General features: G+C 45.3%; 12 protein-coding genes, 4 long non-coding RNA genes and 2 pseudogenes across 45 annotated transcripts; 8 read left to right on the top strand and 10 right to left on the bottom strand.

Moving 5' to 3' along the window:
* Window positions 1-2,449: 2,449 nt before the first annotated feature.
* Window positions 2,450-9,253, bottom strand: RITA1 (RBPJ interacting and tubulin associated 1). 4 transcript variants are annotated; one of them, XM_009248276.4, is made up of 4 exons: window positions 8,994-9,253; window positions 8,497-8,628; window positions 7,759-8,124; window positions 2,450-3,509 (listed from the first exon to the last, which is right to left on the bottom strand). In XM_009248276.4, the coding sequence occupies exons 3-4, from the start codon at window positions 8,058-8,060 to the stop codon at window positions 3,002-3,004; spliced, it is 810 nt and encodes a 269-aa protein (XP_009246551.3). In that variant the 5' UTR covers window positions 8,061-8,124; window positions 8,497-8,628; window positions 8,994-9,253; the 3' UTR covers window positions 2,450-3,001. The 4 variants fall into 4 exon arrangements, with proteins under 4 accessions (XP_009246551.3, XP_002823830.3, XP_009246552.3 ...); XM_002823784.6 differs by having other exon boundaries at window positions 8,792-9,065; XM_009248277.4 differs by lacking the exon at window positions 8,497-8,628 and having other exon boundaries at window positions 8,792-9,086.
* Window positions 9,072-35,946, top strand: DDX54 (DEAD-box helicase 54). The gene is made up of 20 exons (XM_002823782.5): window positions 9,072-9,531; window positions 13,766-13,895; window positions 14,821-14,891; window positions 15,491-15,679; window positions 15,796-15,845; window positions 17,718-17,759; window positions 17,876-17,971; window positions 19,642-19,763; window positions 19,864-19,925; window positions 20,029-20,160; window positions 22,226-22,436; window positions 24,889-25,023; window positions 28,776-29,006; window positions 29,091-29,164; window positions 30,528-30,752; window positions 31,546-31,688; window positions 31,775-31,888; window positions 32,558-32,662; window positions 33,053-33,165; window positions 35,330-35,946. The coding sequence occupies exons 1-20, from the start codon at window positions 9,358-9,360 to the stop codon at window positions 35,560-35,562; spliced, it is 2,652 nt and encodes an 883-aa protein (XP_002823828.2). The 5' UTR covers window positions 9,072-9,357; the 3' UTR covers window positions 35,563-35,946.
* On the bottom strand, window positions 35,849-44,765 carry CFAP73 (cilia and flagella associated protein 73). Its single transcript, XM_024256414.2, has 7 exons — window positions 44,576-44,765; window positions 42,431-42,536; window positions 41,567-41,671; window positions 41,047-41,247; window positions 39,818-40,039; window positions 39,036-39,194; window positions 35,849-36,831 (listed from the first exon to the last, which is right to left on the bottom strand). Exons 1-7 carry the CDS (start codon window positions 44,629-44,631, stop codon window positions 36,754-36,756), a joined length of 927 nt encoding a protein of 308 aa, XP_024112182.1. The 5' UTR covers window positions 44,632-44,765; the 3' UTR covers window positions 35,849-36,753.
* Window positions 44,766-58,722: 13,957 nt separating this feature from the next.
* RASAL1 (RAS protein activator like 1) lies at window positions 58,723-94,744 on the top strand. 2 transcript variants are annotated; one of them, XM_024257416.2, is made up of 21 exons: window positions 58,723-59,086; window positions 63,551-63,607; window positions 66,317-66,430; window positions 66,622-66,683; window positions 72,809-72,938; window positions 75,005-75,086; window positions 75,189-75,320; window positions 77,286-77,374; window positions 78,398-78,515; window positions 78,659-78,812; window positions 79,183-79,247; window positions 79,536-79,648; window positions 82,186-82,378; window positions 86,232-86,369; window positions 87,215-87,359; window positions 88,520-88,689; window positions 90,107-90,244; window positions 90,324-90,459; window positions 92,192-92,312; window positions 93,577-93,629; window positions 94,181-94,744. In XM_024257416.2, the coding sequence occupies exons 1-21, from the start codon at window positions 59,022-59,024 to the stop codon at window positions 94,318-94,320; spliced, it is 2,415 nt and encodes an 804-aa protein (XP_024113184.2). In that variant the 5' UTR covers window positions 58,723-59,021; the 3' UTR covers window positions 94,321-94,744. The 2 variants fall into 2 exon arrangements, with proteins under 2 accessions (XP_024113184.2, XP_024113183.2); XM_024257415.2 differs by having other exon boundaries at window positions 88,517-88,689.
* LOC112135859 (uncharacterized) lies at window positions 71,370-90,442 on the bottom strand. The gene is made up of 4 exons (XR_002917091.2): window positions 89,988-90,442; window positions 81,147-81,282; window positions 76,572-76,620; window positions 71,370-73,067 (listed from the first exon to the last, which is right to left on the bottom strand). It is a non-coding gene; the product is annotated as an uncharacterized LOC112135859 (long non-coding RNA).
* Window positions 94,745-96,229: 1,485 nt separating the features above from the next.
* DTX1 (deltex E3 ubiquitin ligase 1) lies at window positions 96,230-138,915 on the bottom strand. The gene is made up of 10 exons (XM_024257413.2): window positions 138,826-138,915; window positions 137,320-138,321; window positions 117,655-118,336; window positions 102,095-102,156; window positions 101,622-101,783; window positions 101,251-101,312; window positions 99,364-99,522; window positions 99,107-99,268; window positions 98,896-98,985; window positions 96,230-97,539 (listed from the first exon to the last, which is right to left on the bottom strand). The coding sequence occupies exons 2-10, from the start codon at window positions 137,576-137,578 to the stop codon at window positions 97,315-97,317; spliced, it is 1,863 nt and encodes a 620-aa protein (XP_024113181.2). The 5' UTR covers window positions 137,579-138,321; window positions 138,826-138,915; the 3' UTR covers window positions 96,230-97,314.
* A 44,921-nt stretch (window positions 138,916-183,836) lies between these two features.
* OAS2 (2'-5'-oligoadenylate synthetase 2) lies at window positions 183,837-217,045 on the bottom strand. Its single transcript, XM_024256696.3, has 11 exons — window positions 216,667-217,045; window positions 208,202-208,472; window positions 200,023-200,201; window positions 197,696-197,931; window positions 197,040-197,184; window positions 192,454-192,624; window positions 190,333-190,621; window positions 188,975-189,162; window positions 187,624-187,862; window positions 186,320-186,473; window positions 183,837-185,184 (listed from the first exon to the last, which is right to left on the bottom strand). The coding sequence occupies exons 1-11, from the start codon at window positions 216,841-216,843 to the stop codon at window positions 185,074-185,076; spliced, it is 2,160 nt and encodes a 719-aa protein (XP_024112464.2). The 5' UTR covers window positions 216,844-217,045; the 3' UTR covers window positions 183,837-185,073.
* Window positions 217,046-220,971: 3,926 nt separating this feature from the next.
* Window positions 220,972-255,902, bottom strand: OAS3 (2'-5'-oligoadenylate synthetase 3). 4 transcript variants are annotated; one of them, XM_024256693.3, is made up of 16 exons: window positions 255,488-255,902; window positions 252,320-252,602; window positions 249,502-249,677; window positions 247,169-247,407; window positions 246,060-246,213; window positions 244,973-245,317; window positions 243,194-243,476; window positions 232,997-233,172; window positions 231,323-231,573; window positions 230,768-230,912; window positions 229,823-229,996; window positions 228,192-228,477; window positions 226,603-226,778; window positions 226,016-226,260; window positions 224,442-224,589; window positions 220,972-224,235 (listed from the first exon to the last, which is right to left on the bottom strand). In XM_024256693.3, exons 1-16 carry the CDS (start codon window positions 255,662-255,664, stop codon window positions 224,224-224,226), a joined length of 3,270 nt encoding a protein of 1,089 aa, XP_024112461.1. In that variant the 5' UTR covers window positions 255,665-255,902; the 3' UTR covers window positions 220,972-224,223. The 4 variants fall into 4 exon arrangements, with proteins under 4 accessions (XP_024112461.1, XP_002823824.2, XP_063568324.1 ...); XM_002823778.6 differs by having other exon boundaries at window positions 226,022-226,260; XM_063712254.1 differs by lacking the exon at window positions 244,973-245,317.
* A 6,350-nt stretch (window positions 255,903-262,252) lies between these two features.
* On the bottom strand, window positions 262,253-288,619 carry OAS1 (2'-5'-oligoadenylate synthetase 1). 8 transcript variants are annotated; one of them, XM_054526428.2, is made up of 6 exons: window positions 288,082-288,475; window positions 286,456-286,744; window positions 284,050-284,234; window positions 278,705-278,934; window positions 277,746-277,899; window positions 262,253-263,609 (listed from the first exon to the last, which is right to left on the bottom strand). In XM_054526428.2, exons 1-6 carry the CDS (start codon window positions 288,430-288,432, stop codon window positions 263,565-263,567), a joined length of 1,254 nt encoding a protein of 417 aa, XP_054382403.1. In that variant the 5' UTR covers window positions 288,433-288,475; the 3' UTR covers window positions 262,253-263,564.
* Window positions 288,620-296,397: 7,778 nt separating this feature from the next.
* Window positions 296,398-640,413, bottom strand: RPH3A (rabphilin 3A). 3 transcript variants are annotated; one of them, XM_054526605.1, is made up of 22 exons: window positions 640,296-640,413; window positions 487,220-487,318; window positions 369,812-369,900; window positions 350,271-350,417; window positions 332,295-332,424; window positions 330,996-331,079; window positions 329,241-329,406; window positions 328,040-328,078; window positions 327,798-327,944; window positions 322,680-322,766; window positions 322,109-322,171; window positions 320,985-321,209; window positions 318,663-318,742; window positions 315,964-316,038; window positions 314,407-314,516; window positions 310,040-310,166; window positions 307,899-307,955; window positions 306,958-307,112; window positions 303,292-303,373; window positions 299,405-299,501; window positions 298,489-298,619; window positions 296,398-298,059 (listed from the first exon to the last, which is right to left on the bottom strand). In XM_054526605.1, exons 3-21 carry the CDS (start codon window positions 369,880-369,882, stop codon window positions 298,489-298,491), a joined length of 2,073 nt encoding a protein of 690 aa, XP_054382580.1. In that variant the 5' UTR covers window positions 369,883-369,900; window positions 487,220-487,318; window positions 640,296-640,413; the 3' UTR covers window positions 296,398-298,059.
* On the top strand, window positions 322,812-330,083 carry LOC129049222 (uncharacterized). Its single transcript, XR_008512138.1, has 2 exons — window positions 322,812-323,181; window positions 328,990-330,083. It is a non-coding gene; the product is annotated as an uncharacterized LOC129049222 (long non-coding RNA).
* An 87-nt stretch (window positions 640,414-640,500) lies between the features above and the next one.
* Window positions 640,501-669,505, top strand: LOC129049416 (uncharacterized). Its single transcript, XR_008512469.1, has 6 exons — window positions 640,501-640,762; window positions 642,088-642,170; window positions 657,437-657,519; window positions 658,467-659,844; window positions 660,570-660,685; window positions 669,381-669,505. It is a non-coding gene; the product is annotated as an uncharacterized LOC129049416 (long non-coding RNA).
* Window positions 669,506-691,933: 22,428 nt separating this feature from the next.
* Window positions 691,934-788,399, bottom strand: PTPN11 (protein tyrosine phosphatase non-receptor type 11). Of its 4 annotated transcripts, none has more exons than XM_009248272.4 (16): window positions 788,159-788,399; window positions 760,577-760,699; window positions 756,504-756,698; window positions 753,630-753,822; window positions 752,389-752,505; window positions 751,031-751,144; window positions 728,732-728,828; window positions 724,019-724,098; window positions 723,734-723,892; window positions 719,587-719,718; window positions 715,161-715,315; window positions 713,290-713,357; window positions 712,625-712,776; window positions 699,553-699,665; window positions 697,019-697,120; window positions 691,934-696,000 (listed from the first exon to the last, which is right to left on the bottom strand). In XM_009248272.4, the coding sequence occupies exons 1-15, from the start codon at window positions 788,170-788,172 to the stop codon at window positions 697,051-697,053; spliced, it is 1,782 nt and encodes a 593-aa protein (XP_009246547.2). In that variant the 5' UTR covers window positions 788,173-788,399; the 3' UTR covers window positions 691,934-696,000; window positions 697,019-697,050. The 4 variants fall into 4 exon arrangements, with proteins under 4 accessions (XP_009246547.2, XP_009246546.2, XP_024113032.1 ...); XM_009248271.4 differs by having other exon boundaries at window positions 715,161-715,327; window positions 788,159-788,386; XM_024257264.3 differs by having other exon boundaries at window positions 715,161-715,327; window positions 756,504-756,695; window positions 788,159-788,386.
* Window positions 731,536-735,415, top strand: LOC129049221 (uncharacterized). Its single transcript, XR_008512137.1, has 3 exons — window positions 731,536-731,660; window positions 733,077-733,173; window positions 733,329-735,415. It is a non-coding gene; the product is annotated as an uncharacterized LOC129049221 (long non-coding RNA).
* Window positions 788,400-797,254: 8,855 nt separating the features above from the next.
* RPL6 (ribosomal protein L6) lies at window positions 797,255-802,074 on the top strand. Of its 4 annotated transcripts, none has more exons than XM_009248266.2 (7): window positions 797,255-797,652; window positions 798,587-798,823; window positions 798,907-799,005; window positions 800,355-800,498; window positions 800,912-800,960; window positions 801,217-801,401; window positions 801,888-802,074. In XM_009248266.2, the coding sequence occupies exons 2-7, from the start codon at window positions 798,587-798,589 to the stop codon at window positions 802,038-802,040; spliced, it is 867 nt and encodes a 288-aa protein (XP_009246541.1). In that variant the 5' UTR covers window positions 797,255-797,652; the 3' UTR covers window positions 802,041-802,074. The 4 variants fall into 4 exon arrangements, with proteins under 4 accessions (XP_009246541.1, XP_009246543.1, XP_009246542.1 ...); XM_009248268.3 differs by having other exon boundaries at window positions 797,622-798,036; XM_009248267.3 differs by having other exon boundaries at window positions 797,625-797,828.
* A 26,973-nt stretch (window positions 802,075-829,047) lies between these two features.
* Window positions 829,048-1,052,130, top strand: HECTD4 (HECT domain E3 ubiquitin protein ligase 4). 8 transcript variants are annotated; one of them, XM_024256626.3, is made up of 76 exons: window positions 829,048-829,966; window positions 892,333-892,850; window positions 897,502-897,591; window positions 898,911-899,041; window positions 902,386-902,494; window positions 903,164-903,302; window positions 905,809-905,979; window positions 928,820-929,012; window positions 932,704-932,862; window positions 937,122-937,235; window positions 938,286-938,426; window positions 941,615-941,847; window positions 942,225-942,370; window positions 944,520-944,590; window positions 945,530-945,635; window positions 946,213-946,333; window positions 947,333-947,455; window positions 950,103-950,227; window positions 952,263-952,416; window positions 952,936-953,036; window positions 955,016-955,214; window positions 957,377-957,496; window positions 959,002-959,106; window positions 960,397-960,560; window positions 961,153-961,386; window positions 963,034-963,226; window positions 963,375-963,479; window positions 964,001-964,089; window positions 964,462-964,637; window positions 967,501-967,636; window positions 967,749-967,890; window positions 967,994-968,160; window positions 971,880-972,026; window positions 972,678-972,862; window positions 974,824-974,977; window positions 976,139-976,419; window positions 976,658-976,847; window positions 978,409-978,490; window positions 979,787-979,989; window positions 980,680-980,815; window positions 981,622-981,804; window positions 982,684-982,848; window positions 983,239-983,408; window positions 984,721-984,836; window positions 991,963-992,066; window positions 994,214-994,375; window positions 994,488-994,636; window positions 995,034-995,113; window positions 998,282-998,445; window positions 1,000,674-1,000,911; window positions 1,002,294-1,002,430; window positions 1,002,924-1,003,050; window positions 1,006,298-1,006,435; window positions 1,007,134-1,007,270; window positions 1,010,025-1,010,185; window positions 1,015,741-1,015,922; window positions 1,017,133-1,017,338; window positions 1,017,618-1,017,748; window positions 1,018,044-1,018,249; window positions 1,019,848-1,020,027; window positions 1,025,312-1,026,618; window positions 1,027,568-1,027,775; window positions 1,031,563-1,031,786; window positions 1,031,878-1,032,029; window positions 1,033,938-1,034,044; window positions 1,034,773-1,034,896; window positions 1,039,497-1,039,687; window positions 1,041,073-1,041,219; window positions 1,041,882-1,042,001; window positions 1,042,669-1,042,824; window positions 1,044,389-1,044,492; window positions 1,044,769-1,044,990; window positions 1,048,033-1,048,199; window positions 1,048,581-1,048,776; window positions 1,049,054-1,049,276; window positions 1,049,785-1,052,130. In XM_024256626.3, the coding sequence occupies exons 1-76, from the start codon at window positions 829,790-829,792 to the stop codon at window positions 1,049,919-1,049,921; spliced, it is 13,251 nt and encodes a 4,416-aa protein (XP_024112394.2). In that variant the 5' UTR covers window positions 829,048-829,789; the 3' UTR covers window positions 1,049,922-1,052,130. The 8 variants fall into 8 exon arrangements, 7 of the variants coding, with proteins under 7 accessions (XP_024112394.2, XP_054383602.1, XP_054383603.1 ...); XM_054527627.2 differs by having other exon boundaries at window positions 957,350-957,496; XM_054527628.2 differs by having other exon boundaries at window positions 947,333-947,461.
* Window positions 908,166-911,664, top strand: LOC129049220 (large ribosomal subunit protein eL8-like; annotated as a pseudogene).
* LOC112135941 (U6 spliceosomal RNA) lies at window positions 920,364-920,461 on the bottom strand (annotated as a pseudogene).
* Window positions 1,052,131-1,052,459: the final 329 nt, after the last annotated feature.

Genomic DNA, 1,052,459 nt, shown 5'->3' with positions numbered 1-1,052,459 from the left:
ATGGTGGCACACGCCGGTAGTCCCAGCTACTTGGGAGGCTGAGGTAGGAGGATCACTTGAGTCTGGGAGGGTCGAGATTGCAGCGAGCTGAGATTGTGCCATTGCACTCCTGCCTGAGTGACACAGCAAGACCCTGTCTCAAAAAAAAGAAAAAAAAAAAAGGTAGGTAGAGACAGGGTCTCACTATGTTGCCCAGGCTGGTCTTGAACTCCTGGCCTCAAGTGATCCTCCTGCCTGGGCCTCCCAAAGTGCTGGGATTACGGGCATGAGCCATCACACCCGGCCTGAACAATTATCTTTAAATTATTTTGTCGGCATTTAAAAAACTGAGGGCTACCATGTAGAAATCCAACACTCTCCCTTTTCTGGAAAAAAATCTAATCATCCAGATACCCCAGGTCTGCATATCTTCTAAGGCTCAGCAGCAGCAGCCCCCATTAGATGGTAAAGTAAGTTGCCCCCGTCCTCACCACCCCCAACTGCCTTACATACACCACAGCCTGGTGTCCGTTACCCTTTAGTGTCACCTTGGGCTATTGCCAGATTTTACTGTAGCTGGGAGGAAAGAGGTTTTTTTTTTTTTTTTTTTTTTTTTTTTTTTTTTTTTTTTAGACAGAGTCTTGCTCTGTTGCTCAGGCTGGAGTGCACTGGTTGGATCTCAGCTTACTACTGCCTCTGCCTCCTGGGTTCAAGCAATTCTCCTGCCTCAGCCTCCCGAGTAGCTGGGATTACAGGCATGCACCATCATGCCTGGCTAATTTTTGTATTTTTAGTAGAAACAGCGTTTTGCCATGTTTACCAGGCTAGTCTCAAGCTCCTGACCTCAAGTAATCCACCCACCTTGGCCTCCTAAAGTGCTGGGATTACAGGCGTGAGTCACCATGCCCAGCCAGGAAAGAGAGGTTATTTCTGGCCTATGTTTGTGGAAACAAAGGGGAAGATGGGAAGGCAAAAGAGAGATGGATGTTTCAGGAAAAACTGAGGTGGGCGTGAGTAACTAATTGTTTGTGAAAGTTCCAGGAAGCTTAAACATTCTATATGTTTAAAATACACGTTGCAGCTGGGCGAGGTGGCTCACACCTGTAATCTCAGCACTTTGGGAGGCTGAAGTGGCAGGATCACTTCAGGCCAGGAGTTTGAGACCAGCCTGGACAACACAGTGAGACTTGTGTCTCTTTTTTTTCCCTTTTTTCTTGTTTCTTACTGGAAGGAATGAAATCCCTCTCTACAAAATTTTTTTTTTTTTTCAGACGGAGTCTCGCTCTGTCGCCCAGGCTGGAGTGCAGTGGCGTGATCTCGGCTCACTGCAAGCTCCGCCTCCTGGGTTCACGCCATTCTCCTGCCTCAGCCTCCCATGTAGCTGGGACTACAGGTGCCCGCCACCACGCCCAGCTAATTTTTTGTATTTTTAGTAGAGACAGAGTTTCACTGTGTTAGCCAGGATGGTCTCGATCTCCTGACCTCGTGATCTGCTCGCCTCAGCCTCCTAAAGTGCTGGGATCACAGGCATGAGCCCCCGCGCCCGGTCCAAAAAAACTTTTAAAAGAAGTTAGCCAGGCATGGTGGCGCATGCATGTAGTCCCAGCCACTCAGGAGGCTGAGGGGGAGGATCGCTTGAGCCGGGAGGTCAAGTCAGCAGTGAGCTATGATCGCACCACTGCACTCCAGGCTGGGCAAGGAAACGAGGCCCCGTGTCTTAAAAAACAAAACAAAACAAAAAAAAAGAAACACCAAAAACAAACAAACAAAAAACAAAGCATGTTTGCATGAGAGCGCAGCTGACCTGCCTGACTCCACAGGCGTTTCTGTGTGTCACCGGTCCTGGGCACTGCAGGTCTCCCTCCCCAGCAGTGTCCACTCTTCCCTGCCCCAAGGCAGACGTACCAACCAGATGATGTGGCTTCCAACTGGACTCCCTAGAATCCTGGTGCCTCCTGGAGGTGCCTTACAGGAAGAGGGGGGCAAGGAGAGGCCCAGAGCCCAGCCCACACTGCCCAATCTGGGTGCAATTCCATCTGCGCAAAAGCTTTGCTGCTTTTCCTAAGTCCTGGGCTGCATCCTAAGTGCTCTGCAGACGCACGTGTCACTGTCTGGCTTTCTTGGACCCTCCACTTGGCAAAGTCCTAGCCATTGTGTTTTATTTCCCACCTTAACACATACACACACACACAAACAAACTTAAAAACAGAACTAAAAAAATACTATTGTCTGTATTCTGAGCTAAGGAAGAGTCAGCCAACCACAAGTTAGTGGCATTAGCCAGAAGTCGATGGGAGGAAGAGTCCAGCGCTTCCTGAAGCCCCAGGTTCCCAAACTTCAGTCACCCACTCACCACTGTCATGTTGTCTGCCACATCCTTGTACTATCTGTTGTATTTAACTTTGTTATTTAAATCAACTCAGTCCTAACAATGGCCTTTACCCTAAGGGGGAGAAAAAAGCGACATTCATGGCTTTGATGAGCTGATCTATTTAGTACATGAAAATAAATACAGAAGCATATTAAGATGAAACAGTGTTCACTCACAAATCTCCCAGTTGCCGTTGTGTTCCCCAGGCTTCACACACAGCCTGGGAAAACTCCTCTAGGGCTTGCAGACTCAGTTGGAAACTAATCCTGAGCAGGAAGCTTGGCTTGAACGGAGAAGAGGGGACCCTCCAGGTTGGCAATCACACTGTTTATTCGCACTTGGCAGCAAGACAATGGATGATGTGGGAGGTGCCAGGCCCCCGGGTTGGCACTAATTTGGAGTATGGTTGAGACAGGGCTGGAGAGAGGCATCTTAGAGGTGGCCCCCAAATCCGCAATTGGGAGAAAAAGGCAAGAATCAACTAGAGATTGTCAGGATAAAGGGAGGCACTGCCCACCCCTGCTATGTCTGTCTGCCCCCCACAGGGGCTTCTTTAATACCTGGGGTTCCCTGGGTGATGAATGTCCTCCTACCCTGGCAAGGGGCCATATCTGTTGCTGTGGCCCCATAGGCAACCCTGATGAAAGAGTATCATTTCCAAGGGGGCTTTGGTTTCTGGGTGGCCCCACCTCGTCGTGGGGTAGACGGCACTGAAATGCTAACTGAGCGAGCCCTGGAAGTCACCAGGGGGCTCCGGAAGGTCACCCCTGACGTGGAAGGCCTGAGATCCTGAGGCCCATTTGTGTGGGGGGCACTGGTGGCTGGATGACCAGTGCTGGGGACATTCAGGTGGGTGAGGGAATGGGAAAGTCCCCGTCTCGGGGGGTGTGAAGAGTGTAACCCGTCCATGGATAACTTCTGGGAGTCTGCCGCCGCCCCCGGCTCTGTCTTGGAGGAACCAGCTGGGTGAATGGCTCGCAGTGGGGCTTCCCTAGGGCGAGGCGAGTGGCTACCCCTGGGGGTAGCTGGTGGCGTCCACAAGAGAGCACGGAGCTTTGCGGCATCCCCCTTCGCCATCCGCGGGGCCCCGAAGCTGGCGCCTTCAGATCGGGAGCCAAACAGCGACTCATCACAGTAAGACGGGGTGTGGCTGATCTGTCTGGCAAAGGGAAGATAAACGCCATGAGCTGGGGGATGAACAACCCCTCAAAACTTTAACAGCTCTCCCACCCATCCCCAGACACTGGCAGCAGCAGAGGAGGGTTACCTGCAGATCCCAGGAGTCCCTGTCTCCCAGTCTGAAACCTACAGCGAGGCCACAGCCTTCTGAGGCACCACTGCCCCCGGTCTCCGCTGATTCTCCCTGGGAAACATCCACTGCCCCTGCATCCTGACCCCATTCCCAGACACGTGCCCCAGGCCTGGACAATTTGCATATTCCATCCTCCTGGACACATGGATTGGTTCAGGAATGGCCAGATGTCCCAAGCCTGTCCAATCAGAATCTGCCTTAGGTCCTTTACAGAAACTATTAGGAAAGAGATGTCTTTCTGCCACCTGACTTTACTTCTTGCTAAGCTGATAGGATGTCAGCCCAAAGCAGCTGTGGCCATCTCTTTCCTACTGGAGATTGAAGGGCATGCGGGAAAAAGCAGCACTAAGGTGGAGACAGACATTTCCAGCCACAGTTTGAGCCCCTGTTACAGGAGCCCCAAATGCCTTCTGCTGGGGAAGCCAGTTTGAATGAGTTTTCTGTCACTTGCAATCGAGAGTCACAATTAGTATAACCTTAGTCTTTATAGCCTCCACTTTTTCTTTTCTTTGCGAGACTTGGTCTCACTCTGTTGTTCAAGTGGAGTGTAGTGGCACAGTCACAGATCACGGCAGCCTCAAATTCCTGGGCCCAAGCAGTCCTCTCACCTCAGCCTCCCTAATAGCTGGGACTACGGGTACAGTGCCACCAAGCCCAGCTAATTTTTTTGTTTTTGATTTTTAGGAGAGATCAGATTTATGTTGCCCAGGCTGGTCTTGAATTCCTGAACTCAAGCAACCCCCTGCCTTAACCTCCCAAAGTGTTAGGATTACAGGAGTGAGCCACTGTGCCCATTTTCTTTTCTTTCTTTTTCTTTTTTTTTTTTCTGAGACGGAGTCTTGCCCTGTCACCCAGGCTGGAGTGCAGTGGTGCGATCTCAGCTCACTGCAACCTCTGCCTCCTGAGTTCAAGCGATTCTCCTGCCTCAGCCTCCTGAGTAGGCAGGATTACAGGCGTGTGCCACCATGCCCGGCTAATTTTTGTATTTTTAGTAGAGACGGGGTTTCACCATGTTGGCCAGGCTGGTCTTGAATTCCTGACCTCGTGATCCACCCACCTCAGCCTCCCAAAGTGCTGGGATTACAGGCAAGAGTCACTGCGCCTGGCCCTTTTTTTTTTTTTTTTTTTTTTTTTTTTTAAAGAGACAGGGTCTTGCTTTGTCACCTAGGCTGGAGTGCAGTGGCGCAATCATAGCTCACTGCAGCTGCGAACTCCTGAGCTCAAGTAATCCTCTCACTTCAGCCTCCAGAGTAGCTGTGACTACAGGTATGCACCACTATGCCCTGCTAATATTTTATTTTTTGTAGAGACAGGGATCTCACTATGTTGCCCAGGCTGGTCTCAAACTCCTGAGCTCAAGCGATCCTCCCACCTCAGCCTCCCAAAGTGCTGGGACTACAGGCCTGAGTTAGCCTGCCTGGCCTATTTTTTTTTTTTTTTATTCAACAGATATTCATGGCATACCTGCAAGATTCCACGCCCACAGTTTTGGCCAGGATTGAAAGTGCTTCTATCCCCAAACTGCAAGTCTTTGAAGGGGCAACCTTTTGCCACTTGGTTTAGCTGCTCAAACCACATTGGCTAATGCCTGCATATGTCTGGTGCCAAGGTTTTTGCTCAATAACTTCTCTACCTCTTATGCAACCCCTCACTTGACACCCTCTACCTGTTGGCATCCAGAAGAAAATTCCATCCTCCAGGTGAGCAGGGAGTTGTCACCTCCCTTTTCATGGACACCATACTTCCGTTAATGCAACCTATCTTTACCTCAGTGTTTTCAGCCATGTTGTAGGTATCAGTGTTGCTAATCTCCACCTGACCCTGCCTTGTCTACAGAACTGGCAATAACTGATTCTTGTTTTTATAATAGGCATCATTCCCATTCTCATTTCATTTCTCTCACTGAAATATGTCCCTGTGGCTCAGAATGAACCCTAAATTTAGTTGGCCAGTTCTTATGGACTGAATTGTGCCCACCCAAATTCATATGTTGAAGCCCTAACCCCAAATGTCTCTACACTTGGCCTTAATTATTTAGATTAATTAAAGGTAATTAAGGCTGGCCAGACATGGTGACTCACACCTGTAATTCCAGCACTTTGGAAAGCAGAGGTGGGAGAACCACTTGAGCTCAGGAGTTCGAGACCAGCCTGGCCAACACAGTGAAACCCTGTCTCTACTAAAAATACAAAAATTAGCCGGGCATGGTGGCACTCACCTGTAATGCCAGCTACTCGGGAGGCTGAGGCAGAAGAATTCCTTGAACCCAGGAGGTGGAGGCTGCAGTGATCTGAGATGGTGCCACTGCACTCCAGCCTGGGCGACAGAGCCAGACTCCGTCTCAAAAAAAAAAAAAAAAAAAAAAAGGTAACTAAGGCTAAATAACGTTATAAGGGCAGGGGATCCTAATCCAATAGAACTGGTGTCCTTATGAGAGGAAGAGACACCAGGGGTGTGTGTATATACAGAAAAGGCCCTTGCATGTAATTGAAGGATTAAAAAAAAATGAGAAAAGGCCCTATGATGACACTGTGAGAATGTGGCCAACTGCAAGCCAAGGAGAGAGAGGCCTCAGGAGAAACCAAACCTGCCAACACCTTGATCTTGGGCTTCCAGCCTCCAGACTGTGACAAAATAAACTTGTGTTGTGGCCAGGCGCAGTGGCTCATGCTTGTAATCCCAGCACTTCGGGAGGCCAAGGCAGGTGGATCACCTGGTCGGGAGTTCACGATCAGCCTGACCAACATGGAGAAACCCCGTCTCTACTAAAAATACAAAATTAGCCAGGCATGGTGGCGTAATCCCAGCTACCAGGGAAGGTGAGGCAGGAGAATCACTTGAACCTGGGAGGCAGAGGTTCGGGTTAGCTGAGATGGCTCCACTGCACTCCAGCCTGGGCAACAAGAGTGAAACTCCGTCTCAAAAAAAAAAAAAAAAAATTAGTCAGGCATGGTGGTGTGTGCCTGTAGTCCCAGCTACTCAGGAGACTGAGGCAGGAGAGTCGCTTGAACCCGGGAGGTGGAGGTTGTGGTGAGCCAAGATCATGCCACTGCACTCCAGCCTGGGCAACAGAGCGAGACTCCATCTCAAAAAAAAAAAATTGTGTTGTTTAAGCCACCCAGTCTGTAGTATTTTGTCATGGTGGCCCTAGCCAACTACTGTGCTAATCTTCTGTGTCTTTGTCCAAACCACTGATAACAATAAACAGGACAGAGCCCTGTGGCTCACCATTAGACACCTCCCTCCAGGCTGATATTAATCTGAAACAGTTCAAATAATCTAATTCTAATCTAATTAATTAACAACAATAACAATTTGCATTAGTTCCTATTTTTCTAACTTGTTCATAAAAATGCAGCAAGACCCATTTTCAATTTTTTTTTTTTTGAGACAGGGTCTCACTCTGTCACTCAGGCTGGAGTACAGTGGCGTGATCTCGCCTCATTGCAATCTCTGCCTCCTGGGCTCAAGCGATCCTCCCACCTCAGCCTCCTGGGTAGCTGGGAGTACAGGCGCACACCACCACACTTGGCTAATTTTTGCATTTTTTATAGAGACACAGTTTCACCATGCTGCCCAGGCTGGTCTCAAACTGCCGAGCTCAAGTGATCCCACCTCAACCTCCAAACGTTCTGGGATTACAGGCATGAGCTGCCCCACCTGGCCAAAACCCATTTTCAAAATGACTTCAGAAACACCACATCTATGTCATGTCAAGGATCGATCACATTAATATTAATAATCTTATGCAAATTTCTCTGTGATCTTATGCATCAGCTGACTCCTCTGGGCCTCAGATACCCAGTTTGTGACATTTGGGGATAGGGAGTTCACCATCACAACCATCAACACTACCATTTATTGACAGCTTTCTAAGTATTAGGTTACTGTGCGAAGCACTGCAGACCCCTCTCTCATTTAATCCATCAACAATCCCCCTAGGTAGGAATAATTGGTCCTATTTTCCACATGAGTAAACTGGCTCAGAGAGGTCAAGATGCTTGCCCAAGGTCACAGAGCAGGTGAACACCAGAGCTGTAACTGGAATCCAGGTGGCTGCACTGAGTACAGGATTTGCATCTCCCTACCCCATTACCTGTATTTGTTCTTCTTCCTTGGTGTGAGGGTCGGGGTGCTGCCCCTTGAGGGGGTGGTCTCACAGCCCCCCTTTGCCCCCAAGGCCTTCGATGCCTCCTTGCCCACGCCTCTGGTTCTGTTAGCCTTCTCCACCCAGGGTGGGTCGAAGTCTGGTGGGGTAGGCCGGGTGCCTGCTGGGCTGCCAAACAGAGTCTCATCCACATATGACGTCCTGGCCTTGACCCGGTAGCCACCTCGGCAGCGGTGCTGAAGGTGGAGGGTCTGCATCCCACTGACGGCCAGCTCCACGGGGGTCTTCATGCTGCCTGTGGTCCCTGGTGACAGCAGGTGTGCTCTGCCGGCCAGGCCCTATTTCCGAGGCTCCCTGTGAGAGGAGGTCAGAGTAGCACCCCTGAGCCACAGCAGTGCTAATGGAGGAAGACCGATAGTGTCTGAAGTTCTCATCCCAAGGGTTTAGTTCTCTCTCAACCAGTCTCTCAAAGGGGAGCTGTCAACTTCAGGGGGCATTTTGGAAATTTCTTTGGCTTTTTTTTAGTTGTCATAATGGTGGTGAAAGGGGGGCTACTGGCAATTATTTATAGAATGACTCTGGGAGTGAAGGAGAGATGACACCTGTGCCTATTTAGGCACCAACCAGAAAACACACTATGGTGATAGGGGAGACAGGCACTTTCCTATATCCTATGTGTACTGATGGGGTGGGGGCAATGACAGCCAGCGTGGATCCCATGCCTACCTCCTGCAAAGAGCTTTACAAGCATTGTTTCACTTAATCCTCTCAACAGCACTGTGAAGTAGCTTCTAATTTGTCCATTTTACGGATCACAAAACTGAGGTGAAGTCACATGTGTAGGTCACACCTATAAAGCTAAAACGGTGGAAGTGAAATCTGAGTCCAGAGCTTGTGTACTTGGCTACACTGCTATCGGGAGATCACCGCCGCCCCCACCGCCCCACATTCTGCGACTCCCAAATCAATGACCCGATTAAAAAGTGCTCGAGGTCCCTGCATTTTTGAGTTGTTCTCCTACCCGAGCATCTTGGCTCGTAGGCATCGGGATCCTCAGGGACCCCTCCCCGCACCTTCTTCCCACCAGGTCTGGACCCGTCGGTGAGGGCGCGGGGGCGCGCGGTGCATCCGGGATCCCCGTCAATCTGCAGCCCGGAATGCCTGGGGCCCCGGACCCCCGGCAGCCTAGGCCGTCCCGGGGCACCGCGCGCGGACGGACTCACCCGAGGAGCCAGCAGAGGCTACGTGTGAGCGGCCCGCGCATCCAGAAACCCAGAACCCAGCACCTAGCACCCAGCAATCAGGGCGCAGCCAGCAGCACTGCGAACGCGGCCTGGACCATTCGCGCCCTCGGATTGGGGGAGTCCGCCCAGGGGCGGGCGCCACGCTCCTGAGGCCCAGGAGGTTCCCAAACATAGAGAGGGGCCTCTGGTGCCACTCACTCAGGGGCGTGTGTACTAGGCCGCCGAGGGCCGCAGGCACTGGCGAAAGCGCAGCCGAGGTCACGTGGTCACCGCGCCTCCCCCCCACGCAGTTGGTGCGCTCCTCAGGCCACGCCCCCTTCTGCGTTCCCAGCACGCGGCCCGAATGGCGGCCGGCAAGCGCCCGGCGGCCGGACCTCGGTCGCGAGCTGCCATGGCCCAGTGGAGGAAGAAAAAAGGGCTCCGGAAGCGCCGAGGCGCGGCCTCCCAGGCCCGCGGCAGCGACTCAGAGGACGGCGAGTTTGAGATCCAGGCGGAAGATGACGCCCGGGCCCGGAAGGTAGGCGCGTGGGGCTGGGACGCATGTTGGGGCCCGAGACCCGGCTCCGGGCAGCGCCCCGAGGCCTCAGTTTCCCCAACTGGGGAGTGGGCTCCACAGAGGGCGGGGAGGGAGGCTGCCGGCCCGAGGACCGGTCTTGGGACCGCCGGCCTGAGCACGTGTCTCGGGGCTTGTCAGGCTCAGGGTTCCGCGGCCAGAGCCTTGGGATCCCGGGGCTGGGGCCTGCGGGCCTTCTTGCCGGGTTTTGGTCGCGCGTCTCTCATTGGCTGCCTCCTGCTCGTGGGGCGGATCCTGGCTCCCTTTCGCCCATTGAAAAGTGCGGGTGCAGAAGAGCTGACTTTGAGAGTTTGGAGCGTTCTTGGGAGATTGAATTAAGGGGAGTCCGGACTGCGTGGCTTGAGACAGTGTGACGCCCCCAAACCTCTGGGAAACTAATTAAAAAAATTTTTTTTGAGACAGAGTCTTGCTCTGTTGCTCATGCCGGAGTGCAGTTGTGTAGCTACGGCTTGCTACAGCCTCCGCCTCCTGGGCTCAAGCGATCCTCCCACGTCAGCCTCTCCGGTAGCTGGGACCACAGACACGTGCCACCACGCCCGGGTAATTTTTAAATTTTTTGTAGAGACGGGGGTCTCCCTATGTTGCCCAGGCTGGTCTCGAACTCCTGGCCTCAAGCAGTCCTCCCACTTCTGCTTCCCAAAGTGTTGGGATTAACAGGCGTTAACTGAGCCCGGCCAGTTTGTGTTTGTTGACCGTTTACTATGTGCCAGGCTCCATGCTAAGAGCTGTACGAACCTTATTATTTAATCCTCACACCAACGCTGTGCTACCACCACCAGCAACTGCCATCTTCATTTTTCCACAGGAGGAAACTGAGGCCTAGAGGGTTAAGAAATAGTCAAAGGCCTGGTGTAGTGGCTACACGCCTGTAAACCCAGCACTTAGGGAGGCTGAGGTGGGAGGATTGCTTGAGGTCAGGAGTTCAAGATCAGCCTGGGCAACATAGGGAGACCCCGTCTCTACAAAAAATTAAAAAATTAGGATGGCCGCGGTGGCTCACGCCTGTAATCCCAGCACTTTAGGAGGCTGAGGCAGGCGGATCACCTGAGGTCGGGAGTTCAAGACCAGCCTGGCCAACATGGTGAAACCCTGTCTTTACTAAAAATACAAAAATAGCCTGGTATGGTGGCATGTGCCTGTAATCCCAGCTACTCGGGAGGCTGAGGCAGGAGAATCGCTTGAAACTGGGAGGCAGAGGTTGCAGTGAGCCGATATTGCACCACTGCACTCCAGCCTGGGTGACAGAGCAAGACTCTGTCTCAAAAAAAAAAAATTAGCCTGGCTTGGTGGCGCCCACCTGTGGTCCCAGCTCCTGGAGAGGCGATGTGGGAGGATCACTTGAACCTGGGCGGCGGAGAGTACAGTGAGCTGTGGCTACACAACTGCACTCCATCATAAGCAACAGAGCAAGACTCTGTCTCCAAAAAAAGAAAAAAAAAAAAAAAAAAAAGGGAGATCCCGTCTTTACAAAAAAAGAGAGAAAGAAGCTTGACCAAGACCTCACAGCTTGTGAGTACAAGAGCCAGGAGATTCAAACTTGGGACTGTCTGATTCCAAGGCCTGTGCCGTTTCCATTACTGAATGCCATGTGTATGCACATGAGGGGATGGGTGTGAGCACCAATGGGGCAGAAGGGCTGTGCCCATTATTTTCCACAGTCTTGCTCCCAGCGGGTGCCTGGCACCAGGTAGGCTCAGGGCAAGGAGATGAGTAAGTGGGCATTTATATGAAGAGAAAGGATCACACTCCAAGGCAGGAACTAGAAGAGACCTCATCCCACCATCCCTCTCTCATCTTCCAGCCTAGCCAGTGCCTGGCACACAGTAGGTGCTCAACAAATGTAGAGAAACTTCTAAAGGTAATGAACAGCACAGGCGGGCAGAGGTGGTTATTACCAAAGAAGAGGAGTCTAAGTGTAGTTCAGACCAAGGGCTTCTCACGGCACTGCCCTGTGTTCAAATTTGGCCCAACCTTGCACTGGCTGTGGGACATTGGAGAGGTTGCTTAACCTCTCTGTGCCCGTTTCCACATCCGTAGAAGGCAAGTAAATGATTATATATGTTTAATAGATTGTTGGCCAGGTGCCGTGGCTCATGCCTGTAATCCCGGCACTTTGGGAGTCCGAGGAGTGAGGATCACTTGACGCCAGGAGTTCGAGACCAGCCTGGGCAACATGCATGGCGAGACTCTGCATCTACAAAAAATACAAAAATTAGCTGGGCATGGTGGTGTGTGCCTGTAGAGTCCCAGCTACTTGGGAGGCTGAGGTGGGAGGATCACCTGAGCTAGGTGAGCCGTGATTGCCCCACTGCACTCCAACCTGGGGGACTGAGTGAAACTCTGTCTCAAAAAAAAAAAAGTGTTGAAAAGACTAAAGGAGGCTGGGCGTGGTGGCTCATGCCTATAATCCGAGCACTTTGGGAGGCCAAGGTGAGCGGATCACTTGAGGTCAGGAGTTTGAGACCAGCCTGGCCAACATGGTGAAACCCTGTCTCTACTGAAAATACAAAAATTAGCCGGGCCTGGTGGCGCGTGCCTGTAGTCCCAGCTAGTTGGGAGGCTGAGGCAGGAGAATTGCTTGAACCCAGAAGGTGGAGGCTGCAGTGAGCCAAGATCCTGCCACTGCACTCCAGCCTGGGTGACTGAACGAGACTCTCAAAAAAAAAAAGAAGATGACTAAAGGACACGCTGTTCATACATTCAGTAGCTATTGCAGGCGTCTGTGTGTCCCAGGCACCTTGTTTTCATGTACCTAGAGCAGGGGTTGGCAGACCTATCAAAGGCCAGATGGTAAATCTTTTTTTTAGGTTTTGTTGGGCCATATAAGATCACTGTCTTTTTTGTTTGATTTCTTTTTCTTCTCTACAACCCTTTAAAAAGTAAAAACCGTTCTAAACTCACAGACTGTTCAAGACAGGCCATGGCTCTGCCCTAGAGGATTGTAGTCAATCTTAGAGGGTCACAGTGAAAAGAACACAGTCTCTGAAGCCAGGGTTCACATCCCCCACCCACCACCTGCTGGCTGTGTGACCTTGGGCACGTCACTTTATCTCTGTGCCTCAGTTTCCTTCTCTGTAAAATGGACAGAACAGTAGTACCCACTTCATCAGATTGTTGTGAGGATTAAGTGGGTTAATTTGTATAATTCTCAGAGCAGCACCTAGCTTATAGTAGATACCTTGTAAGTTTCAACCACTCTTATGAATTGCTGCTCTGTAAATGCTTTTTTTTTTTTCTTTTTTGGTAAAGATGGGGTTTCACCATGTTGCTCAGGCTAGTCTGGGAACTCCTGGGCTCAAATGATCCACCCATCTCAGCCTCCCAGTGCTGGGATTACAGGCGTGAGCCACCACGCTTGGCCATAAATGCTATTTTTAAGAGAAAGGGGACAGCCCTGTAGTCCAAGAAGGTTCCCCAGAGGAGGTGTCTGGATTGGATTTAGCTGTGCCAGGACAAGTGGGTCCTGGGTGAGCAGAAAGGAGGCCAGGCACGAGACAGACCAGAGATCAGAAAGGAGATTGGTTGGCAGCTGATGGGGTGGGGGTAGGGGGCGGGAGAGCTTGGAAAAGTCTAGTACTTCACACATAGTAGGCATTTCGATTGACTCTTTAAAGTATTTAGGAGCTGGGTGTGGTGATTCATGCCTGTAATCCCAACACTTTGGGGGGCCAAGAAGGGAGGAATACTTGAGGCCAGGAATTCAAGGCTAGCCTGGGCAATGTAGTAAGACCTCATCTCTACAAAAAAAATAAATAAATACAAAATAAAAAAATTAGCCAGGTGTGGTAGTATACGCCTGTAGTTCCAGCTACTCAGAAGTCTAAGGTGGGAGAATCACTTGAGCCTAGGAGTTCAAGGCTGCAGTGAGCCATGCCTGCACCGCTATACTCCAGCCTGGGTGACAGAGTAAGACCCTGTCTCTTAAAAAAAAAAAAAAAAGTGTATTTACTTTTGGGATTGGGATTCAAACCGAGACAGTCTATCTGCAGACCCCACTCTAAACTTCTGTCATGTCCTGGCCCAGCCAAAGGAGAACTTATTAGCAAAAAAGTGACGTGATCTGGCAGAAGCATCATTGGCTTGAATGGGGGAGAGAAGGCAACAGCACAGCCCCCTTCCCTGCCTGCTGTGGTCCCACTGTGCCTGGAGTGACACCGCCTCTGTTCTTCCCTCCCAGCTGGGACCTGGCAGACCCCTGCCCACCTTCCCCACCTCAGAATGCACCTCGGATGTGGAGCCGGACACCCGGGAGATGGTGCGTGCCCAGAACAAGAAGAAGAAGAAGTCTGGAGGCTTCCAGTCCATGGGTGGGTGCAACTTGGCATCGGGGACTTTGCGGGAGCGGCAGCGGGGGGTCAACCCCGCCTCTGCACTCCATCACTGATGTCCACTCTGGGCCCAGCGCTGTGGTTGGGTAGACTGGGGTAGCAGATCTGGTCTCCCAGTCATTCAGGGCCTTCTAGCGGGGCAGCGGGCCTGACACAGGAGAGGGCAGTTAGAACAGGCCTGGGGAAAGGCAATGCAGATGCAGGAACAGGCAAAGACAGTCGGGGACTTACTGCATGCAGAGGGGCATTTCAGAAGGAGGGAAAGGATGGAATGGGTGGGTGGTGTGGGGACACCTGGCTGGCCAGAAATAAAGCCTGACTCTCTTACTCTTTACAAATCAGTAGCAGCTGGAGCAAGGATTTAAATATCAAGATAAGTGCTGGGTGCGGTGGCTCATGCCTGTAATCTTAGCGTTTGGGGAGGCAGAGGTAGGATCACTTGAGGCCAGGAGTTCAAGTCCAGCTTGGGCAACAAAGTGAGCTCCCATCCACGCCCTCACCACCAAGAGGGACAAGAGTCCCTCCCCACCACCCAGGTGATTCTGAAGTTCATTCCAGACATCCTCATTGTGTCCACACACACTTACGAGAGGTGCAGGACCTTACCATGCCTAAAACGAAGGCACAGCTTCTTAGTGTCATCTAAGACCCCGTTAGTGTTCAGAGATCTCTGCTGTCTCATGACATCAAGAGTGGGTTCACATCAGAAAATCAGATAAGGTTCAGGTGCCCCAGTCAGATCTGTCTCCTAAGTCTCATTTCACCTTTCAGTTTCTGCTTGATTGCTTTTTTTTTTTCCCTTGCTGTTTATTGTTGATGAAGCTGTCATTTGTCCTGTAAAGTTCTCTGGGGTTGGTGCTGTGGGGACTCCCTCGGCCCCCTGACCGTTTCATGTCGCTCCCAGGCCTGAGCTACCCGGTGTTCAAAGGCATCATGAAGAAGGGGTACAAGGTGCCGACGCCCATCCAGAGGAAGGTGAGGGGTGGGGCGGTTGACGGGTGAGGGCCAGGGAGGAGTGACATGGCCCTCCTCTCTGGCCCCTTGACAGCCACCCCTTGTCCCACCTGTCACATCTGCCCCCTTTACTCTGCTGAAGCCCCAGCTAGTGTGCGCATTTCCTAGGTGGAGAAGGTTGGGCCGAGCTGAGCAGAGACTCTGGGCCTTTCTGCCAGTTGAGCCTCCTGGAGGCTGCCCACAGCTGAGCCTCAGCTCAGGCAGCTCCCAGCCACCTATTATCACCCGGGGCTTGTGATTATTGTTCTTAGACATTTCGCCCAGTGGAAGCCATTTCTCTGGGGTTCTGAGAAGGAGGACTAGACGGGAGGTAGAGTCTGGCTCCCCCGAAGAAGGGTGTTCCAGCAATGGAAAGAATTGGGGTAGTGAGCCGCTCATCCTTGGAGGCATGCTAACAGGCTTTTGAAAGAATGGGCAAGAATAGGCTCAGGGCTGGGTGACAGATGCCTGCCCATTCACTGAGATCTATAGCACGCCCACTCCTCAGGGCCTTGAAGCTCTGGATCACGTGGTGTTTGGGGAGGAGCTGACCTTGACCTTCCCTGCTTGTGCCTCTCCAGACCATCCCGGTGATCTTGGATGGCAAGGATGTGGTGGCCATGGCCCGGACGGGCAGTGGCAAGACAGCCTGCTTCCTCCTCCCAATGTTCGAGCGGCTCAAGACCCACAGTGCCCAGACTGGGGCCCGCGCCCTCATCCTCTCGCCCACCCGAGAGCTGGCCCTGCAGACCCTGAAGTTCACTAAGGAGGTGTGTCTGGGCTTGGGGAGAGGCAGGAGGCGAGGGCTGACTTGGGACCGGACACAGAGGCCACGAGTGTGCTGTCATCTCACCCCTGCCCTCTCTCAATCACTTTCTCTTCTCAGCTAGGCAAGTTCACTGGCCTCAAGACTGCCCTGATCCTGGGTGGAGACAGGTAAGGTCCCTGCACCCCATGCCAATGTCACCACCATGCAGGCACATCTCTGTGTCTCCAGGACATTAGTTTGATTTAAGCTGTGTTGCTTAATAATAGCAGCTTCTGTGCTCATTCAAAAAACCCAACAAGGCCGGGCCCAGTGGCTCATGCCTGTAATCCCAGCACTCTGGGAGGCCGCGGTGGGCAGATCCCCTGAGGTCAGGAGTTCGAGACCAGCCTGACCAACATAGCGGAACCCTGTCTCTACTAAAAATACAAAAATTAGCTGGGCGTGGTGGCGCATGCCCATAATCCCAGCTACAATGGAGGCTGAGAAAAGAGAATCACTTGAAACTGGGAGGTGGAGGTTGCAGTGGGCCGAGATGGCATTACTGCACTCCAACCTGGGCGACAGAGCGAGACTCCAATCTCAAAATAAAAAAAAAAGAAAAAAACAAAAACCCAACAAGGCTGGTCCAGTGGTAGCAGGTTATTAGAACTTACCAACATTAGTGTCATTAAAGTTGGTATACAACCCCCCTCACTGCTAAATTTGACTGGCTTAAGAAAAAAACCTACAAGGGAAATCATGCGATAAAATATTAAAATAAATTGCCCACAGAAGCACTGCCACTCAGAAGTTCTGATGCTCCTGAAATAGAATCGTCAGCTCACAGGACAGACAGGTGTATCTATTTTAATATGCATAATCATGGGCTTGGTTTTGTTTTTGAAAGTTTATTTGAGACAGGGTCTTGCTGTGTCACCCTGGCTGGGGTACAGTGGCGCAATCACAGCTCACAGCAGCCTCAGCCTCCTGGGCTCAAGTGATCCTCCCACGTCAGCCTCCCCAGTAGCTGGCACTACAGGTGTGCACCACCACGCCCAGCTAATTTTTTGTATTTTTTGTAGAGATGAGGTCTCACCATGTTACTCAGGCTGGTCTCGAACTCCTGGGCTCAAGTGATCTGCCACTTTGGCCTCCCAAAGTGTTGGGATTACAGGCGTAAGCCACCACGCCTGGCTGTGGGCTGTTTGAAAGCAGAAAGCATAGGAATTGAGGGATGTTTGTAATAGCTCAGATTCATAAGATGTAGTATCACCTGATGTTCATCTACCACCCTTCCTAGGTAGTAGGTGCCATGTCTGTTTTACAGATGAGCAAAATGAGGGAGTGACAGGTTAGAGTCAGGCAGTGATCCCATGGTAGAGCTGGGATCAGAATCCAGTCTCCTGCCTCGTTCCATGCCTTATCCCACAGTTTATCCCTTAAAGGGCAGCCCCTTTAAGGGAGAAAGTTTAAGGATGCCGCTATTAACACTCTTGATTCTCGGAGAGTTTGCTTTTCAGTGCTTTTGTCTCCATTGTCATTTATTCTTTCTAAAGTTTGTGATTGTCAGAAAGGCCTCCCTGGGCTAGTCCTGGCCCAGGACTATCCTGGCTCCTACAGGTATCCTAAGGGTGCTTCAGGGGAGGACTAAAATTAGGGATTTGTGCCCAGAGGGTTTAAGGACGGGAGCTGACAGAGATCCAGGGAACCTGGGTTCTAGTTGGAGCTGGTAGTTCCAGGGTTAGTTGCTGGGGGCGCTGTGGGTGGAAGGCAGCTTTGTTGCTATCTGGAACAACAGAAGGAGTGAATTGAGGTCTGTAGTTGAGCCCGTCTCTTCGGAGGAACTCTGTTGTAACCATTCTTTTGCATATTTCAGCTTGTATCTCTTGTCAGGGCAATGCCTTTGCCTCATACCTCAGCACTGGCCTTTCCTCAGTTCCAAGCCTCGGGTCTGTGTTCCTTGCCTGGATGGGGTGTGCAGCCTCACCTGTACATTTGGTTATGGGAAGGGAAACCAAAGAGACCTGTTCTATCAAGCTAACCCCTTCTCTCCTCTCTAGGATGGAAGACCAGTTTGCAGCCCTGCACGAAAATCCTGACATGTGAGTTTGTGGATTGGGGATGACTCCCTGAGGTCCCTTTGCAGTGGTGGGGGTGTAGGAGAACTGTGGTGGTGGCCCTGGCCCTGGGGTCACCTGGCCTGTGCACCCTTTTCCAGAATTATTGCCACGCCCGGACGGTTGGTGCATGTGGCTGTGGAAATGAACCTGAAGCTGCAGAGTGTGGAATACGTGGTGTTCGATGAAGCTGACCGGTAAGGCTGCAGGTCCAGCCCTGAGCACTTGTGTCTGAACTGGGAAGGCAGAGGCAGAGGGGTCAACCAGGGGAAGGCTCTGCCGGGAGAGCCCTGTGTGGCCGAGATCGAAGCAGTGTCTCCCCAGATGTGGGCTGCAGACCTCCTCATAAGTGGTGCTGGAGCTCATCTCTGGGGCTCTCTGACCAATATTTATAATTTTGCATTTCAGGAGTATTGAAATGAATAATAGGACATCTAACATGGGATTTATTCATTTATTTATTTATTTATTTATTTATGAGACGGAATCTCGCTCTGTCACCCAGGCTGCAGTGCAATGGCATGATCTTGGCTCATTGCAACCTCCGCCTCCCGGGTTCAAGTGATTCTCCTGCCTAAGCCTCCTGTGTAGCTGGGTTTACAAGCACGCGCTACCACGCCCAGCTAATTTTGTATTTTTAGTAGAGGTGGGATTTCACCATGTTGGCCAGGCTGGTCTTAAACTCCTGACCTCAGGTGATCCACCCACCTCGGCCTCCCAAAGTGCTGGGATTACAGGCGCGAGCCACAGCGCCCGGCCCCTAACATGGGATTTCAAAGAGGTTTTTTAAAAGCACAAAGTTGAGAGCATGGACTCAGGAGCCAGACAGGAATGGGATCAAGTCCTAGCTCTGCGACTTCAGCTCTGTGAATTTGGGCAAATCACTGGGCATCTCTGGGCCTTGGCTGCTTCAACTGCAAAATGGGGATAAAGTAGCATGTACCTCACAGGGGTGCTGTGAGGACCAGAAGACTTGATACTTGTAAAGCTTAGAACCCTCCCTGGCAGAGTTGGGGAGGGGGATGTGGGGGAAGGGGGGAGGGACTGCTATCATTGATTGATTGATGGTGACAGGGTCTTGCTCTGTCACCCAGTTTGGAGCACAGTGGTGTGATGATGGCTCACTGCAGCCTGGACCTCCCAGGCTCAAGGGATCCTCCCATGTCAGCCTTCTGAGTAGCTGGGAATATAGGCATGCGCCACCATGCCCAGCTAATTTTTTTTTTTTTTTTTTTGAGACGGAGTCTCACTCTGTTGCCCAGGCTGGAGTTCAGTGGCATGATGTCGGCTCACTGCAAGCTCCGCCTCCTGGGTTCATGCCATTCTCTTGCCTCAGCCTCCCGAGTAGCTGGGACTACAGGCGCCCGCCACCACGCCCGGCTAATTTTTTAGTATTTTTAGTAGAGACGGGGTTTCACCGTGTTAGCCAGGATGGTCTTGATCTCCTGACCTCGTGATCCGCCCGCCTTGGCCTCCCAAAGTGCTTGGGATTACAGGCGTGAGCCACTGCGCCTGGCCCCAGCTAATTTTTTATTTTTTGTAGAGGTGGGGTCTCGCCTAGGGTGTTCTCGAACTCCTCCCGCCTTGGCCTCTCAAAGTGCTGGGATTACAGGCGTGAGCCTCTGCAGCCGGCCTGGGTTGCTGTCATTTGTTTCAGCATGAGTTTGTAAGAACATAACCAAGACAGATTCCAGATTTCAAGGTTATTGTTGTTTAGGATGAAGTCATGTGATAAGTGTGAGTGGGCTGAGTTAGAGTGAGACAAGCCCTGGGACACCGCAGAAGTTGTGGGGACAAGGATGGCTGAGGTTGGAACTCCAGGGAGTGGAGGCTCCCTCTGACCCGGTCCTGCCCTCTACCCTTCCAGGCTTTTTGAAATGGGTTTCGCAGAGCAGCTGCAGGAGATCATCGCCCGCCTCCCCGGGGGCCACCAGACAGTGCTGTTCTCCGCCACGCTGCCCAAACTGCTGGTGGAATTTGCCCGGGCTGGTGCGTGAGCTGGGGGAGGAGATGGGGGCTGGGGGTCAGGCTGGGGCCTGGGGGTCCAGTCCCTCTGCGACTCTCCCACTTTCCCTCATGTCTCCTGCAGGCCTCACGGAGCCCGTGCTCATCCGGCTTGACGTGGACACCAAGCTCAACGAGCAGCTGAAGGTGAGGCTGCACCTGTCCCATCCCAGGAGGGTGTGTCCAGGTGGGCCCTGCAGGCCCTTGGCCAGGACCCTGTAAGCCAACCCGTGATGCCCTCTCCCTGCAGACCTCCTTCTTCCTCGTGCGGGAGGACACCAAGGCTGCCGTGCTGCTCCACCTGCTGCGCAACGTGGTGCGGCCCCAGGACCAGACCGTGGTGTTTGTGGCCACGAAGCACCACGCCGAGTACCTCACTGAGGTGAGCAGGGTCCTGAGTGGGATGGGCACCTCCTTCAGCTGGAGTTTGGAGCTGCAGTTCCCTGTGCAGTCACTAGAGGACAGCATGAGAGCGGACCGGGAGCCTGGGCCTGGGCTCAAGATGGTCATTTTTATTTTTATTTTTTATTTTTTTGAGACGGAGCCTCGCTCTGCCATCCAGGCTAGAGTGCAGTGGCACAATCGCAGCTCACTGCAGCCTTGACCTTCCAGGCTCAAACGATCCTCCCGCCTCAGCCTCCCGAGTACTTCGGACTTCTGGCGCATGTCACCATGCCCAACTAACTTGTTACTTATTTTTATATTTTGTAAAGATAGGTTCCCATTCGGTTCCCCAAGCTGGTCTTGAACTCCTAGGCTCAGGTGATCCTTCCACCTTGGCCTCCCATAGTACTGGGATTATGAAAACATTTCTTTTTTTTTTTTGGAAATAATGGTGTCTCACTCTGTCGCCCAGGCTGGAGTGCAGTGGCATGATCTCAGCTCACTGCAACCTCCACCTCCCAGGTTCAAGTGATTCTCCTGCCTCATCCTCCTGAGTAGCTGAGACTTCAGGCGCCACCATGCCTGTCTAATTTTTGTATTTCTTGTGGAGACGGGGTTTTGCCGTGTTGGCCAGGTAGGTCTTGAACTCCTGACCTCAAGTGATCTGCCCGTCTCAGCCTCCTAAAGTGCTGGGATTACAGGTGTAAGCCACAGCGCCTGGCCTAAACTTTTTATTGTGAGAAAATTTCAAACCAATTCTAAGATCAGAAAATAATATGATGAACCCCGGGTACTCGTTATCTAGGTACAACTGTTATCAGCTGATAGCTGGTCTTGACCTTCATCCGTTATTTCCCCTTACATCCGGGTTATTTTGAAGCCTGTCCCTGCCATCCTGTTATTTTCCTGTAGATTTTTAGTGTTTGGTTTCTTTGACTTCTTAAGATTGAGGCATGACTTGCATGTAGCAAGCTGTGTGAAGCGCTGTTAGCATGTATGAGTGGCTCAAAGATTTTTTTCATATGTGTTATGCCTGTGTGACCCCCACCTGGGTCAAAGCTTGGGGAGTTGCTGTGCCCTGGAAGGCAGCGGGGCCCCTTTCCGTCGGTGCCTGCCTCCCCATCAGCCACACCTGGATCTGTTATCTGAGGACATGGTTCACTGGGTTTCACTTACTCCACACACAGTTAACAACGCTCCCTCTGTGCAGCTGCTGGGGTCACCAGTGAATAAGAACAAAATAGTAATTTTTAAATAGTTGTTTTTTAGAGACAGAGTTTTGCTCCTTTGGCCAGGCTGGAGTGCAGTGGCATGATCATGGCTTACTGCAACCTCTGCCTCCTGGGCTCAAGTGATCCACCCATCTCAGCCTCCGAAGTACCTGGGACTATAGGCACAAGTCATGCCTGACCATGCCAGCTCATTTTTTATTTCTTTATATTTTTTTTTGTAGAGATGGTGTCGTGCTGTGTTACCCACGCTAGTCTCGAGTTTCTGGGCTCAAGTGATTTTCCAGCCTTGGTTTCTGGAAATGCTGGGATTACAGGCGTAAGCCACCATGCCCAGTTTAAATAGTAATCTGTAAAGAACAGCTAGCACTCTCATGAGTGTCCCATGTTGAGACTCTGTTCTCAGCACTGTGTATACTGACTCATGTGATCCTCATAATAAGGCACAAAGAAGGGGCAGTTATTCGTACAGATGAGGAAAATGAGGCATAGAAAGGTTTGATAACTTGCCCAAGGTCACACAGCTTGTTTGTAGCAGAATCAGGATAAGGCTTGTGCACTGAGGTGGCATTTGCAGCTTCCCTGAGAGGGCCCTCTGCACACATCATCTCTGATCCTCAGACAACCCTGCAGAGAGGTGGGAGGTGTTGTAAGCTCCATTCCTCCCCAAACTGGCGTCACCCAGCAAGCTGGGATTCAGACTGAGGGTGCCAGACTCCAGAACCTGTGGTCTTGTCTCTGCACCTCAGTACCTGTCCCCCGCCATGGTCTGGCTTCCTTTCCTTTCTCCTCCAAGTCTCCTTCTCACTTTGCTACCATCTTTGCTCTGAGCAGCTGCTGACGACCCAGCGGGTGAGCTGCGCCCACATCTACAGTGCCCTAGACCCGACAGCCCGCAAGATCAACCTCGCCAAATTCACGCTTGGCAAGTGCTCCACTCTCATTGTGACTGACCTGGCCGCCCGGGGCCTGGACATCCCGCTGCTGGACAATGTCATCAACTACAGCTTCCCCGCCAAGGGCAAGCTCTTCCTGCACCGCGTGGGTAAGCAGCCCATGGCTGGCCCTGGGGCAGGCAGGGGTGCTGGATCCTGGCAGAAGCCGAGGGTACAAGGCTTAACTCTTGACACTGCACATGGTGTGGCTGTGGGCTCTTTTTTAGAGACAGAGCCTTGCTATATTGCTTAAGCTGGTCTCAAACTCCCGATTGTGCCATTGCGCTCCAGCCTGGGTGACGGAGCAAGATCTTGTCTCAAAACAAACAAACAAACAAAAAAACAATTACTCAGCTTATGGTTTTTTTGACTTTACAGTAGCACCCATACAGCTGTTCTATTTTTTTCTTTCAGTACAGTATTCAATAAGTTACATGAGATATTCAGCACTTTATTTTAAAATCGGCTATGTGTGGGATGATTTTGCCCAAGGGTAGGCTAATGGAAGTATTTGGAGCATGTTCAAGGCAGGCTGGCTGAGCTGCGATGTTTAGTGGGTTAGGTGCCATGCATGTGTTTTTTGACGGCTGTTGGGTTTATTGAGACACAGCCCTTCGTAAGTCACGGAGCAGCTGTGGTCTCATTTCAGAGATCGCTGTCCCCCATTGCTCTCTGATGACATGGCCGTCATTTTGGTGTGTGTCCATTCTTCTGATGTTTCTATTTTAAGTTGTGGTAAAGTAGACATAGCATGCAATTCAGCATTTTGCCATTTCCCAGTGTGCAGTGGAGTGGCATTGAGTCTGTTCACATTGTGCAACCGTCACCACCATCTGTCCCCAAAACTTTTTTTTTTTTTGAGATGGAGTCTTGCTTTGTACCCCAGGCTGGAGTGCAGTGGCGTGATCTCGGCTCACTGCAACCTTCACCTCCCAGGTTCCAGCTATTCTCTTGCATCAGCCTCCCGAGTAGCTGGGATTACAGGTGCTCGCCACCAGGCCCAGCTAAGTTTTTGTGTTTTTAGTAGAGACAAGGGTTTCACCATGTTGGCCAAGGTGGTCTTGTACTCCTAACCTCAAGTGATGCGTCTGCCTCAGCCTCCCAAAGTGCTGGGATTACAGGCGTGAGCCACCGTGCTTGGCCCCAGAACTTTTTCATCTTGCAAAACTGAAGCTCTATCCATCAGACAAAATCTCCTTATTCCCCCCCCACAGCCCCTGGTAACTGTTATTGTACTTTCTTTGCGTTCTTTTAATTCATAAGTGTCATGTGGCAGGCACACTTCCCCCTTGTTGCTGTCTGCTGTCCCCTTGTTTTTCTTGCTGTGTGGAGAGCTGGTTCTGCATGTCCCTAGGGAGGTCCCCAGGACGCCCCCAAAGGGAACTTCTTGTGCCTCACAAGACCAACAGTGCCGGTCAGACAACCTCAAATGAAATCTCCAAATGTCATAACACCTTGTTTTCCCAAGATACAGAGACAAACCAAAATGTAATGCTATGTAGGGATTTATGTACTTCATGCAAAATTGCAATCATATTGGGTGTTCTTTTTTATAACTTGCTTTTTGTTTTTTTCTTTTTACATCACCATACATCACGAATGTTTTTCGTTTACTATGAAATGTCATTCTGTGATGGGTTGGCACATCTTTTCTGTAAGGGGCTAGACATGAAACGTTAGGCTTTGTGGACCATACTGTCTCTGTCATAACTGTTCATCTCTGCTGCTGTCATGCGAATGCCGCCTGTTCATTTACATAGATAATATGTAAACAAATGAGTGTGGCTGTGTTCCAATAAATCTTTATTTACACAGACAAGCAGGGGGCCAGGATCTCACTCTGTTGCTTGGGCTCTAGTGCAGTGGCATGATCATAGCTCACTGTAAGCTTGAACTCCCAGATTCAAGCAATCCTCCCAGCTCAGCCTCCCAAGTACTTAGGGCTACAGGCACACACCATCACATTTGGCTAATTTTCATTTTTTGTAGACATAGGGTCTTGCTATTTTGCCCAGACTGTTCTCGAACTCCTGGCCTCAAGTGATTCTCCCACCTCAGCCTCTCAAAGTGCTGTGATTACAGGCGTGAGCCACCAGCCTGGCCCTGTAGGCTGCAGTTTGCCCACTCTTTTCCTGAGCTGTTTAATTCCCACTGTGTAGCCATCAGCTAATTCACTTATCCAGTCCTCTATCCTTGAGCCTTTAGTTTCCAACTTGGGGCTGTCCTAGTCAGGGCCACACTAAACCTCCTTGTGTGTGAATCTTTGCATCTTTTGGGGGAATTCTCAAAAGTGGGGACACTGAAGAGTTTTGATCATGCTCATGAGCAGGGCCTTGCTGTATTTTTGCTAGTCTCCCAGAGCACTGTGTCAAGCTCGGGCACACTCTCACAGATCAATCCAGGGACCGGGATTGAACTTCCCTGTGCGTAGGTGGGGACAGCAGCTGTGTGAGGTTCGAGGCTTGGCCAGGCTCACCTGCTCAGGGTCTGGCCTGTGGAACTCAGGCTGGGTCCGGGTCCTTCTTCTTTGCTTAATTAAGCTTGAACATCTCCTTGCTGCAGGCCGTGTGGCTCGGGCTGGCCGAAGTGGCACAGCCTACTCCTTGGTGGCCCCTGATGAAATCCCCTACCTGCTGGATCTGCACCTGTTCCTGGGCCGCTCCCTCACCCTCGCTCGACCCCTCGAGGAGCCCTCAGGTGAGTGGAGGCTGGGTAGGGATAGGGGTCCCCATGGAGTTCATGGGCCCTGTTTTGGCTGTGGGAGGCGGCGGGGCTGGGTTTGACCCCAGCAGAAGATGATTCCTTTTATTTATTTTATTGTATTTTATTTGTTTTGTTTTATTTTTTGAGACAGAGTCTCGCTCTGTTGCCCAGGCTGGGGTGCAGTGGTGCGATCTTGGCTCACAGCAACCTCTGCCTCCCAGGTTCAAGCTATTCTCTTGCCTCAGCCTCCCGAGTAGCTGGGACTATAGACGCCCACCACCATGCCTGGCTAATTTTTTATTGTATTTTTAGTAGAGACAGGGTTTCACCACGTTGGCCAGGCTGGTCTCGAACTCCTGACCTCAAGTGATTTGCCCACCTCCCAAAGTGCTGGGATTACAGGTGTGAGTCACTGCGCCCGGCTGATTCCTTTTATTTTTTAACGAGACGGGGTCTTACTCTTGCTCAGGCTGGAGTGCAGTGGTGCGATCATGGCTCGCTACAACTTCCAACTCCTGGGCTCAAGCAAGCCACTGTCCCTGGCTAATCCCTCTATTTTAAACTCAGGATTTCCACAACAATCCAGATTTCTGGTATCTACTGGGAAATGGTTGGATCTGGGTGCTAAGCCGTGGCACCCCCTTTAGACAGGCTTCCTGGTCCCCTGCAGCCCCTGCCTGCCTCCCCTTCCTGTCAGTGTGGCCTGCCCAGCCCCTGCAGGCATCTAGTGTGTGACCCTATACTTGACTGAGTTTTCAGGGGAGCGCAGCGGAGGGAGAGAGAGGCTGAGGCTCATTCAGACCAAGCCCACAGGACATTTTTTATTTATTTATTTATTTATTTATTTATTTATTTATTGAGACAGAGTTTCGCTCTTGTTGCCCAGGCTGGAGGGCAATGGCGCGATCTTGGCTCACCACAACCTCCGCGTCCCGGGTTCAAGCGATTCTCCTGCCTCAGCCTCCCGAGTAGCTGGGACTGCAGGCACACACCACCACGCCCAGCTAATTTTGTATTTTTAGTAGAGACAGGGTTTCACCATGTTGGCCACGCTGGTCTTGAACTCCTGATCTCAGGTGATCTGCCCACCTCGGCCTCCCAAAGTGCTGGGATTACAGGCGTGAACCACTGTGCCAGGCCGCCCACAGGACATTTCTGTATACATCCTAGAGTGGGAATGCATGGGACAGACAATAGCAATCACCATGACCTCCATCTGTGGGCCTCCAACTATGGGCCTCCACCTGCAGTCCTCCTGGTTCCCGGGCCCTGGACACATCTTGTCTCATTTGTCCATCTGTGCTGGAGGGAGGGCTGTCATCACCTCTGCTTCACAGATGAGAGAACGGCTCTGACAGGCCTACCCGCATGCACACAGCAGGGAGGTGGGGAGCTGAGATTCAGGCCCCGCCCAGAGCCCTGAGACTCAAGCTCAGAGAGCTGAGGCGGCCTCCTTCGGACAGCCCAGCCAGCGGTCAGCAGAGAGCGCAGCCCTCAGAGCTCCGGGCCCCCTCCGCCTCGGCTGTTCACTCTTGGCTGCCAGTGGTGATCTCTGTCCAGGCCATGGCCCCCTCAGGTGACCGTGTGGCCCTGCAGTGTCCCAGCCCATGCCTGGAGGCAGCTGGAAAGCAGACACCACAGCGGAAAGTCTGGGGTCAGATGCGAGGGCATAGGAAAGGGCTGCGGGGCCTGGCCGGGTTGGGGGCAGCCTGTGCAGTCACGGGAGGTGGAGGCCTCAGTCGGGCACCATGCAGGGGTGAATTGGAAGGGGCACCTAAAGAGCATTTCAAAGCATTTTCCTGGGGGCAAAGCCGAGAGTGCAAGGGCCAAGGGAAGGAGGTGCCAGCACAGCCCCACCCGGCAGCCCCAGGGGCCCGGTGACAGGCAGGAGCAGGAGGAAATGGACCCTGCGCCCAGGTCCTGCTCAGGGCCAGAGGCAGCACGCAGCCCCGTACAGGCTTTACAGATCTGCAGCCTCTTGGGTTGAGAGCTGTGCATGGGCATGGGAGGGGCAGAGGGAGGGAAGGAGCCTCCCCCAATGTCCAGGCAGAAACCACCCCCGGTGCAGTTAGCTTTTAGGGAGAGACATCCTGCATTTGCTCCAGAGCTAGCCGGGGGTCACCAGGGCCCAGCACCTGCTTAATCTGGAGAGATGGGAAGAGGGCAGGCTCCTGACCCAGTGCAGGGTTTGGTTTCCGACCCTGACCCTTACCATGTGCCCCTTGGCAAATCTCTAAACCTCCAGGAGCCTCAGTTTCCTCATCTCTAAAATGGACTCATCAGGGCCTTTCTTGCAAGATTGGCCAAATGTTGGTAATTAACGCTGGGTGATGGGCCCATAAGGTCCATCACACTCTTCCCTCGGCTTTTTGTTTTTCTTTCGTTGTTTTGCTTTTTTATTTTATTTATTTATTTTTTTTTTGAGAGGGGCTCACTCTGTCACCCAGGCTGGAGTATAGTGGCATGATCACAGCTCACTGCACCCTTGACCTCATAGGCTCAAGCAATCCTTCCACCTCAGCCTCTTGAGGAGCTGGGAATACAGGCAGGTGCCACCATGCCTGGATAATTTTTTAATTTTTTGTAGAGATGGGGGTCTCACTAGGTTGCCCAGGCTGGTCTTGAACTCCTGCACTCAAGCGATCCTCCTGCCTTGGCTTCCAAAGTGCTGGGGTTACAGGTGTAAGCCACCATGCCTGGCTTACTGTTGTATATATTTTGTAGTAAAAAGTTAGAACATGACGACAAAAGAAAACAGGTACTTTCCTCATAGGTTCAGTGTGAGGTAAAGGAGATGATGATGATGGACTCAGCACAGTGCTTACACATAGGAAGCCTCTGTCCCCGGCATCCTCTGCTCTTAACTGTTGCTGTTACTTATTACCATAAGTATCGCTGTTGTTAGTACGGACTCTGCCTAGATTGAATCCTGTCTCTGCAACTGACTCATTTGACAGTCCTGGTAGTAATTGAACCTCGCTAAGCCTCAGTTTTCTTATCTATAGAACAGGGTTGCTGTGGAAATTGAATTTCTAATGCTGGAGTCAGCATAGTTGCTGTTTGTTTTTTGTTTTTAAGAGAGACAAAGTCTTGTTCTGTCACCCAGGCTGGAGTGCAGTGGCACTATCATGGCTCACTGCAGCTGTGAGCTCCCAGACTCAAGTGATCCTCCTGTCTCACCCCCTGAGTAGTTGAGAGACTACAGGGGCACACCACCATGCCCGGCTAATTTTAAAATTTATTGTAGACATGGAGTGTCACTACATTGCTCAGGCTGGTCTCCAATTCCTGGCCTCAAGTGATCCTCCTGCCTCAGCCTCCCAGAACTCTGAGATTACAGGCATGAGCCACTGCGCCCGGCCAACAAAGTTTTTTTTTTAGAGCCAGATAGTACATATTCTAGGCTGTGTGGGCCTTGTGGTCCAGGGTGGCTCTTCAACCCTGGCCTTGTAGTGCAAAAACAGCCAGAGACCATGCGTAAACGAGTAGTGAGCTGTGCTCCCGTAGAGCTATTTCCAGAAGCAGCAGGCAGCTGGCCGGCCGGCTGCAGTTTGTTGACCCCGGTCAGTGTATTCAAGTGTCTGGCTCTCTAGCTCCTCCGTAAGTGCTGGTGTTCTTTGCAGTGATTATTTTGTAGCCATTTACCTGTGATTCAGGGGCCAGGGTGAGGCCCAGGAGTGGTGGTCGGGCAGTGGACAGGCGGGTCAGGCTGAAAGACCTCTGAAAAGGTGCTGTGTGGGGTGCAGGTGTGGCCGGTGTGGACGGCATGCTGGGTCGGGTGCCACAGAGTGTGGTGGACGAGGAGGACAGTGGCCTGCAGAGCACCCTGGAGGCATCGTTGGAGCTACGGGGCCTGGCCCGCGTCGCCGACAACGCCCAGCAGCAGTATGTGCGCTCGCGCCCGGCGCCCTCGCCCGAGTCCATCAAGAGGGCCAAGGAGATGGACTTTGTGGGGCTGGGCCTGCACCCCCTCTTCAGTGAGTTCTTCTACAAGGCAGGGGGTGGCAGGTGGGCCTTACTGACCCCACCCACAGCCTCACACCTCGCTGCTTTCCTACCAGGCTCGCATTTTGAGGAGGAGGAGCTGCAGCGGCTGAGGCTGGTGGACAGCATAAAGAGCTACCGCTCCCGGGCGGTGAGTGGGGCTGGGTGGAGACCACGCTCTGAGTCCTGGCTCAGTGGAGCCCAGAGACAGATAGGCTGTGGCCTGGAGTCACACAGTGACAACAGTGGTGCCAGGACTCAGATTGCACTCCTGACCCCCAGCAGGAGCCCAGCAGAGATTTTCATCTGAGCTTATAGCTTCTTAACCTGCAGCCTTGGCTCTTACAGCCTCTCTTGAGCTACACCTTGTTCTGGAGCCATCCCTGCTGGCCCACAGCAGGTCCTATGGGGCAGCCATTCCCTAGCACTTACAGATGGCTCACAAGGGGAAGTGACATGCTCCTGGTCTGTTAGAGGCCTGAAGAGCTGGCTTTCCTGAGCTTCCTTCTCTCCTTCCCAACTGTTGACTCCCATTAGGCACCCCATCTTGTGCATATGGAAGGGGATGCACAAAAGGAAAGACCTACCCAGGAGTGAGTAAGCCTGCCAGTCAGCTAGGATCAAGAGGGGAGCTGGAGAGAGTGTCATGGTTAAGAGCACCGGTTTTGAAGTCAAATGGACTGGGGTTGACAAGCTATGGTTTTTCCTAGCATGTGACCATGGGCTGGTTACTCAGCCTCTCTGGGTTTTTGTTTGTAACAGGGTCTTGCTTTGTCACCCAGGCTGCAGTGCAGTGGTGCAATCATGGCTCACTGCAGCCTTGACCTCCTGGGCTCAAATCATCCTCCTATCTCAGCCTCCTGAGTAGCTGGGACTACAGGTGCATGCCACCACACCCAGATAATTTTTTAAATTTTTTGTAGAGATGAGGTCATGCCATGTTGCCTAGGCTGGTCTCAGACCCCTGGGCTCAGGTGATCCTCCTGCCTCAGCCTCCCAAATTGCTGAGATTACAGGCGTGAGCCACAGTGCCTGGCCTGGGTCTCTCTTTGTGTTTTTGTTTTGTTTTGTTTTTGAGATGGGGTCTCGCTCTGTTACCCAGGCTGGGTTGCAGTGGTGTAATCTCGGCTCACTGCAACCACTGCCTTCTGGGTTCAAGTGATTCTCCTGCCTCAGCCTTCTAAGTAGCTGGGACTACAGGTGCCCACCACCACACCTGGCTAATTTTTATATTTTTAGCAGAGATGGGGTTTTGCCGTGTTGGCCAGGCTAGTCTCGAACTCCTGACCTCAAGTGATCCGCCCGCCTTAGCCTCCCCAAGTGCTGGGATTACAGGCATGAGCCACTGCGCCTGGCCTGGGTCTGTCTAACTGTGAAGTGCAGATAATGAGAGTGCCCACCTTGGACATTGGGGAAGACTTGGGGAAGAACGCCCATAGGGAGCCCACCAAGTGGTAAGGGTGGGGTTGGGGGTAGGAGGCCAGTGGGCAAAGGACTGGGTGTCCCCTCTACAGACTATCTTTGAAATCAATGCCTCCAGCCGAGACCTGTGCCGCCAGGTGATGCGCGCCAAGCGGCAGAGGGACCTCAAGGCCATCGCCCGCTTCCAGCAGGAACAGCAGGGGCGGCAGGAGCAGCAGGAGGGCCCAGTGGGCCCAGCCCTGAGCCGCCCAGCACTGCAGGAGAAGCAGCCTGAGAAGGAGGAGGAGGAGAAAGAGGAGGCGGGAGAGAGTGTGGAGGTACAGGTTCCACCCGGGGGACCCTGGACCTGGGGTATGGGGAAGGAGTGGCTAAGTCCCAGCAGCCCATGAGGCTGTCCTAGGATCTTTGAGCAGTGGATGGAGGTGGATGCAGTCAGCTTCCCATCTGCAGAGTCGGGGCATGGTTCTTGTCCACCATCCCTCGTTTAAAACTCTGGGGCCAGATCTTTAGCCTGAAGAGCTGTGGTACGACATGACACCCTCAGTGGGGTCCGGGGCATCATCAGCCACCAAACACATCAGGGCTTCTGCAGTGAGACGTGCGGGTCTCCACTCAGAAGGAGGACCATAAAGTGTCCCATTCACCTGGTGGGTGGGTCCTGGGCCTGTGTGTCCCCCAGGATGTCCCTCTCTCATGTTTTGTTTGGACAGAGGGTTCAGTAGCCAAGAGGACCAGTTGGAGACCCCTGGCCTAGTCCGCGTTGTTCAGAGCAGGCCAGGCGCAGAGAGGGGCAGAGCCGGCTGTCACACAGCCTGGGGCGCGGAGCTGGAATGGGGAGTTGGGTCTCCCCCGGCCGGCACTCTCCTCCTCACCCAGCTGTCCTGCCTCTGCTGGTCCCTGAGGCAGGGGTTGCGCTGTGTGTGCAGATGAGGAAACTGAGGGTCCCACAGGAGACACTGTCACCCAGCTAAGAAATGGCAAAGTGAAGCTTTGAAAGTCCCCGAGAAGCCACTGGCCCCTCACTGTGGCCAGGCTGGTGGGTAGGGAGGCTGGGGGAACTCCCCAGGGGGCGGCAGGCATGACTCCGGGCCTTGGTCCGTGCTCTGCCAGGACATTTTCTCAGAGGTCGTGGGCCGGAAGCGACAGCGGTCAGGACCCAACAGGGGAGCCAAGAGGCGGAGGGAGGAGGCCCGGCAGCGGGACCAGGAATTCTACATCCCCTACCGGCCCAAGGACTTTGACAGCGAGCGGGGGTGAGTGGCTGGCTGGGTCCTGGGTGGGGCAGGCGGGTCTGCTGGGTCCCATCAATCCAATTATGTCTCCCACTCTCCCTCTGCAGCCTGAGCATCAGCGGGGAAGGGGGAGCCTTCGAGCAGCAGGCGGCTGGCGCTGTCCTGGACCTGATGGGGGATGAAGCCCAGAACCTGATGAGGGGCCAGCAGCAGCTCAAGTGGTGAGTGATCGAGTGAGCCGCCCCTCCATGCTTGGGGTGAGTGAGCAAGTGAGCCGCCCCTCCAGGCCCAGGGTGAGCAAGTGAGCCGCCCCTCCATGCCAGCAGGCAGGGTGAGCTCCCTGAGGTCCTCACTCCCATCTGATCCTGCACAGCCCGGATTATGGCCTGGCTGTCCCCCATGTGACCACTCACAGCGGGTGTGATGGCCCCTGGCTGTGCTGTCCTCTTGATTTGATCACACACCACAGAGATCTTGACCCCGTCTATTCTTTTTGCTGGCAAGTCTTTCTAGACAGGGCTCAGGACCCATTCGTTCAGGACTCTAGCATCTAGAGAATGTATGTGACTCAACCCAGGGTCACAGCTGGGAACCGGGAGGGGATTGGAAACCCTCCAGGAGGCCCTTGTCCCTGAGCCAGGCCCCAGTGCTGGCGGCAGTCCTCTGACCGCCACACTCCCTTTTGAGACCTGGACTGCAGGGAGAGGTGAGGAGGGATAGGGAAGAAGCCTTTATTGAGCGCCAACTGCATGCCAGACGTGGCTGCACTGCTTTCCTTTAATGCTCCAACAACCTGACAAGAGGGTCGGGTGAGGAGACAGGCCCCGAGCGGCAGCAGGCACTCCAAGCGTTTCCCTCCACGGCAGCCGTCCCAACTCCCTCTCCTGCAGGGACCGTAAGAAGAAGCGGTTTGTGGGACAGTCAGGACAGGAAGACAAGAAGAAGATTAAGACAGAGAGCGGCCGCTACATCAGCAGCTCCTACAAGCGAGACCTGTATCCTGACGGGCGTGGCTGGAGAGGGGCGGGGCCGAGCAGCTTCAGCAGCAGCAGCTTCAATTAAGTGGAACCTGGGGGCGGGGTCGAGGAGGAGGGGGCGGGGCTGAGCGGCTTCAGCAGCCGCATCTCCAATAGGTGGGACCTGGTGCTGGGGGCGGGGTCGAGCAGCTTCAGCAGCAGCATCTCCAACTAGTGGGACCTGTGCTGGGGGCGGGGCCCAGCGGCTTCAGCAGCAGCATCTCCAATAAGTGGGGCCTGTGCTGGGGGCGGGACCGAGCAGCTTCAGCTGCGGCTGAGAGGACGGATCTCTGTCTGCTGGGGCAGTGTGGGGAGGAGCCTTCTCCCATCCCAGGGGCTTCACGCAGCTTCCTTAACGAGGTTTCCCAGCTATCAGAAGTGGAAACAGAAACAGAAAATTGATGATCGTGACTCGGACGAAGAAGGGGCATCTGACCGGCGAGGCCCAGAGCGAAGAGGTGGGAAGCGAGGCCGTGGCCAAGGTGAGAGCCAGGGTGGGGAGTGTGGGTGCACAGGTAGGCAGAGCAGGTATGGTCAGATTAGGGTAACGCTGAGGCACAGGTGCAGGGGCTACTGCAGAGCCCCAGAGCTGGGTGTGTGGGGGTATGCTGCCAAAACCGTGGGTCCCTCCATGATCCCCCCACCCAACCCCCACCCCCACAGGTTCCCCCTTCCTACTGTCCCAGCCTCTGATGGTCACGAGCACCGCCTGACAGGTGCTGGGAAGCACCATGCCCCTCAGGTGCCTTGTCCCTGACCCCCTTCCACTTCACAGATGAAGCCACAGGGATAACTTCTGGTAGATGCCCTGTTCACCTAATTAAGCCGATTGTCTAAAATCCTAGAGAACTCGGGAGGTGGAACCTTGTGCGAATGCTGCTACGTGGGCCATTTTCACCTGCAAAAATGGCATTTGCATGTGGTTCAACCTGACAGAGTGAGCATGAATTGATTCCCTGTGGCATCCTCAGGAGTGACGTTCGTTTTAGCAATGCTATGGGGAAGTTCATGTCACCAAAGACGCAGTCAGAAGCAGCTTTGGTTCCGGGAGGAGGCGATCACAGGGGATGTTGAGGAAGATACTTCCTTGAAATGTGGGTTGGCAAGTGGTACATTTGGTCATCTGAGGACTTGGACCTCTTTGATCTGGCCTGGGTCCCTCAGCCAGTAACAGGCTAAGGTGGATTTGAAGCCGTCTCTGTCTGCCAGAGCCTGTGCTTAAGGGCTGTTGTCAGGGAGGGGCTCCCACTTGTGGGTGCAGGCAGGCTCTGTCCTGGAAGGCCACACGTGACCTGGGAGGCAAGGTGACTGCGAATACCCATTTTACAGGCCGGGAAACAGGTGCCTTATGAGGGCTATGACTGAACCTGGGTCACCCAGCTGCCCACGGCTCCCACCTGGAGCCTTCCCTGGGGAGAGGGGAGTTTGGGACCATGTCCTGGGTCTCTCTCAGATGGTCTTAGCACCTGCTTGTGTCCCTCCACCTCCTGGGGCTGTCACTGCCTCCCCGGGTGTCTCTGTGAGCCTGCGTGCATTTGCCTGGGCCTGTTCTCTGTGGCTCCTCCCTCTCCAGCTCTCCCATCTGTGGGAGTGTCTCCTTGTCAGCATGGCTGGGTGGGGACCACCCACACCTCACTTCTCAGCCTGTTTTTAACCTGGGTGAAACAGCAGCTTTTGCTGCGAGCAGTGCCGTGCAGTGGGCGTGCAGGGGCTGGGGAGACGGGGGCGACCTGTGGGCTTTGGGAGAAAGCAGCTGTTCTTCCTTTGCTGTCCTCATTGGAGGTGATAGGTCCTGCGAGGCACCCTGGCTCCACTGGAGACAGCTGGGACCACCCTAATGGTCATCCCTCTAGGAGCCCTGGGGAGGCTGCTGTTATGAATGGGGAGGAGGAGGACGAGGACACAGGGCTTAGTGGGAGCCAGGGAGGGTGGTGCTTGCCTCCTGGAGAACTAGAAGAATGGACTACATGATGCCCACCTGTCGGGCTGGGGCAGGGTTGCTGACCTCTGCTGCTGCTGCTTTGCTGTGTGATCTCAGATAAGTCCCTCTCCCTCTCTGGCCTTCTCTGATTCCTCTCCCACCTAAAGGAAGGTTTATCTACACTCTTTTTTCATCTAACAAGCCTAGAGCATGGTGTCCATGGAGACAGAGGCTGAGGTCTGTATCGGTTACTATGGGGGGCCTCAGAGCCTGGCATGCAATAGGTGTGCTGTGGAGACATACGCTCCTTGGTTGGAGAATTTTTAATAGTAACAGTCATGCCCAAAAGGCTCTCACTATGGGACAGGCCTTGAAATTCTGAGCACTTTGCACCATGGAAATGCATTTACTCTTCACCCATGAGGGAGGTGCTATGATTTATAATTCACAGATGGGGAAACTGAGGCACAGAGCCGTTAACTTCTTGCCCAGGGTCCAAGAGGTCACAGCTGGGATTTGAACCCCAGCCGTTCTGGCTCCATGTTATTGACCACTCCATGAGGCTGCCTAAAACTTTATTAGCCACCTACTGTGCACAGACACTGGGTCACAGCAATAAGCACAGAACAGGAGTAGGGACAGGGGAGGAGTCTGCGAGCTTCTGAGAGGAGGGGATCTTGGGAGTGATCCCAACAGCTGAGCTCCCTGAATCCCTGTCCCGGCAGGTGCATCCCGGCCCCACGCCCCAGGCACCCCTGCAGGCCGTGTCCGCCCGGAACTCAAGACCAAGCAGCAGATCCTGAAGCAGCGGCGCCGGGCCCAGAAGCTGCGCTTCCTGCAGCGTGGTGGCCTCAAGCAGCTCTCTGCCCGCAACCGCCGCCGCGTCCAGGAGCTGCAGCAGGGCGCCTTCGGCCGGGGTGCCCGCTCCAAGAAGGGCAAGATGCGGAAGAGGATGTGAGGACCAGGACCCAGCCCCTTGGCTCCTTGATTGGCCTTAGGGTGGGCATCAGAAGACGTTCCCGTGCACCACTGTGTGCCTGGCCCTGTGCTGGGCACTAGGGGCACTCCCTGCAGGAGCCATCATCCGTGAAAAGGAGCACTGTATGGCCACAGAAGGGCAGCAGCTGCGTCAGCCTAAGACAGAGACATTTGAGCAGGGCCTTGAAGGGTGTGGAGGAGTTCGCCAGCAAAGCCAGGCAGGCCAAGACCTGAGTTGGCAACTCAGCTGCTGCTGCTTCCATGTGTTCTGGGTTCAGAGGTCATGGCTGCACCGGTCAGAGCCCTGAGTGCCTCAGGGTTTGGCGATGGAATTTTTAATGTAATAAATCTTTATTGAGCACTGCTGGTGGCCAGGAGTGCAGTCTACTTGGGGAGTTGGAATGGAGAGACCCGGGTACTAAAATCCCAGCTAACGTAGCAGAGGAGTTGCGGGTCTCCCGAGGGCGAGTTCTCCTGCCTTGTCCATTTAGCGATGAGGAAAGTGAAGCTCAGAGCACAAGCCGGGTGCCAGAGGTGGGAGTTGGTCCCCCTTCCTCCCACTGGACATGGTCGCAGCTGGGAGTGGGCTGGGGGAGGGGAACAGGATGTGCAGCCCAGGGGGCAAGGGCACAGCTGCTCCCCTCTGGCTATGAAGAGGTTAACGCAGCCCCTCCACACCTGGAGGTCAGAACCTGGCCTGCCCTCTGTCTTCTCGACACCCACCCCGTTTGAGATTCTGAGACGGTCAAGGGCAGCCCCAGCAGCTGGATTCTCAGGCTGGGCCCCTCATCTGGCAGAGTCCATAGTGGAGGGGCCTTGGTGATCTCTCATCTAGCATGGACCCTGTTCTGAGACCTGACAAAGAGCTTTTTTCATGCCCCAACCACCCTGGCAGGGAGGGCCTGGTCTGATCTCATTTTAGAGGCAGTTGCCCCACACAGCCCCTTGACCTTCCCATCACCTCCTCATCAGGGCCTGCATTTATGGACTGCTTGCTATGTGCCCCTCATGGCAGGCCCACAGCACTCTGAACAGGCACAGCCCTCCCATCTTCTCAATGAAGAAACGGATTCAGGAAGAGTCACTCAGTTCACACCCCATTGGAAATGTGGGCCCTCCTATCTCAGGGTCTCTCGGGCGTCCCCTCTCCCGCTGCTCACCTGGGTCAGGGCTAGGAGGCAGGGGCCGCAGGCTCAGCCTGACCCAGGCCGGCCAGCATGGCGGAGAGGTCCTGCATGAACAGCTTCACCTGGGGGGGCCCAACACGAAGTCACATCCCAGCCCCAGAGTCACTGTCCAGCCCCCACCCCTCAACACTCGGGGAGGCCGAAAGGCAGGGCGGGGACTGGAGACCCTCTCATTAAAAGAACAGCAATGATGGTGGTTCCCAGAGGTGGTGACTGAGATCCTAAGCCGTTCTGGGTTTTGAAAGCCTTGGGCCAACCTTCCCAACTGCCGTGTGAGCAGACACCTTCACAGCTTCCTCGCTGCTGTCACCTGCACTATCCAGTTAGTATTTTCATTTACATCAATCAGCTTTATTTACTTGTAACTGGATCAGTCACATTCATTGGTTTGTGACCTACTCTTATCTCCGCGGGTGGCTCTCCTTTTGTTTTAATTAACTTCTTTATGAATATGAACTTAATAAATACCATGGATCCGTTGTAAAAACTAGAACTTGAGGGTGAACCATCTGTGGGCTCCGCCTCATATTCATCACCGTATCAACAGCTGAGATGGAAACTTTTTATCTCCACCAAAAATGGAAAAAAATAGTTACCCCTTGTCATAACTAGGGGGCAACTGGAAAAATAATGAAAATGCAATGAACAAATGAAGCTGTTACTGCATTCTGGCAGCCGCAGGACAGTGTGAGTCCCAGGCCTGGAGGCCAGGGAGTGTTAGGGGAGGTGGGAAAAGGCATAATGTCCCTCCATGGGGTCTTTCTCCTTGACAGGGATAGAGAGTTGATTTTGAAAAGAGATGGTCTGGTCCTAGTGCAGTGGTGTTTACAACTAATTAATTACAACCGGTTACAGATTTTGTTTCTTCTTAATTTCCACTACTCCAGTTGGACTAAAAGAAAAGGCACTGACTTTTGCCTGTTTACATCAAGCCTGTGTTTCTGCTAGTCTCATGTGCCACAAGGTAACCAGGTAACAGGCCAGGCTTGGAAGAACAGTGGCATTGATGCATCCAACCAATTAGGAGGGGCGAAGCGGATTCCCAGGACCCAGATCTTGGCATTCGGTTGGAATCCTGGCCATTGGGCAGAACAGGAATGGGAATCGGTTGGGGAAAAGGTGGGTTGCCTCCCTTTGTAGCAGGACGAGCTGAAGACAAAACTCCTCAGACACCAGATTAACACAAAACTCCTCAGACACCGGATTAAAGAAGGAAGAGGTTTTTATTCGGCTGGGAGCATTGGCAGACTCACGTCTTAAGAGCCGAGCTCCCGGCCGAATAAAAACCTCTTCCTTCTTTAATCCGGTGTCTGAGGAGTTTTGTCTGTGGCTCGTCCTGCTACACCTTTACTTTGCCTCCACTTCTCAAAGGGGCCATGCTTTGGGTATACCCACTAGAAACAAAAGAAGTGTTTGAAGTCTGAAATCTCCCTCCATTGTAAACCTATGTCACGCTGGGTGTGGTGGCTCACACCTGTAATCCTAGCACTTTGGGAGGCTGAGGCGGGAGGATAACTTGAGGTTGGGAGTTCGAGACCAGCCTGGCCAACATGGTGAAACCTTAGCTCTACTAAAAATACAAAATGAGCCGGGTGTCGTGGTGTGTGCCTGTAATCCTAACTACTTGAGAGGCTGAGGCAGGAGAATCGCCAGGAGGCAGAGGTTGCAGTGAGCCGAGATCGTGTCACTGCACTCCAGCCTAAGTGACAGAGCTAGACTCTGTCTCAAAAAAAAAAAAAAAAAAAAAAAAAGCCTATGTCACATTCTACACCGCACAACTCAGCCTAACCCCACCCTCACCCTCCCTGCGGAAGCTGAGGCTTCTCTGTGCAGGAAGCAGGGAGCCAGAGGGCCAGAGATTAATAAAGAGCGAGTCTGGACCTTATGATTTTTTACAGGTGTTGACACGTGTGGGCTGTTGGATCCTGCGAGAAAAGAGGGACTCAGCACAAACCCTGGCCTTCCTGGTAGAGGGAGGGCATTGAGACCAGCCACTTTTTGTTTTCTTTTTGAGATGGAGTCTAGCTTTGTCGCAGAGAGGGGCATGGCTTTCTTCTGGCCACTGTCAGAGCCAAGATGCACCGAGGAATCCATCCTAGACCAGGTGCCTGCCTGGCGATCGAGCCACGGCTGGGGCAAGGGCTCTGACCTTAGAGGGCCATGCTTAACCCAGAGAAGGTGTCACTAACTGTGGGGTTTTAGGTACCTCATTTTTCCAAAGAGGGAGTGTTTGGGGGCTGGAGGTGCCATAAAGAGGGGCTCTCACGTGCTCTAGCTGTCCCTCCGTGTCCTCAATGTCCAGGGTGGGAGGCTGCCCCTGATGCTGGCACACTAGCTGGAACAGGTTGAGCACGGCCATCCTGCTGCGTCCCAGGAGCAGAGTCTTCTCCGCTGCTGTGTTCTGAATCTGAATCCACTTGGATTCCTGGAGAACACCCGCCCCACTCCCAATTATGGCAACTGGCCCGAGGCGGGCTGCCCCCTCTTCCCAGCCACTTTTTTTTTTTTTCTTTTTGAGATGGAGTCTATCTTTGTCGCCCAGGCTGGAGTGCAGTGGCCTGATCTCAGCTCACTGCAACCGCCGGCTCCCAGAGCCTAGCGATTCTCCTCCTTCAGCCTCCCGAGTAGCTGGGACTACAGGCGCCCGCCAGTGGACCTGGCTAATTTTTGTATTTTTAGTAGAGACACGGTTTCACCATGTTGGCCAGGCCGGTCTCGAACTCATGATCAGAGGTGATCCGCCCCTCTCGGCCTCCCAAAGTGTTGGGATTACAGGCATGAGCCACCGCGCCCGGCATTCTTCCCATCCACCTCTGCCAGTCAGGCAGTCAGGTGCTCTCGGGAGAGGGGTGCAGGAGCCTCATGCCGGCGGATGGGGCAGGCCTCATGCCCGAAAGGGCTCGGTGATGCCTGAGATTCCTCTCCTTAGTGCAGCGGACCCTCTGGGGTAAGCATTGCCCCATCGGTCCTCATCAGCCCTGGCGCTCCTCCCCGCCCGGCTGTGGAAGCCTGGGGTCCGGAGCGCCCCCCACCTAGGGCGGGCCGTACCCACTGCAGCGTACGCTCCCTGGCAGCCTCCAGGCGCTCCTGCAGCTGTGCCCGCCGCTGGCCCTGTGAGAGCACCTCGTCCGGCCAGGCGTCCCGCAGCTGTTGCAGCCGCGCTCGCGCCGCCTCCAGCTCCGCGAGCCGCTCGCGCTCCCTGAGCCTCAGCGCCGCCTGCGTCTCAGCCAGGCCGTCGAAGCGCGCCACCAGCTCCGGGACCTCTTGGAACTAGAGTCGGGGGCGGGGAAGGGACTCACATGGGCCTGCAGTCCCTTACCCTCTCCATCCCACCTGGCCGCCGGCGTTCCTTATTATTGGAATAATCTTTCTGGAAAGTGACTTAAATGTCAACCTCCATTTGTTAGAGACAAGGTCTCGCTCTGTCACCTGGGCTGGAGTGCAGTGGCGCGATCATAGCTCACTATCATCTTGAACTCCTGGGCTCAAGCGATCCTCCCATCTCCGCTCCAAAGTAGCTGGGACTATAGTCACACGCCACCACGCCCGGCTAATTTTTTGTAGAGACAGGTGTCACTCTATGTTACCCAGATTGGTCTCCAACTCCTGGCTTCAAGCAATCCTCCCGCCTTGGCCTCCCAAAGTGTTGGGATTACAGGCGTGAGCCACCGCGCCCGGCCAGAGTTAGCTTTCTGAATCTTCAGTTCTCCTATCTGTAAAATGGGGTTGACAGTTGACAATAACAGGACTCACTTCACTGGACTTTGGGGAGGATTCAAGAACAAAACGTGGGCGGTGGCTCACACCTGTAATCCCAGCACTTTGGGAGCCGAGGTGGCAGGATCGCTTGAGCCCAGGAGTTCGAAACCAGCCTGGGCAACATAGCGAGACCACCGTCTCTACTAAAAATAATAATTAAAAAAAAATAGCTAGGGGTGGTGGCGTGCGCCTGTGGTCCCAGCTACTTGGGGGGCAGAGGCAGGAGGATCCCTTGAGCCCAGGAAGTCGAGGCTGCAGTGAGCCGTGATCGCGCCAATGCACTCCAGCCTGGTGACAAAGCGAGACACTGTCTCAAAAAAAACTCCAAAAGTAACAACCACAAAAACCAAAGCGTATTCCTGGCATACAGTGAGCGCTCCACAAGTGATAGTTCTCGGCATGCATGCCAAGAACTCCAGTAGCTCAGCGCGCCAGTAGTTCACCAGTCCGAAGCCGTCCCTGAGCCACTCAGCGCCACGCGGTGGCGCCGAGCTCCCAGCCTCCTGCCCGGGACTCACCCCGGGCAGCAGCTCCAGCGCTTGCTCCAGCAGGCGCGCGCAGGGCTCCAGGCGCTTAAGCCGGCGCTGCAGCCGCGCGCGTTCCCGTCGTAGCTCCTCGAGCTGGGTCCGCAGACGCAGCGCCTCCGCCTCCCGCCCGCCCGCCTGGTGCCGCTCCTCCGCCGCCCTCCGCAACGCGCGATTGCGCCGGGCCTCGGAGTCCTGGGGAGTACGGTGGGGGAGAAGGCGACCTTCAGGACTCAGGAGCTGGCGGGGAGTTCGGCACCTCCATCCTGCCCTGACATTCGCTCGCAAAACCAGGGGCGGACAGCAGGCCTGGCTCGGAAGCTGGCTCTTCACCCCACTCCCCCGCCCGCTTTTTTTTTTTTAATCGGTTGCTTCAGGCAGTGCGTGTGTGTTTCCTACCGTTTCCTTTTGCATGACGAAAACCACTACTTTTCTTTTTGTTACCTCCCGGGCCCCGGGAGGGTGTGAGCTGCTACCCATAGGCCCCGCCTCCCCCCCAGGAGGCTCCACCTACCTGCAAAAACTTGTCAAAGCGGATGAACGATCCCTTTAGCTCCCGCTCCTTTTGTTCCAGCTGTTCCCAACGCTGTTTCAGGGCTGCCATCTTGGTGCGGAACACCTGGGGGTAAGGAGTGGGTTGTCTGTGTGGGTTTGGGGGTCCGGGTCCTCCCATGCTCTCAGGTTCACACCTAACCCCTTCCACCTGTTGTCCCTGATCTGTGGCTGCTCCCTGCTCAACCCGTCCGTGGCTCCCATCACCCAGGGATGAAGCCCAAACACCCTCCTCCAGCCCTCGAATGCCAGTGTCCCTGCCCTTCCCTCAGGCCTCATCTTACCCTCTCTTCTCCCATACTCTGTGTTCCAGCCACTCAACCACCTGTGTTTGGTTCTTGCCTTCCATCCAGTCTTTGTGTATGGTTTTCCTCTGCCTGTTTTTCCTTCCTCATCTCTTTCGCCTTTGCTGGATAAGCCGACTTGCCCTTCAGCAATCCCCAAGACATCACTTCCTCCAGGAAGCCCTCCTTGACCACCCCCATGGGGAGGTAGGGACTTCTGGGCTTCCACAGCCCCTGCCCAGTGCTTCTTCCTTGTAGCAGTCACTACCTGAACACTTATCTGTTTTCCTCTCTAGACTGTGAGCCCCACAAGGGCAGGGACCATTGTAAGACCGCCAGGTCTTAATGCAGTGCCCAGCACATGCTCAATGCACACAAATTTATTTGCTCCAACAACTGGTCTCATTTGATCCCCATTTGACGATGAAGAAATCAAGGCTTGGAGTGGTAAAATGACTTGTCTCAGACCTTGTCACTAATAAATTGGCTCCATCACTTCCCATCCACCGGCTCACCACCTCATTACAGTAGTGGGGGCTCACCTCCTTCTGGGCCTGCAGGGCCTGGTCTGCATCTACCAGCTCTTGCCTCTTCTCCAGGAGACGCAGCACTGGTGGGACGTAATCCTCAGCCTGCTCTGGCAGCTTTCTGAAGAGGCTCAAGTAGGAGGTGGGGGTGAAGGAAGCATGTTTCAGGGCCCCACATCTCACCACTGTGTCTGGAGTGCCCCATTAGCCACCTGCTGGCTGTTTAATTTTTTTTTTTTTTTTGAGACTTGTTTTTGGGTCTAGCTTTGTCACCCAGGCTGGAGTGCAGTGGTATAATCATCATAGCTCACTCCTGGGCTTAAGCGATCCTCCCATCTTGTCTCTTGAGTAGCTGGGACTGCAGGCGTGTGCCACCACACCCGGCTAATTTTTATTTTTTTATTTTTGTAAAGATGAGGTCTTGCTTTATTGCCCAGGCTGGTCTTGAACTCGTGAACTCAAGCAATCCTCCCGCTTCAGCCTCCCAAAGTGTTGGGATTACAGGCATAAGCCACCACATCTGGTTGAATTATTATTATTATTATTATTATATATTTTTTGAGATGGAGTCTTGCTCTGTCATTCAGGCTGGAGTGCAGTGGCACGATCTTGGCTCACTGCAACCTCCCGCCTTCCAGGTTCAAGCAATTCTCCTGCCTCAGCCTCCCAAGTAGTTGGGATTACAGGCGCATGCCACCATGCCCAGCTAATTTTTGTATTTTTAGTAGAGACGGAGTTTCACCATGTTGGCCAGGCTGGTCTCGACCTCCTGACCTCATGTGATCTGCCCGCCTTGGCATCCCAAAGTACTGGGATTACAGGTGTAAGCCACCACACTGGGTTGAATTCTTTATTCATTGAACAAATTGTCCTGAGCACCTACTCTGGGCCAGACACCCTTGTAGGCACTGGGGGTGCAGCTGTGAACAGGACAGACAAAAATCCCTGTTCCCTCGTGAGCTTGCATTCTTCTGGGAGCCACAGAAAATCAAGCTAATAAATAATAATAATAATGATAATAATAATAATAATAATAATAAAAGAATGCCAGGACATGGTAGGCACTGAGATGAAAAATTAAGTGGACTAAAGGAATCTTTCAACAGGGAGGAGGTAGCATCTGAGCAGAGACCTGGAGGAGAAGAGGGAGCAAGCCACGTGGACATCTCCAGGGAACAGATTCTAGGACCCTGGTGTGGCTAGGGTGGCTGCAGAGGAGGGAGGGAGGAGGAAAAAGATAGGAATTGGGAGCAGGGAGGAGCTGAGAATCCAACTGCGGTGGGCCATGGTGAGTGGAGACTTTGGCCTTGACTCTAAGTGAAGTGGGAGCGGAGGGGGTGTTTTGGGCAGAGGAGGGGTCCTTCTGGCTGCTGTGAGGAGCAAGGACAGTGGGCAGCTGCAGGAGACCAGTGGTGGGGCCATGGGATATTCCAGAGATAGTGTGGTTCTGAGCAGGGCAGCAGTGGCGGGAGGTGAGAGCAGAACTGATGGAGTGGGGAGGGGAGTGAGAAAGGGGTCAGAGGTGACCCCAGGAGCCAGAAGGATGTTACTGCAAGGGCAGGCCGCAGGAGAGCAGACCGGGTGGGGGAGACCAGCTCCCTACTACGGCCAAGCCCGAGATGCCTGAGACCTCTGCAGGGAGAGGCCCAGGAGGCAGTGGGGTTCTGGAGTCCAGCACCCCGAGAGAAAGGGAGAGCAGAAAGAATGACTAATGTGTAATCAGCAAGGCTTTCCCAGCCGTGGTCCAGGAGAAAACCCCCCTCCCCATTTTACAGATGCTGATACTGAGGTTGGGACTTGAGGCCATGCTGCTGAACACGAAGGAGGCACAGAACAAGCTTCGTCTGTTCCTCCTGAAAATGCAGTTTTGGGGGTGGATTGGGGAGCAGGATTTCATAGAATAATTCCTTCCCAGCTTGGTCTGAATGATTTAATCTCAGCCCGATGTCAGCTAGGGGTGGGGGATCAGGAACGATCCCTGAGACCATGGTGATGCCTCGGTTTCTCCCTGAGCCTCAGTTTCCTCCTCTGTGAAGTGGGGACAATAACCCCACTATGATCTGCCCAAAGCCAGGACCCAGGAGGTGAGGAAGAAGGGATGGGCCAGCCCACGCATTCCCGCCCTCCTTCTAGCCCTCCCTCCCTCTACGTCCCACTCACGTAGACAGTTTCTCTTGCAAAGCCAGTCGGAAATATTCCTCCCAGGGCACCGCCATCCTTCTGGCAGTTGCCCCAGCTTTCTTTCCACCAGCTGGAGTTTTGCACAAGCCTAGGAGACCCTAGGGGTTCTGTGGAGCGTGGTGTGGAAGCCTGCTCAGCTCTCCTGAGAAGGCAGCCACCAGCAGGCTCTGGTTGCCTGGCAACCTACCACACAACATTCCATCGCCTGGCTGCCGCCTGGAGGGAGAGGGAGGGGGCTGCGAGGAAAGGAGCACCTCTGCCCCTCCTGGAGAGGCCTGTAACACCCCATCAAATCGGGGGTGCAATGGAGAGGATGGGGCTCCCTTGGCCAAGAAATTGCCTCTCTTAGTGCCCCATGTTTGGCCAAGCCTCTTCCTGGCTGGGTGGGATAGCCTCACTATCTGGGCCATGCTTGTGTGTACTCAGTTAATGGCTCGAAAGAATAATTACTGGGCATGCACTGCTAGCCAGGCCCTGGGTGGAGTCATTCACTCCCAGCCCTTTGAGGCGCCACTCCCTGTCCTGGTGATGGGGCTCCTCTGGCTGTTTCTCAGGGAGCCCCCAGCCTGGTTAGGGAGAGAAAGGGAGACCATCAGGACCTCCTAGTGGAGACCAGCTTAGAAGGGATGGTCTGGACTTGGGGGATGGGGAGATGGGAGAAGCTGAGATAGTTTGGGCATTTATTTATCTATTTACTTATTTATTTGACATGGAGTTTCGCTCTGTCACCCAGGCTGGAGTGCAGAGGCTCGATCTCGGCTCACTGCAACCTCTGCCTCCCAGGTTCAAGCAATTCTCATGCCTCAGCATCCCGAGTAGCTGGGATTACAGGTGAACTCCACCATGCCTGGCTAATTTTTGTATTTTTATTAGAGATGGGCTTTCACCATGTTGGCCAGGCTGGTCTTGAAATCCTGACCTCAAGTGAGCCACCTGCCTTGGCCTCCCAAAGTGCTGGGATTACAGACGTGAGCCACCACACCTGGCCAATAGTTTGGGCTTTACTTTGGGTTGGATGCTATGCTCAGCACTCTATAGTATCTAAATTAGTCCCTAAGACAGCCCTGTGGGGGGTGGGTGGTACCAGGGAAAAGTACCCAGAGTAATATAAAAAGTACCCTTGGGTTCTTCAATTCAAAACAACAAACACTAGCATCTTGTCCTCCCTGCTTCTGGTCATTTTATTTTCCATTTTAAATAATTTATTTTCCATTCAAAGAAATGTATTTTCTTAATGTAGAGCAATGCTGTTTCAAAAACCTATAGTTCCTTATAATCCTACATTGCTTAAAAAACTCCTAAGGATTTTGTTAGAGCATGTTTTAAAAAACAGAACTAGGGCCAGGTGCGGTGGCTGATGCCTGTAATCTCAGCACTCTGGGAGGCCAAGGTGGGAGGCTTGTTTGAGCCCAGGAGTTCCAGAGCAGCCTGTGTAACATTTTGTAGAGACCCCATCTCTACAAAAAATAATAAGATTAGCTGGGGGTAGTGGCATGTGTCTGTAGTTCCAGCTACTCCGGAAGCTGAGGCAGGAGGATTACTTGAGCCCAGGAGGTTGAGGTTGCAGTGAGCTATGATCACTCCACTGCACTCCAGCCTGGGCAACACAGCAAGACCCTGTCTCAATCAATCAATCAATCAATATCTAAGAAATTAAAAAGAACTAAAATAATGTACATTTTATCTTTGAGCATTTTTAAAAATTAAATTGGATATACTATCTGCACAAATTGATGTGAAGTTACAATAAGATATGATCTCATTTTTTTCTTTCTTTTTTTTTTTGAGATGGAGTCTTGCTCTGTGACCTAGGCTGGAGCGCAGTGGCACGATCTCCTCTGACTGCAACCTCCACCTCCTGGGTTCAAGCGAGTCTCCTGCCTCAGCCTCTGGAGTAGCTGGGATTGCAGGCGCGCACCACCGCATCCAGCTAGTTTTTTGTATCTTTAGTAGAGATGGGTTTTCGCCATGTTGGCCAGGCTGGTCTCGAACTCCTGACTTCAGGCGATCTGTCCGCTTCAGCCTCCCAAAGTGCTGGGATTACAGGTGTGAGCCACCTTGCCTGGCTTCATTTTTTTCTTAATTTTTTAAAAGATAAAGGTATCTTTTACAAAAAGTAAAAGTCACTTTTTCCATATACCATTCTATGGATTTTGGCAAATGCATAAAGTCATGTAATCACCCCCACAATCAATATACAGAACATTTCCATCACCCCAAAAAGCCCTTGTGCCCCTTTATAATCAACCCTTCCCTCCACCCCAGCCTCTGGTAACTTCTACATATTCTTTGTCCTTCGAGTTTTACCTTTTGCAGGATATCATACGTGAAATCGTGGTATACACTTTGTAGCCCTTTGAGTCTGTCTTCTTTCACTTAGTAATATTCATTTGAGATTCATTCATATTGATATGTGTATCAGTAGCTCATTCTTTTTCATTGCCAGGTACATTATATTATGAATACTATAGTTTGTTGATTCATTCCCCAGATGAAAGACAGGTGAGTTGCTTCTAGTTCTGGGCACTTGCAAATACAGGCTGTATTCATGTGCAGGTTTTTGTGCAAACGTAAGTTTTCATTTCACTTGTGTAAATATATCAGAGTGGTATTGCTGTGTCGTATGGTAAGTGTATGTTTAACTGTATAAAAAACTGCAAGCTGTTATTCAAGGTGGCTGTACTATTTTTATATTTACACTAGTAATGTATGAGAGTTCTAGTTGCTCCATTATGAGAGTTCTAGTTGCTCCATATCCTCACCAGCAGTTGGTATTGTCAGTTTTTTAAAAAGTCATTTTATGGCCGGGTGCGGTGGCTCATGCCTGTAATCCCAGCACTTTGGGAGGCTGAGGCAGGTGGATCACCTGAGGTCACCAAGACCAGCCTGGGCAACATGGTGAAACCCAGTTTCTACTAAAAATACAAAAATTAGCCAGGCATGGGGGTGTGTGCCTGTAATCCCAGCTACTCAGGAGGCTGAGGCAGGAGAATCGCTTGAACCTGGGAGGCAGAGGTTGCAGTAAGCTGAGATTGCACCACTGCACTCCAGCCTGGGTGATAAGAGTGAGACTCTGTCTCAAAAAAAAAGGTCATTTTAATAGTTGTGTTGTAGTATAGATTATGGTTTAATTTTTTTTTTTTTTTTTGAGACAAGGTTTGGCTCTACCACAAGGCTGGAATGCAGTGGCACGATCTTGGCTCACTGCAACCTCTACCTCCCAGACTCAAGCCATCCTCCCACCTCAGCCTCCCAAGAAACTGGGACCTCAGTCAGGTGCCACCACACCCAGCTAATTTTTGTATTTTTTGTAGGTGGGGTTTCACCATGTTGTCCAGGCTGGTCTTGAATTTGTGTGCTCAAGCTATCTGCCTGCCTCTGCCTCCCAAAGTGCTGAGATTATAGGCGTTAGCCACCACACCTGGCCTAGATTACATTTTAATTTTTGAGATAACTGTAGATTTACATGCAGTTTAAGGACCAATACAGAGAGATCCCATATCCCTTCCACCCAGTTACGCAAGTGGTAACATCTTGCGTAACTATAGTACAATATCACAATCAGAAAGTTGGCATTGATACAACCCACTGAACTCACTCAGATTTCACCATTCTAACTGCATTCATGGGTATGTGTGTGTGTGTGTATATTTAGTTCTATGCAGCCTTGCCGCAGGTATATTTATGTGACAACCACTGTAGTCAAAATACAGAACAGTTCATCACAAGGTTCACTAGAAGCATACCGGTCTCCCGCTTCTCCCCTCCCTAAGCCCTGACAACCATTCCTCTGTTCTTCATCTGTATAATTTTGACATGTCAAGGATGTTAGAGAAATGGAATTGGCCAGCCACGGTGGCCACGCCTGTAATTCCAACACTTTGAGAGGCCCAGGCAGGAGGATCGTTTGAGCCCAGGAGTTTGACACTAGCCTGGGCAACATGATGAAACCCTGTCTCTACAAAAAAATACAAAAGTTATCCAGGCGTGGTGGCGCATGCCTGTAGTCTCAGCTACTCTGTAGGTTGAAGTGGGAGGATCACTTAATCCTGGGAGACAGAGTCTGCAGTGAGCCATGATCCCGCCAGTGCACTCTAGCCTGGGTGACAGAGCAAGACCCTGTCTCAAAAGGAAGGAAGGGGAGGGTGGAGCAGGGGTGGGGGAAGGGAAGGGAGGGGAAGTGAGGGGAAGGGAAGGGAGGGGAGAGAAAGGGAATCTTTCAGTATGTAACCTTCTGAGATTGGCTTTTTTCACTACGCATAATTCTCTTGAGATCCATCCTGGTTGTTGTATGTATCAATAGTTTGTTGCTTTGGATTGCTGAGCAGCATGCCATGGTATGGGTGTACCACAGTTTGTTTAACCATTCAGGCTGAAGGACATTTGGGTCATTTCCAGTTTTTAAGAATAAAGCTATTAAGAGTAAAGCTGGGTCAGGTGCAGTGGCTCATGCCTGTAATCTTGGCACTTTGGTAGGCTGAAGCGGGAGGATCTCTTGAACCCAGGAGTTCAAAGTCAGCCTGGACAACATAGAGAGACTCTGTCTCTATGAAAAAAAAAAAGAAAAAAAAGAAAAAAGAAAAATTAGCTGGGTTTGGTGGCACAGGCCTGTGGTCCTAGCTACTTGGGAGGCTGAAGCAGGAGTCTGTGAGGTCAAGGCTGCAGTGAGCTGTGATCACATCACTGCACTGCAATCTGGGCGAAAGAGCGAGACCATGTCTCCAAAATATATACATACATATATAAAATATATATACATATAAATAAATTATATATATAAAGAATATACATATATATATATATGCCATGAAGATTCATGTGCTACTTTTTGTGTGAGCCTATGCCTTTATTTCTTTGGGATAAATGCCCAAGAGTGCAATTGTTGGGCTGTATGGTAAGTGACATTTCGTTTTTAAAGAAGCTGCCAGCCGGGCACGGTGGCTCATGCTGTTCTCCCAGCCACCCAGGCTGCAACAGAGCGAGCGGAGCACTTCTCCCAGCACTTTGGGAGGCTGAGGCGGGCAGATCACCTAAGGTCAGGAGGAGTTCGAGACCAGCCTGGCCAACATGGTGAAACTCCATCCCTACTAAAAATACAAAAATTAACCTGGTGTGGTGGTGCACACCTGCAATCCCAGCTACTCTACTTGGGAGACTGAGGCAGAAGAATTGCTTGAACCCAGGAGGTAGAAGTTGCAGTGAGCTGAGATCGCACCACTGCACTCCAGCCTGGGGGACAGAGTGAGACTCCATCTCAAAAAAAAAAAAAAAAAAATTAAATAAAAAAATTAAAAAAAAACTCTCATATTACTTTGCATAGGGGCTGCACATTTTACATTTCCACCAGCAAAAAATGAATGATCCAGTGTCTCTGAATCTTTGCTGTGATCACTATTTTTTTATTTTAGCCGTTCTGATAGGCATATAGTGATAGCACATTGTGTTTTTACTTTGCATTTCTTTAAAGGCTAATGAAGTTGAACATCTTTTCATGTGCTTGTTTGCCATCTGTATATCCTCCTCAGTAAAATATATGTTCAGTTCAGTGAAACGCCTCTTGCCTATGTCTTAACTGGATTGTTTTTAACTCTTGAGTTTTATTTATTTATTTATTTATTTTAGAGCCAGAGTCTCATTCTGTTGCCCAGGCTAAAGGGCTCAAGCAATCCTCCCACCTCAGCCTTCTCAGTAGCTGTGACTACAGGTGTGCACCACCGTGCTAGGCTAAGTTTAAAAAATTTTTTTGTAGAGATGGGGTCTTACTACATTGCCCGGGCTGGTCCTGATCTCCTGGCCTCAGGAGAGCTTCCTACCTCGGCCTCCTCCTACCTCGGTCCCCCAAAGTGTTGGGATTACAGGCGTTAGAGATGGGGTTTCACCACGTTGGCCAGACTGCTCTCAAACTCCTGACCTCAGGTGATCTGCCTGCCTTGGCCTCCCAAAGTGCTGGGATTACAGGCATGAGCCACCGCGTGTGGCCGTAATTATTAAAATTTCTTGTAGAGATGAGGTCTTGCTATGTTGCTCAGGCTGGTCTCCAACTCCTGGGTTCAAGTGATTCTCCTGCCTCAGCCTCCCAAAGTGTTGAGATTACAGGCGTGAGCCACTGCACCAGCAATTTCTATTCTTGTTTTTTTTTTTTTTTCTTTTTTTTTTTTTGAGACGGAGTTTCGCCCTTGTTGCCCAGGCCGGAGTGCAATGGCACAATCTTGGCTCACCGCAACCTCCATCTCCCAGGTTCAAGTGATTCTCCTGTCGCAGCCTCCCGAGTAGCTGGGATTACAGGCATGTGCCACCACGCCTGGCTAATTTTTTGTATTTTTAGTAGAGATGGGGTTTCTCCATGTTGGTCAGGCTGGTCTCAAACTCCCAACCTCAGGTAATCCACCCACCTCAGCCTCCCAAAGTGTTGGGATTATAGGCATGAGCCACCACACCCAGCCACCATTATGTTCTTTTAGAAGTGGTTTTTGCAAAATATTTATTGAGCATCTTACCCTATGCCAGACACTGTGCTCAATGCTAAGGATATAGCAGGGCACAAGACAAAACCTGACTTCCCGGGCTTACAGGCCAGTGGAGAAGTCAGAGGAATCAAATCACCCTACAGATATGTGATGAGTTAGGAGGAGAGGCCTAGAGAGCATGCACAGGGGCAGGGAGGCCTCCTTGAGGAAGGGATAAGCCCAGGAGGTTGCAGTGAGCCGAGATCATGCCACTGCACGCCAGGCTGGGTGACAGAGAGAGACTCCATCTCAAAAAAAAAAAAAAAATCATTCAACTTCCCTCTCCTGGAGCTGCTCATGGCTTAAGGGAGGCGAGAAAGTACTTGCACAAACCACTTCTCTTAGAAGGCTGGGGCTGTGGCTTCAGCTCTGCAGCCAGCCAATACCCCTGCCTACCTAGGCCTCAGCATTCCTCTCTGTTCAATGGGGTGCTGTTCCCAAGCCCTCCCGCCATGCTTCGGGGTGGGAGTCCCAGTTTCTTGCCAGCTCAGCCTCCTTCATGCCTCTGCCCCTACCTCCTGGAGGGTGGGGACGCAGAGTGACAGCAGGACACAGCTCAGCCGGCCTTGCCCTTGGCTGAAAACCTACAAGCTCTGGAAATATCCCCCAACCCGCCCATCTCACGCTTCCGTGCCTTCCCCATTTCTACTTCTCCATTCCAAGGTGGGGTGCGGGGAGAACTTTGGGGAGTGAGGCTGAGGCAGGAGGAAGTGGGGGTGCCGACTGAAAGACAGACACCTTGTTTGCAGGCCCTGGGAGGAGGGAACCTTGGCAGCCAGCCCGCAGGAGGGGGTTCGGGAATTCCTGCCCACTCCTGCCACCGCTGCCTCCTGTCCCACGTGGCTCCCTGCCCAGAATCGTGCCCAGCAATCACAAACGGGGCTTTGTGTTCCTGAGACGAAGAACAACTCGTCACCCCAGCCTAGGCCAGGGCCCTTGTCTGCTTTGCCCTGGTCTTGGCCTCAGAAGGGAAGGTGCCACTTCCCAGGAGGGGACACAGTCCTTCTGGTTTGAAGGTGTAGCTACACTGGGCAGGTGGTAAATTGGCAATGACGAAGCTGCCCTCCTAGGCACTGTAGGGAGGGAGGAAGTAAAAAATAATATGACTGTTATCACATGAAGAGAGGCCGGGTTCCAGCCCTCCAGGGGAACTGAATCTGTTTAACCCGGTGTGCATGTCGTGAGTCTTTCTTATGTGCCTAACTGTGTGGGAGGCTCAACATGAATCAGACACTGTCCCTGACATTTAGAAGGTAAGAGAAGCATGTAAATTGCCACGAAATAAGGGCACAAGAGACCAAGGTCACACAGCGGTGCCACTGGGGCCTGGGGTTGGGGGAGCATCTCTGCCTCCCCACTCCTCTATAAGGGCTTCTCAGAGACTGTGGAAATACAAATAAAGGACAACTATTCCATTTATTTATGTATGGAGACGGAGTCTCACTACATTGCCCAGGCTGGTCTCAAACTCCTGGGCTCAAGAGATCCTCCTGCCTTAGCCTCCGGGGTAGCTGAGGCTACAGGTGTGTGCCACCACACCCAGCGCATTTTTTATTTTTATTTTTTTGTAGAGATAGGGTCTTGCTATGTTGCCCAGGCTGGTCTCGAACTCCTGGGCTCAAGCAATCCTCCTGTCTCAGCCTCACAAAGTATCGGGATTACAGGTGAGAGCCACAGCACATGGCTTGGGACAGTGGTTCTTTTAGAAGCCAGAGGGACCACGAATCCTTTTCTGATGATACAAGAAGCACATGGGGTTGGGTGTGGTGACTCATGCCTGTAACCCCAGCACTTTGGGAGGCCGAAGCAGGAGGATCACCTGGGGTCAGGAGTTCAAGACCACCCTGGCCAACATGGTGAAACCCCGTCTGTACTAAAAATACAAAAATTACACTTTGGGAAGCCGAGGTGGGTGGATCACAAGGTCAGGAGATCGAGACCATCCTGGCTAACATGGTGAAACCCCGTCTCTACTAAAAATACAAAAAATTAGCCAGGCGTGGCAGTGGGCGTCTGTAGTCCCAGCTACTCAGGAGGTTGAGGCAGGAGAATAGTGTGAACCCAGGAGGCGGAGCTTGCAGTGAGCCGAGATCACGCCACTGCAGTCCAGCCTGGGCGACAGAGCGAGACTCGGTCTCAAAAAAAAAAAAAAAAAAAAACAAAAAATTAGCCAGGTGTGGTGGCGGACCTCTGTAATCCCAGCTATTTGGGAGGCTGAGTCAGGAGAATTGCTTGAACCCAGGAGGCAGAGGCTGCAGTGAGCCAAGATTGCCCCACTGCACTCTGGCCTGGGCGACAGAGTGAAAGTGTCTCAACAACAACAACAACATAAAAAATTAACTGGGCGTGGTGGCACATGCCTATAATCTTAGCTACTTGGAAAGGCTGAGGTGGGAGGATCACTTGAACCTGGAAGGCAGAGGTGCCACTCCACCTCCCAGTGAGCCAAGATCACTCCAGCCACCCAGGCTGCAACAGAGTGAGCCGAGATCCTGCCACTGCACTTTAGCCTGGGTGACAGAGCAAGACTTCACCTCCAAAAAAAAAAAAAAGTACATGCTATTTTGTGTAAGGAATCCCTCCGGCTCTAGCTGTAGCCCCCACGTCTGCTCCATCATCCTCGCATCGTTCTTTACTCTCTGGGAGTTTATTATTGAGCTGTGTTACTTTGTCTGCTTTCCTATTTTACTGAGAGCCCCAAGAGAGCAGCGCGGGGCCATCTTATCCCTCACGTGAACCTCGCTATATCCCTACCATCTAGTACATAGTAGGCACTCAATACAGGTTTGTTCAACAAAAGATCTTATATATTCATACATAGAATATTCTATGGCTTCAGACTCATACTGTGTATATGGTTGTATATACATATACAACCTCACCATTTATGCTTTTTTAGTATTTTCTTGTCATTAAATCTTCCTTGAGGACATTTTTGAAAGAGCCATACAGTATTCATTTACATTGATGCCTGTGCTTTACTTCTCCCCACCATCTCTTATAATCTTTATTAACCTATTGGGAGGACTTTTACTTATTTATTTATTTGTTTTTGAGACAGAGTCTCGCTCTGTCACCCAGGCTGGAGTGCATTGGTGCGATCTCGGCTCACTGCAACATACGTCTCCTAGGTTCAAGTAATTCTTGTGCCTTAGCCTTCCAAGTAGCTGGGATTACAGGCACATGCCACCACGCCTGGCTAATTTTTATATTTTTAGTAGAGACGGGGTTTCGCCATGTTGCCCAGGCTAGTCTCTAACTCCTGAGCTCAAGTGATCTGTCCCTCTCGGCCTCCCAAAATGCTGGGATTACAGGTGTGAGCCACCATGCCCAGCCTTATTTACTTATTTAATTAAAATTAATTCTATAATAGAGATGAGGCCTCACTATGCTGCCCAGGCTGGTCTCAAACTCCTGAGCTCAAGTGATCCTCCTGCCTCGGCCTCCCAAAATGCTAGGATTACAGGTGTGAGCCACCACACCCAGCCTATTTATTTATTTTTAAGATACGGTGTCTTGCTATGTTGCCCAGGCTGTAGTGCAGTGATGCTGTCATAGCTTACTGCAGCCTTGAACTCCTGGGCTCAAGCCATCCTCCTGCCTCAGCCTCCTGAGTGGCTGGGACTACAGGTGCAAGCCATCATACCTGGTTAATTTTAAAATTTTCTGTAGCAACGAGGTCTTGCTATGTTGCTCAGGCTGGTATCAAACTCCTTGCCTCAGTGATCCTCCCACCTTGGCCTCCCAAAGTGTTGGGATTACAGGGGTGAGCCACCATGCCTGGCCCGGTAAAGGCCTTCTTGAGGGAAATGACTGATCAAGCAAAGGCAGTCTGTGTTGGGGGAGCAGATTGGGAGGATACGAGAAAAGTCTTAAGGGTGTTGAATTCAGGAATGGTGTCTAGAGAGCTATGTGACTAGGGATTCCTGTGCCCAGTAGTGTATTGGTAAACTGACTCTCAAAAACAAATGTAGCATTTGCCAGTTTCCATACTGTAAATCTTACCCTAGTCAATTTCAAGTTCCCATGTGATGTGGCTAAACATGGAGTTGGAAAGTTATGTGCACAGTCGGCTCTCCAGTGCCGATGGGAGCGGGCTCCAGGACACTCCTACCATTCCCAGGCCCGATCCCTCTTCTGGGATGAGGAGCCCTCTCTCCTCCATGTCTGTGAGCCCTCCCTGGGCCACAGGCCCAGCATCTCAGATCAAGTGGAGACTCAGCCAGTCCTGGTCAGAGGGCCCAGCATCTCAGATCAAGCAAAGATTCAGCCTGTCCTGGACAGAGGGCCCACAGGGGAGGCCGGAGCCCTGATCTTGGAAGCTCTCTATCACATTTCTCAGCCAGGATGAAAATTCTCAGATTCCCCCAACTCAGCAATCTGGAACTGCCCAGGCTACTGAAGTGTGGGCCTTCATCCATGTCTGGAATCTGGGGCTGGGCCTGCATTCTACCTGGGCAATGTCCCCAGGACCCAGCCTCAGAGCTAAGCCACCAAATGGGGCTCAGTATCAGGCACAGGATGTCCAACAATGGCCGTGACATTTATTGAGTGCTTGTTGTATGCCAGGCTGTGCTAAACACCTGGCACTTATTTCTTTTCCAGCCTCATGCTCATCCTAGAGGTGGATTCTATTAGTATCCCCAGTTTACAGATGAGGAAACTGAGGCACTGAGAGAGTAACTCACTTGCCCAAGAACACCTGGCTTGGAAGTACAGGTGCCAGGGTTCAATCCTAGGTCAGCCTGATGCTAAACCCTCTTCTGGTAAACCCTGAACTCAGCATTTCTTCCCACTTAAGTCTTTATGAAACACCTGCTGTGTGTATCTCATGGGTGTTAGACTATGGAGGGAGATGGCAAGAAGATGATTATGAATTTACCTTTAAGGAGCTTGGGGTTGGGGTTTGGCCATTTCTTGAGCACCTACTATGTGTCAGGAATGATGCTAAGTGCCTTACGCTGCCCTTGAGATTAACTCTCATAATAACCCTGGGAGAATCACCAGCCTGCCCTCTCCCTGCCTAGCTGGATGGTCCCCTGCAGGCCACACACTCTCTCTGGTGTGCCTTTCCCACTTCAGTCCCTTGGCATGGACTGCCCTAGGCAACCTCCAACTCCCTGCTAGTTTCAGGTCAGAGATTTTCAGAACAACAGGAAATGGCCGGGCCATGTGGAAAGTTTGGGGACTGTGGCCATTGCCCCAGGCAAATTATGGGGTCACACTCCAGATATTGGACAGGTGACAGAGCTGGCTTGCTGGAGGCCCAGCTGGCACAGTCTATATCCTTGGTATTTCCCCCTGGGGAGCTGGGGAAGGGTGTTTGGGTATATGACTTCCTGCTTAGCTCTGGAAGATGGGCCAAGATGGCTGCGTGGCAGTTTGGCTGGCATCCCACAGGGGCTGGAGGAACAGGCCCCTTAGGTTCCATCATCAGGGGGTTCCAACAGGGGTCCTGGGGGTCTGGAGGCCTGTGTGAAGTCTTTGCAGGCTCACAGAAGAAAAAGGCTCAAACAGTAGCTTCCACTAAATGTGTGTGGTGGGGGGCAGCATGGGGCAGGGGGAAGGATTCCTGTCTTAAAGCTGCAGTTACATAGCAAATACCTTAAGTACCATTCCCCCCACCACCTTAGGTGGTATATTTTCTTTGGAGAGAATCTGGGGTAACTGATAAAGATCACAGTGGGCCAGGCATGGTGGCTCATGCCTATAATCCCAGCACTTTGGGAGGCTGAGGTGGGTGGATTGCTTGAGATCAGGAGTTCAAGACCAGCCTGGCCAACATGGTGATATAAAAATATAAACTACAAAAATCTACTAAAAATACAAAAATTAGCCGGGCATGGTAGTGGGTGCCTGTAGTCCCAGCTACTCAGGAGGCTGAAGCAGGAGAATCACTTGAACCCGGGAGTGGAAGTTACAGTGAGCCAAGATCGAGCCCCTGCCCTCCAGCTGGGCAGAAAAAAAAAAAAAAAATCACAGTGGGAGGGGGTCTTTAACGACTCCTTTGGGGCTATTACTGTTCTAGATCTAACCCTGGATTACCCCTCATGCCCTGCTGAGGATGTTGCAATACTTCTAAGCCTTGGAGCCTGTTCTGCTAGATCCATTTCCCAGATGGGGCTAACTGAGACCCCGTCTCTGGTGGGTCAGAGACTCACCAGGCAGCCACCAGCTGGGGAAGGAATTCCAGGGCTCTGAGTTCCTCATCAGCCTGTCTGGGGTGCTGGGTGGGGAGTCAAAGAGGGAGACTGGGAAGCAGACCATTGGGCTGCTGGTGGAGCCAGGCAGGGCACTCCTGGTCCCGCCGGTCTGGGCGTTGGCTCCCGCACTCAGTCTGCAGGGGCACTCCCATTGGTGCCTGGCCTTTCTAAGAGGTCTTGGGCAGGTCAACAATGAATTCACAGGGAGAAATAAGTGTGCGGACGGATCTGTCTTGGGACAGGCCCTGCCTGTTATATTATCTCATTTAAAATCAGAAAAATGTACAAACTTGGACCCACTGGAGCAGAGAGAAAGGAAAGAAAATCTCTGCCTGGAGTGGAAGGGCATCCTGGAAGCCTTCCCAGGAGAGGTGACGCGTGGGCCACGCCTCGAAAGACAACAATCAGAATATCAAACACTTTCTGGACGTGTATTAGGTACTTGTCACTGTCCTAAGACTTTTATCTTCATTAAATCATTTAATTCTTTCAAAATCCTGTGACTGAAATGCGATGTCATCCTCACTCAACAGATGAGAAAACCAAACCAAAGTACAGAGAGGTTGAATGGCTTACCCAAGTCCAGACAGCTACCAAATGGCAGAGCCAGGATTCGAACCCCTGGAAGGTAAATCAGTTACTGACTGTGAGACCTCCGCCAAGTTATTTAACCCCTCTGAACCTCAGTTTCTTTATCCATAAACTGCGGGTAATGGGGTAATAGTGCAGTAGTGTGTAGTGCACATCTGAAGACAAAAATGAGCTAATCCCAGTAAAGCGCTTAGAACAGTGCCTGGCACCCATGAAGTGTTCAAACAACTGTAGATGACTTTTTATCATCGCAGTAGTGGTTATCTTCAAGCCTTCCCCTCCCCCATCCGGCCGCGGCTTCCTCCCCCGCAGTGCCAGCCCGTGACGTTAGAGCAGAGTCTGGGTTCTGTGTTTAACTGGAAACTAGAACGAGATGGAAGGGGATGTTCAAGGCCCCTCCCTTGACTCTGAACGGACCCCCAGGGAACATGCGATCCTCTCTCTGGCGACGCCTCCCACCCACCACTAATACTTGCTCCTGGACCGGAGGCGCGGAGGTTGGAGAGAGGAGGCAGGTGTCTGCATGGTAGGCAAGTAGGGGTGGGGGCGAAGAGGTGTGAATATGTTGGATGAGGGACAGGCGGGGGCACAGACCATGTCTTTTAAGCCCAATGCCAACTCACCAGGAGCCAGCGGCCACGCCCATCAGGACCGGAGCCCCTCCCCACCTGGCGGTGCACCCTGGTCTCCGCCGCCCCTGCGCTCCGGCGCGCATGACTGGGGTGCCGGTAGAGGGCGCGCGAGGGGGGCCCGGGGTCAGGCGGGGGACCCCATTGGAGGCGGGATTGGGGGGAGGTCCCTGGGCCGCCCCTCCCGCCCCCTGCCCGCCCAGCCCGCTTGCCTGGAGTTCCAGACGCCTAGGCAAGAGCCCGCTGCGCCCCCTGCGCGCTCCTCCTGCTCGGAGCACGGCTCCTACCTGTAGAGTCCGGACGGGCGCTCCCTCCCCGGGCACCTACGCCTTCTCCTCTTTCGGAAATCTCCGGTCCAGCTACCTGGGTCTCGGACAGGCGGCACTGGGACCACGAGGCAGGGCGCCAGGCTTGAAGCAGGTGACATGTAGACGTCCCCTGGTCCAGCCTCGGAACCTGAGCGCCCTTCTGCCTGGAAAGTTTGTGGCTAGGCGCCATGGCCAAGAGCAGCTCCCTGAATGTTCGCGTGGTGGAGGGCCGCGCGCTGCCTGCCAAGGACGTGTGAGTACTCCTCGGGCGCTTCGGGGTGAGGGGCGCGCAAGGCCTGGGGTGGGGCCGACGTCGCCCTTTCCGCGTGCCAGGGCGGGTTGGCAGGAGGGCGAGGGGTTCTTGTCTAAGACTGGTCTTGGGGGCAGATCCGCTTTAAAGGGGCGAGAGGCCCCATGCCCATGGCTGTCCCGGTGGGAGGGGGGCGCCTAGACTTAGCAGATGCCCCGCCTCACCCCCGGGCAGGGAAGGGGGTGTCTTTGTTCCAGGGATGTACTAAAGGGGGTCTTCCAGAGCTGAAGAGGGGATTAGAGGGCCATATTCTGTCAGATCTGGGAGGGGACAAAGCGGGGGGTCTCTTCCTTAGTCCAGGCAGATGTTGGAGGTGGCTCCTCTAGGCCTGGGTGAGGGCCTAGCAAGGGAACCCTGGGGAGGACCCTTGGAGGGCCTGGGATCAGATGAGCCCCAACATCCTGTGTGGATCTGGTGCTTAGGTTTGCAGAGTGTCACCAGGTGGCCCTCCAGGGTCCTTTTGACCCCAAGCCCTGAGCTCCCCAGTCTTGTCGCTCCCAGCCTCGTGTGGGCCTTCCCCGGGTGCTGAGCTGCTTGAAGAGCCAATTCCTTGCTGCAACCCCCTCCCCAGCCAGGTGCAATGGGACTGGGGGACCCTACGGCTCCCTTCACTACCGATCCCAAGCTTTGCTTCCCCCAGGGCTGAGTCAGCAGCTGCTGAATCAGCAGAATGTGGGGGGCGGGTTCCCCCTCCTGCTTGGCCTAGTGCCCAGAAGGGGCTCTGAGGGCCTCAGCACCTGCGACAGGTGTGGGATCCTCCGGAGGACATTTGCTGTGTGACCTTGAACCTGCTTCTCTCTGGGCCTTGGTTTCCCATTTGGGCAATGAGAGCTCTGGACCGGAGTCCCGGTCTGGTTGCCTGGGGTCTCCCATCCAGCTGGGAGGGTGGAAGACCTGTTAGGAGTTCCCCTGTGGCCCAGGTGAGCAGGAGCATGGATTGGGAGCCTTCGCCTGTGTCGAGGTTCGGTCTTAGCTCTGTGCTGATTCCCCAAGGTGTGGGCTCCCAGAGAGGACTTTCCTGCCTGATTTTATGACACTCCCAACCCCCAAAACACTGCAGCTATGTCAAGGGGGCAGCTGTTGAGAGCAATTTTTGCCACCCTTCATCCTCACTGGCTACTCCAAATATACACACCCTGAATGAGAAGCAGAGTGTGTGCTGTGACAGTTCAGTGACTGGAGAAGCCCCCCCCACCAGCCTCTTTCTGAGATGTTCCCTCAGAGCCCCTTGGAATGAGACGGCCTACACTGTTAGGGCATTGAGGCCAGGCTGGGGGCCTGGCAGCTGCTAGGTGGTGAAAGGAGTCCTTTCCAGAAACGGGGTTCTCACTCACTGAGCTCTGGCCCTCCACCAGCCCTGGGTGAGAAGTCATGAGGGGGCAATGGGTGTCGCCCCTGCACCTGGACACTGGCTCACGGTAACCTGCTGCTTCTCTGGAGAAGGGACTTGAGTCATGCCTGGTTCCTGCAGCTCTTGGCCACCCTTCCTGCCCCCAATTCCTGGGCCAGTGAGCTACGAAATAGGTCATGCCCTAGAGCAAGGGTGGGGAGGAGTCACTTAGCCCCAGCTGGGGGGGGTCCAGCCACCCTGCCTCAGTTTCCCTAGCTGTCAGCACCCTTCTTCAAAGGGGCTCTTCTTGGAGGCTGCTGGGAGCTCCATGCCATAGGAGCCCTTAGGTGGGGTGTGTTCTTTCCCTCTTCTCCTAAGGGAAAGGGCCCAGACTCTGCCTAAAGCATTGCCAGGTTTGAGGGGGGTCCATTCTGGCCCAGGAGGAGGCCTCTTCAGGTAATTTTAGAGTTTTTACTGTTAGAAATAGTAGCAGTCAGTCACTGAGGGCTTAGTATGGACAGGCCCTGTGCTTAACACTTCATATAGTCCTATTGGCGTCTCTTATTTTACAAATGGGGAAACTGAGGACCAGAGAGGCAAAATCACTTGCCTAAGGTCACCCAGCTGTGATGTGAACTCTGACTACTCCATGCCCAAACCAGACTGGGCAGGCGATGGCTGAGGGGCCTGCTTTCCCAAGACTGAGCTGAGTCAGGGGCCGTGGGAGAGGCCACAAGTCTGGAGAGATCAGGGGTCTGGAAGCAGCCACCCCCTCTTGCCACCGTTGCCCTCCCTGATAGGAGTCTGATAAGGCCCTCATGCGTCAGAGCCCTGCAGCTGACTAGTGCTGAGCTCGGCTCCCAGGAGGGCCTGGAGGTCAGGCTGGGTCTGCAGGACGGGGTGTGTCTCCCAGCCCTCGGCTAGTGGGATCCCAGTCCATCTGACCCCACATCTGTAGTTGGGGAAACTGAGGGATGGGCGCCTGCATAAAGGAAGCTTGGGGTGGAGAACCCAGGGAGGGAAACTCAGACACAGGGCATTACCAGCCACAGGTGTCTGAGGGTGAAGCCCAGATGGGGAAACTGAGGCTCCTGGGGTTGCCCAGTCCAATGGATTTGGGATGGAGCCAGAAGGGGAAACTGAGGCCGGGGGCACTCCACAGAAGCGGATTCAGAGGTAGGACCCACAGAGGATCACGAAGACACGGTCTGTCACCCGTCTAAAGTGTTCAGAGATAGAAGCCAGGTAGGGAAATGGAGGCATTGGAGTGTCCAGTCAGAGCGGGATAAGGGAAGGAGTCCAGAGAGGGAAACTGAGGCACAGGGAAGGGCTTATCCAGCAAGATAGGTTCAGGTTGGAGGCAACTCTTAGCGCCAACGTCCCTCTTTCCTGGAATCTCGGAGGCATTTGTGGATCTATACAAACCGGACAGAGAGAAGGTGGCAGAGGTCAAGGGAGTGGTGCTGGGGCATTGAGGGAGAGGGCCATTTGGATAGGTAGAGGGGGCGTTGGTTTCAGAACGCAAGTGTGAGCCCACAAACCTGGGTCCCAGTCCTATCTCCACTGTTACTCCCTGCTCCAGAGAGAGCACTCCATAAACCCAGTCATTCAGAAATAGCTCTGGAGGGCCAAATGCATGCCAGATGTGGGGGCCAGGGGTGGGGAAGCGGGGGACACAGACTCTCCCCAGGGAGTTCATAGTTTGGAAGTGGCAGGGAGGTGGGGAGACAGATACTAAACGCATAGAGAGATAAGGGAGGCCGGGCGTGGTGGCTCACGCCTGTAATCCCAGCACTTTGGGAGGCCGAGGTGGGTGGATTACTGGAGGCCAGGAGTTGGAGTCCAGCCTGGCCAGCATGGTGAAACCCTGTCTCTACTAAAAATACAAAATATTAGCCAGGTGTGGTGGTGTGCGCCTGTAATCCCAACTACTCAGGAGGCTGAGGCAGGAGAATCGCTTGAACTTGGGAGGCAGAGATTGCAGTGAACCAAGATCGCGCCACTGCACTCCAGCCTGGGTGATACGGTGAGACTTCATCCCCCCCCCCAAAAAAAAAAAAGAAGAAGAAAGAAGATGATTTTAGGTGGAGGTCATTTTAGATAGGACAGTGGTGGCCAGGGACAGCCTCTCGAGGAGGTGAGTTTGGACTGAGACTTGAATGGCAGGAAGGAGCCAGCCATGGCAGTATCAGGGCTAAAATGTCTTAGGCAGCGGGAACAGCAGGTGCAAAGGCCCTGAGGCTGGCCTGGGGCCTGATGAAAGACAAAGGAGGCCTGTATGATGGGATGGAGGAGGAAGTGATGGGCCTGTTAGACAGCTTGGGATTTGCTGGTGACTGTTATTATGAAGGGGGGATGCAGCTGGCCTGAATTGGCAGATGACTCATAGCTACTTAAGGGCGTGCAGCACATCTTAAGAGATTTTGAGGGTTGATTTTGAAGCCTGGGTTCCCTGGTCTTTGCCTGTAGGGAGGGTCCGCTGAGTCTGTCCCCATGGAGGGCTGAGGAATGGGGAGTCCCCCACCCAGGGAAGCTCCCATTGAAATGAAAAGCTGGGGACACAGCATTAAAGCCCCTGCAGGGGAGAGCTGGGGGTCAGACCATGATCCAGCCCAGCATTTGAGTTCTTCCAGCCCCCTAGGAGGTGTGTGTGAGCATCACACCTGATTTATAGAGCAGAGAAACTGAGGCCCAGAGAGGGAAGGGGACTCGCTGGGATGGCACAGCCAGAGGGTGGTGAAGCCAGGCATTCAAGACCCCCCCGTCCCCACACGCACGCTCTGGGCCTCTGCGTTGGGCTTTTCGAGGCCAGGACTCTGAACCTGCTGGCCTCAGGCCTCCCTGTTCTATTTCTGTGGGTGGAAGCCCAGAGTGCACAGATGTGGTGGCCTGGGCAGCTGTGACATCTCCTGCTGGTCCCCTGAGGTTCTACTTCTGAGCTGGACTTGCTGTGTGACCCTGGGCAAGTCCCCTTCTCTGTCTGTGCCTCCGACTCCCCTGCCTGTGTCATGACTGGGACCCTCCACCCATGGCTGCCCTCTCAACCCACTTCCTCCCTGAACTCCGTCCTTCTGCAGGTCTGGGAGCAGCGACCCGTACTGCCTAGTGAAAGTGGACGACGAGGTGGTGGCCAGGTGAGGGGTGGCAACACCAGGCCTGGAGGGAGAGGAGGAAGGGAGGGGTCTCTTTCTAGACCTGGGGAATCTGGGACCAAGAATTCACATTTAAAGGAGTGCTTACCCTGAGGGGGACTCACGGGCCTGAAGGTGGGTGATCTGTGTCCAGCTGGGACTGCCAGCTTCTCTCCCCGACCAGCCCTGCCTTCCCCCTCTGGACCTAATGCTGTCCCTGCTGGCTCCCTGGGGCTGACTCAGTGCTGCCAGCCTGTACCTCCTACAGTGGCCTCCCTGGGGGCGGGCATCTCACGCTTGGCTGGACTGGCTGGTTCCGGGCCTGCCAGGTGCTGCAGGCACTGGGGATGTCTGTGCGTGTGGGCACGTGCATGTGTGTCTGTGTGTGCACCCGCCCAGCTGGGCCTGCTTGTGAGTTGCAGGGGGTGGGGGATGTTGCGGGGCTAGTGTGAGTGCCTGTGACCACGTGTGTATGTCCTCGTGGCTGTGCAGGGCACAGGCTCACGTGTGTGTACCAGTGTTGTGTGCACGTACATGCACGTGCACATGGCTGCCCTGCACACGCATGTGAACACCAATGCCAGCCGATTTGGTCACACAGGCGCCGGTGTGGACACATGTGAAGGTGTGAGGATGTTTGGGGTGTCAGTGAGTCTCGCAGGGGGATATCAGGCTGGGCCCCGCTTGGCTCCCACCCCCGCAGGCCGAGGGACAGCTCTCAGCCCCTGGAGGCCTGATGGGGGTGGGTGGGCTGGTGGGTGGCTGAGGCCTTGGTTCCTATGGAGACGGCAAGATTCAGGATGCTCCTATTCTGGTCCAGATGGGCTCAGAGCTGGGGGTGGGGAGCCTGCCTGGGGGAGGGGTCAGCTGCAGCTCCCCCCCTCCACTGACTCCCCTCCACTGTCCTCCCTGTGCTCATACTGGCCCCTTGATACATTCCCTGACACCACTCCAACCCCACAGATTGATTTTCTGTGTGACCCCAGGCTGCTGTCTCTCCCTCTCTGGGCTGTAAGAAGCCTTTCAGCTCAGGAGCTGGGGAATGTTCAGAAGACCTTTGGCTGGGAAAAGGTCAGGTTGTGGGAAGAGGGTATTTGGGAGGAAGCACTGGGGGTCCATCTGAGGTTTGTGCTGCTGGGCTGGAGGAAGAAGGCAGGGTGTGTGTGTGTGTGTGTGTGTGTGTGTGTGTGTGTGTGTGTGCGCGTGCGCTTGCTTATATGCACTCTTTCTTAGGGCACAGTGTGGTGAAAGGAGGGAGGAAGGGAGCAATAGGTATGAGAACCAAACTTTGCATCTACAAATGTGGGTGTGTCTTCACTGGGCAAAGTAGAATCTTTGTTCTCTGCTGGGTAAAGGGAAGTACCCCTGCAGGGGTGTCAGGGCAGAGATGCTGTGTGTGTGCACCTGTTTCTGGGCTTATCTTGGTCCCCATCCCTCCTGTGCCTCCCTCCTGCTCACTGTGTGCTTCAAAGCCCTAAGTGCTCTGTCCCCTGCTCACCTCCTGTCTCCTGGCCCCTCTCCCTCCCCCATTCCCACCAGGCACCTTCCTATTCCTTCAGCTCACCAAACTCATTCCTGCCACAGGGTCTTTGCCCCTGCTGTTCCAGCCTTCTGGAATACTTGTCCTTGTCCTCACTGCCTCTCCCCACTTTGCCTGACTAGCTCCTACAGGAAGCCTTCCCTGATCCCCTCCAACCCTACCCCCAAGACCTAACCAGGGGCCATTGAGCTAACCCCAATCCCAGGACTTCTCCCACCATGTCCTAATTGCTGGGAGAGAGTGCCTGCTTGTGGAAGGGGGTTCTGTGGGGTAAGCAGCCCTGACACCTCTTCCTCTGATTCCTGGAGCCCAGCACAGGCTGGGCCCATAGTCCAAGTGAATGTTTATGGAGTAAATGAGTGAACAAATGAATGAATGGAATTTTGTGTGTGTGTGTGTGTGTGTGTGTGTGTCAGTGACTGTGTGTTTGTATGGCTGTGTGTGTGTGTCTCTATGTGTACCTGCCTTGTATCATTGTAAGTGTGTGAGAGTGTGTCTCTGGATCTCCGAGTGTGTCTCTGTGTTCTTGACATATGTCTATTTTCATGAATGTGTCTGTTTTCTATGTGTCTATCTGCATGTGTCTGGTGTCTGGATTTCCAAACACAAAGGTACATGTTTTTAGGACTTTCTGAGGGTGCATATGTGTATCTGCTTATGTGTAAATGTGTCTCTGTCTCTGGCCTCCTTGATGTATCTGTGAGCAACTCTGTCTCAGTGTGAATCCGTGTGTGTGTATCTGCACATATGTTTCTGTGGGTCGCTATGCGTGTCTGTTGGTCTCTGTGTATCTGGGACCTTAGTTGTGTATTGGGGCCCTGTATGTGGGTGTGTAGGATCATGTGTGTGTTTTGTGTATGTGCCTCTGTGTGTGTGTGTGTTGAGATCTCTGGTATATGTCTGATACTCTGGGTATGTGAGTGTTGGGGTCTGTGTGTGTTTCTATGCCTGGATTCATACATGCTCCAGTGTCCCTGGGTGAGTACATATCTAGGATCTTGGAGTGGCTGTCCTTGGGTGTGTGTGTGTGTCTGGGCCTCTAACCGGGTTCATGTGGGGGGTCTCTGAGTGTGTGTGTGTCTGGATTCCCGTGTGTGTGTGTGTCTGGGTCTCCAGGTGTCTGCTTCCTCTGTGGCCCGAGGACCCCCAGCCCCCTGCACCTCCTTTTGCAGGACAGCTACTGTCTGGAGGAGCCTGGGCCCCTTCTGGGGGGAGGAGTACACGGTGCACCTGCCTCTGGATTTCCACCAGCTGGCCTTCTACGTGCTGGATGAGGACACCGTTGGGTTTGTGGCTGGGGAAAGTGGAATGTGTGGGTTAGGGACCCAAGCTTGGGCACCTGAGGGGAGAGGGGATGTGGGTCCACAACCCGCGAGGGTGTGCCCTCCCACCCAGACCTTGACACCTGCCCCCACTTCTCTTGGGGCGGGGCAAAGGGGCCCCTGACTCGGACCCTCACGTGCTCACCTTCCTGCAGGCACGACGACATCATCGGCAAGATCTCTCTGAGCAGGGAGGCAATTACAGCCGACCCCCGAGGTGGGCGAGGGGCATGGGCAGAGGGAGGAGGGGGCCATGCCCGGGGTGGGCATTTGCAGGGGCATAGCATGTGGCACGGTGAAGCACAGAGCCTTCAGTGGAAACTGATTTCTCTTGTTGCTTTTGTCTTTACTTTTTGTTTGCTTTTAATTGTTGTTAGAGATGAGGTCTTGCTCTGTCACCCAGGCTGGAGTGCAGTGGTGCTATCATAGCTCACTGCAATCTTGAACCTCTGGGCTCAAGTGATCCTCCCATCTCAGCTTCTGGAGTAGCTGGGATTACAGGCGCACGCCACAACACCCAGCTAATTTTTTCAGAAATATCCTGTAGACACGGAGTCTTGCTATGTTGCCCAAGCTGGTCTTGAACTCCTGGGCTCAAGCAATCCTCTCAACTTGGCCTCCCAAAGTGTTGGGAGTACAAGTGTGAGCCACTATGCCCAGCCTTGTTTTTAGTTTTTGAGCAGTTAATTTGTTTGCCTAGTTCAATATTCAGATTTTCTGATAAGCACCCCAGCTACTCTGTTCCCTTCCTGACATTGTCAGCTTCTTGTATGTCCTTCTAGAAATATTTTAAACATATATAAGCAAGTAACAGTAGTAATAGCAGGCTGGGCATGGTGCCTCACACCTGTAATCCCAGCACCTTGGGAGGCAGAGACAGAGGCAGGAGGATTTCTTGAGCCCAGGAGTCCATGAGCAGCCTGGACAACATAGGGAGACCCCATTGCTACTAAAAATAATTTAAACATAGTAACAGCAGCAAACATTTATATACTGTATATATAAATATAAACATATAACATATTTATATATAATAAATATATATATAAATATTATTCTGAACACTAATTCTTTACATTTATGGACTCAGTGATGTAGGTTCATCATAACCCTGAGAGGTAGGCGCTCTAATTATTAATGCCCACTTTATAGGTGAATAAACTGAGGCACAGAAGGTTAAATGACTTGCTCAAGATCACATTATTAAGTGAGGCAGCCAGGATTTGAACCAAAGTTGTCTAGTTCCAGAGTCTGTGCTTTTGTGTGTGTGTGTGTGTGTGTGTGAGAGAGAGACAGTGTCTCATTCTGTCACCCAGGCTGTCGTGAAGTGGTGCAATCTTGGCTCACTGCAGTCTCAACCTCCCGGGCTCAAGTGATTCTCCTACCTCAACCTCCCAAGTAGCTGGGATTACAGGCGTGCACCACCACACCTGGCTAATTTTTGTATTTTTTGTAGAGGCAGTGTTTCACCATGTGAAACCAGGCTGGTCTTGAACTCTTGGCCTCAAGTGATCCACCTGCCTCAGACTCCCAAAGTGCTGGGATAACAGGTGTGAGCCACTGCACCAAGCCGAGTCTGTGCTCTTAATACTGTGTTTTTCTGTGCTTATACAGATTGCAGCCTTTTACACTCTGCTCTGTATCTTGCCTTTAAAATTTTTTAAATTAATTAATTTATTTATTTTTGAGACGGAGTCTTGCTCTGTCGCCCAGGCTGGAGTGCAATGGCACAATCTCAACTCACTGCAACCTTTGCCTCCCGGGCTCAAGCAATTCTCCTGCCTCAGCCACCTGAGTAACTGGGATTACAGGGGTCTGCCACAACACCCGGCTAATTTTTGTATTTTTAGTAGAGACGGGGTTTCACCATGTTGGCCAGGCTGGTCTCAAACTCTTGACTTCGAGTGATCCATCTGCCTCAGCCTCCCAAAGTGCTGGGATTACAGGCATGAGCCACTGCACCCGGCCTGTACCTTACCTTTTTACTTCACTAAGTATCTCTGAGATCTTTCTATAACAGTGCTCTCAGAGTTTCCGCATTCTTCGTTTGGGATGGCATCGTGGTGCTCCATTGTGTGGCTTTACCATTGTTTATTTGGCTAGTTCCCTATTGATGGCATCTAGGGAGTTCCTAGTCTTTCCCTGGTTCAAGCAATGCTACAATAACTAGCCTGTACAAATAAAATTTCACACATATGTAAGTTATATCCATCAGTCAGATAAATTCCTAGAGGTGAATTAAAGAGTGCACACATTTGCATACTTGATAGTTGTTGCTAAATCACCCTCCATGGAAGAGGTAACAATTCACTCACCCCATACTCTCTCAAACAGTTATCAAACTTTTTGTGATCAATTAGTTGTAAACACCACCGCACTCAGACCAGCCAGTTATCAAATTTTTTGATCGTGTATCTGATAGGTGAAATATTGCGTTAGCATAGGTTTATTTTGCACTTCTCCGTGAGCCTTTTTTATATACAGTTTTGAACAATCACTTTATTTTCTCTTCCATTTATTGTCTACTCATATTATACATGAATTTCCCCCTGACTAGGTTGTTTGCCTTTTCTTATTGATTTGTAGGAGCTCTTTACATATTGGGGGAGTTAATTCTTTGTCAGATTAGCTGCAATATTTTTTCTCCGTTTGTCTCTTATGTTTTGACTTTGCCTATAATTTTTTCATGCATAAAATTTCTTTTTCTATATTTAATCTCATATTTTTCTTTTGGTTCTGAATTTTCTGTTAGACCTAAAAAGAACTTCTCAACTCTAAGATTAAGAGAAACATTTTAAAACATAATTCCTTCTAACATTAATGTATTACACACACACACACACACACACACACACATATATGTATTTTTTTTTTTTTTTTTGTAGAGACAAGTTCTCACTATGTTGGCCAGGCTGATCTTGAACTCCTGGCCTCAAGCAATCCTCCTGCCTTGGCCCTACAACGTACCGGGATTACAGGTGTGAGCCACCATGCCTGGCCATTTATTGCATTAAACAAAAAACACATTTAAATCTTTGATCTGTTTGGAATTTGCCTAGATACAAGGTATGTAGTAAGGATTAAACTGTATTACTTTTTGTCTACATGACTGTTAATTGTCTCAATACCATTTATTGAATAACGCATTATTTCCCTCAGTGGGAATTAGTTGAAAACCTACTATGTGCTGATCATCATTATAATCCTATTTCCTGAGGGCCTACTATATGCCAGGCATGGTGCTAAGCTTAACTTTACTTCTCAACACGCCAGTGAAGTGTCCACCAGAATGATCTCCAACATACAGAGGCATAGAGAGGGGAGGTGACTTCCCCCTTCTGGAAGGTTCAGAAATCGGAGTCCAACCCAAGTTGTGTTGGCCTCCAAAATCTGTGCTTTTAATCTGACCACTGAGCTGTACCCAGTGTACCTCAAACATCCTCCCAGGGGAGTGAAATTAAATGAGTGAAGTATGAGTCCTGGCTTGCAGGAACTTGTGGACTTAGGTAGGAAAACAGAACACATTCCCACAGAACAGGCAGCAAGAAAAGAAGGAACGTGTCCATGCGTCTGCAGGCATGTGGCAGAAATGTGGAGGCAGCAGTGGAGATAGAGAGATGTGAGATGAGACTTCTACTTTCAGCAGCTGGAGGGACTCAATCCTCAAAAGCACTCTCCTGCTACACAACAGCGAGATCCTGGATTAAATAGGATTCCTAATACATTGTTGGACTTGTGGTAACTTTTTTTTTTTTTTTTTTGAGACAGAGTCTTGCTCTATCACCCAGGCTGGAGTGTAGTGGCATGATCTCGGATCACTGCAACCTCCGCCTTCCAGTTTCAAGCAATTCTCATGCCTCAGCCTCTGGAGTAGCTGGGATTGCAGGCGTGCACCACCATGCCTAACTTTTTTTGTATTTTCATAGAGACAGGATTTTGCCATGTTGGCCAGGCTGGTCTCAAACTCCTGACCTCAGGTGATCAGCTCGCCTTGGCTTCCCAAAGTTTTGGGATTACAGGTGTGAGCCACCATGCCAGGCCAAACTTCTTTATAGAACGGGAAATCCCTCAGTATTCTTTCCATCTCAAATCATGAGACTGGGTGGGATGGCTCACGTGTGTAATCCCAGCATTTTGGGGAGCCGAGGCTGGCGGATCACTTGAGGTCAGGAGTTCGAGAACAGCCTGGCCAACATGGTGAAAACCCTCTCTACTGAAAATACAAAAATTAGGCGGGCATGGTGGCAGGTGCCTGTATTCCTTGCTATTCGAGAGGCTGAGACATGAGAATTGCTTGAACCTGGGAGGCGGAGTTTGCAGTGAGCCAAGATTGCACCATTGCACTCCAGCCTGGGTGACAGAGTGAGACTCCATCTCAAACAAAAACAAAAACAAAAACAAAAACCATTAGCTAAAACCTAACAGGGAATGGTAAACAAAAAGCAAGGAGACCATGAAGGATTTCCCTGAAAGCAAACGTCAGTATCAATTCTACACTCAACAAAGAGACTAAAACTTGGACTAGGGGCAGGGTGGATGTTACTCAACATGAGAATTCTCCATTAGGCTGAGACCCTCAAGGGGTCCCAGAATAACCAACTCCTGCTCCTCTCTAGGGATAAGCATGTTCACTTAGGTTTCCCAGAGTAAGATCAAACAAACACGACTTCACAATCAAAGATCAGCAAACACACAAGGAAATGAGACACCATGGGCAATAGTCAGCAGAAACAATAATCATCTGATTTAGACCCGCAATGACTTTAGATTCTGTAATTATAATATACAGGATTTTTAAAAAGAATCAGATTTAAAGAAATAAAAGATGCAATCACAAGAAAGGTCGGCAATAACAGCAATAAATTACAATTACGCAGACAGATTTTAAAAAAGAACCAAATAAAACTTTTAGAGGTAAGTATAATTGTCGAAATAAAAAATGGAGTGGTTGAGTGAAACATCAGATTATTCATAGTTAAAGGGAGATTTAGTGAACTGGAAGAAAGGTCTAGAGAAATTATTCAGAATTAGTTTCAGAGGAAAAGGAGAAAAAAATAAAATAGAAATTCAGAGACATGGAAAATAACTGTGGAGGTTTAACATTTATTTAATTTGAGTTTCAGAAGGATAGAATTTTAAAAATTAGAGACAGGCAAAAATTATAACAAAAATTGGGAAGAGGAAATAATTTTAAAAAATCAATCATCTAGAATTTTGCAGAACTAAAGGAAGGATATGATTCCATAAATAGAAGCAGCACAATCTCTACTAAGCAGGATTTAAAAAAATCTGTATCTAGACACATTGTGATGAAACTGCAGTGCATCAGAGACATAGTCCTTAGAATTATAATAGATAGAAAAGGCTGGGCTTGGTGGCTCCTGCCTGTAATCCCAGAACTTTGGGAGGCCAAGGCAGGCAGATGGCTTGAGTTCAGGAGTTCAAGACCAGCCTGGGCAACATGGCAAAACCTCGTCTCCACAAAAAACACAAAAAATAGCTGGCTGTGGTGATATACGTCTGTAGTCCAAGTTACTGGGGAGGCTGAGGCAGGAGGATCACTTAAGCCTGGGAGGCTGAGGCTGCAGTGAGCTGAAATTGTGCCACGGCACTCCAGCCTGGTGATGGAAAGCTAGAATTCAGTGGAACAATATCTTCAAAGTGTTGAGAGAAATACAGAGGGGAGAAATGTCCAAGATTTTTTTGAGGGGAGAGTATGTTGGGATTACATGATGAAGTTCTTTCTATACCAGGGTGAAGTGTGTAATGGCACATGGCTACGAGCATTGGCCCTAGAACTAACTATACTGCCTGCATTCAAATTCCAGCTCTGCCATTTGCTAGCTGTGAGACTACGGACAAAACTCTTCCTCCTTGTGCCTCATTTTCCTCATCTGAAAGTAGGGATAATTACAGCACCTATATCAGAAGCCAGGGTCTTAACACATGTTTAATTTTAATTGAGGCAGGACGTAGCGGCTCATGCCTGTAATCCCAGCACTTTGGGAGGCTGAGGTGTGTGGATTGCTTGATCTCAGGAGTTTGAGACCAGCCTGGGCAACATAAGAAACCCCATCTTTACAAAACAACACAAACATTATCCAGGCATGGTGGTGCACGCCTAAAGTCCCAGTTGGTCGGGAGGGTGAGGCAGGAGAATCGCTTGAGCCCAGGAGGCAGAGGTTGCAGTGAGCCAAAATCGTGCCACTGCACTCCAGCCTGGGCAACAGAACCAGACCCTGTCTCAAAAAAAATGAAAATAATGTTAATTGAATTTTTAAGTTAACACAATGCCCAGTACATGGTAGGCGCTTCATAAATGTCAGTGCCTGTGCCCTCCAGGGATTGACAGCTGGATTAACCTGAGCCGTGTGGACCCAGATGCAGAAGTGCAGGGTGAGATCTGCCTGTCAGTGCAGATGCTGGAGGATCGGCGGGGCCGCTGCCTTCGCTGCCATGTGCTTCAGGCCAGGTATGCTTAAGGTGGAGGTGGTGTGGAGGGTGGTCTGAGAATGAGCAGGAGTCCCCTGGGTCTCCCCTGCTGCCTGGCGTTTAGGATCTCCTCAGTCCTGGGGCACTTCTGGGCTGGCAGTCAGGTTCCCTGTGTGGACAAACAGTCCAAGCTGACTGGGTTGTAAGTTCCTGGGGGCAAAAATCCTGTTGAGTCCCCAGGGACTAGCAGCAACAGACCAGACACTCAGGATGACAGGTGACAGGTGAGTGTGGAGGTGTAGTCATTAAATTGTAACTGACAAATACCCAATTCATACTGGCTTAAGCAAAAGAGCTACTTTATTGGCTTATATGGCTGACATGTAGCTTCAGGCATGGCTGGGTCCAGGTGTTCAAACGATGCCATTAGGAATCTGTCTTTTAGCTCTGCTGGTCTCTGTGTTAGCTTCATTCTTAGGCAGCCTCTCCCCAGGTGAGAGATGGCCCTAGCAACTCCAGGCTAGCACCCTGCCAGCTTAGCCACTCCAACAGAAAAAAACACTTCTATTTCCTACTATTTCCAACCAATGTCCTGGGATTAATTTTTACTGGCTCAAGCTGGGGCACATGTCTATCGCTGAACCAATTACATTGAATAATGGGTCAGGCCTGAGTCACAAGCCCATTACTGGAGCGGAGGGAGGGATTGATCCCCACTAAGTCATGTGAGAGGGGGGTAGTGAGAAGGAGATAGGTCCTGTCCCAAAGAAAAATCAGATGGAAGATGGATGCAAGACCAGGAAAACCCACAAGCGGCCCTCTAGGGGCACCAGCTCCTGGGACACCCATCTTCCCTCTTGCCTACTTGTCATGGCCATCCCCTTTTCCCTTCCTCAGCTCTCTGTCATTTTGCTCCCTCAAATACCTCCACCCTTCCCCCACTCCTATCTCATCCTGTTTTTCTGCCTTTTTTCCGCCTCCCCAGCTCTCACTTTCAGGAAAATCCCTTCCCAGATTGGGGAGGACCTCCAATTTCTAGCTTGCTGTGTGACCATAAAGCCCTTCCTTGCCCTCTCTGAGCCTCTCCCGCCACCTCCAGATTTTTGCTTCCAGCCTTGGCCTCAGCTGGGCCTTCCTAGAGTCTGGTTGAGGGAGAACCAGGGAGGCAGGTGACAGGCTGAGGGACTCAGCAGGGGGCAGAGGCTCCTGTTCTTCCTTGAGCCCATGGCCCCTTCCTCAGTCACAAGGCTGTGCAGGATCCTTGCAGGCATGAGAGGGACTGATTGCTGTCGCTTAGCAACTGGGCCAGCTCCTAGGAAACCGAAGAAGGCTTTGGATGCTGAGCAGGGGTGGGAAGCGAGCAGGAGGAAGAAGGAAGCAGCCCCTGGTGTGGGGGTGGGGTGGTGGTGTGTTCCTGGGTTTGGGGAACGTCAAGAAGGAGGGATGGGGAAGCTGCCTGGAGTAAGACTTTTGTGTTGTCATGGCAACCAACGGCAAGGAGTCCCTGCCTCATGCCTTCTCTTGGGTCCTAGACAAGGTATGGGCATGGGTGTTTGTTGAATGAATAAATGAACCAAGCACCCATCACCTGCCAGGTGCTATGCTAGGCCCTTTACACACATCATCCAATCTAACCCTCGGCTCTATGAGGTTGGTCTGTTATTACTCCCATTTTCCAGGTGAGGAAATGAAGACTTAGAGAGGGGAAGTGACTTTCCCTAGTGTCCCCTAGCCAATGAGCACAAAGCCAGGTTTTGAACCTCTGCATCAAGTTTCCCATCTGGGGCCTCCAGAGAATTTGAGGCTCTCTCTCCCTGCTCCCCACTGCACTTCTACGTGCTGGGCTTTGTGATGTAGGATATGACCTTTTGGTGCCTCAGTTTCCTCATCTGAAAAATAGGGATATACAAGTGCCTCCCCATAGGGTGGTGACAGGAAGATACTGGGTTTGGACGGGCATGGTTAGGGGTGTCCCTAGCTGGACCCCTACATGGAACAGTTTGTTGCCTTGGAAACCAGCGACATTGGAACGATCTACTCTTAACAGCCTTTCCAAGGCCCAACTTGGTGCCGTGTTCCCTCACTCCTTTCCCCATCTGTTCCCAGGGACCTGGCTCCCAGAGACATCTCTGGCACATCTGACCCATTTGCACGTGTGTTTTGGGGCAGCCAGAGCTTGGAGACCTCAGTGAGTGATGGGGAATGAAACCAGGAAGGAGTGGGGCATTTGGTGGTGGGGCAGGGGTCCCCATCAGCTCTCCCACTCACAGACCACTTCCTTCGCCCTCAGACCATCAAGAAGACTCGCTTCCCACACTGGGATGAAGTGCTGGAGCTGCGGGAGATGCCAGGTGCCCCGTCCCCACTGCGGGTGGAGCTCTGGGACTGGGACATGGTGGGCAAGAACGACTTCTTGGGCATGGTGAGCCTCATTCCCTGCAACACCCTCCATAGCTCCCCAGTGCCTCCAAGGGGGAAGGAAGGTGAGATGGGCTGAGCCTCCTGGCTCTCAGAAGGGTGGATGTGCAGCTGCCTCATCAGGTTCCCTTGGTTAGGCCTGAGTGTTGCAGTTTCATTGCTCTGTTGTACAGGTGAGGAAACTGAGGCTGTCAAAGGTACAAGAACCTACCCAAGATCACAGGATGGGCCAGATTCTCATTCTGGGATGAGAGCATGACAGATGACTATGTGCTGGCCCTGTGCTGAGTGTCCCTCCCACAGAGCCTCATTACTTAACCTTCATGGCCACCCTATGAGGCTGGGACTATTGCTATCCCCATTTTACAGATGGGGACATTGAGGCTCAGAGAGGCTAAGTGGCTTTTTCAAGGTCATATGGCTAAGAAAGGGCAGAGCCAGGATTTGAGTTCAGATCTCTTTGACTCCAGACCTACACCCTTAACTCCTACTCCTGGAAGTCCTGGGCTCAGGTTCTTTCTCTTGGTTTCCCTGTCTTTGGAGACAGCCTGGCAGTTCCTCAAATAGTTAAAGACAGAGTTACTCTATGACCTAGCAATTCCACTCTTAGGTACATACCCCAAAGAAATGAAAACTTATGTTCACACAAAAACTCTGACATTACTGTTCATAGGAGCATTAGTCATAACAGCCCAAAATGGAAAAAACTCAAGTGTCCATTATAGATAAACAAAATGTGGTCTATCGATACAATGGAATATTATTCAGCCATAAAAAGGAATGAAGTACAGTAAGTCCTCATTTAATGTCATCCATAGGTTCTTGGAAACTGCAGCCTTAAGCAAAGTGACATACTGTATGCTATAGGAACTTAACTCTTGTTTATTTTTTTATTTTTATTTTTTAGAAGGAATCTCCCTCTATTGCCCAGGCTGGAGTGCAGTGGCACGAACTCAGCTCACTGCAACCTCCACCTCCTGGGTTCAAGCAACTATTTTGCCTCAGCCTCCCAAGTAGCTGGGATTACAGGTGCACACCACTACATCGGAGTAATTTTTGTATTTTTAATAGAGACGGGGTTTCATCATGTTGGTCAGGCTGGTCTTGAACTCCTGACCTCAAGTGATCTGCCCACCTCATCCTCCCAAAGTGCTGGGATTACAGGCATGAGCTAACCACCCAGCCTTCATTCTTGTTTATAGTAATTAGCTCATGGTACATTTGATTTCCTTATATGTTATGAGTCAGGACTTACCGTACTGGCACATGGATGAACCATTGCACTAAGTGGAAAAAGCCAGCCCCTGCAAAACACATATGATTCCATTTATACTAAATGTCTAGAATAGGCAAATCTACCGACACAGAAAATAGATTAGTGGTTGCCAGGGGCTGGCGGGCACGAAGTGACTGGTAATGAGTACAGGCTCTTTAGGGCTCATAGACAATGTTCTGAAATCAGCGGCACAATTAATTGCGGTAACTCTGTGAATATACTAAAAATCATTGAATTGTACACTTTTAAAAGGTGAATTGTTTAGGATGTAAATTACATCTCTATAAAGTTATTTAAAAAGAGAGAGAGGGTGGGGTTTGGGTCCCTCCAGGGCTGTCCTTATGCCTTTTGATAGATGAAATTTTTGTTCCTAAACAGCTGAAAATACACTCAGTCCAGACATGCTATCTCTAGCAGCTGTGTGACCTTGGGCAAATCACTCCACATCGCTGAGCCTCAGTTTCCTCAACTGTAAATTAAGTGTCCCTGGTAGGCCCTCAGAAACCCTTAGTGTCCTGGCAGGAGCTAATAATTTGGGACTTGTAGGAAAGAAGGAGGGGTCCCCTGGCAGGCCATTCTGCCGCTCTGTGGGTGGGCAGTCTGTTCTTCCAGGGCTAGGTGAGACCTGAGCCAGGCAGGGCAGGGCAGGGCAGGCCAGGGCCCTGCTGAGGGTCTGTGTGTCTCTCCCAAAAGGTGGAGTTCTCTCCGAAGACCCTCCAGCAGAAGCCACCTAATGGCTGGTTCCGCCTCCTGCCCTTTCCCAGAGCTGAGGAGGATTCTGGGTAAATGTGGGTGCAGAGGGAGGGGGCCAGGCTGGAGCCATGTCGGGCAGCATCCACAGCTTGTGGGCAGAGCACATGCCAGCCCACGCATTATCACTATGCCACTTCATTCATGCATTCATCCATTTAACAACTGTCTATGGAATGTCTCTCAAGGTGTTTACATAAGTCCACATGAGTTCACTTTACACCCGTTCACCTGTTCACGTGCAAACATGTTGGTTCACACTTGATGTATATTCAGAACTTGGGGTCCTTCCACACCTGTCCATACTATTCATTCTTGAACACACTTGTTTATACCATCTCCACTTGCCTGTCCTGTTTACACCCATCAATATCAGTTCACAACTGTTTATACTGGCCACACCTATTCACACCTGTCCATACTTGTTCACACTGTGGACAATCATCTACACTTGTCCACACATCCTGTACATATCTGTGTACACCGGCCACATCTATCCACTCTGGCCACACCTGTTTATGTTGTTTGTATACATTCCTATTTATGCCTGTTCACACCTGCCTACTCCTGTTTGCACCTGTCCACACTTGTCTATACCTGCCTACACCTGTCTTGTTTTGCAAACACCCACCCTCCTCCCATGTGTTCCCATTGGGCTCTCTTGGCTCTCCACAGCTGCCCATGCGCACTTGTGCGCTCCCATAAGGGCATCTTTCATTTTCTTTTCTTTCTTTCTTTTTTTTTTTTTAGACAGAGTATCGCTCTGTCACGCAGGCTGGAGTGCAGCAGCACAATCTTAACCTCTGCCTGCCAGGTTCAAGCAATTCTCCTGCCTCAGCCTCCTGAGTAGCTGGGACTACAGGCATGTGTCATCATGCCCGGCTAATTTTTGTATTTTTAGTAGAGACGGGGCTTCACCATGTTGGTCAGGCTGGTCACAAACTGCTGACCTCAAGTGATCTGCCCACCTCGGCCTCCCAAAATGCTGGGATTACAGGCGTGAGCCATCGCGTTCGGCCAGATCTTTCATTTTCTTATGATCTGATCCTGGACAGGGGGAACCTGGGTGCCCTGCGAGTGAAGGTACGCCTGATTGAGGACCGCGTCCTGCCCTCCCAGTGCTACCAGCCTCTCATGGAGCTGCTCATGGAGTCTGTGCAGGGGCCAGCAGAGGTGGGTGCGTCAGGCAAGCAATGCTATCGGGGGTGCCGGGGGTCTGGATCCTGGCCTCCCCCTGCCTCACGGAGCCCTATCTAGGCCCATCTGCTTTGGGGTCCCAGGGGCCGAGGTCATCTTTGTCTCCCGCCCCCACCCAGGAGGACACTGCTAGCCCCTTGGCTTTGCTGGAAGAGCTGACCTTGGGGGACTGCCGCCAGGACCTTGCCACCAAGCTGGTGAAACTCTTTCTTGGCCGGGGACTGGCTGGGCGCTTTCTGGACTATCTCACCCGGCGTGAGGTGGCTCGGACCAGTGAGTTGCCCGCACAACCCCCGACATCAGCGCCCTCAATGGTGGGCTTGCAGGAGGGTCCTGGGGGAGGAATGGAGAGGCCTCAGGCGGAGGGAAAAAGGGCCCCTTTTTCTGTGGGTCCCTGTGCTGTGCACCTCCAGACAGTTGGGGGCCCAACTGCAGGTTCAGGCCCTGGTTTTGCTACTTGTGAGCTGTGTGACCTCAGGCAATTCACTTAACCACTCCGGGCCTCTGTACTGTGAATGGGGTTGATGTTTTGGGTCTTCCTGATTCTTGGGGCTGGAAGAGTCATGACCCCCATCTTGGGTGAGTGGGGTGAGCTGGGTCCAGCTCCCTAAATCCCAGCAAACACTTCCTCCTGTCCTCCCAGTGGACCCCAACACCCTCTTCCGTTCTAACTCTCTGGCATCCAAGTCGATGGAACAGTTTATGAAGGTGAGTAGGTGAAGGCCTGGGGGACCGGGCGCAGCTTCCTCGGGTACCTCCTTCCCAGTGCCTACCTGGCTCCCTCACTTGGCTGGCTTCAGACAGCACCGAGCGGCTGAGCTGCAGTGCTGGTGGCAGGTGCCCGGCCTTGCCCTGAGTTGCACCCGGATGTGTCCCCCACCCCAGCCCTGGCCTCTCTCTGAACCTCTTCCTGCATGGTCCCCCCTGCGCCTAGCTCATGGGCATGCCCCGGCCTCGCCCTCAGCCCCACCCCGTGTGGTGCCCCCTGCCCCCCAGCTCGTGGGCATGCCCTACCTGCACGAGGTCCTGAAGCCTGTGATTAGCCGCGTCTTTGAGGAGAAGAAGTACATGGAGCTGGATCCCTGCAAGATGGACCTGGGCCGCACCCGGTGAGCAAAGCCTGAGGACCCTGACCTTCCGACGGCCCCCTTTGGCTACCTGCAACCTTGTCTGGGGGCTGGGTTCATGCTGACTGCCACCCACCCTAGGGCTACGGCTGCTCAGGAGCTCGGTGGCTGAGCTCAAAGCCTTACACACAAGCCCTTAAATCCTCAGGCTGTGTAGTATAGGGGTTGTGGTCAGGACTCTGATGCTAAGCTCCTCTGGGTTCAAATCTTAGCTCTGCCACTGCTGGTGGACAAAGTTGCCACAACTTCTGTTCCTCAGTGTGGTTAAGTTGTTTCTTTCTTTCTTTTTTTTTTTTTGAGGCAGGGTTTTACTCTGTCACCCAGGCTGGGGTGCAGTGGTGTGACCACGGCTCACTGCAGCGTCAACTTCCCGGGCTCAGGTAATTCTCCCACCTCAGCCTTCTGAGTAGCTGGGACTATAGGCGCACACCACCATGCCCAGCTAAGTTTTTACATTTTTAGCAGAGACAGGGTTTTGCCACATTGCCCAGGCTGGTCTCGAACTCCTGGGCTCAAGCAATCCTCCTGACTTGGTCTCCCGAAGTGTTGGGATTACAGGCATGAACAACCGCGCCTGGCATAATCAGATTTTTTAAAATTAAAAAACCCCAAATATTGATCCAATGTTCTTCTACTTAATGTGAACACTACTTCTAAAATGTCCCTTATCCAGCTGGTGAGAATATTATCACCTGAAACGTGGGGCTCATGACCTCTGCTCCATTAACTGAGTCATGCATGTGTTCCACAAGCATTAGTGATCTTTATTACTGTGCTGCTGGGGGTCCGCGACATTAGTGATATTTACTGCTGTGCTGCTGGGGGTCCCCAACATTAGTGGTCTTTATTACTGTGGTGTTGGTGGTCCCTGAGTGGGCCTGCCTGCAAGGGAGATCGTGGAGTGCTCAATGAGATTGGGAGGAAGCAGAGCAGTGGCTGGGGGTCGTTCCACCCCTCCGTGGACTCCTCCTCCTTTCTCTCCAGAACCTTCTCTTGTCTAACCCACAAGCCTGGAGCTGTGGAAAATGGTTGCTGGGGTATCCACTGGTTACCGTGGCAGAGACAGGAGAGGATCTTTCCTTGTGCTGTCCACACCTTCTGACTACCTTAGAGGCAGGCATCACGACCGCCTCTTACTGATGATGCAACTGAGCCTCAGAGAGGGAAGGTCACTTGCCTAAGGTCACACAGCCAGGAAGTTACAAAGCAAGGATTTGATCCCAGGCCCTGAGCAGAAGGGCACAGTCCATCTGTGAGACTCCAAGTCGAGGGCTTTTCCTAGCACACTTGATAACGATGGAGGAAACTCAGTGGGGACCCATGGAGACAGGGGCATCTAGGGACCTGGACAGGGCAGGGTGGCAGGCAGGCTGTGGAGTTGGCAGTCCTGAGTTCTATTCTCAGCTGTGCCAGCTCCCCAGTAACCTCTCTGAGCCTCAGTTTTCTTATCTGTTAAACGGGAACAAGTAAGGCTACTTACCCCATCAAGTTGCTGTTAGGATTAAAAGAGACCATGCCAGAGACAAGTCCAGGGCTCAGCACGTTGGGTCCAGGACACAGTGGGGCTGAGAACCCCCCAGCTCTCAGTCTAGGTGTGGGCAAGACAGACCCTCAATCTGTAAAGAAAGAAAGGAACACAATAATTGCAGATGGAAAAGTGCTGTTCTGTCATTCACAAAACAAAACAATGATTGAGTGCCAGGCTCTGGGCTGAACACTGAGGATACAGTAGGGAACAAATAGTCCCAAGTCCCTATTCTGGGGGGAGACAGACAATGAGCAACTGGAGGAAGAAGGTTTGTTTATTTATTTATTTATTTATTTATTTATTTATTTATTTATTTTTGAGATGGAGTCTCGCTCTCTCACCCAGGCTGGAGTGCAGTGGCACGATCTCGACTCACTGCAACCTCCACTTCCCATGTTGAAGCGATTCTCCTGCCTCAGCATCCTGAGTAGCTGAGATTATAGGCGTGCACCACCACGCTGGGCTAATTTTTGTATTTTTTGGTGGAGATGGAGTTTCACCATGTTGGCCAGGCTGGTCTTGAACTCCTGGTCTCAAGTGACCTGCCCCCTCGGCCTCCCAGAGTGCTGGGATTACAGGCATGAGCCACCGTGCCTGGTTGGAAAAAGGTTATTGAATGGGACCAGGGAATGGAAAAAACGAGGGAGGGGAGAGGCCTGCAATATTCCAGAGGGTGACGACAGGGGCAACCTCGCAGGGGAGGGGACATCTAAGCAAAGACTTGCAGGCGGTGAGGAAGGGAGTCTTGCGGAGATTTAACATTTAACGGGAGAGTGTTCTGGGGACGGAGATGAGCCAGTGCAAAGGCTGCAAGATGGGAATGAGCTCATCGTGTTTAAGCAACAGCAAGAAACCCGGTGGGAAGGGGCAGGAAGGAGGCTGCGGACATGGGGGGAAGATGAGTCCTCTCTGAGCTCAGCGGGGCCGGTGAAGGGTTTGGGGCAGGCAGATGTTGTGCCCCGAGGCTGAGCTGCTCCGCCGGCCCCTCCAGGAGGATCTCCTTCAAAGGCGCGCTCTCAGAGGAGCAGATGCGGGAGACCAGCCTGGGGCTGCTGACGGGCTACCTGGGGCCCATCGTGGACGCCATCGTGGGCTCCGTGGGGCGCTGCCCGCCCGCTATGCGCCTCGCCTTCAAGCAGCTGCACCGGCGCGTGGAGGAGCGCTTCCCCCAGGCAGAGCACCAGGTGCGCCGGGATGGGAGGCTGAGGCTGGGGACGGGCCGGAGCTTGTCCGGGGTCACTCGGGGCAGTCAGGACAGAACTGGGACCAGAACCCAGGCTGCCGGCACTAGAGCATTCTGTCCTGGCAGAAGTGGGGACAGCGTTCCTGGCAGGGTCCGGGTCCCAAGAATGATAGTAATAATAAAAATAGGCCGGGCGCAGTGGCTCACGCCTGTAATCCCAGCACTTTGGGAGGCCGAGGAGGGTGGATCACTTTCAAGTGAAGTCAGGAGTTCGAGACCAGCCTGGCCAACATGATGAAACCCTGTCTCTACTAAAAATACAAAAATTAGCTGAGCATGGTGGCACACACCTGTAATCCCAGCTACTCCAGAGGCTGAGTCAGGAGAATCGCTGGAAGCCAGGAGACAGAGGTTGCAGTGAGGCGAGATTGCACCACTGCACTTCAGACTGGGTAACAGAGATAGGCTCTGTCTCAAAATAAATAAATAAATAAATAAAATAACAATAATAAATATAATAATGGCAGCTAATATTCTGTGTAGCCTGACCATGGGCCAGATCTTGTTTTAGGTGATTTATGTATTTATTACCCTATCTAATCATCACATGCAGCCTGTGAGGTGGGTACCAGGATTATTCCCATTTTACAGAGGAGGAAACTGAGGCCCAGAGAGCTTAAGTCGCACTAGTAGAAAGGGGTGATATTGGGACTGGCACTCACCCAGGCAGGCTGACTCCTGAGTCTGTGCTCATAACCAGCAAATAATAGAGTCTGGCACAAAGTAAGTGCTTCTTAAAATTCCAGATGTAAGACAGACAGAGAGCGAGAGGAAGTAAGAGAGAAGAATGCAGATCTGGCAAACAGTAAGTGCTCAGAAACACCCAGAATAAAGTCTAAAAATAAATCCCTGCAGGTGTAGTGCTATACCAACATGGATAGAAAAGTTGAAAACTCAGATGCTGTGAGTTTCAGGCAGATGAGGCACAAGAACAAAGTAGGCAGCGCGTGGGGTGGTAGGGAGTCATGCAGACTGTGGCCAACTGAAGCCCCCAGAGCTTGTCTAAAGGGGGCAGCTCCAGGGGATCACTGCCATATAGGAATGGAAGCCCAGTACTGCCAGATCTTTAGAGATTCTGGATTTTATGTGAGGTTATTTATTTATTTATTTATCACTAACTTTTGAGATGGGGTCTTGCTCTGTTGCTCAGGCTGGAGTGCAGTGGCACAATCATAGCTCACTGCAGCCTCTATCCCAGGCTTGAGTGATCTTCCCACCTCAGCCTCCTGAGTTGCTGGGACTAGAGGGGTGCACCACCACACCCAGCTAATTATTTATTTTTGTAGAGACAGGGTCTCACTGTGTTGCCCAGGGGGTCTCGAACTCCTGGCCTCAAGCAGTCCCCCTGCCTCAGCCTCCCAAAGTGCTGGGACTACAGGTGTGAACCATCGCGCCCGGCCTGGTCTGTTATTTTTAAAATGTCAGCATGAATTCACCTGAAAACCAAACACACAAAAACATTTTGGGTCAAGCATTACAAAACATTTGTGGTTGGACTGGCCAGTTTGGGACCCCCTGGTTGAATGCTCAGCACACCTCCCAAGGTGGCTGTCATTGTCCTCACTCGCAGATAACATCAGGTGAGATTAACTCTTACATAGTACTGATGTATCAGACCAGGGTTCACTTTGCAGAAAGATCTAAGACCTGTTACATGTTGGCAATGTCGTAACCCATTTCCTACAGCCTCATTTGAGAGCTTTTGATTTATGCCACTCTCTCTCCACTTCCTGTTTACAGATGGGGAAACTGAGGCCCAGAGAGGCAAAACACCTTGGCCAAGGGTTTTCTAGACTCCCAGCTGGGGTCTCTCCCCTCCTCCCCCTCCTCCCCAGCTGAGGAGTAAGCTCTGGGCCTTGACACTGGGTTGTAGCTTGGCTTACACCTCACCTTGCTGGGCTCTCACCTGGGCTGCCAGCAGAGGTGTTAAGTGGGACACAGCTGTGGCAAGTAACAGGGAAGAAAGGGAGGAGGCCAGCTCCCCAGAAAGCCTAGACCTTGTGTGGTGAGCCAATATCAGTGGCACCCAAGTGTCCTCTAGTTCTCAGCCCCCAAGGTGGGCCTGGAGCAGGGACTTACTCAGGCTTGGGGAACCCAGGGAAGCCCCTTTCTCTGCTGCACTGACACCGGTTCTTTGCCTTCAAAAAGGAGGAAACAAATGAGCCGATGTGAAGACTAAAATTACCCTGGACTACAGATGGCGGTGGGGTAGTGGTGGCCTTGGGGACAGTTCAGGGCTCCAGATGGAGGGGGAGATGCTCCCTCTGGGCAGTTCCAGGTACCCAGCTCCTGCAGGGCTCACTGTCAAGGCCAAGATGCCCCAGGAAGGTGGCACACGCCCCGGGGAGGGCATTGTTTCATGTGTGACTACAACCTCTGAATAATCACAGGCGCAGACTCTCAGGCTAAATATAGCCTGGCAAGTGTGAGAGGTGGGTGGGGAGCTGGTTTGAGGGGAGCAAGATGCACCCAGGATGGAGGGGCACTCTTCCCTGAGTCACCTCTGCTGGTGCTGGGGAAACCAGCCTTACCTTTAGATGGGCCAGGCCCCGGATTCACATGGAGGGGAACCATACTCTACAGTTTGTAGAGGGCAGAGGTTGGAAGTGGGGAGGTGCACACAGGATGGACTCTGGAGCCCATCAGACTGGGTTCACTACTGAGCCTCAGTTTCCTCATCTGAAAAAATGGGATAATAGCACTTACCTACCCACATGGGGTTGTTTGAGGACTAAATGTGATAGTTCAGGCTTGGTTTCTAATACTTAGTGAGGGCTCCTTGGTAGCTGGTGTTGAATGGCAGGAGAGTGTGGTGAAGAACAGAGAGTTCAAATCCTTGGCTGGGCGAGGTGGCTTATGCCTGTAATCCTAGGACTTTGGGAGGTCAAGGTGGGTGGATCACTTGAGGTTAGGAGTTCAAGACCAGGCTGGCCGACATGGTAAAACCCCATCTCTACTAAAAAAAAAAAAACCCAAAAAACAAACAAAAAACCCCCAAAACTGGCCAAGTGTGGTGGCATATGCCTGTAATCCCAGCTACTTGGGAGGCTGAGGCACTAGAATCACTTGAAACTGGGAGGTGGAGGTTGCAGTAAGCAGAGATCGTGCCACTGCACTCCAGCCTGAGCAACAGAGCAAGACTCTGCCTCAAAAAAAAAAAAAAAAAAAGAAAAAAGAAAAGAAAGAAAGAAAAAAAGAAAAATAATCAAATCCTGCCTGAGTCCAACTCCTGGCTCTGCCGCTTATGGCTGTGCAGCCCTAGGCAAGGGACTTTCCCTCACTGGGCCTCAGTTGCCTCCTCTGTAAAATGGAGATATGATCCTTCCTGGGGTGAGTATTAAGTAAGCGAATGTATAGAGAGGTATCTGTCCTGCTGCTGTTATTATCATAAATCACAGATCTGGGTTTGAATCCTGACTGCCACTCATTAGCTGTGTGACCCTGGGCAAATCGCTTGATGTCTCTGAGCTTCTGCTTCCTTATCTGTAAAATTGGAATCATGATGGTGCCTCCCTTTTAGGGCTGTGCTCTTGGCATAGTGCTTGGCACAAAGCCAACTCTGAGGACATTTGGCCAAATCTGCTTTTGTAGGATTGGTTTTGTTATTCCATTTTCCAGGTGGGAAAACTGAGGCCCAGAGAGGAAAAACTTCCTCGGCCAGCCAGTGTGGCTTCCTGGTCAATTCCCCATCCCACTTCTCTTTGCACCACGAATTTCTAGTCCTTGCTGCCTCAGTTTACGCAGCTGGGAAGTGGGTTTGGGGGGCTCCTCTTACCTTCTGCTCCTCCCAGCAGGATGTGAAGTACCTGGCCATCAGCGGATTTCTCTTCTTGCGATTCTTCGCGCCTGCCATCCTTACCCCAAAGCTGTTTGACCTTCGGGACCAACACGCGGACCCCCAGACTAGCCGCTCACTGCTGTTGCTTGCCAAGGTGCCAGCCATGGGTTTCCCCCATCCTGGGTACTCTTAGCCAGGGAAAAAAGCATGGTAGGAGCAGAGCTGGGAGACCAGACCCTCAGAAGACCCAAAGAACACCCAAAGAAACCCAAGTCTGAAACACCACTATTAGCATTCCATCCCAAGGGTGAAGGCAGTCATCATGCACTCCAATTTCCCCTTTGGGAATGAAAACCCAACCCTTCTAGAAGGAAAGTGGAAAACAGGCTAGCAGTCATTCACACCTTAGTATGAATTAGATCATCCTTTGCAAAGGGCAACAACTTGAGATTCTGCATGACAGTATGCATGGTAGGACTGAGCAGTTCTTGGGGAGGTCCTGGGCTTGGGAGGGAATAGAATAAGGTCAGTGGGGAGTGCAGATTCCAAAAAGAGGAAGGGGAAACAGATATCACCCAAGGAAGGTGTTGAGTCTTCTTATTGATTTACTTTTTTCCTTGAGATGAGTCTCGCTCTGTCACCCAGGCTGGAGTGCAGTGGCACGATCTTGGCTTACTGCAGCCTCTGCCTCCTCAGTTCAAGCGATCTTCCCACCTCAGCTTCTGGAGTAGCTGGATTTACAGGCGTGAGCCACTACAACCGGCTAATTTTTGCATTTTTAGTAGAGATGGGGTATCACCATGTTGGCCAGGCTGGTCACAAACTCCTGACCTCAAGTGATCCGCTTACTTCGGCCTCCTAAAGTGCTGGGATTACAGGCATGAGCCACTGTGCCCGGCAATATGAGTCTTCTTTTATTGAGCACTGATTTGGGAGCCAGGTGGGGCCCTCCCCTCTGCTGTGACCTTGGCCCCGGCATCCCTCACTTCTTTGCTCCAGGCTGTGCAGAGCATCGGAAACCTGGGCCAGCAGCTGGGCCAAGGCAAGGAACTGTGGATGGCCCCCCTGCACCCCTTCCTGCTGCAGAGCATCTCTCGTGTGAGAGACTTCCTGGACCGGCTGGTGGATGTGGATGGGGATGAAGGTGAGTTCCTGTGGTCCTGCCACATCTGGCTTCTCAACCCAATTGAGACACCACTCAGAGACTTCCCTTTTCCCCCACCAGCTCCTCAGCACTAAGAATGTGAATCTGTGGGTCAGTCAACTAACATTTCCTGACACTTACTATGCTAGGCCCCAGAGATGAACAGAGCTCAGGTGCCGTCCTCCAGGCCCATCCCCAGCCAATGTGGTGTGGGCGGGATCGTGGCATGGTGTGCATGCAATTGACAAACATCTATTAAGCGCTTACTAAATAATAGGCACAGTTCTAAGTGCTGGGGATGCAGCAGTGAACAAGACAGAGAAAATCTGATCTCACAGAGGTTTTATTTTGCTGGGGACCACAGGCCATTAGCAAGATAAATAAGCAAGTTATGTGGTATGTTAGAGAGCTGTAAGTGCTAAGAAGGAAAAAAAAAAGGAGGAAAGAACAGAGATCTGAAAGGGAAAAGGTAGAGAGCCATGAGGATCCCGGGGAAGAGTGTGCCAGGCAGGGCACAGCACGTGCAAGGGCCCTGAGGTAGGACAGAGCAGCACTGAGGACACCCGTGAAGAGTGAACTGGGGCCAGATCCTGTGGGGTCTCATAGGCCTTGGGAAGAATTTTAGCTTTGACTTGGAGTGAGACAGAATCACAGGATGATTTGTAGCAGAAAAGTTGTGGTTGAGTCCATACCATAATGTGGGGCTCAGGTCATAACCTAGTTGGATCCCAGTCCCATTGGAGCAATCTGTCAGAATGTAGAAGCTGGCTGTGGCATGGTGGGGTCCCTATGGTGCTGGGGTGGGGCGGCGGGGCTGTGTCCTGGCTCCCTGAGCGTGGTTAAATGCAGGACATTGCCTGGATGGGACCCCATAGGGTGTGGCTGCCCCTGCTGGCTGCCTGCATACTGTCTGCAGATTTCTCTGGTTGGAGAGAGGTCTTCAAGGGCTACTCTGCCCACCCCCTCCTCCCAGCCTCCATGATTGCATCCCCTATTGAGGGAGTGGAGTCTGAAGTCATCGCGCTCATCCTCCTGCCTCTAGGGGAGCAGAGAACCATGCCCGTCCACTGAGGTCCTCCCTGGGCATGCTAGTGGAGCAAGGTGAGCCTGGATAGGGAGGGCTCACTGTCCACCGTCTCTCTTCTCCCATTTCCCAGAAGCTGGTGTTCCAGCCAGGGCCCTGTTCCCACCCTCGGCCATCGTTCGAGAAGGCTATCTGCTGAAGCGCAAGGAGGAGCCTGCCGGCCTGGCCACGCGCTTTGCCTTCAAGAAGCGCTACGTCTGGCTCAGCGGGGAGACCCTCTCCTTCTCCAAGAGTCCTGAGTGGCAGGTGGGGTTCCAGTCCACTATGGAGGGCTTTCCGGGGGTGACCTTTTTCAAGGTGCTGCCTCTTTGTACCCAGGGGGAAACTGAGGCTCACAGTGGGGCAAGGCCCCAAGGTGCCATAGCAACTTAACAATGACAAACTCTCAGGACAGGCTCTGCTCACAAGTTCAGGCCAATGTGGGCACAGGACACGGGCAGGCACCATCACACATCCTTCAGAATGTGCACATGCGGTGGCGGGGATATGCCTCCCAGATGTGGACGCACACAGGACAGGGATGATGCTGAACCGCTCTCGAATGCTCCCACCCGGATCTAGGGCGCATGCTAGACAGACTCATAACATTGAATGTGTTCACTAGGAAAGTGTGCAGATGTTCAGGCACATCCATCCAGGCATTCATTCACTCGTTCATTCATTCAGCAAACATTTATTGAGTGCTGATTATGTGCCAGTGTCCTAGGCACTGGAGATACAGAAGTGAACAAGACAGGTGAAAATCCTGCCCTCGTGGGGCTGGCGTTCGTGACTAGAATGCCCGGAGACACGTGCTGGAATCTTCCAAATGGGTAGCTGTGTGCACACCAGTAGATGACGATGGCTAATGCTGGGAAGGGAGCCCACGCTTACTGTTTCTATTTTATCAGAAGAATGGAGATTCTAGGGGTCAATTCTCTGGGTTCCAATTTTGGATCCACCCGATGAGTGACCTTGGAAGTGTCATCTATCCTCTTGTACCTCAGTTTTCTCATCTGCAGGTTGGAGAGAATAACAGAACCAACCCCAGAAGTCTGTTGTGATAATTAAATAAGTTGATCAATGTAAAGTGCTTGGAATCGCGTCCCAAGTACCATAGAAGTGGTAGCTATTATTAACAAGGAAATGGATGCCCAGAGAAGTTGTCACTTAGAGAGGTGGCTGGGCACGGTGGCTCATGCCTGTAATCCCAGCATTTTGGGAGGCCGAGGTGGGCAGATCACTTGAGGTCATGAGTTCGAGACCAGCCTGGCCAACAATGGTGAAACCCCCTCTCTACTAAAAATACACAAATTAGCCGGGCATGGTGGTGCACGCCTGTAATCCCACCTACTTGGGAGGCTGAGGCAGGAGAATCGCTTGAACCTGGGAGGCGGAGGTAGCAGTGAGGCCAGATCATGCAACTGCACCCCAGCCTGGGTGGCAGAGCGAGACTCTGTTAAAAAAATAAATAAATAAAAATTTAAAAAATAAAAGGGGATAGGGCAGGACTCATGGAACAGCTCACATGGATGGACGGACGAGCACGCAGATCACAGACTTACAGGGTTGAATGTCCCGCCGCTGGGAACTGACTCCACCTGCTGCACACAACCAGACGGAAGCTGTCCCCACCCCGGCCCTAGCCCCCAGCCCATCCTGCAGCGACAATCCTCTTCCCCAGATGCGCCACTCCATCCCCGTGTCGCACATCCGCGCCGTGGAGCGCGTAGACGAGGGCGCCTTCCAACTGCCCCACGTGATGCAGGTGGTGACGCAGGACGGCACGGGGGCGCTGCACACCACCTACCTCCAGTGCAAGGTGAGACCCCGCCGCGATGGGGAGCGGGGGGCGTCCCTCTGTTCCCACCCGCCCCCTGATCGCCTCCCACCCGCTGCAGAATGTGAATGAGCTCAACCAGTGGCTCTCGGCCTTGCGCAAGGCCAGCGCCCCCAACCCGGACAAGCTGGCCGCCTGCCACCCCGGTGCCTTCCGCAGCGCGCGCTGGACCTGCTGCCTCCAGGCTGAGCGCTCAGGTGAGGGGGCAGGGCGGACTGCGGGCTCCGCCCTCCCCACCCGTCAATCAGCGGGTGTCCCACTTCCGCCTGGGCTGGCTGTGCAACCTTGGGCAAGTTATTCAACCTCTTTATGCCTCAGTCTCCTCAACTGTAAAATGAGGTTGATAACAGTGCCTGTCTCATGGAGTTGGGATAATTAAATGACTTGATTTACACAAAGAGCATAGGACGCTGCGTGGCGCATGCGACGTGTTATTTCTAAAGTACTCACTAGGTGCCAGCATCCAATGGTGCCCAAACATCATGAGCTTGTTCTCAAGAAAGATGAGTGCATAACCCAATAATTTTTTTTTTTTTTTGAGACAGAGTCTCACTCTATTGCCCAGGCTGGAGTGCAGTGGCACAATCTCGGCTCACGACAACCTCTGCCTCCCGGGTTCAAGCGATTCTCCTGCCTCAGCCTTATGAGTAGCTGGGTTTATAGGTGCGTGCCACTGCACCCAGCTAATTTTTGTATTTTTAGTAGGGACGGGGTTTCACCATGTTGGCCAGGCTGGTCTCGAACTCCTGACCTCAGGTGATAAGCCCTCCTCGGCCTCCCAAAGTGTTGGGATTACAGGCGTGAGCCACCGTGCCCGGCCTTTTGTTAATACAATGTTATAAGTGCCAAGATGAGACTTTTGAGATTCCAGTGAATGCCTCAGACCCAGCCTCAGGATGGGGACTCAAGGAGGGCTTCCTGGAGGAGGTGCTGCTTAAATGTGACCTGAGTAGAGCAGAAGTTAAGCAGCGACATTGGAGACAGAACCGGGAGCTGGGGGTAAGGAAGTGTTGCAGGTGTCGTGAGCAAAGGCCTAGAGGTTGGGACAAGGTAGGCTGACGGATGGAAAAGGGTCTGTGTGACTGGAGCCTAGAATGAGGGAGGAGTACCGGGAGAGGCGAGGCTACTGCTAGAGTCTGGGGAGCAGAAGTGGGGCTGGATGAGAGTGGAGGATGTAAGATTCAAAGGAAGTAGTGGGTTTTTTTATTTTTGTTTTTGAGACAGAGTCTCTCTCTGTTGCCCAGGCTGGAGTGCAGTGGTGCAATCACGGCTCCCTGCGGCCTCAAACTCCCGGGCTCAAGCAGTCCTCTCACCTCAGCCTCCCAAGTAGCTGGGACCACACACACGTGCCACCATGTGAGGCTCATTTTTTTTTTTTTTTGAGACAGAGTCTCACCCTTTTGCCCAGGCTAGAATGCAGTGGTGCAATCTTAGCTCACTGCAATCTGTGCCTCTCAGGTTCAAGCGATTCTCCTGCCTCAGCCTCCCAAGTAGCTGAGATTACAGGCATGAGCCACCACGCCCGGCTAATTTTTGTATTTTTAGTAGAGATGGGGTTTCACCACGTTGGCCGGGCTGGTCTGAAACTTCTGACCTCAGGTGATCCACCCACCTTGGCCTCCCAAAGTTCTGGGATTACAGGCGTGAGCCACTGCTCCAGACCCAAGGGTAATTTTTAAATTATTTGTAGAGACGAGGTCTCACTATGTTGCCCAGGCTGGTCTTGAACTCTTGGGCTCGAGTGATCCTCCCATCTCAGCCTCCAAAAGTGCTTAAATTACAGGCATGAGCCACCGCGTGTGGCCTAGAAGTAGTAGGTTTGAGGAGGGATTTTAGAGAAAGACGGAGCATGGCTTGGTGACTGCCTGGCTGTGGAGGCTTCTGGAAGGGGAGGGGGAGTTACTGATGAATGAAGCTGTGTCCCCTCAGCCGCCGGCTGCAGCCGTACACACTCGGCTGTCACCCTGGGGGACTGGAGTGACCCACTGGATCCTGATGCTGAGGCCCAGACGGTGTATCGGCAGCTGCTCCTGGGGCGGGACCAGCTCAGGTGGGTGCCCCCACCCATCCCACTTCACCTCCTATGACCAACCGGGCCAGCCCCCCACCGTGGCCTTGCTGTGTTCATTTATTCATTCTTTCTGTGTGTGTTGGTGGATCTTTCCCGGGGGCCTGGCCCAGGGTGGGGACTGGGTGTCTACACAGTCAGGGCTTGGGAAGCATCCTCAGTGGGAGGGGTCCCTTATGCAGAACTGGGTCTTGGGATCTTTTAATACCTGGGGCTCCAGAGACCCTGGCACAATTCCCATAAAATCCTGGCCCCCTGCGCTTGCTAAATGAACTTGGATAGATCTCTTCCCTTTCCTGGCATGAGGATCACTGTCACTGTTATTTGGTGACAGAGATTTGTCCCAACTCATTATAGAGTGGGTTCTGAAGCTGACCTGCCTGGGTTCAAATCCTGACCTAGCCACTTACTAGCTGTGTGATCTTTTTTAAAACAATTTTATTTATTTATTTATTTAGACAGTCTTACTCTGTTGCCCAGGCTGGAGTGCAGTGGCATGATCTTGGCTCACTGCAACCTCCGCCTCCCGGATTCAAGCGATTCTCCTGCTTCAGCCTCCGACGTAACCAGGATTACAGGCACTTGCCACCATGCCTGACTAGTTTTTGTATTTTTAGTAAAGACGGGGTTTCACCATGTTGGCCAGGCCAGTCTCGAATTCCTGACTTCAAGTGATCCACCTGTCTTGCCTTTGCCCTCCCAAAGTGCAGGGATTACAGGCATGAGCCACTGCACCCAACCAGGCTGTGTGATCTTAAACAAGTTGCTTAACTTCTCTGTACTTCAGTTTCCTCATCTGGAAAAGGGGGATAATAATGGTGGTGACCTCGTGGGTTGTCCTGAGGATCAAATGAGCTGATACAGGTAGAGCACTTTGTAGGTGCCTGGCCACATAGTTAGCTTTCAATAAGTGGTAATGGTTCTGATGCTGATGCTGTGTGACCTTAGGCAAGTTACCTAACCTCTCTGTGTCTCAATGATCATCTGTATAATGGAGCTAATAGTAAATACCTACCTCATATGAGTTTGTCATGATAATTAAATGAGTTAATACATGTAAAAGGTTTAGAATAGCATCTGGCACTCTAGAAATGTTTGCTGTGTAGATGATGATGATGATGATGATGGTAGATGGTGATGGTGATGATGATGATTCAGGAAAACTAATTTCTCAGAGAATTTCTGGGGTAGGAAGCAGGATTGGGAATCAGGGACCAGACTTGTCTTTCTCCCTCTCACCTTCCAGGCTGAAATTACTGGAGGATTCTAACATGGATACAACTCTGGAGGCAGACACAGGTAAGGGCTCCTGTACCACAGAAGGTAAAGGCTGGGTGCAGTGGCTCACACCTGTAATCCCAGCACTTTGGGAGGCTGAGGTGGGTGGATCACTTGAGGTCGGGAGTTCGAGATCAGCCTGGCCAACATGGTGAAACCTTTCTCTACTAAAAATTGAAAAATTAGCCTGGCATGGTGGTGCACACCTGTAATCCCAGCTACTGGGGAGGCTGCGGGATGAGAATTGCTTGAACCCAGGAGGCGGAGGTTGCAATGAGCTAAGATCATGCCACTGCACTCCACCCTGGGCAATACAGCAAGACTCCATGCCCCCCTCTCCGCCAAAAAAAAAGAAGCTAAGGGGTTAAGGAGGTCCCTTTTTCCTCGCAGGCACTTCCCCACTGTCTCCTGTGTCCTCCTGTTTCCAGTCCATCATCAGGCCACAGGGCTGTGTGTGGGGATTCTCAAAGATTTTAGGGTTCTCAGGGCACAAGGCACATCTGCAGCATGAGAAACCATCGGGTCCTGCCCTGGACTGGCTGAGCCCCTGTGGCCTCTTGTCTCCCTCCTAGGGGCTTGTCCTGAGGTCCTGGCCCGGCAAAGAGCAGCAGCTGCCCGCCTGCTGGAGGTGCTCGCAGACCTGGATCGTGCCCACGAGGAGTTCCAGCAGCAAGAGCGAGGGAAGGCGGCCCTGGGCCCCCTTGGCCCCTAAGGAAATGCCAGAGCTAGCCCGGAAGGAGGAACAAGGAGCCAGGGGGCCCTCTTCAGCGCATCCTGCCTCAGGAGTCTCCTGTTTCCTTGTACCTCTTTGATCCTGTGGTTTCGAGGCTCCCAGAGACGTGCCTAGTCCTATATGCCTTGAGTCCAGAACTCAGGGCATGGAAGCCCTTTGGCAGGGGCCAGCCTTGCACTGAGTGAATCTCGCTCTCTGGGTTGATTCAGACTGGAGTGGATAGGATAAGGAACCTGACTTATTTGACTGAGACTGGGGTCTCTGCTTCACCAAACTGGCCTCTATCCATACCAAAGAGGCTAGCCTGGCCCTGAGCTGCTGGATACAGCTGGACCTGAATTCCTGATGCCCATGTGATGTTGTTGCCCCAGATAGGCACTAAATGGGCTCACCCCTTCCTGTTTTCATGTCTGCTAATCCCTATAACCTCATTGATTCTTCTGTACCCTGCCCTTGGCCTACGACCCCAACCACAAGCTTCCAGAATCAGGTACCCTCAGGAAGAACCAAGGCTGGGTGGGGGTCCAGTGTGCCACACTCAGACCCTTGGAGCCTGGGAGACCTTGGGCCAGGCTCTTTGTCTCTCTCTGGGTCTCAGATTACCCTGTATAAAAAGAGGAGGGAAAGTCTAGATGTGTGGTTTTCAAACTGGATTCCAACGAGGTAGTTCAAGAACCAGGGAGGAGTTTCTCTGACTGTGGGCCAAAGACCACCCGCTGGAATGTCTGCTAGAAATGCAGATTTCTGAGGCCCAGCCAGCTACTGACTCAGAATCTGAGGGTATATGAGGGCAAGAATCAGGGTTATTTAACAGATTCCGTAGGTCATTTGGATGAGTATCAGCTTTGAGGACCACAGGCCTGGGGAATGGGCAGTTTTATTTTATTTTGTTTTTAGAGTTGGGGGTCTCACTCTGTTGCCCAGGCTGCAGTACAGTGGCATGCTCATAGGTCAATGCAGCCTCAAACTTCTTGGCTTCAGTGATCCTCCCACGTTAGCCTCCAGAGCAGCTGCGACTACAGGTGCAAGCCATCACGCCGGGCTAATTTTTAAATTTTTGTAGCGATGGGGGGGGTCTCGCTATGTTGCCCAGGCTGGTCTCAAGCTCCTGGCGTCAAATGAGCCTCCTGCCTCGGCCTCCTTAGTTGCTGGGATTACAGGCGTGAGTCACAGTGCCTGGCTTGCAATTTTATATGCCAGAGTTTGGGTTGAGGTTTTGTCTGAGAATGAACCACGGAGTACAAATGTTTGGGAACATGTGACTGGCAGAACTGGAAGGGCCTCCAAGGACTCATTTCCGGTGTTGTGTCACTACGGGGTGGGACAGAAACCAAAGCCTACCTGGCAGGGGATCAAGTGGACCAGGAAAGACACGGCGCTATCCCGAGGGTGGCCAGCAGGGGTTGCCCGAAGCCGCAGCATCCACCAGAACTACAGGGGCGTCCTGGCATGTTGCAGAGGCTGATTTAAGGCTGGGGTCCATCCCTGTCTTTCCCTAGTTAGAACCTGACCCTCCTCCCCAAGGACAGGGTCCTGACAAGCTCTACGATCCTGATGAGCTGATCACAGTGTCTCCCAGCTCCTCCGTATTTCCCTTGAGGCTCCCAGCTCTCCGCCCGAGTTCCTTGTTTCTTGTCATTGTGCCAGGGAGCAGATGTGTGCATTGCCTTGTGCTTTTGTGAAAGAGAAGGGTACTTTCACCTCTGCATTCTTGGAGACTAGGACTAGGAGGGTCTGCCACTGCTTCACCGCCCCCAGCCCTTCCAGCCCGAGGCAATGACCCTGAAGTTGCCATTCTCTCGCAAGCCATCACTCCCCAACGGGGCTGACTGCAGCCCCCAGGAACAGAGCCACCCACCCCTCTCTTGGCAGGAAAAGACCAGGCGAGGAGGAGAAAGACCATTTATTTCTCCACCCACAGTGGGACTGGTAGGTTTTGAAAAGAGCAATTGCTGGCATCCCTTTAAATCTTGGCTGACTCCCACCGTGGCAGCCAATCAGCAGAGGCGGAGCTGGTGAGTTGCCTGGGCAACAGGCCCCTGGTTGGCCGGAGACGATTAGCCACCCCACTGCCCACGCCCAACGAAAGGGAAATTGACTCTCTGCTGTCCACTCTGCTTTAAAATACATGGGCCCAAACTAGGCCTCCTCCTCTTGCTCCTGAAGTCAGAAGCGCCAGCCTTTGGCTCTCAAAATTGGGAGCGATTTGGTGGAGAGGATGGGGTAGGGAGGATGGGAGAACAGTGCCTTTATCTGGGACAGACAGAAGGCCTGGAGATGGGAAGGGAGAAGGAGATCAGAGTCCAGAGGGATGAAGAGGCACAAACACAAAATTCAGGACCCTCTAGTCCCCGCTTGCGCTGGCCATTCTTTTGTAGAACTGCTCAGTCATCTGGGGGCTTCCACCCCATGGGCCCACAATTGCCCAATCAGTGGGTGGCAGACATGGGTGATGACACGGAATGGGTGAGGCATCGGGGGTACACTGAGTTTCCCAAGTCCCTCTTTGCCCCCCGAGCCCTGTCAGGCCCCTAAGGGCTTGCCCCGCATCCTCCAGTTCGCAGACAAGGCTGTACAGCTGCAACTGAGACACAGATGGGGATCCACATGGGGGGGTCATGGGGTCTTTCTGTCTCTTCTCTTCCAGCCTGGGGGCAAGTAGAGGCACGTGGGTGTGCGTGCATGAGTTCAACAGGACGTGTGTGTTTGTGTGTGAGGGGGCGGGTCTCTGTCTTTTTGGTAGGGAGGTTTCCAGTACTCTCTGTATGGCCCTCTCAGGGAGCTATGATTCGGGGCCAGCCTGACATGCCATCTCTCCATCCCAGCTGCCACCAGGCAGGTCCCCTGAATGGCTGCGGCCCCTTCCACAGGCTCCTCCCCAGCCCTGAACCTGGGCTACCAGGACACACCTGGCGAAGGAGGCATTTGCCGGACCAGGGGCAAAGCAGGAGGGAAGGTGGGTAGCCTTGGGCCTCAGGCCTTGGCTGCAGCCTCGGATACACCCTGGGCTGTGAGCTCAGCCAGCACGTTGTCTAGGTAGCTAGCGTCCGGGTACCCGTGGCCCGTGAGGTTGGATCCAAACTCGGTCTTGTGGTGGATCTCGTTCCACACCACGGTGTCCGACTCGCCAGTGGTGTTGGACGTGCCGATAGTGAAGATGAGTCTTCTCTCCCAGGCCGTGATGAGCAGCCGCAGCACCTGGGGGGACAGGGACACGGTGGGGCCGGGTGGAGGTCACAGGCAGCCTCCAGTCCACCAGCCTCAGCCTCCCTCCCTCCCCTGCCACATCATGGCTACCTTATGGCTTCGTCCATTGGCACCGACTACGTAATGCTGGCTTGGCCATTTCCTTTATATTTGTATTTCCTGAACTGCCAGTAAAAGCTCCTTCCAAGTTATTTATGTTTGTTTTTTCTTTTCTTTTCTTTCCTTTTCTTTTTCTTTTTTTTTTTTTTTTTTTGAGACAGCGTCTTGCTGTGTTGCCCAGGCTGGAGTGCAGCAGTGCAACCAGAGCTCACTGCAGCCTCGAACTCCTGGGCTCCAACAATTGTCCCACATCAGCCTCCCAAGTAGCTGGGACTACAGGTAGGCACCACCAAGCCCAGCTAAAATTACAAACTTTTTGGAGAGATAGGGTCTCACTATGTTGCCCAGATTGGTCTCAAACTTCTGGCCTCAAGTGATCCTCCCACCTCGGCCTCCCCAAGTGCAGGGATTACAGGTATGTGCCACTGCGCTTGGCCTGCCTGTTTCCTTTTTTTTTTGTGATGGAGTCTTGCTCTGTCACCCAGGCTGGAGTGCGGTGGGGTGATCTCGGCTCAGTGCAACCTCTGCCTCCTGAGTTCAAGCAATTCTCCTGCCTCAGCCTCCCAGGTAGCTGGGACTATAGGTGCACTCCACCACTCCAGATAATTTTTCTATTTTTAGTAGAGACGAGGTTTCACCATGTTGGCCAGGCTGGTCTCAAACTCCTGATCTCGTGATCCGCCCGCCTCAGCCTCCCAAAGTGCTGGGATTAGAGGCATGAGCCACCGCACCCGGCCCTGCCTGTTTTTTTCTGGGGTGAAGAAAGCATCTGGCAGCTGTCTGCTCTATTTAGTTTGGACTCCACACTGTATTAAAGAGCCACTTGTAAATTAGTTACTAACATTCAAAAGCCTAGAGATTTCCCATGAAAATCTGGATTTCTTGGTGCTCTTGAAAAGCAGAAAGTCAAATCAGACAAGCTGTAGGGTGGTGGTGACGGCTTGGACTGCCTGGGCTCAAATCCCAGCTCCGACACTTAGTTCCTCTGTGACAACAGTCAAGTGGCTTGCCCTTTCTGAAGCCTTGCGTCTTTGTCTATCAAATGGGGTCAGGACCTTGACCTCAGCAGCTCGGGAAAGGAGATAAGATGTGTGAAGGAGGTGGCTGTGGTCGTTGCTGTTCGGGTGCTGCTTTTGGGAGGAATGTGAGAGCAGGGATTGGGAATGATGGGGACCACAGGCCCAGGCCAGTGGTTGCTGGAGCCCCTGCCTGCGCCTATCTCCCGTGCCCTCACGGCTGGGCACCCACCTTCCGGCCTTTCTCGTTGTTGGGTAGATAGCAGTGGCGAGGGAATCCTCTTGCGGTGAACTTCTTCCCGGGGTTGGGGTGCTCAGGGCCCTGCAGGGAGGGACAGTACAGGGATTTAGACCATGAACAGGTGGTGGCAGGGTGGAGGAGCATCTGGAAGAGTCGGAGGGGAGTGGGGGCTGGAGGCCAGAGAGGCGGAAGGGGAGCCCACCTGGATGCCTGTGGGGATGTCATAGACGATGCGGATGGTCTGGGTATCAGGGAAGCCGGGCAGCGAGTGGGGAATGAGGTGGAACTCCATCTTCCCAGGCGGCTGCGTACCCGTCTTCTCCCCGTAGATGGCCTTGCAGGTGGGGCACTGCAGGCTGCCATCCTGGGCAGGGGAGGCTGGCAGTGAGTTCCCAGCGCCCCCCCCAAACCCCACTCAGTTCCCTGCCCACTCCTCAGCCATCGTCCCGCCCAACCCACCTTGTTGCCATTGGAGTACATGGCCACGAGGCACAGCAGGTGGTACATGTGGCCGCAGCGGCCCAGGCGGCCCACGAGCTCAGGCCGCACGCCCTTGTGCCGAAGCACGCCCTCGTAGCCTGACGCTGTGACCAGCCGCTCCATGCAGATTGTGCAGTCCTGCAGGTAGGCAGCAGGGGAGACTGAGGACTGGGGAGGACAGGGCACCTACTGGGTCAGCACTGCCCCTTGGCGGGTCACCATAGGCAGCAGACCACACTCTCTCAGGTACCCATTTGGCAAAGGGAGACAGTACACACCCTCTGCCCCATACATTGTTTTCTTTTCTTCTTCTTCGTTATTTTATTTATTTTATTTTTTTTAATTAAGAGACAGGCTCTGTTGGCCAGGCTGAAGTGCAGCAGTGCAATCATAGCTCACTGCAGAGTCAAACTCCTGGGCTCAAGAGATCCTCTTGCCTCAGCCTCCTACGTAGCTGGAACTACAGGCATGAGCCACTGCACCCAGCCCCTTCCCATATATTGAATTCTGATATATCACAGAGGAAGATGGCTCCCTCCCCACCCCCCAGGTGAATTAAGGGCTTAACTATCAAAAGCAAAACTTAAAAACATTTAGTGGAAAATATGGGTGAAAATGACACAAAAACTCAATCATCAAAAGATGGATAAATGTGAGTCTATTAAACGTAAGCATTTCTATTCATCAAAAAACCTCATAAAGTGAAGAAAGAAACAAATTAGAAGAGCTCTGTATCACCCAGAACCCAGGAGGAGGGGTGACGGTTCCTGCCCCCTCCATGCCAGGGGCCCTCCCCCGCCCCCATCCCCCCTCATCTCATCAGCCCCCCATCCCCCCCTCACCTCATCAGCCCCCCATCCCCCTCACCTCATCAGCCCCCCATCCCCCCTCACCTCATCAGCCCCCCATCCCCCTTCACCTCATCAGCCCCCCATCCCCCTTCACCTCATCAGCCCCCCATCCCCCCCTCACCTCATCAGCCCCCCATCCCCCTTCACCTCATCAGCCCCCCATCCCCCCTCACCTCATCAGCCCCCATCCCCCCTCACCTCATCAGCCCCCCATCCCCCCCTCACCTCATCAGCCCCCCATCCCCCCTCACCTCATCAGCCCCCCATCCCCCCTCACCTCATCAGCCCCCCATCCCCCCCTCACCTCATCAGCCCCCCATCCCCCTTCACCTCATCAGCCCCCATCCACTCCTCACCTCATCAGCCCCCCATCCCCCTTCACCTCATCAGCCCCCCATCCCCCCCTCACCTCATCAGCCCCCCATCCCCCCTCACCTCATCAGCCCCCCATCCCCCCCTCACCTCATCAGCCCCCCATCCCCCTTCACCTCATCAGCCCCCCATCCCCCCCTCACCTCATCAGCCCCCCATCCCCCTTCACCTCATCAGCCCCCCATCCCCCCCTCACCTCATCAGCCCCCCATCCCCCTTCACCTCATCAGCCCCCCATCCCCCCCTCACCTCATCAGCCCCCCATCCCCCTTCACCTCATCAGCCCCCATCCACTCCTCACCTCATCAGCCCCCCATCCCCCTCACCTCATCAGCCCCCCATCCCCCCCTCACCTCATCAGCCCCCCATCCTCCCCTCACCTCATCAGCCCCCATCCACTCCTCACCTCATCAGCCCCCCCATCCCCCCTCACCTCATCAGCCCCCCATCCCCCCCTCACCTCATCAGCCCCCATCGACCCCTCACCTCATCAGCCCCCCATCCCCCCGTCACCTCATCAGCCCGCATCCACCCCTCACCTCATCAGCCCCCATCCCCCCTCACCTCATCAGCCCCCCATCCCCCCCCACCTCATCAGCCCCCCATCCCCCCTCACCTCATCAGCCCCCCATCCCCCCCTCACCTCATCAGGTGGGTTCTTCACCTTCTGCATGTATCTTCGAACCACATCCTCGGGATTCTTACCTGCAGGGACACAGCGGGGTGGGTTTGAGGGTACCCAGAGTCTGTCCCTGAAGGCTTGGCTCAGAACTGGGTCAGGGGTCAGAGGGCAGGGGTCAGGGTGGCAAGGGTTGGCCAGGGTCAGAGGTCAGGGGTTGCTGGAGGTTAGCTGTAACAGGAGCTGGTGAAAGATGGGGCCAGGGCAAGGGGAGCTGAGATCAGGCAATGGAGGTGAGGTCGTAAATGCTAAGAATTAAGTTGGAGACTAGGGGTCACAGAGTTGTGGTCAAGGCTTAGTGGGGTTCATCTCGTGTAAGGGCGCGGAGGGCGTACTCTTTTTAAGGTGCTTCTTCTTGGTCTTGCGGCACACCCCGGGCACGCCGGGCACGGGCTTCACGTCACTCTTGCTCACGGGCGGCGGGTGCAGGATGGGCTTGGGGGCCCGCGTCAGGCACACGGGCAGCCCGGCCGCGCACAGCAGTATCCCGGTCATCCCTGGGGGTTAGGGGGCGCAGTCACAGGGCGGGGCGCCACCCCCGCCCAGACCCCCGACCACTGGCCCTGGGAATCCCGGGGCCCTCGGATGGGTGGGAGGGTTGCGCTCTTGGGCCCCACCCACTCAGCCCCTTGAAGGCCCCTGAAGGGCCTTCTGCGGGCCACGCCCACCCCGTGTCCTGGGCCCAGAGGAAGGGGGCGTTTCCTCCGGGCCACGCCCACAAGCCCATTTCGGGGGCGGGGTCACCGGGTGACAGGCGGGGCTGCCTCCTAGTCGGCCCCGCCCTTTCCCGCCCTGGGCCAGACCTCACCTGCCAGGGCCGGATGGACCGGCCCAGTACCATTCAAGTTCTTCACCGGGAGCGCGGGGACCCTGCGGGGAGAAGAGAAGAGGCCGCAGCTGGACTCCAGCCCCCAACACCACGTCAGTGGACCTGGCTTGCCTTCTGTCTCTGGCTCCTGGGCCACACACCCTGGCCTCTTTGTACCTCTCTCTGCCAACTGCAGTTACCTCCAGGAAACTCTCTTTCTATTCTGACATCCTAGTATGGGGCGGGGGTGGCCAGGACCTCGGCCCAGGTTCCAATGGGATGCACCCTTAGACTTTAGTGCAGACCCCTCCTTACCCTACAGCCGGCTCCTCCCTCGAGAGGGCGCTTTGGCTCTGAGGACTCCTTTCGTTGGCCGCTGTGCCTGAAACCCAACTACTAGTGGTGTAGCTATTTTAGCGTCTCTCAAAGCTTGTTAGATGTAGCATTATTAATTTCCATAAAACGTTCCAGGAAAGAAGGATTCAGGAATCAAGTAAGTTAGGAACACGTCGCTGTCTCCCTCTCTGAAATTCACAACATATCTGAGCATATTAAAGGCTCTGACAAGCCCTGCATAAGAACATATCATTAACAATGATAAGTCCAGGTTTTCAAAAGCATTTGGTGATGAATTTTTTTCTCTTCTGGAATATTTACTGATGTCAGTTTCTGTGACAAGGTCCTATCCTCTCTTCAAATGAAGAGCCCCTAGGAAAAGGCATCCTGACTCTCCTCTTCTCCTGGCCCTCAAAAGAGCTTTGGCTTTTGGAGTCAGCCAGAGCTGCTTTCATATCTCAGTTCAACCACTAATGAGCTGGGTGACACACAGCACATCATCTCATCTCTTGTAAGGGGTGGTCCGTAAAATGGGGATAATATGGTACTTTTTTTTTTTTTTTTTTTTTTTTGTCTGCTGTGAGGATTCCGTGAAATTATATGTGTCAAGGGCTAAGCACAGTTCCTGGTACCTAACAGATACTAAAAGCACAGCCATCGGTATCATCACTGTCAGCTGTGCAATCCTGGCCGAGTAATTTCACCTCTCTGCTTCTCAGGCACTAAGTCCCGGTGTAACTTCTCTCCATCTTAGAGAGGAAACCACAAAACTGCTGCAGTGACAACCTTGAACAAGTCACTTAACTTCTTGATCCTCAGTTACCTTATCTGTAAAACAGGCATATTAACACCTCACTTATAGTCGTTGGGAGGACTGAAGGGGAGCTTGCGGTGATGTGTACAGTGTGTCTGCCTGAGTCCTCCTGACTTCAGCACCTGCTTATGCAGGGGAACTGGTGTCTTGCTGTTGATGGGCATGGAACCCAGGCTGGATACGTTCTGATGAAGAGGGGTGTTCTGAAATCCAGGGGGCAGCCTGAAGGCCTTGGGGGATGTGCCAGGAGAGCGGGCAGGAAGGGCTGGGAGCAGTGACAGCTGGAGAAGGAGCCGCAGCAGCCCCCTTGGCTCTGGCCGTGCCTGTTCAGGTCACAGCCTGTCTAATGCTGTCTGGTCACCTGTCCTTGGCGGGCACAGTTGGCACCAGAAAGCATCTTCAAGCAAACGGTGCCCTTGGCAGGCTTGGGTACTGCTGCAGTGGGTGCAGACACACAGACATACACACTCAGGGCACACACCATCCACACAGATTCACAGATCCAAATATACACACATGCATGGAGAAGACCACACAGACTTATCATACTCCCCGGGACACATTACACAAACATGTTTAAGTACACAGACACACAAACACACACAACCCAGGGAGTACATCACAGATACATGCACACACAGACACACACATACCAGGGAGCCTCCCTCCCCATCCGTCTACTTGGAGAACACACCGCACACATTAGGGAATGCACACCCTGCACATATACATGGATACACACAGGCACACTTCAGGGCACACCCCCCACAAACATACATGGATTAAGATACACACACACTCACATATTCCAGGGAACGCCTCCCCACACCTACATACAGAGACTTGTGCACACACGGGGACACACACATACACACAGAAGCACACACAGCTCTCCCCTGGGAGGATACTCCATTGGACAAGAGACGGTGGCTCATGTAGACCAGTACCACACCTGCCACTGCTGCCCCTCTCCCTAGCTGCACAGAGCTGGGTAAAGTGGGCAGCAAACCCAGAGGAGCATGTGCTCAGCCCTCACAAGCACCCGGCGTGCTGCAGCCTGCAGAACGGCCTGCCATCCACACACGGACACGCGATTCCGCACTGCCTGTGGGGAAGTACTCATGCGTACTGATTCACATCATGCATGGGGGCACGGGAGGACACGCTGACTCACTGCATGCGAGGACACATGCGCACATGCTCTGACCCACACCTCCCGACACTGACACACAGACACTCAGCCTGGGAGGCCCACACCTGCACACATGCAGATGCACAATCACACATGCACACAGGTACAGCGCACACGCACCCACTTGGTGGCTGCTCAGCTATACAGGCTAGTATCACGTGGCCAGGACTCCCATCCCAGACCCCTCTGAGGGCTGTGGAGAGGTCTGGAGCAGACATCTGGATTGAGCCCCTTGAGGAGGCACTGGTGTGACTGAAGTCAATGAACACAGCTCCCGAGGGAGGCAGGATGGGATGGCAGGTACCCTGGGTCCCCCAGGACCCGGTCAGTGGAGGTGGGAAGAAAGCACTGTGCCTCAGTTTCCCCATCTGTAATGGGGATAGAGTCCTGTGAAGGTTAAATGTTAAAACATGTAAAGCTCGTCATTTGGCGCAGGGATGAGAGTGGAGGTGTCTTGATTTTCTTGTCGGGCACCCTGCGGGGGAACCCCAGGAAGAGGGGCACTGAGTATTCATTTGACCCTTCTCAGGGTCTGTCATAATCCCCCAGGGCCTTCCTGAGGGGGGCAGCTGTCACCACTCTAACTTCCTCCCTCTCTATACTTTTGTAGGAATGCATAGAGGCATTTCCCTCAAGCTTCTCCTCTTTCCTGCCCATTCTTCAAGCACCTCTAGTGCAGACACCCTGGTTAAGTCTAGGTCTCCCTCACCCCCCTTTCTTCCTTTCTGTCTCACAAGAAGAAAGTATCTCTTTTTTTCTCCAGGACTACCTATAAAATGGGTGGAAAGAAAAATATTTAGCATGCATACCACCACTGGTTGGTCTCCTACCTGTGGCAGACATCACTAATCCATCACAGCACTCTCTCAAGCTTAGCAGAGTCCTCAGTACAGCTCTCCAGGCAGCCTCTATCAATCAGTATAGCCAGTTTGCTACCCCAGGTCTATATAATGCCCAAAGTCTAGCCCAGTGGGTAACCCTGCTCTTGCTGAGTGTTTGGTCTAGGAGTTAGAGGGTACTCCAGGAAAGGAAGGATTTAGATCTCAGCTGCCCTAAAATTTCTGGAGCCCCTTAAACACCACATAGCCCTAGATTACAAAAGTCAGTCTTTTTTTTTTTTTTTTTTTTGAGACGGAGTCTTGCTCTGTCATCCAGGCTGGAGTGCGGTGGCCCAATCATGGCTCATTGCAACCTCCGCCTCCCAGGTTCACGCCATTTTCCTGCCTCAGCCTCCCGAGTAGCTGGGACTACAGGCGTCCACCACCACGCCCAGCTATTTTTTTTGTATTTTTAGTAGAGACGGAGTTTCACTGTGTTAGCCAGGATGGTCTCGATCTCCTGACCTCGTGATCCGCCAGCGTCGGCCTCCCAAAGTGCTGGGATTACAGGCGTGAGCCACCGCGCCCGGCTCAGAAGTCAGTCTTGCTCCTGGGAAGAGCACTGTGAGTGGGGTGTCACGGTGGGACTGTTATTTATTTACCCATCAGTGAGCTTGGGGGACAGTCCCGAGGTAGTCTCCAGCTTCTCTCTATCTGCAGGCCTCCTGCGAGAACCCAGGGTAGCAGAGTTCCCACGAACCCTGAGCGTGGGAGCCGCCCGGCCCCCTTTTGATGTGGGACACGCTGTTTCCTCCGAGTCAGTGAGAACATCCTCCTGCCTGGACAAGCGACCGCTGCCTGTGGGCCTCCCGGAAGGGGAGCCAGCCTTCACCCCTAGCTCTGCCTTCTTGCGGGCCCAGCCTGGCACAGGACCTGAGGAGTCCCTCAGGCCCTCCCCGAAATCTACTCTGACCAGAAGGCAGGCGTGGGCCCCACTGCCATGCAAGCCTCTCTGCCTTTCCCAGCCCCAAATCAGATCCCATCTGTCCTCTGCTCTCACTCCTCCTGCAGCTCCCACTTTGCTCACGGTTAACACCTGGCCTCCTGATCTGGCCCCCATCTACCCTCTGAACCTCATTTCCTGTGTGTTCACCCCTCTCCCACTCCACTCCAGCCACCCTGGTCTCTCTGCTCTTTCTCAAGCATGCCAGGCACACTCCCACCCCAGGGCCTTTGCACTTGCTGACCCTTTCCCAAGGTGCTCTTCCCAGATATCCTCATGGCACACTCCCTCACTTAGCACAGGTCTCTGCTCAAATGTCAGCTTATCTGAGACACCTTCCCGACCACTTTATTTAGTTATTTATTTATAGACAAGATCTTGCTCTGTTGTCCTGGCTAGAGTGCAGTGGCTTAACCATTGCTTACTGCAGTCTTGAACTCCTGGGCTCAAGCGATCTTCCTACCTCAGCCTCTTGAGTAGCTGGGACTACTGGCACACACCACCACATCCAGCTTAAACAACAACAACAACAACAACAAAACTTTTGAGGAGACAGGGCCTCGCTGTGTTGCCCAGGCTGGTATGGACTTGAACTCCTGGGCTCAAGTAGTCCTCCCTCCTCAACCTCCCAAAGTGCTGGGTTTACAGGCATAAGCCACTGTGCCTGGCCCCAACCACTTTATTTTTAAAAAGCCCATCTTTGTCCTTACCTTACTGAATTTTTTTTTTTCATAGCACTAATCACGACCTGACATTATAAAGTCTTTTTTTTTAAATTATACTTTAAGTTCTAGGGTACATGTGCACAACATGCAGTTTTGTTAAATATGTATACATGTGCCATGTTGGTGTGCTGCACCCATTAACTCGTCATTTTCATTAGATACATCTCCTAATGCTATCCCTCTTTAAGCGTGACCAGGCCCTGTGTGATCTGGTCCACCCCTGCCTCTTCTGCCAGACAAAGTTAGAGCAGGAATGTCATATATATGAGTGCATACCACTACTGTCCTCCTAGCACCCACAGCAGGCATTACTAATCAATTTTGGCATGCCTTACTGCTAAGCCAAGATGCAACTTCAGAATCCTCCTCAACACAGTGCTCCAGGAAGTCACTGCCCTGGAGCAGAGATGGCACATGAGATGAACTCTATTTGTCATTTATTTTGCAGATGATGGGACTGAAGCCCAGAGAAGGGAAATGACTTCACTAAGGTCACCCAGCTGGTTGGTGGTGCAGCTGGCACTGGGTCCTGGAGTTCCCGAGTCAGGGGCCAGGGCTGACCCTGCCAGGTTGGTCTGTGGAGCCATCTGGAGTTGAGCCAGCCTTGAGAGCTCTCTGTGTTCTACAGGTGGGCTGAAATCTTTGACCTGGATACTGGAGCTGGCTCAGGCCTGGGCAGGGTAGATCAGGGCTGTCTAACTGGATCCTTTGGCCTGCTTTGGCTACCTCTCTCTGTCCCCTAGAGGGGTCCAGGATCCCGAAACACTGACAACTGACCCTCCCTTTAGGGCAGCCAAGTCCCCTCCCTCCTCCAAAGTCTGGTCACCTTATCTCTCCCCTCCCACCCCCAGCAGGCCTAGACTTGTTACTTTCTCTGATGCTAGTTTCCAGGACCCCATTGGCCTTGGCCCCCTTCAGGATACCTCACACTTACCCAGCAGCCCCCAAAGAGCCCCAGGAGGCTCAGGACTCAGTCATTTGGGGCCAAGTGGGTGACGAGGGGGCAGAAGTGAGGATGTCACTTTATGGGGAGAAGGAAGTTGAACAGTGCTTTAGGGAACCCCACACTCTCCCTTTCTCCTTTCTAGGGGTGTGAGCCTGTCACCTTTCCCCACTTTCAGGGCTGTCTCTGCCTTGTAGCTGCCTTCTCCTCCTCCTCCCCCCACAGTCCTGGGGAACACAGCTTGGGGCCAAGTCCCCGCCGCCACCCCCACTGCAGAGACTTGAAGGACATCACTGCAAGCCCGGGAGACCAGGTGCCCATGGACTCCTCCTCAGCTGCTGTCTGGGGTCCTCACTTCCCCTTTCCTTACCCCAGCACCTCTGTCTGCCTAGACAAACCTCTGAGCTTCTCTGGGCTTCAGTGTCCCCTCTGTGAAATGGGACCCCTTACTTCTGTCTTCTAGACCCCTTACTTCCATGTTCAAGAGATTAAAGGATGTAAAAGTCCCCTCGGGAGACATTTTGAGGGGTGAGTGGTATCGGAGGCTCAGATTTATCTAGAGGTATGGGGGCTGCGGGGGTCACTCTTTTCAACCCTCCTGGTCCTCCAGCCCGCCCAGCTCTCTGCGGGGGAAGGAATGGGAGGAGATGGTTGGGGGCAGGGAGGACCGGTCAGGTAGGGGAGGGGAGGGCAGGACCGGCTGTTCCCACGGCCCGGGGCAGCCACGTGCAGACAGGAGTGTGTGTGGTTTGCTCTCCCAGGGAGCAGGGCAGGAAGTGCTTCAGGTCGGGGGGCAGGGTTGGGGGAGTGTTTGGTTTGACCTTGCAGCAGCGGTGAGGCGGGGTGACAGTCACTGCACACCAGTGGCTAGCGGGGCAGGAAAGTGGGGGAGGGTGGGCAGCCAGGGGCCTGGTGGGGTCCTTGACTTCACAGTGTACCTGTCAGTACTTTAACATTTTCAAACCCCTGAAATGTAATACTTATGGAAGATCTGGAGAAAAAAAAATGTGGATTCTTTTAAATAAAAGCATAAAATCACTGCAAGAAATTTAAAGAAAAAGGAAAAAAAAAAAGGAAGGAAAACCCTAAAACACACCCACCACAACAAAGTCCCTTTGCCCTTGGCCTCCTGCTTCAGCCCCGCTGCGGTCTATGCTCAACATTCAGAGTGAACCTGTTAAAACAGTCACACCCATCTCTCCCAACGCACAGCCCTGCTGGTTCCCTTCTCATGCAGAGCAAAAGCCAAAGTCCTCACTGCAACCTTCCAGGCCCTGTGTGACCTGGCACCTTTTCCTCTCTTACTTCTTTCCCACCGATTGCCCTGAGCCTCTTCAACCACACTGGCCTTCTTGGGCACCCCAGACCCACTCTGCCTCAGGGCCTTTGCACATGCTGTTCTGCTGTCTGGAATGTTGGAATGCTCTTCCCCCAGTTCTTTTTCTTTTTTTTCTTTTTTTTTTTTTTTTTTTGATACAAGGTTTTGCTCTGCCACCCAGCTTCCTGGGACAGAAGGAAGCTACAGTGCAGTGGCGCGATCTTGGCTTGCTGCAACCTGGGCTCAAGGGATCCTCCCACCTCAGCCTCCTGTGTAGCTGGGACTACAGGTACACCACACCCAGCTAATTTTAAAAAATTTTGTAAAGATGGAGTCTCACTATGTTGTCCAGGCTAGTCTCAAATTCCTGGGCTCAAGTGATCCTCCCACCTTAGCCTCCCAAAGTGCTGGGATTACAGGTGTGAGCCACTGTGCCTGGACCATGCCTTGCTTTTTAACCTCCTTCCACCTTTGCTCAAGAAGGTATTACCTTCTCCGTGAGGCCTTTCCTTCTCATCACTCCCTACATCCTTTCTCTCCTATATTTTTCCTCTGTAGCAGTTACTACTTTCTACCATATTCTACAATTAATTTATTCTGTTTTGTGTTTGTCTCCCACTAGAATGTGAGCTCCAAGAGAGCAAGGATTGTCTGTTTAGTTCACTGCTGTGTCCCCAGGGCCCCAAACAGTGCCTGGCACACAGAAATTATTCAATAAATATGAATTAATTAATTAAAAAACAGATAAACATATGCTATAAAGAAAGGAAAAAGAAACAGCAAACTACAGAAAAGATGGGAGACAAAGAGTTAATGCCCTTAATGCAGGAAGAACGCTTGCAAATTAATAAGGAAGCAATAAACAGCTCCAGAGAAGGATAAGCCAAAGAAATACACAAGTAATTGGCAAAAGAAGGAACCACTCATGGCCAGTAAACAGGAGAAATTCTCAGGTTCAACTAAGAACCAAAGGTATGGAAACTTAAATGACATCTCTTTAGGAATTATCAGCTTGGCAATGTACAAATCTGATAGAGATGGGAGGGACAAAGGTGGATTTAAAATGGGTGCAGGCCTGGCTGGGCACTGTGGCTCACGCCTGTAATCCCAGCACTTTGGGAGGCTAAAGTGAGTGGATTGCTTGAGGTCAGGAGTTGGAGACCAACCTGGCAAACATGGTGAAACCCCATCTCTACAAAAAATATAAAAAATTAGCTGGGTTGGTGGCGTGCGCCTGTAGTCCCAGATACTCAGGAGGCTGAGGTAGAAGTATTGCTTGAGCCTGGGAGGCGGAGGTTGCAGTGAGTGGAGATCTCGCCACTGCACTCCAGCCTGGACAACAGAGTGAGACTCCATCTAAAAAAAAAGGGTACAGGCCTGAGAAATCCAAGTGCTTTGACATCTGGCTTCATGATGGACTATGTGGGCCTGTGTTGCCAGTCCCATTTCACAGATGCAAAAACTGAAGACCAGAGAGGGAGATGAGCTCAGGCAGGATCACACAGGAATCAGGGCGGGTCTTCTGGGACCATGATCCAAAACAGCACAGGCTGGCTGGAGATGGGGCGTCCCCAATATGCTGGTCAACTTGGGTTTTTGAATCTGAGTCCTAATTGTGTTACCTTGTGCGAATGTCTTAGTCTTCTGGAGCCTCAGTTTCCTCATATGAAAAATGGGGATTATAGAACCTGCCACATTGAGTATCTGTGAGAATTAAGAGAGACATGCCTGTAAATGGCCAGGCACAGTGGTTCATGCCAGTAATCCCAGTGCTTTGGGAGGCCAAGGCGAGAGGATCACTTGAGCCCAGGAATTTGAGACCAGCCTGGGCAACATAGTGAGACGCCCATCTCTACAAAAATAAAAAATTAGCCAGGCATGGTGGTGCACGCCTTTAGTCTCAGCTACTTAGGAGGCTGAGGCAGGAGGATTGCTTGAGCCCAGGAGGTCGAGGTTGCAGTGAGCTATAATTGTGCCACTGTACTCCAGCCTGGGTGACGGAGTGAGACCCTGTCTCACACACACAAAACAAGCCATGAAATTGAGAGCCTGGGACATAGGGAGCGCTCGATAAATGGAAACAGGCCCGCAGCTATCACTGTCCTCCCACCCACCACGTGGGGTGGAAACTCTGAGTGTGGTTCCTCTGCTCCACAGCTGTGTTCCAACACACTGGACACTGACCCCTCATGGGACAGGGTGGATCTTCCCCACCCCCGCAGGTCCCCCAGGCCCAGGCTGCCAGCTGGCTCCCTGCCCTGTCTGTTACAGGGGCAAGTGGAAAAAACCCTGGCCAGGTGGATACTCTGCCCCCACTGGCTGGGTGACCCTAGATGAGCCAATCCCCCTCTCTGGGCCTCCTTCGCTGTTACCCATCCATGGCTGAGATGAGGATGGAGGTGAGAATGACATTGAAGATCTCTGCAGAGTTCACACCTCCCTTGCAAGCCGATCCTTGCTGAGTCTGCCCGTGTGAGAGGTGGTGGTTTTAGCTCTGTCTGACAGATGGGGAGACAGGCTAGAGAGGCCAAGCCTCAAGTGGGTCCGAGGTCACCCAACCTGTAAAGGGCTCTGGATCTGTTTGGGTCCAGGAGGGGAGAGAAGGAGGGTGAACAGAAGGAAGCCAGGGAAGGGAAGAGAGTGACTAAGAGGAAAAGGCAGAAGACAGAGACAGAGAGAGAGAGAGAGACAGAGCTACAAAGAGATATGGAAAGACTGAAAGAGAGCAAGACACACAGAGATATTGTTTGGTGCAAAAGAAATGGTGGTTTTCGCCATTAAAATTATTGGCAAATTGGCCGGGCACAGTGGCTCATGCCTGTAATCCCAGCATTTTGGGAGGCTGAGGTGGGTGGATCACTTGAGGTCAGGAGTTCGAGACCAGCCTGGCCAACATGCCAAAACTCCGTCTCTACTGAAAATACAAAAAATAGCCGGGCATGGTGGCAGGTGTCTGTAATTTCCACTACTCGGGAGGCTGAGGCAGGAGAATCACTTGAACCTGGGAGGTGGAGTTTGCAGTGAGCCGAGATTGCACCATTGCACTCCAGCCTGGGTAACAGAGCAAGACGGTCCCCAAAAAAAAAGTATTGGTAAATTATAAAAGGAGAGACACACAGATACATTGTTATGGGCTGAACTGTGTCCCACAGAAGTCATGTGTTGAAACCTTAAGCCTCAGGACCTCAGAATGTGACTGTATTTAGAGACAGGGTCTTTAAAGAGGTAATTAAGTTAAAATGAGGTCACTAGGATGGGCCCTAATCCAATAGGACTGATGTCCTTCTAAGAAGAGAAGATTAAGACACAGACAGGTACAGAGGGAAGACCACATGAGGACACAGGTAGAAGATGCAATCTACAAGCCCAGGAGAGAGGCCTCAGAAGGAACCAACCCTGCGACACCGTGATCTCGGACTTCTAGTCTCAAGAATGTGAAAGAGAGAATACATTTCTGTGGTTTAAGCTGTTACTTTGTTACCGCTGCCCCAGCAAACTAATACAGACTTAAAGTCATAGAGACAGGCCAGGCGCTGTGGCTCACACCTATAATTCCCAGCACTTTTGGAGGCTGAGGCGGGCGGATGCTTGAGGCCAGGAGTTCGAGACCAGCCTGGGCAACATAGTGAGATCCTGTCCCTACAAAAAATTTAAAAAAATTAGCTGGCTGTGGTGGTGCGTGCCTGTAGTCCCACCTACTTGGGAGGCTGAATCAGGAGGATTTTTTGAGCCCAGGAGTTTGAGGCTGCAGGGAGCTGTGATTGCACCACTGTACTCCAGCACGGGCAATAAGAGCGAGGCTCTGTCTCTAAAAACAAAAAACAAAGACACAGAAACAAAGAGACCAGGGTGGGGAGGGCTGGGAGGTGGTTTGGGGACACGGGTGACAGTGGGTAGACCTGTCTGCCTGGCTCCTCAGAGACCCCCCACCTCCATCCCTTTCCCCTCATAGGCTGCACTTGGGCCTCAGCTGTCTCGGCAATGGAAAGCTTTAGGCAGGAGAAGCCAGGGTCTGCCACCCCTATCTTCCTTCCTCCTTCTCCCCTTCCCCAGCAACAGGCTCCACGGGTCTTGAGAGCCAGAGGGATTTTCCCGGGGGGTTTCTTGGAGATGGAGGGTTGGGGACTTTGAGCCGGGCTTGTCTGGCTGAGGAGGATCAGTTAGAGGGGCTGGAGTGAGGCTGGGCAGAATCTGCGTGGGTGGGGAGGGATGAGGGAGTTCTTGAGAAGTTTCCCCCACTCCACATCTTCTGTTTTCCAGGCCAATGTCTGGGCTCAGGGAGGGTCAGAAACAGTCCCCAAGGGGAGAGGCAGGAGAAATGATGTCGGCTGTGGGGGAGCGGCATGTGGCTGGAGACAACAGAGCTCTGGCAGGTCAGAGGAGGACATGTTTAAGGATCCGCACCCCCACAGAGAAAACTTCCTTTTCACTACAGCCCTCTAGAGCTCAAGCACACTCTATAGCTCCCCACTGATGGCAGCACCAAGTCCAGGCTTCCCTGAGGCCACCCAACCTGGCCTTGTACCCCCATTTGGGTAAAAAATCTCAGCCCCCACTGTTCCAGAAGGGAGCCTCTATCCCCCGGTGGTCTCCAGAACCTTCTGGATTCATTCCTACCACTGCCCCTTTGCATCTGCAATGCCCTGCCTGGGGTGCCCTTCCCCTTCTTGCTGGCACCCTCACACTCCAGCCCTCCCCACACCTCTAGCCCTTCCCTGAACACAACACGCCCTTCGAGCCCCCTTGAAGTTGTTCATGCTGTTCCCTCTGCATGGATCAGCTGTTCTCCACATCTGGCCACCTCCTCAGAGGGATTTTCCCTGAACTCCCACATAGCCCTGTCCCACTACCTCCCCAGCACTTTTGTCTCACTCCAGAGATCGTCTTCATTTACTCTTTGCTTGCTGTAGGTCTGTCTCCCCATCTGTCTGTGTGCCCTGGGAGGACACAGGCCTTGTTTGTCTCATTCAGCTCTGTGAATACACACCGACAGCACATATTTGGAGAATTAACACTGGGCCATGAAAGCTGAGTAATTTTCAGCCTCCTCTAGAACAGTAGCTTTCAAATCTCTCTCTCTCTTTTTTTTTTTTTTGAGATGGAGTCTCACTCTGTCACCCAGGCTGGAGTGCAGTGGCGTGATCTCGGCTCACTGCAACCTCCACCTCCCGGGTTCACGCAATCCTCCCAGTAGCTGGGATTACAGGCGTGCACCACCATGTTCAGCTAATTTTTGTATTTTTAGTAGACATGGGGTTTCACCATGTTGGCCATGCTGGTCTCCAACTCCCGGCCTCAAGTGACCCACCTACTTTGGCCTCCCAAAGTGAGCCACTACGCCCGCTTCAAATATTTCATCAGTGACTAAGAAATTCATTTCACCTCGCAACCTATTAAACATATGCAGAAATGATGCAAAACATTCATGGAGCAATTTTTTTTTTTTTGAGACAGGGTCTTGCTCTGTCTCTCAGGCTGCAGTGCAGTGGTGTGATCATAGGTCACTGCAGCCTTGACCTACGGGGCTCAAGTGATCCTCTTGCCTCAGCCTTCCGAGTAACTGGGACTACAAGTACACCACACTGCCTGGCTAATTTTTTGTTATTGTTGTAGAGATGGTGTCTTGCTATGTTTCCCAGGCTAGTCTTGAACTCCTGGACTCAAGTGATCTGCCCACCTTGGTCTCCCAAAGTGCTGGGATTACAGGCATGAGACACTGTTCCCAGGCTACATGTAACAATTCTTATGTTTACTATGTATTACACATGCCAATCTATTCTAGTTCTATTCTGTCCTATTCTATTATTCTACTCTACTCTACTCTACTCTACCCTACCCTACCCTACCCTACCCTACCCTACCCTATGCCTATGCCTATGCCTATGCCTATGCCTATGCCTATTCCTATTCCTATTCCTATTCTATTTCTATTCTTTCTGTTCCAAGAAAATTCTGGCTACAAACTTCTGATTTCTTTTTTTTTTTTTTTTTTTAACTTTCTGATTTCCAGTCTTCTTGTGGGTTACAATAAATTTACCCAGAGAGAAGGTTCTCAAATTCTTACTGCAGAGGTCCCTGGAATTTTTCTGGTTCTGTCCCCTCCCACACTCCCTCTGGCTTGTCATTCTAGGACCCACTCTTCTTGTCATTCTGGGACCTCCAGCCCCTCTTTTTGTAAGGCAGCCAGAGCCCAGCTGCTGTCTATAAGGGGCCATAACTGATACTTCAGCCCGCTGAGATCTCCCTGAGATCTCGGTGAGTCTATCCTGCAGCTTTGGACAAGGCTTCCCCAAGTGGTCTTCTTTGACCCCCTCAAGTCTCCTCTCTGTTTGCACTGGGCCTGCCCTAGGCTGAGGTCACATGGGACACACCTCTGTTTGTCCCCATAGCCCTCTCCTCTGAGAGGAATTACCAGGAGGTAAAGGGGAAGGGAAGGGTGCGGCAGGCAGGTGGTAGTGGCTGCGATGCGTCCCTGGAAAATTACAGCTTCCCCGCCCTCCATGCCAACCCTCCTCCTGGAGAGCAGAAGTAGTCCTAACGGCCATGGCTGAACTACTGCCAGTGTAGATGCTGTGTTCAGGTACACAGCGTTTTCACATGGTGGGAAGATCTGCTCCCATTTGACAGATGATGAAACTGAGGCTCAAGGAAGGAGAGGGACTCGTCCCAGATCTCCCAGCTCAGAAGTGGTCAAGAAGGGGGCCGGGCATGGTGGCTCATGCCTGTAATCCTAGCACTTTGGGAGGCCAAGGCTGGCAGATCACATGAGGTCAGGAGTTCAAGGCAAGCCTGGGAAACATGGTGAAACCCCGTCTCCACTAACACACACACACACAGTAGCCGGGAATGGTGGCATGCACCTGTAGTCCCAGCTACTCAGAAGACTGAGGCAGAAGAATCACTTGAACCCTGGAGGCAGAAGTTGGAGTGAGTGGAGATTGTGCCACTGCACTCCAGCCTGGGCAACCGAGTGAAACTGTATCTCAAAAAAAAAGAAAAAAAAAAAATTGGCAAAGAGGGGATTTGAACCCAGGAAGTCAGACTCCCAAAGGGACAAAAGGTGAATAGGGCCACCTAGTTCAGGGTCCTGACCTTTCCTTTTCCCAGGCCTTGTTTGCCCATAATAAAAGGGGTGACCTGGATGCAGTGACCCCAAAGGTCACATCCAGATCTGAGCTTTGGTGATCTCGGACCATCATTATCAATTCCCCCAGCCATGCCATAGTGATTGAAGCACGGTTGGTTTTGGGTGCCCTCTCTTCCTCTTGGGGGCCACAGTCCAAACCCCCCTGGGGGTCTTTTCTCTTCTGGTCTGTCCCAAGTTCAAGGTCTTTGATCTTTCCTCTCACTGCCACCCCTCAGGGCTTGGTTCTTTGCTCAGATGACTGAATCTGGGGTCTAGGGTGGGCACCCAACAGCAGCTCACTGGGTCCCTATCCTGGGGCCTGGGACACCTTAACCCAATAATTTGCAAACTTGATACAAGCTGGGTGCCCATCCTTAATAAAATCATGCTGGGAAAGCCAGTTCATAAAAGTGTTTCCAAAAAGGGCTGCTCTGGTTAAAACAAGAGCAGAGAGACAGACTCTTGTTTGCCTGACTTTCTATTCCCCCATCCCCCACGATTCCAGGTCACCTCAGGAGTCCCTGGAGCCCAGTGTGCAAACTATAGTATTAACCCAGAGTAATTGTGGTATTTCAGGTGCAGCCTGTGGGGAAATACTTTGGACAAGCAGCTGATGCTTGCTCCAGCCACCATGTGAGGTGGGCATGGACTGGGACAAGGACAGATGGACTCTGAAGCCCTCTAAAAATCCTAAGATAACACAGCACAGACTTTGCAATCGGGCAGGTCTGGACTCCAATGTCTACCCTTCCCCGGCGACCCTGAGAAGGCACCATAGCTTTCCCAGTCTTGGCTTCCCCATCTGTAATATGCACATGGTAGACCTGTTTGGTGGAATAAATGAGAAGGCACCATAGCTCTCCCAGCCTCGGTTTCCCCATCTGTAATATGCACATGGTAGAACTGGCAGAATAAACGAGGTGATACATATAGCGGGCTTAGCAAATAATAAACATGGAACACGCACCATTGCTGATGTTGCTATTATGGCCCCATCACTTGTGAACTGTCTGATCTTGGGGGAGTTAGTTCTTCATCTGTGAACTGGAGGTGATGATGGTACCTACCTCATAGGGTCCTTATACATGGAGATAGATGCGTGGGAACATGTAAAGGTGCTTAGTTGATGCTTGGCACAAAATGAACATTTAGTGGATGCTGGATATTACTTATCGTCATTATTATTATTGTAATCTTTGCTCCTGCCCTAGTGGCCAACCACCCCTGGGCTTCGTCCTTGCCTGCGGACGACACAGAGGCCCCCTCCCCCTGGGCCCCGTCTTACCCCGGCGGGATGGAGGCGCGCGCGTTCACGCTGGTGGTGCGCTGGGGCCCGGGCCGGTTGAGGTTGTTCTGCCCCGGGGTGGGCGCGCCGCCGGGGGCGCCCGGGCTCCTTGGGGGCGCCCCGGGAGACGGCGCGGGCTCGGCGGGGCCGCCGGCGGGCGCTGCCCAGAGCGCGGCGCCTGTGAAGGTGGCGCTGGGGCGCACGGCAAGCGCGCCCGGAGGCCCTCCAGGTGGCGGCGGCGGCGGCAGCTGGGGCGCGGGGGGCGCCTTGCGGCGCTGCGAGGCCAGGATGGCGTTGGAGGCGGCGCGCGTGCTGTTGACCAGCAGGCACTGCTGGCAGGAGCAGGGCTGGCCCGAGCTGGCGCCCACGGGCCACGACTGAGACTTAGGGATGGAGCCCACGGTGAGCGGGTAGGCGAGGTCCAGGCGGCGGCGCAGGCGGCGGCGCCGGCGCGTCTGGCGGTTCATCTGCGACATGCTGTTGAAGTAGATGAGGTAGCAGAAGCCTAGCGACGAGAGGTCGAGCCACGGGTGCTGCTTCTCGTAGGCGTTCTGGATGGTGATGCAGATGTCCATATCGTAGGCCGTCCATGCGCCGCCGTCGTTCTCCCACTCCCACACGATACCCTTGCCCGGCGCTGACGACGGGTCGTAGAAGTTGCGCCGCACGGGCCGCATGGTGCCTGTACTCGAAATGCGGAGGGGGCGTCAGCACAGCGGGCGTTGGTCTGCGCGGCTGGAAGGGCGGGCCACAGCCAGGCAAGGGTGGGCGGGAGGTTGGGGGGTGAGCACAGGCCTCCAAGGGGTCCATCCAGACTTGGGGAGAGGGTCAACACATGCACGGAGAGGAAGGAGGTCAAGGCCCAGGCATGAGGTTCAGCACAGGCTAGAGGGTCAGGACAGGCGGGAGCCAGGGTGAGGGGGGCCGGGGCTAAAGGTTCAGCGCATAGCACTGGGGCGAGAGGTGGGCAGGGGCGCGTGGTCAATAGATTGGGGATAGGGGTGGGAGAGCCACCAAACGGGGTGGGGGTGCCAAGATAGCCTGGGGTAGGAAACCAGCAAGGTGTGGAGGGCTCCCCCACCCTCCACCTCTCCAGGGCCAAGACAGACACTGAAGTGGGGGTTATCACAGGCCCTGGATGGTGCAGGGGAGGGCAAAGGGGGCCTGGGGGTCTTCAGACCAGAGTCAGATAAGATGGGGCAGGCATAGACAGAGACCAAGGCCATGCACAGAGGCCCCATGCAGTCCTCTCCTTCATTATAGTTCGCTCACTCATTCAGTGATTCATTCGTCAGTCTGTTCATGCCTTAGTTCATTAATTCAAGCACTATTTCATTTAGTCATTCAACAATTCTTGCATTAGTTCGTTCACTTATCCATGCCCTAGTTCACATATTCATATATTCCTTCATTCAATGATTCATTCATTCATTGATTCTTTCGTTAGGTCATTCATTCGTGCCTGCAGTCATCCATTATGTTATTTTATTTTATTTATTTAGAGACGGGGGTCACCCTGTGTTGCCCAGGCTAAGTCTCGAACTCTTGGGCTCAAGCGATCCACCCGCCTTGGCCTCCCAAAGTGCTGGGATGACAGGTGTGAGCCACCATGCCCGGCCCCACTTTTTTTTTTTTTTTTTTTTCCAGGCAGAGTATTGCTCTGTCACCCAGGCTGGAATACAGTGGCACAATCTAGGCTCAATGCAATCTCCGCCACCCAGGTTCAAGCGATTCTCCTGCCTCAGCCTCCTGAGTAGCTGGGACTACAGGCATACACCCCCTTGCTGGGCTAATTTCTGTATATTTAGTAGAGATGGGGTTTTGCCATGTTGGCCAGGCTGGTCTCGAACTCCTGACCTCAGGTGATCCACCCAGCTCGGCCTCCCAAAGTGCTAGGATCACAGGTGTGAGCCACCGCCCCTGGGCCCCTTATGCTTTTTTTTAATTGATACCTTTATGTATTCTCCATCTTCAGCCCACTCCCGTATTCAGGCATTCAGACATTCCTTCATTTACCATCATCCTATTTAAAAATGTGCACCCCCACATACTTTCCCCTCTCTCCTTCCCCGCTCCATTTTCTCCCTCAGATATACTTCACATTCTACCCATTTATCTTGTTTTCTGTCTGTCTCCCCCTCGCTAGAATGTAATAGCCACAAGGTCAGGGATTTTGTTTTATTTACTGCTATATCCCCAGCACCTGCACACAGCAGGTGCTCGAGCGATATTTGTTGAATGAATGAATGAATTCATTAGGTCACAAATGGATTCTTTTTTTAAAAAATTCATTCACACTTTGTGCTCATCCCTGCATTCGTCCATTCCTTCATTTGCTTATTTGTTATTTTCATTCATCTGTTTGTTTCATTTGTTACTTCCTTCAACAAACAACTGCTGACTGCCAGGTGGGCTCCCATTCATAAAGGAGGGCACTGAGGCTTTACTCCCAACCACAGCTTCGTGTTTGCCAAAGCTCTGCGTGCTCCCCTGACAGCAAGGCTCCACGGGAAACTCTGGGCTAACCAGAGATAACCCAAGGTCCAGGCCGCAGGACTTCTCAGAGCCTTTAGCCTGCTCTGTGTCTTGGGGCTGATGAAGTGAGTCTTTTGCTGGGTTCATTTGGCACACCTGCAGAAAGGCTGCACACTTGACTTCTCCTCAACTGCGGGAAAGTCCCTTAAGCCTCTTCATGCCTTAGTGGCCCCATCTCAAAAAGAGGGGTGATCATCCATGACCCAGACCTTCCCTCTCACACAGGATTTAGGGGAGGAGTGAGTGAGAACAGCTGCAGAGGGTCTGGGTGGGACCCCAGGGCTGGGAGGCAGACAGCCCTCACTTCAAGTCCTGACTTTCTGACTTTCCAGCTCTGTGACTGTGCGTAGGCAACTCGACATCTCTGGGCCCCAGTTTTCTCATGTTGAAAATGGGCATAAGCAGACATGCAATAAAAGACTGCTGCGTTTGCCAGCTATAGCAACAGTTGCTTGTGGGGTTGCTAAGAGGATCAATTGAGATAAATACCGTGTCTACTCTGATGATTCCAAAATCTGCCATCTTTGGCCCCGTCTTCTCCCCTGGGAGCCAGGTTGATGACCCTTCCCTGGAGAGGTCTAACAGGCACCTTGAACTCAGCTCTGCTCTCCCCTGCCCCAAACCTGCTCCTCCTGAAGTCTTCACATCGCAATTCCTGGCAGCTCCCGCCCTTCCGGATGCTCTTCCTTGGACCCCCAAATCTTGATCTCATCCTTGACTTCCTACCTCATGTCCCACCTCCAATCTGTCAGTAAATCCAGTCATCTCCACCTTCAACCACATCCACATCTCACCACTGCTCCCCACTGCACTCATACCACCCAGTCCACACCATGTTATCTCTCCTGCCTGGACCACTGCAGTAGACTCATGACTGGCCTCTGTAATCCATTTCCCATACCGCAGCCAGAGGGATCCTGCTCAATGCAAGTCAGATCACATCTTTCCTCTGCTCAAAATCCTCCCTGGCTTCTGCTCACTTGGAGTAAAAGCCAAAGTCCTTGCCATGACCTACAATGAAATCTCACATTGTGGGGCCCTGTCCTCCTCTGACATTGCCTACCTCCCCCTTATCACTCACTCCATTCCAGTCACCCTGGCCTCCTTGCGTTCCTCAAATACACCAGGCACTGTCCAGCCTCAGGGCCTTCTCACTGGCTGTTCTCTCTGCCTGGAATATGACCTCACCATTCCCAGATGTTCTCATCATTTCCTTCCTTCTTTCTTACAGGTGTGTGTTCAAACATCTAAAAGTGCAGCCCTCCTATTGCTGTCCTCTGAGCTTGCTTTATTTTCCTCCCTGGCACTTGGCATTACCTGACTGACTATATATATATATATATATATATATATATATATATATATGAGAGAGAGAGAGTCTTTCTCTGTCACACAGCCTGGAGTGCAGTGGCGTGATCTTGGCTCACTGCAACCTCTGCCTCCCAGGTTCAAATGATTCTCCTGCCTCAGACTCCCGAGTAGCTGGCATTACAGGTATGTGTCACCCAGCTAATTTTTTTTGTATTTTTAGTAGAGACGGGGTTTCACCATGTTGGCCAGGCTGGTCTGGAACTCCTGACCTCAGGTGATCCACCTGCCTCAGCCTCCCAAAGTGCTGGGATTACAGGTGTGAGCCACCGCGCCAGGCTGTGACATGATGTATTAATCTGCATGCATTCTTTATGCTGCGTATCCTCACTCCAGGCTGTCAGCTGTGATGTCAGGGATCTTGTCTGCTTTGCTCACTGTTGTACTTCCAGCACCTGGCACAGTACCTGCACACAGTAGGCCCTCAAAACCTGGAAGGCGTTTCCACTGTTAGTTGGCATCTTCGTCGGATGCCTGGCCCAGGGAACTGCAACCGGATAGGGGAACTCAGACTGTTCCACACTGGTGTGTCCCTACTCAGGGCTGAAAGAGCTTGTCCTCTGCCCTCTCCTCTGTTAGAATCACAAGGGCTACAGACTAGCCCTGTGCCCTGCCAACTGGACAGGCCCCAACAGCTGGAGAAATTGAGGCACGGAGCTATGGCTTGATATGAGAGGGGCGGGGTTGAAGAGGTGGAGAGGTTGGACTGGCAGCCCAGCCCCAGGAAATAAGGTCTCTGGGCGCCTATCATGTTCCAGCCAATCAGACAAAAACTTCCCCTGCATCTCTGGGGCAGCCTCACTCTGATGCCTGATTTATCATTTTAATTGAGTGTGTGCAGATTGATTTCTTCCCTGGCGATGGGGCTTCCTCCACAGAAGGCCCGGGAGGAGATGAGTTAGAGAGAAAACCCTGGATCCTGCTCCCATCTGCTCTCATGTGCTGGTCTTCCCCTCTCAGGGCCTCAGTTTCCCCACCTGCAAAATGAGGGGTTGTGATGACTGATCTTCAAGGCCGATGTGGCTGAAGTACCACCATTCAGCTCCTGGTGAGGGGAAGGCAGTGTATTACCTGAAAAATGTGCAGGATAGGAAGGGACGCAATGGGAACCCGCCTTATTTAACTTCCCCTGTGTGCCAAATCCTGAGCTCGGCAGGGGAGGGGCCGGGATAGGAGGTGCAGAGTGAAGTGATTCAAACAACTCAGAAGTCTCTCAGGTCGAGCCAGGTGTGGTGGCTCACGCCTGTAATCCCAACACTTTGGGAAGCTGAGGCGGGTGGATCATCTGAGGTCAGGAATTCGGGACCAGCCTGGCCCACATGGTAAAACCCCCGATCTCTACTAAAAAATACAAACATTAGCCAGGTGTGGTGGTACGTGCCTGTAATCCCAGTTACTCAGGAGGCTGAGGCATGAGAATCACTTGAACCCAGGAGGCAGAGGTTGCAGTGAGCTGAGATCATGCCATTGCACTCCAGCCTGGGCGACAAGGCAAGACTCTGTCTCAAAAAAAAAAAAAAAAAAGATCTCTCAGGTCTTGTGCAAATCCTGGCTGGTACCACACAAAGCCTCAGTGCCCTTATCTATAAAATGGGGGTATTAATATCTACCCCAAAGAATTACTGGGGGAACAAAATGAGATAATGTATAGGCAAAGGTACTTAGCATTTAGTAAGCACTCAATGAATATAGCTACAATGGCTGATATTACATACGTTACCCACATTCATCCTCCCCCAGCCCTTGTTCACTTGGCGAACTCCTATTCATCCAACAAAGCCCTCCATGTGCTCATCTCCTCCAACATGGGCTTCTCTGTTCTGTTGCTATAGTTGGCAAACGCAGCAGTCTTTTATTGCATGTCTGTCCTCACACTGTCATTATTTGTTTTTGTTCTTAGTCATCCTCATTGGTAGATGACTTTTGGGAGGACAAAGACTACTAGGTCAGATGTGCAACTATGTTTGGAGCACCAGGCACAAAGCCTGGTGCAAAGAAGACATCTGCAACCAAGACGGGCAACCTACTTGGCACTCGGAGGAGTGGGAAAGAGGAAAATCTGGGCTTGATGAAGATGGAGTGGAGATTGGAGAGCAAGCAGCCCCCAGGGTGGAGGCCAAGCTTCGAGGGGTCCCTGGGGAGGACCCTCAGGCTGGGAGGAGGATTCCCAACGTCAGCGTTGGCCAGCTCTGCAGCAAAGGACTCCGGGAGCCCGTCAGGGCCAGCTAGCCCAGGCCTTCCTCTCTCCAGGGCTCTATTTACCAGGTATCGATTTTCCTGCCTGTTTACTGGTAGTTATTAAAGGCTGTGTCCCTGGAGTCCTTTTGAAACAAGATTGGAACCTGGAGAGCGGGAGTAATTAGGGCAGCTGCTGTCCTCCCCGCTGGGCCCTGCACCCTGCAGCGCCTGCCGCTGCCCGCCTGCCCATCCGTCAGCCTCTCCAGCCCAGGCTGGCCATGGACCAGGCCGAGGGGGTGGGCAGCTGGTTCCTTGGTGACCTGCCTGGACTTCGATCTCAAGATTTCTAAGGGAGCAGAGGTGGAAATGCTCCTTCTCCTCCGCACTGGCCGTGGCCTAGATTTTCAGCCAGAACAATGGGTCTAAGAAGGGGCTGGAGTTTCTTCAGCCTGGGAAAGAGGCTGGGCCTCAGGCTGGTGGCCCAGAGCAGACCACACCCCACTCTGGCCTTCAGGGCACCCTGCTGTGCTGGCCACAGGGTCTGCGTCCTCCAGGCAGTTAGGGGCCTGTGACAAACATGGGCTCCGTGCCTCTGCCTCGGCCTGTTTTTGTGTCTCTGCCTTTGTTGTCTTCCCCTTCCCTCTCCTCCCTAGTTGCTTAAAAATGTTTGGCAGAAAAATTCCAGGCTTCTTCCAGCTGAACCAGAGAAAGGGGCTTTGGTCAGTGTCAGCTGGAGGACTGCACAAGCTGGGCCCCTGAGACGGGGTGTGGGGGTGGCCACAGCCACAGCAGCCAGTGACTGCTTCATGCCTGGGGCAGAGACAGGGTGACAGCGGGATGGAGAGAGACAGAGAGAGACATACATGATTGAAGAGACTGTCAGAGACAGGCCAAGGCCAACATGGGAAACTGAGGCAGATACAAAGAGAGCTGGAGTCAGAGATAGAACGAGCTTGAGAGATGAAAAGAAAGGGAAGCTGGAAATCTAGAGGCTGAGACCATCATGGAGAATCAGGGAAACTAAGGCTAGCATTTATTGAGCACCTACTGTATGGCACATGCTGCGCTGAGCACTCTCCTTGCACTCACTTATTCCATCCTCACACCATTGCTTCCAGGGATGGACCGGGACTATTTCCATTTTACACATGAGGAAACTGAGGCCCGGAGAGATGAACTCTTGGGAGTGTGAGAGCAGAGGGCTGGGAATGATGCCACACTTGTGGAGTAAAGGCAGGCCCAGGTTGGACTGGTTCCATGGGGTTCAACCTCACCAAGTGGCAGCACAGCCTAGGATACTTCCAGCGATGGAGAGCTCACTACTTCAGCTTTACTTTCCGTTGTTTAGCCGTGTGAGGTTTCTGCCCTAGAGCATGGTCCCGATCTGAACCCACTGCCTAGAGGTGGGTATGTGGGTGCCTCAGCCCCCACCTCTTGGCCTTAAGAAGCAGCTGACTCCATGGAGAAGGGGGGGTGTTCTGAGCCCCCGAGCCTTCCTCCTGCTGGCCCCTCGGCCTCTAAACGGTTCCTCTCTGGGCTGGGCCAGCTTCAAGGCCCAACAGGGAACCCCTCCCTTTGGGGGTGGCTTCCCGGAGGGAAGTGATCTCAGTTTGGGGGCACCCAGACCCTGACGGGAAGGGGGCACGTGGGAGGCGGTCATGGGACATCCTGTCAGGCTGGGGGAGTCCCACCACAGGCTGAGGCCTGTGACCGGGGGTTGGGCAGTGGCTGGGCTCCAGTGAAGTCCAGAGACTTCACTGAATCCTTCACCAACCCAGAAGTCATAATACTAACAGCCGTCCACACTCAGAGAGCACACTTTTCTGCCCCAGGCTGTGTTTAGCTCATTCAAGCTAAAGGGTGTGTTTAGCACCCCCAGGAGGTGGGGGTGTTATTGCCCCATTTTAGAGGCGAGAAAACAGAGGCACGGAGCAGTTAGGAGCACATCAGATGCCATCTGTGAGCAGTCCAGCTGGAGCCTACACAAGGCCGCCTTGCTTCATTTGCTGTTCCCTCTGACTTAGTCTCATAAGCCCATGTTCTGGGGGTGGAAACTGAGGCACAGCGGTTGCACGGTAAGTAAGTGACATGGCTGAGGTTCCAACCCCGGATTGCTATGTGACCTTCTGGAATAGCCCCTTAGCTGGCATCTGCATGGCTGCTCACCTCTCTCCTACAACAAGGACAACAGCGGCACCCAACACCTTACCGAATGCTCCGCAGTGCCAGCAACTGTGCTAGGGGCTCATACACATCATCTCCCAGTCCTCACAGCAGCCCCAGGGGTGTGTGTGCTAATATTAGCCCCATCGGGCAGATGGGGAGACTGAGGCTCCCTGAGAAGAAGTGGAAGTCTGGCTGGGGGCACTGGCTGGGCTGGGATTCGAGCTGCAGCCTGTGGATCCAGGCTGCCTCACCGGCTCCTGCCCCACGATCAATAATCCCGCAGCGTTCTGTTTCCCTCCAAACTCTCCTCTGGGACTCATCGGGCTAAGCTGTGGCCCATTAGTGGTTTCCTTGTGGTTGAAGCTGGCCCAGGTTCTCCAGGGTCTGCTGGAAGCCAGGCCAGGGTGGTGGGGAGACGAGGGGAGGAGAGGGGGTCTGCAGCGCTGCCTAAGAAAGGCTGAAGGGCTTGCGTGGCACTCAGAGAGGCTACCACCTTGGAGGCTGCTGGCAGGTGGAGGCGGGCACTCATACGCCATGGGCTTATGCATGGAAGTGGAGGGGGAGGGGACAGAGGGCTGGACAGTCCTCCACAGCCTGAGCCCTCCAAACTGCTCCTTTCTCATCTGTGAAACGGCATAATTGTAATAATAATAAAATAATAATGATAATAAACACTCCCAGAGGGCCTACTATGTGCTAGGCACTGTTCTAAATGCTTCGTGTAAGTCAACTCTTCAGCCACAAAATGACTGGGGCAGGTTGTTATGATAATAATGATAATAAACATATGATAATGATATCATCAGTCTTGTACAAACACTGAGTGAGGCACAGAGAGGTGAAGCAATTTGCCTGAAGTCCAGAATCACATAGCTACTCTGGGCTACCAAGTGAAGATCGAATCTAGTCAGGATTTGAACTTCCCCTACTTCCACTGTCAGCCCTCTGGTCCATGTCACCAGAGTGCTAGCCTGGACTGTTGCAGGGGCCTCCTCCCCATGTCCCAGTGTCCACCCTTTGCAATGTGCAGTGCATTCTCACATGGCAGCCAGAGGGATTTTTCACAGACTCAAGGCTGGACTGTGTCGCTCCTCTGCTCAACAGCTATCAATAGCTCCCTAGTGCCCTTAGGAATCAGTCTAAGCTCCTTAGAGTGGCCTCTGAAGCCCATCACAAGCTGTCTGCACAGCCTCACACTCTAACCACACCAAAATTCCAGCTATTTTTTGAACATACCATGTGTGCGGTTATGCCTCTGTATTTGCATACGCTGTTCCATCTGTCTAGAGTGTCCTGCCCACCTCACCCCATTGGCCTCCCTGCTGAGTTCTTTCTCAGTCTTCTGGCTCAGCACAAGCACTCTGTCTTCTTGGAATCTTCTCTGCCATCCTTAGGGCAAACCACTCACTCCTTGGGGCCGCCATAGCACCTTGCTCCTGCAATGCTCCCATCAAAGCACATAGCTCACTAGGTGCGGAGGTGTCTGTGTTCCTTCCAGCCTGGCAGCCCCTCCAAGGCTGGGCTGGTTTACAGTCACCTTGGCACCCCTCTGTGGTCAGGAGTGCAGGGAGGTAGGTCCTTGCAAAATGTTGGATGAATGAATAAATGAATGAATAACCAAATACATCTGAATGAACCTAACTGAATGCTGCTCATGACTAGGCTGGAGACTGCAAGCTGGGCGGATATGGTTTTGTTCTGGTTCACGTGCTATTTACATTTAAAAAATAGTGACCTATATTTATTTATTTATTTATTTTTTGAGACAGGATCTCACTCTGTTGCCCAGGGTGGATTGCAGTGGTGCCATCATAACTCACTGCAGCCTGCACCTCCTGGTCTCAAGCAATCCTCCAGCCTCAGCCCCTGAGTAGCTGGGATCACAGGTGTGTGCCATCATGTCTAGCTAATTTTTTTCATTTGTATTTGGTGGAGATGGGGTCTCACTACGTTGCTCAGGCTGGTCTTAAACTCCTGTGCTCAAGTGATCCTCCTGCCTCACCTTCCCAAAGTGCTGGGATTCCAGGCATGAGCCACCTCAAATGGCCTCACATTTAAAAATTGGGGCAGACTCACACCAGTCCAGATTTCAGAAATCCCCAGATATCCAAGGGTGGGGCCACAACAATTGGCCTCCTTGGCAACAGTGAGCAGGAGCTGAGTTATGCTGGCCCCATTCATGCCTTCAAGTATTTATTGAGCACCTGCTGCATATCAGGCACTGGAGAGCAAGACAGTTAAAAAACCTCTGCCTTCCCAGACACTGCACGCACTTCTATTAGTTGCCCAGGCCCTGTAAGCATCTGAATTTGCAGCCTTTGTGTAGATGGGTAAGCTGAGCTGCGGAGAGAAACTTGGGCAAGATCACCTGGCAAATTAGAGACAGGTCTTGGACCCAGCCTCCCTGACTGTCATTTCCACAGGGCCAGGTGAGTAACACCTTGGAAGATGTGAAACTTCGCTCCCTAGAACAGAGGAAGCTGGGGAGGGCAAAGCTTACCCCAGCCAGGGGGAGGGCCCTGGGAAGGTGGTATTCCAGGTAAACTCTGTGCTTCCTCTTACCCTGCTCTGCTTGCAGTTGGAGGGGGAGGGGACAAAGGCCCAGTCGGTCATCTGGACAAGAGGTGGCTGTGCTGCAGCTGCTGGCAGGACTGTCCTGGCAGCCTCCTTTGATTGCCTCGTCCTTTGTTCTGCATCTCAGGGTACTCAGCTCCAGGGCCCAGTGCCAGACTCCCTCATGCACCCCGTCACCGGCCTGCCACTGCTGTCTGTGCAGGCAGCAGTAGCAGCCTGGAGCAGCTCCAGAGGGATGATGGAAGGAGCCCAGAGAGGGAGAGGCACTTGGCCAGGGTGGCCGAGCAAGGACACAACCATGTGGGACCTGGAGGAGACTCAGCTCCTAGCCCAGCAGCTCCTGGGCCCCAAGGTAGGGGACAGTCCTATATGCTGGGACTTCCTTGGTGCCTGGCCTCCTGTATCACACCCATCATCACCCCACCACTCACCCCCAGAACAGAAGCACCTTGAGGGCTTCTGTGTCTGTCCTGTTGATTGTGACATTCCTAGTGCCCGGACGGTGCCTGGCACACAGTAGGTGCTCATGAAATTCCTGATGAATGAATTAATAGTGACCACAATCACACGAGTTCAGTATGCATCTGATGATGGACTATCATCACGTGGAAATCACACGAGTTCAGTATCCATCCTGATGATGGACTATCATCAGGTCCATATTACAGGTGAGGAAACAGAGGCTCAGAGGCTCAGAAGCTCAGGGAGGGAGTGTGGTTTACATAAGGTCACAAGTCTCCCTACCCACTACGATTCTTTTTTTTTTTTTTTTTTTTTTTTTTTTTTTTTTTTTTTGAGATGGCTTCTCACTCTGTTACCCAGGCTGGAGTGCAATGGCTCAATCTCAGCTCACTGCTACCTCTACCTCCCAGGTTCAAGTGATTCTCTTGCCTTGGCCTCCCGAGTAGCTGGGATTACAGGCGCCCACCACCACGCCCACTAATTTTTGTATTTTTGGTAGAGACAGGGTTTTACCATGTTGGCCAGGCTGGTCTCGAACTCCTGACCTCAGGTGATCCACCCACCTTGGCTTCCCAAAGTGCTGGGATTATAGATGTGAGCCACCACACCCGGCCTACACACCCCATGATTCTTAGTAAGCAGCTGGGATGGGAACCCAGAGCCCGGCCCTTACCAACAGCATTCCCCGAGGCAGCTGTTTCCAGGTTCCAGGCCCCGTGTCCTCAGTTGATGTCAGCCAGAGGCAGCTAGGGGCTGCTGGGGGTGTCTATGTCAACGCAGAGGCTGGGTGGGCTCATAGGGGGTGACTATCTAAGGGCCTGGAGCTGTCCTGGGGACTGGCCACCACCGGTTGTGATTCCAGAGCTGGGTGGAAGGCTGGAGGCCCAGGGAGAGACGGAGGAGGCGGGCGGAGGCCTGGGAGCACCCCAGCACCCCCATGCCCCAAGAGCATCACCCTGGGGAGAGAGGGACCTCAACCCCATTGCCTACTGCCTGAATGGGCACTTGGAGCCACTGTGACCAGTCCTGCCCCAACCCCTTGTCCTCCCCGTGTCCTCCCCGTCCTGGCCCCTCCTCGTCACCCTCTCATCACACCCTCCATCATCTCCCCTCCCAACCCCTCACGCTTCACTCCTTATCACCTTCTTCACCATCCCCTCCACAGCCCCGCTACCTGTCACTTCCGCATCACCTCCCCCACTCTAGCCCCCACGCTTCCCATCACAGCTTCCATCTCCTCCTTCCTCTCCAGGTCAGACTCCGCAGCTCCTTTGGAAGAATGAGGCGGGGGATGGGAGGAAGCTGGAGAGGAGGAGGGAGGGAAGAAGGAGGAGAAAGGGGCCAGGGGAGGAGAAGGAGAGGGAGAGGGCTGCGAGGGGGGTCTGTCCCGGGCATCCCCACCCCCAGCCCAGAAGGCGCGGGCGGGTCACTGATGGTGCTGTCCAAGGTACTCGGTGGCCTGGGCAAGCCTGGGAAGGGCCCTGCGCACCCAGCTGCAGACGTGGATCTGATCTCCGACCCATCTCTTCTCAGCGTGGGCAGGCGGCTCCCCACCCTCTGAGCTTCAGCTTTACTATGTGTAAAATGGGGTGACGCCCGCTGGCTGGGTGAAGGGAATCCAGACAGACTGTAGGAAGTGCCTGAGGCTGCCCCTGCCCCACCTGCTCCAGCTCCAAGGGCCCGTGATTAATGAGGCTGGTCCTGCAGCGTGGCTGTGAGTCCCCCGGGGCCTGGCTGCTAAAGGGCAGCAGCTGGCAGCCCAGCCTGCCAGGCCCCAGTGGACCCCACGAGGCCTCCTCTACCCATCCCCTATCTCCCATCACAGCCTCCCTCTGCCACCCAGGCCTGAGACACTCCTCCATGACCCTGCTGAAGGACCCCTGCTGTTTCCTCCACCTGGAAGTGTTCCTCCTATCATTCTATTTACCCAAATCACACACTCTCAAAGGACTCCTCCTCCAGGAAGTCCTCCTCTCAGAGGCTCCAGGCATACACCGAGCACATCCCATGGCTGAAGGTACCCTGCATCTCCCTAGTGAGGCATTTAAATCTTTTTCTTCCTCGATCATGAGTGCTTACTACGTGCAAAGTAGTATCCTCCATGCTTTTATCTACATATCTCATTTATGTATCTCATTATGTCCTCATGACAACTCTCCCAGCTAGGGACTATTCTTATGCCCATTTTACAGAGGAGGAAATAAACTCAGAGAGGTTAAGGAATTTGCCCATTGTCACACAGCCAGCAAGGGGCCAAGCTGGGTTTTAGGTCTGTATCTGTTGTCCTTATGAGTCAGAGGGTTCAAAGGCTATTCCCATGATATGCATTTGCCTTCACCTTCACTAGACTCTGAAATTGATCTGAAATGGATAGATTAGACTCTGAAGTGGATTTTGCCCTTCTCTCTGAATCCCCAAGACCCAGCCCAGGGCCTGGTACTGAGAAGCCACCAATGACTACCAAATATGAGCGATGAATTTACAGTTTCAAAACAGGCTTCTGGAGTTAGCCAAGCAGCCAGAGACCATGGGTCTGCAATAGTAGAAATACAGACAGTTTGACTGGTGGTTGGGGAGCACCCACATATGGATTAACTGGACCTGCTGCTACCAGAGATAGACCGCTCCCTACCCCTACACATAGTCTTTCTTGCCCCTGGCATCAGGCCCAGCCCTAGTCTCCAGTGAGGAGGCTGGAGAGAGGGTCCCAAAGGGTCCTGTAACCAGGAGCTGAGCCCTGGAGGCCTCCAGGGTAATGCAGGCTGTCCCTGCCTTGGGCTAGACCCTGACAACAAGCCCCAAGAGCGCTCTCAAGGGAGAAGGGGGAGGGGGTTCTCTCAGCCCTGACATTAAATGTCACCTTGTTTTCTATCCCTAAGGCCTGTCTGGGGGGCCTGGGCTCTAGCTTAGGACTGGTAGGCTGTGTGACTTTGGGGAAGTCACTCACCCTCTCTGGGCCTCACTGTCCCCAGTTGGTGTCAATTCTGGAGGTGCTTTCTCCGGTGATGGGAAAAGTTCCTCCCATCTGGGTGGTAACAGCCTAAGGGTCTCCAGCCTAAGTGTCCTCAGATAGTGCTTCCTCTCAGGGCAGGGACCAGGGCTGAGTGAAGCCCAAGGTTTCCAGGGAAGGAGGCAGGATGGAAGATCCCGGAACAAGCCACCACCTGCCACTCCAGCCTGTTGGCTAGCTTGGGGGCACCAGAAAAGGCCAGTCTTGCAGCCTTGGGTATGGCATCTGTGGATGGTCCCCAGCTGGCCTCCCTTGGCCTCAGCTATCCCATCAGCAGAACGGGCAGGAGGCTGCCATGCACCCCTCCAGCAGCACATGGAGAGCGACATGGGAGATACCAGGCAGATAGGTGCCCCTGCCCAGCTCCGGTCATATGAGGGCAGGGAGCGAGCTGGGAGCTTCCGCGGAAGTGGCTGAGTCACACCTCTGTCCAGCTGTGTGAACTGGGTGGGAAATTCAGGGTCTGGGTGAGGCCCTCGGAGGCGGCTGTCCCAGTGGCAGGGGATGTAAATGACGCCCCAGGGAAGATGTGGCTTCTTCTCTGGGAGCAGAAAGCGATTCTCAAACCTTTCCCCCACTGCTGGTGGCAGCCAACCCCCTCACCCCAAGATGCTGATGGCTCCTGGGCCCAGCCCAGCCACCAGCTGAGCATACCCCTGGGCCATGGGCTTCCCATATGAGGCAATCTTTGTCTGTGGGAGAGACGGTTGGAGACAGAGGGAAATGAAGAAAGAAAGCTTTGAGGGAAACTGGGCACTTGGCTCAGTACTGCGAAGCGAGCAAGCGACCCATCCCTCGCCCAGCTCTGACCCTCCCTCCAACCCTCTGCCTGGGACACCACCGTGATTGATCTAACATCATCCAGCTCAGGGTCACAGCATTAGGCCTCCCCGTGGAGGGGCTCCAGTTTCCAGTCCAGACTCTGGGCTCTGGACCTGGAGGGCTTCAAAGGGAACCTCACCCCCTGCAGGGAGCAGTGAAAACAGCCCAGCAGGGGAAAGGTGAGGGGGCACCGGCTGAACAAACAGCAGCCCCTGTGGGGCCAGAGCCTGGCTTCTCCCCTGTGGCCCCAGCCTGACACCTGGGCTTTCTTCCGCTGGCTGCACTGCACGAGAGGCACATACACAGGGCATGTGTGTGTCAGCATTGTGCGAGCAGGCTGGTGCTGTGTGTATGCACACGCACGTGTACCTTGGTACACACCACGAGGCGTGGAGAAGCCATGCTGGGTGTCCTGTGGCACCAGCACGGTCTTACCCCATGCTCAGGTTAAGAGCATGTGGGGCAGGGGTCAGTGACCTGCGGCACACAGGCCAAATCCACCCACCATATGCTATTGTGCAGCTCAGGAAGTAAGAATGGCTTTTACATTTTTAAATGGTTGGGGGAAAAAAAAGAATATTTCATGACCCGTGAAAAAGATATGAAATTCAAATTTCTGTGTCCACAACTAGTTTGACTAGAACACAGCCACACTCGTTCACTTACATATTGTCTATGCTGCTTTTCTGCTCCAATAGAGTTGAATAGTTACAACAGAGACTGCGGGTCCCACAAAGTTTAAAAGATTTATTATCTGACGCTATCAGAAAAAAAATCAGCCAGCTCCTGCATTGGGAAACTAGCAAAGCTAGGGCAGTCTCCCCTCAAAATTAAAGTTCAGCTTCAATGAACATATCAATAATTTTACAATTAGAAAATCTAGACAGAAGCTTGTGTTGATTTCAGCCACATACACGTGAGTTTTGGGTTTTACAGCATTATGTTGGAGTGTGTGTGTGTGTGTGTGTATGAAATATGATATTTTCAAGATTCACGGCCAGGCACAGTGGCTCACGCCTGTAATCCCAGCACTTTGGGAGGCTGAGGCGGGCAGATCATTTGAGGCCAGGAGTTCAAGACCAGCTTGGCCAACATGATGAAACCCCATCTCTACTACAAATACAAAAATTAGCCGGGTGTGGTATGTGGTAGCTTGCCTGTAATGCCAGCTACTTGGGAGGCTGAGGCACGAGAATCACTTGAACCCAGAGAAAGAGGCTGCAGTGAGCCGAGATCGCACCACTGTACTCTAGCCTGGGTGACAGAGTGAGACACTGTCTCAAAAAAAGAAGAAAAAAAAAAGATTTAAGATCTCTTGCTTGTCTCTCTTGTACCCACAGTGGTGAGCACGTGCTAGATGCACAGTAGATAATTAGTTGATGTTTGTGGGATAAAATCAGCCAGATTCTCTCTGTTCAACCCGACAACCCTGCTGGAGAGGTGATGCTCTCACCCATTTCACGGATGTGGAAACAGATCTGGAGAGGCCTAAGGTCACACCGTTGGCACTCAGGTCTGCTCCCTGCCGGTTGAGGTTCTTTTCCAGTCCGTTACCAATGAGGACAAGACGTCCTTTCTTGACATTATTTTGCTCCTGGGTAAAGCGAGGGAAAAACCCTCACATATCTGGTGAGGAGGCCTCTTGCCCCACTCTCCAGCAGGTTCCCAGGCAGCCGAGGTCTCCTGCCAACCGCAATAGGTTTCCAGGCCTTCCTCCCTCTCTGGTTGGGGTGGGAGGGGGTTCCTGGCAGGCTCCCAGGAGTCCATTTAGGAATGAGTGTTTTTTTCCCTTTTCCGGCAAACAGGGGGCAGGTGTGGAGTGAACAGCTCTGGAGAGGGGGAGAGGGGAAGTGACCGGAGCTGAACTTCTGGGGGATCCAGTGAGGCTGAACCATAAAAGGGGTACTATTGAGAGAATGGGGCCTGATGAAAGGGGAGTGTGCAAGTCTGGGGACTCAGGAACATAAGGGGATGCTGTGAATAGAAATGGGGGTCCCCCCAAAGATAAGAGGATCAAAGGTAAAGTTGCCAAATTGGCAGCCTTGTGGGGAGTCTGTCCCTGCTTCTAAAGGACCCCGCCGCCCATCCCCAACCCAGCTAGGTCCCGGAAGATCTCTACACCCAGCATTAGCTCTGAACCTGCAGAACACCAGACCTCCTAGCAAGGAGTGACGGCCGCCCACTTCTGCTCTCACAGCCCTGCCCTCTACCCCAGGAGAAAACAGAATGGGGCAGGCAATGTGCAACACTTCCCATTCTTCCATCAGGTCCTTGGTGCCTCTCTGGAAGAATGGGCGCATGGAGCTAATGATGACTTCTACTCTCTGGATCAAATTCAAAGTTCTTTGCGTGGCTGTCCAGGCCTGTACATCCAGTCCTTGCTCAGCTGCATCTTGCACCATCTTCCCCTTGGTGGGAGATGCATCCCAAACAGAACGGACTTAAATGTCCTCTGCTCCTTCCCACCCCGGGGCCTTTGCACTGGCTGTGCCCTCTGCCTGGGACACCGGCACCCTCACTCATTCTTCAGATCTCTGTTCAAACATCACTTTCTCAGGCTAGCCTTCCCTGAGTACCTCTGGGCCAGGTTTAGTTCATGCTCTCAGATCTGCCACTGATTGTCTCTGCAGTGATATGTTTGCTTGTTCCCTGACCACACCGGGACCTTCAGTGTAGGTCCTCCAGCAGAAGACCTTGACTGATGACTTTGTTTTGCTCCCTGCTGTACTCCAGTGCTTAGCACAGAAATTGACATACAGCAGAGATCAATAAATAATCATATGATGGAATGCATGAACAATTGGCACCACCAGTGATGGTGGTCAATGCCTGGAGTTATGGAAACATAGATGTACTTATCTGTACCATCAATAAGCCATTTGTTGTGAATTCACCTGTGTTTCCAGACATGGTAAGCACTCTGTGGGTACCAAGCAATGTTCCGGACTATTGGAAAGTTCAATCATTGCAGAAACTTCTATTGGGCTGTGCTAGTTAGAAAGGCTGGCCTCCTTTCTAACTAGCACGGTCTAATAGAACTTTCTGCAACAATGCAATGTTCTGGATCTACGCTGGCCCACAAGGTACCACAAGACACATGTGGCTATGAGCACTTGAAGTGTGGCTAGTGAGACTGAAGAACTGGATTTTACATTTTACTTAGTTTTAATTAATGTAAATTTAAGTAGCCACATGTGGTTGGTGGCTACCATATTGGTTGGCACAGCTCTAGAGGGAAAGAGAGCATCCTACCAGCCTGGGGTTATTACGTGTGGTTCTGTCATCCAGGGATTCATAGGAACTTCCCCAAACCCCATCAGCTGGTCCTTGGGGGGTCAAACACGCCAAGGATTTCTAGGCTGCTTCTGCACGGCGGGACCCCACCACTCTCCACTGCCCATGGAGCTTGTCACAGATACCACCGGGCAATGACTCAGGGAGATCTCCCCAACAATGACAAATCTCCAGAACAAAAGAGAGTAGGCCTGAGAGTGGGACCTCATCGTTTTTATCACCATCATCACCTATCACATTACCACCAACACAACCATCAACATCACCATCATTACAACCACAATAGGATCACCAATACCACTAAGTAACATCCACACGCAGGGCTACCAGCCACACCACATGGCCACGAAGACTGCCACCAACATCATTTTCTCATTTTCTCCATCATCACCACCCCATCACACCACTTCCAGCAGCACCACCGACACAACTATCAATGTCACCAACACCAATGTATCCCATGGTTAACGCTATCACTGACATCACCACCAACACTGCCACGTCACCATCATCCATCCCTCCATTATCACCAAGACCCCACCACCATTAATACTATCACTGAGTCACCACCAACACAACCGCTAACACTGTTTCCTCCATCATTGCCACCTCACCCCACCATCAACACCACCAACGCCCCCCATCCCCAATTAATTACCACCAGCACGACTCCACCCCACAAACCAACACTTGGAGCCAGTATAGGATAACAGTTAAGAGCTTTGGTTCTGGAACTCAACTGCCTGGGTTTAAATTCCAGCTCTGAGTTTAAATCACTCAGCTTCTGGGAGACTCGGTTTCTTCATCTATAAAATGGGACTCATAATAATACAACAATACACAGACTTACTGCCTGTGATTCTTGGGAAAAATCAAATGAGGAAGTGCATGTAAAGCCCTTATTCTACAATCACATGCTACTGCTATTCTAGGTTCTGTGCTCAGTGAGCACAATTTTATTTAATCCTCACTCAGCTGTGAGAGATATTGATCTACCCATTTTGCAGATGAGGAAACTGAGGCTCAGAGAGATGATGCAACTTGCCCAAGGCCCTACAACTTGCTCAGAGGCTGCACTGGAATCCCAGTCTTAAACTGGACAAGGTTAGACTGCCCTGTTTTTCTGGAGGTGAGGCAGGGAGTTGGGGAAGGGATTTGGCATCAGCAGATTTACTGGGATTTTCAGCATCCCACGCTGCAAGGTAGTGGTGGCTCGGCGGGGCGGGTGGCATGGGGTGGGTGGGGAGTCTGCTCACCTGTGTCCTGGCGAAACTGGTGCATGGACTGCAGGTCGATGATGTAGGGCACAAGCTGGGCGTCCACCTGCCCCAGGACCACAGAACCGCGAGCGTCCTCCTTCAGCACGTTCTCAATGTGGTGGCACACGGTGGCCGTGTAGGGCCGCCAGCGGCTGTGCTCATTCAGCCACTCCCACACCACCACCCGGGCCACGTTCTGCGGCGGGAAGCCCAGACCATTCACAGGCATCAGCCCACCGTGGCCTGGCCGTGACATGGCCGCCACTGCCTCAGGGGCCAGGTCCCCCACTATTGCGGGCCCAGCTCCTCCTGGGCCTGGCAGCAGGCGGCAACTTCCTCTCTTCCCAGGGGGACAGCAAGGACCGTCTGGCCTCCTTTCTAACTCTGGGTTCTCTCTGAGGCCTAGAGGCCTCCGTTAAAGGAATGTGGGGTGGCCATCCAGGCTGCAAAGACCCCTTCCCTGTAGAGCCTTCTCGGATAAAGGGTACTGCCCTGGAAAGCAAGTGTCTCTCTTATGCCGGAGGAAACAGCTCTAAAGTCCTTGGCCCCCTCGGCTGGCTCAGGTAGGGAGTGAGGCAGCCGCCCCTGTTCGAGGTCCAGCCTCTTCCGTGTTGTCTCTGGTCCCTCTTCCCCGCCAGACAGGGCCTGTCACCCAGGAGGCCTGGGCCACAGCCTGCTGCTCCTGCGGCTCTCAGCCAGCCCTCTGCACTCCCAACTGCGTCCCAGACCCTGCACCTGGCTTCAGTGGGGCTTCTCGCCTCCCTCCGGTCTGGGCCCCCTTCTCCGACGGCTCCTGCCGAAGGGGGCGTCCCTGCCCCCTTGTTCCCTCTCCACGGTGTCCTGGAAGGCCTGGGTGGCCGCAGAACGCACGGGGGAGGGGTGCGGCGTGGACCCCCGGGCGGCGCGCCTGGACTGCGGCTCCGGAGCTGGGCTGGGGGACGAGGGGGACGAGGGGGGCGGGGGCCCGTGGGCACGCCCCACCCCACTCGTGCTCGCGACCTGCCAGGAGACAAGAGTGGAGAGGGCCCTTTAAGAGGAGAGCGCAGCACCCCCTCCCCCCTTCCCAGGAGAGCATTCGGCTGAGAACAATGGGGAACCGAAGGGGGACAGCAAGGGGGGCGTACGGGGTCGCCCCGCCCGCTTTCCCTTGGGGCAGGCCTGGAGGGAAGGCTGGGGCCGGGGGCGCGGTTTTCCGAGACTCTCCGCCTGGGGGGCGCCCTCCTTGGCTCCCGGAGCCTTCCCTTCCCCCGGGGCCCTCGCCTTGCCGGGGGGATGCCGGGTGCGCTGGGATGCGCCGGGAAGCACGGGGATGCGCGGCGCTGCAGGCGCGGCCCAGGGCCCCTCGGGGGTCGCGTCGCGGAGGGGGCGAAGCCAGGAGCTGGATCGTCTCTGCCTCCCGCCCTGGGGGTAACAGCCCCGCTTCCCCAGCCCAGACGTCCCCGAGCCGCTCGCGGGCCCCCAGCGGGAGCCGGGGGTGGGGTCCCTAAGCACCCGCGTTCTCACCGCCTCTCTTCGTCTCCGGCTCCGGCTCCGGCTCCGGCTCCGGCTCCGGCTCGCGCTCCAGCACCGCCGCCTCCTGGGCTCCCCCCGGAGTGGGAGGGAGCCGCGGTCCCGCCTCCGCGCCCGTTCCCTCCCAGGCCCCTCGGCCGCCGCGCCGAGCTTTCCGCGCGTGGACAGACTGCCCGGCCGACGGACGGACGCAGGAGCCGGCTGGCGGCCGCCGGGATCCCGCGGGTGGGAGGAGACCTCGGCCGTGCTCCGGGAGGGAGAGGGGAGGGGGCGGAGGAGGAGGAAGGGGAGGAGACAGATCGCGGCCCTGAGCGCCACCGGCGCTGACACGCGAGTCTCAGGGCGCCCCAAATCCTCGGCCAGGCCCTCCCGAGACCCCAAGGGGCCTTCTGACCCCACGCAGGGCGTGAGGCAGGGAGTGGGGTGTTTAGGAGTCACCGGCTTGAATCTTTGTCATCTTTATTTCCAGTCTCCCAGTCCAGGGCCTGGCACTGAGTAGGTGCTCAATAAATGCTTGAATGAATGAATAAGATCCAGAGACTGTCTAAAGAAAGATCTTGAAGCATTCAGAGCTAGCCTCCTTTCTTCCTCTAACTATTCCTGGGGGTGGGAGGGTGCTGACAAGGCCTGATTCAGACTCAGATGGAACCGTGGAATCTGAAGAGTACAGATGAGGAGACTGAAGCCAGAGAAAGTAAGACCCAGGCCCAGGATCACAGAAGCTTAGAGCGGTGCCCAGACACCAACCACGATCTGAATCTCCTGCCAGTACCCAGTTCCCAGCCCTGAGCCCACTTCCCCCAAAGCACCCACCTGCTCCAGGTGAGGGGGTGGGACCAGGGGAGGGGACCCTGGCCAGGAGGTGAGATCCCGGAGGAAGAGAAGGGCAGGCCCTTTGCCATGTCATTCACAGCCACCTGCAAACAACTGGTGCTCAATAAATGGTGGGCGAGCATTGGTTGGATGGAAGGGAAGGCTGGAAATGGCAGCGGCTCAAGTGTTAACGGGATGGCCAGTCCCTCTCTCCTCCAGCAAGCTGGATGCAGCTGAGACACACATTGGCTGGGAGGGGGGTGGACCACCTGGGGCCTGTGGGTGTTTAGATTGGGGAAGATGAAGGATGCGTCCGGGAACTCCAGCCTGGGTGGCTGACGGGGGTCAGTGGCCTGTTTGGGCGCCTGCCCAGAGCAGCCCACGCCTGCCTCCCCGGGGCAGATGGGGATACACTAGGCAGGGTCAGGGGCAGGCTGCTCAGGGGTGCTTTCCCAGAATCCAGCTCTGGCTCTCCAGCCAGCTGGAGGGACCTCCCCTCCCCAGGCCCCTGCTCTGACCTGCAGCCCAGTGTTGGATGGGCTTTTTCAGATTGGGTCAATGATTTCTGCTTGCTTTCACCTGCTGTAGACTAACGAGCGAGGCTTTGCATAGGGCAGGGCCAAGTCTGACAATACTCCCACAGGATCACTGAGTTCTGGGATTTTAGCCTAGGGTCCATGGATGGCCTTCTGGGGTCCATGAAGTCCCCCTCTCCCATTACAGGCAAACTTGTGTGTCTAGGCATTGTGTGTCTTGTATGTCTGGGAAGAAAGGCTCTGGCTGTCAGCAGATTCTTCTCACAGGAGACTGTGACTGAACAGATTCAGAGCAGCTGCTCAACCACCTTATGTTATGGAAGGATCTGGGGACCCCACAGTGGAGAAGAGAGTGGCTTAAGATCGCATGGTGATTTAGCAGCAAATTGGAAAGAAGAACTCGTGTCTCTGGACTTCCTGTCTAATGCTATTTAAGGTCTGATTAAATGTCACCTCCTCCAGGAAGCCTTTCCTGAATTCACCCTATCTTCCTCTGTGTTCCTTTGCCCATACCTTGACATGACACCCTGTATCACAATTAGCCTCTTAAATGAAATCTGTCCCTGCTAGAGTGAGATAGCCATCATATTCATCTTGGTGTGGTGTGGCTGGTGCCCCATTACATAAGGGTGTCATTTACTGAGTGCCTATTATGTGCCAGGCACTTAAATAATACTTACTACTCTTCATAACTGCCCCACAAGGAAGGTAATGTTGTCCTCATTTTACACATGGAAACAAAAAACCTCCTGAAGCTCAGAGAGGCTAAGTAGCTTACCCAAGTTCCCACAAGGAGTAAGTGGCAGAGCTAGGGTCTGAGTCCCAAATGCTTTTGCACCGCCCATAGCACCATGCTGCCTCTGTGTTTGTTGAGTGACTGATGGATGGCATCCAGCTGAGGATCTGGTGCAGCGTGGCCCTTAATGGCCCCTCTCAACTGGGTTTGGAACATCTGGGAATGCAAAACTCTGCTCCCAGGGAACTTGGGGAGAAAAGAATTCCAAGGAGAGGGAAGGAATTTGGCCACCAAGGAGCCCACAATTCGCGGGAGGGGTGGCTCAGATACCAATGGGGAAGTCAATAGGACAAAAGCAATCAATCATGAACTGTTTTTTTTTTTTTTTTGGTCCATTGAGGCATTTTATTCATATGAATTTATTACATCCCTAGAAAAACAATCCCAAGATTTTCCCTCCTGTGTGTTTTTGTCTTGCTTCCTTACAGTCCCTGATACCAGTTGAGGTTGTCAGGACAATGAAACCAAAGGGGATAGGGGTACCATTTTTCTAGATCTTTGAGTTGCACATCAAACTGGGGCTTGTCACTGTACACTTGTTTAACCTGCCTGTGTGCTCCACAGTGATTTTTCTAGCTCTGTGATTATTGATGATTTCAAATTCACTGATATAAACTAAACTTCATCATCACACTTAGAAGCTAGATGACGATTTTGGAACACAACCTAAAACAACCTGGTATTTGCTTCTCTTCTCAGCATGTTGATGCTATTGAGAGCACTGGCCAGGACATTCACATGAACCATTATAGCAGCTCAGAAAGATGGCAGAAGGAGACCAACTCGTTTTTTTTGTTCTGCCATCCATCATCCACTTATCCATCCACTCATCTATCCATTCGTCTATCCACCCATCCTCCATCCATCCATTCCACCCATCCATCCACCCACCCACCCACCCATCCATCCAGTCATTCATCCATCCACCCACTCATCCATCATCCATTCATCCATACACCCACCCACCCATCATCCATCCATCCATCCATCCATCTATCCATTTATTCATCCATTCATCTATACATTCATGTATGAAATTTCCCACCTTCCTTCCTTCCCTTCCTCCATCTCTCCCTTCCTTCCTTCCTTCCTCTTTTTATTTTTATTTTTTTTAAGATGGAGTCTTGCTCTGTCACCAGGCTGGAGCACAGTGGTGCAATCTCGGCTCACTGAAACCTCCGACTCCCTGGTTCAAGTGATTCTCCTGCCTCAGCCTCCCAAGGAGCTGCAATTAGAGGCATGTGCCACCAACGCCCAGCTAATTTTTGTATTTTTAGTAGAGACGGGGTTTCACCATGTTGGCCAGGATGGTCTTGATCTCCTGACCTCACAATCCCCTGCCTTGGCCTCCCGAAGTGCTGGGATTACAGGCATGAGTCACCACTCTTGGCCCCTTCCTTCCTCTTATCCATTTATTCATCCATCCATCCATCCATCCATCCATCCATCCATCTATCCATCCATCCAAAAAATACCAGATGCCCTCCTATGTGCCAGGCACTGGGCTATGTGCTGAGATACAGAGATGACCCAAGCATCATGGTCCCTGCCCTCCTGGGTCTCAGAGTCTAGTGAGAAAGTCAGACATGAATCAAAGAATCACACAAAGTGTAATTCCAAACTTTTGCAAAGACCATGAAGGAAAAGTTCAGGATATCGTGAGGACATCTAACAGGGGTCCTATCAGGTCTAAGGAATCAGGGAGGGCTTCTCAGAGGAGTTGATGTTTCAGCTATTCCCTGAAGGATTCATAGGTCTGAATGTGGCTGAGTGGGGTAGGAGGGGGAATGATTAAATCAGAGGAAACAGGGTTGTGCAAGGGCCCAGAGGTGGGAAAGAGCTTGGTGTGTTAAAGCAACAGAAAGGAGACCAAGTAACCATTGAGAAAGAAGAGGGGTGAGCCTGGGGCCAGAAGAGGCGGAGCTACCACGCAGGGCCTTGGAAGACCCAGTATGGGTTTGCAATTTTATCCTGAGTCATGGGGAATTACTAAAAATTTGATGTGATTTGATTTGTGTTGGAAAGAGCCTGGAATTAACTAATTAACTCAAGAGCCTTGAGTACCTACTGTATGTCCAGCCCTGGTCTAGGTACAGGAGAGTCTGGAAGGGGACACAAAACAAGATAAGTAACACTGAAGACCATATTAGGGGAATGTACATTAGGGTATGAGCCCTGGGAGACATATGCCACCCCTGTCCCCAGCCTGTGGAACTGAGTGAGTTAGGCTTTTTTGAGCCCTTCTCTCCAGCCCTCTACATTCTTCTGTGCAGACCAGCTGTGACCTCCCCTTCAGCAGTTGAGAAAAAGTTTAAGTGGAAAACAGGAAACAGAGTGAGAAGGACTGTTTGGGTGTCTCTGGGGACTGAAATGGGGCCCCTGGAAGTCAGAGTGTTCCTTGGGCCTGTAGGACACTGGTGGGGTGCAGGTGGTGAAAGGCCTTTTGCTGCCTGCTGAAAATGGGCGGTAGAAGTGGAGAAGCCTCAGAAGGGTGACATCCACAGCCAGCCTTGCTTAGCGAGGAGGGTCTGCAGGCCCAAGGTTAGGGTGGGCACTGCTCTTGTGGCCACGTGTCCAGGTCATGGCTCCTGGGAGCAGTGTCTCCCCATCACCAGGCAGAGGCTGGTTCCAGGTGAGCACAGATTCATTCCAGGGTCTTGCTCTGAAATTCACATATAGCCGGAGTTGAAAGCAGCTTGAGCCTGTATGGGCCAGATGGTGAGATGAACACCCTCCCCACCCCAGAGCGCTGGGTCCCACCCTGGACTCACGTGAGAATCTCCTGCAGAGTGCATACAAATTACCCACGTCCAAGCTCCACCCTCAGAAACTGATGTAGTTGGCTGGGGGGTCCAGGTATTCGTAGGCTTTGGCCAATGGTTCTTTCCCTGGATTTAAGGGATTAAAACTGAGAGATGGTTGTCAACCTGTCTCTAGGTAGTTGGGCTAATCATATGTGATACTGTGAGCTTTTAGGGCCCATTTAGAGCCATCCATTTATTCATCTAATCAGATGCTGTTTACTGAGCACCTACTGTGTGCCAGATACCATTCTAGGCACTGAAGATACAATGATGAATAAAAGACATAAAATGCTTGCTCTCCTAGAAGCTGGTCTTGTAGGTGGCAGGAGAGAAAAAGTAAATAAATGCATAAATATAGAGTGCATCTTGTAATGTTAGTGCAGTGGAGAAAAATTAAGCCCTCTTAGACATTACTGGTGGGGACGTGACTTGGTACAACCATGTTGGAAAACAGCCCGGCTTTATCTCTGATAGTTAAGCACATATACACCCCGTAGTCCAGCAATTCTACTCTGGAGTAGGGACCTTGGAGAAATTCTTGCACAATCACAGCAGGAGTCCCGTAGAAGGATGTTTATAGCAGCTCTGTTCACAGTGGCCAAAGCTGGGAAATAACCCAAATGCCCATCTGGAGAGAACAAATGAATAAACTATGGTTTAATTCCCAAGATGAAATATTACACAGCACTCAACACGAAGGAACTATACGGCCACACGCCGAAATATGGATGGATCTTTGAAATAGAGTATTCAATGAAAAATGTCCTGTTGCATAAACATGATTCTCTTTTTATAAAGTCAAAGGCAACTAAAATTATGGGCACCCATATGTGATAATAAACTGTATGAAAGGGAAATAAGGGAAGAATAAATACAGGATTTAGGATGAGGATTAAGAGGGGAATGTGGCGCCGTGGGTTGGGGGACCATATGGTAGGATGTAAGTCACTGTCAAGATCCTAGCTTTTGTTTGGGTAGTGGTTTCACAGGTGTTTATTTCATTCTTCTTCTTTTTTAAGAGACAGGGTCTCGCTCTATCGCTCAGGTTTCAGTGCGGTGGTGCGATCACAGCACTCTGCAGCCTCCAATTCCTGGGCTCAAGCAATTCTCCTGCCTCAGCTGGGGCTACGGACATGTATCACCATACCTAATTATTTTATTTTATTTTTGTAGAGACAGGGTCTCCCTTTGTTGCCCAGGCTGGTCTTGAACTCCTGGGCTCAAGTGATCCTCCTGCCTTGGCCTCCCAAAGTGCTGGGATTACAGTAGTGAGCCACTGTGCCCAGCCATTCTTAAAATTAACCAATTAATTAAAAGCTGATGAGAGTATTATTAACCCCCCTTTTTTGTGGACCAAGATTAAAGAAATAAGCAAGTAAGCAGGGAGGGGCTAGATCATCCAGATCGTGCTCAGGGTGGAGATATGATTGCCGTTTTTTCTTTTTTTGAGACAGGGTCTTGCTCTGTTGCCTAGGCTGGAGTGCAGAGGCACAATCACGACTCACTGCAGGCTCAACCTCACTTGCTCAATTGACCTTTCCATCTCAGCCTCCCGGGTAGCTAGGACTACAGGTGTGCACCTCTACATCTGGCTAATTTTTGTATATTTTGTAGAGACGGGGTTTGGCCATGTTGTCCAGACTGGGGTTGCAACTTTAATCAGCTGGTCAGGGAAGGTACTACCCAGGTGACATCTGAGCCATGACTTGAAGGAGAGAGTAGCGAATAAGGGGAGATCTGAGGAAGAGGGCACCGGGTAGAGGGCACAGCAGGTGCAAAGGCCGCTAGATGGGAGGGTCCTTGACATGCTGTAGGAATGGCAGGGAGGTCAGTGGGCTGGAGCAAGTGAGTGCAGCCACATGAGAAGCAGGCGTAGGGAGGGAGAGAGATGGAGACACTGGGGAGAAGAGAGGGAGAATGTTTCCTGCGTTTCCCAAGGGGTTCATATCCCGAATCTGTTCTTCCCAGCGACTGGCTATTCAACTTTTCTTTAGGTTCCATGAGGCACCCCAGTTTCCTTGAGGTGGTTTAATTGGGTTTCTATTACTTGTAAGCCAGTGAGTCCTACCTGGTGAAATCACTGGCCCTGTGGCCAGAAGATCATGGTGTGAGTTTCTTCAAGAAAGGTTTCTTAAGAGAAACTGCAAACTGGAGGGTAGGTGCTCGCACAGCAGAAGCCCCTGGGAGGTGGAAGGGGACCCAGGCCGGCATCAGCTAAGGGGCATGGAATAGTAGTTAGCCCATTCATGGAGTGATTTCTAGGTACAGGGATTTTATTACACTCTTTCTTTTCTTTTCTTTTGAGACAGGGTCTCGCTCTGTCACTCAGGCTGGAGTGCAGTGGCATGAGCTCAGCTCACTGCAACTTCCTCTGCCCAGGTTCAAGTGATTCTCTTGCCTCAGCCTCCCAAGTAGCTGGGATTACAGGCATGAGCCACCATGCCCGGCTAATTTTTGTATGTTTAGTAGAGACAGGGTTTCACCATGTTGGCCAGGCTGGTCTCAAACTCCTGACCTTAAATGATCCATCTCGGCATCCCAAAGTGCTGGGATTACAGCTGTGAACCACCTTATTATGCTCTTTTAATCCTCCCAACAACTCTGACAGGCATTATTACAGATTTTACAGGTGGGGAAACTGAGGCAGCAGAGGTTATGGCATACACAGTGAGTAGTTGAGCCTGAAAACCCCAGGTCTGGCTGACCTCGGAGCTCTTGCACCTGGGATATGAGGGGTCTGATCTATTTCTATTGCGGTGTCCCTTTGTCTTTGGGGACCACAGTTTCTCTCCTTTATAGTGTGGGTGGGTGGGTCCTTGCCTCCTCTCCTCTCTTCCCCAGCCCCTGGGCCATCGAGAAGGCCTATGGGCCGCCAGGCGAAGTGGGAGCACTCAATCTGGAACTCGCTGTGTCTCCAACATGGAGAGAAGGAACCCAGAGAAAGAACGGGGTTTAGAGTTAGTGTGGCCTGGGGTGTGGTGGAAGTTTGGTGTGGCTAGGGGACTATGAGAGGGAGTTGGGGGCAGGTGTGTGTGTGTGTGTGTGTGTGTGTGTGTGTGTGTGTGTGTGTGTGTGTGTTGCTTATGCAGAGCTGGTCCATCTGGGGAAGGGTGGGGGGAGCAGAAAGGAGAGAGGAACTCTAGTCCTTTTCCTCCCTGTACAAATCGACTGCCTGAGTCCAGCAGGCTGGGCTGAGAAATGAAATGGGAGCGTGTGTGTAGAACGCCCCCTAGTGGTCTATTTTGTTCCTTCGTTCTAATGCTGGAGACATTTCCAGATAACTTATTTTTAATTTTTTTATCGCAATAAACATGCATACCATAAAATTTACCATCTCAATTCTATCTAAGCTAAGTGTTCAGTATATACACATTGTCCTACAACCGATTTCAGTACTTTTTCATCTTGCAAAACTGAAACTGTACCCTTTAAACAAGAATTTTCCCATTTTTCCCTCCCTCCAGCCTGTAGCACCCACCGTTCTACTTTCTGTCTCTAAGAACTTGACTAGTCCAGTACCTCCTATAAGTGGAAGCATGCAGTGTTTGCCTTTTTGTGCCTGGCTTATTTCACTGAGCATAATGTCCTCAAGGTTTCCCCATGTTGTAGCTGTGTCAGGATTCTCTTCCTATTTAGGGCGAATCATATTCCACTGTACATATATACCACATTTTGTTATCTATTTGTTATCTGTTCATCCATCAGTGGACCCTTGAGTTGCTTCTACCTGTTGGTCATTGTGAATAGAGCTGTTATGAGTATGGGTGTACAAATATCTCTTCCAGACTTTGTTGTCACTTCTTTTGGGTATATCCCCAGAAGCGGGATTGCTGGATCATACGTGCTAGACTGAACTCCCCCCTCCCCAATTCATATGTTGAAGCCCTCACCTGAAATGTGACTGTATTTGGAGATAGGGCTTTTAGGAGGTAATTAAGATCATAAGGGGATGGGCGCTGTGGCTCACGCCTGTAATCTCAGCACTTTGGGAGGCCGAGGTGGGTGGATCACTTGAGGTCAGGAGTTAGAGACCAGCCTGGCCAACATGGTGAAACCTCGTCTCTACTAAAAATACAAAAATTAGCCAGGCGTGGTGGCACGGTCCTGTAGTCCCAGCTTCTAGGGAGGCTGAGGCAAGAGAATCCCTTGAACCCTGGAGGGAGAGGTTGCAGTGAGCCAAGATCGCGCCACTGCACTCTAGCCTGGGTGACAGAGTGAGACTCCGTTTCAAAAGAAAAAAATCAAAAGGGGTCATAAGGATGGAGTCCTAATCTGATAAAAATGGGTAGCCTTATAAGAAGAGGAGAGACAGGGATCTCTCTTTCTCCTTCCCTGTGCATACAGGCAATGAGGAATGGCTGTGTGAGGGAGTATAAAGAAGACAGCAGCCTGTAAGCCAGGGATGGGGGTCTCACAAGAACCAGACCTTGCTGGCACCCTGATCCCAAACTTCAGCCTCCAGAACTGTCGGAAGTAAATTTCTGTTGTTTAAGCCACCAGCCTATGATACTTTCTTTTTTCTTTTTTCTTTTCTTTTCTTTTCTTTTCCTTTCTTTCTTCCTTCCTTCCTCTTTCTTTCTTTCTTTCTTCTTTCTTTCTCCTTCTTTTCTTTCTTTCTTTCTCTCTCTTTCTCCTTCCTTCCTTCCTTCCTTCCTTCCTTCCTTCCTTCCTTCCTTCCTTCCTCCCTCCCTCCCTCCCTCCCTCCCTCCCTCCCTCCTTCCCTCCCTCCTTCCCTCTCTCTCTCTCTTTTCTTTCTTTTTTTTTTTTGACAGTCTTGCTTTGTCTCCCAGGCTGGAGTGAAGTGGTGCGACCTCGGCTCACTGCAACCTCCACCCCCCGGGTTCAAGCGATTCTCCTACCTCAGCCTATCAGGTAGCTGGGACTACAGGCACACGCCACCATGCCAGGCTAATTTTTTTGTATTTTTAGTAGAGATGTGGTTTTGCCATGTTGGCCATGCTGGTCTTGAACTCCTGACCTCGGGGGATCCACCTGCTTTGGCCCCCCAAAGTGCTGGGATTACAGGTGTGAGCCACCACACCCGGCCCGATATTTTCTTATGGCAGCCAGAGCGATTACAATATAGTAATTCTATTTTTAATTTTTGAGGAACTGTCATACTGTTCCCAGAGCATTTTACATGACCACCGAGAGTACACAGGGTTCCAATGTTTCTGCATCCTCACCAACACTTGTTATTTTCTTTCTTTTCTTTTATTAAAATAATAGTAGCCATCTGAATGGGTTTCCAGGTAGTTTTTCTCCCAGCCACCAATGAGGCCTCCTGTGTGCCCAACACCAGGCTGAATATGTCACATGCCCAGTGGTTAGTATCATTCCCATTTTACAGATAAGGACACTGTGGTTTGATGGGACAAGTAACTAACGCAGTGTCACCAATGAGTAAGTGCTACATGCATCACTGGCTCCAAGTTGGATTTCTTGACTCTAAAGTCAAGAATCCTAATGGAAATCCTATTAATCTTGGTGATGATGGTGGTGATGATGACAAGTAGCGATTACGGAGCATTACTCCTGTGACAGGCACTGTCCCCAGCTCTTTACATACATTTTAACAGATTTAATCCATAACAACCCTATGTGATGTCTACTATTATGATCTTCATTTTACAGATGAGGAACCGAGGCACAGAAAACTCAATTTGCTTGTTCAAAGTCATATGGCAACTAAATGGTACAACCAGAATTCTAACCCATTGTCCTGTTCTGCCTTCATATGGGCACTGATGGCTCCAAGAAAATCTCACCTACCAAAATCTAAATTCCCCCGAAGTAAAAATGAGGGAGACAGCCTTTGCTTCAATGAAAGCGTCACCACCATAACTCTCCTGGTTAGAGGACGTAATCCTCATGCCGTTTTTGTGGAGGATGTTTTAGTTGAGTTTGACAGAGCCTCAGATTGACCCTGAGATGAACTCTGGGACCCTAGGAGCCAGTGTGCAACCCTGGTCTCCTATGGAAAGCCCCAAATCAAGTTTGAATCCTGGCTCCTTTCCTTTTTTATTTGTTAAAATTTTTATTTTAAATTAATTTGGGAGCTTATAGAGAAGTTACAAAGAGTACAATAAATTCTTTATACCTTTCACCCAGATTCCTCAAATGTTAACCTTATATTTGATTTCTTCCTTTTCCTCCTCCCCCTTCTGCTCCTCTTCTTCCTTCTCCTCCTCCTGCTTCTTCTTCTCTCTCTCTCTCTATATATATACATACATATATACACACACATACATATATATACATACATATATACATACATATATATACTATATATATATATATATACACACACAGACACACAAACACAATACATGGATATGTATAATTTTCTGAAACATTTGAGGACAAATTGCATACACTATACCACTATACCCCCTAGTGCTTCAATATGTGTATTTCCTAATATAAGGAAATTCTTTTACCTGACCACAGTACAATGATGACAATCAGGTAATCAAAATACAATGACCTAATCTATAGCCCTTATTTGTATTTTGCCAGGTGTCCCAATAGTGTCCTCTACTGATAGCAAAATAAATAAATAAAAAATCCAGGATCATGCCTAGCATTTAGATGGTGCTAGACCATCCATCTCAACCAACCTGCCTGTCGAGGCAGAGGCATAAGTGAGCCCAGCTAAGACTGGCACACCTGCTTGGCTGACCTGTAGATTTATGAGAGATAATACCTGGTTGTTGCCTTTAGTCACTTAGTTTTGGGGTGGCTTTTCAAGCAGCAATAGAAATGATAGAGCAGGTGCACTAACCAGGATGTGTGGGCTGCAAATAACAGAAAACCCAACTAAGAGAGGCTTAGACCATGAGGACACTCTTATTCTTCATAAGGAGTCCTTAGGTCAGGAGCATCCCCCCGCCATCCCATCCCAAAGCCATTATATGGGTCAGGGTTTTCCAGAGAATCAGAACCAATAAAATGTGTATCTCTCTCTCTCTGTAGCTTCCTTCCTTCCATCCTTCCATCCTTCCTTCCTTCCTTCATTCCTTCTTCCTCTTTTCTTCTTTCCTTTCCCCTTCCCTTGTTTCCTCCCTTCTTTCCTTTCTTCCTCTTTCCCCTTCTTTCCTTCCTCCCTCCTTCCCCCACTCCCCCCCTCCTTCCTTTCTTCTTCCCCCCTCCCTCCTTCCCTCCCTTCCCTTCCCTTCCCTTTCCTTCTTTCCTTCCTTCCTTCCTCCCTCCCTCCTTCCCTCCTTCTTTCCTTCTTTCCTTTCTTTTTCCCACACTCCCTCCCTTCCCTTCCCTTTCCTTCCCTTACCCTTTCCTTCCCTTCCCTTCCCTCCCTTTCTTGCTTCCTTCCTTTCCCCCTCCCTCCCTCCCTCCCTCCTCTCTAGGAATTGAATTACATGATATCAGAGGCTGGCAAGTCCAAATCTGCAGGACAGGCTGGAGACCCAGGGAAGAGCTGATGCTTCAGCTTGAGTCATAAGCAGTCTGGAGAGATAATTTCTTCTCCCTGGGGGGACATTTGTCTTTTTCTCCTAAGGCTTTAACTCATTGGCTGAACCCACCCATGCTATGGAGGATAATCGCTTTACTCAAACTCTACTGTTTCACATCTAAAAATACCTTCACAGGAACGTCTAGACTGGTGATTACCAAACATCTGGGCACTACAGCCTATCCGAGTTGACTCTTAAAACTAACCATCCCAGCCATCAAAGTTATTCTGCTTTCCATCCCTGACATGTTGATATTTCAGAATTAGCATTGTCACCTCAAGGTCACAAGATGGCTGCTGAAGCTCCAGAAATCACAACCTTAAACAGCAGCATCCAGAGCAGAAGGGAAGAAGGAAGATTGAAAAGGTCTTTTCCTTTCCTGACCCATCTGTCTCTCTCTCTCTCTTTCTCTTTAGATACAGGGTTTCATTCTGTTGTCCATGCTGGAGTACAGTGGCATCATTATAGCTCACTACAGCCTCCAGTTCCTGGGTTCAAGCGATCCTCCTGCTTCAGCCTCCCAAGTAGCTGGGACCTACAAGAATGCACCGTCACATCCAGCTAATTAATTTTTTTGTTTGTTTGTAGGGATGGGGTGTTGCTATATTGCTCAGGCTGGTCTGGAACTTCTGGCCTCAAGCAATCCTCCTGCCTTGGCCTCCCAAAGCATTGGGATTATAGGTGTAAGCCTGGCTGCGTCTCTCTCTTAATAGAAAGACAGTCTTCCTAGAATCTCTTAGCAGAATTCCCTTTATGTTTAATTGGCCATACTGGGTCACATGTCCCTCCTGACCATGCACTGGCAAGGAGGCACGGGATGCCAGGATTGGCTTAGACCAAGCAAGATATCCCCTGGGACCAGGTGGAATATGGGGGGCAAGGTAAAAAGGAGGAATGACTGCTAGGTAGGCGACCAACAGTGTTGGTACATAATTAATGCTGTGTAAATATTTGAGGAGGGAGCAAATGGACGCCTGAACCTTAGTAGAGATGAAGGTCCCATAGAGGAAGTTATGCGTGGAGGGTTGACTTGGGTCTTCTTAGCATCAGACTAATGGTTGGCTTGCCCAGCGCCCTTGAAGATGAACAGGCTATCTGGGGGACTTCACCTTGTTAGGTAGGTGGGGTGACCCAGTGGCAGTGGAGGAAGTGGCCGTCACCAGCTGCTGTCCTCTGGGTTGTGACAATCTGATCCTGTCTCACGGCCTCCCAGCCTGGCCTCCAGCCAAGTGGCTGACACCTGGCCAGCCATCTGTCGTCCACCTAGAAGCTAAGTCTGCAGGGGGACACCACAGAGGACACACCAGGAGATTTCCCAGCACGGTGCGGGTGGGGGAAGAGAGGAAGAGGGGAGGCTCTTCGTCCCAAAGCTAACACCCAGAAAGAGGTCAAGGATACGCGGAAATGGACTTAAAAATTCAATTCTCTTTTATAGCACACTTTCCAAACTTTACATATTTATTAACTTGTTTAAGTCTCCCCACAGGCAAGGGAGGCAGAGACCACTCTCCTCATTTTTTTCTTTTTTCTTTTTTTTTTTTTTTTGAGACAGAGTTTTGCTCTGTCACCCAGGCTGGAGGGCAGTGGCGCAATTTCGGCTCACTGCAATCTCTGTCTCCCGAGTTCAAGCGATTCTCCTGCTTCAGCCTCCTGAGTAACTGGCGTTACAGGCACATGCCACCACGCCTGGCTAATTTTTGTATTTTTAGTAGAGACGGGGTTTCACCATGTTGGCCAGGCGGGTTTTGAACTCCTGGTCTTAAGTGATCCACCCGCCATGGCCTCCCAAAGTGCTGGGATTACAGGTTTGAGCCACCGCGCATGGCCAACTCTCCTCATTTTACAGCCAGGCAATGGAGGTGAGAAAGTCAAAAGGCCTTGCCCAAGGTCACCACATGAGTCTCATCTTGCCGATGGAACACATGACCAAACCTCGCAGCTTAAAACAGCACAGGTGTGTTATCCCACATTTCTGGAGGCCAGAAGCCCTAAAGTCAAGGTGCTGGGTTCATTCTGGAGGGTTCATGGGGGAATTGTTTTCCTTGCCTTTTTCCAGCTCCTAGAGGCTGCTCCAGTTCCCTTATTCCTTGGCGCAGGGCCCCACCTTCATCTTCACAGCCAGCAGCACCCTCCAGTCCTTTTCCCTGCTTCCGCTGTCACTTTTTTCTTCACTCTGATCTTCTGCTTCCTCTTAGAAGGACCCTCCCTCTTATAAAGACCCTTGTGATGACACTGGGCTTACTTGGATCATCCAGGATCATCTCCCATCTCAAGACCCTTAGTCACATCTGCAAGGCCCCTTTGCCGTATGTGTAGGTGTGGGGATGAGGATGTGCACATCTTTGGGGGCCCTTATTCAGCCTATCGTGGCTACCTGGCTGAGGACTGGCTGAGACCTTCTGAGCCTCTTCATTGCTCCTTTGCTCCCAAACCCCTCACCCACTTCACCAGGGCCGCAGTCATTGGCCAACTCTGTCTGAGGTTGCATGCCTCAGTGGCAGCGTTTTAGTGAATCCTGTACTTGCCTTTTTTTTTTTTTTTTTTTTTGGAGACAGAGTCTTGCTATGTCACCCAGGCTGGAGTGTAGTGGCGTGATCTCGGCTCACTGCAACCTCTGCCTCCCGGAGTCAAGCGATTCTCCCGCCTCAGCCTCCGGAATAGCTGGGATTACAGGCATACATCACCACACCCAGCTAATTTTTGTATTTTTAGTAGAGATGGGGTTTCACCATGTTGGCCATGATGGTCTCGATCTCCTGACCTTGTGATCCGCTCGCCTTGGCCTCCTAAACTGCTGGGATTACAGGCGTGAGCCATTATGCCCGGCCACCATTCTTAGTTAAGAAGTGAGCATGTGGGCCCCAGAGTCTGACTGTCTGGGTTGAAATCCTGGCTTCAATGCTTTGTGGCTGTGTGACCTTGGATAAGTTACTGCACCTCTCTGTGCCTCTGTTTTCTCATCTGTAAATGAGAGTGAGATAATAGGTACCAGTCCCATAGGTATAGGGTGTGAGGATTAAATGACTTCATGACTGTTGCTTTCTTAGAACAACACCTAATTCAGAATGACCTCAGTTAATGTCAGCTAGCTTAAAAAAAAATTAAACAAAAACATTATTGGCCGGGTGCTGTGGCTCACTCCTGTAATCCCAGCACTTTGGGAGGCCAAGGTGGGTGGATCACTTGAGGTCAGGAGTTCGAGACTAGCCTGAGCAACATGGTGAAACCCAGTCTCTACTAAAAATAAAAAAATTAGCCAGGCGTGGTGATGCACGTCTGTAGTCCCAGCTACACGGGAGGCTGAGGCATGAGAATTGCTCGATCCGGGGAGATGGAGTTTGCAGTGAGCCGAGATCTCACCGCTGCACTCTAGCCGGGTGACGGAGCGAGACTCTGTCTCAAAAAAAAATTATTAAAAGCAGAATATTTCATCTTTTACCATCTACCAGGTTGCTTCACTATCTTCAAGGCTTGGGCTTTGAGGTCTGAGTGTGCCAGGGCGTTTAATGCCAGCTGCCACAACAGACAAATGCTGGACTCGGAGTGGCGAAACACAATCAAGACTTGCTTCTCGCTCTTCTTTCTTTTTTTTTTTTTTTTAAGTAGGACTTAATAATTATTTATCCAAATTTTACCAGAGAACACTACTGTTACAAGAGGTTAAATCACTTTGGCTAAGTAGAATCCACATCTCATTCTTAATGCAGTACTCTTTTCTCACACATTTTGCCTCTCCTTAATCATTTATTTTTATTTATTTATTTTTCTTTTTTTTCTTTTATTATTATTATGCTTTAAGTTTTAGGGTGCATGTGCACAACGTGCAGGTTTGTTACATATGTATACACGTGCCATGTTGGTGTGCTGCACCCATTAACTCGTCATTTAGCATTAGGTATATCTCCTAATGCTATCCCTCCCCCCTCCCCTAACCCCACAACAGTCCCCGGTGTGTGATGTTCCCCTTCCTGTGTCCAAGTGTTCTCGTTGTTCAATTCCCACCTATGAGTGAGAACATGCGGTGTTAGGAGGAGGGCAGCCCTTCCCCAGAGAGAGCACGTGGCCTCAGGGTCACTGTGGCAGGGCAGGAGAGCGGTGGGGCTGCTCCATTTCGCAACACCAGCTCTCCATTGCCTTAACTCCCAAAGTCACATGTCAGTCTCACTCCAGTTCCAGCTCAGGAACTAGGTCAGTGGAGGCAGGGATGAGGTGGTCAGTGCTGGGTTGGGGAGGTGGAGCCTGGGACAGAGGAATCACTAATACAAACCATGGAGTCAGGGAGGCCTCAGGGAGGAGGTGATGATTAACTAGAAGCTTGAATAGGAACTTGCCTAGGACAATTCTGGGTGCGGTCCTGGGATAAACCCTGCAGGAGATTAAGGTTTCAACATTCAGGGTGAGAAATTAAATCTGGTTATCTAGAGACAGCTGCACTCCAATGCTCATTCCATCATTATTCACAATAGCCAAGATACGGAAACAACCCAGGTGTTCACGGCAGATGATGGATAATGAAACTGTGGTATATATACACAGATTATTCAGCCTTCCAAAAAGGGAAACTCTGCCATTTACAACAACCTCGATGAACTTGGGGGACATTATGCTAAGTGAAATAAGCCAAACACAAAAAGAAAAACACTGCAGGATCTCGCTAGTAAGCGAAATCTAAGAGTCGAATTCATAGATGCAGAGAGTAGAAGGGCTGTATCTGGATTATCTTGACATGGGAGATGACCCTTAAGAAAGAAGGATGGGGGCAGAACTGGGTGATTCATTGAGGATTTGGCGGACCCAGGAGACATTACCCCGACACATTCAGATCCCAAAGCCCTAGCCTAGAAGACAGCAAATAATCTCTTGGCTGGGGTTCTCAGCCTGGGGACCACAGACTCCTTTGAACTTGGATGGGGAAAGTGATATCTTTATTCTCATTAACTGTGAATTGAAAGATAGCATTTCCTTCTACTATGAACATAGGCAACAAACCGCAATGGTGTGAGTAGTGTCTGACTGTGTCATGAATAGAATCCTGTAGTTTCCTATTATATTTCACTTGTTGGTGCTGTCTCAAAATATATTGCTTTTACTCATCACTGCTTTGAAGTCATTACAGTAATTAGACTGGGATCTTCATTTTATTTTATTTTTTGAGATGGAGTCTCACTCTGTTGCCCGGTCCAGAGTGCAGTGGCGCAATCTCAGCTCACTGCAGTCTCTGCCTCCTGAGTCCAAGCCATTCTCCTGCCTCAGCCTCCCAAGTAGCTGGGATTAAAGGCGTGCACCATCACACTCGGCTAATTTTTGTATTTTTAGTAGAGATGGGGTTTCGCCATGTTGGCCAGGCTGGTCTTGAACTCCTGACCTCAGGTGATCCACCAGCCTCAGCCTCCCAAAGTGCTGAGATTACAGGAGTGAGCCACCTAGCCCAGGCTATTTTAACACAGCCTGAATTAATTGTAGCTCAAGGGGGGGTGCCCCTAACAACCTGCAGCTGAGGAGTGTTGATGAGCTCCGCTAGGCTTTGGGCAGCACTGGTGCAGTGGACTGAATGTCTATGTCTCCCCAATCCCTGAATTCATACGTTGAACTCCTAACCCACAATGTGATGGTGTGAGAAGGTGGTGTGAGAAGGTGATTGAGTCATGCAGGTGGGGACTTCATGAATGGGATTAGTGCCCTTATAAAAGGATCCCTGGAAAGCTTCCTTACCCCTTCAGCCATGTGAAGACACAGAGAGAAGGCAGCTGCCTATGAACTAGGAAGAAGGCCTTCATCAGACACCAAATCTGCAGACACCTTGATCTTGTATTTGCCAGTCTCCAGAACTATAAGCACCACATTTCTGTAGTTTCTAAGCCACCCAGTCTATGTGTTTTGTTATGGCAGTCCTGAAAGTAACCCCATGGGTGAGGGTCTTTCTCTGGGTCTTAAATCAACATGACTGCAATGGGAGGCACCCAGCCTGGGTTGGGGGGCTACACCCCAGCTTCAGGGCTCAGTGGGAAGACTTTGGGGGCTTCTTATCATTCAAGGGAGAACAGCTTTTTCTTTCTTTCTTTTTTTTTTCTTTTTGAGACAGAGTCACTCTGTCACTCAGGCTGGAGTGCGGTGGTGCAATCTCGGTTCACTGCAATCTCCGCCTCCCAGGTTCAAGTGATTCTCTTGCCTCAGTCTCCTGAGTAGCTGGGATTACAAATGTGCCCCACCACGCCCAGCTAATTTTTGTATTTTCAGTAGCGACAGGGTTTCATCATGTTGGCTAGGTTGGTCTCAAACTCCTGGCCTCAAGTGATTTGCCTGCCTCCTAAAGTACTGGGATTACAGGCATGAGCCACCGTGCCTGGTCAATACTTTTGTTTTTGATTACCCATGGCCATTATAAGCTTATCTCTGTGCGAAGTGACATCTTAGCTAGAGGGTGTCCTACCCAAAACCAGGTTTTTGGGAGTCCATAGAGTTAAAGAATTAAAAGCTGAGAATTTGGAGATTGAGGGGGCCCCAGGTAGAATTCTTCCAGGCTGCTTGTTTGTGCAAGCTCTTTGGGGAAGGGACTTAACTTCCCTGGGCCTCATTTTCCCTATTTGTAAAATGTGAATAATGGTCTTCAACTTAGAGGGCAGTTTGGAGGCATTCAGGGCTATGAGGCCCTTATCTCAGGTCTTGGCACAAGGGAAGTGAGTGCTCGGTAAATAGCGGCTGCTCTTGTCACCTTCGCCTGGGCCAGATCAGGGCCCACAGCAGGTTCCTTCTTTTCCCTGCCCATCCGTCTTCACTCAGCCTGCAGTGAGTAGCATTGCTGGCTTCCTGGAGGAGGCTGTCTCCGTCTTCTAAATCAAGCTGGACGGTCGGCATGCATTGCCCATCAGTAGGGACATCGGGACTCAGAGCAGCTTTGAAACAGCAGGGCCTGACAGTGCCCCTGAAATGCGGTTTGCTAATGAAGTTTCTGCCTTGGCTCTGGGCCTTCCTGAACTGTTTACTGCAGGAGACTTCGAGGACGTGGAGATGGGAGAAGGACTGGGAGCCTTTAGTTGCCTGCAGGAGGAGGCAGGTAGAACACAGTGAGGCTCCCTAGCGTCCAGCGGAGTTGAGGTCCCAGATCTCATACAGTGAGGATTCCAGGGTGTGAGCATGGGAATACTTCCTGATCAAGACCTGGGCAGTGACCTTGGGTGAGAGAGCTGCTCTGAGCCTCAGTTTCCCCCTCGGTCAGATGGAGATGAAAATATCTACCTCGTAGGCAAAGATCCAGTGAGGATGAATGAAAACTTTGAGCTGAGCACACAGAACACTATAAGAGTGAGCTGCTTTTGTTCTCTCTGCCTTGGACAGGATGCCCAGGGCTGAGCCTAGCTTGGCTTTGGATGAGTGAAGAATAAGACAGGGATGTAACCCAGTGTATTTAGTCCAACAGGATTTCCCAAGAGCCCTTAAGAAGAGTTATGGGCCAGGTGCGGTGGCTCACACCTGTAATGCCAGCACTTTGGGAGGCCGAGGTAGGCGGATCACCTGAGGTCAGGAGTTCGAGACCAGCCTGGCCAACATGGTGAAACCCCATTTCTACTAAAAATACAAAAAACTAGCCAGGCGTGATGGCGGGTGCCTGTAATCCCAGCTACTTGGGAGGCTGAAGCAGGAGAATTTCTTGAACCCAGAAGGCGGAGGTTGCAGTGAGCTGAGATTGCACCATTGCAATTGCACTCCAGCCTGGGCGACAGAGCAAGACTCTGTCTCAAAAAAAAAAAAAAAAAAAAAAAAGAAGAGTTATGAGCTAGCATTTAGCTGGAGCTTGACCCGGGCCTGGTAAGTTTGGTTGGGTAGGGGTGCAGGCTGGGGAGAAGTGTGGAGTGTGTGCCCCAAAGGAGGATGATAGTGTTAGGGTGGGGACAGGTGGGTTTGGTGGCAGTAGGAGACAGACCTGGAGGTGGGCAGGTGCTAGCTTTGTATGGGCTGCCCACCGTGTGATGGAGGACATATGCAGGTGCTTTTGCACTGCCACACTTAGTGTGTGGGGTCGCATGCACATCACCTTGTCCTTGTTAAATGGCTGTTGCAGCTACAGACTCAATATTGCATGAAGGGCAAGTAAGGGGAACCCAGGTGGTGGTGGCCAAGGCTGTTCCTTTGATCAGGAAAGTAAAAACTCTCTGAAGCTTCCTAGCAGATTTCCCCATCGGTCCCATCCGTCAGCATCGCAATCCAGCACAAGGCCCCCGTTAGCTATGAAAGACTCTGAGAAGAGACTCAGGTTTTAAGCCCCTGCAGTGAGAAGCAGCAGGGGAGAAGGCGTGGGGATGGGTCAGTTGATTGTGTCCTTCTCAGCTATGTGAACCCCACTGGTACCTGGGGGCCACTCACTCACCTCTTCTTTCTTCTGAACTTCTACCTGAACACTCTAGGTTCTTAGCTACTGCCAGGGACAGCTTCCTAGCTGTGTCACACAGAGCCCTTCACTCAGAAGTGCCCTTGGTTAAACACTCTGGTGGTATAGCCTTAACACTTTCTGTTTGTTTGTTTGTTTCGAGACAGAGTCTCGCTGTATCACCCAGGCTGGAGTGCAGCAGTACAGTCATGGCTCACTGCAGCCTTGATCTCCTGGACTCAAGCGAGCCTCCCTCCTCGACCTCCTAAATAGCTGGGACTACAGATTCACATCACCACAGCCACCTAAATTGTTAAATTTTTTATAGAGATGGGGTCTCACTATGTTGCCCAGGCTGGTCTCCAACTCTTGTCCTCAAGTGATCCTCCCACCTTGGCCTTCCAAAGTGCTGGGATTACAGGCGTGAGCCACCGTGCCCAGCCAGTCTTGAAACTCTTAAGACCTTTTCAACAAGGGGTCCTGCATTTTCACTTTGCACTGGACCTCACAAATCATGGAGTTGGCCTTATCTACTGCTCATGGTGCTATAGACACTTTTCCTATGAGGCCAGAGGCTTCTTGGTTTCCCGTATATTTATGACTTTAGGGAGACAAAAGCCCTCAAGATGCAAAATCATTCACCAGGGAGCAGACCATCATGGAACTAGACTGCATTCAAACATCCCTCCTGCCCCGATAGAGGTATGTGTGTGCTCAGCTTGGGTGTTTCTAAGTGAAGGATATGATTTTTTTTTGGGAGAAAAAAATGAAGACTTGATTTTTGTCTCTGTTTTTTTCTTTTTTTCTTTTTTTTTCTTTTTCGGTTATGTAGATGAGAGGTTTCTATGTTGCCTAGGCTGGCCTCGAACGCCTAGCCTTGCCTCCTTATGCGCCAGGACAATAGGCCTGAGCCACTGTGGCTCCTGATTTTGTCTCTGTTTTAAGAGTTACTAATTAATTGCAATGCAATGTAAAATATGCTAATTGAAACAATGTGAAATATGTTAAATGTCATAAAAATAAGCTTCTTTTCCTTCTTTTTTTTTTTTTTTGAGACAAGTTCTCACTGTGTCACCCAGGCTGGAGTGCAGTGACATGATCACCGCTCACTGCAGCCTCGACCTCCTGGGCTCAAGCAATGCTTCCACCTCAGCCTCCTGAGTAGTTGTGACTACAGGCATGACCCACCATGCCTAGCTAATTTTTGTAGGTTTTTGTTTTTGTTTGTAGAGATGGGGTTTCACCATGTTGCCCAGGCCAGTGTTGAACTCTGGGCTCAAGCAATCCTCCTGCCACAGCCTCCCAGAGTGCTGGGATTACAGGCATGAGCCACCATGCCCAGCCTGTTATTTTTTAAGATAGCTCCACAATCAAGCCTGTTCTCTTACTCCCATTTATTATGACATTTTCATTCTTGTGCGTTTAATTAAGTGGTCTTTCCCACTTCTATTTTTTTATTGTTTTTATGGTGGTAAAGTATATATAACATAAGATTTGTAATTTTAATTGGTTTTTAACATATAATTCAGTGGAATTAATCACATTCACAATGCCATGTAATCATTGCCTCTACCTATTTAGAAAACTTTTTCATTATCTCAAACATAAACTTCATACCCATTATGCAGTAATGCCTCATTATTCCTTCCCCTGGGCCCTGGTAACCACTTTTTGTCTGTATGATTTCTGAATTTGAAATTATGCAGTATTTTTTTGTGTCTGGCTTCTTTCAATTAGCACTTTTTCTTTCTTTTTTTTTTTTTTTTTTGAGACAGAGTCTTGCTTTGTTGCCCAGGCTGGAGTGCAGTGGCAGGATCATGGCTCACTCTAGCCTTGACTTTCTGAGCTCAGCCCATCCTCCTGCCTCAGCCTCCTGAGTAGCTGGGACTACAGGTGCTTGCCACCATACCCGGTTACTTTTTTTTTTTTTGGTCTATTTTTGGAGAGACAGGGTCTCACCATGTTGCCGAGGCTGGTCTTGTCCTCCTGGGCTCAAGGAATCCTCTTAAATTGCCTTGGCCTCCCAAAGTGCTGGGATCACAGGTGTGCGCCACCACACTCAGTCTTAGCACCGTTTCTTAGCACTGAGGTCCATCCATGTTGTAGCCTGTATCAGAATGTTATTATTTCTACAGTTAAATTATAGACCACTGTGTTATGTGCCACATTTTGTTTAGCCATTCATCTGTGAATGGACACTTAGGTTGTTTCCACCTTTAGGCTATTGTGAATAGCGTGCTATGAACATTTGTGTACAAACATCTGTTTAAGTCCTTGTTTTTAACTTTTTAGGGTCTATATCTAGGTGTGAATTTGCTGGATCACATGGAAATTCTGTGTTTAACTTTTTGAGGAATGGCCGGTCTGTGCCTACAGTGGCTGCACCATTTCCACTTCTCACCAACAACGTACAGTAGTTCCAGTTTCTTCTCATCTTCTCCAACAACTGTTATTTTTTCATTAAAAAATTATAGCTGGCTGGGCACAGAGGCTCATGCCTGTAATTCCAGCACTTTGGGAGGCTGAGGCAGGAAGATCACCTGAGGTCAGTAGTTCAAGACCAGCCTGGCCAACATGGTGAAACCCTGTATCTACTAAAAATACAAAAATTAGCCGGGTGTGGGGGCATATGCCTGTAATCTCAGCTACTCAGGAGGCTGAAGCAGGAGAATTGTTTGAACCTGGGAGACAGAGTTTGCAGTGAGCTGAGATCACACCACTGAACTCCAGCCTGGGTGACAGAGCGAGACTCCATCTCAAAAAAAAAAAAAAAAAGTCATCCTAATGCGTATGAAGTGGTATCTCATTATGGTTTTGATCTGAATTTCTCTAATGACTAATGACATTGGGCATCTTTTCATAAACTCATTAGCCATTGCATATTTTCTTTGGAGAAATGTCTATCCAAGTCTTTTGCCCATTTCTGAACTGCAGTTTTGTTTTTTTGTTGTTGAGTTACACTTCTTTATACATTCTAGATATTAAATCCTTATCAAATATATGATTTGCAAATATTTTTATTCCATTTTGTGGGTTGTCTTTTCCATGCTAATAGTGATGCAGGACAGTCAAGCCCCAAAACTGGGGCTTAGCCCGGGAGGGTTCTTGGCTTCGCCTGGTGTATTTGTCTGTTTTCACGCTGCTGATAGACATACCCAAGACTGGGCAATTTACAAAGGAAAGAGGTTTAATGGAGAATTCACAGTTCCACATGGCTGGGGAAGCCTCACAATCATGATGGAAGGCAAGGAGGAGCAAGTCATATCTTATGTGGATGGCGGCAGGCAAAGAGAGAGAGCTTGTGCAGGGGAGCTCCTTTTTTTTTTTTTGAGATGGAGCCTTGCTCTGTTGCCCAGGCTGCAGTGCAGTGGCGCGATCTCGGCTCACTGTAAGCTCTGCCTCCTGGGTTCATGCCATTCTCCTGCCTCAGCCTCCTGAGTAGCTGGGACTACAGGCATGCACTACCACACCCAGCTAATTTTTGTATTTTTTGTAGAGATGGGGTTTCACCATGTTGGCCAGGCTGATCTCGAACTCCTGACCTCAGGCAATCCACCCACCTCAGCCTCCCAAAGTGCTGGATTACAGGCGTGAGCCACTGTGCCCGGCCTGGGAGCTCCTCTTTTTAAAACCATCAGATATTGTGAGACTTGTTTACTACCATGAGAACAGCATGAGAAAGACCTGCCCCCATGATTCAATTACCACCCACTGGGTCCCTCCCATGACATGTGAGAATTGTGGAAGTTACAATTCAAGATGAGATTTAGGTAGGGACACAGCCAAACCATATCACCCAGGAAAGAATTCAAGTATGAGCTGGTGGTGTTAAACAGCAACTGTTACTGAAGCAGTGGTGTACAGTAGCTACAGAGGTACTGCTCCTTGCAGAGCAGGGATACCCCATAGGCAGTGTGCCCAGAGTAGCAGCTCAGAGGCAGTTCTTCAGTTAAACTTATACCCACTTCTAATTATATGAAAATTAAGGGGCGGTTTATGGAGCCATTTCTAGGATGAGGGTGGTAACTTCTGGGTTGTTGGGTCATTGCCATGGGAAGGGTCAGTAACATTGGAGTGTTACCATGGTAATGATAAACTGACATGGCACACTAGTGAGTGCGTCTTATGGAAAGCTGCTTCTGCCCTAGACCTGTTTTAGCTAGTTCTTAATTTGATCTGGTGTCTGAGCCCTGCTTCCAGAGTCAAGCCCCATCTCCTACCTCGCTAGTATCCTTTAATGTACAAAAGTTTGCAATCTTAATAATTTCTATTTTTTTGTTGTTGCCTGGGCTTTTAATGTCATATTAAGAAATCCAAGTTCATGTAGATTTTCGTCTGTGTTTTCTTCTAAGAATTTGATAGTTTTAGCTTTTAAAATTTAGGTCTTTGATTCGTTTTGAGTTAACTTTTGTATGTGGTGTATGATAAGGATCCAAATTCATTCTTTGGTGTGTGAATATTCAGTTTTCCCAGCACCGTTTGTTGAAGAGACCATTCTTTCCCATTGAATGGTCTTGGCACCCTTATTGAAAATCAACTGACTATAAATGTGAGGGCTTATTTCTGGCTTCTCTATTCTATTCTATTCTATTGATTCTCAATTCTATTCTATTGATACACACACACACACACACACACACACACACACACGTTCTTGTGTGAGTACCACATTGTTTTGATTACTGTACTGTAGCTCTGTATCAAGTCTTGATAGGGAATTTCAAGGAATCAGAACAGGCAACTTTTTTTTTTTTTTGAAGATTGTTCTGGCTATTCTGATTCCTTGAAATTCTGTATTTTAGGATGAGTTTTTCCATTTTGGCAAAAAATGCAATTGGGATTTTGATAGGGATTGCATTGACTCTGTGTTGCTTTGGGTAGTATTGCTGTCTTAGCAACATCAAGTCTTCCAATCTGTGAACAACATTGTTCCATTTATTTTTAAGGACCTTATTAACACCTTAGGAGGTAATTCTTAAAAATAGGACTGTCTTCAGAACTCCAAGATGTGAATCCATCCATAATGGTCAATAAGGAAGATCTGTCTTTCGAATACATAGCACAGAATGATCTCAAAAATACCATAGTGGGTTAATTTGGTAGAGCCCATCCAGTGTCTCTGAATTTGTAGGAAGCCAAATTAGAAGAATAAAGGTTGTTTCTGAGCCTTTGGCTAGCTCATCCTTCTCTACTCCTAGTGAGTAGTGAATGCATAGTATGTGGAAACACTCAAGTGCTTAAAGATGCCCTGGTTACATGGATCAAGATTCAGAACGGACCTCCCTTCCCTAATCACATTACAGTGGCTTTAACGGTACTTAACCATATTCTAGGACTTTTCTGTTTCCTGCTCAGGCTAATTTAATTCTCTCTAATACCACAAGATGGCAGCAAGAGCAGAGCAACCATGAGCCAAGAGTACAGGAGTAGAAGAAAAAAATCAGGCACAAAGAGAGAAAAGGAGGGAGATGGGGCGAGGAGAAGGAGAGAGAGAGGAGGATGAGGCATGAGCAAGACAGACGCCATCCTGCAGACTTGCACGCTTGGCGGGCCTGGGATACTGACCACGGGTGTGCAACCTCCCTGTGCAGGTGCGTTGTCATGCTCGAAGTAAGATGACACACAAAACTGTATGAAACCAGTATTTTCCTTTAATAGTGAGCATGGAGGAAGCAAGGGGAAATTAGGGACTGCAAAGAACTTCTCTGTCTTCCTCCCTATGTCCACTCATGGAAAGCTATTTTACATGACAACGTGCTCAACAATTGCAATCTCCCGCCAAAGAAACGCCCCCTGCCTTAGAAATGTTAGAATCTTAGAAACGTTCCCTGTGGAATGGACAAAAGTGTTCCATAGAGAGAGCTCTAGTGCACAGCAAGTATGTAACAACGAACCAGCAAAGCCCACTGGATCATTGAGATAAGTGGCCATGGAGATAGAGTAAAAGCCAAAAAAGAAGTGAATTCAAGGGTAGAGTGCGAGACCTGGGTTCAAGTCCTAGCTCAGCCACCGACTTGCTGACCTTGGCAAGTGGCTCCAAGTCTCTAGACATCAGTTTGCTTTTCTGTAAAATGAGGATTGGATCAGCCAGGCACAGTGCTCATGCCTGTAATCCCAACACTTTGGGAGGCCTAGGCAGGTGGATCACTTGAGGTCAGGAGTTTGAGACCAGCCTGGCCAAAATAGCAAAACCCTGTCTCTACTAAAAATACAAAAAATTAGCTGGATATGGTGGCAGGCACCTGTTATCCCAGCGACTTGGGAGGCCAAGGCATAAGAATTGCTCAAACCCAGGAGTTGGAGGCTGCAGTGAGCTGAGACCACACCACTGCACTCTAGCCTGGGCAGCAGAGTGAGACTGTCTCAAAAAAAAAAAAAAAAAAGTGAAGATTGGATTGAATGGTCTATCCTTCTTCAATCCCTCTAGAAGATCCAGCTTTAAGGACGAAGATATTAAAAGTGAGGAGTTTCAGCAAGTCCCACCGGTCACCAAGTAGGAAAGAACAGAAGGGGCCCCTGTAGAATGGGCGTGAGAATGTCTCACAGCCCGCAAACTCAGGTGTGCTGAACGTAACGCATGTCTTTATTTTCTTTGAATCAGCCTAGTTTTGTTTTCAGGCTCCCATCCATGTAGAGTGGAAAATTCCACCTTGGTGGTTTTTGGGGCTTTCTTCCCTGGTGAAGGGATCTCCAGCAGTGCCAAGGAGGGGCTGAGTCCCTAGTCACTGGCCATCTCTGAACTTGGGTTCCACTGAAATGTCCACTGTTCCAATCAAATGGCACCTGGGTGGTCTTCAGCTGTTTCTTTTTGCTGCCTGGGGCATGGACCTCTTTGTCCAGGCTGAAATCCCTTGTTTAGGGGCACATCTCTGTGGGGGTGCCAGGCTGTCAGTCCTTCCCAGAGCACTACCTCAGAGCACTGGTCCTATTATCTCAGGACCCCCAAACTCTGCCCACCCCCCTACCTATCTCAAGTCACTCTTGATACCCAGACAAGTTTTGCCAGCTACTCAGTGTTAAACATTACTAGGTGGAAGGATCTTTTATAATTTTTTTTTTTTTGAGACAGGGTCTCGCTCTGTCATCTGAGCTAGAGTATAGTGGTGTGATCATAGCTCAAGGCAGCCTTGACCTCCCAGGCTTGAACAATCCTCCCACCTCAGCCTCCCAAGTATCTGGGACTATAGCAGTGCACAACCATACTCAGCTAATTTTTCAATATTTTGTAGAGATGGGATCTTGCTCAGTTGCCCAGGCTGATCTTGAACTCCTGGCCTCAAGTGATCCTCCTACCTCGGCCTCCTAAAGTGCTGGCACTACAGGTGTGAGCCACTGTGCCTGGCCCCCTATTTTTTTTTTTTTTTAAATACATAGTAGCGCTGAAGCTTTCATGGTTGTAGGAAAGTAGTTTTTGGGAGGCAAGGAGGATGAGTGGTTTGCCCAAGTGGTTCAAAGCTCAGAAAGTTTAAGCCTTTGGCCCTGGGGCTCCTCTCACCTCTCTGAACCCCTGCACCATGATGGATGGAGCCACCGTTGTCTTCTCATTGTGATCAGAGAGAGCGCCTTTACCCTTCACCCCTTCTCACTGTGTTTGTTCTTCCTGCCCAGCAAGCCCAGAGCAGTTAATTTTGTTACATTCAGTGTTGTTTTCTTTTTAATTAGGCTATTACAATGAAAGACAGAATTACACTCATTTTCCTATTGCATCATTATTGTATAAAAGGAAATTTTAATAGTGGTTTAAAATACTTTTAGGGATTACTATATAATTCTCTTCTTCTGTACTTAATGTTTTAGCACTGGGAGGGAACTTAGGTATCCTGTTAATGTAACACTCTCATTTTAGAAACTAGAACGTGGAGGCCAAGAAGGTATAAGTTCAAGAGAACTATTGTCCAACATGGTGACCGCAGTTAATAACAATGTATTGTATACTTGAAAATTGCTCAGAGAGTAGATATTAAGTGTTCTCACCACACACACACACACACACAGATAAGTGTATTAGTCTGTTCTTACACTGCTGTAAAGAACTACTTGAGACTGGGTAATTTATGAAGAAAAGAGGTTTAATTGTCTCACAGTTCTGCAGGTTGTATAGGAAGCATGGCTGGGAGGCCTTGGGAAATTTACAATCATGGCAGAAGGTGAAGGGGAAGCAAGCATGTCTTTCCACGGTGGAGCAGGAGACAGAGAGTGAAGAGGGAAATGCTACACACTGTCAAACAACCAGACGTGAGAACTCATTCACTGTCATGAGAATAGCAAGGGTAAATCCTCCCCCATGACCCAATCCCCTTCCACCAGGTCCCTCCCCCAACGTTGGGAATTACAATTAGACATGAGATTTGGGTGGGGATACAGAGCCAAACCATATCAGTATGTATGGTAATGCTTATGTTAAATAGTTTGATTTAGTGTTCCACAATGTATGCATATTTAAAGACATCATGATGTACATCATAAATATATACAATTCGTCTTTGCCAGTTAAAAAAATGGAGGCCAAGATTCTTCATGGCAGGTTGGGGACAGAATTCCTGTCTGCACCCAATGACTTTCTTGATTATTGAGGCACATCAGATGAAAAGTTCTTCAGCTCCAACGATCATATTGGCTGTCCTGCTGAATTGTGTTAGTCTAAAGCTTGATTTTCTGGGAGGTGCTAATGTTCTCCCCCTCGGAAAGGAGAGGCTATGTGGCATTTGAGGACAGGCTCCTTATTTCCTTCTAAGGAATGCCCTTACGTGACGGCGAGAAGCAGTCTGGTTTTGGCTGGGTGTGGTGGGTCACACCTGTAATCCCAGCACTTTGGGAGGATGAGGTGGGCGGATCACTTGAGGTCAGGAGTTAGAGACCAGCCTGGCCAACATGGTGAAACCCTGTCTTTACTAAAAATACAAAAATTAATCAGGCATGGTGGTGCATGCCTGTAATTCCAGCTGCTCGGGAGGCTGAGGTGGGAGGATCGATTGAACCTGGGAGGTGGAGGTTGTGGTGAGCCGAGATCACACCACTGCAATCCAAACCTGGGCGACAGAGTAAGAATCCATTTCCAAAAAATAAAAAATAAAAAAATAAAGAAGTAATCTGGTTTCGTCAGATGCCTCGTTTCTCTTGGTAGTATTTTTGTGTATGAGTTGCCCAAACAGTGTGTTTAGGTTAACTGAGGATAAGACATCTTTGGGGGCTCCTGGCCAGAAATCAACCCCAGCTTTTGCAGTGGAATTGGTTATGTGGTGGACTCGAGCATTCCTGACAGAAACAAGCATGGTTGTGTCTAACTTGACTGGCCAAGATGAGACAGCCAGAGGTTCGGGCACTCTCTGGAGTCAGTAGTGAGGTAGGAAGTGGGACTAGTTGCTGGAGGCAGGCTCCGACTCTGGAGCAGACTGAAGGCTAGCTGAAACAGGGAAGAGGCAAAAGCACCTTTCCATAAGACACGCCCACCTGTGCCATTGCCACTGCAACACCTGGAAGTTACCACCCCTTTCTAAGGCAATGACCCAACAACCCAGAAGTTACCCCTCTTTTTCTAAAAATTTCTGCGTAATCTGCCCCTTAATTTGCATATAATTAAAAATGGGCATAAACATGACTGCAGAACTGCCCCTGAGTTGCTACTCTGGGTATACCGTCTGTGAGGTAGCCCTCTTCTGCAAGGAGCAGGACCTCTGCTGCTGCTGTACACTGCTGCTTCAATAAAAGTTGCTGTCTAACACCACCGGCTAGCCCTTGAATTCTTTACTGGGTGAAGCCAAGAACCCTCCTGGGCAAAGCCCCAGTTTTGGGGCTCACCTGTCCTGCATCAATAGGACATTAGCTTCATCTTTAGGAATGCCAAGGAACCAGGTGTTTAAGCCAGTGAATGTTTCCGTTCCTGTCTTCTGGTGATCCTTAAGAGACTTCCATGATAGGACATTTAGTTTTTTTATCTGGGCCCAGAATAATACCTGGAATCCATGTGCTAAGATTCCTTACTGGGAAGAGACAGACTTGGAAGGTGGCAGTGGGTTGGTGCTCTTCCCACTGTGTGCCACCTATCTGCTCCAAATAGGGATTAGGGGTCTCCTATTACAGGTGGGGAAGAAGGAAGGAAGGTAGCAGAGCAGAACAGTGTCCCTGGCATCAGACCGAACCGAGTTTGAGACCTAGTTCTCCTATTTTCTGGCTCTGTGGCCTTGGCAAGTTCCTTCTGCTCTGAGCTCAGCCTGCTCATCAGTAACGATAATAACGTTAGTGACTATTAGTGAACACTTACTAGGTGCTGGGCACTATGCCATGTGCTTTGCATATCTGTTAATTAACTCTCACAACAATCCCTGGAAGTAAGTTCTTATACTTTTTTTTTTTTTTAAAGATAGGATCTTGCTCTGTCACCCAGGCTGGAGTGCAGTGGCACAATCATAGCTCACTGCAGCCTTGAAGTCCTGGGCTCAAGCAATCCTCCTGAGTCAGCCTCCTGAGTAGCTGAGACTACAGGTGCATGCCACATGCCACCATATCCGGCTAATTTTTTGTAAAGACAAGGGAGTCTCATTATATTGCTCAGGCTGGTCTCGAACTCCTGGCCTCAAGCAATCCTCTGACCTCAGCTTGCCAAAGTGCTGGGATTACAGGTGCGAACCACAACGCCTGGCCAATCCTTATAATTCTTATCTTACTGTATTAGCTTGCTGGGGCTGCCATAACAAAATACCACAGACTGGGTGGCTTAAACAACAGAAATTTATTTTCTCAAAGTTCTGGAAGCTGGAAGTCCAAGGTCAAGGTGCCAGCAGGGGTGGTTTTTCCTGAGGCCTCTCTCCTTGGCTTGCAGACGGCCACCTTCTTCCTGCATCCTCACATAGTTGTCCTGTGCATGTGTAACCCTGGCATCTCTTCCTTTTCTTATAAGGACTCTGGTCCTATTGTACTGATGTCATGACCTCCCCTTTCTCATGACTTCCTTTACTGTCACTACTTAATAACCTTGTAAACCTTAATCGTCTTAATTGCTGTAATCTTAATTATCTCTTTAAAGGCCCTATCTCCAAAAAATAATCACTTTCTAAAAAGTACCGGGTTGGGCAGGGGTGGGCAGGTGCAGTGGCTTATGCCTGTAATCTCAGCACTTTGGGAGGCAGGTGGATCACCTGAGGCCAGGAGTTCAAGACCAGCCTGGCCAACATGGTGAAACCCTACCTCTCCTGAAAATACAAAAATTAACCGGGCATGGTGGTGCATGCCTGTAGTCCCAGCTACTTGGGAGGCTGAGGCAGGAGAATCGTGTGAACCCAAGAGGTTGCTATGAGCTGAGATCGTGCCACTGCACTCCAACCTGGGTGACAGAGCAAGACTCTGTCTCAAAAAAAAAAACAAAAAAAACCCCAGCAAAACACAAGTACTGGGGGTTAGGGCTTTTACATATGAATTTGGGGGGAGGGGACACAATTCAGTTTATAACATTTAACAGAAAGGAAAGCCAGGCTAGTGAGGTGCAGTACCTTGCCCATGCCCACTCAGTAAGTGACAGAGCTGGGATTTAGATTTGGAGGCCATTTAAGTTTAAATTAATTAAAATTAAATACAATTTAAAATTCATTTTCTCAGGCATGCATCTCATGTGCTCAGTAGCCAATGTGGCTGTTGGGTACGGAGTTGGACATTGTAGATCTGGAACATTCTCATCATTGCAGAAAGTCCTGTTGGACAGCCCTGCTTCAGAGTCTATGCCCGTGGCCCCTATGAGCTCTGCTCTGGGGGTATGAAACTCAGGGAGCTGTTGTGAGGACTAAAGGAACTAATATCTCCTAGGGGTCCGGTACACGCAGACAGCTTGGGAAATGGTAACTGCTCGCGGTACTATTATTGAGCATCAAACAGAGAGGGACTTCTGAATAGCTGGAACAGTGGGGATTATAGACACCGTTAAATTTCACCTAGTAAGACTCAACTTGGTCATTGTACTCAAAGAAACACATCACAACTAGGCATGTTTTGGATGAACGAACCTAGTCAAATATCTGGCGTTGTTTTTTTCAGTTAGCACTTTGAGACAGGAGGCAAATAGCATTATTATAGTTTACTGGATATTCCCAGTTCCTTCTGTTGACCAATCTCCGTGGATGTCAGTGACTAAATACATGAATACAAGGTCGTTCTGCAGTGGGCAGGTCTGTACAAACCTACCCCCAAAAGTTAGAGGAAGCTGAGAGGCCAAAGAAAGAGGCTGGTAAATCAAGTTTCTTAGGAAGAAATACTTAATGGGGTCTTACAAACCGAAGCCATGTCTGTGTCTTGGGCAGTGGGAAGACCAGATGGTGGATCCCTACGCTATTATGACTGCCCAATGGGTTCTTCCTGCCCACTGCCTAGATAGAGCCAATTTATCAAGACAGGGGAATGGCAATAAAGAGTTTAATACTCACAGAGGCAGTTAAATGGGAGACTGGAGTTTTATTGTTAACTTAAATCAGCTTCCCTGAATATTCAGAGGCTAGGGGTTTTAGGCCAAGCACGGTGGCTCATGCCTGTAATCCCAGCACTTTGGGAGGCTAAGGCGGGTGGATCATGAGGTCAGGAGTTCGCGACCAGCCTGATCAACATGGTGAAACCCCGTCTCTACTAAAAAATAAAAATAAAAAAATTAGCTGGGTGTGGTGGCACTTGCCTGTAATCCCAGCTACTCAGGAGGCTGAGGCAGGAGAATCGCTTGAACTTGGGAGGCGGAGGTTGCAGTGAGCTGAGATTGTGCCACTGCACTCCAGCCTGGGCAGCAGAGTGAGATTCTGTCTCAAAAAAAAAAAAAAAAAAAAAAAAAAGATGGTTTGGAAGACGGAGGGTAGGGAATGAGGAATGTTGATTGGTGGGTTCAGGGCCGAAATCATAGGGAGTTGAAGCTGTCTTCTTGTACCACGTCAATTCCTGGGTGGGGGACATAAGGCCAGATGAGCCAGTTTACTGGTCTGGGTGGGACCAACTGATCCATCAGGATTCAGTGGCTGAAAAATATCTCTAACACCAGTCCTAGGTCTTACAATAGTAACATTATCCATAGGAGTAACTGGCGAGGTTAGGAATCTTGTGGCCTCTGTCTGCATGACTCCTGAGCTATAATTTCTAATCTTGTGGTTAATGTGTTGGTTTTACAGAGGTGGTTTGAGCTCTAAGCAAGGAGGGGGTTTCTTTTGGGGAAGGAGTCTTATCACCTTTGTTTTAAAGCTAAACTCCAAACTAAATTCCTTCCCAAATTTAGTTCAGCCTATACCCAGGAGTGAACAAGGGAAGCTTGGAGGTTAAAGGCAAGATGGAGTTGGTTAGGTCAGATCTCTTTCACAGTCATAATTTTCTCAGTGTTAGAATTTTTGCAAAGGCAGTTTCACTATTACTCCCAGACCCAGGGCTTATATACCATAAGGAAAGGGTGATTCAGAAGGGATGCTTAGGGCAATAGACGTAGAAAACATCAAGGTGGTTTGACCTGGGAGCAAGATTTATAGCAAGTACCTGCTCTTCCACAAGGAACAATAGATAAACTGGAAATTTTAGGGGACTTCTTGGAACTGGGGTTAATCAGAAGCCCATATGGTGGATTAGCGTCTGAGATGGAGCTGCTTTGGCTTCCACAAAGACGTATTTCATTTCTACTCTCAAGAAACTTAAAACCTAGAGCAAATGCACCATGGCATATGAGATAGTTTGGATGTGTGTCCCCACCCAAATCTCACATTGAAATGTAATCTCCAATGTTGGAGGTGGGGCCTGGTGGGCAGTGATTGGATCATGGAGGTGGATTTCCCATGAATGGTTTGGCACCATCCCCCTTGGTACTGTCCTCACAATAGCGCATGAGTTCTCATGAGATCTGGTTCTTTAAAAGTTTGTAGCACCTCCCGCCCTCATTCTCTTACTCCTGCTTTCGCCATGTGATGTGTCTGTTCACCCTTTGCCTTCCATCATGATTGGAAGCTTCCTGAGGCCTCCACAGAAGCAGATGTTGCCATGCTTCCTGTACAGCTTGCAGAACTGTCAGCCAATTAAGCATCTTTTCTTTATAAACTACCCAGTCTCAAGTATTTATTTATAGCAATGTGAGAATGGACTAAAACACCATATCATACAATACTTTCATACTTTAGCAACCAGCAAAGTTATACAACTGTCAATTCTTGTTCTCATTCTAGCTCTATCTCAGCATGGGTTACCTGCAGACTGATGAACTCCCCTTCAATAACCATTGAGATGTCAGTTGATTTATTGGTAGATCCAAAACTCTCTTCCTACAGACCAATATAGTCTTTGGAAATAGTCATGGGAATAGGCTTTGGAAATATGTCCAAAGCCAAGATGCTAGATTTTGCTAGAGTGCACATCACTCAGAAGATTAAGAAAGACTTAGAGGAGGTGGTCTTTGCCATGATGCTTGAGATATGGGAGTGTGTCTGCTAAGATACGGGGTAAAGATATTCCAGGTAAAGAGGAAGCATGAGTCAGTCCCTGTGTATGTGTATGAAAGACACATTCCACAGCGGGATAACAGTTCAGTTGGCTGGAGTTTTCTTCCATGAAGACCCTTTTGCAGGAATGGGTGGTGGATGTATGAGTGACACAAAAGAAGGTTCAGAGCCGTGTGTAGTGGCCCACACCTGTAATTCCAGCATTTTGGGAGGCCAAGGCGGGTGGATCACCTGAGGTAAGGAGTTCGAGACCAGCCTGGCCAACATGATGAAACCCCGTCTCTACTAAAAATACAAAAATTAGCTGGGGGGTAGTGGCAGGCACCTTTAATCCCAGATACTTGGGAGGCTGAGACAGGAGAATCGCTTGATCCCGGGAGGCAGAGGTTGCAGTGAGCCAAGATTGCACCACTGCACTCTGGTGTGGGTGACAGAAAGAGACTCCATGGAAAAAAAAAAAAAAAAGAAGGTTAAAAAACATGCCCAATGCAGAGGGAATTGGGTGTATGATAAAGGTAGCACTACCTACCTATGAGAAAGTGGTAAGATGTTAAGGTAACTGGCCTTAACGATAAAATAAAGCTGAATTTCCATGTGATTTCTTACACTAAAAATTCTATACGAAACCATGAAAATCTCTGATAAAAAATGAAAATGTAAAAACAAAAACAAATGAAGTCCCAGAAGTGGAGAGCTTTCTAATGATGACATACAACTCAAAGGAAAAAAAATCACACAATTTAATGACTGGAATGTATAAACAAAGCACCGGAGGAAAATGCCTGCAGCACTAGTTAAAAAGCCTGGATTATTTAATATGGAAAGAGCTTGTACAAATCTAGGTAAAAGGAAACCAACCTAGAGAAGTGGACAAAGGACACGGGCAGGTGGTTATCAGAAAGATAAATGCAAATAGGCCGTGACTCTGAAAAGCATGCTAGACACAGATCTTGGAGATAATGAAGAAAATGTAAAATTTTAGCTTTTCTTGTGTGAAATATGGCAAACATACCTAAAAGTACAGAAACACAAATGGACAGATTAGCAAATACTAAAAATGTGCTTAAAAGAACCACCTCACCCCACCTACTCAGTGACCACTGTCCAGTAATCACCATCTGATTTCTATCACCAGAAAGTAGTTTGCTTGCTCTTGAACTTCATGTGAATGGAATCGTGCTGCCTGCACTCATTTGTATCTGGCTCCTTGTACTCAATGTTAAGCCTGCAAAACTCATTCATGCTGTTCCATGTTATTGGTATTTCTTCCTCCTCTTTTGCTAGGTAGTATTCCATTGCATATCTTTGCCACAATTTATTTCTCTGTTCCCCTGTTGTTGAAACATTTGGGTCGTTTCTAGTTTTTGGCTGTTACGAATAGAGTTCCTATGAACATGCGAGTGCAAATTTTTAAAAATATTATATTAATTACCCAGTCTCAGGTGTTCCTTCAGAGCAATACAAGAGTATTGCTGGGTAATTACTAAAGAAAAGAGGTTTAATTGGCTCATGGTTCTGCAGGCTGTACAGGAAACATAGTAGCTTTTGCTTCTGGGGAGACCTCAGGAAGCTTCCAATCATGGCGGGAGGCCAAGGGGAGTGAGGTATCTCACATGGTGGGAACAGGAGCAAGACAGGGGATGTGCTAAACACTCTTAAATAACCAGATCTCTGAAGAACTCACTCACTATCACGAGAAGAGCACCAAGGGGATGGTGCTAAACCATTCATGAGAAACACCTCCGTGATCTAATCACCTCCAACCGGGCCCTACCTCCAACATTGGGGATTCCAACTGGACATGAGATTTGGGTGGGGACACAGAGCCAAGCCATATCAGATATGTATTTTCATTGGGTATATACCTTAGGAATGGGTCCTTATAAGAGGGAGGCAGTGGGGCTGGGAGGTGAGGTGGTCAAAGCCAGAGGTATAAGGAGGAGAGAGCAATGAGACCATGGAGGCAGAGATTGTAGCAATTGCAGCTGTAAGCTGAGGAATGCAGGCGACCTCTAGAAGGTGGAAGAGGCAAAGAATTGATCTCCCCTAGAGCCTCTAGAAGGAAGCAGCTCTATTGATACCTTGCTTCACTGCAAATAGGCAGTGGATCTCTGAAAATCGTGCTAGTCACAAATCTTAGAGGTAATGAAGGCCAAGGAGGCCCATTTCAGACTTCTGACCTCCAGAACTGTAATGGAATATATATATTTTTGTTGTTTTAAGCCACTAAGTTTCCGGTAATTTGTTACAGCAACCATAGGAAAGAATCAAATTCCAGCTTGGATCAAATTCCAGGCTCTTACAAGCTCTGCAGCCTTGAATCAGTTCTGCAACTGCCAAGTCCCTTTCCCCCTCTGTAAAATGTGAATCTATCAAGAGTATGTCAGAAGCATCAAATGTCAGTGTTCAGAAGTTGGCGTTTAATCAGTAGGTGTTGAATGATGTAGTTCTGTCTCTTTTTTTTCTGACATGAGCATTGTGTTTGCAGGAGAAAAATTGCTCAGTGAAGGAAGAGGCAGGGCATGGAGGAACAAGAATGGGATGAATTTTATCTTACTCATTTCCTGGAGGAATTTTGACAAAGCAGAGACTAAGGCGAATCCTCATTCCTAATTCACCAGGAGGCTGTTAGCCCAGCAATTGGGCGTGACTGTTCCTGCCCAGTGTGCTGTGGGTGGCAGCTGTGTCCCGGGAGCCCCACATCCCCAGAGCTCCAGGTATATTGTGGCTTCATTTATATTTTTATTTTTTGTAAATTTTTTTCTTTTTGAGACGGAGTCTTGCTCTGTCATCCAGGCTGGAGGCTAGAGTGCAGTGGCACGATCTTGGCTCACTACAACCTCCACCTCTTGGGTTCAAGTGATTCTCCTGCCTCAGCCTCTGGAGTACCTGGGATTACAGGTGCCCACCACCATGCCTGGATAATTTTTGTATTTTTAGTAGAGACAGGGGTTGAACTGTCTCTACCTGCATGTTGGCCAGGCTGGTCTTGAACTCCTGACCTCAGGTGATTCGCCTGCCTCGGCCTCCCAAAGTGCTGAGATTACAGGCATGAGCCACCACGCCCAGCCAATTTTTTGTAAATTTTTTTCTAAGGTACTTTCGTTGTAGTATATCGTGGCTTCAGGCCTCCTGGCACTGGATTGTGGAGTGAGCTGCTATTTTCTTCCTCTTCCTCTCCAGGGAACAGAGACTGTCTGGATGGGGGAGGAAGAGAGGGGAGAGGAGAAACAGGTGGGACTTTGGAGGTCTTTGAAGAGAGTTTGACACAGCTTGGGGCAATTGAAACCCCAGGTCTCAGTCGTTGGAGCTGTTCTTTTCCTTTCTTTTTTAGAGATAGGGTCTTGCTCTGTTGCCCAGGCTAGAGTGCAGTGGGTTGATCAGAGCTCACTGCAGCCTTGAGCTCCTGACCTCAAGCAATCCTCCTGCCTCAGCCTCCCAAAGCACTGGGTTATAGGTGTAAGCCACTGCCCAGCCCAGGCCTGTTCTTCTCTGTTTACACTCACTTTCTAGGTTCTCTCTCTAGTGTCATGGTTTAAATACTGTTTGCCAATGCCCAGTGATAGGGTTTGGCTCTGTGTTGCCATCCAAATCTCACCTTGAACTGTAATAATCCGCACGTGTCAAAAGCTGGACCAGGTGGAGATAATGGAATCATGGGGCCGGGTTTCCCATGCTGTTCTCGTGAGAGTGAGTTCTCACGAGACCTGATGGTGTTTTTTTTTTTTTTTTGGGAATCTTGCTCTGTTGCCAGGCTGGAGTGCCGTGGTGCAATCTTGGCTCACTGCAACCTCCACCTCCTGGGTTCAAGTGATTCTCCTACCTCAGCCTCCTGAGTGGCTGGGATTACAGGTACACGCCACGACGCCCACCTAATTTTTGTATTTTTAGTAGAGACAGGGTTTCACCATGTTGGCCAGGATGGTCTCTATCTCTTGACCTTGTGATCTGCCTGCCTTGGACTTCCAAAGTGCTAGGATTACAGGCATGAGCTGCTGCACCTGGCCTGACCTGATGGTTTTATAAGGGGCTTCCTCCTCTGGTCAGCACTCATTCTCTCACCTGCCGCCCTGCGAAGAGGTGCCTTCTGCCATGGTTGCAAGTTTCCTGAGACCTCCCCAGCTATGCAGAACTGTGAGTCAATTAAACTGCTTTTCTTTATAAATTACCCAATCTCAGATATGTCTTTATTAGCAGCATGAGAACAGACTAATACACCCAGTGTGGTAGACTGAATAATAACCTCCTCAAAATGTCCATGTCCTAATCCCCAGAACCTGTGAATATGTTACCTTATATGGCATAAAGGACTCTGCAGATATGATTAAGTTAAGAATTTTGCAGGGGCAGATTATGCTGGTGGGTTTGATGTAATCCCAAGGGTCCTTATACGAGGGAGACAAGAGATAAGTGTCAGTAGTAGTAGATGTGATGAGGAAATCGAGAGGCTGGGGTGATGCCAGGAAGGGGTTGTAAACCAAGCAATGTGGGTGATTGCTCTGAGCCCCGCCAGGCTGGAATCAAGGTGACAGCTGGGCTGCCTTCCTTTCTGGAGGCTCTGGGGGGAATCCGCTTCCAGACTCACTCTTGTGGGCAGAATTCTGTTCTATGTGGTTGCAGGGTGGAGGGCCCTGTCTCCATGCTGAATGTTGGCTGGGGCTGTTCTTAGCTTCTGGAGGGTGCCATGTTTCCTGATCCATGGCTCCCTTCATCTTCAAACCAGTGACAGCAGCTCAGGTCTCTCTCCTGCCTCTTCTCCAATGAATCTCTCTACCTTCAGCTGGGAAAGGGTCTCTGTTTCTGAGGACTCATGTGATTAGTAGGTTGGTGCAAAAGTAATTGCAGTTTTTGCCATTGCTTTCAATTAGGATATGGACATCTTTGGGGGGCTATTCCTCTGCTCTCCTGTACCCCTTCTTGCCTCCCATGGGTTTAGTGGCATTTTCTCTCCTGCTGTCAGAAGGAATTGAGCTTCAAGCTCATAGTGGTCACCTGCTGGCCACCCCATTCTTCCATTATCCTAGCCATCATCCTGGCCAAATCCTCCTTTGAGACGGAGTCTCACTCTATCACCCCAGGCTGGAGTGCAGTGGCGCCATCTTGGCTCACTGCAACCTCTGCCTCCCAGGTTCAAGCAATTCTTGTGCCTCAGCCTCCCAGGTAGCTGGCATTACAGGCTGCCACTATGCCCGACTAATTTTTTTTGTATTTTTAGTAGAGACGGGGTTTCGCCATGTTGCCCAGGCTGGTCTTGAACTCCTGGCCTCAGGTGATCCACCCGCCTAAGCCTCCCAAAGTGCTGGGATTACAGGCATGAGCCACTGTGCCTTTTTTTGTTTTTCTGAATAGCAAATAGTTTATTGGTAAGTACATGGTTTTAATGGGAGTAATAAATTCACATGAATAGGAGACAATAATCAAGTCAAAAGAACACTTACCAATCATCAGAAAATCTGTGGCCATTAGGGCTGTGCACGTAAAAACTCAAAATCACTCAGAGGCCAAATCTTAAAGAAGATTTGTCCTCTTATTAGTCCATATGGAATAGGTCCATAGTGCCTGGAATCTGTAGAATTCTGTAGATTATCACCTTCTAACCAAACGTGACCCACTGGCACATAACTATGGCTTTTAAATAAATCTGATGGACTAGTGGCGAGGATTTTGTCTCCTTCCAATTACTCTTTTACAAATATTTGATTTTGGATCACTTGGGCTTTTTGTAATCACAATGTCACCTCTTTGGATACCATAAAAATGTACACCAAGATTTTCTGCAAAGAAATATCTGAATTTTGAATGGTAGGCTCCACTGGTGGTCCAGAACACATGACAATGCCACCAACGTATTCAAAAGCACAATACAGCCATACTGTGCATAGCCAACAAGTCGAAAGCTTTTCCCAGAACATCACAAAGCATAGTTCTAGGTAGACACTGCCACCATCGGCCTCGGGCCCTAAAGAATCCTGAAGACCCTCAACCAGGACACAGGTACGCCAAGGCCTTTTTATCTTGCTCTTTCAACTTTGGGATCTTTTCCCTTCTGGCCAGGGCTTCAGTTAAGCCCTTTGTAAGCCTTTTTCTCCTGGCTGAGCCTTGGCAAAGGATCTTATTTTGTAACCACCACTGCCCCCAAACTGAGCTTTTCCCCTTTTCCTGCCGATAACTCCCTGCCCTGCCAATTGGAGCCCCACATCCTCATTCCCTCAGGAACATGACAAGTTTCCCTCTGCAATTCCCAGCCTGGCCCTACAACCAAGGGACAGTGGCTTGGATACAGCACCTCTTTGAGGAACTCCATCTGAGATGAGCATGCGGGACACCGTTGCTTGGATGGGGCCCTCTTGGTTGGGCTGAGTTGCTGGGATCCTCATATCCTGCTCTCCTCACCAGATTCTTCCCTCCAGGTCTACACAACACTCCAGTGCACCCAGCCCAACTCACATAGGGCAGTACCAGGCAAAGGAGAGCTTCCTTCCTCACCTTTTCCCTGTCTGAGGTTTATCCCAGGCACTGGTGCCAGTGAATGGAACCGAGGAGTGATAGCGTCTTACCTGCTGCGATCTGACCAAGCTCAGCTGGAGGAGCCTCGGGTCAGAGCAGCCGAAGCCCTCCAGCATGCAGGCTCCTTTTATCCACAACCTCTCCTCACTGGAGACCTCATCCGTGGTCGGTCACTCAAACTCTTCCTAAACTGCCCCCTGGGCCATTGGCCACTCACCATGAGTGGTCCTGCGTCTAATCATTGTTTCCTTCCTTTGATGTAAGTGGGGATCTTGTTGCTAGGGTAACCAGGGTGGAACTATAGGTCTGGGGTCTTGACCTTGAATTCTGCTTAACTGGATTCTTGTTAGGTTCTTGGCTCGTTTCGCTTTTGTGGTTAGGAGAATGCACACCCTTCCACATTTCTGTCCTAGTTTCTCCATATTTTGTTCTCTTTCTTTGAAGTCTGTCTGGCCTATACATTTTCTCTGGAATTTGCTAACTCATTTGCTTTTGTTTCTCATAGCCAATGTTGGTGCCAAATTTAAAAAATTGATTTGGCAAGAACACATAATGGATTGTGCTGTGTGCTCTGTACTGTCTCATGCCTGGAGGCACACCATGTTTGGCTGTCCCTCCTGCTAACACTGAGATTAAACTGTGGATTTGGTACCAGAATGGTGGCTCATGCATGTAATACCAGCACTTTGGGAGGCTGAGGTGAGAGGACTGCATGAGATCAGGAGTTTGAGACCAGTCTGGCAACATGGTGAAACCCCGTCTCTACAAACAAATTTTAAAAATTAGCTAGGCGTCGTGGTGTGCAGTTGTGGTCCCAGCTACATAGGAGGCTGAGGTGGGAGGATTATTTGAGTCTGGGAGATTGAGCCTGCAGTGAGCTGTGATTGTGCCACTGTACTCCAGCCTGGGTAACAGAGTGAGACCCTGTCTCAAAATTAAAAATAAAAGAATAAAAATAAACTCTGTGGATTTGGGAGGTGACATCCCCCCAACCCATTATAGCCTTCCCCATCATTTCATCTAATGGTTTCACCCATTGATAATCTCTGCCTAAATCATTTATTTTATTGTGGGTTGCAAAATTAAAGCCATCCTCATAGGGTTAACATGAATTCTGGACAGAAATATTGTTGTAATTAAGCATTAATCATGCTGCACTTTGGTCCACTTCCTTGTAACTGAATGGCAGGAGGACTAGATACTGACCATTTACATTCCCATTGTTCCTATAGGATCTCTGACATTAGAATCATAAGGCTTTTGGCCAGGCACCATGGCTCACGCCTGTAATCCTAGCACTTTGGGAAGCTGATGCAGGCAGATCACCTGAGCTCAGGAGTTCAAGACCAGCGTGAGTAACATGGTGAAACCCAGTCTCTACAAAAAAATACAAAAATTAGGTGGGTGTGGTGGTGTGTGCCTGTAGTCCCAGCAACTCAGGAGGCTGAGGTAGGAGGATCACTTGAGCCTGGGAGATGGAGGTTGCAGTGAGCCGAGATCACACTGCTGCACTCCAGCCTGGGTGACACAGCTAGACCCTGCCTCAAAAAAAAAAAACAAAACAAAAACATAAGGCTTCTGTTTAAGAATCGCTTAAGATGTTCTTCTGATCCTGAGTTCCAGCAGAACAGCTGATGGCAACCAGTTTGAAGACCCCAACAGAGGCACTGAGTCGGCAGTACTATGAGAACACAGTTTCTTCCTCTCCCTGTCCCATGACTTCACGCTGCCTTCTTCAACCAATCAACGATCTCCACACTCTGGCCCACTCCCAAACCCTTAAAAACCCTAGCCCCCAACTCTTCAGGGAGGCAGATTTGAGGTTTCCTCCTATCTCTGCATTTGGGAGCCCTACAATTAAACCTCTTTGTCTGCTGCAACCTGGTGTCTCAGCCTATTGACTTGCTGTGTGCATTGGGCAAGAAACCTATTACGGTTACAAAATGATGTTTCTAATTTGTCATCTTTTAAACATTTATTAAATGGAATTCTTCCGTAAAAAAAAGAATAAAATTTCCTCGTCAGTTATGGCTGCTGTTTTAATCCTGAAATACAGTTTGTATAAGAGAGGCTGGGTTTAATTATTGCCTATTCAGGGCCATTTGTTGCCAATTTTCTGAGAAAGAATTGGTGCCCTAGCTACTTCCAGTAGTGATCCATGACTGCATGTTTCTTGATTACTGTGAACATTTTATTCTCTTTGCTCTTAATGAATTTAAATGTCTACTGAGTGCTGAGAAGACATTGATGAGAAAAACTGAAATGGTCCCGTTCTGCCTTTGTATGGCTTTGAGCAGCTCACCTTTTTCTTTATGGTCTTTCTCATCATATACATCTCACTTGGCACGTGTGGTAAACTGCCCTTCATTTTTCTTTTCTTTTCTTTTTTTTTTGAGATGGAGCCTCGCTTTGTTTCCCAGGCTGGAGTACAATGGTGCGATCTCGGCTCACTGCAACCTCCGCTTCCCAGGCTCAAGTAATTCTCCTGTCTCAGCCTCCTGGGTAGCTGGGATTACAGGTGTCTGCAACCATGCCCAGCTAATTTTTTGTAGTTTTAATAGAGGTGGAGTTTCATCATGTTGTCCAGGCTGGTCTCAAACTCCTAATCTCAAGTGATCCGCCTGCCTCGGCCTCCCAAAGTGCTGGGATTACCGGTGTGAGCCATCAAGCTCGGCCCTTCATTTTTCTTTAAGGGATTTAGGGCTATGTGTTCCAGTTCCTCCAGCCAAGCCCTGTGAGGATGGGGGCAGCGTCTCACAGTTTCCTCTTCCTTGTTTCCTGCCTATGTATCTAGTGCAAGTTTGGGCATCCAGAAGGCCCTGGTAACTAGTTGTAGATTGAGTAGATGTGTACTTAAAGTGGTCATTCTTTCATTAAATGTTTTTTATTATTTAAAAAAGTTTTTAAAAAGTATTTTTGCTTTTTCTTCTCATGCTTGTTTCCTGTATTCTTCCATTTTTCAACATCTTCATATATATTTCTTTTGCCTGCATCCTGGACAAGAGTAGTGGTGCATTCCAACACCTAATCTGTGACACCAGCTGACTGTCCTGCAATTTAAGTCAAATCTGGCACTGACTACCTGGAATTTGTGTAGATCCCACAATTTAAAGAGCAAGGTCCTCACCAAGTCCACCCTTCTTTCAGACTCCAGCCATACATGGGGTCCCCAGGCTACCCACACCTCTGTCCGACTGGGTTACAAACTTGGGAGTTTCCATGACTTTCCTTCAGTTTTGATAATTTGCAGAATGACTCATAGAACTCAGGAAAATGCTCTACTTAAAATCACCATTTTATTATAAAGAATACAAATGAAGAGCCAGACAAAGAGTATGTAGGGTGGCAAGCACTGAAACGGCCCAGAGCTCAGGAGCCTTTGTCCCTGTGGAATCAGGATGCACTACCTTCCTAGTATATTGGAATGTTCACCAACCAGGAAGCTCCCCAAGCCTCACTGTCCAGAGTTTTTATTGCGGTTTCTTTACATAGGCATCACTGCTTAAATCACTGGCCATGTTACAATTGAACTCAATTTCCAGCCCCATCACCTCCTTGGAGATTGGGGGTGGGATGGGGCTGAAAATTCCAATGCTTTAACCACATGCTTGGTCTTTCTGGCTTGGCCAACTCCTCCCTTGAAACTAAGGGCCCACCATGGGTAACCTTGTTACCATAAACCCAGGGATGGGTGAAAAGGACTTGTTATGAATACAAAAGACACTCCTACCAGGAAACTCTGGAATTTTTGAAGCTGTGTGCTAGGAACTAGGCACAGAAGCCAGATACATTCTTTATTGTATCACAACTGGTATATGCAACAGTGATAAAAGTTTAAGTGAGGGTATGTGAGGTTAAAGCACCTAGACCTTCAAGTATCTTTAAGGCTAAAGCCCAAGGAAAAAATCTTTTGATTTGGCAAGATGATACTCCTGGGTGGGGGGAGAAAGGCAGGCTCAGAAGGAAAAGACAACAGCCTCATATAAATATGGCAACAGTTATAATCTGAGCCTTTGGAGAGCTTGAAGTTCTAATGAAAGGGTTGGCTGGCTGCTGGCATAGAAGACGTCTGTGTCAGCAGGGGCAGGAAGGGTTTTGTATACAGAGGAAACAGACAGGACGTGGATGAGTTGGAAGCACCGAGAGCAAGATCACAGAGTTATGAGAACCAAGGGGCAAGTAAAGAGTTTCGCTTTGAAGACACAGAGGATTCCTTTTTTAGACTGGAAGGAAAAAGGAGGAGCTAATTGGAAAAATACAAGAAAAAAATACAAGTTGACAGAAATATGATGCACATAAAGTGGATGACAGCAACTATTTTTAAAGGCAGGCTGCCTGCAGAGAGGGAGTTCAGCAAGGCAAGACTTTATGAAAGGGTTTGCAGTCTTGATTGATTTCAAGGAGTCCAAGAAGCAAGGGAAGGAGGAATAGGGACCATCAAGGGAAGAATGGATGTGAGTGACTCTTTCTCATGGTGAGGAGAGTCTTTAAAAGCGATTGCCAGATGACCTCTAGAAGTTTCTTCTAGAATTATTATTCAGGATTCTATGGCTTCTGGATGAGAACATCTCATTGACAATAGGATGGATCCTAGCTCCACAACTTCCTGGTGTCTGCATTGCCTAAAAAGAAAAACATACGTGGGAGAGCAATGTCTCCTAATAGTTACAATCACTGCTTAAAAGAGTTAGGGGGAAAAAGGGGGGACCTGTATCTGGGAAGGTAACTATTGCCAGAGACAATTTTTTGGTACTTATTTATAATGCATATCTTAATAATTAGAGCTAACCCCACAGTTGGCTTGGCCACCTCTTCCCTACATTCCACCCAGGGTTGGGGTGTAGGGTTCCTCTACTGCAAGGGTTCTCACCTAGGGCAGAAGACACATGATAAAGTCTCAAGACACTTTTAATTGTCACAGCTGGGTAGCATCTAGTGGGTAGAGGCCAGAGATGCTGCTCAACATCCTACAATGCACAAGACAGCCTCCAAACAAAGAACTGTCTAGCCCCAAATGTGAGTAAGTATCAAAGTTGAGAAATCCTGCTTTAAAGAAAGAACCTGGTGGAGAGAACCAAGTATACCTGGAGGGAGGATATCCTGGTGGAATATACCAGGTATATCTTGATAGGTAGGGAGGGCTTTGGAGAGGCGTGGCAGACATCCTTGGGTGGCCAGTGCAACCCACGTCCACAGTCATCTTTGTAGCCACCTTCAAGTTATAGGTAACCACATGACATTTCTGAGCAATGAAATGGAAGAAAATTTGTTGGATGAAGCTTCTAATAAAATCACTGTGTTCTTGACCTTTGGGTATCTTTTCCTTCTTCCTGCTTGGATCGTGAACCTCCCATCTGGAGGTACTGTGGCCGCTTTCAGGGCCATGAGTACTGAAATCAACAGCTAAAGAGGGTGGAACCAAAAGCCAAAGGCAGAAAGATCTGTGAACCCAGGGGAACGTTTGACAATGTCTGAGGAGTTTTGGTTGTCACTGGGAGAGGAGGGCTAGTGGCATCTACTGAGTAGAGACTAGGGATGCTGCGCAGCACCCTACAGTGCATGAATCCGGGGTTACCTGCCTGAGGATCACTTGTAGTGGGGGCTTAGGGGGCTGACCAGTTGTTTAAGCTCCTGTGAGCTGGGTTTCCTGTTATTTGTGTCTGAGTTAATTTCAGGTTGCTACAGTAGGAGAAGTTCTTTGATTCAAGCCTGTTACAGGGCTATTTCCAGACAACGCCTCCTTTAGATGACTTTTACCGGCACTTTCCAGGGTGGTATTGGATTTCCAGTCCCATCCTTGAAGCAGAGAGAGGATAACCATTCCTTTGCTTCTTTTGCCAGAAGATGCCAACACCAACGGTCCCCTCCACCCAAGTCACCTGTGGGTTCGGCTGGGTCCAAGATCACAGGCCTGAATGAAAGGTTAGAAGGCATTAGGAGATTCCAAAAACCAGTGACTTCAGAATTTGGGGTCCATCCTATAATACTTTCAGCAATAAGACAATGCGTTCTTACAGCTTAGATGTCAGCAACTCAAATTTACTAGTAGGGTTCAAAGTAACTTTCTAGAGGCTGCACGCAGTGGCTCATGCCTGTAATCCCAGCACGTTGGGAGGCTGAAGTGGGAGGATCACTTGAGGGCCAGGAGTTCGAGAACATCCTGGCCAACATGGAGAAACCCCATCTCTACTAAAAATACAAAAATTAGCTGGGCGTGGTGGTGCGCACCTGTAGTCACAGCTACTTGGGAGGCCGAGGCAGGAGAATCAGCTTGAACCTGGGAGGCAGAGGTTGCAGTGAGCTGAGATTTTGCCACTGCACTCCAGCCTCGGTGACAGAGTGAGGCTCTGTCTCCAAAACCAAAACCAAAACCAAAACAAAAACCAAAGCAACTTCCTAGAATTAAATTGTATTTGCCAAAAGTGTTTTGAAAGCTGTTAATTGCTATACTCATGAAGGCATAATGAAGACATAATCTAAATATCTCCTCCTTGCTATGTCAGCTAAAATATGATACATAATTTAATCAAATACAATGTTGCCAAGAACCCAGGGTAGGCAACCCACCGGGGGTCTCCTTCTCTCTTACTTCTCCTCTATTCTTTTTCAATGCTCCTTTATTTTCTCTCTTTCCTTTCCTCTGGTTTCCATTGTTTTTGTCCCTTGCTGGTGGCCCTAAGCAGATGGATACGATTTCTTGCTATTCTTGAAGGTCTGAAAGAGTAGATAAACCCTAATCCAATAAAAACCCTGCAGGATAAATCGGCCCGTGAATGATAGCGTTAATTCTCAGGGACACGCTTCCAACTCTAACACCTCTTAGATGAAAGCAACTCAGGGACCTGGTATCTTGAAACTTCCTTCTCTATTTTTTCTGAACAGCGTTTTCTCCTGCTCCCGCTAGGTTTTAACCCTGGAGACTGTGACAGGTTCTGTTGGCTAGCACTTTCCCCCTGTTGTGCAAGGAATGAATCGTGACCCCAGCAGAGGAAAATCCAGGTTGCTGAGACAGTGTTCAAGGGAATCAGGTTAAGAAAAGGACGGGGCTAGGGTGAGGGCACCTGGTTTTCTGCAATTGGCTCAGCAGGAACTTCCTAATGGTCTCATCTTCAAAGTTGTAATTGACCTTCCAGAAGATGCAGAGCTGCTGATATTGTGTGACCAGCTCCAGGACTGTCCGGAAACCTTCTGCAGTGTCAAAATCCGGCACTCCACTCCCCTGCTCCCAGGCATAGATGGTGAGCAGCTCCAAGGCATACTTTGGTGGCAAAGACCCCTTTGGCTTCAGTTTCCTTTCACACTAGGGAGGAGTGGGAACATCAGATGAACTGGTTAGCGTAGGAGCTCAGTGAGAGCTGCACCGGGACCACAGCAAGGCAACTGAGTCACAGTGTCATGCTGGCGTGCTCACACTCTGCAGCTTGGATGTCCAAACTGTACAGCCTACAGGAGTCTACCTGGCAGCGGGTAGGCAGCACACTTGAGTTTCTTTGTTGTGCTTTTGACCATATATGCCTTCCTAGGACAATAATATAGCTACAGTTTACTAGAAACCCACTGCATGCCAGCTATGGGCCCAGGCATTTACCCACATCATTCCTAATCTTCCCCACAACCCAGGCAGCATGACCTGCATTTTAGCTGAAGATTTAGAGGCTGCAGGAAGTGGAGTGACTCACTCAAGGTCACACCACAGCCCCAAGTCTTCTGACGCGCCATGCCAGCTCTCTGATTTTCTGAGATGAAAACTACAGAGTTTGGTCTTGGTTTCACGTTTCAGGGAGCTGGACACAGAAAGGAGGCATCTCAGGAAGAGCTGATATTGTGCCTGATGTTTACTGTCATGAGGATATTCAGAAGCTACTTTGTGTGCAAGTGAGGGGAGACTGGGTAGAGACTAGCGATGCTGCTCAGCACCCTACAGTGCATGAATCCGGGGTTACCTGCCTGAGGATCACTTCTAGTAGGGGCTTAGGGGGCTGACCCGTTGTTCAAGCTCCTGTGAGCTGGGTATATAGAAAATGCAGCCCCAGTTCCACCTACAGCTTCAACTTGCCTTCTGAGAGACAGCGTGTGCACCAGGAAGCAGAAAAGTCCTATTGGCAATGTGTGGGCATGTAAATCCCAGCTTCCACCCACCCTCTGTAGGCAAGGTCACTTGGATTCCTGCAGATTCTTTGTCCAGTGTGAGGGCAAAGTAAACCACATGTAGCAGCTTTGATGGGCAGAAGCCATCAACGCCTGACCCAAATGAATAGGGTTAGTGATGGGAACGTCGTCAAGATACCCAGTGGGCAGATTCTCCAAAGTGGCTCAGCCCTCAGCATGGGAGATTGTGGGCAACAGGGCTTAATGTTCATGGCTTACTGGTAAAAATAATAACCCCATGGTCAGAACAAGGACTGTCCTTACCTCTTTGTACCAGTGCTTCACCAGGCGAATTAAATCCTTTAGTTTGGTGGGCCGGGAGCGAATGAAGTTTCGCTGCAGAACTGTGAAACAGGTAGAAAACTCTCCTCCCGGGAGGTCCGAGGATTTATACAGATCAATGAGCCCTGCATAAACCTCGGGGCTGGGTGTGGAGCCAGAACTCCGCTGACCTGGCATGAGGGAGAGATTGACATCCTGCTTTAATACACATAGTAAGTAACAGATTCCAAAACATTTTTGGCAAATATGATTTAATTCTTGGAAATTACTCTGAATAGTATTACCTTATTTGAAAGACTGATGTCTAAGACATAGGGAGCATCTCCAGAATAATGAGATATGTAAAAAATTATGTGGTCTACACGGGTGCAGCTGGTATTATTAAAGTATTATCTGGACTTAACACTAGCAGAGCAGCCACCAGCCAATGTGGCCATGTGCACTCACATTCAGTAAAGGGAATGAAAATTAAAAATTTAGTTCCTCAGTTGCTGTAGCCACATGTCAAGCTCTCAGTAGTTGTAGAACCCAGACATAGAACATTTTCATGATCACAGAAAGATCTCTGGGACAACACTGATCTGGACTTTGTGAACTATGGTCCCCTGGGCTAAATCTGGTGCACTGCTTCTTGTTGTTGTTGTTGTTTTTGTTTTTGTTTTTTTTGCTTTTTTGAGACAGAGTTTTGCTCTGTTGCCCCAGACTGGAGTGCAGTGGCATGATCACAGCTCACTGCAGCCTCCATCTCCTGGGCTCAAGCAATCCTCCCACCTCAGCCTCCTGGGTATCTGGGACTATACGCGTGTGCCACCATGCCTGGCTAATTTTGTTTATTTATTTATTTATTTATTTATTTATTTATTTTTGGGATGAAGTCTCACTATGTTGCCCAGGCTGGTCTCGAACTCCTGGATCAAGCAATCTTCCCGCCTCGGCCTCCCGAGATACTGGGATTACAGGTGTGAGCCTCTATGCCCAGCCCAACTGCTTGTTTTGTTTGTGTGTTTGTTTGTTTTCAGATGGAGTCTCACTCTGTTACCCAGGCTGGAGTGCAGTGGCACAATCTCGCACTGCAACGTCCACCTCCCGGGTTCAAGCAATTCTCCTGCCTCAGTCTCCCTGATTACTGGGATTACAGGCACACACCACCATGCTTGGAAATGAGAAATGGGACCAAAATCATATACAAGTGTAAAGTATTACTGCCATGACTAATGCCACTTACTGGGGCCAGGGACCCATGAGTGGCACATGTTTTCAGAGCCCGTAATCAAGTCACGTGGCTCTCCCTCCACCTTCTGTCCACCATCACTTCCAAGCTAAGGTCTGGGGAACCTTACCCAGTGCATTAAAGGCAGGAAGCACATCAAAGCTGACACTTTCGTTGAGGACTTTGGATTTCAGAGAGAAGCTCAGCACCCTGGGAGCCTTCCACTTGGGAGGCTCAAAGCTGACTTCAAGCTCCTCCTTATTCTCCCTCCAAAAGGCTTCCAGCTGTTCGTGGATTTCCTTGACGATTTTGTGCCGCTCATTTTTTTGGGAGGTGTAGCTTTTAAGCGAGTTATGGAACACGACGAGGTCGGCATCAGAGCCAGTCTTCAGAGCTGTGCCTTTGGCAGTTGATCCTCCCTAAGGAAGAAAGGAAGATTGAGATCCAGAATTTCCTTGACCGAGGAGTCCTGTGTCCCCATGGGCTGGCACCAGTTGGGCTAACTGACACTGTTTCCAAGGCCAAGTTCTGCGTTAGGGTCCAGTGAGGGCTGAGTCCAAAGCAAAGGGTTTTCTTTTACAAACTAATAGATAATGCAGTTATTAAATAATACAGTTCCAAAGGCAATTATTCTCCTGCCTTTTATACATGAACAACTGATGGGCTAGTTACAAGTTACCTGCTTCTCAGGTCAATTTCCTAAAGATTTTGCCTAAAGACATATTTAGCTTTATTTGGATTCCTGTAACGAAATAAATCGAGCGGAATGCAATCATTATGGTGAAGGTGCTCATCTGTTCTTTGATGTGTGTTTTCTCCTGCTGGTCTGGCGATCATTGGGTGAATATCCATAATTGAGGTACAGGGTTGGTAAACTTTCTGCAAAGGGCCAGATAGTAGATATTTTAGGCTTTGTGGGCTATTTATGTCTCTGCCATTAAGGCTTCTCCCTTCCCTCCCTCCTCCTCTTCCTCCTCCTTCTCCTCCATTTAGTTTCTGTAGAGAAAAATGTTTTATTTTATCCATGGGTATTAAATGCCTGATTACATGGGTTAAGGAGGTGAGGAAAGGGTGTGTTCTGTTTCCTGTATGCAGATCCTCAATTCATCCCTGTTCCAGCCCCCTTCATTCATGCAGCCCACCCTTGTCTTTAAGAGGTGGGCTTCGGTGGCTCCTCCCAGACTGTAGCCCCTTCCTTACAATCTCTAGGTGTCACCTTCCTCTGGCCTTAGCAGAGAAACCTTCAACCAACTTCAGGAAGATGGAAAGCAATGTCTTATCTGCCGATGGCTCTCTTTTCTTCTTTGATGTGTCATATACCTTTTCTTTTTCACTGACTATCATGTGAATGGGGTTTCAGGAAGGAGATGAGAAAGCACATGCTTTGACAATTCTAACACTGATCAGAAACTCAGTCCTGTTTTCACTCCAGTGACCTTCAATGAGACAGTTCATTCATTGCCCCGGGGCTATTGGTGCCATTTCCCAGGCCCCTCTTCTCTAGTTGCACAGATTTGTTCTGGCATCACTGCAGACGTTTACGCGTACATAATAACATTTTCCTCCCTCCCTTTTTGTGACCACGGGGACATGTTTATCTGGTCGTGTGACCAGTAAACAGAGAGAAACATGTCAGCCCCGTGGCCTTTGAGCCATGGACAAGAATGACTGAAGCCTCTGAATCTCTAGCTCAGCTGATGGGGCAAGCCAGGCTCCAGTCACTCAAAGGAGAAGGAGATTCTAAGCTCCTTAGAATCTGCAGTGGGTTCAATGGTGGACCCCTAAAAATACATGCTCTGGGGGCCTGTGGATGTGCCCTTATTTGGAAAAAGGGTCTTTGCAGATGTAACTGAGTTAAGGATCTGGAGATGAGATCATTCTGGATCAGGCTGGGTCCTAAATCCAATGACAAGTGTTCTTAGAAAAGAAGAGAAGGGGAGGACACAGAAGAAAAGGTGTGAGGACAGAGGCAGAGATGGGAGTGATGTGTCTCCAGGCCCAAGAGCCCCAAGGATGGCCAACAGTTCCAAGAAAAACAATACAGAATCAAAGTTGTGTTGTTAATGACCTAGGCAGTCTATCCACAGGCCCCCTGAAAACTAGTGTCCTAGTTCCCTTAACTCCTGGCTTCCCTTCCTCAAGTTTCTGAAGGTAGATGGATCCTGGAGAGCTACAATGCCCACTTACTTCCCTTCCAGGAATGCCCAATATTACATCATTCCAACAAGACATGAGAAAGGCCAGCGCTCACCCGGACAATCTGGATCTTGGCGGTTGATTGTCGGAAGCAGTTTTCTTTAAGGAATGTACGGATGATGTTAACAGCACTGTCGATCTGCTCTAGGAAGCATTTGTTGGGCTGGAGAAACTCCTTGATGAACTTATCCAGAAGGTGGCCTGGGGTCGTGAAGAGTGGTGCAGGCTGGGGAGGGAAGCAAGACCCCAAGTGTGAGTGGCCGCTGTAAGCCCACCTGAGGTTTCCTTTCCTGCCTGTACTGGGCCCCCTACCCTGCCTCTCCCAACTGCCCTCCCGCTCGCGGGCTGGCATCTTTTCCGTCTTTTGTCCTTGCACAAATACATCCCAAGAACACACCTGAGAGTTTGGTGTGGCACACAAGACACCCCACAGACACAAAAACTGTCCTAGTTGCCCCCTCCTTCCCCCTAGGAGAGATCTGGATCCTTGTCCAGACAGCTCTGTCGTGTTCCTGACTCCAAACTCCTTTTCCATGCCCAGTTGGAGCATCACCTCCTAATGACCTGTGGCTTTTTGCTTTACCTACACCTCTGGTCCTTCCCTGTTTTCCCATTTGCTGTAGGCATTGGAGATTGCTGATGACCACATCCATTCCTTTCTTAAGGTTGTATCAGCCTGCGTTAAACACGCCGTGTGCGGGTGTGTTGGTTTCCAAAGGCTGCCATAACAAGTGACAACTAGGTGGCTTAAAACAACAGAAGTTTATTCTCTCCCAGTTCTGGAGGCCAACAGTTCAAAGTCCAGGTTTTGGCACAGCCGTGCTCCCTCTGAAGCACACGTGGTTAAGGCTCTAGAGATGGGAGGATTATCCTGCATTACCTGGATTGGCCTGATGTCATCACAGGGGTCTTTTTCCTCTTAATTTTAATTTTTAATTGAATTAATTAATACATTTTTCTCCACTTTTACTTTAGGTTCAAGGAGGTACATGTGTGGGTTTTTACATGGATAAATTGCACGTCGCTGAGGCTTGGTGTATGAATGATCCCATCACCTAGGTAGTGAGCATAGAACCCAATAGGTAGCCTTCCAACCCATGATTCTAACCCATGTTTTTTCAGAAACAGTGTCTCGCTCTGTCACCCAAGCTGGAGGGCAGTGGTGCCATTATAGCTCACTGCAGTCTCCAATTCCTGGGCTCAAGGGATCCTCCAGCCTCAGTCTCCTGAGTAGCTGGGACCACAGGTTTGTGCCACCACGCCTAGCTATTTATTTATTTATTTTTTTGTAGAGATGGGAGTCTCACTAGGTTCCCCAGGCTGGTCTCAAACTCCTGGTCTCAAGCAATCCTCCCACCTCAGCCTCCCAAAGTGCTGTAATTACAGGCATGGGCCACTGTGTTTGTAAGGACAAGGGTACTTATAAGAGGGAGGCAGGAGGGTTAGAGTTGGAGGAGGTGGTGTGATGTTGGAAGTAGAGAGAGGGGCTGGAAGATGCTATGCTATTGGCTTTGAAGATGGAGGAAGGGGCCATGAGCCAAGAAATTTGGACAACCTCAAGGAGCTTGAAAAGGTGAGGAAACATATATATATTGTTTGGTTGGTGCAAAAGTAATTTTGAGACAGGGTCTTGCTCTGTCGCCCAGGCTGAATGCAGTGGCACAATCATGGCTCACTGCAACCTTGATCTCCCTTGCTCAAGTGATCCTCCTGCCTCAGCCTCCCAACTAGCTGGGACTACAGGTTTACACCACTGCAGCTGGCTAATTTATTTATTTATTTTTGTAGCGATGGGGTATTGTTATGTTGCTCAGGCTGGTCTCAAACTCCTGTTCTCAAGCGATCCTCCCGCCTCAGCCTCCCAAATTGTTGGGATTACAGGTGTGAGCCACTGTGCCTGGCTCAAATTCATGTGTTTTAAGCCACTAAGTTTAGGGCATTTTTTTTAAAACAGCAGTAAGAGGCAACTAATTACTGTTCTATACAAATGTTGTACTTTTGCTGGCAAAACAGACAAGATGAGCTAGCTCACCTGGAGATGGGGAAGGGCACTCAGCTTGAAAGATGAAGGCCAACCTTGGTTGTTCTCAGATGTTGTAAGTTGGCCTTATAGTTGCTGAGGACGGTGCCTATTGAAGGCATATTCATTGCCAACACTGCCCCTTCCACAGGGCAGAATATTTGTGGTGTGTGAGTGCATGTGTGTGTGGTATGAGTGCATGTGTGTGCATGTGCATGAGTGCATGTGTGTGCACGGTGTGCATGCATGTGTGTGCATGAGTGCATGTGTGTGAGTGCATGTGTGTGCATGGTGTGAGTTCACGTGTATGCATGTGTGCCTGTGTGTGAGTGCATGTGTGTGCATGGTGTGAGTACATGTGTGCATGTGTGTGAGTGTGTGTGTGCATGCATGTGTATGAATGTATGTGTGTGCATGTGTGCATGGTGTGCATACATATGTGTGCATACATGTGAGTGTGTGTGCATGTGTGTGAGTGCATGTGTGTGTGCATGTGTGTATGCATGTACGTGTGTGCATGTGTGCATGTGTGCATGTGTGTGTATGCATGTATGTGTGTGTATGTGTGCATGAGCCCTCCAATGTTTGGACCGCCTTATGCAGTGGTTCCTGGGCCTAAATTGTCTTCAACAACTGCAGAGACAGGGATGGTCTCACAGTTCTTAAAATAGAAGTTGATGGGATAGCAGAACAAAAACAGCCACAGTGAGTATCAAAAGATGGTTTAGGAGATGTTTGGAACTAAATGCCACATGCGCTTCTGAGTTGGAAAAGAATGTCCTGTAAAGGCCCTTCTTGGGATGATTGTCGAAATCATCCCAATGGGCTGTATTGGGACAATAATATATGACTCCTAATCTCCTGAATTTGATCATGGCATGGAGGTTATTGAAGAGAATATTCTTGTTTTCAGAGATCCCTATGAAAGTATTTAAGGGTAAAGAGATGTCTAGCAGTCTACTCTCAAAGGGCTCAGTATAAACAACAACTATAACAATGGGCCAGGTGAGGTGGCTCGCGCTTGTAATCCCAGAACTTTGGGAGGCCAGGTGGGAGGATCACTTGAGCCCAGGAGTTTGAGACCAGCCTGGCCAATGTAGCGAGATGTAGCCCCATCTCTTAAAAAAAGATTAAAAACAACTATAACAACAACAATAATAACGTGTGCACACACAAACTGTAACATAGCAAATGTTGCACATGGGTACTGCATCTATGTGAGGGGATCATAGGAGTTTATTGAATCATTTTTCTAACTTTTTAAATGTTTCAAAGCTTCAGAATAAGATGTCAGGTCGGGGGGATAATTTTTTGAAAAAATCTGTCTGAAGAAGCCGGGAAAATTGGGGTCAAAGAGCAAAGACCAGTGAAAGTACGGGTTAGGGTGGGCACAGGGGTGACTGCTCAGAGTGTCCTGATCCTTCTGGGTCCAGTTAGGGAAGTTCCCCATTCATAGACTCCCCAACCTCTGTGAAGTTTGCTAAACTCATTTACATCTTCATTTACATGCCAGATTGGTACTCAGTTAGCCTTCAAATTTTGGTGCAAATGGGATATAGATTCCGCCTCCCATAACTTGAATATAAATTAATCTGTCTGTGAAGTGTGGAATTTGGTTGGTCCCTTTGGCCTCAATTAATACAGTTGTCTCCAGTGCGGTTCCCAGGAAAGCTGAGAGGGCTCAGTGGTCTAACCTGGGAAGGTTCTTCTTGGATGGCTTTTCTCTAATAAGCACTGAGCATGCGGGGGAGTTTGTGTTGATAGATTTACTTCTCCTTTTGGGGATGGGAGGGGGAAGGCCAGTGCACCTGTTTCACAGCTGGTGCCTTAATTGGTTCTCTTGTTTTGGCCCTATTTCTTGCTCTTGCCCCCGGCACCTGCCTGAATGGAGCTCAGAGCCTGTCCTGGCATCCACAGGCTTGACTGCCACCCCCTTCTCTGAGCAATGCTCCATTTCATGTCTCCACCTGCTCACCAGCTTTCTCTCTTGCAAAAATTGAGATCTCACATCTGTGGGTACCTCCCTTTCTCTTTGTTCCATTTTGCACTTCACAATCATTGCCCTGATGGTGTGCAATGGGTTGAACTGTGTCCCCCTAAAAGATGCTGGGGTTCCAACCTACAGTATCGATGAAGGTGCATTACTTGGAAATAGTGTCTTTTCAAATGGGATCTAGTGAAGATTAGGTCATTATGGTGGGCCCTCATTCAGTATGACTGTTGTTCTTAGAAGAAGAGGAGATGATAAGACAGAAATGCACAGAGGGAAGATGATGTGAAGACACGTAGGGAGAAGGGCACATGACCACAGGGGCAGAGGCTGGAGCGATGCAGCCACAAGCCAAGGACTGCTGGCAATCACCAGAAGCTGCAGGAAGCCTGGAATAATTCTTCCCTAGGGCCTGCAGAGAGCATGGCTCTGCCAACACCCTGATTTTGAACTTGTAATAGCCAGAATGGTGAGAGAATAAATTTCTGTGGCTTTAAGCCATCTGTTTTGTGGAACTTTGTAACAGCAGTACAGGAAACTAATACAGAGTACTCGCAGATAAGACTTAGCCTGGGTGTCAGGAAGACCTTCCTGCAGCATGAAACACCCTGTATTTGGAAAACCCTCTTACCAGAACATTCCAAGATGGTGCAGGTAATTCATTATCCAGGTTGGGAGAAGTCAACCAAGTTTGAGCTTCTTTTTTCAGCCGTTGCCAGCATATTTTATCTCCACTCACATTATTAGTTGGGTCAGCTGGATCCAAGATTACCGGCCTGTGTATTCCATTAGATTAAAAAAAGTCAGTTGAGCTGCTTGTGGGAGGCAAAATCTGTTTTAGGGAAAGAGGCCTGGAGTGGGAATCTGGCAACTTGAATTTGGATTCCTGCGGCTCCTCCATGCTGCTGAGGGATTTTGTCTACAACATCAAGACCCTCTGGCCCTGGGTTTGCTGCTTTACAGAAACATTCTATTAATAAAATAACAAAGTGGTCTCCTCTTCCTGCCCCTGCCTCCCCTTTCTCTCTTAGCTCCTTCCTTCTATAAGAGGAAGTGTCTCTCCAGTGTTTGTTTAGGGGACAAAATGTGACTATGGTTTGGAATGTGAAAAGCACTGGCTGGACCTCCCCTCTTTCAGACAGACCCCTCTGCCTCCCCACCCATGGTGGCTGCCATTCTTCTGGTCCAGCACTGGCTTGATAGGGCAAGGCTGAGATCTCATTCCAAAGAAGTATGCCTGGCATGCGGATGATGAGGTACAGGGATAGGGCGTGAGAAGCTTGGCACCTCGCTGATTGGAGCTGGTGCAGCAGGATGTTCCTGATGGTCTCATCTTCAAAGTTGTAGTTGACCATCCAATAGATACACAGCTGCTCCTGGCGTTTGATCAGCTCCAGAACGGTTCTGACGCCTTCAGCAATGTCAAAGTTGTCTTTTCTGCACCCCTGTTCCCAGGCATACACCGTAAGCAGCTCCAGGGCGTACGGAGACAGCGAGGGTAAATCCTTGTTTTTTTTCTGGCACTGTGGGATAAGAAAAGGGTAGCAGCTCATTTGGGTATCCAGTTCTTACCATGTCAGGGATCTGAAATCAAGAAACAAGAGGTCTACAGGAAGTCATTCTCCTTTGCTAGAATGCCTACAGTTCAGTGGACTGACAATACCAAGTCTTGACAAAGATGTGGAACAACTGGGATGGAGCAGGGACTTCTCTTAGGCGCCTGCAGGCCACCCACTGCCTCCATCCCACAAGCATGAAAATAAAGGAAAATCTGGAGTTCTTTCGAGGGAAATTCCAGGCACCTTACTAGCCTTGAAAAGTCAATGAGCAACTTGATAAGCAAAAATATAGTAGTTCAGGGTCTACAGGAGCAATGAAAAAAAAAAACCAATAAAATAAAAACAACAACAAAAGGTAATAGTCACTTAAAACAATAGCCAAGGAAGTTAGAGTCAAAAGATTTTTGTTCCCTATAGAAACTAAAGATAACATCTTAACGTATGTCCCTGAGTTGATTTTCAGAAACTCAGGCCCCCCACCAAGCAAATCCACTGGCAGGTAGACCTCAGATAAGGGGAAACTGAGGATTGAACCCTGACCTCGTTCTTTGTTCTACATTTCTTCCTGAGGGTCTTGGAGGAGGTCACACCTACGAGCCAGAGCCAACGTTCCTTTCTGCTGATCTGAAATTTTTAGATAAAGCTTCGCCCATTTCACCCATCACAAATCGGAAAGTCTTTGAATCCTGTGACCTGCACCACCCATCCTCCTCCTCCCTCCTGCTTGGAGATGTCCCAACTTTTTAGGTCAAACCAATGTACAGCCTCCATGTGTTGATTTATGGCTTTGCCTGTAACCTCTGTCCCCTCATCTTTAAAACCCTTACCTGTAAGCCATTGGGGAGTTTGGCTTTTAAACATGAGCTGCCCAATTCTTCCTGCTTGGCTCCCTGCAATAAATGCCTCACTCTCTCGCTGCAATCCCAAAGTCTGTGTTTGGCTTTGCTGCGCTGGGTGGGCAGATCCCCAGTTGGGTTTGATAATATGCCTGAAACTCACATCTTGCTGATGGGAGTATAATTTGGTAAGATTTTGGAAATGATTTGGCAAGATTTGCTATGGTTAAACAAAAAAACAAACTATATATATATTTTATATATTTACACACATATATGTACACAACATTCATATATGTGTACACAACATTCTATGTTATAACATATATATGTACGCAACATTCATATATGTACACAACATTCTACTGCTACATATTTACCCAAGAGAAATGAATGCTTACATTCACAAAAAGACATGTAGGAAAATATCCATAGTAACCTAATTCATAATTGCCCCAATTTGAAAATGACCCAATCATCTATTTGAAAATTGCCCCAATTTGAAAATGACCCAAAACAGCAGAACAGATAAATGTGTGTTATATTAATACAATGGAATATGGCAAAACAATGAAAAAAAGTGCTACTACGGCTGGGTGCTGTGGCTCATGTCTGTAATCCCAGCACTTTGGGAGGCTGAGGTGGGCAGACAGCTTGAGCCCAGGAGTTCAAGACCAGCCTGGGCAACATGGCGAAACCTCGTCTCTACAAAAAATACAAAAATTAGCCAGGTGTGGTGGCACACTCCTGTAGTTCCAGCTACTTGGGAGGCTGAGATGGGAGGATTGCTTGAGCCCAGGAGACAGAGGTTGCAGTGAGCCAAGATCCCACCACTGCACTCCAGCCTGGGCAGCAGAGCAAGACCCTGCAACCATATGAATGAGTCTCTCAGACATCCTGTTGAGCCAAAGAAGGCAGACATGAAGTATGTACCATATAATCCCACTTACATTGTTTGTTTAAAATCAAGCAAAATTAATCTGCTGTGGTGATAGATGTTAGAATAGGGGTTTGTTTGGGAGGATTACTGGGGGGACAATGGGCTTGAGGCACCTTCTGGGGTGCACGAAATGTTCCCTATGTTGATTTGGGTGTTGCTGGTAAGACTGTAAAAAATGCGTTGAGCTGTATACCTAAGATTGTTGCACTTTACTGGATGTCAATTATCTTGATAAAAAGGAAATGAATGATAACCATATATAGACAGTTGGAAAATTACCTGTAGATGCCAGTGCTTTATCAAGAGGATCAAATCCTTTAGTTTTCTGGGACGGTTGTCAAAAAACTTCTGCTGGAGTTCAGTGAAGCAGACTGCAAACTCACCAGGACTGGCATTTGTCTTATCCAAGGATCTTTTGAGCTCTCGATAGATCCAGGGGCTGGGATTATCATTTAAGCCTGATGTGAAAGAGAAATTGGAACTTTGGTATTTGTGTAACCTGGTTTCAGAGAGCCAGGGTTGCTCTACAATGAAGGTCAGTTATAGTTTGATAGCACACAACTCTTGCTTAATCGGTCAGAGGACTGGTACCTTTACATAAAACATAATAGGGAAGGGTGACTTGGCCCATTAGATAATAAAGTGTAGTCTAAACTGACTATAATGAAAACAGTATGGTGTTAACCCAAGACAAGATCAGCAGAACCTAATGGAGGGACAAGAGATGGAATTATAAATGAGAAAGGGAATTATCCAAATTAGTAGGGAACAAGTGTGTTCTTTAAAAAATTGTTGGTGTTGGCATAATTAGTATACATCTGGAAGAAGGGAAAGTTTATATTTTACATGCAATGTATTCTGTCATTGAGTCCATCCAGTGAGTATTTTACTTCAGAGTGTCAGGGTACAGGGACTTTGAGGAGGCAGGCAAGGTGGCAGCAGGGCCCTGGAGGTCTGGGGACAGAGGCTGGTTTAATCAATGGGTTTCCATTCTTGCTAGCTGAGTTCCACTGTTTATAAACACATTTATTTAGCCAGGCACGGTGGCTAATGCCTGTAATCCCAGCACTTTGGGAGGCTGAGGCAGGCGGATCACCTGAGGCCAGGAGTTTGAGACCAGCCTGGCCAACATGATGAAACCCCATCTCTACTAAAAATACAAAAATTAGCTGCGCGTGGTGGCAGGTGCCTGTAATCCCAGCTACTCAGGAGGCTAAGGCATGCGAACTCCTTGAACCCGAGAGGTGGATGTTGCACTGGGCCATAATTGCACCACTGCACTCCAGCCTGGGTAACAGAGTGAGACTTTGTCTCAAAATAAAAATAAAAATAAAATAAACACATTTATTGATTGATTACTGTTACTTAAACACCAGGGGTTCAGTTTAGGTCCTGCTGCTCACCACATAGAAAGCCAATGGCTGAAACAACAAGTGTTGCCAAGAAGAAGGCTTTAATCAGGTGCTGCAGCTGAGGAGATGGGAGATCAGTCTCAAATCCGTCTCCCTGACAGATTAAAGTTAGGGTTCTATATAGCAGGGAAGTAATGTAACTATGTATGGGAAAATGGGAATTAGGGAGGGGTAAGGAGGTAATCATGAGGAATAAGGGATTTGACATCCCATTGTCTGGATGCAGTGACTGGTGAGTTTCAGTTCTTTGATACTTTTTGAGAGGTCTGAGGTTCCTTTTCTGAGGAAGGAACTTAGATAAAACAAATGTAAGTTTCAAGCTTTAAGATCAGAAGGGTCAATTTCTATGTTCATTAAAAAACAAAACAGCCCTCCTCCCCACAAAAAAAAACAACCAAACAAACAGAAACAAAAACAAACAAAAAGTGGTCTATGGGACTACTGGGTTTGTTTCATCATTATTCTTACTTTTAGAGACAGAGTCTTCTCTGTCACTCAAGCTGGACTGCAATGGCACAATCATAGCTCACTGTACCCTCAAATATATTTCAAGGCTCAAGTGATCCTCCTGCCTCAGCCTTCTGAGTACCTGGGACCACAGGCGTGTGCCAACATGTTTGGCTTTTTTTTTTGGAGACAGAATCTTACTATGTTGCCCAGGCTGGTCTTGAACTCCTGGCCTCAAGTGATCCTCCCACCTTGGCCTTCCAAAGTGTTGGAATTACAGATGTGAGCCAGCACCCTGGCCCATAAACACATTTAGATAAGAAACCAGGAGAAAGCAGCTAGCTTATTCCTTTCATACACCCAAGTGGATATTTAGTGACTCCCTAGGCATGGTTCTGGGCACTTGGCATGCAGGGAGGTTGACGGAAAGCGCATCCTATCTTCCCCTATAATGATAATAAATAGCTAACGTTTATGGTGTGTTTACTCTAAGCCTTTTATGTACAGTGAAACATACAAGCCTCACAAAACTCTTAGCTGGCAAGTGCAATTGCAATTACTAATTTACAGATGAGGATAATGGAAATACCAGCCAGTCAAGTAAATAGGTACTTCCTGCTTTGGGTCAAAGGCCCTAGGGGGAGAGTTGTAGTGGCACACAGCGGTGGAAAGAGATGCAGAATTGGAGAGAGCCAGCCTGGACCTGGTGTAAAAAATAGGCCAGATTAGTTAAGCTAATATTTAGTTTAAAACAAAAACAAAAACAAAAAAAAAGCAAGTTACCAATTCCCCTGTAGGTTGCTTTTCTCAGAAAGTGACCCTGTGTTTCCTTGCAGAAAAAGCTTATAATAATTTGGCATGTACAGCTCTACCACCATCTAGTGGCAGCTTCTGGGTAGCACATATGGGGAAGAGCTTATTTCTCATTCTCACACCATCCTTGCATGATGGGGTGAACCCAGTAGAGGGCGCTCTGGCCAGGTCTCCCAGCATGGCACTTGGAACAGGAAGAGAGGACTTTTCCTATGAGAATTACGATGCACCTGTCTCCCTCCTTGACTCCAGCCCTTGTTTGAAGCAGGCCCCCACCCCCAACCCTGAGCATCCTAATGGCCCTGGAATCTAGTTTCTAGTCTGACTGTACAGCTGGCAGGCATAAGTGAGTAGTAGGACCAGGATAAGAACTCAGAACTGCCAATCTCCCAAACTGGTACATGTTTCCCCAAGCCAGGCCACCTTTCTGTGGATGTGAGTTATCAGGATGTCTGTATGTCTCCTCCTTATCAGTGATGCCTGGGCTAATTGTTCTTCATGGTTCCTAGTAACCCAGAAATTCCTTAAAACTATAGGTGATGGAAGGTACTCTGGCTATGGGCTTAGAAGACCTGGGCTTTTCTGTTTCCCCACTTGTTTAATGATGGCTTAAGTTTCAGCTTGGGAATTTTCCCTTCCCCTCCCCTCCCCTTTTCTTTTCTTTCTTTCTTTTTTTTCTTTTGACAAGATCTTGCTCCATTGCCCAGGCTGGAGTATAGTGGTGTAATAATAGCTCACTGCAACCTTGAACTCCTGTGCTCAAGTGATCCTCCTGCCTCAGTCTCCCCAGTAGCTAGGAATACAGGTGCATGCCACCACATCTAATTTTTAATTCTTTTGTAGAGATGGGGTTTCACTATGTTGCCCAGGCTGGTCTTAAACTCCTGGCTTCAAGTAATCCTCTTGCCTCAGCCTCCCAAAGCGCTGGGATTATAGGCATGAACCACTGTGCCCAGCCTGGAATTGTTTAAGTTTGTGATTATATGTGCACCTGTACTTGAGACTATGCTTTGTGCTTGAGACTATCCATCTATCTACCTCATCCATAAATATATACATATATTTAATATCTATCTATCCATCCATCCATCTACGTTCATTTTTCTACCCATTTACCTTCCATCCATTTATCCATCATGATCCATCCATCCATCCATCCATCCATCCATCCATCCAACAACTATTATTAATAATGAACATTGTACTAGAGACCACAGAAGAACAAGATACTCATGATACCTGTCCTCATGGAGCTTATAGTCTAGGAGAGGAGAAAGCTAAATACATTATTTCCATATAAGTTGTGAAAGGAAAATAAATCTTGGGGCCCCAAAATCACTCGGTTAAAGGGAAAAGTCAAGCTGGGAACTTCTCGGGACAAACCTGCCTCCCGTTCTATTCAAAGTCATCCCTCTGCTCACTGAGATAAATGCGTATTTGATTGCCTCCTTTGGAAGAGGTTAATCAGAAACTCAGAGGAATGCAACCATTGGTCTCTTATCTACCTATGATCTGGAAGCCCTCTCCCCACTTTGAGTTGTCCCACTTTGCTTCGAGTTGTCCCACCTTTCCAGAGTGAACCATTGTTCATCTTACATATGTTGATTGATGTCTCGGGTTTCTCTAAAATATACAAAACCAAATTGTGCTCTGAGTGCCTTGGGCACATGTCATCAGGACCTCACAAGGCTGTGTTACGGGTACGCATCCTCAACCTTGGCAAAATAAACTTTCTAAACTAACTGAGACCTGTCTCAGATATTTGGGGTTTGCAAAGTAATAAATCTCATGATTCAGAAAGCACAAATTGCTACTGGAGCATGTGGAAAGTGGATCTAACCTAGACGTAGAGAGCCAGAGGACTTACAGGATGAGTTGGAGTTATCCAAAAATAAAAGGCTGGGGGAAGTATGTTCCAGGCAAAGGAACAGTATGGGCCAAAGTCTCAAGTTGAGCTAGCATCATGTGGGTTTGAGGAGCTCAGGGAAGGCCAGAGTGTCTGGAGCATAGAGAGTTAGTTGGTGGTGAGTGGTATAGCTGGAGAGGTAAGTAAGTAGGGGCTGCCAGATCATCAAAGTCCTGTCCTGCTGAGGAGTTTGATCCTTATCCTTGTAAATCAAAAATAAAATTCTAAGCCTTCCCAACCTACTGAATGAACCCCTTTCTTGGCCAAGGGGAACCCCCAAAGAAATCTGAAAAACTAGTTCAGGTCATGATGGGAAGGAGGAGCTCAGACACCTCATTATACCCTCCTCCCTTTGGAATTCAGGCACAATTGACAAACACTGACATTAAAATAGAGATCCCAAGACTGACAGAACAGACTCTTTGTAGCAGTATGACACCAAATTCCAACCTAACTCTGGCATCGCCTGACAGATAACAGGCCCTAAAGGAAATCAAAAGTATTTTACCCCAAAATATATTTCTTTGACATATTTTGGAATGGCCCTGCAAAGCTGTGTCCTGTGGAAAAATTCACATTCTGTGGAGAATCCCCTTCCCCTTCCAGAACTTTCCTGATTCAGGAGAGATTTTAACTAATCGTCTGACATCTTTAAGATCTGATAAGGGACATTTACCACCTATTCTCCTTGAAGCCTGCTACCTGGAGGCTTCATCTACATAATAAGAACCTTGTCTTCCACAACTCCTCTTTTCTTAAGCTGAACTCCTTCAACCAACTGCTAATCAGGAAATCTTTATAACCACCTATGACCTGGAAGACCCTGCTTTGAGACATTTTGCCTTTCCAGGCTGAACCAGTGCATACCTTATGTGTACTGATTTACGTTTCTGCCTGTAAATTCTGTCCCCCTAAAATGTACACAAATCAAGCTGTAACCTAATCACCTGGGGCACATGTTCTCAGGAACTCCTGAGATTGTGTTACAGGTCATGGTCCTCATATTTGGCTCAGAAAAAAACTCTTAAAATATTTTACAGAGTTTGGCCTTTTTGGTCAACTTCCTAAATGCAGTGAAAAGCCGTTAGAGGCAGAGTGTGTGACACAATATTTTTGCATGGAAAGAGAGCACCAGCTGCAGGGTGGAGTGAGACAGGAGGCAGGGAGACAATTAGGAAGCCATTGCTCCATCCCTGGTGCTGACGTTGACTAGGGAAGTAGCAGTGGAAAGGGAGAGAAATGATGCAGATTTAGGAGCAAGTTAGGCAGAACTGGCAGGACTTAGTGATGGGCTGTGAGTGAGGAGGTGGGGGAGTTGGAGATACAATCCTGGCTTAGGTGTATAAACCAAAAACAAAATTCTAAGGACCCCTAGTCATCTGAATGGATCCCTCCTCTCAGCAAAGGCATTCCAAAGTTGACCTGAAAAACCAGTTCAGGCCATGATGGGAAGGAGGAGCTGGACATGCCTCATGATACCTCCCTCTCTTTTGGATTTAGTGATAGAACAGGCTCTTGTCTGATAAGAAACATTTACAATCTATTCTCTCTGAAGTCTGCTACCTGGAGGTTTCAGCCACATGATAAAACTTTGGTCTCCACAACCCTTTATCATCATAACCCAGACATTCCTTTCTATTGATGATAACTCTTTCCATCAATTGCCAATCAGAAAATCTTTAAATCTACCAATGACCTGGAAGCCCCCACTTTGAGTTGTCCTGCCTTTCCAAACCAAACCAATGTACATCTTACATGCATTGACTGATGTCTCATGTCTCCCTAAAATGTATTGTATTAGTCTGTTCTCATGCTGTTAATAAAGACATACCCGAGACTGAGTAGTTTATAAAGGAAAGAGATTTGATTGACTCACAGTTCTGCATGGCTGAGGAGGCCTCACAATCATGTTGGAAGAACAAGGGACATGTTACATGGTGGGAGGCCAGAGAGAGCTTGTGCAGGGGAACTCCCCTTTATGATACCATCAGATCTCGTGAGATTTATTCATTATCATGAGAACAGCATGGGAAATACCTGCCTCCATGATTCAATTACCTCCCGCTGGGTCCCTCCCATGACATGTGGAAATTGTGGGAGCTACAATTCAAGATGAGATTTGGTGGGAACACAGCCAAACCATACCACGTATACAACCAAGCTGTACCCTGACCACCTTGGGTACATGTCATCAGAACTTCCTGAGGCTGTGTCATGGGCACATCCTTAACCTTGGCAGATATACTTTCTAAATAGATTGAGACCTGTCTCAGATACTTTTGGTTTACAGTTGATAGTGTTGCTGGAAAAGAGGGTCCTGATTCAGATCCCAAGAGAGGGTTCTTGGATCTCATGCAGGAAAGAATTCAAGGCAAGCACAGAGGATGGTGAAAGAAGCAAATTTATTAGAAACGACTTTGTTACAGGGTAGGGCGTCCTCAGAAAGGAGAAGGAGGAATGCGCCATTCTTTGTTAGTGTCTTTGTTGATAAGAAATTCTAAGGAGCTGTAATTAAAATTGGAATGTGTAGATGTGCTCACTAAAGGTAGGGGGTATTGGTGCTGTTAAATCAAGTTTAGCCTAAAGCTGCCTCCTTACATATTTTAAGTTTGGCCTAAAATTTCTCTGTACATGGTGAACAATAACCTAAAAGGATGTGTAAACAGATTGCAACCTACTCTTGTGCCAATCACTGAGTTTCGGCCAATCAAAGGTGGCCAACTCTTCAAATCTCGTTCAAATAAGGCCAATGCTGAGCTATAACCAGTCTGGCTGTTTCTGTATCTCACTTTCATTTTCAGTACATCACTTTCTTTTTCCTGTCCATAAATCTTCTTCCACAACATGGCTGTGTTCAAGACTCTCTGAACCTACTCTGGCTCGGAAGGCTTCTAGATTCGTGAATTGTCTGCTCAGTTAAACTCCATTAAATTCAATTTGGCCAAGAATTTTCTTCTTAACTGTGGTATTGATGACCATTAATCCTTCAACCTAAGCCTGCTCATTAGTGCTGCCTTTAAGTAGGCTGAACTTTTAGGACATCTAGACATTTTGTAGGCTTAGTTGGAGATGTTTCGTATGGCCTTAAATATTCTGCAATTATAATTGGTGGTCAGCTTAGACTGTGGCTATTTTCAGACCCAAGTATTAAGCCTGTAGGTTCCTTGTGAGTGCCTAGCTACTTGCTTTAAGATGGAGTCACTCTAGCCATCTTTTGTTAAACCAGAAGCCTGGTAAGCAGAGGTTACTTTAACAATAAGCAAGAGTGTGGGAATGTTTGCTGAGACAGGAGACACAAGAGGTGGGCAGGTCTTGGGGATTTAGGAGTTGGGTTTAAGGCACCCCCTCAAGCTTTGATAGTTATCTATGGAAGGTTGTTGCCTTGATTCTGACCTGGTAGGAAGGCAGACTTCAAATGCTTGCCCCAGCTGGACTTTTCCCAGATGTCTGCCTCATCCTGTCACTCTAACCAACACTGACTCTGGTCAAAACCTGCAAGCGTGATCTGAGGACCAGCAGCTCATCATGGAGCTGGCTAGAAATATGAAATCCTGGGCCCTGACTCTGACCTCCTGAGTCAGGATCTGCATTTTAACAAGGTTCCAGGTGATTTATGTATACAGTATGGCTTAAAAGGCTCTGCCTTAGATTCTAGAATCCAGAACATTTTCTCCAAAGACAATCAGGGTATGGGGGAGAAGTTAGTTCCAGAGAAGACAGCGAGTCCAGGGTAGAAGGGATTCTTCTCTCCTGAGGGTCTATGGTCTCCCATTTTTTAAAGCAGCAGTGGTATCTATCCCACCCATGGCCTAGAGGTTGCACAGGGCTGTCTGGCACCCCCTTCTTTGGCTTTTCTCACCCGACACCCAGCAATGCTTACTCAGAGCGTTGAAGGCAGCCAGCACCTCGAAAGAGATTCTCTGATTTCTTGTGAACACCTGGATAGTGAACCCATCATGGGACTTCTGGATCTCGAAATTGTTGTTCATCAACTTCGTGAACAGATAGAACTTCAGCTTATCCCCAGTTTTATCGAGGATGTCATGTTGGCTTCTCTTCTGATCCTGGAATTGTTTTAAGTCACTGAAGAAGAGGACGAGGGTGCCATCGGAGTTGCCTCTTAAGACTGTTTTCCGTCCATAGGAGCCACCCTGCCAGTGACAAAGAAGCAGATATGAGACTCTAGATTCTGGGGTTACAGGGATCTCTAGCAGGCAGTGGTATTTCTCAACTTAAGTAAAAGCCAAAAATGGTCTTAACATTGAGTGGCAGGCATCCATTTGCCCCACAAAGACCTGATTGGGATGCTCATAGTAACACTTTTCATACTAGCCCCAACCTGGAGGTGACTCAAATGGCCACTGACAATAGAAGCGGATTGAACTGCCCCACCTGCCACCACCAGCACCTGTGCTTACAGTCCCAGGGCCTGAGGATAGGATCGCCCCACCTGCCATTGTTGCTGGTGCCTGTGCGCATCTGAGGGTATGGGGGTCAAACTGTTCCACCTGCTGCCAGCACCTGCACACACCATTAGGGAGCCTGAGGACAGGCTCGCCCCACCTGCTGCCATCATCCACATGTGCTGCCCAGGGGCCAGGAGATTAACCCATCCTGTTTACCACCAGCAGCACAGGCACACACCATCCAGAGGCCTAAGGATGGGCCCACTCTGCCTGCCACTAGTGACCATATGTGTCTCCCGAGGGCCTGGGGACCAGCCTACCCAGCTTGCTGTCACTGATGCCTGTGTACACCACTTGAGGGCCTGAGGGTTGGCCTGCTGCTGCCGCTTCCACACAAGCCACCTGGGGGCCCAAGGACCTGCCTGTTCAGTCCACTGCTGCTACCACTGGCACCCGAACATGTCATCTTGAAGTCTGAAACCCTGCCCACCTGGACACACCAGCATTGGCACCCACATACACTGCCTGGGGGCCTGAGGACCAGCATGCCTGGCATACTGCTGTCACCACTGGTGCTTGAAGACCAGCCTGCCTGATGTCCCTGTTCCCAGCACAGCCTTTCCACAGACTCCATTAACAACTACACTGTCAGCCACTGAGGAGCTCACAGACAACATTGATGCTAATGAAATCATATGGAGGCTCCACTAACTGTGCCCACACAGAATCAAAGCCAAAGCGCTCCACCCAACCAACACTATAGACACATCTACAGGAAAACATCTTTTTATTTTATTTTTATTTAAGTTTTTAGAGACAGGGTCTTGCTCTGTCACCTAGGCTGGAGCATAGTGACACAATCATATCTCACTGGAACCTCAAACTCCTGCCAGAAGCAATCTTCCCACCTCAGCCTCCTGAGTCACTGGGATTATAGGCATGAGCCATCATGCCCAGCAAAGGAAAACGTCTTTCCCTATGAAAGTCAATAAATAAAATTAGAGAAGTGACTGTTACATTAGCTGTGCTGATATCAATGTAAGGACACAGAAACATGAAAAAGCAAGGGAAACATGGCACCTCCAAAGGAACACAATAATTCTTTAGTACAGATCCCAAAGAAAATGATATCTATGCAATGGCTAAGAAAAATTCAAAACAATGATATTAAAGAAATTCAGTAAGATACAAGAAAACACAGATAAACAATACAAATAAATCAGGAAAATAATTTATGCTCTGAATGAGAAACTCAACAAAGAGATGGATATTGCTAAAAAGAACCAAACAGAATTCCTGAAACTGAAGAAATCAATGAAAAAAATAAAAATACGACTCACTGCTTTAACAATAGACTAGGTCAAGGAGAAGAAAGAATTTCTAAACTGGAAGACAGTCCTTTTGAAATAATCCAGCCAGACAAAAGGAGAGAAAAATAAATAAAAATGAGTGAAGAAAGCCTATGTGTCATATTGGTAATCATAAAGCAACCAAATATTTAAATTTGGAAAGATCTAGGAGACGAGATGGGCAAAGGCATAGAAAATCTATTTAATGAAGTAATAGCTGAAAACTTCCCACGTCTTACAAGAGATTTAGACACCCAGATACAGGAAGCTCAAAGATTCTCAAATAGATTCAACCCCAAAATGTCTTCTCCAGGCATATTATAGTCAAACTGTCAAAAGTCAAAGACAAAGATATAATTCTGAAAATAGCAAGAGAAAAGTATAAAGTCACATATAAGGGAATCCTCCTCAGACTAATAACAGATTTCTGAGCAGAAAACTTACAGGTCAGAAGAGAATAGGATGATATGCTCAAAGTGCTAAAAAAAACCCTTTCAGCAAGAATACTATACCCAGCAAAACTATCCTTCAAAAATGAAGGAGAAATAAAGTCTTTCCTGGGCAAGCAAAAACAGATGGAATTCATCACCACTAGACTAGTTCTACAGAAAATGATTAAGAGAGTATTACATCTGGAAGCAAAGGGATGATGTCTACCATCATGAAAACACACAAAAGTATAAAACTCACTGGTAGAGCAGATACACAAACGACAAAAAGAAAGGAGTCAAATGTTATCATTACAAAACCCCCAACAATTGGAAAGGTAGGCAATAAAGAGAAAGAAAAGAACAAAGAAGGTACAAAACAATCAAAACAAATAACAAAATGACAGGAGTAAGTTGTTACCTATCAATAACAACCCTAAATTTAACAACAGTTTAAATTCTCCAGTTAAAAGATACAGACTAGCTGAATGGATAAAAAATAAGGTCTGACTATATGCTGCCTCCAATAAACTCACTGCATCTGTGAAGATACATATAGACTGAATGTGAAGGAATGGAAAAAATATTCCACACAAATGGAACCCAAAAGTGTGCAGGTGTAGCTATACTTACATCAGACAAAGTAGACTTTAAGTCAAAAACATAAAAAGAGACAAAAAAGGTCATTTTATAATTAATGATCAAGAGATCAATTCAGCCAGAGGATATAAGTATGTGTATATATGTATATAGACATATATATGTATATGTATATTTATACACATATGTATGAACACCCAACAGTGGAGCACTGAGATATGTAAAGCAAATATTAGAGCTAAACAGAGACAGAGAGACTGCCAATACAAAAATAGCTGGGAACTTCATTTCACTTTTGGTATTGGACAGATCACGTAGACAGAAAATCAACAAAGAAATACTGGACTTAGTCTGCATTATAGTCCAAATGGACCTAATGAATATTTGCAGATTATTTAATCAGCTACAAAATACACATTCTTATCAGCACAGGGAATGTTCTCCAGGATAGACCCTATGGTAGGTCATAAAACAAGGCTCAACAAATTATTAAAAATTGAAATACTGTCAAGTATCTTAATGATACTTACCACAATGGATACAGATCACAATGGAACAAGAGGAACTTTGGAAATTGTACAAATACATGAAAATTAAACAACATGCTTCTGGACAACCATTGGGCTGATGAAGAAATTTAAAAGGAAATCAAAAAATTTCTGGAAACAAATGAAAATGGAAACACAACATACCAAAACCTAAGGGATACAGCAAAGTTTGAAGCAATACATGCTTACATCAAAAAAAGTAGAACAATCTCAAATAAACAACCTAACGGTTCATCTCAAGGAATTAGAAAAGCAAGAAAGGCCAGGCATAGTGGCTCACACCTGAAATTCCAGCACTTTGGGAGGCTGAGGCGGGTGGATCACCTGAGGTCAGGAGTTTGAGACCAGGCTGACCAACATGGTGAAATCCTGTCTCTAGTAAAAATACAAAATTAGCCGGGCGTGGTGGTGCATGCCTGTGATCCCAACTACTCTGGAGGCTGAGGCAGGAGAATCACTTGAACCTAGGGGGCAGAGGTTGCAGTGAGCTGAGGCCACGTCATTGCACTCCAGCCTGGGCAACAAAAGCAAAAATCCATCTCAAAAACAAACAAACAAAAAAGCAAGAATAAACCAAACCTAAAATTAGTAGAAGGAAAGAAATAATAAAAATCAGAACAGAACTAAACGTAATAGAGGCTAAAAATTAACAAAATAAAAAGTTGGTTTCTTAAAAAGATAAAATCGATGAACCGCTGTTTAGACTAAATAGACTAAAAAAAGAGAGAAGACCCAAGTAAATAAAATCAGGGATAAAAAAGGAGACATTACAATTGATACCACAGAAATACAAGGGATCATTAGAGACTATCATGAACAACTATATGTGAACAAATTGGAAAGCCCAGAGGAAATGGATAAATTCCTGAACACATACAACCTACTAAGATTGATCCAGGAAGAAACAGAAAACCTGAACAGACCAATAATGAGTGAGGAGATTGAATCAGTAATAAAAAATTCCTCAACAAAGAATAGCCCAGGACCAGATGGCTTTACTGCTGAATTCTACCAAACTTATAAGGAAGAATCAACACCAATTCTTCTCAAACTATTCCAAAAAAATTGAAAAGGAGGGAATTACTCCTAACCCCTTCTATGAAGTCAGCATTACCCTGATACCAAAACCAGACCAAAGACACAACAAAAAAGAAAACTACAGGCCAATATCCCTGATGAACATGGATACAAAAACCTTCAACAAAATACTAGCAAACCAAATCCAATAATACATCAAAAAGATAACACATGATCAAGTGGGATTTATCCCAGGGATGCAAGGATGGTTCAACATGAGCAAGTCAACAAATGTTGAATATTTGCACATCACATCAACATAATGAAGGACAAATCATATGATTATCCTGGTAGATGTAGAAGAACATTTGGTAAAATTCAACATCCCTTTATGCTAAAAACCCTCAACAAATTAGTCATGTAAGGAACATACCTCAACATAATAAAGTCCATATATGACAAACCCACAGTTAACATCATACTGAATTGGGAAAGGCTTTCAGCCTGTATCCTGGAAGTCCTAGCCAAAGCAATCACACAAGACAAAGAAATAAAAGGCATCCAAATAGGAAAAGAAAAAGTCAAATTGCCCCTCTTTGCAGACCACATGATATTCTATACAGAGAAACCTAAAGACTCCACCAGGAAAACCTCTTAGAGCTGATAAATTTGGTAAAGTTGCAGGATACAAAATCAAAATACCAAAATCAACATACCATACCAACGTACCAAAATACCAACATATTCTACACATCAGTAATGAACTAGCTGAAAAAGAAATCAAGAAAGCAATCTTACAGTATTTAACAAAAATACCTAGGAATACATTTAACTAAGGAAGTGAAAGATCTCTACAATGAAAACTACAAAACACTGATAAAAGAAACTGAAGATGACACAAGCAAATGGAAAGACATCCCATGCTCATGGATTGGAAGAATTAATATTGTTAAAATAACCATACTACCCAAAGCAATCTACAGAATCAATGCAATCCTTATAAATACCAGTGACATTTTTTCACAGAAATAGCAAAAATAATCCTAAAATTTGTATGGAAACACAAAAGTTCTCAAATAGCCAAAAAAAAAAATACTGAGGAAAAAGAACAAAGCTAGAGGCATCACACTACGTGACTTCAAAATATACTACAAAGCTATAGTAACCAAAGCAGCATGGGATTGGTATAAAAACAGACATATAGACCAAAGAAACAGAATAGAGAACCCAGAAACAAATCCACAAATCTACAGCCAACTGATTGAGAAAGCACCATGAACACACATTAGGGAAAGGATACTCTCTTCAATAAATGGTGTTGGGAAAACTGGATATCCATATGCAGAAGAATGAAACTAGGCCCCCATCTCTCATCTTATAAAAAATTAACTAAACATGGATTAAAGAGTTAAATGTAAGGCCTGAAACGATAAAATTAATAGAATAAAGCAGAAGAGTAATGCTTCATGATATTAGTCTATGCAAGTATTTTGTGGCTAAGACTTCAAAAGCACAGGCAACAAAAACAAAAAATAGACAATTGGGACTATATTAAATGAAAAAGCTTCTGCACGTCAAAGGGAACAATCAAGAGTGAAAAGACAAGCTGTAGAATGGGAGAAAATATTTGGAAACTATTTTTCCAACAAGGGTTTAATATCCAGAATATACAAGGAACTTGAACAACTCAACAGCAAAGAAAACAACCCATCCCATTAAAAAGCAGGCAAAGGACCTAAATAGACATTTCTCAAAAGAAGACATACAAAATGGCCAATGGGTATATGAAAAAATGCTTGACATCACTAATCACTAGGGAAATGCAAATCAAAACCACGATGAGATACCATCTCACCCCAGTTAGAATAGCTATTATCAAAAAGACAAAAAATAACAAATGCTAGCAAAGATTTGGAGTAAAGGGAATCTTACACACTGTTGGTGGGAATGTAAGTTAGTACAGTCATTATGGAAAACAGTATGGAGGTTTCTAAAAAAAAATGAAAATGGCACTACCATTCGATCCAGCACTCCCACTACTAGGTATTTATCCAAAAAAGGGATAACTGTACCCTCATGTTTATCGCAGCACTATTCACAAAAGCCAAGATATGGAATCAACCAACGTGTCCATCAGCAGCTGAATGGATAAAGACAGTGTAATATATGTACACAATAGAATACTATTCAGACACAAAAAGAATGGAATTCTGTCATTTGCAGCAATGTGGATGGAACTAGAGGTCGTTATATTAAATGAAATAAGTCAGGCATAGAAAGACAATTATTGCATGTGTTTATGTGGAAGTTAAGAAAAGTTGATCTCATGGAGGTAGAGAGTAGGATCATAGTTACCAGAGGCTGGGAAGTAGAGGAGGAAATGAAGAGAAGTTGGTTAATGGATACAAACATACAGTTAGATAGAAGGGATAAATTCTAGTGTTTGATAGCACAATGGGGTGACTATAGTTAACAATAATTTATTCTATATTTCAAAATAGTTAGAAGAGAATATCTGAACTGTTCTCAACACAAATAAATGATAAATGTTTGAGGTGATGGATATCCTAACTACCCTGATCATTTCACATTGTATCCATGTGTCCAAATATCACATGTACCCCATATAAATATGCACAATGATGTAAAAATAAAAAAACAGTAGAATGGACAAATGTGGTATATTCACATAATGGAATTGACACAACAATGAAAAGATAAACAACTGCACCCCGCAACATAAATTTCATAAACATCATAGGTCAGAGAAACCACGCACTAAAGCACCCAGAGCCCATGACGCCATTTATACAGGGGTCACCCATGCATCCTGGGTTACATTCCCAGTTTTTGCACCAAAAGTCCTACATCCCAGGAAACACCCCAATCCCGGACGAACTGGGATAGTTGGTGACCCTATAATTGTAAAACGTTTAAAAACAGGCAAAACGTGTCTATGCTGTTAGAAGTCAGGAGATTGCCTACCTGGGTTTGGAGGTGCTGACTGGATTGGGGGCCCAGGGCTCTGGGGGGCTGAGAATGTTTTGTTTCTGGATCTGGGTGGGGGTTACACAGTTACATTGTTTGTGGCTACCTATCAAGCTGGACACTTTGATCTGGGCACTTTTTCTGTTTTACTTCCATGAGGAAAAAAAAATTGAGAGGCAGGATAGTGTAGTGGTTAAACATGCATGCGCTCAAGCCAATTACCCAGGCTTAAAATCCCAGTTCTGACAACAGCTATTAACCAAACTCGCCTTAGCTTCCTGACCTGGGCCAGGGCTGGGGACACCACGTGTCTAGATTTCTTTATTGCAGCACTAGCGGATGTGTGCAGGGAGGGGGTAGAGACCAAAAAGTGTGGCAGCAGCAGAGAAGGCACGTCAGCAGCGCAGGAGGGTAAGAGGGTAGTATTGGGCCATCAGGACCCCCACGCCCCCAATTCTAGGGTCCTGGCATCTCCCCAATCCCCCTTCCTCCCCAGAGGTCCAGAATTTTCAGCCTCAGTCCTGAGATTTGTGTCCACAAAACCAAATATTTCTAACTGATAAAAGCCACGCCTTCTTGCTGCGGAGAAACCACAAGGCAACCTGGGTAGTTTGAACACAGTGCTCTAGCCTCCCTAAGTTTACTCCTCTGTACTGTGGAGAGGATAGAAGAAAATCGCAGTGAGTAATCACAGTGAATTCACTGAGCACTATGTGCCAGTCTTTTGCTAAGAACATGATGTGCTCAAGCCTTACGATACTCTGAAGTGGGTATTATGCCTCTCCCCATTTTACAGATTCAGAGACTGAGGCACAGAGAGGTTAAGTAGCCTGCCCAGTGTCACACAGCTCTGGAGCAAGCGCCTGCTCCAGAGCGTGAGACTCCTACACCACATCCCACCCAAGTGTGGGCCTCGCACATAATAGGCGCCCAGCACCCAGTAGCTCCGCCTTGCTGCCGCCGTGGAATCTCCTGCCTCCCAGAGCCTCAACCTCAGCCCCGGACTCACTATGGCCACTCCCTGCACCAGGGGGAACTGTTCGGGTTCCTGCAGAACGTCACAGATGGTGTTCACCGTCTCGTCGATCAGTGTCTGACACTCTTTGTAGGGCTTCAGGTATTCCTGGATAAACCAACCCAGCTTCTGAGCAGGCACCGAGGACAGCTGGGACTCCCCATTTCCCATTGCTCTCAGCTGGCTGCCGGCAAGACAGTGAATGGTTGGATGGGAGGCAGAGGAGTTCTTGCTGCTGCCCAGAGCCAGGAAACTGAAACTGAAGTCTAGAGGCCTCTCTCCACCCACTGCAGCGAGCTTACCAACTCTTGTATCCGGGACGGGGAAACAAAACTAACTTAAGCTCAGAGGCTCTGCCCTGCCCCTTGCAGTGAGCTTACCAACTCCTGCATCCGGGGCAGGGAAACCAAAACTTAAGCTCAGAGGCTCTTCCCCGCCCCTTGCAGCAAGGTTTACTGACTCCTGCACCCCAGCAGGGAAACTAAAACTGACTCAAGCTCAGAGGCTTTCCCTGTCCCCGGCAGCGTGGTGACCAGCCCTTCAGGGGCTCCCCAAAACTTGAGGCTAACCAAACAGCCTCTAGAACCCCATTGTGAGGGCTTCATACCTGCTAGACATCTGTCCTTGAGCACATCACCTGCTCTCTTTGCGCCTCAATTCCCCCATCTGTAAGCTGGGGAAAAATGGCAGCTCTCTCATAGGATTAGCTTGATGATTAAATAATAACTGCAAAGTGCTTAGAAGCAGGGGGGCACAGGTCATCTTTTGAGGTTCTGTCCCTTTCCCCCTGTTCTCAGTGGCCAGGGAACTCAGATTCAGGGAAAGCAGCAGAGAGGAAAAAGAGACCCAGAGAGGGAACTGACTTGCTCTGGGACACACAGCAAAGCAGGGACCTAGCTGGACTCAGGTTTTCGTCTGCTTCTGGGTAAACACAGGCCCCGGGGTGGTCAGCGGGAGGGAACCTCTGTGTGTCCAGTTTCTCAGCACACTTGTGGACAGCCGAGGGACCGTATGAGGCACTTGTCCAGCCCCGCAAGGACAAGAAAACACGCCCCAAGTGCATGAGCCAGAAAGGAGACAGACATGCAACTCCTGCGCCCAGAGCTTTGAAAACAAAACTCGCAGAGGACTCCCGGCCAGCTGGCTTGGCCCAGCAAGAATAATTCACAGAGAAGGCAAAAATCTCCAAGATGTAGCGGGGGACCAGGGCCCTTCCATACTGGGATGGTTAATTTTATGTGTCAAGTTGGCTGAGCCCAGGTACCCAGATATTTGGTCAAACATTATCCTAGATCTTTTTGTGAAGGTATTTTTAAAGATGAGATTAACATTTACATTGGTAGACTTTTTTTTGAGTAAAGTGGATTACCATCTGTAAGGCAGTGGGCCTGATTCAATCAGTTGAAGGCCTTGATAGACTAAAGACTGAGCTCGCCCGAAGAAGGGGGAATTCAGCTGCAGACTGCCTTGGCCTCCACTTGCAGCAACAACTCCTTCCTGGGTCTCCCACCTGCCAGTCTACCCTGCCGATTTTGGATTTGCCAGCCTCCACAATCACGTGAGCCAGTTCCTTAAAATAAATACCTCAAAATAAATATACATACCCTGTTAGTTCTGGAAAAACCTCGATTTATGCACATGCTCATTAAGGGCCTTCCCTGCCCTTATCCAACTTTTACTGCAACACTGAGAGGTAGGCAGGCTGGGCAGGAGTCGTCTTAAGGTTCCTTTTTCAGATGAGGACATGGAGGCTCACAGAGGTGGAAACATTTGCCCGTGATCACACAGCTGGCAAGTTGTCAGGCTAGGTTCTAACACTAACACACTGCCTGACTCCAAAGCCTGTACTTCATTTGTTATTTAAAAAAACACTTTATTTTGAAGTAATTTGAAATGCTGAGAAAATTTACAAGATGCACACAAACAACTTCCTTAGCCTTTTTACCCATTATATTTTTTTACCACATTTGCCCCTCATTTTCTTGCTGTTTATACATTTTAGGAGGTTGTTTTGTTTTGTTTTTGAGACAGTCTTACTCTGTCACCCAGGCTGGAGTGCAGTGGTGTGATTATAGCTCACTGCAGCCTCACCCTCCCAAGCTCAAGCAATCTTCCCACTTCAGCCTCCTGAGTAGCTGGGACTATAGGCATGCGCCACCATGCCTGGCTAAATTTTTTAAATTTTTTGGTAGAAACGGGGGTCACGATGTCACCGTGTTTCCCAGGCTGGGCTCGAACTCCTGGCCTCAAGCGATCTTCCCACCTCAGTCACCCAAAGTGCTGGGATTACAGACCTGAGCCACCATGCCTAGCCCTTCATGAGTATTTTTATTCCTGAACCATTTGAATTCATGTTGCATGATTTATGTCCCTTTACTCCTAAATGCTTCAACCTATATCTCCTAAGAACAAGAATATTGTGCTACAGAAGCACAGAACAATGGTCCAATTCAGAATTTTAGCATTGATACAATGCTATCATCTCTTATAACATATATAATATAATTTTATATAATTTATATAATATATAATTTATATAACATATATAATAAATATACATTTATTATATAAATATTGTGTAAATATATATTTTGAGACAGAGTCTCACTGTCACCCGGGCTGGAGTGCAGTGGCACAATCTCAGCTCACTGTAGCCTTAACCTCTCAGGCTCAAGCGATTCTTCTGTCTCAGCTTCCTGAGTAGCTGGGACTACAGGCACACACCACCATGTCTGGCTAATTTTTGTATTTTTTGTACAGGTAGGGTCTCACCATGTTGCCCAGGCTGATCTCGAACTCCTGGGCTCAAGTGATCTGTCTGCCTCAGCCTCCCAAAGTGGTAGCATTACAGGTGTAAGCCACTATGTCCAGCCATAAATACATTGTTATACTGAAAAATTTACCAATTATTCCAATACTCTTCTTTATAGCATCCCCACCCCCGCCAATGTCTAGGTTCACACATGACATTTAGCTGACGTATGTGGCAGACGTGTTTCCTGGGAAGCCCACTAGGAAAGCAATGGTGATGTTTTTACTGGGGGAAGTTTCCTCGGCGTTCATTCTTGAGGTATTTTGATGGTGTAAGTTGAGTAGTTCCCTGCTTGTGGCCCATCTAGTCTGTCCCCATGAACAGTGGCATCAACCTGTATGTTCCCATTCTATGTGTCAGGGCCCTATTCTTTTTTACCATGTAGGGTTCTGACCACATTGAGCAGACCTGATTATTTTGACAGCATATCATCACTTTCTCATCTACCCACTAGGATGGCTATAATCAACATGATGGACAATGAGTGTTGGCAAGGATATGGAGAAACTGGAACTTTCATTCACTGCCAGGGGTGGGTGTGTATAAATGGTGCAGCCACTGTGGAAAACAGTCTGGCAGTTCTCAAATGGCTAAACATAGAGTTATCACGTGATACAGCAATTCCACTCCTAGGTATACATGAGGGTTAATTTTATGTGTCTACTGGACGGGGTTAAGGGACGCCCAGATGGCTGGTAAAATGTTATTTCTGGATGTGTCTGTGAGCATGTTCCTGGAAGAGATTAGTATTTGAATCTGTAGACTGAGTAGAGAAGACAGCCCTCACCAGGGTGAGTGTGCATCTTCCAATCCACTGGAGGCCTGAATAGAACAAAAAGAGGAACAGCAAATTTTCTCTCCCTGCGTGAGCTGAGGCATCTGTCTTCTCCTGCTCTCAGATATTGATGCTCCTGGTTCTTGGGCTTTCAGACTTGGATTGGGACTTATTCCAGCAATCTCCTGGTTCTCAGCCTTCTGAATTGGTCTGAAACTACAACCACTGGCCTTTCCGAGTCTCCAGCTTGCAGACGGTGGATCACAAAACTTCTCAGACTCCATAATCACACAAGTCAAACCCTCATAATAAATCTCTTTCTATATATGTCTCTCTATTCTAATGGTCTGGTTTCTCTGGAGAACTCTGATTAATACAGCACACAGATTCTCCTTGACTTATGATGGGGTCATCAATTGTGGATCACCTTTTATACGTAAGAAAAATGAAAACATATGTCTGCACAAAATCTCATACAAGAGTGTGCATAGCAGCTATTAGTCATAACAGCAAAAAATGCAGCAAAATAGCAAAAAAGTGGAGAATATCCAAATACCTATCAATGGGAGAATGGATAAACAAAATGTAGTCCATTTATGCAGTGGAAATGTCATTCGGAAATAAAAAGGAATGAAACCCCAACATATACTATAACATGAATGAATCTTGAAAACATGTTAAGTTAAAGAAGCCAGACACAAAAGGCCACATATTGCATGATGCCATTTATATGAAATGTTGGCAATAGATGAAATACACAGCAGATTGGCGGTTTCTAGGGATTAGGGAGAGAATGGGTTGGAGGAATGGGGAATGACTGCTAATGGGTTTCAGGGTTTCCTTTTAGGGTGATGAAAATGTCTGGAATTATTATGATGAGTGCATCTGTGATATGGCTCTAGTTATGAATATGCTGAATATAAGTCTTATGAATAGACACCAAGTATAAATCTTATGAATATACTCACACCACTGAATTGTACACTTTAAAAGGGTGAGAGCTTTATGGTATTGACTTATATCTCAGTAAAAAGTTTTTAAAAATTCACACACACACACACACACACACACACACACAAATTTCTTTGGAGTCCTGCATTTCTTAGGATTCAGTTCTGGACTTGGTCTTCACTTTCTCTGCCTTCTGGCTGCAAGAAATGCAACCCTCTTTTACCACCAAGGAGGCCCTCTGGCTCTCTCACTTAGCTTTCAATTGCTGATTGATTGCATTTAGCTTTTTATTACTTTTTTCCCCAGTCTTGGAAAGAGCCACCTAACTGCATTGGTCTATTTACGTACCAGTGCCATGCTGTTTAAATATCAGAGGCTTCATAGTATGTTTTAATATCAGCTAAGACTAGGCCCTGCTCAGAACTCTTCTTTCCCTGTGTTTTCCTAGCTATTGCGTGTGTATTTTTCCATAAGAACTTTAGCGTCAACTTATCTGGTTCCATTGAAAAGCATATGTGGGTGTTTTTAGGGTGACCATTAAGCCTATCAATCAACTCAGGGAGAAGTGACATCTTTATGCAGTCAAGTCTTCCTATCCAAGGGTGTGGCTAGACCGGGAAGCCCCCAAAAGTTACAGTGGGCCCAATATGCCAACACCAGGGTGGCCATTGCCAAAGACTGAGGGGCTGGAATGAAATACGCTCCTGTTCAGATGAGCAAGCCCTCCTCTCTGCCCTGCACAGATGACAACCACTCCTTGTATCACGCACCTGAGCTGCCCTGGTTCCCACCATCTCATAATTACCCTAATTCTGGAGCCATTTTGCGGGCAGGCCCAGAGTGTGTGTGGTGGGAATGGAAGGTACCCAACTGTGACCTGCCACCTGGTCTTCCCCGGAGCATCACTGGCTTGTGATGCTCAGGCCAGGGCCACTCTGCTGCTGGACAACTTGGCAGAGCAGGTCTCTGCTGCCCACCAGAACTGGCCCTGAGCTCTTGGATGTGTGTGTAGCAGCAGCCAGGGCCAATCCAAGAGGCGGAGTTTGGGGTCCTGAGAGTTCTAGCTTTGGATTACCAGGCAGTATCGATGAGATGAGTCTAAGAAGGTGCCCTTAGCGTTGGTTCAGCACCAAGACGGTGGGCAGGGATGGAGGCTGTCAATATGGCACAGGTATTAGAAGCCCTGTCCTCTGTGCCTTCACCTACTCTAGCCTCTGTAGGCTGAGCCAAAGAGTAGCAGAGAACAGGCTCTAGGTGAATCAGAGGAGCTGCCCTTGGTCGCTCACCTCTCTCCAAGAATGACAATAACGAGGGAAGGCTCTTCCCATCCCATTCAATCTAGCATTCCTTGCAGGTAAGTTTTAACAGTGGTTCGTGGAGAGTCAGGCTGTCTAAGACACTCCTGTGGGGCAGAGAAGGGATGTTCAGTGGCTTCCTTTCTTTGTTTCCTGTTCCTTCCTCTGAGATAGACCCACTCCCTCATCCACCCAACAGATGGCCAGGATGCATCTGCTGGGGGCTCCGCCCCTTGGCACTTGGCACCCATTCAATCATACATGTCTCAGACTCCTCTGCAGCCAGAGTTCTGGCTGTAATTTAGATTTTGCTAAGAAAGGGAGGTGGGATCTGTCTTCCCGCAGCTCTGGCAGCTGGCCATCCCTGATGGATATTTGTGGTTGCAGGAATCTAACCTAGGTCTCGACTCCAGTTTTGTGCATGTGAGGCAGTGATGGCAGGGGTAGTGGTGGCATTAGCAGTAGCAGTGGTGGCTCTCTGACCTCTGATTCGGCTACAGTGGTCTAATCTTGAAACCAATAGTCCAGTGGTGTCCTCTGCCTTCTGCTCCTCCAGCCTTTCCAGTGATTTAGATAAAATCCCTTTCTGCCTAAGATTCCTAGAGTGCTTTCTGTTTTCTGGGCTGAACCTTGATTAGTGTGGACACTGTTGTTGGACTTGAGGTCAGGAGAGCCTCCTGGATGGACGTGGTGGGCCTTGCTCTGGAAGGCAGAGAGAAACAGGCTGAGCACGGCTGTTTGGCCACTGGCTCAGGTTTAGGCTGTGGGGATACAGAATCTCAGCATGTTAGGAGAGAAAACAGGGACCCAATAAAAATTCAGGAAGGCAAACTGAGCCACAGCATGAAGATGTGTAAACTAGGGGAGGAGTGCAGCATAAAAGGTGAAGAAAAGGAGGCCTCCCATGAAGAGGCATCTAATTAGGTGTCCAACAAGAGGGTCCCCATAGCATGCATGTCCCAACTCCCTCTGTCTGTGCCTGTGGCAGACAAAGTAAGCCAATATGGGCATGCTCTCCTGCTAGCAACTGAGCTCAGAGGGCTCTTCAATAGCCGACACATACACTGTAAACCTGCGAGCACCTTCTTTTTTCTGCATCCAGTGCAGACATTGCTAATCAATCATGGCACTTGTACCACCACTTTCCTCTACTGCATCCATGGCAGACATCACTAATTGATTAGATAATTCTTCTCAGCTAATTGGCCATTCTTTAAAACCCTTCAGAAGATAAGGCTCCAGGTAGCCAGTACCAAATGACTGTGGCTGACAGATGAGATGGAAACTCTCTGCCATCCCTATATAAAGTATTTAGATTTGGCAAGAAGGAGAGGCCAATGGGAGGAAGGGATAGATTGCAGCAGAAGGAAGGATGTGAGCTAATTTGCATGGGCAGAGAGGAGTCAGGGAGGAGGGGGCATTCTCAGCTGGGTGGGAAGCAGCAGTAGTGGTACGAGGATAAGGTCATGGCAGTGATAGAGAAGCTGCAAACGCAGGCTGGTGTCAAACCATGGAGTCTGGATCCTAGTGTGTAAGCCATGGGAGGCAGGGCAGTGTGTGAGCTGGGAGAGCAGATTCACTAAAACACACACATGCACACATGTGTGCACACACACACACACAATCTCTCTCATCTGGTAGGGGACCCTGAATTTCCTCATGCTGAGGGCTGGTGTCCATCTTCTCTTCATCCAGTAGGACCGCTGATTTTCTCGACTTCACACAGCAGCCTGGGGAAGTATTATAGGAGTTATTGGTAACCCCATCCTTTCTGCAGAAGCTGAGACCACACAGCCGGATGGGAAAGTGGAAGCACAGGGGCATACCTGGGGCCATCACTGGGCCCTGCCCCTTTGGGAGGAGTCATGTCCCTCCCCTGACCATGCTCCCCCCTCAACCCCAAAGGGTACTTCCTTTGGTACCACAGATCTCTCACCTTCACTGGCCATGGCTGGATGGGGATGCCATTCCGTCCCATGCAGCACAGGGCAGACGTGCAGGCTGCAGCTTCCTTGGCCAGCAGGTCCCAGCGGGCATTGTGGCCCAGGTTGCCTGTCGGGTCAGCCGGATCCAGGATGATAGGCCTGCAATTCCCACCCAGGGTCAGTCTTATTCCTGGCAACATCTAGGTGTCCACCTGTGGCACTGGTTGGACTATTTTCCCTTTTTATCTAACACTTTGCAGGGGCTAGGGCCAGGGCTCAGAGATTCCTCAGTGCTCCAGGCACACACTATAGGGCAGGTATAGAAAATAAGACACACATGGCCGCTTTGCCATTCTGCATTCAGGCAAACATTACTAATCAACCACAGTGCTACCGCTCACCCCTTCCTTATTCAGGGGAGACATTGTTAATCAATCACAGCACTGGTTCCACAACTCTCCCTTCCTGCATCCATGATACAGGTTGAGTATTTCTTATCTAAAATGCTTGGGACCAGAAGTGTTTTGGATTTCAAATTTTTTCAGATTTTGGACCTTTGCCTTACTTACCAGTTAAGAATCCCTAATTTGAAAATCCAAAATGCTCCAATGAGCATTTTCCTTGAGCATTTTTTTGGTGGTCAAAAAGCTTCAAATTCTGGGCCATTTTCAGATTTTGAATTTTTGCATTTGGGATGCTCAACCTTTGGACACTACTAGCTGGTTAGCCTACTCTTTCCAGCTGAGTCAAATCACAACCTCAGAAGCTTTTTCAACACATCATTCTAAGTAGCCACTCCCCACTGACTGGAGATGCATCCTGAGTTTGCAAAAGCAGCTCTGTTATCTCTGTACCCATTTCAGAGGTAGGCAAAATCCCAAAGAATGAAACATGCTTATGGCACCTGGGTGGGTTCACAGGTAGGGTGGTTAGATTTAACAAATACAAATACAAGGCTGGGCACAGTGGCTCATGCCTGTAATCCCAGCACTTTGGGAGGCCTAGGTGGGCAGATCACTTGAGGCCAGGAGTTCGAGACCAGCCTGGCCAACATGGTGAAACCTGTCTCTACTAAAAATACAAAAATTAGCTGGACACGGTGGCGTGAGCCTGTGGTCCCAGCTACTCAGGAGGCTGAGGCAGAAGAATTGCTTGAACCCGGGAGGCGGAGGGTTGCAGTGAGCCAAGATCGCGCCATTGCACTCCAGCCTGGGCGACAAAAACAAACAAACAACAACGACAACAAAAAAAAACAGGATGCCCAGTTAAATTTGACTTTCAGATAAACAGTGAATAAATTTTTAAGCATAATTATGTCTCAAATATGGCATCAAGCATACTTATACTAAGAAGTTATTCATCATTTATCTGAAACTCAAATTTAACTTGGGGTCTTGCATTTTATCTGGCAACCCTATTCCTGGGTGACCAGAAAATTAACCGTTTGTCCCTCAGATGCTACGAATATAACTTCTAGGAAAGAATCGGTTCTAGGAAGAGTGTTTTCCCAACTCTGCTCTGCAATCTAGAAAGTGGGGAGAGTGAGTGATCCCAGGTCTGAAATTCTGGAACACTGGGGGTAGACCTGAACCTGGGCTTCTGAAGCTGCTGTTTCAGGAAGTCTCCAACAGTCTTGTCCTTGGCGTTGTAGTTGATGGTCCAGTAGATACAGAGCTGGCGGTACTGGGTGACCAGCTCCAGGACCGTGCGGAAGCCCTCAGCCATGTTGAACTGGAAGTCCTTCCCGCCCTGCTCCCAGGCATACACAGTCAGGAGTTCCAGCCCGTGCTGTGGGGGTAGGGAGCCTCTCCCCTTGGAGATCTTGGTACACTGGAGAATGAGGAGAAAGATATGTTGGTTCATATTGGCACTGATGAGGTACAGAAGGGATTATTCTGGACTTGGCAAAGCAACCCCAAAACTTTTATTGAGCACCTACATGTGCCAGATGCCTTGCCATGCATTATCCCATCACATCCTGTGACATAGTTTTATCACCCCCATCTTACAGATAAGAAAACTAAGGTCCCACAGCTGAGATATAGCACTCTTTCTGCTCTGCTCCACCAACCCAGGATCTTGGCCAGGGCTGGGCCCTGCTTCCTCCCAGGAAAGTGCTCCAGAGGCAGAGCCCAGGGCAACTGGGGAAGGTGGCCTATCCATGTGCCGAACCTGCTGGTACCAGTGCTTCACCAGCCGGATCAGGCTCTTCAGCTTGGTAGGGCGAGAGATGATGAAGTCCCGTTGTAGCTCTGTGAAGCAGGTGGAGTACTCGCCCGCATTGCTGTAGCTGTGGATGAGGTCGACGTAGACTTGAGAGCTGGGCCTGGAGCCAGAGACCAGCTGGCCTGGAGATGGGGAGATGGTTACCATCACTCCGGCTCCCACGGTGTCCCAGTGGGGCCAACTTAGAAAGGACTTCTGAGATCTCCTACCTCTTGGGTGTTTTCCTAAGGGTGGTCTGGGATTCACTGGGAGGCCACAGGGTGTTTTTAGGTGGAACACAGATGTGGCATGACCCACATTAAATCCCTGGTGACAGTCATACTCCCTTTTCTGCTCCCTTTCAAACCATCTGCTTACCTATCTTGGAAAAAGTCTCAGCTGGGAGCTAGCCTGTCTTTAACATCTCTCTAAGACTTGCTTATCTTTCTCTCTAACCAGGGGAGGGCAGGCCTCAGTCTTACAACCTCCTGCAGGTAACAGAGCTGTGTATGGAGTTGACATCACCATTCTGGTTACATTGCACTTAAAGGCACTCCTTAATATCCAAGTAAAGGCATTCCTTAATATCCCAATTCTTGCTCTCTGAACTGAAGAACTGAATAGACTCAGATAAATTTCTGGGCCGGGTGCAGTGGCTTACGTCTGTAATCCCAGCACTCTGCAAGGCCACTGCAGGAGGATCATATGAGGCTAGGAGTTTCAGACCAGCCTGGGCAACATAGTCATATCCCATCTCTACAAAAAATTCTATAAATTAGCCAGGTGTGGTGGTGTGCACCTGTAGTCCCAGCCTCTCAGGATGCTGGGGCAGGAGGATCACTTGAGCCCAGGAGTTCGAGGCTGCATTGAGTCACGATCGTGCCACTGCACTCCAGGCCAGGTGATAAAGAAAGACCCTGTCTCTTAAAAAAAAAATTCTTCATGAATCCCTCCCTTGGCCACCTGCTCCCTCAAACTCAGAAACCAAATAAATTCAAATACAAGGGATTTTCTCACTCTGAAAACTGCTAATCAAACTGAGAATTGAAGAGATATGAAGAGAGTTGTGTCTATTTTGTTCAAGGCTTTATTTTTGGTGCCAGGAAGAGCACTGGGCACAGAGTAGATGCATGTATTGAATGAACTGAATGAATGGATCTGCAGCAGAGTGGAGGAGGTGGGTGGCACACAAACCACTCAAAGCTGGGAATGTGCAAGAAACATCAGTGTCCTTACTGTCAGATGTGAGATAAAGACACTGGGGCTCAGGACGGGGAAGTCCCTTGTTCAAGGTCATCCAGCATGTTGGTGGAATTGCTGGGACTAGAACCCAGCTTGAGGCCACTGTTAGCCCACAGAGTGCCTGTGCAAATTAGAAAAAGGCACCCTCTTCTTTAGATACTTTGCAGGAAAGTTGTGATGAACATACACAACTACAATGCCTGCAATGATGAGAACAGATGTGGCCTGGTTGTGTACCGTGCTACCTCTACAACTGCCCATGGCGGCCCTGCCTCTGTATTTCCCCCTCTCAGGTCTATGCCAGGGCACCTCACCTAGGGCGTCAAAGGCTGGCAGCACATCAAAGTCCACACTCTGGTCCAGCATCGTCTGGGATGTCAGTGAGAAGCTCAGCACGCGGGGATTCTCCCATTTGGAGACTTCAAACTTGACCTCGAACTGCCGCTCCTGTTGACACGCCTCCAACTGGGCTCGGATCTCGGAGATGATCTCGGCCCGCTTGTTCCCCTGCTCAGTGAACTGGCTGAAGCAGCTGAGGAACACCACGAGGTCGGCGTCTGAGCGGCCTCGCAGAGCTGTGCCTTTGGCTGAAGAGCCACCCTGGAGAGGACATGGCAGGTGGCTCAACCCTTGAAGCATGGCTTGGCATCCTTTTGCCTGTGGGTTCTGGACTATGAGTTAGAAAACCTACGGTGTGACCTTGGACAAGTCATCTAACCTCTCTGTGTTAGATCTTTACTATGGTAAGAAAGATTGTATTTAAGATTGTAAGAAAAAGAAGCATGCAACAGGTAAGTTTAAACCCTTCAACAAATGCAAAATTTCTCATTTCATCATATTTTGTGACTGGAGAGGATTTGAGAAGTGTTTTGTTTGTTGGTTGGTTTTTTGGGCCTGCAGCTCCCAAGCGTGTCTGCACCTGGAAGTCTTTTACAAACGACCAGTGGCTGGCTCCCACCCCACAAGACTGTGATTTAAGTTTTCCTGGGTTGGGGCTTGGGCATCAGCATATTTTTAAAAAACTGCGATTCCAAGGTCAAGCCAGGGGAGCCAGGGTTGACAGCCAGTGAGCCAAGCCACTGTCCTCAACTGTTAGAAATCAGGAAGGTGAGGATCAGAGAGGGGAAGGTACATGCCTATGGTCACATAGCAAACCAGCATCCCTGGCACTGCTCACTGGCTGGCTTTATGCTAACACTGTTTCTGAGCTGATCTGGGTCTCACTTGTCTCTCCAACTGTGGACTGAGGCTGTATCCAGTGCTGTGGACAGTGTGACCTTTTGCACACCCCCAGCATCCTTTCCACCTGGGATCAGCATCCCGGTGTTCTTTGGAGGGACCACCCCTAACCCACACTCAGCCCATGAGGACTAGGCGGGGGCCACTTCACCATGTGACCCAGTCTTGGCCATCCAGAGCATAATGTCTCCCTAGCCCCAGTAACTAGTTTGGGGGTTGGCAGGTTACCCAAGCCAGGCCAATGAGACTCAATTCCAAGACTTTTATTTGAATTTTAAGAAAAAACAAGTGCCCCTTTCTGGAAGCTTAGAGCTGCCAAAGACCACCATATGTTAAGGGCCTATCCAAGACATTAAAAAGCAGAACCAAGAACTGGAGAGAAAACCTGAGTCCTGATGATGTTGCCTGGGCTCCTGGATCTAGCTATGCCTGTAAGCAGCCCTATCCGGGACTTTCCAGTTACATCAGTCAATACATTCCTTTGTTGCCTCTTTTGAGTTGGGTGTCACTAGCAACCAAAAGAGACTTGTTGGACATATCTGGGCCCTCTCTCTGCCATCCTCCCATAACCGTTTTCCGGCTTTTTCTCTATTCCTGGCTTTTTGCTGGTTGCTACGAGGGCGGAAGTGGGTCAAGCCTGGCCCTGGGCTGGGGGAGGTCGCCAGCTTGCGGGAGATTGTTTGCCCGCAGCTCTCTGAGGACTCACCTTGACCACCTTGATCACTTTGATGGGAGAATTCCGGAAGCAGTTTTCCTTCAAAAATGAACAGATGGTATCAACGGCCTTGTTCACCTGGGCTAGGAACTGGCGGTTGGGCTGGAGAAATTCACTGATGAACTTGTCAAGGTCCCCAGCTGGGGTTTGGTAAAGGAGGGCTGGCTGCAGAGAGAATCCAGGGGGGGCCAGCTTGAGACGGGACTCCCAGTGCTCACCCAAGACCTGCCCCTTGATGTCCTCTGAGGACAAGACTCCCCACTGTCTCCCATGTCCCTCTTTCCTTCTCAGCTGGTGGGTAGGTTCTGAGGTAGCATCAGAAGGACCTGAGATTGAATTTTGGTTCCAGCATCAATACACAGCCTCAGTTTCCCCATGTTTAAATGAGTGCAATAATGAAGCCCAGGTCTCAATGGATTGTCTTGAGTATTAAACGATGGTTATGAGAACCTACTGCAACATAGTAAATGTGATAAAATCATATCGTTTTGGGAGCTGCAAGTGGCTTATGTCTCAGTTTTCCTAGAAGCAGGGCCCATGGCAGGAATTCTTGCGCATATGATTAATTGGGGCAGTGCTTGGAGGAGAAGTGGAACAAGGACAGCAGCAGAGGGCAGAGAAGAGGCTCAGCAAAGCTGGGTGCTCAGCTGGAGACAAGTGTTTGCCTGATTCCACAGGGAGCGCTGGAACGTGAGTTGCATCACAGAGTCTGTTCCGCCTGGAGATAAAGTTGGGCCTTTTGTAACCCTGTGTCACTCAGGCACTGGCCGGGACGTAGCAATCTGTGCATTTCATGGAAGGCAAGTCTCCAGAGAAGGGGTGACTATGAGTTGTCAGCAACCAACACTCCTAGCAGCTGGGGACGGGTGCACCGGCAGGTTAAGGGAACCTGACTAGAAGGCAGGGCCCCCTGCCCCACAGGACCCTCCATCTTACCATCACATCCCAGGGCTGCACAGATGTCCCGTCTCTACTCAGAAAGCAGGCCTGCATCCCCAGCGCTGCTGCTTCCTGGGCCAACAGCTCCCAGCTACCCTGGCCCACGTTCCAGGTGGGATCAGCGGGGTCCAGGACCAGGGGTCTGGGGGCACAGCAGGAAGGTGGGTGGGGAAGGTGGGAGTCAGTGAAAGAGGAAGTGGGTGGAAGGGCTGAAAAGGGGCGTGAGGGCTGGGAAGAGTGTCAGGACCTCGGGGTTGGCTCAGTCTTGCCCATGAGCAGAAGCGGTCTCAATTGGCTGCCTTGGTTGGAAAGCTATTGGGTGGCCCCTTCAACTGAGAAATACTATTTTATCATGCTAATAAAACTGGCCCTGGTTTCTTTTGGGACTCCTTACGTCCACACTTCCTCAGCAAAGAGTCCAGAGGGAAGCAGAGTGAGGAGCGGGACTGCCACCCCAAACCCTACCTTGGACTCCTCCTGGATGACTGACTCCAGGGTGACAGTGGGGAGGAGGAGGAAAATGAAGCCAGGCAAAGGGAAGCAGGTCTTCACCTGGGTTTTCGAAGCTGGCCAAGAAGGTGCATTCTCATGGCTGGGTCCTCAGTGCTATAGTTGACCGTCCAGAAGACACAGAGCTGCTGATGCTGCTGCACGAGCCCCAGCACCGTCCGGAAGCCTTGGGCCATGTTGAAACAATCCTGCCTGCAGCCCTGCTCCCAGGCAAAGATGGTGAGGAGCTCCAGGGCATAGGCTGGGGGCAGAGAGGCAGGGGCTGGTCGTTTTCCTTTGTTCTGAGCTGCAACCTGTGTCACACAAGGCCAACCAAAGATGAGTGATTAGTGGATGTGAGCTGAGTGTGGCCATAAGCACTTGGGGCAGGAAGGGAATATAGAAAACAGAAGCGCAGAAAGAATAGAAACTTGCTGATGCTTCTTATTTTACAAGTGGGTAAACTGAGGTTCAGAGGAGGGTAGTGACTTGTCTAAGGTCATACAGTGAGACTGAGAGCTCAGACGTGGCTTTTGCCTAGTGTCTCCCCTCAAGGAATTTGGAAATTTGAAACATCTTGAGTGTGTAACTCTAATTGAAGACGGAAGCATTGACGAATCCATCCATCAGCAGCCTTTAGGAATATTTTAACATTAATCACATAACATGTGGTGGTTGTACAGGAATAGGGGCTGCAATGTATCCATCTTGGTATCCCAGTGTCCATCACAAGAGTTAGAAATAGCGGGTGCTCGATAGATGTTTGTTGAATATAGGGATGCATGAATACAAGTCAGAATTCAGAGAAGTATTTAGTAAGGGAGCTCCGAAGGATGCTCAGAATTTAGTGCAACTCAAAAGAGGCAACAAGGCTGGGGCGTGGTGGCTCATGCCTGTAATTCTAGCATTTTGGGAGGCCAAGGCAGGTGGATTACTTGAGCCCAGAAGTTCTAGACTAACCTGGGCAACGTGGTAAGACTCCTGTCTCTACAAAAAGTACGAAAATCAGCCAGGTGTAGTAGTGCATGCCTGTAGTCTTAGCTACTACGGGGGCTGTGGCAGGAGGATTACTTGAGCCCAGAAGGTCGAGGCTGCAGTGAGCTGTAATTGTGCCACTGCACTCCAGCCTGGGTGACAAAGTGAGACCCTTTCTCAAAAAAAAAAAAAAAAAAAAAAAAAAAAAGGCCATGAAAGAATGTATTGGCTGATGTAACCCCAAATCCTTGGAGTAGACTGCTTTCAGGCACAGCTTGATCCAGGAGCCCATAAGGAGTCATCAGCTTTTCTGTTCAGATCTTTTCTGTTCAAGTGCTCTGGTTTTTCTGTCTTGGACAGGCCCTTACCATATGGTGGTCATTGCCAGCTCTAGGCTTCCAGAAAGGGGAGTTTTCTTTTCTAAAAATTGACATGTGGTGGGGGTAATATCATAAACAAAGGCTTGGAGGTGGGGGAAAAACAGAGAAAACATTTGCAGTGTCAAAAGAGAGAAGTGGATGGGCTAAAGTGAACCCCAGGTACAAGAAATGAAGACTTTAGACTTGATGGAGAAAAGATTTTTTTCTAACAGTGGCTTCCAGATCTGGGCAGGAAATGGAGGATGGAGGAGGCCGGTCCTTCTGCTCTGGATGACCAATAAGAAGCAAAGGAGGGGAGATGTGGGTGTAGGGGAGGAGCTGATTGGCTGGGGTGGTTGCCATGACAGTGGTGGCTTTCTGGGAGGAGCCAGGGGCAACTCACCTGGCGATACCAGTGCTTCACCAGCAGAATCAGGTTCTTCAGCTTGGCAGGGCGAATGTTCACGAAGTTCCTCCGCAGCTCTGCGAAGCAGGCCTTATGCTCGCCCTCCTGGCAGCCACTGGTGAGGAGCCTCGAGTAGACCTGGGGATTTGGTTTGGTGCCAGAACTGAGCTGCCCTGTAGAAGTTTGAAACACCCTGAATGTGCAACTCCAATTGAAGATAGCAGCATTTACCAACCCATCCATTCACCAGCATTTATGAATATTCTAACATTAATCACCTAACATTGCAATCAATAATACACTATAACATTGAATAACAATCAGAGCTATCATTTTTTCAGTATCAATTCTGTACTGGGTGCTTTTCAATATTTTTTGCTAATCCATCCAGTAACTGCACGGTGGATAATCTTCTATTTATTTTTTGTTTTTTAAATTTTCCCTGAAAGCTGAAAGATGCATAATCTTGAGCCAGAAAAGCTGTGTCACATAATGGTTAAAGGAGTGAGTTTTGGAGACAGATAAGCCTGGGTTCAAATCCAAGCTGTGTGATTTTTACCTCTTCAGGTCTAGTTTCCTCACCTGTAAAACGGGGATCATAAATAGCACCTATCCTTCTAAGGCTATTGTAAGAATCAATTGAAATCTACATGTAAAGTGCTTAGAACAGTATGTAGAATATATCATGTGCTCAATAAGCAGTAATTATTGCTATTATTAACGTTATCTTCCAGAAAAAGAAAAACAAGACACAGAGAGGAAGCTACAATTGAGTCTTGTCCTTCACTTTCATAAGGCTGGCCTCTAAAATAAATGCCTTCTTCATGAAAAGTGACTGCAAAAGGTTATCCACTGGCAGAGAGGGGCTTCAAGGAAGCTTGCTGCTAGGGCTCTGGGTGGGGGAAAAAAGAAAATCCCCTGTGAGAAACTGGGACCCCGATCCTGTGCTAGATGTGGATGTGAAGTCCAAATTTACAGTATCTGCATGGTGAGGAAATCCCAGACTGTTAAATTAATGCATAATCTAGCCTAGGAGTTAGTGAAACTCTTGGAGTCCAGGTAGAAGCGAAGTGAAAACTTGGTCCCAAGGGGAATATTTCTCCAACCCAGGGCACAAGGAACTTCCACAGGAAAAGCAAAGACAACAAAACCTCCACAAACCCCAAAGGTGAGTTCACAATAAAAAATTACAAACCATATGAGGAAATGATTGACCATGAGGGACAGTCAGGTGACACAACAAATAGGAAAATTAGCACCTCAAGAATTTGAGTTAATAGGACAATCTGAGACACTAAAATAAGCATGTTGGAAATTATTGAAGACATCAAAGAAACTGGAACCACAGTGAAAGAATTGAAGCCTATGAACAAATAACAGATTGATTTAAGAAAGAGAGAAACATAACTTTTAGAGGTGAAAAAGTCACTGAAATTTAAAAAAATTAAGGATAAGCAGCAGAGTAGACATTATTTGAATAGAGTTTATAAACCAGAAGACAGGTCCAAGAAACTGAAACAGGCAGCCCTGATAGACAAAGAGATGGGAACAATGAGAGAGATGAAAAGCCATGGAGGACGAGATAAGAAACCATCTAAGAGGAGTTCCAGAAGTAGAGAATAGACAAAATAGGGGAGAGGCAGTATTCGAAGAGCTATTGGAAGACCTCTCCCTAAAACTAAAGGAATAATTGAGCTCTCAGATTCAGGAGGGACAGCACATTTCAAAGAGGACACATTAAAAAGAAATCCAGAGAGGAGGTTCCAAGATGGCTGAATAGGAACAGCTCCAGTCTACAGCTCCCAGCGTGAGTGACACAGAAGATGGGTGATTTCTGCATTTCTAACTGAGGTACTGGGTTCATCTCACTGGGGCTTGTTGGACCGTGGGTGCAGCCCACGGATCATGAGCCAAAGCAGGGTGGGGCATTACCTCACCCGGGAAGTGCAAGGAGTTGGGGAATTCCCCTCCCTAGCCAAGGGAAGCCATGACAGATGGTACCTGGAAAATTGAGACACTCCTATGCACTTTTCCAATGGTCTTAGCAAACGGCACACCAAGAGATTATATCCTGCACCTGGCACGGAGGGTCCCATGCCCACAGAGCCTCGCTCACTGTTAGCACAGCAGTCTGAGATCAAACTGCAAGGTGGCAGTGAGGCTAGGGGAGGGGTGTCCACCATTGCTGAGGCTTGACTGGGTATACAAAGTGGCTGGGAAGCTCAAACTGGGTGGAGCCCACCACAGCTCAAGGAGGCCTGCCTCTGTAGACTCCACCTCTGGGGGCAGGGCATAGCTGAACAAAAGGCAGCAGAAACTTCTGCAAACTTAAACGTCCCTGTCTGACAGCTTTGAAGAGAATCATGGTCCTCCCAGCATGGAGTTTGAGATCTGAGAACGCACAGACTGCCTCCTCAAGTGGGTCCCTGACCCCTGAGTAGCCTAACTGGGAGGCACTTCCCAGCAGGGGCCGACTGACACCTCATATGGCTGGGTGCCCCTCTGAGACGAAGCTTCCAGAGGAAGGATCAGGCAGCAACATTTTCAGTTCTGCAATATTTGCTGTTCTGCAGCCTCCACTGGTGATACCCAGGCAAACAGGGTCTGGAGTGGACCTCCAGCAAACTCCAACAGACCTGCAGCTGAGGGTCCTGACTGTTAGAAGGAAAACTAACAAACAGAAAGGACATCCACATCAAAACCCCATCTGTACGTCACCATCATCAAAGACCAAAGGTAGATAAAACCACAAAGATGGGGAGAAACCAAAGCAGAAAAGCTGAAAATTCTAAAAGTCAGAGCGCCTCTTCTCCTCCAAAGGAATGCAGCTCCTCGCCAGCAATGGAAGAAAGCTGGACGGAGAATGATTTTGACAAGTTGAGAGAAGAAGGCTTCAGACAATTGGTAATAACAAACTTCTCTGAGCTAAAGGAGGATGTTCGAACCCATTGCAAAGAACCTAAAAACCTTGAAAAAAGATTAGATTGAATGGCTAACTAGAATAAACAGCATAGAGAAGACCTTAAATGACCTGATGGAGCTGAAAACCATGGCACAAGAACTATGTGATGCATGCACAAGCTTCAGTAGACAATTCTATCAAGTGGAAGAAAGGGTATCAGTGATTGAAGATCAAATGAATGAAATGAATCAAGAAGAGAAGTTTAGAGAAAAAAGAGTAAAAAGAAATGAACAAAGCCTCCAAGAAATATGGGACTATGTGAAAAGACCAAATCTACATCTGATTGGTGTACTTGAAAGTGACGGGGCGAATGGAACCGAGTTGGAAAACACTCTGCAGGATATTATCCAGGAGAACTTCCCCAACCTAGCAAGGCAGGCCAACATTCAAATTCAGGAAATACAGAGAACTCCACAAAGATACTCCTCGAGAAGACCAACTCCAAGACACATAATTGTCAGATTCACCAAAGTTGAAATGAAGGAAAAAATGTTAAGGGCAGCCAGAGAGAAAGGTCAGGTTACCCACAAAGGGAAGCCCATAAGACTAATAGTGGATCTCTCGGCAGAAACTCTACAAGCCAGAAGAGAGTGGGGGACAATATTCAACGTTCTTAAAAAAAAGAATTTTCAACCCAGAATTTCATATCCAGCCAAACTAAGCTTCATAAGTGAAGGAGAAATAAAATCCTTTACAGACAAGCAAATGCTGAGAGATTTTTCACTACCAGGTCTGCCTTACAAGAGCTCCTGAAGGAAGCACTAAACGTGGAAAGGAACAACCGGTACCAGCCACTGCAAAAACATGCCTAATTGTAAAGACCATCAATGCTAGGAAGAAACTGCATCAACTAACGAGCAAAATAACTAGCTAACATCATAATGACAGGATCAAATTCACACATAACAATATTAACCTTAAATGTAAATGGACTAAGTGCTCCAATTAAAAGACACAGACTGGCAAATTGGATAAAGAATCAAGACCCATCAGTGTGCTGTATTCAGGAGACCCATCTCACATGCAGAGACACATATAGGCTGAAAATAAAGGGATGGAGGAAGATCTACCAAGCAAATGGAAAACAAAAAAAGGCAGGGGTTGCAATCCTAGTCTCTGATAAAACAGACTTTAAGCCAACAAAGATCAAAAGAGACAAAGAAGGCCATTACATAATGGTAAAGGGATCAATTCAACAAGAAGAGCTAACTATCCTAAATATATATGCACCCAATACAGGAGCATAAAGCAAGTCCTGAGTGACCTACAAAGAGACTTAGACTCACACAATAATAATGGGAAACTTTAACACCCCACCATCGACATTAGACAGATCAACGAGACAGAAAGTTAGCCAGGATATCCAAGAATTGAACTCAGCTCTGTACCAAGTGGACCTAATAGACATCTACAGAACTCTCCACCCCAAATCAACAGAATATACATTCTTCTCAGCACCACATTGCACTTATTCCAAAATTGACCATATATTTGGAAGTAAAGCACTCCTCAGCAAATGTAAAAGAACAGAAATTATAACAAGCTGTCTCTCAGACCACAGTGCAATCAAACTAGAACTCAGGATTAAGAAACTCACTCAAAACCGCTCAACTACATGGAAACTGAACAACCTGCTCTTGAGTGATTACTTGGTACATAACGAAATGAAGGCAGAAATAAAGATGTTCTTTGAAACCAACGAGAACAGAGACAAAACATACCAGAATCTCTGGGACACATTTAAAACAGTGTGTAGAGGGAAATTTATAGCCCTAAATGCCCACAAGAGAAAGCAGGAAAGATCTAAAATTGACACCCTAACATCACAATTAAAAGAACTGGAGAAGCAAGAGCAAACACATTCAAAAGCTAGCAGAAAGCAAGAAATAACTAAGATCAGAGCAGAACTGAAGGAGACAGAGACACAAAAAACCCTTCAAAAAATCAATGAATCCAGGAGCTGGTTTTTTGAAAAGATGAATAAAATTGATAGACCACTAGCAAGACTAACAAAGAAGAAAAGAGAGAAGGATCAAATAGACGCAGTAAAAAATGAAAAAGGGGATATCACCACTGATCACACAGAAATACAAACTACCATCAGAGAATACTATAAACACGTCTACACAAATAAACTAGAAAATCTAGACGAAATGGATAAATTCCTGGACACATACACCCTCCCAAGACTAAACCAGGAAGAAGTTGAATCCCTGAATAGACAAATAACAGACTCTGAAATTGAGGCAATAATTAATAGCCTACCAACCAAAAAAAGTCCAGGACCAGACGGATTCACAGCCGAATTCTATCAGAGGTACAAAGAGAAGCTGGTACCATTCCTTCTGAAACTATTCCAATCAATAAAAAAAGAGGGAATCCTCCATAACTCATTTTATGAGCCCTGATACCATCATCCTGATACCAAAGCCTGGCAGAGACACAACAAAAAAAGAGAATTTAAGAGCAATATCCCTGATGAACATCTATGCGAAAATCCTCAATAAAATACTGGCAAACCGAATCCAGCAGTACATCAAAAAGCTTATCCACCCTGAATCAAGTTGGCTTCATCCTTGGGATGCAAGGCTGGTTCAACATACACAAATAAATAAACGTAATCCATCATATAAACAGAACCAAAGACAAAAACCACATGATTATCTCAATAGATGCAGAAAAGGCCTTCGAGAAAATTCAACAGCCCTTCATGCTAAAAACTCTCAATAAACCAGGTATTGATGGGACGTATCTCAAAATAATAAGAGTTATTTATGACAAACCCACAGCCAATATCATACTGAATGGGCAAAAACTGGAAGCATTCCCTTTGAAAACTGGCACAAGACAGAGATGCTCTCTCTCACCACTCTTATTCAACATAGTGTTGGAAGTTCTGGCCAGGGCAATCAGGCAGGATAAAGAAATAAAGGGTATTCAATTCGGAAAAGAAGAAGTCAAATTGTCCCTGTTTGCGATGACATGATTGTATATTTAGAAAACCCCATCGTCTCAGCCCAAAATCTCCTTAAGCTGATAAGCAACTTCAGCAAAGTCTCAGAATAAAAAATCACTGTGCAAAAATCACAAGCATTCCTATACGCCAATAACAGACAAAGAGAGAGCCAAAACACGAGTGAACTCCCATTCACAATTGCTTCAAAGAGAATAAAATACCCAGGAATCCAACTTACAAGGGATGTGAAGGTCTTCTTCAAGGAGACCTACAAACCACTGCTCAGCGAAATAAAAGAGGACACAAACAAATGGAAGAACATTCCATGCTCATGGATAGGAAGAATCAATATTGTGAAAATGGCCATACTGCCCAAGGTAATTTATAGATTCAATGCCATCCCCATCAAGCTACCAATGACTTTCTTCACAGAATTGGAAAAAACTGCTTTAAAGTTCATATGGAACCAAAAAAGAGCCTGCATTGCCAAGACAATCGTAAGCCAAAAGAACAAAGCTGGAGGCAACATGCTACCTGACTTCAAACTGTATTACAAGGCTACAGTAACCAAAACAGCATGGTACTGGTACCAAAACAGAGATATAGACCAATGGAACCGAACAGAGCCCTCAGAAATAATGCCACATATCTACAACCATCTAATCTTTGACAAACCTGACAAAAACAAGAAATGGGGGCTGGGCGTGGTGGCTCACGCCTGTAATCCCAGCACTTTGGGAGGCCGAGGCAGGCAGATCACGAGGTCAGGAGATGAAGACCATCCTGGCTAACATGGTGAAACCCTGTCTCTACTAAAAAATACAAAAAATTAGCCAGGTGTGGTGGTGGGCACCTGTAGTCCCAGCTACTCGGGAGGCTGAGGCAGGAGAATGGTGTGAACCTGGGAGGTGGAGCTTGCAGTGAGCCGAGATCACGCCACTGCACTCCAGCCTGGGGGACAGAGTGAGACTCTGTCTCAAAAAAAAAAAAAAAAAAGAAATGGGGGAAAGGATTCCCTTTTAATAAATGGTGCTGGGAAAACTGGCTAGCCATATCTAGAAAGCTGAAACTGGATCCTTTCCTTACACCTTATACAAAAATTAATTCAAGATGGATTAAAGACTTAAATGTTAGACCTAAAACCATAAAAACCCTAGAAGAAAACCTAGGCAATACCATTCAGGACATAGGCATGGGCAAGGACTTCATGACTAAAACACCAAAAGCAATGGCAACAAAAGCCAAAATTGACAAATGGGATCTAATTAAACTAAAGAGCTTCTGCATAGCAAAAGAAACTACCATTAGAGTGAACAAGCAACCTACAGAATGGGAGAAAATTTTTACAATCTACTCATCTGACAAAGGGCTAATATCCAGAATCTACAAAGAACTTAAACAAATTTACAAGAAAAAATCAAACAAGCCCATCAAAAAGTGGGTGAAGGACATGAACAGACACTTCTCAAAAGAAGACATTTATGCAGCCAAAAAAACACATGAAAAGATGCTCACCATCACTGGCCATCAGAGAAATGCAAATCAAAACCACAGTCAGATACCATCTCACACCAGTTAGAGTGGCAATCATTAAAAAGTCAGGAAACAACAGGTGCTGGAGAGGATGTGGAGAAATAGAACACTTTTACACTGTTGGTGGGACTGTAAACTAGTTCAACCATTGTGGAAGACAGTGTGCCAATTCCTCAAGGATATAGAACTAGAAATACCATTTGAACCAGCCATCCCATTACTGGGTATATACCCAAAGGACTATAAATCATGCTGCTATAAAGACACATGCACACGTATGTTTATTGTGGCACTATTCACAATAGCAAAGACTTGGAACCAACCCAAATGTCCGTCAATGACAGACTTGATTAAGAAAATGTGGCACATATACACTATGGAATACTATGCAGCCCTAAAAAGGATGAGTTCATGTCCTTTGTAGGGACATGGATGAAGCTGGAAACCATCATTCTGAGCAAACTATCGCAAGGACAGAAAACCAAACACCGCATGTTCTCTCTCATAGGTGGGAATTGAACAATGAGAACAAATGGACACAGGGTGGGGAACATCACACACCAGGGCCTGTCGTGGGGTTGGGGGAGTGGGGAGGGATAGCATTAGGAGATATACCTAATGTAAATGACGAGTTAATGGGTGCAGCACACCAACATGGCACATGTATACATATGTAACAAAGCTGCATGTTGTGCACATGTACCCTAGAACTTAAAGTATAATAAAAAAATAGAAAAAAAAAGAAATCTATACACAGACACATCAAAGAGAAACTGAACAATACTATGAACCAAGAGAAAGTCTTAAAAGCCACCAAAAGGGAAATCAAAAGAAAATGAACAAACAAAAAGTCATGCACGCAAACAAAAAACAGATCATTAACAACAAAAAATCAGTAACTGACAGAGACTTCTCATCAGCAACAACAGGTAAGAAGACAGCAGAACTAAGGAAAACAAGTGTCAAGCATCCCATTCAAGCATGGAGATGAAACAGAAATGGTTTTAGACAAAGTCTGAGAAAAATTTGTCACTCATAAACCCTTTCTGAAAAAGTACTAAAAGATGTATTTCTGTAAGAAGGAAAATGAATCCAGAAGGAAGAACAGGAAATCAAGTAGCAATGGTGAAAAAATTTGTTAATTATATTAATAGGTTTTAATTTGCATAGACTGTAAAAACAAAAACAAAAGAAATAATCTCCCCTATTATTAGTGTCTGGTAGTTTAGTTCCAAGATATTATTAAACCCTTCAAAATCATTATATCATTGTTGCTTGTTTCATTTTTGTCTTTTAGCTTTGTGCTGCCTGTAATGGGCACAATTTAATAACACATGCTAGAAAATAAAGAGTAGAGAGGGTACATCAGGAAAATGCTGACAAAGGAGGACTGCAGCTCTATTAATATCAGACAAAAGGCTTTAAGACAAAGATAACTTTCAGAAATGAAGATTATTACTTAATAATAAAAGAACAATCCAATAAAATATAATATTATGCACTTATATGTTCCCAATAACATAGCCTCAAAATATTAAAAACAAAACTTTACAGAATTGCAAGGAACAAGGGATAAATATCCATTCAGAGCAGGAGAGTTTAAGATATCTTACTCAGAAATAGAGAGACCAAACAAAAAATTATCTGAGCAAAAAGTCATAAGCTAGATCTAAAGGACCTATATAGTAGTCTGCATTCAGCAATGGAAAGCATGAGATGGAGTCTCACTCTGTCTCTCAGGCTGGAGTGCAGTGGTGCAATCTCAGCTCACTGCAACCTCCGCCTCCCAAGTTCAAGAGATTTTCCTGCCTCAGTCTCCCAAGTAGCTGGGATTACAGGTGCATGCCACCATGCCAGGCTATTTTTTTTTTTTTTTTGTATTTTTAGTGGAGATGGGGTTTCACTGTGGCCAGGCTGGTCTCGAACTCCTGACCTCAAGTGACCCACCCTCATTGGCCTCCCAAAATGCTGGGATTACAGGTGTGATCCACCATGCCTGGAGGGAAAGCATGCATTCTTTTCAACCATGGACAACCTAAGAAATGCCAACAAATTCCAAAGAATTGATATCATATAAAGTATGTTTTCTGACTACAGTTTTAAAAAAGATAATAAGTAAATGCCGAAAGCAAACAAATCTCCAAAACATTCATTTGGAAAGCTACTTCCAAATATTCATGGATGAAAGAACAAACAATAATGTCATAACTAAAAGTACTAAATATTTAGACCAGAATGATAATAAAAATTATACATGTCAAACAAAAGATTTGCCCTGTAGCTAATGTGATACTGAAAGGGAAATGGGTAGCTTTAATTGCATTGACTAAAACTGACAATTACTAAGCTAAGATTCACCTCTGAAAGTTAAAAAAAAAATGAACCATAAAGTAAACCCTTTAAAATAAGGAAGGAAATTATAACATGAGAAATTTCTTTAAAAAAATACCAAGCAGATATGCCTACTGTTAACATTTGTTAAATCTGAATTGGGCTACATGGGTGTGTGATGTCTATAATGTTTCTGTATGCTTGAAACATTTCATAATTAAAATATTTGTAAAGTTAAAGCACTAAATAGTTGTAGGATTTGATGGTGATGATTACTTTTAGTATCTCAAAGTAGTTTTCAATGCTCGGTCAAGTAAGAGAATTAGGATCACAAAGAGGATGGCAGGTGCCCCTGTTAGATGGGCACCTGAGGTCCCTATCACTCTCCAAGGGACAGGCTGGGTGCCCTCACCCACAGCATCGAAGGCAGGCAGCAGGCTAACATCCGTCCAGCTCTTCAGGGCTGTGGACACCAGCCGGAACTGCAGAGCCTCAGGCACATTCTGCTCAGGAAACTGAAGGCTCAGGCCGGGCACCTGGTCCTGCCACCAGGATTCTAGCTGCGCTCGCATCTCATCAAGGATCTCTGCGTGGCAGGGCCCCTGGTCCTTGTAGTCCGTGAAGCAGTTGAGGAAGATGATGAGTTCAACATCACAGCCATCCCTTAGGTCCGTGCCCCGGCCAAATGAGCCCCCCTGTGGAGGGAAGAACAGCTCAGATCAGGGACCCTCTGGGAGCCTGGGAGTCAGACTACGATCCCATCACCTGCGCCCCATCTACAGCCTGGAACCTGCCTTCTTGCTGATGTCAGGGTCTGGGCACTATGACAGAGGCGGACTGCATGGGTCCTGTGACCTCTTAGAATTGTGACAGAGTCAAGTTGTATCTGCCTGCACCTGCCCTCTGATCCGTGAAGCCTGAACTAAGTCAGACCAACCTGCAGCAACAGATAAGGGAGGTGGGATTGAGTAGGGGCAGTGACCAAACATTTTAGCCTACTATCTGTGGCATCTACTGACTGCACATCTGGGCCAGCAGTTGCAAATTGAGGTCCCAAGGCCAAATAGGGCCTGCAATTGTGCTCTGTTGCCCTGTTTCCATCAATTCCCTCCCTCCCTCCCTCACACGGGATATCACACATATCCCGGTACATGTAAGTGCTCACTAAATGTTTGTTGCAGGAAAGAAAGAAGAAGAGAGGATACAAAATTTCTGTTCTTCTGGAACTTACATGCTGGCTGGGGGAGGGAAGGAAGGGACCATCAATAAACAATAGGTCCTGAGAAAATGCTAAGTGCTGTGCAGAGCAGAAAGGGGGCTGGTAGTGCAAGACTGCTATTTTATTTTTATTTATTTATTTTTATTTTTGAGATGGAGTTTCACTCTTGTCACCCAGGCTGGAGTGCAGTGGCACAGTCTCAGCTCACTGCAACCTCCGCCTCCCAGGTTCAAGCGATTTTCCTGCCTCAGCCTCCTGAATAGCTGGGATTACAGGCCCGTCACTATGCCCAGCTAATTTTTGTATTTTCAGTAGAGACAGGGTTTAACCATGTTGGCCAGGGTGGTCTCGAACTCCTGACCTCAGGTGATCTGCCCACCTTGGCCTCCCAAAGTGCTAGGATTACAGGCGTGAGCCACTGTGCCCGGGCAAGACTGCAATTTTAAATTGCGTGGTCAGGCCTCAGTGGAAGAGGACATCAGATCAAGAACCTTGAAGAGGAGAGACAGAGAGAGCGAGAGAGAGAGAGAGAGAGAGAGGGCCAAATGGTTGGGGAAGAGAATTCTCATTTTCTTCTAGGAAGAGAAAACAGCCACTACAGAGGCCTTGAATTGTCCTGTGGACCTGGTAAGCTCAGAGCAGCCAGGAGGCCAGTGTGGAGTAGGTCAAGGCCAGAGGGAGACCAGGGCCCATCCTATAGGACTTGAGGCCTCTGCACCCTGTGAAACCATGGAGAATTTTGAGCTGAGGAGGGAAGTGATCTGATTCTTGTAATAGTGTTTTAAAAACCGTATCATTAAAAAAAGAAAATCTAAGCTGGCACTTAAATATATTTTATTTAAGCCAGCAAATCATCCTTCTTGGGCCGTCCAGTTCCCCAGCCCAACCTCAGCTCCATTGCTGTAACCCCTTCCCTTTCCCACGCTGATCCCTCGATAGGGTCCCCCCTGTGTCTCCACCGGCCCAACTCACTTTACTGACTCTTGAGACCTTGTGAACACAGTTCTTACGGAGGCAGCACAAGATGATATCGATGGCCTTTTTCACCTGCTCCTGGAACTGGGGGTTCGGCTTCAGGTGGTCCTGGATGAAGCGGTCCAGCTCCTTGGTGGGGATCTGAGACAGGTCCAAGGCCATTCCCGGCACAGAGGGGACAATGCTGGCTGCCCTAGTGGGGCCAGGAGCTGGGCATGAGGGAGGTTTGCTCCCTGCTCTTGGGTACACAGCATTGAGGGTCTTGCTGTTTTCAGGGGTCTTCTGGTTAGGGTCTAGCTGGATGGGGTGGCCCAAACCTGAGCATCCAGCACGTGGAAGGCCCTGGAAGGTCATTGAAGGAGCTGCCTCAGCCAGGTGCAGAGGTTTCTGCATCAACCCAATGCCTTCTCTCCCCAGCTCCCACCCTTTGTACAGTCAGGGTGACTGAGGCTCAGAGAGGGGAAGTGGGAGGGCCACGGCTAACCCACATGGCATCTTTGGGCAGAGTTGAAAAAGGTGCCTTTCTGAAGGGATAAACTGCAAAATGGGTGCCCTTGTGATGGGCAGAAAGGTCTGGTAAGCAGACCATAGCTGCAGAAAAACAAAGGACTCCTTCCCCCAGGCAGTTTCAGCTTGAGCTTGGTGATAAGACTGTTTTACATGCCTGATGCCCTGTGCATTTTTTTTTTTTTGAGACGGAGTCTTACTCTGTCCCCCAGGCTGGAGTGCAATGGAGTGATCTCGGCTCATTGCAACCTCCGCCTCCCTGGTTCAAGCAATTCTCCTGCCTCAGCCTCTCGAGCAGCTGGGATTACACGCACCCACCACCACGCCTGGCTAATTTTCGTATTTTTAGTAGAGACGAGGTTTCACCATATTGTCCAGGCTGGTCTCGAACTCCTGACCTCAGGTAATCTGCCCACCTCGGCCTCCCAATGTGTTGAGATTACAGGCGTGAGCCACCACGCCCGGCCACCCCTGCTTTTTAAAGCCTGTTCCACACCATATGGCACATAGTAGATGCTCAGGAAACACTGGACACATAAAGTGCAAAACCCAAGGGTCCTGGGGCCCCTTCACTTACCGGCCCCTTCCAAGACTGCACCGGGTCCCCCATCCCCTTCAGAAAGCACGGGTGGTCATAGCAGGATGCTGCCTCCTGGGCTAGCAAATCCCAGTGCCAGGCTGCCCCATTCCCCAGGTCCCATGTGGGGTCAGCTGGGTCCAGTATCACAGGCCTGCAATTTCAGAGAGACAAGAAGGTTCTGGTTAGCAAGAGGGCTCTGGAGTGAAACGGACCTGGTTCCAATCGCATCTCTGCTACTTTCCAGCTGTGTGACCTGGGGCAAATGATTTACCCTCTCTGAGCCTCAATTTCCTTATCTGCAAAATGAGGAAAACAACATCGCCTGCTTATCATTGTCAACTCTGGCTGCACGTTGGAATCACTAGATACCAGGATCCACTCTCAAGGGCTCTTGAGTTACACCCTACAATTCAGCAATTTCATTCCTAGGTATATTTCCAACAGATATGCATAAGCACCAAAAAAACATGTCCAAGAATGTTTATAATGACCCTATTTGTAATAGTTCCAAGTTGAAAGAACTCAAATGTCCATCATCAGTAGAATAGACAACATATTTTGATAAATTCACACAATGGAATACTATACAGCAACAAAAAAGAATGATCCACAACTATATAGCTAAATCTCAAAGACTTAATCTTGAGAACAGAACGAGAAGCCAGACACAAAGGTACATGTGGCATGATTCCATTTAAATAAGATTTAAGAAAAGGCACAACTGTAATTATAAAAGTGTAAGTGGGGTTATTTTGGAAGGTTACTGACTGAGGGGGGACCAGTGGGGTGCTGGAAATATTCTACGATGATCTGGGTGGTGGTTTCAAAGTATGCAGTCTTCCCACAGTCATCAGAACATGCATTTTCTGCTACACATCAGCAAAACATTCACACATAAAACATTTGGGTCAGGCACTGGTGTATTTTTTAAAACTCCCCCAGGTAATTCTAATGTGCATCTGGGCTGAGTCCAGTGAATTAAAACATGTACATGTAGCATTTTGCTTTGGCCTCTACACCCAAGCACTCAGTAGATGTAACCGGTTTTGTCCTTGTTAATTATCTGCTACCTTGTTAATAGCAGATGGTGGGCTATTAGGAAGTACCTGGGTCTCTTAAGCTGCCGCTGCAAGAACTGCCCAACTGCAGGGTCCTCGAAGCCATAGTTGACAGTCCAGAAAACACACAGGTGCTGATGCTGTTGGATCAGGCCCAGGACAGTCCGGAGGCCTTCGGCTAGGCTGAAAGCATCCTTCTTACAGCCCTGCTCCCAGGCGAAGATGGTCAGCAATTCCAGGGCATAGACTGGGGGCAGCATCTCCTTCCACAACCCCTGTAGGCACACCTGTGAGAGGGCATGGCAGGGGACTCAGAAGAAGAAGGAGAGGAAAGAGAGCCAGCTCTCTGCATAACCAGACTGGGGACCTTCCAGGCTGAGCCTGAGGCAAGATGCTGTGTTCCAACCCTGTTCCAAGAACAAGTGGCATTTCTCACCAGCCCTCACTGGTAGCTTCAGCAAAGTGGTTGGCTCATATGATGGGGGAGTGGTGGGAGGGAGGGGTGTAAGTTTCAAGTCCCAAGGAGGCAGGGAGCAGTCACAGAGAAGCCAAGGTAGTCTAAAATTGCTACCTATCCTCAAATAAAGGTGAAGCAGATCTGGGGTCCCAGCTGCGTGGCTGATTGGAGAAGGACACCAAGTTGTCGCCCTTTCACCCCTGGAGTGGGGTGGGGCAGCAGGCCAGGACTCTGTCCTTCCCTCCTCGCTCCAGCTGTCTATCCCCCATCCCAAAATGCATGATTTCTATTTGTGCACCATATACTTGGGATCTCCATGTACCAGGGAGGGATTACTCCATGCCAAGGCAAGAATCCCAGGCCTCTGGGTAACTCCAGAGGGGATGCTTCAGCTTGCCAGAAGGTGATCCTCCTGGCTAGAAGCACCCAGCACCTCCACACTCCCTCCACTCACCCCCTCTCTTTGGGGTGACAAACATGCCTGGGTGCACATGTGTACCCACCACCCAGATCAAGATACAATTTCTAACGCCCAACCAGGCTGGCTCCATAGTTGTATTAATTAATTAATTTATTAATTTATTTATTTATAGACACAGTCTTGCTCTGTTGCCCAGGCTGAAGTGCAGAGGCTCAATCATAGGTCACTGCAGCCTTGAACTCCTGGGCTCAAGTGATCTTCCCACCTCAGCCTCCTGTGTAGAAAGGACCACAGGCGTGAGCCACCATACCCAGCAGTTTGCCCTTTTAAGAAGTACCAGGCTATTAGCGTTTTCTGCCCCTGGAGAATCTTACGTGGAAAGAACCTGAGTAAGATTTGCCGATGCGTATATTTCTTTATGTGCAAGTGGAGGAAACAGAGGCCCAGAGAAGGCTAGGGACTTGTCCAGGGTCACACAGCAAGAAGATGGCTGAGCCAGAACTGGAATCCAGAATCTCTTCCTAGATAGGCCTGCTTATGATGACTGGTCCATGTGCTGCAAGATTTTGGGGGAGCCTGTTCCGCCATCTCCAGGCATAGGCTGAGCACACTTTCCCCAGTGCATAAGAGTCTGGCAACAAACATGAACAGGGCAAGGGAGCATCCCTGAGGCTGGGGAGGGAGGTGTACCAACTCTGCCTTACTTCATACCATACCAGACAGGCCAAAGCCCTGAATATGAACAGAAATACAATGGGAAACAATATGATGGCAGGAAATATGAAAGAGTCATTTTACAAAGTCAGGATAGGGAAAGACCTTTTTTTGTTTTTTTGTTTTCTTGAGATGGAGTCTGGCTCTGTCACCCAGGCTGGAGTGCAGTGGTGCAGTCTTGGCTCACTGCAACCTCTGCCTCCTGGGTTCAAGCGATTCTCCTGCCTCAGCCTCCCGAGTAACTGGAATTACAGGTGTGTACCACCACGCCCGGCTACATTGTGTATTTTTAGAAGAGACAGGGTTTCACCATGTTGGCCAGGCTGGTCTTGAACTCCTGACCTCAAGTGATCCACCTGCCTCGGCCACTCAAAGTGCTGGGATTCCAGCCGTGAGCCACTGCACCTGGCAGGATAGGGAAAGACTTCTTAAGACACACAAAGAATAACTCATTTTTCAAAGGATATATCTGAGTACATTAAACTGTAGATATTTTTTCCTACAAATAACCTTTAAACAAAGCAAAAGCCCAAGACACAGACCGGAAGAATATTGGAAGAATGCATTATATTAACTAAATAAGGATCAGTATCCACAATATAAAAAGAGCTTCAACAAATCAATAACAAGACAGCTAACCCAAGAGAAAATAATGCACAAGGCACATAAACAGACAATTCCCAGAAAGAGAACATGAGTGGCCACTAAATGTAAGATAACAGTTTCACGACTATGAAAGCACAAAGCAAATAGTCACATATCTGGAGAAACCCTTCCAAGTGGCTTCACCTGGTGGTACCAGTGCTTCACCAGCAAGATTAGGTTCTTCAACTTGGCTGGGCGAATGTTCACAAAGTTCCTCCGCAGCTCTGTGAAGCAGGCCGCATGCTCGCCCCCTTGGCAGCCACTGTTGAGGAGGGTAGAGTAGACTTGTGGCTTGGGTTTGACGCTGGAGCTGGCCTGACCTGTTGATGCGAAGTGCTGTGAGTTAGGAAGGGCACTGAGCACACAGGATGGAGGGCGGTGTTGGTGCCGAGCTCGGCCTGGGGCACTGAGAGAGAATGGGAAGAATTTGGAGGGGAAGAAATCTGGCAACATGGGAGTCGGGGGACTGGGAAGAGAGCCCGGAGCTTTTCAGGAGGCAGGGAAGAAGAGCGGCACTCCAGAATGCAGTGGGAGAGTCCCTCCATCCCAAATGGCCAGGCAGTCCCTAGAGCAACAGCTCAAAGAGGAGCAGCTGCATTCCAAGATGGTTAAACAGGAAAGATGCTTCCAGCTGAGTCAGCAGTACCTGCAGCCTGGCAACTCTCTCCTCCCTGAGCCTTCCTCAAAACACCACTCTACGTATCCTTAATTAAGAGGTGTCACGGAGAGGAAAATAATGTCCAAGAAATAAAAGGCAAAAAGCCCTGATCCTTTAGCAGTGGTTGTTGATATTTTTTCCTACAGGCCTGGCGCTGTGGCTCACACATGTAATCCCAGCACTTTGGGAGGCAAAGGTGGGCGGTTCACCTGAGGTCAGGAGTTCGAGACCAGCCTGGCCAACATCGTGAAACTCTATCTCTACTAAAAATATACAAAAATTAGCCAGTCATGGTGGCACTCGCCTGTAATCCCAGCTACTCCAGAGGCTGAAGCACGAGAATTGCTTGAACTCAAGAGGCGGAGGTTGCAGTGAGCTGAGATCGTACCACTGCACTCCAGCCTGGGGGACAGAGTGAGAGATTCTGTCTTTGAAAAAAAAATACTTTTTTACTGCACACTGGGCACTGGACAGAAGGTCTTTACATGTATCCCCACCATAACCCTATGAGGCAAGTACAGTTCTTCATCCCATTTGATAGCTGAGGAAGCTGAGGCACAGAGAAATTCCATGCTTTGCCCAAGGTTGTACAGTCAGCATGCGATGGAGGCAGGATTTGAGCTCAGAGCCGGTGGACTTTACAGGGTGCACCTTTTCCTCCACCACTCCCATGGGCATGGCTTGGAAGAAGTAAATGCTTTTCATAATTCCCTGAGGTTGCTGCTACCGCTTGCCTGCTGTGTGGCTTTGGGTGGGTCACTGTATGTCTCTGAGCCTCAGTTTCCCCAATGGTGAAATTGAAGCTGAAACAGTACAGACCTCATAAGTTTGTTGTGAAGAATTGATGAGATAAAACACGTCAAGTTCTTGGAATAGTTAAGCATTTAATAAGTAGTAACTATTATGATTAATATATGTGTACCCAGGCTGGGTGGGGTGGCTCATGCCTGTAATCCTAGCATTTTGGGAGGCTGAGGCAGGTGGATCATTTGATCCCAGAAGTTCAAGACCAGCCTAGACAACATGGTGAAACCCTATCTCTATAAAAAATACAAAAATGAGCCAGGCATGGTGGTGCATGCCTCTAGTCCCAGCTACTCGGGAGGCTGAGGTGGGAGGATTGCTTGAACCCAGGATGGAGGTTGCAGTGAGCCAAGATCATGCCACTATACTCCAACCTGGGTGACAGAGTGAGACCCTGTCTTAAAAATGTGTGTGCATGTGTGTGTGTGTGTGTACACCCAATATGTGGATACACTAGGCATAGGGTACCAGGCATAGGGGATGTGGCTATCTGCCCAAAGGATAAAGTTATCCCCCAGATCATCAAGGTAAATAATAATAATAATAACAATAATAATGGAAACGGCAACAATAATAGAAATAATAATAATAGCAAACACTCTTAAAACCCTTATCACATGCTAGACATTCTTTTTTCTTTCTTTTTTTTTAAGAAGCGTCTTACTCAGACAGATTGTAGTGGTGAAATCACAACTCACTGCAGCCTCCACTGCCTGGGCTCAAACAATCCTCCCACCTCAGCCTCTCCAGTAGCTGGGACCACAGGGAGGCATGTACTACTACACCTGGCTATTTTTTTAATTATTACTATTTGTAGAGACTAGATCTTGCTATTTTGCCAAGGCTGATCTTGAACTCCCGGGCTCAAGCAATCTCTATCTTGGCCTCCCAAAGCTGGGATTACAGGCATGAGCCACTGCGCCTGGCCCGCGAGACACACTTCTAAGTTTGATTACATATATTGATGCATTACATTCTTCTGACAACTCTATAAGATTACTATTATCCCCATTAGTATTATCCTCATTTTACAGATGAGGACACAGAGGCCTATTTTTATCTTAACTCAAGCATAGGTGTATTACGAAGGAGAATGCAAAAATCACATTAATGTTTTCAACATAAAATACAAGATTTTGCAGAATTCTGGTTTTGTCCCCAGGCCCCTACTGCTAGCCACATGTCCACTTGGCTTAGCTTTTGGGAGTATTTGTGGAAGGGCTGAGCAGTAACCGCTCCAGGCAGTGGCTGAGGGAAACTCCCAGATGCCTGTGGGAGGGCCAAGCATCTTGACAGCAGGACCACAGATCCAGGAGGAACTGGGGTTTCGCTGCCTTTGTCTGGCACAAGTCCAATATGTTTAGTCCCCAGACTGAGGCTGAGAGGGGTAGAGGCTGGCCCAGGTCACACAGCAAGTTGGTGGCTGGGCTAGAATTGGAAGTCCTGTGTTGTTCCCAATGATATTGCCCCCAACCCTGGAATGGTCTAGGAACCCCTCACCCAGGACATCGAAGGCAGGCACCAGACTAACATCCATCCAGTCCTCAAGATCTACGGATGTCAGGCGGAACTGCAGGGCCCCAGGCACGCTCTGCTCAGGAAACGTGAGTCTCAGACCAGGGACTGGGTTCTGCCACCAGGATTCCAGCGATGCCCGCATCTCACTGAGGATCTCTGCACGGCGGGCCCTCTGGTCCACATAGCTCTTGAAGCAGTCGAGGAAGATGACAAGTTCAGAATCACAGCCACCCTTGAGAGCTGTGCCCCGGCCAGAGGAGCCTCCCTGGGCAAAGAAAAATAACTCAGAATTTCATACTGTCCAATTCTAGTGGCCTTGCAACCTGACAGGCAACTTGAGTGAGGCAAGTGTGCTGGGGAGAGACTGTGGCCACAGGGCTGTAGGCATTGAAGCCACGCGGGAATATGGGCCCAGGGTAGCCAGGCTTGAGATTTCAAGAGAAGCAATTTTAACATGTAAACTCATGATTTTTTTTCCATAGAAACAGGGTCTTGTTCTGTCACTTAGGCTGGAACGCAGTGACATAATCATAGCTCACTGCGGCCTTGAACTCCTGGGCTCGAGTGATCCTCCTGCCTCAGCCTCTCAAGTAGTTGAGACTACAGGCACACACTACCATGCCTGGCTAGCTTTTACATTTTTTTAAAGAGATGGGGTCTTGCTGCGTTGCCCAGGCTGGAGTGCAGTGGCTATTCACAGACACGATTGTAGCTCACTGCAGCTTGGAACTCCTGGGCTCAAGTGATCTTCTTGCCTCAGCCTCCCAAGTGTCTGAGACTACAGGCATGCACCACCGTGCTGGGCTAAATCCATACTTTTAATTTTATTTTTATTTTTAATTTTGAGACAGAGACTTACTCTGTTGCCTAGGCTGGAGTGCAGTGGCACCATCTCAGCTCACTGCAACCTCCATCTCACGAGTTCAAGTGATTTTCCCACCTCAGCCTCCCGAGTAGCTGGGACTATAGGTCCCAGGCATGTGCCACCATGCCTGGCTAATTTTTGTATTTTTAGTAGAGATGGGATTTCACCATGTTGGCCAGACTGGTCTTGAATTCCTGACCTCAAGTGATCTGCCCTCCTTGGCCTCCCAAAGTGCTGGGATTACAGGCATGAACCACTGTGCCAGGCCTATATCTATGATTTTTAAATGTTGGCAACTAACTTTTTAAAAACTCAAGACTGCAGTTAAAACAAATTCTGCTTTGCAGAACACACGTTCGCAATCTTTGCTCAGAATGGGTACAGAACTGTGGTATGACTCAATTTCTGAGACCTGTGTGATTAGTGTTTCTTTCGGCAAAGCTTCCAACCTGAGGATTTGGAAAAGAAACTCCTAAACATTGTCAGAGTCACTGTTCTGTATCTGGGATCTGACGTCTCTAATCTCACTTCCAACACAAAACAACTGTGATGTAGTTACATGTGGTTGCAGATATAGGGAGTGAGGCTCAGACGGTGAAATGAGTTACACAGCCAGTAAACAGCAAGAACCAGGTTGGAGCCCTCCAGCAGCAAGTCTTGCCCCAAACTGGGACCCCCTACTTATCCCAGTGATTATGCCAGTCCTTTTACTTCCAGCTCCCACAATCTGGGGGCTGCTGACAAAGTGGGAACAGGGAATATTACAGGCTGGGCACTTCCTGCACGTTTTGTACACTCTCATCTCATTGAACCTTCCTCATAGCCCCAGAAGGAAGGTACCACTTTACAAAAGAGGAAACGAAAGCACAGGGAGGTTGCACTGTGCTCACTTTACAAAGGTGGAAACAAAAACACAGGGAGATTGTGCTCCAGACCCCCCTCCCCACCCCTTTCCAGGGAAGCTAAGGATGCCAGGGCTTTCCCTTGCTGCACACAAATCCCTCCTGTCCATCTCCGAGGTAGAAACGGGACTTCACACCTCCTAGGCGACAAGTCTCTCCTCCTTCCCCACCTCCCAAGCTGAGAGTCAGCCCCAGGAAACCACTAGGTGCTCTGACGCCATTTCTACTCTGGGTTTTCACTCCCTCTCCTGACAACCTCCAAATCTGTTCTAGCTCATCCAGGTTCCCTCCATCAATCCACTCCTGGCACCCCCAAATTTACCCTGAGGATAAGGTAGCTCATGACTTGTCTCCTCCCTGAATCTGTGAGTGTCCTGGGATCACAGTGGCAGTGTGGCTGTATTTAAGTGACAAAAAGTGACCCAGAGCCTGGGCAACATGGCGAAATCCTATCTCTACAAAAAATGCAAAAATTACCTGGGCATGGTGGCTCACACCTGTAATCCCAGCACTTTGAGAGGCTGAGGCAAGTGGATCACTTGAGCTCAAGAGTTCCAGACCAGCCTGGGCAACACAGCAAAACTGTCTCTACAAAAAATGTAAATAATTAGCCAGGTGTGGTAGTGTGCGCCTGGAGTGCCAGCTACTTGGGAGGCTGAGGTGTGAGAATAACTTGAGCCCAGGAGGCGGAGGTTGCAGTGAGCCGAGATCGCGCTACTGCGCTCCAGCCTGGGTGACAGAGCGAGACCCTGTCTCAAAAAAAAAAAAAAAAAAAAAAAAAAAAAGTGACTCAGAGCAGTAATTTAGCGTCTAGCCTCAGTTTCCCTATCCATAAAACAGGTACAATAATACCTACCTCACGGAACGTGGGGATGAAATGAGGTAATACTCATTTAATGAGATAATTTTCATTGTTATTTGATAATGTCTCAATAAATTGGGCTACTCTGGCTGTTACGGGGTATTATTACTTCTCTATCCTTAGGGTCTGGCGTAGTGTGAGGCCCACAGTCTGTTTGAATGACTGGGTGAATGAGTGAGTGAGTGAGTGAATGAATGGATGAGAAGCAGCCTCTGAGAGCAGAGATGCAGGAATCAGGCTACTTGGATTTGAATCCTGGATGGGCCTCTTCCAGGATTGGACACGTCACTGTGCCTCTCTGTGCCTCATTTTCTCCATCTGTCAAGCGGGCTTAAGAGTACCTACCTGGCTCGTATGTTCGGGGGAGTTAGCACGGGGCTGGCACATTGGACGTATTTGTTAAAGAAATGAATGAGGTGCACAAGCGGATAAAGCCACCTCCACCGTAAGCCTATGTGAGGCTTAAGCGTCCTCCCAGGACTCCCCTTTGGACACATAAAGACCCCGAGGTGGGACCTCACCTTGGCGGTTTTCAGCACCCGCTGGGCAGCAGCGCCCGGGCGGCCCCCGCGCTCCCTCAGGGCAGCGGCCACGGCGCCCAGGGCGCGCCGCGCCTTCTCTACGAACTCCTTCCGCGGCTGCAGCCTTCTGGCCACGAACCTGTCCAGCGCGGCGGCCGGGGTGCTATACAAGTCCATGGCCGCCCAGCGCAGATGCGAGGGGAAGCGGGGCTCTGGCGCGGCCTTCGGATTTCTGGTTTCGTTTCCCCGCCCGCCCGGCTCTCCGCACCACGCCCAGCTCGCCAGGTCCTAGGTCCTCGGTCCGCGCGTGGTGTGAAACGGGGACGGGCGCTGCAGTTCCTGTCTTCCCCACTTTTCTCTCCTCCTCCCCAAACTTGCGAAATTCCCTGCTTTCAGTTTCGTTTCTTTCTAGCAGCTCTTGGACCTGACACCCACTTCCTGGTCCCCTTCCCAGCTACGACTTCCTCTCCTTCGTCTCCTTGCTTCCAGCCGTCCCTGCAATCACCAGCTCCAACGAACTAATCACAGCCTAACAAAGTATACCCACAGAACGTATGGGTACATACTGAGTAACGTACTCTGAGCATTTCAGAAATGTGCAGGTTTTACATGGAAAAAAAAGAAGGTCAGGATTTAATAAACGGAGAAGTCCTATCTCGCTGTCTGACTGAGGGATGCGTTCTAAACACCACTACTACCACCAATGATAATAAAGCGCACTTGCCATTCAGGACATAGGCATGGGCAAGGACTTCATGTCTAAAACACCAAAAGCAATGGCAGCAAAAGCCAAAATTGACAAATGGGATCTAATTAAACTAAAGAGCTTCTGCACAGCAAAAGAAACTACCATCAGAGTGAACAGGCAACCTACAAAATGGGAGAAAATTTTCGCAACCTACTCATCTGACAGAGGGCTAATATCCAGAATCTACAATGAACTCCAACAAATTTACAAGAAAAAAACAAACAACCCCATCAAAAAGTGGGCAAAGGATATGAACAGACACTTCTCAAAAGAAGACATTTATGCAGCCAAAAGACACATGAAAAAATGCTCATCATCACTGGCCATCAGAGAAATGCAAATCAAAACCACAATGAGATACCATCTCACACCAGTTAGAATGGCAATCATTAAAAAGTCAGGAAACAACAGGTGCTGGAGAGGATGTGGAGAAATAGGAACACTTTTATACTGTTGATGGGACTGTAAACTAGTTCAACCATTGTGGAAGTCAGTGTGGTGATTCCTCAGGGATCTAGAACTAGAAATACCAGTTGACCCAGCCATCCCATTACTGGGTATATACCCAAAGGACTATAAATCATGCTGCTATAAAGACACATGCACACGTATGTTTATTGTGGCACTATTCACAATAGCAAAGACTTGGAATCAACCCAAATGTCCAACAAAGATAGACTGGATTAAGAAAATGTGGCATATATACACCATGGAATACTATGCAGCCATAAACAATGATGAGTTCATGTCCTTTGTAGGGACATGGATGAAATTGGAAATCATCATTCTCAGTAAACTATTGCAAGGACAAAAAAACCAAACACCACATGTTCTCACTCATAGATGGGAATTGAACAATGAGAACAAATGGACACAGGAAGGGGAACATCACACTCTGGGGACTGTTGTGGAGTGGGGGGAGGGGGGAGGGATAGCATTAGGAGATATACCTAATGCTAAATGACGAGTTAATGGGTGCAGCACACCAGCATGGCACATGTATACATAATGTAACTAACCTGCACATTGTGCACATGTACCCTAAAACTTAAAGTATAATAATAAAAAAAAATCACAACTCCTGAAACTCTAAAAAAAATAAAATAAAATAAAATAAAGCACACTTGGAGACTCTCACTGACTCCTCCCAACGACCATGGTGTAGGTGCTATTATCTTCACTCATTTGACAGACGAGGAAGTCAAGGTACAGAGGAACTAGGTAACTGTCCAAGGTAACACAGCTGGAAAGTTGTCTGGCTGGATTCAAACCCAGCCCAAGCCCATAGAGCTGCCCTCTTCAGAAGCCAACTCATCCTAAATAATTTGTACGTGTAATGCAGTTCCAATAAAAATTCCATTTTTAAAAACTTCAAACACACGATCTAAAGTCTGTCTGAAAGAATTAAAAATTATTTTGGAGGAGAAGGGAGGAAGGAAAGTCAGTCAGTTTAGGATGGTACGTTGCACGACAATACTACATATTAAAACATTGTAAAGCTACAATAGGGAAATCCTCTTGGAATGGGCACAAAGCTAAGCGGACTGTAAGCTATAAGCTGCAGAGTGGAGATTTGAATCCAGGACCGTTGCGCTTCTATCTTCATGGCCTGTCTCCTCCTTTTTTCTGCTGATTTCCTGCTGCTTCTCCACCCAGGTTCCCAGAGACTGCACACCTGAGCTCTCTTCCAGGCCTGGTCCAAGCCATAGCCTGTCTCCTCCTCCCTATCTTACTAAAAAACTCCCAGGTCCTCTCTCCTGCCTGCTCCGGGACCCAGCATTTACTCTGCCTCTGAGTACATTTCAGGTAATAGTCTTAACAAGTGCTTCCTGACATCTGCACGGTAACTGAAAGGAAATAGATAGGATCAGAGTGTGAATTTCAGAGGTCATGGCCAACTAGAGGGAGAGATGCTGGGTCTGTAATATGTACACCGGCTAATATTTTGAGTAGTGAATGCTGCATCACTTGGAATATTCAAATATGGGCGGGAGACTATTTTGTAGGTCAGGTGTTGTGGCGGGGATTTAAGTCAAGGGATTCAGCAATGATTTTCATTCTTGCCCATTAATCACAGTCTTCTTCCTGAGTCACAGGCCACTTTAGAAACTTTCCATTCAAGATAGTGGATTGAACACATGCTCAAAATTCTATTAAAATAGCAGCAAAGATATATTAAAAGCATAATGGAAATCAACAGGGTTAGAAACTGAGAAAAAGTGGAGTCAAGGGAGCAGGACATTTGAGGCATTTTTAGAAGATGGAACGCAGAAGGGTCAATATTGGGTCATGATGGTGGACTGAACACATGCATAAGCCTTCAACATCCATCCCAGGCCTCTAGAGGTGGCAGGAAAGAGATAGAAAAACTTTAATAATGTTTCTGGGTCCTAATCAGAGGTGTCCCAGGTAAACTGGAACCTGAGACCCATCCAATATGGGATTGGATGAAGGAGGAAATTGCAGCCAAAACACATAAAGGAGGGGGCACCTATGCAGAATGGAAAGGCTCTGAGGAGCTGCAGGCTCCAGGCAGTGGATTGAAGAAGAAGAGACCCTAGGTTAACTCTCATGGTTGTCAGTTGTGCTGGCATAGTAATGGCAGCCTCTAAAGACATGTGGTCTCCCGCCCCAACCTTTCTGTGTTGAGTAACAGGCAGCAGAGGTGCCTGTCTAAGGAGGGAGCAGTGAGGGTGGGGCAGAGAGGCAGGGAAGTGCACAGCATACCTGGCCACATCTAGAAAGAACAGGAAGCCCTGTATGCAGAAGACTTGTTCCTGGCACATCCCCTTTCCTCACCTCTGCCTCCAGCTGCAGTAAGAAGGTACCAACTTCACAGGGAGACAAGCAGAACATCCCCAGTGAGCAAAAAGCACACATCCAAAGGTGCCAGATTATTTTGGGAGATGGAACGCTATGAACATAAAAACTCACATGTAAGGACATTGAAATAATCAATAAAGGAGAAGGAGTCTACTATGGTCTGAATTTGTCCCCCAAAATTCATGTGTTGGAAACTTACTCCCCAATGCAGCAGTTGGGAAGTGGGGTGTAACAGGAGGTGTTTGTGTCATGAGGGCTCTGCCCACATGAGTGGATTATGGCCACTATGAAAAGAGCTTGCAGGAATGGGCTCATTCTCTTCTGCTTTTCTGCCATGTGAGGACATAGTGTTCCTCCCCTCCAAAAGACACAACATTCTTCAAGGCGCCATCTTGGAAGCATAGAGACCAGGTCCTAACCTGCTGAAGCCTTGATCTTGCACTTCTCAGCCTCCAGAACTGTGATAAATAAATTTCTGTTCTTTACTAATTTCCCAGTCTGTGGCTTTCTGTTTTAGAAGTACAAATTGGACTAACACGGTCTTAGAAATATATAATTAACATCCTCAGAGGGATTAGATATTATATCCATTATAATTATTCATTGTATTCATGATTATTCATCATATCCACGAAATAAGAACAGTTATGAAAATCAATAACCACCACCATCACATTGGAAGTGAAAACATAATGCAAAATAAAACCAAAGATGAACAGAAAAACCAAACCTTCTCCATAGATAGGCTGAATAAATACACCTGAAGATAAAATTAGTAAACTGGAAGATGGAATGGAGGAAATTACCCGAGATTACAGGAAAGCAGGACATAGAAAAGAAAGGTATAAAAGACAACTTATGAGATGTGGAAAACAGATCCATTCCTTATTCTTATAAATATTTATTGAGGCTGGGGGCGGTGGCTCACGCCTGTAATCCCAGCACTTTGGGAGGCCAAGGCAGGTGGATCCACCTGAGGTCAGGAGTTCGAGACTGGCCTGGCCAACATGGTGAAACTCCGTCTCTACTAAACATACAAAAATTAGCTGAGCATGGTGGCGGGCACCTGTAATCCCAGCTACTCAGGAGTCTGAGTCAGGAGAATCACTTGAACCCAGGAGGCGGAGGTTGCAGTGAGCCAAGATCGCACCATTGCACTCTAGCCTGGATGACAAGAGTGAAACTCTGGCTCAAAAATAAAATAAATAAATAAATAAATAAATAAATATTTATTCAGTGTTTTCTTTATGGTAGCCACTGGTCTAGCACAGAACATGTGTGGTGAATAAGTGAAAAGGCCTCTGCTCTCGTGGAATTTATATTCTAACAAGAGAAGATTGACAAAAAATTAATAAGCAAATAGAAAATGTTGGATTCATGGCTAGATAAAATCTTAAGCACAGGGGTTTTCTTGGGGTGCTTGGAATTAGAAGGCATATCTGGACAGGTCACCCACAGTTGTGGGTGTAACAAAATGACTCAGAATGTGTGTTACACATTCTGTTACTTACTATGGTCAAACATATTCTTGGTTGATACAGTAGCAAATCATCTGCTGTTCTCCTTGGAAAACTATTGCTTATTGCCTATGTATAAAAGGTGACAGTATCCTCCTACAGATACTCTCTCTCTTTTTGCCTGTCTGCTTAGTCAACTCACTCACCACCTTGTACTGGCCCGGGAAGAAATTGCCACTGGTTTCTTTTTGAAAAAGAATATTCTTTCTTTCTTTTTCTCATTTTCTTTCTTTCTTTCTTTTTCTTTCTTTCTTTCTTTCTTTCTTTCTTTCTTTCTTTCTTTCTTTCTTTCTTTCTTTCTTTCTTTCTTTCTTTCTTTCTTTCTTTCTTTCTTTCTTTCTTTCTTTCTTTCTTTCTTTCTTTCTTTCTTTCTTTCTTTCTTTCTTTCTTTCTTTCTTTCTTTCTTTCTTTCTTTCTTTCCTCTCTTTCTATCTCTCTCTCTTCCTTCCTTCCTTTTTTTTTTTTGAGACAGCCCAGGCTGGAGTGCAGCAGTGTGGTCTCGGCTCACTGCAACCTCTGCCTCCCAGGTTTAAGCAATTCTCCTGCCTCAGCCTCCGGAGTAGCTGGGATTACAGGTGTATGCCACCATATCTGGCTAATTTTTGTATTTTTAGTAGAGACGGGGTTTCACTATGTTGGCCAGGGTGGTCTCGAACTCCTGACCTCAGGTGATCCACCAGCCTTGGCTTCCCAAAGTGCTGGGATTACAGGTGTGAGCCACCGTGCCCGGCAGAAAAAGAATCTTCTGATGCATCAAAAGAATAAGATGGATTCATGGATGGATAGAAGGATGAAGAAATTGTAGATATGCAGTCAAGCAAGTGCAATAAAACATTAATTGTAAAATCTATGTGTTGAGTATATGAGTGTTCACTGCAAAATTCTTTCAATGTGGCTGTTTGCTTGGAAATTTTTCTTAATGAAATGTTGGAAGAAACTGGCAAACTATGGCCCATGGGCCACATCTGGTCCAGCCTCTGCTTGTTGTTGTACCTTTTTTTTTTTTTTTTTTGACAGTCTCACTCTGTAGCCCAGGATGGAGTGCGGTGGCACGATCTTGGCTCACTGCAACCTCTGCCTCCCTAGTTCAAGCAATTCTCCTGCCTCAGCCTCCCAAGTAGCTGGGATTACAGGTACCTGCCACCACACCTGGCTAATTTTTGTATTTCTCATAGAGACAGGGTTTCACCATCTTGGCCAGGTTGATCTCGAACTCCTGACCTCAAATGATCTGCCTGCCTCGGCCTCCCAAAGTGTTGAGATTACAGGTGTGAGCCACTGCACCCAGCTGTATTTGTACTTTTTAACATGTTTAATGGTTAAGAAAAAAAAATCAACAGAAGAATATTAAAAATAAAAGAAGAATATTTTGTGACGTGAAAATCATGAAATTCAGTGTCCATAAATAAAGTTTAATTGAAATGCCATTACACCCATTTACTTATATGTTGTCTATGGCTGCTTGCATATGGCAACAGCAGAGATGAAGAGTTCAACCGAAGTTGGATGGTCCATAAAGCCTAAAATATTTACTATATTGCCCTTCACGGGAAAACTTGGCCAATCTAGCAACTGCTGGGCATGTAGGCGGGACTTCATGATAGCTGCAGTGATTCCCATTTCACAATTCTGTTTTGTTCTTCTAAATCAACACTAAGAAATCTTACTCATGACACGTGATTTTCAAAAAAGATTTTATTTAATCAGGTGGCAGTACATGGGGCATTGAGAGCAGGGGTAGAGTGAGGTTCAAGGGGGGATCAGTTGACACGGGAGGAAACAACAGTAAGACAGTGTGTTCTTCCAGGAGCTGATGCCACTTGGAGTCACAGTGCTTGAGGAATTGCATAATAGGCTGGAAATGGCAGATTTCTATGATGATGCTTCATCATAACTAGGAATTATTTGTGTTACCTCCATTTGATAGATTATGAAACTGAGGCTCAGAGAAGCTGAGTGACTTGCCTGGGATTGTACAGCAAAGGAGGGCACGGAATGTGTGCCTATGGAGCTTAATTAAATGGACAAGGAAGCACTAAGACAGCAGGGTAGAGATTAAGAGCACAGGCTTTGAAGGCTGGCAGTTTAGGGTTTGCATCCCAGCTCTGCCACTCACCAATTGTGTGACTTTGGGCACAATGATTTCAACCTGTCTGAACGTCAATTCTCTCATCTGTAGCAAAGGGGAAATAATGCATTCATAGGCTTAGCAAAGTGGCTGGCATCAGATAAGCACTGAGTAAATAGCAGTAGTTTTGTTTTTATTACTTTTACGTTATTGCGGTTTTTTTGTTTTTTTGTTTTGTTTTGTTTTGTTTTGAGATTTAGTCTCGCTCTGTCACCCAGGCTGGAGTGCAGTGGTGTGAGCTCGGCTCACTGCAACCACCAGCCCCCAGGTTCAAGCGATTCTCCTGCCTCAGCCTCCTGATTAGCTGGGATTACAGGGGCTGGCCATGATGCCCAGCTAATTTTTGTATTTTTAGTAGAGACGCAGTTTCACCATGTTGGCCAGGCTGGTCTCGAACTCCTGGCCTCAAGTGATCTGCCCGCCTCGGCCTCCCAAAGTGCTGGGATTACAGGCGTGAGCCACTGTGTCCGGTCATGTCATTGTTTTTATGATGATTATTAACCACAGCATCCTTTTCAGTCATACACAGCTAACTCAAGACTGAGATCCCACTATTTGTGTCAATCTACTTTGTATTTTTTTCTTAAATTTCATTTTTTAATAAGGGAGAGAGAGAGAGAGAAGGAGGGAGGGAGGAAGAGAGGGAGGGAGTTCACATGTATTCATATGGGGGCATTGAAAGCAGAGCTGGAAATAAATGCTAATTTTAAGTAGAGAGAGAGGTTGGGTTGCAATTAATTTTACGAGACGTCTGTTTATTATTGAAGATTTTCCTTGCTGTGATTTCTGCCTCCCTAAGCAACCTGGAAACTATAGGATAATGAGGCTCCTCTTGTCTGTTGCAAATTCACCGCATGTTCACTAATTATTTGTATAGTGCCTTCTGCCAACTGGTGTCAGGTTTACCTGAAAATGAAAAAAGGAAGGAGTGTGTGCTCACTCTCATATTAAGGAGCCTGTCTGCCCAGAGAGCATCATTGAGAAAAGCCTATAGAAGCATCTCCACTCTGGCAGTCAGGAGACCCTAGGTCTTGCTCGTCTTGTTTTGCTGTGCAGTACCAGGTGAGTCACTTAGCTTCTCTGAGCCTCAGTTTTATTATCTGTCAAATGAAGAGAATTCAGGGCAACAGTTTTAGATGTTTTAGAGTCAGATGGTCTTGAGTTTGAGTCTGGAACCTATCTGTACCACATGAGCAAATGAGTGCCCTCTTCTGAGACTGTTTCCTCATCATTAAAATGGATTTTATTTATCAAACCATGAGCAGATGTCAGGTATCATTCCAAACACTTTATAAATATTGACTCATTTAATCTTCGTACAAATCCTATGAGATAGCTGCTATTGTCAGCTTCTTTTTAGAGATAGGGAAATTGTATAGAGATGTTAGGAAATTAGCTCGATGTTACAGAGCTGGTAATTGGTAGAGCCAGGATTTGAACCCAGGCTGTCGGACTCCAGATTCTTTGCTTTTAGCTCCTTCCTCCTTCCATCATGCTCCTCCACCTCACAAGGTTGTGATGTGAGAATAAAATGAAATAATGAATGTAAGGTCCCTAGCGTGTGCCTGGAAAGTTGTAAATGTCAGTAAGTGGAGACTGCAATGGTTATGGTTATGCCTATTAGTGGAATGAGCTGCCCAGGATGCCCCAAAACAAAAGGAAATACAATTCCAGACTGCATGAATAGAAGACTCAGAAAAAGCCTCTCTTTATGGTGTGTGGGTATGTGTGGAAATGGTGACCCAGAGACTGTGGCCAAGATGGTGTAAATATGGAACCCATCAGTGAAAAATCTGGGATTGGAAGCTAATCATCATATTTTCCTGAAAACCAGTATATCCAGAAATGTCGATCAGCAGCCAGCTAACCAAGGAGAGTGTGTATTAGAGAAGAGAGAAAGAAAGAGCTCCCAGAATGAATGTGGGCTTCACTGAGTGAATGTGTGACGTCAGGGTGTGGGACACCCCCAGGGGAGCATAACATTTGAAGGAACACAGTTTGATGGAGTTGATAAAGTCTGCATCAGCAGCCTGTTGCTATTAAAATGAACCCTGATTTTGTTCAGATTTGTTCTGTAAAAGGCCAGAGCCAGGCTCTTGAGGGTCACACTGGGGTGGGGTGCAGATTGGCAGGGACCAAAGGGGACCTTAGTCCTTCCCTGAACCAAAATGACTGAGGCCAGTGAGGCTGAGGAAGGGACTGTAGGAGACTCAGAGCACCGGCCTTGGGCAGGCAGGGACTTGGGGCATGAGGAAGGCCCCAGCAGAGCACAGCTCCCTGGGGTGTGTCCCAAGTGCCCAGCTCCACAGTGGGCAGTGAGCATGAGGAGAAGGGGCATTGCACTTGGGCCTAACAAAGGTGGGTTCAAATCCCACCTCTGTCCTTTATCAGTGGTGTGACCTTGGGCAGGTCACTTGACCTCTCAAAGCCTCTGTATCAGGCCATTCTTGCATTGCTATTAAGGGATACCTGAGACTGGGTAATTTATAAAGAAAAAGAGGTTTAATCAGCTCACAGTTCTGCAGGCTTTACAGGAAGCATGGTACTGATGTCTGCTCGGCTTCTGGGGAGGCCTCAGGAGGCTTACAATCATAGCAGAAGGCAAAGGGGGAGCAGGGATATCATGTAGCGAAAGCAGGAGTGAGAGAAAGTGGGGAGGAGGTGCCACCCAGTTTTAAACAACCAGGTCTCATGAGAACATACTCACTATCACGAGGATAGCACCAAGGCGATGGTGTTAAACTACCCATGAGAAATCCACCCCCATGATCCAATCACCTCCCAACAGGCCCCACCTCCAACACTGGGGATTACATTTCAACATGAGATTTGGGTGGAGACACACATTCAAACTATATCAGCTTCAGTTTATTCATCTGCGACATGGGGAGAGTCTGACATACCTGTCTCAAAGGACAGGCAAGGCAAGGCCACACACACTAAGTGCTAAGCACAGTAACTCAGGGAAGGCCATCACCATCATTATCAACTTCTTGCTCATCTCCCCCTTGCCTTCTTCCACCTTATTATCATAAAAAAGGACTCTTCTTGCCTGAGTGAGAAGACAGTTGCCTTCTGTGTGACTTTGGGCTAATTACTTAACCTCTCTGTGCCTCAGCTTCCCTATCTCTAAAATAAAGATGTTAATAGCACCTACCTCATAGAATTTATATGAGGATTAAATGGGTTAACATTTACAAAGTGTTTGGAACAGCACCTGACATCTGCTAATGGTTTGATAAATAAAATCCCGTTGCCTGAGGCTCTTATATAGGTAACTCCAGGAACCAAACAGAATGTGCAACAAACTCCCAAATGCAGAATTTATAAAGGGACTCCTCAGTCATGTTAAGAATACGTAAAGGAGTTGGAGTGTGGAGAGGAGCAATGTTTGGCAAAGAGATTGCCCTGGAGAGAACTGTTGTCAGGTGATGTGTTGCTTCCCTTTGGGAGATGGATGGGGGTGTGATATTCCTTGCCTCAATCCAGCTGGCTTCCTAAGGACCCCTGGGAAAGCTTTCCATCTAGCTGGGAGACACAGAGATTCTGAGGTCTGCCTCACACCCAAGAAAGCTGAAGTGGCCTATAGTTGCCTGATGGGAGCAGGATGGGCTTCATTTGGGAGGCGTTTCCTCTGGTCCAGATGTGAATCACATGGGTGACAATTCTGGCATGGGGTCATCTTGGGGGCTTGTCTCACAGGGCTCTCTGGCAGCAAAGAGATGCTCACAAGAAGCTGGGTGTGGTACAGAAATCTAGATGAGGCAGGAGTTAGAAGGGACCATGTAGAGGAGAGATGTAGAGGCCCTAGGAAAGGGACTTACAGAGGTTCCCAGGCCTGGGGTCGCTGTAGAATCCATAAACACACCCTCTCCCCCAATCCTCAAGAGAAAGCGCCACTTCTACCCATCTGTCAGACCTCAGTGTGGTAAACTGAGTCACTGGCCCCCATTTCACTTCTTCCTGGATCCGTGCTTTGCCATGGGATGTTGTAGTTCCTCCCACTAAAGACGATGGTTACTTCCCAAGTCCTTGAGTTTGCTCAGCCATGTGACTTGCATGGCCAGCAAGTCAGTGCTGGGCTGAGGCCTTAAATGGCTTCATGTGTCTCTGTTTACTTGCTTGTGCTTCTGCCATCTCCAAAGTTCATTCAGCCTGGGCTCCAGAAGACACGCACAGAACAGCCTTAAATGCAACTGGCAGGAAGGAGTAGAGCTCAAGAGAACCCACAGCATGTACAGAGGCACCCAGCTGAGCCCAGCCTGGATCAACCAACCCATGCTCACATGAGCATCAATCACTTCACAATTGTTTCAAGCTACTGAGTTTTGGGGTAGTTTGTTATGTAGCAATCACTAACCAATACACTTGGAAGGAGTAAATCTCTTCTCTCAAGAAAGAACTGCTCTAGTCCTCTCATGGAATGATTCTGCAGCTTCCCAGAGGAACAGAGAGAGCAGAAGGCAACCACAACCCCATCCCTGAAGGCAGGCTGCTAACTTCCAGTCTTAACTGGGAGAGAAGTCTGCCCTTTGACCACAGAATGAAGGGTTGATAAAATATCAAGGACTGAACATTCAAATTCCTGAATGAAGGATGTGTTTGTAACTTGAAGGGACAGAGGACTGCCTATTAGCTGAGTTAGCAGAAAAATCATGAGCCCTTCCTGCAAACGCTAAAGATCCTGGCACTAGGCCCAATATGTCACTTTATACAGTGATCCTGAGTTCAATGGGTTTGCCTATGGTCAGCACAAACCCAAACCAGGGGAGGGACAGGCATCCACAGTTCTGAGGCTGTCCCTTCAGACATGCTACAGTCTTTGGTCTTCAAGTCATAGGATTCAGTTCAGTAAATGCAAAGGTGTCTGTAATTTTGGACAAGCTACAAGTATGCTGGATTCTGTTTCCAGCATCCTTGCTCCCAAACATAGATGGTTGCTGTGAACTGTGACGTGACCTCCAACAACTTCTCCCTACATTAGCACAGCAGAAAAAAAATCAGAAAATCTGATAATTCTTGCTTGATATAAGTGAAAAAGACACTTATATTGCATCTGAGCCATGCTGCAGCTTGGGGGGTCTGTTTGTTACAGCAGCTAATGTTATCCTAACTAATACATCAAACCAAGATCGTAGTAGTCCTGCCATAATCATGCATGTTCTATAGAGTAAGGTTGATTTTAGTACAAAGCTGTCATGTGGGAGACTGTGGAGGCCTCGCCATTTGTGGGAGAGAACAAAGATGGTGAATAGAAGTCTCCTATGGCCAAACACAAGATCTTTAATTTCATAGGATTCTGGGAGTCACATGGCTGAGAATAGGGAGGGAGGAACTTCTTAAATCCACCAAAGATCTTATGCTCTGAATGACGTGTGACCAGAGAATTAGAATCAATGCTAATTTCAGGTATACAGTGACGTTGTGGGAACTCAAGGACCCCGAACGGAGGGACCTGCTGAAGCCATGACAGAAGAACATAAATTGTGAAGATTTCATGGACATTTATCACTTCCTCAATCAATACTCTTATAATTTCCTATGCCTGTCTTTACTTTAATCTCTTAATCCTGTATGTTGCCTCAGGACCCTGTGATGATTGTGTTAACTGCACAAATTGTTCGTAAAGCATGTGTGTTTGAACAATATGAAATCTGGGCACCTTGAAAAAAGAACAGGATAACAGTGATGTTCAGGGAACAAGGGAGATAACCATTAGGTCTGACTGCCTGGGAGCCAGGCAAGACAGAGCCATATTTCTCTTATTACCAACAACAGGTAAGAGAAATATCCCTGAATTCTTTCCCTAGTAAGGAATATTAATAATTAACAGCCCTGGGAAAAGAATGCATTCCCGGGGGGCCTCTAAAATGGCCACTCTGGGGGGTGTCTGCCTTATGCAGTTGCAGATAAGGGATGAAACATGCCCTGGTCTCCTGCAGCAGCCCTAGGCTTGCTAGGATTAGGAAATTCCAAGCTGGCGAATTCTAGTCAGACCGGTTCTCTGCTCTTGAACCCTGTTAAGATGTTTATCAATGACAATGCATGCACAGTGGGACATGAAACTTCATTAGTAATTCCAGTTTTGCCCTGACCTTGTGATCTCGCCCTGACCTTCTGCCTTGTGATCTTTTGTCACCCTTGAAGCATGTGATCTCTGTGAGCCACACCCTATTCGTACATTCCCTCCCCTTTGAAGATTGCTAATAAAAACTTACTCGTTTTATGGCTCAGGGGGCATCATGGAATCTGCCGACATGTGATGGCTCCCCTGGACACCCAGCTTTAAAATCTCTCTCTTTTGTACTCTTTCCATTTATTTCTCAGACCCTTTATGTCTCTACTTAGGGAAAATAGAAAAGAACCTACGTTGAAATATCGGGGGCTGGTTTCCCCCGATACAGTATGATATTCAAGCATCATGTCGTACTCCTCAAATACATGCATTTTTTTATTAACATAAAATTTTAGGCCAGGTGCAGTTGTTCATGCCTCTGTAATTGCAGCATGCTGGGAGGTGGAGGCAGAAGGAATGCTTGAGGCCAGGAGTTCAAGACCAGCCTGGGCACCATAGTGAGACCTGGCCATTAGCCCCCACAGGCTCCTGCCATCAGATTTATTAGCCCTCTAATAAATTATTAGATCATTTATTAGATAATTATAAGATAAATAGAACTCTATTGATTAGACCTGTCATAAATAGTGCCTGTTACCTCATCAGACAATTGTCCCTGAGGAGTCTCTTGCTCATCTTTGCATCCCCAGCACTAAGCTCAGAACATGGCCCAGGGCAGACCTTTGATAAATATTTTTGAATAATCATCATAATAAGCTCTAACTTCCTTTAGGTTAAGCTATATGTGAGGTACTGGCATAAATCCATCATCCATTAGCTCCTTCAGTCCTCTCTGTAACACTAAGGGCCACAATTGCACCCAAATTTATTTATGTATTTATTTATTTACTTGTTTCTGAGACAGGGTTGCATTCTGTTGCCCAGGCTGGAGTGCAGTGGCTTGATCATGGCTCACTGCAGCCTTGACCTCGTGGGCTCAAGGAGTTCTTCCTCCTCAGCCTCCTGAGTAGCTAGGACTACAGGCATGAGCCACCACACCTGGCTAATTTTTTTATTTTTATAGAGACATGGTCTCACTGTGTTACCCAGGCTGGTCTTGAACTCCTGGGCTCAAGCAGTCCTCCTGCCTTGGCTTCCCAAAGCATGCACACCTATTTGACAGAGGAGAGCCTGTTTCACCAAGGAGTTAGGTAAGTGACTTGACATCTCATAAGATTCAGAAGCAGGATTTGAGCCCAGGCAGTCTGACTCCAGAGCCCTGGGTTTGATCTGCCTGAAGGGAAGTTTGGGGAGGGGCAATACTGGCCTGTGGTTGGCTGGGAGAGGGGCTCTGGCACCTCACAGACAGGTGTGAGGGGTGTGCAAGGAGGGGATTTGTGTGAGGAAAAGGGGGAGGGTCTGGGAGAGTTCACACAGGGCCTCAAAGACAGCAGTACATCAAAATTCACCCCCTCATTGAGCTGGGAGACCTAACATGAAGCTAAGCGTGCAGAATTCACCCATCAAGCCTGGACCTCAAACTTGACATTGAACGTTTCCTCATTTTGAACACTTCCAGCTGTGTCCTAATTTCTTCCGTGAACTTAACTCTCATTTCTCTTGGCTAAACATTAACTCTTCTTAGTTTTGTTTTCTCGGCAGGGAGGAGCTGAGGAAATTTATCTCTGGGGGCTCAGAAATTTCCAGCTCAGGTGCTTCAATTTTATACCATAGTTTCCCTCATCCTTACACACTTGCTCCTTTGTTTCCAAATCTTGTGCATTTGTCCTTGAACCAGCAGCTCCAAACAACAGCACCCCAGAGCTTTCTGTAGCCTGTGCCTGCCAACTTTGCGTAAACTGTGAGATCTTAGCTGTGAGAAATATTTCTCAAAAGTTTTTTTTTTTTTGCAAGAAAAGTGTCTTTATTATTTCCCGTGGCCACAGAAAATTTAGAAAAGTATAAAGATCACCTATAATGCTATAGCCAAATATCACCACTGAAAATGTTTAAGTCTCCCATGAAGCAACCATTGCAAAATGAAATTAAAGAAAGCATGCCAAGTACGATAGTACTGAAACAAATATTTGGGAATACATATGACAAAAATCATGAAAGACCTCTGCAGGGAAAATGATAAAACATTGTCACTGTCACTAAAGAGGACAAAAATTAATGAAAAGAAACTCCAAGTTCATGGATCAGAAGCATCAAATTCTATACAGATATATATACAAAATATAGATGTTATTCTTCCCAAGCTAATCTGTGTAATTCTAATCAAACGCCTCCCCATATTTTGGGAGGAGCTTCCCAAATTGAGTATAAAATTAATGTAGAAATAAAAAGGGCCAAGAGGAACCAATGACTTGATAAAAAGAGATCAGAGTTCTCCCAAAGATACTAAGAATTATAAGGCTATAGTAATTAAGACAAGGTTGTATTAACTCAAGGACACAAAAAATAGACCAATGGAAAAGAGCAGAGTCCAGAAACAGACTCCCACATAGATGGGCTCTGGGAATATTTAAGAGGTGGCTTTGCAAAGAAGTGGAGAGAGCATGATCCCTTCAATAAATGCTGCTGGGATAATTGAGCATCCACATTGGAAGAACTGGAACTGAACCCCTTCCTCACATGCCATGTAAAAATAAATGCCTTTTGTTGTCTGTGCTTTTGGTGTCACATCCCGGAAATCACTGGAAAGACCAATGTCATGAAGTTTTCCCCTATGTTTTCTTCTAGTAGTTTCAGTTTCAGGTCTTATGTTTAAGTCTTTAATCCATTTTGAGTTGATTTTGTGTATGCTGTAAGGTAAGGGTCCAATTTTATTCTTTTGCATGTGGACATTCAGCTTTCCAAACACCATTCGTTGAAGACACTGTCCTTTCCCCATTGTGTATTCTTGGTAATCTTGTCAAAGATCAGGTGGCCATGTATGCAAAGCACAGGCAACAAAAGCAAAAATAGGCAACTTGGACTACATCAGACTAAAAAGCTTCTGCATAGCAAAGGAAACAATCAACGGGCTGAAAAGACAATCTATGGAATGAAGAAAACATTTACAAACCATACATCTAATAAGGGTTAATCTCCACAATATGTAAGGAACTCCTACCTTGCTAGCAAAAAAATTAATAACTTGATTTAAAAATGGGCTAAGGATAGGAATAGATCTTTCTCCAAAGAAGACATACAAATGGATAACAGGTGTATGAAAAGATACTCAATATCACTAATTATCAGAGAAATGCAAATCAAAATCATGATGCAATATCACCTTACTCCTGGTAGGATGGCTATCATTTTTTAAAGAATGAACAAAAGATAACAAGTGTGAGGATGTAGAGAGATGGGAACTCTTGCACACTGTTGGTGAGCCACTGTGAAAAACAGTGTGGAGGTTCCTCAAAAAATTAAAAATGGAACTACGATATGTTCCAGCAATCCCACTTCTGAGTATCCAAAAGAATTGAAATCAGGATATCAAAGAGATAACTGCATTCCTATGTTTACTGCAGCACTATTCACAATAATCAAGTGGAAACAACCAAAGCAACTATAAATGGATAAATTTGTTAAAGAAAATTAATGTATACAGTGCACACAATTAATGTATACAGTGCACATACAGCCTTTAAAAATAAGAAAATTTGTGTGGGCATGGTAGCTGTGATCCCAGCACTTTGAGTGGCCGAGGAGGAAAGATTGTTTGAGGCCAGGAGTTCAACACCAGCCTGGACAACACAGCAAGACCCCATCTCTACAAAAAAATTTAAAAATTAGCCAGGCATGTTGGCACACAAATGAAGTCCCATTTACTTGTGAAGCCGAGGTTTTCCCTGACTCCTAGGATGGCTCCTAGAAATGCAGAAAAGTGTGAAATTCCAGAATTGCTGTGGAGCTAGTGGAAGAAGGTGTTAAAAGGCCAAGGGAACTGGGCACAGTGAAGAAGAGTGGACATGTTTACTATGTAAGTCTGGAAACAGAGTTCCAGGGGACAAAACATTCCCCAAGGCCATAAGGAATGTGCTGGAGAGAGGGACACCTGCATCATGAGGTGTTCTGGTGGTGGCCTCCTGGGAAGAGGGGCTGTTACAGAGCTTGGATTGATAAGGGCAATAGGGCAGGCAGGACTCCCACAGCAATAGAAGCCAGGTGGGTGCAATGACTATAAAGAATGGTGAGGTTGGAGGGGCAGCCAGGGGTCGTGACTGATAGAGAGTTAGGGACCTGATTAACACAATGTGGCCTCTTAGTGACTTAATGGATGGGTATCTTGAAAGGGCACTACTCAATTTATACCATTAGAAGAAATCAAGGCTGGATGACCAGGGGGTTAAGGGGAGCCATTCCAATAAAAAGTCATCATCCCTTCCTGATTTTTGGAACTGACCAACCCAGTTTTCAGACTAGACCACATTAACAAAGAGGAGGCAGAGTCCCCTTGGGAAAGGACACTGTGACACCGTAGCATATACAGTAATGGTTTCCCCCAAAGGACCTATGGCCATTTATTCAGAGGATGATACACTGGAAAAGCGCAATCACTCAACATTTCTAAGACTGTTGGGCAGAGGATCAACATTGATAGCGATGCATGAAAACCCAAAGCGTCATCACATTCTGTCCCCATCAGAGTAGGGGCATATAGGAGCCAAGAGTGAAAAATGGAGCCCTGGCCAAGTCAGGCTTGTCATTTGCCCACTGTGTCTATGGACTGACCTGGTGATCATTTCCCTGTCCCCTGAATGTATATTCAAAAAGGACATGCTTGTTAAAAGACACTACCCCACATTGGCCTGAGGGTTAAGTGAGGGCTATCACAGCGAGGAAGGTCATGGGGATGCCTTTGAAACTGCCACCTCCCTGGCCAGGATAGTAAATCAAAACCACTATTACATCTCAGAGCCAGGGATGTACAGAAATTAGCACCCTTTTATTAAGTCCTAAAGGGCTCTGTAACTGGTATAGGCTGCAATGCAAGTCGCCCCTCTACTTGGGCCACACCAGCCTGGCAGATCCCATGGTGTTCAAAGTGTTGGTCCTGGGGAAAGATGTCATTCAGAGATTATGGCAATATCTAATTAGAGAATTATAACACAGATCCCTCCAGGACTCTGGAGCAAGCCCATGTCATTTGCAGCAAAAATGTATATACCCTTTGAAAAACAATCCTAGTGCACTCTTGGGTCCTCTTGTAGATGGAAGGCTGATCACGTGGCCATGTGGCTCTTCAATCAAGCAACTAATTACTAATTCCATTAATCTACTGTTGTTTGTGGCATTGCTATAAAATGAAACACTCTCAAAAGGCAACACAAGTGCATTTTCCACACGGTAAAATACAATGAAGCCATTACATTGGGATGTCCACACTTGCCTATCAGCATGGAGTGTGCGATGATTGATTTTATGTGACAAGTTGACTGGGCTAAGGGTGCCCAGGTGGATGGTGAAACATCATTTCTAGGTGTATCTGTGAGGGTGTTTCTGAAAGAGATTCACATGTGAATCAGTAGACTGGCATCATCTAATCCAGTCTACAAATAGGACAAAAAGACCGAGGAAGGGTGCATCTGTGCTCAAGTTGAGCTGGGACATTCATCTTTCCTTGGACATTGGTGCTTCTGGTTCTCATGGCACCAGAGTAGGAAAACATAAGCTTTCAATGAATGAGGACACATTAAGACCACACTGCACTGATTAAGAACATGAGCTTTAGAGAGAGAAGGATTAGGGTTCAAGTTCAGACTCTGCCCCTGACCAGCTGGGTGACCCTGGGCAAGCACTCTAACCTCTTAGAACCTCAAGTTATTCCACTTATTATTATGAGAATAACAACAAAACCCATCTCACAGGGATGCGGGGGGGACTAAATGGAAGAATATAATCTGGACAGACCAAAGACTGCTTACCAGCCACCCAAGTGACCAGCAACTCAGGTGATCAGAGCATGCTAGGTTCTTTTGTGAGTATTTATGAGAGTTTTATATTTTAGAGTCTTATGAATGATATGCTGATTCTTGGTCCCAAGGACAGTGTGACAATGTGGCAATGTAAGTCAGTATAGTGGAATCTTTAATCCAGTGATTTACCTTGGAGGGCAGAGCTGTCCAATAGAAATACATAATATAATGCAAGCCACATGTATGATTTCACATTTTCTAGTAGCCACAATTAAAAAGGGAAAAGAAAGAGATGAAGTTCATTTGATTTAACTCAAATATATTTAAAAATTGTCATTTCAGCACATAATTTTAAAAATTATCAGTTGGCAACAACTTGGCATTCTTTTCATTTGTACTAAGTCTTTGAAACCAAGTATATACCTTGCACTCACAGCACATGTAGATTTAGACTAGCTACATTTTAAGCATTTGATACATGTGGCTAGTGGCTGCTGTGTCACACAGGGAGGTTCTATAATTTTTTCTCAGAGATATGGAGAAAGGATAAATCAACGATGCTTATTTCAGAATTATTAGTAATAGGAAAACCATCTAATATTAAGATGTTTTGCACAAATGTCAACTCCATGAGGACAGGGATTTTTTTTTATTTAAAAAATTCTGGAAGTCTTGGCTCTGCAGGGTCATGAGGACAGGGATTTCTGTCTGCTTTTGTGCATTGCTATGTTCCCATGCCCAGAGCTATGCTTGGCACATAGTAAGTGCTCAATAAATATTTCTTGTTGAATCAATGTATATACACACACAACACCCCTAGATATGCATCTGTACTTCTTGGCTCTGTGCCTTGAAGTTAATAAACACCCAATAAATGGTATTTCCTTTATGTTTATTGTTATTGATAATACACTAGACATAACCCTCCCATCAGGTGCACAGAAGAAAGTCAAGGCTGGAATTTCATTCTCTTATCTAAATTTCTCTGTTCTCTCTCAGGGAATATTTTCAGAGAATAGGTGGAATGAGGTGAGGCTGTGGGGAATGTTATCTATGATAGGATAGAGGGCATAGAAGGCCAGGAGTCAGGAGACCTGGGTTCTGTCCTGGATTATACACCAGCTCACTGAGGACCTTTGTCCTCTCTGGATCAAGAGTCCCACCTGAAAATGAAGGAGGTGGTCCAGATAACACTGGAGCCCTTTCCCCCAAGAGGCACTGGCATTCAGAGGATGGTGCACGTCCAGTTCTCTTCTGCCTGTGGGGTGGATGCTGCCTGGAGTGTGCTGGGGCTATGAGAGAAATGAGAGTACTCATGTGTTCTGATGTAACCATATTTTGGATACATCCTGGGATCGTAGGTCTCATCATCTTCACTGTCACTTTCAGCCTGAAAGGGTGAGACACATGATCACATCAGGGAGTCTTCCTACCATGCAGCTGGATTCAGTGAGCATTTACGGTGGACACTGTGACATGCCATCTGGATCCCCCTTTGAGGAAGGACTAACAAACTCCAGCTGCTGGGACAGTGGTCAGCAGACAGACTTCAGCCGTCAGCCCATTTAGGGGTTGCCTCAGCTGTAGAGAGCCTTTTGCTCAAGGCCATGCCCTTTCCCAAGGTGCCCAAGCACAGTGAGTGATCCATGTAGGGGTATAGAGGCCTGGCCACCTCTGTCACCATGGGGCAGCTCTAAAGGCCATTCCAGCTCCAGGGCTGTCCTTGATGTTGGCTGAAGCTGGCATTTGCTCTGCATCCCTGTTCACTTCTCCCTATTCTCTTTCCTGCTTCCTTCCTATCCTTTCTTCCCCTCCTTTCCCTGAGTGCTGGTTCCACTGGCTCTCCCCCAGAACATCCTGCTACTAAATTCCATCCTGGAGTCTGCTTCCTAGCCATCTGCAACGTCATCAATCCCCTGGAATCAGATAGATTCCTGCTTGGGGGTGGAAAGATCCAAGACTGGGTCCTTTGCCCCTGCTTAGCTGTGTGACAGCCCAAGTCACTCAGCTGCTCAGAGTCTCCCATTGGTCATATGAGAGGTGGGGATGAGACAAGGCAGGCTGTTTAGCACAGTGACATGAGCACTGGCTTTAGAGTCCACTGAGTTTGAACCCCATTTCCACCACTTGTTAGCTGATGTCCTTGAGCAAGTGACCTCACCTCTCTGAGCCTTTGTCTCATCTGTAAGATGGGAATGATAGAAAACATGCCTCATGGGACTTTTCAAATAACTAAAAATAGAATGTCCATTCAACCCAGCAATCCCACTACTGGGTATCTACCCAAAGGAAAAGAAATCATTCTATCAAAAGACACCGGCACTCCTATGTTTATTACAGTACTATTCACAATAGCAAAGTCATGGAATCAACTTAAGTGCCCATCAGTGTGAACTGGATAAAGAAAGTGTGGTATATCTACACCATGGAGTATTATGCAGCTACAAGAAAGAATGAAATCATGGATGCAGCTGGAGGCCATTATCCAAAGTGAATTAACTCAGAAACAGAAAATCAAATACTTAACATCTGCTAAAGATGGGAACAATAGACACTAGGGACTCCAAAAGGGAGGAGGAAGTGAGAAGGGCAAGGGATGAAAAAATTCCTTTTGGGTACTCTGTTCACTATTTGGGTGACTGGATCAATAGAGGCCCAAACCCCACCATTACACAATATAGCTGTGTAACAAATGGCACATGTGCCCTCTGAATCTAAAATAATAAAAAATTTTTAAAAATGCCTCATGGGATTGTTGTGAATATTTAATGAGATAGTGCATATTAAAGGGCTTAGGACAGAACCCGAGCCCAAAGCAGATAGTCAATAAATGGTGTTAAAGATTATTTATTATTACTCTTAGGGGAATGAATTCTGGACAAGGGATGTGAAAATTCCAGAAACCCTCGATTGTGACCAAAATGACTGTAAAATATGGACCACAGCCTGTAACTATATAAATATAAATGGACTTTGGCAAGAGGTAAGTTCTTTAGAAAGAATGGTCTCCAGCTATATGTCTCAAGCTTCGTGGAGAGGGGCAGGGATGAATGGCAGGGAGGAAGCAGGAGGTCTCACCAGCAGAATCCAGGAGCTCACTGGGGACCCATCCCAATTCTTAAAGCATGGGTAATTCAGCCAGGCCTCAGCCTCTTGTGCCAGCTGCCTCCAACCAATTGGGTCTCCACCACCCAAGTTTCCTGTAGGGTCCGCCGGGTCCAGGATTACAGGCCTGCAGAGCAGCATTTAGAGAGGGACAGGTGAGAAGCTGGGGCTCTGTCCAGGGAGTTCAGATGCTCCTGGGAGAGCAAAATAGCAGCATGGGATGAACTGGGACTCAGAACATGAGGAAGGGCTCCCTGGGGTATGTCCCCAGTGCCCTATTCCCCAGCAGGCAGTGAGCATAAGGAGAAGGAGCCTTGCACTTGCACCTGACAGATGTGGGTTTGAATCCCACCTCTGCCCTTTATCAGTGATGTGCCCTTGGGTAGGTCACTTGAACTCTCTAAGCCTCAGGATTCTTATCTGTAAAATGGGGATAGTTCCATATACCTATCTCAAAGGCTATGCTGTGAGGGTAGAAAGAGCCCAGTTATGTGAAATGCTCAGCACAGTGACTAGAACATAACATACATATCAGTAATATTGATAATAATTTTTACTATTATATTAGCATGTGTTAGTCTTACAAGCTTTCAATACCTGGGAGCAATTACTATCATTGTTGTTGCTGCTGTTCTTATTTCAGTTCAAATTCCAGCTATTTTACTTATTTTCTGTTAAGGGTTGGACAAGCTCCTTACCTCTCAGAACCTCAGTTTACTCACCTGTAAAATGATTGGCATAGTGCCTGCCTCACAGGATTGGAGGTAGGTGTTTAAATCAGATGGCAATAGTAAAATGCCCAGTACAATGATGGGCAACAGGAGATTCTCACTAAGTGGGGAGCCCTCCCACCTCCTCCATTTCCAAGGCACTGTACCTGTATCCAGGTGTTCATTTACATAGGAGAGCTAAGCCATGTGGGGATAGCATACCTGGGTTTCCTGAGCTGCCTGCTCAGGTACTTTTTAATAATGGGGTTTTCAAAGTCATAATACTTTGTCCAGTAGATGCAGAGTTGCTGGTAGTTTATGACTAATTCCAAGACCGTCCGAAATCCCTGGGCTGTGTTGAAATGTGTTTTCATGCTCCCTCTCTCCCAAGCATAGACCGTCAGGAGCTCCAGGGCATACTGAGGTGGTAGCTTCCCAAGCTTCTTCTTACACTGAGAAGAGGAAAAACAATCAGAAAAAAATTGGTTTGCTCAACTTTTGTGTAAACTACATTTCTCATGGGCCAAATCCAGCCTGCCACCTGTTTTTATAAAGTTTCCTTGGAACAAATCCAGGCTCATTCATTTATGTATAGTTTATGACTGCATTCATGCTACAAAAGCAGGGTTGAGTAGTTGCAACAGAGGCTGTGCAGTCCACAAAGTCTAAAATATTTACTATCTAGCCTTTTATTTTTTAAAAAAGTGTGCTGGCCCCTTGTTAAGAGTGCTGGATTCTTATTGATGTGGGTTTGAATCCTGGCTTCACCATTGTCCAATTCTAAGTAGATGACTTAGACTCTCAGAGCCCCATTATTTTCATCTGCTAAGTGAGTGGTCATAATAGCACCTATCTTATAAGGATACTATGAAAATTAACTGAGAAGAAGGACTTGTAATGTTCCTAAGAAATGCACAGAAGCAAATGAAATTCTTTCTGGAGGAATATACATAATCCAAAACCTCAAATTATTTCACACATAATTTTCAAATACAATGACCAGCACATATGTAACCAGGCACACAAGGAAACAAAACACTAAGAGTTATGACCAACAGAAAAAAGAGAAATAGTAATAAACCTACAAAACTTTAAATGCTGAAAGACTGAACACAGACTTTAACATAACTAGGAACTCTACAAGGAAAACTACAAAACATTGCTGAAAGAATTCATAGATGACACAAACAAATGGAAACACAACCCATGCTCATGAATGGGTAGAATCAATATTGTGAAAATGACCATACTGCCAAAAACAATCTACAAATTCAATGCAATTCCCATCAAAATACCACCATCATTCTTCACAGAACTAGAAAAAAAATCCTAAAATTCATATGGCACCAAAAAAGAGCTCACATAGCCAAAGCAAGACTAAGTAAAAAGAACAAATCTGGAGGCATTACATTACCAGACTTCAAACTATACTGTAAGGCCATAGTCACCAAAACAACATGGTACTGGTATAAAAATAGTCACATAGACCAATGGAACAGAATAGATAACCCAGAAATAAAGCCAAACACTTACAGCCAACTGATCTTCAACAAACCAAACAAAAACATAAAATGGGGAAAGGACACCCTATTCAACAAATGGTCCTAGGATAATTGGCAAGTTGCATGTAGAAGAATGAAACTGAATCCTTCTCTCTCCCCTTATACAAAAATCAACTCAAAATGGATCAAATACTTAAATCTAAGACCTGAAACCATAAAGATTCTAGAAGATAACATCGGAAAAACCTTCCTACACATTAGCTTAGGCAAAGACTTCATGACCAAGAACCCAAAAGCAAATGCAACAAAAACAAAGATAAATAGATGGGACTTAGTTAAACTAAAAAGCTTCTGCAAAGCAAAAGAAATAATTAGCAGAGTTAACAGACAACCCACAGAATGGGAGGAAATCTTCACAATCTATACATCCAACTAATATCCGGAATCTACAAAGAACTCAAACAAATCAGCAAGAAAAAAAAATCCCATCAAAAAGTGGGCTAAGGACATGAACAGAGAATTCTCAAATGAAGATATACAAATACCAACAAGCATATGGAAAAATGCTCAACATCCCTAATTATTAGGGAAATGCAAATCAAAACCACAATGTGATACCACCTCACTCCTGCAAGAATGGTCATAATAAAAAATCAAACAATAATAGATGTTGGTGTGGATGTGGTGAAAAGGGAACACTTTTACACCATTGCTAGGAATGTAAACTCATACAACCACTATGGAAAACAGTGTGGAGATTCCTTATAGGACTAAAAGTAGATCTACCATTTGATCCAGCAATCCCACTACTAGGTATCTACCCAGAGGAAAAGAAGTCATTATACAAAAAAGATACTTGCACACACATGTTTATAACAGCACAATTTGCAATTGCAAAAATATGGAACCAGCCCAAATGCCCATCAATCAATGAGTGGATAAAGAAAATGTTATACACACACAAACACACCATGGAATACTACTCAACCATAAAAAGGAACAAAATAATGGCATTCACAGCAACCTGGATGGAATTGGATACTATTATTTTAATTAAATAACTCAGGAATGGAAAACCAAACATTGTGTGTTCTCACTCATATGTGGGAGCTAAGCTATGAAGAAGCAAAGGCATAAGAATGATACATGGGACTTTGGGGACTGGGAGGAAAGGGTGGGGTATGGCAAGGGTTAAAAGATTACACATTGGGTACAATGTACACTGTTTGGGTGATGGGTGCACCAAAATCTCAGAAATCACCACTAAAGAACTTATTCATGTAACCAAACATCACCTGTTCCCCCAAAAACCTATTGAAATAGACAAATTAAAAATAAGAAAAAATAGTCCTCTCTCTGTTATCAGTGGTTTGAATGAGGACAGGAAAGGAGAGGTATCAGAGCCATATATGTATACACATGAATCTGTATGTGCTCATGTCACAGAAAAGAAGTGTAAATAAAACATAAGATTAACAAATAATAAAAATTAAAAATAAAATAACTAGGAATATCATATTCACAGGATAAAATAAGAACTTTAAATAGTTAGCAGGGAATTAAAAGCCATAAGAAGTACCATGGCAGATAGGAAAATATGAAATAGAAATTTTAGGATAAAAATGGCAACTGTAATTAATTACAGCAAATTAGATATAGCTAAAGAGAAAATTAGTTAATTGGAAGGTAGGTTAGAAGGAACTATTCCGAATAAAGCATGGAAAAATAGACAAAAGGATGAAAAACACAGAAGAGAGTATAGAGATATGAAAGATAGAGTAGAGTCTAACATACATTTAATTGGAATTCCAGAAGGTGAGGAGAGAATGAGGGAGAATCAATATTTTAGAAGAATGGCTGAGAAGTTTCAAAACTGATTAAAGATATCTACCCACAGATTCAGGAATCTTAACGGAATCCCAATCAGGACAAATAATAGGAACCCATCATTAAGACACAGCAGATTGAAGCTAAACAAAATCAAAGACAAAGAGAAAACTTTTACATGCAGCCAGAAGAATAAGATAGGTTACTTATAAAAGAGCTGCAGTTAGACTGGCAACTGACTTTTTAATGATGACACTGGAAGATGGAATGATATATTCAATATACTGAAATGACCACCCAGCAAATCACGCTTCAACAATGAACGCAAAAGCATGACATTTTCAGACAAACAAAAACAGAGAGTTTACTACCAATAGACCATCATCAAAAGAAATCCCAAAGGATGTATGGTCATTTAGGAAAATTGCCCCAGATGGAATGTTAGAGGTGTAAGAAAGAATGAATAGTGAAGAAAGTGGTTAATCTGTGAGCAGATTAACTAAACATTTGGCTATAAAACAATAACAATACTTTGAGGCACTTGAAAATATAAACAGACTTGAAATATACAAGAAATGTAGCATATAAGTTGGAGGTGGTGATGATGGTGATTAGTGGAGTTAAATTATTGTTAATCTTGTCTTGTTTTAAAGGAGAACAGCATCAAGAAAGAAAGAAAAAGACAATTCTTGGCTGTGCAGGACTCTCTTGATCATTGTACAACAACTAGCATTCTTGTCTTCTTTCCACTAAATATAAGAGGCACCCATGTCCTCCCATCACCATGGTTACCAAAAACACCCTCATTAATTTTCCATATGTCCCTGGGGGCAGTGCTGCTTTTGTCAGGAACTGCTTTTGTAAATTCTACAATGCTCAGGCTCCATGATTACAATTCATGGAACAGCAAACACTTAGAAGTCTGGCAACTAAATGATTGTCTTTTTTTTACCTAGAGGTGTTACTTTTAAATTGGAAAGTTTATTCCTGATTATTTTCATTCATTCGTTCATTCAAGAAATATATATTGAATGCCTATTATTATCAGGCAAACTCTTAAGTCAGTAGACCCAAATTCGAGTTTTTGTTTGTTTGTTTGAGACAAGATCTTGCTCTGTCACACAGGCTGGAGTGCAGTAGTGCAATCTTGACTTACTGCAACCTCCTCCTCCCAGGCTCAAGCGATCCTCCCACCTCAGCCTACCCAGTAGCTGGGGCTACAGGTGCTCACCATCACACCTGGCTAAATTTTTAGTTTGTTTTGTAGAGACGAAGTTTTGCCATGTTGCTCAGGCTAGTCTTGAACTCCTGGGCTCAAGCAATCCACCTGCCTTGGCTTCCCAAAGTGCTGGGATTACTGGTGTGAGCTACTGTGCCCAGCCAAATTCAAATTTTACTTCTGCTACTTATTGGCCGAATCAGCCACGTGACCCAGGAGTTTCTCTTTTTGACCCAAGTTTCTCTTGGTGTAAAATGGGTTTAATAATAATGCCTAACCTTATCTAACTTACAGAATCACTGCTAAAATTGACTAAGATGCAGGGCATTTAAAAGTGAACAGAAAATCATATCACATCTGCAAAACATAGATAAGCTAAGCATATAATACATGTTAGCTTTTATTATGTGTACTCCTGTGGTGGCTAAAATATGCTACATTTATCAGGACCAACTATATGCCATGTTACTCTAGCTGTGGCATGCTACTTGTTGCAGATAAGAAAGCAGAAAGAACAGAAAGGTTAAGTTGCTTACTTAAGGCCAGCCAGCCAGTAAGTAGGAGGAAAGGGCATCTGAACATATATTTGTTGGAAACTCTTGTTTTAACTTATCCACCTTCTGAAGAGTGTGGTTGACTCTCTCTCTCTCTCTCTCTCTCTCTCTCTCTCTGTGTGTGTGTGTGTGCATGCATGTGTGTGTGTAGCATTGATTCATTTATTCAACAGTTATTTACACCTATTATGCACCAGGCTCTGTTTTAAGTTCTGGGGATACAGCAGTGAACAGAACACCAAAATCCCTTCCTTCCTCTCTTCCTTCCCTTTCATTCTCCCTTCTGCTGCAGCCTCCTCCCTCCACCCTCTCCACCTCTTTTTCCTTTCTTTCCTCTTTCCATCCCTCTATTTCCCTCCACCACTCCCCCTCCTCTTTCCTTCACTCCCTTCTTTCTCTGCTCCCCCCACCCTCCTCTGCTCCCAGTTGAGACAGGACCCATCATGTCTGGTGGGAGGGCCATACATTTTGGTACCAGTGCTTGACTAGGCGGATGAGGCTCTTGAGCTTGGTGGGGCGCTGCTTCAGGAAGTCTCTCTGTAGTTCTGTGAAGCAGGTGGAGAACTCGCCCTCTTTCTGCAGGTCGGTGCACTCCTCGATGAGCTTGACATAGATTTGGGGGTCAGGTTTATAGCCGCCAGTCAACTGACCTGTTCAGGCAAAATCTACAACTTAGGTGTCAGCTCTTCTCTGAATTTCTTTCAGTCACCCTGAGGGGACAATCTCCCTGGCCATGGGGTTTGATTGAAAAGTGCAGCAAACCCAGGGCTGGGAAGTCTTGAGATCCATTCCCGATCCTCCCTCCTGCCCTCTCCACTGCCATCACCCCATCCAAGCCACCACCGTCACTCACCGGAACTATGGCAGCAACCTCTTTACAGGTTCCCCCACAGCCTGTTCTCAACCTGGCACCTAGAGAATGCTGCTGATCATGCTGCTTCCTGCATCCCACAACATCTGGAATTTTAAAACCCGAAGTCCTTATGGTGGCCAATGATGTCTGGTGTGATCTGGTCTCTGGAACCTCTCCCATCTCACCTCCTGTCTTGCTTCCTTTGCCCACTTTCTACTTCTCTGACTTTTTCTCTCTTCCTCAAATGTGCCACGGTCATTGCTGCTTCAGGGCCTCTGCACTTGCCATTCCTCTTCCCAGAACCTCCAGATCTTCCCAAGGCTCACTCCTTCTCATCACTCAGGCTCAGGGACCCTCCCTCACGACCCTGTGTAAAAAAGCTCCCTAACCCCCATGGCTATCTATTGTTTCACCCTACTTAGTGTTGTTTTTTTTTTTAAATCATTCCTTATATTCTTTTCTTTTTTCTTTTTTTCGAGATGGAGTTTCGCTCTGTTGCCCAGGCTGGAGTGCAATGGCATGATCTTGGCTCACTGCAACCTCCATCTCCTGGGTTCAAGCAATTCTCCTGCCTCAGCCTCCTGAGTAGCTGTGATTACAGGCACACACCACCACGCCCAGCTAATTTTTGTATTTTTGGTAGATATGAGATTTCACCATGTTGGCCACACTGGTCTTGAACTCCTGACCTCAAGCGGTCTCCCCACTTTGGCCTCCCAAAGTGCTGAGATTACAGGCGTGAGCCACTGTGACCAGCCTTCTCCCTCTTTTCTTTTACGACCATTGTACTCCAGCCCCCAACACAGGAGATGGCACAAAGGAGAGAATCCAAAACTTTCTCATAGCCTGGTGTCTTTGGAGAGTCAGCATTTTTTTTTTCATGGCTGCCCTAGGACGAAAGGAAACTGTAACAGTTCCTTTAATTAAGTCCTAATTACTTGATAATTAATCACTAATTACTGCTTAATGACCAACTATTAATTAGTAGCCACTAATCAGTAAGTTCAAACAGTTTAATAGTAGCTGTTTGTGTGGCGCGTGACAGATGTCATCGCATTTCCCTCAAAAAATTAAAATCTATTCCGTGTCCCTCTGTGAGTTCACTGTGGTGTTCTGAGGTGCCTTCATATACGGCTGGGAAATTCATAGTTTTGACTGATTGACTGATTGATTGAGACAGGGTCTTGCTCTTGCTCTGTGCCTAGGATGGAGTGCAGTGGCACATTTGTGGCTCACTGACACCTCGAATCCTTGGCTGGCCTTATGTGATCGTTCAGTCTCAGCGTACTGAATAGCTGCGACCGCAGGCATGTACCACCACACTTGGCTAATGTTTTAAAATTTTTAGTACAGACGAAGTTTCACTTTGTTGCCTAGGCTGGTCTTGAACTCCTGGGCTCAAGCGACCCTCCCGCCTCAGCCTCCCAAAGTGCTGGAATTACAAGCATGAGCCACCACACTTGGCTGGAATTTCCTATTTTTGAACACCTATTACTCATCAGAGCTGAATGCAGATGATCATTTATCACTTAAAATAATGATATGATACAGGTAGTGTGGTTTTACCAATTCTCCTGATGTGGCGAGGGAGCCTCTGAGAGGTTACACTTCCTGTCCAAATGCTCCTGCAGATTATAAATATCTATCTCCCAACGTGCTGCATACGTTTGATGAGATCTCATGTTGGGACAAAGATGAGAGTAACATGAACTTTAAGCCACATCTTTGCTGCCTGATTTTAGAAAGATAAAATTCACACATTTTGCCATAAACAGAACTAGTAAGCCTTGCAGATGTTCTGTAAGAAATGTCTTTGTCCCCACATTATGCCAATTTGCTGTTTAATGACTCTCCTGGGATAGATCATGACTGTATTCATTCTTGCCCCGGGAGAGATCCTAAGATCTCCTCCCACCCTACTTTAGAGGGATGTCCTGTTGGGGCAAAAAGCTCTCAGGCTGTGGGAGATTTCTGCTCAGAAATGGGAAGAGGGAGAAAAAGAAGCTGGGAGCTCTCACCCAGGGCATCAAAGGCAGGCAGCACATCGAACTCCACTCCCTCCCTGAGCTGGAACGAACTCAGTACGAAGCTGAGCGCACGGGGGTTGTCCCAGCGTGGAGCCTGGACCTCAAACTTCACGGAAAATGCTCTCTCTCTTTGACAGGCTTCCAGCTGTTTCCTAATTTCCTGGATGAACTCTCCCCGGCGATTTAACTGATCCTGAAAAGTGGTGAGAGGACTGAGGAAGACAACCAGGTCAGCGTCAGATCGGCCTCTGAGGGCGGTGCCCTTGCCTGAGGAGCCACCCTGAAAAAGACGACAGAATAATAATTGATGCTCAGTGAGGCAAACCTCCCTAAATAAAATGACAGGAGCAATCACTAACATTATGGAGCACTAGCCACTGTTCTGAAGGCATTGCATGTCTTAAACTCCTATAATGCTCACAATGATGCTATGATTTGGGTGCCGTTATCATTAGTTCCCATTTTACAGATGGGAAAACGGATGCTCAGTGAGCAAATACATCAGCCCCATCACCCAGCTAGTAGGTGGCAGATACAATTCAAACCTGGGGGCCTTCTGCCAGGATCTGTGTTCTTTTCCCATTGTCCTTTACGATGCCCAGGACTAGCTTATGCTGGGTGGTTCACACTTACTATTTTACTTAATCTGCACGGCCCTATGAGGTATTGAGGGGAAGTAGAGGAAAAATCAGTTAGGTAAATGGTCAAGGCTGGCCCCTGGAGGAGCAGCCTGCCTGAAACTGGCACAGGGAGTGGGGCTTACCTAAAACAAATCCACAGTTATACATACAAGAGAAGCAGTGCTTTGTGCTTGCCTAGAGATATACCCACAGCTGCATAAGGTAAGGGAAGTTGCACAGCTTTACTGACAAAAGTTTCTCAAACAGTTACAGGGAGCAGAGTGGTTTCTTACAAAAGTTTTTTGCATTCAGCTGCAATATAGCAATCCACTCAGACTTCTCTCTCCACAGTGGAGACAGCTTCCTTCTTTTGCTTACTGAACTTTTGCTCCAAGCTCATGTTTGTGTCCATGTTCCTTAATTTTCTTGGATGCAGGACAAAGAACCTTGGGTACTAATTCAGACAGTGAGAAGCTGCTACATTAAGGTGCATTGGCAAGACTGCAACAGTATTGGGGATTATGGTTGAGGAAACTGGGACACAGAGTAGTTAAGTGACTTGCTCAAAGTCTCGCAGCCAGCAGGTGCTATTTGCTTTCAAAACATACAATTCTTCGCTGCAGAAATGGTGAGCCCCTAGCCTGGCCACTAATTAGCAAACTTTTTACCAGAGCTGGGCTTCAGTTTCCCTACTTCTGAAATGGGCATGGCCTAGGACAGTGGTTCATAAACTTCAGCGGGAAGTAGCGGGGAGGGTCACTTGTTAATAATAGGGATGTAGGATTTCACCCCAGAATCTATTTTAACATGCTGTGTGGCTAAATAAGAAACCACCAGCCCAGAAGATCTCAGCTCTCTGTACTCACATTTGCACCCTGGGTTCTAGGTTTTTGCTTCTCTCTCTCTGTCTCTCTCTCTCTCTCTCTCTCTCTCATTCTCAATCTCAACTCTTGCACATTCAGCCACCCCTCCCCTGGCCAGGCAGACCTGGACTCACCTTTACCACCTTGGACACACGCGCAGGGTAGGAGCTACCTCGGAAGCACCTTTCCTTCAGGAACCCACAGATGGTGTCGATGGCATGGTTGATTTGCATGCGGAAATGCGTGTCTGGCAAGAGATAGTCTTCAATGAACTTGTCCAGAGATTTGGCTGGGGTATTTCTGAGATCCATCATTGACAGGAGAGAGAGTGGCAACAGAACTGCCTCCCAGACCTGTTCGCTTTTATCTCTTCTGCTGACTGAGTCTGGGCTGCTGTTGGTTTCGTTTCCTCGGAAGGGAGGAGCCATCTTTGTATTTTCCTTTTGCAAATCAGACACTCCCCTGATCCCAGTGCTGAATTTCATCTGCTCACTCTTCTGCTTCCTGAAACTTACCCTTTGTCCTTTAACCAGCAACTAGCAGCCCAGCCTTTCTCTGAACTCTGCTCTGGAAATGCATTTTAACCCCCAGCCAACATAAATCTTATTTAACGGATTTTGTGTTTCCTTATCTTTTTTTTGTTGTTGATGAAATCATTTCACAGTTGTCTGTGGTATTTTCCAGCAATACATGCCCACTGCAAAAAGAAAAAAGTCAGAAAAACCAGGAAGTGGAAAGATCATCTATGATTCTTACACTGCAAAATTGCCTCTATAAACGTTTTGATATAGAGCTTTCTAGATTTTTTTCAAATGTTAACACACACACAAACACAGGTCTCTTTTCTTTTTCTTAAGAATGGTATTATACTATGCTTTTTTCCCTTTCAATTAGTAGATTTTTATTTTATTTTATTATTTTTTAGAGACAGGATCTTGCTTTGTTACCCAGGCTGGAGTGCAGGGGCATGATCATGACTTGCTGCAACCTCAACCTCCTGGGTTCAAGCGATCCTCCTGCCTCAGCCTCCTGAATACCTGGGACTCCAGGCATGCGTTACTGCACCCAGCTCATTTTTTATTTTTTGTAGAGACAAGGTCTTGCTATGTTGCCCAGGTTGGATTTTATTTCTCACGGCAGTTTTAGGCTTACAGAAAAACTGAGCTGAATGTGCAGAGAGTTCCGTAAGCTCGCTCTCCTTCTGCCAATAAGTTCCTCTATTATTAACAGTACTGTGATACATTTGTTACAATTGATGAATTGATATTAATACATCATAATTAACAAAAGTCCATTTACATTAAGGTTTACATTAAGGTTCACTCTCGTGTCCTACAGTTCTATGGATTTTGCCAAACATAATATGTCATGTATTCACCATTACAGCACCATGCAGAAGAGTTTTGAGATAGGAGGTGGGACTCAACTTCAGAGGTGGGGCTTGACTTGGGGCCAGATTGAAGACTGGTTGGCATGAGCACCAGCACCATGAACAGTTTACTCATTCTCTGGCAATGACCCAGAAGTTACCACCCTTCTTCTAGAAATTTCTGAATAACCTGCCCTTAATTTGCATGTATTTAAAAGTGGGTATGAATGTGACTATAGAACTGCCCCGAGCTGCTGCTCTCCAGGCACTGCCTATGGGGTGGCCCTGCTCTGCAGGGACAGTCACAGAGCTGTGACCCTGCTGCCTCAATAAACCTTTTTCTTCCTCCTCTAGCTCACCCTTGAATTCCTTCCACGAAGCCAAGAATCTTCCTGGACGGTGTCCCAATTTTGGGGCTCCCCTGCCCTGCAACAGTTTCACTACCTTAAAACCCCCTGTGCCTCACCTGTTCATCCCTTTCTGAGTTAGATCTTTCTTCTCCTAATATATGCATTCAACGCTATAACTTTCCCTCTAAACACTACTTTCACTACATCCCACACTTTTTGATAGGCTGGTTTTTCATTTTAATTCAAAATATATTTATTTATTTTGTTGAGACAGGGTCTCACTCTGTTGCCCAGGCTGGGGTGCAGTGGCACAATCTTAGCTCACTGCAGCCTTGACCTCCCGGGCTCAGGTGATCCTCCCACCTCAGCCTCCCAAGTAGCTGGGACTACAGGTACATGCCACCATGCCTGGCTAATTTTTGTATTTTTTGTAGAGATGGGGTTTCTGCATGTGGCCCAGTCTGGTCTCGAACTCCTGGGCTCAAGTGATCTGTCTGCCTCAGCCTCCCAAAGTGCTAGGATTATAGGCATAAGCCACTGAGGCTGGCCCAAAATATTTTAAAATTTCTCTTGAGAGTTCTTCCTTGCCCCATGTGTTATTTAGAGGTGAGTTATTTAATCTCCATATATTTTGGAATTTTCCAGCTATCTTTCTTTTATGGGTTTCTTTTTTAATTCCATTGTAGTAAAGAGCATACTTTGTATGACATATCTCTGTTGAAATTTGTTAAAGTGTGTTTTCTAGCCCAGAGCGTGATATGTCTTGGTGAATGTTCTGTGTGAGTTTGAGAAGAATGTGTTTCCTGTTTTTGTTGGATGAAATATTTTGTAAATGCCAACTATCTTTTTTATAACCCCTTAACCTCTTAACCAGATTATTCATGAATTGACACTCTCCACTCCTACTGTATAAGGTGTTGACTTTGGCCTAAGACTAAATGTCACCATGGGGGTGGGGTGCTGTCTTTGCAATACTCACTTCATTTACCAGTTGAAGATTCTTGCTGCACTCTACGCAAAAAATTAGGCCAAGTATGATAAAGCAAACCAGTCATACTATTGTAGCAGGAAGAGCCGCAGACAAAACCTCTCAGACACCGAGTTAAAGAAGGAAGGGGTTTATTTGGCCGGAAGCATCGGCAAGCCTCCTGTCTCAAGAGCTGAGCTCCCCGAGTGAGCAATTCTTGTCCCTTTTAAGGGTTCACAACTCTAAGGGGGTCCGTGTGAGAGGGTCGTGATCAATGAGCAAGCAGGGGGTACATGACTGGGGGTTGCATACACCAGTAGTTAGAACAGAACAGAATAGGACAGGGATCTTCACAGTGCCTTTTTTATGCAAATAACCTATTAGGTCAGAGGTCGATCTTTAACTACCAGGCCCAGGGTATGGTACCAGGCTGTCTGCTTGTGGATTTCATTTCTGCCTTTTAGTCTTTACTTCTTCCTTCTTTGGAGGCAGAAATTAGGCATAAGACAATATGAGGGGTGGTCTCCTCCCTTACCATGATTCATCTTTAGTAAAAATGGGAAACTGGAGAAAGATTATGCTTCAAAAACTACAGTACACCTGTTGTTACATTCTAGTCTTGCCTAATGTTTTTCAATTTTTAGTATTTTCTATAGTTTGGACTGAATTCTAATTTTTCTTGGCTACAAGTCTCCAAAATAATATTTTTAATTTTTTCCTTCTTTTTCCCCCATTTTCCCTAATTTGGAATCACTGAAAACTAAGTTGTGCTTTTATAAAGCCCTGCAAACTGGAGCTAGACAACTTAAACCTCAGAAGAAAATAACTACATATTTACAGACGTAAGCCACTTTCAACCTATCTGCTGATGTGTGAACTTTGGAGTACTCTGGCCTGTATCTTGATTTTCCAGGATTGTTCTTTTGTTTGTTGTGTTCTCCCTTCCTCCCCCTATTTTCTCTTCATAGGACATGAGACTTTACAAACCTTCTAAAATGAGCTTTCCTAATAACTCCGGACCTACCCCTATAGTAATAAACCATCCTAGCCAAGAGAAATCAGATGAAACCTGAGACTAGAGACTCATTTTCTTCTAAAATGCTTTCTCTAAAATATTTTTAAAAAGAAAAGGGAGGAAATGTGAAAGGAAAATATCTTGGGGCCCCAAAATCACTCAGCTAAAGGGAAAAGTCAAGCTGGGGAACTGCTCAGGGCAAACCTGCCTCCCATTCTATTCAAAGTCACCCCTCTGCTCACTGAGATAAATGCATTTCTGATTGCCCCCTTCAGAGAGGCTAATCAGAAACTCAAAAGAATGCAACCATTTGTGTCTTATATACCACGACTTGGAAGCCCCCTCCCCGCTTCCAGTTGTCCCGCTTTTCCAGACCAAACCAATGTTCATCTTACATATGTTGATTGATGTCTCATGTCCCCTAAAATGTATAAAATCAAACTGTCTCTGACCGCCTTGGGCACATGTCCTCAGGACCTCCTGAGGCTGTGTCACAGGTTGGCGTCCTCAACCTTGGCAAAATAAACTTTCTAAATTAACTGAAAAAAAAAAAAAAGATTCTGGCCAGGAGCAGTGACTCAGGCTTGTAATCCCAGCACTTTCGGAGGTGGAGGCAGGAGGCTCACTTGAGCTCAGGAGTTTGAGACCAGCCTGGGCAACATAGCTAGATGCTGTCTCTAAATAAATAAATAAGATTTTGTTTGCTCCCATAGTGAGACCCTGTCTCTAAATAAATATATAAAATTTTGTTTGCTCCCAAATGTCCTCATGGCAATTGCAGTTGTTAAATATTTTTGATTAAACATATATATCTATAAACAGATGAGTGCAAAAGAGAGCTGTCCTTAGGAAACCAACATCCAATTCTTTGGAAAGATGCAATAAAGGCAAGCATTGCATAGAATTAGCTAAGAGTGAGATGATCCCATAGAAGATTGAGAAAATAAGTTGAAACAAATCCACTTTTGCCCAGGATTATGCCTTCATGCCTTTGCAGGTGGCTTTAAATTATTGTTTCCTTTAAAGAAACAGAAACAGGAAATTAAAGACCACTCATTCTTGTGCTTTGAGAGAAAGATAGTGTGGGACTCCAGTCAGGGGGCCTGTCCTCAGCAAAAAGGTCTTGGTCTTCAACGAATGATTAGGAAACAAAGGCACATTTATGGGGTGTAACAATTAACACAGAGAATCATGATGCTCTGATGTCTACCTATGTAGTCAGAGAACAAAAAGGGGAAGTGACTTATTCAAGGTCACACAGCAGATATGGACAAGAGCCAAGCAAAAGATACTTTTTTTTTTTTTTTTTTGAGACAGAGTCTCGCTCTGTTGCCCAGGCTGGAGTGCAGTGGCATAGTCTCAGCTCACTGCAACCTCCACCTCCTGGGATCAAGCAATTCTCCTCCCTCAGCCTCCCCAGTAGCTGGGATTACAGGTGTCTGCCACCACACCCAGCTAATTTTTTGTATTTTTAGTAGAGACGGGGTTTCGCCACGTTGGCCAGGCTGGTCTTGAACTCTTGTGATCCACCCGCCTCGGCCTCCCAAAGTGCTGGGATTACAGGCGTGAGCCACCGCACCCGGCCAAAAGATACCTCTTATGTGCATACTTTTGCTTTCGTGGTACTCTTTTTAAAAATTATTACTTTTATTTATTTATTTTTTGAGACGGAGTTTCACTCTTGTTGCCTAGGCTGGAGTGCAATGGCACGATCTCAGCTCACCACAACCTCCGCCTCCCAGGTTCAAGCAATTCTCCTGCCTCAGCCTCCCAAGTAGCAAGGATTACAGGTGCCCGCCACCATGCCTGGCTAATTTTTTGTATTTTTAGTAGAGACAGGATTTCACCATATTGGCCAGGCTGGTCTTGAACTCCTGACCTCAGGTGATCCACCTGCCTGGCCTCCCAAAGTGCTGGGATTGCAGGCATGAGCCACCATGCCCGGTCAAAAGTTATTTTTATTATGAATACATAAGAGTTGTACATATTTATGGGTTGCGTGCAATATTTTGGACACAGGTGTATGATGTGTCACGATCACATCAGGGTAATTGGGGTGTCCATCACCTTTAATGGCTTCCTTAACCTCATCAAGCCAATGTCTCCGGCAGATCTGATTGAGTTGAGCAGGGGTCAGCCTGGCAGGTTTCAGAGCGTTGAGTGTTTAATCCACTTGGCCGTAAGCCCAGAAGCGATTGGGCCTGCGCTGCTTTTACCAGGAACCACTAGCCCTGTGACCTGCCCCTTTTCCTGGCCTCCCCTTTGTCATCCCTGATGGGAACCAGACCTCAGCAACTTAGGCTTGCCTCTGACTCCTACTCAGAACAAACATCTCTAGCTGTTGGCTGAACTTCTGTAGGCACCAGCAGGAGAGTCTGCTCCCGTCTGTGCAGAGACCTTGGAGATCTGATTTCTGCTTCACCTGAACCTCAGCCACTTTCAGCTCCAACGTCCTGTGTTCAATCAATGCCAGTTCAAGAGCATTTTCCCCTGATGCAAGCTGCACGAGGGAGCCCAAGTTTAGGGGCTGGCAAGCGGAGGTGGCACTTGTCAAGTCTCTACTATGTGCCAGGGACTCCCGGTGGACTGTACCGTTAACATCTCTCAGCAACTCTTTGAAATATTTATTACTCCAGTTGAGGAAACTGACACTCAGTGAGGCTAAATGACTTGGCCAAGTTCTCATAGCTACAAAGTGTCAGTCAGAATTTGAATGCTGGACTTAATTGAAATTTTGGCTCATGTTCTTTTCATGGCAGATGCTTTCCAACATACCATATAGCCACTTAACAGAGTGTTTTATTTCAATGGGGTCAGCCAGGGGTCGGGGGTGGGGCAGCACAATTAGCTAGATCAGGTGTACTAATACTTATGAAAACTTTCCTCCTGTATATTCATCTCAGTCTGTTAGGCATGTCCGCATATAAATGAAGATCAACCAGTTTAAGGATGGAAATTAGGCTTCTTTTTAACCGCCACCCATGACTGACTGGTAGTGGCTCCCTGGAACACTGGGTTGAGAGGGACTCAGAGGCTGCTTGTAGCTTCTGTAGGAAAGATGCTGTATTGATTAGTGATGTCTGCCAGGAGCACAGGGAGAATGGCAAGTGTCTCCAGCTGTTCCTGTGAGGCTTGTATGGAACTAATTAACACCTCTCTCCACCTAGTGGCAGCTAGCTAAATTGCCACCAGGAAAAACATCAACTTTTTGGGTAGTGGTTTTCAAAATCATGATGAAGGTGGAAATCACAAGGCATCAACCAGGAAATACATTCAATTTTTTTTTTGAGGTGGCGTCTCACTCTATCGCCCAGGTTGGAGTGCAGTGGTATGATCTCAGCTCACTGCAACCTCCACCTCCGGGTTCAAGCTATTCTCCTGCCTCAGCCTCCCAAGTAGCTGGGACTACAGGTGTGTGCCACCACATCCGGCTAATTTTTGTATTTTTAGTAGAGACGGGGTTTCACCATGTTGGCCAGACTGGTCTCGAACTCTTGACCTCAGGTGATTCACCCACCTCGGCCTCCCAAAGTGCTGGGATTATAGGCATGAGCTGCTGTGCCCGGCCAGGAAATATTTTCAACTGTACACCTTATCCGCAGGGTTTAGCAGAATCTGTGGGGAAAGAAATCTCCCAAGTGAGACTAACATGCCAGCTTTTGCTTTTGAGGGCACAAAGCGGAAATGGTCTCAAAGAAAAGAGCATTATCTGTGGGATAGAATTGATGGCTCCTTCTTGAAGTAACCATTACTGATAAATTGCTTAAGCACTTTGGGGATGGATTATAGTGTGATTAAGAATTCTAGAGGCTGGGTGTGGTGGCTCACACCTGTAATCCCAAAACTTTGAGTAGCCAAGGCAGGTGGATCACCTGAGGTCAGGAGTTTGAGACCAGCCTGGCCAACATGGTAAAACCCCGTCTCTACTAAAAATATAAAAATTAGCCAAGTGTGGCGGCAAGCACCTGTAATCCCAGCTACTCAGGAGGCTGAGGCAGGAGAATTGCTTGAACCCGGGAGGTGGAGGTTGCAGTGAGCCTAGATTGTGCCACTGCACTCCAGCCTGAGGGACAGAGGGAGACTCCATAAAAAAAAAAAAAAAAAAAAAAGATTTTTTTCTGGAAAGCCAGTTACTGACTCAGTTCACCTTCAGGACTATTGAGAATCTCCAATGAACGACTCATTGTAGGTTGGAAGGTGCTAGAATGCAAGGGAGGCATTTGATGGTCCACGCTCATCGATCAGTGTGTGAAGAATACTGGACTGTGGGAGTCCAACAATCAGACTCCTTTCCTGGTATTGCCTTTGGGAAACACTGGACATGGCGTTTTCTTCTCTGGACCTTGGTTTCTTCATCTGTCTAAAAAGTGAGTTGATTGAACTAGGTTGTGGCTCAATTTTATGTTCTCTTTTAGCTTTGGCAATTTCTGATTCCGCAACCACTTGGGACTTTTCCCAGGTCTTGTAGCAGCAGGAGGAGGATGAGGATGTTGCCTTCCTGTTTGGTAGGCACCAGCAAAAAGTATTCTTCTAGAAGGGTTTGGAGTCGGCCAAGTTACCTTAGGCCCACCTGCCCAAGATAAAATCCACCAGAAAGCAAACTCCTCGTGGGCAGAGAACACATCTGTCCCCAGTGCCTGGAACATAGTAGATGCTCATTAAATACTGACTATCAGAATAGCGTATGTCCTGGTGGGGAGGAAGACTTTGCAGAAACCAGAAAGGAAAACTGCAGACCACTCATTTTCCTGGATGTTCCTACTTTATTTTTGGCTACATCATCACAAAGAAAGATGCTGGGTGGTTGTGCATGCACCGGAGGACGTGTGTGTATTCTAGGCAAGGAGGTGGTTACATTTGTCGGGGAGAGCGTGCACCCAGACTAGGGGCACTGTGAGCTTGCTGCATGCTGATTCCAGCGCCTACACCAGCATCAGGCTTGGGCGACACAGCCAGCATGCTGTCTCCTAAGGGGAAACTGTGGTGGGGGAGGTGGGCTGAGAGTAGGTGCCACCAGGGACTAATGGGGAAAGATAAGGTCAAAAGGAAAGATGGCAGCCGGGAAGCTGTTGGCCACCTTGGGGAAGGTGAAGAGCTCGATGTTTAGAAAATGGTTATTCAAGGCAAGAAATGAGTCCTCCCATGAATTGTGCAGGGAGCTGAGGGTGGAGGGCGTTGAAAAGTTAAGAGATGTGATTTGAGGAAAGTGAGAGTTTGAGTGTCTGTCTGATGCTTCTGTAGAGAATGTCAGGGGTTTGGGATGACTGAGGGTGATTTTCATGAGGGAAGACTTCATCAGAATTGGGAAAATCAAACCTTTCTCACAGGGCACTGAAGATTGCCTGACCTCAACCTCAAATTTTTAATGTTTGCCCGCGTTGCCTTTTCCTCCCTTATAAAATAATTTTTTTTATAGGAAGAAACTGAAAGATTGATGATGAGCCCAAAGCCTTTGGCATCAGGCCTGTCTCTCTCTACTGTTCCATAGCCATGATATTATTTGATTCTCCCAGGAAGCTTAGTAAAGAGAGTGCAGGAGACAGAGAGACACACAAAGAGACAGAGAGACTGGAGGGGGTTCTGAGTGAGAGATGGGATGCAAGAGAGTCAATGAAACAGAGTCAAAGGGCATTGGGGAGGAGGGTAGCTTGTTTGTTTACCTAAGAGCGGAGAAAGGAGAAAGGCTGGAGGCTTTGGATGAGGCTCCCTCAGACCCATAGCCCTGGTCTTCTAAATGCCTCTGTGCCCACCCGGGGAGCCCACGGATGACAGAGCCCCTCTATGGGGCATCTACACAGCTCAAGGGATGCTGTCATGCACCCAGGGCAGTGCCAGCCACTGGCCCAAGCCCTGGGAATGTCTGGCTCTGCCAACGGGAGGAGTGGGTCACTTAAGAAGCATGGGCCCAAGTGGAATCTCAGGTTTAGGCCAGTTTCTCAGTTTCCTGGTCAGGCTGGTGAGAGCAAGGAGGTGAGGCTAGGTTAACATACACTTTTTTTGCTGTTGTTTTTGCAGTGTTACTGCTTTAGAGAGAGAGGAAGGCAAAGGAAAGAAAGGCAGGGAGAGAAAGGAGAGGGGAAAGGCTGAGAAAGAGAGAATCTACTACGATGGAAGGGAAAGAAGAGGGAGGAGGAGAAAAGGCGACAGAGGAAGGGTTTTTTGTTGTTGTCGTTTGTTTTTGTTTTGCTAGGAAGCACACAGGTGACATTTGGAAAGAGGAGAGCATCCAAGCCCCTGGGGAATTCTGTGCATTTGCATCCTGGTGCACTTGGAGCAGGGAAGGTGTGTTCCTGAACACAGCAGTCTGTTTTCCTGGCAATCAGGGTGTACATCTCAGGGGGCAGTGGGAGCCTAGAGGCTCCATTTCTGCCCCAGTGCTTCTCTCACAGCATTGTCCGGGTCTGCTGACAACTGGGGATATACAGAGACACAACACAGGGAATGAAAGGGTGTGTGTGTGTGTGTGTGTGTGTGTGCATGTGTGTGTTCAAGGCTAGGAGGGTCTAAAAACAGTCCTAAATGATGAAGAACCTTTGTAATTTACCCAAACTGAGAGGTTATTAAATGATCAACCTCTTTGTAAACATCTCCCCAACCCCATCCCCATTGCTCCATCCCAGGGACCAGAGAGGGGCTGTATTCAGAGCCCACATCCCAGCATCAGGGAGGAGGGAGTCTTTGGCAGCAGTGCCCAACGTGACGGGGGCTCAAAGGCAGGCTCAGGGAGATCAGCAGGGTATGGGGGGAGGTAGGCATAGAGAAGAGAGATCAGGGTGCGGTGGGCAGCTAGGGCAGGCTGGGGGGGACCCGGGACATGGAGTTGGGGACCTGGGCACTAGCCTAATCACTTGACACGTGGTTCTCATTCTGTAGCTGGTGCCAGCGCTCTATCTTCTTGTCTTTATTTTTCAGACACTCGTACCAGTGTTTTAAGCGCTCTCCCTTGGCAGAGATCCCCAGCTGGCAGCCTCCTGGGGGATAAATGGGAAGATAGGAGCAGGTGGTCAGAATAGAGGTCGTTCTAGACCCAAATGTGTAGTTGGGGGAAAAACTGCACCAAGCAGTGACCCCCAGCAACCTGGGATCCATACTCTATAGAGAGTTGTTATAACATTGTTGCTGTTGTTGTTATTATTATTATTGCTACGGTCCTTCTCTGCCTCAAGAACCTGCAATGGCTCCCTACTGTTCCACTGAGTCATAATTTCACTGTCTATTTTTAAAGGCTTTCTACAAATCACCATTCTACTCACTGAAACTTATCTCCCACTATTTCTGGGAACTCATTGTCTATTTCCAAAGAGGTTCATCATCCTGCTCAATGCTGTCTTTACCCCTTAGCTCAGGCTCTGTCCCTTGCCTGGAGTCCCCACCCCCCTGCTTCATCTTTAATTGATTTTCTTCCTCATGATTCAAACAGGAAATAAAAAATTAAAAATTTTATCCTGGACATGCAAATAAATTAAGAAGAATTCTTTTGCACCCTGCTTTCTGCAGAGAACGCACATCTCTCTTGTGATTTAATTATCCCACTGGAGGTGATTTGTTCAACAAATAATCAAGTTTTATAAGCCTCTTCATGTAAAGACATCCCCAAATTGGACCAAGGGCAGGGTCATGGGTCTCAATTTAGCATTTGAACAATGAGGTTGCCAAAAGAAAAGCAATGACCTCAACTCTCTGTAGCCCTGGATAAGGCTCTCCTGTTCTGGGGAGGACAGAGGAGGGCGTTTTCTCTGGAGTTAGGAACACTCACCGATGTAATCATTGGACTTGCCGATGTCATAGTCCCAGACTGAAATGTCCAGTGACTTCTTTGCCAGGTCACTGTGTTTGATGTCATAGAAAAACTCCTGGATACAACAGAGGAAGAAATGTGAGTAAGAGCCCTCTGAACCCACAGCATTGGGAGGTAAGAGGCCGAGTCCAAGGGGTTACGGGCCAAGGAGAGGTCCTTGAGCTGGCATTCTGGGAGCAAGGAGGTCTTCCCGCTCCGATCCTCTGCCCCAGGTCCAGTGATCCCCTTCCAACAAACACTCTGTGTAACAAAGCACTGTTGTCCTCTTTTCAGTGAATTCTCTGCTTGAAATTGGGAAGGCTGGTGAGGTTTTTCTAATAGAGCTCAAGTTTCCTTGTAGGTAAATGGCCATGAACTCAGTCCTTCCCCTCTGGTAGCTTCTGAAGGGGCATCCCCTTTTTTATTGCTTAGGAATTAAAAGTAGTTGAAGTGGCCGGGCCCGGTGGCTCACACCTGTAATCCCAGCACTTTGGGAGGCCAAGGTGGTGGCTCATTTGAGGTCACGAGTTCAAGACCAGCCTGACCAACATGGTGAAACCCCATCTCTACTAAAAATACAAAAATTATCCAGGCATGGTGGTGGGCACCTGCAATTGCAGCTATTCGGGAAGCTGAGGTAGGAGAATCGCTTGAACCAGGGAGGTGGAGGTTGCAGTGAGCCGAGATCATGCCACTGCACTCCAGCTTGGGCCACAGAGCGAGACTCTGTCTCAAAAATAAATAAATAAATAAATAAATAAATAAATAAATAAATAAATACAGTTGAAGTGGACTGAGTACATATATTCCCAGACAATCTGAATTTTAAAAAATAGCTTTTCTGCCTAATTACAAAATTCATTTTATGTTCATTACTAAAACAAAGAAGAACCCCCCACCCCCAATTCCTAGTAATCCAACTAACCAAGAATAATCATGTCAACATTCCCCCACATGTGTTCACAGTGATGTATACATTTTTTGTTAACTAAGTAATGCTGAACATACAGTATTGTCACTTCCTTTTTCATTTATAACTTTGGGCAAAAACCAACTTAGCATGTTCTCAAATATTTTTCAAATATTTTTCTACATCATCATTTCAAATGGCTGTACTTAATAGCTATGTGGCTATGTGGCTGTGTGGCTGCGTGGCTGTGACTGACTGTGTGGCTATGTGGCTGTGTGGCTGTGTGACTGTGTGGCTGTGACTGGCTGTGTGGCTGTGTGGCTGTGTGACTGTGTGGCTGTGACTGACTGTGTGGCTGTGTGGCTGTGTGGCTGTGTGGCTGTGTTTTACAAAGCTCAAACTTATGGCTGTGTGACTGTGTGGCTGTGTGGCCATAACCTAATCCTTAAGGGTATTTAGGTTATTTCCAGTTTTTCACTATCATCAAAAATACCATAAAAGTGACCCTTGTAGCAGCTGGGTGTGGTGGCTCATGCCTATAATCCCAGCATTTTGGGAGGCCAAGGCTGGGTAGACCTCTTGAGGCCAGGAGTTCGAGACCAGCCTGGCAAACACAGTGAAGCCCAGTCTTTACTAAAAATGCAAAAAATTAGCCAGGTGTAGTGGTGCACACTTGTAATCCCAGCTACTTGGGAGGCTGAAGCAGGAGAATTGTTTGAGCCCAGAAGGTGGAAGTTGCAGTGGGCTGAGATCGCACCACTGCACTCCAGCCTGGGTGACAGAGCGAGATCCTGTCTTAAAAAAAAAAAAAAAAAAAAAATCAACCTATATCATTACATATATGTTAAAAAAAAAAAGTAACCCTTGTAGCTAAATCATTATGTACGTCCATGATGATTTACTTAGAATAGATTTTGAGAAGTGAATGTTTGAGTTTGTAACATTTTAAGATGGAGAATAGTGGCTATACTGTGATACCATTTGTGTACAATAAGAAAGCTGGTTACACATATACTTGCTTTGTATATGTATATACATCTCAGAAATTGATAATATATTTGCGTCATAAGAAATGAAGTAGATGCCAACAAGGCTGGGGTAGGAGGGGGACTTTGATTGGATATCCCTTTGTGCTTTCTGAATTTTGAAATATGTGACTGCACTACCTATTCCCCAAATAAGTGGAACTTAACTTTTAACATTTGACAGTTTTGAAAGTGTTTTGGCAAACTTTCCTTCAGAGGTTTGCTTTCTCTCCAGTAGTGTGTGGATTTGCCCACATGCTCACCAACGCTGAGGACCAACATTGAAAAATATTTTTGCATCAGTTTATTATGCGATATGGTGTCTGGTCTTGATTCACAGCTAATGAGTTTACTCGGATTTCATGTTTTGTGACTTGCTCATATTCCAGGAGAGTATAGGGCAGGACAGCTATAAATGGCTCCTTACTCAAAATCCATGATATGAGTTAGGAAATCAAGGGTTCAGCTGAAAGAGGGGCCTAGAGAGGAAGGGCTGAGCTGACTGCTCAGTGATTATTCTGAACTCTGTTTACACAGCACATTCTGCATGTGGGTGTATATGGGTGTATGTTTTTCTTTTTCTTTTTTTTTTTTAAAGCAAACAATACTAAACCTACTGTGCTGTAACTTCCCTTTCCCACTTTGCAATATACGATTAAATTCAATATTAGCCAGCTCTGACCCAACATCAGATCTCAGGAGCAGGGCAGAGAAAGGAGATTCAGTGGGTAGAACAGCACCCAGGGCTGCTCCAGGCAGGCATGGAGCATGAACACAGACTTATTCCTGCTCTGCGCATGGAGCAAGGCTCAGGGATGTGGCTCTGGGGTCAGAGCTGGTGTCTCATGGCACTTTGAGACATTTCTCATGGCACTTCGAGACACTTCTCATGGCACTTCTTTGTCTTTATTTAGGTCTCGATCAGAACCATACATGTGGTTTAGATTAGAACTCGTTTACTCTTCTACTCTTTCCTCCATTCAACTCTTCATTAATTTCACAGATATTTCTGGACCCCTAGTGTCTGACAGGCTTGTCCACAGAGAAGTGAAATCCAGATTTCACTGGATTTGGAAACTGGAGGGATGCACAGTATCTGGAAACATAGAGGAAGCACATCTGCAGGAGGTAATTCTTATGCTGAGTCCTGAAGGACGAGTAGGAGTTTTCCAGAGAGGAAGAGGGAGAGGACAGTCCAGGAAAAGGGAGCAGCAGGTGTGAAGAGACCTGCGTGGAGGTGAGTGTCACTTGAGGAGAGGGTGTATGAGACAAGGCAGGGATGGAGGTGAGTTTGAAAGGGCTTGATTGTCATACTAAGAAATTCGAGAGCCATTGCTGAGTTACTGAAGCAAGGGGGTGACAAATTCAGATTTGTGTTTTACGAAGCTCAAACTTATGTGGTGGAGGTGCCAAGCACACAGAAATGAGTTAGGAGTCTACTGCAACCGTCCAGGCCTGAAATGTCAGGGTCTGAGGCAAGACAGTAGCTGTGAGAATGGAGAGGAAGGAGCACATTCAATGGGTGTCCAAACAGTGGTTTCAACAAGACTTGATGCACTGGATGGACATGAGGAGTGAAGGACAGGGCAGTGTCAACGGGGTGGATGGTAAAGAGCATCACTGTACCTATTTATTCCCTTGAATTTCAGTATTAGAGACTACTTGAATTGGTGAAGACGTTGGAGACGAGTTAGTTCAATCTCTTCCCAAACACTGCTTCCTCCCTACGACATTCCTAATCTGTGGGCTTTTGTCTTAGGCTTGATTTCTTCCAGTGACAAGGAACTCATTCCTGCTTCTTTAGATAATTCAATCTGATCTATCACAGAAAGTTTTTTTTTTATGTGACTTACAACCTTCTAGTAGGAATTTGTGCCTCTCTAACACACAGCAAATATCCCAGAGCATGACAAAGAATAGGGCAGCCTTACCTCATTGAATTCGGGATTCAAAGTTTTCTTTTTAATTTGAGTCTTGTGTTTGGCCTTCTTTCCCATGTCCGGTTTCAGCCAGCTGGGAGGAGACACAACATGCTATTATGGATGACGTTTAATTAATAAGAACAGCCTCTTGGCCCCAAAGGCCCCTTCTTTATCAGGATGAATTGATGAATAAATCGGACAGGGATCAACATTGATAATGACCAGTGTGCATTAGAGCATCTGCTTGGTACCAGGCACTTGACTGAGCACCTTAGGCGTATTTAATCCCCACATGACCCTAGGCGGTAGAATCACAACCACTCAGTTTACAGACACAGAAACTGAGATCCAGAGAGGCAGAAGTGTGCCCTAGCTCACATAGCTGGGATTGAATCCAGATGTTGCATCTAGAGTCTGTGTTCTTAGCATGCTCACTTTCTCCCCATAAGTCAAATTGACGGTCATGGCTGGTGGTGCCTGGCATTTTACCATCTATCCCACCTTAGGCTGTCCCCAATCCCTAGAGAGACGCTGGGTGTATGCACAGAAAGGGGAAGATGCAAATCTGATTATTGTCACTCCACTGCTCAGAACTATGTACTGGGTTCCTTTTAAACTCAGAGGAGAGTTCAAAATCCTTCACGTGGCCTTAAGACCGTGTGTGTTGGGTTTCTGTTCCATCCCAGCCTAACCTTATGCCATCCTCTTCACCCCACTCCTTACTTCTCCTTTCCACCCAAGGGCCTTTGAGCAAACTGTTTCTTCTGCCTACAGGGCTCTTTTGCAGTGAGGCCCAATGTCTGGCACATAGTAGGTACTCAATCAATATTTTCTGAGTGAGGCTGGGCATGGTGGCTCGTGCCTGTAATCTCTGCACTTTAGGAGGCCAAAGCGGGAGGACCACTTGAGCCCAGGAGTTCCAGACCAGCCTGGGCAAAATAGTGAGAGCCCGTCTCTATAAAAAATAACAAAAATTATCTGGGCACAGTGGTCTATGCCTGCAGTCCCAGGTACGCAGGTGGCTGAGGTGGAAGGATCTCTTGAGCCCCAGAGTTTGAGGCTGCAGTGAGCTATGATCACACCACTGCACTACAGCCTGGGTGACAGAGTGAGACCCTGTCTCTTAAAAAAAAGAGAGAGAGAACAAAACACAAACAAAACCAAACAAAATATTTCCTGGGTGAGTAAACACAATGGGCTAAACACTCCTAAGGGCTGGGACATTTGGATTCTGATTCAGGTTGTCACCAGTGGAGAAACTTTAAACGTGAGCGTAACTTTACTGTGCCTCCGTTTCTTGACCTGTAAAGAGGGCGAACGTTTCATTCTCATCTACAGAAGTGGTTTTGAGGATAATTTTCAAGAAGAGACAAAAATGAGGAATTAAAGCTTACCAAAGAGCTAAGCAAAAATAATGGGAAGTTCTGGCTTTTAAAAAATCTTTATTTGATCAGAAACTGCTTAGTGGTCTCCCATTTTTTCTCCCATAACTGCACCCAGCAGGTCAGCTGCTTCACTGGTGACCACGGCAATTCTACTTCTGGAAGGATCGTGTGGATGGGGGAGGGTGTTTTAGAGAGAATTATTTAAGGAAACCAATCTGCACATGGCTGACCTCTAATGGAGTGCTGGACAGCACCCCTTGAGCTCATTTCCTCTCTTAGGTCGTATGAGGAAATAAAATCAAATTACTCTTAGAAACCAAACTTGTCCCTGACGTGTGTGTTCTTTGTTAACTAAATCTTCATTCTAAGGAAATCTGAAAGACAGCCCACATGAATCTGTTCTTTGGCCATGAACTAAAGGGAAGCTTTGCCTCTGTTATCAGAGGCAGTGGAGGTGGGGGGAGTGTCTCCCAACTGGAGGGGATATTAGTAAATACTCTTTGCCATGAGTAAGGACAGTGATGGTGGTTATTTATAACCATAATGGCAGGTGTTTATTAGCATTTACTGTATACCAGACCCCTTGAAAATGTACCTCTCAGCCTGCATTCTCCAATTGCAGGGGGTAAAGTTGACGAACAAGCTACTGGGCTCTGTATTCATGATGTTCTTGCTGAAGCCACGCTTCCCACAAGTGTTCTTAGCCAATAACTGACCCTAGCAGGGACACTAATAGGCAGCCCCATTTCTGGGAAATGCAGGACTCCTCTGATGGGTGACTGTGCTCAAGGATTCTCCATCACCTTGGATGAAACAGTGCAGCTTCCTTGGAGCTAAGCCTAAGATTGTTTCTACCCAAACTTCCTTCCTTCTCTGCTCCACAGGGATCATACCTGTAGCAAGGTCTGTGGTCTCTATGGGTCCCCTCTGGATTCCTCCTTATCTCCTCTACAGGCATTTCCCCAACAAATCTCTCGCACACCTCATCTTCTCTTGGTGTTTCCTTCTTGGAGGACCTGAACTAATACACAGTATTACTCTGTCCATTTTGCAGATGAGCACACTGAGGCCTAGAGATGTTAAGCTATGAGCCCCAGGTCACACAGCTAGAGCATACTGGAGACTCCATGCTCCATGGAGATCCACATCCACAGAAACATACATGTTGCTGCCCCAAAGCCAGCAGAATTCTACTGAGGTGCTAAACATTTCTGTACCAGGCTCCATTCTGGTTGCTTTCTTTGTGCTATCTCATTTGAGCCCTAAGCCCACTCTTGGAGATAAGTGGAACTCTTGTCTCCATTTTACCAATGAAGAAACTGAATGAGAAGCTAAATAACTTGCTTAGAGTCCACAGCCAGCAGCTGACAGAGATGAGAATAGGGCCTGATATCTGACACAGCGGTGGCTATGAGATTGCACCTGGCAGACCTCCAGCTACAGGAAGCGTAACTGACCAAGGCCCTGGATGCAGTGCTTGGAAGTCCATGACATATTTGTGCCAAGGCCATGCTGCCAGCCAATGACTGGGCCTGGCAGGGATGCTAAGGTTGGCCCACTCCTATGAGATACAGGACATGTCTGATGGCCAGTTTTGGCTTGAGGACTCCCTGGTGGCCTTACTGAACTTGTATCTGGAATGCTTCCCTCCAACTTCCCTACCTATTCCCCTCACTCAGGTCAGACTTGCATTGTAGTCTAACATCTCTCCCTTTCTCCCCTGACTCCCCCCAGACTTCCTGGAATGGGCATTTCCCCTGATAAACACTTTGTCTGCTTAATCCTATTTTGGCATCTTCTTCTCAGAGGATCTGGACTACCACAGATAACAGAGTCTCTTTTATTCTCCATGATGAGATTACTGGAACAGACCCCAGATTGAAGGCATGTTTTTTTTCTGAGCATTTCCAGAATGAATCTGGAAAATGCCAGATGGCCTCTTTGGTGGTGGAGGTCTGAGCGGTCCGAGGGGTGTGCGGCCAACTCCTGGGAGCTACAAATGGGGCTACTATAACTAATCAGCTTAGTTGTAGAGCCATCAGCAGGCCCTCAAGAGGACAGAGCCACAAAGCTTTGCCTGTGGGCAAGTGACACACCAGTTTGACTGCCTGGGACTCCAGACCCACATTCTTGCCAGTTGTAGGCATTTGTTTCACTGTGTTCTTGCGCAAGTTCCTTGCCCTCTCTGGGTCTCAGTGTACAACGATCTTGGTGAAACTCTCTGGTTCTCCTTTTCCAAGGCTCCAGGACTCCTTCGGGTCCCACCTGTAGCCCCAAGGCATTGACTTACAGCTTGACGAATGGATCTGAGTAGCCATTAGCATCCATGGCAGCCAGGTGCACGCAGCGTATGATGCCCACAATGAGGCCTCCCTGCTGTGTGCTGTACATGAGGGAGACCAGGATCTTGCCACGCTCCTCGACGTCACCAATACGCTCCACCTGCTGCATTGGGGGAAAAGGCAGTGTGGGCCTTGGAGGGGAGAGGGCCAGGCAATTTGAAAGGTGAGCATTAGAGAAGAACCTATGAAGGGCAGGCGGAGCTTGGCCAGCTCTAGGGAGCCAGCGCCAGGGACAGCAAACGGCCTAGCCTCCAAGGAGGAGCCAAAGGTGAAAGTTGAGGACCGGTCTCAGGCACATGGGGACCAATGGCTTCCCTTTGACTTAGACATAAACAGACTCTGACTGTGAGCACAGATTAAACTTGCTCCGGGTCACTGATTGGCTTTGGCTCTAACCCAGGACTGAGCCTTGACCCTGGCCCCAGACAGATTATTGCCTCTGATCTCAGACTCCCTTAACACAACCAGTCTTCTTAAAGGGCAGTCCTTGGGGTCATATGAGGGACCCAGGCAGACAGCATGAAGGCTTAGTTCAGTTTCTGCCACGCACACAGCTCAAAGAACGCATCCACCCCAAGAAAGGAGTGTGCCATTGCCCTAGTCAGTAGAACTGTCAACAGAGCTTCTGACAACAAGGCCAAAAAACTGGTGGGCATCCTGGGTATGAGAGAAACGGGCTGCCCCCTCCTCAGAGGCTTAGGTGTGGAGAGGACATCACTTGTCTCATGCTCAAACAACTTGGGCAAAGGGTCGCTCTCAAGGCAAATCAACAGTGGGGTGGTTGCAAGAGAATGGGTGAGGAAGGGGCCAGGGAGGGAGAGAAGGGGAAGATGCTAGCCTAGCCCAGCACAGACCCCTACTGTGGCTTCAATTCCTGCTCAGTGCTCACCTCCTCCTCATAAAGAGCCATGCCTCGGGCTGACCCAGTGGTCCCAGCACGTTTCATCTTAAAAGAAGAAAACAAATAAAAGATAACATTGTCTATGGAGCTCATCTTCCTGCATAAGAAGGACCAGAAACCCCTCGCACTTCTGTTACCATCCAGAGCCATGAAAGTGGGTTCTTAAGCTACTGTGGCCCTCCCGCATTCTCCCTTTTAGCTAAAATTTATAAAACTTAGCCATATGGCAAGCTATGTGAATGTATAACAACCTATGATATAGGTTCTGTTACAATTCCAATTTTACAAATGAGGATGCTGAAGGTCCGAGTAGTTAAGCCCCTTACCCAAGGTCACACAGCCAATAAGTGTCAGAGCATTCCACACAAACAGACAAGATTTCATTTTTCTCTGGCTGAAGTGGCTCAGGGGTCTTGGGGTCTGACCCACCAGGTGTTTTTCCTTTCATGGCCCCTGGGGCCCTTTTGCTGAACTCTAGGCTCTGGGAAACAGAGTTAGAAAACCATTGGTTAAATTCAACCTCCCCACTTTGGAGAGGAGGAAACCTGAGGTTCAGACGGGAAGGGCCCTCAGTGGGACATAATGGGGGAGGTTGATGGTGCAAGGGTTAAGGTTTAACGGCAAAGAGCAAAAGAAGATGATCAGTAGTGTTCTGCAGCTGCTGCAGCCCTCTGGGTGTCCTGCACCTCCATGTCTCTGGGGCTGGCTGCATTCACCATAGCAAGATGGGAAGACCCAAAGGCTGATGACCCAGGCAAGGGCCTGGCCATTGTCCTGGCCAACTGGACTCATGGAGTTGGAGAAGGAAGAGAAGCCTGAAGACCCAGCTGTCACCAGGCAAAAGCCCAGAAGAAATGCCTCGCTCCTAGGGATGTCTTTAAGGATTTATTTTGAGCCTGGAATTCAGTGGAAATCCTTCCTTGCAATTTTCCTTGTTTGGTCTTATTCCTTTGCCTGAGCTATAAAACTATGGCATGGCATGCAGACATTCCATCCTCAGGCTGGCCGTCTAGTGGGAAGATGCTGCAGGATTTCCCCTCCTGCACCCCATAGCTTCCCTGTGGAGAGCAGGCAGGCTGCCCAGACAGACCAGGGGTGCTGGTGTTGTAGGAGAGCTGGGCTCTGGCCAGTGCCCAGAGACCTTGGAGACTTGCTACCCTCAAGGCAGCCTGAATTATCTCTAAAAATATAGATTGTTGAGTCCTACCCTACCCCACTAAAACAGAATCTCCAGGGGAGATCCCCACAAATCTTAGTTTGTAAAGCTCTGGTTTTAGAATCTCCAAGTTAATTCTGAGGTGCAACCCCATTGCAGAACCTCATTTTGATCCTTGCTATTTTCTCAAAGAGCAAGAATCACATCTGACAACAACAATGACAGTTCTAATACTTCATATGTTATTATCACATTCAATCCTTAAAAGATCCTATGAGATTAGTACTACAGTATCCCATTTTACAGATGAGACATCTGAGGCCCAGAGAAATTAAATAATTTGCCTCAGGTTATACCCTAAGTGGCAGAGCCAGGATTCACACCTGAGAGTCTGGCTGCAGAGCCCATACTCTTAAACTCTAGGCTATGCTGCCTCCTGTTTATCTACATGGTGCTTTCTGACTTCATGACTGACAGGTGGGTAAGGCAGCAATATTTCCTACACTAACAACTGTTAATTTATGAGTGCTTACTATGCATTAAGTTCTATTTTGATTATGTTATTTTTTAAAACACAACCCTTCCAAGAGGCAGGTGCTGTTATAACACCCACGTTACAGACAAGAACACTGAGGCTTGGAGTGGTCCAGCCCCTTGGCCAAGGCCATGGAGCAGCAAGTGGCAGAGCTGGCTCTGAATCCAGGAAGCCCACACTGCCCCTGCCATGCTGTCCATCCAGTCTGGCCAAGAAGAACTCATGTTTGAAGTGATGCTGACACAGGGTTTGTGAAAGGCAGAGAGAGATTGCAGCCTGAGGTTGTGAGCTGGAATCTTGACTCTCCTCTGCAGACCTGCTGCAGTGCCTCTGCTACCCAATACCCCGTGGATCTATTTCCCCCAATTCAGACCCAGAGGAAGGCAGCTCCCCCAATCTCCTCTCCTCCTATCAGATCCTCAGGGTAAAGTCACTCACAGGAATCACTCGCTCCAGGCAGATGTTGAAATTCTTCCTCTGGTTGGGCTTCAGTTTCTTGAGGGAGAATCTGGTCTCACCAATAAATTCATTGTGGCCGAATTTGTCCTCATCACAGACGGAGATCCTGCCACCAACACAAGGGGGTAGAGAGAGAAACAGGAACAAATATTGAGACATTGCTGTGTGCCAAGAGTTGCAGCTGATGCTGGTAAGGAATGTGTAATGTACGTGGAAATAATATGATTTCCTATTTATTTATCACTGGGCCAAATACCTTTAATTTCTTCTTTATTGCAGTATAACTGACATGCAGTAAAGTGCATAAATTTAGCTTACAGCTTGATGAACACTTGATTTGTATATACCCATGTAATTCCCACCTAGGTCAAGATATAAAACATTCCAAAGACTGAAAGACCCTCAGGATCCTTTCTAGTCACTGCCTGTCTCAAAGATGGCCACTCTCTTGCCTCTGGCCACATGAAGTCATTTGTCTGGTTTTTGACCTTCATATAAACGGAATCATATAATATAGACTCTTTTATGTTGGCTTCTCTTGCTCAAGATTATGTCTGTGAGATGCATCCATGCACAGTATAACTTATCCTTTTTATTGCTGCATAGTATTCCACTGTGTAAATATACCATAATAATTCTGCTGTTGATACAGGTTGTTTCTAGTTTTGAGTTATTATGAATAATGATGCTATGGAATATTTATGTTCATGTCTTTTGGTATATACCTGTACATATTTCTATTGAGTATTTTCCTAGGAGTAGGGTTGCTGGCCATGGACTAGGCATAAGTTTAGCTTCAGTAGAAACTTCAAAACAGTTTTCCAAGGCGGTTCCACCAATTATGTCCCTATCAGCAGTTTATAAAGGTTCTGGTCACTCTTTATTCTCTTTGACTTCAATTATGTCAGTCTCTAATTTTAGCCTTTCTGGATGGGTCATAGTATGTCACTAGTTTTAATTTACATTTCCCTGATGACTAAAAAAGTTGAGCCCCTTCTCATATACTTTATGGCCATTTGAGCATCCTCTTTTGCAAAGTCAGGCTAGGAACTTTTCTCATTTAATTTTTCCTCTTTCAAAACAACTGCATTTACTGTTTGGAGAAGATACTGGGGCCCAGAAATATTAAATAATTTTTCCCTAATAAGAGGTAGAACCAGGGTTTGAATCCAGGTCTCCCTGAATCCTATAGTAATATATTGTCTTTTGTTATCTACCTTACACAGCATTGAGTAATAGTGGCACAAAAAAGGCAGGTCATAAGAAATGTCCCTTAGGACAAGAGTCTCCAACCCTCAGGCCATGGACCAGTACCAGTCTGTGGCCTGTTAGGAACCTGGCTGCACAGGAGGAGGTGAGCAGCAGGTGAGCAAGCATTACTGCTTCAGCTCCGCCTCCTGTCAGATCAGTGGCACCATTAGATTCTTATAGAAGCATAAACCCTATTGTGAACTGCACATGTGAGGGATCTAGTTTGCACGCTCCTTATGAGAATCTAATGCCTGATGATCCAAGGTGGAACAGTTTCATCCTGTAACCATCCCTCTCCCTACCCCAGTCCATGGAAAAACTGTCTTCCACAAAACTGTTCCCTGGTGCCAGAAAGATTGGAAACTGCTGCCATAGGAGACCAAAAGGACCAGTCATGGCATGATAATTTATCCTGACATATACTAAGAGAGGAAAGGACTTATTGTCCTCCAAGGCATGGGAGGCATTCTTGGGGGACAGGAAGGGACTGTAAAAGTACCACACTCCTTGGCCACCAACATTAGTTGAACAAATGTTCAAAGTCCTGGAGGGCCTAAACACCCTTGTAGCTGAGTCCTGCACTGTCTAACACTGGAGAAAAAACTGTCTCTACTGAGCTGGTTGGGGTGTAAACAATATCATCCTTCTTCAGGGCAATGCATCTCCAAAGACATAAGAGAATAATCACTGTTTTTGACTCTGTAGCACCACTTATAGGAATTTACCTCAAATATATCACAAGGCAAGTACAAAAATATTTAACTACAATGGGTCCAAAAAATAGTTAGAAGGAATAAATGAGATCTAATATTTGATAGCACAACAGGGTGACTATAGTCAATAATAATTTAATTGTACATTTAAAAATGGTGAAAAGAGTATAATTTGATTGTTTATAACACAGGGATAAATGCTTGAGGTGATTAAAAAAACATTTATTTTAACTCATTTAAAAAACTCATGATGCGGTTATTACACACTGTATGCCTGTATCAAATTATCCTATATACCTCATGAATATTAATATATACGCTTACTATGTACCTACACAAAATTAGAAATATATTTAACTACAAAGATGTTTGTCACAATATTGTTTATAACTATGAAAAATGCAGAAATAACAAATACTGTACAATGGAGGAACTGCTTAAGAAAATTATGAAATAACCACAAAATGTAACAGTGTACATTAGAGAAAGTGTTGTACTTAGTCATCAGGGAAATTTGAAACCACAACGCAACACCAGTGCACACCTACCAGAATGGCCAAAATGAAAAAGTGTTGATGAGGCTGTGAAGCAACTGGAACTCCCATGCATGGCTGATGGGAGTGCACACTGGCACAGCCACTATGGAAAACTGGCAGTTTCTATTAAAGCTGGACATACCCATATCTTATGGCTCAATCATTACACTTCCAGGTATATGTGCAACAGAAATGAGTGCACCGGTGCACCTACAAACGGCTACTAGAATGTTCCTAGCAGCACTATTTGTAATAGCCCCAAACTAGAAACCACCCAAATACATCAACAATAAACTGGATAAATAAAACTGCGTTATATTCCTGCAATAAAATACTAAATAGCAACAAGAATGATCTACAACTACACACAAGTTAGATGAATACACACGTAGAATGTTAAATGAAAGAATATAGATACAAAAGAGCCACACAATACAACTTCGTTTATATAAAGAACAAAAACAGACAAAATTATCTTGTCCTGTAAGATGTTAGGATATTGAATACCCCAGGGGAGTATTCAATAGGAAGGGGCCACAGTGGGGGTCTTCTGCAGTCTAGGAATGTTCCATTCCTTAAGCCCAGTATGTTCACTATTGTGAAAATTCATCAATCTGTGCACTTATTATATGTGCATTTTGCTAAATGAATGTTATGCCGCAATAAAAATATTTACTTAGAATAATGTTGCAGCCAATTTGGAAATCAGTTTGCATGTCTTGTAAAATTGTTTTGGAAAACATCACATATCCCATGACCCAGTAATAATTCTCTTTGGTTTCTGTCCTAAGGAAACACTCATATGTACACAAGGAAGAATAAAGTTGCTCATTGCAACTTTGTTTGTAATAGAGAAAAGCTGAAAACAATTTAAATGTCCACTCATAGGGAATTGGCTAAATAAACTGATAAACATTTACATAAAATTTAAAACATGCCAAACAATACTGTGCATTGTTTATAGATACATAATTATGAAGTAAAAGACATACTTGAGAATGATACCCAAAGAATTCAGGATGGTGTTTAGCTCTTGGGAGAGAAGGAACAGGACAGGACAGGGTGGGAGATAGAATATACAAAAGGAGCTTCAACTTGCATCGGCGGTGCTTTATTTCTTAAAAAAGAGCTGACGCAAACAGCAAAATAGCAAGATTTTTAACAGATCAAGTATTGGGTGGGTTCATGGATGTTTGTTTTAGTATATTCTACACTTTTCTATTCATTTGTAATATTTAAGAATAAGAACATTTAAAAAATCTGTGATAAATCCATTCTGTGGAATATCCTCAGGCAGTTAAAAATTAGGTAGATTTAAATGTCTTTTCATGGCTGTAACACCGAGATATATTGTTAAGAAAAAAAGGCAAGTTCCATATATAAATATATATATCCATTACTTCTAATGGCAAAAACTGCAATTACTTTCACACCAGCCTAATAATTCAATGTTGTAGAAGAATACGAAACGGCATCAATGTATTCTTAAGTGATACAGATGTATTAATGGGATGATCTATTGTAATAAACATTTTTATAAGCACTCAGTTTTATTAGGAAAAAACTTTTACATACACACCCACACACGCACCATCCCCCAACACACACCCCTTGAACGAACAGATACCAAGATGTTAACAGTAAACAGTTTCAACTTATCTGTATTTTCCAAAATTTCGACCAAAAATATATATCATTTTTTGGTAAAAGTAAACAAGCAAGAAAAAAAATAAACTATGTAGAGATCTTTTTAGAGTGAAGCCCTGGGGGCCTCACCCCAAGTCTCAGTTCTACCCGCCCCGAGTCTCCCCTTTGCTTCCCTCTCTGCCCTCTGCCTGCCAGGTACCTGAGGGTCTTCCTTTGCATGTCCTCATCGGTGATGCCGTGATACACAAGGGTCTCATTCCAGATGGGGTTCCGGGTATTCCGCAGAGTTTTTGTACGAAGCTTGTTGGACTAGAGCCCCAGAGAGATGGACAGAGACACCTACCTCAGTGGGGAGCCAGTCCTGGAACCCCATCGTTTGGGCTGATGTGGGGTGGTGGGTGGCTTTCCCCATAGGAGTGTCCAGGGGCTTAGTTATTCCCAAATGCATGTTCTCAGGGAGTGGGGGATGTCCTCTAGGATCATGGCCACAGAAAAATGGATCAATGCTTGACACTGGGTCCCCTCTCCCTCCATGCACTGAGCTTCCTCCTTGCACTTTCCCTTAAGAAAGCAGAGACATCTTCCTTTGAGAAGAAATCATTTATAGGTCAGGGAGACAGAAATGAGAGTCACCCATTCCCATTTAGGCAGGGGATGTTGGGACGGTTCTCTCTGTTCCCCCAAATAGTACCCTTCATGCCTAAAATTCCTTAGAGGGGCCAACATTTTTCATTTTACTCTAAGACGGAGAAGGCTAGAAATGCAACTATGCCCAGAAGTGGTGGCCTGGTGACAAATCTCATTCATGCTAACATGCAAATGATTCACATCAGATTCTTCAGCAAAGCTGCTTTGGCTATTAGGAGTGGGTAAAGGAGGGCATCTAGAAGAGAAGCAAACATCACTGGGGAGTGAGGAGGAGCGGGGGCCAAACACTTCATCATTTGGCATTGTCCAGGTGAGGAACTGTCTTTCCTTGATCCAAAGAAAAGAGTGAGACAAAGTACATGCGTGTGTGTTGGGGGTGGGGGGCGGCGTGCAGGTGCATACATGTGTCCTCTTTTGTCTCATGGAGCATTTGGTACTTGCAGGGGTATTTAACAGGCATTTTCTGAAGATCATTTGACAGATGTACTGCCACCTTTGCCTTTAGGACGTCCATGTCAAATTAATACAAAGCACAAAACAAAAACCAGACAGGCACACTTCCATTTCCAGCCATATACTCTGGGTAGGCCAATCCCCAGAGAGGAGAATTAACCCCAGAGCAAAGCAATGCTCAGCTGGTGAGCTGGAGGGGAGAGAAGGGTGGGAGGGCCAGGGCTTCAGAGAATATTCTCCAAAGTGCTTAGTCCTAAAATTTGGAGAGAGCCACTCATTTCTATTGAGAGATGAGGAGTGTGTGGTTGGGGCATAAAATGTGTGGGGGAGGTGAGACAGAGTCAGCAGTGGGAGAGCCGCTGAAGGTGTTCGAGCAGATGAAGGGCATCATCAGGGCATCTGCTTCTCTTCTGGCATTGGCAGCTGCCCAGATCCCAGGTTTCTGAGTTGGAGAAATGGGCAGAGCCCCTGCTCAAGGGAGAATGACCCCTGGAACATACCTTTACTTGCTCTGCAATGGCTTTGCTACTCACAGGATGAGGTGGGATTGGGCATTTGGGGCAGATAAGGCTATTTTAGGCTCTGAGCTGAGAACCCTGGGTATCTGCCAGGGCCCATGCACCCGGTTTGCAGAGAAGCCCAGGCCATATGGTACCTTGCTGGCTCCTGGCAGGAGGTGCAGCTTAACGTAGGGATCAGCCAAGCCATTTGAATCCATGGGCTTCAGGCCCTGCAAGAGAAGGAGGCAATGGTGTGAGGGCCTCAGGAGGGCCCAGTGCTCAGCTGTCATCGGCAATGGGCATAGCCCCTGGCATCTGTCCTGCCTGTTGGTCCACCCTGTGTGCTTCCTCCTCCAAAGACAGAGAAGGGAAATGCAGTATCATGGAAAGAGTACTGGGACGGGAGACAGGGTTTTAAACCTGGCCATGTCACTTCCTGGCTATGTGACCTTAGGCAAGTTTCTTAACCTATCTGAGCCTCAGTTTCCCCACCTGTCAAATGGGGATGAGAACAGTACCCGCTTCATGGGGTGGTGAGATTTAAATGCAATTCCACCTGTAAAGTGTTGGCATATGGTACACACTGGATCAAGGCTGGATTGTTATTTCTAGGATAGGAGGACATGTCCCAGAAGAGTAAAGGCAAGGTCGGGGGAAGGAGGATACTCTTGCATTCTGGCCCTGACCCCTGCATTCTCTTCTAAGACTTCACTGTCTCCATCCATCAGGGCTGGGATGAGGCGCAGATGAGATACTATAGAGGAAGGAAGTTTGGGGTAGGTAGGAATTAAGTTGATTTGTTAAAATGAGCAATCCCTAAATTCCTGGGGCTTAGACATACTCTGTCCATCCCCTACATTCAGACCAGGCAGATGTCCCACCTCTGGGCTCCCATCATCCCTCTGCACAGCACTTATACCATACACAACTGGCCATGAACAACATGGGTGTGAACTGTGTGGGTCCACTTATATGAGGATTTTCTTCCACCTCTGCCACCCCTGAGACAGCAAGACCAACCCCTCCTCTTCCTCATCCTCCTCAGCCTACTCAACATGAAGACCATGAGGATGAAGACCTTCATGATGATCCACTTCCACTTAATGAATAGTAAATATATATTCTCTTCCTTATGATTTTCTCAACAAATGTTGAATTTTCTTTCAGCTAGCTTACTTTATTGTAAGAATACAGTACATAATACCTAAAGTATACAAAAAAATGTGTTCATTGATTGTTTATGTTGTCAGGAAGGCTTCCAGGCAACAGTAGGCTAGTAGTAGTTTTTAGGGAATCAAAAGTTATACCATAGATTTTCAGCTGCTCAGGGGGTTAACTTAACTCCCACATTGTTCAAGGGTCAAGTGTATTGTGTCCAGTGATCTCCTTGGATCTTGTTTCCCCACTTGTTCAATGGGGCTGGCAGCAACTCCTGCTTCATGGGGCTCTTAGAGGATTAAATGAGATCTTGCCTATAAAGATCAGCTCCATCCCTTACCAGCTGTGTGACCTCAGACTTTAACTTTCTAAGCCTGTTTCCCCATCTGTACAATGGGGCTAATAAGAATCCCTACCTCAGAAGTTTCTATAAAAAGGAAACAAAACAATGTATGCACTTACTTCACTGTGTTATTGGTGGGGGTGGAGGGGCTGTGTTAAGTGCATCTAAGTGCTTGCCATAGTGATAATAAACAGGTGTCCAATAAATGCTGATACATACTTGGTGCCCAATAAGTGATGATATATTATAGGTGCTCAATAAATGCTGATAAATGATAGGTGTCCAATAAATGCTGATACATAATTGGTGCTCAATAAATGATGATATATTATAGGTGTCCAATAAATGCTGATACATAATAGGTGTCCAATAAATGCTGACACATAATTGGTGCTCAATAAAAAAGTGACCTTGGGCAAAGGAATGTGTTGGTCTAGGAGTTATGTTAAGCATTTCATACCTCATTTATCATTCAAATTGAGACATTTTAAGAGTGAAAAAGGAAGCACTTAATTATTATAGCGAGGCAACAGGCACAGAAGGGGACTGTCCTGGGAACACTGGAACATGTGCCCACAACTATCCTTATGGGAGAGACACTACTATTATCCCCAATTTACAAATAGGCACACTGAGACACAGAGGGGTTAAGTCACTTCCCCCAAGTCACACAGCTAGGAATGGTCAGGGCTGGTATCTGAACCCAAGAAGCCTGGTTCCTGAGCCCCTGCTTGTTTTTCTGTGTGGACCAGGCTTGGGGCTTTGCAGGGTAGGGGTTTAATCCTAGTCAATTACTTTCTGGGGTTTGCACTGGCTTCACCCAGCTTTTTCCCCTGGGGTCTGGAATCAAGTCAGCTCACTCCCCCAGAGCCTGCAGCGAGGCTGTCCTGCCCCTTTGGAAGCCCATATTAGTGGCCCTGTGTCTCGGCTGCTGCTCCAGTGTGACAGCCGCTTCAGCAGAAGGGGCCTCAGGCAGACACAGGGATGGGACCATTCCATGGCCATGTCAGCTGTCGAGCCAGGCTGTCATTTCCTCCCAGGCAGAACCTCCACCATCCCCTCCAGAGACACTGCTGGCCCAGGCAGATAGAGGCCGACTCTGCTCTTGAAGCCCAGCTGCATGTACTCCCAGGAGGTGGTTGCAGATAAGTGAAACCCCTCTGGGACCATCCCTGGAGGAGGAAGGCCTCCCAGAGAGGAGTTTGCCTAATTACTGTGACTCTTCTCATTACCGTCACTATCATCGATAGACAAGCAACAACAGGAGACAGGCCTGGTCACCCATCCCCATCTGGGTCTCCCAGCCATGCCAGAGCATCCTGAGAGGTCCCCTGCTTGGTCCCCATCACCCACCTTGGCCTTAATGATGGTGCACTGCAGGGAGCTGTTGTCCTGGTCATAGAGAAGGCTGAATTCCAGGGCACCCAGGGTGGCTGAAGGGGGCAGAGACAGGAGCCAAGATAACGAATATTCAGTCACTCAGCAAACATTTCCTGAACACTTACTATGTGCCCAGGCTGGGCTATGAATTGAGACTACAGAAGAGAGGAAAACTCGGTTTTTGCTGTGAGTACCTCATCTTGGTAGACCCTGCACTACCTTGGAGCACTCAGGACATCTGTGATCAGTTCATCATCTGTGCACTTGCCTAGGTAATGCCTTTCTGTCCTGATAGATTGAGAACCCCATGAGGGCAATAGCTGGGATTATCTTGTTGACTGCTGTGTCCCCAGTGTGCACAACACAGGGCACATAATCGTAGGTGCTCACTTATTTGCTGGAGGAATAAATGAGTCTCAGCATTTGCTGTTCCCTCTACCTGGAATGCTCTCCCTCTAGATCCTTACATGGCTGGCACCTTCTCGTTATCCATATCTCAGCTTAAATGTCACCTCCTCAGAGAAGCCCTCCTTGATCACTCTAAAGTAGCTACCATCAGAGTCACTCAATGTATTTTATTTCCTTTATGGTGCTCTGTCTCCACTCAAAATGAATTCATTGGTATGTTAACTGCCTCTCTTCACTGGAGTGTTAGCTCCAGGAGAATAGCTGGCATGTCTGTCTTTTTTTTTTCTTTCCATGATATCCCCAGCATCTAGAACAGTTTGAGGCACTTAGTACGTGCTCAATAAACCCTTGTCAAATATAGAGATGAGTGAGTGTGTGAAGAGTACAGAGTATGGAGACAGGTTTGTAATAAACTGCTGGGATAAGTTAATAACAGGGACAGACATGAGGCTGGGAGGACTTGTCTATGCTTGGTGGGTTGGGGACATTTAAGGCTGTTGGAAGGAGTAGTAGCCAGTGTTCTAGGGAAGGACCAGGATGAGGGAAGGCAGAGGGTGCATAGACAGGGCATTTTCAGGGCAGAACCAGCCTGTGGCTGACAAGGTGGGTGGACTCCTCTCCTTTCTCCTGAGACCGCAGACCCATGATCCATGGGAGAGCACAGGGCACGAAGGGGAACAACTGATCTTCCATGCAGGCCTGGCCTCTGATCTGCTACAGCTGTGTGATTGACCACCAGCCCCTCCTTGCACTAACTGGACGAGCTTGGACAAGTCCCTCAATCTCTCAGAGCCTCATCTCTCAATCTGTAAAATGAGAGTCATAAAAGCAACTATGCCCAGGTTCGTAGGGAAGATTAAACAGGCAAATGCACAGAATACACTCAGAACAGTGCCCAGCACAAAATGAGTGCCCAACACGTGTGGACTTTTATTACCTCTGATGTCCATACGCATAACAACAATTCCTCGTGGGTGTTTAGCACTATGTAATAATGATTTCCATTTTATGAAGCACCTTCCCAGAAGGTATCTCAGTTTATCTGCCCCTTAGCCTGTGGGGGAGATGGTGCTGTGCTTTTCATTTTACAATGAGGAGAGATGACATGGCAGATCAAGGCCGTGTTGCCAGTCACAGCGTTTGATCTGTTCCTTCTGTGTGGATCCAGTTTTTCCACTTGATCAGAAACAACTAGTAATGTCCCCACCCACCAACACATATTGGATGCAGACACTCGACAAGTCTGCCTCCCTCTAGCTCACAAAGGCTGCCCCAGGCACACCAGGGTTAGCGGGGGAGGGGGGGAAATGTCACTGGTGTATGTGTGTGTGTGTGTGTGTGTGTGTGTGTGTATATGTGTGTGTGTATCCCTGGGACTTGGGGCCTGGATGGGATAGGTACATTGTAGGCATTTAATAAGGATGCAAGAGAAAATGCCCAGTAAATTTTAACTCATGATTAATAAATTACTTTCAGAAGATATACATTAAAGAGTTTTAAAAACTTAAAATTCACACCTAGGAGCAAAATTGCTGAGTCATATAATAATTCTATGTTTAACGCCTTGAGGAACTAGTAGACTGAACATCAAGAATATAGTCAACGCCACCGAATTGTAATCTTTAAAATGATTTACATGGTACCATTGATGTTATTTGTATTTTACCACAATAAAAAATAGATATAGCACTTACTCTTTAGGAAGCTGATATTTTGTGAATTTAGAAACACAAATCTGTACTTCTATCACTTGGTTAATATGTTTATTAGGTCTGGTATATTAGGGGTCTGGGGATAGACAGGGCTGTCCCTGAGCCATTCCTGTTTTCCTGGGCTTGGCTCCTGAAGTGATTTTTCCAAGATACCTCTCCCTTAGGCACCACCTACTTGCTTCATCCGAATCGTAGCTGTTGGCTTCCTCTTCCTCCTCCTCTGGGGGTGGTGGCTGGCGGGCTGCGGCAGGCTGGGGGGCAGCTGCAGATGCTTGGGAATAGGGTCCGGAGGGGTGGCTCATTCGGTCCTCTCTGGCTCCAACTGCTGGGTAGCCCCCGACTCCCCCTGTTCTCTCTTCTCGGGTTGGGGCAGTGGTCCCGGGGTCGCTCGGAGCTACCTCTGCAGGGAGATAAGGACAGGAAACATGCAGCTGCGTCCCCGTTTCATAACAGCAGCACCTAGGGACATTTTCAAAAGATGCGGATTCCCGGCTACACCCAGAATCAGTGGATATGCAGTGGGAACTTGGGATCTGTGTTTGACAATAAGCCCCTCAAGCTGATTCAGACGTAAGCAAAACAGACCTTGTGGGGGTACAAATCAGTGGTGTGGACTCTGGAGCCCAGACAGCCTGGGTTTGAATCTTGGCAGTGTGACCTACGGCAAATTACTTAATGTCTCTGAGCCTCAGTTTCTTTATCTATAAAATGGAAATTATAATATCTGAAGCTCCTCAAATAATAGTTTTTTTTAATGAACAAATATAGGTGCAGGACTTAAAACAATGCCTGATGCCTGAGAAAGCAAAAAGTGTCTTGTAGCTATGACTGATACATATGATGGTGATACATATTGATCATATATATTAATAGCAACCACTGTTGCTCAGTGTGGGCTTAGTATATTCCAGGCAACCCATCAAGGTTTTCTATGTATTCGTTTGTTTAATCCTCCCAACAATTCTGTGAGGTAGGTCCTAGTATTATTCCCATTTTATAAATAAGGAAACTGAGGCTCAGGGAAGCTAAGTAACTTGCCCAAAGTCACACAGCCAGGAAGTGAAGGGGCAGGGATTTGAACCCAGGTAGTCTATGCTCTAAAGTATATGTGTTGGCATTTCTATCTAGCTAATCTTAGTACAGACTATCTAAAGTTTTAGACTCGGGGGGCTGTTTAGATCTCATCAGACAGGTCTCAGGGTGCAGGCTGAGTCAAGTTCTGGCAGCTGCCTGCTCTCTCTCAGGGAGGTAGGGGAGAGGTGGCCACTTGGGCAGGCTCGGGAGGAAGCAGATACTTGCCTGGCTTCTGATCTGGAAAGCGTCCTGCTGGCCCAGGACCCAGTCTGCTACCTCCTGGGGTCCCTGAGCAGGGAGAAGAGACAAACAGAGATGCAGCAGAGAGGGTGGCATCATTTGGGGGTTCACCTTTTCCTTCTCATTTCACAGGTGTGGACACAGGCCCAAAGGCAGAAAGGTACCTGAGGCTGCAGGAACAGTCCCACTGGGAGGGGAGCTTTTGGATTTAGAAAGGCTTGGATCCAAGCCCCAGTGCTGTGGGAACTTCCTGAGCCTTGACTTGCTCCTCTGTGAAATGGGGATATTGGTCCTTGAGGTGGGAAACCCTGGCGAATGAGGTGCCGTCACTTTCTGCACTGGGTGGGTAAGATGCTCCCTGCCTCCTCCTGCCACTCTCCGCCCAGCTTCTTGGCCCAAGGAATTACTGGTTCTAAGGGTCTTCGAAGAGCTTAGGATTTAGTTGTGGCTGCAGCTTTGCAGAAAGCCCAACATGCTCTGCAAGCAGGGATGGGAGGTATGAGGGTCACAGCTGAGTGACAGCCTGGGCAGGTGCTAGCAGGCGAGTGGCAGGTACCTGGCTGCCCAGGCTGAGGTGGCGCTGGGCTCTGCACCGAGCCTGGGGCAGGTCTGGAGGCCTGGACTGAGTTGGCCCGTCTCAAACCTGCAGAGGAAAGAAAAGAAAACAGCCATTATGTGTCACACACACACACACAGCAGGAAGGAGCTAGGGACCACTCAGCTGGTGTGGGGTGAGCCCCTTGGGCTTTCGCTGGAGGCAGCTCCTCACTCGCTCAGCTCTTTCTGACTCTTCTGCCTTCAGTGTGTTCTTTCTTTTCAATACCCAGACTCTGGTGAGTCACAGCAGCAGCACAGTTGTTAAAAAGCACAGGTTCTAGAATCCTCCTGCCACCTGTGTGACCTTGCTCAAGTGACCTGTCCTCTCTGGGCTTCAGTTTCCTCACCTGGTGTATGGAGATAATCACTTAGCTGATAGAGCTGTGGGGAAGATACAACGATACAAACAGGCAATGCTCAGAACAGTGCTTGGCGTGTACTAAAGACTCGACACATGTCAGGTGGTGAGATTATCTTATTATTATTGAAAGAATGTGTCTCTATCTTCATATGGACTTGGCTTTGCCTTCCTGCTGTTTCCTATATGGCCTGTGTGACCTTGGGCTGGTCACTCATTCTCTCTGAACCTTAGATGCCCCATGGAGGCAACAGTTCCACTTAACTCATAATAATAATGAATTAACATTTATTTAGTGCTTACCATGTGCCAGGGACTTTACATATAAGAACTTCCTTAATTTCTACACTAATAACCTTATGGGGTGGGGCCTTATTATCTCCATTTTACAGATGGGGAAACTGAGGCACAGAGAAGTTACTGAGCTCATCTAATGTCTCTTGGCTGGTTAGTGCAGAGCCAGGGTTTGAATGCTGGCAGTTGGTCTCTGGAGTCTGTGCCAGAGACCCTTACATGCTGTTGTTTCCCAGAGAGGGACTGAATGGGATGATGTGTGCAGCAGTTTCTGGTACCCAGAAGGTGTGATGTTCTGGGAAGAAAGCCCTGCTTTTTCTCACCTCACTGGGCTAGATGCCATCTTTCCTGAATCCAGCACTTTTGGCTGGATGGATGCTTGAATACACATAACAGAAGGTGCTTTACCACCTCTGCCTGGGGGCTTACAAATCACTAAGTCTTGTCCCAGATTCCCATGTTAGCACTGCCATTTGTTTGTTCACTTGAGGCCTTGTTCATTTGTCCATTCATTCATTTGTTCATTCAACAAGCATCCATTGGGTATCTACCAAGTGCCAATCCCTGTGCTAAGATGGACAAAACACCATCTTATATCCTCCAGGAGTGCACAGCCCAGTCACAGGAAGGAGACAGACACTGAAATGATGAGTTTATGATGCAACAATAGCCAACAGTCACTGAGTTCTTCAAATGCACCAGGCCATGAACATCACCTCATGGAAGCTTCACAACTCAATGCCATGCATGGTATTGTGTTCCCCATTTTGCAATTGAGGTAGTGGGGGTTAAATATGCCCAGGGTCACATAACCAGCAAGCCCCTAAGGTAGGACGTCTGTCCAAATCTATCTCAGATCTTGTTGAATGTGTAAATGACACCTGAAGCCTATCAACAATAGAATAAGCTACTCCAAGAGGTAGGGAGTCCCCCCTTACAGAGAGCATGTGGGTGACCAAAACCCTTTCAGAGACCTCTGAAGGGATTTCCACACTGTGTGTGAGGGAGGACCCTGAGATTCCAGGATTAAGCCCTGGAACAAGGGAGTTTTACTGGGAATTTGTTTTACTGAGCTGCTCTCAGTCCCTCAAGTGGAACTTATAACAGACCAGCTAGGAGCACTGGCTCTGCACGTGAACTGCCTGGGTTAAACACCAGCCCTGCTATTACTTTTATGTGATTGTTTTAGCCTCTCTTTGCTGCATCTATTATGTGAAGATGACTACAATAGTACCTATCCAAAAAGAGCTGTTGATTGGCTCAATATGACCCAGGCAAAGGGTTTAATCACATACCTGGCAGAGAGTAGATGCTCAATAAGTTTAAGTTGCTATTATGATTATTAATTCAAATCTGCAAGTATTTGAGAGCCTATAATCAACTAAGAATCTTAGTATAGGCTGGAAAATGATGAGCAAGAGATAAAATTATGGTAGATGCTCCAAATATTTGGAAACATAATAAATTAATGGAGAGAGACATGTCCCTGGTATTACGAGGGAGAGAAATTCAGGCTATAATGCTTTAGACAGTGATAAGTCCTGCATTAGGGCTGCATCTCACCACCCTGGGAGCTCAGAGAAGGTAGCAGCTAACCCAGCTCAAAGTGGAGCAAGTGGATGCTAGAAGCTAGACAAGGGGAATATTTACATTGACTCCTGAGGGACAGGGGATTCAAATCCAGTTCAGAAATATCCTATGACTGTCTTTGTCCTCAGAAGACAAAATAATATAGACGTTAAAAGCAGGATTTGATATGCAGAAATTAACTCGAAATGAATCAAAGACCCAAATATAAGGGCTAAAACTATAAAACTCTTAGAAGAAAACATAAAGGAACTTCTTCATGATCTTAGATTAGGCAATGATTTCTTAGATATGACACTAAAAACATAGGCAAGCAAAGAAAAAAAAAGAAACCGGGCTTCATCAAAATAAAAGCCTCCTGTGCATCAAATGACACTATAAAACAACCCATGAAATAAGAGAAAAATGTGTAAATTATATATCTGATAAGACATTAATACCCAGAATATATAAAGAACTTCTATGACTCAACAACAAAAGACAAACTATCCAATTTAAAATGTGTTCAAAGGACTTGAATAGCTGTCTCTCCAGGGAAAATATCCAAATGGCCAAAAGCACATAAAAAGATACTCAATATCACTAATCATGAGGGAAATGCAAGTCAAAACCACAAGGAGATGCCACTACACACCACTGGGATGACAATTATTAAAAACAAAAACAAAACCCAGAGAATAACAAATATTGGTGAGGACATGGAGAAATGAGATCCCTTGCGCATTGTTGGTGGGACTATAAAAATGTCTCAGCCACCATGGAAAACAGTATGGTGGTTCCTCAAAAAATTAAACACAGAATTACCATATGATCCAGCAACTTCACTTCTAGATATATACTCAAAAGAACGGAATGCAACAGATATTTGTACGTCAGGCACACAATGACATCATTTACAACAGCTAAAAGATTGAAACAACCCAAACTCCCATTGATGGGTGAATGGATAAACAAAATGTAGTCTATATAATATATATATACACACACACCACTATATATATGTATATATACATGTATATACATATATACCTCTATATAAAGTGTATGTACTGTGTGTATATACACTATATGTATATAATATACAACATATACTATATATTGTATATTATATATTATATATACTATGTTTCTATATATTCTATTGTATATATATGTATACTATATTATGTGTGTATATATGTATACTATATAAATACACAATAGAATATTGTGTATTCTTAATTTATGCCCAGTGTTCCATTATTGGAACGCTAAGCTTGTAGGAGTTACTTATATCCTACTGCTCAAAGTCACCGTCAAGGTCTGATTTTTCACACAAAAAAATTGCAACCTCCAGCATAATGGGTTAAAAAGGAAAGAAATTCTGACACATGCTACAACACGGGTGAACCTTGAAGACATTATGTTAGGTGAAATAAGCCAGTCATGAAAGGACAAATTCTGTATTATTCTACTGATACGCAGTACCCAGAGTAGTCAAAACCATAAATACAGAATCAAGAAGAGTGGTTACGAGGGGCTGGGCAGAGAGAAGAGGGTGGAATTATTTAAAGGATACAAAGTTTCAGTTTGTAATGACAAAAAAGTTCTGCAGATGGATAGTGGCATGGTTGTGTAACCGTGTGAATGTACTTTACACCACTGAATTGTACACATGAAAATGGTTAAAATGGTAGATTTTATGTTACATATATATTACAATTAAAAAATAATTTTAAAAGGCATCACCAAAAGAAATTTTACCTCTGGAAGAGAAAAGAAAAAGTACAGGCTTTGATGTTGGACATATATGGAATTAATTCTCATTCTAACCAATTATCCGCTGTGTGACCTAGGGCACGTGGTATCACCTCTCTGAGGCTCAGTTTCTCCATTCTGTAAAATGCGAATAACAGAAGTCTCATATGTGGAGTTTGGAGTTGTGGCGAACATTAAATGAGATAATATATGTAAAAGAACTTGAGACGGCATTTGACACATAGTAAACACTCTACAAACATTTCATGATGTTGAGGATCTGAGAAATTCCTCTGCCTCCGTTCATCTGAACCATAGGTTCACTGTCAGGGGGAGGTCTGGGCAGATGATGAAGAACAAGGTACGTGCCCAGCTCTGTTGCCAATAAGAGGAAGTGAAGTGCTAAGCTACAAACACACAATTCAGGAAGAGAAGGCCAGATGTCAACATGGGACATAAATATTCAGCCAATCTGACTTAGACCCAGACACAGCCCTTTCCTGCAAAAGAAATGAAGCCACTCTGAGGTCTCAGACAAGGGGCTATGGAACAAAGATGTTCCAATGTGATAGACATTTCCTTCAAAGTCCTGTGCTCAATGACTCCTACCAATGGGTACTCTTACCAAATAAACTCACCATGAGTGAGGCCAGAAATGTGAGGTACCCAATACGAGCACCTGTCAGTGACATCCTGGCCATGCTGACCTATGCCATATGCCCAGACAGCAGAGGCCATTGCCAAGGGGAAAATTGGAGAGATCTTTGAGAGTGAAGCATCCTTACTTTGTTTGAAGCCTAGGGGTATTTTTCCCCCAGGGTTTTTTTTTTTGAGGCGGGGACAAAAAAATCATGTTTTCTGACATACGGTATTACAGCAAGAAAAGGATCTAACCAAAATTACGGATGTCTAGAGCCAGAATTGTTTCTGAATCCTGTCTTTCCTCTACCATAGACTAGAACCAGTATCTAGAATAGAACATGGCACACAGTAGGATTCAATAAGTGCTGCATAAGTAAATGAATAAAAACACAGTTCCCCTCATTCTTTTTGAGTCTCCCTATCCAGAGAACTGTCTCTGGATTTGCCCATCTTGCTCACCTGCTGGGCTCCGGCTGGAGTCTCCAGCACCCCCGCTGTGGTCCCAGCTCTCTGAATCCCGGCTAGATGAGCTCATTCGTGCCTCAGAGGCCCTGCGCACGGGAGGCCCATAGCTTCCTCGCCCAGGAGCAGAGGCCGGGTCAGGGCCTGGAAAGAAGAGCATGAATTGAATAGAGAAAGGGCATCGAGGGAATTAGGTGAATTCCTGTCTCAAATGAAAAAACAGAGTCAGCAGAACCCACCTGTCTTCTGACCTGGGCCCCTCCTATCTTCACTGTCACCTGGAGAAAGAAAACACAAATTATGAGGAGTACTGGTTTTCTGGTGTCTGGAAAACCAGTACTTAAGAAGCCTACAAAGGGGTTCATTGACTATTGCCTAAGAATATGTTTTAAAAATTAAAAGTCTTTCTTCCAACCTCCTCTTTGATCTAGCTCCTGTTTACAATTTCACATTTTTTTTTGCATGCACAAATGCATACGAGCATACACAGGCTTTATAAAGAACAATTGTGCTATGCAGCCTTTTCAGCCTAGAAGAACTAGGAAGAAGGAATCTTTTAGTGGTGAAAACTGGGGACTCGGGAATGCTATATATGTATGTTGACAATTTGGTGATTCTCTGCAAGGAGTAGAAATTGCTCTTGCCTTGAAGAAAACATTTATTGAATGCCTTTTAGGTGGCAGGCATTGTGCTAAGGGCCTTGATAAGTTATCTTATGAAAAACGCTGTACCCTTCCTTTCAGAAGTACCACCTGCACTCAATCTGGAATTGTCATTTAGTCCAGATTTTACCACTTAGCGTCAGTTGAAATTATTGCAAGGGCTTTATCTGGTCAGTCCTACTGGTCTGGTCCAACTAAAATGTACTTTTACTATTGTTGCTTTTTAAAATTTTTACTGTTTTGCTTCTCCCTCCTAATCGTTTTAATAATTAATCATAATACTTGGATAATAGTGATAATGTCAATAGTAGCAATTTAGTAGCAGTAATTTTCTTTTACTGATTTCCTTCTATTCATCTTTCACTTTTAGTTAGTCCAAATCAGACTTGCTTATGGATAGTAGGAGAAATATCAGGGTCCAGGAAGGCCTTCTCAGCAAGCTGAGTATTCTCCCAGGCTCCAGTGTGATCTTGGTGGTGAAAGTCTCTCTCAGTTCCTAACTTTAATTTCTACCTCTTTTACACTAGATATTCCACCACGGATGACAACGAAGCCTCTGGGCAGCTTGGCATTGCCAGAGAGTTCCCTGCACTACCCTCTTGATAAGGATTTATGGTGAATTATGAAGGAGATATAGGAGTCCTAGACCCAAATCCAGAAGCTGACCATGCAACAACTGGGTGGAAACACAGACATGATGTCAGGCCACCCTCACTCAGGTAGACCAGTTGGCTAAGATCTGTCCTTGGTCCTGAAAGAAGCACCTGTTTTGTCCTACCTCGAGCTGGAGCCCGGGCAGGGTGCTTGGGCTCAGGAGCAGGCTGTTCAGGGGCAGCAGGCTCACTGACAGGCTGCTGGGGCTTGGTCTTCTTTATAGGCATAGGCTGTGGGAGGACCTGTTTGGGGAAGCCTTTGAAGAACCACGCTCCAGAACGCTTCCATACCTGGGGGAGGAGAGACAGGGATTGAAGATGTGGCAGCCAAGCGCTGCTGCTCTTACCTTCATGAGTGCCCATTTTTATCTTTCCTCCCCATCCAAAGCACATTGACACAATAGCCAGCACACTTTTCTTATTACTACAGAGCCCTGCACAATTCATATTTATTCAGCCCATCCACCCTGAAAACTCAGTAGAAAGGGCTTGAGTTTACCCATGAAGAAAGTGGAGTTTGGATGGAGAAAGCGGAATATCCAAAATCTTAAGGACTGGTCCAACAGTACACAGCCAGAGAATGGAAAAACAAGGGCTCAACTCCAAGTCTTCCATCTCTTAAATGTGGCATGCTCTCCACTACACTGGTTGTTGTGAAGAGGGTGATCTACCGACAACTTCCCCAAGACCTCTGGCCTTTCTCCTGGCCCTGTGGGTCAGGACAGAGCAGCACACCTAGGACAGTGTGTGAAACATCTTCCAGTGCCCTGTCAGATTCATTCTCCACCCTGCTCTGTGCCCCAGGAGGCTGACCAGTATGGACTGCACTAACTGGACTCCACCAAATAAACCTTGACCTCTGTCTTCAGGTTTAATTGGTCAAGGAGAGCACCAGGGATTACAATAAAGCCTCTTGAAAGCTTGGATTGCTGAAGAGTTCTCTGGGCAAATAAAGAGTTTGTAGCAAAGAGGAGGGTGGGACTATGGTATTTATTTCCTTGGCTCCCCCCAACCCACTGCTAGTTGGACAGTGACTGCATTCCTGTTAGGCTACACCTATCTTCCTGTCTGGTAACCATTCCCTCCTCTATCTCTTCAGTCTTAGAAGGGGAAACAGCAACCCTGTTTTTGCTGGTGCTAGGGTGACTCGTCAACCCTTGCTGATTCCTCTTAGCTCTGCCCAGACCTTTGTCAATAACACCTTCATCAAGCCCTTGATTATCCTACTGAAGTTTGCCAATGCTTTCCTGCCAGGCCCCTGACAGAAACTGAGGAGAACATGGTTATTGAAACATGGTTTCAAAGGCAGGACTCTGCAGCAGTGGGTGGGGGATGAAGAAATTGGGAGAAGGAGAAAGGACTTAATTGGGGTAAGATGAGTAAGAAGCAGGACTGGGGAAGAGAAGGATGCCATGGGAGAAAGAAAGAGGGACAAAGTAAAGAGAAATTGCCAAGAAAAGGGTGTGAAGATATGAGAAACAACAAAATGAGGAAAGGGGAGAAAAAAAGCAGTAAGGATTAGAGGAAGAAAAGGGCTTGAACAAGAGGAGAGTGTGAGGAAAGAAAAAAATGGAAATAAGAAATGGAATAGAGAGAAAGGAAAGATGTTGGGAGAGGAAGACCCATAAGTTGAGAAATGGGGTCAAAGAAAGAACAGAGGCCAGAGGGCGATGAACAGAGAGGGAAGAAGAGAGGATGGGAAGGAAGAAAAAAAGTCACAGAAGCAGAGGAGGAGAAAATAATTCATCCAAATACTCTGAGGTTGTTCTGTCAATGTTCACTGCTGAGCTGGGTCCTTTCATACAAACCTCTTATGGCACCTCTTAAGCTGGCCAAGAAAGGAGGGTGATCTAGGCACCAGATGGGACCAGGGCACTCACCTCCCTCTGCTCAATGCAGATTTTGCAGAGCCACACAGAATGCAGGCGGTTGTTGGTCTCCACTCCGCACTTGGTGCAGACGTTCTGTGGATGAAACACAGCCAACACACTCAGATGGGCCGTGCTCATGGGAGGCATGGCAATGTAGCCCCCCACTTTCTCTTGGTGGATGTAAAGAGGAAAAACTTGCCTCCATTTCTCACACTTCCTTCTGTGAGCAAGGCTAGTTAGAATAAAACTCCAATTTGAGTCTTGTTTCCAATAATAAGAACTTGAGTCATTCCCAAGCACTGGATGAAGGAATTCTTTAAGAGTCCCTGTGGGAGCTGAATTTTTATCATCCACACTGGGGAGATCACTGACATACTTTTTTCTAAAGAGGAATGACCATATATCCATTTTGTGTCTTAATTTATTTCCTTTTTATTTCCAAAACAGACCTGAGACAACCTAGACAACGACTAGAAGTTTAACTCCCCAAGGAGAAGAAAATTATCTGAGAAAATGCCATGGCTGTGTGATGGAATACTATAATTTTTATTGAGTTTCCTGGAAGTTAAGACAAGTAGGAAAACTTAATGGGTCACGAAATTCTTGCTATCGAGTTGACTGGCAAGTTTTTCAGAATAAACTTTTCACAAGATTTCATTCTACATGTCAAATGTGACATCAAGCTGGAAATGATGACATTATAGATGTCTCCAGCTGGGTTGTTCAACTGAACTCTTGGAGTCCGGCAGACCCCAGGACAGTTGTATCTCTGCTCCCAAACTGTCAAGTGCAGATAGTTTAAGGAAAGGTTAGAGGGTGAACAGAGTTCAGGATGACTCCCCTTTGAGGACAAATGCTTTGGAAGCTAAATGATTCTAACTTGGCTTTCTAAGTTTCTTGTATCATAACCCAGGATACAAGAAAACTGAAAGCATTCCACATACACACAAGTATAAACCTATGCTTAGCATGCTCTTTAAACCGACACATAACTTGCTAAGGTACAACCAGGATACCTGCAGCTCAATCGTTGCTCATGTCCTGCCAAAGGCTCCCTAGTTCACCCTGGATGGAGCTCAGCTCTAAGAGACAGAAGGATCAGAGTGTCTTCCAGGGAGGAACCAGGATCAGGGTTACCTTGGAAGACAGTAGGGCATGGAGGCATCCCAGAAAAAAACCATATCCTGGCAAGTGATCTTCAAGATCCAAGCTCTACCCCCAAGACCCAGTGACCCCTACAGCTGGAGCCTAGGACTTTCCCCTCTGCAGGTGCTGCACAGGGAAGAAGGGAGAAGAGGATGATGGTACCTTCTTACAGTCCTCACATACTACACAGGCAGAGCCCAGCATGCCCAGCTGTTCTCCACACAGTATGCAGCGGTTCACCCCATCCCCAGCAACGTTCTTCCTCATGTTTTCTAGGCGGTCCACCAGGCGCCTGGAAGCAGAGACAAGGTAAATAAGGACCTTGTAGGACTGGGGACCACCAGCATACCCCACAGTGTCAGGTTGATAGTCTTCACCTTCTTTGAGTCATACGCTGTTGTGCGTCTGATGACAGTTGTGAACTCTTCCCCAGGAAAAGGCACATGCACATAAAATTCTGATGCATTTTCAGAATACCAAAGACCCCCCTCCCACACCCCTCAAAGTCCCATCTATTCTACTGACTTTGGATTAAGAACCTTATCTAGTCCTTTCTATCTCCTGTCACTTCCTCCCAGAAACTGCCTTCTGAGCGCTAGATTTATTTAGATCTATTTATCTGTCTCCATGATGCCTTTACTTGGATGTCTTCATAGGCATCTCAAACTTACCCTTTCAAACTCAACTTTTCATCTTGGCTGCTCTCCATCTCCAGCTCCAGCAAACCTGCTTCCCAGTCTTGGGAAATGTCACCACCATGTACATACTTGCTCAAACCAGAAACCCCGTGGGGCGGGGGGGGTCTTCCTTGACCCCCTCCTCTCCTGACATTCAATGACCCAACCAAATTCTTGGGCTCCAGCCCAGACCAACTGAATTAGAAATTCTTCCCTGAAATTGTCAAGTGCAGACAGTTTAAGGAAAGGGTAGAGGGTGAACAGAACGCAGGAAGACTCCCCTTTGAAAATGAATGTCCTGGAAGCCAAATGATTCTAATTTGGCTGGATAGAGATCCAGCAATCTGTATTTTATAAGTCCTCCAAGGTATCCTGATGCATGCTCAAGAATGGCTTTGAGAATCATTGCTCTAGTTACACTGATCTTTCAGTTTCAGTTCTGTCTGCCTCAGCATCAGAGCACATTCAGTTCCTTGTGTAACAAACACACACATTTGTGATCTCTGTCTGTCTCTCTCTGTTGCATACACACACACACTTTCATATTTTCCCTGCCTACAGTATCCATTTTTTTGAAAGAGTCTCGCTCTGTCACCCAGGCTGGAGTGCAGTGGCGCGATCTGGGCTCACTGCAACCTCTGCCTCCCAGGTTCAAGCAATTCTCCTGCCTCAGCCTCCTGAGTAGCTGGGACTATAGGCACACACTGCCATGCTGGGCTAATTTTTGTATTTTTAGTAGAGACTGGGTTTCAGCATGTTTGCCAAGATGGTCTTGATCTCCTGACCTCGTGATCCACCTGCCTCGGCCTCCCAAAGTGCTGGGATTACAGGCGTGAGCCCCTGCGCCTGGCCTGAGTGTGCTCATTCTTTAGAATAGCACTCCCTCTTGAGAGCCTCCTCTGACTACCAATTTTATTCACTCTACTAGCAACCTGGTACTTCCTCATAGCACTGGTCACCTTTGGAATTAACTACAGGGATTATCTGCATTAAATAATTAGCTGATTGTGAAACAATCTCTGGTTTGTTGCTGGGCTATGACTTCCCCGGGGCCAGGCACCTTGTCTGTTCTGTTCCCTGCTGTGTGCCCAGTGCTGGATCCGTGCCTAGGCTGTAGTGAGGATTTGTATATGCTGGTTGAATCAATGAATGAATGAGAGCAGCTCACTCCCCACACATGTATCTAGCAAAAGTAAGCACATTGAGTGTCAAGTCATGCATAATAACAGCTTACACTTCGGTGATACTCACTATATGCTTAGCATGGGATGAAGTGCATTGCCACCCACTTCCAGGAGGGAGGCACTACTATTTATGCCATTTTACAGGTGAAGAAAGTGGCACAGGGAAGTCAAATGACTTATCCAAGGTCACACAGCTAGGAAGTGGCAGAGCCAACACTAGAACCCATAACTGGGCATGGTGGCTCACGCCTGTAATCCCAACACTTTGGGAGGCCAAGTTGGTGGATCACCTGAGGCCAGGAGTTCCAGACCAGGCTGACCAACATGGTGAAACCCCATCTCTATTAAAAATACAAAAAAATTAGCTGGGCCTGGTGGTGCGCATCTGTAGTCCGAGTTACTCGAGAGGCTGAGGCAGGAGAACCGCTTGGACCCAGGAGGTGGAGGTTGCAGTGAGTTGAGATTGCGCCACTGCACTCCAGCCTGGGTGACAGAGCGAGACTCTGTCTCAAAAAAACAACAACAAAAACCCTCTAGAACCCATGTTTCATATGCATGACCCTAGCACTTCTTAAGTTTAACGTGCATGCAGATGACACGGGGATCTGTCAAAATGCAGATTCTGAAACACCAGGTCTGAGGTGAGGCCTGAGGTGCTACATTTCTAGAAAGCTCCCAGGTGGTGGCACATGATGCCACTGGTTTCAGACCACACACTGAATGACAACTGTAGCATCCTGTTTCCACTTCCGGTTTTTTTTTGGGGGGGTCACTTCCCACCAGCTTGAAGTCATCTCCTTGCCCATCCCTCAAATGAGGACTCCCTCCAGACACACAGCCAGTGAACCCAGATAGAGCTGGACCCCACCCACCCCTCCATGGGCTGGGTCCCAGCTGGGTACATACATGGCAGGGGAGAGCCGATGGGAGGGACTTGGGCGTCACAGCACCCAGAGGGCCCTTGGTAGCCCTGCCTGGCAGGCACCTAATGCTGACTCTCCCCACGGCCCTCGTCGCTCCTGCCACACCCTCAGAGTGCTCTGTGTTACAGTGCCATAAATAGCAGCTTCTCCCTTTGTGTTCCATTCGAGAGAGGTGCTGCCCTGCCCAAGGAAGAGCCAAAGGCAGCCTGCAGGCTCTGGAGCCTCCGCTGTGACCCAGATTGCACAGAACCGCTTGAGGAGGCACCATGCACAGAGCTGAAGGCAGCACGCTCTTCTCAATTCTTCCTCATTTTCCCCCCACCCACACCCCATCTTCCCTAGAAGTTATTTCTATAGGATGATGGGAGGGGGCAGGAAGCAGGAACAAGCTCCCAGTCCATGGTCTCAGAACTCCTGTAACAATAGTAGCTGGTGTTTACTGCGCACTTACTATGTGCCAGGCACAGATTTTTATTTAAATTTTATTTTCTCATTTTATTTATGTAGTGTTACTATTATTTTTAGAGATAGGGCCTTGCTCTGCCACCCAGGCCAGAGTGCAATGGAGTGATCACAGCTTATCGCAGCACTAACCTCCTGACTTCAAGTAGTCCTCCTGCCTGAGCCTCCCAAGTAGCTGGGACTACAGGCATGTGCAACCATGCCCGGCTAATTTTTTTTGGGGGGGCGGGGACTGAGTCTCACTCTGTGGCCCAGGCTGGAGTGCAATGGTACGATCTCACATGCCTGGCTAATTTAAAAAAATTTCTTTTGGAACGATGGGGTCTCACTATGTTGCTTAGGCTGGTCTCAAACTCATGGTCTCAAATGATCCTCGTCTTAGCTTCCCAAAGCATTGGGATTACATATGTGAGCCCTCCACAGGGATATTCTTTTTTTTTTGTTTTTTTGTGTTTTTTTTTTGAGACGGAGTCTTGCTCTGTCGCCCAGGCTGGAGTGCAGTAGTGCAATCTCGGCTCACTGCAAACTCCGCCTCCCAGGTTCACGCCATTCTCCTGCCTCAGCCTCCTGAGTAGCTGGGACTACAGGCGCCCGCCATCGTGCCCGGCTAATTTTTTGTATTTTTAGTAGAGACGGGATTTCACTGTGCTAGCCAGGATGGTCTTGATCTCCTGACCTCATGGCCTCCCAAAGTGCTGGGATTACAGGCGTGAGCCACTGTGCTCGGCCAGGGATATTCTTAATGACTCCTCCCAGTCACACTAGAAGCTAAGGATTACTTTTGTTTCCATTTACTACATGAGAAAACTGAGACACAGAAAGGTTAAGTGGTTTATGCCAGTTACACAGCTAAGAAGTGGTGAAAGCTGGGACTCAGACCCAGGCAGTCAGCTCCCAAGTCCCTGTTCTCAGCTGCTACACCATGCTGCTGTGCACACAGCCACGTGCCATGTACAGCCATGGGGATCGCCTTGAATAGGCCAACTTCCACTCTGCTCGATTTCCCTGCCTTTCCCTCACCAAGGGCCCCTGAATCATTAGCAAGCACCAAGCTGCTTATATGCAGTTACCCTGGCTGGTTCTAGCCCATCCACCTCTCACTGCCCGAGGTTGGGACAAGATACCCAACCAATGCTCCATCACTGTGTTTCCCCAAAGAACCCTCAACGTGCAGTTGACAAATCTTGATTTTAGCCTGGACTTTTGCCTCTCTGGACTTCAGTTTCCTCATCTGGAAAATAAGAGGCATTGGGTTGCATCGGTGGTTGTCAAACTGTGCTTCATTGTACCCCGAGGGTTTCATAGATCCAGTTCAGGGGCCAACCTCTGTGGCAGCATGGTGGGAGAGAATTTGAGGGGTTACCACACCTCATTCCATACAGAACATGTCTGCATTGATATCTTTTGTTTGTTTGGACTGTTGAATCAGATTTCCTTTAGAAAGTTGGTTCCAGGGTTTTAAAAAAACAGTTTGAAGTTGACTAGAGCTGTTAAACATCAGGATGCCTTTCAATGCCATAGAATTATAAAATTTTATGAGACAATGAAGTGGGCTCATGGAGGCGGGGGATGGCAGTTGCATGGGGACATTTTTCTTATACACAGTTGCTCCCAACTATTTTCACCTTCATCAACTGCCTTAGTCTGAAAATAGATTGTGTTCTTCTCACTCTACCATTGGGGCTCTCAGACCACAGAGAGAGTGGGCCTCTTGCCTGGGTCACTCAGCCACAGCTAGAATCTAGTTCTCTGTTTCAGTCAATCATCTTTGCTTTCCATGAATCTCCACAGCCTCCTGCCTCATGTTGAGCTTTGCCAAAGAAGCTCAGGAAGAGGGCATGGGACAAATCCAATTCTAAACCGCAGTGTGCTTTAAGGAAACTTAAAAGGGTTTTCTGCCTCTTCCTGGAAAATGAAGGCTGTGGACTTGCCCGTCACTTGCAAACCCATGCTGCAGCCTCCCCACCTAGTGCCTGCTCCTTTCACCATTAACTCCTGGACGCCAAAAGGCCTCACGAACACACGTTATTCAGGGAGTGTCTCATTAGCTCCTATCAGCAGCAGCAAATGGCACAGAAATGCAACAGAATTAAGATCATTACTCAGATGTCTCAGCTCAGGGACCCTCATTATCCATGAATTTAATACAGACCAATAAAGAGGATGCGTGTGAGGTGGGGACACGCAGATCTTCCTTCTCCCTCAGAAGATTGAGAATGAGCAGGGAGCTTCCTGCAGCTCAAATGCTGGAGCCACAACATGGAAGACCCCAACAGCTTAAGACTTTAAACTAGGAAATAAAACTTTGCAAAAAGCCAAGTCAAAATTGGGTCATGGTGGACCATGTGTCACAAGTGGATCTTTATCCTGGTGATAAAACATTTCAGCATCTTCACCCCAGAAGAAAGATGTGTCTTTACCAGTCTTGGCAGGGAAGCCCTAGATGTGTATGGGAGACACTCTCTACCCTCACTGCATGTCAATCAGCCAGCGTGAAGAAAAACGCCAGTGCCCGGCCCTGACTCTAAACCTTCTCAGCTATGGATCTAATTCTGCCTGGATATCAGAATTTAAGCATGAAGTCCTGTTGAAAGCCACTGTGTGGAGGGAATGTTCCCAAAATGTATGGTCTATCTAGATCACCTGGGGAGAATGTTCAATATTCAGAGAATAATTCTATGGGGTTGGGGGAGGCCTAGGAACCTGCATTTTAAAGCGACTCCCTGTTTGAATCTGCTGGTGAATTCCTGGCTACACTTTAAGACATAGGAAAGGAGGTGGTGAGGCACATCCCGTGGAAACACACTCTTCTTGCTGTGTTAAGTGGGAAAAAAGCAAAAACCCAGAGTGCAGGATTGTGAACAGGGTGTGAGTTTGGGTTTGAAACGTGCTCACCTGAATATCTCCATTGTGTGCACTCAAATATGTATATATACATCAGGAAGGAAACACACCAAGATATTCACAGCGATAATCACCAGGCAGTGAGGGGTTATGGGTAATTTTTACTGCCCTCTTTAATGCACCCAACTAGCTGGACTCCTCTATACTTTCTTGACTTTCTTAAAATGAACATGTATTACTTTCACATCAGAGAAGAAAGTGCATTTTTGAAGATCATGTGGCCAATGGTTAAAAGCCACGGGTTTGAATCCTACCTCTTTTCCAGTCAATGACCTTGAAAAAACCTCTTCCAATAAGAGGGGTTAGATGAGCTGCAGCTCAAGTTTCCTCTCATGTGCAGCATTCCGGATTCTCAGATCCTGAGACAGAAACATTGAGATTTCTCCTTTTTTTTGAAATGGAAGGACCCTTGATGACTAAGGGTAGACCCTGTCTGCATTGGCTGCCTGGTGTTATTTGCCTGCCTGGTTTTGTTTACCTATCTAATGTTTCCATCCCTTTCTCTCACATTAAGTGCCCAATTAGCTGAACCCTGTAAGTGGCTGACACTCACTACTATGTCTTTACTTCCCTGATTAACTTTATGATGACTACGCACACCTGACATCCTGGGAACATCCATCACCAGGCTGGGTGCTTAAGGTGAGTTGTTGGTTACTCAGTGAAGTCAGATGGGCACATCCCAATTCCCAGGATGCTCCCAGAGGCATCAGGAGTATGTCCCCTCCTCTGGGCACCAACGGATGGCCTCTGGAGGTGGTGGGAAGCAGGTTCCCAACGTGGTCTGGCCTCGCCATCCCAATGGAGGCAGACGGGCTATTCACTCACTTGACAAACATGTATAGAGCACCTACTATGTGCCAAGTAGACTGTGAGGATCCAACGGTAGCAAAACAACAAGATCACTGCCCTCGTGGAGCTGGCGTTCAAGTGAGAGATCGGACATTGTTTAAAAAATCACACAAATTGCCATAATCATCATAAGTCCTCTGAAGGACAAGTATGAGCAGCTATGAGAACTCACAAGAGAGTGACAGGAACAGTCAGGATGGGTCCTCAGCACGTGCGAAGGAACAGCATGTGCAAAGGAAGTGAGAGGTGCTCAGCATGGCTGGGAGGCTGAATGGTGGGAGATGAGGCTGGAGAGATGGCAGGGACCACTCCATGCAGGGTCTTGTATTGAAGAGTGATGGGACAGCATGCAAGGGCTTTCAGTGGAGGAGACTCAACCTCCCCCCCACCACCCGCCTTTTTTTTTTTTTTTTTTTGAGACAGGGTCTGGCTCTGTCACCTGGGCTGGAGTGCAGTGGCTTGATCATAGCTCACTGCAGCCTCAAACTCCTGGGCACAAGCAATCTTCCCACCTCAGCCTTTCAAGTAGCTGTGACTACAGGTGCGTGCCACTACGTCCAGCTATTATTTTTTATTTTTTATAGAGATGAGGTCTCACTATATTGCTCAGGCTCGTCTTGAATTCCCGGGCTCAATCAAACAATCCTCCCACCAAAGCCTCCCAAAGTGCTTGGATGACAGGTATGAGACACCACGCACAGTCCCATCTAGAGACAACACTTGGACAAATGAATGGAGCCCTTGGGAGGCTCAGTGCAGTGAGAGTTTCAGATGCTGCAGCTGTTCCAGGTAGAATGAAGCAGGCAGGTTTCTGGTCTTTCTCTACACATGGAGCTGAGCAAGTCTTTTGAAACTACAAAGTTGGTCCAAATGGGTCTAACTCAGTGGTGGTAAAAGAGCATATCAGGAGGGCCACAAAATGCCATTGCATGCCAGCAGGTTTCGAGGAATCACTCTCTATTAGCTTTCTGTGGCTGCTGGAACAAATTATCACAACTTAGGGGCTTAGACCACATACATTTATCTTAACAGCTCTAGAGGTCAAGGCTAAAGTCGAGGCATTGACAGGGCTTCATTCTTTCTGGAGGCTCTAGGAGAGAATCTGTTCCCGGGCCTTTTCCAGTTTCTAGAAGTCAGCTGCATTCTTTGGCTCATGGCCCCTTCCTCCATTTTCAAAACCAGCAGTAGGGCATCTTTTAATCTGTCTGTGACTCTGACCTTCCTGTTCCCTCTCATAGGAAACCTTTGTTTCCTATGGGGTCTACCTGGATAATTCAGGATAATCTCCCCATCTCAAGATTCATAACTATCACATCTGCAAAGACCCTTTTGCCACTGGAGGTAACATATGCACAAGCTCCAGGGATTGGGATGTCAACATTTTGGGGGAGGCCATTGTTTTGCCTGCCACGCCCACATTTTTGCCCCATCAGTCACAAGAGCCTGATTTGGGTCTGAATCCAACTTTAGCTCTCCTCTGCAGAACTATTCCTCCCTGACTGGCTGTGGATGTCAGGCAAGCCAAGCTTTTGACTCTGTGAGGTTCCAATCACTTTCTTCAGGTGTTTACATGCAGCCCCAAGAAAGCGTAGACTCCCTATACACAGGCATGCCAACACAGACACAGACACACACACACCCCTGCAGATGTGCACACTTTCAGGATTTAGCAGGAAGCAATTATGATTCAGGGGTTGGGGTGCCAATTCTGGAGTGAGCTTGCCTGGCCCCATATCTGGACTTTGCTGCTTCCCAGCTCTGTGACCCCAGGAAAGCTCCTTAACCTTTCTGAGCTTCAATTTCTTTATCTGTAAGTTAGGGAAAACAAAGCCCTTAGCTTCCAGGATTGTTGCAAAGATAAAATGAGATAGTGTTTGTAAAATGCCCCAAACATGGTAACTATTCAGTAATGGTTGCTGCTAGTTATTTATTCTGGAAATTTGTGGCTTTTATACATCCCTGTACTCACATTTTTTCTGGGTAACCAAGATGCTATCATCTGCCTGTGAAGTTTATCTTTCTAAAGCTTTTAAAGGGGCTACATTGATTAGAAATTTATAGGATTCAAGTGCCTATCTATCTCTAAACACACACACACACAGATGACACAAGCACCCACACATATATACCCACAGGCACGCCTGTAGAGGCATGTGTACATACGGCTATGAGTACACACGCACACACACACACACACATGCACATGTATGATCAGAACCCACATGCAAGAATACACTTTTACATGCATATCTGTACACACTGTGCTCTTACAGAGAGATCAGATCCAATCAGCTGCCTTCTTTGAGTAAGGTCATAAGCCCAGTGGAGGACCGACCTCTGCTTATTTCTGATGCTCAGCCTCCCACAAAAAGCCGAAACTGACCTCAGAAACATTCAAGTAACTACTTTTGAGCTTTCCCGTACTGCTGCAACATCTTGATGCATGTCGAGGAAAAGGTTAATGGATGTACAATTGTACCAGAAAGTAGGCTTCATGTGGTGTGCAGCAGAGCCTGGGAGAGACACCCTGCACCCTGCTTGCCCCAGTGTGATGGGTTTATGTGCCAATCTCTGAATCAGCAGAGGAAATGGCTAAAAGCTGGGGTTCCACCAACTGATGGGATGGAGCCAGAGCAGCCGCCTTTAAAAGCAGTGGTTGACCACGATTTCACCATTCAGAAAAATGCAGCAAAGTGGGAAAGTGGGTACGATGTCATGTTGTCCCTCTCTGTCTCTCTCTGATTTTTGCCTCTTTCTCTGTCTTTCTGTCTTTCTCTCTCTCTCTCTCTCTCTCTCTCACACACACACACACACACACACACACACACCACACACCACACACCACACCATCAATTCCAGAATCCCTGCTCGCTCTTCACCTCACCCTAATTGCCAAGTAGGGGGATATTACTGTTGAGTTTATTAAAGTTGGCATTTCTGAAGTCAAAATTGGACCATCTGCTGTCAATGGGGAAATGGCTGCTCTGATGGGGGCTGGCCTGAGGCTCTAATGCCAGGGTCTCTCAGGAACCTGTCCTTAAATGACTGAGCTGCTCCATCAGGAAGACACACACTGCCATGCAGGGCATGTGCATTTCAGACTCATTAATTCTCCCTGTTGTTTGTTACTGTCACCACCTGGGAAGCCCTAGATCTCAATCTGTCTCCTTGAGGGATTGGTGAATGGGATTCCTGCCTGGGCCTCAGCGCTTTGGGGAAGGAGGTCACCTCTGTCGAGAGTCGGAGACGAGGGAGCCAAGAGAGAAAGACCACTGGAGGGCTCAGCTGGGCTAGTGCAGTCCATGCTGGGCAAGGTGCTGTGTCATGACAAACCCAGGAACAGCAACAGTTGTGGTTGTTGTTTCTGAGTGCTTACTGTGCCAGGTGCTGTGCTAAGTACTCTATATGCATTGTTTTCCTTAAGCCATCAACAATCTGGGAGAGAAGCTCTATTATTCACTCTCATTTTACAGATGGGGAAACCAAGGCACACAGATGGGAACTTACTTGCCCAAGTGTACACAGCTCAAGGGTGGAAGAGCTGGATTTGGAAGTTAGGTCCAGCTGCCCAGATGCTAGAAGAATGAAATCTTTGTTTCATGTCAGTGCTGATGATTGGGGTTCTTTCTGACCCTTCTCCCTGCCCTTTCCTGTCATGGAAAATAGAGTTGGGAGAATGTGGTGCTGAGGCCTGAAGGGGACAAGGGTCACTGTGGTACAGAGGAATGAACTGCTCAACTGAATGAAGAAACATATGAAATGATCAATTAACTTCAAGAAATGTTTGAGATACCCTGTAATTATTGACTTCTCCGAATCCCTGAAATCTTCCATCAATTGCCTTTCCCACCTGTACTCCCCAAAAGCAATAGGATAAAGTGGAAAGACAGATTCAAGTTCAAAGTCTGGTTTGGCCACATAAAGGCTGTGTGCCTCTGGGCAAATGGCTTAACTTCCCTGAGCTTCGGTTTACTCAGCTGTAAAGCAGAAATGATTGTCTGTCTCTCAGTGAGGACATTATGAGGATTAAAGGAAATATATGATATTTAAAAGTTCCTAGCACAGGGCTTGGAGATAAATGTTTGTTTCTCTATGGAATAGCGGAATAGGAGCCTATTTCTGCAGCCAGCCAGCCCGGATTCATAATCCCAGTCCCCACCACTTATTAACTGTGTGACTGTGGGCAAGCTGCTAAACCTCTCTGTTCTTCAGTTTCCTTATCTGTGAAATGGGAATGATTGTAATATGTTCTATTGCACAGGATTCCTGTGAAGATTACATAAATGAATCTACATAAAGCTCTCAGCACAGTGCTGGCACATGATGCCAATAAGAGTGGTCTGTTGTGATTATTTTGCTAGAAGTTGAGCATTACTGCAAGAAAAATCACAGTCCATTTCATCTCCATTCCTTCTCCACCAACAAAAGGGCTAGAGCAGTGGTTCTCAGCAGGGGGTGACTTTGCCCCTCCGGGACACTGAGCAGTGTCTGGAGACAGTTTTAGTTGTTGCAACTGGGTAGGGAGTTAAACCAGGCATCTTAGAGGGTAGACACCAGAGATGCTGCTGAACAGTCTACAATGCACAAAACAGCCCCCACACAAAGAATTATCTGTCCCGAAACATAAACAGTGCTGGACTTGAGAAGCCCTGGGCTAGAGGGATTTGAAGACTATCCTGTCCAACTTCCCATTTTACAGATGAAGTCAGGGAGGCCATGAGGCAGGCTGTAAGGGTAAAGTGATTTGATAAGCATCTTGGTTGGGTTTATGGTTCACTTAGTATGCATTATTCATTCAACATGTATTTCTTCTCTCTTTTATGGCAGGCATCGAGCTAATTAAGGAATCCAGAAAACTTCTATTTTGATCTTTTTTTTTTTTTTTTTTTTTTTGACAGTCTTGCTCTGTCACCCAGGCTGGAGTGCAGTGGTATGATCTAGGTGGCTCACTGTGACCTCTGCTTCCTGGGTTCAAGCAATTCTCCTGCCTCAGCCTCCCAAGTAAAAAAATCTTTGCTTTGCTATGAAAAAAGAAAAATCCCCCAAATGTCTTGACTGGGTTAAGTCACTTTCCTTAATGTGTTGCATGTCTTTTTTTTTTTTTTCTTTTTTTTTTTGAGACAGAGTCTTGCTCTGTCACCCAGGCTGGAGTGCAGTGTCACGATCTTGGCTCACTGCCACCTCTGCCTCCTGAGTTAAATGATTCATGTGCCTCAGCCTCCCGAGTAGCTAGAATTACAGGCATGCACCACCACACTCAGCTAATTTTTATATTTTGAGTAGAGATGGGATTTCACCATGTTGGCCAGGCTGGTCTCAAACTCCTGGCCTCAAGTGATCCACCCGCCTCGGCCTCCCAAAGTGCTGGGATTACAGGCATGAGCCAGTATGCCCAACCATATTTTCATCTTATACAAACAGATTCTGTAACATATTAGGGCTAGCTGGACATTGGAAAAAGCACTGGTCCAATCCCTGAGAAGACTGAGGTACTACTCAATAATCCCCAACACTGGAGGGTTCAGAGTCCCCCCAAACTTGATAAAATCTATGTTTCTTGAGAAAAAAATGCACATAGACACCTGCATAAATATGTTGATAATATCAGAATGCCCCCAAGTCCCTGACTCCCATCCATAGAATGTTTAAGACTTTAGGTTTAAATGCAGGAGAGGAGTCCTCCTTTAGAAAGAGGAGGGTATGACCTGGCTTATGGTCGGCTTGTCAAGCCATAGGACAGATGTCTGCCTAATTAGATAATTAGACATAGCAAGTTCCAGCCATTATTACTCACTTCTCCCTCTGTCCATATTTTGGAAAAAATATATGCCAAAAACACAGGGGAAGGTGGAATCAAGATGGGAAGGTGATAGGGGTGCGACAGATCCTGTCAACAACAAGTCTCTCTGACTTCCTCCTCCATCACGGCGTCTGGATGCCAAGGTTAAGGACAAATCTTAATTACTTTTTTGGGCCCATCTGTTTAGGGAAGCTGACCTCGAATGGAAGCCACCCAGCTGCCAGTCCCTTCACAGGCAAGATATGTGAGCAAATGCCTTTGAGAGGCTCTGGACAGAGAGAAATATAATAAGGATAAAGAGGGCCTTACCAATGCCAGGGAGAGAGGTGGAAATGCAAACCAATTTTGGAGGCAAATGTCTAATTCCAAACTTAATACATTCTAAAAGTCCTGTGAGTAACCTAGGTGTGGCTTTGCAACTCACAAAGGGGCCCTTTTATGCTCAGGAGAAGTGCTCAGCAGCCACGTGTGTCTAGCCTGGCACCTCTAGCCACTGTTGATAGGATGAGGGGTGGGCATCTAGGGTGAGCTAGGTCAATCAGAGTTCCTTCCCTAGGAATTTGGAATTTAGACTAAGAAGAGCTATGAAAACTGGGAGGCTCTAGCTAGCGTGGCTATATTTTCTAATATGTGGGATGAGGAGCAGGCCTTTTATGAGGCTAGGCTGTGTTCTTGTCCTCTGATCCCTGGAGATATCTCCGAACCCTTATATTAAATTTCTCTTTCTACATAATGGGATAAAGATAGCCACCAATAATGCCTTCCTCCTCTGCATGCACGTGTCATTTATCACATAAGGAGATAGGATCTATTTCCTGTCCTCAATAGAAAGTGATGGAAGTGATACCCTGCCAGTTCCAGACCTAGCTGTTAAGAGACCGGGCAACACCTATCTTTGCTCTCTTGGGATCCAACTGCCATGTAAAGGAGCTCAGGCCAGACTAATGAATAAGGAAGGATGAAATGCAAAGAGAGGGGCTACCTGAAGAGCACCAAGGTACAGACAGGGGAGTAAAGCTTTCTTGCACCTTCCAGCCCAGCCCAATCACTGGCTGAATGCAGCTGAGTGAGCAAACCCAGCCCACGTCCCCTGGAGCAGAAAACCTGCCCAGCAGAGCTCTGTCTGAATCCTTAACCCATAAAATCATGAAAATAATACACTGTTGTGCTCTAAGCCTCAGAGTTTTGGGTGGTTTTTTATATTGCAATAGATGACCGAAACAACCTAGCTGGAATTAGTTTCCTTTCTTGTAAGCAAAGTGTCCTAACTAATATAGAAAATCTGTAGCAGTTGGGCATGCAAAATAAACTCTGAAATCCCACTTGGCACTTATATAAGAAATGTGGGGGCAAAATGAGGTTGGTTAATGAGTTTTTCTTCTGACCATCCTCTCTCCCTCCTGGGAAGCTGAAGAGAACAGAGCTGGGTTGTGAACCGAGTGGTGAGTGAAGATTTAGATTCCTCCTGGCAGAAGCACATGAGCTCCATGGAATGAAGCTGCTCTGGGTTGCTGCGCATGGCCTGGGGCTCCCTGGGACAGCTAACTCCTGCAAAACTGCCCCAGGGAGGCAATGCTTCCTGGTAAGCCTGAAGGCATTTCTCTCCTGGAACTCTCAGAACCACAGCAGCATGCAGACTAGTTCTGGCAGCTTTGGAAGATAAAGACAGGTTAATAAGAGCTGGAAATAATAACTGGGCCAGCACAGAAAGGGTTTCAACTTCCAGCTCTCAAAATGTCCCCTCCAAACCTGAGTAATTAAAATTTCCATGTTCTGCAGAGCCTAGGAATTTGGGAACACGTCTTCAGGAAAAACCTCTCAGACATTTAAGAGCATAGTTCTGAGAGTCAGCCAAATAGGGATGTGTACCTTGCCTGCATATGACCTTGGGCAAATGACCTAAACTCTCTAAGCTTCAGTTTCCTCACCTGCAAAATGGCGATAATAATAGCTTACTTGACAGGGTTGAGAGGAGCAGTTAATGAGTTAATTCATATGAAGTTTTTAGACACAGGCTTGGCACATACATAGTAAGTGCTTAATAAATGGCATCCATCATGATGATTATTTATCATGTTTATTGACAGTGATTTCCTAACTCTCCCAGATAGCTTTCACTCAGGTAATAGAAAAGAACACTCAGCATCATGGGGCTGATGTCTGGACCCAGTAAGGGACACAGCTACATCGGCGATTTTAACATAGAAGGAGCTCATTTACTCTGAGAGGTACAGCCAGCAATAGGGTGTGAGGTCCCTCACCAGACACCCCCAAAATACTGTAGAGTCTGAGCAGGAAGAATCCTGAGAAAGAGACTGAGTCATGTGATGGGTGGGGAAACTGAGGTCCCAAGAGCTCACTAACTGAGATCCTCATGTTCTGCAGTGGGAGCCCCAGTTAGCACCCCCATTTTCAGTTTGGCTCCATGTCTGATGTTGCACTTGGCTTTCATCTGACTCTTCTCTGATCCCCTCCCAGGGAAGTGTGGGTGGAACAGGAATCAGGGCAGGTTTGAGCTTATAAGACACAAATAGCATTGGGTTTGCCTCTGGCGATGCTACCAGCAAGGGCTGGCTGCAGGAAGGGCGCTGTGGAACAACCACAGCCAGAATCTTCCGGGACTGTCCTCCCCACTCTGGGAAGCCAGGCAGAAAACACACTGTCTCAGCAAAGGGACATTCTGTCACCAAAGACTTGGCCCAAGCTCCCCTGGAAGCCTCTCAAATCTCCTTCAGGGGAAGCCAGGGGCTGCTAGAATTTCCGGACTTGCCAAACAGGAGTCTCAGGGCAGACTTCTAGAACAAAGGCTTCAGCTAGTGTCAAAAATCAGCTTTCTCATTAAAAACAAACAAACCTCACCATTAAATAATTGCCACTATTTATTAAGCATGTACTTTGTACAAGGCACCACAATAATCCTTTGCATGCTAATTAAATACTCACTCAGATGCATGTGATAATGTTATCCCCATTTTGCAGATGAGGAAACTGAGGCACAGGGAGGTAAAGTGGCTTATCTAAGGGCATGCAGCGGGTACGTGGCAGAACTGGAATTTGGACCCAGGTCTCCCTGACTTTGCAACCCCAGCTCTTAACCACAACGCTCTGCCACCATGTCACCAGGCTGGTAGGGAGAATACAGCAGGGCATCGAAGATAAAACAGGGACCTCATTTATCCTGTTCTAGATCATTTAAGCTGGGGTCTGCTCAGTCCACAAGGACCTATTTAACCTGACCCCCAGAGGCAGCCCAGTGGCCATGTTGATACAACTGGGCTTGGCACGCCTGGCTGCAGTTGACTGGACAAGGGATAGTATCTGACATAAGCCAGTCAGAGTACTTTCCCTGGGAATTTGGACCCTGGATAAAACTATAAACCCCCAAGCCTCTTGGCCTCAGGCAATGTAGAAAGAAGTTGGGAGATGGCCTCATCTTCCATGTTCATTCATTCACTCAACAAATATTTTGCTGTGCACCTATTATGTACCAGGCTTTGGGAATATGGCAGTGAACAAAACCGGCAAAAATACCTACCCTTAGGAAACTTAATCTAATGGGGAGAGACGTACAATAGTTAAAGAAAATATGTAAAATATGAAATATAACAGCTGGTGATAAGTGCCATGCAAGAAAAAGGTTGAACAGAGTTCTTGCTTTCACCGTTTACCTTTAACATACATATCTTTCCTTCCCTCATGACCGAGGCCTATCGTTGTATAAAGACACACACACATACACACACATGCACACACACACACACACACACACTGCCAGTCTGGAGAACTTCCCACTCCTGAAATATCTTTTAAAAAGCTAAGCAAAATAAAAACCTAACCCCATAAGCAAGCCTCTCAGACCCATCCCCTTGGTGACCACCCGAGGAGGCTGACAGAGGGCCAAGTGTGAAGCTGACACATCCTATGGCAGGTGTTTGTCACTTGTCAACAACACCTCCGATTTCCCCAGCCTGCCCTGAGTGCAATTATCTGCAGAGGCTCAAATCAAAGGCATCCACTTCCTGCATCCCCGGAGCATCATTTTCCATCCAAGAACCTCGTTAACCCCCGGCTGAGTGTCTGGGTAGGGAGATCAGTGGGCACCTCAGTGCCCAAATCTGCTGTAAGCAGTTGGCAACGGCTGCCCCTGGCAGAAGGGCTTGGGGAGGGGCATAGGGTGGAGGTGGTGTCCCAGCATCCTGCCTTCCCATTTCCTGTTTGATATTTGGGTCTAGGAAGACCACTCCAATGGCCTGTCTGTATCCCGGCAGCCAGTCTCCATTTATACCAGGAGCCCCCCAAACACATACCCTCACTCCCTTCTCTCAGTCACTCCTCCCACCCTGATGATACCCCACATTTTCCCCCGTCCCCCGGCTCCAGCCCACACCCATGCCACTCCTTGCTCTCCAGTACTGTCCCTGCTCATTGATTTTGTCACTCTCTTCCACTCTTCACACATCCTTCTTATAAGCCTTGCTTCTCTCCCAAACATGTTTTCATGATCCCCACCCTCTGAGCCCCACTTTCCCCTCCTTCCTACCATTTTTTAAACACATAGTGTCACCAGAGCCTGGGTCAGGAACTGTGCATGCGTCACCTCAACGCTTACACGAGTCTTCTAGGATAATTACTGTTATTTCCCCCATTCTGCCAGTGAGCAAACTGGGGCTCAGAGAGGTCAAGCAACATGCCCAAGATCCACAGCAGGCAAGCGGGGAGCTGGCATGGGACCCCGGGTTCTTGGAGTCTGGACCCATCAGGTTAACCTCTGCTTCCTCACTCACACGCTGCCTGACTGTTACAGGACTGGTTTCTCCGATTGTCTTATGTAACTAATTTCAAACATGCTCTCTCTTTCACACACTCTTTTTTACCTACTCTCTGTCCTCCTAACCTTGCCTTCAGCTGTACCTTCTGACACCTACATGGCTCTCAGCTCCAGAACACATCCCTATGCAGCTGTGATTAGCTGAGACACCTGATGCTCACACTCACCCCGCTTCTTGCAGCCTCCAATGACATCTCCTCTTTCCCTATCACAAGACCCCTCCCCCTGCGCCTTCTTCAATGCACCCGCAGCCAAGAACCTCCTCACTCGCAGCCCACTCTCTCCTCTAGTCCCTTTTCTCTTCTCCCAGCTCTCCCAACTCACGCAACAAAGATCCCATGTCTGCCAGTGGGGAAGGGGGTGGGGTGGGGAGGTGGCCCCGTAAGTCACAAATGGCAAAGCCCAGAGGCAGCCCAGCACACCCTGTTTGAGGCCAAAGCCCTGCTCCAGCCCAGCACACCCTCCTGCCACAGCAGCTCTGGGGTGAATGGGAAGTGTTAAGCCTCACCCGATTCGCTCCTGCTCCATCTCTTCCATTTTCTCAGCTCGAGCAATCACCCTGTTGATGATTTCTTTCTCCTCATCAGTCAGCTCTTCCTGCTTCCTCTGCCTGTCAGGCTGACCACTGGGGTCGATGGACCAGCCTGCCTGGAGCCTGAAAGGAAATTTGGGAAGGTGTGAGGGTGGACAGAAAATAGCAGTTCAAATTCCTGCCGGGAAACTCACTGTCTGGGAAACTGTGGGCAAAAGGATCATCTCTCTCAGAGCCTCAATCTGCTCCTCTGTGCAATGGGACACACATACTTCCCTCTTAGGCTTCTGATGAGTTTATATGCTATGTGCTTAGTACACAGTAGACATTCCATGACATTTTCAGCAAGCTCATGGAAACCTGGAGGGTAAAGATATTTCAGAAAAGATTCCAGAACAGTAGACTTCTACAACTGGAGTGGAAATGATTCAGGACAGGCAGTCTGAAGCCCTGGGTCCCAGGTTGACCACAGCATCTGCCTGGCAGAGAGATAGCTTTTGGGGGCCACAGAGTTTTTTAAAATAAGTTTAAACTGGTTGCCAACTAGGTTTCTAAAAATCTCTTGAATTCACATAAATGTCTAGATTTCCAGCCTCAAAGGCTCTGGTAACATTTCGGGTTCTATCTTGTGTTCTTTTTGACTTTTCTTTTTAAGCGAACACTGACATAACATCTATTGGTGCCCACATTACCTAATTATCTCTCACACGTGCCCACTGTGTGCCCGCATCAGCTTATTATCTCTCATGTAAGTCCCCCGTGTGCCTGCATTATCTCATTCAGTCCTCACATCACCCCTACAAGGCAGGGGCTGTTTGTGTCCCTATTTCCTGGTGAGGAGGCTGAGGCATGGAGAAATTAGAGCACTTGCCCAAGGTTACGTGGCTGGCAAGTGGCAGCGGCAGGATTCAGACCTGGGCAGCCTGCACATTTACCCTCCATGAGACGGAAAGAATGGGACCTGTGGCCCCGGCAATGGTTCAGAGAATCAGAGGCTGCTGGGAACAGAGTTAAGGCTGTGGTCTATGACAAATTAGTATCCTCTCCACTAACACCATGGTCCATGACCCAAGGCTCTGAGGTGCATCACTGGAGTGGAAGGCAGGGTTGAACGCCACTAGAAATTCTTGTCCCTATGAGGGAAAAAAATCAGGAACTCTGAATCCTCAGGAGCCAGCCCCCCATTAGCCGCCAGCCTTGGTCCCTTCTGCTGGCCTAATCACAGCAGCAGGCATGAAATTGCCTTTTTACATTGGAAATTAAAAGCCCATCTTCCTCCCTCCTCCCCGTCTTCTGCCATCCCCCCACCTTAGCTAGCTTGCTCTGAAGAGCAGAGGAGGAAGAGTTTGAAGGAAAAGGGGAGCAGATGTCCTGGGGCAAGTCTTGTTTCCAGAAAGGGAAGGAGGACGCGGCCCGGGGAAATTCTGGTGGAAACACATCTTGCTTTCCCACATGTGGCCTTGGATGGGACGCCTCTGGGATGAGCACATGATAACACTGCTCAAACTCCTTGCTCAGAACTCTCCAGTGGTGTCTCATTGACTTAGAATAAAACCCAGAATTAGGCAGAAGTGATGGTTGCACAACATTGCAAAGATACTAAATGCCACTAAATTGTATGCTTTACAATGATTACTTTTAGGGTACGTGAATTTTACCTTAATAAAAATAAAATCCAGACTTCTTGCTTATTCTGCAAAGTCTTACCTGGTCTGTCCTTTACCTGCCCCTCTGTCCTCATTACCCCTTGCTCCCCTGGGTCACTAGGCTCCAGCCGCACTGGCCTCTCTGCTCAATCTTAAACACCAAAGTCTTCTTTTTGCCTCAGGGCCTTTGCACTTGCTGTTTCCCTTGCCAGGAACACTTACCTGCCTGGATCTTCCCTCTCATCATCCTGGTCTCAGAGACGCTGTCTTTGATCTCTCATTGCCCTGGTTCACTTTCTCCACTGCACCCATCTCTAGCTGAAGTTATCTTTTAAATTTTTTCTTGTTATATATTTATTTCCCCTTTATCTCCCACCAGAACATAGATTACAGGATGGCACGGACCTTATCTGGCCCTGGTTCTCTACTGTGTCCATGCATTTAGATCATTCTCTGACAGCAAGTACATAAAAAGAGTTTTTGAATAAGACCTGGTCCCTGGTGGCCAAAGGAGATGTTAAATGCCTAATTATACAGGTGATATGCAGGGAGACTGAAGCAATGGAGGTTACTCAGCCTAGAGATTGGGCAGAGCTTCTTGAAGAAGTGAGGAGAATTCACTGTGATCCTGGTAAAGATGAAGCTTCAGGGCCCCTGTTTGCACAGGCACTTCCCGAGGCCCTAGGATGGGCCCTAGCAATGGTCACGTGATCAGGAAAGTTTGCAGAAGCAAGCTGGTTTTGTCTTTTTGATCTTGAAGAGGGCCCCTTAAGTATATAAGCTTTGGGCCCCACAAAGCAATGGCTGATTCCTGCTGAGACCTCAAAGATAAGCTGAAGGGGTGATGGAAGGTAGGGGTGAGATTGAGTCTGGCAAAGGGAATGGTCTTTGCAAAAGGCTGGAGTAGAGCATGCAGGCCGCATGCTAGAGGGAAAGAAGACCAGTATGGTGGCCAGCCTCTAGGATGGTCCCCAGAGGTCCTTGCCTCCTGTTATTCATATCCTCCTATGTGTAGTCCTCTCCCATGCTGAATCAAGGCTGATCCGGTGTGACCAACTAAATACAGTGGAAGTGACGCTGTGTGGCTTCCAAGTCATAAAAGACACTGAAGCATCCACCTTGGTCTCTTGGCCAGCCGCCATGCTGTGAGGACACTCAAACAGCCCCGTGGCGAGGACCACGTGGAGGGGAACTGAGGCCCCCAGCCAACAGCTAGCACCAAACTGTCAGCTACATGAGCGGCTCCTCGATCCTCTATGAGGCCTTCAGATAACTGCTGCCCCAGGTGACATGTCTGCAGCTGCATGAGTGACCTTGTGCCAGGGCTGCCCAGCCAAGCCACCCTCCTATTCCTGCTCACAGAAATTGTGAGGAATAACCAACGGTTTCTATAATTTTAAGTCACTTTTTTGAGATGATTTCTTATCAGATAACTAGGAAACCCAGTCCAGCAGGAGGATAGAGACAGACTGGTAGCACCCTCCCCACAGTGTCTGGATTCATTTTCTATTGCTGCATGACACATTCTTACAAATGTGGGGGCTTAAACTAACACACATTTATTTTCTCACAGTTTCTAGGGGTCAGGAGTCTGGGCTTGGCTTAACTGGGTCTTCTGCTCAGGATTTCACAAGGCTGCAATCAAGGTATGGGCTGGGCCATGTTCTCATCTGGAGGCTTGATAGGGGAAGAATTAGCTTCTAAGCAAATTTGTGTCACTGGCAGAATTAATTTGCTTGCAGCTGTATGACTGAGGGCCATGGCCTTTTGTTGGCTGTTGAGAGAGTCCCTACCCCAGCTACTAGAGGCTGCCTACATTTCCTAATCATGTGGACCTCTCTGATCCCATCCTGTGGGCCACTTCCTTCATCAAGTACACAAGGAGCATCTCTAGCTCCTGTCACCCAAGACAGAGTCTTATATAACATAATGTGATCCCAAGAGTGACAGCTCATCCCCTTTGCTGTATTCTATAGGCTAGAAGCAAGGCTCAGGTCCTGCCCACACTCAGGGTCAGGGCATTACACAAAGGCATGAACACCAAGAGGTGGGGATCACTTTAAAGTCTGCCTGCTGTGGCATTCCTGGCAGATATCCTTCCATCCTTGCTTGAATGCCTCTTGTGATGGAGGCCTCACTCTCTTTATGCAGAATCTGTGCCATGCTGTTGGGAAGAGCTTCCATTTGGTGTGCCAATATCTCTTAGCCTGCTGTTTCTTCCCATTACTTTTAAAGGATACAGTGGACTCCTGTATAATGAAGATCACCTACCCTTCCCGAAGAGCCCCAGTCATAATGGAATTCAGCCACTCCCGAGTCTCAGCAGTTTTCATAGAAATGGACACTTCACCTGCCCCTAATTCTCCCTTATTTGCCACCACGTCTCTTCCTGGATTTCTCTGCTGATCCCCCTTTATTTATTTCCTGCCATTACAAAGCAGCTCAGTGACCAAAACTGAACACATGTGAGATTCTAGGCCTAGTCCCCAGTGAAGACCCTCCAAGGACACATTCCTGCAGCTTACAATCTGGTCAGGAGCCAGCCTGATCTGAAGTCAGTGGCTCACACCCCACCACCACACCATTGCCGGTGTTATTGTGCACAGGAAATGCAAGCATCTGAACACACATGGCTCCAGAGACACAAGCAGGGCTAGGGGTCCCCGAGAGGCCCCGCCTAGGATAATTGCCTCCATCTGCAGACTGCAGATGAGCAGCCCTGCTGGAGGCTGCTGGCACCTTTCCAAACCCTTCCCCCATCCTCTGCTCCAGAACACACAGTTGACAAACAGCTCATCGTGTTTGAAAATGTCGCCGATTGGTCTCAGTGGGAACCTGCAAGCCTCCTGTGGATTTTCATGTTTTAATTCCAGAAGCAAACAGACAGAAGCAAGATCAGTTTTTCAGACCAAAGCTTTTGCTGTCAGGGGACAGAATGGGCTTGTTTAGGTCTTCCTGAGTCGAGGAGCGATGTGGGCATGAGGGCCTCAAGAATCGGTCCTTGGGATAAGACCCTTGCCAAGGGCTTCTGGACACAGGATGGCAGCTCTGTGTCCAGTTTTGGGATCTCGTTAAAGATCAAAGCCAGAGACCAAAGTATTGCTCACCTTGGACAAGTTAGAGAATTGTATCCAATCCAGAAAATACGCAGAGGGCCTACCATGTGCCAATTTGAGACCTTGTTGACTTGGCAGAGTTAATGAGTGGAATCCTGGGTCTGACACTTCTTGGCAGTATGTGCTGGGCCTCTGCTCTGCTCTGCACCTCAGTTTCCTGGTCTGTTAATTGAGAATGTTAATAGGGCATGCATCACAGGGCCCTTGGGAAGATTAAATGTGAAAGTGCATGCCAAGTGCCCAGGAAACAGCAGCCCTTGCTATTGTGATCATCCTCTTAATCTACCAGGATGCCCTAACTTTTTAGTGAGGGATGAATTGCACCAGGAACTTTGCAAGCAAACTGAGATGTGCTCCACAGTTCCGTGGGACTGCCTCTCCTGGTGAGTGCTGGCATTTTTCACAGTAACTCATTAGCTAGCTGCTGGCAGAGTAGCCCTTCAACCTAAGCAGACCTGGAAGCTGCCTACAATGACAGCCCTGGCTGCTATGAAGATACAGTAACCTAAGAGAGGGGACGCAGGAGTAGACTTTGGAATCATATAGCTCTGATTCCTTTTCTGGCACTGCCCTGCCTGGATGTGCAACCTTAGGAACAGGTTACATCTCTGAGCCTTAGTTTCCTCATCTAGTAAAGGGAATACTTACTAATGAGCTCATCAAGCTCATATGAGGGTCAACTAGACCACGTATATAAAGTGTTTAGTGTAGATCCTAGGACTTGGTAAATGCTCCAGAAAGGTGAACTTGTGTTTTCTTTTTCTTCTTATTAAATATTTTTGGTATGAAACTGTGTCTCAAATCCTTGCCACAGTGGCAATTCAGTGAAAAATTACCTAATAGTACTGCACATATAGTGAGCACTGAATCTGAATGAAAGAAAGAATGAAGGAATAGAATGTTTTGAAAGGGAAGAGTAGGGAAGACAATGAGTCACTGACCCAGGGATGGGAAGAACCCGATGGAATGAAACAAAACGTGCAGGCTGGATCACTGACTGGCATTTGAAATCAGGAATCTCTTTGACACCTTAAAGCCATGGCAGCAGGAGCGTCCAAATCAATTCCTTGCTCGTCTGCACAAACATGAGCCTAGTTGATTTAGCTATTCGGGAGAGAGAGACAGAGAGACAGACAGAGGGAGAGAGAGAGAGAAGGAGAGAGAGACCAACTAACCTAGCTGACTTTAAGTGGCAGGAACGGATGCTGGAGAAAATGTACTTTCAGAAACCTGGACCAATCCTTCCTGCAGTTCCCAGATTTCCTTTCTCAATCTGGATACACTAATCCCAAACCAGAATCTACCGAGCTATTAGGATGCAATGGAAAAAAACAAAAAACAAAAAAACAAAAAAAACTCAAGCTTTAGATTCAGATCAACCTGCATTGAAACCCCGGCACTGTGTGACTTTGGGGAAAGTATTCTCTCTCTCGGGACTCTAATATCCATCTGTCAAATGGAGTTAATAATATTTATATCATAGGGTTTACATTTACTGTCTTGTTGAATTTTTGCAATATCTTATGAGGTAAACGTTATTCTCCTCTCGAGCATACCAAGGTTCAGAGAGGTTAATCACTTGCCTAAGGCCACACAGCTTGAAGTAGCAAAGCCGACTCCAGGAAGGATGTCTTGTGCTCCGAACCACCATGCTATCCTGCCCTTCTAAAAGGCAGCCAGATGGTCCCATCTCAAGTTCTATCTCCCAGGCCATAGTCAACTCTTCCAGACCCCCTGCCCCCCTCATCTTAACTATCTGTGGCTCTTGAGTTTAGAGGAAGCATGAATCTCAGGAACTTTTGACTGTTGGTTCCAAATATCTTTTTTGTTCGTATATTTTTTCCAATGAAGCTTTTTTTTTTTTTTTTTTTTTTTTTTTTAAGAGAAAAGGTCTCCTTACGATGCCCATGCTGGATTTGAGCTCCTGGGCTTACGCAATCCTCCCACCTCAGCCTTCCAAGTAGCTGGGACTAGAGGTGTGCATCACCACACCAAGCTTAACAGGGCTTCATTCTGAGGATCACAGTAGATAGGTCTAATTAGGGGAATGTAAAGTATAGAGACATCAAGAGCCCATCACTGGCTTAAAATGCTGATGGTGTGTGTGATGTGAGTGGGAATGGAAGCAAGCACATTTTCCCCAGATGATGAAGAACTTGGGGGCTCTCTAGGGCCTGTCTACCACTGGCTAATCTGCAAAGAGCAATGTGCCATGTCCTGGCTGCAGGAAGAAATGCTCAGAGCTGCCTTTGAGGTGGGAGTAGGGAATTGGTTGTATGCCCCTACCCGAAATACAACTATTATTATTTTAGAAGGTGTTTTACTGCCCACTCTAGAACCTAAACACCTTTACTGGGAAAAGATAATGTAAACCCCATCTGGGTACTGGTCTGAACCTATACAAGCCTCTGGGCAGTGCAGAGGGGCAGCCTGTGATAGAGTTCATCGCTTCTCAAACTTTAGCACGCCCAAGATTCACTTGGTGAGCCAGCCAGAATGCAGATTTCTGGGCCTTTTGTGGAAATTTGGGTTCAGAAGATCTGCGGTGGGGCTTGAGAATTTGCATTTCCAGGGGAGGAAGGAATAAAGTCGGGATGCTTAATGGGTACAAAAATACTCATAGATAGAAGGAATCAGATCTAATATTTGGTAGCACAATGAATAGGATGACTATAGTTAACAATAATTTATTGCATGTTTCAAAATAACTAGAAGATTAGAATTAAAATGTTCTCAACACAAATAAATGATAAATGTTTGAGGTGATGTGTATTTCAATTACCCTGATTTGATTATTCCACATTGTATATAGGTACCAAAATATCACATGTACCCCAGAAATATGTAAACTATTTTATGTCAAAAAAATTAAAAAATTTAGAAAGAAAAAAGAGACATTGGGGAAAAAATTAATATTTAATATTTTAGTAAAAGCATGAAATATGGTTTATTGTAAGGATGTCCCTAATATTTCACTCTTCTCTGTATCCATGTCCTATGCTATGTGAATTTGAAATTGATCACCAAAGAGTCAGGGTCTATTTTCTTTTCTTTTTTTTTTTTTTTTTTTTTGAGATGGTGTCTCACTCGGTTGCCCAGGCTGGAGTGCAGTGGCACAATCTTGGCTCACTGCAGCCTCCACCTCCTGGGTTCAAGCAGTTCTCCTGTGTCAGCCTCCTGGGTAGCTGGGACTACAGGCATGCACCACCACACCCAGGTAGTGTTTTGTGTTTTTAGTAGAGATAGGATTTCACCATGTTGGCCAGGCTGGTCTCGAATTCCTGACCTCAAGCAATCTGCCTGCCTTGGCCTCCCAAAGTGCTGGGATTCTGGGCATGAGCCACCATGTCTGGCTCTAGAGTCTATTTTCCTACTCTTAAATCTAGCCCAGACTTAGGACTTGCTGTGGGAAATAAAACGCAGGGGAGTGATGTTGCACTAGTCCAGAGGCAATGCCTCCAAAGGCCTTGTGTGTTTCTGTTTACTCTTATACCCTGCCATCACCATGAGAAAACCCAGGATATCCTGTTGGAAGGTGAGGCATGTGGAAAAGAATGTATCATTCCAGCCACTGGCAGCTTAGATCAGCCAACCCTTTGATGCATAAACAAGCCTAGCCAAAGTCCACAGAGCCACTCACCAAGCCCAGATCCCTGAGAACAAGTAACTGTTCTAAGTCACTGAGTTTTAAGATGGTTTGTTACACAGTGAAAGCTAACTGATACATTATTCACCACGGCAAAAAAAAAAAAAAAAAAAGAGTGAAACTTGTTAGACTTCCTACACTTATTTTATAGTTAAGCATTACGTTAAATTCCAGTTGTATAATGTTTACCATGATATTTTTAATGCTTTCAGCCACTAAAGGTCTTTATCGAGCTCCACTCTTATCTGCCCCAAATATTTAGCTTCTGAATAAAGTATTATTCAAAGAAAGACTTTTACTGCTAAGAAAAAGTCTAAAGACCACTGTAGGTAACCTGCTCATTTTCCCAGATGCCTGAGACTCACAAGGAGAAAGGGAATTGCCGAGAATCATGACTGGAGAGAGGATGGTCCAGGACTTGAGAAACTGGCCTTTTCAATGTGCTTCATCTGCTACCTGAAGGCACCTGCTCTGGTGCACCACGAGGGGTCAGAATGAAGCCACCCACCAAGGCCAGTATCGGTGGACCCCGAGACAAAAGGAAATTAGCCCAGACTCCAGGTGGAAGCCCCTCATAGATGTTTCCCCCTGAAATACTGCAAAGGGCAGCCTCCCATATCTTTCCTGCCTCCCACATTGATTCTTCATTGCATGCACACAATAGTCACATAATAAATACTCGCCAGATGTCTCTAGTAATAAATTATAACTCCCTAAAGGAGTGGGATAATGAAAATACTGTCAGGGCACGAAGGCTCTGAAGCATTCAACAGCAGAGGTGTGCAGAAAATTAATCCTTTTTCTTTTCTTTCTTCTTCTCCCCCTCCCTTCCCCTTGGATGCCAACATGGGCAGGTGTCTGCAGGAAGTCTCTTTATAGCACAGTAAATGGGATTTTAATGAATCCTGAAGGAAAGGAGGGGCAGCCACACCACAGAACGTTTTGCCTGTGCCCAGCTGGTATAAAGGCCCCTTTGGATGAAATTTACCCCAACCAGACTAATGGGAGTGCAGAAGGGATGCTGTGGGTCCCCCATATCCTCAGAATGCCAACGGGACCTGGGGCTCCTGTTAATCTTTTTAGCCAGACTGAATTCCATTCTGTTCTTATAAAATCCCATGTTCTGTCTCACAGTTGGGCTTGGCAGATGCCGTGTCCCCCACTGGGAGCTCCTCTGTCTCCTCCACATAGTGCTCCTCCCTCTCCTGATCTCAGCTTACACACCACTTCTTCCAGGAAGCTCTCCATCATCACCCTCAGGTCTGAGCTAGGTGACTGTCTTTGTGCTCCACAGTCCACTGTGATTCTATCATTAAGCTCTGCACATACTGGAGTGTATTTGTTGGTGACTGGCCCTTTATTTGTTTGTAGACTCCACTAGACATATCTTTATACTTGGCTAACTGTGTCCCTGGTGCTTAGCATGGTGCTTGGTATTTAGTAGGTACTTGGGGTAAGGGTTTATTAATAGAGGAAGGGAGGAAGAAAGGGAGGGAGGAGGGGATGGAGGAAGGGAGGGAGGGAGGGGGGAAGGAGGGAGGGAAGGAGGGGAGGAGCCTGGGGATGAAGGACAGACGGAAAGAGGATGAACATGCTACCTTTCAACCTGCAGCATTCATGAAGCCTCTAAGAGCCCTGAGACCTTTTGGAGTCATGAACTTCTCTCTTGTGATGTTCATATTTGTAATCTGACAATGACTCAGCATCTCTCTCCAGCATGTCTGAATAATATATTCATGATTTCATAGAAAGCAGATCTTGCCGGTCCAGGGTCTTGCCAGCCAACAACAGAGCTTGTAGAGCATCCAAATAGTCTTTACAAGGCAGCTTGTTCAAAGCTCCCACCTGACAGATGGAGAAACTGAGGCACAGGGCAGGGAGAAGAATTTTCCTGGGTCTCCTGGCTAAGTATTAGCTGCATTAACTAAATCTTTAGAGCATTCTGGGCCTGATAATGTTATTTGGGTCCAAAAAAGCTGAAAAAGTTGTGCAAGAGTCCTATATAAACATAAGGGTAAGGCAAGGCTGTAAGTCACACCTTCATCTAACTTTGTTTAGTTAAGCTTTACAGTTGATAAAGCTTTCCTGCAAACATCTCATTTGATCCCACCACCAGCCAGTGAGGAGGGAGGGGCAGGGTTATTGTGCCTATTTTACAAACAAGATAACCAAGGCTCAAGGAGGTGAAGGGCTGTGTCCCAGGCTACAGTGACTGTGAGTCCCAGAGTCCCATGATTGCGGGGAGGGAGGTAAAAATGACTTTCCATAGTTTCTGAATGTGTGCATGCAACTGAAGATGGGGCTGCTTTGCAGTCTGGTTGCTCATTTATTGGACCCATCATCCAATCTGTCATGCATATTTAGGAAATGAATCCAATTAAAAACACAAAAGTTGTGAGAAAAGATAGGGCCTCTGCGTCAAAGGTGTTTTGCTGGGAAATCAGGATGACCTCTGATGAGGCGACAAAGACCAAATGTACAGCACACAACAATCCAGAGCCCTGCCCTGTTCATCATCATCTTTTATTCATGGTAGCGGTTATTAGAGTTAACATTTTCCTTATCACAGAACGGTGTTCTCCAGCAAAATGCTGCAGAAACAAGGGCACTGAGTGGCCAATAAACTTGCTGAAATCCTACAAATCACTAATAAGAATTGAGGGCTAAGAAATACCTTCCATCCTTTTATCAAGTTTGGTATGAGTTTTTTTTTTTTATTTTATAAATATTTTTTCCTAAGATGGGTGTGGGTATTTTTTTTTAACTTAGCTTTTTAAAAAAATATTTAAAATTTGCTAGTTCCTTTTTTAACCATCTCTCTTTAGGGGCAAGCCACCTTGATCAGAGAAAGAGATAAAATACAGTTTGTAAAAAAAAATAAATAAATAAGTGTTATAAAATACTCACTGTCCTTTATCACTGAAGGAAGGCAGAGAAAGGAGAGAAAGAAAAAAATGAATAAAGTTAGGTAAGAAATCATAACAATATCAATACTGTCTGGATGCAACACTCACGTAGCTTGAATTATGATGACCTACTTCCGTTTTGTTTCAGCCATTATTACCTTATTTCAGTATATCTAAAACAAGGCTGCTTCAACATAGCGTTATGAAATCCACATCTTTGATTAAATTGACCAGCCAGTTTGGCTTATTAATTAACTGAGCTGATCATGTATGTATTTGAATAATGGTTTGAGGGCACTAAAAAGGAATCACTGAATGATCTCATGGCCATCATCATTCTTGCTTTCTGTTATTTCAAACACTGGGAGACAAGAACCACACTAGGTAGAGCAATCGGCCCTGAACAGTAGACCTTGTAGTTCCCCAGTTTGGGGAAGCAAGTTCTTCCGCTCTAGACTGGAGACCATCATCTCCGTTTATGAGGCATGCAACCAAAAGCAGGTCATATCGTCTCTTTGTGCCTCAGTTTCCTCCTCCCATGTCTGGCACTCTCTGGCTTGCAGACTTAAATGCTAGATAGAAGTATCAACTGTCAAAGACCAGCATTTCTCCCCATGTATTCTTAACATGAAGAACTGAACTATTGCCCTAACCAAGCAAGAAGAAGACGCATTCATTTCTCCCAAATTCCCCTGTTGTTGGTTTCAAACGTGATCGTTAAATTTAAGGAGGGTGAGAGAGAAAGACATTTGAAAATAACAAAAGCAGGAAGCGTATCTGGATAGCCAGCAGTTAATTATGACTAGATTTGTTAATTTACTGGAGAAAGACATTATAAGTGTCTGCATTAGTTCACCACCACTGCAGCAGACTAGATAGCATGTGTGATGACTGTAATTCACCCATTAGCATTTATTGGGAAATAATTTTAATATCTGAAGAAGAGGCAGCAGCAATCAAGCCAGCCAGATGCACTCAGAATGCCAAGATGTTTCATGGGAGCCCAGGAGCACTTTAATGAAATGGCGTCCAGACTGTTTGGATAATATTAATTTAATTGTAAGGCAAATTGTTTGGCTTCATATCGACTAAAGTAAACTCTGATGGATGGAATTTTAATTAACCGACATTTCTTAAATAAAATAAATATTTTACCCCATCCACCCTTCAGGCAACTGTTTGTCTTACAGAGACACATTTTTTGGCTGAGGAAATATTCTCTGCAAAATAAGTTTGGCTCCAAGAAGACATCATGAAAAGAGCTTTGGAAACTAGCAATTTCCTATGAAAAAAGGAAACCAACAGAGTTCAATAGTGTCTTCAAAACTGTAAAACTTGTAGAACTGGAGGAGGTATTAGATAGAAGAAGTAGTAAACAGACATGAGACATTTGCTGTGGAGTATATGGGTGGACTAAATATTCAGAAAGACCCTTCACCAATATAAAATTAGATCCTAGAAAAGTTAAAGCAAACTTAAAAAAAAATGCAGCTCTGGGATTTCTAGAAAGTAAGGAAATTCTCCAAAATCCCTCTCCCTTTCTAAACAAATAAACCAAATAGAATGAATTAAAATAAAAACTTTTTCTCTTCAAAAGACTCTGTTATGGAAAAGGAAAGGTAAGTAATAGACTTGGAGAGAGTATTTGCAACATGTATATCCACAAGGGATATACATAACATATCTATAACATAAGGAAACTTGTAAAACTTAATAACAAGAAGATGAATTACCTGATTTTAAAAATGGACAGAAGATTTGAAAAGATACCTCAACAAAAAGTTACACGAATGAAAAAATTTTATATTAGTATGTCTAACATCATTAATTATTAGGGAAATGCAAATTAAAACCACAATGAAATACCACTATACACACAAAGAATGTTAAAATTAAAAAGATTGATCATACCAAGTGCTGCTGAGGTGGTAGGGAAGCTGGAACTCTCATCTACTTCTAGTGGAAATTTTAAATGATACAATAAACTTGAAAAACAGTTTGACAGTTTCTTAAAAAGTTAAACTGGCATCTACCATGTGACTGAAACACTCCACTCTTAGGTAATTGCCCCAAAGAAATGAAAGTATGTGTCTATACAAAGTTTTATTTGTACTAGCCCAAACCCATGGTCCATCAAGGGATGAATGAGTAAATGAACTGTGGCATATTCACATAATGGAATAATATTCAGAAATTAAAAGAAACAAACTATTGATATACAAAACAATATGATTGGATCTCAAAATAATTACACTGAGTGAAAGAAGACAGACAGCTCCCTTGCAAAAAGGGTACACACTGGATGATTCCATTTATATGAAGTTCCACAAAATGCAAATTTATTGCTAAATAGTGATGACTTAGGGATGGGTGGGGAGAGGGAGGGGTAAGAAGGAGGAACTATAAAGGGTAACAAAGAAGTTTTGGCAATGGATGGATATGTTCATTATCTTGATTACTGTGATGATTTCATGGGTATACATGTTTTTATGGCTGATGGTGGCTCATGCCATTAATTCCAGCATTTTGGGAGGCCAGGGCTGGAGGATCACTGGAGGCCAGGAGTTTGGAACCAGCCTGGGCAACATAGCAAGACCTCGTCTCTATTTTAAAAAAACTTATCCAGGTGCAGTGATGTGCACCCACAGTCCCAGGTTCTCAGGAAACCAAGATGAGAGGATTGCTTGAGCCTGGGTGGTCAAAGCTAAAGTGAGCTATGGTTGTGCTATTGCACTCCAGCCTGTGCAACAGAGTGAGACACTGTCTTTAAAAAAATAAAAATATGAAATTATCAAATTGTGCTTTAAATTACCCTAATTGTGTACTGTTGAAGGTATATTAATTATACCTCTATAAAGCAATTTTTAAAAAAGGGAATCCAGCAAACTGAATCCAGAACAGGGAGCTGTGAGCAATAAACCAATGCAAATACCAACATTACATTCCAGGGGCTGACGTGGAGCTCCTGACAGGGTGCAGAAGCTGAATTGGAGACCCTCACATGCAGCCAGCACCCTCAAAGGGAGCTAAAGTGTTTCTGGATGACCAGAACATCTCACTCCTGGCAGAAGGAAGTATAAATATCTCTGAAGAAAAATGTTCCCAAGGTAGGTCCCTAGGATTCTCACAGACTGAGCATTCAAAGTGCAAGTAATTATGAGTGAAAATCTGCAGGAAAGACAAACAACAGACCTACACGGTCAGAGGCTTCAGGCAGTGGTGTGCTGCTAAATGGTTAACAACTGACTCTCTGGGGAAAGAGCCCCATGGAGGCTGATTTCAAATGCCAACATGATGTGACTAAACGAAGAGCTGGGAAGAAATGTACAGCAGCATACCTTTATATAGTATTTCCACCTTACAGGCATAATAGACATAAATAACAGAGAATATCAAAATGTAGTAAAACAGGTCAAGTGCAGTGTCTCACACCTGTAATCCCAGCACTTTGGGAGGCCAAGGTGGGCAGATCACCTGAGGTCAGGAGTTCAAGACCAGCCTGGCCAACATGGTGAAACCCCGTTGGGAGGCTGAGGCAAAAGAATTGCTTGAACCTGGGAGGTGAAGGTTGCAGTGAGCTGAGATTGTGCCACTGCACTCCAGCCTAGGCAAAAGAGCAAGACTCTGTCTCAAAAAAAAAAAAAAAAAAGATAGTGAAATAATTGAGACGTGTTTAACTTTGAGTATTTATCACCATTGTGTGTAATATGATTTAACTATAAATATAACTTTATTTATTCATTTCAGAGAAAGGGTCTCTCTCTGTTACCCAAGCTGGAGTGCGGTGGCATAATCATAGCTCACTGCAACCTCGAACTCCTGGGTTCAAGCAATTCTCCTGCTTCAGCGTCCTGAGTAGCTGAGACCGCAGGCATGCACCATCACATCCAGCTAATTTTTTTAATTTGTTGTAGAGATGGAGTCTCACTGTGTTGGCCAGGCTGGTCTCAAACTCCTGGCCTCAAGTGATCCTCCTGCCTTGGCCTCCCAAATTGCTGGGATTATAGGTGTGAGCCACAGTTCTTGGCTAATAGATATCTTAATTTTTAATAATGGCCATGTTTATTAACTGGCTCGCAAATCCTGAAAATTTAACATCCATTCTAATGAGCTTTTATGGTACATATCCAGCATGCCACTGATTCAGGTGTAATTATTGGATACAGAATGTGAAGTTACTATATGTGAAATATTTAAAGAAATAAAATGTAGATTAAAAACAAGAAAGAGGCAAGAGATTAAAAATGGTCAGGAAGATACTAAAAAGAATGAATAATTTTTAGAAATCAAATATGTAACTACTAAATTCTAAAATGCAATGGGTGGTTTAATGGCAAATTAATATGCTCTAAGACAGAGTATAGCCAGGATGAAAGACGTGAAGAAATTACCCAAAATACAGCAGAGAGGTAAAGAGATATAAAATATGAAGGAGAGAACGGACAGAGCAAGACCCCAACTCAAAAGAAAAAAGTGAGAGAGAGAATAAGCAACATGGAGGTCTAATATTTATCTAATCAGATTCCAGATAGGGAAAATAGGCAGAATCGAAGAAAGAAAAATATTTCAAGAGATAATGCTGAGAATTTTCTAGAACTAGAAAATTTCTAGAATTTTCATGCTGAAAAACAAGAATCCACTGTTTCAGGAAGCACAACACGCACCAAGTAGAAAAAAACAATAAGAAATATACACTTAAGCACATCGTGCTACAGAACATCAAAAAGAAGGGCTTACGTGGAGGGAAAAACCGTCTACAGAGGAAGGGCAATTTGTTGACTTAAGACTCTTAACAGACACTTGAAAGCACAACCAATCCTTCAAAGTCCACCTAGAATGCTGCAACCTTCAAGAACAAGGGATAAATCAATGTTTTAAGATACACACAGTCTGAGAGAGCTTACCAACAGAATTTTACCAAATGAAAAGCTGTACTTCAGGAAGAAGTAAAGTGGCCCCAAGAAGGACCAAGATTCAGGAAGATTTGAACATTGAATCAAAAAACTAGAAGACAGGCAAATTAAAAAAAAAAGTCAGTATAAAATAATAATGTCTAATATATGGAGTTAAATAAAGGATTAAACTAAGATACTAGAGAAGAGTCATATGTAGGTAAGGAGGGTCGGAATTAAGATGTTTTAAGAGTGTTTTAAGCACCTTGTGTTGTGTAGAGGAAGAAGTTGAGACAGTGAGTAACTCCAGACATGATTAGTTATGAATGGTAACACTTTAGGGATAGCCGTGGATATCATAGGAATGAACCATATGACTTTGAAACCAATAACGAGAAAAATGGAATTTGTAAACCCCCAAGCCTAATTAACCAATTAATAAAAATAAAAGGCAAGGAGAGAAACAAAAGAACCATAGAAAAAGAGAGACAAAAACAATAAGAGGGTAGAAAAGTTAAACTATATAATGGATCAGCAAACTATAGCCTGCAAGCCAAATACAGTCAGCCACCTGTTTTTATTTAAAAAAAAAAAAAATGCCATGCCCATTTGTGTGCATACTGCCATGGCTGATTTTGCAATGGAACAGTGAAAGTGGAGTAGTTGCAATGGAGACTTTATGATCAGAAAAGCCTGAAATATTTACTATTTGGTCCTTTACAGAAAGAGTTTGCTGATAATTACAGTATCCGTAAAGGGATTAAAATCATCACCTAAAAGACAAAGATTACCACACTGAATTAAACAACAACAAAAGAACAAAATCTGGCTAAAAATACCCTTTATACTCTCTTACCTGAAATGTAAGAGGATTAAAAGATTAAAAATAAAAGGATAAAAAAAAACCTAAAAGCTGATGTTGTTTTTTAATATCACAAAAGGGAGTTGAGGACAAAAAATCATTATTAGAGATAAAGAGAGACATTACATAATGATAAAAGGTTCAATTTTTCAGTAACATAGATCAACTCCAAACCTGTAGCCATCTCACAGAACCACAAGGAGAAATTGACAGATCCGTGGTGATTGAAGGAGATTTCAACATAATACAAGCAGACTAAAAAGCAGTAAATGTAAAAAAATGCTATAAACACAATTAATAATCTCATTTTGATATGTGAGTGACCTTACAAACAATAATTATAGAATGCACATTTTTCTTATGTACTCATTGAGCATATCCTAAGATCTGGTTATAAGCCAAATCTTAACACATTTCAAAGACTAAGTATCATATAGGTCATATTCTCCAACTAAAATGCCGTTAAATTTGAGATTAACAACAAAAAAAGTAATAAATTAAGAATCCTCAAACATCTAGAAATTTTAAAATATACCTCTAAATCACTCTTGGGGTAAAGTAGAAATCATAAGGGAAATTTTAAAATACATAGAAATGAGAAACAATGAACATACTATATGTTGAAGCTTGTGGGATCACTTGAATGTGGTAATTTGGGTATCACATTTATAATTACTAATATTAGAAAAGAGGGAAGTTTTATATTAAAGAGGTAAATATACAACCCAAGTATTTAGAAAGTTATAGAATACACTTCAGAAAATGAGAAAGGATTATTTAATAGAAATTAGAACAAAAATTAATCAGACAATAAATGACAGGGCAATATTAAATAATAAGAAAGGCATTCCCATTTCAATCTCCTTTCCAACCTTATGTACTTCAAGGAGAAAGTGCTCATATGGCTTTAACACTTCTCTATCACTTGCTAGTTGCCTTTTTAAGTGGGAAGCAAGTCTCAGGCTCAGAGCCTCTGTGAGGCTACAGTTTATAGCTAGAATGTAGTAACATTTTTTTTTTAAATTATTTGTCTTCATGGCTACCTTTGTTCATAGAAAGCATGAACTAATTATCCACTTACATCCATTTGTGATTTAAAAAGTTCTTGTTAAATAGTGTTTACATTTTATAAGTAGCCAATTAAGAGAAAATAACAATAATGTTATTTCATAGATAAGGTAAAAATAGTAAAAGTGGTGCTCGAATGACCAAGTTTAGGGAAACACTGCTCTCCAATAACGAAAAATCTTTGCCAAAAAGCCTTTGTAGGCTGGGGGTGGTGGCTTACACCTGTAATCCCAGCACTTTGGGAGGCCAAGGCAGAGGATCACTCGAGCCCAGGAGTTTGAGACTAGCCTGGTCAACATAGCAAGACCCTACCTCTACAAAAAGAAATTAAAGTTAGCCAGGCGTGGTGGTGCATGCCTGTAGTCCAAGCTACTCAGGAGGCTGAGACAAGAGGATTGCTTGAGCCCAGGAGGTCAAGGCAATGAGTTATGATTGCACCACCACGCTTCAGCCTGGGCAACGGAGCAAGACCCTGTCTCAATAAAAAAAAGGAAAAAAAAAAAAAGCCTTTCTCTTTGGGCAAGCCACAACAACTACATCCTGACATTTATTCTTTTTACAAAAATAACCATATCCTCAACTGTCCTACCCAGAATTTAAACTCTTAAACTGATCCTAAAATACTGTCTAATGTAAGATCGACAGAAGTTCACAGTTACAGAAACTTAGAGGTCATCTGTTCCAGGGAAACCAACTGGGATGGGTAGGTAACAGAAATGTCCAAAGTAGGCCAGGTATTAGAGACCAACAAGGAATGATGGGGACTGTGGAAAACTGGAGAGCTCTTGCCAGTCTAAACATATGAGCTGCTACTTGTCTTCTGCTGAACTGTTGGCAAAATTGTGGTCCAGTGTTGTCAGGTCTTCTGATATTTTGAAGACATGTCAGAAATCTGGACTTTCATGTGAAATCTCCCAATTTTTACATGATCAGGCCCAAAATATAAAAAAGAAAAAAACATACACACACTTCTGCAGGTCAGAGTCTGCCAGTTTGTAATCTCTGATCTAGTGCAACTTCCTTATTTGACCGATGAGGGAACTAGGGCCCCAAGAGGGGAAGATATTTGCCTATCATCACACAGTAAATTAGCTCATATCCAGAACTAGAACCCAAGCCTGGTTCTGACCACCAGGTCAGTTCTCTCTCCAGTCCACCAGGCCACCTATTCTATGAAGCATGAAACTCAGGATTTAATCTTGTTCTTCCAACCTCACAAAATAGTCAAACTAGGGGAGATGTTTTCATGACTAAACTCCCATTAGGTTCCTCTCCCCCTTCCTCAGGGAAGGAAGCTATTCCTTCTTTTTTTTCAAGTGTAGAACTGTCAAAACCTCATCGACTCAAAGCAAGCCACTCCCAGGAAGATGCAGCAACTTACTTTGACTGAAGGGGCCGGTCACTGGGGTACATCCAACGGTTAGAACTGTTGCTGAACACGGTGTCAGTCATGGTAGACGTCTAGTGCTCCTGGAAAACATCAATCCAGAGAGGACATCACCCCATCATTCAGCCATTCCTTAGTTCCCAAGTCCCTGCTTTATGCCGCACACCCAGTGGGATAGAGAAGACAGAGAACTAAATCCAGTTTCTTCATTTTCCAGATGGGGAATCTGAGACCCTAAGAGGGAAAGTGTCTTGCTGGAAGTCACAGCTACCCCGTGGCAAGAAATGCACCGGAGGGAAGAACCCCCTCACCTAAATCCAAGCTCTTCCCATTCACTGTTGAGGGAATGTTGAGGGAAGCCCACTGCACCCCCAGCAGTGTGTGGGCCAGAGTTCTTAACTTGAATCCAGGGTCTTTCTACTGAGCAAGTCATCTGACTTAGTTGTTGCGGAGTCATCCCTGCCTTTTTTTTTTTTTTCATTTTATTTTTCTTTTGTTTTTTTTATTATACTTTAAGTTCCGGGATACATATGCAGAATGTGCAGGTTTGTTACACAGGTATACATGTGCCTTGGTGGTTTGCTGCACCCATCAACCCATCATCTACATTAGGTATTTCTTCTAATGCTATCCCCTCCCCTGGCCCCCCACCCCAGGATAGGCCCTGGTGTGTGATGTTCCCCTTCCTGTGTCCATATGTCCCTGCCTTTAAAAAAAAAAAATGCTCTACATCCAAGCTATCAGAAAATGGTATTGGCTTGATCTTTAAAATAGATTTAGGATCTGCCTACTCCTTTCAGCCGGCATTGCTACTATGCTGATCCAAACTGCCACTATCCCTGCCTGACTTAATGCAATTGACTCCTCCTTGGTCTTTCTCCACCTACCCTTGTCCCATTTCATTCATTATTCATAATAACCACAAAGTAGAAACAGCCCAGTATTCACCAACTGATGAGCAGATCAACAAAATGTGGTATATCCAAGTAGCATTGTTCTGCCATAAAAACAGATGAAGTATTGACATATGCTATGACATAGGTGAACCTTGAAAACATGATGCTAAGTGAAAGAAGCCAGACACAAAACACCATATATTTTGAGATTCCACCTATATAAAGTATACAGAATAGGAAAATCTATAAAAGATGAAAATGAGATTAGTGGTTTCCCAGAGTGGGGGAGGTGCTGGGTGCAGGGTTTCTTTGTAAGGACAGTGAAAATATTCTAAAGTTGATTATGGTGATGGATCCACAACTCTGTGAGAATACTAAAAGCCATGGAATTGTCTACTTTAAATGGGTGAATTATATTATCTGTGAGTTATATCTCAGTAAAGCTGAAAAAAGTGGTGCCACCACTTTGGAAAACTGTTTGGCAGTATCTGTTAGCTAAAAGTCCATCTACTCTGTGGCTCAGGAATTCTACTCAGGTATATACCTGAGAAATATACTCAGGTATAGACCCAAGAAAAAAGTGCTTATGTTCTAAGACATGTACAAGAATGTTTATAGCAGCTTTATTCATAATAGCTTAACACTGGAACAATCCAAATGCCCATCAACAGACAGCAGACAAAGCCATTGTGGTTTATTTGTACAGTAGAATGCTGGTGAGCAATGACAGAGAAGCTTCTGATACAGCGCATGTAACACCACGGATGAACCCATAGACGTTATGTTTAGTGAAAGATGCCAGGAACAAAAGAGAACACGCTGATTATATCGACACAAGAGTTAAGAAAAGACAAAGCTATTTGGTGGTGACAGAAATCGGGGCAAATAAATTGCTTACTTTGGGGAGGCTATTGATTCAGAAGGGGCAGGAGGGGGCCTCCATGGGGTGAAGATATTCCATATCTTGATCTGGGTGGCCACTAACCAGGTATATCCATCTGCAAAAGCCATCAAGCTAAACTCTTGAGATGTGAGTACTTTATGTCCTTCCCTTCATCCCAAAAAAGCAAGTCAGTTATGTCACTCTTTTGCTCAAGAGTCTTCAATGGCTCCCTGTTGCTCCTAGACTAAAATCTAAACCCCTTAGCACACGCTGGCTCCCTGCAGCCTCCTTCTCTTTTCCTCCCACTCTTCTCACACCCTCTTTCCCAGCCCCAAAAGCCTTCCTGCTGCTCCCTCAACGTCCCCAGCACATTCCCACTTGCTCTTCCCTCAGCCTGGAAGCCTTCTTGCAGATGCTTGTCTGGCTCCCTCTCTCCCTTTGTGTAGGTTTATTCCTAAATGCACCTTATCCAAGAGGGCCTCCTTGACCACTCAATTTAAAATAGCTCCCACAGGGGGCTCGGTGTAGGGAGAGCTTCAGGATAAATAGCTAATGCAGGCAGGGCTTAACATCTAGGTGATGAGCTGATGGGTGCAACAAACTACCATATGGCACACATTTACCTGAGTGACAAACCTGCACATCCTGCACATGTACCGTGGAAGTTAAAATAAAATATATATTTTTTTAGGAAAAAAAAATGACCTAAATAAATAAATAAATAAAATAGTTCCTACTCCCGCTTCTCCATTCTGGCCTCCTTTACTCTGATTTATTTTTCTTCCTAGCTCTTATCACTACCCCAATTTAATATAAGTTGTTTATTTTTATGTTTGTGTCTTTGCTTAGAGCTTGAATCCCCTTGCTAATATGTAAGCCATGCAGAACTTTTTCCGTTTTGTTCACTGCTTAATCTTCAACACTAGCATAGAGTCTGGCACCTAGAAGGTACGTAATGAAAATTTGCTGAATGTGTGAAAGAGTCTCCATCAACACTGTCAGTGCGGCTGAACTCAGCCAGGCTTCAGTTGTCTCTGAACCTGCCGCCGACCCCACCCCTCTGAAGGTCCCACCAAGAGTAAGGGGGAAGAGACCACGTGGAGATTGCAGTAATTATTTTAAAAACAAATAGAAAGTACATTGGCGTGTCTAGGGGGTCCTGATTTCCCTGTAGGTCTTGTTTTCTGTGACGCTGAATAGATGAGAACTTGGGAAGTGAACACACAGTGACCTCCCTCTCCTGTCCTGTATCCTTTGTAATTATTCAAGCTTTGTGTGTGAGAAACCGGAGGGGAATGCTGGTTGGACCCATAGCAGAGAAGGTCCCTTACAGTAAAGCTATTTCATCGGCTCCCATGTGGTTAACATAATCTTCCCAGATTAATATGGGCATTTCATTGTTTCCACTTCAAAAACAGAAAGGAGAGACAGCTCCTGTTGTGAAAGAAATTTGCTGAAAAAGAACTTCAATGTCTCATTATTGCCTGTGGTGAGAGCTGAGCAGGCTTCCCTGGAGCCCCCCACCTGGAGGACCCCTGGCCCCTGCTGAGTGCAAAGAGGCTCAGTCCCCGAGAATGAGCTTCCTAGGCTGCTGTTGGTCTAGAAAGCTGAACCTGTAACTGAAGGTTTCATCTGCTGCTTTGCAGCAGAGAGAAGACACTGGCCTTGGAGATCCTGGGAGGAAGGTAGGTCTGGGATAAGGGAGACACATGATCACCTCCCAGGAACTCTGATCTCCAAATTCCATCATCCTCAGGGCAGAATCTGGCCTGCTTGCACTCTCCTTTGTTCAGTCACACACACCAGGGGTATGTTTCCCACTAAAATTTCACCTGCAAAGTCTAAACTCACTGGCTGACCATCCAGTGGAAACCACCCAGCTCCATCCCTCCAGGCCAGAAGCCACCCTGGACAGCCCTGGTTATTTCAGCTTGGCCACTTGGGACTCTCAATGCATTTAACATCCCAGGATTGGACTCTTTATCTAGTGCTTACCCCAGTCTACCAGGCCTGGACCAGAAGAGGAAAATGTTCAAGCAATCAAGGATATTTGAACAACTAGAGAAACAGGACCAGGCACAGGAGGGCATGTGTCCACTGGCAGATCTGGGATGGAGGTGGAGATGCAGTTGGGGGGAGGCACCCTAATAGTCACTGTTGATTCCTCATCTGGATACCCCCTACAGCTGGTGCATCCTCCCAATCCCAGCCTCTAGGAGTGTTAGCCACGAAGGGCTATACTAAGGGCTCATAGCAGCACCATTTTCCAGAGAATTGCCCTCATCCAACAGGAGCTGCTTTGCCCAGAGATACCAGGGAGCAGCACAAAGCCAATGGCTAACAAATAAGAGGAGGGTAGAAAAGTACAGCCCCCTTCTTCTAGGGCAAGATGGCTTTGTGCTGCCATCACACTCCAGAGCTCCCCAAGGATTGGGCTGAGGCCAGACTTCAGGTGAAGCCACGCCCTCGCCTAGCTTCCTCTGCTGCCCTTTCCTGCTTCCCTCATTCCCTAGCAGGTTCCTCCTTGGAGCACTCCCTGAGTCCATCACTAGTACAAGAATGCACATCTCAGGTTCTGCTTCTAGGGAACTTGACCTTGTGTGGGAGGAGACAGGAGAATCTCAGGGAAGCATGGTTCTGCTCCACGAGCTCATTACATCACCCCTAGTGGTCACTTAGCCATTTTCTAATCCAACAGAGCGTGATCCTAAAATGTTCTCCTAAGATGTTTTCCTACTGGCCTGCAGATGATACTTCATGAAAGCCAACTCTTCATGAGGAGTTGAGGGTGAGTCAACAGAAATGGAGAAAGTCTAGTGGTGAACCTCAGACATTCTCAAACCGCTCCCCACTTTCCCATCACTCACTACAGAGAAACCATTGTCATAATAGACTGGAGGCCTGAGGCCCAGGGAGCACCAGAAGAAGGAAACCAACCATGGATACAAGAAGCAAAAGTATAAACGTTAAGTGTCACATAAATAGTACCAATTTCCAGCCCTAGGACCACTGCAGAAACTTGGCATCACTGAGCCGATAAGTTTAGGTAAGCATCAGCTACACTCCCTAGCACACAGCAAACACTTGTAAAGTGGTAATTCTCTTTTCCTGCTTCTCCTATACTTATCGTGTATAGGATGTTGACTTTACAATTTTTTGAGCACCTGCTATGCACCAAATTCCATACCTACATTATTTGCTTTACTCCTTACAATCCTACTCCAAGGTAGATGGTATTATCCTCATTTTACAGGTAAGAAAATTCAGGCTCAGGGTGGCTAAGCTACTTGCTCAAAATCACACAGCTACCAAGTAGCAGAACTGGGGTTTGGACCCTGACTCCAAAGCCCATGTGCTTACTCACTACTCTGTTCACACCCATTCATTGCCCCTGGGCTTTGGATTGTTGGGTTCTGATGAGTGTCTAGAGGATTGGTGATTGTCCATTCCTGGCCCTCTGGCCCCTGGGTGCATTCTCACCTCTCAGCCTCAGAGACAAACAGATACCTACCCACCCAGCCCTCTCCCAGGCGACTCTGAGAGATCACATACTTTGGCTTGGGTAAGGCCAAGGCAGTGGCTTAAATCCAGCCCTGCAGCTGCAACTTCAAAAGCATAAAATGACTGGACATAAATTCCAGTCATAAAGCATAAAATGTAGCTGGACAGAAATTCCCCTACAGTCCTTGTACAAACTCTAAAGAATCATCTACTTTCAGTAACAAAAGAAGCAACAACAACAACTGAAAGTTCAAATATCAAGGGCCTACTCCATGCTAAGCACCTTTCGAGTTTTATCTCCTCGATCCTCACAATAGCCTTATGAGGTATGTGCTCTTCTTGTCCCATTTTACAGATGGGATAACTGAGTCGAGGAAAGTTTAAGTGAACTTTCCAAGGTCCTGCTTAGATTCCTTCAATCAAACAATCTAAACGTCTAATAATAAGCACTGGATAGCTGGATGAATCTGAATCTTAGACTGAATCTCAGACTGCCACAAAGACTCTGTCCTAACCCCAGATAACCCAGATTCCAGGGTCCTCCCTTCTCCTCCTTTGCCATTGGTTCTGCCTGCTTCTCCCCTGGCTCTCTTTAGCATCGCTTGCTAAGGAACAGTGGTTCCATCCCCCAGAATCTCCAAGGTTTTCTGCTAGTTGTAGTTGAATGGAAAAAACAACGCAAAGCCTATTTAGTTTCTGAGTTGCTGTGGCAGGTGTCTGAATGTGACCCAGCGGGGTTGGGCTGGCAGGGATTTTATGCAGCACTTCAGGGCACTGCAGGGAACCAGCAAGAGCTGCAGCTGTCTGCGTGGAGTTCAATGCCACAGTTGGCCTCCCTATCCCAATGGTCTTGGAATTAAACCAGATGCTTTGCAGCAGAACCTGCAGCCACAAGTTTGGACAATGCCCAGACAGTTGCATCTCTTGATCTCTTTCCTTGCCCGTCGTCTCTTCCCCTGAGTGCAGTACATCGCTGCTCAATTAGGTATCTGGAAAAACTCACTCTGACTATTTGATGGGGTGGAAAATGTACTTTAAAAAAAAGGCCTCTAACTGGGGGAAGCAGGAGTGTCCATGAACAGAATCCAGGCCGAAAATGTTTTGTTTGGCCCATGAAGGGTTTTTTTTTTTTTTTAAGGGTAAAATTCAATCAATATCTTAAAAGCACAGGATTTAATTAAAAACACAGATTGCTGGCTTCTCTTGGGAAATTAGAAGAATTAAAAAATATTTATGGAACATTTACTATTACTATGTGCAGGACACTGTTCTAGGCACAGGGGACATAACATTAAAACAAAGACAAAAATTATTGTCCTCATGGAACATACCTTCTAGTAGGGAAGACTGACAATAAGCAAACAAGTAGAATATTAAATGTGTCCACTGGTGATGAGTGCTTTAGAGAAAAATAAAAGAGGGAAGGGTGATTGGGAATTGGGGGGGAAGTGTGATTTTAAATAGGTGGTCAGAGGGAGCCTCACTGAGAGATGCTATTAGAGCAAAGACCCAAAGTGGGTAATAAACTGAACCACATGGCCATCTGGGGGAGAGCATTTCAGGCAGAGGAAAAAGTAGGTGCAAAGGCCCTGGGGCAGGCATCTGCTTGGTAAGTTGGAGAAATGGCAAGGAAGACAGAGTGGTCGGAGTGAAGAGAGCAAGAGGGAGCTGAGATCAGAGTGGTGGTAGGGGAGGGTGTCAGATCATGAAGACCATGTAAACTTCCAGCCTGAGAGATGCAGGAGACCCAGAAAGCCTCTGAACAGTGACGCAAGCTGAGTATATTCTATTCCATCTCAAATATGCATCCAGATTTGACTATTTTCCAGGCTGTTGGGACTTCTACACACCCTTACTATGACAAGGACACTTGAGACACCAAAGAGAAAGACGGCCATCTCCTGCTTTGTCTACTGTGCTTGATGGAGCCGAGTGCTCCTTCACTTGCCTGCCCGCCTGGTCATTCCTGCCTTCTCTCATGGGACCCCAGCAGCCCTTACACATCCAGTCCCATCCAGACGGTATAGGCTGCTGTTGGCTTTTCCTCGTTCCTAGAGCCAGCTGGGACATTCTCGGCCTTCCCTGAAGCCGACTAAGGCTGAAACGACAAGAGCTTGGCTCCTTCCGTGCCGATCTGGTTGGTGCCAGAGACAAGGACAGAGACAGGCCTGGGAGGTCCTAGAGACAAAGGTGACTTTGTGTTCCTGGCCTTGAAACAACAAAGCAAACTCACTGTCCCCTCCATATGGTTCTCCCATTGCCATATAGCAATAACAGATGGTGCCTGCCATGAGCCTTTAAATAACCCCACAGGACAGTCCCCATTTCACAGATTTTAAAGTAGGCACGGAGTTCATCCTCCACTGCTCTGCCACTCACAAGCTGCATGGCCTTGGGCAGATACATAACGCCTGTGGGCCCGTTTCCTCATTGATAAAATGAGTATGGTCATCCCAGCACTACCTACTTCATCATAATGGCTACTTAGGTTGTGCCTGGCCCTGGGCTAAATGCTTGCCGTGAATGGTTTCATTTAACTCTCCCAAACACCCATTAAGGAAGGTACAAGTATTATCTCCATTTTGCAGATGGAGATACTGAGGCTTAGAAGGGTAAGTGACTTACCCACCCAGCCGGCAACCGGCAGATCTGGGATTTGTACCTACAAGATCTGATGCCACGTTGCATGTTTAATCACTCTACTATGCTGCCTCCAGGATTGTTGTGAAGAATGGGGTTTGAAAATGAAGGCAAGAAAGACAACGTGGTACTTGGAACATAGTATGTGCTCAGTAAACATTAATTATTGTCATTATTATCAAAATCTCCATCATCATCCATCAGTGTTCGTTCTCTCCAGCAGCTAAAGTGGAGCATAACTTATATGATGTGATTGGAAAAGCACTAAATGCTTCCATAGATTTCATGGTGCTCCAAATTTCCTCCACCAGCATTGCTCCCTAAAGGTGCATTTGGTACCCTCTTTCTCCCCCAACTCAGGAAATAGAGAGGTAAGCTCACTGCAGATGGGGTGAATTGATCACAAAAAACAGCCCCATGTCTTCCCTTTCTGTATCCTTGTCCTTTTCAGCTCCTGCCATCCAGAGATGAAATCTATTTCCCCACCCATGGAATCTTGAGTTGGCTCTAAGACTTTCTGTGGCCAATGGGACAGTAGAAGATGTGATGCATTCAGAGGCTTGGAAATACTAGCCCTTCAGAGCCTGGTCTCTTTCACTATTTTTTAGCAACCCTGCAATCACCATTTGAGAAACCAGGCTAGCCTGCTGGAGGATGAGCAATCACAAGGCAGGAGGCCACAGCTGTCCAAGCTACTAAGGCTGTCCTGTCACACACCAGCCAGTCCCAGCCAAAATACAGGATGACCACAGACACACGAACAAGCCCAGCCAAGATCATCCAAGTTTGGCCTAGCTGAACCCAGCTGAACCCAGCTGAACTCAACCCAACTGCCAACCCAGAGAATCATAAGGTAAATAAATGGTTGTTGTTCTAAGCCACTATTTTGTGGGGTGGTTTGCTACACAACAAAAACTGGCTGGTGAAGCAGCCTCTTGCAGTGAGACAATTGCTAGCTTCAGACCCAGAGCACTGGGATCCAATACTACCTCCCCTTTTTAGTCTCTGCATGACTCTAAGAAAGTTTTGCATCTGTAAAATGAGGATGTAAAAATTCCTATTCTTGATCAGGCAGGGTGGCTCACACCTGTAATCCCAGCCTTGGGGAGGCTGAGGTGGGCGGCTCACTTGAAGCGGGGAGTTCGAGACCAGCCTTGCCAACATGATGAAACCCTCTCTCTACTAAGAATACAAAAAAAATTAGCTGGGCGTGGTGGTAGGTGCCTTTAATCCCAGCTACTCAAGAGGCTGAGGCACGAGAATCGCTTGAACCCAGGAGGTGGAGGTTGCAGTGAGCCGAGATCATGCCACTGCACTCCAGCCTGGGTGACAGAGTGAGACTCCAACTCAAATATATATATATATATTCTTCTTATGCCTATCTTGCAGGGTTGTTGGGAAGAATCAATGAGTTAATTCATGTGAAGGGGCCTTGTAATCTAAAGTGTTTTCCAAGTATCAGTCAGGGAGGACACTGTTAGCGTTATTCGAGGGCAGAGCTGGGGAGAGAAACAAAGGTCTAAATCCTAGGTGTTTGCTTAAGCCTGAGTGAGACACTGCAGTGGATCTCTAGGGTAGACATCTATCGCATTTGCCTATCCAGCATTTATCTGGATAGCCTTTTGTTGGTAAAGACACCCCAATTTTCTTTTGGGAAACCATCCTCTCTCAGTATCAATCTGTGTGGTCCAGGTGGGGCTCATCCAACCCTAGTCCTTAGAGGTGGGCCAATGACCTGTGCCTGGCTCATCAGTGTATTATACCCCTTAGGCTGCTGTGATTGGTTCAAGAATAGGTACATGACCTGAGTTGGTCTTTTACTGGAACTATGTGGAAAGAAGCATTGTCTTTCCATTGGGCTGCTAAACTGATAGAACAGAAGTCTGTAGCTGCTATTGATCACTTTTGTCAACACACAAGAAAATCCTGGTAAAGGATAAAAGCTGGGAGATAGAGACTGATTCCTGATGATGCTGTTGGAATGCTGGATCCAGCCATGGATCTATCAATCTATCATGGCCTTTTGGGCTACTGTGGACCAATATGTCCCCTCCCCACCCTTTTTTTTTTTTTTTTTTTTTGTTCTTCTTGAGACGGAATCTCGCTCTGTCACCCAGGCTGGAGTGCAGTGGCGCGATCTCGGCTCACTGAAGCTCTGCCTCCTGGGTTCACGCCATTCTCCTGCCTCAGCCCCCCGAGTAGCTGGGACTACAGGCGCCCACCACTGCGCCCAGCTAATTTTTTGTATTTTTAGTAGAGACGGGGTTTCACCATGGTCTCGATCTCCTGACCTCATGATGTGCCCGCCTCAGCCTCCCAGAGTGCTGGGATTACAGGCGTGAGCCACCATGCCCGGCCTTTTGTTCTTCTTAAGTTGAGAAGTCAAATTCAAGTCCAATTTGAATCAAATTCCTGCCATTTTCCTGAGTTTTCTCTGTGTATCTTCTGGGTGCAAGCTACCTTCTGGGTACAAGGACCAAGCTACCTTGCAGCAAACAGGGATTCCAAAGGCAACCAGAATTGACTGAAGCCTGGAGAAAAATACACCAGCCTTCAGCAACCCCCTTGAATCCTTCCCTCCTCTACCTCAGAGGCACTGCCATCCAAGCTCCTTGGAGGACAGAAAGTGTTTCTAATACATCCCCACCAAGGCCCACTGAGACGCTACAACGACAATTAAAATTCAGTGACAATGAACAACACTAATTAAAAGCAAAACTAAGTACTTAATAAGAGAAATGAGGTGGCAGTATTAAAAGTCAGGATGAGAGAGCTGGCATTAATTAAAAGCAAAGACTAATTTCTTCCCTCCTCCAAAAAGGCTGCGTGTGTGTGTGTGGGGGGGGGCGGGTGCACACACACACACACGTGTGCATTTCTAGAAAAGATTTATATTTTGTAAATGTACAAAATTCCCTGGGAGCCGACAGACTATGGGATTGGTTCTGCCTGGGGTGGGGGTGGGGGTGTCTTCCCAGAGAAGGGAACATTTGGACTGGACCTTGAAGGCTGAGCTGGGGTGTGTGAGAAGAAAGGATGGAGGAACGGGTGGGGAAGTGAGTAAACAGGGTTCAGAGGCTGCAATGGACATGAAACATTTAGGGAACAGAAAGACCCATGGGGATGGATCCTGGGTGGATGGAAGACAGGGAGGAAGGGGAAACAGGGCTAAAAAGAGAAAGTGGGGCCAGGGCTGAATCCCTATTTCTGTGGATCAACAATGATAGTGCATAGCATCTCCATTCAGCCAACCCCAACTTCCATTCGAAGATCCAGAGACTAAGATCCCCTGCTCTTAGCAGACAGCTCAGCAAGGTGACTAAGGGTATGGGTTTGGGGTTCAAGTCCATTCTGCCATTTATGAGCCAGGTCACCTTGGGCAAGTTTACTTACCTTCCAACACCTCAGTTTCCTCATCTGTAGAGCAGGGACAAAAACAGAACCCACCTCAAAATGGAACTGTGAGGATTAAATGAAATCACTTATCTGAAGTCCTTAGTCCAGAGCCTGGCAAAAAACATGACCTTGTCAAGTAGAAGCTATCCTTAATTTATTACGAATAATAATCTCAGTTATGTCTTCCTAAGAGATGGGAGTCCAGTTTCTGCACTGGAATGAAATATCTCAGCCTTTCTGAAACCAGAGTAAGTACATGGAGGAAAACAATGATGGATTATGGAAATAACTACAACAGTAATACACTAATAATAATAATATAATAATTCTCAAGCATGGGCCATTTGTTGAGTACCATCGTTGTCTTTAGTGTTAATGACTTGTGTGGTGAGATTGGCCCTCCCTTTCCCTGGGGAAGCTGGGAGGGGCCACATGACCTGTTTCGACCAAAGAAGGTTTCCAAGTGGAAGCTTCAAAGCCAGTGCATACTCACCACATTACCCTTTTCCTATCTTGACAATCATGTACGTATGAAGATAGAGCCTTCCTCAGTCTGGGTCCCAGCTCTGAAGACATCCCCTGCTATCTCACCATATCCAAGTAGTATGAGTGAGAAACAAATCTGAAACCGTGGAAATGGTCAACACAGCACAACCTAACCCAGCCTGCCTGTGTTTTCTACAGGCCAGGAGCTGCACTAAATGTTTCACTTGCAACGTCTTATTTGATCTTGGTAATGATCATAGAAAACAGGATCTTTCATGACCCACTTTTACAGATTGGGAAACTGAAGCCTGGAGGAGTAAAGTCATTTGCTGGAAGACGTGCAGCCAGGAAGTCACAACAGGGCGTGCATTTGAAATGAGCCCACAGAAATAAATACAGTACATGACTCCACTGGAGGCAGGGCGAAGCATCCAGGATTGACCTTCCTGAGGCGAATGTCTCCTGCTGGATAGGGGAACCCAAAACTTTTCCTTCCTCCCCTGGGTTATGGGAGTCTCTGTGAGCCCTGTGTCTACAAAACCTTAACACCAGACACCGTTCAACAGAACACTCTTCAGGGCTCCCTGCATGGTCCAGCCAATTACCCAATTCCTTGATAAAGCGGAAACTTACTTTTGTCATGCTGTTAACCTGGCTTATCTCTGCCCCAGCTACATTGTGGTAAGCAGGGAAAAGGCAAAGGCTCAGGACTGATTTCAGCACTCAACACATGCGCACACAGACACACCGGCCCCACACAGAAAATGTGATTAGACAGGTCTCCATATTAAAACAAGTCATTTAGCTTAATGGCCCCTGGCTGCCACTCAGGCCCAGGCTGCAGTGAAATTCATTCTGATTAAAACTCAGCTGGAGTTGACTTATCTGCAGCTCTAAATCTCATCATGCCACGGAAGACCACAAACGGCGTCCTTCTCCCTCCTCTGCCTCGGAGACAAAACGCTCCCAGCAGACAGGGGCATTTTTCTCCTTAAAAAAATGGCAGCAGTCCTGGTCCTCACATCTGAGGGCATTTTCACAAATTTTAGATGGGAGACATAGCATTCCCATTTTATAGGCCAGGAAATTGAGGCCAAGATTTGTCAAGGTCATGCTGGTAGCAGGTGGAATATCCAGAGACTCAAATATGGGTCTCATATAAATGAGGCTTCTGCCCATCCTGCTCTATTATTTGTTGGGTTAAACATATTAATTTGCTATTTTTATAGTACAAAAATGGTTGCATAATGGCAGCGTCATGTGGTTCAACTTAATAATAAAGTAGCTTTGCTGGATAATTTCTATTTGTGCCTCCAGACCCATTCATCCTCCATCCTGCTCTGTGCCCTGGGAGGCTGACCCGTGTGTGAGCACCAGCAGGCTCCTGGCTCTCTGGCTTCTGGTTGGGTTTGTCCAATGGGAGGCATCAGCAGGAGACTGGAAGGAGGGAGGAGAGACAGGTTGGGGTATATTCTTCTAAAGGTCATAGCTCTTGTCAGGAGGACCTCTCCATCCGGCCCTTTCTCTCCTGCATCCACTTACATTTCCTCCCAGCCCCTCCAAGCCTAGAGACGGTAATGACTTGCCCAGATAACACAGCTAATAAATGACGGCACCACACTTGGGGTTCCAGCAGTGTGGCTCTAGAACATGTGCTCTTGGCCAGCTCACTATCCTGCCCTGAGGGTCTGCATTTCACAGGTCTGCAGAGGTGGGATGTAGTGTAGAAATGAACAGCACCAGTCTTCAGGTGGGCAATTTTCATATACAACCTCATTTTATCTTCGCCACTATCCTGTGAGGTAGGCTCTGAAGTTATTCCCATTTCTGACACTCAGAGGGGTGTATTAACTTGCCCAAGATCACCAGAAAGGAATGGTGGAGCCAGCGAGTTATAAACCCAGATGTTCTCCCTTTAATACCCGCAGTCTTAATCACTAGTCTAGATAACCACTCTTACAACCTGGCCACCTAGTCAGACCTGGAACCACTGTGTAAAAGGTACGGTAAGAGAGAATCTGGTGTGAGATAAGAAACAGCTTTCTAACCATCAGCCCCATCAAAACGGAGACATGCTACTTTGATAGATAATAGGCTCCCCATCATTGGAGGTAATCAAGCACAAACAGCAAAACCACTTGTTGGGGCTGTCATAAAGAAGGTGATGAGCTTTCCTGAAACTACCCCTTTCTGTATTTGAAAAGGAATGGCTCAAGTTCACAGACTCTTCCCTCTTATATGTGGTTAAAATGCCCCACATATAGAGGGCATTTGACTTGGCCTGACCCTGTGATCAAGCAGGAAGAACTAGTTTCAGTTACTTAACAGAAAGCTGAAGTATCCTGGCCTAAGATGGGCCAGGAAAGGGCTCTTCTTGTCTTCTCACCTTGCTACAAACACACGAACATACACACACTCACATCCCCACCCACACCCCACATCCTCCCCTACACACTCGTGCACACTCCCACATAAATATACCCCATACACACACATACACACACACACCCCACTCCCACATAACACCCCCCACATCCTTGTTTACTCCATACCCACCATACCCACTCTCCAACCATTCTCAACTCCACTATACACACACACATACACACACACAATCATACAAACACAACACCCTCATTTCCACCCACAGTACACATTTCAACACACTATCTCCCATCAAGGGCAGTGAGCAAGAGCCCAGGCTTTAGAGTTACACAGACCTGTGTTCAACCCCCAGCTAAGCTGTCTGAGCCTGGGCAAATTACTTAACTTTTCAGAGCCTCCATTCCCTCATCTGTTATGTGGGGGATGTAGCAGCACCCACTTTTGTGGGGTTGTTTGAGGTTGCAGCAAAAAGTAACACAGAGAGCATCTAGTCCTGTACAAGTTCAGGCAAAACCCTCACTAGGCATCGCCCAGGTGTTCTTCCAGAACCCCACCTCTCCCAAATCACATTTTAGCACAGTCTGTAGTCACAGGAAGTACACTTTCTGCCTCACACAGTCCAGCTGTGTTCACTTCCCTGGGGTGTGGATTTTAAGAAATCCAAGTCCACTTCAGAAACAGTGAAAAGCTTCTCTTAGTTCTCATGAATAATAAATCTTCAAGGCCTGCCTCTATCCATTCCCCCCTCCTTTCCAGGCACCAGGTAGGGGAAAGAAACAGAAAAGAAAACCTTGGCCAGTATTGGCTGGAGAACATGAATGGACCACAATCTTCTTCTTCTTCTCTTCTTGCCCCCATGAAAACAGCCCTCAAAACATCAAGTACTGTAGATGGAGAACTCTGCAATTCACAAAGCCCTTGGTCTCCCCAATCACCAAGGCAGGCGAGTGTTATGACTCAAATCCCTGGAGGCAAAAGAGTGCAGAGGCTGAGAGGTGCTGAGCTGTCAAGATTCAAGTCCCCACTCTGCCTCTTTCTAGTTGTGTGATGTTAAGATGGTTACTTAACCTCTCTATGCCTTTCTTTCCTTCTATGAAAAACAAGGATGATAACAGCACCTATCTTACAGGGATGTTAAAGGATTAAATGAGTTAGTACTTGTAAAGTGCTTAGAACAATGCCTGGCACGTGGTTAAATAAAGAGGATGAAGTTGCCCTTGTCGTCATCTCCAGATATCAAATCTGCCAAATAGAGCTATAATGTAGTTATCACCTACTGTATGCTAGGGATTGCACTAAGTAATTTGTATACATTGGCTCAAAGAAGGTTTGCAAAGAGATAGAAATCAGAAGGCCAGAGCTGTAGTTCAGCACCATAGACAGTAGCACATACACATTACTCCTCCTCTCCTCGGTTTTAGTGAATGAATAAATATACAAAGGGTTTTTGTGTGTATGTGAGGGAGAGAGGGAGAGAGGGGGAGAGAGAGGGAGAGGGGGGAGAGAGAGAGAGAGAAGGGGATAGAATCAGAAATTGATACACTTTCTACAAGCTGGGATCCACCAACCATGTACCATGTATGACTTGACTTACACTTCTCCTTGAGATTCATGCAGCTATCAAGATGGCATAGAATGATGTAAAACTTTTTTCACACCCTGAAATGCTGGTTTCTCCCTGTAAGCCCTAAAATCCTAGCTCAACTCTCACCTCTCCCACATGCCTTCTTCAATCCATTCTTTCTTCTCTGAATTTTTAATGTATTTGGGATTCAGAAGCTCATGGCTTAGCTTTTGCTGGTTCAAGAAATCATCCTCCACAAGACTGAAAGTTCCATGGAGGTATGGGGAGTGGACACCAGTTCCTCCTTCTCCTGGTACTAACACCCCAGTTTGGTTTTGTTTTTAAAGGAGGCATCCTTTCCCTCAGACCATGGTGTTCTGATGGGGCTGGCCTCAATTCTTAGCTCCAGGGGTTCTCACGTGACTCTGGCCTCACCAGTCAGCATATTCCCCCTTGTAACTACATATAATTGACTCATAGTTGGATAAGTTCCCCAATCCAAGCCAATTAGACTCAATGCTCAGACTTTTGTTGCAATCCTAGAAAGAAGATGCTCTTTTTTTTTTTCTACTAAACTGAAGCTGGATGAGACAAACTTGGACTTGGTGGGTTCTACCAGGTGGAGAAGTCTGCCTGGAAGGGAGGCCAACCCAGAAGAAAGCAGAATGATGAGATGATGAGAACTCAGTTCTAGCCTATTGTTGAGCCTCTGGATCCAGTCATGCCTCCACCATGCGGGGGACCCTTCAATTACATTAGCAAATAAGTGTCCTTTGGTATCACTTGAACTAATTTGAGTAAGGTTTGCAATCAGTGTAGTCATGATGAATGCAGATACATACACACACATAGCCAATACTCATTATTTGTGAATTCCATATTTGCAAATTTGCCTACTTGCTAAAATTTGGAATCCCCAAAATCAATACGTGTGACCTTTTCATGTTCATTCACAGACACACACAGAGTGACCAAAATGTTTGAGTCATCTCACATGCATGCTCCTAGCTGAAGGTGAACAAAGCAGGTCTCTTTCTTCTTGTTTCAGCTCTTATGCTGTAATCAGGTATCTTTTTTTGGGGGGGGGTGTCTATTTAGTGCCACACTTTTTTTGCATTTTTGCACATTTTGTTGGTAATTTTGCTGTTTAAAAATGGCCCCCAAGCATAGTGCTATTGAGTGTTCCTAGGAGCAGGAAGGCTGTCATGTGCCTTACAGAGAAAATAATGCATATGATACAATTTGTTCAGTGCTTTTGAACTGAATAAAGGCCTCATGCTATTGGCCACAAGTTCAGTGTTAATGGAATCAACAGTATATTAAATGAGGTGTCTTTACACAGAAATACACATAAGACAAGGTTATGTATTGGTCAGTTGAAGATATTGGAAGCCTGTTAATGGAATCAGTAATGTATTAAATGAGGTATCTTTAAACAGAAACACACATAAAACAAGGCTATTTGATCAGTTGAAGATACTGCAACCAAAACTCGTAGGAACCTAACCCTGTATTTCTCCTAGGAGCAATGTGGTTCAGTATTTACTAGTTCAGTGTTTGTGGCAACTTTGCAGAACATAACTATCATGAGTAATGGGAATTGACTCCCTCTCTCTCTCTTTATCTATACACACACACACACAGATATGTACACACAAAAAATATGTATTATATATAAAACAAATAATATAGTATAATGTATTATATACATAATTAATATTATACAATATACAAATGTATGAGTACTAGATTAATCAAAAGGCATTTTTACAGTTTCACTTTTCCTCTTACAATGAAGAATATTAAGTGGGACAGACGTTAGTAATTTAGGCTGTTATCTATTTTGTTTTTCAGAATATGGTGGAGTCAAGGGGCAGATAATGAGATAGTTGATGCAAATAGCCAATTTGGGAGGAAAAGTGCCAGGAACATACAACATACCATCCTTAGGGGTTGTTTTTGGGCCAGCTTCTCCCACAAGAAACTAACAGTACATTTCGACCTGGTTCCTCTGCCATCACTTTTGTGGGGGCAGAAGGAGGTAAAGTGGAAGAAAAGAAACCTGCCAAGAGTGAACACATTGGATTGCGGATTTACCAGGGACAGAAAACTTACAGGGATCATCTAGCACACAGCCTTTCTGCAGTCTGATCAGATAACGAACCAGGCCCAAGCAGCAAATGGGTTTATAAGTGTATTGTCAATCTCCAGCATCCGCAGAGCATGCTCAGAAGTGGAAGGTCTGCAGCGAGCTAAGGGTGAGTGAGGGATAGTTGCAAGTGGTTCATCCCCAGCCAGGCTGCCAGTTTAGTTTCTACAATAAAATCGGTCACTGATGGGAGCTGCATTTGAGGGTTTAGGAGGGTTCCCATCTTTCAAAGCTGAGGACAAGTGAGGACTGAATTCATTCAGCCCTGATTTCCAGCTCTTTCTTGAGGAAAGAAAGGAAAACTTCAAGGTCATTTCCTTCTTAAAGAAGCGTTGAGATTTTGCAGATTTATTTCTTAGTTTGGAGTCTGAGGAACCAAGAAAGGAAGCTGAAATGTCCCCAGCAGGCCTGTTTACTTTTTCATGTAGTTCTTGTTCATTGAGGGATCTGGGGATACCGAAGCCATAGAAATGGAATGCCAAGCTCTTGTCATATAGAACTGAAGCCAGCAGGAGGAGGCATTGTGATTAGGGTCAGAATTTACAGGTAAAAGGAGGTGGGGAAAGGTGATGTTCAACTCCGCCCTGAGCCACTTCACTCCATGTTTCTGGAGACAATGTTAGTGCCTCTCCTCAGTAATTACCTTTCCTAGAGAGCCTAGGGACCTGTTTGACATGAAGTGGTTAACTCCAGACATGTCACAGGGGCTAGTCCTGGCTCTGTCCCTTGCTAACCTGGAACTCGGCAAGTTCCTTAACCTCTGTGCCTCCCTTTCCTTGTCTGGAAAATGCTGGTTATAATTGTACCCTCTTCCCAGGGCTGGTGGAAGAAGGGGATGAAATGAGGCATGCAGAGCTCCTGGCATGGTGCTGGCCCATAGCAAATGCTCAAAAACTGGTAACTCCTATTGTGGAGTAATAATATGCTAGCATGAAGTCCTCATTGCCAACCACAGCCCATAAGGTTTGAATTTACACCTATTTCCCCTTGTTTTTTTCTGCCCTTAGTGCTTCATGTCATCCTCTCCTCTCCCAGGGACAGTTATCTCCACACAGAGGAGCCTGCAATGTTCTTTTAAAATGCTTGTATAGTGAGGGTTCTTGTGGCCCCAGATCCCCACGATGAGAAGAGGCAGAACAGGCCGCCAGAAGGAAATGGTCAAGAATGGTCAAAAGATACTGGCATATCCCAGGAAACCCTCATGAACTCCCCATTGGCATACCAAACAACAGCTCTCAGATGTTTCACAAGACAAGAGCATTTGTCTTAAGCCTCATGATTTTGTTGCAAGTCCCATCCTTAGTTTGGGAGGTTTAGGGTCCATTATACAGATGCCAGCATTGAGGATCTGTGAGCTAAGATAACTCACCAAAGCCAGGCAGGTTGTGAACAGTCACATCCTAGTTCTGCGCTAGGATCACCTTGGAGGCAGGGTTAAAACGTCAATGCAAGGACCCCATCCAAACCAACTAAAGAAGAAACTCTAGGGCTGAGTCCTGGCATGGCTATATTGCTAAAGTTCCCCAGGTGTTTATAATGCACAGCCAGGGCCAAGAGCCACCTGCCTGCAATCCCACCCTTCCTTCAAGCCAGTGCACCTCAAATTTGAAAGCACATCAGAATCACCTGGAGGGATCCTTAAGGCACAAATTCATACCCGCTCCTCAGACCCAGAGCTTCTGATTCAGGAGGACTGGAACAGAGCCCAAGAATTTGCATTTCTAGTAAGTTCCAGGCAATACTGGTACTGCTGGTCTGTGGATCGCATTCTGAGAACCGCCACTTTATGCAATGCTAGAAAATCAAACCCAGGAGACCAAATGTTCTGGTTCATGGTTTCCCTTCTAGCAACACTGTCTTGTCCTGAATCATAGCTAGTAACTCAGGCGTGCTGCTCAACCTCTACCAGAAACTGGGGAAAGCCAGGGGAGGCTGAGGGCTTGTTGCCTTTCTCTTTTCTTGTTTCTTTCCTTTTCAAAAATAATCCACCACTTAAGAGACTGCCCCTGAGCACTTACTGCTTGCTCTTCCACTAGCGGCCCAAACCCTTGCCTGCAATGCAGGTCTTCTTAAATATTGAATAAGCCTGCCGCTCCACCAGCTGCTGCGGCTGGGGCTGAGGTAATGTTGATATTGACAAAGGCTTAATGTGATTAATCAGGTTAGAAAGATCAGGCTGCGGAGCTGGTTTCATAAAAGACCTTCACGTTCTTCTCCATCAACAAAATCCCCAGAGCCTCCACACCTTCCCTGCTCATCCTGCAGCCCTTCTAAGGCTTGGGGATTTTTCCCCTCTTTGCTGGTGTTGCTGTTTAATGACCCATTAGGTTAGTTAGAGTCATCTGGAGAGAGGGTAAGGTTTTGAATAAGAGCAAAGATCATTAGGTTGACCGTTAGTGTTTATTTATACAACAGATACTTACTGAGCACCTACTCCATGCCAGACACTAGGGAATAGTGTACTGGAGATATAGTGGTAAATAGAACAGTCAAATTATCCTTTTCTGGTGGTGCTGACATTCTAGTGGGGGGAATAGATGATGGACAAAATAAATAATTAAAGTAGACAGCAGGTACATGGTGCCAAGTGCCAGGGAGGAAAATGGAGAAGGAGGAGGCAGAGTTCTGGGGAGGGAGGTGCAATTTTAAATAAGATGGCATTTGAAGAAAGATCTGAAAGAGGTGGGTAGTGGACAGAAGGTGGAAAGGACTAACAGGACCTTTTCCAGCACATCAAGCTCAGAGATTTCATCATCCTCATTAAAATAACAGTGACTAATGTTTGCTGAGCACCTACAAAGTGCCAAGCTTTGGTCCAAGCAAACACAATATATTGACTTGGTAAATTCCCAAAACAACCCAATAAGGTAGTTGTTATTGTTATCTTCATTTCCCAGATGAAGAAACTGAGATGCAGAGAGATTTGGTAACTCGTTCAAGACCACAGAGCAGCAGAGCTGGAACCTGAACCCAGATAGATGAGCAATTATTTCTACTCCCTTCCTCTACTCTGAGCCCCCTGCTTCTCAGGAAGGGGCCCCACATCTGTGGTAGATTGCAGAACAAAATCTCCCTCTGGGTAGAGAGGGGTCCTATTGTCCTATTCATCTCCAGGGGGTTGGTGCTGTGAAGAGGAGCGGAGGGTGGAGGGCTCGGCCTATAAATGCAGCCCTTTCTGGGCCAGTTTGAAGTTTTCATCAAGCCTCCCCAAGTTCTGCGCCTTCATGTGAACCCTGCATTGCAGGCAGGATGGCCTTTTCAAAATATGGATCACATCAGGTCACCCTTCTGCTTGTGAGACCCCATTGCTCTCAGAATCAAGACAAATTGCTTGATTTGTCTTGATTGCATGGCCCTGGAGGCACCACCCGCCTCATCTCACCCTCACATCTCACACTCTAACCATGCTGGCCTTCTTTCAGATCCTGCACTGCTACCTCAGGGCCTTTGTACATATTGCTCCCACTGCCAAGAAAACTGTTTTTTTTCCTCCTCTCTTTACTCAGTTAACTCCTATTCATCCTTCAGATCTCAGGTCAAACGTCACTTCCTCTGGGAAGCCCTCCAAGATTAGGTCAAATTTCTTTGTGAACTGTGCCCCTCTCTTTAGAATCTTTGCCTTCATTTATCATTATACAGCCATTTGAATAATTTTCTACCTGCTCACGGGAAGATTCCACATCTAAATTGTTTTCTACTATATCCCAGCACTGAGCACAGTGCCTATCACATACTATAAACTACCAACTAGAAGATGAGGATTCCTCCCAACCAAATGGGAGAGAGTCTCTCTCTGTCACCCAGGCTGGAGTGCAGTGGCATGATCTCGACTCACTACAACCTCCACCTCCTGGGTTTAAGCAATGCCTCAGCCTCCTGAGTAGCTGGGATTACAGGCACCTGCCACTATGCCTGGCTAATTTTTGCATTTTTAGTAGAGACAGAGTTTCACCATGTTGGCCAAGCTGGTCTCAAATTCCTGGCCTCAAGTGATCCGCCCACCCCAGCCTCCCAAAGTGCTGGGATTACAGGCGTGAGCCACTGTACCAGGCTGAAAATCACTTTCTTTCCAGGTTCTTAAAACGTTTTTCACACTGTTCAGCATTCTGTTTTCTCCCAATGTGCTTTCTTTTTAAAAACAAAATAAGCAAATTCTTTCTCAATTTTTTCAACCATCATGCAACTCCAAGTGGTATATCTTCCCTTCCTATTTGTCAATAAAAGGTATTTGCAGTAAGAGACTTTTACTAAAGTTATAAAACCTTCCTTACTTTCCTGGTTTAATTATTTCCTCAATATGTATCGGTGGTGAAAGAAAAGTTGTGTGGGTGAATTGCTTATTTTATATAACCATGTGGTTTTAAGTATGTGAGTATAATACAATTAATGAATCAAATACTAATAGACATTTGACAAGTCCATTTACATCCCTAGTGGGTTATTTATTCAAGTTGGGCAAAACATTTTTTGGAGGGAGAGATAGATTCATCATTTTATTGGGAAAATATGAACATTGTAGGTTATATTTGGGGCTGTGATTTACATGCTAGTAGATGGTCAATAAATATTTATCAAATGAATAGATGAATAATTGTATGTTGGTTGAGGGCGGTCCCACATAGCAATTCAGAGACTAGACATTCACTTCTGAATTATCCCCTTTTTAAAAAAATGAACATGTGCTTTTAACCTCACACAACTGCCCCCTAATGTGCATTTGGCTGTTAACGAGCAAACTCTGTCTTAGGAATATTATTTCTTCAGTTGGGCTCCAGAAGGCAAAACAATCAAGAGTGATGGGACTCAGGCTTAAGTCAAATCAGGAAGGATGACCTAGCTAACTGGCCCTTTCTGACAATGCACAGGGCACCTCTGCGGGTGCAGAGTCCCCTCACTGGAGAAACTCAAGCCCATTTCCCAGGCAGTGAAAAAGAGGATTCATCCTCCTCCCAGAATGACCCATGAATCATTCCCGAATCACTCAGGAAACTTTTTACACTGCAGATTCCTGGTGTGACCCTAAACCTTCTGAATCAGAATTTCTGGGGATAGGCCTTGAGCATCTGCATTAAAAAATATATATATATCCCAGAAGATTCGTACACACACTAAAATGTTATAACCACTAAGGTTCATGACTGGACAAAATTAGCACCCAGACATTTGAATTTCTCAGATGAGTAAAATTTTCTTCCAAATTTAGGGCTGTCCACTTGCATTGTTGTTGTTTTTATTTACAGAAAAGGGGCACCAATCTTTTGTTTAAAAAAATGCTACCATACATTGCTAATGTTTTATTTTTTAAAAATATATTTTAACGTTAAATAAGCAGAAAAGAGATATGGTCAGGATAGGGGTTTGTTTGTTTGTTTTTTCTAGGAAAATTCGGTCGGCAACATTTTCAGCAACATTTTGCCCACCTATAACTGCCTAGTTCTTCTCCTTTCACCAAGGCCAGTGGAAACTTTGTCACAGGCCAGATCTGAGTTTGGAAACCACCAGCATAAGTAAAGAAACTTCAGGAGCCTTCCTGAATTAGGAAAATCCAAAGACGAAAAAAAGAGTTTGTATTGGCTGCTATGAAATAATGATGACAATGATAGCATCCTAAGAGGTTCATTCCTAAGAGGTAGGAACCCATTTGATCTTTACAAGAACCCTAGGAGATATCTGCTGTTACTAGCAGATCCCCACTCTGCAGCTGGAAGAAACTGAAGTACAGGGGGCTGTGGTAATCAATCAAGTCTGCACAGCTAGGAAGGGGTGAAGTGGAGATGTGGGCCCAGGGAGCCTGGCTTTCTGTGCTGAGGTCCTAACTGTTGTGCTCTATCACCAGCCAGCAAGCTGTCACGAGGGCCACACGTGCCTGGTGCACACATACATCCCAGGCTTCAACCAACCAATGGATGGGGCTAAAGAACAGAGAGCCCAACAGTTTGCTGATGGCACATGCAGGGGTGTGGTTTCAACTTTCCACCCTCTGAGAAGCAAGCACTGTTGGGTGGTCTGGTGGTCTGTGGCTTGGAGCAGGTGCAGTGACCACTTGCATCCACCTGAAAGTGCTCACAGCTCCACCTGATGGGATCCACTGGGAAGGATCCTGAGACCACCAAATTCACTGTCTGCTTTTTTCCAGCCTGTCTGTGACTGCAGTTGGCCCGGTGGACCCGCCATGCTTAGGAGATTTATGATTTGGCCACTGTCATCCCTGACGACTGAACCTGGTTTTCGTTCCTAACTAATCTTGCGATCTTGGGAAATTGGTTTGCCTCTATGGGGCACAGTTCCTTCATCTGTAATGGAGGAAGTAATTCCAACTCTCCTCTTCAAAAAGTTATTGTGAAACAAAACTGAATCTAAAAGTAATTTTTTAAAAAAATTCAAGTCCTATACAATAACAAACAATTTGCATGTATCCAGCAGTGTCTGGGTGCTTCATATTGTATTAACTCATGGAATTCTCACAGCCACTCTATGAGGGAGGTACTATTATTATTCCCATCTTACAGGTGAGTAAACTGAGGCCAGAGAGGCCAAGTAACTTGCCTAGGGTCACAGGCTGGCAAGTATTGCAGCTGGAATTCCAATCCAGGTGGTCTGGGGACAGCAGCTGTGCTTCTAAGGACTGCGCATACTGCCTCGTCCTGGCCAGTGTGTCCAATCCTTTATTGGAATGATGTCCATGCATTGCATCCAAGCTGGAAGGAGCTGAAGACTAAAGAATCGATTTCTGTAGAGCCTTATTATTTATTTTTTATTATTAATTATATTATTTATTTTTTAAAAAGCACTTTTAAGTTGCTTTATCTTCACAATTGCAAATAGTAAGTAGACAGTGTAAATTGGGGGACCTGAGGCCGCCTTATCTTCTGTAGCCTGTGTCCTCATCTGCAAAATGGTAATAATAATAACAATATCTCCTTCCCAAGGCTTCATGAGGATTGAAGAAGGTCAGCCATGTAACCCAAAGGGTAGGGCAGCCCACATAGAGTGCTCTGCGACTCCATGAAGAAGCACATGGACATCCATGGGCCTTAATTCATCCTCTCCCTGATAATTCATCCTCTCCCTCTCTCTATCTGGGAGAGAGGGAGAGGATGAATTATCAAGCATATCTGGAACTTGTACCCAAATGGACAGACTCTTAACTCAGTGCCCTTCCTAGCAATAGGGTGATGTAACACTGAAAGCAGGTGAGGAGCCCCTCAGGACGTCAGAGACCACCCCGCTGTGGAGACCTGGGGCTGCCCTCACAGGTGGTGTTAACAAGAAATGACCACCCCATAGTAACCAATTGGTACAAAGGCTCCCATCCAGACCCGCTGCCATGACAACCAGATGAAGAATTTTTCAGATCTGGAGTCTTCTCAATCCCAGGCTTTGGACAGCTTCTGGGGGCCTCTCTGGCCACTCAAGGACTCCCACTTCCAGCCGCTGAAGCTTTTACCCTCTGAGCATTTTCAGGACAAAATGAGCCTTTCTGCTTTCACCAATCTATTCTCAGAGGCAACGTCGGTGTTACATGAGGAAACCCAGGCCCTGGAGAGAGGACAGAGGCCCTGGGGAGTGGACAGAGGCCCTGGGGAATGGACAGAGGTGGTGAGGAGCCAGCGTTTCTACTCCAGATGGGAGCAGGGTCTCTCCACACAGAGTGGGAAGTAGCCATTTAAGAGGGGGGCAACGTCTCAGCCTGAGCCAGGAGACCATCCTGAACACACACATGTGCACTCACACATTCCCACACACACCACTCACACACACATGCTCGCACCATACCCCCTACATTCACAGCACCACATACACACACTCACACACATACACACACAGCACAGCAGGCAGACCCAGCAGAACTTGGAGCGGATAAAAACATCTATTTACCTAACCACCCAGGGGACTTTTAAAAAAACTTTAATCACACAAAGCACACTAGGCATCATCTTATTTCACTCTCAAGCAGGCTTATAAAATGAATACTAGCATTATCCCCATCTTACAGAAGAAACCAAGGCTCAGAGAGACTAAGTCACTTTGGCAAAGGTCACACAGCCAGTGGGTAGCAGAGGCAGGATTCGAACCCGTGTCCATCCAGCTCCAGAACCAGCTGCTCTCTTCTGCCTCCCTCTATGCATGCGTGGTGTCTGATGTCATGAGTACACTCAGCATTTGTTAGGCAAAGAATCAAAAGTGAAAGAGTAAAGCATCTACCTGTGTTGCCCAAACAATCATTAAATCTCTATTAAAATGAGTCTTCCTGTCCTGAAAGAATCCCAGCTGGCCAGCGCAGAGAAAAAAAAATTCAGAAATACTCTGGGTTGCTGGAGGGAAACTCACATAAGAAAAATGGAGAAAAAAAAAAAGGGGACTGATGCCTTGGAGAAAAGCAACAATTAGAAACAAAAGATTAGATGCCACCTTGCAACGTGGATGGATCTTAAAAATATACTGCTGAGTGGAAAAGAAGTGAGAACCTATGAGATCTATAAAAATACGTGTTTTGAAGGGACATATGCAAGCAATAGAAATACGCATAAACAGAGTAGCATAGGGTTGTCTATGAATGGAGGGGAATGGGGTATGAGGAAAAAAGAGAATAAATAATGAAAAACGGAGGAAGAGGTGGGCAAGGATCAATGACGGCTGTGTACCAGGAAGGGAAAAATAACTCAATTCTCATCATCTCGCACCCTAACAAAGATTCTTCTAATCCACAAAGCACAAGAGTCCTCCGTGAATAACAGAGAGGCTACAAATGAGGCCAGTTCCCCTTTCATTATAATCAAAAGCACAGTCCCACTCCGGGTCACCAACATGAGTGTGCACCATTTATTTCTCCCTCGGGAGCTTTCCTCGAAGCACTTATCCATCATTCAGATGAGAAGACATGCCTGGACCCCTCTGCAGAAGTTGGCCAAGGCTGGCTACATAGGCCTGCCCAGTCAGATAAACCCTTCCAAGGAAAAGAAAAAGGAAGAAAGAACATCTACAGAAACAGCGGCAGGTTCTATCTGAAAGGCAAGCCTGCTGCGTGCTCTGTGTGATGAGTCTCCTTCCCCGCCAAGGGCCCAGCTCCTGCTCCAAATGCTGGCTTCTCCTGCTTTCATCCTTAGGTGCAAGCCCAGTCTGGCTGGTTCTTTTTTGAATGGGCCTAGCTAGCTCCAGGAGCAACAGGTTCAGATCAGATCAGAGAGGAAGCTGCAGACACCAGAAGCTCATGTCTTCCATCACATCCAGCAGCCTTTCCCGCAGCCCCTGGAGAAAGGCTTGGCCAGACACCCCAGCTTGCCACTTCACAGGGTGTCATCCCCTTTGCCAAGTGATATCCTGCTTCATGCTGATAGATTAATGCAGCCACTATTCATGGGAGAGAAAAACAAAAAACAAAAAACTCAGGCTGCTGCCTTTTCTTCTGGGGAGTGGGGAACCGTGCATTTTAGCCAGCATGGAATGGGCATTTGCAGAGCTCCCTGAAAGGCCTTGACTCTGCACATACTGCTGGGTTCTTGTCTCGTAACCCATTGGCCCTTGGTTACAGCCAAGGCCCCTCTCCCTGTCCCTAGGATCACAAGTGCTGCACCATTGCCAGGAATAGTTTCTGTCCCACGGAGTGGACCCTGATTCCTCTGGCCTTCTCCCCTTATGTCTGATCCATCAGTAAAGCCTGTCTGCACTCCTGCAGAATTCACCCCAAATGTCACCACCTTCTTCTCTGCCATCACCTGGTCCCTGCCCCATCACAGCTCCCCTCACTGGTCTCCTGGCTTCCACTCCACCTCCTGCACTCCCCTCTCCACTCAGAGACCAAAACAATCATTACGAACACTGTAAATTAAGTCACATCACTCTGGCATAAAACCCTCCCTGCAAAATAAAATCAAACCCAGACTCCTTGGCTACCCTGGGAGGTCCTGCCTAACCAGGACCCTGTCTCCCTTTGTCCCTATCACGTGACCCTCACCCCACTCACACCAGCCATCTGTCTGTCCTTTGTGGCCACCACAGTTGTCTCTGCTTTTGCACTTACTGCCCCCACTTCCCAGGTGTGGCTCATCCCTCCCTTCACCATCTATGCATGGCTATTTCCTCCTAGAAACTCAGCCTCCACTGGCTGCCCTTTTAATAAGTTAGTCTCGCCCCTCCCTCCCCCAACCCATCACTTGTCACTCTCCATCGAGTCTTCCTATCTCCTTCCTTCATGGCGCTTCACGCGGTCTGGAGTTTTCTTGTTTATGTGTTTACTTGTTTATTGGTTTTGCCACCCACTGGGCTGTTGGCTTCAGGGGGCAGGGAACTCTGGCTCCCTCACTGCTGAGTCTGCAATGCCTAGAACAGTGTACAAGACTTGTCTGGAAAGGAGGGAATGGGGGAATGAGTCTAGAGCAGGGGTTCTCACAGTGTGGTCCCTGGGCCAGCAGCATCAACACTGCCTGGGAACTCGTTTGGTGTGCAAATTCTTGGGCTCCATCCTAGTCCCACTGAATCACAAACTCTGTGTTTTAACAACTCCTGCAAGGGGTTCTGATGCAGGCTCAAGTTTGAGAAGCTCGGGCATTGAACCATCTGCAATCTCTACCCGATATCCCCCGGGGTGAGCAAATAACTAGCTGGGTGATCAGTCTTGTCAGGGACAGGGGTTAGGGAAGGTGAAGGGAGTAAGTCTCCTGCCCATGACTGACCTCTGAGCTCTGAGGGACAGGCCTTTGTGTGTCTAGATAGTCCATGCCGGAGCCATGCAGAAAATGCCAAGCCTAGGAGGGCTTCAGAACCACTGTGTGCCACCAGAGCAGAAAGGCAGGCAACTCACCCAGAAAGCTGAATCTTTGGCCTTTTGAAAATTCTACAAAATTCCAAGCATTTGGCTTGGAGGTAAGATGACCAACTCATCACAGTTTGCCCAGGCCTCTCTCCATTCTTTTTTGTTGTTGTTTCATTTTGTCTTAGACACAGGGTCTCACCCTGTCACCCAGGCTGTAGTACAGTGGCACAACCACAGCTCACTGCAGCCTCAGCCTCCTGGGCTCAAGTGATCCTCCTGCCTCAACCTCCCAAGTAGCTGGGACTACAGGTGTGTACCACCATGCCCAGCTAATTGTTTAACTTTTTTATAGAGACAGGAGTCTCACATGTTGCCCAGGCTGGTCTCAAACTCCTGGCTCCAAGCGATCTTCCTGCCCTGGCTTCCCAAAGTGCAGGGATTACAAGTGCGAGCCATCATGCCTGGTCTGCCTCTCAGTTTTAACACAAAGTCCTATATCCCAGGACCCCCTTCAGCTCCAAGCAAACCTGAATGGTTGGTGACCCTATTTGGAGCCCTCATCACCTGGAGTCTCATGAATTCACAAACACATTCCCTTTATAAGTAATTTCTGTGTGTCTTAAAGATGAGATGAGGAAGGCAGAGGAGTTAGGAGAGGAGGAAGATGGAGAGAGAGAGAGAAAAGGAAAGGAAGAGAGGCCGGGGCAGAGGAGAGAGAAAGGGAGAGAGGGAAAGATGGGGAGAAAAGAGAGACTGCAAGGAGAAAGCAGGGAATTATTTAAGGGGTGGGAAAAGTAAGGAGACAGGAGCAGGGAAAAGGAGAGAGAGGGGGAGAGATAAAGACAGAGACTTGGGAACTTAGCACCACAGTGACAGAGGAAAAACACAGGAAGGCAGAGAGGGAAAGGGGAAAGGGGACAGGGAGGAAGATGTGCAATGGAGCGGACCACGCAGATGCTGTTTGGCAGCACCTTGCATGAAAAGCCTCCCAACGAACTTCGAGAAACCATCTCTCTTCTCTGCAGCCCCAGAACGCCACCCCGCCATCAATGGCTGGCACCAAAACCTGCTTACATAATATGTTCTCTGCTGAAAGCTGCTTCCATTCACAAGTCACCACTCGTCATTGTGTAGGTGCATTAAAGAGGAAGAAAAGGAAAAGAAAGAGAGGAAAAAGAAAAAGGCAGCTGAATGAACTCACTCAGATTATATTGAGAGATGAGAAGCTATTTTCCCCCCTCGCTCTCTAAATAAATCCTTCACGAACCAAACATCATTATGATGCTGTCAGATGAGTTTCCTCTTGTTGATTAATTGCAGGGGGTGGTAAAAAACCCAGCTTCCTGAGGCATGTTATCTTGCTCACTGGATGGATTACTAAACCAGAGTCTGACAGGGCTCCATTACAAAGAGATTTAAGCGTGTGTTATATCATTAAAACCAATGACAGCAAGATAATTACTTCGAGGAAACCACAGTGACATTGCGTACAGCAGCCTGGGCCCTCAGCACTGCTGCCTCCCCTCTTTTCCTGGCCCAAATGGGGAGCAGAGTTGGGCTAAGAAGAATCACTTTTGGCTGGGTGCAGTGGCTCACAGCTGGAATCCCAGCACTTCGGGAGGCCGAGGTAGGAGGATAGCTTGAGCCCAGGAGTTTGAGACCAGCCTGAGCAACATAGAGAGACTTCCATTTCACAAAAAAATTAAACAATTAGCCCAGCATGGTCATGCCTGTAGTTCCAGCTACTTGGGAGGCTGAGACAAGAGGATCGCTTGAGCCCAGGAGTTCAAGGCTGCAGTGAGCTATGATCATCATGCCACTGTACTCCAGCCCGGGTGACAGAGCAAGATCCTATCACAAAAAAAAAAAAAAAAAATTTTTTTCGTTCCCTCTTAAAGCCACTGCCTGCAAATCCCAAAGACCTGGCCTGGCTGGACAGCTGATTATTAAGGCCTTGTCACAAATCTACCTGAGAAACTGAGTCCTGGGGTCCTGCCTAGCAAAAAATGACTCCTTGGAATTGTCTGAGGTTAGCAGGGAATGGGAGCGACATGCTAAATCCAGGTCACGCTCCTGTGGGATTCAGTAGCAGAAAGGAAATCAGATGACTCCAGGGATCAAGAGCTTTTTACCCCCCAACAGAATGTAAATCCAGCAACAACCACCTTTCTCTGTTCTTTGCCCCTCTTTTGCCTGCAAGACTAGTAATGCAGCCCCTCCCCCTGCTCCAAGAAACCAAGCCTGCTTCACTTTTAGGAAAGGCTCTTATAGCTTCTCATTAAAGTGTAAATGACTAATAAGGCTGGATGCATTAACTCACTCCAAAGCATCTGCTCTTTAACCAAGAGCAGAGCCTTAAGAAAAAGAATGAAACTTGAATTATGGAAATTTCAGGTATCAGTGAACTGAATATCTTTGGGTGACTCAGGGAGCCCTCTTTGTGCCACACCCCCCCACCAAAGATCACATTATGTAGGTAGCCACTTACTTTATCTAAGTCCCAAAAGGGATCGTGTCTTTTTTTTTGAGACAGAGTCTTGCCCTAGGCTGGAGTACAGTGGTGTGATCTCGACTCACTGTAACCTCTATCTCCCGGGTTCAAGTGATTCTCCTGCCTTAGCCACCCAGATAGCTGGGGTTACAGGCACACACCACCACACCAAGCTAATTTTTGTATTTTTAGTAGAGACTGGGATTTACCATGTTGACCAGGCTGGTCTTGAGCTCCTGACCTCAAGTAATCCACCCACCTTGGCCTCCCAAAGGGCTGGGATTACAGGCATGAACCACCCCACTGGGCCAGGACTGTGTCTTTATTGCCATTTTATTCCCAATGCCCATCATGGTGCCAGGCATACTGTAGGTATTCAATAAATGCGCAATGCATGATAAACAGCAATGGCAGGAAGAGAGAGAGGCCTGTCCTTTGCCTGTAGCAAATCTGAGGCAGGAGCCAAGTCCTTTCAAACCTTTCACCAATGACTCATCATAATCAATACTAACTGAGCACCTACTGTGTGCAGGCCTCTGGCTGGACCACAGGCCCCAAACTGACATGTTCGCTAGTAAATCATTTGAGCTTCATTCATTCATTCACTCAGTAAGTCATTGCTGAGCACCTGCTGTGTGCTGACCTGGACACCAGAAATGAAGACAGCACAGCCTTGGCCCTTAAGGATCTCACTCTGTAGCACCTGAGGACTCCTACAAAGAAGTGCCATAGGTACTTCCCAGGGAGGGGAAGGAAGGCTCAGGTTTCCTAGAGAAAATACACGGCTCAGAGCTTATAGCCTGGGATGATTCAGCAAAAACCTCCCAGGGACTTGAAGGAACAAAAGACTGAGTGGTTGCCAGGGCTTCTCCTCCTAGAATTCTTCTCTGGGGCCTACCCCCCAGGCTCATGACTCCCCTGCTAGTTGCTTAGAGCCTCACAAGCCAAACAGAGAGGGAGTCATTATGCCCATTTCACAGATGAAGAAACTGAGTTCTGGGGACGTGCAGCAACTGGGAAACTGCAGTGGGGAACAAGAGGGGCTGGCAGCTCCTGTCTCCAAGCTTTGTCCTCCCTCTTGTGAGTCACACAGCTACACAACTAGCCCAAAGAACTCACCTTCCTCTACCTCACCCTACTCGTTTTGGTCAGGGGTGATTTCACTGTTACCATCACCAACATCGCCCCCATTGTGAACATTTGTTGGACATTTACTCCTTGCCAGACTCAGTATAAAGTGATCATTAACTCTTAAAATTCTCACAACTGCATTCTTATTCCCATTTTGTAGATGGGAAAATTGAGGTCCAGAGAGGTGAAGTGACACAACCAGAAAGTGCTAGGATCAAGATCTAACCCTAAGAAATTTATTTCCAGAGCCCATCCTCTTAATCCCTATATCATGCTACCCTAATAAACCTAATTGAAGAAACTGAGCTCAGAGAGGTTAAGGGCCTTGCCTGAAGTCACACAGCAAGGAAATGCCAGAGTCAAAATTAGAACTAAGGTCTGACTGCCCCCAGAGCCCACACTGCAGCCCCTGGCTGGTTAGGGAAGTAGACAGGTGTGAGGCACAGAAAGGAGGGGGCTATTTCTGCAGTGCCTCCTTCACTCTTTCAGCACATCAAGGCTCTCCACCCTGGGTGGTAGGTGAATTATTTAAAATCATCAGCTTCAGCCCACCATGACTGGGTCCCAGAATTATTTTTATCCCAGATTATGGCCACAGCTCTTAACAGAAATAAACCACACCGTTTTCTTCTCATTGGCTTCACATCAATTCCTGACTTATCTGCAATTACAATCAGCTCCCCACTGAATGAGGGTGAAGGGCAGAAGACAGGTCCATGTGTCATGGTGGTTTTTATTGGAAAGCCATAAACTCTGTAGGACCCATTCACAGAGCGGGAAAGAGTTAAAGCATAATGTCACAGCCTACAAAGAAAGCCCAAGAGCAGCCACCCCAACCAAATGCACATCTTCAGACAAAGCAGCCAGTCTGTGTACGGAGCAATAAGAAGGAGAAAGGCAAAGTGGGCTGGGGGCACTGACTTTCCAGGCTACCCCTGTGGAATCACAGAATCTCTGCCTTCTGCCTCTCTCCTGCCAACAAGAAACGAAATGTCCACATTTGTCTCCATGGTTAAGCTTCCTGATTACCAGCATGGGCTGGAGAGACACTGCTGAACGTCCTTCCTCTGTACCTCAGGCTGGATCGGGGGAGTAGGGGCTGCTGGAGCCAGAAGTGAGGGGATGACACCTTGGTCTTCATAATGGTGGGTTTATATGTTGCTGCCATAACCTACTGTGTGGTCTTGGGCAAATTGTTTTTCCTCTCTGGGCCCCCCTGGAAAGGGTTAGACTAAATCAGAGTTCCTGAACTTGGAGGGGTGCTCACATGGGCATTACGGAGGATCCACTAACCCCCTGATGTTGTGTGTTTGTGTGTATATGCATCTTTTCAGAGCAGAGCCTCTCCAAGGAGTCCTTGCTGCTACTCCTGAGAAGAGTCTCTTTGGAGCCTTCAAGTGCTGCAAAATCTACATCTCCGTGCATCTGAGGCCATAAATAAAGCAGACCCCTTTCCAGCTGAGCTCAGGATTCTAGAAACCTAGCAAAGTTCTCACAAGAGACTCCCCTATCCCCATTCACCCCAAACAGTGCCTCTCCCCGACACAGGATAAATTCTCAAGCACAGTGCTAACCCTTCCTAGAAATGTGGGCATGTGCAGTCACTCACACTCACACACATACCTATCTCATAGTCAGAGAACCCCAGAACTGGAAGGGGACTTAGGGCCACCCAGACAGACTGCCCCATTGCATAGATGGGGAAACCAAGGCCCAGAAAGGGGAGACAGCTGGGACTGGAACCCAGGTCTCCTGACCCAAGTCCAAGGCTCTTTCCAGAAGCTTCTGTTTCCCTCTCCCTGGTGCACCACAATGCACCACTTCAAATGTGACGGGGGAGGAGGGAGGGCGGCCTCTTGGATCTTGGCCATCCCTAAGGAAGTGAGGCAGTGGAGAGATATTTGGGAAGTGTCCACATCTGGACACCCAAGTCTTAGCTATCCCAGCTGGGCTGGCACATACCGCATGGCTAAACCAGTTGTTAAAAATATTAAAATAAAATAAAAGTATTAAAATTAAATGGGGATGCTGCCCTGAGGCCTCTGTGGCTGTCTTGATAGCCCCCTAAGATCTCCCCAAACCTCTCCATAATCCAGCAATTAAAAGATTAACACTCAGTACAGCAGGGGCCCCCTAAGATGCCCTATTCCAGGACCCTAGCCATTCTGATCAATTAGTACCGATTTCAATACTTTAAATATCACCCATAGCCAGATCTGTGGTTCTTTATTTGAACAAAATTTCCACACATTCATTATTCACACTCAAGGCTTCCCAGTGAGGAATCTAAGGCAACTTCCTCCTCAAGGTCACCCAGCAAGGGAAGCTAGGAAGAGAAGTTAGGGATTTTGAGAACCAAATCTTTGGCACTAACCACTGGACAACCCTCCTCTTCTGCCTCATATGTCCTGCCTGAGCAGGCACATGCTCTGGGATTTCAGCATCTCTTCTTGGCTATGGGGCTAGAGAAAAAAGGAATGAGTGAACCCTGCTTATATTTCAGGCTTGCCAATCTCTGGCTGTTGTTTTATTCCTCCCACCTCCAAGAGCAAGAATCTAAAAAGGAAATCCTTGGGGGTGCAGAACACTGAGGTGGCCCCTGAGATAATAGCAAAGATGCTAAAAATAAGGGCATTCATTTCTAGAAAAGTAGATGTAATCAAAGCAGAAAGCAAAGTGAAATCCCCTTTTGATGGGTCACAGATTAGCATCAAAAGTATTTCAAAATTAAATGTGAGCTTTTGGATTCAGTTTCAAGGTACTTCCACTTCCCACTCACTAACAGGTTGGTGGAGCCTCTTTCCCCATCAGGATCTTGGAAAAAGAAACTAGTGCAGAGGGACGGTCTACCCTGGAACAAAACTGAAGCTGAAGCCTGGAATCTTTCCCCAGAATTTGAACAAGCTTTGTTCCCCTCCTTCCTTCTGAGATGAACAGAAGGATAGAATCTCCCAAGCTAGTGCCAGGACGCTCCCCCATACAATCACTTACAGGTTACACCACCTGTGAAAATAAAACATCATCTCCTCTGCAGGCAGTGGCTGCTCTCTTCTGGCCAGCCTGACCACTCATCCCAAGCAGAGTGTGGCCCTTTCCTGGCTCCCAGGTCTTCCATCTCAGGAAAGCGTGAACAGCCAACCTCGCAAAAATCACCACAATTAAATTACTCAGCTGTTCCTGGAACAGGGTACAATCTAAGCTCTGTCCTGTGCAAATCTTACCCAGTGTGCCTAGGCAAAAGTTACCCTTCCAGTCTCAGGTGACCCCCTCCCCTCCAGGAATAAGCACTCACTTGCTAAGTCAGAATACCCAGAGTCCCTCCATGCCAGACTAGCCAGCCCCACGAAGGGTTAACTCTCTCAGAGAACTGCCGGCTACTTTCACCAGCTTCTGCTGCAAAGGAGAGGGCAAATTGGGCAGAAGCCACAATCTTGATCGCATTGCCTACAATATGAGCACGTTTTACCCCCTCCCTGGGCACTAAGCCAAAATCTCATTTGGCTTTGGGATGCCGCTTAGGTGATAAAACACTGCAGGATGTAGGCAAATAAGCATAGTCGTTCCTCGATACCCTTCTCCTCCCAACTACCCTTTACCCCACCAGCTCATGAACACACATCACAATTGGGATTCCAATACCCCTAGCCCATCTGCACAACTCAGGAGAATTTCACTTACCGCGACGCTGGAGGATTGCAGGGGGAATGGGTGAGCCAAATTCTTGCCAACTCCTCCCTTCCCTGCCGGGTAGGAAGACGCTAAGTCCCAATGACTTGGTTTAAAAGCTCAGTGGAGGTGCCTGAAAGAAAATTGTTCATTTGACTCTCCTACTCTTCCCAAAATAAAATCAAAGCACCAGTGCACACACGTAGACACACAGACACATCAACTACCCCTAAATCATGCAGGACCAAGACAAAAAGAAATACCACTGCCAGAAGCGGAGAAAACTCGGACCAGCCAGTGAGTCAGTGGACAAGGGACAGTGGCTCCCTCAGACTGTCCTCCACATGGATGAAGGTTTTCGCTCTGTGAGTCAGTCTCTCTCTCTCTCTCTCTCTCTCTCTCTCTCTCTCTTTCTCTCTCTCTCCCTTCTCCCTTCCTTTCCAGTCCGCGTAGGCAACTCCGGGCTGCCGGGCTGCTGGCAGTAGACGAATCAATTGCTTCCCCAGAGCCGGTTTCTGCCGCGGCTGCCACCACTACTGCAAAGCCCTGTGTGAGCAAGGGAAGCGGGGCGGCAGCTTCCCAGTGCAGGGGGAACCAAGCGGGAACCAAGCCTGCCTCCCACCCGTGATTTATGTGTGCGGTGCCTGGAGAAAGAAAGGTGGGAGGCCGGGAGGGGAGGTTGGGCACACCAGAGATCCCAGCTGGTCGAAACGGCAACCAGGTGATTGGCGTTCAGCACCACGGACAGCGCTAGGATGCGGCGGAGGAGGGGATGGGCGGGAAGAGAACCCCTAGGAAGAGAAGTTAAGTAATTGGATGGTTAAAGCAGAGAAGGGGGAGTCCGGAGGGGTGGGGGACGGGACTTCTCGACATCACACAGTCTAGTCAGTGACAGCTTACCTACCACACACTTGTTCTAATACTGTCGCTCACTCTCAGAGCAAAGGAACTATAACTTCACAGCCCCTGTCTCCCACACGCCCCCAGTCCTGCTCCTCTCTGCTCAGACAAGAGCTTGGCCCCAGTGTGCGGGGCTCCCTAAGTGGTTTTTCCCCTCAAAGTTTCGCCCAGATGACCTGTCCTCACCCACATTGCTGCAGATTTCTGAGTACCTGGAGTTTCTCAGAATTCAGAGCAGAAAAGCTGAGGCGTAAGAAATGGAAATTTCTAAGGGGCAGGGTGGCTTAGTTGAATAAGCACTTGATGGTTTTCTGGAAGTCAGATCCAGCCCCCTTACAACTCTGGAAAAGTCATTTAATGTTTCCAAGTCCCATCTGTAAAAATGATAACATAACGACCTTATTTTTCCTAAAGATAGGAAGCAAGAGGTTAAAATGCAACAATAAGAATACCCAAGCTGTGAACTGCCATGATTTCATGATCCATAACCTGTCCTAAAACACAAATGTTTGGACAGAGCGATAAAGGAATTGACAGCCAATCTAGGATGGCATGTGCCAACCTCACCCTTCAGCATGTGGTTTGAGTAGAATGAAGGAAATTTTTGGTCTAAATCAGACCATTGAGCCTTGGCCAAAGACCCTTCCCCAAAAGATCCAGACTGGCTTTCTGAAGTGAAATCGCTATATGGACAATGAAATAAAAGTATCAAAAGGAGAAATATATAAAGATGAATGGATTCCCATGGCTCCCAGTGCTCCATATCTCAAGAGTCCTATTCCTCCTAACTTTGGGAAAGGGCTCAAATTGGAAAAAGGCCAGGAAATCTCAAACAGACCAAGATCTGCTTAGAACTTCTCTGCAAAGTGAAGGAGAACTCTCTCTATTGGAGACTCATATCTAAAGCCTCCCATCCAGATGGCCCAGGGTTAACTACTACATTTGTCACTTACTTCTCCCCATGAGACCCAGGAGTTAAAATGAGAACATTTAGAGCTTCATTTAAAAAACAATTTTTTAAGACAGTGTCTCTGCCAGGCGCGGTGTCTCATTCCTGTAATCCCAGCACTTAGGGAGGTCGAGGCAGGTGGATTACCTAAGGTCAGGAGTTTAAGATCAGCCTGGCCAACATGGTGAAACCCCATCTCTACTAAAAATACACAAAAATAGCTGGGCATGGTGGTGTGCACCTGTAATCCCAGCTACCTGGGAGGTGGAGGCAGGAGAATCACATGAACCTGGGAGGCAGAGGCTGCAGTGAGCCAAAGTTGCGCCATTACACCCCAGCCTGGGCAATGAAAGTGAAACTCCATCTCAAAAAAAAAAAAAAAAAAGACAGTGTCTCACTCTGTCACCCAAGCTGAAGTGTAGTGGTGCAATCATAGCTCACTGAAACCTTGAACTCCTGGGCTGAAGTGATCCTCCCACCCCAGCCTCTCCAGTAGCTCGGACTAAAGGTGCAACAAGAACATACCCTGCTTATTTTATTTTTTTTTTTTTGGCAGAGATGGGTCTCACTATATTGCCCCAGCTGGTCTCGAACTCCTGGCCTCAAATGATCCTCCTGCCTCAGTGGTGGTGGTGGTGGTGGTAGTAATTGTCATCATGATGGTAATCATAGTGATGATTATAGTGATGGTGTTGATTGACAATGATTATGCTGATGATGTTGATGGTGATGATTATGGTGGTGGTGGTAGTGGCAATGACGGCAGCTATTGAAAACCTACTATGTGCTAGCCCTTCTGCTAGGAACTTTACATGTATCATCTTCTGAAGTCCTCACCATGACCCTTTCAGGACACTAGTATTATTCCCATCTTGCAAATGAGAAAACTTAGACTCAATAAATAAAATTCCTTGCTTGAGGCTTCACAGTAAGTTACAGACATAGCATTCAAACTCAGGGTTGTATGATTCCAAAGAACATGCTCCAGGATGTCTCTCTCAGAGTCCATTTCAAATGCATTCTACAAGTTTGAGGGGAAAAATTTCATCGAATATTTTCTGGGATGATCCTGTGACATAAATTCAGTGTCCTCACTTTACAGATGAAGAAACTGGGGACCAGAGAGGAGAAGTGACTTGTCCATAGTCAAAGAGCTAGGAAGTAGCAGAGTTGAGTATAGAATGCAAGCCTTTCAGATGCCAGGACCTGTGGTCTATTGCCTAGGGCAGTCCCAGGCACATAGGAAACCCTCAATAAACAATTTCGTTTGTTTTATTTGAGACAGAGTCTTGCTCTGTCACACAGGCTGGAGTGCAGTGGTGAGATCTCACCTCACTGCAACCTCCACCTCCTGGATTCAAGAGGTTCTCATGCCTCAACCACCCAAATAGCTGGGACAGGCATGCGCCCCATGCCTGGCTAATTTTTGTATTTTTAGCAGAGACGGGGTTTCGCCATGTTGGTCAGGCTTGTCTCGAACTCCTGACCTCAAGCGACCTCCCCACGTCGACCTCCCAAAGTGCTGGGATTACAGGTGTGAGCCACCACACCTGGCTGCCTCAATAAACATTTGAAGAGTGATTCAAGAAGCTCAAGGAGAAATGAAAGTCATTTAGGATTCTGGTGGTGGAATCACAACCCAAGTATTTCCCAGGCCTCTTGGCTTCCAATCCCAAAGAATTTCTCACAGCTTCCCCAGCCATTAGGCATGTATTCTGGGAAGGCCTCTCATGAATTCAGCTCTCCCTTAGGGAATGACAATAGCTACCACCTGCTGCATACCTAGACACCTGCCATGTGTCAGGCATTGTACTAAGCACTTTACAGTGATTATCCTCACACTTCTCAACTACCTGAAGTGGGTGCTATTATTGCCCTGTTTGCAGACAAGAAGATGAAGGTTCAGACAGGTGATGTGAAGCCCCCAAGCTCACACAACCAGGGAGCAGCAGAGGCAGGGGTGCAAATCTCAGGTCTGTCTGACTCCAAAGCCTGGTTTTCACGACCCTGCCAGTTTTTCCAAAACCAGGCTCCCTAGAGGCCCCTGTGGACATGAAAAGAGGCCTCAACTGACCCTCCACTCTGGTTTCACTACAACAGTTAGTGGTGCTTTTAACTGTTTTGCATACTGGGCATCTGCCCAAGCCTTCATTGAAACAAGGACTTTGCAGCAAAATTAAAAAATAATAATATGGTTGAAACCGGAGCTCTGCACCCTCTCTGGTGACCACGCCATCTAGGAACTAGCCTTGTCTTGTCAGGGGACCTTGCCCCACCCTGCCCACCTCCCTGGTCACCACTGCCAAACCCCCTTCTGTCCCGGGTGCTGCTGGAGAACCCTTTGTTCAAAGAACCAGCTGCTGCTGTAAGCTCCACCAGCCTGTGGCACTGCAGCAGGGAGACACCTCGAAACCCAGACTCCTCAAGGCTAAGCCCAGCCAGGGTCTGATGCTCTCGAGGCTTCATTCAATGATAGAACATTGCGAAGATTCTTCAGGCCCCAATTCAGCAAGCTGCCTTGCTCTACCCTTGTTTTATGGAGCAGAGGCAGCCCAGTAAGACTTTCCATCACCCCAAAGAGGATGGGAAATGATGATGGTAGTAATAGCTACAGCAACAAATGCTACCCACTACCTCCTGAACAATTTGTATGTGTGCAGCGGCATCATCTCATCCTCCCAACAATCCCGTTTCAGGATGATAATGGTTCCATTTCTGTTTTATGAAACTGAGACTCCTAAAGCAACTAGCCTGAGGCCATTGAGTTCATAAGTGGTGAGACTGGAATTTGAACCAAGACCCTGTGAATTTATGATCATTATGCTATCCGGCATTCCTAATTCCTAATCATCTCTCCTTTTGCAGGGGGCAGGTTCTTACTATTTACCAGGTGCCATGCTTTATCTCCCCAGCACTATTCATGGCTGACAACAGTAAAAGGAGGTTATGTTGCGCTATTTACCCATTTTCAAGATGAGGAAATCAGACATGGAGAGCTCAAGTGACTTGCCCAAGATAACACAGCTAGGAAGAGGGGGAGAATGGGGTGTGAATCTGAACAGTTTATCTCAAGGTCCTCTGTGCTTTTCTGTCTCCAAAGGAAACGGGCACTGAGATAGCCCATTTCACTTAGCAAGTGTGGTAGGCAAAATAATGGCCCCAAAAGATGTCCACATTTTCATCCCCAAAAGGGGTTAATAGATTACCTTAAGTGGCAAGTGGGACTTTGCAAGTGTGATTAAGTTGAGGATCTTGAGGTGGGGAGATTATCCTGGGTTATTTGGGTGAATCCAATGTAATCACAAGGGTCCTTATAGGAGGGAGGCCGGAGGGCCAGAGTCAGAGAGGAAAGGTGTGGATGGAAGTATAGGGGGAGAGAGAGAAAGAGAGATAGGGAGAGGTATGAAGATGCTTTGTTACTGGTCTTGAAGATGGTGGAAGAAGCTACTAGGTAAGGAATGTGGGCAGGCTCTAGAAAATGGAAAAGGTGAGGAAAAGAGTTGCCCCAAGAGCCTCCAGAAGGAACACAACCCCACTGCTGACACCTTGGTTTGAGGAATTCTGACCTCCAGGACTGTAAGATAATTAATCTGTGTTGTCTTCAGCCACAAAGTTTGTGATTACTTGTTACAGCAGCATAGGAAACCAATACAGCAAGTCTGCCAGGGGACCCTACATTAAGAAGCCCACAGCAAATCGGCTTTAGGAATCACAACTGAGCTCCCTCTTAGACAAAGAACCCAATGCTTCAATCATACTACAACCTGTTCTGAAAAATACCATGTGCATGCCCTACAAGAGAAAGGACACATGCTCAAAGCTTTAGCCTGAACACTGGGCTTTGTCGCTGGATGACACTGCTAGGGCATCCATGCCTTCTTCACTCCCTCCTCCTTCTCCTTTAACAGCCTCCAGGGAAATGCTACTGTCAGGGACACAAAAGGGAAGAAATGTCACAGGGCAGCTTTCCAGGAGCACAACTCATCACAGGAAATCGGTCAAAGATAGAATAAGTAAATGAAACAGAGAGATTGGCGTGCAAGAGAAAGAGAAAGAACACGAGACAGAGAGAGAAAGAATTGCTGGATCCCTGAGATTGGCCTATGTGCACTGACAAATCCCTTCCCACAAGGAAAAGGGCAATCGTGGGGAAGCCCACTAACCTCCTTAGGAAAGGATACAGTAGGACTTGGCAAAGCAAGCTTTCAAGACAAGTCAACAAGTCTTATTTATTAATCAGTCAATTCCGCGTTATCAGGCAAGGCTCTGCCAGGGGAAGGGAACTTGGACTTGCCTTCTCTGATACTTGGAGTTTGATTTCAGCTCCCCTACTTCCCAGTTTGGGACCTTGGCATGTCACTGGCATGCTCCAAACCTCAGTCTCCTCAACTATAAAATGGGACCACCATACCTTCCCCGCTCATCTCCTGAAGCAGCCAGGATGTTTCACTGAGCTAATGAATAGGAGTTTCGTATACTCTAAATGATGAATAACAGCTACCATTTACTAAGTGTCTACCGTGTGCTGCGTGCTTATCCAGACTCCTATCCTTAAAGAATGTAGCTAAAACGTCCTGACCATAAGTAAGGGGAAAAGGACAGCAACGGCAGAGATGGCATAATGAAATGGTTAAGAGGCCAGGTTCTAGAGCTAGGCTGCCAGTGTTCAAATCTGACTCTACCACATGCAAACTGTGTGACCTTGAGGAAGTTACTAAACCTCCCTTTGCACCTCAGTTTCTCTGTCTGCAAAGCAAATGATAGCACTTCCTCATATGGTTGTTGTTAGGATCACATTAGCTAGTATATGTTAAAGCACTTAGAGCAGAGCCCGGCACGTAGGCAACCCCATGTCTGTCATCTTTATTCATTATCATTGCCATTGTGAGTATTATTTATTATGGAAGAGAGGTATCTTCCAACGAGTGATACATGTTGTGCTGAGATCCAAAAGATGAAGTTAGGTATTCTAAGGATGTTTATTTTTTCAATGTTTAGATGTTACATTTTTACTTTAAAGCACATTAGAAAATTATTATATGCCCACTTACAGCAGTGACATAATGTCATTTCCATTACCTCCATAGCATTATCTGCCCTGAAATCTGAAAATCAGTCAGTCCTGAAATCATTCCTCTGGGTATGCTAGGTTTGCCTAACTACGCTCTGCCCCCACCATGCAGCTGTATCTTTTTTTTTTTTTTTCTTTTTTTTTTTGAGATGGAGTTTCGCTTTTCTTGCCCAGGCTAGAGCAATGGTGCAATCTCAGCTCACTGCAACCTCCGCCTCCCGGGTTCAAGTGATTCTCCTGCCTCAGCCTCCCAAGTAGCTGGGATTACAGGCATGCACCACCATGCCTGGCTAATTTTGTATTTTCAGTAGAGATGGGGTTTCTCCATGTTGGTCAGGTTGTTCTCGAACTCCCGACCTCAGGTGATCCACCCACCTCAGCCTCCCAAAGTGCTGGGATTATAGGCGTGAGCCACCACACCCGGCCACAGCTGTATCTCTTAAGGCCAGCTCCCCAGTTAAGCCAGTAAGTCCCAAAACACAATCTTAGGCCAAAAGAATAAAGTAAGCATGTAGAACCTTTCCTCTCCCAGGTCCTCTCCAGAATCTGAATCTGTTTCTAGCCTGTAACAAATAAATAGCTGACACTTATTGAAAGGCTGACTGCATTTTCCTCATCTGAACTCCTACAACAGAACCTCACCTTCTCCCTGTGTCCACCCTACATTATAACTGGCTCCCCCACCAGATTGGACATTCCAAGAACACAACTCAGTCTTGTGTGTTTCTGAGTTCTCAGGACCCAGAACAAATCTGATGCCTGGTCAATGTTGAATAAACGAATTATTCTTAGAACTTTTGATGCTTGCATCTTTTGTCTTCCTGGAATCTCATAAAACTTACTGGCATCTGACCACCCCAGATTGCATGTTTAGTTACCATAAATGTGATATGACCATAGTTCACGGGGTTCTGCAAGGAACCCTGTATCTTCAAGATGCTGCTGTCTTTGAACAATTTTAGGGGAACCTGGGATAGATCATTACCTCAGAAGAGCAATACTGGAGTGGCTGCTGCAGGGAGAGGGCTGAATAAGAGGGGAGAGGCTGGAAAACCTGCCTGGGGGTGAGGTTGGACCTGAGCTGGACTGAATTTGAACAAGTGAAAAGAAGAGTAAGGAACAGCAGCTTGAGGAGAAAGTTCAGATGTCTTTATGCCCAGTAAGGTATTAAGGATGAAGGGGGCTGATATTTGCTGGAAGATTCTACATTTTCTACCCACCCCCACCCCAGCTTTATTGAATCTACATTTTCAAAAGGAGCTTTAAGCTCTGATGGAAAATGAATGAATTCATAAAGGAGTGACCCCAGGAAGTGTGATTGGAGATGGGGAAGTCAAGAGAGAGAGATCTATTTCCAGGTTGGTCTTTCAAAGCACTCCTCCAAGAAGATCTTCTCAAGCCCCTAGTTTGCTTTTCCCTGGAAATGAATAAACCAGATTCCTCATCTCCGCTGTGGACATATAATTGTCAAAGCCTCCTAGAAATAAGCTAGTATAAAGGAGGGAGCAGAGGAAAGGCTGGCTTCCCACTTAGTGGCCAAGACACTCACCAAGCACCTAGCAGAATAATTGAGAGGGAGCTGTCTTTGAGTCCCACCTTTTCCACTCACTGGTTGTGTGAGCTTGGGTGAGTCACTTTACCTCTCTGTGCCTTAGCCTCGTTGTCTGTAAAATGAGGATACTAATAATAATATGTACAACATGCATTTCTTGGAATTATTCAATGAGATAAAATATATAAAGGGCTTGGCACATAGTAGGTGCCCAACACATTAGCTACTACTATATTATTACCTTCACTTTATTCATTTTTTATTGTTATCCTATGTCAGATGCTGGAGATACCAAAATGACTAAGACTACACCCTTCCAAGCTACCGGCCAGTGGAGATATAGAAAAACGTGACAGGAGTGTGACAAGTGTGGCAAGAGTTATAAAAGGGATGTGGGAGGCAGAGCATAGAGAATGTTTATTTCTATTATGCATGTGAGGTGGGAAGGAAGAGATTGGATCAGGTTACCTCCATGGGAGATCAGGGAAGCAGGGTAGGGGGTGGGGGGATGCCATGTAACCAGTCTCTCAATGCCCTGAGCACCTCTTCTTCCCTACTCCAGCACCGACTCCAACATCTGGGGAGCTTCTCTCCTCCAAGGAGATTTCTCAGCCTCACACTTACGTAATCCTAACGTGACACGACAGATATCCAGCAGGCTTGAAGAATGGAGAGATGAGCTCACCCCACGATTCCCACTTGGCCAAGCAGGGAAGGCAGTGGCAAGTGCTACAGAAATGGTGAGAGCCCATCTCTCAGGCAGCAGATTAGCAAGCAGATGAGATGACAGGCAGGTGGCAAGGGAAATGGGCACAGCCTCTCTGGAGGGTGATCTAACACTGTGTGTCCAAAATCTTAAGACATTACACATACCTACTGTGTGACCCATGAGAATCTGTCCAGGAATTTAACCTAAGGAAATAATTAGATGTACGTGCAGAGATGATCATCACAGAATCGCTTACAATAATGACAAGTTGGAAACAAGCTAAGTGTCTGACAACAGGGGGTCATTTAAATAAATAGTGGCATATCCCATACCAGGGGAAGTGAAGTAGCTCCACACCAGAATAGTCTTGGTATATCCATGAAAAGCTGTAATCTCTTTATTAAAAAGAAAATAAGGAGAAATAGAAAAGATGACTCCACTCATAAATACGGTCCCTGGGGAAGAGAGAAATACCTAAAAGTCCCTTCCACGTGCATTTCCTATTCTTTCTTCAAGATCCTGGTCAGTCACTCATCTATTCACTCAACAAGCATATGCTGAGGACTGATTTATGCCAGGTGCTAAGAATATAGAAAGACAGAAAAGGGATACCATCCCTGTTCTTGCCAAGCTTAGAGACCAAAAGGTCACTTCCTCCAAGAAGACCTCCCTGATTACACCAGTCCAGATTGAAGCTCCTCTTTTCTGATTCCTGGTAGTCTCCCCAGAGTTTGTGAAGGCTGATAACAAATTCCCAAGACTTCAGCTAAGTTCTTTACATTCAGGATATTGTTTAATACTCAGAGTTACCCTGGAAAATAGATCCTAAAATTAATCCCCATTTCTCAGATGAGAAGACTGAGCCTCATGCATTAGCAGGTAATCAAGCACGGGCTTAGCTCACATTTGTCTGATGTCAGAGCCCATGCTCTTAAGCATTGTGTTGTATTGAATAAATACTGAAGGGCCTGCATGGGACAGGAACAGAGTATCTGTCCACTCTCCCCAGGACCCATCCCGAACTGCTCCCAATATGGTTGGATCCTCCTCTTCTCTGCCCCCATTGCACATAATTCAGCTTCCATAATAGCCTGTATCCTTCCATCATGATCCCCAGCATGGGAAAGTGGGAGAGACATCTGACCACCCTGAATTGCATGTTTAGTTATCAGCAACGGAATATGTCAGTAACTAAGGGATTCTGCAAGAAGCTCCGTGTTTTCTAGATGCTTCTCTCTTTGAATAGGAAGACCTGGACTAGATCATCATCCCAGAAGATAATGCCAGAATTGCTGGCTATAGTGATTCCTTGAGGACAGAAGCCATGTCTTTCTTGTGTATCTAACATGATAGTCTGACACAGAATAAATACCAAATAAATAGTTGATGAATGAACGAATGATTGAGTGAATGAATGAATGGATGAAAAGGGCACCATTTTACGAGCCACTTATTTCCTGGGTGAGAGGTTCTTCCTCTGGGCCAACGCCAATAGCTCACTGATCCTCCACCAGCACCACCACACCCAGGAAACTACAAAGAAACTGAACAGAGAGAAATTCAGGCCCCCCATTCACCCAGGGGCTCTCTCATGGTCCCGAACCACACAGAAGAGGAGGCTTAGACAAAAAAATGGGATGTGATGGTTGCAGGGAGGAGATCAGCTGCAAGTCTTCTGCCCCAGAGCTGATGGTTCTAAAGTCGCAGCCACGTGGAACATTCGTGTTCAATCAGACAACAAACCCAAGAACCTCTTGCGAGCCCTTTCCAGCAAAGTAAATGAACAGAGAGAAAATCCCAAGGGACACAAGTCTGGCTGCACTTGGAAATGCCTGTTGGCTTTTCAAGGGAACCAGGTAAGTTCCAGAGGATATGTTTTTTTTGTTTTGTTGTTGTTGTTGTTTTGGGTTTTTTGTTTGTTTTGTTTTATTTTGTTTTTTTGAGATGGAGTCTCACTCTGTAGCCCAGGCTGGAGTGCAGTGGCATGATCTTGGCTCACTACAACCTCCTTCTCCTGGGTTCAAGCGATTCTCCTGCCTCAGCCTCCCCAGTAGCTGGGACTACAGGCATGTGCCACCAGGCCTGGCCTATTTATTTATTTATTTTAATAGTAGAGACAGGGTTTCACCATGTTGGCCAGGCTGGTCTCAAACTCTTGACCTCAGGTGATCCGCCTGCCTCAGCCTCCCAAAGTGCTGGGATTTCAGCTTGAGCCACCATGCCTGGCTACCAGAGGATAATTTCATAGGAAGTTTCATGTCATTCTTAAGTCTGTCTTTCAGGGTATCAAAACACAAAATCACGTCTCCTTGTTGGCCATTCTGATACCCGCATAGGGAGCTGCAGGGAAAGGAAGCAGAGGTTCTGAGACGCTCCATCTTCATTGGTAAAATGGAAGAAGAGTGTCTACCTGCCTAGATGTTTGTAAGGATAAAACAGGATTAAAACATATGAAAGGGCCCATATGGAGCTCAGCAAATAGCATGTGTTCAACAAATGCCTGTTGAATCTGAAGGTAATAAAAATCGTCATGAAAATGTCAATGTTATCTGGAAGAAATACTCCTTTCTAGTTTGCAAGATTACATTTATCGGCTTATCCTTAACAGGTGAAAGAGATTTGAGAGAATGGACACAGGACAGGCAAGTTTTGAAGGAAGAAGAGAAAACCTAGGGGACACGAGATGTTTTCACAAAAATGAGGCCTACAGAGGGAAAGAACAGGCACTGGGGCCTCCAAAAGCAGGGAGGGTGGGAGGGGTGAGGATTGAAAAATTACCCATGGGGTACAGTTTTTACCATTTGGGTGATGGCTACACTAGAAGCCCAAACCTAACCATAATGCAATACATCCATGTAACAAACCTGCCCATGTAACCCCTCGATCAATAAAATTTTTTAAAGATGAGGCCAACATGAGCCCCCAAAAGAGAGGCATTCTGAGAGTGCTGGTTACATAAAGGGGAGAAAAGGAAGAACAGACAAGGAATACAGAAAGAGATACTGAAGGAAAATTTTGCCAATTTCACTGAAGACCTCAGCAGGGCCGTGTTTGCTCTGAAGACTCTGGGGACGAATCTGTTCCAGGCCTCTCTCCCAGCTTCTGGCAGTGGCCCACAGTCCTTGCAGTTTCTTGGCTTGTGGCTGCTTCACTCCAATCACTGCCTCCATCACCCCATGGCCTTATTCCCTCTGTCTGTTTTATGTCTGTGTCCATTTCTCTCTTTGTATGATGACACCAATCATATTGGATTTAGGGCTCACCCTAATCCAGGATGACCTCACCTTAACCCGAGAGTTTATATCGGCAAGGACTCTATTTCTAAATAAGGTCACATTCTGAGGTTCTGGGTAGACATGGATTTTAGAGGGACATTATTCAGCCCTCCATACAGTGGAGGTGTGATGGATATGGAGATGGTGGTCAGAGTGTGAGTCCACTTCTTCACTAACTAGCGAAGCCGCCTTGGATAAATCATAATCAGCCCTACCTCACCTTCTCCATCTGTACAATGGAAGGGGGTGATGATCATATTATTAAACTAAGCTGACAGCTATAAAAACACCTTTTAATCTATATGATACTGTATGAATATGAGTTATTATTTAGTGGCCATGAGAAAGTATTTTGCAGACCTGCAGCTACAGGAAGCTTAATTGACTGAAGGCCCCAGCTGCTGCACTCTGAAATCCATCAGTGCAAATGAGGCCATGCTTCCCATGGGCAGCTCCCAGCCAATAATGGAATGCTGCAGGGATACTAAAACTGGCCTGTCCCTGGGAGACATGGGACTCCTCCGACAGAGACTTTGGCTGGAGGACTCCTCGACACCTTGCTGAAGAGCCTTTAGGCTGCATGAGAGTCTAGGACACCCGCTCCCAGCCTTCTTTCCCACTCCCCTTCACTTGGGGGTCCGGTGGCTCCTTATGCCTTCTCTGGCCGCCTCCCTATTTTCTCCCATCAGTCTTTCCCCTAATAAAATCCTAGGACATCTATTCCTGTCTTGGTGTCTGTTTCCCGGAGGACTCAGATTAGCACATTGTCCCAAAGACTTTCTGCTACCTTTGCCAGGTAAGCACGCATTCCCTGTTCCTGATTGTCCTTCTGGTAAACCACCTGTTCCCCACAGTCAGTCCTTTTGGGTGGAGATTTGGGTGAAGCTGATGCCTCCCTATACTCCAGGAGTTATCACATGTCCATGCCTAGTTAATCCATCTATCTCATCCCCTGGCCACAATGATTAGTGCAAAGAAGGGCATGTGACCCAATGCAAGACAATGAGATTCCTATCTGAAACTTTTGCAGGCATTCTTAGGAAAGGGGCATATCATTTTCATTGGGGTTGCTAAGTTGCTACAATGTAAGCCTGGGGCTGCCAAGGGGCTTCTTTGTATCCTCCAGCCTGAAGTTGACGCCTATGCAAAAGAGAGAGAGCAATGTAAGAAACTGATTCCTGATGCCATTATATGAGCACCTGAATCCAGCCATGCCTGAAGCCCCCACACTTTTCCATAATGTAAGACAATACGTTCCCCTGCCTTTTGTTGTTGTTGTTTTGCTTTGCTTTAGCCTATTTGAATTGTGTTCCAACTAAAAAAAATGAAATTCATATATTTCCTGACATTATTCTTCAAAGTGATGGCCAGAGAATGAGATTATGGCTTCTGGAACTACAAAGTCAAGTAAACATCGAGGATGGGCAAAATTGATTCTTTTAATTCTATGTGTGAACTACTTTCAGGGTGTCAGAAGGATTAAAGAGAAAAAAGAAACAACTAAAGAAGCATCAGTGGGAGCCAGTTTGGCTTTAGGCTGCTTTTTAAAGAAAGCCTCTCCATAATTAGGATTTCCAAATATAATCTCTCTCTCATTTGACAGAACCCAATACCTAGATAGCTACTTCTAAAAATAAGGGAAACTAAAATCTGTTTTTTGATGAATCACTAACACATTTCATCTCTGGCTCTTCTTGTGTTTGGGGATGGAACTCAGAAGAAGGTGTTTCCCTTCTTTTAAAAAAATTAAGATTGGTGGGAATTTCTGTCAATAAATTTGTTATGCTCTTCTCCCCAAATGTGAATTCTTCCTGTAAATGCTTGTGCCTCCCATATGGAAGAGAAGCTGATGTCAGGCCTATGCATTCACCACTGTTGAGGTTTATCCTACATGACAAAAAGCATTTTGGAGATTCTTTCCTTGTCAATAAACAGAAGCTCTAACAAAGCCAAGGCCCAGCAATACCTTTTATCCCAGCTCAGCCAAAAAGGCACCCATCCTGCTGTGGTATTGTGAGCAAGACTATAGAATTTAGCAAAATTGCAGCCTGTGCTGCATTTCTGACTCAAGGCTCAATCTCTCTCCTTTGGAAGTAAAAATAAACAATATCCTATTCATGTTCAGCTGCTAGCATCATTAATTAACATAAGGAAACCAAACTTCACTAGGCAATTAACTCCCCTTTCTTGAGTAAATGCAGATGGCAAACAGAGGGCCTGTCTCATGTCAGGACCCTTCAGCTCCTACTTCAGAGGTATCTCCATCCCTGGCACAGTTTTGATGGCAAAAAGCAGAGCACCTACCTGTTCTTTAAATAGATCGCTGCCTTGCTGCCTTGACAGCTAATGGCCAAAGGAGGCTAACACACAGTGGCATCTGCATTCATAAAATCAAGGAAGTTTTCTATCAACAGACTTGCTCTTTTATTAAGAGGAAAAGCAATCAGGCATGGAGAAGCAGAAGCTACTAGGGGATTTGAACCTCTGAACTGCATTGAGCAGATGCACAGGGATGAGGAGGACCCAAATTAATAATAATATTAACATTGATGATCACAACAGCAGCAGCAGCAGCAAGGGCTAATATTTGCTGAGTGCCTCCTGTAAACCTGACTCGAAATCACTGCTTTATATGCATGATCTCACTGATTCTCACAATAACTCTAAGAAGTAGGTGCTAATATTATCTCTGCATAAATAGATGAGTGTGGTAGATTGGTTGCAAAAATGTCCTTAATTCTTCCTTTCCCTGTACCCATGCCCCTTGCAACATGACTTCACATTGCAATGTAATTTTGTAGCTCTGCCCATCAAGAGATGGAGTTAACTTCTCCACCCTTTGAATTGAGTTTGACCTGTGCTTCCTTTGGCCAATAGAATGCTATAAGCCTAGACTTTAAGAGGCCTTGCACTTTCTTTCTTTTTTTTTTTTTTTTGAGATGGAGTCTCACTCTGTCACCCAGGCTGCAGTGCAGTGGCATGATCTCGGCTCACTGCAAGCTCCACCTCCCAGGTTCACGCCATTCTCCTGCCTCAGCCTCCCGAGTAGCTGGGACTACAGGCGCCCGCCACCACGCCCTGCTAAGTTTTTGTGTTTTTAGTAGAGATGGGGTTTCACCGTGTTAGCCAGGATGGTCTCGATCTCCTGACCTCGTGATCCTCCCACCTCAGCCTCCCAAAGTGCTGGGATTACAGGCATGAGCCATTGCGCCCAGCTGGCTTTGCTCTCTCTCTCTCTCTCTCTTTCTCTCTGTCTCATACCTGCCTCTACCATGACAATAAATCCAAGCTAGCCTGCTGGAAGATGAGAAGCCATATAAGATAGAACCAAGGATTCCTACCCAGGGCCATCTTAGACCAGCCAGTTCCCAGAGACTCACCAACTAATTGCAGACCTATCATCAAGCTGAGCAAGATAGCCAAGTTCCTCCCAGATCAGCATGACTGCCCAGCCAACCTATAGACTAGTGAGCAATAAGAGCGTGTTTATTGTTATAAGCTACAGGGGTTTTTTGTAGTTGTTTCTTACACAGCACTATTGTAGCAATAGATAACTGATACAATGAGGAAACTAAGTCATAGAGAAATTAAAGTGACTTCTTAGCAGACTTCTTCACTCATAGTAGATATTCAATAAATATTAGTTAAATGAGTAAATGAATGATTAAATGATTTGGAAACCAAGTCCAGGTCTGTCTGACACCATACTCTGGGCATTTGACCAATAAGCTATACCAGAATGTACATTTCTAACCTATGCCAGTTTCTTCCCTTTTAAAAACCACCCAGCACAGTACCTGACTCGATAAATCCTCTTTCCTTTCATTTCTCCCTCACCCCTGATTTCTACTCAGTCAATTTAACATAATCCCTGCTTTAGTATATAGTCCCCAGAGAAAGGGGGAAATGTAAGTAGAGATAAAAGATGTGTTTGACACAATTATAATCTACCCCTGGAAAAGGACCATGTTTCTTTGCAACCTTTCTCTGTATTTTATGTGTTAGATATAGCTGGATTTCCCCCTACCACCACTGCCCCATTTTTTATCTTTATGTTTTAGCTGGTGAGTTTAGACCACTTGTATCTATGATTACTGCTATATTTGAAGTTCATTCTGTTATCTGATTTTGTATTTTGTTTACTCTGCCTTGTCCATGGTTCCCTCCCCTGCCTTTCCTGTCTTCTATTTCTCCTACTGCTAGTTTAGAAGTTATATTCTTTTCCTATTCTTTCAGAAGTTACCTTCCATTTTTTAATATGCTTGTGACTTAATCTAAAATGAATCAGTTTCTGTACCCTCATCCAAGACAATATAAAGGTCTTAGAGTAGTTGAATTCTAATCTCTCTCTCCTGACGTACACATCTAGCACTGTCTTTTCTATATCCCTCAAAGTAGTCGCCCCTGGATTCCCAGGACCTAACACAGTGCCTGGCACATGGTACGTGCACAGCAAATTCTTGGTGGATGAATGGATCCTTAGCATTTGCTTATTATTACACTTAAACATATGTTATGTTCCCTTTTTTTGGTATTCATGTTTGTTTTATTCAATAGCCTGTGGTTTTTTCCAAACTTTTTTTGATTTTTTTGTTTTTGTTTTTAGTTCTGGGGTACATGTGAGGGATGTGCAGTTTTGTTACAGAGGTAAACATGGGCCATAATGGTTTACTGCACCTATCAACCCATCACCTAGGTATTAAGCCCAGCATGCCTTAGCCATCCTTCCTAATACTCTCCCTCCCCTTAACCCCACCCCTCAACAGGCCCCAGTGTGTGTTGTTCCCATATGCTATGTTCTTATAGACAATTTTATATTTTTCGAAGGATTTTCTTTTTTTTATTTTTATTTTAAGTTCTGGGGTACATGTGTAGGCTGGGCAGGTTTGTTACATAGGTAAACATGTGCCATGCTGGTTTGCTGCACAGATCATCCCATCACCTAGATATTAAGCCCAGCATGCACTGGCTATTTTTCCTACTGCTCTCCTCCCCCTGCCTCACCCCCCAACCTGCCCCAGTGTGTGTTGTTCCACTCCCTGTGTCCATGTGTTCTCATTGTTCAGCTCCCACTTGTAAGTGAGAACATGTGGTGTTTGGTTTTCTGTTCCTGCGTTAGTTTGCTGAGGATAATGGCTTCCAGCTTCATCCATGTGCAAAGGACATGATCTCGTTCCTTTTTAAGGCCACCTACAAAGGATTTTCATTCTCACCAACCCAAATCTTTCAAAGTAAGAAGTAGAGCTATTATAATGAGGATGTGAGGCTAAGAAACTTGATGTCTTGAGAGAGTCACAAACCAGGAAAAGGAAGCTCCAGGGGGTGAACCCAGTTCTCCAGACTCTCAACCTAGGGCTCTCATCTATATCCAGGACACTGGCAGCTGGATAAGGTTTAATGTTCTCTTTCCATAAATATTTTAGTTACATTTAATCAGCATAATACATTATGTGTCAGTGACAATCTGGAAACTTATCTTTGATGCCTGAGAGAATTCCCCATTCGTTCCAACCTCTTTGCTTTTATTTTTAAAATTTTAATCCAAAATATCTATCTATCTCTATACATAGACACATATAGATACACCTCTCTATATATCTGTGTGTGTATATTTTATTTGTTTATATGTTTATTATTGCACAGCATGGCTTGTTCCTTTGTCAGGACATGATATGTCCATCTTCTTGTTTCTTGGCATCTTTTACTTCCTACTACCTTTCTCTTTCTCTTTTTTTTTTTGCCCAGGCTGGAGTGCAGTGGCGTGATCTTGGCTCACTGCAACCTCCGCCCCCCGGGCTCAAGCGATTGTCCTGCCTCAGCCTCCCGAGTAGTAGCTGGGATTACAGGCATGAGCCTCTATGCCCGGTTAATTTTTATATTTTTAGTAGAGACAGGGGTGCCACCATGTTGGCCAGGCTGGTCTCGAACTCCTGATCTCAGGTGATCCGTCTGCCTCGGCCTCCCGAAGTGCTGGGATTACAGGTGTGAGCCACCATGCCTGGCCCCTACTGCTTTTCTTTACAAAGCATTCTTGTTACTTGATTTTTCCTTCCCAGCAGCAGCTTCAGTCCTGCTCCCACCCCCACCTCTCACTGTGGCCGGTTGGTGAGGTAGGCAATGAAATCATTCTATCCGCCAACACCAGGAAATGCAAAAATGGAAGGTTGAATACAAACATCAACTTAAAAAAAATACACCCCTACTGTCTGCAAAGAGCTTTAATCATTCTCTTTAGGGGATTAAAACATTTCAAAGTAGCAAATGAAAACTAATTTAATCTCGCCATTTAAATATGTTTCATCAGCCTATACTTATTTTTTTAAAAAAGATGACATTGCTGAAAGTGAGAAAAAAAACAAATAAATTCAATTTGTATTAGCAATCAAAACTTCACAATTTCAAAGCTGGGGTCAGGCCCTGTAATGGAAAAGGAGGGGGGATCTTTTCTGCACCAAGGAACCAAGTCCACTGTCATTAACTTTTACTTCTCTTTCTCTTCGGCAAAACCCCATCCTTCAACAAAAGGGATGGGGTTATCCATTTTCTCCTCCCATTTAAATTTCTGTGCAAGCCCAATTCACAATAGCAAAATCACGGAACCAACCCAAATGCCCATCAATCAACAAGTGGATAAAGAAACTGTGGTATATATATATTTATATACACACACAATATATATAGACCATATATATATATAAAATATATATGATGGAATACTATGCAGCCATAAAAAGGAATGAATTAACAGCCTTTGCGGTGACCTGGATGAGATTGGAGACTATTATTCTAAGTGAAGGAATTCAGCAATGGAAAACCAAACATCATATGTTCTCACTGATATGTGGGAGCTAAGCTCTGAGGACACAAAGGCATAAGAATGATACAATGGACTTTGGATATTTGAGGGGAAGAGTGGGAGGGGGTGAGGGATAAAAGACTACAAATATGGTGCAGTGTATACTGCTTGGGTGATGGGTGAACCAAAATCTCACAAATCACCACTAAAGAAGGTACTCATGTAACCAAATACCACCTGTACCCCAATAACTTATGGAAAATATATATATATTAATTAATTAAAAAATAAATAAATTTCTGTGCAAGCCTAAGAGAATGATGCCCCAAATAACAATACTACTAATAATAAATAATAATCACTAATAATTACTGAGCGCTTACCATGCACCAACCACTTCTCTAAGTACCTGACATGTGATATAACACATTCAATGTCCACACAACTCTTGTGTGGTGGGCACCATTGTTATTCCCATTTTCCAGAAGAGAAAACAGGCAAAGAGAGAGATGACATACCTAGGGGGTGGAAGAGGCAGGACTTCAGCGCAGGGACTCTGTCTCTGGTGGCCATGGTCTTAACCACTCCACTGCACAGTCCTCAAGGCCACCCCGTTACTGTCCCCTGAGATAATCATTGCCCCGGCTATCTTCTGTTTATCTTCCAGAGCCCTCTCTGCCCTTGTCCACCGGGCCTCAGGAGATTGGCCCATGTGGACTGCATCTTCAGGCTCCCTGTCCACTGGGTTAAGCCAATGGCAAGCCCTGGCAGGCGATGAGGGGGTAGGAGGAAGGAGTGGTTGGGGCATTCGTTCCCTTGCTTTCTTCCTGAGTTATCACTATGGGCTGACCAAGTCTCTTGGCCACATGCCACAGCTCCTCTCAGGTGGCCCCTCCATACAACTTGCTCTTTCAAGGTCCAGGTGACTTCTCCTGCCCGTCACCCTCTAAAACAACAACATGGCAATGTCCCCCTGCTGGTGCATGTCCCCAGGCTAATGCACCACCTATTGCAGATCCCCTATGCCTTTTGACGCCTCCGTAAACAGGCCCTTACATACTCTGCAGACTTCTGGGGTTGAGTGTCCCTCTGTTCCTGCCAAGCCCCTGGCTAACATGCCTGTCCAGGATAATTCATCAGAACTTCCTATCAGTTCCCAGGGAGCCATGAGCCTCAGTTACCAAAGGAAAACGGACGATTTGGTACCCTTAGGAAATGGGCATCGGTCCATCCCTGCCTCTCCTGATACAAAATGAGAACATATATAAGTCATTCTTCCTCTAATTATCTATTGCGCACCTTCTAGGTATTAGACGCTGCACTGGGGATACATCTGCGGATGTAACAACCAAGGCCGTTCTCCCTCACAGGGGGAGATTAGGGTCATGAACAGAAGAACAAAAAACCGGGACAGTGTGATGACTGTGGTAAGCGTGACAAAGGAAGAGAATGGCACACCACAAGAGCTTCTGATATTTAGACCTGAAGGATGAGTAAAGGAGATGGCCAAGCAGTGTGTGTGTGTGTGTGTGTGTGTGTGTAGGGTAGTTAGGGGTGTAGAGTATTCCATACAGAAGAAATAATGCATATAAAGGTCCCAGGGTAAACAAGACTTAAAGAAAGGTGATTGGTACAAAAGTCATTTAGAGTACAACCTTAGCTATTGTTTCTACCACCCCCGGGCACCAGCAGCCAGGCTTTCTACTGGGGATGATACAGCCCCTTTGGGGGCACTTAGAAAGGTAAGGAGTGGGCATTTCCACTATTGCAGCAACTAAGAGGTTGCTCCTGGCATTTTGTGTCTGGGACCAAGGATTCTAAATGCCCTGTTATGTACATGACAACCCCTCGCCTTGGAGACCAGTGCTTCCCTAAATGTAAATAGTGCCCCCTTTGTAAAATAGCAACTCACCCCTGTCATCAGCAACTCACCCCTGAGGCCCTCTGAGGAGAGGACCTCTGTGCCAGCTCTGATTCCAGCAGGAAGTGAGGAGGAATCGGGTGACCCACCAGGAGAGCGACTGAAGTGGATTTGCATCAGAACATTTTTCTCACAGGATAAAGCCAGGGGCATAAGGGAAAGAGGGAAGGGCAAGTAAGAGGGGGCTTAAGGAATTTTCTTTTTCATTTTAGAATAAGAAGTGAAAATGAGAGAAGAACATTCTAGAAAGTAGCTGTCATCATTGTAGGGCAATGTTTTCAAACTCTTTAGACCAAGACTCACAGTAAAAATTTATTTTTATGTAATAACCCAGTTTATACATACACTTATACAAATGTGTGACTGAAGCCAAAGTTTCACAAAACTACACTTGCCCTCAAATGTCATGTTCTTTGTATTTTCTTATAAAGTGATGTTCCTTGTAAGTGATGTTCTTTGATATTTTCTATTCTATGCTGACTTCTACCCACTAGATAGGTAGGATTTTACAACTTACTAAATAGATTTCATGTCTATTTAGAAACAAAACTAGGAGAGTGTATTTTAAAGATTAGAAATGTGATAACACATTGTGTTGGTAAGCATATGAAGAAGTGAGCCATCTTGGATACTCTCAGTGAGAGTGAAAATTAATGAAATTCCATCAATAGGCTATTTGGCAGTACTTATATCAATATTTTAAATGCACATCTCTTTGACTCAGCAATTCTATTTCCAGGAATTTCTCACAGATTTATTCAAACATATGCCCAAAGATGGATGTAAAAGTATATTTATTGCAGCATTGTTTGTAGTGACATAAGAAGGGAAGCAATATAAGTGTCCATCTAAAGGGGACTGGATAAATGAATTATGGAACATCTTTATTATAGAATACTAAGCAACCATGAAAATAAATGAGGCAAGTTTAAATGAACTGAATTGGAGCAAGATCCAAAGTGTTTCATATAGTTGAAAAAGCAAAAGCCATGTACTGATAATTCTTAAGACCAAATGGTAAGTACAGACGGATTTATCATACTATCCTCTCTACTCCTGTACATGTCTGAATTTTTCCATAATTAAAAAATTTAAAAGACAAGTGTCCAAACTGTATGTTCAGTATGCTACCATTTGTATTTAAGCAGATTCACTTAAATAGGCAACAGGACACATATGAGACTGGAAGTAGACAGTGTCTCTAGCAAGAAAATTAGGGAACAGATGTGGGGGAAGGGTTTAACCTTGTATTCTTTCTACTCCTTTAATTTGCAGCCACTTGTATCTTTTCTATCTGTGTGTATATGCATAATTTAAAACAACATAGACACAAAACTGGCTTGCCAATCTCAACAAGGAGAAACACAATTTTATTTGAAATCAAAATAATCAAAATAATACCTGAAAGCAACAAACAAACAAATGTACTTCTAACTCTGACCCCTGCCCCAAGCCCCACCACCACGCTACCGTTGGGGGCTCCCCAAGCATTCAAGTAAAACGTGCAATTGTGTTCAATTATATTTTCTGCCAAACTGTTGTTTCTTTGAATGAAGATGGAACAAAGACTGGGCCACATGGGACCCCAATTATAGCGGGGTAATTACTGGGAATGATTTAAAGTTTAACTTGTTTAAGTCCTCTACTTTAAGAATGACAGAACTGCCAGGCATGAGCCTAGCAATTGCAACACTTTGGGAGGCCAAGGCAGGTGGATCACTTGAGCCCAGGAGTTCGAGTCTAACCTGGGCAACAGGGTGAAACCTCATTTCTACCAAAAACAAAAATTAGCCAGGCATGGTGGTGCATGCCTGCAGTCCCAGCTACTCAGGAGGCTGAGATGGGAAGATCACTTGAGCCTGGGAGGCAGAAGTTGTAGTGAGCCAAGATCTCGCCACTGCACTCCAGCATGAGTGACACGGCCAAACCCTGCCTCAAAAAACAAAACAAAACAAACAAAAAAGAAAGAAACAAACAAAAAGAAATTCTAAAATAAATAAATAAACAAAAGAATGACAGAATTCTGAGCCAGCCACTCCATTTCTCAGTGTCCGCCTGAGGGGAGGCTGGAACAAAGATGTTCATTACAACCTGGTCTGTAATAGGGAAAAACTGAACATAGCCTAAACATTCAATAACAACAAAATGACTAAATAAGTCATGATATATCTGTGTTATGGGATGCCATGAAGCTATTCAACAGTATCAGAAATACATATGCATTAATGCGGAAAGAACTCCAAGACACAATGTTGGGTGAAAAAGGCAAGTTGTGATACAATATGATAGTATCTGTACAGTTATTGAAGAAATGCATTCACAAAACAATACTGTATGTTAATATACAAATGCATACAAATCATCTGGAAATATATACATCTTTCATATGACAGGATACTTCAGGGACACCAGGGAGTTGTGGTCAAAGAGGATGTTAGCCTTATTTGTAAATCTCATTTTTTATAAGAATGTATTTCTGTATTACTTGTGTGATCACAAATTATTCACAGAATGTACCTTTCATTAAAAGGTTCAGAAAGAATAGCCTGACCCCAGTCCATATGTTCGGTGAACTTAACAGCTATTTTTAGAATTTAAAGTCTAGAATCTGCCTCCCAATCTAAGAGTTCTTTCCACTACCAATTAGTTCCTCATCTTAATTTTGAAATCAACAAAAATTATATTCTCCTGCTCAAGAGAGAATAAGGCAGGACTTTCAGTCCCACCAGACACCAATGAGGAGATAAATGTTTTTATGCACTAAATGTAACATGGTTAGATCTCTACAAGGTTAGCTAAGACAATTAATTTCAAAGCCTTCCAACTCACAGCAATACACAAATTAGCTTCCACGTCAGCTTTAGAAAACTAATCTCATAACGGTGAAGAATTCAGTAGCGGGTTCTGGTCTTGTTATTTGAAAAAAGAGAGTTTACTTCAACATGAGATGAAACTATTTTCTAGAGCAACTTCATAATTATACCACAAGAAAAACGTTTGCCTCTAAAACCAGCACCCAATGAAGATAAACTGGAAGGAAGAAAGAAGCCTCAAAGAGGCGTCAAGTTAAAATCTGCAAGAGACACCCACGAGAGGAAAATGAAAAGATTGAAAGTCTCAGAAAGTTTATTATAGGTTATCATAACAGCTAACATTTATTTATTCAGTCAAAAAATATTGAATACTGACTGTGCCAGGCACTGTGCTAGGTACTAGGAATACAGTCATGAACAAGATACAGAAATCCTGTGGTCATGGGGCTAACACAAACATGAAGCTGGCATTAAACATAAGAATAACAGGAAACAGTAATCTGGGAAGGTGAATAGGGTGTACCAGAGTAGGAAGGTTTTTTGTTTTTCATATATATTATTTTATTTTTTTGAGACGGGGTCTTGCTTTGTTACCCAGGCTGGAATGCAGTGGAGCAATCATGGCTCACTGCAGCCGCAAATCCCTAGGCTCAAATGACCCTCCCTCCTTAGCCTCTTGAGTAGCTAGAATTACAGATGTGTGCCACCATGCCCAGCTAACTTTTGTATTTTTGTAGAGATGGGGCCTTGCTAAGTTTCCCAGGCTGGACTCCAACTCCTGGCTTCGAGCAGTCCTCCCACTTCAGCCTCCCAGACAGCTGAGATTATAGGCATTAGCCACTGTACCCAGCCCTCTATTTTAAATATAGTGAGTGGTTAGGGAAAGTCTCAATGAGAAGATGATGTTTGAGCAAACATCTGAAGGAGGCAAAAGAGCAAGGCCAGCATAGCTCTAAGGGAAGTGTGTTTAAGGTGGAGGGAATGTAAGTGCAAAGGCCCCTTGCTCCCCATCAGAACATTCAGTGGTGTGTGAGTTCATGTCACTCCTGCTCTCCACGTCTCTGAGGCAGAGACGTGCCTGGCATAGGTGTGAGGAGCAGCAAGAGGCCAACATGGCTGGAGCAGAGAGGACAAGGGGAGAATCCCAGAAGATGAGAGAGGAAGCCAAGAGCCAGGTGGTATACAGTGCAATAGGCCACTGTGATGACTTGGGCTTTTACTCCGAGACGGAAGCCATGGAAGAGCTTAGAGAGCAGGAGTGACATGAACTCACACACCACTGATGTTCTGATGGGGAGCAAGGGGAGAGGTGGGAAAACCAGTGAGGTCACTGCAATAATCCAAGGGAAAGATGGTTTATCATGCGGTTACCGTGAGTCAGGGGCTTTGCATACCATATCTTTTATTTTTATTTTTTAAATCGACACATAATTCACATACCATAACATTCATCATTTTAGAGTGTACAATTCAGTTGTTTTCAGCATATTTACAAGATTGTACAACCATTACCACTATCTAATTCCAGAGCATTGTATCATCCCCAAAAGACACCCCATATCCATTAGCAGTCACTCCCCATTCTCCTCCCAGCCCCTGGCAACCACTAATCTACTTTCTGTCTCTATGGATTTGCCTCTTCTGGAAATTTTATACAAATAAAATCATGTAACATGTGGCCTTTTGCAGCAGGTTTCTTTCACTTAGCATGATTTTTTTTTTTAATCATGCTGTAGCACATATTCGTGCTTCATTTCTTTTGATGGCTGAATAATATGCCCCATCTTCTTAAATTCCCACCAAAGTCCTGTGAGGATGATACTATTATTGTCATACCCAGTTTTCAGATAAGGGAACTGTCGCACAGAGAGATCAAGTCACTTGCCCAAGGACAAACCAGAGAAGGGAAGGGCTGGGATTTGAATGTAGAAGTCTGACAGCAGTGCTAGCCCACTGGACTGTTTTGTTAACTGCCTTATTGAATGGTGGCATCACTAAAGCTCCTAGCCAGGCCCTCACTGGACTGGGGAAACGGAGGCCCTGATTTCATACAGAGTCAGGCACAGCTGCGTCTGAGACCTGAATGCCACGCCATGCTGTTCAGTGTAGGTTCCACACCAGCATCCCCTTGATTCCCTGGCGGGCCCTTCTCATCCTGGGTGATGCCAGATAAGATGCGTGAGAGTGGATCTGCCAGAGGGTGAGATCGAGGAGGGGGACAATAAGGGGTGGGAGAGGATGCCAATAGCATTGCCCTCCCCACAGCTGACCTCAAAAACATCAGCTCAGCTCAACAAATACTATGCCTCTACTGTGGACTAGATATGGTGGTCAATAAGACACGGTCCCTGCCCTTAAAAAGTTCTCTGGGCCACTGGGAAAACCACTATCTTGATATTATATCAAAGAGGAAGCTGTGGGGCCCCTGTCTTTGCCATCTTTGTATGAGTGAGGAGCCTGGCACGGCGCTGGGTACACAGCATTCTGCCAACAGACATTTCTGTGGAGCATCTACATCCTTGGGACGTCATCCATCCTCCTCAGCTCTTTCTCATTAACCCTGTTTCACCTATAGCCCTCCTTGAAACGTGCCATTGTATGTGCTCTGGGGCCCCAGCCACACATGTTTGGGAAAGAGGTGGTCACCCCACTCACCCAGGTCCAATCAGATTTCTGCTGCTGGGGGTTTGAATTTTGGATATAAAGACTGAGCTATGCTGCTCCATAGGGAGGAGCGACAAATGCTGTCAGAGCTCCATGCAGACTCATCCCCTTGGATCCCTTTATCATCGTTGTGACGCTGGCTGCCTCTCAGGGTGACACAGAGAACCTAACATGTCTAGGAGTTCCCTTAAACCATGACTGACAGGCGTAGGAATAAATACTCCAGCTCCCTCACCTCCTAATGAGGACAACACCCAGGTGTGACTGTAGTATCTAGAATGCCTTCTGCAGGTTTAAGCCAAGCTTGCCTTCCTTAGGATGGCTTGGTACCACCTCCTGCTTGGCCTCCTTTCCTTCCCTTGTGATCCCTTTTCTCCATTCCCCCTGCCAGTCTCCCATGGGAACACTCCCTAATCAATCCTTTTCACATGTTTCAGGGTCTACACCTGGGAACCAGCCTAAGACCAGGGGTTGAGGTGAGCTGGAGAGTCATGTAATAATCACTAGCCTTTCTTGAGTACTTCCTATGTACCAGGCAGTTATAAGCACTTCACACATATTTACTTATTTATCTCACAATATCCCTATGAGGCAGGTGCTATTACTGTCCCAAGTTCACAGGTAAGGAAAATGAGGTGTTTGGTGTCACCGTCCATACAACATGAGTACGGAACGAGTTCAACTTCACACAGCTAGGAAGTGGCAGTGCCGAAATGTGAACCCAGGCAATCTGAGTCCAACTCTGGGCTCTCATCTTCTAGATGATCTGCCTCTTGTGTAGGCTTGGGGAGCAAGAGCTGGCATTTGGGGGTGCCAAGAAGGACCAAATACAAGCAGATTCATGGAGAGATGGCATCTATCTATAGAGAATAAAATGAAGCAGAGAAGCACTGAGAGCATGTGTATGGGGAAGGGTCCACGGTGACAGTATGACTTCTGAGTTGCAATGAAGCCCAGCCATAGTTCCTGCCATTGAGTTCTAAAAGGTTTTCCTGGTTTCCTGCAACAACCTCCATTTTTATCTGAGCTAATATGAATGGACCGCTGCTCCTTGGAGCTAAATCAATTCCCATAATTGCCCAATCAATGGGTACTAAGATGAGCGAGGTGTGGTTCCAGTCCTGCAAAGGCCTATGGTCTAGCCTCAGTGTGAAGATTTCAGTTATTTTTAAGCCAGTATTTATGGAAGGTTTATATGGAAAATTGCATGAAGCAGTACATTGAACATTTTACATGTATTGAGTCATTTCATTCCATGGAGTGGATGCTATAATTCACTCCATTTTACAGATAAGGAAATCAAGGCTCAGAAATGCTAAGGACCTTATGCAAGATCACAATGTAATATGGAACAAATCCAGGACTTCAGCTCAGGTCTGATAGGCACTAAGGACCACAGTTTGGGCTTTCCTGCATTGCTTGTTCATGCTCTGTTCTGTGAGGTACAGTGGGGAACTGTGGGGTCTTTACTTAACCAAATCTACCCTTGTTGTGGGCAAAAAATAACTCACAAGTCTCTTGTAACTTGTCAGAGCCAAAATTTAGGCAGCCTGCCTTTCTTCTGGAAAACTGGAATTTGGGCATAAAATAGCAATCTTACACACACACACACACACACAGACACACACACCATGACTGAAACATTGCACCTTCCTCCCCACCACTCCCATGATCGATATCCTTTGACTCTCCACAGATATGCTCCCCTCGACCAGCTGGGACCATGCAGACACGCAGCAGGAGTGTTTGATGAATGGAGAACTTTTAGTGAATACAGAGTCTTCAGGAAGAGGTGGCATTCCTCTCTCACACCAGCAGCTGAAAAATTTCTTTACAAGCAAAACAAAGTCCCTTTATGGCTCAGACAATTATACAGAAGCAGCTTGTTCCTAATAGTTTGAGGAACAAGTTAATATCAGTCAGACACCAACCAGGAAAATAGATACCACACTAAGTATTTCAAACAGATGAAATTTAATGCAGGAAATTGGTTATGGGGGGATGAAAAAGGTCAGAAGCTAAGAGGGGATGGTGAGGTCACCCAGAGATTAGCTACAGCAAGAAGCCATAATTGTCTGGGTAGACAGATGGAGAAGGAGGTAATGCCAGAGCTCAGGGGCCAGGGCCATAAGGTAAAAGCTGAAACTGTAGAGATATAGCCATTGCAAAAAATAATAATAATAATAATACCTCAGGTAGAGAGAGGCAGGGAAGGTGGAGAGGGGTAGATGAAATAAATAAAAATATTTTACCCTAAAATATATTGCTTTGACATATTTTGAAATGGCTGCCACAGGGCCAGCAGACTAGAAAGGACCTGCAAAGCTGTCTTTTGTTGGGGAAATCTGTAGAGAATCTGCATTAATCCAGATCTTCCCTAGTCTGGATCTAGGAAAGATTAACTGAGTCTTATACCTTCAAAGATCTGAAAGAAACATTTACCACCTATTCCCTCTGAGGCTTGCCACCTGTGAGGTTTTATCTACATAACAAGACCACCTTTGCTAGTCAAGCCTCCTCTTCTCTCACTCCTATAACCTGTCTTTCCACTAAAACCTGACTTACTACCTTGACTCGTTTTTGGCCATTCTCTGAGCCTGCATTCTTTCTTAACCTCAAGTTGGTACATAAGCTCCTGTACCTCATTGAGGGGCTGGGTCTTCATTCTGAAGGCTCCTGAATTAAATAAATTTGTATGCCTTTTCTCCTGTTAATCTGCCTCATGCCAGTGATTTTTAGCAAAGCTTCCAGGTTCTACATGGGGAAACTAGTGAGAGGTTTAAGGAACCTGGAAATGTCCCAGGTTCTCTCTTCCTTTTGCCCTCAAATATCCTGCCAAGGTCTTCTACTGGCTGCCCTTAGGCAGAAGATGGAGAGCCTGGAAATGCTGCCTAAAGGGGTTGTCCTCCCCCATGATAACAGGACAGGGGAGGGAGAGCAGTGGACCTGAGGGAACACAGCCCCAGACCACCACACACTTGCTTCATTCATTCATAAACCAAAAATAAAATCTGAAGCCCCTCAACCACCTGAGTGAACCCTTCTCTCAGCTAAGGGCATTCCAAAGTTAACCTGAAAAACTAGTTCAGGCCATGGTGGGAAGGGCAGGTTTGACATGCTTCATTATACCCTCCTCCCTCTTGAAATTCAGGCACAGCTGACCAACACAGACATTAAGACTGACAGAAAAGCTGATAAGAAACATTTACAATCTATTCTCTCCGAAGCCTACTACCTGGAAGCTTCATCTGCATAATAAAACTTGGGTCTCCACAATCCCTTATCTTAACCCAGACATTTCTTTCTATGGATTCCAGGTCTTTAGATAATAACTTTCTCAACCAATTGTTGGAAAATCTTTGAATCCACCTATGACCTGGAAGCCCTCACTTCAAATTGTCCCACCTTTCTTGACCTAACCAATGTACATCTCACATGTATCGATTGATATCTTATGTCTCCCTAAAATGTATAAAGCCAAGTTGTAGCCCAAACACCTTGGGCACGTGTTCTCAGGATCTCCTGAGGGCTGTGTCATGGGACATTGGTCACTCATATTTGGCTCAGAATAAATCTCTTCAAGTATTTTACAGAGTTTGACTCTTGTCATGGACACATTCATTCGGTGAACATTTATTGAATGCCCACCATGTCCTAGGCACTGTGCTAGATGCCCAGAGCCCAACACTAATAATACACAGCTCCTTCCTTGAGGGAGAGTTACTTACAATTCTATGAATTGTGGGCTAATAGCAAGACAGTATATGGTTTACAGTCCTCACTGAGATGACATCGCAGTTTCCTCTTAGAGGATCAAAAGGGTTTACCATCTGTGTGGAGCACCTGTTGTTTTTATCTGCTCAGTACCCAACATTCCTTGGGGAATGACCTTTGACCCACTCTCAGTCCCTCTGATTGCCTAGAGGATGGTCACATGACCCAAATCTGTCCAATCAGCATATGCCTTCTTCCTGGCTACAGTGACTGGATGGAGGATGAGCACATGACTAAAACTGGTCCAGTGAGAGGACATCTCAGACTCTCTCTGGAACTTTAAATAAAAAGGAGTTCTCTTTCTCCTGGTGTTGCTACAATGGATGGAGGTATATCAGAACAGTTGATCACCTTGCCCCTAGCAAGAATGACTGTACTTAAGAATGAAGCCAACACAAAGGGAAATTGATCTGACAAAAACAAAAAGTCCTGATGGTATAACATGAGTCCCTGGATCCAGCCATATCTGAGGCCAGTAACACTAGATTCTTCAGTTATTTGAACAAATAGACATTTTTTTCTGCTTCAGCCACTTTATGTTTTATTTATGTCATTTCTAATTTTAAAAAGCCTTGAATGATAAGATTGGGGGAAGGCAGAGGAAATGGGGTTTGCAAGGAGAAGCAGGAAAGAGGGTGGTGTATTCAGGGAACCACAAATAGTTTGATGTGCCTGAAGGGTAGATTTCTGTAAAAAGAAATAGGAAATTAGTCTGGGAAGGTCAATGTGAACCTAAAGATCCCTGAGCCTTAAATGGAGGAGGCTAAACTTCCTGCAAGCAATAGAGAGTTCTACAACATACTATTTTTACATTAAATAATTGGCAAAAGTTCTAGGTACCTCCATACTCAGTAATGTGCCCAGACTTTGGGGAGTACAAAAGAGATGGTTCCATCCCTCAGGTAGCTTATAATTTAGTTGGGGAAATACAAGGTAAAAGTGGGAAAACTATAACTGACAATGTAATATAGTGAATACTTATTGAACATTTATGACAGACGCTGCATTGTGTTTGCATAGATACTTTTCACTGATTCCACACATCTCTCTATGAAGTAAGTGCTATTATCATTACCCCTATTTTATTGATGAGGAAACTATGGCTCAGAGAGTTTGCGTTACTTGCCTATGATTGCATTTGGAAATGCCAGAGCCAGAATTTGAACCCAAGCAGTTTGTGGAGCCCAAACCATTCTGCCAAGTGATCCGTTGACTTATAGGTGGAATGAGAAAAGTAAACAGAAAAGGGAGTCCAAATGTCAAGCATTTACTCTATAGCCAGACTGTCTGTGGTTTTGCCCCTGGTTTCATCATGGAAGACAGCCCCTCAGAGGCACAGCTGTGGGTCACAGGTCTACATGGCAAACAGCACTTCTGTCCATCAGCGGGTGTCCTTATGGGCTCAGGGGTGACCTGACCCTGCTGAGAAGTCAGACAAATGGGCTGCCTGTCCAGGGGAATGGGAAATTGAATGCAAGAGGAAGGAGAAGCAGGCAGCTGCCAGGAGTCCCGCCTCTTGCAACACTTCTCCCCACTCCCAGTCTTCCCTGGACGGCACCACTTTTTCCATGATTCTGACTGTCTCCTGACTGGTACTGTGATCTTGACAGCCCACTTCAGTTCCCAATGAACAGGGCTCACACCATAGTGTTGCCTGCTGGCAGAAAGAGGGGGGTTGCTTTACATTTTTGGAGATGGTAGAGGAGAGTAGATTCTGAAACCTATCCATTGCCTACCCACTACATTCCCTCATACCCTTAGAATGCACATGTGTATGAATACACACACAGACGCATGCACACATTGCTCTCTGTTGATGTAAATTATGCCCATACTTCAAAGCCTCCTGAAATCTTACCTCTTGTGATAAGCCTTCTTGAGCACCTAAACTGGAATCCCCTTGTCTTAGAACTCTGTGAATCAGAATCACTTAGAGAAAGCAGGATAAAAGAGATTACATAACCTGAGTTCACAGGGCATATAAGTGTCAATGCTGCAACTAGATTCCAAGTTTCCTCATACCTTCCTCCAGACTATTTGTCTTCCATGAGACCCATAGCTCTAATTATTTGTATGCCCCAGTGGACACCTTTCAACACCTTGAAATACCTTTAACCTCAAGGATGGCAAAGAGTGTTCATCATATTGGTTGTGGCTGTCTGGAGCACTGTGTTGAAAGGAATGCAGTGGGTTGGGGGCAGGGGTCATCATTGTGTTGAGAAGGATGCAGAGGGCCGTGACTGATTATCGATGGCTGCCATGGGCAGAGAATGGAGATTGATGTCCCCCATGCCATGGATTTGCCATCTTTTCTTCCTTTCAGAAGCTTCTCCCAAATGTCCCTGGCAGAATTAGCTGCTCATTGACCTGGATTCCTATACCACTGAGTAAACATGTCCACTCAGGAGCCATTTATACATGTCCAGAGCCTCAGTCAGTGCCTTGCCTGAACCAAAGCAGGTCCTCAAAGACTATCTGAATGTTGCACTGTTCATATATGTTCATTATAACTTCACAAGTGTATGTCTTCTTTAACTAGATAGTAACTTTTCATGAGAGCCAGCGTCATGCTGCACTGTCGTTGATATTCTCCTACCATGCCTAGCATAGTGCTGAACACATACTTAATTTAATTTGCTATCAGTTGCTAAATGTTTACTACAAACTACAGTCTATGACATGGACTTCCTATATATTACTATATCCGTCCCTCCCTATGCCCTACAAGGTTGTACAAAAGAAGACAATGAGGCTCAGGGAGGTTATCTGACTTGCCCAAGGTCACACAGCTAGTAAGCAGCAGAGCTAAGGTTTAAATCTGGGTCTCCGTGAACGCAATTTTGGCTCATTGATCATCATTACAACAGAAAATGGTGGTCAATGGGGAGGTAATGAGAATACCCACGCTTAAAATCTAGAAACTGATGTGGGGCTCAAGGTGTGTTTTATCTTATTAAATGTGGTGTTTCAGCTCAGAGCTTCCTCAGGTTTGTCAAAGTCTAAGCCAGGCTGCAGTGGCTGCTGTACTGTGAATATCCACACTGCCCGGACGGGTCGGCTGGTCCAGCCGACGTGACTCAGCACCTGGAAACATATGCTGCTTTAAATAGATCCTGCTCTCAGCTGGTTCTCAGGGCTGATCAATGACTTACCTGTCATTGGAAGGAACCTAGAGAGGTGTCCTGGGGTGTGCTGAGCTGCTGTGCTGGAGCAGAGCAGAAGGACATACGCACCAGAAGAGATGTAGTGGTGGCTGTGACCCTGCCAGAGTTAGAATGGCTGGGGAAGACACCAGAAGCAGGGGCTAGACAACCCCCTCATAGCCCCTATACTGAGGGTGCAAGATTCCTCATTTGTCCACACCTATCTTTTAATCTCACCTTTTGGAGTTAGGGACCATACCCCTGCAGTTTTGTGAAGTGAGCAGAAAACAAGGTGGACCAGGGTCAGGAGATCTGTGTTCAAATTCCAGCTTTACCACCTTAAGCTGTGCAACCTTGGGCAAGTCCTTCACTTTCCTGTCCTCTCATTCATCAAGCAGCACTCTCTAATTACAAATGCACAACAGGAGGCAGAAGACAACCTGATTGTTCTCAGTGGAGGATCAGCCCAATGACTTATGTTTCATCCAAACCAGGAAACAAAGGTTCCTCAGACCAGAGAGGCAATTGTCATGCACTGAAATGGAACCATCTCCAAGCAAGGTGTGGGACAATGACCTGCCTTCTGCGTGTTTTCAGTGGTGTCCTATTTAACATGTATGCCAGTATATTCATAGAATAACTCCAAAAGGATACACACACACACACACACACACACACACACACACACACACAAATGGAGGAGGATTCAAGACTTATTTTTTACATTGTGGTGTTTTGTTTTGTTTGAATTCTCACTGTTGCATGCTTCCAAAACAATTTCTAAGACAGCGACCACAATCACACATATGTGTTCAATTGAAAACAGCATGGGGCTATAGAAACATCACTAAACTGGGGCACAAAAAGTCCAGGTCTATTTCCAGTGACCACAGGCTGTGTGGGTTTTGGAAAACCCTCTAGGATCTCTGAGCTTTAGTTTCTGCTTTTTATTAAGAGGATTTATTCATGACCAGGAAGCGCCATATTCCTGTCCTCCTGGGTTGGTAAGATGATCAAATATGGGAAAACTTGGAAAGCACAATGGGACACCCATCTGTAAGGCACATATTGTTATTAATACTGTGTTACTCCTATAAAACCAAAGAGAGAGCCTACAACTAGATACACTTAGGTGACTTCCTCTGTTAAGGCATTTTTTCAAGTGCATTATAGTATTCTGTGTGACTTTTGAATCACATGAGTACTGGTTTGGAGCTCAGCAGAACTAGGTTGAAAGCCCAGCTCAATCACTGACTAGCTTGAACAAGTGACTTAAAATCCAAAGTCTCATTTATTGGTAAAATGATGGTAGTAAAAATCCATAGGGATAATGTGAGAATTAAATGAAATAGCAATTGCAACATTTAGCATGGAGTTCTCACATAGTAGGTGCTCAATAAATAATGGGCTTTTCTTTTAAGCCTTCCTCACGGTCATCCCACAAGCCATTTTGCTTTTAGGATCTAGATGTCACATATGCAATGTTTAGAAACCCCCACCTCTGGAGGAAAATGAGTTTACTTTCTGTCTTAACTGAGGTTCTCTAGAAAATAGAGCCCAGGCAAAAGCATTCTGGACTGACACCGTATTGGGGAATGCAATCCCAGGGAAGCAAGAGTGAGGAAAAAAAGAGGGAGACAAAAGGAAGTGTATTATGGAGCTGGTCAGTTGCCTGGTATTGCAGATGTCTTCAGAGAAGCTGCATCTTTGAACCACCCATTTAGAGGCAGGAATAATTTATCCACCAGCTCTCATCTTCCATTGAGCTCTCCCCCAGCTCCCCTACACTTCTGGATTTCATATGAGTGGGTAGCAACTGGATTCTACAGTACTTCATGCCTTGGTGGAACAGGAAAACTCCAGGGCAGAGGGGAGAGGTATACAGCACCAGCATGAGGGAAGGTAATTCTGGGCCATTTCTGAGTGATATAAGGGACTAGAGCAGCTGCCACAGCAGGATGGTGGCAACATTGTCTTTAAGACAATGAGAACACAAGCTGCTACTAGCTCAGTCTGGCCAGAAAGTGAGGTAGGTGCATGGCTCCTGAAAAGTACACAAGCTGAGTGTGACACCTTCCATCCAGGTGAGAGCCCAGACTCACCTCTTAACGTTCCCAGTAGGATGTCAACCTGCCACCTGCTCATCTGGTATCTAAAGCCTATAGACCCACTCTCTACCACCCATCTCAGAGAACAAAGGAGGTCTTCTTAGCCCTGGGAGAGGGCTCTGTATCAGTTCTATACAGTTTTATGCCTTTATGATGTTTAATTGATATACCATAATTGCACATATTTAAGTGTGATATTTTAGCTTGCAAGTAGAGTAAAATTTTTTATAATTTTAAAAAGTGTCATATCTCAATACATGTATACAATTGTAATGACCAAATTGGGGTAATCAGCATATTCATCACCTCAAACTTTTATCATTTCTTTGTGTTGGGCAACATTCAAGATCCTCTCTTTTAGTTATTTGAGAATATATAATAAATTGTTAATTATAGTAGTCCTCCACTCCCATTGAATGTCCTACTGAGGTCCACGACAGCCCCTGGAATTTCTCAGCTCTTTGCCGCAGAAGGCTACTAACTTGGACCTTGTTACCTCAGCCTCTTGCAGAGCTGTCCATCAGGAAAGGCATTTAAATGTGAGATCTTGGGCTTTTTATCAAAGAACGCGTTGAAAAGCCACAGCCATGCCAAATCTGTTCTTGCATCTGTCCAGTTTTATTTGGGACATTGAACCATAGTGTCCTCTATTTAAATTCATTTTATTTCATTCATTTGTCTATTCAGCAAATATGTATTGAGGGAGTCAATAAGAAAAAGACAATCTAAGAGAAAGATGGCTAAAGGGTAATGAACAGAGAGTTCATAGAAAAGAAAACACACATGGCTCATACGCATTTGAAAAGATGCTCAGTCTTACTCAAATAAGAGAAATGCGAAGTAAAACTACACTGAAATAGTATTTTCCCCATCAGGTGGGCAAAAAATGGAAAGGTTAATAAGACGTTTTGCTGGCAAGGCTGTGGGGAACTGGGTATTCTCAGACATTACTGGTAGGAGTATTCCTATGCAGTGTAATTTGACAATATCTATCAAAATTATGAATGCATATATTTTTTGACACAGCAATTCCTCTTCTGGGAATTTATCCTAAAGAAATGTTTGGACTTGCACAAAATGATGTATATGCAGGGTTATTCACTGAAGAAGTGTAAGAGCTAGATATTGGGAACAACCTAGATGTCTTTGAATAGGAGATTAGTGTATTCAAACAATAGTATTCTATACAGTTTTTTGCTTTTATTATGTTTAATTTAGATATCATAATTGTACATATTTATGGGCTACAGTGTGATATTTTAGCTGCAAGTAGGGTGAAAAAAAATTTAATTTTAAAAAGTGTGGGCTCATGCCTGTAATCCCAGCATTTTGGGAGGCCAAGGCAGGCAGATCACCTCAGGTTGGGAGTTCGAGACCAGCCTGACCAACAAAGTGAAACCCTGTCTCTACCAAAAATACAAAATTAGCTGGGCTGGTGGTGCATACCTGTAATCCCAGCTACTTTGGAGGCTGAGGCAGAGAATTGCTTGAACCAGGGAGGCGGAGGTTGTGGTGAGCGAGATCACACCATTGTACTCCAGCCTGGGCAACAAGAGTGAAACTCCATCTCAAAAAAAAAAAAAAAAAAAGCGTGATGTCAATAATACATTACACATGTATACAATGTGTAATGACCAAATAGGGGTAATCAGCATATTCCTCACCTTGAACAGTTATCATTTCTTTGTGTTAGGAACATTCAAAATCCTCTCTTTTAGTTATTTGAGACTATACAATAAATTGTTATTAATTATAGTCACCCCATGTTTCTTCGCACTTATTTCTCCTATCTGGCAGTACTTTTGTATCAGTTAACCAGCCTTTGACTCTCTACCCCATGTACCATTTTTTTAAAAGATAGGATGAGATTTACTGATTTAGAAAGATTTACATGACATATTAGCAAATAACAAGGCATAAAGGATATGGCATTCCCCCAGTAATGCTGCCTAATAAATCACTGCAAAAGTTTTTTAAAAAGTAATTGTTTATTCTCACGCTCATAGATCTGAGAGCTAGTTGGGGCTCTGCTGATAGCAACTAGATAGCAATTTTTCATGAGAGCTCATGAAAAGGCAGGGCTCAGCAGGGTGGCTCTTCTATCAGCTGCAAGCTACAGGTGCTGTTTAGTCTTTTCCTCCCTTTTCATTCAAGGGCCAGGATGAAGGGATAATAGTTAACCAGAGCGTGCTCTTCTCACGAGGGATCATGGAGCTCAAGAGGGCAAGACCAATCACACAAAAACATTTCAAGACTCTCAGGTTATCAGCTAACATCCAATTGGCCAAAACAAGTCACATGACCAAGCCCAAAGTCAAGGCGCAAAGAACACTCTACCTAGCATGAGCTCTGGCAAGGGTGTGCCTGTATAACACCATCAGAGAGTAAAGGATTAGGGCCAATAACAACTTAACAGTACTTAAACAGACACACATGTGTGTATTTAACAAGATATGCATATATATATATATATATATATATATATATATATTCAATTTTACTTATCTTTGCATAAAGTTATCCTGGAATAAACTATAACAATGACCCCCTGGACTAGGGGACTGGGGAGAAGTGAGAACTAGATGAATAAAAGATAGGTAAGGAGGAAGACATTCCACTGTATACCTTTTGATATCTTAAAAATCAGGTGAATGGTCTACCTGTGCCAAAAGAATTAATTAAAAAGACCCACTGAGGACCTACTAAGTGCCAGGCACTAGGCTAGGTGTTGGGGATAAAGTTGTCAAAAGCAGATCCAGTTACTACCTTGAGGGAGAAAACAATAAAGCAAAGTGCTCTTTCAACACTGGCTGCCACCAGAACCACCTGCGAAGCTTTTAAAAAATACTGATGTCAGCTCCACTCCCAGAGATTCTGATGTAATTAGTTTGAAGCAGAACTGGGCATTGTTATTTTTAAAAGGTCCTGGGTGATTTTAGTGTGAAGCCAAGGTTGAGAATAATTAGTTTAGTAAGAGGAGACAGATTTAAATAGATAATCACACAACTAGCTGACTGTACTTGTACTAAGCAAGCCAAAGGAAAAATATAGGGAGATATTTCTTATGGTACTAAGAAAAGTATTGCTTCCCTCTCTTTGTTACTCAAAAGTATAAAACTTGACATATCTCCCTTTTCACTTTGGCCGCCAGGAAACTCAGTGCCAAATTTGAAGCTCGTGTGGAACAATTCCTAAAATCCATATTGCGTACACATGTGGTCTTTTCCTTGAACCGAATTTCTACCCTTATTTTTTTCATTGAATATAAATTTCTAGTTCTATTGTGTCATTGGTTCATGGTTTGTGTTCTTATGTCTTCAATCTTTTATGATGTAGAGGAATTGCATTATCAATAATAGAATAATAAGAATGCCTTCTGTTTATTTGCTTGGCACCTATTATGCTACAGGCACTAAGGCAGGTGCTTTAGATGTTTTATTTCCAGTTGTTTAAAACACACACACACAGAAGAGGGTGTTCATTTTACAGATGATAAACTGAGGCTCAAAGAGGTTAAGAGTGTGTCTAGAATCACACAGCAGTAAGTGGACAGGCTGCTGAATTAATTTCCTACTTCTGCTATAACAAATTACCACAAACTTGGTGACTTAAGACAACACAGATTTATTATCTTACAGTTCTGACAGTCAGAAGCCAAATGGATTGTCAGCGCTGCACTCCTTCTGTGGGCTCTAGGGGAGAATCATTTCCACGTCTTTTCCAGCTTCTAGAGGACATCTACACACCTTGACTCATGGTGGCACATAACTCTGGCCTCTCTTGCCATTGTCACTTCTCCTGCTATGAACTCTGACCCTCCTGCCTCTCCTGTATAAAGATCATTGTAATCCATGATAATCTTCCCACCTCAAAACCTTTAACTTTATCGCACCTTCAAAGTCCCTTCTGCCACATAAGATAACATATTCACAGGTTCCAGAAATTAGGGCATAGACATCTTTGGAGGGCCATTGTTCAGCCAATCATAACTGGGATTCAAACTTACATCTTTCTAACCCCCAGACCTTGCTCTTTTCACTATTCTTTGTTGCCTCTGAAAAATCTGGGACTTATTTCTGTGAAATCATCAATCTTAGGCCTTCCTGGGTCTAACAAGAGAAAGGAGCATACTTCTCTGCAGATCAGGCAAGAAACAGGAATAATACTTTATTTTTCACCAGAGAGAAATTTCCCCCATTTCCAGTTAGAGCTGGTAGGGCTAACTGCAAAGTAGGGCATCTGAAGATCAGCACCCATCACCCTCTGCGGTTAGCCAGGTGGGGCTTCAGGAAGTGGCTCACTTGAGTTTTCTGCATTACTTGTTTACTTATTTGTTGCCTGCCCTGTGTGTACCACAGTATCTCATAGCCCAAAAGAGCCCAGCACAGAACTGGCATTCCTTTGATGAATGCAAACTCCAAAGTTGCCCTGATTGAATGGATAGGATTTGACCTGGGTACAAAATTTGAAACTTGGGGATTAATGAAGTGGGCTCTGCCCAGAATACCTCACCTTTGGGAGAGGTTGACATGAAAGCTGAGGTCAGGGCCATAATGGAAAAGCAGGAGTGGAATCGTGTTTGTTTGTCTAGCTGGGGCCTTTCTGAGGACAGAGATTACATCTCTTGAACATTCCAAGAGAAACAGTCTGAATCGATCGTGCTTAGACATCAATAACAATCCACCTATGAAAAATTATCCCACAAGGGCACAAAGATAGATGTACAAGGATATTCACTGCACTGTTTATAACAGCAAAAAAAAAAAAAAGAAAACTGGACACCACCCAAATGTACATCTAGAAGGGGTTGGGGAAATAAATGATCATACAGTCTCAATGATGGGAACCTGTACAGCTATTAAAAGAATGGGATAGATGAGGAAAGAAGTTCAAGATATATTGCAAAATGAAAAAAGCAAGTCGCAAGGAAGTCTATAAAGCATGGCCCTATGTTTTTTTAAAAATATATATTTATCAAAATTCATCAAATTCTGCACTTGGTGACCTGTGTATTTTTTACTTACATGAATTATATGTTAATAGAAAAATATATGTATACAATCTAGTTATTGATTTGAAGAAGCAAATTTTTAAAAATTATTTTTTGAAATTGAGACATGCCTTCTCAAAAAAAAAAAGACTTGCCTGCTCATATAATGTAATATTTATGTTTTGTTGAAAGGTTAAGTCAAAGAAGTGGTTTACCAATGATTGTGGTTTTGAATAGAAGACATACAAGAGATATGTATTAGCATATACATAGAAAATAAACACAGGAGATAAGTTTATGCATTGAAAAGCTAAAAATACACACATTTTGAATTTAGGAGTGAGTAACAAGGTGAGGGTGGAAGATGCAGAAACCAAGTAATAAGTTTCTATAATTGAATTTTTTGTTACGGACACATATTACTAGTAATGAGAAACAAATAAAGGTTATGAAAAAATCCTTTCTATGAGCCATACCATTTGTGGAAAATAGTGAAAACAAATCTTATGTTTAGAAAAATGGGGGGCATTTAATAATTTAGCAAGTCAGGAGAATTGGACCTCGTCTGTGTTTTGAAAATATAAAAGATTGGCATTTTCTGATTACAAAGGTCATATGTGCCTATTGTATAATTAAATACCTAAATAACATGAAAAGAAAGGCTTCAAACTTACCCCTAATACCACATCCTATCCCCAAAGAGAGCAAATCTTAACACTGGGTTACACGCCCTATCTTACAAAAGCAGCACTAATCTTTATTTACTGCTTTAAATTTAAATTTACTGATTTTGTCCTACAATATGTAAAGAGCATCTTTGCATGACAATAATATTACAATACACATCATCATTTTAATAACCCCTGTTATTAAACTATAGCCATACTATAATTGGTTAAAAATTTATGTTGCTTCCAATTTTTTGCCAATTTAAAGAGTGGTACAAACAAAATTCTCATACGCATATTTTTATTTAAAAACCTTTTTTAAAAAATAGGAACAGGGTCTTACTATGTTGCCTAGGCTGGTTCAAACTCCTGGGCTCAAGCAATCCTCCTGCCTCAGCCTCCCAAAGTGCTGGGATTACAGGCATGAGCTACCATGCCCAGCCTCATACATATATTTTTAGGCATTTATCTGACTCTTCTGCACATTCTTAAGGCTTCTGATCCTTGTGACCACATTTTCTCTCCATAAAGGGAATAATAATTAGTATTAGCGTATGTTGAGCATGGACTTCATGCCAGGCCTCGCACTCCTTTACTTCTGAACAATACTATAAGGCTGGTATTTTTATTATCCTTCATTTTATAGACAGGTAAACTGAGGCTAAAAGAGGTATGTAACCTTTCAACGTCACACAACTACAAACCAGCAGAACCAAGAACAAAAGCCGGATCTGTCTGCTTCCAAACGGCAAACTCATAATCACAGGACTGTACTGCCTGCTAGGCATATGGCTTCCAGAATAGTTCCATCATTTCATTATCCCACCAACATCGCATGATGAAGCCCACATCCTCACTTCACCTCCCTCGCCCAAGCTGAGCATGCGTGTGTGAATCATGTAGTGAGTACGCAGTTATAAGCAACAGAAAACTCAACAACGAGTTTAAATAATAAAGTGATTCATTAGCTCAAATAACCAAAAGTCCTAAGGAAGGCCAAGTGTCAAGGATGACTTGATTCAGCGGCTCACTGGTGAGACCAATGTTCAGGTTTAGTTCCTTTTCCCTGGCTTCTGTGGTGCTGGCTTCATCTTCCATCTTTCTCTCCATGGCTTCAAGATGGTCCCCGACAACTCCCAAGGCTATGTGCTTTAATTCCCCAGGTCCAGACAAGGGGAGAGAAGGCTGACTTTAGATGCCCTCTCAGAAGAATGAGAAAGTTTTCTCAGAACCCCTAGCTCCTCATTGGCCTAATTTGTCCATGTGCTCCCCCTGAACCCATAACTGTGGCCAGGGGTAGAATTATAACAATTAGTTTAGGCCTAGATCCTGGAGTGAAGGTAGATTTAGCATCCTCCAAAAGCTAAATAGGAAAGATGTGGAACGAAAGTTAAGGCATGTATCAAGAGAGGAGTTGGATATTGGGCATAGCAGCATCCTCTCTTACATACCACCCATCTCTTGGGCCTTACCATTGCAGTGCACCCTATTGGCCTCTCTACTCTCACTCATGTCAACGAGAAGTATCAGGGAATTAATACACCTAAGGAGCAACCTTCAACCAATGATGATAGAGTAGGTGTATAAATACCCCAGCTCCCTCACTCCTTAGATGGAACAACTGAGGTGCATGTTCTACAGTGGCTCTCAGGTTTGCCCAGTGGGATTAAGCTCCAGTTGTCCTCAGTAGTAACTGGGTTGGTGACTCACCCTATTTGTCTCCCTTCTCTTACTTTCTCATGTCCCCACTCCCCTCCTAGTGTTTCCTGGGACCACATTCCCAATAAACCATTTACACTTGGATCTCTGACTTAGGGGTCTATTTCGTAGGAACCCAAACTAAGACAGTGAGACAGCTACAAAGTCCACTACATTATTACTCATGGCCTTTGTCTAGTTTAGGCACATTCTACAAAGATAAAATTGCAGTGCTATAAGGCTTATAATAGATGTTCATGCAGTGGCTCTCCCTGCTGATGAGAGAACCATATCTACCTCCAAGCCATCTCCTTCACCTTCAGTGTGAAGGAGAAAGGAGGCCCCCTTCTTTCAGAAACCACTTTGCATGCACAACTACCTCAACAGTGACCAGACAGGAATGCATTATTAAGCATCCCATAGGGACGCTGTCCTGCAGATACAGACATCTGGACTCCTTGGTGAGGTTCCTTCAAAAAAAAAAAAAGAAAACAAAAACAAAAAGAGAGAGAGAACTCTAATTCAGCCCATGGTGAATCAGGGTTTTTAATATATCTCTTTCTGGGAGCATTTGCTATAAACAAACTATTAGTCTGGTTGAGAGATAAAAAATAAACTCTTCTTTAAAAGAAGGCAGACATTAATGTTTAAGCTCTCTTCTAAAAGATGTAATCTCTCCTTTCTCACCTGTTAATGGGATTTGTATGACAATAATTTATTTACTGATTTAATTAATTGCCGTATAGCTTTGCATGGCTGGATACAGCATTGGCAAATGGCTGATTTCTATCAGGAAAAGACATGTCAGTAGCTTTATTTCAGGGACAAGTCATAAACCAAGCAGATTTCTACCTCAGAAATGACCCTTTTCAAAGGAGAAAATGCTGCATCTTTAAAATGGGATGTAATTCTGAGAGTCGGAGAGTAGAAAGGGAACTGAAAGATGATTGAGTTCAACTGCCTCCTTTTACAGATGAGAGCTGGGAAGGAAAAATGTCCTGTCTCTAAGATTACTGAGTTAATGCAAGCCCAGGGAAGCACCTCACACCCTGACTCCTGGTTCAGAGCTCATCCCACTACATTGTCTGCCCACATCCCAGAACACTGATGAAATCAACAAAGTCTATTTCTGTTTCCAGTGGGCTGGGCTGGGGGCTGTTGGATCAAATGGATTGAAGGCAGAGGCAGGAAAAGTGCCTAGCCTAGAATGGCCTTGACAACACATCACTCTCTCTCTCAAAGGAGCCTGACTCTAGAAAAAGCCGAAATTCTTGAGATAATGCACAGAAGGTTACTCAGATGAGAGAACCATATGCAAATGCCTTTCAGCTTCCAGGTAGGCTACTAACGGGTGAAGGGATGGGCAGTGAACATAAAGAAGAATATGAGAGCATCCTCAAGGATCCCAGTGTTGCCAGATCATCTGATTTTTCAAGAGAGACCAAAAGTCCAAAGTATGATATGGCATGTTCCAGCTTTTAAATCTTGGGAATTGGCATAATTAAAAAAAAATTAAGCTCCATACAAGGCAAACAAAACACCTCATCTCCCAAAATATCAGTTTGTAGCCTCTGGCACAGTGTGTCAACATCTGGTGGCACATCTGGTCATTCAGGCATGCATGTATTCATTTATTCAGGGTCAATGGCAGTGGTCCCTAAATCTTTCTACACATTAGGACCATCTAGGAAGCTTAAAAATCCCAATGCCAAAGTCCCACACCATAGCAATTATACAAGAATGTTCAAGAGTGGGAGCAGGCCAGCCATGGTGGCTCATACCTGTCATCCCAACACTTTGAGATGCCAAGGTGGGAGGATCACTTGAGGCCAGGAGTTCAAGACCAGGCCGAGCAATATAGTAAGGCCCCTATCTCTACAAAAAGTTTAAAAATTAGCTAAGCATGGTGGCATGTGCCAGTAGTCCTAGCTACTCAGGAGGCTGAAGCAGGAGGATCCCTTGAGTCCATGAGTTTAGGGCTGCTGAGAGCTATGATTGCAACATTGCACTTCCACCTGGGCAACAGAGCAAGGTGCTGTCTCAAAAAAAAAAGTGGGGGAGTGGGCTGGTGGTGGAAGCCAAACATTAGGATGTTTTAAATATTCCGCATGATTCCAATGTATAGCCATACACATCTGGGAACTACGGATCTATAATGGGTCAGGCTGTGCATCAGGCACTAGAGACACAAGGATGACTGCACAGACATGTTCTCTGCCCTCATAGGACTTACAGCCCAGTGAGCAATTCACACAGGCACCCAGATGTGGCAGAGGCTGCCAGCTGCCCAGCAAGTCTTTTCTTCCCATCTTCCAGGGCACATGCTGGACTGCATTTCCCAGACTTCCTTGCAGTTAGAAGGCGCCACCTGTCTCCATCAGAATGTGAATTGAAGGCATGTGTGTCTCTTCCAGGTTGGCCCCCGAAATCCAGCTGCTTCTCTATGCTCTTTAACCTCTGCTGCAAGAAGGGGCTCCTGGCTGCCAGGTGTTGAGGATGGCAGAGCTGCTGTCAGTCCAGGCCAATGAGTCCAAGAATAACTGTAAGGACCACTTGTTCACCTGGAGCAGTTGCCCTGGACTGTTTCACATAAAAGAGATAAACTTCTGTATTCCTGATGCTTTCGGATCGTTGTTGAGGTCTTGTTACAGCAGCCTAAGCCACAACTAAGCGATTACAATAGAGATAAGAACTATGACAGTGGTAGGGCAGGGTGCTATGGGGGCACAGACTCAGATCAAGGGAGATCAGAACAGACCTACTATTGATTCATTTACTCATTCATTCAACAAATATTGACCGAGTACTTGCAATGTGCCAAGCACTGTTCTAGATGCAATTAATTCAATCAGCAAATAAGTTATAGTCATAGAAATCTCATTAAAAGGCACTAGGGATACAGCAGTGTCTTAGTCTGTTTAGGCTGTCATAAGAGCTTTAGAAATAACAGAAGTTTATTTCTTATAGCTCTGGAGGCTGGAAAGTCCAAGATCAAAGCACCAGCAGATTTGATGTCTGATGAGGACCCACTTCCTGGTTCATAGATGGCTGTCTTTTCACTGTGTCCTCACATGGTGAAAGGGCAAGGGGTCTCTCTCGGGCCTCTTTCATAAGAGCACTAATCCCACTCATGAGGGCTCCAGTCTATGACCTAACCACCTCCCAAAAGTCCCACTACCCTAACACCATAACCTTGAAGGTTAGAATTTCAACATAGGAATTTGGGGTGGGGAGTGGTATGGTAGGTGGGAGGAAGGAGAGGACACAAACCTGCAGACCATAGCAAGCAGTGGAAAAAAGACAAAAATCCTTGCCCTTGTGGAGTTTAGGATTCTCAAAGTATAAGGTGACATTTAAACTCAGACCTAAAGGATGAATAACATAGGCAGAAATTTGGGAAGGGGGCACAGACACCACCGCTCCCAGAAAGTGGAAGAACACCTGCAATGGTTGGGAGGGTGGAAGAAGGTGGCATCCCAGGGACACTTCAAAGAATTGATCCTGGCTAGGACACAGAACGGGAGGCTGGGGAAAGAGATGGGGAGAGAGGTGAGACAGAGAGAGACTGAGACAGAGGCAGCTGACTGGCAGAAACAGAGACACAGAGAGCACGAGGCAGAGAAACTGCCAGAGACAGACCCAAGACAGACAGAGACAGAGAGCAGGGCTGAAAGACGTGGCAGAGAAGGAGACAGGTCTTGCAGAGCCACCTTCCTCTGATCCTACACCTGCACAGGTCTTATTTTACACAAGAGACAGATGTTCGCATTTTACTTAAGCTGACTCTTTGGTTGGTGGAGAAGGTAAATATTTGCTCTCCTACAACTCCCAGCAATTTTTCCTATACAAGAAGGGCATCGTCAATTAGCCTGAGAGCAGCCTTATGCTTGGCTTAGCTGAGATCACGGTGAGGTTTGTTCCCTCAACACCTAGGGCTTGGGTTGAGTGATGGAGGGCAGGGTGGGTATTGGGAGGTCTAGCTTCTACACCTTCCCTGACTCTGGGTGGTGGCTGTGGAGTCTGTGCCTCTGCTTCTTCATTTGTCACATGAGCATGTACGTCCCTCCTCTGACATTCTGTTGCAGCACTTATCAAAGTGTGTGATCATGCATTTAATTGTGACATTGTTTAATGTATGTTTGCCACAGGAGAGCTTGAGAGCAGGTTGTGTTTGTCTTGTTCGTGGATGAACGCATAGTAGGGGTTCAAGAGCATTCATTTGCTAAAGGAAAAGAGGGAGGGATGAAAGAAGGTAAAAAGGAAAAAGGGAGGAAAAGAGGGAGGGAAAGAAAAAAGATGTGAAACACAGGTAGTACTATGACAAGGAAGAACAGGTTGCAAGGGGACTTAACCTCATCTGGATTCACTCTTTAAGAAGAGAAAACTGCAAGATGAGTCTGAAATGACCTTCCTGGATTTCCTCGGGGAAGCTCATAAACACTCCTGCCTCTTAAAGAGGCATCTCCAGTTCCACAACCACTAACAGAGGAAGGAGAGAGACTGACATATAGAAATGGCCACCACCAGGAAACCACAGAATCGGAAGCCACCTCCCCTGACCCTGCCGTGCACCCCATTGCTGGAGGATGGCCATTGCTGGAAGATGAGCTAGATGGGAATGGAGTGAGCAGTCAGACTCCCCACTCACTCACTCCTCTCCCTCCTCCTTAGGGCAGAAGTCTGTGATTTTGCTCCTTTCTAGCTAAAACTGAAGATTTCCAGGCAGTTGAAGCCTTTGGATTTTCAAATGATAAGATGAGCTGAATTCACACTGGGAACAAATGAGGAAGCAATAGCTCACCTGGCAAAAACAACCAGTGGGAGATCAGCTTGCATGGATTTTAATGGCTCCATGAGTCCATGTCAATACACATAAATGTGAATAAAATGAATAAATGGAGGGTGGGAAGAAGAGAAGCTCTAAGCCAACTAAGAACTGCAAAAGGAATGATGGAGTTAGAAAACCCTCAAAGGATGCTAAAACCAGTGAGTGAAAGTGTGATGAATAGCAATATATTTAGTAGTTTCAAAGTATCTCCCTACAAATCACTTATTCGTTACAAAGGAGGAAACTGTATCTTTACAATGGAGAAACGTATTGACCATAAGTGACCAACTTCACCAGAAATAAGACAAACTAATAGCAGGTGCCTCCACATAAAATGCACTGGGGAGAATTCAGATCATTTCTGCATCATCCCTGCCAAAAATGCACAACCTGAATCTAAACACAGGGAAGCATCAGGAAAGCTCACACTGAGGGCCTGGAAGCTTCAGAGATGTCAAAGTCAAGAAACAAAGAAAGGCCAAGAACTGCTGCAGAGGAAGTGTTAAGAAGACATGACAACTCAATACAATGCACAATCCTGGATTAGATCTTGGACAGAGAATAAAGAGAAGATTACTGGGACAGTTGAAACACTTTGAAAATAAGCTGTGGATTAGATGATAACATTGGAGAGATGGTAAATTCCCTGCTTTTGAAAACTGAACTGTGGCAATGTAAGAGAATGTCTTTTTTCCTGGGATACACACGCTTGAGGTGTTTAGAGGTTAAAACAAAACAAAACAAATCTGAAAGAAGAATCCAAACATCAGAGCACAGAGTAAAGGCTGGTTTCTGGAGTCAGGGGAACTGTGTTCAAATCCCAGCTCTGTCTCCCCCGACTGTGCTACCTTGTCAAGCCCCTTGACCCTCTGAGCCTCCCTTTTCCTCATCTGTAGAATGGGGCTAATAGTGCCTTTCTTTATAGGACTCTTCCAAAGATTTGATGAGATGAGACCCTGTAAGGCCTGAGAATAGTCTCTGGCACACACAAATTCTTGATAAATGTTACAAGCAGCCATAAATCTAAAAGTCCCAGAGTTCTGGAAATCCTCAGCATTTTCCAGCCCAACTCCCCTCCCAAATATGGGTCTCCAAATAAATGCTGTCCATGAAAAGAAGCAGGATTTTAAATACCATGGAGTCAGAGCTATGAGGGCTCTAGTCTCACTCTTTTGTTTTACAAATAGAAAACTGAAGCCTGGCCGGGTATGGTGGCTGACGCCTGTAATTCCAGCACTTTGGGAGGCCGAGGCAGGTGGATCACTTGAGGTCAGGAGTTTGAGACCAGCCAGGCCAACATGGTGAAACCCTCTCTCTACTAAAAATACAAAAATTAGCCAGGCATGGTAGCAGGTGCCTGTAATCCCAGCTGCTCGGGAGGCTGGGGCATGAGAATTGCTTGAACCTGGGAGACAGAGGTTTCAGTGAGCCAAGATCTCGTCACTGCAATCCAGCCTGGGTGACACAGCAAGACTCTGTCTTGAAAAAAAAAAAAAAAAAGAAAAAAAAGAAAAGAAAGAAAGAAAGAAAGAAAGAAAGAAAGAAAGAAAGAAAAGAAAAGAAAAGAAAGAAAACTGAAGCCTGGAACAGTCAAGGTCAAGTGGCTTGCCAAGTTCAGTATGACTCACCAAAATTTTAATTAACACCTACTATGTGCCAGGCCAGTGCTACACTGTGGGGGTTACAAAGATAATCAGGCTCAGAGCCTGAGGGTGAAAGCGTGTGTGTACACAATTATAAAGTGTTGATGGAGGCAAATCAGAAGAAAATCTTGCCCACATCATCCCATGAAATCTTAGCAGTCCCCAAACCCGTATTTTCAAAAATCCTATCTCCACATATTTGCCCAAAGCCTCCTCTTACCGGAACATCAAATCTTTTTCCATTTCTTGCCACAAATCTTGTCATGCTCTTACTTAACACCTTCAGTGACTCCCTATTGCCCTTGGGGGGAAAAAACAACCCTAAACTCCTATTCAGGATGTACTTCATCCAGCCCAACTACTCAAAACAGTCCTGTAAGCAGATTGATAAGCCACAACATTTACTGAGCACCTACCATGTGCGAGTCCCCATGAGGCTGCTGGGAGGATACAGAGAAGAGTTTGTTGGCTTTGTTGTTAGCAGCTTACACAGTAGCCAGGGAGCAGACATGCTTGCAGAGTGAGCAACACCAGACGGTGTGGAGCTGGGTTTCTCCAAGTGTAGTCTCTATGGAAAAATCCCTGCATCTCTCTGATAGGAAACTAATATTGCAGGTGGGATGCATGATACCCAGTGGCACATCTAGAGTTGTTCCTGCAGCAAAGGTGATGTGGTTTGGTCTGCCTGTGGGAACCAAGGTGAACAAATGTGGAGCCTGGAGTGTTCCACACTGTGGTAGGCAGAACACTGCTGCTCCGCCCCACCCACCCCCAAGAGGTCCACGTCCTAATCCTCAGAACCTGTGACTATGTTACCTTACCCGGCCAAAGAGACCTTGCAAGATGGGATTTGCCAGAGGTCAAGATGCAGAGATGATTCTCTATTATCTGGAGGGAACTTTAAGTGTAATCACAAGTGTCTGAATAAGACAGAGGCAGAGGGAGATTTGACTACAGAAGAGGAAGTAGGACTTGGGATGGCAGAAACAAGAGGTTGGAGGGATAGGATTGCCGGGGGACCAGGAGCTGAGGAATATGTGCAGCCACTAGAAGCTGGAAAAGGCAGGGAAGCAAATTCTCCTCCCCTAGAGCTTCCAGGAGGAACAAAGCCCTGCCAACACCTTGATTTTAGCCCTTTGAGGCCCATTCTGGACTGCTGATCTTCACAGTTATAAGATGATAATACATATGTATTAGTTCAAGCAACTAAGTGTGTAGTAATTTATTACAGCAGCCATAAGAAGCTAATACACAAGCCATGTGCCACCCCAAGCTCCTTTGGTCCTCACCATGCTGGGATGTCAGGGGAAGCATTTACCCAGCAATAAACCTGACTTTCTCCCCCAGCCCTGACAGCAGCCCCAGGATCCTCCACTGTTTCTTGTTGGTTTCCCCGGACTGTACTCATTGTTTTGAAAACAGCCCTGAGTTAAATTCTCCTCAAATAACCCAGTCTGAGAATGCCAACTGTTTCCTGCTGGGACCTTAGCTCTCATCAATCTCACTGCCTAATGAAGTCCCAAAGCTCAACTCCTAAATATCTGCACACTCCAGAACAGTCTTGTCCCTACATTTCCTCATGTCTCAAAAGCTGATTTCCTCATGGCCCTCTCGGTGCCGTGGCTCCTGCTGCTTCTTCAGATACATGAACTTCGTATACAACATTTCCTCTCCAATTTCCCGGAAGAGTCTACCCACAGCAAGAATGCCTTAATAATGTCCTCTTTAACTGAATATTCCACAGGGGGCCCAAAGAAGAGACATCTATCACGGCAACAGGAACAATGGCTGAAGGACACTGTAAACATCACCAATCCCAAAATTTCTACTGGGATTTCACCTGGACTTTCAACTCCCCCAGGTGTCAACTAGAGAAAAAAATCAAGCTCTTAAAGAATTAAAGTTAGCTTTACTCAGAAGTCTTACTGAGGACTGTGGACTGAAGGAAGCCTATAGCCTGGGAACAGTCCTTTAGAGAGCTCTATCAGACTGCTCTGGTGCAGTATTTTAGCGCACTGCTTATATACAGGTGGTAGAGGTTTAGTACGTGCAAAATCACATCCAAGTTGGATGTAAGAGTACATCTGGTTATAGATTATAGAGGCACAATCACTAACCCCATCAGATGATATCTTATGTGTAGGAAAAGGCAAGGACTAGGGTCTCTTATCTTTTAAGGAATATAGTGACTCAGGCAAAAGACATGGGGGGCCTGTGTGCTGTATCCTCTTTTGTCTTCAACACATGTTTCCAGAGAGTTGGGTGTCATCACAGAGTCAGAGGCTTCTGACATTAGGCTGGCGAGCAGAAATGAGCAGACATGGCTTCTTACATTTGCTACTTTATCTCACACAGCTTTCTCTCTCCAACTTTCTGAGGCCTCTCTTCTCCCATCTCTATCCCCTTCCACTGTCTTTGAAGCTTTGGAGTGAGACCGGTGACATGGGGGTCGAAAGCTCACTCTCTCCCCAAACTCTCATTAAAGCGGTCTTCTAAACAAAGATGGCTCTATGTCTACAAGGAATTCCAGTGGGAGGAAAAGAACAAAAATGTTTTTCACCCTCTATACAAAAGTAGTGTGAATTTGGAGTCTAGAGATTGATGGGTCACTAGACAAGATTAAGGAGCAATCCAAAATGAGAGAAGCTGAGATAAGAGAGCTGGAGGAAGTGAAAAGCCCCAGCCATATGGCAGCACAGGGGAGCCCAACAGGAAAGGCAATTGATGAGAAAATTCTTGTGGTGGGAGAGGCTAAGGAAATGTGCAATGTTGACTACTCCATTTTAACTTGTTTTCTGTTTTGTCTTGAGCCATGGTCCAGCTCAGCCATTTTCAAGCCTTCAGTAAAAGCCTACTACACATAAGTTGCCAGAACATCCGGGGATGTTCTGAGGCAGGGGGTGGGCAATGTTTAAAGTAAGATGAAGAGGAAACAACAGCTTCAGGAGGCAAGACAACACACACCACATGGACCCATCTAGAATTCCACACGAGAAGTGACTGGGAGTGCAGAAGCCCTCTGAGATTCCCAGATATATCCAAGAAGGCACTGGACATTCTACAATACATGAAATGGGAGCTTGCACCATTTTGATTCTGATTTTAAAGGGACAAGTGGAGGTGTGGAGGAACAGGAGACATCCCATATGTAGATGGCACTTTCAGACTTTGAACCTTAGCACTAATGGTCAAGGTCTCAAAAATCATGATGCAAAATGGAACTCCGTGCCTGAGTTGCTGCTGAAGTGTGGTGTTAATTACAAGTCTGCAAGACATTGAGAAGGCTAAAATTAGCCAACAATCTGATATGTTGACATCTGGCATCAGTAACTGAAGCTTCTATGAAAGACAGATTTATAAGATGAGCTTCTGTTTCATGATGACATAGAGGCTTTCAGGAGCCTCAAGAAATTCTGAAAGTTCAGCACTTTCTCTGCATCCACTTGGCTATGCATGGTGCTGAGAAAAGGTGCTGGCTTGCCCACTCCTTGAGGTGAAAGAGAGGAGGAAGAGAGAAGGGCAAAAGCTGTTAGACTAAGCTCCCAGGCTTAGTCACTGGAGTGTATTTTTCTGGTGATATTCATTAATATGCATACCCAGAACCAACACTTTTCAAAAAAGTGAAACAAAATAAAGCTCTCTGGCTAACTATAGAATTCATTATGCTGCTTAAATTGTTGCGGGAAATGCATGCCTAAGGTCTCCAAGCTGGGAAAACTTTTTATTATACGTCAGAAACTGAGCCAAGCGTTTAACTAAAATTAACTCATTTGATACTCACAAATACCTTAGGTAGAAGGTACTATTATTATCCCTATTTTACAGATAGAGAAATCAAGGCTAAAAGAAGCAGTCACTTAGCTGGCTTCTCCGTCAAAATCAAATCAAGAAATCCGAAACTGTCTCAAGTATTTACGACAGAGAGAATTTAATGCAGGGGATTGGTTACAAGGGTAAGGAGGGAGCTGAGGCTATAAGGGAGGGTGAGGCCAGCCAGAGACTAGCAACAGCAGAAAGTGGTTACTACCCAGGGCTGGGGGGATGAAGGGAGAAGGTAGGATTCCTAGAGTCTTGGGGCCAGTGTCACCCAGTAGAAGCTGGAAACTTGGAGGTGTCAACAAACCTTCCAGAGACAGAGAGGGAGGGGAAGAAATTCCTCGGTCTTTCCTTCCTTCTGCCTTCTCCTGTAATGCCATTGCCTCCCATTGGACAAACCCAGCAGGAAGCCAAGTGACAAAGAAGTGTGGAAGATGTGGGCTGTAGGGATGTGGTCCCTGTAATCAGAAAAGAACAGAGGACAGATAAATAAGGCCAAGACCAGGAAGGCTGGTAAGTGCCTTAGTGAGAATTTGAACCCAGGTCTAATCCAAAAGCAAATAAACCACAGCTCCTTTCATGGAAGAACGTTAACAGCCAACTCTAAATTTCTTCAAGGTGACACCTGTCATTCCATATGGAAATGGGGGAGGCCAGATGACCTTCTCAGATTCTGGGCAATGTTCCCTGTTAAGGGCAGGCATAAGGGCATGAGTTTCCACAGGCACGAGTTCCAACCCCAGTTCAGGTGATGGCTCCTCATGTGACTTTAAGCAAATGACTTCACCTCCCTAAGCCTCAGTTTCCTCCACTGGAAAATGGAGGATAGAATTACACACTTCACAAAGTTGATCTAAAATTTAGAGAGCAGTTGAGTTTATGCAGGTGTTCAAAAAAATAGACCTAATTCCTACCATTGCCATCAACAACATTATGTAACCTACAGATTTCTCATTTAACTCACAGAACTATCACTTCACTTACAAGCTGGGTGTCCTCTTGAGGAGGCAGGGTTGGCAGAGAAGAAATGTGAATTCCTCAATCACATCTTCAAAGCTATCCTGGGCATTGTCTCAGAGACCTCTTGGCTTTCAAGCAAACCTATCCAAGTTCATTAACAGTTACAAGCTGCTCCCTAGGAAGGAATACCTGGAGATCCTGCAAAGTCTGTTTATTCTGGCCTCTTCTCCTTAGTGCATGCATCTACCTCCTACTGCAACCCTACTTTGCTTTCATTAGAAAATTATTCATTGGGGGAAAAAAGAGAGAAAACCAAATACCTAGGCAAACAAACCCAACTCCCAGGGCTTGCAGATCTGTTATGAGCCTTTGGTTTGGAAGGCATCAGGGAAATGCAAGCCACAATTAGGATTATGAAATGTATGATATGGGCAACAGTTCAGCATGGAGTTGGCTGAACTGCTCTGCTGTGATGGGACGGGTTTAATTTGTTCAGCACAAAACCATCCGGTGAGTCATCTGCTCTTTTTGATTGAGCTGGAGGTAGTGCAGCTCCCCAAACAAAAAACACCACCACTCATCTTCCAGGGGACCCTTCCCGCCCCCTTCTACACCCATGCAGTGGAGGTGGCAGAGAATAGAACCATCTAAATGCTACTCAAAATGTGGTCTAGAAAGTGCTTACTCCCTTAGTGGGTTAAGTAGCACCCCCTGCAAAATGCATGTCCACCAGGAATTTCAGAATGTGACCTTATTTGGAAATAAGGTATCTGCAGATGTCATTAGTTAAGATGAGGACATACTGGATCAGGGTGGGCCATAAACCCAAAAATGTGTGTCTTTAGAAGAAAAGGAAAGAGTGATGCATGCCTATAGTCCCAGCTACTCGGGAGGCTGAGGTGGGAGGATCACTTGAGCCTAGGAGGTTGAGGCTGCAGTGAGCTGAGATCACACTGCTGTACTCCAGCCTGGGTGACAGAGTGAGACCCTGTCTCTAAAAAAAAATAAATTAATTAACTAACTAAAAAAGAAGAGGAATGAACACACAGAGATATACACAAGGAAGAAGGCCATGTGATGATAAAGGCAGAGATTTGAGGCAAAGCTACAAGACTAGCAATGCCAAGGATTGCTGGGAACCAAAAGAAGCTGAAAGAGACCAAGAAGGACTTCTCCAAAGTCTCAGAGGGAGCACAGCCCTCACTGCTGCTCCATTTCAGACTTCAGAATTGTAAGAATACACTTCTGTTGTTTTAAGCCACCCAGTTTGTGGTAACTTATTAAAGCAGCCTCAGGAAACTAAGACACTAATAACAATTTTGGTACTTAGCTCCTCACAGGCCAGCAACAGTTTATGGACCAGCACTGGTCCATGGACAACACTTTTAGTAGCTCTCTGTGTGGATTTAGGCTCAGTCTTTTTCCAGTTGTTGGACTCGGTCCAGGGAAACTCTTCTTCACATCCTTAACCCTGGGTCTATGCACCTTCCCCCAGTACTTAATGGTGATCCCTAAGGATAATGATGCATACAGTGTTCATACTGTAATCGATTAGTGGTGGCTGCCTGGAGTGAGGAGTCTATGGCTCAGAGGGGGAAAAAACTGCAGGATCAACTAGCCATGTCTGCCTGGGATTGAAATGGGAAGTCATGGCATGTCTATTCTATCCAAACAGTCCTCGAATATTCCAGATTCCCTTTGGCGAAGATCCATTTGGGAGCTATCATTCAAGAATACATCTAATAATAATAATAATGATGATGGTGATAGACACACAGAGTCTTACTATGTGTTGTTTTATATATATGAATTCATTCCACCTTCATAATAACCCTATGAGGTATATATCATTATTATCCCCATTTTACAAGTGGGGAAACTGAGGCTAAGTGAGCCATGGACTCAAGATTCCAACTCAAGCAGTCTGGTCCAGAGTCCTCAATCTCATCCACTATGTCTGTATATTCATCCCTTAGCATATCTATTAACAACTCACTTCATAAAGAAGTAGCTTTTTTTTTTTTTTTTTTTTTTTTTTTGAGACAGGGTCTCATTCTGTCACCCAGGCAGGAGTGCAGTTGCATAATCTCGGCTCACTGCAACCTCCACCTCCCAGGCTCAAGCCATCCTTCCACCTCAGCCTCCTGAGTAGCTAGGATCTCAAGCGTGCACCACCATGCCCAGATAATTTCTGTATTTTTTGTAGAGACTGGGTCTCACTATATTGCCCAGGCTGGTCTTGAACTCCTGGGCTCAAGTGATCCTCCCATCTTGGCCTCCCAAAGTGCTGGGATTACGGGCATGAGCCACTGTGCCCGGCCAGGAGTACTTTTTTTTAAGTAGCCTAAATTTACGTATGTTGAGCCTCAAGAGAGATTCCCCCACTATGTCCACCTATCCATGTCTGCCTGCCATTGGTTACCCTCAAATTGCAAGCCTTTCTGAAAGAGAGAGCCCCAGAGTGAGAAAAATAACAATAACAACAGTAGCTAACATATATGAAGCACCTAGTATGCGTCAGCCCTATTCTGACAGCTTTAAATCTTTAAGGCATTTACTATGCACAGTCCCATGAGGTAGTCACTGTTCTTATCCCAAGGGTCATTAATTGCCCTTGGCTTTATGAAATAGCACATTTCTAGACAGCTGCAGTGCTCCCACTCCATGTCTCATTTCTCCATGTGTTCGCCCAATATTTATGGAGCACTTACTATGTGCCAGGCCAATGCAAGATGCTGAAGAAGACAAAGTCCCAGCCTGAAGGAGCTTTTGGTCCAGTGAGGGGATAGTCAGAAAGCAAATAAGTACAACGCAGTGAGACAAGATCCCCTGGACAAGGTGTCAGGTAAACATAGAAGAAGCTGCTAAACACTGGCTAAGCAATGGTTCTCAAACAGAGGTGGTTTTGTCCCTCAGGGACATTGGCCAATGTCTGGAGGCACTTTCAGTTGTCACAACTGGTGGGGGTAGTGCTACTAGAATCTAGTGGATAGAGGTCAGGGGTGGTACACAACATCTTACAATGCCCAGGAAAACTCCCACAACCAAGAAGTGTCCAAAACGTGGTAAAGTTGAGAAACCCCGCTGTAAATGAGTCAAAGTCAAGACAAATTTGAGCTGGGCTTTTAAGGATGTGTAGGGGTTTAGAAGAGGGGGAAAAGCATTCCAGGCAGAGGGAACAGCCTATGCAAAGTCAAGAAGAAAGTAAAGGGCAAGGCACGTTTAGAGAACATGTCTCAGGATGTCCTCCCAGGGAACAATGGGAACAATGTTCTCTCAAATGGGAACCATGTAGCATGAGTAATAAAGTAGGGTGGGAATAGATCCCAGTGGGTCCATGGAGCAGCCTAAATTTCATCCTCTGAGCAATGAGGAGCCACTTAAGGTATTTGAGCAGAGTGGACAATGAGCAGGTCAGAACTGAAGAAAGGCTTGGGAGGAGGTGGGGAAGACCAACGTCAGGACACCATGAAGCCAGGCTGCTCCACACCATCTCTGTCCCAGCGTCTAGTGAACCCTAAATTCTGGGTGCCTAACTCTGGCAGGCTCAAGTGCAAAGTGTCATTCTCCATCCCAGACTCTGCCAGGCACAGATTCAAAAAACAATTAGCCTCCGCTAACATGGCAGTAACGAAGGCATGTCCTCCCTCCGAAATCTTAACTCCAGCAGGCAAGAGCACAGCAGGTTTCCAAACCTCTGCCCTGGGGCATTTCTAGACATTTTTATCTGGAAGAGGCTTTTTTCTGCTAGGTTTAATGAGGGAGGAAAGAAGACTACCTAATTTGAGTTCTTAGAGGCTCACACACTCAAAATTAAGTTTCTAAGGTTCTGTCCCCAACATCTCTCTATGCCTTTTCCTTTTGTTTCTATTGACTTCTTTGCAAAGTGCTTTAGGGTCCCAGTGGAATTTACAAGACTTACAGCTTCCCAGAGTTTAACCTCCCAGCGAATCCGGCCATTGGCCATTTTTGCTGTCAGCCAGGATAATCGATACTATGCTCTCAAATCGTGTTTCTTCCTTGGGCGATTTTCCCGAGGCTGTTATCTCTGCTCTGTGACACCCAGGACTGCAAATGGCAGGCAGAGAAGAGTTTCAGTTTGGGAGCTTGTGTCAGAGGTGTTTGAACCAGAGTGACTCCATCTTGAATAGGGGCTGGGTAAAATAAGGTTGAGACCTACTGAGCTGCATTCCCAGGAGGTTGGGCATTCTGAGTCACAGGATGAGATAGGAATTCAACACAAGATACAGGTCACGAAGTCCTTGCTGATAAAACAGCATACAGTAAAGAAGCCAGCTAAAACCCACCAAAACCAAGATGGTGACGAAAGGGACTTCTGATTGTCCTCACTGTTCATTATACGCTAATTATAATGGATTAGCATACTAAGAGACACTCCCACCAGCGTCATGACAGTTTACAGATGCCATGGCAAAGTCAGAAAGATACCCTATATGGTCTAAAAAGGAGAGGAACCCTCAGTTCTGGGAATTCCTCACCCTTTTCCCAGAAAACTCATGAATAATCCACCCCTTGTTTAGCATATGATCAAGAAATAAATATCCTTAGTCCAGCAGCCCAAGCTGCTGCTCTGCCTATGGCGTAGCCATTCTTTACTCCTTTACTTTCTTAATAAACTTGCTTTCACTTTATGGACTCACCCTTAATTCTTTCTTAAGCAAGATCCAAGAACCCTCTCTTGGGGCCTGGATCAGGACCCCTTTCCGGTAACACTTGGACTGATATTCGCCATGTACAGTCATACATCACGTAATGATGGGATATGTTCTGAGAAACGTGCTCTCAGGCAATTTGGTCATTGTGCAAACATCATAGAGTGTATTCACACAAACCTAGAGGTATAGCCTACTACACACTTAGGTTACAGGGTAGAGACTATTGCTTTTAGGCTATAAACCTGTACAGCATGTTATTGCACTGAACACTGTAGGCAATTGTAACACAATGATAAGCATTTGTGTATCTAAACATATCTAAGCATAGTAAAGGTACACTAAAAATATGGTAGTACAATCTTATGGGACCACCATCATATATGAGGTTCATCTTTGACCAAAACATCGTTATGCAGCTTATGACTGTACTTGGGCAAGTGACTTCCCCCTTTGGACCTCGTTTTTCTCATCTGTATAATGAGAATAATAAGGTATCTAATTCAAAGAGCTGTGTAGAGGCCATAGATGTAAATTCCTTAGTACAGTGGTTGGCACTTAATAAACATTCAATAGATTAATGTAGTAATAATATTATTGTTACCAGAGCCACCTAAAGCTGCATGACCTTTTACACTCTCCTATTCTTTGCTAGAAATTATGAAACCACATGAGGAAAAGGTAGAAGGAAAGGAAAAGTCATCCAGATCCTTCTTTGCATCTGCCATGCCCACTCTGTGCTGGGTTCTTGTTTGCACATTCGCTTGTCTTTAATCCCACTTGGCAGCCTCAGAGAAGTGCTGCTTCTATTTTCCTTTAAGAAAGAATTTCCTTCCATTGCAAGGAGAACCTTCAGGATCTGCTGCAGCATTTGAACCAAGACACCGTCTTTTCAGGTAGCCCCAGTCAATGACTGGGCATGGCAGGGGTACTAAGGCCTCGTCACTTCTGACCAATTCGAGGCTTCTTCATTGGGCTGTCTTTTGATGGGAGCTCCCTGTTGGGTGGGCCAACACTTCAAGCCTGCATCACGAGCTGAAGGCTTCCCCTGCACACTCCTGCTTCAACTCCTTTATCTTTCACAGGCATTAACCTCCAGTAAGCCTCTTGCACCCCTAACTGTGTGTCTGCTTCCGAGAAGGCCTAACACACCTCACAACCAACTCTTAATGCTGTATGTGTGTGTGATGCTGGTGTATGTGTGTGCAGATATGTGCATGCCAGTATGGGTGTATATGCACAGGAATGTGTGTGGGTGTTTGTGCAGGTGTGTGAAAGTATGTGTTCAGTTGTGTGTATATGCAGATATGTGTGTGTGGGTGTGTGTGCAAATCTGTGCAGGTGTGTTTGGAGCTTGTTTCCTTGTCTGTAGCACAGGCTCATGCTTGAAACTTGCAGAGCATGAGGTTCTTATCTCAAACATGAGATACATGAGTGCCAGGGGAGGTGTCCCAGAGCCTAGCATGGTGCCCAGCTCATTGCAGGAGCAGTTTGATGCATATTTGTGAAATGAATGACTAAACTGATAACTGTAATGCAATATTCAAATCAGACAGTGGTCTGCATCTTACAGAAGAGAAAAACATTCCCAAAGTCCAATTTCCTTTTAATCCTCTTAATGACAGCAATAGGCAACATCTACTGAGGGTTTTGATGGTTACAGTTACACACTCTAGATCCACCTTCAAGGAAGAGCAAACTATGTCAACTGCAGAGCCACCTTACCCAAAGCCACACACCTCCCAGGGTGGCCCATTCTCAACGAATGCTGAGTATACAGGCCTGACCATCTTGAACCAACTCAGGACACCTCTCGAGAGCCATTCTAGCTCCAGGGCTCTGTGGGGTCAGCTGAAGAAATGACTGGACCCCCATTGCAGCTCAATGTTTCCCACTACCTTATTCTGCTCCCTTCCTCTCCTTCCCACTAGGGTGGATCCCAAGAGCTCTCTTTATTAAACATCTTGCACGTTCATCTCCCCACAAAGCCATTTCTTGGGGAACCCAGCATGCGTTAATGAGGGTGCCCAGAGCATTCACATGTATGGACTCATCAAATTCTCACTACTACCCCAGAAAGTAGGAATTATTAATCCCATGTTACAGATAAGAAATATGAGGCCCAAAAGATCACATGGCTAGCAAATGAAGAGTGGGGATGCCAGCCCAAGTGTGTTGGACTTCAAAGCCTGAGATTCTAAATCTTCGGAAATGAGTGTTTTCATCCTCCACCTCCAAACTAAGTCTGTAAAGTGAGTCCAGCTCTCAGAAGTAGCCAAGGTAACAGAGAGTGGCCTGACACCCCAGAACCCAGCTTTTCCCTTGGGCATCACTCTGAGGAGCCTCCACGGGATCCACCACGAACCAAGGACACCAGTCAGAGAACACTGAAGTTCATGCCACCAGAAACGCTTGTTTGCGATTAGATCATCAGAAAGGTCATTTTGAAGGGAGTCATTGCTGAGCTGATAATGAGCTTAAAAGGATGTTTAATCAAACATAGTTATCTGATCGAAGCTGGAACTTGAGAAATGAGCCCGAGACTTCCCAGCCCACTGAAAGCCTGTCAAAAGAATCAAGAAAACACACAAATTATGTAGCTTCTTTATGGATTTTTTGGGGAGGCGGGGCATCTCACTGGGCAACGGAAAGGGAGAGAAAAATGTACAAGGACTGAACCAATTTGATTGAAATATTTGCTGTCTTTGGGACCAAAAAAGACAAACAAAACACCTGTCTCCATAATTAAATGTCATTTTTGTAGACGATTTAATTAGAAAGTCGTCAAGGGAGAAATCCCCCAAATGGCTTTGACATAATACTAGCATCTGAAACTGCTAAATTAGAAGTGAGAGGAAGGACGAGATGGCACAAACTGCACAGGCCAGGAAAAACGCAGGAGGCTGTTAAGGGCCTCTTCAACAGAGCAGATTGGAATAAAGGAAATTAAGAAAACTTCTTCTGATTTGCCATTTGTTACGAAGTCTCCCAAAGGCATTCACAGGTGATTAAGCTTTTAGAAGACAGGCATTTCCTCTAAATTTAATAGAAATCGAGAGCTGGACATTTATTGAGGCTCAAAAGCTGCATAATAGGTCATATATTTTGTGGACTGGCATTTATTAGCATGCATTGAAGGATGTATACAATGATTGTCACTTTTGGACTGCCTAACATACCACATATTGAATCTTCACAAAAACAGAGAGTGGAAACTTATACATGTATTCATTGACTTATTCTTCTCTCCCTCTTTCTCTTTCCTCTCTCTCTTTCTCCCACTCTCTCTCTTTTTCTGATCCACACACACACACACCATAAAATGAAATGAACTATAGAACTTAGAACTTCCCACCTCTCATACTGTAAAACACTTCATTCTCCTCCTATCCACAATATTTAGCATCTCAAAACACAGCCAACTCTAACACAGAGCTCCTAGAGAGGATCCCTCTGGAACACAGCTCAGCTATTTTCTTATAGGAAATTGCAGAGAATTTCATAGCAATGCAGTGTCCCTCTTTCTGTTCAGCCAGTCACCAGGGAGGCTGTAGCAGCCTACAAGAGCTGGTAAATTGCAGAGATCTGAGCCCCCAGTGTGCCCTATAAGCCAGCCCTGGAACAATGGCCAGGGCTGGCCTCATTTCCTGGGATGTCCTTTGCTCTCTGGCATCAGAAGCCCTTTCAATGGCTCTTGTTTCCTTCTTCAGTAGCATGGGGATGGAAATGGCCAGACAGTCTGCTTCCAATGACGTTGGTTAACTGACCACAGTGTGAAGGTCTCGGCCAGGTATTTTCACGGGTTGTAGATGAGAAAGTTAAAACCCCATGTCACCACTTGGGGGTCTCCAAAAGCAGGCACTGAAATGGAGTTTGGGGTGCAAAATGTTTCCTAGGGATCAACACTTATAAAAGGAACAAGGAGGAAGCAGGATTGGGCGGAGAGAGATGCTAGAGGCGCTGGCCTTGCACAGCCTCGGCCAATCCCATGAGAAGCTCTGGAGCAAATACAGTCCCTGGAAGTTTTCCAGCATTGGGCTGACATCGCCAAGCCTTTATATCATACCCCTACCTGGCTCAGATGCAGACACTGACTTCCCAGAGACAGGCATGACCTTGGGCAAGGTGGCTTTCTGCAGCTGAGGCTACCCCTGATGGGGCTAACAGCTGGAGACCATCAGTTGGCTGCACTCCCTGCAGCTGGACAGCAAGTCTGATGGTGCATCTCCGTGTTGACCTCAACCAGTGCATTGGTCTGCTCAGGCTGCAGGATCACCCTACCACAGACCGGGTGGCTTATGCAACAGAAATGCATTGTCTCACAATCGGAAGCTAGAAGTCCAAGATCAAGGTGTCGGCCAGGTTGCTTCCTTCTGAGAGCTGTAAGGGAAGGATCTGTTCCATCTGGTGGTTGCCAGAAATCATTGGCATTCCTTGGTTTCTGCTGTATCACCCCAATCTCTGCCTTCATGTTCACATGGTGTTCTCTGTGTGTGTGTGTGTGTGTGTGTGTGTGTGTGTTTACATGTCCAATTTTCTCCCTTTTTATAAGGACACCAGTCATATTGGATTAGGGGCCCATCATACTCCAGCTATAACCTCATTGGAATGAATTATATCTGCAACACTATTTCCAAATAAGGTCACACTCTGAGGTATTAGGGGTTAGGACTTGAGCCTATGAATTTGGCGGGGTTGGGGGAATAATTCAACATATAACACACAGAAAGGCTAAATAACATGCCCATGTCCATGCAGGATGTGAGTAGCAGAATCACAATGGAAAGCAAGGCCCTTTGGCTTTTCAGCCAGTGGTATGGGTAAAACTGCAGCTAACTGGATTACAAGTTATGTATCAAGCTTAGCAGTTCACTGTCCTCCACTCTATTAAAGCAACTAGTCAATACTTATGACTTTAGTGGATTCCTCTTGTTACCCAGTGTAATGGCTATGTGACATAGTTGAATTTCTACCCTGTCCTAACTCTGCTTAAAAAAAACTCTGCGATAAAAAAACAAAATTCCCTTTATATGCCGAGTGCAGCAGCTCATGCCTGTAATCCCAGCACTTTGGGAAGCCAAGGCAGGTGGATTGCTTGAGCCCAGGAGTTCAAGACCAGCCTGTGCAACATGGTGAAACCCCGTCTCTACAAAAAAAAAATGCAAAAATTAGCCAGGCTTGATGACACACATACCTGCAGGCTCAGCTAGGGGACTGAGATAGGAGGATTTCAGTCTCCTAGCTAGGTCTACAGGTGTGTGTCACCAAATAGGAGGCAACCTGAACCTGGAAGGTCAAGGCTGCAGTAAGCCATGATTGTGTCACCACACTCCAGCCTGGGTGACAGAGTAAAACCCTGTCTCAAAAAAAAAAAAAAAGTTCCTTTTGTAATCAGACCAACTAAGACTGGTTAGAGCCAAAATTGCTGACCAAATGACTTCAAAAATATCTCAGGCTCCATTATCATCTCATTTCCACGCTAAGTGACACTCCTGCTAGCACCATGACAGTTGACAATCACTATGAAAATGACCAGAAGAAGCCATAAAAAGACAAAAAGGAAGGCAGCACTCTGGTTCTGGGAAGTTCCCTGCCCATTTCCAGAAAAGACATGAATATTCCTCTTTTCCTCCCCTTGCTTCTAGTGTCCCAAACCTTCATTAGAGAAATGGTATATTTTAACCCCCTCACCCCTCACCTGTTAAGAAGTTGGTTTGTGAGCCATGCTCCTGCTTCTCAATTCCATAGCCATCCAATAAAGTCACCACTGCTTGACATGCTCTTTCAGTTTTGTGTATTTGCTTTGTTTGGTGTATGACACCAAACGAGGAAAGACCCCATCGGGGGACTGGCTTTGTCAGTAACACTCTGCCACCTCCAAGGTGGGTGGTAAATTCTTTTAAGGTTAAATACTGGGAACAGTCTAATACTTAATAACCACCTAGAAGGCATCGAGTCCTAAGTCTTTATGGTTCTGAGAACATTTTGGTTTCCTATTGAAAGCTATGACAGCCAGAAAAATGCTTATATAAACACACACAAAACATTTCTGCATGCAAGTTCAGGGCGTTCATTTGATGCCTGTCCATGATTATAAGGGTTATGGTCCTCGTGCCAAAGGATGAATTGGAAAAAAAAATAGAAGCTTAAAAGGCATTTCAAGATGCTATGAAAACATGAAAGAGAAATTAAAGCTGGGATCTGCCAACTTTGCCCCACAAATTTGGGGCAGGGTCTTCCACAAGTCTAGTGGCTTGAGAACACAAAAGGAAACTGGTGATAAATTGCCATGCTTCCATGATTTGCCACTTTCCCACCTTTTGTTCCCAGCATAGAAGGAAAATTGTGTACCTAGAATAGACTAAAAATCCACACACAGCACCCACCCTTGAAAGGATCTTACTTGCATTTGAACATAAACCCACATCAAGCTTTCCCCCTTGAACATGAGTATGAAGGAGAAAACTGGTGCCTTTCTGGAGTTATTTGGTTTTCCTCTTCTTCAATAGGTCTACTTTACATATTCACGGGTTTTTATATATTGGACTATTGGGCTGAGGTCTGACTTCAAGACAAACTATTGTAGGGGAAGAAATCGTCATCCCAGGAGAAAAGTTAGTGGTTTCTAAATCAGTGAAGACATTCTTTGGTTGTGAACAAAAGAACCCTGCTCAAACTGGCTTAAGTGAAATGGACACTGTGTGGTTTCATTTAAGTTACTAATGTGGTCTTCAGGCAAGGTTTAACCCAGGAACACAAACTATATAATCAAGATTCTTTTCTTTCTAATCCCTAGACTGACTTCACTACTTGATTTTATTCTTTGACTCCATGCAATGTTTCCAGTATTTTCAGGGTTCTATCCCTCCAAGTTTCAGTTTAAACTTAAGTTTCTTTCCATAGGAAAGAAACACCTATCATTTTCTCAGTAGTTTCAGCAAAAGTCTCATGGTAGTTAGTGGTCATGTTAGAAAATGCCTATATACGTGTGTGTGTGTGTGTGTGTGTGTGTGTGTGTGTGTATTTTTTTTTTTTTTTTTTTTTTTTTGAGACAGAGTCTTGCTCTGTCACCCAGGCTGGAGGGCAGTGACTCAATCTCAGCTCACTGCAGCTTCCACCTCCCAGGTTCCAGCAATTCTCCTGCCTCAGCCTCCCAGGTAGGTGAGAGTACAGGCATGTGCCACCTGTAATCCCAGCCCATGGGATTGATAAAACACAACACCTCTTCAATATGTCTCTTTGACACTAAAATTGTCTAATTTGATACTAGGGTCTAAAATTCTGCTCAGGGAGCCAAGAGTGAAGATAATGGGTGAACGCTGATTTCTTTCTAGATTTGTCACCTTACCTGAGAAAGCCTCAGTTCCCATTTCTTTTTTATTTTATTTATTTATTTATTTATTTGTTTATTTATTGGAGATGGAGTCTGTCTCTGTCGCCCCGGCTGCAGTGCAGTGGTGCAATCTCAGCTCACTGCAACCTCTGCCTCCCGGGTGCAAGTGATTCTCCTGCCTCAGCCTCCCAAGTAGCTGGGATTACAGGCATGCACTACCACGCCCAGCTAATTTTTGTGTTTTTAGTAGAGACAGGGTTTCACCATGTTGGCCAGTCTGGTCTCGAACTCCTGACCTCAGGTGATCCGCCTGCCTCGGCCTCCCAAAGTGCTAGGATTACAGGCGTGAGCTACCGCACCCAGCCAGAAAAATGCCTTTATATTTTAGAGATGCAAACTAAAATACTTTGAGATAAAATGGCAAATATCTGGGTTTGCTTTAAGAAATCTTAGGAATAAGAGAAACAAAGGGGAAAAATGAAGTAAGTATGGCCAAACTTTCATAATTATTGAATCTGGGTGATGAGTATTTGGGGGTTCCCTGTAGTATTATTTCTGCTTTTTGTTGGTTTACAAATTTTCATAATAAAGGTATATTTCAAGAATCATTAGAGAGGGATGAATACAGTGTTCACTATTTGGGTGCTGGGTACACTCAAAGCCCAGACTTCACCACCAGATAATATATGCATGTAAGAAACCGCACCTTCATGCCTGTAATCCCAGCACTTTGGGAGGCTGAGGCAGACAGATCACCTGAGGTCAGGAGTTCAAGACCAGCCTGGCCAACATGGCAAAACCCTGTCTCTACTAAAAATACAAAAATTAGCCAGGTGTGGTGGCACACACCTGTAATCCCAGGTACTCAGGAGCCCGAGGCAGGAGAACCACTTGAACCAGGGAGGTGGAGGTTGCAGTGAGCCAAGACTATGCCACTGCATTTCAACCTGGAAAACAGAGTAAGACTCCATCCTCCCCTCCCCAGCGCCCCTCCCAAAATAAAAGGCTGGGCGCAGTGGCTCACACCTGTAATCCCAGCACTTTGGGAGGCCAAGGCGGGTTGATCACGAGGTCAGGAGATCGAGACCATCCTGGCTAACACGGTGAAACCCCGTCTCTACTAAATACACAAAAAATTAGCAGGGTGTGGTGGCGGGTGCCTGTAGTCCCAGCTACTTGTGAGGCTGAGGCAGGAGAATGGCGTGAACCCAGGAGGCAGAGTTTGCAGTGAGCCGAGATCATGCCACTGCACTCCAGCCTGGGCAACAGAGCGAGACTCCATCTCAAAAAAAAAAACAACAACAACAACAACAAAAACTACACTCGTCTTCCCTAAATATATCAAAATTTTAAAATAATTTTAAAGTCATCACATTGCAGGTAGCTCCAATTTGATCACAAGTCTATCCCTGAACCAATCACTGTGGCCAGAAGAACACAAACCTCTGATTGGTCACACTAAATTTGATTCCCACTCCTGAGTAGAGGACAGAGCTGATGTCACCTGAAGCACCCCCAAGCAGCTAATCAAGGAGATGTTACTAGAGCAAAGATGAAAAGATGCAAGGAGCAAAACAACTGGTGTCTACCACAATTCACACTGTCTCAACCAAAAATGGCTCTGGCTCCAAGAAAGCTGATGGGGGCCTTTTTCATACTTGGCATCACAAACACTCCTTTCCTTTCTCCCCTCTTCCCCTCTTCTCCACCACTTTCTCAAGAAGTCAGGGAAGTGGTACAATGAGGTTGTGGGGAAAGTGCCCCCTCAAAAGCAGAAGATGCATGTATTCATTAAAACGTTTTTTTTTTTCTTTTTTCTGAGACAAAGTCTTGCTCTGTCACCTAGGCTGGAGTGCAGTGGTGTGATCTCAACTCACTGCAACCTCCGCCTGTCAGGCTCAAGCAAGTCTCCTGCCTCAGCCTCCCAAGTAACTGGGATTACAGGCGTATGCCATCATGCCCGGCTAATTTTTGTATTTTTAGTAGAGATGGGGGTTTCACCATGTTGGCCAGGCTGGTCTCAAACTCCTGACCTCAGGTGATCTTCCCACCTTGGCCTCCCAAAGTGCTGGGATTACAGGCATGAGCCAATTTTTTTTTTTTTTTTTTTTTTTTAGACAGAGTCTTGCTCTGTCACCAGGCTGAAGTGCAGTGGCACAATCTCGGCTCACTGCAACCTCCACCTCCCAGGTTCAGACAATTCTCCTGCCTCAGCCTCCCTAGTAGCTGGGACTACAGGCGCGTGTCACCACGCCTGGCTAATTTTTGTATTTTTAGTAGAGACAGGGTTTCACCATATTGGCCAGGCTGCTCTTGAACTCCTGAGCTCAAGTGATCCACCCAGCTCAGCCTCCCAAAGTGCTGGGATTACAGGCATGAGCCACCGTGCCCAGCCTCATCAAAACATATGTATTGTTTACTTGCTATGTGCCAGGCACTGTGCTAGGCACTGAGAACACAGTGATGAACAACAACAACCTGGTTGGTGACTATAAACCTATAAACAAGCATTTTATATCGCTGAGCCTCTTTCCTCGTCTGTAAAGTAGGAACAGCAATATATATACAGTTGACTCTTGAACAACATAGGTTTGAATTGTGCAGGTTCATTTATACATGACTTTTTATCAATAAATATATTGGAAAAATTTTTTGAGGATCTGCAACCATTTGAATAAACTTGAAGATAAACTGCTGAAAAATATTTAAAAATATTGGCCAGCCACAGTGGCTCATGCCTGTTAAGTCCAGCACTTTCGGAGGTTGGGGCAGGAAGATTGCTTGAGTCTAGAAGTTCAAAACCAGCCTGGGCAACATAGTGAGACCCTGTCTTTACCAAATAAAAAAAAATTATTTTTAATTAGCCAGGCATGCTGTCATGTGCCTGTGGTCCCAGCTCCTCAGGAGGCTGAGGCAGGAGGATCACTTGAGCCCAGGAGGTTGAGGCTTCAGTGAGCCATGATCACACCACTGCACAGCCTGGATGACAGAGCTGGATAGATCCTGTCTCCAAAAAAAAAAAATCAAAAAAATTTAAGAAAAAGTTAAGTATGTCATAAATGCATAAAATATACAGATACTTGAGTATTTTATCATTTGTTACCATAAAATATACACAAATCTGTTATACAAATCTAGAACTTACTAAAACTTCTGCACACAAATACTTACAATGTATACATGGCAAAACTGGCAGTTGAGATATGTAAAGATGCAATATTAAACCATAACTGCATAACATTAACTGTCGTCCATACTGTACTACTGTAATAATTTTGTAGCCACCTTCTATTGCTATTTCAGTGAGCTCAAGTATTGAGAGTATCCACCTAAAATGCCATGTGACAATAATCATCTCCAAGTGAACAGTATATCTCTCCAGTAAATTGCGTATCATAGTAAAAAGTGATCTCTAGCGGTTCTTGTGGATTTTTCATCATGTTCGGTGCAATACCATAAACCTTGAATAACTCCATGGGACCCATACAAAATGCCATTAGTGATGTTGGAAGTGCTCCCCAAAAGCAGAGAAAGGTCATGGCATTACAAGAAAAAGTCGAGTTGCAGGATATGTATCTTAGATTTTGGTCTGCAGCTGCAGTTGCCCACCATTTCAGACAGATGATTCATCTTGTAAACAGACAATGTAAACTTACAGTATAGATCAATACAGTATAGTACTAGAAATGTATTTTCTCTTCCTTATGGTTTTCTTAATTACATTTTCTTTTCTCTAGCTTACTTTATTGTAAGACTACGGTATATAATACATATCACATACAAAATATGTGTCAGCTGACTATGTTATCGGTAAGGCTTCCAGTCAACAGTAGGCTATTAGTAGTTAAGTTTTGGGGGAACCAAAAGTTACATACACATTTTTGACTGTACAGGGGGAGGGAGTTGTCAGTTCCCCTAATCCCCACACTGCTCAAGGGCCAACTGTATATACATACCAACGTCATCAGACAAGATCAGAGAAATGAGATAGATGAACAATTTTGGCAAATTGTAAAGTTATTATTTTTCCTCTGTCTCCCCCTTTTCTCTACTGATCCTCATAGTTCTTCTCTTGGTGTCTAATAAGTGTGTCTCCTTGACACTGATAACAGTTAAGGTTCAATTTAGCAGCATATTAACAGGACCAAAATAATACTCAAACAAGATAGAGCTTATTTTACATCTTGTATAAAATGAGTCCAGAGGTAGAGAGTACCAGGCTGCTATGGCAGCCCCACAAAGCCACCAGCAACCCAGGCTGTTTCTAGCCTTCTTCTCTGCCAACTTTAACATGTGGCTTTCATCGTCAAGATTGCTTCATGGTGACAACATAGCTGCTGCAGCCCCAACCACAACATCTACAATTCAGGAAGGAAGAACTGAAGAAAAGGAAATGGCCAAAGGGTTCCTATCTCCCATTTGGCCCAGCCTCCCTTAAAGAAATTTCCTGGAAGCACCAACAATACTTCTACTTACATTTCACTGGCCACTCATGTCCACAAGTGAAGTTGGAAAATACAATTTTCAGCTGGGTGTATTGATGCCCACCAACAACATAGGAGTCTATTACTGATGAAGAAGTAGACTGAATATGGAGTTTAGGCAATAGTAGAGTATTCTACAACATTCCTTAGAATGTACAGATACCAGAAATCATATTTTTTACATTATTAAACCACCTAATTATAAAGCCTTTTCACAACCAGAATTCTTTACTCCTGAATAAGAATTTGTATTTGGCCCATGCCCATTTAGTCTCATGCCTACCTACAGAACCTGATCAGGACACCATCTCTGAAGAGCTATGCATTCTTTTGCAAAGGAAACGATTCCAATAACTGATTCTCACGTGATCTCTGAGGCATGGTGGGAGGTAGGAGAGCTAGCCATAAAAATCCAAGCCTAATGAACAAAAGCTCTCCCAATCAACCTTCAATCCATTTCCAGGGCAAAGAGTCTTCTCCTCTGTAAATGAGGAGGAGTAGGGATGGAAAATTTCTCTGCCTCTTTCAGCGTGACATTCTATACACCTTTATAAAGTCCATTCATCAAATTACCATAGGTGCAGACAGATTTATCTCAAAAGAGTTTGGGGAAAGGGAGATTCACTCCTACTTTTAAAATGCATTTCGATTCTACTTAATAAGAGGTTTTTCTTCCTTTTATTAATGGAACTTGGAAATGCATGAAAATTGGAGACATAAACTTCTGTATAAGAAGTATTAAAAGCTCCACTTTCCAGCTGCCTTATCATTTTCTTTTCATTGGGTCATATGTAACTTGGGATTACAACATCTAATGTGGCCGTATCTCAAATGCAATTACCATTGCTATGGTGAGTTTCAGTAAGTATGCACTACTGAGATTAGCAGCTCTTGCCAATGAGTTGAAATATCTAAGGAAGGTAGATCACCACCAGAGAAAAAAATCCATTATCTAATCTTACTGCTTTATAATACTGTAGGCTACTTTATTTTTTTTATAAAGGGATATTATTTTGCTTATAATTGTTAGCCCAACAAATTTAAAATATTTAACTATAACAAGTACATTAATGTTTTCTAATAGATTCCTTGGAGTCTGATATATTCACAATCTGGCCCTCCATCTGTTTGCTTCCCTGAAATATTGCTATCCTGAGTAAATGCTGTTGTATATTTTTCTGCTGATCAATTTAAAGTTTAACATTCTTCCTTTTCCAAGGCTCAGATCCTTTCAAATCATTTTTTGTGACCTAAGCTAGGCATATTTGGAGATTCACCAACTCCTTCAGGTCACTGAAATTCCAGGAAGGGCAATGGAGGAGTAATTTTCATGGTGGCTAATGTCAAGAGTAGATGTCTAGTTCATATCCACACCCCTGGAGGAGCTTATCCTACTATTGAGAGCTTTGTTTTTAGCTGAAATTTATTGAACACTTGCCACGTGCCAGAAACTATGCTAGGTAGCTTACATGCATCATTTCGTTTAACCCTCTCAATAATACTAAAGTGTGGATACCATTATTATAACTATTTGTCAGATGGATGAGAAACCAAAGTTTAAAGAGGCTAAGTCATTTGGTCAAGTCATAATTAGTAAATGGAGGAGCAAAGGCTTAAATCCAGGTCTTTCTGACTCCATAACCCAAGCTCTACACATTGTGATAGACTAAACTATTGCCCCAATTCTTCATCCTTTCCTGTAACCATGCCCTTTGCCATGTAATTTTGAGTTCCTCCCACAAAAGACCAAGTATACTTCCCTACCTCTTGACTTCAGGCTCAACCATGTGCTCTGACTTGCTCAATGTGATACCTGCATGTGTGACACAAGCATAGGATTGGAATATGCTTGCACAGTTGGGCTTGCCTTCTTTAGATTTTGCCAGTACCGAGAAAAGAGCATGCCTTGTGTGGCCTACTAGTCCCAGGAAGAGGATAAGAGACAAATGGAAGAGAATCACTCCAGTCAACCTGCAAACTTATGAGCAAGAACCAAACATTTGTTGCTTGTCACTGAGATTTAGAGGTTGTTTGTTACACAGCAATAGCTAACTGATACAAACACCATAATTTACTGTCTCCTGGTTATCATAAATCTTCATTAAAACTGGAAGGAAAATCTTGTTCTTTTAATTTAGCATGAGCTACCAATATTTACAGAACAAAGAAACAATATGGCCACCAACATGTGGAAAACATCATCTGCCTGGCACAATCTGATAGCCTAAGATGTACTGGCTGGCCCCCATGTCATCCATCACTATGTTCAGATGCCTAGCTTGATTACCTCACATGAAAACTTTCAGTCTGACATTGAACTTTGCAGGATTCAATCAGTTCCTCCTGAAATCTCCAAAGACACACATACACATGCATGGATGCATGAGCACACGTGCGTGTGCACATACCACACACACACAAGGGTCTCACTGCCAATCATGGAGAGGAGACAGTTGTCAATCTCAAACTTCAATCTGCTTCTCTGCAATAACAAAGAGATTCAGAAAACAACCTGAGTGCAGAATGAGCCTGAAATATGTTGTGGGGACAGAAATTCTGACTTGTCTTTTTCTTCAGATTATTTTGGTGCAATGGGGAGAAGGAAGAAGAGAAAAAAGCTATAAGCTCAAAGTTAAATTGACTCAGAAAAGAAAGCAGGTGATACATGAGGAGGAAGACAAATGAATAAAGATAGAAAAACAAGGTGGTGGTGAGATTCAGCATACACAAAGTTCTGCAGCAGTATCTAACATGGCTTCTACCAGTATGACAAGATGGGCAATCCCTTAATCAAACATAAGAACACAGATTGGTCAACTTCTCCCATCTTCTCTGTTATAACCTCTTACCCCATAGTCAAAATGTATCAGTCAACTGCCCTAATTTATTGCATGCCATTCTTGTATGCAGATCAACCTATCCCAAAGAGGCTGTTAGTCATTTATTCATTCCACAAACCTTTATTGAATGTCTGCTACATGCTGGAGCTATGACGATAAGCAAGATAGATATGGTCCCTGCCCTCATGGAGGGTTCAATCTACTGGGGAAGACCATTAGACAAGCTCTTACATACAGCACAATGCACGCTATTATTGGGGAATAAATGGTGCTCTCAAAATGTCATTTGGGAACAGCCTTCAAGTAATGACCATGGGGAATTGGTGCATAAATACCCCAGCTCCTTCACCTCTCAGATGGGATAACTGAGGTATGCGTTCTACATTGACTCAGAGTTTCCTTGCAGGATTAACCTCTGGTGGATGGTTGATAATGGGTCCTTTATTGAATGCCTTCTCATTCCTGTTTGACTTCCCCATTTCTCTACCTGTGTCAGATCCCAAGATATATATTTAGGAAATAATCATAGGAAACATTGGAGGATATAGAGCAAGGTTTCTTAACCTCAGCACTATTGGCATTTGAAGATGATAATTTTTTGTTTTAGGGGAATGCCCTGTGTATTGTAGGATATTTAGCAGCTTTCTTCTACCCGCCAGATGCCAGTAGCACCCCTCCATTTGTGACAACGAAAAACGACATTGCCAAATGACCCCTGGGAGGTGAAAACCACTGGACAGAGCATTACAAATTTAATACCATCTCCAAAATGAAGCCTTACCAACATTAAGATGGAATCATAAATTCTGTGAGAAGAAAGAAACCAAAGAGCTTTAGAAGATTCTTATTTCAAGGACAGCAAACACATGGCACAGATCTGAATATCAGCTGGCTTGTGCCCATAGCAAACATCACCAATCAATTCCTGCTCTCTTTCCTTCTAAGCCTGAAGAGGCTGCTATCTTCCTCTATGCAGGGCTACAGGCAGCCATTACCAATGGATTGAAGTTGGAATGAGAGAATCACATGCTGCTCTCTTTGCCACCCCTGCATTGAATTACAATGTTAGAGAAGAGTCTCCACCTTCTTTCTGCCCCAACATGGCCAGTAGATACAATCTACTCCCCTCAGCAATGCGCAGTGGCAATAGTTCTCAGCTGAAGGAAGGGGCGGGCCCACACTACCCTATGGAACGGTCAGAATCCTCCTGGGGAGAAAGAGTGCGTATGCATGTGCAATAAAACACTCCCCGCCACAAGTAATTTTGACAGCTCTGATTTGCACCCCACCCCCACCCCCATTCCCCATTTGGGAATCATTGTTATAGACTTTAGACATAATTCCTTGGGAAGAAAATTCTTCTTTCTTTCTCTACATTTGTCCTTTAAGAAAATATGAAAATGTTACTTACTCATGGAGCCCTTGATGTATTCCATTTGCTTTCATAATCCAAATATGGATTTAAATATGTTTTTAACTTAATGCAACCTGAGTCATAATGGTTTGGTTTGAATAGGTCAACATATAATGCTGGCTAATTGAAGGCAGATCTTTCTCAAGCCCTGGGCTAGAATAAATTTATTTCTCAAGTCATTCCTTCCTTGGGAAAGCTAAGAACTGCACTAGCCAGCACAGTTAGTAGGAAAAATAAATTCCCCCTTCCCCTTAACTGTGTGGATAGCAGAGGGGAAAGGGTTCAATTTGATAGTGAGAATCTAAGCTGGTGCTGAATTATGTAGAACGAACGTTGCCTGGAGAAGAGAAAAAAATCCATGCTTCAAAGCAGGGTCAAAATGCTTTCTAAATGGGTAGCAGTACTACATGCCTATTAAAGTGACTATCAACAACAACACAATGACAAGACTTAGCAAGGACATGAAGCAACTAGAACCCTCATCCATTGCTGGGGGAAATACAAATGGTACACCCACCATGGAAAACAGTTTGGCAATTTGTGATAAAGTTAAACATATGTTTACCATGCAAACCTGCAATCCTATTCATTGGTATTACCCAAAAAAAATGAAAACCTATATTCACACAAAACCAGTACACAAATGTTTGTAACTGCTTTATTTACAGTTGCCCCAAACTGGAAACTACCAAAATGTTCCTCCACCAGAGAATGAATAAACAAACCACAATGGAATACTATTGATCAATAAAAAGGAATGAGCTACTAATATGCACAACAACATTGATGTATCTCAAATGCATTATGCGAAATGAAAGAAGCCAGATTCAAAGGGATATATTACATATATATTATATATAACACAGAAAATACATATAATTAAAAGTAATAGCAAAAACCGCAATTACTTTTGCACCAACCTAATATACATTACAGTATTTCATGTGTATGACATTCTGGAAAAGGCAAAACTATAGGAATGAAGAACAGATCAATGATTGCCAGAGGCTGAGGGTGAGAGAATGGGCAGCATGAGAGAATTTGGAATGGGGGTGGTGGTTCTGTATCTTGATTGAGGTAGTGGTTACGTCACTATGCATTTGTCAAAACTCATAGAACTGTGTACTGTAAAGAGTGAATTTTACTATCTATAAATTTAGAAACAAATAAAAACTAAACAAATTAAGATTAGCCCTTCAATTGATTATACCATCCACAAATCTAAAATATCTTAAAATACTTCTGTGAGCCTCATCTGGAAAATGGGGCTACGTTACAGGCCGTTACAAGGATTAAATGGGACGAAGAACACAAAGTGCCTTCCAACATAGTAAGTCCACAGCGATTGATGTTTACTATTATTCATTTAATCAACTCTTACTCCAGGCAAAGCTCCAAGAATTAGAGTTACTTGCTTGTCTTCTCCACTAGGCTATAGACTTCTACAGGACAGGGAATATGCCCAATGTGTACCTGTGCTCACCAGAGTGTCCAGTGCCATGCTTAGCACAGGAAAAAATAATAAATTTTCATCAAATTGAACTGTTATGGGCAGAGACTGCCACTTGTCCCCCAACATCTTTCCTCCCCTGTTCAATAATAATCCAAAATTTTAGCTGGAAACACGGCTGCCTAGCCAGAGACTACATTTCCCAGCCTCCACTGCAGCTAGGTGTGGGCATGTGACTTGGTGTGGCCAATGAGATACGGGTGAAAGTGAGATGTGCCCTTCCAACTTGTGCCTTTAACAGAATGTTTGTGTTGCTGGCTAGAGAGCCAGAACTAGAGCCAATTTCTTGAACCCAGAGACAGAAGCAATACGTGAAGATAGCAGAGGCATCCATCCTCCTGTATCTAGAGCCTATTACATGAGAAAGAAATGAATTTATATCTTTCTGAATGCCACTGTTAAAGCAGGCAAACCAGGACTCTAACTCATACAAATGGATGCTCACTGCACATACTGCTCTGCTCCTTCTTTCAGTCATTCAACAATATTTAGTGAGTACCCCATTGTCAGAGGCATTCAAACCAGAGTGACTCCATCTTGTGTAGAGGCTGGGTAACATAAGGCTGAGACCTACTGGGCTGCATTCCCAGGAGGTTAGGCATTCTAAGTCACAAGATGAGATAGGAGGTCAACACAAGATACAGGTCACAAAGACCTTGCTGATAAAATTGCATGCGGTAAAGAAGGTGGCCAAAACCTACCAAAACCAAGATGGCAACAAAAGTAACCTCTGGTCATCCTCACTGCTCATTATACACTAATTATAATGTATTAGCATGCTAAGAGACACTCTTACCAGTGCCATAACAGTTTACAAATGCCATGGCAATATCAGGAAATTATCCTATACAGTTTAAAAATGGGAGGAATCCTCAGTTCTGAGAATTGCTGACCCCTTTCCTGGAAAACGCATGAATAATCCACCCTTTGTTTAGCATATAATCAAGAAATAACCATAAAAATGAGGAACCAGCAGCCCTCAGGACTATTCTTTTATTCCATTACTTTCTTAGTAAACTTGCTTTCACTTTACTGTATGGGCTTACTCTGAATTCTTTCTTGGGAAAGATCCAAGAACCCTCTCTTGGGGTCCGGATTGGGACCCCTTTCTGGTAACACCATGACAGCTGCTCTCGAATGCCAAGGGGTATATGACTGGTCCCTGCCCACTGTGAGCTCACCGTGTAGTTGGGAAGAGAAAAATCTACAGCCAAGAAAAGTTTAATCATTACATACAAATTAAAGTCTTGACATAATGCAAATAATGTCCTAAGACCTTCATTGATTCAACTATTATTTGGTTACCTTCTAATGCTAGGCACCATTGTAGATGTTAGGAATATTATAAGGAAGAAAACGGTGAGAGTCCCAGCTCTTATGGTGCTTACATTTGAGTGGAGAGGGGTAGAGGAAATGGCAATACATAAATAAGCAAACAAATCAATAAGAAGTTATCAAGCAGCAGTAAGTACCTTGAGGAAAATAGAACAACGTGATAGGACAGAGAGAGGGTCTGGGGGTTATATGGAGTGGTTTCAGGGAGGGCTCCTCAAGGAAGTGGCATTTCAGTAGAGAGCTAATGATGAGAAGGAGCTAGGCAAGTGAACACCTGGAGAAAGGGTGCTCTAGGTAGAGGGAAGAGCTGGTTCAAAGGTACTAAGGCAGGAGCAAACCTCATATGCTTGAAATTCAGAAAGAAGATTCATGTGGTAAAAGCATATGGAGAGATGGAAAAATGATGTTAATATAAATATTCATTAAATAGTACAAACACTAAGAATTATAAGGAGAAATCGGTGTAGATTAGATATATCAGAGAAGGCTTCCTGGAGGAGGTGGAACTTAAATTGGATGGAGATGCAGGAAAAGGATTTGGATCAGCAGAGAAGAAAAGGGAAGTAATTTTAGAAAAAGAGAAAGAAATGTGAGCAAAGTATAGAAGCAAAAATAGACTGGCTATACTTTAAATGAATATGTGGATTGTTGATATGCAGCATGCATTCCATTACTAGCCTTTCCTTGTGGCAGACATTGCTAATCAACCGTAGCACTTTTCCTGCAGAGCCTGAGTGTGGCCTTAAATCCTCAACCATCACTCCATCGATTCCAATCAATCCAAGTGCCCTATGAGACAAAACCTATGAGTCCGCCCTGAATTAATTTAAAGGCTCTCTTTACTGCCCAGGAAAGATGGAAAGAGAAAATCCTATACTTGAAAATAACATAATTGGGCTTTTATACTTTCTCACAAGCAACTCAATCAAATGCCTCTTATTCAGCAATATGCAAATAATATAGCTATCCCCCTTCAGCCCTGCACAACCCAGAGACCTAGACCCAAAACGCAAATAAGGCTTTGCCCCTTCTGTTCTCCCACAGGCACACTAACGCTGATGACTGTGCAAGCTGATTCTGTTTGATTAGAGCGAAGCCTGGCTCAAGCACGCACCCTGAGTCCTTCATAGTAACCTGTATGTCTTCTGACATCTTCCTGTGTGTGTCAGCTCCTCACCTCATGAATCACATCCTAAACCATTTTCTTTGACATTTAAAGCCCTGCCTCAAGATGCACTGCTGTGACTATATGATCCAACTTCCAGATACAGGCACCCTCCTAAAGCATGGCTGTTCCCAGGGGTCTGCAATATCTAGGAGGCTGCTCGTGCCCTGTCCATCCTTCTGAACCCCACGGGATAGACACACTGGGACAGAATCTTAATGACATTTTCTGAGCACTTATTAGAGACCAGAACCTGTGCCACACACTTCGTGTACCAACCACCCATAGGACTCATGTTATCCCATGAGGGGGGACCCTCTTATTACACCCATTTTACAGGTGGGGAAAGTGAGGCACACCGTGAGATTAGGCAACTTGGCCACGGTCGCCTAATAAATGTCAGAATCTGAACCCACGTCTCAGCCACTGAAGCCAGCTGCCTTGTCTCATGAATTCAATTCTCTCATTTCTCATCCAAGCCTCCTTCCCCTCCTGTAACAATAGCTAATTCAAAACAAAGAATAAAACTGATTTTAGCTCAGACCTCACTTACGCCATCCCTTGAGTCCTTTCAAATTGGGTGCCTCTCCCCTTTAATTTATTCACGGAACAAATATTTATTGAACATCCACCATATGCCAGACACTGCCAGCTGGTGGGACTCTTTTCTGACTTTGTACCAAGAAATTATCTTACTCTGGCAAAAGCATGAGTCTCAAAACAGCCACACAGCTCCATTGTTTATTGTTAGGCTGCTTTTTTTTTCCTGCAAATCTTGTGTAATCTCTCTCAATACAAATATTTTCCAAAAATATGGACTGAAACAAGCTTGGCTTGATGGTCGGGGAAAAGATTGTAAAAAAGAAATGTGCTCTCTTTTCTACACACTATTGATTTTACTACAAATCCTTTCAGCTACTTGGTTTTTGAAAATAACATTGAACTAGAGGGACACAGATCAACACGAATGAGTCTCGACCTTGATGTTGAGTGAAAAAAGCTAGTTGCAGAAGGATAAGTATACTTTACCATTTAAATAAAGGAATGTACAAGACAATACAATAGGCTATATACAGTAGGTTATATATATACAAATACATGTCAGGCATGGTGGCTCATGCCTATAATCCCAGCACTTTGAGAGACCAAGGCATGAGGATCCCTTGAGCCCAGGAGTTCGAGACCAGCCTGGGCAACATGGTGAGACCCTTTCTCTACAAAAAAATAAGAAGAAGAAGAAGAAGAAAAAGTGAGCTGGGTGTGGTGGCGCCCAGTCCCAGCTACTCAGGAGGCTGAGATGGGAGGATCACATGAGCCCAGGAGTTTGAGGCTGCAGTGAACCATGATCACACCACTGCACTCCAGTCTGGGCAACAGAGTGAGACCCTGTCTCAAAAACAAAACAAAACAAACAAACAAACAAAATACATACACACATACATACATACACACACACACACACACACACACACACAAGTAGGGGACAAATAAGCACCAAATTCAGAATGCAGGCTACCTCTGGTAGGGGCATAAAGGACACGTGATTGGGGACAGGGCTGTGATTGCTTCAGTAGTATCTTAGTTCTTAAACTGGATGGTGAGTACATGGGTGTTCATTATGTTATTCTTTACACCTTTTTGTATGTCTGAATATTTTGTATATTTAAAATAACAATTTAAAAATAAACATCTGGATAATTTATGTGGTTTCTATTAGATTGAAACATAAGAAATTGCCAATGTTGGACCATTTTTTGACCTACAAAGGGACAGTTTTCTATGTTCATAACAGAATCTAGATCTACAACACATCAATTCATCCAAATCAACCTTTCTAATAAATCTTACTTATGAATAATGAAGAATAGAAAATGTTGGTCTGGGTGGATTGCGTGCATGCCTGCGTGCGTGCATGCCTGCGTGCGTGCATGCGTGTGTGTGTGTGTGTGTGTTTTCTTTAACTCCAATTAAATACAGCATTCAGATGACAGAACCAAAATTAACCTAAGAACTAAAATGTAGAGGCCGGGCACGGTGGCTCACCTCTGCAATCCCAGTACTTTGGGAGGCCGAGGAGGGCGGATCACCTGAGGTCAGGAGTTCGAGATCAGCCGGACCAACACGGAGAAACCCCGTTTCTACTAAAAATACAAAATTAGCCAGGTGTGGAGGTGCATGCCTGTAATCCCAGCTACTTGGGAGGCTGAGGCAGGAGAATTGCTTGAACCCGGGAGGCAGAGGTTGTGGTGAGCTGAGATCGCACCATTGCACTCCAGCCTGGGCAACAAGAACAAAACTCTGTCTCAAAAAAAAAAAAAAAAAAAAAAAATTGTACAAAGAACAAGGAACGAGGAAAGAGAGATTGCAGCAAAAAGTGGACAGATGCGGCATTCTCCCCAGCAAGCAGTATGGGTTATCACCCCTCCTACCTGCACTGGATAACAGAGCCCACCCAATGAGATGTCCAGAAGAGCAGTCATTTGTCGTTGGTTAACAACTAGAAGTCCAGTGAGGCAAATTCGTGGCCACTGCAACCACAAGGAAAGGAAAGCTTTATTAGAAGTATAAAACACACCACTCATTTCTGAAGTGCTTGAGTAAATTCCATTAGCTTATACCCCTCAAAAAACATCTATGCCAAGTAATGCAACACACTGCAAGAACAGAGGAAGAATGAGAAAATTATATTGCATTGCTGTCATTTCAACTTTTTCTCAATTCTTTTCAACTGAGAGTCGTCCCCAAAGAGATGTGCTCTTTTTTTTTCTTCTCAAGGCTTTAAGGAAGAAACAAATAAACTTCTAGCAGAAAGGAGGAGGGAGGCCCAGGATTGCAGCACAAATGATCAAAGTGAACAAACTACGCTTATATAGGGCAGTTTGGGTATGCACAAGAAACACTCCGGGAGCTTATTAGAAATGCAAATTCCTGCCCCTGCCCCAGTTCTGACTCAACAGGTCCAGGAATGAGCCTAAGAACTGTAAGTATTTAATAAGCACCTTGAGTGATTCAGATGCATGGTGTGTACAGACCTCATCAAGAAAGAAATGTTGTGATAGGAGGATCCAGCTACTCTAAAATTGATCTGAATTCTCCCAAACGCTGTTCTTGATCAAAGAAAGAATAGTTGTTGCTGCCTGCTTGGAGTTCTTCTGAACTTGAGATAACATTCTAAGCTAATTTATTGCATCTCTGAAGTGCCTACTGAATTGTTTCATTCACTTATTCATTCAACAAATATTTAGTAAGCACCTACTATGTGCTAGGTGCTGTGTTACATAAAAGACTCATGTTCAAGATAAAAGGAAAGGAGAAAGGCAAAAAGAAAGGGTAATAAAAAATACACAGAAACAGAAAAGAAAGGGAAGGGAAAGATTTTTAAGAAATGTTTTTGAATCATCAGGCAGCCCACTGTGGAAACATAATATGTAATTTATAATGACTTCTTTACATATCTTCCTGCTGACTGTACCTGGATTCGCTTTGTTTTCTCTTCTGTATGTTAAGCTCCAGGCAAAACTACCTCATTTGTTATGTACAAGTGGAGCTTACGCACACTAGGGAAGCTCTTGCTTTTAGCCTCTGGGACCTTAAGGACTTGTCACAACACTACAAATATGATTGGGCCTGAAAGGGAACTAGCAGAAGCCAGAGTGCTGTGGCCTGGGATCATGGAATGGCCGCCTGGGGACTTTACAGGGTACAAGGAGCAGCCTCCTGACCTCTCTCCTCCTGCAAGCTTCGAACCGCCCCTTCTACCCTCCTTGGCTTGATCTCAGCCAAACATTCCAACCTAAGAAAATCAAGAGTCCCAGTTTGCCCAGGAAGAACGGGGTTCTGGGATGTGGGACTTTCAGCGCTAAAACTATGGTCAAGAAAGGCAACCAGGCCGGACGCGGTGGCTCAAGCCTGTAATCCCAGCACTTTGCGAGGCCGAGACGGGCGGATCACCTGAGGTCAGGAGATCGAGACCATCCTGGCTAACACGGTGAAACCCCGTCTCTACTTAAAAATACAAAAAAATGAGCCGGGCGAAGTGGCGGGCGCCTGTAGTCCCAGCTACTCAGGAGGCTGAGGCAGGAGAATGGCGTGAACCTGGGAGGCGGAGCTTGCAGTCAGCCGAGATGGCGCCACTGCACTCCAGCCTGGGCGACAGAGCGAGACTCTGTCTCAAAAAAAAAAAGAAAAGAAAGAAAGAAAGAAAGGCAACCAGCCACGAACACAGGGCCTGGGGAAGCTACGAAAGGAGGAGGCGGCTCCGGCTTTGGGCTGGTTTGTGGCCTTGGGCAAACAATTAAACATGTCTGAGCCTCACTTTCCTCCTCTGTAAAGTGGGGGGCTAATCAGCCTCCCACTGTGTGATTATGAGGATTAAATGAATCTTCATGTTTGCTGTGTTGTCAGCCGGGAAGATTCTACTACCCTGATTTTTTGGTTGGAATGACCCACCTGCAACCTGCAAGCTTGGTTTAAACAGCATTTTTTCAGATGTCCCAGACTCCACATTCAAATCACCAGTATATAGCACAGTGCCTGGCCCATAGTAGGTGCTTAATAAACATTTGGGGAATAAATAAACAATGCATAGCATGCACAGCACCTGACACGAGAGAAATTTTTTTTTTCTTTTGAGACAGGGTTTCGCTCTGTCACCCAGGCTGGAGTGCAGTGGCGTGAGCATGGCTCACTTCAACCTTGAACTCCCAGGCTCAAGTGATCCTACTGCCTCAGCCTTCTGAGTAGCTGGAACTACAGGCACACATCACTAACCCCGGCTAATTTTTTTATTTTTTTATAGAGACAGGGTCTCACTTTGTTACCCAGGCTGGTCTCAAACTCCTGGCCTCAATCAGTCCTCCCACCTTGGCCTTTCAAAGTGCTGGGATTACAGGCATGAGCCACTTCTCCCAGCCAAGAGTAAATATTTTTAAATAGCTACTTTTATTATTAAAAGTATTTACTGGAACTAAGAGTGGTCATGTACCTAAACAGCTCACTTTTTAAACACGTAGTGTGGCAGATGTTCTAGCAGGTCTGTTTTTAAAAATCAAAATAAAATCACTTGTCACCTTTGCTATACACACCCATCAAAGGGAGCTGCATTTTAAGAGAGTAAGAATTTTAGGGTTTTGGTGGTTGTATTGCCATAAAATTAAAGAAATTTTTTGACAGAAACCTTATATCATTGCTGTTTATTTCACTTCTCTGTGTCCTGTATGCCTGAACTCCAATAAATGAGAGTAAAAATCAAATCTGTGATGGAGCTTTTATTTATTTTCCTATCTATAGCATTCTTTATAGGATCCAGATCTGGGAGAGAAAGAAAACAAAGAACAAAGGAAAAGAAAACTTGCCCGTGGAACTTCCCAGCCATCCCTTTCACCTGGTACCTTCAGGTCCTTCTATTTTTGCAGGAGGCTCCAATCCCCCGGGCACTTGATAATCCACTGAGGTCATGCAGATCAGATACATGGACACTCATCCACCAACACAGGCTTTCAGGCACAAACCAAGCTGCCTCCCAGAGTACAGAGGTAGCGACTCTGCTCATCACTACAGAGGCAGTGATGTCACTCAGTGTCCCTCTGGAGGAGCAAATGGACCCACAATCCCACTGATTTTCTCCCCACCAGCTCCTCCCACACGCTGGTCCTAACGCTTTGCTGAGCACACAGTGGACTCTCCACGAACACTTGCTGTTTGATCCCTTGTACGCCCCCATTTTGGCATCTCATTAATGACCAGCCACTACCTCTGAAGCCAGTTCCAGCGCTGGCCCCATCTCTCTTCCCAGCAGCCTTGCAAATGCAGCCAACTACCTGGACAGCCCAGAGAGGTTATGTGCTCCTTTTCCCCTCCTGGTCCTGGAACACTGCACTGTTAACACCATCTCCACAGGGTTAACGAGAATTACACGCCAGACTTCAGAAAAAGGTACAGAGAGGGCATTGATCAGGTTGCCATTTGACCTACTTCCCTGTAGCTACTTATGGACCACATAGGCTGTGACATAAACCATGAACTTCCTCATTGTTCCTATAGACGTTAGGAGCCCAAGACTTTCTGTTTGAGATGTTTTCAGAACAGTTGAAGCCAAATAGTCTCAAGATTCCACCAAGGAACTAAGTCAGCATGAGAATGCAGTTTCTTCAGCTTCCCATCCCATGACTTTAGCCCATACTCTTTGACCAATCAACACCTTGGCCCACTACCCATCCAAACTCCTTAAAATTCTAGACCCAAATTCTTCATGGAGGTGGATTGGAGCTTTCCTCCTATCTCCTCATTTGGCAGCCTTACAACTAAGACTTTCTCTGCTGCAACCCAGCATCTAGGTGTATTGCCTTGCTGCACATCGGGCAATGGGCCTGGCACAATTACACCTTGACTGTCCCTAAAGAGAAAAGTAAATGAAGTTAGGATTAGCTATACTTCTTGAGAAATATAAAATCTCTCCCTGCTCTGCAAATGTCCCCAAAGGTCTAGTCACATTCTGGGATGGCAAATACCCAATGATGTAAACAAGGTGAATATCACAATTGCTATAATTTGTTAAAAGCCAATTACATGGCAGGCACAGAGATAGGCAATATACTTGTATCTATATATTCTCATTTATCCTGACAATCACCCTATTTGTGGTTAAGACTACAGGCTTTGAAGTCAGACTGATCTGGGTTTAAATCCCAGCCCTGCAGCCTATTGGGTGATCTTGGAGAAGTGAGGCAATCTTCCTAGGTCCCAGTTTCCTCACCTGTAAAGTGACAGTAAAACTACCTAACTAAAAGGGGTGGTATGAGAAGTCAATGGCAGAATGTATCTAAACCAATTATCATAGTCAATGTTTAGGTAATGATGTTGATGGTGATGGTCGAGGAGGAGAAGGGACAGGAGGAAGATAAAGCAGTTTGGAGAGGCTAATTAACTTACCTAGGGCCACACAGCTAATGGGTGACAAATATGGGATTCAAGCCAGGTAAGCTCATTTTCAAACGATTTTTTTAGCATCAAAAGACTCTCTTCAAGCATCTCACAACTCTGAGCATTTGCAGCTTACCTCTTATATGGCCCCATTCTGAGAAAGCTCAAAGAAACCCTCAGTGTGGCAAGAAGCACTGTTTAAAAACCCCTGCCCACTCCACTGCCTCTTGGGGTACAAAGCCCTTGCGAGAATCAACAATGTAGGTCATGGCTTGTTGGGATCCTCTGGCTTCCCCAGAGAAGCCAGGTGTTGCAGTTTCCCCAAATCAAGGGACTCGTCAGACTACAAGCTTGTCCTCTGTAAGTTGTGTGCTCACTAGAAGGCCTCTACACCTGTGCAGGAGTGAGCTTAAGTCTGTTTCTGCTCAAATGTCAGTATGAGAGGACATCTTCCAGACTCCAAACCCTATCTCTCTATATAAAATTGAGCATTTCAAAGTTATTATTTGGGGCCATTCAGTTCTCCCACCCCTGGCTTAAGAAAAAACAGATTTCTTTTTTGTTACTTGAAAACAAGAATCTTGAGTGAGACACTCGGTCAGGACCACCCATCCACCATCTTCACCTAGCTAAACCTCTATGCGTTATTCAAGGCTCTGTGTAAAAACCACTTCCTAAAGCCATTCTCATTTGTTGAAGTGCCTGATTTGGGGCAAGGTTTCTCCAGAAGCAGGGCAGGAGAATGAAATGTAAGTTCAAGCAGTTTGTTTGGAAAGTGATCCCAGCAAGTATCAGTAGGGAGAGAAAAGGTGAAGGGAAGAGAAGAAAGACATTGAAGAGTGCATCCTTGAACCTGTTCTCTGTGGGCGACTGGGGCTTCATTGCACTGAGGAGTTCTGGGGCATGGAGAAAACATGTCTCAGAGTTATCCCACCTGAAGAGTGGGGAAGCTGGGGTATTTATACTCTAATTCTCATCTGTCATTGGTTGAGGGCCCTTCCTGGGGACATTGACTCCAAAGAACTTCTGCCTGAATCATATGTGACAATCAAGATAAAGTTCCTTACAATTAGTTGCATGCCGTCAGCACATAATAAAATGGTTAGTGCCAAGGGGATATGGGAGAGGCACCAAAAGTGTCTGCTCTAGTCTCTATGGTATCTTTTGTCATTTTATCCTATACTTGTCTTTCATAGCACTATGCAACTGTCAGGAAATTCACACATTTATTTGTTTGGGTCTGTTTCTCCCAACAAACTAGAAGCTCCATGAAATCAGGAACCACATCCATCATATTCCCAGCACCTAACAGAGTCTCAAGTCATAGCCATTGAATAATTGAACTAGAAAACAGATGGGTAGATGAATGGAGTGGTGGATGAACGGATGGACACAGTCACCTCTTTAAATTTTAACATGCTGTTGATACACTTAGATTTTAAAACAGCAGTTAAGGAAGAAATATAAGCCTGAGATGTAAGACCCAATCTCAATTTCAATTAAAAAAATGTGAAAAGAAAGGGCATCTTCGAATCAAGTTGTCTAGGCCTCTTCTTTATCCATGAGCACATGTAATTTTTTAAAGGATCTTAATTTCCTTGTGCATGAAATTGTATTCTACTTTTTTCCACACAATTTTCCATGGATCTAAATTACCTTCATAATTATCACTGCAGTGGACACAAACAAAACTGTATTAAGAATAGTGTTTATTGTACCATTGAACTGTAAACATCCTTGCACAAATTATTTTTCCTTCTTCTGAATTTCCTTAGAATACCTTTTAAGAATTTTACTTAGAATACTCTGAGTAGGTGGCAAGAATTTCTAGTTGTCTGTTTCCCAATATCTTCTCCTTTTTGTTCCATAAAAATAGAATTTATAGCTGGACACAAGGCAGTCTGGGATAAAGACTACATTTCCCAGACTCCCTTGCAGCCAAGTATAACTAGGTGACTGATTCCAGTCAATGGGATGCTAGCACAAAGGACACATGCAACCTCTGAGTCATGCCCTTAAAGAGAAGGAGCAGATCCCTACCTTTTCCTTTTTCTCCCTTTTAACTGGCTGGCATATGGACATGGTGGTGAGCCATGTTGGACCCTGAGATCAAGAAGAACTCCCATGGTAAGATAACAGAAATGAAAAGATAGTTTCACCAAATAGAGCCTCCATACCAGATTGAACTTTTATTTGAGACAGAAGCAAACTACCTAATTTAAAGTGCTGTTACTTTGGGTCTCTATTGCATTCAATTCAGCCAGTCTCATTTTTATGGTTCTTAATCTCCAGATTGTTAGCATGACCCATTTAAAAGATATAATTATTGCAAAATTTGTGTAACAATCTACTGCATATAATGAGTAGGTTATTAAATCTCCACTATGCCCAAGCTCCCCAGGAATCCATTAGCAGTATACTCTCCCAAAGTCAGAATGTTAAAGAGTTTCTTAGCCAAATAAATTTTTGAAATGTTGGTCAAAACAAAGCATAATAACAGGATGTGTACTGGGTCTCTTCCTGTTGGCCCAGGATCGCAGGAGGTGAGCATTCCACACCAGCAGGACTGGAAGGCACCTTGGGGTGGGATCTCTGGGAAGAAAGGGAAGATGCTAGCCTCATTGCTTTCCCAGTTTCTTAGACATATGGGTCCAGGGAGAAGTGGAACCCCACCCTCAAGGAAACCACTCACACCACCTACTCAGAGACCACACTATCAGCTGTGGCCATCAGCACACAACTGAACCTTTGAGCAAAGGGCCACCTTCCCTCTGTCTCTCCATCACCCAAAACCATAGATCCGCACCTTGAAAAGATGGAGGTGCTGAGCGCAGTGGCTCATGCCTGTAATCCCAGCATTTTGGGAGGCTGAGGTGGGCGGATCACCTGAGGTCAGGAGTTCGAGACCAGCCTGCCCAACATGGTGAAACCCCATCTTTACTAAAAATACAAAAATTATCCAGGTGTGATGACTTATGCCTGTAGTCCCAGCTACTCGGGAGGCTGAGGCACAAGAATTGCTTGAACCTGGGAGGTGGAGGTTGCAGTGAGCTGAGATCACGCCACTGTACTCCAGCCTGGGCAACAGAGTGAAACTCGATCTCAAAAAAAAAAAAAAAGAAGAAGAAGAGAAAAGATAAGAGGAAATGGAGTGAAGAGAGGGGTGTCTCACTGCAAACTGTATGCCTTACCCTTCAACTCCAAACAGTTGAAGCTGTAGCTCAAGTCTGATCTAGGAGGAGAAGAAGATGAGATTTAAATTCAATTTGAGGTTATAATCATAATAGGTTCATTGCCCAAGGCACATGGCAAGTCAATATGCCAAGACACCAGGTTGCAGCAGAGAATGAGGTTTAATAGTAGGGCGGCTGAATGAGGACACAGGAGGAAACCTCAAATCTGTCTCCCTAAGGAGTCTGGGGCTCAGGTTTTTCAAGGTTTTGGGGTGGGCAGGTGTGGAGGTCATGGACTGGTCAAAGAATGCAGGCTGAAGTCATGAGACAGGGAGATAAAGGAACTGTATTCCCATTGCTGATTCAGCTCCTCTGTGGAGGTTTCTAAGCTGATTGGTGTCAGCATTTCCACTGAAATTCAGAATCTGCTTAAGCAATTCTTAAATAAAAGCCTTATCTAGTGCTATGTTACTTTCTGTTACAAGGAAGTGGGTCAAAGTGCAGCCTGATTGATGCTGAATTGTGACTATATTTCTGTCCAAAATTTTTGTTAACTTCATGAGGATGGCTTCAGTACCGCAGTTCTATACTAGAATGGACTTTTAATGACTTAAATTAGCCCAAAAGTTGGGGAATCTGACTGAGGATGGGAAAGTCTATTTTACAACGCTCTGCGGGAAGAATGGTGGGGAATAAATAAAATCTTTTCATTATTTCATCCTCTGTATCATTTATAGCCACAATATTCTGTGTAACAACACCACAAATAATAAAAGTTTATTATTCACACATCTGGCTCCACTGGGAGTTGGTTGATCCAGGTTGGACTCAACTCCACCTGTCTCTCATCTTTCTTGGACCAACAACTACCTCAAGCATGTCCTCAAGGCAATGGCAAAGGTGCAAAAGAACATGTGGAAACACACAAGTCCTCTTGAAAAACAGTCTCAGAACTGGCACATCCTTGCTTCCTCAAGTCCTCTTGAGATACAGGCTCAGAACTGGCACATCCTTGCTTCCTAGTCATTCTGTTGGCTAGACCAAGTCACGTGGCCCAGCCTAGTGTCAGAGTGGACAAGTCCCACAAAACTAGATGGGAAAGGGAACGTTACAGGGAAGGGGGTAGAATTAAGGCAGTGATTCAATCTACCACACCGTACTAACCCATCACTGTTGAATTAACCTAATACAAAAGTTTGACCAGTTTCTTTATCAGTTTGACATGTCAGGTCCTTTAATATGCTAAGAAGAACTCTGAATCTCCAGTGATGGCATGCGTCTCACTTGACCAGCAGAACATTTTTTGGGGGCTCCTTGCAGAGAGTTTAGCAAAGGCTCCCACGAGTGGGGCCCAGACCCTTGGTCCAGCTCTTCCCTCTTCTCTTCAGTCACTCTTCTTTACTCCTCAGTTACAGCCATTCCTTTACTCTAGTCTATGGCTGCACAGCACAGGGCAAAGAGCATGAAGGCTGGAGACCTGTTCCCTAGCACCCATGTGGTCTTGGACAAGCCGCTTAATCTCCCTGAGCATCAATTTCTTCATCTATGAGGCAGGCCATTGTACCTGCCTCAGTTTCCCTAGTGATAATCAAACTAGACCATCCAAGCAAAAGTGCTTTGTGAATAACTCCTGAGTTCCTGGGCAAATCTCTCATCCCAGCTCCTAATACTGGGCTCTGACCATAGTTAACTCAAAGAGAATTTGTTGCAAGTCTCAACATCTGGCTATTTTCTTCAGCCTTGACATAGGACCAGAAGGGAAAGTATGGGCAAAGAAGTGGGGAGTGGGAAGAGGCGATGATGTTAGTTTCCTGGAATATTTTAAAACCTAAGAGAGTCTTCATGCAGTTTATGTCTGTAAAGTGGAAAGGGAAACAAATAAAAAATAACCCTGAAACTGAGCCAGCTTATCTGCATCTGATGGCAACTTTTGTCCTCCAAACTTTTCCAGACATACAGGCAGCTTAGTTGGTATTCAGGCAGTGGCTGTGCTTGCTAAAACCATCTAGTACTTATCCCAAGTGGAATCCCCTAACTCCTTCTGCTTTGCTCTTAATCGCAAAAATGGAGGTGATGGGGAAGGAAAGCTTATTTCTGATTAATAGCATACAGTACATTTTGCAGCTAATGAACTCATAGCTCAAATTATTTGAAATCATAATTGCAGGAATGTGGGCCCTGCTGTAAGTTTCTGGTTGGACACTGTCAACATAGAAAATGTGAAGATTGGTGCCTGCATCTTGGTTTTCCTTGCTTCTGTCAAACCACATCTCTTCTTTGTTATGTTTCATTACTGTCTCTTTGTCTCAAGGCCTTGAACCACAGACCAGTCAGTGCTTGGAATTGGAATAGACATTAGAACTCATTGAGCTAAACCATAACATCTTACCATCTCTATCATTCCCCAATATAAGATTGAAATAACCCACTCCATTTTTGGCAAACATCCTCCCACACTCAGCTGAAATACCTCCAGGGACACAGAACTCACTAAATCTCAAGGCAGTGCCTTCTGTCACAGGATAGCTTCAGACCTGACCTTAGGTGAAACTACCACCCACCTTCTCGTAGCTACCTTAGCCCTGATTCTGCTCACTGAGGCCCCAGAAACCTTATTCTCTCTCTCCTATGGTTGTCCTGTGGATATAAGATAGTAAGCATTACATCTTCTCTCTGAGAAACTTTAGCCATCAGGCTTGAACTTTTTCACCTTCCCACATTGTACCAGATTCACACCCCCATCCATCATTACACCTTTTCCTTACATCTAAAGAGTAAAGTGACCTCTTTTTCTGTTCAAAACTTACCTTTCTACCTATACTCTCGACTCCATCTCCTCCTGCCCTCTCTGTGGCTTTGATGGTTGAAATAAACTTGGGAATCAATTTTTTAAAGAGAGAAAGAAAAGTTTGTATCCCAGTGTATAGCTTGAGAGACTGAATGATGAAGTCATCGACTACAAGATGGAGGGAGAAGGAGGAGTAGGTCTGGGAGGAAGGTCATGAGTTCAGAGTGGGGCCATGCTGAGTTTGAGGTGTCTGGGGACACCCAAGTGAAGAAGTCTAGCAGGCAGATAGACATAAAATCCTGAGGTTTGGGAGAGAGGGCTGTGCTGGGGATGGAGATGAAGGGATCATCAGCCCAGAGAAGGTGGTTGGGACATGAGAATGGATAAGATTGCCTAAAGAGGTATAAAGAGTGACAATGTCAGAGATATCTTTGGAATGGTATTTTGGAGAACCTCAACTTTTAAGAGGTAGGCAAAGGATGAGACAGAGGTTTGAAGTGCCAAGGAAAGCCAAGAGAATCTGCTGAAATGAAATCCAAAGGTGTAAGTGTAGAGAAAACGGGTGATCAATCGTGTCGAATGCAAAAGTAAAGTCCAGCAAAAGAGCATGTGGAAAATGTCCAACAAACTTGGCAATTAGCAGACCAGGTGTAGACTCAGAGAGTGTAATTCCCATAGAGGGATAGGGGCAGAAACCAACAGCAGTGGATGAGAGAAGGCTGAAGGAAGTGGAAGTGAAGGTTGCAAAAATAGATTTCCCCATTTTTAAGAAGCTTACATGAGAATGGGAGGAGTTTCTGACTTAGGAGTGAAGATATAGTGGGTGGCTGTATGGCTAGTAAAGATGGTCTGACAAAAACTCTTCTCTCTCACCAATCTATAATACCTTAAAAATCATTATATTAAGAATTCACTTGGGGAAGCAGAGGTGGGTGGATCACTTGAGGTCAGGAGTTCGTGAACAGCCTGACCAACATGGTGAAACCCCGTCTCTCCTAAAAATACAAAATTAGCTGGGAGTGGTTGTGCATGCCTGTAATCCCAGCTACTTGGGAGGCTGAGGCAGGAGAATTGCTTGAACCCGAGAGGTGGAGGTTGCAGAGAGCCAAGATCGCACCATTGCACTCCATTGCATTTCACAAGAGTGAAAGTCTGTCTCAAAAGAAAAAAAAAAAAGAATTCATTAAAGATTTATTCCTTTAAATCAGTGGCTTGTTCTCCTTGGAAATGTAAAAAAAACTCAGCATGGCTAACAGTTATTTAACAAACATTTATCAAACTCTTCTTCTGTGCCAGGCATATTGCTAGGCATTAGAGATCATGAAATTGATAAGACATGAAAGTAAAAATAATTGTTAAATTAATTTCTGGCATTCTTAAGAAAAAAGCCAGAAAACCCACCAGCTCCTAGAAGGGTATGTAGACTTTCTTTCATGCATGTCTGACTTTTTATTTTTCACTTTTATATCAACCTTATCGAGGTATAATTTGCATACAATAAAACGAACAGATTTTAAGTGTACAGTTTGATGAGTTTGACAAGTAAAACCACCACCCTAATCAAGAAAGAGAACGTGTTTCCATCATCCCCACAAGTTCTTTACTGTTTCTTTGTCATCAAACCCATCCCCAGGCAACCACTTGTCTGCTTTCTGTCACTATAGATTAGTTTTGCTTTTTCTACAGTTTCATATAAATGGAATTGTACTCTTTTCTGTCTGGCTACTTTTGCTCAACATAATGTTTTTGAGATTTGCCCATGTGGTCATGTGCATCAGTGGTTTATTTCTTTTTATTACTCAGTAGCATTCCCATGGATGAATATATCCAAATTTATGTATCCTTTCACCTGTTGACAGACATCTGTGTTGTCTCTAGATTTAAGGAATTATGAATAAAGCTTCTCTAGACATTTCCAAACAGATCTGGTCATATGTTTTCATTTGTCTTAGATAAATAATTTAGTTGTGTGACTGCTGGGTCATATAGTATGCTGGTCATACTTTTTACCTTAAAAGAAACTATTCAGGCTGGGCGCAGTGGCTTGTGCCTGTAACCCCAGCACTTTGGGAGGCCAAGGCAGGAGGATTTCTGGAGCCTAGGAGTTTGACACAAGCCTGGGCAATATGGTGAGACCCCATCTCTAGAAAAAATACAAAAATTAGCCAGGTGTGGTGACACACGGCTGTAGTCCCAGCTACCTGGTAGGCTGAGGTAGGAGGATCACTTGAGTCCAGGAGGTCAAGGCTGAAATGAGCCATAATCACACCACTGCATCCTGGGCAACAGAGCAAGACCCTGGAAGAAGCAGGAGGAGGAGAAGGAGGGGGAGGAGGAGAAGGAGGGGGAGGAGGAGAAGGAGGGAGAGGAGGAGAAGGAGGGGGAGGAGGGGGAGGAGGGTGAGGAGGAGGAAGGGGAAAGGGAAGCGGAAGGGGAAGGAGAAGAGGAAGGAGAAGGAGAAGGAGGAGAAAACTATCCTACTGTTTTCTGCAGTGGCTACACCATTCCCAACAGTAATGTATGAGAGTTCCAGTGGCTTCATATCCTCACCAACATTGGATATTAATTATCTGTTTTCAAAAGCCATCTCAGTGGGAATATATGTCACTTATCAGCTGTGTGTTTTACAAATATAGTCTTTAAGTCTGTAGCTTGTCATCATTTTCTTAACAGTGTCTTTCAAAGTATAGAACTTCTACATTTTTATGAAGTCAAATTTATCATTATTTTATGGTTTAAAAAGCCATCTCAGTGGGAATATATGTCACTTATCAGCTATGTGTTTTACAAATATAGTCTTTAAGTCTGTGGCTTGTCATCATTTTCTTAACAGTGTCTTTCAAAGTATACATTTTTATGAGGTCAAATTTATCATCATTTTATGGTTTATGCTTTTTTGTCTTAGCTAAGAAATCTTTGTCTAACTCAAGGTCACAAAGATTTTTCTCCTATTTTTTTATTAGTAGTTGTAGAGCTTTAGGTTTTACATTTAGGTTTCTGATCCATTTTGAGCTAATGTTTGTATATGATGTAATACATGGGTTGAAGTTCATTCATTTCCACGTGGATATCCAATTGTCCTAGCACAATTTGTTGAAAAGACTATTATTTCTTCATTGTACTGTCTTGGCACCTTTGTTAAAAATTGACTAAATATGTGCAGGTCTATTTCTCAATTATCTTATTTCACTTAACTATCTCTCCTTTTGCCAATAACATTTTATATTGACTACTGTAGCTTTTTAATAAGTCTTGAAATCAAGAGGTATGAATCCTCCAACTTTTTTTTTCAAAACTATTTTGGCTATTCTGGGTCCTTCTCACTTCCACATAACTTTTAGAATTCGTTTGTCAATTTCTTTAAAGAAAAAAAAGTCTGTTTGGATTTTTTTTTTTTTTTCGAGATGGATTTCACTCTTCTCACCCAGGCTGCAGTGCAGTGCCATGATCTCAGCTCACTGCAACCTCTGCCTCCTGGATTCAAGCGATTCTCATGCCTCAGCCTCCCGAGTAGCCAGGATTACAGGCGTATGCCACCACGCCTGGCTAATTTTTGTATTTTTAGTAGAGACAGCGTTTCACCATGTTGGCCAGGCTGGTCGCCAACCCCTGACCTCGAGTGATCCGCCCGCCTCAGCCTCCCAAAGTGATGGGATTCAGGCGTGAGTCAACATGCCTGGCCCTGTTTGGATTTTGAGTGAAGATTAAGCCTATAAATCAATTTGGGAAGACTTGACATCTTAACAATATTGAGTCTTCCGACCCATAATATGGAATATCTCTGCATTTATTTAGATTTTCCTTCATTTCTTTCAGCAATGGTTTATAGTTTTCAGTGTAAAGATCTTTACAGCATTTTACGTCTGTTTCTAAGCTTTTCATGTTCTTAGTACTATCATAAATAGTGTTGTTTTAAAATTTCATTTTGCAATACTTATTCCTAGTATATAGTAGTAAAATTAAATTTTTTATATTGCCATTGTATCCTGCAACCTTGCTAAATTCTCTTATGAGTTCTAGTCATTTTTCTAATAGATTCCTTAGGAATTTCTACATACATGATCAAGTTGCCTGAAAATACAGTTTTATTTCTTCTTTTCTGAACTGTATGCCTTTTTCTCTGCCTTATTGCCATGGCTAGGACCTCAAATCCTGACCAGAAGTGGCAAAGGGGAATAATCTTGCTTGCTCCCATATTAGAGGAAAAGCTTTCAGTAGTCAGTTATTAAGTACGATATTACTTGTAGATTTGTCTTGGGTTCCCTCATGTATGCTTTTTAAAAATCTTAAATAGTATCATTGTTACTGTTAATATTATAAAGAATAAGCATCTTTACTGTAAAAAAAAAAAAGAAAGAAAAAAGAAAACAAGACCTAAGGGTATGACATAAAATGCTGAAGCCTTCTGATCCAGTCCTACCAATCTCCTAGGCAAATTATTGGATACTGAAAGAGGTAGAGTAGGAGAGAGATATGGTGGAGACCAAAAAGAGAACAGATTTTGTTTTGAAGGAAAAAATTACCTCACCATTTAAAATGAAAAATAACCTGAGTTATCTAGAGCTGCGCATCTTTTTGATAGGGGAATTCTCCTCTTCTCCTGGAGTCCTATCTGAGCCCTTCATTCTGAGCTGGCTCTCTTCTCTGTATTCACATCAAAAGGAATACTGTTCTTGGAGTCAGAAGAGTTGGGATGAGAAGGCACACAACCTAGCAATGAAGAGTCTGAGCTTCAGAGTCAGGCCCACCAGAGGTCCCATCTTCACCATAATTCTTATTTATGTATGGCCTCCCTGAGCCTCCACTAGTACATCTGTTAAAAGGAATGATAATAGTTCAGGTCTCCGAGAAACAGTATAGAGATTTCTTAAAGATCTAAAAGCAGATCTATCATTCTATCCAGCAATCTCACTACTGAGTATCCACACAAAGGAAAAGAAGTCATTATGTGGAAAACACACATACACATACATTTACAGCAGCACAATTTGCAATTGCAAAGATATGGAACCAACCTAAGTGTCCATCAACCAACAAGTGGATAAAGAAAATGTGGTCTATATACAGCCATAAAAAGGAACAAAACAATGTCTTGTGCTGCAACTTGGATGGAGCTGGAGGCCATTATTCTAAGTGAAGTAACTCAGGAATGGAAAACCAAATATAGTATGTTCTCACTTATAAGTGGGAGCTAAGCTATGAGGATGCAAAGTCATAAGAATGATATCATGAATTTTGGGGACTCAGGGGAAAAGTTTGGGAGGGGGTGAGGGATAAAAGACTACATATTGGGTACAGTGTACACTGCTCAGATGATAGGTGCACCAAAATCTTAGAAATCACTACTAAAGAACTTATCCATGTAACCAAAAACCACCTGTACCCTCAAAATTACTGAAATAAAAATAATAATAAATGATAATTAATAGCAAAAAAAAAAACTACTCCAGGTCTCCTGGGATAGAAGTGTAATATGTGAGAAGTACTACCTGGATGCAATATGTTAGCACTTTCCCTGTGCATAGCAAATCTTCCATGAATGTGGGCAACTACTGGCCATCTTTGGGCCAATCTCTTAACCTCTAGGACTCCATATAATGGGGATACCCCTACCTGCCTCCCAAGATTATGTGGAAATAAAATGATAGCATAAATATCAAAGACACAGCCAAGCAACAAAGTCAGGCTGGTACCCAGAGGTAGGAATCAGACTTAGCTTAAGATCCATTTGTTCCTTTCACTCAAAATCGATTTCCCAGTGAGCTATAGCACTTCCTCCTTTATTGATCAATCTCTGAAACTGGCCTATATTATTTTAGATAGGCAATACCCTCAATCTTTTAAAAAAGATTTTTTTAAATGTGTTTACTCTGGAATAAACAAATTTCTTTTTTTCCTCCTTCAAAACTGTTAACCTTTCCAAATGAAGTTCCAAAATGAAAGCGTGTTTGATAAGCCATCCCATCCTGTGGATTTTGGTTAGGATATACACCAGAAGCAATACCAGTTATCTTAAGTCTATACATCTCTGATCCTTGTCTATGGATTAGAGTTGCCAAAATTTAGCAAACAAAGACACAGAAAGCCCAGTTAAATTTGAATTTCAAGTAAACAATGAATAATTGTGTATGTGAGAATATCCCATACAATATTTGGGACCTACTTATGCTAAAAATTATTCATTGCTTATCTGAAATTCAAATGTAACTAGGATTCCTGTATTTTATCTGAAAACCCTGTATAGATTTCCTTCCCTAAATGTTGTATATAAAACTTCCAGCAAACTGCTAGAAGGGATGAGAACTCAGACAGCAGAAGGGAACAGCATAGATGAAGTGACTTCAGAATTACACAATGGTGCTAGGTATTTTAGAGACTTTTCCTCACTTAATCATCACTCACACATTTAACTAGAGCCCTATGGGTTGGCATTGTCTCCTGTTTTACCAATGAGGCGATTGATGATGAGAAAGATCAAGTAGCTTGTCTTAAATCTAAAGTAATTATCTAAGAGAGCTTCACGGAAGAAGAGGCCATTTCAAGTAAACAGAATCTCCTCTCTCTCTCTCTCTCTGTGTGTGTGTGTGTGTGTTTGTGTGTGTGCACACATGTGTGTCTTTGTCTCTCTCTGTCTCTCTGTCTCTCTCTCTCTCTCTCTTTCTTTTTCCTCGCCCTCATCTGGTCCTTTCTTATGCTGCTGCTACAGCATGATAATCTCAGCTTGGTGACCAGCCAGTGGTAAGAGTGTCACTTGGTAGAAATAAGAGGTCCCACTTGGGCCTTGAGACTAAGTCACTTGCCCCAGAGACCTGTACAGGTGTGGGGCACTTGCTGGCTAATCACTAAGAAGACCTCTGCTTTCCCATTTGTCACTGCCCCTCGTGTGCATAAAACCTCAGCTAAGAGGTGGAGCAGCTGGGCCACGTGAAATTCAGACACTCCCTGCATCCTCCCACCAAATTCCACCAAATTCTCAAAACAATGGCCAGCAATAATGGGTCGGGTTGGAGATAAGAGTTGGGGCGGTGTTGCGAAGGAAGATGACAGAGAGCCATGGAAGAGCACCGCAGGCAAAGGAGGGCCACTCAGGGAGTATGAACCAGGCAGCGGCAGCGCTGAGAGGGCCAAGCTTCTGACAAAATCTTATTGACCGGCTGATGAAACACTTTCAGCTTCAAGAGGAGTTTTCCTATAAGAGTGTGCAGAGCAAATTAGATAGCAGTTAGAAAGCCATTGCAGGGCTCCTGGCCTTCAATCAGCAAATATTTATTGGGCAAATCCTAACTGCTGAACATCAGTGCAAGGCACCGTCCTAGGTGCTAGGGACACAATGGAGAACGAGAAGGGAATAGGCTTTGCTCTCCTGAAGCTTATGTTCCAACAAGAGACAGATAAATGGCAAATAAACAAGTCAATAAGTAGGCACAATGATTTTAGTTGGCAGTAAGCATTTTGAAAAAAATAAACCTAGATAATGGGATGGTGAGGAGCAGGGGGCATTACTAGAAAAAGTGATCAGGGAAGGAAAGTTTGGCTTGGGTCAAGATCCAGAAGCTCAGACGGAGCCAGACATACAAAGATCCAGAGGGAGAGCATTCAAAGCAGAAGATGCAATAAACAAAAGGGCCTTGAAGAGGGAACAGATGGGCCACGTGGCAGGAGCAAAGGCAGTGAAGAGGAGAGGGCAAGCAGTTGAAATCATAGAGGTGGGAAAAAACAAATCACGTAGGCCTTGTAGACCAAGGTAAGAAAGGCAGACTTATCCCAAGTGCAAGGTTGAGATGTTGGATGAAAAGGTAAGTAATGGCATCAGAAAGAAAGGTTCCAAAGATCACTCCAAAAATGGAGAAGATGAGCTTTATGACAGGTGGGATGAGCAGGACCCAAGAGAAGTCTGAGTCAAAGGTGACCCCATGTCACCAGCCAGAGTGACAGCTGTGTCATGCATAAACTCTCTGCTTCTGATGTCAAAACCAATATAAGCCAAAGTAAATACCGTCCAATGGGTCATGGTACATCTATAGACAGTACAAACCAAGAAATTGCTGAAGGAAATGTCGATGACAGATTCAAATGCTGATCCCTGGACAGTATGGTGTCAACATTTATTTTAAAACTCTGAGCAAGCGTCAGAAACCAAGCTGCTCTATTTTTTCTGAATGAGCCAAGGGAAGTTTTGCATTAGACTCATGAATAGAAACCCAGCAGAATGGCACCCAGACCTTCCCGGGTCTTGTCATTTCCAAACTCTTTGTATTCATTTGTGTTTTCCTACGTGCTCTCTGCTAGTCAACCCAAATGATTCCCATCAGCATCGGGGGCAAGAGGAGGCATGACAAGACCTGCATGGTGTTCATGCTCAGGATATCAACTTGTCTTCATGCTCCACAAGAGGCACTCAATCACCAAAGGCTATGACTAAATTGATAGCACAGTGGCCCAGATTGAAGAAATGGGGCAAAAGAAAAACTGTGGCAAAGAGGATATAGCTAAAAGGACAAATTCAAGGGTGACCTGGGAATATCACTGACCTTCCCATTCCCTCCCATTGCAAATTCATCCAGCATTTTCTCTACCCATTTAGTGGACATTAGTGTGGTATAGAAAGCGGCTTTGAAATCAGACAAATTGGTGTTCGCCCCCAGGCTCTGTCACTTTCTCGGTGCATGATCTTAAGCAAGTCTCTTAATCTTGAACTGTCCAATATGGTAGCCACTGGCCACAAGTGGCTGTTGAGCACTTGAAATTTGGCTGGTCAGAACTGACTCACATTCAATTTCTTTTATTTTAATTGACACATAATAACTGTACATATTTACGGGATATATAGTGCTGATTTGATACATATATAGTGATCAGCTCAAGGTCATTAGCACATGCATTATTTCAAAGATTTATCATTTGTGTTGGGAACATTCAATATCCTCCTTTTAGCTATTTGAAACTATATATCATTATTAACTATAGTCATCCTTGTAGTGTTATAGAACACTAGAAATTATTCCTCCTATCTGGCTGTAATTTTGTATTCTTTAACAAATCTCTCCCCATCTCCATCTTTCCCCTATACTTCCCAGCCTCTAATATCCACTGTCGTACTTTTTACTTCTTTGAGATCAACTTTAAGCTTCCACATATGAGTGAGAATGTGTGATGTTTAACTTTCTGTTCCTGGCTTATTTCACTTAATATAGTACCCTCTGGTTCCATCCATTTCACTTCAAATGACAGAATTTCATTCCTTTTTATGGCTGAGTAGTATTCCACTGTGTATATATAACACATTTTTTAAAAATCCAATCATCTGTCACATTCTATTTCTATTGGACAGTGTACCTTGCTCCCACTGAACCTCAATTTCTCATCTGTAAAATGGAATGATGGTGTCCAGCAATTAAAATCATTTTGAGAACTCAACGACATATTGCAATTAAAGTGGGGTATCTGGAACTCAGGAGGCAGGCAAAAATGAAATCTATCCTATCACTACTTTTAGCTCCCAGGCCTTATCTCATTTAATGAGACAGTCTCAAAATAGCTGTTTAAGGCAAGTAGAGTTATTCTCATTTTGCAGGTGAAGACGCTAAGGCTAAGGGAAGGTAAATAATTTGGCCAAAGGTACATAGTGTCCAGTTGAGCCAGGATTCATAGGAAATTACAGATGTTAAAAAATAATAGAGCTGTAAAAAATAATGGCACTAAGGGATGCAGTGTTCACCAAAAGGGTACTGTACTTCTGGACACAGAAAGATGTTCATAATGTTTTTAAGTAAAAATAAAAGCAAGTTATTGCACCATATGCTCAGCAGGATCTCATTTTATAGGTGTGCACATGTAAATGTGGTAAATGGCCTTATTCCTCCCCCACTTCTCCTTTCAGTCCTCCCCCAAGAGATTTCTGGGCTTTTTTTTAACACTGAAAGATGGTCAAGGCTGGTCGCGGTGGCTCACGCTTGTAATCCCAGCACTTGGGGAGGCCGAGGCGGACGGATCACGAGGTCAGGAGATAGAGACCACGGTGAAACCCTGCCTCTACTAAAAATATAAAAAATTAGCCAGGCGTGGTGGCGGGCACCTGTAGTCCCAGCTACTTGGAGAGGCTGAGACAGGAGAATGGCTGAACCCGGGAGGCGGAGCTTGCAGTGAGCTGAGATCGCGCCACTGCACTCCAGCCTGGGAGACAGAGCGAGACTCCATCTCAAAAAAAAAAAAAAAAAAAAAAAAAAAAGATGGTCGTGATATTTCAGTGAGGGGTGGGGGGATGAAAGGATACAATGTGAACTACATGAGCCCATTTTGTCAGAATGTATAGATTTATATAGGATAAGTACAATTACCCTCTCCTTTCCTGCCCCTTCAAGTATCCCCCCATGCTTATGGAATGAAGAGAGTCATGAGGCATTATAGAGTGAAAAAGACAAATGATTGTGCAATAAACATAATGTGATCCCATCTTGTAAAAAGAAATATTTGTATACATAGGGCAAGTGGAAATCCATTTGCTTTTCCCTCTTCCCTTCCTTAACCCCACTCCTCCCCAAGAGGCAGGAACGCTGATCTCGTCGGGTCCAATTCCAACGGACATTGATTGGTCCATGTTTACCAGTGGGTGGAGAAGCTATGTTCTAATAGGTGTGTTCTTCTTACATCATACTCTTTCATCAATGGATTCTCATCTCTTCAGTCACCTGTCCCATGTGGTCAGAGGGATATAAGACTCCAGGATTCAGACTGGACTTGGGGAAGGACAAAGATCCCTTAATATATCTTGGTAATAAGCCATGTGCCCCAGCTTACCAAAAAGAGCCACACTGGGGTTTCAGCACAAACCCAGCTAACAGTAACATGGCCCTTTCTTCCCCATTGTTTCGTGTGCACTTCTTTCCATGGAGAAACTTGGGAGAAAAGGGGTGGCTGAGCCCCTTGACTTACCAAGGTAATCAAATACCACCTAAAGCTTCCCAAAGCTCACAATGGCCACTAACATGCACAGAAGACAATTGGAAGGATGTATTTCAAAAAGATTTTTTAAATGATTGCTTCTTGGAAGTAAGATTATGATGTTTTATGTTTTATTTTTATGCTTAACCGTATTTTCCAACTTTTCTACAAACAGTATTTGTTACTTAAATGGAAGGAAAAACAGTAAGAAGGACGATCGTTTATAACATTAAATGGGACCATCCCTGTGTTGTTAGTACTTCTTATATTTTTGGAAGAAAACTAAAATATTCTAAAGGAAAATATCCCCTCCTCACTTTTCAGAAAAGCATCAGTCTTCTCTTTTACAAAGTGCGTGGAACCCACGATTTAAGATCTGGGCTTCTCCATAGTGTAATATTCACAGAACATAACCTTATCCCCCAAAAAACAGACTTTTGAGCTTAAGGTTTTATTACCTTATTTGCTTTTACAGATCTGTTGTAGAGATGTTTATTTTCAGCAATGCAAGTGATTAGTGCTCTCCCTCTTCTCCCTACTCCTGCTCTGCAGCACCTTTGAATGGCCCAGGGGAAAAATCAGCCTTCAGCAGAGGTGGACAGGCTTCCCTGTTGTATTGTCTGCACCTGTGTTCAAGTGTCGTTTGTTTTCTTATCTGTGTCCTGACTTATTTCAAATTGCAGAAAATAATTGAAGAATTGTCTGACTCAAATTAATGCAAGTTTCCAGCTTACAATTAGAAATTATCCAATATCAAATGTCCCTATGAAAAGCCCAAACTCCAAATCAGAGCTTACAAATCAGCAGCCTTGGTTGGGGAATTTGGCCCACAAATGTTTTATTTAGCTTTGAATATATATGGTCTGCATAGTGCTTTAAATTGGAATTCGTTACCCATATAGTACTTATAAATAGGGAGATTTTACTCCATAATTTGGATTCTCAGTTTCTCTTGAAAAATCTGAAGATATGGCAGTTCTCTGGGCACACAGAGCCACTTGGCAACCTCAACTTGCAGCTAAGTAATAGGGCATGGGCTCTCCTGTTCACCACAGTCCCCACCACTCCCTATTGTCTCCCAATTCCACGGTCAAGTTTTGATTGCCATTTACCTTCTTACACATGGATCACTTCAGTCATTTAGGTTACCTGTCAGGCCTCTGTAGACATCTAAGTTGGCAACTTCTCGTCTGAGTCAAATAAAGCAAATTCAGACACATTGTTTATTTGCTCTTACAAAATTATTTCTATTATTCAAATTGCAAGAGAAAAAGAAAAGTATGTGGAGTGGATGATAGCAAATCAGTCACAGTGTTAAAAGATCTAAATTTTAGTCTTTCTTAGTAAGTGTGCAACCACTTACTAGCAGGGAGGACTTGAATAAGATACATCCCCTCTCTGGGACTCAGCTCCTCCAACCTACAAATTTTTATTTAACAAACATGTATTGAGCAGTTCTTGTATTCAAGGCATTCCACTAAAAAAAATGGAGAGATAAAAGTTGTGCTGATTTTAAAGAATGGCTGGAAATTCTTTGACATACCTCCTAATGAAAGGTAGAGTTTCTTCATTGATCAAATGGGAATTATAAAACCTACCTCAATGAAGGACTGATCAAATAAGTCCATACAGACAAAACCCTGTACACAGCACCAAGCACTTAGTAGGTACTAAGTAAAAGCTTATTCCCATTGGTTTTTTTCAGGATTCATATTTTTAAGCAGGGGATATCCTTATAGACCTATGGGCTTTAACAGGTATGTGTGTTCACCAGCCTTATTATACAGATATGGACACTAAAGAACAAGAACATGATGGAATATTCTTTGAAAAATGGATGATCATTAAAAGTCACAATCCTTGAGGTTCATGCCTACGATTTAGATTCCAAACCACTTCTGATCCTCCCAGCCTCTGGGAGTTCCTCTAAATCAGTGATTGCTAGCTCTCTCTCCTAGATTACAGCATCTCTAATGAAAACCTTCTCCCCAAAAGAATGCATACCTGCCTTTATACACAACATTTTGACATAATCCTGGGGTATACAATATTTGGAAATAATATTCCTCTAAAATCCCATGGACTAATGGTGCATAGACCTCAATTCAAAAATTTCCTATCTGTAAGTGGAAGTGCCTGTCCTTCAGTTCTAGAAAGGATTTTGTGTTCTTTCAACAACACGTTAAGGTCACAATATTTTCAAGGTAAATGATTTCAGGGTATAACTATACATTTACGTCCTGCTAAATATTTTATATCAAGGTGATCAGAAATGACACTGAATAAGACTTTAGGGAATGTTAACCTATTTTGTGAGCTGTCCTCTTGGGCCTTGGGGGTAGACCACAGCATGATTGTTGAAGCTGGAATGTTTATATAAAGGGAGTAGATATTCCTACTCTGAATTATCCTAAAAAGTTTTGGATGGGCAAAGAAATGGGGTGGGCCTTTGGACCAGGGAAGGGAGGAAATTCTTGCTAACTCTGGTCTAAGGGATATTGGCCCATATACCAATGCATGAAAGAGTCTGAGGTCACCTAGTGTCACTCAGAGGTGAAGAGTTTGGCTTCAAGCAAAGAACACCCCCACATGTTTGTTTCAGAAGCAATGGCATCCACAATCTGGCAGCAGGAGCAGGGAACGGACACGGGTCATCAGGTTTGGGTGGAGGATGGAAAATTAATTACATATGCTCATTCCTTTCCCCCCTTCAATGATAGTACACATGGCAGACAGTACTCACTGGCTGGTCCAATAGTCATTCCAAATCTCCTTCTCCCTGACCACCTAAATCAGAGTCTCATGTCCCCAGCCTCCTTTGCAGCAGGGATAACCATGTGATTCAGATCTGGCCAATGAGGGCCTTTGGGAAAATCTTTGACTTCCAGACTGGCCACTACAGCCCCTTTCCTCCTTCCTCCTTTGAAGTGGACATGCATCCCAGAGTTGTGGAGATCATCTTGGCAACACTAAGGGACAAGCATAAAGGTAAATATAGGCATGCTGAAGAGGCTAGAGAAGAGATAAAAAGAGCCTGAGTCCTTGATATCCCCCATTGAAAAGCTGAACCAATACCAGCTACTGCCTGTCTAGATTTCTTAAAAAGCAACTGCAGATTTCTTAAATAGTAAACCCTATTTGTTTCAACCACTGTTAAGTTTTTCTGTTACTTGCAGCCAAATACTTAAAAAAATGGGGTCTCACTCTGTCACTCAGGCTGGAGTGGTGCAGTGGTGCAACCGTAGTTCACTGCACCCCCGAACTCCTGGGCTCCAGCCATCCTCCCACTTCAGCCTCCCTAGTAGCTGGGACTACATGTGTGTGCCACCATGCCTAGTTAATTTTTTTATTTTTTATTTTGGCAAAGACAGTGTTGCAAACTTCTGGGCTCAAGCAATCCTCCCACGTCAGCCTCCCAAAGCACTAGGATTACAGGCGTGAGCCACTGCACCCAGCCATTCCTTTATAATTCAGTTAAAAAACTGAAAATGTATAGAGCTATGGCATACCAGTGATCTATTGCTGCATAGTACATCCGCAAAACTTAGTGACTTAAAACAACCACCATTAATTTAGCCCTTGATTCTGTAGAAGCCACTGAATGATCTCAGCTGGGCTCTCTCATACATCTGCAGCAGGCTGGGGAATTGGCTGGTGGCTGGCTGGTCCTGGATGACCTCACTTGCATATCTGGAAGTTGACTGAATGTCAGCTGGCAGGGAAGACTGTGCCATGTGCCTCTCATCCTCCAGCAGGCTAGCCCAGGCTGATTCATATGGTGGCACCTTTCCAAGAGCAACAAGAGAGGTAAAGCCCTGATGCACGAGCACTTTTCAAGCCCCCACATGCATCTTATTTGGTAATGTCTCATTGGCCAAAGCAAGCCACATGGATGACCCTGACTGAATAAATAAATGAATAAATAGACTTCAGTCTATTGGTTGGGGTGTAAGGCATTGCAAGGGCATGGGTGCAGGGGCGGGGGATCATTTGGATCATTTTTTACAATCTACCACACATGTGATAGAGAAGGGGTTTTACTCCATTATCTGAGAAGATTTCAACCAAGTTCTGGAAGATGAAAGTAGAAGGAAGAAATTGATACAGCAATCAGAAGAAGGCAGTTTACAGTCATCACAGAGGGAATGAATTAGGAAATATAAGAGCTAGGTGTTCCCATAAAACCCCAGAAAGACTCAGATCCATGAGAGCAGAGATATTAAGGAATAAGACATAGTCCTGGAGAAAGAGGGAGTCATTGGAAGTCTGATTTCCCTACCCACACACTCTTCCACCTCGGCTCTCAGAACATGAACAGGAGATTGGTGGTTTCTTCCCTGGAGAAAATAACGGCCTTTGAGACACTCCTCCATGCTCTGCATTTGGAGGCAGCTGTCTCCCCATTCAAATACCCAACGCAAAATCTGCCAGTTGATCACAGCTCAAATTCCAAACTCTTATTCTAAGTATGGAGAGGTAACCAGAAATCATCAGACTTTTGAAGAAATCCTCCAGCATGAAAGAAAGAGAGGTGCAAGATAAGCCACTGTGGCTGCTGGCAAGTGATAAGCCACTGTGGCTGCTGGCATAGACAACTGTGTCCCAGAGAACAACCATGCCTTGAGGGTCTCCAGCTGGCCCAAAGGCTGGGAAAAACTGATGGATATGTTCTAGATGTGTCCTGGGAAACACCCAGGACTAGACGACCCTTCAAAGGTCACTGATTTCTGGCAGCGAACCAGGTAGTGACTCCTTGAATAATAACATGTGCAGAAAAAGTATGATTTCATCATCATTGCAGGTCTGTGAGGCTGGAGGCAGGATCTCCCATCTGTCACCTTCCTTTCTTCCCAGCAGTGAGAAAATAGGACAACAGCAACAGCAGCCACAGTGGCTGAGACTAAGTACAATTATCCCTCCCACTGCTATGGTTGAATATAGATGTCCCTCCAAATTCACGTGTTAGAATGTATTAGTATTAAAAGATGGGGTCTTCAGGGATAATTAGGTCATGAGGACAGAGTCTCATGAATATGATTAGTGCCCTTATAAAAGAGGTTTGTTTGAGCCAGGTGCAATGGCTTATGCCTGTAATCCCACCACTTGGGGAGGCTGAGGCAGGAAGATCCCCTGAGCCCAGGAGTTTGAGACCAGCCTGGGCAACATAGTGAGAACACATCTCTACAAAAAATTAAAGAATTAACCAGGCATGGTGGCATGCACCTGTAGTCCCAGCTACTGAAGGTGGTGAGCGAGGCTGAGGCTAGAAGATTGCGTGAGCCTGGGCCGTGATCATGCCACTTCACTACAGCCTGGGTGACAGAGCAAAAAGAAAGAAAGGGGGTTTGAGGGAGCATGTTTGTCCCTTCCACCAGGTGGGGACGTAGAGAAGAAACCATCTATGAAGAAGCAAGCCCTTACCAGACATTGAATCTGCTGGCACCTTGATCTTGGATTTTCCAGCCTACAGACCTGTGAGCAATAAATTTCTACTATTTGTAAATTACCCAGTCTAAGACATTTTTGTTGTAGCAGCGTGAATGGACTGAGACACCAGTAGGAAAAAAAAAATGAACACAGCAATAGAAAGTAGAAAAAGAACTAACCAATTTAAGATAGATACTCAGCCTCCCTAATAGCCAAATAAATTTGTATTTAAATTAATGTTTCATCAGATTAGCAAGAGATTGATCTTTTGCAGAATTAATGAGGATAATTAAAAATAGATATTCTCGGCCAGGTGTGGTGGCTCATGCCTGTAACTCCAGTAACTTGGGAGGCTGTGACAGGTGGATCACTTGAGGTCGGGAATGTGAGACCAGCCTGGCCAACATGGCAAAACCCTGTCTCTACTAAAAAAAAAACAAAAATTGGCTGTGCATGGTAGCAGGTACCTGTAATCCCAGCTACTCAGGAGGCTGAGGCAGGAGAATCGCCTGAACCCGGGAGGCAGAGGTTTCAGTGAGCCGAGATTGCAACACTGCACTCCAGTGTGGGTGACAGAGTGAGACCCTGTCTCAAAAAAACAAAAACAAAACAAAAAAACAATAAAAATAGATAGTCTCATATGTTTTTGGCAGGATTCTAAATTGGTACAATGTTTTAGGAGTGCAATTTGGAATGTCTGTCAAAATGTTAACATGTACACCTTTGACACAACTCTACTCTTAGGAATCAATCTAATGGAAATATCTAATCAACTATGATCATATCGATATCTATATATATGGATATAGATAGATGCCTATATATCTATATGTAGAGATAGATACATATATAATCACATATGTATTTTATCATCAGAAAATCGATGAGAATAATAATTTTATAATTAGAAAAGAAATAGCCTTTTAAACAGCTCTGATATGTAACAAGCTTAAGAACCATTATTAATAAAGAAATTATAGCAGACACTGTCAATGTCCTGCCCCTCTCTCCTGGGCCCACCATGCAGGTTGACCAGTTCTCTCCTTAAGTGCCCACTCTCTCTGCCTGGGAGCTTTCTCCAGTATGGCAAGATCAGGCCTAATCCTGAAGAGCTGAAGATTTAACATCCCCAGGGAAGTCATCAACCAAAGAGGTGTGGGAATCAGTGAAATAATTGCCCCATCTTTCCCACCCTGCAGTGAGACAATTCTGAAACACACCCTACACAGTCGCTCAGAGGGTCCCCAACAGGATGGAGCCCCAGTTGCACACAGCAGTAACCCTCTATTGAACACACTTGCTGGTTTTCTGGTATCCTCAGTTCAGTATTCCCGTCCCTCACTCCTCCTCCTTGGAATCATCTGCCAGATAAACTCCCTGCACCTTAGTCCTTGTCTCAGGGTCATCTTTAGGGGGACCCAAACTAAGGCAATATCAACTTCTTTCCTAAACCATGAGCCATCTGTTGGGTAGGACCCCTACCTAGCCTGTGACTCACTCACTCAGTATATTATGTGGCTGTGGGGTTTGTGACAAGAAACAGAGTAGAAGAATAGATGTCTCCATTAACAAGATCACAGTCAAGAACACTCATGGTCTTTTTTAAATCTTCAACCTGCCACAAAACATTTCCTAATGATCAAGGTCATTAAATATTCTCCCAAACGTCAGATCCCAGTTCGGCCAGTACCCACGCCCTACCCCACCACCAAGTCAACAAATATTAATTGAGCACCTACTATATCCTGAGCATGCTCTGAAGATACAGAACTAAATAAGACAGATAAGATGCACTTTGTGGTGATTACAGACTAGCAAGAAAGACAGAAATAAATAATCCTGCCAAAAAATTAATTGCACACATGCAAAGCTACCAAAGAGATTTGCAAGTTTCTATGGGGTCTAAACCTACCTAGAAAAAATAAGGTTTAAGATAAGACCTGAATGATAAATAGGAGCTGGCCAGGTAAGGAGAGGGAGACCAGCATTTCAAGCAGGTGATACAGCATGTACGAGAATCCTTGGGCAGAAAGAGTACATAGCAGAGGCAGTTAACTGCCCAACAAAATCTGTGTTCCCCCTTCTAAAGCATTCCATTGTTCCTGGGAAGGTATGTCCCTGGGACCAATTATTGCCAATGCGTGTGTGTGGAAGTGATGGTGTCACTTCTGGGTCAAAGTGTGGCTCCCCCATCTCTCTGCTGCTGGCTGGATGACGCTCTCCAAAGTTCTAAGGGATGGCAGAGCCATAAGAGATGGGGAGCCTGGGATCCTGAATCCCCCCCCCAAGAAAGAAAGATACCCATGGACCAGGTGCATTTATAGGATAATTAATTTTATGTGTTAACTTGGCTGGGTTAAAGGATACCCAGATAGCTGGTAAAAACATTAGTTCTCGGCATGTGGTGAGAATATTTTCAGAAGAGATTAGCATTTGAATCAGTAGACTGAGTAAAGAAGGTCAGCCTCACCAATGTAGGTAGGCATCATCCAAGAATAGAAAAAAAAAAAAAGGAAGAAAAAAGACAAATTCGCTCTCTTCTGGAGCTGGGACATTTGTCTTCTCCTGACCTCAAACATCAGAACTCCAGGTTCTCAGCTCTTCAGTCTTCAACCCGGCTTCCCTGGTTCTCCAGGTCACAGACAGCATATCATGGAACTTCTTGGCCTCCAGAATCACACAAACCAGTTCCCATAATAAATCCCCTCCTATATATCTATATATACACTATCAGTTCTGTTTCTCTGAAGAACCTTGACTAATACAACCTACATTCACCTGAACAAGAAAAAGAAACTAATGTGTTAAGTCACTGAAACTTACAGGCTTATTTGTTGCAGCAGCTGGTCTTGTCCTGACTAAACCAAACACCATTTGTGGAACCAAGAGGCAAAAAGAATGAGAGAGAAAGTGTAGCAAGATGTCAAAGTCTAGAGTTTCTAAAGCTTTGCAAGCTGTGCTAAAAAATGTCGATATTTATCCTGGCAGCAAAGGGAAGCTATTCTTTAAAAGTTCTAATTGAGAGAGAAGCGCCAACAGATTTGTGTTTTTAAAAAGTCACTTTTATCTACTTGCCTAAGTCAGCTTTGGTTGTTGCTAGATTGGTGGAATGTCAGAGGATTTCATTTTTATCTCATTCTTTGGATCTTTCTGAACTGCTTAAATATCTTGTGATTAATATATTTCACTTTAGGGCCCCCCTCAAAAAAGTCATTATTCACTAAAATGAAAATTAACATAATTCCTGTAATGTGAACATTACTATCTATAATGTAGACAGTGAGATGGAAAGGGCAGTTAGCAGGTTATTGAAGCATTCAGGAAGAGATGGTGGTGGCTTAGAGTAGAAACACAGCCAGTCTCATATTACTCTCCTGCCTAAACCTCTCAGTGTAGAGTCCCAGGGTTATGTCCAGAGGAGCGGACAGAAGAGTCCATTAGAAGCCACTAAGAGGTTTAGGCAGGAGAGTAATATTAACAGCAATCCGATGTGTATGTTTCAGCTTCTTGGCTGCTGGGTGAGAATGGGTTGCAGACCTGCAGGGGCATGTCTGAAGCAGAGATGCAAGGGAAAGGCCACCAAGGGCAGTCAGACCTGGAGAGGGAGGAACTCTTCAGAAGGCGGATGATTGGAAGTGAGAAGCAGGCAGCAGAGAGGTGGCAGCAAGGATCACACAGGGGATTCTGGCTTGGCCATTGGGGAGGTGGAGGTGTTGTTTACCAAGATGCAGAGCCCCAGAGCAGGAAGGGTTTTGTGAGGGAGGATGCTCAGTTAGGGATGCAGCAGGCCAGAGTAGGCAGAGAAGAATCCAGCAGAGCCTCTTTCTCCCCTCCTTCATAGGGACAGGCACTTCCTGTCAAACCTTAGAACCAAATAAGGGTTTGGGAGCAATGCGAGAAGAGGAAGCATGGAAGAGGGGATTGGAGAACAAGAAAGAGGGGGAGGAAGACAGGGGAGAAGAAGAGGAGGGGAAGAGAAAGAAAAGGAGAAAGAAGAGAAGGAGGAGGAGAAGGAAGCAAAATTGGAAGCTATCAGCATTAAAAGTGATGGTGCAGGGAGCTGACTGAACCAGGGAAAGAGATGAATGTTGTGGGAGACAGGTAAAATTGATCAAGAGAAAAAGGAGGGCTATGCATGTCCTGAGTCTGGTGTTTGGGTCTTAACAAAGTTAATGTCTTCTTTGAGTAATCAGAAGTCCTGTGGGGTAGAGAAGGGAGGAGATAGGAACGGGCAGGGCCAGTGGAGTAACTAGAGAGGTGGTGGGATGGGAATGGTAGGTACAGAGATGTTGGGGCCAGACTGCCTGGGTTCAAATGCCAGCTCTACTGCTTTCAAGCTGTGTGACCTTGGGCAGGTAACTTGACCTCTCTGGGCCTCAGTTTCCTCATCTATTAAATGGAAGTGGTAATGATATACCTAATTCCTAGGATGGTTGGAACATGCTAAGTGTCTGGCACATGGCAAGTGCTCAATGAATGTCCACAGAGCAAATGAATGAATTGCAGCTGCCACTGCTATTTATAGCAAAGGAGCACTTTTTACAATCACCTAAATGCCGTAGGAGGAAATTTTCCACCCTGTAATCGCAGGGATCTTTTGGGACCCAAAGCCAGTTATATTATTCAACCACATAAAACTCTCCAATTAAAAATTAAATCCCAGGGGAGGAGCCAAGATGGCCAAATAGGAACAGCTCCGGTCTACAGCTCCCAGCATGAGCGACGCAGAAGACGGGTGATTTCTGCATTTCCATCTGAGGTACCGTGTTCTTCTCACTAGGGAGTGCCAGACAGTGGGCGCAGGTCAGTGGGTGAGCGCACCGTGCACCAGCCGAAGCAGGGGCGAGGCATTGCCTCACTCGGGAAGCGCAAGGGGTCAGGGAGTTCCCTTTCCAGGGGACAGACGGCACCTGGAAAATCGGGCCACTTCCACCCGAATACTGTGCTTTTCCGACGGGCTTAGGAAACGGTGCACCAGGAGATTATAGCCCGCACCTGGCTCAGAGGGTCCTACGCCCACGGAGTCTCGCTGATTGCTAGCACAGCAGTCTGAGATCAAACAGCAAGGCAGCAGCAAGGCTGGGGGAGGGGCGCCCGCCATTGCCCAGGCTCGCTTAGGTAAACAAAGCAGCTGGGAAGCTCCAACTGGGTGGAGCCCACCACAGCTCAAGGAGGCCTGCCTGCTTCTGTAGGCTCCACCTCTGGGGGCAGGGCACAGACAAACAAAAAGACAGCAGTAACCTCTGCAGACTTAAATGTCCCTGTCTGACAGCTTTGAGGAGAGCAGAGGTTCTCCCAGCACGCAGCTGGAGATCTGAGAACGGGCAGACTGCCTCCTCAAGTGGGTCCCTGACCCCTGACCCCCGAGCAGCCTAACTGGGAGGCACCCCCCAGCAGGGGCAGACTGACACCTCACACGACCAGCTGGGTACTCCAACAGACCTGCAGCTGAGGGTCCTGTCTGTTAGAAGGAAAACTAACAAACAGAAAGGACATCCACACCAAAAACCCATCTGTACATCACCATCATCAAAGACCAAAAGTAGATAAAACCACAAAGATGGGGGAAAAACAGCAGAAAAACTGGAAATTAAAAGCAGAGTGCCTCTCCTCCTCCAAAGGAACGCAGTTCCTCACCAGCAACGGAACAAAGCTGGACGGAGAATGACTTTGACGAGCTGAGAGAAGAAGGCTTCAGACGATCAAATTACTCCGAGCTACGGGAGGATATTCAAACCAAAGGCAAAGAAGTTGAAAACTTTGAAAAAAATTTAGAAGAATGTATAACTAGAATAACCAATACAGAGAAGTGCTTAAAGGAGCTGATGGAGCTGAAAACCAAGGCTCGAGAACTACGTGAAGAATGCAGAAGCCTCAGGAGCCGATGCAATCAAATGGAAGAAAGGGTATCAGCAATGGAAGATGAAATGAATGAAATGAAGCAAGAAGGGAAGTTTAGAGAAAAAAGAATAAAAAGAAACGAGCAAAGCCCCCAAGAAATGTGGGACTATGTGAAAAGACCAAATCTACGTCTGATTGGTGTACCTGAAAGTGACGGGGAGAATGGAACCAAGTTGGAAAACACTCTGCGGGATATTATCCAGGAGAACGTCCCCAATCTAGCAAGGCAGGCCAACATTCAGATTCAGGAAATACAGAGAACGCCACAAAGATACTCCTCGAGAAGAGCAACTCCAAGACACATAATTGTCAGATTCACCAAAGTTGAAATGAAGGAAAAAATGTTAAGGGCAGCCAGAGAGAAAGGTCGGGTTACCCTCAAAGGGAAGCCCATCAGACTAACAGCGGATCTCTCAGCAGAAACCCTACAAGCCAGAAGAGAGTGGGGGCCAATATTCAACCTTCTTAAAGAAAAGAATTTTCAGCCCAGAATTTCATATCCAGCCAAACTAAGCTTCATAAGTGAAGGAGAAATAAAATACTTTACATAAGTAAAATATTTTACAGAATAAAATACTTTACAGACAAGCAAATGCTGAGAGATTTTGTCACCACCAGGCCTGCCCTAAAAGAGCTCCTGAAGGAAGTGCTAAACATGGAAAGGCACAACCGGTACCAGCCGCTGCAAAATCATGCCAAAATGTAAAGACTATCGAGACTAGGAAGAGACTGCATCAACTAACGAGCGAGCAAAATAATCAGCTAACATCATAATGACAGGATCAAATTCACACATAACAATATTAACTTTAAATGTAAATGGACTAAATGCTCCAGTTAAAAGACACAGACTGGCAAATTGGATAAAGAGTCAAGACCCATCAGTGTGCTGTATTCAGGAAACCCATCTCACGTGCAGAGACACACATAGGCTCAAAATAAAAGGATGGAGGAAGATCTACCAAGCAAATGGAAAACAAAAAAAGGCAGGGGTTGCAATCCTAGTCTCTGATAAAACAGACTTTAAACCAACAAAGATCAAAAGAGACAAAGAAGACCATTACATATTGGTAAAGGGATCAATTCAACAAGAAGAGCTAACTATCCTAAATATATATGCACCCAATATGGGAGCACCCAGATTCATAAAGCAGGTGCTGAGTGACCTACAAAGAGACTTAGACTCCCATACATTAATAATGGGAGACTTTAACACCCCACTGTCAACATTAGACAGATCAACGAGACAGAAAGTCAACAAGGATACCCAGGAATTGAACTCAGCTCTGCACCAAGCGGACCTAATAGACATCTACAGAACTCTCCACCCCAAATCAACAGAATATACATTTTTTTCAGCACCACACCACACCTATTCCAAAATTGACCACATACTTGGAAGTAAAGCTCTCCTCAGTAAATGTAAAAGAACAGAAATTATAACAAACTATCTCTCAGATCACAGTGCAATCAAGCTAGAACTCAGGATTAAGAATCTCACTCAAAACCGCTCAACTACATGGAAACTGAACAACCTGCTCCTGAATGACTACTGGGTACATAACGAAATGAAGGCAGAAATAAAGATGTTCTTTGAAACCAATGAGAACCAAGACACAACATACCAGAATCTCTGGGATGCATTCAAAGCAGTGTGTACAGGGAAATTTATAGCACTAAATGCCCATAAGAGAAAACAGGAAAGATCCAAAATTGACACCCTAACATCACAATTAAAAGAACTAGAAAAGCAAGAGCAAACACATTCAAAAGCTAGCAGAAGGCAAGAAATAACTAAAATCAGAGCAGAACTGAAGGAAATAGAGACACAAAAAACCCTTCAAAAAATTAATGAATCCAGGAGCTGGTTTTTTGAAAGGATCAACAAAATTGATAGACCGCTAGCAAGATTAATAAAGAAAAAAAGAGAGAAGAATCAAATAGATGCAATAAAAAATGATAAAGGGGATATCACCACCGATCCCACAGAAATACAAACTACCATCAGAGAATACTACAAACACCTCTACGCAAATAAACTAGAAAATCTAGAAGAAATGGATAAATTCCTCAACACATACACCCTCCCAAGACTAAACCAGGAAGAAGTTGAATCTCTGAATAGACCAATAACAGGAGCTGAAATTGTGGCAATAATCAATAGCTTACCAACCAAAAAAAGTCCAGGACCAGATGGATTCACAGCCGAATTCTACCAGAGGTACAAGGAGGAACTGGTACCATTCCTTCTGAAACTATTCCAATCAATAGAAAAAGAGGGAATCCTCCCTAACTCATTTTATGAGGCCAGCATCACCCTGATACCAAAGCCGGGCAGAGACACAACAAAAAAAGAGAATTTTAGACCAATATCCTTGATGAACATTGATGCAAAAATCCTGAATAAAATACTGGCAAACCGAATCCAGCAGCACATCAAAAAGCTTATCCACCATGATCAAGTGGGCTTCATCCCTGGGATGCAAGGCTGGTTCAATATACGCAAATCAATAAATGTAATCCAGCATATAAACAGAACCAAAGACAAAAACCACAGGATTATCTCAATAGATGCAGAAAAGGCCTTTGACAAAATTCAACAACTCTTCATGCTAAAAACCCTCAATAAATTAGGTATTGATGGGACGTATCTCAAAATAATAAGAGCTATCTATGACAAACCCACAGCCAATATCATACTGAATGGGCAAAAACTGGAAGCATTCCCTTTGAAAACTGGCACAAGACAGGGATGCCCTCTGTCACCACTTCTATTCAACATAGTGTTGGAAGTTCTGGCCAGGGCAATTAGGCAGGAGAAGGAAATAAAGGGTATTCAATTAGGAAAAGAGGAAGTCAAATTGTCCCTGTTTGCAGACGACATGATTGTATATCTAGAAAACCCCATTGTCTCAGCCCAAAATCTCCTTAAGCTGATAAGCAACTTCAGCAAAGTCTCAGGATACAAAATCAATGTGCAAAAATCACAAGCATTCTTATACACCAATAACAGACAAACAGAGAGCCAAATCATGAGTGAACTCCCATTCACAACTGCTTCAAAGAGAATAAAATACCTAGGAATCCAACTTACAAGGGATATGAAGGACCTCTTCAAGGAGAAGTACAAACCACTGCTCAAGGAAATAAAAGAGGATACAAACAAATGGAAGAACATTCCATGCTCATGGGTAGGAAGAATCAATATTGTGAAAATGGCCATACTGCCCAAGATAATTTACAGATTCAATGCCATCCCTATCAAGCTACCAATGACTTTCTTCATAGAATTGGAAAAAACTACTTTAAAGTTAATATGGAACCAAAAAAGAGCCCGCATCGCCAAGTCAATCCTAAGCCAAAAGAACAAAGCTGGAGGCATCACACTACCTGACTTCAAACTATACTACAAGGCTACAGTAACCAAAACAGCTTGGTACTGGTACCAAAACCGAGATATAGATCAATGGAACAGACCAGAGCCCTCAGAAATAACACCACATATCTACAACTACCTGATCTTTGACAAACCTGAGAAAAACAAGAAATGGGGAAAGGATTCCCTATTTAATAAATAGTGCTGGGAAAACTGGCTAGCCATATGTAGAAAGCTGAAACTGGATCCCTTCCTTACACCTTATACAAAAATCAATTCAAGATGGATTAAAGACTTAAACATTAGACCTAAAACCATAAAAACCCTAAAAGAAAACCTAGGCATTACCATTCAGGACATAGGCATGGGCAAGGACTTCATGTCTAAAACACCAAAAGCAATGGCAACAAAAGCCAAAATTGACAAATGGGATCTAATTAAACTAAAGAGCTTCTGCACAGCAAAAGAAACTACCATCAGAGTGAACAGGCAACCTACAGAATGGGAGAAAATTTTCGCAACCTACTCATTTGACAAAGGGCTAATATCCAGAATCTACAATGAACTCCAACAAATTTACAAGAAAAAAACAAACAACCCCATCAAAAAGTGGGCAAAGGACATGAACAGACACTTCTCAAAAGAAGACATTTGTGCAGCCAAAACACACATGAAAAAATGCTCACCATCACTGGCCATCAGAGAAATGCAAATCAAAACCACAATGAGATACCATCTCACACCAGTTAGAATGGCAATCATTAAAAAGTCAGGAAACAACAGGTGCTGGAGAGGATGTGGAGAAATAGGAACACTTTTACACTGTTGGTGGGACTGGAAACTAGTTCAACCCTTGTGGAAGTCAGTGTGGAGATTCCTCAGGGATCTAGAACTAGAAATTCCATTTGACCCAGCCATCCCATTACTGGGTATATACCCAAAGGACTATAAATCATGCAGCTATAAAGACACATGCACACGTATGTTTATTGCGGCATTATTCACAATAGCAAAGACTTGGAACCAACCCAAATGTCCACCAATGATAGACTGGATTAAGAAAATGTGGCACATATACACCATGGAATACTATGCAGCCATAAACAATGATGAGTTCACATCCTTTGTAGGGACATGGATGAAATTGGAAATCATCATTCTCAGTAAACTATCGCAAGAACAAAAAACCAAACACCGCATATTCTCACTCATAGGTGGGAATTGAACAATGAGAACACACGGACACAGGAAGGGGAACATCACACTCTGGGGACTGTTGTGGGGTGGGGGGAGGGGGGAGGGATAGCATTGGGAGATATAACTAATGCTAGATGATGAGTTAGTGGGTGCAGCACACCACCATGTATACATATGTAACTAACCTGCACATTGCGCACATGTACCATAAAACCTAAAGTATACTAATAATAAGTAAAAAAACAAACAAACAAACAAAAACAAAAAAAAAAAGAAATTGAAACATAGCGTCTTATAGGATGGAATATTAGAATTGACTTAACCATTCTTTTATTGATTGCATTTTTCCTCTATTTTAAACAATGCTACAAAAAATATATTTCCATGTGCGAGCTGGAAAAAAAATAAAAATTAAAATAAAATAAAAATTAAATCCCAACTTCTTCCTGCAGCCTTGAGGTCTTGCACAATCCAGCCCTGCTCACCACTCCAGACTCAGCATATACCACTCGCCCCTCGTTCACATCGCTGCAGCCCCACGGCCTTTTCTCCCCCCATTCCTTGATTTCCTACCTAGGTCTTTGCATATGCTGCTCTTACCAGGCCTGGTTACCCATTGTCCTGCACATCTCGGCTAAAATGCCCCATCTCAGGTTTCCCTGACAGCCCTGTCCAAAGCTAGCCACCCACTGTCAATCTGTGTCAAACCCTCTTCCTCTTTCCTTCAAGACACTCAGCGCATTCATCATTACTTATTTGTTTGTTCCCATGGGTTTTGCCCACCTCTCCACCCCCAGTAGCCTGTGAGCTTCCTGAGAGCAGACCACGAGTTTTGCCCTCACCCTTGTATGACAAACCCCTGACACAGCCTCATTAAAAGTCTGGTAAGTAGGCCGGGTGTGGTGGCTCATGCCTGTAATCCTAGCACTTTGGGAGGCCAGGACGGGAGGATCACTTGAGGTTAGGAGCTCAAGACCAGCCTAGCCAAAATGGTGAAACCCCATTTCTACTAAAAATATGAAAATTAGCTGGGCATGGTGGTGCATGCCTGTAATCCCAACTACACAGGAGGTTGAGGCAGGAGAACTGCTTAAATCCGGGAGGTGGAGGTTGCAGTGAGCCAAGATTGCACCACGGCACTCCAGACTGGGGGACAGAGTGAGTGAGACTCCATCTCAGGAAAAAAAGCCAAGCACGGTGGCTCATGCCTGTAATCCCAGCACTTTGGGAGGCTGAGGCAGGAGGATCATGAAGTCAGGAGATTGAGACCATCCTGACTAATATGGTGAAACCCTATCTCTACTAAAAATACAAAAAATTAGCCAGGCCTGGTGGCATGCACCTGTAGTCTCAGCTACTCGGGAGGCTGAGGCAGAAGAATCACTTGAACCCGGGAGGCAGAGGTTGCAGTGAGCTGAGATTGCGCCACTGCACTCCAGCCTGGGCAACAGAGTGAGGCTCCGTCTCAAAGAAAAAAGTGTGGTAAGTAAAGGAACTCCAGAGGTCCTCTGACCTTCACGTGGCTTCCCACAAACTCTGTCTTCCAGGAGAGAACAGATACACAGAGCGAGTGTGTTCCAGCCTGCAGTGGGGGGCAGGCTGGTCCATGGAAATGAAGTTGGCATTGTGATGTTTGCAAAAAGAGAAAAATGGAAGTGGAGTGGCTTGTAGCCCAAGGATAGAGACAGAAAGGACAAAGAAAAACAGAAGAAAAATATTAGAGCACCTGGAACACAGACCCCTTCTCACAGGCTCCAGTGCTCTATCTAATCTGTCACGCAGAATTGCAAGTCTTAGTTTTCTGGTCTGCTTCCCCAGTAGACTGTGAGTTATATAGGAAGACACATGACAATGCTATGATGATGCTGTGTCCCGTCCCCATCTCCTCTGAGCGCCATGCCTGACACAGAATCAGCACCCAATATTATTCGTTGAAAGGCTGTTAAATTCTGCATCAGGTTTCTTCCCTACTTCTATCCTGTTCTTCAAAACAGGCAAAAACAACTGGCTACTTTCAGACCCTTATAGATTTTAACAGGAGAAGAGTCCAAGCTGGAATAAATAAATGTTTTTCCTGATAGAAAACCCTCCATGGTATTGATTTTCTTGGTGTTGTCGATGATGACTGCATTTGCTTTGTTACCTCTGCTTTTAAACAGAGACTGAACAAAGACTCTAGATATTCAAGGCCGATCAAGTTTCAAATATCCTTTCCTCTTGTCCTCATAACTGCCCTTGTGTTTGTTTGTTTCTTCTTTCTTTCTTTCTTTCTTCTTAAGACAGGGTCTTGCTCTGTTGCCCAGGCTGGAGTGCAGCGGTGCAATCTCAGCTCACTGCAACCTCCGCCTTCCAGGTTCAAGTGATTCTCCTGCTTCAGCCTCCCAAGTAGCTGGGACTACAGGCATGCACCACCATGCCTGGCTAATGTTTGTATTTTTACTAATAGTAGAGACAGGGTTTCACTATGTTGGCCAGGCTAGTCTCAAACTCCTGGCATCAAATGATCCACCCACGTTGGCCTCCCAAAGTGCTGGGATTACAGGCATGAACCACCATGCCTGGCCTGCCCTTGTATTTCTAATCTCTGGTTCTAAGTTCTGGATTAAGAAAAATTCAAGTACAGACTTTGTCACCTGGAGAGAAAAACTCATTCTAGAGTTTGCTGAATTAATCACAAGGATAATGGCTGCCGAGGCTAGCTGCTTTGCTGTGTGCCAAGCTCTGGGCTGTGTGCCTTGCAAGCATCATATACTTTTTAAGCCAGGACTCTGTGAGGTGGGGATTCACTTTGTTTCCATTTTACAGAAGAGGAAACTGAGGCTTAGGTTGTCAAACAACCTATTCGAGGTCATCCAGGTAGAAAATTACAGGCTCTCAGGGTGGGGTGGCTCCCAACTGTAATCCCAGCACTTTAGGAGGCTGAGGCAGGTGGATCATTTGATGCCAGGAGACAGAGCAAGACCCTAACTCTAAAAAAGAGAAAGAGGGAAGGAACGAAGGAAGGAAGGAAGGAAGGAAGGAAGGAAGGGAGGAAGGGAGGGAGGGAGGGAGGGAGGGAAATGACAGGCTCCACACCTATGTGCTGCGAAAGCTCATGCTCTTGACACTGGGTCCCATGGTACTTGTTTTATTTTTGTTTTCACTGTTACCCTTGATGGGAGCTGGGTCCTGTTACCCCGCACTTGTAAGCAAGGCCTATTCCACAAGAGGGCTTTGATGTGTCAGCCTCCAAAAACCGTGGGGTTCCTTTGCTGGGTGTAATTCTTTTTCCAGTTGCTCAACTTCCTGGGCTCTTCACCAGAGAGGAATTATCTTTTTACAGATCCATAAAGAAACTCTATCAAAAACCAACACAGAAGACATCATACTGCAGCCAGTGGTAATTCCTGAACTGGAGAACCTCACACAGGAGAAATCCAAAAAATACAGACTAGCCAGAGTGTGTTTATCGTTAGCAAGGCAGAAAAGCTACCTTGCCCCTCATTCTTCCTCAACCTTCCTCCCTAATATTGTCATTTAATCTCCAGCTGCTTCTCTTTCTGTCCAGCCCAGCCCAGCCTCCAAGAAGAGCTCACAGCAATGCCAGGATGTCTCTGCATATGCACAGAGCAAGGCATTTTTCCAGTTGTCATTAGCACTGCCTACGGTGTGCTCTAAGAGGGAGACAGGCCTGGCGTTCTCCAAGCCATTAGAGCACCTGAATAATTTACTACTCCCAGCAAAAGGGCCCTTTCCCTGCACAATTTCCTCCCACCTCTTCAGGTTTCCTCCAGAGAGCTCCTGGGAGCCGACAAAAGCGAATGAAGTGGCATTTTAAAGGAAGGCCTAGTCGCTCTCTTATTGGCATCTAAAGTTATTATCTGGGGCCAGAATCCAACTTTGAAATCAAGTAAAGTCACACCAAGATTGCAGTTTTCTTTGTGAGTTTAACCCTGCTGGGGAGAGAAGCAGGGAAGACACTTGGTGAGAAAGCCCAAGGCAGGTTCGATGAGCAGATTTGGCCAAGAGCCCTTGCACCCAAGTGTTGGTGGCTGGTAGGGAACCTCAGAAATGAGCACACAGCCTGGGTGACATTGTAAGCCAAGACAGTGGGAAAATAAATCTGATGCATGGTATACATCCCGTTGACATCTGTCCCAGCCTGGGACCCCTGTCTACCCTCAGAGGACATCCTGGCCCCTTCCACTCGGTGTTGCCTGGGCTCCTTTGCTAAGTGGCTTCAGGTCCATTCTGCCAACGGGAGGCTCACGTAGAGATCAGAGGGCACAAGGAAGGGAGAAGCCAGGATATTTCTCCCCAGTCTGGGCCGCAGGCAGATTTCCTCACAGGAGTTGCATCTCCTCTGTGGCTCCAGCTCCTGCTGGGCAGGCCTGCCTGGGCTCCAGCTTCCACCAGGAGATCTCGGCTCCTGAACTCTACCTTCCTTTCTCTGTCCCACAAGCCTCAGGGGGTGACAGCTTTCTGCCATGGCTGGATCTCTGATTTCATCATCACCCCCTATTTAACCAATTCCTGCATTTATATCTCTCTGTCTTAAAAACTCAGTGTCATTTCTATTTTCCTGATAGGACCCTCACTGATAGAACCACCGGAACTGGCTCATCCGACCCTGAAAATATCCGATTTTCAAGAATGCAATTTTGCACAGACAGCAACATATACCTGCACCAAAATTTCAGCCCTTCAGATACATCCAGAGTCATAAACAAGGCCTCCCAGGGGTCAAGGATCCCTCAAAAGACCTTCCCAACCAAACTTTTGCCCTCTTTGGAGTAATAAAGCAAAGCAAAAATAAAAGAATGGGCTTTTGAATCAAACCAACTTGTGTCAAACCCAGGCTTTGCCTTCTACCAGAAGGAGGACCTTGAGCAGGTCATTTAAGCCTCTTGAGTCTCAGTTTTCTCACCTGCAAGATGGGGAGAATCATCTCTATATTTTATATGGTTGTCTTGACAAATAGAGCACCGTTTCTGGCACCCAGTTAAAGGTTCCATTAATGTTGGATTCCTGGACCTGAGTAAAGTCTACAGTCACGGCAAACACATTCTGAGGGTGGCAAGTCAGCCTCTAGCACTTGTTCTAGCATTTTTGGTCCTTTGTGAACCTCCAAGAGATGTGAAAGAGTGTTCTCAGTATCAGAAAAACCATGATGCCTCCTGAGAAAATGCTAGAGATAAGTCATCAGAGAAATACAAAACAACAACAACAAAAAAACTCTTTCCTTTAGCAGGGAAGCAGCAAGTTCTTGTATCAAATAATAAAACTTTGGACACATGAAACCTGCCTGGTTTTAGCTTTGACAGAGATGAAAGAAAGAGGGATTTGGTTAAAATGTTTCTGCAAAGGCTGCCCGTTTGGAGCGGGGAGAGATTGCTACTGTTTTACAGGTTTGGAAGCTGCCCCAGGGACCTTATTGCTCAGAATCCTTTAGTCTACAGCTGCTGTGACAAACTGAAAAGCGAGTCCTGACTTTCTCTTGTGATGTTTAAAATAAACCAAGGGAGTAAAGCCCCTGAGCGAGAATGTGGATTTTTTTCCCCCAAATAAACCCCTGCTTATAACTTTCTATTGCCCATCAGATAAGGGATTATCCTGCTGCTTTTGTGCCTCTGTTGCAGGGGCTTCTGAAATAAAAACTCAGATATCTGATCCACAGGCGTGTGGGATGAAAACACTCTTATCCTGATATCTTGATGGATTCCTGGAACAGGGTCACAGATAACAAATCTATGCACTGTCTACCTCTGGATGCTGGGGAGGAGGTAGCCTGGGAGGCTACCTCAAAACAATCCCTCTCTCCTCTGTGTCAGGGGTCCCTTTAGGTAAAAATAAAGTCATAAGGTGGCAGAGCCCAAACCGCCTCCACTCAGCTGTTGCAAATCCAACAAAAGAGGTCCAGCATTATCAGATACCTCTGTGTGCCACGTGATGCCCACTGCAGTAAAATCCACTAATTGTGCAAGAGGTCGTAGTGACTTGGGGGTGAGGGTGGCACACGAAGCCAGAAGGCTTGGCATGCATCTCAGAGGCTCCTCTTTGTCCCTCTTCAGTTGTTAGGCGGCCTCTTGCCGCTCTGAGTCTCTAAGCCTTCATTTTCTCAGTTGCTGTATAAAAATGCCAGCCTGGGCAACACAGTAAGACCCCATCTCTACAAAAAATTGAAAAATTAGCCAAGTGTGGTGGCACACACTTGTAATCCCAGCTACTCAGGAGGCTGAGGCAGGAGCATTGCTTGTGCCGAGGAGTTTGGGGCTACAGTAAGCTATGATCGTGCCACTGCACTCCAGCCTGGGTGACAAACAGAGACCCTGTCTCAAAAAATTAAAAAATAGGCTAGGCGCTGTGCCTCACACCTGTAATTCCAGGACTTTGGAGGGCCAAAGTGGGAGGATCACTTGAAACCAGGAGTTTAACACCAGCCTGGACAACATAACAAGAATCCATCTCAATATTGCATGTTCTCACTTATTTGTGGGATCTAACAATCAAAACAATTAAACTCATGGAGATAGAGAATAGACAGATTGTTACCAGAGGCTGGGAAGGGTAGTGGGGGGCTGTGTGGGGAGGGAAGTAGGGATGGTTAATGGATACAAAAAAAAATAGAAAGAATGAGTAAGGCCTACGATTTGATAGCACAAGAGGGTGACTATAGTCAATAATAAGTTAACTGTACATTTTAAAATAAAGAGTGTGATTGGATTATTTGTAACTCAAAGGATAAATGCTTGAAGGGATGAATATCCCATTCTCCATGATATGTTTATTTCACATTGCATGCCTGTATCAAAACATCTCATGTACCCCTTAAATATATACACCTACTATGTACCCACAGATTTTTTTTTTTAGTTTTTAAAAAAGAACCCATCTCTACAAAAATTTTAAAACTTAGCCAGGGATGGTGGCATGCACCTGTAGTCCCAGCTACTCTAGAGGCTGAGGCAGGAGGATCACTTGAGCTGAGGAGTTTGAGGTTACAGCGAACCATGTTCATGCCACTGTATACCAGCCGAGGCAACAGAGCAAGACCCTGCCTTTCAAAAATAAAATAAATAGATCAATGTAAAGTAAAAAGGGAAATGATGATACTCCTAACAAGAGTGATAATCCATGGCCTGCCTCCCTCACAGCATTACTGTGAGTTGAGGCTCAAAGGAGAGAACAAAAGAGTGTTTGGTGATAATAATTCTTTAATTTTATTGCCCGAGATTGGTTCTTCCAGAAGAATACAAGGGGTTTATTTGGAAGGGGTTTCCAGGAAGCACCTGGAGAGGATGGAAAATGAGACAGAGAGGGAAGAAAGCCGGGAAATGGTGGACATAATGAGCTGTGGGTGCCTTCAGTGAACTCCTGTTGGGAAACTCAAGGACCTGGTGTAGGATGTACCTCAAAGAAATCACAAGCAGGGGGAAGGTAAGTTGGTTATTAACTCCCCATCAGTATTGAGGGCTGACTTGGGGTCTGGATGCCTTGACACTTCTGGCTGACCTGATGCACAGGCAACCGTAGGGACTCTGGGAGCCAAAGTAGACCATGCACCTGCGCTGGGAGGCCTGGGACTGCAAGGTCTCTTTGGAAGCGAGACTTTCAGCCCTAAAATGGGACAGTCCTGGGCACAACAGGAGGGCTGGTCACCTGAGATGTAATCTGTCTGACGGCTACTTCCAGGGACATTAACTATGTGGCACTTTCAGCTTACCCTAAGGACAAGTGAGCATGCCCCCAGGACCAGACTGAAGCCCACAGGGAGGACAGCCTTCAGCGTGCAGAGGTGAGTGCTAGGAGGCCATAGGGAGAGCACCAAGGCACCTGCAGCTGTGTGCCATGAGCCAAGTGCTGTGCTGAGTCCTTTCCATGGTGTGTCACGTCATCTCACCATAACCCTGTGAAATGACATAGCTCAGAGAACCACACAGTGAGTCACCAGCAAAACTGGTATCAAAGCCTGTGATGGCTAGGCCATGGTGCCCAGTTGTTTGGTCAAACAACAGTCTAGATGTTGCTGTGGAACCATTTACTTTAGATGTGATCAACAATTAAATCAGAAGACTTAGGGTAAAGCTGATTACCCTCTGTAATGTGGGTGAGCTCCATCTAATCAGCTGAAGGCCTTAAAAGCAAAGATAGAGGTCCTCCAAAGAAAAAGAAATTCTTCCTCCAGATTGCAAGGTAGAAATGTGGCATGAGTTTCCAGCCTTCAGACTCAAGACTGCCACATCAACTCTTGCCTGAATTTCCAACCTGCCTGCCTGCCTGCCCTGCAGATTTGAGACTTGCCAACCCCTACAGTTGTATGAGCCAGTTCATTAAAATCTCAATCTCAATCTCTCTCATATATATATATAAATATATATATATTTAAGTCACTAAATTTTAGGCAAGTCAAAAAATCATTAGCTAAATAAATAGTTGTTGTCTTAAGCCACTACATTTTAGATATACATACATACATACATATATATGTATGTATGTGTGTGTGTGTATATATATCCTATTGGGGTGTGTGTGTGTGTGTGTGTGTAGATAGATAGATAGATAGATAGATCCTATTGGTTCTGTTTTTCTGGAGAACGCTGACTAATACAAAGCCCCAGTCTGTTGGCCTCCAGAGACTACTCATGTACTACTCTCTGCTACTCTGTAATTTGTAAGCTGAATAGTGCCTCTAATTCCCATGCTGCAGGTCTGGTCTTTAGCTCATTGACTGGCAATTATTCATAAAGCTCTGGTCTGCCTGGGGAAATTGCAATAGGGAACACAGACCTTGTCCCTCGATATCCATTCTTCCCTTCTTCCTTTAGTAATAAATTCCTTGAATTTTACCTGGGCACAAAGCCACCTGAACTAGCTGTAGCTAGCTGTAGCCATGAGAATTTCTGACTGATGAGATGTGAACAGAAGTAATGTGTGCAATTTCTGGGGCAGTTATTTTAAAGGGAAGAGGTATGCCTCCATTTCCCCTTCCTTCTTTCTTACTGGAATGTAGGTGTGATGGCAGGAATTGGAATAGCCATTTTAGACATGAAATGATAGCCACGAGCTGAGGATGGCAAAGCAACCAAGTAGAAGGTGCCTGGAATCCTGGTGATTGGGAAATTACCACGCTAATCCTGGACTGCTTTCCAAGACTGTCACTGAGAAAGAAATAATCTTTTATCTCATTTTTGGTCTCTTGATAACAGCTAAATCTGTATCTAACTAATATGAAGAGGCCAGAGTAGGAACTGGCCCCTGCCAAGTGCTTTCATGTTCATTTTTCAAAGTCAGACACAATCACCCACTACCTTTTTAATCTAATCATTAAAGTAAATGGCTCATGGCTGGTGGCTCAGAAATCTGAACAATGTCTTAATGTCAAGATTTTTTTTTTTAACAACTAAACTTGGGCATCTCCCCGCTATGGTTGATTAATTGCATTCATGGTCCTAGTTAATGTTCTCCCTATATGCATGCCCTTTGCAACATGATTTTGCAGATCCTCACATCAACAGGTGAGGTTTGCTTTCCCACCCCTTAAATCTGGGCTGGCCTTGTGTCTTGTTTTGGCCACTGAAGTGTCATGAAAGTGGTGGTGTGCAACCCCAAACCTGTGCCTCAAGAGACTTTGTGTGCTTTTCTTCTCTCTTGAGAACTGTCACTGAGAACAAGATTGAAATAGAGGGTTAAACACTGTGTGAAGCAGATATAACTCATCCCAGCCAAAATCATCCTATATCACCTAGCCCCCAGCTGACTAAGAGAGATGAGACCCAGCCCAGACCAGGTAAGCCCAGCCCAGACCTAAAGGACAACCCATTGTTCAATCCAGCTTAAATCTGTAACTCACAAAATCATGAACTAAATAAATGGTTGTTGTCTTAAGACTTTGGGTGGTCTGCTACATAGTAATAGCTAACTAGTAATAGTTAACTAATATATATATACCCTCTTATTTTGTGTGCTATTCAAGAGCTCAGTAGAAAAGAGCTCCAAGGCAGAACTCCTGAGGTCAGGAGTTCGAGACCAGCCTGGCCAACATGTTGAAATCCCATCTCTAATAAAAATACAGAAATTAGCTGAGCATGGTGGTGCACACCTGTATCCCAGCAACTTGGGAGGTGGAGGCACAATAGTTACCTGAACCCAGGAAACAGAGGTTGGAGTGAGCCGAGATTGCGCCACTGCACTCCAGCCTGGGCAACAAGGCGAGACTCCATCTCAGAGAAAAAACAAAGAAGCAAAGAGCTGAAAGCTTTTGGCTTCCTACAAGTGGATGAGTAAACGGATATCGCCTCTTAAGAAGGTTTTTGGCAATATCTAACATTTTAAATACACACATTCTTTAATCCATCAATACCATTTCTGAAAATAAATTCTACAGAAATAGTTGTGCATGTACTGAAAAATATATATCAAATATGGACACTATAACATTGTTTATAGTAACAAAACATTGGAAAAAATCCACATATCCATCAATTGAAGACTGATTAAATAAATTATGCTATAATATCCAGCAAAGAAGAAGTATCAATTGCTGTTGTAGTCGTTTTCATTAACACATTTGAAAAAAATTATGCTATAGCCATACAATAGAATATTATGGCCACGAAAAAGAAAGAATGAGTAGACCCTTAAGTGCTACAAGAAAAATGTACAAGATATATTAGCAAAGAAAACAAGTAGCTGAACAATCTACACAGTATGATCTCATTTATGTAAATCATGAATGTTGATCACATGTGTGTATACTCTAGAAAATATGTTTATAAAAACATTTTAAAAATCTGAAAGTAGGCCAAGAAAACTCCTAATAGTGATTGGCTTTGTGGACTGTGAGCGGGTGAGAGAATTCTTTCACTTTTTACTCTATTTCCTTGTGATGTGGGTTTATTTGTGAAAATGTATATTATCTTTGTAATTAAATAAAATAATCACGGGGAAACTTTTAAGCATTCATGGCCACAATGAGTAGGTGACAGTGTATTGATCGGGCTTTTTGGCCAATACTTCTTTGAACTCAAGTCAGCTTTATTATTTTTAAATTAATTATTATGGGCACATGATCATTGTATATATTTATGGCGTATATGTGATGTTTTGATACAAGTATGCAACATGGAATGATCAAATTAGGATAACTGAGGTATCTATCACAAGCCAGCTTTACTCCTAATTGTCATTTTCAGGACCACTGCTAGTTCATATGGCCCTTTGTGCGAATTAAGAAAAGGAGCTCTTCCTCCAGCCCCGCCCCCTGTGGTAAACGGAGTTTGGGCTGGACTTCATTCCCAATGACCTCTTACCCTTGAGCAGTGAGCAACCTACACAACCTTACCCAGCAACTCTGGTTATCATTGATGTATTGCTCTCTGGTGGATTTAGATGGGATTCGAAATAGAAGAAAGAGAAGGAGTCTTATTCATTTTCATTGCTCATGAAGCTGTAGGGGAGACAAATGTCTGCATATAAATCCATGTTGGTATTCTATTCTGAACCCAAAAAATAAAAGCCATGAGGAGTTCTGAGGATGTGGAATCAGGGCAGCACTGAGGATGCTGCACTGCTAATTCATTCTCTATCCACTTACTCTTTTTTTAACTTTAAGTCTGGGATACATATGCTGAACATGTAGGTTTGTTACATAGGTATACATGTGCCATGGTGGTTTGTTGCACCTATTAACCCATCATCTAGGTTTTAAGCCCCACATGCATTAGGTATTTGTCCTAATTCTCTCCCTCCCCTTACCCCCACCACCTGACAGGCCTGGTGTTTGATGTTCCCCTCCCTGTGTCCATGTGTTCTCATCGTTCAACTCCCTCTTATGAGTGAGAACATGTGGTGTTTGGTTTTCTGTTCCTGTGTTAGTTTGCTGAGAATTATGGCTTCCAGGTTCATCCATGTCCCCACAAAGGACATGGACTCATTTTTTTAAGGCTGCATGGTATTCCATGGTGTATATATGCCACATTTTATTTACCCAGTCTATCATTGATGCCATTTACTTTTTAAAATGAACCAGAGGGAAACTCAGTTTACAGAGAAAAATTGGAGGGTTGCTGACTTTTCCCAAAGCATCACTGGTCACTCTAAGAGCTCTTTAAAGATCATTATCTACCTGTTCAAGATGAACAATCTTAAAGAAATTTGATTTATTTCATAAACATTTTGGGGGGCCACCTGTAGGACAGGCATTGTGCTGGGTGCAGGGGATGAATGGTGAGTAAGATAAATATGATCCCTGCCACCATGGATCTTACAGCTGGGCCATGAAGAGATAGATCAATTAAATAATCACACAAATGTATAATTACAATATGCAGTGGGGCTATGAATGAAGCCATGGAAGTGTATAATAGGGGGGTGATCTTGTGTCTAGGGAAGTCAGAGAAGACTTCCTGGAGGAAGAGACATTTGATCTGAGGTCTGAAGAACATAGTGGGCTTAACTAGGTAAAAACAGAAGGGGAGAACTTGCCATCCATTCATTCAACATTTTATTAGTTCCTTCTCAGGCCATCCACTGTTCCAATGGGGAGCAAGAGATCAGATGAAGCAGGAGAATGAGGTCAAGATATTTGTCCCCAACTCTTTCCTTGCAAAGTTGCCTCAGGATGGCTGTGTCTCCTGACTTCAGTGATCCTCCAAGGTGGCCTGCTCTAAACAATTCTCTCCTTCTGTGTTCCAGTAATTTCTCTCTCTCTCTCTCTCTCTCTCTTCATTTCTGCCCATGAATGGTAATACCTCTTTTGCTTCTAGCCCTGGGTCCCTGCACTGTCCCTAGGTGTTCTCTTCATTCACATCTTTTTAATCAGTCCCTTTATAAATAACTCGTCCTTAAATTATCCTGATTTCAGTGTGCCACATTTCCCATTGGGACCCTGACTTATATAGAAAAAAAAAATCACAAATTACTCCTGCATTTTCTGCCTGAGCAATTAGGTGGAGAGTCGTACCATTTGCCAAGATGAACACTTGGAGACAAAAGAGTCCAGGGTGGGAGGAAGAATTAAAGGCAACTTTTGACATATTATTTGAGCTTCCTAATGAACATTCAAGTGAAGATGTGAGTATATATACAATTCCTAGGTATATATACCATTTGGCACTGCAGGGTAGAGGTTGGGGCTAGAGATATGTATCTGGGAGTTGCCTGCACATCCATAGCATTTAAAACCTTAAGACTGAATGAGATTACCTAGAAAGGAAGAGAGATAAAGCAGAGAAAAATAACGTGCACAGGTCCTGCAGCAGAAGAGGTGAGGCACTCTGCTTTTAAGGAACTTGGAAAAAGCCTTTGTGGCTGGAGCAGAGAACCAGAGAGTGGCTTGAGATGAGGCTGCAGAGGTGAAGTAAGGTCCCCATGGTGAGGATTCAGGTCTTTATCTTAAGAGCCTTGGAAGCCATTGAAATGTTGTAGGTACACAGGATCAGATCAGTGATTCTAAATGGTGATGGAGAATGAATTAAAGCTAAGTCCCTGCTAACTGGAAATCAGTCATGATGAAAATAAAACCCATTTGAACATATGGTAACAATGACATTAAGAGTTGGGCTCCAGAAATGTGGTTTACCCAGTTTCTCAGGACTTTTGCTTTGGAGCAAAGTGGATGTGCCGGGGGGAGCACTGAGAGACCCTTCCCTTTCCCCATTTTACCTTTAAGAACCTACTTCACAAGTGCAGACATCTCTTCCCCATCAAGCTCTCTGATTCATGCATCTTTGCCACTTCAACCACTGCTTTTTAATTCAGTTTGCTTTGACCAGAAAAAAACTTGCAGCTGAAAAAAAAAATCTTCTTGCCACTTATTTCCCCAAGTTCCAAGTGTGAAGGGGGGAACTAAAGCAGTCCTATTTTCACATCATCAACTGCCCAGCTGGATTGTAGCAGTTAAACATGAGAAGTTTCAGGTGAAGCCCACAGCAGCTGTTAAGTGTCAGAGCTGGGAAGCACAGGCTGGTTCCAAAGGCAAGGAGAATTGATGGCAATGAGGACCAAAGACTGGCCAGGGAAGAAAATCCAGAATGTAGTCACATCTGATGGTTGAAATAGGACCCTAAAAGGCAAGGCTTTTAGACATATCCCCTACCTTCCCTGAACCACTAAAATGCCCCTGGCACCACACAGCAGAGGAAAAAAGACATAAGCTATTAAGTTCCATTTCTGTCTGAAACAGCAGCAAGATAATTTCCCGTCAGTGACCTACATTGTGGCTGCAGCCACAGCTGAATCTGCAGAACCTGACTCCCAACTCAGGTAAAGGCAAGCAGTTGGAGTTGTCTGATACATCAATGCATGTGTCGAGTAAGTAGCAAGGGAGCTGGCCTGCTAGTCTTGAACTTCATGCTTTTCACCCTAAGTTCACTTAGATTCACCTGACCAACCAGTGGCTTTGTGCCTTTGAAATAACTGTACCTGCTACAAAGGCTGTACATGGCTCAGGAAGGCTTTGCAGTGGCAAAGTAACTTTCAGGAAATCTGATATTTCTAAAATCTGAGTTTATGAAACAGTTATGGGAGGTCATTCACATCACAAGACAATCCTTCCTTTTTATCAAATGAATTCACAACTGGTATTCCTAAAATAAGTCTAATCTCCTTATGCAATGAAGGAGATAGACCAAAACTCGGACAGGAGAGCCTGAGATTGGGGAAGAAAGGATAAAAGAAATTTGAGGAAAGCCTGATAATAGCCCAAATCAAGCAAACATTCAAATTCAAACAAACAGCAGAAATTAAATAATAACAACAATTAAAACATATAGAATACCTGACCTTGTGCCAGGCACTGTTCTCAGCCCTTTACCTAGATTTACTTATTTAATCTTCACAAAATTTAACCTCTAAGATAAGGACAATTATTATCCCTACTTTACAGATGAGGAAACTGAGGCATAAGGAGGTTAAGTGATTAGTCGATTTCTAGTAAATAGAACAGCCAGGATTCAAGCTTGGATAGTCTGAGTCCTGAAAGTCAGTAGGACAATATGCCCCTTCTGACACACTAAGTTCAATAATGAGATAGGGTTGGATTGTTTCTAATTCCCATTTTGTTGCTGACATTCCCTGTGTTTACAAGTCCTACAAAGTCATAGCTCTGTTTCACATGAGCAGAGGCATTTGCTCCTGGATTCCAAGTTGGAGGCCATCTTGGTCTGGACTCCCTCAAAAGCAAAGCCTGAGATATGGACTTGGGTACAGATCATTTATTTGGGAGGTGATCCTCGGTACAGGGATGAGGCAGTAGGAGAGTGAGATGAAAAGGGAAGAAAATCCATTAAAGATGTGTTAGTGAGCTGGTTACCTCTGTGGGCAACTATGGCTTAACCTTGCTGGGGAGCCTCAAATGGACCATGTGTAATGTGCCTCACAATGTCCCTCTGAAGGATAACCTGGGGTATTTATCCACAAATTCTTATCCCCCCCCACCCCCGCCATGGAATGAGAGAGACTTCTGAGAGTGTTAAGTCCCCAGCTCTTCCAGCCACAGACTGAGGAGACTTCTGTGATATAGAAGAGATCTCTGAAACAGGAAAACATAGAGGCCGTGCAGTCGGTGCGCTGTCCACAGAAGACACGGGGTCGTGGTGCTGTCCATCCTCTCAGTGCTGAAATCAGGTTGTGCAGAGGGGATGTGACGCAAAGCACAAAAATCATCCCCTACAGATAACAGCGGGTGACCTCTCTTGCTACCTTCCATTCAAAACTTGAAGTTGCCCTCCACAACCCTAGGTTTCAGCCCCTCTCTCTCTTTCCTTTATAATGAAGACAAGGACAATTCACTGGAACCAAAACCCCCAGGGGGCCAATCCAGCAGCCCTTCCCATTTACCTATTCCAGGCCTCTAGTAAACTATATATAGGAGATTTGTTTTCAACTATTACATCCAGAAGATATGTTTCACACCCCACATTTACTTCCACCTGCCTGGATAACTACAAATATTCCTTACTGGTCTCCCTGCCATCCAGTTCTGCCCATTCTCCAACCTTCGACCAAAAGCTACTTTCTGGAGAGAGAACCTGATTGTTTACCTCCTGCTTAAATCCCCCAAATATATCCCCATTGCCTTCATGACATAATCTTAACTCCTCACCATGGCTCATAAAGCCCTCTGCCTTCTTCCTTTCTGGTCTGACCTTCACCCTTTCTTGCCTCCAACCTCTCCACATGTACTCCATGCTTAAGCCACATGAACTCCCAGCATTTCTCTTGTACCCCTCTCTAAGTCTTTGCACATGTTCTTCCTTTGTCCTGAAATATTTTGACCTTTTACCTACACATTCTTCAAGACTCAGCTCAAAAATATTCCCCTTGGGAACTGTTGGCTTGAGCTTCTCAGAACACACCCCCCACATTTCTTTCCCCATCCCACTCCCAACCATGGAGTAGGCCTTTGACCCAGACCCAGCCGATTAGTCAACCAGAGTCTGCCATCCTTCTGAACAAAGTGAGCTTTTAGGAATGGACAGTGGTCTTCTTTGGGATGTTCTAGTAAAACTAGTGAGGAAGATTACCTCTTTCTCTTGGTTTATATGCTGGAAAGATGTGATTCTGTAGCTTTGGGGTAAGCATTTTTCATCATATGCAAAAAATGAGACAGTAGCAGGAGTCAATGAGGCCAACATGCTGGGGGTGTATTGGTCTGGACTCCTGGTTTTGAATGACAGAAACCCAATTCAAACCCATTTTAGCAAATAAATGAATAAATAAGAATTTGTGGGGCCAGGCACAGTGGCTCATGCCTGTAATCTCAGCATATTGGTAGGTCAAGGCAGGAAAATCATTTGAGCCCAGGAGTTCAAGATCAGCCAGAACAACATAGTGAGACCCTGTCTCTATAAAAAGTAATAATAATAACTAAATTCGCTGGGCATGGTGGTGCATGCCTACGGTCCCAGCTAAAGGGAGGCCATGGTGGGAGGATTGCTTGAGTCCAGGAGTTCAAGACCAACCTGGACAACATGGCAAAAACCCATCTTTACAAAATATATATGTATAAATTAGTCAGGCATGGTAACACACACCTGTAGTCCCAGCTACTCAGGAGACTGAGGTGGGAGGATCACTTGAGCCCAGAAGTTCAAGGCTGCAGTGAGCCAAGATTGCTCCACTGTACTCCAACCTGGGCAACAAAGTGAGATCCTGTCCCCACCACTAAAACAAAGAATTTATGGGCTCACATTATTGGAGAATCTAAGGGTATATATTTGATTCAGATCAGGCTTGGCTTAATCCAGAAGCTTAATTAATTCTTTCTCTCTCTCTCTCTCTCTTTCACACACCACACACCAATCACTTAGCCATTCTCATCTCTGCTTGGCTTCACTCCACATGATAGCCACCTCCAGCTCCATGTTCATATTCTTCTAGCTTAGAAACCCAGTGGAAAGGATACTTCTTCATCATAAATTTTTCAATCCCAGAGAAGTCTCCTCTGATTGCCCCAGCCTGGTCATGCACCCACCCCTATAACTAGGGGTTTGGGAAAAATGGGTCACCATGATTAACAGGACCGTAAAGCAGGAGTTGGCCAACTATGACCCACGGGTCAAATCTGGCCTGCTACCTGTTTTTTTGTAAACAAAGTTTTATTGGAATACAGCCACACCCATTCAGTTGCATATTGTCTATGGCTGCTTCCCTGCTAAAATGCTTTGGTACTGAGTTCAGTCAGAGTTCAGCAGTTGAGAGAGAAACCATATAGCATTCAGCAATTGAGAGAGAAACCATATAGTTTGCAAAACCTAAAATAATTACTATCTGGCCCCTTCCAAGAAATGCCTGCTGACCTCTGCCATAGACCATGGGAGAGGAATGAGCTTCCATTTTGCGTACAGCAAAAGCCAGCACTGCTCCTCATTGTGTAACCTTAGACACATCACAACCTCTCTGAGCTTTGTGTTCCTGATCTGTAAATAGAAATAACAATACTTTCCTCACAGGATGGATGGATGGATGGATGGATGAATACATAAAGATATCTCATGCTAAAACTTCTTTGTCCAGCATTGTGTTTCTTTGGAGTTAGACTTAATTGGAGAAGTGATTAATCTGGAGTGAGTCGAATGGGAGACACGCCAGGGAAACAATCCTTTACAATAGATAAAGAGCTTCATACAGAGTCACTCACGCAGTAAGCACTCAATACGTGGTAGACCAAAAAAGAAAAGTTAATCGAAACCCAAAGAAAGCAAAGCTGCTCTGCTCAATGCGTGTGGAGTAAATAACTTTGCAGAGGTACAGAATGACTTTCAGCATTTTGTCCTCCCTTGTCCCTACTGAGATTCTGACGCAATTATGTCTCAGTCAGAAGAAAACAATTTTGTCCCCATTGTATAGAGAGGAGGGGATGATCCCTGCTTTGATGTTCAAACACCTCAGGTGTACAGCTGCACCTCGGGTGCAGCTGCAGATGGCCACCAACCCAAAATGCACTGGGTCCTTTTATTTGGGGGGTGGGTGGTGGCTGGGGGGAGTTTATTCAATGCTGCCACAGAAACAAAGTGTTTTCATTTTAATCAGTGGAAATGCTTCCAAAATCACTTCCTTAATTGCTCACAGAAGGTAGCACATCCACTCTTAAGGGAATATTCTGAAGACTGAACAGGAGACAAAACTCTGAACCCCACAGCTGCTTCCTATCAAGAGCCTCTTACTCATTTCTGAGGTTCAGTTGCCTCATCTGTAAAATGAGAGGACAACTGTTTCCTTCCAGGAAGATCCCTTCCATATGTATAGACCAAATAGTGTTTCTACTTGCTATTTTTGCCTTTTAAATAAAACACGCTATTTCCTAAAACCTAAACAAGAATCCCAGGTGCACATTTACCAACCACTTTCCATGGGCCAGTTATCTGCTAGGTCCTCTACACACATTTCCTCCATAGAATCCACACACCTGCCTAAGAAAGCAGGGGCTGTAGTTATCCCCCTTGTCAGATGGAAAAACTAAGGCTTAGGGAGTGGCTCTGGCTTGCTCAAGGCCATCTATCAAGTGAGTAGTAGATCCAATATTTGAACTTAGGTCTGTCTGACTTTAAATCCCACACTTCTATTTTGCACTTAAGGAAACTGAGGCACCAAAAAGCTAAATGAGGCACCCAAGGTCTCATCCTGCTCCCAGCCACCATTCTGTATTCCACAGGAGTGGGTACAGCATGGGTCTGAGGCTCAGGGACCCGAGAGTGTATCCAAATGACACATTCCATACGTAATCACATTGCCTCTTCACACGAACCCTCTGAGGTAGGCACTATAATTATCTATATTTTTCAGTTGAGGAAACTAAGCCTCTATGAGGCCAGAAGTGAGCCAGTGATGGAATGAAGACAGACTCCTTTCCCTGCTCTAAAGATGGTACCAACCCAACTGGTAGATGACCAGAGCTTGTCTATTCTCCTGGGGCTCCACTGCCCAGCTGTCAGATCCCATGAGAATCTATTCATCACCCTGTGCATAGATCAGTGTGGCCTAAGGGTTAATTAAGAGCAAGAGCTGGAACTAGACTTCCTAGATTTGAACCCCTCCTCCACTGCATACTAGCTGTGGGCGTGTTGCTTAATCTTTCCTAGACCTCAATTTTTCCATCTATAAAATAGGATTTAAAAAATAGTTTTGGGATTTTTGTTTGTTTTGGAGACAGGGTCTCACTTTGTCACCCAGGCTGGAGTGCAATTGTGAAATCATAGCTCAGCATAGCCTCAAACTTCTGGCCTCAAGTGACCCTCCTGCCTCAGCCTCCCAAAGTGTTGGGATTACAGAGGTGAACCACCGCACTCAACCAAAAATAGTTTTTATAGCTTTTCCTTTTTGCTTCCCTTTGGCAGCCATCAAGTGGCACAGAGCAAGACAGGAGATGGGGAGAGGTCAGGAGTAGGATGAGAAGGGAATTGGTATGGGGCAGGGGGTGTGGCCAAGAAAGCAGACTGTTCACATATAGGAAGATTAATCAAATAAGCAACCAGAGTAAGAATAATGTGTGTCACTTTAGTCAATATTAGATAAGGGAGTTGCAAATACAGAAAGGGAGAAAACTAGAATAAACTCTGTGGCACTGAATTAGAATTAGAGTTCTATGGTTTTCAGTATATAGACTGATAGAGATTGATAGATATAGATTGATTATGCATGACTGTATATTTATTTATGTATATATTTATCAATGCATAGATGCATAATATGCATGTATTTGTTTATCAATGCATATAATATGTATATATTTGCATATGTATGTGTGTTTATGTATTCATATCCATATCTTCCCTACTTCTGTCTCTTAGAGGGCCTGGGAAAAGCGATACCCCAATATTGATGAGCACACCTCATACCCAGATCCTAGCTTCTAAAAACCATTCACCACTAAAAAGAGACAGGGCTTTTTGGAGAAATGACTGATTGCAGGGCTGGAGCAAGAAAAGTGCAAGATGAAACTGAAGTATCCTGTACCAGAAAGCAAAGGGGCACTCGAAGCATGATGCGGACATATCAAACAGACCTAGGAGTCAGCATGAAAGAGCTCCTACTGGCCAAACCAGGGACAATGATAGTTAGAACCCCATTAAATGAAATCGGCAACAACGAGTCCATACAGTGATCAATTGATGGGTAGATAGATTGATTGACAGAAAGATAAAGTTAGATGAGGAATGGGATTTTTACATAGCCTCAAAGTATCTCCTACAAAATAGATACCAATTATAAAAAGGAAAAGGATAACTTTACTTGTAGAAGCCTGGCAGATACTACCTAAATCAAGTGATCAAATTCAATATCATCAGTAATGAGACAGATCAAAATCATGTGCCACCCAACAAGATGCAAGGAGAACCCAGCGTCCCTTCTGTAATACTCTTGCTAAAGATGCACAACCTGAATTTAATCATCAGAAAACATCAGATAAATCAAATCTGAGGGACATTCAACAGAAAACTGGCCCATAATCTTCAAAAGTATCAAGGTTAGGAAAGTCAAAGAAAGTCTGAGAAAGTATTCCAAACTGAAGGAGATTAAAGATATATGACAAGTAAATGTGATGCCTGATTCTAGGTGAGATCTTTCACTCCAAAGGACTTTCCTGGGGGCTAGATGGTCATAATGTATTCATGTTCATTTCTTGGTTAGGATGGTTGTAGTGTGGCTAAGCAGGAGAATATCTTTGTTTGTAGGACATAAACACTAAAGTATTTCTAGGTGATGGGGCAGCAGGTAGCAATTTACTCTCAAGTGATTCAGAGGGAAAAAAAACTTTGGTGCTGTACTCACAACTTTTCTGTAAATTTGTGATTGTTTCAAAAAAATGGCTAAGTACATAACAAAGATAATCTATCTACTACATGAGATATGAGTGCTAAGCACAGTGCCTGATATAAAGTGAGTTCTCAATGTTAACTGTTACTATCAGTATCTTTTCCCCCCTTCCTCCAAGCCCAAGTAGATGGACCATGAGGTGCCATCGGCCTGGAAGGTCAATTAACCTGGCAATCTGGGCACCAGTCCAACAGGAACCATTACCTATCAACAAATTGATCTTGCCTCAATAGATCAAACATTTAGCAGCCATTCCTACAGATACAGCAAAACATTTGTTTTCACTAGAGCATTTTACAGACAAACAAGCCATACGATCCATCAGCAATCTTATTGGCTCAGCCTGCAAAATATATCCAGCATCCAAACACCTCTTATCACCTGCACAGCTGACACCCTGGAAGGAGGCATCGTCTTCTCTCACCCAGATCATTGTAACTGTTTTCTAATGGGTCTCCCTGCCTTTTCTCTCAATGCCCTGCAGGCTACCGTCAACACAGCAAACAGAATGGCCCTGCTAAAAATAAAATAAGATGGCCAGGCACTATGGCTCACACTTGCAATCCCAACACTTCAGGAGGCTGAGGTGGGCAGATCACTTGAGGTCAGGAGTTCAAGACCAGCCTGGCCAACATGGCGAAACCCCGTCTCTACTAAAAATACAAAAATTAGCCAGGCATGGTGGCACACACCTGTAGCCCCAACTACTTGGGAGGCTGAGGCACAAGTATCACTTGAACCGGGGAGGTAGAGGTTGCAGTGAGCCGAGATGCACCACTACACTTCAGCCTGGATGACAGAGCAAGATTCCATCTCAAAATAAATAAATAAATAAATAAAATTAAAAATACATAAATAAAATAAGATTTTAAAATCAGATCCCACTATTCCTCCATCAAAGTCTTCCAGAGATGCCCTCCTTCATAGACTTGACAGTGGTCTACAAGGCTCTGTGCAGTCTGCCCCATGATCTCACCAACCTCATCTCCTCCCACATTCCCTCTTGCTCACACTGCCCCAGTTACACTGTTCCATGAGCACAGCAGGGAGGCACCCACCTCAGGGCCTTTGCACTGGCTGTTCCCTCTGCCTGGAATGCTCTTCCCCTTATCCACACAGTCAACTCCCTCCCTTCTTCAGGTCGTTGCTCAAATGTCACTTTCTCAGTGAGGCTTCCTCTGACCTCCTATTTAAAATCACAACACCCATCATCTCAGCACTCCCTACCCACTTCCCCTATTTCATTTTTTCACAGCAATCTTCACTTTCTAAAGCCTCTGTATTATTTATTTACTCATTTTGTTTGTTTTTTGGACTGTTCATAATTATCATAATACAATCACATACCACATAATGTTTAGGTCAATGATGGACCACATAAACTTACAATACTGATCCCATAAGGTTATAATGGAGCTGGAAAATTCCTATCACCTAATGACATCATAGCCATCATAAAATCATAGCATAACGCATTATTCATTTGCTTGTGGTGATGTTGGTGTAATCAAATTTATTATGCCATCAGTTGTATGAAAGTATAGCACATGCAATTATGTACAGTACATAATACTTGATAATAATAATAAATGTCTATGTCACTGATTTATATATTTACTATACTTTATCATTATTTTAGAGTGTATTCCTTCTGCTTATAAAAAGAAAAGTTCGTGCATCTGACAAAGGACTAATATCAAGAATCTACAAGGAACTCAAACAACTCAACAAGAAAAAAAACAAATAACGCCATTAAAAAGTAGGCAAAGAACATAAACAGACATTTCTCAAAAGAAGACATACAAGTGGCCAACAAACATATGAAAAAATGCTCAACATCACTAATCATCAGAGAAATGCAAATTAAAACTACAATGAGATCCCATCTTACACCAGTCGGAATGGCTATTATTATAAAGTCAAAAAACAATAGATGTTGGCAAGGATGTGGAGAAAAGGGAACACTACTGGTAGGAATGTAAATTAGTACAACTTTTATGGAAAACAGTATGGAGATTTATCAAAGAACTGAAAATAAGCTACCATTCAACCCAGAAATTCCACTACTGGATATCTACCCCACAAAAAACAAATTATTATATAAAAAAGACACATTCACTCATATGTTTATCACATCACTATTCACAACAGCAAAGTCATGGAATCAACCTAAGTGTCCATCAATCGATAATTGGATAAAGAAAATGTGGAGATATATATATATATATATATATATATATATATATATACACACACACCATGGAATACTATATGGCCATAAAAAGTATGAAATCGTGTCTTTCGCAGCAACATGGGTGGAACTGGAAGCCATTATCCTATGGGAAATAACTCAGAAACAGAAAATCAAATATCGCATATTCTCACCAATAAGTGGGAGCTAAACGATGGGTACACATGGACATAGAGAGGGGAATAATAGACACTGGGGACTCCAAAAGGGGGAAGACTGGGAGGGGATTGAGTATTGAAAAATTACCTGTTGGGTACAATGTTCACTATTTGGGTTACGGATACAATGGAGGCCCAAACCTCACCATTACACAATATATCCATCAGTGCAACTGAGGAAGACACTGAGAAGATACTGATAAATTCTGGAAGAATTATAACATCTATAAGTACATTAAGAACCTTGCTTAGGCTTGGGGTGATGTCACCAAGGAGTATATAAATGGCATCTGCAAGAAGATACTCCAGAAATTTATCTATGACGTCAAAGGATTTGCCAAGGTTGAGGAGGTTGCAAAAATCAACACAGCTGTGGTTGAGATGGCAAACAACTTTGCACATGTGCCCCCTGAATCTATAATAATGAAAGAAAAGTTTGCTGTAAAGCAGGATGCCATGTTAGCCCAGAAGCAGCCTCATACATCTGTGTTTACCAAAACTCGTGGCTGCATCATTTTCTCTTGTGCTCTTGTTCTGTCCATCATGGCCGCTAAGTGCACAAAATCGACAGCTAATGTTGCCAGTAAGAGGCCGCGTAGAGTGACTAACCTGGAAATGAAAAAATGAAATTGAAAGTGATGGTTGTTGCTCACTAGGCAAGCATGTCCCATTCCTACAGCTACGATCTTGGACAAGAACAAAGTGACTGGAGTTGTTTAAGGATCTGCTTCATTGAAGGTAACAAGACTAACAAAAATGGGGCCGGGCGTGGTAGCTCATGCCTGTAATCCCAGCATTTTGGGAGGCCAAGGCTGGCGGATCACCTGAGGTCAGGAGTTCAAGAACAGCCTGGCCAAAATGGCAAAACCCCGTCTCTACTAAAAACACAAAAAAATTAGCCAAGCATGGTGGTGTACACCTGTAGTCCCAGCTAATCGGGAAGCTGAGGCACCAGAATCGCTGGGACCTGGGAGGCAGAGGTTGCAGTGAGCTGAGATTGCACCACTGCACTCCAGCCTGGGTGACAGAGCAAGACTGTCACAAAAAAAAAAAAAAAAAAAGACCAACAAAAATTCAAGATGGGCCCAAATCAGACATGAAGAAACTTCTATTGACCTAGATTGAAGACCGGACACACAAGGTCCTTCTCAGCACCAGGATGATCACGGCTTAAGCAAAAAGTTGGTTTTGCTGAAAGAAAAGGCTGGACCTGACTGTGATGTTGAGTTTACTGCTAGCGCTGGGTGGTTTAAACAATTCAAGAATCATTATTCATTACATAATGAAAATGTGAGTGGTGCGTCTGCAAGTGCTGATGTGAAGACAGCTGAAGAATTTTTGGAAACTCTAGATAAGCTGATTGTAGAGGAAAATTACTTGCCAGAGCAAATCTTCCCTATTCTGGAAACAGATGCCTGAAAGGACCTTCATCCATAAGGAGGCCAAGTCAATGCCAGGTTTCAAGGCTTTTAAGGACAGGATAACCGTCTTGCTCTGAGACAATGTTGCAGGCTACAAAATGAAACCCTCTGTGGTCTGGCGTTCAAGCCATGGCCTTCAAGCATATCAATAAGCACACATCACCAGAGGAGTAGAGGAGGAATAAGAGGTCATGGATGGATGACCCGTTCCTCTTCCCAGATGCCTTCCTGAATTGCTCTGCCAGCAAAATGGGGAAACACTGATAGAGGAGAAGAACAAGCCTTTCACGATTTTGCTTAGTGTTGATAATGCTCCCACACATACTCCTTTTATTGGTGATCTTTATCCCAATATCAAAGTGGTGTTTCTACCTTTGAACACCACCTCCTTGAACTAACCAATGGATCAAGGACTTACAGCAGCTTGTAAGACCTACCATCTGAGGAGAACCTTTGCCCAGGCTACCGCCGCAACTGAGGAAGACACTGATGAATTCCGAAAGAATTGCAACTACACCAAGAACCTTGCTGAGGCTTGGGGTGATGTCACCAAGGAGTATATAAATGGAATCTGCAAGAAGATACTCAAGGGATTTGTCTGTGATTTCAAAGGATTTGCCAAGAATGAGGGGGTTGCAAAAAACGACAAAGCTCTGGTTGAGATGGCAAACAACTTTAACCCGGGTGTGGATGAAGATGACACTGAGGAGCTCCCAGAGGTGGTTCCTGAGGAATTAACTAATGAGAAGTTGGAACTGGAGCAGGAATGCATTGTGGGAAAAAAAAAAAAGCAAGAGAAAAGAAAACCGCAGAAGAAGGAAAAGAAGAATCCCCAAGAAAATTCACAGGGACGGGTTTAGTAGATGCTTCTACAGACCTCAAAAAGCTCCTTAAATAGTTTGAAAACTATATGGACCCCAACACTGAAAGGCTTTCATTAATAGAGAGGAATGTTCATGGTGTATTATCTGCTTACAAGCACATCTATGATGACAAAAGGAAACAAACCAAGCAAACCCCCCATGGACGTGTTTCTGAAAAGAGTGACATCTCCTCAAGAGCCTCAGTCAGGTCCTTCCGGAGGGATTCCAGAAGAAGGGATTGTTATCATAGGAAAGGACAGCTCCATGCAAGCTCTTGCCCCTGAAGACTTTCCAGTGGAAAAGTTGTGAAGTGGAAGGTAATGATCTTGACTAATACAGCTAATACAGTGTATGCGTGTTTAACAGTGTCTATGTGTGTAGGCCTAGGCTAATGTGTGCGCTTGTGTTTTCGTTTTTAACAAAAAAAAAGTTTAAAAAGTAAAAATAAAAAGTTCTTAAAATTAAAAAAGCTTATAGAATAAGGATATAAAGAAAGAAAATATTTTGTACAGCTATACAATGTGTTTGTGATTTAACAATGTCTTTGTGTTTTCACAAGAGTCAAAATTTTAAAAGATTAAAGATAACTATTGTGTACTAGGCTAAATACCTAATACAACAAACCCCCATGACATGAGTTTGCCTATATAACAAACTTTCACATGTACCTCCGAACCTAAAATAAAAGGGTTTTTTTTAAGTATATAAAGTAAAAAGGTTATAGTAAGCTAATTTATTATTGAAGAAATAAATTTTTAAATAAATTAAGTGTAGCCTAAGTGGACAGTGTTTATAACGTTCACAGCAGTGCACGGTAACGTCCCAGGCCTTCGCATTCACTCACCACTCACTCACTGACTCACCCCTCACCCACAGCACCCTCCAGTCCTGCAAGCTCCATTCCTGGTAAGCTCTCTATACAGGTGTACAATTATATTTATCTTTTTTTTTTTTTTAGATGGAGCCTCACTGTGTCGCCCAGGCTGGAGTGCAGTGGCACGATCTCAGCTTACTGCAAACTCCGCCTCCCGGGTTCAAGCAATTCTCATGCCTCAGCCTCTCGAGTAGCTTGGAATACAGGCGAATTTTTGCGTTTTTAGTAGAGATGGGATTTCACCATTGACCAGGCTGGTCTCGAACTCCTGACCTCAAGTGATCCGCCCGCCTCAGCCTCCCAAAGTGCTGGGATTACAGGTGTGAGCCACCTCCCTCAGCCTGTATTTCTATTTTATACTGTATTTTTATTGTACCTTCTCTATTTAGATATGTTTAGATACACAAATACTTACAACTGTGTTATAGCTGCCTATAGTATTCAGCACAGTAACTTGCTATACAGAATTGCAGCCAAGAAGCAATAGACTACACTATACACTATACTTATTATTATTATTATACTTTAAGTTTTAGGGTACATGTGCACGACGTGCAGGTTTGTTACATATGTATACATGTGCCATGTTGGTGTGCTGCACTCATTAACTCGTCATTTAGCATTAGGTATATCTCCTAATGCTATCCCTCCCCCCTCCCCTAACCCCACAACAGTCCCCGGTGTGTGATGTTCGAGGGCAGAGGTTTTGGCTGCTTATTTTCACCAAAACATTCCAGCACCTAAACTGTGCCTGAAACATGACAAAAGCAATCAGGGAATATTGTTGAAAATGAATGAATGAATGAATGAATGAATGAGTAATTAAATGAATGAATGAGTTTTTGCATGGGGCAGAGGAAAGAAAGGAGGAGGAGAATAAACTGCAGGAACCACACCAGGTGGTGGGACTCTCCAAGATCAGAGCCTCTGTTCTCTTCTGGGTCACTCAACAGCCACCAGTCCAGTCCCCATCCACTTTGACCCCATGGTTATTAGCACAAATGGAGGGAGTAACAGGTTTGGAGTTTTGTTGTTTTTGAGAAACAGGGTCTTTTTCTGTCACCCAGGCTGGAATATAGTGGCATGATCATGACAGCCTCAAGTTCCTGGGCACAAGCAATCCTCCCACCTCAGCCTCCCAAACAGCTGGGACTACAGGTAAGCGCTACCACACCCAGCTAATATTTTCATGTTTTTGTACAGACAGAGTCTCACTATGTTGCCCAGGCTGGTCTCGAACTCCTGGCCTCAAGTGATCCTCCCACCTCAGCCTCTCAAAGTGCTGGAATTACAGGTGTGAGCCACCACACCCTGGCTCTAGATTTTTTTAAATGAAGGTCTCCACTTGGCAGTTTCTCAAAAATAATTCCCACATGATCTAGTAATTCCACTCCTAGGTATGTACTCAAAAGACTTGAAAGCAGAGACTCACATGAACATTTGTACATAAATGTTCATAGCAGTACTATTCACAATAGCCAAAATGTGGAAACAACCCCAATTCTTCCACCAGATGAATGGATGGATAAACAAAGTGTGGCCTAGCCATACAATGAAATATTATTCAGCCTTTAAAAAGAAATGAAATACTGATACATGCTATAAAACATGGAACCTGTAAAACATTATGCTATGTGAAACAAGGCTAACACAAAAGGACAAATACTGTATGATTCCACTTACATGAGGTATGTAGAAGAGGCAATTTCACAGAAGCAGAAAACAGAAACATGGTTGCCAGGGGCTAGGGAGAAGAGAATGGGGATGGGAATTATTGTTTAACAGGTACAGAGTTTCTGTTTGGAATGATGAAAAGGTTCTGGAAATGGACAGTAGTAATGGTTGAACAACGTTGTTAATGTCCTTAATGCTACTCAATTGTATATTTTAAAATGGTGAGAATAGTAAGTTTTATGTTCTTCATATTTAGCACAATTAGAAAATGAAAGCTCATGTATTCCATGGCATTTGAAGTCTCCTGTAGCAAGATGAGACAGATCTATAGAACTCACAAGCAAACGTACCAAGATAATATAATGAAGTTTTTAAAACGTTGAATGGTTTTGGTTTAGCTGGGGGCGGGGGTTCGTTTTTGTTGGGATTTTGTTTGCTTTGTTTTTTTGTTTTTTGGGGTTTTTTTTGGTAACGAGGTCTCACTGTGTTGCTCAGGCTGGGGTGCAATGGTGCAATCTCTGCTCACTACAGCCTCCACCTCCACCGGGGCTGAAGCCATCCTCCTGCATCAGCCTCCCAAGTAGCTGGGACTACAAGTATGCACCACCATGCCTGGATAATTTTTGTTTTGTTTTTTTTTAGGAACGAGGTTTCGCCATGTTGCCCAGGCTGGTCTGGAACTCCTGAGCTCAAGCGATCCACCCGTCTCAGCCTCCCAAAGTGCTGGGATTACAGACATGAGTCACCACACCAGCCTTGAATGGTATTAATAATATGAACACAGTTGTATTAAAAATTAAATGTTGCCAGGAGCGATGGCTCATGTCTGTAATCCCAGCACTTTGGGAGGCCAAGGTGGGAGGATCACTTGAGGTCAGGAGTTCCAGACCAGCCTAGACCACACAGTGAGACCCCTGTCTCTACAAAAACATTTAAAAATTAGCCAGGTGTAATGTCACTCGCCTGTGGTCCCAGCTACTCAGAAGGCTAAGATGGAAGGATCACTGGAGCCCAGGAGGCGGAGGTTGCAGTGAGCTACAATCTACTCCTGCACTCCAGCCTGGGTGACAGAGCGAGACCCTATCTCAAAAAAAAAAAAAAAAAAATGTGTAAACACATATCTATTAATTCATGCAATAAATATTTATTGTCTTCATGTGTCAGACACTATTCTAGAAACTAGGATGCAGCACTGGGGAAAAAAAGTCAAAACTTTCTGCTTCACAGAGCTGGCATAAGTTACATTTTGTAAAAAATAAATAAATAAATAAATAAAATAAAAAGGATATATAAAAGGGGATGAGAAAAATTCAACTTTTGGACCCCGAATCATCCCTCATTGTGCAAGAATTTCTTCTTGGCTTTTTCCTACCCAATCTGGTAAGGAAGCCTTAGCTCAATGAAAAGAGAAAGATTTGTAGAAAATTCTAAAATTGGATTAAGGGAGTTTGGCAATGATCAAGCCAATCTTCTCAGTGCAGCAGAGAGGTTAGAAATTCTGGCCCTGACATCAGGGAGGCCTGGACTCAAGTCCCACCTCCTCCATTGGTGGCTATGTGACCTTCATTGAATCATTTCACGCATCTACACCTCAATGTCCACACCTGCAGAACGGGGATAAAATTAGAGATGAGGTAATGTAGAATGCAATTGCCTTGGCTGCTGGAACTGAACTGGAAATGTCAGCTTTCCCAGGCTTCATTCATTCATTTGTTCTACGGCCAGGAACTGAGGGGATGTGGATCTGCATTTGCTGCCTAATATATGATGATAATGGTGGTGCTAAAAGCTGGATCTACATTGACTGACTGTACCTCCCAAAATTCACATGTTGAAGTCCCAACCCTAGGACCTCAGAATGCAACTGTGTTTGGAGATAAGGTCTTTAAATGGTTAAGTCAAAATGAGGCCAGTAGGGTGGGACCCTTATAAGAAGAGGAAGAGACACTAGGGATGTGTGCACACGTAGCAAAGCTGTGTGAGAGCACGGTGAGAAGGCGGCCATCTGCAAGCCAGGGAGAGAAACCTCAGGAGAAACCAACCCTGCTGACACCTTGATCTTGGACTTTCAGCCTCCAGAACTATGAGAAATAAATTGCCATTGTTTAAGCCACCCAGCCTGTGGCATTTTGTTATGGCAGCCCTAACAGGCTAATACAAATGGTGAATAAAACAAAATGAGGTGTCTGCCGTCATGGAGCTTATAGTCGAATGCAGTATTCCTCAAAGTATGAGCACTCAATTACTATAAAAACTTACATCTGTGAATGCAGACATTGCTTAGGACTGGGCCTGATATATAACAAATGATAAGAATACACAAGTCCTGCAATCTTTAATACAGATGGGGAAACTGAGGCCCAAAGAGACAGTGGGACTTACCTCAGGTCTCAGGCCTGGCTAGTAGCTCCATCTTTGACCCAACTGATGACCTATAGAAAAAAATTTCATTCTTACTGCCTCCATCACCTTAGTTCCAGTAGTACCAAGAGTCATAAATTCTCACTAAAGCATTGCATAGAGAGTTTTTTTAAATAATTCAAAATAAAAATGTGCCAGGGCACGAAATAGAAAATCTCATTACTCTCCAAGATGAATGGACACGAACTTTTCCAACTCTGAAAGGGAATAAAATGGAATGTAGCACTATCTGAAGTCTACCAAGAGTTCTGGTCTATTGTACATCAAAGAACCACACAAATAAATACTATTGGTTTTAAATTTGTGTAAAGGGGCCTGGCGTGGTGGCCCATGCCTGTAATCTCAGCACTTTGCAAGGCCGAGGTGGGCCTTGAGGCCAGGAGTTTGAGACCAATCTGGTCAGCATGATGAAACTCCATCTCTACTAAAAACACAAAAATTAGCCAGGTGCGGTGGCATATGCCTGTAATCCCAGTTACTTGGAAGGCTGAGGCATGAGGATTGTTTGAACCCGGGAGGTGGAGGTGCAGTGAGCCGAGATTGCACCACTGCACTCCAGCCTGGGTGACAGAGTGAGACTCTGTCTCAAAATAAATAAATAAATAAATTTGTGTAAAGGAAAAACCAACCACCATGAATTTTAAATCAGTAATTTCCTTTTTTTTTTTTTTTTTTTGAGACAGTGTCTTGCTCTGTCACCCAGGCTAGAGTACAGTGGCACAATCACGGCTCACTGCAGCCTCAAACTCCCAGGCTCAGGCGATCCTCCCACCTTAGCCTTTTGAGTAGCTGGGACTACAGACATGTGCCACAACACCCAGCTTTTTTTTTTTTTTTTTTTTTTTTTTTGTAGAGATGGGGTTTCACTCTGTTGCCTAGGCTGGTCTCAAACTCCTGGGCTCAGCGATCCTCCCACCTCAGCCTCCCAAAGTGCTGGGATTCCCGGAGAGTGAGCTACCACACCTGGCCTAACCAGTAATTTTATCTCTGAGAATGTCACCTACAGAAACAACCCTAAGTCGAAGGAAAACAAAAGCATTTTGCACAGTATGTATATTAAGAGAAATGAAAAGCAACCTAAATGTCCATTAACTGGGAAATAAGTACATTCCACTCAGTGGAACATTATTCAGCCATAACAAATTATGTATGATACCTTTATGGGACATATTTATGTTATCAGGTCAAGTAAAAAAATAGAAATATAGAATTGTATATAGTATATGTAGTGATCAGAGTTGTGATAAATTAAAAACAAAGCATATAAAAATACCAGTGGGAAATACACTAAAACATTAACAGTGATTGTCTCCATCTGTCTCCTCAACTGTATTTTCCAAATGATCTGCAATGATTATAGACATATTCCTTTCAACATAGAAGAAAACCAAATTGATTTTTTAATATATTTTATAGTGTCAGGAGAAAACATAGCCTGAATTGTCTCCTCAAAATGAGTCTTATATTCTAAGACTAGTAGCAAGAATAATAATAATAACAATTAACATGTATCAAGCATTTACTGTATGCCAGGCACTGTTCAAAGCATTTGATTTTCATTCACTTGCTTAAGCTTTTTCCCACTCACTCTGTTGCAGCTGCACCCACCACCCTCCTTGCTGTTCCTCAAACCGTTCACTGCCTCAGGGCCTTTGCATCTGCAGTTCCCTCTGCCGGGAACAAGAGCTGTTCCCTGCTCTTCCCCCTATGTATACCCACATGGCTCACTTTCTCCACGTCTTTGCTCAAAGGTAACCTCCCTAGAGAGGCCATTCCTGACCATCCAACCTAAAGCAACACACACACACACCCCCATACACACACACCGTCTCTAGCCCCATTATCGTGGTTTATTTTTCTTCACGGCTTATTCTGCTGATCGCAGCATGAAATTTACTCATTTATTGCCTATTGCCCCCATTAGAACATCTCTCTGTTTTATTCACTACCGTCTCCAGCATCAAGAATAACACACCTATCACACAGTAGATATTCAATAAAAGGTAACTAAATATACCCCAAAATATAACCATCCTAGGAAGCAGTTCCCTTTATTCTCCCATTGAACAGATTATGAAACTGAGGCATAGAGAGACTCGCTCAGGGTCACATGGCCAGAGCAGTGGTTCAAATATACAGTCTGGCTCCAGAACCCAAATTCTTAGCCAACAAATGGCTTGAGGTGGGGTTGTAATCGTCATGGTATTGATAAAGATGAGACAGATTTTGTTAAGGATATCTTCAAAAAAAAAAACAGGCCAAGGGAAATATCACTTTTGTCCATTAAGCATAAAATGTGGGTCTTCAATCCAGAAAAGAAAAACTGGTTTGTGCAAGTGTAATACAGCTAGGCTCCTTTGATTCTTAGCTGTTCTGCGCTCTGGAAAAAACCTAAGCTAATGTGTGGCTAAATTCACACTTTAGAGTACCCCCATAGCTTTTAAGATTAATGCAGTCCCCAAACTATGGGATGCATACCCTCCAGTGTTAGCAAAAGAGACCATGCAGTTAGGACCAGCCCATTTACAAGGTCATCTCCACATCGGTCATCAAACCAACTCTGTGAGTTGGGGACTGTCACCAGGCATCAGCAATATGAGGACAGGGACTGTGTATCTTGTTCACTGTTGAGTCCCAGGCCCCTCAAGTGTCATCTGGCAAACAATCAGCAAACAGTGAGTATTGAAAAGTGGAATTAACCTTAGGGATGGAAAAATGGAGGCTCAGAGAGGGGACACCACTTTTCCAAAGTCACACAGCTAGTAGACAGGAAACTGTCCAACCTCACTGTGCACATAATCATTTTGAGGCTGAGAAAAGGGAGGCTCCCCAAGCCTGTTTGGTGATGTACTGGCCATGAGAGGTGGCTGGGAGGAGTGTGACCGGCTGAGAGCCTCCAACTGCCACACCTTCCAGGGTCCCTGAAGACCCACAACCTGTGAGATGTGAGTGGACGTCTGCCAGGGTTTTTAGAGAAAGGTATTTTTGCTCTTAAAAAGAGGCACACAAACGAAAATAGAGCCTCTTCCATGGAGGGACATTATATTACATCTGAAAATAACATCTAGAACTGAGAGAGCCATCTTATCACCATTAGGGCTACTTACTGACATTAAGATGACAAAGGAGAAATATAAGAAGAACGTTGGTCTTGGTGAAGTTGTCAAGGCACTGAATTAATCCTGGAGTCACTGTTACCTACGATAATAAATTTTTCTTTATTGTTTAAGCCAGTTGAATCAGGATACTTTTTCTTTTGGTCACATCAAAAGCATCCTGGTGCACACAGATAGCTACCATTTAATGAACATTTACTATATGCCCATAGCACATGGCACCTGCAACTCTCCCACCAGACTAAATGGTATACATTTCTTCCCAGATTTAATCCAGTGCAACCCATGAGGCAGGTACTGTTATTAACCTCATTTTACAGATGACGAAACTGAAGCTCAAAACAATATGAAAATCGACCAGAGTGCCATAGCTAGTGGCAGAGCTGAGATTTGATCGTGGGATGGTATCCTTATGGCTTACCACTCTTCTATAAAACCGCCTTCTATGGCTGTCTACCGGCTGTCTGCTCTCATCTCTGCCCCCATTCAAAACGCCACTCACATTGACAAATTGATTCAGAGAGCAGCTGTTGCACCCACGAACTTATGAATCAGATCTACTAGAAGCGATTGCAATCTTTGAACAATTCTGTGAAGATACTTAAGAGACATCCTATGAAATCCAAAGCAGATGTGATTTACCCCCAAGGATGGAAATTCAAGCTCCAGATGGAGTAGAAAGACGAAATTTGCAGAGGAGAGCTCACTTTGCTTTGAAACACCCTACACCTGCCTCTCTAAAAGCAAGATCCTAATTTAGTTCAAGCACTGCTTGCAGAATTTTTTTTCTTGTGATAATCTTAAAACACAGTCATAAGTGCTCTGCTCCAGTGGTTCAAGCACACATTTCAGAGAACAACAAATTTTCCTGGCAATAAACTGAGAAGATCCATAATGTGCCTGGGTGATTTATACCTCAGAGAATCTAGAAAAAGCCACATAGAAAAGGACATCATTTGACACAAACAAAGAAACCGGCAGACATTTAACGAGACCAAGTATACTAACTTCAAACAAAGCAAAAACTCATACATAATGATGTTGGACAACATGACCCTTTGTTGTAGGGGGAAAAAATCCAGGGTGGCATGTGGTGTGATATTAAAATCAATGTTGCCTTGTGGTTTTGTCTAGTAACTATCATTTCAAATTCTGGACCTCATTCATAAGCTTTATTTATTTGAACAACTCTCACGGTATCTCTCTGTTTGACTATCAGTCAGAACTCTCCAGCTTATATCTGAACAATACTCAACTTTTAAAAATTTAAAAAATCAAATGAAAATTTATTGTCTCTGGCATATAAAATGCCTGGGAGTCTTTTGCGTCAGATACAGCTGCATCCACGCACTCAAATGATGTGATCAAAGCTTGGTCTCTCCCCAGGGCATGATTCTGCTTTTCTCTGTGTTGATTTTAGTTTCAGTTTCTTTCCATGTAAAGAGCTGCAGCTATTCAGGGTAACATTGTGCTTTTATTACATAGCTATCTATTGTACTGGAAAGTGAGTTTCTTCCCCACTCAGGTGAGTTTCTTGTGGATATTGACCTCATCTACATGGCAGCTAAAGATGAGGATGAGTAAGGACTGAGCAATGCTGTTAAAGATGGTTATTTGAGGATCTTTGGTGGAGTTCAAGAGATCAAAAGAATGAGCTAACAAATGAAAGTACCTGGCATATAGTAGGTGCTCAATAAATGTTTCTCAGCCACTGTAGCAGAGATGGATGGTGTTGTACCATATCTTCTAGGTACTTATCAGATGGCATGCACCTGTGACTGTCTGTCCGAGGTGTTTCTTTTGGCCCATTTGCAGGGCAGATCAGAAGTGACAGGGCATTCATGCCATCAGGAGCAACCCAGTCCACAAGAGGTGAGTGCTGAAGGACAAATTCCCCTCAGATAGGTTAACTCTGTAGCTTGTGTTCTGCACCCTCTCCCAGCGTTCCCCAGCAGGACTGAACTCCAATCACCCACAGTGTAAACAGGCTCAATCTGAACAATATCTTTCATTTTATTTATAGATTTAGAAGGTACACATGCAGTTTTGTTACATGGATATATTTCCTAATGAAGTCTGGGCTTGTAGTGTAACCATCATCCAAATAGTGTACATTGTACCATTAGGTAATCTCTTATACTTCAGCTCCCTTCCACACTCCCACCCTTCCAAGTCTCCAGTGTTTATTATTCCACTCTCTACGCCCATGTGTGCACATTATTTAGCTCCCACTTAAAAGTGAGAACATGCAGTATTTGACTTTCTGTTTCTGAGTGATTTCACTTAAGATAATGGCCTCCAGTTCCATCCACATTGCTGCAGAAGACATGCTTTCATTCTTTTTACGGCTGAGTAGTATTCCATGGTATATATACCACGTTTTCTTTACCCATTCATCTGCTAATGGACACTTAGCTTTTGTGAATAGTGCTGTGATAAACATACAAGTGCAGGTATCTTTTTTCTTTAATGATTTCTTTTCCTTTGGGTTGAAACCCATTAGTGGGATTGCTGGATCAAATAGTAGTTCTATTTTTGCAAAACATTATCTGTTGACTTTCTTCACCTCCCCGTCTCACCTCCCAACTCTCTGACCTGTTTTCTGAGATCACCTGCCAAATAAACCATTTGTACCCAAATTCTTATCACAGAGTGTGCTTCTGGGGAAACCCAGGCTAACACGAACATGAAGGCAAACAGCCTAGAATCATAGAATTTTACACTGAGATGAAATTGAGGCTGGATTTTAAGCCCCATGTAGCAGAAACTATGTCTTCTCTTTATTTCTCCACTGCCAGAGCAGGGGTGGGCACACAGAAATGTTGGCTGAATGAATGGATGAACAAAATACTTTAAATTCTATTGAAATGCAACATGAACACACACATGCTTAACTCTAGCTTAGCATTTACCTAATCTGGATTTGACTTCTGCATCAGCAGCTGGGAGTTACTGGTTAGGAAATTAGGATAATAGGATTCAGGGAGGGATGGAAGTAATGAATTAGGAAACAAGACACATGAGTCATGGTTCTATCCTCTCTACCCACTGGCTGTGGGATCATAGGTGGGTAATCCAAGCTTCCAGACCTGTTCATCCTCATAGGCAAACTGGGTACAGCGTGGTGGTGGTTAAATGCACAGTTTCGGGAGCCAGGCTGCCTAGATTCAAATCTCACCTTGGCCACTGACTACCAGTGTGAGTTCAGGCAAGTTACCAAACCTCTCTTGCCTTTAGTTACTCTAGCACAGGGTTTCTCAACCTTTAGAGCTATTGACATTTTGGGCCAGATAATTATTGGAGGGGAGGGGCGCTGTCCCATGCATTGTAGTACGTTTAGCAGCATCCCTGGCCTCTATTCACTATTCACTAGATGCCAGTAGCACCCATATTTGAGACAACCAAAAAATATCTCCAGAACTTGCCTTACCCTGGGGGAGAAATCACTCCCAATTGAAAAACACTGCTAGAAAATGGGAATAATAATAGAACACACCTTATGGAATTGATGTGAGGATTAAATTAAACAATTGAAAGTCTTAGAAGAGTGCCTGGTACTTAATGAATACTGGTTGAGTGGATTATTATTATTATTATTATTATTATTATTTACTATCATCTGCCTTATCAACATTTATATATAAATTGTGGGCAAAAGCAGCTAGTGTAACTCAAGGTCAAAAGTGACTTTGAGGCACCCATTTTGACTCTGATTGCAACTAGCCAACTGAAAAATTTAGAATTAGGAAGACCCAAGGTTGAATCCCAACACTGCCACATACTGATTGTATAGAATTGCCAGATAAAATATAGAATGTCCAGTTAAATTTAATTTTAGTTAGACAACAAATAATTTTTTAGTGTAAGTATGTCTCCAAAGATTTCATGGGATATACTTAAACTAAAAATGTATTTGTTATAGAAAACTCAAATCTAGCTGGGTATCCTGAATTTTTATTTGCTAAATCTGGCACCCCTATAAATGTATGACTTTGGACAATTTAAATTAACCTCTCTACACTTTAGTTTCCTCATCTGCTGAATGGGGATAAAACTTCCTACCTCATAGAGTTCTTGAAAAAATTGGAAAAAATAGTAAATATGCAGTTTAGCCTCAGGCATACAGTAGGCATGAAATAAATGGTAGTTGCCGGAATTATATATGCAGGGATTTTAAATGCTATGTTTGTTATTTACAAAGAAGGTGAGATCCTTGAGAACAATGCTGTCTTGTTCTTTGCTGCATCTCCAGCATTTAGCAGGCTGCAGGAATAGCCTGCACTCAGGAGCCAAACACCCTGAGCTTAAGATCTCAGCTCCATCACTTAACTAGCTGTGTAACTCTGGGTAAGTCACTTAACCTCTCTGTGCCTCACCTGAAAAATAGAAATAATATAACCCGCAGTGTAGGGTCGTTGCAAAGATGAACTGAGTCAATAATTAATACAGAATGCTTAGAAGAGCCATGATCCTGTTATGTGCTCACTAAATCCTGATTGAATGAAGGAAGGAAAGAAGCTATAGAAGGTCCACCTACCTCTTTCCTAACAAGGTAGTTACAAATCTCTACAATTTCTAGCACTTCTCTGAGATTAAGATTCCAACCTTCAGCTGGGCGCGGTGGCTCATGCCTGTAATCCCCGCACTTTGGGAGGCCGAGGAGGACGGATCACTTGGAGGTCAGGAGCTTGAGACCAACCTGGCCAACATGATGAAACCCTGTCTCTACTAAAAGTACAAAAATTAGCCAGGTGTGGTGGCGTGCATCTGTGATCCCAGCTACTCAAGAGGCTGAGGCGCAAGAATCACTTAAACCTAGGAGGCGGAGGTTGCAGTGAGCCAAGAATGCACCACTGCACTCCAGCCTGACAGAGCTGGTGACAGATCAAAACTCTGTCTTGAATAAATAAATAAATAAATAAATAAATACAATTTTAGAAAGATTCCAACCTTCACATCTGACCACATTTAACACCGTCTCTGATCCAGGTCACTTCAAGCATGCCATACCAAGCAATAGCTAGGATCCTGAGATAGGCTTAATGGAGCAAAATTAGCAAACAAGTAATATTTTACTGTATAGCTTTGAATTTAATAGCACCAAGGAGCAGGCTGACTGCAAGCAGCAGAAGTTAAATGGTGACCTTTTCAAAATTTGCTTTCTGCAATGCAAATGCTGGCGTATGGCTGCAATCAGATGTTTATCATGTGTGATTAGGAGACTTATGGCCACATAATTCTAAAAGCACAGAAAACAGAAACACACCCTAATTCAGCTATGCCCAGTTTCTTAACCAAGCTTCTTAATATTTGGCTGTTCAATGTGACCCAACCATTTTCCATGCCCCAGACACACAAATGTCCTATTAAGAATGACTGCATTTCCACTGCAGTTATTTTTCCCACCTTCTATGCTGGAGAGTGGAGAGGAGGGAAAATGCTGAAGGAGAAGGGAGCTGGCAAAGAAAGGAGAGAAAAATCTAGAGCGCTGAGGAGGAGACGTCAGAGACTAAAGGATTCTCACTTGTCATGTTCATCATTCTTCACACTCCCCCACTCCATGCCCCCTAGAGAATTTCAGGAAGTTATTGAGATTTGCAAAGGGTATTAAATTCCGTGGCCACAATCCCCTAACTCTGCAGAACCTCCATGCACTCAGATTTTTCAGACAGTTGATTCAATCAAAATTTTGTGAACTAAGCATCTATTGCTCCAAACTGAGATGCTATTCAATTCAAACACTATTTACCAGACATCGAATGTCCCAGGGTAACTGTCCTGAGAAGAAAGAAAAAAGAGAAGGGGGTGTAGAGGAGAAGACAGGGAAAGGAGACAGGAAAAGATGGGGAAAAGAGGGGGTGAAAGGAAAGGAGGGATCACTAATGAGCCCCTAGTTATTAGAGACTGTGTAATACAGTGGTTAAGGTCATAGCCTTCAGCCAGAGCCCTGCTACTTTTTTTTTTTTTTTGAGATGGAGTTTTGCTCTTGTTGACCAGGCTGGAGTGCAATGGTGCTATCTCAGCTCACTGCAACCTCCACCTCCTGGGTTCAAGCAATCCTCCTGCCTCAGCCTCCAGAGTAGCTGGGGCTACAGGCACGTGCCACCATGCCCGTCTAATTTTTGTATTTTTTTTTTAGTAGAGATGTGGTTTCACCATGTTGGTCAGGCTGTTCTGGAACTCCTGACCTCAGGTGATCCACCTGCCTCAGCCTCCCAAAGTGATGAGATTACAGGCGTGAGCTGCCATACCTGGCCAGCCAGAGCCCTGCTTTGAACCCCGACTCCCCTATTTCCCAGCTGTATGACCCTCGATGAGTTACCTACCCTCTCTGAGCTTCCATTTTCTCATTTGTACATGGAGATAACTGCCCAGAGCTGCTTGAGCTGTTGTGAGGATTCAACTGTGTGCTTGGCACATGACTCAGTACCCACCAACAGGTAGATGTCACCTCTGTTACCAGACATCATGCGGAACACTTTGGGGTCTCATCCTCACCTACCCCTGTGATAAAGGTGTCAGTCTGATGTGTACAGATCAGGTTCGGGAGCTGGAGCAGATGATCAGGACTCAGCCCTTTGGTGTCTTTCAGCCATTTCCAGCTACCAATATCTGCATCTTTGTCGGGGGAGGGGGGCTCCCTTCAACTTTCATTTCAAGTTCCAGGGTACATGTGCAGGTTTTTTACATAGGTAAATGTGTCATGGTGGTTTGCTGCACAGATCATCCCATCAGCTGGGTATTAAACCCAGGATCCATTAGCTATTCTTCCTGATGCTCTTCCTCCCATCACCTCTCCCCTTGACAGGCCCCAGTGTTACCCCCATCGCTTCATGTATCCATGTGTTCTCATCGTTCAGCTCCCACTTATAAGTGAAAATATGCAGTATTTGGTTTTCCGTTCCTGTGTTAGTTGCTAAGGATAACAGCGTCCAGCTCCATCCATAGCCCTGCAAAGGACATGATCTCGTTCCTTTTTATGGCTGCATAGGATTCCTTTGTGGAGCTTTTTATAGAACCACAAAAGCCTCTCTGGCCATGCAAACAGAACAGGAAGTACCAGAGTGTAAACACAGCCCCCAGTCTCACTTAGAAGGTCACCTTCTACTTACCAGTCCCTTGCCTGCTCTTGAGGCCAGCGTAATGATACACCCATAAACCACTAGCCTTGGAGTCAGTTTCTCAGGAAACCCCAAAAGAAGACAGAGGCTCAGAGGGATTGAGGCAATTGCCCAAATACACACAACTATGAAATAAAGGAGGGGAGGGGTGGAACAAGATCTGTCACATAGGCTGTGATCACTTACCATCTGATCTCCCTAAAACTAACGACCTGTCAATGCTTAGGAAGAAAGTGCCAATCAATGGGAGTTGTCCTGGGCACCCAGGAAAGGGAAAAACCTGCAGACCTCGGCCATAGTCTCCTCCTATTCCACTGATGATAGATTGCAGTTTCTCTACCATCTCGGGTGTCCTCATCTCATATAGGGCATTCTGCCTTCTCTATCTCAGGATACTTGAAGAGATGATTGAGGGAGCATTTCTAGAGACCTTTCTCCAAAACAGTGGTCCTGTGAGAGATGGTATAAAAAATAAAGGGCTGAAATAAAGTGGGGGCAATTCTGGGTTTGTTAACCCCTTCTGGGAGCCTCACAACATCATTAACATATTAAAAGCTCTAAGAAGTCCTGCAGAAAACCACCCTGTTGACCATAAAACACTTTTTGAATTAATTTTCAAGATCCCTGTAGAAACCAGTGTTCCATAGAACACATTTTGGCAAATAACTAGATTAAGGGTTGATTAGAGATAGAAGTATTCATCTCATTTACTACGCAGGATTTCATTAACTCAGGTAGTTATCTAATTAAGGTGTGTGGATATGGCCATTGGGATAAGACATGCATAAGTATAAGTGACACACCTGGTGCCAAGTAGCTATCTTAGTCCATTCGTGTTGCTATATAGGAATACCTGAGGCTGAGTAATTTATAAAGAAAAAGGGTTATTTGGCTCATGATTCTGTTGGCTGGAAGAATGGGCATCTGGTGAAAGCCTCAGGCTGTTTCCAATCATGGTGGAAGGCAAAGGGGAGCTGGCGTGTGCAGAGATCAGGTGGCGAGAGAGGAAGAAAGAAAGGGTGAGAGGGGAGATGCCAGGATCTTTTTCAAAAATCAGCTTTCAAGGGAACTAACAGGGAAGTCACTTACTCCCTTGCCCCAGGAAGGGTATTAATCTATTCATGAGAGGTCCAGACCCATGACCCAAACACTTCCCATTAGGCCCCACCTCCAACGTTGGGGATCAGATTCCAACATAAGATTTGTAGGGGACACACATCCAAACTGTAGCAGAAGCCAACACCAACTAGATCTGCCCAGGAAATATTATGGTACCAACGGGCAGACACCATCCATATCATGAGATAACAAGAATTCAAAGGATGTAAAAGAACCAGGTGGGGCTGCTGGAAAGGGGTCCCCAGAAGCTTCTGCCTTAGGGCTCTCTTTATCACTGCTCTTGCTGTTGATGATGGGTTGTGTGATACAATGGAAGACATGGTGAAGCAGAGAGGAAAATGGAAAAGGTAACATAATATGGAAAGGGGCCTGGCTATGGGAACTACAGGAAAAGTTGATTTATTCAGCATTCAATCCTTTATCTCCTCAATTCACTCCTTCATTGCATTTTATTCCTATTAGCATAATATGCAGAGTATTTCCAAACATATATAACCATTCATCATTACATCTTTACAATCCTCCAAGCCAATATATTGTGTATGTTTATTGCTTATCTGAACATACTTCTCCCTTCTAATACAACAAATTTCCCTTCAGCATGATCCTCCCCAGTCCTCCTCACAAAATACCTATTCATGTCCGGGAGGAAGTAGCAAGGAGAAAAAATTAAAACACATTGGTCATGAGTTCATCACTGTTGAAGCTGAGTGATAGGTACTCACAGACTCATACTATTTTGTCTACTTTTGCACATGTTTGGCATTGCCCATAGAAAAAGCATAAAGTATATATTTAAATGAGAAGCACATTGGGGAGGATTATGCTGAAGGGAAATCTGTTGTATCAGAAAGGAGAAACATGTTCACATAAGCAGTAAACATATACAGTGTATTGGTTTGGAGGATTATAAAGATGTAATTATGAATGGTTATATATGTTTGGAAATACTCTGCATATTATGCTAATAGGAATAAAATGTAATGGAGTGAGCTGAGGAGATACAGGATGGGAAGAGGAGGAGGAGGGGGCTAAAAGGGATTTACATTCAGGGTTCAACAAAGTGGGGTGGAGAGTCTGATGGAGGCTGAGCCCCACAGGCATTACTTTCAGTTGCCCTGCAGATGGGGGCCCCTCCTCCACATGTCAATGACAGTAAGCTCTATACAGATTTTTAAAATATAGTAACTGGGGCAGAGGGCCTGAGCTAGTGGGTGTTTTGGGGGTCTTTACGGGAGAAAGTCTAGAGTAGAGTGTGTGAAAGGGCTGAGTATACCTCAGAGAATGTGATCATATGGCAAATTGAGGTCTATCTCAGGCCTACACTCAAGAACGTCCCAGGCGTTGCCCTCTGGCACAGTTGTGATCACTGTAGATAAACTAAGTGTGGCAGATGGCAAATTATCTCCCAACCTCTGTTTTCTACTTTTTCCATAGCCATCTTTCTCAACAGAAGCACTGCTAGTATACTGGATGGCACAATTCTTCATTACAAGGGAGTATCTCACATAATTTAGGAAGTTTAGCAAACCTGGCCCCACCCACCAAACGCTAAGAATGTTCCCCAGCTATCACGAAGACCAAAAATGCCCCTGCATATTTTTAAACGTTTACTAGGAGGGTAATTTTGCCTCCAGTTGAGAAACACTGTTCTATATGTTTGGGTGGGCACAAGTTCACCTAGCCAGACATTACATTGTTAGCCCTTCATATAGCTAGATATGGCCATGTGACTGAATTCTGGTCAATAAAATGTGAGTAGAAGTGATATGTGCAATTTCTGGGTCCTGTTTTTAAAGGAAAGTGGGTGGTCTCCATTTAGTCTTCCTCCTTCCCATTGGCTGGAATGCACATGTGATGGCAGGAGCTAAAACAGCCACCTTGGACCATCAGGTGAAAGTCAAATGTTTCAAGTGCTAAGCAACAAGATAGAAAGAGCTTGGCCATTGTAGACTCACTCTGCTGGCCCTGAACTATTTACCCAGATTGCTATATTAGAGAGAAATAAGCTTCTATCATGTTTAAGACACTGATTTTTTTAATTGAATGTTTGTGAATCCATATTACATATAGTGTTCTACCTGGGACATAACAATCTAGGATGGCAGAGCTCATTCTTCTGGCAGATTTTGTAAGTTGACATGGGTTACTAACATTAATGGCACCTGCTGCACCTGATATTTTCCCTTGTTGCTGCCAAAGAGAGTCAAGTCGTACAGGAAGAAGAACAAGTCAACTTATGCACTCAGAGCCAGGTCTGTAAAATCCATTCCCTCATGGGCCTTACTTTTCCAGTGTTCAGCAAGTAGATGGAGCTCTGTCCTCCTTACATTTACTCCCCTCCCTCCCCAACCTGCCAAAGATTACAGTACCCCAGGGAATCACTAAAAGGGGTAGGAGATAGTTAGGAGCAATAACAAACATCATTATATTTTCTACTAAATTCAGTGTTTCCTAATATTCAGGCAATCATAAGCCTCTTTTGCATTTTTTGTCATGTCTGTGTATAAAAATAACATTAATGACCACCTACATTTATATGGCATTTAACTACACATCAGGCACTATTCTAAGCAAACTTATATAATCCTAATGAAGATCCTATGAGTTAGAATTATTATCTTCATTTTACAAATAAAGAAACTGAAGCAAAGAGAGTAAAGAATACATACCCTATAAGTGGCAAAGTTGAGATTCAAACCCAGGCATGCCGACTCCAGAGCCCAGCACTTAACTACCAACTACACTGCCAGGATATTACCTAGTACATGGAATACCAAACAACAGCCCATAGGCCAATCCAAACCCTGTTTCTGTAAATAAAGTTTTATTGAAACACAGCCACACCCACTTGGTTACATATTGTCTATGGCTACTTTCATATTATAGTGGCATAGTTGAAATGGAAACCATATGGCTCTCAAACCCTAAAATATTTACTATCTAGTCCTTTACAGAAAAGGTTGGCTGAGCCCTAACCTACTATATTATTAGTTTTCTTAGATTAATTTATTGTACTCAAATAAAATTCTCTTAAAGGAAAATTTCTTATCACTACCATAAATGGAAAACCAATACTTGCAAAAAGGAAGAGGAAAAAAATGTAAAAACAATGGAAACAAAATGATGCAAAATTCTAGTTAAATATTTTCACCTCCTCCCAGGCTCTGAGTCTAAGACACTGCCTGTTTGCTAAAGAGAGGGATTGGAGCAAGTGTTAGAGATCCACACTCAACTGAGACTTTCTTCATGATCTCATCTGGAGGATTGAAAAAGATGGAAAGGAGGATCCACCTTTCTCTATGTGAATTATGTAATGTTGTGCCCCCAAATTGTTGCAGGTACCATCAGAAATCATCTGGTGTACTACAGATGGGACAACATCCTGCATTTAAGGAGATGCTTATCACATGAATCACCAAAACAGCAGTGATGGACATACGTGTCATCCATTCAAAAAAAAAAATTTTTTTTTTTTTTTGAGACGGAGTCTCACTCCTTCACCCAGGCTGGAGTGCAGTGGCATGATCTCAGCTCACTGCAACCTCCGCCTCCCGGGTTCAAGCAATTCTCCCACCTCAGCCTCCCAAGTAGCTGGGACCACAGGCGCCCGCCACCATGCCTGGCTAACTTTTCGTATTTTTAAGAGAGACTGGGTTTCACCATATTGGCCAGGCTGGTCTCGAACTCCTTACCTTGTGATCCACCTACTTCATCCTCCCAAAGTGCTGGGTTTACAAGCATGAGCCACTGCACCCAGCCAACTCATTTATTTTTTAAATTGGCATTAAACAAGAGCATCACTGTCACCCCTGAGAATCATGTTCTTAGGGAAGAATAGTGTTTGCTTCCCATCTTGACTTAGAACTTGAAAACCATCTCATGGTCAGAAAATTAGAGACATAACTTCAAGCAGTGCTGCAAGTCTAGCAGGGGGAAGACAATGGAGATTTTAAATAACTTGCCCAGGGTCACCTGGCTAAACCAAGATCCAGACCTCAGTCTCATTCTGGGTTTTGAAATATTCATAAATTCTGACCTTCAGGAAACATGTCTCCAAATTCAAAATAAGTAAAGATTTACCATCATTTAACAAAAAACCTGACTGCCTTATTCCATTTTCTGTTGCTTATAACAGAATACTTGAAACTAGGTGATTTATAAAGAAATTTTATTTCTTAAAGTTATGGAACTGAGAAGTTCCATAACAACATTGAGGGGCAGCATCTGATGAGGACCTTCTTGCTGGTGGGGACTCTCTGCAGAGTTCCAAGGTAGCCCAGGGCATCACACAATGAGGGGACTGGGTGTGCTAATGTGCCAGCTCAGGTCTCTCTTCTTCTTCTTATAAAGCCACCAGTCCCAGTCCCTTGATAACCCATTTGTCCATTAATCCATTAATCCATGAACAGATGAATCCATTCATGAGCTCTCATGACCCAATCACCTCTTAAAGGCCCCACCTCTCGATACTGCCACACTGGGGATTAAGTTTCAACATGAGTTTTGGAGGAGACAAACACTAAAACCACAGCAATAATTATTTACAAAAACAAAAATTAAACACAACTAACAATCACTATTTTGAAGGATGACTCATATAGATTGTTATCTTTTTTGTTTTTTCTTGTTGATTTTAGAGACAGGGTCTTGCTCTGTTGCCCAGGCTAGAGTGCAGCAGCATGATCATAGTTCAAGTGAACTCCTGGGCTCAAGTGATCCTCCTGCCTCAGCCTCCTGAGTAGCTGGGACTACAGGCATGTGCCACCACACCCAGCTAATTTTTTTTTTATATAGAGACAGGGTTTCACTATGTTGCCCAGGCTAGCCTTGAACTCCTGGACTCAAGTCATCCTCCTGCCTTGGCCTCCTATAGTACTGGGAATAAAGACATGAGCCACCACACCCAACCCCCTAGATCCAGTTTTTGAACATAACCTCTTTACTATGGCCTGCAAGGTTCCACAAGGCTGGGCCTGCCCACCCTTCAGACTTCACCTCTCACTTCTCTCCCTTGTCGACTATGCTCCAGCCACACAGGATGACACTTAGAGGGGGCTGTCCAGTGCACTAGATTCCAGTATTACCACCCCCTCAGTTGTGACAATCAAAAATGTCTCCAGGCATGGCCACATGTCCCCTGAAGAAGAGGGGACACAAAAACGCCTCTGTGGTATCTTTTCTGTATCCCAGTGAAGAATATGTAAGTTGATAAAGCCACCCTATGGAAAGCATTCTAAATATGCACTCTCCTCCAAGGACAGTGGGTTTGTCACTTGGAGGACCCCTTGTGGTTTATTCACTAAGATGGGCTTGGAGTGTGCTAACTTGAACCCAGGCTGGAACAGAGTGGAACTGCTTGGTATCAGAAAGGCTGAGGAATTGCTCTTATAAAAGAGAGCTGAATAACGCATGCAATGGACAGAGAATGTGGAATGATAGACATTGGAGACTCAGAAGATGGAGGAGCACAGAAGGAGGGTGGGTGATGAGAAATTACTTAATGGGCACTGTATAAGTCCGTTTTTACACTGCTGATAAAGACATACCTGAGACTGGGCAATTTACAAAAGAAAGAGAGGTTTAATGGACTTATAGTTCCACATGGCTGGGGAGGCCTCACAATCATGGCAGAAGGCAAGGAGGAGCAAGTCACGTCTTACATGGATGGCAGCAGGCAGAGAGAGAGAGCTTGTGCAGGCGAACTCCTCTTTTTAAAAACCATCAGATCTCATGAGACTTATTCACTATCATGAGAACAATGCAGGAAAGACCCACCTCCATAATTCAATCATCTCCCACCAGGTTCATCCCATGACATGTGGAAATTGTGGGAGTTACAATTCAAGATGAGATTTGAGTGGACACAACCAAACCATATCAGGCACAATGCATATTATTCAAGCAACAGATACACTAAAAAGCCAAGACTTCACCGTATGCAATATATCCATGTAGCTAAATTACATTAGTATCCCCTTACATTTATACACTTTTAGACAAGGGGTAGTGGCTCATGCCTGTAATCTCAGCAATTTGTAAGGCTGAGGCAGGAGGATTGCTTGAGCTCAGAAGTTTGAGACCAGCCTGGGCAACATGAGGAGACCCCATCTCTACAAAAAAAAAAAAATTAACAATTAGCCAGGTGCGGTGGCACATAGCTGTGGTCCCAACTACTCAGGAGGCTGAGGCAGGAGGATCACTTGAACCTGGGAGGTCAGGGCTGCAGTGAGCCATGATGCCATGATCACACCACTGCACTGCAGTCTCAGTGACAGACAGAGACCCAGTCTCAAAAAAATTTTTTAAATAAGAAAATAAATTTATACACTTTTTTGTTAAAAGTGGATTTGAACTTCTGAGAAAAAGTTGGAGGAATTAAAAGGCTGAACCCCTTACCCCATTGAAAAAGAGAAACTCCATCGCAGCTAGTTCCAAAGATGACATCCATTCCTTGTTCTCCAAGGAAGACAACAGAAATTGCCAATGAGGATTTTTTTTAATTGTCAAGACACTTTTATGCAAGACAAGCCCTGCCTCCATTTCACTGTGAAATCTTCAGCAAAGTCCATGTTGCTCAATAGTGCTTTTGTGTGACAAGATTCTCTTAGGGACCCTGTAGAGGTGTGAAGTTTTTTGTCCAAGGTTGCCACAAGATTAAAGCAGAGATCTCATGAGCACAGGCAGAAGCCACAGGACAAGGGTACAGCTGCCATCTGAGTTACCCACTGCACACCTGTAAAAACTCTACAGATAGATGTAAGCTGCGAGTCATGCAGCCCCATACCACCCTGTTTCCCCTACCTGGAATATTTTCCCCTCACCCCCAACCTGCCCATCTGATCCTCACACCTGCCCATCTGACCCTTAATTAGGCTAGCTGGGTGTCAGGGTTAGCCACCACCTCCCACCCCAGGGACTTAACCCATTATATTATATTCACCTGTTTAATGTTGCCCCTACCAACCCATCCCACAGATAGTGAATGACAGCAAGGACTGTACCTGTCTTATTCCACCACAAAGTCCTCAGTGCCTAGAACAGTGCCCAGCCCAGAGGGAGCCATTAACAACTATGTATTGAGCAAATGAATGCTAGATTGACCTGAATTATAGGAGATAAAGAAAGGAAAGGGAGTGGATAGCTACTGGTGCCCTGCCCAGAATCTCTTTATCCCCAGCTGCTGTAAAGGGCTCACAGTTACACCCTTCTCCAAAGAATTGGCCTTAGCCAGATGGAAATCACTTTCCCCAGGAGGCTCTGCCCTAACCTACCCCTAGGGCAGCCCACAGCCAGTAATTGATAGACACTGTGGTGCAGAAGCCTGGCCCCCTTGTCTCAAGATGACACCAACTCCATGGTGCAATTTATGCTCCAGAGTTCCCCCATGGCATCAGGCTGAAGTTATCTCCACCTAAGACCACATCTGTGCTTAGCATTTTTTCTGCCCTCTCCTGCTTTTCTCATTCCAGTTCTTCTGAGCACTCTCCCTCAATAAATCACTTAAACAAGAATTCCAATCTCAGAGAACCCTAAAATGGGAATAAATCATTGCAAGTTTCAAGGAGTTGATAAGATATGGGAAAAGCATCTCAATACTACCTAATACGTACTGAGGCTCAAAAAATATTTATGAAATGATTGGATGGATGGATGGATGGATGGATGGATGGATGAATGGGTGGATGGATGGATGGATTAATGGGTGGATGGATGGATAGATGGATGAGTGGGTGGATGGATGGATGGATGAATGGACGGATGGATGGATGGATGGATGGGTAGATGAGTGGTTGGGTGGGTGGGTGGATGGATGGATAGGTAGACGAGTGGTTGGGCAGATAGGAGGACAGGAGGATCTATTACCCTATGAAGGCAAAAATAAAACATACTGACTTCACATTGAAGGGAGTGGTAATAGATCATCAGATGGACCTGAGTCTGAATCTTTCTCTATATCTTCCTAGCTGTGTGATCTTGGGCAAGTTACAAACACCTCTGAGCCTAAATTTACTCGTCTGTAATATGGGGGATACTCATGACATCTACTTCACAGATTGTTATAATAATCCCATGATTTAATGTTTATATAAAGATGTTAGCACTGTGCCTGGCGCATAAGGGCTTGATAAATAGCATCTACTATTATTATTACTACTATCAATTTTATTATTATTATTATTGACCCAATTAAAAGTAAAATACATTGGAAGGCCCAGGTCGGAGGATCGCTTGAGGCTAGGGGTTTCAGACCAGCCCAGGCAGCTTAGTGAGACTTTGTCCCTACAAAAAATTTTTAAATCATCCAGGTGTAAGAGTGTGGACCCGTAGTCCCAGGTACTGGGGAGGCTGAGGCAGGAGGATTGCTTGAGCCCAGGAGGTCGAGGCTGCAGTGAGTTATAATCCTATGATTGTGCCACTGCACTCCAGCCTGGGTGACAGAGCAAGACCTCATCTCAAAAAAAAAAAAAAATGCAAAGTGCCTTCCCCTATTGTGTCATATTATAGTTAAACAAGCAAAAGGTAGTTAAAAAAAAAAAAAAAAAAAAGCAAACATCAGTAGCTAATTGTTCAAAGAGGAGAGATTAAGTTCAAGAAAGCCAGCTTTTTCTTGTTTTGGTAAAATTAAACCCAACACAAAAAAGTAGGCTAATTTCCTGGAGGAAAGAAAAAAGTAACTATCTCATCACAGGGCGATACCCTATCTGAGCTCTGTGAGCCTGGGGCCTCCCGAGAAGCATTTATCAATGAGTATTTTCACAACCTTTTTTATCTAGAGCCAATCGATAAGTGTCTCCAGGTCCCTCTCTGGTTTGTGATTAGTTGTTTTCATTATTTCTGGTTTGCTAGATGCAGATGGGTCTGTGTGGCACAGTTTTTACATTATCCCTAAACACCAGGAATTAATAGCATAGAAAGCTCTGAAAGTGTGAGACATTGGGGCAAATGGTTCTCTCCCATTGGATCAAGCAAAGATACACACAATCCACTGCTTCTCCTTTGACCCACACCCACGCTGCCACCTGGTCCAAGGCACCATTGGGAGCCTCTTCCCTGGTCTCCCTGCTTTTTCCCTCACCCACTGTTGCAAGTTCCCCTCACAGCAGACACAGGAATCCCATTTAAATGTAACTCAGATCATATCGCTCCTCTTCTCTAAAACCTCCCCATGGCTTCTCTTTGTCTTTTGTAATTTTTAATTTTTTTAGAGATGGGGTCTCACTCTGTCACCTTTGCATGATCACAGCTCACTGCAGCCTCAAACTCCTGGACTCAAGGATCCTCCTGCCTTGAGTAGCTGGGACTACAGGTATGCAACCACCCTTCCCTGCTAATTTTTTTTTTTTCTTTTGTGGTAAAGACAGGCCTTGCAATGTTTCCTGGACTAGTCTCAAACTCCTGGCCTCAAACAAGCCTCCCACTTCAGCTTCCCAAAGTGCTGTGATTATAGGCATGCCATGGGTCCCCTTCTTAATCAGAGGGACAACCAAAGTCCCAGAGTGGCTCCAAGGCTCTTCTCAATCTGCCCCGTTTCACTGACTTTGTCTCTCATTACTCTCCCCTCTCCTTACTTGCTCCACCACCAAACAAATTAGCTTCCTTGCTTTTACCTAAACATTCCAGGCAGACTCCAACCTCAGGGCCTTTGCACTTGCTATTCCTCTGTGCGGAACACTCTTCCCTCATTATTAACATGCCTCACTCTCGAACATTCTCCTGATCTCTGCTCAAATGTCACCTTGTGATATGGTTTGGATTTGTGTCCCTGCCCAAATCTCATGTCAAATTGCAATCCTCAATGTTGGAGAGGGGGCCTGGTGGGTGATTGGATCATGGGGGTGAATTTCCCTCTTGCTGTTCTTGTGATAGTGAGTGAGTTCTTGCGAGATCTGGCTGTTTAAAAATGTGTAGCAACCCCCGCCCCCGGCCCTTTGATCTCTTGCTCCTGCTCCAACAACGTAAGACGTTCCTTCTTCCCCTTTGCCTTCCGCCGTGATTGTAAGTTTCCTGAGGCTTCCCCAGCCATGCTTCCTGTACAGGCTGTGGGACCACGAGCCAAGTAAACCTCTTTTCTTTATAAATTACCCAGTCTCAGGTAGTTCTTTATAGTAATGTGAGAACGGACTAATACGCCTTGTTAGGGAAGCCCTCCCTGACCTCCCTCCCTAAAAGAGCAGACATACCCAAACCTCATCCACAGTCTACTTTTCCTTTCTCAGTCTTATCTTTCTCCATAGCACCCACCACTGCCAGCATCCCATATAATATGTTCATCTCTCCCACTAGAATGTCAGCACTGGAAGAGCAGGGCTCTTTCTCTGGTTTGTTCTTGCCACCTAGAAGAGTGTCTGGCACAATAAATAAATGCTATACTAAATATGCTATATAATATAAACATAAAGAGTATTGACACAATATATAACACTATAAAACATATACTGTATATTATACCTACATATTATATGATATGTAATCATATGATATTGCAATTGTTACATACAATTATAACATCATAATGAAATATTATTAAATATTTATATATAACCATTTATATTATGTTACATATAATATATAGTATATAATGACAGGTAATAAATACTATATATTACATAAAAGTATAGTATATGTTGTATTATAATTCTGTATTGCATGTGATCATAATATAATATAAATGTATAGTGCATAATACAAATATTTTTTAAGTAGCTGCTCAGTAAACAGTCACTGAAGGAATTAATTGGCCAGGCACGGTGGCTCATGTCTATAGACCCAAAGGCTTTTGGAGGCCAAGGCACAAGGATTGCTTGAGCCTAGGAGTTCAAGACCAGCCTAGGTAACATAGCAAGACCCTATCTCTACAAAAAAAAAAAAAAATTAATGTTAAAAAATGGAAAGATACATGAGAACTAAAACAGAACAGGCTGAGGAGGGCCAGAGACTACTGGCAGTGAGTTGGCCCCGGGTGATGGCAATGGAGGTGGTAAGAAGTGCTCAGATTCTAGATATGGCTTAAATGTGGAGCAAACAGGATTGTTTGATGAATTGGATGTGGAGTAAGAAAGAAGGAGAGGAATCAAGGATGACTCCAGGTTTGGGGTCTGAGCAACGGGAAGGATGGAGTTGCCACTTAATGGCATTGGCAAGACCATGGAAGGAGCAGGTCTGTGTCGAGAGAGAGTGAATATCAGGAGTTTGGATTTGAACATGCTAACTTTGAACTTCCTATGAGAAGTTCCATATGAAGTTCCTATGAGAAGTTCATCCTAGTGGCGGTACTGACTAAGCAGTTGGCTGTGCAGGTCTAGAGCTTAGGGGACCCACCAGGCTGCAAACAACAAATTTTGAAATCATATACACTGAGATGGCACTTTAAGTCAAATGTAGGTGGAGAAGGATGGAAGGACTCAGTCCTAGGACATGACGCTGTTTAGAGGTGGAAGGAAAACCAGGAGAATGTGGTGTCCTGGAAGCCCAGTGAAAACTCAGTGAGTATAATGAGCATTTGTAATTAACCTACTCAGTATCCACACCTCTTCCTCCAGCAACTGCCCCTGATTTTCACTTGGACATCTATCCCATCCCTACTTGGACCATGTGATCTGCATGGGCCTGTATGCTCAGCTCCAAGCATAGAGCACCATGAAAACATGTTGGCTTAGGGATAAACAGATGACTTCAGCCAAACCAATGAGAGTGAATCTCAGGACCACTGCAGGAACTGCTGGGAAACATTATTTTCAGAAGGATTTGAACAGAAGTTGCTGGCAATCATCACACCATCACAGGGGCAGCTTATTCCGTAAATGAAGCCTACACAAACAAAGCAAAGTCTGGAGGTGAAGAAAGGATCTTGGTGACTTCACTTGCTACCTGGATCAAGCCACACCTGAAGCTTGAGGTGTCCTAGACATTCTAGTTATGTGAACTATTTAGCTTGTGCCAGTTTGGGTTGGACTGTTTTGGTAACTCAGAAAAAATAAGTCTGACTAATTCAGAAAGGGAATTGATAAAATCAGTAGGGTATATTTATCCAATAGAATATTATTATGCCACTAAGAAGAATTAGGTAGGTCACTACCTGTTGATCTGGAAATATGTCCATGTTTATTAATAAGCAAAAAAAGCAAATCAGACTTCACACTCACTAGGATGTCTATAATCAAAAAAATAAGACAATAACAAAGGTTGGCAAAGATGTGAAGAAATTTGAACCCTCATACACTGCTGGTGGAAATATCAAATGGTGTAGTTGCTTTGAAAAACAATTTCACAGTTTCTCAAAATACTTAACATAGAATTAGGCTGGGCGCAGTGGCTCACGCCTGTAATCCTAGCACTTTGGGAGGCCAAGGTGGGCAGATCACTTGAGGTCAGGAGTTCGAGACCAGCCTCGCCAACACGGAGAAACCCCGTCTCTACTAAAAATACAAAATTGGTGGGGCATAATAGCATGCCTGTAATCCCAGCTACTCAGGAGGCTGAGGCACAAGAATCACTTGAACCTGGGAGGTGGAGGTTGCAATGGGCCAAGGTTGCGCCATTGCACTTCAGCCTGGGCAACAAGAGCAAAACTCCATCTCAAAACACACACACACACACACACACACACACACACAGAATTCCCATAAGGCAATTCCATTCCTGGGTATATACCCAAGAGAACTGAAAACATATGTCTACACAAAAACTTGAACACCAATGTTATCAGCAGCATTATTTATAATAGCCAAAAAGTAGAAACAACCCAAATGTCTATCGACTGAGGAACAGTTAAATAAAATGTGGTATACCCATCTAATGAAACGTTATTCAAACAGAAAAGGGAAGGAAGCACTGATTCATGCTATAACACAGATGGATCTTGAAAACATGATGCTAAGTGAAAGAAGCCAGTAACAAAGGGACAAATATTATATTATTCCATTTATATGAAATGTCCAGAATAGGCAAATCTAAAGAAACAGAAAGTAAAGTAGAGGTTGCCAGGGACCAAGGGAAGGGGAAGGAAAATGTGTAGTTACTGCTAATGGGTTTCTTTTAGGAGAGACCAAAATGTTCTAAAATTAGATGTGGAGATAGTCATACAACCCTGTGAATATACTAAAATAATTGAGTGGCTCACTTTACATGGACAAATTGTATGGTATAAGAATTATATCTCAATAAAGCTATTTTTAAAGGCAAATTATAAAATAATATGTGTAGTATGATCCTACTTTGGTGATAAATAAATATGATTAAAAAAACAATTACATGTATGCGTCTCTACGTTACAAGATGGAGACTATTTAATTCCCCAGGGTTCCTCTTGAAATGGGCAATGTACTTGTGAGGAAGAAACATTTCAGTAAGCAACTTAGAGACGGTGGGAGCCTCAGACCTGCCCAGCTAGCAAGATATGATCCCAAAACTGCCTTCTAAGGGGGAGGGTCATCTTTACTGGAGGGTCCTTTGTTAGTTGCAGCCTGTGATGAACTGGGCTTGCAATTGAAGCAGGATCTGGTGCACTGTGGAATTGCTCTGCAGAATAGCAACAGGAAATTTAGGGAAGAGACCTGGGAGAGGAGGGGAAGCAGGTGAGACTGAGGGAGAAGAAGCCCCTGCAGTGACAAGGCCAAGGGCAGGGGGAGACTGAGGGGTGCCTCATAGTATAATCTCTTCCTCTGCCTCCTCTAAGAAGGCTTCTATAAGCTCTGCATTGCTCCCCAGTGCTGTGTGCATGGGATGAATTCTTCTGCAAGAATTCAGAGACATGCTAGATTCTCATGAGGGGTTGGCATAGGGAAAATCACAAATCACACTAAGACTTGGAAGCTGACATCTGGGATGTGTGTATACATAAATGTAGAAAGTACTCCAAAAGGATAAACACCACACCATCAATACCAGTTACCCACAGAGGTAGAACTGACATCAAGGAAGGAGAAGATTTGTGTTTCCTTTACACTCTTCTGCCTTATTTAGATTTATCACAATAAGCATGAACGATTTTGTCATTCTTAAAAGTAAAAAAGACAACTCAGGCTGGGCGTGGTAGCACGTACCTGTGGTCCCAGCTACTCAGGAGGCTGAAGCAGGAGGATCACTTGAGCCTAGGGGGTCGAGGCTGCAGTGAGCCATGATGGTGCCACTGCAGTCCAGCCTGGGCAATAGAGCAAGAACCTGTCTCAGAAGAAAGAAAGAAAAAAGACAACTCAAGTGCCACTTCCTCCAGGAAGTCTCCGAGGCAGAAATAAAAACTCCTCCTCTGCATTGCAATTAAACTTTGTTCCTTCCGCTATTTCAGCACTTGCCACTTGAGAATTCACTTTTCTGGGAGCCATGGAGGACAGTAGCTGTTCATTTTTTCTCTCTGATACTGAGCCTATAAAAGGTACTTTGTAAATATCTGGGGAATAAATGAACAGGTGAGTGAGTGAATGAGTGAGTGAGTAAGTGAATGAGCCCAGCTATGCCCACAGCAACATGAATCCCACCAGCCTTTGTCCAAGCTCATCCTACTGAGACTGGCTAAACGACAAGGGTGGCCATTTGGGGATGCTGAGCCACCCCAAGGAGCCTGGGATTAATTACACTGCCGCCAACACCTCAGCAGCGTGGATTTGCAAGTCTTAATTACATGCAGGGACCAGCAGGAATGCTCACTCGCTAACTCCGACCCCAGAGTCTCCGGTGTTATTCTTTACACCCCTTTCTCTTCCTGACACCTCCAGCTTCCTAAGGAAATCGGGACAAACCGGGAGCAGAGATGTGCTTCAAACAGGGAGAGAGAAAGGGCGCAGGCTGCAGGAAGCTCATCTACCTCAGACCTCAGAGCTCAGGAGGGAAAAAACTGTCTTCTTGTATTTTTTTAAATGGCTCAGCCAGAGGTGAGGATGGGGAGCTGGGTCCTTGCCCAGAGTCAAAATCTGCATTACAAATGCCTCTCAAACCTTCCCAGGGAGGAAGGGATGCTCTTGGCAAAGTCTGTTCTCCCAGCTGAGCTGACAAAGACTGTAGTCTCCTTTGTCTCTGCCAGGAAGCTGCAGGCTCCCAAATTTCAGCTATTGGATCAGCATTTGGCCACTGGTTTTAAGGCATCTGACAGCTGATCACTTCTGTCCATCACTCTGGGTGGATACTTAAGAGATCAGGTGAGAAAGGAAAGGAGAATGTTCCATGAGATCCATTGAAAAGCAGACTTAGGTTCAAATGTCAGCTTCACCACTTAACCTGCTGTGTGGCCCTGAGCATATTGCTTAACTTCTCTGAGCTTCAGTGACACCTCTATTATTTTTTAATCCCCCCACTGCCTGGTGCCTGGAAACTTTTTCTCTCCCAAGATTTTTGTCTTGGAATTAAAGTATTATTGTCTCTGGGAATTCTCTTCTAAGATGCAAAAACGTTTTGAAAAGTCTCCAACTCAGCCATGAACATTCAAAAATGGATCCAGGCTGGGCGCGGTGGCTTACACCTGCAATCCCAGCACTTTGGGAGGCCGAGGCAGGAGGATCACTTGAGGTCAGGAGTTTGAGACCAGCCTGGCCAACATGGCAAAACCCCGTCTCTACTAAAAATACAAAAATTAGCCAGGCATGGTGGCAGGTGCCTGTAATCCCAGCTATTCGGGAGGCTGAGGCAGGAGAATCGCTTGAACCCGGGAGGCAGAGGTTGCAGCGAGCCGAGACCATGCCACTGCACTCCAGCTTGAGTGACAGAGCAAGATTCTGTCTCAAAAATAACAAAAACAAAAAAGAATGGATCCATTTATCAGAGATAAACCAGTTGTTCGGCAGGGCTCTGAGGATAGAAGACAACAGACAGATACGTTTTGACTGGAGAAAAGAAGCCCAGAGAAGAAGCTGTTCCCATAGGCAAGGAGAATAGAGTTGATGAGGGTTGATGCCACAGAGGGTCCTGGGGACAAGATCCAGACCTCAGTGCCCCCATTTCAAACAATAGACAATGTAGATAAAACCTTATTGAGCACTTACTAGCTGCCAGGCATCATTCTAAGGGCTTCACAGATTCTCTTTATGTTTATGAAAACCCCATTTTATAGATGATAAAACTGAGGTCAGGGAGGTGAAGTAACTTACTCCACAGCTCAACCCACCAGAAAATGAGACAGCCAACTTGAATTTCCAGAGCCTTCAGTTGGCAACAGTGGATAACTATGGTTCTTTGAAAGCACTGAGATCACTGGACATGGTCGTCAAGTGCAGAAGAGGGCAAAAAGAGAAGGCAAGATACAAAAAGAAGTCTCTGAAAGACAAGCACCAGCCCCTCTCCACCTGCTCCTGGACCTGCCTCTCTGCAACTGAGATCTCTATTGGAGGTACAGGAACCAGCACCCTGGTTTGAGTGGGTCCCTAACAAGGGCTGGCTGGCTGGCATGATACCTTTTCCTTCTTTGCTCCCTCTCAACGCCCCCTGAAACTGTTACCATGGAGACCACCTCTCTAGTGGCCAGAGCCAGGAGCTGGAGCCAAGTGCCAGGAGGCTGAGAGAAAGGGCTGGCACAGTGTGTGGGGAACAATCACTGGAGGCCCCAAGGAGGTGGTGCCAGGGTTCACCAGATGGCTGGGGGCAGGAAGCCAGCCCATCTTCACACAACAGGTCTCTAGTTTTGCGAGGGTCTGCAAGGCTCCCCTCAAAACAACAAAGCTTCTACCAGAAAAAAAAAATTGCACAGAAACACACATTTTCTGTCTTTAATCATGTCATGCCTTAGGTATTTTTGCAGCACCTACTATGTGCCGGATCCTATCAGGGTGCTGGGATATAATTATAGGGAATACACAGATCAATATATAAGCCCCCAGTATAAAGTAGTATAAGAACCCCACATAGAGGATGTGGATGAGTTCAACAGTAAATTGTTCCTCTGTTGGTTTTTGTTTTGGGGTTCTTTCATGGTCATGCTTATTTTCATATTAGCGTTAATAATAATACAGCCAGCCACAGAAGCTCCCTGTAATCCCAGCAACTCAGGAGGCTGAGAGAGGAGGATCACTTGAGCCCAGGAGTTCAAGACTGCAGTGAGTCATGATCGCACCACCACACTCCAGCCTGGGAGACAAAGCAAGACTCCAACTCTAATGATAATAATAGTACTAGTAGTAGTGATATCTAACATTCAATCAGCACATAATACAAAATGGATCTTGGATCTTTTTTTTCCTTTTTTTTTTTTTTTTGAGGCAGGGTCTCACTCCTGTCCCTCAAGCTAGAGTGCAGTGGTGTGATCTCGGCTCACTGCAGCCTGGACTTCCTGGGCTCAGGAGATTCTCTCACCTCAGCCTCCCAAGTAACTGGGACTACAGGTGTGCATCACCATGCCCATATTTTGCTTTTTTTTTTTTTTTTTTTAATAGAGACAGAGTTACACTGTGATGTCCAGGCTGGTCTCAAACTCCTGAGCTCAAGTGGTCTACCCGCCTCAGCCTCCCAAAGTGCTGGGATTACAGGAGTGAGCCACCATGCCCAGCCCCACAAAGGATCTTATATGCATCAACTTTTATCTCCACTATCACGCTATGATGTGGGCATTGATATTATTATTCCCATTTCACAGATGATGGAATTGAGGCTCAGGGAGATTTATTCACTACCCCAAGGACAAACATCTGGTGTTCTATTTCCCATTGCTGCTGTGACAAATTGTCACAAATTTAGGAGATTTCAACAATGCAAATTTCTTCTCTTACAGTTCTGGAAGTCAGAAGTCCAAAATCAGTTTCACTGGGCTCAAGTCAAGGTGCCAGGGGAGCTGGTTCCTTCTAGAAGCTCTGAAGGGAGAATCCATTTCTTCGCCTTTTTCAGCTTGTAGTGGTTTACAAGCATTCCTTGGCTCATGGTCCCTTCCTCTAACTTCAAAGCGTATCAGCCCAATCTCTGCTGTCACCATGTCTCCTCTTATCTCTGACCCTACTTCTTGCTTTTCTTTAGAGACAGGATCTCACTCTGTCACCCATTCTAGAGTGCAGTGGTGCAATCATAGCTCACTACAGCCTCCACCTCCTGGGCTCAAGCAATCCTCTCGCCTCAGCCTCCCGAGTAGCTGGGATTACAGGCGTGTACCACCACATCCAGCTAGTTAATTTTTTGCAGAGGCAGGGCCTTGCTATGTTGTCCAGCCTGGTCTTGAACTCATAGGCCCAAAAGATCCTCTCCCCTGAGACCCCCACCCTCACCACCAAGTAGCTGGGTCTACAGGCATGCACCATCACACCTGGCTAATTTTGTTTGTTTTTAGTAGAGACAGGGTCTCACTATGCTGCCCAGGCTCTGCTTCCCTTTATAAGGACCTGGGTGATGAATTGGGTTCGCCTAGATAATCCAGGATCATCTCTACATCTCAAGATCCTTAATCACATCTGCAAAGTCCCTTTTGCTGGAAGGTAACATATCCATGGGCTCCAGAATTAGGACATGGACATCTTTGGGAGCCATTACTCCATCAACCATAGCTGGTCAGAGGCAAAGCCAGGATCCAAATCTCCAGGTCTAACTGCAGAGTCCATTCTTAGAACCATGGGGCCACCAAGAATATCCCTGGCACCTCCTTTCCAGGAAGGCAACTACCTGGTCTCTCCAACCAGTACACAGGGGGATTCACCAAAAGCCCACTCCGCAACAAACTCAGCAGGCTTTAGAGTCAGAAAGTCCCGGGCTTCAATCTCAACAATGACCCATACCAGATCTGTGTCCTTGGCCATGCACTTGGCCCTTTATGAGTCTCAGTTTCCTCATCTGTAATGTGGGAATAATTAGATCCACCTCACAGGGCTGTTGTGCAGGTTAAATTAGGTTATGTAGAGAAAGGGCTTAACACAGACCCAGTGTAGAACTAGAGCTCATTAGACAGGAATTATTATCATCATCATCATTATCATTATTATCAGAAAGGTAGAAACTGGCCACAAGCCAGCCCTTCCAGAATAACCTTGTTTATACCTGGATGCTCTCTTTGGACTTCACCTTGGATATCCTAGAGTTTAACAAGTAAAACTCAGGCTGGATGCTGTGGCTTACACCTGTAATCCCAACACTTTGGGAAGCTGAGGCAGGCAGATCGTTTGAGCCCAGGAGTTCAAAACCAGCTTGGGCAATCTGATGAAACTCCAGTCTCTACAAAAAAAAAAAAAAAAAAAGGAAAAAAAAATACAAAAATTAGCTGGGCATGGCAGTGTATGCCTGTAGTCCCAGCTGCTCAGGAGGCTGGGGCAGGGGGATCACTTGAGCCCAGGAAGTTGAGGTTGCAGGGAGCCAAGATCACGTCATTGCACTCCAGCCTGGGTGACAGAGTGAGACCCTGTCTCAAAAAAAAAAAAAGCAAAACTCCCTCTTTAGGGCTCAGGCACTCTTCCCAGGATCCTCTAGGGCCCAGACACTCCTCAGGGAACCCCAGGGACAGAAAAGAGAACCCAAATCACAGGTGAAAAGTTTAACAGAGAAAATGTGAGGTGCTAACAACTTCCCAGGAGGAAAAACAATTGCAAGTTTTCTACCCTGTTTCTCGAGCCCATTAAAGGGGTGTGTGTTCTCAGAAACAGAGTAACTACACTTAACCTCAATTACACCAACAGAGCCTTTCAAAAGCCAGAGTCCTGATGTGGAAGATCAAGCAAGAAGCACATGGACTCATTTCAGCACTGCAAATGCAGTGAAGGCTCTAATTAAAGGCCTCCTGGAGCCATTCCAAATGAATAGCCCACCCCCCCAAAAAATATTTTGACAGGCGGGGCTGAGTTATTCAATAGACATTGCTCCTTATTTAAAGCAGAGCGTGGGTTGGCAAAAGGCTGTTTTGTTTCCACTTTATTTCTTCACTGGAGTCTTTATAGTCCGGATTTCATTACAGTTCCAAGAATGCCACACAAGATCAGAGGAAATGTGGTGGTGACAACTGAAATTCTGGCGGATGTGCCTATATTTGACAAATGCTTTAGCCGCTAGCCATAAGCACATCCATTTAAATTAAGGAGTAGGAGGGACAGTTACCCTACTGCAGGCTGCTAATTTCATTGAAGGGACTCTAATTATTTTTCCCTTTTTTTTTTTCTCTTGCTGGCTAGGACAATGCTAGTTACATAAGAGTATTTCTATTGCTAGAATTAAATATTGAAGTAAAAAATAACAACAGCCCTGGCCGGGCACAGTGGCTCACATCTGTAATCCTAGCACTTCAGGAGGCTGAGGCAGGTGGATCACCTGAAGTCAGGAGATCAAGACCAGCCTGACCAACATGGTGAAACCACCCCCCCGCATCTCTACCAAAAATACAAAAATTAGCTGGGCGTGGTGGTGCACACCTGTAATCTCAGCTACTCAGGAGGCTGAAGCAGGAGAATCCCTTGAACCTGGGAGGCGGAGGTTGCAGTGGGCCTGGATTGCACCATTGTACTCCAGAAAAAATAAAACAATCCAAGATGCTCTGGGTAGGATGAGTAGGGATCTGGATGGAACTAACACATTCCCAGAAGAGTGGCAGGAATGACTTTCCCATGGCAAAATTCTTGCATCTTTCCTAGGGAAGTAAAAAGAATGCTCAGGTGTCTGCACCATCAGTTGTGGTGGTGGTTACATGACTGCATTCATTTGTCTAAACTCATAAAACCAGGGAGCTGTGAACCAGCTCTCTCCTATGAAAATGAAAAGATATCATTGCATTTGATCAATGAAACTAATTAACAAGCTAAAAGGTAAGAAAGAAAGAATGCTTGACGTCTACCTATATATAACTGGTTCTTGAACGTGTTCTGCTTACTAAAAAGCTGAATTATCTATTGGTTCATTCATTGAACAAGGGTTTTATTGAGGACCTACTATGTTTAAAGCACTGTTCTGGGCTTTGGGAAAACAGCAATGAATGAAATGGCAAAATCTTTGTCCTCAAAGAATTTACATTCAAATGGGGAGAAATAACTGTAACTAAGAAAGTAAATGCATAAAATAACTTTAGACAGCTGGGCGCGGGGGCTTACACCTGTAATCCCAGCACTTTGGGAGGCCGAGGCGGGCGGATCACAAGGTCAGGAGATCCAGACCATCCTGGCTAGCACGGTGAAACCCCGTCTTTACTAAAGATACAAAAAATTAGCTGGGTGCGGTGTCAGGCGCCTGTAGTCCCAGCTGCTAGGAAGGCTGAGGCAGGGGAATGGCGTGAACCCAGGAGGCGGAGGTTGCAGTGAGCCGAGATCACGCCACTGCACTCCAGCCTGGGCAACAGAGCGACACTCCATCTCAAAAATAAATAAATAAATAAAATAATAATAACTTTAGACACGTTTAAGTGCTATGAAGATAATCAGATAAGATAATGGACTGCAAAGGGACTAAGTGAGCTGCTCCTTTAGATAGATCAAGGAAGGCTTTTTTTTTTTTTTAATGAGACAGAGTCTCACACTGTTGCCCAGGCTGGAGTGCAGTAATGCAATCTCTGCTTCCTGCAACCTCTGCCTCCTGGGTTCATGTGATTCTCCTGCCCCAGCCTCCTAAGTAGCTGGAATTACAGGCACCCGCCACCACGCCCAGCTAATTTTTGTATTTTTAATAGACACGGGGTTTCACCATGTTAGCCAGGCTGGTTTTGAACTCCCGACCTCAGGTGATGTGCCCCGCTTGGCCTCCCAAAGTGCTGGGATTATAGGCATGAGCCATAACACCAACCTAAGGAAGGCTTCTTAAAGGAAAAGCCATTTGAGCTGAAACCAGAAGGAGGAGAGGCACCAGCCAGAAGGAACAGCAAATGCAGAGGTGGAAACAGAGAGATCAGTGTGGCGTGGATGGAGCCAAGAGAGCCGGGGGAGATTAGAGATGAAGAAAAGAAGCGGGGAAAGATGAGATGGGAGAGCAGGGCAGGGTCAGATCACTCCGTCCTTTGTGGGCTGTAGGAAGAGTCTGAGTTTTACCCTCAAAGCAATAGGAAGCCATTGATAGACTTCAAGCGAGGCTGCAAAAGTGGAACAACTATTCCAGTGTTTCAAGGCATGCTTTGGGAGCGACGTTAGCTGCTCTGTCACCATGGACACCAGGACCATTGGCCCACTGTGTGTCAGACTTGTGCTGGGGTTGATTTTCCAGAAAGTGGGGCTGGTTATGTTTCCCATCACTGGGATGCTTTTGAACAATAGGCATCAAGATGACAGGTTGGTTTAGGGGGCAGATCTGTAATTTACTCATGCATGTTGACAGGTGCTGACTCTAGGCACTGGGGATGCAGCAGTGAACAAACAGACCAAATCCAATCTCACACCAAGCTCTGTCATCAATGCTAGAAGGTGGCAGAGGAGGGGAAGCACAGAGATGTGAGAGTACCAACAAGGAGCACCTAGTGCAGACTGGAAGGAATCCAGGACGGCTTCTCGGTGAAGGCAAACTGAACAATAGGCAGGAGGTGGAAGGAGAGAAGAAATAGGATTCTAGAGAGACAGAATATCCTGTGCAAAGACCCAGAGATTTCAGAGGAAACTCAAGGGACAGCAGTAAGACTCAACTGGAGCAGAGAATGTGAGTGAATGGTCAGATCTGCATGTTAGGCTGAACAATCTAATTCTAGCTACTGAGGAGGCTGAGGCCAGGCATTTGAGACCAGCCTCAGCAACATAACAAAACCCCATCTCTACATAAAATAAAATAGTCAGACACGGTGGTGTGCACTTGTAATCCCAGCTACTTGAGATGGGGAGAGGTAGAGGTCGAGGATAACCCTTGAACTTCTACCTTCTAGGTCAATTGTCTGGTGGTGGCATTATATAAGAAACAGTCTGTGAGGATTTGGGGAAGATGGTGCTCACAAAACATCCAGATCTGGCATTGTCCAATGAGATCGCTACAAACCACACATGGCTATTTATTGTATACTTGAAATGTGGCTAGTATGACTCAAAAAGTGAATTTTTTATTTTATTTAATTTTCGTCTATTTTAATCTTAGTTTTTAACTCAAATCTGATTCAGTTCCTGGAGCATTTTAAAGGATGATTAGGACTTACTGATGTCAATCTACTTTGCCAGTTGTAAATATAACAAAATAGAAATCCACATCAAATATTTCTGATGAAAAGTTAGCATCCAATGTGAAATGTGCTGTAAGTGTAAAGCAGATTTTGAAGACTTGGTCCAAAACACAAAAAGAATAGTGTGTCTGCCTCCCCTTTTATCACAGCTTACTGTGCATTTAACACAGAAGCTCAAGCCCTTGGGAATGATCAGCTGCTTGCTTCTTACAAGAAGGTTTGCATTTCTCAGGTCTTAAGTCATGGCATCTGAAAAGCCAGTTTCCCCAAATATCTCAAGACAACATCTCGATTAAAAGCAGAAATCCTTAATTAATGAAACAAATAATTAACCTTGAGAACAGAAGTGTTCCCCCAAAGCACAATATATGAATTTGCTAATTTAATTCAATAAATATTTACTAAGAATCTACCATGGGCAGGACACTACTTGAGAATGTCAGCCAGGCGCGGTAGCTCACGCCTGTTATCCCAGCACTTTGGGAGACCAAGGCGGGTGGATCACCTGAGGTCAGGAGTTCAAGACCAGCGTGGCCAACATGGTGAAACCCCATCTCTACTAAAAATACAAAAATTAGCCAGATGTGGTGACGGGTGCCTGTAATCCCAGCTACTCGGGAGGCTGAGGCTAGAAAATCACTTGAACCCAGTAGGCAGAGGTTGCAGTGAGCCAAGATCGCCCCACTGCAATCCAGCCTGGGAAACAGAGAGCAACTCCACGTCAAAAAAAAAAGAAAAGAAAAAAAAGAGGAGGAGGAGGGAAAGATATAAAAGATGGGGGTAAGAGAATAAATGAATGCATAGAGGAAAATTATAGAGTCCCACGGCGTGTGTTGGGAACAGCAAATCATCCCCTTTGGCTTTCCAGGAAAGTTAAAACCAGGTACTAGGCTAAGGAGTCTGTATTCGATGCCAGAGGCAACAGAGAGCCACGAAAGGTTTTAGAGCAGGAAAGTGACTTCAAAGCAAACTGACTTCTGGTTAGCCATAAAATGAACTACATGTCGAGCAAAGAACGGTGCATTTAATGGACAAGAGGTCAGGCTAAAATCACAGCAAGGCATTTAGGAGGAAGAGAAATTGCAGATAGAAGCTAAGACAAATCTGGTTCATTGGTGTTTGAGACTTTCACCAAGAGCCACACTCAAGAAATCGTTTATTTATCAACTCTGTGGTGAGGACAGAACAAATATTCCCTCAGGGGCCGCAGAACTTGCTGGAAACCCTTCAGATGCTCAAATTCAGGTAGGTGATGAAAAAGCACTTTTACAACTGAGTGCTTCTCTTTCTTTTAGCTATGCTATTTAGTGTGTCTTCCAATTAACATAAAACTGCATTAGCCAGTTCCTTGACCCAACGGGAGGAGAAAGAAATCATTGCTCAATTTTTAATATGCCCTTTTAGATTGCAAAGGAAAAAAACTGGTAATTATGTACATAAATATATTGTTCAATTCCTGCATTTAAAAAATGCTGGACAATTCATCTGGCTTCTATTAAATCTGTGCAACTATTATCTAAAATTATTACAACAAGTAGGATATAATGAATAGACTTTTGAAAATAAATAGTATGGGTATGCTATATAAGCAATCTGAGGATGGTGAATTGTTCAAGGCAGAAGGAACCTCTGATATTATGCAATTGAACCCATGCATTTTACAAATGAAAGTAGCCCTGAGAGGCCAAGCAACTTCCCTAAGTCACACAGCAAGCTGGGATCTTGGTGCATAGGGAAGTGGCATCTATAAGTACAGGTGTGTGGTGCCTTTAAGTGTTGACTCTCTGCCACCCATTGAGCTAAGCATTTTTTATGTATTATCTGATCCCCCCTTAAAGGTCCTATGAAGTAGGTACTCTTTTATCCCCGTTTTACAGATGCAAAAAGCAAGATCCAAAGAAGTGAAGTTGCTTGATGATGCAGTTTGGATTTGTGTCCCCACCCAAATCTCATGTTGAATTGTAATCCTCAACATTGGAGGAGGAGCCTGGTAGGAGGTGACTGGATCACGGGGGCGGACTTCCCCCTTACTGTTCTTATGATACTGAGTGAGTTCTCACGAGATCTGGTTGTTCAAAAGTGTTTAGCACCTCCCCCTTCTCTCATTCTCTCCTGTTGCCTTGTTGAAGAGATGCTGCTTCCCCTTCACCTTCCACCGTGATTGTAAGTTTCCTGAGCCCTCTGCATCTATGCTTCCTGTTCAGCCTGCAGAATTCTAGCCAATTAAACCTATTTTCTTCACTTGAGGTCAGGAGTTCAAGACCAGCCTGGTCAACATGGTGAAACCCCATCTCTACTAAAAATCCAAAAATTAGCCAGCCATAGTGGCGGGCACCTGTAATCCCAGTGACTCAGGTGGATTAAGTAGCTCAATCAGGAGATTGAGGCACAAGAATCGCTTGAGCCTGGGAGGCAGAGATTACAGTGAGCTGAGATGGCACCACTGCACTCCACCCTGGTGACAGACTCCATCTCAAAAAAGCAAAAACAAACAAAAATCCTATTTTCTTTATAAATTGCCAGTCTCTGGTAGTTCTTCATAGCATATAAGAACTAGACTAATATACTTGCCCTAACCCTAACCCACAGCTAGTAAATAGCAAAGTTGGTAAGTGGTAAATTCTAGTAAATGCTAGAAGTTGAACTCAAGTCTTAACACAAACCTGTTCTCTTTTCACAAGAGCATATGCAAATTAAAATATTATCTCCAAGACCATGAGCTCATGTAGGACAGTACACAGAGTCACAGCTTGTGGAAGGGAAGGAGCCAGGGCCAAGCAGGTACTAAGAGAAGAAAGATACATAGATAAGTGGCTGCTCAACACCTCAGCTATCTAGAAGATTATATCACTCACCCCCACTTTTTTAACAGAATTTTTGTGAGAATCGAGTGATACACTCCATATGAATGACCTTGGAGAGTTAGGAAGAGTTATACAAAGGATAAATTGAACGGACCCTTATAATTATTTCAGGAAGAGAGGAAGAAATCTCTCTGAGCACTCCAAAATGTTGTAAAACCCACTGGCAAAAGGGGGAACCCCAGATATTCACTCAGAGCCCACTGCCTCTTGGTTTACACCCAATGCACACTAGTAGTTACTAGGTTTCCCAGTTCCACAGCAGATTCAAAACTCTGACTTAGGTCACAAAAGGCTTAGGGGAGAAAGACTTGTTTGGATATAATGGATGAAAGCTGGGCAGATATTGAAAGAGCTGAGAGGAACTCTAAAAGCAAATAAAAAGGCTTGCAGGCTAGGGCTATTTAATGCAAGGGCAAACAGTGCTCCATTCCTCAGGAGAAATGACAGTTCAGTGACGAGTGTGGAGCCAGCTAGAACTATGCGCAAGTCCAACCTCCACCAACCATAAGTTGTATAAACTTTGGCAGGTTACTGCACTTCTGAGTCTAGTGGTTTGTTGTTGTTGGTTTTGTTTTTTGTTTTGTTTGGTTTCGTTTGGATTTTTTGTTTTTGTTTTTTGTTTGTTTGAAATGGAGTCTTGCTCTGCCAACCAGGATGGAATGCAGTGGTGCAATCTCAACTCACTGCAACCTCTGCCTCCCAGATTCAAGCAATCCTCCTGCCTCAGCCTCCCACGTAGCCAGGATTATAGGTGTGTGCCACCATGCCTGGCTAATGCTTGTATTTTTAGTAGAGATGGGGTTTCATCATGTTGGCCATGAATTCCTGACCTCAGGTGATCTACCCACCTTGATCTCCCAAAGTGTTGGGATTACAGGCGTGAGCCACTGCACCCGTCCTGAGTGTGGTGGTTTTAAAATGCCTACAGATTATTTGATACTCCCTGCTTCAAGAGGTAAAGCCCCTTGAAGGTAGAGCCCCTTGAATTCTCCTCCCCTTCTACCAAACAGAATAAAGCAGAATTAACAATACACAACTTCAGATACTAGGTCACAAAAGGTTTCCATCTTGGTCTCTGCCTCTCTCAGATTGCTCACTCTGGGGGTGGCCAGCTGCCACGTTGGGAGGTCACTTAAGCAGCGCTATGGAAAGATCCACGAGGCAAGGAACTGAGAAACCTCCACCCAACAATCATGTGAGTGTGTCATCCTGGAAGTGGATTTTTCAGACCCAGTCAAGCCTTCAGAGGGTGGCAGCCCCTGCTGCATTCTGACTACAACCTCATGAGAGGCCTTCAGCCAGAATCACTCAGCTAAGCTACCCTGAAATGCTGATCCTCAGAAAGTACATGAGATCATAAATGTTTGTCACTTATATAATTAACCCAACATGTAAGCTGCTACATGTTGGGTTAATTTGTTATCTAGTAATAGAAAACTAATACAGTGAGACACCATTTCTCTATCTGTAAAATGGGAATAAAAAGTGAGGATAGGGAACATAAGTAGGAATATACAAGATGTCTAGCAAATGCCTGGCATGCGGTAGTTGCTGAATATGTGTTAGTTTCCCTCCCTACCTTCCCCTCAAACACACCTGAGAGTGTAACTCTCAGCACAGATGACTGACTTTTATAACATGGAAAAAAGTTAAATTGTTCTGTATCCTCTTTTAGAAAGCAACACAATTTTTAAAGGTGAGGGGGGGTTTCTTGAAATGGTTACCAGTAAAGTCACCCTCAGTAAAACCGAAAAGTTGTATCAACACACAATCCCTTGAGTTCAGCTATCAGCTCTGCCACTTTACCAGCTGTGTGCTCTTGAGAAAACCACTTAACCTCTCTGAACCTCACATTCTGCACATAAAGATTGATTACCTCAATGGGGTATGATTCAGTCACCTGCAAAATGTACTTATTTAGAACTTTGCCTACCTTGGGGTTCCAGATAAAATGGCCAGCAATTGCCAAGAGAAGACCAGAACCAGTTGCCTGGTTAATGCGTCCCCTCCTGCCTTCCACAACCAACAAACCAACCAACAACACACACACGCACACATTCAACTAGGCAGTATGCTGAGGGGCTGGGTTATATTACATCCCTTTCCCTTTGTCAGAGGCATTCAAACCAGAGTGACTCCATCTTGAGTGAGGGTGAAGAAAAATGAGACTGGGACTTGCTGGGCTGTTTTCCCAGGGTGTTGCGTATTTCTAGCCTGTAGATGTTTACGGTTAAGAGAACAGATTCATAATGTTTACTAAAAAGTCCCAAGCCGAGGAATGTCCTGTTATCCCGATATCTTGAGAACAAAAGCATTCCTAATTTTGCTTTAAGGATAATAATATTGATTCTTACAAAATATAGTAATTAAGAAAATTGAAACTTTATCACAAACCCTTGTACATCTTCCCATGATTTTTTTGTTTTTGTTGTTATCCTATGTATATACAAGCATTGTACCTAGGGTGGGTGTGTTCCTCCTCTTAATTCAGGAACGCCCTACTCTTGTCTATGGAGTAGCTGTCCTTTCAACTGCTTTCCTTTCTTAATAAACTTGCTTTTGCTTTGCACTGTGGACTCACCCAGAATTCTTTCTTGTGCAAGATCCAAGAACTCGCTCTCGGGGTCTGGATCGAGATCCCTTTCCAGTAAATCTTCAAGAGTGCTTTTGCTACTGATGGGACTCAGGACACACTACTCCAAAATATAGCACCTTGATATTTGAGAAAACAGCTGAAGCAGGAAGGTCTCTCTCACCTTCCCCCTTGAAGCAATCATAAGACAGTCATTCAATAGATGCTCTCCCTATACCTGGGGGAAAGGAGCATCCTAATCTCTGAAGACACAGGGGTCTGAACAAACAGGCCTTGTTAAGTTCCCCCAGTTTATTACCATTAGATCATACCCCTTCTGTCCAATCATACTTCTCCATGACTATCTACTTTTTCATCACACCCTAATCACAGGAAAAACACACAGATTTCCCTGTTTCTTTGGATCTTTGAACCATCTTTCCAATGGCTCTCATATCACTTAAAACTTAAATAAATTTATATTTTTTTCTCTTGTTAATCTGTCTTTTGCTGTAGGAGCCCCAGCCATGAACCTAAGATGGAAAGAAAAGATATTTCTTTTCTGCTACTCTCTTTCTCCTACTTTTTTTTTTTCTCTTTTAATAGGGTCCCATTGTGTGATGCCCAGGCTGGAGTGCAGTGGTGTGATCACAACTCACTGCAGCCTCGAAATTCCTGGGTTCAAGCAATCCTCCCGCTTCAGCCTCCTGAGTAGCTGGGATTACAGGCATGCACCACCAAGCCTGGTTAATTTTACACTATTCATTTTAATAAAACTTCACATTTATAAATATGTTTGGATTGGGGTAGGGGAGCCTCAACACATACCATGACTTGTCTCAGCCCTGCCCCTACTAAGGTTGGCCTCATTTCTGCAGTGATGAGAACACTCCTTCCTCTAGCTTCCTCCCCCAAAAACAGTCATCAAGTGTCTGGGAATGTTTGGATGGTAGGCCGGAGAGGTGAACTGTAATTAAAATGAAGATGGATAAAGCAGGTACTCCTTTAACATGCAAATTGAGATCCTGGAGGCCAGTAAGCTCCATTTTGAGCCTGGGGGGCAGGCTTTGTTAGAGGGGGCTTGGTTAGAAAGGCATCATGAGTGAGTGGAAGGAATGGGGATTAAAGAAGGTTAAAGGACTTGGTTAAAGAAGCCAACAAAACCCTCCCTATGGCTGAGTTGCAAGTTTTTAAATTACTGTTACCTATTTGAGACATATTTTGAAAAGCATGAAGAAGAATAAATGGCCCCAGGGGCAGATTAAGAAGGAAACATTCCCAATCTATCTGAAGGCTCTTGTGTGCCCCTCCTCAGCAATACCCACCCCTGCCTCTGCAGAGGAAGCCTCTATTCTGAAGTAGGTGTTACTCCAGCCTCATGCTATTTTTATACTTTTATTACCTATTTGGCTTGTTTGTTTTTTGGAGACAAAGTCTCGCTCTGTCACCCAGGCTGAAGTGCAGTGGCATGATCACAGCTCACTGCAGCCTCAACCTCCCAGGATCAAGCAATCCTCCTACCTCAGCCTCCCAAGTAGCTGGAACCACAGGCTACACAGGTGTGCACCACTACACCTGGCTAATTTTTTGTGTTTTTTATAGAGATGTGGTTTTGCCATGTTGCCCAGGCTGGTAATGAACTCCTGTGCTCAAGTGATCCGCCCACCTCAGCCTCCCAAAGTGCTGGAATTACAGGCATGAGCCACTGTGCTCAGTCTATTTATAATCTATTTGTATAATGTTTATCCCTAACTTTATGTAGTTGCTGTGCATATTTTTAAACTTTATGTTAAAAAATAGTCTATATGTACTTTTTTGTGCAATTTGATTTTATTTTCTTGGCACGTTTTTTGGGGGATTCACCCACGCTGATTCACAGAGCCCTGGCTCTCTCACTTTCAGTGGCGTGAATATAATGTACAAATCCACTTTCCTGTTGATAGGGCAAATTTACATCCCCATTCCCAAATAAACTGTGCAAAAGATTATAAAAGGAAATAGAATTAAATGTTGAAGGCTGTTTGTTCAGAGGTATGTCCTAGGAAATGAACCAAACATTTTTCCTATTTACCCCAAAGGACTGCTGTAAGGGTTAAAGAACATGAGAATAATAATAAAAGTTAACATTTATCAAGCGCTTGCAGCCTGCCAACTTCAGGCTAGGAGTTCTGCATTAATTGTGCATTTAATCCTCAATACAGCTACTGATATGGTTTGGCTCTGTGTCCCCACCCAAATCGCACCTTGAATTATAATCCTGGTAATTCCCACGTGTCAAGGGCAAGACCAGGTGGAGGTAATTGAGTCGTGGGGGGTGGTTCCCCCGCATGCTGTTCTCATGATAGTGAGTGAGTCTCATGAGATCTGATGGTTTTATAAGCATCTGGCATTTCCCCTGCTTGCATGCATTCTCTCTCCTGCCGTCCTGTGAAGAGGTAACTGCCACCATGACTGTAAGTTTCCTGAGGCCTCCCCAGCCATGTGAACTGTGAGTCAATTAAACCTCTTTTCTTTGTAAATTACCCAGTCTTGGGTATGTCTTTATTAGCAGCATGAGGACAGACTAATACAGTAAATTGGTACCGAGGTAGTGGGACACTGCTGTAAAGATAGCCAAAAATGTGGAAATGGCTTTGGAACTGGGCAACAGGGAGAGGTTGGAACAGTTTGGAGGGTTCAAAAGAAGAAGGAAGACGTGGGAAACTTTGGAACTTCCTAGAGACTTGTTGAATGGTTTTGACCAAAATGCTGATAGTGATATGGACAATGAAGTCCAGGCCAAGGTGGTCTCAAACAGAGCAGTGAGTAGCTAATAGTGTCCCATTTTACAGTTGAGGAAACAGTGTCTCAGAGAGAGGGGAAGTTATTTGACTGAAGACATACTGCTTGGAGGAGACCAGAGTAGGATGGAACTCAGATCTCTGTCTCACAATCCCAACTGCTTAACTTCAGACCCTATGACAGAAAAAGGACTTAGGGCAGGCAGTGAGCTCTCAGTAAATTGTCATGGTTGTTATCGGTAATAATGAACCATTTTTAAGTCAGGCAGGATTATCAGAGCTGACATTAATTATTCAGCACAACCTGGGGAGAGCACCTTGCAGTATGCCCTGTATTTAAATTAAGAAGAAGAAAACAGATGACTGAGTGGATCAACCTTTTCCAAAATCTGATTCTAATTATACCCCCAGGGAGTGCCCTAAATCTGCAAACATTGGAAAATTGCACCACTGTGATTCAGGAATATATGTTATGCCATCTCTTTTCACCAGGCTCAGGGTTCAGGGTTAGGAAATAATGCCCTTATTGAGCATATAAATTGTACTGGGTACAAAGCTGAATTCTCTATGCATAGTTACTCACTCAGTCCTCACAGCAACCCCGGAGGCAGACACTGTTATCATACCATGATGCACTCCAGAAGGCTGAGGCTCAGAGAGGGTGAAGCCACTTATCTGAAGTCACTGGGATAGTTAGTGGCAGAAATGGTGTGCCCGTTAACCACTATGCAGGGGGCAAAATCAGGACAGCTATATGCCAAGTCTCTCCAACCCCTAAGAAAGTTTAAGAAACACTGCATTTAACTTTTTTTTAATATCAGTTAGAGACGGGAAGGGTGATGGGATATTACTAACATTTTGCTTTCTACATGGTTGTATTTATTCTATTTCAACAAGCATACATTTTCTTTTACAGTTAAAATTTTTAAGTCCCAAAGAACATCCAAAAAATCAGGCGAGCAAGTTGAAAAATATTCCAAGCTATAACTAACCCATTTATTCAGGGCCTTCTGAATAAACCAAATTCCTACAAATCAAATTGCAACAGTAGCCTGTGCCCAGGGCAGGGTCAATACAAACCCTGGACAACTCGACAGTAGAGGTTCTCACCTCAATTTATAAAAATATTAAAATGTAACCACATAAAATATAGAGAGAACTGGGGCTTGACTCACCATTGAGTAGTTGATGCAATGTTGCATTATATAGGCATGAGATGAAACATATATTAATTTAAATTCAGTTTTACGGTTTTCTTCTTATATTTCAGAGACTACAACTTCTTTCTAGGATGCAAACATTCCCACAGGCCCTCATAAGGCTTATAAGCACCCAGCACTGAGCCTCGTGGTGCCGCATGGATAAACCAGCTGCCATCTTGGCCACATGAATCAAAAGGACCATCTTCCATGTTGGTCCTGATAATATGTCAAAGTCAATGCAGCAGGCAGTGTGGAAAGATGCTGACAGCAGAATGCTGAGCAGACAAATGATTAATGGCTGCACTGAGGAACAGAGAGGTTAATTACTGGCGTCTAAGATATCTGAGGAGCGCATGTTACACACCCATATTACCAATTAACCTCACACCTAAAAAAATCATAGTCTGCAATTAATAGAAAATGACTGTCATCCTAATTACAAGGTCTATACAAGAGGCCAGTATTAGGCAAGGAGACTTTTTTTTAAACCTCTTCCTGGCTAGTTCCCTAAATTTTTTGGCACCCTTTCAATGAATTATGCTTAGATTCCACTCCCTTCTTAAACCTGTCCCCAGAAATAGTAGTTGCTGCTGCTGCTGCTGCTGCTGCTGCTATTGGTAACTTTTATTAAGACTTACGATATGCCAGGTGCTGTGCTGACTACTTTGTGTGCATTATCTCCCTCCTCCTCCCACTTCACTTATTCGTGACCCCTGCCTGCTGCAATTTTTCACTTTTCAGTCTCCACACTTGATTTCTAGGGTTTTACAGTCTAAGGAATTCAATTTTACCAAGTACTCTCAAAAGGCGGTGGTCTGTCTAGACTCAGACCAGCCAAACTCATAAGAGTATGATGTATAAATCAGATGGCTGATTTATTGATTCCATTGAAAACCAGTATAATTCAGGGGGACAAAAACTCACCTTCTTCACTAAGCACATTACTTCCTATTCTGAATATATTCAGGAAGCTATAGCCCACACTACTGATGTCCCTATCACCTTTCTTTGCACACTGAATTGACAACTTCTGTTCTCTGGCTTCCCAAGCATGCTAAGTTAGTGGATAGAGCAGGTCAGAAGTGTCAATGAGATAACACTCCTCGTAGCTTTCCTCAACTGATGGATGACTGATGTGAATGAAGAATACTTCCTCATGCACACAACTTTGCACACCCACCCATGCACGACATGGCAGTATGTTCAACCCAGCCTCCCAGAAGTCCTCTGCAGGATTGAGCACAGTTGCCCTCAGCAACTGTGGTGCCCTACTAGTGCTTCATGGAATTACCCACCAAATAAACTCTTGCACTCAAAATCCTTGTCTTGGGGTCTGCTTCTAGGAGAACCCAGCCTAAAACAGAAGTCATTTGTAGTCCTGGAATCACAGTCAATTGGACAATCATAATATTGGGTCGCTCCATTCTAGGGATTTGCCTGATGCATGAGTCAGCTTCTCTTGCCTGTAGGTCTAGGAATCCTCTTTTCTGGACAGTTCTGGACACATATGCTGACCAGTCTATGCTCCTTCTATATGAGACTCCTATAGAGACTATGAGATTTCTATAGAGTCTCAGTTAACAGTCTCTCTTCAGAGGGCAACCAGATGCTCATGCTTTTAATTACAAACTTGTTTCATGCACCTTCCTGACACAAGTGGAAGTTTCTGGGCTCCCCAAAGTCATCCATCACATACATACTCCCAGGATTGGGGATAGGTCATTTACTTTTTTCTTTTAACCGAATTTTTTTGTTTTTTTGAAACAGGGTCTCACTCCCATCGCCAAGGCACAACCACATCTCACTTTAGCCACAACCTCCCAGGCTCAGGTGATCATCCCACCTCAGCCTCCCAAGGCTGTACTCCCAGCCTTGGGACTACAGGCACACACCACTATGCCTGGCTAATTTTTTTGCATTTTTAGTAGAGATGGGGTTTTACGATGTTGTCCAGGCTGGTCTCAAACTCCCAGGCTCAAGTGAGCTGCCTGCCTCAGCCTCCCAAAATGCTGGGATTACAAGCATCCGCCAATGCAAATGCCCTCTTTTAATAGATTTTTAACTATACAAATAATACATTGAAACATTCCCTTTTTTATAAGAATTAAAACGGGACAGATAAAGCTCAAGTCCGTCTTGAACACCGTCTTTTCTCAACAATCACAGTTCCCGCTCCTCCTCCCCAAAAATAACCACTGTGTCAGTTTGGTGTGTACAGTCCAAGCTTTTTCCTATGGTTTTATGCAGATATATTAAGTCATGGAAAAAATTTGGGTAGGAGAAGGTTAATGTGTCTTCCTTCTGTTCATATACTACACTAGCAACAAACAGTAGAAAAAAGGAAATGTAAAATGCAATGCCATTTACCACAGAATCCAAAAATGTTTTTAACCTATGAATAAATTTAACAAAAGATGAGCAAGACCTCTACACTGACAACAACAAACATTAGAAAGAAGAAGTTAAAGAAAATTTACATAAATGGAGAAATGTCCCATGACCATGGATTGGAAGATTTAATATTATGATTTTAATTATCCCCCAAATGGTTTATGGATTCACTAGAATCCAAATAAAAATCTAGGGTCTACTTTTATTGAAATTTATTAGCTGATTCTAAAATTTATATAGATATGCAAACAACCTAACAAAAATCAAGCAATATAGGAGAAGGGTGGAAAACTTAAACTATCAGATTTCAAGTCTTACTCAAAGCTATAGTTATTAAAAATATGGTGCTATTAACAAAATAATAGACAAAAGACTGATAGAACAATACTAAGTCCTGAAGCAGAGCCATACATATCCAGTCACCCAATTTACAATGAAGGCATTACTGTAGTTTGAGAGCACAGGAAGGGGAAAATAATGGTTGTTTGAATAAATGGTGCTGGATCAATTGGATATCCATGTGGTTACTAATACAAACCAAAACTTGAACTCCCTACCTTACACCATACACAAAAGTTAATTGTAAAGAGACCATATGACCTAGGCAATATCATGAGACCCCATCTCGACAAAAAATTTAAAAGTTAGCCAGTCATTGTGGCACGTGCCTGTGGTCTCAGCTGCTCAGGAGGCTAAGGTAGGAGGGTCACTTGAGTCCAGGAATTCAAGGCTGCAGTGAGCCATGATCATACCACTGCACTCCAGCCTGGGCAAGAGAGCGAGGTCATGTCTCAAAAATAAGAAACAAAAAAATGAAGAGACCATGAACATATTTAACAAATTATCTATCTCGCTTTTCTCACTCAATGATGTTTTGAGAACCTACCCTTCGTCCATACATACCAACCTACATAACTGTTTTAGTGGTGGCTGAGTAGCCCATGCTAGATGTGTCATGGTCTACGGAGCTTTTCCCTTCACACATGTCTATGTATTCTCTCCAGTAGTGTCAGAGAAATGGAATTGCTGCAGCATAGGAGCTGGGTCATTTTTTTCAGGCCAAGTAGAACTTCCATTTTTCTTCCAAATTTCATTCTCAGCATTGGTATCGTGTGGTTGCCCCCAGGGAGGATGGAAATCAATACTCTACACAAAATTGGCTTGGATGTCAAGAATGATGATGCCACATATGCACCAAGAGTATGGAAATAATCATTAACTCACATAATGTTTCTTTCTGAGAAGAGCAGAAAAAACACCCAAGCTGGTCTGGAATGGCTTGAGCAAAGGGAGGGGCAATGGCTTTGGTTTTTATTGTGGTTAGGGGGGTGGGGTTGAATGACGGTCCTGCATGGGTGGGTGAACTTCTCCACCAATGCCAAAAAAGGTAGTGCACAGGGCTTCTTATTGGCTTATCCAGATATGAGGCAAAAGGGGAAGGAGGAGGGAGAGGGCTTGGAAGTTGTCAGTAGTCAAACATTCAAAAATGGAGTATCTCAGCTAAGGGAAACATCTTGCTGCATGATTACATACCCTCTGGATCAGCAAATACTCACTAACTGATTATCATAGGCTCTGGCTTTAGCTTATCATGTCAGGTTAGGCTAGGTTACGCTCTTAACTCAGTTTCCCCATCTGAAAATCCATTAAAGAAAGCCACCAAGTAAGAGATATATCTAAGCTGCTCACCGATCTTTTTATTGAGCATTTACTAGGTGCTAAGTACTATTCTGAGAGCTTTTTCATGAATTAACTCATAGCCATGTAAAAACTCACTGAATTAGAAGTTATTATCCTTATTTTACAGGTGAGAAAAATGGAAGCACAGAGAGGTGAAGTGATTTGACAAAATTACATAGCCAGTAAGTGTGGAAATTGGTCTCAAGACCAGGCTGTCCAGACCCAGAGCCCAAGCTCTTAATTACTATGCTACGCTGTGGACTCCTTCAGGAGAGTGACAAATGCCTGTTTCCACTACGCTGTGCAACTCCAGAATCAAATAGAATACCATGTGAGTAATGCCCTCTAGAGTTGTGGAAAAGTTGGGCCTTGCATGCATCAAACACAATGCCTGGAATATAGCGAGTGCTCAATGAACATTGGTGAATTAATTAATCAATACCTTTATGCATAATAATAATAACAAAGTACCATTATATTATCCATGAGGATACAAAAACCAATACAATAAAATCAACCAAAGAGCTCCAGCTCACATATTGGACATTATTTCAACCTCCCACATCAATAGCAACTAAAGAGAAATTCCCCAGAACTAATTAGACTGAGAGCTCCACAAGAGCAGAAACTGAGTCTGTTTTGTTTTTGCTGGAACACAAGGATCCCAACACAGGGCCTAGCATGGAATACTCACTTCAAAAGTATTTGCTGAAAAATGGATGGATATTTGGACAGAAGATCCTCGAAAGACTAAATGGAGGGAGGGATTATTAGATAGATGATGAGATGGATGGATGGATGGATGGATTGATGGATGGATGGATGATTGTGTGAGTGGATGGAAGAAAGATGATTGCATAAATAGATGAGTGGGTGGGTATGTGGGAGGAATGAGCAGTTAAAATTACGGACTCTGTAGTTAGACTGCCTGGGTTCAATTCCCAATTCTGTCAATTATTCCAGGAATATAGACGGAATAAGAGGCCAGAAGGTGACCCAAAAGTAGGCCCAGAGAAGGAATGAGAGGGTAGTTTGTGAATGAAATAATTGTGGAATACTAGAGCCAAAAAGAACAAATTTAATCAAGCACCCTTTTTATACAAATGAGAATACTAGAATTCAGAGAGATAAAACTATTGGTCCAAAATAACACAACTGATTAGAGGCAGTACCGAAACAAAAGTCTAAGTTTCCTGACTGTCTTTATTCAACCAACAAACATATATTGAGCATTTACTATGTACCGGGTACTATACTAGGTGCTGGATATACCACATTGAGCAAAATAGACACAGGATCTTCTCTCAAAGCACTCAAAATCTGAAGGGAAGTAAGTGTTATACGGGGGAAGTACCAGGAGTTAGGGGAGCATATAACAGTGACAACTAATCTAGTCTAGTGATCAAGGAAGGCTTCCCTGAGGAGGTGGCATTAAAGTCAAGACCTAAAGACAACTGAAAAGATGGATAGGAGTCATTCTAGCAGAACCACTCTTAGATAGCTCTATAACCCCAGGATAACTGTCTAATCTCCCTGGACCTCATTTTATCTTTAGATGTGGATAATAATTAGCACAATAGACAGCACTCAACAAGAGCTGGTTTTCCTTTCCTTCCCAGGAAGGTGGCCTTCCAATCTAACGCACCATCTATGAGAAAAAGAGTAGGTATATGTATAGTCTAATAACACAAACCATAATTGTTCTTTTATTCACTCTGTAATATTTCTTGAGCACTGGCTGTCAAGAGCTTTTCTAGACATGGATGTGCAGTTCCTACTCATCAATTCTAATAGAGAATGTATCAGTCAGGATGGACTAGGTTCTGCTGTGTAACAAACACACCAAAATCCCACCAGCTTAACACAACAAAAGTTTACCCCTCCCTCACAGAGTCTGCCGCAGGTCTAGTAACTCAGAAATCCAGGTGTTTTAATCAGCTCTGGCAACTATAACAAATTAGCATAAATTTGGGCAGCTCAGACAGCAAATATTTGTTTCTCACAATTCTGGAGGCTGAGAAGTTCACAATCAGGGTACCAGCAGATTGGATTCTGGTGAGCATCCCCTTTCTGGTTTACAGATGACCGTCTTCTTGTTGTGTCCTCACATGAGCAGAGAGAGAGAGGCAGCAAGCTCTCTGGTGTCTCTTCTTATTAGGGCACTAATCCCATTCATAAGGGCACCACTCTCAGGTCCTAATCATCTCCCAAAGCCCCATCCCCTCACATAATGTTGGAGGCTGGAGTTTCAACATATAAAGTTAGGGAGACACAATGTTCAGACCATAACACCAAGTTCAAATGATACCCTGATTCCACATTTTCACCATGAGGCCTTCAGACTCCATACAGCAGAAAAAAGCACACAGAAAACTCACATAGCCTTTCCCAGGCTTAGGCCTGGGGGTGATGTATGCCCCTTCTGCTCACAGCCCATTGACAGGAATGAGTCGTACAGCCCCCGCTTAACTACAAGGGTCTGGGAATGGAGAACTGCTGGGACCACCTGAGGAACATTATTGTCTCTGCCACAGAGGAGACACACACTCAAGTCAGCAGACAAACAGGATATACAGTCGGCCATCAGTATCTGCAGGTTCTGCATCCATGGATTCAACCAATTTTCCAAAATAAAATTAATACAGATAGAAAATTTTCCAAAATAAAAATTAATACAGCAGCCAGGGACAGTGGCTCATGCCTATAATCCCAGCACTTTGGAAGGCTGAGGCGGGCAGATCACTTGAGGTCAGGAGTTCGAGAACAGCCTGGCTGACATGGTGAAACCCCATCTCTACTAAAATTACAAAAATTAACCAGGCATGGTGGCGCGTGCCTATAATCCCAGCTACTTGGGAGGCTGAGGCAGAAGAGTCACTTGAACCTGGGAGGCAGAAGTTGCAGTGAAACAAGATCACACCACTGCACTCCAGCCATCTCAAATAATAATAATAATAATAATAATAATAACTTTTAAAACAACACAGTATAACTATTTTATTTTAATTTTAATCTATTTATTTATTTATTTTGAGAGCAGGTTATGAGACTGGCTAATTTTTGTATTTTTGGTAGAGGCAGGGTTTCGCCATGTTACCCAGGCTGGTCTTGAACTCCTGGCCTCAAGAGATGCACCCACCTCAGCCTCCCAAAGTGCTAGGATTACAGGCGTGAGCCACTATGCCCAACCAACAATACAGTATAACAACTATTTACATAGCATTTACATTGTATTAGGTATTTAAATAATCTCGAGGTGATTTAAAGTATACAAGAGTATATGCATAGGTTACATGCGAATACTACACCATTTTATGTCAGCGACTTGAGAACCCATAGATTTTGGTATCCAAGGAGGTCCTAGAACCAACCCCAGGGATACTGAGGGACGATTGCCAGGAAGTTTTTAACTGGATGACCTGGCTTGGGCTTCTGAATTAAGACTTCAGAATGTAGCAGACACAAACATAAAACCACAGATGAAAAGAAATAAATGACAATACATCACAGACTGTCTCAAAGGCAGGTGAGGAGTTCTACTGAGTTATCTGTTCCTGCAGTCTAGCAGTATCCAAGCAGTGATTTCATTTCTGAGCACAAATCACCAAAACAATGCAGAGTGCAGAAATGGAGCCACACAATTCCCATAGCATCTGTAAGAACAGCCCAGCATGGCATCATACCCAGGATTGATTTACTGGATGCCATTCTGAAAGTGAAAAGTTCAGCACATCACAGCCTGTGCTTAACTGGTACTGAAGTTCAGCTCAAATAAAATAAAACTCACCAGAGGTCTCCAACTCAAATGGATACAGGGACCACTAAATGAGAGAAGTGACCTCATGGGACAGGGAGCAAACAAGCAGGCACATGCCCATAGAATGGCGCTCTGCAGGGCCAGCGCAGTGACTCACACATACCTGCAATCCCAGCACTTTGAGAGCCTGAGGTGGGAGTATCGCTTGAGGCCAGGAGATCAAGACCAGCCTGGGTAACATAGTAAAACCCCATCTCCTAAAATATTTTTAATTATCTGGGTGTGGTGGCACACACCTGTGGTCCCAGCTACTCAGGAGGCTGAGGTGGGAGGATCATTGAGCCCAGGAGTTTGATGTCAGCCTGGGCAACATAGCAAGACTCCATCTCTATTTTTAAAAATTAATTATCTGTGTGTGGTGGCATACACTTGTGGTACCAGCTACTTAGGAGGCTGAGGTGGGAGGATCCCTTGAGGCCAGGAATGTAAGACCATTCTAGGCAATATAGTGAGACTCCATCTCTACCAAAAAAACCCAAAAGCTAAAAAACACTTTTTTTAAATTAGCTGGGTGTGGTGGCACGTGCCTGTATTTCCAGCTACTCGGGAGGCTGAGGCAGGAAGATCACTTGAACCTAAGGTTTCGAGGTTGAGCTATGATTGCCTGGGCAACAGAGTGAGACCGCATCTCTTAATTAACCAATTTTTTTTAAAGGTGCTCCTCAATATCACCTAAGTGTTGCTACCTGGGATTAGTTTTAGATTTTAAGAGAAGTGGAAATCTGGAATTTTACGTGAGATTTCTCAATTTTTAAACATGGAAATTAAACAAAATTATTTCAAACACACTTTAGGTTGAACAAAATATAACTACCATTCAAATTCATCCAGCAGTCCTAAGGTGCTCTGTTTCAGCTCTAAAACAATGCAGCCCTGAGCCTGAGCCAAATCTGAGTCACCCCATGAGCCATTTCCATGACACTGAGCCCTGATGTCCACCCCACTGGGGGACTCATGGAATGAGGAGGGGCTGTGCTATCTTTGTGGGTAACAGAAACAACATGGGCTTTCCGGTATTCTATAGCTTATGGGATTCTAACACCAGAGAGAAAGGACCTGCTTAAGGTCACTGGGTGAAAGGTGATTGAGTCAAGACTGGAACCCTCATTCGGCAGGGTGGTCTCCGAGGCTGGTGGCTGCAAGGGCTCAGTGGAATCAGCCACACTGAAGTGCCACTCCAGCTGTGCCACTCACTGGCTCTGTGACCCTAGGCAAATCCATTGTCCTCTCTGAGCCTGTTTTCTCAGCACTAATGGGTGAAAATCACAGATGAAGAAATCAGTGTCATGTAAATGAAATCAGTTAAAGTCTATGAGGCAAGCGGTCCAGAGCCTGGCCCCATTGTTATTTTTCTTTTACTTTTTTTTTTTTGAGATGAGGTCTTGCTCTGTCACCCAGGCTGGAGTACAGTGGCATGATCTCAGCTCACTGCAACCTCCCCATCCTGGGTTCAAGCGATCCTCCTGCCTCAGCCTCCCAAGTAGCTGAGATTACAGGTGTGCACTATCACACCCAGCTAATTTTTTTATTTTTAGTAGAGAGAGAATTTCACTACATTGGCCAAGCTGGTCTTGAACTTCTGACCTCAAGTGATCTGCCTACCTCAGCTTCTCAAAGTGCTGGGACTACAAGGCCTGAGCCACCACAATTTACTATTTTTCATTCCACAGATGTTTACTATGCATCTTCTGTGTTCCACTTACCAGGGATACAGACAAGGTCCCTGCCTTCATGGAGCAAATGCTACAGGGGGCAGGGGAGACAGACAGGAGACGAATGAACAAATGGATTTATAAAGTATTCATTGTTGTGATTAAAAAGAAATAAAGCAAGCCAGAGGTGGCTAGAATGTGAGAGGAGGTGTAATGTTAAACAGGTTGGTCAGGGGAGGTGTCATGTACGTTGAGACCTGGAGGAAATGGGAGAGCCAGGAAAATCTCCCAAGGAAAAGTATTCCAGGCAAGGGAACAGCCAGTGCAAAGGCCCTGAGGCAGAGCATGTTCTTAGAGATGTTCAAGGAACAGCAAGGAGGCCGTGGTGGTTGGAACTGAGAGAGTAAGGGTTGTTTTTATTTGTTGCAGGAGCAGAGTTGAGGACAGATACCAGGGATGGGGAGTTAAATGGGCTGAAGTCGCCAGGAATTTGATTAACCCTAAGGAGGAGAGAAAGCACAGTTTGTAAGAGGAAGCCTGAGAACAAAGTTGAGAGGCAGGAATAAGGTGAGCCAGTGAGCAGTGAGGCCTGGGCAGGAGCTTTGGGTGTACCAACCTCCTGGGTTGGCCCCCACTTCCCCCTCCAGCCTCATCTCTCCATAATTCTACTAATCGCCCCCTCTACCAGCCTGGTCTTCTTCCTCCATCCATACCAGAAACCATGTGTTTCTCCTGCCTCAAGACCTTTGCATATGCTGTTCCTCCTGCCTAGAACACTCTCCCCCCTTCCCCCAAGAATCCCACTCCTTTCCCCTCCCCAATTTAATCTCTGTCCATCCTTCAGATTTCACTTTAGGTGTCTGTACCTCCAAGTAGCCTTCCAGATTCCCCCAGCTGAATTACAGCCCCTTTAGAATGTTCCTGGTAGCCCTGTGCTGCTCCACATGTCACACTGTGGTCTAATTGCCAGGTTACCATCTGCCTCCTATGTCCACTGGTTTCTTGGTAAGGGCAGAGTGGGATCTGGGTTCAGTTCTGCACCCACAGGCCCCACACCCCCAGAAAATGGGCTTAACTGGCCTTGGAGAAGGCAAAGTGCAGCTGCTGAGAATGCGGTGGAGAGAAAGAGCCAGGCAGGAGGGCTCGCAGGATCTAAATAATGCACCCAGGCATTGAGCGTCTCTTTGAATTTGACTTTATATATTGATATGATTTGGCTGTGTCTCCACCCAAATGTCATCTTGAATTGTAACTCCCATAATCCCCACGTCATGGGAGGGACCCCGTGGGAGATAACTGAATCATGGGAGCAGGTTTCTTCCCATGCTGTTTTCATGATAGTGAATAAGTCTTACAAGATCTGATGGTTTCATACATGGCAGTTGTTCCCCCACATGTACTTTCTTGCCTGTCGTCATGTAAGACATGCCTTTGATCCTCTTTCACCTTCCGCCATGATTGTGAGGCCTCTCCAGCTATATAGAACTGTGAGTTAATTAAACCTCCTTTCCTTTATAAATTACCCAGTCTCAGGTGTGTCTTTATTAGCAGCATGAGAACAGACTAATACATCTACATTTCCACAGTCTACTCCATTTAATGGTGTGCATAAAAGGATTGTTTTTGTTCATTCATTTGCTTAACAAATATTTATCGAGCAACTTCATTGTGCCCAGCAATAAAAGGAACGACAGACATCATAGAGGCACCAATCTCACTTCTGTATACCTCAGTTCTCTCAATGAAAGCATTCACTCAGCCACCTCGATGTGCCTAGCATGAGCAGGAAACACAGAACTGTGAAAGGCACTTTCTTTCCTTCAAGAAGATTATAATCTAGATTTTTGAAGAGATCACCTTGTAAGAAGGAGTCGAAGCCAAGAACAAACCTCCAACATTCACTGAGGGCTCACAGTGAGCGAGGAGCTCTGCTAAGCGCTTATATCCATTGTCTTAGCCTTCTGCTCAGCCCCCCATGTACCCATTCATTCATTCAAAAGATGTGCGGTAAATTTTCTGTGTGCCAAACACTGCTCTAATTCCCAGAGGTTCAGCAATGACCGAGACAAAGTTTCTACTCTCACATAGATGACCTCTACAGAAGAAAACAAACAAAAAATAAATATACAATATAAGGTCAGGAAGTCATAAATGAGATAAAGAAAAATAAAGCATAAGGGGCTGTGATGTTGTGCAAAAACCTGAATGAAATAAGAGAGCCAACCACACAAAACAAACGTTCTAAGCAGAGGGAACAGCCAACACAAAACCCTATCAGGTAGGTTACTACCATTGCCACTTCCCAGATAATAAAACTGGACTAACTCTAAGACTCAGAGAGGTTAAGCAATTATCCAAGATCACATAGCTCGGAAGTGACAAAATTCAGATTTCAATCCAAGTCTGATTCCAGAGCTTATGATTGTCATCACTATGTGATACTTTCACTCTCAGAAGAACTGTATTAAGACTATGAATTTGCCTTTGCACACTGCACTAGCTATATCCTAAAGAAACTGATACGTATTTTTATTACCTCTTTCTCTAAATATTTCATAATTTTAGTGTGATTTCCCTTTGACCCAAGAGTTGACTCAATGAGGTTTCAAATTTCCACAAATCAGAAGGGATTTTTGTCTTTCTCAAAGGAAACAAGGGTTAAATCAAACTCAGTGGAGATGATTCACAATACTTATGTTGCATTTTATAGTTTATAAAGCACATGTATTCTTCTTCATCAAAACCCAATAAAATGAATTAGATGGGAGTATAGCCTTCTCATTTTACATACCTCAGAAATGTAAATTCCTAACCCAAGAAGAGACAACTAGCAAGTGGCCAAAATAACTTCACACTATACCCTACTGCAGCTCCATAAGGGATCTACCATGTAGAATTTGATGCTAAACTCCTGAGATATATAGGAGATGGTATTGTGTGGTAGTGAACAGTAGCCTCTGAAGTTACCCTGAGGTCCAAATCCTCATATTCCCACTTAGAAGTTGTGAATGTCTTCATCTCTCTATGCCTCAGTTTCCCTAACTGTAAAATGGCCATAAATAGTAGGACCTTCTTCATAAGATTGTGGGGAAGATTACATGAGGACATGGTTTCCATCATTCCTAAAATGAAATACAACACCTTACTATGCACAGGGCCTGTGCAAAGTCCTAGGCAAGGCTGCAAGTGACCTGGCCCCTACCCACCTGTCTGCACGCTCCCTCTAGGTTCATTCCCCTGCTTGGTCTTCTTGGAATACAATTAGCTTATTCCAGCCTCATAGCATTCACCCTTGCCCTGCCTTCTTCCTGGAACATTTTCCTCACAAATCTTCTCATGCCTTATTCCCTCACTGCATTCATGTCCTTACTCAAATGCCTTTTCAGATGGCCTGACATCCACCTTCCAGTATTTCTGTCCCCTCCCCATGGCTATATTTGCCTTCACAGCACTTAGCACAACCTGCAAGTTACTTATTAGCTAATTTGTGTATTTCCTGCCTTCCCTGCAGGTAGAAGAGTCCCATGAGGACTGGAATTTGGTTTATTTATTACTTTGTCCCCAATACCTCCAGTAGCTAATAAATAAATAGTGGCTTTATTAATACAAGCGTGGAGGGCACAGCACAGGGTAGAATGGGGAGAACTCTGAGACCCTTACCTACTACATCACCTGAAGCAGCTCAACCTTTATATGACACATCAGATTTCACTGGGGAAGAATTTCATGGATTTTTTTTCTTCTTTTTACATATGAAAAGTAATCATATGGATCAGACTATCAGCATCAGACTTACCTTGAGGCACTTGCTAAAAATACAGGCTCTCCAATCCACACCTCCACCTCCTTGGACCCACAGAATTTCTGGGGGACCCAGGAATCTGCATATCAACAAGCACCCTGGGTAGTTCCTAAACAATCTAAAGTTTGAGTTCTACTTATCTAGAGGGCTCTTGGTCCTTATTGAATCCCAACATCAGGATTTGAAGTGTGTTGATTCTCTAGAACATTCCTTTTGGCACATAAGTGCACTGCCTGGCCATTTTAACCAACTTTTTTTTTTCTTTGAGACAGAGTTTCACTCTGTCGCCCAGGATGGAGGGCAGTGGCGCAGGATCTCGGCTCACTGCAAACTCTGCCTCCCGAGTCCAAGCAATTCTCCTGCCTCGGCCTCCCGAGTAGCTGGAACTACAGGCATGCACCACCAAGCCCGGCTAATTTTTGTATTTTTAGTAGAAACGGGGTTTCACCATGTTGGCCAGGCTGGTCTCAAACTCCTGACCTCAAGTGATCCACCTGTCTCGACCTCCCAAAGTGCTGGGATTACAGGTGTGAGCTACTGCGCCCAGCGTAACCTTTTCAAGAAACGGGATTCAATGTGCACTGATGAAGCCATCCAGGTTTTCAAATGGGAAGTCTCCCTGAGTGAATATCACTATGTGGGAAATCGTCAAAGAAAACTTGACTGAAACTGACTATAATCGACTTGATTAGATTGAAGGATGCAAAGTATTGTTCCTGGGTGTGTCTGTGAGGGTGTTGCCAATGGAGATTAACATTTGTGTCAGTGAACTAGGAGAGGCCTACCCACTCTCAATCTGGGTGAGCACCATCTAATCAGTTACCGGCGACTTCGATAAAAGCAGGCAGAGGAACATGGAAGGACTACACTGGCTGAGTCTTCCGGCCTCCATCTTTCTGCCGTGCTGGATGCTTCCTGCCTTCGAACATCGGACTCCAAGTTCTTCAGCTTTTGGACTCTTGGACCTACACTAGTGGTTTGCCAGAGGCTCTCGGGCCTTTGACCGCTGACTGAAGGCTGCACTGTGGGCTTCCCTACTTTTGAGGTTTTGGAACTCAGACTGGATTTCTTGCTTCTCAGCTTGCAGACAGCCTATCGTGGGACTTCACCTTGTGATAGTGTGAGTCAATACTCATCAATAAACTCCCTTTATATATACATCTATCCTATTAATCCTGTCCCTCTAGAGAACCCTGACTAATACACCGTCCGTCTGCACACGTGCACACTTCAAAGCCTCAAACAAACAATAATTGGCTCCCCTACGCGTCCTCAGTTTTGTTAATTCCTTCCTGGGAAAGCCACTTCACATAAAGTGGAAGTAAGTAATTTAAAGTTCCAACCTTAATAACAACTGCAGGAGCTCTTGCTGCACTGTGAGACCATCAAGGGTGTGCCCCCATGGAGCAATTCTGTCCCTGGACTTCTGAGCCATCACGCCCAGGAATGAAGCCTGAGGTGCCCCACCCCTCCAGGGGTGGACCCTGTGTTTGGACCACACCCCCAGCCTGACACAGTTAATTGGATCAGAAGTAGACCATGTGACCCTGGCTGGACCAATCAGATTCTTTCTCCTAGATGGCGCGGGAGGTGTTAGTTCAGGCTCAAATATCTGAAAACTCAGCAATTTCCGGGGCCCTGGAGCGTCGAGAACGGTGTCAGAGTGGGAGGCATGATGTTGCCAGGAGTGTAGATATGAACAGAAACATCTGGTTCCCTTGCTCCTGCTCTTGGGTTCCCTGTGATGTCCAGATATTCTTAACTCTATTCTCCTTTTGTGTTTAACCTTTATTAAATCCATTCCCGAAGAGACCCCAAAATACAAAGTCTCAGATATTTAAGCGTGAAAGACACAACAGGGCCTGATAGTTTTTGTGATGCTGCAGACTTCCTTGAGCCTTGGTTTCCCCGTTTTCTGCAGCCATAATCACTTCTGAGTCCCCTCCCACCAACCTAGGGTCAATCAGAGAATCTTAAGAGTCTCAGAGTCCATAAAGACTCTATAATTTAGCCCTTTGATTTATGTATTTATTTATTTTTTTGAGACAGGGTCTCGCTCTGTCACTCAGGCTGGAGTGCAATGGCACAATATCGGCTCACTGCAACCTCCACCTCCTAGGCTCAACGGATTCTCCTGACTTGGCCTCACGAGTAGTTGGGACTACAGGCATCTGCCACAACCACCTGGCTAATTTTTGTATTTTTAGTAAAGATGAGGTTTCACCATGTTGGTCAGGCTGATCTCGAACTCCTGACCTCAAGTGATCCACCCGCCTCGGCCTCCCAAAGTGCTGGGGTTACAGGCATGAGCCACCGCGCATGGCCAGCCCTTTAATTTTGTAGATTATAAACTGAGGCATGGATATGGGATGTAGTTTGCTCAAGGCCACACAGCAATCGAATAGTAAGCCTAGAAGAGGAACCCAAGTCTCCTGGCTTTTAATGCAGAGTTGCTGCTAGACATTAGGGAAATGCAAAGGATAGTTCCTTCTTCCTTCCATCCCTTTATCAATCTCCTCCTTTTCTTCTATTTTTTTTTAAATTACAGATGTTTCTAGGAGAGCAAATATGGGGGCAAGGAGAGGAATATAGTGCTTCAGAGGTCAAACTCTTGGATAAAGAGAAATTTGGTGCAAATCCTATTCCCTATCTGACCTTGAGAAAAGAACTCAACTTTTCTGTGCCTTAGTTTCCTCATCTGCAAAATGTTGAAAAGAGTGACTTCAGAGGGGCTGTTGTAAGGATGGAATGAGACAGTGGACAATACCTGGCACTATTGAACAAACTCTTAAAACAGTAGCTGTTATTATTGTCGTTGATGATAATGTCGTTATTAGCCACACAGACAAACGAACTCAATGAAAATTAGGTCATACCTAAAAGAAGTGAGGCTGCAGGCAAGTGAGGACTTAATAAAGCATGAAAGTCAGAGTAATCTCCCAGCCACTGTCCTCCCTCTGACATACAGTCAATTCTGTTATGGGAGGCAAAGTAAGTTTTAATTCCAGGGAAAATTCACGAAGCCACCCACCCAGCAAGTTTCTGGGGCATTTATCCATGTTTGCCAGGAAACACAAATAGAACCATTGAAAGAGCCATAAACTCAAGGAAAATAAAAAGATGGAGAAATATTCATGAACAAAGATATGCACCACAAATAGCCATAAGAGAAAAGCTGGCATCAACCAAAATGTCTGCCAACCAGAGAGTGGTTATGTAAATCCAAACATGACTGCTCAATGAAATACTACATACACATTAAAAATGTTGTTCATGGCCAGGCTCACACCTGTAATCCCAGCACTTTGGGAAGCCGAAGCAGGTGGATCTTCAGCCCAAGAGTTCAAGACCAGCCTGGGCAACATAGTGAAACCCCATCTCTACAAAAAATACCAAAAAAAAAAAAAGCTAGCTGGACATGGTGGTGCACGCCTGTAGTCCCAACTACTTGGGAGGCTGAGTCAGAAGGATTGCTTAAGTCCAGGAGGTCAAGGCTGCAGTAGCTATGATCACAACACTGCACTTCAGCCTGGGCAACAGAGGGAGACCCTGTCTCAAAAAAAAAAAAAAAAATGTTTTTCATGGCCAGGCATGGTGGCTCATGCCTGTAATCCCATCACTTTGGCAGGCCCATGTGGGAGAATTGCTCAAGCCCAGGAGTTGGAGGCTGCAGTGAGCTACAATTGCACCACTGCACTCCAGCCTGGGTAACAGGGTAACAGAATGAGACCCTATCTCTAAAAAATAATAATCATCATTATGTTCATGAAGACAGGCAAGACACAGAGACATGCTTAGGAGGAAATAAAAAAAGGATACAAAACTGTTGTGCACTATATAAACAATCATGATTTGTGAAATTATATATCAAAAAAAGACAAAGAAAATTGCCCCAAAGTGTTCACATTGGTCCTTCGGATGATGGAATTGTGGATAGTTTTCACTTATCCTTTTTTGATTTTTTCCAAATTGTTTAATGAGTTTGCCCTCTTCATAACAAGAAAAAAATACGTATTAAAATTGAAACATTTGTTGGTAGGTGTGTCAAGGAATCTTAGATCTGGGAAAAACATTAGAGGTCATCTGGTCCAAAACGTCTTATTCAACGGAAAAAGAAACTAAGCCCAGAGAAGCTGAATAACTTTCACAAGGTCACGTAGCTGGTGAGAAGCAAAAGTGGGACTGAACCCGTGTGTCTTCAGTGTCAGTTCAGCTTTGGTTCAAGCACAACAGATTACTAACCCAGGCATAGTATAGAAGGAAGGAAAACTAAACAGAAAGGGAAATGGGAAAGAAAGAGGGAAAGAAGGCAGGAAGGGAGAGTGAGAGGGAGAGAAGGAAAATCCTAAAACACTTCCCAAGCTACCTACTTCCTTTCCCCCCAAATATTTTGAGTCATTTGTGGACCTGCTCATTTCCATAAAGTCTGAATAATCTTAATTTTGTCAAGACTCTTAATACGGTTTGGCTGTGTCCCCACCCAAATCTTAAATTATGGCTCCCACAATTCCCATGTCATGGGAGGGACCCAGTGGGAGGTAATTGAATCATGGGGGCAGGTCTTTCCCATGTTTTTCTCATGATAGTGAATAAGCCTCAGGAGGTCTGATGGTTTTATAAAGGGGAGTTCCCTTGCACATGCTCTCTCTCTGGACTGCCACCAAGTAAGACGTCCCTTGCTCTTCCACCATGATTGTGAGGCTTCCCCAGTCATGTGGAACCGTGAGTCAATTAAATCTCTTTCCTCTATAAATTACCCAGTCTCAGGTATGTCTTTATTAGCAGCATGAGAACAGACTAATACAACTCTGCTAAACATTCTTCCTCACTAATATTCCCCCAAGGTAAGAAAACTTGCAGGAAGTAACCAAGGAACAATTTTTGCCTTCTAATTTAATTACCACAGTTCTTGTCTATTAGAGCACTCATGAAGAACTTGGATTTAAATGTTCCCCGCAAAGCCAGTGTGGAATGCAGTGGACTCGGTATCAAGAAAAGTTAATTTTGAATGTCAGTGTAATTCCTACAGGAAAACACTCTTCTATAATTTACCTCCCCAATCCATTAGTGCTTTGACAGTGTAGGGATTTGATATTTTAGTCACATCTTGCAAACCAATCTGTACAAATTGGTTCATAAAAAGACTATCTTGACTAAACTACATTAAAGTGCAAACTAGCTAACTTCCCCACCTCGCCCCCGCCCTCAAATACTGTATACAAAAGACAAGACAGGCCAGGCACGGTGGCTCACGCCTGTAATCCCAGCATTTTGGGAGGCCAAGGCAGGCGAATCACGACGTCAGGAGATCGAGACCGTCCTGGCTAAAAAGGCGAAACCCCATCTCTACTAAAAATACAAAAAAAAATTAGCTGGGCGTGGTGGCGGGCGCCAGTGGTCCCAGCTACTCGGAAGGCTGAGGCAGGAGAATGGCGCGAACCCGGGAGGCGGAGCTTGCAGTGAGCCGCGATAGCGCCACTGCACTCCAGCCTGGGCGACAGAGCGAGACTCCGTCTCAGGAAAAGAAAAAAAAAAAAAAAAAAAAAAGACAAGACAAAAGTGTCTGCTAAGTCCTTGGTTAAAAATGGCCTCACCCGGAGAGCACCCTTTTATAGTCATGCCCTTTTAAGAAGGGCGTGGGAGATGGGAAAGACAGGGGGTGGGGAAATATAGAAAGACAGAGATAAAGAGAAAGAGAGCATTTTATGTTAAATCCAGAGAGACGTGGAGAGAGAGGCAGACAACAGAGACAAAATGATTGAGACAGAGACAAAAAGGCAAAGAGATAAAAATAGTGAATGAGAGACAGGCAGGAAGACAAACTGACAGAGAGAGAAAGACAGAGATAGAAATAGACACTGTATCTGGTTTTGTTCCTCTCTCTGTCCATAGCACCCTAGACAGCCCTTAGCCTATAGCAGAGGCTTCTTGTATATGTGTTTACTTCATCAGCTAACTAATGAGTCAGTGAGAGAGTGAATGAAATAACTGGAAATATGTCAAAATCCTGATTAGAAATATGAAGATGGGGGAATGACATAAGAAACAACTTGGCCAGTTATGGTGGTGCACACCTGTGGTCCCAGCTATTCAGGAGGCTGAGGCAGGAGGCTGGCTTGAGCCCAAGAGGTCAAGGCTGCAGTAAGCCATGATCACACCACTGCACTAGAGCCTGGGTGACAGAGTGAAACCCTGTCTCCAAAAAAATTAAAAAGAAGACAGAAAAGAAACAGCTAAGGGAGTTGGCAGTAGTCGTCTCTAGGGATGGACCAGGAACAGAGGAACAGAAACTAATATTGTTATAAATATGTTATAATCTGACTTTTAAACTATGTACTTGTATGACTTTGATGCAATACAGCTAATCTTTTAAACAAGATCATAAAAATTAAATGTAATGGCTTTACCAGAATTTTTTTTAATACAAGAGGAAGGATGAAAAGGAGCAAGAGGAGTTTTCCAAATGGTGAGAATTTGGGAAGAGAAGGTGAGGGAGGAGGCATTCTGGAGGGCAGTTAATGAAGTTCAAATGATACGGGTGCCCACAGATTAATTCTGAGAAAAGTAAACCCTGGGATACTTTGTTCTGAAAGGTCTGTTTGAGCCGTGCTTTGGGTGAAGCCAGCTCTGCAGCTGTGGTAACTATGGGACTCAGAATCGGTGCTGAAGCCAAAAGCAGTCAATCAGGACATGAGGAGGAAACCACAAATGAAACTCTGCCCAATGGAAGTGCGACCTATTTGACAGTGGTAAATCCAACCAACCAGATCCTCTCTTGGAAAGTATAAATACCAGGGCAGGCATTCCTTCTGCCCTTGAGACACCATGGTATTGGGGGAGGCTGTCTATGAATCTCTTGAAATTGTATACAAAAAAAGTATGTGCTGTAGTTTCCCAGGCACTATAGCTTTAATCAGATGTTCAGAGGAACCTATGATGAAGAAAGAGGAAGAACTAGTAAAATAATACATTTTTTTACATTTTTTAATTGGAAGATTTCATGTAAAAAATCTAGATTTCCAACTTCCCAAAACATACAGTAACATAGAACCTGTAATTTTTCATGGTAATGATTGCCCAGAGCTGAGTTGCTGCTGCTCCTATAGATGGAGCATGTGTTCCCAACTCACTATATTCCCACCACTCTTGTATTTTCTGGCTCTGCTTGCTTCAGTTGTTGACATTTCATGCTCAGACCGTGTAAGCAGCTGACTTTGCAACTCCCAGCTGTCAGAAAGTGGCTAGTTCAGACTAAAATGTAAGTGGTTGCTATGTTCACGTTTTTGCAATAGGAGCTTATTGAACCCATCAATCCCTAATGAAGTTCATAGGGCACATCACTGAGTCCTTCTCGGGCCATGTTTTGGTTCAGGTAGAACCAAAATGACAGAAATCTAGTTCTGGCCATTCTACCTCCCAAAGATTTATAATCCTCTGTAGATCTTCCCAGATTTCTCTCCATTCTGTTTTTGTTGTTTTGTTTTGGGTTGGTTTCTTAGGAAGTTTTTTGTTTTGTTTTGTTGCTTTTTGAAGACTCATTATTAGTTGCTGGAATTATAGTTTTGCCCCTCAAAAGATTCTGGGACCCTAGCAAAAGGTGAAGTCAGTAGCACCCTTTGATTGACTCATACTCTTGAAAGCTTGTTTTCTTCCCTGGCTCTGAGGTAATAGTCACAGACAGCCACTATTGCTGGGGTCATGCTGCGAGAAACCCTGTTACCTTTGCATAATAAAAAGCTGCACTGTTTGAAACTGTCTCATGCTGGGCCCATTTTCCTAGCCGCTTGACACCAACATAGAGACAAATGACTTTGAATTCAGGGGTGGCAGCAAGGAAAACAAAGGTGTCCTATGTCAGAGTCTGTGCTGCTCTTTATCCTACAAGCTTGAGAACAGTGACTTCCATTATAACTCAGAGGGGAAGAGAGATTTCTTGCCTGAGGTGGGTGTCTAAGAGTCTGAATCTCTACTTTACTTGAGTTAATTACATTTGATTCAGTACTTCCTGAATATCATTATGTGAAATGCAGTATGTGTGACATGTGGGAATACAAGAATGAGGAAGACACAGCCACGGCTCCCAAAAAACTTGAAGACTAGGCCAGGCACAGTGGCTCACACCTATAATTTTAGCACTTTGGGAGGTCAAGGCGAGAGGATTGCTTAAGCCCAGGAGTTCAAGACCAGCCTGCCCAACAAAGTAAGGTCCCATCTCTACAAAAAAAAAAAAAAAAAAAAAAACAGCTGGGCATGATGGTGTCAGAGGCATTTGAACCAGAGCAACTCCATCTTGAATAGGGGCTGGGTAAAATAAGGCTAAGACCTACTGGGCTGCATTCCCAGGAGGTTAGGCATTCTAAGTCACAGGATGAGACAGGAGGTCGGCACAAGATATAGGTCACAAAGACTTTGCTGATGAAACAGCATATGGTAAAGAAGCCAGCCAAAACCCACCAAAACCAAGATGGCAACCAAAGTGATCTCTGATCATCCTCACTGCTCATTATACACTAATTACAATGCATTAGCATGCTAAGAGACACACTCACCGGCAGCATGACAGTTACAAATACCATGGCAACATCAGGAAGTTACTCTACTTGGTCTAAAAAGGGGAGGAACCCTCGGTTCTGGAAATTGCCTACCCCTTTCATAGAAAATTCATGAATAATCTGCCCCTTGTTTACCATATAATCAAGAAGTAACAATAAGTATAAGCAGCTGAGCAGCCCATGCTGCTGCTCTGCCTATGGAGTAGCCATTCTTTATTCCTTTATTTTCTTAAAAAACTTGCTTTCACTTTACTCTATGGACTCACCCTGAATTCTTTTTTGCATGAGATCCAAGGACCCCCTCTTGGGATCTGGATCGGAATCCCTTTCCGGTAACAGTGGCACATGCCTGTGTTACTAGCTTCCCAGGAGGCTGAGGCAGAAGGATAGTTTGAGCCCGGGAGGTCGAGGCTGCAATGAGCCATTTTCATGCCACTGCACTCCAGCCTGGGTGACAGAGAGAGAGACTATCTCAAAAAAAAAAAAAAAAAGAAACATTTCTATTGAAAAAAATACAATAATTTAAAAAAAAAAAAAGTTTTATAACAGGGAATAGCTCAGTGCCCCAGGGCCCTGACAAGAGTAAGACCTGTGTGAACACTGTCATTTTTATTGTATAGCCACACCTTCCAAAAGAAAATTCTTCCCTCCACCAAAATTCTTCTCTCCACCAAATTATGTGGGGCCAGATCTGAGCTTCAGGGGAGTGAAAATAAGAACTCAGGGCTGGGTGCAGTGACTCATGCCTGTAATCCCAGCACTTTGGGAGGCCAAGGCAGGTGGATAACCCGAGGTCAGGAGTTTGAGACCAGCCTGGCCATCATGGCAAAACCCCATCTCTACTAAAAATACAAAAATTAAGGCTGGGTGAGGTGGCTCAAGCTTGTAATACCAGCACTTTGGGAGGCCGAGGCAGGTAGATCACTTGAGGTCAGGAGTTTGAGACCAGCCTGACCAACATGGTGAAACCACATCTCTACTAAAATATACAAAAATTAGCCAGGCGTGGTGGTGCATGCCTGTAGTCCCAGCTACTCAGGAGGATGAGACAAGAAATTGGACAGTCTGGCCACACAGGGTCTGCAATCCTGCCTGGCAGCTGTAAGTCTCCCTGATGGGGCTCCTGGTGACCCCCACAGCTCAACTGCTCAGCACAGCAGTGTGGTTAAGAGCCAGGACTCTGGAGCCACCTGCCTGGAGTCCCATCCTGACTTGGCACTTGCTACTCATGTGATCTTGGGTAAGTGACTTTCACCTTGCCTACCTGTTTCCCTATCTGTAAAATCAGGGTCATCACAAGCAGCAAGTTCAGGGAGGGGGGTGAGGATTCAATGAATGAATAACTCCAGACAGCGCCTGGTGCGTAGTTGAAACCAGGTAAGAGTTGGGCACATTGTGCATCTGCCTGACCCTGTGTGCATCTGAGTTTGCAACACCTGGTTTAAGAGGTGAAATCAAAAGGATATATTGTCAGGATGGGGTTGGGGTGGGGGGCGGAGACGCCCTCTGATTAACTATGGAAACCTTGATCCAGGGAACGTGCTATGACTTGGAGTGGGAGTGAGGATGCGGGTAAAAATCAGACACACTGTCTCTCTAGTGCCCAGATTTCAGCACTTTCTGAGTTTCCCGTCTTCCTATCCCTTCGAAAGACCCTTGACCAAAGCCTGACGCGGGGTCCCAGCCGGCTCCAGGAGAGGCACACATGGAGCCTGAGTAAAAGCGCACATCCGACACCCCGTGGCTACCGGAGAGGAGCTACCTTCGCCGCAGCCACCCCGCGACCACCTGTTCCCCTCTGGGAGACTCGCAGGAGCAACCACGTTGGGGGGCCTTGCCGGACCCGCCCCTCAAAATCCCAAAGGATAGCGCGGGTCCTGCGCCGTCTCCCCGCTCCCAAGTCCCTCGTCGCCCCACCCCCGGTTCTAGCGCGTCCTCCCGCTCCAGCAGCCCCATTCCGGGAGGCAGCGTCCGGCAACCCGGCCGCGCCCCCACGGGACCCCCCACGACCCCCCAGCCAGCGCATGATGCAGCTCGGGAGGGCAGGACCTGGTGGCCCGCAGCCCCCGCCCGCCTTACCGGCCTGCAGCGTTGGTGGGCCCGTCCCTCCGCCGCCTCCAGCGGTGTCGCCTCTGCCACCGCCACCGCGGCAAAGCCACCCGCGCGTGACCCTCGAACACCAACACCACCCTTCACCCAGCTCTGCCCTTAAATGTGGAAACAGCCGACCATCCTCATCCCCCCACTAAAGGGAAGCTCAGAAAGGGTTAACAAGCCAAGATCAAGGGTTAGGAACACCACTGCCGCCTTCCTCCATCACCCCCCTACATTCTCCATTGCCCCTCTCCCTCCTCTTCCTCCCTCTCCCTCCTCCACCTTCACCACCCCTCTCCCTCCTCCATCTTCATTATCCCTTCTCCCTCCTCCACCACCCCCTCCCTCCCTCCTCCATCTTCATCACTCCCTCTCCCACCCCCTCTCCCTCCTCCACCACCCCCTCTCCCTCTTCCACCTTCATTACCCCCTCTCCCTCCTCCACCACCTTCTCCCTCCTCCACCACCCCCTTCCCTCTCTTCCACCACACCCTCTCCCTCCTCCACCACCCCCTTCTCTCTCCTCCACCACCACCCCCTCTCTCTCCTCCACCTTCATCATCCCTTCTCCCTCCTCCACCACCCCTTCTCCCTCCTCCACCTTCATCACTCCCTTTCCTACCCCCTCTCACTCCTCACCTTCATCACCTCCTCTCCCTCCTCCATCACCCCTCTCCCTCCTCCATCACCCCTTCTCCCTCCTCCACCATCCCCTCTCCCTCCTCCACCTTCGTCAACCCCTCTCCCTCCTCCACCACCCCCTCTCCGTGCTCCACCTTCATTACTCCCTCTTCCTCCTCCACCACCTCCTCTCCCTCCTCCACCTCCCACTCTCCTCTTCCTCTTCCTCCCTCCCCCTTCTCCATGCCCCCTCACTCCTCAACCACCCCCTCCCTCCTCCACCACCTCTTCTCTCTCTTCCATCACCCCCTCTTTCTTCTTCACTACCCCCACTCCCTCCCTCCTTCACCTTCACTACCCTCTCCCTCCTCCACACCCCCTCCCTCCTCCACCACCCCATCCGTCTTCTACCTCCACCACCCCTCTTCCTCCTCCTCCCCTTTCCCTCTTCCACCACCCCTCTCCCTCCCCCATGACCCCCTCCCTGCCCCACCACACATCTCCCTCCCCCACCACCCCTCTCCCTCCTCCATCACCCATCTCCCTCTTCACCACACCTCTCCCTCCTCCATTACCCCTCTCCCTCCTCCACCACACCTCTCCCTCCTTCACCACACCTCTCCCTCCTCCACCACACCTCTCCCTCCTCCACCACACCTCTCCCTCCTCCACCACCCCTCTCCCTCCTCCACCACACCACTCCCTCCTCCATCACCCCTCTCCCTCCTCCACCACCCCTCTCCCTCCCCCACCACACCTCTCCCTCCCCCACCACCCCTCTCCTTCCTCCATCACCCATCTCCCTCTTCACCACACCTCTCCCTCCTCCATCACCCCTCTCCCTCCTCCACCACACCTCTCCCTCCTTCACCACACCTCTCCCTCCTCCACCACACCTCTCCCTCCTCCACCACCCCCTCCCTCCCCCACCACCCCTCTCCCTCCCCCACCACCCCTCTCCCTCCTCCATCACCCATCTCCCTCTCCACCACACCTCTCCCTCCTCCATCACCCCTCTCCTTCCTCCACCACACCTCTCCCTCCTCTACCACACCTCTCTCTCCTCCACCACACCTCTCTCTCCTCCACCACACCTCTCTCTCCTCCACCACACCTCTCCCTCCTCCACCACACCTCTCCCTCCTCCACCACACCTCTCCCTCCTCCACCACCCCTTCTACAGTTGGGTTTTTCTAAGGGTGCAGGCAGAACCCCTTCACATGCCCCTCCCTCCCCCTCAATCATTCTTTCATTTTGCTGTTCCCCAAATCACAGAGGCCGTTGCCCCCTGGGGCATCTGCACTTGCTGTTCCTATGCTGGGAACATTCGTCCCCTCTTCTAAGGATCATCAAAGGAAAATCGAGGAGAGGGGGGCCTCAGGGAGTCAGCCAACCAAAGTCCCTCCTTATCTAGTCTCTGAAGGAACTGCTGACCCCATGGTGCAGGGTTTTCAATGAGTAGCTCAGTGCCTAACCTGGACTTTCAGCTCATTTATGAAACTTTCATTTATGACCCAAAGTAAAATGAGTAGTAATTGGAAGTATTAATAAATTAGCTCATGTAAAGTGCTAGGGACAGTGTCTGGCACACAGTGGGCACTCCATAATGTTAGTTATTATCTTCTACCTGCATTCGGCATGACGGCCATTCCAAGGATGAAATGGAGCAGAACATCTTTCCGGGGCTGAAATCATCTCATTCTCTGCCTCTTTAAGGCAACTGATGTAACCCAGAGGATTGTGGCCAAATGTGGCCTGCAGAATATATTCTGTTCGGTTTCATTGGTGTTCTAGAAAAATGTGACTTAATTGCCAATACTTAAAAACAGAGATCAGGCCAGGCATGGCGGATCACGACTTTAATCACAGCTCTTTGGGAGGCCAAGGCAGGAAGACTGCTTGAGACCAGAAGTTCAAAACCAGCCTGGACAACATAGTGAGACCCTATGTCTACAAAAAAATTTTAAAATTTCGCCTGGAAGCTGAGGCTGAGAAAGGTCTAGTTAACTCCCCGTGGTCACACAGCTAATAAACAAAGGAACTAAAAGTTGAACAGTCTTTGTAACCCAAGTACCTTAGCATGTTAAGGGAAAGTATAAAGGGGAGGCCAGGGATGGTGGTTCACACTTGTAATCCCAGCACTTTGGGAGGCCAAGAGGGGAGGATTACCTAAGTCTGGGAGCTCAAGACTGGCCTGGGCAACATTGCAAAATCCCACTTCTACAAACATTACAAAAGTTATCCGGGGGTGTTGGCAGGCACCTGTGGTACTGGCTACTCAGGAGGCTGAGGTGGGAGGATCGCTTGAGCCTAGGAGACAGATGTTGCAGTGAGTCGAAATCACTCTACTGCACTCCAGCCTGGCCAACAGAGTGAGACCCTGTGAGAGAGAGAGAGAAAGGAAGGAAGGAAGGAAGGAAGGAAGGAAGGAAGGAGAGAGAGAGAGAAAGGAAAGAAAGAAAGAAAGAAAGAAAGAAAGAAAGAAAGAAAGAAAGAAAGAAAGAAAGAAAGAAAGAAAGAAAGAAGAAAGAAAGAAAGAGAAAGAAAGAAAGAAGAAAGAAAGAAAGAGAAAGAAAGAAAGCAGGAAGGAAGGAAGGAAGGAAGGAAGGAAGGAAGGAAGGGAGGGAGGAAGGAAGGAAAAGAAAGCATAAAGGGAAAAAAAGTGGTTTATACCAAACCATTTTTTTTAAAGGAAGACTTTTATTAATAGACACTTTGCCAATTTGTTGGGATTGTTTAACAAGATTTAAAATTTTATCTTCATCTAAATTGGCAGTGCCCACTCCCACACGCACTCCACCTCCTTAATTTTCTCATTTAGGCATTTTGAAAAATTCTAAAGGTTTGACTAAAACTAAAAATGCTTCTTATTTCATCCATCCCTAGTTACTGGCAACCGTAGGTGTTCTTTCTCTTTCTCTTTTTTTTTTTTCTTCAGCTTCTTTATTTATATTTTACTCTTTGTAGTTTGTAAATTCCCTCTTACCAGCTGCTTGCAACATCAAAATGGCTTTATTGTTAGATTTCCAATTAGGGTTATGCAGTCTTTTGGCTCCATAAACACACACATAAGAAGAAATGTGTGCATGTGTGCACACACATCTATATGCTCACACTCCCACTCCTAATGGGTTTGTTTTTTTGTTTTGTTTTGTTTTGTTTCATTTTGTTTTTGGAGATAGGATTTTACTCTGTTGCCCAGGCTGGAGTACAGTAGTGCAATCTGGGCTCACTGCAACCTCGGCCTCCCAGGCTCAAGCCATCCTCCCGTCTCAGTCTCCCAAGTAGCTGGGATCACAGACTCACAGCCACCATGCCTGGCTAATTTTTGTATTATTTGTAGAGACAGGGTTTGCCATGTTTCGCAGGCTGCTCTCAACTCCTGCTAATAGGTTCTTGATGTCTCTCTGAGTCTCATTTCCCAAAATGTATTTAAAGATCTTAAATTCAAACAACAAAGTCACTAACCATTTTTAAGGAGCAATTTTTAATGAGCATAATGACACCTTTCATGGAAAATTTTTGGAAAAGTTTGGTTGCAACAGTTAGCCATAAATGTGATTCTACATTATAGTTGATTTTTATTTTATTTTTACCTATTTATATTTAGAGATAAGATCTCACTCTGTTGCCCAGGCTGGAGTGCAGTGGCAAGATCATAGCTCACTGCAGCCTTGACCTCCTGGGCTCAAGTGATCCTCCTACCTCAGCCTCCTGAGTAATTGGGACTATAGGTATGTGCCACCACACCGAGCTATTTTTTTGTTTGTTTCATTTTTTTCTTCTTTTTTTCTTTTTTGTAGAGGTGGAGTCTGGATATGCTGCCCAGACTCTTGGCCTCAGATGTTTCTCCCACATTGGCCTCTCAAATCAATGGGATTACAGGTGTGAGTCACTATGCCCAGCCAATTTTTAATTTTTAATGCTATTCTGGTTATATTTTCTTAAATAATTTTTGCCTCTTAAAGATATATGCCCAGGCGCAGTGGCTCACGCCTATAATCCCAGCACTTTGGGAGGCCAAGGCAGGCAGATCACTTGAGGTCAGGAGTTCAAGACCAGCCTGGCCAACACGGAAAACCCCATCTCTACTGAAAATACAAAAATTAGCCAGGCATGGTGGCGCATGCCTGTAGTCCCAGCTATTCAGGAGGCTGAGGCAGGAGAACTGCCTGAACCCAGGAGGTGGAGGTGAGATCGTGCCACTGCACTGCAGCCTGGGTGACAGAGCGAGGCTCCATCTCAAAAAAAAAAAAAAGATATGAAATATTTACAAATGAAATGCTGTTACATCTGAGATTTGACAATAATGTGGCCAGAATCATACCACAAGGATCAAGTGGCAAATGCTTTACCTAAAAAGGCTTTGACTTGCTGTATCAGTTAAGATCCTTTCAACTGAGAGTGAACACAACACAGTAAACTTTAAACTGGGAAGAAGAAAAGAACTTATTGAATTGTATAACTGAATGAGGCAGGGGTTGAGCTAAATTTAGGTACCTGATTTTCCTCCATGGCTGCTTGGCTCTTCTGTCTGCATACTGTCACTTAACAGGGACAAGCTGGCCGCCAGCAGCCCCAGGTCACTTTTTCTCCTGTTCAAGTCCAGCTTCAGAAGGGAGCAGTCCTCTTTTCTGGTGACTTCTGCCAACATTCCTGAAATTCACTCTGATTGGCCTGTTTTAATCTAATGCCCATTCCTGAGCCAATTAGTGTGGCTAGTGGAATGGGAAGCACTGGATTGGCTTAGCCTGGGACACGTGGAGAAGAAGGGGAATTGATGATGTGTCTGTTTCTCTGCTGAGGACACCTGCGTTGCCAGCAAGCGAAAACTAATACAGCCTGCACCTGACATAGGGTTTTTCAGAAAGTCCCACTACGAGGTGAATTATGGGTGTCTGAAATACAACAGGATACATTAGATATATATGCAATAATTCACTAGGCATCTATGGTGTGGGGAGTTCAGATCAAGCTCTGAAGTCAGACCAGCCTGGATTCAAATCCTAGCTCTACCACCCTGGGAAAACAGCTCTCTTGGAGCCTCAGTTTAATACCAGCACCTGTTTCCTCATCTGGGAAAGGGGGTTAATAATGGCACTCACGACCGGGTGTGGTGGCTCATGCCTGTAATCCCAGCACTTTGGGAGGCTGAGACGGGTGGATCACCTGAGGTCAGGAGTTCAAGGCCAGCCTGGCCAACATGGTGAAACCCCATCACTACTAAAGATACAAAAATTAGCCGGGCATGGTGGCACATGCCTGTAATCCCAGCTACTCAGGAGGCTGAGGCACAAGAATCGCTTGAACCTGGGAGGTGGAGGTTGCAGTGAGTGGGGATCGCACCATGGCACTCCAGCCTAGGTGACAGAGTGAGACTCCAGCTCAAAAAACAAAAAAACAAACAAATAATGGCACTCACCTCCTACAGTTACTGTGAGGTTTCAAAAAGGTAATACATGGTGCCAGGCGAAGTGGTTCATACCTGTAATCCCAACAACTCCGGAGGCAGAGACAGGAGAATTGCTTGAGCCCAGGAGTTTGAGACCAGCCTGGGCGACATAGCAAGACCCCCATCTCTAAAAATAAGGAATAATTTTTTTTTTTTTTTGAGACAGAGTTTCACTCTTGTTGCCCAGCCTGGAGTGCAATGGTGCAATCTTGGCTCACTGCAACCTCCGCCTCCTGGGTCCAAGCCATTCTCCTACCTCAGCCTCCTGAGTAGCTGGGATTACAGGTGCCTGCCACCATGCCCAGCTAATTTCTGTATTTTTAGTAGAGATGGGGTTTCACCATGTTGGCCAGGCTAGTCTTGAACTCCTGACCTCAGGTCATCCACCCGCCTCGGCCTCCCAAAGTGCTGGGATTACAGTCATGAGCCACCACACCTGGCCGGAATAAAATTTTTAAAAAGACAGTATGTGGGAAGTCCCTGGTGTATAGTAACCCTCAGTAAGTGGCAGATATTGTTGTTTATGACTATTACCACAAACAGGGCCATAACAGATCATTATGGCAATGATGATCCTAAACAGTGAAAAACTTAACATGATTCTGGCTTTGAAAGCAAAAAATAGAAACTAGGCTTAGGACAACCTGTTGAGACATTTCTGCCAGGGCTATTTTTATTCATCAAAATGTGATGTTGGAAAGAAACTCACATTTGTACGTGCCAGGTAGCAACATATTTAATCCGACTTCCAAGGAGTGGATATTTTCATTCTCACTTTTTTGGATGAGAAAACTGAGACTGAAAGATGAGGTGGAGATGGAGGATTATAGCATTATCTTTGACAGAAGTACTAACATACATCAGTATCATACCCTTGATGCTTGAAGATCTATAATAAGTAGCCAAGGAAGGAAGCCGATAGCACAGGGTAAACTGAAGAGAGAGGATGAATTATCTATTTACACAGTTGGCAGAATTAATGGAACCAACAAGGGTGACAAGGTACACAGGGCCTAGCTACCATGAGAGCCGTGATCACCCCCTAGGCAGACGGAAAAAGACTCAGAGTCCGGACCCAGACCGAGCTGTCAATATGGGAGAAGAGTATGAATGGGGACCAGTATGGCAGGATTTCCTAATTTTTTCAAGTGTGAATCCAATTTATTTATTTATCTATTTATTTATGAGGCAGGGTCTCACTCTGTCGCCCAGGCTGGAGTATAGCCACGCAATCATAGCTCACTGTGGCCTTGACCTCCCAGGCTCAAGTGATCCTCCCACGACAGCCTCCCAAGTAGACGGGACTATAGGCATGCACCATCACACCTGGCTATATATATATATATATATATATATATATATATACATATATATATTTTTTTTTTTTTTTTTTTGAGAAGGGGGTTGTCTCACTGTGTTGCTCAGGCTGGTCTCAAACTCCTGGGCTCAAACGATCCTCCTGTCTCAGCCTCCCAAAGTGCTGAGATTACAGGTGTGAGCCACCATACCCAGCCAGGATTTTTTAGATAAAATCTCCAAGTTTATACATGTTAACAATTGATTCCGAAGAATTTTAAACACGGTGGAGGCACCCTCCAAAATGAAACACATATCCAGACAGATGCAGATAGTTTATGGCCTCTGCTCTAGACTTTTAGGGCACCCTGTGCGTCCACTCCTTTTGCAGTTGGTAGATGTATTTACTTCTCTTGCTTGATTGCTTTTCTCTTTCTTCCTGGGTCCCTTGGATTCCTTTGGTCCTCTCCAGGGAGACAATGTGGGTTGTCAGTCATTCAAATCTGTCCAGTTGCTCTACAGAGTGAGATGAATGGGTGGGCAGAGGAGGAAGGGGGTGCTTTGGAGATTATAAAATGGACAAGTGGGGAGTAAGAGGTCCTCACTAGGGTCTGACTTCAAGCTTGAGCATCTATAAGGTGTTACTCAAAGTGTGTTCTCTATATTTTTTTAAATTAATTTTGGAGACAGGGTCTTACTCTATTGCCCAGGCTGGAGTGCAATGGAGCCATGATTGCTCACTACAATCCTGACTTCCTGGGCTCAAGTGATTCTCCCACCTCAGCCTCTTGAGTAACTGGGACTACAGGCAAGTACCACCATGCCTGGCTAATTTTTGTGGAGCTCAGTGTAGGTCTCAATGTCTTGCCCAGGCTGGTCTCAAATTCCAGGCATCAAACAATCCTCCCACCTTGGTCTCCCAGAACCCTGGGATTACAGGCATGAGCCACCATGCCTGGACAAAGCATGGTCTATAGACTGGTAGCATTGGCATCACCTGGGAGCTGGCTAGAAATTCAGATTTTCACAACCCACTCCATACTTACTGTATTAGTCCATTTTCACACTGCTATAAAGAACTCCCTGAGACTGGGTAATTTATAAGGATTTAATGGACTCACAGTTCCACATGGCTGAGGAGGCCTCAGAAAACTTACAATCATTGCAGAAGGCAAAGGAGAAGCAAGGCACATCTTACGTGGCAGCAGGAGAGAAAGAGTGAGGAGGGAACCGCCACACAGTTTTAAACCACCAGGTCTCATGAGAACTCACTCACTATGACAAGAACAGCATGGGGAAACTGCCCCCAAGATCCAGTCACCTCCCACGAGGTCCCTCACCTGACACATGGGGATTGCAATTCCACATGAGATTTGGGTGGTGATACAGAGCCAAACCATATCACCCACTAATGCAGAAACTCTGGGAGTGGGGTCCTCAGGGAATCTGCATTTTAACAAGTCCTCCAGGTGATTCAGATTCAAAAACTTCAGTACTGAAGTTTGAGGTTAGATGACTCCTGAGTGTTTTATGCTAAAATAATTTATGTCTCTTTCTCCGCCTTCAGTTACATTTGTCCCAGTCTGTTATCCTGGCCAGACCCTAGAAACAAGAGGAGGCTAAGAACCCCTGGCATCACATTGAGAACCTTGAATAGCTCTACCCACTGCCTTTGGAATATATAATCTTATAATTCCATAATGAGCAAATAGCCCAATTAAAATGTGGGCAAAATATTCGAACAGACAGTTCACAAGAGAAGATATATAAGTGGCCAATGAGCACATGAAAAAGTGTGCAGCTTTTTTTTTTTTTTTGAGACAGGGTCTCACCCTGTCACCCAGGCTGGAGTGCAGTGGTATGATACAACTCACTGCAGCCTTGACTTCCCAGGCTCAAGCAATCCTCCCGCCAGCCTCCCAAGTAGCTGGGACCACAGGTGTGCACCACCACACCCAGCTGAATTTCTTAATTTTTTGTAGAGACAGAATTTTGCCATGTTTCCCAAGCTGGTCTCCGACTGCTGAGCTCAAGCAATGTGCCCGCCTCAGTCTCCCAAAGTGCTGGGATTATAGGCATTAGCCACTGCACCCGGTTGTATGCAACATCCTTAATCAGTACAGAGATGCAAATTAAAACCTCAATGAGACCAGGCTGTCTCTGCTGAAAATACGAAAATTAGCCAGGCCTGGTGGTGCACGCCTGTAATCTCAGCTGCTCGAGAGGCTGAAGCAGAAGAATTACTTGAACCCAGGAGGCAGAGATTGCAGTGAGCCAAGATCACGCCACTGCACTCCAGCCTGGGAGACAGAGTGAGACTCTGTCGCAAAAACAGAAAAAAAACAAAAAAACAAAACAAAACAAAAAAAACCTCAGTACCTCAATGAGATACCACTACACACATACCAGAATAGCTAAAATTAATAAGACTGACAATATCAGGTGTTTGTGATATGGAGCAATGTAATTTTCATCCATTGCTGATGAGAATGAAAAATGGACCAGCTTTGGAAAAGAGTTTGACAATTTCTTATAGTGCTCAGCATGTGACCCAGAAATTTCACTCCTAGACATTTACCCAAGAGACAGGAAAACTTATACCCATACAAAGACTTGCACACAGCAGCTTCATTCATAATAGGCAAAAACTGTAAGTGACCCAAATGTCCACTAATATGTGCACAGATAAACAAATTATGGTCTATCCATACACTGGAATACTATTTTGCAATTAAAAAGGAATGAACTAAAACACAAAAATAACATGAACGAATCTCAAAAACACTAGGCTGAGCAAAAGAAACCAGACACAAAAGATTATATATTGTTTGAATCCACATATATGAAACTCTAGGAATTTTTTTTTTTTTTTTTTTTTTGAGACAGTCTCACTCTGTCACCCAGGCTGGAGTTCAGTGGCGCAGTCTCGGCTCACTGCAACCTCCACCTCCCAGGTTCAAGCGATTCTTCTGCCTCAGCCTCTGGAGTAGCTGGGATTATAGGCGCCTGCCACCATACCCGGCGAATTTTTGTATTTTTAGTAGAGATGGGGTTTTGCCATGTTGGCCAGGCTGGTCTTGAACTCCTGACCTCAAGTGATCCACCGGCCTCAACCTCCCAAAGTGCTGGTATTATAGGCGTGAGCCACCGCACCCAGCCTGAAACTCTAGAAATCTATAGTGATAGAAGGCAGTTCAGTGGTTGTCTGCGGTTGAGGACATAGTGACTGATGGCAAAGAGGAATGAGGAAAGTTTCTGGGGTGACAGAAATGTTCTATATCTTCATTGGGGTGGTAGTTACACAGGTGTATACATCTGTCAAAATTCATCAAACTGTCGACCTAAATTGGGTGCATTGTTGCATGTAAATCACAGCTCCATAAATTTTATTGTTTATAGAGTTATTGCATATAAATTACACTTTGATAAGAGTATTTTTAAGTGTTCGTTTTGGCCCAGCTGTGCCCAGGCCAGGGAAAATTGCTAATAGCAAAAGGGACAGTCTGTTTTGTGAGCTCTGAGCCTGTGCTCTCACAGATGTTCTCGCTTCAGCTCAGAGGCAGTTCAGCAGCGTGGAGGTTTTTCCCACATCAAATAACTAACTTCAAATGCCCAATAATTGGGAAGTGAATGTCTTTGGCTCAGTGCAATTACCAAGCACTCCTCACTCTGATCTGACCCTTGAGCCAGCACAAGGAATACCAGGCTACAGATTCTGCAGGGAGCGGGAGGAGTCACCCTCGGGGTTGTCTGGGGATTCTCACCAGCCAAGTGCAAGCTCTTAATTGGAGTCAGGTTCATCAGAGTTACGTTCTGTGGTTCCTGAGCCTTTTGGGAGGGAAAAAGTCCACATGCGTGGGGAGGCACTGACATGACAGCAAGTCAGATTGGTTTCTGACCACGGCAGCAGAGCTGTCATATCACACAACGCTAGGGGGCGCCACTCATGAAGAATGCTATGTGAATGAGCCCTGGAACTGGAAAAAGTGACAGCCCCAAACCAGGCACCTCTGTGAGGCGGGCTCTGGGAATATAGTAGTGAACAAGATAGATATTGTCATCCTCAAAGAGGTTTACAATCTGGGGAGGAATGGAAGCATTGAACGAATACATAGACAAATAAATATATCATTACAAATGATGATACACGCTAGGGAGAAAAGGAACAGGGAGCTGGAAGAGGGGATCACATAGGGTACTGAGTTTGGGCTGAGGAGGGCAGGGAGGCCCTTTGGGGGAAATGGCCCATGCAATGAAACCAGAAAAGGGGAACAAAGAGAGCCTTCCAGAAAGACAGAAGAACCCAGAGAAAGGCCCTGAGGCCACAGAATCTCGATGTATCTGAGGAGGTGAAAGACCAGTGCAACTGGAGTGTTGAAGGCGGCAGCAGCCAAGAACCAGATCATACCTGACTCGTAGACCATGATGAGAAGGTTGGATATCATCTGGAATGCAATGGTGAGTGTCCTCATTTGGGTTCCCCCAGACACTGACCCTGAGTCAAAGATGTTACTGCAAGTAGTTTATTTGGGAGGTGATTTCAGGAGGCACTAGAGAGGAAGGGAAAGGAAGGAAGCAGATGCAGGATGCGTTATTAAGCAGCTTACCACTGGGACAACTGGGACCTAAATCCAGTGAGGAGTCTTGGGAGACCTGTAGAGCACTACTCAATGGAATTCCAACCAAGGGATGAGGCATCTGGGATATTTATCCATCAACTCCCATCAGTCATTGGTTGAGGAATACTGGGGTGGGGAACTGGGGGTAGAGTAATGTTTGCTCCTGGCACTTCTAACCTGCCCTTTAAATAGCCAGATAAAGCCCCCAGACTAAGAGTCAAAGGGGCTGCTGTTGGAAGCCATGGGGTCTGCATGCCCAGAAATGATGTGTGCCCAGGACCTGTGAGCAAGGCATCCACAACATCTGCGACTGGGAGCCGCTAAAGGATTTTAAGCAGAGTGATTTACTTTTTCTTTTTCTTTTTGAGACAGGATCTAGCTCTGACACCCAGGCTGAACAGCAGTGGTTCAACCTCGGCTCACTTCAGCCTCAGATGATTCTCCCACCTCAGCCTCCTGAGTAGTTGGGACTATAGGCATGCACCACCACACCGGACTAACTTTTGTATTTTTTGTAGAGACAGGGTTTGCCATGTTGCCCTGGCTAGTCTTGAATTCCTGACCTCAAGCAATCTTCCTGCCTCGGCCTCCCAAAGTGCTGGGATTACAGGCATGAGCCACCACGCCCAGCCACACAGAGTGATTTTTCTGGAGAACAGACTGTAGGCAACAGAAATGGGAGCAGAAATCTAGCTCGGAGCCTGCTGCAGTGGTTCAGGCAGGAGATGGTGGTCGCTTGGCCCAGGATGGTGGCAGTAGGGATAGGGAGAAGTGGGAAGGTACAGCAGGGCCTGGTGATGGATCAGATGTAGGGATGAGGGAGAGAAAGCTGTCAAGGATAACTCTTAAATTTCTGGTTTTAGTGACTAGGTGAATGAAAATGCTATTCTCTGAGAGTGGAAAGATTAGAGAAGAGGATGCTGGTATTATTGTGAAACTCAATTAAATTAAATGAGCTATTGTAGGAGACAGCACCTAGCCCAGGGCCCATCCTGTGCTAGGTACTCAGTGCGAGTCTGCGCTTTTCCTTTTTTTTTTTTTTTTTTTGAGATGGAGTCTCACTCTGTTGCCCAGGTTGCAGAGCAATGGCGCAATCTTGGCTCACTGCAACCTCCACTTCCCAGGTTCAAGAGATTCTCCTGCCTCAGCCTCCCGAGTAGCTGGGATTACAGGCGCCCGCTACCACACCAGGCTAATTTTTGTATTTTTATTAGAGATGGGGTTTCGCCATGTTGGCCAGGCTGGTCTCGAACTCCTGACCTCAGGTGATCCACCAGCCTCAGCCTCCCAAATCCTTTGGTTGGGATTACAGGTGTGAGCCACCACGCCCAGACAGTTCTGTGCTTTTCCTTCCATTCCCACACTCTGATGACAGATCAAGGCCTGCCAGGGCCCATGACAAATGATGAGTTTGAAACATTTAATCTCTGGGAAATAACCCACAACAGAAGCAAACCTCACAGCTCAAATTGGCAGGTTACAACCCAATCCTGGAGGCAAATTCCAGAAATTACCTTTATTCTAGCTACACTAGGGCCAAAGCTTTTTCCTGCCTTGCAGTGATTGTGGCATAAACTGAGTCTTAGGGCAATGTGGTCATTTTCCACTGTTGGTGTGCTTTTAACTTAGTATTTTAAAACCGTTCAGAATTTTCCTTTTAAAGCATGGCTCCAAAATAAAAACAACAGAGCAAATATTTAGGATTTGTTCCAGAAGAACTGAATCAGTCACTCATGTATTCAACAAACATTAGCATCCAATGTGTATTAGTCCGTTCTCACACTGGTATAAAGAATTATCTGAGACTGGGTAATTTATGAGGAAAAGATGTTTAATTGACTCACAGTGCTGCAGGCTGTACTGGAAGCATGGCTGGGAGGCCTCAGGAAAGTTACAGTCATGGCAGAAGGCAAAGGGGAAGGAAGCACGCCTTACCATGGCAGAGGAGGAGAGAGAGAGCGAAGGGGGAAATGCTACACACTTTTAAACGACCACATCTCTTGAGAACTTGCTCCCCATCATAAAAACAGCAAGGGGGAAATCCGCCCCCTTGATGCAGTCACCTCCCACCAGGTCACTCCACCAACACTGGGGATTACAGTTCAACATGAGATTTGGGTGGAGACACAGAGCCAAAGCATATCACCATGTTTTCAAAGCAACTGGTGGAAAGACAGAAGCCTTCTCAAGGGGCTAATTCATATGGACAGAGATGAGATGGTTCACAAACAAGAAAGAAATTGACATGAGGGGTCAGACAAGAGGTGGTTATTTCCACAAGTGGCTTTACTGGGAATGGTGAGCCCTGAAATGGTGTGACTGACATAAAGATGGAGACACACGCAGAATTCCCTGAAAAGGGAGTGCAGATCAGCACAATGACTTCAGAAAATTGTTCTGTCTATTAAAACTGAACATGCATGCACACTCCAACCCAGCAATTCCATTCCTAGGTATATTCTAAAGAGAAATGCTTCCATTTCCTCACTAGAAGACATGTGCTAAAAGGTTCCAGGTAGTATTCATAATAGCAAACAAAACAAAAACTAGACAACCAAAATGTTCAACAGTAAACAGGATGAAAAATTGTGGCATATTTACAAAATAGAATACTATACAGCAATGCAAATAGATGTTTTACGACTACATACAGCAACGTGGATGAGTCCCACAAATACAGTGTTGAGCAAAAGAAGTCAGACACAAAAGAGTCCATACTGTATGATTCCATTTACATAGAGTGCAAAAATAGGCAAAATCAATATATGTTAATAGAAGTCAAAATAGTGGTTCCTCTTGTTGAAGGACAGTGACTGGAAGAGGACACATGGGGACTTGGGGGCTGGGGACCGTAACATTCTGTCTCTTGACCTGAATGCTGGTTACATTGGTATGTGCAGTTTGTGACAATTCATCAAACTACACACTTAATGATCTATGTGTTTCTTTGTATGAATGTTTTACTTCAATATGAGTTAAAGGCAAGCACAGTAGCTCACACCTGTAATCCAAGCATTTTGGGAGGCTGAGTTGGGGGGATCACTAGAAACCCAGAAATAATTGGAGGCTGCAGTGAGCTATGATCACACCACTGCACTCCAGCCTGGGCAACAGAGGAAGACCCTGTCTTAAAATAATAATAATGATGAGGCCGGATGCTGTGGCTCACACCTGTAATCTCAGCACTTTCGGAGGCCAAGGCGAGCAGATCACTTGAGCCCAGGAGTTTAAGACCAGCCTGGGGAACACACGGTGAAACCCCCTCTCTACAAAAAATACAAAAGTTAGCCAGGCATAGTGGCATGTACCTGTAGTTCCAGCTACTCGAGAGACTGAGGCGGGTGGATCGCTTGAGCCCAGGAGATGGAGATTGCAATGAGACATCATCATGCCACTGCACTCCAGCCTGGGTGACAGAGTAAGACCCTGTCTCATAAATAAATAAATATTTTTTTAATTGGAGAAAAAAAAATAATGAGTTAAAATTGGAGGAAAAAGTTACCTGAGCACCTACTGGGTGTAAAACCCCTTTATTTCACCCATCTGAGGCAGACAAACCCCAAAACTGGGGCTCACCCCAGGAGGGTTGTTGGCTTCACGTAGAAAAGAATTTAAGAGCAAGCCAACACAGTGAAGAGAAAGCAAAACAGAGTAGAAGAAAATGGCCGCCGCATAGGCAGAGTAGCACTCCTGGATTGCTGGCTAGCTACATTTATAGCTACTCCTTAACTATATGCTAAATAAGGGGTGGGTTATTCACAAATTTGCTAGAAAAGGGGTGGAGAGTTCCCAGAACCCAGGGTTCCTCCCCTTTTAAACCATATAAAGTAACTTTTGGACATTGCCATGGCATTTGTAAACTGTCATGGCACTGGCAGAAATGTCTTTTAGCATGCAAATGCATTATAATTAGTGTATAATGAGCAATGAGGACAACTAGAAGTCACTTTCATTGCTATCTTGATTTTAGCTGGTTTCAACCAGTCCCTTTACTGCATCCTATTTTGACCAGATTCTGTTTTGATCAGTGGGGTTGTGACCAGGGTCATGGCTAGTGCTTAGAAAACAGGTCTTGCTGATTTCCTACCTCACATCTTCCTTTCCAATGTGGGCAAATAGATTACTCCAACTTGTACCTCCACAGTCAATTATTATCCTTGTATGTGCCTCATGGGGGCCTGTGAGTGTGTCTTTAACGTATGCAGTTGGCCAAGCACAGTGGTTCATGCCTGTAATCCCAGCACTTTAGGAGGCCAAGGCGGGTGGATCACTTGAGCCCAGGAGTTCGAGACCAGCTTGGGCACCATAGTGAGGCCCCGTCTCTATAAAAATAAATAAATGATAAACCTGGAGTTGATGGACCTTTGTGGGGAGGACTAAGTAGTCCTTGAATGGGCATCAGGGGAGCCATGAATCTCCTACAATTATATGCAAAACGTTGCATGTCTAGGAATTTTCCTGGGGAGATAGTCTAAGGCATTCTCAGATTCTCAAAAAGATCACCGACCCAGGAGGAGCTCAGAATCTCCAGATTCTCCCAATCTTGCTTAAAGCACATACATGTTTTCAGAGCTCATACCTGTAGTTGTTGGGATCAATTACACCTTGCTTGATTCATTTCACCTTATTCCTCTGAACTAGCAAATGTACAGCCATGTCCTACCTGTCATTTGTCAAAGCTTCAAAGAATCATGCCATGTCCCACTCTGATCACTTCACATAACCCCAACACCAGGCATATGTCTGTTTCTTGTTTCTTACCATCCCATAAAGGCTGCTATGAATACCTTTGTACAAATTGGTTTTCCCTCCTAAAGAGTTTTCTTGAAGTGTTTTCAAAAATTGCAGGAAGTGGGTCAAATGTACCAGCAGTTTAATACTCCTGGGTTGCTACCAACCACATTTTCAATGCAGCAAGAATGGCTATTAAAAATCACCTAAAGGATATGACAAAAGGGATTGTTTTAGCTTTAATTCATCATTGATCTTCCTCTTGTCCCCCCATAATAATAGTCATCTATCCTTGATAAAATAGGATAGTGAAACATAGTTATTACAATAATGGAAAAATACCTATTTTCTGGCAAGATATTTCATGCTTCTGTGCCCTTGGAAGTTCCTCTGAAATTTTTTCCGATCATTCACCATAACCAACATGTCAGTTTCAGGGTAAACAGGCAAGATGGGTGGTGGGGGAAGGGGGGGAAGGGTGGACTGTTGCCACGGCAACAAAGGATTTCAGTGATGAGTATCCATGGTGATTGTTGCTACATTCTGAGTGGCTTTAAATGCTTTATTTAAAATACATAACAATCGTGCAGCTGCTGAGGATGTTATGAGGGGAAGAGAGAAAGGGGCTATTTGCTCTTTTATGGATACGTGCTTGGCATGGTTTGAAGGATGAAAGATAAGGTGGTTTAAGGACAGACATACTCCCTTTGTGATGCTATTTAGCAGTTAGCGAAGACTGCTATCCCTCTAACACAGAATGCTCTCACACCTCTGGGTACCACTTGTGCCTCGATCGCCTACTCAACAGGGTAAGACCTAAGATAAACTCAGGCAGAAACCAGCCCCCACTCTGCTCCTTCCCAGGGCACCCTGCCCCCACCATTGCCTTGGAATAGAAGCACATGGGGCTCTGAGCAGAACTGAGAGCTCCCAAGGGGCAAACCTCACTGGATGCTTAAAATAACCAGGGATGCCAGGGACTGCAACACAGGGGCTATTTATCCTTTTCCATCCCCAAATTCACGTGGAATATGAGTTGGAGAAATGGGGCTAGACCCAGGTCTTCTAATTCCTAATCCAGGGTTCACTTGTTGTCCTTTTATTTTAGAGTAAAGTTTGGCGAAGAACAGTAGAGACCCAACATAACTGGAACTTTAACAAGATGGAAGTTTCTCTTTTAAAAAAAAAAAAAAAAAAAAAAAAGCAGAGGCTCAGGGACCAGGCTCCTTCTGTCTTGTTGTTCCGCTATATGAAGACTCCATTCTCAGGATCACCTCATAACTGAATATGGCTGCCTGATTCCAACCATCACATCCAAATTCCAGGATACTGGAAAGAGGAAGAGATGAAGAGATAAAAGCAAAGGGCCCAAACAGCCATCTTTTTTTTTTTATAAGAGACAAGGTCTCATTCTTGTTGCCCAGGCTGAAGTACAGTGGTGTGATCATAGCTCACGGTGGGCTCAACCTCAACTCCTGAGCTCAGGTGATCTTCCCACCTCAGCTTCCTGAGTAACTAGGACTACAGGGTGTGCACTAGCATGGCGGGCTATTTTTTTTATTATTATTATTGTAGAGACAGAGGGTCTCACTGTGCTGCCCGGGCTGGTCTTGAACTCCTGGCCTCAAGGAATCCTCCTGCCTTGGCCTCCCAAAGTGCTGCGATTACAGGCATGAGCCACTGTGTCCAGCCCCCAAACAGCTATCTTTTAAAGAAGATTCCTTCCGGGCCAGGCATGGTGGCTCACACCTGTAATCCCAGCATTTTGGGAGGCCGAGGTGGGCAGATCACTTTAGCTCAGGAGTTCAAGACCAGCCTAAGCAACAAAGTGAGACCTTGTCTCTACAGAAAATACAAAAAATTAGCTGATCATAGTGGTGCACACCTGTAGTCCCAGCTAATCGGGAGGCAGATGTGGGAGGAGGGCTTGAACCTGGGAGGCAGAGTTTGCAGTAAGCTGAGGTCACGCCACTTCACTTCAGCCTGGGTGACAGAGCCAGACCCTGTCTCAAAAAAAAAAAAAAAAAAAAAAAAAATCCTGGAAGCTGCTATCTGACACTTCCCCTTATATATCATCTACTACAGGGCCTTACCTAGCCACAATGGAAGCTGGGATATATATTCTTTCTTCTAGGTGGCTGTCCTATGACTATTGAGCGATGGGAGAACCAATACTGGGGGCAGTCAGCAGTCTCAGCCATATCCTCTTAAATGAAGGTGAGAACCAACCTAGCCTCCCTCCCTTTGTCTTCTCCTCCTCCCTTCCCCACCTCCTCCTCTTCCTTCTTGCCCCCTCCACAATCTCCAACCTGTAGGGCACCATACAAACATCCACTGAGAAGGTGGCTCACTTTATCCCCATGCAATGACAATGACTCAAACAATACCGTGCCCTCAAGCTGCCCTCCTGAGTGAGTCTTTAGAGTTGTCCACCCATGGAAGGTCGAGTTCCTTTCAATGACAAGTCTAGAGTAGACATTCATTCTCATCATGCTGTGAGCCCCAAAACCATAGGGACAGTGTCCTGTGAGGGTCTTAAAAGCATGGGGAGGGAGGGAAGGAAAGAAGGAGAAAATGCTATCAAGCAAAATAGACTTGTTGCCTGATGGGCTAGAAAACCACTACCATGACACTGGGATTTTGAGAAAAGAAAATCTTTATATTGAAAGTCAGCTCCAGATGAGACAGGAATGAAGCTCAAATCTTGTCTCCCAGGGCTGGCTTTAAGCAGTAATGTTATTAGAAAAGGTTTAGGAGGTGGATATTGGGATTAGTAGGTGATTGGTGGAAGGAAAGAGGAAGGCTGGAAAGTTTTGGGGCATGCGCAGTCATCTCTTCCTGCTATCTCATGGGTCTCATGTGCAAATTTGAAGGGAGTTAGTACGAAACACGTGGTGGCAATTCAGGCTGTGACGTCAGCAAGCCCGTTCTGCGCAGACTCCAGTTGGCCCTACTGGGTCCAACCAAGTTCAGCCAGTTCCTTTATCTCCTAAGTGGAGGGAGTTTCCGTGTGTCAGCAAGTTGTTCCTTTTCTAATCTGCCATCCTGCAAACTCAAGATTTTCTGTTAGTCATTTGTCTCTTTAACTCTTTGGAGCATGGTTTCAAAAGAAGTTCTCGCTGTCCAGATTCATCTACAGCGAGGACTTGTGGTGGTTGTTGAGATTGCACGCAATCACCTTGGGAGAAATTCATTCCCTTTTCCATTCCCTTCCAATCCTTCTGCTTATGAGGAGGAGAAAGTCTCAGGTTGGTGCTACAGGGTTCTGAAACCTCTCCTGCCTTTGCTAGTGTCTCCTTTTAACAAAGAGGGAGCAGGTCTCGGCCCAGGGCTTTAAGCATCCCTAGATATCCCTCAGTATTAAACCTGGTGTGAGGAGCAGATGCTAACTTTTGTTTCACAAGAGTTGATGTTTTATCAAGAAAGTTGCCTTGCTAGAGCTTAATAACGTTGTTTTGTTTGCCTCGTATTTATTGTCATTTACTTTCTATTTGGCAAGCAATAGAATTTTCCATTTATATTTGTGACATTTTTCCTTTTAAATAAATGTCCTTACATTTTTAAAAGTGAATGATTTAAGGGGAAAAAAAGTTAACTAAACAATAGTATGGGTGGTACAGGGATATGTTAAAAGCGTAACTGAAATATGAGATACACAGGTTTGATGGAAAATACAATTTATTTATTTATTTTTGTCTGTTTTTATATCTTTAGAGATAAGGTCTTGCTCTGTCACCCAGGCTGGAGTGCAGTGATGCCATCATAGCTCACTGTCGCCTTGAACTCCTGGGCTCAAGTGATCCTCCTGCCTCAGCTTCCTGAGTAGCTGGGACTACACGTGCGTGCCACCACACCCAGCTAATTTATTTTTATTTTTATTTTTGTAGAGGTGGGGTCTCACTTTGCTTCCCAGGCTGGTCTCAAACTCCTAGTTTCAAGCAATCCTCCCGTCTTGTCCTCCTAAAGTGTTGGTATTACAGGTGTGAGCCACCATACCCGGCTGAAAATACCATTTATAAGGCTAGAAGAGGCCTGTATTCTAATCTGAGTTCTTCCACTGCCCTACTGTGTGACCTCAGAAAAGTCTCTTCATCTCTCTGAGCTTCTATGTCTTTATCTGTAAAAATGAAGAAAACTGGGCTCAGTGGTTGCTAAGATCCATGCTGTAAATGACAGGAATTCTGGGGATCTATAGAACCCCAGAGTAATTCCTGGGAACCCCAGACATCACTCCCGTAGCAACTTCAGCTTCAATTGTGGCTTGCCTTAGTGAACATTTGTGACTACCTAGAACAGCAAACACTTAGCTTAGCGATGGAGATTAATCTGTATTCAGAGCCAGGCGCAGTGGTTCATGTCTATAATCACAGCACTTTGGGAGGCCAAGGCAGGAGGATCGCTTGAGCCCAGGAGTTCAAGACCAGCCTGGGCAACATGACAGAACCCCACCATCTCTACCAAAAAAAAAAAACCACACACACACACACAAAAATTAGCCAGGTGTGGTGGCACATGCCTGTAGTCCCAGCTACGTAGGAGGCTGAGGTGGGAAGATTGCTTGAGCCTGGGAGGCGGAGGTTGCAGTGAGCTGAGATTGTGCCACTGCACTCCAGCCTGGACGACAGAGCAAGATTCTGTCTCGAAAAAGAAAAAAAATCTGTATTCAGAACATTACTGATAAATAAAGATTTTTAAAGCCAGTAGAGAGCCATCTCCCAAACATGCAAAATTAGACTTAATTATTTTTAAAACAATACATCTCTTAATTTGCAAATGAGCAGAACCGAATGCTAAGTAAGGTCTTATTTTGGATGCTAACTACAGTAGCTTTTTCAAATGGAGATTTTCATACTCTGTCTTCACACCTCCCCCCAAGTGTTTATTAATAACTCTGCCTTTTCCTTGGTTTTAAATTATCTCTAAATATTAAACCTTGTGTGCAGAGCAGATGCTAACTTTTGTTGTACATGAGTTGCTTATCTTATTATAACCCAAAACAAAAACTCATTTCCCATTTTCTCAAAAAATGCTGGGAGATGGTCTGTTTTGGAGCTCTGGACTTCCAGCCAGAGGGAGACAAAGACCCACTCTCTGTCCCTCAGACATGTCAATACCTGAGTGCCCAGGCATCTCAAGAAATGCATGTTAAAACCACAATCAGATACCACTTTACACCCATAAATTAGAGAAAATGGAAACATATGACCATAGCAAGTGTTGGCAAGGATGTGGAATTCTTATAGACAAGAAGTTGGTGTAGGAAGGTGGCAGTTTGTGTGATGGACCGAATGATGGCTTCAGAGTCATTCATTCAACAAATATTTATTGAGCACCTACTAGGTGCCAGGCACTATTCTTGGTACTGGGAATGCGGCAGAGACTAAGACAGACAAAATGCCTTGCCATGGAGCTGATGTTCTCATGGATAAGCGTGAACCACACACAAAATAAGTAAGTCAAAGAGTATGTTAGATAATGAGAAGTGCTAGAGAGAAAAAGAAGGAAAGAAGGAGCAATTGGGGTGGTAGGAAAGAATTGCAAGTGTCAACAGGGCTGTCAGAGAAGGGTCAATGAGATGACTGCTGGGTAGAGACTTTAAAAGGAAACAAGCCTATGTGGATATTTGAGGAAGAGTACTCCAGGCAGGGGGAACAACAGCCAGTGCAAAGACCCTGTGGTAAGAGCGTGTCTGGTCTGCTTAAGGAATAGCCAGGGGGCCTGTATAACTCAACTACAGTGAGCAAGGAGAGGAATTGCAGGACAGAGCAAGAACATCTGGGGCTTATAACCAGAGTAAGACTTTTGGCTTTTACTGTAGGGGAGTCACAGGAGAACTTTGAGTAGCATTCCTCAGGCTGCTGGGTTGAGAACAGACTATAAGGTGGAAGGGAGTGGGGAGGACGTAATCAGTGAGACCCAGGAAGAGGCTATTGCAATAGTCCAGGTAAGAGGTGATGGTGGGTGGACCAGGTGGGAGCAGCGGGCTCCCAGCGGGCATGGGGAAGAGAAGGGAGGTACTAAGTATATTTTAAAAGTAGAATCAGTGACACATAGACACCATGGAATACTACGCGGCCATTAAAAAGCATGAGTCCATGTCCTTTGCAGAGACATGGGTGAAGCTGGAAACCATCATTCTCAGCAAACTAACACAAGAACAGAAAACCAAACACCACATGTTCTCACTCATAAGTGGGAGCTGAACAATGAGAACACATGGACACAGGGAGGGGAACATCGCACACCGGGGCCTGTCAGGGGTTGGGGTCTAGGGGAGGGATAGCATTAGGAGAAAAACCTAATGTAGATGACGGATTGATGTGTGCAGCAAACCACCATGGCATGTGTAGACCTATGTAACAAAACTGCACGTTCTACACATGTACCCCAGAACTTAAAGTATAATAAAATTAATTAATTAATTAACTAAAGTGGAATCAATAGACTATACTGACTCCAAATAAAATTGAGTTCGAATCCCAGCTCATAGGCATATCACCTACCTTTGGTGAGCCTCAGTTTCCTCACCTGTAAAATGGGGATAATCATTCCCAACAGGGCTATGGATGAGGAGGCAAGTGAGCTGGTGCACAGTGAATCAAAGCTGCTATTAGTGGCAGTAGTAGTAGTTATTTATTTATTTATTTATTTATTTATTTATTTTAAGACAGGGTCTCGCTCTGTTGCCTAGGCTGGAGTGCAGTGGTGAGATCATAGCTCACTGCAACCTCCACTTCCTGAGCTCAAGTGATCCTCCCACCTCAGCCTCCCCAGTAGCTGGGACTATAGGTGCACACCACCACACCCAGCTAATTTTTGTATTTTTAGTAGAGATGGGATTTCACCATGTTGGCCAGGCTGGTCTCGAACTCCCGACCTCAAGTGATTCTCCCACCTTGGCTTCCCAAATTGCTGGGATTACAGGCGTCAGCCGACTCGCCTGGCCACTATTATCATTTTTATCGTCTGCCTCAGCCAGTGTCCCTCTCCCAGTGGCTCTGCAAACCACCCCACAAAGCCTTCCGGAGGCTTCCACCAGGGGTCACGGAGCTATGTTCTAGTATGGAAAGGGAAATGGGTCTGATTGGAGATGGACTCTAAGATGCTGATGTCACCAGCAACGTGCAAACACGGATCACAGGCACGGGAGGGGACTGGCCTGCCTATGACCCATCCTCAGCCAGAGGCCAGGAGCACTCACTGCCTGTCTTCCTTCCCACTCTCCAGCCTCAGCCTCTCTTCCTTGCCCATATCCTCTCCTCCCTGCACTAACTGCAGCCTCTTGTTCTTTTTTTTTTTTTTAGACAGAGCCTAGCTCTGTTGCCCAGGCTGGAGTGCAGTGGCGCGATCTCAGCTCACTGCAACCTCTAGCTCCCGGATTCAAGTGATCCTCATGCCTCGGCCTCCCAAAGTCTTGGGATTACAGGCGTGAGCCACTGCGCCCGGCCAGCCTCTTGTTCTTGATGGAGAAGGTTCAAGCTGCATCTGACGGCATTGAAGATGTAGGAAAAACAAAATAATTATGACCTGCCTTTCCTAGTGTCTTTCAGCAAGAGACCCAAAGTGCTTTCCAACGTTAATGAGGCTGCTGAGATTCCCAGCTGCCAAGCAAGTGGAGCAGGTCACAAACAGAGCTGGGGACAGAGCTGTCAGGGTCTCTCTTCCTGCTGCCTTTGAGAGGCCTCCAGGAGGAATAGGAGCTAAATCTGAGAAATATCTGTCCAGTTCCAAAAGGAAAAATGAATCTATGCTTTGGGTCACTTCTTTCAATGCTAGTAAAATGCAACACAGAAAAGAGAAGCCAGAAAAGCTTAAAATGTTTGTGAAAGGAATCTTACATAATTAAACTGATTACCAGCAATCAGCTTATCCACTTCTGCCACAATCAAGCTGGAAATAAGCATCATGCCATTCAGTCGATCAACAAACACTCACTGTCTTTTCTCGTGTCACTCGGACATGCTCTTTCTTTTTTTTTTCGAGATGGAGTCTCACTCTGTAACCCAGGGGATGGAGTGTGGCTCACTGCAACTTCTGCCTCCCGGGTTCAAGTGATTATCTTGCCTCAACCTCCCGAGTAGCTGAGATTACAGGCATGTGCCAATACACCCGGCTAATTTTTGTATTTTTAGTAGAGATGGGGTTTCACCTTGTTGGCCAGGCTGATCTCAAACTCCTGGACTCAACTGATCTGCCCACCTCAGCCTCCCAAAGAGCTGGGATTATAGGGGTGAGCCACCGCACCCAGCCTAGACATGCTCTTTCTGACCTCTCTATTTAAAATAGCATCCCACTGCCCACCCCCCGCCATCTCCACCATTCTGTGTTCTCTTACCCTACTTTGTCTTCTCGTACTTATTACTATACCAAATTAGGATTGTTTATCTGTTTTTTCACTATTTCCTCCCTCACCTGAAAATAAACCTCATGTCTGCCTTATCTGTGGCTCTGCCCCAGCACCTAGCACAGTGTCTCACACATCGTAGGCCCTCAATACATATTTGTTGCATGAGTGAATGAGAGAGTGAATGAAGGAAGAAAGGAACAGCACTTTGAGGTAGGCGGGACTGATATATCTACGTGATTTAACAGCTGAAGAAACACGCTCAGCCACACTGAAGCCAATAGCCCAAGGAGGGGAAGGGAAAGGGATTAACAGGGATGCCTGCTGTATGCCAGGGACTGTGCCAGGTGTATTGCACAGGTTCTCTCATCTGAACCCCCTAACAATCCATGAAGAAGTCAGGGTTACCCATATATTATAGATGACTAGCAAAGTTCAGAAACTGCCTTGTGATAGAATAAAACCCCTCCATCCCCCCACAAGATATCCACATCCTAATCCTTGGAACCTGTGAATATGTTACTTTACATGGTGCAAAGGGTAATTACGGTTGCAGATAGAATTAAGTTTGTTGGCTGGATGCAGTGACTTATACCTGTAATCTCAGCACTTTGGGAGGCCAAGGTGGAAGGATCACTTGAGCCCAGGAGTTTGAGACCAGCCCTGGGCAACACAGAGAAACCCCATCTCTACAAAACAACAACAACAACAACAAACAAACAAACAAATTAGCCAGGCTTGATTTTGCACACCTGTCGTCCCAGCTACTTGGGAGGCTGAGGCAAGAGGATCGCTTGAGCAAAGGAAATGGAGGCTGCCATGAGCCATAATTGTGCCACTGCACTCCAGCCTGGGCGACAGAGTGAAACAAAAGAACTTTTTAAAGATTAAACAGAATTAAGTTTGCTAACCTTAAAATAAAGAAATTATCCTGGATTATCTGGGTGGACCCAATGTAATCACAAGGGTCCTTTAAAGACTGAAGAGCACTTGGGAGGCTGAGATGGGAGGATCACTTGAGCCCAGGAGGTCAAGGCTGCAGTGAGCCATGATCATGCCACTGCACTCCAGCCTGGGAAACAGAGTGAGACTCTGTCTCAAAATACATATATATATATATATATACATTTTGAAGAGGGAGGCAGAGTCAAAGGAATGCAACATGAGAAAGACTAAACCAGCTATTACTGGCTTTGAAGGTTGAAGGGGCCATGAGCCAAAGAATGCAGGCATCCTCTAAGACAGGGGTCCCCAACCCCCAGGCCACCGGTTGGTACTGTCTGTGGCCTCTTAGGAACCAGGCCACACAGCAGGAGGCAAGCAGCAGGCAAGTGAGCAAAGCTTCATCTGTATTTATAGCCACTCCCCATCTCTCACATTACCACCTGAGCTCCGCCTCCTGTCAGATCAGCTGCGGCATTAGATTCTCAGAGGAGCACCAACCCTATCGTGAACTGCTCATGCAAGGGATCTAGGTTGTGCACTCCTTATGAGATTCGAATGCCTGATGATCTGTCACTGTCTCCCATCACTCCCAGATGGGACCATCTACTTGCAGAAAAACAAGCTCAGGGCTCCCACTGATTCTACATTATGGTGAGTTGTATAATTATTCCATTATACATTACAATGTAATAATAATAGAAATAAAGTGCACAATAAATGTAATGTACTTGAATCATCCTGAAGCCATCCCCTACACCATCACAATCCCGCGGAAAAACTGTCTTCCATAAAACCAGTCCCTGGTGCCACAAAGGTTGGGGACTGCTGCTCTAAGAAGCTGAAGAAGACAAGGAAACAGATTCTCCTCCTAAAGGCTCCAAAAAGTAGGCCGGGCGCAGTGGCTCATGCCTGTAATCCTAGCACTTTGGGAGGACAAGATGGGTGGATCACCTGAGGTCAGGAGTTTGAGACCAGCCTGACCAACATGGTGAAACCCTGTCTCTACTAAAAATACAAAATTAGCCAGGCATGGTGGCACACGCCTGTAATCCCAGCTACCTGGGATTACAGCTGAGGCAGGAGAATCCCTTGAACCTGGGAGGCAGAGGTTGCAGTGAACTGAGATCACACCACTGTACTCCAGCCTAGGCAACAGAGCGAGACTCTGTCTCAAAAAAAAAAAAGATTCCAAAAAGCAATGCAGCTTTTTGACACCTTGATTTTTGCCTATTGACTTTAGCCCATTGCGGTTCTGACTTTCAGAACTGTCAGATAATGAATCTGTGGTTTTTAAGCCCGAGTTTGTGGTCATTCATTACAGCAGCCATGGAAGACAAGCACACACTTCCCCATCACAGAGGAGTAAGTGATTGCGATTAGACCCACAGATCATTGACTGCTTTCCAAGGGCACATGCTCACCTCTCAGAGGGACTATCCTGTCCCAAGCTGAGTGAGCAGCAGGGACATGACCCCTCCTGGCCACGACTGATTGCACCTGGTAGGGACAGCCAAACCAAAATAGGTCAAATAGGCCAGGCTCAGTAGCTCACACCTGTAAACACAGCACTTTGGGAGGCTGAGGCGGGCGGATCACTTGAGGTCAGGAGTTCAAAACCAACCTGGCCAACATGGGAAAACCTTGTCTCTAAAAATAAAAATAAAAAAATAGCCAGGCGTGGTGGCATGCACCTGTAGTCCCAGCTACTAGGGAGGCTGAGGCAGAAGAATCACTTGAACCCAAGAGGCAGAGATTGCAGTGAGCCAAAATCACACCACTACACTCCAGCCTGGGTGACAGAACAAGACTCCATCTCAAAAAAAACAAAAACAAAAAAACAAAAAAACAAAAAACGTCAAACAGCGTCTCTCCTTCCTGGGGAATTTGGAATTGAGACAGAAGCCCCAAATGAGTTTCTGTTTAGAGCATCCTCGGGCCAAATCTGGCTTGTGAATGGGATTTACTGGACTCATACAGCATTTTAAAACTATTTTTGTTTGTTTTAACTAGTTGCCAATATGTTTTAGTCTTGAAATTTCATAATTTCAGATTCTGGATTGCCTATTTCTCTTCCAAGTTCAGAGCCTCTGCCACTAGGAGCCCACACTCCTGCACGGCAATAATTGGCCAGAGCTGAGTGGTTAAAAGGGGGTTGCACTTTCCTCTTGGTCCTATGAACCACAACATCTCATTCGCTTCCCAAGACCCAGTATCCATGAACATCGTCCCTCAGGTTTAAGCTATGGTGTGCCTTTCAGCAGGGAAATGTCTCTTATACCCACACGTGGCAGCTGTCTTCCCTTTGCCCCTCCACACCCCTCTCTGTCTTCCCCATCCTGCCCAAGGACTGCATGAATGGGCTCTCTGGATTTCAGTTGGGTTTGGCCAATGGGTGATGCCAGCAGGAGATCCAGGGCAGGTTATTTATTTGACTGGCTCCCAGTGGGGTTGCTGAGGACTGACTGCAACTCTCCAAGGAAGGCCACATCTGCTGTCCAGGCAGCCCTTTCCAACCACCCACAGCTTCTGGATTCCAGAACCACTCCCATCCCCATCCTTTTGGGCATAGGAATGGTGACAGCTCTTTCAGAACTAGCCCTGGGGTACTGGCCCTGTGGCTTCCCACAGCTGATCCATGCCTTAGCAAACATTCCCTGTGTTAAACCCTGCCTCCTCGGGGCATCCTAATGAGGATTTGCCATCTGTTTCCTGACTGATATGCCATGTTCCTATCAAGAAAGGGAGACTGGTCAGGCACAGTGGCTCATGCCTCTAATCCCCTCACTTTGGGAGGCCAAGGCAGGAGGATCTTTTGAGTTCAGGAGTTCAACATGGTGGGACCCTGTCTCTACAAAAAATCTTAAAAATTAGCTGGGCATGGTGGTGCACATCTGTAGTTCCAGCTACTCAGGAGGCTGAGGTGGTAGGATCACTTAAGCCCAGGAGGTCAAGGCTGCAGTGAGCTACGATCGTGCCACTGCATTCCAGACTGGGTAACAGAGCGAGATCTTGTCTCTTAAAAGAAAAGAAAAGGGAACTGAGAAGGCCCTGTGAGTTTCCCCCCACTGTTGTTCCCATTGACATCACCTGCCTGACAAAGGTTCTAAGTTTGAGATCCCCATGTTGTATCTCTCTTGAGTCCTTGAGGAATGCCCGTGAAGCCACTCTGTTGTTAGATGCATAGAAGAGTAGAGAGAGAGAGGAGAGGTGCCCTGATTCTCAGCAGCTTCTCAGTCCTGGCTGCTGTCCCTCAAGAGGACTGGCCGTACTTCCACCCTCCTGGGTCCATGAGCCACCCCTATGGATACCACCACCACTACAGACTCCTTGGGCTCAAGCCAGTGTCAGAGTGAGTTTCTCTTTTTTTTTTTTTTTTTTTGAGACGGAGTCTTGCTCTGTCACCCAGGCTAGAGTGCAGTGAGCAATCTTGGCTCACTGCAACTCCGCCTCCTTAGTTCAAGCAATTCTCCCCACCTCAGCCTCTCAAGTAGCTGGGATTGCAGGCGCCCGCCAACATGCCCAGCTAATTTTTGTATTTTTAGTAGAGATGGGGTTTCACCATGTTGGCCAGGCTGGTCTTGAACTCCTGACCTCAGGTGATCTGCCCGGCTTAGCCTCCCAAAGTGCTGGGATTACAGGAGTGAGCCACCACGCCTGGCTGGGTTTTTCTTTCTTGTTACCAAAAGACCCCTAGCTGCAGAAAAGCCTAGAGAGGACCTCAGGTGGAGTTGATATTTGTCTTCTCTCTACGCAGCTTCCATTTCCTTTTTGATTTGAGGAATTGCCCTGCCCCTTTTGCTACAGGTGAGCAGGCTGTCAATTTTGGTGCCAGGCCCACCCTGCCCTGGGGACTGCTCTTTAAAGGGTCCTGCTTGGCCTCTGGCCATGTGGGTAAAGAGTTTGTGGGGTCCCAGGGATGCGCCCACCCTGAGTCCATGCCCCTCCTTCTAGAGCTCATCCAGGTACCCAGGACTCCTGCTTCAGGGCCAGCCTGGGCCCCTTTCCCAGGTCATCCTCCAAAGAGTGAACCATGCCACCACTGTGAGCATCTTAAGACCTGAGAAGTGGCCAAAGGACAGCTGTCTGGGGAGTTAGAAAACAGAGCTTGAACACAGGGGCTGAGGTCCACACCCCAGCCTCTCAGAGTGTAGGAGAGAACCAAGGGTTAGAAGAGAAGGCAGAGTGGACCATAAACCAAGGGCTAGCCCCTCCCAAGTCACCACATGCTGGTCGATAACTCTGAGGACTCCAAGATTCTAACTCAACCTGGCCTTCTAGGTCCTTATTCAGGTATATGTGCCAAGGTAGGACGACAGATCATACTTCATCTAATAGTTTATCTGGTTGCTTTATCACTTGTAGACAAGTGGTGTAAAGGCTTCCTTTTGTACTCTTGCTCTGAGTGCCACAAATGTGGGGGGTGTGGCTGCAAAGTACCTCCACCACCCCAGGGCAAGAAGCAGTCATGGAACCCAAGCTTGGCCAATTGGATGCCCCCTGCCTACAATCTACTTCCTAAACCTTTGGCTGAACCAAAAGTGAACAGGTTTCTGTTGCTTGCAACCAAAGAACACTAACAGGTCTGCTCAGCCCCAAAGCCCATTTTTCTTTCCATTAGAAAAGGAGGGGCTGGACGCGGTGGCTCATGCCTGTAATCCCAGCACTTTGGGAGGCTGAAGTGGGCTGATCACCTAAGGTTGGGAGTTCAAGACCAGCCTGACCAACATGGAGAAACCCCATCTGTACTAAAAACACAAAATTAGCCGAGCGTGGTGGTGCATGCCTGTAATCCCAGCTGCTCGGGAGGCTGAGGCAGGAGAACTGCTTGAACCCAGGAGGTGGAGTTTGCAGTGAGCCGAGATTGCGCCATTGCTCTCCAGCCTGGGCAACAAGAGTGAAACTCTGTCTCAAAAAAAAAATTTTTTTTTAAAGTGGGGGTAAATACACACTAGGTCTGTATCCATTAAAGATAGAGGATACAGAGAGGGAGGAAGAGAAGGTAAGAAGGCATCTTCAGGTATATCTCAGAAGGAGGCATCTTCAGGTATATCTCAGAAGGAGGCGTCCGGAGACTGAGTTGGTCCCACTCCTTCCTCCCTACCCTTAGACCTACTTCTTATCCCCATCCTCTACCCCTCTTTCCCCTACCCCCACTGACCCAGGGCAAATTTTGCATTAAGATCCACTGAGTCGTGAGGCCAGGTGTGGTGGGAGCTCATGCTCATAATCCCAACACTATGGGAGGCCCTGTCTCTACAAAAGAATTTAAAAATCAGCCAGGCATGGTAGCATGCACCTGTAGTCCCAGCTACTTGGGAGGCCAAGCCAGGAGAATCTCTTGAGCCCAGGAGGTTGAGGTTGCAGTGAGCCAAGATGGCGCCATTGCACTCCACCCTGAGCAACAGAGTGAGACCCTGTCTCAAAAAAAAGATCCACTGAGTTGCATAAAAATGTTGCACATTCAGCTCCAGTCTCCACCCTCAAATGCATCAAACCAAACAAGACAAAAACATTTTTTTCACTAGAAATCATCAAAGCCTCCACACTTGATCCTCTGTCTTCTGTAAATATTTCTATCTCATCCCCTAAAAGTGATCTCACTGAATGAATGAATAATAATCTGAAGAGAGAACTGAGGGCTGATTTACCTCATTTCAAAGAGAGCCTCTATTATGCAAAATTATTATTCAAATTATGCAAACATCATCCTCTCAACTGGATGAACTTGCTCCAGCTGGGAGCCGACCATTCTCTGCGGGGCAGCAGAAGGGAGGAAGAGAGATTATGAGACACTAGAGTGGGTGGAGGGTACTGGAGGCTGGAAATGGCCCACGGAAGAGGTTGGTCTTTGTGCAGTAAGTTTGCTCCTGCATCAATTTCTCACTTGAAATATGCAAAAATCTCAGTCGGGCTTGGTGGCTCATGCCTATAATCCCAGCACTTTGGGAGGCCGAGGTGGGCAGATCACTTGAGGTCAGGAGTTTGAGGCCAGCCTGGCCAACATGGTGAAACTCCATCTCTACTAAAAATGCAAAAATTAGCCAAGCGTGGTGGTGGGTGCCTGTAGTCCCAACTACTCAGGAGGCTGAGGCAGGAGAATTGCTTGAATCCGGGAGGCAGAGGTTGCAGTGAGCTGAGACTGCGCCATTGCACTCCAGCCTGGGCAACAGAGAGAGACTCTGTCTCATAAAGAAAGAGAGAGAGAGAAAGAGAGAAGGAAAGAAGGAAGGAAGGAAGGAAGGGAGGGAGAGAGGGAGGGGACGGGACGGGAGTGGGGGGGAGGGCAGGGAAGGAAGGAAAGAAAGAAAGAAGGAAAGGAAGGAAGAAAGAAAAAGAAAGAGAGAGACAGGAAGAGAAAGAGAGAAAGAAAGAAAAAGAAAGAAAGAGAAAGAAAGAAAGAAAGAAAGAAAGAAAGAAAGAAAGAAAGAAAGAAAGAAAGAAAGAAAGAAAAAATATGCAAAAATCTTAGTCATTCCCCTTAAATTACAGTAATTAAATCCTTCAGATGTTGTGGCTGTAGATCAAGAATACTTGTAACAGCAGCTCCAAATATTCCAAAAAGATTGGGAAGAATGGGATTCCTTCCGAGCAGAAGGTCTTATAGATGTGAGACAACCTGGAAAAAAAGTTCAGTTTTCAGGGTAAATGAGAGAAATGACAGACGTTTTGCACAACAGAGACCAGCGTCTGTTATTTTCAGTGTGGATGTTAATACTGCTAATAATAACCTCATTCATTTGCCAGAGTTTTTTCCTTTCTTTTTTTTTTAAGGAAATTGTATTGTGACTTTTACCTGTTTAAAGGCTTTTAGCGGCTTCCTATTCTACCCAAAGTACAATCAAAGCCCTCATGCTGAGGCCTAAGAGCCGCCACCCCTGTATCCCTCGCATGATGGGGCTTCTTTCTACTTCTCCAGCTGTTATCAGAAAGCGGTCCCAATCCAGGCCCCAAGAGAGGGTTCTTGGATCTCACGCAAGAAAGAATTCGGGGTGAGTCCATAGAGTAAAGTGAAAGTAAGTTTATTAAGAAAGTGAAGGAATAGGCCGGGCGCGGTGGCTCACGCCTGTAATCCCAGCACTTTGGGAGGCCGAGGTGGGCAGATCACGAGGTCAGGAGATCGAGACCACAGTGAAACCCCGTCTCTACTAAAAATACAAAAAATTAGCCGGGCGCGGTGGCGGGCCCCTGTAGTCCCAGCTACTCAGGAGGCTGAGGCAGGAGAACGGCATGAACCCGGGAGGCGGAGCTTGCAGTGAGCTGAGATGGCGCCACTGCACTCCAGCCTGGGCGACAGAGAGAGACTCCGTCTCAAAAAAAAAAAAAAAAAAAAAGAAAGTGAAGGAATAAAGAATGGCTACTCCATGGGCAGAGCAGCAGCATGCACTGCTCAGCTGGGTATACTTATAGTTACTTCGTGATTACATGCTAAACAAGAGGTGGATTATTCATGAGTTTTCTGGGAACAGGGTGGGCAATTCCTGGATCGGAGGGTTCCTTCCCCTTTTAGACCATATAGGGTAACTTCCTGAGGTTGCCATGGCATTTGTGAACTGTCATGGTGCTCGTGGGCGTGTCTTTTCGCATGCTAATGTATTCTAATTAGCGTGTAATGAGCAGCGAGGACAACCCGAGGTCACTTTCATCGCCATCTTGGTTTTAGTGGGTTTTAGCTGACTTCTTTATAGAAAACTGTTTTATCAACAAGGTCTTTGTGACCTGCATCTTGTGCCAACCACCTATCTCATCCTGTCACTAAGAATGCCTAACCTCCAGAGAATGCAGCCCAGCAGGTCTCAGCCTCATTTTACCCAGCCCCTATTCAAGATGAATTCGCTCTGGTTCCAACGCCTCTGACACAGCCTTTTCCCAGGCGGCTAGCCTCCTCCCTCACCTCCTGCAGCCATACCTTTAACTCCTAGAATAGGCATGACTCCTTCCTACCCAGGACTGTTGCCTGTGCTGTTTTCTCTGCCAGGAAAGTTCTTCTCCCCATTCCTTAGTTGGCTGCTTCCTTCTCATGCTTCAGGTTTCTTTTTAAATGTCCCGTCTTCAGAGAGACCCTGCCTGACCTCCTAAAACGGATGCCTCCAACCACCTCTCCCACCATCCACCCACGCTGCCATTTTTTCTTCACAAGATGCAATTATATACTTATTTGTGTCTTTATTTATTTTTTCATCTGTTTCCCCACCAGGTTATAAACTTCAACAAGGTAGAGATTGTGTCCATCTTGTTCACAGCCGAAGTTGCAGCACCTAGCACAGTGCCTGGCACATGGTGAGCAGGCAATTCAGAAGGGCATGGTAGTTCACGCCTGTAATCCCAGCACTTTGGGAGGCCGAGGCTGGTGGATCACTTCAGGCCAGGAGTTAGAGACTAGCCTGGCCAACATGGTGAAACCCTGTCTCTGCTAAAATATGTACATATCTATACACACACACACACGTATATACGTATATACGCATATATATGCGTATATACGTATATACATATACACACACACACACACACACACACACAACTTAGCCAGGCATGGTGGCACATGCCTATAATCCTAAGTACTCGGAAGGCTGAGGCATGAGAATTGCTTGAACCCAGGAGGCAGAGGTTGCGGTGAGCTGAGATCACACCACTGCACTCCAGCGTGGGCAACAGAGCGAGACTGTCTCAAAAAAAAAAAAAAAAAAAACTACGTATGGAACAGACACAGTGGCTCATGCCTGTAATCACAGCACTTCAGAAGGCCAAGGCGAGAAGATCTCTTGAGCCCAGGAGTTCAAGACCAGCCTGGCAAATGTGGCAAAACTCTTTCTGTACAAAAAATGCAAAAATTAGCTGGGTTTAGTGGTGCATGCCTATAGTCCCAGCTACTCGGGAGGCTGAGGTGGGAGCATTGCTTGAGCCCAAGAGGCAGAAGTTGCAGTGAGCCGAGACCTCACCACTGCACTCCAGCCTGGGTGACAGAGTGAGACCCAAACTCAAAAAAAAAAAAAATTACTATGTATGGTTTAGCCCTCTAGTTATCACACAAGCTCCTGGGGCTCAGAGAGTATGCCGAATAATAATAATGAATAATTATCATAAATGGTGATAGTGATAACTGTCATTCATTGAGCATATACTGTATGGCAGCCACCACACTAAGCACTTTATTTACAAGGATTCATTCATCAAATCCCCACAACAATTCTCTAAGTCAGGCTCTGTTTCATCCCATTTTACAGTTGTGGAACTGGGAGCTCAGAGAGAGTCCTGATGTGCCAGAGACCACACAGCCAAGCAGTCAAGGCTTGAGACTGGTGCCAGCCAGGTGGGCTCCTCTGCAAAGCCCAGTCTCTTTAGGAGCTGATTGCCCCCAAGCTGAGATTCAGCTGGACCATGAATGAACCATGTGACCTTTGGCAAGTCTTGGCTTCTCAACTGTGAACCGGAACTAACAATGCCCACTTGTTTCTCACGTGCCCTGAACAATGCTTGGCACCTAGTGAATAAATATGCTAATAATTAATGACACTATCTGAACACTTACTATGTGCCAGCTACCACGACTGCCTCACTGATCCCCAAAACAAGGCAGTGGTGTAGGTGTGGTTACCACCCACTATCCCAAGTGACATTCCCCAGGAAGCTGTCTTTGAGATCAAGTTTAGCATCCAGGTGACAAATTAAGGAGGTCGCTTGGAATCAATCCCTGGGGAAGATTGAGGAAGGAAGCAGGAGTGGGCATAGGGGGAAGTTGAGCTGTGATGCAGGGCCGACCACAACCTAGCCTACCCTACAGGGAGTCCTGGAGCTAAATTGGTGATGCCTCAAGTTGGGTCCAGATGGACAAGCCTTTATGCCCCATCTTGATCTATCTTGGGCTGTGAACTATCCCAGGAAGTGGAATAACCTTGAATGAGGTGGCTCTGCAGCTGAAGGGATTGCTAAAGGGGTTAACAGCTGAGAGCCATCTGCTGTCAGCACCCCCAGCAGTTGGGGCAGCAAGTCCTCCATTGAAAGGGGTCTTGGAACTGAGGTTTTGATGACATTACCAAACTTGCCCATAGCTCATACACAAAAACTAGCAGAGTCAGGAGCAGAACCCAGGACTGTCTGATGCCCATGTCCCCCGACTCCCTTTTTTTCTTTTTTTTTTTTTTAACCACTAGATGGCAAAAATCAGTGCATTCACCAAAGGAGTTCATAACTACTTGGATAGAGGGAATAAAAAAGAAAAAATTCAAAAATGTATCAATCCATGGTTGGACAGCCTGGGAGCCTGGATATATGATGTCATCCCTGATAAATAGGAAGGCTGGGCTGTGGGGCCAGAGCAAGGAGAGATGGCTGGGTCAGGTCTGGCCAAGCTGCCTTTAGCAGAGGTTGCTAGAATGAAAATTTGTACTCGGGGAAAGATAAAGAAATCATCATTTTTAAAAACATCTCTCTGAGGTGGCAAAACGCCAGGGAGATAACCCAGGTGTTTTTTTTGTTTTTGTTTTTGTTTCCTTTGGAGCATTGCATGACAAGAAGCACCATTAACATTTGGGAAAGATGAAATGCAGCCGGAGAGATTAAAGAATCGCACTGCACTTTCTTCCAGAGACTGTGAGGACTCAGGTGTGTCCCCAGAGAGAGGTGGCAATTGCAGACAGTTTCACAGATGATGACAAAGAAAACAAGCACACGATGAGGAAGCAAGCGGTCTGAGCTCCAGCCCCAGCTCTGCATTGACAAACATGCTGTGTGTCCTTGAGCAAGCCACTTGCCCTCTCTGAGCCTCAGTGAGAATGAGTTACAGTGAATACAGTGAGTGAGGTCTGCTTTACAGAAGCCAGGTATAATAGGGAGTGAAATCAAAAAGGTTTGTCTCCAGGAATGTCTGAGATTTTTTTTTTTTTTTTTTTTTTTTTTTTTGGTCACAGACACACTTTGCACATTAAGCCTGTAACAAGAGCATTATTTCTACAAAGAAAAATGCTCATGTCTTGTCCCAGCACTTTGGGAGGCCAAGGTGGGCGGATCACGAGGTCAGGAGTTCGAGACCAGCCTGGCCAACAGGGTGAAACCCCGTCTCTACTAAAAAAAAATACAAAAATTAGCCGGGCCTGGTGATGGGTGCCTGTAATCCCAGCCACTCGGGAGGCTGAGGCAGGAGAATCGCTTGAAACCAGAAGGCAGAGTTTGCAGTGAGCAGAGATTGTGCCACTGCACTTCAGCCTGGGCGACAGAGCAAGATTCCATCTCAAAAAAAAAAAAAAAGAAAAGAAAGAAAAATGCTCATTTCTCATCAACTTTGAACACACAGCCCTCTCAATCCACCTTTTGTTCTTCCCCTTTCAAAGTGGTGCTGATTAAAAGAAATACTTCACTTTTCTCCTAACTCTACTGTAACAACACGAATGTGCTGATACGTGACAACAAGTGGCCCTCAATCACCACGCCACAGACACAGGAAGTGGTAAGGACTCTGGCGAAAGGAATGCTTGGGCCCCCTGGAAAGGGGGTGGCTGCCATTTGTTGCCAGGGAAGAATGCAGACCTGGTATTGCCAGGCAGTCCTGTTTTTCAAGAGAAAGCTGAAATCTGGGCTGGGTGTGGTGACATCTGCCTGCAGTCCCGGGTACTTGGGAGGCTGAGACAGGAGAATTGCTTGAGCCCTAGAGGTCAAGGCTGAAGTGAGCTATGATCATGCCATTGCACTCCAGCCTGTACAACAAAGTGAGACCCTGTCTCGGAAGGAGAGAAGGAGGGAAAGAAGGAAGGAAGGAGGGAAAGAAGGAAGGAAGGAAGGAGAGAGGAAGGGAAGGAAGGAAGGAAGGAGAGAAAGAAGGACGGAAGGAGAAAAAGAAAGCTGAAATCTAATTTAAATGAAAAATCTCCTTTTCCTCTTCATGTTAACTAATTTGCATATTTTTAAAATCCCGTCTGGGAGGAGAAAATGGGAAGTCACTCTATGATAAATACGGGATTTTCTTTTGGGGTGATGAAAATGTTTTGGAACTAAATAGGGGTTATGGTTGCACCACAGTGTGAATGTACCAAATGCCATTGGTACTCGTTAAAACTCTTCATTTTATGTTATGTGAATTCACCTCAATTTAAAAGAAACAAAAACAAAAAAATCCTGTCTGGGATCAAATAAGATGCATCTAGGCAGATGTGGTGGCTCACACCTGTAATTCCAGCACCTTGGGAGGCCAAGGTAGGAGGATTGCTGGAGCCCAGAAGTTTGAGACCAGCCTGGGCAACATAAGGAGACCTCATCTCTACAAAAAAAAATTTTAAAATTAGCCAGGCATGGTGGTGCATATGTGTGGTCCCAGCAACTCCAGAGGCTGAGGTGGGAGAATTGCTTGAGCCTGGGGAATGGAGGCTGCAGTGAGCTATTATCATGCCACTACAGTCCAGCCTGGGTGACAGTGTAAGACCCTGTCTCAAAAAAAAAAAAAAAGATGCATCTATGGATCTATGGGCCAGAGGCCACCTGAGGGTTGTTGAATGGGATCCCTGGACCAAGCCTCCCAGCTCTGGCTCCATGAATGGAAGACAGCCTGGGCACTCCAGTACAGCATCCCATGGGAGACAGGTACATAAACAATGCCATTTGTGGTCCCTAAAAGTGGGGATATGAAGTGTGTTTCATTCCTCTGAAAGCCATGCCAGAGATAGCCAGGGCCACCCTCCCCGAGTTGTCCTGCCAGTTCCAACCAGCGCTGGTGGCTTGGCCTCACCCAGCCTCTGCCTCCAGCACTTGGCATTTCTTGCACCTGGATGCCCCCGCACTGCAGAGCAGGGTGAAAAAGATCTCTCTGAACATAAGCTTTTTCCTGCAAACTGCTCTCCACAAGTCCTGTATCCTCGCCCATTCCTCCCTCCCACCCCATGTCTTCTGGTCTCTTAGGTTCTATTAAATCCTTTAAGATCCTTAAATCCTGGAAGATGCTCAACTCTTGCCGCACCATGCCCCAACCCACCACTGCACCCTCATGGCCTTTGTCTGGACTGTCACTTCTACCAGGACAGGCGTTTTGTCTGCTTTGTTTGCTGCTGAGCACCCGAGGGCCTACAATAATACTTAGCACAGAGAGATATTTACCTGGCTTGGTGAATATCTGCTGCTGAATGAATGCTGTTCCCTCTCTAAGACTCAGATCCAGGTCTTTGCCTGCCTGGTTCATGACGAGCCCTCTTGTCTTTCAGGCCTCAGGTCAATGTCACCTCCTCAGAGAGGCTTTCCTTGACCACCCTATCTAACCACTGCCTACCCCCGCCCTTCCACCTCCACCACCAAGTCATTCTCTAGCCTGGAGATCAGCAAGCCAAATCCGGCCCACTGCTTGCTTTTTTGTTTTTGTTTTTGTTTTTTGAGACAGGGTCTTGCTCTGTTGCCCAGGCTGCAGTTCAGTGGCACCATCATAGCTCACTGCAGCCTTGGACTCTTGGGCTCAAGCAATCCTCCCACCTCAGCCTCCCAAGTAGCCAGGTTTATAGGCACACACCACCATGTCAGCTAATTTTTTTTTTCTTGGAGAGATGGGGTCTTGCTATGTGGCCCAAGTTGGTCTCAAACTCAAGATCACTGGGCTCAAGTGATTCCTCCTGCCTTAGCTTCCCAGAGTGCTGAGATTACACTGTACCAGTCTGTTTTTGTAAGTAAAGTTTTATTTGAACACAGCCATGCCCATCCATTTGCAGATCATCTGTGGCTGCTTTTGTGCTACAATAACAGAGTTGAACAGTTGTGACAAAGATCCTAGGGCTCATAAAACCAAAGTATCTAACATCCAACCCTTTACAGAAAAAAAATGTGCTGACTCTGCTCGGTCCATTATCCGTCTTTATTTTCATGGCATTTCTCACTGTTTGAAACTGTCATTTGTTAACTTGCTAGTTGGGCTCTCTGCTCCCACTACAAGGCAAATGTCATGAGGGTGGGTTTTTTGTTTTGTTTTGTTTTGCTTTGTTTTTGAGACCGAGTCTTGCTCTGTCACCCAGGCTGGAACACAACGGCGCAATCTCGGCTCACTGCAACCTCTGCCTCCCAGGTTCAAGCGATTCTTCTGCCTCAGCCTCCCGAGTAGCTGGGATTACAGGCACCTGCCTCCACACCTGGCTAATTTTTGTATTTTTAGTAGAGACGGGGTTTCACCATGTTGGCCAGGCTGGTCACGAACTCCTGACCTCAGGTGATTCACCCGCCTCGGCCACCCAAAGTGCTGGGATTACAGGTGTGAGCCTCCATGCCCGGCTAGAGGGTGGGAATTTTTGTGTGCCTTGTTCACTTGCTGTTACTCTAGGCCCAGAACAGTGCCTGACACACAGTATACATGCTGGTTACCCTCATTCCTGTCTGCTCCCCACTCGGAGCCATCCTCCACCCTGCCTATGTCCTGGGCTAGGAGCTGACCCCCACGGACTTCTGCACTCTGGTTCCAGGCAGGTCCAGCCTCTAGGGGGCAGGTCCAGCAACTAGTACTCACAGAGGCCAGCAAGGCAAGAGGAGGAGGAGGTCCAGGTACTCTCTTCCCACCCCCTTCCTGATCTGGGCTGTTTTATGGCAAAAACTGAGACAATGCACCTCCCTGACAACAGTGCCTGCCAGCAGCCCCTCCTCTAGAACACTGCCTGTCACTGGGTTCCCCCAACACTCCCTTCACCCCACGGGTGGTAACTGCTCCTCACCACGCTAGCCCCCAGCTCAGTGCCTCAGTATACTCTTCAGTTCCCTTGACCTCACCCACCTCATGATAAACAGTCGTTTTATCAAATTCGCCTCAATTACGCAGTTAAACTGTGCCTTCTCTTTCCTGGTGGAACCCTCACTGAAAGAGCAGATGCTCAATAAATATGGGTGAAAAATAAATGAATAAGTAAACAAATAAATGTGTGGCTACAGAGAAAAAATGGAGGATTAGGGAAGGATTAGGGTTAAGTGTTAGGGACAGATAAGGGTTACAGTTAAGAAAAAGGTTAGGGATAAGGGCTAAGTTTGTGGCAAAGCTTAGGACGAGGGGACAGGTAAGATTAGGATTAGGATATAGATAAGGGTTAGGATAAAGGTTAAAGTTAGGGTAGGTGTTGGGATAGGGTTAGGGTTAGGGTAGGATTAAGGTAAAAACTAGAATTTGGATCTGTTTACAAAGCAGAGGGAGACAGGATGACACAGAAGTCCTGGTGAAGGATGGACACAGTGGCTCACACCTGTAATCTCAACACTTTGGGAGGCCAACGTAGGAGGATTGCTTGAGGCCAGGAGTTCGAGACCAGCTGGGCAACACAGTGAGATACCCCCACCCCCCATCTCTACAAACAAGTTTTTAAAAATGAGCCAGATGTGGTGGTGCACGCCTATAGTTCCAGCTACACAGGAGGCTGAGGCAGGAGGATGACTTAAACCCGGGAGTCTCAGGGCACGGTGAGCCGAGACTGCACCCCTGCACTCCAGCCTGGGTGACAGAGCAAGAGCCCGTCTCTTGAAAAACAGAAGAAAAAAAAATCCAGGTGAGCTGCCCACAGCTGTCCCTGATGCAGCATTAAGACTCCTCCATCCGTCTCTGCTGCCTGTAGAATGGGAGGTGCCTGTCCGATGCAAAAAGCCCATTAATTACCCTGGCTGGAGGTCAGCTCCCACACCCACACTCACTCCACGGACAGTACATTTTAACCACCTGCCCAATGATGGCCCTTCATGAGGTGCGGGCCTCACGACTAAAGGACATCAGACCCCAGCCTTGAGCAAGGTCAGGTGCAAGAAGTCCAGCTCTCCCCATCCCCTTAAAGGAAGGCACTGGGCTCTGTGGCTATGAAAGGAAGACATTTCTCCCTTTAGATAAGCGATTTTATCTCATTTTATTCTATCTTAGAGACAAGGTCTTGCTTTGTCACCCAGGCTGGAGTGCAGCGGCAGGATCATAGCTCACTGCAGCCTCAAACTTCTGGTCTCAAGTGATCCTCCCACCACAGGTGTGAACCACCACACCCAGCCAGATAAGCAGTTTTTTTTAAACTACCCAGTACTGTTGTTTAGCATATACTCAGGTGCTTCCATCTGGCTTCCTCCTGTGTCCAGTGCAGGCATGTTTGTAATGTATAGAATTCTAGATACCTTGGGCAGGGACAGTGGCTCACATCTGTAATCTCAGCACTTTGGGAGGCTGAGACAGGTGGACCACTTGAAGTCAGGAGTTCAAGACCAGCCTGGCCAACATGGCAAAACCCCGTCTCTACTAAAAATACAAAAATTAGCCAGGTGTGGTGGCACATGCCTGTAATCCCAGCTACACAGGAGGCTGAGGCAGGAGAATCACTTGAACCCCAGAGGCTGAGGTTGCAGTGAGCCAAGATCACGCCACTGCATCCAGTCTGGGCGACAGAGAGAGACTCCATCTCAAAAAAATAAAAAATAGGCCAGGCACGGTGGCTCACGCCTGTAATCCTAGCACTTTATGAGGCCAAGGCGGGCCGATCATCTGAGGTCAGGAGTTCAAGACTAGCCTGGCCAACATGGTGAAATCCTGTCTCTACTTAAAATACAAAAAAATTAGCCAGGTGTGGTGGTGCATGCCTGTAATCCCAGCTACTCAGGAGACTGAGGCAGGAGAATTGCTTGAATCTGGGAGGCAGAGGTTGCAGTGAGCCGACATTGCAGCATTGCACTCCGGCCTGGAAAACAGAGTGAGACTCTGTGTTAAATTAATCAATTAATTAATTTAAAAACTAGAATTCTAGATACCAAGAGTGCCCAGTGTTTTCCACGTTTCAGTTATTCAGAACTACAGTCACCATTTTCCCATTTCCCTATTACAGATATTTTATTTTCTATTAATTTTTTAATGGTCTCTCCCCCATCCTTTGTATGTGTGTGTGCAAATACATTTTAAAAGGAAACATTATGTCATGCATTAGAAAGGTAGAATGGTTTACAGCACAGGCTCTGGAAGCAGATTTCCTGAGTCCAAACCCCAGCTCTGGTACTTACCAGCTGTGTGAACTTAGGCAAGTGCTTTCACCTCTCTGATTTGGTTTTCTCATCTATAAAACGGTAATAATGACAGTATCTTACCCCTTAAGAGGATTAAGTGAGCTATACATGTAAAAACCTTTAGAAAAGTACCTGGAATTAGTAGCATAAGTGATGGTAGTGGTTGTTGTTGTTTTAATTGAAAAACCACAAAAAAAAAAAAAAAGAAAAAGAAAAACCACTTAGCACTGGCTACATAGAAGTTAAGGGGAGGCTGGGTGCAGTGGCTCACTCCTATAATCCCAACACTTTGGGAGGCGGAGAACAGTGGATGACCTGAGGTCAGGAGTTCAAGACCAGCCTGGCCAATATGGTGAAACCCTGTCTCTACTAAAAAATACAAAAATTAGCCAGACGTGGTGCCATGCGCCTGTAGTCCCAGCTACTCAAGAGCCTGAGGTAGAAGAATCGCTTGAACTCAGGAGGCAGAGGTTGCAGTGAGCCGAGATTGTGCCACTGCACTGCAGCCTGGGCAACAGAGTGAGATTCCATCTCCAAAAACAAAACAAAAAAAAAATTAGAAGTTAAGGGGAAAACATAAATACAAAGTTAGAAATGATGTTATTACATTTTCTTTGTTATAAAGAGAGATCAGCAAACATCTGGTGTGAAAGCCATTGTCGTAGTCAACTTCAACTGCTCTAGCAAACTACCATAGACTGAGTGGCTTAAACAACAGGCGTTTTCTTCTCACAGTTTTGGAGGCTGGGAAGTCCAAGATCATGATTGAGTTCTGGTGAGGACTCCCTTCCTGGCTTGGAGACAGCAGCCTTCTTGCTGTCTTCTCAGTGGCAAGAAATGAAGCTCTGGTGATCTTATAAGGGCACTAATTCCATCATAAGGCCCCCTACCCTCATAACCCCATGAAACCTAATCACCTCCCAAAGGCCTCACCTCCTAATACTATGCCACTGGAGGGTTAAGGCTGCAACCTATGAATTTTGGGGGGTGTGGGGTGCACAAACATTCAGTCTGTGGTAATGAACCCTATTAGTACAAAGCTGAAGTTTTCAGAAAGACCGAAAGAGAACGGAGAAAAGGGAGAACTTTCTAACCAGCTGATTCAAGGGTATTTAAAGCTCTATCCTTGCATGATCTACAGTCATCCTTGGTACCATACACTGCATTTCACTGTGGTTTCCCCCTCCAATTACAGAGGCAAACCAGGTCCAGAAGATAGAGAAAGCTTGACCAAAGGCACTATTTACACAGATGTCATTCTCAGTTTGCCTGGAGATTCTCTGTACATCAGGACTCCCAGAGCCTATCCTAGGAGGAAAGACTGGACACTTCAGTCTAGGTCTCTGTTAAATGGGTTCATCTCCTTAGGCATCCAACATGAAAAGCCTCCCAAAAATGAAGGCTTTTATAAAATTTTATAAAAACTTGAGAAGCAGTGAGTGGCCATTAAACAAAATGATTTGCCAAAGACTAAAATATCTTCATCTTCTCCAAACTGCCTTTATGAAGAAAAAAAAAAAAAAAAAAAACGGCCATAAAAGTGAAAGCTTTAGCAACCCTCCCAGGGGTGGTGAATGCTGGTATATTGCAATCCATGTTGTGGTTAGCCTCAGGGAACTTGATTTTTTTTTTTCTCTTTTTGCCATTAAAAATTACTACAATGTTCTCCTTTGGTTTTTGAAATTAGTTGAAGTTTGCATTCCTGAAGAAAAAGGAAATAAAAACACAGGATAATTTTTTTAAATTGTTTGTAGAGACAAGGTCTTGCTATGTTTCCCAGGCTGGACTTGAACTCCTGGCTTTAAGCAGTCCTCCCACCTTGGCCTCCCAAAGTGCTAGGATTACAGGCATGGACACTTCACCTGACCTAAAATAAATATATTTTTTTTCAAGAGACAGAGTCTCACTGTGTTGCCCAGGCTGGAGTGCAACCTCTGCCTCCTGGGTTCAAGCAATTCTCCTGCCTCAGCCTCCGGAGTAGCTGGGACTACAGGCACGTGCCACCATGCCCAGCTAATTTTTGTATTTTTAGTAGAGATTGGGTTTCACCATGTTGGCCAGGCTGGTCTTGAACTCCTGACCTCAGGTGATCTGCCCACTTTGACCTCGCGAAGTGCTGGGATCACAGGCACAAACCATCGCACCCGGCCTAATATAAAAAATTTTTAAATAAAAACACATGGCTGGGCATGGTGGCTGACACCTGTAATTCCAACACTTTGAGAGGCCAAGGCAGATGGATTGCATGAGTCTAGGAGTTCAAGACCAGCCTGGGCAACATGATAAAACCCTGTCTCTACAAAAAATAAAACAATAAAAAATTAGCTGGCTGGGTGCAGTGGCTCACGCCTGTAATCCTAGCACTTTGGGAGGCCGAGGCAGGTGGATCACCTGAGGTCAGGAGTTGGAGACCAGCCTGGCCAACATGGAGAAACCCCATCTCTACTAAAAATACAAAACTTAGCCAGGCATGGTGGCAGACACCTGTCATCCCAGCTACTCGGGTGGCTGAGGCACGAGAATCATTTGAACCCGGGAGGCAAAGTTTGCAGTGAGCCGAGATCGAGTCACTGCACTCCAGCCTCAGTGACAGAATGAGACTCTGTCTCAAAAACAAAAACAAAAACAAAAAAATTAGCTGAGCATGGTGGTGCACACCTGTAGTCCCAGCTACTAGAGAGGCTGAGGTGGGAGCAGCACCTGAGCCTGGGAGGTGAAGGTTGAAGCGAGCCTAGAGTGCGTCACTGCACTCCAGCCTGGGCAATGGAGCGAAACCCTGTCTCGATAAATAAACAAATAATAACACATAAAAACACTGGATTAGGGACAGTAAAATCAGGAGAGGGGATTTGCACCATGGGTGGGTGGAGCAAGGGTCTGGGTTTCTCGACTGAAAAAAAAAGGGAATTGAAACAAAGGTCTCTAAGCACCTGCCACTTGCCACCTGCTCCACACACACAACCATGAATCCAAACTGGTCAAACGACGTGCTCCTTCCTGCCACCCAGCCCTTCCCATATAATTCCTAGTTGAAGGTAGACCATGCTCCCAGTAACCCAGACTTAAGACCTCCAAGTTCCATAACTCCTTCATCACAAATATGCAAGTATCACAATAAATCTGGCTGACTCTCCTTTTGTTATTTCTTTTTGCTTTTATTTATACAATGTTAGTATCTTTGGTTGGCAGCGCATGGTGGTGCATGCCTACAGTCCCCACTACTCAAGAGGCAGAAGCAGGAAGATCAATTGAGCCCAGGAGTTTGAGGCTACAGTGAGCCATGATCATTCCACTGCCCTCAGCCAGGATGACAGATTGAGACCCTGTCTCTTAAAAAAATAAAATAAAATACCAATTACCTAAAGTGGCCAAGATGTGGAGATTTGTTGTAAGGGGGTGTCAGTTCTGTCCTTGACCTATTGAGAAAACAGTAAGGGTAAATAAAAGCCAGGCACAATTTAAAAGACAGCCTGGGCCGGGTGCGGTGGCTCACACCTATAATCCCAACATTTTGGGAGGATGAGATGGGCAAATCACCTGAGGCCAGTAGTTTCAGACAAGCCTGGCCAACATGGTGAAACCCAGTCTCTAATAAAAATACAAAAATTACCTGGGCATGGTGGCCTGTAATCCCAGCTGCTCGGGAGGCTGAGGCAGAAGAATCGCTTGAACCCAGGAGGCGGAGGCTACAGTGAGCTGAGATTGCGCCACTGCACTCCAGCCTGGGTGACAGAGCGAGACTCTGTCTCAATAAATAAATAAATAAATAGAGCCAGGCGTGGTGGCTCACACCTGTAATCCCAGCACTTTGGGAGGCCGAGGTGGGTGGATCACAAGGTCAGGAGATCGAGACCATCCTGGCTAACAAGGTGAAATCCCATCTCTACTAAAAATACCAAAAAATTAGCTGGGCATGGTGGTGGGCGCCTGTAGTCCCAGCTACTCGGGAGGCTGAGGCAGGAGAATGGCGTGAACTCAGGAGGCGAAGCTGGCAGAGAGCCAAGGTCGCGCCACTGGACTCCAGCCTGGGCAACAGAGCGAGACTCCGTCTAAAAAAAAAAAAATGTTAGTATCTTCCAGATAAAGGTGCTTCAAGCTTTGCCTCCTTAAATCCATACTACATCGCATAATGAGTGTGTTTTATTTTGCTGCCCCCCCAGTATGCACTCCCCCTCATCTGGTAACAGCACCCCTGTTTTCTTTAGGGGAATTCGCCTCCCCCATTTTTAGTCCATGAGGTGTAGGAAAGGCCAATCCACACCCTCTTCCTAGGGGTGGTCACAGGACCCAGGCCTGACCAATGACTGCATTCCATCCTCCTGCCCATAGGAATTGGCTCAGGAGTAGACATGGGACCTGTGGTGATCCAATTCAAGCCAATCCCATCATCTATTTAAGAACTATCAGGAAAAAGGGGCTCTCTTTTCATAGGAGCTACAGAGAAGGTAGGATGGAAGCCTGGAGATATTGGCAGCCATCTTGCCACCGTGAGAAGAGAAATGGCCTCCACAAAGCCAACACTGAGTCAAAAGATAAATTCCCTCCAACTTTATTGGAGCCTTGGGATCCAGTCATACCTGAAACTGGACCCCTCCCTAGTGAGCACACAACACAAACTGTTATCTTAGTGAGAGAATGAAAGAGGAGTGTCTCTGGCAGAAGAACTGTAAGCATATGCAAAGGCCCTGAGGTAGAAGCATTTTTGTAAAACAGAAAGAAAGCCATTGTGGCTAGGTTCAGAAAGCAGCAACGGGCAAGAGAGGAAGAAAATGAGATCTGAGAGAAAGGCAAGGGCCAGGCCATCCAGGGTAGGTCACAGTAAGGATTTAGATCTTTATTCTAAGGGCAATGGGAGAAGTTTCAACGAGAGGGTTAATCATCTGATTTGAGGGTAGGGGGTGTTTGTTTTTTGGGTTTTCTTTTTTAAGACACAGTCTTGCTCTGTCACCCAAGCTGGAGTGCAGTGGCACAATCTTGGCTCACTGCAACCTCCACCTCCCGGGTTCAAGCCATTCTCCTGCCTCAGCCTCCCAAACAGGCAGGACTACAGGCGCTCACCACCACGCCCAGCTAATTTTTGTATTTTTAGTAGAGACAGGGTTTCACCACATTGGCCAGGCTGGTCTCGAACTCCTGACCTCAGGTGATCCACCCGCCTCAGCCTCCCAAAGTGTTGGGATTACAGGCGTGAGCCACCGTGCCCAGCCTGATTTGAGTTTTTGCAAAGTTCACTGAGGCTGCTTCAAGGAGAATGCACCGGGGTGAGGAGGCGAGCAGAGTGGATGTTGTGGGGGACTATTATCATCATCAGGTGAGAGATATAGTGGACTAGAACAGCATGTGTCTGAGCTGCTGCCCTTGGAAAGACTGTAGAGACGAGGGGAAGCTGGCCGCGTCCTCTACTTTGGCAGCTACATGATGTGAAAACTAATGCAACTTCTCAAGAAAGATTTCCTGCACCTTGGCAGTCAGCCCGAATTATTGAATCATGGAGAGTTAACACAATCAATAAATCTACACTTGCTGGGCAAGAGCGCTGTTTTGCATACATACAGCCACGGAGCAAAAAGCCATCAGCTATTTCACTGGTTGCATGCAGTCACCCTTAAGCTCATAAGAACCTGGAAGCTGGGCCAACCGTGTCTGCCAGACAGACAGAGCCTCTTACACCTGTTTTGTCTTTTCCTGCTTACACTCTTCAATGATTTCTTCACCTGAATGATATTTCTCCTGAGTTACAAAATGGCAGATGTTAATTATGAATGGAAAAGTTTCCTTTACAGGGGAGAAATCTGACAATATCACCTTAACCAGGTCATCAAGGTTAATGTCATTGATAATGAGACAAATGACATTATGTGCCTGGTGATGGAATGCACTAAGAACACAACATCACCAATATCATATTTTTACCAGAAATATTTAACTCCAATGCAATCACCAGGAAGCAATCAAATAAATACACATTGAGAGACTATACGAAACACCAGATCTGTGCTCTTCAAGTACCCATGCCATGAAAGACAAAAAGAAGGAAGGGACTGTTCTGGATTCCAAGAGACTAAATAAAAATGACTAATAAGTGCCATGCATGATCCTTAATTGGGTCCTGGGCTTTTTTAGCTGTAAAATACATTATTGGGAAAATTCAAATACTGACTGTATCTCATATGATAGTATTGTATCAATGTTAAATTTTCCAAATATGAACAATATATTGTGGTTATGAAAAAGGATGTCTGTGTTCTTAGGAGATGCACATTGCAGTATGGAAGGGGTGAAATGCCATGATGTCTGCACTTCGTACCCAGGAAAAAATAATAAGATAGAGATAGATAGGATAGATAGATAGATAGATACAGAGATATAGATACAAAATAGATGATAGATACAGATAGATGAATACAGGTAGATCAGATAGATAGATAGATAGATAGAACAGATAGTTGGATTGATAGCTAACGATGATAGACAGGTGGTTGATAGCGCACATGTGGCACAATGTTAAAGATGACCACATTAGGGTGACGGGCATGGGTGTTCATCGAATCAGTATATTATTTTTGCAGCTCTTCTGCAGGCTTGAAATTTTTCAAATTTAATACATTGTGGGAGGCTGGGCGTGATGGCTCACACCTATAGTTCCAGCTACTCAGGAGGCTGAAGCAAGAGCATTGCTTGAGACTACGAATTAGAGACTGCAGTATGCTATGATCACACTCATAAATAGCCACTGCACTCCAAGCTGGGCAACATTGCAAGACCATGACTTAAAAAAACAAAACAAAACAAAAAAAGAAAAATTTGTAATTTTGTTCAGCACTCTCAGGCATGTGTGCAAACACACACACACACACACACACACACAGAGGGGTTGGTGTCCTACTATCATTATGGCAAAGAATCATCTTCCTGGTGAAGAACATTGGCATAGCCATGCATCCAGGTTTGCCTGAGACAGCCCCAGTGTACACCTATAATCTGACATGATTATTAATATTGCACCCTAAAAAATGCTAGGTATGTCAGAGTTGTTGCCCAAAGTAGAAACATCACCTTCACCTTCTGAGATATCAACGTAATTTACTCATTCATTCAACAAACTTGTTCTGACCACCTGGTGGTGAGTCGGAAACTGGGCATACCACACTGAGCAGGGTCAGCAAGGTTCCGGCCCTCAGGGAACTGATGGCCTAAAGCCAGGCTTGGCAAACCACAGCCCGGCCCACAGGCCAGTTCCAGCCCCACTGCTAGTTTTCATATGACTTGTGAATTAGGAACAATTTTACATTTTTAAATAGTTGGAAAAAATTAAAAGAAAAATTAGCTGGGCATGGTGGTGCATGCCTGCAGTCCCAGCTACTTAGGAAGTTAGGGTGGGAGGATCCCTTGAGCCCAGGAGATCAAGGCTGCAGTGAGCTGTGATCCTCCCACTGCACTCCAGCCTGGGTGACAGAGTGAAACTCTGTTTCAAAAAAAAAAAAAGGAAGGAAAAATGATATTTTGTGATCGTTTTCACGTGAAAATTAAATAAAATTTAAACATCAATGTTCCTCAATAAAGTTTTATTGGAACACAGTCATGCTCATTCATTTATGAATCATCTCTGGCTGCTTTTGCACCACAGCAGCAGAGTTGAACAGTCTCGACAGAGATCATCGTACGGCTCACAAAAGCATCAAATATTTACTATCTGGACCTTTATAGGAAAAGTTTGCCAACCCTGGTCTAAAGTTGTGTTTTCAGTATAGTTCCTAAGGTTTCTGGAAGTGAAGTAAGATCATGCATCTTACTTCAGTAAGATGGTACATAGCACTTAATAAACGCTCAATTAACAGATGGCAGCTAATGGCCTTGTGTTAATCCGTTCTCACACTGCTATAAAGACATAGCTTAGAGTGGGTGATAGAAGTTTAATTGACTCACATGGGTGGGGAGGCCTCAGGAAACTTACAATCATGGCACAAGGTGAAGGAGAAGCAAGGCACGTCTTACATGGCGGCAGGCGAGACAGCAAAGGGGGACTGCCACACTTCTAAACTGTAAGATCTCATGAGAACTCACTATCACAAGAAAAGCAAGGGGGAAATCCACCCCCATGATCCAATCACCTCCTGCCAGGCCCCTCCTCTGACACATGGGGATTACAGTTTTAGATTATGAGATTTGGGTGGGACACAGAGCCAAATGATATCAGGCCTCAATTTACACATCTGTAAAATGAAGATAACCATAGCACCCACCCAGTATGGTTGTTTTGTGGATTTAATAAGAGACTCCATGTCAGGCACCTTAGCACAGTGCCTGTATATACAAGGGGACTTCAAAAAGTTCATAGATATTGAAGTAAGAGATAAAAATATAAAATATAAATTTTATTTCTCAACATAAGCTCCATCAAGATCATGACTTTTTTTTTCTTTTTTTTTTTTTTTGACACAGGGTGTTGCTCTGTCACCCAGGCTGGAGTGCAGTGCCATGATCATGGCTCACTGCAGCCTCAATCTCCTAGGTTCAAGCAATCCTCTCACTTACAGGCATGAGCCACTGTGCCCAGCAAAGATCATCACACTTTTGTAAGTCACGATACCAGCCATTGAGTCCATCCCTGAAGAACTGAGGGTCCTGGGAATTGAACCATGTCAATGCAGTCTTTTTTACATTATTAACTGAAGAAAAGTGGGCCCTTTGAAGATTTTTTTAAGATTAAGAAACAAAAAGAAGTCAGAAGGTGCAAAATCAGAACAGTAAAGTGGACGCCTAATAATTTCCCATCAAAACTCTCACAAAATCGTCCTTGTTCGATGAGAGGAATGAGCAGGAGTGTTGTCGTAGTGGAGGAGGACTTTCTGGTGAAGGTTTCCCAAGTGTTTTTCTGGTTAAAGCTTTAGCTAGCTCTCTCAAAACACTCTCATAATCAGCAGATGTTATCATTCTTTGGCCCTCCAGAAAGTCAAAAAGCAAAATGCCTGGAGCATCCCCGAAAACTGTTGCCATGACCTTTTTCTTGATCGGTCTGCTTTTGCTTTGACTGGACCACTTCTACCTCTTGGTATCCATGGCTTTGCTTGGGCTTAGTTTTCAGGATCATAATGGTAAATGTTTCATCTCCTGTTACAATTCTTCGAATAAGTGTTCAGGATCTTGATCTCACTTGTTTAAATTTCCATTGAAAACTCTGCTTTTGTCTGCAGCTGATCTGGGTGTAATAATTTTACACTCATTGAGTGGCATTGCTCAACTTTAATTTTTCACTCAGAATGGTGTAAGCAGAACCGATGGAGATGTCTATGGTGCTGGCTATTGTTTCTGCTGTTAATCATCAGTCCTCTTCAGTTAGGGAACAAATAAGATAATTTTCTCCTCGAAAATTGATGTGGATGATCTGCCACTGTGCACCTCATTTTCGACATTGTCTTTTTTTTTTTTTTTTCTTTTTCTTTTTTGAGATGGAGTCTCACTCTGTCGCCCAGGCTGGAGTGCAGTGGCGCAATCTTGACTCAGTGCAGCCTCCACCTCCTGGGCTTAAGCAATTCTCCCACCTCAGCCTCCCCAGTAGCTGGAATGTCAGGCGTGTGCCACCATGCCTGGCAAGTCAATATTGTCTTGTTCCTTCTTAAAATGAGATATCCATTTGTAAACTGCTGATTTATCTACCGCATTTTTCCCACAAAATTTTCATAAAGCATTAGTGATTTCACCATCCTTCCACCCGAGCTTCACCATAAACTTGATGTTTGTTCTTGCTTCAGTTTTAGCAGAATTCATGTTGCTCTGACAGGGGTTCTTTTCAAACAGATGTATTATCCTTCTTAGTGCCTCAAACTAGATCCTGTTCAGATGTGTTGTAACAAGTTAGTATGAGTTTATTTTGGTGCAAAAAAACTTTGAGATCCATACACAGTTGTTTGTTTGTTTTTTTGTTTGAGACGAAGTCTTGCTCTGTTGCTGAGGCTGGAGTACAATGGCACCATCTGGGCTCACTGCAACCTCCACCTCCCGGGTTCAAGTGATTCTTGTGTGTCAGCCTCCCGAGTAGCTGGGACGACAGGCGCCTGCCACCACGCCTGGCTAATTTTTGTATTTTTAGTAGAGATGTGGTTTCACCATTTTGGCCAGGCTGGTCTCGATCTCCTGATTTCAAGTGATCCACCTGCCTCAGCCACCCAAAGTGCTGGGATTACAGGCGTGAGCCACCATGCCCAGTTGTAATTTTTTTTCTGCAAACATTGTATTATTTGCTTTTGCATGTTGCTGAACATGCAAAATAAATGGTCTCATTCTGTTCATATGACTCTATGATTGGCTTATCTCCCTCAACCCTTTGTACTATTTATCTGTGTTGATGTGATCCACTCCTTTCCACTGATGCATCAGACTTCAGTGTATGGAAAATAGCAAAACTGACACCATAACCATTTTTCTTTAAAGGAACATTTGCAGGGGGTGGTACTTCTGTTGTGGGCTCCTACAAATAAACAATCATTCTCGCCAGTGCGGTGGCTGACGCCTGTAATCCCAGCACTCTGGGAGGCCAAGGCAGGTGGATCGCTTGAGCTCAGGAGTTCAAAACAAGCCTGGGCAACATAGCAAGACCCTCATCTCTACAAAAAATTCAAAAATTAGCCAGGCGTGGTGTTGCATGCCTGTAGTTCCAGCTACTCAGGAGGCTGAGACCGAAGGATGGCTTGAGCCCAAGAGGCGGAGATTGCAGTAAGCCAAGATCCCACCACTGTACTCCAGCCTAAGCAACAGAGCAAGACCCTGCCTCAAAAACAGGCCACGTGTGGTGGCTCATGCCTATGATCTCAATACTTTGGGAGGCCAAGACGGGCAGATCACCTGAGGTCAGGAGTTTGAGACCAGCCTGGACAACATGGTGAAACCCTGTCTCTACTAAAAATACAAAAACTAGCCGAACGTGGTGGCAGATGCCTGTAATCCCAGCTACTTGGGAGGCTGAGGCACGAGAATCACTTGAACCCGGGAGGCTGAGGTTGCAGTGAGCTGAGATCATGCCACTGCAGTCCAGCCTAGGCGACAGAGCTAATCTCAGTCTCAAAAAAAAAAAAAAAACAAACAAACAAAAAAACCAACAATTGTTCCTATGATGTCTATTAGCTCATTTAATCCTTACAGTGGCACAGGCAGTATGGTACAATTGTCAGCCACATTCTTCAGTAAGGAAACTGAGGCTCTAGAAGCTTAAGTTACCAAAATCACACAGGCACGACTCCTAACCAGCTCTTGACTCTCAGCCTTCCCCCACTCTCAACTCTTTAAAATCACCCTCTCCAAAATGGAAGCACTTCCCCCAATTATCCAAGGCAGAGGTGATGATCAACCTATCTCTCTTCCCAAGATTAAAAGCCATTAGCAAATAATAACATGTTTGCATCTCCTGTGTGTGTTTGAATTAAGTTTTCATTCCATACCAGGGAGAAAATCTAACTGAGGACTTCCAATACTAATAATAGATTGCAATAAAAGTAAAAGGTTTTTGCATAACAATTACCTCTTGGAAGAGCTATCTAAACCCTAATGCAATCTGTGAATACTGTGCACTGATTCTCCCTGCTATGCGTTACCAACTGGTAAATTCATACTGAGAGGTGACAGCGTGCTGGCAGCCCTTACAGCCCTCCCTCGCTCTCGGCACCTCCTCTGCCTGTGCTCCCACTTTGGCGGCACTTGAGGAGCCCTTCAGCCCGCCGCTGCACTGTGGGAGCCCCTTTCTGGGCTGGCCAAGGCCGGAGCCGGCTCCCCCAGCTTGCAGGGAGGTGTGGAGGGAGAGGCGCAGGCAGGAACCGGGGCTGCAGGCAGGAACCGGGGCTGCATGCGGTGCTTGCGGGCCAGCGCGAGTTCCGGGTGGGCGTGGGCTCAGCGGACCCCGCACTTGGAGCGGCAGGCTGGCCCCACCGGCCCTGGGCAGTGAGGGGCTTAGCACCTGGGCCAGCAGCTGCTGTGCTCAATTTCTCGCCGGGCCTTAGCTGCCTTCCCGTGGAGCAGGGCTCGGGACCTGCAGCCCGCCATGCCTGAGCCTCCCCCCACCTCCGTGGGCTCCTGTGCAGCCCGAGCCTCGCCTACCAGCGCCGCCCTCTGCTCCACGGCGCCCAGTCCCATCGACCACCCAAGGGCTGAGGAGTGCCGGCACACTGCGTGGGACTGGCAGGCAGCTCCACCCGCAGCCCTGGTGCGGGATCTACTGGGTGAAGCCAGCTGGGCTCCTGAGTCTGGTGGGGACGTGGAGAACCTTTGTGTCTAGCTTAGGGATTGTAAATACACCAATCAGCACTCTGTATCTAGCTCAAGGTTTGTAAACACACCAATCAGCACCCTGTGTCTAGCTCAGGGTTTGTGAATGCACCAATGGACACTCTGTATCTAGCTACTCTGGTGGGGACTTGGAGAACCTTTGTGTCTAGCTCAGGGATTGTAAAGGCACCAATCAGCGCCCTGTCAAAACAGACCACTGGGCTCTACCAGTCAGCAGGATGTGGGTGGGGCCAGATAAGAGAATAAAAGCAGGCTGCCAGACCCAGCAGTAGCAATCCGCTTGGGTCCTCTTCTGCACTGTGGTGGCTTTGTTCTTTTGCTCTTTGCAATGAATCTTGCTAGTGCTCGTTCTTTGGGTCCACACTGCCTTTATGAGCTGTAACACTCACCGCCAAGGTCTGCAGCTTCACTTCTGAAGCCAGCGAGACCATGAGCCCACCGGGAGGAACGAACAACTCCAGAGGCGCCGCCTTAAGAGCTGTAACACTCACCGCCAAGGTCTGCAGCTTCACTCCTGAGCCAGCGAGACCACGAACTCACCAGAAGGAAGAAACTCCGAACTCATCCGAACGTCAGAAGGAACAAACTCCGGACACGCCGCCTTTAAGAACTGTAGCACTCACCGCGAGGGTCCGCGGCTTTATTCTTGAAGTCAGTGAGACCAAGAACCCACCAATTCCGGACACAACACGACCCCAGGAACAGGCTATGTCAAAGGCCTGAAAGACATTCCCTAGCCCCATAGGAAGAACACAGCTGTTTACTGAGCACCCACTATGCGCCAGGCCATCCATTAACATTAAACTTCTCAACAACCCTTCCCAACAAAGTAGGAAAAGTAGCTCCATTTTTCTAAAGAGGATGGGCGGACCGAAGGCCTTTACTGACAAGCCCAAGGTCGCACAGCTAGCAAATGGCAAAACCAAGAAAGTAACCCAAACCTATAAAGTTCCAAAACTCCGATTTTCCGCCTAAATCAACATGCCTAGAACAGAATGCTCCATCTGCACCTGCAGCCTAAAACGCAGACGTATTTATCGTCCTCAACCAAAACGCCTGTTTTAACTTACCCTAAGCAGAAACCTGATGGTTGATTGTTAACTCTAAAGACAGGAATTAGATGGTCCTAAATAAGGGCTTTAATGCATTTTCGAATGTGGAAAAGGTATTCAACACAGTAAATCAATGCACAATAGGACCTCGCTAGAGAGTCTTTTGTGTAGCTGAGGCACTGGAGTTTTTTCCGTCTATCACTCAAACCATTGTTAGACATTTTCTAAAGCCTTCATACAAAGCAACACGGGAGAATCAACACTTTAGAAAGAAAGAAATTAATTTTCCTATGAGAAAAAAATAATGATCATGAGAAAGCAACAATCAAACATGGATGAATGAAGATGAAAAAAACCTACTTTTTACAAGTCTAGAAATCCGTCAAGACCCAGACATCCGTCACCTCCTGAATAGATTTTAATTTTAGAGTTTGCTTCCTTTACATTTTTTTTTTTCTCTTCTCTTCCTATGGTTAGATGGATGTAACATATGCTTAGGATTTCACAAATTCAGTTTTGGTAGGTGTAATGTCTAAGAATATCTGAAGCTATTTTCAAGATATTTTGTGATAATGCTTGTCTTGTTCTTTGAAATCTAGTCTTTGGATTTCTTCTTACTCCATAGCCTAGACTTCGTGGCTTCTCTTGTGATATCAAGTGATTCTCGAGAGATGAGCTGACCCAAGCATGGGCATAATTTCCAACAGCCTTTATCTCCACATGGAAATCCTCCACTGCAGCGGCGCATGGTGGCTCATATCTGTAATCCCAGCACTTTGGGAGAACAAAGTGGGAGGATCGCTTGAGTCCATGAGTTCAAGACCAACGTGGGCAACATAGTGAGATCATGCCTCTATAAAAAAAAAATTAAAAAAATAAAAAATTTTAATTAGCTGGATGTGGTGATGTGCACCTGTGGTCCCAGCTACTCGGGAGGCTGAGGCAGGGGGATAGCCTGAGCCAGGAGTTCCAGGCTGTAGTGAGCTATGATTACACTGCTGCACTCCAGCCTGGGAGACAGAGCAAGGTCCTGTCTCTAAGAATAAATCAATAGTCCTCCAGTGCAGCTTGTCTCAAACTGCAAATGCACCTATGAATCCCCTGGAGATCTCGTGGATAAAATGCACGATCCAGTGGGGCTTGGGTGGGATCTGAGACTCTGCATTTCCAACAGTTCCAGGCCAGGCTGAGGATGCTGATGCACAGGCCACACCTTAAGTGTTGCTCTCGATTTGCCCCCCATCTCCACCCCAGATCCATTATTTGCCCTGCTCTGGGCCGGGGAGGCTAAGCCCTGCAGGCTGCAGCACCTGCACAGCTTGGCCACCGGGCCTGCAGATGGGCTGAAACAATGAGAGGCAGCCCTGGAGATCAAAGGGAGGCAGCCCTGGAGATCAAAGGGAGGCAGGAGAGAGAGGTCAGTGCATTTGGCCCTTCCCCACTCAGCCCTTCTGGGGCTGCAGCTCCAGCAGGGGAGTCCTTCTCCATGGCTCCAGGTCTTTCCGGATTCCAGGGATACTGTTCTTCCATCCTTGTATCCATTTTTTTTTTTTTTTTGAAACGTAGTCTCGCTCTGTTGTGCAGGCTGGAGTGCAGTAGTGCTATCTCAGCTCACTACAACCTCCACCTCCCAGGTTCAAGCTATTCTCCTGCCTCAGCCTCCCAAGTAGCTAGGATTACAGGCACGTGCCACCACGCCCGGCTAATTTCTGTATTTTTAGTAGAGGTGGGGTTACACCATGTTGGTCAAGGTGACCCGCCCGCCTTGGCCTCCCAAAGTGCTGGAATTACAGGCATAAGCCACCATGCCCGGCCTACCATCCTTATATCCTTAAGGCCCAAGGGTACTGTGATAAGCAGAATAATGAGCCCCCAAACCTGTCCTCATCCTCATCCCTGGAACCTGTGGATATGTTACTTTACGTGGCAAAAGGGACTTTGCAGATAGTATTAGGTCAAGGATCTTGAGGTGGGAAGATTATTCTGGATTATCTGGTGGATCGAATATCATCATCAGAGTGTTAATAAGTGGGAGAAGAGGCAGGAATGTCCCAAATGAGAAATGTAACGTGAGAAAGCCTTGACCGGCCATCGCCGGCTTTGAAGATGGACGGAGGCATCACAAGCTAAGGAATATGGGCAGCCTCGAGAAGCTGGAAAAGGCAAGAGAGCAGATTCTCCCCTAGAGCCCCCAGAAGGAAAGCACCCTTGCTAATGCAGGTGTAATGAGCTCCTTCTTGATGTAGTTCCCTGGTGTTTCACTCCTCCACGTTGCAACCCTGAACCCTGCTTACTTACACAAACAGTCCCTTCTTAAAATTCTCTTCAGTTCAACCCTTGTGAGTGAACTTCATTTTCTTCCCAGATCCTGGCAGATATATGGCACCTCAGATACAACTGTAAAATGTTCAAGACTGAACCCATCACCTTTTCCCCAAATCTGCTCTTCCTTTTAGCTGTCTAGTCCTCAAACATGCCCAAGCTGATTCCTGCAGCAGGACATTTGCACGTACACATCCTCTTTCCTGAAATGCTCTCCCTCCAGATCCTCACGTGTCTGACTTCTCTAGAATGATGTCATTCACTCGTTTGTTCACTCACCCATTCATACCTATCCTGGGCCAGGCACTGTTGTAGGCACTGGGGATACTGCAATAAACAAGGCCAACTCCTTGTCCTCTTGGAGCTGGCATTCTCATGGAGAACGCAGACAACCCATCAACAAATAAAAAGAGCAGAATAGGCCATGCGTGGTGGCTCATGCCTGTAATCCCAGCACGTGGGGAGGCCGAGGAGGGTGGATCTCTTGAGGTCAGGAGTTTGAGACCAGCCCTGCCAACATGGCGAAACCCATCTCTACTAAAAATACAAAAATTAGCCAGGCGTGGTGGCGTGTGCCTGTGGTCTCAGCTACTCTGGAGGCTGAGGCATGAGAATCACTTGAACCCAGGAGGCGGAGCTGCAGTGAGCAGAGATCCTGCCACTGCACTCCAGCCTGGGCTACAGAGTGAGACTCTGTCTCACAAAGAAAAAAAGTGTTTGCTATATATTGTTGGGTGAATGACGGCATGGTGAGGTAGGAGGCATGGAAGAGTCCACACAATCACGCAATGCTTCTCAATCAGGGGCAACACGAAGGGCCTCCGGGGGAATTTGGTAATGTGTGGGACGTGTGTGGTTGTCACAGTAACTATGAACACTATTGACATTTACTGGGTGGAGGCCCAGGAAGCAAAAAATCCTAAAATATACCAGAGAGTCTGATGCAGTAAAGTTCTGCCCACTCCAAAAGGCCAGTAAAGAACTTGCTTTTATTCTGAATGTGATGGGAGGCCACTGGGGAACAGGACGGCAGCGGAATCCCATGTGCGTGTTTAACAGACGGCTCTGTGGGAAGAATGGCAGAAGTGGGGTCTGAGTGGAGATGGGGAGGCCACATAAGATCTTAGCAGATCAGAGCTGGGTGTGGTGGCTCACACCTGTAATCCCTGGGATGCCGGAGGCCAAGGCAGGAAGGTCACTTGAGGCCAGGAGTTGGAGACCAGCCTGGCCAACACTGTAAAACCCCGTCTCTGCTAAAAATATTAAAAAATTAGCCGGTCATGGTGGTGCATAGCTGTAATCTCAGCTACTTAAGAGGCTGAGGCATGAAAATTGCTTAAACCTGGGGGGCGGAGGGTGCAGTGAGTGGAGACCATGCCACTGCACTGCAGCCTGGGTGACAGAGTGAGACTCTGTCTCAAAAAATAATAACAATAAATTAAAAAATTAAACTTAGCTGGTATGGTGGCCTGCGCCTGTAGTCCCAGTTATTAAAGAGGCTGAGGTTGGGGGGATCCCTTGAATCCAGGGGTAGGAGGCTGTAGTGAGCTATGATAGGGCCACTGCACTCCAGCCTGGGTGACAGAGAAAGACCATGTCTCCAGTGGGGGAGAAAAAAATCTCACCAGGTTCCAGGAAGATTGGTGCCCTACCTTCTTGTCCTTCAGAGATAACAGAGGCTCCCCATGGTGGTGGTAGCAGAGCTAGAGAGAAGCAACAAACTGTGGATATATATTTTAGAAGGACCATGAGCAGAAGTGGCTGGGGGCTGAACAAGCAGGGTCTGGAATGGGAGCGGGAAGGAAGGAGTCAAGGCCAACCTCTGTGTTTTTTGTTTGTTTTGAGACAGAGTCTCACTCTGTCACCCAGGCTGGAGTGCAGTGGTGCAATCTCGGCTCACTGCAACCTCCATCTCCTGGGTTCAAGCAATCCTCCTGCCTCAGCCTCCCAAGTAGCTGGGATTACAGGTGCCCGCCACCATGCCCAGCTAATTTTCATATTTTTAGTAGAGATAGGGTTTCACCATATGGGTCAGGCTGGTCTCAAACTCCTGACCTCAGGTGATCCAACCACCTTGGCCTCCCAAAGTGCTGGGATTGCAGGCGTGAGCCACCCCGCGCCTGGCCAGCACCACATTTTTAAACCATCCGATCTCAGGAGAACTTACTCACTATCATGAGAACAGCATGAAGGAAACCGCCCCCTTGACCCAATCACCTCCCACCAGGTCATTCTCTCAACATGTGGGGATTATAAGTCAAGATGAGATTTGGGTGAGGACACAGAGCCAAATCATATCACTATATAAACCCACTGACAGTGTTTGGCACCTAATTGTCAGTAAATTAAAGGAATTATCATTTCCTTCAATCCTTCATCTTAAGGTCTTGATCCAGGCTCCCTCCATAGCTGTTTTGTTTTCCATCTTGTATTCAGCCTGTGTGTGTCTCCTCTCCCTAAATGGGCCATAGCCATAAAGTCTGTTCAGACAGGGATTAAGGCAAGTATTTATTTTGTATTCCCCAGAGCACCTAGCCCAATGCCTGGTTCATTGTACTCATTAAAAAGTGCTTGAATGGGTGCATGCACGCATACCGCTTGGTAGTTTTGAATATGAAAGAAAATCTGAAATAATTCTGAACTCACTCACCAGGATAATTAAGATTGGTCTCACATGGCAGCTGAGACAAGGTTTCAGCATCCTGGGAGTGCTGAGAATGCATTTCCCAGGCTGTTCTCCCCATCCCCACTGAGAATTATAATCACAGCAAGGCCAGAATTGCAACTCACACATAGGGGTAGCTATCCCACATGCACCTATAAAAAGGTATTTGATTGAAATTGATCCTACTGATTCAATAACTCCAGTCATGGCAGTCAGTTGTAAAGAATTAAATATCTTGGCTGGGCACAGTGACTCACACCTGTAATCCCAGCACTTTGACGGACCAAGACAGGAGGTTTGCTTGAGCCCAGGAGTGCAAAACCAGCCTGGAGAATATAGTGGACACCATCTCCATAAAAAAAATTCTTTAAAAATTAGCTGGGTTTGGTGGCGCATGCCTATAGTCCCAGCTTCTCGGGAGGCTGAAGTGGGAGGATCACTTGAGCCTGGCAAATAGAGGTTGCAGTGAGCCAAGATCACACCACTGCATTCCAGCCTAAGCAACGGAGTGAGACCCTGTCTAAAATAATAATAATAATAAAATATCTTTATTCCTAAACTCAAGACAGAACCAGAATTCAATAGGTAAAAATGCCAAGAGACATGAAGAATTCCCAGGAAATCATATGAAAACCACATGGAGCCCTCTCCCTCTCCCTCTCCCTCTCCCTCTCCCTCTCCTTTCTTCGGTCTCCCTCTCCTTCTTTTTTCGGTCTCCCACTATTATCGAAGCTGGACTGTACTGCCATGATCTCGGCTTGCTGCAACCTCCCTGCCTCGGGCTCCTGTGACTCTCCTGCCTCGGCCTGCCGAGTGCCTGGGATTGCAGGCGCGCGCCGCCACGCCTGAATGGTTTTTGTATTTTTGGTGGAGACGGGGTTTCGCCGTGTTGACCGGGCTGGTCTCCAGCTCCTGGCCTCGAGTGATCTGCCTGCCTCGGCCTCCCGAGGTGCTGGGATTGCAGACGGAGTCTCGCTAACTCAATGCTCAATGGTGCTCAGGCTGGAGTGCAGTGGTGTGATCTCGGCTCGCTGCAACCTCCACCTACCAGCCTCCTGCCTTGGCCTCTTAAAGTGCTAAGATTACAGCCTCTGCCCCGCCGCCACCCCGTCTAGGAAGTGAGGAGCATCTCTGCCTGGCCGCCCATCGTCTGGGATGTGAGGAGCCCCTCTGCCCGGCCGCCCTATCTGGGAAGTGAGGAGCGCCTCTGCCCGGCCGCCCATCATCTGGGATGTGAGGAGCGCCTCTGCCCAGCTGCCACCCCGTCTGGGAGGAAGTGAGGAGCGCCTCTGCCCGGCTGCCCCGTCTGGGAGATGAGGAGCACCTCTGCCCGGCCGCCCCGTCTGGGAGGTGAGGAGCGCCTCTGCCTGGCCGCCACCCCGTCTGGGAGGAAGTGAGGAGTGCCTCTGCCCGGTTGCCCCATCTGGGAAGTGAGGAGCGCCTCTGCCTGGCCGCCACCCCGTCTGAGAAGTGAGGAGCGCCTCTGCCCGGCTGCCACCCCATATGGGAAGTGAGGAGCGCCTCTGCCCAGCCGCCCCTTCTGGGAGGTGAGGAGCGCCTCTGCCCAGCTGCCCCGTCTGGGAGGTGAGGAGTGCCTCTGCCCGGCCGCCCCGTCTGGGAGGTGAGGAGCGCCTCTGCCTGGCCGCCACCCCGTCTGGGAGGAAGTGAGGAGCACCTCTGCCCAGCTGCCCCATCTGGGAAGTGAGGAGCGCCTCTGCCCGGCTGCCACCCACTATGGGAAGTGAGGAGCGCCTCTGCCCAGCCGCCCACTCTGGGAAGTGAGGAGCGCCTCTGCCCGGCCGCCCACTCTGGGAGGTGAGGAGTGCCTCTGCCCGGCCGCCCCGTCTGGGAAGGGAGGAGCGCCTCTGCCCGGCCACCCCGTCTGGGAGGTGAGGAGCGCCTCTGCCCGGCCGCCACCCCATCTGGGAGGAGGTGAGGAGCGCCTCTGCCCGGCCGCCCCGTCTGGGAAGTGAGGAGCGCCTCTGCCTGGCCGCCACCCCGTCTGGGAGGAAGTGAGGAGCGCCTCTGCCCGGCTGCCCCATCTGGGAAGTGAGGAGCGCCTCTGCCTGGCCGCCCCGTCTGGGAGGAAGTGAGGAGCACCTCTGCCCAGCTGCCCCATCTGGGAAGTGAGGAGCGCCTCTGCCCGGCTGCCACCCACTATGGGAAGTGAGGAGCGCCTCTGCCCAGCCGCCCACTCTGGGAAGTGAGGGGCGCCTCTGCCCGGCCGCCCACTCTGGGAGGTGAGGAGCGCCTCTGCCCGGCCGCCCACTCTGGGAGGTGAGGAGGGCCTCTGCCTGGCCACTCCGTCTGGGAAGTGAGGAGCGCCTCTGCCCGGCTGCCACCCACTATGGGAAGTGAGGAGCGCCTCTGCCCAGCCGCCCACTCTGGGAAGTGAGGGGCGCCTCTGCCCGGCCGCCCCGTCTGGGAAGTGAGGAGCGCCTCTGCCCGGCCGCCCACTCTGGGAGGTGAGGAGGGCCTCTGCCTGGCCACTCCGTCTGGGAAGGGAGGAGCGCCTCTGCCCGGCCGCCCCGTCTGGGAGGTAAGGAGCGCCTCTGCCCGGCCGCCACCCCATCTGGGAGGAAGTGAGGAGCACCTCTGCCCGGCCGCCCCGTCTGGGAGGTGAGGAGCACCTCTGCCTGGCCGCCACCCCGTCTGGGAGGAAGTGAGGAGCGCCTCTGCCTGGCTGCCCCATCTGGGAAGTGAGGAGCGCCTCTGCCCGGCCGCCCACTCTGGGAGGTGAGGAGCGCCTCTGCCTGGCCACTCCGTCTGGGAAGGGAGGAGCGCCTCTGCCCGGCCGCCCCGTCTGGGAGGTGAGGAGCGCCTCTGCCCGGCCGCCACCCCGTCTGGGTGGAAGTGAGGAGCACCTCTGCCCGGCCGCCCCGTCTGGGAAGTGAGGAGCGCCTCTGCCTGGCCGCCACCCCGTCTGGGAGGAAGTGAGGAGCGCCTCTGCCTGGCTGCCCCATCTGGGAAGTGAGGAGCGCCTCTGCCCAGCCGCCACACCGTCTGGGAAGTGAGGAGCGCCTCTGCCTGGCCACCCCGTCTAGGACGTGAGGAGCGCCTCTGCCCGGCCGCCCAGTCTGGGAAGTGAGGAGCGCCTCTGCCCGGCCGCCCTGTCTGGGAAGTGAGGAGCGCCTCTGCCCGGCCGCCCAGTCTGGGAAGTGAGGAGCGCCTCTGCCCGGCCGCCCTGTCTGGGAGGTGAGGAGCGCCTCTGCCTGGCCGCCACCCCGTCTGGGAGGAAGTGAGGAGCGTCTCTGCCCGGCCGCCCCGTCTGGGAAGTGAGGAGCGCCTCTGCCCGGCCGCCACCCCATCTGGGAGGAGGTGAGGAGCGCCTCTGCCCGGCCGCCCCGTCTGGGAAGTGAGGAGCGCCTCTGCCTGGCCGCCACCCCGTCTGGGAGGAAGTGAGGAGCGCCTCTGCCCGGCCGCCCAGTCTGGGAAGTGAGGAGTGCCTCTGCCCGGCCGCCCTGTCTGGGAGGTGAGGAGCGCCTCTGCCTGGCCGCCACCCCGTCTGGGAGGAAGTGAGGAGCGTCTCTGCCCGGCCGCCCCGTCTGGGAAGTGAGGAGCGCCTCTGCCCGGGCGGCCCCGTCTGGGAAACGAGGAGCGCCTCTGCCCGGGCGGCCCCGTCTGGGAAGCGAGGAGCGCCTCTGCCCGGGCGGCTCCGTCGGGGAAGTGAGGAGCGCCTCTGCCCGGCCGCCCCGTCTGGGAGGAGAGGAGCGCCTCTGCCCGGCCGCCCTGTCTGGGATGTGAGGAGCGCCTCTGCCCGGCCGCCCCGTCTGGGAGGAGAGGAGCGCCTCTGCCCGGCTGCCCTGTCTGGGAGGTGTACCCGACAGCTCCGAAGAGACAGCGACCATCGGGAGCGGGCCATGAGGATGATGGCGGTTTTGTTGAAGAGAAGGGGAGGAAGTGTGGGGAAAGGAAGGAGAGATCAGATTGTCGCTGTGTCTGTGTAGAAAGGGGTGGGCATAGGAGACTCCATTTTGTTCTGACTAGGAGAAGTTCTTCTGCCTTGGGATGCTGTTGATCTATGGCCTTTCCCCCAGCCCCATGCTCTCTGAAACATGTGCTGTGTCAACTCAGGGTTAAATGGATTAAGGGCGGTGCAAGATGTGCTTTGTTAAACAGGTGCTTGAAGGCAGCATGCTCTTTAAGAGTCATCACCACTCCCTAATCTCAAGTACCCAGGGGCACAAACACTGCAGAAGGCCGCAGGGTCCTCTGCCTAGGAAAACCAGAGACCTTTGTTCATGTGTTTATCTCCTGACCTTCTCTCCACTATCATCCTATGACCCTCCCATATCCCCCTCTCCGAGAAACACCCAAGAATCATCAATAAATACTTCATAAATTTAAAAAAAAAAAAAAAAAACCACATGGAAAGACGCTCAGCCTCACTTTAAAGAGAAATGCTGCTGGGTGCAGTGGCTCACACCTATAATCCCAACACTTTGGGAGGCCAAGGTGGGCAGATCACTTGAGCTCAGAAGTTCAAGACCAGCCTGTCCAGCATGGCAAAACCCTCTCTCTAAAAAATATACAAAGAATAGCCAGACGTGGTGGTTTGCGCCTGCAATCTCAGCTACTCGGGAGGCTGAGGCATGAAAATTGCTTGAAACTGGGAGGCAGAGGTTGCAGAGCCAAGACTGCACCACTACACTCCAGCCTGGGCGACACAGTGAGACCCTGCGTCAAAAAAAAAAAAAAAGAGAGAGAGAGAGAAAGAGGGAGCTGGGCGCAGTGGCTCATTGGTTCACGCCTGTAATCCCAGCACTTTGGGTGGCTGAGGTGGGTGGATCACCTGAGGTCAGGAGCTCGAGACCAGCCTGGCCAACATGGTGAAACCCAATCTCTACTAAAAATACAAAAATTAGCCTGGTGTGGTGGTACATGCCTGTAATTCCAGCTACTCAGGAGGCTGAGGCAGGAGAATCACTTGAACCTGGGAGGCAGAGGTTGCAGTGAGCTAAGTTCCCGCCACTGCACTCCAGCCTGGGGGATAGAATAAGCTCAGGTGACCCCTTTTCTGAATTCTAACCTCATTATAATTCACTCCGCTATGCAACCATCAATTTAAGTTAATAATCTTATCACTGTCTATTCTAATCAAATGACAAATATTTGAATATACAGGCCTCCCTGACTATGACTCCACGCATAGCTCCTCAGATGCATGAACTATTTTATTCATCTGCTTCCCGATGCCTAACCGTTATTGGGGATTTAATCTTTGCCAAATGGAAAATTTGGATCCCAAACAAACTCTGTTTAGTTCAGTGTATCTATGGTCTTACCAGGTAGAAATGACATCATGTCTGCGCATCACATACAATTCCTTTGTCCGTAAACTGCTCACAGATCTTGCAGTATGGTATTGCTTTCTTGTAACCCTTATTTCAGTAGCTATATTTGCTATCATGATGGTATTTGAGGATTTAAATGATCTGACCTCCAGTGACTTGAATATTATCAGCTCACTGGTAACTGTCACCACTGACAAAATAGCAAATCTCTATTTCTGGCTCATCCCATTTGCAAATTCAGTGTTTGGAAACTTAGCTAGTTCCTAGGGGAAAAATAACAGCACCTGCAAAATCAAACCATTCACTTGAGATCACAGTCCCCTTTTTGCTACCCCCTCGTAGAGGAGAAGAGAAGATGTGGATGAAAGCATACATGTCATATGAGCCAACAGTAGACCCTCACACCAGAAGCTTTTTCATTCACAAGATGACCACGTTGAATAATTCCTTATCTCTGTCCGCATGATTTATTGCAGGGATTCCAGCTCTGCCTCTAATGTATTCATTTTCTTGGGAACTCTTCTTGTGAGTAGGAACTACACAAACAGAAGGTCATTTCATGGCATGGCCAAGGACAAGATATTGTCACTGCCCTCTAACATGCAATCCAGGACCTCAAGAAGGATTATGTGGAATGAGGTGTCTCCAAACAATATTGTGTACAGCACCTCTTCTGAAACCCAAGGGTAATCACCAAACAGTACCATGGTTTGAAAACCCCATAGTAATCCTCCGGTGCGATACACACTCTTAGCCCCTCTTCACGGCTCTTATCTTGTTTGGAACTAGTCATCTCACTTCTGTCTTGTCTTGGCTCTGGGCAGCTTCAGGTACTGCCTTCTGACGTGTGCAAGGCCCAGCTCCCTGGTAGACAGGCACCCTATCAGGTTGTTTCGGGCAGCGTTCCTCCCCAGGGCACAGGTATAGTGCCTAGTATTTTGAAGGTGCTCTGTTATTTTTATTTATTTATTCTTTTGAGAGAGAGTCTGACTCTGTCGCCTAGGCTAGAGTGCAGTGGTGCAATTTTGGCTCACTGCAACCTCCGCCTCCTGGGCTCAAGCAATTCTCATGCCTCAGCCTGCCAAGTAGCTGGGATTACAGGCATGCGCCACCATGGCCAACTAATTTTAGTATCTTTAATGGAGGCGGGGTTTCACCATGTCGGCCAGGCTGGTATGGAACCCCTGGCCTCAAGTGATCCGCCCATCTTGGCTTCCCAAAGTGCTGGGATTACAGGCATGAGTCACTGTGCCTGGCCCATGCTCTGTATTTCTGAATGGACAGGTGACAGGACTAACAAACTGAACCAGCTAGATTTGATTAGATGCATTAAACAATTCAGATGAGACTGAGAGGGGGGTCATAGTATTTTACAGTGTAAATAAGTAATCCAAATCATTCCTTATATTTCTAATAAAGAATAACCACCTGTTTTGCTATCTATAAAATGGTTACTTTCTGCCCATGTCAATGCACACTGTTGTCAGAACAAAGTGGCCCTGTTGGTATGTGACCTAAACCTACTCTAAAGGAAGAGCTGATGTCCCATAGCACATAATTTACTCCTCCTCCAAGCCTCCTTACCATCCCTTTACTTCTTATTCCCACCTAATACTATTTACATTCAGTTCTGTGTGTTTTCTAACAATTTCCTCTGTGTGTGTGTGTGTGTGTGCACGCGCACGCGTACACATATATATTTTTTGAGGGGATGCAGTGAGAGTAGGTGAGAAAGGGTCTTACTATGTTACCCAGACCAGTCTCAAACTCCTGGGCTCCTGGGTTCAAGGAATCCTCCCGTCTCAGCCTCCAAGTAGCTGAGATTACAGGGGCACGCCACCGTGCCCAGCATTTCTTCTATACTTTACACAGACTATACTTTTTACTCTTGATTTACTCGTAGGTTCTCCCAAATAGAACTCCCTATCTCCTAAAGCTATTTCTACAGGAAACACTCAATGAATTATGGAGGAACTCATGCCTTTATTCTATGTTCCAAGTCACTTCTAGATAAGAGCTGCTAAATGTCAGTATTTTGCCAGTGTGAGAGATGGAGTGACCAATAATCCCATTTTTTTCCTGGACGTTTCTGATGAAGCAAACAACAAATGCCATCATATAAGAAAATGGTTTTATTCCTAATTTTTAGTTCCCATACAGTTTACAAATACACTTTTACTCTGATAATACAGCTTTGCAACTAGCAAAGCAGTTGCGCTAACACCCATAAATATAGGTGGGGAGACAATTAACATCCACTAATGTTTCTCTACATAAACTATTCTTTTAATGTCATTTTTTTAAAAACAGTTGCAAATAGACTACATAATATACGTGGGCAAAAAGGCAATTAAGTGAATCTCTTGAAACACTAAATGTATAATAAACAGCATATTATCAACATTTACATGATTCACATCAAAATGATGACATCCTAAAACGTATTCCTTTTAAAGGATAGATTTATCAATAAAATATTACATATCTTTTAATACTCTGGTACAATACTTCATATACTGCAGGAAAATTAATTGTAGGTCTAGTCATCAGCTTAATCAGGGATCCTTTTCCCATTAGCTTTTATTAATAAAAGAATCACAATTAGGTCATAAATAAACAGGCAAATTATTAATTACATGATTTGAGGCTTAGGATGAAAACTTGTCAAAATTAGTTTGATATACAGCAAAGTTATACAACACACTAAAACCAACTGTTCAATAGTTTTTGCCTTGTGTGAACTGCCCGTAGTGAAAAAGGAACAAATTTTTAGTGATGAAAGATACAATAAACTATATTTTGGAACTTTTCAAGAGGAAGAAGGAAAAAGGATTTCAACAAAATTAAGGGCAAATACAGATCCTAACAAAGGCATCCTGACATCAGGGAGGCCATGTGCTTGCTATGTGTAAAACTTGATTCCCCCAACAACATACAGAAACAAAAACTGCACTGGCTTTGTAGTTATGTCTATAGTCTAAGTTTCCCTTATGGATACTAAGCTACAACAAAACACTTCACAATTGCAAACCTTTCCACATCCCCCTGAATTAAAAATAACTCAAGATGTTATTAGTTCTTAAAATCCCCAATAAAATAACCTCTAAAAATAATCTTGACCATTTTCCTGGCTGTTTCCCCGAAGCAACTTGGCTCTTTAAAGAATGCACACACACCAAGAAAGTCCTACCCGTGTCTTCTCATCCCCACTTAGACACATTTGAAAAGACCTTGGTTTCAGTGGGAGAGATGACCATAAGTTTCAGAAGGGCCACACACTGGACATGAAGCGCCTTTTAGTTTTTTTTTTAAAAAAAAGTTATTAAGACTGTGAAATTTGGCTTTTTTAAAAAACTCCAATACCATGTGCCAGATAACTCTTTCACCCCAAAATATAAAATCCTATGTTTATAATGTTAAAATCCTCAGTGAGCTATGGAATATTGTGCATATTTAATACCCACCAGCAACCTAGAAGTAGATGGCATCCATCTGTCTGTCACACCGACTTTCCAAATAACCTCGTTCACCCATTACTGACTGCTCTGGCCCTGGGCGCTCTGACTTCCTCAGAAACCACCTCTTTGGAACTTTCCTTTCCACAACTTTTTTTTAAACCTGCACCTCGAGCTTTCTCCATCATCCCAGCCCCTCTGCCTGATTCCATCTCATGTAAAGTAAACTTGTCTGAGAACCTGCGATCACCTTTTACCAAGCACATGATAAGCCGTAGCAACCTAGGGACTATGATAACTCTGGCCTTGGCCTAAGTTTACATAAGAACATGATAGTTTGCTGACCTCGTGGAGGGAAATCTAAATGAAATCAATATCTTATAACAAAACTAGCCAAGATCAGGTATTTCCATTCTGAGTATAAAAGCGACTGATCTTAAGCAACAGGCAGAGATGTTAATGCAGAAGATATATTTGTACAATCAAACTCTTGTGTGCTGGTGAAAGACTTTACCCCCAAAGTCAAGTCAAGTCAAGACAAAACCAAAGCAAAATGGAGAATGAGTCAATGTAACAATGCGATAAAAAGAACAGGATTCAAGCTTCTTGCTGCAAATACTGAACTGGAATCTTTTTCTTTAGAAGTTTGACTAGAAGACAGCAGTGACACTTCCCTAATAAGGGAATACCTTCAGGCCACACCTGTGTTCTGAAGCAATTCAAAGTTCAAGGAATATTGGGGGGTGGAGGTGGGGGCTGATATACATTTTGTCAGTGAGAATGGCAGCCAAACTACCTCAGAGTCTCAAGGGACTGAGAGACCTCAGAAAGGAACTACTACCAGGGCTGGATCTAGGCCTTCCTTTCAGAAGCCAAAGTCAGAAGAATCCAAGGAGGCCATAACTTCATGGCAAAGATGCCATAGCATTATTACCATCACAAAAGTCAACCAATGATATTTTCATTGAAATATCCACACTGGATGATTCAACATATGAGGCAAAGAGGGATGTCTTTGGAGAAGGCACTTAAGGTAGAACATTAGCAAATCTTACTGGTTGGCTAAAACAAAAATGAGTTCATTCAACCTGGCTGGAGGCCTGTTAGGGCTGTTCCTTCTCACTGTGGCCTGACTAAAACCCAGTGGCATTAACAAAGAGTCACGTTTCCCAAGTCTGGGGATGCCCCAGTGGGGTGGTGCTGCTCTCAAAAGCCCTGTGTCCCTAAACACATCCATCCTCACAAGATCAGTTTCCCCATGGGCTGGTTCCAAAAATAGGCTCAGGGCTGGCAGAAATCATTCAGGAAGCTTCTTGAAGGCCCTCTCTTTATTTCTTAGTCTGACTTTCAGCTTGTCCCAGCTACTGTAAGCAGCTTCGGCTTCCCAAGGTCACTAGCAACTTCTACTTTTGCTAATATCCTTGGTTTTCCATGGCACTGGTTGTGACCGTCTGTTAGACTAGTGGCCCCCCACTTAACTGCACCTCTACTTCACACCCTTTTCTTGAATCTGAGCTGGGCTTGTGACTTGTTTAGTAAGTAGAGGGCATACCCCAGATTTCTTCTGATTAGAAAAAATCATCATCATCATCATCATCATCATCATCATCAATAGAGGGAAGTAGAAGGGACACTGTGAAAATTCTGGACTTAAGTCTTCAGAAGGCCTGGCCATTTCTGCTTTTGAGCTCTTGGGAGCTCTGAGCTGCATGTGAGAGGTCTAGCTACCCTGCCAGCCAGGCCACTGAAAGAGACTGCATGAAGAAGGAGAGACTCAGGACTGCAGGCAGAGAGAGAAGCCCAGCCATCCCAGTCTCTCCGCCGACCTGCTGACCACATGAGTGGCCACCTGCAGGCTGGCAGAAGAACAGCCCAGCTGAGCCCAGCTCAGATTGACAAACAGTTGGGGGCGGGTCTTTTTAAGCCACTAAAGTTTTGGGGTAAGTTTGTCAGCAACATTTGACAATCAAAAACACTGGTCATTCATAGATGCCTTTTTTCTAAGTACAAGACAATTACTCAAATGCAAAGAAAATATGGCGTACGTTTTCCCACCACAACCTTCTCAGTCAACAGCCGAACTATAATTGGTCAATGGCTGGAAAAAAAGAAAAAAAAAAAGCCACACCTCTTACCTTAATTCATAAATATCCATGATTCTTTTTCTATGACTCTTTAATGCCAGTGCAAAGGCCAACTTCTGACAGTCTCAGGCACTGGCTTAATTCTCATTTGGCCAAAAATAGAAGCCATCAAAATGAATTATCCACTACTGGATACATGATGGTAAATGAGATTGTTCTCACTTTTCTAGGACATTGTTACTTAATTTTCCCAAATCATTTCTTCTTATCATCCCCAACAATGAGGAAAAAAAATTAAACTGGTTAAGGGTATAAAAAGAAAAAAAAAAGCCTATTACTAGAATTTGAATCCCCATAATCTGCAAAATACAGCGCACAATTTAACTGCTTCCTCAATTTCAAACAAATTCTATAAAATATAATGTTGTCTACATTGTAGAGATGATTTCTTCTTATCTGAGGAAATGAGTAATTGGGAAGCAGGTATTGTTGAGTTAAAATACAGTGGTCTTCAAATGGTTTCAAATTTTGCTTATCAAAAGGTAGTCAACCACAATGCAAGCCTTCCAAATCCAAATTCTGTCTTCACATAAACTTTTTTGCGTCTGTTCTTGATCTTTTTAGGGAGAGGGTGAAAGTCCACATCTGGGGAAGAAATAAGTTAGAGTTTTTAAGGAACATATATCTAAAAGCTTAACAAAGCATTAGGTGATTTTAAGGTAGACTTGAAGCTTTTAACTACGCTACCCATTGAAGTGGAATTTCGACATGAAATACTGACACTGAGTTTTTTTTTTTTTTTTGAGATGGAGTTTCACTCTTGTGGCCCAGGTGGAGTGCAATGGCACAATCTTGGCTCACTGCAACCTCTGCCTCTCCTGCCTCAGCCTCCTGAGTAGCTGGGATTATAGGCATGCGCCACCATGCACAGCTAATTTTCTATTTTTAGTAGAGACGGGTTGGTCTCTACTATTTTAGTTGCTCAGGCTGGTCTCGAACTCCTGACCTCAGGTGATCCGCCCACCTCGGCCTCCCAAAGTGCTGGGATTACAGGCGTGAGCCACCACGCCTGGATAAGTTTCTAATTTATCATGAAAACATACATCACATACTTGGGTCACACTTAAAAAACGTAATTGACAGGGAGGCGACATATGGGAGAGATGAATTTCCAGCAGCAGAGCTGGAAGGGATGTAGGTGACCCAGTCGGAGGCCAAGTGGTCTAGCACCCCATGCGACACAGCCGGTCAGAGGCTGACTGAAATGAGAACTCAAGCTTCCTGACTCCCAACCACCCAGTGCTGAGTCCTGATGCTTCCCAGATCCCTACAGATCATCCCCCAGCACAGCCTGGGCTAACCAACTCTAATAAAAATTGCAGGAACAGTGATACCTGCACTCTACCACCAGTATCAGCCATTTCTCTGGAATAAGTGCTAGCCTTGCCTCATGCAGAATTAATTCTGTGTTTGATGTTAATGTTTAATGAACTCTAAACTAAAACCATCTTGGAAAAAGAAGCACAGGGAGAGGAAAAAGGAGCCTGGTTTGTAAAACTCAATTATGGTACACTTTGCTAAAACATTCCCAAATTGCTTGCCTGCTTAAAAATACTGCCAATTATATAAACAATTAACCAAGAGAGCACTTGCATTTATATACCTATTTCTGTGCTGAAGTTTTGGCAGGTTTTCTCATCTGAAACTTTTCTGCTGTTGCATCAGGCCCACGTTTTCATAGACTCTAGCACTGTCTTCTCTCATTCTGGAGAGAAAAGAAAAAGAAAGACATTTACAAAAATGTAGACCACGCTGTTTAAGCTTACATGATATCTATAAAACACATACTACATTCTTTGGGCACCAGATACGATACAGACACAGTTCCTGTGCCTAGGACCTGACATTCCCAGGGAAAGAAGAGATAGCCATACAGCAATATAATTACAGAGGCAGAAGTGAAATAAGGCTGGGTGTGGTGGCTCACGCCTGTAATCCCAGAACTTTGGGAGGCCGAGGTGGGTGGATCACGAGGTCAGGAGTTTAAGACCAGCCTGGCCAATATGGTGAACCCCGTCTCTACTAAAAATACAAAAATTATCCGGGTGTCATGGCACATGCCTGTAGTCCCAGCTGCTTGAGAGGCTGAGGCAGAAGAATCTCTTGAACTCGGGAGGTGGAGGTTGCAATGAGCAGAGATTGCGCCACTGCACTCCAGCCTGGGTGACAGAGCGAGACTCCGTCTCAAAAAAACAACAGAAATGTAATAAAAGCCTCAAGTCCTGGTGCTCCCTGGGGTCTGGCAGAAAGCAGTTGTTTTAAGGAGGCCTGTAGGATGAGGCATTTGGATCACACTGTGAAGAAAGGTTGGAAATGCACACATAGAATGAAATCCCATTAATTTCCAGTAGAGGGATCTGAACAGGCAAAAGCTCCAAGAAGGGAAAATACAGGAGCAGGCAGGCAGTGATAAGAGATCTATTTAGCCCCAGCTCAAGTTATGTGAAGGGCAATGGGTGGTTTAGGGCCTAGGATGGAGGGCGAAAGCATCAAGATCCCAGACTCCTTTCTGCTGAGCAGGGAGGTGACATCAGAGCAGTCCAGGAGAGTGAGGAACCCAGCAGCTGTGGGTGCCAGGCTGAGAGGGGCTCCAGGACCAGTGTATCCTGGACCTGAACCCTACAAGGGGGATGACGGGAATGAAAGGCAGACAGGCTTCTGTCACAGGCATGCCACTGGTACTGAGGGAATCATGACAGCTGACTCAGTCCTGCCAACAGGAGGGAAGAGCTGTCTAGCAAGGACTCAGAACCCTGGCATTCCAGTTCCATTGCAAATTATTGCAGAGAGCAATTTAAAATATCAATTTTCCCAGGCAGTCCACTGGGAAAGAAAAGAAAAAAGATAGAAAGAAGTGGCAACTTGGAGGAGAAAATACCTCTGCTGTATAATTTCATTTCAATGTTAAATAGAAAGCAAATGTTAATATAAACCTCATATATGCCACCTAAAACATTTATATAGAATATTAAAATCTGCAGGGGTTTAAAAATCCACATCGGAAGCAAACAGAGAGAAGATTCTTAGGGAAAAATAAAAGGTAAATGTTATACTAGCAGTTGACTTTCGAATATATAGAAAAATAGTAACTTACAATTGCTATTCATATACTCAATTTAACAAATGCTTTCCTACCGTGTTTTAAACAAGGAGTCGGGCAGGATTTCTGGGAAGGACTTGAGAGTCAGTATTTTAGGCTGTATGTGCCATACATGGTCTCTGTCACATATTATTCTTCGGGCTTTGTTTTGTTATTGGGTCTTTGTTTTGTGTTCTTTTGTTTTACAACCCTTTAAAACCATTAACGGGCCATACGGTAACAGGCCATGGCCCAGATCCGGCCTTGTGAGCTGTAGTTTGCTGACTCCTGGTTTAAACACCCAAAGTAGATTTCTGTTGACTGGTGGCAAATGAGCAGATCATGGCTGGGCTGACACATTAGTGGTCAATTTATTTACTTTTATTTTGCAAAGAGCCTTAACACATCATTAAGACATATGACCTTCCTTTGTTACAATCCCCAGCCCATCAAAAGAAAAATTAGATTCTTCTTGGAGAACCACCACTTGATATACTTAAAATCCCATATAATCCTAGCTAGCATAGGAGTCAGCCTTCAGTTTAGGAATTTATTTTATTTTATTTTATTTTTAGACAGAGGCTCACTCTATCGCCCAGGCTGGAGTGCAGTGGCGTGATCTCAGCTCACTGCAACATCCATTTCCTGGGTTCAAGCGATTCTCCTGCCTCAGCCTCCTGAGTAGCTGGGATCACAGGCATGTGCCACCATGCCCGACTAATTTTTGTATTTTTAGTAGAGGTTTCACCATGTTGGCCAGGCTGGTCTCGAACTCCTGACTTCAAAGTAATCCATGAACCTCGGCCTCCCAAAGTGCTGGGATTACAGGCATGAGCCACTGTGCCTGGCCAGCTTAGGAAAATTAAAACGTGGTTGAGATGGCATTAACACAATCCATAGATATCACCAGTCACAGATACACTAACAGTGGGGCAACAGGAACGTGCACCAGTAAAAGGCATGTGCTACAAACTTGTGGGGTTTTTTTTGTTTTTGTTTTTTAAACCTTTTTAAACCACCAAGACCAGGTAAAAAGAATTTCCTTCAGCACTACTTACTCTGCACAGGGTGGCGTTGGAGTACAAGGCGGGAGGGGGCTCTGATCTCCACTCGTCTGGTCCGCTAGAGAATACTTAATATTTGTATATTCGTGCCCTTTCCTCTTGCTTTTCTGAAATTTGGAAGAGTGCACATGTGAGGGACAATGATTATTTTAAGGGGATAAAAAGCAAAAAAGGTATTTTGCCCAAAAAAAGAAAAAAGAGAGAGAAAGAAAAAAAAATTGATAGATGGGTTGAGAATACTGATACACTGACCAAATTGTTAGGGGATTCACCTTCTCAAGGTACATACACAGTAGGAGTGAAAAGTACTTTTGAACCACAGAATTTGAAAGCACAGAGTCACGCATTAACAACTTACTGTACCGAACCAAATGTCCCTGTTTCTACGAGAGAATTCACACTTTCTTTGCCACATTAGCATCTAATCATTTCATAGTTCATGTGGAACACATTTCATGGTTTTTCAGGTAAACAGCTGGGAAAGGAACTCCGAAAATAAATTCACCCCAACTAGAAATGGCACACAAGAATGAAAGATGGTAGCACTCTTATCAGAAACAATAACACACTTCATTGTATCTCCCCTCACTCCTGGAAAAGACTCTGGCACCTTTTTTGTTTGTTTGGAGACAGAGCATTGCTCTGTTGTTCAGGCTAGTGTGCAGCGGCATGATCTCGGCTCACTGCAACCTCCGTCTCCGGGGTTCAAGCGATTTTCGTGCCTCAGCCTCCTGAGTAGCTGAGATTACAGATGCCCACCACCATGCCCGGCTAACTTTTTGTATTTTAGTAGAGATGGGGCTTTACCATGTTAGCCAGGCTGGTCCTGAACTCCTGAGCTCAGATGATCCACCCGCCTCAGCCTCCCAAAGTGCTAGGATTACAGGCATGAGCCAACACACACCCGACCCACCTTTAAAACTTTATTTTTGGTTCTGATGATACCCTGGAGGGAAAAAGGCAAAGAAAACCAGCAGTCATGCAGTCTCATCTCAGATATGGAGTGAACTATATTTGGTAGGACATCTAGTTAGGTGGTTTATCACCCTTTTCTACTCCTATAGGCACCTGGAAACAGCCAACTCTGAAAATCCATCAGATGAGCATCATTATCTAATGTTGACTTCACTATAGGATTGCCCTTAGGGTAGCCATATCAAATACTAATGTACAAGCCAGGCCTGGTGGCGCAAGCCTGTAGTCCCAGCTACTCGGGAGGCTGAGGCAGGAGAATTGCTTGAGCCCAGGAATTCAAGGCTGCAGTAAGCTATGATCGCACCACTGCACTCCGGCCTGAGCAACAGAGTGAGACCCATCTCTAAAAAATAAAAAATAGGGCTGGGCATGGTGGCTCATGCCTGTAATCCCAGCACTTTGGGAGGCCAAAGCAGATGGATCACTTGAGGTCAGGAGTTCCAGACTAGCCTGGTCAACATGGCAAAACCCTGTCTCTACTAAAAATACAAAAATTAGCTGAGTGTGGTGGTGCATGCCTATAATTCCAGCTACTCAGGAGGCTGAGGCATGAGAATCACTTGAACCTGGGAGGCGGAGGTTGCAGTGAGCTAAGATCAGGCCACTGCACTGCAGCCTGGGTGATGGAGTGAGACTGTCTCAAAAAATAAATATAAAAAATAATTTTTTGTCTAATACTATTTGCCTCTGTCAAAGTAGCCAAACCAATCTATTAAGTGATAAAGCAGTCAGTAAGAACTTATAGTGTAGGGAACAAGCTGCAAATCAGACATCCAAAGCAAAAATATTTTGTTTGGTTTATATACTATTTTAATTTTTTGAACAGCCATTTTCTTAAAACAAAAAGACTTGTAAATAACCATTTCTGAATAGCAGTCATAAATGTTTAGCACTGAAAAATCTTTGCTTATATACGAAACAACCCTTAGAAAGATACAATATAATTCAAAATTAAATATTAAATGGAAGAATTGGCAAGAACTTTTGTTTGTTTTTTTTGTTGTTGTTGTTTTTGAGATGGAGTCTCGCTCTGTCGCCCAGGCTGGAGTGCAGTGGTGTGATCTCGGCTCACTGTAGCCTCTGCCTCCCAGGTTCAAGCAATTCTCTGCCTCAGCCTCCCAAGTAGCTGGGATTACAGGTCTGCACCACAACACCCAGCTTATTTTTGTATTTTTAGTAGAGATGGGGTTTCATCATGTTGGCCAGGCTGGTCTCAAATTCCTGGCCTCAAGTGACCCACCCGCCTCGGCCTCCCAAAGTGCTGGGGTTACAGGCATGAGCCACCACGCCTGGCCCTTTTTTGTTTCTTTGTTTTTTAAGAGACAGGGTTTCACTCTGTCACCCAGGCTAGAGCGCAGTGGTGCAATCATAGCTCACTGCAGCCTCAAACTCCTGGGCTCAAGCAATCCTCCCACCTCAGCCTCCCAATAGCTACAGGAACATGCCATGCTCAACAAATTTTTTTTTTATTTTTTGTAGAGAGGGGGTCTCATTATGTTGCCCAGACTGGTCTCAAACTCTTGGCCTCAAGCGATACTTCTGCCTCCGCCTCCCAAAGTGCTGGGTTTACAGGCATGAGCCACCATCCCCAGCCAGCAGAGAACATTATTTTAAAACTTACCCCGCAAGGCACCGTGGCTCATACCTGTAATCCCAGCACTTTGAGAGGCCAAGGCAGGTGGTCACTTAGGGTCAGGAGTTCAAGACAAGCCTGGCCAACATGGTGACACCCCGTCTCTACTAAAAATACAAAATTAGCCGGGCATGGTGGCGCACGCCTGTAATCCCAGCTACCCAAGAGGCTGAAGCAGCAGAATCACTTGAACCTGGGAGATGGAGGTTGCAGTGAGCCGAGACACCACTGCACTCCAGCCTTGGTGACAAAGTGAGACTCCATCTCAAAAAATAATAATAAAATAAATTTTTTAAAAAATAAAACATCCTGAGGTTTAAAAATCTCAACTCACTTTTTAAAATAAAAATTTTAAATATACAATAAATAGAAACTGAGGAGTAAAACTGCTTTTATACTCGATACTTTTTTTAAAAGTAAATTTTAAAACACATGACATGAGATCTGCCCTCTTAACAAACTGTTAGATGTGCAGTATTGTTAACTATATACCCACTGCTGTATAGAAGATCTCTGAAGTTTTTTGTCTTGTATTAGTGAAACTCTATACCCATTGAACAGCAAATCCCTATTTCCCCCTCCCTACTCAATACTTCCTTGAAAATAAAAATCAGTATTTCTATTAATACATAAAGTGATTACAACAGAATTTTCTAGTGTGGAATAATTAGTACAAATGAAACAGGAATTACTTCAATGACTCAAAGGAATCCAAGGAAAAGCATTAAAATGTTGCAACTTTTTAGCTTATGTAGAAGATCAAGAAATAAAACTGACTCACATATATCAGATGGGCTTGTCTCAGTACTGTGACAGCCCAGGCTGTGTTATAGATCAAGAGAAATTCTCAGGGAATAGGGATTGTTTTGTTTTGATTTGTGTTTGTGGAGTAGAGGGTAATGTGTTTCTGAGGCCTAGAAAATCATCTGAAATTGATCTATCTCCACCCAAATTCAACATCACAGCACAGTAACCAAGCCTTCTGCAATGTTTATAACAAATCTTATGGCCTTGCCAACTGACACACACCCAAGATTGAGAGAAGGGATTGATCACAAGACCCCAGAATCATCTGGTATTAAGTATCTTTCCATGTGAAGTAACTGATTACATTCATAAACCTTAAATTACAAAAAATCCAAAGGCCAAGAGCAGGAAGAGAGGGTAAAATGAAAACACTTGCCTTGGTTACAGAGCAGCCTAGACTACTTGTCCAGTGCACTCTGGGTTCACATTTGAAGACTACAAACACCAGGATTCCTTCCACTATCCAATCATGAAATCTTGCTGGTTTTACTTCGCTCTGTACTCACTGTCAGTCCTGCCCACCCTGACCAAACCATGATGAGTTCTCACGTGCAGCACTGCGGCAGCTCCTCACTGGCCCCTGCAGCTGCTCAAGCCTGGTGCCCACCCATTCTTCACCCTCAAGCCAGGGTCCTCTTTCAAAATGAGGGTCTTTTTTTTTTTTTGAGACAAAGTTTCACTCTTGTCACCCAGGCTGGAATGCAGTGGCACAATCTCGGCTCACTGCAATCTCTGCCTCCCGGGTTCAAGCGATTCTCATGCCTCAGCCTCCCAAGTAGCTGGGACTAGAGGCGTGAGCCACCAGGCCCAGCTAATTTTTGTATTTTTGGTAGAGACAGGGTTTCACCATGTTGCCCAGGCTAGTCTCAAACTCTTGGCCTCAAGCGATCCACCCACTTCAGCCTCCCAAAGTGCTGGAATTACGCGTGAGCCATCACACCCGGCCTAAAATGAGGATCTTTTTATGTCATTCCCCTGCTTCAGACTCCTCAATGACTTCCATTTCCCTCCAAATAAAGTCTAAAATCTGTAATATGGCCTACAAGCCCCACCTCTCCTTCCAAACTAAAAAATCTGGTCTCAGCTTACTTTTCCAATCTCCCCATCACACTCCACATTGCCCCCCAACTCCTTCTACTCCAACCATGCTGGATTTATTTCCATTTCAGGAACACAACTACTTAAATATTCCCGGTGCCTGGCACAGTACAACCTACTTTAATTAATGCAGGAATGAATGAACAAGTATGAAAAAACCTTTTCATTGGACCAAGGAGATGAAGGGAGCTGTGTGAAGAAACAGTAGGGCACATGGGGGCACGGCCTCATGTTAACTCAAATTTTACATCTGATAAAACTTCAGTTCCATGAGGCAACAGCCATGGCTATCTTCTTCATTGTTACAACCTCAGCATTTAATCAATGTCTGCAACAGAAAAGGCACTCAAATATTTCTCAAAGGAATGACACCAAACAAAAAGAAAGTGTCTAATAAAATATGAGCAGCCAAATAGCAAGTGCCACACAAGGTCAGTTTAAATCTTGCTCGTTTAATGTTGCAACAACTGAAATTCAGCCTGTGCGATCCCATTTCTATTCCAGTTCTGCTATCATTATGGAATTTTTTTTTTTTTTTTTTTTTTTTGAGATGGAGTCTCACTCTGTCGCCCAGGCTGGAGTACAGTGGCGCAATCTCGGCTCACTACAACCTCTGCCTCCCAGGTTCAAGTGTTTCTCGTGCCTCAGCCTCCAGAGTAGCTGGGATTACAGGCACATGCCACCATGCCTAGCTAATTTTCGTATTTTTTGTAGAGATGGGGTTTTACCATGTTGGCCAGGCTGGTCTCGAATTCCTGACCTCAGGTGATCTGCCCACCTCAGCCTCCCAAAGTGCTAGGATTATAGGCCTAACCCATTACGCAATTTTTAAAAGTAATTTCTGTCCTGCAATATGATTCACTCAGAGAGAACACTGTTCAGATCTCTGTATACTGAAGTGTAGAGACGCTACCTGTGTTGTATGTATTTCCTTCAAACAAGAAGTGCCTAGTTGGCAAATACAATTCTCACACGGGTATAGGTTAGTAATTCTGAAACTATACACCTATACCAGGGTTGAACAAATGAGTAGATAAGTTGGTGATAATGAGACTGGGGTTTCTCCCTGTTAGAGAAAGAAGTCACAAATAAGCAAGAGGAAGGCAAGAATGAGCCCTGCAGCAATGGATTAGAGTCTGAGACATCGGTATGAACTCATGTTTAGCTTAATATATATACAGATGGCCAGATACAGAAAACAATTATAGATATATGTGAATCCATGGATTCATATACAGCCATATGTTTTCTAGCTCTATCTGCTGAGAGGGCCTAGAAGCAGTGATTCCAGTAGCAATTAGCATACCCAACACCCAGACTGGTTTCTAAACCCCCATCTAAAGTAAAAGGAACGAGGGCTCCACAGAAAAATGGATGATTCTAGGGCTGCGGCAGGGAAAAATATAAGAGGAGCCTGGAACACCTTTTGTAATGCCAAAGTAGAGAAGTACTCAGAAACAAGAGGGTGGGGACATGTCAAAGGACACAGGAGCCAATCTGAAGAACCTCCCGGTGACCAAAGCTGTAACAACTTGAGCAAGAAAAATAGATTATAACCTAAAGTATAAAATAAATATACATGCATCTCTATCAATATAAATAATGGAATAAATAAATGGACAGAAGGAACAAATCTTTCTTACAAAAGGACTCTAAATAATGTATATAGAAACTAGTCATTCCAGTTTCAATTAAGCTCCAAGAGATGGAGCTTTATTTCCCTTCTCTTGAGTATAGTCTGAACTAAATGACTTTCTTCCAAAGAACTGAACAGGGAAAGGGGAAAAAAGTACGGGCAGTCTCCAACTTCATAATGGTTTGCCTTATGGTTTTTTTTATTTTATGATGGTGCAAAAGCAATACAACCCTTCTGTTTTTCATTCTGAGTACAGTACTCAACACATTACATGAGATATGCAACATGTTATAAAACAGGCTTTCCATGAGATGATTTTGCCCAACTGTAGGCTAATGTAAGTGTCCTAGGTACGTTTAAAGCAGGCTAGGCTAAGCTGTGATGTTTAGTAGTTTAGATAACATTAAATGCATTTTTGACTTATGATATTTTCAATTTATGATGGGCTTATCAGGCTGTAACCCCATCACCCCATCATAAGTTAAGGAGGATTTGTAATCATGCAATGAGAAAAACCTGGCAGATACTAACTAAACAAACTGACAAGTTTAACATCACCAGGCCACGTTGATAACATTTACCTCCAAGTGATGAGAACACTTAACAATATACCTCTGTGGTATTCTTCCCAAAAATCCATTACTCAAGTCTAATCATGAGAAAACATAAGATTAAACACAAGTTGAGGGATATCCTACAAGATATCTGACCAGTACTCTTAAAAATCATCAAGGTCATGAAAAACAAGGAAAGCCTAAGAAACTGTCACAGATTGGAGAAGACTACAGAGACAAGTGACCAAACTCAATGTGTGATCATGAATTGGATCCTGGAACAGAAAAAGGATATTCGTTGGAAAACTGGCAAAATCCAATTAAACTCTAGAGTTTAGTTAATAGCAATGTATCGATGTTAATGTTTTAGTTTTGATAAATGTATCATGGTTAGGTAAAATGTTAACTTCAGGGGAAAGTGGATGAAAGGTATAAGGAACTCACTCTACTATACAGAGATATGTATAATGCTCCTCGACTTTATGGGGATACATCCCAATAAACTGTAAGTTGAAAATATCACTAGTCGAAAATGCATTTAATGTATCTAACCTACCAAACACCACAGCTTAGCCTAGCCTACTTTAAACGTGCTCAGAACACTTACATTAGCCTATAGGTGGGCAATATCATCTCACAATACCTATTTTAAAATAAAGTGTTGAATGAAAAGTGAAAAACAGAATGGATGTATTGCTCTCAAACCATCAAAAAATCAAAAATCGTAAGTTGAACCATCATAAGTCAAGGACCATCTGTACACATATGTGAAGTTTTAGAAAGAGGGAACTCAAATAAAGCAGTAATTGATCAGCTAATTAGCAATTCAAAGAACATTGTACCAATACAAACAAGTAGACCCAGTGCCCAGATATTGGTTTCAAAATACTACTCTTCACTAAAAGGAATCAGGTTCCTTTGAAAAATGGCTGGGAAAGGAGAAGATGAGCCTAGACCATCTTCTAAAGTCTAAAGAAGTGCTTGAAAATGGAAACAGATCAAAAGGACAGAGTACCCAATCTGAAAAGGTTCCCACTAGCCAAATTCAAGTCAATTCAAACACTAACAACAAAAACAGTAGTAAGGTGCCCATTCTGATAGACATGAATAAATAAATAAGGGAGAAAGAAAAGCCCTTCCTTATAGTAGGCTTGCAACTAAAAACAGAAAAGGGAATGATGAACCTTAAAAGTTCTAGAAGAAAGCATATGGGGAAAGCAACATGACAATGGTCATGGCAATGGTTTTTAGGATTTGATACCAAAAGCACAGGGAACCAAAGTAAAAATAAACAAGTGGAACAACATCAACATCCAGGCTAAAGTGCAGTGGCACCATCTTAGCTCACTGCAACCTCCGCCTCCTGAGTTCAAGCGATCCTCCTGCCTCAGTCTCCCAAGTAGCTGGGATCACAGGTGTGCGCCACCACACCCAGCTAATTTTTTATATTTTTGGTAGAGATGGGGTTTCACCATGTTGGCCAGGCTGGTCTCGAACTCCTGACCTCAAGTGATCCGCCCTCCTCAGCCTTCCAAAGTGCTGGGATTACAGGCATGAGCCAACGTGTCCAGCGGGAATATTATTTTTAAAAAGAAGAAAATCATGTCATTTGCAAGAACATGGATGGCATTATGCTAAGCGAAATAAACCATCACTGCCTGATCTCATTTGTATGTGGGATCTATACCAGTCAAACTCATAAAAACTGAGGTTAAAGCAGTGATTACCAGCAGTTGGGGGTGGGGAAAACAAGGAGACCTTGGTCAAAGGATACAAACTTGAAGTTACATAAGATGAATACATTTTGGAGATCTAATGTACAGCATGGTGATTATAGTTAATAATAACATAATGTGGCTGGGCGTGGTGGCTCATGCCTGTAATCTCAGCACTTTGGGAGGCCGAGGTGGGCGGATCACCTGAGGTCAGGAGTCTGAGACCAGCCTGGCTAACATGGTGAAACCCCATCTCTACTAAAAATACAATAATTAGCCAGGCATGGTGGCGGGTGCCTGTAGTCCTAGCTACTTGGGAAGCTGAGGTGGGAGAAGCACCTGAACCCAGGAGGCAGAGGTTCCAGTGTGCCAAGATCATGCCACAGCACTCCAGCCGGGGTGACAAAGTGAGACTCCATCTGGGAAAAAAAAAAAATGTACACTTAAAATTTACTAAGAGTGGCCTGGCACAGTGGCTCACACCTGTAATCCCAGCACTTTGGAAAGCCAGGGCGGGTGGATCATTTGAGGTCAGGAGTTCGAGACCAGCCTGGCCAACGTGGTGAAACCCTATCTCTACTAAAAATACAAAAATGAGCCGGGTGTGATGGCAGGCACCTGTAATCCCAGCTACTGGGGAGGCGGAGGCAGGAGAATCACTTGAACCTGGGAGGTGGAGGTAGTAATGAGCCGAGATTATGGCACTGCTCTCCACCCTGGGTGACAGACCAAGACTCTGTCTCAAAAAAAAAAAGTAACTGAGATGTTGGATGCATTATTTAACTCAATTTTGATAAGCATTTCACAAAGTATACATATATCAAAATATCAAGGTGTACACTTTATATACAATTTTTCTTTGTCACATACTTTTAAAAGCTGGGGGAAAGGCAATGATGGAAACAGAAAATTGCCATTTGGCAAATACCACAGTAGTAATTTTTTCAGGCAAGAATTTAATCAATGAATATAAAATTAGTAGGCAAAAAGTATTATGAGAGCCGGGCGCGGTGGCTCACGCCTGTAATCCCAGCACTTTGGGAGGCCGAGGCAGGCGGATCAGAAAGTCAGGTCAGGAGATCGAGACCATCCTGGCTAACACAGTGAGACCCCATCTCTACTAAAAATACAAAAAAATTAGCCAGGTGTGATGGCAGGTGCCTGTAGTCCCAGCTACTTGGGAGGCTGAGGCAGGAGAATGGTGTGAACCCGTGAGGCGGAGCTTGCACTGAGCCGAGATTGTGCCACTGCGCTCTAGCCTGGGAGACAGTGCAAAACTCCGTCTCGAAAAAAAAAAAAGTATTATGAGAAATAGGTAATTTACGCAGTCTCCAGTATGTACCAACAAGATATTAACTTAAAAGGGAAAAATAATAACTTTATGGACAAGAGATTAACTTAAAGGGAAAAATACTTTTTTCCTAAAAAAAAAAAATGTAGCAAAAATACTACTTTTTGTTACATTTTTTGCTACGCCTATAGTCCCAGCTACATTTTGCTCAAGTAACTTTATGGTGGACAAATTTGACAGACACTACCTTATTCAAGTGATCAAAGTTAACACCACTAGTAATGAATCAGATCAACAGTGTGCACCTGGGGTGATGTACTAAGAAGACTACAACAACATTTCTGTGACAGTCCTGCCAAAAATGCATGACTAGAATATAGTCAAGAGAAAACACCGGGCAAATCCAAATTGAAAGGCATTCTACTAAATAGCTGGTCTAAACTCTTCAAAAACATCCAGGTCATGAAAAATAAAGAATGACTGAGAAACTGTTCCAGATTAAAGAGACTAAACATACTAATAACTGGCCAGGTGTGGTAGCTCACGCCTGTAATCCCAGCACTTTGGGAGGCCAAGGCGGGAGGGTCACTTGAGCCCAGGAGTTCAAGGCCAGCCGGGGCAACAGGGCGAAGCTCCATCTCTACAAAAAATACAAAACTTAGCCAGGCATAGTGGTGCACGCCTGTGGTCCCCAGCTACTCGAGAGGCTGAGGTGGGAGGATCCCCTGAGCCCAAGGAGGTCAAGGCTGCCATGAGCCATAATTGCACCACTGCACTCCAACCTGGGCAACAAAGTGAGACCCTGTCTCAAAAAAGAGAAAAAAGATACATTATAACCAAATGCACTGTGTGACACTGGACCCATAAAAGATACTAGCAGGACAAACTGGCAAAATTTGAAGATGGTCTGTAGGTTAGATAATAGTGTTATATCAATGTTAGTTTCCTGATTCTGATCATTGTATCAAATAATTGTGACACTGGTTATGTAAAAGAATGCCCTTATTTTTAGAAAATATACACATTTTAGAATGTGTAGGCTTGATTATTTTTTAAAATGAAATGATATTTAGAGACAGGGGTATAAATGTTTGTAACCGACAAACATTTTACTTTTAAAAATTTACATTTTTAATTTTAAACAGAGAGAATAAATGATAAAGTTAAGTGTGCTAAAAAGTTAAACAGTCAGGAAAGCTGGGTAAAGAAAATTCCACAGACTGCTTTTGCAAATTTGAGGGTTTTTTTTTTTTTTTCACTACTGTAGTTGGAAGTTAACAAAAAAGTCTACCTCCAAGGAACTGGCAGAGCGTGAGAACTGTTTATAAAAACTTGAGAATTTGCTCAATCTTGCTTCGTTTGCACTTTCCCCTGGATTCCCACGTCTGATTTTATATTCTTCCTTCCTTGTGCTGTTTCTTCTCTTCCTTCTCCACAGCTCTTCACCCATCATTCCTTTTTTTCACTGATCCTTCTTTAGCAAATTCTTCTACTCCCAAAGGTCCTGAACACTTTATAATTTTAGAAATGACTGTATTTTAAGAATAACCAATTATCCTGAATGAGTTTTGTTTTTTTGCTTCATTTGTAAATCAGCTGGGTTTAATGTTATGTCTGCCATTTAAACTTTCTACTAAATTAAGTATTTCTTACTTTACCACAATCAGCCAGTGAGCCAGTTCCCAGATTGATTCAAACCACACAATGCAGAAAACTATATATTGCAGGATTTCATTTTTAAAAATAAATAATCAAAGCCTACACATTTTTAAAATCCAGAGGTCACTGGGCTCAGTGGCTCACACTTGTAATCCCAGCACTTTGGAAACCCAAAGCGGGAGGATTATTTGAGCCCAGGAGCTCGAGACTAGCCTGGGCAACACAGTGAGACCTTGTCTCTACAAAATAAAGATAAAAAAATTAGCCGGGCATGGTGCCACAAATTTGTAGTCCTAACTACTCAGAGAGGCTGAGGCAGGAGCACTGCTTGAGCCTAGGAATTCGAGACTAGCCTGGGCAACATGGCGAAACCGTGACACTACAAAAAATGCGAAAATTAGCTAGGTGTGGTGGCACATGCCTGTAGTCCCAGCTACGTGGGAGGCTGAGGTGGGAGGATCGCTTAAGCCCGGGAGATTGAGGCTGCCGTGAGCCATGATTGCACCACTGCACTCCAGCCAGGACAACAGAGAGAGAGACCTCTCTCTCAAAAAAAAAAAAAAAAAAAGACATCCCTGAACATGCTCCAACTTGTAGCAACTATGTTACATTCTCTTTGTATTTACTAAGAAATCCTTCTCTTTGGGCAACTTTTTGCCTAACTATTCTTGGGCCAAATTAAGTATAATGGAAGACATATATAAAATAAAGTAACTATCTAAATATTTCATATCACTTAATACAAATTCAGATTTAAAGCACTGAGGTTCAAATTTTGACCTTACATTTCTATACATAACACTGTTTCTGAAGATGTCTATGTACAATAAAACAATCCTGTATGTCTGTGCAGACTGAAAACCTACTAAACTAATTAGCAGGTACCTTACTTTGGCCAACCAAACTTTGATAACGTGGCTGCTATTCTGCTAGGCTAGAAATCTTTCAAATATTGGTGGCAGGTCCCATTCTGAAAAGAGCTCAGCATTTGGAGAAGCTGAGTTCTCTGGAAGGCAACGAGCAGAGTAATGCAGGCACTCGCCACTGATGTTTAGACACCACCCCATCTGCAGCATGGCAATGGGGTTGAGGGGTGGGGGAGAGAAGCACAGCCCCCAAAAGAGCAGCTCTCCTCATTTCCTTCATCTCAGCATATTCCTAATTAACTCAGCTTTGTGCCTGTTATGAATAGCTTCAGATGGAAAGGCTCCAATTCCACATTCCTCTTCATTATGCACAGCTTATTAAAATTGAAATTTCACTGTTTCCAACTCGACCAAATTAGTGGTTCAAACTGCCGTGCGCTATTAAGAGTGAGGCATTCATTTTAAAGGATGGAATCAGGATAAACATGGCCTGGATCAAGGCTGGAACAGGCTAGAAACTTCAAGGCTTTGAGTTTTATGCTTGCCACGTGAGCCTGAGAACATCAGAACCTTTCTGCACGGCAGTTCTTCAATCTGGCAGGCCAGGCTGATAGGATGGTGCCCTTCCCTAAGCTCCTCTGCAGTGAAAAATCAGAGCTGAGAAGTAGAGAATAATTAACAGTTTCCAGAGGCCTTTTTAGTTGGGAGTTTGTTTCCCATTCCCAAATCAAACAGTTGTCTATCAGAGCCTGTCCTCCTGCTCAAAAGGAGAGCGTATCCAAGAGGCCTAGCAAGAGAATGAGAATCCGCATGCCAGCCCTTAGGCTGGTACCTGCTCTTCTTCAATCCTGCGCTGTAGTGTTTCAATATAATGCTGGACCGCCATATAGATAAATCGGTACTGTGCTTCTGTCTGGACCATCCCTGACCTCTGAGACCGCACCATCTGGATGGTTTTGGGAACATCAATGTCGCAGTCAACACCTACGAAGGAAACATCATGAAGAATAAAGAGAAACTGCAGAGCCAGGATGAAGCTGTCTAATGCACAGCTTTTAGTGGACTCAGAGACAATGCTAATTTAGTCTTTGCTGTTTTAACTGAGCATGTTGCAATGGCTACAGTGTTGAACTTCTGACCAATACCAATGATCCCAGAAGACTACATAAATAACAAAGTGGCAGAAGTCAGGATTCCCTCACTTTCCAACAAATCACCCCATACTGTAAACAAGGTCAGGTGGCTGGATAGAGACCACCACTGTGTATGCAACAAAAGGCCATGGCAGTGGGTTCCGCAGCTCCTAGACTTCATTTTATGCCAAAAGCTCAAATAGCGTCACTTCTGTTCTCAGGCAGACACATTGAAGTCTTCAGCCCAGATTTTTGTGAAAGAATTTTCCCATTCAACCTCTCTTCCCTAGGCTGTTTTCATGAGCACTTTCCTTCCATAAACTAAAAACAGAAACTGTCGCTTCTGGCCCGCCAGATGACCCACCTTTCTCTCTGATGATGTCAATAAGAATATCAATCACAATGAACGTCCCTGTCCGGCCAATTCCAGCACTGCGGGCAGAAGGACAAAAAGCAGGGACAACAGAATCATTCATGGGGGTTTCAGACTCAAAACCAAGCCATTAATATTAAAGAAACAATGTCTACTCTTGGGAGCTATTTATAAAACTGTCTATTTATGTTTGAAAATATGTTGGCAAAAAGCATAGGGCTTTGGAATCAGCCCAAACCTGTTCTTGGAGTTCAGCTTCTCCAGTACAACGTGCCTGAGGTAAGTCCCTTAACCTCTCTGACCCTTAGTCTCTGCATCTGTGAAATGGGGACAACAGCACATACCATACAGAGTGCTGGTTGGACAGAATGAAACAGGAATCATATCCAAAAAAATACATCAAAATTACTGAAAGAGGGCCGGGCGCAGTGGCTCTCGCCTATAATACCAGCACTTTGGGAGGCCGAGGCAGGAGGATCACTTGGGGCCAGGAGTTCCAGACCAGCCTGGCCAACACAGCAAAACCTCATCTCTACTAAAAACACAAAAATTAGCCAGGCATGTTGTCATGCACCTGTAATCCCAGCTACTCGGGAGGCTGAGACATGAGAATTGCTTGAACCCAGAAAGCAGAGGTTGCAGTGAGCTGAGATCACGCAATTGCACTCTAGCCTGGGTGACAGAGTGAGACTCTGTCTCAAAAAATAATAATAATAAAGTTATTGAAATAGAAGAAGTAAATAATTTAAAAAATTAAAAACAAAACAAAACAAAAAACGTTGTGCTCAGAGGCTGGCTCAATAAACGGTAACTTCTTTAACAACTGGACAAATAAAAAGTTTCACATATATCTACTTGCCCAAGAAATGAATGAGATTTAGGAAACCCAATATTCCCCAGTATAATCATGAAGCCCAAACTGGAGAATTAGCAGCCCACAGACTCATTACAGAGGTTACAGACAGCTTCCATCAAAGGCCTTGGTGGAAAGCGGCTGGAATCTTGTGAAGCAAACAAATATAGTGTTGGGGAGAAATATATTTATGGTAGAAGAGAACAGAATGGGCCGGGCATGATGGCTCACACCTGTAATCCCAGCACTTTGGAAGGACAAGACAGGTGGATCACCTGAGGTCAAGGGTTCGAGACCAGCCTGGCCAACATGACAAAACCTTGTCTCTATTAAAATACAAAAATTAGCCGGGCGTAGTGTCAGATGCCTGTAATCCCAGCTACTCGGGAGGCTGAGGCAGGAGAATGGCCTGAACCCGGAAGGCGGAGCTCGCAGTGAGCCAAGATGGCGCCACTGCACTCCAGCCTGGGCGACAAAACAAGAATCTGTCTCAAAAACGAAAAAAAAAAAAGAGAGAGAGAGAACAGAATCACAATCAAAGAGATGAATCGTAGAAGAGTAGAAGAAAAGAAGGAAAAAGAGAACCAAGCAAAAATGACTTAAGGGATCCTCAAGAGTCAGGTCTATTTCCACCACACCCCCACCACCTCAATACCTACAAAGCAGTCAACAGCTACAAAGCAAACATCACAAAGAATAAGGAGAAACTGCAGAGCCAGGATGAAGTTGTTTAATGCACCACTTCTAGTGGACTCACGGACAATGCTGACTTAGTCTTTGCTGTTTTAACTGAGCATGTTGAAATGGCCATGGCCAATGGCAGTGCTGTAGGGTCTAGGAGAAATATGCCTTGGGATCAAAATGTCCCTCAATGCAGTTGCTCTATGCCTCAAACAGATATTAAATTCTTCCTACAGTTAAAGAGCTAGGGGTGGGTAGGTAAAAGCAAGCCCTGGGCGCTAGGAGACAGGGACAGGCTGTGGCCTAGAGGGGCAGCAGGAGCTGTCACCTGCAGTGCACCACGACCGGCCCTGCATCCATGATGCTCTCCTGCTTATGGTGCACCTCCTCCAGGAAGTCCAGCACGCCCCCGGGGTCGCTGGGCACTCCGTGGTCCGGCCAGGTCCGAAAGTGGTATTGCCAGACCGTTCTCTCCGTATTCCCCTGGAGTAGAGCCAAGAAAAACCAGAAAAGAATTAAATAAATCAAGAGGTTGAGGAATCACCCAGTTCCAAGCTTTCCTAAATCCAATGTGAGCCAATGGAGGGGAAGAGAATCTCCCCAGGTTCCACTGAAAGGTCCTCTTCGTGAGGTTCCCAGAACTCGTCTCCTTTTGGGCAATCCTGGAGGCAACTCTTTGCCTCTGTCATAAGAACCAAGAGGTCTGGCATGGCAATTTGTTCTTTCAGGTAACTATACCCTGAATCATCTCTCTGAATTACCAGCGACAGGTAACATCCCTGTTCCCCTGCATCCCTGTGGCACTCAGCTCTGGAGGCAAATGAGATCTCTAGGGATCCAGGTCTCTCCACCCAGCAGAAGAGGAAGCAGATGGGGAAACAGGCATTCACTTAAGACATTCATTCCTCTTTGTTATTTTTTTGATACTCAACCTTCCCCACCATATAAACACAGACTTTTATTATAGTATCATTCTTTTTTTTTTTTTTTCTCCAAGACAGAGTCTTACTCTGTTGCCCAGGCTGGAGTGCAGTGGCATGATCTTGGCTCACTGCAACCTCTGCCTCCCGGGTTCAAGCGATTCTCCTCCCTCAGCCTCCCAGGTAGCTGGGATTACAGGCACGCGTCACCATACCTGGCTAATTTTTGTATTTTTAGTGGAGATGGGGTTTCTTTCGCCATGTTGGCCAGGCTGGTTTCAAACTCCTGACCTCAGGTGATCTGCCTGCCTCGACCTCCCAAAGTGCTGGGATTACAGGCGTGAGCCACCCAGCCTGGCCAGTATTGTTCTATTTTAAACTTGTATTTAATGCAAAGCAGATAAGAAAACAGGCTTTGCTATCAGATGACTAGATTTAGGCTCCAATTCCAGGCACTCACACTCATGTGGCCCTTGGATATCTCTAAACCTCAATTTCTTCATTTTGCAAAGTGGAAATAATAATCTCTCTCTCATAATGCAATTGTAAGGACTCAATGAGCTCGCTGAAATACTCAGCCTCTGCCCAGCAAATAGGAAGAGACTCAGCACATTACGGCTATTTTGAGGATAATGATAATTAATAAAGATCAACAATGGCACCAAGGCTACAGAAAACCAAAAAGTATCATGTTTCTGGGTCTATCCAGATTACGTAATTGTAGCAGCACCATTCATTGCTACATCTTCTTCCTATATATGTAGAGACAATCTAAGCTAAGTGACTTTTTTTTTTGAGACAGAGTCTCACTCTGTCATCCAGGCTGGTGTACAGTGACCTGATCACAGCTCACTGCAACCTACGCCTCCCCGATTCAAGCAATTCTTGTGCCTCAGACTCGACTCCTGAGTAGCTGGGACTACAGGCATGTACCACCACACCCAGCTAATTTTTGTAGAGACGGGGTTTCGCCATGTTGGCCAGGCTGGTCTTGTACTCCTGACCTCAAGTAATCCACCCATCTCAGCCTCCCAAAGTGCAGGGATTACAGGCATGAGCCACTTTGCCCAGCCTTAAGTGACATTTTCAAAAGGGATACAAAAGGACACTTTTCTCTTTTTTCTTCTTTTTTTTTTTTAATTTTTTTATTTTTAAGAGACAGGGTCTCGCTCTGTTGCCAAGGCTGGAGTGCAGTGGCACAATCACAGCTCAATGCAGCCCAGAACTCCTGAGCTAACACGATCCTCTTGCCTCAGCCTCCCAATACGCTGGGATTACAGGCGTGAGCCACCGCACCCAGCCCTCTCTCCCATTTCTACTTGACGCTACACTGTTCCAGTTCCTTTCACTATCTCTACCATAGATTCAGCCTCCATCCCTCCCCATCATCAGAAGGACTGGACCCTCTCTGACATCAGAAATCCAAACATCCCACCCTAGGCCACAACCACACTGGCTTCCAGCTCCTTCTGGTCCCCCCGTCACTTCCTGTAGCCTCCAGACCACTGAGCCCTCCCTCTACTTTCCACCTGCCTCCTCCTGCCCCTGTCCCCCTCATCCGGCCAGGAGTCCCCATGCTCTGGGGACAGTCTCTCTCTACCATGTGCCTCCACTCCTTGACCTCCTCTCCATCCACTGCACCTATGCAAAGCCCTGGGCCTGGACGAACCACATACTTTCTGTTTTGTGCCCTAGGAGCCAAGTGTCCTCGGAGAAAAACCAGGCAATGGGTATCGGTATATTTTTATGTTCACCACCTCAACTGGGCACTTGGCACAGCACAGAAATTTCTGGACTTCTTGCCCTGCTACACAATTATGATTTCATCTTTTCTCCCTTTCTTCATATATTCTATCTCTTCTTATTCCCTCTGATTGTCTGTTGATGGTCTTGCCTCAAGCTTCCGAGAGGATAGGGAACACAATCACTCTCAGCTCACCTACCGGCATCTGTGGCCACCTTCTCCTTTTGCCCTCCTGTTGCCACAGAAAAAAAAAGTCCCTCTATCGAGCAAAACTGATCCATCCACGATGCTCTGCAACCCACCTCCCCTCCGCACCCCACCTCCACCCTTGCCTCCCTGACCGCTCCACTTCAATGTGTCCAAGGCATCTCAAACTTTGTGTGTCCACAAAGAGGTCCTTGATCCTCCCAGCTTCCTCAAGTCCACTGCCATCCCCCTCGACCTTTCTCAAGCTAGAAAACTGCCAGTCACCCTGCACACCACCCTCGCCCTTGGTACACTCCTTCACTGAATCCCTGCACATCTGCCTCCAGTCAGCTCTACTGGGTCCTCTTCTTTCAGGCACCCCGGCCACTGGCCTAGTTCAATCCCTATTATTTTTTACTCTGATGACTGCAGTACCTCCAAACTGGTCCTAATCCCTAGAACAACTCCTGCCCCCTCCAGTCTCTACAGGGTGGAGGGGAATCTCTTAAAAGCTTAAATCCAACTCTGACTGCTTACCACACTTAGGACAAACCCCCACGACCTCCTTTGCTGACTCAAACACATTGTTCCCTATGCCTTAAGAACCTCCCCTCCCTTGACCGGGTGCGCTGGCTCACACCTGTAATTCCAGCACCTTGGGAGGCTGCATGTGGCAGCAGGATCGCTTAAGCCCAGGAGTTCAAGACCAGCCTGGGCAACATAATGAGACAACCGTCTATATAAAAAATTTAACAATTGGGTGGGCATGGTGGCACACACCTGTAGCCCCCAGCTACATGGGAGGCTGATGCGAGAGGATCACTTGAGCTTAGGAGGTTGAGGCTACAGTGAGCTGTGAATGCACCAGTGCACTCCAGTCTGGGTGACAGAACAATATTCTGTTTCAAAAAAAAAAAAAAAAAGGTCTTTTCCCCCTCCAAATGAACCCTAAACTCCTGCATTTTTTCTTTCTAGCCCTGATTACAGTTTATAATGATATATTTATAGGTGCGATTACTGGGCTGGTAGATTACTGGCCAGTACAGTGTACACTTGGGAGTGCAGGGATTCCATCTGTTTTATTCCCCAGCTCTATCTCCAGCAAGCAGCATGGTGCCAGGAACCGAGAGGTCATTGAACAAATATCTCTGAATGAATAGATGAATGTCCACATGACTGTTCAGATGCCCAGCTGAACACATCCAGAAGAAACAAATCACTGCCCACATCAGTTCTCCTTCCAGCTTTTGTGGTGTCTGCCACAGCACCACTGTCCGCTCAGACTCAAATCTCTACAGTGTGTCCTGAATCCCTCTTCCTCCTCCAAAAGCCAAACAATCCTCATATCCTGCAGATTTCACCCCCCGGCACCTCTCACATCTACTGCTTCTCTTCCAGTTTATTCTGCCATTTTATATAATATTCCATTCCAAAAGAAGGAACAAAAAAGAACAACTGCTGAAGTCTGTGGATACTTGGAGAGGAGGCCATCAACATAGGCCCCTGCAGAGGCCTCCTAACAGGCCTCGTAGCCACTCAGGTCACCCTATCCCAGTCTCCCACCCAGGGCTGGTCTCGAACTCCCCAGCTTAAGCGATCCACCCGCCTCAGCCTCCCAAAGTGCTGGGATTACAGGCGTGAGCCACGGCGCCTGGCCAGTTATTTGTTTTTAAATCGTCCATCTCCCTAGGCTCAATGAGGGCAGGAACACTACCTGCCTTGTTCACAATGTACCAGTACTGCTTAAACTGTACCTGGCACATAGAAGGAACCCAATAAATGGCTACTGAATCAATGAGTGAGCGAATGCATGCATGTATGCAAACATGAGTAACGGCAAGACCCTGAAATCCTACACACCATCAACAGTTCCCAAAGTCTCTAGAATACGACAATATACTTACTTGTCCAACCTTTGAAAGTTTAAGTTCTCTTAGCGTATAGTCATGAGCGGCACTTTCTTTGACGTTCCTAACACGCATGACGCCATATTCTTTTAGAGCATACTCATCAGGCCAGTATTTGACACATTTACTCTGGAAGGGATCAGAAAAAAAGAAAGTTAATTCTGTGAACTCTGAAATAAAAGCCTAAACCAGCAACAAACAAATGTTCAAGTCTTGCTTAATAACCAACAACATGGAAAATGGCCTGTTTCGCATCTGTTACGTTTTCAAAGAAAAGGACAGAAGAGTTCAAATAAAAATGCAGGCATTCGGAGGACCAGGCAGAAGTGGGAGGAGAAAGGTGGCTGGTGCAGTTACCTGATCCAAGCACGTGTCAAAGCAGAGTCAATGTTTGTTTATCTGTAAAGAATCAGGCGGGGCGCAGTGGCTCATGCCTGTAATCCCAGTACTTCGGGTGGCCGAGGCGGGCAGATCACTTGAGACCAGGGGTTTGAGACCAGCCTGGCCAAATGGTGAAACCCTGTCTCTACTAAAAATACAAAAATTAGCCAGGCGTGGTAGCAGGCACCTGTAATCCCAGCTACTTGGGAGGCTGAGGCAGGAGAATTATTTGAACCTGAGAGGCAGAGGTTGCAGTGAGCTGAGATCATGCCACTGCACTCCAGCCTGGGCGACAGAGAAAGGGTCTGTATCAAAAAAAAAAAGAAAGAGTTCAAACAAGAAAAGCAGGTGCTCGGAAGACCAGGCAGAAGTGGGAGGAGAATGGCGGCTCATGCAGGTGTCTGTTCCAAGCACGTGTCAAAGGAGAGCCAGCGCTTGTTTTATCTATCTCTAAAGAATCAAAGATGCAGAGAGAAGGACCAACCAATGTGAGAGTGCTGACTAGCAACCACTGAGGTCTGAATTCTAAGATCTGCCAGTCACTCCATAGGGAAGGCAAGCACAGATTCTGGAGGAGGCTAGGCTGCCCAACGAGCCAGACTGTCTGCTTCATTTCCGCACCAGTGTAGGAGGACTCTGTGCCTTATCTAACCCAAGTGTGAATAACTCTATCACAGAAAGGCAGCCCATGGGGTTTTGAACCAGCTGCTTTTTCTATATCCAGACCCATCTGATACCTCCTCTACACGTCACTTTCCCTTAACTGGGTGCCTGGGAATGCCAAGTCTGCAATAGCTGCTGGCTTCAAGAGCACACGGATTGAAAAATCCATTCTTGCTGCCAAAAAGGAAGCTATTTCACTCAGTGAGAGATGAGTTTGTATCTATTTGGTGATGTGTTCTGGGCAGAGAATGCTTTTGTGTTCTGTTGTTTTCTGGGCAGTCATCCACACCACTCACTTTCCAAAACCACCAATATCAGCAAGAGAAATTTACCTTGTATCTCAGGAAGACAGAGAAATTTACAGCTATAAAACTGGAAATAAGAGAGCAGCTACAGACATCAACAGTCAGAGTCAATGATTAATTGAAAGAAAAAAGAAAACATGGTAGGAGGAACGTTCAATAAAAGGACGTGGTCTTGGTCGGGCGCAGTGGCTCACACCTGTAATCCCAGCACTTTGGGAAGCCAGGTGGATCACTTGAGGCCAGGAGTTTGAGACCAGCCTGGCCAACATGGTGAAACCCTATCTCTACTAAAATTACAAAAATTGGCCAGGTGTAGTGGCACACGCCTGTAATCCCAGCTACTCAGGAGGCTGAGGCAGGAAAATCGCTTGAATCCAGGAAGCGGAGACTGCAGTGATCCAAGATAGTGCCACTGCACTGCAGCCTGAGTGACAGAGCAAGACACAGTCCCAAAAAAAAAGAACAATGTGGTCTTTTCTTTATTATGATTCTCAATTCAGCTTTCCCTCCAGTATTTTGTAGATCCAAAGACCCCTGACAGATTTGATGCAAATTTTAGTTTCCCCAAATAAACACTCCTAATATTAACTGTACTCTATGCTGTCACTGGCCAATCAAGGCTGAGGACTGCTCCCAGGGAACTCACCAGAGAATATAAAATTAAATCATGACCCTGAAAAGAACGTGTTAGCTAACTTTAAACATCGGCCCTCCCCCTAGTTTCTAAACTCCTGTGGAAACCTTGGCAAACAAATTCTAAAATGTGAGAACTAATACATTGTCTTTTAAAATAGAGCCTAGGAATCAAACACAGTCCACAGTCTGGTTTGTCTTCTGTGCACTGGGGGGATACTGAGAGTAGGTTGTCAGAAAGGTCTGCGGAGAGAATCAATGCCCATCATGTCATCCTCTCGGCACCACCAAAGTAAAGAGGAAGAATGAGACCAGGAGCAGAGACTAGGACATGGTGGTGAGGGTGGGGCAGAGTGATTTGGCCCTAATGCCTGTCTATCCAGGAGAGCTTCTGAAAGGGACTGATACTGATTCCTCTGAAGCAACACAAGACCCCTCTCTTCACAATCCTCATGTCTTCTGAGAACAGGTGAACCTCCTATAGCTATAATCAGGCAAAAAGGAGGATGAAGGGCTTCATTCTTCCTATTCACATTTAGGGCAAAAAACACTTGCCTGAAGCAGAAACTACAAAGATGTTTTCATTGGTCCATTAATTCAAGAACATCTAATGTTACCACAGGCAGTTGCTGAAGGAAACCTTTGTTTCATGATGACCAGATTTGGCCTCAAAGGTATTCAGAAGTATACCAACTAGGAGTACAACAATGAAAGTCTTAGGAAAATCACACTGTCCTTCACATCCAATATGAAAATTACAGTAGGAAGGCTCAACTCCAAAGTTCTCCATCTGCCTTAGGTTTAATTTATAGGTATGACTGCTACATTCCACATAAAATCTTATATAAGCCAATTAAAGGATATCTAAAAAAGAACTTTCACTAGAACACAAACAAAAACACAGAACTTTTCCATATTTAAAAAAAACCACCATGGTGGGCTCACTTTGAGATAACACAGAGGGCTGTCACTCAATAAGATTTGTCTGCTTTTCTGTAGGTGTGGGGTGTTACAATTTATTTTTTTAATCTGAAGTGTCTTGAAGAGTATGGAGTAATGCGTCCTAGGCAGGTGCTGCTGGTGGGAGTGAGCACTGCGGCAACCATTTGGGAGTACAGTTAGGCAGAGTTAATTAAAACGGACAGCATGGCCAGGCGTGGTGGCTCACGCCCGTAATCCCAACACTTTGGGAGGTCAAGGCAGGTGGATCACCTAAGCTCAGGGGTTCCAAAACCAGCCTGGCCAACATGGCAAAACCCCATCTCTACTAAAAATACAAAAATTAGCCAGGCGTGGTGGCACGCACCTGTAGTCCCAGCTACTTGGGAGGCTGAGGCACGAGAATCATTTGAACCGGGAGGCAGAGGCTGCAGTGAGCTGAGATCATGCCACTGCACTCCGGCCTGGGCAACAGACCGAGACCCTGTCTCTAAAAAACAAAAAACAACAACAGAAATACTCCATACGTTCAAAAGGTAAGGAAAACGCTACACATGTTAAAAGGAAAGCTATAGATGACATTAACACTTCTAAAGATGAAAAATACAATGTCTGCGATGAAAAATACTCTGGATAGGATTAAGAGCAGATGACATATTGCAGAAGATTAACTTGGAGACATGGCAAAAGAAGCTATTCGAAATGAAACACGGGGAGAAAAAACTGAATAAAATAAACCAAGTATCAGTGGGCTATGAGACAACTTCAAGTAGTCTAATACACGTACGACTGGTGTCCTAGGACAAAGTTGGGCAGGGTACTTTTTTTTTTAAGAGATGGGGTCTTACTACATTGCCCAGGCTGGTCTCAAACTCCTGACCTCAAGTGATCCGCCCACCTCGACACCCCACAGTGCTGGGACTACAGGCATGAGCCACCATGCCCAGCCCAGGATATGTATCTGAAGAAACTAAGACTGAACATTATCCAAATTTAAGGAAAACTACAAATCCATGGAGCCAAGAAGCTCAACAAACCCCAAGCAGAAGAAACATAAAGAAAACTACACCAAGGAATAACATAATCAAATTTCTCCTAGTCCCTTTTTTCCAGAGAATCAGTTAGAGTAAGCTTAATTCATTTATTCAATTCCTAATATGGCCAATCTGACACGTCTGATACTTTAAAAACAGTTTAGCAAAAAAGAAGTTTCTGTGATTTACCTTTCCTCTCTCCACTTCTTTCGTTGTCATGACAATCACTCGGGAGTTTTCTTGGAACACCATCCGCCAAAAGTCGTTCACCGTGTTTTGCAGGCAGCCTTGTGTGGCAATGTAACTCTTTTTGGGCTTTGAATTGTTGCACTTGGTTTCAAATTCAGGCTAGAAATTTAGGAAGAAAATCCTTCAAACATCTTAAAGTTGCTTTCAGGACATGAGGAAGGATTTAAAATACAGAAATAGGCTAGCAATGTATGGTCAGAAAACACTGTGAAAAGCAAAGCTTACCATGATGATATTTGCATTGATGTAATCTGAAACAGGCTCATTGGGATCACCATCGTGTAGGACAACCCTGGTATGATCAACTAGAAGAAAAAGAGACTACGGTCACATAAGTCCTGGATTGCTTCAGGAAAAACCAGTTCAAATCAGTTAATCCCCAGCCTAGTCCAAGTTTTGTTCATTTAATGATTAAAAAAAAAAAAACCACATAAAAATTAAAGCCCAGGTAAGCAAAACAGTAACGTGAACACTGCCTGATGTCTCATAATGCCATCTTCACAATTTCCTAGTTTTGATCATATACTATGGGTATATAGGATGTTATCATTGGGTATATAGGAAGCACAGAGAAGGTACAAGAAAATTTTCTCTACTATTTGTGTAACTTCTTATGAGTTCCAAAATTATTTCAAACCAAGAAATGTTGGGCTGGTCTCAGTGGCCTGTAATTTCAGCACTTCGGGAGGCCAAGGCAGGTGGATCATATGAGGTCAGCAGTTCAAGACCAGCCTGGCCAACATGACAAAACCCTGTCTCTATTAAAAATACAAAAATTAGCCAGGCATGTTGGTCCACATCTGTAATCCTAGCTACTCGGGAGGCTGAGGTACAAAAATCGCTTGAACCCGAGAGGCGGACATTGCAGTGAGCCAAGATCACACCACTGTACTCCAGCCTGGACGACAGAGTGAGGACTTGGTCTCAAGAAAAAAGAAAAGGGGAAGGGGAGTTTTAAAAAAAAGAAGATTGAAGTATACATATATGACATGATGTCTGAGATGGGCTTCAAAATAATTCAAGGAGAGAGGAGATGTGGATCAGAGTATAGATGAAACCAAGACTGGGCATGAGTTGATAATTGTTGAAGCTGGGTGATGGGTACATGTGGGTTCTTTCTGCTCTTGAATATATTTGAAAATTTCCATAATAAAGAGGGGTGTTGTTGTTGTTGTTGTTGTTGTTGTTTTAAATTTATTTTTTTGAGACAGGGTTTTCCTCTGTCACCCAGGTTGGAGTGCAATAGCACTATCTCGGCTCTCTGCAACCTCTGCCTCCTGGGCTCAAGCAATTCTCGTACCTCAGCCTCCTGAGTAACTGGGATTACAGGAGCGTGCCACCGCATCTGGCTAATTTTTGTATTTTTAGTAGAGATGGGGTTTTGCCATGTTGGCCAGGCTGGTCTTGAACTCCTGACCTCAGGTGATCTGCCCACCTCGGCCTCCCAAAGTGCTTGGATTACAGTTGTGAGCCACCGCACCCAGCCAGGTATTTTTTAGTGAAGCATAATGCAGTGGACTATCACAAGGCTCTGATAGTATCAACTGTCCAAATTCTGTACAAAAGTCCATTACTGGTATAAAAATCTGAGTCCTCTACCTAAACAACATATTTTGCAATGGGAATTAGTAAGACAGTCATGTGTCTTAAAAGAATAATGTCCTTTTTGCTTCAGACTCCTCATCTTTAAGGAAATGAGATGTTCATCAGAGGAAACATCTGAATGAGATCTTTAAGGGAGGAAAAAGCGATATTCTATTTAGATACTGCATATCATTGGTCCCTTCACTTTCCCACACATTTTATACCATATAAATACGACCTGACCCCTGAGCAGATGTCACAACTTAGACATAGAAAGGACAAGGTGGCCAGGCATGGTGGTTCGCACCTGTAATCCTGGCACTTAGGGAAGCCAAGGCAGGAGGATAGTTTGGGCCCAGGAGGTCAAGACCAGCCTGGGCAACATAGTGAAACTCTTGTCTATTTCTAAAAATTGAAAAAATAAATTCCAAAAAAAAAGGATAAGGCTTCCTCAAGGTCACTAGTACCATGCTGCAGCTCAAACTGCTTCTCTGCAAATTCCTCACTGCCTTTTCTCAGTATTACAAATGCCTCCACTTTCTCTCATCCTCACATACATACATTACAATATCCATGTAGATATGATATACATATATACCATGTATATGTACATATGCATGCAGAAAGAGAAAGACTATGTTTCATGCATAGACACACACAAAGGATGGTTTACAAGATTTGACAAAATGACTCTGACCTGATGAGACATGAGAGCAATGCTCTCCAAATTTGATCACAACCCCCAATCACACAGTTTTTCTATGCTGAAATGTATACACATATGCACTACATGCAAGCAAGCCTTATTTGTAAGTTGGATAAATATAGTATGCATAGCCAGGTGCAGTTGCTCATGCCTGTAATCCCAGCACTTTGGGAAGCCAAAGCAGGAGGACTGCTTGAGCCTAGGAGCTCGAGATCAGCCTGGGCAATATAGTGAGACCCCCATCTCTATATACAATCAATCAATCAATCAATAAAACATTATGCATTCACTACAATCAATCTAGACCTCAGACAAATTTTTCTTTTTCTTTTTTTTTTTTTAGGGACAAGATATAAATAAAGAGAAGTTGTAAATATTCCTTCCTTTCTCCTTAGTGCACTGCCTTGCACAGCACATCAGCGGAGAACCCCATGCATTAGAGTGGTGCTAAGAACAGTGACTTTGGGGGCTCTAGTGCCAGTTCCCCCGCCCACTCCCTTTCACTTATAACCTTGCTAAAATGGTCTAGGAAACCAGGATATTAAGAATGCTTCCTTCCTGTGCATGTGATATGGATTAAGTGAGATAAAAATGCAAAGAGTTCAGCATAGAGTTAGACCTCGGGAGAGAGGAACTGTGACTGGTTTAGTGCAGTTTCTGAGATCCCCATGCAAGGCCTACATCCTTCCAGGCCTTTTTCCCTCCTGGTTCAACTTGGGCTTTGCCTGGTGGCATTTGGGTGTTACAGAAGATATAGCCAGACACAGTGGCTCACACCTGTAATCCCAACACTTTGGGAGGTGGATGGAGGCAGATCGTTTGAGCCCAGGAATTCGAGACCAGCCTGGACAACATGACGAAACCCTGTCTCTACAAAAAAAAAATTACAAAAAATACAAAAATTAGCTGGGCATGGTAGCACGTGCCTGTAGTCCCAGCTACATTGGAGGCTGGGGTGGGAAGGACCACTTGAGCCCGGGAGGTTGAGGCTGCAGTGACCCATGATCATGCCACTGCACTCCAGCCTGGGCAACAGAGTAAGACCCTATTTCAACAATAAATAAATAAATAAGTAGAAAAAAGGAAGGTGTACATCCTTCCAGGCCTTTTTTCCTCATGATTCAACTTGGGCTTTGCCAGGTGGCATTTGGGTGTTACAGAAGGTACAGCCAGGCACAATGGCTTACGCTGGTAATCCCAACACTTTGGGAGGCTGAGGCAGGAGGACTACTTGAGCCCAGGAGTTCAAGACCAACCTGGGCAACATAGGGAGACCCTGCTCTACAAAAAATTTTATTATTTTTTTAAATTGTTTTTTGTTTTGAGACAGAGTCCTGCTCTGTCACCCAGCCTGGAGTGCAGTGGTGCACACTGCACCTCCGGCTCACTGCAACCTCCACCTCCCGGGTTCAAGCGATTCTCCTGCCTCAGCCTCATCCTCCCAAGTAGCTGGGATTACAGGCATCCGCCACCACGCCCAGCTAATTTTTGTCATTTTTAATAGAGATGGGGTTTCACCATGTTGGCCAGGCTACTCTCGAACTCCTAACCTCAGGTGATCCGCCCACCTCAGCCTCCCAGAGTGCTGGGATTACAGGCGTGAGCCACTGCGCCGGCCTACAGAAAAACTGTAAAATCAGCCAGGTGTAGTGGTGCCTGCCTATAGTCCCAGCTAATCAGGAGGCTGAGGTGGGAGAATCGCTTGAGCCCAGGAGGTTGAGGCTGCAGTGAGCTGTGACTGCACCCTGAGCAACAGAGTGAGACTATGTCTCAAAAAAAATAGGAAGGTACAGCTTTACAGCTTTGTGAATATTCACAAAGTTTTCTTCTTTTTTTTTTTGAGACGGAGTTTTGCTCTTGTCACCCAGGCTGGAGTGCAATGGCGCGATCTCGGCTCACTGCAACCTCCATCTCCTGGGTTCAACCAATTTCCCACCTCAGCCACCCGAGTAGCTGGGATTACAGGTGCCCACCACCACACCCGGCTAATTTTTGTATTTTTAGTAGAGATGGGGTTTCACCATGTTGACCAGGCTCGTCTTGAACTCCTGATCAGAGGTGATCCGCTTGCCTCGGCCTCCGAAAGTGCTGGGATTACAGGTGTGAGCCACCGCGCCCGGCCCACAAAGTCTTCTTCTGAGCAAAGTTTAGGTATATACCCTTTCTCCAGTAACTTGAGCTCAGGGGATCAGCAAGCAGAACAGTTCTAGGAGCCCTCAGGAGGTGTTTGTCTGTTTCCCACTTAAGGGAACTGAGTCCCAGAAAGGAGGCAGGCCTTACCCAGGATTCACAGGCCCAGTGAGGAGGAGTCAAGACACAAATCTGGCACCCTAAGGTCCCTGACACTGAGAGATCCCAAGCCTTGAGATGATCTATCTTGGGCAGACAGAAAATTAATTAACTGAAAGAACCAACCACAGACAAAGCCACCTAGTGGCAACTTTACTCAGTAATCAGCATCACAGGAGCTCACTGAATGAAGCCATCAACCCCCACCATGGTTGATTATTTTGGAAACTGCTTGCAATTAAAGAAACTAAAGCCTCCGATGTGCTAACAAGAGCACAGGACCCTGAGGAAAGGTACAGAGGTGCTAGGAATCAAAATCTCCAAGAGTGACAATTACTGAGTGGAATATTGATACTTACAGGGCAGGATGTTTTTATATCTATTTTTGTTTTTGTTTTCTTGCCTTTGACCCTCTTTTCGGCTGTAGAGAAGTTTGCACTCCTGTTGTTGTAGTGTCTGGAAAGAAAGAAAAGTCAATATTATTACATGTCAAAGAGACACAGAAAAAGAAAAAAGCCTGGATCAGCATTACTTCTTTAAGGAATTCATCCTAGGAAATGTTCATAGTTGTGTGCGATAGCTACAAGAATGTTCATCTGGGTCGGGCGTGGTGGCTTACACCTGTAATCCCCACACTTTGGGAGGCTGAGGTGGGCAGATCACTTCAGGGCAGGAGTTCGAAACCAGTTTGGCCAACATGGTAAAACCACATCTCTACCAAAAACACAAAAATTAGCCAGGCATGGGCACCTGTAATCCCAGCTACGTGGGAGGGTGATGCAGGAATCACTTGAGCAGAGATTGTGCCACTGCGCTCCAGCCTGGGTGACAGAGCGAGACTCTGTCTCATAAAAAAAAAAAAAAAAAAAGAAGGTTCATCTGAACGCTGCAACAACAGTGGAGAAATGCTGAAAATAATGTAAATGTCTAACAGGAAAGGACTGCCTAAATAAAACTATTGTTTGTTCATACAAAAGAATGTTCTATGTCCATTTAAAAAGATGTACTAGAAAATAACGCCTTGGAAAGACGATGAAAGTGAAAAGAAAGTCAAACTTCCAAAATAGCATATGATGTAATCATACACTTGCATTCACCTACGTACAAAAGAAATGGCATAAGGACACCATGATGTGCCTCTGTAGTCCCAGCTACTCAGGAGGCAGAGGCTGGAGGATCACTTGAGCCCAGGAGTTCAAGACCAGCCTGGGCAACAAAATGAGACGCTGTCTTAAAAAGAAAAAAATGTTTTAATTTTTTTTTCTTTAAAAAAAAAAAGGCAGAAGGCCAGGTGCAATAGCTCACGCCTATAATCCTAGCACTTCAGGATTACCTGAAGTCAGGAGTTAAAGACCAGTCTGGCCAACATGACAAAACATGTCAGCCTGACATGACAAACAGACTGGCCAACATGACAAAAAACCAGACATGGCCAATAAACCAGCCTGGCCAACATGACAAAACAGACCATCCTGGCCAACATGACAAAACCCCATCTCTACTAAAAATACAAAAATTAGACAGGCGTGATGGCGCACCCCTGTAATCCCAGGAGGCTGAGGCACGAGAATCGCTTGAACCCAGGAGGCAGAGGTTGCAGAGAGTCAAGATCACGTTCCTGCCCTCCAGCCTGGGTAACAGAGGAAGACTCCGTCTTGGGGAGGGGGTGGGGAAAGTGGGAGAAGAACCAAATAGGTAATGGTGATTTTTTTTTTCTCCCAGGGGTAGCAGGATTATGAAGTCCTTTTCTTGTTTTTTTTCCCACTGTGTTCTCCCTTAAATTTTCTACAATGAAACAATAGAATATTCATAAGAAAAATCTTTAAAAATAACAATTATAAAGAATGAAACCCAACAAGGATTGGCGTAGCATATACAAATAACAGCTGTGATCTATATTCTTTTTTTCTTCTTTTTTTGTTTTAAATAAGACAGGGTCTCTCTCTCTCTCTCTTTCTGTTTATCGTATGATGGAGCCACGGCACTCCACCCTGTGTGGCAAAACAAGATCCTGTCTCAAAAAAAAAAAAAAAAGTCAATTTCAAGGGATAATCGGTTTACAAAAAGCCTAGTGTTTAATGGGAAATCACAAATAGGCAAATCAAGAAAGGAAAAGGTAAGCTAAGAAAAGAAAATTTATATATAAAATGCCAAAATGGCTACCCTCAAAGAGTCCCACAAGGAAAAACACAGTCATGTTTCACAACACAGCAGCCCTGTTTTATTTCCATTTCATTTATCTGAATTTCACAAGTATAAAGCTCTGGACTTTAAATTGGTATTTGACGCTCAGTTTCAAAATGCAACCTTCAGCCTGGACATAAGCTCACCACAAAAGCGTTTAACTAGCTGAAACCTGGACAAAAATAAAAACAATGTAGGTAGAACTGTGATAAGGAATCAGTCATTTGAATTTTTTTTAATGAGCTCAGGTTAAGGAGTTAAAGCAGTTTGCCCTCTCTGGGCAAGCATTTCCTTGGACTGTGAGCCAGTCTTACCAAGCAATACTGCTCTGTTAGCAAGAAGGTTTAACCTTGATGTTTAGACAGGTTATTAAGGTGAGGTTCAAAAAGAAGTTCAAACACTGAACTGAATCAATCACTTCAACTAAATGAAGTGAAACAACATCAACAAAAAATACAATACCAGGGGAGGGGGACTGGGACTAATTAGCAGCTTGATTTAAAACAAACTTGGCAGGAAAGCATTCAGGCCTTCATTTATGAACCCAACTTCGCATGACACTTCACTGAGGTGGGGGGGTGGCAGGGCGCACGTGGCCAAAGCAATCACTATGCAAGGTGAATTTCCTACAGTTCCTGTTTAATTACCCTTCAATTTCTCCCTCCACCTTCAAGATCAAGTCCAAGCTGTTCAGGGTGACGCACAAGGCCTTCTAGTCTCTGAGCTAATCAGGGCCTGCCTCTAAGTTCCCTTCTGTTTCGCCAAGCTACTTTGCCTGTCTGTACCTCAGTTTCCTTGAGTGTGAAATGAGCGCAATCCTTTCTACCCCCAAAGGGGCCGGGTGAGGGTCAAATGAGATGCATGTACATCACTATACAGTGCGTGAAATACAATGAAGCAAGTACACAGATACTGGCTATTTCTATGACATCACTATTGCTACATGAACTCTACACTGGCTACTCCATGTGTGGTCTGTAGACCAGCAGCATTAGCACCACCTGGGAGCTGGTCAGAATCCCAGGCCCAGGTCCTACCCCTGACTTAATCAAAATCTGTATTTTTGCTCGAGGACAGGAGGTCAAGACCAGCCTGGGCAATATGGTGAAAGCTGGCTTCTACAAAAAATTTAAAGATTAGCCAGGCATAGTGGCATGCATCTGTAGTCCCAGCTACTCGAGAGGCTGAGGTGGGAGAATTACTCGAGCCCAGAAGGTCAAGGCTGCAGGGAACCATGATTGCTCCACTGCAGGCCAGCCTGGGCAACGAAGCAAGACTCTGTTTCCAAAAAAAAAAAAGCAAGACGCTGTTTCAAAAAAAAAAAAAAAAAAGTACCTTCAAGATACTTTGGCATCTCTGCATACCACCTCTTATGTCATTCGTTTCCTTAAATTGAACTCCTCTTTTTCTCCTTCACAAAATATATTTCAAAAAGAAACTGCCTCAGCCAGGCCCAGTGGCTCACGCCTATAATCCCAGCACTTTGGGAGGCCAAGGCGGATGGATCACCTGAGGTCAGGAGTTCGAGACCAGCCCAGTCAACATGGCAAAACCTGGTCTCTACTAAAAATATGAAAATTAGCTGGGAGTGGTGGCAGGCACCTGTAATCCCAGCTACTTGGAAGGCTGAGGCAGGAGAATCGCTTAAACCCAGGAAGCAGAGGTTGCAGTGAGCCGAGATTGTGCCACTGCACTCCAACCTGGGTGACAGAGCAAGACCCTGTCTCAAAAAAAAAAAAAAAGAAAAAAGAAATTGCCCTTACTTGCATATATTTTAAAAATTTTTTCATTTTGCTGTATATAGAAGGTAAGCAGAAAAGGGAATATAACAAAAATGAAATATTATCAAATTCTACCTAGACGCTGGGGCATTCCTGAGGCTTTGCAAAAAAAAAAAAGACACAGGCAAGTGTTAGAGGTAGATGTTAAAGACTTACTACTATCATATGGAGACCTTCTTCAGGCTTCATCTAAGGACTAGATAAGGATGAAAAAGAGAAAGCCTTTCTCATTTGCTAATTCATCTTACCTACTGTGATGGGGTAACACCAAGAATCATCTCACAACACAAAGGGAACACTTTGCCAGACTAAATTCAGAGTTCCAGACCAGGGAAATCCTCATCAATACTCATTTTGGCTGGGCCACCCATCATCAGGTCTGCCAGAGGCTTCCCTTATTCCTTTTTTTTTGTTGGGACAGGGTCATGCTCTCGCCCAGGCTGGAATGCAGTGGTGTGATCATAGCTCACTGTAACCTCAAACTCCTGGGCTCAAGTGATCCTCGCACCTCAGCCTCTTGAGTAGCTGGGACTACAGGCGCACACCACCACATCTAGCTAATTATTTTCCTTTTTGTAAAGACAGGGTCTCACTATGTTGCCCAGGCTGGTCTCACACTCAATGACTCTAGCCCTTCTCTGGCCTCAGCCTCCCAAAGCACTGAGATTACAGGCGTGAGCCACTGCACCTGTCCTGCGCTTTCCTTATCCTGCAGTAAGTTCTCAATCACCTCTTCCAGGTGGACTTGGGGCCTGAACAGTGCACAGTCAAGATGGCTGCTGGGTCCAGAGGCTTCCACAGAGGACAGGAGAGGCACCGCTGCATCCCAGGCACAGGTGGGTGCTAATTGCCAGCAGCTGACAGCTGTCACAGATTGATAATAGCTAACAGCGCATCTCTCCCCCGGCTCCTTCCCTAGTGCACCCATTAGCCCAGCCTCATCTGCACCTGGGACTCAAGTTGCCTAAACATATTTCATTTCCCACAGCAGAAGATGCCATCCATCTAGAGTGAGACTGAAAATACAAACAATTCAGAAGTTGTGACTTTCCATGCTCTGCCCGCAGAGGCTCCCAAATGCTAAGGGTGCTTCCTCCCCAGCACCAGGCTTATGGCCCTAAGCTCCAGAAAAATATCAAATAAACCCTGCCCTCGAGGAGAATACATTCCTGTCAGGGTTTATCTTCCACAACCTCCCTCCCACCAGCAGTCCCTGGGGCACAAAAGCTACTAATGACCTGTCAAGCTGAATGTCACCACATCTCCATCCTTCTCCACTGGCCTTGGCAGGGATGCTAATGAGGCGGCTTGGGGCAGACAGCAAAAAGGACAATGTAAAGCAGGGACACAGGCTGCCAGACACCCCATTTTCCCAAATAATACATCCAAACAGTTTGCACCAAACTGTGAACTCTCAAAAAGGACCAGAGGCTAGTTACAGTCACCTCACTGCAGGAGTCTAAACAGATCTAGAGCTAAAGAAACTGCATAAAACTATTAAATTTAATGATATGGTTTGGATGTCTGTCCCCTCCAAATCTCATGTTGAAATATGACCTCCAGTGTTGGCGGTGGCGCCTAAAGGAAGGTGGTGGATCCTTCATGAATGTTTTGGTGCCATCCTCACAGTGAGTGAGTTCTCGCTCTAAGTTCACGTGCAATCTGGTTGTTTAAAACAGTGTGGTGGCCACGCACAGTGGCTCATGCCTGTAATCCCAGCGCTTCGGGAGGCCGAGGCGGGCGGATTACTTGAGATCAGGAGTCCGAGACCAGCCTGGCCAACATGGTGAAACCCCGTCTCTACTAAAAATACAAAAATCAGCTGGGCATTGTGATGCACGCCTGTAGTCCCAACTACTCAGGAGGCTGAGGCAGGAGAATTGCTTGAACCTGGGAGGCAGAGGCTGCAGTGAGCTGAGATCACGCCACTGCACTCCAGGCTGGGCAACAGAGTGAGACACTGTCTCAAATTAAAATTTAAAAAAAACAGCATGGCACCCACCCCACCCTTGCCACTGCTCCAGCCATGTGATTGTCTGCTCTCCCTTTGCCTTCCACTATGACCGGAAACTTCCTGAGGCCCTCGCCAGAAGCAGATGCTGGAGCCATGCTTGTACAGCCTTCAGAACCATGAGCCAATTAAACCTCTTGTCTTTATAAATTACCTAGACTCAGATATTCCTTTAGAGCGGTGCAAAACGGCCTAACACATCTAATAAACTATTAAAAGGTATCCACAGAAAGTCAATGTCCTGATCCATGTTGTACATGTGAGTGCCCAACGGCACTACTGACTGTGGAGGAGGTTAAGTTTTCATTGTCTCCCTTACGTAAATGTAAGACCAACCCTTACATTTATGGCCACTGAACATTCCCGCTCCCCAGCCCAGACCCCTGCCAACCTAAATGCCAGGAGCAGCAGCCCAGTGACTGCAATGACCAAAATAGACCTCAGAGGCTTCCAAAGCCCTTGGATTGAAAACTACTGGACCTGGCTCTTGACTAGAATTTCATGAATGAAAGTGGAAGAAGAGGACCAAGGAGAGAGGCAGACAGAAAATAAACTGGCTAAGCCAGGCATCCCCAGGCACCATGACGATGCCCTAATGACCATTTCGCCTGCACTGCTCTGAGCAACAGAGCCAAAATATCTAGAGAAGAAAAATAATGACACTCACCATTACGGCCAAACCAACCTGTATAGTTACTTTACTTAATTTTTTTCTTTCTTAAATTTTTTATATTTTAAATTCTTGGCCCACCAAGCAGAGAGATTACTTTTTAAAACAAAGATACGGCTGGGGGCCATGGCTCACGCCTGTAATCCTAGCACTTCGGGAGGCTGAGGCGGGTGGATCACCTGAGATCAGGAGTTCGAGATCAGCCTGGCCAACATGGTGAAACCCCGTCTGTACTAAAAATACAAAAATTAGACGGGCGTGGTGGCGCACACCTGGAATGCCAGCTACTTGGGAGGCTGAGGCAGGAGAATCACTTGAAACTGGGAGGTAAAGGGTGCAGTGAGCCAAGATCACACCACTGCACTCTAGCTTGGGTGACAGAGTGAGACTTTGTCTCAAAAAAAATAAAAAATAAATAAAAACAACAAAAACAAAGCTACAAGGGTGTATATATTGGACAGGGGAGGGGATAGAGCAGGAGAGAGCAAGACTAACAAAATGTTGGTCTGTGTTAAAGCTGGGTGTTGGGGAAAAGGGGGGTCCACTGGACTATTTTCTCTATTTTGGGGTCTGTTTGAAAATTTCAATAATAAAAGGTTTTTTGTTTATTTGTTTTAGAGACATGGTCGTGCTTTGCCACACAAGCCAGAGTGCAGTGGCGTGATCATACGTAGCTCACTGTAACCTTAAACTGGGCTCAAGCAATCCTCCTGCCTCAGCTCCTCAAGTAGCTAGGACTACAAGTATGCACCACCACACCCGGCTAATTTGTTTTACTTTTTGTAGAGACAGGGTCTCGTCGTGTTGCCCAGGCTGGTCTCGAACTCCTGGCTTCAAGTGATCCTCCTGCCTCAACTTCCCAAAGTGCTTGGATTGTAGGCGTGAGCCACCACATCCAGCCGGAAAGACTTTCGTAAATAAATCAATAATAAATAAAAATGTAAAAGCTCCTACCAACTTTCCCCCGCCCTACCCATGGCTGTGGCCTTCTGAAGAAGAGAAAAAAAGCTGAGAAAGGCTGTCACACAGATGGTCTCTCTAGTTTTGATGCCGTGAATAATTATTAAGACAGCGGTAACCACCTGGGCAGGCTCCAAAACCAGGCCTCCTACCCAGACTGCAGGAACTTCTGTTTTCCTTTGGCATCTGTCCTCTCTGCAAAGAAACATTGCAATTTCTCATTCCATTCTCTGTAATGAAAGCTTTGCAACATTACCCGACACCAAAGGTGGATGAAAGCCACCACTTCTTGACACCATGCTGCAAAGCCTGTCACCAATTCTCTTGGGCAGCTCTTCCTGCATGAGTCCACAGCACCATCCACGAATGAAAGGCAGCTGGAAACTCTCATCCCCGGAGAAGGTCCTAGAAGATCCTAACTGACCAACATGACTTGCAAAGCACCACAGGGAATAAAACCAATCCAAGACATGGTTCCTTTCCAGATGCCTGTTGTAAGCCACCCATCTCCAACAAGGTGGGGTATAAGTAGAAAAACAAATTAAAAAGGCATGGTTTAGCAGGGCATCGTAGTTCATGCCTGTAATCCCAGCACTTTGGGAGGCTGAGGCAGGATAATCCATTGAGGCCAGGAGTTCGAAACTAGCCTGGACAACATAGTGAGACCCTCATCTCAGCAAAAATTGAAAAATTTGCCAGGCATAGTGGCACATGCCTGTAGTCCCAGCTACTCTGGAGGCTGACACAGGAGGATCCCTTGAACCCAAGAGTTCAAGGCTGCAGTGAGCTGATTGTGCCACTGCACTCAAACCTGGCAGACAGAGCAAGACCCTATCTCAAAAATGAATAAATAAATAAAAAGGAATGGTCCTTGAAGGAAAACAGGTTCTGACACATGAAACAGCAGCAAATAGTACAAGACAAATCTGTAACTGTGTAATTTTTAATTATGCACTGTGGAATTTAAGGAATGAGATCCATGAAATTAACTGAAGAAGGTTTCTGGGAGGAGCTGAAGATGAAAACAGGTAAAAAATTTAGATGGGTATAGGGAAGAAAGGGAGGCAACCTCGCAAGTTGGGGGTGGGGGGGCAAATGCAAAGGTGGCATGATGCCAGCGAGCATGCAGAAGAGTGAAGGAGACCAGGCAGCAAGTCTGGAAGCTGTGAACTAGGAAGTGGGGGGGAAAGAGAAGAGATGGGGAGAGTGAGAAAAACAGTGGGGGCCTTAAGAACTGGGCAGGAGAATCTCAATGGCTGAGTGAAAGAAAGCATGGCATGGTAGACATGGAGTCAGAAGTCCCCAAGTTCAAACCTCAGCCAACCATTTGCCAGTCACATCCCTGGGGGCAACTTTCTCACTTCTGGGAGTCACTTTCTTCATCTTCAAAATGAAATAGGTGACCAGGCACAGTGGCTCACACATGTAATCTCAGCACTTTGGGAGGCTGAGGTGGGCAGATTGCTTGAGCCCAGGAGTTCAAGACCAGCCTGGGCAACATGGCGAAACCCTGTCCCTACTAAAATTAGAAAAAATTAGCCAGGCATGGTGGCACACACCAGTAGTCCTAGCTATTTGGGAGGCTGAGGTGGGAGGATCACCTGAGCCCAGGAAGTCAAGGCTGTAGTGAGCCAAGATCATGCCACTGCACTCCAGCCTGGGCAACAAGAGTGAGACTCTACCACAAAAACAACAACAACAAAAAGCCATGGGGGGTGCGGGGGGATAAGGAATAAGAGAGAAAGAAATATTCCAACAGAAAGAAAGGAATTTCTCCAGAATGTAACATTTAGCTTATGGAATAAAACCTCTAACTACTGAAATGTTCTACCCACAGGAAAGTAGCAGCTCCTCTACTAAGTCTGAGAACTCAGGCGTAGATAGAAAATCCTGGTTACAGGGCAAGCCTGCCACCCTAGAGCATTTTTAAGCATGAGGTTGGAGCCCTGCTTGAGGGTTTTGTTCACTGCGGTGTTGCTTAGTCACCAGGGGAAGATTTCCACTAGAGATCACCGACAAGAATTATTATTCTAGACACAGCTCTGGGGTGCAGTTAAAGTCTTGTTTCCATAAAACCTAACCATCTCAAAGTAGAATTTATAGCTCCCCTAAGCAGGATGTAATCACTTTAAAGAAACCAAACTGGACTGTGGATGTGAAGACACACTAGCTTCTCCTGGAGAACTTCAGTTAGCAGAGCTGCTGGTGGAATCCGGGACATCTATGAAGCTGTCAGCGAAATGACCACAATGCTAGTGCAAGCTGAAAACAGCTTTGGACCACCACAGAGAAGAGAGGCTAGCACGACAGCAGGCTGGGCTTTTAAAAAAAAGAGATAAAGAAATTACTAAGGGAAACAAGTGTTAAAGCCCTAGGAAAAAATAACCCCAGTTAATAAGGTGTTGTATAGGGGTTTCTTGTTTGGGGCTTTTGAGGGGTTTTTTGGTACTATGGTATTTTTTAAATCTAAAAAGGTTTAAAAACTAAAATCTTTCTGAAATTCAGCACTACCAATTCTTGGGCACGTGGGTACAGGGATCTCAAAGACTAAAATGCGCATCCTACATCCACCCAGCTAGCTTAGTTGGTAGAGATGAGACTTAAACTGTGGTTTCACCACACCTCAAACAGGGGCTCCATCCGAACACAAATTGTAGGATACCAAAGCAGAACATCTTAAAGCAAAGCCCAGAACATTCCTTCATATGTTGTAAGCATCAGATAGCTATTCATTGAATATACACAGAGGGTCTGAATCCAATACGACTCTCTCAATACAGGAAATAGCTCAGATCCAACATGCCACAAATACTTATTTTGTTCCTACTGTGTGCCAGGCTTTCAGCTGGATTCTGGGGCTACAGGGAACAAAATAGGACTGCCTGTCTTTGTGGGGTCTGTGGACTGATCCAGGTTATTTTCCTAGAAAATATGCACATAGGCCAAGCACAGTGGCACATGCCTGAAATCCCAGCACTTTGGGAGGCTGAGGCAGGAAGATTGCTTGAGGCCAGGAGTTCAAGACTAGCCTGGCTGCACATGTACCCAGGAACTTAAAATAAAATAAAGAACAGCCTGGGCAACATAGCGAGACACCATCTCTTTAAAAAAGTTAAAATTAAAAAAAGGAAATTTGCAAATAGCAGACATAAAACAGTAGGATCAAACTGTGCCTCTTTATTGTTCCCTATCAGTGTCATCTGAGCAAAACCTCTTTTTTATTTATTTTATTTTTTTTTTTTTTGAGACAGAGTCTCACTCTGTCGCCCAGGCTGAAATGCAGTGGTGCGATCTCGACCCACTACAACCTCCACCTCCTGGGTTCAAGCAATTCTACTGCCTCAGCCTCCTGAATAGCTGATATTGCAGGTGCTCGCCACCAAGCCTGGCTAATTTTTGTATTTTTAGTAGAGACAGGATTTCACCATGTTGGTAAAACAATTTCACCACCAGGCTGGTCTCGAACTCCTGTCCTCAAGCAATCAGCCTGCATCAGCCTCTCAAATGCTGGGATGACAGGCATGAGCCACCACACCCAGTCATAAAACCTCTCTTTATTCCAACAGACCTTCCTATGTTATCTGTTTCTGTGGATTCATAGCACATTAAACCAATACCCACAAAAATTATTTATGAACTTCAAGGATGATAAGTACTATAAAGGAAGGGATGTGCTGCTATGCACACACATATAATAGGAAGAACGCCCAAGCGTGGGGATGGGAATCGAGGAAGGTTTCCTTGCAAAAATGCCCTTGAGGCTGGGAACTGAAGAATAAAGAGATGTTAGCCAGATGAAGAAGTGAGGCAAGAAGAACATTCTAGCACAATCCCAACTGTAATATCATAAAATTCACTGAAGAATCATCTTCCAGTTGGATGTCTCACAGCCAATTGAAAATTCAACATATCCAAAATGAAAGCTGATCACCTCCCCGAAAGACTGTTCCTTCCAGTCTCCCACACCTAAGAAAATGGCAACTCCATCCTACCAGTTGCTCAAGTCAAAAGTGTTCATCTTATCCTTGACTCAGTTCTGTCATGCTACATGATCTATCATATCTGCCTTCAAATATTGGCAATTCTACATCCAAAATAGCTCTAGAATCCAACCACTTCTACTGCTGCTGCCCTGGGCCAAGCACCATCACTTTTCTGCTCAGGTGATTACGACAGCCTCCTTCCTGGTCTCCCTACCTCTACCTACCCCTCATAGACTCTCCTCCATGCAGCAGCCAGAGTGATCCCCTCGCTTCTGTGCTCAAAACTTTTCACAGGCTTTCCATCTTCCTCCAAGTAAAAGCAAAAGGCCTTCCAGTGACCCACAATGCCCTTCATGATGGGACCCGTCCACCATTGCTCCACCTCCATCTCCCTCTTGAGAGAGGGTCTCACTGTGTCACCCAGGGTGGAGTGCAGTGGCATAATCATAGCTCACTGCAGCCTCGAACTCCTGGGCTCAAGCAATCCTCCTGCCTCAGCCTCTTTACAGGTGTGCACCACCATACACAGCTCTTTTTTTTTATTTTTTTTTTGTAGAGAACCCGAGGTCTGGCTCTGTTGCCCAGGCTGATCTCAAATTCCTCCCACTTCAGCCTCCCAAAATGCTGGGATTGTAGACATGAGCCACCGCACCTGGCCTTTTCAACTTCTCTCTTGTACATTTCCCATCCATTCCAATTGTACTGGCCTGTGTGCAGATTGTGCAACATGGTAAACAAACCCCCACTTCAGGGCCTTTGCACTTGCTGTTCCCTCTACCTAGAATGTTCTCCCTGAGGTTATATGCATGGTTGGCTCCATTATTTCCTTCAGAGTTTTGTTCAAATGCCACCTTATCAAAGAGACCTAAACAGTAAAGGCCTATCAAAACACCCTTTTTATCTTACACTACTTTGTTTTCTCTGTAGCACTTATCACCATCTCACAGATTGAATATTGAACTGCTTCTTTGTTTACTGCCTGTCTCTCCCACTTGACTGTACACTCCATAAAGATAAAGACGGATTTGTTCACTGCTCCATCCCCAAAACCTAGAATAGAACCAGACATAGAGTCGGTGTTCAATCAATATTTGCTGAATGAAGGAAGGAATAAGTCACTGCAACCAGCAGTGTCTATAGTTTTTGGTAGATATTTTTGGGACATCTGCCCAACTCACTACAACCCTCACCACTGAAAACTATTTCTCCCCAAAGGTGTCCACAGCAGACACTTTTGTTCCACATGTTCATGTCCTTGACATTGTTCTTTGGACTAGAGATGGATGGCATCTGAGTCAATGAGAATTTCTGAGACTTTGGCATAAAGACTGAAAGTTGCTAGTTTCAATATCTGAAAGGGGCTAGAAGTAGGGTTTGTAAGTCAAGAAGCAGAAAAATCTACTGAAGGAAAAAGAATGAAGCAGGTGTATGGAGAGCAAGGATACTGGATACAGAGGGGAGTTAGAGGAGGAAGATGAATGGAAAGAAGAAAGCCCGAGGGACAGTCCATCCACAACCTGGGTCCCGCAGTGCCTTGCAGTCGGTTGCAATGTCCGGTCTCAGCCCACAGTACCCCCTGGCAGCTCAGGCCTATAGGACTCAACAGGGAGCAGCAGGTACAGAGAGAGGGCAAAAACCTTTTTTTTTTTTTTTTGATACAGAGTCTTGCTCTGTCACTCAGGCTGGAGTGCAGTGGCACAATCTCAGCTCACTGCAACCTCTGCCTCCCAGGTTTAAGCAATTCTCTCTGCCTTAGCCTCCCTAGTAGCTGGTATTACAGGCGCCTGCCACCACGCCCAGCTAATTTTTTGTATTTTTTAGTAGAGACGGGGTTTTGCCATGTTGGCCAGGCTGGTCTTGAACTCCTGACCTCAGGTAATCCGCCTGCCTCAGCCTCCCAAATTGCTGGGATTACAGGTGTGAGCCACCACGCCCGGCCCAAAAACCTTTTCAATACAACCATGCAATATGCACCTCGCCACAATGCACAGGGCCGATTCAAGTGTACAATAACACACATTGCAGGCACAAAATTACAGAATTATAACCGGCCTTTTCATTTAGTTAGTGTCATTCTCACTTGAGCAGAACTTTACTTTATTTCAACAAATCTAAAAATATTATCCATCTCTTTACATTCTTGAGCAGAGATACTGCAGGAAGTGAGAGATATTTACACAGATCACAAATGGGCAATCTGTTGGACACGGTGGCATGTGCCTATAATTCCAGCCTCTCAGGAGGATCACTTGAGCCCAGGAGTTCAAGGCTGCAGTGCACTATGACAGTGCCTGTAAAGAGCCACTGCACTCCAGCCTGGGCAAGATAGTGAGACCCCATCTCTTTAAAAAAATTAATAACTGGCCAGGCACGGTGGCTCACGCCTATAATCCCAACACTTTTGGAGACCAAGGCAAGAAGATCACTTAAGGTCAGAAGTTTGAGACCAGCCTGGCCAACATGGAGAAATCCCATCCCTACTAAAAATACAAAAAAATTAGCTGAGAGTGGTGGTGCGTGCCTGTAATCCCAGCTACCTGGGTGGCTGAGGCACAAGAATCACTTGAACCCGGGAGGTGGAGGTTGCAGTGAGCTATCACACCTCTGCACTCCAGCCTGGGTGACAGAGTGAGACTCCATCTCAAAAATAATAATAACTAATAAAAATTAAAATAAAAAAGAAATAGGCAATCTGTAGGGAAAAAAAATCAAAGACTTGGGTTTGCAATGTCTAGATCACACAACATATCCTAGAAGGAAATCATCAACCTGAATTTATTTCAGCAGCAAAGGAGAAAAGAAACAAAGAGCTTCACAAGAGACTTCACATTTTAAAGTGCATCAAAGGCAAAAGTAACGTCTTCTGGATAGAGATACCTGAAATGACATGTAGAATTTTACAGAACACCAGGAGACAGGCATAGAGACAAATCAGAGTTAAATTACCAATGGCATTGCAATTTAGAGCTCTGGTTTGTTTTAAAGACTATCAGAGCACACTGTAAGAAGAAAGTGATCCCAAATTTATCACCTTCCAGGAAACAACAAAGGTACAATCACTAAAATGATAATGCTTTGCTATTGTGGATCAAACTTTAGCTTCAGAGGATTTAGATTATGAGTATCTGCTTCCAAGTTTCTAATTTTTTCAATAATGGCTTATTCTGTTCTCAGCCTTATTTCCCTGGTTCCAACCTCAAAGGGCAATTTTTTAAAACAGACTGAATTTGAGAAGCAGGTACATAGGAGATCTAGAAAGCAGGCCATCAGCTATTTAGATATAGCTTCAGTTTCCATGAAACGTTAATGCCCTAATTTAGTGCACGACAATTTTACCACCTCAGTCTGACCTCTATGAAGAGCCTGTAGAGTATAGATGTGATCTCGTTATTTTCCACTTCCTCTTAAAGTCAACTCAATTTTTCCCTTTTGTTGTTAATAACATATAAAAGATGACAACAATTTGAGATGTGACAGTGTAAAATCATCAGGTCAGCATTTAGAACCAACCATCTTTTTCCATGGCCAGAAGAGTCAGGCTAAGAGTTCCTTCTAAACTCACATCTTGACCCCACCAATGGAATTGCAAAAAATACCCCATTGCCACATAAGCTCTTTGTGAGAGTCTGACTTTGTTCCTAAGCTTTGTTCTAAGTGAACCTAGTGTTAAAGAAGCTACCATGGTACCAGATAACCTGTAATGTTTTTGTTTTAAAGAAATTAATTTTTGCCAGGTGTGGTGGCTTACACTTTAGGAGGCCAAGGCAGGAGGATCACTTGAACCCAGGAGTTTGAGACCAGCCTGGGCAACATAGCAAGACCCTGTCTCTTTTTTTTTCTTCTCTTTTTACTTTGTGTGTCTATTATTTTAAATAATTTTAAAATGTTAAAAAAAAATTTTTTTTAAATGCCGTAATTTTTAAGTTCACAGTCATTTACACAAATGATCAACTCAGCTATCATTTGTAAAGGAAGTATAAGATTCTATTGAATCTAGATTACAAAATAGCTCACTATTTTTTACATTTAACCAAAATTTTAATTAAAACAAGTAGCTTGCAAATGTTATGCTAAAAGGTTAAAGCCTGCTAACCAAAGTCATGTATAATAAAAGCTATAGATGAATAATAACCACCATTTTTTAAATACAGAACATAAAAAATGTTAATATTACCAGTAGTCAGCAAAAGTAAAACAGGATGCATACACAAGGCTATTCACTGTAATCCTCTCTGTGATACATTTGGAAACTACCCAAATGCCCATCAATAAGTTGAATAAACTATGGTACAACTACACAATGGATTACTATACAGTAAAAAAAGAATGAAGACTATCTCTAGACACTACTATGGATATCCAGAATGTCCAGGATATTTAAAAAAGCAAGGTTAGAAAAAAGTATGTAAAGTTATGCTACTGTTTAAGAAAAAGTGGGATATGGGAATATCTTCTTATATTTTTGAAATGTAATGATAAACCATAACTTTTTATACTATGGCTAAAATATAGACAGGAAAGGACAAGGATAGAAAGTAGACTTCTTTGAATACACTTTGTTTTTTCAATTTGACTATCAAAGCCAATATTTGTGTAATTATAAATAAAACTTAACAGAAAGAGATTTTTTAAAATGAAACAAATAAACTAACCATATACCCAGTTAGCATATAGCCACACAGAGAGAAGGACGATTACAAATGAGTCTAAGGCACAGGAAGTTTTTTTATATATTTTTTTAAAAAACAGGGTCCCTGCTCTGTCACCCTGGAGTACAGTGTCACAATCGTATCTCACTGCAGCTTCAAACTCCTGGGCTTAAGCCTGCTCTCGCCACAGCCTCTCGATAGCTGGGACTACAGGTACGTGCCACCATGTCTGGTTAATTTTTAATCTTCTTTTGTAGAGACTGGGTCTCACTATATTGCCCCGGTTGGTCTCAAACTCCTGAGCTCCAGCGATCCTCCCTTCTTGGCCTCCCAAAGTACTGGGATTATAGGCGTGAGCCACTGTGCCCAGCAGAATATAGTAACTTGACTACACATCTCTGAAGGATTTTTTTGAAAAGTGCAAAAAAATTAAACTGTTTTCAGTAATCATATTATTGGGAAGTCATTATTCTAAGATTGTTGTGTGTAATGTGGGATAAAACAAATGAATAATCTTATTATGGCTTCAAGAAGTAGGATTTTTGGCACTAGAGAAAGGAGATACATGGGTAAGATCAATGAGGTTAGTAAAAATCCTGAAGCCCTGAGTTTGATTTGGAAGTATCAATTGAACCCATAACAGATTTCAAATCAGGAAAAAAGAATCTGGCCAGGCTCACTGGCTCATGCATGTCATACACCTATAATCCCAGCACACTGGGAGGCTGAGGCAGGAGGATCACTTGAGCTCTGCAGTTGGAGACCATCCTGAGCAACATAATACGACCACATCTCTACTAAAAATAAAAATAAAAAAATTAGCTGGACATGGTGGTATGTGCCTGTAGTCCCAGCTACTCAGGAGGCTGAGGTAGAAAGATTGCTTGAGCCCAGACATTCAAGACCAGCCTGGGAAACAAAGTGAGACCTCATCTCTACAAAAAAATCAGAAAATTAGCCAGGCATGGTGGCATGCACCTGTGGTCCCAACTACACAGGAAACTGAGGCAGGAGGATCACCTGAGCCCAAGAGTTTGCAACTGTGTGTTTGCGCCACTGCACACCAGCCTGAGCAACACAGTGAGACCTACCTCAAAAAAAAAAAAAAAAAAGAAAAAGAAAAGAAAACTGCTCAGTAAGAAGGAAGAAATCAACCCTCGGCGATGAAAAGCTTTTTATAGAAATACTCCAACCTAACAAATGAAGAAGAATGATAAAATTACAATATCACTACCATACAGTCCCTTATGAATTAATGGATCTAAGTAATAATGATCAGGAGCTGCTAAGAAAATCAGAGAAGAAACGACAGGACATAAACACCTCCTGATACACCACCATACATGCTATCTTGCCAAAGAAAACTTGTATCCAATAAAGTCTCTAGATAGATCAACTTACAAGAAATATAAGGGATGGATACATGCTTAAGTCCACCACAGAGAGGCACTCAGCAAAATTCAGACTATAAGTAACTCTCAGGACAAATGATCTGCTTTCTTCAACAGCAGAAAAGACAGGGAGAGGGGGAAGGAAGACAGAAAAAGAGAGATGGAAGGGGCATCAAAGTATTCTAAGAGACTTAAGATTGTTTTGTTTTGTTTTGTTTTGAGATGGAGCCTCGCTCTGTCTCCACGCTGGAGTGCAATGGCACAATCTCAGCTCACTGCAACTGCCACCTCCCGGGTTCAAGCGATTCTCCTGCCTCAGCCTCCCGAGTAGCTGGGACTACAGGCACGCACTACCACGCCCAGCTAATTTTTGTATTTTTAGTAGAGACCGGGTTTCACCATATTGGCCAGGATGGTCTCAATCTCTTGACCTCGTGATCCGCCCACCTCGGCCTCCCAAAGTGCTGGAATGACAGCCGTGTGCCACCGCACCCAGACTTAAGATTTTTACAACAGAAATACTATGAGACTTAGCCAACCACAGTGTGTGAAGCTTATCTGAAAAATGATTGAACAAAATATTTTTAAATTATAAGACAACTGGTATAATACAAACAATGTTGGGTTATGTGATGCATTTTTAAGGATTCTACAAATATTGAAATATTTATAAATAAAAAATACGATGTCAGGGATAATTGATAAAGCTGATAATGGCATATCAGGATACTTTATATGAATCTGTTTTATACACATTTGAAATTTTTTCATAATCAAGGTGGAAGAAAGCACTCTCAATTCAAACAAATTGCTGCTGGGCACAGTGGCTCATGCCTGTAATCCCAGCACTTTGGGAGGCCAAGGTGGGTGGATCACCTGAGGTCGGAAGTTTGAGACCAACCTGGCCAACATGGTGAAACCCCATCTCTACTAAAAATACAAAAACTAGCCAGGTGAGGTGGTGGGCACCTGTAGTCCCAGCTACTCAGGAGGCTGAGGCAAGAGAATCAGTTGAGCCCAGGAGGTGGAGGTTGCAGTGAACTGAGAATGCACCATTGCACTCCAGCCTGGGCAACAGAGTGAGACTCCATCTAAAAAGAAAAAAAAACAAATTGCAAGTGTGTGTGTGTGTGTGTGTGTGTGTGTGTGTGTGTGTGTGTGTGTAGCAATCAGGAAAATGTGAATAGTGACTGATATGTGTTAATATTAAGGAAATACTGTTAATAGTTTTAGATATGATAATGCTATTCAGGTTATAATTTTTTGAAACAAAATAGTTACAGATGAAATGATGTGTAAGATTTGCTTCAAGGCCAGGAGCAGTGGCTCACACCTACAATCCCAGCACTTTGGGAGGCCAAGTCAGGCGGATCACCTGAGGTCAGGAGTTTGAGACCAGCGTGGCCAACATAGTGAAAACCCCGTCCCTACTAAAAATACAAAAAATTAGCTGGGCATGGTGGTGCACGCCTGTAATCCCAGTTACTCAGGAGGCTGAGGCACAAGAATCACTTGAACCCAGGAGGCGGAGGTTGTAGTGAGCCAAGATCAAGCCACAGCACTCCAGCTTGGGGGACAGAGTGAGACTCTATCTCAAAAACAAAAAAACAAAACAAAAAAAAACTCTATCTCAAAAAAAAAAAAAAAGTATTTGCTTCAAGACAAGTCAAGGCTGGGGGAGTGAGTGGGGCAGAGTTGAAAAAGATTGGCCATATTATCAACAGTTGTTAATGCTGGGTGTCAGGTATACTGCTATAACTATCCCGTTCTCTCTACTTTTGCATGTAATAGAAATTTTCCACACTAAAGAGTTTTGGAACAATCGGTTTTCCATTCAATTTTGATGAGCGGTTTCTAAAACTTCTGTATCTCCCCATTTTACCTCATGAGGCTTTATGAAGGTGAAATGAAGTGAACGTAATGAAATGAATGACTGCTGAAATGCTGCCTTTTATTATTTAGGCAGGCAGGGGACAAGGAAGGCAACAGTGAGGCTGAGATTTCAAAATTCTGTCTCATTATGTTTATCATCAATTTTTTTTTTTCTTTTGGGACAGGTTCTAGCTCTGTTGCTCAGGCTGGAGAGCAGTGGCGTGATCTCAGCTCACTGCAGCCTTAACCTCCCAGGCTCAAGCAATCCTCCCAACTCAACCCCCAGAGTAGCTGGGACTGTGGGTGCGCACCACCACACCCAGCTACTTTTTGTATTTTTTTGTAGAGACGGGGTTTTACCACGTTGCCCAGCCTGGTCTCAAACTCCTGGAATCAAGTGATCTGCCTGCCTCACCCTCTAAAAGTGCTGAGATTACAGGAGTAGCCACTACGCCCAGCCTATCATCACTTTTTCACTGATGCTTTTCATCACTGTTTTCCTTCTCTCAACTAGAAGCTCCCTTTAAAGGCAGTAACCCTGTCTGTCTTGTTCACTAGTGTCTTCAGAGCCTAACCCGAAGCCTGGGATGAAAGAATAAACTCAAATTCAAGTCTCTGTTCAGCAATGTTGAGCAAGGACTGAGAATGTTCTATTCTACACTCCTCCCCAGTGCTGGAATTCAATCAATATCTGTGGTATGGGCCGGGCACAGTGGCTCACGCCTGTAATCCCAACACTTTGAGAGGCCAAGACAGGAGAATTGTTTGAGCTCAGAAGTTCAAGACCAACCTGGGTAACAGAGTGAGACCCCATATCTACAAAAAATGAAAAATTAGCCGGCTATGGTGGTGCACACCTGTAGTCCCAGCTACTCAGGAGGCTGAGGTGGGAGGGTGGCGTGACCCCAGAAGTTGGATGCTGCAGTGAGCTATGATTGTACCACTGTACTCCAGTCTGGGCAGCAAAGTGAGACTCTATCTCAGGAGGAAAAAAACAAGACAAAACAAAACAAAAACTGTGGTATGAAGGTTGAATAATTTACTTAACCTCCCTTAGGCCCCTCAGCTGGAAAATGGGAAATCATATCTATCTCAGCAAGTTGTTCAGACATACTCCGGCTAAAAGGACTTTATTTGCCCAGTCATTCACTTATTCATTTATTCCACAAATATTTATAAATTGTAGTCCTCAAAAAGCATAGAATAATCATTCCCATAAAACAGAACAGGAAAATAAAATGATGTAAACATAAGAGAAATGTAAATTACTCATTCAACAAACATTTATGGAGTTTCTTCTGTGTACTAGGCACTGTGCTACATGCTGGGGACAACTGCAAAGGTAAATATGCCAGAATCCTTGTTTTTGAAGTTTTCTGTCAAATGGATGAGGAGAAAACAAAAGAGATCACATTGTCAATGGGTAAGTGATATAGAAGAGTGCAATGGGAACACAGCACATTCCCATCAGGGACATTCTCCAACCCAAGTTAGTTTCAGGAAAGAGATCAGTTCACTTAAAGTCAGGAAACAACAGATGCTGGAGAGGATGTGGAGAAATAGGAACGCTTTTACACTGTTGGTGGGAGTGTAAATTAGTTGAACCATTGTGGAAGACAGTGTGGTGACTCCTCAAGGATCTAGAACCAGAAATACCATTTGACCCAGCAATCCCATTACTGGGTATATACCCAAAGGATTATAAATCATTCTACTATAAAGACATATGCACACATATGTTTATTGCAGCACTATTTACAATAGCAAAGACTTGGAACCAACCCAAATGCCCATCAATGATAGACCGGATAAAGAAAATGTGGCACATATACACCATGGAATACTATGCAGCCATAAAAAAAGAATGAGTTCATGTCCTTTGCAGGGTCATGGATGAAGCTGGAAACCATCACTCTCAGCAAACTAACACAGGAACTGAAAACCAAACAATGAGAACACATGGACACAGGGAGGGGACCATCACACACACTGTCTGGGAATGGTGGCAAACTCCTGGATTCAAGTGGTCCGCCTGCCTCACCCTCTCAAAGTGCTGAGATTACAGGAGTGAGCCACCATGCCCAGCCTATCATCACTTTTTCACTGATGCATTAAAGGGGAGGGAGAGCATTAGGACAAATACCTAATGCATGCAGGGCTTAAAACCTAGATGACGGGTTGATGTGTGCAGCAAACCACGATGGCACATGTATACCTACGTAACAAACCTGCACGTTCTGCAGGTTCTGATTATATCCCAGAACTTGTATAATCAACAAAAATAATTAAAAAAAAAAAAGAAATCAGTGCACTTAACTTACCAGAGTTATCAATTTTAACTCTGAAATTAAAGCCACCACATTTGGCACGTCAAGGCTGGAGGATCACTTGAGCCCAAGAGTTCAAGACCAGCCTGGGCAACACTGCAAAACCCCATCTCTACAAAAAAATACAAAAATTAGACGGGCGTGGTATCGTGTGCCTGTAGTCCCAGCTACTCGGGAAGCTTAAGGAGGAGGATCACTTGAGCCCAAGAGTTCAAGACCAGCCTGGGCAACACTGCAAAACCTCATCTCTACCAAAAATACAAAAATTAGCCGGGCATGGTGGCATGTGCCTGTAGTCCCAGCTACTCACGAGGCTGAGATGGGAGGATCACTTGAGCCCAGGGAGGTCGGGGCTGCAGTGAACCGAGATCACGCTACTACACTCCAGCTTCGGCGACAGAGCAAGACCCTGTCTCAAAAAAAAAAAAAAAAAAAGCAACCACAAGGTGTTTCTCTTTTACTCATACTCATTTGCTGCACTTAGGCTATAGATTATTTCTAAAGACCCCAGTGCATGTTGGAAATCTTTCAAAGAAATTAGATCCTTTTGTTTCTCTGAGATTTTGCCACCAGTCCAAACCAAAAGAGCCAAATGGAGCGGTTGGCACATCCATTGCCTACTCACTGCCAACTCCCTTCCCTCAGAACACAATGCTCTTCTATTTCGAAGAAGCCCTCTCAGCAACTTGTTCCATGTCAATCAATGGCCGAATTAAAAAAGGACGTCAGTTTCAAGTCTCTCAGGTCCAATTCCAAACACAAGACCAACTTCTCCTCCACTAAAAATAGGATATAACAACTCACATAAAAACAGTTTTTTAATAACTTACCTCAAATTCTTCCCAAAAGCCTTGTTTGACTTTATCTGTGGTCTCAGCTAATTTGCTTAGTTCTCGAACTCTGCTTTCTATTTCAGCAGCATTTATACGAGTCGTGTTAAGGGGCTGATCAAGTACAGCAGTTGATGTAAAATAAAGAAAATATTACAGAAAAGGGTGTTAATGCAAAAAAAAAAGTCTATGTTGATATTCATAAAGGCACGAACAGAGGGATCATAGGACCCTGTAATTCACAATAAAAGTTTTCAAATAGTTTCACCGTCTTTTCTGTTCAGCCAGAAAATGTATCTTTCCTCAGTCTCCACATACACTTTACTCTGCTGATATAAATTCAAGCCTATTTTTCTTTATGAATAGACCACATTATTTAAAGAGATTATATCATTTTCCACTATCATAAAGGTGAAATTTGAAATAGCAACAATGCCAAAGGGAATAAGTGAGGTTACCTAAAGGTAACCAGAAGTGGATCTATAATGAAAACTTGCTTTAAAACTCTGTACGGCCTTAGGCCAGATGCAGTGGCTCACGCCTATAATCCCAGCACTTTGGGAGGCTGAGGCGGGCAGATCACTTGAGGTCGGGAGTTCAAGACCAGCCTGGCTAACATGGTGAAACCCCATCTCTACTAAAAATACAAAAATTAGCTGGGTGTAGTGGCACCGCCTATAATCCCAGCTACTCAGGAGGCTGAGGCAGGAGAAGCTCTTGAACCCAGGACGCAGAGGTTGCAGTGAGCCAAGAACACGCCACTGCACTCCAGCCTGGGCGACAGAGCAAAACTCCATCTCAAAAAAAGAACCTCTGTAAGGCCTTTTACAGATAAATATGGGAATAATATAAATCTGGAATATGTTTCCAAGTACTATAGCAGGCAGTCAGTGAGTGGAGTCATAATAAGAAAAGATTTAGGGCCGGGCGTGGTAGCTCACGCCTGTAATCCCAAAACTTTGGGAGGCCAAGGCGGGCAGATCACCTGAGGTCAGGAATTCAAGATCAGCCTGGCCAACATGGTGAAACCCCGTCTCTATTAAAAATACAAAAATTAGCCAGGCATGGTGGCGGGCACCTGTAGTCCCAGCTACTCGGGAGGCTGAGGCAGGAGAATCGCTTGAACCCAGGAAGCAGAGGTTGTAGTGAGCCAAAATTGCAACACTGCACTCCAGACTGGGTGACAGAGTAAGACTGTCTCAAAAAAAAAAAAAAAAAAAGATTTGATAGTTGAAGCTGCAATGGGTACATGGAGGCTGATGATACTATTCTGTCTACCTCTGTATGTCTGCAAAATTCTCTATTAGGATTTTTTTTAAGTTTTTAAGGAGAAAGCTTGAGCTTTCCAATCCGCTCACCTGCTTCAGTTGTAGAACTGTACCCAATGTTTCCACCATAGGATTCTTCTTATAATGTTCCACAAGATCTGTCAAAGAATCAAACCGTTCTCCTCCACCAACGTCGTATTTCAGTTCCTTTCAAGATAAACAGATGACATTTATTATTTGTTACCTTTATGTTACATTAGTGTTTTCAAGCACTCTCATGTTCACTGCAGCATTATTCACAATAGCTAGTATATGGAGACAACTTAAATGTCCATCAAAAGATAGATAATAGGCTGGATGCAGTGGCCTGGCCAACATGGTAAAACCCCATATCCACTAAAAATACAAAAATTAGCCAGGCTTGGTTGTGGACACCTGTAATCCCTGCTACTCAGGAGGGTGAGGCACGAGAATCACTTGAGCCCAAGAGGCAGAGGTTGCAGTGAGCCAACTGCACTTCAGTCTGGGCGACAGAGGGAGACTCTGTCTCAAAAAAAAGATAAATAATAAAAATGTGGTGTGTGTATACAAATATACTAAAAGTGTAAATATACTCAATATACTCAAGTATGATAAGTATAATAATATATTAAATATGCTTATATACTAATACAGTATCTATACTAATATATTAAGTATAATAAAAGCATAGACGAACTTGACTAAGTGACCAAAGAAAATCTGACTTTGGATCAGGCACAGTAGTTCACATCTGTAATCCTAACACTTTGGGAGGTTGAAGGAGGCAGGCCTCTTGAGCCCTAGTTCAAGACCACACTGGGCAATGCAGCGAAACACCATCTCTACAAAAAAAACAAACACTAGCTGGGCATGGTGGCACACACCTGTAGTCCCAGCTACTCAAGAGGCTGAGGGAAGATCAACTGAGCCCAGGGAGGTTGAGGCTGCAGTGAGCCATTACCACATCACTGCACTCCAGCCTGGGTGACAGAGCAAGACCTAGTCTCAAATGAATAAATAAATGAATATTAAAAAAAAAAAAAACAGAAAATCTGACTTTGAATGTAATGGTGTTTGTCCTCTTCCAGCAGAAAAATCACGCAAAGATTTGGGTCACCAGACTCAACGTGGTGAAACCCCATCTGTAGGTGATAGACCAAGACCCTGTCTCAAAAAAATAAATAAATAAATAATTAAAAAAAAAAAAAAAGACAATCTGACTTTGAATGTAATGGTGTCTGTCTTCTTCCAGCAGAAAAATCACCCAAAGACAACATCTTGCCAGACCCATAGTTCAACTGGAGATTTACCTGACAGCGAATCATAACATGGGTCACTTTAGACTTGCCGTCATTGCTCTCCCCTTTGTCATCACCAGTGCGCACAGAAAGAACAAAATCTCCAGGGTGGCTCTGGCTCTCTCGTACAAGAAAACTACCATGTTTTCCTTTTTCAGTTAATAATTTCTCTGCTTCTTTCCCAGAGAGGTGTCCATGAAACCACCTAAAGTTTTTAAAAAATAAAAAAGAATTTAGCTCTACTATGGGTTCATGTTGTTCTTTCACAAAACTACTGTATACAGTCAGCTCTCCTAAACACAATTAAAAAGTAGACACATTCCTCCAAGGGACTGATCAATCCCACCTAAGACAGAAAATTTGCATCCCATGCAGGCAGGAAAAACCACAAAGATGGTAAGAATGACCACTAAACTTCTTAAATGAGCCCACAGTCCTTTAGAGACAAATGCCCCAATCTTTCCCGTTTTTTTTTAAATCCCTCCTCTTTTAAAAATGCAATTTGCCATTCATCCATTGCCCAATCTTAAAAGGACCAACTGTTTAATTATAGCCATTTAAAGAAGTTACAGGCCATGCATAGTGGCTTATGCCTGTAATCCCAACACTTTGGAAGGCCAAAGCAGGAGGATCGCTTGAGGCCAGGAGTTCAAGACCAGTCTGGGCAACACAGTGAAATCCCCATCTTTACAAAACAATTAAAAATTAGCCTGGCATGGTGGCAACTGCCTGTAATCCCAGCTATATACGAGGCCGAGGCAGGAGGATCACTTGAGTCCAGGAGCTCGAGGCTGCAGTGCGCTATGATCATGCCACCGCACTCCAGCTTGGGTGATAGAGCAAGACCCTGTCTCAAAAAAAAAATAAAGTCGGCCGGACGTGGTGGCTCCCGCCTGTAATCCCAACACTTTGGGAGACCAAGGCAGGTGGACCATCTGAGGTTAAGAGTTCAAGACCAGCCTGACCAACATGGTGAAACCCTGTCTCTGCTAAAAATACAGAATTGGCCAGGTGTGGTAGCAAGTGCCTGTAATCCCAGCTACTCAGGAGGCTGAGGCAGGAGAATCACTTGAACCTGGGAGGCAGAGGTTGCAGTGAGCTGAGATCACACCATTGCACTCTAGCCTGGGTGACAAGAGCGAAACTCCATCTCAAAAATAAAAATAAATAATTTTAAAAAATAAAGTCAAAATAAAGAAGTTGTAATAAAAAGTTGTAATAGAGACGGGCACGGTGGCTCACACCTATAATCCCAGCACTTTGAGAGGCCAAGGTGGGCGGATCACCTGAGGTCAAGAGTTTGAGACCAGCCTGGCAAACATGACAAAACCCTGTCTCTACTAAAAATACAAAAATTAACTGGGCATGGTGGCACATGCCTGTAGTCCCAGCTACTCGGGAGGCTAAGGCAAGAGGATTACTTGAATCTGGGAGGCAGAGGTTGTAGTGAGCCGAGATCATGCCACTTGACTCCAGCCTGGGTGACAGAGTGAGACTTCATCTCAAATAATTAAATTTAAAAAAAAAAAAAGAAAATGTTGTAATAGAGACAGAAAATCATTTTGAATGTTTGTCCTTGCTTTGGCATGTGAACACTCAATTAAAAAGGATCTTCATTATAAATTAATTCAAACATTCCAACCTTTTCCATATATACAACCTATACTTCAACAGCCTCCAGTGTCTTTGGACTATATCCTGGGTGATCATCTCAAACTGTATAATACACATAAGACATGGAGTAAAAATGAGGGATTTTGCTAAAAATATGAATTCCCAGGCTCCACAACCAGCAATATCAATACACATAAGTATGAATGAGGCCCAGGAATCTGAATTTTAACCAACACATCAGACAGTCCTGATGTAGGCATCCAAGGCCATCCAAGGACAGACTTTGAGACAATACTGCTCCATGTTTTTTGGGAAGCATCTTAACATAGTTCTAATAATAAAGTGGCTTTTTCCCTCAGGATCTTGGTCAGAAAGCAAGTGCTATCATGGCAGGTGGTGTTAAGGGCCCATCATCAAAAGAATAAACTTTGAGTTATTCTTCATCCGTACTCAACTGAAAACAGTAAAATTTAGAAATAAACTGTACAGAGTTGGCTGACAGCCTTTTCCCTGAAGCTACGGTGGTAGCTAGAGAAACAAATTATCAGCACATAATAGCACTGACATAAAGGTATAAGCTGAAAAAATCATACCTGAAGACACAAAATATACAAACTAACTAAGAGATCCTGAATTTGCACCAAGTCAGAGAGGAGACTGGGAATGTACAAAACGAATACAATCAATAAATAAGTCAAGCCCATGCTTTCATCAGCCTAGTTCCAACACAGGGGGAAAGATCTCAAAAATAACACAATTTTCTCTAAGCAAGGTCATTCTCACATAATTGTGGCGATAACATTAAAAGAACTGATGAAAAAGCTGACCCTCTGAGCTCTCTGCTTTTCCACTTCTGAGCTTAAACTGACATCTGTTGGTGGCATTGCTGAATAACTGGTCGAGAGCCACCACAGAAAACTGCTGCTATTTTGGTGGCTCTATTATCATTTGTTTTCCTCTAATAACTCTCAAAGATTATCTGCTGAAGTTCAGTAAGTCTTAAAACTAATACATGTACCAAGTATATGCAGGAATGGTATGCAACCCCTATAGGATGAGTGTAAGTAACACTGATTAAAACTTTTGCAAGAAAAAGGTACTCTGAAAATAATTTGATGCTATTAGTCTCACTTTAGTAATTGTTTAAAGATTACAGCTCAAAAAACAGTCACAAGCCTTTGGAGTCAGAGAGTCATACACAGACCGTCATGCATTTCTGACACTCAGGGCACAAGGGAGCAGCAGACTTTGTGGTCACTAAAATGTACTGACCTTTCAGAGGTAGGATCTGCACAGTTCAGAGGATATTTAAGCTCAATGACATCTCCATTCTTCTCTTTTAATTGCCCGTGATGTTCCATGTAATACTGGACCAACTCAGCCAAAGTGGCAAATTTCTCCCCTCCATACAGGTCATAGTAATCACCAGTGTTCTGAATCTTGATGTGGGTGACAGCTCCATTTCTTCTAAAATAGTCCATTGGAAAGGGAGGCAAGGGGACAAATAAAGAGTTACACCAGTAAAATCAGATCTCATCTTCCACGTCGGATTCCACCCAAGTGTTGAAAGAAACCCAAGGAACGAATTTACCCATTCTCTATAAGAAATACAATGGGTAAAATAACCACATGTCAACCAACTCAACACAAAGGTCTTTATTACTTTCTTTACCTTGCATATCTTTTTTTTTTTTTTTTTTTTTTTTGAGGTGGAGTTTCACTCTTATTGCCCAGGCTGGAGTGCAATGACGTGATCTTGGCTCACTGCAACCTTCGCCTCCCAGGTTCAAGCGATTCTCCTACCTCAGCCTCCCAAGAAGCTGGGATTACAGGAACGCACCACTACGCCCGGCTACTTTTGTATTTTTAGTAGAGATGGGGTTTCTCCATGTTGGTCAGGCTGGTCTGAAACTCCTAACCACAGGTGATCCACCCACCTCGGCCTCCCAAAGTGCTGGGATTACAGGCGTGAGCCACCACACCCGGCCTACCTTGTATATCTTCTATTTTGAATGACTGGCCTATCAAATTGCATATATTAACTGACAATAACTGTATAGCTACCAAAACACTTGTACAAAAATATTCATTGCTACTTTATTCATAATAGAAAAACATTTTTTTAATCATAAAAATGTATAAACAAATAGTGCTACATTACTATTCATACAATGGAATACTATGCATTATAAAAATTGTTGTGTTACTACTCATACAATGGAATACTATGCAGCAATTTTTTTGTTTGTTTTTGAGACAGAGTCTCGCTCCATCACCCAGGCTGGAGTGCAGTGGTACAATCTTGGCTCACTGCAAGCTCCACGTCCCGGGTTCACGCCATTCTCCTGCCTCAACCTCCCAAGTAGCTGGGACTACAGGCGCCCACCACCACGCCCAGCTAAATTTTTTTGTATTTTTACTAAGACGGGGTTTCACCATGTTAGCCAGGATGGTATTGGTCTCCTGACCTCATGATCCGCCCCCCCTTGGCCTCCCAAAGTGCTGGGATTACAGGCATGAGCCACCGTGCCCAGCCACTATGCAGCAATTTAAAAAAAAAAAAAATGATGGCCGGGCACAGTGGCTCACGTCTGTAATCCCAGCACTTTGGGAGGCTGAGGTGGGAGGATCACCTGAGGTCAGGAGACTGATACCAGCCTGGCCAACATGGTGAAACCCCGTCCCTAGTAAAAATATAAAAATTAGCTGGGCATGGTGGCAGGCACCTGTAATCTCACCTACTGGGGAGGCTGAGGCAGGAGAATCGCTTGAACCCGGGAGGCGGAGGTTGCAGTTGGCCGAGATCACACCACTGCACTCCAGCCTGGGCAACAAGAGTGAAACTCCGACTCAAAAAAAATAAAAATAAAAATAAAAAGACACATGTAATGACACAGTTTCCAATACGAGGTAGTGTTATCCCAAAGCACAAAACAATATATGCAAAAGGTTACTATATTCATTGAGGCATTATATATCATTTTAAAATATTAGACACAACTAAATTGCTACCTTCTGGTGACAGTATATAGAAGTTATAAAATATTCACACGATGGAACGCTATCCAGCTGATTAAAAAGATGAGAGAGATCACTAAAAGATTTAGGTAAGTGAAAAAAATTACAAAGAAATATATTTAATGTTCTACTTGATGTGTAAAAATAAAAGGAAAATAGTAATAAAAATATAAATGTGCTTATTTTTATAAAAAAAAAATACGGCCAGGCATGGTGGCTTATGCCTATAATCCCTGCACTTTGGGAGGCCGAGACAGGCAGTTCCCTTGAGGCCAAGAGTTTGAGATTTGCCTGGACAACATGGTGAAACCCCATCTCTACTAAAAATACAAAAATTAGCTGGGCGTGGTAGTGTACACCAGGTGCTGTAATCCCAACTACTTAGGTGGCTGAGTCATGAAAATCACTTGAACCAAGGAGGTGGAGGTTGTGGTGAGCCAAGATTACACCACTGCACTCCAGTCTGGGCAACAGAGCAAGATTGTCTCAAAAAAAAAAAAAAAGAAAAAAAGAAAAAGAATGAAAGAAACACAGAAGGGTAAACAAGAAATTAACAGAAATGGCTACCTACAGAATGGAGATAGTGTGCAAGGGAGTAGGAGTAAGAATGAGATTTCTCAGGCCACGCGCGATAGCTCACGCCTGTAACCCCAGCACTTTGGGAGGCCAAGGCAGGTGGATCACTATAAGTCAGGAGTTCAGGACCAGCCTGGCCAACATGGTAAAACCTAGTCTCTATAAAAAATACAAAAATTAACTGGGCATGGTGGTACACGCCTGTAATCCCAGCTACTCGGGAGGCTGAGGCAGGAGAACTGCTTGAACCCAGGAGGCAGAGGTTGCAGTGAGCCAAGATTGTGGCCACTGCACTCCAGCCTGGGAAAAAGAGCAAGACTTTGTCTCAAAAAAAAAAAAAAAAAAAAAAAAAAAGGCCGGGCATGGTAGCTCATGCCTGTAATTCCAGCATTTTGGGAGGCCAAGGCAGGTGGATCACCTGAGGTCAGGAGTTTGAGACCGGCCTGGTCGACATGGTGAAACCCCATCTCTACTAAAAATACAAAAATTAGCTGGGCATGGTGGCACGCACCTGTAATCCCAGCCACTCCGGAGGCTGAGACAGGAGAATAGCTTGAACCCAGGAAGCAGAGGTTGCAGTGAGCTGAGATCACGCCATTGCACTTCAGCCTGGGCAATAAGACAGAAACTCCGTCTCAAAAAAAAAAAGATCTTTATCAATCAGCATGGAGCTCAAAAAAAATTTTTTTTAAGTTGCAAAATGATACATACATTATAAATCCATGTGAATTTTTTAAACACACAAACCAACTTTATATTGTTCATACACAGTACAAATGCAGTACAACTATAAAAACACGTTCATGAAGAATATATGCCAACCTCTTGGTGGTTTCCTCTGGGGAAAGAGGGAGGGAAACGGGCCTGGGCAGGGGAACAAAGGGGACCACAACTTCCTCAGTCATGTTTTACTTGTTGATAAAGGAAAGCGATCTGAAGAAACTCTTAACAAGTATTTTTCTTATTAAGAAATCAACAAAGTCTGAGTGTGGTGGCTCATGCCTGTAATCCCAACACTTTGGGAGGCTGAGACAGGAGGATCACTTGAGGCTAAGAGTTAAAGATCAGCCTTGGTAATACAGTGAGACCTCATCTCTACAAAAAATATTTTTAAAAAATGCTGAGCATGGTGGCGCAAGCCTGGAGTCCCAGCTACCCGGGAGGCTGAGGCGGGAGGATCACTTAAGCCCAGGAGTTCAATGCTGCTGTAAGCTGTGATCGCACCACTGCACTCCAGCCTGGGCAACAGAGCAAAAGCTTGTCTCAAAAAAAGAAGGCCAGGCATAGTGGCTCACATCTGTAATCCTAACACTCTGGGAGGCCAAGGCAGGATTGCTTGAGGCCAGGAGTTCAAGGCCAACCTGGCCAACATTGGAAGATCCCACCTCTATTAAAAAAAAAAAAAAAAATTGAAAAGAAATAAAATTTTTAAATAAATCAACAGGCAGGAAAAGAAAAATGCAGAAACCAGGTTCAAGATGTGTGGAACAAGTCTCAAGCACTGGAGGGCTTAAGAACTTCTATGACCTGCTCCAACTCACCTTCCATGAGGTCTCAGAGGGAGAAGAAGGGCCCGCCTTATTCCCCTTCTGCTAAATGTCCAGGAGGCCACTCCCCAAACCCTGAAGGCAGCCCAGGGCTCAGACAAGGCCTTCAAACTCGAAATGCAGGCAGCAAGCTATCCAAGCATGGTTTTACCACTTCCTACCTAGAAAACACTCTCAGGATTCTCTCTCTTCATTCCAACTTACCTAACGGAAAGTGTGAAGTCTCCAGGGTTACTTTTACTAGGCCTTGCCAAAAAACTGCCATCAACTCCTCTTGTCAACAGTAGGTTTTCTGCCTCCACACCAGTGATATTTGGGTGAAACCATCTTAAAAAGAAAGACAGAGTAAGTAATAAAAAAACAAGACACTCTGTCAGCACTACTTTCCACAACAACACAGCTAAGACGCATTATGAGCAGAGTAGAAAATTTTAGAAAATACAAATCAAGACCTTCCCTGTCCCTTCCCCCTGTTCTCCTTGGTCTATGCCTCCTCCCTGACTTTCCCTTGCTAGAGACCTGGGATTCAGTAGGTGGGGCTGGGGATATGATCAGAGGGACTGGGGCTAGGGTATTAAGACTGTGCACTGAGGGGGCCAGGCCCAAGAAAACAGACCACATGGTCGCAAGACTAAGCACATGGAATAAAAATAAATAAACTAGAGGCAGGGCACTGTGGCTCACGCCTGTAATCCCAGCACTTTGGGAGGCCGAGGCAGGCAGATCACCTGGGGTCAGGAGTTCGAGAGCAGCCTGACCAACATGGAGAAACCTGTCTCTACTAAAAATACAAAATTAGCCGGGCGTGGTGGCGCATGCCTGTAATCCCAGCTACTTGAGAAGCTGAGGCAGGAGAATTGCTTGAACTCGGGAGGCGGAGGTTGCGGTGTGCCAAGATCACACCAACGCACTCCAGCCTGGGCAACAAGAGTGAAACTCCATCTCAAAAAAAAAAAACGAATAAATAAGCTTCTTAATAAATAAGTTACCATGTTGAGGATAGCAAGCCAGGTTTCTCACTGTTGGGGAGACACAAATATGAGAAGGGAGAAAGCCAGAATAAATCCCATGATGTTAGATTGTAATTGGAGGTATTAGTGCAAACTCTAATTTTTAACATATATATGTAAAGACAGATATGTAGATATAGAAATAGATATGTATGCTTCTGGATGGGAGCAGTGGCTCACGCCTATAATCCCAGCACTTTGGGAGGCCGAGGCGGGCAGATCACTTGAAGTCAGGAGTTCAAGACCATCCTGGCCAACGTGGTGAAACCCCATCTCTACTAAAAATACAAAAATTAGGTGGGCGTGGTGGTGGACACCTGTAATCCCAGCGACTCGGGAGGCTGAGACAGGAGAATTGCTTGAACCCAGGAGGCAGAGGTTGCAGTGAGCCATGATCGTGCCACTGCACTCCAGCCTGGGTGACAGAGCAAGACTCTGTCTCAAAAAAATAATAATAATAAAGAAATACATGCTTCGGTGTATGTGTATGTGCTTTTATGAATACACACACACACACACACACACACACACACAAATTTCCTAGGTCTCTTCTGAAAGGGTTTGAAAGCAACGACACTCCAGTAGCACTCACACCTAACACCTCTATCTTGGTTTCTACATATTGGGTTTTCCATTCTCCAATGAAAGGAACTGGCCTCCTGGAAGAAATGGCTGATCCCAGGGTTGGGGCAGTAAAAGTAAGAAGATGAACTTGGAACATCCTATTGTGGGTCAGTAAGAGTTCCAACGAGGAGCTATGAAAAGGACACAGGAGACAAACTGCAGGATCCTCTGCTGGCCAAAGTAGGGACAATTTGTACCTCAAAATAAACAATGATAGTACCAGATTATAACCCACTGAATAAAATAGGAAATAGTTCATTCTCTTAGTTTCCTATTTTTTTAACTAATTGTTTGTTTAAAAATTGAAACATGGAGGCCAGGTGTGGTGGCTCACGCCTGTAATCCCAGCACTTTGGGAGGCCGAGGCAGGCAGATCACCTGGGGTCAGGAGTTCGGGAGCAGCCTGACCAACATGGAGAAACCCGTCTCTACTAAAAATACAAAATTAGCTAGGCGTGGTGGCGCATGCCTGTAATCCCAGCTACTTGAGAGGCTGAGGCAGGAGAATCGCTTGAACCCGGGAGGCGGAGGTTGCAGTGAGCCAAGATCGTGCCACTACACTTCAGCCTGGGTGACAGAGTGAGACCTTATCTCAAAAAAGAAAAAAAAAAAAAACATGGAAGTACCATATGATCCAGAAATTCCACTTCCAGGTATATACTCAAAGTAATTGAAAACAGGGATTCAAATTGGTATTTTTCTATAACTCATATTCATAGCAGCATTATTTGCAAAAGCCAAAAGGTGAAAGGAAACAGTGTCTATAGATGGATGAATAAACATTCTAAGTGAACTAAGCCAGTCACTAAAGGACAATGCTATAGTTTGAATGCCTCTCCCTTCAGGTTGAAACTTAATCCTCAGCCAGGCACAGCGGTTCACGCCTATAATCCCAGCACTTTAGGGGGCTGTGATGGGAAGATCACTTGAGCCCAGGAGTTCACGACCAGCCTGGGCAATATAGTGAAACCCCATCTCTACAAAAAATGTAAAAATCAGGACCGGGTGCAGTGGCTCACACCTGTAATCCCAGCATTTTGGGAGGCCAAGGCAGGTGGATAACTTGAGCCCAGGAGTTCAAGACCAGCTTGGGCAACATGGCGAAACCCAGTCTCTACAAAAAATATAAAAATCAGCCATGCATGGTGGTGTGTGCCTATAGTCCCAGCTACTAAGGAGGCTGAGGTGGGAGGATCGCCTGAGCCCAGGAGGTCGAGCTTGCAGTGAGCCAAGATCATACCACTGCACTCCAGGCCAGGCAACAGAATAAGACCCTGTCTCAAAAAAAAAAAAAAAAAAAGACCAGGCACAGTGGCTCACACCTGTAATCCCAACACCCAACAGTTTGGGAGGCCGAGGCGGGTGGATCATGAGGTCAGGAGTTCGAGACTAGTCTGACCAACATGGCAAAACCCCGTCTCTAATAAAATTCCAAAATTAGCTGGGCAAGGTGGTGCAGGCCTGTAATCCCAGTTACTCAGGAGGCTGAGGCAGGAGAATCGCTTGAACCCGGGAGACAGAGGTTGCAGTGAGCCGAGATCGCACCATTGCACTTCAGCCTGGGCAACAAAAGCAAAATTCCGTCTCAAAAAAAAAGATATAACCATGAAGAGGAGTTTGGCAGGATGCAAAGAAATATCCAAATTAAAGCCCAGTAACAAGACTTAGCAAGTAACACAATGCATTAATGCATAACCTGGACATATAATGGACCAAAACAAAATAAAAGGGAAGAAGAGTTTTTGTTGTTGTTTTGTCTTTTGTTATAAGGATATTATTGAAACAATTTGAAAGAGGTATAAGGATTTGATGATAGTCTTGTTATAATATACATTTTGGTGATACACTGTGGTTATGTAATCAAGTGTCCTTGCTTTTTAAGAAATGTACACTGAAGTATTTTGGAGCAATGTGACGCCATGTCTGCAACTTACCCTCATGTGGTTCCAACAAAACTTAAATACAGAGACACATATATGTACGCATGTATATATACATGTGTATTTTATATGTAGATATGTATTTTATATATAAAATACATACGTATACATACAATACATATATATATGTGTAGTGTATATATAATTTATTTTTATATATATATATAGAACACAGAAAGAGAGAGAGAGAGCAAACATGGTACAGGTTGAGTATCCCAAATCTAAAATGCTGCAAAATCCGTGGCCAGGCACAGTGGTTCACCCCTGTAATCCCAGCACTTTGGGAGGTGGAGGCAGGTGGACCACCTGAGGTCAGGAGTTCGAGACCAGCCTGGCCAACATGGTGAAACCCTGTCTCTACTAAAAATACGAAAATTAACTGGACATGATGTCACGCGCCTGTAAGCCCAGCTACTCGGAAGGCTGAGGCAGGGAGAATTGCTTGAACCTGGGAGGCAGAGGTTGCAATGAGCCAAGACTGTGCCACTGCACTCTAGCCTGGGCGACAGAGCGAGACTCCATCTCAAAAAAAATGGGCAGGGCTTGGTGGCTCAGCCTGTAATCCCAGCACTTTGGGAGGCCAAAGCAGGTGGATCACTTGAGGTCAGGAGTTTGAGACCAGGCTGGTCAACATGGTGAAACCCTGTCTCTACTAAAAGACTAAAAGTCTTACTAAAGTAGTACGTTTTGTACTAAAAATACAAAACTTTGGCCGGGACCAGTGGCTCATGCCTGCAATCCCAGCACTTTGGGAGGCTGAGGCGGGCAGATCACCTGAGGTCAGGAGTTCAAGACCAGCCTGGCCAACATGGTGAAACCCATCTCTACTAAAAATACAAAAATTAGCCAGCCATGGTGGCAAGCGCCTATAGTCCCAACTACTCAGGGGGCTGAGGCAGGAGAATCACTTGAACCCAGAAGGTGAAGTTTGCAATGAGCCAAGATCGCTCATTGCACTCCAGCCTGGGTGATGGAACAATACTCCATCTCAAAAAATAAATTAATTAATTAAATAAAAAAGTGCCCATATGACACTCAAAGGAAATGCTCATCACAGCATTTCAGATATTTCAGATTTGAGATTTGGGGATTAGAGATGCTTAAGTATATAATAAAAATATTCCAAAATTCGAAAAAATCGAAATCCAAAACATTTCTGGTCCCAAGCATTTTGGATAAGGGATACTCAACCTGCATAAGGTTGACTTGTAAATTTGGATGAAAAGTTAACACGAATTATTTGTACTATTTTGCAACTCTTATTTAAATTTGAAATTATTTCAAAATAAAATGTTTTTTAAAACCCACAAATGATGAAATCCATCATGAATGGTATCTGCTTCAGAGGAGTCCTCTCCAGTTTCCAGCAAAAAGATATTCTTGGCCAGGCGCGGTGGCTCACGCCTGTAATCCCAGCACTTTGGGACGCCGAGGCAAGCGGATCACGAGGTCAGGAGATCGAGACCATCCTGGCTAACACGGTGAAACCCCGTCTCTACTAAAAATACAAAAAAATTAGCCAGGCGTGGTGGCGGGCACCTGTAATCCCAGCTACTCAGGAGGCTGAGGCAGGAGAATGGCATGAACCCGGTAGGCAGAGCTTGCAGTGAGCCGAGATCGCACCACTGCACTCCAGCCTGGGCGACAAGAGTGAGACTCCGTCTCAAAAAAAAAAAAAAAGATATTCTTCATGGATTCCAAAAGTCATTGAGATTCATGGTAACAGTAACTTCTAAAGTCAAATTATCCTGGACCTTTCTAAGCTAATAGAATGCTCTGAAATGCTCCCAGGAATATAAGTCAATATTAAATGTAGAGTTCTAATACTGACAATCAAGTGAACTTTTAAGAGACTTCTCCACAAATATTGACCCAATTCAAGTATCTTACAACAGTGAACGAGACCAGGCACAGTGGCTCACACCTGTAATCCCAGCACTTTGGGAGGCCAAGGCGGGAGGACCACCTGAGGTCAGGAGTTCAAGACCAGCCTGGGCAAAATGGCAAAACCCTGTCTCTACAAAAAATACGAACATTAGCCAGGTGTCGTGGCATATGCCTGTAGTCCCAGCTACTCAGGAGTCTAAGGTGGGAGGATTGCTTGAGTCTGGGAGGCAGAGAATGCAGTGAGCAGAGATCACACCACTGCACTCCAGCCTGGGCAACCGAGCAAGACCTTTTCTCAGATTAAAAAAAAAAAGGCTGGGCAAGGTGGCTCACGCCTGTAATCCCAGCACTTTGGGAGGCCAAGGCAGGTGGATTACTTGAGGTCAGGAGCTTGAGACCAGCCTGACCAACATGGAGAAACCCTGTCCCTACTAAAAATACAAAATCAGCCGGGCTTGGTGGCGCATGCTTGTAATCCCAGTTACTCAGGAGCTGAGGCAGAAGAATCGCTTGAACCCAGGAAGTGGAGGTTGTGGTGAGCCAAGATCGCCACCACTGCACTCTAGCCTAGGCAACAACGCGAAACTCCATCTCAAAAAAAAAAAAAAAAAAAAAAAAAGAAAAGAAAAATCGTAAAGCTCAGATCAAAATAATGAAATATTCATTTGCTTTTTACTCTCTCTGAGAGCTTGTCAGAAGATTGAGTCTGGGCCCAGTGACTCATGCCTATAATCCCAGCACTTTGGGAAGCCGAGGCAGGCAGATTACCTGAGGTTAGGAGTTTGAGGCCAGCCTGGGCAACATGGCAAAACCACATCTGTACTAAAAATACAAAAATTAGCCAGGCATGGTAGCATGCACCTGTAATCCCAGATACTCGGGAGGCTGAGGCAGGAGAATCACTTGAACCCAGGAGGCAGAGATTGCAATGAGCTGAGATCATGCCACTGCGCTCCAGCCTAGGCAACAAAGTGAGACTCTGTCTTAAAAAAAAAAAAAAAAAAGGCCGGGCACAGTGGCTCACGCCTGTAATCCCAGCACTTTGGGAGGCCGAGGCAGGTGGATCACGAGGTCAGGAGATTGAGACCATCCTGGGAAACCCCGTCTGTACTAAAAATACAAAAAAATTAGCCGGGTGTGGTGGCAGGCGCCTGTAGTCCCAGCTACTCGGGAGGCTGAGGCAGGAGAATGGCATGAACCCAGGAGGTGGAGCTTGCAGTGAGCCGAGATTGTGCCACTGCACTCCAGCCTGGGCAACAGAGCAAGATTCCATCTCAAAAAAAAAGGAAGATTGAGACAGAATAGAATTTCACCCAGGAAAACGTCAACCTTAATTTATGTGATACCTATTATTCTAGCATCCAATACTTTTGCATTCAGAATGGTTAAACTATTCCGTTAAGAAAAAAACCCTTGCTTGCAGCTTCTTTCATCTGTGGTTCCAGATGAAAGATGCCCAGAACTCTAAGGAATCAAAAAGTAATGACAACTGGCTTCTAGCTATTTATAATTTTTCAAAAAGGTATAATGAAACTCTTACATTAGGCCTCAATTTGTCTACCTACATAAGCTAATTAAAATGTCAACTCTCTTTTGCTTTTGGCTGCAAAACAATTATGTTAATTGGGTGTGGCAACTGGAAACTGAGTGGCATATGTGCCTTCTACCAAGAGGAAAAAAACGGAAAAACTAATTATTATATAATACAGGTGTGCAGACCAAATCTTTCAGAATATTGGGTTTATGGTTTGGGGTTTGTTTGTTTGTTTGTTTGTTTTAAAAAAAAAAGGACAATCCGGCCATGCACGGTGGCTCACACCTGTAATCCCGGCACTTTGGAAGGCCAAGGCAGGTAGATCACCTGAGGTCAGGAGTTCGAGACCAGCCTGGCCAACATAGTGAAACCCTGTCTCTACTAAAACTACAAAAAATTAGCCACGTATGGTGGCGTGCACCTGTAGTCCCAGCTACTCCGGAGGCTGAGGCAGGAGAATCACCTGAACCCAGGAGACGAAGGTTACAGAGAGCCGAGATCACAGCACTGCACTCCAGCCTGAACAAAAGAGCGAGACTCCGTCTCAAATAATAATAATAATAATAATAATAATAATAATGATAATAATACGAAAATTAGCTGGGCATGGTGGCTGGCACCTGTAATCCCAGCTACTTGGGAGGCTAAGGCATGAGAATCACTTGAACCCCAGAGGCAGAGGTTACAGTGAGCTGAAATCACACCACTCTACTCCAGCCTCGGCAACAGAGGGAGACTCTGTCTCAAAAATATAATAAAATAAGAATAAATTTTTTTTTTTAAGTTTTAAAAAAAGGGCAATCCCCTCCCCAAATGACAGGCTGAGAATCACTAACACATGGTGGCAAAGCCTTAGGGGTAGCCACATAGACTCTGGTGCCAGATTGTCTTGGTCTGAAGCCCAGCTCTCTGTGACCCTGGGCTACATATTTAACCTCTCTGTTAAGTCCTATAAAATGGAAGGTGTAACAGTACCCATGTCATAGTGTTGTTGAGAGGATAAAATGAGTTGATATTTATAAAGTATCCAGAAGAGTGCCTGGACTTTCAGGTAGCCAAGGACAACGATGATTGCCTAAATCCATCTCTCCCCACACATCCTTCAAAAACAACATAGAATTAAAAACAAAACAAGCCAGGCACAATGGTTCATGCCTGTACATCCCAGTGTTTTGGCAGGCTGGGGTGGGAGGATTGCTTAAGGCCAGGTGTTCAAGACCAGCCTGGGCAACATAGCAAGATCCCATCTCTACAAAAAAATTAAAAATTAGCCAGGGACCAGGCACAGTGGTTCAAGCCTGTAATCCCAGCACTTTGGGAGGCCAAGGTGGGTGGATCACTTGAGGTCAAGAGTTCGAGACCAGCCTAGCCAACATGGTGAAACCCTGTTTCTACTAAAACACAAAAATTAGCCGGGTATGGTGGCATGCACCTGCAGTCTCAGCTATTCGGGAGCTGAGGTGAAAGAATCGCTTGAACCTGGGAGGCAGAGGTTGCAGTGAGCTAAGATTGCGCCACTACACTCCAATCTGGGGGACAGAGCAAGACTTCATCTCAAAAAAAAAAAAAAAAAAAAATTAGGGATGGTGGTGTGCTCCTGTAGTCCCAGCTACTCAGGAGGCTGAGGTGGGAGGGTCATCTAAGCCCAGCAGCTTGCGGATGCAGTAAGCTATGATCAAGACGCCACTGAACTCCAGCCAGGGTAAGAGTGGGTCCCTGTCTCTAAGAAACACACACAAGAAAACAATAAACAAATAAAATGACATGAAAACCACACCCTCAACTTAAAGAGAATGCCCAAACTTCCAGATTACCTGTAAGCAAAAAAAAGAAAATATACCAAACGTCAGTGAGTGACTGCTCATCCTCCTACTCCAAGCCTTTGTGCAAAAGAAGAGCATTCTGAGAAAAACAGCATGGTGCAGAGAACAGGGGAGCTAGTGGCAGGTCTAAAATTGCTCTAAAACCACCCCCAGAAACAGAAAGTCCATCCGAAGTGTGAAAATACTTCTGGTACATCAGAGTCCTGTTTATGGAAAGGGGCATGATTCCAGGGGAAAGACTAAAAAGTTGTGGAAATAAGTCAGAAAACCTACAACAAATGTGTAATTTTTCAGGGAAATGCAGTCTACAAAAATTAACCCATTAAAGTAAGAAAACTTAGGCAGACCAATTTGTATTAAAAAAAAATAGAGGGAGCCTCTCTGAACCTATTCTGGTTCAGAGGCTACCTGATTAAAAATAAGAAAAAATAGGGAAAACAATTAAGGAACTACCGCACAGAAAATCATCAGGCCCAGAGGGATTCCCATTGAAATTCTATCAAACCTTCAAAGACCAAATAGTCCCATTTCTTAAAATCATTCCTGAGTACTAAAAAGAAAGGAAAACTTCCAACTTCCTTTTACAAAGTAAATATAACACTGATACCTATACCAATAAAGATGGCACAAGAAAAACAACAGAGACCAATGGTACTCATGAATATTGATGCAGAACTTCTAAACAAAATATAAAAGGAATCTAATACCATATTTAGAAAATAATGCACCATAACCAAGTGGTTAGAACCATATATCATACCACATATCAGAATAAATTTTTGGCCGGGCATGGTGGCTCACGCCTGTAATCCCAGCACTTTGGGAGGCCAAGGCGGGTGGATCACTTAAGGTCAGGAGTTTGAGACCAGCCTGGCCAACATAGCAAAACCCCATCTGTACTAAAAAAAAAAAATACAAAAATTAGCCAGGCGCGGTAGCAGGTGCCTGTAATCCCAGCTACTCGGGAGGCCGAGGCAGGAGAATCGCTTGAACCCGGGAGGCGGAAGGCAGAGGCTGCAGTGAGCCGAGATCATTCCACTGCACTCCAGCCTGAGTGACACAGTGAGACCCCGTCTCAAAAAAATAAAATAAAATAAATAATAAACGTAAAAGATGAAACAATGCAATACTAGAGGAAAACATGGGTGAATTTCTCGTTAACCTTAGAATAAGGAAAGGCTTTCTATGACTCAGAACTCCAGGGGCAATAAAAAAAAAGATTGATAAATCTGGGATAATTTTAACATCACCTTTCATCAACAATTCAATTGTTTTTTAAGAAAAATTCATTAAATGGTAAAACCTCAAGGACTGAAGTCAGTTCTAACTTGCAATTTGAGGGTCTTTAAACCAACCATTCTTTGGTAACCAAGAAACTTAAATTCAACTCCATTCAGAGGCGGACATCTTACAACCCACAGTCCCTCCCACTGAGTTCCATGCTATTCTCAGCCAAAAACAAAAAGACACACACACAAAAAAACCTTCATTTCTATTATAAAAGCAATGAAATGCCAAGGCTCAGAAAAACAGACATACTATTAAATCTGGATGCATATTTTGCTCTTCTAGCACTTACTCATATTTTTCAACCCAAAAGACTAACACCCATGTAAAGGGAGAAGTATCAGGAAAATGCTTCTGAAAAACATATTTTAAAAATCTGATTTGAAGCATCTCTTGGTTATTGAAGCAACCTACAGAGCCAAACCACTGTCTCAAATCCCAGAATGCCACATCTCTTGGGCAAGCTAATTAATCTCTCTGCTTCGGTTTTTACATCTGTAAAATGTGGATAATAATAGTGCTTACCTCATAGGAAATGAGAATTAATGAATTAATGCACATAAAAGAACTATAAAGCATATAAAGCATTTAAAACTATTAAAGCTTGTTTGCTTATTGTTACCTTAATGAATACATAAAACAATTATTGACTATAATATCTCTACCATAGATTATACGTTTCATTAATATGCAATTACTGTAGTATTAAATAACTTATTATTTAATAATCTTTATCTTGAATGCTACTTAGCCCGATATTATTGGTACCATCTGAATCTCTTTTGCCCATGTTTATTTTATTTATTCTTTGACATTCTGTGCCAATTTGTCTTTCTAAAGCAGAACACAACTAAATTTTTTTTTCTTTTTTCAAAATATTTTTATAAAATAGAGATGGGGTCCCACTATGTTGTTCAGGCTGGTCTCGAACTCCTGGACTCAAGTGATCCTCCCACCTCAGCCTCCCAAAGTGCTGGGATTACAGGTGTGAGCCACCATGCCCAGCCTGGATTTTTTCTTTTAATTCCATCTGGCTCAGCCATTAATTGAAGGACTTAATCCATTATCACTGACAGCTTATGTTTGGTATCATATCTGCTGATTGTTTCCTACTTTCAATTTTTTGTTTTCTGTCTTTTGCCACTTAGTGACTTCAATGACTGTCTACTTCAGGCAGACACCTGTTTCTTTTTCTAATAGAATTCTAATCATTTTTAAATTATACTGGTAGCCATGTTGTAGTATTAAAAAAAAAAAAAAAAAACCTTAATCCTACAGTCCCAGGTTATTGAAGGGAAAATAACTTTTGCCTCTCTTAGATGGAAAGTGAAGAATTTCTGGCTGTTGTTCTACTAGTCTCCATTAAATGAAATACAGCAGGCTCAGCGGCTGCTTCATTTTAAACACCGGTTAGACAGCCTAGGCCCCCACAATCTACCTGCTTATCTGTTCCCTGACTGTCACCACTGTCATATCTTCTTTTTTAAAAATAGAGTCTAAAAGAATTTCTCACATTTGTCCTTGACCTCACCCCTGTGATGGCAGCCTCAAACGTACTATTATTAACTGCTTTCATGAAGATCTTTGTACAGGGTGGGGCAAGGTGGCTCACACCTGTAATCGCAGCACTTTGGGAGGCTGAGGTGGGAGGATTGCTTGAGGCCAGGAGTTCAAGATCAGCCTGGGCAACGTAGGGAAACCCCATCTCTACAAAAAATTAAAAAATTGGTGGGGCATTGATGGCACACACCTGTAGTCCCAGTTACTTGGGAAGCTAAGATGGAAAGATTGCCTGAGCCTGGGACGTCGGGTTGCAGTGAGCCGTGATTGTGCCACTGAGCTCTAGCCTGGGCAACAGCACTTTCGGAGGCCAAGGCGAGCAGAGCACTTGAGGCCAGGAGTTCCAGACCAGCCTGGGCAACATGATGAAACCCCATCTCTACTAAAAATACAAAAATTAACTGGGCATGGTGGTGCGTGCCTGTAGTCTCAGCTACTTGGGAGGCTGAGGCACAAGAATCGCTTGAACCTGGGAGGTGAAGGTTGCAGTGGGTCGAGATCGCGCCACTGCACCCCAGCCTGGGCAACAGAGTAAGACTCTGTTTCAAAAAAAACAAACAAACCCACAGCCTTGTATATATACATATATACACTGACATGTACATTCATGTGCATATACACACTACTCCCTCTGTGCCTGACTGTGTGAAACACACTCGACACACACACAAATGGGATTCTCTTGTTTTACACCCTGATTTTTTCACATACTACAACTTGAAGATCTTTCTCCCTTTTTTTTTTTTTTTTTTTTGAGATAGAGACTTGCTCTGTCGCCAGGCTGGAATGCAGTGGCACGATCTCGGCTCACTGCAACCTCTGCCTCCTAGGTTCAAGCGATTCTCCTGCCTCAGCCTCCTGAATAGCTGGGACTACAGGTGCACGCCACCATGCCTAGCTAATTTTTGTATTTTTAGTAGAGACCAGGTTTCACCATGTTGGCCAGGGTGGTCTTGATCTCTTGATCTTGTGATCTGCCCACCTCAGCCTCCTAAAGTGCTGGGATTACAGGTGTGAGCCACCACGCCCAGCCAAAGATCTTTCTAAATCAGTACTTTGCTGGGTTTTTTTGGTTGTTGTTTTTAGAGACAGGGTCTCACTCTGTTGCGCAGGTTGGAGTGCAGAGGTGTGATCATGGCTCACTGCAGCCTCAACCTCCCAGGCTCAAGCAATCCTCCCACCTCAGCCTCCTGAGTAACTGGGACTACAGGAATGCACCACTATGCCCAACTAATTTTTTTTATTTTTTGTAGAAATGGAGTCTTGCTATCTTGCTCTGCCTGGTCTCAAACTCCTGGCCTCAGCCTCCCAAAGTGCTGGGATTACAAGTGTGAGCCACCACACCTGGCCCACATCTAGGACTTCTTGACATTTTACAAGAGGTTTTTCTTTTTTTTTTTTGAGATAGGGTCTCACTCTATCTCCCAGCCTGCAGTGCTGTGGCACAATCATGGCTCACTACAGCCTCAACCTGCCAGGCACAAGTAATCCCTCCAATCTCAGCCTCCTCAGTAGTTGGGACCATGGAGGTGTCCAATACCAAATGTGGCTAATTGTTTTATTTTTCCTTTGTAGAGACAGGGTCTTGCTATGTTGCCCAGGCTGGACCCAGGCTCCTGGCTTCAAGCAATCCTCCTTCTTTGGCCACCCAAAGTGTTGAGATTATAGGCATGAGCCACTGTGCCCAGCAAGTACTCTTTTTTTCAATGGCTACATAATATCCCATTGTATGAATGTGCCATCCATAATCTAACCCTTCTTATAGGACATTCATGTTATCCTCTGGCTTTGTTATTACAAATAATGCAGCAGAACATATCCTTTACAATCATTTGTACATACTTTTACAAATAAATCTGTAAAATTAAAGTTTTAGAAATAAAATGGCTTTGTCAAGATACGGTCATGCATTGCTTAACATCAGGAATATGTTCTGAGAAATGCATCATTAGGCGATTTCGTCATTGTGGTAACATCATGGAGCGTACTTACACAAACCTAGATGGCAGAGCCTACTACACACCTGGGCTATATGGTATAACATATTGCTCCTAGGCTACACACTTGTACAGCATGCTACTGTACTGAACACTGTAAGTAACTGTAACACAATGGTATTTGTGTATCTAAACACATCCATACATAGAAAAGGTACAGTTTAAATACAATATAAAAGATTAAAAATGGTGGCCAGGTGCAGTGGCTCACGCCTGTAATCCCAGCACTTTGGGAGGCTGAGGCAGGTGGATCACTTGAGGTCAGGAGTTCAAGACCAGCCTGGCCAACATGGTGAAACCCCATCTCTACTAAATATACAAAAATTAGCCAGATGTGGTGGCATGCACCTGCAGTCCCAGCTACTCAGGAAGCTGAGGCAGGAGAATCGCTTGAACCCAGGAGGTGGAGGTTTCAGTAAGCCCAGATCACGCCACTACACGTCAGCCTGGGTGACACAGCAAGACTCCATCTCAAAAAAAAAAAAAAAAAAAAATGTTAAAAATGGTATGTCTACACAGGACAGCTCCATTATAGTCTTTTTTTTTTTTTTTTTGAGATGGGGTCTTGCTATGTTGTCCCCACTGGTCTCAAACCCCTGAGTTCAAATGATTCTCCTGCCTTGGCCTACCAAAGTACTGGGATTACAGGTGTGAGCCACTGCGGCCCGGCCCATTATATTCTTTTTCTTTTTTTGAGACGGAGTCTCGCCTTGTCATCTAGATTGGAGTGCAGTGGCCCGATCACACCTCACTGCAACCTCCGCCTCCCGGGTTCAAGAGATTCTCCTGCCTCTGCCTCCTGAGTAGCCGGGATTACAGGCACCCGCCACCATGCCCGGCTAATTTTTTTGTATGTTTTTAGCAGAGACGGGGTTTCACCATGTTGGCCAGGCTGGTCTCAAACTCCTGACCTCAGGCGATCCACCCACCTCGGCCTCTCAAAGTGCTGGGATTGCAGGTGAGAGCTACCGCACCCAGCCCATTATATTCTTATGGGACCACCATTATGTATGCCGTCCATCATCAACTGAACCATCATTATGTGGCAAATGACTGTATATAATTTTTTTATTTTGACAAATATTGTCAAACCACCCTCAAAATAAGGTACTGGTTTGGACGGGCATAGAGTGTGAAATCCCGTTTTCCCTCACTTGTGCCAATACTACATATATTGCCAAACTCTTTCATCTTTGTCTATCTGATTAATGGAAAATGGTACCATGTTAGTTTGCATTTCTTTGTGAGACTGAGCACTTTTTCATGTTTTCAGACCACTTGTGTTTCCTTTTCTATGAGTTGTCAGTTTGTCGTTGCTCATTTCCTATTAGATTTCTTTTCTTATTGATTTGTAGGAGCTCTTGATATAACCAGAAAATTACCCTTTACTGTGTGTGTTGCAAATATTTGTCTCTGGCTTTTTTTTCCCCCCTTTTTAGTCTGTGGTATTTTTTTTTCCTACAGAGGTTCATGTTGGCATGGTTAAATTTATCAGATTTTTCCATTATGATTTCTGGGTTTCTTGCCATGCTTAGAAACTGTCTTAATTCACAGCAATGTTGTGTGGTGGCAATTAATTCATACATGCAAAATGCTTAGCAGAAACCCGCCCTTGGAGTTTCACCTTTGGAACTAGAAATTTAGATGTTATCCAGAAGAAAACATTTAGAATAAAGTCACAGATCTTAACAGGACCCTGCACGGCATGGCCCCTGATTGACTCTGGTTCTCTGATCACGTCTCCGATTTCCTCCAGTTGCTACATGCAGCTTTTACATTTGTTTTTCCCTCTAGTGGTCCCACAGTCAGATCCCCCATCGTACCTTCTCAAAAAAACCCCTGCTTCTCAGGGGTGACACTCAGCATAGCAATATAGCATCTAATCACACATTTCTAGTCACCAGGTTGAAGGCTAGACTGGCAGTTCCATGAGGGCGAAGGACATGTCTATTTCTCTTATTGTTTTTTAGAGATAAGGTCTCTCGCTCTGTCCCCCAGGCTGGAGTGCAGTGGCGTGATCACGGCTCACTGCAGCTCCAACTCCTGGGCTCAAGCGATCCTCCCACCTCAGCATCCCGAGTAGGAACATGTCTATTTCTTCACCACCATATCCGCAGCCCCTAGCAAATGGTTAATACAGAGCAGTTCCTTACTAAACATTTGTGGCCAGAGGGAAGGAAGAGCTACTTTGGAGTAAGCCCCATCACTGCTCTCTCCTACATCCACACAGTTTCACATCTGTAACCTGGGTGGTGTCAACAGGAGGCTGTCAAGGATGACTCCAACTCCACGTACTCAAGAAGAGGCAGAAGGTAGCTGACAAAGCTCTCTTCAAACTGGCCCCACCAGCAATTTATGTGGCAAAAAGATGGTCATTGTTTTTAATATACAGTCTCTTCTCACCCAATCAGTCGTGCTGACAAGGATATTTTTCCCTATCTGTATGCTACTGTAGTCATTTTAACAAAAATTTGCAAAGTGAATGTCTAGGACACCTATGCATATGACCCAAAAACTTGCTCCAAAGCCTCTCCATGCATTTGGAAACACCAAATGTTGATATCTGAAACTAACTTGCAGTCTGGGTAACAAAGTAAGACCGCATCTCCACAAAAAAAAAAAAAAAAAAAAAAATTAATTAGCTGGGTGATGGAACATGCCTATAGTCATAGCTACTCTAAAGGCTGAAGCAGACGTCAAAGGTTTGAGACCAGCCTGGGCAACATAGTGAGACCTCATCTCTAGAAAAAAAAAAAGTTTTTTAATTACCCAGGCATGGTGGCCCACACCTGTGGTCCCATCTACTCTAGAGGCTGAGATGGGAGGACTGCTTGAGCCCAGGCATCTGAGGCTGCAGTGAGCCATGGTTGTGCCATTAGACTCCAGCCTGAGTGACAGACCAAGACTCTGTCTCAAGATAAAAACAAAGCAACAACAACAACAGCAAACCTATATGAATCACAAAATAAAAAAGATGATTTCTCCATACTTATATTGTTACAAACACTATTTTTCCACAATCATGAACTGGCTCTGATAATAAGAAAAAAGCAATATATGACCAGGTGCTGTGGCTCACACCTGTAATCTCAGCACTTTGGGAGGCTGAGGCAGGCAGATCACCTGAGGTTGGGAGTTCAAGACCAGCCCCATCTCTACTAAAAATGCAAAAAATAGCCAAGTGTGGTGGCACACACCTGTAATCCCAGCTACTTGAGAGGCTGAAGCACAAGAATCACTTGAACTCAGGAGGCAGAGGTTGCAGTGAGCCGAGATGGTGCCACTGCACTCCAGCCTGGGCAACAGAGCAAGACTCTGTCTCAACAAAGAAAAAAGAAAAATGTGATATGTTGGCTATTATACATTACAGCTGGTTAAAATTACAGCTATACTTACTGAATGTTTGCCACATGCCTGTGTGCAGAGCAGACTTGAGAAATCAAACTTTTCACCATTACATTCTGCTACTTATTTCTAAAAATTTCTTTTTAATATCCTCATTCTTGCTGTCATCTCATATTTCTAAAAATTTCTTTTTTTGTTGTTGTTGTTGTTTTTTTGAGACGGAGTCTTGCTCTGTCACCCAGGCTGGAGTGCAGTGGCACAATCTCAGCTCACTGCAACCTCTACTCCCGGGTTCAAGCGATTCTCCTGCCTCAGCCTCCCACGTAGCTGGAATTACAGGCGTGTACCACCACACCCAGCTAATCTTTCTGTATTTTTAGTAGAGACAGGGTTTCACCATGTTGGCCAGGCTGGTCTTGAACTTCTGACCTCAAGTGATCTGCCCACCTCAGCCTCCCAAAGTGCTGGGATTACAAGCGTGAGCCACTGCACCTGGTCCACCCTGTCTCTTAAAAAAAAAAAAAAAAAGTAGTTTCAACAGCCAAAGGTGAAACTAGGTAAACATCACCTACATCCCTCTAGATCAGCAACAGAAGATAAGGTAGGTGGTCTTCTCCTTTACCCTTTTATTACATAAACTGTATTATTTCATTTACAACTTACAATTATGCTATCCTGTTATTAAGAACAAACAGGTGAGAATAGTATTTTCAGGGAAACTTAGTAACCAGTATTTAGCACAGAGGCTGGAGACAGTAAGGACTTAATAAACATTAGTTTTCACTATTATTAACATTATTATTATTGGTGGAGGTTATGCAGGATAGATACTTCTCTGCATAATTATGTTAGTTTCACATAGGCAATTGTGACATGTATGTCATTTAAGCTAACACCGCTTCTTCATACACTTCTTCATGGCTCTGGAGCTGCCTCCACATTATTTCAAACAATAGTTAAGAGGCTGGACGCGGTGGCTCACGCCTGTAATCCCAGCACTTTGGGAGGCCGAGGAGGGCGGATCAACTGAGGTCGGGAGTTGAAGACCAGCCTGACCAATGTGGAGAAACCCCGTCTCTACTAAAAATACAAAATTAGCCTGGCATGGTGGCACATGTCTGTAATCCCAGCTACTCGGGAGGCTGAGGCAGGAGAATAGCTTGAACCCGGGAGGTGAAGGTTGCAGTGAGCTGAGATCATGCCATTGCACTCCAGCCTGGGCAACAAGAGCTAAACTCCGTCTCAAAAATAAATAAATAAATAAGTAATATATAGTTAGAAATTGAAATAGCTATTCCATGACCATCTACTTGAGATTTCGTAGATTTTAAACTTTCCTTCCTAGCTTTTTTTTTTTTTCAAAAAGTATTCGTAATTACCAAAAATGCTTCCCAGTTACAGGTTTAATACGTGTATTCAATCACTGACAATTCTGTGATTTGCAACTTGCTTATCACTAGTAAGGAGCAGCTAGAGTTAATTCGACCCTGAGAACTTAGTAAGAGAAGATAAAGAACAGTGGAATTAACAAAAACCTTAATGTATAGGGCCAGCCTCAAATGTTATAAGCACTTGTATATTAGTAAGTGAGGCAAAAAAAAAAAAGACAACACACATCTTGAACTCCCCATCTCACACCTAGCATAATTTGACACAATAGGGTTTAGTTTAAAAACCGAACCAACAAATGAAACCTGCAATGTAAGTACATCCATATAACCTGGAAGGAGGGGAAATGGCAAAACAGTATGGCCTCATTTGAGTTTATCAACAAGTTTATTACAATTAATACAGAATGATTACAGTTAATTACAATTAACACAGAGGGTCCAGATAAGATGAGAAGAGACAAATAAATTTCCAGTCCTCACCATGTATATAGTAGGCACTTGATCAATGGCTGCTTGAGTGAATGAATTTTGATAGGAGTAAAGGATAAAAAGACACTGATGGGCTAGGCACAGTGGCTCATGCCCATAATGCCAGCACTTTGGGAAACTGAGGCAGGAGAATCACTTGAAGCCAGGAGTGTAAGACCAGCCTGGACAACATAGCAAGACCCTGTCTCTATAAAAAATGAAAAACTTAACTGGGCATACTTGTACGTACCTGTGGTCCCAGTTACTTGGGAGGCTGAGGCAAGAGGATCACTTGAGCCCAGGAGTTTGAGCTTCGATGAGCTATGGTTGCATCACTGCAATCCAGTGTGGGTGACAGAGCAAGACCTTGTCTCAAAAAAAATAAATAAATAAAAATAAAAATAAAAAAACACTGAGGGGAGGGGTTAGAGAAAGAGTTACAACGAGAGGGAAGTAAGCATCCTTCTCCTCATCTTGCTCATTCTAACACCTGCAAAACCTGCCAGCCCCTGACAATCCCTTCTAACCAGCCATCATCTGGCATTATCTATATCTATATCTAGTTTTTTTGTTTTTTTTTTGAGACAGAGTCTCACTCTGTCACCCAGGCTGGAGTGCAGTGGCACAGTCTCGGCTCACTGCAACCTCCACCTCCCGGGTTCACGCCATTCTCCTGCCTCAACCTCCCGAGTAGCTGGGACTACAGGCACCCGCCACCAGGCCCGGCTAATTTTTTGTATTTTTAGTAGAGATAGGGTTTCACCGTGTTAGCCAAGATGGTCTCAATCTCCCGACCTCGTGATCCACCCGCCTCGGCTTCCCAAAGTGCTGGGATTACAGGCGTGAGCCACCACACCCGGCCTATATTTTTTTTTTGAGACAAGGTCTCACTCTGTCACCCAGGCTGGAGTTCAATGACACGATCTCAGCTCACTGCAACCTCCACCTTCCAGGTTCAAGCAATTCTCCTGTCTCAACCTCCCAAGTGGCTGTGACTACAGGCATGCACCACCACACCTGGCCAATTTTTGTATTTTCTGTAGAGACAGGGTTTCACCCATGTTACCCAGACTGGTCTCGAACTCCTCAGCTCAGGTGACCTGCCAGCCTCGGCCCCCCAAAGTACTGGTATTATAGGTGTGAGCCACCACGCCCGGCCATTATCTATATTTATTAAGGATCACTGGCCAGGTGCAGTGGCTCACACCTGTAATCTCAGCACTCTGGGAGGCCAAGGAGGGATGATAGGTTGAGCCCCAGAGTTCAAGACCAGCCTGAGCAACATAGTGAAACCTCGTATCTACAAAAATAAAATAAATAAAATAAAAAAGATCATAGAGCCCAGGTAGGTACCACTCATCTCATAGAAAGACTTACACACACATACACACATACACAAACCAGCACTTGGGGAAAAGAGCCTCAAATCAATGTCTAAAATAAGCTCCAGGGCCTATTACACATGACCGCTGTGTTGAGTGGGTTTTAAAAAATGGGAGACATAATTTGTGTCTGTAAGAGTTTACATTTCTCAGCAACAAAAAGAGAAAAAAAAAAAAAGTTTTGGCCGGGTGCGGTGGCTCACACCTGTAATCCCATCACTTTGGGAGGCCGAGGCAGGTAGATTACCTGAAGTCAGGAGTTCAAAACCAGCCTGGCCAACATGGTGAAACCCCATCTCTACTAAAAATACAAAAATTACCCAGGTGTGGTGGCGCATGCCTGTAATCCCAGCTACTCAGGAGGCTGAGGCAGGAGAATCGCGTGAATCAGGGGGGCAGAAGTTGCAGTGAGGCAAGATGGTGCCACTGCACTCCAGCCTGCGCTACAAGAGTGAAACTCTGTCTCAAAGAAAAAAAAAAAGAGTTTACAAACCTGAACTATTTGCCAGGAAATCACACCCGAAATCTGAATGCAGATTCTGCAAAGGCTTTACTCTTTGAGGCTAGGGACTTATGTCAAGTGAGTTTTAAAAAAAGATGCTGATGAAACAAAAAGAAAATACAGTGATGCTGAATATTTTGTTTTATCTATGCATACCCCTCCTCCAGTGATGTGGGGAAACAGTCAAGCTGGCCAGTAATTTCAGGAACTTCATCTCAAGGCTGCTATACTGAGAAAGGAGGTTTAGGCTGCGGGCAGTGGCCCATGCGTGTAACCACAGCACTTGGGGAGAATCGATTGAGCCCAGGAGTTCAGACCTCATCTCTATTAAAAAATCAAAAAATTAGCTGAATGTGGTAGTGCACGCCTGCAGTTCCAGCTACTCAGGAGGCTGAGGAGGGTGGATCCCTTGAGCCCAGGAGGTTGAGGTTACAGTAAGCTATCATTGCAACATTGCCCTCCAGCCTGGGTGACAGAGTGAGACCTTGTCTCAAAAAAAAGAGGGGTGGAATTTAAACTAGGGATCCAAAGTCTAATTTCAGGGTGGGAGGCGTTTGGGGGATGAGAAATTACTTAATGGGTACGATGTACGTTATTCAGGTGCTGGTTACACTAAAAGCCCAGACTTCAATGCTGGATAATACATTCATGTAATAAAACTGCACTTGTAACCTTTAAATGTATAAAGTCTAATTTCAGTTTCTTGTATACATATAAATTTATATCTTTCTTACCTGCTACTCCAGAAAAATTATTATATTTGTTCTTGGGGAGTTAAGTTTATAGTTTGTTACTTCCTACAGATTACAAGAATATTCCTCACTTCTAATCTAATTAAATTTTAATATCCTATAGTAAAAGAGTAAGTCATGCTGAAAAAAAAGGCATCAATAGGGACAAACATTATAAGTAAAAGGCTACAAAAAAAGTTAAATTCTTGAAAAGTGTTCTAATGCATGCTACACTGTATTTCATTTAACTAGCCCCCTACTGATGAACATTTCAGCTGTCTCCAATATTTTGCCATCTCCAACAATAACGCAATAAATATCCTACTAAATGTAAAAATTTTTTGTAAGTTGTTAGGCAGGTGCACACAGTGGCTCACATCTGTAATCTCCAGCACTTTGGAGGCTGAGGCGGGTGGATCGCCTGAGCTCAGGAGTTTGAGACCAGCCTGGGCAACATGGCAAAACCCCATCTCTACACACACACACACACACACACACACACACACACACACAAAATTAGCCTGACACGGTGGCGTGTGCCTGTGGTCCCAGCCACTCGGGAGGCTGAGGTGGGAGAACGCTTGAGCCTGGGAGGCAGAGGTTGCAGTGAGCTGAGGTCGTGAGCCTGGGTGACAGAGTAAGACCCCATCTCAAAAAAAAAAAAAAAAAGTTGTTAAAGCAGCTTTTTATCCTCTTTTTTCCAAGCAGCTTTTTAATGGTAGTGCATAGATATGTCTTTATAAATCACTATTTTCTCATGGAGTTTCATTGGTCAGCATCTCTGCTTTGATGACAAGGCAATAAACAAAAACTACCTCCAAAAAAGACTTTCCACAAACTACTTCTACCCAAATTCAAAGCCTCTCTCATCACTTGTCTCATCTCCCTGAATCTACTTCTGCCTCCTACAATCCTTCCTTCACAGCAGCCAGAGAAATATTTTTAAATAGATCAGCTCATGCCACTCCCCTGATCACATCCTTCTATGATTTTGCATTGCTCTAAAAATACAATCTGCACTCCTCTTCATGGTCCACATGACACTAAAGACGTTAAGAATCCCTGTGTGGTCTGTTCCCACCTACCTCCCACCTTCCCAGCCTCACAGCTCCCACACGTGCTCTCTCCTAGCCTTCAATCACTCCGAGATCTTCTCCCACTTCAGCACTTTTGCATGTGCTGTTCCCTAAAACCTGGAACACTCAATGCCTAGCACGGTACCTGGCACAGAGTTATCCCACCATAAATAATTCTTCAATGAATGGATAGATGTTTCATTAGAGTGGGCCAGTGGGATGATAAAAACTTGAACCATTATCTTTAAAATAGACATTGTAAAGGCCAGGTACAGTGGTTCACATCTGTAATCCTACCATTTTGGAAGGCCGAGGCAGGCAGACAGCTTGAGCCCAGGAATTTGAGACCAGCCTGGACAACAGAGCAAGACCCTATCTCTACAAAAAAATAGAAAAATTGGACAAGTTCGATGCCACGTGCCTGTAGTCAGTCCCAACTACTCAGGAGGCTGAGATGGGAGGATCACTTGAGCCCAGGAGGTCGAGGCTGCAGTGAGCCAAGATTATGCCACTGCAGTCTCCAGCCTGGGCAACAGGGTAAGACCCTGTCTCAAAAAAAAAAAAAAAAAAAAAAAAGGACATTGTATGTGTGTATATACATGTATGTGTAGACAGATATACACATTACAGAAACATATACAATGTGTATTTGTGTTTATGTAAGTATACAAATATACATATATACACATACATCCTAAACAGTATATTCTATACCAATAAATTTCAAATTTCAGGCTTGTGTGGTAGCTCATGCCTATAATCCCAGCACTTTGGAAGGCCAAGGTGGGCAGATCACTTGAGGCCAGGAGTTCAAGACCAGCCTGGCCAACATGGTGAAACCCCGTCCCTACTAAAAATATAAAAATTAGCCAGACATGGTGGCACGCACCTGTAATCACAGCTACTCGGGAGACTGAGGCACAAGAATTGTTTGAACCCAAGAGGTGGAGGTTGCAGTGGGCCGAGATTGTATCACTGCACTCCAGCCTGGGTGACTGAGTAAGACTCTATTTCAAAAAAAAAAAAAAATTCAAATTTCATTTTGGTACTAGCTTTATCAAATTGATTTGATGCTGGCATAAAAGTCTGTCTCCCTCTCTAAATTCAGTGCTCCTCATGAACACGGATAGTATTTTTCCTATTTCAGTGTTGTCAAAGAGCGTCACATACACACATTTGCTCAAGGCACAAAGTCCTCCAAAATTCATAGTAACGAACTGGGCTGCATTTTAGGGCATCTGAATCCATTTCAGGGTCTCCAATCCTTGGTTGGCGTCCACAACTCCCAGAGACCTTGCCAACATCACTTTTTGCCTCTTTCTTCCTTAAAAACGTTGGCGTTGGATGGCAAGTACTGTCTGTGTTTCCCAGAGGGAAGGGGAATAAGCTGAGTGTCTCTATTGTTCTGTGGCTGCCTAACAAAGTACACCACGGCCTGCTAGGAACAATTACAAACATAAGTTGGCTCTGCTTTTCCAGCATCATGTGCCACTCATAACAGTCTCCACACTGACCATGGACACGAGGGGTAAGTCATCTTAGCAGTGGCCTCTGCACTTGAGCAACTCTAACCAAAAACTTGGCCTTACATCAGGACCTAACGTTAATAAAGACATCCCAGTTTCAACTGCAAAGACACAGAACTGTTATTTTTCAGCAAGGCAAGTTTATTTACTCCCGCAGGAGATAAACAAACGTGGCCACCAGGGAGAGCCCAGGACAAAATGGACCTGACCTGCAAGAGATAAACCGAAAGCCTCCAGTCTCAGAACAAGCTCAATTTTCTGCCCCTCTTAGCTCATCGTCGCGTATGGATTTCGGAGGAACAAAAACAGATGTAAAGGAGGTACCACATGCTGAAGGAAGAGTCGGAAAATACAGGCAGCTTTGTTGGTTTCACAAAGGCAGAGAAGGGCAAAGAAGCAACCTCAAAATCTAAATCCAGTACTATCACTGCTACATGATCAAGGGAGGAGTCACTTAATTGCTGAATGCCTTAGTTTTCCTACCTATGACGCTGAGAGATATCAGTACATTGAATATGCTTACATTTTAATTACTGGATGCATATAAAAGTCGAACCCAAGAGGAGTTATTTTGATAATTAAGCAAAACAAAATTCAGACTACTAATCATCATTCAGGTGTCAGTTCACACGATCACCTTCTCTAAACCACCTATCAAAACTAACTGCATTCTCCCATCCTCACATTTCTGTGAGATTTTTTCCCTCCTAGAATTTATTACTACCTGAAATTGCCCTGTTTAGTCATGTGTTTGTCTGCTCTCTCTCAGCCATGAAAATAGCAATATTTTCCTATCTTACTGCTTTATCTTGCCTGGCTCATTAACTTCCTGTTGAATGAATTAATACTAGGTTAAAGTAATTTGAAGGCCGGACGCAGTGGCTCATGCCTGTAATCCCAGCACTTTGGGAGGCTGAGGCAGGAAGATCGCTTGAGCCCAGGAGTTTGAGACCAGCCTGGCCAACATGGCAAAACCCTATCTCTATAAAAAAATACAAAAATTAGCCGGGTGTGGTGGTGCACACCTGTAGCCCCAGTAACCGGGAAGCTGAGGAGGGAGGATGGATTGAGCCTACGAAAACAAGGCTGCAGTGATCGCACCACTGCACTCCAGCCTGGGCAACAAAGTGAGACCCTATCTCAAAAAAACATAATAATAACAATAATAATAAAATTCTAGGGCTGGGCAGGGTGTCTCACGCCTATAATCCCAACACTTCAGGAGGCCAAGGTGAGAGGATCACTTGAACCCAGGAGTTTGAGACTGCTCTGGGCAACACAGTGAGACCCCATCTCTATTCAAATAATTTTAAAATTTTTAAAAATAAAATTCTAGGAAATGCAAACTAATATATAGTGACAGAAAGCAGAATAGTGGCTGCCTAAGAACAAAGGAGGGATTATAAAGAACATGAGGCAAAATTACCAGGGGTGATAGATGTGTTCATTATCTTGACTATGGTGGTGGTTTCCCAAGTGTATATGTATGTCAAAACTGATCAAATTGTACATTTAAATATATGCAATTAATTGCATGTCATTTATACCTCATTAAGGCTGGTTAACAAATAAAACAGGCTTATAATCCAAAAAATAATGAATCATTCAAAATTATGTGTATTATGTTCATAACCCGGCTTTTTGGGTGGTGCATAATACCAGGGCTGGAGGGGAGAAGGAATTACTCCATTTCAAACTGTCATCTTTAGCACTTGCTGCTTTGACTATGCCCACACTTCTATGCTTCTAAATTAACAAACTGGACAATGTAGGGACTATTACTACCCAGACCTTTTCCCAACCCCCAGCCCCGTCTTTTTCTCTCCTAAAGCAGCAGATCCTTACTTGTCTGGAAGAGCAGACACCAGGAACAAAAGGCTCAATGACTATTTGACAGATTAAAGAATAGACAACTGTTTATTTAAAAGCTCCCTAAAGAATTAGAACATTTGAGGCTATACACTGTTATGTTGAAATGCAGTTATATATTACCCAGTCTGTAAGCACTTGCCAACCGACCTGTCCAAGTCACTCACTTCCTACGAGTTCTCAGTTTTCTTTTTTCTCCCCTTTTTAAATTCCAGATCCATGTATGAATAACATGCCAGGTGTGTTTGGAGGAGACATTCCTAATATTTTGAAAAATCTCATTCAGGCCGGGTGCGGTGGCTCACGCCTGTAATTCCAGCACTTTGGGAGGCCAAGGCAGGTGGATCACGAGGTCAGGAGTTTGAGACCAGCCTGGCCAACATAGTGAAACCCTGTCTCTACTAAAAATACAAAAATTAGCCGGGCATAGTGGCGCGCCTGTAGTCCCAGTTACTTGGGAGGCTGAGGCAGGAGAATCGCTTGAACCTAGGAGGCGGAGATTGTGGTGAGCCGAGATTGCGCCACTGCACTCCAGCCTGGGCAACGGAGTGAGCCTCCGTCTCCAAAAAAAAAAAAGAAAGAAAAAAAAAAAGAAAAGAAAATCTCATTCAAATAGCCTCAATAGCTTGAATCGTTTTTTAAATGTCTGAGACAGTGACCATAATTGAACAATCATGGAAAAGAATAGACAATGGGTCTTAAGTGTGAGTGGTATATAGAGTGACTATACAAAATAGCAGGATCACTATCTGAAAACAACAGGTCACACTACTGTTTGACAACAGAATTAAGGCTTACAAATGGTTAGCAATAGTTACAAAATAATAGAAGCAACACAGTGATTAAAAGTAGGGATTCTGTCTCCACCACCTACTAGCTGTGAGGTTAGGCAATTTACTTAACCTCTGAAACTCAGTTTACTCATCTTTACAATGGGGCTAATAGTAGCCATCTGATAGGGCTGTGGTCAGAACTAAGCAAACGTTAGCTATTAGTAGTAGTATTATCCTGACCTTTCAAAGGATCTCATTAACTCACTAATCCTCCTTAGTTTCAAATCTTGTCATTTACTAGCATGTTGCTTATGGGCCTCGGTTTCCTCATCCATAAAACGGGTACCAGTAAAGTGACCTGACTGTTAAGGTTGCAGTGAAGGATTAAATAACGAGATGCGGCTCCCTTCCTTTCCATCTCCCAAAGCGAAGATCGCAGAGGAAGGAAATACTTCTAGTGGCTGCAGATACAGTCAGTTTTTCCATTTCTGGCACGTGAGGGGTAGGAGGAAAAGAAGACACAAAGGGGCATATAAAAGGGTCAGGGGTCCTGCGTGAAGTCCCCAAATGCACGCAAGTGGCACAGTGACCCAGAACGACTAGACCACTGGGGGTCCGGCCCCGCGCAACTCCCCTCTCGTGTCCCAAGGAGCCTCCCCAAGTGAGCAGGGTTATTTCGGAATCACCATGAGGCAATTCTCATGAGGCAATGGGTCAGGAATGCGGCGCTGAGCCGGGCCACTGGCACCCGTGGTTCCCTCGGCGGCTCTACCTGCCCCGGGCCTGACGGGCATCCCCGGGGCTGCCGCAGACGGAACTCGGGGAAGCAGGAAATGAATGGGGACCCGATGGGTGGGGGCGCGGTGGGGCCGGCCCCCGGCCCCGGGAGGGCGAGGGGACAAGGAGGAAACCGGCTCCCAACCCCGATCCGGGGCGGGAGCCCGAAGCCCGGCCGGGGCGGGAGCCTGAAGCCCGGCCGGGGCGCCCCCTTCCGGACGGGGCTAACCGAACGCGGCGGGGGCCGGGCCGAGGCCCGGGCCGGGCCCCTCGGGGCTCCTCACCTCCGCGATGTCATGTTCCTCCCGCCCTCCGGCTCCGCGACGGACCCGCTCCTTGCTCAGGCTCCGCTGGGCTCGGTCACATCGGGCTGGCCCGAGGGAGGCCCGCTCGGGACCGGACGCGGGGCAGAGCCAGCCGGCCGCGCACAGACCCCCCTCCAGGCCTGGGGATCCCGGAGACTGTGCAGCCGCCCCCCGGCCCGGCTCGCTCCTCCTCCGCCCCCGCCCTTCGCCGCCGTCGCCCCCGTGATGTCATCGCTCGCGACGCCCGCCGCCACTTCCTGCTTCCCGTCCGCCGAGGACTGAGCGACGGCCGGGAATGGCAGCTCGGGGGCTCCGCGGATGCGCCACGCGCACTGTCCAAAGCATGCTTGCTTCCTCCTGGAAACGGCGGCCGCCGGGTGTGAGCTGCGCGCTCCGCGTCTACGCCACCGACCCGTCCGGGCCCGCTGCCACATCGATTTCATTCATTTCGTTCCACAAATCGCCGCTCCACTCATTAGCTGTGGAACCTTGGGGAAATTACCTATGGTCTCCGAGCCTCGGTTTCCTCCGTTCTTTTCTTTCTATAAGATAAAGATAGTAGGCTGGGCGCGTTGGTTCACGCCCGTAATCCCAACACTTTGGGAGGCTGCGGCAAGAGGGTCGCTTAAGCCTAGGAAGGAGTTCGAAGCCAGCCTGAGCAAAAAAGCAAGACCTCATCTCTGCAAAAAATGCAAAAAACTAACCGGGCGTGGAGGCTGCGGCGGGAAGATAACTTAAGCCCGAGAAGTCGGGGCTGCAGTGAGTCGTGATCACACCACTGCACTCCAGCCTGGGCGACAGGGCAAGACACTGCCTAAAAAAAAATAATAGGCTGGGCGCGGTGGCTCACGCCTGTAATCCCAGCACTTTGGGAAGCCGAGGTGGGCGGATCCCGAGGTCTAGAGATCGAGACCATCCTGGCCAACATGGTGAAACCCCGTCTCCACTAAAAATTCAAGAATTAGCCGGGCGTGGTGGGAGGCGCCTGTAGTCCCAGCTACTTGGGAGTCTGAAGCAGGAGAATCGCTTGAACCCGGGAGGCAGAGGTTGCGTTGAGCCGAGATCGCGCCACTGCACTCCAGCCTGGCAACAGAGCGAGACTCCGTCTCAAAATAATAATAATAATTACAATAAATACTAGTTTGGGGTGGGAGCGGTGGCACACGCCTGAAATCCCAGCACTTCCCTTTGGGAGGCTGAGGCAGGCGAATCGCTTGTGTCCAGGAGTTGGGAACCAGCCCGGGCAAAATAGTGAAATCCTATCTCTACAAAAAATACAAAAATTAGCCGGGCGTGGTGGCGCGCGCCTGTAGTCCCAGCGCCTGTAGTCCCAGCTACTCGGGAGGCTGAGGTGAGAGGATTGCTTGAGCCTGGAAGGTCGAGGCTGCTGAGAGCCGAGATCGCGCCACTGCACTCAGGCCAGGTATGGTGGCTCACGCCTTCATCCCAGCACTTTGGGAGGCTGAGGCAGGAGGATTGCTTGAGCCTAGAAGTTCAAGACCAGCCTGGGCAACATGACGCGACCATGTCTCAAAAAAAAAAAAAAAAGCCGGGCGGTGGGGAAGTATTACTTTGGACACTCTGTGAAGCTCGAGCAAGAGAGCAAGGCCACAAACACAGAAGCCAGTCAAAATACGGAATACTATAGTATTCTGGTCTGGGAATAATGGTGGCTCAGACCAGATTGAGAAGAGTAGAGCTTATACTTGATTGATGCGCATATGACTCATTGAAGGCTACAGATCTAGCTAAGCGTGATGGCTCACGCTTGTAATCCCAGCACTTTGGGAGGCCAAGGAGAGCAGATCACTTGAGGTCAGGAGTTCAAGACCAGCCTGGCCAACATGGTGAGACCCCCGTCTCAACTAAAAATACAAAGATTAGTCAGGCTTGGTGGCGCACACCTGTAGTCCCAGCTACTCCGGAGGCTGAGGTGGGAGAATTGCTTGAACCGGACAGGCAGAGGTTGCAGTGAGCCCAGACTGCACCACTGTGCTCCAGCCTGGGTGACAGGGCGAGACCCTTTCTCAAAAATAAATAAATAAATAAAGGCTACAGATCTAGTGAATGGCAGAGCCATAAGTTTAACCCATATCTATATGGCTCCAAAATCCTCATTTTTTTAATGCTTGCCCATTTCATTCATATACAAATGACTCTCATACTGTGTGCTAACTGCTTCAGCACTCATGTGCTCCTTACAAAGATCACCTTTAATATATGCCAGTTTAATTCACGTAAGAGCCATTTAACAAGCAGTTGTCCCTCTCCCTAAATCCTGGCCACCTAGATGACAAGCAACATTTTAACTGATCTCAGGCCTGCAGGCCTAAACTTCCTAATCCAATCTCCACATAGTAGCCAGAGTAATCTAAACTACAAAACTAGGCGGGGCGCGCGGGGCGCGGTAGCTCATGCCTGTAATCCCAACACTTTGGGAGGCCAAGGCAGGTGGATCACCTGAGGTCAGGAGTTTGAGGCCAGTCTGGCCAACATGGTGAACCCTCATCTCTACTAAAAATACAATTAATTGTGGCCAAGTGTGGTGGCTCACGCCTGTAATCCCAGCACTTTGGGAGGCCAAGGTGGGTGGATCACCTGAGGTCAGGAGTTTGAGACCAGCCTGGCCAACATGGTCAAACACAATCTCTACTAAAAATACAAAATTTAGGGCCGGGTGCGCTGGCTCACGCCTGTAATCCCAGCACTTTGGGAGGCGGAGGCGGGCAGATCACGAGGTCAGAAGATCGAGACCATCCTGGCTAACACAGTGAAACTCCGTCTCTACAAAAAATACAAAAAATTAGCCGGGCGTGGTGACGGGCGCCTGTAGTCCCAGCTGCTTGGGAGGCTGAGGCAGGAGAATGGCGTGAACCCAGGAGGTGGGGCTTGCAGTGAGCCGAGATCGCGCCACTGCACTCCAGCCTGGGCAACAGAGTGAGACTCTGTCTCAAAAAAAAAAAAAAAAATACAAAATACAAAATTTAGCTGGGTGCAGTGGTGGGCACCTGTAGTCCCAGCCACTCAGGAAGCTGAGGCGAGAGAATCACTTGAACCCAGGAAGTGGTGCTTGCAGTGAGCCACGATTGCGTCACTGCACTCCTGCCTGGGCGTCAGAGCGAGACTCCATCTCAAAAAAAAAAAAAAAACTGCAAAACTAGTCACTCCCTACATTGAATTCATCAATGGCTTCTCCTTGATTTTAGAATGAAGTCCAAAAAAAAAAAAAAGGTTTATCCCCCTGGATGTGGTGGCTCACCTCTGTAATCCCAGTGTTTTGGGACTCCTAGGTGGAAGGATTTCTTGAGCCCAAAGAGTTCAAGAACAGCCTGGGCAGAGTAAGACCCTTGTCCCTACAAAAAAAAAAAAAAAAGTTTTTTGTTTTGTTTGAGGTGGAGTCTCATTCTGTTACCCAGGCTGGAGTGCAGTGGCGCAATCCCGGCTCACTGCAAACTCCACCTCCCGGATTCAAGCAATTCTCCTGCCTCAGCCTCCCAAGTAGCTGGGATTACAGGCACGCACAACCATGCCCAGCTAATTTTTTTTGTATCTTTAGTAGAGACAGGGTTTCGCCATGTTGGCCAGGCTGGTCTCCAACTCCTGACCTCAAGTGATCCACCCACCTCAGCCTCCCAAAGTGCTGGGATTACAGGCGTGAGTCACCATGCCCGGCCCAAAAAAAAGTTTAAAAAAAATTTTTTAGACACAAGGTCTTGCTATGTTGCCCAGGCTGGTCTTGAACTCCTGGCCTCAAGCAGTCCTCCCACTTTGACCTCCCAAGGCCTTGGATTTACAGGCATGAGCCAATGCACCAGAGTTTTTTAACTCTGGTCCCCAATCACTTCACCACCCCCTGTCTCCCCACTACTCACTTCATTCTCTATGACCCAGCCATGCTGAATGACTTTCAGCTCCCATCAATATGCCATATTCTTTCCCAGCTTAGAGCCTTTTAACAATCTGCTTTCTTTCCCCAGAGGGTTCTTCCTGACTCTCCTCCACATCAACTCTATGCCTCTGATCTCAGGCTAGGAGCCACTTCCTCTGGAATACAAGTCTCACCTGATTCTCTAGTCCGGGTCAGATGGTCACCAAGACACCTATCCTTAGAACCTAACACGCTACACTATAAATCTAAGAGCCGTATCATATAGGAAGCATTCAATTAAGTTTTGTGGTTTTTGTTTTTTGTTTTTTTTTTTTTTTTTTTAGACAGTCTCGCTCTGTCTCCCAGGCTGGAGTGCAGTGGCGCGATCTCGGCTCACTGCAAGCACCGCCTCCCAGGTTCACGCCATTCTCCTGCCTCAGCCTCCCAAGTAGCTGGGACTACAGGTGACCGCCACCACGCCTGGCTAATTTTTTGTATTTTTTTTAGTAGAGACGGGGTTTCACCGCATTAGCCAGGATGGTCTTGATCTCCTGACCTCGTGATCCACCCGCCTCGGCCTCCCAAAGTGCTGGAATTACAGGTGTGAGCCACCGCGCCTGGCTGCCAATTAAGTTCTTGATCTAGCTGCCTGGGTGTCTATAAGCAAATCATTTGACTCCTCTGTGTCTGTTTCCTTCTCTGCAAAGTAGGAATCAAAATCCTACCATAGGATAGGTTTGTGAAGTACTTAGAACAGTGTCTGGCAAAGTCAGCACTTGATAAAAGCTGGCTATCATTTGTCTCTTTTCCAAAGTAAACTATTAGCTCTTTGAGTGCAGGAACTACTACCTTCCTAGTGTTTCCTATATTCTGCACACTCTGCAGCTAGAATGAATAATCTTTTAAAAATACAAATCTAATCATGTCACTCTCCTGTTGTATGAAGGAGGTTCAAACCCTCTAGCATTAAGTTGAACTCCTTCCCTTAGCACATCAGTCCCTTCTAGATATGGCCTGTGCCAACACCCTCACATAATCTAGCAGTTTCTAAAGGCTTCTAGCTGTTTCTTGCATCCCTGTCTTCCAAAATTTAGTTCCTACTGCGTGGAATACTCTTCAAACCCTTCTCCATCTGGAAAACAGTCATGCAAGGTTCAACTCCAACGTAAGCAGCTCCTCCAGAAAACATTCTTTCACTTTTTGAGAATAAAAGAGAGACTCCTTTCCTATGCTCCTGGGGCTGCCTCTTCATGCCTTTATCAGCACCTAACACATTTCAACATAATTGTGGGTTCTGTCATCGTTGTTCTGTGTCTTCCTTTAGATTATGATCTCCTTTTAAGGCAAAGTCATTGTCTTCCTTTTTTTTTTTTTTTTAATACAGACAGGGTTTTGCCATGTTACCCAGATTGGTCTAAAACCCCTGGGCTCAAACAATCATCCTGCCTCCGCCTCCCAAAGTGCTAGGATTACAAGCATGAGCTACCGTGCCCAGCCAGTCTTCCCATCTTTATATGCCTGGAGTAGTGCCTGGCATATTCATTTATATGGCCGGGCATGGTAGCTAACAGGAGGATCTCTTGAGACAGGAGTTTGAGACCAGCCTGGCAGCCTGGGCAACATAGCAAAAAAAAAAAAAAAAAAAAAAAAAAACCTCAATCTGAATTTTTTATTATTATTATTTATTTATTTTTTGAGATGGAGTCTTCACTCTGTCGCCCAGGCTGGAGTGCAGTGGCACAATCTCGGCTCACTGCAAGCTCTGCCTCCTGGGTTCACACCATTCTCCTGCCTCAGCCTCCCGAGTAGCTGGGACTACAGGCACCCGCCACCATGCCCAGCTAATTTTTTTGTATTTTTTAGTAGAGACAGAGTTTCACCGTGTTAGCCAGGATGGTCTTGATCTCCTGACTTCGTGATCTGCCTGCCTCGGCCTCCCAAAGTGCTGGGATTACAGGCATGAGCCACCGCGCCCGGCCAACTCCATCTTAATTTTAAAAAGATATATTCATTTAGAAATTAATTCAGATAATAGCCATTACTTCATTTGAATTTCTTTCTCAATTATGAAAGCAATACAAGTTCCTTGCAACAAGCTAAACAATAAACAGTAATTTTCTGTGTTCCTTAATGCATATGTACTCCATATCCCAATCCCCAGCAGTGTTAATGGTTTGATGTATGTCTTTCCACACTTTATGCATATACAAACACACAAACTCATCCCACACACAGGCTCACACACATACATAACACATATAAAGATATTTTTCTATTTTATTTATTTATTTTTATTTTTATTTTTGAGACAGAGTCTCACTGTGTGGCTCAGGCTGGAGTGCAGTGGCACGGTCTCGGCTCATTGCAAACTCTGCCTCCCAGTTTCAAGTGATTCTCGTGCCTCAGCCTCCCAAGTGGCTGGAATTACAGGCATGCACCACCATGCCTGGCTAATTTTTGTATTTTTAGCAGAGATGGGGTTTCACCATGTTGGCCAGGCTTTAAAAGATTTACTGCCTAACAAAAAAACAAAAAATACAGCTGAGGCAACATTGTGAGACCCCATCTCTACAAAAAATGTAAAAAAATTAGCCAGGTATGGTGGTGTGCACTGTACTCCCAGCTACTCAGGGGGCTGAGGTGGGAGGATTGCTTGAACCCAGGAGGTCAAGGCTGCAGTGAGCCATGATCTCACCTTGCATTCCAGCCTGGGCGACAGAGCGATACTCCGTCTCCAAAAAAAAAAAAAAAAAAAATTAGGCTGGGCGAGGTGGCTGACGCCTGTAATCCCAGCACTTTGGGAGACCGAGGTGAGCAGATCAGGAGTTCAAAACCAGCCTGGCCAACATGGTGAAATCCCGTCTCCAATAAAAACACAAAAAATTTGCCGGGCACGGTGGCTCATGCCTGTAATCCCAGCACTTTGGGAGGCTGAGGCAGGCAGATCACGAGGTCAGGAGATCGAGACCATCCTGGCTAACACAGTGAAACCCCACCTCTACTAAAAATACAAAAAATTAGTCAGGCATGGTGGCGGGCACCTATAGTCCCAGCTACTCGGGAGGCTGAGGCAGGAGAATGGCGTGAACCCACGAGGTGGAGATTGCAGTGAGCCAAGATCATGCCACTGCACTCCAGCCTGGGCAAAAGAGCAAGACTCTGTTTCAAAAAAAAAAAAAAAAATAGCCAGGTGTGGTAGTGGGCGCCTGTAATCCCCGCTACTCAGGAGGCTGAGGCAGGAGAATGGCTTGAACCCAGGAGGCAGAGGTTGCAGTGAGCCAAGATCACGGCACTGCACTCCAGCCTGGGCAACAGAGCAAGACTCCATCTCAGAAAGAAAAAAAAAAAAGATTAAGTGTCTGCAAAAATGTCTGCTTTGTGATTAAAGTGCTGCACAAATTTCAGAGAATTTTATATATGGCAAAACTAAACTTAATAAAAACATTTACTTTATAACATGATATTTTGCCCAGCTAATGAATTGTAAATCTTGCAATACCGCAACAAAACACAAGAGGGGGTTCATCTACGTTTTTATTTTAATGACAGGTCATTCAACACATATTTTGGGGCGTTTACTAGGTGAAATTATCTGAGATTGCCAGAAATTTTGAGGGGCCCACGTAAGCAACTGTGCATTTCATTCATTCATTGTGGTACATTTTCTGCAGTTGAAGTTTCTAAGAGGTGCTTTGCTGAGGAAGCTAAACAAATAAAGCTGCTGACATTCCCATTCTCAAAAAAAAGGGCAGTGTTCATCTGATCATTGTATTTGTATCCTCAGTGAATCAGAACCAGAAAAAGGCTAAATGATTCCCAGAGACACTGCCATGAAGCAGGTGGTTTCGATCTGAAAAAATCAAGGTGAAAAGCTCTAGCAACCAGAAAGAAGCGAATGGAGGAAAATGGAAAACGCAAGCTAGAAGGTATCACAAATGTGTACATGTTGGCTTAAGGGCTTTGAAGCAGTAAAGAACTATGACATATACTGTGTTGTGTATTTTGCAAAAGATAATAAGTATTCTTATTTTTAATTCTAACATGAGCAAAACTCTCATGCATCTTCATTAATCATCTCTTTAATCTTGCAGCCTAATGGTTAAGAGTGCAATCTTTGGAATCAGATCTATGCTGTGAGCAAGTTACTTAATGTCCTTGAGACTCAGTTTCCTCATAATAGTATCATTCACAGGTTGTTGGGAGAATTAAATGAAATAAAGCAAGGCACATTGCATGCAATATTGCTTATTATCTCCCATGCATAAACTTTAGCAGAATACTTGACAACAACTAGGATGTTGATGATCAGATGATTGTAGTGGTGATGGTGACAATAACAAGAGCTAACAGTTCGCCAGGTGCGGTGGCTCACGCCTGTAATCCTAGCACTTTGGGAGGCTGAGGCGGGTGGATCACTTGAGGTCAGGAGTTCAAAACCAGCTTGGCCATCATGGTGAAACCCTGTCTCTACTAAAAATACAAAAAATTAGCTGGGCATGGTGTTGTGCGCCTGTAATCCCTGCTACTCGGGAGGCTGAGGCAGGAGAATCACTTGAACCCAGGAGGCAGAGATTGCCATGAGCCAAGATCGTGCCACCACACTCCAACCTGGGTGACAGAGCGAGACTCCATCTCAGAAAAAAAAAAAAAAAAAAGAGCTAACACTTATGTAGCATTTACCATCCATCAAATATGCTTCTCAGTACTGTTTCTATATTATTTAATGTTCCCAACATCCTTATGAAGTAAGTTACTATTGTTATCCTCACTTTAATTTTTTTTTTTACTTTTTTTAAGACACAGTCTCATTCTGTAGGCCAGGCCGGAGGACAGGAATGAGAAAGGCCATGTACAAGAGGAAGTAGCCGCTAAATCCAAGGTAAGGGAAGAGGGGACCACTGACCTAATCTCAAGTGACAAGATTAGAGCTCACTGCACTGCAGCCCAGATCTCCAGGACTCAAGTGATCCTCCCGCCTTAGCCTCCCGAATAGCTGGGACTACAGGCACTAACAACCACACTCGGCTAATTTTTTTTTCTTTTTTTTTGTTGTTGTTATTGTTTTGAGACTGAGTCTGGCTCTATTTCCCAGGCTGGAGTGCGCTGGCACGCAGTGGCACGATCTTTGGAATGCTGGGATTACAGGCGTGAGCCACCGTGTCCGGCCTTTTTTTTTTTTTTTCCTTTTTTGAGAATCTTGCTCTGTTGCCTAGAGCGCAGTGTCGCGATCTTGGCTCACTGCAATCTCCACCTCCAGATTCAAGTGATTCTCCTGCCTCCGCGCCTCGACTGGCTGGCATTACAGACACGCACCACCCACACCCGGCTACCTTTTGTATTTTTAGTAGAGTCGGGATTTCACCATGTTGGCCAGGCTGGTCTCGAACTGCCAGCCTCACAGGATCCTCCTGCCTCGGCCTCCCAAAGGGCTGGGATTACAGGTGTGAGCCACCGCACCTGGCCTAGGATTTACTATTTTTTTCTTAACGGGGAAATACTACATTCCCCATGATGCCCCAGATCCGGAAGGAAGTGAGACTCGCACTTCCCATGATCGCTTATAGACCGGAAGCCGGGACCTTAGTTCTCTTTCCCATCTTGCAAGGTAGGAATCGCGGGCTTGTCTGCAAGAGTTGAGTTCAGGACTCCCAATCCTTCGCCATCCGAACCTGGAGGGCATCCAGTCGACACCTACAGGGGTCGGACATGTCCAAGGCTAACTGAGAGGCCTTCCAGACGCTTCATTTTTGTTGTTTGGGTTTGCGGCAGGGGACAAAGAGGGTGAGGTAGAATGCCGTAGTGGCTCCCTCCGGCTCTTCGCCACTCTCTTGGGCTGGGGGAACGAGGCCCTTTCGGGGACCCGTAGCGGACTGGTGGGTGTCAGAGGAAGCGGGGAGACGGCGCGTGCACTGTGTTCCCGGTCCTGGGTTCCAGAGGATGACACTGAGCCTGTCGCAGCCACGTTGGGGTTCCGCACTGAAGCCAAAAGGTTTGGCGTCTCCCAGCGTCCGCGACCGGAAGTCGCTTCTTGGTCTTTGCGATCTTTTTCTGTTTGAGCTCAATTTGGGCTGATTCTGTTTGTGTCCGCAATTCCTAAATCGAGTTTCTTGAAAAGAGACACTGGTCTTAAGGGTTAAGACGAAAGGTACTGAAAGTAAGGGATTTCAAGTTCTGGTCTTGGTGCTTCTAACCTGTGGACACATTCTGCATCTACGTTTTCTAATTCGCAAAACAGTAATAAAAAATAGTAGTTGTACGGACTTCTGATCGCTCAGTATTTGGCAAAAAAAACCTAATAGGTGTGAGATAGTTTCAAATCTCAAAAAAAAGAGTTTATAATGTATTGGGGAGACAACCCCCAAATGAGTCATAGTGAAGGTTGGAGGAGAATGGGTAGAGTTTGAGAGGAAGGCCTGTGTCTTACCGGGGGAGGGATTGTAGTCTGGGGAGCCCAGCCCATGCATCTACAGGTTCGTTATTGTCTTGTTAAAGAGATGACTGGTGAAATGCCTTTTTTATCTACAAAAAAATATTTTTAGATGGCGGGTGAAAAAGTTGAGAAGCCAGATACTAAAGAGAAGAAACCCGAAGCCAAGAAGGCTGATGCTGGTGGCAAGGTGAAAAAGGGTAACCTCAAGGCTAAAAAGCCCAAGAAGGGGAAGCCCCATTGCAGCCGCAACCCTGTCCTTGTCAGAGGAATTGGCAGGTATTCCCGATCTGCCATGTATTCCAGAAAGGCCATGTACAAGAGGAAGTACTCAGCCGCTAAATCCAAGGTAAGAGAAGAGGGGACCACGGACCATCATGTCTTAACCTTAATTGGCATTCTCTTACTGTTGATGCATTTGTGTCCTTGTAGGTTGAAAAGAAAAAGAAGGAGAAGGTTCTTGCAACTGTTACAAAACCAGTTGGTGGTGACAAGAACGGCGGTACCCGGGTGGTTAAACTTCGCAAAATGGTAAGATGTGGGGACTGTAAATTGGATTTTCTGCTCATGCTTGAATACTGTGAAGATGTTTTTGAATACTTAGATACTGTAAGTTTCTGCATACCGGAGAATTTCTGATAGAAAATAAAGGGCTCTGGGTTTGTAACTTGGCTTCAACATTTACTGTTAATCTAAAGTAATTTAAGTTACTCGTCTGTGCTTTGTTCTTTTGCATATAATATGGGAATGAGGCTGGGTGTGGTGGCTCATGCCTGTAATCCCAGCACTTTGGGAGGCCCAGGCGAGCAGATCCCCTGAGGTCAGGAGTTCAAGACCAGCCTGGCCAACATAGTGAAACCACATCTCTAGTAAAAATATACAAATTAGCTGGTTGCGTGCCTGTAGTCCCAGCTGCTCAGGAGGCTGAGGCAGGAGAACCGCTTGAACCCGGGAGGCAGAGGTTGCACTACTGCACTCCAGCCTGGGCGACAGAGGGAGACTCTATCTCAAAAAAAGATAAGATGAGAATGAGGGTTTATCTCAAAGAGTTATTGTGGAGATTAAATGAAATAATACATAGCCTGTTCTATAGAACATTTCCCACTAGAGCAGTGTTTCTTGGCCCCCTTTACCACACACAAGACCCAGTGTAATCTCAGGATTTGCTCTGTAATTTTCATTATGAGAACATTCCCAAATAAGTTACACCATACAGTTTCACAGTTGAGGATCACTGCATGAGAGGGAAGATGACAGTTGTCTTGTGAACTCGTTTTCCTATTAGGTGATCATGTTTGTGGTGAAAGTGAGACTGCACTAATGATACGGTATAGTTGGAAATAGGTTATTGTGAGTTATTTGTAGTCATGTCTTTAATGGCCTTTGCATGGTGTCTAACTTTTGCAGAAATGATCTGCCAGTCCTAGTGTCTGGTTTTATGCAATTTGTTTTCCTTTGTGGATGAAGTGGAGGTAAGACTTGTTGCTGTGAGGATCAGATGAAGTGACTAGGATATGAACACACTTTACTTGAATTGGAAAACAAGCCATGTATCCCTAATCTGCAAAATGTGGCATGTCGCACATGTAATCTCTGAGGTTTAGTTTTTGCTCAAGATTACAAAGGTGACTTGCTTGATGCTTTCTTTGCTTCAGCACATATCTCATTCATTAAATGGTTTCTGTCCTTTTTTGCACACAGGATGCAGAAGCATAATTGACCTTTTCCAAGTCTACTTAGCAGAAATGAAAATGGAATCGTATAAATACAGTATTATACTCTAAAATAAAAAGGCTATAGCAAAAGTTTGACTGACATAGCTCGCTTCTACTAATCTGAATGGCTTATTTAAATAAGTTGGATCTGTGGACTCTCTCCAGCCTAGATATTATCCTACTGAAGATGTGCCTCGAAAGCTGTTGAGCCACGGCAAAAAACCCTTCAGTCAGCACGTGAGAAAACTGCGAGCCAGCATTACCCCCGGGACCATTCTGATCATCCTCACTGGACGCCACAGGGGCAAGGTGAGAGTGCCTGTGCTTAGGGAGCACAGTGAGCTTCACTGCAGCTGCCTGGGGTGCCTGGTGGCAATGCGTTTGCACGCTAGGTGTAGTTTTCCTTTATTTACCTATGTTTGGGGCAAGGGGAAATGATCTGCAAGATACAACTTAGTTGTTGGAAATAACAAGTTTAATCCATGGTGATGTATTAGCCATTTCCTGCTGTTGATTATGTTACACATGTTCATTTACTCAAAAATGTATTTATGCCTGGAGTACTACCTTAGTAGCTTGCTGTGGTTGCTTCCAGAACTGCTGAGCTATATACATACACATGTAGAAATTTCCTTTACCCAAATTTAGATGCCTGTGATTTTATGAATTCAGAAGTCAGTTTTTAATTGCAGAAAACTAATTATTTTCTTTTTAACTTACAGAGGGTGGTTTTCCTGAAGCAGCTGGCTAGTGGCTTGTTACTTGTGACTGGTAAGAAAATTCTTGGATTGTGATGTTCTGTGAAACTTCCATTTATACATGCTTGCAGTATACACATTTGTTTGCTACTGATTACATGGTAGACACTTAATGCCACAAGTGTCTGAGGCCCATTTCATTGCCTTGTGTGCAAGTGGGTTAGACAGGTGGTCTTTTTTGTGTAGCAGCATAACAAGTAATAGTCACCTAAATTGCAGGATGATGACTGTTCCCCCTTTTCCTTGCTAAATTAATTTTTCCCCCTTAGGACCTCTGGTCCTCAATCGAGTTCCTCTACGAAGAACACACCAGAAATTTGTCATTGCCACCTCAACCAAAATTGATATCAGCAATGTAAAAATCCCAAAACATCTTACTGATGCTTACTTCAAGAAGAAGAAGCTGCGGAAGCCCAGACACCAGGAAGGTGAGATCTTCGACACAGAAAAAGAGGTAAGTTTCTACTTGTCATCTCCTGTGTTAGCACTGGCCCTTCTACTTGGGAGTGAAAAGAAACAGACCTAAGCATTGTTGCTCAAAAAGAAGAAAAATGAAAGGTTAGATAATGAGGAATACTGGGAGATACTTAGTATTCCAGATTCTTCTAAATTGAATAGTTCTTTTAGCAGTCTGGGAGCTCAACTTAGAATCCTGAAGTTTGGTGGAATTGTGTGGGAATTAACTGCTACCATTGTATTGGGAATGTGCCCTTACTTATCCTTGATGTGTACTAAAGTATACAAAAGCTTAAGAGCTATTTTTATTACATAAAAAATGGGTTGTGTTTCACAGCATTCCGAGGAAAGGATTGTCAAAATTGTCTTTAATGTTTTCTAAATATTCTTGGGGATTAGTACTTGTGAGACAGGCCTTCTTAGTTGACCTACAAGTAATTTGGTATGTGCCTGTTTTAAAATGTTTGATTTTCTCTTTAATTAGAAATATGAGATTACGGAGCAGCGCAAGATTGATCAGAAAGCTGTGGACTCACAAATTTTACCAAAAATCAAAGCTATTCCTCAGCTCCAGGGCTACCTGCGATCTGTGTTTGCCCTGACGAATGGAATTTATCCTCACAAATTGGTGTTCTAAATATCTTAAGAACCTAATTAAATAGCTGACTACATTTTGTTTGTGTCTCTTTTTTAAATTTTTGGTTTTTTAAAAATATTCTTACCTTCCTGAAGGTGTAGTTTGACCATGCCAGCTCACCTGGGGGTTTTCCTTTGTAGAGAATGGGATTGGAAGGGACTGGTGTCTACAAGAGAGCTTGTTTATTGGCTTTGCATTGGTGTTCTTGGCTTCAGATTCGTCTTGGTGCCTGGCTAATAACTTTTTCACCCACCCTCTACCAATGTAAAGTGGGGCCATTTTCCCACTTATCTCTGAAGGAGTCAGTGCTAAACTACATGGATGAGAGAAGAGAATAACTGCTGACTATTCAGACAACAAACTCCCATTTCTCCCCCATGTGCTCAATTCTCAACTCCTCCCCAATAATTATGAGGCCGTGCTCTTGTTTCCCAGGCCAGTGCAGTGGCTGTTCATGGGCACATTTATCACATATTATGGCTCCAGTTCCTATTGCCTGGGCTAGTTCAACTCCTGGGCTCTAGCTATCCTGCCTAGACCTCAAGGTATTGGGATTATAGGCATAAGCCACCACACCCTGCCAAATTTGTGCATTTTAATTTTGGCAGATTCTCCCAAACACTCTCCCAAGTGTTAGACCAGTTTATTTGTTCTGGTAATGTACAAGAGTACCCATCTTCTCATAGGTGGGTTATCAAACTTGGATTTCTGCCAATGGAAAAAAATGTGGGCTGGGTGTGCTGCCTTCCACCTGTAACCCCCATATTTTGGGAGTTGGGGCCAGGAGGATCAATTGAGCCTAGGAGGTCCAGGCTGTGGTGACCTATGATTTCACCACTGCGCACCAATCCTGGGTGACAGTGAGACCCTGTGTCCAAAAAAAGTGAAAAAAGGCTGGGTGCCATAGCTTAACCTGTAATCCCAGCCCTTTGGGAGGCCAAAGCGGGCTGATCAACTGAGGTCAGGATTTTGAGACCAGCCTGGCCAACATGGTGAAACCCCGTCTCTACTAAAAATGCAAAAAAAATTAGCTGGACATGGTGGCAGGTATCTATAATCCCAGCTACTCGGGAGGCTGAGGCAGGAGAATTTGGTTGGGAGAGAGAGGTTGCAGTAAGTGACATCACACCACTGCACTCCAGCCTGGGCGACAGAGCAAGACTGACTCAAAAAAAAAATGTTACTAGAATATTTTAAAATGACATGTTTATATAAATAACATTTTTATTAAAAAAAAAAACTTGGTCCAGGCACAGTCACTCACACCTGTAATGTGTGCACCTGTAATGTGGGCAACGAGCAAAACTCCATCTCAAAAAATAAATAAGCCCAGCCTGGTGGCGTGTACCTGTGGTTCCAACTACTTGGGAGGCTGAGTGGGGAGGATGGCTTGAGCCTGGGAGTTCAAGTCTTCAGTGAGCTATGATCACACCACTGCACTCCAGCCTGGGCAACAGAGCAAGACCCTGTCTCTAAAAATAATTTTTCCAAAGCAAAAAATAACGAGGACAATGGTTTTATATATCTGCAGATGTATTTCATGTCTGGCTTCATAGGAGACAGATTCTTATATCTGCTTCTTTATTCAATCTATTGCAGTATCACATATATTACATCTCAGGAAAACTCCATTTTGCACTCGAGTTAAAAGGACAATGTCTTAACAGTAGTATGACAAACTGTTTTAACTTCACAGGTCCCTTTTTAAGGATCTCAGGAACAGATAAATATCCCTAGATCCTACTTTGAGAATCATTGCACTAGCCTCTGCATTGTTTCAAAGATTTGGAATCAAACAGATTCCACCCCTTTTGTTTTGACCAATAGAATGGCATAAGTGATGTGGATCATCCAAGCCTAGGCCTTGTGCAGCTGCCTTTCTTTCCCTCCTGGGACATTGCTGCAGCCATGCATAGAAGCCAGGGCTAGCCTCCTTGAGGGTAGATGAGGCCATATGGAGAAAAAGGCAGCCAAGAGCTGGCTCCAACCACCAGCTATGTGAGTGAGGCCAGCCAGCCACAGTCAAACCTCCAGATGCCTGCACCCACATGAATGACCCCAGGCAGGACCAGCAGAACTGCCCAGCAGAGCCCAACCCAAAATGCTGACCCACAGAATTATAAGCACATAAAATAGTTGTTTTAAGCCACTGTTTTTTGCTTTTTGTTTGTTTGTTTTTTGAGACGGAGTCTTGCTGTGTCGCCCAGGCTGGAGTGCAGTGGTGCCAGCTCAGCTCACTGCAACCTCTGCCTCCCAGGTTCAAGTGATTCTTCTGCCTCAGCCTCCCGCATAGCTGGGATTACAGGCGCCTGCCACTGTGCCCAGCTAATTTTTGTGTGTGTGTGTATTTTTGTATTTTTAGTAGAGACAGGGTTTCACCATGTTGGCCAGGCTGGTCTGGAACTCCTGACCTCAAGTGATCCTCCTACCTCAGCCTCCCAAAGTGCTGAGATTACAGGCGTGAGCCACCATGCCTGGCATGTGTCTTTATTTTCTTTTACTTATCCACATGAGCTAACTTTCTAAAAGCACATATACTGCTTTTATAACAAAAGATTATTGTTATTTTAAAAAGCAAATTGCAGAAAATTATGTAAAATATCACTTTTTGAAAAGTATATGTGGGAGTGTATATTCATGGCAACTTGAATCTATGCTCCCGGGGGAATAAAGAAAAGAAAAAATATATAAGCTTAGTTTTACAACTATGTAAATGTGTGCATAAATACAAAAGTTAAAAAGGAATACGATTTACACATATGAATTGAAAACATGTCTACACAAAACCCGTACATAATTGTTTATAGCAGCTTTATTCATAATTACCAAAACTTGGAGCAATAAAGATGTCCTTCAGTGAGTGAATGGATAACCTGTGGTACATCCATACAATGGGACATCATTTAGTGATAAAAAAGAAATGAGCTATCAAGCAACAACATATATGGAGGAACTTTAAATATATATTGCTAAGGGAAAGAAGCCCATCTGAAAAGGGCTGCTTTCATATACTGCATCATATTATATACTCTATGATTCCAGCTATATGACATCGTGGAAAAGGCAAAACTAAGGAGACAGCAAAGAGATCAAAGGTTGCACATGGGTTGTGGGTGGACAAGGAGAGATGGATGGGTGGACCACAGGATTTCTAGGACCAGGAATCTATTGTGTATGGTGCTAGAATGGTGGATATATGTCATTACCCATTTGTCAAAACCGATAGAATGTACAACACAAAGAGTGAACCCTGGCCGGGTGTGGTGGCTCATGACAAAAACAACAACAAAAAGTGAACCCAAATATAAACTGTAGGCTTTGGTTAATAATGCATCAATATTGGCTCATCACTTATAACCAATATACCACACTTATGCAAGATTTTTTTTTTTTTTTTTTTGAGACAGAGTCTCGGTCTGTCGCCCAGGCTGGAGTGCAGTGGTGCAATCTCAGCTCACTGCAAGCTCCGCCTCCTGGGTTCATGCCATTCTCCTGCCTCAGCCTCCCGAGTAGCTGGGAATACAGGTGTGTGCCACCACACCTGGCTAATTTTTTGTATTTTTAGTAGAGACAGGGTTTCAGCATGTTAGCTAGGATGATCTCGATCTCTTCACCTTGTGATCCGCCTGCCTCGGCCTCCCAAAGCGCTGGGACTACAGGAGTGAGCTACCGGGACTGGGGTTTTTTTTGGCTTTTTTTTTTTTTTTTTGAGATGGAGTCTTACTCTGTTGCCCAGGCTGAAGTGCAGTGGCATGTTCCCAGCTCACTGCAACCTCTGCCTCCCAGGTTCAAGAGATTCCCCTGCCTTAGCCTCCCAAGTAGCTGAGACTACAGGCACATGCCACCACACCCGGCTAATTTTTGTATTTTTAGTAGACAGGGGTTTTCAACATGTTGGCCAGGCTGGTCTCAAACTCCTGACCTCAAGTGATCCACCCGCCTTGGCCTCCCAAATTGCTGAGATTACAGGCGTGAGCCACTGTGACCAGCTCTTACAGGTAGTTTCTAAGAGCACCTCCCCAAGTAAATCAGTTGCCCAAGAATCACCATGTCAGGCTGCAGTTACAGGCAGTCTGGCCTTAACGCCAACCACGTTGCCTATCCTTTAAATGTCAGGTGACATTTTGTGTTATGGTGTCTTTATTCATTTATTTTTTTTGAGATGGAGTCTTGCTCTGTCATCCAGGCTGGAGTGCAGTGGCACCATCTCAGCTCACTGCAACTGCATCTCCTAGGTTCAAGCGATTCCCCTGCCCCAGCCTCCCAAGTAGCTGGGATTACAGGCATGAGCCACCATGCCCAGCTAATTTTTTGTATTTTTAGTAGAGACGGGGTTTCACCATGTTGGCCAGGCTGGTCTCGAACTCCTGACCTCAAGTGATCCACCCATCTTGGCCTCCCAAAGTGCTATGATTACAGGCATGAGTCACCACACCCAGCCTGTTATGGTGTCTTAAAGGATCAAATAATATTAGCTAATACTGACTGGGTGCAGTGGCTCACACCTGTAATCCCAGACTTTTGGGAGGCCAAGACGGGAAGATCACTTGAACTCAGGAGTTCAAGACCAGCCCAGGCAACATGGTGAGATCCTGTCTATACAAAAAAAAAAAAAACCAGAAATTAGCTGGGCGCCTGTGGTCCCAGCTACTCGGGAGGCTGAAGTTGGAGAATCGCTTGAGCCCAGGAGGCAGAGTTTGCAGTGAGCCATGATCGTGCCACTGCACTCCAGCCTGGGCAACAGAGCGAGACCCTGTCTCAAAAAAAAAAAAAAAAAAGTTGAAGAGTAGTAGCAACTATGAGTTTCAGTCTGTTAAACTCAAGACGTGCCAGAAATAATGAATTTTTCCGTTTTTATTTATTTTTTAATTTTTGAGACAGGATCTCACTCTGTCACCCAGGCTGGAGTGCAGTGGCATCATCACCACTGCTCACTGCATCCTTGACTGCCCTGGCTCACGTGATCCTTCAGCTTTAGCCTCCTGAGTAGCTGGGACTACATGGTGCTTGCCACCATGCCCAGCTTGTTTTTGTTGTTGTTTGTCTTTCTGGGGATTTTTTTGTTTTTGCAGAGACAGGGTCTCACCATGTTACCCAGGCTGGTCTTGAACTCCTGGGCTCAAGCAATCCTCCCATGTCAGCTTCCCAAAGTGCTGGAATTACAGGCATGAACCACTGTGCCTGCCCTCATTTTTAGAAGTCAACTTGCTTCTGACTTTTAAAACCCTGTAGATTAAACTTTAGGTATTCTTAATTTATTTTTGTCTTTTAGAGACAGAGTCTCACTCTGTTACCCAGGCTGGAGTGCAGTGGCACCATCTCAGCTCACAGCAACCTCCCCCTCCTGGGTTCAAATGATTCTTGTGCCTTAGCCTCCTGAGTAGCTGGGATCACAGGCGCCAGCCACCAAGCCTGGCTAATTTTTTTTTTTTTTTTTTTTTTTGAGACAGAGTCTCGCTCTGTTGCCCAGGCTGGAGTGCAGTGATGCAATCTCAGCTCACCACAACCTCTGCCTCCCGGGTTCAAGCAATTCTCCTGCCTCAGGCTCCTGAGTAGCTGGGACTACAGGCGTGCACCACCATGCCTGGCTAATTTTTGTATTTTTAGTAGAGACGGGGTTTTACTATGTTGGCCAGGCTGGTCTTGAACTCCTGACCTCGTGATAAGCCTGGCTAATTTTTGTATTTTTAGTAGAGATGGGGTTTTACTATGTTGGCCAGGCTGGTCTTGAACTCCTGACCTCGTGATAAGCCTGGCTAATTTTTGTATTTTTAGTAGAGATGGGGTTTCTCCATGTTGGCCAGGCTGGTCTCGAACTCTTGGCCTCAAGTGACTTGCCTGCCTTGGCCTTCCAAAGTGCTGGGATTACAGGCGTGCGCCACTGCACCCGGCGTACGTTGGGTATTCTTAGGGCTTGAGGTAGATCATATTATTCAAAAGATGGCAACAATATCTCCCACCCAATTTGGTATTCTTTTTTTATTTTTATTTTTTATATATTTTTATTTTTATTTTATTATTATTATTATTATTATTATTATTATTATTATTTCTGAGATGGAGTCTTGCTCTGTCACCCAGGCTGGAGTGCGGTGATGCAATCTCGGCTCACTGCAAGCTCTGCCTCCCAGGTTCACGCCATTCTGCCTCAGCCTCCCTAGTAGCTGGGACTACAGGCACCCGCCACCACGCCCGGCTAATTTCTTGTATTTTTAGTAGAGATGGGGTTTCACTGTGTTAGCCAGGATGGTCTCGATCTGACCTTTTGATCCGCCTGCCTTGGCCTCCCAAAGTGCTGGGATTACAGGCATGAGCCACTGCGCCTGGCCTATATTTTTGTTTTTTATTATACTTTAAGTTCTGGGATACATGTGCAGAACTTGCAGGTTTCTTACATAGGTACACATGTGCCATAGTGGTTTGCTGTACACATCAACCCATCTTCTAGGTTTTAAGCCCCACACGCATTAGATATTTGTCCTAATGGTATCCCTCCCCTTGCCCTCAACTCCCTGACAGGCCCCAGTGTGTGATGTTCACCTGCCTGTATCCATGTGTTCTTTTTTTGAGGGGGACCGAGTCTTGCTCTGTCGCCCAGGCTGGAGTGCAGTGGCGCAATCTCGGCTCACTGCAACCTCCGCCTCCTGGGTTCACGATATTCTCCTGCCTCAGCCTCCCGAGTAGCTGGGACTATAGGTGCCCGCTACCACGCCCGGCTAATTTTTTGTATTTGTGGTAGAGACGGGGTTTCACTGTGTTAGCCAGGATGGTCTCAATCTCCTGACCTCATGATCTGCCCGCCTCAGCCTCCCAAAGTGCTGGTATTACAGGCGTGAGCCACTGCGCCTGGCCCTTTCCATGTGTTCTCATTGTTCAACTCCCACTTATGAGTGAGAACATGTGGAGTTTGGTTTTCTGTTCCTGTGTTAGTTTGCTGAGAATGATGGTTTCCAGCTTCATCCATGTCCCTACAAAGGACATGAACTCATTCTTTTTTATGGCTGCATAGTATTCCATGGTGTATATGTACCACATTTTCTTTATCCAGTCTATCATTGAAGGGCATCTGGGTTGGTGCCAAGTCCTTGCTCTTGTGAATAGTGCTGCAATAAACATACGTGTGCATGTGTCTTTACAGTAGAATGATTTATAATCCTTTGGGTATATACCCAGTAATGGGATTGCTGGGTCAAATGGTGTTTCTGGTTCTAGAATCTTGAGGAATCGCCACACTGTCTTCCACAATGGTTCAACTAATTTACACTCCCACCAACAGTGTAAAAGCATTCCTATTTCTCCACATCCTCTTCAGCATCTGTTGTTTCCTGATTTTTTTAATGATCATCATTCTAACTGGTGTGGGATGATATCTCATTGTGGTTTTGATTTGCATTTCTCTAATGACCAGTGATGATGAGCTTTTTTTCATAAGTTTGTTGGCTGCATAAATGTCTTCTTTCGAGAAGTGTCTGTTCATATCCTTCACTCACTTTTTGATGGGATTGTTTGTTTTTTTCTTGTGAATTTGTTTAAGTTCCTTGTAGATTCTGGACATTAAAGCTTTGTCAGATGTATAGATTGCAAAAATTTTCTCCCATTGCAAAAATGCCTGTTCACTCTGATGATAGTTTCTTTTGCTGTGCAGAAGCTCTTTAGTTTAATTAGATCCCATTTCTCAATTTTGGCTTTTGTTGCACTTGCTTTTGGTGTTTTAGTCATGAAGTCTTTGCCCGTGCCTATGTCCTGAATGGTATTGCCGAGGTTTTCTTCTGGGGTTTTTATGATTTTAGGTCTTATATTTAAGTCTTTAATCCATCGTGAGTTAATTTTTGTATAAGGCATAAGGAAGGGGTCCAGTTTCAGTTTTCTGCTTATGGCCAGCCAGTTTTCCCAACACCATTTATTAAACAGGGAACCCTTTCCCTATTGCTTTTGTCAGGTTTGTCAAATATCAGATGGTTGTAGATGTGTGGTGTTATTTCTGAGGCCTCTATTCTGTTCCATTGGTCTATACATCTGTTTTGGTACCAGTACCATGCTGTTTTGGTTACTATAGCCTTGTAGTATAGTTTGAAGTCAGGTAGCATGATGCCTTCAGCTTTGTTCTTTTTGCTTAGGATTATCTTGGCTATATGGGCTCTTTTTTGGTTCCATATGAAATTTAAAGTAGTTTTTTCTAATTCTGTGAAGAAAATCAATAGTAGCTTGATGGGGATAGCATTGAATGTATAAATTACTTTGGGCAGTATGGCCATTTTCACGATATTGATTCTTCCTATCCATGAGCATGGAATGTTTTTCCATTTGTTTGTGTCCTCTCTTATTTTGTTGAGCAGTGGTTTATAGTTCTCCTTGAAGAGGTCCTTCACATCCCTTGGAAGTTGTATTCCTAGGTATTTTATTCTCTTTGTAGCAATTGTGAGTAGGAGTTCACTCATGATTTGGCTCTCTGTCTATTATTGGTGTATAGGAAAGCTTGTGATTTTTGCACATTGATTTTGTATTGTGAGACTTTGCTGAAGTTGCTTATCAGCTTAAGGAGTTTTGGGGCTGAGATGATGGGGTTTTCTAAATATACAATCATGTCATCTGCAAACAGGGACAATTTGACTTCCTCTCTTCCTATTTGAATACGCTTTATTTCTTTATCTTGCCTGATTGCCCTGGCCAGAACTTCCAATACTATGTTGAATAGGAGTGGTGAGAGAGGGCATCCTTGTCTTGTGCTAGTTTTCAAAGAGAATGTTTCCAGCTTTTGCCCATTCAGTATGATATTGGCTATGGGTTTGTCATAAATAGCTCTTATTATTTTGAGATATGCTCCATCAACACCAGTTTATTGAGTGTTTTTAGTGTCAAAGGGTGTAGACTTTTATTGAAGGCCTTTTCTGCATCTATTGAGATAATTATCTGGTTTTTGCCATTGGTTCTGTTTATGTGATAGATTATGTTTATTGATTTGTGTATGTTGAACCAGCCTTGCATCCCAGGGATGAAGCCAACTTGATCATGGTCGATAAGCTTTTTGATGTGCTGCTGGATTCAGTTTGCCAGTATTTTATTGAGGATTTTCGCACTGATGTTCACCACGGATACTGGCCTGAAATTTTCTTTTTTTGTTGTGTCTCTGCCAGGGTTTGGTATTAAGATGAAGCTGACCTTATAAAATGAGTTAGGGAGGAGTCCCTCTTTTTCTCTTGTTTGGAATAGTTTCAGAAGGAATGGTACCAGCTCCTCTTTGTACCTCTGGTAGAATTTGGCTGTGAATCTGTCTGGTCCTGGGCTTTTTTTGGTAGGTAGGTTATTAATCACTGCCTCAATTTCAGAACTTGTTATTGGTCTATTCAGGGATTCAACTTATTCTGGTTTAGTCTTGGGAGGGTGTATGTGTCCAGGAATTTATCCATTTCTTCTAGATTTTCTAGTTTATTTGCATTGAGGTGTATGTAGTATTCTCTGATGGTAGTTTGTATTTCTGTAGGGTCAGTGGTGTGATATCCCCTTTATCTTTTTTTTTGTTTTTTTTTAATGGAGTTTCACTCATGTAGCCCAGGCTGGAATGCAATGGCGCAATCTCAGCTCACTGCAACCTCCGCCTCCCGGGTTCAAGCAATTCTCCTGTCTCAGCCTCCCAAGTAGCTAGGATTACGGGTGCCTGCTATCATGCCTAGCTAATTTCTATATTTTTAGTAGAGATGGGTTTCAACATTTTGGCTAGGCTGGTCTCGAACTCCTGACCTCACGTGATCCACCTGCCTAGGCCTCCCAAAGTTTTGGGATTACAGGCATCAGCCACTGTGGCCGGCCCCCTTTACCCTTTATCATTTTTTTATTGTATCTATTTGATTCTTCGCTCTTTTCTTCTTTATTAGCCTGGCTAGTAGTCTATTTTGTTACTCTTCAAAACACCACCTCCTGGATTCACTGGGTTTTTTGTTGTTGTTTTTGTTTTGAGACGAAGTCTCACTCTGTCACTAGGCTGGAGTGCAATGGTGCAATCTCAGCTCACTGCAATCTCCACCTCCTGGGTTCAGGCGATTCTCCTGCCTCAGCCTCCCAAGTAGCTGGGACTACAGGCACATGCCACCACGCCCAGCTAATTTTTGTATTTTTAGTAGAGATGGGGTTTCACCATGTTGGCCAGGATGGTCTTGATCTCTTGACCTCGTGATCCACTCGCCTCGGCCTCCCAAAGTGTTGGGATTACAGGCATGAGCCACCACACCCAGCCTGGATACATTGGTTTTCTGAAGGGTTTTTCGTGTCTCTATCTCCTTCAGTTCTGCTCTGATGTTAGTTATTTCTTGTCTTCTGCTAGCTTTTGAATTTGTTTGCTTTTGCTCCTCTAGTTCTTTTATTTTTTATTTATTTTATTTATTCATTTTTTTGAGATGGAGTCTTACTCTGTTGCCCAGTTCAGTGGCATGATCTTGGCTTTCCAGAACCTCTGCCTCCCGGGTTCAAGTGATTCTCCTGCCTCAGCCTCCCAAGTAGCTGGGACTATAGGCATGCACCAGCATGCCTGGCTAATTTGTGTATTTTTAGTAGAGACGTGGTTTCACTATGTTGGCCAGGCTGATCTCGAACTCCTGACCTCATGATCCGCACCCCCGAGCTCCCAAAGTGCTGGGATTATAGGCATGAGCCACCGTGCCTGGCCTTCTAGTTCTTTTAATTGTGATGTTAGGGTGTTGATTTTAGATCTTTTCCAGTTTCTCTCTTTTTTTTTTTTTTTTTAGACAAGAGTCTCACGCTGTTGCCCAGGTGCTTGAGTGTAGTGGCGCCATCTCAGCTCACTGCAAGCTCCACCTCCCAGGTTCACGCCATTCTCCTGCCTCAGCCTCCCCTGTAGCTGGGACTACAGGCGCCTGCCACCACGCCCAGCTAATTTTTTGTATTTTCAGTAGAGACGGGGTTTCACCATGTTAGCCAAGATGGTCTCAATCTCCTGACCTTGTGATCCACCCACCTCGGCCTCCCAAAGTGCTGGGATTACAGGCGTGAGCCACCACGCCCAGCCTGATCTTTTCCAGTTTCTCATGTGGGCATTTACTGCTATAAATTTCCCTCCAGGCTGGGTGCAGTGGCTCATGCCTGTAATCCCAGCACTTTGAGAGGCCAAGGCAGGCAGATCATGAGATCAGGAGATCGAGACCATCCTGGCTAACATGGTGAAACCCTGTCTCTACTAAAAATACAAAAAAATTAGCCGGGCATGGTGGTGGGCGCCTGTAGTCCCAGCTACTCGGGAGGCTGAGGCAGGAGAATGGCATGAACCCGGGAAGCGGAGGTTGCAGTGAGCTGAGATCGCGCCACTGCACTCCAGCCTGGGCGACAGAGCGAGATTCCATCTCAAAAAAAAAAAAAAAAAATTTCCCTCCAAACACTTCTTTAGCTGTGTCCCAGAGATTCTGGTACATTGTGTCTTTGTTCTCACTGGTTTCAAAGAACTTATTTATTTCTGCCTTAATTTTGTTATTTACCCAGTAATCATTAAGGAGCAGGTTGTTCAGTTTCCATGTAGTTGTGTGGTTTTGAGTGAGTTTCTTAATCCTGAGTTCTAATTTGATTGCACTGTGTTCTGACAAACCGTTACGATTTCCATTCTTTTTCATTTGCTGAAGAGGGTTTTACTTCTAATTATATGGTCAATTTTAGAATAACTGCTATGTGGTGCTGAGAAGAATGTATATTCTGTTGATTTTGGGTGGAGAGTTCTGTAGATGTCTATTAGATCCGCTTGGTCCAGAGCTGAGTTCAAGTCCTGAATATCCTTGTCAATTTTCTTTCTTATTGATCCATCTAATATTGACAATGAGGTGTTAAAGTCTCCCACTATTATTGTGTGAAAGTCTAAGTATCTTTGTAGGTACTTGCATTATGAATCTGTGTGCTCCTGTATTGGGTGCATATATATTTAGGAGAGTTAGCTCTTCTCGATGCACTGATCCCTTTACCATTATGTAATGCCCTTCTTTATCTTTTTTGATCTTGGTTAAAGTCATTTCTATCAGAGACTAGGATTGCAGCCTCTGCTTTTTTTTTTTTTTGCTTTCCATTTGCTTAGTAAATATTCCCCCATCCCTTTATTTTGAGCCTATGTGTGTCTTTGCATGTGAGATGGGTCTCCTGAATACAGCACACTGATGGGTCTTGACTCTTTATCCAATTTGCCAGTCTGTGTCTTTTTTTCCCCGCCGAGATAGAGTCTTGCTCTGTTCCCCAGGCTGGAGTGCAGTGGCACAATCTTGGCTCACTACAACCTCCACCTCCCAGGTTCAAGCAATTCTCCTGCCTCAGCCTCCTGAGTAGCTGGGATTACAGGCGCAAGCCACCACGCCCGGCTATTTTTTTTTGTATTTTTAGTAGAGATGGGGTTTCACCATGTTGGCCAGGGTTGTCTCAAACTCCTGACCTTGTGAACCACTGACTTCGGCCTCCCAAAGTGCTAGGATTACAGGTGTAAGCCACCGCGCCCAGCCCAGTCTGTGTCTTTTTTTTTTTTTTTTTTTGAGATGGAGTCTTGCTCTGTTGCCCAGGCTGGAGTGCAGTGGCGTGATCTCGGCTCACTGCAAGCTCCGCCTCCCAGGTTCACACCATTCTCCTGCCTTAGCCTCCCGAGTAGCTGGGACTACAGGCACCTGCCACCATGCCTGGCTAATTTTTTTGTATTTCTAGTAGAGACGGGGTTTCACCATGTTAGCCAGGATGGTCTTGATCTGGTGACCTCGTGATCCACCTGCCTTGGCCTCGTAAAGTGCTGAGATTACAGGTGTGAGCCACAGCGCCTGGCCCAGTCAGTGTCTTTTAATTGGAGCGTTTAGCCCATTTACATTTAAGGTTAATATAGTTATGTGTGAATTTGATCCTATCGTCATGATGCTAGCTGGTTATTTTGCACATTAGTTGATACAATTTCTTCATAGTGTCATTGTTCTTTATATTTTGGTATGTTTTTGCAGTGGCTGGTGCCAGTTTTTCCTTTCCATATTTAGTGCTTCCTTCAGGAGCTCTTGTAAGGCAGGCCTGGTGGTGACAAAATCCTTCAGCATTTGCTTGTCTGTAAAGGATTTTATTTCTTCTTCACTTATGAAGCTTAGTTTAGCTGGATATGAAATTCTGGGTTGAAAATTATTTTCATTAAGAATGTTGAATATTGGCCCCTACTCTCTTCTGGCTTATAGGGTTTCCGAAGAGAGATCCGCTATTAGTCTGATAGGCTTCCCTTTGTAGGGAACCTGACCTTTCTCTCTGGCTGCGCTTAACATTTTTTCCTTCATTTCAACCTTGGTGAATCTGATGATTACGTGTCTTTGGGTTGTTCTTCTCAAGGAGTATCTTAGTAGGGTTCTCTGTATTTCCTGAATTTGAATGTTGGCCTGTCTTGCTAGGTTGGGGAAGTTCTCCTGGATAATATCCTGAAGAGTGTTTTCTAACTTGATTCCATTCTCCCCATCACTTTCAGGTACACCAACCAATTGTAGGTTTGGTCTTTTCACATAGCTGTATATTTCTTGGAGGCTTTGTTCATTCCTTTTTATTATTTTTTCTCTAATCATGTCTTCCCACTTTATTTCATTAAGTTGATCTTTTCTTTCTTTCTTTCTTTTTTTTGACAGAGTTTCACTCTTGTTGCCCAGGCTGGAGTGCAATGGTGCAATCTTGGCTCACTGCAAACACCACCTCCCAGGTTCAAGCAATTCTCCTGCCTCAGCCTCCCAAATAGCTGGGATTACAGGCATGCACCACCATGACCGGCTAATTTTGTATTTTTAGTAGAGATAGTATTTCCCCATGTTGGCCAGGCTGGTCTCGAACTCCTGACCTCAGGTGATCCGCCCGCCTCGGCCTCCCAAAGTGCTGGGATTACAGGCGTGAGCCACTGCACCCGGCCTCTGTGTTTAATTTTTAAAGGAACTGCCATACTGCTTTCAACATTAAAGTATATACCTTTTTTTCCCCCCCAAGACAGAGTCTCACTCTGTCACCCAGGCTGGACTGCAGTAGTGCGATCTCGGCTCATTGCAACCTCTGCCTCCCAGGTTCAAGCGATTCTTGTGCCTCAGCCTCCTGAGTAGCTAGCTGGGATTACAGATGCACACCAACCATGCCCAGCTAATTTTTTTTTTTTTTTTTTTTTTTTTTGAGACGGAGTTTGCTCTTTCACCCAGGCAGGAGTGAAGTGACGCAATCTTGGCTTACTGTAACCTCTGCCTCCCAGGTTCAAGTGATTCTTCTGCCTCAGCCTCCCGAGTAGCTGGGATTATAGGCGCCTGCCACCATGCCTGGCTAAGTTTTGTATTTTTAGTAGAGATGGGGTTTTGCCATGTTGGCCAGGCTGGGCTCAAACTCCTGATGTCCGGTGATCCACCTGTCTCAGCCTCCCAAAGTGCTAGAATTACAGGCGTGAGCCACCATGCTCAGCCGCCCAGCTAATGTTTTTGTATTTTTAATAGAGATGGGGTTTCACCATGCTGGCCAGGCTGGTCTCTAACTCCTGATCTCAAGTGATCCACCTGCCTTGGCCTCCCAAAGTGCTGGGATTACGGGCATGAGCCACTACGCCCAGCCTAAAGTATATACTTTTAACTCACTTTATACTACCACAGTTGGAGGCATTTATGAATGGGAGAGAAGTACCTGAGGCTGGGTAATTCTGTTTATTTGATTTTGTTTTTGAGATAGGGTCTCACTCTGTCACCCAGGCTGGAGTGCAGTGGGTCCATCACAGCTCACTGCAGCCTCAGCTTTCTGGGCTCAAGCGATCCTCCTGCTTCAGCCTCCTGAGTAGCTGGGACTATAGGCATGCACCACAAAGTCCAGATAATTTCTATTTTTTTTTTTTGTAGAGATAGATTTCACCATGTTGCCTGGGTTGGTCTTGAACTCCTTAGCTCAAGTGATCTGCCAGCCTCGGCTTCCCAGAAGTGCTGGGGCTATAGGCGTGAGCCACCGCACCTGGCCAAGGCTGAGTAATTTATAAAGAGAGAGTGTTTATTTTGGCTCACAGTTCTGCAGGCTGTACAGGAAGTGTGGAATTAACATCAGCTTCTGGTGAAAGCTTCAGGAAGGTTACAAGCATGGTGGAAGGTGAAGGGGAGCAGTGTATCAAATGGCAAGAGAGAGAGTAAGAGGTAGGGAGAGGTCCTAGACTTTTAAACAACCAGATCTAGTATAAACTGAGTGAGAACTCAATTATCACCAAGGGTGCTAAAGCATTCACAAGGCATCTTCCCCATGATCCAATCACCTCCCACCAGGCCCCACCTCCAACACTGGAAATCATATTTTTCATATCTCTTTTTGTCGTTGCGTTGTTTTGTTTTGTTTTGTTTTGTTTGAGATGGAGTCTTGCTCTGTCACCCAGGCTGAATTGCAGTGGCGCGATCTTGGCTCACTGCAATCTCCACCTTCTGGGTTCAAGCAATTCTCCTGTCTCAGCCTCTCGAGTAGCTGGAACTACAGGCACATGCCACCATGCCCGGCTAATTTTTGTATTTTTAGTAGAGACGGGGTTTCACCATATTGGTCAGGCTGTTCTCGAACTCCTGACCTCAGGTGATCCACCCGCCTCAGCCTCCCAAAGTGCTGGGATTATAGGCATGAGCCACCACACTCAGCGGTTTTTGATGGTTTTTTTGAGATGGAGTGTCGCTCTGTTGCCCAAGCTAGAGTGCAGTGGTGCAATCTCAGCTCACTGCAACCTGTCTCCCAGGTTCAAGTGATTCTCGTGCCTCAGCCTCCCAAGTAGCTGGGATTACAGGCGCCTGCCACCAAGCCCAGCTAATTTTTGTCTTTTTAGTAGAGACGGGGTTTCACCATGTTGGCAAGGCTGGTCTTGAATTCTTGACCTTAAGTGATCTGCCCGCCTCAGCCTCCCAAAGTGCTGGGATTACAGGTGTGAGCCACTGCGCCCGTCCCCGGGAATCATATTTCAACATGAGACATAAAAGGAATAAACATCCAAACCATATACATTTGATTGCAGTTAAGATAAGTACTACTATGAAAAATAGTGTGCAAAAATGACTGAGAAACAGGAGGACCTATTGTGTTTGGGGGAATCAGATGTCTTCTACGAGGAGGCTGATAACTGGAGAATATGTAGGAGTTTGCCAAGTGAAGCAGGTGGGGAAGGGCATTCTGGCAGGGGGAACAGCAAGTGCAAAGGCCTAGAGGTAGGAAAATGGTACAATTGTTAAAGAAACTGCAAGCAGTCAGGGTGGCTTGCTGAGATGAAGATGGGCATTGTATGCCTAAGATCTCAGAAGCACAGACAACAAAAACAAAGATAGACAAACAGGACTTAAACCAAAAAGCTTCTGTACAGCAAAAGAAATAATCAAGGTAATGAACAGACAATACACACAATGAAAGAAAATATTTGTGGGCCAGGCACAGCAGCTCATGCTTGTAATCCCAGCACTTTGGGAGGCTAAGGCAGGCAGATCACCTAAGGTCAGGAGTTCAAGACCAGCCTGGCCAACATGGTGAAACCCTGTCTCTACTAAAAATATAAAAATTAGCTGAGTGTGGTGGCGTGTGCCTGTAATCCCAGCTACTTGGGAGGCTGAGGCAGGAGAATCGCTTGAACCCCGGAGATGGATGTTTCAGTGAGCCAAGATTGCATCACTGCACTCCAGCCTGCTCAACAGAGCAAAACTCTGTCTCAAAAAAAAAAAGTTCGAGACCAGCCTGGCCAACATGATGAAACCCTATCTCTATTAAAAAGACGAAATATTAGCCAGGCATGGTGGCATGTCCCTGTGGTTCCAGCTACTTGGTAGGCTGAGGCACAAGAATGGCTTGAACCGAGATTGCGAGATTGCGGTGAGCCGAGATCGCGCCACTGCACTCCAGTCTCGGTCACAGAGTGAGACTTTTTCTCAAAAAAAAAAAAAAAAGAAAAAAGAAAAATAGACATTGCGTGTTCTCATTCCTAAGTGAATGCTAAAAAAGGTGTACACATGGACGTAGAGAGTAGAATGATAGATACTGGAGACTTGGAAGGATGAGGGGGTGTTAGGGGGTAGATGATGAGAAATTACTTAATGGGTACAATGTATATTATTTGGATGACAGATACCCTAGAAGCCCTGACTTGACCACTTCTCATGTAACATAATTGCATTTCTACCCCATATATATACCAATGTCCAACAAGTACATGAAAAAAGACATATATATATATATATATCTTTATATATCTGTGTTTTTATATATATATATATAAAGATGGCACTGGCCTGAGATGACGTGAAGCAGGTGACAAGTGGGAGTATATGATGCAAATTATTTTTTGTTTTGTTTTTGTTTGATCGATTGATTTTTTTGAGACCGAGCCTCATTCTGTCGACCAGGCTGGAGTGCAGTGGCATGATCTCCGCTCACTGCAACCTCCACCTCCCAGGTTGGAGTGATTCTAGTGCCTCAGTCTCCTGAGCAGCTGGGATTACAGGGGTCCGCCACCACGCCCAGCTAATTTTTGTATTATTTTTTAGTATAGGCGGGGTTTCCTCATGTTAGCCAGGCTGGTCTCAAACTCCTGGCCTAAGTGATCTGCCCACCTCAGCCTCCCAAAGTGCTGGGATTACAGGTGCAAGCCACCATGCTCTGCCATTTTTGTTTTTATTGAAATGAAAGGATGCAAATTACACTTGGAAGAGGGCCAGCTTGGCAACTTGAGAGACCCAAATGCCGCAAACTGTTAAACAACATAATGGTTTAATGTTTGAATTCATTCAGCACTAAAATTCTTGACTAAGCAGCTGCAGTGTTTTAAGCACCATGGCAGGCACCGGGGACTAAGTGATTAACCACAAAAATCTCAGTGGCTGACAGTAACAAGCATGTATTTCGCCCCTTCCAGGTCTGCAGGGTGGCTGTGCTTCAAGGCTGAGACCTGCCTGCCCACGTATCTCATTCGGGGACCAGCAGCTCCCAGAGACAAACTGGGCAAACACATTTAACCTTTGCTGGCATAACATCTGCTACAATTCCACTGGCCAAAGCATGACACATGTCCAAGCCCAACCTCAATGGGGCAGGGAAATATACCTCACCTGCTCTGGTGCGAAGTTTGGGAACGCCATTGTATTTGTTTCCTAGGCTGTGGTAACAGGAAACACAAACTGGGTGGCTTAAGACAACAGAAATCTGGCTGGGCATGATGGTGCACATCTGTAGTCCCAGCTACTCAGAGGCTGAGGCAGGAGGATCCCTTGAGTTCAGGAGTTCAAGGTTGCAGTGAGCTATGATCGCACCACTGCACTCCAGCCTGGGCAATAGAATGAGACTCTGTCTCTAGAAAATAATAATTTTTTGGAGCATTTTGAATTTTGGATTCTTGGATTAGGGGTGCTCAACCTGTATTTCATAAAATTTTTGTGTTGCTGTCAAAGCTACATAATTATCCTTTCCGATAAATATATACAATTTTTTTTTGAGACAGAGTCTCACTCTGTCACCCAGGCCGGAGTGCAGTGTGCAGTGGCGCAGTCTCAGCTCACTGCAACCTCCGCCTCCTGGGTTCAAGCAATTCTCCTGCCTCAGCCTCCCGAGTAGCTGGAATTATAGGTGCATGCCACCACGCCTGGCTAATTTTTGTATTTTTAGTAGAGACGGGGTTTCACCATGTTGGTCAGGCTGGTCTCGAACTCCTGACCTCAGATGATCCACCCACCTCAGCCTTCCAACGTGCTGGGATTAAAGGTGTGAGCCACCGTGCCTGGCTTTTTTTTTTTTTTCCTGAGATGGAGTCTTGCTCTGTCACCCAGGCTGAGCTCCAGTGACACGATCTTGGCTCACTGCAACCTCCGCCTTCCGGGTTCAAGCAATTCTCCTGCCTCAGCCTCCCAAGTAGCTGGGATTACAAACGTGTGCCACCACACCCAGCTAATTTTTGTATTTTTAGTAGAAATGAGGTTTCACCATGTTGGCCAGGCTGGTCTTCAACTCCTGACCTCAGCCTCCCAAAGTGCTGGGATTACAGGCATGAGCCACCACAGCCGGCCTATTTTATTTTAAAATGTAAATCATTTTATATATATATATTTTTTATTATACTTTAAGTCCTAGGGTACATGTGCACAACGTGCAGTTTTGTTACATATGTATACATGTGCCATGTTGGTGTGCTGCACCCATTAACTCATCATTTACATTAGGTATATCTCCTAATGCTATCCCTCCCTGCTCCCCCCACCCCACAACAGGCCCCATGTGTGATGTTCCCCTTCCTGTGTCCAAGTGTTCTAATTGTTCAATTCCTACCTATGAATGAGAACATGCGGTGTTTGGTTTTTTGTCCTTGCGATAGTTTGCTGAGAATGATGGTTTCCAGCTTCATCCATGTCCCTACAAAGGACATGAACTCATCATTTTTTTATGGCTGCATAGTATTCCATGGTGTATATGTGCCACATTTTCTTAATCCAGTCTATCATTGATGGGCATTTGGGTTGGTTCCAAGTCTTTGCTATTGTGAATAGTGCCTCAATAAACATACGTGTGCATATGTCTTTATAGCAGCATGACTTATAATCCTTTGGGTATATACTCAGTAATGGGATGGCTGGGTCAAATGGTATTTCTAGTTCTAGATCCCTGAGGAATTGCCACACTGTCTTCCACAATGGTCGAACTAGTTTACAGTCCCACCAACAGTGTAAAAGTGTTCCTATTTCTCCACATCCTCTCCAGCACCTGTTGTTTCCTGACTTTTTAATGATTGCCATTCTAACTGGTGTGAGATGGTATCTCATTGTGGTTTTGACTTGCATTTCTCTGATGGCCAGTGATGATGAGCATTTTTTCATGTGTCTGTTGGCTGCATAAATGTCTTCTTTTGAGAAGTGTCTGTTCATATCCTTCACCCACTTGTTGATGGGGTTGTTTTTTTCTTGTAAATTTGTTTGAGTTATTTGTAGATTCTGGATATTAGCCCTTTGTCAGATGAGTAGATTGCAAAAATTTTCTCCCATTCTGTAGGTTGCCTGTTCACTCTGATGGTAGTTTCTTTTGCTGTGCAGAAGCTCTTTAGTTTAATTATATCCTATAAAATGTAACTCATTATAAATGAATAGTCTCATGACTTTAACTGTTTTTCTTTCCAATTCTTGGTTCTCTGCCTCCTTCCCCACACCGGTTTCTTCCCTAATACTTCCTATCTCAGGGAATCATAGCTCCATTTCTGTTATGGGCTGAACTGTGTCCCTTTGAAAATTCACATGATGAAGTCCTAACCCTCAGTACCTCAGGATGTAATGTTATTTGGAGACAGGGTCTTCAGAGAGAGAGAATCAAGTTAAAATGAAGTCCTTAAGGGGAGGCCCCAATCCAATATGACTAATGTTCTTGTAAAAAGAGAAAATTTGGGCCAGGTGTAGTGACTCATGCTTGTAATCCCAGCACTTTGGGAGGTCAAGGTGGGAGGACTGCTTGAGTCCAGCAGTTGTAGGCAAGCCTGGGCAACACAGCAAGACCCCATCTTTAAAAAAAAATTAGCCAGGTGTGGTGGCACATGCCTGTAGTCCCAGCTACTAGGGAGGCTGAAGAGGGTGGTTCACTTGAGCCTAGCAGGCTGAGACTGCAGTGAGCCATGGTCGTGCCACTGCACTCCAGCAACAAAGTGAGACCTTGTCTCAAAAAAAAAAAAGAGAGAGAGAGAGAGACGAAAAAATTTGGACACAGACACACACCAAGGGAAGATAATATACAGAGACATAGGGAGACTGGTCATCTACAAGCCAAGGAGAGAGGTCTGGAATAGATTCTTCTTTCAAAACTCTCAGAAGGGCCAGGTGTGGTGGCTCACACCTGTAATCCTATCACTTTGGGAGGCAGAGGCGGGCAGATTGCTTGAGCTCAGGAGTTCGAGACTAGCCTGAGCAACATGGCAAAACCCTGTCTCTACAAAAAAATACAAAAATTAGCCAGGCGTGGTGGTGCATGCCCATGGTCCCAGCTACTCAGAAGGCTGAGGCGGGAGGATCACTTGAGCCTGGGAGGCAGAAGTTGCAGTGAGTTGAGATTGCACCACTGCACTCCAGCCTGGGCAACAGACTGAGACCCTGTCTCAAACAAACAAACAAAGAAACAAACAAAAAATCCTCAGAAGGAACAAACCTTGCTTACTTATGAAGGTAGATACCACCACTATCATCCCAGAAAACTGGGAAACAGGTAGGTGGAATTACTTCTTCATGGTAACATGCAAAAAATCTGGGACCAAATCCAAGTAGTCCATGATTCAAACACCACACTGCATTGCATGTAAGTGCTTTTTTTGGTGAATAGTACAATTGAAGTTTCCCCCACCATCCTCACATTCATTAACTCATACGTAGCAGTTACCAGCTTTAAACTTGACATCCTCCGGGAACCTCACCCCCAGACTAGGTGCCCGGACGTCTCATCCCCTTTGGAATGATTCCTTCCAAGTAGCCTCCCTGTCTTTCATGAGAGAGGGAAGCTGCCAGTCTCCTTGGGAACTCGATCCTCAAACCTAACTCTGCCTGGCACAGAGTAGGCATTTAATGAATACTGAAGGAACAAAAACGTAGTGTTTGCTTTTCCTTGAGTGAAAACTCTGCAATAATATCTTTTGTCCACTTTTCCTTTGTGCTAACAACTTTTTTATTTTTGTTTTTATTTTTTGAGATGGACTCCTTAGGTCGCCCAGGCTGGAGTGCAGTGGCATAATCTCGGCTCGCAGCAACATTCATCTCCCGGGTTCAAGTGATTCTCACGCCTCAGCCTCCTGGTAACTGGGTAACTGGGATTACAGGCACGCACCACCACACCCGGCTAATTTTGTCATTTTAGTAGAGATGGGGTTTTGCCATGTTGGCCAGGCTGGTCTTGAACTCCTCACTTCAGGTGATCCGCTCACCTCGGCTTACCAAAGTGCTGGGATTACAGGCATGAGCCACAACTTTTTGGTTTTTCTTGTTTTTTGTTTTGTTTTGTTTTGTTTTGTTTTTGAGACGGAGTCTCACTCTGTTGCCCAGACTGGAGTGCAGTGGCGCGATCTCGGCTCACCGCAAGCCCCGCCTCCTGGGTTCACGCCATTCTCCCGCCTCAGCCTCCGGAGTAGCTGGGACTACAGGCGCCCCCGACCGCGTCCGGCTAGTATTTTTAGTAGAGACGGGATTTCACCGTGTTAGCCAGGATGGTCTCGATCTCCTGACCTCGCAATCCACCCGCCTCGGCCTTCCAAAGTGCTGGGATTACAGGCGTGAGCCACCGCGCCCGGCCACAACTTTTTCTTAATCTAATTTTTTTGCAGGAGACGAATGTTAGCAAATTTCCAAGTCAGAACTAGAAATCCCAGTGCAGCAAGGCCTGTGATGCACACAAGGTGGCGATGGAGGACATAGCATCTTTCAGAGCTCCCTGCTGCTGATCTTTTCAAATGAGAAAGGCATTTAATGCTGCTTCATCTTCTGGCTTTTCATCAATGTGGAGGCCCGTCCTTTAGTTTTAGCAATTCAGTGGTGCTCCAAGGAGAATTTCCCCCTCCTCGTTTTCAAACATCTCTTTCATCTGATTTCTTTTCCCTGTTACTGCATAGATCCACCCATGAGCCAAAATAATCTTCTTTGAAATAAAAATATGAACAGGGCCTACCAGAACATTTGGAAAAAAGATTTTGAGTAGGTGTGTGTGTTTCCTCTTTGAGACTGTAATTAGTAAGATGGAAATAATCAATCTCCCCCATAGGTTCTGTGTGTGTGTGTGTGTGTGTGTATGTGTGTGTGTGTGTGTATTTTTTCCTTGGTGCTTTGAAAGGCCTTAAAAATTAACATGGCTGCCTCATCTAAAACCACCTTTAAGCTCTAATAAAGTTTATCAAGGACCACTTATCTTCACCCCACACTCACGTATTTTTGGACCCAGGAAGGATTACGAAGTCATTTTAGACAGTCAGCTGGTACAGAAAAGCCAGCAGAAGGGAGAGATATTGCAAAATCCCAGAGGGGCCCCAGCTTGAGCCAGGGCTAGCGAGTATCATGTCAGCAACTGGGGCAGGAGGGAGTTGATCTCCATCAACAAGCCTGCTGCTCCCTCTTGGGGAGATGCCTCCCAGGATTAACTGAGGTCCAACCTAGTCACAGCTATTCCTCCCATTTTCCTCATATTTCTTCTCTGCTTCTAACTTAGGGTTGCCCAGCCAACACTTTCTCTTGCTCCTTTTCCCATCCTGATCCCCCATTCTTGAATAGAAGAGTAGAAATGACGATTCCAAAGAAAAGAAGTCATAAGCCATAAATCTTTCCTTCCTATAAATGAATGTCTTGTGTGTGTATGTGTGTGTTGTCTAGACTAGATACGGATTCTCTGCCTCGTAGCTTCCAACCTAAAGTTCTTTTGACCAGACATTTTCTTTGTCTTGCTGATCTGTTCTAGAAATCCCTACTAAATAATCTTCTTTCCGGAGGGGGTTCTATAAATATTAATTCATCAGCTGCCTCATCATGGTGCAGTGGCAGCCATGCAGTCCTATGACTAATTAATTACTGTTGCTAAAATATTAAATAACTATTCATTATGCAGTCTAAAGACTTTAAGCCCTAGATCTGTGCTGTTTTCATCACTTAGGCTGAAGGACAAGAGTTCCTGGGCACCTTGACTCCTGATCTTAAAATATCATTAAGAGTAGAAGAAATAAGACTAAATATAGAAGAAATTTTATCTGAACTATTTAAGATGGTTAGAGTCCTGAATCTAAGCATTTAAAAATTGTGATGGGCTGGTCGTAGTGGCTCATGCCTGTAATCCCAGTGCTTTGGGGAGGCCAAGGTGTGAATATCACGTGAGGTCAGGAGTTGGAGATCAGCCTAGGCAACACAGGCAGAGCCCATCTCTACAAAATTTTTTTTTTAAATGAAAAAATACCAGCCTGGCCAACATGGTGAAACCCCACCTCTACTAAACGTACAAAAGTTAGCTGGGTATGATGGTGGGTGCCTGTAATCCCAGCTACTCGGGAGGCTGAACCAGGAGAATCACTTGAACCCGGGAGGCGGAGGTTGCAGTGAGCCAAGATCTAGCCATTGCACTCCAGCCTGGGTGACAAAGTGAAACTCCATCTCAAAATAAATAAATAAAATAAAATAGGCCAGGCGCGGTGGCTCACGCCTGTAATCCCAGCACTTTGGGAGGCTGAGGTGGGTGGATCACCTGAGGTCAGGACTTTGAGACCAGCCTGACCAACATGGTGAAACCCCGCCTCTACTAAAAATAAAAATTGGCTGGGCGTGGTGGTACATGCCTGTAATTCCAGCTACTCGGGAGGCTGAGGCAGGAGAATCATTTGAACCCAGGAGGTGGAGGTTGCAGTGAGCCAAGATCGCACTACTGCACTCCAGCCTGGGTGACAGAGCAAGACTCTGTCTCAAAAAAAAAAAATAATAATAATAATAATAGAGACAGGGTCTCTCTCTGTCACCCAGGCTAGAGTGCAGTGACACAACCATGGCTCATTGCAGCTTCAACCTCCTGGGCTCAAGCAATCCTCCCACCTCAGCCTTCTAAGTAGCTAGGACTACAGCTGCACATCACCATGCTCAGCTAATTGTTTGTTTGTTTATTTATTTATTTAGAGACAGCGTTTCACTCTTGTTGCCAAGGCTGGAGTGCAATGGCACGATCTCGGCTCACCACAACCTCCGCCTCCTGGGTTCAAGTGATTCTCCTGCCTCAGCCTCCTGAGTAGCTGGGACTACAGGTGCACGCCACCACACTTGGATAATTTATATATATTTTTTAGTAGAGAAAGGGTTTCGCCATGTTGGCCACACTGCTCTCGAACTCCTGACCTCAGGTGATCTGCCTGCCTCAGCCTCCCAAAATGCTGGGATTACAGGCGCAAGCCACCACAACCAGCCTATATATATATTTTTAATTGTGATAGATAGTTGTCATTAGGTTTGGAAAAGGGAATGAAGGGCCAGGCACAGTGGCTCACACCTGTAATCCCAGCACTTTGGGAGGCCGAGGCGGGTAGATCATGAGGTCAGGAGTTCGAGACCAGCCTGACCAACATGGTAAAACCCCATCTCTACTAAAAACACAAAAATTAGCCAGGCATGGTGGCACGCGCCTGTAATCACAGCTACTCGGGAGGCTGAGGCAGAAGAATCACTTGAAACCAGGAGGCGGAGGTTGCAGTGAGTCAAGAGGTTGCAGTGAGCCGAGATCATGCCATTGCACTCCAGCCTGGGCAACAGAGCGAGACTCCGTCTCAAAAAAAAAAAAAAAGGAATGAAGGAGTTTTCTTACAGGCAAAATAAGGAAGCTGAAGTTGTAAAATCAGACAGACCTGGGTTTACATCTGAGCTTTGATGTTTACTGGCTTTGTGACATTGAGCAAAGTATCTAACTGAGTCTTGGCTTCCCAGCTGAAAGTAGGAATAATACTACTCCCCCTGTCAGACATTTGGGAGGATTTGATGAAATGGCCATTCCATTACACTTGCCTGTTTTATTGTTTCCATGGTTCTGATCAACTCTGAACTGCTGGATTTATTGTTCTCTTCTTCCTCCTCTTCCTCTTCTTTTCTTCTTTTTTGAGACAGGGTCTTACTCTGTTGCCCAGGCTGGAGTGCAGTGGCATAATCTTAGCTGAATCACTGCAACTTCTGCCTTCTGGGCTCAAGCGATCTTCCTACCTCAGCCTCCTGAGTAGCTGGGACTGTGGGTGTGCACCACCACGCCTGGCTAATTTTTGTATTTTTGGTAGTGACGGGGTTTTGTCATGTTGCCCAAGAGGGTCTCGAGCTTCTGGGCTCAAAAGATCTGCCAGCCTTGGCCTCCCAAAGTGCTGGGATTACTGGCGTGAGCCACTGTGCCCGGCCATAATATTCCATCTTATGGATATATCATATTTTAGTTAACCAGCCCCATATTGTTGGACATCTAGATTGATAATAGTTTTTCCTTTTGTAAACAATATTGAGCTACACAACCCTGTATGTCCATGCTTGACTACGAGTCTGATTATTTCCTTCAGACAACTTCCTCAAAGTTGAATTGCTGGATCAAAGGGTATGCACCTTAATGTTCTCCTGTTATTATTATTATTATTCTTTTTTTTTTTTTTTGAGATGGAGTCTTGCTCTGTTGCCCAGGCTGGAGTGCAGTGGCATGATCTCGGCTCACTGCAACCTCCACCTCCTGGGTTCCAGCGATTCTCCTGCCTCAGCCTCCTGAGTATCTGGGACTACAGGTATATGCAACCATTCCTGGCTAATTTGTGTATTTTTTTTAGTAGAGACAGGGTTTCATCATGTTGACCAGGCTGGTCTCGAACTCCTGACCTCAGGTGATCTGCCCACCCTTGGCCTCCCAAAGTGCTGGGATTACAGGAGTCAGCCACTGCACCCGGCCTGTTTTATTATTTTTTAAGTGATACAAATATACAAGTAATAGAGAACAATCTCATCTCAGTAGTTCCAGACCAGCCCCACACTCCCATGGCAACTCACCTTAAACATCTGGTGTGTATTTGCTCATGCATTTTTCTTTATACATATAGTTTTCCTTTCTTGCTTTTATAAAATGGCACTGGTGGGCATATATATATTTTTGGTGGGGAGGGAGGGATGGGGTCTCCCTCTGTCGCCCGGGCTGGAGTGCAGTGGCAAGATAATAGCTCACTGCAGCCTCCACCTCCTGAGTTCAAGAGATCCTCTTGCTTCAGCCTCCCGAGTAGCTGGACTACGAACGCTTGCCACCCTGCCCCGCTAATTTTTATTTTTTGTAGAGATGGGGTCTCCCTATGTTGCCCAGGCTGGCCTCAAACTCCTGGGCTCAAGCAATTCTTCTGCCTTGACCTCCCGAAGTGCTGGGATTACAGGTGTGAGCCACCGCACCCGGCGTAGTGAGCATATTTTTAAGGTGGATGTCAATTAGTGTGGAACCCTGATGGAACGAACATAGCAATAATTAGAATTGCCACTCATGGAGCACATATTAAGTGTCGGGCATTGGGAACCAAGCATTGTTGACAGACGCTTTATTTTCACCAGGTTTTGAGTGCTTACTGGGTACTAGACTTTTCAGTCAATATTAATCACCTACTATGCGATTCTACCAAGTGCTTATGAACAAGTGTGCAGCGCCTATTCTGCGCCAGCCTTTTGCTTGCATCTCATTTAAACGTGAAAACAAGGAGTGATCTCTATGCTCTGCCCAGGGTGGGGGAGCGGGCCCGAGCAAGGGGTGCACACCTGAGTAGGGACAGGATAGGGGACGCGGCGTCCTCTTTCGTGGCGCGCTGCAGAGCCAGGGCTACCCTGAATGGCCAGGGGGAGAAGGGGCCGGTGGAGGTCAGGCCGAGGGCAGGCGGCAGCGAAGGGCGAGGCGCAGGACCAGGCCACCCGGGTGGCCTAGTCCGCGAAGCGGTGGGCGGGGCGGAGGGCGGGGCCTGTATTGTCCGCTCCGCGGGGCATGCCGGGAACCCCGCCCCCAACATGGCGTCTCACTGACAGTTGGCTGCCGAGCGGCAGAGGCGGATCCTGCTCCTGAGGGCGGCGGCGGCGGCGGCGGGGCCGGGGTCTCCCGGGCCGGGGTCGGGGGAATGGCGACTCGGACCGCCTAGGGCGGAGCTGCACGGGCGAGGCAGCAAGCGGGGCGCCGCTGGCGGGCGCGGCGGCCGCTGCCATGGACTGGTGATCGCGGCGGCTCCTGCTCCGTTTCCCCCGGCCGGGCGTCTGCTCCTCAGCGCCAAGCCCTCAGCCGGGGCCATGGGCTCGTCGGCGGCCGCGGCGGCGGCGGCGGCGGCGGCCGCTGACTCGGCGCAGTGGCTCTCGGTGAAGGAGGAGACCATCTTCCTGCACGACGGGCTGATCCGGGTCACCGACCTGGCCGAGCTGCCCAGCGAGATCCTCGGGGCCCCAGAGGCCGCCGACACCGACCTGGAGGTGAGCGAGGCGGCCCCCGGCCCCCGCCATCGGACTGGCCCACTCGCCCGGCGCCCCCGGGTCGGGCCCCCTCCTCGCCCCAGCCGCGGCCTCGCCTCCCGGGGTCTGCCGGGACAGGTGTGTGTGGGCGCGGAGCTAGCAGGTGGGGGCCGCGGCCGCAGGTCTGCAGACCGCCCGCCCCGCTCTCCCTTCCTCCCTTCTCGGGGCCTGGCGCCCGCAGGGGATTTCATTTGTGGTTTTCTTTTGAGCGTTCCGACACCCGGCATTTTATTAGACTAGCGCCTGGCTCGGCCTTCATGCCTCGGAGGAGCCGCCGCCACCACCAGGGCCCTCCCTCCCCTCCCCTCCCCCACGGGCCCCCTGGACCCACTTCCAGGGCACACCCAGGTTGCTTAGCTTTGGGAACATTTTGATTTTCACGCTGTGCACCCTCCCACCCTTTTCTTCCTTACTTCTGTTTTTTTTGTTTTGTTTTGTTTTGTTTTGTTTCCGGGAGAGGGTAGTGGCAGCTGCGGGTCCGCGATGGGCAATCCAGCAACTTCTCTGTGTTGTGTCTCGGATGGATTGACACGGGGCCTTTGTCAGGGAAGCGGGCGATGTGGACAGCGAGAGGGATGCTCCAGCGGCCCTCCATGCACTCTCGGGGAAGGGTCACTGGCGCGTTAGGCCGCAGGGCCTTTTTGTGTGCCCGGGGGTCGCCGAGCATCCCGGGTTCAGAGCCGTGGCAGGTGCAACAGCAGATCTCATCAGTTGAGCTGCTTGGCCTTGGAGGCAGAAGGGAACCAAATATGCCTGGTTGGTGGGAACTTTCCATCGACTTCACTTGGGTTCGTGTTTGCCTTGAGGTGGGAATACTGGCAGTGTCGTTTCATGGAGGCCAGCGGATGCTGACACTGCTTCCCCTCCACTTTGTGCGATGACATTTTGATGTGTAGGTAGTATGGGGTGTCATCAAATTTTTACTGCCGTAAGGAGAGCTTTCTGGGGTAGGGCGCAGAGAGGATGGCCTATCTTCTGGCTATAAACGGAATGCGAGGGATCTTTTGTGTTTTGCGGTTTTGCATGCAGTTTGGCTTTACGCACAACGAACATTTATAGAAATGAATTAAAAGCCATTACTGTGTGTTTCTGAAAACGGCAGTGATCGGATCCCATTGGCCGAGACATTTGGACGTGCTTGAGATGCGAATACGTTCCGCTGTATTTTTGTGTCTGGATTTGCGGTTGCTTCAGCACTTCCGTTATGAACTCTTAATTGACTTATTTTACAATCTAGTCACCAAAAACAGGAGGATATGGTTGGTAGGGAATTCCTAACATGGAATCATCGTTTTATTGTGTCTCATTTGGGCCTGTTCTATAAAAAGCAAGGTGTGTCTGAGTGTCTTGTCTGCCTGAAAACTCAAGGGGTATTATGCTATGATAGTGGAATCTTTTGATTTAATTGGCTGTGTTGTGTGTGAAAGGTCGAAAGTGGATGCTCTTTGTTTCTTTCTTTTCTTTTTTTTTTTCCCCGAGACCGAGTCTTGCTCTGTCGCCCAGGCTGGAGTGCAGTGGCGCGATCTCAGCCCACTGCAACCTCTGCCTCCCGGATTCAAGCTTCTCCTGCCTCTGCCTCCCGAGTAGCTGAGATTACAGGCGCGTGCCACCACGCCCGGCTAATTTTTGTATTTTTAGTAGAGACAGGGTTTCACCATGTTGGCCAGGCTGGTCTCGAACTCCTGACCTCAAGTGATCTGCCTGCCTTGGCTTCCCAAAGTGCTGAGATTACAGGCGTGAGCCACTGTGCCGTGCCTATGCTCTTTGTTTCTTAAAGACTAATCCAAGTTCACAGAACCAAAATTTATACATATATGTCATTTATGTAATTTATTTTTAGGATTAGAAAGAGTAGGATTAGTTAAAATATCTGTGCTGTTGGTTTTCCTAAAATGTTTATAAATGTTTTGCATGAATTTGTCAGCTATTTCCACAGAAGAATGGTTTTCAAAGGAAAGAACCTCTCTGGCCTGCTAGATTTTTTTTTTTTTTAATTGCTTTTTAAATTTATGGTCTGATTTCTCAGCAACTAGTATGTGTATGGGTGATAAACATTTATGACTGGTAGTAGTGAATAACTTGTTTCATTCTTTCCATGTTATACAGGCTCCATGGTATCAGGAGAAATAGATAGCTAAGAATGTCTTTGTGGCTATTAGATTTGTGTTTGTGTGGGTGTATTCATATATATATATATATAATCTTTGTTTTGTTTTGTTTTTTATTTTGAGATAGGGTCTCTCTCTGTTGCCCAGGCTAGAGTGCAGTGGCTCCATCTCAGCTCACTGCAACCTCCACCTCCCGGGTTGAGGCGATTTTCCTGCCTCAGCCTCCCAAGTAGCTGGGATTACAGGCATGCACCACCATGCCAGGCTAATTTTTGTATTTTTAGTAGAGACAAGGTTTTGCCATGTTGGCCAGGCAAGTCTCGAACTCCTGACCTCAGGTGATCCGCCTGCCTCGGCCTCCCAAAGTGCTGGGATTACAGGCAAGAGCCACCATGCCCAGTACATATTTAATTACTTAATAATATTGATTAAATGTATCCTACATGTCAGGCATTATTTTATTAAATTCTCAAAAGAGCCTAACAATTGGAAATATTGCACTCATTGTACAGATGAAGGAAGTGCAGAGTAGGTATTCGACTTGCTCAAGAGCACATAAAGAGCTTGCACGTTAACCTAGTTCTGTTCACCGCACATCTGCTCCTCATCATAATATTTTATTGCCTCCATGCATGTATAGTATTTGTATTTGCAATTATTTTAAATTTCATAACTGGCTACAGAAGGAAGAATCTCTATTTTCTTTTAGTAACTGTTTCTTTTTCATATTTGAAGAAGATTCGTGGTTTATTAATTTTTTTTTTTTTTTGAGACGGAGTCTCATTCTGTAGCCCAGGCTGGAGTGCAGAAATTTCATAACTGGCTACAGAAGGAAGAATCTCTATTTTCTTTTAGTAACTGTTTCTTTTTCATATTTGAAGAAGATTCGTGGTTTATTAATTTTTTTTTTTTTTTTGAGACGGAGTCTCGTTCTGTAGCCCAGGCTGGAGTGCAGTGGCACAATCTCAGCTCACTGCAAGCTCCGCCTCCTAGGTTCACGCCATTCTCCTGCCTCAGCCTCCCCAGCAGCTGGGACTACAGGCGCATGCTGCCACGCCCAGCTAATTTTTGTATTTTTAGTAGAGACGGGGTTTCACCGTGTTAGCCAGGATGGTCTCGATCTGACCTTTTGATCCGCCTGCCTCGGCCTCCCAAAGTGCTGGGATTACAGGCGTGAGCCACCGCGCCCGGCCGGTTTATTAATTTTTTAAAAGCTATCTTTCGAAATACCACCACACCTATGAAATACAGTGTTTCAAGCCTCTCCTTCCAGTGGACATCTGGGTGAATAATGGCCATTTTCCACAGAGTTTTATAATATATAGAATCCTTCAGTTAACACTTTTGGATTATGAGGGACGGGACTCAAGTTGACTAATTTATGACTGGCAACGTTACTGCAGAAGAGTGCAATAGAGAGTCTTAGAATTTTACGCCGGGCGCAGTGGCTCACGCCTGTAATCCCAGCAATTTGGGAAGCCAAGACGGGCGGATCACGAGGTCAGGAGATTGAGACCATCCTGGCTAACACAGTGAAACCCCGTCTCTACTAAAAAAAAATACAAAAAATTAGCCGGGTGTGGTAGCGGGCGCCTGTAGTCCCAGCTACTGGGGAGGCTGAGGCAGGAGAATGGCGTGAACCTGGGAGGCGGAGCTTGCAGTGAGCTGAGATCGCGTCACTGCACTCCAGCCTGGGCAACAGAGCGAGACTCCGTCAAAAAAAAAAAAGAGTCTTAGAATTTTAGAGCAGAAGAGACTTTAGAGATAATAATGTCCCTCATTTTAGAAAGAAGTTCTTTGAGATCAGGAGATCTCAGAGATCAGAAGATGAGGTTATGACTTAGTAACTATAGCATAGCTAGTTGTGGCAGGGCAATGACTAGACCCTAGCTTTTCTACCTTTGGATTCCAGTGTTCTGTTCACCCTGTAAGCGCTGCTCAAAGTCAATCTAAAGAAAGAATCCCTCCTAAGAAGTAGATCAACATGAACTTAGTATTTTAATTTAAGCAGATCCAGAGTATTTGAATTAAAATTTTTCTTCCCAGTAAATTCTTTTTCTTTCTTTCTTTTTTGAGACCGAGTTTTATTCTTGTCACCCAGGCTAGAGTGCAGTGATGCGATCTCGGCTCACTGCAACCTCCACCTCGCGGGTTCAAGCAATTCTTCTACCTCAGCCTTCCAATTAGCTGGGATTACAGGCATGTGCCACCATGCCCAGCTAATTTTGTATTTTTAGTAGAGACTGGGTTTCACCATGTTGGCCAGGCTGGTCTCGAACTCCTGACCTCAAATGATCTGCCTTCCTTAGCCTCCCAAAGTGCCAAGATTATAGGCATGAGCTACCACACCCGGCCTCTTCCCAGTAAATTTCTAAACAGATTTTTTTTTAAGCAATAAATAATGTTTAATCAACTAATTCATTCAACCAGTATTGGTGGAATTTAGAGTGAGCTGGGCCAACCGTCCTGGATGTTGGGGATATAGCAGTGGATAAAATAAAATCCTTGTCCTCAAAAAGCTTATAATTTAGTGGGATGATATAGACAATGACAAATATGTAACATGACATAGAGGCAAATGATAAGTGCTAAAGTGAAAAGTATAGCTCAGTAAAGAGATGGAGAGCATTGGAAAGAGGGCTCTTTTTTTGTTTTAATTTTTTTTTTTTTTATTAGAGATGGGGCCTTGCTGTATTGTCCAGGCTGGTCTTGAATTCCTCCTGGCCTCAAGTGATCTTCCCACCTGAGCCTCCCAGAGTGCTCAGCATGAGTCACTGCACTCAGCCAACTGTCCTATTTTATTTTATTTTTAATTATTTATTTTTGAGACAGAGATTCTCGCTCTGTTTCCCAGGCCGGAATGCAGTAATGCCATCTCTGCTCGCTGCAACCTCCACCTCCCGAGTTGAGGCGATTCCCCAGCCTCAGCCCCCTGAGGAGCTGAGATTACAGGCACGCACCACCACGCCTCGCTAATTTTTGTATTTTTAGTAGAGACGAGTTTTACCATGTTGGTCAGGCTGGTCTTGAACTCCGGACCTCAGGTGATCCGCCCACCTCCGCCTCCCAAAGAGTTGGGATTACAGGTGTCAGCCTCCACACCCAGCCTGTCCTGTTTTGTATAGGGTGGACACGAAAGGAAAGCCCAGGATGGCTTTTGAGCAGAGACCTGAAGGGAGGGAGGGAGTATACCATATGGCTACCCGGGAAAGAACATCCCATACAGAGACGACAACAAGAGCCAAGTCCTTGAGAGGGAAGCGTCCTCAGCATATTTGGAGCTCTGAGCCCAGTAAGCTAAAGGGGAGAGGAGAGATGGGTAGCAGGGGATACAGATCAAGTAGATCCTTGTAGGTGAGGGCTTTGGATTTTACTATGAGTGAATTAAGAATGCAGAGTGTGGCCGGGTGTGGTGGCTCACGCCCATAATCCCAGCACTTTGGGAGGCCAAGGCAGGCAGATCACGAGGTCAGGAGATCGAGACCATCCTGGCTAACACGGTGAAACCCTGTCTCTACTAAAAATACAAAAAATTAGCCGGGCATGGTGGCGGGCGCCTGTAGTCCCAGCTGCTCAGGAGGCTGAGGCAGGAGAATTGCGTGAACCCAGGAGGCGGAGCTTGCAGTGAGCCGAGATCACGCCACTGCACTCCAGCCTGAGCCACAGAGTGAGACTCCGTCTCAAAAACAAAACAAAACAAAAAAAAAGAATGCAGAGTGAGGCTTTTTGTTGTTCTTTAAAATAGCCATTTGTTAGAACATGTGGAAAAAGGCAAAGAGAAAAAAAAGAAAAAAATAGCCATTTGTATTTATTTTAATTTTATGTTGCTGGTGGAAAGCAAAAGGCATATAGGAATTTTTATTATTATTATTTTTTAGACAGGAGTCCTGCTCTGTTGCCCAGCCTAAGGTGCGGTGGCTCTATCTCAGTTCACTGCAACCTCTGCCTCTCAGGTTCAAGGGATTCTCCTGCCTCAGCCTGCCAAGTAGCTGGGATTACAGGCGACCCTCACCCCAGCTAATTTTTTTTTTTTGTATTTTTTGTAGAGATGGGGTTTCACCATATTGGCCAGGGTGGTCTTGAACTGCTGACCTCAAGTGATCCAACCGCTTCTACCTCTCAAATTTTTGGGATTACAGACGTGAGCCACCATGACCGGCTTAGGAAATTTTTTTAAAATGTTGAAATAAGTATACATTGAATAGAAATAAAAAAGCAATAACTCAAAAATAACATCTCAAATGTTATTGCATTTTGCATTGCATTTCATAGAACATTATTCTTTTTAAGATAAAGGGAATTTAAGAGGGGGAAAAAAAGGAATAGTTTACTTGTGGGAATTCCAAAAGCGTTCTGCTTCCTATTCCATTTTTCTTTACAAACCGCAGTTGGGAACAAGCAGGCATCGTATATAAGAGTGTTGACAGAGAAGCTGATTGACTTACCCAAGGTGGCTAAGGTATTTCTTACTCCACAGTTGAAGTTCATTTTATATTTAAGCATTTTGGTTAGTGCTTCTCATATTTCACTGTGTTTGCTTGTAAGTACTCCCTCTCCACCCCGCCCCACACCATACAAAGACTTGAACCTGAATGTTCAAGTCAGCTTTATTTGTGATTGCCCAAAGCTGGAAACAATCCAAATGTCCGTCAGCAGGTGAATGGATAAATAAATGTGGTACATCCATACAATGGAGTATTACTCAGCAACAAAAACGAATGAACCGTTGGTACTCACAACATGGATTTATGCAGAGTGGAAGAAACCAGACAAACAGGAGTACATACTGTAAGACGCCATTTCTATGAAATTCTAGAAATGCAGACTAATCTGTAGTGGTTGCCTGAGGATAGAGGCAGGCAGGAAAGGATGAGAGGGACGGAATATAAAGGAGCATGAAGAAACTTTTGGGGCAATGGCTCTTTCCCTATTTTGATTGTGGTGATGGTTTCACATTTGTATATGTATGTCAAAACTCTAAATCACACACTTTAAATATGTGCAGTTTACTGTATGCCAATTATATGTTAATTAACAAATGGAACCTAATAGATGCAAAGGGTTTTTGTTTATTATTTTGTTTTGCCAAATAAGAAAAGGGGCATTTGGGTTTGAAGTTGATCAGCTGAAATCGTCAAGGCTTTAAATACTTATCATACACTCAAGTGAAATCTTTGAGATGGTATTTAGATTTATGTTGGTCTATTCTCCTAGGAGGACACTGCTAGCCTATATATCCTTTGGGCAAAATCCTTTGGAAAGTGTTTATGTACTTTTATAGAATTCTAGATTTGGATGAGTTAATGAATAAGTGAATAAACTACCCTTGTTCACCAGTAGTGTTGATTACCATGCAATTAATGAGCACTGTAATAGGAGTCACTGAATCTTGATGCAGTATTCTGTGAGCTTGGGCAAAAGGCCCAACAGGCTTTCAGGCTAGTCTGGCTCAAGCTGTAAAATGAGAATGAAGTATTTGAGGGCTGTGGGAGACAGTATCGCCTTGAAGTTAAAGTCAGGTTTAAAGAGTCAAACTGAGATTGAAATTCCAGCTCTGCTCCTTGCTTGCTGTGTGACCTTGGGCAAATTCCATACCTTTTTTTAAACATATTTTTCTAGAGACAGGTTCTCACTCTGTCACTGGCTGGAGAGCAGTGGTGTGATCATAGTTCACTGCAGCCTCACACTCCTGTGCTTTAAGTGGTCTTCCCACATTAGCCTCCTGAGTAGCTAGGACTGCAGGTGTGCTACTAATTTTTTAATGTTTTATAGAGATGGAGTCATGCTGTGTTGCTCAGGCTGGTTGTGAACTCCTGGCCTCAAGCAATCCTCCTGTCTCAGTCTCCCAAAGTGCTGGGATTACAGGTGTGAGCCACTGCACCTGGCCAAATTCCATACCTTCAGAAATCACTAGTTACTTTTTTTTTTTTTTTGAGACAGAGTCTCGTTCTGTCACCCAGGCTAGAGTGCAATAGCACGATCGCAGCTCACTGCAACCTTCGCCTCCCAGGTTCAAGTGGTTCTCCTGCCTCAGCCTCCTGAGTAGTTGAGATTACAGGCGTGCATCACCATGCCTGGCTAATTTTATATTTTTAGCAGACACAGGGTTTCACAGTGTTGGCCAGGCTGGTCTGGAACTCCTGACCTCTGGTGATCTGCCCGCTCTGCCTCCCAAAGTGCTGGGATTATATGTGTGAGCCACCGCGCCCAGCCCCTAGTTTACCTTCTGGTGCATCTTCTTAGTCATCATTGTCACTATCTCTACCACTCCCACGACAACAGCGCCAGCATATTGAGTGGCACGTTCTGTGCTAAGTACTTCACATCCATTATTTTATTTAATTCTCACAAAAAACATGAGGTTCGTACTGGATTATCTTTATTTTTATTATTTTTGTTATGTTTTGTTTGTTTGTTTTGAAATGGAGTCTTACTTTGTCGCCCAGGCTGGAGTGCAGTGGCGTGATCTCGGCTCACTGCAACCTCCGCCTCCTGGGTTCAAGTGATTCTTCTGCCTCAGCCTCCCGAGTAACTCCCGTGCCACCACACCTGGCTATTTTTTATATTTTTAGTAGAGAGAGACGGGGTTTAACCGTGTTGGCCAGGCTAACTCCTGATCTCAAGTGATCCACCCTCCTTGGCCTCCCAAGTGTTGGGATTTCAGGCATGAGCCACTGTGCCTGGCCAAGGATTATCTTTATTTTATAAATGAGGAAACTGGCACAGACAAAAGTTAAGTAACTTGACAAAGGCAAGATAGTTAGTGGCAAAGCTAAGGCTGAACTAGATCTGTCTGATTCCAGCCCTGAGTTCATATTCTTGAACTATTATGTTACACTATCATCATCTAAAAGAGTGGGATAATGATAGGGCTAATGTCAGAATTAAAAAGATGGAGGTGGCCAGATATGGTGTCTCATGCCTATAATCTCAGCACTATGGGAGGGCAAGGAGTGGATTGGCGTTCAAGACCAGCCTGGACAACATGGCAAAACTCTGTCCCTACAAACAAATACAATAAAATTAGCTGGGTGTGGTGGCATGCACTTGTAGTCCCAGCTACTCAGGAGGCTGAGGCTGAAAAATCACTTGAGCCTAGGAGGCAAAGGTTGTAGTAGGCCAAGACTGTGTCACTGTACTCCAGCCTGGGTGACAGAGCCAGACCCTGTCTCAAAAAAAACAAACAAAAATAATAATAATAATAAGATGGATATGGGCTGAGTGTGGTGGCTTATGCCTGTAATTCCAGCACTTGAGAGGCCAAAGCAGGAGAATTGCTTGAGGCCAGGAGTTCAAGACCAGCCTGGGCAACATAGCAAGATCCCATCTCTACAAAACATTTTAAAATTAGCTGGACATGGGCCAGGTGCAGTGGCTCATGCCTGTAATCCCAGCACTTTGGGAGGCGGAGGCGGGCGGATCACGAGGTCAGGAGATCGAGACCATCCTCGCTAACACGGTGAAACCCCATCTCTACTAAAAAAATACAAAAAATTAGCCGGGTGTGGTGGCGGGCGCCTGTAGTCCCAGCTACTCGGGAGGCTGAGGCAGGAGAACGGCGTGAACCCAGGAGGCGGAGCTTGCAGTGAGCCGAGATTGCGCCGCTGCACTCCAGCCTGGGCGACAGAGCGAGACTCCATCTCAAAAAAAAAAAAAAAAAAAAATTAGCTGGGCATGGTTGGCTACTTGGGAGGCTGAGGTGGGAGGATCACTTGAGTCCAGGAGCTGGAAGAGGCGGTAAGCTATGATTGTGCCACTGTACTCCAGCCTGCATGACAGAGTGATTCCCTGATACCGAAATATTAAAAAAAAAAAAAAAAAGATGTGATTATGTTTAAAGTGTATTGACTCTCTTTATAAGGTGCTATGTTGCTTGGAAGTTATTTTATGCATATTCAGCCAGCTGCCTATTGTATTTGAAAGCAAAACTATTCCATCAACATAATTTTTTCTATAGTAGTGGAATCGTTTTTTGTTTGTTTGGTTGGTTGGTGATCCCTGTGGAATTTTCTTTTTTTTTTTTTGAGACAGAGTTTCTCTCTTGTTGCCCAGTCTGGAGTACAATGGCGCGATCTCGGCTTACCGCAACCTCTACCTCCCGGGTTTAAGCGATTCTCCCGCCTCAGCCTTCCGAGTAGCTGGGATTACAGGCGCCCGCCTCCACGCCCAGCTCAGGTTTCTCCATGTTGGTCAGGCTGGTCTCGAACTCCTGACCTCAGGTGACTCGCTTGCCTCGGCCTCCCAAAGTGCTGGGATTACAGGTGTGAGCCACTGCACCTGGCTGGAATTTTCTTTCCTTTTTTTTTCTTTTTGAGATGGAGTTTCTCTTTTGTTGCCCAGGCTGGAGTGCAATGGCGCGATCTCGGCTCACTAAAACCTCCGCCTCTTGGGTTCAAGCTATTCTTCTGCCTCGGCCTCCCAAGTAGCTGAGATTACAGGCATGTGCCACCATGCCCAGCTAACTTTGTATTTTTAGAAGAGACGGGTTTCACTATGTTGGTCAGGCTGCTCTTGAACGCCTGACCTCAGGTGCTCCACCCACCTCGGCCTTCCAGAGTGCTGGGATTACAGGCATGAGCCACCGCGCCTGGCTGGAATTTTCTTCTTTCCCAATTTGTTTGCAATATGGCTAGGCAAATGAGATAATAGATAGTCTCTGTTTCAGTTTTTCTCCAATTGTATACCTAAGGTCTTGCTAAATAAATCAGCTTTGATTATTATCTGTTTTCTTGGTTTCCATCTTTACTGTCATAAAATACCACCTGTTGGCTTGAGATGTTGGATGGGTGGTCATGCATCTCTTCTTTCCTAGGTCTGAAGGTAAGTGTGGTGATAATTATGAAAGGACTGTCAATTGCCAAAAGTGCCCTATGCTTTCTCCTCCCCACCTTTCCCTGTTGTTTTACAACAGTGGTTGTGGGGTGAACACAAGGAGTGTAGTCTGCTTTACAAGATGTTTAGTCAATAGTTGTAGACAAATGTAAATAACAGCAGGTGATCAACTATGGGACAAATGCATAGGAGAGAAACTGCAGAAATTGTGTAACTTTTATTTTGATCCTGCATTTTAAGCACAGCTTAGGTATCTATTAATTAAAAAAAAAAAAAACTATGAGTAGTACATGAATACATTCTTGACAAAACGGAAATAACAGGTAAAACTGAAGTCCCTTTTAAGCACCATCTCTAATTTGGATCTCTGTGTCTTTCTTGCCCTGGCTAAATTAGTGACAATTTTTTCGTGTATATTCTTCAAGACCATTTTAAAATTTTGGTGTGTATATAACACATTCTATTTTTTTCTTTTTTACATAAAGATGTCATACTAGACATATCTTTCTGTAACTTGCTTTTTTTTTAAACTCAAGGGTATGTTTTGATCATTCTATGTCTCCATATATATATCTACCACATTATTTTTAAGTGCTGCACAAGACTCTAGAAATGCCACAGTTTTATTTAGACATTCCCTATTGATGAGTATCTTAGTTTCCTGTTGCCATGTTAACAGATTATCACAAATTTCATGGCTTAAGGCAACACGGATTTATTCTCTTACATTTTTGGAAGTTAAAAGTTTGAAATGAGTCTCACTGGGCTAAAAGTCAAGCATTGGTAGGTCTGGTTCCTTCTGCAGGCTCTAGGGGAGAATCTGTTCCCATGCCTTTTCCACAGCTTCTTGTGACCACTTGTATTTCTTGGCTTGTTGCTGTTTCCTCCATCTTCAGAGTATGTTACTGCAGTCTCTCATCTGTCATCACATCGCGTTCTCCTCTGACCCACTCTTCCCGCATCCCTTTTATAAGCACCCTTGTGAGTACATTTAGGGCCCACCCAGATAATACAGGATAATCCCTCCATCTCAAGATCTTTAACTTAATCACATCTGCAAAGTCCCTTTTGCCATCTAAGGTCACATTTACAGGTTCCAAGGATTAGTAGGTGGACATTTTGGTGGGCGCCATTATTCAGTTGAGCACGATGGGTATTTTGGTGGTTTTCAGTTTTTCACTCTTAAAAACAGTCCTTCAGTACAGATTCTTGCATGCCTGCTTATGCACACCTGAGATTATTTCGCTAGGGTAAGTGGAATTCCTGGGTCATTGGTGACAAGTTAATTTTAATAGATATTACCAAATTGTCCTCCTGTGTGATTGCCAATTTATAGTCCTGGTATTAGTGTTTGATAGGACCTCGTTTCCGCACACCCTCTCAGAGGCCATTTTAGAACTCATAGGTTTGCTTAATTTGGCTGGGTGAGGTGGCTCACACTGTAATCCTGGCATTTTGGAAGGCTGAGGCAGGCGGATCAGTTGAGGTCAGGAGTTCGAGTCCAGCCTGGCCAACATGGGAAAACCCCATCTCTACAAAAAATATTTTAAAAATTAGCTGGGCGTGGTGGTGGGCGCCTGTAATCCCAGCTACTTGGGAGGCTGAGGCAGGAGAATTGTTTGCACCTGAGAGGCGGAGGTTGCAGTGAGCCGAGATCACACCACTGCACTTCAGCCTCAAAAAAAAAAGAAATCCTAGGTTTGCTTAATAAGGCAATAACTTTCGCTCCAAAAGATGCATCCAATGGATGTAATTGGGTACCTAGAAATGCACGCTGAACCCTGGTCAGCCAAAGAAGCCAGAGTTTTCTGTCAGAGCACCTCTCTTGTGGCTTGATAGCCTTCTTGTCCCGGCATAGGCTCATTTTGGTCAGTAATCCGGTTAATACAGACCATGTCCATATATAGGCAGGAGAGAAACGATGACTCCTTACTCCGTGATGGTTTGTGGATAGTGCCAGAGACCAGAAGGGCGAGGGAGCTGCACACACCAGGAAGAGAAGCATTGGCTCCCAAAGTGTGCTCAGAATGCACAGCAGTTGTGAGGGAGACTATTTGGACTTAGAGCCCCTGAAAATTTTCTCTCTTACATGCTAATAACATGAGTGATTACACATTTTCTTACCTATATGAAAAATACCTATATTAAGTGGATTGTATTTTTATGCTATGTAAAACCTTTTTGATTATAAGTAAATAATACAGGGATGTTGTTGAAAATAGAGAAAACATCTAAAAGTATAAGAGAGACAATAAATACCCTGAGATTACACCATTCCACCAGAACGAAATTAATTTTTTATTATTTGCTTCTTCAGCTCATATTTTTATATAGATAAAATTGAGATTATATGCTATTTGCAATTTTGGATCCTGTGATCACTTACTGGGAACATTTTGAATAAGATTTAAAGATATAATTTTTAATGTCTGCATAGTAATTTATGGATATACTATAATTGTCTTCTGCTGTTTCTTTAAATCTGCTATTTTAAAGATAATCTACTATTTAAAGATAATATCAATTTATAGGAAGCGAAATAATTTTCAGTATTTAAAGTGTTATCTGTTTGATAGAGTTTGGTAAATTATAAATTTGTAGTGATTTTTAAAGTGTTTCTGTGACTTATTACTGTTAATACTTTATAATTTCAAGGGATTTTAATAGTGCTGGATGAATCCTCTCCCAATAATATTGAATATTTGCATGGAGCTTGTAGTTTAGAAAGTGCTATTAAGCACATTTGGTGAATAATTAATGTTCCATGATGGGACACTTTGGAGTGGACACATTTGGATCCCTAGCGCTTTTACTAAAACCTGCAGTTGGCTGAATTACTAGGTCAGAGCACAGTGTGTAGCAATTTTAGATTAACAAAAAGATGCTCAATTTGCAAAGTATTTTATGCAAATTGTAGGTTTAATAATGCTAATAACTGCAGATTCGTCATTCAACTAGTGGTTTTATACTAACAAAATATTAACATTCAGTTTGTATTTGTAATGGATCTTTTCAGCGTTTACTATATTTGCTTTGTGCTCTGTAGTTTGGGTTATGATTTCAACTGTGTAAAGTCTAATACAATAGATGTAGCTATTTATGGGGCAGAGTAGAAAATCTGGACCTTCTGTCTCTGTGACGTGTTTGCCTTTTTTTTTTTTTTTTGAGATGGAGTCTCGCTCTTTTGCCCAGGCTGGAGTGCAATGGCAAGATCTTGGCTCACTGCAACCTTTGCCTCCCGGGTTCAAGCGATTCTCCTGCCTCAGCCTCCCAAGTAGCTGGGATTACAGGTGCACGCCACCACGCCTGGCTAAATTTTCGTATTTTATTAGAGATGGGGTTTCACCATGTTGGCCAGGCTGGTCTCGAACTCCTGACCTCAGATGATCCACCCACCTCTGCCTCCCAAAGTGCTGGAATTACAGGCGTGAGCCACTGGGCCCCACCGGAAGCATTTTTTCAGTTGCATTTATAAATAAACTTTACTTTCCCTCAGGAGTTCTGAACCTAAATAGGATTCAGAGATGCATGGGATCCATGAATAGAATTCATGGCATCTGTGACCTTGGATGGGAAAAAAATATGTATCTTTATTTTCACACACCTTTAGCTGAAATTCAGCATTTTGTTTTGTTTTCTTTCTTTCTTTCTTTTTTTTTTTTTTTTTTTTTTTTTTTGAGACCAAGTCTTACTCTGTCACCCAGGCTGGAGTGCAGTGGCACAATCTCAGCTCACTGCAACCTCCACCTCCCCGGTTCAAGTGAGTCTGCCTCAGCCTCCCAAGAAACTGGGATTACAGGTGTGCGCCACCACACCTGGCTAATTTTTGTATTTTTGGTAGAGATGGGGTTTCACCATGTTGGCCAGGCGGGTCTCGTATTCCTGACCTCAAGTAATCTGCTTGCCTCAGCTTCCCAAAGTGCTGGGATTCCATGCGTGAGCCACTGCACCCAGCCAAAATTTAGCATTTTCTCCCTCTGAAGGCAGTCAACAAACCCAAGTAGTATTGGCAGTGTACCCACAAGTACGATACAAAAAAAATAGTAACAAGCAATTTTTTCTTTTTCTTTTTTTTTTGTTTTTTTTGAGACAGAGTTTCACTCTTGTTGCCCAGGCTGAAGTGTAATGGCGCAATCTCGGCTCACTGCAACCTCTGCCTCCTGGGTTCAAGCGATTCTCCTGCCTTAGCCTCCAAGTAGCTGGTATTACAGGTGCCCACCACCACGTCTGGCTAATTTTTGTATTTTTAGTAGAGATGGGGTTTTGCCATGTTGGCCAGGCTGGTCTCTAACTCCTGACCTCAGGTGATCTGCCCACCTTGGGCTCCCAAAGTGCTGGGATTACAGGTGCTTTTTTTTTCTTCTTTTTTTTAAATTTTGAAATAATTAAGAATGTTGGCCAGGTATGCCCAGCAACAAGCAATTTTTTCAAAAAAAGAACAATATCCTTTTTAAGAGACACGGTCTCACTCTGTTGTCCCGGCTGAGTACAGCAGCATAATCATAGCTCACTGCCACCTCAATTTCCTGAGCTCAAGTGATCCCGCCATCTCAGCTTCCCAAGTAGCTGGGACTATAGGCTCACACCACCATGCCTTACTAATTTTTTATTTTTTAAAATTTTTTTTTGTAGAGATGGGGTCTCATTAGGTTGCCCAGGCTGGTCTTGAACTCCTGAGCTCAAGTTGTCTACCCACCTTGGCCTCCGAAAGTGCTGGGATTACAGATGTGAGCCACTGTGCTCTGCCAAAATGGAACAATTTTTTTTGGTTCACCAGGTATTTTGGGTTTTTTCCCTCTTGTCTGAGGGAGAATGTTGTTCAGCTGAAAGTATGCGAATAAAATTTAATAAAATTTTGTTAGTATTGGTATCTTATACTGCTAATCATTTTAAACAGGTAACCTCAAACTGTAACTGTTGCCTGTAATCCCAGCACTTTGGGAGGCTGAGGTGGGTGGATCGCCTGAGCCCAGGGGTTTGAGACCAGCCTGGGCAACGTGGTGAAACCCGGTCTCTACTAAAAATACAAAAAATTAGCTGGGCGTGGTGGTATACACCCGAGTCTCAGGTACTCGGGAGGCTGAGGTGGGAGGATCACTTGAGTCCAGAAGGCAGAGGTTGCAGTGAATCAGCCGAGATTGCTCCACTGCACTCCAGCCTGGGCAACACAGGGAGACCCTGTCTCAAAAACAAAAAACAAACAAACAAAAAAAAAACAAAGAAGCAGCAGTAACAGTTGCTATCCCAAGAGAAACATTGTTTTTAAAATCTGAAATGCATTTTTGCTTCTGTCCACTTATAGAGTACAATTATATGCCTGCAGTTTCTTTTGTTGTTCAGATTGTTGTTTTACGTTAGTATTGCCAAGGTTCAGGAGTTTTACTTAAATAGCCTCCAGAACTGCACTGTCCAGTTGGTAGCCACCACCCACATGTGGCTATTGAGCACTTGAATGTGGCTGGTCAGAATTGAAATGTGCTGAAAGTATAATACACATCAGATTTGTGAAGGCTACATGCAAAAAAAATTTTAAAAGAACTCAGTGGTAATATTTTATTTTTTATTTACATTTTTAGAGACAGGGTCTCACTCTGTCACTCAGGCCAGAGTACAGTGGCACTATCGTAGCTCACTGTAACCTTGAACTCCTGGGCTCAGCCTCCCCAGCAGCTAGGACTATAGGCATATGCCACCACACCCGGCTAGTAATAATCCATATTGATTAAATGTTGAAATGATGACTTGTATATATAATGGGTTAAGTAAAATCTATTTAAATTAAAAATACTAGAATTAATTTTATCTGTTTATTTTTACCTTTTTTAACATGGCTTCTGGAAAATATTAAATTACATATGTGTCTTATGTATTTCTGTTAGACAACTCTCTTTAAATAGAGGACAGTAAACTGGCTTTCAGGGTCATATCCAGCCAACTATCTGTTTTCATAAATAAAGTTTTATTGGAACATAACCAGCCTATTTGTTTCCATATTGTCTGCCTTCATGCTACAAAGCAGAATTGAGTAGTTGTGACAAGATCTTATGCCCCACAAGCCTTCTAGGGCTCTGTGATCAAATAAGATCATAAGTTGAGGACACAGGTCAGGAAAAATTCACTAATGGAGAATAAAATAAGAATAGGTAGTTATTTTTGATGAACTAAAGTAGTTCACGTGAGACTCTAGGAATTTTAATTGCAGTTACACTTTTTATTTTTAAAATTTTTATTTTTTTATTGAGACAGGGTCTCACTTTGTTGTCCACGGCTGGAGGGCAGTGGCATGCAGTCACGGCTCACTGTAGTCTGGACCTCCCGGGCTCAATTGATTCAAGTGCCTCAGCCTCTTGAGTAGCTGGGGCTACAGGCCCATGCCACCACGCCTGGCTAATTTTTGTGTTTTGTAGAGATGGGGTTTCATCATGTTGTTCAGGCTGGTCTCAAACTCCTGGGCTCAAGCTATCTATCTGCCTTGGCCTCCCAAGGTGCTGGGATTACAAGCCTGAGCTGCTGCTCCTGGCATACATTTTGCCTTTTATTTATTTATTTATTTAATAAATAAATGCTCTGTCACCTAGGCTGGAGTGCAGTGGCGTAATCTCGGCTCACTGCAAGCTCCGCCTCCCAGGTTCAAGCGATTCTCCTGCCTCAGCTTCCCAAGTATCTGGGACTACAGATGTGTGGCACTACGTCCAGCTAATTTTTGTATTTTTCGTAGAGATGGGGTTTCACTATATGTTGGCCAGGCTGGTCTCGAACTCCTGACCTCAGATGATTCACCTGCCTTAGCCTCCCAGACTGCTGGGATTACAGGCGTGAGCCACCGTGCCCAGCCCATTTTGCATTTTAGATAAGAAGGAAACACTTCCCAACAGTTGTAATATTATTAATATTTTTAATATTGGAACCTAGATAAGTAATATGGGGTCAGGACCTTTGATTTTTTTTTTTTTTTTTTTTTTTGAGATTGAGTCTTGCTCTGTCATCCAGGCTGGAGTGCAGTGGTGCGATCTCGGCTCACTGCAACCTCTGTTCACTGCAACCTCTGCCTCCCAGGTTCAAGCAATTCTCCTGCCTCAGCCTCCTGAGTAGCTAGGATTACAGGCGCATGCCACCACTGCCTGGTTAATTTTTTTTATTTTTAGTAGAGACGGTTTCACCATGTTGCCGAGGCTGGTCTCGAACTCCTGCCCTCGTGATCCACCTGCCTCAGCCTCCCGAAGTGCTGGGATTACAGGCCTGAGCCACCGCACCTGGCCTGACCTTTGATTTTTGTATAGCGCATAGTGCATTTTACATAGAGAATAATGAATTCCTGAGAGATTTCTGAAAATAGCTAGTTAGGTGGAGTTAATTGAAAATATGTTGCTTTGATCATCGTTCTAAAAATATTAATGACTTTGAATGAATTTTTTGTTTAACTTAGTTGTTCTATGATCAAGTAGTGAACTTGAGCACTATTCTATTTATTTTGCACATTTTTAGGTTTTCAGTAAACCTATTTTATGTCCATTAAGCCACTTTTATTGAGTGGCAGTACCTTGAAAACTGGGCCGGACGAGGTGGCTCATGCCTGTAATCCCAGCACTTTGGGAGGCCGAGGTGGGAGGATTGCTTGAGCTCAGGAGACCAGCCTGGGCAACACAACAAGACCTCGTCTCTATATATAAGAGAGAGAGGGAGTGTGTGTATGCGTGTGTATATACACACATATATAAATTTTATATACACATGAATACATATTTATTATATATTATATATAAATTTTAAAAAATTAAAGAATGGAACTGTTACAGAAGTTTTAAGATTTAGTATAATCTAATTATTGATTAGCATAATAAAACTATTGATTATAATTTATTTAAAACATTACAGAATTCTTAAAATTTTAAAAAATTAAAATGTTAGAGGAATTTTTGAAAATTTAGAAGATGTAAAAAAGCATAAGGGAGGCTGGGCGCAGTAGCTCACGCCTGTAATCCCAGCACTTGGGGAGGCCAAGGCAGTTGGATCACATGAGGTCGGGAATTCGAGACCAGCCTGGCAAACATGGTGGAACCCCGTCTCTACTAAATATACAAAAATTAGCCAGGCATGGTGATGTGTGCCTGTAGTCCCTGCCACTCTAGAGGCTCAGGCAGGAGGACTGATTGAGCCCGGAAGTTTGAGGCTGCAGTGAGCTGATTTTGCCAGTGCACTCCAGCCTGGTTGACAGAATGAGACCCCGTCTCAAAAAAAAAAAAAAAATTTAGAATTAGTTCAAGAGAGAATACAGGGGAATGTCTCCTTGCTAACATAACGCTCCCCACCTGCCTCTCCCACCACCAACTTCCCAGCAGCAGCCAGTATTAGTAGCTACTTAGATGCTCCCCAGAGGTAGTGAGTGCACGTATGAGTGACACATACGCAGATTCCTCTCTGACCTGGTCTCCTGATGTGCTCCCCTCCCTCCCATCACTCCACTGCAGTCTCCATAGCTTCCTTGTGTTCACATAGAGGAGGCCTGCAGGTTGGCTTCCACAGGGCCCTTACTCTTCACCCTGGAGAATATTGACTTCCATAAGGCAACAGTCCACCAGGTGATAAAGGTGGTATTTTTGAGAATGTTAAAGTATGAAGTACTTAGAAACTTAACATGTTAGAAAAACAAAAGAAAACAAAAAGCAAGGATATTACCCAGGGCAGCTTCAGCTCTGTTAGCAGATCAATGGGGACAGCTTTGAAACAACTGAAATGGAAATCTTTTCAAACAGATATATACAGTTGTGTACATAAGCACAGTCCCATTGAGTACAGATAGATACTTAAGTATCACAGCAATAGAGACAGAGGACTTGTAATGAATTCAAAGGCCCTCTGGTTGCAAGTCTGTTTGACAATTCCTACGTACATTGTAATTGGGAACCTATAGTGTTAACTAGAAGAGTGCTCCCAAATTCTGATCCTACCGGTTTATTTCATCTTTCTCCAAGTAGTTCTATTTGGTGCTTCAATGTCCGTCTTCCTGCTTCTGGAGTTAAGCAGGTATTTACACAAAAAATAAGTACATATCTTGCACATGACTGGTTTTTAAATGTATGTAAAGTACTATATTGTAGAGTTTTTTTGTTTTTGGAATACACGTTAACATGCAGGGCCATACAGAATATTGTGCCCTGTGGGATTTAAAGGAGGATGGTATATGGAGTCAGTGACAAATAACCTGGGACTTCAAAACGCAGGGTCCTTCAGGGGATCCTTATGAACACAGAGTGAGCCTAGTGGTTAAGACTGTAGGCTTTGGCATTGACACATCTCGCCAGCTGTTAGTTCAGCTCTACTACCTATCAGAATTTCAATTTCTTGGTTATAAAATGCCCCCCTTCAAGGGTAAATAAGGGCCGGGTGTGGTGACTCACACCTGTAATCTTAGCATTTCAGAGGCTGAGGTGGGAGGATTGCTTGACCCAGGAATGCAAAACAAGCCTGGGCAATGTAGTGAGACCCTATCTCTACAAAAATAAAATTAGAAAATTAGCCAGGTGTGGTGTCATGCACCTGTAGTCCCAGCTACTTGGGAGGCTGAGGTGGGAGGATCGCTTGAGCCTAGAGGTTGAGGCTGTGATTGCACCACTGCATTCAAGCCTGGGCGACAGAGAGACTCTGTCTCAAAAAAAAGGGTAAATAAGAAGACTAAAATGAGATAAATGGGGTAACGTACCCATAATAGCAACTGACATATGACATGTAATAATGAAGAAAATATGGATGGGAGAGGAGCTTTAAAATACCTGTTATAATTCAAGTATTGGGTCCCTCAAGTTTTTGTTGGTGTGTTGCATTCTAAAATCGTGTATTGTCGCAGATGAACAGACATTATCCTTCAGGTTTTTTAAAGCCAGAAAAAATTAGGTCCTTGTCTTTATTCATGTAGTTGAATAATAATACTGTTTTGATCTTATCTTTTTTTTTTTTTTTGAGATGGAGTTTCTCTCTTGTTCACCAGGCTGGAGTGCAATGGCGCGATCTCAGCTCACTGCAACCTCTGCCTCCTGGGTTCAAGCGATTCTCCTGCCTCAGCCTCCCAAGTAGCTGGGATTACAGGCATGCGCCACCATGCCTGGCTAATTTTTATATTTTTAGTAGAGACGGGATTTCACCATGTTGGCCAGGCTGGTCTCGAACTCCTGACCTCAGGTGATCCACCTGCCTCGGCCTCCCAAAGTGCTGGAATTACAGGTGTGAGCCACCGCCCCCAGCCGATCTTACCTTTAACAGAAATAATGTTGTTGGTTATTTTTGCTAGAGACATATGGGACCAGGTATAATTTATTTCCCCAGACTGAATTTAAAACATTTTTGCAAAAGGGCATCTTGATGATACATTTTCTCGTATATATTTTAATACTTTCATTTCCCTATATTTCTGTTTTATTTTTTCACTTTGTTGGAGATATAAGATCGAGGTACTTAGTTCTTGAGAATTGCCCCTCAAGGAAAACTTTATTCTTGGGATGATGGATGCTTCCAATGGAAACCCTTTTGATATATAACTTCTTTGATGATGGAAAAATTTGTGAATGGTAAGAATAGTATTTTGCTACTTTATAAATTTTATTCATTTATTTACTTAGAGACAGGGTCTCACTCTGTTGCCCAGGCTAGAGTGCAGTGGCTATTCACAGGTACAATCATGGCACACTGCAGCCCCAGACTCCTGGCCTCAAGCGATCCTCCTGCCCCAGCCTCCCAAGTAGCTGGGACTATAGGTGCATGCTACTGCCCCTGACTCTTTTGCTACTTTTATGTGTTTAAACCTATACCTAGATGCTTTCTAGAAATACTCTAGCTTTCTTTCTAATTAGCAAGAAAGATACTTTCTAGAAAATGGTGGAAAGATCATTGTAACTTCTTGTCCATGTGATTGTCATCCAAACCAGAAGATATCTCTGTTGCATCAATTGGGAAAAGTCCATTGTTGCACCTGTGCGTATTCCTCCCTCTTAATTCTCTTTGGGCTTTGTAGCAGCTCTTCTTAAACTTTAATGTGCGTACCACCTGGAGGTTTTGTTAAAATGTAGAGTAAGGCTGGGCGTGGTAGCTTATGCCTGTAGTCTCGGCACTTTGGGAAGCTGAGGCAGGAGGATCAGTTGAGCCCAGAAGTTCAAGTTTGCAGTGAGCTATGATCGTGCTGCTGCACTCCAGCCTGATGAGAGAGATCTTGTCTATGAAAAAAAAAAAAATGTAGGCCAGGCGCGGTGGCTCACGCCTGTAATCCCAACACTTTGGGAGGCCAAGGTGAGTGGATTACTGGAGGCCAGAAGTTGAAGACCAGCCTGGCCAAAATGGTGAAACCCCATCTCTACTAAAAATACAAAAAGTAGCCGGGCATGGTGGCTGGCACCTGTAATCCCAGCTACTCAGAAGTGAAGCACAAGAATCGTTTGAATCCGGGAGGCAGAGGTTGCAATGAGCTGAGATCACTCCCCTGCACTCCAGTGTGGGCGACAGAGTGTGACTCCGTCTCAAAAATAAAATACATAATAAAATAAAGTAATATGTAGATATAGAGTCTGATGTAGTGGTTGCTGGGGAGGGGGGTGGTCCTGAGAGTTTGCAATTTTTTTTTGGCATTTCTTTTTTGTTTGTTTATATTATTCTTTTTTTTTTTTTTTTTTTTTTAAAAAGCATGATTCACATGGTAAAGAAGATTCTGCATTTTTAACTAGGTCCCAGGTAATACTGATGATGCTGAGGGCCCAGGTCCACACCTGAGTGGCAGTTCTTTTTTTTTTTTTTGAGATGGAGTCTTGCTCTGTTGCCCAGGCTGGAGTGTAGGAGTGCAGTGGCCCATCTCAGCTCACTGCAACCTCCGCCTCCCGGGTTCACGCCATTCTCCTGCCTCAGCCTCCCTAGTAGCTGGAACTACAGGCGCCCGCCACCACTCCTGGCCAATTTTTTTGTATTTTTAGTAGAGACGAGGTTTCACCGCGTTAGCCAGGATGATCTTGATCTCCTGACCTCGTGATCTACCCGCCTCGGCCTCCCAAAGTGCTGGGATTATAGGCATGAGCCACCGCACCCGGCTGGCAGTTCTTATACTACAGGATCTAGAATGTGTGTTTGTTGAGAGTAAGCGTCTTTCTTACTATGTTGACAGTGACACAAATTTCTTTTTAGCAAATGTAGCTTTGGATCTCTGTCTCTTGTAGCCTTATGAGTTTTTCTGGCATTATTTACAACTGAGAAACAGTATCTCCTCTGAATTTTCTTGATACATGTTTTGAATGAATCTTTTTGGTGTCATCAATTATGATTCAAAATGTTAGTTTAATCCTCCTTTCTTTGATCATAATCTGTCTATGGTCATAGACAGATAGGCACATTTATTACTACCCCCGAATAATATTCTGTCATTGAGATCATACTATATATGCTATTTGTACCTTATACTAAACAATATGTGTAAGGATATTTTTAATATTCATAACATAAAATTTACATAATGCTTTTTTTGCTTTTTTTTCTTTTTGAAATGAGGTTTTGCTATGTTATTCAAGCTGGTCTTGAACTCCTGGGCTGAGGTGATCCCCCTGCTTTGGGCTCCTGAATAGCTGGGATTACAGGTGTGTGCCACTGTGCCCAGCTCTTAATACTTTTTAATAGGTTGTAATATTTTATTTTATGGATGAATCATATTTTAACTGACCACATTATTTTATTGCTCTAAAAATAAACTTGTGGGATAGATACAATAGGAATTATTTTTTATTTTTTTTGAGACAGAATCTTGCTCTATCACCAGGCTGAAGTGCAGTGGCATGATGTTGGCTCATTGCAACCTACGCCTCCCGGGTTCAAGCAATTTCTTGTGCCTCAACCTCTGGAATAGCTGGGATTACAGGTGCCTGCCACCATGTCCAGCTAATTTTTGTATTTTTAGTAGAGACAGGGTTTCACCGTGTTGGCCAGGCTGGTCTCAAACTCCTCACCTCAAGTGATCCGCCTGCCTTGGCCTCCCAAAGTGCTGGGATGACAGGCGTGAGCCACTGGGCCTGGCCAGAATTAACTTTTAGATATGAGAACATGGAGGTTTCTACAGTAAAAGAATAAAATACATGGTAGTAGCAGTTTATTGAGCTCCTACTAGAAGCCTAGAATTGGATTAATGCCATTCATACCATACATTAGCATTTTGTAAGTAACATAAAACTAATACTGTATAATTAAGATTCTGAAATAGTGAATCTAGGAGTCTTTTTTGAATGCTATGTAATCTTTTTGATATAAGTCTTTTATGTATTACATACTTTTGCTTTGGTAAACAAGGTTCTTAAAGATATTTTAATCTTTCTTTCATGACTTAGACTTAATTATTAAAATGGCCAATTTTCAGAGACTAATTTGTTGAGAGCTTCATCTCCTACCCTGAGTGTTTGGAAGTAACTGCTGTAGTAGTTTGTTTGTTTGTTTTCTCTATCCTTTCTCCCTCCCTCCTTATCATCACAGCTCACTGCAGCCTCAACCTCCCAGACTCAAGCTATCTTCCCACCTTAGCCCCCCACCCAGTAGCTGGGCAGATGGGGTTTCACCATGTTGCTCAGCCTATTGGCGTTTTATCTGTCTTACTGAGCTACATCTCCTCACTGTCCGTGTCTACTTCACAGTTAAATTCTTTCTCTTCTCTGAGCTTATTTCCCCCCTCCCCTTTTTTTTTATTATGACTTTTCCTCTTTTAGCTACTCTGTTGGTGTGACAAAAACGCCTGTCATTAGGCAATGAGCGTTTTACTTACCAGTCAAATCACATCTTTAGCTTTAGGATCATAGAACTTGTGGGGCTGAAAAGGATCTTGAAATCATTTAGTCCTGCTTTTTTTCAGAAAACACTGAGTTCCTTTGGTCTATTGTGGTCATTACTGTGAACTTGGAGGCTTTTAAAATTACTCTGGAAAATAAAGTATGTTACATACAGAACAATGCCTCTCAAAGTATGGTCCACATACCACGAACTGTCTGTTACTGTAATGACAAGATAAGTACAAAAATACAGAGTAAACATTTAGAGACTTCTAGTGCCTAAACCCCTACCTCAGTAAGGTTGAAGGAACTTTTTATAATTCTTTTTAATCAGGAAGCCTAAAAGTTAGAAGAACCTTAAACTTTTTGGTAGTTAGCCCTATCCATAAGTGTTTGAATATATCATGGCAGTTTTTGTATGTTACCTTCTTGGTTAAGAAAAGGAAAGGGGCCTGACCTGGTGGCTCATGCCTCCCAGCACTTTGGGAGGCCGAGGCGGGAGGATCACTTGAGCCCAGGAGTTTGAGACCAGCCTAGGCAACATGGCAAAACCCTGTCTCTACCAAAATACAAAAATTAGCTGGGCATGGTGGTGCACACCTGTAGTCCCAGCTACTTGGGAGGCTAAGGTGGATGGATGGTTTGAGCCTGGGAAATGGAGGTTGCAGTGAGCCAAGATCATGCCACTGCGCTCCACCCTGGGTGACAGCCCAACCCTGTCTTTCTAAAAACAAAAAACAAAAAAACAAAAAAAAAACACACACACACACTAGAAAGAGAGTGAGAAGGAAAAGATCTAATGAGAAGTTACTGGGGATTTTTCAGCTTTCTTTTGTCATTAGGTTTTAGAACGTATATAGTTGTAATTATTTAGTGTTCATTCCCATTTTGATGCAATTTATGCCATTTACAATATCCCCTTTATTTTTAGCAATCATTTGATATTGTTTGGATTAGAGTAGCACTGTACTGATTTTTTAATCAAATCGAATTGTAGTTGAGCTTATCTATGACACAGTAAATATAGACCTTCAAAGTCTATTAGCTTCGTATGGTGCTTATATGTTTGAGGGACATATTTTTTATACTATTCAGGGTCATGAAATTGCCACTCTCAATTTAAGGATAAAGGAAGGTCAGTGACTGAGCCAAGTGACTCTCCCCAGATATCACCCCATTAGAAATTCTGTTTATAATCCAAGAGTCCTTAGAAATAAGATCCCTTTGACTTATTATATTTCATTTTGGCAAATTAAAAAAAAATTATTTGAGTATTAAGAAAGGTGAAGGGATTGCTTTTTGCTTCCTAATACTGTTCGCATCTGTGATATCATCCACACAATGTGATTGAATAATCTTTATATAATGAAATAGAATGGCACATTTTATTTTATTTTTATTTTTATTGTTTTTTTGAGACGGAGTCTCGCTGTCTCCCAGGCTGGAGTGCAGTGGTGCGACCTCGCTCACTGCAACCTCCGCCTCCCGGGCTCAAGCGATTCTCCTGCCTCAGCCTCCCAAACACCTGGGATCACAGGCATGCATGTGCCACCACGCCCGGCTAATTTTTGTATTTTTAGTAGACACGGGGTTTCTCCATGTTGGTCAGGCTGGTCTCGAACTCCCGACCTCAGGTGATCTGCCCGCTTCGGCCTCCCAAAGTGCTGGGATTACAGGTGTGAGCCACCGTGCCTGGCCTTTATTTTTATTTTTGAGACGGAGTCTCTCGCTTGGTCGCCCAGGCTGGAGTGCAGTGGCGCGGTATCAGCCTACTGCAACCTCCGCCTTCCGGGTTCAAGCCACTCTCCTGCCTCAGCCTCCCGAGTAGCTGGGATTACAGGCGTCGGCCACCGTGCCTGGCCCACATTTTTTTTTTTGAATCCCATTTGGCGGCCGGCGCGGTGGCTCATGCCTGTTATCTCAGCACTCTGGGAGGCCAAGGCGGGCCTGAAGTCAGGAGTTCTGAGACCAGCCTGGCCAACATGGCGAAACCCTGTCTCTACTAAAAAATACAAAAATTAGCTGGGCCTGGTGGCACGCGCCTGAATCCCAGCTACTCTGGAGAGTGAGGCAGGAGAATGGCTTGAACCCGGGAGGCGGAGGTTGCAGTGAGCCGAGATAGCGCCACCGCACTCCAGCCTGGGCGACCCAGCAAGACTCCATCTCAAAAAAAAAAAAAATTAAAATCCCATTTGGCAAATCCTTAACCTTCTGCTTATTTAAATATAGCATAGAATAAATATTTGACCTGTAGGGCAGTACTCATCTTTGTTTTGAGTCTAGTTTTTATTTGTACAAAGGCTCAAATTCTTGATATTTATGATGATTTGAAATTGAACTAGGATTAGAATAACCAGCATAGACCATGGTTGAGAATATAATTTTGTAGTGGTGACCCAAAATAATTTGAGATTTGAAGTGTTGCTGTGCGTATGTGTGTGTATGTGCTTGTGTGTGTGTGTTGTTGTTTTGTTTTTTTGAGACAGTCTGCTCTGTTATCCAGGCTGGTGTGCGATGGCGCAATCTTGGCCCACTGCAATGTCTGCCTCCTGGGCTCATGCAATCCTCCTCCCTCAGCCTCTCAAGCAGCTGAGACTACAGGTGTGTACAACCACACCCAGCTAATTTTATATCTTTTGTAGAGACAAGGTTTCACCATGTTTGCTCAGACTAGTCTCAAACTACTGGCTGCTCCTTGGTTTTAATAGAAGCATTCTGAATAACATACCCAGGTTTTTCCCTCTTTCTGTCTCTTTTAAGCCACTATTGGGTGATAGGTCACACCTGTAATCCCAGCACTTTGGGAGCCCTAGGCAGGAGGATGCTTGAGCCTAGGAGAAGACCAGTCTTGGCAACATAGCGAGATCCTGCTTTTACAAAAAATTTAAAAATTAGCTGGTCATGGTGGTACGTGCCTACTCAAGAGGCTGAGGTGGGAGGATTGCTTGAGCCTGGTAGGTCGTGGCTGCGGTGAGCTGTGTTCACGCCACTGCACTCCAGCCTGGACAACAGAGCAAGACCCTATCTCAAAAAAATCAAAATAAAAAATATCTATTATTATTATTATTATTCTTAGAGGTAGGTTCTTGCTGTGTTACCCAGACTGGCCTTGAACTCCTGGGCTCAAGTGACCATCCTACGTCTGCTTCCTGAGTGGCTGGGCAACAGGCATGCACCACTGTGCTGGCTAAAAACCACTATTATTAATCCTGTCGAGCACATATTCTATTTTGGCAAATGTTAACTGATGAGATTAAAATTACCCTTCGCATTAATAAAGTTCTATTTCTATAATATTTTCAGCAAGTAAGTGGATTCTAGGAGGACAGGAAATGATTCTTCTAGCCTAACTTTTTAAAGCTGAAGTTTAGAACTTATTTTGAGTTTTTCTTTGATGCATGAAAGGATCTGGTGGTAGTTTCCCTACCACACCCAGCTAATTTTGTATTTTTAGTAGAGATAGGGTTTTACCATATTGGCCAGACTGGTATTGAACTCCTGACCTTGTGATCCACCCTCCTTGTTCTCCCAAAGTCTGGGATTACAGGCATGACCCACCGCGCCCGGCCTGTAGTTTCTTAAAATAACTCGTCTCTATTTAACCAGTCACTGTTGAAACTCAGGAAAGAGCCACATTTTACAAAATATAAAAGACAATACGAAGCTGACTTTTTTTAGTAATATATGTTCTTCTATAAGAGAAATGACAAAAACAAGATGGTCTGTACATGGGTTAATAATTTTAGAGCCTTTTCTCTCAGTAGCATGTTTAGAATTTAGGGAAACAAGACAGGTTTGATAAAATATCCATTAGCCTAGAAAGATACTTAGAAAGAATCCCTCACCTGTTCTTTAAGTTGCCCCTTGATTGTAATGAAGCCACGTGCTCATTCTTGGAACTGCAGAGCTGTCAAGAAACGTCATCAGACATAGTTTTAAGCTGGTAATGGTGGCTGCCAGTCAGGTGGCTGTCAGTCAGCTCCTTGGTTCTTATGAAATTCTTCTGCTGGTTTCCATAGAGTTAATGTTCTGTTTTGGTCTGGGTTAAAGCAAGGACTTAGTCTTTGTTATGGATGTTTGCTAACAGGAAATCAATGATGCTTCTAGCCTTTTGGCAACTGACTTGTAGGAATTCTGAAGTCTTCTTCATTACAGACAAGGTCTCATCACAAGCCAGAATGATTGTTGTCTTAGTTTAAAACACTTATGTTGGGCTGGTTGTGGTGTCTCATGCCTGCAACCCCAGCACTTTGGGAGGCCGAAGCAAGAGCATAGCTTGAGCCCTGGAGTTCGAGACCAGCCCTGGCAACATAGCGAGACTATGTCTCTACAAAAAATCAAACAACTAGCTGGGCATTGTGACATGTACTTGTGGTCTCAGCTACTTGGGAGGCTGAGGTGGGAGGATTTTTGATCCCAGGAGGTTGAGGCTGCAGTGAGCTGTGATGGCACCACCGTACTTCAGCCTGGGCAACACAGCAAGACCTTGTCTCAAAAAAAAAAAGGGAAAAAAATGATGTCTTTGGGAGGCTGAGGTGGGCGGATCACCTGAGGTCAGGAGTTCGAGACCAGCCTGGCCAACATGGTAAAACCCTGTCTCTACTAAAAATATAAAAATTAGCTGGGCGTAGTGGCAGGCACCTGTAATCCCAGCTACTCAGGAGGCTGAGGCAGGAGAATCGCTTGAGCCCAGGAGGCAGAGGTTGCAATGAGCCGAGATCGTACTACAGCATTCCAGCCTGGGCAACAAGAGCAAGACTCTATCTCAAAAAAAAAAAAAAAAAAGATGCTCCATCCACAGATATTCTAAGGTAACCAGACTGGGATGAGACCAACTTATTAGTCTCGTTTAAAAGCTCTCAAAGCGATTCTAATATTCAGCCAGGGTTGAGAACAGCTACCCTAACTCATATTCTTCTGATGTCCCCTCCTCGCCACCATAGGTATTTTCTTCATCTAAATGAAACGTTCTTATGTGCAAGAGCAGACCCTGTCTCAAAAAAATAAATTAAAATAGAAAGCAAAAGCTTCTTAATAGGAAAAGTTATTAGTTTCCCTATAACTGCATATGCATTTATATGAGAGCTCCTCAGCCTTCTCACTACCCACAGTGTGGTAGTTTTGCTGAATATCTGTTAAATTGAATGAAAACACCAAAACAGGAAAGTGAAGGGACATGGTAGGCCATATTCATTCTGTCTTTGTTTCAAAGATTAGGAAACCGGATAACAGAAAGATTAGTGACTGAGATGACTGAGATACTTTGGGTTAGAATTTTTGCCTTTTAAACATGCCGACAGTAATTTTATCTATTAGGCTATGTTACTACGTAGGTACTTATGCCATCCTTGGTAGTAAAATCTTTATGTCAGTCAGTGTAGCATAAAAAAAAGTAAAAATAGTCATTTATGATCTTCCATGATTTATCTGTAGCTTTAATGCGAGAAGACAACTAAACACACTAAATTAACACCTTTCACTTTTACCCCTTGCCTAGAAATTTGTATTTATTAAAGCATGATATTTATCTAGCCACTATGAATAGTTTATAGACAGACCTGGAAATTTATAGATTTGTCTTTGTTGGAATACTTGCTTAAACAGACTTGTTTCCTAAACCACTGGCCTGGTTTTCTACTATTAAAAGAATATTTAAATTGGTTACCTAAAGAAGATCTCCATGCTGTTATGAGCCATATTTTGAGATAGGAGAAGGAAGGCCAGCCATACTCCCTTATCTGTGTCCTGGCAGATGCAAACCTGCCCTGCCCTGCACATTTGGTTAGAGATGATAGTGCCAAACCACCACTTCTGACACGATCATGAGGCTGGTCTCCTTGTCTCCTTTGTGCACAGGGACTGCTCATCTTACAGTAAGCTTCTATTTGGAAGCAAGAGATTTGAATTCTTTGAAAACATTAATAAAGCAAGTCAGGAGGGGAGTACAGGGGCTGGCTATTTGATATACCTACACAGAAAGCTAGGTACAGATCTTCAGATCTGCAAGATATGGGAAATAAACCCTTACCCAAACCAAACTCATGTCTTCCTCTGTAGAATATGAAACGAGGTGGCCGGTGACCAAGCTGACCACACATTTTGAGTGAAGGTGATGCTGTATGCTGCCATTCACACTCCAGTAGATTTCTGACATGGAATTAAGCTCTTTCTTAGGGAGACTATTAGGCCCTTAATTTAAATTGAGCCATACTTGCATTTGGTTCTAATCTACTGAGCTAGCCACATTAGCCAAAGAGTTGACCTAGCCCTGTCACTGACACCAGTAACCAGGAGAACAAAGGGTAGTGTGTTGTGTGGCCAAAAGTACTGGCACCATAAATCAGAGCAAACTGTATGTGGAGAATGAACATTGAGGGTGTGTCTTGCTGGCAACCTTAAGCTTTTAAAATTGTATTATTTTTTCTTATGATGAAATAAAGTCTTACTCACTTGAGGGACACTATAAAGATATTTGATTCTTTGAAGATTAGAAAAATGAATTCATCCAAGAACATTAAAACTTGTTAGATAAAAATATACTGACAGATTGGGGAGGGCCTGTTTGACTTCATTGGCTTCATGTGTAGTGTTAGTACATATCCTTAATAAAGAAAAACAACATGGGTACTTTAAACCTCTCAGAAGCAGATTCTTGGGTAGAATACTTAAAAGCTTATGAGAACATGACGATGCTGCTCCAAAAATCAATGAAGCCAAAGCAAGAGAAGTTATACAAAATAATATTATTTCTGATAACACATGCTGTTTCCCCAGAAATGATTATTACCTCCTTTTAGCATATCATGAGAATGGCATGTTTATTTTGAGTTTAGAGTTCTAAGAAGACATTTGGTATCTAAATGAAAAGTATCGTATGGCTGGGTGTGGTGGCTCATGCCTGTAATCCCAGCACTTTGGGAGGCAAAGGCACGAGATGACTTGAGCCCAGGAGATCAGCCTAGGCAACATGGCAAGACCCTGTCTCAACAATAAAATAAATTAATTAGCCAGGCATGGTGGTGCGCGCCTGTGGGTCCAGCTACATGGGAGGCTGAAGCAGGAAAATCACTTGAGTCCAGGAGTTTGGGGCTGCAGTGAGCTGTGTCTATGCCACTGCACTCCAGCCTGGGCAACAGAATGAGGCCCTGTCTCAAAAAAAAAGAAAATGAAAAAGAAAAATACCATATTATTGATAACCTTTCCAAAAAATATACACATTTACAGAAATATAAAATTATTCAGTGTGTTCCCAGTCTGTTTTATTTCTTTTCTAGAATTAAGTAGGCTCCTTAAATCAAACTAATTTTTCTCCTTTGCCTTCAGCCCTTGCCAAAAATAAAATCCTCCTACACCTGTTCACCCATTTTTACTCCATAACACTCCAGGCACTGTTTCCAGGAAAAGGTTGAAATTAAGAATAATGTATTTCCTGCTGACCACCATATTTGTACTGCTGTAGTTGCATTCTGTGCCAATTTTTTTTTTTTTTTTTTTTTTGCCATCTGTTCTCAGCATGAGATTGAGATTCATATAACAAGAGGGAAGCAAAACTAGATGTTTTCATCTGACTTCTTCCCCAGGAGCATGCCTTATCTTTGCCAATTAGACTCTTCACTAGAAAGTAACTTGATAAGGAAATAGCATGCAACAAAATTTTTAAATGTTGATTTGGCCGTATTTTCTTCTAGGTTTCTTTATGCATAATCTTTCTTTTCTTTTTCTTTTTTTTTTTTTTTTTGGAGCAAGAGTCTTGCTCTGTCGCCCAGGCTGGAGTGCAGTGGCGTGATCTCGGCTCACTCAACCTCTGCCTCCTGGGTTCAAGCGATTCTTCTGCCTCAGCCTCCCGAGTAGCTGGGACTATAGGCATGTGTTACCACACCTGGCTAAGTTTTTGTATTTTTAGTAGAGACAGGGTTTCACCATATTGGCCAGGCTGGTCTCGAACTCCTGACCTTGTGATCCGCCCGCTGGTCTCGAACTCCTGACCTTGTGATCCGCCCGCCTTGGCCTCCTAAAGTGCTGGGATTACAGGCGTGAGCCACCGCACCTGGCCTCTTTATGCATAATATTTCTAAAAGTAGTAAAAATATTTTATTTTTGTTTTGTAGCCTGTTTTATTCACCTAATGTTATATTTTAAGTATTTTTCCAGGATATCATATCCCTCCTCCTCATTCAAAGGCAATTTGTGTTTATTGTAAACAACTTGGAAAATAAAGGTAACAAAAAAAGATGAAAATCAACCATAATTTCTCTACTGTTAAGATTTTGAACCTGCTCCTCCTCTTCCTCTCTCTAAATATATAAATGCTTAGTATATATACATACATAGGTTTATATATAAAACCTATGCATGCACTTTTATTTATTTATATATTTTTTTCATTTCTTGCTAATATACACTTTTTTTTCCCCAAAAGATAGGGGGTTTCACTTTGTTGCTCAAGCTAGCTAGACTGCGGTGGTGTGATCATAGCTCACTGCAACTTCAAATACCTGTGCTCAAGCAATCCCAAGGAGGTGGGACTATATGCACACACCACTGTGTCCGGCTCATCTTTTAAGTTTTTTTATAGAGGCAGGGTCTAGCTATGTTGCTAGGCTGGTCTCAAATTCTTGGCCTCAAGCGATTCATCTGCCTAGACCTCCAAAGTGCTGGGATTACAGGCATGAGCTCCTGGCTCACATTTTTTATAAAAACAGGATTGTGCTCCACATAATGTTTTAGTGAATATAAGTTTTAAGTTTTCCATCCATAGTTCTGTTTGATACAACATTCAGGAGCATTCTAAAACCTATTTCAAGGGCATAGTAGAGTCTGTTTGGTGAGGCTTATTTCTCTCAACTATAAAATTGATAGGTTTCTCACCTCTTGCTTTAGAGGTCGCTTATAAAAATAGAAAGATGCTAGGGTTACCCAGATAAAGTATATGCTCCTCCTAATGCATTCCCTTGTAGAACTACTCTTGTGTTAATCTAGTTTATTTCTTAATATCAACCATAACTTTTTTCTGTGCTGCAGCGATTTGATTAAATTTAAAAATTTTTTAAGTTTTTCCACCTGCAATTAGAATGCTTGGTCTTTAAAATGTTCAGATTATAAAAGTTCATGGTGTTCTGCTATTTTATGGTAGATCTCTATGGCCTATCCAGACTCAGAAGTGAACTATTTCTGCTCAAGACTGGGGCAAAGATAGAGGCAGAGCCCATGAGGTGACAGCCTGAAAAAGCTCAAGCATGGAATTCTGTATATTGTCCTGTTACACGTCATCCATATAAATGGAATGTGTGTACAGTTCATCTGGCAAGCAATTGGCATGAGAGCAAACACAGCTTGGGCTAACATACTGTCCTTATGTTCTAAATCAGCAGTTCTTACCACCTGCCATGGGGCCCCTGTCTCCTTCTGCCCTGAGCATCTTAGCTTTAGGAAACCACAGAGTGTGATGTCTTTCTCAGCTATGTTGGAATAGAAGAAAGGTTGTGAATCATAGCTCCACTAGGGTTCTGACGTATGATATTTGCATATCGATGGTTAATATTAGGTAATTGAAGTGCAAGTAAATTCCTTAAGTTTCCCTGGCTTTGTATTTCAATTGCTAGGTTCTTCCCAATCCGGGAGTCTCTGTTTTCTTTTCTTTCTTTTTTGTGTTTTTGAGACAGGGTCTCTCTCTGACTCCCAGGCTGGAGTGCAGTGGTGCAATCTTGGCTCACTGCAACCTCTGCCTCCCGGGTTGCAAGTGATTCTTATGCCTCAGCTTCCCAAGTAGCTGGGATTACAAGCGTGCTCCATCACACCCGGCTAATTTTTGTATTTTTGTAGAGATGGGTTTTTGCCGTGTTGGCCAGGCTGGTATTGAACTCCTGGCCTCAAGTGATCCACCCACCTCGGCCTCCAAAAGTTCTGGGATTACAGACATGGGCCACCATGCCTGGCTGAGTCTCCTTTTTCAAAGAGCCTGCTTGACAGACACCAACTCATTTATCATCAGATATTTTTTATTCAACATTTGCTCCTCCTTCCTGAAATATATAAATATATATTTTATATGATAAATGTATATATTTGTGAAAAAAGAAACATGAAAAGTCGAGGCCAGAGGAATTGCAAACTGTAGTTAGAAGGCCAGATTCAACCCACAGATTTTGTTTGATGTGCAGAGGTTTTAAAAAATACTTTGAATGCCTTTAGGAGGGACATGAATTCTCCAATTTGCCTTGGGCACCAACATTTCCAGTATATATGGATATATGAAATACTAATCCAAATAATTGATAATTAAGAGCTAGGAAAGCTCTGATTTAGGAATGTGAAATTCTGTCTCCTTTTCTCGTATTTTAAAAAAGGAGAGCAATCAAATAGGGTGGTCACTCAACATATTGCCCTGCTCCTTTCCCCACCACTGAGTTCTGGCTGGGGAAAATATGACTCTCAGAGCAACTGTCGGGCCTGGAGAAATTCAAGAACTATGGCAGCCTCAACACAAAAATCTTTCCTGATTTATGTTATAAAGTGACCATTTCTCTCCCTCTCTCTGGAAAGCCAAGAGTAGCTTCAACCATAGATTGTCTAGGTTTTGTTTGTGCTTGTTTCGGAGTGCAGTATCTGGCGTTTAAATAGCTCGTCTTGCAATGAGAGCCAGTTTATATGTAGTAATAGGCTTCAACCTAAATAGAAAGTTTGAGTGGCAGTCGAGGGTGGGCAGAGTTTCTCAAGCTGCACCTGGTAAGAACTGCTGGTATGTACCAGAGTGATCTGAGGGGAGAGAAAGAAAAGGAAACAAAAGGAGAGAGAGAAAAGAATTTCTGGGATGCCTAAATTCCCAGGATCTCTGTTGGAAGGCATAGGGGGAATATGATTTTTTCACCAGTGCTCAAGGTGATTCTTATCAGGTATGTGTGAGAAACACAGGTAATGTGGTTCACAAAGTGGGCTCTGAGTTTAGAGACTGCCTTTTAATTCTAGTACACCAATTACAAGTGAGGTAACCTTGACCAATGGGTTAACCTTCTAAACCCGCAGTTTTCTCACCTGTGAAATGGGGACAGTTGCACTCCTTAGCTACCTCATGCTGTGGTTTTCCAGGTTAAGGACTATAGTGAATGGAAGCTTCTTATTCCAGCACATCATAAACATTTGGTGAATATTGTTCCTGACTACCAGACTTCCTGTGAATTCTTGAGCCATAGCTCCAGAACATTCAGGAAAGATCAATGTTTGCTTTCTCTTCTTTCTTTCTTTTTTTTGTTTTTGAGACGGAGTCTCGCTCTATCGCCCAGGCTGGAGTGCAGTGGCACGATCTCTGCTTACTGCAAGCTCTGCCTCCCGGGTTCACGCCATTCTCCTGTCTCAGCTTCCCGAGTAGCTGGGACTACAGGCGCCTGCCACCATGCCTGGCTAATTTTTTTGTATTTTTAGTAGAGACGGGGTTTCACCATGTTAGCCAGGATGGTCTTGATCTCCTGACCTCGTGATCCACCTGCCTCGGCCTCCCAAGTGTTGGGATTATATTATAGGCGTGAGCCACCGCGCCCGGCCAGCTACTTCCTGTTCTTTCTAAAATAGCATCTTACAAAAGCCATACATACTCACCTGACAAAATTTGAAAAAGCAAAAGGAAGAAAATATAAATTACTCGAACCTCATTATTTCATGAATTTACTTCCAGGCTCTGTAACAAATGCCATAATATAATTAATATATAGTTAATTTTCTCTTGTAAACTAATTTTCCTCTAATTGATTATTCTGGTATTTACTTTTGTGTTTCTTATACTATTAAGGTTTGCTTGTTTGGTTGGTTGGTTTTGTTGGTTTTTGTAGACAGGAGTTAGAGTCTCGTTTATTGTTTTCATATTGTTTCATTGTCCTGGTTTTTTTCTTCTTCTGACCTTGTTCTTCCATCACACTTTTTTTTTTCTTTTTTTGGTAGGGGACAGGGTCTTGCTCTGTCACCCAGGTTGGAGTGTGCAGAAGGGCCGTCATGGCTTACTGCAGCCTCAACCTCCTGGGCTCAAGTGATCCTCCTGCCTCAGCCTCCTGAGTAGCTGGGACCACAGGTACATGCCATCACACCCTACTATTTTTGGCAATTTTTAAAAGATGGAGTCTTACTATACTAGTCAGGCTGGTCTTGAACTCCTGGGCTCATGTGATCCTCTTGCCTTGGCCTCCCAAAGTGCTGGGACAGGCATGCACCTCTGTACCCAGCCTGATCTTATCTTTTCTCTTCTCTTTTCTTTTCTTTTCTTTTTTTGGGACGGAGTTTCACTCTTGTTGCCCAGGCTGGAGTGCAATGGCGTGATCTCAGCTCACTGCAACCTGTATCTCCGGGTTTCAAGCAGTCCTCCTGCCTCAGCCTCCCAAATAGCTGGGATTACAGGCATGCGCCACCACGCCTGGCTTATTTTATATTTTTAATAGAGACGGGGTTTCACCATGTTGGTCAGGCTGGTCTTGAACTCCTGACCTCAGGTGATCCACCTGCCTTGGGCTCCCAAAGTGCTGGGATTACAGGTATGAGCTACCACATCTGGCCCTGATTTTTTTCTTAATCCAAACATTTTATATGTGATAGGAAAAACTCAAGACAGTCCAGAGACCTACTGCCATCTTCCCCCCAGTCTACCCTCTTCTGTATTCATACTTATGTGCCTCTGCCCTGTTGACCTTTTTGTGAGCTCTGAGTTAAGCTAGTTTTGGAGTTTGTATTTTGAACAGAAGTGTTGGATGGCTTGTTTAGTTTCTTATAGTGTGGCAGTTTACCAGGTCATGTTCTTTATGCATAACACTCATCTGAATTGTTACAGAAACCAGAGGACCAGTTATAACACCCCTGCAGTTTGTGGTTTTCAGTTTTAGTGTTTTGCTAAAACAGGACATTCTAGGATATTTCTGTAGTTGTTGATTTTTCTCCTTAAAGCCATTAAGGGTTGGAAATACTTGGAGTTAAAATTCTAAAAGTTGTCCCTTACAGTTTTAAATGAATGGAAATCAAAATTTATTACTAAAAGTTGTTAAATGATCTACAGACTTGCCTTAGGAAGCCTTGTAGAGGGAGATTTAGGATTCACATTAAGCCCTATTCAAAACCCATTCCATTTTCCTCCCTGCCATAGTTGGCATCCTCCAGGCAAGTTCATCTCAACTCTTAGCTTGTTCAGTCACAAAACCTGAAGATGCTACCCATCGGAGCTATTCATACAGTATTGTCTTTTTAAAAATGTCAATGTTGTTATATGCATATTTTTGCAACTTGTTTTTTTCAGTCAATATCTGGCCTCAGCTTTATTCACATATATATCACTCAGCCTCTTTATTTTTTAACTTCCTCACAGGTGATTTAGTCCTTCTCCTGTTGGTAAATATTTTAGGTTGATTTCACTTTTTTTTTCCAAGAGATGAGGTCTCTCTGTTGCCCAGGCTGCAGTATAGTGGCGTTATCATAGCTCACTGGAGCCTTGAACTCCTGGCCTCAAGAAATCCTCCCACTTCAGCCTTTCATGTAGCTAAGACTACAGGCATGTACCATCACACCCAGCTAATTTTAATTTTTTTTTGTAGAGGTGGGGTCTTGCCGTGTTGCCCAGGCTAGTCTCAAACTCCTCACCTCAAGTGATCCTCCCTCCCGGGTCTCCCCAAGTGCTGGGATTACAGACCTGAGCCACCATGCACAGCCTCAGTTTTTTCTCTAATACAAACAGTGTTCAATATTTTTGTACCTTCAAATGTTTTTTAATCCTTGCAGTGCATATTACTGCTTTGTACATCAGAAGCCATGTCATAAATAAAGCTTGTTGAATTGCATTTGGAACCTGCTGTTTAATTTATTTATTTAGAAATAGAGTTCAAAGAAATAGAATGTCAAATAATTTGAAGGATAGTTTTGAAAGAATGCTACCTATGTGCTCTGGGACATCAAGGATGCAGGTTAAACCTTTTACAACATATTTATGTAACAAAAATGTTTTTAAGCCTAAGTGGTTGTACATTTATTTTCTGTTATATTTGGTACAGCAGATTTCCAGTGTAATAAAAAAAGATTTGACATGTCTTTGGAGGTGATTTTGCTGTAGCTTTAGGAGTTTTTGTGAAATTCTAAAATTGTACAGTTATATGATTTTGAACATAAAAGAAGGAACCTTGTTTCATTTTACTAGTAACCTCTGAGTGTTACAGAGTGTTGTAAATTACATGTGCATCAGTGTAATAAATTACAGTGTTTTTGAAGGAACTTTCTAAGATGTAAAATTTTTTGGTTGTGATTTATGCTTCATTTTAACTGTTACATTGTTTACTAGGGAAAGGATTTCTTTGGTGAAAAAGCATATTGGAAAGAGAAGTTGAACTTTAGATGTCTTGTGACATCACAGAAGATAGGTATGACATGGTATAATTTGGCATATGTGGTTTTGGCAGCAAAAATGTAATCAGATCTCACAGAGGCAACTTCTTGCTTAAAATCCATTTTGCACTAGAGTTTTTTTCAGTATTGTAGAATATTTTCGTGTATTCATCCTATAATTACTTCTAGGCAAAACTATAACTCAGATGTGATAGTAAAAGCAGCATTAACATCAGGCAATTTTCTATATTTTACTTTAAAAATTGAAACAATTCTTAGAAGTTTGAAGTTATAGGTTCCAAAGAAAGGTCATAAAAACTAGATTACATTTCTTATTGTTTTTTGTTTGTTTGTTTGTTTTTAAATAGACAGGGTCTTTGTCACCCAGGCTGGAGTGCAGTGGTACGGTCATTGCTCACTGCAGCCTCAAACTCTTAGGCTCAAGCGATCCTCCCACCTCAGCCTCCTGAGCATGTAGTACTACAGGCATGCACTATCACAACTGGCTAATTTTTAATTTTTTTGTTGAAAACAGGGTCTTGCTGTGTTGATCAGGCTGGTTTTGAACTCCCAGGCTTAAGCAATCCTCTTGCCTTGGCCTCCCAAGCTGTTAGGATTACAGGTGTGAGCCACCATGCCCGGCCTTTAGTGTTTTTCTGATCATGGGATAGGACCAGTAGTTCAACAATAAATCCTTTTGTGAGAGATTGTATTGTACTTAATGTCAGATGGCAATAGTTAGCCTTCAACAATAAATCATTTCATATATCAAAAAGTGAAGCTATAGGTTATGAGCCAATTTAGGCTCTCTGAGGTCCAAATGAGAGGAAAATGGATGAGCAAACCTTTGGGGTCTAGAGTCATATTATTTTGGGTGAGCAATGTTTGACATATATTAGCTTCACCAGAAAATTTTGCCTTTGGATATAAATCCATTTCAACCAAGAATTTCTGGATTTGTCCCTGGTCTGCTAAGATGGGAGTTGAATGACTATCTAAGTACTATCTAATATAGTTAAGCTTTGTTTTATCTTCTTTTTAGTGGTTTATCCTTAGATTGCTTGCTCCCTGCCCCCAACACATATTAAGTCTTAGCTGGGAAAGGTACATTTAATTTTAGCTAGTCGGTTAGTTTTTCTGAACATTTGTTCTTTGCAGACTGAGGGAGACAGATGGATTTGAATTCTAAAGTGGAGTCTTTTGATGTAGCAGAAGAAATAACCAGTAAAGCGATAGACGAGGTTTCCAGGAAGTTTTAATTAGTCAGGCACAGCTGTGAGCAGGAATTGACAGGAAGGGCAAGATTCAGTGGCATAAAATAGGTAACATTTTTCATGTTTCTTAGAGGGACTTAGTGGTCAGCCATAGTTATTGGGAATTTTTATTGAGTAGTCACTGGGTGCATATTCACATTCAGCCAAACAGTTACAAACCACAGGTTTAGAGGCACAGGTTAATGCCTCTGATCTTAAAAAAGGTAAAGGGTCAGAAGTCTCAAATAGAAGTGCTGACCTGGGAGTGCATTTGGAAGTGGTGCTTTATTGTGTCTGTTGCTCCTTCTGTAGTTTGTTTGTCTGGTTTGGGGGAGCATGTATGTTCACTAGCAGGTGGCATTTTTAATGTATGTGCGCTGACAGGTAGCATTTTTAATCAGTTGCTCATTCAATAAATATTTGTCTAGCATCTATTATGTGTCAAGTTCTCTGGCACTTGTGATACATTGGTGAGCAAAATAGACAAAGCTGTAAGCTATACTGACAAGAGTTTAGAGTTAATTTGAAAAAGATTTTTAAAAATAATATTAGTAAATGTTATTGAGTGCTTACCTTGTGCCAGGTATTGTGTTTTGTGCCTTATTTCAGGAGAAACAATTCAAGACACATTGAGGTTTGAATGTAGAAGGTATAAAGATGAATGAATGTAAATCCCCACCCTTGAGCATGCAGTCTTATCAGCATCCTTCTAGTACCTACTAATTATATGTAAAATTTGTCAAATTCGGCATATGAATAGAATCATTCCTATGCACAATTCTGAGGATTGATAAATTTTGCAAACAGGGGCTTTCTATATCTTTTATGAGAGATTGTATTGTTGTACTTAATGTCAGATGGCAATAGTTAGCCTTACTGCACAGACTCTATCAAGGGGTCACTATAGACCAGGCGTTCTCATTCTCAGTACTATTGACATTTTGAGCCAGATCATTCTTTGCTGTGGGGCTGTCCTGTGCATTGTAGGATGTTAGCAGCATCCCTGGTCTCTACCCACTAGATGCCAGTAGCTCGTCTATACTTGCGACAACCAAAAATATCTCTAGACCTTGCCAGATGCCACCTGGAAGACAGTTTCTCCCTCCTACCTCAATGGGAGAGCCCCTGGTCTAGGCTTTAGTCTCCCCCAGACAAGCAATAGCTCCTTCCAGAGGCAGAGCTGATTGCAGCATCATCCCAAGTGTAGCTTGTGCATCAGCTCACACTGTTCCTAAAAATGTGAAGCACTTGGGCTCATCACACCTTGCATTGGGAATACTTTCATTATACAGTGATAGAGCCACATCTCTAGAGAAACCATTTCGTGCTTATCAGCAGTGGGGATGGTGATCTTAGTCTGCTTTCCAGTACTGGAATAATAACCAATAGGAATTACAATTTTTTATTATTAATTATATACAGATGTTCTTTGACTTATGATGAATTACATCCTGAAAAACCCATCATAAATTGAAGATACTGTAAGTTGAAAGTGGGTTTTTTTTTCTTTTTTTTTTGAGTCTCACTCTGTCACCCAGGCTGGAGTGCAGTGGTGCAATCTTGGCTCACTGCAACCATTGCCTCCTGGGTTCAAACGATTCTCCTGTCTCAGCTTCCCGAGTAGCTGGGATTACAGGTGTGTGCCACCATGCCCGGCTAATTTTTGTATATTTTGTAGAGACGGGGTTTCACCATGTTGGCCAGGCTGGTCTCGAACTCCTGATCTTAGGTAATCCACCTGCCTCAGCCTCCCAGAGTGCTGGGATTACAGGCATGAGCCACTGCGCCTGGCTGAAAGTGTGTTTTCAGTTTATATTTTCCACTTATGGTAGGTTTATCTAGATGTAAGCACATCGTAAGTCAGGGACTGTCTGTATTTAAAAGGTCTGAGTGGATGTGTATGTGCATGTTTGTGTGTATCTGTCTTTTGGGTAGCCCTTTTAAATACACACACACACAAACATACACACACACACACACACACACACACACCCCTTGTATTCCTGTGATCCTACCATCCAGTTAAGATATAGACCCTTACTAGTACCTTTAAAGCTCCTGGTTAGCTGTACAAGACCAACGCTCCCTCTCTTCCACATAGGAAACTGCCCTTCTGAGTTTTGTTTTTCTTTTGCTTTTATTATTTTATCATATTATGCATATAGCCCTAAACAATATAGGGCTTGTTTTAGTTTTGTGTGTTTTAAGACTTTATTATATAAATGTAGTATGTCATGTGTATTTTTTTGTGACTTGCATTTTCTTGGACCCTGCATGTGTTATATGATTCTTCCGTGTTGATATGTGTCACTATACTTCATTTATTTTCACTGCTGCTTAATTTTGGATTATATAACTATGACACAGTGTACCCATTCTCCTGTTGGTGGATATTTGGGTTGTTTCCACTTTTTGATATTATAAATAGTGTTGCTACAAATATTCTTGTTCTTGTCATCTGGTGCTCATGTGCAAGAATTTCTATAGGGAATTACCTAGGAGTGGATTGATGGATTGTAGGCTAATCCCTGCAACCTGTAAATGTTATCCTATATGGTGATGTAGTTTGAATATATGTCCCTACCAAATCTCATGTTGAATTGTAATCCCCAGTGTTGGGGGTTGGGCCTCATGGGAGGTGTTTGGGTCATAGGGGTGTATTCTTGGTGCTGTCCTCACTGGTGAGTGAGTTCTCAGAAGATCTGTTTTTTTAAAAGTATGTGGCATCTGCTCCTAACTCTCTCTTGCTCCCACTCTGCCATGTGAGAGATGCCTGCTTCTGCTTCACCTTCCTCCACAAGTAAAAGCTCCGTAAGGCCTCCCCAGAAGCCAAGCAGATGCTGGCACCATGCTTTCTGTACAGCCTGCAGAACTGTGAGCCAGTTAAACCTCTTTTCTGTATAAATTACCGAGTCTCAGGTGTGTCTTTTTTTTTTTTTTGAGATAGAGTCTCACTCTGTCACTGAGGCTGGAGTGTAGTGGCGTGATCTTGGCTCACTCCAACCTGCGCCTCCTGGGTTCAAGCGATTCTCTGCCTCAGCCTCCTGAGTAACTGTGACTACAGGCACGCACCACCACGTCTGGCTAATTTTTGTATTTTTAGTAGAGATGGGGTTTCACCATGTTGGCCAGGCTGGTCTCGAATTCCTGGCCTCCAGTGATCTGCCCACCTCAGCCTCACAAAGTAGAATTACGGGCGTGAGCCACTGTGCCCAGCCTCAGGTATTTCTTTATAGCAATGCAAGAATGGCCTAACACATATGGAGAAAGGGTCTTTGTAGATGTGGAATCATCAGTATTTAAATGCAATCATAAGTGTCTGCATAAGAGAGAGGCAGAGAGAGATTACACAAAGAAGAGATTAAAGTTATGTGGCCAAAAGCCAGGGAATGCTGTCAGCCAACAGAAGCTGGAAGAAGCAAGAAACCGATTCTTTCCTAGAGCCCCTGGAGGGAGTGCAGCCCTGCCCACACTTTGATTTCAGCCCAGTGATACCGATTTCAGACTTCTAGCCTCCAGAACTGTGAGAGAATAAATATCTGTTGTTTTAAGCCACAAAATTCATGGTGATTTGTTACAGTAGGCACGGGAAACTAATATAATGCATTTTCAGCATAATCGGATAATGCCACATTGATTTCCAAGGTTTTTGCACCAATTTCTATTTCTACCAGGAGTGTCAAAGAATTGTTCCACATTCTTTCAACATTTTTCCAGCAGGAGATTTTTACTAAGCAATTCTGTAAAACTAGTGCAAATTTTAAAAAATTTAGTTTGGAATGCAAAAACAAGAAATAATGGAGTACATTAATAAGAAAGTAAAACTGTTAATACTGTAGTGTTGAATACTATAGTAATGAAGTTGAGGGATTTGGTTAAGTTTATGCATATGTTGTAGATAATGCATTATAACTATTATTTCACTTGCCTCATCCATCAACAAGTTAATATTTTCTGCACATATTCTTTCTTCCCTCTAGAAAATAATCCAGTGATTTGTTGGTACTCATTACGTGAATTGGCATACTCTTTTGTTTCTGTTTTGTTTATTTGTAGTTTTACTCTATGCCATCATACAAAATCTTTTTTGGCTAAACATAGATTGGTAAGAGTTTTTTTCTGTTTCTCTCTTTCTGATAACTCTAACCTTTCTGCTCAATTAGATAGTATATTTTTGCATATATTTTGAGGGAACAGATATTAGTTGTTAATCCCAGAAAATGTATTACCTGCTTGTCTCATGAAGTATATATCATTTGATGATAAAAATATTGCTCATACTAACAATAATTGGACCTTAGAGGTGAATTGCATTTGACACTTTAAAGTTTTAAATGCATTTTCTCATTTGATTAATTTGTGTGCCTTAGAGGTAAGTCATTTAAACAAATATATTTACTTCTGAGGAAACTGAATTAATATTAGTTGTTTATAAACAGTTTTGAGTCTCAAAGTTTCTATCTGCAAAACTAAGTGGTGAATTGAGGTGATTTAGCTAGGCCTGTTTTAAAAGGCTGCTGATTTTAATAGCTTCCTAGCGTTGGAAGAAAAAATTCTTGTGTGTCATTTACATTATAAGAACTATCATGAAAGGCTACCAGTTTCTTCTTGATCACAGCCAGTGATCATAATCATTCAATATACCCTATTTTGTTTTTGACAAGCTTTTGTTAAAAAACTTATAACAAATTTGGAAAATTGTAAAAATACATAAGAGTAGGTGAAGTCACATAATAAACCCTTACGTACCCATCAGCAAGTTCGACAGTTATCAGCTCTTGGCGAATCATATTTCATTTGTACTTCTACCTACTTCTCTCTTTCCCATGTTATTCCCATATTACTTTGGAGTAAATCCATTACATGTTATCTTATCTATAAATATTTAAGTATATATCAAAAGATGAGTACTCCTTTTAAAACATAATCACAATCAATCATATCTTTTAAAATTAACAATAATTATTTAATATAATTAAATATATTGGCAGTATTCAAATTTCCAAATTTTATAATTGTGCTAATTTTTTTTTTTTTTTTTGAGACGGAGTCTTGCTCAGTTGCCCAGGTTGGAGTGCAGTGGCGCGATCTCGGCTCACTGCAACCTCCGCCTCCTGGGTTCAAGCAATTCTCCTGCCTCAGCCTCCTGAGTAGCTGGGACTAACAGGTGCCTGCCACCATGCCCAGCTAATTTTTTATATTTTTAGTAGAGACAGGGTTTCACCGTGTTAGCCAGGATGGTCTTGATCTCCCGACCTCATGATCCACCTGCCTCGGCCTCCCAAAGTGCTGGGATTACAGGCGTGAGCCACTGCGCTCGGTCTAATTGTGCTAATTTTTTAAAACGGCTGTTTGAATCAGAGTCTAAATAAGGCACACACACTGAGATTGGTTGATTTTTTTGTTTGTTTGTTTGTTTTGTTTATTGAGACGGAGTCTTACCCTGTCCCAGGCTGGAGTGCAGTGGCGCAATCTTGGCTCACTGCAACCTCCGCCTCCTGGGTTCAAGCGATTCTCCTGCCTCAGCCTCCCAAGTAGCTGGGATTACAGGCATGTGCCACCACGCCTGGCTAATTTTTGTATTTTCAGTAGAGACGGGGTTTCACTGTGTTGGCCAGGCTGGTCTCGAACTCCTGACCTCAGGTGATCCACCCATCTCGCCCTCCCAAAGTGCCACCGTGCCAGCCAATGTTTTTTTTTTTTTTTTTTTTTTTTTTTTTGAGATGGAGTTTCACTCGTGTTGCCCAGGCTGGAGTGCAGTGCTGCGATCTCGGCTCACCACAACCTCTGCCTCCCAGGTTCAAGCAATTCTCCTGCCTCAGCCTCCTGAGTAGCGGGGATTACAGGTGTGCACCACCATGCCCTGCTAATTTTGTATTTTTAGTAGAGACGGGGTTTCTCCATGTTGAGGCTGGTCTTGAACTCCTAACCTCAGGTGATCTGCCCACCTCGGCCGCCCAAAGTGCTGGGATTACAGGCATGAGCCACCGCACCCCGCCATGTTTTTTAAACTATAATTCTTATCTGCCACACACAAACTTTCTGCCTTGCAGTTTATTTGTCGAAGAAAATTGGTTGTCTTGTTTTCTGCAGTCTAGATTTTGCTTATTTCATCCTCATGATATAGTTTAATATGTTTTTTCTGTGTTCACTATTTTCTGTAAATTCATATTTGGATCTCTAGACCATGCTTTAGTACCACTCAGGTTTGATTTTTTTTCCCCAAGACTTCTTCATGGGTGATGGTGTATAACTTCATCAGTGCACACATAATGTCTGCTTGTCTCTTTTTGTGATGTTTGCAGCTGCTAAAGCTCACTGCCTAAATCTATTAAATCGGTAGAGATTGCAAAACAATGATTGTCTGTCTTTCACTTATTAACTAGAACATTTATTTATTTATTTTTATTTTTTATTTCCATAGGTTATTGGGGAACAGGTTGTGCTTGGTTCCATGAGTAAGTTCATTAGTAATCTGCCCGCCTCGGCCTCCCAAAGTGTTGGGATTACAGGCGTGAACCCCAATTTATAGTCTTTTATCCTTCACCCACTTCCCACCCTTTTCCCCTTGAGTCCCCAAACCCCATTGTTTCGTTCTTATGCCTTTGCATCCTCATAGCTTAGCTCCCAGTTATGAGTGAGAACATACGATGTTTGGTTTTCCATTCCTGAGTTACTTCACTTACAGTAATAGTCTCCAGTCCCATTTAGGTTGCTGCAAATGCCATTCATTCATTCCTTTTTTATGGCTGAGTAGTATTCCATTGTGTATATATATATATATATATCACAGTTTCTTTATCCACTTGTTGATTGATGGGCATTTGGGTGGGTGGCACATTTTTGCAATTGCAAATTGTGCTGCTGTAAACATGCACGTGCAAGTATCTTTTTTGTATAATGACTTCTTTTCTTCTGGGTAGATATGCAGTAGTGGGATTGCTGGATCAAATGGTAATTCTACTTTCAGTCTTTAAAGAATCTCCACACTGTTTTCCATAGTGGTTGTACTAGTTTACATTCCCACCAGCAATGTAGAAGTGTTCCTTGTTCACCGCATCCATGCCAACATGTATTACTTTTTGATTTTTTTGATTATGGCTTTTTTTTTTTTTTTTTTTTGAGATAGAGTTTCGCTCTTGTCACCCAGGCTGGACTGCAATGGCAGGATCTCTGCTCACTGCAACCTCTGCCTCCCAGGTTCAAGCAATTCTCCTGCTTCAGCCTCTCGAGTAGCTGGAATTACAGGCACCCACCACCATGCCGGCTAATTTTTTTTTTTTTTGTATTTTTAGTAGAGATGGGGGTTACTGTGTTGACCAGGCTGGTCTCGAACTCCTGACCTCATGATCTGCCCACCTTGGCCTCCCAAAGTGCGGGGATTACAGGCGTGAGCCACCGTGACTGGCCGATTATGGCCATTCTTGCAGGAGTAAGGTGGTATGACATTGTGGTTTTGATTTGCATTTCCCTGATCATTAGTGATGTTGAGCATTTTTTCATATGTTTGTTGGCCATTTGTATATCTTCTTTTGAGAATTGTCTATTCATGTCCTTAGTCCACTTTTTGATGGGATTGTTTGTTTTTTTCTTGCTAATTTGTTTGAGTTCATTGTAGATTCTGGATATTACTCTTTTGTCAGATGTATAGATCGTGAAGATTTTCTCCCACTTTATTTATTTATTTAAGAGGGAGTCTAGCTCTGTTGCCCAGGCTGGAGTGCAGTGGCGTGATCTCAGCCCACTGCAACCTCCACCTCCCGGATTCAAGCGATTCTCCTGCCTCAGCCTCCCAAGTGGCTGGGACTACAGGCACGCACCACCACACCCAGCTAATTTTTGTGTTTTTTAGTAGAGATGGGGTTTCGCCATGTTGGCCAGGCTGGTATTGAACTCCTGACCTCAGGTGATCCGCCCACCTTGGGGTCCCAAAGTGCTGGGATTATAGACATGAGCCACCGCAGCTGGCCCCACTTACTTAAAGTGAAGTTTTCTCTCATCAGCCATTTGCTTATCTAGGTGTGGAATACATATGAGAAATCAGGATAAATGTTTGCATTTCTCCTTATATTAAGCAATTTTCAAAATAATGAATGGTTTGCCAACATCCTCTAGTGATAATTTTCCTTTTTGTAAGAGTATGAACTTGTGGATTTAAACATTTGACGTTTTTCTGTCCCTTGCATTATTGTGCTTTTTTTATTTGTTTGTTTAATAGATACAGGGATTTTGCTTTGTTGCTCCGGTCTTGAACTCGTGGGCTCAAGCAGTCCTCCCTCCTTGGCCTCCCAAAGTGCTGGAATTACAGGCATGAGCCACCATGTCTGGCCTCTATTGTCCATACTAATCTGGCAATATCATTGTTTCTCAAAATGGATAATTTTTTTTCTAAAGAAGATATACAAATGGCCAATAAGCCCATTAAAAGATGTGATGCTCAACGTCATTACCCATTAGAGAAATGCAAGTTAAAACTACATGAACATACCACTTCACACCCACTAGGATGAATATAATCAGAAATACATAATAACAAGTGGCACCAAAGATGTGGAGAAATTAAAATCCTCATGCGTTGCTGGTGGGAATGTAAAATGGTGCAGCCATCTAGGAAAACAGTCTAGCATTTCCTCTAGCTGGTAAACATAGAGTTAACATATGACTCAGCTGTTCCATTTTTAGGTATTTACACAAGGGGGATGGAAACATGTCTATATAACCTGTGCATGAATGTTCATAGCAGCATTATTTGTAATAGCCAAAAAATGAAAACAATTAAAATGTCCATCAACTGATGAATGGATAAATAAAATATGGTCTAGCTATACAATGGAATTTTATTCAGCAATAAAAGGAACGAAATATTGACACATATTAAAATATGGATGACCCTTGAAAACAGTATACTAAGAGAAAGAGACCAATGACAAAAGACCTCACATAATATGATTCCATTTATATGAAATGTAAAAAATAGGCAAATCTATAAATATAGAAAATAGAATAGTGGTTGCCAAGGGCTGGGAGATTTGGGGAAAATGGAGAGAGACTACTAATGGGTTCAGGGTTTTGTGTTTTTTTTTGCAGTAGGATGGGGGTGTGTGATGAAAATGTTCTGCAATGTGAATATATTATACTAAAGGCCATTGAATTATATTTTAGGTGGATGAATTTTATGGTACGTGAATTATGTTACAACAAATCTTTAATAAAGATTATATTATTTTTTATAAAAGGAGTCCCTGAAGTCACCCAAGGAGCTTGCTTAAATGCAGATTCCAGGGCAATATCCTAGACCTCTGGAAAAATCTTTAGAAATGGATTCCAGGAATCTTTTTTTTTTTTTTGAGACAGAGTCTTACTCTGTCACTCAGGCTGGAGTGCAGTGGCATGATCTTGGCTCACTGCAACCTCCACCTCCTGGGTTCGAGTGATCGATTCTCCTGCCTCAGCCTCCCCAGTAGCTGGGATTACAGGCTCATGCCACCAGGACTGGCTAATTTTTGTATTTTTAGTAGAGATGGGGTTTTACCATGTTGGCCGGGCTGGTCTCAAACACCCGACCTTAGGTGATCCACCTGCCTCAGCCCCTGAAAATGCTGGGATTATAGGTGTGAGCCACCGCGCCCTGCCCCAGGAATCTTTATATAAAGTGAGCACATCCAGGGATTTTGATGCATACTGTTTGAGTGACATATTATCAAAGTTCTTTATTATGCTTTGTGCATACCAGTAACTTCCTATTTCTGCTTCTGGTATAATAGAGAATAGGTCTTCCTCTTCCACATGACAGCCCTTCAGTCTTAGGAAGACAGCTCCCCCTTCCCACCCGTCTCTTTTGTAGGCCATGCATCCCCAGTTCCTTAACCATTTCTCATGTGACATGATTTCCAGATTAGTCAAATCATCTTCTTCTGGACACACTCTAGTCTCTTAATGACTTCTTAAAATGAGGTACTTGGAACTGAACAGGATATTCCAGTTATAGTTTGACCATTGCAGAATATAAATGGGATTATTACCTCACTTGTCCCTGACACTGGAATTCTACTGATGCATTTTAAGATTGCATTAGCTTTTGAAAACAGTGTTGGCTCAAGTGAAGCTTGTGTTTAACTCAAACCTCGCTTACGCCACCCCTGACTCTCCCAGCTTTTATCTAGTCAGGTCTTTGTTGTATGACATCAGGAAAAATTCCCTTTCTTGTTGGTGATCTGGTCTAAAACATGGAAAGAATATCTTTAATGTCATAATAATTATTTAGCAGTTTCAACTTTTTCAGAGCATTGACTGTACATGATCTCCTTAGATTTTAACAACTGTGTAAAATGAAGGGAGGTGCTACCCTCGTTTTATAGATGCAGAAATACAGACTGAGAGACCTGAAGTAAAATGCCTAAGGGGAGGGAGAGGTATTTGCAGAGGCTGGCATAGAACCTAGTTCCCCCAACTCAGTGGTTTGAAATCTTGGCTGCACATTGGATTCACCTGTGGGGTTCAAAAACTGATGCTGGACTAGGTGTGGTGGCTCATGCCTGTAATCTCAGCACTTTGGGAGGCTGAGGCAGGAGGATCACCTGAGGTCAGGAGTTCAAGACCATCCTGGCCAACATGGTGAAACCCTGTCTTTACTAAAAATACAAAAAATAGCTGGGTGTGGTGGCACGTGCCTGTAGTCCCAGCTACTAGGGAGATTGAGGCATGAGAATCACTTGAATCTGGGAGGCGGCAGTTGCATGAGTCGAGATCATGCCAGTGCACTCCAGCCTGGGTGACAGAGCGAGACTCCATCTCAAAAAAAACAAAACAAACCAAAACACACCAAAACAAAAAATCCGATGCCTAGGCCCCATCCTCAGATATTCTGAGGTAACCAGACCGGGGTGGGACCAACTCACTACTCTTGTTTAAAAGCTATCAAAACAATTCTAATATCCAGCCAGGGTTGAGAACAGCTGCCCTAAATCATATTCTGATGTCCCCTCCCCCTCACCACATGTATTTTCTTCATCTAATTAAAAGGTTCTTATGTGGAAGAGAGAGGATTATTTTCCATCATTCCAGAAGGCAAAAGTAAAATTAGTCCAAGTGGGAGAGGATTACTCAGATGTATAGTGGAAACCAGGTGTAAGTCCTAAGAGGATTATTCTTGGAATTTATTTATCTTCTCATTCATTAATTTATCAAACATTTATGTGCCAGACACTGTGCTCAGCTCTGGGGACACAAACATGAGTATGACATGGTCTCCCCCTTTTGGGGCTCACAGTTGAAAGGGAAGACAAACTGTAAATAAATAACATCATAGTGGAGTGTGGTAAGTGTTACACATATTAGAGCTGTTCAATTTCCTTTTTAAATTTGTTATAGTTTTGTATTAAAAATTGTCAGTAGTGATTTTCTTACCATAATATATTTATGCCAAGCATTTGGTGAATATGTTGCACTATATTAGTCTTTACATTAAGTATATAATTCAAGCAACAGATAAAGTTAGTCTGAAGAAATTTTGTGGAAATATCTTCTTTCTCTAAATACTCCTAATAGTAAAATGTACAATAGTATTCAAACCATTTTGAAGAATTTAGTCCTATGTCTTCCTTTTTTTTTTTTTTTTTTTGAGACAAAGTATCACTCTTTTGCCCAGGCTGGAGTGCAGTGGTGCGGTCTCAGCTCACTGCAACCTCCCACCGCAACCTCTGCCTCCCAGGTTCAAGGGTTTCTCCTGCCTCAGCATCCCAAGTAGCTGAGATTACAGGTGCCCATCACCACGCCCAGCTAATTTTTGTATTTTTAATAGAGATGGGGTTTCACTATGTTCGTCAGGCTGGTCTTAAACTCCTGACCTCAGGTGATCTGCCTGCCTTGGCCTCCCAAAGTGCTGGTATTATAGGCGTGAGCCACCGCGCCTGGCTAGTCCTCCAAATTTTTTATTTTTAAAAAATATTTTTATTAAAAAAAGTAGAGATGGGGTCTCACTGTGTTGCCCAGATTTGTCTCAAACTCCTGGGCTGAAGCAATCGATCCTACCACTTAGGCCTTCCCAAGTATTGAGATTACAGGCGTGAGCCACTGTACCTAACCTCCAAATTCTATTCTGTTAATTATTAAGCATTTTGTCAAGATTTTATGTTGATGAAAAAATGATTTTGTAACATGGAGAGAATTTTACATATAGATTTGATGCCTCAGATCAACTCTCAAGAGCCAGTCTGTATATCACTCACTCTACTTCCTTTATAGATACCATTTATTAAAACAAATCAATAGGCCAAGTGTGGTGGCTCATGCCTGTAATTCCAGCACTTTGGGACGCCGAGGTGGGCGGATCTCTTCAGGCTAGGAATTCTAGACCAGCCTGGCCGTCATGGCGAAACCCTGTCTCTACCAAAAATACAGAAATTAACCCAATGTTGTGGTGGACGTCTGTAATCCCAGCTACTTGGGAGGCTGAGGCACGAGAATAGCTTGAACCCAGGAGGTGGAGGTTGCAATGAGCTGAGATTGCACCACTGCACTCCAGCCTGGGCAACAGAGCGAGACTCTGTTAAAAACAAACAAACAAACAAACAAAAACCAAAACAAATCAATACATTCTTATTAAAACAGCTAAAACACTTTTCCTTATAGTTTATAGCTGACCTTCTGATAAGAAGTATGTATACAGTACTGTGAAAACTCAGAGAAACTGTTTTGGAAAGGGGAAGAGAAAGAGAGGAAATCAGAGTTTCTCAAAGTAGGTCTTGATGGAGCAGAGCTGAATTTTGAAAGGTAGGATTTACACTGAGTCGGGTAGGCATTTAGGCAACAAGAGCAGGGAGATGGAAAAATAGAACCCTGGTCAAAGGGACAGCACAAAAGATCAAAACTGGGCAGGGGCCACAACAAGATGGAACTTTCATGGTAAAAGAATTTGAACAGTAATTTCTTATGTATTGGAGTCCTCACAATTCTGGCAATCCTGCTGTCACCAGCAGTTACATGAAGATCTGGGAAAGTCACCATATGCTGGAGAAAGTTTTGCAGGGCTTAGCCAAAACTAAAAAATCTAGCAAGAAGTCAGAGTCCATTCCAGTTTTGGCATCCAGATAGAGGCTAAAACTCATGAATTAAAGTATGGAAATTTAATATCGTCGTTCTTAGTTAGGTTTAAGACCCTTTTTACAAATAAGAGATGTTGAAAGTGAGTTTGAATAAACACGTATTTCCAAGTTGGATAAGATCATGCAGCTTCAGGTTCTAATTTAATTGATAAGTGATCCACCCTGGATTTGGGCTTTAGTAAGAGAGAATTCCACCCTCCCATCATGATGTACTTACTTGGCTCGAATGAGAGCTTTTCAAGTCTTTGTTGATTGCAACATGCAATTCAGTTTGGCTGTAATTGCTGTCTTCATTATGTGAAAAATGGTAGAAAAAAAATCTGTAGAAAGGTTTAAGCATCTATTCTAACATTTGAGAGGGTTTCAGTATTCTGCCTTTACTTAAAAGTTTTGTATTGGTAGGGCATGGTGGCTCATGCCTGTAATCCCAGCACTTTGGGAGGCTGAGGCAGGAGGATCGCTTGAACCCCAGGAGTTTGAGATCAGCCTAGACAACATGGTGAAACCCTACCTCTAAAAAAATTTTTAAATTAGCTAGGCATAGTGATGCGCGCCTGTAGTCCCAGCTACCCAGGAGGCTGAGGTGGGAGGATCACTTGAGCCCAGGTGGTGGAGGTTGCAGTAAGCTGAGATTGCACCACTGCACTCCAGCCTGGACGACAGGGCAAGACCCTGTCTCAAAAAAAAAAAAAAATAAATAAATAAATAAAAAGTTTTACATTGAGGTTGCAAGTCTAGCCAGTCGATCTCCTTTGAAATAATCCAAGTATAAATTCCTTTTATGCTGACAGGTTCATATAATGAATTGAATTGATTAATGTCCCATACTGGGGAGTATAGTAATATAATTCATCTGCTTAGAGCCCGAGTGACCCTGAGTTTTAAACATCATTTCCTTTTGGAAATGGAAAGGTTTTATTGCTCATTGATAATTCCCAATATCTGCAGGGTCTTTCCCATTTACCATCCTGTCTTCTGTCCTAACCAGGAACATAATCAGCTCTACATTATTTGAAATTAACTGCTGCCAAAGTACAACAGATGGGACTAGTGAACTGATGTAAGGAAAGTATTTCCTGTGGTACTTGTGTCACCATTTGTTTGACTACCAGTTATTTAAAGAGCGTTTGCATGTGAAAAATGATCCGTGCTAGTTATGACTGCTTTTCTTTTTTCTGTCTTTGGAAACTCAGAAGTTCTAAGCATTTCTTCTGTATAAACAATGTAACTTGTCATTAGTCTGTTGTTTTTGAAACAGAAAAAATAACATCCATGTTTCTATTATCACAAACACTAATTTCAAAATTGAATAAGTGTGTTTTACAGACTCCTAATTAGAGGGCATATGCAATGTTTATACTGCTTTTTATTGTGGTTTTAATAATTTTTTATTTAATGATTTGATTTAATTTAATTTAATGTTTTATTTAACATAAATAAAAAATCATTAATATTTCATTTTGAGATGTTATGATTTAATTAAACACTTCCTTTTTTTCTCCTCCCCGAGATGGAGTCTTGCTCTGTCTCCCAGGCTGGAATGCAGTGGCGTGATCTTGGCTTACTGCAACCTCCACCTCCTGCCTCAGGCAAGTCTCCTGCCTCAGCCTTCTGAGTAGCTGGGATTACAGGCATGCGCCATCACACCCAGCTAATTTTTGTATTCTTAGGGGTTTCACCAGGCTGGTCTCGAACTCTCGACCTCATGATCTGCCCACCTTGGCCTCCCAAAGTGCTGGGATTACAGGCGTGAGCCACCGCGCCTGGCCCAACACTTCCCTTTTATACATTGAGATTGCTTCTACCTTTCCCACTATAATAAACAATACTGCAATGAATATCTCTGTGTATTTCTTACTTCTAGAATATTGCTTTAGGACAAATTCCTAGAAATGTAATTTCTATTTCTTTCAGAAATATGCTCAAATATATAAGAGAAGATGATTTTAGCTTCTTACTTGACCCTTTTCAATAATTATCCCTCTGCTGTTCTGAACAGCAAAGTAGATGGAAATTGATGTTTATCCTTACAGGATTATAGTAGTTTATGCTAACGATTAGTCTGGTTAATGTCCTCATATGTATATATAATATTCTCTACCACTTCAAAAGCGTCTATATGCCTATCCTCACTCCTACACTTACTTGAAATGCAGGTTGGCATTTCACATTTCACATCATGGCTGGCTGGTATGTGTTGTCCAGTATTTTCCCAGAAAAAAATGGAAATAAATTAGTAAATTGGCTAAAATGATCTGATTGATTGTCTGTTTTTTTTTGGTTTTTTTGTGTTTTTTTGAGACAGGGTCTCACTCTGTCACTCAGGTTGGAATGCAGTGGTGCGATCATAGCTCGCTGCAGCCTTGAACTCCTGGGCTCAAGCAATCCTCCTGCCTCAGCCTTTTAGGTAGCTGGGACTATAGGTGCATGCCACCACACCCAGCTAATTATTTTTTATTTTGTAGAGACTGTCTTGCCATGTTGCTCAGGCTGGTCTCAAACTCCTGGCCTCAAGATCACCTGAACCTCCCAAAGTGTTGGGATTACAGGCGTGAGCCATCACAGCTGGCCTGACCACTCTATTCTTCTATCAAATATTATAGTCTTGTTCAAAGCCAGATTTGGCCAGCAAAGAATATTTTACCCACATTCAATTAGACTTTACAGAGTGACTGTTGCCTTAGTTTAAAAACACTTATGTTGGCCAGGTGTGGTGGCTCATGCCTGCAATCCCATCACTTTGGGAGGCCAAGGCAGGAGGATTGCTTGAGCCCAGGAGTTTGAGACTAGCCTGGGCAACATAGCGAGACCTTGTCTATACAAAAAAATTAGCCGAGTGTGGTGGTGCAGGCCTGTGGTTCCAGCTACTTGAGAGGCTCAGGCTGCAGTGAGCCATGATCGTTCCACGGCACTCCAGCAGCCTGGGTGGCAGAGCAAGGCTGCTGGAGTCAGCCTGTCTCAAAAGAAAAAAAAAAACTGCAACAAAACACATATGTTATGTGTGATTAAAAAAAATACATTAAGGCTGTGAGTTACTTTGGCAGTCACTCCCTTAATTAGGGTAACGTTAGCATTATCACCAAAGTACAGTTAGTAACCCTTCTGATTAAGGACGACAGGGATATTCCCTTTTCCTTAAATAGCTTTCCACTTTTTTAAAAAGAAAAATATTAAATTTCTAATGACATTTTGGTCAAGAGCAGTGGTTTTATGTGAGGATCTGAGACAAATCATTTAATATTCATAAGTACCAGAATAGATGTGCTGTAGCTGACTTACAAAAACCCAAAGGTATGATGTCTTTTTATAAAATGACTTTAGGCCATGACCTTCAAACTTTAGAATTCTAAAAAAACAGCGGCATAGCAAACAGTTCTGAGTTTTCATAAGGGGCCCCTGAAATGGATAACGCTGAGTAGCCTAATGGATTTCTGAAAGCATAGTGTGCTTTAGATACTGCTAAATCAATAAACACAACAGTCATTTAAGTGTGTATGTTATATAATATTTGGTTAATTGTATTATAACTCAAATTCTTTCAGTGTACTTGTCTTTTAAATTGAATGCTAAATATAACTGGAGTACTTGTAAAAATAGAATGGTCAGAAAAATGCAGAGTATATTATGTCATTTTTCTAAACTATATTAAGTTAATATTTGGAGTTAGCTACAGATTTTGTCATACACATCATTTTATGTACCATGAAATGTCATATTTCAGAAGTACTCCTGTTGAATAATAAAAATAAATAGCCCTGTTTTATGTTACTGAGTTGTTCGTCATTTGAGTTAAATAAAAGATTATATTGAATTTTTTTAGTAGTTGCTTCATATTACATAAGTAGACGATCGGTGTACCATAAATAAAAATGTATGTTGAGTACATAGGTAGGTATTTTATATAAAAGAGTTGTTTTGGGTGGAAGAAATAACAATACTGAAAAGCTTTTTTAAAGTGCCAAAAACTTTATTATTTGTTTAGATGTTTATGACTGGGAAGATGATCAAAGTTAAAATTTTGCAGTTTTTCATATCATTGAAAAATATTTCAGTAATCTTTATTGATTGTAATAGTGGAGGCTGATATTTGGGGGGAATAGCACTAAAAAACAAATGAAAATCGGCAGTATGACTTTCTTGAGTTTGATAACAGCTTCAAGGCAGGTGGTTGCCCTTGAAATGTGATCATTTTTTAAGGAACTTGAGTTGTTTTATCTGCTGCCATCTGAAAAATAAAAAGGTAATGTGTGTTTGGTGAATCTAAATAAAAGGGTAGGGAAATACAGTTTTATATTACTTGATGGTGAAGGACATTTAATCAATTATTATTTGTTTGATGTGGTTGTATTAAAAACTAAGTAAGTGGCTGAGCGCAGTGGCTCACGCCTATACTCTTAGCACTTTGGGAGGCTAAGGCAGGCAGATCGCTTGAGCTCTGGAGTTCAAGACTAGCCTAGGCAACGTAGGGAGACCCCCATCTCTACAAAAAATACAAAAAATTAGCTGCATAGTGGCACATGCCTCTAGTCTCAACTACTCAGGAGGCTGAGGTTGGATGATTGACCACTGAGCCTGGGAAGCTTGAGGCTCCAGTGAGCTAAGATTGCACCACTGTACTCCAGCCTGGGTGAGTGAGACCCCGTCAAAAAAAAAAAAAAAAAAAGAAAGAGAAAAAGAAGGAAAGAAAGAGGAAAGAAAGAAAGAAGCACCTCAGTAAAAAATACCCCTAATTTTTATTTTTAATGATATTATTTTCAATATGTCTTTACCCAGTGATATCTAGTTGAATACAACTATAGTCTGGTTGGAATTTTTTTCCTTTTATTTAATCTTTAAAATTACCATACAGTCAAACTGGCCTTTTTTGGGAGGTGTGTAGTTCTATGAATTTTAACACGTTATTAATTCATGTAACCACCACCACAACTGGGAACAATTCCTTCAACCCCCACAAAAAAAACTCCCTCATACTATCCCTGCGTAGTCAGACCCTACCCTTACCCCTAAACCCTGGTAACCATTGATCTATTCTCCATTACCATAGTTTTTTTTTTTTCCAGAATGTCACAGAAATGAAATCATACAGAACATAAGCCTTGGAAATTGGCTTCTCTCAACAAAATACCATTAGATTCATTGAAGTAGTTGTGTTTATCATTATTTTCTTTCTTTGCTAAGTTGTTGGTTGAAATTTTATGGCATCCTGATATTACATCAGATCTGATAAGCTGGCACTGAATTTTTTTAAAACTATGAATATTTTTCATATTAGTTAACTGAGATAGTTAATTTTTTGAATTGGGATTTGTTGTATTGTTTGTTTTCACAGTATTTTCAGTTTTATTATAAAAGTACACACCCAATAAAGATTAAGTCATTTCTTAACTCTACCTGCATTCAACCCTTGCTCTTTTTATTTATTTTATTTTATTTATTTATTTTTAGAGACAAGGTCTCACTACTAGGCTGGTCTTGAACTCCTGGCCTCAAGTGATCCTCCTACCTCCTCCTCCCTAAGTGCTGGGATAACAGGCATGAGCCACCGCGCCTGGCCAACACTTGCTCTTGAGCAGCTTTCTTTGTTTTTACCATCTTGGCAAGTTCCTTGCATCTTTTCATGCAGCCTTTCTTTGTCCTGCCAGGTACTGCTTGTGCTGTTTTCTCTCATCTTTCAGGTGTGTTGACTGGGTATGTTTTCAAAGCTTGTTCAAAAAGCTTCTGTTCGTTGTCCAAGGGGTGAAGTGGGTGCATGGACCTTAAAATCATTCTGAAGGTGTTTCATTGTCTGCTTGAGGCAATGTTCTTTTTAAAGTTTATCAAAAGCCTTTTTGGTTTGTCATCTTTTTGATGAGGGTCCAATTTTTGGAGGCTCTTTGCTTTGCCAGTAACACCTTTGGTGGTTGTCTTGACCTCAGTAGAAGAATGTATGTTGATGTAATTAGCAATAACTTCCCAACTTCCCATCTTGAATTCATCCCAGCAGGGAAGAGATTCATAGCTTTAACTTGTAGCTGCAGATCATCTTCTTACCAGTTGTTGCTGCCATTTCCACCTCTGCCCATTTATTTCTCTGCATTCTTAGATGCTTATTACATACGAGCCCCAGCTTCCTGTTTCTCCTTTGTAATTTGTTCATTTATTTCTTCTGTTTTTCCAGAGCAGCCATTCCTACTTCTTTTGTAGATGATGTGTTTCATTCAAGTACTATAAGCTTTCTAGTTCAAGCTGATTACAAAGTTTTTCTACTTCTTCCATCATTTATTTTTTTTTCTTTTTTGAGACAGGGTCTCCCCTTGTCACCCAGGCTGGAGTGCACTGGTGCCATCATAACTCACTGCAGCCTTGGACTCCTGGCCTCAGGCAGTCCTTCCACCTTGGCCTCCCAAAGTTCTAGGATTACAGGCATGAGCCACCATACCTGGCCTTCTACCATCATGTTAACCCACCCTGCCTCATTGTTGGTAAAGTGATTCCAGATCTTAGATGAGTTTCGAAGTTTTTGCCTTTCTTTCTTTTTCTTTCTTTCTTTTTTTTTTTTTTTTTTTAAGCAGACAGGGTCTTACTATGTTGCTCAGGCTGGAGTGCAGTGGCTATTCACAGGCACGATCATAGCTGCTACAGCCTCGAACTCCTGGGCTCAAGCGGTCCTTCTGCCACAGCCTCCCAAGTAGCTGGAAGTATAAGCGTATGTCACCCACCTAGCTTGCCATTTCTTTGTAATGTTTTTTTTTTTTTTGGATGTCTTTTTTTTTCTTTGCCAATAATACTTGTTGTCTAATTATAAGTTCTTTCTCCTTTGCTAATTGAGCAGCTTCTAATTCAGCTTATCTTTGTTTTTCTTTAGCTTCTTGCTCCTTTTGTTTTGGTTTTGTGTTGTTGTTTTTAAATTGTGAACTTTTTTTTCAATTCAATTCAGAGATTTGCATATGTAGCTAAGTAAGGCAATTACAGTGTTTGCATTGTTTTGGAAATTCTTGTTATTTTATTGGGCTAAAATATTAATAACAAGTTTCTAAAGGCAAAATTTGGGATAAAAGAGTATTTTTCCAGTTTGTAAGGGAAATAAATTGCACTATGACCTCTCTTAATGTCAGTGCCAAAGACCTGGCAGAATTTTCTTTGCTTTTGTTCCAGGCCTCTTCCCACCCTGACTTTCTGGTCTACTGTGAACCAGGCACCTCTATTGTCTGATAATCTGTTTCAGTGTGCTTGCTCCTAGAGTGTTCTCCTTTGTTGATTACAGTAGTCTGTTCGTTTTGATCTAGTCAAATTTATGTGCATAAACTCTTTGCATTGTAAATTTAGTTTGATTCTTGAGATTTAGTTTGATCTCGAGAGCTGGTTCCTTTCTTAGTTGATAGAAGAAGATATAATGGTTTTATTATCCCCAGCTGCTGAAAATGGAGGCCTCCTGATAATTGTATGTTTTGGCAAGAAAACAATCTAATATGAATTGGATAAATCTATACCATATCACAAATTAAAATAATGGGTTAACGCTATTAAGAATGGGGTATGCTGCCAGGCATAGTGGCTCAGGCCTGTAATCCCAGCACTTTGGGAGTCCGAGGTGGGCAGATCACCTGAGGTCAGGAGTTCGAGACCAGCCTGGCCAATGTGGCGAAACCTCGTCTCTGCTAAAAATACAAAAATTAGCTGGGCATGGTGGCACGCCCTTGTAATCCCAGCTACTAGGGAGGCTGAGGCAGAATTGCTTGAACCTGGGAGGTGGAGGTTGCAGTGAGCTGAGATCGGCCACTGCACTCCAGCCTGGGCAACAGAGCAAGACTCCATCTCAAAAAAACAGAATGGGGTATGCTTCACAACCAAAGAACCATGAATAATCCATCATTTATTAAACATATATATATTAGGTTTTGAAGAACAGAGATAAAACTTGTACTCTATCTGGTAATAGGAGTTAGAAACTTTAACTTTTTTTTTTTTTTTGAGACGGAGTCTCACTCTGTCACCCAGGCTGGAGTGCAGTGGTGCGATCTCGGCTCACTGCAACCTCTACCTCCCGGGTTCAAGCAATTGTTCTGCCTCAGGCTCCTGAGTAGCTGGGACTACAAGTGTGGGCCACCATGCCTGGCTAATTTTTTTTTGTATTTTTAGTAGAGATGGCGTTTCACCATTTTGGCCAGGCTGGCCTCGAACTCCTGACCTCGTGATCTGCCTGCCTCGGCCTCCCCAAAGTGCTGGAATTACAGGCGTGAGCCACCGCGCCTGTCCTAGAAACTTAACATTTATAACTCAAGATCATTTACTAAAGGTTTATGCTTCAATTTTTTTTCTTTTTTTGGTAGTAGTATTTTTTGAGACAGGGTCTCGCTCTGTCACCCAGGCTGTAGTGCAGGGCACCATCATGGCTCACTGCAGCCTCTACTTCCCGGGCTTTAGCAATCCTCCCACCTCAGTCTCCCAAGTAGCCGCAACGACGGGTGCACACTGCCAAGCCTGGCTATTTTTTGTATTTTTGGTAGAGAGAGGGTTTCACCATGTTGCCCAGGCTGGTTTCCAACTGCTGGGCTCAAGCTATCCACCCACCTCAGCCTCCCAAAGTGCTGGGATTACAGGCATGAGCCACCACGCCTGGCTTTATACTTCAATTTTCTAAAATAAATTATGGAGTTAATTTCTGACTTTCACACTTAACTATATTCTTTTATGATTTGGGCTCTTTCAATTAGGTCTAATCCCAATTTTCATGGAAGCATTAACAGAAAAGCCAAAGGGGGAACAATTCCATCAGCAAAGAGCTGGCTTTACAGTATACATTTTCCATTTGATTGTAATTAAAATAATTTTTGGCGTTGATATTTTGGGATATCATTAAACATATTTTCTTCCTTAGATGAGTTTGGTGAAAGTAATATTTACCCACTTCTCCACTGTCTTTTTCCTTAGATTTTAACCTTTGAGACCAAGAACCCGTCGGAATTAGCAGAACGTTTGCGCTCTGTTTGTGGGAATCAGAGCAATGCCTATGCCCGGCTGCTGGAATACCGCCTGAATGCCTTGCGAGGACTGTGGAATGCCCAGCGCCAGCTGGCCTTAGAAGAACAGCATGAAAGGGAAAGTTCAGGTGATGAGGAAACTTTGGCCCTGCTCAAACGCCAGGGCTTGTTGCAGCAACCTGAGCAAGCGCCCTTCACATCGAGGATGGGGCTCCTGCTGGTCTTCCCCCTTATTCAGTCCCAGAGTAGAACAGACCCCTCTCTCTGTAACATAACTGCTGAGGTGCTATTGAACTGCCTTCGTGACTGCCAGCCTTTGAGCTTGACCAAGGAGCCTGCTGACTGTCTCAATGGAATTGAAACTTTGCTGTGCTCTTGGCTAGAGGAGACTTCTGACACAGGCCGACACATCCCACATAAGCAAAAAGAAAATGCTGCTGCTGCCCTGGTGGCTTTGGCTTGTGCCAGGTAAGGAAAATCGAATGTATCATTTGGTGACCTTGTGACTACTGCCACCTGGGTTGGGTGAATGAAGAAGAGGCTAAGTATATTTGATAGAAGTCTTAACATTCAGAAGTCCTTCTTTGCTTTCAGTATTGAATTTCACAGCCTAGACAGTGCATAGATGCTTTCACCAAACTTGGCACCAGGTGCCTGAGCTGGAACCAAACTTCATGTTTTCTGTTTCTGGTATACCATGATAACATCTTAAACAGCAGAAAATGGAGAATCAACCCTTGACCTATCTAATTGTCCCTTAGATGGTTAGTGTTCTACATCAAGTAGTTAGCAGAAGATGTTATGTCTACTTCTCCTAGGAGGATGGTCAAAAATTTATAGAGCTATTAATTTTTCATACTTGTCTATAAGAAGTACATCAGCAAGCTAGTGGGCTATTACTCACCTGAACTCAGTCACAAAATTGGTCACAAATTATATTTTTGGACCTAATACTTGTTTTGATCAATTTAATTGGAAGATTTCTCAGTATATATCTAGATTTAATAGTAGTACACATGGCTGGACGTGGTAGCTCACGCTTGTAATCCTAGCACTTTGGGAGGCTGAGGTGGGCAGATCACTTGAGGTCAGGAGTTCTAGACTGCCCTGGCCAACATGGTGAAACCCTGTCTCTACTAAAAATACAAAAATTAGCCGGGCGTTATGGTGGGTGCCTGTAATCCCAGCTACCTGGAGGCTGAGGCAGGACAATCGTTTAAACCCAGGAAGTGGAGGTTGCAGTGAGCCAAGTTGGCGCCACTGCACCCTAACCTGGGCGATAGACCAAGACTTTGTCTTTAAAAAAAAAAAAAAAATTGTGTGCTGTTCTTCATGTGCAAGTCATCAACCCACTATCAATAGGAAATATGCTTGGAGTTGCTTTTCTTTTTGCTTTTCTCTCTTTTCTCTTTTCTTTTCTTTTCTCTTTTTTTTGAGACAGAGTCTCACTCTGTCACCCAGGCTGGAGTGCAGTGGCATGATCTTGGCTCACCGCAACTTCCACCTCCCGGGTTCAAGTGATTCTCCTGCCTCAGCCTCCCGAGTAGCTGGGATTACAGGTGCCCAACTAATTTTTTTGTATTTTTAGTAGAGATGGGGTTTCACCATGTTGGCCAGACTGGTCTCAAATTCCTGACCTCAAGTGATCTGCCCACCTCAGCCTCCGAAATTACTGGGATACAGGCATGAGCCACTGTGCCTGGCCTATTCCTCTCTTTTTTTTTTTGAGATGGGGTCTTGCTCTCAAAGACCAGGCTGAAGTGCAGTGACATGATCTCAGCTCACTGTGATCCTCCCACCTCAGCCTCCCGAGTAGCTGGGACTACAGGCACCTGCCACCACGGCTGGCTAATTTTTCGTATCTTTGGTAGAGACGGGGTTTCCCCTTGTTGCCCAGGCTGGTCTCAAACTCCTGAGCTCAAGCAATCTGCCGGCCTTGGCCTCCCAGAGTGCTGGGATTACAGGCATGAGCCACCCTGCCCGGCCTGGAGTTGCTTTTCTAGGAATTTTATACATTCTTCTACCCATTGACCCGTATGATCACTGGCATCTGTTTGTGAGAAGGAAGTTTCACTATCTTTGTTTTCCTCTAGACTAATTGCCTAGAGAACAGTTAGGACCACAGCCTGACAGATTAGTGTCACTATTCTGTCTGTCTTCCATAGAATTTTTTCCTTGGTTGGGATCTTCTTTCTTTTAGCCAAACATTTGTGGGAGAATTCTTCTTGGATAATTATGAAGTTCTTAGTTATAAGTCTTCTTGCCCTGTTTTTCTCTTTATAGTTTCAAAGTTGACCTTCAAATGATTGAATCTCAAGGGTTTTTTAAAGGCAAAATGGCACCAGTATTTATTGTAAGTTTCTTTGCTCTGAGCAAGCTGTCATAGCCTAGTTTTAGATCCCCTAAAACTGTGGTTTGTGAATCCTGACATGTGCTTAATTCTAGAGTCATTGTGTGCTACTGAAATAAGTTTCCTTGTAAAGGCTTTATATTGGATTGATTTATTTTCTGCATATGCAGAGACAATTTGAAGTCCAAGATCTGTTATCACTGTGCAAATTCCATTTGAGAAAATGTGCTTTTAGACAGTACTATCTTTAGACAGATTTAGGATGTTAGGAAAAATTATCAACTCTTTAGTTTCAAACAGTTTAAGTTATTAATTGTTGGTTCATAAAACTCACATTTTTATTATGTACCCAAATTCAGCGTATACCAAAAATAGTTATTGAACTTACTTCCTGTGCTGGAGATTCTAAATTTCATTCAGCAGAAATGTTGAAATGGATGTATTTATTTATTTATTTATTCTTCTTGGGTTTTTTTTTTAAATATGGTTCCTACATTTTATTGCTAATATCATGTTCTGGACTTCAGAAGTCATGTGCTTTTCAGTGTTAGATCATCTTACTAAAGTTATTAGTGGCATATTATTGAATTTTTGGGTTGATGCTCTCAAAGACAAAGTAACCCTTCCCCAAAGTTATTATGAAGATGTTTATTCATTCAACCAACTAACATTTATTGAACATTTCTGATGTATAGGAATCTTGCCTGGTCTTAGGGATATAGTGATTCTAGGTTCCTTACCTCACAGAGCTTACGGTTGAATGGACTCAGGGTGAGTCATTCTGCAAAACCTTATTGCTCACTTACTGCATGGAAGGCATTCTCTTGGCGGTAGGGATACAGTGGAGAGCAGGTAGACCGTGCCTAAAATTGCAGAGTTTACATAAGAGTACGGGAGACAGACAGTGAGCAACAAATATAGGTAAAAGATCATTGTAGAGAGGAATATTCACTGTAGGAAAAGACAGAGAGATATTTTGATAGAGAATGACTGTGGAGGTGGGGAGCAGCATTAGCTGGAGATGCTAGGGAAGGCCTTACTGAAGAGGTGACACTTGAACTGGGCACTGGATGATGAGAAACAGCCAGTGGCAGAGAGTTCCATGTAAATGGAGTGGTGAGTGACAAAACTGACATTCTTCTTGTGCTTGGGGTATCTGAGGGGACAGCACAGTGGGCAGGGTTTCTGGAACATGACGGTAGAAGGAGAGGGGCAGGAGATGAGGTCGGCAGGGCCCAGATCACATAGGGGCTTGTGAGCCATGGAAGGACTTTACATTTTACTCTTAAAATCTGATTGAAGGCTGGGTATGGTGGCTCATGTCTATAATTTCAGCACTTTGGGAGGCTAAAGCAGGAGCATCTCTTGAGGCCAGGAGTTCGAGACCAGTCTAGGCAACATAATAAGACCCTGTCTCTCTTTTTTTTTTTTTTTTTTTTTTTTTTAAAGACATGGTCTCATTCCGTTGCCTAGGCTGGAGTGCAGTGGTGTGATCATAGCTCACTGCAACCTTGAACTCCTGGATTCAAGCAATCCTCCTGCCTCAGCCTCCCAAATTGCTGGGATTACAGGTGTGAGCCACTGCACCCAGCCAGACCCTGTCTCTTTTAAAAAAACAAATCTGATTGAATCTGGCAGGTAATAATTCCTTAGAGTTGGTTAATAGTTCTAAACTTTCTAAATGTTAAAGGTTTTGCTTCTTTATTTTAAACCTCACTATTCCCCAGGAAAGTGTCCCTGTTGGGCAGATGAAGAAGCAAAAATCCATAGGAGTTAGGTGACAGGACTGAGATTGCGCAGCTGGTGAGTGGCAGAGCCAGGTTTTAGAACCCATGTGTCCCGATTCCAACTTGTTTTTATACTCTATCTGTTGCCTCCTTGCCTTCTATTAATGCTATTCTTTTGTTTTTATTCTCTGAAACTAGAGATAGTGAAAGGGGCAATTAACAGGAAGACTCTAGGCCTACTTAGTTCTGCATTAGGTATTCCATTTCTATTGGTGTTTAGGCATATGGTACCCAGCAATTAAAGCCTTGGCTAAGAGACTAAGGCAGCAAGTCGAAGTCAGCCCATCTGATATAGGCGATCATTTAGTTCAGGAAGTGTTCTTGTGGTGATTTGTACTTGGGATGCGGCCAGGTAAGTCTTGTGCATCTTAAAAGCCCCTTCTTTTAGATCTTGCTGACCATATGACAGACTTCCCAGAGCCTTGAGTCTTGGAAACCACAAGGAATTCAGGTAGTGGTGAGCCCTGTTGCAAGTATTACAACTATGTGCAGTCAGAGGGATACAGGAGCATCTCTCAGCACAAAGCATTATTTATTTGAGTATATTCCTTTTGGTCATATTTAATATGATGGAGTTTAGTTAGCTGTTTTTTCAAATGAATGAACTTAGCAAAGATTTTAAAATCAAGCCTGGAAATACTGTTAGACTCTATGATCCTCCAGAGGGTGACTTGGTGATATAGTAACCAAGCATAATAGCCACAAGTTCTTTGCGCTTGAGCAGGGGAAAATTGTTTACTTTTCCAAATGCAAGGAGAACTTCTTCATAATTGGCATGGTGTTGTTTTCATTGTGTCTTTGTGTGTGAGCCAATGGTGATAGTTAATAATCAAGTGTATTTTTTACAACACATCATCTGACTAGCAGAAGCAGAGAGACACATTTTGGAACTTTTCCGTGTGGTTAGTTAAATTAGCATTAATGACCTAAATTATTTTACTTTAAATTTTGATGATTTACTGTTCCTTCCTTTTATTTTTAGGGGATCATTGAAAACTTTCGTCCATACAGTCCATCTGTTACAGAAACAGACAGATCTAGGGTCCCTGCCTGTAGCTGACGTGCTGTATAGGTAAGTTGTCACTTTGTATCCTTACCCTCCTTCCAAACTAGGCAGATTTGTGCCAAATGCTTCCTTTATTAAGTAGATTGCTAAACTCTTATCAATTAGTGATTCACTTTAAAATAAGTATAGACTCATATTTACCTTCTTAAGTATGAATTTTATTTTTTATCTTTCCTTTTTGGAAAGTTTTTAGAGCATGTTATTTTTCATTGTTTTTTAGTTCTATGTCTTTAAAAATGCAATAGCTGGTGGGGCATAATAACTCATGAGTGTGGTAGTGCATGCCTGTGGTCCCAGCTACTAGGGAGGCTGAAGCAGGAGGATTGTTTGAGGCTAGGAGGCAGAGGTTACAGGAAGCCGAGATCACACCACTGCACTCCAGCCTAGGTGACAGGGCGAGACTCTGTTTCAAAAAATAAAAATGCAATAGCTTATAATGAATTCTGATGTAAATTTTGAGATGATAATATATTAAGGTATAGTGAAGAAAGTGAAAATCATTCATAATCTCATTACCCAAGATAACTACTCCTAACATTTTGGTACATATGCTTCCTAATTCATAACTCACTCTGTCTCTCTCTCACACACAAAAATACACATAAAATAGTATATTTTACACACACATATAATTTTTATAAACACAGCTCTGTAATTTTTTAATTTAAAAATATTGTAGCCGGGCGTGATGGCTCATGCGTGTAATCCCAGCACTTTGGGAGGCCAAGGCAGGAGGATCACTTGAGGTCAGGAGTTCAAAACCAGCCTGCCAACATGGCAAAACTCCATCTCTACTAAAAATACAAAAAAGTTAGCCGGGCGTGGTGGTGGGCCCCTGTAGTCCCAGCTGCTTGGGAGGCTGAGGCAGGAGAATGGCATGAACCTGGGAGGTGGAGCTTGCAGTGAACCGAGATCACGCCACTGCACTCCAGCCTGAGTGACAGAGCGAGACTCTGTCTCAAAAAAAAAAAACAAAAATAAACAAACAAAAAAATTAGCCAGGCATTGTGGCAGGTGCCTGTGGTCCCATCTACTCGGGAGGCTGAGGCAGGAGAATCGCTTGAACTCAGGAGGCAGAGGTTGCAGTCAGCTGAGATTGCACCACTGCACTCCAGCCTGGGTGACAGAGCGAGACTCTGTCTAAAAAAAGGAAAAATAAATAAAAAATAAAAATACTATGAATGTCTTTTTTGAATAATATTTGTATAAAATATTATACATCTTAGTTTTAAAATTTTGGTTTCTACTCTTTGGGGTAGCAGGTATACTTCTTGCTGAAATGGATTGTCTCAGTGTCTTTGTGATTTTCTTTCTCCCCCATATAGGCTGTTGCTTTTGGAAGGGGGGCCTGGATCTCCCTCCTGTTTGCTTGGGGGCAAACACATAGTATCATGGGGTTATGAAGACATGTTGCCTGCGCCGGATAGCAACACTGGCTCCAGTTCTGAAAATAAAGGTAATGTAAAAGTTTTTGTCCTGTGATTAATAGTAAGATGTAAATAAAGAGGTTTTAGATCACTGTAGCAAATGATTTGGCTGTAACTCTGTGTGTTCCTTTTAATTAAGAGCTCCAGATTTCTATTCAGTGTGTTCATTGTCTGCTTTATCAGTAAACGTATAAAAGCTGATACTGGTGAGGTAAGAAAATGGATAGGTTTTATTATCACAAGGAAAAGATATCATCCATACAGTCTTGCCAAGGAGCCATGAATTACTTAAATTGGCTGCTGGATGTTTGAGTTTGGGTATGATAGCCTTAAGTTGAATTTTTTTGTCTGCTAATAGAATATCAGGACTTACTGCTTGATAATATTTCCTTTAGTAATTTATTGTGTGTGTGTTAATGAGCTCTCCTGTCCTAAAAGCAAAAAATGAAGAGGTTCAAGAGAGCATGAATTGTTAACATCTACTTTAAACAAATAAGCTAGGTTAAAATGTTTTTACAGAGCTTTACAGTATTACATGTCAGTTTCTTACATTATCTCAACAAAAATGGCAGAAGCTCTCTTAACTGACTTGCCAGATGGGATAGACCTCTCCATTCACTCAGTAAAATGTCTAGGCTGCTGCCCTGCCGTGGCCCACTGAACCCACAGGGCTGGTCAGCTCTGCTCCCACCAGCGGAGTTGCAGGCTTGCCAAGAGGCAGGCTTGCTCCCAAACCAGTTTGTTAATTGTAACTGGTACTTATTATTGTGATTTTATCATTAAATCTTACATAACTGATGAAATAGGAATTAAAAAAACCCAGGAAATAGTTGCCATTAAGAAGTTGAATGTTTTAGAAAAACTCCACGAAGTGAGTCTCTAAGAAACTGGTGTTCATCAGGTGTGGGATTGAGAGTCTGTTCCTCCCTCCCTTTCATTTCCCACCTTCCATGGGGCGGCCTTCCTGGGCAACCCCACCAGCACGGAGGAGAATCTAAGTGGCAGGCCCCCTCGCATCTCTCAGCCCAGGGCTTGTACCTTTCCATGGTCTACCATTTCTTCTAAACAGGCATGAGAGTGTGTGGAGAAGACGAGGCAAGGCTTTTAAATATGATTTATTTCCTTCACTAACTCAACCAGAGTCAACAGGAGTGGGAGAATGCCTGCAGTACCCAAGAAGTTCTCAGACATTATCGGCTCCGTCTTACTTCTTAATACAGAACTAAAACTTCTTTCTTGATTCTCTCCTTTTAAAAAACTCCATTTGGTATCTCCCTTGGGGTAGTTTCTCACTGAGGAGGATGGCATTAAGCTGATCTGTTTGCTTTCATTTTCCTGAACCTTTGGTTTTGCATCTAGGGAGAGGATGGTTTTCTTTTTTTCTCTCTCTCTTTTTTTCTTTTTCTTCTTTCTTTTTTTTTTTTTTTTTTTTGAGATGGGGTCTCGCTGTGTTGCCCAAGTTGGAGTGCAGTGGTACAATCACAACTGCAGCCTCGACCTCCCAGGCTCAAGCAATCCTTCCACCGTAGCCTCCTGAGTAGCTGGGACCACAGGCATGCACTAACATGCCTGGATAATTACTTTATTTATTTATTTATTTATTTATTTATTTATGTAGAGACGGGGATCTCGCTTTGTTGCCCAAGCTGGTCTTTAACTCCTAGGCTCAAGCCATCCTCCCACCACCTCAGCTTCCCAAAGTGCCAGGATGAGCCATGGCGCCTGGCCTGTTTTTCTTATAATAGTTTTTAGACTAATTTATGTAATTTTTTTTTTTTTTTGAGATGGAGCTTCACTCTTGTCGCCTAGGCTACAGTGCAATGGCGCCATCTTGGCTCACTGCAACCTCTGCCTCCCAGGTTCAAGCAATTCTGCCTCAGCCTCCCTAGTAGCTGGGATTACAAGTGCCCACCACCATGCCCGGCTAATTTTTGTATTTTTAGTAGAGATGGGGTTTCGCCATGTTGGCCAGGCTGGTCTTGAACTCCTGACCTCAGGTGATCTGCCCGCCTCGGCCTCCCAAAGTGTTGGGATTACAGGCATGAACCACCGTGCCCAGCCACAGTGTAACTTTTAATATTGAAACATTCCACATTTGACTGAAGTTGAGAGAATACTCTAATAAGACCTGTGTACTCATCACTCAGCTTCAACAAGTATCCACTCCTGGCTAATCTTGTTTTGTTTGTCCTTTTCACTTCTGCCCCTCGACAGAGCCATACCCAGAAGGCCTTGGGCCTTAATCTAAAGATTGATGAATAAATGTAATCTATAAGTTTTAAATTAAAATGTTTAAGGTGTGAAATTAATGTTTTAAAAATGGTTACCCACTTTAACAAATTTTTTTATTGAGGAACCAATAGGTACAGGTCCCAGTTGTCTCAGATTAGTAGACTGAATGTTTAAGCTAACAGCACTTTTGGTACTAATTTGATGGTGTGACATTGCATTTCCTCCAGCTAATATGGCATGCTTCGGGTGGAAAGACTCCACTTAAACATAGTGGAGCAGAATGATTATGAAAATAAACACTGAAAGTTTTATCCATAAGCTCTATTTTAAGGCAAATTCTTTGGAATTTGAGTTACTAAACCAATTACTATCATATAGAGAGATACTCTTTTAGATCGAGGAAGACAGAGCTAAGGGGAAACATATTGCTGTTTTAAAATAGAAAAGATATTAAACTTTTGTGCTGTGTCCCTCCAGAGACTAAAATTAGGATCTCTGAATGGAAAATCTACAGAGGCAGATTTTAGTTTAATGTATATCATTAGTATATTAACACAATTTCATTTGCCACTTATGGAATACTGGCTTTGCATCAGAGAGCAGTATAGATGTATTTACCTCTATTATCTCATCTGGCCATCCCTGTAACCCTTGAGGTACATATTATTATCCTCATCTTACAGATGAAGAAACTGACGTTCAAAGAGGTTCAGGGTCACTTACTGATCTCATAAGAGCTCATGCCTCTCTTACTATGCAATTACTAATAAAAGTGTTGTACTATATTCTTAGTCATTTCAAATTAGAATTATGATTAGTCATTTCAAATTAGAATTAGGAATGACTTGACTCAGTACAAGCTTTTCAAAAAAAAAGAAAGAAAAACATTTGGTGGGCTAAACCTCCTTCCCCTGCTGGTAACTGTCTGACCTTATCTTGGTCTCTGGTCCACATGGCATTTTGGATGTTTGATTTGGGGGTTCAAGCCATCTTCCCTGAAAGTCACATTGAAGCTCTTATTTTAGAAGTGAGAAGTAATCTTTCACTCAACCTCCTAATGGCTTTTTCATTAGAAAAAGCATGTTTATAATTTCAATAGAAAAAATATATATATAATTTACCTGTGAAAAAACGATTTCAGATGCTGACTTGGGACGCTGTCTCACGGCAGACGGTCTTTACCTGTATACTACTAACTCAGTTGGAAGAGGAGTAAGCAAATTGGGGTCTGGATTACATGGTACTCTCAGGTCAGTTGCATGGAACTTCCTGAATGATTGGGCTAGAACATTTTCCTCCTTACATAAATCTCTGAAGAAGACACTGGGGGTAGATTCCAACTCCCCATAGACTAGTAACTAAATAACAAGTCTGAACTAATTCAAATAATTCCAATCTTCTCTTATTGCCACCTTTCCCCATCTTGTTCTGTTAATGTATTTTAGCCTTGTTTTGGCCCAGAAGAGTTTGGTAGCCCCCAAGATCATTGTTTCCAGCCAGAAAGTCCTCTGTGATCAGTATTTTTGTAACAATATCAGTGACTCCTCCATGTTGATAAGTGGACATTTTTCTACTTAAGTCTCTTTGAACTTGGGTTTGACATTGGATTAACAAGTGATTTTCAGTCGGGATATAAGATCTATAAACTGCTGCCAAAAGAAACTACAGTTTGAGAGTCTTGTATACATTTAGATCTTTTCCCCCAACTTTTTCTCCCCTCTAAGTTATTGCGGAAAGTCAATATTTGCTATAGTTTGGCAGTACTGAAGTTAATGTAATACATTCACTTTCCTTCAGATGTTTTACATACTTACTCATTTTTAAAAATTAGGTCGAAAATGTTGTTTGTGTCTGTTGTAGCTTGTGTGGGGTTTCTGACGTAGCCAGGTGATTCAGCCTGTCCTCCGTTCATTCCACAGAGGTTTTGTGTACTGCCGGAACGAGGAGTTGGAACCAGGATGGGTGGCTTTTGGCAGCGGCAGTCTTCTCCACCGGCCTGTCTCTTTCGATAATAAACCTCACTCCCTTTTCCAGGTCATTGACCAGAACACCCTTCAGGTAAACAGAAAAACAAGGCATTTTTAAAACATATTTTAGAGGCAATAAAGAAAGTTCCTGATATCATCAGAAGTAATAATAATACAGTTGATATATTTTCCTCCCAGAGTGGCATCCTTTTAATTGTTATAGTTTGGGCATTCTGTTTTTTATTTAATGTCTTAGACTTTTCCCATATGAACTGAGTGAATGTGTTCTCTAAGTTTCTGCAGCCTACAACAAACTTTTTTTTATAATTAAGAAAAAATTCTAGGCAGTCAAAGATGGTATAAATACTAGCTGGTTTTTTTTGTTGTTTTTTTTTTTTCTTTTTTTGAACCAGATCTATTTTGGGAAGGCATCATTTCCTTATTCAATTTGTTCTAAACAGCCTCTCTGTGGGAAAGGGAGCTTTGAAATGAGTGTAGAGTAAAATCATTGTGTGCTAGGGATTGAGAGCTTGGCTTTAGTGCTCTCGTAAGCACTCTGCCACAGCACTTGCTATATTACACTGCAGTTACCTGCTTTTCTGTCTGACTTCACTGACCATGCACATCTTTAGGTATGGACCCTGTCCTACTCATCTGTGTATCCTTAGAACGTAACACACTGCCAGACATTTGACTGATAATAACAACAATGATGGTAACTACCATTCCTCAGTATCTCCTATGTGCTAGGCCCTGGCCTAAGCAATTAACATACACTTCCTCTTCCTACCTGTGAGGCATTACTATGTAGGTTTATCTTACAGATAAGGAAACTGAGGCTAGGCACCTAGTAAGCATTCAGTAAGTGTTTATTGTTGAGTGTAAGAATACAGCTCAGAGTGGTTAAGTAACTTGCCTAAGGTCATACAGCCAATAGTAGCAGCAGCAGAACTTGAACCTTTGGTTCTGTGCCCAGGAGTTTGAACTCTTTACACTGCAACTTTTTGCCTTTCAAACAAAGTTGGATTAAATGATTAGAGTTGGCATCTGTGGAGTGAGTGCTCTGAGAGTAGTCACATCTAGAAATTAAGTGTAATGTTACATTTCTTCTTGTTTGTCACTCAACTGCCTGTCCTAGAGAACAGGGACTGAATCTTGTTCACCACTGTCATCTCCAGAGCACATAGTAGGTGCTCAATAATTGTTGGATGAATAAAATGAACAAATTAACAAATAGATGCCCAATTAACCTAATTTCTTGTCACAAGTGCAGACAGATGAGAATGTCTCATACTTATTTGAAATAGAAGTTATAGGACTGGTAGTTAAACAGATGTTAAATCTCAAAACATGATTTACATTTGAAATAATGCCGGGTTCCTCAGTGTTGTTGCAGAAACTTTGACACTGTCCAAGAAAACAGGGCTGTAGGTCACAAACTAGATATGTGCATTGCAATGGAGCACTTTGGGGATAGCACAGGCCAATTAGAAGCTGTCAACTTTCTAGTCTTCCTGGCACTGTAGGTTCAAAGTATGGTTACATCAACTAAATGAGTTTTTACTTTTGAGCTAGACAAAACAGGTCTGGAAAAAAGTTCATGTGAAATCACTTGAGGGGTCAGAGATTGCCTTGGGAAAACTAGTTCCCCCTCCCAAAGTAATGGGGAATTGAACATTGTTCTTACTGTTCTCTGAAGGCATCTGACTTTCTCTAATTATTTTTATTTTGAGTTTCTCAGCTCTTCTATTTCTGGGTTTTTTTTTTAAACCTAGCCAGCAGGTTTTTGTGGTTCTAATGTTCAGTCATTTTAAGTGCTTGTCTTTGGCAGTAAAAATTAGTATGTAGCTACATATTTAATGTGAAATGTTGCAAAGCTTATTCATTATGCTGAAACAGAAGGATGTTTAGTATTAAAAACACATGCCTTCATGTTTAATATACAGAATTGGTGTTTGTCTTTTCCTCCTGATGGACTTGGTGAATTTCAGTAAGCCCTCATATGCTAAGTTAGGATCTGTCATGGGCCTTTATATTTTTTACTTTGTTTCTCCTTCTCCCTCTTCTCAGCTTTTCCTCTTGGCTTCTTTTGCTGTCTCTTTTTTCCTTCTTTTCATATTCATTAAATAACTTTGAGTTAGGCTTTCCATTAGGTACTGGAGATATAGAGGTGAATAAGACACAGTTCTTGTCCTTTAAATAAAATTATCATAAATTCATTTACTAAAGAAATTTCAGAAAGTGCTGCTTCTATAAAACTTTGTTTTTAATAAGTGTTAGATACAACACATATGCATAACAGATTCAAAGTGTTTAGTAAATACTTCTTCCTATTAAAAAGTAATTTGAATTAATCCCAAGAACCTTTTCATCTGTTGCATGGCTGTTCATATTTATTCTATTGCCCATTGTATGAACTTTTATATTTTTGCCATGTAATTTGTGTATATTATTACTAGAGATAAATATCCGTTTTATTTTGACCAGAAAGCCTAGTGAATTCTCATCTTGGACATAATGGCATTAATGATGAGCTGATAGGATTAATCAGAATTTATATGTGGCTCTAATGGAGATTTCCTCCCTTTCATGCCCAGGTGTGCCAAGTGGTGCCAATGCCAGTCAATCACCTCCCCATTGGCAGCACCATGAGCACTGTGCACCTGTCTTCAGATGGCACTTACTTCTATTGGATCTGGTCTCCTGCCAGCCTGAATGAGAAAACACCAAAGGGACATTCTGTCTTCATGGACATTTTTGAACTTGTGGTAAGTTTAAACTTTCTTGCTTGTGTCTTTGCAGAAACATTTCTGTTTGCTTTCTTTTTATATTGGTGTGCAAAGGGCCTAAGAACCTTGCAGCATATATAGTGTGTTCAGTGTTTCCTTAAAATTGATTTTTCTCTTAGATGTCTTTGAAGGTTTCTTTGTTTGGAGTCGTATGACAATAAGTAGAGCCAAGCTTTCTGAAGGTTAATCTGATGACTGGAGATAATATTATTTAATGTGTAGACAGCAGGGTTTTTAAGTAGAAATGCTTACGGGCTGTTGGAAATGTGGGGCAACATTACAGTAGCAAGAATGGGTCTACAGATAGAAATTGGGAGTCTCTGAGAGAGATAACAACATTGTGACACGTCATTTACCTTTAGATATTAGCCAAATGCTCACTGAGAGCCAAGTGTGTTCTGTCTAGGTGGTGGGAGTACAGAGATGGGCAGGGTGGGCAGCGTTCTTGCCCAAATGTGATGAGTATTCAGGCCCCAGAGTTGGGTGGATTGATAGTGATGGAGAGACATAAACATTAACCATAAACAAGTGAGCAAATAAGTGCACAAGATAATCGTAGTTAGTGAGGGAAAAGTAGTCATATACCAGATGAAGAGGCTGGGGAGTAGGTGAGGGAAGAACATTCCAGAAAGAGGATACCACACGTGCAAAGTGTCTGTGGCAGGAGGCAGCATGTTTTAGGGAGAAAAAGTGGGCCAGAGTGGCTGGAATGCAGAGAGAGGAGGAGGGCTTGGGGTAAGAAGCAGCTGGGAGCCACAGCACTTTAGATCCACACCGTCCTGCACAGTGGCCGCTAGCCATATGTTGCTATTTAAATTTCACTTGAAATTTAATAAAATTAAAACTGGAGTTGCATAGCTCTAGTGGCCACAGTTCAAGTGCTCAGTAGCCGTATGGCTAGTGGCTTCTTCATTGAACAGCAAATATATAGAACATTTCCATCATGAAGAATGTTCTATTGGACAGAGCCGGTCTAGGTAGTATTTGTAGAGACTTATAAAAGAACAAATTGCCCCAAGCCAGGTCTGTGACAAAACCTGTTTTCATTACGTAATTTACAGTCTCCTTCTGGGAAGAAATTAGCATTCCCGTAAAACAAAACAAAACAAAACAAAACAAAAAACACCGAAGCAATTTTCTAATAAATTTTAACAGGATTAAAACATGTTCTGGGAAACCAGTCATCCAACCCAGCAGCGGACTGTCAGTCAGGAGTCTCATAACCTTTAACTGTGCATGTTATTTTTCTATTGAATCTCACAGTGTCCTCTAACCATTATCTTATAAAATGTCCCTGCCACAGTGAATCTTTGAATTGGTCTGCTAGAGATTGAACATGTGTTCATAATCGTCAGAAAAGCTTTTTTTTTTAAATTAGTTTTTAAAGAGACTTACCAGCTGTTTAAGGAATTTTCATTTAGGTCTTGGCTGAGCACAGTGGCTCATGCCTGTAATCCCAGTGCTTGGAAGGCTGAGATGGGAGGATCTCTTGAGCCCAGGAGTTTTAAAAATGGAGCTGGAACTTAAAGTGGCAATGTTTGTCTGAAATGACAGTGCTCCTGCTCTGTCAGAGACCAGCCTGGGCAACATAGCGAGACCCCGTCTCTGCAAAAAAATACAAAAATTAGCTGGGTGTTGTGGCATGTGCCTGTAGTCCCAGCAACTAAGGAGTCTGAGCAGTAGGATCACTTCAGCCTGGGAGGTCGACCAGAAGGTTGATCGGGGTGGCAGTGAGCCCTGATTGTACTGGTGTACTCCAGCCTGAGTGACAGAGACAGACCCTGTCTCAAAAAAAAAAAAAAATTTTGGTCTTTAGCCTAAGAATAATGGGAACATTGAAGAATTCCCTGATTCTCTGATATGCTTTTGTTAAATTAAAAGAAAAAATTGTATCAAAAAAATCCACACACTTTTTTTTTTTTGGATACAGGCTCATAATGAAAAACAGGAGACCCTTGCCCCACTCCTCCAATCCCAGCATGCTCTTCAGGCAGTCATATTCTTCTGGTGGTGACCTTCATATCCCTAAGTAAAATGCTTATATTGCTGTTTCTTGATTTATGAATGCCAGATATAAACAAAGTTGATTTTTCTTTCTTTTTTGCTGTGATAGATGAGGGTTTGTCTCAATTCTCCCTCTTTTCTTTTTATCCTTCCTTTTTTTTTTTTTTGAGAGAGAAAGAGAGGGTCTCGCTTTGTTACCCAGGCTGGAATGCAATGGCACAGTCATGGCCCATTGCGGCCTCAACCTCCTGTGCTCAGGTGATCCTCCCACCTCAGCCTCCCAAGTAGCTGGGACTTAGGCGTGCATGACCACACCCAGCTAATTTTTGTGTTTTTTTGTAGAGACAGCATTTCACCCATGTTGCTTGGGCTGGCTTCAAACTCCTGAACTCAAGTGATCAGCATGCCTCGGCCTCCCAAAGTGCTAGGATAACAGGCCTGAGCCACCACACCTGGCCTCCCTCTTTCTTTTCTGATTCCGCCTAGCATATTGATTTCCTTTGTTTTAGTTTTTCTTTTAGTTATCTTTGTAATTTACAGTTAAACCTTTATTTCTTCTTTATGAACTCTAGGCAGTATCTCTTATCCCCCTACTTTAGAAGATAAGATGGAGAGTGTAGTGTCCTTTCTCATACTTCTGTGTGGAGAAAGCCAAGTATACATTTAGGGGAATACCCAGAGGAAGAGAGATGACTCACCCCACCAGCCTTAGAGAATCTTAGCAACTGGGACATCAGATGTGGTGCAGAGCCATTGTGAGACAAGGTAGTAGACTGTGAGTTTACATAAGGGCCTGCAGGCCCCCTTCCTGTTCACACATTTGCATTCAGATGCTGGCTGTCCAGGCCCAAGACTTAGTTATTTTCTGAAGAAACTGAATGACCCTGGAAAAAAGACCTCTCATACTGAAGTTGGGGTCATCTAGGAAAAAGACTTGCCTCCCTGGTGAATCACCCACAAGTGATGTCTTCCAGCAAGCAAGACTCAACCCTGTCCACAGAATTCCTGATTAGTGCTGAACTGTTAAAAAAAGAGCAGACAAAATAAAAACCCAAACAAACAAAATTCCAAACTTTGGAGAGGTATGTGTGTGGAGGGGAGGCAAATGGGTTAAAAAAAATAGTGCTAATGATCGAAGCCAGGGGTTGAGCACATAGGAAGCTCATTGTTCTATTCTTTTTTCTTTTGTGTATGTTGAAAATTTTCCCTAATAAAAAGTTTTAAAATTAAACAAAAAGAGCAGACTACCAAGGATCACTAGAAAAGTGAGGAAAGCTTCTAATATGAAGATTAAAAATGAGAAAAAGTTAAAAAACAGCCAACTGGCCTCCTACTGCCCAAGATGCTGAAAGGAAAGAAGGTCAAGGGGAAGAAGGTGGCTCCAGCCCCTGCTGTTGTGAAGAAGCAGGAGGCCAAGAAAGTGGTGAATTCCCTATTTGAGAAAAGGCCTAAGAATTTTGGTATTGGACAGGACATCCAGCCCAAAAGAGACCTCACCTACTTTGTGAAATGGCCCGCTATGTCAGGTTGCAGCGGCAGAGAGCCATCCTCTATAAGCGGCTGAAAGTGCCTCCTGCGAGAAACCAGTTCATCCAGGCCCTGAACTGCCAAACAGTTACTCAACTGCCTAAGCTGGCCCACAAATACAGACCAGAGACAAAGCAAGAGAAGAAGCAGGGGCTGTTGGCCCAGGCTGAGAAGAAAGCTGCTGGCAAAGGGGACGTCCCCACTAAGAGACCACCTGCCCTTCGAGCAGGAGTTAACACCATCACCACCTTGGTGGAGAACAAGAAAGCTCGGCTGGTGGTGATTGCACACGACGTGGATTCCATTGAGCTGGTTGTCTTCTTGCCTGCCCTGTGTTGTAAAATGGGGGTCCCTTACTGCATTATCAAGGGGAAGGCAAGACTGGGCCGTCTAGTCCACAGGGAGACCTGCACCACTGTCACCTTCACACAGGTGAACTTGGAAGACAAAGGCGCTTTGGCTAAGCTGGTGGAAGCTATCAGGACCAATGACAATGACAGATACGATGAGATCTGCTGTCACTGGGGAGGCAATATCTTGGGTCCCAAGTCTGTGGCTTGCATTGCCAAGCTCGAAAAGGCAAAGGCTAAAGAACTTGCCACTAAACTGGGTTAAATGTATACTGTTGAGTTTTCTGTACATAAAAATAATGAAAATAATACAAATTTTCCTTAAAAAAAAAAAACAGCTAGCTGAAGAAATAGAGTAAAACTTCACATAAGCACTAACTGCTCTGTGAGATATGTGAGGATATTGCATTCATATTATAAAACAGGACAGGATGCCTCAAAAAGGAATTATCAGGGAAAGAGAAAATTAAAACTATGATTATCCAAATTTGAAAATTAGTAAAAGAGTTAAGAAATATTTCAGAAAGGACAAGTAGATAAAGAACAGTAAATGTGAGGGAAAAGATAAAAGATGTGGTGGAGCCATCCATCTAAAATCTTGCTAATAGGAGTTCCAAAAAGAGAACAGAAAATAAAGAGGATGACATGATCAAGAAATAATACAGGCGGAGGTCTGGGTGCAGTGACTCATGCCTGTAATCCCAACACTTTGGGAGGCTGAGGTGGGCAGATCATTAGGTCAGGAGTTCGAGACCAGCCTGGCCAACGTGGTGAAACCCTGTCCCTACTAAAAATACAAAAATTAGCTGGGCATGGTGGTGGGCACCTGTAAAGCCCAGCTACTAGGGAGGCTGAGGCAGGAGAATCATTTGAACCTGGTAGGCTCCACCAAGGCGGAGCTGAGATCGCACCATTGCACTCCAGCCTGGGCAACAGGGCAAGACTCCATCTCAAAAAAAAGAAATACGACCGGGCGCGGTGGCTCATGCCTGTAATCCCAGCACTTTGGGAGGCCGAGGTGGGTGGATCACAAGGTCAGGAGTTCGAGACCAGCCTGGCCAAGATGGTGAAACCCCATCTCTACTAAAAATAAAAAAAATTAGCTGGGCATGATGGCAGGCACCTGTAGTCCCAGCTACTCAGGAGGCTGAGGCAGGAGAATTCCTTGAACCTGGGAGGCGGAGGTTGCAGTGAGCGGAGATCGTGCCACTGCACTCTAGCCTGGGCAACACAGCGAGGCTCCATCTCAAAAAAAAAAAAAAAAAAGAAGTAATACAGGCTGGGTGCAGTAGTTCATGCCTATAATGTTAGTAGGGCCAAGAAGTTCAAGACCAGCCTGAGCAACATAGTGGGATGCCACCTCTACAAAATTTTTTTTTAGATTATGCAGGCATGATGGCACACTCCTGTAGTATTAGCTACTCGGGAGGCTGAGGCAGGAGGATTGCTTGAGCCCTGGAGGTCAAGACTGCAGTGAGCTGTGATTGCACCACTGCATTCCAGCCTGAGTGACAGAGTGAGAACCTGTCTCAGAAAGAAAAAAGAAACAGTACAGGAAAGACTTCAGACTGAAGGACGTTGGTATCTGGATTAAAAGGTATCTGACATAGTGAATGCAAAATGCACACACCATCATGAAATTTCAGATTACCAAGGATAAAAGAGGAGTCTAAAGCTTCCAGAAATGTAAAAAAAGAAAACATACAAATGTTGAGCAATTAGAAAAGCACCAGGCTATCCAATAGCATTCCTGGATGTGAAAACGGAGCAGTACTTTCAGAATTCTGAGGGAAATTGTTTTTGTTTCTTTCTTTTTCTGTTTTTTTTTTTTTGAGATGGAATCTTCCTCTGTCACTCAGGCTGGAGTGGAGTGGCAGGATCTCGGCTCACTGCAACCTCCACCTCCCAGGCTGAAGCGATTTTCCTGCTTCAGCTTCCCTGGTAGCTGGGACTACAGGCCATCATGCCCAGCTAATTTTTGTATTTTTAGCAGAGATGGGGTTTCACCATGTTGGCCAGCCTTGTCTCAAACTCCTGACCTCAAGTGATCTACTCCCTTGGCCTCCCAAAGTGCTGGACTTATAGGCGTGAGCCACTGTGCCTGGCCTTGGGTCTTCCTTTTTAATAGTTCAGCGTCCCCTGCCTCCTGCCAGAAATTGTTTTTCAACCTAGAAGTACATATTCAACCAAATTGTCAATCAACTGTGAAGACAACATAAAGATATATTTAGACGTATAGTTATATAATCAAAAGCTGATACCTGCCTTGGAGGAAATAGAACAATTAAAAAACAGTCCCTGCCTGTGGCATGAAATAAAAAGTTGGGGAGGAAGGAACCTGCTCTACATTAAAAGAACAACTTCTGAATAATATTCAGAGTCTGAATAAAACAAACCAATTAAAAAAAATCTTTTTGGAGATAATTTGAATATGAAAGTATTAGGAATATTAGATGAAACCAAGGGGCTTAGTCTTAGTTTACTTTGTTCGTTTTTTGAGACAGAGTCTCTCTGTCACCCAGCCTGGAGTACGGTGGCTAGATCTCGGCTCACTGCAGCCTCAGACTCCTGGGCTCAAGTGAACCTCCCACCTCAGCCTCCCAAGTAGCTGGGGCCACAGGCACGTGCCACTATGCCTGGCTAATTTTGGTATTTTTTGTAGAGACGGGGGTGGGAGGTTTCTCCATGTTGTCCAGGCTGGTCTTGAACTCTGGGCTCATTGGATCCTCCTGCCTCAGTCTCCCAAAGTGTTGGGATTACAGATGTGAGGTCCCCGCATCTAAACTTAGTCTAATTTTTAAGTATGATGGTGAAATATATAAGAAAATGTCCTTATTTTTAAAGATGCTTAGTGAAGTATTCAGAATATTCAGAAATGGAATTGCGTGATGTCTGGGATTCACCTTAAAATAGTTGAGCAGAAAAGAAAAAATAGGAGGATAGGTTAAACAGGTGTGGCAATAGTTGAATCTGAATCATGGGTACATGTAGGCTCATTGTACTATTCTCTTTTTTGCATATGTTTGAAATTTTTCATCATTGAAAAACTTTTTAAGTGTCACTCAGCCACTAATTTAGTAACTTTCCTTAAACGCTAACTTGGGAAGCTAAACATAGATATCTGGCTTACTGCCTATGGTACTTTCACAGAATGGAACACTGTGAAATATATACGGCAGCCGGGCATGGTAGCTCATGCCTGTAACCCCAGCACTTTGTTGGTTTTTTTTTTGAGATGGAGTCTCACTCTGTCACCCAGGCTGGAGTGCAGTGGTGTGATCTTGGCTGACTGCAACCTACACCTCCCAGGTTCAAGTGATTCTCCCGCCTCAGCCTCCAGAGTAGCTGAGATTACAGGCGCCTGCCACCACACTGGCTAATTTTTGTATTTTTAGTAGAGACAGAGTTTCACCATGTTGGCCAGGCTGGTCTTGATCTCCTGACCTCAGGTGATCCACCCGGCTTGACCTCCCAAAGTGCTGGGATTACAGGAGTAACCTACCACGCCTGGCCAATCCAAGCACTTTGGGAGGCTTGAGGCAGGAGGATCGCTTGAGTCTGGAATTTTGAGACCAGCCTGGGCAACATGCAACATAGTGAGACCCCATCTCTACAAAAAAAGAAAAAAAATTAATATAATTTTTTAAAAATTAAAAGAAGTGCGAGGCAGATCTACCTAGAATGAAGTAGATTAATTTCCATGTTTAGTACAGAAAGCTAGGCTCAGAACACTGTCTGTATTCACTACCTGCTGTGTAATAAAAGGGGCTAGGGGACAGAATTTTTCTGCAATTGTCTTTCTTCTGTGTTAACAACTTTTCCTCTCTCAGTTGATTGTCCACCACAGCATACAGATACGTTAGAGTATATCCCATCTTGAAAAAACAAAACCAACTCTCCTGATTCATGCCCACCTCAAGGCACTCTATTTTTTTGGCTCCCCATTATAGTGAAACTCTTGAAAGCATTTATTTTCATTGTCTTTGCCTCCTCTCCTTCCATTTTCTCTTGAACCCATCGCTCTTGATGTATCCTCATCATGCCACCAAACAGTTCTTCCGAAGTTCACCAGTGGCTCCCACATTGCTGAATTCAGTGGTCCACTATTATTTGACATGGTTGATCACTTTGGCTGTGGACACTCCATGATACTTCTACTTGCTGATTGTTCCTTCTGAGTCTTATCTGTAGGACCTCTTCTCTCTGCTGTGTCTGCTTCTGTCAACTGTCTTAACTTCTTAGTTTATCTCCTTTTGTTTTGTGGCCTCAAACACCTGTATATGTTGATGATGCTCAAATTTTCTTCTCAGCCAAAACCTGTTACCAAAACTCTAGGTGCATATTGATGTGGCTGTTTGCTTGTATGTGCACAGAATATTAGACTTCTCCAGTTGGAAATCTGATGGTCACCTCAAGCTAAATATGCCTCCAGCTAAACTCCTGAGGTTAGCTCAGATTTGCTCCTTCCAAAATCTTTACCATTTCAGATAATGGCATCTGTGTCTTTCCAGTGCTGGCCAGAGACCTTTGATGTCACTCTGGACTCTGCCTTCTCCCCCTACCCCTGCCAAATTCCATATCTAGTCAGCAAATACTGTCTGCTCTATCTTCAAAATGTATCCCATCCCATTACTTCTATAGAGGTGCTGAATGATTGGGCCCCCACTGCACCTACACCCTGTGTACTGCCATCCACTGCACCTACCACCTGTTGCACCTATACCCTCTGCACCTACATCCACTGAACTTATAGCTTCTGCACTTACCACTTGCTGCATTTACACCCTCTGCACCTACATCCACTGCACCTACACCCTCTGCACCTACATTCACTGCACCTACACCTTCTGCACTTACCACTTGCTGCACTTACATCCTGCGCTCCTACATCCACTGCATCTACACCCTCTGCACCTACATTCACTGCACCTACACCCTCTGTACCTACACCTTCTGCATCTACATCCACTGCACCTACACCCTCTGCACCTACATCCATACACCTACACCATCTACACCTATATCCACTGCATCTACACCTTCTGCACCTACATCCACTGCACCTACACCCTCTGCACCTACACCATCTGCACCTACACCATCTGCACCTACATCCACTGCACCTATACCCTCTGCACCTACACCATCTACACCTAGATCCACTGCACCTACATCCTCTGTAGTTACCACTTGCTTCATCTACACCCTCTGCACCTACATCCACTGTACTCACACCCTTTGCACCTACATCAAATGCACCTACATCCTCTGCACCTACACCATCTGCACCTACATCCACTGTACTTACACACTTTGCACCTACATCCAATGTACCTACATCCACTGCACCTACACCCTCTGCACCTATATCCACTGCACCTACACCTTCTGCACCTACATCCTCCGCATCTACACCATCTGCACCTACATCCACTGCATCTACACCCTCTGCACCCACATCCACTCCACCTACACCTTCTGTACTTACCACTTGCTGCACCTATACCCTCTGCACCCACATCCACTGCACCTACACCCTCTGCACCCACATCCACTGCACCTACATCCACTGCACCTACACCCTCTGTACCTACATCCACTGCACCTACACCCTCTGCACTTACACCATCTGCACCTACATCCACTGCACCTACACGCTCTGCACCTACCACTGTCTGTACCTACATCCACTGCACCTGCACCCTGTGCACCTACCACCTGCTGCACCTACACCCTCTGCACCTACCATACCTTCTTGTTCATGCCACTTAGCCGTGCTTCCTTCATGTTACTCACACACACCAAGTATGTTCCCCCTCTGTCCCTTGTGCTGGAATATTGGACTGTAGATAACCAAATGGCTGCTTCTCTCACTTTTTAAATGTCTCTGCTCAAATATCACCTTATCAGGCCAGGCACAGTGGCTCACACCTGTAATCCCAGCACTTTGGGAGGCCAAGGTGGGAGGATAGCTTGAAGCCAAGGATTTGAGACCAGCCTGGGCAACAGAGTGAGACCACATCACTACATATATATATGTATACGTATATATATATGTGTGTGTTGTTTTTTTTTTTTAATTTAATGGTGCATGTCCATAGTCCCAGCTATTTGGAGGGCTAAGGTGGGAGGATTGCTTGAGCCCAGGAGTTTAAGGCTGCAGAGAAGTACAATCACACCACTGCACTGCAGCCTGGGCAGCAGAGTGAGACAGACCCTGTCTCAAAAAAAGAAAAAAAGGGCCAGGTACAGTGGCTCATGCCTGTAATCCCAGCACTTTGGGAGGCTGAAGCAGGAGGATCACTTGAAGCCAGGAGTTCAAGATGAGCCTGGGCAACAAAGTGAGGCCCTGTCTCTACTAAAAAAAAAAAAATTAACATTAGCCAGTTGCTGAGGTAGAAGGATCACTTCAGTCCAGGAGTCCAAGGCTGTAGTGAGCTAGGATTGCACCACTGCATTCCAGCCTGGTGACAGAGTAAGACCCTATCTCTTAAAAAAAAAAAAAAAATCACCTTACCAGAAAGACTTTTCTATATGAAATATTTTATATAAAACAAAAGACCATTCTATATAAAATTTTTGTATAAAATAAAATCCTGTTCCTCCCTATCCTCTTTGCCCTGCTTTAGTTTTCTTCTTACTGCTCATTTATTTGCTTATTTATTGGCTGTCTCCCCTGCTTAGAATGTCAGCTCCAGCAGGGAAGGGATTTTTGTTTCTCTCTCTCTCTTTTTTTTGTTTTTTTTTTTTTTTTTTTTAAGACGGGATTTCGCTATGTTGCCCCGGCTAGCCTCGAACTCCTGGACTCAAGTAGTCCGGCCTGCCTTGGCTTCCCAAAGTGCTGTGGTTGTGGATATGAGCCACCGCGCCCTCCGGTGCTAGAATAGTACGCGGCACACAGTAGATGCTTATTAAATATTTGCTAAATGAATGAATGAATGAATGAATTAAACATCACAAGAGACTGGAAGCATTGGTTTCCCCGGGGAAGGCAACTGGTTGGGGCAAGACTTATGGGGCAAGACTTACTTTCCACCATTGATCTTTTCATATGTTTTTAAAGTTTAACAATGGGCTTTTTAGAAAAACTTTTAAAAAAGGAATTTTTTAATAAAAAGGAGAACTTGTTTAACAGCATTGAATTCTGCCAGAGAAGTCAAGGTCAGACTGAAAGAGGCCTTTTGAATGTATAATATGGAGGCCGTTGCAGCACTAACAAGAGCTATTTTGAGGAATAATAGGAGTGGCAGCCAGATGGAGTTGGTTGAGGGTAAGGTAGGGAGGATAAGATGGAAAAGAATAGATCTTTCTCTCCAGGGGTTTGATGTGAAAACAGGAGAGAAATCAGAGGGGGGTGATGGAATGGACTGTGGGGACATGGAAATATTTTAATTTCATTTTTTAAAATTTAAGTAATAATAAATAAATAAATAAAATAAAATAAAATTTAAGTTATTGAATAGATTTTAAAAAGTACCTGTTTCTAAATTCACAAATGATAGGGCTTAGCCATAGACCTCCTATGATTTGCTGGGCCAAACCAGGCAAAAAACTTTATGAAATAATGCTTTAGATGAAATGATTTATAGAGTTCTAGCCCTGAAATTCTCTACTGAGTTATGATTAATCTTGCTTTCTAAATAATATAGGTACTTGTCACATAGATGTGGCTAATAATAATTACTGGAAGGAATTAGATTTGCTGGGAATTATGATTTCACTCCGATACTTAGGAGTATTGATAAGTGCTCACTTCAGCAGCACAGACATCAAAATTGGAATGATACAGAAAAGATTAGCATGGCCTGTATAAGAAAAGAAAAAAGAAGACCAGTCTGAGCAACAAAGTGAGACCTCATCTCTCCAAAAAATAAAAAAAATTAGCCAGGTGTGGTGGTGCACGACTGTAGTCCCAGCTACTTAGGGGGCTGAGGCAGGGGGATTGCTTGAGCCCAGAAGGTCAAGGCTGTAGTGAGCTATGATTGCGCCACTGCACCCCAGCCTGGGTGACAGAGTGAGACCCTGCCTCCCCCCCAACAAAAAAAGAAAGAAAACTAAGTACTGATAACTTTCTCTTCAAGCTTATTAATAGCTATGTTGTTTTAATTTAAAATATTTTTAACCTGATATTCACATAGTTATGCAACTCAGAAGGTACAAAAGTCTGTCACCTACCCTGCTTCCTAGCTCAGTTTCCCTCCTCAGAGGCAAGTGAGGTTAGCATTTTCTTCTGTATCCTTCCACGGACTGAGCACATACAAACAAATGCATGTGTTTATGTTGTTTTAACTTTTCTGTTTTGTACACAAATGGTGATTTATTATACACATTCTTCTGTACCTTGCTCTATTATTGAAGTAAAATTCTACTTTAAAGCAAGATTGATTGATTGATTGATTGATTGATTTTGAGATGGAATCTTGTTCTGTCGCCCAGGCTGGAGTACAGTGGCACGATCTCGGCTCACTGCAACCTCTGTCTCCCGGGTTCAATAAATCCTCCTGCCTCAGCCTCCCGAGTGGCTGAGATTACAGGCGCAAGCCACCACCACCATGCCCAGCTAATTTTTTTTTTTTTTTGAGACGGAGTCTTGCTCTGTTGCCCAGGCTGGAGTGCAATGGTGCGATCTCGGCTCACCGCAACCTCCGCTTCCCAGGTTCAAGCGATTCTCCTGCCTCAGCCTCCTGAGTAGCTGGGATTACAGGCACCACCACCACACCCAGCTAATTTTTGTATTTTTAGTAGAGACGGGGTTTCACCGTGTTGGTCAGGCTGGTCTCAACTCCTGACCTCAAGTGATCCACCCTCCTCGGCCTCCCAAACTGCTGAGATTATAGGCATGAGCCACTGCATCTGGCCCTCATTCGATATTTGAATCCCCTCAATAACATCCCTCATGAAATATTTTTTTACTTTTTTATTTTTTACATGGAGTCTCACACTGTTGCCCGGGCTGGAGTGCAATGGTGTGATCTCGGCTCACTGCAACCTCCGCCTCCTGGGTTCAAGCAATTCTCCTGCCTCAGCCTCCCTAGTAGCTGAGATTACAGGTGCCTGCCACGACCCTTGGCTAAATTTTTGTATTTTTAGTAGAGACAGGGTTTCACTATGTTGGCCAGGCTTGTCTCAAACTCCTGACCTTGTGATCTGCCCACCTCAGTCTCCCAAAGTGCTGGGATTACAGGCATGAGCCACCGCGCCTGGCCGAAAGATTTTTTTCCCGGCATTTTTATTTTGTGGCATGCTTGTGATCCTAATCCACTGTATACAGATGGAAGCTTCTCATCCAGCCTTATGGATGCAAGTCCTGGGCACTTCATGCAGTAGCCTCAAGTTTAGATAGCTATGTCTTCACATATTCGTTCATCTCCTACATTACAAAGGGCCTTCTACATGTCAGGTAGTATTCTAGGAGCTGGTGATACAGTATAGAAAAGACAGTGAGATCTCTGTCCTCATGGAGCTTACATTCTAGTGGAGGAGACAGAAGCACAGTTTCAAGCATCGGTAAGTATTATAAAGGAAGATGAAGTAAAGCAATAGAGAAATGATTTAGTGTGTGTTTGGTGTGGGACTATTCTAGGTAATGATCAGGGGAGCCTCTCTGAGGAGGTGGTATTTGCATTGACACCTGAATAAAATAAAGGAATGAGACATGTAAAGATCTGGCAGAAGAGCATTACAGACAGGAAATGGCATGTGCAGAGGCCCCTGAGATAGGCATGAGGTTGGCATGTTGAGGAAGAACAACAAGAAGTCTGTGTGTCTCAAGTGGAGTGATGAGAGTGAGTAATGGGAGATGAAGTTGGAGAGGTAGCCAGGGCCATATCTTAAAGGGCCTTGCAAGGTATTGGGATTTTATTCTAGGTGAGATGGGAGACTCCTGGAAATTGTTGAGCAGGAAAGTGATGGGATTTTGTTTTAAAGGTTCATTGTAGGTTTGGGGTAAAGAATAAAGCCAGAAGAGACTTAAAGAGACAAAGCAAATGTATATAATGTGTGGGTTGCGTCTTGTTTGGTTTGTGAATCAAACAAACCAACTGTCAATGTAAAAAGTATTTTTTCTCTTTTTTCTTTTTCTTTTTTTTTTTTGAGATGGAGTCTCACTCTGTCACCCAGGCTGGAGTGCAGTGGCGCAATCTCGGCTCACTGCAAGCTCCGCCTCCCTGGTTCACACCATTCTCCTGCTTCAGCCTCCCGAGTAGCTGGGACTACAGGTGCCCGCCACCACGCCTGGCTCATTTTTTGTATTTTTTTTTTTTGACACTTGAATGATGCGTTTAATATGATTTTGACAAAAATCCTGAATATTCATTTTATATATGTTATTGTCAAAGCTCTGGCTAGAAACGATTAAATTGCAAATGGTATTGAAAAGGGAAGCATTCAGCAGTTGGATAATCCAAATGCAGGAAGGTGCTCCCAGATCAGTCAGCCGAATGATTCTAAATGGAAACAAGTGCCAAAGAAACCTAAGGTCCCAAATAAATGAACTAATCGCAGCCTTCATCTCATTTATTCCCATGCTAATCTTCTCTGTATCGTTCCAATTTTAGTATATGTGCTGCTGAAGCGAGCACAATTTTTTGTATTTTTAGTAGAGACGGGGTTTCACCGTGTTAGCCAGGATGGTCTCGATCTCCTGACCTCATGATCCGCCCACCTTGGCCTCCCAAAGTGCTGGGATTGCAGGTGTGAGCCACCACGCCTGGCTCTTTTTTCTTTTTTTTTAAAGATGGGGTCTCACTATGTTGCCCAGGTTGGCCTTGAAGTCCTGGGCTCAAGTGACCCTCCTACCTCAGCCTCCCAAAGTGCTAGGATTATAGACTTGAGCCACTGCACCTGGCCTGTAAAAAGTATTTTTGAGAAAATTGGGGAAATTGAATTATGGACTCAATATTAGATGATGTCAAGAATTATTGCTAATAATAAGTCAGATTACATTGTAGTTATTAAAGAAAATATCTATATTTTATAGTGATATACACTGAAATATGTGGGGGTGAAATGACATAATGGCTGGGAGAGATGAAGCAAATATGTCAAAATCTTGATAACTTGTATCTAGAGTGATAGTAAGCGGATATTACTAAGTTCTTTTTGTGTATATTTTAGTATTAAGAAAAATTTTGTAATGAAACATTTTTTAAAAGAATGCACCTTGCGAGAAAGGGGCAAGAATGGGATTAGTAGGAAGCTATTGCCACAGACCAGGTGAAAGATAATAATGTGTTGGACTGAGGGTGAAGTAATGATGGAGGTGGTAAAAAAGTGAGCAGAATTGGGATATATTCTTTTAAAAATTGGTGACAAATCCTTTTATTGATCCCAGTGGTATCATGCAGCATCCAAAACTATCTGTGATTTGTTTTTTTGTTGTTGTTTGTTTGTTTTTTTTGAGACGGAGTTTCGCTCTTGTTGCTCAGGCTGGAGTGCAATGGTGCGATCTCAGCTCACCGCAACCTCCTCCTCCCAGGTTCAAGTGATTCCCCTGCCTCAGCCTCCCGAGTAGCTGGGACTACAGGCATATACCACCATGCCCAGCTAATTTTTGTATTTTTAGTAGAGACAGGGTTTCTCCATGTTGGTCAGGCTGGTCTCAAACTTCCGACCTCGGGTGATCTGCCCTCCTCGACCTCCCAAAGTGTTGTGATTACAGGCGTGAGCCACCGCATCCGGCCTGATTTCTTTATTATATTTTATTTATTATTATTATTTTTTGAGACAGGGTGTTGCTCTTTTGCCCAGGCTGGAGTGGAATGGTGTGATCACAGTTCACTGCAGCCTAGAACCTTGCAGGCTCAAGTGATCTTCTCACCTCTGCCTCCCTCACAGCCGGGACCACAGGCGCCTGCCACCATGCCCAGCTAATTTAAAAAATTATTTTCTAGAGCCTATGATTGATTGATTGATTGATGATTTTTTTTGAGACTAGCTCTCACTCTATCACTCAGGCTGGAGTGCAGTGGTATGATCACAGCTTACTGCAGCCTCAACCTCCCAGGCTCAAGTGATCCTCTCACCTAGCTTCCCAAGTAGCTGGGACCACAGGCACACACCACCTTGCTGGGCTAATTTTGTTATATTTTGAATAGATGAGGTTTCACCATGTTGCCCAGGTTGGTCTCAAACTCCTGAGCTCAAGCAATCCACCAGCCTCAGCCTCTCAAAGTGCTGGGATTAAAGACATGAGCCACTATGCCTGGCCTGATTTCTTTAAATGCTAGAATGTAAAACATTAACCGATTATCCCTTTAAAAAGAAAGAATAGGCTAGGTGTGGTGGCTCATGCCTGTAATCCCAGCACTTTGGGAGGCTGAAGTGGGAGGATTACCTGAGGTCGGGAGTTGGAGACCAGCCTGGCCAACATGGTGAAACCCTGTTTCTACTAAAAATACAAAAATTAGCTGGGCATGGTGGCACACACCTGTAATCCCAGATACTCAGGAGGTTGAGGTAGGATAATTGCTTGAGCCCGGGAGATAGAGGTTGCAGTGAGCTGAGATCGTACCATTGCACTCCAGCCTGGCCGACAGAGCGAGACTCTGTCTCAAAAAACAAACAAACAAACAAACAAAGAAGTAGCTTTTCTTATTTATAGTTTTATTTCTTCCCCCCAGATTTCCAAGAGTAACCATGTATTAGTTTTATCATTAGAAAAAAAAAAAACCTAAACATTAAAAAAATTCTTGGGACACCATCTGTATTCCTCCAGTATGTCATTTTTCATAAAACAATCAGCTCAGTTCGATCTATTATGCCAAATAGATCTCTTGGTACCTAAGACTCGGGGAAAACTAATGGATTGAAACGACTAAGATCAGAGAGCAGAATCTAACTAGTCATGTTTACCTCTCAAAATAATACCTTGTTAACTAAGCATGGAATTAGATAACTAATTGTTATAAAAGGCAGACTATAGAAATATATTTAGGCCAGCCTGGGCAACATAGTGAGACCCCATTTCTACAAAAAAAAAATTTTTTTAATTAGCCGGGTGTGGTGGTTCACACCTGTAGTCTCAGCTAGTAAGTAGCATGAGGTGGGAGGATCACTTGAGCCCTGAAGGTTGAGGCTGCAGTGAGCCATGATCGTGCCACTACACTCCAGCTTGGGTGACACACCAAGACCCTGTCTCAAAAAGAAAAGAAAAAGAAGAGAAGAGAAGAGAAGAGATATATTTAGGAATATGATGTAACAAAATGGAATGTTGAGATTATCCTGCTTAACTAACAAAATAGGTCATCCAAATGACCTCTAACATTTGGATCACAGAATTTCTCTGACTTTTAAGGTATTTCAGTTATTTACTTTTACTCAATGAACAATCCCCAAGCTAAGTAACTTGATGTATAGGTTGATGGGGCTCAGCTGGGTGGTTCTTCTGCTCTGCATGGTGAAGCTGAAGTCACATCTGCAGCTTCATTCAACTGGGAGCTTAGCTTGGGCTGTGCCACTGAAGATGGCCTGTCATCCTCTAGGGCCTCTCTCCACTTGGCACCCATTATTCAGTAATGTATGCTGAAGCTCGACATCACGGAAGCTGGTTTTCAGGAAGGAGCTTTTCAAGAGGACAAGTGGATATCAAGTCTCTGCTTGCATCATGCTTTCTTTTTTTGAGACATTGTGTTGCTCTATGGCCCAGGCTGGAGTGTAGTGGTGCTACTATCTCACTCACTGCAAACTCCCCACTCTGGGCTCAAGCATTCCTCCCACCTCAGCCTCCTGAGTAGCTGGGACTACAGGCTCCTGCCACCATGCCTGGCTAATTTTTATATTTTTTTTATAGACTGAGTTTTGCCATGTTGCCCAGGCTGATCTTGAAACTCTTAGGCTCAAGCAATCCACTTGCCTGAACCTCCCAAAGTGCTGGGATTACAGGCATGAGCCACCGCCCCCTGCTGCATCTTTTTTTTTTTTTTTGAGACAGAGTCTTGCTCTGTCACCTAGGCTGGAGTGCAGAGGTGGGATCTCCGCTCACTGCAACCTCTGCCTCCTGGGTTCAAGCGGTTCTCCTGCCTCAGTAACTGGAATTACAGGTGCACACCACCACAGCTAGCTAATTTTGTATTTTTAGTAGAGATGGGGTTTCACCACGTTGGCCAGGCTGGTCTCGAACTCCTGGCCTCAAGTGATCCACCTGCTTCAGCTTCCCAAAGTGCTGGGATTACAGGCATGAGCCACCGTACCTGGCCAGCAACTTGCTTTCTAATGTGGAAAAAAAAAAAAGTCATATGACCAAGTCCAGACTTGGACGGGGACTATACAAGGGCATGAATACAAGGATGCCTCATTCATTAGGGGCCACCAATGTGACAGTCTACCCACATGGAGCAACAGGCCTTCTGAAACTCTAGAACACAATTCTGGTCTTTAAGACTACAAAATAGCTGAGGCATGTAATCTTTCTGCCTGATTTGGCTACTTCTACTCTGGACACATTCCTGCTTGAGAATCTTCTATAACTCTTTTTTTCTTTTTTTAGAGAATGGGGTCTCACAATGGTCTCTAATTCCTGGGCTCAAGCTGTTCTCCTGCCTCTGCCTCTACCTACTGGGATTACAGGCGTAATCCAGCTAGGAGCCACTGCACCCAGCCTATAACTCTTTTTTACCTTTTCAAGCCTCTTTTGAAAAAATATCCTCACTTCTGTTTTGTTCTGAGAGGTCTTCTGCCCCCATGTGCTCTATATAAACTGCAGTTTTAAAATTTTATTAGTGACAATTTTATTGCTATTTTTCTCTCCTTATGTTACTTCCTAAAGATATTGTCAATGTAGTAATGGACACACTAAGCATCTTCCCCTCTTCTCCCTAAGGGTTTATTGTTTCCTTCCAGTTATGATCCAGAAGACTAAGCTACCCTTCCTTCATTCTGTATTAATTGAGAGCCTATACTATATTGCCGTATCTGGGTAGCCCAGTAAATAAGCTTTTGTTTTCGTGGAGCTTATATTAGAGTATGGGAAGTGGGACAATACGGAAGTAAACAACAAGAACAAAATAATTTCAGCTAGTGATAAATGCTGGGGAGAAAATTAAACAGGATAATGTGAGAGGGAGTGCACGGGGTGGAAATGGGGAGCTCCTTTAGCTCACGGGGCACATAAGGCCTTTCTAAGGAAAGACATTTGAGCTGAGATCTGAATGATAAGAAGCCATCCATCCTGACAGACAGGGTGACCAACTATCCCAGTTTGCTTGAGACTGAGGGATTGCTCATGACATGGAACTTTCGGTGCTAAAACCTGCACTTCCAGGCAAACTGCAATGGATGGGTAGCACAAGAGGGAATAGCAAGTAGCAAGGCCCAGCATTAGGAGGAAGCATGGTATTTTGGAGGTGTGACAGAAGGCGAGTGTGGCTAAAAATGTAGTGAGAGAGGGTTGAATTGAGGCAGATGATGCTGAGGAGGTCAGCAGACATTGGCCCTTGTGAGGCCCTGTCAGTAATTTGGATTTTATCATGTGTGTTGGAAAACCACTGCAGGGTTTTAAATGAGGGAAGACATGGTTTTACCTTTTTTTTTTGGTGGGGCGGGGTGGGACAGGATCTCCCTCTGTTGCCCAGGCTGGAGTGCAGTGTGGAATCATGGTTCACTGCAGCCTTCCCTTCCTGGGCTCTTTCAGTCCTCCCGCCTCAGTCTCCCTTGTAGCAGGGACTACAGGCGTGTGCCACTGCCCTTGGATAATTTTTTGTGTGTGTATGTGTGTGTGTGTGTTTGAGACAGGTTGGTCTCAAACTATGTTGCCCAGGCTGGTCTCGAACTCCTGGGCGCAAGTGATCTTCCCTTCTTGGCCTCTCAAAGTGCTGGGATTACAGGTGTGAGCCACTGTGCCTGGCTTTATTTACATTTTTAAATGATCACTGGCTATGCAGAGAGTAAACCATTGGGGTGCCTGTGGAAGTGGGAAGACAGGTTGAGAGGCTGGTCTAATAATCTCTCTTGAGATGATGTTGACTTGGACCAGAGTGGTTGCCAGGAAGGAAGCCTGGGCTGCTTCTCACTCCTCCCAGCTCTTCCTCTCTTTCTAAATCAGCAGCTTCTTACCCTGAAGAGCATCTTTGCTAAAGTAGGGATTTCCAGCAGATTTACCATTTTGCAGCAAACTTCAGCCCTACTTGTATCACACAGGTGCTTTATCAGTTTTTCCTTGCAGTATTTTCAAAGTACTCAAATACAATAATATAGTGTTTTGTTTGTTTTTAAGGTATCTATTGATTTTCTCATAGGGCCAGATTGGGTAATGCTTTTGAATGCCAAGCTTAAAGTGATTGATTTTTATCTTGGATGCTTTTGAAGGAGTATATTTAGAATTGTGCGACGTACATAGAGCTATGCTTGCTAAAAGTTAATCTAGTAGGAGAGTTCGGGTAAGACAACGAAGTAAGAGGTGGATGTGTTGAATTTTAGGTGACAGGAGGCTGTTCAAGTAGAAATGTCGGTGGGGAGGGTGAGGGGCAGTTAGAAAAGTGGAACTAGATCTTAGTAGCAAGGATGGGTCTGTAAATAGAAATGTGGGAGTCGCCGTAGAGAAGCGGAGTTGGATTTGGGGGAGGGCCCTGATCTGTTTATTCAGCAGGCAATCGAGTATTCATTGAATGCCTCCTAAGTGCTGGGGATGTTATGGCAAACAAGGCAGGCAGATCCCTGTTCTCAGGGAGTTGGCATTCATCGGGGCGTGTTAAGGTAGAAGGGCAAACAATAAATGACTTCATGAGTAAAATAATTTCAGAGAGTAGTACGTGCTGTGTAGATAATGAAACAGCATGATGTGCTCTGGCTTGGGGTGCTGGGGAGGATTCTTTTCTAGATTGGCAACCAGGGCAGACCTCTTTGAGTGGGTAACGTTTAACTGAGACCTGAATGATAGGAAAGAGCCAGTCTCTGGAAGGTCTAGGGATAGAGCATTCCAGGTGGAGGTCTTGGACACCAGGGGTAGGTCTAATCTTGGGAAAGGTCCCATTTAAGCAAATGAAGATGTTGACCAACAAAGAGAGAGACAGGAAGGAGGGCAGGGACTGTGCTGGCTTCACTCACCAGCACAGTGAGCACTTTACACAGAGGTAAGTGTTCATGTTAAAAAGAAACAAACCAGGCTGGGCATGGTGGCTCACGCCTGTAATTCCAGCACTTTGAGAGGCTGAGGCAGGCAGATTGCTTGAGCCCAGGAGTTCAAGACCAGCCTGGGCAACATGGCAAAACCCTGTCGCTACAAAAAATATTAATACAAAAATTAGCCAGATGTGGTGGCGCATTCCTGTGGTCCCAGCTACTCAAGAGGCTGGGGTGGGAGGATCATCTGAGCGTGGGGAGATTGAGGGTTCAGTGAGCTGTGATCACGCCACTACACTCTAGCCTGAGTGACAGAGCAAGACCCTGTCCCAAAAAAAAAAAAAAAAAAAAGAAACTAAAAGAAACAAACCAGGCTTGTGTTCTGCCACCAACACTAAGGAATCAGAATCCCAAGAAGGATGGCAGTGATGGCGCGACCTGCAAGGGAGTCAAGGAAAAGGTCAGTGGTTTTGGTTTTAGGTCACTGGTGGACCATTGAGATTGCCGACTCATTAGAGGGTGCGAATTCAGAGACTACCAACTGCAAAGGGTTAAAAAGCAGGGGATGGGGAAATAGAAACAGCATTTTTGGACTCTGTAACAAATCTTTTTCTTTATCATTTGTGAATATGTCATAAAAGACTCCCCCACTACGTACACCCACTTTTGGGAATATTTCCTGGCTATGCTCCTGAGTTTACTCACTTTCTCTTGCCCCTTCTGTGTTACCAACCTTTCCCTGTGGACTCCTCTTTTGCTTTCCCTTTGCTTCTGAAGATTTGCCACTTTGCACTCCCATTCCTTCTTATCTCCACACCCCACAGCTGCAGGCCAGTCCTGCCTGTCTTTGCTGGTGGGGACCCAGTTCTTGGATCTAGAAAGGGGCCATGAGAGATTTGACAAAAGGGATGATATTTTAATGGACCACCAAGGTTTTGTTTAAGACCTGTGAATATTTGAAAACAAGGAGAAGGAAGTCAATAGAGAGGGAGACACTAATGATGAAGAGGCAGAGGGGAGCACAGGACTTGAGGCAGAAGTGGAAGGGTTCATCTTCAATAATATGAGGTGAAATCCTTCTTCCTCTGAATTAAGACAAAGGAAATATAGTAAATGAGGCTGGGTCCCAAGATTCTTAAGTTGGAAGAGACGTGAGTAGGAGAAGCTTATAGTAAGTGGTCTGGATCTTTTTAGCAATACAGAAAGCCAGGTGGAAAAAGAAAAAAAAAAGAAGAAAGAAGAAAACCAGGTGGTCTGCTGAAAGTCAAACTCAAAATTGGTGAAGGAATTTTGGAGTCACCACTCCAAAGATTTTTCTGGGGAATAACCAAGTGATGAATGAAAGAACTGCAGAGCACCAGCAAAGATCCAGCTGAAGTTGATGTGTATTTTTAGCAAAGTCTGGCTTTGTCCAGCCTTGCTCTGCCAGGGCCTGAGCAGCTGGTGCTAATGTTAACTGCTGTTAATAAAGAGTTTGGATTTTAGCCACTGAAGATATTTCGAGAAGACATTATCCTTGTGGTTGTCCTTAACAGTAAATCAAAGACTGATTGATTTGTTTTCCTCTCATTTGACTTCAACCTGTCAGAGGCATGTAATTAGTAAGCGCTGCCTGTGGAATCCAGTGTAAGGAATTTTAATCAACAACTTTTCATAGACCTATTTAACATTATAGCTATTATGAAAAGTGAAAGATCTCAAACTTAGCATAGTCTCTTTTGTTTGTAGTAGTTTCTATAGCACATTTAAGTTTTAAGGTATACATCTACTCAGGAGCAGTTTTTGAAATATTTTTAATTTACTCACAATAATATCCTCAGTAGAAATTTGCTAACTAAATGGAAACAGATATCATTTTAGGACCTCCTTTTTTTCTATATCAGGTTGAAAATGGTGTATTTGTAGCCAACCCGCTTCAGGAACGTATAATTCTAATGAGGAAAGAGGGCGAATCTGCAAAAAGCATTAATGAGATGCTTCTAAGTAGACTTTCTCGGTATAGAGCCTCCCCGTCAGCAACGCTTGCTGCCCTGACTGGTTCCACCATCTCCAACACACTGAAAGAGGATCAAGCAGGTATGTTACTCTGTGCTTCCCAGATCTGTTTCCTTGTGTAGCTCCGTTCAGCTGCGTCTTATTGAGCACTTCGTCCGTGCTGTACAAAGCCCTTTCCTTTGCATAGTTGACTTTATTTGGTCTTCCAGTCATTGTCCAGCTTTTTATTCCAAGCCAATACATGTTATAGGCTGTGGACATAAATTCGTATGAACCTGTAAGAATGCAAAATAGCCCCATGTTAAACTGTAAACACCTTATCATCATCACCATTCATATAAATTAGTTGATTTCATATTTCGTGTATGTTTTGTGAATGTGAAAACCTGATACTTAGCATCATCTTCCCTAAATACAGTCTTGACCAAGCAAATAACAGAAAAGCCTTCTACAGTAGATATTTTGTTTTTTAGAATTTATCAAATTCTAAAAATTTATTTAGTTTTTTAATTTAATGTTTTAAAATAGATAATACACGTACAGAATTTGAAAGTCAAAACAATGTAAAAAGGTATGTGCAGAGAAGTCTTATTCTCACCATGTTGGTAAATTTTATATTCTGACCCCACCCTACCCCACCACAGGTAACTATATTTATTATTTTTCATTTATCCTTCCAGTGTTTATTTATGCAAATATAATTAAAGATAAATTTATATGTTCATAATTTCTGCCTTTTCTTAATAAAAGGTAGTATACTATATACATTGTTCTGCATGTTTTTTTGGTTGTTTTTTGTTTTTGTTTTTTGAGATGGAGTCTTGCTCTGTCGCCCAGGCTGGAGTGCAGTGGCATGATCTCAGCTCACTGCAAGCTCCGCCTCCCAGGTTCACGCCATTCTCCTGCCTCAGCCTCCCGAGTAGCTGGGACTACAGGTGCCCGCTACCACGCCCAGCTAATTTTTTGTATTTTTAGTAGAGATGGGGTTTCACTGTGTTAGCCAGGATGGTCTCGATCTCCTGACCTCGTGATCCACCCACCTCGGCCTCCCAAAGTGCTGGGATTACAGCCGCGCCTGGCTGTTCTGCACTTTTAAAGTAGGAGTTCTTAAACAGGATACACCTTTAAGGGAGTATGTTATTAAACATACTCCCTGAAAGTTTTAGATATCATTTTATATGTATCTGTCATAACTTTCATCAGATTTTCAGTCATCTATGACCCCCAAAAACATTAAGAACCATTATTCCATAGAGTTTACAGATTACATACCAAATATTTGGATTTATAACAAACTATGAACTGCAGTAAAAGATAAAGCTAGAAAAAGATGCCATATGTAGAAAACTGCATCTGAATTAATATGCATTTAATGAATTCAGTGTAATTTTATGCTCTATTTTTATAGTTGGAAATGCTAGGAAGAGAAAATATTTATAGTTAATTTATTATGAGACTACCAAATTAAATACTTATTAGTCCATATTAGAATTTAAGGACAGTATTTTATTTTCACAGGCTTCTTTTGTATCAAAGATAAGTGGCAAAATTGTTAATAATTTTTATGATTTGGGTAAGTGGATAATTCCAACTGTAGAAGATACTTTCTAGAGGACAGTTTTTTTGTTTTTGTTTTTGTTGTTACCTAAATTAACATTTTCATGACAAGCTGAAGGCCTGATCTGGGTTTGTCCCTTGGGAGAAAATGAAATCTTACCCTAAACAATGGAAATACTAAAAGAATGCTTGTTGAAAATATGTATAATATCAAAAAAAGACCTCAGAAGGCAAGGACATATTTAGAATTTGTTAGAAATGTGCATGCTTTGGCAGCACATATACTAGAATTTGGTAGAAACTGGTATCTGTATTCTAAACATGTGGTCTCATTGTACTTTTTTTTTTTAAGACATGAGGTCTTGTTATGTTGTCCAGGCTGGTCTCAAACTCCTGGGCTCAAGCAATCATCGTACTTTTATGTGGATTCTTTAACGTGATGTTGCTACATTAAAAATTCACCAGTTATAAACTAAGAAACTTTTCAAAAGTAAGCGAACATTCAAGGTGTCTATAAGGTTTTGGCCAGGGGCAGTGGCTTACGCCTATAATCCCAGCATTTTGGGAGGCTGAGGTGGGTGGATCACCTGAGGTCAGGAGTTCAAGACCAGCCTGGCCAAAATGGTGAAACCCCATCTCTACTAAAAATACAAAAATTAGCCAGGCATGATGACGGGCTCCCGTAGTCTCAGCTACTCGGGAGGCTGAGGCAGGAGAATCACTTCAACCCGGGAGGCAGAAGTTGCAGTGGGCTGAGATCATGCCATTGCACTCCAGCCTGGGCAACAGAGCAAGACTCAGTCTCAAAAAAAAAAAAAAGTTTTTATTCCATTAAAAACTAATGCCTATTGCCATGTTAATAAGCGTATGTCTATTAAAAACATCTTGGTGAAAATGTTACACTCACAAAGTTGCTAATTTTCTAATTATTGCTGTCTTTAGGTTTCTTACCAGTGGAAATTTATCTTCTTGAATTTATGTCCTTAATGAAGAATATACTTGGGGGCTTGAAGCTTAAAAAAAAAATAAAGCTTTTTAGAAGCACAAGCATTCAAAACAAATATCAGATAGATTAGGTTTCACTTTACTCACTCTTCTAATCTAAACCATCTAAAAATGATTTTCATCTATCCGGGCTATAGATAATAAGTTATATTTTATAGCCTGACAGCTTTCTAAGTAAAGCACTCCAATTGATTCTCTGTTGACATAATCAATCCTCGCTAGGCTTGTATATAGAAAATCCGTAAATTCACTCCACGTTTTAGATATGCCAGTAAGGGAGATTAAAGTACATTTTACACCTCTTGATTAGAAACAATAATTATTTTCCTAATGACAGTTTATGTCATTGACCCTTAAAAAAAAGAAAAATGTATATAAGGGGTTATAATAAATTACACAGCTATAAAATTGTTTTGTGATAGATATTGTGAAAGCTTTCATTAGGTTGAAATTTTGGCCGATTTCATGTTGAAAGCTGTTTGTTATGAGTTTAATATCACAAGCCTGTCAAGAATTTGTTCTATATAAAATGGAAAGAAAAAACCAAGATCTTGATTGGAATATAGGTTGTTCATCCCAAATCTACAAATCTAAAATGCTCCCAAATCTGAAACTTTTTGAGTGCCTACATGATGCTCAAAAGAAATGTTCTCACTAATCTCAGATGTAATGAGTAAAAATAAATAAAAACAAAGGAAATGTTCATTGGAATATTTTGGATTTTGGATTTTTCAATTAGGAATGCTCAACTCTTAAGTATAATGCAAATATTTCAAATTCTATAAAAATCTGAAATCCAAAACACTTCTGGTCCCAGGCATTTCAGATAAATGTACTCAACCTATATCAGTTTTCTAAGGGAAACACAAACAAATGCTAGGATTCTTCTCTTATTTTGAGATTTAGTCCATGTGAGGATTTTTTTTTTGGAATAATTTGTAGAGGCATGATAGCATATTGAGGATTGGGAGCACCGTCAAGAAATGTTCAGACCATATAAATAGGAGGCTCAGGGTCAGGCTGTGGAGCCAGAAGATAATTATTTTTTTCCTTAGCTATTACTTCTTACTCTGTTTTCCTAATCTGGAAATCTGTTTTCCAAATCTTAGTTTGAGTTTGGGTCTCCCTTATTATATCCTAATCTGTGTTGGTAATCAAATTAATTTTTGTGTCAAATATTTTGACTTAGCATTTTCATTCCTTTCTCCAGCAAATACTAGCTGTGGGCTGCCTCTAAAAATGCTGCGGAAGACACCCATATATACCTGTGGCACCTACTTGGTGATGCTGGTGCCTCCTCCAGGGGGATCAGGCAGCTCTGCCACACGATCTCTTTTTGGTGGAACAAGTGGTTTGTCATCTTTAAAAAGTAAGTGAATTTTACTTGTGGCACTTTCCTCGATTTATCTCAAACTCTGAAATTTAAGGCTTTCCTATTAATTATTTTAAACTTACTTTGTTAAATAGTTGTTTGCAATAGCTCTCTGATAACAAAAAATACCAATTATCAATATAGGCTAGGAAGATTTAACAATATAATTTTTTGTGGATGACATATTAGTATAGTTTTGAAAACTATTGTCCTATAAAATTAATAGAAATAATAATCAGTTCAACAAAGTTTTAGGAAATAAAATAATATTTTGTCACATTATTTACTGATGATACAGCAAGAGCTCTACTCACTATGATAGAATTTCTTTTTTTTTTAGACGGAGTCTTGCTCTGTCGCCCAGGCTGGAGTGCAGTGGCATGATCTCAGCCCACTGCAACTTCTGCCTCCCGGGTTGAAGTGATTCTCCTGCCTCAGCCTCCCTAGTAGCTAAGATTACAGGCACATGCCACCATGCCCGGCTAATTTTTTTATTTTTAGTAGAGATGGCGTTTCGCCATGTTGGCCAGGCTGTTCTCGAATTCCTGGCCTCAGGTGACCCACCCACCTTGGCCTCCCAAAGTGCTGGGATTACAGGCATGAGCCACCACGCCCTGCCAATAGAATTTCAAAGCTATTAAAATACATATGTAAAACACCTCCATTTTAGGACACATATACAAAATACTAAGCATAAGACATAGAAAAGCAAATGTGTAACAATGTATTAGTATTTTTAAATATACATATATTATTATAAGGAGGCACACTATAGTAATTAAAGCAGTGTAATTTTGGCTTCAGAGTGCACACATAGTTCAATGGGATAAAGTATAGAATTAAATGTTCCTCAGGCTGGGGGCAGTGGCTTTATTGAAATATAACTCACACACTGTAAATTTCACCCCTTTAATATATACAATTCAGTGGTTTTTAATATGTTCACAGAGTTGTGCAGTCGTTACCACTAATCTATCCATCACCCCAGAAAGAAACCTCATACTCATCAACAGTTGCTCTCCTACTCCCTGACCCCTGGCGTCTACCAATCTACTTTCTGTCTCTGTGGAGTTACCTATACTCTACTTTTCATATAAATGGAATTATACAACATATGGCCTTTTATGACTGCTTTTTCGTTTGTTTATTTGCTTGATTTTTAATTTTTGGTTTTACTCGATAGTAGCAAAATACCACTTATTGTTTTGTCTCATTCTGTGCATATTATGGTGGCTGAGCTATGAATAAAATCAGAAGGAGCTATAAAAGTAGATGCAGACAGACATGTAAAAATCTTGTTTCTTTTAGTAACTATTATCTTGGGAAAATTAATCATTCAAAGCCTCAACTTTCCCATTAAAAAAAAATGTGCAGATGATTATACCTACCACATAGGATAGTGTGAGGACACTTGACACATTATGGAGAGTTCTATATAAATATAGAATAATTTTTCCCTCGATGTAAATATAGTTGAAGATTGTATCAACTGGAGAGCTGTGTGATGTGAGAAGAGATGGAGAGTGTTCTCTACTCATGCACAATTCCACCCTCGCTTGAAGATACTCCTTGCTATAGTGGGCTTGGTCTCCAGGAAGAAAGTACATGGAATGAGGTTTTCTCCTTAGTGCTTGCAAATGTGCATTTATTATTGGACACCAATGATCCTAGATCTTTCTCAGTCTTTAGCCATGGGATCACTACGTGGTTACTGAGGCTCAGACAGGTGAAGTGATGTGGTCCAAGTCTCTTGACACCAGACCCAGCTCTTTTTTATTGTTTCCAAGTTGTTTTATCCATCAGTTACACATTGCTGGAGAGGCCTTAGGAAACTTAAAATCATGGCGGAAGGCAAAGGAGAAGCAGGCATCTTCACAGGGTGGCAGGATGGAGTGAGTCTGTGACTGCTTTTTAAACTTAACATAATGTTTTCGAGGTTCATCCATATTACAGCATGAATCAGTACTTCATTACTTTTTATGGTTGAATTATATTTCATTGTGTGGATAATATCCCATTTTGTTTATCCATTCATAAGTTGATGGACATTTGAGTTGTTTCTACTTTTTGGCTATTTTGAATAATGTTGTTATGAACATTAGTATGTAAGTTTTGTGTGGATGTTTTTCATACTCTTGGGCACATACATAGGAGTGGAATTGCTGGGTCATATGGTAACTGTATGTTTACCCTTGGAGGGACTGCTAAACTGTTTCCCAAAGTGGCCATACCATTTTACGTTCTCATCTCCAAAGTATAATGGTTCTATTTTCTCTACATCCTCACCAACATTTGTTATTTTCCATTTTTCTGATTATAGCCATCTTTGTGGATATGAAGTTGTACCTCATTGTGATTTTGTGCATTTCCTTAATGACTAATGATGCTTAGCATCTTTTCATGTGCTTATTGGCCATTTGTATACCTTCTTTGGAGGAATATCTATTCCTCCAAAGTCTTTTGTCCATTTAAAGATTGGGTTTTTTGGCCAGGCGCAGTGGCTCACGCCTGTAATCCCAGCACTTGGGAGGCTGTGGCGGGCAGATCATGAGGTCAAGAGATCGAGACCATCGTGGCCAACGTGGTGAAACTCCGTCTCTACTAAAATACAAAAATTAGCTGGGCGTGGTGGCGCGTGCCTGTAGTCCCAGCTGCACAGGAGGCTGAGGTAGGAGAATTGCTTGAACCCGGGAGGCGGAGGTTGCAGTGAGCCTAGATCGCGCCACTGCACTCCAGCCTGGTGACAGAGTGAGATTCTGTCTCTAAATAAATAAATAAATAAAACAAAAATAAAAATTGGGTTTTTATGTTATTGACCATCGGTCTTTTTTTCCCTTTTTCCTACTGTTACCACATATTATGACCATTAGTCTTATTAAATTGTGTTTAGTCTCCTTGGCATGGCTTTTTTGCCCAATTGAAATTGACCCCATTTAATTAAAGTGGGTCTTCATGGTACCATTCTTTCATGAGGATATAGCTTACACAGTGATTCTACTTTAGCGCAACAAATCAGTAAATGCTTAAATTCCTTCTGTGTCCTGTTCCTCTTTGGCTACTGTGGGGGCTGCTCAGAAAGTGGAAGAATTGGTGCTTGCCTTTAACAGTTCTTAGTCTAGTTAGGAGAGATGACGTAGATGTGTGAGACGATGAGAAAATGATAGACAATGCTGCATCCCTGCTGGAAGGATCCGTGTGGAGCAGATTTGTGAGTTGCACAATCTGAGAAAGAAAGGCTCATTGTGGAGTGGGGTAGAAAGGAGAGACTTCATGAGGTTTTGAGTTTAAGCCATAAAGAACGGGTATTATTCATATAAGTGGCCAAGTGGGGAGAAAGCATATGTATGGTAAGTACCATGAAAAAAGAGATTTGGAAGTCTATTTTCCACTGTCCCATTTTGTTTAATGGGACAGTAGAAAATAGAAAAAAGAGTATCATTTATGTTATAACTTAAGTTAGGCACGATGCGGATCTGGGCTACTAGGGTGATTAGAATATGAAAAAGAAGAAAACTCAAGAGACACAGTGCTAAAGTTTTGTTTGAAAATGGGGAAGAAAATAAAATCAATGATAGCAATTAATACATATATATATATATGCTGGTATGGATCCTTGACATATTTTAACTCATTTACTCTTTAAAATAACTATATAAGGTAGGACTTTTATTATTTCCACTCTAGAAATGAGGAAACTGAAATGTTCAATGACTTTCCCAGGGCCACCCAAAAGTTTTAGAACTGGAATTCAAACTCTGAAGCCCAAAGTCCATGCTCTTTAATACTGCACTATCCTGTGTTAAGGGAAAAAGCCAGGGTGTGTCCAGGTTTTAGAGCCAGTATTACGAAAGATTGCAGCTGAGCTGTGTTTGAGTATACACCAAGCTTTATTGAACACTGACTAACTGCAAAGTGTTTCTTGTAAACATTTTCATCTTGTGATATTAGTGATCATAACCCCTCTTGCAGTTACCCTTTTGATAATGTATATCGGAAAGGACCGTCATGCAAAACTTGCCATTTTAAAAACACTTTGAAAACTATGGTTCAGTATTAAATTTAGGAAAATTTCTGGTGGTGAGTTTTCTTTCTGTGGTCTTATGCATGTCTTCTCCATCTCTTTACCACCAATTACCACCAATACGCAACAACAAGAAAAGGGTGTGATTTTTATAAAAGTCTTGTTAAAAGCCTAAAATTTAAACTTTAAAAATAATCTTCAGGCTCATTAAACAGCTTAATGTTTGTTTCCAAAGTCCTAGCCTCCAGCTTGGTGTATAATATTTCGGATGGTCAGTTTACAAGTCGTGCAGATCTCATAGATGCTGCTGGAAGCTCACTGGGGCGTGGTGCTCTCGTACCAGGATTGGGTAAGAAATAAACTTGCACATTTCTTTGGAAAATTTCAAGTTTTAGCAAATTTCTCTTGAACTATCTTGCCAGTTCCCTGTGGCATTCTAGTTTCCTTGAAAAGAAAGACATTTTTTATTTTGTTTTGTTTTGTTTGAGACAGGGTCTCTTCTGTCACCTAGGCTGGAGTGAAGTGGTATGATCTTGGCTCACTGCAGCCTCCACCTCCTGGGCTCAAGCCGTCCTCCCATCTCAGCCTCCTGAGTAACTGGGACTACAGGAGCACACCACCATGCCCAGCTAATTTTGTTTATTTTTTGTAGAGCCAAGGTCTCACTATGTCACCCAGGCTGGTCTCAAACTCCTGGGCTCAAGCAATCTTCCTGCCTTGGCCTCCCAAAGTGCTGGGATTATAGGCATGAACCATTGTGTCCAGCCAGAAAGAATTTTTTTATATTAAATTTTAATTTTGGGAATGAGTATAAGACATTGTCATATGTAAAATTCCTCTGAATAAACTGCAATTGAATATACTGTTGATTAGGTTGTGTGATGATGCCTATAAGAAATTCTCAAGGTTAATGCCATAAAAAGTTTATTTCCTGTGAGGAATTGGTATACCTGTTATTGTTAGAAAATGAACATTAAGTAATATACTGGATTTTCTCTTTGCCCTGGGTGGTAGGAAGCTTATTTCTAAGTTTTGGGCTCAGTTATTAGGGCTTTTTATTGTGTATTAATGTTAATTGGTCCTATTATACCTGGGTTTTTAATGTAAACCACTTAAATCCTCTTTGGAAGTAGGTCACAGATAAATCAGTTACTAAGAGCTATCTATTTTGTGAGACTTACTCTTTCTCACACAGGAGGTAAGCAAAATTAAAAATTAAATGCTGGCTTTTGCCGAGTCCCAACCTAGTGCCTTGCCAAATAAATCTGTGGGACTAGGGATATGGGTTGTCAACATTAGAGAGCATCCTTGCCCTTCCACTTTGTAGCAGTGCTTGTGAGAAATATGTATACAGGTAGCTGGTGGCATGGTGACTGAATACAGTATGCTCTTTTTGCAGGAGCGTGTTATGACACAGTGAACAACATGCTATGGACATGCTCAAATGATTATATCGATCAGTGGTGTAACCCTGGGAATCAAGCCTTCCATTATGTCTGCCAGAGACTTGGAGTCAGTCACATTATCACTGAGCCCAAAGGTGAGGTGCACTCAGGGTCTTGCAGGAAAAGATTTTCCTCTGAAATATGAGAGAATACCACAGCATTAGTAGGTGAAAACATAGCCCAATCCCAGAATGTGTCACCAGTTTTCCCTCTTTGAACTTTTGAAACCTAAAGTCCTTTGTTATCTGTAACCATGAAAGATGAGTTATGATTAAGTAAATAAGTATGTAAATAAATAGAGCTTTTGAAGTGGTCCATAGACTTTTTTAAAGGAAAATTGTTATGTCCTTCCTGAAATTGTTGGAACTTTGTTGCAAAAATTGATTATTTGTATTTGGCATGGGATTATTTGCTGTTGTAATGTTTTACATTGATAATGACTTAATTATACACAAACTTAGATAGAATTACCAGTGAAGGACCTTTGTATTTTTCAATATTAATATGAACATTCTTAATATTAAGTTAATAGTAAAATCTTTTGGCTTTAAAGTCAACTATGCTAATATGGAGGAATTAATCACTCAGCAAGTCCCCTACCCATAAAGCAACACTAAAACAGGCAATTATCAAAAACAACTATTTCCAGGCCCTGGAAATTGCCAAGGCATACACTAAATTGAGACTTGTTATTCATTTTAAAAAGCCTTGAACTTTGGGTAAGAACAGTGGAAGTCCATGGTGTTCTTAGCTAGAACTGCTCCTATCCTCCATCTCAGTCTGCTTTGAGAGAATTACTATGCTGACCACCTCAAGCTTGGTCAGCACAGTAATTCTCTCAGGGTGGAGAAGATTGTGAAAAGCAGCAGTTTTGCTGCCAGAGGGGGCTGACTTGATAGGGAGCAGAGCGTGGAAAAACCTCATATCCAGTAGCATTGTCAGTAACAGTAGTCATCTTGGTGGCAAACAAACAGAGACCAGTGGCTCCGCAGGTCTTAGATCTTGATCCCAGTTAGGGCAAGCAGTGGCCCAGCTGACTAGCTAGAAGTTTACTAGTGAGATCTGGATAGTGAGAAAGCTGTGGGGGACCACACATCTACACAGAAGAGACCTAAGACAGCCTAAGCTACTCACACAGTTCTGGCTAAACATGAGTCTGCATACACATGCAAAGATGTGAGAGGGCCCAACAGGAAGTAAAAACCAGAGCAGAGTTTAAAACCGCATGACCTTTGCTGCACTTCTCCCGAAATACACAGATCCATCCAGGGTGAAAGTATTACTGGCTCAAGGTGTTTGAGCACAATCATTGGTTGACAACCACTAAGGAATACAGATAGGGGTGACCCCTAGGAAGCCAGGCTGAAAAAGAAAAATAAGAATAATTAAAAATAAATCAGGCTAGGCGCTGTGGCCCACTGTAATCCCAGCACTTTGGGAGGCTGAGGCGGGCAGATCACCTGAGGTCAGGAGTTCAAGACCAGCCTGGCCAACATGGTGAAACCCCGTCTCTACTAAAAATACAAAAAAGTTAGCTGGGCGTGGTGGCAGCCACCTGTAGTCTCAGCTACTTGGGAGGCTGGGGCAGGAGAATCACTTGAACTGGGAGGCTGAGGTTGCAGTGAGCTGAGATCATGCCATTGCACCCCAGCCTGGGCAACAACTTAACTTTTTTGAAACTCTGTCTCAAAAAAATAAAATAAGATAAAATAAAAAAAAATAAATGCAAGAAAGAAACAAGTATTTGAAAAAATAAACTGAGCAGAGAAATCAGTAACTACACAATGCAGGAGAAATGCAGATGTTGGACTGATGACTTTAAAGTCAGATGAAGACTTAAAGCAGCCATTATAAATACATTTAAAGAACTAAAGGAATCCAAGTTTAAAAAAATTAAAGGCAAGTATGATGACTATGATTAAGCAAATTGAGAATTTCAGTAAAGAGATTATTTAAAAAAACAAAACAAAACAACAACAACAACAAAAAATGGAAATTCCGGATTTGAAAAGAAAAATTCAGTAGAGTGGCTCAACAGCAGATCTGAGCTGCTGGGAGAAGAAAGCAGCAAACCTGGGCCATAGATTGGTAGAGTTGTTCTGTCTGAAGAGCAGAACGGGACACTTGGGGAGTACTGATCAGACATTTGTAGAACAGAATGTCCTTCCCTGTGGGTTCATCTGATGCTTTCTCGTGGTTAAACTGAAGTTATGGATTGGGGGAAGAATACCGCAGAAGCGGTATCCCCTTCACATTACTTCTATTCCAAGATACATGATATTGACATGACTTATTACTAGTGATATTAAAAACTGATCACTTGGTTTAAATGATGTCTGCCAGATTTCTCCACTGTAAAGATTCCACTTCTCCCTTTCCACACTGTGTTAGTCTCGACCACACTGAAGGGAAGGGGAATTAAGCTCCACCTCCTGGAAGAAGCATATCAGAGAACTTGTAGACTTGGTCCTTCAGAGGACCAAAGCCAGTTCATGTAGACAAATGTTAATCACCACAGTAATTAATATCTGTAGGGTCAGTGTTTTTTCTCAGCTTTCATTCTTGATTTTGGTATTTGTGTAAATTTACTAAAACTTGGTGAGTTGTGCATTTAGAGTGGGCGAGTTTTATGGAATGTAAATTATATCTTGATAAAGCTTTTTTTTTTGAAAAAAGCAAAAAGTAGAAAAGGAAGTCCACTTTATATTACTGACTACCAAGCCTCTTGCCTGAACTCCAGACTATGGATTCACTTCCACTTGGTTATCTAACGGGCATTTTCAGCTTAACATGTCAAAACATGAGGAGCTATTTATAGATGAGAGTTCTAATATGGAGCAGACATAGGATATGGTTTTACTAGAATGGTTACCAGTAGGGGCTGTGGAATGAGGTGGCCTGAATCCAAATCCCAGTTCTACCACTTCTTAGCTGCGTGACCTAGGGCAAGTTCCTTAACTTCTCTGACTCTTGGTTTATCGCTCTACAAAACAGGGCTAAAATAGTCTAAGTTGAGAACCATGTAAAGCATTCAGCCCATTCTTCAGCATATAAAAAGGGCTCAGGAAGTGGTAGCTACTTATGTTCCAAGCAAATGAACTCCCCAAGTGTTTTCACCCCAGCACCTGTGGCAGGGAGAAGCGTTCTCTGGCAGCAGTGAAAGAGATTATAGCCAAAATACCCTTTTCTAGTGCGCACGCACCTTTTGTAAGTCAGAGGTCTATTCTTTGGGGACCACCCATAGAGATGTCTTTCCTCACTCAGTTTCCTTTTCATCTTCTAGAAGAGGCTATAACCACGAATGAGGTTATAAACCAATTATTGCACCATGTTGGTGCGATGTGCATACACCAACTCAATCTTCTTGCCACCAACCCCAATCTTCCAATCACAAGTGTCTTGGGCAAGCAGCATCCAATTGAAGCACACCATCTTAGCAGTATTTGTGACATTATGGAGAAGGCCATGGTTAATGGAGATACCTGTATTATACGCTGCATTCTCATTGTCTTTCAGGTAAATACACTGTTTTGAGATAAATAAGATGATAGAGAAAAGGAAACGCAAACCTTGGCTTCAGCCAGTTCATTTTTACCAGAAGAAAAATTTAATGATTTTCCTGTTCTGCGTCTTACCACCTTCTAATCCTGTAGTTAGAATTATCATATTCATTGCACTGTGATTAATGGAGTATTGCTATACATAGCTTATTACAATTAATATATGCAAAATATTTACTATAATTATACCGTTACACAATAGAAGAGATTGTGGTTAAACAAAATCCACCTGGTTATTTGTTTATAGGATATCTACCATGTACTTTCTTTGTAGAGATAATTTTATCCCCAGTAGAATTAGCATTTTTAGATAGACTCCTTATGTTTCTGTAGGTGGTATTTAAATTTTTCTTCAGCCCACAAACTGAAAGGAATCGAGACATCATTAGACGGTCGGGATTGCTTCTTTGGCAGTTGTTGATGGCACCAAAAGATCAAATTTGCCCTGAAATTCAGAAGGAAGTCTGTCTTGCCATCAGGTAAACGCTAATGATTTTCGTAGTGCTCTCTGCAAAATGATTCTTCTGCAAGGCATTGTAATCTTCCCTGAAAGCTGGTAGTATAAATGCCTCTTACCCCATCCCACAGTCGGGACCTCATGGATTGGGGATAATTTCGCTGGAGAGGGGTTTGTGGCTCCACCTTCAGAGGACCAAAGCCAACTGTGTACCTGCATTTCCTTATCTCACTGTTTGGATCTAAAAACAAACAAACAAAACCAACCCTTTAAGTGGATATTTTGATTGTTTGCAAGCTGATGTTCTCATTTTGCAGAGTGTGGCAGGGTGGTTAAGAAGCAAGCTTTGGCAACAGGCAGACCTGGGTTCTAGACTTTGCCACTCACTAGTGTGACCTTGGTTTAAGGTTCGCATTTCCTTAGCTGTAAGATGGGCATAAAAATAGCCCCTGTTTTATGGGTTTGTGAGGTTTTCCTAAGGTAAGGCCTGATGCAAAGTAAGTGCTCAACAATGCAAGCCTTTATCAACCTGTTTAAAACCTTTTCAGACAAGAGAGCAGAATTTATAGGCCATTTTCTATTTATTGTCAGTCTTTTTTTTTTGTTTTCTTAGTTCAGTGAACTTTTTTTCTTTTTGCTTTTTTGAGATGGAGTTTCACTCTTGTTGCCCAGGCTCGAGTGCAGTGGTGCGATCTCAGCTCGCCGCAACCTCTGCCTCTCGGCTTCAAGTGAGTCTCCTGCCTCAGCCTCTCAACTAGCTGGGATTACAGGCATGTGCCACCATGCCCAGCTAATTTTTGTATTTTTAGTAGAGGTGGGGTTTCACCATGTTTGCCAAACTGGTCTCGAACTCTGACCTCAGGTGATCCACCCACCTTGGCCTCTGAAAGTACTGGGATTACAGGTGTGAGCCACCATGCCTGGCCTCAGCAAACTTTTATACAGGAATACAGCCTTAAAGTGATTAAGTATAATTTAGTGTCCAAGAGAGAGCTGAATGGTTTGTCTGAAAGATCTGTATGACAGGGGTGAGCATAGATGACTGGAAGTTGTTTTCCTTCCACAGCACATTATGCTTCGAATCTCTTTCTGTGGAGCATTAAGTCAATGACTGAAATCTGATGCTTTGAGGAAACTTTTGGAGGGGATGGGTATATTCACTATCTTGATTGTGGTGATGGTTTCATTGGTGTATACATATGTCAGACTTATCAGATTGTACACTGTAAATATGTGCACTTGATTAAATGTTAAACCTCAATTAAAAAAAGAAAAGAGGCTGAGTGTGGTAGCTCATGCCTGTGATCCCTAGCACTTTGAGGGGCCATGGCAGGAGGATCGCCGAGGCCGAGTTTGAGACCAGTCTGGGCAACATAGTAAGACCTCGTCTCTACAAAAAAAATAAAAACAAAATTAGCCCGATGCCCTGGCAAGCACCTGTAGTCCCAGCTATTTGGGAGACTGAGGTGGGAGGATCACTTGAGCCTGGGAGGTCAAGGCTGCAATGAACCGAGATCACAACCCTGCACTCCATGCACTCCAGCCTGGGTGACAGTGAGAGCCTGTCTAAAACACACACACGCATATAAGCACACACACAAATAAATTAATGAAAAGAAAAAAGATTCTGATGCCATTTGCAATATTGTTCTTCCCTTCTCTTCGGAAAAGCTGAGAATTAGAAATTTACTTTCTTAAGTGTTTTTTTGGGGAGGCACAATCGTTATATGTAGGCTTGACTACATTGACTTTTCATAGCTTACCAATTCTCTCTAACCAGTTCTGCATCTAGCCTCAAGTACTTATCATTTTGGTAATTCACAGGAAGAGGAGGAGAGGGATGCCACTTATCAGGGAAGTGATTGGACTGGATCGTGACAGTGAATTTAGGTTCAAATGCCTTTTTAGGCCAGGTGCAATAGCTCACACCTGCAATCCCAGCACTTTGGGAGGCCAAGGTGGGTGGATTGCTTGAGCTCAGGAGTTTAAGACTAACCTGGGCAACATATTGAGACCCTGTCTCAATTTTTTTTAATGCCTTTTTAGTGATAAAAGTTATTTCACAGTTTTATGTAATCAATTGACATCTTTAATAAAAATATGAATTTAAATATTTAGAGTTGATTTTCTAGAACATTTGCTTAAATGTTTTGACTTTTTTGTCATTTCAGCTCTGGTTTAAATATCTTGTACCCAGGTGAAACTGAAATCAATAACTTACTTAAACTGGTCTTAACAGAAGGTAAGAATTATCCTTTAATTATCTTTGAACAGCCGTCCTTTTTTTGTCCCCAAGGAAACAACTGCATATTAAGATAATATTGACACTTCTTCATGTATGTTAGTCAGCATATTTAAGAAATGTATCTGTAGGCCAGGCACGGTGGCTCACACCTGTAATCCCAGCACTTTGGTAGGCCAAGGCAGGAGGATGACTTGACCCAGGAGCTCGAGACCAGCCTGGCCAGCATAGCAAGACGCTGACTCTATAAAAAATAAAAACAATTAGCTGGGCATGGTGGCCCATACCTTGTTGTCCCAGCTACTCGGGAGTCTGAGGCAGGAGGATTGCATCAGCCCAAGAGGTTGAGGATGCAGTGAGCTGTGATGACACAACTGCACTCTAACCTGGGCAACAGAACGAGACCCTGTCTCAAAAAAAAAAAAAAAAAAAAAAGAAAGAATGTATCTGCATATATGCTTACACTTCAACCAGATTGAAAGCAAAAACCATGTTTTATATATCTGCAAGCTTTATAAACTTTCTGTCTACACTGCTTAGCATAGTGTGTGTGACTATAGATGTTTAATAAATAAAATAATCACTTATTGGTGATTTCTAAGCCAGTTGTCTTCACACATTGGAGCCTAACATTTTAAGTTAGACTAAACAACACAACAAAAGGTACTATGTTAAAGATAGTTGGCATTTAAAAGCAACATTAAAGAATAAAAAATCACACTTCATGATATATCAAGAGGGTAATTACACTTTAATCAGGATGCTGGTTAAAAAGTCGGATTCCTTGTGATGCCATTTTTGCCGCTTTTATTTGTATAAGTCCGTATGTCTGGTGCCCCTAGCTTGCCGACAATCTATTTGTTTAAAAACTTTCTAAAAATAGCATCAGTTTTCTAGGAGTCATTACCAGGGTAGTTGATGGAGCTTCTTCTGTGTTAGGAGAGAGAAACAGTGGACTCTCCCAGCTACGGGATGTGATCCTAACCAACCTGGCTGAACAGCTCCAAAACAACCGATTTGGCAGTGATGAGGATGATCATTACAGGTGACACTAGTTATATTATTCACTCCTAGCCTTTGTGTTCTCAGTTGTTAGTTTACATTTAAATGTGTTTGATCAACTTTAGTCTCCTGTTATAACTAATACGATCATTAGCATGTTAAACCTAAAGCATGGACCAGTTGAAAGATAATAGATTCCACAGTTCCCCTCAGAACTGATAACTGCACATTTCAGTTTGATCAGTAAGTTGGGCCTGGGGAAAGGGTCTTTAGCAAAAATAACAGATGCAACTTATTTAGGAGATCTTGGTTCAGAGTACCATCCAAATTGCTGGTTTATGAGAAAGGCTGAGTATGTGTGTTAGAGCTGGTGAAGGGGACAAAGGTGTTGTTTTTCTATGTTATTTATAAAATACTTTGACTTTGTAGTTGGGTGCCATTTGATTTCTATAAGTTTGATTTAAATAATATACCTAGTTGTTAGCATTATTACTAAGGTGATTTGCTTAAGAATCAATTATGTATCTTCTATTTGTCATCTTATACTAATTATATAAAATTTATCCTTTTATGAATAAACCATCAATATTTTATTGTTACATTTTTCCTGCATTTTAAAGACTAAATGATGAACTTTTACACTACATTCTGAAGATTGTTGTACGAGAATCCTGTATCTTAATCACCAAGTGCCAAACTGTCTCTAAAGATGATTTTCAAAAGCTCCTTTCAACTGTGCCTGTAAGTAAAAATGTGTTTACTGAAAGCAAAATTATATCAAGCATCCCTGTTTTCATTTTATTGTATTGACAGGTGTGTGTATACATACAGACTTACAATAATTTATGAAAGGCCAGGCGCAGTGGCTCACGCCTGTAATCCCAGCACTTTGGGAGGCCAAGGTGGGTGGATCATCTGAGGTCAGGAGTTCAAGACCAGTCTGACCAACATGGTGAAACCCTGTCTCTACTAAAAATACAAAAATTAGCAGGGTGTGGTGGTACACATCGGTAATCCCAGCTACTTAGGAGGCTGAGGCAGGAGAATCACGTGCCCAGGAGGTAGAGTTTGCAGTGAGCCGAGATCGCGCCACCGCACTCCAGCCTGGGTGACAGAGCAAGACTCCGTCTCAAATAATAATAATAATAATAATTTATGAAAGTCAGTGGATTACTACTTACCCTAGAAATGTAGAACTAGACAAATCCACTTGAAAAACTTTCCAAAGACTATTCCCCCTGCTTAAATTGCTTGATGCAATAAATTGATCAGATTTGGGGGGTTTTGTTTTATCTAGTGAGAGTGTTTTTTCCCTATTAATTTTTAATTTTACATTGTTTCTAAACCATGAGTGTTTTATAGAGACCAATAGGAATCAAAAGATTCTTTTAAGGGTTTGAGTATTCTTCTATAATGGAGATGTGTGTGAGAGGGAGGGGAAAGAATAATTATTAAGAGGCAAAAATTCAAGTAAGTATCTAATTAGTGAGGATTGTGTACCAAAAGGCAGAAAGTTATAGTGTGTCAAAGTATGTATGGAAAGGCAGAAAGTTATAGTAAGTGTGTCAAAGTATGTATGGAAAGCCATGTGGAAATAAGTCACCTGAAAAACTAACTTGGTCTGTTTTCTGTACTTTCTCTTTTTGTTTTCTTTGTCAAAATCTTTTAAAAACATGAGGATTACATGATCGCTCTTTCAGTAGGATTTAGATCATTTAAATGCGCTTATTTGTATTAAAGGCTGCATCCTCCTGCCTGCGCTATCTGATGGCAGTTCAGAATCACCTTCTCAGTAACACTATTTTGATTAAACCTGATGAGAATGATGACAGTGACAGCTCCTTGCAGGGAGAGACATTGAAGGTACAGGTAAACACCAAGCTTTATTTTAACGATGCGTTCTACCCAGTGTGAAAAGCAGCTTAATTGGCTAAATTTCTGTGTTTTATAATGTCAGAATTCACCTTGTGGCTTATATTCTTGTGAGAGGTAACATTAGGCCACTCATTCCATTAATTTTTTATGTCATTGCACAGTAGTCACCTACTTGTGACACTCATAATGTGTCATCCATGTGCTCCTGTCAACCTTTTTGTGCCTTTGTTTACTTCCGTCTTCTTTTAAGAACTATAAAATATGGCACTTACAAGTGATCTCATGTGTACCTGCAATTTATAGCTACATAGACATATATATGTATATATATATAAATCAATCTTGGGAGCATTAAATAATTTCAAAATTTTAGATGGTTTATTATATTCTCTTGATGAAAATAACTTTTAAAAGGTAGTAATTTTGTCAATCTTTGTATGGAATAATCTAATTTCTAAACCTATAGTCAATTTCATTTTCTGTGATTATTTTTAAATTAGCTTCTGTGTAAACTCACTAACTTGTTCCCACATGACAATTTATAGCAGTCCAAAGATTTTTTTATAGCCATGGTTGTTATAATTTTGACAGATGCTCAATGCTGTTGTTTGCATTGTTCTTCAGAATTTCATCTTTGTGGGAGAATCAGAGAAATCAACAAGAACTTTATACTTTCTTAAAATGTTAAACACACTGAAAAATCAACCAAGGAAGCCACAGTTAAAGATAAAAGCCAATGCAGTTTGCCCCTTTCTTACTCCTTTATGCAGATATACTATTTAAATAATACATCTGATAGTTTGTACTTATGAGTTTATCTCATTGTATAATCCATTTTTAAATAGGCAGACATACATGCACTTTTAATTTAAGTTGTTGATAATATTTATTTAACTTATCTTGCCTTAGTTTTCTCATCAGTAAAAAGGGACAATAACATCCTCTTTGTAAAGTTGCTGTATTAACAACAAGCCCTGTAAATACCTGGCACTTTGCTGCCATGTGGTATGGAGTCAGTAGATGATCGTGCATGTCATTAGTGTGACTTAAAACATGATTTGGCTCATCATTAGTTCAGAGTTCCTACTCTCAATGATTAAAAAAGTCTCAATAATACTAAAAACAGCTGGGTGTGGTGGCTGACACCTGTAATCCCAGAACTTTGGGAGGCTGAAGCAGGTGGATCACTTGAGGCCAAGAGTTCGAGACCAGCCTGGCCAACATGGTGAAACCCCATCTCTACTGAAAAATACAAAAATTAGCCGGGTGTGATGGCACTCCCCTGTCATTCCAGCTACTGGGGAGGCTGAGGCGTGAGAATTGCTTGAACCCAGGAGGTGGAGGTTGCAGGGAACCCTGATCATGCCACTGCACTCCAGCCTGGGTGACAGAGTGAGACTGTGTCTCAAAAAATAGAATAATAATAAGACCCCAGAAAATTCCAACAATGAGAAAGTTTTTTTCTATTTGAAGGCTAAATTTTAGCCTTAGTAGATTTTTTTTTTTTTTTTTTTTTTTTTTTGAGATGGAGTCTCTCTTTGTCGCCAGGTTGGAGAGCCGTGGTGCAATCTCGGCTCACTGCAACCTCCATCTCCTGGGTTCAAGCGATTCTCCTGCCTCAGCCTCCTGAATAGCTGGGATTACAGATGTGTGCCACCATGCCCAGCTAATTTTTGAAGTTTTAGTAGAGACAGGGTTTGGACCGTGTTGTCCAGACTGGTCTTGAACTCCTGACCTCAAGCGATCCACCTGCCTTGGCCTCCCAAAGTGCTGGAATTACAGGCATGAGCCACTGTGCCCAGCCTAGCCTTAGTAAATTCTTAATTAAACATTGAGAGAAATGTAAAGACTCTTAGGAAAGGCTGAATAGGCTCAGTTGTCTAGGTTTCTGGGGAAACATGTCCCCTAAAGAGTTTGTATTTTTTTAACTGAAAATAATTGTAAACTAAACATTTCTATGATGTTAGCTAGTCTTTCTTAACACATTGTTTAGTATTTGTACTCCCACAAATTCTCTAATAGTTATTTTAATGTTTAATAGCCTGTAACTGCTTGCTACTTTAATTGAATTTTTTTAACTGCCTGTTTTTAACTGTGATTTGTTTAGGACATTGAGTAAAAGGTCACTTGTACTGTTTTAGAATGTTGTGTTTTTGTCTCATTTTATTCACCGCCTCTACATGCGCCTTTTACTGTTCTGTTTTTCTCTTTAGCTATCCTCATACCACCCAAGGCAGTCTTCCACCTGGACAGTTTCTGGGCTGGCCACCAGGAGCTCTCTTGTGCTGGATGGGATGGGAGATATTTCTTGTGCTGGATGGGATGGGAGATATTTCTTGTGCTGGCTGGGATGGGAGCCTTTTCTCCTAGGGACTCAGTGTGATCCCTCTGAAATACTGCGTATTTCTGTCAGCTCTCCAGACCTTGGCCTCCCAAATTGCTACTTGCCATTTACTGCTTTGGGCTTATTCTGGCCACCTCATTATTTCTAGCAGAATTTACTGCTTTGGGCTTATTCTGGCCATCTCATTATTTCATTTGGAAATACATCATTAAATACATCATTTCATGTTGTCATTGTGAACGTATGTTCATCACAAAGCTTAAAAATAATATGATGATATTTTCTGCCTAGGAGCTAAAAGTCAGTATTTTGGCTCTTGCCACCCAAATCCTGACTGGATGTGATGAAGTATTGGAAATGCTACAGCAGGTCACAACTGCCCTCATAAATAGTGACATAGCAGACCGTGAGCAGAGGTGAGGAATGGATTGTGGGCTGTGACCAGCTGCCCTGTGGGAAGAAAAGTTTGTTCATTGAAATTAAATCTTTTTAGAATATAGAAGGATCAACTTTATATAGAGAGATTTTTGTGAGAATAGGCTAAAAGGGCAAGTGTTTGAAAGCCAATGCAGTCACACTCTTTCATGTGCTTTCAGGTGAGATTGGGCCGACAGCCATGATCTAAGGGTAGCGAGGTTGTGGAGGGCACAGCCTAATCTCTGCCACTTGAGACTTCTACTGCCATCACTCCCAAAGTGGCCTTTCCTTTAATTATCAAGGTCAGCACCATGCACACTTAGTTTCCTCATGATAAAGACTTTTGGGAGGAAAAAGTGACTTATCAACTGCTGCACAAAGGATGACACTGATGTGGTACCTCAAGATTTTACTGTAATTTTACTTCTCCAAATACATGGCTGACCTATATAGAGGGCAGACTTCTCTTTCACAGTAATAAAGCCCTTTCTTAGCCCTTCACATTAAAATTTCTGCTGTAACCCCATCTCTACTAAAAATACAAAAAAAAAAAAAAAAAAAAATTAGCCAGGCATGGTGGCAGGCACCTGTAGTCCCAGCTACTCGGGAGGCTAAGGCAGCAGAATGGCCTGAACCCGGGAGGCGGAGCTTGCAGTGAGCTGAGATTGCGCCACTGCATTCCAGCCTGGGCGACAGAGCAAGACTCTGTCTCAAAAAAAAAAAAAAAAAAAAAAATTCTACTGTGGTTTGTTTTTAGAGATGCATTGCATACTGTGTTTTTTGACGATTTGCATGTTGGAGTTGTAGATCTAAAAGAATCCTACAGTGTAATTTTTGCTTCCTTAACCCTGTCTGTTCCTGTGGACTTGGTTCTTACCCACTCCCAGAGAGTAGATAGGAGGTTGGGATTGAGAACAATGTAACCCAGATAGGCATTGCATTGAGGCTTAGTAATACGTAGTTCTGTCTAATGGGAGAGCCTGGGTTTCTGGTTCCACTACCAATATCCTAAGTAGCCTTAAGGAATTTACATAATCCATTTCTTTCTGCATTCCTTAATTCTTCTAGCAGAGGACAGGGATATTAAGAATGTGATTTTAAAGATAAATTAAAAATTTGCCTACTTAGATGAGTCAAAATCATAGAGACAGAAAGAATGGTGGTTGCCAGGGGCTGGGGGCAAGGGGAAAATGAGGAGTTATTGTTTAATGCGCATAGAGTTTGGGTTTTATAACACAAAAAGAGTTGTGGAGATGGATGGTGGTGATGGTTGCACAACATTATTTAATAACACTGAAATGTACACTTAAAATGGTTAAGATGGTAAATTTTATGCTATGTTTATTTTACCATAATAAAAAAAAAAATTGGGGGAAGAAATCTGCCTGCTTCTGCATGCCCCAGAGAAGCCTCAATTTCTCTAGACCAGTAATGGATGTCACAGCTCTGGGCAGGTGAATCAATGTTGTAGCCATTCACTTCCTCCTGTTTAGAGTCACTGTGTAGCATAGTGACCAGCAGCCCCAGAGGCAAGGGAACTTTACAGGTAGTAGCCATTGGCATTTTAGAATCCATTTGTAAAGTGCTTCAAAGGTGCTATGAAATGCACCATGTAGCAACCTAGAACCTAGAACCTAAGTAGTTCATACCTGTAATCACAACAATTTGGGAGGCCGAGGTGGGAGGATCACTTGTACCCAGGAGATCAAGGCTGCAGTAAGCTGTGATCGTACCACTGCACTCCAGCCTGGGTGACAGAGTGAGAGCCTGTCAAAAAAAAAAAAAAAAAAAGCAGCTTATAAATTTTTTGGCAAAAATCAGAGACTGAAAGTGAAATCTATTAATAACTTTATTTCTGTTCTTCCTCAGTGGCAGAAGGTGGAAAATTTGTGGACTGAATTGCTATCGTTGAAAGTGCTTAAGTAGTTTAAGGAGGTGCAGTTTAGGAGAAATTGTCAGATAAAGATGACATTAGTGCTTCTTCACATGTTTGAGCATTGCTTAGGCTGTGTGTTTTTCTTGAACTTTTTGTAGGTTAAAAGGCTTGGAACAAGTTACTAAGGCTACTATGCTTGGTCACCTTCTTCCAGTGTTACTGACCTCCCTGATGCATCCAAATTTACAGACTCTGATCATGGCCGATGCCCTGATGCCTCAGCTAGTGCAGCTGGTACTCTATACCAGCCAGGTATGATCCTTGGTGTGCCAAAGTGAACTGCTTTTTGGCCAACCTGCTTCACAGGGTGGCTGTTTGCTTTCACTGAAGACAGAATGAACATAATCCTGCCTTTCAGAAACCAAGGGAAATAATGATGGAATGAAGAAAAATATCATGTCATAAAAATAAACAAATAATAAGGGAAAACATTTTATTTGTTTGACTAAATTACTAACTGCAACCTTTTAGCAAGTGTTCATGGCTGATCAGCTATAAAAATGCTAATATACAATGCTACTAAAAACCCACCATTATAGTTTGTCTCCTGAGTCCTTGCCAGCTAATAGTAGCTAATATAAATGATGCATTCCATTACAGCATTAAGTAAAATAATGTTAAGTGGTCTAAGTAGCACAGCATTTCTTAGTGAAGGAGAGCAGACTAGGATTGTAAAAAGATGATTTAAGAGAGACCTCTAAGTTTGGCTCTCATACCATTCAGATAATTAACAGTAGCACTGGAAGACATAATGATGGTTCTGTGTTTCAGACGGCATTGCTGCTTAAAACCCAGTGTCCGGTTTTTGCTGAGGTGGGCTGTTCCCCGTGTGGTGCACCAGACCAGAAGTGCAGGCTGTTCCCTGATGAGAGGTAATGAATGCTGCTTCCTTGCAGGAACCCTTTTCTTGTTTTCTTTGGGTGAAAGCCTAGTACTCCTTTTATGAAAATGATTTTTAGCAAGGATTATCTAGCTGTGAAAAGAAAAAGACTTCAGAATGAAAATTTTAGATAACTGTAGCATTGCTTTGTAGATTTATAGCAACTGGTTAGAATAAATTTCCCCATGGATCAAGAGATTAGTTCAAAATTGATCTGAAATTCTCATATGCTAATAGTGGGGATGTAAAATATTATGACTTTGGCAGGCAGTTTGGCTGTTTCTTTTTTTTTTTTTTCTGAGACGGAGTCTTGCTCTGTCACCCAGGCTGGAGTGCAGTGGCGCAATCTCAGCTTACTGCAACCTCCACCTCCTGGGTTCAAGCAATTCTCTGGTCTCAGCCTCATGAGTAGCTAGGATTACAGGCATAAGCCACCACACCCAGCTAATTTTTGTATTTTTTAGTAGAGACGAGGTCTCACTGTGTTGGCCAGGCTGGTTTTGAACTCCTGACCTCATGATCCACCCACCTCGGCCTCCCAAAGTGCTGGGATTACAGGCGTGAGCCACTGCACCCTGCCGGCTGTTTCTTAAAAAGTTAAACATACACCTGTTGTATGACCCAACTATTTCACTTTTAGGTATTCACACAAGACAAGAAAGCATAGGTTCTTACGAAGCTTTGACATTAAGGTTCATAACAGTTTTGGTTAGAAGAGCCCAAAACTGGAAACAACATAAATGTCCATCAGTAAGTGAATGGATAAGCAAATTGTGATACAGTCATACAATGGACTCTAATCAGCAATAAAAAGGAATGAACCATTGTTATATACAACAATGTTTATATAATCTCAAAATACTTAACCCTGAGTGAAAGAAGCCACATACTATAAAACTCTAGAAAATGCAAACTAATCTCTAGTGACAGACAGCAAATAAGTGATCACCTGGTGGAGAAATGGAGTGGTTACAAAGAGGAAGAAGGAAACTTAATGGTATAACAAATGTCCAAACTTATCAAGTTGTATGTTTTAAATATGTGCAATTTATTATGTCAATTATGTTGCATTAAAGCTGTCTTTAAAAAAGATTTCCCGGGTTTCTCTAGAGCAGCAGGCTATGGAATCGAGCTTTTCGCAGTGATGAAAACTTCTATCTGTGCTGTCTAGTTCCATAGCCACAGGTAGTTATTTAGCACCTGCAATATAGCTAATGTGACTGAGGAGCTGAATTTTAAATTTTATTTCATTTAAATTCAATTTAATTGAAATGGCCACGTGTGACTAGTAGCTACCATATTGGACAGTAAGGCTTTGCAGCTCAAGCTTCAGAGTTGAAAGAATAAGAGAATTCCATGGTAACTAAGTTTAAGTCTTAGGAGTTTGTATTCCACAACTTCAGGCTCCATGCCGTCCTTGAGAGTTCAATTACAGTAGGTAAGAGAACCTTTGAAGGCACCTTTCTTCAGTAAAAATTACGGTGCAAAGTAGCTATGCAGACTCCTGGAGTTTTCAACAATTGGCATGTAGATATCAACAAAAGGAAATGTTTACAGGATGCTAACCCTGTGGGATTTGCAAAGTGGCCAGTCTTAAAGATCCTTTACAGTATCTTTTTTTTTGTTTTTCTGAGTACCTTTAAATGAGAGTTGATCAGGTCTTCTCTTGGATATCAATTGGGCTCTCCCTTGAAAAAAAGAGGGAAAAATGAAAATATATCTCTGCTTCTTGTCCTGGAAAAAGGCAAAAAAGAAAAAAAAAAGCAAATATAATATCTGACAACAAAGAAAGAAAAAACTCTTAAATGTAGGAATTTTTAAAATGTTTCTGATTGCCACTGATATCAAGCATTTAAAAGCCTCAGTGTTATCATACTGCATGCTGTGGAAAATTAAAGAGTAATTTAATGTTTACTTTGTTTTTCCTTTCCTTGGCTGCTAAGCTAAATCACTTTCTCTTTTTCTGTTTAGAATGTTAGAAGAGAAGGAAGAGCCAGGATTTCTCACTGGTTTAAAGATTCCTGCCCCATGGGCTGCTGGAAAGACTGTGGAGACAGTCCACCCCGTCAGAGACAACTATAAATTTAAAGAAACGGTCCATATCCCAGGAGCTCGCTGCCTGTACCTTAGATTTGATAGCAGATGCTCTTCGCAATATGACTATGACAAAGTAAGTAAGAACTGGGTTATTATTGGTTCCACCTCGAGTAAGCTGATTCTTAGATGCTTCTTATTTTTCTTTGCTGCTGGTCACCATTCTTGACTGATTTCTGTCTGCAGATATCTCTAAGGAGAACTTTGCTAAGATAAAGTTCTTATCTTTGAAGGGTAGTGATTGAGGGAGTTAAAGAAACACCACCTCTGCAGTTTAAGAACAACGTTTTAATGATATGTTGAAAGTGTACTTTGTAAGCTTTCAGGTGCTTAGATCTGAGTGGAAGGAAATGTTCCTTTTCATTCTGCTTACCCCCTGCCCTCCCTCTGTGCTTGAAGTTACCCCAGATGTGTGATGTCCATTCATCTAGAAAGGTCTCACTGCCCAATTCTTGGGGCTTCTCATGTATCTTTTGGGAAAAGGTGGCTTTTTAGAAGGGTTTCAGAGGTGCTAGGATCTGGTTTATATTTATTTAAACATTTGTTCTTTTTTTGAGGAAGAGTAGTTTCCAACCTGGTGGCTTAACAGTTATGAACGAAAGGAAGCATCTTAGGGGTTGAAGCATTTTCTTCTACTTAGAATTATTGAATTGTAACCCGTCATGTGGTCTTAGGGGGAAAGGCTAATGAAATATGTAACATATGAAAGAAGAGTTGGAGGATTATCTAATAGCTTCATGCATACTATTTTTATGTAGCTTCTTAGTGATCTGTTGTCTCTCACCCCTGCAAACTGTGTGAGGGCAAATGGGCTTAAATCCTAGCAGGGGATTCTGACTTCTGAGGCTGGCTTTTAAAAAAATTCTATCCGGGGAGGTTTTTAGGTTAAAAATAAAGGACTTCTTAACTGTATATACTATGAGATGGTGAAACACATTTCTGGGCAAGTTATAGAATCCTCTTCCCCATTATCTTTTAGGATAGTGAAGATTCCCAGGTGTCCCCAAAGCCTTGTCTTCAAAACTCACCTTAGCTGGAAGCAAGAAAATATATGAGATGATCTTTAGTAGGCCTTTCAGAAACATATCTCCTAGCATCAGTCCACCGTAATTCATAGCTCCTGGCATTGGCTACCCCCATTTCCCAGGTTCAGGTGAAGTGACTTTTAATATAGAAATGTGAGAGGCTGCCATTTTAGTTGGTGTCATTTTGTTTCTCCTTTAAAAACTGTATTTTGCATTTCTGATATGAGCTAACTTATGCCTGCAGTAGACATTAGTGTTAAATGGTGAAGCACAAAGAGGCTTACTACATGGATAAAAGTACATTTACTTTTCCAGTGGTCCCTGGCTGGTGTCAGCAAAAGGCCCCAAAGGGTAAGAAATCACAAAATAATAAGCATTCAGGGCTGACGATAGAGCTACTAAATCTGAACTTAGATGTAGTGAGAAGCAGTCAGAGTGCACATTAGAAGACAGGGTTTGGTATTTACAGAAGCCAGAGCTTTATTTTTCCTGTGGAAGTCTTTGAATGCCAAAGGAGCTATAAATGTTTCTTCTGCTGATTAGAAAGTCAGCCAGCTGGTTATAAATGAATCAGAGAAATATTGATACATGAAAACTGACCCAAGAAGCAGCAGCCCCCTTTCTGGCCCAAATTTGTATCATTTTCTTTTTATACCATTAAGCAACATCCTAAGAATATATGGCTTATTTTCAATTTGTTGCATTTTTTAAAATTCTTATTTATTCATTGATTTTTTTTTTTTTTGGTGCTTTATTTTGTTGTTGTGTTAGATATAACCATATTTCCATCTGTATTTGCTCACTTTATTAATTTTGGGGAGGACTTAAGGGGCCAAACTAACTGTTATTAATGAGTTATTTGTTATTAATTAGCATTAAAATAGCTATTTCAAAAATATTGATGTACAATAACTGAGTATAACTATTTAATGTGAGGTCCCCAAGCCAATTAAAGTGTGGTAATATAAAAAGTATACTTCTTTTTATTAAGAATTGTTATTACTCTGTGGCTTCCCTGTAAATACCAATGACTGATTGCATCCAAACTAGTATCAGTTATACCTAAAAAAATCAGGAAATATTAGTTATACTATAATGACACCAATGCCTGGTTATAATTGTATTTTAAACAAATGTTTTTGCAGCCTTTTTATTTGTAGATGTTGTTTTTGTTTTTCTTTTACAGTCTAACAGTATATTTTCTGTTTTGAAGTTGGTGATATATGCGGGGCCTAACACAAACAGTAGGAAGGTTGCTGAATATGGAGGCAACACACTGGGATATGGCAGCCGTAGTGTCTTAGGAACTGGTTGGCCGAAAGACTTGGTGAAGGTATGGTATCCAGTCATAATCGCTTCCTAGAAAAGAAAATGAACTTGCAGTCCTCACAGGTCCAAGTACTAACTGTAATCCCAGAAAAACATTTGCCCTGGGGGCTTTTGTTGAGGTGGAGCCACCTTACCAGGCCTGTCAGCTCACTCCTTCTATTCAGAATGACCCTCCTTTCACTTGTAGGACATCAGACCCCTGTTCACTCCCTTTCACAAATTACTCCATGGATAGAAGTTGTCACAGCATTTTCTTCCTTGTTGATTAAAAGGGTTGCTAGATCTTCCAGCTTAGTTCTCCTCTACACTCCCTGTTGACAAGTACCCTAGAACCACAAGGCCATTGCAGTGCAAAAGTATTGAGTTAATGTGTTCAGATGAATTTGGGCCTTTGGAGCAAAAACAATTATCCATTCTCAAACTGAATGAAATTAGTGCCATGCTTTGTAATTTGGCCCTCAAACTACTTAACTGTGTATCTGCCTGGGATATGACTATAAAACTGAAATGTCTGTTAAAACCCAAAAATGTCTCCAAAGTCTGTTCCCAGGGCCTTTATTTCATATATGTTATGGACTCTCTTTAATTCAGCCATAGATGGCAAGCCATTTGTTAGAAATTATGGCCAGGTGCAGCTGCTCATGCCTATAGTCCCAGCACTTTGGGAGGCTGCGGCGGGCGGATCACCTGAGGTCGGGAGTTTGAGACCAGCCTGGCCAACATGGTGAAACCCCGTCTCTACTACAAATACAAAAATTAGCCAGGCGTGGTGGTGTGTGTCTGTCATGCCAGCTACTCAGGAGGCTGAGACAGGAGAATCGCTTAAACCCAGGAGGCGGAGGTTGCAGTGAGTCAAGATTGCGCCATTGCAGTGCAGTCTGGGCGACAGAACGAAACTCCATTTCAAAAAAAAAAGAGAGAAATTATGCTCAAGGCCGAGCAAGGTGGCTCACACCTGTAATCCCAGCACTTTGGGAGGCTGAGGTGGACAGACTGCTTGAGCCCAAGAATTTGAGACCAGTCTGGGCAACATAGTGAGACTTCGTCTCTACAAAAAAAAAAAAATTAGCTGGGCATGGTTCTGAACACTTGTAGCTCCAGCTACTCAGGAGGCTGAAGTGGGAGAATTGCTTGAGCCCAGGAGATTGAGAGTACAGTGAGCCATGATTGTGCCACTGCACTCCAGCCTGGGTGACAGAGTAAGACCTTGTCTCAAAAAAAAAAAATTATTCTCAAGATTTGATTAACCTTTACCTTGATCTTGCTAATGGGCAACTGTGGCCCATTTCACAGATGCCTCATCCCAAAGGCTACCTCATCAGGAGAGACACTTAAAGGACTGGTTGTCTAAATGAGAGGGAATAGAATTTGAATCAAAAAGCAAGTGAGAAAAGGAGTGAAATATTGCTGTGGTCCTTTTTGAAAGTAAACCTCTGAAATTCATTGCTCTTTTGAAAATTGTGTATCTTGTTTTTAAAGTGCATTTCCCCCCCTTCCTTAAATTTTAAGGTGGAAGGAGATACAGTCACCTTCTCCTTTGAAATGAGAAGTGGCCGTGAACACAACACTCCTGATAAAGCCATGTGGGGCTTTGCTTGCACAGTTCGCGCTCAGGTACTTGAATCTAACCACTGCCGTGGACAAAATGTACTGTCTGCTATGTGCCTTGATTACATACACCATATTTGCCTTGGAAACAGGGCAGAATATGAGTCACTCTTTCATCTTTCTCTTCTAGTTGGCACTAGTCAACTACTAGCAGTTAGTAGTACTTTTACAGAATAAAACTAGCCATGACCTAAAATCAGCTCAGCAGCACAGAAATAAATCTGTTGATTGGAGCTCCCTCTTCAAAGCTTGGGGAGGTGACCTGACCCCAGCATCTTTCCACAGGGCAAAGAGGACTCAATAGAACTTAATAGAAATAAGCACTTGGATCCTGGGTTTTAAGAGTAGTTAAGCATCCGGCTGGGCGTGGTGGCTCACACCTGTAATCCCAGCACTTTGGGAGGCTGAGGCAGGCGGATCAACTGAGGTCAGGAGTTCGAGATCAGCCTGGCCAACCTGGTGAAACCCTGTCTCTACTAAAAATACAAAAATTAGCCAGGTGTGGTGGCAGGCACCTGTAGTCCTAGCTATTTGAGAGGCTGAGGGAGGAGAATCGCTTGAACTGGGAGGCAGAGATTGCCGTGAGCTGAGATCATGCCACTGTACTCCAGCCTGAGTGATAGAGCGAGACTCCGTCTCAAAAATTAAAAAACAAAAACAAACAAAAAAAAACAGAGTGCTTAAGCATCCTACTTACCCCTCCAGTTGCCTGATTCCAAAGACGTATTTTAGACTTTGAGGTTTCTTAAGCTTAACCAAGCTAAGACTCTCCAGAGTGGCATTAACTGCTAGAATGTAAGCTCCGTGAGAGCAGGGATCTTCATTTCACTCTCCGATGTATCTCAGACACCTAGAACAATGGCTGGCACACAGAGGACACCCAGTAAATATTTCTTGAATGAATTCACTGCAGTCATTGACAACATCACAGTTTGAGCACAGGGTGGAAGTGAAAAAATGAAATAGTGATTTATACTTAGGTGGGCACAACAGAGAGGAAGCTATCAAAGAATCAGGCTTCTTTATTTCATTTGTACTATTTATTTGATTTGTACTACTGTATATGGGGTCTGATCAACTATTTTCTCTCCAGAAATGTGTTGAGACTTCACTCTGGTCATTCCAGTGCCACCATCTAGTCATGATTTGGGTGCTGTACCTGTGTCCCCTAGCAGTGATACTTGATGCTGCTCTGTAGAACCCTGTGGTTGGGGACAGTGCAGTGTGGGGCAGCACAGGTAGCAGCCTCTGCCAGCGTACACTGACCGGTGTGGTTTACCCTTGTCTGCATTGTAGGAGTCTTCGGAGGATGTCTCAGGAGGCTTGCCCTTTCTGGTAGACCTGGCTTTAGGTCTGTCTGTGTTAGCTTGTTCCATGTTAAGAATCCTGTACAATGGACCAGAAATTACCAAAGAAGAAGAAGCCTGTCAGGAACTATTGCGATCCAAACTTTTACAAAGGTAACAAAAAGGTTGAAATTGAGCTAGTGTTGCCTAGAAAGGAAAAAGGACTTTATGTGGAAAAATCCTTTTGGTACATTTCCCTGGTGATTGTGCCTACTGCCTGGCAATCTCATGGGTGTCATTGTGTCTAAGAAATAAGATGAAAATTACACCTTAATGCTTTCTGGCCCTTACTTTACTAAATTTAAAATTACATCTTTGAACTGCATAAGCTTTTCTCCAACACAGTTATTGTCTAATTAAATTGAATGATCCCCAAGAGGATGGGTGGATGTGTGATAAAGCAAACACAGCAAATGTTTACTGTACAATCTAGACAAGTGTGTCTGTGGACATTAACCATGTCATTCTTTCAGCTTTTCTGTACATTTAAAAGTTTTAATGATTAAATATTGGGGGGGAGCTAGATCCCCAAAGATGGGCTTTGATACAATGCTCACTTTTCTTTAGCTTCTGGAGAAGGTTTGATGAGTAATTACTTAACACAGAATGTGATCCTTCATATGTTTGATGTATCTGCAAACATCCAATAGCTTTCCAATAATCTTGTTGAGAGAGGAAGTGAACAGCCTCTTTTCTGTCTGCTCAGGTGCCAGTGGCAGGTGGAGGCCAATGGCGTGATCTCCCCTGCCCTTACTCCGAGCCCCTCTCCACTGCCTCTGACCATAGAGGAAGACAGAGAATTCACCTACCCCTCTGATGTCCTCGTGCCTCCTGTTGGAAACTACTTTGATCTGCCTCGGATCAGACTGCCTCCAGGAATCATGATAAAGCTCAGGGAAATTTCTGGGCGTGCTAGACCTCAATTTAGACCAAGTATAAAGTATGTTGCTGTGTAGTGTTTTACTTTTCCCAATGGGAAAAAAAGTTTAAACAATTGAAATGGGTGTGTTTCTTCTGTGGTCTAGTAAATGAAACTTTAATTTTATGTTTACTCCATGAATGTTAAAATTAACTGAGTCTAGAGGGCCCACCAGGCGGTATTCCAGACTAGGGGCTCTCAAAATTTGGCCCTCCAGTCAGCAGCATTGGCATCACTTGGGAACTTGTTGGTTCTTGGACCCCATTTTGCACCTATTGAATCAGAAGGTCTGAGGATGGGGCGCAGCTTAACAAGTTTCCCATTTGACTGATGCATGCTAAAATGTGACAAGTGCTAGGTTTATCTCTAGTATTTTGACCTTCTACTAGCAGTCAGCCTCTGCTTTACTTTCCAGAGTCTAGAGACATGTGTTTATTTTTGATGCCTAGAGAAATGGTGAGGAGTTCTCTAATGTAGAATGTACAGACTTACAGTTACAAATGTCTGTGGTATTCTTGCTTAAAGTCAAGTCTGTTTTGCAGGCCTCTGCTCTGCCTCCTGAGGCAGGATTTCAGAGAGAAAACTTTAGAGAATATATGAAATTTAAAATGAAAAAAATACAGAAAACACTATTGTTTTTAGCCCAACATCCATATGTACTGAACACTGCAGGCCATAATACTGCATAAAATTAATTAGTGGATAGATGCTGCTGAAGATCTTTTCTTAGCCTTAGCCCTCTTCCAACTCTAATATGTCTCTAACTCAAAATGTAACAATCATAGAAAATGAAGTCTTTTTCTTTTTCTTTTTTTTTTTTTTTTTTGAGAGGGAGTCTTGCTCTGTCACACAGGCTGGAGTGCAGTGACGTGATCTCGGCTCACTACAACCTTTGTCTCCTAGATTCAAGAGATTCTCCTGCCTCAGCCTCCCTAGTAACTGGGATTACAGGCACACGCCACCACAATCGGCTAATTTTTGTATTTTTAGTAGAAACGGGGTTTCTCCATGTTGCCCAGGCTGGTCTCAAACTCCTGACCTCAAGTGATTCGCCCACCTCAGCCTCCCAAAGTGCTAGGATTACAGGCTGAAGTCTCTTTACTCTTGATTTTCAGCTTTATCAGCCAATGTCAGTTTTATCAGTTAATATACTAAATTATTTGCCAACATAAGACTCCGACAATGCCATTATACTATTCATACCTCTTACTCTGTTGTAATAAAGGAGGTGTGGTGAATATTTAATATTTTTAGATCAAAGCCTAAGTTCTCCAACCTGTAAAATACTCTCTTGGGCCTGGGGCATGGTGGCTCATGCCTGTAATCCCAATACTTTGGGAGGCCAAGTCAGGAGAATCACTTGAGCCCGGGAGTTCAAGACCAGCCTGAGCAACATAGTGAGAAACCGCCACCCTAAAATTTTTTTTCTTAAATTAGCTGAGCATGGCAGCATGCACCTGTAGTCTCAGCTACCCAGGAGGCTGAGGCAGGAGGATCCCTTGAGCCCAGGAGTTTGAGGCTGCAGTGAGCCATGATTGCTCCACTGAACTGCAGCCTAGGTGACAGAGGGAGACCTTGTCTCTAAAAAAATAAAAAATAAAAATAAAATACAGTATCGAGAAGCTGAGAGCATGGCATATATCTGACTGATTTCCATTGTGATCACAGAGAAGTGATTCAGCCAGACGTGATGGAGGAAATGGTGGTATCTTGTGTTATTAAGCACTTGAACTTGGTTGATGCACTGCAGTCTCTAATAAATTTCCAATATCAAGAAGAACATGCTGAAGAATATGATTTATTATGTAAAATTATGGGAGAGACCTTTAAGAAACTCAATGCCATGGAGAGACAGCTGCAGGTAAATATCTGATAACTGTTGGAAACAATTTCTTTTATGGAAATTTAAAGAAATTTAGAATGTGATCTAATTTTTAAAATTACTATTGTGACTAAAATTTTGAATCATACTTGTTTTTATTTTGCATCTATTTTAATGTATTTATTAGAGTGTTGCAGAACTGGAACAAAAATGGCAAAGTGAAGTTGATGATGCCACGCAGGGGAAACTGGAGAACAACATGCCTTTCTTTTATGATTACCATTTTAATGAGGTGAGCAAAGTGTATGATTTGTCACTGGGGTATTGCCATTTAGAGAGCAAAGGTATATACTCTGTGTGTGTGTGTGTGTGTGTGTGTGTGTGTGTAGAGGTAAAATAATGTCATTTCCTAAAATGTTGCACACTTCAAAAATGTACCCATTCTTTAAAAGAGGTTAAATGAAAATTGATTAGATCAACATGCAGTATACAAATAATTACTCATTAGGTTTTTTTAACTGATTAATAGTTTTATAAAGATATATAAAGAAGTTGTCATCATGGTCAAATTTTGCTTTCAAGCCTTAAAAAACAAAAAATAGGCAAAATTATAAGCCCTGAAAGAATTCCCAGAAAGTAGTCAATGCCATTTTTAATCATTAAAATATCAAATAATAACTTACAAATGAGTTTCAAGCATAGAAATGTGGACCAAAGGTGGTGGTTTTTCTCTGAAATTTTCTGTTCATTTTAATGTATGTATAGTAAAACTTGGTTCTTGCAGATCCTGCATACCATCTTTTTTTTCTTTAGAACAAAATGAAAGAACTAGAACTTTTATGTTCAATGAAGGAAGTCTCCTTTGATGGGAATGATCTTGAAAACATGGTCCTATCACTGAGGTTAGTCGTATTAATAACTATTAAGGCTATTATCACCTTGATGCTCAAAACACATTGTAAAGGTCTAGTCTCTTAATAGATATATTTTTAAATGTTGTGAATTTACTAAATATTTTAGAGTTGGAACTCATTTGGTAAATTGGAAATTTTGGTTTTAGCCTTCAAAAGTTAGCATAGGCATTTGAAACAGAAAAAGGAGCCAGAAGTGGCCACTGTTCCTTGGATGAGGAAACAGGGAAGTAAGCAATGTTGATCAGGTTACTTTTGCTTAGTTTCCCCTGTGTCTTCTCTTATTCTTTGTAAACATTTTTTTTAATAGTTGTTTTTGGTAAGCTAGAGAACAACTCAATGCACATCAGTCTTTCTTTATAGGGAGAAGTTCCTACAAGAAGTGAATTCTCTTATTCAGAAACCCTCACACCCATTGGCTAAAACAAAGACGTTAGTGAAGAGTTTAATGAACCGAGCCGAGCTGTTGCTGCATGTCACCATCGCGGCCCAGTCGGGCCTCACGAGAAGCATCTCTGGGACCCCTGCTGAAACACCAGGTACTGCTCAAAGATAGCCCCTAATCGGCTTCTGGTCCTACTCTGTTCATATAAGACACATCAGCTATATTTTGAAAAATTCACTCTTGGGTACTCTGAGAAAGGAAAACAAAAGGAAATTTTAACATATTTAATTTTGCCTTATACTTTCTCTACAAAGCACTTGAGTGACAAAAGAAAAATAAATACTTGTATGTCATTAAATTCCTTTGGTCAACTTCTTGTTTTCTTTATTTTATTTTATTTTTTGAGACTGAGTCTCGCTCTGTCGCCCAGACTAGAGTGCAGTGGCGCAATCTTGGCTCACCGGAACCTCCGCCTCCCAGGTTCAAGCAATTCTTCTGCTTCAGCCTCCCGAGTAGCTGGGATTACAGGCGCATGCCATCATGCCTGGCTAATTTTTGTATTTTTGGTAGAGATGGGGTTTCACTATGTTGGCTAGGTTGGTCTCGAACTCCTGACCTCAGGTGGTCCGCCCGCCTTGGCCTCCTAACATGCTAGGATTACAGGTGTGAGCCACTGCGCCCGTTTTTGTTTTCATACTAACATATATAATTATATTTCATAGTAACATATACAATTAGTCAACATCATGAATCTTGTAACATTTTTTCCTCTTTACTTGAAGCTGAGTTTGCATTTCATCTTTAGTAATTATGTGGAACCTTGTGGTATGACTTCCTGGGAATTAACTTTTTCTAGGTCACATTTTATTTTATTTTATCTTTTATTTTTTTGAGACGGAGTCTCACTCTGTTGTCCAGGCTGGAGTGCGGTGACACAATCTCTGCTCACTGCAGTCTCTGTCTCCTGGGTTCAAGCGATTCTCCTGCCTCAGCTTCCCAGGTAGGTGGGATTACAGGCGCTCACCACCATGCCCAGCTAATTTTTGTATTTTTAGTAGAGACAGGGTTTTGCTATGTTGGCCAGGCTGGTCTTGAACCCCTGACCTCAGGTGATCTGCCCACCTCAGCCTCCCAAAGTGCTGGGATTACAGGCGTGAGCCACCACGCCCGGCCTATGTCACATTTTAATTGTTAGCCTAAAAATGCATCTCTCAGGAAAATCACTGAGTCTTCTTACTTAAGACAGGATCTGTAACATGGCACAGCCCACAAGCATTCATTCTTAACCTGAGAGATAAAGTTAAATAAACGCGTTCTTAAATGAAAGAGTCCATGTTACCTAGCCTCACTGCCCAGTGGACAGTAGGGAGCAGGCAAACTTGTTTTCATCCCAGCTGGTCATCTAAGGCTCTTCTTACTTGGGATTTGAAGTCTAGGAGGACTCCCAGGGTCTCATTCTCTAATACAGGTTCTCCCTGAGAACTTCAGGGGAAGACACAGGTTTGAGAGAGAGTGTGAGATACAATCACATGCCAGGATGGTCTGCTATACACATAAGCCCTTGTTAAAGGTCCTGTATATAGACCTGACCACTTGGTAAGCCTGTTAGTACTGTCCCAGAGGCTCTTGACCTCAGAGATAACAGTGTCTTCAAAAATTATACTTTTTTTATATTTAAGCTGTCTAACCACTCTTAAGACAGATACAAAATGGTTTTCTCAGCTGGGCACAGTGGCTCATGCCTGTAATCCCAGAACTTTGGGAGGCCAAGGCAGGAGGATCGCTTAGACCAGGAGTTCAAGACCAGGCTTTGCCACATAGCAGGACCTGGTCTCTACAAAAAAATATAAAAATTAGCCAGGCATGGTGGCATGCACCTGTAATCCCAGCTACTTGGGAGGCTGAGTTGGGAGGATTGCTTGAGTCCAGGAGTTCAAGGCTGTAGTAAGCCATGATTGCAGCACTGCTCTTCAGCCTGAGCAACAGAGCAAGACCCTGTCTCTAAATAAATAAATAAATAAGTGAAAATTTTAGAAAAATAAAACAAAATGTTTTTTTTTCCTGCACTTTCTCAATATCTTTTTTTCTTAGCTAGTCTTGACATATAGTTTTATCTTCTTCCATTTATGGATTGTTTTATAAAACACCTATTTCCCTGGACAGGGTTAAGGAGTATATCTTATAGAAAGACCAGTTCAGATTCCAACTCAAGTGTGATATTTAATTCCTACCAACTATGATCAAAGCAGAGGTATCATTAAATGACAATAAATCAGTTAAATAAATCTGGGGTTAAAGCAGGGAAAAAGCCCATCTCTGAAAAAAATGGATTTGGATATATTTGAATTAAGGAATTTGGGCCAGGTGTGGTAGCTCACACCTGTAATCCTGGCACTTTGGGAGGCCAAGGTGGGCGGATCACTTGAAGTCAGGAGTTTGAGACCAGCCTGGCCAACATGGCAAAACCCCGTCTCTACTAAAAAAATACAGAAGTTACCTGGGTGTGGTGGTGCACACCTGTAATCGCAGCTACTTGGGAGGCTGAGGTAGGAGAATCGCTTGAACCTGGGAGATGAAGGTTGCAGAAAGCCGAGATCACACCACTGCACTGCATCCTGGGTGACAGCGAGACCCATCTCAAAAAAATAAGAAATTGAAAAATTAGAAAAAAGAAATTTGTGCTTTTCGGCAATACTTTCTGTGTCCTCCATTGCTTTTTAGAATGCTTACGTTAAAGTGAACATTGATAGCTATGAAATTCAATGAATTTTTTAGCTTTTCTTTGGAAAACCAATTTAATAAAAAGATTTTAATTTTTTTAAGTTAAAATAATTTTTAACCTAATACTTAGGTTAAAAAATTGATGTAAAAACCATTAGTATGCTGTGCTAGCTAGATTGGTGGCTGAACTGTGATAGAAAGCAAAGATACACTTAGACTGTTGGGTAGTTCTGTGTTGCATTTGGCTGTTGTACAGATAGCAGAAATGTCAGCCTTTTTATTCCTTTTTTTTCCAGCTTGTAAATCAGCTTCTGAAACAAAAGTGATATCTCACGCTGTCAGGCAGCCTGTTTTTCTTCGCAGCATGTCAGCTCCTTCTGACCTGGAAATGATTGGTAATGAAGATTTGGAATTTACTAGAGCAAATCAGAGGTAAATGGCTAATGGCCAGGGTTGGGTTCCCACATGCAGCTGAATGCATTCATCAAAACAAGCTCCCTGAGTGTGTTTCTCATCTTGCCAGTCTGTTCTGTGTTCCCCATAGGCGTCGCCACGTGACCAGCCACCGCAGCAGCTCCTTTACACTCCTGCAGTCGCTGGCCATTGAGGACAGCAGGGACAAGCCCACCTACAGTGTCCTGCTAGGGCAGCTGTTTGCTTTCATCGGCACCAACCCTGACCAAGCTGTACGTCACATTTTGCGGGCTCCAGATGAATAGCACCTAACAGCATGCGGGGTCTTGCGGCAGTTAGCAGGAGTCAGGTGTCCCTCCTTCTTGTGCATTTCAGGTGTCCAGCAGCAGTTTTCTTTTGGCTGCACAGACAAGGTGGCGGCGGGGAAACACTCGCAAGCAGGCACTAGTGCACATGCGGGAATTGCTGACAGCTGCCGTACGAGTTGGGGGAGTGACGCATCTTGTGGGTCCAGTGACGATGGTCCTTCAGGGAGGACCCAGGTTAGTTGTTTCTGTTAGTTTATACTGTCCTTTCTAGAATGGTCAGAGCCATTCCAAAGATTATTCTTGGGACCCAAACATAGGCGGTAATATTTGCTAATGTTTTCCTCTAAAATATTTATATAAAAGTGGTACATGATCTTGCAAAATCTCAACATATTAATAGAACGTAAAACTCTCGGTATTCACCTTCTTCTCCTGAATTCCACTCTGTCCATTAAGAGCTCATTACAGCAACCATACATGCATAAGCAGCTGTATAATTCTTTTTGTACACATAAATGTGTTTGTGTGTAAATTTTTTTCAACTTAATTCAGATTATATTATCCATGCCTTTCTATAACCGTGGTTGTTTTGCTCAGTATGTCTTAGATAGCTCAGATATCTGTGTTTTCATATCAGCACATATAGGTCTGGTCTGCTTTATCTTTTTTTTATTTGACACAGAGTCTCACTCTGTTACCAAGGCTGGAGTGCAGTGGCATGATCTTGGCTCATGGCAGCCTCTGCCTCCCGGGTTCAAGTGATTCTCGTGTCCAAACCTCCCAAGTAGCTGGGATTACAGGCACATGCCACCACACCTAGCTAATTTTTATATTTTTAGTAGAGATGGGGTTTCACCATGTTGGACAGGCTGGTCTCAAACTCCCGACCTCAGGTGATCTGCCTGCCTCGGCCCTCCAAAGTGCTGTGATTACAGGCATGAGCCACCGTGCCCAGCCTTTTTTTTTTTTTTAAGCAGATTCTCGTTCTGTCACCCAGGCTGGCATGCAATGACGTGATCATGGCTCACTGCAGCCTTGACCTCCCCATGCTCAAGCGATCTTCCCACCTCAGCCTCCCAAGTAGCTGGGACTATAGGCGCATACCACCATGCCCAGCTAATGTATTTATTTTTTGTAGAGATAGGGTCTTGCCATGTTGCCCAGGCTGGTCTCAAATTTCTGGGCTCAAGGGATCCTCCTGTCTCAGTCTCCCAGACTGCTGGGATTAAAGGCATGAGCCACCACACCTGGCTGCTTTAAGATTTTTAAGAGCTCATAGATATACATTATATAGATGACCTTTTCTAAAAAAATTAACTCAGGAGGCTGAGGTGGGCGGATCACGAGGTCAGGAGATAGAGACCATCCTGGCTAACACGGTGAAACCCCGTCTCTACTAAAAATACAAAAAATTAGCCGGGCGTGGTGGCGGGCGCCTGTGGTCCCAGCTACTCAGGAGGCTGAGGCAGGAGAATGGCGTGAACCCGGGAGGCGGAGCTTGCAGTGAGCCAAGATTGCGCCGCTGCACTCCAGCCTGGGTGACAGAGCGAGACTCCGTCTCAAAAAAAAAAAAAAAAAAAAAAGAAGAATTATAGAAATCTGTGTGTCCTCTCCCTACCCTCCTCTGCCTCACACACTCATTGTTAGATTGATAACTAAAAGTTCTATAAGATTAAATAATTGTTAAAGGTAAAAAAAAAAAAAAAAAAATTAACTCATCCTCTACTGATGGACGCATAGGTTCATTTGTCTTTATTTCTTTTGTTTTTGTTTTGTTTTGTTTTTGCATTAACAACCTCCTTCTACCTATATTTTTATATATTTCCATGACTGTTATTACTGAACCAATTTCTAAAAATGTAATCGTAGATACTAACTCTGAAGATGATTTTATAACTCATTTGTGAGTTGTTCTATATGAGTTTCCTATTGGGCTTCAAAGATCTTCAAATAGAAATAGAAAATGCATTTCTCTACAAGCCCTGGACTGGAGCTGCTGGAGGCTGCTGTGCTTCCTGACAGTTCTTTGAGGAATTCTGGCCAACAGGCAGAGAGGGTTCAGTGGCTGGAGGAAAATGGGTTAATTAAGAGCTGAAGTGCGTATCTTGAGAAATCTTGAGATCTTCCCACCTCAGCCTTACAAGTAGCTGCGAGTACAGGAGAGGTCAGACTATTCTTTGGAAACAAGTCCAAAATTTCAGTGGCTTAAAAGACAAAATTTTGTTGGGCCCAGTGGTTCACACCTATAATCCCAGCACTTAAGGAAGCCAAGGCAGGAGGATCACTTGAGGCTAGGAGTTCAAGACCAGCCTGGGCAATATAGTGAGACCCTGTCTCTACAAAAAAGAAAAAATTAGCCATAGTGGTGGGGCATGCCTGTGGTCCCAGCTACTGGGGAAGATGAGGCAGGAAGATCGCTTGAGGCCAGGAGGTTGAGGCTGCAGTAAGCTATGATCGCACCACCCTGCACTTCAGCCTGGGCAACAGAGCAAAACCTTGTCACAAAAAAATGAAGAAGAAAAAATTTTAGGTCTTGCTTCTGTTCATGATGGGTTCATGCTGGCTCATGGTAATCACAGAGGAAGAAACCATCACCTGGAGAGCTGCCAGGCTCCTTGTCAGAACTCTGGCTCATTGACCAGACTTGTCACTGCCCAGCCAACCACAGGGTGCCCAGAAAGAAATAGTGAAAAGCCCTAATGATTACCACAGCCTATTTCCAGAATTTAATTTCTCCATAAAACTGGCAGCACTATTCCTTTTTCCCTCGATTATTGTCATTTGTCAGAAACTTGAAAAAAATGTATAGAAAATGCCAAAAAATAAAATGAAAATCACCTACAAGTAGACCCTCTTAAGATAACATCTGTTAACACTTTAGTGTCTGTGTTCTAACTGTAGATGTCTCCTGTAGTGTTCTTAGTGGTTCTGTAGCACTGCATTATATGCTTGAAACTTTAACAAATTCCCTATTTTTGAACATTAGGTTAGTTTTGCTTGTTTTTGCTTTTATAAACAATACTATGTTGCATGTCTTTGTCGATAAATCCTGATAGTTTCAATTCTAAACTAATATTAATTGGTATAGAATCGGCCCTATGTTGTGTTTTTGCATTGGGAAAGTTTTATTTTATATCAACTAGGCTTTCATCTTCTGCTAATAACTGAAGTGTGAACTCAAAAACAGACACTTAGCTAATCCATTTGAGCCTCAGTTGTCTCGTTAATAAAACTGCCTTGGCTAGGCACAGTGGCTCAGGCCTGTAATCCCAGCACTTTGGGAGGCCGAGGTGGGAGGATTACTTGAGCTCAGGAGTTTGAAACCAGCCTGGGCAACATAGCAAAACATCATCTCTACTAAAAGTCAAAAAAATTAGCTGGATGTGGTGGTGTGCATCTGTGGTCCCAGCTACTTGGGAGGCAGAGGTGGGAGGATCACCTGAGCCCAAGAGATCAAGGCTGCAGCGAGCTGTGATCGTACCACTGCACTCCAGCCTGGGTAACAGACCAAGACCCTGTCTCTAAAAAAAAAAAAAAGAAAGAAACAGCACTTACAGTATTCAGTGCTACTTAGATTATTGTAGACATGTCTGAAATAACTGGTTTCATGATCAAATAAGTTTGGAAAATGTTGAATGTCCCCTGCTTGTAGAGAGGCCATTCACTTTACCCTTACTGAAGGCTCTGAAAAGTCCCACAGTAGTCTGTTTTAATTTCCCTAACCCAGGATTTCCCAGACTTTTCTGGAGTGTGGACCGCTGTTTTGGAGGCACACCTAAAACTTCTGCCCAGCAGTCTTGCATAGTTTGGGAGACACTGAGCTGGATGTTCTCCAAGATCCCTTCAGTTCTGGATTCATCCAGATACTCTAGAGTTTCTCAAGAGGCCTCTCCTGCTCAGCCACTGTTCTTGACGTGGTTCAGGAAGCCTGAGCTTTGGTTTCTCTTTCACAGAATTGAAGAACTCACATGTGGTGGGATGGTCGAGCAGGTCCAGGAAGCCTTTGGCGAGACCATGACCTCTGTTGTGTCTTTGTGTGCTCGTTACCCTATCGCTTGCGCAAATAGCATTGGACTGTTATGTACCATACCTTACACCAGGTAAGTATGGAAAGGCCTTTTGTTGTATGTAAGTTACACTGCAGTATAGTCGATTAAGTGAAAGTATTTTTAATTTTAAAAATTGCATTTTTTGCTTTCATTATCCAGAACTAGCTATACAAAACTTTTCTCCTGAAAGACACTTAAGGTTCCTATGTAAATTTCTTATTATTGAGTTCCTACATGACTAAATGCAGCCATTAGGATTATATTACATTGTGAAGATACAGAGGTTCAAAGAAAAATAAAAGGTCCCTAGGAAATTACTTACATATTTGGCAGAAATATTTTGCATATATACATTTATTTCCTCACTTGGGTCACTTAGTTACTAATTTGAAGATGTCAAGCATTCATTGAATCCCCTTAGGACAAAATACATGATTTTTTTCCATCGTGGCAACATTGAGTTGAATCCATCGATTTTTGCTTGATATTGTATATAAACAAACCAGAATTTGAAGTTCCTTGTTAATGAAGGGAATCATCATTATAAGAAAATCATTTTGTGTTTGATTGCACATGGCAGTATCCTAAGTTGTAGGGAAAGAGCTGCACCAGCATGTTTTATGCCCCTTTGAACCTCACATGAGAGTTTCCTGAGTGTCGGTCAGTTATGTTTATCTAGTGTAATCCACGACCCTTTGTCAGGAGCGAAGAGAAGTGCCTGGTACGCAGTGGCCTTGTGCAGCTCATGGATCGACTGTGTAGCTTGAGCAGTCAGACCGAGTCCAGCTCCAGTGAGAAGCAGACCAAGAAGCAGAAGGTGGCCACCATGGCCTGGGCTGCCTTCCAGGTGCTTGCCAACCGCTGTGTTGAGTGGGAAAAAGAGGAAGGTGAGATGCCGGACTCCTTTCTAGAGCTCACTGATTTCTTCTATTGATGTGTTAGTTTATTGTTTTTTTAATGCTAAATGAAAGAGAGAAAGGCTCTATTAAATGACATGATCAGATGGGTTAAATCAGTGGATGATTTCATGAGAAACTTTTCCTCAGTGTGGTTCTATGAAAACTTACAGCATTACGATGAGACTGAATGATATCCCTGTACCCTGAAGGAGTACAGTAATCCCAGGAAATTGCGAAGATATTTTTTATTCTCTCCTTGTCAACACTGCTAACAGTTTCCAAATATATATTTTTTTAATTAAAAAAAATTTATTAGACACAAGGTCTGTCACCCAGGCTAGGGTACAGTGGTGCAATCATAGCTCACTGTAACCTCAACCTCCCTGGCTCAAGTGATAAGAGATCCCCCGACCGCAGCCTCCCAAGTAGGACTATAGGCGCACTCTACCATGCCCAGCTAATGTTTTTTGTTGTTGTTGTTTGTTTTTAGAGACAGGATCTTGCTGTGTTGCCCAGGTTGGTCTCAAACTCCTGGCCTCAAGCAGTCCTCGCGCCTTGGCGTTCAAAAAAACAAGTATTTTTTGAAGTGGCTTTTCAGTTGCATTTTCAAGGTGATGTTTCCAAATTTTATTTTTAATGACCAATCCAAATAAAAAGTAAACCTGGGCTGGGTGCAGTGACACGTGCCTATAGTCCCAGCCACTCAGAAGGCTGAAGTGGGAAGATTGCTTGAGCCAGGGAAGTCGAGGCTGCAGTGAGCTGTGATCGTGCCACTACACTCCCTGGGCAACAGAGCGAGACCCTGTTTCAAAAAAAAAGTAAACTTGACGGATAAATTTCCCAATAAGATTCCAGGCCTGTGTATATAACTTGTTTATTTATCTGTTTATTTGTTCACGATGCATTTTAATGTCTTGAGAGTCTATTATATGCCAGGCAAAAGATAAATAAGGCATTATTCCTCCCTTTAAAAATATGGTCTGGCATAGGCTGGGCGCAGTGGCTCACGCCTGTAATCCCGGTACTTTGGGAGGCTGAGGAGGGCGGATCACCTGAGGTCAGGAGTTCGAGACCAGCCTGACCAACATGGAGAAACCCTGTCTCTACTAAAAATACAAAATTAGCTGGGCATGGTGGCACATGCCTGTAATCCCAGCTACTAGGGAGGGTGAGGCAGGAGAATCACTTGAACCTGGGAGGCGGAGGTTGCGGTGAACCGAGATCATGCCATTGCCCTCCAGCCTGGGGAACAAGAGCGAAACTCAATCTCAAAAAAAAAAAAAAAAAAAAGGTCTGACAGGGAAATAGACGAATAAGCAAATACTTATAGTGTAATCAGTGCCACAACTAAGGTAGATAGGATGTGCAGTGGGAGTGTAGAGGTCCCAGAGACCAGCTATGCTAGGGATCCAGCAAAGCTTCCCAGATAAGGTGACACGGGAGTTACTCTTGAAGGATGGAGAAGACTTTTGAGCAGAACAAACAGTGTGTGTAGACTCAGGGATCTAAAAGAGCATGGAAAGTTCAGGAAACAATAAATACTTTTTCATAACTTTTACATGCTTGGGAGGTTCTAGAACTATGGTGAACATGGAAGAATCCAGAAAGGTCTTTTATTGTGTTTGGGAAAGTATGAGTTAAGAAATCAAGATGTTTTCATCGCTGGTGAAATAGTGATTCTTCCCTATCAATCAAAGTATGTTCTTTGGTTATGTATGGATTAATCATATTCAATTTTCATTAATAGTAATGTCTACCCCCCACATTGAGTTATTTTTAAAATAACTATTATCCTTTTTATGTATAGATATTATCTAATGAGGAGACACTATTAGATGGTTCATGAAACATTAAGCAAGATAAATGGGCAGGGCTCGCCGCCCCCTCAGGCTCACCATGGCACCCTCAGTTTTTCACCAATCTCTTTTTTTCTTTCTTTAACTGTGAAGGTGGCTCCACAGAGGCTGTGCACTCAGGTCTGGCCCGGCAGGTGTCCAGCCTTCTCACTAACCATCTTGCCCGAGCTACAGAGTGCTGTGGCAACCAGGCTGCTGGGAATGACGCGCTCCAGGATGTCCTTAGTCTTCTCAATGATCTCTCAAGGTATGCAAGGTCCAGCCTGGAGCTCTGGGAGAAGCTGGCTTTCCTCTTGAATGATCGGGGTTTCTTTTGGTGGTGGTTGTCTTTTCGAAATAGCTAAATTACTAGGCCATTTTGACACACTCTTGCCTCAAAAAAATAATGGAGGATAAAGTCATTGAAATGTAGTATTTAGTTCCAAAATATAAAGATTATTTAGGTGAATAGCTAAATCATAAAATAATGTATTATCATTTGCTTTAATACCTTACTCACAGCAGCTGCTAACCTTTCCCATAGATGCAGTTGTATTCATTAACCAAAAATCTTACCCTCATTATAGCAAGATCAAAGAGGAATGAGTCAGGGCCTGTAATTAACTCACTTTCTCATGCTGTGTCTTTAAAAGAAGATATTCTGTGCTGGTTGTATACTCCCTGCGTGAGCCATGAGGCCCATAAAATATCCACATATGACTGACTGCATGTTATTTAGCTTTCTTGGAATGTAACAGTTTTAGCTGTGGCAGATCCTAGAACATTGAAGCCTATAAAACACTGTATGATAGCTTTGGTCTTGAGGTACTCATTAAGAAAGAATAAATAACATAAATTCCAAAGAGAACTATTTACAAGTTAATCTCTGTTCCCAGATCCAGTCATTCTCCCTAGCAATCATGTATTATAGAATACTTCTCCCCTCTCCCTTAACCTGGTTTACCAGGATCCAAGCCCCCATTCTTTCCGTAACCTCAAGATGGTAGATGAGCTTCTGTAACTCATGGGAAATTGAGTCTTCACTCTGAAGGCTCCTGTGTATACATGTTAAATAAATTTGTATGTCTTTTTCCCTGTTAAAAAAATGAAAGAATAAATGACAAACTGAAACGCTCTTAGTTTGAGTTTCTAAGTCTCAGTGCTCCATGAATCACTCTGAATTTAGGATCTCAAGTAAACATCAGAGATCAGAAAATATTCAAAAATCTTTCTTTTTAAGTGTTAGTGTTGTTTGGTTTCATCAAATGTTTCCAAAATTCTTAATTCTTCACAGAAGCATAGTGCCAAATTCATGTCTTCCTCATGAAATCAGATTTCATTGGTTTGTTTCATTCAGAGAACTCTTGCTTCTGAATGTCTATAGATCAACATTTCTAGCACTGTTTACCTTTTCTTCCTTTTTTTCCAGGAGCCACATAGGTAAAGCCATCCTGAGCCAGCCAGCTTGTGTGTCCAAACTCCTCTCCCTGCTGCTTGACCAACGCCCGTCTCCAAAGCTAGTCCTTATTATTCTCCAGCTGTGCAGGGCGGCACTGCCCCTGATGAGTGTAGAAGACTGTGGAAACGTGGAGCTCCCACCCTGGAGCTACTCTGTCCCCTCCTTAAACAGTGAGCAGGAGGATCCCAGCGACCCAGCTTCCAAGATCGCCTCCTTGCTCTTAGCAAAGCTGGCAGATTATGTGGTTCCAGGTGAGAAGCTCCTCAACAGGAGAGTAGCATGGCAGTGCAGCCGTCCTGTGCCCAGTCAGGTCCCCCTTGCATCTTGCTTCCTGTGATAAAAGAGTGAGTGACAGAGAAGGGAGCGGGGACAGAGGAATAGAGAAGGGGGAAGAGAGATTCCAAATCCCAAATCATTATTTCTCATTTTAGCAGAGCCGCCAAAACAACACTGCAGTTTTCCTGAATGAGCTTTGTTTTTTGCTTAAAGGATGTCAGACAGTTCTTTCTCCAACCGCTTCTGAACCTGACACCACATTGACAAAAACCAGTCCTAAGAATTCCTTGAAAGGAGATAAAGATCCTGGAGAAGAGAGTGAGGCTGTGGATGGCAAGCTCTCAATATTTATCCATAAGCGGGAAGACCAGTCATCCCATGAAGTCCTCCAGCCATTGCTAAGGTGACCATAATGATCGTGATAGCTACACATCCTCAAGCACCACCCATGTCACAGGCACTGTGCTAAGTAAGCCCTGTACATGTATCGACTGCCTCGGCCCTCTTTACACCCCTTTCAGGTAGACACTGTCACTGTGATTCCTGTGGTGACACAGAAAGAAACTGAGGCAGAGCTGAAATGCAGATGTAGTCTTCTCTGACCACAGAACCCAAGCTCTGAACCACAACTTGGTACTGTCTCTCTAAGTGCAAATGAGAGCTAAAGCCATGTGGACTATGTATTATTGTCTATGGGAAGTCTCCAGTGTGAGTTGGGCTTTGAGAAGGAATAATGCTGTTTGATTTTTAGTTGTTGGCATCCTTCAGCTGTTGGTAAATTTAGGTAAACTCCAACTCATTGACTGTGAGTTGGAGAAACAAGAGACACTTTTTTAAACCTTTAATTAGTTGAAGTATGAAATGGTGTGATTACTCAAGAAGAAAGTAAAAATATAGTCATTGCCCAAATATTACAAACCTGCAGGGCTTTGTTAGTGGGATCCAGGGCAACAGGAAGGCTTGCCACATAGCACAAGGGAATTCAGAGCAGGTATTTATGTCTCAGATGGAAGAGGCATCTCTTTACTTAAATGATCTGACGATGTTGTCATCCTCATAATTGAATCCCCTCTCTGCCATTATGGCAACTGAAAACACTAATGGGACCATGGTGTAAACTAAGCAGGATTATGGCAGGTCAGGGCTTATATGAGGAAATCTCCAAGAAACATTCCTGGACATTGCAATGCATCATAGTACAAATTTGATGAAAGATTTTTTTTGGAGAGCCAAGTTCAGGAGGCAGGAGAAGCAGAACTATTAGAAAGGAAGATCCAGTCATTCACCAAGGGATCACATCTATGGTGTAGTTAAAGTTCCCTCTCCTTGGGATTTAGATGATGTCCTCAGGCCCTGCTTTTGTTGTGGGTTCATGTCAGTTTTTCATTTTGTGCATTATTTTCATCTGGATTTCTAGATACCCCTACAACTCTAAAAATGCTGTTGTTTTGGGCCCTAAAGTGCTGTAATTAAGCAGTAATAAATTATTTCCTTTTTGAAAAATTGAGTCTTAAATTGTGGATTTTAAAAGCTAGTGTTAGAGGGCCAGGCATGGTGGCTCATACCTGTAATCCCAGTGCTTTAGGAGTCCAAGGCAGGAGGATGGCTTGAGCCCAGGAGTTTGAGACCAGCCTGGGCAACATAGTGAGATCCCATCTCTTCAAAAAATACAAAAATTAGGCAAGCATAGTGGCGTGAACCTGTGGTCCCAGCTATATGGGAGGCTGAGGTGGGAGAATCACCTGAACCTAGGGAGATTGAGGCTGCAGTGAGCTGTGATCATGCCACTGCACTCCAACCTGGGTGACAGAGCAATACCCTGTCTCAAAAAAAAAAAAAAAAAAAAAAAAAGCTAATGTTAGTGTATAATAGGGCCTCACCATGACTGGGTGACCCCATGGCATGCAGCCCACTTTTGGCAGTGCCTGTAAGGTGTGCTGTGTTCTCTGCATGTCTTTTTTCAGTAGTTCAGAAGGACGGCCCTTCCGACTTGGTACTGGCGCCAACATGGAGAAAGTTGTGAAGATGGATCGAGACATGACCAAGGTAACCTCATGAGGTTAAAACAATGAAACCTGAAATTGTAGAGTATTTGTCATGCTTTAGATTTTCAGAACAAATTAAGAAAAGAAAAAATTAGTTCAAGTTCCAACGAAGAGACAAGGTGAGAAATTGAAGTCAGTGCCTTAACTGAGGCCATTTTAAAGAGAACTAGTTAAAATCAGTTTGTCAAAATCAAAACTTTTAGTTTTGACCTAGAAATTTTTTCTTAGCTCTTTTAAGAAAGTTTAATAGTTTGAAGTTGAAAATAGTTTAATAGCCTAAAAATAGTTTGAAATAGGTGAGATAGTTGAAAATAGGTGAAAGGTTGCTAAGAAAATAACAGATAATAAGAATTACAAATACCTTATTAAAAATATAAAAATATACCCAGGCTCACAAATAATTAAAGGAAAGGAATAAAAACAATAGTAATATATCATTTTTCATCTGTCAGACAAGTAAAGTCAAGAAAGATTAGTAATACCCTTTATTGTCAAGGTGAAGGTAACTAAAGTCTCAAGTGTCCAGGGAGAAACACACAGGGTGTTCTTCACAGTTTTGTTTGAAAAAACAAACAAAATAGGCCAGGCGCTGTGGCTCACGCCTGTAATCCCAGCACTTTGAGACACCAAGGCAGGTGGATTACCTGACGTCAGGAGTTCGAGACTAGCCTGGCCAACATGGCAAAATCCTGTCTACTAAAAAATACAAAAATTAGCCAGGCGTGGTGGCAGGCACCTGTAATCCCAGCTACTTGGGAGGCTGAGGCAGGAGAATTGCTTGAGCCTGGGAGGCGGAGGTTGCAGTGAGCCGAGATCACACCACTGCATTCTAGTCTGGGCGACAGAGCAAGACTCAGTCTCGAACTAAACAAAAACAAAAAATAGGATCCACATACTCATAAAGAGGGGATTGGTTAAAGAAATTATTACAGTCATATAATGAAATGCTGTGCAACTATGAAAAACAATGAGGTAGATCTCCGTGTATTGATGTGGAAGAGTCTCCGTGATACACTGATAACTGATAAAAGCAAAATGAAATGCAGCCTGTGTGTCAGGGCCCTGTGATACGTATGCCAGAATTTGCATGGAAGTTATCTAGATGACTAACCATTATCTCAGCCTGGATGAGGCCTGGGATGTCTATGGAAATTTTACTCTCTACATATAATATTTTATGTTTGAATTTAAAAAAATGAGTGTGGATTGCTTTGGTAATTGAGGGGAAAGAGACTTGAAAAATACAGTGCTGGGAAGAGTGAAATGAATCTTCTCAGTGTCTTCAACCTCACCCCAGGGTGGCTGTTGCGAAGTGATTACAGAAGAGGCTGCAGCCGCCCTGCGGAAAGCCACCAAGTGGGCACAGTCGGGCCTCATCGTCAGCATTGGGCCACCTGTAGAGTCTATCAACCCAGAGACTGTGAGTGGACTATCCACAGGCGACAAAAAGAAAACCGCCCAAACTTCCATTTGCCGAGAGAGGAACTCGGAGCTTGCGAGGTAAACCTTCCACAGGTAGGAGCTGTCCACGCTCATCTCAGGTTTACTTTGTAATGAGTTTGTTTTTAGCGTTTTAATTTTCTACCATCCCCTTGACCTCTTGGAAATGAGGCCCCCGTCTGCTGTAGTAGTTGCACTCAAGGTACAGCCTGGAGCACGTCGGGGAGTAATGACCATCCAGGTAGATCTGAGATTGTCATGAAAGAATAGAGGGATGCTCCTGGCTGAGGGGACATTTATAGCCAGAGGATTCTTTTGAGTAGTATTAATAAACTCTGGTCTTGCTACCTTTATTTCTTGCAAGTGGTACATCTCCACTGCCCCAACTGAACACAAACTTCTTTCTAGGAGCAGAAGCAGCAGTTAAGTGTTGCCTCTGTGAAGTTGGTTCGAGGTGTTTTGTGCTTGAAAGCCAGGAATAGTTGCAATGCAGTGTCTTTCCCTGATCCTCATGGCTTATAAATAAAGTTTGAGGTCCATTGTTTGAGGCAGTTCTTCAGATACCACAAAGAATATGAAACAGTGATTTCTTCCTAATGATAATGTAGCTTCTTATTTTCTCAGTCAATGGAATCCACTTTTTCTTGTATAAATAGAAAAGGTTTTCCTCTGATGCTAACCCTGAAAGCCACTTCCCTGCAGTGTTAACCATCACTGGGCACTGACACTTTTTCCTGTTGACACTTGCAGGACTGATCCCGTGCGTCCGTTCATCAGTGGGCACGTGGCAAACAGCATGGCTGCAGAAGTGATTGCCTTGCTACATAGCTTGCTCATGGCACCTGAATCAAATGCTGCTCAAATATGGACCACAACAGCAGAGAAGGTTAGCACAGTGTTGCTACTCAACTGAGAAAATAAAAAGTAAGCTAATTAGAATTAGAATCATACCCAGCAAGGGACATTTTAGTAAAGAGAAATTTTCCAAATTCGTCAGATACCTGTTAACTGACTTTCCCCTGGAATTTGCTTTGCTGTAGTAGTTTCAACTCTGTTAACCTATATCACCTGTCACTCGCGGTTCTCATTTTGCAGAAGATAGGACAGTATTCTCAGGGAAAGAGTGACAGGCCTTGTTTCTCTTCTTCTTGCTTATGTTAGATTGGTACTGACATTAGGAGATCATGCAGTGTTGGTTTATTGGATTTAAGTGTACTCACTAAGTCCAAGGAGGCCTCTGCATGATTTACACTGCCTGAGTGCCCTGTCAGTAAGTGATTCATCATTACAAACAGTAGCCCAGTTGCCAGAAACTACAGATCTGTAAGCAATTCCCCCTTTCCACAGCCACTGTTCAAATGAACCGCTTATGACATGTCCTGAAGGTAACTGAGTGTTGCCAAGTGGACAGTATACTGGGATGGTTTTCCTTCAGATAAATGATTCTTTCATTTTAGAGGTTTTAGTGACATGATGTTTGATTCTCCCAGTTGTGTATTTCCAGTTTTGTCCAGTTACATAGACAAATATGGGCAAATGTCATTAGCCATACCTGATAGTTTTTTGGTCCCTCACATGTCCAGAGTTCCTTCAATACATGGGACCCAGGCACTGTTGTAGACACTTTATCACCCTTGGCATCAAAACAACCAAATCTTTAACTCCTAGTGCACGGGCTGCTTCTATATTTAGGTTCTGTCTCGAGCACTGATGTACATTCCACAATTGGGGAAATACGCAGAAAGCATTCTGGAAAATGGCAGCAGCAGTGGCAGGAAACTTGCCAAACTTCAGAGAATTGCACGCCAGGCCGTTGCCGCACTGTGTGCACTTGGAGGCTTCAAAGAGACAATCAAGATAGGATCCGAGGTTCAGGTACCAACCACCATTTTCCCCAAATCATTGCTTCCCCCATATGTATAAGCATCCATCGATTAATTGATCATCTGTAAGACAAGTATTATCCAACCAGCTGTACAAAAAAAACCTGTTTCTTCAAGCTAAATAAGGAATCTGAGAAATTCTTGAATTCAAATCCACACTGTGCCACACATTATTCAGATATGAATGCAATACTGTCTTAGGTTAACTACAATACTTGTGTCCTGTAGTGTGATCAGTATCAGTCTTAGAATTGATGATGGAATTAGAATGGAAGGAAAACAGTGTTTTCCTGCAAATATTTATTTACGATTAAACAGCAGTAACAAGTTGTTTGTTTGTTTATTTATTTGTTTTGAGACAGAGTCTTGCTCTGTTCCCCAGGCTGGGGTGCAATGGTACAATCTCAGCTCACTGCAACCTCTGTCTCCCGGGTTCAAATGATTCTCCTACCTCAGCCTCCCAAGTAGCTGGAATTACAGGCGCCCACCACCTTGCCCGGCTAGTTTTTGTATTTTTAATAGAGATGGGATTTCATCATGCTGGCCAGGCTGGTCTCGAACTCCTGACCTCAAGTGATCCACATGCCTCAACCTCCCAAAGTGCTGGGATTACAGGAATGAGCCACCACACCTGGCCTAGCAGTAACGAATTTCTATTTGAGATGACAGCATGTTGTGATCACCTTGCAGTTAGGTTTTAGGGCCTATTATAAGTCATGTCTAGGGCTTGGTATCTGCTACCCTAGTAGTATAAACTATTACTGTAACGCCAACAATGACAACTATAAATTTACTCTTTCCTCTTGTCTCCTAAGACAGCTTGCCCACACATCAGAGCTGGTTGGTAGTGCTAATCTATCTCTGTCTCCAGGTTTTAGGTAGAGGAATCTCAGGAAGCATTGGAGTAGTGGCTTCTATCAATGAACAGGAAGGTATAGCTACAGTCAGATTCCCACCCATAGACTGTAGAAAGACTTCGCAAGCATCAGACACATTGACTATTCCATTGTCTAGACTTTGTGTTCCAAGATCAGAGGTAAGGTGATTTTTAAATGCTTTGTAAAATGTCTGCCAATGGTAACTGTACTGTAATGAGCTTATGCACATGCTCAGTGCAGAAGCACAAATGCTTGGTTATCTTAAATTGTACTTGTGATGTATATTTATATATTGGTTATAGTTATTTAATAGTGTAATGCTTATGTGAAAATTTTCATCTAGATGACCAAATTCATTTCTTTGTTGGTTAGGGCTCTTCTACAGTGTATTTTTAATTGTTTTGATGTGGTTTGCAGTTTTCTGTATGGTGATTTTATTTTTTTAACTGAAAATTTAAGAATTAACTCCAGATAATAATAACACCCTCATTTCTTATAAACTAACTACTTGAATTTAACTTTTTGCCATGCCCCCCCACCGCCATCAGGCATTGCCTCTTCATAAACTGTCCATTACTGAGAAGGTAGTACAGGCAGTCCAGTCCATGTTGCTTCCTCAGGAGGGAAGTCTCTCTATTCACACCTCACTTCCTGCAACAGGAGATGGGTCAGCTCCTGTGATGGCAGTCGTTCGGCTCCTTGCTGAAATAAGGACAAGGTGAGTACACTCCCCACGTTGCCTTATGTGCTGACATGGTGCAAGCTGACAGAAGAAGGGATCCTTGGTGGGCCCCTCCACTCCCAACTTAATGAGTCCACAGCTTGAAGCTTACACTAAACTGAGCAACAGTAACCATTCTTTTACAGTTTTTACCATAGTTCGTTGCATTCCTTAATTTCTGCAATTTTTATTGCGTTCCCCAATGTCTACACTTCAAAATAAAGTTTAGCATACAAATGAAATGTGATGTGTGAAACACATATATAAGGCTCCACTGATTTGCTTTGTTAAAAGAACTCTGTTCCATCACAGGAATAACTCTACTACCTTGAGGCAGGAGAATCGCTTGAACTCAGGAGGCGGAGGTTGCAGTGAGCCAAGATTGTGCCACTACACTCCAGCCTGGGCAACAAGAGCGAAACTCCATCTCAAATAAATAATTAAATAAATAAAATGGTTCAGGCCACACTGATACATATCTGGCCTATCACTTTCCAAACTGATGATGGGAAAACTAGGACATGCACCCAGGTGTTGGTGTTGGTCTTTTCCTGCAAATACATTTATTTAGCATTAAACAGCAGTAACAGGTGTCTCTTTTTGACAATGAAACTTCTTTTTTTTTGGACACAGAGTCTCGCTGTGTCACCCAGGCTGGAGTGCAGTGGCATAATCTCGGCTCACTGCAACCTCTGCCTCCCTAGTTCAAGCGATTCTCCTGCCTCAGCCTCCTGAGTAGCTGGGATTACAGGCGCATACCATCACTCCTGGCTAATTTTTATATTTTTAGTAGAGACGGGGTTTCGCCATGTTGGCCAGGCTGATTTGAAACTCCTGACCTCTGGTGATCCACCTGCGTCAGTCTCCCAAACTGCTGGGATTACAGGCGTAGGCCACCATGCCCGGCCAACAATGGCACTTCTTAGAAACGTCTAGTGTGTATTTTGAATCAGGTGAGAGCGATCGCCATACAGATTTTCCCAGTTTTTGAATCCCTCTTGCTTCCCTAGGGCAAAGTTAGGAAAAGCTTTTAAGAGACAGTGCTGATTTCTCACCCGGCACTTTGTGTCTCCATTTAGTGGCGATGGCAACCATTTTTCTCTTTTCCAATTCTTCATGCAGTGTCAGCAGTTACTGTGTGGCAATATATTTCCAAGACAGTCCAGCTCAGAAAAAAAGCAAGATGAGTGGGGTGTTTGAACCTTGTTGTAAATTGGGGGGCAAAATTGATTGAAATGTTTTTCACAGTTGCCTTTTTTGACAATGAACACTGATGACTTTGAAATATTGTAAATCTTTTAACATTAAGAGCATGCCTGGTCATGGCCCAGCTTTTAGAAGACAGCTTATTTTGTGAAGAATTCATACAACAATGTCCAGCGGCTGTTGAAGTTCTTAACCTAGTAGCCCAGGAATGTAGTGCTGGTGAGTACCTGAACTTTCCTTACCACCCTGTTTTATTGAATTTTATCAGCACATTTGCAATTTGATAATGGTATGTTAAGTGTTTTCATACACACACATCAAAACAGCTGAGCTGTAAGGACAACACCTGTCACAACTCACGTGCATCACAGACCTAGAAATGTAAATAAAAAGCTTTTAATCTACACCAGTTAGGAAATCAGCATTTTTCAATTAACTTTAGGACCATGTCAGAGTGTTTTCTTTTCTTCATTCTTATTGATTTGTTGCCTTTATTTACCTATTAGAACTATAATATTTAGGAGCTGTCCTTAGGGCTGGCATGTACATTTTGACTGTTGTCATTGGCTACATTTGAATTCCCAGTGAAGAGTTTGCACTAACATCCATCCTTGCATGTGTGTGTGTGAGTGTGTGTGTGTGTGTGTGTATGGAAGAGTCCAAACAAATACCAAAATTGAGAGACTAGTATAATGAACCTTCAGGATTCCATTATCCAGTTTCAACAGTTGTCAACTCATAACTGATCCTGTTTTATCTGTGCTGCAACCCCTGGAATTATTTTTAATCCTAGATATTATTTTATTCATAAGTATTTTAGTTTACGTCTCTGAAAAATAAAGAATCTTAAATAACTACAACACCGTTATCACCTGTCTAAATTATTAACAGTAATTTTTAAATATTATTAAGTATCTAAGCTGGGCATGGCAGCATGTGCCTGTAATCCTAGCTACTTGGGAAGCTGAGGCAGGAGGATCGCTTGAGCCCAGGAGTTTGAGTGCAGCCTGGGCAACATAGTGAGACCCTGTCTTTAAAAATATGTGTATATACATATCTAGTCAGTGTTTAACATCCTAATTTTCCCATAAAGATCATTCTTGTTTTTACATTTATTTATTTGAATGGTGATCCAAATAAAGTTTACAAATTGTTACTTTGTTGCTGTGTCTTTTTAATCTATTTTAAAATATAGATTCCTCTTAGTCTTTTTTTTTTCTTTGCCTTACAATTTGTTTGTGGAAGGTTTCCCAGTCTGGATTTTGATGACTGTATCCCTATGGTGTCATTTACCATGTTCATTTGCCCTTTTGTTTCCTGTAAATTGGTAGTTGGCCTGGTTAAATGAAAATTTATCCTTTGTCCCCAAGGATATAACTGGACCTTAAGTGAAATTGTTCACAATTCAATTTGCATTCCTCCAATGCTAACATTTTCACAAACTACGTGTTAGAAATGGACAGCTTTAACTCCCTTAGTGCTTGTAGGTTCATCCTCTTTTTTTTTTTTTTTTGGTCTTTTAAAAAATCTGTATTACTTTTTCTCATGCCATTTATTTTGTCAGTAACTCTCTAATACCTTTTCTATTTGTAGTTTTTGTTACTCTTTCACATTGTGGTCATTTCTGTTGTTTTCTTTTTATTTTTAAATTTGTCTATATCTGTTTTACTTCTCACATCTCTTTCTTTTGATAAGGGTAGTGCCTTGGATTCAGCAGAAGCTCCAGCTGGGAGATCCAGGAACCATTAATAAACCTCAGAGAGATCCTAAGAATAGAGAACAAGAACAGAAGCAAGGGGTGTGCTAGGCTTCAAGGGTGAAATTACTTGTGACTTCGTTTTGTACTCTTAGTAGGTCCTTAGTTCACTGCCTCTGACTTTTTTTATATTGTTGGCTTAGATTGCATTCGAAGACATATTTTGACTGATTATAGCAGCATATAACATGCTGAATTAATCACTTGCTTTTCTATGGGACTGTTTCTGGGTATCCTCTTATATATTTTATAGAATAAAGAGGTCTTAATTGTGAAATTTATATTGATACTTAATGCATAAGGTAGGATTTGTAATAATTTAGAGCAGTGGTCTCACATGGTTTTGATCATAGTCCCCCTAACCTATTTTTCCTAGTGGAAAACCACTTTGTGGTAACAAAGAGTTGCAAAGAAATGTATGGGAAGTGCTTGTTAATTACTACAAAAGAGAAGACTATGAGCTTATGCACATTGATTTGTATTCTAAATAGTATCCTATGTAAAGTTTAAGAATCCTTGGGCCGGGCGCGGTGGCTCATGCCTGTAATCCTAGCACTTTGGGAGGCCGAGGCAGGCGGATCATGAGGTCAGGAGATCGAGACCATCCTGGCTAACACGGTGAAACCCCATCTCCACTAAAAATACAAAAAATTAGCCAGGCGTGGTGGCGGGCGCCTGTAGTCTCAGCTACTTGGGAGGTTGAGGCAGGAGAATGGCGTGAACCCAGGAGGTGGAGCTTGCAGTGAGCCGAGATCATGCCACTGCACTCCAGCCTGGGCAACACAGCGAGACTCCGTCTCAAAAAAAAAGAATCCTTAATAACTCACTTATTAGGTTACCAGAAATGATTCTGACATTTGAAGTAAATGGCAAAGTTTACTGACTCCAGTGTCAGTTAGTGATAAAAACCAAAGGGAAAAACCTATGTTCCGGGTTACTTTGCAGAACAGTGGTAGATTCTTAGGCCTACAAGGGAGGCATAGACTGTACTCAGGAGAAAAGCTGTTTAATAAACAAGATTCAAGGTGAGGAGTAGGTAGAAGAGAGAGAGTTATTTGATTTTCATTTTTTAAGGTATTAAAATTTTTATTTTATATATGAAAATGTCATGAAATTTATAAGCAATAATGTATGGATACTCAAATTTTTAAAAATTTTTAAATTTTAAAATATTTAATCAACTTGTATTATTTTTCCTCTTCTGGGATGAATTAAGTGGCAAACTTGGCCATTCTAATATTTACTCACTGATAGCTAAATTTTATAGTGTCTCTATCTAAAGAAGACAGTACCAGATTCTATTTGATCTAGGGAGATAGCACTACAAAACTTTTTTCCTTGAAAAAATATTCCTGAAGGCCGGGCGTGGTGGCTCACGCCTGTAATCCCAGCACTTCGGGAGGCCAAGGTGGGCAGATCACTTGAGGGTAGCAGTTCGAGAACAGCCTGGCCAACATGGTGAAGGCCTGTCTCTACTCAGAATACAAAAATTAGCCAGGTGTGGTAGGGTGTGCCTGTAATCCCAGCTACTTGGGAGGCTGAGGCATAAGAATCGGTTGAACCCAGGAGGTGGAGGTTGCCATGAGCTGAGATTGTGCCACTGCACTCCAGCCTGGGTGACAGAGCAAGACTCTGTCTAAAAGAAGAAAGAGAAAAAAAAGAAATATTCCTGAGACATTAACTGGATCCCTTGGTTGAAATAGCAGAGGAAGCAGATTTTTGAACCTGAAGAAAAGGCACATAGAAACCAAAAAAGTTCTCAACATTATTTTACCCCCTTGCAGAAGCTAGAATCTCCCAGTTTCAGCTGTTTCCTCTTCTCCCAGCTTCCTAATGTACTTACTCCCTGAGCCAGATATTCTCCAACTTTGGAAGTTCCTCAGAACTCCTGGGAAGCATGATTACAAAGTCAGAATTTTAAGTAGAGGGTGGTCCCAGTCAGCAGGCTACTGGAACCATCAGACCTCACTGGAAGAAACAGGGCTCCAAGTTTCACCCTGACCCTCCTTACTTTTACCTACCCTTCTCCTGAGCTTTCCTGGCTTCTACACTGAGCAATCCCTCTGCTGAGATCCAGGCTTAGCAGCTACTTCTTTAAAAATATCCCCCTCCCCAGCCTCATGAATGCACCAAATTGATAACCAAAGTCATTCCTTACTCTGGAATCAGCTCTCCTTCCCGAGTTCCCTGTTTTACTTAATATTCAGACTAATTTTGTTTTTGCTTTTGTTGTTTTTTGAGACAGGGTTTCGCTTTGTCACCCAGGCTGGAGTGCAGTGTTGCGATCAAGGCTCACTGCAGCCACAACCTTCTGGGCTCAGGCAATCCTCTTGCTTCAGCCTCCTGAGTAGCTGGGACCACAGGTGCACACCACCATGCCTGGCTAATTTTTTTTTGTTTTTAAAAGACAGTCTCGCTCTGTCGCCCAGGCTGGAGTGCAGTGGCACGATCTTAGCTCACTACAATCTCTGCCTCCCAGGTTCAGGTGATTCTCCTGCCTCAGCCTACCGAGTAGCTAGGAATACAGGTGCCTGCCACCGCACCTGGATAATTTTTGCATTTTTAGTAGAGACAGGGTTTTACCATGTTGGACAGGCTGTTCTCAAACTTCTGACCTCAAGTGATCCGCCCACTTCAACCTCCGAAAGTGCTGGGATTACAGGCATGAGCCACCACACCCAGTGTAATTTTTTTAATTATTAGAAAAATGAGGGCCAGGTGCTGTGGCTCACGCCTGTAATTTCAGCACTTTGGGAGGCCGAGGTGGGTGGATTACCTGAGGTCAGGGGTTCCAGACCAGCCTGTCCAACATGGTGAAACCCCGTCTCTACTTAAAATACAAAAATTAGGCCAGGTGTGATGGCTCACGCCTGTAATCCCAGCACTTTGGGAGGCCAAGGCAGGCGGATCACGAGGTCAGGAGTTCAAGACTTCCTGGCCAAGATGGTGAAACCCCGTCTATACTAAAAATACAAAAATTAGCCGGGTGTGGTGGCACGCACCTATAGTCCCAGCTACTCAGGTAGCTGAGGCAGAAGAAGCACTTGAACCCAGGAGGCAGAGGTTGCAGTGAGCCGAGATCACACCACTGCACTCCAGCCTGAGTGACACAGTGAGACTCCGTCTCAAAAAAAAAAAAGAAAAATCAGCCGGGCATGGGGGCGAGTGCCTGTAATCCCAGCTACTCAGGAGGCTGAGGCAGGAGAATCGCTTGAACCCAGGAGGCGGAGGTTGTAGTGAGCCGAGATCATGCCATTGCACTCCAGCCTGGTCGACAGAGTGAGACTCCATCTCAAAAAAAAAAAAAAAAAAGAAAAAGAAAAACAAGAGATAGCGTCTCCCTATGTTGCCTCTGGGCTCAAGTGATTTTCCCTCCTTAGCCCCCCAAAGTGCTAGGATTACAGGCATGAGAAACCGCACCAGGTTAGTTTTGATGCCCAGATACTGAGTCAAGTATAATGCCTCTTCCTTGTCCCTTCACATCCAATCACTTGCCATATCCAGTTCTTCCTTTAAAATGCTCCTGAGGCTGGGCACAGTGGCTCACATCTGTAATCCCAGCACTTTGAGAGGCCAAGGCAGGCGGAATGCTTGAGCCCAAAAGTTTGAGACCAGCCTGGGCAAAATGGAGGAAACTCCATATCTACAAAAAAGCCAGGCATGGTGGTGGATACTTGTAGTCCCAGCTACTCGGGAGGCTGAGGTGGGAAGATCACCTGAGTCCAGGAAGTCAGGGCTGCAGTGAGCTGTGATTGCACCACTGCCCTCCAGCCTGAGAGACAGAGTGAGACCCTGTCTCAATAAAATAAAATAAAATAAAATAAAATGCTCCTGAAATTTATCCCTTTCCTGCCCGTTTTCACTACCAACACTTTAAAACAGGTGCTTTTTTTAATTGTAATTTTTATGTCCTGGGCAACATAGCAAGACCCTGTCTCTACAAAAAATACAAAAAATTAGCCAAGTGTGGTGGCTCACGCCTGTGGTCCCACCTGCTTGGGAGGCTGAGGTGGGAGGATCACTTGAGCCTGGGAAGCAGAGGTTGTAGTGAGCCGAGATTGCGCCATTGCATTCCATCCTGGGCAACAGAGCAAGAGACCTTGTCTCAAAAAAATAAAAATTTGTAGAGATAGGGTCTCACTATGTCTCCCAGGCTGGTCTCAAACTCCTGGGCTCAAGCAGTCCTGCCTCAGCCTCCCGAAGTGCTGCAATTATAGGCATGCACCACCATGCAGGGCCAAGGCAGGTGCTTCTTATCTCTTATTTATTTATTTATTTAGAGACAGAGTCACACTCTGTCACCCAGGCTGGAATGCAGTGGCGTGATCTCAGCTCACTGCAACCTCTGCCTCCTGGGTTCAAGCGATTATCATGCCTCACCCTCCCGAGTAGCTGGGATTAAAGCATGTGCCACCATGCCTGGCTAATTTTTGTATTTTTTGTAGACATGGTGGTTTGCCGTGTTGGCCAGGCTGGTTTTGAACTTCTGGCCTCAAGTGATCCGTCTGCCTCAGCCTCCCAAAGTGCTGGGATTACAGGCATGAGCCACCGCATTTGGCTTTCTAAGATCTAACTTAATGATGTTTTCATTAAGCCTTTCTGGATGCTCGAATGAAGTCACTGCTCATTCACCTGTGCCTCTGCTTGTACCTTATATTACATAATCACATACTGCAGCCCAGCACTGTGCTCTTTACTGTGTGTGTGTGCATGTGTGTGGTCTGCGTGTGTGCGCACCTTATTTTCCCTCCATAGTAGGGGCTTTGGCTCATATATCTTTGTATTCTCCAACACTTTGCGGTGTGCCTTGCTCATAGCAGGTGCTCCATAGATATTAGATTTTTAAAAATTAATGTAGATGATAAGAATAATAGTCTTCACTTATTAGATGATGAGAATAACAACACATTTATTGAATGCCTGTGCTAGAGACTTAGCCAAGGGCTTTACTTAAGTTATTTCATCACATCTTCACAACAGCCCTGTGAGACACAGGTGCTGTTGTTACCCAGTATTGCAAGTGAGATGATAAATACTGAGTACTAGGGCCAGGTTCTGAATCCAGGAGTTGGACTGCACCAGAGGCTAAGCACTTGCCCTCATTGTTGTAATGCTGGGCTACGTATGGAAGACAAAGATGTCTCAGGGTATTTGTTGTTTTATAAGAATTTCAGGCTGGGCACGGTGGCTCAAGCCTGTAATCCCAGCACTTTGGGAGGCCGAGGCAGGCGGATCACTTGAGGTCAGGAGTTCGAGACCAGCCTGGCCAACATGGTGAAACCCTGTCTCTACTAAAAATACAAAAATTAACTGGGCGCAGTGGCACGTGCCTGTAATCCCAGCTACTCGGGAGGGTGAGGCAGGAGAATCTCTTGAACCCAGGAGGCGGAGGTTGCAGTAAGCCAGGATCGCGCCACTGCACTCCAGCCTGGGCAACAGAATGAAACTCTGTCTCAAAAAAAAAAAAAAAAAAAAAAAATTCAATGAGCTCTGTAAGTGCATTTTATTTTGATGCTGCTCCAAAAGAGTCAGCACCCACTTGGGAGTTGCGGGAGTTGTTTTCACAGATTCAACATGTGCCCTCTACAGGAGAGCGACTTGCAGTTGTGGAGGTACAGTGTGAACGGCTGAGGATGCTCTACCGGGACTGTGCTCGGCCCCCACCGCCTCCTTTGCAGGCTGACCGGAGACAGGTGAGCTCTCTGCGGTGCTTCGCGCCTCCTGCAGCTGCCACACAAATCACTGAGTAAGGCCAGCAGCAAGTTAAGGACGTTTAGAATAAGTGTTGGCAAAGCCGTTTGGAGGTGCATTCTTTTGTGGTGACATGCCCTCCTTTGCGGTGCCATGCTCTCATCTTTGAATGTCAGAGCAAATTGAGCTGACATTCTGAATATTGATTATAACAAGGGAGCAAAACTTAGTAATTTATAAATAGCTTCTTTGTGCTGTCAATAACAAAAAGCTTTTTTTTAAAGTTTAGAGATAAAGTCAGTTTCATAACAGAGAACATAAGTGAGTAATTAAAAAACAAAAGTGGCCTGGGCATGGTGGCTCACGCCTGTAATCCCAACATTTTGAGAGGCCATGGTGGGCAGATCACATAAGGCTGGAAGTTTGAGACCAGCCTGGCCAACATGTTGAAACCCAATCTCTACTAAAAATACTAAAATTAGCTGGGCATAGTGGTGCACATCAGTAATCCCAGCTACTTGGGAGGCTGAGGCAGGAGAATCGCTTCAACCCGGGAGGTAGAGGTTGCAGTAAGCCGAGATTGTGCCATTGCACTCCAGCCTAGGTGACAGAGCAAGACTCTGTCCAAAAAAAAAGAAAGGCAAAATGTTAAAAATTGATACATCTATGAATGTTCTTAGCAGCATTATTCACAATAGCCAAAAAGTGGAAACTGCAAATATACATCAACTGATGAATAAATAAAATATGCACTAGCCATGTAATGGAATATCGTTTGTTCATAAAAAGGAATGAGGTATTGATACATGCTACAACATGAATGAACTTGAAATTACAGTAAGTGAAAGAAGCCAGACACAAAAGACCACATCTTATATAAATTCTATTTATATGAAATGTCTAGTGCAGGTAAATCCATAGACATAGAAAATAGATTAGTGATTGCCAGGAGCTGGGGGCAAAGGAGAGTTAAGGGAAGAGAGGAACGGGGGTTGACTCCTGAAGGGTATGGAACTTCCTTCAGTAGGGACAAAAATGTTCTAAAATTAGATCATGATAATGGTTGCACAACTCTGTGAATATACTAAAAACCATTGACTTACCCCATAAATATATACACCTACCATGTACCCATAAATATTAAAAATCAAAACAAAACATTGACTTATACACTTCAAATGGGTGAATTGTGTGTTATATGAATTCTTTTTTTTTTTTTTTGAACTGGAGTCTCGCTCTGTCACCCAGGCTGGAGTGCAGTGGCCTGATCTCAGCTCACTGCAACCTCCACCTCCCGGGTTCAACTGATTCTCCTACCTCAGCCTCCTGAGTAGCTGGGATTCTGCAGCCTGGATGACAGAATGAGACTCTGTCTCAAAAAATAAAAAATAATAATAATAAATTTTTTTAAAAGATGCTTTTATCTGATAGAGAAGCTTGAGATTTTTATGATTAGAATGATTAAAAATAAAACTGAGAAAGCAAGACAACTAACCTTTAAAAAAGGAAAAAGGAAGTGTCACCATGGTTCCCTGCTTAGCCTTGAGCTGAATATTAAGTCATGCATTTATAAATTGTACTAAAATTTGTTCTGTAACTACATGGGGACTATAAGAGGATGGGGACCAGACCTTGGAATTGATGATAATAGAAGATAAATAGTGTCTTAAAGGGATAGTAAAAATTTTATTTGGAAAAAAGATAGCTTTTTAAAAAATATATGTGCCTGGCTGGGCATGGCGGCTCACGCCTATAATCCTAGCACTTTGGAAGGCCAAGACAGACAGATAGCTTGAGCCCAGGAGTTTGAGATCAGCCTGGGCAACATAGCAAGATCCCATCTTTACAAAAAATACAAAAATTAGCTGGGTGTGGTGATGCACACCTGTAGTCCCAGCTACTGGGGAGGCTGAAGCAAGAGGACCACTTGAGCCCAGGAGCTTGAGGCTGCAGCAAACTATGATTGCACCACTGCACTCCAGTCTGGGTGATGGGAGTGAGACTCTGTCTCTAAATAAATAAATGTGTGTGTGTGTGTGTGTGTATGCCTATATTTTAATACCATCAGATAAAATTTTTTTTTTCTTTGAGAGAGTAAAGGGATTGTGTTTGCAGTTCTACTGAATATGGGTTTTTCTCCCTGATGCAGCCCAAAGAGATTACTTGGAGCCCCTCGCGAGTGTTTCCGCCTGTTCGAGCCTGCATGTTCTCATCTCACCTTACCTCAGTCACCTTCCTGGCTGACCCCAGCGCTGGGGGAGGCCTGCCCCGGGGCACTTTTATCTATGCCACTTCACCATTGCCAGTTCAGGTGAGACATCACATGACACACTGTCTTTTGCATCTTCAGATTTGAAAGAAAAAGCAGGTTTCAGGCCTGGGTTTATCCCTCTGATTGCTGCTCTCTTCTGGCGTCTCTTCAGGCCCCATCTTTTTACTGGGAAATTGAAATCGTTTCCTATGGAGACACCGATGATGACACTGGGCCCATAGTTTCCTTTGGCTTCACTACAGAAGCAGAGAAGCGAGATGGGGCTTGGACTAATCCAGTGGGCACTTGTCTTTTCCATAAGTAAGTAAAAGAAGTAGCTCAGTGTGACAGCGGTAGCCTCCCACAAGGTGTGTACAGGTGTTCAGGAAGTCAAAATAGAGTTCTGTCTTCAAGTGAGTTTGGGGAAAGGAGAGCATTATTTTTCCTTTCTGGAGATTTCCAGTGCACATTAGTAAGATTCCTTCCTAGTTGACCTGTAATTTTTAAAAAATCTGTTTATTTTGCAAATTCTATAACCCTTTATTCTAGGAATACAGTTTGGGAAATATTGGTGTGGGTATTTTAATACTAAAGTGATATTATAATAATCTCACAATGCCGACCCCCTCCCCCCCACTTCACCACTTCCCTGCTTGTGTGTTGGCCAGTGAGGCTTATCTTTCTTGTCTTTGACCTCCCTTCTTTGTATTTTTCATAGCAATGGCCGAGCCGTGCACTACAATGGCTCCAGTTTGTTACAGTGGAAGAGCGTTCGCTTAGACGTGACTCTCTCCCCCGGTGAGTGCAGTGGGAGCTTTTCCACCCTGTGTGATTCTGTTGGTCTCAGGTTTGGGTCTAAACAGGTTAAAGTTAAATAAATTTAGCAATTGTAAATAGGCAATTTGTCATTTAGCGAAAACCAAACACGTCCGTGCTGCCCCCTAGTTTACACCAAACCCCTCACTTTATGAGCCCTCTAGCTGTGAGGCACTGGAGAAGTGCCTTATTGGGCCAGGCACGGTGGCTCACGCCTATAATTCCAGCATTTGGGAAGGCTGAGGCAAGAGGATCACTTGAGCCCAGGAGTTCAAGACCACCCTGGGCAACATGGCGAAACCCCATCACTAGAAAAAATACAAAAATTAGTGGTGGCGCATGCTTGTGGTCCCAGCTACTCGAGAGGCTGAGGCAGGAAAATCACTTGAACCCAGAAGGTTGAGGCTGCAGTGAGCTGTGATCATACCACTACACTCCAGCCGGGGTGACAGAGTGAGACCCTATCTCAAAAAACAAAGAGAGAGAGAGAAACGCCTTATTGGTAGATACAGCCTATAAACATCTGGTCAAGCTTTGACAAATATTCTGCCTGTATGTTTCAGTCACATAGACAGTCAACTCAATAAAGAACCCTTTCCTCCTTTTTAGCCTCCATGTAAATAACTAGATCTGTATAGTAGTTGAATTAGGATTGGCCCTACGTACTCCAGCTATAGCAAAGAAACAGAACTGTCCTGCTGACATTCGAAGCAGCCAAATATGTTGATTACTTATTTTTTGACAATGCATCTTAGGCTTCATCTATAATAGAACTTAAATTGAGATACATAGTAAACAATCTGGGATGATGAGATGGGGAATATGAAGTCACTCCAGTAGGTAACCTCTTATAGCTGCCTGGAGGGTACTTTTGCCATCGCTTGTCCTTAAGGGTGCTGCTTGTTAAATTACACTTTTCCTGGGAGCACAGTGTGGTTTTTTTAATGTTTTTGTTTGTTTGTTTGTTTGTTTGTTCTTTTGAAATGGAGTCTTGCTCTGTCACTCAGGCTGGAGTGCAGTGGTGCGATCTCAACTCACTGCAACCTCCACCTCCTGGGCTCAAGCAATTCTCCTGCCATAGCCTCCCATATAGCTGGGATTACAGGTGCCTGCCACCATGCCCAGCTAATTTTTGTATTTTTAGTAGAGACGGGGTTTCACCATGTTGGCCAGGCTGGTCTCAAACTTCTGATCTCAAGTAATCTGCCTGCCTAAGCCTCCCAAAGTGCTGGGCTCTCAGGTGTGAGCCACCACGCCTGGCCCCTGGCAGCATAGTGTTTTTACTCAAGCCAAGTCATATTATGACTTGGAAATCATTTCAGGGCAAAGTAAAAATTTTTCTCTTACTTCACAAAGCAGAACTCAGACATCTCAGCAGAGTACTTACCTAAGCGCTTTCAGCACAAAAGGGTATGTCGGGGGGGGGGGGGGTGGTAGGCTGGGGGAGCATTTTCAGTGTTTTTATTTCCTTGTTGCTGTATTTGTTGTTTTATCAGTTTTGGTTTTTGAGAACATTTAGGACTGGACTATGGGCACACAGACTACCCCCTTTCTAGAGAAATGTGTCTGCAAAGGAATAGGAATTAGAACCCAATCTGTCTAACAGAATCTCAACCCCTCTACCAATACATGGGCTTCCATTCATCAACAGATACTTGCTGAGCATCTCCTACCTGCTAGGCCCTCTTCCGGCCCCTGGGGATGCCATGGCGAACGATGACAAGTCCCCAGCCACTGGAAAGCTCCCATTCCTATGGTATCTAAGCCATAGGAGACTCTGTGATCAAAACAGAACCTTAGAACTTCATGCACTTATTGGAGAATTTACAAAAGATAAATTATAAGGCCACACGTGGTAGCAGCTTGCTTGAGGCAGCTGATGTAAGAGTGCTGATGCGATCGACAGGCTCCTCTTGGTTCTGTAAGTCCTACCCCGGTGTCCAGTCATCTGATCAGATAACAGCCTGGATTATGTTGGTTACCTTCACTTTTTGCAAAATGCCTTAAATGCTTATAAGTAGGGAACATAATGGAATTTAATGGTCTATCTTTAGCTTACATTGTGGGTGAAGTTTAAAATTATATATGTATTTTGTTTTTCTTTTTTCTTTTTTTTTTTTTGAGACTGGGTCTCACTCTGTCACCCCGGCTAGAGTGCAGTGGTGCAATCACAGCTCACTGCAGCCTTGACCCCCTGGGCTCAAGTGACCCTCCCACCTCAGCCTCCTGAGTAACTGGGACCATAGGCACACACCACCATGCCTGACTAATTTTTGTATTTTTTGTAGAGACGAAGTCTCACTGTGTTGCCTAGGCTGGTCTTGAACTCCTGTGCTCAAGCAGTCTTCCCACCTTGGCCTCCCAAAATGCTGGGATTACAGGCATGAACCATCACGTCTGGCCTTAAATTATATATTTTAAGGCCATTTCTGAATATTCCACCGGAGATGATATTACTATTACCTTTTTACTTATTTGTCATAAGTAATCCTCCATGTGTCAAAAGAGAAAAACTTCATTTTTCTATTTTAAAAATAGTACCTAGTGTTTTTCATTTTTTTCTTGCCTGCCAGGAAAATAAAGGCTAAATTTAATATGTAATTGCGGTAACTAATTTAACACAGACACTAGGCATTTTCCTTCTAAAAATTCTGACAGCTTCTTTAAATGGGTTGTTTCTGTTATGTTACTTTATATCTAAATATAAAAACTTAGGCTGGGCGCGGTGGCTCACGACTGTAATTCCAGCACTTTGGGAGGCCGAGGCAGGCGGATTGCCTGAGGTCAGGAGTTCGAGATCAGTCTGGCCAACATGGCAAAACCCCATCTCTACTAAAAATACAAAAATTAACTGGGCATGCTGGTAGGCGCCTGTAATCCCAGCTACTCTGGAGGCTGAGGCAGGAGAATTGCTTGAACCCGGGAGGCAGAGGTTGCAGTGAGCCGAGATGGCGCCACTGTACTCCAGCCTGGGCAACAGAGTGAGACTCCATCTCAATAAATAAATAAATACAATAACTTCATGTCCATTTCAGAAGTAAATGAGGGCATAAATAGTCAGTGATGTGTAGGGTGACACTCTGGTTGCAAATTTAAAATTTACTTAATAAAAGGGAGAAAATGTGTTTTCCTTCCCATTCTCTGCTATAGGTGACGTGGCAGGAATCGGCTGGGAGAGAACCGAGGGGACTCCACCTCCTCCGGGACAGCCAGCCAAGGGCCGAGTGTACTTCACATACTGCGGGCAGCGCCTCTCACCGTATCTTGAAGACGTCTCTGGTGGCATGTGGCCAGTGGTTCACATTCAGAAAAAGGCAGGTTACCTTGTTGGGAAAGGAAAACAAATTCTCCTTCATCACCTGTTCCTGTTAGACATGGAAAAATGAAAGGGAGCAAACAGGACCTCATTGTACGTAATATTGGTACACAATGGCAGAGGAAGGGCAGAGCCAGCTTGAGCGAGTGTGTGCTTCCTTTGTATTGACCCCACAGTCTTAGACTGAATGATGCTGTATCAGGAACTTAGTGCTTCATTGCCTTCACATCTTTTTAGCAACCTTTCCCAGACAACAATGCAAGGAACACTAGAGTTCTTTCAAATGTCAGTAAAATGATTACATGATCAAGTAAATTTTGAAAGTGATTCTCTTTGGTTGCTCAGTATGTCAGAAACTTGGAGAGAACCTTCAGTAAAGATTTGTAAGTTCAACTTAGTTAACCAGCATCCTCATACATGTTTAATGATGGAACTCTTGTTTCTTAAGGGGCATCTATTAATATCCAATGTTCTGGAACATTATTACTTACTACATGCTGGTAGCTCCCAAATCCATATCTGTATCCCAGACCTTTCCCTAAACTCCATGCTCACATACCAAGCAGCCGGGGCAACATCTCTAAAGAGATGCCTTATTGGCATGTCGAGGTTAACGTGACCAAGACTGAGCCTAACTCTCCCCCAAACCCAAAGCTGCCACTTCCCCAGTCTTCTTCATCTGAGGAAATGGCAGCTCCATGCTTTTAGTTGCTAAAGCCAAAAACCTTGATATTCTCCTTGACTCCTCTTTTTTCTCCTGCTCCACATCCAACCTGTCAGCAGATCTTGATTCTAACCTTCAAAATGTATCTAGAATCTGACCCCTTCTCCCATTCTTCCATCAACAACCCGTTCCTGCCACCATCTTCCCTTGGGTAGCTCATTACAGTGTTCTGACTCCTCTCCCAGCCCCCATTCTTGCCCGTTCACATGTCTTATCTTTTTTTTTCCCCCCTTCAGGACATCTCTAAGGTAATACATGTCTTTTCAACCCAGCAATCACAATGATCTTTTCAAGATGTTAGTTGGAATGTCACTATCCAGTCAGTGGCTTCTCGTGTCACGCATTTTAAAAGCCCAAGTCTTTATAATGACTTACAAGATGCCAGATGTGGTAGTGCCAAAGTAGTCCCCGCTGCTCTGGAGGCTGAGTTAGGAGTATCACTTGAGCCCAGGAGTTCCAGGTTGCAATGCGTTATGATTGCACCTATGAATAGTCAGTTGTACTCCAGCCTAGGCAACATAGTGAGACTCCAGATGTGCACCACCACACCGGGCTAATTTTTGTATTTTTAGTAGAGATGGAGTTTCACCATGTTGGCTAGGCTGGTCTCGAACTCCTGACCTCATGATCCGCCCACTTCGGCCTCCCAAAGTGCTGGGATTACAGGCAAGAGCTACCACATCCGGCCAAGCTCCATCTTTTAAAAAAATAACCTATAAGGTCCTATAGGATCTGGCCCTGTACCATGTGTCTGAAACCATCTTTTATCTCTGTATTTGTTGAGTGAATTAATGATGCCAATAATTTAAAGCAGCATTTCTCAGCCTGTTCCATTCATGCATTCAACAAATATTTATTGAATACTTACCCTATGTCAAGCACTATGCTAAGCTCTGGATATATAGCAGTGAGCAAAACAGATATGATCTCTGTCTTCATTGGGTTATGATCAGTTGGAGGAATCAATCAGACAGTAGTCAAATAATCACATAAATATGCATGTGTATGTATGTAATCACAGACTAATAAATGCTGTGAATGAGAATCATAGACTTCCTAGAAGCAAGTGGCAGGCATATCTGATCTTGTATCTCTTAATCTGAAGAAGTGCTGCTTGAGGCAGGTCTGGAATATTAGCTGGTCTTAACTAGGCAAAGTTGGACAAAAGAATATTCTAGGTGGAAGGAACAGCATGGGTGCTGGTGTCAGGTAGAGAGGAGCAGTGTCAGGTAGAGAGGAGCAGTGTTGGAAATGAGAGGTCAATGTGTTTGAGCAGCAAAGTACATGAGAGTGTGAGGTGAGGGACAGGGAGGCAGGGCTGGCTGTACAGGGCTCTGAGCGCAGGTGTGCTCAGTCCCTCCAGCCCCCACCTGGTTTCTCATGCCAGCACACACCTCGGGCTATTCTTCCAAGGTGACATTTAGTGAGCTGCACCTTGGGCTCTTGCAGAAATAAAAATAAATGTAAGTCTTTCCAAATCCTTCATTTGGTCTCCTTTCCAGAACACCAAAACCCGAGCTAACTTTGGCTCCCGGCCGTTTGCCTACGCGGAAGGGCAGGCCCACCGCAACGCTGCTGACCTGTGCACTGACCTAGCAGAAGAGATCAGCGCTAACTTTGAGGCCCTGCCTTTCGCCATGGCATCTGACAGTGACAATGATGCTGGCACCAGTATTGCATCAGACCCAGGCACTCATGGGCCACCATGCCGGATTGCTGCCGTGGCCACCGCTCAGCAACGTAAGTCACCTCCTGGAACTTACTGCCTCCGTGGCTTCCTGAGACCGTGAATGTTATGAATTCCATAAACCCATTGCACTTGAGCATCCTCATTACAATCAGGAGTTGCAAACTCACGTGCCCATTGGTAATGGGGTCACGGGCCTGGTGAAAGAAGGTGGGGAGCAGGAGGAAGCACAGCAGACCACAAAGTTCATCCCTATTTCCAGGAAACCTGCTATGCCTCAGGGCAGCCAGTGCAAGACCACTAGAGCCCCAGGACTTTGTATGAAGTCTCCTCATGTCACAGTGTTACTCATTTTCAAAAATTGTCCTAAAACCGAGGTAATCACAGAATAATAAAATGCTAGGCAATGGATATATAGGTGTGCACTGAAAACTTTTATGATGGTCGGGCGAGGTGGCTCACGCCTGTAATGCCAGCACTTTGGGAGGCCGAGTTGGGCAGATCACCTAAGGTTGGGAGTTCGAGACCAGCCTGACCAGCATGAAGAAACCCCGTCTCTACTAAAAATACAAAATTAGCTGGGGGTGGTGGTGTGTGCCTGTAATCCCAGCTACTCAGGAGGCTGAGGCAGAAGAATTGCTTGAACCGGGAGGTGGAGGTTGCAGTGAGCCGAGATCGCGCCATTGCACTCCAGCCTGGGCAACAAGAGCGAAACTCCGTCTCAAAAAAAAAAAAAACTTTTGTGATTACTTGTAACAATTTTGTCATAAAATTAAATAAAAAAGCTCACCAAAGTAAGGATGTTTGCAGGCCATATTTGGCCCATGGGATACTGGTTTGCAAACTGTTTTAAGATTCTGTTTAGGGCCAGACACAGTGGCTCACATCTATAATCCCAACACTGGGGGGTCAAGGAAGGAGGATGGCTTGAGCCCAGGATTTTGAGACCAGCCTAGGCAACACAGTGAGACCCTGTCTCTACAAAAAAATTTAAAAAATAGCCAGATGTGGTGGCACACACCTGTAGTCCCAGCCACTCAGGAGGATGAGGTGGGAGCCCAGGAGGTTTAGCTGCAGTGACCTATCTTTGCACCACTGCTTGCCAGCCTAGGCAACAGAGTGAGCTTCTGTCTCAAAAAAAATAAAAAATAAAAAAAAAAAAAATAAAAATAAAAAGCCTATTTAGTTCTATAGTGAAGGACTTTCTAAAGTCTTCTCTGAATTGAATGAATTATACTCATAAAAACTATTTTAGGATTCAGGGTAATTATAGATAATTAGTTATTCCTAGACTCTGTGATTTAAAATTCCTCAGTGTACTAGGAGTCTTCCTATCATGCAAATTAAGATAATCTGGTTTGTCTAAGGGTGAGAAATTAAGGATTTTTCTAGCCTTCTCTTGTTTAGAATTCGCTGTCCTTGTGCTCTGTTACAGAATATGATAGTGACACCTCCTGTCATTATAAAGTCGAGCTCAGCTATGAGAATTTCATCACCTCTGGCCCAGACCCTCACCCGCCTCCCATTGCAGATGATGAAAGCGATGATGATGACGATGATGACATCCCGCAGGTAAGAGACCCGCAGGCTTAGATCAGGACTCAGCAGCATTTGCTTAGCTCCCTAGTGACTAGGACAAGCCTTGAGGAGTGATTTTGATGTGAGAGTGCAAAGCTGGTTTTGTTACTCTCAGTGACATCATTGTGCTTGAACAGTGACCTTACAGTGTTAATTTTTCTAAACCCCTATCAATAGCGATATCCGTTGGGCCATTTTGCCCAGCGAAGATCCAGAAACTGGAGAAGTGAAGTGCTTTGCAATAGTTCAGAATCCTGTGAAAGTGCTTCTATGGCTTCTTTAGAGGGAAAGGAAGAGCTTGCCCTAGTGTTGCTGTTCCCTGCCCTGGCATCTGGGGGTGTATCTAGTACAGGGGTCCATGCCTGATCTTTCTATTACTGGCATTTAAGTGGGGTGAAGGCCTCAGGGTGAGGGCTGTAAGTTAGGGAAACAGTGATGCCTGCACCAGATATTCCTTCTCTGTTCATGAGGTTCCTTCTGCTTCCAGGAGGACCACTACGCCCTGCTGGTGAAAGCATGGGAGACCAAGGTTTTTCCTACCATCCGAAGACGCTTCCGCAATGAAGCAGAGCGGAAATCGGGCCTGGACCAGATAAAGGGGGCCTTACAACTAGGTCTGGTACTTTTTGTTCTGCTAAGGAGGTTACTTCATGACTTGAAGTGAGGAGCTGGATGAAAATCAGAATGTAAATCAGGAGAGACTCATCTAATGTTGCACCAGACTTAACAGTGTCTTCAACCTTACCTTTAGTGAACTCTGATCTTTTGTTTTCATTGCTGGTCTTTGATTTGCTTGTCGATTTGGCTGAGTATTTTGGGTTGATGGGCTGCTGCAGTGAAGCTGGAGTGGTTATAATGGGAAACTCTGTGGTCTGGTGGTTAACAGTTCACATCTGAAGTCGCACTATTTACCAGCTGTGTGGACTTGAGAAAATTACTTAATATCTCTGGGCTTTCCCCATCTTTAAAATGGAATATGTGCTCTGCAAGGTTGATTTGGCAGTCTCTCACTGTTCCCTGATTCCTGCTTATTAAACAGTATTTTTGACCGGCCATGGTTGCTCACGCCTATAATCCCAGCACTTTAGGAGGCTGAGGTGGGTGGATCACCTGAGGTCAGGAGTTCGAGACCAGCCTGGCCAACATGGCGAAACCCCATCTCTACTAAAAATGCAAAATTAGCTGGGTGTGGTGGCACACACCTATAGTCCAAGCTACTCCAGCGGCTGAGACAGGAGAATCGCTTGAACCCAGGAGGCAGAAGCGGCAGTGAGCCGAGATTGTGCCACTGCACTCCAGCCTGGGCAAGATAGAACGAGAGTCTGTCTCAAATACATACATACATACGTACACACATACATAAACAAACAGTATTTTTTTCTCATACCCACTGTTCCTTTTGAAAACATTGCAAAGATTATTGTTCCCTAATCTTCTAATCTTAGGCCACAATTTCTTGTTTATTCTAACACTTAATTCCAAAAGCGTCTGTCTCTAATCACAGCCCCCTTTTAAACTCTGCTCAGAAAATTGCCATGCTTTTTCCTTACAGTAAGACCAGTGAATAAAAGAATGATAGATAGGTGGGATGGAGTTAGGCCTTGTGTAAAAAAAGCAGATTCTAGGCCAGGCGCAGTGGCTCACGCCTGTAATCCCAGGACTTTGGGAAGCCGAGGCAGGCGGATCACAAGGTCAGGAGATTGAGACCACCCTGGCTAACACGGTGAAACCTGTCTCTACTAAAAATACAAAAAATTAGCCGGGCATGGTGGCGGGCACCTGTAGTCCCAGTTACTCGGAAGGCTGAGGCAGGAGAATGGCAGGAACCCAGGAGGCAGAGCTTGCAGTGATCAAATATCGCACCACTGCACTCCAGCCTTGGCAACAGAGCGAAACTCCCGTCTCAAAAAAAAAAAGCAGATTCTATCAACACCCACTTTTTAAATTATTTTTTTGAGAGAGTCTCGCTCTATATTAACTGGGCTGGAGTGCAGTGGTGCAATCATAGCTCATTGCAGCCTCAAACTCTTGGGATCAAGAGATCCTCCTGCTTCAGCTTCCTGAGTACCTGGGACTACAGGCACTCACTATCATGCCTGGCTAATTTTTTTATTTTTTATAGTGACAAGGTGTTGCTATGTCCCTCAGGCTGGTCTTGAACTCCTGGCTTCAAACAGTCTTCCCACCTGGGCCTCCAAAGTGCTAGGATTACAGGTGTGAGCTACTGCCCCTGACCAACACCTGCCCTTTCACCCACAACGTCGTGGGCACTGTGGGGCCTAAGGCAACAACAGGATATGGAGGAATTGTGCCCATGTTGCTTTCCTCCCATAATGCTTTTCTTCCCAGGTCTTTGGACATTTAATTACTTGGTTTATTAATTAATAGTAGCTGTTGCTATCAAACATAATCGTATGTTCTTTCTCTGGGAAGAAAGAGGAATCTCAATAAGTGGATAGAAGAAGCTCATATAGCCTTCTCTCTCTCCTAAACGAGCAACATGTGTTTATTGCAGTAAAAATCAAACAGTACAAAAATATATAGAGAAATAAACATGGCCAGGCACGGTGGCTCACACCTGTAATCTCAGCACTTTGGAAGGCCAAGGCAGGCAGATCACTTGAGGTCAGGAGTTTTGAGACCAGCCTAGGCAACATGGTGAACCCCCATCTCTACTAAAAATACAAAAATATTAGCCAAGTCTGTTGGTGCGTGCCTGTAATCCCAACTACTTGAGAGGCTGAAGCATTAGAATCACTTGAGCCTGGGAGATGGAAGTTGCAGTGAGCCGAGATTGCACCACTGCACTCCAGCCTGGGCGACAGAGCAAGACTCTTGTCTCAAAAAAAAAAAAAAAAAGAAAAGAAAAGAAAAAGAAACGTTACCCTCACTTTCTTCTTCCTCTCCATTTATCCTGTAATTTGTTATTTTGAGTTAACGAAAATGAAATAACTGCAAAATAATGGACCATTTTTAGTCATTTTATACTGATGAACACTTCGGTTTTTTCCACTTTTTTGCTATCTACCAACAGTGTTACTTGCTCTGTCTCCCAGGCTGGAGTGCAATGGTGCAATCTCAGCTCACTGCAACCTCCACCTCCCGGGTTCAAGCAGTTCTCCTGCCTCAGCCTCCCGAGTAGCTGGGATTACAGGCACCTGCCACCACGCCCAGCTAATTTGTATTTTTAGTAGAGGCGGGGTTTTGCCATGTTGGCCAGGCTGGTCTCGAACTCCTGACCTCAGGTGATCCACCCACCTCGGCCTCCCAAAGTGTTGGGATTATAGGCGTGAGCCACTACGCCTGGCCCTTTTTTTTTTTTTTTTTTTTTTTTTTTTTTTAAGATGGAGTCTTTCCCTGTTGTTGAGGCTGGAGTGCAGTGGCGCCAGTTTGGCTCACTGCAACCTCTGTCTCCTGGGTTCAAGCAATTCTCCTGCCTCAACCTCCCGAGCAGCTGGGTTTACAGGCACCCGCCACCATGGCTGACTAATTTTTGTATTTTTAGTAGAGACAGGGTTTCACCGTGTTGGCCAGGCTGGTCTTGAACTCTTGGCCTCAAGTGATCTACCCGCCTCAGCCTCCCAACGTGCTGGGATTACAGGTGTGAACCACTGTGCCTGGCCTTAGTGCTTATATTTCTGTGGAACAGATTTGAGACATTCCTAAAAATAGTGCATTTAGTATTCCAAACATGGTAGATACTGCATAATTTCCTTCGCCAGAGGGTTATGTACTCCCATAAACAGTGTTTGAAAGATTCCCTTATCATTTCACTCTACGTGTAAGTCAGTGTCGTGGTTGATCTGTGCTGTTATATTTTTTAGGTATGGTGCTCTTACCCAGTGCTGTTATATTTTTTAGGTATGGTGGATATTGCCCGACAGACGGTTGAATTTCTCTATGAAGAGAATGGTGGCATCCCAAGAGACCTTTATCTTCCCACCATTGAAGACATTAAAGACGAAGCAAACAAGTTCACAATTGATAAAGTTCGAAAAGGTTTTGCTTTCCTCCTTACTCCACCTATGAAATTTCCTATGAAATGAGAGGTTGAATTTTCCTTAATGTGCACAAGCAGCTGGTGGCTCTCCTAGGGTGACTCTCCTTACTCTGAGCTGACCTCTTCCACACTGCCCCATGTGAAGCCCTAGAGCAACCCTGGTGGGGCCCTTCCCACTTCCCAGAACTCGGTAGCATGAGCTGAGAGGGGCAGGCAGCTGCACAAGAAGAGAGGTAGGGCCCGGGCTCCATCTCTACTAAAAATATAGAAAATAGCCGGGCCTGGTGGTGCACGCCTGTAATCCCAGCTACTCTAGAGGCTGAGTCAGGAGAATCACTTGAACCTGGGAGGCAGAGGTTGCAGTGAGCCGAGATCACACCACTGCACTCCAGCCTGGGCCACAGAGCAAGACTCTGTCTCAAAAAACAAACAAAAAATTATTTGCCCATTTTAAACTGGCTTGTCTTTTTATTCTTCAATTGTAAGAGCTTTTACAACGTTCTATTACCTTCCAGACTGAGTTGTGTTCTTGCTTGGTTATAACAAAACAGGGTTCTGCTAAAGCCCATAGAGCTATTTTATTATATTTTATTTTATTATTTTATTTTTATCTGGAGAGCTATTTTAGATGCTAAATGTAAGAACCCAGATGCAGTGGTACTTTTTCCTGAAAAACTTCTCCCTCTACACTCCTCAGGTCTCACAGTAGTAACCCGCTCTCCAGACAGCAATAATGTAGCCAGCAGTGCTGTTGGAACTGCTCTGCCAAAATTTGCCATCCGAGGGATGCTGAAAACCTTTGGGCTTCATGGAGTCGTCTTAGATGTTGATTCAGTGAGTGAACAGCCATTCTGATTAATAAGCTATTTTATGTATACTGAGGCTGTCATGCCCAGATTCCCAAGTACCTTAAAAAGTGATTATACAGATGAGTTTCTCTTCAAATCAGGGACGAAGACACAAAGCAAAAATGCTCTAATGCCAATTGACTTGCCTGAGCTTTCCTCAGGGACTCAGATCAGGGCTGGCAATAGATGGTAGGCTGTCCAGTCTGAAAGCTGTCAGCACCTTCAGACCACACCACGTCTACCATTATTTTCTGTCTGACATGTTCAAACTGTTCCTGCATTATATCTACCCAAGTTCCCAGGGAAAAGTCCCCATTGTCCTTGATGAATGGATGATCTGTCATTGTCATGATGGTCATACAGACACAAATCAAAGAAATAGGCTGGGCGTGGGGCTCACACCTGTAATCCCAGCACTTTGGGAGGCCGAGGAAGGAGGATTACCTGAGCCCAGGAGTTCAAGACCAGCCTGGGCAACATGGCGAGACCCTGTCTCTACAAAAAATTAGCCAGTCATGGTGGGCATATCTGTAGTCCCAGCTATGTGGGAGGCTAAGGTGGAGGATCGTTTGAGCCTGAGAGGTCAAGGCTGCAGTGAGCTGTGATGGCCTCAGTGTTCTCCAGCCTGGGCAACAGAGTGAGTCCCTGTCTCCAAAGGAAAAAAAAAAGAAAAAAGTTCTGTCATTTTGATCACGTCATCTCACTGATTCTCTCAGCCTCAATTTCCCTAACTGTGAAATGAGTGTATTAAACTGGATCAGTGGTTTCCTCCTCCATTTTGCAAAGCTCTCTCCTAGGACACAGCTAGGACTTTTAGGGAAGGGGGCAGAGAAGTAACAGAGTAAGAGAGGACAAGGCCAAAGCTTTCTTTTGAAAAGAGACTCCTGTTTGAAAGCCATGACTATGTGATTCTGAGGTTGCATGCCCATCCTTGTATTTGAGAAGCTTCCTATGCAGGAAAAACTGGTGAAATAATATACAGATCAAGCCTGAGAGTCTCTGATAAGATATTAATATTATCAATCACTGTACATTGGTATCTGTCTAGAGAGATACAGATGATATTAGGTTCCATTAATGCTTTGAAATTTACCTTGAAAAAATTTACATCTTTAGGCCAGATGCGGTGGCTCATGCCTGTAATCCCAGCACTTTGGGAGGCCGAGGCAGGTGGATCACTTGAGGTCAGGAGCTTGAGACCAGCCTAGCCAACATGATGAAACCCCATCTCTACTAAAAATACAAAGCCGAGGCAGGAGAATTGCTTGAACCCCAGAGGCAGAGGTTGCGGTGAGCCGAGATCATGCCATGGCACTCCAACCTGGGCAACAGAGCAAGACTCTGTCTCAAAAAAAAAAAAAAAAATTACATCATCTGACTCTATTTTGTCAGAGTGTAATTTAACTCATTACATTTTTTTAGAGGGGCTGTTGATTGACTGGTGGTCACTGAGGTGAACTTTCAAATGGAAAATTCCATCAATAATACTGTTAATCTCCCACTGCCTTCTGATGCAAACTTCTGACTCTGATTATAAGAAAATACATTACTGATGATATTTTTGAGCAATGGAAATGTGTGAAAATAAAAATTAGAAAAATAGAATTGTCCTTATTGTAATCATTCTGTTATTTCTAAGGTAATTTCTCTCCATTTTAATAATCCCTAAATGAAAATTGCATTGGTATTTGCATCCAAAATGCATATGTATGAGCTTACTTTTTATTTTCCTAGAAATAAAATAGAGCTATCAGATTCCCTGCTTTTAAGATATTATTAACATAAAAACAATGAACATAAATTTTACCTAGCAACAGTGTGTGCTGGAAATATAGCACTATTCTCTTTAAATTGCTAACTTATGATTACACTGAAAATCTTTATTGTATCAATTAAAATTTTCCATCTGGTATGGAAAAACTAAAACACTCAGTACTAAGCAGATGTCTTTGAACTTAGACTAAATCAATGGCATGAAACTAGCATTTATTGCTATAGTCTGGTTATATATATGTATAAATATATATATATTAGTCTGGTTGTGTGTGTGTTTATGTATATATTATCGTGTTCTTTTTTATTTTGATTGAAGTTTTTTTTTTTTTAATAATTGGCTTTTGGCCTTTCTAGTATGTCGTTAATTCACATTTATATTTAAGAATTCATTTAAAATCTCTCTGATTCCTGGCTGGGCATGGTGGTTCACGCCTGTAATCCCAGCATTTTGGGAGGCCAAGGCAGGCGGATCACTTGAGGTGAGGAGTTTAAGACCAGCCTGGCCAACATGGTGAAACCCCATCTCCACTAAAAATACAAAAATTAGCTGCGCACAGTGGTGGGTGCCTAGTCCCAGCTACTTGGGAGGCTGAGGCGGGAGAATCTCTTGAACCTGGGAGGCAGAGACTGCAGTGTGCCGAGATGACGCCACTGCACTCCAGCTTGGATGACACAGTGAGACTCCATCTCAAAAAAAATAAAATAAGATCTCTCTGATTTCTGATGTTTGTTATTTTGTTATTTTCTTAGAAAAGCACATAGCAAGTTTATATAGTAATAAGATTACTTATAATATGTGTTTCAAAAATGTATTGGGAATTCTCTTTCATTTGTTTTGTCTATGATATAGCAATTAGTTACAAATTATCCTGGACTGAAAATACACACACACACACACACACACACACGCACACACACGGAAAACAAAAGCAAACAGCACAGACATTTTCTTTTCCTATTGTAGGTGAATGAATTGGTGCAGGTAGAAACGTACCTCCGCAGTGAAGGTGTGCTGGTGCGATACTGGTATCCTATTGACATGTTGGAAAGGCCCCCAGCAGGCTACCGAAGGACGGCCACCAATGGGCTGGTCACACTGGACAATACCAACCTTCAAATTCACAGGTACAATTGGGCCCTTCTTTCTACTGGGTCACAGAAATCCACCAACTTCACTCTACCACATGTACCATGTACCATTTATCCTCGGCAATAAAGTTTTTCCTTCAAAGCTAACACTTAGAGAAGGCAGCTAATAAAGATAACAGCAAAATTGCAGGAGGTGTGAAGAAAAGTCGGGGGATCTAGGGGCCAGTCACGGTAGCTCACACCTGTAAACCCAGCACTTTGGGAGGCCCAGGTGGGCAGATCACTTGAGGTCACGAGTTCAAGACCAGCCTGGCCAACCTGGTGAAATCGCATCTGTACTAAAAATACAAAAATTAGCCAATCTTGGTGATGGGCATTTGTAATACCAGCTACTCTGGAGGCTAAGGCAGGAGAATCTATTGAACCTGGGAGACGGAGGTTGCGGTGAGCCAAGATTGTGCCACTGCACTCCAACCTGGGTGACAAAGGGAGACTCCGTTTCAAAAAAAAAAGTTGGGGGATCTAGAATCATCTGGCTTATGCAACATGCACCCTGCTGTGATTTGGGAGGATTGATGGGTAGCTAGAGATTGACTGACTCATTGAACTTAAGACCACCCAAATGCTGCAATGCAATCTCAAGCGGAGACAGCAAGAGGTCTTGCCGTCTAGACAGATAAGCATATCTGGAGTTCCAGTGAAAGATGAGAGCTGGAGATACACTCAACTTGGTTCAAAATTGTCAACGTCACAAGAAATCGTGATGGCTAATGGATGAATAGCCATCACATTCCATGGATTGGAAGAGCGTAGAGAAAGTTACGGAGAGTGAAAGCAAGTCAAGAAAAGGTAAGAAGATGTCCATGTATAGTGTAAGCTCCTTTCCCTGTGAAGCCAATCAGGTATTGCTTGAGTGCTTTCTATGTGCCTAGCACTGTGCAGGTTTCCAGAAGAGAAGAGAAGATGTTTAAGGCATGTGCCTGCCCTCAGTGGGCTGAAACCTAAAGATGTGGCAAAGCTCCCTCATGTTCACCATTGACAATTCCCCTGAGGATTATTCCTTTCCATCTTAAAATGTCTTGTAATAATTCAGAAGAAAATATAATAATAAATGGAGTTCTCTAATAAAAATTTCCAGAAACTATTTTTCATGCTGTTCATCCATTAGCCATCACAATTTCTCATGATGTTGACAGTGTTGAACCAAGTTGAGTGTATCTCCAGCTCTCATCTCTCACTGGAACTCCAGATATGCTTATCTATCTAGACGGCAAGACCTCTTGAGAGAGATCATCTCCACTTGAGATTGCATTGCAGCGTTTGGGTGATTTAAGTTCAATGAGTCAGTCAAATTCACAAGACCAAAATAGGTCACACATGACTTTCTTAGCTTTACTTAGCGAGATACATTGACAGGAAGTAGGCATACCACAGGGCAACATCACAAATGTTTCTTCAACAGGGGTCCTCACAGTCGTCCACATAGAAGTTCAGGGGCTATTCCCTGACCCTACCTACTGACCCCACCTACATACCTACCCAAGTGTCAACTTAAGGAGAAATGTCCCATGGCAGGGCTCCTGCAGCCGGTGTCAACAGCCCCGTGTCCTAATCCAAGCTGACATCTCTTGTGAACACTCCACAGGCATGGCTTCCAGGGATTCCAGCAAGAGGCATGCCCAGTTACAAGCATCACCATGCTCCAGAAGCCTCGAAGCTGTGGCTTCCCACCAAGAATGTTCTTCTTCACAGTCCTCCCCATTTAGACACAGCTTGCCTGTGAGGGGTCACTAGTATCATAAGCAGTGCCTTATGATGTTGCCGACATTCTTTGTCAGGTTTTCAGAAGAACTGACTTTAAAACACCTTAACCAAGGGCAGTTCTGAGGTAGACAAGGATAGGGTTTTGTTGACCTTTAACTCACAAATAATCTCATAAGCCCCTAAAATTTATCGTGTGAGGTGGAATCTGAATTTTTCCCCGAAATCTCCTCTGTCTCTGGCCTCCCCATATCTGGAAGGGGCACCACGAGCCATCCTTTTTCCTCAAGAGAGCTATCAGCAAGTGCCATTGACTGTTCCAAAATATGTCCCCATCTGCATACGTCTCCATTCCTACCTCTACCACAACAGCCCAGGCCTCGGCTCTCCTCTCCACAACAGCTGGAGTGATCTTTTAGACACAGAAATCAGCTCTCCCTCCTCTAATGCGGACCTTCCTATGGAGTACATTCAAACCTAACCTGCTTCACAGAACCCCACAGGAGCCTCTGAGCTTGGCAGCCCCTCTGTGGTGCTCACACAGCTAGGGTGCGTCTTCCTTAGGGATGGCCCAGAGCTCCCCCTGGCTGTCTCGTTCTGTAATTCAGGTCCCTGTGAATACTCACCTCTTCAAAAAGCTCTGCCCTCGTCATCTAAGGTGACTGTCCAGGCGCTCTTTGTCAGGAAACTACAGTATTTTAATGCTCTCCCAGGACCTGACGTTTTTACTGCTGTTATTTTGCTTGTTTGTTAAAATTTGTTCTTGTGGGCCGGGGGCGGTGGCTTGCACCTGTAATCCCAGCACTTTGGGAGGCCGAGGTGGGCGGTTCACTTGAGGCCAGGAGTTCAAAACCAGCCTGGCCAACAGGTAAAACCCCATCTCTACTTAAAATACAAAAATTAGCCGGGTCTGGTGGCATGTGCCTATGGTCCCAGCTACTCGGGAGGCTGAAGCATGAGAATCACTTGATCCCAGGAGGCAGAGTTTGCTGGAGTCCCCAGTGCCTAAGCTAGGCCCTGACACACATTGTAGACTCAAAATAGTTGCTGAAAAGGGTCCCCAAACATACGTGCTTGAATGTCAACATGGTATTATTAAAAGCTTTTAGAGCTTTATTTAATAAGTCGTTTGGTCATATTTTTTAGCAAACATCTTTGATAGATGAAACCTGTTGACTGCTGACTAGCAACTGAGAGAGAAGGCAAGAAAGTCCTTATAGAGTTACAATCAACTTACAAGTGTAGGATGTTTACTCAGTGTTAATGTGGTGGTCTTGGTATTGGAAGACGCAGGAAACATGCCATGCAGATCTGTGTGATCATTCAGTGGTTGGATTTCTAGTCCTGGCACAGATTTCCATCAAGATTGTATTCTGTGCTAAAGCACTCACAGTGGTTTTAAAGAAGACTTTGGTTAGCTGGGCTTGGTGGTGCACACCTGTAGTCCCAGCGATTTAAGTGGGAGGCTGAGGTGAGAGCATTGCTTGAGCCCGGGAGTTCAAGGCTGCAGTGAGCCATGATTACCAGTGTCCTCCAACCTGGGCAACAGAGCAAGACCTTGTCTCAAAAATTTTTTTTAATAAATAAAGAGGATTTTGGAAAACAGAGGCTAGAGCAGCAGTGGCTTCAGAGGCATTAGCAGTGTACAGTGTCCAAACCGGGGCTGCAGGTCAGACCCAAAACAAGCTCATAGCCAGGCACGGTGGCTCACGCCTGTAATCTTAGCACTTTGGGAGGCCAAGGAAGGAAGATCATTTGAGCCCAGGAGTTCAAGACTAGTCTGGGCAACATAGAGAGACTCTGTCTTGGCTGGGCACAGTGGGTCACGCCTATAATCCCAGCACTTTGGGAGGCCGAGGTGGGCAGATCACTTGAGGTGAGGAGTTTGAGACCAGCCTAGCCAACATGGTAAGGCCCCGTCTCTACTAAAAATACAAAAATCAGCCAGGCATGGTGGCACATGCCTGTAATCCCGGCTACTTGGGAGGCCAAGGCAGGAGAATCTCTTGAACCTGGGAGGTGGAGGTTGCAGTGAGCCGAGATCACACCACTGCACTCCAGCCTGAGTGACAGAGCAAGACTCCATCTCAAAAAAAAAAGAGAGAGAGACCGTGTCTCTACAAAAATAAGAAAAAAATAGCTAGGAGCAGTGGCACATGTCTGTAGTCCCAGCTACTCAAGAGGCTAAAGCTGGAAGATTGCTTGAGCCTGGGAGGTCAAGGCTGCAGTGAGCTATGATCACACCACTGCACTCCAATCGGGGCAACAGGTCCCGTCTCAAAAAAGCCCAAGAAAACAAAACAAACAGTTCCGTCCCTGGTAACTTTGGCCTATAAAGCTGAGGTGAAAGCCAAGGGGAGAACTATGGGGTTCTCAGCTTGCCCATTCAGTCCTTACCAGTTTGGCTGCTGTGGTCCTCATGTGCATTGTTAATGCAGTGAACACATGGGCTTCCAAGGAGGGAGGAGACAGGAGAAGTGTGTTTATTGTTCATGCTGGCATGAGAACCACACAGACTGGTGTTGATAAGGAAGAAACCACCTATGATGTAGTTTCTTAGCTGTCTTCTTTTTGTTTATCTTCACTTCACACATACACTCATCAAGTGTTCCATGTGGGGTTGTTTCTTTAATTGCCATTACACCTAAATTTGAATTATGATACACCAGCATTAAATTTAATTAGGGTCAGTAGGAATATCAAATGACCCCCATGGGTTCAGAGTGAGTTTGGGACCTAGGTTTTTGTTTTTTAGAAACAGAGTCTTGCTCTGTCACCCAGGCTGGAGTGCAGTGGCACAGTCGGCCCACTGCAGCCTCCAACTACTGGGCTCAGCAGTCCTCCCACCTCAGCCTCCCAAGTAGCTGAGACTACAGGGCGATTTCTATTTTTTGTAGAGAGGGAGTCTCACTATGTTCCCCAGGCTGGTCTCAAACTCCTGACCTCAAGTAATCCTCCTGCCTTGGCCTCCCAAAGTGCTAGAATTACAGGTGTAAGCCATTGCGCCTGGCCCGTAAGACGTGCTTAGGCACTAATGAGCTATTATTCAAGTTGAATGCCGATCACTTTACAAATTCATCACATATCACATAAAAAAATGCCCACAATGGTATTTTTATAATAGCTTTATTGAGATATAATTTACATACCATGCAGTTTACCCATTTAAAGTACACAAGTCAGTGGTTTTTATTATATTCACAAAGTTGTCCAACCATTACCACAATCAATTTTAGAACATTTTCATCACCCCAAAAGAAACCCCATATTCATAGCAGTTACTTCCCATCCTCCTTTCCCACCATCTGCTGACAACCACCAATCTATTTTCTGTTTCTATGCATTTTCCTCTGGACAATTTACAGAAACGGAATCCAGTATGTGGCCCTTTGTATCTGGTGTCTCACTGAGAACATGATGTTTCAAGGTTTATTCCCGTTGTGGCGTATGTCAATCTTTGATCTATTTGATGGCTGAAAAATACCCCATTGTATAGACTTACCATTGAGTTAATGGACACTTGAGTTCTTATCACTGTTTGGCTATTATGAATAATGCTACTATGAACATACATGTACAAATTTTTGTGTGGACCTGTATTTTTATTTTTTTCCCTACAGTGCTTTTTTGAGCTGGGAAAAATCAAACGTAACAATATAACTTAATGTGACTTTTGTTTAAAACTCAAGTGACTCCTTTAGGGTTTGGAACATCAGGCTGGAAGAGAAGCCTGAGGCGGGATCCTTTTCCTTCAGAACCTGCGGCCTGGTCCCGGTATGGGAGCCGGAGCATCAGGGCTTTGAGCATCTCACCCACCTTTTCCCTTGCAGGGAGCTGCTGCGCTGCGAGGCTGCGCTGGCCAGGCTGTACTGCCGCATGGCCCTGCTCAATATCTTCGCCCCCAAGTTGCCTCACTTGTTCACTCGCCTCTTCCACATCCCTGCCATCCGGGACATTACCCTGGAGCACCTGCAACTGCTGTCCAATCAGCTCCTCGCACCTCCCCTCCCAGGTAAAACTTGGCTTTGCTGCTGTCACTCTGGAACTTAGCACCAGGCGGGCACTGTGCACAGTGTAGTTATTCCCCGCATGAGGGCGAGAAGTGCCTCATGGTGCGCATAGGCTCACGTGAGAAATTGCACACAGGAACTGGGATTCTCCTGGCAGGGCTTTCTCACTCTTTGAAAAATGTAATGGATTACTCACTTGAGTCATTACTCTATTAAGCATTCATCAAGTTTCCCAACATAATTGTGGATCAAGGAAAATTAAGTATTATTTATGAAACCAAGTCACTGTATTGTTGCCACAGACATTCTATTTGACATTAGAAAGAAAGGAAATGTTCCTGTCATCAGCGTCCTCCAAAGCAGACCTATTTGATTCATCATAAGTTCTGCTGAGGCTGTTCCAAAGGCCAGCCTGTGTGCCCTTGGCATGAGGGCTGTGTCTGCTCCCCAGTGAATGCCAGGTGATGAGTCTGCCCTCAGCACCATCCAGGACTCAGGGGCCCTTTCTGTCTTCCCCTGGCATCTCAGCCTCCAGCCTGCCCCCTTGATTTCCCAGCAACTAAGATGGGAACAAGAGGTGAGGCAGGCAGGGGGCACCCCTCAAAGCTCACTTGCAGATAGCATTCTAGGCTCAGTCAGCATCCTGGGTAGCTGCCCTCCAGCTCACAACTGTGGGGTCCCACCCAGCCAGGGCATGTGTGCACTACATCGCTACTGGCCCATATGAGCGCCTGGGGTCCACAGCCCACCCCAAGAACTTAGATGCCCTGAAACATACCTGGAAAGCATCAAGTGTGGTGGCAGAAGCTTTGCCCTGATGATCTAACAAGTTTCTGTATAGGCTGTGCCCTGAGGTACCCTGAGGGGGTGGGCCAGGGTAGTCAGACAGGTCAGGCTCTGGGAACCCCTGGATCCAAGCAGCCCCATTTGATATATTTCATAGACCTGGGCCTCTGTGTAGATTTTATTTTAGGAAACAGTTTCACAGCTGAAAAGAAAGCAAAAGTATGAAGCCCATTGATCTCCTGGGTCCTCCTCCACCATCCTGGTGCAGAGGATCTGATTGCCGGCATCTGTTATCCAGGACATCGTATCCAGGATAACCCTCCCGTCTGGGGTTTCTGGATGGGTTATTCATTGTCTGTTACTTAGACTCTCACAGCTACTGGCTGCTTTGATTCTTGTCAACTTCTGTTTCCTTTCCGTCCCCAGACGGCACCATCAGCTCCAGCTCGATCCTCCTGGCGCAGTCTTTACAGCATTGCATCCATTCCCAGAACTGCTCCGCCACGGACCTCTTTTACCAGGGCAACTCCCAGACAGTGAGAGAGTGGCTCAACGTGGCCATCACCCGGACCCTGCACCAGGGCGAGGAGAGCCTTTTAGAGCTGACGAAACAGATCTGCTCTTTCCTGCAGGTAGAGAAGTCTAAAGCTCATGTTCCTGCAGTGTGGTTACCATTTTTAACGGGGAGTCTCACTGGCTTGCTGAAAATGACTCTCCTTTCCCTTCCAAGTCCCTATTCCTCTCGATTTCCTTTTCCTAGAAGCTCTTCTGCTTTATCTCATCTGTAGCTTGCTTCCTTCCAGAGGGCTATTTAGTCGTTTGGCTGATTTCCTGGGCCATTTGAGATGAGAAGATGAAATGCTGTCCCTGTGTTTAGCCCGTGGCTTTCCTTATTCAGTGTCTCTTTGCAGACAGCACCAGAGCAGTTCCCCTCCGAAGAGTTCCCAATTTCCGAATCCAAAGTCAACATGGATGTGAATTTCCCTGGGGCAGCTTTTGTTGTTGTGTCTTGTAAAGAAAGTCAATCTGGATTCCGCAAAGAGTAAGTTGCCTGTTCTCAAGAAGATGGTGATGGGGAGAAGAAAGCTAAATGAATTCTGGTGAAACTGCCCAAGGAAAAAAATTCAAATCACTGATTCTTTAATGCAAATGACTTACAGTTCTCTCCATATTTCTATGTTTGGGGAATTAGTCTATAAAGAATGACCTTCCAGAGTGTGGTGGAAATGACTTGGGCCCAGTTCTCATCTAACGTCCCCTGGTGAGAAGGCAATGCTGCCTGTCCCCATGTGCGTGGCTAGACCCTGTATTAACACCCACCCATCCCTCCTTCTCAGCTCCTCTCTGTACAAGGCGCCATGGGCACGGGTGCTTGTATACGGCCTCGGCCACAAAGTGAAGAGAAATGGCCAGCTGAACCTCATCGAGGCCGCCTGTTACCCGCGGGACGCGTCCCCGGCCAACACTGGGCTTGCACCTCCCCCCACCGCTGACCAGTACCCCTCTGTGGTGCTCTCCACAGACAGGGTCCACATCAAACTGGGTGAGTCTCCAGCAGCTTGTCATGACGAGAACAGCTGGAGTCATTCTCCGCTTGCCTTCTTTTTGAAGCTATAATGAATTTTGTACCTTGCATGTTCCAGTTCCTATTGATAAAGAATAGGACTTCTTGGGACTTCTTCTGGAAGAAACTTCTGCTTCTTTTAGAGGCAGTAAATTAAAAGACTTATCTTTCCTACCTAGAGAAGGCCTGGCAGATGCTGTCCAGACTACAGTGGAGATTTCCTTTCTTTTCACAAGTATGTGCTGAGATGTGTCTGTTTAGAATGATATAACCAGAGCAATCGCATCCTTACAGCTGGCTCAGGCTATGATAATCCCAGTTGCCATTCCTTGAATTCTCATTAACCAAATTCTCAACATGGCTCCCCAGGGCACTGGCCACTGCGAGCGTCTGCTCCTCAACTAACTGGAAGCTCGATTGCTCTCGTCTCCTGGGCGTTTTTTGAAGCCTCCATCGTTTTAGAGTTAGATGAGGGCTCTGCCTCCACATGCCCTGAAGCTGTCACTGCCTGTCCTCTAGATGCACCAGGGCCCGCTGGCTCTGTGTCTGAGTAGGCACAGAAAAGAAAGGAAATCCTTGTCACAGGCCTCCACTGTTCCTCCTTGGCATGCTTGACAGGAAAAGACTGACGCGTGTTTGCCAGAGACAGAAAACATACGTGAACATTTAGCCAAAATAACAGGCCTGGGCTTCTCCACACCCCAGTCCTTGAGACAATGCATCTTAGGGAATGAAATGAAAGGACATTTCTTCAGTGATTTGGTCATTGCTAAACAACTTTATGGTCTTTTTTATTAGAGTCTGTTTTTCATAGTATTTTTCCTATACTAGCTGTTTTTTAAACTTTACATTTAAAACAGAGGATCTCTGTCATTCCACAATTATCACCATGTAAACATTCACCCCAGAGTATACAAGCCAATGTGGTTTGCTTCTGACTTGTCCAAAGCCCTCTGATGCCCTGGCTTCTGTCTGACTGGTGTTTATAGAGGGGCTTCAGGGGCAGTGCAGGATATGAGGGGGATCAAGCCTTGGACCTTCTTCCTCTCACTGTAGACAGCTTTGGTCACACGTAGGCCACGGCAGTGACAAAAGGTGATAAGATAATCAAAACCCAGGGTTCCACTAGTCTTAAGTCTTGGGGACCCCTTGCTGGTCCACTGTAATAAGCATAATGGTCTTAGTGGGATTGCAGCCATACCAAATAACTGATTATTTCTTTACCAAGCTGGGACTATCCCAGTGAGGCATCTTTTAAAGTGTTACTTACTTTCCCCATTCTGGTTGGTATCTAACTGAATGACAAGTGTGTGTCCTCTGTTCTCATCTCTGCCCTTTGTCCCATTTGCCGAATCCACCCCAGTAAGCAGACTCCCTGGAGGGATGGCCTCCATCTCCTCGTGTCCCTGCAGCCCACTGTCCGGAGTGTCGGGAGTTATGTGTCCTTCTCCTGGAGCAGATGAGTGGGTGGGCTCTCCAGCCCTGTTTCTACGTGCACACCTGGCAGGACCTTTTGTGAGGCTTATTTGGGTCAGGTGCTGCCAATCACCTGCTTTCTTCCTGGGTGCTTCTTGCAGGAGTGTCTCCACCTCCTGGAGCCGTCCTGGTGTTACATTCCCTGCCCCTGGAGTTCCCACTGGCTATGGCCTTCGCAGAGCAGCTGCTGTCCTGGAAATCAGAGGACAGTGAAGGGAAGTCCGAAGATGAGCCTGACACCATTCCGACATCCGTCCTCCTGCAGGTGGTGGAGCTGCTAGGTGAGGCTGCCTTCCCTGGGGATCGGAATCTAGGGTGGGGGTGGAGCTGGCGTGGTGCCTGAGGAAGGAGCTTGCCAGGTGGTATAGGGAGTGGCCACGGGTGGCCCAGGCAGCTGCAGCCTCCTTCAGATTGCTCTCGTTTGAAGTGGACTTGGGGAATAGATCTTAAGGTACAACCTAGATTCCCAAATCCATGATTTGCTGGGTATTTTCATTATTTTGAAGATTGGAAACTAACCAGGAAAATAAGATTAACTTTATCCACTTTACTTTAAAACAGAAGTATATGCCATTATTGTAACTTTAAGGGTGAAGGGTGGTGTGGAAATGAACAATGTTGCAAAATCAAAGGTTATAACTGCATAGTCCCTCAAAGGGTCAAAAAGGTTGCAAAACTCATGGAATGATAAAGGTAAAAGTTGTGCATTTTACCATATGCAAATTTACATAAACAAATTCTAAATAAATATTAAACTTTAATTAATGATATGCCTCCTTAAGTGTTTAGGGATGAAGCATACTGATGTCTACAACTTATTTTGAAATAATCAAAAACTAAGATGGGTTTGTTGATGAATAGAGGGGTAGATGGATATGTAGTAGAGCAAATACAGCAACATGTTTATGGTGGAATCTAGCTGGTAAGTACACAGGTATTTACTGTATAATTTCTTCAGGCTTTCTGTATTTTTGAATTTTTCCATGATGTTGCAGGGAAGAAAACATTGCACACTCGGGCCAGATGCAGTGGCTCACGCCTGTAATCCCAACACTTTGGGAGGCCAAGGCGGGTGGATCACCTGAGGTCAGGAGTATGAGACCAGCCTGACCAACATGATGAAACCCTGTCTCTACTAAATACAAAAAATTGGCCGGGCATGGTGGTGCATGCCTGTAGTCCCAGCTACTGAGGAGGCTGAGGCAGGAGGATCGCTTGAACCCAGGAGGCGGAGGTTGCAGTGAGCCGAGATTGCGCCATTGCACTCCAGCCTGGGCAACAAGAGTGAAACTCCGTCTCAAAAAAACAGAAAACACTGCACACTCGGATGCCTTCAGTGCCTTCAGGGTTCAAACAGATCAGCTAAATGAGGGAAATAAAGAGGAAAGTTGGCAGGGGGACTTTGGTGAGCTGGAGGCACAGAGGACACGTGCCCTATCACCCACTGCTACAGGAGAACATGGCCGTGCTTCTGCCAGAACTGTAATTTCTTTCTTTTTTTTTTTTTTTTTTTTTTTGAGACGGAGTCTCACTCTGTCGCCCAGGCTGGAGTGCAGTGGCGCCGTCTCAGCTCACTGCAAGCTCTGCCTCCCAGGTTCACGCCATTCTCCTGCCTCAGCCTCCAGAGTAGCTAGGACCACAGGCACCCGCCACCACACCCGGCTAATTTTTTGTATTTTTAGTAGAGACAGGGTTTTACCATGTTAGCCAGGATGGTCTTGATCTCCTGACCTCATGATCCGCCCGCCTCGGCCTCCCAAAGTGCTGGGATTACAGACATGAGCCACTGCGCCCGGCCTGGAACCGTAATTTCTTATTTCAAGAAAATCCAGGAATCCAAATGTTGATGTGAATTTCTCAATTTTTAAATGTTGGCAACCAAGTCAAATTCTTTCATACACCCTAGGAGGGCCAAGCGCAGTGGTTCACACCTGTGATGCAGCACTTTGAGAGGCTGAGGCAAGAGGATCGCTTAAGTTCAGGATATGGAGCAACATAGCCAGACCCTTTCTCTGCAAAAAATAAAACACACCCAGGGAGTGGGTGGGGGGACATAAGCAGAGAACACTGTCTGAGAATGAGTTTCAGCTTATAGGCCGTCATGTGCAATTTTGGTGAAGAATTCTCTCCAAGGTCATCTTACATGAATGCTAAATGGTAGAGCAAGGACAACGGAGGTGACATGAATAGTTCTGGCATCTGAAGGCCTCGCCTTGTGCCCCAGCGGAGAGGGGAGCATGGACACCTGTCTTCTGTGGAGGTTCTGTGAGAGCCCATGTTCCAGGACAGTCACAAACTTGCTTCCAACCAGAATTCGAAAGCAGTGTCAGTCCCGAGAGAGCAGGAAGCTTGATCCCCTCGTTGGTAGGTGCTGGACTTAGTAAGTCAGCTTCAGCAGGCCCTTGGGATTCCCCCGGCCAGTAACCTTTTATCCTGTACAAGAGCCATCTGGATGTAGCAAACTGCAGTTCACTCTTTTGCAGGGTAAGGGCTCAGCTGGCTCAGTGGGACGCAGGCTTTAGATGTTCATGATCCCTAATCGTGTCTCACGTACATGAGCTTTCTCTCTTTCCACTCAGATCCAGGGTACATGACTATGTGAATGTAAGATATGCGTCTGGTATGAAGGAGACCTTGGCACAAACGTGTGGTCCATCTTGTGGTTCTAGATAGTGTTTCCCAAACTTCAGTCATTATCATGCCACCGTTATATGATTGTTTCCATGTCCACAAATTGTGCCTATCAGCATTTATTTGCTTACTTATTTTATTGTTTTGAAATGGAGTCTCACTCTGTCACCCAGGCTGGAGCGCAGTGGTGTGATCTCAGCTCACTGCAACTTCCGCTTCCTGGGTTCAAGTGATTCTCCTGCCCCAGCCTCCTGAGTAGTTGGGAATACAGGTGCCCACCACCATGCCCAGCTAATTTTTTTGTATTTTTAGTAGAAACGGGATTTCACCATGTTAGCCAGGCTGGTCTCAGTCTCCTGACCTCAGGTGACCTACCTGCCTTGGCCTCCCATAGTACTGGGATTACAGGCATGAACCACTGAGCCCAGCCAGCATTTATTTATTTAACAGTTTTTATTGCAATCAACTCCTCCTTTTTTAAAACTTAAATTTAGTTTTAAGGAAACCTTAGCTGGGCACGGTGGCTCATGCCTGTAATCCCAGCACTTTGGGAGGCCCAGGCGGGTGGATCACGAGGTCAGGAGATCAAGGCCATCCTGGCTAACACAGTGAAACCCTGTCTCTACTAAAAATACAAAAAATTAGCCGGGTGTGATAGCAGGCGCCTGTGGTCCCAGCTACTTGGGAGGCTGAGGCAAGAGAATGGTGTGAACCCAGGAGGCGGAGCTTACAGTGAGCCGAGATGGCGCCACGGCACTCCAGCCTGGGCAACAGAGTGGGACTCCATCTCAAAAAAAAAAAAAAAAGAAAGGAAACCTTTACATCACTTCTCTAAATACAAAATTAGTATCCATTGGCATAATTAAAAGGTACCCATAAAAATAAATACAGGCTGGGCCTGGTGTCTCACGCCTGTAATCCTAGCACTTTGGGAGGCTGAGGCAAAAGGATGGCTTGAGCCCAGGAGTTCAAGACCAGCCAGGACAACACAATGAGACCCTGTCTCAATCAGTCAATCAGTCCATCTATCCATCCATTCATACATACATACATTCAAAGAAAATAGTTGCTGTCACAAAAATCTAGCTAAATACTGTTCCCTGTCAAAGGCTCTGGGACTCTGGCCCACTTTCTCTTAAGGATATGCCAGCCAGCCAGGCGCAGTGGCTCACACCTATAATCCTAGCACTTTGGGAGGCTGAGGTGGGCAGATCACCTGAGGTCGGGAGTTCGAGACCAGCCTGACCAACATGGAGGAACCCTGTCTCTACTAAAAATGCAAAATTAGCCAAGTGTGGTGGTGCATGCCTGTAATCCCAGCTACTCGGGAGGCTGAGGCAGGAGAATTGCTTGAACCTGGGAGGCAGAGGTTGTGGTGAGCCAAGATCGCGCCATTGCACTCCAGCCTGGGCAACAAGAGCAAAACTCCGTCTCAAAAAAAACAAAAAAGAATATGCCAGCCTTGGCCAGGTGCAGTGGCTCACACCTGTAATCCCAGCACTTTGGGAGGCTGAGGCACGCGGACCACTTGAGGCCAGAAGTTCAAGACCAGCCTGGCCAACATGACGAAACCCCATCTCTGCTAAAAATACAAAAATTAGCTGGGTGTGGTGGCACATGCCTGTAATTCAAGTTACTCTGGATGCTGAAGCATGAGAATTGCTTGAACCTGGGAGGCAGAGGTTGCAGTGAGCTGAGATCGCGCCACTGCACTCCAGCCTGGGTGATAAGAGACAGACTCTGTCTCAATTTGAAAAAAAAAAAAAAAAGCAGCTTAAAAAATTTATATTAAAGAAGGCCAGGCGCAGTGGCTCATGCCTGTAATCCCAGTACTTTGGGAGACTGAAGCGGGTGGATCACGAGGTCAGGAGTTCAAGACCAGCCTGGCCAAGATGGTGAAACCCCGTCTCTACTAAAAATACAAAAATTAACTGGGCGTGCTGGTAGGAGCCTGTAATCCCAGCTATGCGGGAGGCTGAGGCAGAGAATTGCTTGAACCCAGGAGTCAGAGGTCGCAGTGAGCTGAGCTCACGCCACTGCACTCCAGCCTGGGTGACAGAGTGAGACTCACTCTCAAAAAAAAAATTATTAAAAAAATAATTTAAATTAAAAAAAAAAAAAAGAATATGCCAGCCTCATGGCCAGGCACAATGGCACACACCTGTAAACCCAGCACTTTGGGAGGCTGAGGTGGGAGGATTGCTTGAGCCCAGGAGTTGTAGACCAGCCTGGGCAACATGGCAAAACCATGAAAACTGTCTCTGCAAAAGAAAAATAATAATACAAAAATTAGCTGGGCATGGTTTCACACTCCTGCAATCCCAGCTACTCAGGAGGCTGAGGTATCACTTGAGCCTAGGAGCAACAGTGAGCTATGGTTGTGCCACTGCACTCCAGCCTGGGTGACAGAGCAAGACCCTGTCTCAAAAAAGAAAAATAAAATAAATAATGCCACCCTCAAAGTAAGGCTTTCTTGTTGGCAAAAATCAGGACTAAAAGAGGAGTTTAAAAGGAACAATGTTTCAGTGTGTGTTTCAGTGCCGTTTGGTAAAATTGGCTTGTGTGCCCCATAGTAAGCATCCAGTACTTTGGGAAACATTATTCTAGGGACTTATCACCAACATGCTGCATGACCTTTTGAGACAAAATATGATGGTGTTTTGCTGGCACCCTGCCGTTGGGCACAAGGGTCAAAGCCGTCACCTCTGGAGCCGACCTGTCAGCTCTGAATCCCAGCTCTCTTGTCTGGCAGCTGTGTGCCCTCCAGCCAGGCCTCCACCTCCCAACCTCTGTTTCTCCATCTGTAAGAAGGGAGTGAATTGCAAAGTCACTGTTCACAGGGTTGTTACGAGGGTTGATTCCAGGCTCAGGACTGCGCCTGGAACATACCCAGTGCTGCATAGTAATTACTGTTACTATTTTCATTTGCCTCAGGAAACTTCTTGTGGACCACGGACATGGCAGCCTGCGTGAAGGAGCTTGTTTTCCATCTCCTGGCAGAGCTCCTGCGCACGGTGCACACCCTGGAGCAGAGGCGGCACCCCGCTGGCCTGTCCTCCTCAATCGCCCTCCAGCTGAACCCCTGCCTGGCCATGCTGATGGCCTTGCAGTCGGAGCTCCACAAGCTGTACGACGAGGAGACGCAGAACTGGGTTTCAGGCGGCGCCTGCGGGGGCTCCGGGGGGGCGGCGGCTAGCGACCAGGGCAGGTTCTCTACATATTTTCATGCACTCATGGAAGGGTGCCTGGCTGTGGCCGAAGTGACCCTGCCTACTAACATGAGTGTCACAGCCAGCGGGGTGACCTCAGCGACTGCCCCAAATCTCAGTGACTCGTCCTCCTCCTCCTCGTCCTCCCCAGGACAGACCCCACAGAGTCCCAGCCTCCTCTCCAAGAGGAAGAAAGTCAAGATGAAGCGGGAAAAGGCCTCCTCGTCGGGCAAGCGCCAGTCCTCCCGCACCGTGGACTCGGACCCCACCCTGCTCAGCATCGGAGGCAGCAAGCCCGAGGACATGCTGTGGTTCCACCGCGCACTCACCCTGCTCATCATCCTCCGCCACCTCACCAGGAAGGACCCACAGGGGCTGGGCGTGACGAGTGACGCCATCGCCGATGCCTGCCAGGCCCTGGTGGGCCCCACCGCCCACAGCCGCTTGCTGGTGATCTCCGGGATCCCCACCCACCTGGACGAGGGCGTAGTCAGAGGCGCCATCCGCAAGGCCTGCAACGCCCACGGCGGGGTCTTCAAAGACGAGATCTACATCCCGCTGCAGGAAGAAGACCCCAAGAAGCCGAAAGACAAGGCCGAGGGCGGGGACGGGAAAGTTGAGCCCGAGAAGACACTGGCCTTCCCCGGCACAGACAGCATGGAGGTCAGCACGTCCAGCAGCCTGACCCCCGCCATGAGCATCAGCGCCTCCGCCTCCACCAGCCAGGCCTCCATCTGCAGCTCCCAGGGTATCTCCCAAACCGTCAGCGACCTCTCTGTGGATCCGCTGCCTGCCGGCCTCGAGCTGCCCATCCCTCCGGGCCTGTTGGAGCCCCACGCAGTGTCCAGCCAGGAGAGCCTGGACATTTCCCTGTGCAGCACCGGCAGCCTGGGCAGCCTGGGCAGCCTGGGGGAGCCCCTGGACAATGCAGAGACGGCGTCGGTGTCGGACATGGGCTCCATGTACACAGTCACTTCCCTGGACAACCAGCCCCTCGCCGCCCGCCCCATCAAAGGCTTCGCAGTCGTGGAGGTAACAGCTCTCAAGCCTCTGCAACCACTAAATCATGACCCATTTCAATCCCCCAAGCCTCTTTAAATCTTCCAAAGTTATTTCCTAGTAGGTAATGGTGGAGCGGTTGGGAACTCCCTGGGGCAGCCCTTGGAATGAGCACAGTGAGGCTGCTTGGGGTGACATCTCTGAGTGACACCAAGTCCCATGTCACGAAGTAAAGGGGAGCCAGAGGGCTCAGGGCCTGGCCTTCCGCGGTGGGTGGGCGCCATCAGTGCATTCTGACTCAGCCCCATCGCATCTTCTTGAATGGCCTTGGGTTCTTTTTGTTCTTTTTGGTTCTTTTTGTTCTTTTTGTTCTTTTTGGTTGCCATTGGCAGGAGGGATGGTCACTGAGCAGCGTGAGAATAGACTCCTGCCATTCTGTCCCAGGTGATTCTGAGTTTCAGATGACCTGCATGCTAGTGAGTCATAGTTCCACTTCAGGATCCCATGTATTTCTTAGGCCTCGCTGTTTAGAAATCCTGCATCAGAGCCTTTCTGTGCTTTTGCATAACAGTACAGGTAGGGAACTGACATGCATTACTCTCCCAGCAGGCTCTGCAAGGAGGGTTGAAGGATCAAGCAGCTGGTTTCTTTCCTAGAATCACTTTTTGAATCCATCATCCTCCTTCATGGGGACTTCCTCAGAGTTAGGCATGAATTTTTCCTCCCTGGGAATCAGAGTAAAGCCACAGATCTGGCCGGGGTTTAGTGACAGAGATTTCAGGTTGAGTCATTTGCTAAAAGTCACTGTTGTCGGCCTGTGGGAGAAAGTTTCCCAGGAGGTCCAGCTCACTGGAGTCGGGCAGCTTTCACATCTCTCCAGATGAATAGAGGGTTTCCAGGAAGAGGTGGGAAGGAGAAGTTCACTCACACTGAATGACTGGTCAAGCTACTCAAATCCTGACCCTGTTCTCTGTTCACACAGATAAGATCCCGAGCCAAAATTGAGAAAATTCGAGCAAGTTTATTTAACAATAATGACTTGATTGGTTTGTCAAGTTTGGATGGTGAAGATGAATTGATGGAAATGTCAACAGAAGAGATTCTAACCGTGTCTGTAGTAAATCAGAGTCTCTTTGATACTCAAGGGAGCCCAGGGTTAGAAGATTATTTCAATGATAAGTCAATTAAAGGTGGGTTCTGGATTTGTTTTTAATCTGTAGACTTTTTGTGGAGCAATTTTAGGCTCACAGAAAAAAATTTGCATTAAAATCTCCTCCCCTCCCCAGTGTCCCCTATTTTTAACATCTTGCATTAAAGAGAAATTTGGCAGCTACTCCTGGGTTGCAGATTTTGAAAACAATTCAGAGTGTTGGTGAGATGGGACAAGCGGCTTCATTGTTTGTCAGTGGGGGCTGATTGTGTGCATCTTTGTATGATGTGAAAAGAAATGTTCCCCCTTCTCCCAGCTGTCAGGGCGCTGAAGGCCATGGGGGCAGCCCCTGCCACAGGCCTGCCGCGTTCCAGCTGGAGAGGCTACCAGGGGTGGCTTTGCACCGCCTGCAACAGGCTTGAATGTGGGCTAGTATTCAAGTCATTTTTTCCTTTTTGTCTAGCCAGGCTTCCCCTGGTTCAAGTGCAAGTATATTTATTTTGTTCTGTCCTGTGCACCTAGAACATTGCTGGTAATTATTACGTCATATGCTTGAGGACAGCTCTTGCCTCCCCCTTGTAAACTGACTCCTGGGAAAGAAACAGTTCCATCCCTTTTTTCGCTGAAGTCCCATTTGCCAGCTCCTTTGCCATTCTGGTGGCTCTTTTGTGGAGTAAATTCTGCTTCCCCACTAATTTCTTTTTTTTTCTAAATTCCTCTTTTTTTCCTTTTTTAATTCATTTTTTTCTTTTTAAAATTCTTTTCTTTAAAAAAAATTATTTTATTTATTATTTGTACAGAGAGGGTCTTCCTATGTTGCCCAGGCTGGTCTCAAACTCCTAGGCTCAAGCAGTCCTCCAGCCTCGGCCTCCCAAAGTGTTAGGACTATAGGCGTGAGTCACCACACTGGCCTTCATCTAATTCTTTAATGTTTGAAATTTCATCTTAGAGTTGCTATGTTCTTCTGTGTTTTTGAAGTATAAAATTGTAATCTTTTTTTTTTTAAGACAGAGTCTCGCTCTGTCACCCGGGCTGGAGCGCAGTGGTGCAATCTCAGCTCACTGCAACTTCCACCTCTCGAGTTCAAGCAATTCTCCCTGCCTCAGCCTCTCCAGTAGCTGGGATTACAGGTGCACGCCACCATACCCAGCTAATTTTTGTATTTTTAGTAGAGACGGGGTTTCACCATGTTGGCCAGGCTGGTCTCGAACTCCTGACCTCAGGTGATTTGCCCGCCTTGGCCTCCCAAAGTGCTGGGATTACGGGTGTGAACCACTGCGCCCAGCCAAAACATGTACTATTGAGTAGAGGTTTTGTTGTTTTAAATTATTACCCCAGGCCGGGCACGGTGGCTCATGCCTGTAATCCCAGCACTTTGGAAAGCCGAGGCAGATGGATTGCTTCAGCCCAGGAATTTCAGACCAGCCTGGCCAGCATAGTGAGACCTCGTCTCTACAAAAAATAAAATAAGCTGGGCATGGTGGCGCATGCCTGTAGTCCCAGCTACTCAGGAGGCTAAAGTGGGAAGATCACTTGAGCCCAGGAGTTGAAGGCTGCAGTGAGCTGAGATCACGCCACTGCACTCCAACCTGGGTGACCCCATCTTTAAAAAAAAACATGGTTAACCCAATCATGAAATCTGGAAATGTTCCCTCAGAGGTAGGATCAGGGTGAGGTAAGTGAGATCTTGGGTACACAATTTAATGGGGCTCCAAAAAACTCAGTCAGTAAGAGAAATAATATTCTAGTATAGTTTTTTTAAAGTCAAAATTAAAGTATCCATGATCAGCAAAGTGTTAAAATTTTAAATAAAGATAGGATCAGCATTACTGATCTTTTTGTCTTCCTCAGGCTCTGATATGGGTCAGCACAGCACTGTAAATATTTTGCTCATCATGGAGGTTTTTTTACATTAATTTTTTTTTTTTTTTGAGACGGAGTCTCACTCTGTCGCCCAGGCTGGAGTGCAGTGGCGCGATCTCAGCTCACTGCAACCTCTGCCTCCCGGGTTCAAGCAGTTCTTCTACCTCAGCCTCCTGAGTAGCTGGGACTACAGGCACTCACCACCATGATGGCAAATTTTTGTATTTTTAGTAGAGAAGGGTTTTCACCATGTTGGCCAGGCTGGACTTGAACTCCTGACCTCAGGTGATCCTGCGGAGGCCTGCCTCGGCCTCCCAAAGTGCTGGGACTACAAGCATGAGCCACCGTGCCCAATTTTTTTTTTTTTTTTTTTTTTTTTTAGCCCACGAGTGCTACTAAATAATTTTGACTGATTAAAATACTGCAGTAAAGTATTGTTTATCTTGATGACTGAGGTTTTTGGCGTTTCCTTAAATCTTGCCTGGCATTGAGCAAAGACCTCGGTGGGCTCACCCTGGTCCCAGCCTTGTCAAGGTGTGCGTTTTGCCCCCTCGGCTCTCAGCTGCCCCCAAAGTCGATGTCAGATCTGCTTGACAGGAAGCCTGAGGTCTTTCTGCCATGATTATCTTTCCCAGTCTTCTCATACTTAGATACTGAATTTTAGTTCTAGTTCCTGGTTCTTTTACAGTCAAACTTTCCACATATGGTACCTGGTCTTTTGGTACTGCATGGATCTGCCTCATGGTGCCAGGTACACTCCTCATGTGAGGGTTGTTTGTTTCCTTTTTTTTGTTTTTTTTTTTTGTTTTTTTGTTTTTTTTGAAACAGAGTCTCACTCTGTCACCCAGGCTGGAATGCAGTGGTGCCATCTCGTCTCACTGCAACCTCCACCTCCTGGTTTCAAGTGATTCTCGTGCCTTAGCCTCCCGAGTAGCTGAGATGACAGGCACACGCCACCACACCTGGCTAATTTTTGTATTTTGCTTCACCATGTTGCCCAGGCTGGTCTTGAACTCCTTACCTCAAGTGACCCACCTGCCTCAGCCTTCCAAAGTGCTGGGATTACAGCTGTGAGCTATCGCACCTGGCCTCATGTGAAGGTTTTTAACTTGTGACTCTGCTGAGTCAGCTGAGGGCGCAGCCTCTCTCTTCCACGCACCTGCCTCTCCCACCCTCAGCCCAGATATGCTGGAGTTGCCACAGCTGGGCCTGGCCTAGTCCAGACTCCCCAGGAGAGGGAGCAGTCCAGAGGGGATGAGGGGCCTGGGCTGCCTGGAGAAAGGAGTGATTCCTGAGAGCATGCAGATGGGTTCATGACTGGCGCTTAGGAAAGGTGAGAGCACCTTCTGAAGTGCTTGTTTGGGGACAAAAAAAATATTTTTTCTGGTGCTCATAGACAGTTTTTTTGTATCTCAGAAAACTTTCTTTTTCACCTGCTCATTGTGCCAGTTTTGAAGAATATTTCCTAAGAATGCGAGCACCTGTTTAACAAGTTGTACTTCCCACTAAAAATACTTGCTGCTGGCTATCTATCCTCTGGGATTATTCTAGACTAAACTGCTATGATAAATAGCCCCAGGAGGACAATGGCTCAAGTCCAGTGGAAGTTAATTCCCTGCAGATGTAAGAGTGAGGGTGAGCACTGAGGTGTGCCCACCCTCGGGGAGGGTCCTGTTGTCCCCGAGCAGCCAGGTAGGGGCCAAGTACAGAGGACAGCAGCCTGGCCCCCATGTGGCTCACATCCCACAGTAACCACAGTTGCAGGGCCGCACCTTACGGCAAGGAAGGCTGGGCATGTGCTGGGCTGTGCCCAGAGAGGGAGCCAGGCTTTGGTGGGCAGCTCTTCCTTGCACTAATGTCCATCCACTGCCCCTTTCAAACAGTGTTTGGAAACAGAATGCTCGCAGGGCTTGTCCCAATGCATGTTCACGGCAGAATTGTTTTGCCCCCTCTCCATCCAACAGGGGAGAAGCTGGTGCCCGGAGCCAGAGAGGTTCTGACGGAGATATTTAAGAGTTGTGCCCATTCAGAGCAGACGCTGAGCCTGACACCAGCGAAGCCCATCAGAGTCTCTGACATTTATCTTAGCAAAGAGCAGATCAACTCCCAGACCCCAGGCAACCTCCTCCACCTCTTCTTCACCAATGTCCGGCCTCCAAAAAAGGTGCTGGAGGATCAGCTCACCCAGGTAGCTGCCCGTCCCCACCATACCCAGGCCGGGCCTCGGGTGCCCTGCAGGGCGAACCTGAGAGCCTCCCCACTGCCTCTGTGCTCCACAGATCCTGAGGAAGTATGGTGTGCCAAAACCCAAGTTTGACAAGAGCAAGTACAGCAAGGCTGGGAAGGAGCAGCACCCCGTGAAGGTGGTGAGCACCAAGCGGCCCATCACCAAGCCGCCCACCAAGGACAAGGCCGTGCTCAACAGCGTCAGGTGCGTGCCCCAAGGAGCCTGCACAGCCTGGCCTGTGGGCAGATATGGGGGCGGCTTCCGAGCAGGAGCCTGGGGGGTGGCAGCTCCTCTGGAGGAGCCTGGTGTCAGGCTTTTTTTGTCATGCTTTGTCGCCCAGGCTGGAGTGCAGTGGCCCGATCACAGCTCACTGCAGCCAGGCTCAAGCGATCCTCCCACCTCAGCCTCCTGAGTGTCTGGGACTACAGGCACATGACACCTCACCTGACGAATTTTTTAAAATTTTCTGTAGAGATGGGGTTTCACCATGTTGGCCAGGCTGGTCTCGAACTCCTGGGCTCAAGCGATCAGCCTGCACTGGCCTCCCACAGTGCCGAGGTTACAAGCGGGAGCCACTGCGCCCCGTGGGTGTCTGGGCCCTTTCTGCTGAGCTCCTTTCTCAGTCCTCAGCTCCATCAGGTGAACATCAGAGTTTCATTTTATCCACAAGTGTGGTCAGATTCTGACCATGAAGGCTGGAAAGCCGACCCATCTAAATGAAGACAACATCTACAGTGTTGTATATTTTCTTTAATCCTACTTATTTTAGCCACACAAATAATGCATAGTTATTGTAGAAAGATTAGAAAATGCATAATGCCTTAAGCCTGGGAGTTCAAGACCAGCCTGGGCAACATGGGAAAACACCATCTCTACAAAACAATATAAAAATTAGCTGACTGTGGTGGCATGCACCTGTGGTCCCAGCTACTCAAGAAGCTACTCAAGAAGCTGAGGCAGGAGGATGGCTTGAGCCCCAGAGGTCGAGGCTGCAGTGAGCCATGATCACACCACTGCACTGGTGACAGCGAGACCCTATCTCAAAAAAAAGAAAAAGAAAATGCATAGTGCCTATTGGAAAAAATTAAATTGCCCCATGCATAGCAACTACTTTTAAGTACATGACCTTTGATTTATGCCTATGTATTATTTTCTCAAGTTTTGAATGACTAAAATAGTACAAAATTTAAAAGCAGATGCAGTGAAAAGCCACTCTTCCTCCCGACCATTCTTAAGCCTTGAAGTTCTCCTCCCTAAGCCTGCAAGGTTACTTCTGTAGCCTTTCGCAAGAACCCTTTCTATAAATACAGAAACAAATCTATACATATGCCCAGTGTTGGGTACCATACACAATGTCCATACCTTGCCATTTTTATTTAATACTAATTTTGGAAATCATTTCAGACCAGTACAAAAAGAATTCCCCATTCCTTTTTTAAAAAATAGCCTCATAACATTCCATGTGTGGATATGCATATAAATTTAATAGAATATTCTTTACATACGGGTCTGTGACTCTCGAGTACACAGAGATGAAACCTTGATAGCAAAATATTACCCAGCAAGAATCTCTAGAGGAATTGTTTAACCAGAAAAAACTTTTAAAAGTTAATTAATTATGTAGAAATGGTGTTTTTCAATCAGCACTGTCCCATAGTACTTTTCTGTGCTGGTGGAAATCAGTGCTCTATCTATATCCATGCTGTTGGGTACAGCAGCCCCTAGCCACAACCGGCTATAGGGCATTTGCTGTGTGGCAAGGGTGAACAGAAACTGAATTTGTTATTATATTTCATTTTAATTAACCTTAGGTAGCTACATCGGGCTAACAGCTACCTTATTGAACAGTGTAGCTCTAAAATATGTAGAAAGAGTGTTTGAAAAGAGTCTCTACAAGATTTTTCATATTTTAAGGCACGGATTTGTCCTTGTAATTTGCTCCGTGAACTTTTCTCACTCAGAACAAAGGCAGTCTTGAACCCCACCCTATCTGAGCCCTAAGCCCTCAGCTGGAGGAGGGAGCAGGAATGAATGACTGTACGAGGCTGTGTATTTCCTATCGGGAGGAGGTGTGAACGTGCATTAGTCTAATTCCAGTGCTTTGGTCTACAGCAGGACTGCCTTAAGTGAGAAGAAGCCAACTGTGAAGCCAAAATCACCAGAAAAGAGCAAACCAGATGAAAAGGACCCAGAAAAGTCACCTACCAAAAAACAAGAAGGTGAATGAGCAGACGGGGCCTGGAGTGGGCTGGGACCTGCTTCCATCCTGGAGACTAGGCACCCCCCGAGGAGCAGGCCTCTGCTTTTCCCGACTGGCCGCTCTCCTATTGGGATGGCCTCTGCTCTGGGCTCTGGGTTCCCTGGGGTATCAGGCAGGGCAGCATTTCCAGAGATTCTGGGAAATATTCCTGGCCAGGGATCGCCCCTCGATGCCATCTTTGATGGCCATGAACTTGAGGAGGTAAAATAGCAGTTCCAGAAACACCGCACGCCCGGGATAAAGAACAGATGATTGTGACCGAAAAGTGAAGCTTGGGAAGTCTGCATGGACGCTTTCTTCTAGAAGGCACTGGCCTAAGCTAGCGGCCTGTGCTGGGGCAGTGAACACAAGCTTCCAGAAAGGCCCAGGCAGCATTGGAGAAAGCTATTCTTGTCTGGAAAATTGCTTTGTCAGTCGGGGATGTTTTAGAGATTCATAGAGGGGATGTGGGAAACTGCAGCCTGTTGAGGGAGACAGAGCCCTCGGGGTCCTGGGCACATGAGGGCTTATGAGTATCCTGTGCGCAGTGGGTCACAATGGCAAATGACAATTCCCAGAGTTATGGGAGGGAGAGGGGAATTAGATGGGTTGGGCCGTAAGGGAGAGGCTGTGGTGAGCAGAGCACGTTGGAGGCGCGCGATGTGTGCAGGTCTCACCAGATTCCTCACACTGAACCCTTTCCACCAGTCCCTGAGGAAAAATACCTAACACTGGAAGGATTTCACAAATTTGTTATTGACCGAGCCAAGCAAGACATCCGCAGTGTCTGGAGGGCGATCTTGTCCTGTGGTTACGATCTTCATTTTGAGAGGTAAGAGGGTTACCCCTCGACTCAGTTGGCACCTTGCATAGAAATTGTTTTCAGCCAAGAGCATAATTTCTGAGGAGCTGATCCATCTCCCCTGCTGATAATGCTTTCTGAGTTATTTCATAATTTCTGAGTTTTTTCCTAAGTGCTAAATGGGTTTTCTAACCCATTTGTAAACAAACCTGTTCTTTTTCTCCACACTCCTGACTTGGAGACTGGGCTGGTCAGCTTGGGCTGCCGTGACAGGACACCACACACTGGGTGGCTTAAACAACAGAAACGCATTCTCTCTCAGTTCTGGAGGCTGGAAGGCCCAAATCAAGGTGTCAGCAGTGCTGGTTTCTCCTGGGGCCACGCTCCTTGGCTTCCAGACTGCCACCTTCTCAAGGTCCTCACATGGGGTCTTCCCTCAGTACCTATCTGTGTCCTAATCTCCTCTTCTTACAAGGATACCAGTCCTGTTGGATGAGGAGCCCACGCTGATGACCTCTTTTAACCTGAATCACCTCTTTAAAGGCCCTGACTCCAAATGCAGTCACACTGGGGATTAGGGCTTCAACATACGTGTCTGGTCGGGAACTGGGAGGACACAGTTCAGTCCCATAACAGACAATTTCTTACCCCAAAGAACCTTGTCCTCAGAGTCACACTTTGCCTCGAGTCCCCATTGCCCTCACTCCTTCCCAGGCAGGGGCACAGCTAGGCCACAGCTCGCCAGGGCTCCAGGGCTAAATATGGTTTCCCCTTTCTAGCTGTAAGTGAATCCCAGGCACTCCAGAAATCACCCTGCCCTGCCCTGCCTCTGGCTCACGTGCGTGTGCGCACACACACCCCCCCCTACTCACACATACACACACACACACCCCTACTCACACATACACACACACACACCCCTACTCACACATACACACACACACACCCCTACTCTCACACACACACACACACCCTACTCACACACACACACCCTACTCACACACACACACCCCTACTCACACATACACACACACACCCCTACTCACACACACACACACACCCCTACTCACACACACACACCCCCCACTCACACACACACACACCCCTACTCACACACACACACACCCCTACTCACACATACACACACCCCCTACTCACACATACACACACACCCGCACTCACACATACACACACAACCCTACTCACACATACACACACACCCCCTACTCACACACACACACACACCCTACTCACACATACACACACACCCCCACTCACACATACACACTCCCCTACTCACACATACACACACCCCCTACTCACACATACACACACCCCCTACTCACACATACACACACACCCCCTACTCACACATACACACACACCCCCTACTCACACATACACACACACCCCCTACTCACACATACACACACACCAACTCACACATACACACACCCCCTACTCACACATACACACACACCCCCTGCTCACACATACACACACACACCCCTACTCACACATACACACATCCCTACTCACACATACACACACACACACCCTACTCACACATACATACCTCCTACTCACACATATGCACACACACCCCTTACTCACACATACACACACCCCCCTTACTCAGACATACACACCCCCTACTCACATATACACACACACACACCCCCTACTCACACATACACACACACACACCCCCTACTCACACATACACACATACTCCCTCCTCACACATACACACACACCCCCCACTCACACACACACAGCCCCTACTCACACATACACACACCCCCCACTCACACACACACAGCCCCTACTCACACATACACACACACACCCCTACTCACACACACACACGCACCCTCTACTCACACATACACACACACACCCGTACTCACACACACACACGCACCCCTACTCACACATACACACACACCCGTACTCACACACACACACACCCCTACTCACACATACACACACACCGCCTACTCACACATACACACACACACCCCCTACTCACACATACACACACACACTCCTACTCACACATACACACACACCCCCTACTCACACATACACACATACACCCCTACTCTCACACACACACCCCTACTCGCACATACACACACCCCCCCTACTCGCACATACACACACACACCGCCTACTCACACATACACACACACACACCCCTACTCACACATACACACACACACCCCCCCTACTCACACATACAAACACACACACCCCTACTCACACATACACACACCCCCTACTCACACATACACACACACACACCCCTACTCACACATACACACACACACCCCTACTCATACACACACACACCCCTACTCACACATATACACACACACCCCCTACTCACACGTACACACACACCCCCTACTCACACATACACGCACACCCCCCCTACTCACACATACACGCACACACCCCCTACTCATACACACACACACTCCTACTCACACATATACACACGCCCCTACTCACACACACACATACCCCTACTCACACACACACACACACACACCCCTACTCACACACACACACACCCCCCTACTCAGCCTTGTCCACAGCAAGTGCATCTGGCATTAATCAATGAAAATGGCTACCAGGCCGGGCGCAGTGCTTCACACCTGTAATCCCAGCACTTTCGGAGGCATGAGGTCAGGAGCTTGAGACCAGCCTGGCCAATATGGTGAAACCCCATCTCTACTAAAAATACAAAAATTAGCCGGGCATGGGGCACATGCCTGTAGTCCTAGCTACTCAGGAGGCTGAGGCAGGACAATCGCTTGAACCCAGGAGGCAGAGGTTGCAGTGAGCCGAGATTGTGTCACTGTACTCCAGCCTGGGCGACAGAGCGAGACTCCATCTCAAAAAAAAAGAAAAAGAAAATGGCTACCAAGGCTGAGCACGGTGGCTCATGCCTGTAATCCCAGCACTTTGGGAGGCCGAGGCGGGTGGATCACCTGAGGTCAGGAGTTAGAGACCAACCTGATCAACATGGTGAAACCCCGTCTCTACTACTAGCCAGGTGTGGTGGTAGGTGCTTGTAATCCCAGCTACTCAGGAAGCTGAGGCAGGAGAATCACTTGAACCCAGGAGGCAAAGGGTTGCAGTGAGCCAAGACTGCACCACTGCACTCTAGCCTGGGCAACAAGAGCCACACTCTGTCTTAAAAAAAAAAAAAAAAGCCAGACAAGGTGGCTCACACGGGTAATCCCAGCACTTTGAGAGGCTGAGGCGGGGAGATCACCTGAGGTCAGGAGTTCAAGACCAACTTGACCAACATGGTGAAACCCTGTCTCTACTAAAAATACAAAAATTAGCCGAGCATGGTGGCGCATGCCTGTAATGCCAGCTACTTGGGAGGCTGAGGCAGGAGAATCACTTGAACCTGGGAGGCGGGGGTTGCGGCGAGCCGAGATTGTGCCATTGCACTCTAGCCTGGGCAACAAGAGCAAAACTCCATCTCAAAAAAAAGAAAAGAAAAGAAAATGGCAACCAAAACATGCTTTTTTAAAAAATCCATTTTCAGAATTGAGAAATGCTTTACTGCTTGGTGCCAGCCTTTTGTACCATCGTTGAAGGCTCACAGTCAATCCCTGAATGGATCTTGCATTATGGTGGCAGGGACAAGTTTTCTGAACTTGTTTTAGAAACCATGGCACTTTGGGAGCTGAGGCGGGAGGATGGCTTGAGCCCAGGATTTCAAGAACAGCCTGGGCGACACAACGAGACCCCATCTCTACAAAAAAAATTAAAAATTGGCCGGGCGCATTGGCTCACGGCTGTAATCCCAGCACTTTGGGAGGCTGAGGCGGGCGGATCATGAGGTCAGGAGATCGAGACCAACCTGGCTAACACGGTGAAACCCCGTCTCTACTAAAAATACAAAAAAAAAATTAGCCGGGTGTGGTGACAGGCACCTGTAGTCCTAGTTAGTCGGGAGGCTGAGGCAGAAGAATGGCGTGAACCTGGGAGGCAGAGCTTGCAGTGAGCTGAGATCGCGCCACTGCACTCCAGCCTGGGCAACAGAGCGAGAGTCCATCGCAAAAAAAAAATAAATAAAAATTAAAAAATTAAAAAATTAAAATTTTTAAATTAGGCAAGCGAAGTGGCTCGCACTTGTGGTCCCAGCTACTGGGGAGGCTGAGGTGGGAGGATCGCTTGAATCCAGAAGTTCAAGGCTGCAGTGAGCTATGATCACCCCACTGCACTCCAGCCCGGGCAACAGAGCAAGACTTTGTCTCTAAGGAGAGAAAAGCTTTGTGACACACTGCAGGCTGATGCCATTAGGAGCTCCTCCTTCATCCTCACGCGCTGCTGCCGGCACACAGGAGTGAGGCATGGGTGGGTGCATGGTGCCACCTCCCAGAAGGATGCAGCATTCCCACTTCCACCGGCACGCTTGGCTTGCTTCTTTTGAAAGAGGTTTCCCCATGAGGAGCTGTCCAGGTACCAAGAAACAACCTGGAAGGCGAGGCCATCTTCTGAATGTGCTCCAGGAGCTGAGGACAGGGCTCTGTAGGAGAAATGCAACAGTCATCCTGGTGCGCCCCGCCTCACTTTGCCCCTCTCCCCCTGTCCCCACCCCCAGGTGCGCCTGCATCGATGTCCGACACGCACAGAAGGCCTCAAGAAAGTGGACCCTGGAGATGGACGTGGCGCTTGTGCAATACATCAACCAGCTGTGCCGCCACCTCGCCATCACACCCGCACGGCTCCATCCCCATGAGGTGTATCTGGACCCCGCGGATGCTGCTGACCCCAGAGTGGCCTGTCTCCTGAGTATGTGGCCCTGGGCCTATCCCCTCCCCTGCTGCCTGATGCAGGCATGCCCCATGACAAGGGGCATTTACAAGGGCTAGATTCATTTAGACGTCCATCAAACGAACACTTATGAACAAGTGCTACGCGCCAGGTGTGCAAGGAAGAGGGGGCTGACAAAACAGGGAGGGCAAGGCAGGGAGCCAGGACTGTGGCCTAATTAGTCTGGGGCCTTTTTTAATGCCAATGACAACAAAGCCAGGGAGCAGATACAGAAATGCACGGCTGCAGGGGATGCCCAGGCCGCTGCCTGGAGGCCCCACTGAGGCCAGGCTGCCATGGGGAGTGAGAAGCTTCTATAGTCTGCTAACTTGCAGTAGAGGCATTAGCCTTCATAACGGGGAACACCATGTTTTTGTTAAAAGCTAGGATTGCGGGAAGGCCCATTCAGGTGCCCCTGTGTTTCCAAAGAGAGAAAGCTGTTCTCTGGGCCAGGCGCGCTGGCTCATGCCTGTAATCCCAGCACTTTGAGAGGCCAAGGCAGGCGGATCACCTGAGGTCGGGAGTTCGAGACTAGCCTGACCAACATGGAGAAACCCTGTCTCTACTAAAAGTACAAAATTAGCCGGGCATGGTGGCGCATGCCTGTAATCCCAGCTACTTGGGAGGCTGAGGCAGGAGAATCGCTTGAACCTGGGAGGCGGAGGTTGCGGTGAGCCAAGATTGCGCCATTGCACTCCAGCCTGGGCAACAAGTGCAAAACTCCATCTCCAAAAAAAGCTAGGATTGCACACAAAAAATAAATTGTTAGTTCGCAGACGCCCTCCCTTTACAAGGTGTTGGTGAGCAGCTCATTACACTCGTCCCAGGGGCTGTGCTCAGCCGCTTGCCTCATCAGCAACAGATGCAGAACCCTTGCTCTCTCCTGGGTGCCAAGGAGGTAAAGGTGGGCAAGAGGTTGTTCTGACTTCCGTCTGTCGCAGTGAGAAGGGTGAAGGACTGAAGAGAAGTGTGCCAGTGGCACAGTTTCCTGGTTTTGATATGACATCACCATTGGGGGACACTGGGAGAAGTGTACACGGGACTCTTTGTGCCATTTTTGCAACCTCCTATATTACTATTTCAAAATAGTAAGTCAAAAAATAATACAGTGCACAGCCCTGGCATGGCCCTGAAAGTAGATGAGGGGGCCTTGGACTCCTTAAGAGCCAGCACCTCCATCTGGCCAGCCAGGTCCTCGCCCTTTGTGTCTGCTTGGCATAGGCACAGGCACATTGGGGGCCATTCACTCACTGACAGCATCTCCAGGGTCCCAGGTAAAAAATCCACCAATCCTGTTTGCCTGTGAGTCAGGCATCTCAGCCATCTGGCCGAGATCTCAGCCTGACTGCTCCTGTGCCCTGCAGATGTGCCCATTGAGAGCCTGCGCCTGCGCTTCGCCTTGCTGCAGTCCCTCAACACCACACTGGAGACCTTCTTCCTGCCCCTGGTGGAGCTGCGCCAGACACCCATGTACACCCACAGCATCGCCGCCCTGCTGAAGGAGGCCAAAGGTCAGTGCCTGCGCCCACCCTGGCCCTGCTGGAAGAGAGAGGTGACCTGCAAGACGCCAGGGCCAGAATCCATGGGCAGGGTCCTTGGGCAGCCCCCCAGGAAGATGCCTCCCCACCCCAACCTTTCATCTTGCAGGCAGGGCTCCTCTGGAGCAACAGGCCCACCCAAGGGAAGTTACTTTAATTATAAAAGTAACATATGCTCTGAAAAATAAAATTATTTGTAAGGTTTTCAAATTAATTAGAAATATATGAAGGTCTGTTTACTATCTGGCCTCCACATCCCTACATCCCAGAAGTGACATTGTTAACAGATGAGTCTCTATCCTTCCAGACTTTTCTCTTCACATATAAACAGACACATGTGTACACACATACAGCTTTTTGTCTTTTTTTAAATTAAAAATAGGTATCATTTTCTACATTCCATTTTGCAACTCTAGTTTGTTTGCATTGTTTCTGGAAATTGGATGTCTCCTGGGAATGACAAAGGGTAAATGCTGGGTGGATGCTGACACACCACCCTCCACAGTCAGGACCCTGCTCTACTGCCACCAGGGGGCCTGAGAGTGCCACACCCAGGGACCCGAGGAGAGTCTTGGGGGGACTGGGAAGAAAGGGACAAAGCCCCACCCAAGCCTTTCCCACGTTCCTCTTCTTAGGGCTGATCTTCTATGACACGAAGGTGACCGTGATGAATCGAGTGCTGAATGCCACTGTGCAGAGGACAGCGGACCATGCGGCCCCTGAGATCACCTTGGACCCACTGGAAATTGTGGGAGGTGGGGTTGGCTGCGGAGAGCAAAAAATGCAAAACGGCAGTGCCTAAACACACTAGCGGATTTCTGGAACATAAAAGAAGGGGGTTCAGGGCTGGTGCGGCGGTTCCTCCTGTCGTTCTGCTGGAGCGCCCTGTGTGGCTTCCTGCTGGAAGGTCGCCTCAGAAGCTCAGGGAAGGGGCATAGCAGAAGGAGCTTGGCTCCCGGGGACCTGCCCAGCTGCACGGGGTCAGGTGGGGCAGGCTTTGCTCTGATCAGCCATGTGCCTGCCAAAAATGGGGATTCCAGCATCAAAGGAAAGGGAGAGAAGGGCATTGGGGAGGCTCCCCAGAGTCTCTGCCACAGCGTATAGACAGAAGGGATATGCGCAGAGGAAACGAGAGAGGAGTTGGGGGGTGAGGACCTCCCCAAGAGGCAGAGGGAAGCCTCTAGAAGATGAGAAGGGGCCAAGCACTGGGGGCCCAGGAGGGCAGGTTCCAGAAGTGGGAGCCATGAGCTAAGGCACAGAAGGCTTTAAGGTGTTCTGAGGGCAGAGAAGGTGCAGGGGGCCGAGTGAGGGAGCAGGGGTCCAGGGACAGGCACAGGCCTGCTAGGCCCGGGGTCTCTCCTCAAGGTGAGGGGAGAGGGCGGCCACGGCGGGGTGCTTTGATCAGCTCATCTCACTTTCCAGGGGAAATCAGAGCTTCTGAAAACTCCTACTTCTGTCAGGCTGCCAGGCAGCTGGCCTCAGTGCCGTCGTCTCAGCTCTGCGTCAAGCTTGCCAGTGGCGGTGACCCCACATATGCCTTCAACATCCGCTTCACTGGCGAGGAGGTCCATGGCACCAGTAAGTGGTGGCCCGCCAGACTCCCCGCTGGAGGAGCTGTGTTTAGTGTCCAGCCTTAGCCCCAGCTGCCCAAGACCTCCATTTGCAAGAGTAGAAGCCACATCCTCAGCACCTGTGCTGCAGAAGCCAGGTCTGCACCCAGAGTGGCCTCACGCCCGTGTCCTCCAGACCAGCCCCCTGTGGAAGCCTCAGCCAGTCCCTGCTGGGCTTGGGGATGGCACCTCTGCTCAGGGCCCTCCTCGGTGCTGATTGGCCCCCTCCCCGGGAAGGGCCCTGGCTGAGGAGTTGGTGGGCCTAAAAGCTTGTGTGTGCCCCATGAGAGGCAGGGTGTTGGGGAGCCCTTGGTGGCACCATCGGACTCTGCAGGGATGAGGACTGGCAGCTGAGCAAGTGCTCCCTTGTGACCTCTTATGCTTAGCCCCAGACATTCAGGAAACGTGTCCACTGCAGATGGAGAAGAAAGCTAGTTTCTCCACAGCCGGGCACACTGGAGGGAAAGGCTGTCCGGGCAGGAGGGAGCCCCTACCCACCTCCTTCTCCCCTTTCCTCTGATCTGCCCCCGCGGGAACGCAGCTGCCTCCCAGACGGGGGACTCTGGCATCCTACGGGCAGGCCTCCTAGGCCTCTCTGAGAACAGCTCTGGTTCACTGACAGCTCAGACTCACGCTCAACACCTTATCCTCCCCACAGCAGCGAACCTGCCCAGAGTGCCAGCCCTGGCCCATCCTACACATAGGGAAACTGGGACTCTACAAAGCCAAGTCACTTCCTAAGGTCATGCAGCCAGCTGGGGTTCCAGGGTCCAGGCCCCTGGCCTTCCAGGCGTCAGCAGTCAGGATGCTCCTGCTTCTCCTTGAAGCAGAGGTGAGGGCCAGGCCCACCATCTGCCCCCACACTGGGTTTCTGTGTCTCTGACCAAGCAGGGTGTGGGCACAGCTGTGCTCAGAGCTCCCTGACCTCAGGGTACCGATAGGGAACGCAGGGAAGGCCAGAGGAGATTTGCAACAAAACCAAAGGCCCATCTTGAATGGCGGCGGGAGAGGATGAGCAGTTACTGTTGCCCTTTGCACATTCACACATTTGTCCATTCACTTACACATTCATCGGACAAACACGAGCCCGGGCAGTGGGGGAGGCAGTGCTGAGTGAAACAGGTGGTCCTGCCCTCAGCCTGGCCCAGAGGGACAGACGTGGACCAAACAAGTCCACAACTCAGGCAGGCTTGCAGCTGTGAGAGGTTGCCTGTGTGGGGACCTGCGGTGACCTCACTGAATCTTCGAATGGCCTTTGGGGTAGGTATGGTCACTCTCCCATTTGACAGACAGGTGACTGAGCCTCAGGGACATCTTGCCCTCCGTGGTATCCCTGGGTGGCCCCACTAGTGAGTGGAGAGCAGGATTGGACCTGAGGTCTCCCAGGCCTGGGGTGGCTTCTTTCCACCCTGCCACAGTGGCAGGTAGGCCGTGGAAGGCGTAGCCACTCCAGCCAGCAGGTGAGAGGGAGGGAACGGTGTCACCTCCCGCCGGGACACCCCAGGTACCCACGTGTCTCGTCTGTCTTGCAGGCGGCTCTTTCCGCCACTTCCTGTGGCAGGTGTGTAAGGAGCTGCAGAGTTCCTCACTGTCGCTGCTGCTGCTGTGCCCCAGCTCAGCTGTCAATAAGAACAAGGTAGGCAGAGACCGGGAGGAGGCTCCACGCCCCCGAGCTCATGTCCGGCGCAGTGGCTGGGGTGGCAGGGCAGTGTGTGTCTCATCAAAGCCAAACCTTTTCAGAAACCCTCCCAATCTGTGGGGACAGGTCCTCGCCACACTGGATGGGCAAGCTCTGGGAACTTGTAGTCACTTCTCTCCTGCCTGCCACAGGGTGCGGTGGCTTGAAACACATGTTCCCTGGTGGGCACAGAAGCCCACGCCCAGGTCACCTCATGCCCACCTCCGCTTCCAGGGCAAATATATCCTGACCCCGAGCCCCATCACCTACGGGGAGGAGCAGCTGCTGCACTTCCTGGGGCAGCTGCTGGGGATTGCTATTCGGGCAGACGTCCCGCTACCCCTGGACCTCCTGCCCTCCTTCTGGAAGACGCTGGTGGGCGAGCCCTTGGACCCTGAGCAAGACCTGCAGGAAGCGGACATCCTCACCTACAATTACGTCAAGAAGTTTGAGAGCGTGAGTGCAAGGCACAGTTCTGGGGGGCTGCAGAGCCCGGGGCCTCCCCGCCACCTTGCTTAGGCTTCCATGCGGACCCGAGCTCCCTGCTGAGGCTGGGTTGGGATCCCACAGAGAACCTTAGGGGTGTAAGCCATGTGCCAGGAAGGCTTGTTTCATGGGGACAGAGGCCTCTGGCCTCCCTCCCTGCTGGCAGCAGAGATTGGAGGTGACATGACCAGCCCTGTTGGCCCTCCCCTCCCACATTGGTGCTCGTCGCCTGGCCACGGGCAAGGGCTCCTGGAGCTGAGTGAACAGGCACTGGGAGAACGGCTGTAGGGGTGAAGGTTAAGAGTTGTTTCAGGACCTCAGAGCACAGGAGTCAGCCCTGGGACCACCTGAGCTCCACCAAGGGGGAGGCGTCAGGATGGAGCCCTGCCTGCCTGTCCAGGGCACGCGTAGGCCACGCACAGATGTTGACAGCATGGCGCTGTTGCCCAGTGCCCCTCTGGAGGGAGATGGGGTCCACAGTCCCTCCGTTCACTCAGTGGCCGTCACTGAGGCCCTGTCACGGGCCAGCCAGGCTCTGGCACTCGCCCTGTCCTCAGGGAGTGTCCAGGCTTGTCTCCTTCGTGGTGGAGGGCGGAGGGCTTTATTCTATCATCACAAGGCCAGGAGGAAAGTGAGGCTCACCAAAGGGAGGTGACTTGCCCGGGCCCTCACAGCTGGCAGGGAGCAGAGCCACCGGGAGCCCAAGGCTGCCTGCTCTGACTTCCGGGCTCTCCAGCACCACATGCCCTGCAGCTGAGAGAGCCATCCTGGCTGAGTGTGGAGGGCAACGTCCCACCCAGCGCCCCTCAAGGCCATGAGAGTGGACGTTGTGCCTGAGGCCTGGCAGAAGCTGCTCTCTCCTGGGCCTCAGGTGAAGGTGGTGCCAGCTGCTTCTGCCTATGCCAGCAGAATACGCCATGGCCGACTGAGGCACTGCCTGGCCAGGTCTCTGGTCTCTGCCATTGTCCCCCTGGGTCACTCAGGACAGCCATTGCAAGACAATAGCAGAGCCAGAGTCCCAGATGCCAGTGGCTTCTCAGTAGAAACAGGGATGACAAGGCATTGTCTAAAGGGTGGAAGAACACCCACAGTGGGCTGGGGGTTTATGCATCTCCTGCACTCCTCCGAGGAGTCCTCCTGGGGCTCTGGGTGCAGCGCAGGCTGGGGCAGCAGGGGATGTGAGGCGGGGTCCCAGCAGACAGGCCAGCTGAGGCTTCTGGCTACAGGGATGGCCAGGGCCCCAGAGGGTGTGGGATGCAGAACCACATGGTGTTGTGGGGTGCATACTAGGAAGAAATGCTCTTGACTTGTATCAGTGGAGTGTCTGCGGTGAAGGGGTAGGGAGGTTGCTACTAAGGAGACTCCAGGCTTAGACCCGAATGTCCATCCACCTGTCACTGTCCCCAAGCTGCAGTCAGTCTCCTTTGGGTCCAACCCTGTCATCTCCCTGGTAGCCCAGCAGGCACAGTGCGAATCAGTTTTCCCTGGACCCTGATCCTGGTCGCCAAATGTGGGGAGGCGGTAGCCTGTACACCTCCACAGACAGGACTAAGTCAGGGCTGTCTGGTGGCAAGGGACAGAAATCCCAACTCCAACAAGCTTTAGAAAAAATTGTTTAAAATGAGTTGCTCTTAGGCCGGGCATGGTGGCTCACGCCTGTAATCCCAGCACTTCGGGAGGCCGAGGCGGGCAGATCACGAGGTCAGGAGATTGAGACCATCTGGCTAACACGGTGAAACCCCATCTCTACTAAAAATACAAAAAATTAGCCGGGTGTGGTGGCGGGCGCCTGTAGTCCCAGCTACTCGAGAGGCTGAGGCAGGAGAATGGCATGAACTCGAAAGGCAGAGCTTGCAGTGAGCTGATACTGCGCCACTGCACTCCAGCCTGGGCGACAGAGCAAGACTCCATCTCAAAAAAAAAAAAAAAAAAAAAAATTAGTTGCTCTTAAAACAAAAAGCATGATGGGTTTGACTTCAGGCAGGGCCAAATCCAGGTGTTCAAACAGTGTCATCTGGTATTGGTCTCAGGCCTCTGATCCAGATTGCTTTAAAAAAAAACAAGAAAGAGGACAGGCGCAGTGGCTCACACCTGTAATCCCAGCACTTTGGGAGGCTGAGGCAGGTGGATCATGAGGTCAGGAGTTCAAGACCAGCCTGGCCAAGGTGGTGAAACCCCATCTCTACTAAAAATACAAAAATTAGCCAGGCATGGTGGCAGGTGCCTGTAATCCCAGCTACTCGGGAGACTGAGGCAGAGAATTGCTTGAACCCAGGAGGCAGAGGTTGCAGTGAGCTGAGATTGCGCCACTGCACTCCAGCTGACAGAGCGAGAATCTGTCTCAAAAAAAAAAAAAGAAAAAGCGGTCTGGGTGCAGTGGCTCACACCTGTAATCCCAGCGCTTTGGAAGGCTGAGGCAGGTAGATCACCTGAGGTCGGGAGTTAGAGACCAGCCTGGCCAACATAGTGAAACCCAGTCTCTACTAAAAATACAAAAATTGACCAAGCATGGTGGTGGGCGCCTGTAGTCCCAGCTACTCGGGAGGCTGAGGCAGGAGAATTGCTTGCACCCAGGAGGCGAGGTTGCAGCGAGCCAAGATTGCGCCATTGCACTTCAGCCTGGGCAACAAGAGCAAGACTCCATCTCAAAAAAAAAAAAAAAAAAAAAACATAATTAGCCTCAAGCAGTCTCTCCCAGCACAGAGGCAGAGGTGGCCTCCAGCAGTAAAGGGTTTCCCATCATAGTCGGTCCATGCCAGTGAGAGAGGATCGCTGCCTCCAAACAGACATGGGAAAAGGCCTGGAATGTGGGTCTCTTTAGCCTGGCCTGGGTCACACGCCCGGCCCTGAACTGATGGCAGGTTCTGATTGGCCAAACCTGTGTCACGTGCTCATCTACACGGCTGAGGGTAGACCCCACCAGCTGCGCTTGGGGTTTACCCAGCCACCTGGGGATCAGGCTTCCACCTCCCATGGCCTCATAATGAGCCTCGCTCTGCCTCCACCCTCCAGATCAATGATGAGACCGAGCTGGAGGCCCTGTGCGCTGAGATTGCCTCCCAGCACCTGGCCACCGAGAGCCCCGACAGCCCCAACAAGCCCTGCTGCAGGTTCACCTACCTGACCATGACGGGCGAGGAGGTGGAGCTGTGCAGCCGGGGCCGGCACATCCTTGTGGCGTGAGTGTGTGCGCGTGGCAGGGGCTGGCGGGGGCTGGCAGGGGCTGGCCCGGCCAGCCAGCCAGGGTATGACAGCAGCATCTGTTCCTGGGCAATGACACGAGGACCTAGGTCAGGTGACAGGTGGATTTCACCAGGAGAGGGAGATGAGGCAAGATGGTGGGTGCCAAGAAAGAGGGTCCTCAGCAGAAGGGGTTTACTAAGAAAACAGCAGCTCTGAGGTGGTGGCACCAGAGGCAGGAAAAGACTGGGATGACCAGGGCGGCTGGGCCCCAGGCCTCTCCCAAGAGAGGATCCGGGACCTCCGGCTGAGTGGGTGTGGCCCCCAGACCCAGCCTCTTCAGCGGTGTTCTCCCTCACCTGTGCTCCTCACCCGGGCAGGTGGGAGAACAAGGACATCTACGCGGCAGCCATCCGGAGCCTGCGGCTGCGGGAGCTGCAGAATGTGGAATGCGTGACGGCCGTGCGGGCCGGCCTGGGCTCCATCATCCCCCTGCAGCTGCTGACCACACTCAGCCCGCTGGAGATGGAGCTGCGCACCTGCGGCCTCCCCTACATCAACCTCGAGTTCCTCAAGGTAGATGCCCCAGGGCCAGGCTGGGTGGGGAGGTGGTGAGCCCCAGGCGTGCCTCCCTGTCACCCTCAACTCCAGCAGCAGGCATCGGCAGTGGTCTGTCTCAGCTCTGTCCTTGCCACAGACCTGTATCATTGTCATCGTTGTCATCTCCCTGTGCTCACAGCCCACACGTTGCACCCTGCCCCAGGATTGGGCCTGGCCTGCAGACTCCAGGGCTAGGGAGGCACTGGGTAGGTGGGGCTCCAGGGCTCCTGACACCTGGACCTCTCCTCCCCAGGCCCACACCATGTACCAGGTGGGGCTGATGGAGACGGACCAGCACATCGAGTTCTTCTGGGGGGCGCTGGAGATGTTCACCCAGGAGGAGCTGTGCAAGTTCATCAAGTTTGCCTGCAACCAGGAGCGCATCCCATTCACCTGCCCCTGCAAAGATGGGGGTCCCGACACCGCCCATGTTCCCCCATACCCCATGAAGATCGCCCCCCCAGATGGCACAGCAGGTACCGCCCTCCCCTGGTCATGTCCCAAGTAGGGACACACTAGCCTTTCTCTGTTTGAAACTGGGGCTTCCAGGCCCCATGTGAAGGGAGAACAATGAACAGGAGCCCCACATGCCAAAACTCAGACATCATTGAGGATTAGGGCCGGGCAGGAACCAGCCATACAGGCCTGCTGTTAGATACTTTCTCATATCTTAAAAGAAGCGGAAAATCCAGAATGCTTCAAATCTTCTAACCTTTAAATGCAGAAAAAAAAAAAAAACGAAACAATTTGCTGGGCAGACAAACCCATCAGCAGTTTGGCACATGTGCTGTCCAGCAGCTCTCTCCCCTTTTCCCCCCAAGAACATCTCGCAGGTTCCCAGGCCCTCATCCCCCTCCTGCTGGGCCCCAGGATTGGCTTGGGGCTACCCAAGGAGGCCAACCTGGAAGCAGAGGCCAGCCCAGCTTCCCTGGGAGCCTCACAGATGTGGGCCCAACCCTCTGATGCTGGCTTGGTTTCTCGTAGGTTCCCCAGACTCTCGCTACATCCGCGTGGAGACCTGCATGTTCATGATCAAGCTTCCCCAGTACTCCTCTCTGGAAATCATGCTGGAGAAACTTCGTTGTGCCATTCACTACCGCGAAGACCCCCTCAGTGGCTGATGGGAGGGAGCCCCAGAATTAGGCTGTCACTGAGGCACCCACTCTGCCGGCTTGGGAAGCCACCACTGCGGCCCGTCCCTCCAGGGCCCGCGTGAGGAGTTGGCAACATTTTGCTTTTCTGAACTTTCGTCCACGTTCCAGGGCCTCCTGGAAGACTTAACCTTTTGTCTTTGTACGTTTCGTGATGGGTTGGTTCTTTTGCTGCCTGTTTGTGGTCTATTTGTAGGATAGTTTAGTTCCCAGACAGTTTGTGTCTAATTTGATCTTCTTGAACATTGTCCCTCGTGGCCACCAGATTCTAATGCCATAAGGCCCCAGCTGGTTCCCCATCACAGAACCACCTAGCAGGAAGCCGGGGGTACAATGACCTCGGCCACACAGAGCGCCCGTGCTTTCAGCAGAGCGCCTCCACAGACAAGCCTGTGGCCAGCCCTGCCCTCCAGCCTCGAGCTGGAGTTGCTCCAGAGGCAGCCCCAGCAGGCCTCCCTCCACCTAGAGGTGGCTGGGCCAAGTGCCCAAACACGCGAGACACACAGGGAGCTTTATGTGTTCATCTTCCTGCTTTAGAACTTGCTCCCGGTCTTGGTTTTTCTGAGGAAAAGCCCACAGTGGTTCCCCTGCCCCTCCCATACCTCCCTATCTGCCGTCTGTCTCTTTGGGCCCTGGTCTGACAGTTTTCATCTGAGGCCTCCTCGGGAGCAGGAGACTTAAGGGTTCATCCCGACCTTAGTTCACAGAGCCTAGCTGGGTGCATCCCAGCCGCAGGGGGTGAGAAGACACCCAGAGATGGGGGACAGTGCTCAGGTGGGGGCCTCCTCCAAGACTCTGGTTGAAGAGGAAAGCACATGATTCAAGCCTACCCCACAAAAAAGGAGCACAAAATGCTCAGAAATGGCCCTTCCTCCCTGCAGTGATGTAGGACAAGGGAAAGGGCCACACCCCCGTTTTCAAAAGAGTGGACTGAGGTGCTCTGCTCAATTTGGGGTCTGCTTTAGTGACCCAGACACTCAAGTCCAGATGGAGACTCCAGGGGGGTCCTTCTGCCCCTCTGGCCAGCCCCACCCAGCACTCCCCATCACCCCATGTAAGTGTGTGTGCCAGGGCTGAGCTGCCTCCAGGCTCACCCACTGCCCCAGTGCATATTTGCCCCAAATAGGTCTTTGTCCAGTGGTACTCTGTTCATGAGCAGCACAGGCCATCTTGTTGGACACTGTCACTTTGGGCCTTGCCAGTTCTCACAGAATCACATTGCTGTATTTATTGTATAATATTGTGAATATTGGAAGTTTTGAGTGAGTGCTGTCTAGAAGGTTTTGGAGTGTGGATGCTGGTCCAAGAAAGAAGATGTGCCCTGGCCTGCTGGAAAGATTGTGAATTCTAGAGATAGAGCCGTTAGCATCCATCTCCTCCCTGTAACTCTTAGGAAATGCATCAAGGACCATTATAGAAAGGATCCCCTGACCTAAGGATGAAATCGAGCTAGGGTTAATCATGACAGCTGCATCAGTTGTATTTGATGCAAGTCACCTCTGGAGGTGAGTGTCCGCAAGCAGTTCCCCTGCTTTGAAAGAAGATGGTCAGCCCGCTGCCTCCCCAGCGGCCACAGCTCCTTTGAGTGTGGGGGGGTCACATCCAGGATGTATTCCTGACAACAAGGATCCTTTTATTTTCATTTCTGCATAATGAAAGAGCCTTTCGATTTATTAGAAGTGGTTTTTCCTCCCTACATCTTTAAATTCTTGGTTCTTTTTAGTCCTCATCCCTTGAATGGACTTGTCAGCTACCTCCCCAGGAGGAGTTCAGAAGCTTCTGTTGGCCATCACTTGAGTAGATGACAGCTGTAAGGTATCTGCTGCTAACATGGCTGCTTCTCCGAGAGCACATTGAGGTCCAGACAGATCCAAACCTTGGCCCTAAAAAATGTGTGCTGTAAAGTTACTTGATGTATATTTATTATAATTATTTATGGTTGCATTTAACAAACTTTTCATTCAATCTGATGCTATTTACACCATGCTGTGTAAAGGAAGCTCACTAAAGGAAAAAAGTCACACCAATAAATAACCTTCATCTAATTTTGATTTACCTTAAGAGTTGTGTGATCATCTACTCTTGCTGAGCAAGTTCAAAGGCTGGCATGCTTGGATGGCTCTGATATTTAAGTGCTGCCAAGTGGCTAGGAATTAAAGTGTTTCTAATTATTATGGTCTCTTGGCATTTGACGTGATTCTTACTCCATGAGGCTTTTAAACTACCCTTCCCCGAACCTGACTCTTCAGTCTGTGCATTCCATGTAGAAATTACGAAGGCAGGGGAATCCAAAATCAATGCTAAACCTAACCCTACATCCCCTGCCCACTTTTTGTCCTGGCAGCCAGTCTATGCGCTTGGGCCTGGTGTGGGCATGTTCCTCAAGCGGATTGTTACCGTGGCAGAGTCTGGGCCCCTCTTAGACACAGCTCCTCCTTCAGGAGCAGGCAGTGGATGTAGACCTACCTTGTGCAGAAGGGACATACAGGAAAGAGGTGAGGACTTGCT

This window comes from Pongo abelii, chromosome 10, assembly GCF_028885655.2.
Source record: "Pongo abelii isolate AG06213 chromosome 10, NHGRI_mPonAbe1-v2.0_pri, whole genome shotgun sequence".
Lineage (NCBI taxonomy): Eukaryota > Metazoa > Chordata > Mammalia > Primates > Hominidae > Pongo > Pongo abelii.
Note: the sequence above shows the minus strand (reverse complement) of the source record. Positions and strands in the feature narration are given on the sequence as shown.

Coding starts and splice junctions, on each gene's coding strand:
- RITA1 (XM_009248276.4), bottom strand. CDS start 8,060: ATGAAGACCCCCGTGGAGCTGGCCGTCAGTGGGATGCAGACCCTCCAC. Junction 3,510..7,758: donor AGGAAGAAGAACAAATACAG/GTAATGGGGTAG, acceptor TCCCTTTGCCAG/ACAGATCAGCCACACCCCGT.
- DDX54 (XM_002823782.5), top strand. CDS start 9,358: ATGGCGGCCGGCAAGCGCCCGGCGGCCGGACCTCGGTCGCGAGCTGCC. Junction 15,680..15,795: donor CCCTGAAGTTCACTAAGGAG/GTGTGTCTGGGC, acceptor TTCTCTTCTCAG/CTAGGCAAGTTCACTGGCCT. Junction 22,437..24,888: donor GCTCTTCCTGCACCGCGTGG/GTAAGCAGCCCA, acceptor TCCTTGCTGCAG/GCCGTGTGGCTCGGGCTGGC.
- CFAP73 (XM_024256414.2), bottom strand. CDS start 44,631: ATGGCGGTGCCCTGGGAGGAATATTTCCGACTGGCTTTGCAAGAGAAA. Junction 41,672..42,430: donor CCCTGCAGGCCCAGAAGGAG/GTGAGCCCCCAC, acceptor CCTTACCCCCAG/GTGTTCCGCACCAAGATGGC. Junction 39,195..39,817: donor GGGAGCGTACGCTGCAGTGG/GTACGGCCCGCC, acceptor GGTGTTCTCCAG/GAATCCAAGTGGATTCAGAT.
- RASAL1 (XM_024257415.2), top strand. CDS start 59,022: ATGGCCAAGAGCAGCTCCCTGAATGTTCGCGTGGTGGAGGGCCGCGCG. Junction 78,516..78,658: donor CTGTGCAGGGGCCAGCAGAG/GTGGGTGCGTCA, acceptor GCCCCCACCCAG/GAGGACACTGCTAGCCCCTT. Junction 82,379..86,231: donor TCCCCCAGGCAGAGCACCAG/GTGCGCCGGGAT, acceptor TCCTCCCAGCAG/GATGTGAAGTACCTGGCCAT.
- DTX1 (XM_024257413.2), bottom strand. CDS start 137,578: ATGTCACGGCCAGGCCACGGTGGGCTGATGCCTGTGAATGGTCTGGGC. Junction 99,523..101,250: donor TGAAGAACCCACCTGATGAG/GTGAGGGGGGGA, acceptor GCCTACCTGCAG/GACTGCACAATCTGCATGGA. Junction 98,986..99,106: donor ACATCCCCACAGGCATCCAG/GTGGGCTCCCCT, acceptor CCCTCCCTGCAG/GGCCCTGAGCACCCCAACCC.
- OAS2 (XM_024256696.3), bottom strand. CDS start 216,843: ATGGGAAATGGGGAGTCCCAGCTGTCCTCGGTGCCTGCTCAGAAGCTG. Junction 200,202..208,201: donor GGCTGCCTTCAACGCTCTGA/GTAAGCATTGCT, acceptor CTTTCACATCAG/GCTTAAATGATAATCCCAGC. Junction 189,163..190,332: donor TCCTGCCTTTAATGCACTGG/GTAAGGTTCCCC, acceptor CCCTCATGCCAG/GTCAGCGGAGTTCTGGCTCC.
- OAS3 (XM_024256693.3), bottom strand. CDS start 255,664: ATGGACTTGTATAGCACCCCGGCCGCCGCGCTGGACAGGTTCGTGGCC. Junction 247,408..249,501: donor TGAAGCACTGGTACCACCAG/GTGAAGCCACTT, acceptor GCCCTCTCACAG/GTGTGCCTACAGGGGTTGTG. Junction 245,318..246,059: donor TGCAGTCTTGGAAGGGGCCG/GTAAGTGAAGGG, acceptor ATGACCTTCCAG/GGCCTTCCACGTGCTGGATG.
- OAS1 (XM_024256215.3), bottom strand. CDS start 288,432: ATGAAATTCAGCACTGGGATCAGGGGAGTGTCTGATTTGCAAAAGGAA. Junction 286,745..288,081: donor GTGTGTCCAAGGTGGTAAAG/GTGAGTCCAGGT, acceptor CGTCTTTTTCAG/GGTGGCTCCTCAGGCAAGGG. Junction 284,235..286,455: donor GCCTGCCTTTGATGCCCTGG/GTGAGAGCTCCC, acceptor TTGCCTGAACAG/GTCAGTTGACTGGCGGCTAT.
- RPH3A (XM_054526605.1), bottom strand. CDS start 369,882: ATGACTGACACCGTGTTCAGCAACAGTTCTAACCGTTGGATGTACCCC. Junction 322,767..327,797: donor CTCCAGCCGGAGCCCAGCAG/GTGAGCAAGATG, acceptor TTTCCTCTGCAG/GTTTGAGACGGGCCAACTCA. Junction 318,743..320,984: donor CTACGATTCGGATGAAGCAA/GTAGGTGGTGCC, acceptor TGCCCCCTTCAG/CCACCCTGGGTGCCCTGGAA.
- PTPN11 (XM_009248271.4), bottom strand. Junction 728,829..751,030: donor GCTTTTGGGAAGAATTTGAG/GTAAGTTATTAA, acceptor CTTTCTTTCCAG/ACACTACAACAACAGGAGTG. Junction 724,099..728,731: donor ATATAAAAACATCCTGCCCT/GTAAGTATCAAT, acceptor TTTTTCTTCTAG/TTGATCATACCAGGGTTGTC.
- RPL6 (XM_009248266.2), top strand. CDS start 798,587: ATGGCGGGTGAAAAAGTTGAGAAGCCAGATACTAAAGAGAAGAAACCC. Junction 799,006..800,354: donor TGGTTAAACTTCGCAAAATG/GTAAGATGTGGG, acceptor GACTCTCTCCAG/CCTAGATATTATCCTACTGA. Junction 800,961..801,216: donor TGGCTTGTTACTTGTGACTG/GTAAGAAAATTC, acceptor TTTCCCCCTTAG/GACCTCTGGTCCTCAATCGA.
- HECTD4 (XM_024256625.3), top strand. CDS start 829,790: ATGGGCTCGTCGGCGGCCGCGGCGGCGGCGGCGGCGGCGGCCGCTGAC. Junction 829,967..892,332: donor CCGCCGACACCGACCTGGAG/GTGAGCGAGGCG, acceptor CTTTTTCCTTAG/ATTTTAACCTTTGAGACCAA. Junction 1,031,787..1,031,877: donor TGGAGGATCAGCTCACCCAG/GTAGCTGCCCGT, acceptor TGTGCTCCACAG/ATCCTGAGGAAGTATGGTGT.